At 39.4% G+C, this 1,054,858-nt stretch overlaps 47 protein-coding genes, 5 long non-coding RNA genes and 1 other non-coding gene across 96 annotated transcripts; 29 read left to right on the top strand and 24 right to left on the bottom strand.

The window, feature by feature from the left end:
- Positions 1 to 31,720: 31,720 nt before the first annotated feature.
- LOC110382735 (FMRFamide receptor) lies at positions 31,721 to 61,011 on the bottom strand. Of its 2 annotated transcripts, XM_049842809.2 has the most exons (3): positions 60,780 to 61,011; positions 39,472 to 39,540; positions 31,721 to 33,389 (listed from the first exon to the last, which is right to left on the bottom strand). In XM_049842809.2, the coding sequence occupies exon 3, from the start codon at positions 33,325 to 33,327 to the stop codon at positions 32,065 to 32,067; it is 1,263 nt and encodes a 420-aa protein (XP_049698766.1). In that variant the 5' UTR covers positions 33,328 to 33,389; positions 39,472 to 39,540; positions 60,780 to 61,011; the 3' UTR covers positions 31,721 to 32,064. The 2 variants fall into 2 exon arrangements, with proteins under 2 accessions (XP_049698766.1, XP_049698767.1); XM_049842810.2 differs by lacking the exon at positions 39,472 to 39,540.
- LOC110382736 (trypsin, alkaline B) lies at positions 34,434 to 38,697 on the top strand. Its single transcript, XM_021343414.3, has 3 exons — positions 34,434 to 35,372; positions 35,444 to 35,618; positions 38,225 to 38,697. The coding sequence occupies exons 1-3, from the start codon at positions 35,026 to 35,028 to the stop codon at positions 38,651 to 38,653; spliced, it is 951 nt and encodes a 316-aa protein (XP_021199089.2). The 5' UTR covers positions 34,434 to 35,025; the 3' UTR covers positions 38,654 to 38,697.
- Positions 61,012 to 139,105: 78,094 nt separating the features above from the next.
- Positions 139,106 to 178,181, top strand: LOC110382828 (uncharacterized). Of its 2 annotated transcripts, XM_021343530.3 has the most exons (7): positions 139,107 to 139,557; positions 141,961 to 142,029; positions 145,468 to 147,020; positions 166,655 to 166,834; positions 167,224 to 167,383; positions 176,075 to 176,293; positions 177,153 to 178,181. In XM_021343530.3, exons 2-6 carry the CDS (start codon positions 141,990 to 141,992, stop codon positions 176,278 to 176,280), a joined length of 2,139 nt encoding a protein of 712 aa, XP_021199205.3. In that variant the 5' UTR covers positions 139,107 to 139,557; positions 141,961 to 141,989; the 3' UTR covers positions 176,281 to 176,293; positions 177,153 to 178,181. The 2 variants fall into 2 exon arrangements, with proteins under 2 accessions (XP_049698756.2, XP_021199205.3); XM_049842799.2 differs by lacking the exon at positions 141,961 to 142,029 and having other exon boundaries at positions 139,106 to 139,557.
- LOC110382829 (delta-1-pyrroline-5-carboxylate dehydrogenase, mitochondrial) lies at positions 172,906 to 182,672 on the bottom strand. 2 transcript variants are annotated; one of them, XM_021343532.3, is made up of 4 exons: positions 179,867 to 182,672; positions 179,006 to 179,260; positions 178,419 to 178,559; positions 172,906 to 176,331 (listed from the first exon to the last, which is right to left on the bottom strand). In XM_021343532.3, the coding sequence occupies exons 1-4, from the start codon at positions 181,100 to 181,102 to the stop codon at positions 176,281 to 176,283; spliced, it is 1,683 nt and encodes a 560-aa protein (XP_021199207.3). In that variant the 5' UTR covers positions 181,103 to 182,672; the 3' UTR covers positions 172,906 to 176,280. The 2 variants fall into 2 exon arrangements, with proteins under 2 accessions (XP_021199207.3, XP_021199206.3); XM_021343531.3 differs by lacking the exon at positions 172,906 to 176,331 and adding an exon at positions 178,172 to 178,351.
- A 324-nt stretch (positions 182,673 to 182,996) lies between these two features.
- Positions 182,997 to 185,925, top strand: LOC110382830 (delta-1-pyrroline-5-carboxylate dehydrogenase, mitochondrial). The gene has a single exon (XM_021343533.3). It carries the CDS (start codon positions 183,505 to 183,507, stop codon positions 185,203 to 185,205), a length of 1,701 nt encoding a protein of 566 aa, XP_021199208.2. The 5' UTR covers positions 182,997 to 183,504; the 3' UTR covers positions 185,206 to 185,925.
- Positions 185,926 to 190,760: 4,835 nt separating this feature from the next.
- LOC110382827 (protein OPI10 homolog) lies at positions 190,761 to 192,654 on the top strand. 2 transcript variants are annotated; one of them, XM_064034564.1, is made up of 4 exons: positions 190,761 to 190,987; positions 191,062 to 191,315; positions 191,403 to 191,520; positions 191,606 to 192,654. In XM_064034564.1, exons 1-4 carry the CDS (start codon positions 190,949 to 190,951, stop codon positions 191,804 to 191,806), a joined length of 612 nt encoding a protein of 203 aa, XP_063890634.1. In that variant the 5' UTR covers positions 190,761 to 190,948; the 3' UTR covers positions 191,807 to 192,654. The 2 variants fall into 2 exon arrangements, with proteins under 2 accessions (XP_063890634.1, XP_021199204.1); XM_021343529.3 differs by having other exon boundaries at positions 190,764 to 190,987; positions 191,062 to 191,314; positions 191,411 to 191,520.
- Positions 192,655 to 194,865: 2,211 nt separating this feature from the next.
- On the bottom strand, positions 194,866 to 202,544 carry LOC110382826 (cell division cycle 7-related protein kinase). The gene is given in 9 exon segments (XM_049842806.2): positions 194,866 to 195,334; positions 195,725 to 195,903; positions 195,965 to 196,238; positions 196,240 to 196,332; positions 196,523 to 196,634; positions 196,701 to 196,843; positions 201,520 to 201,613; positions 201,848 to 202,073; positions 202,233 to 202,544. Coding segments are annotated over 9 exon segments (1,389 nt in total). The 5' UTR covers positions 202,360 to 202,544; the 3' UTR covers positions 194,866 to 195,193.
- Positions 202,545 to 210,777: 8,233 nt separating this feature from the next.
- On the top strand, positions 210,778 to 211,723 carry LOC135116909 (uncharacterized). The gene is made up of 2 exons (XR_010276481.1): positions 210,778 to 210,983; positions 211,334 to 211,723. It is a non-coding gene; the product is annotated as an uncharacterized LOC135116909 (long non-coding RNA).
- An 11,880-nt stretch (positions 211,724 to 223,603) lies between these two features.
- On the top strand, positions 223,604 to 224,507 carry LOC110370937 (CDGSH iron-sulfur domain-containing protein 3, mitochondrial). Its single transcript, XM_021326955.3, has 3 exons — positions 223,604 to 223,787; positions 223,961 to 224,187; positions 224,266 to 224,507. The coding sequence occupies exons 1-3, from the start codon at positions 223,737 to 223,739 to the stop codon at positions 224,396 to 224,398; spliced, it is 411 nt and encodes a 136-aa protein (XP_021182630.1). The 5' UTR covers positions 223,604 to 223,736; the 3' UTR covers positions 224,399 to 224,507.
- Positions 224,508 to 226,782: 2,275 nt separating this feature from the next.
- On the top strand, positions 226,783 to 229,732 carry LOC135116908 (uncharacterized). The gene is made up of 2 exons (XM_064034693.1): positions 226,783 to 226,924; positions 227,278 to 229,732. Exon 2 carries the CDS (start codon positions 228,210 to 228,212, stop codon positions 229,401 to 229,403), a length of 1,194 nt encoding a protein of 397 aa, XP_063890763.1. The 5' UTR covers positions 226,783 to 226,924; positions 227,278 to 228,209; the 3' UTR covers positions 229,404 to 229,732.
- Positions 229,733 to 238,284: 8,552 nt separating this feature from the next.
- Positions 238,285 to 247,578, top strand: LOC110383100 (cytochrome b5). The gene is made up of 4 exons (XM_049842830.2): positions 238,285 to 238,576; positions 244,729 to 244,817; positions 245,364 to 245,474; positions 247,246 to 247,578. The coding sequence occupies exons 1-4, from the start codon at positions 238,460 to 238,462 to the stop codon at positions 247,319 to 247,321; spliced, it is 393 nt and encodes a 130-aa protein (XP_049698787.1). The 5' UTR covers positions 238,285 to 238,459; the 3' UTR covers positions 247,322 to 247,578.
- Positions 247,579 to 249,171: 1,593 nt separating this feature from the next.
- LOC110383097 (apoptosis regulatory protein Siva) lies at positions 249,172 to 251,309 on the bottom strand. Of its 2 annotated transcripts, none has more exons than XM_021343824.3 (4): positions 251,076 to 251,309; positions 250,847 to 250,995; positions 250,609 to 250,772; positions 249,172 to 249,390 (listed from the first exon to the last, which is right to left on the bottom strand). In XM_021343824.3, exons 1-4 carry the CDS (start codon positions 251,182 to 251,184, stop codon positions 249,351 to 249,353), a joined length of 462 nt encoding a protein of 153 aa, XP_021199499.1. In that variant the 5' UTR covers positions 251,185 to 251,309; the 3' UTR covers positions 249,172 to 249,350. The 2 variants fall into 2 exon arrangements, with proteins under 2 accessions (XP_021199499.1, XP_021199501.1); XM_021343826.3 differs by having other exon boundaries at positions 250,609 to 250,757; positions 251,076 to 251,305.
- A 581-nt stretch (positions 251,310 to 251,890) lies between these two features.
- Positions 251,891 to 271,147, top strand: LOC110383098 (YLP motif-containing protein 1). Of its 7 annotated transcripts, XM_064034617.1 has the most exons (25): positions 251,891 to 252,295; positions 252,662 to 255,459; positions 255,537 to 255,769; positions 255,964 to 256,014; positions 257,011 to 257,124; positions 257,398 to 257,553; positions 257,995 to 258,097; positions 258,642 to 258,704; positions 258,973 to 259,072; positions 259,139 to 259,292; positions 259,363 to 259,496; positions 259,571 to 259,658; positions 260,330 to 260,437; positions 260,510 to 260,614; positions 260,683 to 261,215; positions 261,305 to 261,456; positions 262,331 to 262,436; positions 262,660 to 262,908; positions 265,325 to 265,483; positions 266,059 to 266,223; positions 267,182 to 267,291; positions 267,362 to 267,447; positions 267,564 to 267,700; positions 269,619 to 269,649; positions 270,166 to 271,147. In XM_064034617.1, exons 1-24 carry the CDS (start codon positions 252,212 to 252,214, stop codon positions 269,646 to 269,648), a joined length of 6,018 nt encoding a protein of 2,005 aa, XP_063890687.1. In that variant the 5' UTR covers positions 251,891 to 252,211; the 3' UTR covers position 269,649; positions 270,166 to 271,147. The 7 variants fall into 7 exon arrangements, with proteins under 7 accessions (XP_063890687.1, XP_063890685.1, XP_063890689.1 ...); XM_064034615.1 differs by lacking the exon at positions 269,619 to 269,649 and having other exon boundaries at positions 266,062 to 266,223; XM_064034614.1 differs by lacking the exon at positions 269,619 to 269,649 and having other exon boundaries at positions 251,892 to 252,295.
- Positions 271,148 to 277,700: 6,553 nt separating this feature from the next.
- LOC110383099 (uncharacterized) lies at positions 277,701 to 279,395 on the bottom strand. The gene is made up of 2 exons (XM_049842808.2): positions 278,461 to 279,395; positions 277,701 to 278,052 (listed from the first exon to the last, which is right to left on the bottom strand). Exons 1-2 carry the CDS (start codon positions 279,393 to 279,395, stop codon positions 277,722 to 277,724), a joined length of 1,266 nt encoding a protein of 421 aa, XP_049698765.2. The 3' UTR covers positions 277,701 to 277,721.
- LOC110383102 (U11/U12 small nuclear ribonucleoprotein 35 kDa protein) lies at positions 279,311 to 283,015 on the bottom strand. Its single transcript, XM_021343832.3, has 3 exons — positions 282,399 to 283,015; positions 281,527 to 281,657; positions 279,311 to 279,989 (listed from the first exon to the last, which is right to left on the bottom strand). The coding sequence occupies exons 1-3, from the start codon at positions 282,469 to 282,471 to the stop codon at positions 279,642 to 279,644; spliced, it is 552 nt and encodes a 183-aa protein (XP_021199507.1). The 5' UTR covers positions 282,472 to 283,015; the 3' UTR covers positions 279,311 to 279,641.
- A 1,940-nt stretch (positions 283,016 to 284,955) lies between these two features.
- LOC110383101 (ubiquitin carboxyl-terminal hydrolase MINDY-3 homolog) lies at positions 284,956 to 288,182 on the bottom strand. Of its 3 annotated transcripts, none has more exons than XM_021343830.3 (2): positions 288,055 to 288,182; positions 284,956 to 287,896 (listed from the first exon to the last, which is right to left on the bottom strand). In XM_021343830.3, the coding sequence occupies exon 2, from the start codon at positions 287,871 to 287,873 to the stop codon at positions 286,503 to 286,505; it is 1,371 nt and encodes a 456-aa protein (XP_021199505.1). In that variant the 5' UTR covers positions 287,874 to 287,896; positions 288,055 to 288,182; the 3' UTR covers positions 284,956 to 286,502. The 3 variants fall into 3 exon arrangements, with proteins under 3 accessions (XP_021199505.1, XP_021199506.1, XP_049698764.1); XM_021343831.3 differs by having other exon boundaries at positions 288,089 to 288,179; XM_049842807.2 differs by lacking the exon at positions 288,055 to 288,182 and adding an exon at positions 287,997 to 288,015.
- Positions 288,183 to 291,380: 3,198 nt separating this feature from the next.
- On the top strand, positions 291,381 to 350,781 carry Crb (crumbs). Of its 2 annotated transcripts, none has more exons than XM_049842781.2 (40): positions 291,381 to 291,648; positions 317,343 to 317,516; positions 320,620 to 320,831; positions 321,796 to 321,985; positions 322,387 to 322,483; positions 324,357 to 324,508; positions 324,590 to 324,709; positions 324,783 to 324,905; positions 324,979 to 325,287; positions 325,562 to 325,633; positions 325,707 to 325,835; positions 326,016 to 326,119; positions 326,556 to 326,889; positions 330,107 to 330,214; positions 330,301 to 330,423; positions 330,495 to 330,643; positions 330,900 to 331,095; positions 331,323 to 331,512; positions 331,614 to 331,793; positions 331,864 to 332,086; positions 332,362 to 332,604; positions 332,797 to 333,009; positions 333,653 to 333,887; positions 333,954 to 334,122; positions 336,393 to 336,627; positions 336,711 to 336,983; positions 337,054 to 337,247; positions 337,345 to 337,449; positions 337,554 to 338,046; positions 340,485 to 340,571; positions 340,659 to 340,774; positions 341,367 to 341,511; positions 341,628 to 341,734; positions 342,001 to 342,194; positions 343,932 to 344,053; positions 344,276 to 344,429; positions 347,541 to 347,640; positions 347,759 to 347,945; positions 348,137 to 348,376; positions 348,487 to 350,781. In XM_049842781.2, exons 1-39 carry the CDS (start codon positions 291,600 to 291,602, stop codon positions 348,371 to 348,373), a joined length of 6,843 nt encoding a protein of 2,280 aa, XP_049698738.2. In that variant the 5' UTR covers positions 291,381 to 291,599; the 3' UTR covers positions 348,374 to 348,376; positions 348,487 to 350,781. The 2 variants fall into 2 exon arrangements, with proteins under 2 accessions (XP_049698738.2, XP_063890866.1); XM_064034796.1 differs by having other exon boundaries at positions 348,137 to 348,412.
- LOC135116920 (uncharacterized) lies at positions 300,306 to 302,044 on the top strand. The gene is made up of 2 exons (XM_064034723.1): positions 300,306 to 300,384; positions 300,445 to 302,044. The coding sequence occupies exon 2, from the start codon at positions 300,570 to 300,572 to the stop codon at positions 301,875 to 301,877; it is 1,308 nt and encodes a 435-aa protein (XP_063890793.1). The 5' UTR covers positions 300,306 to 300,384; positions 300,445 to 300,569; the 3' UTR covers positions 301,878 to 302,044.
- LOC110374650 (nitric oxide-associated protein 1) lies at positions 326,891 to 329,575 on the bottom strand. Of its 2 annotated transcripts, XM_021332467.3 has the most exons (4): positions 328,566 to 329,546; positions 328,310 to 328,427; positions 327,005 to 328,168; positions 326,891 to 326,914 (listed from the first exon to the last, which is right to left on the bottom strand). In XM_021332467.3, exons 1-4 carry the CDS (start codon positions 329,405 to 329,407, stop codon positions 326,906 to 326,908), a joined length of 2,133 nt encoding a protein of 710 aa, XP_021188142.3. In that variant the 5' UTR covers positions 329,408 to 329,546; the 3' UTR covers positions 326,891 to 326,905. The 2 variants fall into 2 exon arrangements, with proteins under 2 accessions (XP_021188142.3, XP_021188141.3); XM_021332466.3 differs by lacking the exon at positions 326,891 to 326,914 and having other exon boundaries at positions 326,950 to 328,168; positions 328,566 to 329,575.
- Positions 350,782 to 352,245: 1,464 nt separating the features above from the next.
- On the bottom strand, positions 352,246 to 416,798 carry LOC110374614 (early estrogen-induced gene 1 protein). Of its 5 annotated transcripts, XM_064034745.1 has the most exons (13): positions 416,510 to 416,798; positions 395,949 to 396,037; positions 393,574 to 394,046; positions 360,962 to 361,092; positions 359,883 to 360,063; positions 359,625 to 359,773; positions 359,391 to 359,492; positions 356,722 to 356,861; positions 356,530 to 356,627; positions 355,454 to 356,137; positions 354,235 to 354,446; positions 353,638 to 353,755; positions 352,246 to 353,564 (listed from the first exon to the last, which is right to left on the bottom strand). In XM_064034745.1, exons 3-13 carry the CDS (start codon positions 393,717 to 393,719, stop codon positions 353,561 to 353,563), a joined length of 1,965 nt encoding a protein of 654 aa, XP_063890815.1. In that variant the 5' UTR covers positions 393,720 to 394,046; positions 395,949 to 396,037; positions 416,510 to 416,798; the 3' UTR covers positions 352,246 to 353,560. The 5 variants fall into 5 exon arrangements, with proteins under 5 accessions (XP_063890815.1, XP_063890817.1, XP_063890816.1 ...); XM_064034747.1 differs by lacking the exon at positions 395,949 to 396,037; XM_064034746.1 differs by lacking the exons at positions 395,949 to 396,037; positions 416,510 to 416,798 and adding an exon at positions 395,480 to 395,660.
- Positions 416,799 to 417,614: 816 nt separating this feature from the next.
- On the top strand, positions 417,615 to 419,246 carry LOC110374664 (pseudouridylate synthase TRUB2, mitochondrial). The gene is made up of 5 exons (XM_021332483.3): positions 417,615 to 417,929; positions 418,030 to 418,221; positions 418,302 to 418,518; positions 418,632 to 418,768; positions 418,921 to 419,246. Exons 1-5 carry the CDS (start codon positions 417,806 to 417,808, stop codon positions 419,169 to 419,171), a joined length of 921 nt encoding a protein of 306 aa, XP_021188158.3. The 5' UTR covers positions 417,615 to 417,805; the 3' UTR covers positions 419,172 to 419,246.
- On the bottom strand, positions 418,805 to 420,239 carry Pa1 (PTIP associated 1). The gene has a single exon (XM_021332486.3). It carries the CDS (start codon positions 420,108 to 420,110, stop codon positions 419,652 to 419,654), a length of 459 nt encoding a protein of 152 aa, XP_021188161.1. The 5' UTR covers positions 420,111 to 420,239; the 3' UTR covers positions 418,805 to 419,651.
- Positions 420,240 to 420,301: 62 nt separating this feature from the next.
- Positions 420,302 to 422,351, top strand: LOC110374663 (box C/D snoRNA protein 1). The gene is made up of 5 exons (XM_021332482.3): positions 420,302 to 420,468; positions 420,543 to 420,819; positions 421,162 to 421,480; positions 421,569 to 421,721; positions 421,838 to 422,351. The coding sequence occupies exons 1-5, from the start codon at positions 420,419 to 420,421 to the stop codon at positions 422,137 to 422,139; spliced, it is 1,101 nt and encodes a 366-aa protein (XP_021188157.3). The 5' UTR covers positions 420,302 to 420,418; the 3' UTR covers positions 422,140 to 422,351.
- LOC110374662 (nudC domain-containing protein 1) lies at positions 422,339 to 424,394 on the bottom strand. The gene is made up of 2 exons (XM_021332481.3): positions 422,948 to 424,394; positions 422,339 to 422,848 (listed from the first exon to the last, which is right to left on the bottom strand). Exons 1-2 carry the CDS (start codon positions 424,182 to 424,184, stop codon positions 422,355 to 422,357), a joined length of 1,731 nt encoding a protein of 576 aa, XP_021188156.3. The 5' UTR covers positions 424,185 to 424,394; the 3' UTR covers positions 422,339 to 422,354.
- A 141-nt stretch (positions 424,395 to 424,535) lies between these two features.
- On the top strand, positions 424,536 to 425,813 carry LOC110374667 (uncharacterized). Of its 2 annotated transcripts, XM_021332487.3 has the most exons (4): positions 424,536 to 424,857; positions 424,951 to 425,079; positions 425,157 to 425,300; positions 425,558 to 425,813. In XM_021332487.3, the coding sequence occupies exons 1-4, from the start codon at positions 424,798 to 424,800 to the stop codon at positions 425,666 to 425,668; spliced, it is 444 nt and encodes a 147-aa protein (XP_021188162.3). In that variant the 5' UTR covers positions 424,536 to 424,797; the 3' UTR covers positions 425,669 to 425,813. The 2 variants fall into 2 exon arrangements, with proteins under 2 accessions (XP_021188162.3, XP_063890814.1); XM_064034744.1 differs by lacking the exon at positions 424,951 to 425,079.
- Sec22 (Secretory 22) lies at positions 425,805 to 429,079 on the bottom strand. The gene is made up of 5 exons (XM_049842824.2): positions 428,837 to 429,079; positions 428,502 to 428,611; positions 428,109 to 428,229; positions 427,128 to 427,326; positions 425,805 to 426,845 (listed from the first exon to the last, which is right to left on the bottom strand). Exons 1-5 carry the CDS (start codon positions 428,909 to 428,911, stop codon positions 426,697 to 426,699), a joined length of 654 nt encoding a protein of 217 aa, XP_049698781.1. The 5' UTR covers positions 428,912 to 429,079; the 3' UTR covers positions 425,805 to 426,696.
- A 1,448-nt stretch (positions 429,080 to 430,527) lies between these two features.
- LOC110374646 (ecdysone-induced protein 74EF) lies at positions 430,528 to 619,514 on the bottom strand. 6 transcript variants are annotated; one of them, XM_021332458.3, is made up of 10 exons: positions 619,215 to 619,514; positions 572,681 to 572,776; positions 556,828 to 556,888; positions 540,350 to 540,533; positions 539,583 to 540,019; positions 539,030 to 539,287; positions 538,466 to 538,823; positions 457,850 to 457,966; positions 451,578 to 451,781; positions 430,528 to 434,303 (listed from the first exon to the last, which is right to left on the bottom strand). In XM_021332458.3, exons 5-10 carry the CDS (start codon positions 539,655 to 539,657, stop codon positions 433,768 to 433,770), a joined length of 1,548 nt encoding a protein of 515 aa, XP_021188133.3. In that variant the 5' UTR covers positions 539,658 to 540,019; positions 540,350 to 540,533; positions 556,828 to 556,888; positions 572,681 to 572,776; positions 619,215 to 619,514; the 3' UTR covers positions 430,528 to 433,767. The 6 variants fall into 6 exon arrangements, with proteins under 6 accessions (XP_021188133.3, XP_021188136.3, XP_021188134.3 ...); XM_021332461.3 differs by having other exon boundaries at positions 538,472 to 538,823; XM_021332459.3 differs by having other exon boundaries at positions 540,444 to 540,533.
- On the top strand, positions 543,038 to 574,089 carry LOC110374647 (U7 snRNA-associated Sm-like protein LSm11). Its single transcript, XM_021332463.3, has 4 exons — positions 543,038 to 543,402; positions 550,786 to 550,901; positions 573,226 to 573,373; positions 573,446 to 574,089. Exons 1-4 carry the CDS (start codon positions 543,102 to 543,104, stop codon positions 573,601 to 573,603), a joined length of 723 nt encoding a protein of 240 aa, XP_021188138.3. The 5' UTR covers positions 543,038 to 543,101; the 3' UTR covers positions 573,604 to 574,089.
- LOC110374670 (ADP-ribosylation factor-like protein 16) lies at positions 597,183 to 641,946 on the top strand. Its single transcript, XM_021332491.3, has 4 exons — positions 597,183 to 597,319; positions 641,037 to 641,271; positions 641,388 to 641,486; positions 641,749 to 641,946. The coding sequence occupies exons 1-4, from the start codon at positions 597,309 to 597,311 to the stop codon at positions 641,944 to 641,946; spliced, it is 543 nt and encodes a 180-aa protein (XP_021188166.3). The 5' UTR covers positions 597,183 to 597,308.
- Positions 604,749 to 608,752, top strand: LOC126054088 (uncharacterized). The gene is made up of 3 exons (XR_007510681.2): positions 604,749 to 605,047; positions 605,745 to 605,822; positions 606,765 to 608,752. It is a non-coding gene; the product is annotated as an uncharacterized LOC126054088 (long non-coding RNA).
- Positions 641,947 to 642,374: 428 nt separating the features above from the next.
- Positions 642,375 to 647,234, top strand: LOC110374669 (zinc finger protein 664). The gene is made up of 6 exons (XM_021332490.3): positions 642,375 to 642,557; positions 642,773 to 643,280; positions 644,596 to 644,764; positions 645,949 to 646,043; positions 646,381 to 646,559; positions 646,832 to 647,234. Exons 1-6 carry the CDS (start codon positions 642,447 to 642,449, stop codon positions 646,994 to 646,996), a joined length of 1,227 nt encoding a protein of 408 aa, XP_021188165.3. The 5' UTR covers positions 642,375 to 642,446; the 3' UTR covers positions 646,997 to 647,234.
- Positions 647,235 to 647,774: 540 nt separating this feature from the next.
- LOC110374668 (dual specificity protein phosphatase MPK-4) lies at positions 647,775 to 653,144 on the bottom strand. The gene is made up of 9 exons (XM_064034791.1): positions 652,920 to 653,144; positions 652,655 to 652,812; positions 652,049 to 652,180; positions 651,550 to 651,649; positions 650,989 to 651,224; positions 650,544 to 650,717; positions 649,868 to 650,061; positions 649,346 to 649,538; positions 647,775 to 649,034 (listed from the first exon to the last, which is right to left on the bottom strand). The coding sequence occupies exons 2-9, from the start codon at positions 652,764 to 652,766 to the stop codon at positions 648,931 to 648,933; spliced, it is 1,245 nt and encodes a 414-aa protein (XP_063890861.1). The 5' UTR covers positions 652,767 to 652,812; positions 652,920 to 653,144; the 3' UTR covers positions 647,775 to 648,930.
- A 13,010-nt stretch (positions 653,145 to 666,154) lies between these two features.
- LOC110374658 (uncharacterized) lies at positions 666,155 to 704,887 on the top strand (the record flags this gene model as incomplete). Its single annotated transcript, XM_049842796.2, has 15 exons — positions 666,155 to 666,839; positions 691,609 to 691,728; positions 695,396 to 695,529; positions 695,973 to 696,145; positions 699,054 to 699,244; positions 699,613 to 699,714; positions 700,150 to 700,310; positions 700,552 to 700,652; positions 700,906 to 701,037; positions 701,430 to 701,595; positions 701,760 to 701,839; positions 701,967 to 702,192; positions 702,547 to 702,721; positions 703,160 to 703,302; positions 703,650 to 704,887. Coding segments are annotated over 15 exons (2,718 nt in total), but the record flags the coding sequence as incomplete, so codon positions are not given.
- A 148-nt stretch (positions 704,888 to 705,035) lies between these two features.
- On the bottom strand, positions 705,036 to 718,615 carry LOC110374659 (uncharacterized). Its single transcript, XM_049842797.2, has 13 exons — positions 718,239 to 718,615; positions 710,238 to 710,323; positions 710,065 to 710,161; positions 709,860 to 709,993; positions 709,002 to 709,794; positions 708,841 to 708,928; positions 708,532 to 708,660; positions 707,881 to 708,046; positions 707,117 to 707,298; positions 706,756 to 706,885; positions 706,332 to 706,488; positions 705,878 to 706,020; positions 705,036 to 705,527 (listed from the first exon to the last, which is right to left on the bottom strand). Exons 1-13 carry the CDS (start codon positions 718,528 to 718,530, stop codon positions 705,411 to 705,413), a joined length of 2,514 nt encoding a protein of 837 aa, XP_049698754.2. The 5' UTR covers positions 718,531 to 718,615; the 3' UTR covers positions 705,036 to 705,410.
- Positions 710,341 to 711,868, top strand: LOC135116925 (uncharacterized). Its single transcript, XR_010276502.1, has 3 exons — positions 710,341 to 711,087; positions 711,176 to 711,342; positions 711,609 to 711,868. It is a non-coding gene; the product is annotated as an uncharacterized LOC135116925 (long non-coding RNA).
- Positions 718,616 to 719,421: 806 nt separating the features above from the next.
- Positions 719,422 to 727,573, bottom strand: LOC110374641 (heterogeneous nuclear ribonucleoprotein A1-like 3). 4 transcript variants are annotated; one of them, XM_021332442.3, is made up of 9 exons: positions 727,413 to 727,573; positions 726,096 to 726,482; positions 725,759 to 725,846; positions 724,082 to 724,268; positions 721,777 to 721,922; positions 721,321 to 721,456; positions 721,052 to 721,158; positions 720,094 to 720,129; positions 719,422 to 719,700 (listed from the first exon to the last, which is right to left on the bottom strand). In XM_021332442.3, exons 2-8 carry the CDS (start codon positions 726,467 to 726,469, stop codon positions 720,118 to 720,120), a joined length of 1,050 nt encoding a protein of 349 aa, XP_021188117.1. In that variant the 5' UTR covers positions 726,470 to 726,482; positions 727,413 to 727,573; the 3' UTR covers positions 719,422 to 719,700; positions 720,094 to 720,117. The 4 variants fall into 4 exon arrangements, with proteins under 4 accessions (XP_021188117.1, XP_021188118.1, XP_021188114.1 ...); XM_021332443.3 differs by having other exon boundaries at positions 719,422 to 719,697; XM_021332439.3 differs by lacking the exon at positions 720,094 to 720,129.
- A 632-nt stretch (positions 727,574 to 728,205) lies between these two features.
- LOC110374637 (neurofilament heavy polypeptide) lies at positions 728,206 to 731,782 on the top strand. The gene is made up of 4 exons (XM_021332434.3): positions 728,206 to 729,783; positions 729,879 to 729,963; positions 730,310 to 730,499; positions 730,616 to 731,782. Exons 1-4 carry the CDS (start codon positions 728,447 to 728,449, stop codon positions 730,801 to 730,803), a joined length of 1,800 nt encoding a protein of 599 aa, XP_021188109.3. The 5' UTR covers positions 728,206 to 728,446; the 3' UTR covers positions 730,804 to 731,782.
- Positions 731,783 to 731,923: 141 nt separating this feature from the next.
- On the bottom strand, positions 731,924 to 731,996 carry Trnav-aac (transfer RNA valine (anticodon AAC)). The gene has a single exon. It is a non-coding gene; the product is annotated as a tRNA-Val (tRNA).
- Positions 731,997 to 732,201: 205 nt separating this feature from the next.
- On the bottom strand, positions 732,202 to 743,816 carry LOC110374645 (raf homolog serine/threonine-protein kinase Raf). Of its 2 annotated transcripts, XM_021332456.3 has the most exons (13): positions 743,148 to 743,816; positions 742,130 to 742,321; positions 740,468 to 740,592; positions 740,041 to 740,085; positions 739,004 to 739,121; positions 737,977 to 738,078; positions 737,335 to 737,476; positions 736,922 to 737,034; positions 736,415 to 736,635; positions 736,156 to 736,247; positions 735,591 to 735,781; positions 734,445 to 734,761; positions 732,202 to 734,163 (listed from the first exon to the last, which is right to left on the bottom strand). In XM_021332456.3, exons 1-13 carry the CDS (start codon positions 743,724 to 743,726, stop codon positions 734,133 to 734,135), a joined length of 2,268 nt encoding a protein of 755 aa, XP_021188131.1. In that variant the 5' UTR covers positions 743,727 to 743,816; the 3' UTR covers positions 732,202 to 734,132. The 2 variants fall into 2 exon arrangements, with proteins under 2 accessions (XP_021188131.1, XP_021188132.1); XM_021332457.3 differs by lacking the exon at positions 740,041 to 740,085.
- Positions 743,817 to 743,873: 57 nt separating this feature from the next.
- Positions 743,874 to 746,061, top strand: LOC110374674 (uncharacterized). Of its 2 annotated transcripts, none has more exons than XM_049842822.2 (6): positions 743,874 to 744,014; positions 744,151 to 744,380; positions 744,685 to 744,864; positions 744,973 to 745,072; positions 745,169 to 745,255; positions 745,457 to 746,061. In XM_049842822.2, the coding sequence occupies exons 1-6, from the start codon at positions 744,008 to 744,010 to the stop codon at positions 745,690 to 745,692; spliced, it is 840 nt and encodes a 279-aa protein (XP_049698779.2). In that variant the 5' UTR covers positions 743,874 to 744,007; the 3' UTR covers positions 745,693 to 746,061. The 2 variants fall into 2 exon arrangements, with proteins under 2 accessions (XP_049698779.2, XP_049698780.2); XM_049842823.2 differs by having other exon boundaries at positions 743,909 to 744,014; positions 744,154 to 744,380.
- On the bottom strand, positions 746,052 to 747,256 carry LOC110374676 (U3 small nucleolar ribonucleoprotein protein IMP3). The gene is made up of 4 exons (XM_049842828.2): positions 747,035 to 747,256; positions 746,745 to 746,956; positions 746,388 to 746,563; positions 746,052 to 746,212 (listed from the first exon to the last, which is right to left on the bottom strand). Exons 1-4 carry the CDS (start codon positions 747,169 to 747,171, stop codon positions 746,189 to 746,191), a joined length of 549 nt encoding a protein of 182 aa, XP_049698785.1. The 5' UTR covers positions 747,172 to 747,256; the 3' UTR covers positions 746,052 to 746,188.
- Positions 747,257 to 747,510: 254 nt separating this feature from the next.
- LOC110374675 (uncharacterized) lies at positions 747,511 to 750,507 on the top strand. The gene is made up of 2 exons (XM_021332498.3): positions 747,511 to 748,177; positions 748,430 to 750,507. The coding sequence occupies exons 1-2, from the start codon at positions 747,635 to 747,637 to the stop codon at positions 748,577 to 748,579; spliced, it is 693 nt and encodes a 230-aa protein (XP_021188173.2). The 5' UTR covers positions 747,511 to 747,634; the 3' UTR covers positions 748,580 to 750,507.
- LOC110374673 (RNA-binding protein 45) lies at positions 749,950 to 752,350 on the bottom strand. Its single transcript, XM_049842805.2, has one exon. The coding sequence runs from the start codon at positions 752,117 to 752,119 to the stop codon at positions 750,593 to 750,595; it is 1,527 nt and encodes a 508-aa protein (XP_049698762.2). The 5' UTR covers positions 752,120 to 752,350; the 3' UTR covers positions 749,950 to 750,592.
- Positions 752,351 to 752,487: 137 nt separating this feature from the next.
- On the top strand, positions 752,488 to 755,376 carry LOC110374672 (cap-specific mRNA (nucleoside-2'-O-)-methyltransferase 2). Its single transcript, XM_021332492.3, has 4 exons — positions 752,488 to 753,191; positions 753,483 to 753,668; positions 753,744 to 753,864; positions 753,954 to 755,376. The coding sequence occupies exons 1-4, from the start codon at positions 752,709 to 752,711 to the stop codon at positions 755,243 to 755,245; spliced, it is 2,082 nt and encodes a 693-aa protein (XP_021188167.3). The 5' UTR covers positions 752,488 to 752,708; the 3' UTR covers positions 755,246 to 755,376.
- Positions 755,377 to 755,996: 620 nt separating this feature from the next.
- On the top strand, positions 755,997 to 775,653 carry LOC110374648 (nuclear pore complex protein Nup205). The gene is made up of 31 exons (XM_064034720.1): positions 755,997 to 756,200; positions 756,644 to 756,804; positions 757,222 to 757,342; positions 757,545 to 757,722; positions 758,032 to 758,232; positions 758,643 to 758,724; positions 758,811 to 758,914; positions 759,519 to 759,783; positions 760,132 to 760,268; positions 760,602 to 760,967; positions 761,086 to 761,203; positions 761,446 to 761,560; positions 762,041 to 762,210; positions 762,731 to 762,934; positions 763,342 to 763,560; positions 764,837 to 764,972; positions 765,263 to 765,449; positions 766,511 to 766,688; positions 767,213 to 767,325; positions 768,141 to 768,285; positions 768,645 to 768,785; positions 769,528 to 769,663; positions 770,022 to 770,137; positions 770,253 to 771,065; positions 771,361 to 771,584; positions 772,095 to 772,232; positions 772,643 to 772,886; positions 773,315 to 773,498; positions 774,326 to 774,535; positions 774,997 to 775,115; positions 775,492 to 775,653. The coding sequence occupies exons 1-31, from the start codon at positions 756,185 to 756,187 to the stop codon at positions 775,570 to 775,572; spliced, it is 5,622 nt and encodes a 1,873-aa protein (XP_063890790.1). The 5' UTR covers positions 755,997 to 756,184; the 3' UTR covers positions 775,573 to 775,653.
- Positions 775,654 to 778,216: 2,563 nt separating this feature from the next.
- LOC110374630 (homeobox protein MOX-1) lies at positions 778,217 to 794,889 on the top strand. Its single transcript, XM_021332425.3, has 4 exons — positions 778,217 to 778,443; positions 792,847 to 793,362; positions 793,653 to 793,860; positions 794,331 to 794,889. Exons 1-4 carry the CDS (start codon positions 778,356 to 778,358, stop codon positions 794,476 to 794,478), a joined length of 960 nt encoding a protein of 319 aa, XP_021188100.3. The 5' UTR covers positions 778,217 to 778,355; the 3' UTR covers positions 794,479 to 794,889.
- A 33,351-nt stretch (positions 794,890 to 828,240) lies between these two features.
- On the top strand, positions 828,241 to 932,916 carry Shakb (shaking B). 13 transcript variants are annotated; one of them, XM_064034716.1, is made up of 9 exons: positions 828,241 to 828,447; positions 858,782 to 858,903; positions 859,190 to 859,303; positions 862,648 to 862,807; positions 863,827 to 863,963; positions 864,946 to 865,117; positions 927,382 to 927,601; positions 930,180 to 930,303; positions 930,508 to 932,916. In XM_064034716.1, exons 2-9 carry the CDS (start codon positions 858,839 to 858,841, stop codon positions 930,911 to 930,913), a joined length of 1,398 nt encoding a protein of 465 aa, XP_063890786.1. In that variant the 5' UTR covers positions 828,241 to 828,447; positions 858,782 to 858,838; the 3' UTR covers positions 930,914 to 932,916. The 13 variants fall into 13 exon arrangements, with proteins under 13 accessions (XP_063890786.1, XP_063890785.1, XP_049698772.1 ...); XM_064034715.1 differs by lacking the exon at positions 828,241 to 828,447 and adding an exon at positions 828,820 to 829,033; XM_049842815.2 differs by lacking the exons at positions 828,241 to 828,447; positions 858,782 to 858,903; positions 859,190 to 859,303; ... (1 more) ...; positions 863,827 to 863,963; positions 864,946 to 865,117 and adding exons at positions 871,865 to 872,632; positions 910,348 to 911,017.
- Positions 834,664 to 836,090, bottom strand: LOC135116941 (uncharacterized). Its single transcript, XR_010276513.1, has 3 exons — positions 835,397 to 836,090; positions 835,127 to 835,189; positions 834,664 to 835,040 (listed from the first exon to the last, which is right to left on the bottom strand). It is a non-coding gene; the product is annotated as an uncharacterized LOC135116941 (long non-coding RNA).
- LOC110374627 (uncharacterized) lies at positions 847,354 to 853,080 on the bottom strand. Its single transcript, XM_064034542.1, has 6 exons — positions 852,878 to 853,080; positions 851,845 to 851,999; positions 850,519 to 850,609; positions 849,459 to 849,605; positions 848,010 to 848,129; positions 847,354 to 847,590 (listed from the first exon to the last, which is right to left on the bottom strand). Exons 1-6 carry the CDS (start codon positions 852,938 to 852,940, stop codon positions 847,360 to 847,362), a joined length of 807 nt encoding a protein of 268 aa, XP_063890612.1. The 5' UTR covers positions 852,941 to 853,080; the 3' UTR covers positions 847,354 to 847,359.
- LOC135116918 (uncharacterized) lies at positions 914,398 to 915,573 on the top strand. Its single transcript, XR_010276490.1, has 2 exons — positions 914,398 to 914,554; positions 914,919 to 915,573. It is a non-coding gene; the product is annotated as an uncharacterized LOC135116918 (long non-coding RNA).
- A 152-nt stretch (positions 932,917 to 933,068) lies between the features above and the next one.
- Positions 933,069 to 989,138, bottom strand: LOC110374638 (innexin inx1). 2 transcript variants are annotated; one of them, XM_021332435.3, is made up of 8 exons: positions 988,769 to 989,138; positions 968,393 to 968,764; positions 963,291 to 963,398; positions 953,685 to 953,840; positions 939,617 to 939,774; positions 939,069 to 939,263; positions 937,792 to 937,953; positions 933,069 to 937,281 (listed from the first exon to the last, which is right to left on the bottom strand). In XM_021332435.3, exons 2-8 carry the CDS (start codon positions 968,639 to 968,641, stop codon positions 937,227 to 937,229), a joined length of 1,083 nt encoding a protein of 360 aa, XP_021188110.1. In that variant the 5' UTR covers positions 968,642 to 968,764; positions 988,769 to 989,138; the 3' UTR covers positions 933,069 to 937,226. The 2 variants fall into 2 exon arrangements, with proteins under 2 accessions (XP_021188110.1, XP_021188111.1); XM_021332436.3 differs by lacking the exon at positions 988,769 to 989,138 and adding an exon at positions 968,941 to 969,062.
- An 8,248-nt stretch (positions 989,139 to 997,386) lies between these two features.
- Positions 997,387 to 1,004,063, bottom strand: LOC110374678 (innexin inx7). Its single transcript, XM_021332500.3, has 8 exons — positions 1,003,914 to 1,004,063; positions 1,001,560 to 1,001,851; positions 1,000,593 to 1,000,770; positions 999,735 to 999,882; positions 999,330 to 999,519; positions 998,883 to 999,033; positions 998,407 to 998,596; positions 997,387 to 998,117 (listed from the first exon to the last, which is right to left on the bottom strand). Exons 2-8 carry the CDS (start codon positions 1,001,806 to 1,001,808, stop codon positions 997,961 to 997,963), a joined length of 1,263 nt encoding a protein of 420 aa, XP_021188175.1. The 5' UTR covers positions 1,001,809 to 1,001,851; positions 1,003,914 to 1,004,063; the 3' UTR covers positions 997,387 to 997,960.
- A 39,840-nt stretch (positions 1,004,064 to 1,043,903) lies between these two features.
- LOC110374681 (innexin inx2) lies at positions 1,043,904 to 1,045,872 on the top strand. The gene has a single exon (XM_049842818.2). It carries the CDS (start codon positions 1,044,020 to 1,044,022, stop codon positions 1,045,097 to 1,045,099), a length of 1,080 nt encoding a protein of 359 aa, XP_049698775.1. The 5' UTR covers positions 1,043,904 to 1,044,019; the 3' UTR covers positions 1,045,100 to 1,045,872.
- Positions 1,045,873 to 1,054,858: the final 8,986 nt, after the last annotated feature.

Raw genomic sequence — 1,054,858 nt, 5'->3', positions numbered from 1 at the left:
AACCTAACCTAACCTAACCTAACCCAACCCAATCCCAACCCAACCTAACCCAACCTAACCTAACCTAACCTAATCCTAACCTAACCTAACCCAACCTAACCCAACCTAATCCCAACCTAACCTAACCCAATCCCAATCCCAACCTAACCTAACCTAAATCCCAACCTAACCTAACCTAATCCCAATCCCAATCCCAATCCCAACCCAACCCAACCTAACCCAACCCAACCTAACCTAAACCTCCAATCCCAACCCAACCCAACCCAACCTAACCCAACCCAACCTAACCTAACCTAACCCAACCCAACCCAACCTAACCCAACCCAACCTAACCTAACCCAACCTAACCCAACCTAACCTAACCCAACCTAACCCAACCCAACTCAACCCAACCTAACCTAACCTAACCTAACCTAACCTAACCTAACCTAACCTAACCCAACCCAACCTAACCTAACCTAACTCAACCTAACCCAACCCAACCCAACCTAACCTAACCTAATCCTAACCTAACCTAACCCAATCCCAACCCAATCCCAACCCAATCCCAACCTAACCTAACCTAACCCAACCTAACCTAATCCCAACCTAACCCAACCTAACCTAACCTAACCCAACCCAACCTAACCCAACCCAACCTAACCCAACCTATCCCAACCTAACCTAACCTAACCCAACCTAACCTAACCCAATCCCAACCTAATCCCAACCCAATCCCAACCCAACCTAACCTAACCTAACCTAACCTAACCTAACCCAACCTAACCCAACCTAATCCCAATCCCAACCTAACCTAACCTAACCTAACCCAACCTAACCCAACCTAACCTAACCCAACCTAACCTAACCTAACCCAACCTAACCCAACTCCCAACCTAACCTAACCTAACCCAACCCAACCTAACCCAACCCAATCCCAATCCCAACCTAACCTAACCCAACCTAACCTAACCTAACCCAACCTAACCCAACCTAACCTGAATCCCAATCCCAACCCCCAACCCAACCTAACCCAACCCAACCTAACCTAACCCAACCCAACCCAACCCAACCTAACCTAACCTAACCTAACCCAACCTAACCTAACCCAACCTAACCTAACCCAACCCAACCTAACCCAACCTAACCTAACCTAACCTAACCTAACCTAACCCAACCCAACCTAACCTAACCCAACTCAACCTAACCTAACCCAACCCAACCCAACCCAACCCAACCCAACCCAACCTAACCTAACCCAATCCCAACCCAACCCAACCTAACCTAACCCAACCTAACCCAACCCAACCTAACCCAACTCCAACCCAACCCAACCTAACCTAACCTAACCCAACCTAATCCAACCTAACCCAATCCCAACCCAACCCAACCCAATCCCAACCTAATCCCAACTCAACTCCAATCCCAATCCCAATCCCAACCCAACCTAACCTAACCTAATCCCAATCCCAACCTAACCTAATCCCAACCTAACTCAATCCTAATCCCAACCTAACCTAACCTAACCTAACCTATCCCAACCTAACCCAACCTAATCCCAATCCCAATCCCAACCTAACCCAACCTAATCCCAACCCAACCTAACCCAACCCAACCCAACCTAACCCAACCCAACCTAATCCCAACCTCAACCTAACCTAACCTAACCTAACCTAACTAACCCAATCCCAACCTAACCTAACCTAACCTAACCCAACTCTAACCTAACCCAACCTAATCCCAACCTAACCTAACCTAACCTAACCTAATCCCAACCTAACTCAACCTAACCCAACCCAACCCAACCAACTAACCTAACCCAACCTAACCCAACCTAACCCAATCCCAACCTAACCTAACCTAACCCAACCCAACCCAACCCAACCTAACCTAACCCAACCTAACCTAACCTAACCTAACCTAACCTAACCTAACCTAACCTAACCTAACCTAACCTAACCCAACCTAACCTAACCTAACCTAACCCAACCCAACCTAACCTAACCTAACCTAACCTAACCTAACCTAACCCAACCTAACCTAACCTAACCTAACCTAACCTAACCTAACCTAACCCAACCTAACCTAACCTAACCTAACCCAACTCAACTCAACCCAACCCAACCCAACCCAACCCAACCTAACCTAACTCCAACCCAACCCAATCCCAACCCAACCTAACCTAACCTAACCTAACCCAACCTAATCCCAATCCCAATCCCAACCTAACCTAACCTAACCTAACCTAACCTAACCTAACCTAACCTAACCTAACCCAATCCCAACCTAACCTAACCCAACCTAACCTAACCTAACCTAACCCAACCTGAATCCCAACCTAACCTAACCTAACCTAACTCTAACCTAACCTAACCTAACCTAACCTAACCCAACCTAACCTAACCTAACCTAACCTAACCTAACCTAACCTAACCTAACCTAACCTAACCTAACCTAACCTAACCCAACCTAACCTAACCTAACCTAACCTAACCTAACCCAACCTAACCTAACCTAATCCCAACCTAACCCAATCCCAACCCAACCTAACCTAACCTAACCTAACCTAACCCAACCCAACCTAACCCAACCTAACCCAACCTAACCTAACCTAATCCTAACCTAACCCAATCCCAACCTAACCTAACCCAATCCTAACCTAACCTAACCTAACCTAACCTAACCTAACCTAACCTAACCTCAACCTAACCTAACCTAACCCAACCTAACCTAACCTAACCTAACCCAACCTAACCTAACCTAACCTAACCTAACCTAACCCAACCTAACCTAACCTAACCTAACCTAACCTAACCTAACCTAACCTAACCTAACCTAACCTAACCTAACCTAACCTAACCTAACCTAACCTAACCTAACCTAACCTAACCTAACCTAACCTAACCTAACCTAACCTAACCCAACCCAACCTAACCTAACCTAACCTAACCTAACCTAACCCAACCTAACCTAACCTAACCTAACCTAACCTAACCCTAACCAGTCTGCTGGCAGCCACCACCGCGAGCGCCACGTTTTTTCCACGCTCCGTCGCAAAAAATCGGGAAAATAGGTTTTTTCGCGTAAATATAGTAGTGCTATATATCCTCGTACGCGTCTCAGTGAGGAGAACATAGAAGTGAAAACCGCTCGAAAATCGGAGAAAGTATGTGAAAGTGGTGCTTAAAAAACTGTGATTTTTGGTGTTTTTTCGAAACGCTGCAGCAACGAGATCGACGACCCCCCACTTTTTTGGGGTCAAAATAACCGGCTTGAGGAGCCCCGTCGTCTGGACACTATCCGGGATTTTTCCGGTTGAAAAGCGCCGACTTAACCCCAGAAAAACACTTTCCACGTGCCACCTGGTTCGACATCCGACATAGCTGGAACGGCGTGTCACATACCAAAAGACGCGTCTTGGAAAGACGAGTCTCCTGGTGCTGGAATCAAGACAATCGGAGCACCCTGGACGGAGCTGCAGCCCTTCAAAGGTTGACAAAACTGTGATTTTCTTTGGTGACATTTTCCCACAAAAGTAAATCGATAACCCCCCATTTTTTAAATTTAAATAGCTACTTAAATACCTTTTCTACATTATTACCCATTTTCAGATTTTTCCAAATTGTAGTTTTCTCAAAATTTCCATTATAAAATACAGTATATAATTAAAACTTTTTAATTGTTAAATTAACCCCTGTTATTATTAAAAATCCTTAAACTTTTCATTTAGTTATTATACTTTGATAGTATCTTTATCGTTTACAATTATTAAAATCCACTTTAATTTAAATTTAATACATAAACAAGGGCCTTTGCGGTCAGTGTGGGAGGGTGTCACCAAGAAAACCCTACAGAAGAGGGTGAAATCACCCCTGCGCGCAGACGCAACTTAGTTTAATAGATAGGTTAGGTATTAAGGAATAAGTTAGTTTTTAAATTATAATTTTCGGAGCAAAATTCAGGTCGTGGTAGTAGTTAACGACTTTGTAAACAAACGGATAAAACCGCATAACAAAGTTAACTACGAGATCGCGATCTGAAAATCGACTTCGAAAATAGCAGCAAATCTCTAGTTTTTACACCGGCACAGGATAGAACATAGTCAAAAACTATCCCCCACGTTTTTAAAAATCCTGAAAACTCCCTAGAACAGGAAATAAACAGACCTAAATTTTTGTAAACAATAAAAAATTAACTCCGTCCTAGGGGTAGGAAATTCGCAAACAACTTGTAAATATTGAAGGGGGCACCTATACATGTTTGCAAAATATCTTCTTACAGACCTTAACACGTGCTAGCCGATACTACACCCTAAATACCTAAATGATATCAACTAATTCAAGGGTAGTTCGAAAGGGGTGACACATTTTACAAATATTCAACGGGCAAAATAAAGGTCTCGACAAGAGCTTTAAAACAAGACCACTCTCGACAAAATCGGTCCAGGAAAAGCCGAGCTATCTTCCTTAACAAGTTAAAAATTTACCCGACATATCAGGCAGGGTTAAAAAAGGAGGTTATGCTTTTATCATCATCATATCTCATAAGCCAGGGGAGATAGACGATTTCTGACCCCAAATCCGGCCTTTGTGGTGTCGAAGACACCACGGTTAAAGTCGGGTACAAAACGTCCATCCCCCCTGGTTTGGACCCCCTCCCCCATACACCCTAAAATAACATCCTTTAAAACCTGATATCTCCTAAACTAGGGGAGATAGCTCGTTTCTGACCTCAAATCCTGCCTTTGTGGTGTCGAAGACACCACGGCAGAAGTCTTATAAGAGGAACCCCCCCCCATAATTTGGACCCCCCCCTACCCCCAATTTTTTTTCTTAATTTTTTTTTTTTTTTTATTATTTTGTTTTACTTTAAATTTACTTATATAGTATTCTAATCCATGCTTAAATCTTAAAATAGTGTACAGTTGACCTTAGGTCTTAAAGCCTAATTAGACAATAGATTAAGTTGTAATCTATAATACATATTTACTGACTTTATACATTTACATTGATTAATATTTATACACCCATCGATTCTGACCCCTCTATACAGGGTCAGATAGACGTATCGACAACGTTCCCCGACTCACCCGCTAGGCCCATCGCACACAAACATTATACAACACACAACCCGCACTACTACAAATACACTTTACATACCTAGGCAACACAATGTACCGCACACCGACAACCTCCGGCGCCGCCACAAAACCAGCCACCCCCAGCCCCTCTGCAATTACAACTGCATCGGCAGCAGCGCAGGACGCCGCTAAAACCTTCATCCGGAGACCAGATCGGAAAAGGAGATCGCTGGATAATATGGCGGTATACCGGACGGAGGACTACGCGACGAAAACTACGGACACACTTCTTCAGGAAGTCATGAAGACCTTTGAGGACATTCCCTCAAAGATCAAAGAATATTCTCAAATGAGAAAAGACATCAAGACCTTCCTGGAGGTACAGTCTGACAAGGGCCTCCGCGCCCTGTTTGAGCTTTGCAAGCGGGTAACCAGCCTGGAAGCAGCGGCAGACAGGACGCGGGCGCCCAGTACGGTCGGGCCGCCTGGAAAAGATGTCCACATCATTGACAAACTGGAGAATGTCGAGACTCAGCTGCAACTTCGGCTGAACAAGCTCGAGGAGAAGATGGTGCTGTGCTTCGACGAACAGAAGACTCTGCGTGACGATGGCGGGTCCGACATCATCGACAAGATCGTCGACAAAATCGACGAGGCTAAAGCGGCCATCAACCAGGCGACGCAAGGCGTCAAGGTGGTGAGCCGCACTCAGATAACCCTCGACGAAAAGCTCGACGGTATTGCCGGTGATGTCGCTGCTACCAAAGCAACGCTGTCTGAAGTCGCGAAGCAAGAAAAGCAGCCATCCGAGCCTAGGTCGTACGCGAGCGTCGCAGCAGCCAAACCTGGTACCGGCCGGCACTTCACTCGATGGCGGTCACTCGAAGGCAATCAGGAGACTGCCGACGAGGTGCTCGAGCGAGTGAAAAAGGCGGTCGATGCCAGGAGTACTGGCCTAAAAATTAATAAGGTTCGCAAAGCTAAAAACCAAACCGTCATCTTGGGGTGCGACACAAAAGACGAATTAAATAAAGTTAAACAAACAATCGAAAGTAGGGTCAAGGTTTAATAGTTACACATATAAAAATAAGAATCCGCTCGTCATCCTAAAGGACGTCTTCCTGCAAAGCGACGACGAGGAGTTAACTAGGGCGCTCCACATTCAAAACGCAGAAATATTCGGAAATCTATCACAAGAAGAAATCGAAACCACTATAAAATTCAAAAAACGGACAAAAAACCCCAAAACCGCGCACGTCATTGTCCAGGTCAGTCCTGTTGTGGAGGAGGATGACGGAGGCTGGAGCCCCTACCTCGACCTGCAAAGGGTCAGAGTGGAGGACCAGTCTCCGCTCATCCAATGCACGAAATGCTTGGCATTCGGGCACGGCCGGAAATTTTGCACGGAAAGTGCGGACAAGTGCAGTCACTGCGGCGGCCCGCATCTGCGCGAGAAATGCGCAGATTTTATTGCGGGCAACGAACCGCGGTGCTGCAACTGCTCGCACTCTAGGCTGCAGAACACTGAACACAATGCCTTCAGCGCCGAATGCCCCATTCGCAAGAAATGGGACTACCTGGCTCGTGCAACAACGATGTACGTTTGACTCACCACATATCACCCACACAATTACACACATAAACACACAAACCATATACAATTACACAAACCGGGAGTACAATAAACACTGCAACAATATAGTGGTAAAAATAGACATGGAAACCGGACAAACACAATACAATCAAAACACGATATGGAAAATATATAGTGAATATATACATACATATCGAAACACACAGAAACACACAAACCAACAATAACAAGATGTTTTATAAATAAAAATAGCTTAAGAAAAGTAATAAATATATATAAAATAAGTTTATATATATATTATTAATATAAATACACAAAGAAAGCAAACATATATAGGTAAAATACACGTGAGCAAACCACAAAATAAAACGAGGCCATATCCTTACGGTTGCATCCAACTGTGAAATAATAAGTACCTAAAGTAAATAATTAAAATTATGTATGTACCTACAGAAACATAGGAATGCCCCTTCGTCGCTGGTGACAGTGAGTGCGCTTCTTTGTGAAATTATGTGAATTATGTAGATAAGATTATTTATTATCTAAGTGTCATACATGTAACCAATGTAAGTGTAACCAAGCAGTACTTAGACTAAAAACAAGAATAAAATGTTAAATAAAGATAAATAGAAAGTAAGTTCCCAAACTTTGTAATGTTATCACAAGTTATAAGTAAAAAGTAAGATTTATGTAAGCCAGATAAAATAGATATTATGTAATAACGAGTACTTGGAATATAAGAATAAAAAATGTTAGACTAAGAAATACTGAAGAAAAATTGTAAACATAATAAAATACAAATATAGATATAAGATTTAAATGTAAAATAGTTTAATATAATCAAGCAGTACCTAGAATAAGAATATAAAATGTTGTAAGGAAACTGAAAATACATAGTCTAATAGTTTTTATTGAAATATAATAAAACCTTAAAATTTGTTCCCTGAATAAAACTATATAGTAGATAGGTTATTAGCGGAAATCCCATCCGGCATAGAATAAAAGATGATGAATGAATGCGTAAAGTATGCGGCTTGAAAGTGCGAGAGGCATAGATGCGAGAACTGGAATGAATGAGAATGTAGAATAACAAGATCCTGCTGTTCTTATGAGCGGGGAAAAGCAGAAAAAAAAAAAAACCTAACCTAACCTAACCTAACCTAACCTAACCTAACCTAACCTAACCTAACCTAACCTAACCTAACCTAACCTAACCTAACCTAACCTAACCTAACCTAACCTAACCTAACCTAACCTAACCTAACCTAACCTAACCTAACCTAACCTAACCTAACCTAATCCCAACCTAACCTAACCTAACCTAACCTAACCTAACCTAACCTAACCTAACCTAACCTAACCTAACCAACCTAACCTAACCTAACCTAACCTAACCCAACCTAACCTAACCTAACCCAACCCAACCCAACCTAACCTAACCTAACCCAACCTAACCTAACCTAACCTAACCTAACCTAACCTAACCTAACCTAACCTAACCTAACCTAACCTAACCCAACCTAACCTAACCCAACCTAACCTAACCTAACCTAACCTAACCTAACCTAACCTAACCTAACCTAACCTAACCTAACCTAACCCAACCCAACCTAACCTAACCTAACCCAACCTAACCTAACCTAACCTAACCTAACCCAACCCAACCTAACCTAACCTAACCCAACCTAACCTAACCCAACCTAACCTAACCTAACCTAACCTAACCTTTTTTTTTTTTCTCGGGGAAATCTCATGGACTTCCTCCGCCTGGGGAGAGGCGGAGGGTGTGCCGGACTCTTACCGGCTAAAACCCCTGTGTCCTCCTTCACGTGGGCGCGGGGCCGCGGGAATCCAAATTCTTCCGCAGCCCCGCACTGGTGCTGGCCGCCTTGCGGGCCTCGCCTCGGGCACGGGGGTGAGGTGTTAAACTCCCCGTGCAACGCCTCAGAGGCGCGTCGACACCCGCGCGCGCCTCCGCCTCGGGTCCGTTGAATAGGGGCGGGACTTCCCAAGTCCTTCGCCCCTGGACCCGTTCATGGGGGCGGAAGAGGGCGTTGTCTGCCTCCTCCGGCGCCTGGAGCGCCAGCTGCGGGCGGGATCGGCAGTTGAAATCTCCCTCTCCCGTTCCGCAGCTTCCTTCTGCGACATCACGTCCTCGCAGAAGGACACCACCGCGTCCCACGACTCTGCGCTGCCGACCATCTTCCGTACCACGGCCGGCAGCGACAGATCGCCTCCTACTTCATTTGTGAGGACACGGCGCTGCTCCTCCCAAGCAACACACTGAACGAACGTGTGTTGCGCCGTGTCCTCCCCGCCATGGACGCAGTGGTGAACCTAACCTAACCTAACCTAACCTAACCTAACCTAACCTAACCTAACCTAACCTAACCTAACCTAACCTAACCTAACCTAACCTAACCTAACCTAACCTAACCTAACCTAACCTAACCTAACCTAACCTAACCTAACCTAACCCAACCTAACCTAACCCAACCTAACCTAACCTAACCTAACCTAACCCAACCCAACCTAACCTAACCTAACCTAACCTAACCTAACCTAACCTAACCTAACCTAACCTAACCTAACCTAACCTAACCTAACCCAACCTAACCCAATCCCAACCTAACCTAACCTAACCTAACCTAACCTAACCCAACCTAACCTAATCCCAACCTAACCCAACCTAACCCAACCTAACCTAACCTAACCCTCCCAATCCCAACCCAACCTAATCCCAACCTAACCTAACCTAACCTAACCTAACCTAACCTAACCCAACCTAACCTAACCTAACCTAACCTAACCTAACCCTGACCTAACCTAACCTAACCCTGACCTAACCTAACCTAACCCTGACCTAACCTAACCTAACCCTGACCTAACCTAACCTAACCCTGACCTAACCTAACCTAACCCTGACCTAACCTAACCTAACCCTGAGCTAACCTAACCTAACCCTGAGCTAACCTAACCTAACCCTGAGCTAACCTAACCTAACCCTGAGCTAACCTAACCTAACCCTGAGCTAACCTAACCTAACCCTGAGCTAACCTAACCTAACCCTGAGCTAACCTAACCTAACCCTGAGCTAACCGAAGACACGTTTGGAAAAAACCTCGTATTTCCGCGTTGTTTTCGCTTCTAATCGTGTATAGGAAAAGGGGAGCACTTTCGGTCCCATTTCTTAAAAATTTTTTATTACGGAAATATAATCCCTGAAGTGTCCTGGTGCCGAAGCTATAAATTTTGCCCTCACCGGCGTCATTTTACTCGACTAGGAACCTTCTGAACCTTCAAAATAGCGTTTATTTTTTTCTTACTTTATATTATTCTGAATAATTTCTGTTTTACCGTGCAAACATTTTCTCGTCCATAAAATCTCTCGTATTCGGTCCCGCCCAGAGTTCCACAGCGCGTGAACCGGTGAAAACTCTTGTGGATCTATGTGTCAATCTATGTGTCATTCAAGTCAAGACCGGTCATCAGAAATTGTACTTGGGATCCGCTTATGTGGAACCAAGAGACGATACATCATCCACGCTAGCGGCCATCGACTACTTCCTCAAAACTACATCGCGCTACAAGTGCATACTTGGAGGTGACTTCAACGGCTGGCACCCAGCATGGGGAAGCACGAGATCAAACCCGAGAGGCAACGACTTAATGGAATTAGCACACACTAATGACATGTACATCTGCAACACTGGCGACACCCCGACATTCGAGACGGTGACGCACGGGCGCGATCGATCGTCTATCATAGACGTGACACTAGCGTCCGGCCAAGCCTTCGATATGGTCGGAGAGTGGAGGGTCAACCTTGAATGCTGCACCACTTCACAGCATAATGCCATAGAGTTTCACATAAACGCAGAGAAACCAACATCATCCGGTACAGGCAACGCCTCAACTTTCATGTTTAACACCCAAAAAGCGGACTGGGCAGCATTCAGTGATGCCGTGCTGCAAGAGGTGGCACTTTCCGACATACTCGACAGTGACGTTAGCACCCTAGACAAGAAACAACTCGAGGCTCTCATTAGTCGTATAACATCGTTGATACGAAATTGTTGCAAGGAAACGATGCCCGTCAGAAGTGGAAAAGTCAAGCAGAAGCCTCCTTGGTGGAGCGATACACTGCAGCGGCTCAAGGGGGAAGTCATAAGCCTTCACCGGCAAATTCACTCGGCAAAACTATCTGGCCAACCCCTTGACGCCCTGCTTGAGGAACAGGTCATCAAAAAGAAGCAGTATAGTGACGAAATGAAACGCGCATCCACCGAAGGCTTCCGTAAGTTCTGCGAGCTACAAACCAAAGAGAACGTCTGGTCCCTCACCAATCGCCTCCTTAAGGAAACAGCACCAAGAAGACCTCCCACTACATTAAAAATAGGAGATAGGTATACGGCTGATGCAGAAGAGACTGCAAACGCCTTGCTCAAGCACTTCTACCCCGATGATTCCCCGGACCAAACCCCGGAGCAAAGACAGCTACGCACACACTACAACAGCTATTCTATCAACACCCGGATGATCTTCCCTTCACGGAGGAAGAGGTGCTTGAGCAACTTAGCTCCATAAGTCCGAAAAAAGCTCCCGGATTAGACAATCTAACATCAGATATTTGCCATAAGTTCACAAAGATATACCCCCGTCTCATGACAGATATTTTAAATAGATGTCTCTCACTCCAGTACTTTCCTGGAGCGTGGAAGGAGGCCTACGTAAAGATCATTCCCAAACCGGGCAAAGACGACCACATGGATCTTAAATCCTTCCGCCCCATAGGACTGCTTCCGGTCTTCGGGAAGTTACTGGAGAAATTATTTATCAAAAGGGTCGTCCATAAAGCAGAGTCGGAGAATAAACTCAACAACAACCAGTTTGGCTTTCGGCAACAAAGAAACACGACGCTAGCCGTTCACACCGCTCTGGACTTCATCCGCCTCGCAAAAGAGAGTAAAAAACTTGTAATCGCGGTCTCTTTGGATATCAAGGCGGCGTTTGACAATGCTTGGTGGCCTGCACTCTTCCAACGTCTCGCCAATCTTGGTGTGCCCAATAACATCTACGGGCTCATCAAGGATTACGTCAGGGATCGAGTAGTCACTTTGGATCACGCCGGAGTGCGCGCGCGTAAAACACTCACAAAGGGGTGCATACAGGGGTCTGCGTGTGGCCCCGTTCTGTGGAACATGATCTTGGATGAACTCCTAGACATGCAGCTGCCAGCGGGATGCCACATGCAGGCCTTTGCGGATGATGTCCTCCTTATAGTCACCGCGGACAATAATGAAGAACTGCAGAGCGTGTCAAATACCGTCCTGTCCGAAATCAGTAACTGGGGAACCAAAGTTAAACTCAATTTTGGCCCAGCGAAGACACAAATCATTGCCTTCACGCCGAAGGCCAAGTCTGTGCAGCTCCACATGGACGGCACGGACTTGACATTCGTGCCTGAAATTAAATTGCTGGGCATCATCATTGATGAAAAGCTCGCCTTCAAAAGGCACCTCAAATATGTTATAGGCAAGGCCTCGCGCATCTACAAAAAACTGTGCATCTACGCGAGGCCAACCTGGGGCACGCACCCCGAAAACACACGCACCATATACCTGCATGTCATCGAGCCCATCATCACCTACGCTGCGGGAATATGGGGTCAAGTGGCAAGGCAAAAGAGCGCACGCAAGGATCTGGCCAGCCTGCAACGAGGCTTCGCGCTAAAGGCCATCCGCGCCTTCAGGACAGTGTCCACTACTGCTGCACTGGCGCTGGCGCAGCTCATTCCACTTGACCTCAGAGTCCTGGAGGTGCATCAAATCGAGCAAACGCGCCTTACTAACACCACTAGCTTTCTGCCAGAAGATATTCTGCTGGAGCGACCCACACCTGTACGTGAACTACTGCACCCAGCTTTGAGAATCACCAAATCCCATCTAAACCACCAAGAAATGGACGAAACGCACCAAATATATACCGACGGCAGCAAGCTAGACAGTGGCGCTGTGGGAGCTGCTTTTGTGTGCTTTGACCCAGGTGGCTCAGAACAACCAACCATAACTAAAAAACTTAAACTACACGACTCTTGCACGGTCTTCCAGGCTGAGCTCTTCGCCATCCTGGAGGCCTGCAAATGGGCGACTCGCAAATATAGAAACACCGTCATCTACACAGACTCTCAATCTTCACTACTAGCAATAGCAGATAGAAGTAACACACATCCACTCGTCACACAGATACACAAAATTATACACACGCATCGCGACACAAAAAAGATCACATTAAAATGGGTCAAGGCACACAGGGGCAATGTTGGCAATGAGGCTGCCGATGCCGCGGCAAAACTGGCGACTCAGCTTCACAAAACCCCGGACTACAGCTCTTTCCCAATTTCATATGTAAAACATAAACTCCGCATGCAAAGCCTGGACCTTTGGCAGGCACGCTATTCATCCAGCGAACAAGGACAGCACACCAAAAATATTTTCCCAAATCTTACCGACATCAAACAATTCCGAAAACACACTGACATTCACTTCCATACAACACAAATACTCACCAACCACGGCTTCCATAAAACGTACCTACGTCGATTCCACATCACTCCGGATGACTGCTGTCCCTGTAACACCAGTATACCCCAGACAGTGACGCACCTGCTGACAGATTGTCCGAGGTTCGCTGCGGGGCGAGTGCGCCATGAGTCGCTGTGCGCGTACTATGACATTGACCCGTATGGCTTGCCAGAACTTCTTAAGAAAGAGGAAGCGCTGGCAAGTTATACGGAGCTCGTGCGACACATATATTCTAATCTTAAAGCCTACAATGGTACTTAAAGTTATTATCTCTCATTATTTGTATTTATCTATTCTATCTATTGAAATACTATAAATATCGAATATAATATAATATATGACGGCGCCACCGTCGATGTGTCAACCGTCGATCTGTCAACGGTGGACCTTATATAAAGCGGCGCACGCGCACGACTCGGGTCTGGACTCCACTTCTGACTCTCGTCGTGTACGGACGTGTCGCTCTGCGCTCGCCCGTTTACGACTTTTGTCTTTGTTACGCCCGACGTAACGCTCACCGTAGTCGCTCTGCCGACTACAAATATATCAATCTAAAGCTGCTTTTTTCAAAGCGGCGGACGATTATCCTGTTTCTAAAACGTTTGTGTCAAGTAAATTCAGTTGACCCCTTCTGGGTAAAAGCCACAGTTTCGTGGTTCTCGGTTGAAACCATACGGTGCCAACGAAGCCGAGAGGGTGTTGACCCAATCACACCCGCCGAACCCCTTCAGGGCAAGGCAGTCAATTGGACGGGAGCTCGGATTTCGGCCTTGGGGGATCTCCTAGTCGTGCCTTGCATCTGGTTTGCTTTCACAGCTACACACCTGGTGTCGGTTGGGTATCTCTATACCCTTCGCACTAGACTGGCTAGGGCCCGTTCGCACAATAAGACTGGCGAACGGTTTACAAGCTTAGGCTCACCAATAGCTCACCTCCCTGCCTATACCCGGCAGGGAGTTACACATCCCCGGCCCATCCACCCGGGGAGATAGGAGATAGGTTGTTAGGTTTTATAATTAGGCCCCCACCTTTAGCTCGGTAGCCCCTTCCCTCACGGGAAAATGACTACCGAAGTTATTAAATTCTTTTCGAGGTCCTCCTCAAGGACCAAGACATTGTCGCCAAATATGGCGACTTGATCAATAACCTTGATATCAAGGACCCGCGCCTAGCGCTATTGTGTTATCACCGATAACGGCTCAACAAAGGAGGCCGGCGCAGCTGTGTCGCGCCCCATTGTTGAGCCTATAATCGTCTCTTCGGGGAAAACCGCCGCATTAGCGGAAACGGTAATCCCCAATACAATGGTCGATGCCCAGCTGCACTCGACCATTGTACCTAATCCCATTGTCTCACAGACAATGGAAATAACTCAGGCGAGTGCACCTGCGTCAAACGTCGACGCCGAATGCATGGACACCTCGTCCTCCCGCTCTGCCTCACCCGTCCCTGAGGATGCTCAACCCTCCGAGCCCTCTGACTCCTCTTCCTCCGACGAAGACTTCACCGTCGTACTGGGAGGTAAGAGGAAAAAGAACAAAAACAACGACAAGGCGCGCAAGACCATCGCCCTTGCCGCATCTCCTCTCCCTAGCCCGCCCGCTGTGTCTACAGCATCCCCCGCCCCGTCACCCTCGACCTCGCAGGTCGCTTCCTCCCAAGGTGCCGCTAAGCCCAAAAGCGCACCAAAAAACAAACCTCCGCCGCCTGTATACTTACAGGACAAGGCAAATGGACCGAAGTGTCAAGCTGTGTGTTGATCGTAAGATCAACTACAGATCGGCCTCCAATACCGGCAACGGTATAAAATCGTCCTCCCTACGTCAGACGACTATAGGAGATAACTAAAGCGCTAAGAGCGAGGAACATTTCGTTCCACACATACCCTCCCTGAGGAAAACCTCTCCGGGTCGTCATTACCCGTATTCCGAAGGAAATCCCTTCGATGACATTTTAAGTGACCTTAAGTCACAAAACATCCCTGCGACGCAAGTCCATAGGATGCACCGCGCCCGCAGCGGCCACGCCTTCGACATGGTGCTCGTAGTATGCGAGCCGTGTCCTTCAAAATCCACCCGATTTTTAACATCAAATCGGGTGTAATTTAACCGGCATCTCAATCGAGAAGCAAATAGATCTGGCATTGTATCCCAATGCCACCGTTGCCAACTGTGGGGTCACTCACAGCGCAACTGTTTCGCCCAGCCTAGGTGCGTGAAATGCCTAGGCCAACACGGCACCTCCGACTGCCCGCGACCCAAGGACCGCACTCTGTGCACCGAGCCTCCGAGTTGTGTACTCTGCGGCGCCTCAGGTCATCCCGCCAACTACCGCGGCTGCCCAAAGGCCCAAAAACGTCTCCCTGCTGGCCAAGCGTGCAAACGCCCGCCAGCTAAGGGAAAGCCCATCAGCGAGGCTACCTACCGCTCAACTTCCCGAGCGTCTCAGCCCACAACGGCCCTCCCCATGGAACCCTCTCAACCATCAGAGAGCCTTTCCAACCCCGAGGCCAACTCAGCCCCAGCCAACTCCCGCCCCGGTGAATAAAACCACCGCGGCGCCCGCGAGCTTACCTCGCGTCCCTCCCGTCCTTCCCACCGCGCCCTCCGCGCCCTCCGCGGCTCCTATAGCCGCCAAGCCCGCGCAAGCGCAAGCGATCGCGCCCTCTTCTAGCCCAGTATCAGCGCTCAGTTCTATGAACGTTATACTGAGCACGTTCAGTGTATTCACGAGCGACAGAGCTCAACAACTTTCGAGGGAGATAGTCGCCAGCAATGGCGACCTTATCAAACTCTACTCCGTTATGCAGGAGTATTCAGACGTCGCCCAGGCAGTTCAAAACCTGCCTCACTTTAGGAAATAGAAATGGATAATACATCCAAAATTAAACCCCATTCCCTTAGGCTTGGCTATTATAATGCCAACGGTATTCTCGGCCAACGCGACGAGATTTCCGCCTTCCTACAATCCCATAAGATAGACATTCTTCTCGTACAAGAGACCTTCCAGCCGCGTGTACGCGGCCCTAATATAGCTAACTATAAGTTAATTAGAAATGACAGGATCACACGCCACAAAGGCGGCACGCTTATCTATTATAAAAGATCGCTACATTGTGTAGAGATCACTCCCCGACTTAAGCTGCATTGAAGCCTCGATCTGTCGACTAGCCATGTCCCAGCACCAGTCGATCACTCTCGTATCGGCCTACTGCCCTCCCACGTCCTCATCCTTTCAGTCCTACGACCCGATCCTTTCACGAACGATCTCAGAGCCTTACTAGGCCTGAGCGACTCTGTAATAATAGCAGGCGATCTAAACGCCAAACATCCTGCCTGGAATAGCAACACTACTTCCAAGAGGCAGGTTGCTATTCAATCAGTGTGAATCCTCAACTTCGATGTCATCGTCTGATGCATCCCACTCACTTTCCTAATATAGTCGACCACCTTCCCGACGTTCTCGATGTAGCGCTCTCAAGAACGTAAACTTACGTTTACATTCGATCGAGGTACTACACGAGCTCACCTCCGACCACAGACCGGTTCTTGTGGAACTAGCCTCGCGCTCAGGCCCACTCGACCCGGATCGCCCTCCTCCCACCCAGATTGTCACGGACTGGAGAATGCTAAGCGAAAGCTTAAAATCCTCCTCCGCCCAGTTAGAATCAATTCCCGATGAAATCAACTCAGTCGCTGACATGACGGACGCGATCGGCTCGTTCACCGAGCACGTACAATCCACCGTGGACAAGTGTTCACGTAGAGTTGAAGCGACGAGCTTTCATCGCTTCAAGCTCCCGGATGACGTGCGTGCTCTGGTGACCGAGAAGAACGCGGCTGTCCGTGCCTACAGTACTTTTCCCTGCGACGCTAACAAGTCTCACATGCGTAACTTACAGCGTGCTGTAAAGGAACGCCTTGCTGAGATGCGTGAAACGCGCTGGGACAAGACGCTGAGCGAACTCGAGCCGACTCATCAAGCCTTCTGGCAGCTTCAAAGGAAACTCAAATCCGATGAAGTAGCTTCCACCCCGCCGATCAAACGTCCCGACAATTCCCTCGCCTTCGAGGACGATGAAAAAGCGGAATGTCTGGCCGACAGCCTCGAGGCTCAATGCTCGCCTAGTACCCAACCGGTCGACCCGGCTCACCTACTAAAGGTCGAAGCCGAGGTCGAGCGCAGATCCTCCCTACCACCGCAAGAAGACCCCGACGATCCCTTGCCTCCCGTCACCCAGACGAAGTGGCAGAGATCATCAAACGTCTCAAACCCCGTAAAGCTCCGGGCCCAGATAGAATAACCAATAAAGTGTTCAAAATCCTACCCGCTTCCTCGTAATGCTCATGACCGCGATCTTCAATTGCGCCATGACCCATAACCTGTTCCCACAGGCATGGAAAGAGGCAACCGTAATCGGTATTCCCAAACCCGGTAAACCAAAATCAGACCCGTCCAGCTATCGCCCTATCAGTTTACTCAATGTGTTCGGCAAGATCTACGAGATACTTATCTATAAGCGTCTCAAAGATTACGTCGAAGCAAAGAGTCTTATTCCATTAGAACAGTTTGGTTTTCGAACCCATCACTCTTGTGTCCAACAAGTCCACCGCATCGTGGAAGGTGTGAGCCACGGATTCCAACGTGGCCAACTCACCGGTACGATTCTCTTCGACATAGCAAAGGCATTCGACAAAGTCTGGCACAAAGGCTTGATTTACAAGCTTTACCAACTCGGTGTCCCAGACCGTCTCGTCGTCATCTTACGAGACTTTTGTCGAATCGCACCTTTCGCTATCGCATAGACGGCACTCTTTCTTCGGCCCACCCTATAAAGCTGGCGTCCCACAAGGCTCGGTACTCTCCCCCATCCTCTTCACGCTATACACTAGCGATATTCCTAAGAACAAGCATGTTCAATTAGCCCTATTCGCCGACGACACGGCAATCTACTGCTCAGGCCGCAGCCCAGCCGCCATAGTGAGACATCTCCAAGCCTATTGCAACACCCTAGGTGTCTGGACTAGGCTATGGAGAATCGAACTCCACCCCGACAAAAGCCAGGCCATACTTTTCGAGCCCTGCCGTAGGCTTCCTCCCGCGCCCCGTCAGTCACCATGTTTGGTAGGCCGATTCCTTGGAAGGAGCATGCCAAATATCTAGGTGTAATCTTAGACCAGCGCCTCTCATTCGCCGAGCACATACGTAAGGTGCGCTCTAGAGCAGCCTTTGTGTACGGCAGATTGCACTTCTTGCTCAATTCAAAGAGCAAATTATCTCTTAAATCCAAGATACGCCTCTACGGATCGTGCATACGCCCCGTCATGATGTATGCTTGCCCGGTGTTCGCACAGGCAAGCCATCGCCGCCTTCACAGAATGCAAGCCCTTCAAAACCGTGCTTTACGGAAAATCACAGGAGCTCCCTATTATGTTCGAAATGAGATTCTTCATGTCGACTTAAAAATCCCTACCATCCGCCAGTATATGAAGCGTGCCGCCATACAGTACTTCGAACGCGCTGAGAAACACGATAACTCACTTATCGTGTCAGCCAGTAATTATACTCCCTCCCCCATCAGTAGGATTCGCCGCCCTAGGCATGCCCTTCTAGAACCTGACGATGAGATAACTGTCCTCCAAGAGAGTAGTAAACTCACTAGCACCCTATACAAACACAAACCGCGTTCGTACAAACCTCGCCGCCGAGGTCCGCCGCGACGTCCCGTTCTCTGTCCTCCCGACCCTTGCTCATCGAGCCAGCCCGCGAGCTGAGCCAGTAGCTTTAAATTCCCCATTTAATAATAATGATCATATGATCCAGCCTGTCCCTTTGCTGCCTCCCCAGCGACGCCCTAAGCCGAGGTCCGACCCCACAGGGGGTACCCTTAGCGCAGTCGCTTAGTTTATAAGTTGTTTTACGCCCCTGGCTGGAGGCTTAAATTCTAGGCATCCACAGGAAAAGTCCGGTTAAGCAGTACACGGCCTCCTAGGCTGAACTGCGAGATGCCATACCAAAAACGACTCGGGTCATTCGTTCGCCGACCGTTGCCGAGTGCACACCTCCCACAAATTAGTGATAAATAATTGTAGTGACTAATACTGTGTTAATTGGAATAAACCAAGTGATTGTGTGAGAACCCCTTTGTTTTATTTAACGATGTCGGATCCTGACGCCGACATATATATTACTCTTTTCCCATAAAAGAATATAAAACAACTTGCGACATCTTGGGTTACGGCAGCAAACGTATCAAATCGCGCGAGCTGCCGTCGCCAACAACATTGTGAAACAACATCTATACAAAAAGAAAACAAAGTTCAATAAAAAACCCTGAGCTAACCTAACCTAACCCTGAGCTAACCTAACCCTGAGCTAACCTAACCTAACCCTGAGCTAACCTAACCTAACCCTGAGCTAACCTAACCTAACCCTGAGCTAACCTAACCTAACCCTGAGCTAACCTAACCCTTTTTTTTTTTTTTGGAAGGGGAAATCCTCATGGACTTCCTCCGCCTGGGGAGAGTCTTATTGGTGATATAAGTTTTTGGGAAGTAAGGAATTAAATTTTAAATTACATCTATCATTTTATTTACACTTTTGATGATGAATTTCGGGTATAAAATGACATGTTTACTTATTCGACTATGATATACATTTTTCTTCATACTTACATTCATACAAACATACTTTTATACATTTATCCGCACGAGAAAATCTCCATTCGTTTGTATGCCGCTAGAGTGAGAGAGACGGGAGATCGGTCCACTCACTCAAACGCTATGCCAGCCTCCGCTCGTGAGGATTCCGCGTGACAAGTTTCACGGAATGACTTGCAGCGCTCGAGATGCGACGGGAGATCGGTCCGTCTCTCTCTCGTTATACATCTACATATACATCGACACAAGTTTCTGAACATGTCACCCGACTAAAACGATTTTAAAGACGTTATCACGTCAAAAAAATGACATCTCTAACCATAGGCCAATATCAATCCTGTCCGTTCTTGCAAAGATTTTTGAATCCATCATCTGTCCGTATATCCAACAGCATTCCAAACTCTACGTTAGTGATCATCAGCACGGTTTTGTCGCATCACTACAAACCTTTAAAGAGACTCTTGTTCAAGCTGTGGACGCAAACAAACAATTTGACGCATATATACGGACTTTAGTAAGGCCTTCGATGTTATGTCTCACTCTATCCTAATATATAAGCTATCAGCCTACGGTATCACAGGATCTCTTCTGCAATGGCTAAAATCTTACTTGATGGGACGCGAATTCTTTGTGGTGGTCAATGGCTTTCAATCCTCAAACTACAGTATACTGTCAGGCGCTCCCCAGGGATCTCAATTAGCCCCAATTTTATTCAACATATTTATTAACGATCTCCCTCAATGTTTCCGTAAAATTCGCGCGGGCTATTGTATCACCACATGATAGTACTCTTTTACAGGACGACCTCAACAATGTTACCGAATGGTGCAAAATCAATAAAATGCAACTTAATTTAAAAAAAATGTTATCATGAAAAATTCACGAGGAAAACTAACATCCTTGTACGGTGCAACCGCACATTCCGCACATCAGCATTTTACGCCACTTACATTTTAATTCATAATATATGTTCAGTTCGCGTTGAGCTACCAAGTTGGTCAAGCGTTCTCGTTACAGCCAACAAGGGCTGCGTCACTCATTTCATTCACTCATAGTCCATTAAGCTCATCTTTACCTTTAGTACGTTTCGGTTAATACAGTAGTGTTCAGTACTTAACAATCTTTTATTCCTTTCCACCATCATCTAAAGTATTGTAGGGTCCAGCAAGGGATCATACATATTTATGGTCCTTCGGTTGTGAACATTGCACGCTGCATAGTCCATATCGCGCGCGTGGACAGTGCAGCGGTTAGCTAACCAGTGACTCAAAACTTGTGTGAATTGTGTTGAGTGACTACAAAACTTTGGGACTAACAAGTGACCCAGGGTCATCAAGGACCCGCGAACTATAAGGAGTTCAGTGCAACAGACTCGAGACTAACAGGTGTCTCAAGAAGCGCTTCATCATCAAAATCTGAGGCTAACAGGTGTCTCAGCGGATCACCAAGGATTCGTAAGCAGTTATCAAAACAGTCAAGTAAGATCTTTCCATTTATTTCTTACTATAATTAAATCCTCGTCATGGAGGCCTTACATGCAAATCAGGACGAACTTTACACAGCCATCCTAAAGTTGGCTACAAATATCAAAAAAGACTCAGCGGATCGTAAGACTGCTGACTATTTCAAGCGACGTTTAGATACTTTAAATCAATATTGGTCTGATTACCAGTACCATCACGAACGTCTTCTCATGGAAGAAAGTAAGACTCATCCCTATTTCATTGGCCGTAAATACGAAAAAACAAAAGAGCTATATATCTCGACTAAGGAACTTATCAATCAACAATATCAAGTTTTGTTGATGAAGATGAAAGAAACTCAACAAGGAGATTCTACACAGGAAGAACAGGGTCCTGCATGGTCTGAGCAAGAAGATCCGGTGGGACAACAATCGCCGCCTGTCGAGACATGCTCCAGAGGTTCATCTAGCAAGCTTGATGAACTATTGAAGAAACAAGCAACAACTTGGGCGCTGCAGCGCACTGTGGCAGGGATAAATTTGGATTTTATGTCCGAAAAGTGGGAGTTGAAAGATGCCTTGCGTATTCTACAGTCTCGATGGTCTATTATAGATTCCTTACATTGGGAACTAGACAGCGAATTAGAGGGTACGAATCAAGAATATGAGGTGTCTTATACGAAGCAAGAAACTATTTACAATGAATTAAAAAATGCAATTAATAGAAAACTAGGGTCAGTAGTTCACAAAGAGAATTGGACGCCAAAAATCGACATCCCGTTCTTCAGTGGCAATTATCAAAATTGGGTGTCTTTCAAGGACTTGTTTACTGAAGCTATCCACAGTAACATCTCCTTATCAAACGCCCACAAGATGCAGTTTCTAAAAGCAAGGTGCGAGGAGAAGCTGAACGTTTGATACAGCATTTACAAATCAGTTCTGACAATTACAATGTCTGCTGGGAGATATTGAACAATAGGTACAACAACAAATGGTTGATTTTACATCTCATCTAGATCTCGTACTGAATCTTCCAGTAGTTCAACAAGCAAATGTTTTTCAGATCAAGAAAATTCACGATACCACTCTAGAGTGTTTAAACTCAATAAGGAACCTAGGCGTTAACATAGACAGCTGGGATCCATTCATCGTGCGTATTTTATTGCTGAAATTGGATGCGGACACGCATGATCATTATTTGGAATCTCTGAAGAAACCCAGAGATCTACCAAAATTGACGGAGTTTCTAAGCTTCTTAGAGAGCAGATTCACCGCATTGGAATCTTCACGCAAGAAAAACGAAAATTCCAAACCATCAACAAGCAAGCAAAATAAAACATCGTCATCATTCTTCAAGAATAAATATTCAGCAAGTAAGACTTCGGTAAATAATATCGAATTAACATGTCCATTATGCAAAGAGTCACATGGAATATACTATTGTAATAAGTTTTAACTATGACGCCAAGTTCGAAGCGACAAGCTATAACACGATTACGTCTGTGCAAAATTGTCTTTATTCGCATGGGGATAAGGAATGTACGTCCGAAAACGGTGCCGCGAATGTAGCGGTAGACATAATACACTTTACATGAAGCGTTCAACAATAAGTCTTCATGTAACACAATTACTGAGAATAAAACACCAGTGGTCCTTGCAACGCAAAATCAAGAATCTCAAGAAAATCACGTTGCGCAACAAGGCAATAACATGATCGAAACATTATTAGCAACCGCAATGATCAAAGTTCAAGCAAGTGACGGATCATACCACAAAATGCGTGCGCTAATAGATCAAGGCTCTCAAGCCTCTCTTATCACAGCGAGAGCGACACAACAGCTAGCTTTATCAAGAAAGTATTGCAAGGCCGTCATCTGCGGGATAGGAGAAAAGGAGAGCAGTAGCAAGGGCGTTACGAACATAACATGTTGTTCGCATTTCAATGACTTTACATTTAAAACAGATGTAGTAATCATGGACACGCTGATTAATCAGTTACCAAGATGTACATTTACCAAGCCAACATGGGCACATCTAGCTGGCGTGCAACTAGCCGATCCAGAATACAATGTCAGCCGTCCTATCGACATCTTATTGGGAGCCGATGTGTATTCCCATATCATTTTAGAGGGCATTATCAGGGTGGATCTATCATTACCGGTCGCGCAACAGACACGACTGGGATGGATCTTATGCGGAAACTTAAACACTTTTCATTGTAGCGTAGTCCTGAATCAAGTGGACGAAGTACAAAGATTTTGGGAGATTGAAGACATCTCGGAATCATCCAATTTATCTGCAGAAGATCTACAATGCATTGAGTATTACAAGAAAACCACAAGAAGGCATGATAATGGCATGTATGAAGTAAGATTGCCTTTTCAAGAAAACTTTGAGGTACAGTTGGGATTGTCTAAAAATAAAGCAATGGCGCAATTTCAACAGTTGGAAAGGAAATTTCACAATAATGAAGAATTAGCAAAACAATATAAATTATTTATTCAAGAATATAAAACGTTAGGACATATGATACCGGCGTCCGGTAACATGCAACCGGATTATTATTTACCGCACCATTGTGTATTGCGAAACGATTCCACTACGACAGCACTTCGCGTAGTTTTCAACGCTTCATCAAAACAACAACAGGAACTAGCTTAAATGACGTCATGTTAAAAGGCCCAAATCTACAGCAAGATCTCCAATCTTTACTATTAAGGTGGAGACAATATCGCGTTGCTTTTACGGCAGATATCGAAAAATGTTCCGTTTTATTTGGCTAAATGAACAGGATCAAAAATTCCAAAAAATCATATGGAGGGATACTACTGACATGCGTCATCAGGTATACCAACTATGCACGGTTACATACGGCACCAAGGCCGCACCATTTTTAGCTATGATGACTTTAAAACAACTGGCTGAAGATGAGAGACAAAATTTCGACAGTGTTGCAATCAAGGCCTTGGAGCAGTCATTCTACATGGATGACGTCCTTCATGGGTCGCATTCTGTCGAGTTAGCAGTAAAACTAAAGCAAGATTTAATCACATTGCTAAAATCAGGGGGGTTTAATTTAAGAAAGTGGTCGTCCAACGTATCAGTCTTACAAGACGATGCAATCAGTGCGAATAGAGAGCAAGAAAATTTCGATTTTAAGGAAATGGAGACATCAAAAACATTGGGATTACGTTGGAATTCAAAACAAGACTTATTTACATTTCAATCAAAATGGAACCATCAAACAAAACACCAACTAAAAGATCCATGTTATCAGACATATCAAAGTTGTTTGACCCTCTTGGTTGGCTGTCACCGTTATCAACAAAGCTAAAACTACTATTTCAGCAAGTTTGGATGTCAAGTAGTCAATGGGATGACAAGTTACCCGATCAAATTAGCAAAGAATGGCTAAACATTAAAGATGACATGCACAAAATCAATCAATTCAAGTTGGAGCGTTGGCTGGGTACAGGAGAAAACAACACGCTAGAATTACATGGATTCTGCGATTCGTCTAATAAAGTTTACGCATGCGTTGTTTATTGCAAGACTGAAAACAACGGAGTAACAAAGATTTCTTTGGTGGCAGGAAAAGCAAGATTAGCTCCAGTAAACAAATCAATATCATTACCAAAATTAGAGTTGAGTGGTGCTTTATTATTGTCAAAATTGTTGGCTAAAATTAAACAATGCTTTATCAGTCATAATATCAAGATATATACTTGACAGACTCAATGGTAGTCCTAGCCTGGTTACAAAAGAGCCAGGACGTTGAAGCCTTTGTCGCCAACAGGGTGCGACAAATATCAAGCATAATACCGATAGATTGCTGGCGTTACGTCAAGTCAGCAGAAAATCCAGCGGACTGTGCAAGCCGCGGATTGAGTATCGATCAATTGGAAAATCATTCGCTGTGGTGGAAGGACCGTCGTGGCTCCGAAAATACGACCCTGACCATGAAACTGAGCAAGCAGTGTTTACCACAGACGAAGAAGCACGAAAAGCCAAGAAACTTATTAATCACATATCGCAGCAAGAAAGCGATAATATTTTGGATGAATTATTAGTAAGATATAGTACACTCGCTAAACTAACAAGAGTTTTAGCATGGATATTAAGATTTATCAAGCAAGCGAGATACAAGAAAAATCGCATGCAAACTTATTTAACATTACATGAATTAAAAAATGCTAAGCATAAAATAATATTACATGTACAGCAGAGAGAATTTGCTCAGGAAGTACATTATTTAAAAGAAAATAAGCCGCTATCAGCAAAACAAGTTATTGCAATTAAATCCATTCCTTGACAACGAGGGACTCTCAGAGTCAAAGGAAGACTAAGCAAGGCCAATATCAATCCAGACATGATGCATCCGATTATCATAGCTCACGAAGGACATTTAACAAACTTAATTATAGATCAAGCACATGAACTTACCTTCCATGGAGGAGCACGGGTGACATCAGCATTCATTCGCAAGAATTATTGGATCATAGGCGGTAATCGAGCCGTCAAAAAACGTATACGTACCTGCGTTACCTGTCGTAAACACAATCCAAGCAAGATGACACAGTTGATGGGTGATTTACCTACGCAGAGATGTAACATTGCAAAGCCTTTGAACATACAGGCGTCGATTTTACCGGACACGTGCTCATAAAGGCCAACAAGGGCCGAGGAATTAAGACTACAAAGGGCTACGTAGTGGTATTTGTCTGTATGGCAACCAAGCTTGTTCATCTAGATTTAGTCTCGGACCTCACATCATCAGCATTCCTAGCTGCATTGCGACGAATGGCTGGAAGAAAAGGCTCGCCGAAACACTTGTATAGCGACAATGGTACAAACTTTGTTGGTGCTAACAAAATTTTACAGGAAGAATTGGAACAAATACAAAAAACATTTGATCAAGATTTCATCAAAGAAATTACTAGCCTGGAGATTGAATGGCATTTTAACGCACCCTCATGGCCCACAGCAGGAGGGCTGTGGGAGGCTGCAGTTAAAAGTTTAAAATATCATTTAAGAAGAGTCGTTGGAGAGCAAAAGCTCACTTTTGAAGAGTTCAGCACAGTTCTGGCCCAGTTAGAAGCAGTACTTAACTCAAGGCCATTGTGTCCTCTTACTGAAGACCCCAACGATCTAGATTTCCTCTCTCCGTCAAGCTTTATCAATCTAAATCAAGATATGACTATATTAGAAACAGAAACTGATATGCGGACAAGATGGCATTTAACTCAAAAAATAGTACAAGATATTTGGAAACGTTGGCATGCAGAATATCTCACACAGCTGTCAGCAAGAAGCAAGTGGAGACATTCTCAACCAGACATTCAACTAAATGACATCGTCACAATTAACGATGCAAACTTACCTCCTGGGAAATGGGCAGTTGGTCGAGTCGTCCAGCTGCATCCCGGGGCCGATGGCCACATCAGGGTGGTCACATTGAAAACAAAGAATGGGCTGATCAAGAGGCCTATTATCAAACTGTCTATTCTCCCTGTGAACGATAGAATCAACAAACAAGAGTTGCGTTCCAAGGAAGTAAAGGATGGCAAGCCATATCAAATCAAAAGAGTAAACTACAGCTTTTTTTCGCTGGTAATGTTACTCTTGTCTTTCATGAGCATTTTGACCACAGCATACGGTTCATACAATGTAACACAATTAAAAGACAATCAAGGTTTTTATTTGGACAAAATTGCAAACATGCAACTAATCAGAGATGAATGGAAGATAGTCACATACTATGACATGAATTCACTTTGGCAAGGTACCGAAGCATGCAGTAAATACCTCGGCTACTTAGAACAGCTATGCAATAAGTTTAAAGAAACATCACATTGTGACGTAATTCAAGTTCAACTAAAGCATGAATTCTCAGAACTCGAGTACTATAACCACCTGCTGCTGAGTCAGCATACCGGCACGCGCCGCGCACGAGACCTGCGCCGCCGCAAGCGAGGCCTTATCAACGGTGTAGGGTATCTTGCAAACAATTTATTCGGTGTACTTGATGAGAGATTCGCAGAACAATATAAACAAGATATTCAATCCATACGTGACAATGAAGATCATTTAATCTCGCTGTTGAAACAACAAACAACGGTAATTGAAGCAGAATACAACATTTTGAAAAGAAACGGGCAAGCAATTAATAAGCAACACAAGATGCTTAATACATTATCAATCAAGCTAGATAGAATAGAAAACGTTTTATTGAACGAATCAGAGAGAAATCGAATCATGAACGATTTCAGTACGGGAGCAATCGCTACAAGCAATGTTCTCAGACAGCTAAAAACAATCCAAACAAGTTTATTAGATACCGTAACAGATGTTTACCACGGAAGACTCAATATTCATTTATTGTCACCAGAACAACTGAAGAACACGCTGAATACAATATCGAGTCATCTTTCAAAAGATCTTACGTTACCGATCAATAACTTACAAATCAACTTTAAAAACATTTATCATTTATTGACAGTCAAAGCAAGAATGACTGAAGAGTTTTTAATCTTCGAATTGAAAGTACCTCTGGTGTCTAGAGATACATTTTCCATCATGAAAATTATCCCAATACCTCAATCTGTAGGTAATTCAAGGATGGCTACATTAACTCCGATTGCTGAACATGTTGCAATCAATTTAAAGAAGGACTCGTATTTACCAATGTCCATATCCGACGTTCAGGTATGTCTAAGTGACAATGTGGACAATTATCTATGTCATATAGAGAAGCCAATTTATCATCTCAAGAATAATGAAAAATTTTGTGAACTAGAACCAGACTCAAGCAAATGCAAGATCAGCATTACGACTTGTTCGAACCAATGGACAGCTCTTAGCAAAATAAACAATTACGCATTTTTCTGCTGTAGTCAGTGTGAAATAAGAGTTCTATGCGGCGATAATGTGTCGCCGGGGCAGATATAAAAGCAGGCATATTGGGAGTCGAACACGACTGTCTAATTAAAACTGAAAGTTTTACCGTTTACTCACGCAATGAAGCTTTTAGCACTTTAAACATAAAACCATCGTTAAAGCTACCTGAGATAGAACCAATTAATCATATCATAAACGCAGGCATCTCGACACCACTGATACAAAACAATACACTACTCTCGAGTAACGAGGAGTTCGACGAAATCAAGAAACAACTCCGCATACTTAAAGCAAGTGAAAAGTTACCAAATCAACTTTCCTATCACGATATCCATCACTACACAGCATTTTATGTGATGATCGGAGTTGTGTTGGTGGTTGGAGCAGGCTTCATGGTACGGCGTCGGCTGCACAACAGGCGGACCGCTTCTCTCGAGGTGGCAAGGGCCGCATTGGCAAGTCTACAGGCAACGCAACACGTGAACCCGGCACGGGCAGAGGCTGGGGCCTCTGTCATCATCCACTGTGGAATATAGTGCTAGTGCGCGTAATCAGTGTGAAATTCCGTGTGTGTCAGATTACAGAGAAATTCCAAAGGTGCATAAGTTAGACAAGTGTACAGTGCCTATATCACGTAAAACGGAGTTCAAGTAGAGACTCTAAGCATTAAATAAGGACCAATTGGAATCACCTTGTTAATCATCAAGTATAAGGACCAATTGGCATCACCTTGTTACTCATCTTATCATGTTCATCTCATACTCATCTTCCCGCTCGGGAGCATGTACGGTGCAACCGCACATTCCGCACATCAGCATTTTACGCCACTTACATTTTAATTCATAATATATGTTCAGTTCGCGTTGAGCTACCAAGTTGGTCAAGCGTTCTCGTTACAGCCAACAAGGGCTGCGTCACTCATTTCATTCACTCATAGTCCATTAAGCTCATCTTTACCTTTAGTACGTTTCGGTTAATACAGTAGTGTTCAGTACTTAACAATCTTTTATTCCTTTCCACCATCATCTAAAGTATTGTAGGGTCCAGCAAGGGATCATACAATCCTTAACACAGAGTACTTTATAAATAATGAAAGGTTTCAGGAACTCTATATAATTAAGGATCTAGGAGTGGTGTACGATAAAAAAGTAACTTTTGAGCAACACATGGAAAGTATCTCTAAAAAGCATAAAAAATGTTAGGATTTGTAGTGCGAAATTCTAGGGGCTTTCATACTAAAACCAAAATAATGCTGTATTGCAGCCTCGTGCGAAGTATCCTAGAATATTGCAGTGTTGTGTGGAGACCCCACTATGCCGTTCATACATTGAGGATTGAGCGTGTGCAGAAGCGGTTTCTGTGGCACCTGGCATTTTCCGAAGGAAGATCCAAACGCCTACATTCCTATAGGACACGTCTGCACTAGGTACTATAAAATGCGTACTTTGTCAACGCGTAGAGATATTATCGATGCTGTATTCTTGTACAAATTATTAAGACACAAAATAGACTGTCCTCAAATTGTTAAGTCTTATTAGAATCCATGCACCGGCACCGTCTAGATACCCCAGATAGACTTCACCCATTGTACACAACATTACGGACGGATGGGACGCGACCTGTGTCGACACTCTTGCGCCATCCCTTCTTGCAAGTTCTGCGTGCTGTGCTGCTCCTGAAGCTGCTTCTGCGGAGAACCTCACGCGGCGGAAATATAGCGGCCTTATCGGAAACTAAACTTAAGAACCCTTTGAAGTTGTACGGTCCCAGTGTGGTTTTATAGTCTTTGGTCACAGACGTCATAGTAGGCACGGCGGCAACGCGAAACCGGTGGCCCGATTCTCCTTAGTTAATAATGTCAAAATCGAATAGAAATCGACGCAATATGATGACGACTGCCTCGTTGGTCTAGTGGTCGCAAGCGCGGCTGCTGTGCTCTAGGTCTCGGGTTCGATTCCCGGGTCGGGCCAAAATCGCTTTGTGGGTTTTCTTAAACTTTCACAAAGCAGCTCGTAGTCTGGAAGTTGGTGATCGATTCACCCGTGCATCGGAGAGCACGTAAATGTCGGTCCTGCGCCTGATCTCTTTCCGGTCGTGTCGGATTGCCGTCCCATCGGGTTATGAGAGTGAAGGAATAGGGAGTGCACCTGTGTCTGCGCAAATGCTCGTGCACTATAATATGTCCTGCGCAGCTGGCTGATCTCCTTAAATGAGAACAGCCGCCGTGGCCGAAATCGGCCGTGGACGCCATTATGATTGCAATAGCAGTTTTAACCATATCGGGTATTCTGCTACTAATATAAGACCAATCGTATTCCAACGACATTCGATTGGTTTGCGATTGGTCTGCTATTTTGGTGATTTTGGTCTATACGGTAGTTTGCTCTACAATCATATTGCAATAGTTAATCATTTGCAGACAAAATGATTCATTATTGAATGACAGAAAAGGATAAAAACGTTTATTTCAAAGAAAAAATAGCGGAATGCCACATAAGTTTCAATCGTAATCGAGTCGGGATTGGATCGCAGTCGAACGTGAATCGTATGTTGCTTAAATAAAATTAGGAGAATCGGGCCCCGGTATACTGACTGGTCGAGGTGGCCTAGTGGGTAAAGAACCAACCTCTCAAGTATGAGTGCCCGGGTTCGATTCCAGGTCAGGCAAATACCAATGCAACTTTATAAGTTTGTCTAAGTAGGTATACTTGATACCAATGACTGTGTTTCGGATGGCACTTTAAACTGTTGGTCCCGGCTGTTATTGAACATCCTTGGCAGTCGTTACGGGTTGTCAGAAGCCAGTAAGTCTGACACCAGTCTTTAACCAAGGAGTATTGGGTTGCCCGGGTAACTGGGTTGACGAGTTCAGACAGGCAGTCGCTCCTTGTAGAACACTGGTACTCAGCTGCATCCGGTTAGACTGGAAGCCGACCCCAACGTAGTTGGGAAAAAGTTTCGTAGGATGATGACGTACAGTTACCATAGTGGTAACTTTATTATATATAATAGCTGTTCCCCGCGGTTTCACCCGCATCCCGTGTGATTTTTTTTATCTATACTAATATTATAAAGCTGAAAGGTTTGTTTGTTTGTTTGAACGCGCTAATCTCAGGAACCGATTTGAAAATTTCTTTCAGTGTTAGATAGCCCATTTATCGAGGAAGGCTATAGGCTACTTTTTATCCCGGTACGTTAAGTAGTTCCCACGGGATGCGGGTGAAACCGCTGGCAGAAGCTAGTTAAATATAAAGTATCCTATGGTCATTCTTGTACCACCAAAAATATAAATAAGTATGTACAAGGTTTCATGATGATCTGTAGAGTAGCTTTTGCGTAAAAGCGTAGCAGAACAAACTGACTTTATAATATTATTTCGCATTTATAATATTAAGTAGGATACCCGACGTTTACGAAATAGCGGAGGAAATCACCGAGGGCTGTCACAAAAATATAACTCACGAAGACATTTAATGACATTTTATTATTAGAGCTTAATGCAATGAGTGGCACCGGCGCAGCGGCGCATACGATACGTCCTGGACATACCACCGCATCTTATTGTAACTACTTTATTTACAAACACTTCCATTTTTTTACATTACAAGGTATAATTCGTAGTCATCATCCTAAGACAAGTCTAAATTTTATATTTACACAAATGTACATGAGATGTTGAAAGTAGTCATATTCCGTCATCACCAGTTTGTCTTAACTCACATCACAGAAAACGTGTAGAGGCGTGTTCGCGGGTGTCAGGCGGCGCGGGAGGGGATGTGCGCGGCGGCGGGCGGCGCCAGCGAGCGCTGTTAGAAGTGCGCGCGCGCGCCGCCGCCCCAGCGCGAGTCCGACGCGCTCGACAGCTCCGTGGCCGGCGCGGGGTAGTACACCGTGGGCGCGGGCGAGGCGGCGCGCCGCGCCCGGCCCCCGCCCGCACCCCCCGCGCCGCCCCGCGAGCCGTGCGCCTCCGAGCGCCGCAGCGTGCCGTTGCGCGCGAGGCGCAGCGACACGCGCTCGCCGCACGACGCGAACGAGTCGTCGCGCGTGTGCTCCGGGGAGTCCCGCGTGCCGCCGCGCGGCCTCATTGCTCCGCCACAGAACATTTTCAAGAACACTCGCTTAAACTTTTCACCAAATATAACGTAAATAACAAAATTGACGCTGCTGTTGATAGTCACCAGCAGGTTGCTCGTCTTGACGAGTGGGTCCAATTTGTCGAATTGGTCGCCGAGGAACACCTCGAAGGAGTTGGTGACGAGCGGCAGCAGGTTGCACAGGAAGAAGACGAGCACGACCACCAGCAGCATGGTGGCCAGCCCCAGCTCCCGGCGCTGCACGCGCGACAGCCGCGCGCGCTCGGCCTGCGCGCGCCGCACCTGCCGCACGATGCACGCGTTCAGCGCGGCCAGCGCGGAGAACGGCACGATGTACATCACGATCATGTACATGGAGTGGATGTACACCACGATGTAGGAGTCGGTGCGGAAGCTCAGGTCGGCGGTGACGCAGTACACCGGCTCGCCGTCCACGAAGCGCTGCACCACCTCCGCCTCGAAGAACTTGGGCGCGTTGTAGGCGAGCGCGAAGGCGGCCGTGCCCAGCACGTACCAGCGCGCGCGCGACGACGTGCACAGCGCCTTGGCGCGGAAGGGGTGGCACACCGCCACCCAGCGCTCCACCGTCACGATGAGCGTCAGGTACACCGACATGGTCTGCGCCGCGTTGGCGATGGGGTAGGCGTAGGGCGTGATGTGCGGGCACACGTGGTAGTAGTAGTAGCGCAGCCGGCCCGTGTACGGGAACACGGCGGTCAGGCCGAACAGCAGCACGGAGGTGAGGATGAGCACGGTGTCGCAGGCCGCCAGCCCCACCAGCAGGCAGTTGATGGAGGAGCGCATCTGCGGGCGCGACAGCACCAGCACGGCCAGCGCGTTGCCCAGCAGGCCGGCGGCGCCGATGGCGTTCAGCAGCACGCCGTGCACCACGAAGCGGAACAGCTGGTCGGCCGGCGCCACGCCCGCGTCCGAGTCGCAGCCCGCGTCCGGCGCGTCCGCCTCCGACGCGTTGCTCATGGCCCGCGCGCGCCGCGCCCGCCGCGCCCCGCGCGCCGCCCGCGCTCTCCGCGCCCTCGAGTCTGCAACAACATGCTATAGTAAGCCTGACGTTCTGCTGTGTTTTATTGCGATTTTTTATTATTATTATATACCTGTTGTGTTTTGTGTTTTATTATTTTAATTTTAATTTTTAATTTAATTTTTTTTTATGTCTAATTTACTATTTAATTTCAAATGTCTAATTTAATTTAATTTGTATGTTCATGTGTTTTTTTTTTATTTAATATTGTTTAAGTTACTTTAATTTTAACTGAAGATGATGTATGCATGATGTGTTCTCCTGTAATTGAAGGAGCACAAATCTACAAATAACTTTTTTTATAATTACGCATGTAAGGTGTATCCTTCGTTGGAGTTCCTTTTGAATAAAATAAAAATAAATAAAATAAAATAAAAAAATACCTCTCATATTATAACCTTATCCCGACAAGAACGATAACAATTAAAAAAAAAACAACCTATTTTGTTACCAAACTCTAGAGGTAAACCTACGTATACCATACTCTATTCACCGAGCCGTGAGCCAAAATGTAAACAAAGAATTACACTTTTTCAAGATGGCAGGTTATTCGTCGTCACGTCGGGTCGTCACATTTTTATGTAAAACCAGCTTTTGCCCGCGGCTTCGCTCCAGTCAACTGACTTCTCTACTTTACCCTATTTTTTTTTCATAAGAACCTTCTCCTGACAATAACAAACACAACAAAAAAAGAATTAGCCAAATTGGTCCAGGCGTTGTTGAGTTATGCGCTTACCAACACATTTTGTGATTCATTTTTATATTATAGATGTTCGCAGTATCAGTGGTCTACAATTTAGTTGGTTTCTATGTTTGACAGTCAAGTCTTCTAGGTTCTTTTACTAAACGATTTAATACATATTTCTTTAAAATAAATAAAATATTTTACGTATTACTTCCGTAGTTATTTTTATAAAATATAGCCGTTTTCACCCGCGTCCCGTGGGAGCTACTGCCCGCACCGGGATAAAATATAGCCTATGTTACTTGCAGATAATATGGCTTTCTAATGGTGAAAGAATATTTAAAATCGGTCCAGTCGTTTTTGAGTTCATCCATTAGAACCAAACAAACAAAGTTTTCCTCTTTATAATGTTAGTATAGATGTTCATTACTTCAATCGTGACTTATAAAGAATCCTTTTTATGGTTTGTTTACCATTTGGCTCATGGCTCCGAGAATAGGGTAGGTATAGTTCTTTCTGTATTCGTGTAGTATTATGAAAGGATCGGCCTTTAATTTTTATTTAAAGCACTCCTAAAAGCAACACACAAACATTATCTTCCAAGTGCGGGTTGACCGCGTCCCCCGGTAACCGGAGTGGCTCCCCGAGCTCCCGTCACACATTAAGTAGCCTATATTCGTCTCCTGGGCACCACCTGTCTGCTGTCTTTAATACATGAATTTAGACATTCGTATTTATATGTCCGAATTTACACTTCATTTATATCATTAAGGTGTTCAGGTGCTCTCCTGTTTCATTCCATAAAGAATATTTCAATGTGCTGGCCGATCTCATTTGTCGGCTGTGGCATAAATAATTAGAAGCGAGTGACAAACGTCAGCGGGTGACAAGCAGTGCTCGCTAGCATTTGCTGAAGAGGATGCGTGGGGCAGCAAGTGCGAGGCGCTAAGCGATGCTGGCGGTGCTGGTGTTGGCGTGGCTGGCGAGCGCGGGCGCGGCCCGGAACGGCAGTCGCTACGCGTTCTACCGCAGCATGGAGCGGGGCGCGCGCGGCGCGGGCGAGACGCGGCGCGTGTTCGGCGGCGCGGCCACCACGCTGGGCGCCTACCCCGCGGCCTGCGTGCTGCTGGACCGCTACTGGACGGCGCGCTGCTCGGCGGCCGTGGTGGCGCCGCGCTGGGCGCTCACGGCGGCGCACTGCGTCTCGCCGCACATCGCCTACGTCAAGTACAACGCGCGCCGCCCCTCCTCTCCCGAGGGCGACGTCTCCGCCGTGCACTACCTCTACCGGCACCCGGGGTACGTGCCCCTCCCCGCCCCCGCCCCGCCCCCGCCACGCCAGCACGCTGAGCGCGCTCGTCTGTCCGCAGGTACCAGGTGGTGCAGGAGGACGAGGGCCGCGGCGTGGACGTGACGCTGCTGCACCACGACGTGGGGCTGGTGCGCACGCGCAGCGACATGAGCCTCGCCTCCGCGCCCAAGCTCGACCCCATGGCCGCCATGCGCCTCTATAACCCCGTCGACTTGAAGAACGAGGAAGTACAGGTGACAAGATATACCCCTAGACAAGAAGTCATTCCCTTAAACTGCCCCTTATATATTTGTGTATTAGTATCTAATACACCAAAGGTATCTTGTGTATTGCTAACATTGTAAGTTTTCTTTTGTAAGTAATTACTGCAAAATAGAGAAATCAACACAGATGTGTAAGCTATCAGCGGCAGCTCGGTAACATTGTAGCTGTAGGTAAACTGCGCGTGCCTTACTCGCATACGATACAATTACAATATGAGCTGACAGCGCCTGGCGTGGAGGTCTAGTGGGTACAGAACCAACCTCTCAAGTATGAGTACATGTTTCGTTCAGGAAAGTACAGGCAGGCAAGTAGTTCTAAGTATATCTTTTCCACAAATGACCGTGTTTCGGAGGGCACATTAAACAGTAAGTCCCGTCCATAGACATAATATTAGTAAACAGGACTGCGCATATAAACCCAAAAAACGAGCCGAGTGAAACAGTTAGTACAGAGGCTGTCTGTCCCTTTCTAATAGGGTGACTATGAGATTAAGCTATGTGAGACAAATCCGAATTTGCTAAGATTATTAAACGCAGATTGGTATTGAAGTTTTAACTTACGCAGTTTGTGACCTTAAGATACTTATAAAGGCTTTTAATAATTAGCGGGAATTAGCAGTATAAAAGCAGGAAGATTCGAAGTGAAGACTGTTTTTTTTTGTATTTCTACTTCATATATAGACTGCTGAGCCATTTATGTCACCTTTCTTCATTTTTTGGGATGCTATAACAATAGTACAACAGTTTTAAAATCCATCACCCATATTTTCACTCATTACAAGAATTCATGGGCACCCTAGTTGTTTGGTTTACGAAAATGTTATTATTAGCTAACCTGTGGAACGATATATTGCAACCACCATAGGATTCACTCTTACAATGTATAAACGCAACACTTTTTCACCATTTAAGTAGTTTAAATTGATTTAATACAAAAAATATAAACAAAAGGACAATGGGCACTTTGTATGGGATTTGGTACCCGCTCCAACAGTAACGTATGATATATCATTAGAAAGGTATTTACGTGGGGAATAATAAAAACTATGGGGCCTGCCTCAATTAGCTGTCCGATCCGAGTAACGATAAAAATTGAATCGACATAGAAACAAGTATGTCATCCATATATGCAAATTCATTAAGAGGCATATGTCGTCAGTGTAATAATTTTTAACTCAGTTAATAGACATTTTACATTGTTTGAGATACACTCTATTATAATCTTAAAGTTGTAACAGTCAATGGAGTCATACTACGGAAACCACAATCGTCATCTGATTTGACAAAAGTTCAAATCATTTCTATCCATCTTTTTTTAAAAAGAAAGTCATCATTATCTCAGCACCTCTTGAGGAGCAAGATTAAGTCGTAATATGTACTATGTTAACATCGTCTCCTGACTTTTCAACCGTAATTAATTGTAAATACTGAATAACTTTCATCAAATAGCATCAGCTAGTTCTGCGTGAACTGCAAAGGATTGCACAGTCTTTTTTTAAAGCAGCGGGAAGGCAAACATTTTAAGAAGGCCAAATTCCTGTTTTTTTGTTACTTTATCAGTTTTTATTGAATACAGCTGGATTTAAGAACTACATCTACATCGACGATTTATGAACATTACACATTCTATTAGTCGATGTCACGCGAAATGGACAAGGATTTGGGACTAGTCGTCATAGTAAAATTGTTTTGCCTTGCCAAGACCTACGCAATGGTACTAGAATCAACACTGTTGGACAGGGTACCAAAACGCCCATCGTCCTTTTAAATGCTGATTACGCGCCAAGAATCTTCAGGGTTACCGCTAGATAATAAAAAAAAGCAAAATTAAAATTTATGTTGTTTATGTTTTAATAATAAATACGAATAAATTAATGCGATTGTTATTAATTTGTTGACTTACAATTGTTAAAATAAGATACAAATTTTATGTGATTCAATTGGTTTTTGGGAAGACAAAACTTTTGATCACAACATTTTTTTATGCTGGCAAGGTGTTAGAAAGAGACAAACAGCCTCCGTTCGAACTATCCCTCTCGGCTCGGATTTGCCTCTGTGTATTATGCAACCAATTTAGTACCTTATTGCGTTAGAATAGAGTTCATTTTCGTAAATATATATTTTGAGCGTGCGCAATCTTGTTTAGTAATATTATATCTATGGTCCCGTCAGTCATAGAACAACTTTGGCAGCCATCATTGGCATTCACAAGCCAGTAAGTGTGACAACCAGTCTTACCAAGGGATATCGGATTGCCCGGGTAACTGGGCTGAGGAGCTTCTTGTAAAACACTGGTACTCGGCTGCATCCGGTAAGACTGGAAGCCGACCCCAACGTTTGGAAAAGGCTAGGCACATGATAAGCTGACAGCGAGAAAGTAAATAATAGCGAGGGAACTACCCGCGCACATGAATATAACAGACCATATTAGTCTGTGTTTTTTTCTTATAGTAGCTAAGTAGTAACTAATAGACTATGAACATTTGTATGTATGTGCATAGAATTATGTATATTTAGATGTATTTCCTGCCGTAATGTAACTGAGAGCAGTGGTGCAGCAGCGAGCGTGTGCGCAGGTGCTGGGCTACGGGCGCACGGAGAAGTCGTCGCTGGGCGAGGAGCTGTTCGAGGTGCGGCTGCGGCTGGTGTGGTGCGAGCGCGGCGCGTGGTTCCACTGCGTGTGCGGCGTGGGCGGCGCGCGGGCCGGCAGCAGCGCGCGCGGCGTGTGCTCGGGCGACTCGGGCGGGCCCGTGCTGTACCGCGGCGCGCAGGTGGCCGTCACCTCCATGGGCCCGCTCGAGTGCGCCGGCGCGCGCCTCGACCCCGCCGACGGCGCCACCAGCGTCTTCACGGCGCTCTACAACTACGCGGACCTCATCAACGCCACCATCTACGACACGGAGGCGGCGCTGCGCATGCGCAAGATAGGCGAGAGCGCCGCCGCCTCGCCGAGAGTCGCCGCGCTCGCGCTCGCCGCGCCGCTGCTCGCCTGGCCCGCTCGGTAGGCCGACTCTACGAGTCTGCTCAAACAATAAAAACCCTAAATAGTTTCGCTGTTTTATTGCTCGACCAGCGAAGCGGATCACTTGGAAAATCTTCTGATAATGAATTAGATAAAGGGGCCGGAGGAAGGAATGACCGCCAGCCTCGTGTCTCCCGCGCTGTGTACGCAGGCGCGTGCCGCTCTCCTGAACTAGTACAGCTGCTTCGAGTGTACGAGAAGTCGGAGCGGTCGTCGTCACAGTGGTCAGTCCGCGGGCCGGGCTGCCGCGCTGCAATGCGTTTGGAGGGCGCAGTCATCATCTCATCTGCCTTGCCTTTTTCCAACTATGTTGGGGTCAGCTTCCAATCTCACAGGATGCAGCTGAGCGATTGCCTATCCTCCTCAACCATACATACTTAAAAAAGATTACATACAAACTTAAAAAAGTTTCATTGGTACTTTGCCCGACCTGGAATGGAACCCACGCACTCATACTTGAGAGGCTGTTTCTTTACCCACCAGGGTACCAGGACGGCTATTCATCTATACTAATATAATAAAGAGGAAAACTTTGTTTGTTTGGTTGTAATGGATAAACTCAAAAACTTCTGGACCGATTTTAAATATTCTTTCACCATTAGAAAGCTGTATTATCTGCAAGTAACATAACATAGGCTATATTTTATCCCGGTGCGGGCAGTAGCTCCCACGGGACGCGGGTGGAACCGCGGGAAACGGCTAGTTGGCTATATTGGTATTTCAGAAATCAGAGTTAAGTGGTATAATAGTAGTAAGAATAGTCCGGGGTATGACACATGTGACAGCAGTGTGAGTGCTCACCCTAGGGACTGCGCATAGACCGCGGCGCGGCGCGGGGGTGCGGGGCGGCCGGCCCGCTCGCGCCCACATCTGTAACAACACATTTTACTGTTTCAAACTACTTTAAGTATATTGTCCTATAATGCATAAAAATAACATTTCTTTGAGAAATGCTACATCATATCCATATAAACAATTCAACTTAGGCGACGTGTATTTTAATGTCACCAACAGTAGCTGTGGTAATTTATGCTGCAACAGGCACAGTCACCATATATTACGTCGGCCGGACTGGCTGCACTACGAACATTGCTACGAACAGGGCTACGAGCTACGAAGCGCGTAGCTCGTAGCTCGGACGCACATTGCGTGTGTGTGTGTGTTCTTGTGGCACTATATTGGTGGAATCCCGCCATAAGACCAATGGCGAACCCCCAAACTATTGTAATGTATGCTCCTATGGATGAATTTTTTTATACGTCTACCTACTTACAAGAGAGTCAATCGAACTCATTGTTATTTCGGTCTGCCTGAGTGCAACGATAATGTAGCCAGGGCGGCGGCCGGCCTGCATCTTTCTGCCCGTTTCTTTGGATGCTGACTCATAATTTCCTGTCCGAATACGCCTCCACGAGTCAAGCGGGAGGCGCCCTCCCCTCCCCCCCTCCACTCTACAATGCTATGTCGCGTATTAGTATTGTTATGGACGCTATAATGCAGGGCTCCGTGGCCTACAAATTATCTCTGTATGTTATTTGGAAATTGCTAATACAGTGTTTGTTCTTCTGTTACTCGGCTGAAAAGCAGTTAGCTGCTCGTGATAAAATATAGTAAAGTATTGAAGGACAATACTAAAAATATAGGATTTCAAGGTTTTCGATAACGACTTTTAAGTTTATTGAATAAAAAACCTGTAACATGAATTTTACCTATGTAAGGATAATCGCAATACGAAAAAAAACCAAACACACGAAGAGCCAGAGAATGCGTGCTAACAATAAACAGGATATAGTGACAGTCGCGCAGTACACCTCACGTCATGCAAGCGCGCCACTAGCAGCGCCGGCCGACCTGCCCCCGCCGCCAGCCCACCACTGCTGGGGAACATCGTGTCCACACGCGGGACGCGGCTCGCGGTCACAGCGTCACAGCTGAGAGTGACGAGGACACGCGCCACTAGCAGCGCCGGCCGACCTGCCCCGCCGCCAGCCCACCACTGCTGGGGAACATCGTGTCCACACGCGGGACGCGGCTCGCGGTCACAGCGTCACAGCTGAGAGTGACGAGGACACGCGCCACTAGCAGCGCCGGCCGACCTGCCCCCGCCGCCAGCCCACCACTGCTGGGGAACATCGTGTCCACACGCGGGACGCGGCTCGCGCTCACAGCGTCACAGCTGAGAGTGACGAGGACACGCGCCACTAGCAGCGCCGGCCGACCTGCCCCGCCGCCAGCCCACCACTGCTGGGGAACATCGTGTCCACACGCGGGACGCGGCTCGCGCTCACAGCGTCACAGCTGAGAGTGACGAGGACACGCGCCACTAGCAGCGCCGGCCGACCTGCCCCGCCGCCAGCCCACCACTGCTGGGGAACATCGTGTCCACACGCGGGACGCGGCTCGCGCTCACAGCGTCACAGCTGAGAGTGACGAGGACACGCGCCACTAGCAGCGCCGGCCGACCTGCCCCCGCCGCCAGCCCACCACTGCTGGGGAACATCGTGTCCACACGCGGGACGCGGCTCGCGGTCACAGCGTCACAGCTGAGAGTGACGAGGACACGCGCCACTAGCAGCGCCGGCCGACCTGCCCCGCCGCCAGCCCACCACTGCTGGGGAACATCGTGTCCACACGCGGGACGCGGCTCGCGCTCACAGCGTCACAGCTGAGAGTGACGAGGACACGCGCCACTAGCAGCGCCGGCCGACCTGCCCCGCCGCCAGCCCACCACTGCTGGGGAACATCGTGTCCACACGCGGGACGCGGCTCGCGCTCACAGCGTCACAGCTGAGAGTGACGAGGACACGCGCCACTAGCAGCGCCGGCCGACCTGCCCCGCCGCCAGCCCACCACTGCTGGGGAACATCGTGTCCACACGCGGGACGCGGCTCGCGCTCACAGCGTCACAGCTGAGAGTGACGAGGACACGCGCCACTAGCAGCGCCGGCCGACCTGCCCCCGCCGCCAGCCCACCACTGCTGGGGAACATCGTGTCCACACGCGGGACGCGGCTCGCGCTCACAGCGTCACAGCTGAGAGTGACGAGGACACGCGCCACTAGCAGCGCCGGCCGACCTGCCCCGCCGCCAGCCCACCACTGCTGGGGAACATCGTGTCCACACGCGGGACGCGGCTCGCGGTCACAGCGTCACAGCTGAGAGTGACGAGGACACGCGCCACTAGCAGCGCCGGCCGACCTGCCCCGCCGCCAGCCCACCACTGCTGGGGAACATCGTGTCCACACGCGGGACGCGGCTCGCGCTCACAGCGTCACAGCTGAGAGTGACGAGGACACGCGCCACTAGCAGCGCCGGCCGACCTGCCCCGCCGCCAGCCCACCACTGCTGGGGAACATCGTGTCCACACGCGGGACGCGGCTCGCGCTCACAGCGTCACAGCTGAGAGTGACGAGGACACGCGCCACTAGCAGCGCCGGCCGACCTGCCCCGCCGCCAGCCCACCACTGCTGGGGAACATCGTGTCCACACGCGGGACGCGGCTCGCGGTCACAGCGTCACAGCTGAGAGTGACGAGGACACGCGCCACTAGCAGCGCCGGCCGACCTGCCCCCGCCGCCAGCCCACCACTGCTGGGGAACATCGTGTCCACACGCGGGACGCGGCTCGCGCTCACAGCGTCACAGCTGAGAGTGACGAGGACACGCGCCACTAGCAGCGCCGGCCGACCTGCCCCCGCCGCCAGCCCACCACTGCTGGGGAACATCGTGTCCACACGCGGGACGCGGCTCGCGCTCACAGCGTCACAGCTGAGAGTGACGAGGACACGCGCCACTCTGCCATGTGAGGGGCGACACACACATCATTATGTCGAGAATTTTTCCCAAATGGCGCGTATCCCAGTGCGGTCGCTGGTTAATTAATTATCCTCAATGAATATTAAAAGGGGAAAGTGGGGACTCAGCCCCTAAATCATGAAATGGGAACATGTGAGCGACACACACGTGGGTCGGGTGACGTCCCCGGCAGCTCGCGCCGCGCGCTGTGCGCCTGCAGCGATGCGCTCCCTGTACCAGCGACGCTTATCTTCACTCAACTCACTACTGAAATAGGTACCCCAGTTTAAATAGTTTTTTAATTGATGTATCTTTGTCATAATAAATATAATAAATCATAGCCCTGCTTAGCAGTAGGGTAAAAGTACAATTAAATTGTAGTAGTACGTACGTAGTAGTGTACGATTTGCAAATGTTGCACCTTACAGTTAAACTGGCTGCACGACATATTAAAGCAACAATCAACTGCAGAGAAACATCTCGGTGGGACATCATACACTAACTATACACGTAGTATAATATTCACTCATCATCTGCTTAGCCATTTTAGTCGGCTTCCAGTCTAACCAGACGCATCTGGGTAGGTACCAGTGTTTAACAAGGAGCGAGTGCCTATCTGACCTCCTCCACCCAGTAACCCAGAGTCAAAGTCAAAGTATTTATTATTTGCAAAACATAGGTAAAAATAAAACTAAAATAGTGCGCTATGATCTGTCTATGGTAACACGTACAAATATGGTTTGGACTACAATAATAAGTATTAAAAATTCGCTTAAAAAGATACTAGAATTAAAATAAGAAACTATTACAATTTTAAACTAGAGTTAAACATCTAAATTAGTAATTTTAGAAGTCATCAACCGTGTAGCAACATTTCTCAATGAGATTTTTTTTGTAAGATTTTCTTAAACTTATGGAGAGGTTATAATCTCATCGGGAATATTGTGGTAGATTCTCGAACAAACTTGTCTGCATGAGAGATGTTTTACACCTCGTGTGTCACGGCTGTGAGCTCATCCTTACTAATATTATAAATGTGAAAGTAACTCTGTCTGTCTGTCTGTCTGTCTGTCTTTTCTTCACGCTTAAACTACTGAACCGATTTGTGTGAAATTTGGTACAGACATAGTTTGGAACTTGAGAAAGGACATAGGATAGTTTGTATTACAAAAAATATAAAAATAAAAAATACAATTTATTCCGGACATATAGCGCCATCTATTGGTCAATCCAAAAATCTGCTGGAAGTCACTATTCCACGCGAACGAAGTCGCGGGCAAAAGCTAGTTTATTATATATTGAGCTCGCATAGGTGTTTTTCTACCATCCGACAGTTTAGTGGACGTGTGCTAGTTGGTTTTAACAAACAATGCAGTTTCGGGAATATGCAGTGATGGAAACGTGAGAATTTTAAGTCACAACTGTGACAACTGTCTTTTAGTTTACTTTTGGTTTACACAATGACCTAAAACATCTTTTTTCATCCTAAAGATAAGTTCTATCACTGGACAGCCCCCAAAAAACAAGCCTATATCGTAGAACTGATGTAACTAGTCCGTGATACGCTGTTAGTAGCGTTCAATATTAACTATCTTTGACAACTGAAAGAGTGCATATGCACCTTGGCTCAGTCGCTTGCATAACTGTTCAGTGTGAGGCTTCCAGGTTAGCTTATTGTCTATTGTAATACCTAAGAATTTTACACAATTGGCTTCTTATATTTGGTTGTCTTGATAAGAAACATTTATCAAGGCAACACAATACTCAATAGTTGCGCTGCTTAACCTTATGATCGACCGATCCGCGTGGCTTTGCCATAGCCAAGAGGAATACACTTTTATAGAAAAAATGAGAAAATAAAGTACAATCTGTGTTATGACAAGTCGCGAAAGGCAGCGTGACGAGCGAGTACTTACAGGGCTTATAACATGAACATTCACGATCGTATGTTTGGGCAAGTCATGCGCGCTGTAGTACAACAACACCACAACAGGAACAGCTCCTGCCGGCTGAGCACCGCAGCCCGTGACTAGCGCCGGCTCTCACTTCGCCCCACCAATGCTCGGGTACACTACCGGCAGAAACCTTTTTTTTTTTAACGACGTCTAAAATCATCAAATGCCCCCTCCCGCTGTGGGTTAGCAGCGGTGAGGGAGTGTCAGACTCTTACTGGCTAAAACCGTTGTGTTTCGTCGTAGACCTTTTATGTACCAGGACCGCGGTATCTCTTTCGAACAACCCGCAGTTCCGGCTGACACCTATGACCAACTATTTCTTGAGGCGCTTTTAGTATAGTTTTAAGTTTTCTATTTCTGATTCTTCTATTTCTTTTTATTTCAATACTAATATCGAAAGATTTTTTTGTAAAAAGGTAATTATTTCATATGGGGTCCTGACGTAGCTGTGTAGCATTGTAGCTTCGTAGCGTCGTAGCATCGTAGCAAGCACAAGAACGAAAAGACAAAATGTATGTAGATGCGAAGTGAGTGCTGAGTAGCGAGTAGGGCTTGAGAGTTATGTTCGGCTGGTCGGGGTTGTACCGCCAAGTGTCGGATACCATAGCCTTGGGAAGGGTGTAGGTGCAAGCTATTTTTTTATAATGAGCTGATCATAGTTCTAGATGGTAGTGGGTTCAGGCAAACTGAGAATAAAGCAAATATGCAGCTTTATAATATTAGAAGCATAATTATCGTATACTGTTGGACTAGGCAATGAGTTGTAAGGTGCGTGTGCAGCGGGCTCAGGGGGCGCCCCGGCACGGGACTGTTGTCCGCTTACGACCTCATAAAAATGTTAGTTCCATAACAAGTCGTTAAAACAATATGTCGACTCGTAAATAAGCTTCATGCCCTATCAAATATATACGACAATAAAATTAGCTATAGTGGTCCACGATGCGCAGCCCCGAGCCGCCGGCGGAGTCGCTCCACGAGCCGCCAGTGTAGCAGCTCACAACATTATAATATAATAGTCGCGCGTTCAGAGCATTCATAAGTATTGCACATGACAAGGTAACTACGAGTATGTAGCGAGCTGGTGTAGTTGTTCGAGTTCCCTCTGCAAAGCTACAGTACACCAGCTCGGCTTGTATCACGGACTTGGAGCGTTAGCTGTTCCGCCGATTTAGGATAATCTTGACGTGTCTGTTTGTAACGTATTCTACGTTATAAGAAAATCAATGAAAAAAACTTATTGTAAAACTTATAGATTCAAATAAATAAAATAATAACGTGAGTTATATTATACAATCTGCCTCGTTTCCATGCACACGAGCAGACGCAGATGAGCTTATAGTCGGCGGTGCAGTATCGATACCGATACACGTAATCGAACACATTTAGTGTGACAGTTAAGCCGAGCTGCAGAGCGGGAGCGCGTCACGCACTAGCGCCCCGACACGCATTACGCGATTTATTACCGGACGAAATTGAATATGGCACATATTGAAGATTGATGATCAGATACCTGACGCAGGTGTCACAGAGGATCGATCTGCAACACTACGCCGGGTGTCACCTTCACGGAGCTTGCGGCGCCTCATTGTAAGCGCACGTGCGGAGGACAACAGATCACAACATTCCGACTGACTATTGCAAACAGGACATTAGTGTATGTATATGTTGTTAACCTAACCTCTTTCTATTAGCTCTTGTGATTGCTCTTGATAATTTGCTCTCTCATGAAGTTCTTCGCCGTCTATTAGCCATCTCATGACATGATTTGGGCTGATCGTTGAATAGAAATCATTTTCCGATGTGTAGAACAAAACGATTATCAGACGATGACTTGATCATATCGTGAAATTGTTAAAACCTTTCACACTGGCGGCTTTCCGATTGCAGAAAGCGAGCTACATCATCCGATTTATAGGTGCGACAACAAAATCCGCCCGTGTCCTGTCCGTGCCCGCGCCCGATCCCAATATTGTAACTATCAGTCGCTTCGCTTACTAGACATAGGAAGTTAGGGCACTACAAATTCGAGAAGATCGATCTCAGGTAGGTACATGATGATTTCTTTGATTATGTAAATGTCTAGATTGAGTGTCGCCCTACAATCACAACATCGGCAATGAGGCAAACAAGTTATGCATGTGTGCGTGTAAGTGCAGTTTACACTGCGCGGCGACGTAAATAATGTTATCAGCTTTTACGATTCTTCCATAAATAATGTAAAAAAATAGACTAATTAAATAAATTTAACGTTTATATACGTAGTGTTATTCGGTTTTAGTGTCTCTTCATTTAATTGTTACTTTTTTAAATAAATAAAAAACACTAATTAAATTAGAGTCAGGCAGTAGTATGTTGTAATAAAATCAACTCAGATAATCAAAAAATCTAGGATTGCATGGAATTCTAAAAAACTAAGATGTTACGTTGATGACGATCATTTACTAATGAAATAATAGCAAATAATATTTTGTTTTGGATAAGGGCTGATTATTGAAAAGTCAGAAAATGTTTATCTGAACAATAAAAATGGAGATTAAATCTATGATTTGATACTATTAGTGTCACGTATCACTTTTTTGCGCACTGCTTAAAAAATATCCTGTACCTATGCATAGCATAAATTCGTGATGTTGGGAGAGTGGAAAAAAAATAAACTGGCAACACTGATCAAATATGGCGCGTTTTAGTAATCGTACCACACAGGTACAAAAATAGAATAGAAAAACAAACATCCATTTTCTGGGTTACTTACCGATGATAGGTGATGTTTCTGGTACTTTTGACCCTTCCTTTATTATACATAGTTATAATTCCGGCAGACTTTAATAACACATATCGTCATTTTATCACTTATTTGAAGTTTACTTAGCTCGCGTAATACGTATTGACAGTTAGGCGACACGATCTGGAGTGATTGGCGGGAAAGCGCCTGTCAGTGAACTATTCACTGACACTTTTTGACACGCATGCGCGCACTTGACGCTACATCTAGACATTTATTTAATCAAAGGATCATTTACATTTAAACCACTCAGATAATAACTGAAGTTCTTGGAATACATTGGGTTTTAATAATGTTTCACAGCGACGTACCTCAGTTGGCAGTAGGTACATGAAATGCTCGTATTTGGTAAGGGCTCGTATGTTATAAAGAAACGCAATAAGGATTTCTGGAATCGGTCCAGTAATGACTTACAAACTTGACCTTTTGTAATAGTAGTACGGTACACTTAGACGTGGAGAGCTAATAAATCTAAAAGTTTTACGGAGCCCCGGGGCCGCCGCCGACTGTAGCGCGGCGCAAGACTCCACTGGCGAGGAGCCTCGGCTGTAGCTTTGCTTCCACATGAGTCTACGTGGGCATACTTACCCCGGTGCTTACTTACATCTATACCAATATTATAAAGAGGTGGTAAGTTTGTATGTAGGAGGTACTCTTTGGAACCGCGAGTCGGATTTCCAAAATTCTTTCACTGATAGATACGTAGCTCCAATGTTCTTGAGTGCCATAGGCTATATTTTATCCCAGTGCGGGCAGTAGTTTGGGCCTGTACCTTATACTTTACCGTACCAGCTTTTGCCCGCGGCTTCACTCGCGTTAAGCATTAATGTTTACTTTTGTTTAGCGTGTGTAAATTAGGCCCTACAAAACTTTTTTACACACAAAATTCTTAACTAATCTGCGCGAAAGCTAACAAGCTATTGGGTGAACTTATTCGTGAACAACCAACTTAATAAACATAGTTCAGGCATATGATACATTAGAACTTATTAACAATTAAGCAAAATACAGTAAAATATGTTCAAATGAAATACATAAATGATTTATTTCTTTATAAAACTGTCCATGAGAGAAACAATGTTCTCTGTTGTCGATACCCGCGAGAGTTAGTCCCTGAGAAATATTTATTGTCATTGATGTTCGACTTAATCAATTCGTTCCGGTACTGATAGTTCAAACTAATACATTTATTACATATATTAAACAATAATTTATTTTGTGAGAAGCGGACTTCTTCATCGAAATAGCTTCAATCTTTAATTTCAGTCAAAAATATAAGATTTATACAAACTTTCATCCGCAATTTTATTCCGTTAGGGTGGAATTTATTCAAATCCTTTCTTAGCGGAAGCCTACGGCATAACATGTGCCTGCATGCCAATTGTCAGGCCGATCCCTCCAGTGGTTTGGGCTGCGCGCTGATAGATGTGTGCATGTGATGTAACACTTGCTCGTCTTAAAGCTGCCAGCAGACTGCGACCGAGCCGCGTACTGAGTGTCCACGTTCGCCATCCACCCGCCAACAACACGAACTAGTTTTTATCCATCATAGTCTTTAGGAGGGTTCTATTCCTCAGAAGGAAAACTAAACATAATCCTGACACAAGAATCAGTTCATGTTGTGTGAGACACAAGGTCTCTCGGAGTTGCAACAAGCTCGTTGGGTAACACAGTAACAGATAATGCCACCATTTATAGGTGTGCGCGACACTCGCAGCTACAAGCTGTGGCTACTCGTCAGGCTCAAGTGTTCGCTGGCAGTGCGTGCCGTTGCTTTTATCCCAGTTCACCCGACAATAGACGATTGGCCGTCAGCTTTTACAACGAAGTATATGTTACGTTACGTAATTTTTTACGTTTACTAAACACGTCCCTTATGTACCGCGACGACTGCGTTGACACTGCGGCTAGCCGTTTCATTAACGAATGGAAATCCAACGTGTACCGGCTGTCGGCTGTACGACACAAAAACGAATAAAAACAAAACGTGCACGACAATGTCGTGTAACGCAGCCAGACTTGTACACATGAGTAGAGCAGAGCATACGAGTTCAATTACTATTTACTAATCTGTGGTTAAATCTAGGAAGACGCTTACGCGGTGTGCAATGTTTATTCAAGAGCCATCAAGAAACCTCTCATATTTTGGCAAATGCACGTTCTTATCGGCCCTGCTGTATACTGGCCGGAACGAGGATGACATCGACGTGTCTAATATTATACTTCGTACAGTATGGTATTAAAATAAAAACATTGTTGGTCGCTGAGGGCACAGCTCGTGTAGTGTTCCGGCGACGGGTACTGGGCAGCGGCTCGCGCTACTCGGGAACAAACATTAATTTGATTGGTGTCGAGTGATTGAGTGGGACGGCGTGTGAGCGGCCTCGCCGGCCGCCTCGACAATAATTGTCCACTTTATTTGTATGCGGCGACAAGGAGGCGAGGAGACGCGCGCGGGGAGCGGCGGGAAGAGGCTCAGCACCGCGGAGCCGGTGCGTGCATTGTTCTAATGAGGCACAGGCAGGCGACACAGCGACGCCAGTTGTCGCCGACAGATATGGTGCTACGCGATCATTAGCTAGCATCTGCGCGTTATAGCGCGCTGCCGGCGGCGCGTACACAAGCCGCGCGAAGGTCGCCGAACAATGCGCTATAAAGTCGGTCGCGCAATGACACGCCACCTCGCGAGTGCACGCCAGGATCAGCTCTTGTCGCTATAGTGTTCATAGCGTCCAATTGATGAGGGCAGGTACTTACTCAAAGGCCAAAGAGAGAATACCACCTGGGGAGGGGTCAGATTAAAGACACATGAGGCTGGCGTTTCACCATTAGCAACTACGACTGGTAGGGAGATGGTGTTTAATCGGTAGCAACTCGAGCCTCTGCAGATCTGTTGGATTTTATTAGTTACTCATTATTGCGCAGGTACCTAGTTTACAAAAACTATTTGCGGAAATCCATGAATAGGAAACATATGCGGAAATTGATGTTAAAATAATGCTTCGGTTGTTGAAGAACTTTTACTTAAATGCGTTCCACAAATATGAAGCATTAATTCCGCGAGATATGCAGCAGAAGTCTCACCATCCCGCCATAACAACATTCACTTTTGTGCACATGCACTCCTCGGGGCATCCTCAGGAAATGTCGAATCGTGGACCGACCGAGCGGTCTTCTACGCACATGCATGCTACCGGTGCATATGCGCGAGAGTACGACTACCACATCCTGCGTCCAAGCCTCGATTTATTGTCGGGTGGAATTAAGGTGACATCCTTTTTTCTAGCATTTAATATAGTAAAGTTATAAATCTGTAGCTATTTCCCGCGGTTTCACCCGCGTCTCGTGGAACATAGTCCTCAAACCCTGCTAACATGCAGCCTGCATCACCCAGGGACACTGTAGCTGCTTGTAGTCTTTCACTCAACAGTGAAAATGTTTCGGCTCTGTAGTTCCGGGGCCTTTGAAACAAACAGAATAATAATAGTTTCATTTATTTCAGATTCAGTCCGTATACATTATACATGAACCTTGACACTGAAATGATAAATATAAATAATAGCTTAGTGTTATTGTTTTGGTATATTACGATCCAAGCTTACACTATTAAGTGCTCAATTTATTATGCCTGCCACGATGTTTACAAATAGATAAGTTTCCATACCCTTTCACTTTTTTATTTATAATATTGTTTGGGAAACTCAGATGAACAAGCCGAAACAGTCGTTAGTTAGTCTACCGAATAGAACAGTAGCAGATGTTAGTGAATGTGTGGACACATGGCCGGCTACTGTCGGCAGTGAAGTAGTTATCGTCATTACGTTATCGCCGGCACTGATAGCGGCGCGAGCGGCGCCGGCGCACACTCGCGGTATATTTTGGCAAAGGGACGCGATTACAAATAACGCTGGTTACGCGCCAAACGCCAATAGAGTATAGCAAGTCGCGCGTTACAGCGGCGACAGCATGCGGGCTCCCGCAACCCGCAGCCCGCAGCCCGCAACCCGCAGCCCGCAGCCCGCAGCGCCGCCTAACGCGTGCGCCGCCTTTCTACTCAATTGAACGTTTTATTGCCCTTTTACTACATAATGTAAAATTGTATTTATTAGAGAGCATCCAGTTCGTCGTCATCGTCGGACTGAGTAGGACATTGCTACAATGAGTTTTATTAAGTAGTCGTGTATCTCTGCGCGGCTGTGAGAGAACTCACTTTAAATAAGGATACAGTCGGAGACGTCACGGCGTGGGAACTTATTTATAGATTTGTGTTAAATGTCAATTTTCGTGTGTACAATATGATGTTGATGCCGGTCGCTGACGCAGGTCGTGCAGCAGCGGCCGAGGCAGCTGGACTGCGAGCCGTGCACGCGTCTAATGCTACTCTAATGAATCCTCGGACGTGATTCAGACCGCGCCTGGTCCCGAGGCGGCGCTGCACTCACAATACTTAATAGTCCAGTCATCTTTGTAACATCTTGAGATATCCACGTTTATATAAATGTTTCTCTCCGCCCTCTTCCCGGTCAACTATGCAGCGTCTCATCATCCTCCTGCCCTTATCCCAATTTTATTTGGGGTCGGCGCAGCATGTTTTCTTCTTCCATACGCTTCTATCTGCCGTCATCTCACAAGTAACATTCTTTCTTACCATATCTACTTTCACACAATCCATCCATCGTTTCTTTGGTCTTCCTCTTCCACTATATCCGTCCACGTTCATACTCATTACCTTCCTCACAACATGACTCTCATTCCTCCGCATCACATGCCCATACCACGACAGCCGGTTTCCACGCAGTTTTTCTGATACCGGCGCTACTTTCAAACTTCCTCTTATATACTCATTCCTCACTCTATCCATTCGCGTAACTCCACACATACCTCTTAACATTCTCATCTCTGCCGCATGCAATTGTCTTTCATTCGTCGCTTTTGTGGGCCAGCACTCTGATCCATACAAGACAGCAGGCCTGACCATACTCTTGTAAATTTTCCCCTTAAGTTTAAGGGGAATACGAGGGTCACAAGTTGTTCCCGTTACCTGCCGCCATTTCATCCATCCTGCGTTAATTCTGTGCGTAACTGTCCGATCTATTTCGCCATCACCCTGAATAAGCGAACCGAGATACCGGAAATCGGAGCAGACTGGAAGAAGTGCGTTATCCAGCGCTATGGCTTCAGGACTGGAGAGACCGCCGAAATCGCAGAACATGTATTCGGTCTTGGTTCTGCTGATTTTTAAGCCAACATTCTCCAGTCTCTGTTGCCAACTCCCCAATCTGCTCTGGATCTCAGGTCCGTCTTCGCTAACCAGGACGATGTCGTCGGCAAACAGCATGCACCAGGGTGTCTCCTCCTGTATGTCCGCCGTCAAGGCGTCCATAATAAGCACGAAGAGGTAAGGACTTAAAGCCGACCCTTGGTGCAGGCCCACAGCCACACTGAACTGGTCAGTATTGCCGGCCGACGATCGGACATAAGTACAGGACTGCCTGTACATCGCACGAACTAACTCCACATACTTCCCAGGCACACCTTTCTCTTTCATGGCCCACCACAACACTTCCCGAGGCACCCTATCATACGCTTTCTCAAGGTCAATGAACACCATGTGCAGATTCCTGTGCACACGTCTGTACTTCTCGCACAATTGGCGAAGTGCGAAGATGGCGTCCATTGTTCCTCGACCTGGCATAAACCCAAATTCGGTAATTTCACTCTCTTCTCGCACTCTTTTCTCTATCACTTTCTCCCATACTTTCATAGTATGCGACATGAGCTTTATCCCTCTATAGTTGCCGCAATCTTGCACATCCCTTTATTCTTGAAGATGGGCACTAGCGAACTACTGCACCATTCTTGCGGGATGACTTCTTCATGCAGCAACTTATTGAAGAATAAAGTCAGCCACATGCATCCGTTCTTCTTTAACACCTTCCACACCTCAGCTGGTATATCATCAGGGCCCAAGGCCTTTCCATTCTTCATACTTCCAAGTGCTCTTTCTACCTCATCCATGCTAATTTCTCTTACCAATCCCTTATTTACTTGTGCCTCTTGAGTATTCCATTCCAAACATTCTCTTCATTCATAAGCTTTTCAAAGTAAACCTTCCATCTCTCTTTATTTCCTCATCTTTACACAAAACCTTGCCAGACTCATCTTTTATGCATTTTATGGGTTATGTCCCTCGATCGTCTCTCTCTCTTTCGTAATTCGGTAGAGCTCTTTTGGCCTCTTGACTGTCCAGGAGTTGTACAACCTCTCCTGCGCCTTAGCTCTGGCAACTGCTACCGCCTTCTTTGCTTTTCTCTTCCATTCCATGTAGATTCTCTTTCTGTCATCCTTCAGACTTGCATTCACTATTTCAACATTCTGCCATTCTTTGAATGCTACTTTCTTTTCTTTCAAAACCTTTTGTACTTCATCATTCCACCACCATGTATCTCTATCTATCAAACCTTTTCCTCTCGACTCTCCGCACACGTCTTTTGCGACTTCCCTTATATGGCTTGCCATTTCACTCCAACATTCATTCACACATCTACCTTCCATCTCCTTCATTTCTGACATTTTTTCCACAACCTGACTCCTAAATACATCAGCACATTCTTCCTTCTCTAGCATACGCCACCTAATCCTTGGAGGGGGCCGATCTTTATTGCTTTTGGTCGAGACAGTTACTTTGACATCCAGAATCACAACTATGCAGCGTCTAAATGTACAAATATAACAAACCGGCCAAGAGCGTATCGGGCAGAACAATGTAAATAGTAAATTGCAATTGCTACAAGTACCTATATACTATCGTCCGTGGAGGATGCATCCCTCGTGTGTGTTATATTAGACAGAGGAACAGCCAGACAGGTGTACTGTAGTTACGTGCACAGCATCAGCATTATGTCGTGTTGCTGCTGACGTTGAACGTCAATCTTGAAAGCGAATACCTATTCCTAAACGTAATATTATGGTCATACCGTACTAAAATCTACCTTATTTGTATTCTTGACGTTCATGTACGTAAGATGTAACGGCCTCAATGAAATCCCATTGACTTTGACTTTACTGTATTCGATAAATTGATTGGTCAAATGTGAAGTGACAAGTGTGTGCTAACAAGAATATTTGTTATCTTCCTGTCTCTGTGTCAAACAAGTGTGAAACACATACACTGTGCCTTCAGGCATATCTGCAAGACATGTCATCGAGCGCGCTGCCGGGGTGGCTGAGCGCCGCCGCGTGCTCGGCCGACGCGCGCTATATTTAGCCGCCGCGGCTGCAGCGCTGTCCACGCTATATTTACGCGCTGTCGTCGACACCGGCTGTCCGTAATAAGGTCACACTTCAAGTTTGATGTTGTTGTCCGTCACTGCGGCCAAGCGATGGCGCCTGCAACTGTTTACTTGTTATGTTTATGCTTCATTGAGATGCATTTGTGTCATGACAAGTGCAAGTTTACGTTGTAATCAAATGATATCAACCGGAAATCTGCTCGTCAAATTGGACAATCAGTTGAGTCGGTCTGGCGTGCAGCATTAGTCGCCCCAACGAGGAGCAACGGATAGGGTTCAGTGTGCGTGAGTGGGCTCGACATTAGCGCTCCACGAGGTGATCCATCAGGCGGCGCCGCGACTGCGGATAATGGGCGATTTAGAGCGATCACGGACGAGGCGCGGCCAGACTGGCCGGCGGCTCTCCACACATACCCATCGCATACAACTATACAGTGCACACGGTCTGCCACCGCGGGCACGACGACACGCGCGACGGCTGCAGCTCCTCACATACATGCTACCCACTGCTACTTATAACAAATATCATATATCACTGTACTGACTGGCTTTTGGATGAGAATAGGATAGCTACTAATGTAGCGGGATGTCATACAAAGTGTTGACACCAGACATCATCTGCCTCACGCTTTGCCAACTAATATAAGGTTCTGCTTCCAGAGTAACGGAATGTACTAGGCTCTCTCTAGGTACTAAAGAACGAAGCTTGGCTGTTCGCATGAGGCATCTGCCTATCTAACCTCCTCAACGTAGTTCCCCGGGCATTGGCTAATAAATGCATACTTGAGTCAAGAATTAGTATATGCACCTAGGTAAACATAATTTTAAATTAAACCTTAGTCTGCCTAGCCAGCTATTCAGTCTAATTGATACAGCAAAAGTACCAAGCAAGTTTACATGCAGCCACTGTGTATGTAATGTCCACAAGCCAGTTACCCGGGTAGCCCGATACCCGATACGCCTTGGTCAAACTAGTTGCCGTACTCTGTTTATTCTGACTACCAGTAACGACTGCCACATGTGTTCAAGAGACAGTCGGGAACCACCAGGCGTGCACCAATGTAAGGACTAGTATGCCGATACTCCTCAAGTCAGATCCTATGTAGAATGGTCGATTTCCATCCAAATCAAATTTAAACATCTGTTCGCCAATCAACTGTGTCGTGTTTTAGTCGTGGACCCGTAGGATGATAAGAGATAGGAATACACTTTTACAACAATTGTCTGAGTGTGTCATGGTTGTGCCATAATTCTTTGTTAAACTTATGTTCATAGCTTTTTATTAGTATTTATTTTATATTGTAAAATGGTTTAAGCAAACACTGGTAACTCTAAATAAATGTAGGTACTACATGAGTATATTTTCAATATGTTTGTGTGGGTCCGATAGAGGGCAACAGCAACATTCCTCGTTGTATTGAATCGGGAGTATCCCCGAGAGGGCAGCCTGTCCAAAGCATTAGCTTTGTTTGTGAATGTGAAGCCTCAATCAGTGGACTCGCTGCTCCCCAGCACCGCCGGGCGCCGGCACTCGCACTCGCTGCTCCCCAGCACCGCCGGGCGCCGGCACTCGCACTCGCTGCTCCCCAGCACCGCCGGGCGCCGGCACTCGCACTCGCTGCTCCCCAGCACCGCCGGGCGCCGGCACTCGCACTCGCTGCTCCCCAGCACCGCCGGGCGCCGGCACTCGCACTCGCTGCTCCCCAGCACCGCCGGGCGCCGGCACTCGCACTCGCTGCTCCCCAGCACCGCCGGGCGCCGGCACTCGCACTCGCTGCTCGTGTGTAGTTGCCGCGAATGGCTCGCACAAGGTCAAATCAATAGCAGCTGTGAGATGCCGAGAGGGAAGTCCGCGCTCCGGCGAGGTGTTCCGCGCGACACTATATGTCACTACTCAATAATACTTTTGATTTCTGTTTGCTTATGCCGTTGTTTCTGATGTAATGAAATCTATTACCTTATATATTGTAGCCTATTGGTTCAAACACCACCTTCTCAGATACAAGTGTGCACATTCGATTCTAGGTCAGGTAATTAAATTTTCTAAGTTATAAGTATGCACTTTCTAAGTGTAAGTTACACTTAGGACGCCAATAACGAAGCAAGTGTGAAGGAAAACTCGAGGACACCTATACACTATACAGTCTGAAATCGGCAATCCACCTTCAGCAAGCGCGGTGATAAAGCACTCATATTAGAGACCTGGGGCTCAATTCTGCTAATGTAATCGTGTGGCGATTGGATAACTATTGAATCTCAATAGCAGTTTTAACCGTAGTGAGCATTCTGCTACTAGTACAAGACCAATCGTATTCCAATTACATTTCATTGGTTTGCCATTGGCCTGCCATTTTGTCTATTCGGTAGTTTGTTCTACAATCGTAAATCATTTGCTGACAATATGATTCATTATTGAATCACAGAAATGATAAAAACGTTTATTTAAAAGAAATAAATAATAGTTTAAAAAAACTAAAAAACACGCTTTTTATAGAAAAACGAACTAAAAAATAGGAAATAAATTTTAATGAATTTAAATTAAGAAAACAGTGTTAAAAATTTCAATGAATTTAAATTAATAATAGTGTGAATACAAAAAAAAATATTTAAAAAAAAGCGTGGGGTGCATGGTGTCAATAGTTATAAATATTTTATTGACAGATATGAGTACAGTGATTTTCATTTCGATAATATCTTAAAAGCACCCACGCTTTTTAAATATTTTTTGTATTCACACTATTATTAATTTATATTCATTGAAATTTTTAACACTGTTTTCTTAATTTAAATTCATTAAAATTTATTTCCTATTTTTAGTTCGTTTTTATAAAAGCGTGTTTTTAGTTTTTAAACTATTATTTATTTTCTACTTTTAGTTTGTTTTCAAACTATTATTTGTTTTGTAGAATTAAAATTCTCTTTAGTATACAAAAATTTGTCAATATTAGAGAAAACGGCTAAAGATAATTATTGGAAATAAAATTAACATCGAGTCCTGCCTTATCGTCTGTAGAAAAATTCTAGAAAATTTTAATTAATTTTCTTACCTTATCGACTATAGATGAAAATTATATAAATTAACAAAGATCATATTTTGCAAATTGAAAAGCCTAGAAGTCGGTGTCTAATGGATGTTACTAAGTTAATTTTGCCACCGACTTCTAGGCCGATGCACCTAAAATTAGTTTTTTTGCTTTTAGTGTTTTGGGAACTCGGTTTAATTTTTTGTAAAAGGTTATTTATTTAAAGCTTTTCAGTGATACGAATAGTTGTCACTATCCATACAAGTGGGAAGTTCTCATCAATACAAAGAATATAAGTCCAAACGAGGTATTTTACATATTCAGTTGTCGAGTTCCCTTGACTTTCTCTGGTCTCCATCATCAGGTCAGCTCCAAACCTTCACTGTTGCATAGGTCTTGTCAATACGAATAATTTAAGCCCAAACACGAGGTAGTTTACATATTCAGTTGTCGAGTTCCCTCGACCCTCTCTGGTCTCCATCATCAGGTCAGCTCCAAATCTTTACAGTTGAATAGTGCTTTTAGGCGTACACCTAAGTGTCAAGTTTTTACCCTATGTATGCCTACAAGTTTTGAAGGTTGCCCTCGATTTCTCAGGGTTTCCATCATCAGATCCTGACCTGATGAATATGGGACCAACTGGCAGCTATTCCAAGTCGAACAAAAAAAGAATCACGTAAATCGGTCTATAAACCTCGGAGTAATCGATGTGTATGTGTAACCTCCTCCTTTTTGGGAAGTCGGTTAAAATGGAATAATTTTATCAAATTAGTGTATTGTCATCGGTCTTCAATAAATCTACAAAGTTTGAACGAAATCTGGCCGTTTAAAGTGGGTCAAAATCGCGCCCAAAGAAGTCGGTTACAAACAAACATACAAACATACAAACCTACAAACATACAAACATACAGGTGAAGCTAATAAAAAGCGTGTAAAAAATACACCCTTTGCCTTTGTACATTGTTTTTTTTTTGTAAAATGTGTGCAAAATGTATAATAAATGAAATAAAAAATAGCGGAATGCCTCATACGCTTTGTTCAATCGTAATTGTGTCGTGTTTGGATCTCAGTCGGATGTGAATCGTATGTCGCTTAAGTAAAATTAGCAGAATTGAGCTCGGATAAAATATAACCCATGTTACTGTGAAAGAATTTTTCATGTAGGTTCAGTGCTTAAGCTTAAGGGTACAGACAAACAAAAAAGTTTTTCCTTTCTACTATATTAAACTCTTTTGCAAAAAAAGCGGGCACCTATGCGAAATCTTAGTTTTAAGGACTTTACGTGTATTTCAAAGGGTTTTAATGATTGTAGTATGTTTCTAGCATCAAAAGAGTTAGCCGAGCATGCGTGAGAGTGTATTCTAAATTTGAATTTTGTACAATTGCTAAGAAATTGGTTAAACCTTGTTTTGGACTAATTGCTTTCAGAAAGTTCGTCGGTGTTTTGAAAAGTTTTTGAAGTGATTTTCAGGAAAATGATAATGCAGTTTTAATTAATGATTAATGTACTTTTTTGTTAAATCAAAACATTTTTGAAAAACTATGCGTATTTGATAAAATTTTCACCCGCTCTAAATGGGCTATACTCATGGTTGATGGCAATGATAAGAGTTTCGGTATTTTAGTGTAAAGCGTTCTATTGTTTAGATATTGTACCCACGTGTTTTAAAATATCGCTTTTTCATAATTAAACACTATTTAGAAGAGTATCAGTACCTTTGGCTGCGACAAAACCAATTTAAAGTAAGCAGTGCCGATCACAACTCGTCTCCTATCGGACTTTGACATTTAAAAATACAAAATTTTGTGATAAATGTTAAAATTAACCACATGAAAAACAATGAGAAGGGTTGAAGCTATCTGTAAAGTCAAATTAATGCCTCGTTGAAGCTCTCGATAACTCCATAGGTATCGGTTTACTAAACGACGATTTAGCTGAAAGGGAGTCAAGAATTCAAAATTATCGGCCAAACGTATGTTTCTTAAGAAATGAGCAGATAGCCAATTATTGTTATGATTTAATCAGGAAAGTGCTGTAGATGCCAGAAAATCTCATTGTAGGCAAGTTTATTTAATAAAATGTCCATGGGATGAAAACACGCTATTTGAACGCTCAGACTCATAGATCTTCAGTGGTCTACGGAGTTTCCCAAGAGACGAGGTTGTTTAAAAATCAGTGATTACGAGACCTTAAGACCTCGTGCTCACAGTCTATGCGCTATTTTCTGTATTTTGTAGAATTTCAAGACTTTTAAAAATGTTAAAGTCCGATAGGAGACGAGTTGTGATCGGCACTGCTTACTTTAAATTGGTTTTGTCGCAGCCAAAGGCACTGATACTCTTCTAAATAGTGTTTAATTATGAAAAAGCGATATTTTAAAACACGTGGGTACAATATCTAAACATTAGAACGCTTTAGACTAAAATACCGAAACCCTTAACATTGCCATCAACCATCAGTATAGCCCATTTAGAGCGGGTGAAAATTTTATCAAATACGCATAGTTTTTCAAAAATGTTTTGAACTAACAAAAAAGTACATTAATCATTAATTAAAACTGCATTATCATTTTCCTGAAAATCACTTCAAAAACTTTTCAAAACACCGCCGAACTTTCTGCCAGCAATTAGTCCAAAACAAGGTTTAACCCATTTCTTAGCAATTGTACAAAATTCAAATGTAGAATACACTCTCACGCATGCTCGGCTAACTCTTTTGATGCTAGAAACATATTACAATCATTAAAACAATTTGAAATACACGTAAAGTCCTTAAAACTAAGATTTCGCATAGGTGCCCGTTTTTTTTGCAAAAGAGTGAGATAGATAAGTGTGAATAAGCGATGTCATTTCTTTGGAAAAAATATATAAAAATAATAATTTGGCTATACATAAAGTAATAATATGTTTATTTATATAATCGTAGATATATTATTCATACGTGCTATTACATATTCAATGTAAGATGTTTCTGTGCGTAAAACTTGTCATGTGGCCAAAAACGAAAGTTTCAGGGTTCAGCTGTGACTGGGTGTCGGCGACGTCCGCACAATCACAGCTTTATGAAATATTTATGAAGCTGAGATAAAGTATTGTATCGAGTTGAGACTCGCGCCCGCCACACAACTCCGCAAACTTACTTTGCAACTTAAACGCATTTCATTATAACATTTTTTTGTTCTCCAATGTCAACGCGGGAAAATTGTGTTCACAACAATAAATATATGCGTGGAACTATAATGTTAGCAGCGTAGTGGCGCGTACCTGAGAGCGACTGTGCCGGCTGCAGGCGGCTGCCGGGCCCGCTGGCCGCTCAACTCGGCGGAAAGTTTCCCGGCGAGCGTGAAACTTTTCTTGTTCACAGAACAGATAGCAAGTGGAGCACTGCACTGCGCGACGCACTTCGCTCGCGACGAGCGGCGCGGCGGAGCGGGAGAGCGCGGCGACACGTGCGGCGCGGCGGCGGTCGGCGCCACAGTGAGCGCGCCCCGCCCCCTCCGTCCCCCGCCCCGCCTGCTGGACCTCAGCCTCCGCCGCTCCATGCTGTACCTACTACTGCACCACCACATGTTTTACCGAGCCTCAAACAACGCTTTCGTTTTGATAGCACAGTTTTTAAGTAACAAAGTGTAGTAGAGAGTGGCACTTGCAGGCTGTACGGAAGTAGCTCAGTGACTGCGCTCAAATATCCCGCTCAGGCCGTGGTGGGTCAGCTGCACCGGCTGCACGGGCGGTGCTTGCCACGACTGTCGCAAACTCTGCTGTTATTCAAAAAGTAGGTACACTGTTCACAACTACTTCGTCATTTAATTTGTGAAATGATAGGACATTCAGTCACCTATCACATATGTTCAGAGTAGGCACGGAGCTCGTCGTAAACCTGATACTGAGCCTATAGTCAGGTAGGCATGTTCGGGCAGGTAGTACTCGGTGGCTATACACACGCCGAGTAGGTGTGCAGCTCGCGGCAGGCTGTGCCACCACATGTTAGCGTTGTTGCAGCGCCGTGTGCTCGGCAGTGCAGCGCCGTGTGCTCGGCAGTGCAGCGCCGTGTGCTCGGCAGTGCAGCGCCGTGTGCTCGGCAGTGCAGCGCCGTGTGCTCGGCAGTGCAGCGCCGTGTGCTCGGCAGTGCAGCGCCGTGTGCTCGGCAGTGCAGCGCCGTGTGCTCGGCAGTGCAGCGCCGTGTGCTCGGCAGTGCAGCGCCGTGTGCTCGGCAGTGCAGCGCCGTGTGCTCGGCAGTGCAGCGCCGTGTGCTCGGCAGTGCAGCTCATTATAACATCTCGGCTGTACTTTTATCTTGAATTCGGGAAAAATGCTAAAATGAGTCCAGTTGGCGAAATGATAAATGTACTGAGTTTCACCAACTGGACACATCGCGGTGAGTCTAGTGTGGCGAGTTGACGAATAACCCAAATAAACTTATCATAGCTATCACAGAGTTATTTAAAAACACATTAATTATAATGTTATTTATGTTGCTGTATTTTGTTTTTGACGTTTGAATATGTTTGAGTTTGAGTTCATCGGGGCAGGTAATAACAATGTTTTTGCGCATCACAAAGCTAATTGAGGCTAAGCTTGAGCAGCAGTACCCTCCGCAAGTCCTGGCTGAGCTCCCCAGGGGTCGCGTCGCTATAGACAATTACTTAGGCCGTGGTTATTGATCTTCTTTAATTTGATGTCTACGAGCCGGCAGTAGTTAATTAAAACAGCAATAACACAAAATATGGGAGATGATGTAATTAGCGCGGCGTCAGCGAGCAGGCGGCGACGGCGAGCGAGTGACGCGCGCGTGACGTCACGCCGTCAGCTGACGGCCGGGAGCCGCTCGAGAGCGTCTTCATTGCTGTCAGATCATTCCCGGACTGTTTGATGACTGAGTTCGCCGGCATCGCGCGCGACACAACTATTTTAAGTCTCTAGTCGGAAATACATGAGAAAGACAGAACCGGTTTATATAAATATGAAATGATTTAAATAGAGACAGCTGGCACTCTGAATAGGTACGGTTGTGGGAAACAAAAGTATCCTAAGTGGTTCTCTCGTAACGTGCGTGAACCGCAGAGGCGTGGAGCGGGCTCGGGCGGCAGCTAGCGCGGCGCGGGCGCACAGCTGGCGCGCCGCCAGCGCCGCGCGGTGCCCTTCACGTTCCTCTACACAAACAATGTTACATTCAATACGTTCGTAGGGCCTGTCTTGCCACATCTACATCTATACTTCAATATATTCCGGAGCGGTGAGTAGCAAGGCCCTGCAAGGCGCCTCAGCGTCCCGGGCGGAGACAGCACCACGTCCACGCCCGCCGCCGCAGCCGAACCAACTTCACTAAATTAATTGCTGTTTTTAGCTAACAAATCATCAGGCGCCGTTTAGTTGAAAACACCGCAAATGGACAGGAAGCGAAACTTAGACGCGACGAACAAGACAAAATGAATAGATAAGTACCTAATATCCATTATTATATATGCTACAAATAATATGAAACAAATAATAATTGAAACACTAGCAAATGGGGGCGCATTAGCCGTGGACAATGGTTCACAATGTCCCCGGCTCGCGGGGAACTCGTCGCACACTGTGTCAGGGAGAGCCCGGCGCCCGCGTCCGCAGCAACAATTGACTTCATCCATTTCCAGAAATATCTACTCGTTGCTGGATCAGCGTTGATTTGATTCGACTTTATCGACGGCGACGTTCAACTTAACAATCCTCCACTTCAGTATCTGTTACAGTTCTGTAGCTCCATTAAATCCGTTCATCCGTAGGTGCAGGTGGGGAGGGTGCGAGTCCGCTAAGATGTCACTACAGATACATCTGTTTACTTACCCTTCGCGTTTTGTTGAGAGTTCAAAAGTTCCGGGTAGTACGCTCACGGGCACGGCGATCCATCCCTTCAATTTTATTTAAATCCATTTTACGTGTTATGTATGTACTTCATATGTCTGAAAACATTATTATTCATATTGCTCTTTATAGAATTTTCCACTAATATAGTCATTGAAAAAAGAAAAGCTAAAAATAATATCTAAAAAAATCTTATATCGAACCTAATACATTAAATCAAACACGTTAATACACTGGTCAATATATGTATCGATTAGCACAAAGGAAAAAAAATAAAAAAAAAACAAACAAAGTAAGTAAATAGAATAAAAATATCCGGGAATTAGAACACCATTTATGAACCAGTCATTACAAACAGCGGAAATTCTCCCTTGAAAACTGATAGCTGTCAACTGATCAAAACATTTGATACTCCTAACGTCTATGAAATTTTGAAAACGAAAAATGACTCCTGTGGCCAAACCACTAAATGATTTAGGTCTTTTTTTTTTAATTCATCATAGAATATCATAAAGTATATGTGATAGGATTTAATGTGATTAGGTACGAAACACCCGATAGTATATCAATTTTGTGTTTTTATATTTAGGTTGTAGTCAAATAGCAATCTTTATATTTTTGCCATATCTGTCTGTCAATCTGTTCGTCCGTCCAATACGTCCGTAACAATACGTTGGAAAATCTCAAATGTAGAACTTTAGACTCTCTAGGAAAATTATTTTAAACTTGAGTTTTTTTTTAATACAACATCATTTGTAAACTAAGTCTATTATTTAACCGTAGGTATTTGCGAAACGCTGTTATGATGTTTTCTGAGTGTACTCTGAGCGTGGTCCGACGCGTTCTTGGCCGGTATTTTTTTTGGAGATTTACAAGAACAGCAATTGATTTATAAAAGACTAGAGGCCGCCTGTGACTTCGTTCGCGGCGGTTTAAAAAAATGATAAAATGGATGTAGACATACGTCTCCGGGGACTTTTGTGCCGACCTATATGTCTAAGATCACAACTCCAACATGCATTATTTTGTTATATCTCAAAAGGTTTTGGCAGCGGTTTCGTATAAAAGCTAGCAGACGGATTATTTCCCCTATCTTTGACAAATATCGTTAACGTACACAGAAATAATTACAAAAACTTATATATTAAAACCTTTCGTGAGAATTACGCTATCGGTCCGCTGGAAAACCGGTGCAACAGTTTTTGAGTTTGCAGCGAACAGACAGACAGACAGACGCGGCGAGGGACTTGTGTGTACAGAGCGCCCTCTACAGCCGCAGACGCGCTCAGCTCGTATCAGTGCGCAGCTAATCGCACGGAACACATCAATGCGGATATTGCTTTTCTTTACACCATATCATCCTCCGAGCCTTTTCCCAATCATGTTGGGGTCGGCTTCCAGTCTAACCGGATTCATCTGAGTACCAGTGCTTTACAAGAAGCGACTGCCTATCTGACCTCCTCAACCCAGTTACCCGGGCAACCCGATACCCCTTGATTAGGCTGGTGTCAGACTTACTGGCTTCTGACTACCCGTAACGACTGCCAAGGATGTTCAATGACGGCATGATTTCTTTACACCATATATACTAAATAAATAATATTTACTCCGCAGCCGTCTGCAAAACCGGAACTGTGACGATGTCACCATAACTTGGGAATAAGTTGCGTTTCACATCGCGCTACTCGCTCGGCTTATCGTCGAAATGTAAGCATGTGCTCTGCACTGTTCTGTAGGGAGAATATACTTACTTATCATTTTATTAGGAATACTAATAGTCGTTTAGAGTCGAGTAACTGGTGCGACTCTTTTCAAAAACCTACACAAGAATATTTGAACTACATACATAATTTTTTTGTATTAAAATAGTATAAGCTCCAAAACTACTGAACCAGATTGAAAAACTATTTCACTGTTGAGTAGTTTCCCAGCCAGCCGGTCCGGGAAGAAGAAGTTCCCCCGGGACGCGGGCGGGCCCGCGGGAAAGCCGCTACTTCAGAATAATTAAAAGATTCAACTTATGTGTACTCCCAAGTTATTTGGAAAGTGAGAGTCGGTTAATGCGGAATAAGCACCCGACCCCTGTCACCCATATACCGGCACTTAATCTTTTATGTAAATTACAACAAGTATCCTTTAGTGAACTGTTTTTACTGAGCCGGCTGGCTGGCGCACGTTACTGGCCGCAACCAAAAAACTTTGCTCATTAGCACTCGCTGCGGGACTGGAGAACGCTGTGGGGCGCTGCGGGGCGCTGGAAAACGCTACGGGGCGCTGGAGAACGCTGCGGGTCGCTGCGAAGCACTGCGGGGCGCTGCAGGGTGCCGCGGGGCGCAGCGGGGCGCTGCGGGGCGCTGCGGGGCGCAGCGGAGCGCTGCGGGGCGCAGCGGAGCGCTGCGGGGCGCAGCGGAGCGCTGCGGGGCGCAGCGGAGCGCTGCGGGGCGCTCCGAAGCACTGCGGGGCGCTGCGGGGCGCTGAAAAACGCTACGGGTCGCTGCGAAGCACTGCGGGGCGCTGCAGGGTGCCGCGGGGCGCAGCGGGGCGCTGCGGGGCGCTGCGGGGCGCAGCGGAGCGCTGCGGGGCGCTCCGAAGCACTGTGGGGCGCTGCGGGGCGCTGGAAAACGCTGCGGGGCGCAGCGGAGCGCTCCAAAGCACTGCGGGGCGCTGTTGGGCGCTGGAAAACGCTGCGGGGCGTTGCAGGCGCCTGCTAATGAGCGACCACTCTTGTAAATAAAGTGATCGCATCAAGTCGGCACAGCGACCGCTTCAGATAACATCAGTATTATTCGAGGGTAAATAGTTTCACGAATTCTAAAGAAAATGTAGCGCCTATTGAGTCAACCCCAAACTCAATCTGGTTGTCAGTACAAATATTGAGTCGGCCGGCGCTGCGGCGCTCGCCGGCGCTAATCTAATAGATATTGGCCACTTTATTGACAGTACGAGTTAGAGGTATCTCCGAGTAACAACCTCCGCGCACAACCTTTACATAGATATCGTTTATAAATAAACTTTCTTTCTTCGGATAAAGCATAACACTGAGCAGAGGCAGGCTTCGGCTCACAGCTAGCACACGAGTGCTGGGGCAGGCGAGGCCACGCCTTAATGAGGCGCACTGATAACTATCTAAAACGGTCAGCAATTACGCCGCCTATATATCAGTCGTTAATCGCGGCTAAAAGTTAAGTGAACCGACGCATTACTCGCCTGCGGCGCCATTACGTTCGACATTATCTTTAAGGGGTGCTCCCTGGGTTAATGCGCCGGTGGAGTGCTCCAGAGCCTGACAGTGGGCGACACGACGCTCTCCTGCACTATGCACCACAACATTCAATGAATAGCCTGCACTTACCAACTTAACAACACCTCTCGACCTTGGTCTGAGGTCGTAGCAACAGGCTACGCGCCGCTGCTACGCGCCGCTGCTACGCGCCGCTGCTACGAGACGCCACGACTACGCGCCGCCGCGCCGCTACGAGACACCACCTCTGTCCTGTTGCGCCAAACTAATAAAGACTTTTTCATCCCACCATCTCGGAAAGAGTACTTTTACCCTTTGATATCTGAGCGCAAAAGCCGTTTTTATCCTCTAGAGCGGCAAAGTGATTTGAATTTAGAACATCGTGTGCAATATTCCATTTGTGACAATCTTGATAAGACTTTTCAAACAAATACATATTAAACAAATGAAATACTGCTTAAAATAATTGTTCAATTAATTAAGTAATTTTTATTATTGTTTTTACATAGATTTTTAACCTCGTTTCATTTTTAAACTGCGTTTTCAAATAAATGAACTTTAATACGTACTTCTATTTAATTTGATACTCATATGTGCGCGCCATTTTGTTTTTTAGCATCTAGTGTAATTTCCTCGATGAGGTGGGATGAAAAGTTACGTGTTGCACTCGAGTGCAAAGATTTTTCACCTTGTGCTCTTTTGATTCCCTCGCTATCGCTCAGGATTCTAATTATTGAAACACTCGCTACGCTCGTGTTTCAATTTTAGAATCCTTCGCTTGCTCGGTCATCAAAATTGAGCCCGCGGTTACAAAACTTTGCACTCTTGTATAACAAATAACTATTAATTGCAACTGTACGTTGCAAAAGAACGAAATGTGATTTTATTGAAAAAAAGTGTCCTGAGTTAATTATTAAATAAATAAATGAGAATAATAATATAGTAAGTACTAGTTTTCACATATTTTTGCAGCGAACTCGAGTGTTTTGAAAAATTATATTAATAGTCCGGTCAAAATAGTCATTTGAAATCATCAAGATATAAGAAAAAATAACAAAAATTCCCATAAATTTATCATTACAAATAAAATACTAAAAGTCCCCATAGATCCCCTGTGTGCTTCCAAAGTTATTCGAGGTGAAAAGTCAAAATTTGAGGTTTTTGTGACCATGACAAACATGTGACCAAAATTGTAGATCTTAAAATTCTCTACAAAATGGTTCTTTGATTTTTTTCTAAGAGATACCATTCGTGAGAAATCGCGATTCTAGGAGCTCGCCACTGCGAGCGAGCGGCCCGCGCCGGCGACACCCATGCTCCATGCCTGCTCAGGAGATGCCGACTGACCCGCTCGGTGAGGCCGCGGGCCCCGGACGGCACGGTACGGCCGCGGGCCCCGGGCGGCGTGGCGCGGCGCCTCGCGTCGTGAGAGCTCAGTAAACACTATAAATTGATGGAACTAGTTTAGGCTAAAAGCGTTATATTTCATGCGAGGGAGACGTTAAAGCCCGTGTGACGTCACGCACACCCACCGCGACCACATTCACGACAAACGTTTAACAAGTATATTGCATTGTGTATATAGTATACAGGTTAACTGTAGCCGTACTACAGCTTGTCGCGGTCGGACCAGCCTTGCTGACTCCGAGCTGTAACTGCAATTAATTATTGTAAAACAACAAAAAAAAAAATTACTATCCAAAAGCGCGGACCCCCAAGTCTGCGTTAAGACTTTATTGAAAAAAAACAACTTCAAATGGTATTCAAGTTGTCTCGATGTGACGTTTGTCGATTCTATCGACTTCTACAGTAAAAGTTTTCTGTTACCTATATAGGTAGGTACGCTTTCAAACAACGAAGTACAAATGTGTAATTACAAAATCATAGTGCCGCGGGTCGGCGTCGGGCCAGCTCAAACAAAACACTGTTTCATTAGACTTCACTACATCCAGTTTTGGAACAATTCAGTTTAGTTTAGAAGCGGTCGCTGGAATCGTTTGTTTGTTTACACTTAAAGGTAAATTGCACAAAACTAACTGCGATCAATTTAATTAGCTGAAGTTGTTATTAGTTTACTCACCAGCTTCCACAATTCAAAGGGCGGGTATCACCGGGGTCCCGTGAACTCCCGTGGCAACTACTTCGTGCACCCGGATTAAGTAGCTCATAAACTAACTCGACAAATGCACTATCTAACACTGAAATTAAAAATATTTATCAAATCAATCCACCGGTCCCCGAGATGAAGTCGTTCAACAAATAAACAAAGTTCAACTTTATATTGATGTCCTCCTAGCGCATTGTCGGCCACGGCGACTGTTCTACATGACGAGATCTGCCAGCTGCGCAGGACATATAACAATGCACAAGCATTTGCTCGCACGCAGGTGCACTCGCTATTCCTTCACTCACATAGCGCGACACGACCGGAGAGGGCGCAGGACCCACGGCGTCCTCTCTGATGCACAGGGAGTGTGGAAGTTTCTGAAACCCACAGCGACCCGGGAATCGCGCCCTTGTGCAGAGCAGTCGCGCTTCGTGGCAACAACACCAAGTAGCAGTTTATAATATTAATAGGTGCAGATGATAAAGTGGGTTACCATTGAATAACTCCACAGTATTGAATTATAACATATACTAGCTTCTGCCCGCGTACGCGGATCCTGTCCCTTATGCCAGCGACTACGGGGTCAGCAAAATCACAGATCTGAATCGTCTGATATTGAATTCAGTCGCTCCTTGTACAACACTGGTACTCAGTTGCATCGTGACTGGAAGTCGACCCTAACATAATTGGGACAAAGGCTCTTGAGATAATAACGACAATAATAATGAGATATAAGCACCGCAGGACATCTGAGGCTGATGACGGGGAGTAGCGACCCCGCGGGGCTATATATACTGAGTTCTCCAGGGAGAGTATACTGTCCCCAATCTCCGGCCGGTCGGAGTGAACCATGACGGGGGTAGATCTCACGCCTCTGGCTTGGCTTGGCCGTCCAGAGTGGAGTCGCTAGAGCAGGGTTAGTAGCCCTGCTCGGAGGACAGGTGCCTCGTGGTAAGTGACTCACATGGAGCGCGTAATCTGCGTTTAAAATCCGCCTAGGTATCCTCACACTTCAGCCGCTCATGTCCCTGTTGCCCTCTTGTTGCTATTCAGTGAGTGATTCCCGGGGGCCCAGTAAATGAGCTGGCGAGTCTCCACCTGCCATTTTTACATGTATCTTATACATTGTCATCGGCAGGTGCCATAGTTCGCGTAGTTTCCCCATTCCTAGTCCATTAGCATCCCATCACAATAGCCCAAGTAGTTTTCATCCATAGATAGCAATAGTTTAGCACTGAACCGGGGATAGTCCTTGGGTACATTCCTGTAGTGTATAAAGGGATAATCGTCGGTTTTGGGTCACCATTTCACTGTCTCAAAAGGGCTTCAGCGTGTTGGCTTCGGCCCCACGTTTGCCTCCCAAAAATTCGGAACTCTGTAGTCCCGAGGTCTGGAAGAGACGTACAAAATAATAATGAGATATAACGCAACAAATTCGGAGAGTGGGGGCTCTTTACGCAACGTCTAGGTATGTAAAATTTGTACTAAGCAGTAACTTAACACAAAATTCAAGCGTGTTAATCTTCGTTATTATTTGTTTGTGAGAAGGAGAAAAGAAAAAATACGTGTCCATCATTTTAGGGTTATCTAAAAGAAGGACTAATTACTTTTTTGATTCACCATACCTATTTCATAACATACATTTCTATACATTTCAAGACAGTGTAGTATTGCTCTTAAAGTTCCACATCAGGTGTTCCAGATCTTCGATGTTTTTTCGTCAATAGAGAGTGCTTATCAGATTGAACCAGTTTTGCTAAAACGTCATATCTTTATATGCTATAGTCTAGCTGGGCCCCTGGAGTTCCACATCAGGTGTTTTACATCTTCAATTTTTATAAGTCAATAGAAAGTGCTTATCAGATTGAACAACTTTTGCTAAAACGTCATACCTCTATATGCTATAGTCTAGCTGGGCCCCTGAAATTCAAATTGAACAACTTTTGCTAAAACGTCATACCTGTATATGGTACAGAGAAGCTGGGCTCTTGTGGTTCCACATCAGGTGTTCCAGATCTTAAAATTTATTATCTCAGCTGAACATGCTCATCAGATGAAACAATTTTTGCCATGGCACCATTTTTGTATCTCTTATAGTTTTGTTGGTCTGTTGGAGTTCTGCATCAGGTCTTCAAGTTTCGAAGATAAATTATAGCCTATATGTTGACCAGGTTTAATACTGATACAACAAAGAAAAAATCATTGAAACCCATTCAGTAGTTCCGAAAATTAGCGTGTACAAACAAACAGACATACAGACATACGGACATACAGACAGAATTTTTTTTTTGGATTTGTGCTCCATTACTGTTTCTAAACCCCACCCAATTATTATTTTTTTTAATATACTCAATGTACAGACACACTTTTTTTACAGATTTATTATATGTATAGATTATATGTATAGATATTGTATAACTGTATTTATTGTGTGAGTCTGATGGCAGCTTTGACGTCTGTCCGGTCGCGGACTGCAGCAGCAGTGGCCGGCGGCTCATTCATTGAGTGAGCAAAGCTATTTAAGTTGCGGCAACTTCATAATAAAATGGCGGAGGAGCACGGCCGCATTAACTTTTTAATTGGAAACTTTGATTAGCGAGATAAGGGTCGAGGCGAGCGCGCGGGCAGCAGGGCGCCGACACGCCGACATCCGACACGCGCCAGTAGGTCTGAATGCGCGGCGGCCACATGTGCTACTCTTCTATTGTGGTCGCGCTAACTAGCTCTAATCGGCATTGTGTTGGCGTCACTCACGCGGCCGGAATGTTCGCGCCTAATGAAGCGGCATGTGCGGCGCCCCCCTCACCAGGGAGGCTGCATCAGTCGACCCACTCAGGGGTTCTATTCCCGCGGGCCCTCAAGAGCCCACATTTTAAAAGTCGTCTTCCACGTATACTCCTCTTTTGTCATATCAAAGATATTTGTGGGAAATCACGGCGAGCACACATTACATAGGTCCTAAGTCAATAGCGGGGCCCCGGCAGCGGCAGAGGCAGGTCGACAGAGGCGACTCGCTAAGCCGTCCGTCTTCACATTTGTGGCTCTGACGTAAAACCGATACCTTGCCTGACGTAAATAAATTCTATCTCTCGCTTAGTGTACACGCTTCTGCGGTATCATAAAAAGCTGACTTCAAAAAACACTCAAATAGAAAAGTAACACTTTTGACATGGTTGTGGAAGTCGAAGGCAAAATAAACACCTCAGCTAGCCTAAATTCCGTTCTACATAAACCATTCTACTGAGGACTACATATTTACACTCGCAATTTTAACACTGAATTGACTTCAAAATTAACTTTTCTAAATATTTTTATACCTTTATTTTCTTTTATGTTTTGTTTTTATTTGTTCATAGATATATCGTATAGCATGTAGTGATTACCGTATAATGTTGTACACCTAGTCGAAATTTTAGGCACTGTACTCAACCATGTATCGATGTAACAATTGTAGATAAACCATTAAATAAATAAAATGCTATTAATTTCTCTTTCTTCCCCGTATATACATATATGTATAAACTACTTCCACATATTATGTACAAAGGCATTAAATATAATATACTAACCAATACCTATACCGTTTGGGAAGAAGGTACCAAGGACAAAATCAAACTTGTTTGAGCCGGAAAGCTGACATAAAGATAAACCATAAAAGGGTCGAGAGTGTCCCCACGTTGGCGCCGGGCGCGGGCCCGGGCGCCGGGCCGCGGGCGCCGGGCTGCGGGCGCCGGGCCGCGGGCGCGGGCAGGGTGCCGGGAGGCGCCGGCGAGTGATCCCCGAGCGCTGGAGTGCAGTTAGGCGCGTCATTAGCGGCGTCTCCTAATGTGTAAAGTGTGTCGGCACTGGCTCGCTAAAAGCATTTGTAAGTTCCGGCGAGTTAGTGAGCCGCTCGGCATCGCTCCGCACACCGCTCTGCCTACTACTAAACGCTATGTTTTTGGGAAAGCGTTGACAACATTTGGTTTCAAATTACACGTCGATAAGATAATATACGACAACACATCGGTAGCTTCCGACGGGATGTGGTGCGGGGGTGCGGGGTGCAGGGTGCGGGGTGCGGGTGCTCCGGCTGGGGTAGTCGGGTGCAGGGCACAGGGCGTGTGCTCGATATCGGCTCACTTAAATAAGGATTGAAAAACTGCGGCAATATGTCTGAGCGCGAGGCCTCCACTGCAGCCTGCTCGCGGTACAGGGGGCTGCTTCACCAGCGCGATGCCTCCTTCCTGACTATACTTCTCATTTGAATTGTAATCGTTTTCAAAGTGTTCACATAAAGCACAATAATAACTTATAAAATAATGTGGCGTGCAGTGGGTTATGAAATAACGCATTATCAGTGGCTGTGAGCGCGGAACTCATTGGATAGTAAATGAATGGCGGCTGTCAGCGGCCGCGATACAATATTGTATTCCAACAAACATGCTATATTTACTGAACACCATGAGTCGTGAGCGAGGGGACGCGCTCCGCCGAACCAAATCTTGTTTATCTGTTTAGTCGCATTTTAGTAAACCGAGAAGGCAATGAGTCGCAGAGCTCGCAGTGTGCCGCCGACCTGCGGCTTGTCACGCGAGTCCCGTAGCACGCCGCGTAGCAGTCTACGGCGTAGGCGAGCCGTAGCGATTCGCTAAATGTATAGCCAAGTATTTCAATAATTGTGTATTGATTAAATGTGGTTAGAATGTTCGTAAGTATAACAATATTATGTTAACGATTGTTGACTGTCGGTGTCAGACAGCAGCCCTGGCGCGCGCCGCTTTCCACACTAAATGTTATTGTAAAGTTCGGTGTTTTCATTGTAGTTCACGGTGGATCCGAAGCTAATTGAAATATAATACAAGTCGTATTTCGTTTAAAAATAATCAAACCTAGTTTATGTACCGATGATAGGGTGAACTTTTGACGCGTTTGTCACAACATTATTACGCAGTATGCAGCAGCACCAGCCAGTGCAGGCGTGCTGGTGCCAGTAGGTGCCGCGACGCTGCCAACAGTCGCGCGCTGCCAACAGTCGCGCGCTGCCAACAGTCGCGCGCTGCCAACAGTCGCGCGCTGCCAACAGTCGCGCGCTGCCAGTCGCGGCTGCTGTGGCCGCGTTCAATTTCATTGTGTTATTTTATGATTTGGTTTCGTCTCGACGGGCGACGCTATTCACGTTCAAATGATCAAGTCGAGCGCTTTGTGTTTGAGTAACATTCAATGTTGTTACAACATCACAGGTGTTTCATTTCTTCAAATAAATCATTGGATGTTATCAGAAGTCGCGGAGAGTACCTGCGTACAGCGTGTGCTCACTGCTACTGCCGCTAACACGCCGTTCACTTACCCAACTACTTAGTACTACATAACATATAACTACATAGTTACATTGTGTAGCTGACATACCTAGTACACACAAACACACACGTGTATGTATACAACTACTACAGCTATACAATCCGTTTTAATTGGAAATCCGAGGTCGAATCAACATCTTTTTCATTTTGGATTTACCGCAATCAGAGTATCTGTATATATGTTACCGGCCGAACCCGATTTTAGGACAAACCAGTTTTGCCTAGGCTCAACTAGTTCTTCCTATACGCGTTAGGATTAACTAGTATAGCCTAGTCCAAACTAATTTGTCCTAAGCCCGATAGGACGGACCAGTTTAGGCTAGGCAAAACTAGTTGATCCTGATATAAGTACGCACACTCTAGGATAAACTGGTATAGCCTAGTCAAAACATATACATATCTAAAAGTCTAAATAAATAGATGAACTAAATAAACTACTCCGTGTTTAGAAAAATAATCATCTTTATTAAACTATAATGATTCGTCGTTATGGATAAATTGATAATACGAACAATCATACTACATATATGTAGCAAACTAACAAATAATAGGTAAGTATTTTTTTTTTTAAATAGAAGCAATAATCAAATCTCAAATTAAAATTGTTGTCGTTAAAAATTATGGATAATAATTAGTAATACAAACAATTTTAATTTGAGATTTGATTATTGCTTCTATAAAAAAAAAATACATGACATGTTTGTTCAGTTACTTTCCGACCTCGCTACATTTGTTTATTGTTTAGACTAGGCCATACCAGTTTATCCTAGAGTGTCCGTATTGATATTAGGATCAACTAGTTTTGCCTAGCCTAAACTGGTCCGTCCTATCGGGCTTAGGACAAATTAGTTTGGACTAGGCTATACTAGTTAATCCTAACGCGTATAGGAAGAACTAGTTCAGCCTAGGCAAAACTGGTTTGTCCTAAAATCGGGTTCGGCCGGTAACATATACATATATACTTCCATCACAGATTATATAATAGTTACTACGTAACTTCCATGTTGAATTGAGAACAAACGTGACAGAAACAAGAAGATAAAAAAGAAAGAAAAGTCATTTATTGACACAACAAAATACATACATACACATAGAAAACACATATAACAACAATAGATTGCAGCAAATAGATCCAGTTCAGCATTATGCCTGGCAGCCAGTGCCTGACGCTGGTCTTCAACTGGACCTATGAGGAGTTGCGGGTGCCAACCGGTATGAAATAATTAATTTAAAGAGTAAAGAAGAAAAAATATAAAAATACGAAGCTACTAAATAATATAAAAAATATGGATTTGACACAAAAAAAAGAGGTGATCGTGATGAGAGCTTTCTTTAGTAATAGTAAAATAAAAAAGGCAATAAAATGTCTAAACCCGCAGACAGAGAGACTGTCACATGAACCTGCCGCAAACTGAGTGCGCCCCACACCGCGAATATATGGAATTTCTTAATTAAATCTAGCACCCAGTGAGAATAGCAGCGAAGCCGGCGAGACGCGGCCTGACGTCGCCTGACGTCGCCTGACGTCGTGTGACTTGTAATGGCTTGCAAGGCTCGCCACCTGCCATGTCTGTCATGTTGCTGTGTTTGTACAAGCTGCATCGTATTTTGAGAACGCAAATGTTTTGGTTCGTCCTGTGACGGTTGTAGCACGACACCAACTTGTTTACGGGAATGATATTTCGTGATCGAGCGATATTAGTCATCGACGTAAATAAATATGTTCTGGTAGCAACAGTGCCGAGGCATACACAGCTGGTCGCCGTCAGGGAATTGAACTACAATTGATCGTCATTAGCAGTCAAGTATTTATGACTCAACTGTGGTATCGCAGCACAGAGCCGCCGCTCCAGGAACATACGGCGACGTCACCCGCGTCAACTTGTTGTAGTGATCAGTTTCCTCGCACAGTTCGGCCCTCACGTCCCTGCACTGCATGTGTCAACGTCTAGCTATGAGCGCGTGAAGGTTGTTTCGAACAAAAAGGACGAACAGTAAAAACTGATTGCCGCGAACTTTTGCCAAGTTAGGAGTTGTTAGGGACGGGGCCTGGCCCTGCAGTGTCGCATTCACAGAACTCACACTTCTAATATGTATGTTGTGCCAGAAGACAATACGGATCGCGACAACACCGCACGTCGTTGTGGTGTCGCACGCCTGGTGTCGCAATCACGCTCGGAAATGATGCAATTAATCGGTTGCCCATAACATTTGATTGACTGATGATTGAGTTGCGACTGACTGACGCTCTATTAGCAATTAACAGTAACTATGTTAATTCAGCACCACTACGTCGCATTACAGTACGGAGCCGTGAGCACACGTGCGGCGCGACAAGTTGCGACGCGGCATGACACGGCGCGACACCGCGCGGTACGTGTACGCGAGCGAACAAGCGCTGACCCGATATGTCGTCACCACTATCAGCAATTAATGAGCGCTTTGTTGTTGTTGTTGCCGCCTGCAGGCGCCGAGCAGATGCGGCGCACATGCCGAGCACACGCCGAGCGCATGCCGAGCTCGTGCGCAGCTGCCGAGCATTTGGTCGCCAAATGAAAAAACTTGTAAGTTACCGCCGCAATATGGCACGAGCTGCCTCTCGTCGCTATTAAATGCGCTTTGTTCGACTTCCGCACAGTTTCCATTTCGGTCGCGTACTTGCAAACAAATTGCTTATTATAAACTTTAATTTGTTTGGGATTGCCGCGGCCTCATCGCACCTCATCCCACGGATACGTATAAGCACAATTTAAAATTGTCCTATTATACATATAATAGCGTTGTACCAGCAGTGACGTTAAAGTGAAACATTCAAGTGTTTGTTTGAGCAGGCGCTCGTTTTGCTTGCTAGTTGCCGACTGATCTTTTGCTGAGTTTTTCATTAGTGTGAGAGGGAATATTTTTCATTGACGTAGCAGCCGTGCGACTGAAACAAAGAGCCAGACGCAGTAGCAGCGCTGATGTATCTGCGGGACGTGGCGAATGTTAATGGAAGCCCTCTGTAATTAGTGCGGCGGCGCTGCGGTGCGGCGCGGTCACTCCGCGCGGGCAGCACGCGCGGGCAGCACGCTCATTACCCAACTGTTGTTATTGTCATCATTATGTTACAGCATTTACATACAGACAACGTCCAATATAAAAACGGCCTCCCTGTGGTCTCGGGTAAAGAGAGGCAGCAACACGCGTCTGAGTGTGTTGTCGGACAGAGTTGACGGCCAGATGCTCAGGCACTGGTCGTCGATGCATGTTCAAAATAATTATTATTTTCAATTTTACTAACATTTTACTAACATAATATGGACTGTGTATTGTGTGTGCTTAGACTGAAATAAATATTATCAAAAAAACTTTTTACAAAAAAAATAAAACCGACTCCCAAAAACACTGACAAGTAAAAAAAAACGACGAAATGCATCGGCCTAGAATTCGGTGTCTAGTGGATGATGATATGTTTATTTCGCCACCGACTTCTAGGCCTCGACTTCTAGGACTGTCGGTTTTATTTTTTTATAAAAAGTTTTTTTATTTCTGGCTTTTCAGTGACAAGTATAGTTGTCACTATCCGCATTAGTGGAAAGATCTTATCAATACGAATAATATAAGCCCAAACACGAGGTAGTTTTGATTTTAAAGTCCAAGTCAGATCTATTCTGTCGAAGAAAGCCTACTGTTAATACATACTGTTAATGATTACATAAACGATAAGAGTAGTTGGTCCTCATGTTAAACACCGGACAGCTTCAAGAGTTATCATTGTTAGTTGATGTAATTTATATTATTTTATACGTGACATTTTTCACCATCGTACTGTTTTCACGACGGGTTTTTTCTTAATATTTATTTCTTTGGTTAAATTGGACCAGCTATTATGAATAATATACAAATAAAGTGAATAATTGTGGAAGAGAAATAAAGATTTTATTTGTTATTATTATTATATGATTTATCACATTTTCCAGTCAATTTGGGTATTATATTATTATATAATGACCAGCCATTATGTATAATATCTATTTAATCATATGACTGTAACGTATACACGTACGCGAGCAGGCCAAGCGGCGCGCGCGGGCTCCGGCTGGTGGCGGCGCCCTCACTCATCATAACGCGAGCGTTGTTTTCATTCAATTTCTTCGATATTATTTTAGCATTCACTGTGTTCACTTACATTTAAAGTCAATAAATGATAAGGTAATAGCACAATATGCCAAGTATTCGATAACAATGAGTGAGCAGCGCGTAAGTGCGGCATCGCATCACCGCCTCATGTAACACATACCGAAACATGTCAGATTGCTGACCGTCGCAGCATTACTGAAGCTGGACTAAAGCTCGCTCGCTATAGACCACATAAAGGCGTGTTGTCCATTTCATACATATTAGTAAATCATGTAGCTTGCGAGTGTGTAGACGGAGGAGGCCGACTCCTCGGTCGACTCCCCGCCTTACTTCATCGGCTGTTTGTTTCCGAACAAAGTTTTTGCTTATTTAGTTCAAGAACAAAGTTTGGAACAGATCGCGCCGGACTCAACTTGAAACTGTACAACATTCACGAATATTATAAATCGCCAACTGAAGACTCGCCTAACCAGTATTATAATACGAACAATATGAACTTCAAGTCATTCATGGTGCGAGTTCCAACTCATCACATCGAGACATTCCTCAAGGAAGAGTTTTGTGTCGCCTACCGGAGGTTCCGAGGCAGGCTGCGCGACGCCGACGCTTCGTGTGCATTAGTTTTAAGTTATTTATATAAGTATGTATTAGTGTATGATATAATGTTATAATATTGGCATGCCAAGATAATCACGCCGGTTAGCCACGGACAGCTCATCCTCAAGGGTTAATAATAAATAAAAAAAAAGTCTATTTTAGTTGTCATGGTTGGCAGTAAAAAAGCGTTACGACACTAAACATATTGGCGAGTGCATAGCGCACACTACAACACGCACGAGTGCACTCCCGGCCGGAGCTCAATGCCTGCACAGCCAGCCCGTCGCGGTCACAAAGCTTGCTTCGTTATACCCACAACACAATTATGCACGATACCTTCACTGTACAACGACAACTGAAGTGCATACTGCAGGCTCTCTACCAAAGCCAAATAATGGAATATCGTCCCCTTTTAGGATCACATCAATACATACAGTAGTTCCTTCGGGACGCGGGAAGCTAGTACATTATAAATACTACGTTTAGTTCATACTAGTTCAACGATTTGCGTAAAATTTGTATTTTAAAGATTAATGTTCAGAAATAAGAAATGAAATTATTATTCCACCAGTATTAACAAAAAATTGTAGCTTATTGAAATGTATGCGGTGGCGTCCATTTGTGGCGGTCGTGAGGCGCAGCCGTGACCTGACTTCTCGAGCCGCCCACTTCACACTACTTAACAGATTTCACTACACTATGTTATATGTACATTCATATATTCATACTCAGTTAAGACTGACATTTGCGTGTAAAGTCTAACTAAGCTCGCTAATTTGTTCATATTTGCTTGTTTAGGCAGTAACATTATTTATGCATTATCGCAGACAAGCGCCTCTTCAGGCCTGATTGCGGGGCTCGTCTGTTTGATTCAATTTAAAGTCAGAGCCCGTCTTACTGCTAAGTTACGAACATCGTTACTGGCTCGCCGGAGACGTTAATCGATGCATCGAGTCCCCGAGCGAGCGCCGCACTTTGCTCAATATTATTTAGTTGAGTTGCGAGTTGGCAGGTCGCGGGTCGCTGCTAATGAATCGTTGTTGTTTGGTGTTTCCTCTGGCCACTGCGTTCTAATGCATCAGTTCACACTACACGTCTTATTGCACTATATTATATGTGCAAATATTGTCATGGACACAAAGTAAGGCAATTTAAAAAGAGCTTCTTTGAATGTGAGGCGTCGGCACAAAGGCTTCGCGCTCTCAATACAACGTAGACGCAGTACAAGTAGTACATATCACACGCGTGCTTCCGCGCCGGCAGAACCTCTATACTTAGAGGTACATAAAAATGTAAAGAAGTCAATCGTTGTGTATTAGGGATGTGTACAATGAGTAGAAGCGGACGTGCTGGGCATGACATCCCCCGGGCGTGCTCGCGCCGCCTACGCCGGTACCTCCGCACATTAATTATAGTAGCTTGTTAATCCCGCTCCGGTCGACACATATTAATTACGAAATTGTCAACAACAAACAAAAAGAAATGCAATTAATTAAAACATTCCGTCCACTTTGTTTTCATTATCCGCTGGGAGACGGGCGCGGTGTACTGGGAGACGGGCGCGGTGTACTACCGACAATCTAAAACAGCTTTGTAAGCCTGCTCTCCACGAACATTATGATTCCTTTTTAACTTTTCACAAATGCTGGACTTGGAAATGAAAAAACTCGTAAATTGAACAGAACCGAGGATAATGTTGGTTCTGAAGTTTGATATTAAACATACTGCTGAGTCATCTCCAATGTATCAGTAGTAGTACCTCTTACACGTGTTATGTGATCTGATATATCTGGTATGTAGGTAACACTGGTGCTTGTATTGTGTCGTAGGTTGGAAGGAACACGGTGCGACACGGCGCGACACGGTGCGACACGGCACGTCGCCGACGCGTTCATCAATTAAGGGGACGTGCACGTCGCGCCGCAGTATATTGCTAGTGGTCGCCGGACGTCGGGCGGCGCACGCACTCGGAGCGCAAACAGCGGCGCCGAGCGGAGCGGGGCGCTCGTCCGCGATCACTTGCCATCCATTACTGTCGCTGTTTTGCAACTCATTTGCCGCTGAGCAACAATAGCCTCCGACTTACAGAGACCACGGAGCCCCGCCGCGCCCGCTCATCCATTCTATCAATAAATCTTTCGGGAAAAAATATCTGAATTTTTGACGTTTCATTCTGAAGTATCGCCAAACACATTTGAAGTGGCACTGCTTCGCTAGGCAAGCAGGGCAGACAAAGTGAGCTGCGACTGCTGGCCTCTTATCTCAGCTTTCTTCCCGTACAGATTTAACTTAACTCTACTTCATACACCGTGATTTTTTAGTCGTCTTACAACGGCAGCCCACTTCATGTATCCAATGACTAGTAAACGTTCATATAAAAAAAAAATTATTTTCATCCCACCATCTCGGAAAGAGTAGTTTTACCCTTTGATATCTGAGCGCAAAAGCCGTTTTTATCCTCTAGAGCGGCAAAGTGATTTGAATTTAGAACATCGTGTGCAATACTCCATTTGTGAATCTTGATAAGACTTTTCAAACAAATACATATTAAACAAATAAAATACTGCTTAAAATAATTATTCAATTAATTAAGTTATTTTTATTATTGTTTTTACATCGATTTTTAACCTCGTTTAATTTTTAAACTGAGTTTTCAAATAAATGACCTTTAATAGGTATAATTTGATACTCATATGTGCGCGCCATTTTGTTTTTTTGGATATAGTAATTTCCTCGATGAGGTGGGATGAAAAGTTACGTGTTGCACTCGAGTGCAAAGATTTTTCACCTTGTGCTCTTTTGATTCCCTCGCTATCGCTCAGGATTCTAATTATAGAAACACTCGCTACGCTCGTGTTTCAATTTTAGAATCCTTCGCTTTCTCGGTCATCAAAATTAAGCCCGCGGTTAAAAAGCAACTTTGCACTCTTGTATAACAAATAACTATTATGAGATTTGAATTATTTAAAAATAAAAATTAATTCATTATTATGATGCATGACGTAGATTATAAGAACACCCTGTTGTGAGCGCTGCCCGAATCTTGTATCAATGGAGCGCGGCGCGTTGGTAAGGTACCTACTTTCTACCGTTTGATACGTAAACATTTTTTTTTTCAGTATTTTTCTTTGCACCTATTATCTTAATTAAGTAAGGCTATAAAATTAATAATCGTGTCTAGTGGTATTTTATGTCGGATAGATTGAGTGGACCACCTTTGTAAGACGACTAAAAAGTCACGGTGTATAAACTGCTAGCATGGCGGTAAGATGGTGTGTCCAAAAATTGCTGCTTGTAAAGGTATTCGAGAGTCGCCAGAGACCTAAACTACAAGAACGTTAGCTGCACGCCGGGGACGAGAGAACTCACAGCATAAAGTCAATGTTTGCTGATGCACTTTGAACAATTTGATAGATGTTATTAAGTTTCTCGCGAGTCGGTTAGCAGCGCACAGCTTCATATAGTTCGGTATGTAGTAGCACGTGAGGAGTAGCGGCGTCTGCTTCATGTAACACTGCAGTAGCTGGCGCACTCAGAGCACAGGAGTGCCGCTCGGTGCTCGCTCGTGTAACACTGCAGTCGCTGGCGCACTCAGAGCACAGGAGTGCCGCTCGGTGCTCGCTCGTGTAACACTGCAGTAGCTGGCGCACTCAGAGCACAGGAGTGCCGCTCGGTGCTCGCTCGTGTAACACTGCAGTCGCTGGCGCACTCAGAGCACAGGAGTGCCGCTCGGTGCTCGCTCGTGTAACACTGCAGTCGCTGGCGCACTCAGAGCACAGGAGTGCCGCTCGGTGCTCGCTCGTGTAACACTGCAGTCGCTGGCGCACTCAGAGCACAGGAGTGCCGCTCGGTGCTCGCTCGTGTAACACTGCAGTCGCTGGCGCACTCAGAGCACAGGAGTGCCGCTCGGTGCTCGCTCGTGTAACACTGCAGTCGCTGGCGCACTCAGAGCACAGGAGTGCCGCTCGGTGCTCGCTCGTGTAACACTGCAGTCGCTGGCGCACTCAGAGCACAGGAGTGCCGCTCGGTGCTCGCTCGTGTAACACTGCAGTCGCTGGCGCACTCAGAGCACAGGAGTGCCGCTCGGTGCTCGCTCGTGTAACACTGCAGTCGCTGGCGCACTCAGAGCACAGGAGTGCCGCTCGGTGCTCGCTCGTGTAACACTGCAGTCGCTGGCGCACTCAGAGCACAGGAGTGCCGCTCGGTGCTCGCTCGTGTAACACTGCAGTCGCTGGCGCACTCAGAGCACAGGAGTGCCGCTCGGTGCTCGCTCGTGTAACACTGCAGTAGCTGGCGCACTCAGAGCACAGGAGTGCCGCTCGGTGCTCGCTCGTGTAACACTGCAGTAGCTGGCGCACTCAGAGCACAGGAGTGCCGCTCGGTGCTCGCTCGTGTAACACTGCAGTAGCTGGCGCACTCAGAGCACAGGAGTGCCGCTCGGTGCTCGCTCGTGTAACACTGCAGTAGCTGGCGCACTCAGAGCACAGGAGTGCCGCTCGGTGCTCGCTCGTGTAACACTGCAGTAGCTGGCGCACTCAGAGCACAGGAGTGCCGCTCGGTGCTCGCTCGTGTAACACTGCAGTAGCTGGCGCACTCAGAGCACAGGAGTGCCGCTCGGTGCTCGCTCGTGTAACACTGCAGTAGCTGGCGCACTCAGAGCACAGGAGTGCCGCTCGGTGCTCGCTCGTGTAACACTGCAGTCGCTGGCGCACTCAGAGCACAGGAGTGCCGCTCGGTGCTCGCTCGTGTAACACTGCAGTCGCTGGCGCACTCAGAGCACAGGAGTGCCGCTCGGTGCTCGCTCGTGTAACACTGCAGTCGCTGGCGCACTCAGAGCACAGGAGTGCCGCTCGGTGCTCGCTCGTGTAACACTGCAGTAGCTGGCGCACTCAGAGCACAGGAGTGCCGCTCGGTGCTCGCTCGTGTAACACTGCAGTCGCTGGCGCACTCAGAGCACAGGAGTGCCGCTCGGTGCTCGCTCGTGTAACACTGCAGTAGCTGGCGCACTCAGAGCACAGGAGTGCCGCTCGGTGCTCGCTCGTGTAACACTGCAGTCGCTGGCGCACTCAGAGCACAGGAGTGCCGCTCGGTGCTCGCTCGTGTAACACTGCAGTCGCTGGCGCACTCAGAGCACAGGAGTGCCGCTCGGTGCTCGCTCGTGTAACACTGCAGTCGCTGGCGCACTCAGAGCACAGGAGTGCCGCTCGGTGCTCGCTCGTGTAACACTGCAGTCGCTGGCGCACTCAGAGCACAGGAGTGCCGCTCGGTGCTCGCTCGTGTAACACTGCAGTCGCTGGCGCACTCAGAGCACAGGAGTGCCGCTCGGTGCTCGCTCGTGTAACACTGCAGTAGCTGGCGCACTCAGAGCACAGGAGTGCCGCTCGGTGCTCGCTCGTGTAACACTGCAGTCGCTGGCGCACTCAGAGCACAGGAGTGCCGCTCGGTGCTCGCTCGTGTAACACTGCAGTAGCTGGCGCACTCAGAGCACAGGAGTGCCGCTCGGTGCTCGCTCGTGTAACACTGCAGTCGCTGGCGCACTCAGAGCACAGGAGTGCCGCTCGGTGCTCGCTCGTGTAACACTGCAGTAGCTGGCGCACTCAGAGCACAGGAGTGCCGCTCGGTGCTCGCTCGTGTAACACAGTAGCGCCGCGCAGACACTTGTGGGGCTGCACAACAATCCGATTCCAATCACGGGATTGTGCTGGAGAATTAATTTAGTAAACATATTGGAACTCGTCCAATTACAAACTGAAGCAATTAACTGCGGAGCGCTGTCAAACAAATACTTACATATAATGCATGTATATTGAGGCGGCGGCATTATGTCGAGGCGCGTGTCGTCGCCCGAGCGCTGTTTAACGTGATTACCGCGCAACTTAGCGCTGATTACAAAGCTCGGCGCTAATTCAATACAACCGCAGAGTTACACAAACCGTGGCCTTCACTAATGTACTGCTGGAGCGACTGTTTACCCGACTGATGCGAGGTGCTGTGTGCCGCGGGTCGGCACTGCCTGTCGCCGGGAACCGCACAGCGACACGGACTACTGAGAACAATCGTCAAATCTGTTATATACTCCCGTATACATGCGTTATATTCGGAGTACAGAAGACCCACGATACCTTCTTAGGAAACAAAAAGTTTTTTTACATACAAATCTCAAGTCTTGTTGCTCCTGCCCTGTTCCCAATTTTATTTGGGGTCGGCTCAATATGTCTTCCGCTTCCATTCTTACATGTCACTCGTACACTGGAAATATTGCAAATTGATTTTTCGTAGTTTTTACGACCGGCCGGCAGGCAGGCGGCTGACGTCAAACCTCGTTGGAAATGCTATCGTTGGTGGTTTTCCCTCCACCTGAGGATTGACCCACGACTACTGGGTGTTATGCACTGGGTCCAAAATTCCCTTAGTCGCCTCTCACGACACCCTCGGGATGACATAGGTCAGCTCTATTCGAAACCGGGAGCTGCAGGGAAACTTACAAATCTCAGTGATAAGACTAACTACAACTAGTGGCCGTGCTAACAACGCCTGCGCGTGTCGCCGCGGCTCGACGCGACATCGGGCGCGCCTGTCGCCGCGGCTCGGCGCGACATCGGGCGCGCGTGTCGCCGCGGCTCGGCGCGACATCGGGCGCGCGTGTCGCCGCGGCTCGGCGCGACATCGGGCGCGCGTGTCGCCGCGGCTCGGCCGACAGAGGCGCGGGCGCGGGCTGCGTGGACCGGTCGCAGCTGCCTCTCCTGATTTATGCGTTTAATTATGCAACGCTATAATGTTTCGCTGAATTGGTTCGCGCTCGGAAATGCCCTCACAATAAAATTCTATGAACATTCAATAAAGTAGAGCACGCCGCGGTAATTGGGCTGTGTCTGCGCGGCACCCGGCAACTACGCACCAATAACAACAATCTATAGCGTTCAAATACGAACACCGTAAGGCCGGTCGGTGAGGCCAGTCTCTTACGAAGCACCGCGCCATGCTCCGCTAACATTCCGGTACACTGCGTGTCACAGGGAGCCGCAACACAGCACTACACGCGTTGTGATATCTAGTGTTCTATGTGGAACATACAGAACACAAGTGTGAGTAGACACAGCGAGCAACATTAGTAAATGTATCTGTTGACCGCTATTCTGTTAATTAAGCCGGCGGCCGCAGAAGCCGATAAATTGCTCTAATTACTGAACCGGCTTCCAGTTTCACAACAAAAACTGATTGTTGGTATAAAGAGGGCGGCGGCGTCCCACTTCGCGGCAGTCGGCTCAGCTGCCGCGTCGCTTTGCCGGGAGAGCAGCAGTGGCAGGCCTGTAGCGCACCACTGCTCGCTGCATTGTTCCATTGTGTCAGGTATAATGAACGAGTTGAATCCTACTAATATTATAAATGTGAAAGTTTGTGAGAATGTATGGATGTGTGTTTGTGATTCTTTCACGAAAAAACGGCTGGACAGATTTGGTTGAAATTCGATATGTAGATAGGCTCTGAATGAACACATAGGCTGGTTTTGATCAAGACACGACGAAATAATTGCTGCAGCTTGCATGTCAGTGATGACGACGTCGAGGAGCGCCGTCTGCCACTCTCTGGTGTCAGCAACGTGAACTGTACTTACTGACTAAATACTTGCACTCGCTTTCTCCACAATATACTTATTACGTACAATTTGTGGGGGAATTTGAGCTCTGTTATGAATTCGTAGACTTTCGAAACATTATATAGTTATGTAGTGATCTACCTGTTTGTATACTCATTGGTACTGGCCGGCTGGTTTGACAGCTACGTTCTAGAAGGCAAGGCTTGTCAAATCAGTCGATTTTCGTCCGTAGTGAGAGATATTATTTGTTAATATTTGTATTATTTGTTTGTTTTACTTAACTATGTAAATAAGTACAAAAGTTTGTTTCTCCTACAGTTACTTACGTAGTACTTCATGCTGTATGATAATCATTTATTTCTCAATTATTTCTGTGCATAACTTTCATGTCAGGTATTAGACAGTAAATATGTGTAATTGTGAAAGTGATAAAATTAGTCACGTGTTTCTCGTCATGGTCATGTATCCAGAGACGACCGCGCCAAGCGTTGCTGAACCTTTTTAGGGTTCCGTACCCAAAGGGTAAAACGGGACCGTATTGTTTTCGCTCCTTTGTCCGTCCATCCGTCCGTCCGTCCGTCCGTCTGTCACCAGGCTGTATCTCATGAACCGCGATAGTTAGAGAGTTTCACAAATGATGTAGGTATGTATTTTACCGCTATAACAACAAATACTGAAAACAAGAATAAAATAAATATTTTGGGGGGCCTCTATACAACAAACGTGATTTTTTTGCTCCTTTTCTAAATAATGGTACGGAACCCTTTTTTTAACGACGTCAAAAATCATCAAATGAGCCCTCCCACTGTGTTAGCAGCAGCGGTGAGGAAGTGTCAGATTCTTACTGACTAAAAACCATCGTGTTCTGTCGTAGACCTTTTACGTACCAGGGCCGCGGTAACTTTTTCGAACAATCCCGCAGCCCCAACAGGCCTTGGCCCTACTGGGCCCCGCTGGGGTTGCTGACATCTCTTTGAGGAGCGCGTGGAACAACGCGCGACGCCGACACGGGTCTGTTGTCTAAAAATAGCGATGAGCCACCCGAACTCACCGCCCACAGACCCACGCCTACGGGGTGCCCGGGAGTCGTCTCGCGACACCCGGCGCCCGTGGTGTCTACCTGCTCCAGCGCGGCGGCCGGGATGAGAGGTGCGAACTCTCTGGCGTTCCGCCTCCTTCTCGAGCATGACCGCTTCGCAGAAGGAGACGACGGCATCCCATTCCCTCTCGCCCCGGACCATGGCCTGAACCAGGGCCGGACGCGAGAGGTCGCCGCCGCCTAAAGCCTCGACGAGGACCCGGCAGTGCCCTTCCCACGCAGGGCACTCCTGGACTGTGTGGTCCACCGTGTCCTCGGGGCTGTCCGCACAGTAGTGACACCCATGACACCCAGGCGCCTCCTCACGACCTATTCGATGCAGGTAACTCCCGAAACAACCGTGTCCGGTGAGGACCTGCGTCATGCGGTGCGTGAGGGCGCCGTGACTCCTCCCGAGCCACTTCTCAAAGAGGGGATTTACTTGGGGATTTACTAGAGTTGCTTAACCTTATGATCAATCTGAGGTTGTTACAAAGCATAAGTACTTATTGAGGTTTTAGGTTAGTTAAAAAATTAACAATATTTCGTCGTTATGAACAGTCGTGGTTGCCTAGTGGGTAAAGAGCCAACCTCTCGAGTATGAGGGCGTGGGTTCGATTCCAGGTCAGGCAAGTACCAATGCTATTTTTCTAAGTTTGTATGTACTTTCTAAGTATGTTTTGGACACCAATTACCGTGTTTGGACGTTAATTTGTAGTTCCCGACTGTCGTAGAACAACCTTGGCGTTACGAGTAGTTAGAAGCCAGTAAGTCTGACGCCAGTCTAACCAAGGGGTATCGGGGTTGCCCGGGTAACTGGGTTGAGGAGGTCAGATAGGCAGTCGCTTCTTGTAAAAGCACTGGTACTCAGCTCAATCCGGTTAGACTGGAAGCCGACCCCAACACAGTTGGGAAAAAGGCTCGGAGGATCATGATGAAAAAATAACAATATTTTTTTATTGTCTAAGTGCCTATCACTACGTGGGTTGATAAACGGCATATTTTAATAAATATCTATCCACTACGTAGTTAGCTATAATTGTTGGTATGATGGAATTGTCGGCCGTATCAGTCACCATATTGTTTGTCTGGTGTTCCGCACTGAGGCAGGAGTGCGCGGCGCGCCGGTCGCGCGGTCCGGCGCGGTCCGGCCGCGGTCCCGTTGCGGTGAGCCGCTCATTACTGCGTTCGTATATTTATCGCGCCGATCCATATCATACCGAAATAACATTTTAATTATAGGCCACGCTCGTGCCCACTACGCGGAATAATAAAGTACCTATATTTTAACCTTTGACATAAGAGCTCATATTGAATTCGTCTTATATAAATAAATAACTATGTAGGCACATGAAGAATAACATCAGTAAGCTGGAACAGGCAGGTGTCGGGCCGGAGTCGGGCGTGCTGACGAGCTCGCGACACGTAGGTACTCTGCCAGGCGCCACTGACACTCCCGCTCATCCCTACTAATATTATAAATGCGAAAGTAACTCTGTCTGTCTTTCTGTTACGCTTTCACGTCTAAACCACTGAACTGATTTTAATATTTGGTACAGAGATGGAGTTGACCTTGAGAAAGGATAGTTTTTATCCCGGACTTTTGAAGAATTCTCTTGAAAACGCGATATAACCGAACTCTACGCGGGCGAAGCCGCGCGCGTAAGCTAATCTAACATATATATGGAGAAGTATATCTGATCATCTCCTTTGCAAATAATATATTTATAAATGTAAAGCGTAGATAGGATAATAAACGACTCGAAGAATTTAATAATTCTCAAATATATCTGTAAAACGTGAATAAATACATATATTTGCAGAAAAGTGAGACAGATATGAAGTTATTTATGATATCGCACGGAGCTCAACATTACGCTTCAAATATTATAAACTGTAATAAGCCTCTGTATGCTGTATGTTAAATGAAAGCTCACCAGACTGATGGCAGGCCGGTGCCATTGTTAGAGGGCGTGGTGCAGACACATCCCTCTTGCGTGTACCTATATAGCTTACGTGACATTATTAAAGACAGTCACATTTAGTCAGAAGAAACAAATTGGCGGGCCGTGTGGTGCGCGTGGGCTCTCGACGCGTCATTATGCACTCGCGGGTGAAGCGCACTAGACCGCGCCGTCACCCGCCGCCGACACACAATCTGAGCATTCACAGTATGTTTCACAAAGTTCGCATTCACCCCCTCGCGTCCTGATATATGATTGCGGCTCGCCCCGTTGTTTGTGTTTGCCTGTCATAGATTAATCTAATTCTTATTCGGCAAATCGAGATCGCAAGGGGCGCACCGCGCTGTGCTGCGTCGCGCCGTGCGACACCGCACCGCACCGCACCGCACCGCATCACGGCGCTCAGCGACTGATCATTACTGTCCACCGTGACAATATCGCATAATTTACTTATTTCCGTTCCCTTTGACGGCGACAAGCATTGTGGAGGGTCGAATTCTCAGGCCTGGTGCCCATTCCTGCCTTATTCAATTGTAGTAGCTAATCGCGTCGGTACGCCGCGGCGGCTGCCTCACCCCCCCCTGCCCGCCACGACGCCGCCTCTCACCCCCCCCCCCTCCGACCCCCGCACACTTATCTATAAGCATCGCTCCTTACTGCTCTGGGCCGATGTATTACAAAGGGATTTTTTCAACCGATTACACCACAAACTGGATAAACTCGGATTTATATAGAACGAAATACACCTTCAGCAGATTTCACGATCCCAATCGAACCGCGCCGTAAAGGTAATATCATAGAGACAAGGTAATGCGGACCAGGACGCGCCGGACCTGCAGCGCTGCAGGTCCCTCCTGGCCACGTCATCCAGCAAACATTGCACTGCTTACACTACTTACTACTTGTTGTTAATAATGGTTGTGAGAACAGGTGGCACCCTGGACTCGGTGTAAGCTTTTATCTGTAAGATTTCCTGTCCATGCCATTTATATCACTATATGAATGCCGTGGTAACAATGAATTGCTTTATAACAACATCTTGTCAGTATAGGTATCCAGTCAGGGAACAGACATCCTTGCAATTGCTGAGATTCCACTTCCAAATAACGACGCGTCACAACCGTACAGCTACTCACACACGCGCACACACACACACACAGACATCACCTGTGAAGAGACACGCCGCCGATTTGTCGAGGGGGACAATCTGACGGAAGGCTCCCCTGACGTCATTCAGAAGTTATTATTTGAAGCTTGACTTTTATCTGTGAATCAACTAGACTGTGGAAGAGAAGGCTAGTGTCCCGCCGAGATTATATTACTGTGCTACAATACTTAACTACAAACTGCATTACACGCTACTTTTTACGTAAAATGAAAACCACTTGCCTACGATCCACAGATAGCTTTGAGGAAAACGCGTCGATATTCTTGAAAATAAAGAGATCCCCTGAAAAGCAATGAAACCGGATAGGGAACATTTAGAGTATCTCCCGCCGCCGCGCCGCGTCGCACCGCACCGCGCCGCCGACGCCAGCCTCACTAGCGAGCGTTGTACTTTCATTTATTAGCTTTCAATTTATTGTTGCGAAAGTCAACAAAATTGAATTGAGTGTTTCCCAAAAGACGATTTATTTTTCGTGCTATTTACTCGTATGCATAAATATTTAGTGAGAGGAAATTACTGCATGAGTTTCCAACGTGTGATCGATTTATAGATCAAAAGAAAGCGTCACAAAGGGCTTCACACGTAGCACGTGTGCTGTAATGAAACAAGAGCGATGATCCCGACCGCGACACCCGCCATTTCAAATTGCCAATTTGTGTGTCGCCCCGCGCCCCGCGCCCCGCGCGTCGCCCGCTCGCGTCCCTGCCGAGCCGTGCCGCGCCGTTCCGCGCCGTGCCGCTAGCCGGAGCACACTACCCCGCGCACCCGGGTAAACACTAGTCTTACTCCTTACATAAAGGACTACCTATCTAGCACTGAAAGTATTTTTCAAATCGGACCAGATAGGATTCTGAGATTAGCTCGTTCATACACACACCATTTAGCTTTGTAATGTGTGTTTAAATATATTTAGCTATAAGGAGTGACATCACAAACATCTTTTTTTCTATGTGAAAAACGTTAACTCATTCTTCAGTTTGATAAGTTTTGGATTAAATATGAAACGAATCAGAATATAACTAAAGAAGATTAAAGTAAGATCTAACTTTGGAAACGAACTAATTGAGTATTTAAATGGGAAACAAAAGTTGAAAGACAGATTGTCAGGTCCGCGTGCGCCGAACGGACTGTGGGCCTGCACGACACGGCGACGACACGACAGCGGCGCGAGAGCGACACGACAGCGACACGCAAGCTGAGCGAGGCGGCGCGTGATGTTAACGAGGCGCCGCGTCGCATACGTAGGTACTTAAAGCGATTCTCAAATTGATATAAACGAGCGACATTAAGCCGCCGGCGCTATAGTGCCGCACACTTGTACTCGCGTGGCTCGCAGGTCACCCCGGGTGTTCACAACTAACTGACATGTTGAAGAGAGCGTCGGCGGCATGTAAGCCGAGCCGCTCCGAAAGGGTCGGAATCCCAGCGGCCGCCTTTGTGACGCGCTTTAATTTACTTACTTCATCATTTGAGTTATTTTCGGACGAACGGACACCGAAGCCCCTGAAACACTACACGCACACTGCGCCATCATTACCGCACACACGCACACACACTACGTGACGTGTGTGATGTGGCACAGAGCGCTCCAGCGAGTGCGCGCTAGCATCAATCACAAGCAGAACTAAGTGTGATTGATGAGAATCCGATTGGAATATCTATTTAAATAATGTGTTCTATAAGTAATGTGCCTGTAAGCATTATGTAAGATTCAATATCACACCATGGATCAGGCAGGAATGATGCGGCGCAGTGAGTCCGGCGGGCGGCGCGGGCTGGTGCACAGCACGCGCTGGCCGGCGCAAACATCTAATCATTTCGTGAGGACTATTATAAATTGCCGCTATTACACAGTGATGCGGTCGCCGGCATCGTTTGTGTTTTTATCTGCGTCGCTCGGCAGTCGCGCCACGTCCGCATATTATATCTCGCGCCGGAGCCGCCCCCCCCCCCCGCGCCCGCGCCCCGCCGCCCGCCTGCGAAGAAGTCATCGTGTGCCACTAAATACTGTTTGTCCTGAGACGCTCCGCTGCCTCACCGCCGGGGAAATGATACTGTTTGCTAAATTACTTTACCTTCATTTAAATGTTGAGCTTCAAACAAATTATGCTTTTAATGCGTTCTATGTTTTGTTTATAAACTCTGTCCCATTTACGGCGAAGGGTTACATTTCACTTACGCGGCAAACTTAACTAATGTTAATGAGTTGGCGTAGAGAAGGCGGCTCGCACACTGCGCTCGGCTCGCGTGGGCGCCACACGGCTTACAATACCAGTCAACTAGACACAAGTATAGTTTTCATCAAGCTAAGCTTCGTCTACCTAGCTCCGTTCTAAAATCAAGTAAATTCTTTTTACTAACAAAAAGTACATATGTAAGTCCAAAGTTTCATACAGATCAAACAGGCTACTTAATAAAAATTAAATCTAAATAGTCTTCGGTATTGAAAGCCTTTTGCCAAAACAAAAAAATACAACGTTTTGAAAGCCGATAAAAAGTCTATTTAAAATTAATTTAAAATATAGAAAGAAGTAACATCGTGCGGAGTGTGAGTACACCCAGCTCGGAGTGAGCGTGACCCCTCCGGCGGCCGGGCCAATATCCGCGCGCTTACGAGATATCGTTTATCACGCCGTGTCCGATGCCATTATGACGTCCAGCCTTCGCCGACACTCGGCGGCTGTTCTCATATTAGGAGATCAGCCAGCTGCGCAGAATATATTATAGTGCACGAGCATTTGCGCAGACACAGATGCACTCCCTATTCCTTCAGTCTCATAGCCCGATGGGACGGCAATCCGAGACGACCGGAGAGAGATCAGGCGCAGGACCGACATTTACGTGCTCTCAGATGCACGAGTGTATCAATCACCAACTTCCAGACTACGAGCTGCTTTGTGAAAGTTTCAGAAAACCACAAAGCGATTTCGGCCCGACCCGGGAATCGAACCCGAGACCTCGTGCTCAGCGGCCGCACTTGCGACAGCTAGACCAACGAGACACCTGTACAAATTATATTTATAATAGAACTAATATTATAAACGCTAATTGTTTTTTATGATATACTTTACCCTGGATTCCATTCCTTTATGGATGTTTTTTTTCCTTTTTTGACGGTACTTGTTAGTAATGTTATATCCAAATAACATATAGGATATATGTATATACAAACTTAAACTACTTATCTTTATACAAATCTAAAAATAAAATACTATATACAAAATATGTATAAACATAAAACATATATAAAAGAGCATCGATCAGGCGTCGAAGTATTCCTCCGCATCACTGTCCTCCGGAAACGTGCCCAGAAGACTGGCTGCATTGCCACGTTGAATGGCAATGCTAATTCTTTGTCCAAAGAATAAACCAGCCCTCTGGTCTATGTGCGGGAGTTGTCCCTGGACGAAGGTAAAACCACGGGATATACGGCGGTGTGGCGGTGGCGTGGCGGCGGCGTGGCGGTGGCGTGGCGGCGGCCGACTCACGGCGAGCGCGGCAACAAAGTGGAACGTCGGCAGCCTCGCCGCCTGCTCGGGGGAATTTTATTCCGAATTAATGTTATTGTGGAGCAATGTTTGTTTTTTTCTCTCGTTTGGCGCCGAATGCCGAGTGCCGAGTGTGGCTGGCGTTGTTTTTGATTTAATGCCTTTTGTGTACAGCTCGTTTTTTTCGCTGCATTCCTGGTTGCTAAGCGTTCAGTTGTGATTTCATCACCGACGAATAATTTGAATAAATTATAGCGACTGTTTCATTGTTGATTTTACTGATAACGTTGGCAAGTATCATTTCAGTCAAAATATTTCACAGTCTCAATGTAGAAACGAATAAATTGGTTATAACTTCAAATATAATTCTGAAATATGATTCGCTAACAAGGGCCGCTCTCGACTAGTCGCCTGATTAGCGGCGCCATGTCGCGCTACGTTTGTCTTCAATCGTATGATTGTTGGCAGCTATCAAGGAGACACGGCCCCTCTCCACCCGGAAGGACGGTGAGCCATAATACTCATAGATGTTCCGACCTGCTTAGTATTATGCCTCGTTGGTCTGTGCTCCGCAGATGCTGTGCTCGAGGTCTCGGGTTCGATTCCCGGGTCGGGCCGAAATCACTTTGTGGGTTTTCTAAAACTTCACAAAACAGCCCGTAGTCTGGAAGTTGGTGATTGATTCACCCGTGCATCGGAGAACACGTTTAGTAAATGTCGGTCGTGGGCTTGATCTTTTTCCGGTCGTGCCGGCTTGCTGTCCCGTCGGGCTATGAGAATGAAAGAATAGTGAGTGCAGTTGTGTCTGCGCTAATACTCGTGCACTATAATATGTCCTGCGCAGCTGGCTGATCTCCTTATATGAGAACAGCCGCCGTGGCCGATAATCTGCTAGGAGGACATCATCAATAACTAGTACCTTTTAATTACATATACAACCGCAAGTAAAAGTAAATGAAACAGCCAAAATCATGTGGAAATGCCGGTTCTAGCCGATCGATGTCACTGCTACGCACAGTAGACCAGACATCACATATACACATACCAAAGTAATAACAAAATATATTTAACAGATATTACATTACCATCAGATTACAACGCAGGACCAGAAGAATATGAAAATTTAAGCAATATCATCTTCTGAAAACTAAATGTGGAATGCACGAACGATTCCTGTAGTAATAGTCGTTACCGTTGCAGAAACCATTAAACAATACATAGACCAGTCAACATTGATATCGTACAAAACAAGCAGCACATCATCAAGCACAGGTCCTCAGCGAGGTACTCGGAGACACAGTACTTGTGCGAACAGTAGTAGAGCAGGCCACAGAGCCAACATGCGCATCCATCACCGCGGGACGCGGGACCGGCCGGCGCGCACGAGGGCACACGGCGACTCACTGGCAGACAGACATGTGGCTTGTTGCGCAGCCGACGCCTGCTCGAGTCACACAGCAATGACACCGGACACTCGGCACCCTCACCGGGCGCACGAGGGCACACGGCGACTCGCTGACAGACAGACATGTGGCTTGTTGCGCAGCCGACGCCTGCTCGAGTCACACAGCAATGACACCGGACACTCGGCACCCTCACCGGGCGCTCGAGGGCACACGGCGACTCACTGACAGACAGACATGTGGCTTGTTGCGCAGCCGACGCCTGCTCGAGTCACACAGCAATGACACCGGACACTCGGCACCCTCACCGGGCGCTCGAGGGCACACGGCGACTCACTGACAGACAGACATGTGGCTTGTTGCGCAGCCGACGCCTGCTCGAGTCACACAGCAATGACACCGGACACTCGGCACCCTCACCGGGCGCACGAGGGCACACGGCGACTCACTGACAGACAGACATGTGGCTTGTTGCGCAGCCGACGCCTGCTCGAGTCACACAGCAATGACACCGGACACTCGGCACCCTCACCGGGCGCTCGAGGGCACACGGCGACTCACTGACAGACAGACATGTGGCTTGTTGCGCAGCCGACGCCTGCTCGAGTCACACAGCAATGACACCGGACACTCGGCACCCTCACCGGGCGCTCGAGGGCACACGGCGACTCACTGACAGACAGACATGTGGCTTGTTGCGCAGCCGACGCCTGCTCGACTCACACAGCAATGACACCGGACACTCGCCACCCTCACCGGGCGCTCGAGGGCACACGGCGACTCACTGACAGACAGACATGTGGCTTGTTGCGCAGCCGACGCCTGCTCGAGTCACACAGCAATGACACCGGACACTCGCCACCCTCACCGGGCGCTCGAGGGCACACGGCGACTCACTGACAGACAGACATGTGGCTTGTTGCGCAGCCGACGCCTGCTCGAGTCACACAGCAATGACACCGGACACTCGGCACCCTCACCGGGCGCTCGAGGGCACACGGCGACTCGCTGGCAGACAGACATGTGGCTTGTTGCGCAGCCGACGCCTGCTCGAGTCACACAGCAATGACACCGGACACTCGGCACCCTCACCGGGCGCTCGAGGGCACACGGCGACTCACTGACAGACAGACATGTGGCTTGTTGCGCAGCCGACGCCTGCTCGAGTCACACAGCAATGACACCGGACACTCGCCACCCTCACCGGGCGCTCGAGGGCACACGGCGACTCACTGACAGACAGACATGTGGCTTGTTGCGCAGCCGACGCCTGCTCGAGTCACACAGCAATGACACCGGACACTCGGCACCCTCACCGGGCGCTCGAGGGCACACGGCGACTCGCTGACAGACAGACATGTGGCTTGTTGCGCAGCCGACGCCTGCTCGAGTCACACAGCAATGACACCGGACACTCGGCACCCTCACCGGGCGCTCGAGGGCACACGGCGACTCACTGACAGACAGACATGTGGCTTGTTGCGCAGCCGACGCCTGCTCGAGTCACACAGCAATGACACCGGACACTCGGCACCCTCACCGGGCGCACGAGGGCACACGGCGACTCACTGACAGACAGACATGTGGCTTGTTGCGCAGCCGACGCCTGCTCGAGTCACACAGCAATGACACCGGACACTCGGCACCCTCACCGGGCGCTCGAGGGCACACGGCGACTCACTGACAGACAGACATGTGGCTTGTTGCGCAGCCGACGCCTGCTCGAGTCACACAGCAATGACACCGGACACTCGGCACCCTCACCGGGCGCTCGAGGGCACACGGCGACTCGCTGGCAGACAGACATGTGGCTTGTTGCGCAGCCGACGCCTGCTCGAGTCACAGCCGACGAGTCGATATCAACAATATACATGTTTGTGACTGACTTGACGCGATCACTGCTACGTCGTAGTAATGGCGTAGCACATTCGTAGCCTAACTGAAATTGTTGCAGAAAAACAGGTTTTATTTACAAATCAAATTATGATTAAGAGTATTTTTATTTTTAATTAATATTTAAAGGTAATAGAATCATCAAATATAATAATAATAATCATATCATTATCGTGAAAGACGGGACGGTTGACATATGTCGGGCATGTCACCATCCGGGTGAGTCTATCAGACATATTATATCTGGTTGTTCTCGTTTGGCTAATGGTGAATATTTGCACAGACATAACCAAGTGGCCAAGATTATCCACCAGCAGCTTGCTCTGCAATACAACCTTGTAGACCTTGAGGTACCGTACTACAAGTATGCGCCCGACCCAGTTCTCGAAAAGGACCATATCACGTTGTACTGGGATCGATCTATCATCACTGACAGGACTATTGTAGCCAATAAGCCTGATATTGTGGTGATAGATCGATTAGCGCGCCGCGCGATGATAGTCGATGTCGCCGTTCCGCATGACGAGAACCTTGTGAAAGCTGAGAAAGAGAAACAAATAAAGTATCTCGACTTAGCGCACGAGGTTGTTGCCATGTGGAGTGTCGACACGGCTGTTGTTGTGCCGATTGTCGTTACGGCCAATGGTTTAATAGCCAAGAGCCTCGACGAACACCTCAGGAGGCTCTCGTTGGGCGGCTGGATCAAGGGACTGATTCAGAAGGCAGTACTCCTTGATACGGCACGTATTGTGAGGAGGTTTCTGTCTCTGGGACCCTAACCACCGGTACCTTGGACCCTGTGCCCGATATCGGTGGCAACCTATTTTTTATATTTTTAAATGTTTTTTTATATTTAATATTTAAAAATGTAAATTATATGTTAGAAAATAAATAAATGAAAAAATCATATCATCATTAACTTTCATGTAAAATAATAGGAAAAGGCTATCCTATTATTTTACATGAAAGTTAATAAAAACGTTATCCTAACATTTCTTGGGTAAAGATGGGGCCTGTTACCGTGTCAAGGGTACTTTGCCTTCCTCCATGGCAAAGATCCTTCTCGGTTCAGGCGCCTTAGCGTGTGTCTTACGTGTATCCCAATGCAGGCTCTGACCTAGCCTCACTCGGCTGAACTCTTAGCCGCCTCTTGTTTATCTACACAAATCTCATAACAAAGTGTACGTCAAAGTAGCACTTGCAATAATAGTAAAGATACGTGAGTGTCGTCAGTAGCAGCGTCAGTCTGCCTACGCAAAGTTCGGGTCGCGTAGCGCCGCCGCTACGTGCGTAGCACGGCCGCTACGCACGTAGCGCTCGTAGCGGGACAGTGCGGGTAAGGGTCCTCGCTAGTGGATGTGCAATGTGTTTGATGTGTAAGTCAGTGTAAATGTTGCGTCGTTGTTGTTTCATTGTTTAGGAACGCTCTTATCTCGGTACTGGAGGCGGACGCTAATAGCTGCGACACAGTTTTTAACTCTTGTAGCTATTTCGATCACAACCAATTGTGTTTTCTTCCAATAAAGAATAAAATTATTATTTCGTGTCTCTACCAGACGGACTGTAGTTCCCGGGTTTTTTGGGAGGCAAACGTGGGGCCGAATCCAAAACGCTGAAGCCCCTTTAAGACAACTTTAATGAAACGGTGATACATAACCGACGATTATCCCTGTATACACTATAGAAATGTACCCAAGAACAATCCCCGGTTCTGTGCTAAACTATTGCTAACTATGGATTATAAGTTATTCGGGCAAAAAAGAAAGCGTGAAAACTCAATGGCACTTTAATAAATATTAAGTTAAAATAATGAATATGTTAACAAGCAACTATTAGTATCGTATTGTAGAACAACGCTAACAACCTTTGACTTGGGCTGAATGTGGAGTGAGAGACAGCCGCTAGCCGTACATAACCCTGTTACTGGAGTGCTGAGCACAACAACTTCTGCCGATTCGCATAAACTCGCAGCGAGGCCCTAACGAGCCCGCAGTCCGGTCCCGCGTCCGGCGTGAGGCGTCCGGTGTGAGGCGTGGGCTGCGCTAGGCTGTTGCATAACTGTGAGCCGAGTGGTGAGTGCGGCGAGGTGCCGCGTAACGAGCGCCGGCCGCCGGCTCGCGCTCAATGTTATGACCGCCGCCGCCATCAATCAGCCGCCCCACCGCCCCACACCGCCCCACACCGCCCCACACCACTGCCGCCCACACATTCTTTCCTTATTTCTCCAAGTAATTTAATTAAACTGTCGAAGAATCTTACTTTTATACCCACAAATGAGAGTTTTCACTATTCAAAAATGTGGAGAAAATTACTTGGGATAATTTGTAAAGGAGACAGGCTCGCAGGCTCATGCACACTGTGACGTTGTGACTGTTCGTGACTGTGAGCTCGTGTGTGTGTGTGTGTGTTTGTGTGTGTGTGCAGTCGGGAAGCTAACTATTGCTGTCCGGAAGCGGAACGCGTCGGTACAAGTTGGTCGGCGCGATGGCCGCACCGACGCTAAATTAAAAACTATATTAGTTGTGTTACCGGGAACTCGATATTGCGTGGTCGGTGGCCGCCGCCGCCCGACACAATATCGCTCATTAATGTTAGTTACCACTCTGCTCGGATCGCTCTGCCAAAGCGAACTTCAGTCGCGCATGCAACAAGTTGCTAAATAACTTACTATTAACACGCCGTGTCAACATGCCGTGCTAATACTTGTTACTGTTACTGTTACAGCCTTTTTATCGTCCCACTGCTGGGCACAGGACTCCTCACACACGGAAAAGGATTGAACATAAATCACCACGCTTTCTCAATGCGGGTTGGTTATTTCAGACTATCCAGGTTTTCTCAAAATGTTTTTCCTTCGCCTTTTTATGAGCCATTGTTGTCCAAGATATACTTAGAAAGTACATACAAACTTAGAAAAGTTGCATTGGTACTTGCCTGACCTGGAATCGGAGCCACGCCCTCATACCCGAGAAGTGGATTCTTGACGCACTAGGCCACCACGACTTTATGTTGACTTTACATAAACCTACTTGTTATGTTCAATACATACATATTGTTTTACAATTGAACACAATCAAGTGAGGTGTCACTCATCACATGAACCACCGCAATACTAAATTGAATGAACTCGTGTTCGGGTTTTGCGCTTAGCAACTCGTTTACAGTGAATTTGGGTTCTATATGTCTATACTAATATTATAAAGAGGAAAACTTTGTTTGTTTGTTTGTTTGGTTGTAATGGATAAACTCAAAAACTACTGGACCGATTTTAAATATTCTTTCACCTTTAGAAAGCTTTATTATCTGCGAGTAACATATGCTATATTTTATCCCGGTGCGGGCAGTAGCTCCCACGGGACGCGGGTGAAACCGCGGGAAAACGGCTAGTATAGATTAAAAGTATTGTGGCGCAATGAGTACGAGGCTCGCGTCACTGGGGCACGCGCCGGCTCGCTGCCATCACGTCACTTCGTAAATTATCATCTTCACGTTAATCCGGAAATGAGACAAAAACATAAGCATCTCTCGCGGGAAATTGAATGAACCGGCGAGTTAGCCGAGCGGGAGTAGCTCCCAGGCCGTGCTCGCGCTGCACTGGGCTGCACTCGGCGCACGCCACGCGCAGACGTCGCGCTGCGCACTGCCATCTAGAGGATACATACGTAGTTGTGTGTAAACAATGATATCCTGGCGTCACTTAGGGACTGTGAATAAGGCTTTGAATGGACTGTGATGTAGTGATTGTTTGACAAGTTAGAGACGTGCGAGGCGAGCGGTCTCCAGGCGCCGCCGACACAACTTCGCGCCAACTTGTAGCAAGTTGTCACACTATTTGTTAAGTGATGTTTTTGTCAAGACATCGAGCGGATGGTTCCCGCGAGGAGACGGCTCGACTAGTTGTGTCGGGCGCGGGTTAACTTGCCGCCAACTATAATGTTAGTATGAGAGCGAAGGCGTGCGCTTAGTACTTCTATTCCCAACATTCAAAGAATTTTTCAAAAACATAGTATTGTATAGTACCGCTAGCTCTGCACTTGCTAGGTCGTGATGTCGTTGAATTATTCAAAAATAGGAAGTCTTGCATGTCCATAAATACACAGACCATAACAGATGCAAAGGTGGTAATCACTGATGTAGTTTCGCGGTGGCCGGGACATGATTCAACTAAGTATATACCTACCAAAACTGCAGTAGATACCAATGATTTGAAAATGGTGAATATGGCGGAACCTATCTCCTAGGTGGATAGTGGATACCCTCTGAAGGTAAGAAGTAGGCTAACATTGTACATAATATTATCATCCTCCGAGCCTTTTTTCCCAACTATGTTGGGGTCGGCTTCCAGTCTAACCGGATGTAGCTGAGTACCAGTGCTTTACAAGAAGCGACTGCCCTGCCTGACCTCCTCAACCCAGTTACCCGGGCAACCCAATACCCCTTGGTTAGACTGGTGTCAGACTTACTGGCTTCTGACTACCCGTAACGACTGCCAAGGATGTTCAATGACAGCCGGGACCTACAGTTTAACGTGCCATCCGAAACACAGTCATTGGTGTCTAAGATATACTTAGAAAGTGCATACAAACTTAGAAAAGTTGCATTGGTACTTGCCTGACCTGGAATCGAACCCGCGCCCTCATACTCGAGGTTGGTTCTTTGCCCACTAGGCCACCACAACCATATTAATCTGGGGGCACGGCAGTGCCCCAGCCAAGTCTCGAGCAAAACGGGCACGGCCGTACCATCTTTTCTCGAAGCGATTCGCGGCTGTTTCGCCCCTACTTTATCTTCGACGTGGACAAAGCTAGGAGTTTAGGTTTTCGGTGAATAATAGTAGGCATTAGAACAAGCTGAAGTTCGAAATTACATGCCAATTGAATTAATAGTTTAGGAGTTACGGTCGATCAAAGTTACACCATTTTGTCACTCACTGACTCACTGACTCACTGATTCACTGACAGATCATCAAAAATCTAAGGTACTTCTAGCAGACTTAGAAACTTCAAATTTTGCACCAAGATAGGTCATTAGCCACATATAAAGGAAAAATTATAAAAACATTAAAAATTAATATGCCATAGAAAACAATTTTATATTTGCGGTTTGGCGAGAACATTATGTATGGATTTTGACTGCATTGTTAACTTTGTTCGTTGTTTAAGTACCTATCCAATTGGATGAATACATACATAGAATAGAAAAAAATAATATAAATGTAATACATAGACTATCATTAATACAAATTAATACATAAAGTTCATAATTCATTAAATTAATAAAGCTAAAACTCCATTGTATTGCGATAAATATTGTATGCGCGCTCGATAGATGGCGTTGTACCTGTCTGAATCGCGCTATGGTTTCGTTACAAAGCGCAGTCTAAGTAGTACTTCAAAATAATTCGATAATTTTCATTTGATAGCGCCATCTGTCTATGAAAAACCATTTCGAAACTAAAAAATTTTGTAGTGATAACTGATATTCGGAGAACTTTACGTGTTATTTAGTTTAGTTATAGTTTGTAAGCCCCCGCAGACCACAGACTTTTTATCGGCCGATAGTTTAGTCGGGTTGGCCTGCTAGTACGCACATCGAGCCAACTAAACAGTTTAGTCGGTGATGAGAGCGCAGACTATCCAACAGTCTGCCGACTATTTGCTAGTTTCTAACCAATTGGTGAAAAGAGTGGTCGCACCGCACAATGAAAATTAATAAAACATTGCATAGAAATGTTATTATTCCTCTCATACACCGGAGAAGGAAAATTAAAAAGAGATCCCGAGAGTATTGGATGCATCCTATCTTTAGTGATAGATTATTAAATGGAAAATTTTACACCATGCATTCCAAATTACTCGATTATTAAAGTGCAGGACGTTTTTCGACTTGATCGATCAAAGTTACGATCGAAGATTCCGAAATAAGTGACTGAGAATTGGGCGACGCCATTTTACTAAACACGCGCGACCGACCATTCGCTTTCAAAGCTCGGAGCGAACTGAACTATCGGCTTAGTCGGCCGACTAAAAAATCGTTATGTGTGCGCGTGTGGTAGGGAGCCAATACTGATTATACGGTCGGCCGATAGTTTGCCGACAGTTTAGTTTGAATTGAATCGGGAAGCCCATCAAACTTGTTTATCGGCCGATACCAAATCGTCATAGTGTGCGCACTTGCTTACATCTGCGTACTGATTAAGATCCCGACCAAACTATCGGCCGATAAAAAGTCTGTGGTCTGCGGGGGCTCTTAGTAGATATATATTTATTTAGTTAGTTATTTGTTAGTTATTTTAGTTCTATTTAGTTACATAGTATTTAGTTACATAAGAGTCAGGGGCTGAGCCTAAACAATGCAATGATGGATATAGGTTCTTCAGTTTTTACCTGTGGTCAAGCAGACGTGGCCCTTTTAAGAGTGACTAGTTTGGGTGGATTACATTTAATAAATGTGAATTTTAGTAGTATCAAAGCTCAGGAGACAGCAATAGCTGAATATAATCGACTCCGAAGTATATATCGCCCAGACTTGTCTACCTTAGAAGTAACGAAGCCTCAGAGAAGAAACAAAAGAGATAGAGATAGAGAATGGGTTCTAAGCAAAGCAGTAGCTGAAGTTCAAGAAATTATGAGGTCACCTAAAAAAGAAAAAAGAAATGCACTTACAAAAAATAAATGAGATCCCACCAAAAACTTTAAATGTAAAAAAATGCCAAGTCTCTCGATGCAGTCTTTCCATTGTGAAAAGTTTTGAGATCTCATAGAAGCCAAGTCCTATTCAAAATATTTTGTAGTTATAAATCAACATTTAGTAATTGTATCAATAGTTTTCTTTATATTATAATTATAGTGACTTGGATTTTAAAATTAACATAATTTATTATGTAAATTAAAATAAAGATAGTAAACAAATATTTTAATATTAGTCCTCATGTGATGTACCAAACGTTATCATCATCCTCCTGCCTCAACTCAATTTGGGGTCGGCGCAGCATGTTATAATGCGTCTTTCCAATTTCTCGTACCACCTGAAACGAAATAAATATAATAAATCTATAATTTTTATTTCTTCCCTTTTAACTTAAATCCATCAACTCGTGGAGAACAAAAATAAACAAGGAACACAGTTGAACGGCAATATCTTAATACAATATTTTATTACACACAGATATTATTCACATTTACCTATAAACCGCTTTGTTTTTGGCTTCGTTCGTGGTCCCATCCGCTTTATGTTTAATATTGTCTCTATGAGACGTCAGCAATTTCACTAGCTTGTCTTTTTCTTCTGTAAGAAAGTTTTGTCCTGGTTTTCTCTTCTCTGCCAAAATAAACTTATCTATTCAACAACAACAAACCCGAAATTAACCTCACTCAATGTACAATGAATGTTCAGGGTTCTAGAAAATAAAAAAAAGCTAAATACAAATTTATGTTTTAAGAATCATCATCCTCATCATCCTCCGAGCCTTTTCCCAATCATGTTGGGGTCGGCTTCCAGTCTAACCGGATTCAGCTGAGTACCAGTGCTTTACAAGAAGCGACTGCCTATCTGACCTCCTCAACCCAGTTACCCGGGCAACCCGATACCCCTTGGTTAGACTGGTGTCAGACTTTATGGCTTCTGACTACCCGTAACGACTGCCAAGGATGTTCACTGACAGCCGGGACCTACAGTTTAACGTGCCATCCGAAACACAGTCAATGGTGTCTAAGATATACTTAGAAAGTACATACAAACTTAGAAAAGTTGCATTGGTACTTGCCTGACCTGGGATCGAACCCGTGCCCTCATACTTGAGGTTGGTCCTTTACCCACTAGGCCACCACGACTTTTTTTTGTTTTAAGAATAAATTCGAATAAACTAATGCGATTGTTATTAATTTGTTGACTTACACAAGTGTACAAGTGTAGTGTAGTGTAAAATTAGATAAAAATATAAGTGATTCAATTGTTTTTTTGGGTAGACAAAACTGTTGATCATAACATTTTTTATGTTGGCAAGCTGTTAGAATGAGACGCGCGGCCTCCGTCATAACTATCCCTCTCGGTTCGGATTTGCCTCTGTGTATTATGCAACCAATTTTACCTTATTGCGTAAATGTATATTTTGATGGTGCGCAAGCGCGAAGGACATAGGTAAAAATTCACCTATAGAAAACCTCTTTACTATTTTATTGTATACTAGCCGTTTTCCCGCGGTTTCACCCGCGTCCCGTGGGAGCTACTGCCCGCACCGGGATAAAATGAAGCCTATGTTATTTGCAGATATTATAGCTTTCTAATGGTGAAAGAATATTTAAAATCGGTCCAGTAGTTTTTGAGTTTATCCATTACAACCAACCAAACAAACAAACAAACAAAGTTTTCCTCCTTGTGTTTGTTATTGCCAGGAGAAGGTTCTTATGAAAAAAAAATAGGGTAAAGTAGAGAAGTCAGTTGACGGGAGCGAAGCCGCGGGTAAAAGCTAGTGTATTATAAATTAGCATAAGTACGTCAAATTGTTGATCTTTCAAGTGCAAACTGTCGACTTTATAGACAAATAACCAAACGTGGCGCTTCTTGACGCGACAATCGTGTCAATACGACGAGGCGTACGAACCACATCGTCTTAGTAGGCTAATATGAAGTGAAAATCACCTACCCACCCACCACCCGTACCCCCGCGCCGCCCGTTCACGCGGCTTATTGGAGAAATAAATAATAGTGCGGCGAGTGAGCCCCAGCGTTGTCGTATGTAGCCGCTACCTGCGACTCGACCTAATGCCCAGTGATGTCCGGCAGCCTTCCCGCCCGTCACATGTGCCTCATGAATATTGCATGAAGCGGAAACACTCAATTGCCATAACTAGGTAACTAGGTACATACATAATGTATTATACTTACCCAAATAAATGTAAACAGCGGCAAACATAGGCACGTTATGACAAAGTTTATGACCATTTACATGTGCGCTAAGTTATGTAAAGTAGAAACCGCACAACGTCAAAGCGATACCTGATACCGCAAACTTTGGCCGACCGCGACTCCCCAACTTACTGCTTGTTTACTTGAACGCAAACCAGCATGCCCAAAAATGTACCGACTGAAACGACTTATGTATGTCTACTAAGCTAGAGCATACATACTGTACTAAATCCAATATTAGTTTGCTAAAACAATCAGCGAATACTAAAAACTTCATAACTCGGCGCGGCTCGGCGCGGCTCAGCGCGGCTCGGTGCGGCTCGGCGCGGCTCGGCGCGGCTCGGCGCGGCTCGGCGCGGCTCGGCGCGGCTCGGCGCGGCTCGGTGCGGCTCGGCGCGGCACAGTGCGCGATATGACACCTTGTCCATTGAACACACGGGTTTTGTTATGGCTCCGTGAAGTGGCCCACACTTCCGGCGACACGGCCGCGTCGGCTCAGCCTCCGATTTGTGTCACTTGTAGGTACTCTATTTTTAAATAAACGTGACACACATATGGCCTGATATAAAACTTTATTTCTATTCAACAGTTTTTTAGCCATGAGTTAGTAAATATTGATCCCAGGAGAAGGAACTTCGCCACAAAGTACAGCGCAACACAAAGACTTTCGAAAAACATGTCATCAGAGTAAGTGCAGCGGCTACGTGTGGCGCGTGGCGCGTGGCGGTGACGCGGCTCGCAGCGAACAATCCCACAATCAGCCGCGCGCAGCCTCGCACCGGACAAAATAAATATGTTATTGTAAAATAGATTGTTGTTGCTTCACTCGGATTACTTCGGAATTCAAATTAAAAAGATCCCAGCGCCTCGCCATCTATACGGTGTGGTCTCACAGATTTTCCGTGACTTCGCTCGGCGAAATACAGTCAAACTTTGAAAAACTTCAACTCCGTGTTCGATCTCGAACATCTAATCAAATCATATATAAGTTACCGGAAAATAACAAGACTCGTAAGTTGATCAATTTTCTAGGTAGTTGATCAACTCTCGGGAAATAATAAACGGCAGTTGAAACGTACTATACCTACAAAATTAAAGTGTAAGTATTGTGACCATCATCGACGGCACGCATTGAGAACGTTTCTTTATTGATGTGAGAAAAACATGTAGCTATCTGGCACGTCACGTCGCATTAACATACTTATCCGTAGACACGGCGCCGCACCGCGCCGCGTCACGCCGCACCGCACCGCGTCACGCCGCGCTACGCGACGTGCCTCGTCGACCGAGCCACTTTATGGACGTATTGTGTCAACATCCGCCAATTTTACTTTCTCAAAAAAACTGATAATATTATATTTTTCGGATGAAACCGAAGAAAATGTACATGACGTCACGCTCCCACGGCGCAACCGATACGATCGGAATTGTATGATAATAGCTGTGCTGGATATGTCTATGTAAATAAGATATACAATGTTATATGCACGCCTATAGTATTACCTGGCCGTGTGATCGCATGGAACCGTTATCCTCAATCGACTTCGTGCTCACTGGCTGAACAGAACGTAGTCGACGTCAGTGTCTTGTTTCCATTCGGAACAACACCAAAATAATATTGTGTAATAAGTCAGCGGCAAAGTGTGAGCGGGTTCGCGAGTCGTCACGTGTAGCAAAAACTTGAGGCACACTCGGTTTTTGTATCTGGCGGAGAGTGTCGAGTGTAGTGAGGCCGAGTATTACACGACACCGAACTAATTTATATCCAGTGCGCTCCCCGGGGACGCGGGGAGCAACTGCCATGATTAATGTTACTCAGGCCATGCCTATCGCTTTGTATCGGCCTTCTCATACACACACCTTCGACTAACTACTTAACAGCACATAACGCTGCCATGTTTTTCCGCTCGACTGAATACCTACTTGTTGACAAAGTCACCTATGTATATGTCCAGTCGTTGTTTTCAGCTACATAGAGATGTGTATTGTATCTGCCGTGTAACTATAACTACTACTTATATAAAATATATAACTATAGAATATAATACAAGGTGTTGATTTGCATCCGTGCCATATTCCAGGACGTAATTATGCTAATGATTCTCGACCCAAAACAACAAAAAAATTAGTACGTAAGTAATTTATTATTTTTTTCGGACTTCCGTCAATGTTATCTAGCCGTATTTAAACTTGGCGCGTGTGTTACTGGCTTTAAAATCGTGCTGCGCCCTCACACAAAGCAAACGCAACGATCATTCATAATTTTCATTCATAAAATTGGATTACCTACTTCTGAAATACTACGACATTTCAATGGCAAAAAAGTAGTGCATATTAGCTACTTCCCGTCTGCTGTCATTCCAATCGATTATTTATTTACGTATTTTATGACCTCCTCCTGATATATGGCACAAATGCAAATCAACAATATTTTAAACTGGAGACGAGGCGAGAAGTGGCACTGGCCTCATATCTATTTAAGGTGTTGCGTAATCCTGATATCTTGGGCGAAATTCGGTTTTGGGTACCGGATGAATACGTGGGGCGACGGCTGCCGCCGCCGCTGCTGGAGGTGCCTCCAACCTGCTGCAGCGAGCGCCGCTGACGCGCGCCCTTTTTTGTTGTCGCTGGGTAAAAAATGCTATTACGCATGCCCTTCCCGTCGGGGGACGGGAGAGGGGTATGTGGGACTCCCCGGTAACGACGTTCCCGGTATACCCACTAAAAAGGCCCAGCGGCACTCCGACCTCGCCTGAGAGCAGGGGGTCTGGGAATCTATGGCATCCAGTCCCCCACCGGCGATTGCCCGCCTTACGGCAGGCCCCTCATTTCTCCCCCTAGTGGGGAGGGGTCCCTATGATGGCCGGAGCACAAGGGGCGATCCTTGTAATACAGGCGGTGGCACCCCCGCGCCTGTCGCCCGCTGATCACCCCCCGGGGCGGATGGGGACGGACGTTGTGTTCGCCGTCTTCCACCCCTTCTTCGTCTGCGGAGCGGTGCTGCGAGAGGGTCATTCTCCCGCAAGCGCTCTGCCGCCTCCTTCTGTGACATGACGTTCTCACAGAAGGAGGCTACCGCGTCCCATGCCTCCTCACTTCCCAGCATGGCACCAATCACACTGGGGAGCGAGAGGTCATCCCCGACCACTGCCACCAGGGTGCGGCGGGGTTCAGCCCACGATGGGCACACCTCCAGTGTGTGCTCTGCCGTATCCACCTCGGCTTCACAATGGTGGCACTTTGGGGTCTCCTCCCTCCCAATTCGGTGCAGGTATGCTCCAAAGCAGCCATGCCCGGACAGCACCTGCGCCAGATGCATCGAGAGGCAGCCATGCCGCCGCTCGAGCCATCCATCCAGGACAGGCCCGATGGCATCCAGCGTCCGGCGGCCGAACGTTGACGAGGCAAGGTCCTCGGCCCAGTGTCGAGTGATTGCTTCCCTCGCCTCCTCACGCACTTCTTCCCGTTCGATCGGGTCCGGGTGCCGGTCTAGCGCCCTTTGCGCCGCCGTCCAGTCGTACACTCTGGCGAGCACCCAAGCTTCGAGTTCCCAGGAGGGCACCCGCCAGAACGCACGCCGCCGCGAAGCTCACTGTGCGGTATGCCCTCGCCACCCGCTGTGCAATGGCCCTTTGTGGCCTTCGGATGGCAGCGGCGTTCCTCCGACCACACAGTGAGTCTGCCCAGATTGGGGCCCCGTACAGGGCCATACTCTTGAGTATGCCGGCGTGTAGACGCCGGCAATGGTCGCCGGGCCTCCCGATGTTCGGGAGGAGCCATGAGAGGGCGCCCGCGGTCCTCATCAAGCGCGTCGACAAGCCACTGAAGTGTGCGTTGAAACGCCACTTGCTATCGAGGACTATGCCCAGATATTTCATCTGGGGCTGTACCCCAATGCGGACACCCTCCACATGTATATGAGCATCGGGCGGTTGGTGCTGCCGAGGCCCATGGAAGAACACGGCTTCGGTCTTTTGCAGCGCCACCGTCAGCCCTAGGCGGGAGATTCTGTCCACCACTAGTGAACCGCCCGCCGAGGCCAAGCTGGCCGCCTCTCCAAAATTTCTCCCCCGGGCAATCAGAAGGGTGTCGTCTGCATAGCAAATGACAGATGTGCCACGGGGGAGGTTGCCCCGCAAAAGCCAGTCGAATCCAATGTTCCACAGGAGCGGCCCTAGAACAGAACCCTGTGGGACACCGGACTCGACGCCGTAACTTCGGAGCTGGCCCGTCTTGTCCACGAGCACGCTTAATGCCATAGCCAACCGGCTGGATTTATTTACGTGCTCGCTGAATGACTTCACTGCAGTCGCGCACTAGGGTGGTAAGCTACGAATCTAGTTAAGTTTGTATGTGCTGATTTGTGATGTATGTGTTTGTATTGTATTGATTTGTTATGTATGTGTTTTTAATTTAGTCTAGAATAAATTAATAAGAACCCATCTGAGAATTTTATAGAATCAACGTACTGGTCTGCTGTTAGGGCACGAATGTAGGAGACGTAACCCTGAACTGCCTTTTAGTAAACGCATCGAGTTTGGGCTCGTTGAATTTGTCTTGACTAGTTCTATTCATGTTTCTAATTGACGAGAACCTGATGCTGGAAATGGGATGTGGCGGATAAAACCCTGGAATGCCGGAATGAAACGGATATTTTTTGCTGAAAATCTAGAATGACCAAAGGTTAATCTTAATTGTTTCTCAATCTGTGCAATTCTCTCAGAGCCAGTTTGTCATGAGGATTGTTAAACAGCTTCCTTTGGCCGAGATCGCATATAGCGACCCCATCTTAAAATAAAAGAAATTAAATGAAAGAAGGAAAAATTAAGGAGCCTTCAAAAAGCATGAAATAAAATTAAATTATAAGTTTAAAAAAACCCCGGCCCAAAAAAAGAACGAAATTATTATGAGAAAAGGTTAAAAACGCTTATTAACCCTATAAAAAGCAAAAAATAACTTTTTCATCCCACCATCTCGGAAAGAGTAGTTTTACCCTTTGATATCTGAGCGCAAAAGCCGTTTTTATCCTCTAGAGCGGCAAAGTGATTTGAATTTAGAACATCGTGTGCAATACTCCATTTGTGACAATCTTGATAAGACTTTTCAAACAAATACATATTAAACAAATAAAATACTGCTTAAAATAATTATTCAATTAATTAAGAAATTTTGATTATTGCTTTTACACAGATTTTTAACCTCGTTTCATTAAACGGTTTTATTTAGCTCACCCCGTTTGTTTTATTATTTATTCATTCTTGGGTCAAATTTAGTAATTCAAATTTCACCCTCTTCCTGTCAACCGATTAATCTGAAATTTTGTATACACCTTTAATTCCGATGACAATACAATATAGTAATATCAATAACATTGTAAATCCAATATGGCCGCCGGCACAAAATGGCGGATAACGTAGATTTTATCAATCCCATCAATATGGGTATCAAATGAAAGGGCTCAACAAGCAGAATACAATATACTATAAAAAATTGAAATCCAAGATGGCGGCCGCTCCAAAATGGCGGACAACGTAGGTTTTATCAATCCCATCAATATGGGTATGAAATGAAAGTTCTCAAACAGTAGAATACAATGTACTATATAAAATTAAAATCCAAGATGGCGGCCTCTACAAAATGGCGGATAACTTAGGTTTTATAAATCCCATCAACATGGGTATCAAATGAAATGTCTCAACAAGTAGAATACAATTTACTATGCAAAATTGAAATCTAAGATGGCCGCCGCTACCAAATGGCTGATAACAATTTTTTATCAATCCCACCAATATGGGTATCAAATGAAAGGGCTTCACAAGTAGAAAACTGTCAGTAACTCCAGCGGGGCCCTACAGGGCCAAGGCCTGCCTGGGCTGCGAGATTGTTCGAAAGAGTTACCGCAGCCCTGGTACATAAAAGACCTACGACGGAACAAAACGGTTTTTAGTCAAGAGTCTGGCACTCCCTCACCGCTGCTGACCCACAGCAGGAGAGGTCATGTGATGATTTTTGGGGTTGTTACAAAAAAAAGTATCTGGAAGGGCTATGTATTAAGGATTTGATTGTAATAAATTGTCAGGTAAGAGACCGTGTAATAATGATGCACTAAATGAATTAGATAGAATGAGGAATATTCGGTAGGCATTTTCATTAAATACTAAAAACTAGAAAATAAAAAATCGGTAAAAAAACTTTTAAGTTAAACGGTTTTATCTTATGTGTACTGAAAACTAGAAAATAAAAAAATAGTTACTTACCTGTCAACCTACGTAGGTGGTCCCGGTCATATTAAACTAAAATAAAAACGTGGGGCCCCTGTGAAATCCTACCTATGGCAAAGCATATCGTTATACTTTGGTAGATCATGAGCTCGGCGTTCGCTGGTGAAGCCGCTACGGCTGATTATTGATTGTCAAAATCTCCAGTTACGATTATAGTAAGTCGATGCCATCCACACCTATTATACCTCTAGAAGAAAGTACTACAGCAATAGTTAATGGGCCCCACGTTTTTATTTTAGTCTAATATGACCGGGACCACCTACGTAGGTTGACAGGTAAGTAACTATTTTTTTATTTTCTAGTTTTCAGTACACATAAGATAAAACCGTTTAACTTAAAAGTTTTTTTACCGATTTTTTTTTAAACTGAGTTTTCAAATACCTAAAATGATCCTTAATAGGTACTTCTTTTTAATTTGATACTCATATGTGCGCGCCATTTTGTTTTTTAGCATCTAGTGTAATTTCCTCGATGAGGTGGGATGAAAAGTTAAGATTTTTCACCTTGTGCTCTTTTGATTCCCTCGCTATCGCTCAGGATTCTAATTATTGAAACACTCGCTACGCTCGTGGTCGTGGTGGTGGAAATGGTCACCAGATAAATATACAAATATAATATAATATATTTAGTTAATAATTAAGTTAAGTATTTATGACTCTACCCGACCACGGGACTACAGAGTCCCGGATTTTTGGAAGGCGAACGTGGGGCCGAAGCCAACTTGCTGAAGCCCTTTTGAGACAACTTTGATGAAATGGCGACACAAAACCGACGATTATAGCTGTATACATTATAGAAACGTACCCAAGGACAATCCCCGGTTCTGTGGTAAACTATTGCTAAATATGGAATAAAACTACTAAGGCTATTGGGATGGGATGCTAATGGACTGGGACTTTGGATAACTATGGGAACTATGGCACCTGCCGATAACAATGTTTGCACACGTAAAATGGCAGGTAGAGACTCGCCAACTCACTTACTGGGCCCTCGGGAATCAGTCGCTAAATCGCAATAAGAGGGCAACAGGTACATGAGCGGCTGAAGGGTGAGGATACCTCGGCGGACTTTAAACGCAGATCACGCACTCCCTGTGGGTCCAGCATCACCGGCCCACTCGCCACTTACCACGAGGCACCTACCCTCCGAGCGGGCTGCTAACCCTGCTCTAGCGACTCCACTCTGACTGGCCGATGAAGGCGAGCCAAGAGGCGGGAGACCTATCCCCCGTCATGCTTCACTCCGGCAGGCCGGAGATGGGGGACAGTATACTCTCCCTGGAGCACTCGGATATATAGCCCCGCGGGGTCGCTACTCCCCGTCATCCGCCTCAGATGCCCTGCGGGGCTGTATTTATGACTATTATTAATAGGTACGCAAACTGCAGGAGCAAGTGTACACTTTGCCTGACTACCTACCATATAATCTTTTCCTTCTCGTTTCAACCCATCCTAAGGTTGTCTGGAAGAGATCGCTCTTAGCGATAAGACCGCCCATTATGTCACCTACTTTTAACTAGTTTAAGATCAAAAATGTAAAATTGGTGTACCTACCGAATTACGAATATCTATCTATCTATCATGATGTGTTCTCAGCACAGTCAATGAGTGTGATGAGCATACTTGTTATCTGTGGTAGGTATGGGTGTTGTAAAATCCTAACTAATATTATAAATGTGAATGTAACTCTGTCTGTCTTTTCTTCATGCCTCAACTACCGAACCGATTTGTGTGAAAGGTACAGACATTGGTTAGGTGATTTATTCACAAAATATTTACATTAATTGAAAAAAAAACATATTTATACAACTTAAAACTAATACAGTGCATCAAAAAATTGCTCCTCATTGCTGTCACTGGAATGTGAAAGATGCTCCGATATTTATATTCATGATGACTAAAGAAAATAAATTGACAATTAAGTATTATGTTTCACTTATTTGTTGGGCTGCTAGATGCGATCAACGAAAGACAAATTAGAATGGGTAATACACGCATCATAAAATGAAAAGTAGCGGAACCGAAAGCCAAGCCGTCTATTAAGAAACAAAGCCGCATCGAGCAGCGGCGGCGTCCCCGCGGGACGCTCGGCTTATTATCGCTAAGTCCCGGCCGCCGCCGCCCGCCACACTCCCGCTCTCAAACTCATTCACTGTGTTCACATTCCCGCGGCTTTACGCACTCTCTACGGCTGCGTGGCGCGACTGACCTGTGCCAACCATCATCATATACATACACCTATTACCCTGTTTTTGGGTATATATGTATAGTTGGTTCAGTACACAGAACATCCCCATCCTCTCCACATTTTTTCAGGTAAGTCGCTGTTCGGGCCGCGGGGGCCGAAGTGAGCCCCAAGGGCGCAACTTTGCCGAGACACGGGCCGAAGCGCTCGCTGCGCACCGGCTCAAATAAATTGTGTACATCTTGTTGGCACATTTGTCAAAGAGATTCACGCTTCAGCTTACTACATTTTCTCAACCTTTAAGAAGTGTTCGCTCATCCTTTACTCACAATCTAAAATTGCATTTCATAACCCCGTGTTCAGACTTGTTCAATATGTTATAAAAACAGGAAACAGTGCGATGATGTACTGGGTACATGCCTCAACCATTTCGGAAAATTTGAAAAGGAGCTAGGTTGTCGTCAGTACCTAAACGACAGTTCACTGCTGGACAAAGCTTCCCCACGCGCTGGGGAACGTGCCCACACTCACCGCGCTCCCCACCACGCACACTGGGCGCAGCGTGGAATATTTCTCCAGCTTCCGATATGCTCTTGCTCACCTCCAAGCAAGGCATTTAATATTCCAGTGGCTTAGTGGAGAGTACACCGAGGTTGTTCGCCAGAAACTTGTTCCTTTTTTAGGGTGCCTAGTTTACTGCGGAACCCTAATAGCAAAAGATATAGTTACCGCAGTAACCATGTATTAGTAATCTGTGGTAACTTGAAGACACCACAGATTACTAATACATGGTTACTGCGGTAACTATATCTTTTGCTATTAGGGTTCGTGGTGGCCTAGTGGGCAAAGAACCGACCTCTCGAGTATGAGGGCGCGGGTTCGATTCCAGGTCAGGCAAGTACCAATGCAACTTTTCTAAGTTTGTATGTACTTTCTAAGTATATCTTAGACACCAATGAAATGTGTTTCGGATGGCACGTTAAACTGTAGGTCCCGGCTGTCATTGAACATCCTTGGCAGTCGTTACGGGTAGTCAGAAGCCAGTAAGTCTGACACCAGTCTAACCAAGGGGTATTGGGTTGCCCAGGTAACTGGGTTGAGGAGGTCAGATAGGCAGTCGCTTCTTGTAAAGCACTGGTACTCAGCTGAATCCGGTTAGACTGGAAGCCGACCCCAACATAGTTTGGGAAAAGGCTCGGAGGATGATGGTAACTTGAAGACACCGACACCGACTTTTATACCTGTGTAAAGATAAGCAAAACTTTGTTTTCTTTTGTTTGTTTCTTTAGTTAAGGTTATTCGAAAACCAAAGATTTGAAAACTGTACACATGGACCTACAATTTGCTGGTTTTTCTTATACCTAGATTCTTAGATTATAAGCAAGTAACAAAGTAAATCCACCTGTGAGCACCGAACCGAAGATATGGCTTCGGTTATGATGAAGTAGTGGATGAGACGCTGGCGTGGCGTGGCGTGGCGGCGAGGCGCGTCGTCTCGCCGCGAACAACGCATGACAAAGTGGCGCGTCGCTCTGCTGCCGGATACTAATGGCGGACCAAAACGAAAAGACATACTGTGTTTTTCTTTCATGCCCGACAGAGCATGATAATAAAAAATAAATTCTTAAGCATTTTTGTCATGAATAAGTAAATCCGAGCCAAAAAATACTTAATTTAACGTAAACATGAAATATGTTCACAATATCTTCATGCGCACGTGTCTACTTGTTATGCAAATTAGGAACACGGTAATTTTGTTATCTTTAATAATAAACTTTAATAATTCACAGAATCGACTACACATAATCTGCTACAATGTTAACGATTGTGCGTATTTACTACCTACTGACTTAGGTAAAGTTAGATAATGTATGTACCTACGTATAGTGCTGCTCGATCAGGGCTAGTAATAAAAGCTCCGACAAAAAAGAATTTACCTTAGTCAAAATACTAAATCTACTGCTAAAATATTAGGTAACTTTTCGACTACTGAAATGTTCGAAAAGTAAATATGACTGTTTATTGCTATAATACTTTTTTACCAGCATAAATTACGTTCTACTGAAAACTATGCTTTGTAATTTTTATCTTTACTTGCCTACCATTGCCTTACTCGAATTAATTCATAAATTACATTTCGTATTTCATGGACTGTGGTGCTACTTTAACTGTAACACTGAATTGAAAATATCATTCTTAGTGGTTATACAGAAACTTATAAAAAATATAAATGTAATATAATATAAAATCATATATCATAACTTATACTTACCACGGGTATGCTTCGATATCAGTACCTAGCTAGGGCTTAAAAATTTTGAACAGTCGAGTCGTTTACACGCTGTAATCTAAAACCAAGTAGACTTTGGTTTCTTGGAATATTTCACTGATTACTGTATTATTATTCGAAAAATTTCCTAGATTTTATAATGTCAGCGATATCAAAAATAAAAATAAAACAAAATTCAGTTTATTATAAAAATGTAGTTTTCATAGTTAGTAGACAATGTTATTTTATGCGAAAACAGCCGAACGCGAGCCGGACCCGATCAAGCCGACCGAACTGTTGAGGTATTTTCATCATTATTGAGAGTTAAAAAATAAATCCCACCAAAAACATTAAATGTAAAAAAATGCCAAGTCTCTCGATGCAGTCTTTCTATCGTAAAAAGTTTTGAGATCTCATATAAGCCAAGTCCTATTCAAAATATTTTGTAGTTATAAATCAACATTTAGTAATTGTATCAATAGTTTTCTTTATATTATAATTATAGTGACTTGGCAATGAGCACAAATTAAAAGCTGCTTGCTGCCTGGAATTATGTGCAAATGTTACTGACGAGACCAGTGATCAGATTATTTGTTATGTGTGAATCATGATGGACTACATGCTCCAATTCAATAATTAAGAATACCTTACGGGCCATCGCTTTATGAAAGTAAATGAATCAAGAGTATGTACACTAAGACTGACTGCCGTTGCCGAAATTCGGTTGGGACGACACGGATAAACCAAAAGAAAATTAATTTTGTGATATTAATGTATAATATGCCGTTTTATTTGTTTATTCTTGTGCTCATTGCCAAGTCACTATAATTATAATATAAAGAAAACTATTGATACAATTACTAAATGTTGATTTATAACTACAAAATATTTTGAATAGGACTTGGCTTCTATGAGATCTCAAAACTTTTTACGATAGAAAGACTGCATCGAGAGACTTGGCATTTTTTTACATTTAATGTTTTTGGTGGGATCTCATTTATTTTTTGTAAGTGTATTTCTTTCTTTTTTTTTAGGTGACCTCATAATTTCTTGGACTTCAGCTACTGCTTTGCTTAGAACCCATTCTCTATCTCTATCTCTTTTGTTTCTTCTCTGAGGCTTCGTTACTTACTACGTACTTACAAACTATAACTAAACTAAATAACACGTAAAGTTCTCCGAATATCAGTTATCACTACAAAATTTTTTAGTTTCGAAATGGTTTTTCATAGACAGATGGCGCTGTCAATTATTTTGAAGTACTACTTAGACTGCGCTTTGTAACGAAACCATAGCGCGATTCAGACAGGTACAACGCCATCTATCGAGCGCGCAAACAATATTTATCGCAATACAATGGAGTTTTAGCTTTATTAATTTAATGAATTATTAACTTTATGTATTAATTTGATTTAATGATAGTCTACGTATTACATTTATATTATTCTTTTCTATTCTATGTATGTATTCATCCAATTGAATAGGTAGGTACTTAAACAACGAACAAAGTTAACAATGCAGTCAAAATCCATACATAATGTTCTCGCCAAACCGCAAATATAAAATTGTTTTCTATGGCATATTATTTTTTAATGTTTTTATAATTTTTCCTTTATATGTGGCTAATGACCTATCTTGGTGCAAAATTTGAAGTTTCTAAGTCTGCTAGAAGTACCTTAGATTTTTGATGATCTGTCAGTGAATCAGTGAGTCAGTGAGTGACAAAATGGTGTAACTTTGATCGACCGTAACTCCTAAACTATTAATTCAATTGGCATGTAATTTCGAACTTAAGCTTGTTCTAATGCCTACTATTATTCACTGAAACCCTAAACTAGGGCACGCCACCATCGTGGCGGTAAGTCCCCTCTTTGAGGAGTGGCTCGGGAGGAGTCACGGCGCCCTCACGTACCGCATGACGCAGGTCCTCACCGGACACGGTTGTTTCGGGAGGTACCTGCACCGCATCGGTCGTGAGGAGGCGCCCGGTTGTCACCATTGTGCGGACAGCCCCGAGGACACGGTGGACCACACAGTCCAGGTGTGCCCCGCATGGGAAGGGCACCGCCGGGTCCTCGTCGAGGCTCTGGGCGGCGGCGACCTCTCGCGTCCGGCCCTGGTTCAGGCCATGGTCCGGGGCGAGAGGGAATGGGATGCCGTCGCCTCCTTCTGCGAAGCGGTCATGCTCGAGAAGGAGGAGGCGGAACGCCAGAGAGTTCGCACCTCTCATCCCGGCCGCCGCGCTGGACCAGGTAGACACCATGGGCGCCGGGTGTCGCGAGATGACTCCCGGCCACTGTAGGCGTGGGTCTGAGTTCGGGTGGCTCATCGTCCCTCTGTCTTTCTAGACGACAGACCCGTGTCGACGGCGCGCGTTGTTCCACGCGCTCCTCAAAGAGACGTCAGCAACCCCAGCGGGGCCCAGCAGGGCCAAGGCCTGCCGGAGCTGCGGGTTGTTCGAAAGAGATACCGCGGCCCTGGTACATAAAAGGCCTATGACGGAACACGACGATTTTAGTCAGTAAGAGTCTGACACTCCCTCACCGCTGCTAACCCACAGCGGGAGGGGTCATTTGATGATTTTACGTCGATAAAAACCCTAAACTCCTAGCTTTGTCCACGTCGAAGATATAGGGGGGGCGAAACAGCCGCGAATCGCTTCGAGAAAAGATGGTACGGCCGTGCCCGTTTTGCTCGAGACTTGGCTGGGGCACTGCCGTGCCCCCAGATTTGATAACCAACAATAGAAATTAAAACAGTTCATGCAGTTGTAAAAATATGATTATTTTGACAAAACCTCTGTTATCGGTACCTAACTTAGTAATTTTATCGGAGGTTCAGTATTCTATTCGGAAGTTTAGTTTTGTTATTCGAAGATCCATTTTTTTAAGAAAAAATATTATAATTATTTGTTGTATTTGATATTTTTTTTCGTTAATGTTTTGGATTTTTTGTCGGTAATTCATTTTATCGCTGGTTAATAAGAATAATAGTCGGCCACAGATCGCTGGAGATTAATTTGTTTGTCGGAACCATTATTATTTTCCCTCGATTAGGTAAATCCAAAAATGTTGGGACAGTTTCATCACGAGCATTACTTTTAAAAGCATTGAGATGAAACCCCATGGTAGGTAGATTTATCGTTATTACCTATAATAGAAAAAAATGCACGAATCACGTTTCATTGATTGTGTAACAGATTGACTCAATTTCCGAATGCCAGTCGCTAAATGTTAGGAATATAACCTGATGATAAACGTACAAAGTTCAAAAAGTCAATCGACACGGCCATGAGTATTTTGTTATTATTTCGATTTCTATGATTACACCTAACATGTATTCATTGTGATCATAATTTTATTTGATTATTAGGGTTCCGTACCCAAAGGGCAAAAGGGACGGACGGACGGACAGAGGAGCGACAACAATAGGGTCCGTCTGTCACCAGGCTGTATCTCATGAACCTTGATAGTTAGAGAGTTGTTCACAGATGATGTATTTCTGTTGACGCTATAACAACAAATACTGAAACTAGAATAAAATAAATATTTTGGGGGGCTCCCATACAACAAACGTAATTTTTTTTGCTCATTTTTGCTCTGGTACGGAACCCTTCGTGCGCGAGTCCGACTCTCACTTGGGCTATTTTTATTTACCTGTGCTCTGTACATATTGTCGTGTTGTAATCCTATCGTCGATATAGTATGTAGGTATGTTAACTACTGTAAAACCTCGAACAACGGTGAATCTTAAGATTTGAGTAAAAGTCTTAGGACTTACCGACATGAGTTGGTAAATGTGAGTATTTCTAAAAATACGACAATTATTTCGAGCTTTTACCATTCGAGTTCAGTAAATGCTAGGTTTTACTACTGTCAGCTAGGAGATGTTGATTTTAGTAATAAAAAAAAGAGTTATTCTATTAATTTAATGAACTATTAGACAAAAAAACAGGTACATAGTATTATAAAGGTATCATATGATAGTAATGAGTACAGACTAAAACCAACTTATTTAAATTATTTTGAAAAAAACACATAACTTATATCTCTGAATATCTTAATCTCTATGTAACAAGTACGAGTCGTAGCGCTGACCACGTAATGACATGTTTTGTTTTTTACATTTACCAGTGCACATTGGTAAAACCTAGCATGTATTGAATTGAAATGGTAGAAGTCCGAATAAATCGTATCTTTATAATAAATTCTTACATTTACCAACTCATGTCGGTAAATCTTAGCTTAGATTTACCATAGTTCGGGATTTTACGGTAACATATACAAGTTCTCCAGTCAGCTCTAAGAAAGTATATTAGAAACATGTTATGATCCACATGAGACTTTGATGGACTTTATATTGTATCGCGTTTGTTTTGGCATTAGCTTAAGCCTGCCAAGTTTCAAAACAATACAACATTGAAGCGACATGCAAATGAAGCTGTTAATGCTGTGCGTAGCGTGCGCTGTACCCACGTATACGTGTAATAAATCAACTGTACGACCAACTTATACAATCGAATGAGCTTTAATTATAAAATTATTTGCTTGGAGCAACAACAACTGCTCGTAGCTTATAACATAAATATCTATAATTTACGAACATTGGACAAAAACGTTTAAGCATTCCGCTATCGACCGCACTGTTAAATTTTACGAGCCCTTCCCAACTCCGCTCAGGGGCGGAATTAAGAACTATAAAACACGTATAAATATCAAATAATTACTCAGATCAGAAACAAACTGCGCAACTCGGTCGCGCTCTTCATACAGACCGTCATCTCGGGCTAGGACGTGTGTGCCTAATGCCTTGCCTACAACTTATTCTACAAAAACACTACGTAATATAAACATCCGCATTGAGAGCTTCCTTTCAGGAAAGTCGGTTAAAAACACTTTAACACGTCAAAATTTTAAAGTAGACGAGGCCGGTAAGTAGGTACTGGCTTTATTATTCCCTATACTCTTCCTTGTATCTCCCATATGTATGCTTCCTTAGGTATATACTCCCCCAGTGTGCTTCCGGGGATTGCTAGGTGATTAAACCTGCAGCCCACGCGATAAGAACACTCACATGTACTTATTTATGTACACTCCTACTTATTTACTTCTTTATGTACTCCCCTGCGTACTTCCTTATATACCTACACTTCTACATTTTGTACTTATATAATAATGGCGTCCACGGCCGTTTTCGGCCACGGCGGCTGTTCTCACTTAAGGAGATCAGCCAGCTGCGCAGGACATACCTATTATAGTGCACAAGCATTTGCGCAGACACAGGTGCACTCCCTATTCCTTCACTCTCATAACCCGATGGGACGGCAATCCGACACGACCGGAGGGAGATCAGGCGCAGGACCGACATTTACGTGCTCTCCGATGCACGGGTGAATCAATCACCAACTTCCAGACTACGGGCTGCTTTGTGAAAGTGAAGTTGAAAGAAAACCCACAAAGCGATTTCGGCCCGACCCGGAAATCGAACCCGAGAACTCGAACTCAGCAGCCGCGCTTGCGACCACTAGACCAACGAGGCAGTTAAAATAGTAGTTATATAGGTACTTATAGACACCCTTTATAAAATAGTAAGGTGTACTACTACTGTGTACCTACCTACGTACGTACTAATTCTATGTACTTCCTACTATTTCCTATAGCTTCTTCTTAAGTTATATATACAATCGTATTATATTTTTTTTACTCAAAATCAAATCAAAATCAAAAGTCATTTATTCAAACTTGGCTGCAAAACAGCACTTTTCGAACGTCAAAAAATAAATTTACAAAAGACAGCCCCCAAAACGCCCACCCTTCACCACTTCCTGTGTGTTTTTGCTGGGAAGAAGAAGTGGCGGAACAAACTCCCCAGCAACACGTCTGTCAGTTAGGTTAGAAGAACCTTAAACATTGTTTGATATGTACATTTGTATACAATTTAATTTGTATATTACATTAGAGGACAATACAGTAAAATAATTTATACACCACATGCTAGCTAGCACTCACCCTACATACCTTTACTAACTCAAGCATTGAATATGTTTGATGAACAGAAAATTATAGCCTCCAATTATTTACACTTAATAGTATATCAGGGAGTACCCACCTACATGTGCTATTCTTTTGTAAACTAGTAAATTAGTAAATTAGACCGCTCAGCCAGAACATATGTAAAATAAAAAGAGTTTACAAAAAAACAAAAAAAAAAAAAACTTGTATATAGTCAGTAAGACGACCTGGCACCACAAGCAGCACCCGTTCACGAGCATAACGCGAGGATCAGCCATCGCCCCCCTCGCACATTTTTGAGGGAGGGAGGCAACCCGACCGCCGACGCTACCGCAAGCAGTGCCGTCTAAGGGAGCATGACGTACTCACTGCTACACAACTCAATATCAAGATTAAATTATCAGTTCCCGCTAAGTAGTATTTTTTACTAAAATCCAAAACAGAAAATTAATACAAAGAATGTATCTTGTCAATAATGTAAAAACATTAAAAAATAATAATTAAATAATAAATAAAAATAAAATAAATGTCATTGAGTCAAGAAATTGAATGGGAGAAATTTAAATTATCTAAATAATATAGCTAATATAGCTGTCTTGCGTTCATCATGGCGACCAAATATTTTTATCATTCAAATAATCATTGATGGTGTAACATGCCTTTTTTATAAGAACAGCCTTAATTTGTTCTTTGAATTTATTAAACGGCAGTTCTTGTAAGTTCAAAGGAAGCTTATTATAAAAACGAATACCTAAACCCAGGAATGTGTCATGCACTTTATGAAGCCGGTGATAGGGTACACACAGTTTATGCTTATTTCTAGTATTAATGCTATGGACTTCACTTTTTTTGGTATATAAATGTAGGTTCTGTCTAATATACATAATGTTGGCAAAGATGAACTGTGATGCTACAGTGAGAATACCAATTTCTTTAAACAACTCTCTGAGGGAAGTTCTGGTACCTAACTTGTATATTGCACGAATAGCACGTTTTTGTATAATAAATATATTCTCTATATCAGCGGCTTTGCCCCACAACAAAATACCGTAGGACATGACGCAGTGAAAATAGCTGAAATACACTAATCGCGCAGTGTCGACGTCAGTGAACTGTCTAACTTTTCTGACGGCATAGGCAGCAGAACTAAGCCTTCCCGCGAGGCTAGAAATATGTGAACCCCACTGAAGTTTTGTATCAACTGTTATACCCAAAAACACGGTAGATGCAACGGTTTGAAGAACCTCGTTGTTTAGGATAACATTAGGACCTAGGTTTTTTACATTAGGCAAAGTGAACTTAATGCATTTTGTTTTTTTAGCATTTAGTACTAAATTGTTTGTCGTAAACCAGTGCGTAACTGTTGAGAGTGCACTGTTTACGTCGTCAAATTGCTCTCTATTTCTGTCAACTTTGAAGATAAGAGATGTGTCATCTGCAAATAATACAACATCGCAGATATTTTTGAGGTGGTAAGGTAAATCATTAATGTACACTAAGAATAAGAATGGACCTAATATTGAGCCTTGTGGCACACCTAGCTGAACTGGAAGGCCCGATGATTTAGCACCATTTACATCTACACATTGCAATCTATGTTGGAGATACGATTCTATTACGTTTAGAGCTCCGTTTTGGACTCCGTAACAGCGTAATTTGCGTAAAAGTGTATCGTGATGGACGCAATCAAAAGCTTTGGAAAGGTCACAGAAGACCCCAATAGCATTTTGAGAATTTTCCCATGCATTATAATTTATAAATGTGTTTTAAAAGGGCAACACCAGCATCAGTGGTTGAACGACCTTTTGTAAAGCCATATTGTTCTGTATGAAGGAGGCTATTTACATTGAAATATCGTAGCAGCTGCTTGAGTATCAACTTTTCAAAAATTTTACTAAACGCAGGTAAGATGGAAATAGGTCTGAAATTAGTAATGTCCGTCTTATTTCCTGATTTAAATAGAGGTATGACTTTACTGTGTTTCATGAGGTCAGGAAAAACACCAGTGTCAATGCACTTGTTGAATGTAATCGCAAGGTAGGGAGCAATAACGTCAATTATATTACCTAACAGCTTGATGGAAATATCCCAAAAATCACCCGTATTTTTTAATTTAAGAGTTTTAAAAACATTTAGTACATCAATTGGAGTAACGTGTTCAAAACTAAACAAAGAATTACATTGAGGCACACTAGCACGCATAAGCTGTTCAGCGTCTGTCGAGGATGAATTTAAGGAGCGAGTCGTGGTTACTGGTATATCCGCAAAGAACTCATTAAAAGCTTTAGCTACATCAGCCGCATTACTAACAAGTTTGTCATCTAATTTAATTTCCAATTTATTTCTATTGTTCACTGACTTGCCAGTTTCATTATTTATGATTCTCCAGGTTGTTTTAATTTTATTTGAGGAGTTTTTAATTGATTCACTTAAAAACTTTGATTTTGCAAAGTTACAGACCTTTTTAAATATTTTTGAATATTGTCTAACATACTCTACAAAATTATCATCAAATCGACAAGTTTTCATACCGTATAACTCATATAGTCTCGCTCTACTTTTATAAATACCTGGAGTGGCCCATTGGTTGAATTTGGCCGAGGTACCTTTAATATTTAAGGTTTTGGTCTTGAACGTAGAATTGAACTCTTTCTGTACAACACCGAATAGAGATCCGTAAATGGCGTTAGGGTCATCGTTATCAAGAACAGAAGGTTCCAGATTTTTTGTTACGTTACTTTTAAATCTAACACAACGACTAGCTGAATAGGGTCTGCATACTATTTTAAGTGGCTCAGTGTGAACTAACATGGGAAAACTAACTTTTTGTCCACAGTGGTCAGACGTGAGATGGTTGATGACTAAATCATTATCGAAACGACACATAAGACACTAATAGCATCATCATCTGCCTTGCCTTTTCCCAACTATGGTGGGGTCGGCAGGTCGGCTTCCAGTCTAACCTGATGCAGCTGTAGTGTTTTACTAGGAGCGACTGCCTGTCGGTCATAGTTGTCCAAGATATGCTTAGAAAGTACATACCAATTTATAAAAGTTTGTCGCGATTTTACTAAGAAAGTAAATACCTACGAGTACTTAAATCTCGCGACAAGCTTTTAAAACGTATAAATAAAATTGTGTCAAATAATTTTAATTTGAAATGTCGTGATAAGTTGACAGTAAAGTTACAGTAAAAGTTTATTTTTTTATTTTGAAACTGTGTCTGTACATTTAAAATATTATAAAAAAAAATTGGGTGGGGTTTAGAAACAGTAATGGAACACAAATCCGAAAAAAAAATTCTGTCTGTTCGTTTGTATGTCTGTACACGCTAATCTTCCGAACTACTGAACGGATTTCAACGATATTTTCTTTGTTGTATCGGTATTAAGTCGGGTCAACATTTAGGCTATAATTTATCTTCGAAACTTGAAGACCTGATGCAGAACACCAGCAGACCATCAAAACTATAAGAGATACAAAAATGGTGCCATGGCAAAAATTGTTTCATGTGATGAGCATTTTCTGCTGAGATAATAAATTTGAAGATCTAGAACACGTTATGTGGAACCCCAAGAGCCCAGCTACTCTGTACCATATACAGGTATGACGTTTTAGCAAAAGTTGTTCAATCCGAGCCTTTTTCCCAACCATGTTGGGGTCGGCTTCCAGTCTAACCGGTTTCATCTGAATACCAGTGCTTTACAAGAAGCGACTGCCTATCTGACCTCCTCAACCCAGTTACCCGGGTAACCCAATACCCCTTGGTCAGACTGGTTTCAGACTTACTGGCTTCAGACTAACCGTAACGATTGCCAAGGATGTTCAATAACAGCCGGGATCACAGTTTCTTTTCTTTCTCTGATACAACACGCTTGAATTTTGTGTTAAGTCACTTATTAGTACAAATTTTACATACTTACATAGATCCCCACTCCGACTTTGTTGCGTTATATCTCATTATTATTTTGTATGTCTTTTCCAGACCTCGGGACTACAGAGTCCCGAATTTTTGGGAGGTAAACGTGGGACCGAAGCCAACACGCTGAGACAACTTTAATGACATGGTCACACAAAACCGACGATTATCCCTTTATCTATAAATATATAAAACTCAAAGGTGACTGACTGACTGACTGACATAGTGATCTATCAACGCACAGCTGAAACCACTGGACGGATCGGGCTGAAATTTGGCATGCAGGTAGATGTTATGACGTAGGCATCCGCTAAGAAAAGATTTTGATCAATTCTACCCCCAAGGGGATAAAATAGGGGATGAAAGTTTGTATACATCTTCTTAGATTTGTACACGCTAATCTTCCGAACTACTGAACGGATTTCAATGATTTTTTCTTTGTTGTATCAGTATTAAGCCTGGTCAACATATAGGCTATAATTTATCTTCGAAACTTGAAGACCTGATGCAGAACTCCAACAAACCAACAAAACTATAAGAGATACAAAAATGGTGCCATGGCAAAAATTGTTTCATGTGATGAGCATTTTCAGCTGAGATAATAAATTTTAAGATCTGGAACACCTGATGTGGAACCCCAAGAGCCCAGCTTCTCTATACCATATACAGGTATGACGTTTTAGCAAAAGTTCTTCAATTTGATAAGCACTTTCTATTGACTTACACAAATTGAAGATCTAAAACACCTGATGTGGAACTCCAGGGGCCCAGCTAGACTATAGCATATAGAGGTATGACGTTTTAGAAAAAGTTGTTCAATCTGATAAGCACTCTCTGTTGACTTATAAAAATTGAACCACACCTACACCTGATGTGGAACTCCAGGAGCCCAGCTAGAACCATGACGGGGGTAGGTCTCACGCCTCTGGTTTGGCTTGGCCGTCCAGAGTGGAGTCGCTAGAGCAGGATTAGTAGCCCTGCTCGGAGGGTAGGTGCCTCATGGTAAGCACAGGGAGCGCGTAATCTGCGTTTAAAGTCCACCGAGGTATCCTCACCCTTCAGTTCATACTTGAGAGATTGGTTCTCTACCCACTAAACCACCACGACTTCCACTAAGTCACCACGACTTTGTCACCTATTTAATGTTTTTTTACGTAATAATACTTGTGTAATATTTTTGCCACACACAAATGCGGACTAATTAGAATCACTACTTTTATCCCTATGGCCACGTCTATTGCGGTTCAGTTCTCAGCGTTTTGTTTAATCTGCTGTGCTTTTGCTGTTAAAGTACAAAAATTAAGTACATAGAACGTTTCTCTTCGGTCCCTTAAAATTCAATATCAGACTATTCAGATCTTTGATTTTGCTGACCCCGTAGTCGCTGGCATAAGGGACAGGATCCGCGTACGAAGTCGCGGGCAGAAGCTAGTCTATATTATAAAAATGAATCGCAAAATGTGTTGGTAAGCGCATAACTCAACAACGCCTGGACCAATTTGGCTAATTCTTTTTTTGTTGTGTTTGTTATTGTTAATGAAATGAAATGAAATGAAATGAAATTGTTTATTTTGCAAGTTGGACATTACATCACTTTTACACATCATTTTAAGAACGCTGAGGCCGGCATTTCCTAACTGACTGATCCCTGAGAAGAAACGCCGAAACAAACTCAAGGGTCATAGTCTCTTTTAAAGTCCAAACATGTTATAAATGAAATAATTATGTGTGAGTGTCTCCATGTACGCGGTCTGGAATGGCCTTTTGAGGAAAGAGCCACATCAGGCTGGAGCTGACCAGTCCCAACAGACGGCAAGCATGCATCAGTCGTCGTGTAGCTCAACCATATCTTAGGGAGCTCAACGACCTGTCACACGACGATACCAGATCTGCAGAACATTTGCGTAGGCCATTTAAAAATACTCAAACCCGCCAGACAGTATTTATGTTATAAGAATATATAATGTTGCTCGCATACACGATACTCACATTCACAATAATTGGATGGGCCTCGCTGGAGAAATTGCTGGCTTTACTGCAAACTCCGTTGAAGTCCCCGTTGAAACCCCGTGACCCTCAATGTAGGTGAAAAAGGCAAACTTACCCGGGAAACAGGGAAGTGGACAGGAAGGCGTCTGCCGACGACGGGGCGCTCGAATGCCGGCCGGCCAGCGGGACACTTTCTCTGCACTTGCTTTGTATTGTCCTTTTCACGAGTCCGGGTTGTCGAGGCACTTACGAACAGCACTTCTAGCGAGGCTTTTATGAGTTTTTCTTATTTTTATCGCGCGACGAACCGCGGGCGATACCAATTTTTTTTACTTTCCCAAAGAGAAGTGAAAACAAAAGCGAAACCCGTCATGGCAGGAAAAATTAAAAATAAAGAAATGAGGAAACGACCAAGAAGTCTGAACATTTCCCCCCACTTGAAAGCCACATGGGTTTCACGGATAAGTCGAACGCAACGGAAGCTATGCTCGAAAAATATATGTTAAACTAAAACTTAACTTCTAAGAATGAGCAATACGATATAAAGTACTGAAATCGATATTGCTCAAGTTATATCTAGTAGAATATCTAATTAATTGGCAAAGGGCAGACCTTGACGATAGGTCGTCGAAGCGTCTTGCCATTAGCAGTTCGGAGAGTAACAACTCTAACAACATTATCGGCACCTGGGTGCACTTGTTCTATACGGGCCAGTCTCCAGAGCAAAGGTGGAAGATTTGGTTCGTTGACAATGACTAAATCATTAACTTTTAAATTAGGTGCGGTTTGGAACCATTTGTTCTTTTGTTGAAGTGTGTGAAGATAATCACGTTGCCAAGCTCGCCAAAAGCATTGCGTCATCTTCTTGACCATTTGCCAACGGCTACGAGGCGAGATGGTGTCATCTATAGGTTCCTCAGGCAAAGAAACCAAAGGACCTCCCGTTAAAAAATGCCCCGGTGTTAAAACATCAGACTCTTGAGGGTCTGAGGATAGATTGCAAAGAGGACGTGAATTCAACACTGCCTCTATCTTAGTTAATACAGTTAAGAATTCCTCGAAAGTGAGGACCTGAGTACCTACCACTCGCTTGAGGTGGTATTTTGTTGATTTGATACCACTCTCAAATATGCCACCGAAATGAGGCGCACCGGGAGGATTAAATTTCCAAACGATTTGACGACTGGCTAAGCCATCGGACATAGCCGATTTACTTTTATAAAGTTCATCTACGATCTCTTTGAGATATTTATTCGCGCCTACGAAATTCGTGCCACAATCAGTTAGAATAGAATGGCACATACCGCGACGAGAAACGAATCTATCTAACGCCGCGAGGAAAGCGTCTGAACTCAATTCAGTTACAGCTTCTAAATGCACTGCTTTCGTGCTTAAGCAAACAAATAAGCATAAATATGCCTTATAAGTTTTGGCACCACGACGACGACTCTCTTTAATTGTAAAAGGTCCACCGAAGTCAGCCCCAACAGACTGAAAGCATCGAGACGGCTGGAGTCGCGTTGCGGGTAACTTGCCCATGCTGGGCTGATTATACACTGGATTCACTTTGAAACATCGAACGCATTTCGAAATAACAGAACGGATAAGGAGTCTTATGCCGATTATCCAGAATCTACGTTGAATCAACGACTGCAATGTCCTAGGACCGCAGTGAAGATACTTTAAATGGAAATGTTCAACTATCATTCGAGATAGTGGACTTAACTTAGGTAGAAGAAGAGGATGTACCATAGATGTGAGTAAGTTAGCCTCATCAATACGTCCCCCCACTCGTAACAAACCTTCCTCGTCTATAAACGGTGAAAGTTTTTGAATAGATTTGAAACATTGTTGCTTAGCACGCACTTGATTGAATTCTGTTGACATATATTGACTTTGAGTATATTTCACCAAAGTTCTCATTGACTTATCGAGTTCAGTGCTAGAAAGAGGAGAAATGTCCCAATTCCGTTTAGGACGTCTGAAATTCGAAATTATGCGAAACCACCAGGCTAAGGTTCTTTGAAGTTTCGTAAGATTGGAATGCCTAAAAATTAAGGTTGAAATTACATCTTGAAGTTGACGAGAATGTAAATTTTCCGTGACAACGGATTTCAGTTCCGGTAACTCGTCTCTTGGAACCAACAGCCGCTTAGATGGCCAAGTTTTGGGAGATTCCTGTAACCAGGAAGGTCCGTGCCACCAGAGTTGATGATCTATTAGCTCTGGACAAGACACACCACGGCTACAACAATCGGCCGGATTATCATTAGTAGAAACATAAAACCAATTTTCAGGGGTAATCAAATCAATAACCTGAATTACACGATTGGCTACATACATTTTTAGTAAATGAGGAGCAGTATTAATCCAAGAGAGCGTAGTACTGCTATCCGAATAAGCACGAATAGAACGAATAGGAATTTTATCCTTTAAGAGATTATACATGTGAGATAGCACACGCGCTAGAAGCACTGCAGCGCTTAGCTCGAGCCTATTCACTGTAGTCGGCTTCAAAGGAGCCACTCTAGACTTCCCGATTAATAGATGCGTTACAGTAGAACTCGTACTTGTAACAGCGCATAAATATACGCAACACCCATATCCTTTTAACGAACCGTCGCAAAATCCTACTAAATGGATATCAGTAAAATCTGGAGGTATCACTAGCCGCGGTAAACTTATACTTTGTAAATCGGATAAATTCGCGGCGATCAAATGCCATTGTTTGGCTAAATGTTGAGGAATAGCATCATCCCAAGATAAGTTCGAACGCCACATCTCTTGGAGTAGAGATTTTGCTGCAAACACTACTGGGCAAATCCAACCCAGTGGATCGAAAATACGAGCTACTGTCGAGAGAATAGAGCGTTTAGTATAACGAACATCAAACGAATCTAAAAACTTATATGAAAAACTGTCCTTAGATGGATTCCACCGAATGCCTAATATTTTGAGAAACTCATCGCCTGATTCATCGAAGGACTTAGAAGTTTGACAATGATCCGGAGGAACATCGGACAGAAGATTAGGAGTATTAGTACTCCATTTACGAAGTTCAAAACAACCTTTGGCCAGTAGAGATACTAAATCCGCTTTTAGCTGTATAGCTTCTGATAAAGTGGAGCATCCGGTAGTGACGTCATCCATGAACGTTTCCTCCGCCAGGACTTGAGCCGCACGGCTCTGGTACTCTGACCCATGGTCTTCGGAAAGTTGACGGAGAGTACGAATCGCTAAATAAGGCGAACTAGTTACACCATAAGTCACTGTATTGAGCTCATATTCTACCAGAGCCTCAGTAGGACTGTCTCGCCATAAAATATGCTGATAGCACCTTTCGTCAGGCCTGATTAGGATCTGTCTATACATTTTACAAACGTCAGCAGTAAAAACAATTTTATGAAGACGAAACTTAGTAATTAAATCGACTATATCGATTTGAAGTTTAGGTCCTACATGAACAATATGATTCAACGAATAATTATTTGTAGTTCGACTACTGGCGTCGAAAACTACACGCAGCCGTGTCGTAGTACTTTCTGGACGCACGACGCAGTGATGCGGAATAAGGTACCGACCAGCAGGCAAAGTATCAATAGGCTGCATATGACCCAAGTCTTTGTACTGCTTCATGAAATCCTGATATTCCGTTTTTAACCCAGGTTGAGTACATAACCGTTTCTCTAGATTGAGAAATCGATTTAAAGCGTGGCGATAAGAATCACCAAGGGAAGGAGCATCATCCTTTAACATCAAAGGAACTACATACCTACCCTCCGGAGTACAATATGTACCGGATTTGTATATTTGTTCACAAACTTCGTCCTCAGGGCCGGAAATTTTACATTTCGGCGGCTCCTCAGACTCCCAAAAACGTTGAACGATATCGTCGAGCGCACTGGAAGACGCGACGAGTGACGTAACGGATTGATCTGGGGTACGAGTTGACGTGTTATGAAGAAACTGACCTGTTATCACCCAGCCGAATACACTCGATAACGCGCATGGTAACCCGGGACCGGGAGTGTAACGAGAGCCAGTATAAATCTGGTCAAAACACTCAACACCTAATAGTAGATCGATCGGACCCGATTTATGAAAATCGCGGTCGGCGAGATCTAAATGCGCAAAATGGTCCTTGACGTACATCGGAAGCGATGACGAAGGCAGCATTCCCGCAATCTTTGGTAAAACTACTAAAGAAATCTGGAACTGTGGTGACTCACTCAACCGAGGTATTATCGAACCAACAGTGTGACCTTTGATATTAACGAAATTTTGACCAAGCCCAGACACGGTTAAGTTGCATTTCTTAACTCGCAAACCTAATCTACGTGCGCACTCGTTTGTGATAAATGAATCCATCGACCCGCTATCAATGAGCGCACGAGCATACTGCATAGAACCATCTGAATGACGCAATTGCACTACAGCAGTACCTAATATCTTCGTACCCTTAAAAGGGTCAGCTGACTTAGAGGCGCAGGTAAGCGTAGTGCTTGAACCCGCTTCGTCAGTCACGTTGGAATCACCCGAATGTGTTACGGAATTTTGACGTTCGATATGCAACAGCGTATTATGGTTTTTGTTACAAATGTAGCAAGACGACTTTGATTTGCAGTTAGCATTATCGTGACCAGGACGCAAACAGTTAGTACACAGACGCAAATCTTTAACTAATGTTCTGCGTTGATCAACCGACATCGAATGCATCTTTCCGCATCGGTAAACAGAATGATTTTCATTACAACAAATGCATATTATTTTGTCTGAGTTGGTATTATTTGAGGTAGGTTTCTTACTATTCGACGAAATCAATGACGTTCGCTGGCGACCATGATTTTCGGCTTTGTTAGTCCGAAAGTTAGATTTATTAATGTTGGAAGAGCCAGCTAACGCGGGTGGCTGACTTACTTCCAGAACTTTTATATAATTTTGTAAATAAGCCAGAAAGTTATTGAACGTAGGAATTTCGTCCTTATTCTCCAACTCGAACCTTCGCCTAGTGTCAAAGTCAAGAGGTCGAGACGCAATGTAAAATAAAATAAATTCACTTAAATCGTTAATATTTAGAGCACGAAGAGCATTGACACTTTCATACAGTGTATTGGTTAACTCGGATAGATTCAATAACGATGGTTTTTGAATTGGGGATAATTTAAATAATTTCTCTAAATAAGTTGTCGCGAGAATGCGCTTGCTGTCGAACCTATCGATGAGCGCGTTATATACGACAGCGTAATTCGCTGATGTAATAGGAACGCCTTTCGTGAGCGACAACGCACTGCCGGACAAACATGGAATTAGATAGTGAAATTTTTCTATATCGGATAACGAGGCGTTATTATGCACTAATGGCTCGTAACTATCTTTAAACGTCTGCCAGTTTTCAATCTGGCCATCGAATTTTGGAATTTGCAACTTAGGTAGCTTTACCGCAGCAATCGATGATTGTGTACAAGATGCTACTGCCAGTGGCGCACACGTACTAGAGTCAAGCGAATCGGCAAACTCAACGGCCGCGTAATATAACTCGTCAAACGACAACAAAACGTGATCATCAATTACGAACTGCGGATTAATTTTTAATTGTATTTTATTAATTTGTTTACAGACTTCAACATAAGTATCGCGAATTTTTTCTATTGACTTATATCTGGCCTTGAAAGTAGATATTTTTGCTTTACTTTCTTGGCAACTTTTAACTAAGTCGTAAATAATTTGCACGTTTTTGAACGCATACTCGCGTTCTTTAATCAACGATTTCAATTCTACTTCCATCTTGCTCAGAGACTACTGAATGAAGAAAGAAAAAGTTAACTGATTGGTTTATAGTTAAAATAAAATCCTTCGAGCACAACTGTCACTACGAACTACTTATAAGAGATCAACGGCGAATGCAGCAACAATACTCTTAGGTATAAGAAGTTTTGCGAGTGGAACAGATCGAAAACTCGATAGGAAATATTATTTTGAGAGAATATTACTAAGAAATATTAGTATTTACGAGATTTTGTGAGGAAATTCGTACCTCACAGGAGGCACCAAAAGAAGAATGGATGGGCCTCGCTGGAGAAATTGCTGGCTTTACTGCAAACTCCGTTGAAGTCCCCGTTGAAACCCCGTGACCCTCAATGTAGGTGAAAAAGGCAAACTTACCCGGGAAACAGGGAAGTGGACAGGAAGGCGTCTGCCGACGACGGGGCGCTCGAATGCCGGCCGGCCAGCGGGACACTTTCTCTGCACTTGCTTTGTATTGTCCTTTTCACGAGTCCGGGTTGTCGAGGCACTTACGAACAGCACTTCTAGCGAGGCTTTTATGAGTTTTTCTTATTTTTATCGCGCGACGAACCGCGGGCGATACCAATTTTTTTTACTTTCCCAAAGAGAAGTGAAAACAAAAGCGAAACCCGTCATGGCAGGAAAAATTAAAAATAAAGAAATGAGGAAACGACCAAGAAGTCTGAACAATAATAATAATAAATTTAAAAAAAAAATACAATTATAACATATAAATGTCAATAAAAAGAATGTCATTAATAAAAGTTATCTGATGATAATAATATTTAAATGTCAAAAGTAACAATACACAGGCATTTAAAAAGATATCACTCACTAAGCGAGCAGCTCATTCCCAAGCTTCTTTATCATTTAAATAATCAGATATTTTGTAATATCCTTTTTTCAAGAGTTTGGATTTTATATGATTTTTAAATTTCCTGATAGGTAAGTCACGAACCGCTTTGGGAAGTTTTTTGTAAAAGCGTTAGGCGTTAGGAGAAGATTCTTATGAAAAAAAATAGGGTAAAGTAGAGAAGTCAGTTGACGGGAGCGAAGCCGCGGGCAAAAGCTAGTACTCTATAGAAATGAACCCAAAGACAATCCCCGGTAGACGTCGCGTCGTTAAAAAAAAAGACAATCCCCGGTTCTGTGCTAAACTATTGCTGACTATGGAGGAAATCTACTTGGGCTATTGTGATGGGATGTTTGTGGATTAGAACATAGGAAACTATGGGAACCATGGCACCTCTCGATGACAATGTATTATTATACATGTCGGAGACTGTCAATAGTACGGACACTAAACGTCACGCAAGCGCGCCCTCTGGTGGCGTTTCCGGTGAAACAACATTTTGGCGCACTTGGCAGAGTAGTGGTGGTCGGCGTGGCGTCCGCGGAGCTCAGTCTTGGTCGAGTCGTCGTGCTGCGCACATCTCGAAACTGCCTTACGTCACGTTACTGTTGTAGTACCGTTGTAGATCCATATTGTAAAGTGTCTTTTGAAATTAAAGTGTAAAGGTTCTTCTAACCTAACAGACAGACATGTGTTGCTGGGGAGTTTGTTCCGCCACTTCTTCTCCCCAGCCAAAACACATAGGAAGTGGCGAAGGGCGGGCGTTTTGAGGGCTGTCTTTTGTTCTGACTAATTTGAATAAACGTTTGAGTTTTGAGTTTGTTTGAGTTTTGAGTTTCTTTGAGTTATCTCTTTGCTTGATTACCCTAACTGATGTCGGACGATAGTGCCATCCTGATGATGCCTCCGACATACATGTAAAAATGGCAGGTGGAGACTCGCCACCTCACTTACTCCCGGGGAATCAGTCACTGAATAGCAACAAGGACATGACGTCATCAGCCTCAGATGTCCTGCGGGGCTCCGCATCAGATATTCTGCGGGGCTTGTATCTCATTATTATTGTCGTTATTATCTCAAGAGCCTTTGTCCCAATGAGGGTTTTGTAAAATGGCGTCCACGAGGTGGCAGCACCGAGTCGTCAGGTCCAGATAACTGTCAAAGTGCTTATCTTTACTATGAATAGTGAACGATTTTAGTGTTTTTTTTATTTTATAATTAAAGCACTGCATTATTGTTTTACTATTGCGGTTGAGTAAATAAAAAAAACTAAATCATATTGTGTTAAAAAATTTTTCAACAAGCTTTTCCTTAGTACCAGTGACTTTTGCACCCTCTCTCTTAGCTCAATTTTTAGTTCGGAAAGCTTATTCTGACCGTAGTCCATAATAAAATCAATAACACTTCCAATATAACAGAATTTCAATAAACAATAAGTTCGGCACCTACAATTCCATACTATTTGACAGCTGTTTGGACCAGACGCATACGTGGCGCCACCCGGTGGCAGAAAAAATTTCAAAAACCCTCATTATGTTATGGTCGGCTTCCAGTCACGATGCAACTGAGTACCAATGTTTTACAACCGGTTACCCGCTCAACCCAACACCCCTTGGTAAAACTGGTCTGACTTACCTACTGGTTTCTGCTGACTACCCATAACGACTGCCAAGAATGTTCACAGCCGGAACCTACAGTTTAACTTCCCCTATTGGTATCCAAAATATACATAGAAAGCGCATACGAACTTAGAAAAGTTGCATTGGCAGGTACTTGCCAGACCTGGATGGAATCAAAGTCATACTTGAGAGATTGGTTCCCTACCCACTAAACCAAAACGACTGCCTCGTTGGTCTAGTGGTCGCAAGCGCTGCTGCTGTGCCAGGGGTCTCGGGTTCGATTCTCGGATCGGGCCGCAATCATCATCATCATCATCATCAGCCTATCGCAGTCCACTGCTGGACATAGGCCTCTCCAAGTGCACGCTACTGTACATCACTCCACCGTGCCTGAGGACGTCCTACACTACGTTTGCCGAGGCGTGGTCTCCACTCTAGAACTCGTTTACCCCAACGGTTATCGGTTCTTCGGCTAATATCGGGCCGCAATCGCTTTGTGGGTTTTCTCAAAAACTTTCACAAAACAGCCCGTAGTCTGGAAGTTGGTGATTGATTCACCCGTGCTCAGCACGTAAATGTCGATCCTGCGCCTGATCTCTTTCCGGTCGTGTCGGATTGCCGTCCCATCGGGTTATGAGAGTGAAGGAATAGGGAGTGCACCTTTGTCCGCGCACTATAATATGCTCGTGCACTATAATATGTCCTGCGCAGATGGCTGATCTCCTTAAATGAGAACAGCCGCCGTGGCCGAAATCGGCCGTGGACGCCATTATTAAACCAAAACGACTTCTACTAGGTCACCACTACTTTGTTATCTTAGTAATATTTAATGTTTTTTTTTACGTAATAATACGTGCAATATTTGCCACACACAACTTAGACTAATTAGAATCACTTCTTTTATCCCTATGGTCACGCCTATTGCGCTTCAGTTCTCAGCGTTTAGTCTGCTGTGTTTTTGCCGTTGACGTACAAGAAATTAAATACTTATATGTATGGAACGTTTCTAACCGTTATGCGTATTCCGTGGTTTTCCCGTCAACGGACTCTTAAAATTCAATATGAGACGATTCAGACCTTTGATTTTGCTGACCCCGTAGTCCGCAGGCATAAGGGACAGGATCCGCGTACGAAGTCGCGGGCAGAAGCTAGTGTTTTCTATGTTTTAATTGTTGATGACAAGTACGTTCGTTATTACCTCAAAATTATATGACGTTGGAAAGATAATTATGGACGCTCCGTTTCCTTAAAGTACCGTACCAAGATGAGCGCCATCTGCGCCATCTAGGCGTCAGCTAGGAAAAGAATAAAAAAATATCACGTATAGTTATCGGCACGGATATTGAGCTTTCGGCGGAAGAGTGGGGATCGCTTTGCGCACTGTACACATAAGGCAATAAACCAATAAATCGCTTCTGCGCAGGTGAAGGTCAGGGCAATATCCTGCCGATAATTATAATATCCCTCATTATATTATCAACATACAACCGCCATCTTATGATAAAAAATCAAACTCGGGAAACGCTAGTTTGGATACCTTGCAAATCGCCACGTATAGATGGCATTTCAATCTGCGAAACTCAAAAATCCTTACTCTTAATTTTATTTATTGTTAAATATCTGCACAGTTTAAATCGTGTTTAAATATATTACTATGTATCTGCAGCTACGGAATATGCATTGTATATGGATACCACAGATTACTATAATTCTAGCAGGTATAAGGTATAAGTCAATGGATTAAATAAAAAAAAGTAAAAATTTTAAATTATGGTATGTAAATAAAGATTAATAAAATATATGTAGCATCTATCTATATCATCGAGCTTAGAATATCTATATCTACGATCTATATAGTCTGTATACACCTGTGTAGGCTCTGTGCTGTGGCTGTGTAGGGTTTAAACTGTCATTCACTCACTGTCATTTCAGCATTCTGTTCTTCTTCCTTTTGTCATTTTTTTTTGTAGGTATTCTAGTAGTTTAGTTCACTTCACGCTGGTGCACAATTCGTTCAGAAGGTGGATTGTGTGCATTGTCTGTAGTTTAGTTTTGTGAATCGACATTTGTCGGTGGTTGTGTAGTGTGTAAAACAATTTATTATTATGAACCTACAAAATATAGCATAACTGGATCATTATACTTAGTGAACGGAGTTCATACTACTGTGTAACCAGAAAATGAGTGGCTAAAGAGTCTATTCAAGTGTTCGTTGACCCGTCGTGTGTGATCCAGAGTAGGTACATCGAAAGAATTCAAAAGTGCTTGTGGTCGATCTAGCTGAGATTTACAAAGGTAGCATTCAAATTCATGGCAATGCTTTAGACTACACAAGCTCAATCAGTTAAAAGCTTGACTCCTTGTTAGTCGTCGATGGATTTTTAGAAGGTAAGACATCAATCGAGTTATGCCAAGTATGGGGGAAAAGAATGCACCGGCGGGCTATGGCGTGCGGGTGTCGGGGCTATTGTGTTCGTAGCTGCAGTGATGTAGTCGCTTCAGTTGTCAAGTGGCCACACGAGCTTGCCCAAAGTATTGCTCAATGACGGCTTAGCCGGTGTAGCTCGGCAATGATACAGTTACACGAGACGCTAGTTGGAGCGCGGGGTCATCGACGTCAACAACGCTGTCGTCGCTGCCGCCACAGCCGCCGACTCCCTTCTCATCATTGATTGAGACATTTAACTTCCACAAAGTGGTCTGATAAGAAAACAAACCTGTGTTTGGATTTGAATGAGTTCACAGAAATAAATAAATATTATTTATTGCATGTATGAGCTACTCAAGTTGTACATACATGACTCTTCTAAATATTTAACAGACATACTTTTCTTTTAGTTTTATTATCATAAAAATATCCAACAAATATGTACGTGTTTAAGAATAAGCTGTGTGAATAAATGTTGGGATCTGAGCGCCCTTCAGTGGGGAATGCCAAGTTAGCTGTCAGTCAGAGCAGTTATTCTATAACTAAATTGTTGAACCAAACTGTTGTTGTTATGACTATATAGATCGTAGACATGTTATCAGGAGAGGTTGAGCTTTTGTTGACCAAATATTCAATCAAAGTTTAATATTTCAAATTCATGTATGTACACACAGTGGCAACGTGCTTCGTTTCTTTTCTTTTAGTTAACATTGACAACGCAACGTAACGTGGCAACGCCATGCGTAATCATCAAATTATTTCAGGATGACTTATTGATAAAAAACGGTTTGGTTGTGCCACATCACTATTTAAAAATTGCAATAAACTGACAACACTCGTAATGTCAGTTTTCTCCATGAGATTAAAAACAGACTATAGTAGTAGTGTAGCATCATCCTCCGATCCTTTTTCTATTTTTTCCAGTCTAAGTCTAACCAGATGTAGCTGAGAACCAGTGTTTTACAAGGAGCAACTGCCCTATCTGACCTCCTCAACCCAGTTACCTGGATAACCCAAAACCCCTTGGTCAGACTGGTGTCAGACTGACTGGCTTCTGACTAACCGTAACAACTGCCAAGGATGTTCAATGACATCCGGGACCTACAGTTTGATGTGCCATCCGAAACACAGTCATTGGCGTCTAAAATATACTTAGAGAGTACAAACTTAGAAAAGTTGCATTGGTGCTTGGTTCTTTGCCCTCTAAGCCACCATGACTTTTGGTAGTAATATAGCTATCAATCAGAATAACATTTATTAAAAGAAAAGTTTTTATTTACATGCAGTAAGTAGTTCCTTTGGATGGTTCCCTTTAAAACGGACCTATTTTATTGTTCTCCGAGTGAATTCACAAGGAATGCATTATTTATTATTAGTTATAGATAGTAAAGACTGTAGTTTTTAGTATAAATAATTTATATGTAATTAAGGCGCATTTATCGCATTGGGGTAACCTGTAATGGTAAATGTATGTAGATGAATAAATAAATAAATAAAAAAAACTTAGCAAGTTGACTATGTGATTGCACACTGGTGCTATCATTCAACTTATTTTTTATAATTCTGGTATTCATTATCTTCAGAATACGAGCTTATGGCTGGTAAGGGTGGTGCTCAGTCAGTCACCAGTGATCATCAATCAAATGTGAAATCCCAGGCCCAAGTCCCATTTGTACATCTTTGGCAGTAATGCCAGATACTCTGACACCTGACCAAGAGATTATGTAGCAAGTTTGAGGAGGCTGTCACTCTATGACATATTATAATCATATTTCTTAAAAAGTACTGCATCAAGCTTGACTCAAAGATGATGACTGTTATAAGTGCACTGACCAGAAAATACGGAAGCATTATATCTTCTTGAACAATACTAAATGTACTCAAAGACAACATTTTAAATATTTCAATTAAAAAATTTACAGATTGAGACAATTTAGTTTGAATAGTTCCAGCCCAAACAATATAATGCAACTTCTGGGTATATGCAACTACAATTACTAAGGTGATATTATAACCAAATTGCTGTCAAACTGTATCACAGCATGATATAAATAAACAATAACCCATATCATTGTCATGTCTATTGGGTGAACATAAAGATGTAAGATTCTACACTTAATATTATAAACCTGATTATCTGGTCCGATTTGAAAAAAAATCATGGTTAGGTACCTCATTTACTGAGGAATGTAATAAGCTATTTTTGTCTCGGTTAGCAAAATAGGTCCTAAAGGACACAGATGAAACTGCTGACAGATGCTAGTTTAAATATAAACTTTGTATGTTAGTCTTTATGTCCAACTGTTATTTATTTTGCTTTTCCTGTTTTACAGCTTAACTTATTATTTTGCATTTTCATTCAGTTGCTTAAGATTGGTGCGGCCTACTGAAGATGATGGTGGAAACCATCCTGGAGTCCTCTCAGGACTTTGGTAAGTGTTGCAGTAGGTATTATAATATGTAACAAACTATAGAGTGTGTATTGTTCTGTGGTGAGTATCCACTGGTTACCATTGCTCATCTTACACTAACATTTCTGCACATTCATTATTATATTGACATACATAAAGTGCAGAGCACAAAGTAGTTAGCTAAGTAATAATGTCCATAAAATAATAATTCTACTCATACATAAAACATTACATTGGCATTAGCCAGCCAAAGGAAACTGTAAACTGATATAATATGTTGTAAATAACATTCAACATAAAATATGTCTGTTTCCTGTCAGTTATTGGTTTTCCTGCTTGTTATGGTGATATTTTGATAGCTACAGTCTTCATGTTTCAGTAGCTTGCTGTACAAGCCTAAATCTGACACCTTGTTTTATAAACTGATTTCATAGTCATACAAATGTCCCTGTCATCTGGTTGGATCCACTATTTGGTTAAATGACTAGCGACGATATTTGATTGATATTTGGTTGTAGCAAACAAATGGACTTTCGCATTTATATTATTAGTAGAATATAAATAATAATAATGTAAAATAAAAATATAGAACTTGGGAGCAACCTGAGCAATGCTTGATGGACGGGAGCCGACCGGATGATGGTGCCACAAACATGTTTTGGCATAACCTCTGGTCGACGCCCGTATTTCACGAGGAGGGTGACTGGACACGTGGTGTTGAGCGGGAGTGTGAACAAATACCAGAAATGGAAGAGCTTAATATTACCTCCTCCGACGTAGCCTATGCAGTCCGTCCGATGCAGAATTGGAAATCACCAGGGCCGGACGGACTGCACAATTTCTGGTTAAAGTGGCTGCAAAGTTCACATCCCTGTTTAGCATCGCAGTTTCAGTCATCCTTAGGCGTCGTCCTAATTGGCAGCGATCGCGCGATGGCGCGATGCGTTTTTCATCTAAGACGTCGTCCTAATTGGCAGCGATCGCGCGATGGCGCGATGCGTTTTTCATCTAAGACGTCGTCCTAATTGACAGCGATTGTACGATGACACGATGCGTTCTCGTCGTTCGATGAGTTCAAACATACAGATTTCATCAGAGTGTCCTATTTGAACCTCGCAAGTGAGATAGTGAGATCGTGAGATGAAAAACGAATCGCGCCATCGTGCGATCGCTGCCAATTAGGACGACGCCTTAGAAGCCGGGTCACTCCCACAGTTTCTAACAACAGGCATTACCCACCTGCTCCGTAAATCTGAAGTACCGCGGAACCCAAAAATTATAGACCGATCACTTGTTTACCGACGGTCTATAATCTTCTTACATCTATTTTGAGATTAAAATAAATCAACATATTGAAAAATATTCAATCATGTCAATTTCTCAAAATGGATGTAAGAACGGGTCCCGTGCTACTAAGGAGCTGCTCCTCACTGATATGGTCATCAGCCAACAGGTTCGACGATCCCGAAAAAAAATTTCGACATGTTGGATAGACTACAAGAATCCCTACGACTCGGTAAATACAACTCTACGCGCCGTTCTTGCGTCATGTATGGAGCAATGGAGAACGGTTCTTCAGTATCCAGGATGTCAACAAATTGAAGGGACCGGCGATCCTATTAAGATCGAGCGGGGAAATTTCCAGGGTGACAGTTTCGAGTCCACTTTGGTTTTGCCTGGCGTTGAACCCTTTGAGCACATTGCTAGAGGGTTCTGGGCTGGGCTATGCTTTGCGGAGAGGGATTCAGGTTATACCCCATTTGCTTTACATGGAATTGCAGCTGATGAAGCTACTGAAGGTCAGTGAAACTTTCAGTAGTTGCATCAGGATGGAATTTAGTGTGGACAAATGTGCAGTCATGCATGTAAAGCGAGGGGAAATTGTGGAATCTGAGGGAGTACAACTCTCAGATTCTATAAACCTGAGATCACTCTCCGCAAACGATACACATAAAAACCTGGGTATGGCGGAGGGGTTAGGCATCAATGTGGCTGTCATGAAAAAGTCATTACGGGAGCGTTTCTTTGGCCGCCTGAATAAGGCTCTAAAAAGTTCCTTATCGGGCGGCAACCAGGTTCGCGCCTTTAATGGTTGGGTCATGCCAGTCCTGATGTACTCCTTCGGCATACTCAAATGGACTCAAACTGAGTTGGATGCCCTGGTAGGAGAGTCCGCACACTGCTGACCGCAGAACGAATGCATCACCCACGATCGTCGGTGATGATACTGTACATCCCACGGAAATGTGGAAGACGAGGCTTTTTAAATGCAAAGACACTCCACAACCGTGAGGTGTGCAGTCTCAGAGAATATTTTCTCAAAAGCGACGTGGGTATGCACCGTGATATGGTAGCAGTGGACAGAGGACTCAGTCCGCTATCGTTGGCAAATGAGAACTGGCGCAAACCTGTCGTACCAACTACCCATGATCGCAAGCAGGTATGGCAGAGCAAACATCTACACGGACGAATCTTCGGGGCTCTTCATGGCCCCGATGTAGATTTCAAAGCGTCCATATCTTGGCTACGCTTCGGTGACCTGTTTGGAGAAACCGAAGGGTTTGTATGTGCAATTATGGACGAAGTTATCCTTACGAATAACTACCGGAGATATATCATGAAAGACGGGACGGTTGACATATGTCGGGCATGTCACCCACCGGGTGAGTCTATCAGACATATTATATCTGGTTGTTCTCGTTTGGCTAATGGTGAATATTTGCACAGACGTAACCATGTGGCCAAGATCATGGAGAGCGCAGGAGGTTGTCGCCATGTGGAATGTCGACACGGCTGTTATTGTGCCGATTGCCGTTACGGCTAATGGTCTAATAGCCAAGAGCCTCGACCAACACCTCATGAGGCTCTCGTTAGGCGGCTGATTCAGAAGGCAGTACTCCTTGATACGACGCGTATTGTGAGGAGGTTTCTGTCTCTGGGACCCTAACCACCGGCCTCCCCATCTCGCTTTCACACTTCCCGATCTTTCGATCCGACTCCACCAGTACCGTCAGTAGGCGTCTAGTTCGTAACGCCATCTCTTCCGGGGCCTACCCTGCCTGCGGTGGCCACTGGCGACGCCTGACGTGTCCGGCTCAGTTCCATTTGAATGTTGCCGCGTTTCGGCCTACATCAACGACTCCTGTTCTGGAACGTATTACGGTATTCCGTATGCGATCCGTCCGTTTAATGCCTAAAAGGCTACGTTCCATTGCTCTTTGGCAAACCTTGAGTCTGGACTTCTGACACTCGGTAAGAGACCATGTTTGCGCACCGTAGGTTAGGACGGGCAAGATACACATATGTTAACAATACTTTTAACAAAATACAGTACCTATTGATGACGAATCGGAACTATGCAAAATAAAATATTTTGAACGTTTTTTATGGATGGCAAATCGGTACAGTGACCAAATTTATACGATAGTTCTACTTTACACCTTTATAATTTTTGCACAGGTATGTCTAACGGAGCGCTGCCGCAGTGGAAGCGCGAACTGCTTCAGCGGCGCGCCGCGCGCAGTAGGCCGGCGCAGGCGCCAGCGCAGCCGCCGCCACCGCCACCACCGCCGCCGCACGATGAAGACGATGAGGAGCTGCGCTACGGGCCCGGCATTGTCAAGCGGCTCAAGTCGCGCTATCTCAGCTTAGCACTGCGCGATGCGCCGCGCCGGCGCCCCTCAGTGCTGCGGCGCGCCGCCTCCCTCGAACACCTGCTGGATGAGCGGCCTCCGCCCGCCCCCGCGCCTCGCACGAACCTGCGCCCACCGCGCCCTGCCTCCGTAGCCGTGCCGCCAGCTATTCTACCTACCAATGCCCGTAGGGACTCTGTAAAGCGTGCGCGCTCCGTAGACGCGCTGAGCCGCCTCGACACGCGGGAAGAGCCCCGGGCACCGTCGCCATCGCCACCGCCGCCATTGGCGCCACGCCCGCCACCGCAACCTCGTTCGGCGCGTCCCCCTCGACGACCCACCCCTCTGTTGCGCGAAACTGAACGTCCTCCCCCAGACGTAGTACGTTCGACATTACGAAAGTTCGAAAGTGCACCGACGCGCCGCGCTGCCCCTGCCGCTCGCGTGTCTGCAGTTCTTCGAGGTTTTGAAGGGCCACGAACTTCCACACCAGAACCTCGCGAATCATCAGACGCTCCACCGCTAAGCCCCCGAACACCTAGTCCATTGCCGCCGGCCGAACCCTTGTCTCCCGTGCCGGTAGCTATCACTAATGAAGAGACGGAGAGTTCTCCAGAAGCCGTCAGCTCGCGGCAAGTGTCCAGGGCCGCACTGGATGGCATAGCTCGCGCCGGCTCCACTGTGCGCTACGCATTCGAAGCTCCTCGTGCGGCCTCACACTTGCCCCCACTAGCGGCCACCAATCAAGTTCTAGTGGGGCGAGCGCGACGAGTCGGTGTAATCCGCCCCATGCCGGCACGTGCCACCGACTCCACCGCCGATGAACCTGTCGAAGAGGCAGATGAAAAGAATTCCGACCAGGCCACAAGACTTGCGTCTCCCTCCCCGACGCCGGCGGCTGAGTGCGAAATAAATTCGCCCGGTCGATCTGAAAGAAGAGAACCTCCACCCGCAGCTCTGGTAGAACCGATCCCGCGGTCGCCGGTCGAGGCAGTCCGCTCGCCGACCCCGCCCGCACCGCTCTCGGTGGAGCGCAGCCCCAGCCCGGAGCCAAAGCCTAAAGATGTGTCGGAGTCGGTCGTCTCGCCGCTTGTGAACGGCCACGGGATCTCTGAGCGTCCAGTAGACTCCAAACCAGGTGTGTCACGTATCGGCGCGGCGGGCATTGAGCGCGCGTGGAGCGGCTCGGCGGACAAGAAGCCGGAGAGCGCGGGCGGCGGCGCGGCGTGGGCGCGCGGCGGCGGCGCGGCGCGGCGCGCGCGCGGGCCCGCGCCCTCCTGCACCTCGGTCGTGTTCAACTTCTCCAACCGCAAGGAGGTGCCCGACTACATCGAGAACGACGGCATCATCCTGCGCGCCTCCAGGCGAAACAGGATCAAGGTGAGTCTACACTCCGCAAATAATATAGCAAACTTGCTTTTGCCCAGGAAATTTGTCAGTGTTGGTCGGGATTTATAGGTACCAGTTGGAATTGTGGGAGTTTCAATTGTACCTATGACAAACCTGGTTTTAATTGCTTTATGTATGTTTCAAAAAGTTTTGATGAGTGGAATACGTTGCGTTATACGATATTCTAAGGATCTTTTCAGACAGACTGGCTCGGAGTGGAGACCAAATTCTTAACACGTTGAAAATCGAGTACCTTAGTAATTGTAGTAAGGTTTATTTTTGCATGTGCACCGGTTTTGTCATTAAGAATGCTAGAAGGCGCTTGGTGTCAAATAATAAGAGGAGCCGATTCCGGTCTGTGTGAAAAGAAAAATATGCGCCGATGCTCTCCTAGCCGGTCTGTGTGATCGGACCCTAAAGGATTTTTTTCAAAATGCATTGATGCCCAGCCAGATATTTGCAGACCATACACACATTTTGAGAATTTAAACTGTTTTCAACCAATTACTTTAAATAAGGTTTAAGACCCAGAGGTCTCGTGCACACAGTATGTAATATTTTCTGTATTTTGCATTCTGCCGTACTTTTAAATGTCAAATTATGATATGAGACGAGTAATGATCGGCATCACCACCTTGTTTTGACACAGTCTAAAGTACTGATACTCCTCTGAATCGTCTCTTTTTTGCAAGAAAGCATACACAAACTTCGCAATTAGAAGATTTTTCCAAAATTTGTTTATCGCACAAATATTTGTACACTCAAAAAGTTGCGCCGACTGCACTACGGAATGTCGAAGTTCAAAATGCCGATGTACTGTATCCGTAAAGTATGTACACTAGTTTTGAGACTACGTTATGCTAGTGATAGTTACACACATAAATGTAGTTGATCAAAATCAACAATTATAATGTTTAAGGGTTTATTGATCATTTAACTCTGACATCGTAATATTCATGCAACATACTGAATGCATCGCCTTCTCGAATTACAAAAATGTTAAATGTTGGCACTGATCTTTTATCAGAACTCGTACAAGTGATTAAGTTGTCATAATCAGCCCAAGTGAGAAACTGCCGTTATCGCCGATAAAACATATATGAGCTGTGTTATTCCTTGTATTATTTATGCATTGACGAAACTTCAGCGTCGGTTATCGATTTAGATTAGTCGCACGGATACGAGTGCTCGATAAGATGACTAACACATGTACGTAGGAGGTCGTGCTCCAGTGTCGGGCTGTATGCGTGCACTGCGGCCGGTACTTATTACTGCAATTTTGTAAGAATAGAAACGCATGCGACTGAACTCAAGCCGTCGTCAATGACAACGTCAAGCAGGTTTGGGAGCAAGTGGCTCGGTCGAGCTGTTACACGGCTCGCTCCGTTTTTAACCCCCGACGCAAAAACGACGGGGTGTTATAAGTTTGACGTGTCTGTGTGTGTGTGTGTGTGTGTGTGTGTGTGTGTGTGTGTGTGTGTGTGTGTGTGTGTGTGTGTGTGTGTGTGTGTGTGTGTAGCATCGTAGTTCCCAAACGGATGATCCGATTGTAATGCGGTTTTTTTCGTTTAAAAGGAAAGTCATTCTGGAGTGTTCTTGTGTTCTTAGCTATGTTTGGTGGAAATCGGTTTAGGTCTTCAAGGTCATCAGCTCGTTTGTAAGGTGTGATAGGAATGTTACACGCTCAGTTTACTTGTAAGCATATGTGGGATCTGAAATTTGAAACACTAATATCTTCTGGAACCACTGAGCTGGTCAGCTGTTAGGGCACGAAGACAGGAGACGTAATCCTGAACTGCCTTTTAGTAAACGCATCGAGTTTGGGCTCGTTGAATTTGTCTTGACGAGTTCTCTTCATGTTTCTAATTGACGAGAACCTGATGCTGGAAATGGGATGTGGCGGATAAAACCCTGGAATGCCGGAATGAAACGGATAAACCGATTTATATTTTTGCTGAAAATCTAGAATGACCAAAGGTTAATCTTAATTGTTTCTCAATCTGTGCAATTCTCTCAGAGCCAGTTTGTCATGAGGATTGTTAAACAGCTTCCTTTGGCCGAGATCGCATATGGCGACCCCATCTTAAAATAAAATAAATTAAATGAAGGAAAAATTAAGGAGTTCCTTCAAAAACCATAAAATAAAATAAAATTATGAATTTTAAAAAACCCCGGCCCAAAAAAAGAACGAAATTATTATGAGAAAAGGTTAAAAACGCTAAACCCTTCAAAAAGCAAAAAATAACTTTTAACACTACGTAAGTACCAACTAAAGCATGTCAGACTAAACTAAATTTTGACGTGTCGGGGGACCGCTTTTTACCTTCAAAAATACTTACATAAATCAAATGATAGTTACCTACCTAATTACAACATTCGTATATAAAAAACACGAATCTTAATTAGATAATTAGAGCGTTCCCCCGACACGACAAAATTTAGTTTAGTCTGACATGCTTTAGTTGGTACTTACGTAGTGTTAAAAGTATTTTTTGCTTTTTATAGGGTTTTTTGGGTCGGGGTTTTTTTTAAATTTATACGACCGTTGCCATAGTAAACTCGGCGATCACGTAACATTCGATATGCAAATATAAAATAGTTTTCTTGAAAAGGTGAAAGTAAAATCATGAGATGGGTGTGATGTGGAAGCGCACGCGGCCGCGGTTCGTCAGGTGAAACCGGCGGGCAACGTGCGCGCGCCCGATCGATGCCCCAATCGAATGGCACTCTCGATTTCGTCAAGATCGCATCCGCTCGAAAGTGTCCTGCGGTCGTGTAGCGCTTCATCACCTCGGGAGGCTTCCCCGCGCGGGCCTGCCTAGCGTCGGCAAGCGGCGCGCGCGCTGACCCGCGGCGACATTGCTTTCACTGCGTGCCCATGCGCTCGAATCTCGTTACTATGGATGAGCGATTGGTCGAACGTCGTAACCGCTCGTAACTTTATTGCTTTCCAATGCTCTAATCGCACCTGCAACGCTGCTCACGATAACACGTTTGGGTCGAGCTCATGTCTTAAATTGTGTAGGATCGCACGACCACTGAAATATACCTTCATGTGCAATGTGTATACTGCCGCAATATAACAATGATAACAAATAAGTTATCCAATGTGATTATGTGAGGATAGAAGTGTTCGCAGACGTCAGTTTGAGTGCTAGCTCCAGTCGAGTAGGGACGCGTCCAGTGTACATGCGACAGGTGGTGAGGCGCGCACTCCTCTCGCTCATTTTGCCCTCGTTGAGCTCCGCTCGGGGCGACTTGCTCTTTTTAACATGCCGTTGTATTTCCAGACCGGTTCCGCAGTGAATGAGCACTGCAGCCAATACATACACCTCATTTTAGTGAACTCAAAGCATAAATGGTGACATGCGGTTAATTAAAACAGGTACTCCATTTGTTAGTCTCTGTCGCATAGCATTTGATACAAATGTTTCTAATAATCTCGAATTTGGCTTAATCCTATCTACAGATGAGCTCTGTACCTGCTCCAGGCCAGCATTTTTTTGTTTGTAAATGAAATTTAGTTTTGATAGTGCGTACTTCCTACTTTTTATTCATTGCACCCTTTTTCCTTTGTTTTCCTTGTGGAATATGGAACGTATTCTTAATGCTAGCAGTTCATCTGCAAGAACTTGCAGAGCAATATTTTGTATGATGTTACTCAAGTAAGCCGTTGTTCGATAGCAGCTCCTGCTAATTGCGGCAAATCTTAAATTCTTGACTAATGCTAAATTCAGAGTTTGTTCCTCAAAAAATTAAGGGTTTAAGAAACACGAAGACTTCCATCAAAAAAAAAAATCAACATACTTTGATATCACCCAAGCATGTACCATGACTTGCTGCCCGAGGCATAAGCAAGTAACTTGAGTAATGAAGCAATGGTCCCGTACCTAGGTTTGTTCTAGTTAAACATTGGGTCAAATCAAGTTCAGTAGTTCGGAGAGTCGCGGTTCCGCAAGATTGCAGTGTGTGACTTGTGAGTAGTTGTGAGCACTCGAGCGGAACTGCTGATCACACCGCGGCTTACTTAATACTTGCGTTCAGCATTAGCGCCACGTTCTGCTGTTTGTTATTATACTCAACTAGTCACATACTTGTTATAGTTTTAAATTTATTTGCGTGCCTAGTGGCTTTTCAAAGTGGCGGTATTTGTACCTAAATTACATGAATTGATAAATAAAAATGATGAGCAACGTTTCGATGAGTCAATAACCAACGCGGGACTTCCTGGTACCTAAAGCGAATCGTCTACTATTATATGAAGATGGATTGTATTAATAAACGACTGTTCGGTTATCGCTACACGACATATTGTGTGGCGTACAAGGAAACGTTGTTAATAATTCTTAAATGATAGCTTTCTAACTCCGACAAAAACTCGTCCGTGGAACGCTCCGAATGCTCCCACACACAATAGACGTGTATTGCCAAAAAAGTGCGTTCTCAGAGCGCGGTGAGAGCGCGGCGCGGCTCCACGAGCGCAGCACGCCTCCACCTACCGCCTCCAGGCCGGGGATGTTCTACTACTTAGTAAAATCCGAACAAGTCAACCATGTACATAGATTCTAACTTTTTCGAAACCTGTGAAACCACTGATAAACATCATGTTCATGCGGCAAAGCAAAGTGGGTGTTGCTTGAAATCAGGGGTACAATCAAACTAGACAACTGATGACTTTCCAAAAAATGAGCGTGTTGTTGGAGACCCCAGAGAGACTGTTTTGGATATATTTCATAGTTAACACTTTGTTTATAGAACCCGGACTTATTAACAAATGCCAGGAGGCTTAGCCTAGAATGTGATTTGTGCGTTTATTCAAATCCAAACATTTAGTTTATTTTTGTAAGCAGTCAATCGTTTTGGACATCTTGTGAACCTAATCGATGTTACTCAATCATTGTAGCTCGTCATCGAACTGTCGAGCTCGGCTCGAGTTGCACATTTACATGTCGACTATTTCACAACAGCCTCGTCAACGAACATAATAATATTATCACAGAAATGTGTTTTCTGTTGTCACAAGCACTGTATCAGTTGTGGCAGCGGGGCGCGAGCCCGTGGCGCCATCGCCGTCCTAGTGTTGACACTGTAGGCTGCATTAACCCAATCATGTGCCGCGACTACGTATTTATAAATATGGAACGCTTTCCATTAGCGATTTTAGCACAGTGCAATGTCACATATAACATAAGTAGGTATATCCTTATGATATTTGAAATGGTAACTAATCGATATGACCTCGACAAATGAATAATTTTATACACGAATTAAGTAAAACTAGTATAACCTGCATCATCAAATACCAAAACACCTAGTCACCTTTAAATAAAAAGCAATGTCAGTAGCGCTTGCGGACGAGCTCCAACTAATTTGTCTATAAATCCTCGCATGCCTCAGTGTGCCGCGTGAACACTTAGCTCTCATTAAATCGTTATGAAATAAGGCTCGATTACAGCGTTGTTCAATATTGTCAAATGGTCAAGTTCAGGTAAGAGTCGGTAATCGGCGAAGACGTTAAACATAATACATAATAGACAAGACAGTGATCAAAAACGTAATCCAAAAGTTACGCTACGCAAACCACTCTGTTATGGTAATACCTACGACTGGACATGATTTAATGTGATCTTTAATTTTATTGGTAATCGCTATTGACATCTTAAAACGGCCAAGTCCGAGTCGGACTCGCGCACGAATGGTCCTCTACAAAAATCAAGTTTGTTCTATGGAGCCCCCTAAAATTATTATTTTGTCATCATTAGTTTTGAATAGGTATTTGTTGTTGTTAAAGCGGCAACAGAAATGTATCAACTGTGAAAATTTCAGCTCTAGCTATTATAGTTTAAGAGGTCTCTCTTAAACTGTTGTTTAAGTTCGTCAGACTGTCTAGTCTGACGAACGAACAGCGAAATCTTAGAAGTAGGATCAAGTTTTACTCTCTACGTACAGGACTCTAAAAAGCATATCTATGGTAATCGCTGATGAAACCAATACGGTAGCCTGGTACGTTAATTAACAATGAGTGCTAAAGTAACGACATGCTGACACCGAACTGGCATAAGTAATATTGGGTGTAATTGCTTAGAGAAGAAGGTATTGAAAATCAATGATGTCCTTGTGAGAGCTATGGGCTTAGTCAGCAGTACATTAAGTGATAAACCTGTATCTGATAGGGCGTTATCGGTGATAAGCGGTCGAGCAAGGCACCGGCGCGCACGGCGAGGCCTGCGGCCGGGCCCCGCGCTGGACTGGCCGGCGGCGCGCGGCCGCTCGCAGACTGTCGCGCTCATTGCGAATGCGAAGTGTTCTCGATGTCACTACTGTAGGTACTTTGGGGAACTGTCCCAATTTCACCCTTTCAAACGCTTGGTATGTGGTTTCGATTTCATATTTAGTTTCTCCACAATAGTGAATAGATTCGTGTGGCTACAAAGAAGTCTAGGTATCTACGCGATTCAAATAGGACCCACAACTGAACTACAGCCTGGCATTTCCGTTAAAGACACTCCCATGGTTTACCCGGTGTGCGGAGGACAGCGTCGGTTCGGGTTCGGAGCCTTTTGGGTAAAAACAAACGAAAAATTGATTCTCTTTATTATATTACGAGAGATTAGAATTAGTATCGAAGTTTTATCTTTATTATGTTCAAATAGAAGACAATGGTATTTTAAATATTATTATGCCATTTCGACCAGGAGCACGTTGATTTATTCACGTTGATTACACGAAAAACACGAAAAATGAACGATGATGAATGAATTAGGTACATTTATAAATGTACCTAATTGTTGATCCATGTTAGGCACGTATGAAACGTTGACACAGGTTGCTTCGGCAGCAGCACGTGAAGCCCGGCGGCGCGCCGTCGGAAATGGTATAATGGCACAAAAACACTGGTGCGGTTATCAACGTTCCGCTCTGGTTGGCGTGTCAGCGCCGCGCGCGCTGCTCTCTACGTGATGTATGATGCGCCGCGTCTCCCCCGCACCCCTCCTACTCTAACTGTATCTCTGCAGTTCCTTTTCTATATTCATTACTCATTGTTCGCAAACATTCAAAGACTAAACAATTTATAAAAAAAAACTATTGATTCCTCTACTGCATGTAGCCGTCGTCGTGTCAGCTGAAACACGTCCGTCCACTGCTGGACAAAGGCCCTTTTTTTTAACGACGTCAAAAATCATGAAATGACCCATCGCCGTCGCGCTGTTAGTTAGCAGCGGTGAGGTAGTGTCAGACTCTTACTGACTAAAAACCCTCGTGTCCCGTCGTAGGCTTTTTATGTACCAGGGCCGCGGTAACTCTTTCGAACAATCCCGCAGCCCCAGCAGGCTTGGCCCTACCGGGCCACGCTGGGGTTGCTGACATCTCTTTGAGGAGCGCATGAAACAACGCGCGCCGCCGACACGGGTCTGTTGTCTATTGACTAGACAGCCACCCGAACTCACCGCCCACAGATCCACGCCTATTGTGGCCGGAAGTCGTCTCGCGACACCCGGCGCCCGTGGTGTCTACCTGATCCAGCGCGGCGGCCGGGATAAGAGGTGCGAACTCTCTGACGTTCCGCCGCCTCCTTCTCGAGCATGACTGCTTCGCAGAAGGATGCGACGGCATCCCATTCCTTCTCGCCCCGGATCATGGCCTGAACCAGGGCCGGACGCAAGAGGTCGCCGCCGCCTAGAGCTCAAACGAGGACCCGGCGGTGCCCTTCCCACAGGAACACACAAGTGCAGGGCACTCCTGGACTGTGTGGTCCACCATGTCCTCGGGGATGTCGGAACAGTGGTGACGCCCGGGCGCCTCCTCACGATTTCGTGAGCCGAGTGATAGCCGTGTCCGGTGAGGACCTGCGTCATGCGGTACGTGAGGGCCATGACTCCTCCCGAGCCACTCCTCAAAGAGGGGACTTAAAGTCAAAGTCTTTTATTTGCCAGAATGTAGGTGTACAGAGTATGTTCTTAAATCTAAAGTGACCCATTACATACGGTATGCAAATAGTTGTTATAAAGTTTACAGAACACCAAGTACAATTAGAAATATGCACTCCCGTAAATGTTGTTACCGCCACTATGGTGGCGTGCCCTGCACTGGGTTGTGACAGTCGCTCCCTCCAGACCACCATGAGATCGCGCCGGAGGTTCACCCGCTGCGCGACAACTTACCGCGGCAGTGGGGTTTCCCCCCAGCGCTGAGCCTCCTCGCGCCAGTCGTACTAGCGCAAGAAGAACCTCGCCTCTAGATCCCACGATGGCAGTCCGGCTAATTGGCCACTTGCTTCGCGGGAGATCGTGCAGTACCCCCGGATTAGCCTCATGGCTATCACCCTTTGGGGCACGTTCAGGTAGTCTACGGCCCGCGGCCGTACCGAACGTGCCCATACCGGGGCCCCGTAAAGGGCCATGGACCGCATGACCCCCGCGTAGTTTACGGCATCGAGCGTTTGGGCCTCCCAGATTGGGCAGGAGCCGCTGGTCCTGGTGCGACCTCCCCTGTGCCAGTACCAGCGTGTCGTCAGCGGAGCACACCACGCTGACGCCGCTAGGGAAGTCGGCGCGCAGCACCTAGCCATAGCCGATGTTCCACAAGAGCGGCCCCAGAACCGATCCCTGCGGAACACCGCACTAGGGCATGCAATTTCGGTAAATAAAAAATTACTGGTAAAAATTCGGTTATCATTATTTTTTTTACCGGTAAAACGGTATTTTTTGAATTAAAAAAAAATGTGATATTGTAACAATAAGATTGGGTAATCTAAACGCAAAAAATAAATAAAAATACAAGGTATAAGGTGGTAAATAGCTTTTGTGACGTGGTCCGTAACAAAAAAAATGTGGTAAATGTATAATATAAAAAGTATGTTAGTCTTTAAGGTATATATCTATGGGCCTAAGCAGCCTGAAAATAAAGAGATTTGAAAAAAACATGTCAGTAACCGAATTCATCGCCAATGTACCCACGATATACCCGGTTAAAGGCGTAGAGACAGGCCGAAATTGTAGTGGTTGAGTGTCGTAATGAATGACATGAAAATCTACGAACTCGAAGAGGAAGATGTCCTGGATAGAGTTAAGTGGAAGAAGAAGATACATAAATTGGACCCCGTCACAAGACGGGATAAACGCTAAGAATTGCCATGAAGTGAAAGCCCTTTTCATGGTAAATCGTAAGCATTTTATTGACCAGGGTCGCCGTAACTCTTTCGAATAAACCCGCAGCTCCGGCAGGCCTTGGCCCTGCTGTGTTTGCTGATATCTTCTTGAGGAGCGCGCGGAACAACGCACGCCGCCGACACGGCACTGTTGTCTAAAAGTAGAAATGAGCGATGAGCCACCCGAACTCACAAGAGTTGCAGTTCCCTCCCCTGGAGTTGCATTAGGGAGGCACTCCGATTTTTGTTTGTTTACACGCAAAAACAATTTAAACATTGTCGGCCACTACTTGACATCTCGTATATTAATCAAATCACAATGTTTATAATATAGCTTTAATTTGTGGCCAACACGGAAATTAACAAGCGTCGCAATTAGTGTCAGTTCCAGTAACTGTTATCAGTACAGCGAGAACTAGTTTAGATTGGTGGCCGGCCAGCCGACCGACAGTTACTATACTACATACTATACTATACTATACAGTAGTTATTCAATGACACATTTGTAATTGATTTTAGAGCAGAGGTCGGCACTAATGGCATTGGTAGCTGGTAGCGCCAGCAGGCGTTATACAATAAAGCTGGCATGTCCGGCTTACTCGAAACGTTTACTTTCTCTCGCGGCGACGTATTTGGCGGCGCCATGAGACGTCGCCATGGACCGCAATATTTCGAATCATCGTCGTGAACACATGGGACTCCTTTGTCCTGTCGTCGTGAACACATGGGACTCCTGTGTTCTGGTTGTCTGCTTACCAAAAACATACATACTTACCGTCTTCTATAGGTTTTTTTATGTAATTACAGCACTTTACTGTGAGATCAATCAGCAACCGAACATTTTGTAACTTTATTTAGTATATATCATTCCATTTTCCAAATGAAAAGCATTGCAAAAACGAGTGTAGTGTTTCGTTAAAGTTACTTAACACGTTATTTAGACGCGAGTTCACCGACAACTTAAACTTCAGTTTTCTTAGAACACCCGTTTACCGTGATTTCACACAGTATTTAAAACAGTTTTAAGAAAAAACGGGCTCTCAATCTTAAATATGATCAGACATTGATGTGAGAGCAATGAGTAGGGATGTGTCCAGCTGCGCAGGTAGTTCGCATGCAAGACTAACCTAAAGCATGCGTGGAGTGCCTGTGCCGTGCGTACGCGCAGTTACATAAGCGATGCTATTGAATGTCAGCGGTTAGTGTGTCGGCCTCGCCAGGCTCAGTGCAGTGCGCTCGGCCCTGCGCTAATTCTGCAACATTTCAAAGTGAATCTCTGAAAAACTGATTGCAATAGGCATAGCGACCGCAAAAATAAACTATAAGTACAAAAAAGTAAATAAGTAAAATAGATCCGTCTTTTAGATAACCCTATAATTATGGACAAGTATTTTTCCCTTTCTCTTACAAATAATGAATGTTGTGTTACGTCACTTTTAGATACAAATAAATAGGTACGCTTGACGTTACAAACTCCTACTCCGAACATTTAATGCCTTCCGCTTCGGCACCGTAGCCGGCCGTCAAGAAACACATAAGTTGAAAGCGCCCTTATTATGTTTGTATTTTTTTTATCTCTTGTTAAAATAAAAAATACGTGACCAATAATATGGTCTAATTAGAATCACATTTTTTCGCTGCCATCATGCCTATTCATTTATAATTGATAAGACATAAGAGGCCTCCGGGATTGGTGTATTTAGGGATGCGTTTTGTAAGCCTGTAGCAAAAGAAGATAACATTGTTATTATTCAGCAGCTGGCTCTGCGTCAGGTTATTACTCGTTATCGCGCTAATTTCGTGACGCCCATCGGAATTCCATCAGTGACGATTTATTAGTATAGTACAATATTGAAGTGCATTATTGAACGCGACAAGTTGTAAGCAGTCTCAAAGCAGGGCCGGTAGCGGCGTGCCCTCCAGACAGGCTCGCATCGATCGGCTGGCGCGGGCACGGTGACTCATCCTACTCAATATACATAATATCTATACTAATACAGGAATGAATTTTATTCAGTGCGCGAACTTTGTCAACTTATTTATTTATTTATTTAATAAGTTATTGACAACGAAAGATGTTTATTTTGTAACGGATTGTACCGTCACAGTCGTCATAGTAGGCACAGCGGCGGCAACGCGAAACCGGTCTACTGACGCGAGCGCTGCTCGGCGCGTGTAAATTGATGAAGTTCGACGGCCCTTGTATTGTTTGGCGTTGTGCAGAAACATCGCGCTTACAGTAGAGAGAAGTATAAGCGGCCGGCTGGCCGACCTCTGAGTGGGATCCAATAAAATGGCTTTATCTAGGTATGTCTCGCTGATAAGTCAACAATGGTCAGCAGTGACAGGACGTGGCGAAGCGGTCACGTCATTTTATTGCCGTTCAGCACAGCTCGTACGCGCACAAACAATAGCGCTCCCATTCCACCTACCATGCAAAAATAACAAGCACTTAAGTACTTAGATTTTCTTCTTAGTACAAAGTCTCAAACATGCTCTCTCATGCAACAGCTACTCATATGGTACCCAGTATCCAATAAATAAGTAAATTTTGATGCTTGTAAATATTTTAGGATCAAATCACCATCAAGTTACAAATCTGTACAAGTTAAACAGCGAGGTGTAACTTAAGTCTGAGACACATAATAACGACTAATTAAAGAACCGAACAGTCGTGGTGGCCTAGTGGGTAAAGAACCAACCTCTCGAGTGTGAGGATGTGGGTTCGATTCCAGGTCAGGCAAGTACCAATGGAACTTTTCTAAGTTTGTATGTACTTTCTAAGTATAACTTGGACACCAATGGCTGATAAATAAAGGTGAAGGAAAACATCTTAAGGAAACCTAGACTATAAAGTCTGAAATCACCAACCCGCATTGAGCAAGCGTGGTGATTAATGCTCAATCCTTCTCCGTGTGAGAGGAGGCCTGATCCCAGCAGTGGGACGATAAAAAGGTTGTAACAGTAACAGTTATTAAAGAACCAAAACTATATCCGTGGACTTGACTGCCTTGTTGGTCTAGTGGTCGCAAGCGCGGCTCCTGTGCTCGAGGTCTCGAGTTCGATTCCCGGGACGGGCCGAAATCGCTTTGTGGGCTTTCTTAAAACTTACACAAAGCAGCCCGTATTCTGGAAGTTGATGACTGATTCACCCGTGCATCGGAGAACACGTAAATGTCGGTTCTGCGCCTGATCTCTTTCCGGTGGTGTCGGATTGCCGTCCCATCGGGTTATAAGAGTGAAAGAATAGGGAGTGCACCTGTGTCTGCGCAAATGCTCGTGCACTATAATAGGTCCTGCGCAGCTAGCTGATCTCCTTAAATGAGAACAGCCGCCGTGGCCAAAATCGGCCGTGGACGCCATTATTATATCTGCGGACCACACACACAGCTTTTGTAGTTACAGTTTTTATGGATACACATTATTTTGGTGATAGCTTGTGTGATGTAAGCGGTGTGTGCGCGGCATAGATGTAATATACTATAAACAAGATTGCGCACTCTCAAAATATATATTTACGAAAATGAACTCTATTCCAACGCAACAAAGTACTAAATTGGTTGCATAATACACAGAGGCAAATCCGAGCCGAGAGGGATAGTTAGAACGGAGGCCGTTTGTGTCTTTCTAACACTTTGCCAGCATAAAAAATGTTGTGATCAACAGTTTTTTTTTTTGCCCAAAAAAACAATTGAATCACTTATATTTTTATCTTATTTTAAAGGTCTCTGCACACAACGGGCGCAGCGCGGCGAGACGGGACGGGACGCGACACTGAGCAGTTGTAATGTACTAGATATTACGCGTCGCGTCGCGTCGAGCGGGACGGCTCTGTGTGACGTCGTCCGTAATATCTATACCCTATCCACGGAAGCAAGAGCTAAAAGGTAAACAAAGAATGACACTTTTTCAAGATGGCGGTATAACCCGAACGATGACAAAACGTCACATTTTTGTGTAAAATGTTTGCAGTATATGTGATTTTGTCATCGTTCGGGTTATACCGCCATCTTGAAAAAGTGTCATTCTTTGTTTACCTTTTAGCTCTTGCTTCCGTGGATAGAGTATAGTACATTACAACTGCTCAGTGTCGCGTCGCCGTCCCGTCGCGCCGCGCCGCGCCCGCTTTGTGCAGAGACCTTTACAATTGTAAGTCAACAAATTAATAACAATCGTATTAATTTATTCGTATTTATTCTTAAAACATAAACAACATAAAGGACAATGGGCAGATTGGTATACCCCACCAATAGCAATGTCATATATATCATTGGATAGGCCTTTTTATGTAGAACAACATTTACTATGACAGCTTTGCTGAAATGTTTGTCCGTTCTGAGATATAGATCAAAAACTGTGCAAAAGTTAGAACTAAGTAATCTATTGATAACTCAAGTTTTTAAAGGAAAATCTAAGTACTACCAAGTGTAAGTCTTGTAAGTGCTACCTGCTGTGCCCGTTAGGGTCCATAATTGTTACCATTATGTAGCATTTCAACCTTTTATTGTATCAACTGGATTTTGGGCGTAATGAGAAACCGCACCAATAGCAAAGTCATATATATCGTTGGATAGGTCTTTTCAATTGGAACAATATTTACTATGACAGCTTTGTTCTATTGTTTGTCCGTTATAAAAGGTTGAAATGCTACATACCTAATAGTAACAATTATGGACCCTAACGGGCACAGCAGGTAGCACTTACAAGACTTACACTTGGTAGTACTTAGATTTTCCTTTAAAAACTTGAGTTATCAATAGATTATTTAGTTCTAACTTTTGCACAGTTTTTGATCTATATCTCAGAACGGACAAACATTTCAACAAAGCTGTCATAGTAAATATTGTTCTACATAAAAAGACCTATCCAATGATATATATGACATTCCTATTGGTGGGGTATACCAGGTCCCATATATTTGTGCCCATTGTCCTTTTTATTTTGCTTTTTTTATTTTCTAGCGGTAACCCTGAACATTCTTGGCATGTAATCAGCATTTAAAATTTTGTTTATATTTTTTTGTATTAAATCAATTTAAACTTTTAAAATGGTGAAAAAGTGTTGCTTTCATACTTGTGAAAGTGAATCCTATGGTGGTTGCAATATATTGTTCCACAAGTAAGCTAATAATAACATTTTCGTAAATCAAACAACTAGGGTGCCCATGAATTCTTGTAATGAGTCAAATATGGGTGATGGATTTAAAAACTGTTCTACTTTTGTTATAGCTTCTCAAAAAAATGTAGAAAGGCGATATAAATGGCTCAGCAGTCTATATGTGAAGCAAAAATACAAAAAAAAACAGTCTGCACTTCGAATCTTCCTGCTTTTATTACGGGTATAATTTAGGTGGTCACCAAAAATATTTTTAAGAATCTAAGCTGAGGCACCAAATAAAATAAACAACTCCAAAAAAAATAAATTGACTTTATTAAAAGGGCAATGGTAGTAAAATAGGTACTTATTTGGGTGTTGTTTAAACATAAGCCTTTTATTACTGCTAATTCCCGCTAATTATCAAAAGCCTATATTAGTATTTTAAGGTCACAAACTGCGTAAGTTAAAACTTCAATACCAATCTGTGTAATCTAATCTTAGCAAACTCGGATTGGTCTCACATAGCTTAATCTCATAGTCACCACATTAGAAAGGGACAGACGGCCTCCGTACTAACTGTTTCACTCGGCTCGTTTTTTGGTTAAAAGTGCGCAGTCCTGTTTACTATATTGTCTATGGTGCGCGGTGACACGTGACTGCTGCAGGCCGCGTCGCCAACCTCGTCGCGACACGGCTCCTCTAAATTAATAAAATAACCTCTATTTCGGACAAGTTACATCCATAGTCCTCTGGAGCAATCGTCTTACTTACCTATCATCCATTGCAAGCGAGGACTCGCATTCACTTTAATATTAACATGCTCATGTTGCAAATGTCATACGCTGATCTCAATTTCAAATGTATTTAAAAGGAATCATTAAATATTAAGCATTGCAAGCATTAATGAAATGCCAATGTCAAATCGGGTTCTATAAAAATACCTAACACGTGTCGTGTGTCGGTTTCGTGCATGTGAAGCGAATGTCTCGCCCACGTCATGCGATTCTATGTTTTGGGATCCAAACCGTATCTTGGAACCAGAGCTCTTGTGGTACAGCTTCATTATCTAGTTGTAAGTGTTCCTGTAAATTTAAACCTCAAATAAAGTAATTCGTGCATTATATGATTTTGGGCCCAAGCACGAGCCGCGTTTCCCTCAGATATACATTTCAAAACTTTTTTTTCGTTATTTTCTGGTATATTTTTTGTTATCTATGGGGAAAAGTTGTTCAAAATTATGTATCATATCATTCAAATTATTTATGTACTCAATAAAGATTAGTATGGGCTTAAGACTGCGATAATAGTAACACCTCTGGTCCGGTAGTGATATCTTGCGCATTATCCGCGATTAAGATACGGACGCGGCATGCCGAGCCGCCTTCTGGCTTGCCTCTGCCACCACCTAACTCCTACAATATATTATTTTCATTCACCTACCTACATCCGAGCTTGCTTTACTCGTTGATTCAGTAACCAAGTAGAGTCTAAATAACTCAACAGACATGTCAAGATTCGCCTCAGCTGTCCTGCGGGCTGCGGGTATTACTTTATTTCTTATTAATTGCAGAAACGGTTATAGGAATATTTAAATACATTTCAAGGTTTACGAATCATTAAATTGGATAAAACATTATAAGAGAACTATATAATAATCTACCATTTTTACCAAACTTAATGGTTAGGTTGAGACGGCAAGACGTGAGGAACGCTGCAGTCTGTCAAACAAGGACAGAGTAGCAGCGGGACCCTCTCACCAGGATCATAAGCGAACTATTAGCCCCAGGCGTACCACGACAGATCTCAGTATAAATGATTATTTTGGTGCGTGTGAATGTGCTGTGTGCTTGAGGGAGGTGGATGTGCCACCGGCCTGTGATTGGCTACCAGATATCAATATTGTTTGACGTTGATAACAACTTGTAGGTCTTGAGGACCGACATAATTGTTTGTTTTAACTAGCGTTTTTATTGGTCGCTTAACGTAAGTAGGTAGTTACTTTTCAGCTCTCATATCCAAGAAATTAACAGAGTAGTAGTCTACGAACCGTTTCCTAAGCATAAAACAATACCGAATCGAGATGGAGAGCATAGGTACATACGTACTTGTAAATAGGTAAATGTTAATACTAGTCAACAATATAATTGTTCAAGCTGCGTATGGTTCTCAGGCTTTGTTAGCTGATATCGAGTATTTTATAAATATAATATAGGTTAACTGCGCTCACAAACACCGCGTCATGTACAATAAATGTAACAAATATCCTTATAGCTGGACCTCGTTAGCAAATTATTCCTCACATTGTTCTGTGCAATAATAACAGTGCTATTATTTTGTGGTTTTTTAACCGACTTCCCAAAAAGGAGGAGGTTCTCAATTCGGCCGGTTTTTTTTTTATACCTATGTACATACATACATCGAGGTTTATAGACCGAGTTACGTACGACCGTTATTCGTTTTTTGTTCGACGCGGAATAGCTGCCAGTTGGTCCCATAGTCATCAGGTCAGGATCTGATGATGGAAACCCTGAGAAATGGAGGGCAACCATCGAAAGTTGTAGGCATACATAGGGTAAAAACTTGACACTCAGGTGTATCATAGAAAGCACTATTCAACAGTGAAGGTTTGGAGCTGACTTGATGATGGAGATCAGAGAAGGTCGAGGGATTATATTCTTTGTATTGATGAGAACTTTCCACTTGTATGGATAGTGACAACTATTCGTATCACTGAAAAGCTGTAAATAAAAAACTTTTTAAAGAAAAATTAAACCGACTTCCAAAAACAAATTTTAGATGCATCGGCCTAGAAGTCGGTGGCAAAATTAACTTAATAACATCCATTAGACACCGACTTTTAGGCCTATGCATCCAAAATTTGTTTCTTTTTTTTGCTTTTTAGTGGTTTTACCACAAAAAAAAATACTAAAGTGCGAGTCGGAATCGCGCACAAAGGGTTCCGTACCGTTATATAGAAAATGAGCAAAAAAATCACGTTTGTTGTATGGGAGCCCGCCAACATATTTATTTTATTATAGTTTTCATTATTTGTTGTTAAAGCAGCAACAGAAATACATCATCTGTGAAAAGGCGAATGGCAGGCTTGTATGGGACTTTCGTACCGCTAATAAAATTTCGTGTTTTGGGATATTTTTTGTTTTAATTGATGGGTAATATGATAGACAAGCCCTTTGTAAATTCATAGATTTTTAGAACTTGGGAAGTAAAAGTTATAACCAGTTTTGTTTTTTAAGGTTATGTACCACAGTATACCCATATAAGTTGTTTTAGCTTGGTACATAAACATTGTTATGGGTTATAATTGGTGGGTAATATGATAGGCAAGCCCTTTGTAAATTCTTAGATTTTTAGAACTTGGGAAGTAAAAGTTATAACCAGTTTTGTTTTTTAAGGTTATGTACTACAGTGTACCCATGTAAGTTGTTTTAGCTAGGTACATAAACATTGTTATGGTAATGATAAAATAAATGTTCTACCTAGCTTGTCTCTTAATCTTGGGTGTGTTTTAGGTAGGTACGTACAATTAGGTAGATAGATAGATAGATAAGGATCGTACCCACTCAGTAGAGTGCATTTAGGAGATACCAGCAGCGGACTGCAACAGTTTGATAATGGTCAAGTTCTCGGGTTTCGAGTGTGGTATAATAAAACAACTTGTTTTTGTAGGAATATACATCTATTTTATTGTTATTATTGTAATTATTTAATCTATTCTTAGTATTATTTCATCAACATAGAAACTCATGTGCAGAAATACCCAGACCCAGAACAACTACTTGCAGATCATTCAAATATTTGTTCCGTGCGGCAAACATGGTCAGCAGGTGTTATCTGGAAAATATTTAAGTGATTTTGAGTATGATTCAACATTGCTTTAAATAACTATTTTTACAGTGTTACACAAACCAAGTTAGGCAAGTAAACAATACATGTAAGAGATCACTTATATGTTTGTTAATGTACAAACACAACAATGATCGTTTACAGGACAAACTGTAAATATTTTTACAACCACAACAATGTTTGTTATTTTTTCAAATAATGTTAAGATTAGTTTTAGGTACATTCATATTATTTTAGTATGAAATCGTGTAGTTTATATGGTGAGTCTACTTTTTAACACGTAAAAGTTCTCACTTCGTAACTGGCACACTCGTACGCAAAATGTTATTTGAAAACTACTTACATCTCTAGGATATGTCCACAGCCGAATAGTATTGACGATATCTTCACTCTCATCGGATAAAGCGTGCCTTCGTATTCGCGACAAGCGAACGTTGCAATTGATGCATTGCAAACTCGTCATTTTAAAGCATGTACATACACACAACACAAGTAATAAAGCGTCCTTTCGCGAAAGTACTATCAACAGATAGAGTACGGAGGAGCAGTTCCTCGACTCAACGTAAAAATGACCAGATAATTTGCTTAAATTGCTCAGATGCAGTAACAAACCACAATCCAAAACAACAGCAAAGAACTGAACAGACACTGACAGATAGAGACTAGACAGACTCTGAAAGATATCCGTTACCTGTCAATAAAATAATTGCCAATACAAAATAAAAACATTGATGGTGAAAATAATTTATATAATTAAATTGTTAATTATTAAGATAGTATGCAATAATTATTCATTTTACGGTATAATATGTAATTGGTTAATTATATTTACTGTTATTTCCATGTTTAAATAATTATTTATCATTTCGAGCCTCGTGATATTTACAAATGGCACCTTCTAAAAACAGAACTACGTTTAGTTGCGTTTAATTTAAGATTATATTACGTTTAATTACTTGAATCTTTTAATTGGTATAATTAATTAATCCGGAGTTCTAAAAATACTACACTAACATGAAAATAAATGACTTAGTTGCCTTAATAATTGGTACAAATTCTATAACTGAACAACGACAAAAATATGTGGTACGAAATCTGCCATTCTCCTTTCAGCTCTAACTATCTCGGTTCCGACCGTTTGTCCGAATCAGCAAGCTGAAGTGGCAGTGGGCTGGCCATATTAGCCAAAGAACCGATAACCGTTGGGGTAAACGAGTTCTAGAGTGGAGACCACGCCTCGGCAAACGTAGTGTAGGACGTCCTCAGGCACGGTGGAGTGATGTACAGTAGCGTGCACTTGGAGAGGCCTATGTCCAGCAGTGGACTGCGATAGGCTGATGATGAACTTTAAAGTCCACATAGCACTATGAAAACGCATTCCAGGATTATTTAGCTCGTAGTTGGGGCGTTACATCACCTTGATGTTTGCCGTCTGGACGTTAACTTGCTAAATAGAGGGTTACGACAATATACATATTAGTAGTGAGGTTGAACTGTTTGACGTGTTCTGTGGCAGCCGGGCGAGCCGGGCGTGGTGGTGCTGCGGCCGGAGGCGCTGGCGCGCGACTCCGACTCGGAGACGGAGCCGGACGGCGGGCCGCCCTCGCCGTGCGCCGTGCGCTTCGTCAACGACAACGTGCTCATCGGCGGCCGCTCCTCCATGCCCGCCAGGCCCAACAAGGACCGCATCGCTAAGGTAACTTACCATTAATAATATACAGCTTTTCACTAAATTCGCCAAGAATATTAAGTACACATTGATTTTGATTCCATTAAGAATGTAATATTCATTTCTAGCAGTTGCTCGCGGTTCCATTCGCTTCTCAAGGGAAATACTCTCCGTACTCAGATAAAACTAGCGAATATTAGTCCTCAGGCTCTGGACTATCTGCAGTTCTGTACCTTTCAGTGAAATTGCTACTGTAGTCCTGGCGTACAAACAGAGAGACAGAGTTACTTTCCCATTTATGAGAATAAAATAAGGCTTCGACAGTCAATGATTAATATTGAATAGTATGAGTATGGTTGGTAAGGTGCATCCTCGCGAGTGTCGCGGTAGTGAGGAGTGTTGCGTTGGTGTTCCAGCTGAAGCTGCAGTTCGACGACTCGCTGACGCGCACGTTCGAGTACCCGTCGGAGACGTCGCTGTGCGAGGCGGCGCCGGGCGACGCGCCGCAGCCGGCCGCGGCGCCGCAGCTGGCCGAGTCGCCACTGCACGCGCCGCTCGCCGCCAACACGCACATCTGTAAGTATCTGCGCGCGTCTGCCGCCCGATCCCCTCGCGTTCTGCCGCCTTTACCACACAACTATCTTTTGTCATGATTGCAACCAGCAGCAAGCATGCTCTGTCTCGTTTCTTTGCCACCTCGTTTAATTGTGAGAAAGTATATAAGTATCAAAACCATCTATTGTAAAAAACATCTATTGTAAGAGGATAATTCTTATATTGAGCAATATGAAATGAAGAGCGCGATGTTTAGAAACATGTGCGAAGTGGTTGCCTTGGCGGGGCAGCGACAACAGCGCGATTATTGAGATAAGGCAAGTGGCGCACGTGTACTCAGCACTTGAACAGCTTCGCATCGGCCGCGAGCCGCCCGGCTCCTGCCCCCACCTTACTTAACCGACATTATTTTTGAGCCAAACCAATGCCATGTTTACAAGTTTAGTGCCTTAATTCCATAATGTGGACGATGTCACTTCCAAAGAAGAGGATATCTAAAATGTGGGTACATCCGCTACATTTATCAGAATGGCACAGCTTTCGCATTGATACTCTACCTACAAAAGCTTGTAAACATGTGCGCCAGGCATAAGTAACGTAGTACGGCAAATGAACCACTTGACAAAATGTTATGTTACACAGAGGTGCAGCTACCATCTTAACCCGTGGCCCTGATTGTTGCCTCTGCCTCTGCTTCAAACGCACGTAGTGGTATATCTTTTATCAGTATTTTTCTCCGTGAATGCAGAATGGGGTGTTTGAGTATTTTGAAAAGGCAATTTAATCTATACTATCTATACTAATATAATAAAGAGGAAAACTTTGTTTGTTTGTTTGGTTGTAATGAATAGGCTCAAAAACTACTGGACCGTTTTTTTAAATTCTTTCACCATTCGAAAGCTACATTATCCACGAGTAACATAGGCTATATTTTATCCCGGTACGGGCAGTAGTTACCACGGGACGCGGGTAAAACCGCGGGAAAACGGCTAGTATTGAATAAAGAAAAATTTTTACTAACTTAAATTGGTAAAACTAGATTTCACCACATCACTATTTATTACGAACTAAAAACCTGCAACACTAGAAATTTCATTTTACTGACTGGAATTAATAATGTTTCTTTAGAAAAGGGTACGTGAAGTTCGTTTCTGTGAATACTGTAAAAACATGAAACTAAAATTAGTTGATGATTCAACTAAAAGTAATGTGCCTACGAGCAGATACTCAGTAACAGTCACGTAGGTATAAAATATACATATATGTACGTACATTGTTCACCCCATACATAAGTATAAAGACACTGAAACAAAACAATTCTGTAAAAATAATAAATAAGTGAAGTGTGTGAAATATGTTCACGGTACGGGCGAGCCACACAGATGAAGTATCACTATTGATATTTGCACTCACAGCGTGAGGGAGTAAAACCCACCGCGTTCCTCCTTCCCTCTTCGTGGTTCATGTTTCGCAGTTTGGAATTAAGGAAATTTATTACTAACGCAAATATAGTTTAAATAGTAAGTTACGGGACTATTGCTGCTTTTTGGACACACTCAGAGACACTCTGAGTGCGAGGGTTTGATTCGCAATTTTTACACAAGTGGTTGTTTGTGCGGCACGTGTGCGTCCCACAGACGTGCAATGGTGCGGCCCGGCACGGGGCCCGGCGCGGGGCCCGACGCGGGGCCCGGTGCGGGGCCCGGCGCGGCGCCCGGACTGCGTGGACGGCGAGACCTTCGTCTGACATCGCGCCTCGCCCGCTATGCTCGACGAAAATCTACATCAATTAATATTTTAGTAAAATTATTATACATATTATAATTTATCAATGTAAATTGAGCTTGATTGAGTAAACAAGACACCGCTTTGTTTTGCGCTCGCGTTATTTGATTCCTTGTAAGCTGAGTGCCACGCAACTTCGACACTTGCGTGGCAGACGTTAATGCGCCTGCACTAGTAGAGCTCGCTCGATGGTTATTTGTTGTGTGCGATCGACGCGCATGCAGACGATGTAGAATTGATTTCAACCCAACACCTTACATTCATGCTTAGAACGAGGCAGATGTAGACACGGTAGCGACGTAAGCGGCGCACATAGGGGTATTTTGCATTTCTAGCCGGACGAAACTATAAGTGCAGTTTTTTCTGTAATATTTACAGACAACCATTGAGAAGGCCTTAATCCAAGAGTGAGCGTTATGGGCTGACACGATGATAAAATGAAAGAATATTCATGATTTGGAGGTTTTATTGATTAACTAATTATGTACATAAAAATCATATTGAACAAGTTTGTAGTAAGAGCCCCCTGGTATGCTAAAAACAATAAATAAGCGTGTTAAAAAGAAAACATTTAATAACTCGCTTGAAGTTTTGTCGAAAGTAGCACCTATACCCCGCGCGGCGAATGATGATCCCTATGACAGTTCATTAGCGCTTAACATTGTAGTGACGGCAGTGGCGGCGTAGCATCGGGTGGCACCCGGGGCGTACTACCTATTGAGCACCCCGTCCCTCCCCAAAAAACGACAAAATATAATCACGGGCTAAAATTGTAAATTAAAGTACTTAAAAATCGTGTAGAAATCATTCATGGTGCTTTTTGCTAGGTTTAACATAAAGAAACCGGAGACAGATCACTGCAAACTTATAAAGCCCTAGCGAAACGATCCCGTGTCATTTGAGTTTTGAGACTTAAAATAACTCAAACATGTTTCTAAAAAACCAGCGTCCAGTGAAAAAGCCGCGAGCGGAGAGAGCGCGAAATTTTTGAGTTTTAGAACAGTAAAGTCCCTTAAAGAGTTTAAAAGAAAGAGGCGTAAAGTGGAAAAGTCGCGAGCGAAGTGAGCGCGAAATTTTTGAGTTTTACGACAGTAAAGTCCCTTAAAGAGTTTAAAACAAACAGGGGTAAAGTGGAAAAGCCGCGAGCGTAGCGAGCGCGAAATTTTTGATTTTTGGGACTCAATAATACCTAAACAAATTAGAAAAACCACCGTAATGTGAAAGGCGCGAGCGGAGCGAGCGCGAAGATTTTTGAGTTTTGGTACACAAAAGTCCTCCACTTCCTAAACAACTTAGAAATCGTCAGCGTAGAGCGTCAGTTGTTTTTGCTTTAACTTTTTGTTAGATTGAGGACTCAAGAAGTAAACGCAGAAGAAGTTTTTTTCTAAGTTTGAGGAATTAATTTAAGTAATCAGGAAACAGAACAAAAATAAACAAGAAAGAGAGGGGTGACAGCCGGACTGTGTCACCCCTCTCAGTGTTGCCTCGACGTCTCGCGCATGCACTGTTTTGGTTTTGTTTGAATATCGTGCATTTAGTGAACCTAGGCTTTGCAGATTAGAATGGCACCCTCAGTGACTTGTCAATTTTGCCCGTGCCATCCTGGTCGTGCAGATATGTGCCGACCGAGATGGCACCCCCTTAGACGTGGCACCCGGGGCGGACCGCCCCCTCCGCCCCCCCCTTACGCCGCTACTGAGTGACGGCCTGTCACAACAAATCCTTAACAGGCCCATTAAAAAAATCGAAAACATCATAATTGTGTACATTTGTAAATTATACTAATGAATATTAAGAAATTATTACGTAATGTTCGGAAATAATGGAAAAAAACTCAATCGAAATGTACATGGTACGTGCTGCAAAAGTTACGTCGTCAAGCTGTTATCGAAAGTAAGTCGGTTAAAAAGGGACACATCGATAAACAAAATATCAATAATTTGTTGGAAGAAAAAAGACGGATCACAATCCATACAATATTGCCCCGGCATTTTGCAAAACCGAAAATCAACAAATAACAGCGAAAACAGAAACAAAACTCAGCTGGAAATTATGAATTCTTTAAAATTAAATTCAAAAAGAATTCTAAAAATTATTCTCTTTAAATTGTGCAATTTTAATAAAAATTAATGTACAATAAAATAAAATATAATAAAGCCGTCGAACGACCTGGCTGAATGACATGACCTTTTTCTAACAGAATTTTATCGAAGTTTCGCATCACTATTACTACTGTCAGTTGAAACGTCATACGGATCATGATTCGCCGCGCCGGGTTGTAATGTGTGTGATATCTATCATCTGACAGTGCTTGTAATACGTTACAACATACATCGTTAGCCGGAAGCACTCGGTAGAAAATTATAAACCCTGAAAATTACTATTCATTAAAAAACTGTTTAAAAATTTTGCACTTTAAAATTGATTTTAAACATTAGTCAATCTAACAACTGTTTTTACCTGTATTATGATAATCCATAATAGTTTTGGTTAAAAGGCTGAATGCACCCAAAACACTATTTCTCTCTGAATTTAAAATTTGATTTTTTTTTGAGAGAGAAAGAGAGAGAAGCCTGTTGACGCGATGTTCGTAACATACATATAAATTAATAGCTTTAACACGAGTTGAGTAATCAAAAATAAAAATTAACCAAGTTCTGTATTTACATATGGACTCGTTAATGTTACAAATTTTATCAATGTATAGTTATCGGCACGGATATTGAGCCCTGACCTTCACCTGCGCAGAAGCGATTTACTGCCTTATTGCCTTATGCGTACGTTGCGCAAAGCGATCCCCACTCCTCCGCCGAGAGCTCAATATCCGTGCCGGTAACTATACGTTGATAAGTAATACAGATATTTTTTTGGAAGATCATTTTAGAGGTAAGTTCACAATTTTTGTAACGAGAAAACTTTTCGACAACGTTCAAGATTTATATATTTTTTTCACCGTCAGAAACTGTATAGATTTGGCCAAAAAATTGTTTGAGGCAAGCCAATTTCGGCATTCAGCCCCTCAACTCACAATAAAAAAGCTCTGAGGTATCAAACACGGTACGTTTTTAATGTAGTCAGTAATAGGGCTTTCAATACCGGTATTACGGGATCCCGTAATACCGTGATCACGGATATATTTTGGTCTTTTTTCAATACCGGTATTGACGAGCCAATACCGTGATTACGGTATTACAATCTTTTTATAATTTTAATTATTGTGGTGTGTTGTAATAAGTAGCAGGAAGTTGTATTAAATAAGATAAATAACTACGTACTCGTAAGATGTCATCATCATCCTCCGAGCCTTTTTCCGCCAATCTACTTGGCAACGCTGCAGGGAATCTAGACAGAACAGACCATATATCAATCGAGTCAAAGGCCTTCTCATAGTCCATAAATGCTAGACACAGGGGCTGATTATACTCTTCGGTCTTCTGTATAATCTGCCGCACTGTGTGGATGTGGTATATGGTGCCGTATCCGCTCCGAAACCCAGCCTGCTCCGGTGGTTGCAATTCGTCGAGTATTCGCGCAAGTCGGTTCGTGATCACTCTTGAGAACAGCTTATATACGTGGCTTAGGAGGGAAAGTCAATAATTCTTATAATTCTTCAGCAGGATTTTGTCTCCCTTTTTGAAGAACAGGACGACAACACTCCTACTCCACGCCTCTGGAGTTCTCCTTTCAAACAGGACGGCGTTAAAAAGCTTCTGGAGCTCCCCCAGTAGCTCTAGAATCCTCATTTCCGGGATCAGGTCGAGATGCATGCGATGCGTATAACCGGCCATAGAAGTTTTCCACTTCCGAAAGGACTGCCGGCACCGAAGAAATGACTTCTCCACTTGTTGTGGTCAGCTTCGTCAAGTGGCTTCTTCCAAGAGATTGTACGAACACCTTTGACCCCCGATTCAGCTCAATTGCTCTTTCAATGTCAAGAGTATTGGAGCACCGTAGGTCGTGTCGTACGTGCTTGTTGATCTCTTGGTTTAGAGCCCGCTTAGCTGACGAAGTGACAGGCGGGTTTTCACGTCGTTTCTTCATAAGCCCTAATGTCTCTTCCGAAAGCTTTGATTTCTTGCCCTTACGCTGCTTGTTACAGAATATCGACCCTTCCTCCCTGAGGATCTGAACCACATATTCGTGGCTCTGGTGTCGTTTCCAACGTCTGTTGTGGTTTCCACGGCGGCAAATTTGACTGGAAAGTTTCAGATCCTGAAATGGTTTGGAGCAGTGTTGGTCGGAGCCTAGCCTTCATCAGACGAAAACGTTCGGCCTTGAAGTTGATATTCAGAGAGCCTCGGACAAGTCGGTGATCGCTACCGGTATTAAACCTATTGATCAAGGAGACGTCTCTGACTATGTGCTTCTTGTTCGTCATGATGAAGTCAATCTCATTTTTAGTCATAGTGTCGGGGCTATGATTGGACGCTTTTTGAACTAAAGGATTGTGTTTTAAAAGTTTTATTCGATCTAAAATTAAACCCCGATTTCAAATTAGACGAATTCGATTTGACAATATTAAAAAATATTTACAACAGCCTTTCTGTAGTCAAAGTAACTGTATTAAAAATTTGAAAACGGGATGCCAATTTACTAAAAGCGGATATTGCGCTAAAATTTATGTTGACGAAGTTAGATGGTCAAGCTTGCAAGCAATGACTTAAGTCAAAATCTTGCAAAAGCACTTCGAAGACGCATAAAGGAGCTATCTGGAATATTGCAATATTAGCATGACCGACAATACCGTGATCACGTGATCACGGTATTGAAATTTTTAATACCGGTATTGATACCGGAATTGAAAAAATCCGGTATTTGAAAGCCCTAGTCAGTAACTTCGCCCGGCTAGGAGTGCAAAATACCCGTATGTGCGGCGGCCAGTTGGCCTGTCTGTCATGGATATACTAGGCATCAATTCATAGAATAGTAGATATTTCTTTTTTAAAATTTGTTTTTTTTTTAAGAGCTTTCGAAGATCCTACCTCCTGCGGGATCTTCGCGAGTGATTTTAAATATCTCTTCTTCCGTTTTAGCTGACTCTGACATATCATAAAAAGTTTGATTAAGTACGCACTTCGAGGGAGCAAAAGTAAGACGGCGTACATGAAATGCCCCTTTAGCGGAAATGCAACTCCTGAAACTATATGTATTGGATCAACACCTATCCCCACAATAAAAAAGCTTAAATAACTCCGGATGCCAACGTAGAGACCGATGTAACAGGAGTTATGTGTGATACTCGTATGCCCAAAAGAACAAAGGGTAAAGCGTACAAAACAGCCGTCAGGCCCGCCTTACTGTACGGTTCCGAATGCTGGACAGTCAAGAAAATGCATGAACAGACAGCACATATAAATGAAATGAAGATGCTGCGCTGGGCAGGTGGGGTGACCAGAATGGACAGAGTTCGGAACGAATACATAAGGGGGAGCTTTAAAGTTGCATCGATCACGGACAAAATGACGGAAAATCGCCTTAGATGGTATGGCCTTGGCCATATTATGAGACGAGACGGAGACCATATAGTAAAAACCGCACTAAACTTGCCAGAACAAAAGAGAGGTAGAGGCCGCCCGCCATTGACCTGGTGGTCAAACATCGAAAGAGACCTTAAGAAAGCCCAATTGCCAAAACTGACAACCCAGGATAGACCAACCTGGTACCGTAGTGTGAGGAGACCCGACCCCAGATAACGGGAACAGGGACGGAAGATTTTTTTTTGAAATTTCTTTTTTAAAATTATGTTTTTTTTGCTCGTTGCTTCATTTTTTTCTGTTTTTAACTGACGGATAAAAAGGGGTGTCATAAGTTTGGCGTGTTTGTCTGTGGAATCTCCCGAACGGTGAAGCTATTTAGATTATAAAAGGTAACTTATATGCGAGTGTGCTTAGACTCGTGTGGATGAAAGTAGAGTAGCATAACCGAACGTCTACAAATATAATCGGGTGGGGGCTCAATGTTCTGTTAACGATTCTGGACCACCATTTTTTTTTTGCGCACTGCTTAAAATTCATTCCTGTATAAGCCCAAACACGAGGTAGTTTACGTATTCAGATGTCGAGTTCCCTCGACCTTCTCTGGTTTCCATCATCAGGTCAGCTCCAAACCTTCACTGTTGCAAAGGTCTCGTCAATACGAATAATATATGCCCAAACACGAGGCAGTTCACACATTCAGTTGTCGAGTTCCCTTGACCTTCTCTGGTCTCCATCATCAGGTCAACTTCAAACCTTCACCATTGTGTATTGTTATCAGACATACACCTTAGTGTCAAGTTTTTACCCTACGTTTGCCTACAATATTCGAAAGTTGCCTTCGATTTCTCAGGGTTTCCATCATCAGATCCTGACCTGATGATTATGGGACCACCTGGGAGGTAAACCCTTTCGAACAAAAAACAAATTTGTAAATCAGTCTAGGCGTCTTCGAGTAATCGGTGAACATAAAAATCCCGACGAATTGAGAACCTCCTCCTTTTTGGGAAGTCGGTTAAAAAATCTTACTAATGATCTACCACGAATCAAACATGGCTTCCCGGTTTTTCTACATTTTTCATTGAAAAATAAGAAGAAAAACATTGTATTTGTCGTTAAGTATATTTTGAGGGTGCTCAATAGAAAGTCGTCGCAGGCGCCATGCTACGCCGCCACTGTGTAGAAATTGAACAGATACAACTGGATTCGCTATACCCATACATGATAATTATAAAGTATTGACTATTTACATACCGATCCTGTTTTATGGTTTTGGTATGTAGTCGGAAAGCTTCGTACAAACTGGACGTTTCAATGTGCACAATGTAATCACATTTTGGACTCTACTATCTTTCCTGGCTATGCTACAGTACGCGCACATCGGAACAGCAAGTCTGTACGAAGCTCCCTATAGGTGGACACCGTCACCAGCAGAGCGCATGCATGTTCGCAGCGTCGGCGGCACTGTCGCGCTACACGCCGCACAAGACGGCGGGCGCCGCCTTCCAGCTCGGCGTGACGCGGCGCGCGGAGGGCGAGGCGCGCGAGGCGGAGGAGCCGGCGGAGGCGGAGGCGGAGGCGGGCGACGCGCGGCCGTGCGGCGCGGACGCGCGCTCGTGGAGCGAGGCGCGCACTCACGCCACGGACCTGCTGTTCTAGTCACACGTCGCAGGTACTCGCACTGTGCCCGCTGGCCTCTCTAAAGTTTGACTGGTCGATAAAAGATAAAAAGTCATTTATTCAAACTAGCCTGAAAATCAGCACTCTTTGAAGGTCAAATTTACATAAGAAAAGCCCCCAAACCCACCACACCACTTACTATGTTTTTGCTGGGAGGAATTTGCAGACATCATTACCTGAGAGAAAACAGCATTCCGCAAGGTATAATAAATGTTCTCAAATACTGGTATAGACATCAAACTAACTATGTAAAATGAGCAGGTAGTCTACTCATCCTTATCAATTAAATTGTGGAGTCAGGCAGGGGGGACTTAGCTCCCCTATGTTATTTAATATTTATGTGAGGGAATTGGTTCGTGAGCTCAACAACATCAACGTCGGTTGCTCCATAAACCGTCAAATAGTCAACAATATCAGTTATGCCGACGACATGGTGTCGTTAAGCCCTTCCAAAAGTCAAGTGTTGCACTCGAGTGCAAAGATTTTTCACCTTGTGCTCTTTTGATTCCCTCGCTATCGCTCAGGATTCAAATTTTCGCTTGCTCGGTCATCCAAATTGAACCCGCGGTCAAAAAGCAACTTTGCACTCTTGTATAACAAATAACTAAGTATTATTGATGTCCTTTTAGATCTGCTAACTACATGGTGCAGCTGCACATTGCTGGCTACAGCGGAGCGATGTGCGGCTGTACCTAGTTCTAACCGCTATACTACAATAAAGGCTGCACCTACCTCTAACCGAAGATACGAATATAAAACTAAGTGTAGCCGCCTGCACCTAGCTGTAGCTAGCTAGAAATAGGTGTAGCCGCGGTTCGATTATGAAGGTTTTAACGTTGAGAACTGGTCAGGTCGCCGAGACTCCGGATGGCAGAGACACGAGAGCGACGGCTCCGGCGCTGCAGCCTGCTCAAGTACTTCGCGTAGGTTAACGTGCATCGAGTCATATCCGTAGGTGCCTGTCGATACATTGCTGTCGACCTACTACACGTTATCACTGGTAACCACGCCCGACTGATTAGCTGATAACGGCAACGCAACTTTTGACATTTGGAAGCATTTAATAAAAATATATGTATTTTAATATAATAGGGTGTAGATATAATTAGTTGTTACTAAGTCTATGAGGGTGCATAGACAATTATAGAAGCTGTGAGGCGTGACCGCGGGCTGCGCGGCTCGCCCTTGTATTGTGATCGCGCTCTACTCATTCCATGGCATTCCTAATTTGTACAGTCTTTTATTGACAATTTTATAAAAATTTACAACATTTAACTGAATTGTTATGACAAACAAACTTAATGTATAATTGAAAGAAAAGGCGTATATTTTTATAGTATTTCTTATGGTATATTATAATGAATGAATACAAAATGTGTTTAGATTCCTTTAGTTAGTGAGTATTATTGTAACCGACATCGATATACGCTAGGAGCTGTGCCTCGGTGCCGGCCGACACGTCGCCGCACTGGCCACGTTGTCACAGTGTCATAATTATATAATATTGTTTGTAACGCTTGCGCTGACCGCGGCGCAAGCGCAGGCCGCCCGGCCGACACTTGCCAATGCCTAGTTATATCGTACTTTATGCATATTATGACATTTAGGTGATTCTTCAATGTAGTAGTTTTAACTGATATGTACTAATGCAATATATTGCGATTATTCTTTGTAAGTAAACTCAGGTGCGCACCGGTGAGATCTTGATAGTGATTTATAAGGAACGTGTACAAAAGAAGTTATAATATGTAATCATTAGTAGTAGTCGATAGATGCCGATGGTAGACGCTGCAGCCGGCGGACAGCCGGGCCGCGCTATCGCATCCTATACCCAACATGTAAACATTCTGATTTGCAATAAAACATGGAACCGACTCAAACTGACGTTTTATTACATAGCATCCACTACAACAGCACAGGAGCATCACTTGACCACGACGGTGGGCGGCATCTCGTCCATGTAGGAGTAGGTGACGTCAGAGCTCGTGCGCAGCGCCTCCTTGATGGAGCGCTCCGTCGCGAACTGCAGCAGGTACGACATGGCGCCCGCCTGCAACACGTCCAGCTCAGCACCGGGCCCCGGGCCCCGCGCCCCCCGGGCCCCGCGCCGCACTCACCTTGGCGCCGCTGGAGCTGGACTTGCGCGTGCCGCCCACCGACTGCTGGCCCGGCAGCTCCTCGGAGCAGCGATCGTTCAGGTACAGCGTGGCCGAGAAGTCACGCAGCGCGCCCACCGCCCACTGCGCCCACGCCGAGTCCTGCGTCCGCCCACACTCACGTTTCAGTAATCTACTCTTATTGAAATCATTAATGGAAAACAACCCATTCCAAACTGCGCTTATGTACAATAAAAAAAATGCTGCAAAGTACCCATTTTATATTAATATATTTCAGAGTTCAAAGTCCGTGATAAAAACTATCCTAAGTTATTTCTCAAGGTCAACTCTATATCTATACCTTATTTTATTTTTATTAAAGTCAGTTTCAATCAGTGGCTTAGACGTGAAAGCGTAACAGACAGACAGATATAAAATTGTATAATTTTTACAGAATTTCAGAGTTACTTTCGCATTTATAATATTAATAGGGATAAATGTGTTAGTTTTTGCCTAATAACAATTTTTTAGCTGGCATTTATTTGTACTCCAAAGCGGTTCAGGCGTTTCTTTTATCGTTCAGTAATCGAGATCGTGCGGTTACTCACTCGAGCGAATATAGAGCCCGTGATGGCGTAGCGCGTCTGCGCCACGGCCCACACGAGCGCGTCGGGGTCTTTGTCGGGGAAGCCGCACACGGCCAGCACGGGCCCGCGCAGCTCGTCGCACATGAGCTCGTGCGTGGGCTCGGGCACCAGGAACACCGTGGGCTCCACGAAGTAGCCCACCGCCGGCTCCGTGCGCCCGCCGCACACGCGCCGCACCGTGCTGTCAGCTGCCGCGCGCTCCAGGTAGCAGCATACCTACACCCGTATTTAATCGACTAATATGTTCTTACTCTGACCCAAAACACAATAACTATGAGCAGAATACTTAGCCGAGTGACGAGCAAGCGATGCGGTAAATGCTGTTTCTCCTTACAATCAGGGGCCCGTAAGAATTCAAAATTGAATAGAAATTGAATCGCAATAGCAGTTTTAACCATATCGGGCATTCTGCTACTAATAGAAGACCAATCGTATTCCAATGACATTCGATTGGTTTGCGATTGGTCTGCCATTTGGTCTACCTATACGGTAGTTTGCTCTACAATCATATTGCAATCGTAAGTAGGTACCTAATTTGCAGACAATGTGATTCATTATTGAATGACAGAAAAGAATAAAAACGTTTATTTTAAAGAAAAAATAGTGGAATGCCACATACGCTTTAATCGTAGGTAATTGAGTCGTGATTGGATCTCAGTCGGATGTGAATCGAAGGCCACTTAAGTAAAATAGCAGAATCGTGCCCCTGGGTGACTCAAGATTGTATGATCTAATTCAGTTCCTGGCCTTATGTTTGTTTTTTGAAACCGCATCGTCAGATAAGTTTAGGTAAGATATAATTATAATAGGTAGATGGAAAACCTTATAGTATGCGTCTTTCGAAGCGAGCGCTGACGTGAAACATCTGTAGTCGAGCGGATGGCAGACCACGAGCGATTGCGCCACCTGCGCGAGGGCTTGCGTGAAGCGGTCCAGCACCGACTCGGCGACGAAGACGCGCGAGCACGACGTCGCCTTCTGCCCCGCCATCTCGAAGGCCGCGCGCGCCGTGCACGCCACGGCGTTGGACAGGTTGGCGGACGAGTGCACCACGTGGAAGTTCTTCCCGCTGCCCGTGCCAACGACACGCGGAAACCGGAGATAACTATGTATGCGATCCCCAACTGTGCGCCATATATGTTCGAGTGTGCGTGTCGTACCCCCGAAGGTAATACCCGCCAGGTCCGTGCTCGAGCACACCGCCTCTAAGAATCGGTTCTCCTCGGCGGGCACGAAGTTGATGACGCCGGGCGGCAGCCCCGCACACTGCAGGCACTCGAGCACGCGGTAGCACGCCAGTACCGAGTGGTCGCTAGGCTTCCAGACCACACAGTTGCCTAAAATCGTTGGTATGATAGCCAGCTGTGCGGCGTGGGCGAGCGAATTGTCCGGCGTGATAGCCGCCCAGAATCCCTCGAGGCCATGGTACTGGTTGTGATTGATTGCCTGCTCGCCACCGTCGATCACGCTGTTACCCTTGGTGAGTTCCCGCATGAAATAGCATCCGAACCGCAGGTAATCAATCAGTTGACACATGTTGAGCTCTGCCTGGATCGCCGTCATCGCCTGTCCGATGATGGCGGCCGCGATGACCCGCTGGCGGAACACGCCGGCCAGCAGGTCAGTGGCGCGCTCTAGTACGCCACAGCGCTCGTCCACCGACGTGCGCTCCCAGCTGGGCTGGCAGGCCGTGGCCATCTCCATGGCCATTGTGATTGTATCCGGCCACGCGCGATGGTAGTACGCGGCAATTTGCTGATGGTCAAATGGCATGGGCTGCACGCAACAATCCCCGGAAATAGTTTTCTCCGGGCCAATGATGAGAGGGATGGTCTCAGGGCTGCGGCTGAGCGTGGTGAGCTCGTGCGTGAGGCTGGTGCGCTCGCGGGTGCCGGCGCAGTGCTCCAGCACGCGCTCGTTGCGCGGCGCCTTGGGGAACACGGAGCACTGCGGCTGCAGCGCCGACGCCGGCCGCGCCGCGCGGGCCAGCAGCCGCACCTGCACCACGCCGCACAGTCGGCACACTACGCGCAGCTCTACTGACACCACTCGGATCATGCTCGCTCAATATTCTATTTTGCTTTACACTATAATTTTGAATTTTAAACCTACAGAGAGTTTTTACCTAACGATTTTTTTACTATGTCAAAAATAGAAGTTCTGTTTGTTTTTGTGACTACATATCATACTGCGATTATTGACACTTTGTTCGAAAGCAAAGAGGTAAGACCGATAATTAATAAAAATTCAGATCAGCGGTCGGTGGAGTTATTTCTTGATCTCAGGTATGACAAGATGCGTGTTCCTGTGCTCTCTAAAGAGCCTTCTATTTTTTTGTGGCGAGACTTCAAGATGAGCACGTAGGTATAAGCCCACGCACGCAGTTCGTATATTAAGCACGTTGCAAGCTAACGGTACTGTTTCCTGCGAATGCGCAGTAATAAGCCTTTTAATCCTGACGATAAGCGGAAGAAAGTGCGCGAACAGCTAGTCATCATCTCCCGAGCCTTTTGCCAATATAGTTGGAGCTTCCAGTCTTATCGGATGCAGCTGAGTTCCAGTGTTTGACAAGAAGCGACTGCCTATTTAGTTGGGTACTCACTTAGAAGTGTAGCACGTAACGTATCGGATACGGTATCAACCTGCAAGTGGGTACGGCTCGTCCACGGTCCTCACGAGCACACTGCGAGCCGCCTTTGTGTTCGCAGTGAAACCGCCACTCGCAGCGGGCTCGTGCCTACGTACTCACTTGATACCGTATCTGATACGTTACGTCCTACACTGCTAAGTGAGTACCCAGCTTTTGACCTCGTCAACCCAGTTACCCGGGCAACCCAATACCCCTTGGTTAGAATGGTGTCCGACTTACTGGCTTCTGACTACCCGTAACTACTGCAAAGGATGTTCAATGACAGCCGTGACCTACAGTTTAACCTGCCCTCCGAAACACAGTCATGGTATCTAAGATGTCCTTAGTAAGTAGGTGCATACAAACTTAAACAAGTTGGATTGGTACCTACTTGCCTGACCTATTTTCGAACCTGCGCACTCGTACTTGAGAGGTTGGTGGTTAAAAGTGTGGGAACTGCTAGTATGTAAATGTAATCCACATCAGATTGCCACTTTCCCGCTCAAGTCGGAGTTCTAAAAAGACTGTTGTCGTTTTTAGGGTTCCGTACCCAAAGGGTAAAACGGGACCCTATTATTTTCGCTCCTCTGTCGGTCCGTCCGTCCGTCTGTCACCAGGCTGTACCTATCTCATGAACTGTAATAGTTAGAGAGTTGAAATTTTCACAGATGATGTATTTCTGTTGCCGCTATAAAAACAAATACTGAAAACTATAATACAATGAATATTTTAGGGGGCTCCCATACAACAAACGTGATTTTTTTCTCATTTTCTAAATAATGGTACGGAACCCTTCGTGCCTGATTCCGACTCGCATTTGGCCGTTTTTTTAAGGCTGCCCGCCCACCACCGACAATTTGTGACCGATCTTTTTTACAAAAAAAAATCGACTTCTAAAAACAAAAAATCTGTCTGAGCATTGCTCTACAGAAGACAGTTTCCGGAGGAATCGCCTATTTTTATTTTGCAAACATTTTATGAGATTCGATTAAAACTAATAAATAGTGTAAACTTGGTTTACCATCGTCATCATGTACCTGTTTCAAAAAACTTTTTTATATTTGAATTTCCCGCTATCAGTTGAAGTATTCGTCTTAAAGAATAAGCAGAAATTAAAGACATATTAAATCATTCTCTTATAACTACACTGAAATTCAGAATCGAATCTGAGAAAAACAGAAAACAAGCTTTGAAATATATTTTTAACCAAGAACATTTTAACACAGTGCATTAAATATTATGCGCAGCTGGTTGCGCAATGCGCATATCGCGCACGCAGTGCTTCTTTCTTTTGCTTCGGGTCGGTAGTAGCAAACGTCATCGTCTACTAGCCCTAGGGCCTCAAGTCTAGTCTAATCCCCGTCGGCTTTAGTAATCTCTGGTCTATTAAAAGCTCAGTATAGTTGTGCTGTACATAAAAAAATATCGAATATAATAAAAGAATCTCAAAAATATTACCATACCTACTGTATCGATTTTAATAACATCATCGCTTCTCTCAGTCAGAAATGTCAAACTGAGACTTTATAAAATTTCATTTATTGTGATTCTTGGAGTAATTAAGAGTGAAATAATTCAATCAAATCATATTGTAAAACCTACGTATAGCTATGTGCCACTCTTTTCACTGCAAACAAAATGTGATGGATTAGTGAAGGTCACAGCTTCCGTGGAAACAAGTATCGACGTCAGTTACCGTATCCGCGCGTTTTAGACTTGAGCGTTTGTGAACGACACGGTTTACGTAACGAGAGCTTGACATTACTTTTCACGGATAAGGTGAATAAAATTCTTATTGTACCAAGGGAAAGAATTAGTGAACTACACCAAGATGTTAAGCGTATGGACGAGGACAACACGCGCAGGACGCGTTCTGGAGCGCTCGCTGTCGAGTATCGTAGAATTGCCCAAATTCCAAGACTTTGGCGTACAGAATGAACCAGTGTTGGAGTACCGGGAGGGCAGCGGCGAGCGCGCCGCCCTGGCCGCAGAGCTGAAGCAGACCGCCGCAGTCACCGAGGAGGTGCCTATCGTGATCGGCGGCGAGAGTATCCGGGAGGGCGAGCCGCGGTTTCAAGTGATGCCACACAATCATTCCAAGAAGATTGCCAAGTTCTATTATGCAAGTGAAAAAACCATACAAAAGGCTATTAAAGTGTCGGTCGACGCCCAGGCGCGTTGGGATCGCACGCCGCTGCAGGAACGTATTCGTATTTGGCAGAATGCTGCTGAACTGATGGCTGGTGCCCACAGGCAGAAGCTCAACGCTGCCACCATGTTGGGTCAGTCTAAGAGCGTCATCCAAGCTGAAATTGATTCTGCTGCAGAACTAATTGACTTCTTCAGATTCAATGTATACTTCTTAAAAGAGAACGCTAAATACCAACCTATTTCTGAAAACCCTTCAGTCACAAGAAACTCTCTACGTTTCCGTGGTATTGATGGATTTATTGCAGCTATAAGTCCTTTCAACTTTACAGCTATTGGGGGTAACTTGGCATATACACCTGCTCTCATGGGTAATGGTGTAGTGTGGAAACCCTCAGACACAGCTCTTTTATCTAACTGGAGGATTTTTAACATTATGCGTGAAGCAGGACTCCCAGATGGAGTTGTTAACTTTGTTCCAGCAGATGGACCTACTTTTGGACGCACAATCACATCATCTCCGGACCTGGCAGGTATCAACTTTACTGGTTCCGTACCAACATTCAACTGGCTTTGGAATGAAGTTGGAAAAAACCTAAGTCGTTATCGTAACTATCCCAGACTTATTGGAGAGTGTGGAGGGAAAAATTATCATTTTGTGCATCCTTCAGCTGATATTCAATCTGTGGTCACTGCCACCATTCGGTCTGCATTTGAATACAATGGACAAAAATGCTCAGCCTGCTCAAGGATTTATGTTCCCAAATCTCTTGCTGAGCCAATTAAGAATGGCTTAATTCAAGAGCGCTCCAAATTAAAGATAGGCGATCCTGCAGACTTCAAAGTATTTGCAGCAGCGGTCATTGATGATAAGGCCTTCAATAGAATTACCGGCTACATAAAGAATGCGAAGAACAACCCAAAAAATAAAATAATTGCTGGAGGTGAATTTGATGGCAGCAAAGGCTACTTTGTACAGCCCACTATCATTGAAACTTCGGATCCACATGATAAACTGATGACTGAAGAGATCTTTGGACCTGTGCTTACTATGTATGTCTACGATGACCGTGAAGTTGACAAGGCAATGGCTCTCATTGGATCATCAACCAAGTTTGCATTAACAGGGGCAGTATTTGCTATGGATAAAACTTTCTTGCAAAAGGCTCTTGATGAGCTCAAGATGACAGCTGGGAACTTCTATATAAATGACAAATCAACAGGATCAGTTGTTGGGCAGCAGCCATTTGGCGGGGGTCGCATGTCCGGCACAAACGACAAGGCAGGTGGGCCTGGCTACGTGATGCGCTGGACCACACCCCAGTCAATCAAAGAGACCTTCGTGCCTCTGCGCGATATCGACTACCCCTACATGCGGGACTAAACTCGGAAAATAACAATACCCTTTGAAATTAAAGTATCAGTACAATAATAATAACCACAAACATATTCAATAAATTATTTATCAATATGACCTACTTAAGATTGCAGAATAATTAGGCTTAATAGATGTTATATGATATGTTTTCTCACAATGTAACTACAAAGTATTATTTCTTTATGTATTGATTAGATATTTAGAGATTTAAAATAACTATAATAGAGTAAATAAAAGTAACAAATTACAATAATATACACAAGAACAATGGGTGTATAATTCGTAAAAGATTGCTTGTGTATAATGTTGTAAGGTAAACAAAAATGAATAGGGTTACCTGTTATGTGAAGTAGTGCACTTATTGCATTAGACTTGTTGATTATAATGGTGAAATTAATGATGTAACTATTTGTGTAACTTGTCTGCAGCGGCGACTGTCCGCGCTCGCTATCGCCCTGTGACTGTCTCTTATCAATTCTTATTTGCTCTTAGTTCTTATCAGTAACTATTTTATTTATGTAATATTTGATTTCCAGCTTCGCCTGCTCTCTGCCTCTAATAATTGCATTTATGCTTTTTGTTACCTTAGTACTACTCGTTTGTTGTTTAAACGTAACCATTGTTTGTTATTTAGTTTATCATTTCAGGTGCTAGTTCCTGTTACTTGTTTACCTATATTACTAAGTTGATCTTTAATTCCAATAAAATATAATATATGAATAAGAATTTCGTTTTATTTAAGTACCTAATAGGCGTTTATGTAATAGGCATTTTTGAACAAAGGCTGTTCATAAATATTTTTCCGGTTTTGTGAAATGGCGATACAAGATCGTTATTTTTTAGAACACTAGAGTCTAGGTCCTAGACAGCTTCTTATACAAGACAACATATCTACTAACACTGTAGACAGTGGTGGATTTACAAATTTGCCGCTAGTAGGCCATTCAATTTTTGCCGCCCCTAATGGCTGATTTACAGAGTCAGTAACTGACGTCAGTCCACTGACAAGTCAGTGCTGACCCGGCACCTGTCATGGCTGATTTACATTGAGTCAGTGCTGACCCGGCACTGCCATCGTGTAAATTGATATGAAGTCAGTACTGACTTCAATATACGAGTTCGCTCCCCCTCCGCTCGCGCCAGTGCTACTGACCGCGTGTAAATACGCCCAAGTCAGTGAAGTCAGTCGCTGCCGCTCTATTGAATAAGTACCACGCTTCCTCGCTCCGTTGGGCATACCAGAAGCTAAAAAAATGGGTTGCCTGTAAAGTCGGTATACGGGCGAAAGTTTTACGTGACAACGACGTCTGTCTCTCTCGCTCTTAGGCGGGCTAACCATGCCCGAGTGGAAGGGACGCGTGCCTCTCACTCGCTCTCATTGTGAGCGCATAACGTGAGCGGAGCGTAACGCAGTTTCTTGAAGTGTCACCCGGCAAACCAATTTATAAGACGTTGTCACGTCAAAATGTCAGCGTAATTTCGAGTTTCACTTTGGCTGGCAAGGCTCTCTCATAAATGTGTCTAGACGCTGAACAGAGCCTGATAATAACATAAGCAAATCGTCAAAGTTTTTTGGCGTCATTCTTAAAGCCAGTTTGTATTCTTTAGTTAGGGTCTTCAGTTCTCAACTGGGTTAACAACAGAGAACCCCCGGTTATGTCTCTGTCCTCTATCCATTTTCTAATCCAAATTCGTTTCTCTTTAGATATCTGATATCTCTTCTTCACACGTATCACTTAGTTCTTGCATCATTACTGAGGTACATTTTCTTAACAAATTATTAACTTTTATTTTTTGCTGTTTTCTAGAACTCATTTTTCCGCACTGACTACGAACGTGTGTACACCAAAAGAAATATCCTCGACTACTGACGAAACACTGGGGCCCGATTCTCCTAAGTTAATAATGTCAAAATCGAATAGAAATCGAATCGGAATATGATCGCAATAGCAGTTTTAACCATATCGGGTATTCTGCTACTAATATAAGACCAATCGTATTCGATTGACATTTGATTGGTGTGCGATTGGTCTGCTATTTCGGTGATTTTGGTCTATACGGTAGTTCGCTGTACAATCATTTTGCAATCGTAAATCATTTGTAGATAAAATGATTCATTATTGAATGACAGAAAAGGATAAAAACGTTTATTTCAAAGAAAAAATAGCGGAATGCCACATACGCTTCAATCGTAATCGAGTCGGGATTGGATCTCAGTCGAATCGAGTCGAACGTGAATCGTATGTCGCTTAAGTAAAATTAGGAGAATCGGGCCCCTGATTTCGTGTAAATAGCACGCGTCAGTTTTCGGCGCCTACACTGACGTCAGTTACTGACTCAATGTAAATCAGCCTTAATGGTTGTGAGTATTTGTGAGTGATAAGTTCACTACTGTCAGTTATAGATTATTTTTGCTTTCCGCTATGAACCGAAAAACTTAATGTTAAAAATTCATTTAATTCATTTAAAGTTCATTTAAAGTTAAAAATTCATTTAATCTGAAAAAACCTTAATTTGAAACATCTTCGTCACGATATCGCACTAAAGTTATAAAAAGGAATTAAGTCGATACCTACTTATTTGTCACGTTTTTCCACTCACGACTTTTGGAAGCATTTATGTTGGTTTTCGTCGACTTGTCTTCTAAAATTTTAGCCGACTCGGCAACAAGCTGGCGCAGTATATCCTGAATGACATGAAATTTGTATCAATGAAAGTAATTTGGATAACGTAGCTACATACTATGGTTGTTGCCATGCCAGTGTGTAGGTATGTAAAGTTCGACTTGTGGCAATTTATCTAGTATCCTGTCCTGTCTGTCTAGGCGGCACTCAAGCTTATGTTCGAGGGTTTGCCCCGCACAATTTTTATGCATCTTTTAACTCGTCAGTAGTCACTAAAATGTTCCACAAAGTGATAAACTAACCTTTTCTTCTGTTGTCCAATTTTCACCTCTTTTCTTCCTCTGCGTTTCCATTATTGCGTTTTTTTTATATAATATTTTATATAGTACAAGAAAAAATAATTTAAAAAGGCCGTGAACAAAAAACAAACTTTTCAACCGCCGTAACTTTGTTGAAAATTTTCAACTCAAGTCAAACTGCGCGCGCAGCTAACAGTTAATTCCGTTATACGTACCTTGCTCGATAGTTTTTCCAAAACGGAATAATAGGTTTGTGTGTATAAATGCATACTATTTAAAATATATAAACACTTTTAAATAAAAAAAAGTTTTATTTTCAATTTAATAGATACATTGAAATACACGTATCAACATATAGTAAAAAGGAACGGCACATAGAATGCTGAACGACTGATCGAATAATTTAAAAATTTTTTGCTTATTATCTGTGGATATTTTTTCAACCATAGACGAATCGAAGTACTTAACAGTCTTCTCTTAGTCTACGTTTTGTAATAAGGATGTAAAGACTATCGTAAGTACCGTAACAAACCAAGACGACTTCAGTCTGGTTTAAACCACTACTTGCGGCAGTTTTTATAATAAGAGGGAACAAGTTTATTTGACAGCGACTTTAAAGGCTCCAGCAGACCGGATGCGTATGCGTAGACGTAAGCGTAGTCACGCGCGTAGTTACGGCGTAACCATGAGTTGTAATGTATGGAATGGACAGGCCACACCGCTTGCGTAACGACGCGCACGTCTACGTTACGCAAGCGGTGTGGCCTGTCTCATACATTTCCATACATTACAACTCATGGTTACGCCGTAACTACGCGCGTGACTACGACGTGGTTACGCATACGCATCCGGTCTGCTCGAGCCTTAAAGCGTAAAACCTTTGTAACTTTTATAGCCGGTTTACACTCTCGCGCGAGTGGCGAGGCGAGCTGCGAGGCGAGGCGCGAGGCGAGAGTGTAAACGCTTCCTCGTCCCTTGCCTCGCAGCTCGCCTCGCCACTCGCGGCGCTCGCCTCGGAGGCGGTTTTTTGGGCACGAGTCAAAGGGATGCGAGCATTGCAAACCGAACGCACGAGAGGGAAAACAGGCACTCGCTACCTCGCGAGCTGCGAGACGAGGTACCTACGAGGCGAGGCGTGATTTGAGGCGCGAGGCGAGAGTGTAAACTCGGTATTAAACGGCTCAATCGATTTTCATAAAACATGTCTAAAAACATTTGCCCGTAAAACACCTGTATAATACAAAAAAAATACTAAATTGAAATCGGTTCATTCGTTCAGGTGCTATGATCAAGTATGTTCCAGAGGCGGGGTAGCATCGGATGGCTCCCGGGGCGGACTAGATACCTATTGAGCACCCCCCAAAAAAAATCGACACAGACATTTTGGTGATTTTGTTCTATACGGTAGTTTTCTCTACAATCATTTGCAATCGTAAATCATTTGCAGACAAAATGATTCATTCTTAAATCACAGAAAAGGATAAAAACCTTTTCCCACCTATGTTGGGGTCGGCTTCCAGAGGCCCGATTCTCCTAAGTTAATAATGTCAAAATCTAATAGAAATCGAATCGCAATATGATCGCAATAGCAGTTTTAACCATATCGGGCATTCTGCTACTAATAAAAGACCAATCGTATTCGATTGACATTTGATTGGTGTGCGATTGGTCTGCTATTTTGGTAATTTTGGTCTTTACGGTAGTTTGCTGTACAATCATTATGCAATCGTAAATCATTTGCAGACAAATGATTCATTATTGAATGACAGAAAAGGATAAAAACGTTTATTTCAAAGAAAAAATAGCGGAATGCCACATACGCTTCAATCGTAAACGAGTCGGGATCGGATCTCAGTCGAATCGAGTCGAACGTGAATCGTATGCTGCTTAAGTAAAATTAGGAGAATCGGGCCCCAGTAGTCTAAAGGCCCCAGTACACGTTGCCCCAAGTGCGGCCAATACACGCCATCACCAATGTGTACACGGGGTATTGGTGCAGGTTGGCGGACATTTGTTAAGGTTGGCGCGCATTCGGCGAGTTGTCGGTTTTTTGGGCACACATCAAAGGAATCTTGGCCCAGCTTGGCGTGTGGTGTTTACACATTCGGCCAATATTTGGTTCGTCACTGACCGCTGAGGATAGTACACTTTTGTGTTGCGTGTAAAAATAAATATAGTAGTAAATAATATAGTAGTGTAGTATAATATAAATATATGTTATACAAATAAACAGCCGGTATAGTAAAAATAAACAGCCGCAGCCGTAACTACCTCGACGTCCATCGCAAGTGGTTTGCCAGGCAGCAATGAGCCATGCGCCAATGTGTAAACACCATTTGATCGTGGCCTACATTTGTGCGTTGCGCAGCTTGGCCCAACACAGGCCAACGTGTACTGGGGCCTTAACCAGATGCATCTGAGTACCAAGAGCGACTGGCTACTGTCAATCGGACCCCCTCAGCCCAGTTACCCGGGAAACTACTTTCTTTTAATTGCATTTTATTGTAGATCTATGGACCCCGACCCCTTAAGTTACTCTTATACTGTATCTACCTAAAAGCTTCGTAATTACGACAAAAAAACACTGCAAACTTCTGACCACAGATTGTTTAAGACATTGACTGACTGACATGACATTTACGACATTTAATTTAATAACACCACCGCGATATAGCTACATACAACAAGGTGTAGAATCTAGAAAGAAATATCAGCAGGCGAACTGGGGAAAAATGTTTCTAGAATAAAGTGGAATTCAAGCTGTTTAGGTTATTGTGTGTAAAAGGACTATTTATTAGTTGGATTATTACAATTAAACAGATTAAAATGTCAAATGTGTTTGGTTTAATTGTATCGGGTCGTCTCGTAAGTAAAACCAAAATTCTAAATGAAGTTTTCATGTGAAGCCTGTAATGATTAGTTTTTGTTTGTGTTTATAGGTGCAGACAGACTTTGCAACGTTGTCAGATACTCAGTTCCTTATTACCATCACTGAGGCGGACAATATAAACCATGCGGTGGTGTTCTTAACGGGAGTCGCGCCGCTGCCGGTCGGCACGGTGGGCATGGTGTACTGGAGCTGGCCGGATCCCGCGGCTCCTCCCAACTGGCAGCTTCTCGGTCATATATCTAATACGAAACCTTCTGCCATTTTCAAAATAGGAACTTTAAAGAAGCTACATGAACTATCTAGTAAGATTCTTTGATTAATAGGTACTGTAATCAATTTCAATAATAATGTTTGTTACAAACCGGTGCTTTACCCACTTTTATCCTTATGGTTTACAGGTGACAATAAATTCATAAGTGCTTTTGGGCAACAGCAGATTTGTCATAATGCACAGATTGGTATATCCATTGAGCCTGAATCTAATGTTCAACTGGTAGCTTCTTCCATTGTAAGTAATAAGTTCTACAATAGCATGAATGTCAAGTCAATAAGCACATTGTTATAAACGTTAAATACATAAACCAATGTTTCAGGCCCAGCAACAGAATAATTACATAACGTTTGCCCAGAAGATGTTAGAGAATCTAGTGAACTTTGTGGCGTCATTCTCTGTGACACAGGAGCAGATGACAGCCACACCAGGAGTGTCGTACATACCACTCAACACTCTGCACACGTGGTACCAGAACTTTGAGCGGAGACTACAACAAAACCCCAACTTCTGGAAAAACTAGTACTAATGTCTGCTAACCAGGGGGCTTAGTGCCAACATGCATGTTAAATGTTGACTTAATTGTGTAGTATTTACTTTTAGTAATGTTCATTTAATTCATCATCCTCTGAGCCTTTTTCCCAACTTTGTTGGGGCTGATTTCCAGTCTAACTGGATTCAGCTGAGTACCAATGCTTTACAATGTTTATTTAATTGAAGCTGCCATTCGTGTATGCTTGTCTTGTCAGTGCTGCCAAAACTGGTTTAAAAGGAAATATTTGAATCATGTGAGCTAACATCCATCTCTTAAATTAAGCCAAGTTGTTATCATAATTTTGAGAACATTTCTCTTGTAACATGCACACTAGGCCCTAAGGAATTCAATGCAATGTCTAGAATTATGTTCAGGTTTTTATTAATTGAATGTAAACAATTTGAACCATCTTCAATTTCTGTGTGACTTTAGTACACCAGTCAGTGTAGTGATGACTGGTAACATATTATTATAACCATATTAATATATGGAATTTTAGGTTACGTATAATTTGTAATTTCATAGGTGATGTGAAAAATACAAGTAATCGACTTTGAATAAAACTGCACTTCATTTAAAATAGTTACTAACAGCAATACTATGTATGTCTATTCTTCCACACCACAGGTGAAGAACAAGGCACTTTTTTCTGGTGTTTCAGGAGGCCTATTTGGCCTTATACAATAAATGCAACAGTTTCACTATTACCTATAATACACTTTCTTAGGGAATAGTTCGTAGTTTTATGAAATGCATCATATGAACCACTGCTGCGTTTAACTACTACATATTTTACAAATGCAATAAAATTTATAATAACATGATGTGACAGGTTATTGACTGTTTTTTTTTAATTCACTATTGCGCACCAATAGGTACCATAGCAAAGTCGAGTTTGTCGTAATGGAAACCTTATTGAGTGAACGAAAATGTTTTATCGACGAAAGACTGCTTGCAAATAACAATTTTATAATAAAGTTTTATGAAATCAAGAGTATTTTTGCTAGTTTACGATAAAGCAAATGTAAAACCCCTCCATAGTGTTTGAAGCAACTTACAAGTGATAAGCTGCGAATCCACTAAAGGCAGTCTCAGGGGCGCGATTCTACTAATTTTACTTAATACAAGCGACATACGATTCACATTCGACTGAGATTCAATTACGATTGAAGCGTATGTGGCATTCCGCTATTTTTTCCTTTAAATAAACGTTTTTATCCGATTCTATGATTCAAGTTTTTATCCGTTTCTATGATTCAATAATGAATCATTGTAAATTATTTACGATTGCAATATCATTATCTTATATCAGTAGAAGAATGCCCGCTAAAGGTGTCTACACACCAAAGCCGCTGATGCCGGCGGCACAGACCGGCGGCCCAACCCGCCGGCCGTATTTTGTACAATCATGCCGCCGGCTTTCATAGAGTATTTGACAATTACTAGAACACCACATGCCGCGGCAGTCGTGCCGCCGGGTCAGCGGCTTTGGTGTGACCCCTTAAGGTTAAAACTGCTATTGCGATTCAATTTCTATTTAATTTTTTACCCACGACGGAATGGAGTGGAGAGGAGAGGAGAGAATATGCGTTTAGGGTGAGAGATGTGAGTTTGTGACATTATTAACTTATTAGAATCATGCCCCTGAGGCTGTCTCTAAGTGTGCCTTCACATTACGTCGCAAGTAGTGCGGCAGCAGCGCGACAGACTCGCTGTTCACAGGCGGCTAAATTCCATACTAAACAGAGCAGCGCGACACGTGATTGTCCATACTGGACGGCAGCGCGGCAGCCGCGTGCGTGCTGTCAGTCGACTTCAAGCCAGTGTTGCACGAGTACGTTTTCACAATGAGCGAATTTAACACGGAACAATTTATAATTCAAAATCAAACACGCCCAGCTTTGTGGGATTCGAGGACGGATGATTACAGCAACAGGACCGTAAAAAAGAAAATCTGGAATGAATTATGTGAAATGTTTACATTATTTGAATTGAATTGTATAAGAACTGTATTAAAAGAATTGTATTGAAAAATGTATAAGAACAATGGTTTCTGTCGGGTTCCTTCTATCTGGCAGAATTCGCGTACTATGAAGATGGTAGAATTTCATTTGGGTTCATTTTATTTAGCATATTGCCATTTATAACCTTTTTTTTTCCAACGTCAAAAATCATCAAAATTTGATGACCCCTCCCGCTGTGGGTTAGCAGCGGTGAGGGAGTCTCAGACTCTTACTGACTAACAACCGTCGTGATCCGTCGTAGGCCTTTTTATGTGCCAGGGCCACGGTATCTCCTTCGAACAACCCGCAGCCCCGGCAGGCCTTGGCCCTATTGGGTGGGCCCCGCTGGGGTTGCTGACATCTCTTTGAGGAGCGCGTGGAACAACGCGCGCCGCCGACACGGGTCTGTTGTCTAAAAATAGCGCTGAGCCACCCGAACTCACCGCCCACAGACCCACGCCTACGGGGTGCCCGGGGGTCGTCTCGCGACACCCGGCGCCCGTGGTGTCTACCTGCTCCAGCGCGGCGGCCGGGATGAGAGTTGCGAACTCTCTGGCGTTCCGCCTCGTTCTCGAGCATGACCGCTTCGCAGAAGGAGGCGACGGCATCCCATTCCCTCTCGCCCCGGACCATGGCCTGAACCAGGGCCGGACGCGAGGTCGCCGCCGCCTAAAGCCTCGACGAGGACCCGGCGGTGCCCTTCCCATGCAGGGCACTCCTGAACTGTGTGGTCCACCGTGTCCTCGGGGCTTATCCGCACAGTAGTGACACCCGGGCGCCTCCTCACGACCGATTCGATGCAGGTATTTCCCGAAACAATCGTGTCCGGTGAGGGTGGCGTGCCCACCTTGCCCTACCCCTGGAGTGCAATTCAAAACCGCGTAGGCGCGGAGGGGCGAGGCGGCCTGCGAGCTGAGGTTGGCCAGCTGTGCCGGCGATTTTACTAATTTTACATACGACATACGATTCACATTCGACTGAGATCCAATCACGACTCAATTACGATTGAAGCGTATGTGTTAAGGACAGAAATTAAAAAACAAATTTCTTAACTTAGATTTTTATATAGAGGTTGTTTACAATGAGGTAACATAACAACATTCTTCTGAACACAAGTGTAAAGGCACATGGTATGAACATTAAATAAATAGTTCGTGCACAGATTACTGTGCAGCTTGTCGGTATTAATATATTTTGTACTTGTTATAAAACTTAAGTTTACTTTTGAGATCTCCATTACAACTAAGCAACAATAAAAAACCTCACTAACCTACCACTCCACCACGTACCTACGTCTGGTGTTTAGCACGAACGTGGAGTCACTTTTCCAGCAATAGTTAATTCTCAGAATGATTTGGCAGCTCTTGTATGATCAGTCGGCGAGGAAGGGGTGCGCGAGCGCGGCGGCGGCGGAGATGCGCGAGCGCGGGTCGGGGTCCAGCAGGCGCGCCGCCAGCGCGAACGCGGCGTCGGGGAAGCCCGCCACCGACTGCGCAGCGCTGAACTCCTCCGCCTGCCATCACACCATTCCATGTTTCAAATCATGCCACTCTTAGGGTCCCTTCAGAAGGCGCTCGGTGTCAAATTATATTTATATTTTTCGAAGAACTAAAAAACAGTCACTCAATGGCGGGCAGCCGCAGACTGAACCGCACAGTGCGTATAGCAACGGAGCGGTCTGCGGGTCATATCGCAGTGGGCATAGAAATGAATATTACATTCATAATTGTGCTTGCTTGCCGCGTGCATAGTGCGTATGAACCCTTAGGGGATAAAAGGTATTTTTTACTTGATGATGAGTTCCTACTTATTAAATTATTATTAATTGCAAAATCCTACTCGGGAGGACTCCATACTATTCTACTTGAGTAGTAAGGAATTCGAAACTGTAACTGCGTAATACCTTTTTGATTTCATCACGACACAGGCACTGATTCCGCGGTAGCCGACATCGCGTGCAGAGAGGCGCGCCGGGCTCGGCCCCCGCCCCCCGCGCCTGCGCCGCGCCCTGCCCGCGCAGCCAGGCCGCCAGCTTGCGCAGGCACAGCCCACGCCGCGCCGACGACGTCACCACGCGCCGCCCTGCACACACAGTGGTCAGAGCCGCGCCGCCCCCGCGCTCCCGGCTGCGCGCAACACGTACCCAGCGCCGCGGCCGCCCGCTGCAGCGGCTCCGTGCCCACCAGGTCCGCCAGCTCCGCCAGCGCCGCCACGTCGTCCCCGGCGCGGAAGAACGGGTACCGCGCCGTCAGCGCGCTCGCCAGCACCACGCCCGCCGCCCACACGTCCACCGCAGTCGTCTGGTGCGGGTACTTCAGCAGCACCTCGGGCGGCCGGAAGCCCTGCGTGCCGGCCCGCGGCGCGCGCGGCGGCGGGCGCGCCGAGCACGCGCCGCACACGCCGCCCGCGCCCGCGCATCGCGCAGCGCGGCGCGCCCGGCGCGGCGCAGGCCACGGGCGCGCCCGTGCTGAGGTCGAGCGCTACTCGCTTGGCAGCTGATGAGGCCTCCTCCTAACATACACTCGTATTTCTTAACTTACTCCGGTAGCTGTTTAAGTCACTTGCATTAGATTCACTGAATGTGTAAGCTTCATTCTTGGATTTATGAATAGGCCGCGGCCAAGGGGCGGCAGCGTCACAGGGGCGGCAGATTTCAGAAGATAAAAGTAAAAAAGAAAATGAATATCAGGATACCACATACCTCATCACGAGGCCGTTTTCGTATGCCATTGGAGTGCGCGGGAGGCGGGGCAGGAGTCTCCTCAGGCGCAGGACAAAGGCGTTGTGCCAGACCAAAATCAACCAGCAAATATCTGGAGTGAATAGATAATTAGCGCGACGATAATTAGAGCATGCGGCGTGGAGCGGCGGGTACGCACCGGCGGTTGTCGCGGTCGTACAGGAAGTTGCTGGGCTTGACGTCGCGGTGGATGACGCCGAACGAGTGCACGTGACGCAGCGCGATCATCAGCGCGCGCATGTACTGTCGCAGCTCAGCCGCGTCCATCTCGCCCACGTACTCCTGCACACACATATCGTATCACATCTTAGTTGTCACACCTCTTGTATTGAAGACCGAACTAGTCCACATTTCGTCAGACGCCACCTAAGTGTGGTTCCTATAAACCAGCCTTTCCCAAAGTGGTCGTTAACGCCTTCTTGCGAGCGCTACAGGCCTAGAGATAAGTGACCCAGAAAAAAATGGGGGCGTTGTGTAGAGGCTCCGAAGTTCAATTTGTTTTAAGTAGGAAAAATGGGGGCGCTAAAAATTTATTTATTCTCAAAGTGAGCAGTAGCCAAATTAAGTTTCTGAACCGTCTCTTTGTTTTTTATTAGAAATCAAACATTATTCAAATGTTTTGACGAAGATTTTCAGCCTACTTTGAATAAACTTTAGATTTTTAGAAAACCTAAAAATACAATAGGGGCGCGATTCTACTAATTTTACTTAAGCGACATACAATTCACTTCCGACTGAGAGCGACACACAATTACGATTGAAGCGTATGTGGCATTCCACTATTTTTTTCTTTTAAATAAACGTTTTTATACGTTTCTGTGATTCAATTATGAATCATATTGTCTGCAAATTATTTACGATTGCAATATGTAGAGCAAACAGCCGTATAGATCAAATGGCAGACCAATCGAATGTCATTGGAATGCGATTGGTCTTATAATCATTGGCACGAATCTTGAGCGCTGACCTTCACCGGCGCAGAATTGATTTATTGGGTCCCTTTTGTGGTATGAAGTGAGGCGCGGGGGCGGGATAAAGCGGTGATTGGCCTGCAGCGCATCACGTCAGAGCCGTCACTCGGGATTGGTTCTTTGCTAATAAACATGCAAGATTAAAAAAGGGCCAAAAATATAAATGCTTCATTTATAGAAACCTGCTGTGAGAAGGCGCATAAAGATTTAAATGGGCGCCTATTATCGCGCAGGTTTTTTTTTTCAATAAACGACTGCAAAACAATTATTTATTTATAACAAAAAGATATTTTATGAGGTTATGAAAGAATGCCTATTAGTTTTGGGGTGGAATCTTGGCATAAAAAAAAAATCTTCCGGACACAGTTGAGACAGCAAAACAACATACAGTGTGAAATAAAACATTTGAATTGGATGAGGGATTACTTAAGTAGTGACAAGAAAAGATTCAGAGATCAAATAAATAGTACAATTTGTTACAAAAATAGTAAAAAAAATAAATAGGTAAATTATCATAGCCAAAAACGTCGCCAATCCATGCAAAATGTCATATCATTCAAATATAGAAAACATAGGTTATTGTAACAGCCCCTCTGTTAACACACACATAACAGCTTTGTACCTAAAATTATTTTTAGGTACAAAGGGTAAAACGGGACCCTATTGTTTTCGCTCCTCTGTGCGTCCGTCCTTCTGTCACTAGGTAGGCTGTATCTCATGAACCGTGATAGTTAGTGTTGAAATTTTCACAGATGATGTACTTCTGTTGTTGCCGCCATAACAATAAATACTGAAAACTAGAATAAAATAAATATTTAGAATTGCCCCCATACAACAAACGTGATTTTTTTGCTCGATATCGAACGGCAACAGGTAGATGCTTGAAATATTAACAGAATAAATTAATAATGTTTTATAATTATGGAAGGTTTTATAAATAACTAGCTTTTGCCCGCAACTTCGTTCGCGTGGAATAGTGACTACCAGCAGATTTTTGATTTGACCAATAGATGGCGCTATGTGTCCGGAATAATTTTATTTTTATTTTTTAATAAAAACTATCCTATGTCCTTTCTCAAGTTTCAAACTATGTCTGTACCAAATTTGACACAAATCGGTTCAGTAGTTTAGGCGTGAAGAAAAGACAGACAGACAGACAGACAGAAAGACAGACAGACAGGCAGACAGAGTTACTTTCGCATTTATAATATTAGTTTGGATAGTACGGAACCCTTCGTGCGCGAGTCCGGCTCGCACTTGGCCCGTTTTTTAGGGTTCCGTAGCCAAAATGGCAAAAACGGAACCCTTATAGTTTCGTCATGTCCGTCTGTCCGTCTGTCCGTCTGTCACAGCCGATTTACTCGGAAACTATAAGTACTACAGTGATGAAATTTGATGGGAATATGTGTTGTATGAACCGCTACAAAAATATGACACTAAATAGTAAAAAAAAGAATTGGGGGTGGGGCCCCCCATACATGTAACTGAGGGATGAAATTTTTTTTTTCGATGTACATACCCGTGTGGGGTATCAATGGAAAGGTCTTTTAAAATGATATAAAGTTTTCTAAAAAACATTTTTCTTAAAGTGAACGGTTTTTGAGATATCAGCTCTCAAAGTCGTAAAAAGTATGTCCCCCCCCTCTATTTTTATAACTACGGGGTATAAAATTCTAAAAAAAATAGAGGTGATGCATGCTAATTAACTCTTTCAACGATTTTTGGTTTGATCAAAGTATCTCTTATAGTTTTTGAGATAGGTTGATTTAACTGTAATTTACGGAACCCTTCGTGCACGAGTCCGACTCGCACTTGGCCGGTTTTTTTTATATACAAATCTTTCTCATTGTAATTTGTAATACAGTGAAGGCTGGTAAAGTGAGATTAGTGAGACTTCAAGGTTACAGGGCAATATTGTTTTACTTAAAGAGATATTCCACTTAACCTGTGTCTCAGATACTCCGGTATAAATAAATGTCTGTCTCATTTACAGAGGGTTCCATTAATAGAGATCAGAATACAAGTTATTTCACTTATAGAGGTGTGATCATTAAATAAAATAACGTGTTTTGTATATGTTATGGACCATGTGATTAATTCGGGCATTATTTATAATGCCCGAGCATTATGAATAATGTCTAGCTTTATCGGGCCAAATGATTAATAACTATCTTAACTTCATTATTTATCACATTGCACGGGCATTATTATATTGCTACATGACAGTTGGGCAATTTGATAATAAAGCTACATTTTATGCGGTGCGAGGGTGGCAGTTGTTCTCATAAATAAATCCTGTTACTTGCTACATATTTTATGATTATTGTTTTAAATTATATGTTCTATTTTAATGGGAAATTATAAGTCTAGCCACAAAATTATTTATTGGACAATTGTCATCTAATTTACTAACTCGGCCTCGTTTTTCTTGATCTAATTTTTCTTGGCTCGTTTTTTTTATGGTAGAATTTAATTTGAATTCAAAACATTGTATTAAAAACTGAACTTAGTGACGAAAACGAATCGCTGCAAAACCGACTCCACGTAGTCTTGTCTGCCCTATCCCTAGAGTGCAATTCAAAACCGCGTAGGCGCGGAGGGGCGAGGCGGCCTGCCGTGACAGAAACCATGCTTGCTGCATGTGGCATGCTTACTTCTATGCTCTGTCAATTGATAAGGGATGTGTTATATTTAGTTTATTTTAAGTGAAATGTCAACAACAATAAAAAAAATGAAATTAAATATGTTTGTATTACTTTGCCCAAAAGGTCACGGGCAATATGTATAGTGCCCGGTCAACTTGATTATTTGAATAATTATTATCAAATTGCACTCTCATATTGGGCATTATTCATAATGACCGGGCATTATGTATACTGCCCAATTTATCACTTGGTCCATAACATATATATTACAATTGTGAATTGGGTAACAATTTAAAACATAAATTTTATCATAAAAAATGTAAAGAACAAAAATATATAAGCATGTTTATACAAATATGGACACAAAATGTCAGTTATGAAAATCCATTATTTTAGTTTGTCTTTTGGAAATATCAGCCATCAGACAATGAAAACGATGGTATCTCAGTTAAATTCACTTATAGAGGTGACACTGATGAAAAAAGAAAATAGCAAATTCCAGATATAGAGGTTTGCTTCGTCCCACTAGCAGAGGTAATTCAATGCCAAAGTAAGACAGCAGCATGAGCTCCAGTTATGGAGGTTTTTCTCTTATCCAGGTCCCACTTTACCAAGTTTCACTATATCTAAGCAAAGTCGATTAATTTGGTTATTCTGATTTTCTTTGTCTTGGTCAGTTCATATTAGGTAAAGAAATTCCATACACATATTTTACCTACTCTATGATAAAAGTCTGTAAATATGTCTAAGTCTTATAGGAGACGAGTTGTGATGGGCACTGCTTACTTTAAATTTGTTTTATCGCAGCCAAAGGTACTGATACTCTTCTAAATAGTGTTTATTTATGAAAAAGCGATATTTTAAAACACGTGGGTACAATATCCAAACAATAGAACGCTTTACACTAAAATACCGAAACTCTTAACATTGCCACCAATCATCAGTATAGCCCATTTAGAGCAGGTGAAAATTTTATCAGCATAGTTTTTCAAAAATGTTTTGATCTAACAAAAAAGTACATTAATCATTAATTAAAACTGCATTATCATTTTCCTGAAAATCACTTCAAAAACTTTTCAAAACACCGACGAACTTTCTGCCAGAAATTAGTCCAAAACACTCTCACGCATGCTCGGCTAACTCTTTTGATGCTAAAAACATACTAGAATCATAAAAACCCTTTGAAATACACGTAAAGTCCTTAAAACTAAGATTTCGCATAGGTGCCCGTTTTTTTGTCTGATCTCTGAATCATAGCACAAGTGTTCTTTTAAAAATAAGAAAACAAAAATTCAGGCATTATCAAATAGCAAGAATTGGTTTAAATTAAAAATAAACTTACTGAAAATTTCTTATGAGGTATGTAAGGCATGATAAAAACTATAGTATCTAAATTGCGAAGGCACAACTCCACTCCTATCACATGGTCTTTGCCTCTGAAACACAATAGATAACCAACATCAATGTTAATCAACTGATAAACTGTCATGTATCTCACTAGATACATGATGCATTTGTTCTAAATAAGATGAACAATCACCTTCAGTCCATGAATGTCCTCTGCTAAACATGGCCGTCTGGGATTGATGCAAAAACAGATCAAGAATACTTCTCAGTAAATATGTTAGCACAACCACAAAACTTGTACATTATAATCTGCATATACTAACCCAATATCTTGTAGACAGCGAAGTTCGTGTTCTATCCTAGCAGGATGTGCGGTGGGCACCAGGTGCTTGATAGCAAACCATCGCTTCTCACTGTCGGGCAGAGCAGCGTGCTGCCGCAGCGAGCCCAGGTACACTGAGCTAAATGTTCCCTCTCCAATCTTGCGATGAACTTCAAATATTTTATCCAATCTTGGAAGCTTGTGCAACAACTCTTTTATCTGATGCTCTATAAAAAACAAGGAGAGGGATCGTCTTAAAAATGAATTTACCAGGCACATATCTGGTAATGTCCTTAACCTCAAAACATTATTTTATGGAAAAAGCTATATTTCATAGAGCAGGTTTTTTATTATACAGCATACAACTTCCTATCGATTACACTTACTTTCTGTGGCATCTTTAGAATTATTTTGATCGTCGTTTTTCTTCTTAAGGATTTCATTGAGGCCATATTTGCGTGTTTGTAACACTTCTTTTTGAACTTTAACTTCAATACCTTTAATTCTAGACATCACTGTTTCAAAATATTCATTCTACAATTCCTATATCAAATATTTTTATTTTTATTCTAAAACAGTATTATAATTTACGTGTTGCTGTTTGCCTGTTATATTTTTTTTATTTTTCACAACACAGCTTTTCTGATACTGATTGCTTGTTAGCAGTGTCAAGTGTCAATATCACAGACGTCAATATCAATCAGTAAGACCGCACCAAAGAGTAAAGTAATATATAGGGAAAAGAGAGCCCTCTTGCGTGATAATCATGCAAACCTATTTGTCAATGCGCCATCTCTCTCTAAATTGGCCCCGAACTACCTACATAGCTATAGCTATAAAAATATATTTATGCATCATATTCATAACATTTTCTATTAGGGTTAATAGCACCATGTAACTATAACATTGGTTATCGTTATAGTTACATTATGCTACTTACCCTAATAGAAAATGTCATCGTTAATATAGTAAAACGTCGAAGAAAAACAAATAATTATTATGTATTATTACTTTTTATACGCGTGTACGCAGAATGCAAAAACCGCCATATTGATATTTTGTTATGATCGATGATCGGTTTTGTTAAGTTACTTGGAATACTGACACCAGGTCTTTTTAGATTAAAATTGATATTTGTGCTTTTTCAAACCGTATTTAATTTATTCGCCTATTTTATCTTTTTTTTAAGTGTCTAATATTTTCCTCATACTTTTCTCTAATTAATATTGCATCATCATCAGCCTATCGCAGTCCACTGCTGGACATAGGCCTCTCCAAGTGCACGCCACTGAGATCGATTTTCGGCTACTCGCATCCAGCTCCTGCCAGCCGTCTTGCGCAAGTCATCACTCCACCGTGCCTGAGGACGTCCTACACTACGCTTGCCGAGTCGTGGTCTCCACTCTAGAACTCGTTTACCCCAACGGTTATCGGTTCTTCGGCTAATATGGCCAGCCCACTGCCACTTCAGCTTGCTGATTCGGTGGGCTATGTCGATGACCTTGGTTCTCTGACGGATTACCTCATTTCTGATGCGATCCCTCAGAGAAATGCCAAGCATAGCCCTTTCCATAGCCCGCTGAGCGACTTTAAACTTGTGGACCAGCCGTACCGTCAGTGTCCACGTTTCGGCTCCGTAAGTCATGACAGGTAGGACGCACTGATTGAAGACTTTCGTCTTTAGGCACTGTGGGATCGACGATGTTAGGACTCGACGTAGCTTCCCAAATGCAGCCCAACCCAACTGAATTCTCCTATTCACCTCGTCCTCAAAGTTGTTTCTACCTAACTGCAATGTCTGCCCGAGGTATACATATTTCCGTACAACTTCGAGAACGGCGCCGTGTATCGCAATCGGTTCCGGTAGAACATGTTCATTGAACATGACCTTGGTTTTGTCCAAGTTCATCCGTAGGCCGATGCGTAGAGAAGATTCAGCCAGGTCGTTCAGCATTTGTTGTAGGTCCTGCAGCGTTTCTGCCATGATGACGATATCGTCAGCAAATCGCAAGTGAGAGATGTGTTCGCCATTGATGTTGATGCCACGTCCATTCCAATTCAGCGTCTTGAACATATCCTCCATTGCATTAGTGAACAGTTTCGGGGAAATAACATCCCCTTGTCTCACTCCTCGATGCAACGGTATGGGCCTAGTTTGCTGATTTTGTACTTGGACGGACATTGTAGCGGCTTCGTAGAGACATCTCATCACTTGGATGTATCGCCAATCTACTTGACAACGCTGCAGGGACTCCAGAACAGACCAGATTTCAACCGAGTCAAAGGCCTTCTCATAGTCCACAAATGCTAGACACAGGGGCTGATTATACTCTTCGGTCTTCTGTATAATCTGCCGCACTGTGTGGATGTGGTCTATGGTGCCGTATCCGCTCCGAAACCCAGCCTGCTCCGGTGGTTGGAATTCGTCGAGTCTTCGCGCAAGTCGGTTCGTGATCACTCTTGAGAACAGCTTATATACGTGGCTTAGGAGGGAAATGGGTCGATAGTTCTTCAACTGGGTTTTGTCTCCCTTTTTGAAGAACAGGACGACAACACTCCTACTCCACGCCTCTGGAGTTCTCCCTTCAAACAGGACGGCATTAAAAAGCTTCTGAAGCTCCCCCAGTACGGGCTTTCCTCCTGCTTTTAATAGCTCTGTTGTAATGCCATCCTCGCCAGGGGCTTTTCCATTTTTGAGCTGTCTCAGAGCGATCTCGATTTCGCCACTGCTGACTTCTGGCAGGTCTTCGGTGAAATGGCGCGTTAATGTGGCTCTAGAATCCTCATTTCCGGGATCAGGTCGAGATGCATGCGATGCGTATAACCGGCCATAGAAATTTTCCACTTCCGAAAGGACTGCCGGCACCGAAGAAACGACTTCTCCACTTGTTGTGGTCAGCTTCGTCAAGTGGCTTCTTCCAAGAGATTGTACGAACACCTTTGACCCCCGATTCAGCTCAATTGCTCTTTCAATGTCAAGAGTATTGGAGCACCGGAGGTCGCGTCGTACGTGCTTGTTGATCTCTTGGTTTAGAGCCCGCTTAGCTGACGAAGTGACAGGTGGGTTTTCACGTCGTCTCTTCATAAGCCCTAATGTCTCTTCCGAAAGCTTTGATTTCTTGCCCTTACGCTGCATGTTACAGAATCTCGAACCTTCCTCCCTGAGGATCCGAACCACATTTTCGTGGTTCTGGTTAACGTCTGTTGTGGTTTCCACGGCGGCAAATCGGTTCTCCAAATTTGACTGGAGCGTTTCAGATCCTGTCATGGTTTGGAGCAGTGTTGGTCGGAGCCTGGCCTTCATCAGACGGAAACGTTCAGCCTTGAAGTTGATATTCAGAGAGCCTCGGACAAGTCGGTGATCGCTACCGGTATTAAACCTATTGATCACGGAGACGTCTCTGAATATGTGCTTCTTGTTCGTCATGATGAAGTCAATCTCATTTTTAGTCATAGTGTCGGGGCTTTGCCACGTCCACTTCCTTTGGGGCTGCTTTTTGAAAAAAGAGTTCATCAAAAAGAGCCCCTCACGTTCGAGGAAGTTGACGAGCATTTGCCCCCTATGATTCCTGCTTCCAAATCCATGGGATCCTACTGCCGATTCGCCGCAAATCTGTACTCCCACTTTAGCGTTAAAGTCCCCCATGACAACGGTGTAATGGGTCTTTGTAGTGAAGTGGAGGGCCCTTGATATATCATCAAACATATCCTCCACTTCATCGTCTGAATGTGTCGAGGTCGGTGCGTACACTTGCACTACCTTGAGGCTATACCTGTCGGTGAGCTTTAAGATAAGGTACGCTACCCTGTTCGACACACTAGACACCTCCACAACGTTATCAGCTAGGGACTTATTAACCAGAAACCCAACGCCACCTTGGGATTGTTGGTCTCCCTCTCGGAAGTACATTAGGTGACCTGATTCGAGGGTTATGGTGTCCTCCCCCTCTCTTCGAACTTCACATAACCCTAATATGTGCCACCTAATCTTCCCAAGTTCCACCTCGAGTTGCGCCAGATGCGAGTCAAGCCGTAGCGTGCGGCCGTTGTACGTCGCCAGAGTCAGTTTTGTTTGGTGGCCTCCCGTAACCCGGAGATTCTTCGCACCCTCTGCCCCGCCGTAACCACGGTCGCCACCATGACCGGGAATAGCGGGACTGCCGGGAACTAGGGGCCGTGGCTTTTTTGTGCTGCTCATAGAGGTATTTAGCCTACTGCTATCACGCTGGCCAGACGGGTTGATAGAGGGTTTTTTCCGAGTTTTCCTTCTCTTGCACTGGTGTTTGGTGCATTTTATACTCCATTAGTCGACTTTTACGACACCCACTGGAAGAAGGGGTAGCGACATATGTATTCTTAAGCCGTCGCTACTTAATATTGCATAAATAATTTTATATTGACAAACAAAAACGATTATAGTGTAGTGCCATCTGTTGGTAATTTAAAGTATCTTTTAGATAGTAAATAGTTTCCGGGCCAAATAAAAGGTGGCGACTCTTCATTCACTTAGCTGTCAAAATGTACGGAGTGTCTCCCCCCTGGACCGCACTAGGCACACAATCTAGACACACGGCAGTGTGTCCGCCAAGTTCGAGCAAAAACAAGCGACACACCGGCCGTGGGTTATATTACACGAACCATTTCGTTCCAAATTCGACCCCCCTATAACTCAAAATTAATTTTATTTACGCATATCAAATTTCTATACTCTATCCACGGAAGCAAGAGCTAAAAGGTAAACAAAGAATAACTGTTTTTCAAGATGGCGGTATAACCCGACCGATGACAAAACGTCACATTTTTGTGTAAAATGTTCGCAGTATCTGTGATTTTGTCATCGGTCGGGTGTCATTCTTTGTTTACCTTTTAGTTCTTGCTTCCGTGGATAGAGTATAGTATCTGTTGAGTATCTAAAATACAAAATTTCATTAATATACCGATTGTAGGTCTTGAGATATTGACGTCAGAAAATCGCTATTTTTACTATACACTCACTGGACACTGACTCACTCATCAAAAACCTAGACCACTTCCAATGGTCGTATTGACTTGAAATTTGGCATGGAGGTAGGTCTTTATGTTAAGGTAAAGGAAAAAATCTGAAAATGGCCAAGTGTGAGTCAGTTTCAAAATGTGCATGTTTTAATAGAAAATTATATACATGATTCATTGCGTTTAGTAGGTTTATAACAAGGTGTGTGAAAACTTGCCAAGTAACATCATTAAAAAGTAACTATTTTTAACTGAGGTATGTGTATGGAACTTGGTACTTATTCAGATCTCACTTCTTTTATAGGCGAAGCATTCCCATATTATCGAACTTGGCAGCCTTTCACATTTTTGTTTTGGGTGGGATACTATTATACCTACCGCCCGTCAGTCAGACTTTGTCACTTTTGTCAGTTGTCACCACAGGCCACAGGTTGTCACGTTGTCAGTCTGGTATGTCCATTGGGTATGTCTATCATATTCATATAGATCATAATAGAATGCTACTAATATTTCCTTTTTTTTTAATATATATTTTTTACTAATATTACTTATTACTAATATTATAAATATATGAAAGTTTGTGAGAATGTATGGACCGATTTAGTTGAAATTTGGTATGTAGATAGGTGATACTCGTCGATATATAGAATATATGTCAATGGTGATACTCTGGATTAACACAATATAGGCTACTTTTTGTCAACACACCACACCACGCGGGCGATGCCGGGAGAGCGGAAGCTAGTGTAAAAATAATTTTTTGAACGCATTGACTAGTTAGTAGTATCCATAGACTCATAGAGTATAGATAGTATTATAATCATATTATAATATAATTATATAGACTACATACATACCTACCTATAACACATATAACATCGTATTAATCGGGAGCCGAGTCACAGTAAATTGAAAGATTACTTTTAAAATAAAATTACATTTTATTGAAGAGTCCTTTAACAATGTTTATTAGGAAATCTACTCAAATTTTACTTACGAAGTCTCTAAGAACGGTAAGTTCATAGTACCCAAGACATGTATCTGTAATTCATTTTGTTTTGATTGGGAACTTCTTAAAAGTATTTAAAATGTAACTTTACTGAGTCTAATATAACAATTAAACTAGATGATTGACTTGTAGAAGTATAACCCAAACCTGCATTTGAAACGTAACCTATATTTTTAGGTCAACTATGCCACCAAAAGTTCTAAGCCAGAGATCCCAAAGAATCCTTTAGCTTCAGTGTACTCAGCGACCAACCAAAAAGATAATGGTGTTGTATATGATAAGAAACCTTTAAGCTAACCCTTGAGGCGGGGAAAACATACCACTGGTGCCTGTGTGGCCGATCCAAGGCACAGCCACTGTGTGATGGTACACATAAGGATATCTACCTCAAAATAACACAGAGGTAAGTTGTGTGTGGGTTGAAGTACTACTAACTACTATTCTGGAGTACATTAGTAACTAAAATGATAAATATTTTCAGGCCTGTCAGATTCACAGTGGAAAAAACCAAGGACTATTGGCTGTGTAACTGTAAGCAAACGAAAAATAGACCATTCTGTGATGGAGCACACAAACAGAAAGATGTTCAAGAGGCTACGACTGTCAGACTGTGAATAGAATGCAGGACACATGGCTCTGAGTGTTGTGGAACTAGTTGCATTATATTAAATACTTGTGTAGTTTTAGGGAGTAATTGTAAATAAATTAATAATTGAAAACCAATTTTGTACTACAATTTTGTTAAACATAAGCTTCTGCCACCAGTTTCATCCACTTCTCGATGGAAGTACTTTGCTCATTAGCAGAATTTTGTAGAATTTCAAGATTTTTCAAAATGTCAAATTTGTATAGGAGACGAGGTGTGATCGGCACTGCTAACATTAAATTGGTTTTGTCGCAGTCCAAAGTACTGAGACTTCTCTAAATTGTGTTTATTTATGAAAAAGGGATATTTTAAACCGTGTGGGTACAATATCTAAACAATAGAACACTTTACACAAAAATAATAGGGGTTAAAGTATGAAATTGCCGATTTGTACTGAAAACCTAAATTGTATTTTTTTAAAATTTTTAACAAACTTATTTAATCAAAATAGTTGCCATTATTATCTATACATTGCGGTCATCTAATAAGAAGGTCATTTATGCCTTTACGATAGAACTCTGAGGATCTAGACTGCACAAACAGTGTGAAAGAATTTTGTTCTGCCTCCTGGGAAGAAACTTCTTGTGACGTAGATAATTGTCCAAATCACAAAAAAAATGGTCGTCCGTTAGAGCAAGGTCTGGCGAATATGGAGGAAGACGAATAGTTTCCAACTGCAGTTCCTGAAGAGTTAAAACGGTTTATTTTGCTGTATGAGGCCTCGCGTTGTCATGGAGCAATAGCGGTGAAGGTCGATTCATGAGTCGTGGCTGTTTTACTGCTAATTTTTCAACATTATTCGGTGTTCGGCTGGGTATCTGGGTAGTTTGACTAGGATCGGCGTTCACCGTCTCTCTTAATTTCTCGTTAATCACCTGTCAGGCGGTCTTTCTCATGGCTCGTTCTTCAAGTCGAAGTTTCCACCACGAAAGCGTTTAATCCAAAATCGCACGGCGCGTTCTTTAGCAGACACCTCTTCAAATGCAGCATTGATATTGCGGGCTGTTTCTGCCGTTCAATCCCGCGTCGGAACTCATATTCAAAAATTACTCAAATTTTCGCAGTATCTATCTTTCTTGTTTAAGTTGAATAACAAAAACAATTGAACATCGATAATCAAATGTTTCACATTTTTTAAAAGAAGAACATCACAGAAACCACGTGAAAAAAGTTCCATTCGAAAACCTCAAACCATGAAGACTCTATGGCAATTCAAAAACCTACTAGAATAAAACGGCAATTTCATACTTTAACCCCTAATACCATAGACCATTTAGAGACCATTTAGAGCAGGTGCAAATTTGATCAAAGACCCATTGTTTTAAAAAAATGTTTTGATGTAAAAGAAGGGTCCATTAATCATTAATTAAATCTGCATTATCAGCTTTCTGAAAATCACATCAGAATCTTTTCAAAACGCCGACGAACTTTCTACCAAGAATTAGTCCAAAGCAAGGTTTAACCAGTTTCTTAGCATTTATCCAAGATTCAAATTTAGAATACACTCTCACGCATGCTTGGCTAACCCTTTTGATGCTAGTAACACCCTTCAGTCATGTAAAATCCTTAAAACCAAGATTTCGCTTAAGTGCCCGCTTTTTTTGCAAAAGAGTGTATAATAAAGCATCAAAGATTGTTTCTCTTCCTGAACTAAATATCGGAAAAAAGTGAACAGTAAAGCATTATTTTGATTTTTTGTAATTGACTACGTTAGATAAAGATTAGTAAAGAGAAAAGGACTAGATATACGGTCTGAAATGGAATTCATTGGCAATATTTTTACCACGTGTTCTACTGATGATTGATTTATCATTTAGGCGTTTTTACGGCCCAAGTACATAATCTTTATTCACTCAAAAGTTCGTCTACCGCGCAACGGTGTAAAGTACGCGCGCGCGCTCCGTTATTGTTCGTAGTGATCGACAATGTCGTCGTCTAATTCGACAAATATTCAAATTCAAATTCAAATCTTTATTTGCGTTCCATATGTAATACAGGTGGTATTTTTATAAAGTTTAAACAATATATTTGAAACAATATGGACCCGGTAGGGCACAGCATAAAGAGGTAGGAGAGGTTTGCAGTACTTATAATTATTACCTAGTTTAGTTTTATTAAATCTATACTTATTACTAAATAAAAATAAAACTGAAATATATTTACATGTTATATTCTTATCTTGTGTGTGTGTGTGTGTGTGTGTGTGTGTTTGTTGTGTATGTGTGTGTGCGTGAGAGCCTGTATGTACTTACTTATTATTTTTATTGACTTATCGTCCATGTAGGGTAGGGTGGTAGCCAATGAACCGCGTGTACACTATGAACCATAGTACCTACCGGCCATACCTAACGTTGCTAGCTCGCGCAAAATTATGTCGAGACTCCCTTGCCACGTCAAGAAGTTTGGTCTATTCGCCGTGGGTCTGTCGCGATATACTCACCTGTGAGCCGCATCTTAGTCTTCTACTCAAGCAAAAACGACAAAAAAAAGGTGAGTTTCTTTTTGTTGTTACTTTGATAATTTAACTCTTACTTAACTATGTGTGAATTGTATGTGTAATGTAGATCATTAGGCTTATCTGAGACTATTTTTTGGAATTAATTCTCAACGGTTTTGTATAAAACGTGACCTAACATTTCCTAAGAGGGTGGGTACGCTGTGAGCCATTTATCCTGGGTAAGCAATGAACCACGGTTCATTGTGTATTGTGTACCACATCTTAGTGCTTTGTATGATATATGATGAGGTGGGCAGTATTATTAGACAGTTAACCTTTAAGTGTTAACACTTACTACTACTGTGAGTACCTATAATTAATTACCATTATTCGTTTATTTCAGCATGGGGCGAAACACGGTAGGGAGGAAAGCACGTAAAAGGGTATCACACCGCGGAAGCTACAGAAAGAGGTATAGAAAAAACACTTGTCGGGATTAAGCATTCGAAAAGCAGCAAAAACTGCAACCTTCTCTATCCAGTATTGCGACAGACGAAGTGTTTGTGCGAAGATATGTCACAAACAAAGTACAGGAACAATCCGTCTTGTAGACTAGAGCCCCATTATGATGCAAGTAAATTTCTTACTGCCCAACATGAAGACAGCATAAAGAAATGTTGATGGTTACAATTTGTGATTTGGACAATAAAAAAACATAAGTCTGAATGTGATAAAAACACGTCGACTTTATAATGCTAAGAGCATTTTAATTAATATAAATATACAAGTACAACATGTTTTTTCTTTTTTCCCGGAAAGAGTTTGTGCGTAACTTTTAAGATGTTCATAATTATTGTTAAAAATTAAGTTTTAAGGCTGATTTGTTGGTTCTTATACGTATGTATAACCCGAAACTTAATAATTATAAAAAGTTATAAATAGTGTATTTATTTTTCTTTAAAACAAATAATAATGTTTTTTTTTTATATTATCGTGATTCATTGTGTACCACATGGTTCATTTAGTACCACCCCCGGTTCTTTGTGTACCCTAGGAGTACGCTATGAACCATTTCTCATGTTTTAAAAAAACATGTATAAATTAGGCAACAGCAAATGTTTTCCACTTATTTCAACACAATTTGGCAGCTTATTAAATAACCTATCATTTGAGACAAAAATATTTTCTTAGACTGTAAAAACGAGCGCGCTAGAGATCTCCAAACTTTTGGTGGTTCAATGGCTACCACCCTACCCTACTCTAAAATACTGTAAAATGTGTTCATTGTAATATAGTAATTAATGAGGTGTTAGCGTTCATTCAATCTAAAATGGACGTGATGGATGAAGAAAGCATGATACGTCTGTGTGCTACGTCATTCTTGGAAAAAGAAATAGCTGCGGCCAAGAATTTGTTATTTGATTCGATCTCAGCGGTTAAGAAAACTACGCGAAAAGGTGACGGCAAAAGCCAACGTAACCTTGAAGATATAATAAGTACATTAAAGAGAGTAGAACCTGATCAAATTCCAATTTTTGTGGCGAGAGAATTGCACCGTTTACCCCCAGTTACGTTCGATCATATCGACGCAACGAGACTGCTTAAGGACATTATTCTGATGCAAAACGAAATACAAACCCTTAAGCGTGATTGTGCTACTATGGAACAACTAAATCAGTTACGTATGGATCTTAATAATATCAAGCAAACATCAATCGTTAACAACTTCGATTGCAATATTAATAAAAAGAGAGGAGGGTATCGGAATATTGATATTTCTGGAGGTGAGCTTGACAGTGGGCCCGTAGGGCTAATATTGAATTATGATACCGGTAAAACACAGGAATCAACGGGATGCTTATTGCAATCATCCACAATATCTAAAGTTGGCGATGATAACTGTACACATAAAGATGATGTTGACGGGATGGGACATAATTCGAGTGTCGTACAGCAAAGTGAACACATTTCCGATCCACAACAGCTGAGCTCGAGCGATGAATCATCGTCGCCTGCGCCGCCGCCGATGCAGCGACAAGTTAATGATTGTATTACCGTGTCCCCGAATAGTGGAATAACGATGGCCGAGGTTTTGCGCCGAAACAATGGAATGCAATCTAACAAACCGGATAACAATAATGAGTGGAGAGTGGTTCAGAGACATAAAAGGAAGAATTATTTTAGTGGAAAAGTTGGTAATGCCTCAAAAGATACTGAATTAAATTTTAAGGCAGCGGAGAAAAGATTACCTATTTATATAACAAATGTTCATAAAGAGACCTCAATGGATGATATTATCACTTATATTCTGAAGAAAACTGGAGAAAAGTGAATCTGACTAAATTGTCTATCAAGAACGAAAATAAATATAATGCTTATAAATTTTTTGTACCGAGTTATACGTTACATCTGTTCTTAAATGAATCTATGTGGCCTAAAGGGATAGTTTTTCGTCGGTTTGTACATTATCAGTACCGAACTGAGGATAAGCGCCCTGACACGATTTATAATAATAATAAATAAATGGACGACATACAACATAGTAAAATTAAAAGTAAAATTATGTCATTTAATTGTAAAGGCCTTAAGAGGTCAATAGAATGTGTGAGGTCTTTCTGTGGCAAAGCAGATATAATAACATTGCAAGAGACATGGCTACTTCCACATGATATACCACTACTGGGGACAATAAGTGAGGAATATGCGTACTTTGGAAAATCTTCGGTGGATACTTCTGCAGGATGTCTGAAAGGAAGACCTTATGGCGGATTAGCAATATTATGGAGAAAAAGTGCTTTTGTATCTGTTACCCCGTGGACTGTAATAGTGATCGGTTAGCGGCATGTAAGGTAGTGGTGAATAACGAATGCACGGTATTAATATTCTGTATATATATGCCTGTTGAGTCACGTGATAATCTTATCGAGTTCACGGAATGCTTGAGCGAAATAAGTGCAATAGTGGAAAGCAGTGGTATCGAGTCGGTGCTCGTGCTTGGTGATTTTAATGCCCACCCGGGTGGCCTTTTCTTCAGTGAACTAACAAACTTTTGTAGTGAGCAAAGATGGGTGTGTGCGGACACGGAGCGCCTCGGTCTTAGTGCAGGTGACTATACTTTTATAAGTGACGCTCATGGTTCTTGTAGGTGGCTTGATCATTGCATTAGTACTGAAATGGGTTATAAAATTATATCTAACATAAAAATACATTATGATGTTTTCTGGTCAGATCATTTTCCTGTAGAAATAGAGTGTAATTATAATATTGTAAGGCATAAAAAAGTCACTTCAAATTATATCACAAACAAAATAATTTGGGGATATAGGACGCCAGCACAGGTCCAAAAGTACCATGACATCTGTAATAATGTTTTTAAAAGATTGATTTTCCGAATGAATTCCAACAGTGCGCTGATAAACATTGTAATAATGTAGAACACCATGAAATCTAAGGGCCGCCGTACACGGACTGCTCGAGCAGTTAGCGGCTGAGTGAAATACACGGACCGCTCGAGCGGTCGGCGTCGACTGCTTGAGCTGTCGGTTGTTGACTGCTCGAGCTACGACCCAACTGCTCGAGCAGTCAAATGAGAAAACAGACGCCGCGAGGCCGCAAAGGGCGGGGGGGAGAGGGAAGTCGGAGAGCTGCCGACTGCTCTAGCGCAGTCAACGGCTCGAGCAGTCGGTGTATGCTTCGCAACCGCTCGCGAGCGGTCGACGGCACGATGGAATTCCATCATGCAGTTGACGGCTTGAAGCGGTCGCGACTGCTCGAGCAGTCGTGTGTACGGCAGCGAATGAATGACTATAGTTCACTGCGCGGTCGCGGCTTTAAGCAGTCGGTCTCAACTGCTTGAAGCAGTCCGTGTACGGCGGCTCTTAGATAAAATGTATACTAGTATTATAACAACGCTGCAGGAGGCTAGTATGGAAAGTTATGATATTGTTGTGCATCGTAAATATAATGGTAAAAAACCCGTGTCTGGCTGGAACAAGCATGTAAAGGAAGCACACGAAGAGGCTAAAACTAGTTATTTAAATTGGGTGTGGCATGGTAAGCCGTCTTCTGGCCGTGTTTACGATGCCATGTGTATAAGTAGGAAAATTTTTAAATCTCGCCTTAAGTGGTGTCAAGACCATGCCGAGCAAATTAAAATGGACATATTAGCATCACATTGTAAAGAACATGATTTCAAAAAATTCTGGCAGTGTACAAATAAAATGAATTTAAAACAGAATCTCGCTGAATGTGTTAACGCTGAAAGAGATCCTAATAAGATAGCTAATATATTTAAAGATCACTTTAAGGTAAGCTCGTGTGTCTCCTGACTCTCTGAATTGACAAAACGCTATCAGCCAGATATAGATACTGATACCATTATGCAAGTAAAACAAAAGATGTTAAGAGTATTATTGACAACATGACTCGAGGTAAATCGCCTGGGCATGACAGCCTGAGTGTTGAACATCTTCGGCATGCGGGATGCCATTTGCCAAGGGTTTTAGCCATGTTTTTCTCCCTATGTGTTAGTCACAGGTATCTTCCACGGGACCTCATGAGAACAATAGTGGTACCTATAGTTAAATGTAAAACCGCAGATATAGGTGATAAGAGTAATTATCGTCCCATCTCTCTGGCTACGATCCTAGCTAAAGTACTGGATAATATTATTAATATACATTTAAGAAAGACGATAAATCTACATCACGCGCAATTCGGCTTCCAACCGGGCTTATCAACTGAGAGTGCCATTCTTTGCTTGAAGCACACGGTTAGGTATTATTTGGATCGTAGGACACCAGTTTACGCTTGCTTTTAGATTTGTCCAAAGCGTTTGATCTAGTTTGTTATGGGGTCCTGTGGGATAAACTGCGTGAACAAAATGTACCTACAGAACTTGTGGAGATATTAAAATTCTGGTATGGTATAGATAGTTCAACTCAGATTTGCGCGCGGCCCTATGTGTGCGTCGGCTTGTAAATATACTACTTTCATTTGTGTGACAGTGACGTCGTCCGAGCATGACGTGTTCTTATCGCTTTTTGTTATGGGTACAGTCGTTTACGAAAATACTAGTTATTCACGACTCAAAGCTTTTTATTATTAAATATAGTTTTTCATTATTTTCTCATACGTCTTTTCAAATTGACATTGACAGTATCTAAGAAATAAATAAGGTGAAATATCTAAGATGAATTAAATACTCCTTACATATTTTCAGGCTGGGGGTACGCGGACAATAAATAAAAGTGTGGACTAAGAATGTAAAAGAGGTATAATCTAGTATAATAATGTAAACAAAATGTGTGGGAATTAAAATAAATTAAATTGCTTCGCATAATGTCGACCAAAATAAGACGGAAATAATGAAACTCATAAATGAACGTTTAAGTCAAATTGATGAAGGAATGTGGGGTAATACTTGTCGACTTGTACAAAAGAAAAAAGAAGAATACTATAGACATTTTGACATGGAGTCAGAATTTATAATTCATCTTGGAGAGTAGCGAATCCGAAAATTCATCATTTGATTTTTCAAGTAGCGATTCATAATCATTAAAAATAAATAAACATTAAATTACGTAATAACTGTTTTTCTTTAAACACCACACACTCCCATATAACCCCTAAATAACTGTATTGTACCCGACTGTACTTCTTGTCACGCACACAAAGTCACTGTATATGTACAAGGGTTACCCACACATAAGGCCGCGCGCACGACTGAGTTGAACTTATTATAATCAATTAAATGCTGTGAAATGGGCAAATTGCTTATCTGAAGAGTACAGACTGGAGTGTGGTGTGAGGCAAGGGGGGATTTCCTCACCCACTCTTTTCAATATTTACATGGACGACCTGATTGGTGAGCTCAGCAGCATGCATGCGGGCTGTCACATTGATGGTGTGGCTGTAAATAATATAAGTTATGCCGATGACATGGTGCTGCTGAGCCCATCAATTGGGGCTCTCCGCAACCTATTAAAAGTCTGTGAGCGGTATGCCGAGTGTCATGGCCTCATGTACAATGTGACCAAGAGTGAGTGTATATTTTTCGGCCTAGGTGATAAAACCTTGCATGAACCTCCACCTATTTGTCTCAATGGTTCTCCTCTTACTCGAGTGAACAAATTTAAATATCTTGGGCATATTGTCACCGATGACCTTAAGGACAATGAAGATATCGAACGTGAGCGCAGGGCGCTGGCTGTCCGGGGGAACATGTTGGCTCGCAGGTTTGCTCGTTGTACGGTGCAAGTCAAGTTAGCGCTATTTAAAGCTTATTGTCAATCGTTTTACACCAGCAGCCTGTGGGTCAATTATACTCAAAGGGCATACAGCGCTCTGCGCGTACAATATAATAATGTACTCAGGATGTTGTTGAGATTGCCGCGGTTCTGTAGTGCGTCCTCGATGTTTGCCGAAGCACGCATAGATGATTTCTATGCATTAAGACGCAAGCGTGTGGCATCGATGCTGGCCAGAGTGCGCGGTAGTAGCAACGACATCTTGAAAATAGTGGCAAGTAAATATCAGTGTCCGATACACTCGCTCTGGGTGAAAATAGTAGTTGGGACAGTAAAATAAATTGACATGTTTAAAGTACCTACTAACATAGTTTATAAGTCTATTGTTACTAACCATTATGGATCTATGTTATCGGATTAAATAAATTAAATAAATAAATAAAAGACAGATACATTATTTACTATAAATATTAATTATATATTTACTATAAAACTGCTATTACGATCATATTGCGATTCGATTTCTATTCGAGTTGACATTATTAACTTAGGAGAATCATTCATCGATTGACATTTGATTGGTGTGCGATTGGTCTGCTATTTTGGTGATTTTGGTCTATACGGTAGTTTGCTGTACAATCATTTTGCAATCGTAAATCATTTGCAGACAAAATGATTCATTATTGAATGACAGAAAAGGATAAAAACGTTTATTTCAAAGAAAAAATAGCGGAATGCCACATATGTGTCAATCGTAATCGAGTCGGGATTGGATCGCAGTCGAACGTGAATCGTACGTTGCTTAAGTAAAATTAGGAGAATCGGGTCCCAGACCAATCGCACACCAATCAAATGTCAATCGAATACGATTGGTCTTTTATTAGTAACAGAATGCCCGATATGGTTAAAACTGCTATTGCGATCATATTGCGATTCGATTTCTACTCGATTTTGACATTATTAACTTAGGAGAATCGGGCCCCTGATGAGGCTCTCGTTAGGCGGCTGGATCAAGGGACTGATTCAGAAGGCAGTACTCCTTGATACGGCGCGTATGGTGAGGAGGTTTCTGTCTCTGGGACCCTAACCACCGGTACCTTGGACCCTGAGCCCGATATCGGTGGCAACCTATTTTTATATTTAATATTAAAAAATGTAATTAATATGTTTAACAATAAATTAAATAAAAACGAACGTGCGTGGTTTTCGTACCTCTACCCTCCATATTCTTATTTAATGACAATGACATAACATAGAATGAATGAAATTGAGATTATACTCTTTCGTTCATTCGTGACTTTATAAAAAATATATTAATCAAGTCACCCGCAAAGAGTAAAGTAATATATAGGAAAAGAGAGCCCTCTTGCGTGATAATCATGCAAACCTATTTGTCAATGCGCCATCTCTCTCTAAATTGGCCCCGAACTACCTACATAGCTATAGCTATAAAAATATATTTATGCATCATATTCATAACATTTTCTATTAGGGTTAATAGCACCATGTAACTATAACATTGGTTATCGTTATAGTTACATTATGCTACTTACCCTAATAGAAAATGTCATCGTTAATATAGTAAAACGTCGAAGAAAAACAAATAATTATTATGTATTATTACTTTTATACGCGTGTACGCAGAATGCAAAAACCGCCATATTGATATTTTGTTATGATCGATGATCGGTTTTGTTAAGTTACTTGGAATACTGACACCAGGTCTTTTTAGATTAAAATTGATATTTGTGCTTTTTCAAACCGTATTTAATTTATTCGCCTATTTTATCTTTTTTTTAAGTGTCTAATATTTTCCTCATACTTTTCTCTAATTAATATTGCATCATCATCAGCCTATCGCAGTCCACTGCTGGACATAGGCCTCTCCAAGTGCACGCCACTGAGATCGATTTTCGGCTACTCGCATCCAGCTCCTGCCAGCCGTCTTGCGCAAGTCATCACTCCACCGTGCCTGAGGACGTCCTACACTACGCTTGCCGAGTCGTGGTCTCCACTCTAGAACTCGTTTACCCCAACGGTTATCGGTTCTTCGGCTAATATGGCCAGCCCACTGCCACTTCAGCTTGCTGATTCGGTGGGCTATGTCGATGACCTTGGTTCTCTGACGGATTACCTCATTTCTGATGCGATCCCTCAGAGAAATGCCAAGCATAGCCCTTTCCATAGCCCGCTGAGCGACTTTAAACTTGTGGACCAGCCGTACCGTCAGTGTCCACGTTTCGGCTCCGTAAGTCATGACAGGTAGGACGCACTGATTGAAGACTTTCGTCTTTAGGCACTGTGGGATCGACGATGTTAGGACTCGACGTAGCTTCCCAAATGCAGCCCAACCCAACTGAATTCTCCTATTCACCTCGTCCTCAAAGTTGTTTCTACCTAACTGCAATGTCTGCCCGAGGTATACATATTTCCGTACAACTTCGAGAACGGCGCCGTGTATCGCAATCGGTTCCGGTAGAACATGTTCATTGAACATGACCTTGGTTTTGTCCAAGTTCATCCGTAGGCCGATGCGTAGAGAAGATTCAGCCAGGTCGTTCAGCATTTGTTGTAGGTCCTGCAGCGTTTCTGCCATGATGACGATATCGTCAGCAAATCGCAAGTGAGAGATGTGTTCGCCATTGATGTTGATGCCACGTCCATTCCAATTCAGCGTCTTGAACATATCCTCCATTGCATTAGTGAACAGTTTCGGGGAAATAACATCCCCTTGTCTCACTCCTCGATGCAACGGTATGGGCCTAGTTTGCTGATTTTGTACTTGGACGGACATTGTAGCGGCTTCGTAGAGACATCTCATCACTTGGATGTATCGCCAATCTACTTGACAACGCTGCAGGGACTCCAGAACAGACCAGATTTCAACCGAGTCAAAGGCCTTCTCATAGTCCACAAATGCTAGACACAGGGGCTGATTATACTCTTCGGTCTTCTGTATAATCTGCCGCACTGTGTGGATGTGGTCTATGGTGCCGTATCCGCTCCGAAACCCAGCCTGCTCCGGTGGTTGGAATTCGTCGAGTCTTCGCGCAAGTCGGTTCGTGATCACTCTTGAGAACAGCTTATATACGTGGCTTAGGAGGGAAATGGGTCGATAGTTCTTCAACTGGGTTTTGTCTCCCTTTTTGAAGAACAGGACGACAACACTCCTACTCCACGCCTCTGGAGTTCTCCCTTCAAACAGGACGGCATTAAAAAGCTTCTGAAGCTCCCCCAGTACGGGCTTTCCTCCTGCTTTTAATAGCTCTGTTGTAATGCCATCCTCGCCAGGGCTTTTCCATTTTGAGCTGTCTCAGAGCGATCTCGATTTCGCCACTGCTGACTTCTGGCAGGTCTTCGGTGAAATGGCGCGTTAATGTGGCTCTAGAATCCTCATTTCCGGGATCAGGTCGAGATGCATGCGATGCGTATAACCGGCCATAGAAATTTTCCACTTCCGAAAGGACTGCCGGCACCGAAGAAACGACTTCTCCACTTGTTGTGGTCAGCTTCGTCAAGTGGCTTCTTCCAAGAGATTGTACGAACACCTTTGACCCCGATTCAGCTCAATTGCTCTTTCAATGTCAAGAGTATTGGAGCACCGGAGGTCGCGTCGTACGTGCTTGTTGATCTCTTGGTTTAGAGCCCGCTTAGCTGACGAAGTGACAGGTGGGTTTTCACGTCGTCTCTTCATAAGCCCTAATGTCTCTTCCGAAAGCTTTGATTTCTTGCCCTTACGCTGCATGTTACAGAATCTCGAACCTTCCTCCCTGAGGATCCGAACCACATTTTCGTGGTTCTGGTTAACGTCTGTTGTGGTTTCCACGGCGGCAAATCGGTTCTCCAAATTTGACTGGAGCGTTTCAGATCCTGTCATGGTTTGGAGCAGTGTTGGTCGGAGCCTGGCCTTCATCAGACGGAAACGTTCAGCCTTGAAGTTGATATTCAGAGAGCCTCGGACAAGTCGGTGATCGCTACCGGTATTAAACCTATTGATCACGGAGACGTCTCTGAATATGTGCTTCTTGTTCGTCATGATGAAGTCAATCTCATTTTAGTCATAGTGTCGGGGCTTTGCCACGTCCACTTCCTTTGGGGCTGCTTTTGAAAAAGAGTTCATCAAAAAGAGCCCCTCACGTTCGAGGAAGTTGACGAGCATTTGCCCCCTATGATTCCTGCTTCCAAATCCATGGGATCCTACTGCCGATTCGCCGCAAATCTGTACTCCCACTTTAGCGTTAAAGTCCCCCATGACAACGGTGTAATGGGTCTTTGTAGTGAAGTGGAGGGCCCTTGATATATCATCAAACATATCCTCCACTTCATCGTCTGAATGTGTCGAGGTCGGTGCGTACACTTGCACTACCTTGAGGCTATACCTGTCGGTGAGCTTTAAGATAAGGTACGCTACCCTGTTCGACACACTAGACACCTCCACAACGTTATCAGCTAGGGACTTATTAACCAGAAACCCAACGCCACCTTGGGATTGTTGGTCTCCCTCTCGGAAGTACATTAGGTGACCTGATTCGAGGGTTATGGTGTCCTCCCCCTCTCTTCGAACTTCACATAACCCTAATATGTGCCACCTAATCTTCCCAAGTTCCACCTCGAGTTGCGCCAGATGCGAGTCAAGCCGTAGCGTGCGGCCGTTGTACGTCGCCAGAGTCAGTTTTGTTTGGTGGCCTCCCGTAACCCGGAGATTCTTCGCACCCTCTGCCCCGCCGTAACCACGGTCGCCACCATGACCGGGAATAGCGGGACTGCCGGGAACTAGGGGCCGTGGCTTTTTTGTGCTGCTCATAGAGGTATTTAGCCTACTGCTATCACGCTGGCCAGACGGGTTGATAGAGGGTTTTTTCCGAGTTTTCCTTCTCTTGCACTGGTGTTTGGTGCATTTTATACTCCATTAGTCGACTTTTACGACACCCACTGGAAGAAGGGGTAGCGACATATGTATTCTTAAGCCGTCGCTACTTAATATTGCATAAATAATTTTATATTGACAAACAAAAACGATTATAGTGTAGTGCCATCTGTTGGTAATTTAAAGTATCTTTTAGATAGTAAATAGTTTCCGGGCCAAATAAAAGGTGGCGACTCTTCATTCACTTAGCTGTCAAAATGTACGGAGTGTCTCCCCCCTGGACCGCACTAGGCACACAATCTAGACACACGGCAGTGTGTCCGCCAAGTTCGAGCAAAAACAAGCGACACACCGGCCGTGGGTTATATTACACGAACCATTTCGTTCCAAATTCGACCCCCCTATAACTCAAAATTAATTTTATTTACGCATATCAAATTTTATATCTATCCACGGAAGCAAGAGCTAAAAGGTAAACAAAGAATAACTGTTTTTCAAGATGGCGGTATAACCCGACCGATGACAAAACGTCACATTTTTGTGTAAAATGTTCGCAGTATCTGTGATTTTGTCATCGGTCGGGTGTCATTCTTTGTTTACCTTTTAGTTCTTGCTTCCGTGGATAGAGTATAGTATCTGTTGAGTATCTAAAATACAAAATTTCATTAATATACCGATTGTAGGTCTTGAGATATTGACGTCAGAAAATCGCTATTTTTACTATACACTCACTGGACACTGACTCACTCATCAAAAACCTAGACCACTTCCAATGGTCGTATTGACTTGAAATTTGGCATGGAGGTAGGTCTTTATGTTAAGGTAAAGGAAAAAATCTGAAAATGGCCAAGTGTGAGTCAGTTTCAAAATGTGCATGTTTTAATAGAAAATTATATACATGATTCATTGCGTTTAGTAGGTTTATAACAAGGTGTGTGAAAACTTGCCAAGTAACATCATTAAAAAGTAACTATTTTTAACTGAGGTATGTGTATGGAACTTGGTACTTATTCAGATCTCACTTCTTTTATAGGCGAAGCATTCCCATATTATCGAACTTGGCAGCCTTTCACATTTTTGTTTTGGGTGGGATACTATTATACCTACCGCCCGTCAGTCAGACTTTGTCACTTTTGTCAGTTGTCACCACAGGCCACAGGTTGTCACGTTGTCAGTCTGGTATGTCCATTGGGTATGTCTATCATATTCATATAGATCATAATAGAATGCTACTAATATTTCCTTTTTTTTTAATATATATTTTTTACTAATATTACTTATTACTAATATTATAAATATATGAAAGTTTGTGAGAATGTATGGACCGATTTAGTTGAAATTTGGTATGTAGATAGGTGATACTCGTCGATATATAGAATATATGTCAATGGTGATACTCTGGATTAACACAATATAGGCTACTTTTTGTCAACACACCACACCACGCGGGCGATGCCGGGAGAGCGGAAGCTAGTGTAAAAATAATTTTTTGAACGCATTGACTAGTTAGTAGTATCCATAGACTCATAGAGTATAGATAGTATTATAATCATATTATAATATAATTATATAGACTACATACATACCTACCTATAACACATATAACATCGTATTAATCGGGAGCCGAGTCACAGTAAATTGAAAGATTACTTTTAAAATAAAATTACATTTTATTGAAGAGTCCTTTAACAATGTTTATTAGGAAATCTACTCAAATTTTACTTACGAAGTCTCTAAGAACGGTAAGTTCATAGTACCCAAGACATGTATCTGTAATTCATTTTGTTTTGATTGGGAACTTCTTAAAAGTATTTAAAATGTAACTTTACTGAGTCTAATATAACAATTAAACTAGATGATTGACTTGTAGAAGTATAACCCAAACCTGCATTTGAAACGTAACCTATATTTTTAGGTCAACTATGCCACCAAAAGTTCTAAGCCAGAGATCCCAAAGAATCCTTTAGCTTCAGTGTACTCAGCGACCAACCAAAAAGATAATGGTGTTGTATATGATAAGAAACCTTTTAAGCTAACCCTTGAGGCGGGGAAAACATACCACTGGTGCCTGTGTGGCCGATCCAAGGCACAGCCACTGTGTGATGGTACACATAAGGATATCTACCTCAAAATAACACAGAGGTAAGTTGTGTGTGGGTTGAAGTACTACTAACTACTATTCTGGAGTACATTAGTAACTAAAATGATAAATATTTTCAGGCCTGTCAGATTCACAGTGGAAAAAACCAAGGACTATTGGCTGTGTAACTGTAAGCAAACGAAAAATAGACCATTCTGTGATGGAGCACACAAACAGAAAGATGTTCAAGAGGCTACGACTGTCAGACTGTGAATAGAATGCAGGACACATGGCTCTGAGTGTTGTGGAACTAGTTGCATTATATTAAATACTTGTGTAGTTTTAGGGAGTAATTGTAAATAAATTAATAATTGAAAACCAATTTTGTACTACAATTTTGTTAAACATAAGCTTCTGCCACCAGTTTCATCCACTTCTCGATGGAAGTACTTTGCTCATTAGCAGAATTTTGTAGAATTTCAAGATTTTTCAAAATGTCAAATTTGTATAGGAGACGAGGTGTGATCGGCACTGCTAACATTAAATTGGTTTTGTCGCAGTCCAAAGTACTGAGACTTCTCTAAATTGTGTTTATTTATGAAAAAGGGATATTTTAAACCGTGTGGGTACAATATCTAAACAATAGAACACTTTACACAAAAATAATAGGGGTTAAAGTATGAAATTGCCGATTTGTACTGAAAACCTAAATTGTATTTTTTTAAAATTTTTAACAAACTTATTTAATCAAAATAGTTGCCATTATTATCTATACATTGCGGTCATCTAATAAGAAGGTCATTTATGCCTTTACGATAGAACTCTGAGGATCTAGACTGCACAAACAGTGTGAAAGAATTTTGTTCTGCCTCCTGGGAAGAAACTTCTTGTGACGTAGATAATTGTCCAAATCACAAAAAAAATGGTCGTCCGTTAGAGCAAGGTCTGGCGAATATGGAGGAAGACGAATAGTTTCCAACTGCAGTTCCTGAAGAGTTAAAACGGTTTATTTTGCTGTATGAGGCCTCGCGTTGTCATGGAGCAATAGCGGTGAAGGTCGATTCATGAGTCGTGGCTGTTTTACTGCTAATTTTTTCAACATTATTCGGTGTTCGGCTGGGTATCTGGGTAGTTTGACTAGGATCGGCGTTCACCGTCTCTCTTAATTTCTCGTTAATCACCTGTCAGGCGGTCTTTCTCATGGCTCGTTCTTCAAGTCGAAGTTTCCACCACGAAAGCGTTTAATCCAAAATCGCACGGCGCGTTCTTTAGCAGACACCTCTTCAAATGCAGCATTGATATTGCGGGCTGTTTCTGCCGTTCAATCCCGCGTCGGAACTCATATTCAAAAATTACTCAAATTTTCGCAGTATCTATCTTTCTTGTTTAAGTTGAATAACAAAAACAATTGAACATCGATAATCAAATGTTTCACATTTTTTAAAAGAAGAACATCACAGAAACCACGTGAAAAAAGTTCCATTCGAAAACCTCAAACCATGAAGACTCTATGGCAATTCAAAAACCTACTAGAATAAAACGGCAATTTCATACTTTAACCCCTAATACCATAGACCATTTAGAGACCATTTAGAGCAGGTGCAAATTTGATCAAAGACCCATTGTTTTAAAAAAATGTTTTGATGTAAAAGAAGGGTCCATTAATCATTAATTAAATCTGCATTATCAGCTTTCTGAAAATCACATCAGAATCTTTTCAAAACGCCGACGAACTTTCTACCAAGAATTAGTCCAAAGCAAGGTTTAACCAGTTTCTTAGCATTTATCCAAGATTCAAATTTAGAATACACTCTCACGCATGCTTGGCTAACCCTTTTGATGCTAGTAACACCCTTCAGTCATGTAAAATCCTTAAAACCAAGATTTCGCTTAAGTGCCCGCTTTTTTTGCAAAAGAGTGTATAATAAAGCATCAAAGATTGTTTCTCTTCCTGAACTAAATATCGGAAAAAAGTGAACAGTAAAGCATTATTTTGATTTTTTGTAATTGACTACGTTAGATAAAGATTAGTAAAGAGAAAAGGACTAGATATACGGTCTGAAATGGAATTCATTGGCAATATTTTTACCACGTGTTCTACTGATGATTGATTTATCATTTAGGCGTTTTTACGGCCCAAGTACATAATCTTTATTCACTCAAAAGTTCGTCTACCGCGCAACGGTGTAAAGTACGCGCGCGCGCTCCGTTATTGTTCGTAGTGATCGACAATGTCGTCGTCTAATTCGACAAATATTCAAATTCAAATTCAAATCTTTATTTGCGTTCCATATGTAATACAGGTGGTATTTTTATAAAGTTTAAACAATATATTTGAAACAATATGGACCCGGTAGGGCACAGCATAAAGAGGTAGGAGAGGTTTGCAGTACTTATAATTATTACCTAGTTTAGTTTTATTAAATCTATACTTATTACTAAATAAAAATAAAACTGAAATATATTTACATGTTATATTCTTATCTTGTGTGTGTGTGTGTGTGTGTGTGTGTGTTTGTTGTGTATGTGTGTGTGCGTGAGAGCCTGTATGTACTTACTTATTATTTTTTTATTGACTTATCGTCCATGTAGGGTAGGGTGGTAGCCAATGAACCGCGTGTACACTATGAACCATAGTACCTACCGGCCATACCTAACGTTGCTAGCTCGCGCAAAAATTATGTCGAGACTCCCTTGCCACGTCAAGAAGTTTGGTCTATTCGCCGTGGGTCTGTCGCGATATACTCACCTGTGAGCCGCATCTTAGTCTTCTACTCAAGCAAAAACGACAAAAAAAAGGTGAGTTTCTTTTTGTTGTTACTTTGATAATTTAACTCTTACTTAACTATGTGTGAATTGTATGTGTAATGTAGATCATTAGGCTTATCTGAGACTATTTTTTGGAATTAATTCTCAACGGTTTTTGTATAAAACGTGACCTAACATTTCCTAAGAGGGGGTGGGTACGCTGTGAGCCATTTATCCTGGGTAAGCAATGAACCACGGTTCATTGTGTATTGTGTACCACATCTTAGTGCTTTGTATGATATATGATGAGGTGGGCAGTATTATTAGACAGTTAACCTTTAAGTGTTAACACTTACTACTACTGTGAGTACCTATAATTAATTACCATTATTCGTTTATTTCAGCATGGGGCGAAACACGGTAGGGAGGAAAGCACGTAAAAAAGGGTATCACACCGCGGAAGCTACAGAAAGAGGTATAGAAAAAACACTTGTCGGGATTAAGCATTCGAAAAGCAGCAAAAACTGCAACCTTCTCTATCCAGTATTGCGACAGACGAAGTGTTTGTGCGAAGATATGTCACAAACAAAGTACAGGAACAATCCGTCTTGTAGACTAGAGCCCCATTATGATGCAAGTAAATTTCTTACTGCCCAACATGAAGACAGCATAAAGAAATGTTGATGGTTACAATTTGTGATTTGGACAATAAAAAAACATAAGTCTGAATGTGATAAAAACACGTCGACTTTATAATGCTAAGAGCATTTTAATTAATATAAATATACAAGTACAACATGTTTTTTCTTTTTTCCCGGAAAGAGTTTGTGCGTAACTTTTAAGATGTTCATAATTATTGTTAAAAATTAAGTTTTAAGGCTGATTTGTTGGTTCTTATACGTATGTATAACCCGAAACTTAATAATTATAAAAAGTTATAAATAGTGTATTTATTTTTCTTTAAAACAAATAATAATGTTTTTTTTTTATATTATCGTGATTCATTGTGTACCACATGGTTCATTTAGTACCACCCCCCCGGTTCTTTGTGTACCCCTAGGAGTACGCTATGAACCATTTCTCATGTTTTAAAAAAACATGTATAAATTAGGCAACAGCAAATGTTTTCCACTTATTTCAACACAATTTGGCAGCTTATTAAATAACCTATCATTTGAGACAAAAATATTTTCTTAGACTGTAAAAACGAGCGCGCTAGAGATCTCCAAACTTTTGGTGGTTCAATGGCTACCACCCTACCCTACTCTAAAATACTGTAAAATGTGTTCATTGTAATATAGTAATTAATGAGGTGTTAGCGTTCATTCAATCTAAAATGGACGTGATGGATGAAGAAAGCATGATACGTCTGTGTGCTACGTCATTCTTGGAAAAAGAAATAGCTGCGGCCAAGAATTTGTTATTTGATTCGATCTCAGCGGTTAAGAAAACTACGCGAAAAGGTGACGGCAAAAGCCAACGTAACCTTGAAGATATAATAAGTACATTAAAGAGAGTAGAACCTGATCAAATTCCAATTTTTGTGGCGAGAGAATTGCACCGTTTACCCCCAGTTACGTTCGATCATATCGACGCAACGAGACTGCTTAAGGACATTATTCTGATGCAAAACGAAATACAAACCCTTAAGCGTGATTGTGCTACTATGGAACAACTAAATCAGTTACGTATGGATCTTAATAATATCAAGCAAACATCAATCGTTAACAACTTCGATTGCAATATTAATAAAAAGAGAGGAGGGTATCGGAATATTGATATTTCTGGAGGTGAGCTTGACAGTGGGCCCGTAGGGCTAATATTGAATTATGATACCGGTAAAACACAGGAATCAACGGGATGCTTATTGCAATCATCCACAATATCTAAAGTTGGCGATGATAACTGTACACATAAAGATGATGTTGACGGGATGGGACATAATTCGAGTGTCGTACAGCAAAGTGAACACATTTCCGATCCACAACAGCTGAGCTCGAGCGATGAATCATCGTCGCCTGCGCCGCCGCCGATGCAGCGACAAGTTAATGATTGTATTACCGTGTCCCCGAATAGTGGAATAACGATGGCCGAGGTTTTGCGCCGAAACAATGGAATGCAATCTAACAAACCGGATAACAATAATGAGTGGAGAGTGGTTCAGAGACATAAAAGGAAGAATTATTTTAGTGGAAAAGTTGGTAATGCCTCAAAAGATACTGAATTAAATTTTAAGGCAGCGGAGAAAAGATTACCTATTTATATAACAAATGTTCATAAAGAGACCTCAATGGATGATATTATCACTTATATTCTGAAGAAAACTGGAGAAAAAGTGAATCTGACTAAATTGTCTATCAAGAACGAAAATAAATATAATGCTTATAAATTTTTTGTACCGAGTTATACGTTACATCTGTTCTTAAATGAATCTATGTGGCCTAAAGGGATAGTTTTTCGTCGGTTTGTACATTATCAGTACCGAACTGAGGATAAGCGCCCTGACACGATTTATAATAATAATAAATAAATGGACGACATACAACATAGTAAAATTAAAAGTAAAATTATGTCATTTAATTGTAAAGGCCTTAAGAGGTCAATAGAATGTGTGAGGTCTTTCTGTGGCAAAGCAGATATAATAACATTGCAAGAGACATGGCTACTTCCACATGATATACCACTACTGGGGACAATAAGTGAGGAATATGCGTACTTTGGAAAATCTTCGGTGGATACTTCTGCAGGATGTCTGAAAGGAAGACCTTATGGCGGATTAGCAATATTATGGAGAAAAAGTGCTTTTGTATCTGTTACTCCCGTGGACTGTAATAGTGATCGGTTAGCGGCATGTAAGGTAGTGGTGAATAACGAATGCACGGTATTAATATTCTGTATATATATGCCTGTTGAGTCACGTGATAATCTTATCGAGTTCACGGAATGCTTGAGCGAAATAAGTGCAATAGTGGAAAGCAGTGGTATCGAGTCGGTGCTCGTGCTTGGTGATTTTAATGCCCACCCGGGTGGCCTTTTCTTCAGTGAACTAACAAACTTTTGTAGTGAGCAAAGATGGGTGTGTGCGGACACGGAGCGCCTCGGTCTTAGTGCAGGTGACTATACTTTTATAAGTGACGCTCATGGTTCTTGTAGGTGGCTTGATCATTGCATTAGTACTGAAATGGGTTATAAAATTATATCTAACATAAAAATACATTATGATGTTTTCTGGTCAGATCATTTTCCTGTAGAAATAGAGTGTAATTATAATATTGTAAGGCATAAAAAAGTCACTTCAAATTATATCACAAACAAAATAATTTGGGGATATAGGACGCCAGCACAGGTCCAAAAGTACCATGACATCTGTAATAATGTTTTAAAAGATTGATTTTCCGAATGAATTCCAACAGTGCGCTGATAAACATTGTAATAATGTAGAACACCATGAAATCTAAGGGCCGCCGTACACGGACTGCTCGAGCAGTTAGCGGCTGAGTGAAATACACGGACCGCTCGAGCGGTCGGCGTCGACTGCTTGAGCTGTCGGTTGTTGACTGCTCGAGCTACGACCCAACTGCTCGAGCAGTCAAATGAGAAAACAGACGCCGCGAGGCCGCAAAGGGCGGGGGGGAGAGGGAAGTCGGAGAGCTGCCGACTGCTCTAGCGCAGTCAACGGCTCGAGCAGTCGGTGTATGCTTCGCAACCGCTCGCGAGCGGTCGACGGCACGATGGAATTCCATCATGCAGTTGACGGCTTGAAGCGGTCGCGACTGCTCGAGCAGTCGTGTGTACGGCAGCGAATGAATGACTATAGTTCACTGCGCGGTCGCGGCTTTAAGCAGTCGGTCTCAACTGCTTGAAGCAGTCCGTGTACGGCGGCTCTTAGATAAAATGTATACTAGTATTATAACAACGCTGCAGGAGGCTAGTATGGAAAGTTATGATATTGTTGTGCATCGTAAATATAATGGTAAAAAACCCGTGTCTGGCTGGAACAAGCATGTAAAGGAAGCACACGAAGAGGCTAAAACTAGTTATTTAAATTGGGTGTGGCATGGTAAGCCGTCTTCTGGCCGTGTTTACGATGCCATGTGTATAAGTAGGAAAATTTTAAATCTCGCCTTAAGTGGTGTCAAGACCATGCCGAGCAAATTAAAATGGACATATTAGCATCACATTGTAAAGAACATGATTTCAAAAAATTCTGGCAGTGTACAAATAAAATGAATTTAAAACAGAATCTCGCTGAATGTGTTAACGCTGAAAGAGATCCTAATAAGATAGCTAATATATTTAAAGATCACTTTAAGGTAAGCTCTCGTGTGTCTCCTGACTCTCTGGAATTGACAAAACGCTATCAGCCAGATATAGATACTGATACCATTATGCAAGTAAAAACAAAAGATGTTAAGAGTATTATTGACAACATGACTCGAGGTAAATCGCCTGGGCATGACAGCCTGAGTGTTGAACATCTTCGGCATGCGGGATGCCATTTGCCAAGGGTTTTAGCCATGTTTTTCTCCCTATGTGTTAGTCACAGGTATCTTCCACGGGACCTCATGAGAACAATAGTGGTACCTATAGTTAAATGTAAAACCGCAGATATAGGTGATAAGAGTAATTATCGTCCCATCTCTCTGGCTACGATCCTAGCTAAAGTACTGGATAATATTATTAATATACATTTAAGAAAGACGATAAATCTACATCACGCGCAATTCGGCTTCCAACCGGGCTTATCAACTGAGAGTGCCATTCTTTGCTTGAAGCACACGGTTAGGTATTATTTGGATCGTAGGACACCAGTTTACGCTTGCTTTTTAGATTTGTCCAAAGCGTTTGATCTAGTTTGTTATGGGGTCCTGTGGGATAAACTGCGTGAACAAAATGTACCTACAGAACTTGTGGAGATATTAAAATTCTGGTATGGTATAGATAGTTCAACTCAGATTTGCGCGCGGCCCTATGTGTGCGTCGGCTTGTAAATATACTACTTTCATTTGTGTGACAGTGACGTCGTCCGAGCATGACGTGTTCTTATCGCTTTTTGTTATGGGTACAGTCGTTTACGAAAATACTAGTTATTCACGACTCAAAGCTTTTTATTATTAAATATAGTTTTTCATTATTTTCTCATACGTCTTTTCAAATTGACATTGACAGTATCTAAGAAATAAATAAGGTGAAATATCTAAGATGAATTAAATACTCCTTACATATTTTCAGGCTGGGGGTACGCGGACAATAAATAAAAGTGTGGACTAAGAATGTAAAAAGAGGTATAATCTAGTATAATAATGTAAACAAAATGTGTGGGGAATTAAAATAAATTAAATTGCTTCGCATAATGTCGACCAAAATAAGACGGAAATAATGAAACTCATAAATGAACGTTTAAGTCAAATTGATGAAGGAATGTGGGGTAATACTTGTCGACTTGTACAAAAGAAAAAAGAAGAATACTATAGACATTTTGACATGGAGTCAGAATTTATAATTCATCTTGGAGAGTAGCGAATCCGAAAATTCATCATTTGATTTTTCAAGTAGCGATTCATAATCATTAAAAATAAATAAACATTAAATTACGTAATAACTGTTTTTCTTTAAACACCACACACTCCCATATAACCCCTAAATAACTGTATTGTACCCGACTGTACTTCTTGTCACGCACACAAAGTCACTGTATATGTACAAGGGTTACCCACACATAAGGCCGCGCGCACGACTGAGTTGAACTTATTATAATCAATTAAATGCTGTGAAATGGGCAAATTGCTTATCTGAAGAGTACAGACTGGAGTGTGGTGTGAGGCAAGGGGATTTCCTCACCCACTCTTTCAATATTTACATGGACGACCTGATTGGTGAGCTCAGCAGCATGCATGCGGGCTGTCACATTGATGGTGTGGCTGTAAATAATATAAGTTATGCCGATGACATGGTGCTGCTGAGCCCATCAATTGGGGCTCTCCGCAACCTATTAAAAGTCTGTGAGCGGTATGCCGAGTGTCATGGCCTCATGTACAATGTGACCAAGAGTGAGTGTATATTTTTCGGCCTAGGTGATAAAACCTTGCATGAACCTCCACCTATTTGTCTCAATGGTTCTCCTCTTACTCGAGTGAACAAATTTAAATATCTTGGGCATATTGTCACCGATGACCTTAAGGACAATGAAGATATCGAACGTGAGCGCAGGGCGCTGGCTGTCCGGGGGAACATGTTGGCTCGCAGGTTTGCTCGTTGTACGGTGCAAGTCAAGTTAGCGCTATTTAAAGCTTATTGTCAATCGTTTTACACCAGCAGCCTGTGGGTCAATTATACTCAAAGGGCATACAGCGCTCTGCGCGTACAATATAATAATGTACTCAGGATGTTGTTGAGATTGCCGCGGTTCTGTAGTGCGTCCTCGATGTTTGCCGAAGCACGCAAAGATGATTTCTATGCATTAAGACGCAAGCGTGTGGCATCGATGCTGGCCAGAGTGCGCGGTAGTAGCAACGACATCTTGAAAATAGTGGCAAGTAAATATCAGTGTCCGATACACTCGCTCTGGGTGAAAATAGTAGTTGGGACAGTAAAATAAATTGACATGTTTAAAGTACCTACTAACATAGTTTATAAGTCTATTGTTACTAACCATTATGGATCTATGTTATCGGATTAAATAAATTAAATAAATAAATAAAAGACAGATACATTATTTACTATAAATATTAATTATATATTTACTATAAAACTGCTATTACGATCATATTGCGATTCGATTTCTATTCGAGTTGACATTATTAACTTAGGAGAATCATTCATCGATTGACATTTGATTGGTGTGCGATTGGTCTGCTATTTTGGTGATTTTGGTCTATACGGTAGTTTGCTGTACAATCATTTTGCAATCGTAAATCATTTGCAGACAAAATGATTCATTATTGAATGACAGAAAAGGATAAAAACGTTTATTTCAAAGAAAAAATAGCGGAATGCCACATATGTGTCAATCGTAATCGAGTCGGGATTGGATCGCAGTCGAACGTGAATCGTACGTTGCTTAAGTAAAATTAGGAGAATCGGGTCCCAGACCAATCGCACACCAATCAAATGTCAATCGAATACGATTGGTCTTTTATTAGTAACAGAATGCCCGATATGGTTAAAACTGCTATTGCGATCATATTGCGATTCGATTTCTACTCGATTTTGACATTATTAACTTAGGAGAATCGGGCCCCTGATGAGGCTCTCGTTAGGCGGCTGGATCAAGGGACTGATTCAGAAGGCAGTACTCCTTGATACGGCGCGTATGGTGAGGAGGTTTCTGTCTCTGGGACCCTAACCACCGGTACCTTGGACCCTGAGCCCGATATCGGTGGCAACCTATTTTTATATTTAATATTAAAAAATGTAATTAATATGTTTAACAATAAATTAAATAAAAACGAACGTGCGTGGTTTTCGTACCTCTACCCTCCATATTCTTATTTAATGACAATGACATAACATAGAATGAATGAAATTGAGATTATACTCTTTCGTTCATTCGTGACTTTATAAAAAATATATTAATCAAGTCACCCGCAAAGAGTAAAGTAATATATAGGGAAAAGAGAGCCCTCTTGCGTGATAATCATGCAAACCTATTTGTCAATGCGCCATCTCTCTCTAAATTGGCCCCGAACTACCTACATAGCTATAGCTATAAAAATATATTTATGCATCATATTCATAACATTTTCTATTAGGGTTAATAGCACCATGTAACTATAACATTGGTTATCGTTATAGTTACATTATGCTACTTACCCTAATAGAAAATGTCATCGTTAATATAGTAAAACGTCGAAGAAAAACAAATAATTATTATGTATTATTACTTTTTATACGCGTGTACGCAGAATGCAAAAACCGCCATATTGATATTTTGTTATGATCGATGATCGGTTTTGTTAAGTTACTTGGAATACTGACACCAGGTCTTTTTAGATTAAAATTGATATTTGTGCTTTTTCAAACCGTATTTAATTTATTCGCCTATTTTATCTTTTTTTTAAGTGTCTAATATTTTCCTCATACTTTTCTCTAATTAATATTGCATCATCATCAGCCTATCGCAGTCCACTGCTGGACATAGGCCTCTCCAAGTGCACGCCACTGAGATCGATTTTCGGCTACTCGCATCCAGCTCCTGCCAGCCGTCTTGCGCAAGTCATCACTCCACCGTGCCTGAGGACGTCCTACACTACGCTTGCCGAGTCGTGGTCTCCACTCTAGAACTCGTTTACCCCAACGGTTATCGGTTCTTCGGCTAATATGGCCAGCCCACTGCCACTTCAGCTTGCTGATTCGGTGGGCTATGTCGATGACCTTGGTTCTCTGACGGATTACCTCATTTCTGATGCGATCCCTCAGAGAAATGCCAAGCATAGCCCTTTCCATAGCCCGCTGAGCGACTTTAAACTTGTGGACCAGCCGTACCGTCAGTGTCCACGTTTCGGCTCCGTAAGTCATGACAGGTAGGACGCACTGATTGAAGACTTTCGTCTTTAGGCACTGTGGGATCGACGATGTTAGGACTCGACGTAGCTTCCCAAATGCAGCCCAACCCAACTGAATTCTCCTATTCACCTCGTCCTCAAAGTTGTTTCTACCTAACTGCAATGTCTGCCCGAGGTATACATATTTCCGTACAACTTCGAGAACGGCGCCGTGTATCGCAATCGGTTCCGGTAGAACATGTTCATTGAACATGACCTTGGTTTTGTCCAAGTTCATCCGTAGGCCGATGCGTAGAGAAGATTCAGCCAGGTCGTTCAGCATTTGTTGTAGGTCCTGCAGCGTTTCTGCCATGATGACGATATCGTCAGCAAATCGCAAGTGAGAGATGTGTTCGCCATTGATGTTGATGCCACGTCCATTCCAATTCAGCGTCTTGAACATATCCTCCATTGCATTAGTGAACAGTTTCGGGGAAATAACATCCCCTTGTCTCACTCCTCGATGCAACGGTATGGGCCTAGTTTGCTGATTTTGTACTTGGACGGACATTGTAGCGGCTTCGTAGAGACATCTCATCACTTGGATGTATCGCCAATCTACTTGACAACGCTGCAGGGACTCCAGAACAGACCAGATTTCAACCGAGTCAAAGGCCTTCTCATAGTCCACAAATGCTAGACACAGGGGCTGATTATACTCTTCGGTCTTCTGTATAATCTGCCGCACTGTGTGGATGTGGTCTATGGTGCCGTATCCGCTCCGAAACCCAGCCTGCTCCGGTGGTTGGAATTCGTCGAGTCTTCGCGCAAGTCGGTTCGTGATCACTCTTGAGAACAGCTTATATACGTGGCTTAGGAGGGAAATGGGTCGATAGTTCTTCAACTGGGTTTTGTCTCCCTTTTTGAAGAACAGGACGACAACACTCCTACTCCACGCCTCTGGAGTTCTCCTTCAAACAGGACGGCATTAAAAGCTTCTGAAGCTCCCCCAGTACGGGCTTTCCTCCTGCTTTTAATAGCTCTGTTGTAATGCCATCCTCGCCAGGGGCTTTTCCATTTTTGAGCTGTCTCAGAGCGATCTCGATTTCGCCACTGCTGACTTCTGGCAGGTCTTCGGTGAAATGGCGCGTTAATGTGGCTCTAGAATCCTCATTTCCGGGATCAGGTCGAGATGCATGCGATGCGTATAACCGGCCATAGAAATTTTCCACTTCCGAAAGGACTGCCGGCACCGAAGAAACGACTTCTCCACTTGTTGTGGTCAGCTTCGTCAAGTGGCTTCTTCCAAGAGATTGTACGAACACCTTTGACCCCGATTCAGCTCAATTGCTCTTTCAATGTCAAGAGTATTGGAGCACCGGAGGTCGCGTCGTACGTGCTTGTTGATCTCTTGGTTTAGAGCCCGCTTAGCTGACGAAGTGACAGGTGGGTTTTCACGTCGTCTCTTCATAAGCCCTAATGTCTCTTCCGAAAGCTTTGATTTCTTGCCCTTACGCTGCATGTTACAGAATCTCGAACCTTCCTCCTGAGGATCCGAACCACATTTTCGTGGTTCTGGTTAACGTCTGTTGTGGTTTCCACGGCGGCAAATCGGTTCTCCAAATTTGACTGGAGCGTTTCAGATCCTGTCATGGTTTGGAGCAGTGTTGGTCGGAGCCTGGCCTTCATCAGACGGAAACGTTCAGCCTTGAAGTTGATATTCAGAGAGCCTCGGACAAGTCGGTGATCGCTACCGGTATTAAACCTATTGATCACGGAGACGTCTCTGAATATGTGCTTCTTGTTCGTCATGATGAAGTCAATCTCATTTTTAGTCATAGTGTCGGGGCTTTGCCACGTCCACTTCCTTTGGGGCTGCTTTTGAAAAAGAGTTCATCAAAAGAGCCCCTCACGTTCGAGGAAGTTGACGAGCATTTGCCCCCTATGATTCCTGCTTCCAAATCCATGGGATCCTACTGCCGATTCGCCGCAAATCTGTACTCCCACTTTAGCGTTAAAGTCCCCCATGACAACGGTGTAATGGGTCTTTGTAGTGAAGTGGAGGGCCCTTGATATATCATCAAACATATCCTCCACTTCATCGTCTGAATGTGTCGAGGTCGGTGCGTACACTTGCACTACCTTGAGGCTATACCTGTCGGTGAGCTTTAAGATAAGGTACGCTACCCTGTTCGACACACTAGACACCTCCACAACGTTATCAGCTAGGGACTTATTAACCAGAAACCCAACGCCACCTTGGGATTGTTGGTCTCCTCTCGGAAGTACATTAGGTGACCTGATTCGAGGGTTATGGTGTCCTCCCCCTCTCTTCGAACTTCACATAACCCTAATATGTGCCACCTAATCTTCCCAAGTTCCACCTCGAGTTGCGCCAGATGCGAGTCAAGCCGTAGCGTGCGGCCGTTGTACGTCGCCAGAGTCAGTTTTGTTTGGTGGCCTCCCGTAACCCGGAGATTCTTCGCACCCTCTGCCCCGCCGTAACCACGGTCGCCACCATGACCGGGAATAGCGGGACTGCCGGGAACTAGGGGCCGTGGCTTTTTTGTGCTGCTCATAGAGGTATTTAGCCTACTGCTATCACGCTGGCCAGACGGGTTGATAGAGGGTTTTTTCCGAGTTTTCCTTCTCTTGCACTGGTGTTTGGTGCATTTTATACTCCATTAGTCGACTTTTACGACACCCACTGGAAGAAGGGGTAGCGACATATGTATTCTTAAGCCGTCGCTACTTAATATTGCATAAATAATTTTATATTGACAAACAAAAACGATTATAGTGTAGTGCCATCTGTTGGTAATTTAAAGTATCTTTTAGATAGTAAATAGTTTCCGGGCCAAATAAAAGGTGGCGACTCTTCATTCACTTAGCTGTCAAAATGTACGGAGTGTCTCCCCCCTGGTCACCCGTTTCGGTCGTTGTTGCCCACTATTTAATAATTGTGGTGTTCGCGACGACACGTCGACACGGGCCAGAATTATCTCAAGGCATTGTGGTTATCAGGTGTTATTATATAGCGTGGTGGCACCGGCACAAGTAGTTTCTTCTGCACCCCATACAGCGAAGTTTTACGGAGTACACGATGGAAGACCAGCCAAAGTTGTTCACGCGCGAGGAGTTGAAGTCTCGTTGCACGCGCAATGACGCCGTGCTTATAATTCACAACGAAGTATACGACGTCACCAGCTTCCTCGCAGAGGTCAGTCGAATTTTTTTATACCACTTAAACTTCAATTACAATTTAAATATTGTTTAGAACCGTCCTTCAATGTCCTTTCAAGAACTAGTTTGACTATATTAAGAGAACAGACAGAAAAGTAATTAAACATGCAATAGATATTAAGTTATACTCTGAGAGAAGACTAAGTCTAATCTTTTTTGTACGCTTCCTGGTCTACATGGAACTCTTAGATTCCAATTTGTATCAGTTTCGCTTAATCTTAGAGGATCATATTAGTCAGAAGTAATTGGCATAAAATCCGGTTTTCTTAGGAGCTAAAAAGCAAGATACAATAATGCACCTATGAGACCCAATCTGCCTCTGACTCAATGTTATGATGTCAGCCTGGTTCATCACCAGAACACATAAATTGATGGATTTGTCAATACCAAGCTAGGTAGACTATACTGTAGAGGAGAATTTTTAAAACAAGTAATAGAATTTCTCAGCTCAGGGATATTGGTGAGCAGACGCAGCTCTGCTCTGTTTTGGTGGAGTAAAATTGATTTGAAACTATATAAAGCTTTAGACCGAAAAAAAAAATGCTATCCTTAAAAAAAATAGTTAAATATTGCATGCTTTATGTTCTGGACTTTTATATTTTACCTTTGTGACAAAAATGCTGTTCACCAATGTACTCAGCTGATACCGGCGGTTATAATCGGATTGCTTGATTCCTTCCCCTTGACTTTTGGAGATAATGTACATATACATAATCACTTCATAGACCAGAAATATTAATATGTTTGTTACATATCAATACATATGTTACAAAAATATTTCTTAACTAATTACATATACTAATTAACAGTCTTGGAAATTAAATTGGCATGATATTAAAAAAATGTGATTAGCTCTGTAAACATGCCAATGCACTTTGAAGATGAAAAATACAAGCAAATATTTTGTGTGTTAAATAACATGACCCATTTATAACTATGGCACACATGAACAGCACATCATGGTGAAACTCCAACTTGTCATTTGGATTTGACCCTTTAATAGTATTTCATGTAATAAGCACTACATAGCTTAAAACAGAAGACTCTCTTTCTGTCCCTATAGTCCTATTCCCCATGTCCCTTTGTACGCTTAAATCTTAAAAAATCGTTTTTGATGCGGTTTTTTTGAATACATAGAGTGATTAAAGAGGAATTTATATGTATAAAACATACATAAAATAGTGGGGAAATACTATTATTCCACACGGGTTGCTAGTTCCAATATCAAAAGTTAATGGCGTTGCTGTCGCCATTTTATGCGTGCCTTTATTCCCAAGAGTCAGGGAGCGTGTGCTGGTCAGTATTATTATTACTTACGTTTTTTATTCCCGGGGGAACTTGTTCCAGTACTTGGATAAAATATAGCCTATGTTACTCAGGATCATCAGGACGACCGGTCACCGTGATTACGTACATACTACATAACTCTTTAAGATACGTTTTGGGAAAAAGCTAGCGACTTGTCTGTACCTTGTCGTTATCAGTATGGAGGACCAACACGCAATAAATCACGTTTGTTGTCGGAGCCCCTAATACATTTATATAGTTTAGTTTTCAATATCTGTAAACGGCAATAGAAATTACAAAGTGTAGACAAACTTGCCGCCTTATCCTTTTATGCCCAAAAGGATAAGGCGGCAAGTATACTGCTGGTATTATGGCTGGGTTATCGTTATAGTTAAATGGTGCAAGAAACCCTAAGTTGTAAGGCCCCGTTTATAAACTTTTCTATAGTTATTTACTAATACTTTTGACGACCTCGATGGCGCAATGGTCACCATGCCGGACTGCCGAAGCCGAGGTCCCGGGTTCGATTCCCGGTTCGGTCGACATTTGTGTGATGAGCATGCTTGTTTGCCGTGGTCTGGGTGTTACAATATGTATTTATAAATATGTATATATGTAACTATATATGTAGTTTATCAGTTGTGTTAGCACCCATAACACAAGTTAATTAATAACTTACCATGGGGCTAACCGACCGTGTGTGAAAAGGTGTCCCGACATTATTTATTATTATTTATTATTTTTATAATACTATATCTATGAAGAAGAAAATGATTTTGTTTGCTTCCTAAGGCGCCAAAAACTGAACGGATTATCTAATATGAAAAAAATTGGTTGCCTGTAAAGTCGGTATACGGGCGAAAGTTTTGCGTGACAACGACTTTGAGCGGTAAAATAATTTTAATGTGAATATTCATTCGTATAGTAGGAAGAAGGATGATTTATGTCTGTCTCTCTCGCTCTTAGGCGAGCTAACCATGCCCGAGTGGAAGGGACGCGTGCCTCTCACTCGCTCTCATTGTGAGCGCATAACGTGAGCGGAGCGTAACGCAGTTTCTTGAAGTGTCACCCGGCAAACCAATTTATAAGACGTAGTCACGTCAAAAAAAAATGACTGCTGGCAAGCTACAATATAAATAATGCCGGGACACCTTTTCACACACGGTGGGTTAGCCCCATGGTAAGTTATTAATTAACTTGTGCTATGGGTGGTAACACAACTGTTAGACTACAAATACATATTTATAAATACATATTGTAACACCCAGACGAAGACCAACAAGCATGCTCATCAGCATCACACACATGTCGACCGAACCGGGGACCTCAGATTCGGCAGTCCGGCTTGGTGACCATTGCGCCACAGAGGTCGTCAATATGCATGACATTAGGCTATTTATCCGGGGATACGGGAAATAGTTTCATGGGAGACGGACACAACCGCGGCAAACAGCTGGTATCATTACATATACTAATACAATATATTTCAATTATACCTACTCCCCGCCTATAGCCGGGAATGTTGATTATGTGATTCTCGTCGTCATGAAGCGTTGGAATTTCTCATTTTGAGGCGCAAACGGAATGCGGAGCCGAGGGTCGAGAGCTCTCTTACAGTGACCTACATACATAATAGACTTTATCTGCTCGTTTGACTGGGAGATTACGATATGCGAGCGACACAGCGTTCCTATCACATCATACTGAGCTTTCCACATTAATGGAGAGAGGAAATCCTTCTGCAGGGTTAGACCGCGACGTAGAAGTTAAAAATGTCAGGGTATGGATTCCATACGTGGATCTGCGGGCGGTGAGTTTCGAATGGCCCATCGTCCTTCTGTGTCCTGGCAGACGACAGGCCCATGTCGGCGCTGCGCATCGTGCCATGCGCTTGGGGGGCCCGCTAGGGCCAAAGCCTGTCGGGGCCGCGGGATTGTTCGAAAGAGCTATCGGCACCCTGGTACATAAAGGGCTTAAGTAGTACTTTTAGTCCATAAAAGTGTGATACTCGCGGACTCCATTACTATGCGTATTGCGAATAATTTATTAATGTAGGACATCATACGTAACGGCGGACCATAGTTGGTTCAAAATAAGAGTAATTACGTAATCTGTGACTGGTCCAGGTCATTAATAAGCGATACTTAAACCTGTCTGTCAGCTTTGCTCGCAAATTAGCCCAGTGCGCTGTCTCCGATGACATTGTGCTATCCGCTAAGCGAACTATTGCTAATCATACCTAAGTGAGCGATAAAGTATTGCTTATCAGTTTTGTCACGAGACTAGTTCGAGTCGATTGCGTGTTTAATTATTCGATTTTGCACGCGACTTCGTCCTGTTTTCCGCGGTTTTATGAGGGTCTCGAGTTCTCGACGAACTTCCTTTCAACGCACCGATACAAATTTCTACAAATAAATAAACTCGACTTAAATATAAAAATCGGTTTAGTCGCTCCCGAGTGGGTAAACCCACGCGAAAATACTCAATAAGTATCTTAACTTTTATCTCTTTGTTTCCACGGAAACGTTCTCGTTATTATAAAAATTATACGAATTATGTATATTCAAACGTAATATTAAGCGTAAGTACTAGATCATTCTTCGTGAAATTATAATTTTGTTCATTTTCCTTTAAAAAATAACTGTGACGAATTTTCATATATCGGGTGTGTCGTACACAATCACATTAAATGAAATGCGTTAATATACTGGTTAATATATGTCGATTAACACAAAGAAAAATACGTAAAAATAAAAAAAAAGTATTTTTCTAACAAAGTAAATAGAATAAAAAGAACAATGTCAGACGTCCATAGTAACTTAGGCTCAATAAAAATATTTCATTTACAGTGAAAATTCTTACAGTTTCTTGTGTAGTTTAACGTCAGAAGCTTTTCTATGTTTTCCAGTTTTGCATTGAACTTCTCAAAACCAAATTATTCCAAATTATTAAAACGAAAAACCTGAACTCGATAAACAAAATAATTACTTATTAAAATGATTTTTTTTTTTTTGAAAAGTTCTAGATAACAATTAAATATTATTTCATAAGAAGTTAGTATTTTATATTTAAATTGTTGTAGTAAAGAACTTTGTGTCCGTGAGAATTTAGTTTTAAAAGTTGATTGGGTGGGCCGAAACCTGACATTGTTCTTTGCGAAAATTAGAACACCCTCACAATTCTCCTCTGAAAACTGATAGCTGTCAACTGATCAAAACATTTGATACTCATAACTTTACCTCTGCTTTACACATGATGTTGTAAATTATAAAAACGAAAAATGATTCCTGTGGTTAAACCACTGGATGGATTAGGTATTTTTTAAATATAATTCGCCATAGTAAAGTTTATGCGATAGCGATTTAATGTGATTGTGAACGACACACCCTGTATATATTTCGAATTTATCGAATTTACTTTGAGAACTGAATGCACAAGAACCTAATACAATATTATAATTCATACATAATTATAATATTCTGTACATATTCACATTTATGTGATTATGGTTTTATTTAGGTAGAGGCAAATTTAATCTCAATCCGTTCAGGTGTTTAACCGAACAATCCAACACGTACCTCTTGTTTCAGTAGGTAACAAGCGACTCGCTAGGAACGAAACCTTGGTGAAAACCGCATGAAAAACCTTTTCATATGTAGATAGATAGAGATCATACAGTAGAAGAAGTCAAAACTTATCCAAATTATGGAATATCGGATGTTTATACTAAGTATAGGTATACAGCGTCGACGACAAACACCGGTCTATTAATAAAATATTTAATTGTCAAGTAATCTTATATTACTTAACAATAAATATTCTCGCAGTGGAACTTTGCACCCTCTTTGTGTGATTCTCACAATACGTTTATAATTGACGCGGCTTTATGTATATTTAGTTGTGTAGTTATCAGTCGAATGATCTCTCTCCTCTTTAACTTATGGCCCTGACTTTATACTTACAGTCTGCCTGTACGATACAGCAAACAAGGTTATGTTATTTTTACACACATACAGCTCGTGACTACGTGACGCCCTTACGGTGGGTCCATGGAGATTGGAGACTATCAATGTTCATACATTTCTCCGTTTCTCAGAGTACACGATTAATGGGTCCCGTCTGAGATATGAATAACATTTGGAAGTAGTTACGAGTAGTCAGGGGCCAGAAAGTTTGACAACCCGGCTTTCAAACTATCCAGGCAAACCAGTACACCATCAGGCCTATTGAACTTCTTCTACCCAACTAGATAGAAAACGCAGCTCAGCTGAATCAACTGGAACACTGGAAGCTGATCCCAACATTGTTTTGAAAAAGACAAGGCAGATGATGACATACATAGACTACTAATAAAATAAATACTTGAAATAAAACTTTTTCTAGTATTGTGATAGTAGTATTCAATATAAATTAATTAATAGATACTCTTTTACATTTAGGAAATTAGATTAAATGACATTGCGGTCATCACCTCATTACCTAAAACCTCATTACCTTATTTGACTTACTGAGTTCAATGCATTGGTCCAACACTTGGTGTACCTATCCTAATGGAAGTTCTTTAGCAGTAATGGATTAAAATGCTCAAATCGGTTTGTCTGTTTTGTTTAAAATAAAATAAGTACGAGTAGCCAGAGATTTTTTGGATTAAGTTCCATATCTTACGGTACAGTTCAAGACACTGCAAAAAATCTCAACAAAAATCTATCTTCTTTCTTTTTACCTGTCTGTTTCCGCACAAGAGATAGAACTGCTTGCGGAGTTTCTAGGAGGAATGCGGGAAGATATTTCTTTAGTAATAAGCATTACCTTTGTAATTTATTTCTTTGGTTTTGTTCCCAGCACCCCGGAGGCGAAGAAGTGCTGCTAGAGAAAGGTGGCCAAGATGCAACGGAGCCTTTCGAAGACGTTAGCCACAGCTCCGATGCCAGGTATGTCCCTTGCTACGTTTAGCTAGTTTGTGTATAGGATGACTAAACATAGTATCACAGAGGAAAGAAAACGAGTGTAAGTGCCCTTAAAGCTCAAGTGCGGGAACCGTGATCGCCATTAATGGCAAAGGTATACGTCTATCGGAGCCGAACGCGCCGCAACAAATTGTTTAGGTTTCATGCAATTTCATATAAGGAATTATGAAATTCGTTTGGTGCGTTCGATTCTAATAGATGATCTTTGGCAAAACACAAAATAAAATTCTAATTTATTAACACTTTTTTTAACGACGTCAAAAATCATCAAATGACCCCTCCCGCTGTGGGTTAGCAGCGGTGAGGGAGTGTCAGACTCTTACTGATTAAAAACCGTCGTGTTCCGTCGTAGGCCTTTTATGTACTAGGGCCCGACTCTTTCGAGCAATCCCGCAGCCCCGGCAGAATTTACATACATACTTCTTTCTTTATTAAGTGTGTGTACAAAAATCGGAAATAGATAAATACATATGTACCTGAAAATATGTAAGTAACTTGTTGTGTTAACAGATCCCTGATGAAGAAGTACAAGATCGGCGAGTTGGTGGAGGCGGACCGAGTGCAGAGCAAGAACGCTTTCGCGCCGCAGTGGAGCAACGATCAGCCGCAGGAGCAGGGCAAGTGCGTAATCGCGTAGTTCCTCCCCAACACCGACATACATCTGCGATGCACTCTCTAACTCACTCGTCCCCAGTTATCACAATTATAAACCAACACCCATATTAAAATCAGTGTTATCTTACATAATAAGTACAAGCAGGGCAACAACTCGTGACAATAGTTAAAATATATTATTTTTTTCTTGGTTTGGTATAGGTATCACATCACTTAATAACGTATTAAGAGTAAGAAACAAAATGGAATGCAATCAAGGGCTTTTTAAAAACAATATCGAAATATTGTGCAATTCAATTGATCGTCTAGGGAGCGCCTTAGTAAGGACCAGTTCTGCAATCATATGCAGTTAGGATCATTCAATTACAATTTTTATTCGGATTCCTAGTGTTTCCGAAAGTTGTTGCGCTGGTGGAACTTTCCATCTTCGACTATTTTTTTCCTCATTTGAATTAAGTACATCGGGTATCTAAATAGACCTTATCTTCTTACAACTATAGTTGAATATAGGCTACAACATTTTCTGGAGCATTTCTGTGCAATGTAACATTCTTGCGAATGATACAATACAGACAAAAGCTCGGTTTCCAAAGCATTTCTAAGTAATGTAACGTTCTTGCGAATGCTCGGCATTATGTTACGGTTAAATGCTCACAGCGTGTGTGCATTTACCAACATATCGTTGTACCTTGCGTTCATTCTTTTTTGAAATGTTGGACCTACAAGTTGCGTGTGCTGCGATTAGCGTCGTGGCTCGACGAATATACTCGTTGGTTTGTAACAAAAAGGCGAGCGTGCTCGACGTTTAGTTCGTAAAAGGATGATACACAAGAACATATTATAGAGCGGCTCGTTGTTCTCATACAAGTAAATGTTGTAGTCTATACTCACCTTATAGATCAATAGGCCATATTTCATCGTGGTTAAGTATCATATTATCATCATTGCAATTTAAAATGATTCTCATAATTTTTCCCATGTAATGCTCGAATCCGAACAGTGAAAATACTGACGAGGGACTCTCAGCGTGTGATGTTTTAGTGTTCTATTGGCTGATTCCACTTAGCCGTCCACGCACTATGCACATGGCTCTGTGTAAAGTAATGATAAAGCACATCGCTCACCTATCGTACTTGACATGCCACTTATTAACGATTGTGATACGATGATCTGTAAATGCTTTCCTATAGGATAGATATGAATTATATTGTTATTGTTTTTAGATTGTATATCTAAAAAAATATACATATATTATTAGAACTTATTGGTTGCTAAGCGAGATCTCTAATAGATTCCAGTAGTTGTAGACAACTGCTTGTTATAATTATTGCACAACATTATTTTATTTAGATTTGTAAGAATATACATATTTAACGAAGGCGTTTGGTCTCGTTTTGCGGTGCTTTGTCTTATTATTATAGAAATGCTAACAACTTGTATTGTGACTATTTTATTATTGCCTAATAAAGTGCATAACATCACATTCGCCTCATTATTTACGACTTTCCTCTACCATCCTTCTCATTTATGCTTTTAGTTACACAGACCCATGTGCTTATTTATTTTTGATTCCTTTAGTAGTTCTTTCGATATTCAGTGAATAAAACACTTGTCACATATTAAAAAGTATATTTAGATACCTACCTTGAAGAGCAGGATCATAACGCGTAGTTGTACCTGGTGGGTGTAGAGTGAGTGTGTAAGTTCGCCTGGCACCAGGGAGGTGTGGGCGCGGGGCTCGGAGCGTAATGTATGAGCGAGTTGTTGGTGTCTGCAGCACGTGGACGTCGTGGCTGACGCCGCTGCTGCTGGGCGTGGCCGCCACCATCCTGTACCGGTACCTGTTCGCGTAGTGCGCCGCCGCTTCGCCACGCACGCGCCGCAACCTCCACCGTCGCACTTCAACTCGACTACATCTACATGGGTAAATACTGTGTCCATTCACCATCGTGGCTCAAACTCTTTATAAAGCTCTATGGCAAGGCGAGTAAGTTTTATAAATAAGCACCCAAAGGTTCAGGGAGGTGAACAGTGGACCGCAGACTGAATAGATAGGTCAATTACTGAGTGCGTGGCCTTTTAGCAGCCTTGTGCGCCGCAGTTGGCCTGGGGCCCGATTCTCCTAATTTTACTTAAGCGACATACGATTCACGTTCGACTCGGTTCGACTGAGATTCAATCCCGACTCGATTACGATTGAAGCGTATGTGGCATTCCGCAATTTTTTCTTTGAAATAAACGTTTTTATCCTTTTCTGTCATTCAATAATGAATCATTTTGTCTGCATATGATTTACGATTGCAAAATGATTGTAGAGCAAACTACCGTATAGACCAAAATCACCAAAATAGCAGACCAATCGCAAACCAATCGAATGTCATTGGAATACGATTGGTGTTATATTAGTAACAGAATGCCCGATAAGGTTAAAACTGCTATTGCGATCGGATTGCGATTCAATTTCTATTCGATTTTGACAATATTAACTTAGGAGAATCGGGCCCCTGGTGTTGCGTATATTATGCCCAACTAAAATTATATTATTAGGCGTCAACGCAATACTTGGTTCAACATTCAACGGCTAGCTATCGATTACTGTGTTTAGAAAAAGGTGCCAGTAGCTATAAAAAATATTTAATGTGTGTGAGAGATAATAGTTCATCCGCAACATTGTAACTGCTTGTGAAATATTTTTGAGGCTTTTGAATCGCTACTTTGAACAAAAGCAAATATATTTATTAGATGTACAAGCTTTATCTTTGGCAGTCGTTACGGGTAGTCAGAAATCTGACAAGCAGTCTTGCCTAGAAACTAACAGGATTGGGTTGCCCGAGTAACTGGGTTAAGGAGGTGAGATAGGCAGTCACTCCATGTAAAAAATTGGCACCCAACTGCATTCGGTTAGCCAGGAAGCCGACCCTAACATAGTTGGGAAAAGGCTAGGCAGATGATCATGATGAGATATACAAGCTTTGTCAAAATAAAAGGAGAATATTTTTAGCTAACCATTAGCTCCAGTCAGGTTTGAAGATGTTGACAAGCTTGCTGACTAGCTGCTATTGGCTGCGAGGTCGCGATAGCTACACATTGTCGCTACGCAGTTACTACTTAGTTAAGGTGATAAGACTATATTAGATGAGTAAGCGAAAGATGTTTTCTTTTATATTTTTGTGTTTCGTGAAAATATAATATTTCAGTACCTAATGTTACTTTGCAACCAGTTCAAAGTTAAAACATACAAATGTAGGTATTTAATTGGGTATGATAAGATTGTTCTTGCACAATAGTGCACTGTTTTCTATTTAAAAGTAAATAGCACTACATAATTATGTATGGTTTGGATGGATAAGGGTATATTAAGATTTTTTAAAGGTGATGCACCAGCTTATTGAATCGTGTGTTTATTGATGTCAATTAATAAATGTTTTACCATGTCCATTTATGTGTAGTTGTTCCACATTTTGTGGATTTTCCGTAATTTATGCACAAATGTATACCTGCCTATATTGAGAGAGATATCTGCATTTTATAGACGTTCACATGATGATTGAATTAGTATTGTTACACATGACCTTAATTATTTAATACAAACTTGTACTAATGTGTCATCCGACTTGTTATGCGTTTGGATTAGTCATTCAGGACATTGAAGGAATATTTTTTTAAGTTAAAGCAGTTTTGTTATGAATTTATATAAACTACATTACCTTATTTAGTGTTTTATTTCTTATAATCCTAAATATTACAGCCTTTTTGAGCTTAAAAACTACTGCACTCTTTACTTAAATTATATTATCTCTTAATATTGTAACTATGCGCTTTATAATAAAACAGATCACCACGAAACAGTAATAGACTCACCTATACAGTAAGTATATTTGATTAACTATAACAAGACACACACACTTCTGCTCCCTCAGACCTGTAAACAACAACAAGTCATCACATGACAATCTATCGGATGGTGGCGATATTTGTGCTGCTACCTGAAATTCATGACATTACACATTTTTTAAATAAGGTTCTTATACAAAGCCGATATCCCGCCAGGTGGGTACATTAATCATATTTTTTTAGGAATAAATCAATGCAAGATATCAAAGCGAATTAGGCAACACATATAATTGTGCTGTATTTAATAAGTGTACCTACTTTAACAAACCGTTTTAGTTACTGCAATTATTCTGACCTGCGTGAACATATATCATGTGAATGCAAACAGGAACTGCTAGATTACATAACAGACACGATAAGATTCAGTAAAACAGCCATATTTTACTCAGCACCAACACCAACACACATAAGCAGCAGATAACTCTAGAAATAAATGAAGGTTGTAATGTTGAAGGTGAAATATACTAAACATAGTCATAAATCTAATTACTGTATTGTAGTTTTCTGTGTCGTGTTTTTGTATGAATCTGATAAATCTAAAACAATCACAATAATAGTTAACCCAATAGATAATATCAATAATGACATCATATTAGAACTTGACGGCAATTATTCCCTTAAACTATCCTAAAATTTTCATGACAGTTAGTGGAGTAGGCCTACAGGAGAAACTACGGTTAAAAAAACGCGCCGAGTAAACTACCTCACAGGTGGCGTGGAAATGTGTGCATGTCATGTATGGAATATACTTTAAAGCGCGATATCTCAGGAATGGTAAGATTTAGGAGAAAACTGTTAATGCCATTTTTGTAGAAAATTTAAAGATCTACAATTTTGGTCTGATGTCTTTTTTTGATAAAACTTACCGTTTTCGAAAAAAAAAAAAATCTAAAATTTTGACATTTGACCTTGAATAACTTTTGACGCACACATGGGATTGATGGGGACTTTTAGTATTTTATTTATAATGATCAAATCTAGCTCTCCACCAAAAATCAGCTCTGTGGGAATTTTTGTTATTTCAAATGTCTATTTTGACCGGGCTAAGTTTAATACAGTACCCACCTGGCAGGTGTACCTGACATGTCTCTTGAACAGTGCCGGCTACTTGGCAAGTGATTCCATAAAATATACTCATGGCAGTGTTGAATGTGTTCAAATATTTCAACATGAGTATTCTTAAAATACCTTAGAGAGGACATCTAAGGTGTGTTAATTCTAATGTATGAAATGGGTAAGTACTTACCCAATCATAGTGCAGCAGGCGCAGTGTTGTCTCTCGCAACGGATGCACATGTGCTGGCAGTCACAGCACAGGCTCACCTCGCAGTAGGCACACTGGGACTCGTCCTTACTGCCACATGAGCATTGCTTGATCCCTGACATACTTTGAACCTGTAATGAAGACTTCTAATAAAGATGTCTGCCTTAGTCTTCAATATATGTAATACAAGTAAGGTAAGTAATACAATAGTGCTATTTACCATGCTACCAGAATGCATGAGTCCACCGTCTTTACCAATGAACAACTGCTTCATTTTGCCTTGCTTTTCCGAAGTGTTCACTGTATCTTCAGATATAATCACTGGTGGACATTTTTTGGCGCCTTTGAATAGGAGCAACAAAGTTCGTTCTATGAAACAACACGATGAGAATAAAGTTAATAAATCTCTAACGTAGGTAACTACAAAAATACATATTATTAAAGTTTACCGTAAACTTTTTTCAATTTATCCTCATTATTATTAAACTGTTTCATGCCCACGTGGATTTTACTTTGTTGAACGAAGTCTTCGATAAATGGATTTGATCTTTTCGCCATTTCGTTAAAACAAAAGAAATTTTTTAACAAATAACTATTTTTAGATGTTGGGTATGGTATTATAAGCTAGCATATATGGATAGCAGTAGTAGACATTTAGACAAACAAGTAAACAAGGTCATTTGTCATTGTCATGAAATGTAATGAAATCGTTGACTAAGTCAATGTCCACTGTCAGTTTGACAGATTTCATGCTCTCTCAGCTCCACAGAGTACATTTTAGCTCTCTGTTAAATATTATAACACTAGCCGTTTTCCCCGTGGGGTTCTCCCGTGGGAGCTACTGCCCGCACCGGGATAAAATATAGCCTATGTTACTCGCAGATAACATAGCTTTCTAATGGTGAAAGAATATTTAAAATCGGTCCAGTAGTTTTTGAGTTTATCCATTACAACCAATCAGACAAACAAACAAAGTTTTCCTCTTTATAGTATTAGCATAGATTATTATTCTCTTGCCATCAACCAAAAATACTAAAAAATCTCGTCATTGCGGTCATCAATACCTACTCTTAGTTGTCTTTGGCAAATACAATAAATTATACATTATATGATTATAATAGTAATTCAAGCTACACAGCAACTTCCCTACAATTAAAATAAAACCTTTTATTACTACTTAGGGCTTGAAATGCTCAGGCTTGCTCCGTCAAATATGCGAGAAAATATATTAACTCCAGCAAGACCCTGAGTGATTAGAAGTAGGAGAAAATAAAATTTAGGATGGCGACACTGCCAACGGGGCACCTTCGATCGATGGGCTGCTGTCAACAAATTCTTTATAAAATATTTATAAAATAAATTCCATGATAGACGCAGCTACTCTTTGACGACGTATTCATCTCGGCTCATGTAAAAGTAACATAGTGTTTTGAGTTGGATGTAGTGACACATCTGGTGCGATAGTGAAAGTGTTTCTTGTATCAGTTGATTCCGTTCCATGATAGTGACGGGGCTGTCGGTCGCTGCCGTAGCATATGTGAGCGGAGCCCTCGTGAATGTTATGTAAGCGGTAGCACCGTGCGGCATGTCTTGGATGAAGCGGGCGCAGGGCGGCGCGGCGCCGCCGCCGGGCTCGGAGCGGCAGGCCTACGCCGCACCCCAGGCACAGGTGAGCGCCGACCAGGTTATATCCATTCAGACGTAAACAATGACGTGGACCAACCGCACCGATGTGTCCACTCGTCATCTGATTGATACATAAACATTTACTTGTGGATTATCCATATATATTCCCTTCTTTTTTATAAATTTGCTTGGTTTTATTTATTTCAAATCGATTTTGTACTTGTTCTAGTGTAATTAATCAATTTAAATAGTAGGCAATAAAGAATTGCAATTAACATGCTTGACCAATCCTGTTACTGGCTGGTACTAACAATATGCTAACTTTACACTATGTGTATTACACAATGACAAGTGTTGATTGGACACATTGACTAAAAGTATTTCAAACATTATATTCTTGCCATTTCAGCCATTTGGGAACCAACAGAACATGTACTCGAATTTCCAAGGAGGAACAACTGGGAGTGTTCCACCGCAGCAGTTCTGGCAGATGCCGCCGCAGCAGCAGCCCCAGTACAACCAGCAGTATGGTCAGGTGTATCAGCAACAGGACTATCCCGCCAATGCTAACCAATTCTATCAACAACCAAATCCTAATCAATTTAATCAGACTTATACCAACCAAGGCTTTAATAGTACTCAGCAACAAAGTTACCAACAAAACTATTATCAAAACCAAGGAGCACAGCAATCAAACTTCCAACAAAACAAAGCCAATGCTGACGGCTGGGAGGACAACTGGGATTGGGGCTGGGAAGAGTCAGCTAAACAAGCTCAAAAGGCATCCCAGAATGCTGTTCAGCAGCCTAGTGCCCCTCAGCAACAGGTCTTCAATAATGCTAATGTAATAGCAGAGAGTTTTGCTTCAACAGATAGTTGGAATTGGTCCATGGACGACAAGAAAGAACCAAAAGAAACTCCCACTGTGCCTCACATGAATGAAAATAAAGAACCTTCTACACCAGCACAGCCAAAGCCAGCAGCAGAAAATAATGCAGTTCCTGACAACAACATGCCAGTGAGCACCAGTAATGCTTTGGCGCTACCAGCAGAGGAAGTTCGCACTTTAAATGACAGAGAAGTGGTCAAGGAACGACTTCCTAATTTGGCTTTAGGTAAACGCTTCCATTTAGACAATTTAACACCGCAGTGGTCCATTGAATCACAAATGTCTCAGGAATCTAGTGATGGCCCTCATACACAATCTGAAGGAACTTATAGAAGTGAAAATCAGTCCAGGAACTCGAGTAAGAGTAGCCCAGGGTTAAACACAGATAATTCAAACTTTAATTACTCACAAGCTGGGTTAGACGAAGGCTATTCTCAGAACAGTGAATGGTCAAGGCCTTCAGAAGAACCAACCTTAGTTGACAGTACACAGACAAACAGCTTGCAGGAAATTCATGAGGAACTTTCTGCTCCTATGCAGGATATGAGTTTGAATAATCATGAAAACCCTTCAACCGACAAATTACATCCAATGAATGAGGTGGTGCCCAAAACCAGTCAAGAACATGCACCAGTAACACAAGCACCACCTGCAATGTCTCCACCTAACTGTCCAGCACCTGTTCCATCTGTAGTTGCTCCACTAGTATCTACGACTATGCCGCTTCCAACCGTTTCATCAGTGCCTTTGCCGACTACTTCGTCATCTGCCACGCTTTCGGCTCCGCCCTCCTCATCAGCTATTCCACCCCCCAATATCCCTCCAGCAGCTACCAACCAGAATCCTTTCAAAATGAATGCAGGCCCATTCTCGCACAAAACTATAGCTAAAGTTTCGACAAGTGCTACAACAGTTCAGGCATTTCCACCTCCGATGTCTAGTGCGAATTTGACGTCGCCAGCTGTTGTTAGCAAAGTTTCTCAGAGTAATAGAGTGCCTCTGGGGTTTGAGGCAAACTTGGAAACTACTCCAGATAATTCAGAACGACCAGACCAGCTCCAAGTATCGGCCTTCAGACCAATGGCTGTCTCGCAACAAGTACCCGATAATATGGAAGTAGCACCTAGAAACGATAGAAATGAATATCTTCAAACTGCTCATTTGTCAAGCAGTGACTATGGTGAAAATACAGATTTTAGCAGAAGTGCACCACTGCTTGGCTTGCGCCGGATGGTAGTAGGCCAGCAGGAGTCTGAATATAATCAGAACTTGAATATTTCTGGCGACGAACCGCCACCGGGGTTGGCTAGAATGGTGCCTGGACAACAGACTGAAGCTGAGAATGCATACAATCAGTCTGCTGATAATTATCTAGATCGCCATATTGACGGACAACCGACCGATAGTGGCGCTCGGCCCTACCGCCAGGCCGACGGGCAACAAACCCCAGACAATTACACGCAGCCAGCGCCGACACGCGGCGCGGAGAGGCGCCCCGTCGGCCTCGACAGGATGGTGCCGGGCGAGCCCAGCAACGACGAGTACTCGCAGTACCAGGGATCTAACTACGCCGCGAACGAGCATCGCGTGGTCACAGGATTGGACCATGACTTCTCTATGCCAAGTGATTCGGGGCCACCTGATGTCAGAGAGCAGAATGTAGATGGTTCTGATTACACTGAACAGAGTGCGAGAAATCCCTCGAGAAACATTATCGGTGCCAGAGAGTCCAGCAATGACACATCGCCCGACTTCAACGCTCCACCAGATGAGCAGCAGAGAGAAGTCACCATGGAGGGTGAAAATCTGCAAGACCTTAGTATCATTTCATCAACGGAACTCACTTACTCACGTGAACAGGTGTTGGATGGCGCCGACATTACGCTTACGGACATCCCTACGGACCGTAAGACGGACTTATCTGATTCTATCGACCATCCGACCACAAGTTCGAGGCGGCAGTCTCTGAATAGAGTTAATAGCTCAGGTGAGGATTCTGAACGAGATAGAGCGTTCAAATCATCACCGAGGAGGGATAAGCATAAATCGACTAGAGACAGAGACCAAAAGCGCGACAGGGACCGCGATAGGGAGCGAGACAGAGACCGCGAAGACGGTAGGTATTCCCGCGGGGACCGGAAGTACGAGGCTGACAGACGATCTGTCAGGGAAGACCGGCGCGCAGACAAGGAGCGCCGCGACGTCCGCGAGCGCCGCGACGACAGTCCCGACGCCCGCCGCGCCCGCCGCGCCGCCCGCCACCACCGCTACGAGACCGAGGACACTGACTACTACAGCGACCGCGACAGAGATCGAAGGTGATCGCGTTCACATCTCGCATGTCATATTATCCCTCATCACTCTTCTGCTCTCGTAAACTAATGTTAACTTTTAGGCGGCACCGTGAAGGTTCGTACACGTCGTCGAAACCGCCGCGTCCGGACGACAAAGAGCGAAGGTACGGCTCGGAGCGGGACCGCAGCAAGCGGTACCACACGCTGGAGCGCGAGCGGCGCCACGAGGCGGAGCGCGCGGCGCGGCGCCCGCGCGAGCGCTACGAGCGCGCCTACCGCGACATCGACGTGGCCCGCTCCCACGCCGGCCAGCGCGCCCGCGACTCGCGCAGAGGTCAGTCCGCTCCTTCCGATGTGCCACCACGGGGTGCTTCTTCGTCTTGTCTTCTTTATTTAAACTGTGTACTACGAATATAGAACGAGCTCTCAAATTCTAAAAACGAACAGTGAGTTTCTTTGTGAGAGTGTATTTAAGCTAGCAACACTGCTATTACTGATTGATGATGGTCTCTTATATTTATGTTGCAGTTGTGACATTCTCGAGCGATGCAAAAGCTAATGATAGTTGTATGAAACAAGGTACAAATGACGCACGCGGCTCGTGCCGTGCGCTGAATGTCGCACAGCGCGCTGGTTGAACTCACTTGAGCGTGGTCTGCGAATGCGCCATGCATTGAGTTATTTCAACATAGTGCGCTATAACATACCATGCATGCCACATGTTTGATGGAACTGTTTATAACACGTTTGCATCGCTTCATACAAAGTACTTCACTGAGAACTAACTTGGTTCAGAAAACATAATGGCATAAGCAACAAAATATATTAAAGCATTTCAAAATCAATAAATTGTGTGGATTAAAGTAAGAGCAGCCAGCCATGTGTACCCCCACAGATGTTAGGGCCGACACAGACGGCGCAGGGTGCCGCTCGAGCATTCAATATTAAAACAATAACATTGCTGCGCTTTGCCATTGAGATGGTTTGGAAATATTTGCTTACATACAACATTATTTACACAATAACAGACTACATGCGCTATTATTGATTCACTAGGAGTTGTCTTGTCCATAATACGTTGCATTATGAATTGTTCACAAGTATCTCTGTGAGATACCTACATGATATCTATCGAGTACGCGTTGCGTGCTTATCTCTCGTCAATCCGTTCAGATAAAGTTCCATTTCAATCAAAATAATGTCCTGTTCCACTATTCATCTAAAAATGATGATCCCCATGTATGTGCCTTTGAACATGTCGAATATTAAAGAATGTGTTTATGTTAGACCGTGGTCATGACTTAGCATAAGTCATCTCATATAATATTACATAGATAGATTAAGAGCGTCTTCACACTAGTGGATTTTATCGCGTATCGTTTAGTTACGACATATTCCGCGTAGCAAACAATCTATCTTTTGAATTGATAGTTATAATTCCTGTGCTTCGCGCCACAATACCATATGAAAAGCTATGCGGGAAAATCAGCTAGTGTGCGCTGTTATTATAATGAGTGATAGTGTTGTGTGTGCGAGCTGCGCGCTCGGCAGGCGGACTGACGCGTAGTGTTGCAGGCGAGCTGTCGTCGCCGCCGCGGGCCGACTCGCGCGAGGCCACGGACGACGACGGCGACGCGCGCCGCCGCGCTGAGCGCCGCGCGCGCCGCACCGCCGACCCCTTCTACGACGGTAACGACCCACTCTCCGATTTGTTCCCTTTACCAATGATTTATATTAGGCCGGGCCGTGTCAAGACTTTTACGAAATTCTAAAGACGAGCCTCGTTTGTGGCCCAGACGGGCCACGGATCATGCACTGTGTAATATAAACTGCTTCATACAAAATGTATGTAACGTTTCACATCCGTGCCCCGTACGAGGCACGTACACGGCACGGCCCGGACACGGCCCGGCCCTTATGTCGTGAATGACAAGTAGAGAAACATCACACATTTATGTGTAGAGTACGGCGCGTACGCGGACCCGTACCTGGCGCAGCGGCAGCAGTACGCGTACTACGAGCAGCTGCGCCTGCGCGACCCCGCCGCCTACATGCTGGTGTACAAGCAGCTGCTGGCGGGCCACGCGCCGCCCGCGCCGCCCTCGGCGCCCTACGACGGTACCACTACCATTATAATCATATTTACTACTTATATCCATCGTCTGTCGAGCGTTTTCCCAACTATGTTGTCGTGTTGCTCGGCTTCCAGTCTAACCTGCTTTACAAGGAGCAACTGCTTACCTGACCTCTTAAAGCCAGTTACCCGGGCAACCCAACTAACCATTGGTTAGACTGGTGTCAGACTATCCGTAACGACTGGCAAGGATGTTCGATGACAGCCGGGACCTACAGTTTAACGTGCCATCCGAAACACAGTCATTGGTGTCTAAGATATACTTAGAAAGTACATACAAACTTAAAAACCTGGAACTGAACCGACGCCCTCATACTTGAGAAGTTGGTTGTTTACACACTAGGCCACCACAACCTCTTACATTTTCTTCTTCCTATATATATATATATATATATACATACATACGTACACGTGTGGTGCGACAGCGTTCGGGTCGGAGCTGGGCGCGGGCTACGAGGCGCGGCGCGAGGACCGCGCCAGCGTGCACTCGGGCCGCTCCTCCGCCGCCGGCCTCAAGGGCAACGACACGTGAGTCCGCGCACCTCGCCCGACATGCTTCCTGAACATCATACTCATGCCTGCATAAAGCTCACATATTAAACACCGGTCACATGTTAATACTCTCATATATCGCAAACCAAGAGGACGCAAGTCGTTCGCACTTGGCTGAGCATTTTCCATGTCGATATGAAGCGGTAAAGACGCTCTCAGTCACTACTAGCGAGGGTCACGAACGCGTGGCGAATCATAACTTCATTAATTCGCAGCACATTAGGATTGCGGCGCCGATTGTCGCTGATAAGCACGTCTGTGTAAATGACTACTCGTCGGTAGCGCGACGCTCTTGTAACATGTACTTGTATGTATGAAACTATTCTTCTATTATTACTAGAAGAATAGTTTCATACAAGTAATATAAATAAAAATAGGTATATTTTCGACTTCCGCTTTACTTCGATGTACACTAATTTGTTTAAAAGTCGTATCGGCTCGTAATGAGCATGGTGTAGGATAAGTACAGAACAGAGCCCGTGTAAGGTAGCTGCGGTGTGTGAGACGTGCGTGTGCGCAGGTACTGCTTCCGGCCGCGCGAGCTGCGCGACGCGCCCGAGCTGCGTGCAGACCTCTCCGACAGGTACTGTGTAGCCACACCCCGACACCTCGCGAGCCACGTGTACCTTCTGTCACGTCACTAGCGACGAGTACGACTTATAGTAGAGCGTAGAGCACAGTATGCTCGCCTCCCATTGACATCATTGCAATAACATCGTTCATTCATCATCGTCACTAGCACATTTCATGACTTACTAATATTTCACGAGAGGCTCTGTAGAGTATTTAGTTGAGCTTATTTTGAGTGTACTCGTGTATTGTTGTCTCACTGTACCGGTGTCGATGTGTAGGGAGCTGACCACGGACATGTCGCTCAACCTGCACCTGGAGGAGTCGACGGTGCGCTCGGAGAGGATGACGCCGTTCCGCTACTCCACCGCGCACATCAAGGTATGACACGGCGCAGACGGGCGCGAGCCGGCCTGCGCACGTGATGCTGACGCTGGTGTGTCGCAGGGCAGCGTGGGCGTGCGCGACGTGGTGGTGGTGCGCGCGGCCTACCCCGTGGACGGCGCGCCCGCCACCGTGCACGTGCTGTCGCTGGCCGCCGCGCTGCGCCACCTGCCCGCCGCCGCCGAGCTGGCCGCCTTCCCCGGCCCGCTGCTCAAAGGTACGCCGCCTCACTGCCGCGTCTGCCGCGCTGTGCCGCCCGCGTCACTATACCCTTGCGCGTGTCCCAGGTGTGACGCACAAGAAGAGCGTCATCGACTACTGCGAGCTGCGCGTGCGCAGCGCCGAGAAGGAAGGCGCGCGTGACGTCACCGGCTACGTGCTGCTGTGGAGCCTGCTGGCGCTCATGCTCAGGCAGAACGGGGTAACGACTTACATACGCCTCATCTAATGTTTTGTGTAATACCTATATGAATCATTGTTCAACGATCGTTACAGGTGGTGGTGGGCACCGACATAGCCGAGCTCCTCATGAAGAACGCGACAGAATACGAGTACAAAGTGCCCGCTGCGAAGTCTCGAAATGGTACGTATATTTATACAGGGTTATTGGTAAATCACTAACAACCTTGCAGGACTGTATTCCTAACGTCATAAACTACAACTTTTGTTCTATGACTTTTTATAAAACATAATACATTTGCCAAAAACAAACCTACAAGATTTCATTGGTCTATCTAATACATTTCAACTCTATTTTCCGTAACCGCACATTGTGCAACATTGTCTTCACACCTAGCCAGCATTCGCACCATTTCCGTGTACTCGACATTTGAATATCGATACGCCATACTGTAAAGATAATTACGTTCGCACCATCGAATTTCGCTACAAGGACACGTATGATGCGACGCGGGCGCATAAAAACGACTGACGGCCGCTCGTAAATAGGTCAAACGCTCCCCCCCCCACCCGAGCCCCGCTCCCCTCCGCTGTCTTTTGTACTACTGTTTACTGTGCTTCGCATAGACTTCGTAACTTTTAGAGCGTACAGTTGAAATATTTTAATTTTTGTGTGAAAATTTTGATGAACTAAAATCTGAGAATTATTAAAAGTCATAGAACAAAAGTTTTAGTTTATGATATTAGTAATATGGTCCTGAGAGGTTGTTAGTGATTTACCTATAACCCTGTATACAAATTGTTGATACGTTATTCTGTAACAAGACGATAAAACTGATGTGAGTGTTGTTGTAGAGAGTAGACGAGGTTCTTCCATGTCGGGCGAGGGCCGCGATGGACGCGAAGAGGAGCTGCGGAGCTCTTCTCCCGACCAGCCATCTTTATCCATGTCAGAAAAGCTGAGTAAGTGCATTGCGGTCGACGACTGGGGCACGACGAACCGGTATGATGATGATTTCGTTCGATTCGTTTCAGACCAGGAGTGGTCGAGTTCTCCCGGGCAGGCGGCGGTGGACGAGCGCGCCGCACTGGACCGTCTGCGCGAACTGCTCATATACGGCAACAGGCAGGAGGCCATCGGTACGTGCCGCACCGGGGACACTGCCGATACGGCCGGGCGGCTCTAACGTGCACTCCGCTGTCCGCAGAGTGGGCGATGAGCGCGGGGCTGTGGGGGCACGCGCTGCAGCTGTCGTGGCACGCGGCGCGGCGCGTGCGCGCGCACGTGGCGGCGCGCTTCCTGCACGCGCTGCCGCCGCACGACCCGCTGCACACGCTGTACGCCGCGCTGCAGGCCGCGCCGCCGCCCGCCGCCGCCGCGCTGGCCGACGAGCGCTGGGCCGACTGGCGCCCGCACGCCGCCGTGCTGCTGGCCAACCCCTCCGCGCGCGCCGACCAGGACCGCCGCACGCTCACGCAGCTCGGCGACAGCCTGGCCTCGCGCGGCCTGCTGTACAGCGCGCAGGTGTGCTACGTGTCGGCCGGCGTGCAGCTGGCGCGGCACCCGCTGGCGCCGCTGTGGGGGCCGGGCGCCGCCGCGCCGCGCCTGGCGCTGCTGCTGGCCGACCCCCGCGCCGCCACGCTCGACCGGCTCGCGCACAACAAGGCGCTGTTCGCCACCGAGGTCTACGAGTACGCGCTCTCGCTCAACCAAGACGACTTTGTTATCACTGAACTACAGGTGAGGAGCTCTCTTGCGCGGCGCCCGACGCACGATCTGGATTGTTAATGATGATTGGTCATATATTAATATGAGATGTCCCCCGACAGCCGTACAAGCTGTTACTGTCGTGCCGGCTGCTGGACTGCGGGCAGTACGAGCGGGCGCTGGCGTACGTCGAGGCGTGCGGCCGCGCCGTCGCCCGCCAGCCCGCCGCCTACCCCCCCGCGCTGCTGGCGCAGCTCGCCACGCTCGCCGACAGGTACGTGCCCGCGCCGAGCCCGCCAGCCCGCCGCCTACCCCCCCGCGCTGCTGGCGCAGCTCGCCACGCTCGCCGACAGGTACGTGCCCGCGCCGAGCCCGCCAGCCCGCCGCCTACCCCCCCGCGCTGCTGGCGCAGCTCGCCACGCTCGCCGACAGGTGCGTGCCCGCGCCGAGCCCGCCAGCCCGCCGCCTACGCGCTGCTGGCGCAGCTCGCCACGCTCGCCGAGGTGCGTGCCCGCGCCGAGCCCGCCAGCCGCCGCCCCGCGCTGCTGGCGCAGCTCGCCACGCTCGCCGACAGGTGCGTGCCGCGCCCGCCAGCCCGCCGCCTACCCCGCTGCTGGCGCAGCTCGCCACGCTCGCCGACAGGTGCGTGCCCGCGCCGAGCCGCCAGCCCGCCGCCTACCCCGCGCTGCTGGCGCAGCTCGCCACGCTCGCCGACACGTGCCCGCGCCGAGCCCGCCAGCCCGCCGCCTACCCCCCCGCGCTGCTGGCGCAGCTCGCCACGCTCGCCGACAGGTACGTGCCCGCGCCGAGCCCGCCAGCCCGCCGCCTACCCCCCCGCGCTGCTGGCGCAGCTCGCCACGCTCGCCGACAGGTACGTGCCCGCGCCGAGCCCGCCAGCCCGCCGCCTACCCCCCCGCGCTGCTGGCGCAGCTCGCCACGCTCGCCGACAGGTACGTGCCCGCGCCGAGCCCGCCAGCCCCGCGCTGTGACAGGCCTCTGCGGGTGAAACGTGCGGTTGGTGACAGAGGGAAATGATCGTTTGATGAATTGGGCCATTTCCTCCTAGCAAATAGAAAATAATGTAAAAGTATGTTAATAATTAGCAGGTTATTTGAAGGAATTGCTATAGAGTTGTTCGATGTCGGCAGGCTGAAGTACCACGACCCGGCGCTGGGCGCGGAGGCCGCGGAGGAGGCGGACAGCGGGCCCGCCTCGCCGCGACACCACTGGCTCAGCGACGTGGCGCAGCGAGCCGTACGTCACGCACTCATATCCACTCACTCTATTGCATATAAAAACCGAAAGAACAAACACGCATGAAAACATCTAAAAAGCAATAAATCAATATGATATTTTTTTTCATATATCATTAATATCGCAAGTACTAATATATCCTTCCCCCACACAAATATGTAGGTATGTGTATTCGTCCCGCATGTGCTGCGTGTTGTGAACTAAGTAGTGTGTGTGTGAGCAGGAGCAGGCGGCGTCGCAGCAGAGCAGTCCGCAGCACGAGTACCAGCAGCCGCAGCCGCAGTTCGGCTGGAGCGAGCAGCAGTACGCGGGGGCCGAGCCGCCGCCCGCCGAGCCGCCCGAGCCCGCGCCGCAGCACCAGCCGCCGCCAGACCACACCCAGCACTACGCCCCCTACGAGGACTGGGGGCGCGAGGAGCCGCCGCAGCAGTACGAGCCCTACTGGCAGCCCGACCACTACCACTACACCGAGGTGAGGCGCCCGGGACCTTATAGTGGAGGCCTGTTTTATCTACACTACCACTTATTACATTTATTATCTCTAAACTAATAAAACATTGTTAAATGGCGCCAACATAATATATTAAGCCGTCAACAAATGCCAAGTAAAACGAAAAGTTGTCAAGTTCATACTCCCTGCACACGAACAACGCACTACAAAGTTACGTTTGTTGACGCTGTACTAGCTACTGAGACTCGTTTCAAATTTGTAAATACTGCCTGAAAGTGATATTTGGGGGATCCAGTTAGGAACCTTCTTCACATTTTTTTGGTTTGTTTCGACCAACTATCGTAAGTAAAATTTGACTCGCAATAAACGATGTCTTTGTTTACTAATTTTGTGGTGTTCACCATAAATCTTAACAATTCATCTCGAGTCAGTCACATCTCTCAGAGTCACAATCTTTTCAATCATTATAATATAAGCCGAGTATCGAAAGCTGAAAGTCGTCGTGAGCCCACCGAGGCGTCTCCCGCACCGCCTCACCCGAGCGGCCGCCGCCCTGTCCGCGCTGTTCTAACGAGTTGTGTGGCGCGGGTGTGCAGCCTGCCCGCCGCCCGCGCCGCGCCCCGCCCCCCGCGCCGCCCGCCCGCGCCGCGCCGCCCACCGCCCGCGTGGCGCCGCACCCGCGCCCTCTGCGCCCGCGCTACGCCGCCGCCTACTGTCAAGCCCGACGCGGGCGCCAGCCCGGCCCCGGCCGCGCCAGCCCCGCCCCCGGCCACGCCAGCCCCACCCCTGGCCGCAGCCCGGACAGCCCCTCGCCGGAGCGGCAGCGGGGCCGCGCGGGCCCCGGCGGGCGCGTGATCGCGGCGACGGTGGAGCACTGGGCGCGCTCGGGGCGGGCGGCGCGCGGGCTCAAGCCGCTGGTGTTCGGCGGCACGTACCCCATCGACGAGCCGGCGGGCCCGGGCGGGGCGCTGGCGCCGCGACAGCTGCGCGCGTGCATCGAGCGCAGCCTGGACCGCTTCGAGGCGCTGCTGGCGCGGCGCCCGGCGCGCACCTTCGCCATCGACGCGCCCGCCGCGGCCGGGGCCCCGGGGCCCGCGCTGCCGCGCGACCCGGACGCCAAGTACTACGTGGCGGGGCCCAAGACGTTCGACATCGACGAGCCCGTCGACTACATGTAGCGCTGGCTGCGCCGTCTCGACACTCAGCTGTGATATTTATCGATCTGATCTTACACTCGCGTTTTATTATTTTATAACTTTTAAAGTTGCTATAATATACCAAACCTAAATTATGTTAACCATTAAAATATTATTATTGATCCGTCTCACGTTATTGTTTATGATTTATAAAATATTTATTGAATTATGAATATTGAAATGTATCGTTTATTATGATGTATTGTGTTATTGCTGTAATAATCTTAAAGTATTATAATTCACGGTCGTTGTAGACAATTATTTACTGCAATTAAATGTTGAGCCTGTCAGCCTGTGGTTTCCCTGCCCCCAGCAGTCGGTGACGTGCGTCGCATCGCCGTCCACTGTCGCGTCGCACTGCCTCTGTACATGTGTTGCTATCATTGTCTGTTTCTGTTAACATTGTAACGTTTTATAATTTCAGTCTGTGTGTGTGTGTGTGTGTGTGTTTGCTGATTCTAATCTCAGAAGAAAGTGTTCATAGTTTTATAGTGAGTTGTTAACGCGCGATCGATAATTTATATTCATTCAACATTGTTATGGCATGTACTGTCCAGCAGATACGTGTAATACATTAATATAACTGAAACAAAGACATTGTTTGTTCCCGTAGTAAGCCGTGTGCGCACGAACGAGCATCGAGCACGCTGGGGAACTCGCCGCGTGTCGGGGAACTCGCCACGTGACGGGGAACTCGCCAGGGGAAGGAGAACTGTGGGGGCGCGACACACGCTAACACTGCGCTCGTTCGTGCGCACGCGGCGGCATCTACTAACTGCGGATCCGCCCTCTGTGCCAGATACTCGGCTTATATAATATCCACTAATGAGATTTAGGCATAATAACCAATTTTAATGGACACTTCAAATCTGTTTACATTTGAAAATGTTATGGTATTGTAATTCTAGAGCAAACCGATATTATGTGTGAGAACAGTCAGTGGTACATCGTTCATTGAACTTCAATATCACATCTTTTGCGAAAGTCACCTTTGAAATAAAGTTTTGAAACCACGATTCACCGCTGACGTAAATATTATGTTTACTGCACGCATTTCCGGTCATAACACTATCCGCATTGAGTTTAATTGAATTTGTACAAGGAGCCAAAATAATGTCGACACGATCAAAAACATTTTGATTCGTTACATAATGGTTAGACCACATGAGGGTGTCACTCTCATTATTTTGGTTGAGATGCGGCGGTGTGTGCCGGGCGTGCGTACTAGCGTGGTGCTGCAGGGCGGCGCGGGAGGCGGGGCGGCGGGCGGCGCCGGGGGCGGGGCGGAGGGCGGCGCCGGGGGCGGGGCGGAGGAGGCGCCCACCATCACGATGCCGGGCGCCAGCAAGCCGCGCGCGCCCTACTACGCGGACTACGACGACCCGCCGCAGGATAACCACGTGAGTGCACACCTACAACTATCACTTTTGTGCTACTGTATTCCATCCATACCTTTACCATCTTTTGTCGATTATTGTGATCCACTAATTCTAAATCTGCACCAAATCCGCTAGTCTCGGCTAGGGCTGCCATCCGACCGGGTTTCCCCGGATTTGCCGTCCGGGCGGGGTTTCAAGAAGTGTCCCGGAAACCCGGACACTTCATGTAAGGAAGCCTCATTTAATTTAAGTACATGTTAATAGTAAATAGATTAAAAATTAGGTATCTATTATTTTGTTTTAAAAAATCGTACTCGTTCGGGGAAAAAATAGATTTTCGCCAAATGTCCGGTTTTTTTTAAATGTTTATCCGGGTTTGGCGAAATTCGAGATGGCAGCCCTAGCCACACAAGTAACTTAATCGTTAATAAATAGTCACAAGTAGATAATAAGTCAGGACATAAAAAATATCACACCAAATAATGACTTACAATGTTCACAATTTGTATGTAGGTAATGTAAATGTACCTAAGTATTAAGTTGTGAAGTAAAAGTATTGAGTATGTTGAGTAGTTAGTATCGTTGTTGGGATGCAGCAGCAGCCGGCGGAGCGCGAGGAGACGGGCGGCGCCAGGAAGCAGGAGGGCAAGCCGAAGGAGGAGGGCAAGGGCAAGGGCAGCGGCTGGCTGGGCGGCATCCTCACCAAGCTGTCGCTGCGCCCGCCCAACCAGATGATCCTGCCCGACGACAAGAACCCCACCGTGAGTGTGTCCGCCCCGCCCGCACTGCGCCTGCGCAGCCCAACACTTGACATGCCCACGCTACTGTAGGCGAGCCATTGTGGCTCCCGTACCGGTAGACTCAACACCTCTCAATACTATTTGCCGAATCTTAACATGATTCATCGATTACAATTTGAAAATACTTTCCCCCGCTAGATACTGCTGTATAATGTTTTGTTTGTTTAGCGACAGTTGATAGGATTTAAAGATTGTTCATGATCATAATTTTATGTGTAAAGTAAAATTAAAGATCAGGCATTCATTACCTACAATCATATATATTACTCAATTAAAGTAGAGAGAAACCGTGAAAATTTTTTCTAGTGCGACTTGTAACATGTATGTATTATTTCACTTTATTACCTTTTATATAATTTTTTATCGTTGTTTTCACAAGAGTTCAGTTCGTATGATATTTATTATGAACTCAACACTTATTTGTTTAGTATATTTCTATTGCATTTATATATTTATAGTATGCACAACTAAAATGATGAAGCGCTAACCAAGACTTATTTAAGGTGAGCGGTTGTTGCCATGTGAACATGGTGATGTGACAGATATTTGCACAAGATCGGCAGCATTCTGTTATTTCCATATATATATATATTATGGCTGCATATACATAAATGTATCGTACGTTATCGTCATATGTTATCGTATTTATTCATATTAATTCGGTATATTTCTATCTTATGTCTATGTATCTATTCAATAAACTTATTTCGCACTTTGAGTCTTTTATTACACATGATCAGATGCACGTAGTTTGTCGTTATGTTTGCTGTCTACGTCTGGTTTAGCGCAACAACGGAGACAAGTTGAATAATACTTATTGATGTACCTACCTATCTTTAATGACATTTAACATTGAACACATGGTGGATGTGAGTGATGTGCTGTAGAGCAGCACGCGGCAGTGACGTGGTGTGTGTAGATCGTGTGGGACGCGGAGCACAAGCGCTGGCGCAACCTGGACGGCGACGCCGACGCCAGCGAGCCGCCGCCGCCGCCGCCCACCGCCGCGCAGCTGCCGCCCGCGCTCAGGTAACATCTGTGCTTCAGTGCCCCCTGTGCTGTCTGAGTGCCAGTGTACGTAACCCGTGTGTCTGTGCAGGAGCACGTCGCCGCCGCTGTCGGCGCCGCCCGGGGCGCCGCCCGCCGCGCCCGTCTCTAACATATTCAAAATGCAGAAAGGACGACGTGAGTATTGCCACTAGAGTATCATTTATATTCAACGAGACTAACAAGTTCGTACACTGTAGTGCATGCTGACGAGGCTTATATCGGATAATAGAAGGGAGGTCGTTGTGTTGCAGACATAAAGAAGTCGTACGTGGACGTGTTCAACCCCGGCGGCGCCGCGCGGCCGCTGCCGCCGGCGGGCGAGGTGCTGGGCCCCGCGCCGCCGCCGCTGGCGCCCGCCAACTACTTCGTGCCCGCGCCGCTGCCAAACGTATGTCGCTCACTATAGCGCTATCTTTGCTTCACCTCATTTATTCCTTCATTCTTTGTCCTACCATTTAACTCCCTCCGCCCCATTGACATACATTGATACATTGATAAAAACAGGAGCCGGAGGTGACACGGCCGGAGACTATCGAGGTGATGATTCCCTCCCCCACCCCGTCCAACTCGGAGTCCCCTCCCCCCTCCCCCATCCAGGACCCCGAACCCGACGAGGTACCCGCAGCTTCGCACTCACTACTAAATTCATTACAGTAGACATTGTTCCAAGTAACCAATTTAAAGATACCTGTAGCCCAAGCACGAATATTTGCGAAAAGTCATTCGTATCGAAATCGAGTAACATTTGTATGAGAATTGTACAGCGCCCCTATCGGGCGTAAAAGGAAACAAAACATGGCAGCACGAATGATTTTGGCGCGCTCTCGTAATCGAAATCGAAACGAGATGGTAAACTAAACTCGAAACTTATAAACAATTGTGAGATCATGATAGCACGAACATTGTTTTGACATACGGTAACGTAAACTCTCGAAGGCTGGCTATCGAGTATGCTCGAAACATTATTCACTTGAAAATAGTCCGTGAGAAAGGTTTCGAGAAGTGTAAAAATAAAGTTTTAACCGTGTTTATATTTTGTGAATAAAAGTGTTTTAAAATTATTGTTAAGTTTTTAGAACAATTAGTAATAGCTTCAATATAATTTTTAAAATGCAAAGACCGCCACTGCATGAACGTAGTACCGCATATTATTTTTTAGCGGCAAATTTCACTTCTTATTTTACTTAAAGTTTATGCCACTCAAACTTATTAAAACTGTTTACTCACGCTTCCATGAATTCAACCATCATTTCATATTGCGTCTGACTGGTTCTCATAATTATTTATTATATTAAAAGCTCTTAATTATTTGTTGCAAAAAAAAAAACAGATATACTTTTGTTGTGGACGTGTAGCAAAACATAAACAAACTTGGCGCCCTTACGCGCGTCGGATGTTAAGTGGGTGCGTTCGGTACCCGTCATTTTTTTTTAACTCCGTCACTATGTTATATTGCTAAAGATAATGCCTTTTTATAATGTCTAATAATTAACTTTGGGTCTCTTCTTTATATAATATTCAGTTTTTATTATAATTTAATAATAATAAAACGTTTAATCAAAGGTGAAAGAAATATTTACAACTAGAGATAGTTTTCGAACGCACGATTCATTCAAAAATCGTTCATTTTGCTCACTATGGCGCGTCCCTATTAACATTAGCATGACGTCACCTTCGAATTCGAATCGAGTGTTCGATAGTGCTTCGAATGTGGTTCGTGCTGCCTACTATCGACAGACTCCGTTTTCGAATCGAGGCCTCGATACATAGTCGATTCGAATACGTTTGATATTCGTGCTTGGCCCACTGATCCATTCCCATCATTCTCTAGTCAAATCGGTGATTTAGCCATTGAGCGGCAAGTACAAGTTATGAAGCTGTTCATTTTGTATTTTAAGTAACACAAATGAATGTTTGTAAGATACTATTCTGTTGATTTTTCGTCACTTAAAGTCAGTCGCTCACTTAGTAATTATATAACCCAAATAATTAATGTTGACACTTAAAATTGTAATTTACAGTCACTCGGTTTATTGCTATCCATAGTTAAATAATAATGGTGCAATTCACTGTAGTTATACTATTTGGCTATCGTAGAAAGTAGATGTTACATATATTTTGCCAATTTATGTATATCCTTCCTCGCCATAACTATGCCTATACAAGACCTTTGCCAAGTATATCCTCGGTTGTTTCAATTTGTTAATATATCACATATTATAGAAATCAGCTCATGTATGTGTGAACATATACCTACTGATTACAAACGAATATAGTAACGTGGTTTTGTCGTCACATGCTGCTAGGAATCAGAGAGCCTGCCCAACGGACACTAACGTAAGGCATTCTTGTCACATGGCCAGGGGCCCGATTCTCCTAATTTTACTTAAGCGACATACGATTCACATTCGACTGAGATCCAATCCCGACTCGATTACGATTGAAGCGTATGTGGCATTCCGCTATTTTTTCTTTGAAATAAACGTTTTTATCCTTTTCTGTCATTCAATAATGAATCATTTTGTCTGCAAATGATTTACAATTGCAATATGATTGTAGAGCAAACTACCGTATAGACCAAAATCACTCAAATAGCAGACCAATCGCAAACCAATCAAATGTCGTTGGAATACGATTGGTCTATTCTTATATTAGTAGCAGAATGCCCGATATGGTTAAAACTGCTTTTGCGATCATATTGCGATTCAAATTTGACATTATTAACTTAGGACCATCGGGCCCCTGATTGATCAAATACGTAGTTCGCTATAACACCTCATACGAATGGTTGTGACCTCTACGTGAATGTTTTTAAGATAAGAGTTAAGTAAGAGAATGGGTTGACGTTTGCAGAGCGGCGTGTACGAGCCGTCCATGGTGGAGAGCGAGCAGGAGGCGTACGAGCGCAGCGGCATCTAGCGCGGCACGACATCATTCCGCGATCTTGATCAAATCATGTTATATGGAAGTATTCGTCACCCACGTTACAATACCTACTGGAGTAAAGCATTAGTCAACAACATGTGTCGCACTGTGTGAGGAACCTAATCACTGTGCTGTCAGTATACATCATGGTAATGTTTGTACGCTCATGCTGGTCGCGGTATAAAACTTACAAGGATATACAGCTTGTGGTTTACTTTAAGAATATGGCTAACATATTTCATAACAAAAGTAATACATACTACTTATAAGCAGAAAGTGCTTGGTAGCGTCTGCTAGATACTCTATGCCTGTGGGCCGCAGCGCCGGCGCACTGACACGTGCTACTGTTAATGTATATTGTATATGATAAACAAACACGTTCCATTATTTTTCTTTTTTTCTCATTCTTTATACTCAATGTCTTACGGAAATGGATTTTATGTTAAATTATATTATAGTTAGAAAGAAACCAATGGTATTTTGATTCGACACATAAATTTTATTATTTAATAAAAATGATGTAATTTAATGTATTATTTCTATATTGCTTTCATATTTGTTGTCAATTTATTTTCTACTAGTATTAATGGTAACAAGTTGTGATTCGTCCATCGTTTAGTTTCGTCGGGTTTGTGTGTCGTGTGGATCGGTCAGGTGGTGGGGATGGCACCGGACAGCTAGCGGCCTGTAGCGGCGCTCGCGCAGCCTCTGCACGGATACATTGTATAAAGTGTTAAATGCCTTAGTAATCCATAAATAGGCGTTCATTTGTATAAAAGCATATATGTAATTTCGGTTTATATGTATATTGGAGTGAAGACAGGCGGGGGACACGTCTGGTTTGCATTGTATTATATGACGATTCAAAACTTATGGAAAATATTTAAATAAAATGTTTATGTTATGCTTACCTTGTGTTTCATTTGTCTGATGCCCGACGAGACGCCACATACGACAGTCTCGCTGTGCTGTGTGTACTATGTAGCCATCGGGATAACAATGTAATCGGGATAACGGACGGAAACAATTAACATTAAAGTATTCACAGTTACAATATATAATTTATATATTTGAAGAAGCTTTCGGAGTTGAGGATAGTCCCTGACCAGGAATGATCGTGGGTAGCCGCAATAATGTTTCTTTTGAGTTTATTCTTAAAATGGGGATAGACAAGACATGCGGCGTGGTTCGCTCCATGCCGTCGGTGTCGGGCGGGGTGGCGGCGCTGGGCGGCACGCGCTTCTCTTGCGGCAGGAACCTGTTGATGTCGTACGGGGCCACGCCGACGGTCACAGTTCCCATGCGGATAAGATCTTCTATCTCTGGTTCGACGTCTTCCTTGCCGTTTATGGTGACCACTATCTGTAGTATCGCAGCGCCTATGGTGCATATGACGAAAACTGCCATGATCAGGGAGATCACCAACAAGCCTTTATTGGCACACACTATAGACACGAACTCGTTACGTTTGTGTACAACAAGCTACAACATCCTCGCTGCACTGACAAACAGCATTTAGCTCTGACAAACGATATATAATCAAGCTAATGTCACCAAGCAACGCGTCAACAAAGATTTTTGTTGACGCGTTGTTTGAAATAGAATAATAAATATTCCTACACGGTGTTACAAAGTAGTTCTAAGGAGATAGAAACCCCAGCGAACGGTCGTCACTCATTGAAAAGACCAAGAAAAAAATTTATTTCCATTTCACGAGTTTTAAAATCTCCCAAACCTACTCAGATCTCAATCGCATTGTTCTCAGGCACTGGCTTTGATGAACACAGAACAAAAAAAAAATGTAATTTATATACCTATCATATTATATGTTGCTGGGGAGTTTGTTACACAACTTCCTCTTCCCAGCAAAAACACATAGGAAGTGGTGAAGGGCGGGCGTTTTGAGGGCTGTCTTTTGTAGACCTTCTTAAAAGTGCCGATTTTCAACCTTGGGTATTTTTTTTTTAACTAGTTATTAGCCGCATGTGGACGCCTACTAGGGCATGCAATACCGGTTAACCGGTTTCATTTTTACCGGTAAATCGCCCATTTTTGCGAGTTTTAAATTACCGGTAAAAATAATATGAAACCGGTAATTTACCGGTTTTTAGGTTTTTCTGATAAAATATAGCAATTGTTCATTTAACGTCAAATCTTTGTTATGTAGCCTGAATATAATGTAATGTTGCATACATTACGTATTGTAAGAATGTTAAAGTTGCTGTTCTTCAAGAAAGTAAACTTTTGTGTCCTTAACTATCTCTAGGTTAGATACAAATCTTCTTTCTCATCTTAATTTATAAAATCTAAACAAATTGTATTCATTCGGTTATTCTGTTTTTCCTCATAGCTGTCAGCTCATACTAGGTACAAATGTAGCTATTGCTTATTTTACCTACTCTATGACCTTACTGAGCAAGGGCTTTTACTTCACCACCATGCGGACAGCTCTGAGGATACGGTGGAGCACACAGTCCAGGTGTGCACTGCCTGGGAAGGGTACCGCCGTGTTGTCCTCGAGGCAATAGGCAGCGGCGACCTTTCGCGTCCTTCTCTGGTTCAAGCAATGGTCCGGAGCTAGAGGGAATGAGAAGCCGTCGCCTCCTTCTGCGAAGCAGTCATGCTCGAGAAGGAGACGGCGGAGCGACTGCGAGTAGCACCTCTCATCCCATCCCAGCCGCTGTAGTGGACCAGGAAGACAACACGGGCGCCAAGGGTCGAGAGACGACTCCCGACCACCGTAGGCGTCGGTCTGTGGGCGGTGAGTTCGGGTGGCTCATCGTTTCACCGTCTGCATAGACAACGGACCCGTGTCAGCGGCGCGCGTTGTTCCACGGGCTCCTCAGAGAGATGTCAGCAAACCCAATGGGGCCCAGCAGGGGCCCGATTCTCCTAATTTTACTTAAGCGACATACGATTCACGTTCGACTCGATTCGACTGAGATCCGATCCCGACTCGATTACGATTGATGCGTATGTGGCATTCCGCTATTTTTTCTTTGAAATAAACGTTTTTATCCTTTTCTGTCATTCAATAATGAATCATTTTATCTGCAAATGATTTACGATTGCAAAATGATTGTACAACAAACTACCGTATAGACCAAAATTACCAAAATAGCAGACCAATCGCACACCAATCAAATGTCAATCGAATACGATTGGTCTTTTATTAGTAGCAGAATGCCCGATATGGTTAAAACGGCTATTGCGATCATATTGCGATTCGATTTCTATTCGATTTTGACATTATTAACTTAGGAGAATCGGGCCCCTGGGCCAAGGCCTGCCGGGGCCGCGGAATTGTTCGAAAGAGTTACCGCGACCCTGCCATAAAACGCCTACTAAAAAACATCGGTTTTAGACAGAAAGAGTTTGTCATTTGATGATTTACCATAAAAAAGGGCTTTCACTTCAATGAAAAATATATTTTTTTACGGTAATTCTTAGCGTTTATCCCGCCTTGTGACAGGGTGGGCTTTCCGTATCTTCCTTCTTCCACTTCGCTCTATTCTCCTATAGACATCTTCCTCTTCGAGTTCGCAGATTTTCATGTCATTCATTACGACACTCAACCACCACGGTTTCGGCCTGCCTTTGCGCCTTTGACCGGGTATATTGAGATTGAGTATCACATTCACACTGCCGATGTCCTCAGGTGTCACTCCTTTTTACATGTCCGTACCATCGCAGCCGTTTCTCTTGCATTTTGTCGGCGAATTCGCGTAGGGATGGTACTGACATGTTTTTTGTTACGGCCCACGTCACAAAAAACGTTTGCCACCTTATACTTTGCATATTTATTTAGTTTTTGCTTTAGGACTACCCAATCTTATTGTTATAATATAACATTTTAAAAAAATTACAAAAATTACCGTTTTACCGGTTTACCGGTAAAAATATTTTTATTACCGAATTTTTACCGGTAATTTTTGTTTTACCGAAATTGCATGCCCTAACGCCTACCCCTTTTTTTTGTTGTCGCTGGGCTAAAATGCTATTACGCATCCCCTTCCCGTCGGGGACGGAGAGGGTATGTGGGACTCCCCGGTAAAACGTTCCCGGTATACCCACTAAAAGGCCCAGCGGCACTCCGACCTCGCCTGAGTGGAGGGGGTCTGGGAATCTATGGCATCCAGTCCCCCACCGGCGATTGCCCGCCTTACGGCAGGCCCCTCATTCCTCCCCCTAGTGGGGATGGATCCTTATAATGGCCGGAGCGCAGGGGTTGATCCTTGTGATGCAGGCGGTGGCGCCCCCGCGCCTGTCGCCCGCTGATCACCCCCCAGGGCGGATGGGGACGGAGGTTGTATTCGCCGTCTTCTGCCCCTTCTTCGTCTACGGAGCGGCACCGCGAGAGGATCGTTCTCCCGCATGCGCTCCGCAGCTTCCTTCTGGGACATGATGTCTTCACAGAAGGAGGCTACCGCTTCCCATGTCTCTTCACCTCCCAGCATGGCAGCAATTGCGCTGGGAAGCGAGAGATCGTTCCCGACCACTGCCATCAGGGCGCGGCGGGGTTCAGCCCACGATGGGCACACCTGGAGTGTGTGCTCTGCCGTATCCTCCGTGGCTTCGCAGTGGTGACACTGTGGGGTCGCCTCCCTCCCAATCCGATGCAGGTACGATCCGAAGCAGCCATGTCCGGACAGCACCTGCACCAGACGCATCGAAAGGCACCCATGCCGCCGATCGAGCCATCCGTTCAGGACAGGCCCGATGGCATCCAGCGTCCAGCGACCATACGTTGCCGAGGCAAGATCTTCGGCCCAGTGCAGAGTTATTGCCTCCCTTGCCTCCTCACGCACCTCTTCCTTTTCTGTCGGGTCTGGGCGCCGGTTTAGGGCCTTCTGCTCCGCCGTCCAGTCGTACACTCTGGCGAGCACCCAAGCCTCGAGCTCCCAGGGAGGAGTTCCCGCCAGAACGCACGCCGCCGCGAAGCTCACCGTGCGGTACGCCCTCGACACCCGCTGTGCAATGGCCCTTTGTGGCCTGCGGATGGCAGCGGCGTTCACCCTACTGCACAGTGAGTCTGCCCAGATTGGGGCCCCGTACAGTGCCATACTTTTAAGTATGCCGGCGTATAGTCGTCGGCATTGGTCGCCGGGTCTCCCGATGTTTGGGAGGAGCCATGAGAGGGCGCCCGCGGTCCTCATCAAGCGCGTCGACAGGCCGCTGAAGTGTGCTCTGAAGCACCACTTACTGTCGAGCACTATGCCCAGATATTTCATCTGGGGCTGCACCCCGATGCGGACACCCTCCACATGGATATGGGCGTCGGGCGGTTGGTGCTGCCGAGGGCCATGGAAGAACACGGCCTCGGTCTTGTGCAGCGCCACCGTCAGCCCTAGGCGGGAAATTCTGTCCACCACTTGAGAACCGCCCGCCGAGGCCAAGCTGGCTGCCTCTCCAAAGTTTCTCCCCCTGGCCGTCAGGAGGGTGTCGTCTGCATAGCAGATGACAGACGTGCCACGTGGGAGGTTGCCCCGCAAAAGCCAGTCGAATCCGATGTTCCACAGAAGTGGCCCTAGAACTGAACCCTGTGGGACACCGGACTCGACGGCGTAACGTCGGAGCTGGCCCGACTTGTCCACAAGGAGGATTGTACGGTCCCTCAGGTAGTCCGCCAATAGTCCCCGCAAATATGGAGGCACCCCATGAAAGCGAAGGGCCTCCAGTATGGTGGAGTGGGGAATTGAATTGAAGGCATTGGCTATGTCGAATGACACCGCCAGCAGTCCATCTCCCGCATCCATTGCCTCCCTCACCTGGCCCTTGAGTCGGGACAGGGCATCAACTGTCGAACGCTCAGCTCGAAAACCGAACTGAGCGTCCGCTAGATCCGGGCCGATTGTGCCCAGATGTCTGGTGATACGGGCAGCGAGGATCCTCTCGAACATTTTACCGACCTCATCCAGTAAAACGATGGGTCGGTATGCCGATGGGGAGTCCACCGGCCGCCCTTCCTTCCGAAGAAGGCACAATTGGCCCTCCTTCCATGGCTTTGGGAACCTCTCACACGTCAGGCACGCACTGAATAGGTCCCGAAACCTTTCTCCCATCTGGGAGGTGGCGATGGCCACCACCTTTGCGGGGACGCCGTCCGGACCTGGGGCCGTCTTTTTCCCCCTCAGGCAGAAAACTGCCTTCTCTACCTCGTCCTCCGTAACCGGCGGGACCTCCTCGGCCGATGGAGCCGTACCCTGCGAGGCGCTCATCACTGGTGGAGTGAAGTTGTCCCTGCGCGGAAACAGGGACTGGACCACCCCATCCAGCAACGACGGCTCGAGGGTCTCGGCAACTGGGGGACCGTACGGGCGCAGTTTATTGCGTGCCGCTTTGTAGGGCCTCCCAAAGGGATCAACGTCCAAGCCCTCAAGCATCTCCGCCCTTGCGCGATCCTGGGCTGTGCCCATTTGCGCCGTCAGCGTCGACTTGGCCTCTATGTAGGTTGCATAGAGGCGGTCCTCGTTGTCGAGGTCGCGAAGGCGCCGCCGCCGACTTCTTGTGTAGGCCCGCCTGGCCGCCACACAAGCGGCCCGAAGATCCCCCAACTCCTCCGACCACCAATAAACGGCGCGTCTAGGAGGCGGACGATGAGACCGAGGCATGCTAGAGTTGCACACCTCGGTCAGGGAGACCCTTAACTGGACCGCTGTGGCGTCCACATCCCGGGCTATTACAGGAGGAGACAGCCAGTCCTGGACGAAAGCCGCCTCCGAGGCGGCCTCCCGGTCTAGGCGGGAGAGCGCCCACCGTGGGAAGTGCGACCGACCCTCCTGGGTCCCCTGGGAGCCCGGGGTGGAAATATCGAACCGCACGTATCGGTGGTCGGATAGCGTCTCCACCAGCTCCACCCGCCAGTCCACTACACAGGCCGCCAAAGAAGGGGATGCAAAGGCGAGGTCCACGATGGAGCCCCCCTGCCGCCGCACGCAGGTGTGAACTGTTCCCCTATTCAGGAGGGACAGACCGGATGACACGGACCAGGTTTCCACCTCTCGTCCTCGGGCATTGGTGGTTGGGTTACCCCATATTGCCGACTTGGCGTTAAAGTCGCCTAAGACCAACACCCGTTGCTGCACTACTCCGCTTGCCACCCTGGCGAGCACTTCGAGAAAGTTCTCGAAGTCCGTGAGAGGGCGGTTTGGGGAGAAATACACCCCTATTAGGGCTATGTCACCCCACGCGGCAGCCACGTATCCCGGTCCCCTCTCTAAGATTGAGAGGGAGGGGGAATCCGTGGAAGACCGTGCTACCAAAGCAACTAAGCCGTTGTCGTCTCCCAGCCAGCTGCGAGGGACAGAGTACGGCTCGGCAACAACCGCCACGTCCACCAACCACTCCGCAAAGGTTTGCGGAGCCTACGCCTACCCCTAGCTTTAGCTAGCTAGAACTAGATGTAGCCGTGCTTCGGGCTTTAGCTGTACATATTCACCAATTAGGTGCAAATAAAACTCTAGTTGCAGTAAAAAATAAATATTTTAATCGATAGTAACTGCGTCGATCCAGTCGCGCAGCGTGGCCATGTTGACGTAGAGCTGCGGCTCGCAGGTGACGCCGCAGCCGCCGGCGTCGCTCATGACGCCGAACAGCTTGCCGGCGCGCAGCAGCGGCGTGCCCGCGCAGTAGCCGCAGCCCGCGCCGCGCGCCCAGCGCAGCCCCGCGCACAGCGCCGCCGCGCCGCACGCGCCGTGCCGCGCCGCGCCCGCGCCCGCCAGGTGCCGCGCGCCCGCCGCGCCGCACGCGCCGCCCGCCAGCGCGAACACCGCCGCCTGCCGCAGCCGCCGCGCCGCCCTGTCGCCCGCGCTGCTCCTGCGTCCACCCTGTTATGTTTTATCTGCACCGGTGCTACCACCTTTGGGCGCTTATACAAAACTGTGTGAGAGATCAGGCGCAGGACCGACATTGACGTGCTCTCCGGGGTACGGGTGTACCGACCACCATCTTTCGGGTTGCTTTGTAAAAGTTTCTTAAACCAGAAAGACATCCGGCCGTGCTCTCGCTGTGGCGGCATATTGGGCTGACATAGTGTAGTCTCAATATATGACATGTCATTGACTCGAAAGAAGAAGAAGAACCAGAAAGAGATTTCAGCACGACCGAGCTATGCGACAGCTAGACCAACGAGGCAGAACACACCCAAGGGATTAACATGCTCCTCGCCAAGATAGATGATTAACGCCGCAGCTTATGTATTGTGATGTCGTCATGGTAGATTACCTAAACCCTCCGTAGCCGAGAATGTGGAAGCGCTCGCCGATAGCGACGAGGAAGTAGTCGGGCAGCGCGGGCAGGCGCGGCGCGGCGCCAGCACGCAGCGCGCGGTGCGCCCGCAGCGCCGCCAGGTCGTGCTCGCGCGACCGCCCGGCCGCGCGGAACTGCGGGTGCACGCGCACGTCCGCCACGCCGCGCGGTCGCGAAGCCGCCGCCTCGCCGAACTGCTCGATCATGACGAACGAGTCCAGCGAGTCCACTTCCTCGATCGACTCTATGCAGCTGGCCGCCGTCAATGTCCAAAATTTTGTTACTTTAGTCAAAATACAGCCGAAGGTCACGTCCCCAAGAGGCTTTAACTTGACCAGAGCCACGACTTGACTTTTGTAGGTGTCGTCGGCCGGCTCGCCATCTACAGGTTCTACAAATTGGTCATCGTCATAGTCGTGAGGAGGTTTCAGAGTACTGTTGAATATGTCTAATGTCTCTGCCGTGATGTCCTCATCCTCCACGTACCTTGTGGACGGTGTATCAGTTTGGCGACGCGAGCTACGAGGCTCGGTCGTGAGATAGTAATGCGTGCCAGCAGAAGTCTGTCGTGACGCCTCCCACGTGCACTCCACGTCTGGCGGCAGAGTGCTGGTGCTGCCGGTGCTGCCGGTGCTGCTGCTGGACTCTGCGCCAGTGAACGCGCCGGTGATGGGTGGGTACGAAGCGGTGGTGACTACGACGATGGTGCTCGTCGTTGCCTCAGTTATTTTCGGATGTTCTTCAGTAATACCTTCCGGATATGTGGGACAGGCAACAAAGTGAAGTATCAAAAATATGAAAAAGCTAAAAAATACCACAAGGAAAATAGCCTCTAGGAGAGAGAGGAGTCCCTCAGCCCGCGTGAATGAGTTGCACCAGCCCTTCAGCTCCTTACAGCACACATAACACATTGTTTGTCGCGGCTGCTCATGTTGTACACTTGTGACCGACAGTTGACATTCATGACCATTTAGATAACGACATACATTTTTCAATGTCCAAGTGCACAATTAATTGTGTTTTAATGAAGTTCGCTCTATTAAGTACCACTTTTATAAAGCGATAAACTTTTAAATAGCTACAGTGGAAAGTGAGGACTTTACCAATGCCATGACTAATCAATAAATCAACGTTCTAGTGTTCTATCAGGAAGTTCATCATAATCTGGATGGCCCCTTCTCGCGTTTTTGCCAAACCATTATGGGTTTTCGGAATGGTCGATCTTGACAACCAAATCGAAGTTGTCCGGATTCCTTTCGGCCACCGAAACCCCCGCCAAGCCGCCGGGGCCGCCAGCCCCTCAGGCAGCGCTCTGCTTCACGCTCCACAATCACCTCTGCACCGTCGATGTACTCCTTCTGCATCTCCTTGAGGGCCCGGTCCACACTTCCCAAGTTTTCAAACTCTATGAACGCATATTGCTTTGACTTCCCCGTGACTATGTCTCTCACAACACGGCAATTAATTATCCTTCCAAATTTATCAAATTCAGATTTAAGTGTTTCCTGTAGAAGAAACATTAATATGTTATATTAGAAAATGGAAACAATATTTTTTTAAGTGCAATGTTTGGAGCAGTTAAGTCGTGGTGGCCTAGTGGGCAAAGAACCAACCTCTCGAGTGTGAGGACGCGGGTTCGATCCCAGGTCAGGCAAGTACCAATGCAACTTTTCTAAGTTTGTATGTACTTTCTAAGTATATCTTAGACACCAATGACTGTGTTTCGGATGGCACGTTAAACTGTAGGTCCCGGCTGTCATTGAACATCCTTGGCAGTCGTTACGGGTAGTCAGAAGCCAGTAAGTCTGACACCAGTCTAACCAAGGGGTATCGGGTTACCCGGGTAACTGGGTTGAGGAGGTCAGATAGGCAGTCGCTTCTTGTAAAGCACTGGTACTCAGCTGAATCCGGTTAGACTGGAAGCCGACCCCAACATAGTTTGGGAAAAAGGCTCGGAGGATGATGATGATGTTTGGAGCAGTTATTGAGCCGTGCGACATAAAGGACAATTTTATGGCTTATGTTTAACTGATCACCAGATATAGTAACAAATAGCAGACAAAAATAGTAAATGATCACCAAAATGAAACTCGCATTTTAATGTAAAACTATCACCAAAGTTTTAACACTTTGCTATCCTATTTAAGTGAAATTACTCCAAAATAAATCATGCGTAAGCCAAAAATAGTAAACGATCACCAAAATTAAACCACCATTTTAAAGTAAGATTACAACCAAAGTTTTTAAATTCTGCTATCCTATTTAAGCAAAAGTAGTAAATGATCACCAAAAGTAGTAAATGATCATCAAAATTATACCAGCGTTTTAATATAAAATGATAATCAAAGTTTTTACATCTTGCTATCCTGTTTAAGTTAACTGACTCCAAAAAAATAAGTTCAGCCTGATACAATAAATGTAATAACATTATGGGGACCCTTTTCCTGCACTAGGGTGGAAAATTGTCTATTGCATGCCTTTAAACAGTGCGATAAGAGTGTGTTTTCGAGGGAGTGTATTGAGAAACACATTCTTCTTCTTCTTTCTCCTGCCCTGTTCTCAATTTTACTTGGGGTCGGCGCAATATGTAATTTTCTTCCATTTTCCCCTGTCACTCGTCATACTGACACTAACGCATGCATTGCAAGCCGGACACATAACTTAATATGGCATCATAATACTTTATTTGGTAATAAGCCTACATTTTATGGCAATCACAGTGACTTATTTAGGCAAAAATAATACATTAGTTTGGTCGTCAAGAGTTGGTGATCATTTACTAAATTTGGTGGTCGAATACATATTTAAAGTGAAGTCGTGACTAAAATAGCTGGTACTATTACATTTTTAGACTTTATTTTTCTGGTGTTCAGTAGATATTTCTGGTTACAAAACTTAGGGTATCAAAGCATTTTATGGTGGTCATTATATTTGTTCCCCAATTTTATTGTACATCACCTCCTTACATATAATATAGTATAGATGTGTTTGTATCACTAGGGAGTGAGGAGAATATTATGTTTATGTAGAGCACACACTCACTTCAGTAGTTCTAGGGTTCAGCCTTCCTATAAATAGGGTATTGACAGGGTCTCCCTTCACCAGCTTGTTGGGGATATATTCGGAATGCAGTGCACGCAGTATCGCCCGATCGTGGGGCTCTGTGTCTGTGCCTAAGCAATAAGATACTATAATTAATAAAGTGAAATGAAAAAGAACTGAAATATCTTGATTTGGGTCACAAGCTTGTCAACATTCAACATGTTGATTCTGCAGTCATTGTGAGCAGTGAGTCTATCTAAGCAGAATAAACAGCTTATTATTGGTATATAGAGCAACATTTACTTTTTAAACTATGTATATCTTGGACACCAATGATTGATTAAAGGTAAAAGAAAACATCTTGATAAAATCTGAACTAACATGTCTGAAATCACCAACCTGTATGAGGAAGTGTGATGATAAACGCTCAATCCGTCACCATGTGAGAGGAGGCCTGTGCCCAGCAGTGGGGCAATAAAAAGGATGATGTTGATTATTTATTATATTCTCTTACAAAAATGTTAAGTGTTGTTTTTATCATCATCAGCCTTTATTTACTAGAATATTAATCTAACCGTACTGCATCAAGATGCAAAAAAGAGCGTCAGCCACAGTTACAACTGACTTTATGATGACGATAGGTAGCAATCATCATCATCATCATCATCAGCCTATCGCAGTCCACTGCTGGACATAGGCCTCTCCAAGTGCACGCCACTGAGATCGATAGGTACTGCGAGGAAACTCCGTTTTTATTTGTATATCCAAGTTACTTTACACTTTATTTTATGTGACTATTGACGATCTGACGATATGCTAGCACGACGCGTTTGAATATATCATAAAGTATCATACATGAACTTGTCACTCACCATCAATAGATCCGATTATGATGGGATCGTAGTCAGTTGCATATTTCTTAAAATGGATTTCATCTCTTGCCATGATGACTGTTGGTAGCTGTTAATCTAGTACTATCTAGTATTTATGAATAAATCGTTGTGTGTAAGTAAACAACTCAACTCACAACGAATTTGACAACTCGAATACAATGTAAATATGGACCTTACTAACCATTCAGCAGTAATCTAATTTATATAATTTTAAATGATAGTTCAAAATTTCAATATAATTAATTATTAAGAATAAATAATTTATTTGCACGACTCACCACCTTAAAATCATAGACCAAAAAAAGGATTCAGTGCAGATGTGCCAATAGGTAAAATACTAAAATGTTACAAAAACTAAAGTACTGCTGAACGGCGGCAGTGAACATTTTTCGTCAAAACTACAAATAGTTTTATCGCGTATTTTACGTTTTTATATTTCAATATAAAAATGAAAATGTAATTTGTACTTAATTCTAGTTTGCCTGGATTTACACTGGCAGAGAGAGATGCGACTGCGGCTGTAAGTTTTGAAACATTTTGGACTAGAGTAATATTTTATTAAACAATGTAGGTAAAATACGAGAGAAAACGTTGTGTCACGTGTGTGTATCTGCGATAAACAAATGGATAAACATCAATGAGTATGGCTGCTACCTGTCACAATACGTCAAGTCAATAAGGTCAACAGATAACATAAGCGGACAAATTATTTGTTTGGATGTCAATGGGCACGATAAACACTGGTAGGTACTCAGTTGCATCCGATTAGATTAGAAGCCGACCGAATCCAACAAAGTTGGGAAAAGGCTACACAGAAGAAGAGTCTCAAGGGGCCTTTCATAGGGCACGCCACCATCGTGGCGGTAAGTCCCCTCTTTGAGGAGTGGCTCGGGAGGAGTCACGGCGCCCTCACGTACCGCATGACGCAGGTCCTCACCGGACACGGTTGTTTCGGGAGGTACCTGCACCGCATCGGTCGTGAGGAGGCGCCCGGGTGTCACCATTGTGCGGACAGCCCCGAGGACACGGTGGACCACACAGTCCAGGTGTGCCCCGCATGGGAGGGGCACCGCCGGGTCCTCGTCGAGGCTTTGGGCGGCGGCGATCTCTCGCGTCTGGCCCTGGTTCAGGCCATGGTCCGGGGCGAGAGGGAATGGGATGCCGTCGCCTCCTTCTGCGAAGCGGTCATGCTCGAGAAGGAGGAGACGGAACGCCAGAGAGTTCGCACCTCTCATCCCGGCCGCCGCGCTGGACCAGGTAGACACCATGGGCGCCGGGTGTCGCGAGATGACTCCCGGCCACCGTAGGCGTGGGTCTGTGGGCGGTGAGTTCGGGTGGCTCATCGTCCCTCTGTCTACTTAGACGACAGACCCGTGTCGACGGCGCGCGTTGTTCCACGCGCTCCTCAAAGGGATGTCAGCAACCCCAGCGGGGCCCAGTAGGGCCAAGGCCTGCCGGGGCTGGGGGTTGTTCGAAAGAGATACCGCGGCCCTGGTACATAAAAGGCCTATGACGGAACACGACGGTTTTTAGTCAGTAAGAGTCTGACACTCCCTCACCGCTGCTAACCCACAGCGGGAGGGGTCATTTGATGATTTTTAACGTCGAAAAAAAAAAAGGGGCCTTTCATCATCATCATCGTCATCTCAGCCATAGAGGACGTCCACTGCTGAACATAGGCCTCCCCCTTAGATCTCTACAGATACCTGTTGGAGGCGACCTGCATCCGGCGTCTTCCGGCGACCTTTATAAGGTCGTCTGTCCACCTTGTTGGTGGAAATCCGTGGTCTCCACTCAAGCACTTCGATCCCATCGGCCATCCGCTCTGCGAGTAATATGGCCTGCCCATTGCCACTTCAACTTGCTAATCCGGTGGGCTATATCGGTGACTTTAGTTCGTCTACGGATCTCCTCATTTCGGACTCGATCACGTAGAGAAACCCCGACTCCGAGGATAGACCTCTCCATAGCTCGTTGAGCGACTTCGAGCTTTGAGATGAGGTACCAGCACGCAGGTTGATAAAAAGCATGAAAACTTTGCCTTGTTTCTTCTTATACGAGCTTGTTTTTGCGTAACTAGGATGGCACTAGAGTTGTTGATTCTTGCATCTATTGGTATTGGTAATAATCTGAGGTTGATTTACAATAATCTTAGGTTCGCCTCAAGTTTCATACAAAGTTATCCTACCCACTCCTTTGCGTCCCAAAAACCCCCAAGTTAGTACTTCACACTGATAAAATTATTATTTGTTCTATACCTACTAATGTAATAATAAGGATTTTTTTTGTCTGTTTTTACCATTGCAAAACCATTTAAAGGATCCGAAATAAACGATTTGAAAAATCATTTCTCTATTAGTATTTCTGCATTATCCGAGATATATCAATAGACTAATTATATATTTTATCTGGGTATGGGAAAATTGCTGCTATAGGTAGTAAAGTATGTTTCGTAAGTTGGGGGCGAGTCGGAATATAGCCTATAATAAAATTATAAATGAATTATTATGGAACCCTAAAAAATAAAACCAGCATATTGTAATTAAAAAAGCATGTTACACTATTTATGACTAAGTAACTGAAAATATCTTTCAATATACTCTTTATAATTCGACACTAATGTGTACAGCTATTTTACATGAATCTGACAATACACAATGATAAATCACTACCTCATATATCCAAAAGCGGGTAGTTTCAATACAATCATGGTATTTGGGATGAGTTTTGTGTTGTCATGGTAAAGCCCCATAATGGATTTGTTCCAAAGAGAATTAACATGGCTATTATATTATAAATATTTGGGTAATTGTTTTTCACTAAAGCAATAGTTTTTGTTAAATAAATTGAGGTCACAATATAAATTAAAGAGAAAGTTTACAAAATGTATGTAATTTAAGTAAATAACCAATTAAATTGTTGGGATACTTCCTAGAAGAGTCCCATGTAACATCATTATAACATATAATATACCCTATTAGTTGGTTTACATAAATTAAGTTATAGTATTTATAACCAACATAAGCTTGCTTCCATACTTAGTACTTATCAAAGTAGTGTATAGGTATGTACAAGAGTGTAGCAACAACGAAGACATGCTGTGTGCAAGCGCTAGCTGCAAGTACAGCAACACAAACTACTCAAACATCACAGTGACACCAAACAGGGGTGGCTACATTTTTATCACTTGTTCTGATATTAAAATATGTAATAAGATCAGTTAGTACAAGCTTTTCGAATTATTATAATGTAATAGTCAGAATTTGTGTGCTTGTGACAAGGACTAGGATCAGCGTTTTATTTCTGTTATATGCTTGCAGCTAGATGGTGCTTGAGACAATACTGGAACAATAATAGGTCTATTAACAAGAAAACCAACATGCTGAATACCAGAGTTTGTACTGCAAAATATACAAGCTAAGAAGACCAGTGCAAGTACAAATTCTATTGAATAGTCGTGAGTGACTTGTTGTGATCAAACATTACTGCAATGTCAATAAAGTGCACAATGAGCTTAACTAAACCATTGGTTGGCATCACTCATCATGTGTAGATAATTATATCATGACCTAGAGGAAATTTCGTTGTGGCTAATCTAAATACGAAAATAGATTTGTATTTCAATCCCCAATCTAAAATTATGATCAATTTTTTAACACAAAAATAGAGCACTGTAAAACTATATTTTACATACTATCATATTATACACTTGCATAAAGCTTATTGCTTAATTTATCAGATCACTCATTTACAAAGGTAGCTTGAAGCTATTCTCACAACATTGTACTGATTATTACTAAGTGTCATCTTGCAGACAGAGCACAGAGCACACTGACGCGATACTACTAGCTCAATCACGCCAAATTTATGCAAAATAGCTGCCTTTACCAGTGCGAGGATTCATCTTTGCGAAGCCTCAACGCAATCCATCCAATACAATTTTTTATACATAAGTTAATACATAAAGTAATGGAATTTTTCAGCGACATTATTTAAACATATCTAACAGTAGTTTCGACGCATTCCTCACTGTGTCACAGTACAAGTTCAAAGCAAGGGGTGATCGGAAGGGAGCAGCCAGGGCTAATTAAGTGACGGCGACTGTCCATCATCCCACACCACGTCGATGCTGGGCCACTTAGTCTGCAGACACGTGAGCATGGCGTCCGTGCTGGCGGCGCGCATGGGGCACTCCAGCAGCGCGGCGCGGCCGGTGCGGTACATGACGCGCGCGCCAGGGTTACTGCGCAGCAGCCCGTTGTAATGGTGCAATGTGAATGTGTCAGGTGCACCACGCTCACATCCTGGGAAGAACTCATCCATGAATGCACTCAATAGGATAATACCCAAATTTTCGGAATCCAATTTCCGCCTCATTAACTCTACATACTCAGGTTCACTAACCAAGTCAGCAGCACATAACACATCTTGTAGTGCAGCAGAAGGAATAAAGTTGTTGCCCTCCGGATCAAATGAACGAAAAATTCGTTCAGCTGACTCACCAACTGTCTCAGGTGCAGCTAGTCGTCGTTCAAGAGAAAATAACACTGTAAGATGTGTATCAGAGGCTAACACCCACACAGGATGTTTAGGATTTTTATAGAAAGAACCAACTGTGCAATATTGCATATGCTCCATTATTGTAAGGAATCCAATATCATTTTGTCTCTCAATGCCCCGCAGCCGAAGGCCCCCCACAACTTGGTCATGGTCCCACACGTGTGCTACAGCCCGTCCTGTGAGCATTAAGTTAATAAGTCCCTGTGAGCCATATCCATATGTCGAATGTATGAGCGGGTCTGATAACTCGGCCAGCTCTGCCTCCACAACGCCAACCCCCTTGCTGAGAATAACACTATACAACAGAAGTAATACACCATACTTGTCCTTCAATATCCGAATGTTCCTTGTGTAGAATGCTTCCACCTCAGATAATGTTTGAAAAGGATGTACTTCAATCCTTCGATGGAACTGTTCTAAGGTTTCTTGCACCGAATTGGATTGTTCTTCCACACTGTGGTCATTGCCACCGCTGGTCTCAGCGTCTGATTCATTCTTTCGGTACACTGCAACATTGTACTTAGGAGCTAGACACTGGCTTAATATTGTACACACAGCCCTAACAAGTAGAGAATTGCACTTCTCTGATGTTAAGTCTTGAAAACTGTGTCCAGGTGTCTCTGATAAAAGAATTTTGAGCAGAAAGCCTTGTACAGGTGCAATAGCCGCACACGGACCGCCTTCCTGCTGGACGAGGGCACTGGGCTCGTCCGGACTGAACTGGAAGCCCTGCGCCCAGCGCCTGAACACATCCTCCTTCACGTGCTCCCCCCACAGCAGGCGCCGCGTGCTCGCCAGCTCACGGTCCAACGTCACACTTCCAGCGCTCATAGTATCTTTGTTGGATGTTGTCACAGAATTATTCGTATCGTTCGATCCGTTCAACATTTGCATAAGTAGCCCAATGTTTACGCCACCTAAAAAAATAACAATGTACAGAAAATACACGGTTATATTAAAGTAATATGACGTCTAGGGAATTAGTGATTGTACATCTATCCAGAAATATTCACATACGTAAATTAACTCAAGCAAATCCACCACTACAAAAGAATCATAACCACGTAGTACTTACAGCCAATATGTAGTACATGACTAACGACATTTACCAACTAAATGATTTCTTCGGAAAACCGATTAACCATCTGGATCGCCTCAAACAGCATTATAAATCTTCCATAAATTGTTTAATAAAAACTTGTGTCTTATGAAGCAACAATTTACTTTTGTACTGTCACTCACTGCATGTCAAACAGAAAACTATTTTCTGCGTCATATTATACGCTAAACGCACTGTTTTGTGAGATCATGACTTCTTCCCTCCTTAATTTAACTGTGTTAAACTATGGTTTAACTGACTTAATGAAATACGTACATAGTCATTTAACTAGAAACCATCTAGAAACAAACATTTGTCTGAATTTTTTTTACGTCTTGATTATTTTCTAACACCTATCATAAAATAATTAACATTTGTCGATGGGCCACCATAATCCGTGAACTTTTACAACAAACAAATTAATATAGTATATACATTTTAAGCATCAAGATTCATATAGATTTCTGATACTTATGCGAATATTAGATATTGAAATAAAACTACTTTTACGTGAATTTTCCTTTTGCTTTTACCTTTGTTACAGTGAGCTCGTTTTGCGTGAATCGGATTGTCAATAATAATCAAGAAAATGTATTAGTACCTAATGAAAACAGTTGAAATGCAGTCCGTCTGTCTAGAGCCTTAGTCTGCCCGTGACTATGGATTCTGTAAAGGATCCGAAACGTCGGGATAAAATAATATAAATATAACCGCGATAAAATCCGTTAAAGTAGTTTTATTTCAACATCAGGATTCATATTAGGGTACGTCTCGACGTTTATTTTTAAATGTATTATACAATGTACTAAAATTAGTGTCTGCCCCATGGAGGTAAACTCAAAACTTGTACCTCGATGTTGTTAGGTATCCACCATAGACATAATATTAGTAAACAGGACTGCGCATATAAACCCAAAAAACGAGCCGAGTGAAACAGTTAGTACGGAGGCTGTCTGTCCCTTTCTAATAGGGTGACTATGAGATTAAGCTATGTGAGACAAATCCGAATTTGCTAAGATTATTAACACGTTCGCGTAAGCAACGTCTTACAACGTCGTATTGATATACATAAGTATGAAAAGGCCCAACGTCGTACGACGGCCTCTAGATTGTCATATTTATTTTGACGGACCATGTCAGACCTATGTGGTGGCGACAACGTTTATAGACGTCGGACGTGAAATAACGTTGCGCCACATAACACAGATTATAAGACTACGTATAACGGCGGGACGTCTTAAGACTTGGTTTAATTTTGTGTGCGAAAAAGGTGCGCCACAGTACCAACATTTAAAAATGAGATTGCTCACGCGAACGTGTTAAACACAGATTAGTATTGAAGTTTTAACTTACGCAGTTTGTGACCTTAAGATACTAATAAAGGCTTTTAATAATTAGCGGAAATTAGCAGTATAAAAGCAGGAAGATTCGAAGTGAAGACTGTTTTTTTTTTGTATTTCTACTTCATATATAGACTGCTGAGCCATTTATGTCGCCTTTCTTCATTTTTTGGGAAGCTATAACAATAGAGTCTGGCCAACGAAAGCTGTCCAAGAAAAAAGGCGGCAATTTTAAAAAATCAAGAGCTGGCAACCCCGGCTATACGCTACTTAAACGGAGTTGATACTTATTATTATTCTAAACTAATAAGCGATATTTATATCAGTGTTTCATATCAGAACATTACGACTATAATAACATTATTAAAAAATGCCATAGCATAGCCATTTTTTAACTTCTGCATGCATTGAAGTCCACAGGGATGAATTAAAAAAAAAGTTATTACAAAACGTTTATTTGATGGATATTTTTCTAAGTACTGTGTTTCACTCGCAAACATTTCATTATTTTCGAGAGTTTTCAATTTCTTTACTGTTTCCGCAATTGTAAGTTTTGTTTCCTCGTAGTCGTTGTCCTCGTTAATATTATCTGAAAAGTAGATACGCCGTGAAAACTATTGCGTTTTTTGCAAATAAGTCAAAAGTATCAAGATGTTTCAATGGAAATTCAAAATACTAACCTAAAAGTGAAATGACTGAATCCAGTCGTCGTATTTTCTCTGCAAATTTCTGATTGAAATCACTTTGTACGTCTTTATATTTGTCAATCATAGTAAATAGAAGCTTTCTCGTCGAACTTTTGATTGTTTTCGGCATTATTTTATACAAAACCAATGAAAAGAAGATGAAATAAAATAACAAACTGACTTTTTATGAAACGTCAATGGGACAATTTTGACAGTTCTAAAAAATTGCCATATTAAAAGTTTACAAATTAATTCGTGGTCAGCTTTCGTTGGCCAGACTCTAGTACAACAGTTTTAAAATCCATCACCGATATTTTGACTCGTTACAAGAATTCATGGGCACCCTAGTTGTTTGGTTTACGAAAATGTTATTATTAGCTAACCTGTGGAACGATATATTGCAACCACCATAGGATTCACTTTTGCAAGTAGAAACGCAACACTTTTTCACCATTTTAACAGTTTAAATTGATTTAATACAAAAAAATATAAACAAAATTTTAAATGCTGATTACGCGCCAAGAATGTTCAGGGTTACCGCTAGAAAATAAAAAAAAGCAAAATAAAAATTTATGTTGTTTATGTTTTAATAATAAATACGAATAAATTAATGCGATTTTTATTAATTTGTTGACTTACAATTGTTAAAATAAGATAAAAATAGAAGTGATTCAATTGTTTTTTGGGAAGACAAAACTTTTGATCACAACATTTTTTTATGCTGGCAAGGTGTTAGAAAGAGACAAACAGCCTCCGTTCGAACTATCCCGCTCGGCTGGGATTTGCCTCTGTGTATTATGCAACCAATTTAGTACCTTATTGCGTTAGAATAGAGTTCATTTTCGTAAATATATATTTTGAGCGTGCGCAATCTTGTTTAGTGTTATTATATCTATGGTATCCACACACCTAATTATGACACGTTGACAGTGTCAACAAATCCAGGCTAAACCGGCTAAACTAAAAAAAATACCCTTTCAAAAAAAAAACAAAAGGACGGAGCACATCGGTTGTTAGGGTCAAACCAAATCGCCGTAAATGTTGAAACTATGAGTTCCTAGTTCACTAAGAAACCCTAAAAACGTTCGCAGAAATTCGAATTTTTACAAAACAATTATAACTGAAGTTATTTATTTTAATCTTTTATATTGCAAGTAAAAACAATAGCACTTGATCATTTGTGTATGTTTTACAATTAAAAATAATGCCATATAATAATAATCTGTGCCCCCTGCCCCCTCTACTCTCTCCTACCCGTTATCTGTCAGTGTCAAATAGTCTGCCGATGTCAGTGCTGTCAGTCCATGAGTAATGTTGCGTGGTGATGTTTCTTTTTATGTTTTTATTTTCGTGAACATCAAAAGCTTACATTTCATTGTATGATTTTGTGTAATTTAATTACCCCTGAGTTGTTTTTAAGTAGTGAATTATGAATTAGTTATTAAAATAATAATTTGAATGTAGGTGAATAGTTATTGTGTTTTGTTATTTGAACATGAAGGTGGACGTTGTTTGGAGGCGTCGCGGAGCTGCACAACTAGCAGGTCGGTGGTGGCATCTCTTCACTAGCGCTTACGAATATTTTGCATGTCGCTGTTTTAAAGTCGATCTACAACGTACTTAGTTAAATTAAGTGGCGATAACATAAAAATTAAATATGTTTGATGAATGAAATAAGGAAGGTGAAAAACGTTTTTGGATAATACGTGTTATTAAAATTTGAAAGTTTCCATGCCTGGGTACATATTCACATTATTACTTCATAACTTATTTATATTTTGAATTTAATAACAAGATGAAAATGATAATTGTTAGGCAGTGTGAGTGAAATTATTTGAGTTAATTTAACCTTCATGGTTGGGCTGGAGAGGGAAGGCTGCCACTTTTAAATTCATTTGTAGACATTGTTTGCCATACTTAATATTTAAAAAAGAAGTTTGTTTTAATTGGACACTGAGGGGACCTCAAACCTGTTTGTCATCAAAATGTCCCCAGCCATGGACACATAAAATGCACAACTTATTGTTGATGATTCAGTGTGTTATTTGAAACATTCACACAATATTGTTTCTGCTATTGAATGGAATACTATGGCTTTATCTGTTGCCTTGTCATAACCTGCAGGCATGGTGTTACATACAGTTAGCCTTCACTGAAACACTACATGACTGCATAACTCACACACTGACCTGATTGTACTGCATAGTCTAACAATTGCCATGTCAGAGTGGAGCAAGTGCAATGTGGGGGACTGTGCAATTATTATCATTCATTCTATTATACATATTTATCAGCAATAAGCATTTATTAGCAGGATATCATTCAAATTATGAATAGTGTTGATTAATGTTTGCAATGATAACCTACTTTTATGCTGAAAATGAAAACATTAAGATTTTATAATGTTTGAGAATTTAAACCTAATATGGCAATAGAAAAGATTAAGATTTATTCAAACAGACAATTTACAAAAATTAGCTTCTTTTGTAAATGTGCATACATCAGTAGCCATGGTGTTACAATATTATAGGGTTTGGATTGTAGAGTTTATTGCAATGATGATAATCAATTTTATTTTTACAAATGATCTGAACTCAGGACTAATTTATTAGGTAATTACTTCTAGTAAGTACTTATTGCTATGGAATAGAATACAAATAACTATGTGTATCAGTACAACATATAATTTATTGTTATGTTCACATAAAGAAAACCTTTTTTGTTTTAAAACAATATGTTTAAAATGATGCCACTATCATATTTACTAAGTAGATAATATGATAACTATAACTAAGTAGATAAACAGAAGAAATAAAAGAATGGTTAATGGTTGAAGGCACAAGTGTACACAATGTTGCTTGTGATGTCAAAGCCAAATATTTTTATTTCAAATGTGTACAAGTTTGTAATATATAAAATCTCATACAATGCTCTATTTAAGTTACAAATCCCTCTTAATAGTTTAGACTGAAATAATGCCTTATATAGTTGATATAATGACATAACTGGATGTAGACTACATGTAGCACATCATTTCAACAGAACTCCAGTACTTTTACAATGAAGCATTTATTTATGCAGCTTCATTCAAATACCTATTTGGTTTAACTTCTGACAGTGGTTTTGGTCACCAATATCCCTCTTATAATTTAACATTTTTTAACATTGAGCATGTGGTTAATGAAATCAAATAAGTACAGGTTTGCAACGTTTAACAAGAATGGTTAATTAAAACTATTGTGTAGTTTTCTAGTGATGATGGGTTGTGAAAGAAGCGCCTACATGGCGTTGAGCCTGAGACCATAAATCCCTCTCTGATAAAGGCGCAAGATTGGACATTCACACATGGCGGATAAAAGTCTAGTTATTATAATATAAATTATATAAAAGACTGTGGGTCTTCATGGGCGCCCACACAAAACACGATGCGATGCGAATTCGCATCAGTCATTACACTGTCCTCCAAAATAGCCAAAAAGTTGCGCTTGCTCCGCTCGCGTTTTCTGCCCCTCTTACCTGAGCTTGCTTTTCTGCCCCATTCAGACGCTAGTTATCCGTTTGTTGTATACCTATGTAGGTTTAGGATTTACTTAACTTTAAGTACCTATGTAAATCATATACCCATATACATATATTTAATTAATTTATTTAATTCTGGGTTTTTTCCACATGGACATATCAACGCCATTGTACCCTCTAAAATCTAGTGACATCATACAATATAATTACTTTAAGTAGGTAAATCATATTTGTTAACATAAGAACTTCGTCACAAACGAGCGGGTAGAACAGTAGACAAGAGAAACGCGCCAGTTTGGGCGGCCTCTCGCTCAATGAAAGCAGCTCACACGGCCATTGTTCGCGTCGTGTGCCGTATGCCCCCTCAATGTGCTGATGCTTACTTGTGACTGGAAAGTGCGCACACAACACTTTCTTATTGTTTCCGACGTGTTTACACCGACGTTTTACTAAAACGAGGTGAAGGCTGTTGGAAGGTGCACAATCCTGTCGTGTCCGAGCTGTGTCGTCCCGAGCTGTGCGAATGACTTGATACCTGCGAACATACCGTTAATGGCGGAAGGCAAGCGATGTGCTAATCGTATGAGAACTAGTAACGGCTCCCCCGAGGCTACCCCCCATAGTGCTGATATTACGATAGGTAGGTATTCATTGACGATTCAGAATCAAATCGGATAATGGAGGAATTAATTGCTATAAGCATTAATTAGCCTCTGACGTTTCCCTCGTTTACGTCAGCAACAAAAACACAATACCAAAATCTATATAGGTATATGTATAAAAAAAGTGGTGTTACTTACACATTTTATGACTCAAGAATGGCTGAACCGTTTAAGCTGAAAATTCGGAAGATAGTTAGACCTAGGAGAAGGACATGTTTGTCACCATCCGGGACACGGGTCAAACTACGGGCAGAAGCTAGTACCTTTTATTCAAAACAAAAATAAATAACAGGAACAGGTTTTTAAAATCTCATTTTATACATAGTATGTAGAGAGTACAGATAGGTACACGTACTGAAAGGCATTATCCATTCACTGCTCACTCAGAAATGAGAGTAACGTTAGTAACGTAGATGAGACTTAAACGTTCTTTGAACTAAGAAAAAGCACCAAAACAGCAGGGTTTTTAGGTGTTGGAAGTCTTCATTGTAGTGAGTAGTAGGATTCGACCGACGATATTAGTAAGAACGCTAAGCAAATGTATCTAGCTGGAACATCTTAGTCCTAAGCGCGACTTCCTTGTCCTTGGATATTCACGAGGTTGCTATTGTTCACCAGAACCACGTTAATTACTGTTTTGTAACCATTTGTGTCTCTAAATCCTCTGAAATAACGTGTCTTTTTTGTTGAAGAATTAGTTAAAAAACTTGTTTTTTTTACTGGCAGTCATTAAGAAGTAACGTTATAACAATTGTCTTACTAAAAGCGAAGAAGTAAATAGTGTTCGGTATCGAAGTTAATCGCATTACGAGCTAGTTTGCAGAAGTGGCCATTAGAGCTCATTAGTAGGTCAGTGAATGCAGGGCGGGAATGCACCAGGTGGCTGCTACTTAATTCTATCGATCTGCCTTCAGCAGCTTATACTCGTTATGCATTATTCAGAGCGACGCCGAATACTAATAATTTAATTTCTCATTATGAGTCTGCGTCTTTTTGAGAATTAGTTATATATTTCTTAAAAGTTTACCAACATCTTCCATGTAATATAAGAAGAATCACTGGACATCTATCATACATGTTGAATGATTGTAAGGTTACCAGCAATAATGAGACAGGACAATGGACGAAATGTCTCTCAACCGAAACAACGCCATTGAAATTGTTGTTTGTGCATTATTTATATTAACCATTTACCAATGCACCTTTAACAATGCACCTACTAGAAAAGTTGCAACAAGGGCGTAAAAATAATAGTTTAAAAAAACTAAAAAACACGCTTTTTATAGAAAAACGAACTAAAAAATATAAAATAAATTTTAATGAATTTAAATTAAGAAAACAGTGTTAAAAATTTCAATGAATATAAATTAATAATAGAGTGAATACAAAAAAAATATATTTAAAAAAAAGCGTGGGGTGCATGGTGTCAATAGTTATAAATATTTTATTGACAGATATGAGTACAATGATTTTCATTTCGATAATATCTTAAAAGCACACTTTTTTAAATATTTTTTGTATTCTATTATTAATTTATATTCATTGAAATTTTTAACACTGTTTTCTTAATTTAAATTCATTAAAATTTATTTTATATTTTTTAGTTAGTTTTTCTATAAAAAGCGTGTTTTTTAGTTTTTTTAAACTATTATTTATTTTCTACTTTTTAGTTTGTTTTAAAACTATTATTTGTTTTGTAGAATTAAAATTCTTTTTAGTATACAAAAAATTGTCAATATTAGAGAAAACGGCTAAAGATAATTATTGAAAATAAAAATTAACATCGAGTCCTGCCTTATCGACTCTAGAGAAAAATTCTAGAAAATTTTAATTAATTTTCTTACCTTATCGACTATAGATGAAAATTATATAAATTAACAAAAATCATATTTTGCAAATTGAAAAGCCTAGAGGTCGGTGTCTAATGGATGTCCCTCAGTTAATTTTGCCACCGACTTCTAGGCCGATGCACCTAAAATTAGTCTTTTTTTGCTTTTTAGTGTTTTGGGAAGTCGGTTTAATTTTTTTGTAAAAAGGTTATTTATTTAAAGCTTTTCAGTGATACGAATAGTTGTCACTATCCATACAAGTGGGAAGTTCTCATCAATACAAAGAATATAAGTCCAAACGAGGTATTTTACATATTCAGTTGTCGAGTTCCCTCGACTTTCTCTGGTCTCCATCATCAGGTCAGCTCTCAACCTTCACTGTTGCATAGGTCTTGTCAATACGAATAATTTAAGCTCAAACACGAGGTAGTTTACATATTCAGTTGTCGAGTTCCCTCGACTTTCTCTGGTCTCCATCATCAGGTCAGCTCCAAACCTTCACTGTTGCAAAGGTCTTGTCAATACAAATAATTTAAGCCCAAACACGAGGTAGTTTACATATTCAGTTGTCGAGTTCCCTCGACCCTCTCTGGTCTCCATCATCAGGTCAGCTCCAAATCTTCACAGTTGAATAGTGCTTTTAGGCGTACACCTGAATTTCAAGTTTTTACCCTATGTATGCCTACAACTTTTGAAGGTTGCCCTCGATTTCTCAGGGTTTCCATCATCAGATCCTGACCTGATGACTATGGGACCAACTGGCAGCTATTCCGAGTCGAACAAAAAAAGAATCACGTAAATCGGTCTATAAACCTCGGAGTAATCGATGTTTACGTGTAACCTCCTCCTTTTTGGGAAGTCGGTTAAAAATGGAATAATTTTATCAAATTAGTGTATTGTCATCGGTCCTCAATAAATCTACAAAGTTTGAACGAAATCTGGCCGTTTAAAGTGGGTCAAAATCGCGCCCAAAGAAGTCGGTTACAAACAAACATACAGGTGAAGCTAATAAAAAGCGTGTAAAAAGGGACGCTTCAGCGAGTTAACTTCCTACAAGTTATGACGATTTTCTGGATGTGAGATCATTTTATACTTGTCAATGGATTCTAATATATTTTCTGCTTCCTTAGTTCATTTCTTACGGTGCACCATTTAACTAAGGATAACTACGTAGTAACTATTATAAACTCTTTTGCAAAAAAAAACGGGCACCTATGCGAAATCTTAGTTTTAAGGACTTTACGTGTATTTCAAAGGGTTTTAATGATTGTAGTATGTTTCTAGCATCAAAAGAGTTAGCCGAGCATGCGTGAGAGTGTATTCTAAATTTGAATTTTGTACGATTGCTAAGAAATTGGTTAAACCCTTTGAAATACATGTAAAGTCCTTAAAACTAAGATTTCGCATAGGTGCCCGTTTTTTTTGCAAAAGAGTGTAGTAATCTGTGGTATAACGATAACCGTACTATTTGAAGTTGTCAAATCGCTGATTTTTTTTACCAATGGGCCGCAAGCACACGACTGGTTATGGTTTAGATATTCTTATAATTCAGTGGTGCAAATGAGTCTCAAATTCAATAATGAGACATGCGCGACACACGGGTACTACAAAGTTCCGACTTTCCACTTGCTCTCATTTGCGGGATAGTCAGTAAAGGGCGGAGTGGCGTGGGCGCAGGTGCAGATCGCCGGTGCGTGTCGCCCCGACCTGCGGCACCGACATAACGCCGCGACAGCTGCCGTCTCTCATGATAACTTGTTAATAATCGATACTTGCTATGCGGAATACTCCGGTAAACCCCTGAAACGCACATAAAATAAGGGCTGTTGTTTCCCACGAGTCTATCGCGCAAAATGGATGTTTACTCAATAGTCTATGCTGAGAGCAATCATCATTTCATTAAGCATTGGTGCAGTCTATATTATTATAAATGGAATGTTTGTACATACATGTAGCTACACTGACTGACACACTTAATTATTTTGCTTGTCTTCCGTGATAGTTTTATTGTTCGCAAACATTCTATGCAATGTTTATTATTCCAAGATGTTTAGAAAGCATATAGGCTTACTTAGTTATTGTCTCAAGTTTGTTGACATCGGATTGCTTTCGGAACATTTCATAATTATTAGGTATGCATAACGCGAACCTGGCAGACACCGGGTCCTGTTATAATTGAACCCGATACGGTGTCTCCGTGGATCGTTGAACCCGCAGTGTCGCAACGCTGCATGCTCACTATATTATTCATACGCGGTCTAGCTACACGCAAATCGTATCAGACTTCACTACAACGATTCAATCGTTTATTAAAGTGAAATTATTTCAATATTCATGGCGAGCCACTCGCTTGTGTTTGCAGAGATCTCTCTGAGAGCTTAGCAGGACGACATTCGCGAGTAGGAAGAAAGGTCGAAGTCGCAGGTAATTCTTAGCCATCGCGTAATTGGATAATTCTTCGTGTCTCCGGAACAAGCGCCAAATATTTACCAAAAGCACTTAGTTGTGTCAGTAATGGTCCCTATCATCCATTCCAGTGTTGCAGAACTTGAGAACCTTTACCTGATGCGTTTTTCCGTTGTACTGTATTACCATTGCAAATTGTGTAATTATAAGAAGTTAGGTTAAAAGCAAAGCCCTGGCCGAGCCTGTTGCATATTAACTGGTTGCAGTCGATGATTCATTAGCGAAGTGGCCGGCGGGTGCACTAACGAGCACCGCTAGCGGAGGAGGCTTGAGGTCGAGTGTTGGCGACGACGGTCGACGAGGAGAGCTCCTCTGTTCACTCAATGCAGTTAGCTCTAGAGTGAAACTTGGTGTGCTCTGTGTGCCTACAGCTTAACATTGAAACAACGCCAACTTTGCGGTGTTATGCTAACCTACCTACTGTTGATGGAATTCAATGCCGTATCGATATTTTGCACAAACATTTTGCCACAAGTGTTAGGCTAAATTTATAAATATTATTTTAAATTTACAAATAGTTCTTGTAAAATGATTTATTAATAACGTCACAATATGCTTTTATATTTTTGTAACTGGCAACACTTTTGTGGTAGTTACTCGTTTCCCGCTTTAAATCTTTTTTGTACAGAATACCAACTGTCATCGACAAGGTTATTTAAGGCGGGAAATGCTGAGAAAAAGCTCAGTCGTCACTTGTCAGTTGTCTCGATAACTTAGTACCCTCTGCTACACAAACGCTGTACTGTAATAAATAGTTTACATATACGACAAAGGAGTTTACTTTATCAAGAACCTCAACATATCAGAAGTGGGATAAAAGTAGAACTAAAAGTTCTACTTACCACGTCCACAGAAGTGAAAACGTAAGTAAAACTTTTGTTTTTTTTCTAATCTGCCTACCTACTGGCAATGTGAAGAAGGATTTTGCCCATTGTACAGCTAACTAGATTATCGTTTAAACTAGTGTAGTTGTATTATAAATAATTTTATGTTCATGAAATGCAAGTGTAAACAGAGTTTCATTGGTTTGTTCGTTCCGTTTTATCACGACAGTGTTATCAAGACTTACATGTACGCACATACACATGCACATAACCTTGCCAGGGCTACTCCCTGGAGGTTATACTCACATGTACGCACATACACATGCACATAACCTTGCCAGGGCTACTCCCTGGAGGTTATACTCACATGTACGCACATACACATGCACATAACCTTGCCAGGGCTACTCCTGAGGTTATACTCGCACATGTACGCTCATACACATGCACGTAACCTTGCCAGGGCTACTCCCTGGAGGTTATACTCACATGTACGCACATACACATGCACATAACCTTGCCAGGGCTACTCCTGAGGTTATACTCACATGTACGCATACACATGCACATAACCTTGCCAGGGCTACTCCTGAGGTTATACTCACATGTACGCACATACACATGCACATAACCTTGCCAGGGCTACTCCCTGAGGTTATACTCACATGTACGCACATACTTCCTACCCACTTGCCAGGGCTACTCCCTGGAGGTTATACTCACATGCACATGCACATAACCTTGCCAGGGCTACTCCTGAGGTTATACTCACACGCACATACACATGCACATAACCTTGCCAGGGCTCCCTGAGGTTATACTCACATGTACGCTCATACACATGTAACCTTGCCAGGGCTACTCCCTGGACATACGCACATACACATGCACATAACCTTGCCAGGGCTACTCCCTGGAGGTTATACTCACATGTACGCACATACACATGCACATAACCTTGCCAGGGCTACTCCCTGGAGGTTATACTCACATGTACGCACATACACATGCACATAACCTTGCCAGGGCTACTCCTGGAGGTTATACTCGCACATGAACATACCAAAAGTCATGCAAAATACGCCTACAGATGTAAGTTAGTAAAGTTAATTATGAAGTATCTAATACACACAATCGTAAGTTTCAGGCAATACAATTGGGAATAATGCCGAAGCACAGGCAAAAATCCAGGCATGTGGACAGAAACAGTTCGCAGCAGGAAAGGAATGCTAGGACGCAGCCGAGGTCCAGAACTCCAGCCGTGCGTCGTAGCAGGTCACGTGAACGACGGTCGAGGAGAAGTAAGCGGGCGAGTAAGCGATCTTGTGAGCAACGACAGCTCCGGAGCCCTTCAGTGCACGAGGTAGGAGAGAATTCAAGAACTACTCATAAAGGCTTATCTAAAAGACGTAGAGTACAAAGTCAATCATCGCTGTCAAGTTCGGAGGAAAGGTCGCCTCGTAGGAAGAGAAGTGCTAATTTAAGTAATCTAGATATAGTTGAAAAACTTTTAAACGTTATAGCAAGTAAAAATACCACTGACGTAGATAAATTCCCTGTCTTAAATGTTGTACCTGATTTCGACCCAATGTGCCGTGAGCAGACTGTGGAGACCTGGATACATAAGGTTGAAGAATGCGCTCAGATTTATGGATGGTCTGATAAACAAATAGTCCATTATGCAATGCCCAAGCTCTGCGGCGTTGCTAAAACCTGGTATCAGGGTCTCCCCTCTCTGCTACATTCCTGGTCTGAATGGAAATTAAGGTTAACGGAGTCTTTTCCTTCACAAACTAACTATGCGGAGACACTTACTCAAATGTTGAATAAGAGAGCTAAGTTTGGCGAATCTCTTGAGGAATATTTTTATACTAAAATTAATCTGCTAAACCGTTGCAAAATCTATGGTAAGGATGCAGTCGACTGCATAATATACGGCATAGACGATAGGGGTGTTCGCCTAGGTGCTCAAGGGGCGCAATTCTCTGAACCCGAACAGTTGCTTAAGTTCTTTAAAAGTGTAAAAATTAATCAACCGATTGGTAACGATCCTAAAAATAAAAATACAGATCGACAGGAAAAGAAACCTGCTCAAAAATCGGATAATGATAAAAGGCCTAAGCCACAAAGTTTAAAATGTTATAATTGTAACGAGACTGGTCATCCATTTTTCCGTTGTTCTAAACCTACAATTAGATGCAATAATTGCAATTTGAGAGGTCATTTAGCAGATAACTGCCCTAATAAAACGAACCAAGCTCATAAAGCCAATGTAGAGTCCCAGTCTGTAATGGAAGTACATTCGACTGATAATATAAATGCTAAGTACAAAATTCCAATTAGAATTAATGGCAAAACACTTTTGTCTCATATTGATCTTGGAAGCGAATGTACCCTTATTAGACTGACTGACGCGATAAGTCTAGGAATTCAATGGAAAACTGAGTCCCTGCCTATTTTGGGGATTAGGTAATATTCCCTACCGGCCAGTAGGACGTGCGTTCGTTGATATAGATGTACAGGACATAATTGAAGAAAATGTTGAGATTTTGATTGTGACTGACGATATGATTAATGACCCGGTATTACTAGGACACACGTACACTGAACGTCCACAGATACAAATAACAAAACTAATACAGATATAATTGTTAAGCGCTGCCAAGTTCACGATGACTCAAAGTTGATATTACTGACCTTTCAGTCTAATAATCTAAAACCACACACCACTAATGCTATAAAGGTAAAGTCAGATACAATTTTTTGCGGCAGGATTTACGTACACGGGACAATTAGAGGACGCCCAGGTTATGAATATTTTCTTCTTCCCGGTGAATATGACTTAAGTCTAGGATTAGGGACATTAATAATACAAAACATATGTGACAAAGACATAAATATGCCTATAGATACATTAGTGACACGAGCTCGGGTAGCGAGCACTCTAGACGTACCAAACACTTATAATATTTTGGACATACAATTAACTGACGAAGCTTTAAAATGCGGTAACATAACACAACAGCAGAAATTTGAACTTGTGAAATTGTTGGAGAAATATCGCAAATGTTTCTCATCTAATTTGCATGAACTGGGCTATACAACTAGTGTAGAGATGGAAATTAAGTTAAAAGATTCTGAGCCCGTGGTCTACCGGCCCTATCGCCTGTCATATTCTGATAGACAACTAGTACAATCTATGATTCAAGAAATGTTAGAGAGTGGCATCATCCGGGAATCTTCTTCGCCGTATGCAAGCCCTATAGTCCTCGTGCAAAAGAAATCTGGCGAAAAACGCCTATGTGTTGATTATAGGGCTTTAAACAGAAAGACCGTTAAGGAACATTTTCCACTCCCCCGCATAGAAGATCAATTGGATCTCTTGGCTGGTAATACCATGTTTATTACTCTCGATTTAGCATCAGGGTATTACCAAATTCCCATAGCTGAAGAATCCCGAGAAAGAACTGCCTTTATTACGCCCGACGGCCAATACGAATACAACCGTATGCCGTTCGGACTGGTAAACGCTCCTCCGTATTCCAAAGGGCAATAAATAAAGTGTTAGCCAAGGTTAGAAACAAACATGTGCTTATATATATGGATGATGTTTTGATCCCAGGACGCTCTTTTGAAGATTGCCTAAAATTACTTGAGGAGGTTCTATTACTTCTCAAAAGCAGTGGACTTACTCTAAAACTTGAGAAATGCAAATTCTGCTTCGATAAGATAGAATATTTGGGATTCGAAGTCAGTGCGGATGGGATTAGGCCGGGGTCCTTAAAACTGATGCAGTTTCAAAATTTTCCGTACCCCAGAACCAACATGACGTGCGCCGTTTTATTGGTTTGGCTAGTTTCTTCAGGAGATTTGTCAAGGGATTCGCAACAATAGCGAGACCATTGACCGAACTTCTGAAGAAGGATGCCAAATGGCGCTGGACTGAGGTTGAACAGAATTCCTTTGAGACCTTGAAGCAAAATTTGGTCCAAAGGCCAATCCTTGCTTTGTACGACCCTCGAGCAGAAACCCAACTGCATACTGATGCCAGCAAAATAGGCATAGCCGGCATTCTAATGCAAAGGGAGAAACTGGTGTATTCCATCCAGTTGCTTATTACAGCCGTCAGACAACCACGGATGAGCAAAGCTCCATTCGTATGAACTTGAAACATTGGCTGTAATAGCATCGCTAAATAAATTCCGCGTCTATTTGCTTGGGATTAAATTCACCATTTTGACTGATTGTAACTCTTTGCGTACAACCCTAACGAAACGGGACTTAATACCCCGAATAGCGAGATGGTGGATTCAATTCCAAGAATATGACTGTTCCATTGAATACAGACCTGGTGAAAGAATGGCACACGCTGATGCCCTTAGTAGATGTCCCATTCCCGACAATGACTGTGAAACGCGTGTGTTAGACGTGCTAAACGTAGGTTCCCAAGACTGGATCGCAACGGTACAAGACAACGATGATGAGACTAAACGTATTAAAACGTGTTAACTGATCCGCAATCCCAAAACGCTGCAGACATCATTAAGAATTATAAAATCAAAAATGATAAGTTGTATCGTATCATTGAACCAGGCGTGCTTAGGTGGGTGGTGCCAAAGGGTGTGCGTTGGCAAATTCTCAGGGCGAATCACGATGAAGTCGGACACTTTGGCTTCGAAAAAACGCTAGAACGGATTAAGGCTACCTTTTGGTTCCCAAAAATACGTAAATTCACAAAAATATGTTAATGCATGTCTTGAATGTGCCCATCATAAAGTCCCGTCGGGAAGCAAAGCTGGCTTCCTTCATCCCATACCAAAAACTGAAATACCGTTTCACACTATCCACGCGGATCATCTAGGCCCATTCAATCGTAGCAAAAGAGGTAACTGCTATATACTTGTCATTATTGACTCTTTCACGAAATACATTAACATAACACCGGTCCGTAATACGAAGTCTACGACAAGTATACGTGTGCTTAAAGAACACATAAGCTACTTCGGTACACCAACGCGACTTATAACTGACCAGGGTACGAGTTTTACGGGAAAGAAATTTCAGGACTTTGTTAAATCGCTTGGTATAAAACATATATTTAATGCCGTAGCTACACCGAGCTAACGGCCAGGTGGAGCGGTATAACCGTACCATCCTTGCCGCATTGGGCTCCATGTCCCACGAAAAACCTAAGGGAAACTGGGACGAATACTTACCAGACATTCAATTAGGAATAAATACCACCATACACTCCACGACAAAGAAAACTCCTACAGAACTTCTCTTTGGCTATAGAGCTACCCACCCTCTGTAGGAAACCTAAACGAGATCATAGAAGATGTAGGGGCCGACGTTAGTAATTTAGAAAGTTTACGTGAAACTGCAAAGACCTTGATAGAGGTACAACAAGACAAAGATAAGGCACGTTATGATTTACATAGGAAAAAGGGAAATAATTTTGTAGTTGGTGACCTAGTTAGGGTTCTTAGGAATGTTCCTAGTCAAGATGGCCAATCCAGAAAACTAGAAGCTAAATGTCGCGGGCCCTATAGAATTAAGAAAATCCTCCCAAACGATAGGTTTGTCATTGAAGACACCCGTTAACAAAGAAAGGAAAACTTATGAAGCTATTGTAGCACTAGACAAGCTGTTTCCATGGTTAAGTTTCGGTAGTGCTTATGATGACATGTCCTCAACCGATGAGGATGACGAAGTCCAATGTAACGAATAATGTAAGTCTCACAAGTCTAGCCTTTTGTCAAGTTAAATGAAAAGGTTCCTATTGATAATTAAAATACTATCAAACCAAGGCATCATTTATTACACTCTAAGGCAGGGATTGGCAATGTCATGGACAGTCCCTGGGCAAAGTCATGGCCGGCCTCGCGCCCTTGGAGATTATTAAGATCTTGGTCACCGTGTGGTCATGCAGGGAGCGATAGCGTCATGGTCACCTCCTGTATGTTCTCACGAGAAGATCATGTAAAGTCATGTTCAATTATTAAAAGGCAAATTATAAGTACTATGTGGTATTAACACGCGACCATGTCAAAGGTGGCAGTGTCATGGCCCCTGTTGGTCAAAAGCTTTTAGATCAGGAACATAATGTGAATGCTTGATTGTTAAATTCCCAGAGAATTATAATATTATAAGTAAAAGTAGATTATACAACACGGTGTTATAGATGATTATATTTATTTCTAATATAAAAATGTAAAATTAATTAATTATGATAGTATCTCTTTTCAAGAGGCTGAAGTACTTTATTAATTCACAATTGTAAACTTTAATAATGTTTATATCACATTTCACATCAAGTTGGAACTATATATTCATGTTTGATCAGATTTCGTGAATAATGTACTAAGTAACTATTTCATAACATATTTGATTATGTATCCACGAGCTACTTTATAATATTTGCTTGTCGATATAGACTATGTAAACCTTATTCTTATCTTTGATGTAAACTTGGCTATCGGACATATCTAGTTATGTCAAATATTACTATTTTATAATTACTTACTTTTCATTGCATATCTTTACATAACGAGAGGTCTCGTTAATGTTAGTCGGATGGCCGAGTTGTTAGGCTAAATTTATAAATATTATTTTAAATTTACAAATAGTTCTTGTAAAATGATTTATTAATAACGTCACAATATGCTTTTATATTTTTGTAACTGGCAACACTTTTGTGGTAGTTACTCGTTTCCCGCTTTAAATCTTTTTTGTACAGAATACCAACTGTCATCGACAAGGTTATTTAAGGCGGGAAATGCTGAGAAAAAGCTCAGTCGTCACTTGTCAGTTGTCTCGATAACTTAGTACCCTCTGCTACACAAACGCTGTACTGTAATAAATAGTTTACATATACGACAAAGGAGTTTACTTTATCAAGAACCTCAACACAAGGAAATATCAGAAAATGCTAAAACAAATGGTGCGTAACAGCGGTTCAGTTGTAGTAAGATTACAATTTAGAGATGATGAGATGAACTGCCTTTCGTTATTGTCACGGTGAATCACAAGAATATTGAATTTCTTTACAGAGGATAGTCGGCTGTGTACGATTGTTTAAACAAAAGCAGTATTTATGCTCACATTCAAGCGCAGTGTATTGGCACAAAATACATAGGTACAGAAGTCAATCTCATGTATGTACTTCACTTTTCATGCCTAAACTCGGCGGTCGCGCTAGGGTTGTCAACTTTTTTATGCGCATAAAACTAACGTGGTAGTGGTACTCGTATCTAATTATTTATTTATTGTTGAAAATAAAACAGGAAATTATTATTATTATATAATTTTATATAAAACACTATGTAAAACAAAGTACCTCTTTACTTGCGAACAATTTTTTTTTGTATGTAGGTAATTGGTTGGTACAGTCCCTAATCTAAGCTTGCTTCTACCTACAGAAACCTTGAATGCGAGTCCGACTCGCACTTGACCGGTTTTATTTCGTCTACTTTACAACATACTCTCGCCATGATCACAAAAATTATTAACTCCTACTACCTAGTAATAATCTTTGAGGGTAGGTTGGCAGGTTCGCCTGGGTCGACACTAGCAAAACTTATTACGGCATTGGGCCAGAGACCGCCGGGGCTTACCTGCCCACCTAATTGTACCTACTGCGTTTATTAAACGAACCATCGAAATATAAGAAAATAAGTAGATACATTACATACTATAGGTACTTACCCCTCTGAATCAACCGGCAGGCTAAAAAACGACAGTTCACTGTTTATTATTGTATTAAAACAACCGTCCACTGAACAGTTACAATACGACATTTTTGTTATTACTTTTTCTTTTGTTATTAAAATTAAAAATCAAATTACAGTTAGATATCACAACGCGTGCACATTTATCTACCTTGTGTGTGCCGCGCGTATCTCAAGAAAACGGCAGCCGCGCTCGCACTGTTTTGAGTTGTTTTGAGACAGCGCGTCTGTGAACACGCACACATAGACACCTATGTCTGCGTGACTCGAACGCGCTTTGTATGTAGATTGACTTCTGTACCTATGTATTTTGTGGTATTGGTCTGTTCAATAATTATTTTACCTTTTATTCAAATTAATTAAATAATAAATAAATAATCATTAGTTATTATCGCTAAGAGGAAAATATCAATTTTCCGTTTCTAAAAATCAGAACGGGAAAAGATGGTAAAAAACTTTAATATATTGAGCTTAAGTACTAGAAGGATAAAAAATGCCATAAACAAGGTATACGTAGTAGTTAATAGTATGAATGTTAATTAAAGTCAATTAAAGTGAGGTATAACCCCAAGAATAAAATCCTTTGAGTACGCGGTACCTCGTACAATATTAGTGAAACGTTCTGTACTATACAATGGATATTGGACGTGCCCCAGTTAGACGTCCTCTCTATTGTTTTAGAATATTTTTTAGTTAGTTTCAACCGTTCCGCAGTTTGAACAAAGCGCTCCATTTTTATGATACTTTCCTAACTGTTGGTTCTTGTAACTGTTTGCCAAAGAAACGGCAAACACGTTGCAAGTGACTCATGCAAGGATAAAATTTGTTTATTAACAGATTTTGATACTGGAACTTCCAAGCCCGTGTTAATTTCAAAGAACTTGCTTTCGAAAAAGGTTTATGTAGTTTTAATCCGGATCTACGGGCTGGCAACGGCGGCTTAACGAACCCAATACGATCTAACAGTTTTGTTTCTTAGGTTTTTTTGCGCCAGTTTTAATGAACAATGTAGCATGCCAGTATTAGCAAAGTTTTTCCGCGTCAAAAAGTGTTTTGGACAGGTAGGGCGACGAGCAAGTGTTGTGGAGTGGCGGCTCGAGGGTCACGGCCTAGAGCGCCTTGTCGAGATCTGTCACGTGTGTCTCGATACTACGGCGCCACGCGGTTCCCACACTAAAAAATATTTTTTCTGACACTTGAGATGATACCCTACAAGTGCTGTTAAACACTTGATAGCTTATGGGGCTGTTTTCGACGAGGTAGGTTAAATTGATTTCGCTGATGGTCTACTATGTATACTTTACTTATGAATGTTTCATTTTTAGGGGCGTTTTTGTTACACTTGGCTATCCTTGTGTTGTAGATTTAATTCTCACCTTATGGCAAAATATTTTGTCTTATAGTTCCCGGTCGAAATAAACAAAAAAGCTAACGAGGTTTTCAATGTTTAGGTTTCTGCTGTCATTATTTGATATTTAGGTAACAATTAGAGAATAATTGCTGGTTTATCTAGGTATTAAGGCCTATTTACCGCCTGTATTCACTATTAAGAGAAAGTATTCATGCATAATCACGTGCATCGTGTTCAGCATTTCGCAATAGCTTATGCAAACCAACTCTGTAAATAATATTGATTGCATTCCTGTAAGCAATCTATTAATTTATTATTATAACATAGGCGCACGCGCAGCTGGCCCAAATCGACCAATAAATCATGTAATCTGACGATTAAACGCCTATCAGTAGTTATTACTGTTAACGCCATATTAACTTTTGTTATGAATTAGCAAATCTTGTGAGCGTGAACCAGCATTTCTTGAATGTGCTCCACGTTGACTGGCTAACCACATTCATATTTTAACTGATTAGTATTTGGCCTTATCACTCAGTCATCGTCTTGTGCTGACCGTACCATACCGACAATGTACCGCAGCGCATAAGCCTGAAAAAATATCTACGAGTTTTTGAATAAGTTTTCATTGAAACATGGTGTAACGTATGTGAATCATCAGATATTGTGTTACGACCACCTGTGCCAACGTCATGGCTTATCATAATATCATGAGTTTATGACTTTATGAGTTTTACATTAAAATCTGTCGTTAAATCCATTTTAAGAAGATTTCTAGGATGGTGATTTATTTTCAAGGGTAATTGAATGAATAGTCAATGATAATCGCAAAACAGTGGTCTGGTCGTGCTGTGAGCATCGTGCACGCTGCACTAATGAACATACACTTATCTCGAGGTAATTTAAAACAACATTTACATACAACGTGGAGATTTGTATGCGACTTGATCAGCTGTTACATACATAGCCGTGCGGTTTATCTAAAACGCTAAAAAGTTTCATTCAAAGAATGTTTAATTGTTTTCGCTTCTAGGTAGACAACGATAACTTCGTTAAATATTATTTTCTACAAAAGCCGTACTATTTTCAGTCACAACAGCGTAGCTGACCAGTCAGGCTGTTTATTGACAGTGTAGGCTTGACGATAGACTCATTTACGCCTATAGACCAGAAACAGATACAAATTATAACGGATTTGAAGCTGTCTACTAGTGCGATATAATTTTTATTTTAAGCATAAATCTTTCCTCATCATTTGTACATTTTTGATCGTCATAATTTTTTGGGTGAACTGGTAATATTTGTCAACTTTGTATCTGTAGCAGTGATGATGGTAGACAAGTAAAACAGACTAGTTCCAACGTTCCGACAATGTTACTGTAGCGGTTCATATTTTAAACAGTTTTTAGTACAGTTAAGACATCGTGGATTGTCTGGAAGTGTTACAGAAAATGTTTCAGAATTTACATACCTATAGCAGTGATGCTTTCGAAAGTGTTTACACTGAACTCGAAGTGTCCGTGGCAGCGTGATGCGACGCGTGCGAGAGTTTCTCGGGCCGTGTCACCAAACTGTTACTTATAACGTGTGGTGTAGTCACGCTACTACTAACTCTACATGTTTATGCGAGTGCGTGCGCACGCGCATCGGCCACAGATATCGATCTGCCTCGACACTGGGCTAATTGCTCACACCATAATCATTGTTAGTTTCTCATGCTGCACTGTGTACTACAGACATGTTCACGAAAATTATTACACTACACTTGTCATGGTTAGATTCATTTGTAGTTTATTTTCGTTCGACCTTTGCATTTTTTATGATTTCATGGAATATGAGGAATATTTAGAGAAGAATCTGAACCGCAAAGTTGAATGAATGCTGGCCCGGCAATGATATAACACGTTCGTGAGATCGGTCCTGGTATCACCGTATGCGCAGGCGCCGGTTACCGTTATCTGAAGCCGCTCGTTTTGGTGGAGCTAACGTAGAATACAATCGTATTTCGCGGTCTGTGGCTGTACCCTGTTATTTGTCTGAATCATAAAGTGAATAAGATTTGGATGGCTATTTGAGATTAGGTACCTTATTTCCTGTGATTGATGAATTTCCTGATGTTGGCTAAATGTACTTGCTAGAACTACCAATTACTTTAGTGGTCAGTTACAGATTTTTCAATATAACTTCTGACTAGTACGTGAGACTTATGACAACATTCCTATTCTTACAAGATGTAAAAACTTTCATCTTGCTTACAATCACTTACAGTTTAAGCTATTTCCATAAAAGTAGAAAGCAAAATATTATTTTTTATTTTATAGTCTCACCATTTTATCACTGGCTTTCGAACAGCAATCGTTAGATGTAATTAGTCACAGTGTGTCGAATATCATCTGGCTGTGCGGTGGCCGCCATTTTGTTTCGGAGCTGAAGGCCGTTATGTCAATTGCTTAGTATAATTCGTTACGAAAACTAATGGATAACTGGCAAACGTAGCTTGTCGACTAGAAAGTGGTTTGTTTGTATCGGGTGCACATTGTCTGGGAAACTGTCACGAATGTATAATGGTTTGACATATTTGTCAAACGTGCAACTACGTAGGTCTGTACTTCGTACTTAGAGAACCTTTCGAGGATACGAAATATCTTGAACATGTTTTTTAATATTTTCGGTTTCATATAACACAATGTTACGTACCTAACGGCGCGGCGTGACCGAACTGGTTTTACTTGGACTTTTTAAATTCAAATGAGATAGTAAAGAGAATGAATGAAAGCGCTTTTACACCTTTTGACTCACCTGATCCTTTGGTCCGCCGCTTCCGCGAACGTTATTTCCTGGAAACCAAAGGACTATGACTTGTGACTCATTGGTAGTAAAGGTGAGAGGTGACGTCACTGCGCCGCTATGCGCACGCGCATTGCTGAACACAGCGGCGCGCGTTTTGTCCACATTGTTTATGGTGTGTTATGAATTACTAATCAATGTATCAGTGAGAAGAATTTTTCATTGTAAAGTATCTATAAGTATTTTGCTTCATTGTTTACTTGATACATTATCTGCCTTAGTTCTCATAAAGATACTCTTTTTCACAACTACTTTCTACTTCTTAGTAAGTGGCTCAGTGTTAAGATTTTGCCACATCCACGAATGAATGATATTTAAAATGATATGACATAGAAGTCGTATCATTTTAAATACAAAATTAATCTGTTCCCCGTCTAATAAGGTTTGCAGTTACGGATGGTCGTTGAAATCACACGTGTAACGACCTATTGTGCACCTTGCTTATTGAATTTCTGCTCTGTTGTATTGTGGTAGGTTTTAGTTTCGTTTGTGGGAAGCGGCGTGAATCTCAGTCAGGCAGTGGGATAGTGTCGTAAGATTAACCTCGACGCCCACGCATTGTCTACGAGACGGTTATGTGGTTTGTTGTAACATTATAGTTTTTACCAGGGTTCCTCTGAACAGAACATCGACTTTTGCAACATGAAACCTGGGAATTAGGTTTTAGCTTCTTTTCAATACTATACTTAATTGCAACTTACCATCTTGGGTTTTGTACCTTCTTGATTCTCGAACGATAATTTAACTCTAGTAAGCCTGGTTATTATCGGGGGGCAGTTTCGGAACGTAATCTGAAACAATGTTAAGTGACTTAAGTTCAGTGACACTGGTCGTTTAGACATAGGTCGAGCGTGGCGTGACGTGACGTCACGCGGCTCAGCGAGTACTGTACCGAGCCTGCCATGTCCTACAGCCTACACAATACACTCTGACATGGAGGTGATCAACGTGTGTACGATCTTATACATTGATACAGTCGCGACAACGGCTAAAGCCTTTCATACATAACTACATATTTATTTAAAGAGTTCTGCGACGACTGCGACGTTTGCGATCTAATTGAATTGAAATAGTTAAGGGGATGTACCATTTAAAGAAACCAAAACATTCGATGATGCGGATGAGCTCTGTAGCCTTCAGGTGAGTTCATGCTAAATGGCCAAATATATCTTTAAATATTTAATGGTAGAGGTTTTCAAAATAATTTAATTTGTTAAAATTCTAGCACAAGGATTTCTTATGTGTTCGATTTTTTACGTTGGTTACAACATTGGCATCCTGGCAGTGGTGCATATAGGTACGTTGCGCGTACGCTTGCAAGCCAACCGCATTGTGTAACGTGCAGTATTGCATCCATTGCGCTGGAACTGCACTCATCTCATTCGATGCGTGGGGGAAGATCATCTGTACCGAGCTGATCGCGATCTAAACTTGCATTCATTATTACAATATTTTTTTGTGTCTCTCGCTCTGCAAGGACTTAGTATAAAAAGTAATGGGACAGGTTAATTTACATCTAATGGTATATTAAATGACTGGGAAACACCATCATTAAGCTGTGGACGGTTTCATCTGAACCTTCCTCAACTGATGGTTTTCCTCATTCAAGCAAGATTATCTTAACTTACCTGTTGGGAATTCCGACTGTCCACGATCTTATCTCTGGTATTTAGGAGTAGTTGACTAGAAGCTCCCGATTTCACAGATTAATACACGAAGTGCAATAGTATTAATAAAAGAAGATGATTGTTATGCAAATACAAACAACAATTTGTTTGAAGACTCGACTTTATTTCCGATTACTACATACTTCTTGGTTCTGTAGAAGTTGCTTGAGAAAACCCTGGTATAGAGTAGGTAGGTGTACATTGTACACTCTGCTTATCTGGATGATGGTGAAATGTACTGTTCTTTCCTTATCTTAGAAGAACTCACTAGAAATAAATCATCTTCAATTTAGACATTAACATAATGCACATAGTACATTTCGATGTGGCAAAAGACCACAATAATTTGAACGTCTCTCAAGGTGAAGGTTTTATTCTGACGCAGTTACTTTGTTTCCGCAAAACATCTGTAATCTCAGCATTATGAAATCCTACACATCGACTTTACTGCGCATTCGGTACTATACTGGCTATACATAAAACTGTGAGGATAGAGAGAAGCTGCTCTCAATTGCATTATACGTTCAAGAGAGTACACGCAGTTATAGTTTCCCATAATGTGGCCAATAAAACCGTCGTGATTGCTGGCCGAGTAGCTACTCGATCTCGTGACGAATCGATTGTAACTCGATTATGTGGAGAGCGCGTGCTCTGCCCGCGCCGTTGCCACTAATTGGATTGATGTATTCATGACTACAATAACGGTCAAAGAACTCAGGTCTCGCTGACATTGGACTATCTCTACAACTTTTACTTCACCGTTCATAAGGTTTCTAACGTTTTTGCCTTCATGCCGTGATGCTATCTGTATGGGAACGTGTCGTTGCAAAGGACAAGTACCATAAAAGCAACTGTTTGTACACATGCTACGCTTTTCTTTCCCAAAGTTTTATAAATAATTCCATGTCGTGAAATATAAATTTTAGACAGTTGTTCAATTTTGATGCTTTGAAGCACTTTCACCAATGAAGAATCGAATGGAACGGCAGTTAACATTTGAACAGGCCGATCGAGTCCGAAAAAGTAGTAGCATTCCTTTATTGAAATAAGTTTGCAACTTTCAGCATGCAATTTAAAAGTGAAAAAAAAAATCTACAGAAAATACCAATGCGATAAGAATCAATGTGTGTTATTTGGAACGTTGCACTAAATTCTTGTGTATTGGGGCCAATGCAATCACGGAATATCGCAGCACTCGTTCGTTCGTGGTTGCAAAGTTTCGGTTGTAGTTCAGTGCGCCTGCGGTAACAGTAAATACGTTTAGGAGCGAACTAGGTACGTCGATAGTCGATAGGCAATAAATTGGAGCCGCGGCCAGCGGTCTATCCGAGCCCTGGGAGAATATCGGGCGCTCTCACTGTGCTCGGTGCAAGCTATCGGCGATAGTACAGTTGTTTTAAACGCAAAATGTATTTAGTATAAGTAAATATAGAATATACTTTTATTTAAAGACTAGCTTCTGCCCGCGACTTCGTACGCGGATCCTGTCCCTTATGCCAGCGACTACGGGGTCAGCAAAATCAAAGATCTGAATCGTCTGAAAATTGAATTTTAAGGGCCCGTTGACTTGTAAACAACGGAATACGCAAAGCCATTAGAAACGTTCCATATATTTAATTTTTGTACTTCAACGGCAAAAGCACAGCAGACTAAACAAAACGCTGAGAACTGAACCGCAATAGAAGTGACCATAGGGTTTAAAGTAGTGATTCTAATTAGTCCGCATTTAAATTGTGAATGGCAAAAATATTACATGTATTATTACGTTAAAAAACATTAAATGTTACTGAGATGACAAAGTCGTGATGACTAAGTGGAAGTCGTGGTGGTTTAGTGGGTAGAGAACCAATCTCTCAAGTATGAGCGTGCGTCTTTGATTCCAGGTCTGGCAAGTACAACGCAACTTTTCTAAGATCGTATGTACTTTCTACGTATATTTTGGAGGGGATGTTAAACTGTAGGTTCCGGCTGTCATTGAACATTCTTGGCAGTCGTTATGGGTAGTCAGAAGCCAGTAAGTCTGACCAGTTTTACCAAGGGGTGTTGGGTTGAGCGGTTAACCGGGTTGTTGAGGTCAGATAGGCAGTCGCTCCTTGTAAAACACTGGTACTCAGTTGCATCGTGACTGGAAGTCGACCCTAACATAATTGGGACAAAGGCTCTTGAGATAATAACGACAACAATAATGAGATATAAGCACCGCAGGACATCTGAGGCTGATGACGGGGAGTACCCGTGACCCCGCGGGGCATATATACTGAGTTCTCCAAGGAGAGTATACTGTACCCCATCTTCGGCCGGTCGGAGTGAACCATGACGGGAGTAGGTCTCACGCCTCTGGCTTGGCTTGACCGTTCAGAGTGGAGTCGCTAGAGCAGGGTTAGTAGCCCTGCTCGGAGGATAGGTGCCTCGTGGTAAGTCACCCACAGGGAGCGCGTAATCTACGTTTAAAAACCGCCGAGGTATTCTCACACTTCAGCCTCTCATGTCCCTATTGCCCTCTTGTTGCTATTCAGTGACTGATTCCCGGGAGCCCAGTAAGTGAGCTGGCGAGTCTCCACCTGCCATTTTTACATGTATCTAATACATTGTCATCGGCAGGTGCCATAGTTCCCGTAGTTTCCCCATTCCTAGTCCATTAGCATCCCATCACAATAGCCCAAGTAGTATTCATCCACAGTTAGCAATGGTATAGCACAGACCTTGGGTTAATTTCTATAGTGTATAGTATAAAGGGATAATCGTCGGTTTTGTGTCACCATTTCATTAAAGTTGTCTCAAAAGGGCTTCAGCGTGTTGGCTTCGGCCTCACGTTTGCCTCCCGAAAATTCGGAACTCTGTGGTCCCGAGGTCTGGAAGAGACATACAAAATAATATTTAGATATATATAACGTAACAAATTCGGAGAGTGGGGGCTCGTGTCGCCACGTCTAGGTATGTAAAATTTGTACTAAGCAGTGACTTAACACAAAATTCAAGCGTGTTATATATTCGTTATTATTTGTTTGTGAGAAGGAGATAAGAAAAAATACGTGTCCATTATTTTAGGGTTATCTAAAAGACGGACTAATTACTTTTTTTGATTCACCATACATATTTCATAACATTCATTTCTATACATTTCAAGTGTAGTATTGCTCTTGAAGTTCCACATCAGGTGTTCCAGATCTTCGATGTTTATATGTCAATAGAGTGCTTATCAGATTGAACAACTTTTGCTAAAACGTCATACCTCTATATGCTATAGTCTAGCTGGGCCCCTGGAGTTCCACATCAGGTGTTTAGATCTTCAATTTGTATAAATCAATAGAAAGTGCTTATCAAATTGAACAACTTTTGCTAAAACGTCATACCTGTATATGGTACAGAGAAGCTGGGCTCTTGGGGTTCCACATCAGGTGTTCCAGATCTTCAAATTTATTATCTCAGCTGAAAATGCTCATCACATTGCGGCGTTACCTCGCTCTGAGGCGTTACCTCACTCTGAGGCGTTCCGTTTAAGGCTTGAAGTGCAAGCGGGAGCACGCAGTGAGCGACAAAGAGGCACAATCGGCAGCTACTCACGTTGTCACGTTCTACTATCGTCAGTAAAACGACTTTACAGACAATGGTTTTTTATAGATTTATTATATGTATAGATAGAAAGCCACTTCAAAACCATATTTTAAGATTAAGCACCCAAATGCGGTTAGATATATAGAAACTATATAGAGTACCAAAATACTTATCTTTTGCTTTATATGTACTTACCAATTTTTAGATTAATTGTCGACTATTGGGGCATGACGACTTCACACCCGCGTTTACCTTAGGTATCGTTCAAATGTTGAAGCGTTGAAGACTCAACTTTGACCTAGCGTCAAAGTTGAGTCGAAATCCTGTGTATGAATCAAGTAGTGAATGGTCTGTAGACCAACAAGCTTCTTCATGGTACGTAATCCATTTCCTCAATGGACTGGCACTGTTTGCGTAATATGATTTTGTTTTACAATTGGAACTTTCAAACGAATGTTGATTTGGCGGTGTACATTTGGTGTGTTAGCAACCGCTGGCTCGCGCGTCTTGTGCCTCCTGCAGTGACCCGGTTTCGTCGAGGCTCTACCTATGCGCCTGTATGCAACACAGCGTTTATTCCCCCGTATCGAACTGTTTGCACAACGCACACACATTGCCGGCCGGCTCACCAATAACTTTTCGCTTGTGACGTCAGTGGCACTGCATATACTTTGTGATTGTGACTGATATTGTAATCATTTGTGACTTTGGTGGTTAGACGTAGTGTTTTGTATTTAGATTTAACTTGGAAGTACATACTTATAAAGTGTCATTGTTGTTTGTTGCAGCTTGCCTGGTGGTCTTGGTGGCGTGTGCTGCGTCATCACCGGCCGCTCACGCCGCCGGCCCGCTGGGCCCCTCCGAACGGCCGGAGGCCTACTTCAACGGCACCGCCTACATTCGGCTGTCCAGGCCCATATCACTCAAGCAACTCGTTGGACTCAGTTTTCGGACATGTGTAGGTCAGTTACCACAAAATGAGACGCATATTGTGAAAGAAAGCTTATGCCATTATACTCAAACAAACATCAAAACTTTAGTGGGCATGTTTTTGTCAGCATTCAAATTAATGAAATACAATTTTTGATTGATTATACAAAAGAAGACCAAATTGCACTCCACATTAATAGTCAATCATAAGAGAAGAGTTTTTGTCCCCGATGTACCTACGCCTTGTCCATTGGTTACGCGAGAGCTACGTTCCAAAGAGCGAGCAGTCCTTATGACAAAAAGCTGAGTGGATGTCCTGGCGCGCGGCGCACGGAGCGCGCATCAATCAACATGGTCTGCGCCGCCAGCCTCATTACATCGCGTCGACGCTTTTTGCTGATGATGATTACGCGAAGTGCACGCGCTTCATCATTATAAGGAATCGCAGATTGGCGACGCACAAATAATATATGTGTTCTTTATGGGAATTTTATTCCCAATGTGTATTCTAATTAAAAATCAATTTAATTTCCAATTTGATGGGTTCTAGACTTTTCATCTGGTAGAGTCGTAACTAATTTCAATTTACGTAGCGCGCCATTACTGAATCAGTTACCAAATACAATTGATGTCTATGAATATGCTGAACACATACCCCGATTGATTATGCAAACATTAATTCCAAAAATCTAATATATTCAAAGTTTCTGCATATCTCACCAAATCGAAGGCCATATCGACCGTATTTGATGAGCAATGTGTCAAATATAATAACACTTAAATATAATAACACTTCTTGTACGTGCAACGCTATTGATAAAGTAGAAGAAATAAAATACTTGGGTGTAATTATTGACCAACACTTGTCCTTCAAATCTCATACTACTGAGCTGGTAAAACGGGTTAAAAAGCAAATTTATATTATGAAAATGATACGAGATTGCGCATCACTCGAAATTAAGAGAACAGTGTACATAGCCCTCTGCCAGTCCCTGATTCAGTACTGCATTGTCATATGGGGAGGAGCGGCAAAAACAAATATTATAAACCTCGAAAGGGCTCAACGTGCCGTACTAAAAACCCTGTTGCACAAACCATTCCGCTATCCCACCGAAACCCTGTATAGTGAAGCGTCTCTATTGAGTGTACGAAAATTATACATTCTAAATGCCACATCCAAAACTCATATTTCCATACACAAACGAAAAGACTTCTCATACATACAGACCAAACGCAACTTCAGAATCCCGACACCTTCAGTTAACTCATCATACGCACAGAGACATCCACACTTCCTACACCCGTACGTCTATAACGCTGTAAACAAACAGTGCGATATAGTAGACTGTACCCGAACACAGCTAAAAAGAAAAGTTACATCCTGGCTGTTAACCCTAACATATGAAGATACAGAAAAGGTAATCACAATAGCAAAATAACATAATTAATAGCTACTTCAAACTCAAAAAAACACCGTTCACACACATACGCCTACACACCCTCCACTATACCATTACACTCACACACACAAACATCCACAAATACACTATTCATCTCACACCTACCACCCACACCATTTTTTTATACTCATTTATTATTTTATTTTTGTTATTTTATGATAAGAGTTCATGTTAAGTTTCAATTTAAATTTAAATTTTTATAACATTTTTTTCTTTATAATTTTATTATAATTTTAATTAGTCTTAAGTAAAATTCAAATTTGTATTACTGGTAATTTGTATTGGTAAACCCTCTCTAAATTAGCGCCCAAGATACAGGCTTTGCCTAGTTTGGGGCTAATGATAACAGAAAATGTACCTTTTTTGGAAATAAATTTCTTATTCTTATTCTTAAAATGGAGTCATGCGCGTAAGCATGGGTGGGTAGTACTTAACGTATGGCATACGACTATGTGTAAGTTAGCACATGGCGCGGTTGATCTGGCCGCTGTGGGATCGTGCGGCCAGTGCGACTCGTACGTCAGGGCACACACGCGCCGCGGACCGGTCTCCCGGCCGCACTCACGCCTCTCCTAATCGTAACACTGATTTGTTGGGAGGAAGGGGTTCCATCGCCACTCAATACTCGAACCAACACTACTCGTGACTTTATACAACACTTCAATAATACATTTTTATAGTAGTCACGTATTTTTAATCGTAAAACGAACTGTTAGAAATATTAAGCGAGTGGCGAAAACAACTTGTTGACGAATGTGAATAGGTACTATTGCCGAGGTATGCCTTTACCTGGAGGAGCAATAGGTTTACGTATAAAACGACTTCACAGAAAAACCAATGACGGCCGTGTAGCTAGCTACTGACGACGTGAGCGCACATGGAATGTGAACCAATATAAATACGCCATCGTTGTTGTTTTGTGGAGGACTTGGATCAAAACATGGGTCACATTTGTCTATGTAGTTGTAGTTATGATTGCAAGACTCATTGTTGAACGTGTGATGACGCTACTGATTACACTGCATGATTTTCATTTAATCCACACTCTGTTTCATTCATCCGCCAGACTCGTGGAATTCGTCGTGTTCCGAATTAGGTATTTGATCATCCATTCCGCCATAGCATTGTAGTAGCTAGCGCTAGAACAACGCTGCTGTCTGTACGGGACAGGTGTTTACAAATATGAACTCCTTGATCTTCTATTATAATTATCTTCAACGCAGTAAAGAGCAATGAGAAACAATGTGCACCTGTCCCGCAGCTGCATTTGTAGTACCACCGTTTACTGACGTTTGTTTCACTAACATTACGTTGTTATGACGTCCATTTTACGTACATTTTGCTCACCGTTAGTCGCATTACTCTTGGCCAAATGTCATCGTGAGAATATTCTGAACGCGGCTTTTGAACCGTTATGTGCGGTGGGTTGAGTTGAAAGGTCATCGCATTCGACGAAATAAACGGGACACCCAGCCTCACTCAGCACCCTAATTGTGTGACTTTTCATAAGAGTCGTCGAGAATTTGCGATACAATTATTCTTCGGATGGTTTCGTTTGCTGTTTGAAATGAGAATTTGTGACGCTCGAGGCCATTTTTACACGAGTTTATTTTAACGGAAAAAGTGGTATCAAACAAGCTTTATATCGATATGTAAAGTCATGTATGTGTTGTAGGAGGCGAGTTATTCTCGCAGCGGTTCGAGGGGTACACGCTGCATGTGACGGCGCTGTTCGAGCAGGTGGTGGTCTCGTGGGCCCGGCCCTCGCACCTCCACCGCAAGGTGGGCCTGGCCAAGGAGACGCTCGACAACCGCTGGCACTGGGTCGGACTGCGCTACAACTCCGACCCCCCCTCACTGCTGCTGGAAGTCGATAAGGATACACAGGTATACAAATTACAAACATCTACCACATAAGGACAATATAATATTTTCGCGATACAAATGTCGGTTAACGTCAATAAACTCGGTGTCAATCATTCATGAGGTGTATGTGGTGCGCCGTCATCCACGTGCGTCGTGCGCGCTGCACTTGTCTAAATAAATCTGAGCGGACGATGCCGCGGAGTGGCGTGTTGATACAGATGCAACACGGTATTCATTGCAATTGTTGCACAACACAAGTAAAAGCTGCCTGCACAGACAAACCAACCAGTTTAGAACAAGCAGGCAATAAACCGATTTCTGATGTCACAGGACAGTTACAATATTTCAGTGTATCGCTAGTGACACGAGGTGTGTGAATATTTTACACTTAATGAACGCATCCACCGATACTGTCGCTTCCTGTTGATCAAACAAACTACTTACCTATTATATAATGATATATGCAGAAAATCACATAGTTCTGTCATTATTAGGTGTAGGAAGACAAAAAAAATACATTCCATTTATTAGAGGCTGAATATATAATACATTGAGACAAATGAACTCTTAGTCGTATGTACACATTTGTACAAGTCTTGCTTAAAGCACCGTAATTATAATGAACAGTGTGCGTAATGCAATCGCTTCATTAAAGAGCGATACCGTAATAATATTGCAATAGTTCGTTATATTTCTATTAGTAGGAACATAATTAACGTTAGTAAAACTTATTATCTTATAATTTATTTATTACACTCTGGAGGACTTACAGCTTAAACTAACTAAAAATAGAAGCCAACATAAACTACGGATAATGCTTTAGTAAAACCGTAATGCTATTCCAGAAACTTACAAGTCATGCTATATGTAATGCTTTTGACATTGTGAGAAGATACATAAAGATCGATCAATACTAGGCAAGGATTAAGAAATCCATCTGGTATGAACATGAATAGGATAATCAGAGGTGATGGCGTGTGTGCAGATAATATCGAACGTGACGTGGAACCCGGAGCTGCTGTCGCCGGGGCTGCTGGAGGCGGGCGGCGCCACGCTGCTGGTGGGCAACCTGTTCAGCGGCTGCATCCACGAGGGCCCGCAGCTCGAGTTCTTCGCCGCCACCACGCAGCACCGCAACGCCTTGTTCGAGCACTGCCCCCTCACCACTGACGACTGTGAGTCACGCAAATACTCACTAATAACAATCTTACTAATAATGTTCCAAACATAGCATAGGGCCCATCTTGCCAAACCACAATAATACCAAACAACATCGAATGTCAACAATGATATCATGTTTACTAACAACATACCTATAAAAAAGTTGTCCTTAGTCCGTCATTCATGTTATTCCAAGCAATAATCATTTAACTCGGGAAGTTGCGATTACACACCAACATTATTTTTTTTCCTTTCCTGATCAAAATAACAATGGAATACCAACGGGAAGTGTGCTGTAAATTATACTTTATAACTTAATTATAATTTTTCCTGGTGGTAGAAATCAGTGCGATTAGTAAACTTCCTGTACTGGGTTCCTGTGTGGGCGTAGTATCAACACGTGCGAATATTGCAGGTATTGACAGAAAGGATGTGTTGCGCATCCAGCCTAAGGACTACTGCTACAACGAGCCCTGCATGCGACACGGCACCTGCATATCTCGACATGACAGGTCAGCTATATTGTCATATACTAGCCTTCAGCGATGGCGATGTAGCCTAGCTTGTTGCCACCATTCCTACTGACTTGTAGTTTTGCCATTTACTGTAAACACGTGAAACGTGGTATTACACGGTCGCGTTGCAGGCAGGTGCGTCTCATGTTGATGTTATGAATGAGTCATCACGTGGTAGCGCCCTATTGTGGCGCGGTTCAATGCTTCGTTAATTGTTCTGTACCGTTCCACATTGACAGCCGCTTAGAGTGTTTTCTTTTACGCGCCTCGCATCTAATATTTTGCTAATATTGTATTTACCTATGGCATGTTTATGATATGACTTGTAATGGTCCGTATAATTAATATATGTAATTAAAAAAATAATAGTTTAAAAAAAAACTAAAAAACACGCTTTTTATAGAAAACCGAACTAAAAAATAGAAAATAAATTTTAATGAATTTAGAAAATAGTGTAAAAAATTTCAATGAATGTAAATTAATAATAATGTGAATAAAAACAATATTTTATTAAAAAAAAGCGTGGGGTGCATCGTGTCAATAGTAATAAATATTTTATTGACAGATATGAGTGGAGTGATTTTCATTTCGATAATATCTTAAAAAGCACCCCACGCTTTTTTTTAATAAAATATTTTTTTTATTCACATTATTATTAATTTACATTCATTGAAATTTTTAACACTATTTTCTAAATTCATTAAAATTTATTTTCTATTTTTTAGTTCGGTTTTCTATAAAAAGCGTGTTTTTTAGTTTTTTTTTAAACTATTATTTATTTTCTCCTTTTTAGTATTGATTATTTATAATAGCTTTTTAATTTTAAACTATTGCACGACTCATGATACCTGCCTTATCGACTGTAGAGAAAAATTCTAGAAAATTTTAATTAATTTTCTTACCTTATCGACTGTAGATGAAAATTATATAAATTAACAAAAATCATATTTCGCAAATTGAAAAAAAAAAATAAACCGACTTCTTCTTTGGGAAGTCGGTTTAATTTTTTTGTAAAAAAGTTTTTTATTTACAGCTTTTCAGTGATACGAATAGCTGTCACTATCCGTATAAGTGGAAAGTTCTCATCAATACAAATAATTTAAGCCCAAATACGAGGTATTTTACATATTCAGTTGTTGAGTTCCCTCGACCTTCTCTGGTCTTCATCATCAGGACAGCTCCAAACCTTCACTGTTGCAAAGGTCTCGTCAATACAAATAATATAAGCCCAAACACGAGGTTGTTTACACATTCAGTTGTCGTGTTCACTCGACCCTCTCTGGTCTCCATCATCAGGTCAGCTTCAAACCTTCACTGTTGAATAGAGTTCTGAGGCCTACACCTGAGTGTCAAGTTTTTACCCTATGTATGCCTACAACTTTCGAAGGTTGCCCTCGATTTCTCAGGGTTTCCATCATCAGATCCTGACCTGATGACAATGGGACCAACTGGCAACTATTCCGCGTCGAACAAAAAAAGAATCACGTAAATCGGTCTATAAACCTCGGCGTAATCGATGTACATACATAGAAAAAAAACAAACATACCGGCCGAACTAGGAACCTCCTCCTTTTTGGGAAGTCGGTTAAAAATTGAATAATTTTATCAAATTAGTGTATTGTCATCGGTCCTCAATAAATCTACAAAGTTTGAACGAAATCTGGCCGTTTCAAGTGTGTCAAAATCGCGCCCAAAGAAGTCGGTTACAAACAAACATACAAACCTACAAACATACAGGTGAAGCTAATAAAAAGCGTGTAAAAACTGTAATTTCGGGGGACTGAATACATTGTCCACTCTATTCGGTCTTTAAAGAACATGTCTCATTTGGCCTCAAGTATGATTGTGAGCATAATGTTTGTTTGTGTAGATACGAGTGCCACTGCACGGCACGCTACACAGGCAACAACTGCGAGGTGGACGCGGGGGACCCGTGCGAGCCGGGCCCCTGCCAGAACGGGGGCCGCTGCGTCGAGGACACGCGCGGCGACTACACCTGCGACTGCCCTGCCAACTACCATGGTATACAGACCGACCAATGTCTGTTAATCATAAGAATTCTCTGTATTGCATAGGACAGACTTATATTGTATTACGTGACAGGTACATACTGCGAGCTGGAAGTGTCGCTGGACCCGCAGTGCGTGGCCGGCCCCTGCCGCAACAACGGCAGCTGCAGCGTGCCGCCCGGCGCCGACTCCTACGTCTGTGACTGTCCGCCAGGTACAACATTTCACGTGTATGTTCTCTGTGAGCTTTGATAAGTGTGCACGTTTGATATCGTATGCTATGGTAGGCTACACGGGCCGCAACTGCGAGACGGACATAGACGAGTGCGCGACGTCGCCCAGCGCCTGCCTCAACGGCGGCGTGTGCCAGGACGCCGTCAACAACTTCACGTGCGACTGCACCGGCACCGGTATGTACGCCTCCGCGACGCTAGGTGTGATCGATCGGCGGGTCAGTAGTACATTGTAAGTTCGCCACGGCAGGGTACACGGGCGCGCGCTGCGAGCTGAACGTGAACGAGTGCGAGGAGCGCGGCGTGTGCGGGCACGGCGTGTGCTACGACACGTACGGCGGCTTCGTGTGCGCGTGCCAGCTGGGCTACGCGGGCGCGCGCTGCGGCGACGTGTCGGCGTGCGCGTCGGGCCCGTGCGGCGCGGGCGGCGCGTGCGTGGAGGAGGCGGGCGGCGCCGGCTTCCGCTGCGTGTGCGCGCGCGGCTACCTGCCGCCCTACTGCGCGCCCGCCGCGCCCGCCGCCTCCTGCCAGGACATCGTGTGTCCGCCGCACTCGCACTGTAACCGCATGCATACTCTCTTATGTCGTCCTTACATATTCGCTCACTGCGACATCTTTTATTATTTTATACTCGCTGTTCCACGCGGTTTCACAAGCGTCCCGGGGAAACTTCTACCCGTACCCGGATAGTCCATGTTCAGCACAAAGAATGTAGCTTCCTAACAGTGAAAGAATTAATTAATTCAGCAGTCAAATAATCGAATCTTTCCTCTTTATACAATAGTGTAGATATACGCTCCACCGACAAAACTTAATGAACTTTGCTTTTGTAGGTATACCAAACATGATGGTAACCGGAGTCATAGCCAAGCAAGTGATGTGCGTGTGCGACGTCGGATACTACGGTAAGAGAGGTTCACAATCAAGTGCTCGGAGACGGTATGACGTAACGTAGTACACGTGTGACACGGCTTGCAGGCGCGCCGGGCGTGTCGCCCAACTGCAGCAGCCTGGAGGCGGTGTGCGAGGCGGGCGCCTGCCTCAACGGCGCCACGTGCTCGCTGGCCGCCGACCACTTCAACTGCTCCTGCGCGCCCGGATACAAAGGTACCCCGCCTCACCTGCGTTCCTGTCGCCTACCGAGCTTTGTTCGTTTGTCCCGACTCTTGAATGTTCCGTTGCCTAGCATCATTGTTTTACCATTTTGTTGATGCATGCCTGATGTGTTGCCGTAACGGCGGCCGTGTTAGTGACGTTAGTGTTGTGCTTACGTGTGGGCATGCGTAGGCGTGTACTGCGAGCAGGCGGTCGGCAAGGCGCTGTCGGACCTGAAGGCGGCGGAGCGCTGCGCCAGCGGGCCCTGTCTGCACGCCAAGTCCTGCCAGGAGCTCGTGAGTACTCACTGTGTCGCGCACATCTCCGACATCCTTATTTATGCTTTGCATGTTTTTTGTGGTAACCTTATTAGTAGTTAGGCTAGTTAGCCTTATTTATAATTAATATAGTATTTGATGCTTTTACACTATTCACAGGTTGTATTGTAGAAGCTATACAGGTCAAAGATTTTTAATAATATTGGTTTTAAAATTGATTGGGTTAATTTTTATGGTAAAAAATATAAAAATGTGTGTAAATGTCAATTAAATTTTAAAGAAACAAGATATCTTATTTGTACAACAACATGTAGACAGTGGTTTTGGCTCACAGTGCACTTGGGTTAAATCTGAAAGCTAATAAATTTCACAATATCGCTGCACCGGTGTGAGGCACAAAGCAACGTCATGTAACGACGAGCTCGTGGTACGATGTATGCGCGTGTTGCCGCAGCCGAGCGGGTTCCGCTGCGAGTGCGAGGCGGGCTGGGGCGGCTTGCGCTGCGACGCGCCCGAGCCGTGCCCGCGCGGCTGCGCTAACGGCGGCGCGTGCCGCGACGGCGCCTGCGCCTGCCGCCCCGGCTGGGCCGGCGCCGCCTGCGAGCTGGCGGCCGACTGCCGCGCCGCGCCCTGCGCGCCCAACTACGAGTGCGTGGAGAGCGCCGCCGCCTGGCGCTGCGCCCCCGCCGCGCAGGACTCCGCCTGCGCCTCCTCGCCCTGCCACAACGGCACCTGCCTGGCGCTCGACAACGGCCTCTTCCGCTGCCAGTGCCTGCCCGGCCAGACCGGTCAGTACGCACGCTCTTACCTCTGCTTTAGTTGCACCGATAAAATAAAACATTCATCTCTTACTATTACATATTTTAATACGTAACTATCGTTACAAACTATTCAGAAAAAAACCTTTCCAATCGTGTACGCTGGCGTATCGCGAAGTCTCTTGCCTTTCAAATTTATTGAGAACGGCAGAATGGAGGGTTGTCGTCTGTAGATGCCCCGGGCTCCCGGTGTCCACGCGCGAATCTTGCAGGTCGTCTCCGTTTTAGCCGTTACGCCGACCCACGCCACGGACGAGAGCACTATGTCTCCGCAGACAGTCTTCGGTCCTTCACCAGAGAATTCCAACAATTCGGCGGCTTCCTGCAGCCCCGGCCAGTTCTTAAGTCTCTCAGCTCCTCCGCTCGGAGCGGCGAACAGTTCTGTACCTACAAACTGCTCGTAAATCTCATCAGCGTCTTCAGTCTTGGTGACAGTTATTGGCAGACACTCGGAACAAAATATTGTAAAGCGGCAAGGTTCCGAACTATTGACAAGATCAATTCGCGCCAACCCGCCAATAAATATCGTCGAACCTTCATACAAGAAATATGTTTGTGGTCTGATCAGCTGTTTTGGAATGGTCACAAGTAGTTCCTCAGTGCTAAGGAGTGAGAGCACTTGATCAGGATGGATAACCCCAGGAGTGTCATATAGCCATTTACTGTTTGCAAAAAGCTTGTCCTTTTCGTCAAAAATATTTTTTTTCTCTTTGAATGTCTCATTTTTATCGAGATCATGAAGCTCAGAAAATGATCGTCCAATATGACCTATCAAGGCAGGTGCTTCTGTCGGTATTTTCCCGTCCAACTGAGCGTTTCTAATTTGCTTCTCTACTTTGTATAGTTTGGCTTCTGAGTTCAATCTTCGCGATCTTTGGTATATTTTCCATCCTGAAGGTCTGTTTATAGGGAATTTCAAAAGGTTGAGTGTTGTTCCTGGCCAGCGGCTGACTGTGGCGCGTTTGATGATGTCCGTAGCGTGCACTTTACAGTAGTCTGACTGAAGCAGTGCATTGAACAAGGAGCTCTTGCCGACATTGGTGCACCCGACGAGGAACACGTCGCCCTTGTACATCCACTGCTTGAACATGGCTGAGATCAGGTCCTCCACGCCATACCCTGTTTTAGCTGATATCAAAGCAATATGTTTGATGTTAGCTTCACCCAGTTTAGTCTTCCTGATTTCTGTCACGAGTGAATGCTTCACACGCTTTAAGTATCCATGACTGTCGCCAGGTAACAGATCCACCTGGGGAAGAAAGTAAATTCATCAATTTAGTTAGAATAATGCTTGCTTACATTCAATATGCTCATAATATTAGTTATTTTAGCAAATATTCCAATTTTATTTTAGCAACATAAACTAGAGCTATGTGAAGACATTATTTACCTTGTTGGCAACAACAATGATAGGTCTGTGCTTGCCAATGATGTCCACAATGCCGGGCCATATGGAGCACGGGAAGTCCAGCAGATCCACCATCAACAGCACCAGAGATTTCACATTCCTGTTAATAGTCAATAAATACTAACTTTATCAAATGCATAAGCTTTATGCATTCATTTAATATTTGCTTTTAAAACAAACTATAATAAATTCTTGTTTATTATCCACTCCCATTCAAGGTAATAGTTATTTCATTTACCTGATAGATTGCAACAGTTTCTCATACTCTTCTGGCTGCACACTGATATCTAATGCAATATTGTACTCCTTGAGGAAGTGACACCTCTGGCACTCCAGTGTCTTCAGTTCATCTTCTTGTCTGTTCTTGAAGATCTCACTGGGCAGGTACCCGGGGATGGCGGGGTCGCTACAGTGTAAGAGGGCCCCACAGCCCCCACAAGGCACGCTGCTCACGGCTGCTGTAGGGTCAGGAGTTCCATAGTGCTTGCTCCATTCTTCATCATGCCAATCTTCATCGTCTATCTCCTCCGATGACAATTTAGTATCATCAAAGTACTCATAGTTAGTCATCCACCTATTTATATTTGAGCGATCAAATTCCTGTTCAGTGTTACTAGGATTGACATCGATTTTAGGTGGAGCCACGTCTTTGTCATCAAATTCTATCTTCGTAGATGTTCCAAAAGGCAATTGGAATTGCTTGTCAGGTGCAGAGGTAATTTCCACATTTTCATCTTGCAGGAGTCGACCCTTATCTACATAGTACTGTAAGGAGACTGGGAGGGGGGGCTTACGCTTCTCCTCATATTCTGTGCTAACATTCTGTTTCGCTTGTCTTACAGTTTTCTTATAGTACTTAAAATAACCTAATTTCAACTTATCCTTTTCTAAGTAGTTATTAAACGTGATTTTATCTTTATATTTCTGTAGCAAGTGTGGAAAGTCTTTCGTCTCGCTTTGTTTCTGGCCTTTCTGTTCGTGCTCCGCGCCGGTCACGGCTCGCGTTTGTGTTAAACGTTTATTTAGGTACACTGTTTGTCGTCGACATAACCTCAAAACATTATGTATTGTATACAGCATGGCGATGATTCACACACATTGCACTTAAAATAAAATTCATTCAATTACATGTTTTTAATACCTTCATTGATTATTTAGCACAAAATATCAAAAAATATTAAATTAGGTCTCTCCAAAACAATAGCTAGCTGCAAAACTGACAGTGACATTTTATCAACAACTGACAAACCATTTATGTCAGTGTCAAAGTTGCGTTAAGTTGTCGTTACTGTCATGTGCTGTGTTGCAATTATAAATTATTTTTTTTTGGAAATTGCTTTGTATATTTAACTAGTATATATACACTTTGTATATTTTGGCCATATTTTTTTTTTATAAATATGTCGTGCAATGTTATGAATTGATGCCTTTGTTTTATTCATATAATATCCTGATATTATTCAGTCTATGTCTTCTATTATTATTTGATTTTTTGTTGTTGTCGCATTGTTCTCATTATGGATAGGTATTAGTTTAATTAACACAGTTAGTCAATACCTCTGCATAAACGCACTGTGAATTATGTGACGAATTTTAAATCACAGATATAATTATCTTTAGATTTAGTTTGTGGCTTATTACTTTATTTTAAATTTGTTAGTAGAATCGATTATGTTTATTCACATACTTGTGTTGTTTTCTATAACGAATGGTAAGAATATAAATAACAAACCGGTGTAATTGTTACTATAATAAATATGAAACTTTGTATTATTTCAGGTCGATTTTGCGATATGGACATAGACGAATGTGCAATAATGCCGAAAATATGTAACCACGGAGTGTGCTTCAACGTTCCCGGATCGTACGAGTGCTACTGCAGGCCCGGTAACTGTCGCTTCACTTTACAGATAGTTCTATGTAACCTCATTAGCCATCAATTAGCATGCAAATTAACTGATTTCGTTGTGTAGGCTATACGGGCGACAGCTGCGAACAGGACATTGACGAGTGCCTATCATCACCCTGTAAGAACGGCGGCACCTGCCAGAACCTCGAAAATAACTACGAGTGCACCTGCAAGGAAGGATTCGAAGGTCGCTATACGACAGCAATGTTTGTTATTTAACTTTATAAATTCCCTACGTAATTGTAACGATGTTTCCAGGCAAGGACTGTTCGACGAACATAAACGAGTGCGAGGCGAACCCGTGCGCGGCGGGGTCCACGTGCCTGGACGGCATCGCCAGCTACTCGTGCGTGTGCCAGGAGGGGCTGACGGGGCCCACCTGCGAGATCGACATCGACGACTGCGAGGTACCCGCGCCGCAAGGTCGCGCGCCATTGTTCTCTTAGCACGACACCTCATTGTTGTGCATTTCATATTATTGTACTTGATTATTCTTATTGTTTCGAGGCTCGGTTTTATGATAATTGCATTTATTATAACTTTATGGTATTTTGTTATTATTATCAAACATTGCTGCACGATTACGACGTGTTTAATAAAGTTAGTCGTGTTAGTGAATAAAGTGGATCGGAGCGTATGTGAAGCGTGGTGTGCGTGTGACAGTCGCAGCCGTGCCAGCACGGCGGGCGCTGCGTGGACGGCGTGAACAGCTTCGCGTGCGAGTGCGGCGGCACGGGCTACACGGGCGACGACTGCTCCAGCAACATCGACGAGTGCGCGCCGCAGCCCTGCCGCCACGGCGGCACCTGCGTCGACGACGTCAACGACTACCACTGCAACTGCTACGCCGCCTACACCGGTCAGTCCGTCTCCACCATCATCTACTTTACCGTTGTGTTTCTCTTAGCCGACGCATTGGAGGCTTACGAGAAGAGGTCGTTAGGCCTACTCGAATGTTCCAATTCTTAGGAATGAGGTGGGAGACTCAGGGTGCTATTTTGTTTTTTGGGATCGCTTACTGTGTTCCTAAGGAGTTCTATTTTAGTGAGTGGGTAAAGTAGAACGTCCCGTATTTGTGTCTGGCAGGCAAGAACTGCGAGATCGACATCAGCGAGTGCGAGAGCTCGCCGTGCAAGTTCGGCGGCGTGTGCCTGGAGCGGTCCAACGCGTCGCTGTACCGCGCCGCCGACGCGCCGCGCCTGCAGGTGGGCCCGCAGCCGCAGATGCTGCTGCCCGCCGCCTTCTACCAGCCCTTCTCCCTCGACACGGCTGCCGGGTTAGTCACCGTTACACAAAATTATTTATTACATAAACATTTTTTTGGACCTAGAAAAAGCAATGAATACTATTTGTATTCTTTTTTTCTGTATATATCAGATACGAGTGCGTGTGCGTGTCGGGCACGGCGGGCCCGCGCTGCGAGACAAACATCGACGAGTGCGCCCCCGCGCCCTGCGAGGCCGGCAAGTGCGTCGACCTCATCGGCTCCTACAAGTGCGAGTGCTTCGCCGGCTACGAGGGCGAGCACTGCGAGATCGAGATCGACGAGTGCCAGAGGTAGGTGCGCGGACCCGCGGCCCCCGGCGGCAGTGCCTCTCGCCCGCACTACTACAGCTCCGCCCCGCAGGTACGCGCCGTGCGCGCACGGCAAGTGCTACGACGGGCGCGCGGCCTACTACTGCCTGTGCGAGCGCGGCTGGGGCGGGCAGAACTGCTCCGTGGTGCTGCAGGGCTGCGCCGCCGCGCCCTGCCGCAACAACGGCACGTGCCACCCCTGGCTGCGCGACGAGACCGAGCACCGCTTCAACTGCTCCTGCACGCCCGGCCACTACGGCACCACCTGCGAGAAGGTAACGCCTCACTGTTACTTATTTTATTATTTATTCATTCCTTTATTTCAGACATCGAAGTAAGGCCGATAGAAAATAGAATGTATAATAAATTATAACAATATTTATAAACCAATACATAAACAAACTAAAAATAAAAAAGTTAAATCTAAGCGTGAAGTCGCATAACTTCCCACGGAATCCGACCACGACATCCTTCACCCAAAACTGTTATGGAAACGTGTCGAGATGCTGAGTCGATACACGTGACAGACGATGTAAACTACTTGTGGCAGATCACGACGATGTCGCTGGAGAAGAGCAGCTACGCGGAGGTGAACACGACGCGCGAGGAGGGCTACGACATCTCGTTCCGCTTCAAGACCACGCTGGGCAACGGCCTGCTGGCCATGGGCCGGGGACTCACCTACTTCTTCCTGGAGCTCTCCAACGGCCGCCTCAACCTGCACTCCAGCCTGCTCAACAAATGGGAGGGAGTCTTCATCGGATCCAACTTGAATGACAGCCATTGGCAAAAGGTAACATCGCCAATAATTAATTAGTTGTACCTATGGCGTACCTACCCACGATGGTAAACCCGTGGGTGCAACACAATTTTTGTTCTTCAGAAATAATAAAATAGTGAAATAATGAAATTAAAGTTAGCTTGATAGTGTAGTAACTAAACCCTAACATGAAATAATATTAACCGTGCATTGTCGCGTGGCCAGGTGTTCGTGACGATCAACTCGTCGCACCTGGTGCTGGCGGCGAACGAGGAGCAGACGATCTACCCGATCAGCCAGAACGAGGCGTACAACTCGTCGGTGACGTCGTTCCCGTCCACGCGGCTCGGCACCTACGGCTCGTCCTACGCCACGCTCACGCACGGACCCAACTTCTTCGTCGGCTGCTTCCAGGACGTCGTCGTCAACGGACAGTGGGTCAGTACTGCATGCCTATTCATGTTCTAATTACGATGCGAAAATCTTAAGTTTTATTCTTTTGGCTGCCACAGCTACTAGCTTTTTTTTAAACACGTATGTAAATTGGATTTGCTTCGATGCTACTGGAGAGATAAATGACGCACAAAATGGTTGGAGCTGTTTTGATGAGACTTGTACAATTACAATAAACATGAAGTGGATAGAAATAATGAATCCGTGTCATTGGAGTGGAGGCCTGGTTCGTAAGGCCGCGCGTGAGCCGGCTGAGGCGTCGGAGCCGACCATATCATTGACATAATGTTCTAACGATAGACAAGAACGTCCATACAAATAATTAAATTTAATTATAATGAAATTACTTGTTATTCAATCGCTTCAATTAAATTTAATATTTCATAAACAAATTAAATTACCACTGAATTGTTATTTAGGTCCAGATTTACACTGTGATTCGAGTTGTCAAATTAATTACGTCGTTTCCTACACATCCAACCTGAACCTATGTCATTGCAAGCGTTTTACGTCCGTGTGAGGTAAAGTGCGAATGCATACGTGCGAGTGGACACGCGCGTAACTCGCAGTTTGTGGCGAGGCTCAGGTGGTGCGGATGAGGTGGACAGTGGTGTCGCTCTGGGCGCAGGTGCTGCCGGAGGAGGCGCACGCGGGCGCGGAGACGACGACGGAGGCGGCGGCGGGCGGCGCGGAGGGCTCGGGCCCGCGCGCGCGCGCGCTGCTGCACGGCGTGCTGGCGCAGTGCCCGCGCGTGCCGCAGTGCGCGCCCAACCCCTGCCGCTCCGGCGGCGCCTGCCTCGACGCCTGGACGTCCTTCGTGTGCACGTGCCCGCGCCCGCACCTGGGCGACACCTGCCAGTACAGTGAGTGCCCGTGCTCGCGGCGAGCTGGCGCGCTGAGCGTGGGGCTGACTCGTGCGCGTGTTGCAGACTACACGGCGGCCACGTTCGGGCAGGAGGCGGCGGCGCGGCGCGCGGTGGTGCGCGTGCTGGTGGCGGAGGCGGCGCGGCGCGGCGTGCGGGCGGCGCTCGACATCTCCATGTTCATCCGCACGCGCAAGCCCACCGGACACATCTTCTACCTCGGCTCGCGCGCCAGGTACGCCCCGCAGCTCACTGACACTGTGCCACGACGACCGACTGTCTGTCCCAACTCCACAATTCTAACTCAATAACCCTTAGTCAAATTGATTATCAGAATTTCAGGCTTCTAACTACCCAGCACTCAAACCGACTGCCGAAAATGTTCAAATGACTGAAGCTACCCACAAGTTTATTATGCCTTCCGAAACACGAAAAAACTCTTCACAATTTATTTACTTCGGATTTATCCATCTATACTAATATTATAAGGAGGAAAACTTTGTTTGTTTGTTTGGTTGTAATGAATAGGCTCAAAAACTACCATTACCATTACCATTAACCATTCGAAAGCTACATTATCCACGAGTAACATAGGCTATATTTTATCCCGGTACGGGCAGTAGTTACCACGGGACGCGGGTGAAACCGCGGGAAAACGGTTAGTATTAATATAAAGTTAGTCATCCATCCACGAACCGAGTGCGCCAAGTGTTGCTTTACCGTAATTCATTCAATGCTTGAGTCAGTTAAGTGGTGTTTGCAAATTGTATATTACAATATACATTTATAAACTCTTTTGCAAAAAAAGCGGGCACCTGTGCGAAATCTTAGTTTTAAGGACTTTACGTGTATTTCATAGGGTTTTGATGATTGTAGTGTGTTTCTACCGTCAAAATAGTTAGCAGAGCATGCGTGAGAGTGTATTCTAAATTTGAATTTTGTACAATTGCTAAGAAATTGGTTAAACCTTGTTTTGGACTAATTGCTGACAGAAAGTTCGTCGGTGTTTCGAAAAGTTTTTGAAGTGATTTTCAGGAAAATGATAATGCAGTTTTAATTAATGATTAATGTACTTTTTTGTAAGATCAAAACATTTTTGAAAAACTATGCGTATTTGATAAAATTTTCACCCGTTCTGAATGGGCTATACTGATGGTTGATGGCAATGTTAAGAGTTTCGGTATTTTAGTGTAAAGCGTTCTATTGTTTAGATATTGTACCCACGTGTTTTAAAATATCGCTTTTTCATAATTAAACACTATTTAGAAGAGTATCAGTACCTTTGGTTGCGACAAAACCAATTTAAAGTAAGCAGTGCCGATCACAAGTCGTCTCCCATCGGACTTTAACATTTTTAAAAGTCTTGAAATTCTACAAAATACAGAAAATAGCGCATAGACTGTGAGCACGAGGTCTTAAGGTCTCGTAATCACTGATTTTTAAACAACCTCGTCTCTTGGGAAACTCCGTAGACCACTGAAGATCTATGAGTCTGAGCGTTCAAATAGCGTGTTTTCATCCCATGGAGATTTTATTAAATAAACTTGCCTACAATGAGATTTTCTGGCATCTACAGCACTTTCCTGATTGAATCATAACAATAATTGGATATCTGCTCATTTCTTAAGAAACATACGTTTGGCCAATAATTTTGAATTCTTGACTCCCTTTCAGCTAAATCGTCGTTCAGTAACCCGATACCTATGGAGTTATCGAGAGCTTCAACGAGGCAATAATTTGACTTTTCAGATAGCTTTAACCCTCTTCATCATTTTTATGTGGTTAATTTTAACATTTATCACAAAATTTGGTATTTTTTAAATGTCAAAGTCCGATAGGAGACGAGTTGTGATCGGCACTGCTTACTTTAAATTGGTTTTGTCGCAGCCAAAGGTACTGATACTCTTCTAAATAGAGTTTAATTATGAAAAAGCGATATTTTAAAACACGTGGGTACAATATCTAAACAATAGAACGCTTTACACTAAAATACCGAAACTCTTAACATTGCCATCAACCATCAGTTTAGCCCATTTAGAGCAGGTGAAAATTTTAACAAATACGCATAGTTTTTCAAAAATGTTTTGATCTAACAAAAAAGTACATTAATCATTAATTAAAACTGCATTATCATTTTCCTGAAAATCACTTCAAAAACTTTTCGAAACACCGACGAACTTTCTGTCAGCAGTTAGTCCAAAACAAGGTTTAACCAATTTCTTAGCAATTGTACAAAATTCAAATTTAGAATACACTCTCACGCATGCTCGGCTAACTCTTTTGACGGTAGAAACATACTACAATCATCAAAACCCTTTGAAATACACGTAAAGTCCTTAAAACTAAGATTCGAAAAGGTGCCCGTTTTTTTTGCAAAAGAGTGTATATTCATATTCATATACAAAAGACATTGTTGAAAGGTTCTTCTAACCATGTATTACTGGGGAGTTTGTTGTGCCACTTCTTCTTTCCAGCAAAAACACATGGGAATAAATATATTGTCAGGTTCGGTCAAACGGACGAGACGCAAGTGGGCGCATCGCTGGAGGGCGGGGAGCTGCTGCTGCACCTGCGCTTCAACCAGACGCCGGAGAACTACACGGTGGGCGGCACGCGCCTCGACAACGGCTACCTGCACCTCATCGAGGTGGTGCGCAACTCCACGCTGGTGCAGGTCAAGCTCAACGGCACCGAGTACTTCCGCAAGTCCATATCGGCCGCCAAGCAGATTGACGCACAGGTAAACTACATGATTTTTCAATGAGACCTAGAATTGCATGTTAGGCGTTATGTTATTTATGTAACAATGTAATCCCGTGTCAGGTGCTGTACTTGGGTGGACCACCGCCACCATTGGTGGACAGCAGCACTGAAGTGCCGTCCCCGGTCCCGGTAGCGGCGGCGCAGGCGCAGATGCCCCCCGCGTCGCAGCTGCCCGCGTCCCCCGCCGCCGCCAGCCCCACGGCCCCCGCCGTGTCGCCGGCGCCCGCGCTGCCGCTGTCCACGCCCGCCCCCGCGCCGCCCACCCCCGCGCCGCCCGCCGCCGCCGAGCCCGACGACAGCGCCTACTTCAAGGGCGTCATACAGGACGTGCAGGTACGTGTCGCAAGCCACTGGTCACGTCACGCACTGCCATAGAACGCCTGCTGACTCAGTACGTGTGCAGATCTCGAACGGCGTGAACGTGTCCATCGTGGAGTTCTTCCCGCTGAACGTGCCGGGGCTGCAGCTGCCGCCCGCCTTCGGCGAGGTGTGGCTGGACCCCGCCGGCGTGCTGCCCGGCGTCGTGTCCGACGACCTCTGCGCCGAGCGGCCCTGTCTGCACAACGCCACCTGCACCAACACATGGAACGACTACATGTAAGCACAGCGTCATGCTTGACACCACTACACATATGACGTATGGACATTTCTTAGAACGGCAAGTTGTAACGAATGTGTATATTTGAATGTGTAGATGTCAGTGTCCTCGCGGGTACAAAGGCAAGCAGTGCTCGGAGGTGGAGTTCTGTCAGCTGCAGGGCTGTCCGCTCAACTCGCACTGTCGCAACCTCGATGCTGGGTCAGTATTGTAGCTTTGTTTAGCTGACAGGTTTTACTGTAATGATACCATTGCAGCGAATATCGGCTACATCCTGAGGCTAAGTGTAACATTGACGTACATAGGTACGAGTGCGTGTCGAACGCGACGTTCGACGGCGTGAACACGACGCTGACGTACAAGCTGCGGGTGCCGCGCACCGGCAACATCGCGGCGGAGTCGGAGGCGGAGCTGCCCGACTCGCTGACCATCACGTACCGCAGCAAGTCGGGCGGCACGCTGTTCCACGCGGAGCACGCGGGCTCGTGGTTCACGGTGGGCGTGTTCCGCGGCCAGGTGGCCGTGCAGTGGCGCGTGGGCGGCGCCGGGCTGCCCGCGCTGCGCCGCCTGCGCGCCGCCGGCCACGCCGCCTGGACCTCGCTGCGCCTCTCGCTGGCCGGCAACACGCTGCGCGGCGCCTTCCTGGAGCCCGCCGGCCACGAGGAGCTGGCGCTGGCCGCCGCCATCGACACGCGCGCGTGGCAGCGCCTCGTCATGGAGGGCACCATCACGCTGGGCGGCCTGCGCCCCGGCGCCGCCGCCGCCACCACGCTGCCGCCCTCCCTGCCTACCACTATGGTGAGCTCATGCCATATTACTTTTACTAATAGGGTATTACATGCATTTTTGAAATATATCTTAAATAAATTCTTTAGTCTTAATATATCTCTAAAAAATTAAAAATATTTTTTTTTCTCACGTTATGTACGAATATAAATTAATTGTTTTATCATAATTTCAAATTTCGCGCGTATTTCGCGAAAACGCGGCACACAACGGACGCCATGATTGTTTTTTGGTCATGACGTCATTACGCTACTACAGCTGTCAGTAATACATATTTTGATAGGGTCATTTCGCCTGTTGGCGACCATTTAGTGCAGTTGGCAAGTTTGACGGCGATAATAAAAATGCTCCAGCACTCATTTCCATGTGAAATTTGTGTAATGTATTCCTTATATACTCTATTTTAAGATTAACTTTCAGTTGTATAAGAAATATCTTACGTTTTCTATTTAAATCGATAAACCTCAGAATTAGGCGTTTTACCCAGTTTGCGTCCACAAAATCCAATTCGCGTCCACCCATGGTCCAGTTCGCGTCCAGCGGCTTTGAAAAGGAATATAGGGTGAAATTGTTAAGAATTAATAAAGAAAGATTGTATTTGAACAATTTCTTTATTTAACAATACACTTAATTATTAAAATCAACATTATCATCATTTAAAATTCACTTTACAAAATAAAAATAATTCTTCTCAACATTGGTTTAAGTAACTTAAAATTAGGCAATTAATTTTGAAACTTGAAGAATAAACAGTAATCAATTCTGTTAATTTTACTCTAAATCACAGGGAATGCTTAAGATCCGCCTTGATTATACTAAGTTTTGGCCATATTTTTTTTATTAGCCTATGCTGTCCCACTGCTGGGCAAAGGCCTCCCCCATAGCCTTCCATTTTTCTCTGTCCATCGCTATTTGTGGCCAGTCCGAGAGGAAGCTGTCCAAGTCTTCTCTCCAGCGTTTTCTTAATCTCCCTCTCGGTCACCTTCCATCCTCAGGGATCCAGTGTGTGGGGATGTTGGCCCACTTGTCCGGGTGCATTCGACTTCAACTTTGCAGACTTATTGCCCACATCTACTATGCCCGGATCTTGGACCGGATAATGGTGTTGCGTAGGTATCCGGTCACTAAGCCGTATGCTGAGCAGGCTACGCTCCATGCTCCTTTGGCATACTTTTAGCCTGGACTTTTGAGATTCGGTCAAAGACCAAGTCTGAGCGCCGTAGGTTAGGATGGGCAGAATACACATGTCGACTAGTTTCCGCTTCAGACATAAAGGGAGTTCTCCCTTCATGGACCAGTAGCTCTTCCAGGCGTTTTCGATCCGTAGATCGATTTCCTTTCATATTAAATTAACAAAACAATTTAATAATTTTGTGTAAACATACAACTAAAAGAATTGTTGAGTCAATAAATTATCAGACAAGGTAGCATATTCTTTGCATATTTTTTATCGATTTATTCTTCTCTCGAATAACATTTAACGCTTTATTTAAATCTTCTTCTGTGTATGTTGTCTTTTCCTTCTTTTTTCCTGTATCGGAAGAACTTATCTTAAATGAAATTACTTATATCAGTTGATAATTTAATTATAACCACGTATATATCTTAATAAAAAAATGTACTGTTTAATATATTAATATTAAACAGTATGTTTTAATTATTTTTTATAAGCAAGTATTTAACGAAAACAGTGGACGCAATTTGGTTTATTATTATAGAGGATAGTTTTAGTTCGCGTCCATTGTGGACGCAAAGTGGAAGTTTCGTAAAATTCGATGTAGTAATTCGCGTCCACCTTATTTTACTCGTTAAATATAAAAAACATTACCAAATTCATAATAAACATTATACTTTTATTCATCATTAAACTGTAGAAATAGCTATCTATCCTAAAATTCACATAAAACAATATAAAACTTACCATCAAACACGCCGCTGCACACTAATTTTTATCTAAAATTCTGCGTGTTTTCGCTTTCTTGTTGAAGAGCCTAGACTAATTATTTTTTCTAAAAGGATTGGTTGGACGCACAGAACGTTTGTCTATCTGTGCGTGCCTCTTATACATTAACGTATTAGCGGTAATGACTTTTCGTTTGATTAGTGTAACACACTAATTGACTTGTTTTCGAGGATTTTTAAAAGGAGATCGGCAAAATGGACGCGAACTGGGCTATGGACGCGAACAGGCGAAATGACCCTGTGTATTAATGACGTCATTAGCATGGCGGCGACATTTCGTAGTGTTCAAAGACAGATAAAACCTAAAAACTTTAAACTGCAATAAAAAATATATTTATGTACCTTACGAAGTGAAACTAACATTTCCCGATTGCTTTTCCTCTAAACAATCATTGTAATTCACTTTTAATTTTTTTCTCATCTAGACTAAAATACCCTATTGCGACGGTTAAAAATATGTCAATAATTTTTGTGACTTTGTTTTCCAGAGTGAAAGTTCAACGGATCCGAACGTGTGGGAATACTCGGAAGGCGAAGAAGTGACTGGCGACAATTTAGCCGGAGAATACTTCAAGGTAAAAGTTATTTTAAAATTTCCTATGAGTCGAAGTGGAGTTGTATTGCAATAATATTTGATTGAGCGTGTAATGTGTGTTTGACAGGGCTGCATGGGCGCGGTGCACGTGGGCGGGCTGCTGCTGCCGTTCTTCACGGAGGAGGAGCTGTTCGTGGGCGCCACGGCGGCGCTGCTGGCCGCGCAGCCGCACTACGCGCTCATGTGAGTACCGCGCCAGTGCCAGTGCCAGTGTGTGACGTCACGGAGGAGGAGCTGTTCGTGGGCGCCACGGCGGCGCTGCTGGCCGCGCAGCCGCACTACGCGCTCATGTGAGTACCGCGCCAGTGCCAGTGCCAGTGTGTGACGTCACGGAGGAGGAGCTGTTCGTGGGCGCCACGGCGGCGCTGCTGGCCGCGCAGCCGCACTACGCGCTCATGTGAGTACCGCGCCAGTGCCAGTGCCAGTGTGTGACGTCACGGAGGAGCAGATCCTTGGTGCGGGCAAGCTTCAATACTGTCCCGGCAATCATTGCAGGACGACTGGACTGTCCTTATATTAGAAAGTGTTCCAGTAGGCATATAGTTGGAGCGTGTCAGCGACTTTGTCTTGTTACATTAATTAATTTACTACTCTTTTGATTCAATATTGCATGTATTATTTTTCAAAATTTAATTTAATTTGACATTGTAATAATTATTCAATTACTTGTATTTATTATATTTTGTGACGATGTTTATGTATTTCGTGCTTTGTAATTTTTATATGGGGAAACCTGAAATGAATGTATTTTATTTATTTATTTGGCTGTGTGCAGGTCGGGGCGGCCGTGGGGCTCGGCGGCGGGCGTGGGCTGCGTGCTGTGCCTGGAGCGGGACTGCGCTAACGGCGGACACTGCGCCGACGTCAGGTCCTCCTACTCCTGCGCCTGTCCCGCCGGCTACACTGGAGACTACTGCCAGGTACACCCACATTATACCACTAAATGTCAAATGCAAATGGATTTCTTGCGGCATTAAGTCCGCCAATGTACCATTTTTGTACATAAAGTATAAATAAATAAATTGTTTGATTGTAGATTGACGTGGACGAATGTGCATCGCATCAGTGTCAGAACGGCGCCACGTGTAAGGACGGCATCGCGGAGTACACCTGCATCTGTCCCGAGGGCTTCGAGGGAGACTTGTGAGTTATTGGCAAATTGTTCAACGCTATTGATTTATATGGGGTTATTACTGTATAGCATTTAATGTTAAAATTGATATCATGTATATTTGGCGATACTCTAGTGTATTTAGTTTCGATCCTGCATTAATGTCCTTATGTGTGGCTGAAGTCGGCCACGGATGCCATTATTAGTGTATTTAATAACTGGAGCCATCAATGTCATGCTTTCCCGTCTGGCGTCGGTCGGAGGCGGATCGTTGTACGCTGTGTATGTCGTGTGTCAGATGCGAGCGCGACATCGACGAGTGCCTGTCGTCGCCGTGCCAGCACGGCGGCACGTGCACGGACGGCGCGGGCGGGTTCCGCTGCGCGTGCGCGGGCGCGTGGCGGGGCCCCACGTGCGCCGCGCCGCGCCACCGCGCCTGCGCGCACCGGCCCTGCGCGCCCGCCGCCGCCGCCTGCCTGGACACGCCGCCCGGTACGCACCAGCGCACACACACACACACACCTAACTGCTCAAAACATACTCTCATTCACATGTATATCGGGTGTCGTTCCTAATCACGTTCAATCCTTTCACAATATACTTTATGATATTCTATGGCGAATTGTAAAAAAATAACCTAATCCATTCAGTGGTTTAGCCACAGGAATCATTTTTCGTTTTCCTAATTTACAAAAATTAAATTATAAATTTAAAAAAACCCCCGACCCAAAAAAAGTACGCAATTAGTATGACAAAAGGTTAAAAACGCTAAACCCTATAAAAAGCAAAAAATAACTTTTAACACTACGTAAGTACCAACTAAAGCATGTCAGACTAAACTGAATTTTGTCGTGTCGGGGGACCGCTCTAATTTATTAGCCTAACGTTAGAAGTAATTAAGTATATACTACTTACAACTGTGTACATAATTTGATTTTATACGAATGTTGTAATTAGGTAGGTATCATTTGATTTATGTAAGTATTTTTGAAGGTAAAAAGCGGTCCCCCGACACGTCAAAATTTAGTTTAGTCTGACATGCTTTAGTTGGTACTTACGTAGTGTTAAAAGTTATTTTTTGCTTTTTATAGGGTTTAGCGTTTTTAACCTTTTGTCATACTAATTGCGTACTTTTTTTGGGTCGGGGGTTTTTTTAAATTTATAATTTAATTTTATTTCACGCTTTTTGAAGGAGCTCCTTAATTTTTCCTTCTTTCAGTTAATTTCTTTTATTTTAAGATGAGGTCGCTCTATGCGATCTCGGCCAAAGGATGCTGTTTAACAATCCTCATAACATAGGTACTGGCTCTGGGAGAATTGCACAGATTGAGGAAACATAAACCTTTGGTCATTCTAGATTTTCAGCGAAGATATAAATTGGTTTATCCGTTTCATTCCGGCATTCCAGGGTTTCATCCGCCACATCCCATTTCCAGTATCAGGTTCTCGTCAATTGAAGAGAACTAGTCAAGACAAATTCAACGAGCCCAAACTCGATGGGTTTACTAAAAGGCAGTTCAGGGTTACGTCTCCTACCTTCGTGCCCTAACAGCAGACCAGCTCGGTGGTTCCAGAAGACATTAGTGTTTCAAATTTCAGATCCCACACATGCTTGCAAGTAAACTGAGCGTGTAACATTCCTCTCACACCTTACAAACGAGCTGATGACCTTGAAGACCTGAACCGATTTCCACCAAACATAGCTAAGAACACTCCCGAATGACATACCTTTTAAACAAAAAAAACCGCATTACAATCGGATCATCCGTTTGAGAGCTACGATGCCACATACACACACACACACACACACACACACACAGACACGTCAAACTTATAACACCCCGTCGTTTTTGCGTCGGGGGTTAAAAATCATGTATAAAGCAGAGATAAAGTTAGGAGTATCGAATGTTTGACCACTTGACAGCTGTCAGTTTTCAAGGGAGAATTTCTGTTGTTTGTAATGACTGTCTCTTATATGGTGTTCTAATTCTCGCATATATACTCTATCTATCTATTTACTTTGTTATAAAAAAATATTGCGTATTTTATTTTTTTCTTTATGCTAATCGACATAATATTAATCAGTATATTAACGTGTTTCATTTATTGTGATTAAGTACGACACATTTTGTATACAGTCTGATCTGTAACACTTTTAGTCCATCAGCATCTAGCTTCAAAGCAACGTAATTTACTTACAATACTTGTAAATGTATAATCGGGTAACAGATCCCCCGACGGGCAACAACTTCACGTGCGTGTGCAACGAGGGCTTCGAGGGCGTGTACTGCGAGTACGCCTTCTGCGAGCTCACGCCCTGTCTGCACGGCCACTGCGTCAACGATACCAAGGTACGCCAAGCTGGCTGATAGCGAGCTGTCTGCTTATTCATAATGTAAACTATATCTAAAGAGCAATATTTAAAGTCCATATTTAAATAATATTCTTTTTGCTGGGCGGGAGCATAAGTGGCCTATGATCTTAAGGGTGTCAGTGCATGGTATGGTGGTCACTATGCAATTAGAATGCATTGTTGTTGGAGCATGTATAGTAACAGTAGGGTGTATGCGCAGTCGGCGCGGTGCGTGTGCGCGGCGGGCTACAGCGGGCGGCGCTGCGAGGCGGAGCGCGACGAGTGCGCGGAGGCGGGCGGCGCCGCCGCCTGTCTGCACGCCGGCCGCTGCCTCGACGCCACCGGCGACTACCTCTGCGACTGCAGCGGCACCGGTAACTAGCGCAGCCAGCTGCTGCACCACTCTATTATATACACTCTCTGTCTACATGATCACGTCAACCCCTTTCACATGGTATCACGATACCTGCTCCGCGACACCTACTCTTCTTATAATTTATTCATTCACACGTGCTACAAAATAGAAAGTATGGAACATGCCATATTCAGGAGGCACATGTAAATAGCAACGCGAATAACAGCGCACAGACCACGCGTGAGTCAATGGTCGGCTGTGACGTCACTGATGTGCCGTAACGTGCGCGTCTCAGAACTGGTACACATACACATCATATTTATTCAGTAGCGAAACATACCTACTGCCTTGAATGAGAAAAAAAAATCTAAGTTGTAAAAAATTACAGATGGATTGAAAACCTCTCTTCCTTTTCAGGAAGTCAAATAATGATTAAGTGAAAGTGTTCAGTCTTTATTCAATGCAGTGTCTATTTTGGAATGTGGTACACGGACCAAATATTGATATCAGTGATGTTCCACTGTAACAGTTCCCAGTGAAGTTGTCAGCATGTGTTTGTATGTGTATTTGTGTGTATGTGTGGTCACCTACACTTGTGTCGGAGTATCTTATCGGCATTGTGCGCGATCGCGACTACATCGCCGATAAGCGCTCACCTGATAACACGGACTGTGGTTCGCAAACTTTTTCTAATAATCAAATTAAATAATAGACACGACGTCAGGCAAAATCCATTGTCGTTTTATATGAAATCGTCATGATTCATTGATGTCCTTGTTTACACCGCAAACAAACCGTAAACTTAGTCATTTATTTTACATGTTACCTTGCTAGTGCATCGTAGTTCCTACTTAGCATTTGCAATAAAAACATTAAACAAGGTTTTGTTTTGAGAACAAGTTGTACAACTAATTCATGAAATATAATAGTTATAGAGCCGTAAATATTTATATCACCCATTGTATTATTATTTATGGCAGCAATCATACATTGTTATTAACAACAAAAGTGCAGGCAGGGTCCGCTCTGTCCTTCACGTGTGTAGTGTAAGTGTATCGTGGGCGGTAAACACTCGCGCAATATAATGAATGCGAGTACAATGGGACATCTTCATAATATTAATTAGTCGGTATCGGAGATGCAGGAAAATCGCGGTGTCGTCACAGTTTGTGAATCAGTGTCCGCGCGGGCGCGGCGCGGGGCCAGTCGCACGCCGGGCGCGGGACGTCGCGCTAATTGATATCTGTGCAGTTTGTGTGTCTGTGTGATGAGTGCTGCGAGCTGATCCTACTGTGATAGTGGCTGATGTGATGATGTGCTCGCCATGATGATCACACTGCTACTTCTAGTCTTGTTAGGTATTGTATTACCTGGATTTAGTGCTTCATTATAAAGCATACATAACGTTTAAGAAGTTATTCTTTTCAATGAATTCAGACATTTTTATCAAGAAGTAATTGAGTGATATTAGATTAATTATAGTGAGTAATTAGTGAATAGGTAATTGGGCTGATATAGTTGATGACAAGTCCGGGTCGCTGATATCATGGCATTGTGTGTTGTCAGTGATAGTGATCGCCGCTAGATAAACAAACGCTTATGTCACCGGCCGTCCGCCCTTCATTCAGACTATTATTTACGAAATTAATTCAAATAAACGTTTTGTTCCGCGGATGATTGACGAGTGAATAGTAAACAATCAATCATGTCACGTGAGATACTACTGTACAAAAATCTACGTACGTGTCTCATAGTAGAAGTGCGTGCAGATGTAGTATTACTTGACAGTTGACACTATCGTACTTACCTTCTCATATCACGCGCAGGTACCTTGAACTCGATTGTAGAAAACTCGAGAGGAAGGACAACGATCGACAAGTTTTATAATTTTTAATTCATGTTTTTTATACTCGGTTATGGAGTAACAGGTGTACGTTTCGCTACAAATTACGAGTAATCACCTCATAATAGAAGATAAAGCTTTATGCTTTTAATTTTTTTTCACGTTGATATAAAGTAGGTATACTCTTGCGAACGTCTTGCTATTTATCTGTAGACAAGCAACTCTGAAGACTACTAGTGTCAATAACATGTAAATTAAATATACATTTATGTAAAACAGTTCTACACCTGTTGATATATCGGGCAGACGACATATTACAATAATTATGTACATATGTATACAGAATGCAGTGAGTCAATACATTTCATTGTGACTTGTGACAAATTGTCGTAATTCGTTATTACCCGTGACGGTGGCTTCGCTTCAGTTTCCTGATGTTTTCATTACCACGACCTGTCTATTGTAAGATTGTTTTCCGATGAACAAAAAATATAAATATTTCCACATCATTGGTCAAGTTACTGTCGACGTTTATGCACTAGCTACCGATTTATCCGAGGCCGAATACCAACAATACTGTAATGTTCCTACTTGCTGACCGTTGCAACACAATGAAAAAAATCAAAAGTTTTTATTTTGAACATGCCTACACCCCTTATGAACCATCAATGTGTTATGATCTATTGTGGAAGTCCCAATATAATATCGGCCGAAGTAAGTTTCCTTGTAAACATATTATACAAAGGAGTTGAGAGCACAGCGCCGTGACCTCATCTTCTGCAATATGTCATGTTATTGTACGATATGTCTCAAAACACAATAATTTCGTGAGAATGGTTATGTTATCGTTGCATTACCGCCGAAGGATGCGGTCTGTTTGAGCGCCGCGGGAACCTTCACATTGTTTACTGATAACGTTATCACGCGATACAATCATAACCTGATAACGATCACCTGAAACTATTTGCTATTTCTATAAAGCACCGGAATTCTATGACCATACCTAATTAATTAATAAAAAAAGTACTATGAAGTTAATAACATATTGTATAGTGTAAAAGTTTGCTACTGTTTTCAGCATATTGAGGTCATAATCATTACTAATACGAATTAGTCACATAACGGCGACTGGGAGACGCCAGAACATAGATTCTACCTAATATTATTTGTAAGAAGAATTATTCAATATTTACTTATTATATTGTACTCGGTTTAACACTGGGTGCTCAACATAATTTCATGAGTGTAGAATGTATGAGTTACATAGTATGTTCTGGTGTGGTGCAGGATGGACGGGCGCCCGCTGCGAGGTGGACGTGGACGAGTGCGCGGCCGGGCTCGTGAGCTGCGGGCCCGGGGACTGCCTCAACCTGAACGGCTCCTACACGTATGTATACATCCATCATCTCTTACTATAAATATGTCATAGTGTCTTAAATTTAAGAAATATGTTTGTTATATATCTTTGGTAGCCGTTTTCTAATATTGTATGGTTTGTGTTACAGATGCCTGTGTGCGCCTGGGTTCTGCGGCAACGAGTGCTCGCTGCAGGACCCGTGCTTCGCGCTGGGCGAGGGCAACGGCACGGGCCCCTGCCTGCACGGCGGCACGTGCGAGCAGCGCTGCGCCGCGCACACTGACTACGTGTGCCACTGCGTGGACGGCTGGGGCGGACACAACTGCTCGCAGCAGGTACCGTCAATAGAGAATATTTCCCACAGCCAATTCGATACAATCAGAGAGATCACGTGCAGGACTGACGCTTTACGTGCTCTCTGGAGCAATGGTGTAAAATCATTCATTTTTGGACTTTGCTGCTTAGCTGTTTTGACAAAGTTTCTTAAAATCCATAAAGCGATTCTTAACGTGTGGTCTGTGGGCAGGTGGTGGCGTCGGGGTCGGGCGCGGGCGACACGTCGGCGACGGTGCTGATCGCGGTGGGCGCGGCGCTGCTGGCGCTGGCTCTCGCCGGCGGGGCGCTGGGGGCGCTGGGCGCGCAGGCGCGGCGCAAGCGAGCCACGCGCGGCACGTACTCGCCGTCGGGGCAGGAGTACTGCAACCCGCGCGCCGAGATGATGCAGCACGCGCTCAAGCCGCCGCCCGAGGAGCGCCTCATCTAGCCGGTACTGACACATCTAGCCGCTACTGCCGCGCTGCCAGTGCTGCACGCGTGTGCTTGCTTCGTCGTTTCGCACCGTTATAACTTTTTGATAATTTAAATATTTTGTTTCAGTTGTGACATTTAAGAAAACATGAAAATCGAACAAAAATATTAGAAATACAAGAAGAAAGTTAACACGAACCTCGTCGCATATCAACCAAATGACTGTTGTGTGCGTGTGCGTGTGAATGAAGATTTGTGTGTGTGTCGAGTGTTCTAGTTTGTACCTGTACGTTTTATACATTTGGACAGTGTGAGTGTGTGCGTGACATAACTAATAATTAGCTTTAAGAAGTGTGGCGCCACAGAGCGCCGCCACCCTGTACTTAACTTTACCACGCAGACGAATTATATAGTGAGAGTAGTGGTGACGCCATGTCGCGTCAGGTCAACTCGTGCGCAGGCCGTGGCTGCAGTTTGTACGGGTTTATTACTTCATAGGCTTTTGATATAGATATTATATAACTCGGTGCACTTGTTGATCTCACACGACGTGCCGGCGCGGGCACACAGTGTACATTTTTTATAAAAATGACAAATTTTATAAATTAATACAGACTTGAGTACTTATATCTAGGCTAAGAACGCGACTATTTTCATATGAAGTTATTTAATGCAATGTCTGACTCTGTATAGGGGCGACTTATATTGAGATGTATGTAAACACTATACTTGATAACACAGTGCCTGACTTTGAAGAACTTCGAATTTTTATCGTAACGTGTATTCTATTGTATTTGGAAACAATCATGGTAACTAGCATTGTATTTTTGAAACATGTAATATTAGATGTATTTCTGTAATAATAAAATAAATTAGCAATAGGATAATAAATGAATTGTAGGAATAACTGTTGACTGTCCGACTGCTGACACGTCCGTGTACGTATTCATGATGAATTCGAATACAAATATTTATTATCTAGTAGTAGTCAGTAAGCGTAACTGTTCGCCGCTGAGAGGTCCGCGACGCCGCGCCACATTCCAGGTGCGCGTGGGTTTTGATAGCTCTTGTTCGGATATGCTGTTTGAACTTTTTTACATAAATGTGATAAAACAACTACTTATTAGCGTATGCTCAAGCGTTATTGCGATATTTATAAATAATATATACAAAGCGGCGTAATATTTAGAAGCTGTCAAAACGTAACGTGCTATAGATTTAATAAGATGATCGGTGTAGCGAAGACCTCAGCGGCGCAATTTTATTAACTGTGACAAATAGAGCGAGCGGTGTGCATATGCAATGTTAAATATATTAATGATGGTATTTATAACTGTAATCTTGACCAATGAATTGAGCGTACCATTAGTATTTATACAATTTGAACAAAATTCTAACGATGAGTCACCAACTGCATTGTTTTCAGTGATTCCAGTTGTGTGCAAATCGCTCGCGTTTATCTGCGTTTGTTTAGTATAAGGATTAGACGTAGGTAAGTGGTATTGAAAGCGTGCAAGATTCTAAATTACATGATAGTGAAGACGCCACTCGTCCGCCTAGTGCCGCGCACTCGGCCGCGCCTAGTGTACACTCTAGTTAGCCACATGTGCGCCACACGTGCGCCACGCCACAGAGGTAGCTCTTGATTAGTGGACAGTAGCACACAAGTATATAGGTTAATGTATTCCGATATGTAAATATGTAAGGTTGAGTAGATAGGGCGCGCCCCGAGTGCGGCAGGCTGCGGCGAGCCGTCCGTGCCTTAACCACAAGTCTGTATATTTATGTACCGTATACACGCGTGACGCTGTCACCGCTAGGCTAGGCGTATACTGTAGCTGTAGGCGATAAGTACATGTACGTAGCGGCACACGAGCCCCCCTGTACTTACTCAGTGCTCAACTAGCTGCTCGTCAGCGATATTTCTTTATATTTTGATTTCGTTGCCTTGTTTATAAGATTTTTAACAAATTATTATTTGTAACTTAATATTCCATTTTTGTGATAATTCTTTTGATTTTATTGTTGCATCGGTTTATGTATTATATTCTTATGTTTTGTTCGTAACAGTAGAGAAGTGTTCCAAATCAGTATTTATAGATTTCGGCCGTCCGTTAATTATAATCAATTTATTGTATAGTAAGTGTTCTGTACCCATATATGAACTATTGTACATTTTGTATTGTTCGAAGTACACTCAAGTTTCTAAAATAAGTGACTGCAGAGTGAATATAAAGTAACCGTAACAGATAAATGTAAGTAGATTTTAAATTGAATCAATGTAACTATTCCTCGTAGTAAATACTAAATCAGCGCATGTCGACTCTACTCACTGTAGCGTGAGAACGATCCGTTCCACGCGCCGCCCTAGTGTACAGCACCCGAGCCTTTTGGCCTTACTCAATAAACAAATATTATATGACACCCATGTCGTTTTATTTACTCGTCAGATCACGGTATATAGAAGTTTCACGTAGTTTGTTTCATTTCCATAAAGTAAACAAAACGCAATTCAACCAAACCAATTAAGTTTTATAATCGTTGTTCTAGTATCCTGCGGCAGCAGTATCGAAACGCCAATCTGGGCCCCGATTCTCCTAATTTTACTTAAGCGCCATTCGATTGACGTTCGACTCGATTCGACTGAGATCCAATCCCGACTCGATTACGATTGAAGCGTATGTGGCATTCCGCTATTTTTTCTTTGAAATAAACGTTTTTATCCTTTTCTGTCATTCAATAATGAATCATTTTGTCTGCAAATGATTTACGATTGCAAAATGATTGTACAGCAAACTACCGTATAGACCAAAATCATCAAAATAGCAGACCAATCGCACACCAATCAAATGTCAATCGAATACGATTGGTCTTTTATTAGTAGCAGAATGGCCGATATGGTTAAAACTGCTATTACGATCATATTGCGATTCGATTTCTATTCGATTTTGACATTATTAACTTAGGAGAATCGGGGCCCTGTTGGTTGTTCATGTACGCACACCCACCAATCAATCGACTGCATGACTCGCACGAAGCTCCTATATTATATTGTAGTCTTTGGTTAGAGTCGCCAGCGCCCTCTAGCGTTCAGTTTTCAAAAAACGAAGCGCTCGCGCTATTTTATTTGTGAAATCAAATCAGCCGGTAGCACTCAGCATCCCGGGATCAACACAGGAATGGAAGCTCAACGGTCAGTGCAGGTCGCAGACCAAGGGTCACAGGGTATGAGCGTGCATTGTGTCTACTGTGAACTGTCTAGGATCTACCAGAACAACAAATTAACGAATTTTATAGACCACAACCCTGGGCCCGATTATCCTAAGTTAATAATGTCAAAATCTAATAGAAATTGAATCGCAATATGATCACAATAGCAGTTTTAAGCATATCGGGCATTCTGCTACTAACATAAGACCAATCGTATTCTAACGACATTCGATTGGTTTGTGATTGGTCTGCTATTTTGGTGATTTTGGTCTATACGGTAGTTTGCTCTACAATCATATTGCAATCGTAAATCATTTGCAGACAAAATGATTCATTATTGAATGACAGAAAAGGATAAACACGTTTATTTCAAAGAAAAAATAGCGGAATGCCACATGCGCTTCAATTATATTTCGGCTGGTGCGTGTTGCTTGCTACATAGTTTTATATGTATACCTCTTGAACCCTTCCGGACTGAAATGATGTTTATGTGAGTGTTCGTCGCGGCTAGTTGAGATGTTTTACGAAAACTGTATTGCATTATGTATTCTATCAAACGAACAGTTCAATCTTGATGACATGAAGCGATTCGGTGTTTAGTGCGCTTGTATTCTTTTTCATTGAGAGTGTAAAATGGAGAAGGAAGTGAAGGTACTTGAATAAGATAAACAAATATAGTTCTAGACACGTCCTTTATTCAAATACTGTACAGGCTTTAGAATAATATGATACAATAACAACGCGTGCCGATCAGACGCTCGAGCGCGGCTCGCCCCGTGGCTCGACCACTGGTCACACTGGGGGCACTAGTGACATTAGTGCTACCAGCGACACTGGTGGCGGCACTAATGCCACTGGAGGCACTACATCGCTGGCGCCGCAGACCGCGCCGCGCCCGCAGCTCTGACAGTGGCCAGTAGGCGGCACTCGCTGATGCGCGTTCGATGGTGATCACTTATAACCAGTCGCGCTCAGAGTGACGCCGCAGGGCTCTTGTAAATGAACACTCGACGGAAGAAATATTGTCATGATTATACTCAGGCAAATCATTTCATCTTCAAATAGCAATTATAAAATGAATTCGCGTGCGGCGGCACACTGAGCGCCACTCGTCGTATCGCTGCAAGCCACGCGCTAAGCTACGCAAAGGAATGACTTAGATTTACCTCCTCGCACTATTGTATATTTAGTTAGTTCCCCCCACTGGAGTGGGCGCACGTTTGTTTGGCACCACACTAAATAATGTATACAAAATTCACATTGAAAATATATTAATGGAGGGATTTGGAAGTACTGTTTCGATTACATGGTTCACTTAATGGGTGACGTTTTTTAATCATTTATAATAATAATTACATGATATCGATAATAAAAGTTCGCGCGCGTCGCAGTCAGCAGCGACTCGCGCTGACGTAGCACCACTTGTGAGCACTTGTGTTACGCTAACATGCGCCAGCGCCGCCCGCCGCGCCACACGAGCGACACACGTGCGCCACGCGCGGGCGGCGCGCTGGGCTAGTGCCGGCGCCGGGAGAGGCAAGACTAACGTGGAGGCCTGCGCGTGCGGGACTCGCAGGCCTGCATACGGAGAGTGGAGGAAGCACAGACGCTACGCAAAATATAGGAACAATCAGTCGTCGAGTAGGTCGTCATTAAATTCAAAGATTCCTACTTACATTAAAACAAATAAAAATTATATAAATCATACAAAACTTGTCGGTTTGCACGAACACAACCATTCTTTGTAGAACTGCTACCGAATAATAATAATTAACATTAAATTACGAGTCGTAAAACAATTATGGCATAATTTATATTACATTAAAACAATAAATATATGTATATGCATTGCTCGCGGTCCCCGGCGGGACGTATATAAAAGCTAATACACAGTAGAGCAGGTCGGGGCGAATCTCAAGTAATACTGTCCACTACCACATCACAGCACTGGCGGTCACGCGTCGTCCGGCCGCGTGTGCAGTCACGCCCGGGGCTACCTGCAACACACACGCGGTCAGTGGGGGCGGCCTGGGGGCGGGGGGCTGGGGGCGGGGCGGGGCGGGGGCGCACCTGTTGTCGTGCGGGTGCAGCACGACGCGCTGGTAGTCGCGGCGCGCGAGCTGCTGGCGCTGGCGCGAGCCGAGCTCGGCGGTGCCGTCGCGCGTGATGAACAGCTGCAGCCCGGACGCTGCAACATTCACACGTGGCTGTTACATTTTATATCTATACTATAAAACTTGACTTCACCGACAATATGAACGTCAGTTTTCATAAAACAATTGATTATTTATGTATAATTTTCATTTACAAGTTTTAAAGAGAACAGATGTTTATGTTGTCGGTGAAATGGTAAATCAATTCTAATGTTAAAAATGATAGTTTAAAGAACTTAAAATCACGCTTTTAAAAAATTACAAGTGAAGCTAATATAAGCGTGTTACAAATACTGAAGGCAACATTTATAGGTCATTCTAAAGTATTTTCATAAACATATTCCGTCGTACCACAAAAAAATTTAAAAATGTTGAAATAAGGTCCGTTTTGCAGCCACATTTTTTAGACAAGTGTTCAGCAGATGTTTAAGTTTTTGTGGTAAAGCTGATTGATTTTGAATTGTTTTCAGTAAATAATAAATATCGTGCGAGTATGGCGGTCGGCGGTACTGACTCTCGGCGGCGTCGTCGACGGCGTGCTTGAGGTCGGTGGCGGCGAGCAGCTCGTCGATGAGCTCGTCGGGGTTGACGCGCGTGTGCTCGACGCGGCCGGGCGGCGCGTCGTCGTCGGGCGGCGGCTGGCGCCGGCGCCGCTCCAGCGCCGCGCGCGCCCGCTCCAGCGACCCGCCCAGCTCCGCGCCCGACCCCGACCCGCCCGACGGGTTCCTGCGACACGGTTCACCGTTACTACCAGTAAATTAACGTTATATTGCTAAATAAATCATGGCGTCAATTTACTTGAAGTAATTCTGGAACTGTGTTCTTACGATCGTCAAATCAAATATAAATGTAATGAATAACATTAAAAAACAGCCACATTTATTAAGTAAGATTCTTATAATATAATATTATGAAGCGTACATAGTACTTATTAATATTTTGCAAACGCATGCAACATCCAATGTTATTGCCATCACCTACAGCATGCATTACCGCTTTACCTCAAGCATGTCAGTAGTATTATGCTGTACAGATAGAAAAATAGATAGGAAGAATGCATGCACCGCGTAGTCATACCGTTATAGCATTACATTTATGGACCAATGTAACAAAACTCCTACTTAATTTAAAATAATTTGAAATACTCCATAATTATTATAAACGACTATTTTCCAATGAAGCCGTAATAAAATATGCGTAAATGTATGAAATATATTTTTATTAAGAAATTTAAAAAATCTTAATATCTAACAAAACAGAATCGACATCACAAGGAAGCGTCAATACATAAATACGTAGTCGATACGACAAGGGCACGAGACAACATCTAAGGGTAGGTCGATGCGCGCGTGTGCACGCGTGCGGCACGGGCTCGGCACGGGCGCGGCACGGGCTCGGCACGCGGGCAGCACGCGCGCACGGCCGCGGCAGTACGTGTGGAGGTGTTGGAGCACTAACAGCGCCGAGCTGGGCCGGCGCGGCAGCGAGCCGGGGGCGGGCGGGGCGGCGGGCCCCGCGGCCGGGCCCCCGGGGTCCCGCGGGGCGCCGCACGCGCCGCACTCGCGCCTGCACACAGGGGCCGGGCGGGGGCCCCGCGTTAGCTTACTGACTACACACGCGGACGGCGCGGCACACGACACACATTCACAGTTAGAGGACAGGACAGAGAGGAAGACTAAAACAGATGCTTAGTAACCCGCCGACACCACCCGCACCCGTTAGTGAGGCCTCACCTGGCCGAGTCCGTGTAGCTGTGGCGCAGCGTGGCGGCCAGGCGCCGGCCCCGCGCCGCCTCCGCCTCGGGCCCGTTGGGCGTCGACGTCTGCACCGCGCCCTCGTTCAGCGCCTGGTTGGACAGGCTCCTGAACCGGTGTCGGATGTCGATACACTCCGACGAGCCCAGGTCCACTTCGGGATCGGAGGGAATGCAGTAGAACTCGTCCTCTATGCAGCCGGACAGTCTGTTCGCGTTGGACACGAGCGAGTTCTTCCTGTGCGCGAGTGGCGTCAGAAACGGGAAATTGTTGAACAACTCCTCGTTCTTCTTGTTCTTGTCGAGAAGCGCGGGAATGGTGTTGAGCGACTTCTGCTTGAAGATTTGGAAGTTGGTGAGCGGTTCGACCGCGGCGCTGATGATAGTGGCGGCCACCTTCTTCTTCTTGTCGAAGTACGTGGGCATGGCGAAGGAGTAGTCGTGCGCGGCCAGCAGCGTGGCGTCGGGCGTGGCGTAGGCGTCGCTGGCGGGCGACAGGCGCGGCACGTCGGCCAGCACGTCGGGCACGGCCAGCGTGCAGTTGGGCGTGAGGTACACGTCGCACTCGCTGCTGTCCAGCAGCAGCTTGGCCAGCGCGCGGCCCGCCTGCTTGCACGACTGCGACGGCACGAACACTGACGTCACCGAGCGCTCTACGCGGACACTGCGGGCGGCGGGGGCGGGACGGAACAAAACATAAAATATAAATTAAAAGCAAAATAAATTAAAAGTGCTGGACCGAAATAAAATAAATTAGTTACCGTGCGAAACAAAATGGGTTAATAATGAACATAATAAGCTAAACAATGAACACTGTACAGGGTGGTCGTGAGTCGACACGTGCCCGCGTGTGACATGCAGCCGGTGGTGGGGGCCGTTAAGATACGTTCAACTTGCCGCTACCATTTGTCAATAACCAATAAGTGACGGTATACAAATGTTGAATGAAGACATTTTAGTCCGGCACCACAGTTTGTCAGCGAAGAGTATATTGTTATGTTGTCCTGCAGGCAGGCTGGGGATGCGCCGTCACCGTGCGGTACACAAGCGGTTCACCTGTTGTGGTGCGGGCGCGCGGAGTCGCCGGCCGAGTCGCCCTCCGAGCTCTGCCGCGAGTGCGCCGACGCCGCCGACGAGCTGCCGTACCCGGACGCCTGGAACGGACATATCGCCCATTACATGTTGAAACATAAACTTTTTGACAATAAAGGAGGTGAGTTAGTTAGATTGACAACTGAGGTTACGTACCTTGCTGCTCATGTCCCCGGAGGTGTTGGAGGAGTTGCGCGAGTGCGTGTGCTGCTGCTGCAGGCAGGCCGCGCACGACGCCGTCACCGAGCTGCTGCCCGCCGCGCCCGCGCCGCTCACCGCCGCCAACATCGTTAAACCTGAAAATACGTCAACAAAAACCTCGTGAATGTCTTCTAAAGCCTGAGTTTTCAACTGTCAGTCGACCCTGAGGAATAAACATAGCGGGTGGACATATTTATACAAAACCTATAGGATATTATAGCCTATTAAGATATTATACTGCTCATTCGTACGCAGTCATTTGGAGTATGCGTCCCAGGTTTGGAACCCACAATATGCAATATATAAGACACGCATTGAAGGGGTTCAGCGTAAATTTCTAAGATATTTAGATTACAAGGCACAGCAATGGTCGGATGATTATGTTCATCGTTGTAAGAGGTACCACTTTTTACCCCTGGAAAAAAGACGAGAAATCAATGACGTATGTTTATTGATAAATATCGCGAATGGAGCGGTCGACTGTCCTGAACTACTAGGAAAAGTACAACTGCGTACCAATCACATTGGTTTCCGACAGCGACCGCTGCTTCACGTACCTTTTGCTTCCACGAAGTATAGACGTAACGCGTTCTTCTCACGTAGTGCACGTAGTTTTAATTCACTACCGCGGGATCTCGACATAGACCTTTTTTGCACAAAGTCTAACGTAGTAAGGCGACGTTTGGCAAAACTGTTCTTTTGCGAATGATTTTAAATAAAATTGTAAATAATGTAACTGGCTAGCAATTTATTGTAACCAAACTGAAGGTATCTAGGGTATAAAGACTGTAACATTATGTTAAATTGTTAATATGTTAAATTATGTTATAAAGACTGTAACATATTGTTGTAAATATCGATAGGTTGAAATTATCTGTGGAGGCTTGTTGTTGGCAATTTAGTTATATAATATGTTACTTATAATATTGTGATTAGTCCGTAAGCCTTCTCTAAGAATAAATAAATAAATAAATAAATAAATAAAATAAAAGTTATTTGGCAATTGAAAACTAGGCCCTTATACTATCAATTTTCTATTTGCCCCAAAAGTCCAATGATTTGAGAATTGAAATCGGTCAAAGTGTGAACTTGTGAGAGTGTTTTCAACAATCAACTTTCTCGTTATCTCTCCTCTAACAGCCTGCTAAGTCCATACCAATCTGGTTTTCGCCCTGGCCATAGTACAGTTTCTGCTCTCATCAAAATTACTGATGACATCAGGCTGGCTATGGAGAAGGGGCTTTTAACTGTATTGGTTTTGCTGGATTTTAGCAGTGCATTTAACTCAGTTGATTTTGACATCCTCTTGGGTATCCTATCCTCACTAAATGTAGTCGAGTGGTTCAGCTCTTATCTTCGGGGTCGCTCACAGTCGGTCCGCGTTGATGAGGTTTCCTCTGAGTGGCGGGAACTCGCTGCGGGTGTTCCTCAAGGTGGCGTTCTCTCTCCATTACTTTTCTCCGTTTTTATAAACGCCATCACTAAGTCACTAGTTTCACATTACCATCTCTATGCAGATGACTTGCAGCTTTATCAGCACTTTAAACTTGAAGAGCTTCCGAGAGCGATTGATGCCATCAATGATGATCTTGGACACATAAGTCGATGGGCTAAGGATTTCGGGCTTCTGGTCAATCCTGCCAAGTCACAAGCTCTTATTATTGGTGGCAGATATTTCCTCAATAAGCTGTCTTCTCCACCACCGGTCTCATATGATAGCGTTGCCATCCCATACTCTTCTACGGTTAAGAACTTGGGGGTAATTATGGACTGTCATTTATCCTGGGGTTCACACGTTGCAGAAGTAAGCAGAAGAGTTTTTTGCTCGTTTCAGTCTCTCAAACGTCTCCAGAAGTTCCTGCATTTTTCAACAAAAATTACTCTCGCTCAGTCGCTTCTTCTCCCTCTTTTAGATTATGCTGATGTCTGTTTCCTTGATGCGACTGAGGAACTTCTTAACAAACTCGAGCGTCTGCAGAATCTGTGCATCCGCTTCATTTTTGGCCTCCGGAAATACGACCATGTGTCTGAATTCCGGAGCCAGCTGAAGTGGCTGCCAATTCGGCAGCGTCGAGATGCTCATATTCTGTCTTTTCTCTTCTCTCTTCTTCACAATCCCAACGCTCCAAATTATCTTAGGGAACGCTTTGAGTTCCTTGTTCCTAGAGGCAAACCCTGTCGCTCCTCTTCATCTCTTTTACTCCGTATCCCTCCTCATACTTCGAGCCGTTATGATGGATCCTTCACTGTTCGCGCTGTGAGGCTTTGGAACGCTCTGCCTCACAGTATACGTGACAGCACATCGTTAGATGTCTTCAAGAGACGAATTAAAGAACATTTCCTGTCAACATGACCTTATTTGTATGTATGTATTTATTTATTTATTATATTTTATGTTTTATTTATAGGTATATATTTTATGTTATGTAATTTCACCTCTGTTTTGTTTAATGTTGTGCACTTAAAATTTTCTCTTCCCTATCGCATCTCTCTATCGCTCTAAGGTTTGCTGTTAGAGAACCCAGTTCTGGGTTAAGCTCGCCTTTGTACATGTCTTCTCTGTGTTGTGTGTGTCTTTTAAATGTTTTTGTGTACAATAAAGAATAATAAAAAAAACTTCTTACCAGGTTGGTCAGGCGCGGAGGTGCCAAGGGGAGACTCTTCGCCGTCAGGAGTGGGGAGCTCACTGGAAGGCACCAAGGACAGGGGCTGCGATACGCTACCCTCTGCAAACATTTACATTAACCTTTTAAATAAGGAAGGAGCACGTTAAACATTGTTGAAGTTTGTCTCCATTTTTTCAATTGGTATTTAGGATCCCTTGTGTATTATGATGAGTTGGGATGGTGTGTGCATACCGTAGTTCTTCTTCTTGGTGAGCGAACCGAAGCCCGAGGAGGCGGTGGAGGAGGCGCAGTCGTCGTCCGGCTGGGTGGCGCCGGGCACGCTCTCGGAGCCGCTGTCGCCGCCCGCCATGCCTTCCGCTGCCTCCTGCTTGCGCTCAGGACTGCAACATGAACATTACACCCTATTGTACAAACTTATTACAGTGTGAGAGACACGTTATTTGCACGAAATAAAATGGCAGTAGTGTCAGTTGGTCGTGTGTTACGTACACTTTGAAGAGAGGGTCTCCGGAGATCATGTTCATCTTGATGCGGACCCGCAGCACGGAGTTGTCCTGCCGGCGGCGCGGGTCGTAGCCCTCGAGCAGGCAGCGGCGCGTGGTCTCGCCCGCGCCCGCCAGCTCCGCCAGGTTCACGTCGCAGAAGCCCAGCTTCTGGTATGACCTGCCGCCTGCAAACCGAATAATGTGCCACTTGCTAAATTGTTACACTTTCAGTACAATTAAAACGTTTTTGACAGATAAGCCATTTGCTGCTCGTAAGTTATCGTCCATTGTGTTCATTAAGGAAAGTGCTTTTAAAATACTTCGGTTACTATAAATGTACAGCGAGCACAAAATAAAATATTATGAATTGTACCTACAAAGAAAACCAAACTGGAAAGAGCGTCTCTACGGATAACAAGTTGAATCGTTCAGGATTTATCTAAGCTGGAAGTCGGTCCGCTGCGAAGGCACGACTTTATAAACGAGCGCTCAGATTCATCGAATACTTTGCGAATTCACTTCGTTTCAAAGCGGATGACTTCAAAATCCGTCCGTTCAGTGCCGCGGCTCTGTTGGAGTTGCAAATATATGGACGCTGTGGAGGCGCGCCCGCTCTCAATGTTGAATATTCCAACGGCAAAGTTTACACGAAAATATTTAAAGGGTCAAAGGGAGTTTGGAAGTCGTCGGAATGATTAACGCAAATATTTTGATGAAACTTTTGTCAGCGTTACGTTACGTCGTGGGAATGGCGTGTATTAATTCGAGCCTGGCAGTACAGATAACGTCGGCTGTTCATTAAATTAACAACGGTCCACTTTGTTTCGGTAAGCTTTTCGCGGCTAAGCGAATGTCAGGGTGTGATCAACTCAATTGTCCAGTGTTTTGCAGTGTAACAATTTAGCTAGCCGAAATATAGTCTTGATATTAATTTGCTATTCCGCGACAATTTAGTAAAATATAATCCTTCTTTTCAGTTGGGCAAAAATAGTATTCTTTCTTGACGAACGCAACGACGTCTTTAGATTAACACCTGCTTATATTTATAATAAATATAATGTGACGAATGCCAGGGAGCCTTACCTTTGCACTCCTTGCGCACGGAGACCCGCATGAGCGCGGGCTCGAGCACGCCGGTGCTGGCGTTGGCGCACATCTTGCACACGAACGAGAACTGCGCGTTCCACCGCACCGCGTGGTTCCGCACCTCCTCTCTGTCGACAATGTAAACAAATGATAAATAGTCATCCTCAAAGTATAAAACAGATTGGAACTGAATCTTCCCAAGTAAGCTTTGCCTAAAGTTTTGGTCTCGAATCCATGTCAGAGTTACCCAACTTCCAGCAACTATTTCCTATATAATGATAGTGTAATACGCCACAGCCGGCGGATCCGACTGGATGCGGAAGTGACGGCTGCGCGTGCTCCATTCAGTTGCACTTCGTTAAAACTGCCGGTGTCGCACATACGGAACATTCCGACGACCTATATGGCGCACCGCGGCCAAACTGCCTCCATTACATGTCGCAAGCGCTCGAATATATGATGCCGATCTCTCATAAATCGACAAGAGCTATGGGAAACCATTTCTTTAGCAGCCCGAACCTCAAGCTGCCTTTTAGATTTAAACAATAGTTTAAGTTATTCAAATGATATAGTGTGTAATACTCAATGTACAATTCTATACCTAATATAACGTCACTTGTAGCATATCCTCAGTTCACCACGACTGAGAAATCGCAGTCGGAGATGTAACAGCAGCACAATCATCAAAATATAGCAGTTCTAAGCACTCAAATTCAACTTCGTGGCCTTATCTCACGAGAACAACCGCTGTCAATTGAGGAAGTTATATTATCTTTAGTGCGATGGACTGACCGATAACCCTAGCAGACATTAAAACTACAACTACAGTACTGCGCTCGTGAAACAGAAATAAAAACACTGGAATAGTAGAATGAGGTAGGATCGTGAAGTTTAATGGATGAAGTAAAACGTTTAACGCAAAGACATCTTAACAGCAGTAGTTGTGAAGTGGGCAAGTTTGTGTGGAGGCAACGACATCGTTCGCAGTGAGCAGCAGCCGGCGAGCACTAGTGCACAGTGGCCGAGTGGGTGCACTCTGCTAACAGCTGGGTGTGAAACTAACGGCGCGCCCTCGTCGTGACCCTTAATGACGACTACGCTACTTGGAAACATTGCTACTGGAAATTAAAAACCATTTACTGCAAATTGCCAACTTACAAGTGTATAGGTCAGTAGTCCCATTACACATTTAAGGTCTGTTATCATCAGTAGGATCGCGTATTAGCTATACATGTTAGTTATCATGAGTTCATACCGAATAATTCTGTGTAATAACCTCGATCACGCACGCGCCTGTAGGTCGTTCAGCCTAAATAAACATCGATCTAATGATACGCTGTAATGTAACGTACATATTGATCTGAAAACAAAGTCTGACAGTAAGTGGACCGGTCGGACGTATAAACGAACCTGTATTTTATTCCTTACATACTTTCTCATGTAAATACGAGTATATCGGGTGGTCGTGATAAACCTCCCGAGTCGAGCTGTCTGTAGTTTACGCGAATCCGTTACACAGTCATGGCCAGAATGGCAAACGAACAGCCTCCTCAGCATAAACTATGCAGCCAGGATGCTTGAAATGGTCGGGACCGCTATGATGCATTATTGAACATGTTGTAACGTAAAACTTTGTTAACATGATCAATAATGATTATAATGAATAATTACATGACGTCGATCAAATTAATCTATGTATTATCCAAAAAGCCAATGAAATAACGGTATTCAAATACCATTATGATAAGCAGAAGGTTTGCCTGACCTAGGTGTTGTTGTCCCACATAGCAGTGTCCCAATTGCGTCGGTCGCCGATGGGCGATGGTGCCTAAATGGTAACGAGAGTGTTCGCGTGCCCGACACCACACTTCCGCCCACTAATGGCCCTTGTGATAATACGGCCCGTACTCTACATGATGTCGTTTTTATTTCGTTAACTTTCGGGAGCCTTGCGCTTCAAGTGCACGAAGGAAGATTTTATCGCGTTTAGACAAATGGAATTATGATTGGTCGTCACGCGTACAAAAGGTTTCTTTGTCTTAAAATCAGATTATGGAGAAATGTTATTACCTCTGGATGCATTTTTAAATTGTCTTAGCACTTCGTAGTAAGTGCTGATAGTACGATGTTGTAATGTTTGTAGTGTTCAGCTCGCAACGCGGGCGGCGCGGCTAGTTGGGCCGTGTTTACGAGGCAGTTCCTCGAACCGGAGCGCTGAGGACGCTCCTTCAATCCTTATCGAGATTAATGCCGCTTCTACTGAAGCGAACAATGAACGCTTCTTCTAATCGCTATGATCATGCGAGGAAATGTTACCAGTCGCGAGCAATTTAATATGAAGCTGTTTGTTTAGGTTAGCTAATTACTGTTTTCGATAGTCAGCAAAGATTAACGACTTGTTAACATGTAACGGTCGTAATTATTAATCCACTTGAATCAAAGGACCGCTTAGTTACTCAAACCTGTTACGTAAGCTGCACTTGTAGAGAACATACATTATGTCAGTGTTAGATAGAAATCATTGCCCTTGGCCCTCGCATAACTGACTCCAACAGAATTTGGAGGTGGTTTTTTGAAGTTTTCCATAATGATCTGGTGCAAGGTAGCGCGATAAGTATCTTCATGGTCAGCCGGGCCGGCCCTAGCTGCGCCCGCGTCACGGCCGGTGCGCGGCCACCGCACCTGACCGCTAATTAATCATTACTAATTACATGACTTCTTTCAGTTAAGCACGCGCCGGTTATTGTACTCGTTATTATATTACTTCTTTATTATTATTAACGATACAAGTTAGCTTGCTCTATCAGGCCCTCGGGAGGAGCAATGACCGCGTTTGAAACACGAGCCTGAGTAATCGCTTTATGAAAACATGGCAGAAAATTGTATTTACTGAAGCTTATAATATACCTTCAGGCAGTATATTACGTTCAGTAGTGTTAGTAGAAACATAAAATTATATAGAAAATACTTGTACTTACACAATAATATAAAATATATTACTTTATCAAGGTCCAGAATAAATAAGATGTTGTCATAATATCAGAATCGTTTCAATAATTGGCTATCAAGCTCCGGTAAGGAAATTGGATTACTGGAGAAACTCGAAGCGGAAATTGTACTAACATATCGTCTTTTTAGTCACAATAATCTTATACGTAAAACTATCAACGAGGGAGATATTCGAACAAATCAAATGAGTTTAAATATTTATGTGTATTGTGTCATTTTACCCGGCGTTTGCAACCGCTGTGTTATTGAGAAACGCGGCGATCAACTTAGTTTCACAAGTAAATAAATGAATAGTAAATATAAATCGATTATTATGTGTTTCGTAAGTGTAGCCGATCGCCTGGTGTTTACAATGTGTAGTAGATACATGCTGAGTCGAACATGCTGATGCCACATTTCACTCGCTGCGCCCACCAGATGTTGGTATAATCCTCATACGATGCATAATATTGCAGCTTTTGATTACTAAAATATTGTAGCAAGCGATACATAGGTTAAGTATGAAAACATGGTGATAAGTAGGTGAATGAACTTTATAGTACTTTATTTGTGCTCTAAAATCTCGTGATTTTTATGTTGTCAAAAGACAAATTCGTACCAAGTTTTTGTTAAGTAAAGACTGGCTGCAATGAAATTGCGTGTCCTTATTCTTGTACAATACAATATTAAAGCAATAAGGAATTAATCATTTTACGAAAGATATTAATAACACAAGCGCTGTATTTACACAATGTTAATTAGCGAAACTTCACGCTCTAGGTCGTAATGTCGGCGAAAACTGTATTAGAGTCAGCATTACTCATATTAATAGTTTATAATAATCCATTATGCGAATGTAATGCGGCGTCGCATGCGCATTACTGCAAATAAAAGTGCTAGTAAAGTACGCGGTGACATTGTAATTGCTGCGTGCGTGAGAGCGTACGCGCCGGACCACTGCGTGATGGCCGGCCGACGCTCAATTTGACTGTGCATACATTAATACTTTACCGGGTTAATGGTCTGTATTGAGTGCTTTCAGGAAGGAATGTTACGCGCGGTATTACTGCATTTCAACGGCTTAAGTGAAAGATTGACTAAAATAGTCGTAGGTGTGCGAACTGCCAGCCTGAAATTACTGCCAGTTATGGCGGGTCCAATCCTGTATAATGTCTAGGTCATAATGATTTCAACAAAATTATTTACTTATGTTACCTTCAGATAGATGTAAGATTAAACAGGTTTCATTGGTATGAAGGAAAACAGTTAAAACAACAGTTTCATGCGCATTGCAGTACAGTAACAGTAGATGCGCTGACCGATTCGGTATGATATGGACCCTTTGAACATCTTTAAGATTTCTCGTACGTGTACACACATTAATTAAAAGAAACAGCAATCGGTGTACTAAAACATATTGAAGGAAATATTGTTATGAACGGAATATAGTAGAATGGGCGAGGCGGGCCCATCGCGAAGACGTGCGCGTTGCAACAGCCGGCCCCATTCCTGCAGTTTACGAGCCGCGCCGGACGAACCAGCCAGGCTTTATGAGGTGATGCGAGACCAAGATTTAAAGCTATCATAAACCAGCCAGGAATTCTTACAGGAAACTAGCTCTATAAGTACACAGATAAATTGGTTTACAACAGACTTACGAGCTGCTTTCAAACAGGAATTGATGTTCTGCGAAATTTCTGGTGCTTGTGTATCTATTGGTCTTATTTGGGAAGGAATGGATTTTATGCCTTTCTTCTAAATATACATTTGATTTAGAATTAATGCATGAAACAGTTTGGAAACTTTCTGATTTTAGAAATAAGCACTAAGGCACGGATCACTAAATCCCTTTAACGCTTTACTCAGTACATCCGTCCCTACCCAATATCTAACACGTGAGAATCGCGTGCATTGTACGAGCAAGCAGAGTCGCAGATCAAAGGGCCGGAGCGTGTAACGAGCGCAAGGCCGGCAGATGCCGCGGTGTCGGGTGTCGGGCAGATGGCTCACCGCGACACTGGACACTGGACGCGACCAGACAACCGCGGCTAATTACCACTGACCGCTCGTTCAACTTGTTTCGGGATTAGCACGAATTGCACGAAACTGACAAACGTTAATTTTAAAGCCAACTAGGTTTTAAGCGAACTACAAGAGCTAAAATTGCAGTTACATGAATGTGCAGTTCTCAAATCATAATTGTTATATAGCACAGAGTCAAGCAAGTAGTCCTTATATGCATTCCTACACTATAACAACGATTTAATTCCTAGATTAGTACTTATAAATATGATTTAATAAAAAACCAACCAAATGTCTAACGATGTAATGGGTTTTCCAATCGTTTGTGGTTTGTGCATTGTGGGACAAGATGATAATAGTGACTAACAGGCAAGTCATCTGTAGGCCGGCATGAGGTCGTGGGCTAGATTCTTGCATAAAATCAACTAGAGGTTTTTGTTCTTTACGCATTCCTGTCAAGAATCAGAATGAGGAGAATCCTGCTAAACACTAAACCAACGTTACGAAATGTTATGCATCCCGTGACGCATAGATTTAATGTATTTTACGTGAGTGGATCTTGCTGTGTACAAGTAGTAGTGTCTCAACAAAACAGTATGTCCATCAAATAAATTAAGCTAGTGACGTCAGTCGGCACGCCACTTAAGTAAAAAGGATCATCATAAACCGCCGCTGATGCCCGTTGAAGGACAAGGGTCGGCTCGAATAACTAATTCCTTGTCTAAACAATCTAGTAATTAAGGTACAAACTATGATATTATTAACATGAATAATTTCATTGCTGATTAGCACTGAAATAACGTTTATGAATTTTAGAAGATGTTACTAGGTGAAAAGCGAGAGGTTTGAGGTTTTCTCAGTGCGAGTAAACCACATTCCATGCTATTGAGGTTTCGTTAGGATCGTTATGTTCGTACATAGGAGACAGTAAAAGGTGCAAAATAAACGCTCGGTGCGGTTCAGTGTAGCGGAACGAGCAATATACGAGGGTTAAATTGCTCCAGCGAAGCTATCCTTCTTTACGAGCGAAGCCCAATGTACTGGCGAGCTATGGACGTGGTTGGGACACCAATATTACGTCCTGCCCTTAATGGCAAGAAAAAATAAGCTTCAAACAGAATCAGAAATGAACCAGGGTCCAATAAGCTATTCAAGCCTAATTCGACCTCTGAATAATGAATAGGGACGAAAAACTAACAGTGGTCGAGTTTCTAGAAAGTAGTACAAATGGACGTGACTCAGAGAGGGCGTAAACCGATAAACTCAAATAGTTGTCCTAATCACTATCGTGCATAAATTAAATTATTGTAGTAAGTTTTTTTGCGTTGCCTGTAAGCTGTAAATAAACTCACTTTTCCAAGCACGCTTTCTTTCAGTAAATAACTAGATATTTATGATTTGTTACCCTTATCTACTTGTTTACTCGTTATGCTTGTAAGATTTATAACAGCATTATGTCGTTCCCATAGTTTTATCATGTTGAGCCATAACATGACAAAACGAAGTGTTATTGTTGAAATGTTTGCGGTTTCATCTGCGGTTAGTAAGGAATTCACTTGACTACACGCAGCTTGTATTGATTCATGGCTGTTAATTGTAAAGTTTGTGTCATCTACAAATACTTGATTGAGAATTCAGGGTATTCGCAAAAGGGTAAATCATCATCCTCCGAGCCTTTTTCCCAATCATGTTGGGGTCGGCTTCCAGTCTAACCGGATTCAGCTAAGTACCAGTGCTTTACAAGAAGCGACTGCCTATCTGACCTCCTCAACCCAGTTGCCCGGGCAACCCGATACCCCTTGGTTAGACTGGTGTCAGACTTACTGGCTTCTGACTACCCGTAACGACTGCCAAGGATGTTCAATGACAGCCGGGACCTACAGTTTAATTATACACAAGTATCCAAAAACCTAAGATTGTCCACCCACATGGACGGGGTGTTGTGAGTTTGTTCAGGACAGTTCGATGTCCTAAAATAACTTCACTAGAATAATGTAATGTATTTCTGCAATAGTATTTAGCGTATCGGTGATAGATACACTTGTATGAGTCATAGGCATCCCACAGCTCGCGATATTTCCACTCGGCTAGGTTGAGTGACGCGGCGCAGCGCCCAGCATTGTCATCATTACGACATACTCGCATTTAGACACGCTTCTCGCAGCCACAAGTAATCGCCTATATCGGTTATTGAGACCGAGAGTTATATCCGCTGATCGTATAAGATTATACTGCCACTTAATATTAATACATGTTCCAGATCCATCACGAAATCTGGGACAATGCAATTCAGGATGTTAGCAGATACAAGGTTCAATGCGTTATTATACAATAGACGCGTTGTCGATTGGATGCGAAGCAGGATATTGGTAGGCATTAAGTCATCATTAGAATCTATATTTCGGTTTCCATTTCCCCCGACATGAGCATCACATCCAGGAATAACGCGTGTTCACATAATTTGCACGCCTACGAGCTCTGCTTAGTTGAATGTCAATCAATGTGGAGAATATTTGACACATGCGTTACGCTGTATATTGCGGGAAGCGTGCTATTCAGTGCCAGATTGTTTTCCTATATTTACGTCAAACGCAGTTTAGAATACTACTTAAATATTTGCTACATGTTTTGTTTCTACAATATGAACTGAAGAAACAACACGTACCTATGTAAAACAAAACACAAGTTCCAAACGAAGCGTTGCACACACTAACCAAACATCCCCGTTCCCGTGCCGAATGCGCAACAACAATTAGCCGCGCAGTATCAACAAACAGACGACTTCGCAACCACAAGGATAGCTCGCAGTGAACGACCACAAGCTAGTAACCAGTGCTGGTAGGAATGGGGTCGAAGCCCCGCGAGGAAGCGTTGCGCAGCCGCAGGATGCGCTGCGTTGCTTTATTACCCATCGGATGATGCGCACATATGCGGATACGCACTGTGAATCGGCAAAAATGAACGTCTATTCAGCAACAGAAAGTGAAGTGCATTTAACCCAGATATTTGCAAGCGCAACTCGATTTACATTCGAACATGACAGCATTTCACTCCCGTTCAGACTGCAGTTCGTTCTAAACGGTCTGGTAGTTGTGGCGCCAACTTGTCTCAACTTCCAATGCTGCAGAATTTCGCCGATGCGTATATTTAAGTTGCTGAGAAATTGCGCCCAGTCACACTTGTTTATAATAAGAGGTTTGTGGATGTAAACGAAGAAATACTGTTTTGTTTGGCAATACTCGATTCCAATAGAAACTATTTATTTACTACAATTGTAATATTAGAATTCCGATCATAATACAACTGTATGCAGTTTATTGAGGGGCCGGCTTTCCTTATTACCGCTCCAAATTATATTGGTATTCTGTGCTGGAGTAATGGTGGAGTAAATCACGATTAACTGCCGGTTCGGAAACGGCTCGGTTTATAGCTCGGCCAATACTTTCCAGACGGGCTCGTTGCCGGTTAACGTGCATTGCACTCGCTCGGCTTCAAACAAATGTTTTGCTTCGTGATGACAAACTGTGGGAATGGGATTTAGGCCCGCTGACATATTTCACATGTAAACGACGCTGTTACTTAAACCCGAGCAACTGCCAACAAACGAAATGGGTCAGTGCGTATTTGTGTAAGCAATATTAAGGCCATAACAATTACACGTGTAGTTCATAGAAACTGGAGATTTATAGCCGGTGCACGTTGATGCAAAATGTTATGACGTTTATATGGATGTCGTGTAGAGGAAGGGCTATAATGAAGTAATCGTCCACGAGTTTGAACAGCACGATCGTTGGGCAGCAGGCTGCAGTCGTGACAGGTGTGTGACTGCATCGTTGGAACACAAACATCGATGTTGAACAAGCTCGGAGCAGTGTGACGTGGCGGGTGATGTCAGTGTCGGGCGAGGATGTGGCGGCGCGCCAACACTCCTCGGTTCCGATCACGTGCTGTTAAGCCGTGTCAATGAAAGTGCTACTGTTTACCAACCTACAGATAGACACGAACATTAGATAAACTATTATTACGAACAAAATACACATAAAGCATCTTCAGTGAGATGTTTAGTTAGTTTTTATTATGCAATAATCAGAAAAGGTGGTACGTAGAACCTCTTCCCATTTTGGAAGTCGGTTACAAACGACAGCTTATACTGCAACGTTTTATAAACGAAAACGATTGGAAACAATGACGTAAAGTAAATCAACGTTGTCATGTCATACTTAGAAAACAGAAACACACGCAATACGCTTGTAATGCAGTCATAACGCTTTGCATTTATAACCATGAATTATTTTATTCTAGAATCAAGTAAAAAAAAATGTTTTTCCTTAAACTAACGTATTGCTTACAGCACGGAACTGAACAAAACAGAATCGGAATGAGTCAAGGTAACACTTGCTAACACAATTAAACTCGTTATCTGCTCAAACAGCACAACAATTAAAGGTGTATTAACATCAGTTATCGCATGACGTCGTCTAGGTAAGCAGATGATGCGCGCGCGCTGATATCATCGTCTCAGACTTGTGTTGTGCTTCGCCAACGCAAACGACGTGTTTTGCCAAATAAACGCATCACTGAGGTAATTCCCAGTTTTTGGGCAACCAGTCATCGCTTGAAAAATATTGGTTTTAGATAAATCAGAACTTGGCAGTAGGTTTTGGCTAAGTCACAAGAATCAAAAAACTTACAAACCTAAATTAAAATCGCAGAGTAAATGGTCCCCTATAAATTTGAATTAACTAATCAAATTAATTTGCTATTAACAGACGCGTGAATGCTTCCAGTATGATAAACATTGAGTAATTGCCGTAAATAAGCCTAATAGAATTCCTGATTATAAATAGTAATTGATCTACGATTATTTATAGTCGTGTTTACAAACTTCTGCATTCACCTTTGAACCTGAAACCGTAACTCTAACCAACTGATTAAAACGTACACATTTTATAGAGTCTTGTCACGAAAAGCTTTTAGTTAATCGATTAAGTTAGCTGTTCACTGTAGCTTCAACGGTTTAGTTAAAATAGTAAAGGTTACGTAAAAATTATCTAACAGACAAACGAGCGCATCCAACTGGCCATTAGCACTGATCTGTATCGTCTCGAGATGGAACGAGATGATTGAACAAAAACTGTTATAATGGGTGCTGTTACAATATTTGGCAACGTAACAGCGAAATTACGAATTCGTGGAAAGAGGTTCATCGTGTGTGGGTCCTTTCACCTGCGGCTGTGCTGCGGCCGGCAACACGCGGCGCGCGCGCTGCCGGCCTTGCCTGACCTTGCGCCGTCGTCCAATCAGCTGCAACGGTCATATGCTCTGGCGCATTGCCGTTCATGCACGTTGCCTGCTGCAGAGCCATTTTTCAGGATAATTAACAGAGTATGAACAAAGTTTTTTTGATGACTGCTATTAGAACTTAAATAAACATGTATGCTAAAGCTTAGCGTTTTAATTGTAGTCAAACACGTATTGTGATGAAGTCATCAATCAATGTTAGTCGGTTGCAGCACAAATGATAAACATTTATAAATGAATCAGAGGATCCCACGCTTGGCTAAAATATCTGTTGGCGCTGAGTTTGTCATTGTCTATTTATAGTGCGGGCGGGCAGGGCTCCCACCTGTCACTTTCGTTCCACACATATTATTTCCTACAGGAAGATCAAACATGTCAGACTATGTCAAAATCTGTTCTCTGGTATTTGAGTGAATATTTCCTTGAGGAAAACCGTACAGATATAAATACACACGTTTATTCTTAGTTTCGCAATATTATTAGTGAGGACGTTCACAGTGGTCGGTTTATGTGTGAATGTTTGGCGTAGCGACAACTATTAATAGCTGTTGTGGTATGTGACCGTTAGTTTTAGATAATTCTATTTTTATTGTTATACTTATAAGGCAAGTGCAGCAAAATATAATTAATTAAAAGGGTATTTCCATAGTGTCATGCCATATCTCTTAAATAAGGAAAATATGCGAGAAAATGACGCAAGTGCACTTTAAGCATGTATCGGGAGGTCCTAAGTGAACTGATAATACATCTTTATATTTCCATAGTAATAGTTTTCTAGAATGTGAGAGTAGCTGTCGCTCTGCGGATACCCGACATAATCCCCCGGTCACCTGTTACCAGTCCCACGTGAATTGCAGGGGTGAACACTAAGCCGATGACAGCAAACAACGTCACTACTTATGTGTATATATAAGTATTACATGTAAAGGATTGCGGTTATACCATATGCAAAGAAGCCTTAAAGATTCGTGCAAACATTGCGGATCGGTCCGACGTAACCCTAGCGCACACAAAAGATTTGTCCTTCGCTCATCCAATTCATCAGAGGAGCTGGGTATTAATTATCAGACGTACCCACGTGCTGCCTACATGTCATGCCAAGAACAGGCAACACATGCCACCAGTAACTACTACTGCAAACATCTAGCTAGACAATATGGAGGTCAGACCTTAGTAAACAAAGCCGAGAACTTTTAGGGAGAACTAGTAAAAACACAAGCTAAAAATGTGAGTACTTGTCAGAATCCAAAAGACGGACAGAATCCCTAAGGTTATACAATTTGCGGCTGCTAGCTAAATGCAAATTAGGCATCAAATGTAAAACAGTATTCCAGTGCAAGTTGGATACGCGTGTCAGTGGAATGTAACGCCCAGAGCCAATGTCAGGCCCTTAAATCCAATTATTTACTTCCGCCTAACAATATAATGCGTAGTGTACGGTAATATTATGTTCATTAATGTTCAAGGCTTCAATTTAATCATATACAATAACTTTTTCGATCGATGCAAGAGAGAAAAATAACGTGCTATTATTAAAAATATTTAAACTATAATTGGAAATACCGTTCGCATATGTAAATAGGACGTTATTAAGTAATTTCAAAGTAAAAAGACCTAGCATTAGTGTCAAAAATGAGCACATGAGAATATCAAAGACGAGGCGGGAAAGAGAACAGCGTTTAGGTGGGCAGTGGCTCCTCACGTCATTGTCCTGCCGCGCGCAAGGTCAGCGCCTGACCCTACCAACAGCGGTCGTTGGCAACAATAGCGAGACCCCGCATGACACACTTATTTATCAACATATTGAACTAGACGATTTGACCATTCCTATTAACAAAGTAGGACACGATATAACTGCGAACGTTCAAGAACAATATCACAACAAGCGTGATGACGGCTAAGGAACACAACGCATTTAACAGGAAAATCCGTAGTAGTTTATTGCAAGATCGACAAGAAAATGACATGTTCCACGAAACGCAATGTATCGAGAAAAATGTACGCATGGTAGTTCTGAGAATTCATTCGAGTAAACAGTGTTGATGAAGTGTAAGCATACGTAACCGTTTGGCAGCACCATTTGGCTTTAGCATTGATTTTCTTATAGAAAATAAATAAATAATTTTGTTAGAAAATATTTTTATAGGTAATAGGTAACCAAGCTCTCTTTTCCAATATTGTCTGTAATATAGACCTATTAAAGACTTACATGTTGCATATATAGGGAGCAACAGCTACAATTCATCACCAATTTCTTTTCTCAGTCAAAAACAAACAATAAACATGTAGAGGAAATTTTTCCTAAGAAAATTTTTGTGACCCCTCATAAATCTAGATTCTAAGACAAACAATGAGCTCACTTCCGAAGAGATTGGGAATAGAATAACATTTGTAACGTGTCTGTCGACAACCACCCGACCTCAAATGAAAATGGTGGTATATTGCACTGATTTAATTTCGCGCCAAGGATCGTTCAGTCGAACCAGGTCATCGGCTCATTTAATATCAATAACAGTTTATCATAATCAAGCACTGATGCCGTTTAAAATACATAATTAATTTAGTAGCGACCTTCTTGTGATGTAGCGATAGCGACATTTGATGACTAAAATTGATGTTACCGAAATGAATACTGGAAAACATTGGTTGTCAAAACCTGTACCCGTACAAGATACTTATAAAACAGAGTAATCAAAACAAACAATCTATTGTTCGGTCCCTGGTCCAAGTTAGCGTAAACACAATTAGTAGCAAGCAAACAAAAATAGCGCTCGCACTAACCGTTTTTGCCGCACTGGTGGCCTCTGAGATTGTTTGACCAGGGGCAACCGTTCTTTTTCTTCATTTAAATATTTCTTTACTTGTTTATGTATTATCTTAAAAAGCATTTCTATTTCAAAATTTATTTCAGCTGCAGTTTTATCTCAAAATGTATTATAATTCTAGTTGCATAGGAAAGCTCTCTGTGCCAACTTAAGCTTGTCTCCCAGGCTGACTTAATCCTAGGGGTAGACTATGGCTCGAACAAATGGGAGTTCTCTTGCTCGTGAGCAAACTTTATGATTTCCATAATGTCTGTATAATTGCAGCTTACAACAGCAACTGTCTTAATTAAATCGCCCAGGTTGTACATATACACTTGTCTGGTTTTATTAATTTACCAAGTTATTAATTTGCCAAGTAACATCATTAAAAAGTAACTATTTTGAACTGAGGTATATGTAACTATGGAACTTGGTACTTATTCAGATCTCACTTCTTTTATAGGCGAAGCATTCCCATATTATCGAACTTGGCAGTCTTTCACATTATTGTTTTGGGTGGGATTTCATTTATTTTTGTAAGGTTGATTATTGTATTTTTTTCTTATGATTAAATTAGTTAAGGAAATGTCTCATTTATACTATCTTTCAGATTTATGCTTCTTACAAAGAAATGAACTAGATTAACTAAATGGACTAGATTTACCAACTGACTGACATGACATGTTATCATATATTATGTTCGTGGATCAAAGTTACACATTCGTTATTTTCGAAACTGACGCACACTTGGTCGTTTTCAGATCAGATTTTTACTTTACTTTGACTTAATACAAACCTTTGTAACGAATTTCAGATCGGTACGACCATTCGAAGATATATTATATAAATATAGATAAATTTATTTCGTTTTAGTTCCTTAGGGGTATAAAACACCGGGTATAAAACACCTTCATTATTTTGAAACCGACTCACACTTGACCATTTTCAGATTTTTCCCTTTACCTTGACATAAAGACCTACCTCCATGCCAAATTTCAAGTCAATACGACCACTGGAAGTGGTCTAGGTTTCTGATGAGTGAGTGAGTCAGTCAGTCAGTCAGTCAGTCAGTGAGTGTATAGTAAAAATAGCGATTTTCTGACGTCAATATCTCAAGACCTACAATAGTTATATTAATGAAATTTTGTATTTTAGATAAGTGAGGGGGTCTCAACAGATACTAGAAATTTGGTATGCGTAAATAAAATAGATTTTGAGTTATAGGGGGGTCGAATTTGGCCCGAAATGGTTCGTGTAATATAACCCACGGCCGGTGTGTCGCTTTTTTTGCTCGAACTTGGCGGACACACTGCCGTGTGTCTAGAAAAGCATTTCTATTTCAAAATTTATTTCAGCTGCAGTTTTATCTCAAAATGTATTATAATTCTAGTTGCATAGGAAAGCTCTCTGTGCCAACTTAAGCTTGTCTCCCAGGCTGACTTAATCCTAGGGGTAGACTATGGCTCGAACAAATGGGAGTTCTCTTGCTCGTGAGCAAACTTTATGATTTCCATAAGGTCTGTATAATTGCAGCTTACAACAGCAACTGTCTTAATTAAATCGCCCAGGTTGTACATATACACTTGTCTGGTTTTATTAATTTACCACATTTTTATAGCTTTATCTTGGTAACTAATGCATTCACGTGAACTTATGGCTTTATTTTCTAATTCGAACTTACATTTTTTTTCTTCAATTATATCATCATGAGGTGACTTTCAAACTTTCCGACTTACATTATACTTATCATGATATTTTTGCGCGTTCCACAATTAATTAACCACGTATGGTTATTGAAAACCGTTTTGTTTGTCAGTCACGAGTCACCGCACATTTTCAATGCTGCATAGTAACATTTGATGAATAACATTATATCAATAATGATGTCCATTCAATAACGTATGTGTAATTATTACGCGGCAGACATTAACTGTTTATGTATGAGGCGATGCGGCGACCATTGAACGAGGCCGAACGACTGAATCAGTGTCCGTGGTGGAAACTAAACTATATATCCCGTAGTAGGTACACATGTATTTACCTCGATAATACAAATAATATATCTATAACTGTTGATATTGACCATCTAATTCCGAGTTTTATTGACGTCATTCAGGGACGAAGTGTTTTCAGCATATAAAAGATGGAATTTTAAGATAACCCCAATAACAAACTGAACGGTACCGTAATGATAAATCTATGAGGAAATAATCAACATAATGAGACGGAGCGCCCTGTGGATTAGAACTTCGTTATGGCGGAAAACTCCGAATGCGAGAGTGTGTTTACTACGGATTTATGTATTAGGGGTTTAAGTGCTCTATAGATTTATAGTCCATCTAAAATTTATGGCACTCAATTTATGAGGGAGTTGTGATGTCATAAATAAGTGACAAATGTGTTTGTATCCTCTGGATTGGGCCTAGGGATTGTATCTTGTACTTTGGGTTTACTTATTTCGATTTGGAGGACGATCGGTAGACGACATTACAGGCAGTTTCAAAACTCGTCAGATTGTAGTCTGACTACTTCGCAATAACTGGCAATCAGTCATAAAACATCGTATCGGTTCGTTTACAAAAAAGGTACGCAAAAATGAATAACAAAAAGCAATGTAACGATGAGTGGATCAACGACTATGGTAAACACGAGCTGTTCCCACGCGTCTCCTCACTACTCGCCCAGCGCCGCGCCGGGGATGTCCACGGACTACACTCGAAACTTTCATAACATTTTATAGGTCCCCTTTGTTCTAAGGACTGTCGAATACTAATCAAATTACTTACAGGTCATTACACTACCAAGTATTGCACATGAAATCTATTTTAATATCTGTAACTATTCTACAAGATAGCATTCTGTTCGGCGTAGGCCGTACGGAACAAGACGCGGGTGAATGGCCGGAGGTCGGCGTCTTTAATGCAATCAACCTACCCCAGCCTCTGGCTATAGCAGGGCTTCTCGCCCAAACTGATCGTTAAAGTCTATGCTTACACAAAATATTTACCCTCGTCAGACTGTGAACGATTCATTTTAATTATTAACGCCATCAACCTCACAAGTGGTTTAGGCTTTATCATTTCATGCAGAAAATTGCGGAATGAAAATGTAGGTTGACGGAAAATTATACTACATTTTTTACGCATAGGCTGAATCCTAACTATTATTATAAATGTGAAAGTAACTCTGTCTGTCTGTCTTTCTGTCTGTCTGTCTTTCTGTCTGTCTGTCGTTTCTTCACGCCTAAACTAATGGACTGATTTGTGTGAAATTTGGTACAGACATAGTCTGGAACTTGAGAAAGGACATAGGATAGTTTTTATTACAAAGAAATACAAAAATAAAAATTATTCCGGACATATACCGCCATCTATTGGTCAAACCATAAATCTGCCGCAAGTCACTATTCCACGCGAACGAAGTCGCGGGCAAAAGCTAGTAAGTACATACCCAAAAAATATAAAATTCAAATGTAGCAATTACCTTTTTTGTACAAACAGCCAGCAGCTGAGCTAATGTACACAATGGTCAAATTGGATTGGTTTAGGCTACAAGGCTACACAATAAGTATTCGTTGACGACAGACGTCTCCGTAACGACCGCGCACAGATCACGAGACTCGCCATTAATTGCTGGAACGAGCAGAACCTACAGCAATTGATCGCTTTATAGCTCTGACAGTATTATATGACGGTGCTTTCTAGAACTGACAGCGTGAAACGCTAGTAACTATTTGTTTTAGTAAGTAATTGTAGATCTGTTTACTAGAAATCGCCATAGATAAATAAATAATCCGTGTATGTACGAGTAAAACCCTTTCCTAAGAGGCTTTTTCCCAACTGTGTTGGGGTCGGCTTCCAATGTAACCGGATGTACGAGTAAAACCAGCACCTAGATATCTGGGCAGATGAGTAGGTACCGTCAACAGTCAGACAATGGTTGTCGTCGTCATCGCTGGTCGTTGGCATCACTTGGCCGGCCTGTACGAATTCGATGCGAGCGTCGACCCCGCTGCTACACGCAAATTGGGCGTATGAACCAGTGCACACCACAGCCTTGCCTTTGTCTCAAAATTACAGAAGGAAGTGATAAATCTCAATTTGCAAGGATTCTTGTTTCTTTCTACTGCAACTGTTGTTTGGAACGAATTAAGGTTAATTGGTGCAATCAAATGTTGATCAAAGTTGTTTGTGCTGGCAGTAAGTCAAACAATCTCCGTTCAGAGAACAAAAAGAGCGATTACTTTGGAAAAACGTTGGTATTGATGTTTTGTTTGTGAAACTGTCGAGGCGCCCGTGTCGGTTGCGGCGCCACCGCGTGCGGTAAGCCCATATAATAAATGGGCCACATAAACACAGCTACACGTCAAGCTGGTTCACGTAATGTGTTAGACCGTCAGGAACATATTGGGATAACAAAAATAACACAAAACTGAACATCACCACCAAACTTTTCCTTAGGCAAATATAACTCCAAAACCATATCTGTGTTTGCATTCCCGCTGAACTGAAACTCTCGAACTATTTCATTACGAAAATGTATGTGTCGCTGCGAGCTTTGCGCTTAATTGTCATAGGTGAGCGTCGCCATCGCACCTGTCTGCCGGCCGTCCGTGCCATTTCCGTGGAACATTGAAACGTTCGAGAACATTCGAACGTACGAACGCCGAGAGACTCGCATCCTTCCGGACACAACACCGGTAAAACATAAAGACATCCATTTCGCATCAAACTTCAGTAAGAACGTCTATGAATATCGATATGATTTGATAGGGATCGATGTGCCTTGTGCTCCTTATGACGACTTGACGTCAGCAGTCGCGATGACACACATCTGATAACTTCTTTGTTTGACTGCGAGTCAAAATAATGAAACACTGTCCTTATGTAAATATTTGATTCAAGATTTTAAATCAAACCTTATCAGAAGGTTAAATACCAATACATTCTTACAATGATATACTGTGTACTGTATTACTTCAAACATCATGTGATAATAAGGTAATCTGTATAAACATGGCGTCCATAATAGTGTACACATACACATTTAAGACACCGGCATCCATTCATCACAACTGGGCGACATTACCTCCGCGTTTCATGCGCGTACGCATACGCTCATAGCACGTAGCACGCACGTGTGCAGTCTCAAGGGTTTAATACCATATTAATATGTTAAAGCTGTTCTAGGAACCAGGCGCATACATTAATTCGCTATCGGTCAGCGTGCCTTATTATTTTTTTAATAATCGATTCCGCCGTGACGGTTATATCGAGTTATCAGTTTGTCATACACCCGATAGCAACATCCGTGAAGTTCATTGTTCAACTTTAAAAACCATAAAAATAATTATGCTACAGATCGTTCTGGAGTCTGATTTTTTTATTGAACAGGGCAATAAATTGGTATAAATATAGATATGATTTAAATACATGTCGAACTGAATGACATTTAAGTGATCTCTAGCAGCATTTAATAAGTGTCACATCCTTCGTGCGACAGATTTATCGCTCTATCACGGGCGTTTGAAAAAACACGTAGGTACATAATGCAGCGGATGTCACCGAAATAGCCGCCTAACGAATGCAGCCCGGTGGACGCGCTGGACTGGCTTTGATCTCCATCTTTTATCTTAGATTAATAGACAACAACATGCCTATTAGGTTATTAAAACCCAATACATGTGACATGGTATGAAAACATCCTTACCATCATGTATCCTCATCGGGCTTCGTAAATTCGGAAAATAAGTGAATCCAATGTAGGATAACTTTACTTTGCCACAGTCACATCTACTTCTAAATGCGTGTGAATGGGAAAGAATCCTGTATCAAAGTTTCATATCCACGATAGGAGCACTAAGCTGCACTATGTATCGATGGGTGTTGAGCCGGTGAAGCTGCGTCGTGTCTGACTTGTCACAAGTACCGTACGTGCTCGAATGGTCGCAAGTCGCAGAGTCGACGACCTTTCCGCGTTTCCTGTTTGTCTTGTTTATTTAGTTGTGCTGTTAGGTAATACGTGCTCATACGTAAACTAGTTATTGTGAGTTATTTTTAATATGAGGTCAACTAGATTATAAGAGTACGCTAAGTGATCTGCCGTGATGGCAGTCTCATCATGGCGAAAATTTGAAGGCAAGGCGTATCTGGGGTGAAAGGCTGGTTGAACAGAAGTTTATGGTGCAATTTTGTAACAGGTCACGAGGATTTTCAATTATCTATTGTTAGCTTAGGTAGATAAAGTTTAAAGCATCTGTCATGAAAAGTAAATACTAATAAGTAGATTTCCTTATTTTCACAAAGAGTTCCGACTCCTGTTAGTAAAGATAGTGGTGAATATGCAAGCAATGCATAGCAAGTGACTTTTCATTTAGCTCACAACGTGGAATCGACGACGACTGTTCAATATTCATTGTAAAAGCTGCGGCGGAAACATAAAGCTATAAATGTGAAAGACTCCGTTAACTTAGTTTTCACATTTCACCAGCCACAAAGAGACTGTCACTAAGAGATAGTGTAGTGCTAGAGAATAATAGTAAATTACATGCAATCCCACAGCGCAATTCAAGGAATATCAAATTACCAGCGAGCCCGGCGCCATCGGCTTACAGGACTTAGAAACGTCCTCCTCGCGCACGTTTGAGGACATATTTATTTATACTGAAGAATTTTATAACCTAGGATTGCTTCATCATCATCATCATCATCATCAGCCTATCGCAGTCCACTGCTGGACATAGGCCTCTCCAAGTGCACGCCACTGAGATCGATTTTCGGCTACTCGTGGCTACTAGGATTGCTTACGTCGTTCTTATTCAGCCCCACTACCAAATTCTTTTCCCCAAAACTTATTTGTGTGGGAATCTCATTCCTTGCTTTAATAATAAACATCTGATTGTACATGATCAGGTTATTTGGACATAAGTTCATAGAATAATGGAGGCGTCGAGCCCGGTAGCAAAACAACGAAAACAACAATAAGTCCGGTCTGACCGGTGGCGTTCGGCAATCGCTGGCCACGGCGCGCATCCATGATGACATCCCAACATGTACACGTAATAAGTTCACTGGTTCAACTGCAAACTGCATCGTTACTTACAAGTGTTTATGGTCATTATGGTAAACGTATCACTATTATACAACAGTAAGTACGTAATGTCCACTAATTAAACCAGTTGACCTGACACAATCTTTTGAGCATCCAAGGGATTTGTGTGATCAAATAAAGAAAACTAGACAAAATTGTAAGACTTGCAAGAGCATACCAACTTGAGTAACCACCGAAGCAATATTTAGCCTACATTACTACTGGTCTGCACAATATTATCGACCGTGATTGTGCTATCGTATGATCGCATCGCAGTTATTTTTTTGTTGTATTCTGTAACAAGTTTGTAAGGCCGTGCTCCGAGTTATTGGCAATAACTCGCCGGCCCAGTAACTGCTGAACACTCGCATTCAAACTTTGTTACGAATAAAACGTGTATTTTATTGTTCATCACATAAAAAACAATTTTCCTGCATGAAAAAACTGTACTATATTATTTCTATTGCTATTTAGCAAACAATTCTAAATGGTTGAAAATTCCATGAAAACTATAACTAACCACACTTGATCCAATCCAGACCCGTTAAGAAATCGTAGTAAATCACAAACGAGATCAATTTTAGCTTTGTCCTAGTTTCGCTCGCGATAAAAATCAAAAGATTTCCTAAAGCCAATTTATAGGACGTTACGAAATATAAAAATAACGAGATATTTATCAATATGAGCGAGATCTAAAGAGCCAAAGTAAACATGAAAGGGGAAGTTATTGTAACAAAGTAAGGAGAGAGAATGTTTGCCGCGGATTGGGCAAGCGCGGCAATGATGGAGTTGCCAAACGGTGGCATCATTGCGACATGAGAATTGGTGCACGATGCGACTGGCAATTACTCGCCCAGTGTAGCCATCCATCAGAATAATGGACTAGGTGTGTGTATTTTATAAATAAAAGATACCTGATCCTTTTTTAATCTTAAAGGAAAAAAGGTGGTCTAAATTACCGTTACATTTGATATGGCATTAAATCCTAAGAGCATCATAACATTGGTAAAATCTGCCGCCACGATAAAAACAATCCAACAAGTAATGTTGTATTTTAAAAACCTATACCTATTCAAAAATCCAGTTCTAGTGAAATGGATGCTGTTTTTATGTGTAGCATATAACTTGTATCGTTTTTTGCTAAGAGTATCAAGTCCTCGTCCCACACAAAAACTGTTCACGTCTAAACACTGCGCGTGTATGCTTTTTGCGAGCTTCGAAGCGTGTTGACAGCCGATGCGCAGGCGCCGCGCCGTTATCTCTCACTGTTCAGAGAAAACTTGTTCAACAGATACATGGACGGACGCGGTATAAACAACCTGCTGGCTTTTGAGAAATGAAGGAAATATAAATAAGGATCTGAAGAAGGTGGGCCAAACCGTCATAGATAACTTATGCAGTAAGTAATTATAGCGCACGTATGATGTACGTACTCGTCGGTTTAATTAAAACACCTGGGACATGAAGCTTCTGTACGTAATTATTTAGTAGGGTAGTGTATGTATTTAGATAAGGTCAGCAGGTTAATAATAATGATGTTAACGTGATGGCTGATAAGGCCGGCGGCCGGCTGCCCGGAATTGACTTAAATTAGTTTGGAACCGCTTGTCTAGCTAGGTTAACTATGTACTTCACGCTTTACTAGGCCGATGCTCTTTAATTATAACACTGGAGTTTGCAATAAAATTATAATATACCAAGGGCAAAATTGAACAAAATAAAGGGTTAAGTGTAATTACGTGTCAAATTATCCAAATTCGTGAAATGAAATGGAGTATGGCAAGCAATGTATTGTTTAAACTGGTATTACGTGTATGAATGTGTAAACAAATACATCATTACACGATGTAGAAACAGACGCGAATATTTAGGGCAAGCGTGGATATGTTCACGCATGGTCGGCAGTGGGCCGGCAGCGGAATGCCGTCCGAGCGCCCGGCCGCCCATCGCAGGCCCGCGCTGATTTACACGCGTCTTTACTGACACCAGATACGGCACCGCCGAGTAATATAATACTCCCTGTGTACCGCCACTTGGACGCATATTACATTATAAATGCTCAAGCCACTCGAGATAAATGTGGCTCACATCAAGCAATAACTACGTCGATAAAACATCAATTAAAGAACTGGTTTTTGAAACAACATTAGCTCGCACGCAGTAGGTTAGCTAGGCACCATGTGATTAAGGATCTAATACGACGACTAAACTAACCGTTTCGTGGAAACTACTGAGCACCTGTCGGGTCAGTGCACGGGTTGAACATTTTACATTCAGGAGCAAATCTACTGTTACGATAACTTGGTGTCTACAACTCTACACAATAAAATTGCGAGAGCTTAAATTCTCGTTGTGACTTTTCCGAGTAAAAGAATTTTCTTCAGTAAAGTAAACACACGTCAGGGCACATTTGCGAGGCGCTCAGCAAGTCGAGTTTATTGCTTGCCTACCCTCGTTTAGAGTCGTTGTGCCGGGGGATGTGCACACATATTATTGTTAACATTTTCACATTATATTGCAAACAACAAATAGGAGTGATATTTGGTCTCTGGTGACGTAAGCAGCTTTACCTTGTTGGTTTAGGATTGTGTGAAGTCGTCATTGTTACCGTTCTGAGCCGCTTATTTGATGTTTGTGCAAGAAATGTGTTGTAATAATTTAATTATTTTAATGAGCGTAGATTTAAATGCGGATCAAAAAGTAAATAACAACTTGCGATAAAACGCATGTCAATGCACGTGCAATCTGATAGTTTGCTAAATATAGTTTGTGGTTTTTAACCTCAACTGTTTTTCTTACACGGCTTTACACTTATAAAGGTAAACTGTAGGTTTTAAGAAAATGAGCTGCACTGATTTCTTGCAATTGGACAGTGAAACCAGGTCCCTAGTTGAGTGAGATTGTATCGAATCAGTTAGCGCAGCCAGCACAACGGCGTGCATGCGGAACGCGAGCTTTTTACTGAGAATCTGCACCACGCGCTGCAGCGAGAGCGAAGCTAATCCTCAGTTGGGACGTTCTATCTACAAAACAACAACTAACATAAAAAAGGGGAAATCGAATTTTCATCGTGATTCGTAAATTTTTTAAACTACAGTTTTTTGGACGATATTCTGGAAAATTTTACGCTAAAACGTATCCGCGATGAAAATTGAGTTTCAGACAGCAGACCAAAAGTGTTATGTTGTTAATACCAACTAAAATATTTACAATAGCCACGGTAGTTGCTGCTCAGATTTATTTACATTGCAATAATAAATAAATGCCAGAACATTATTTACGCCTCAATTCTCATACTAAATTACGAATGATTTTACGTACCTGATACTTTTCCGCGTTGTTTAATTGAGCACAAATGTAGAGTATTTTTTGCAACATATTTAATAACTCATGCCAATCAATATAACAAACGTTCCCACTTGATTGGTTACAATTTATTAATGAAGTGTTACATTATCCTGTTATTTTCGGATTCATCGAATTAACAAGTTTTTTTGCAAGCAAATGTACGCTGTCTTGTACCAATATACTTATGTATGTTGTGTGCGGAAGTGGGAAGTGTCTATGTACACGTGGTGATCGATTAGAAACACTTCATGTGAAGCCTGTTCTTAGGAAACTTCTGGAAACTCGTGTCGCAGCGAATTAGCACTTTCCTTTCTGAGATTAATGCCGCAAGGAAGCAATTCATTATATGAGCTACGAGCAGAGGATAAAGAATTTACAAGTGACGAAAGTCCAAAAACGTTTACTGTTAAAATAATTCGACAGGAGGAATCGTTATTTATATCGACGAATAGTTTATTTTGTTTCCCCAACATTAATTAATGAATGGTGTTTGGTGTCGATGAACTAGCAAATTATCTTCACGCTCTATTACCACAAACCAGTTTGATTGATTAACGTCGTTCATTGTGTTTGAACAGTTACCTAACAAACACACAACTGAAGTATTGGAACAACAGGAAAAGCTCGTTTCAAATATTCAGCCTACAAATTCATTGATTAATCTAATAAGCTATTCTACAGACACCAGCGGTTAAACCTCCGCAGTTATTTGGAGCTACAGATCAACAATAAATAATTGAAAGTATCAAAACTAAGGGGTATCAATGAACTCACGTAAAATGGTAATAAAGTGCACCGGAGAGTGAGAGAGGGGGGAGGGGAGGGAGGGGAAAATTTCACTTTTCACGAGAGCGGCGAGTAGTCGCCGGTTACTTAACTCCGCTAATGATTAATTAATAAGCACTAATGAGTGCGCGAGCGCACGCCGCCAGACCAACACACGTACATGTGACGATAGCTTGATGCTAGTGGGGACGAAGACAATTGCATACATTGTGCATGCTCGACGGATTTATACATAAATTGATCGAAGCAAGCTTACCAGGGTATCGATAAAAAACCTGCGCGAGTATGTATGTATTACACAATATTGTCACATTTTCAGAGCTTATTGAAAAGCGACCCTACATCAATATGTATGTAGGCCCTATCAGTATTCTAAGGTAGAAAATGTATTTCCGCAAAGAATAAATTCAATAATCCCGTGTATGTACGCACAATTCTTTATTCCGCCCGCATGTTATGAAGACGACTACAACGTGCAAAACATTTTTTTAACCCAGGTCACGCATAATATGTGGTAATCAACTCATACCTGGATAATTGAATACAGACGAGTTGTTCAATAAACATTTGGGAAAAATCCGCGAGCGATAGAACAGAAGTGCTGTTTTACACCCACTAATGCTAATTGAAATTCTTAGATCAGGTACGCATTTAGGTCCATGAGTAAGAATCTTTAAAACAGCTTCGGAATGGATCTTGGGAATTATTCTGGCAATATCTTCGAATTACGAAGAACTATTTTTCGAAGAATCTCGTGTGGGAGGACGTTCCGTCGATACTATAAATTGATTCTCATGAGCTTATTACCTAGGCAAAGCGAAATTCAGACAATTTTATGGTAAGTACCAGCTTTATTGGATTTATTTTATCTATTCGTGAGGACGCAAACAACGTATCTATTGCCTTTTCGTTACTTGATGCTGAGCTAAGAAATCCCAAATAATTCATTTTTACTACTTTCACTACAAGCAATACGATGATTGGACAGCACGCATGTTTTCATTTACCGCGCGTAATATCAAATGTGGTCCAACAGTTACGGCAATTACCCCGACTTGCGACTCCACTCGTAATGTTATTACGCTGATTGGAACTATCAACGTGTCGTTAGGATAGCAAAGCTTACAAAATAACAAGCAACTACTAACAATGTTTGCATTGTGGATGTCGAGTGTTCCCAGTAGTCAAGCTTCTTGTAACCACTCAAGCACTCGTGTGCATACACCTATGTAGATATTGCTACGTAATTCATATCTAGAATATCAATGAGCACTTTATTGTTGTTCGATTTGTGCATCTGTATCAATAGACGCTGCTAAGCTGGATGGGAAATTAAATGCAAAAAGATAAAAAGACTATAAAGCAGAAATCATTAACGATAACGAATTCATAAAACATAATAATCGGGTCATCGAATGATGTATTAATGACGCAGGTTAAAGCTGCGGAAGAAGACAATGCGCTCATTAAAATGTGATGACAAACCTATTTTCGAAATTGATCTTATTTTTGCAATAAACTGAAGGCCAAAGATATACTTTCAAGTTGTGCAACAGTACCCGAAGAAGCAAACATACAGCCTGAACGAGCGAACATAACATGGTCTTCTTTATGTAGCTACTTGCTTACATACACCGAAAACCACTTAAAACGTAAAAACTTCTGATTCACCAAACCTATTTATGGGCTAGAAGCTATTGGCAACGCTGCGAAACCATTTCACATCGCCTACTTTAAAAACTGTTTATTCGTTCATTATTTTTAATGCATACGCAACTATTCGCAGAACACGAGCTAAAGCTGGTTTGTTGAAATAAATAATGTTATTCCAGGTGTATATAAACTGTGAAATAATAATATTGCATTTAATAGCAAGCGCAGGGAAAGCCAAAAGGCTCTACATGAGAAACTGCTACTTTCATGTGTACGGAGAAAAGCACTTTAATAATTACATCAGCGGCTCACAGCACCGCTTAATGGATTTTTTTCACGAACCTTATTAAATGACACGTGGAGTAATGAAGCCTAATAGAAAGCCACTAGTAATACGATTATCTTCATGGATATGAAAACAGCGGATAGTAACGTGGAGCGTTCAGTAACTTAATACGCCGCTCGATTGATCAGTTAAGACTAGGATCAATAATTTGCGAAAAATATTTCTTTGAGAGCCTCGGATTACTTCTATTTAACATGTAATAATGTTAAACAATTTCACCATAGCAGATAAATAACCTTTACAACATAGAGCTCTTCCAATGTCATATTGTTTCAGCTGCATGACGTCATAATTGCTATAGACATTGCAAAGTTGACTAGCATAATATTTTTAGCAATCTAATAACACAGATGCTCTTCAAAATGAAATATTGCAAGCAGTATAAAGGTCACAGATAAGTCCGCAGAGAAAAGCCCAGATGTTATGTAAGGAGTGCGCATGCGCAATGCCAGATGAGTGTAACCTTTACGGCTAGAAGCTCATTTAGCTAGCATTGTACGAGAATAATGAGCTCTTGAGCAATTAAGCACATTAAAAATGTACAGTTTGCACCACGGCCGGAAACTGGAGCTCAGGTTGCGAGTAAGAAGATCGAGACAAAAATCGCCATTTTATGTTCAAGCGGAGTACAATCATTGTAAACAAGGTAAATAAAGTCTTTCACATGAATGCCAATCAAAGAAACGGTAAAAAACTTAAGATTTATGGATGCAGATATGACACTGAACCAATTTCTGTGGACAAAGTTTCCAAACAGTTGCACAATGTTGCATCTGACATCGACAAATCGCAGATAACGAGGTGCTCCATTCACTGGCGACAAAGCGACCGCAAATTATACTTATAATATCGCATATACCATACTCTAATTATCGTCATATCTGTTTGTGTTTACACGCTCGCGTGACTACTTACTATTTTTAATTGTGATTTTATCGACACGCTCTTTGGCTGCTATCTTTTTATACGTACTTAGTGAGCGAGGACCGTCCCTATTGTTGTGAACCGTATCGGTGAAAAAGTTAGCGTATCGCTAGGATCTAAGCTTTGTCATGGTGGCTGGCGTTTGTCCACGAAGGTGTCCTTGCTCCCTGGTGCAATGCGGGCGCCATTGCCTTGGCCAAGTTGGCTGATATCGTTAATTACACCACAGCTACGGTGGGTAGATAAATCGCGAGTCTATTTATAGGCGGCACGCGAGATCTTAAAGCGTGCAAAAATAAAACCTATTGGACAATAGGTGATCTTTCATAGCCTTATTACAGTTCTGATATCTGGACCAATATAAATTTCCATTAGTCTAGCCACGCACGCGGTACTAAAATTGCTTCTAGAAACTTATATAAATAATCATATTTCATTGTAATTCTTATAACTCAAGGCCAGCAACATTAGAGTTGATCGTTTCCACATGTTTCATTGGGATCAAAGTGTTTTCTGCAGAAAAACAATGATTCTTATTTGTTACATAGCTACCGGTACACGTACACTCCGAGCACTTAAATATCCAGATTGATTGGTAGTTCGATAAAACGACATTTGTGACAAGATTAATACTCGGGAAACAAGTCATAATAACATGAGATTGCTTAGCAACGCGCAACTGATAAACAAACACACTGACTTGATGCTAACACGGCACTTATTAAATCTGTGGATTTTGCGGTTTCTACATAATTACTATAATAGACGTCGGCTAATGATACCGCTGCTAGTAAGCTGGTCTTTATCTGCGGACGGTCAACTCGTTGTTTGTTTTTGTAGAAAGTGGTTCACTTGTCGCCGACAGCCACCGCTTTACACAGACACACCTACATGTATCTACTCGCTTCATACATAAAAAAATAGAGCCTTAACAAGCTACTTTTTTAAACTAATTAATTGTCAGTAATTACTACTTCGAATACTACTGTAACTCGCAGATACCAATTAATGTTTCAGGTACGTTTCCGAGACGAGAGAGAGATTTATAAATAAAATAAACTTTCAAGCAGCCAGCGGCTGCGCAAGATTACCACAGCAAGTGACAAAAACAAGCAAACACTGCGCACCACAAAAAGTAAGAAAAAACAAACGATTAATTTGTGTAAAGAACAAAAGATGGTTAATGAAAACAAAATGTCGGCGGTGACGTGCTATTGTAAACAATGGAGCGAGCCAGTTTATAAATAAACTTGCTCTATTATTAGTTGAATTCATAGTTGATGGCCAGATGCAATTTGCGAGAGCAACTTTTATGGCAAAGAGTGCTAGTGAGCACTTTCTTTGAAACTATGAAGGGCACTTGTAACTTGATAATTCTACTAATTGTACTATAATCCCTTAGCAAAGAAGTCGGAATGATCGGCATCAGCAAGCGTGAGGTGGCATGTGGATAAAGCAGCATGCTTGCAGTGAGTTTTGATTGTTTTCCACTATTACAAAATGACATACTTAAACAAAATCACTGAATCTGCCGTTGCAGGTAACTGAATAACATTGCTTGGAGACTGAGATGTACACAGTAAATACTTGTTGAATGTTAGCAGTGGTTGTGAAAACAGAAAGTCATTCAACCCGCACAGTCAGGTGGCGGGTCTTATCTTGGTGAGGAATTCCACACCCGCGTGCTAAACGCCAGGCCGCGCCATTAAACTTTAATAACTATTCACAATATATTATTAGCACGGTTTATCTCTCAAATTGGCGTTTAGAAGAAAACTAATGATTAAGATTCTTGCATCATTCTTATCGCTCTTGATTTTTTTCCCATTCTCATAATCAGTTCAGAACGTTGAAAGCAATAAATAATTTTGAGAATCAAGTTTTGTAGTAGGTCAAATGTCAAAGGCAGCGTTATCTGTGTTACGTAAGCTTCCTGGTAAAGCTAAAAGTCATTTGATATCGGTGCGTAGCGTTATCCTGGCTGGCTAGGCGTGCAGTGCCAGTGATTGGCTGGTAGCGAGCAGTCAATTGTTCAGCTAGAGGACGGGAGCCGACTGGTCGCCGGACGCCTCCGCATTCCACCTCTCCCCTACACCCGATAACTGCTGACTTCCCACAGGCCAGCCGGGATGCAGCGAATACATTAGCTCTACATTTTATGCAACACCGGAATTTGCCATAAAATTCCAGATATGACCTGTTATACTCCGAACATCACATGATTGATTGAAAACATTGACTTGTTACATTTTTGTCCAGATAATCCTTCAGACCGAATGTTGCGAGTTCAGTTCGTGCCTGAATGTGACCTACATATGTACTTCATTATATGCTCACGACTAGGGTCGAGAGCCATTATAATTGGCTCCGATAGATTCGAGAGCATTTCCCTATTAGGATTAGTAGTCCCCGCATGACTATTTGTAATAAATTGGAATGAGTTGGCAACTTACTGTTAGTAATCGGAGCCTGATGTTATAATGATAAGATTAGTAGGTGAGCAGTATGTTGTAATTTTGATACAAAAAATATTTGATCAGATGTAATAAAGCAATGCAAGCTGCAATCATAAACTCAGTTGTATTGGCGTGATAAGAGTATACAGAAAGAACCAACACGTGCATACAGTTTTTCACTGCCAAGTTCTGCAACACTTTATTTAATTCACTTCCTGGACTTAGGTTGCCTTTAACAACTGCACAATTAAAACATAATTACGAACTTAATACAACGCTGGTATGCTAATATTACCCAGTTGCCATTTGCACAGGAATGGATTGGAGTCGCTCGGCGCTCAATTATTGCCGATAGCAACACTAACACGTATCGGAAGCGCACATGGTCACACTTATCTGCGGCGACTCGGAAACTCATTGATACGACTGCCACATCATAAGGAAGTTACGTGTCGTTAACTATATTTGTATCAAGTGACCTACAAACCGTTTTGGTGCTATGATTGAACCAGTATTAGACAAAATGTTCCGAGGAAATATCAGAATCAAACAATCATCACTTTTTGGTTACTTGTTAGATGCAAAATATTTTTTTACAGAAAATTGGACACGAGTGGCAATTCTTATGTTCTGATCATGGTCAACTGAGGACAGCAGCACTGGGCGAGAAGGATGTGCCAATCGAAATGCGAAGTGGTGACCGATGGGTAACGAGGCACTGGGAGTCGTGCTAAATATGATGCCTGTCCGGCGCTGCTGCCGATTGGATAACGAGCGTCCGGTCGCCGGGCGGGCAACACGAGATTCCTCGGATACACCTAACACATTTCCTTGCACTTTGCCCTCAGCGATATCGTATTTCAGTTAACAAAAACCAACAATTATTTACAATACTTTTACCAACCACCAAATTGTTGTTGATGGTAATATAAATGACTTGACATTTTTTATCACGATCATCAATTTCAATTTGGTGAAACACCACATAATTATAGGTAGTATGTTGAACATGTACACGCGAGTGAACACCTAGACAATTTGCTACGCGTGGGTGGCTTATATCATCACCAAGTTACTTCGGAATGACAGAGCTTGCGGAAAATATATAAGTTGTATACCTATGTATACCTATAATAATATTGATGATAGCGATTACATTACAACGCCCCTTGCATAAAACATTAAGTTGCAGAAAAATCACTGCTGCCTGATAGACAGTTTAATTTAATTAATATCTTCTCCGGAATTCGGCGTCCGAAAGAGAGCCAAACTTCTGACAGTTATATAATTCGGAAGTAAATAAAATTTAAGATTTGTACCAAGTTCCTGGCTGGCTTTGAGTCCGTGTTTTAAAAGTAAGTAATGCAGCAAAGATCCAAATTGCTCAAACTTTTAGGAAAATTCTTGAAGAATCTCAAAAGATATGAGTAAGGAACGCTCAAAACAATACAAGATCTATGAATAAAACGGCCATAACCCTGAGCTACAGTAGAGGTCCTTAACGATACATGGCTGCACAAAAGGCCAACAGTGGCTTTTATGGCAAACATTATAACTTTGAACTTGACTTCTCTTAGGGAGGCCGGTGAAATATCTGTCGTGCGATGGTAGAATCTCGAGTTTGCACTTGGTCATAATATTCCAAAAGCTAGAAAGTTTAGATAATTTAAAAAAAAAACGTAATGCAGTTTATATTATACAGGAATGAAGAACAATGAAATCAATTGCAGTTTATGTCACAAGTTTTATCACGGATACGCAGAGCAGACAATTTACGGACCAACAAAAGTCTATGTATGAAAAGTGCAGTACCTGCATGCATTTATTTCGATTGAAGATTTCAGTACCACCTTTATGCGTCATTCATTTTAATTAAAATGTTGCACAGTATGGGGTATTCGAAAACTACTTTACTTGGTATTGGTACTTTCAAAATAACTTCCAACAACAATATTTGGAAGCAAAGAAACTTGAGCAACAAGTAACTCCTGTGTAACGAGCGCAATAAAGTTTTTCAGTCAAAAACTGCAAACGCGGAAATCTACGGCTGACTGAAGTAGAAGTTTTAGTTAGTATAATACATAAGGAAGAATAGCGTTGTGCAAGCGAGGCGTGGTCCAGTGCGCTGAATACGCCCCAGCGCTGTCCGACTGGATTACCAGAACTTGATTTATGAGCTGGACTACCGTCACTTGCGACAGCGATTGGAGCACAACGGACAAACAGACGACCATTATTGTATACGAGCCGTTTTGTAATATCGCAATAATGTAGTAATAAACGACCGTCAAAGTTACTTAATCAGCACACGAAACAATCCCATTAATATTGCAAGTTCGTATCCAGCTACAAGTGGGCTTTTACTTTCATTCCCAAATATCGAGTATTCCTGAAATATCGAGTATTCCTGTAATTTCATTGGGCTATACAAAATGTTCTCAAGTATTATATAGAACGAAACTCAAACTTGGTATGCCAAAAGTGACAAATATGCTAGGTATAAATTAAGAGCTTAACGACATTGCTTTAAATTAAAATCTAACTGTAGCGAAGCTTAGCGTTATTAAATTAACATAAGATGATATGAGATTTGATTCTCCGAAATTCCGGGTCAGCGTAAACGTTTACCTAAAGTGGCATAAAATATATATCAAGTTCAAATTATCTCTGTTGTAGAGCTGCTGTAACTTTTTATCGAGCGTCGGGTAACAGTGACAACGAATCATATCATCGGGTGACGACAGGTCTACATTTAAAACAGATTATTTTTTATTATCGATACTTTCATAGAGTGCGACAGAGTTTGATAACACCTAACGACGTGTCATTTAACTTGGAGAACGATGATAGCTCCGAATCAAATAACTGGTTATACAATGATGTGTTACTGACCTGCTAGAATGTTCTTGGAAGTTTCCGCCGTCAAGCAGGCGGACTTTGGCGAACAGCACCGCAGACACGAAAGGCACCTCAGTGAGCTCTTCCAGACAACACTGCACCCCAAACTTGTACCGCTTCTTCTTCGTCATGAAGGCCATGACGCTGCCAACATCGGGCCCTGCGCTACCGGCCCGGACTACCGCACGCCGGGTTCAACCGGACACGCACAACTTATAACCAGATACAGCTGGATTATACCAGCTCCGTCACAACACTAGCACTTGCACTTCACTTCACATGTGTGTTAGCATCAACGCACGTGTAAATGAATCTACGTTAAAAATGTAAATTATAAAACATTAAAAACGACTATCTAAGTGGAGAGGTAAAGAGGAGAGATTATTTTGGCATCAGAGTCGCGTCCTCCGAGGTTCGATAGCGTGTGGTGGCCGACGACTAGTCGCATAGCTGCCGGGCTCATTAGTCTGGAATAGAGAATTGATGGTTTAGCACATTAAGATAACGCAAAGAGGCACTAGAACGAACCGCAGGCTATCTGACTTAAGATACGAAGTTTTTTGTGCCGAACAATACTGGTAATCGGTTCTTTTTTTTTGCTGATTGCCAGTCAAACAACGCTTAAGTTGTCTCGCGACTATTAGGCGAACTAGCTACATGACCGAACTGGGAACTAGAAAATTAGTTTGAACATCAAACAAGATTGAAGACACAAATACCATCTGTAACATCTGTTGCAATGTGGAGTCCATTCGCACATATATCACTCGATTTAATTAAAATTCTATATTTCGATTCTATAAATTAATATAAGGCCATCTGTTGGCTTTACGGCGTGTCAAGTGACTCGAATTTATTAAGATGTCAAAGAGTAAGGGTTATCAAGTCTAGCGAATTTGCATGCATTGTGAAACTAATTAGTTTTATTTGATTTTGAAATTGATGAATGAATTGATGAGCCCGACTTAGTAGGAAATGTCAGGGATTTCTGCTCATTAATATTGGAACTCAGATTAATACAATAATGATCTGCTGCATAGACAGTCTAATAGCTTGATATTCTAGTTAGATCTAGAACGATACAACATATTAAAATCAAAATATGTAAAACAATGTAAGTGTAGTCGAATTTTGGGTTAAACTATGTTACGTAACAATCAGCTCCAGGAGACTCGTTAAAGTGTCATCGGAGTGGTGATTTAGGGATCGTGGTTAGGAGGATCCCTAATGGAGCACTGCCTCTTCTGGTCGTGGGGCGCAGGGGGTTGAGAGAAACAACGGCGTTCAGAGACCGGATATATTTCGCGTAAACCCCCAGATAGAACCGATCACCCGGACCAGTGCACAGTAACTGTCCGTGCCTCGCATACTTCACGCTCACACACGTTTTTGCTTACCTTGCACTCTGCCATACATACTTACATGTGTCCCTACAGTGATATGCCTCTATATAAAAACCCAACATATAATTCCTGTTTTGATTTTGCGTTTATGTCGAGTTTAGCATCTTTTTTGATTTCCTATCTGAAATCGGCTTCATTGTCCGAGCTGATATATAGGCAGAGCAATTCTTAATACAAACATTACCTTCTCATCCAAAACAAAAACAACAAGTTTGTCATATAATCACATGTTCTGGCAACGACAACAAACCACATACGGCACACACTATTTCAGTATGTCATTCTTATTTAGCATAATCACAAGCATCCACGGCGCACGATCATGTTTGTTTACCAAATTAAAGTTTTATTGAAACCATATAAAAGCCAGAGTGATACCGTGAACGTCGGGATTAGCGCGTTATAAGAATCCTTACAAGTGCACTCATTTCGTTTACAATACCCATGTTTTCCAAACAAAAGACAAGATATGAAACAAAAGCAATTAGAATACGTACTGCTATTATAGTGAGTGCTGCAGTTTCAGAGGTCGGACACAAAAACGTTCTAATGAGTCAATAATGTGTTCACGTTACGAGTGGAAGTGCTCAGGCTATGCACACTATCGTAGCAGAGCAGCGCGATGCACGTCCGCGCCGCGGCGCAGTTCTCGCGTGACTGCCGAAGGGTGCCAAGTGGCAAGGACGCTAAACATTGTACATTCATACAAATTCGACTGGGCGCAAATTTGTATTCAATTTCAACGGCTAATTAATGATAATCTCGATGTCGGAGTGTCCTTGTACGATAACCAGGATTACCTTCATAATACGAGTGATAAGCTGTAGACGAAAGCCGTCCTTATCAATTGTACTGTTTTGATTGCAAGGTAACAGCTGTTATAAAGTAATCATATCATTTTTGACGTGAGGCTACGGCTAATCTGAGTCGCTTAGTAAGCTACAATAGGAACCAAAGGTTACTAACATGGTTGGTGAATGATGGGAAGATGGCAGGATGGAACATTGCCAGTTCCGAGGAGCCACCCCACCGCGTGCTCAGAACTCTTACATTGCCTGGAACAAAGACACGCGTCATTAACTTTATGCTATAAACTACTTATTTCTATAATTTCTGAGAAGTGTTTTTCCATTTTAAGACATCCTGCAAATGGCAATGCCGCTTTACTTGAATAATCTAAAAAATTGCAACTCAACTGGTGTTTGAACTTGCAATTTTTTTTTAATGGCTCTCAATTCACAGGATTAATTTTCTTTTGTTTCCTATAAGAAATGGGGTTAGGATTTTTTTTATAAAAACTTGTTCAACTGTTTTAATTTTATAGATTCGAAGTGAAACGCCAGAATATTTGAAGAGTAGTCGTCCAAAGGCGTTTGGTTATCAAGAGTAATTGTTCTCCTTGAGTCAGGTATGCCAGACCTCTCAATTTCAATCTGTTCAAAACTAGTTCAATCAGATCTGACGGGCGCTGCTTTATGGCTTCCGTCGAGCCTTTCAGATATCTTCGGCGAGGATGCGGCTAATAATCTTAATGCGTGTTACAAGCGCACGTACAAAATCTTATTTAATTGCACCAATTGGCTGGTCAGGCGATTGACGGCCTTGTGGCGCGCGGGGGTGCGTGTGCGCAATTGACCCGGGGCCACAGGTTGGAGGTGCCCCAGCAGATTCGCACCCACTCGGACAACAATTAAAGACGTGGTGTCACCTATTATATCAGGGCTATTTTTAGACTTCACTCAATTAGCGCAATGAAATGTCAATTGAGAGAAGTTGGTACTTTGTGTAGTAAGTACTTGCTCCAAAGGTATTTTTCCTGTTTTACAGTAGAGTTAATTAAAGTAAGTAACTTATGTGTGGAGGTATATCCAACGGGTGTATGCATATGAGTTTATGAGCTGAGGGGACCTATAAAAAATGAATTGTACATAATCCCACATATCTTTCTGATCTCTAAAAATTGTTTACGCATACCGATCTATACGTGAGGGCGTAATAAAACTTTATCCAGTAGCATTGGACATAAAACAGCGAGTATGCTATAGGCACGCTGTTAGACGGGGCTGGCTGTGCGCCAACGTAAGCCTGTGCCGCCGTCACCTTGACTGTCCCTAGCAGCGCCCCTAGGGCCCCAGCCGCCATAAACATACCGGAATAGACAACATGTACTTATACCATATGCCACTACAATTCCAACACATGTTGAGATTATAATTTTTATTAGTTGTCCAGACATGATACGAAGTAGATATTTGTTATTATAATTCAAACGAGAGTCTGTGCAGATAAAATTGTACAAAGTCGTTGAATGGCGACTGGTTATCGAAGCTAGTTATTTGGGCGTCCATGTTAATTTGCGTTCATTTGTGGCGTATTCGTTACACATATGCTATCTGGTCTGGTATGTCGACGGCGCCAACGGAGTGCAGATAACATGCAAATAGCAGCCGGCGCCAAATTACCGGCTAATGAGTCCTCCCGCCTGCCCCTCCGGCTAGCTTGACACAGGGCTTAAGCTACGCACACACGCATTAATCCACCCCGATCAATGAGATCTAAAGTGATATTAATCTCGGGAAGCATTTAAATGCAAATGTTACTACCAACAGCTTCCTAAGTTTCGATTTACCATCACGCTCCGGATTTCCCACTATTAAATTAGAATTTAATTATAAACACGTAATGATTAACGTTTCAAAGCATAAATAAAAACAAGAACTTTATCAGTGTCCTAAATAAGTTTCCGCAGATATGACTGCGGCAATATTTTCAGTGGGTTTACGATATGAGTTCTTTCATGGGTTAAATGCAAACTGGAGCGTAAGAATATATTTATTACCTACACGTTGTACAAACTTCGTAATGACTTATTTAGCACAATATTAGTAGTGGAGCAGCAATGTGCGCACGGCCATGTTCGGCTGCACCAGTTTGGGGTGAATGATCAATCTGTCAGACGTGCTCGATTGGACATCGATTCAGCACGGGATGACGAACGCTTTTGTAATACTCAAGTAAGCGCCGCACTTCGTGGTCGTCACGGTTTTTTTTTCATAACTGACCTTACAAGACCTACAGACACCTTCGTTTGCAAAAACAATGACAAACGCTTTCTTATCATCATCATCATCAGAAAAAGATATCATATACATAATTTGAATAAGTCGAAAATTATGATTCCGTCAACTACAGAACTTTTAGGAAATGAGACTTTTTACAAGATCATTCCAACAAATAATAGTTTTCGTTTTTTTAAGTAGTGAACTAGGGACAACCTTGACATCTGGTTATTGTCATACGACTGATGAAAAAGTGCCAATGTCATCACAACTATCTATCTTTTGAGCAGCAAACTTCAATGGAGACTGGTAAAAACAAAGCAATAAACATGGGCAACGTGCTCATTATCATCGTCTGGTCCACCTGACAGCATCACCGCATGACGCAATAGCCGGCGGAGCGTGCACGACCGAGGCCAATCGATCTACTACGCCGTGCTGTACCGAGATCAAGCAAAAACTGCTGCGTTAAGACTATGCTTGACGGATGAGACGCTTTCAATCGGATTGCCTCTACTAGAATGAGAGAACTTAAATGTCGTGTGTATGGTCTGTGACAGTGCTGTGACACGTCCAGGCAGCGGTAGCTATTTAAACAATGTTGCGTGTTATGGCAATATTTACATTTCGATTCTCTTCAATTAGCAATTCCCATTCGGTAGCAGTGTACTGGTTTTTTTTTTTTTGTGACAATTGTGAGTCATATTATTTCCGCACAGTGTAGTCCCTTGTTCAGGTTTTTGTACCATGACCATGACATCATCCAATAAAAATCAATGGCTACCCTTGACTCTTTAATTTACTGAATCAGTAGTACTTGCAATAAATTGTTTTATTTGCCAGCAATTACCTACCAGCAACGACTGTTAGAAACCTGATCAGAATCGATACTAATTTGCATCCCCGCTCTACCCGACTATCAGGTTGTATATGCGTGTGTGTAATTGTGTAGTCGTATGTAGTCAATTACATACGTTGCCATAGTCGAGGGGCCGATGGAAGGGGTGTCCACCCCAAGCGTGATATTGCAGAAGGCACGGATGACTGGACAAAAGTAAGCAGTCGCTAGCACCGCCGGTTACGATAACCCTTGATTATAATGTGTTTTTGTGATACGTGACACACAAGTTGAAGGGATTGAAATAATCCAAGCGTGGCTAACAGTATGTAATACACCTGGACTGGAGTGTGCTAAACAGGAAGGTTTTAAGTCGCAGTTGCTACATCACGACATCGCGCAGTGGCCGATATTACGCCACATGTAACCGGTTTATCAAAACGAAATTCTACTTCGTTTTTGTTAAAGATAGGTGTTCTGTTCACTCCTCGTGCTGTTTATAATGACTTGTTCTTCTTTCTGAAAGTATTCAACCTTGGAGGTTATTATTTTGGAGTCAATGATGTAATTGACTGAAATAAAGATTTTAAACCCATTTAAATGGCCTAAGTTCTCTCATGTATTAGGAAAAACTGGCATCGATTGCCAAAACGATTACTTCAATGCCAGTATGTTAAACCATTACAGTAAACAGTGAGGCTAAAACATCTTTATGTTGGCAAGTCGGCGGGCGTTGCCGCGATCACGCAAGCCGGCGGTGTCTCAAATTGGTTAGCCCGGCAAAAAATTACATCAATCTTGAAAGCAGTCGAGCGTGCGTGTTTTTGTGAAAATGACTGACTGATGTGTATGTATGGCAGTTTCCACGTGGAACCGATAGTGAGCACAACGTAAATAACAACTAATTAGACGGCTGATTTTACAGCACTATTGGATGATGTTAACCTGGAGAACTCCAGGATGTATCCCAAATGTTGGAACAATGTACAAGTTCACAGATATAGACGCCTACTATGTGAGTGCTCACGAAGCCGGCGGGGTGGACTAGACAGGGGATAATTAAACGCGTCACCAAGTTTTCTAGGCACGTTCATTAAGGGAGCTCTATTAAATTTCCTGGAGGACATCATTCTGGGAACGAAGTAATTGAGTTTTCAATATTCTGATCTTTATTTAAAACTGGTAGTTTCAGTTCCCGCTTTTTAATGTCAGGAAATAATAAGAACATAACCTGCATTTTACATGTTGAAGCGAATTCGTTCTTTTACATGTTGTGGTGTCGGTGAGCTTTTCTAGACCCAAAGCATTCGATGTCTTAAATCAAAGTATATAAGCAAATAAAATAAGAATTACGAGCGTCCCTTTTATTTGCCAGCCGTTGATAATGCCCACAGTAAACCCATAGGTTTTATCAAATGAGACGATCGTAAAAGAAAATGCATACCATCTCTTTTTTATAGCCTGCCCAGAAACCTGAACAATGTGGAAAATACCATTACTAACGTATCACAGCTTGCTGCAAAGCTATTTGAATGACGTTCAGATTATAACAGGTTTCTGTTTCCTGGATACTATTGGATACGGAGGATGGCGCCTAACAACAGGACCTTTAAGCATATTTAAATTATACAGGTTGTTTTTGTGCGAAACATCATAATCATAAAGTTTTTTTAGGACGGTCTAGTGCACATTCGATTCAAATCGCTAAGATTCGATACTGATGCGACCAAAAGCTTTGAACTGCAAAACACCATCTACGTACGACTCTACTATTTTGTAACGTAATGTGAGATATCTAATGCTTACAAATGACCGAATTAGCAGTTGGTTAACGAAGCAAATGCTGTAATACAGTATACGTTGGTACTGCGAGTCGCTGGAGAGTGCCAATGTTTAGTGACAGCCCACGCTAGGTATTGTTCTGCAATGATTGCACCGCGGCACCGCCTCTGAAGTTTCAAAGCCAAAACAGCTGCTAACACTGATTGTGTAACTGTAACTGTGGGTGACTGGCAGAGAAGCTGTTATGCATTTACTAGATAGATTTAATGATACTTCTGAACTGTACATAGCGCTTACATTGCTTACGCCAGACGAGCTAGCTGCTGGACGATTTTGCAACTTTGAGATGTAACTGGCGATCGTTAGATGATAGCGAGTGGTCAGTGTGGTCGGGAGAAAGTAGCGGGGAAATGATCTGTGACCGACGCAGGCGCACGGCGGAGGACTTTCATGTAGGAAACGATAGGATGACCGCACTCACCGACGCAGCCTCTTAAGAGCTTTCAATTTTATCGCCAGAGTCCATTATGCAAAGTATTCGAGCTTGCAAAAGATGCAGTACACTTTAAGAAAAGTGTTTGAGATAAAAACCATCAAACATTAAAAGCTATAAGCAGTCAGATGTATATTATAGTAATAGATACAGGCATACTCATTAGCTAACAAGGTTACTATTATCAATTACCAAACAAACAATTAGAATCAACTATAAGGTAAAGTTACCAAAGCAAACGGAACTTCACGCATTTTCAATTAAAAAATGTATCCTCGCACGCTTCCTCAGCCATGAATGAATAAAAATGAAGAATAACAGGTAATATTTAACGTACCTGTAACACAGCTGAGAACTAGGTTTTTTACATGGAGTGACTGCCTATCTGACCTCCACAACCCTGTTTCTCGGGCAACCCGATACCTCTTGGTAAAACTGGTTGCTAGGATTTCTGGCTTCTAAGTACCAGCAACGACTGCCAAAGATGGTCAAATTATAGTGAGGCCATCAATTTATTGTGCCTTCCGAAACACGGAAGACGTCTTCATGATAAAATGATCACTACGAACCGACCGCCCCAAGCGATGCTTAACCTTATGATCGATGGATCCTTTAACTTAGCCACAAGCTCTTCGTCCGGTCCGAACGGACCAATAGTTTTCACGTCCCCACTGGAAACATCTTTATGCAAAACCGGCGAAAATAGGCTACGGCCAGTATTCGCATTATTCGGAGTAACAATAGGCACACTTCTTGTATAGCGTAGGAGTAAACATCAGCTATACCTGCACTATCAGGCGACACGTCGCTGTGACGTCATCGCACACTTGAATGCGAACACTACAGCAGTACCCTCGAGTCGAGCGCCGAGCACACTCACACACCCTCACTTATCTATTATGCGTTTCATATTATAACAATGGAACGATGTCGATATTGAAAGATAGTAGGCCTCTATCTATAGTAAGTGTTATTCAGATGCCATTTCAGAACATTGCAAATGTAGTCAGCGTTATAGGAAAGATTTCTTTGTAAGGATAACAAATAAATGTTAGATATAAGAGGTACATAAACACCAATATAGCTAAGGTACTGCAAAAGAGAAATAAGTTCTTGTACAACAATGCTATTCGGTATTCGGTCATTTCAGTATTTGTCATCACTAGTATTCTGTCCAAAACTATAGCAATTTCAAAGAGAAAAGTAGAGCGCTTGGCTCTATGCCATGTACCAGTGTATACTCAAACGTAGTATGACTGTATGCAAACAAAGACATACTCATTTGCTAAACACAAAATGGCCAAATGGTGCTCATAATTTTTTGTCAATTTAACTCTAAGGGGTCCCACAAGAACGTCATTTAGGTCCAATAATTTGGAGTTGCGAATATGAACGATGGCAAATATAAAATTATGCATATTGAAAACATATAGTTATCGTGTAGGTATACAGATAAACAAGCACTTATATTTGATATCTAAAACAATAAAGATAACGTAACAATCAACGAAAATGGAAAACACGTGAGTGGAGGCGATTGGAAAATTGAAATGACTTTAACGAGTAAAGTAATTAAAATCAGAGTAGAGGCACATGGACTGATATGACTTGATCCCGATGACGAACACGACACCAGGTGTTGTGTTGCCTAATGTTACGACACTAGCATAAGTCAATATAGACATTTAGTCTACTGATAAACCTATCTTAGTAAATTATCACCAAAAAGTTACGAGAAACAATATCTCTGTTCGGGAGCATGGTGGAATACAATTATTTAAGGTCGAGATATATTTCTTTAGCTAGATCACTGATATCAGGCCCGCCGTAAGCGGGCGTGCAGCGCGTGCACCGCACGCGGGCGGCACGTCCTAGGGGGCGGCAAATCGAGCGACCTATCACGTAATATAAAAAAAATACAATATCTTTTTACCAATTATTTGATTTCAATATTTCCGAACACAGCAATAGCGCTAAGAATATTACTTACACTGCCGGTTTCAGCTACATCTGTTGATCATTTTCAAAATTAAAAATGATTAAAAACGATTTAAGATCAACCATTAGCGGCACTATTTAGGGGGCGGCAAAATTAACCCATACGGAAAAATTAAACCATAAAGACGTAATAAAAATATTTTTATTAAAAATAGATGAGTAGATTAGCAATAAAATTTCTGAAAAAGCCGCCCTCGCTTTGGTCGTCCGCTATCAATTTTGACGGGTTCATCCTTTGCATCCCCAAAAAAATTCGCGCTCGCTGCGCTCGCGCCTCCATGTCAGATACCGCAGTCAGTAGCGGTTTTAGAGTAGGGCGCGGTTGGGCGACGGCCATAAGGGGCGAAGCAGGCGCCCCAATCCTTGATCAGAATGTTACTCCTATTTTTGTTTTAAATTTCATCAAAGATTGCAACTTACAAGAACTGTATTCAAATGAATGGATAGCATCAGGGCCATCTTAACCTATGGTACAGCGCGTGCGGATAACCCGGGCGCCGCGGGCCCAGGGGCGCCTAAGCGAATTTGTGTTTAATTCCGCTTTAAATTTGAGAAATTCTCGAAGAAACACTACTTTTATGTCCCAAAACTCAAAAATTTTCGCGCACGTCCGTTACAGCGTTTTGTTCACTCTGGCTTTTTATGATATGTTTACTTCATGAAAACTCTAAGGAAAAAATACCGCTCGCTTCGCTCGCGGCTTCATGTACATTTGCACTTCATTTCTGTGCATATCTTACTTTTTGACTTTGCTTTGTTATTTTACAGTGGTTTTCATTTGTTTTGTGTCCTTAGACTAAAAAATTTTCGCGCTCTCTTCGCTCGCGGTTTCCTTACTTTACGCTTCAATTTTTTATCACATATAGCTACTTTTAATGTCCCAATACTCAAAAAAATTCGCGCTCCCTTCGCTCGCGGCTTTTTCACTTCACAGTCGCTTTTTATTATATATGTTTAGAACTTTTAGTGATCCAAAACTCAAAAATTTTCGGGCGGGCACTTTACAGTTGTTTTTATTTTTCAAGAATTTTTTAGTCTACCCTAGCAAAAAGGGAATGTCGTTTTTAAGTTTATTTTATTAATAAGAAAGTAACTTCTAGTTTCCATATGAACTTTCTTATTTACGGTGCTACTTTAAGTCCCAAAATTTTAATACATAGGCGCCATCATCAACAAAGAGTTATGTACGTTTGGACAAAATTTTAAGTAATTTTTGTTTTGAGTTCTAAAATATAACAAAAAATTTCGCGCTCGCTTCGCTCGCGCAATCAGAAGACATGTTCCGGTGTTTTTGCATTCACCAACCAACAATAACTTATGTACAATTGGGCTACATTTTACGTAATTTTTGCTTCGACTTGTTAACTATAAAAAAAATATTCGCGCTCGCTCCGCTCGCGCAATCGGTAACTACATACGTCTCTGTTTTTCGTATGGGTTTGAATTGCAGTTGGAGGGCGCCGTAGAAATCTCCGGTAGAGTTAAAACCGGCACTGATCGCAATTTATCTTTGTTTAATTGTTGAGGCATTCGATTCCGAAAAATCACATTTTTCGCGCACGTCCGTTATAGCTTTTTTTTCACTTTGGCTTTTTATGATATGTTTACTTCATGAAAACTCTAAGGAAAAAATCGCGCTCGCTTCGCTCGTGGCTTCATGTACATTTGCACTTCATTTCTGTGCATATCTTACTTTTTGACTTTGTTAATTTACAGTGGTTTTTATTTGTTTTGTGTCCTTAGACTAAAAAAATTTCACGCCTGCTTCGCTCGCGCTTCCTTACATATGGAATATGTCTCATGCGTTGACTTTTTCAACGGGAAACCCACCAAAAACCATTAATAACATATTTTACTGAAATTAAACATTGCTATAGATATTTAAGTTCGTTAGTTTAAGTTACCCACAATCTGTTCTAAGCACTTTGACATACATTATGTTGGTACCTACCCATTAATCACAATCTTTCAATACATGGGTCCGGACCCCTGCCCCCTTATATTTTTTTTGACAAAACCCAGTATAATATGTAGTCGTAGGGCGGCATAATCGGTTTTGCACGCGGGCGAACAAACAGCTAGCGGCGGGCCTGACTGATATGAAATACTGATAGTCGAAAATACGAATATAAAAATAATGTACTGGCACTGACATTGATTGATCATCTCTATAATATTTATGATTGGTCGAAACTACTCGTTCTTTGAATATATTTATTGATGCCAAATTAAAATACTTCTTACAGAAACGATAAAGGAAAACAATTTATTGAACTAAATGAAACGCTCGAGTTTTATACAGAAACTAAACTACTGGTTCAAAAGTTTTAAAAGTTGGAATTGGTTTTTGTTATTGAATTTGTCTGCTTCATTTGTATAGCAAGTGGTTGCAAAACCGAACATTGTTGTTAACTAGTAAGATTTTAATTGCTACACTAGGGACTGAAAATATCATGCGAGTTTGCGTGAAGGTGAAAAACACAATGAAGACACTTAAGTGTAGAGATATAAGCGAATGTAACACGGGCGGGGAGCCAGAGTGCCAAGTTCATTGACTTCCAATACTCTATTTGACTGCAAACAAGGACGGCCGACCGCCAACACTCACAACGTGCATCATACTCACAAAAATCATTTCAATAATATTTCTCGGTAGACTTTAATAAATAACATCATCTTTGAAAAATATTTCAAGTATAAGCTGCTGCGTCGTCGCGAAGTAAAAAATTATGTAAAGATAATGACTGTAATTTCTTACCATTCTTATGTGTTCTTTATTCATACACAGGTAGCTACTAGCTACCAAATTATCTATTACGTTGTTTAAGAAAACAACAAGTTGGTTATAATGAAAGACACAGTTTTGTCTTTTCATTGAAATATGTTTATTTTTCATCCCGATGATGTAAAACACATGTAGGTAAGACTCATCACTGATGCATTCCACAGTCTCCCAACAATAGCTCGTTTCCATTTGCATACGTAAGGTCAACCTGACTCGCACTGGCAAGGTCGCCATGCACAAGGAAACTCATATAGCGGTCAGTAAGTTGTCGCCAAGTCGACTGTCAACACATCAGCGATGGAAAGTTTCCTGTTCCAAGAACTGAAGGAACGGCGGCCTCTGCCAACGACGTAAATCAACTTCGATTGTATCTATGATATAGTAGGACAGTTGGAGCATAGTACATGATATGATCTGGGTGTATCGAGGTCGAGTGTTGTGGGTCACCCAAACCGCGGCGGCAGCGCTGCCCGCCGGCCGGCGCCTCGGATAACGGATCATGTGCATGCCGCTCACAGATTTGCAGCCCGTGAAATTACATTGGAACCTGCCCGCGACCAAGCCACAACACGAAAGTGTCTTATCGAAATTAGTCAAGCACTTGACTTTCAATAGCATGTTTGCTGCTGTCTTATCGCTACATTCAACTATCGATCAGACATCAGGTGTCATTATTTAATTAGAGAGGTGCATTTTAATTTGCGATCTCTCCTTGCTCAAGAAATATGTAGCATGAACTGTCGTTCTTTATTCTGGAACTAGTAATTGAGATCGGTCAATTATTAATTTTCAAAGTAACAATTCTAAAGGAAGAAAATGAGAAAATGTAAGAAGATTGTAATACGAGTACAGTGAGAGCTAATGTGGTCATTGATCGTGACGGACGTACGAAGGAATCCGTGTCAAGTCGCGAGTCTCAAGGGCGTCGGAGCCGCGGCGCAGCACTGTCAAGAGCAATAAATAGCGCAGTGGACAGATTGGACCGTCCTGCGAACACTCACCACAGATAAATTGTGCTACGTTTAATTCACAGGCCGGAGCAATTAGAGACAATTGGGTACAGCATTGAGGCTTGGCGAAACCTCTAGAAACCAACTTTTAGGTGATCATTTTCGGTTTAGATTTATCAATTAATTTATAAATTGTCCCAGAATACATTAATTCACAATAGATTTACGTTATAATTATATCTGCCTATCATAATCGTATCATACATAGTTGCAGCAATTTTCAGAAATTTTATATAACTGTCTTCCTTATAATCAGAACGTGCTTTCAATGGACACTTAATTACGCGGTCGGAAAAACCAGAGAACATGTCAGAAATGAGTCGTGGTGGCCTAGTGGGTAAAGGACCAACCTCAAGTACGAGGGCGCGGGTTCGATCCCAGGTCAGGCAAGTACCAATGCAACTTTTCTAAGTTTGTATGTACTTTCTAAGTATATCTTAGACACCATTGGCTGTGTTTCGGATGGCACGTTAAACTGTAGGTCCCGGCTGTCATTGAACATCCTTGGCAGTCGTTACGGGTAGTCAGAAGCCAGTAAGTCTGACACCAGTCTAACCAAGGGGTATCGGGTTGCCCGGGTTACTGGGTTGAGGAGGTCAGATAGGCAGTCGCTTCTTGTAAAGCACTGGTACTCAGCTGAATCCGGTTAGACTGGAAGCCGACCCCAACATGATTGGGAAAAGGCTCGGAGGATGATGTCAGAAATGAGCCCATTCCATCTTGCAGCTCTCTGCGTTTACTTGTTAATTTATATACTTTTTAAGGATAATCTTGAAACTAATTAGGGCTGCCATCCGTCCGGGTTTCCCCGGATTTGTCCTCGTTTGGAGGCCGTCCGGGGACCGTCCGGGCGGGGTTTCAAGAAGTGTCCGGGGAAAACCCGGACATTTTTCATAGGGCCATCTTAACCTATGGTGCCTGGGTATGCGAATTACCCGGGCGCCTAATAATGCAGAAGTCGAAGTGTCCCAAAACTCCAAAATTTTCGCGCTCGCTTCGCTCGCGGCTTCTTTTCTTAACACATTTTTTTTGCGTTTAGCTTCTTTAATATCCCATTATTCAAAAAATTTTGCGCTCGCTTCGCTTTGCGGATTTTTTTATTATACAAGTTTAGGTGCTTTAGTGACCCAAAACTCAAAAATTTTCGCGCTCGCTGCGCTCGCGGCGACTTCACTTTACAGTTGTTTGTATTTTTCAAAATTTTTTTGTCTAACCTATCAAGAAGGTAACTCCTAGTTTCCATATGAGCTTTCTTAATTATGACCTTCGAAATATGTACATTAAGTCACAATCTTCCAATACTAGGTACTACATGAGCTAGAGACGGCCCTGACTTTTCATGTAAGGAAGGACCTCATTGAATTTAAGTAATATGGTAATATTAAAAATTAGGTCTTGTTTTGTTAAACAAAAAAAATCGGACTCGTCCGGGGAAAAAATGCGATTTACGCCAAATGTCCGGGTTTTTTTAAATATTTGTCCGGGTTTGGCGAAATTCGAAATGGCAGCCCTAAAACTAATTAATGTAGACAAGTGGTGGCACAGACCGTGGATATAGTGTTCGGATCAATCGTTCAGTTCATTTTATAATAACAAATTCAAAGTTGTTACAATTATGCTATCTGTAAACCTGCTTGATGGCTATGAACACAAAAGCTCCAACTAGGGTGCTGGAATCATCTCCCAGTCTACAATCTAGAACCGACAAGAACATATAACACAGTTTATAGATGGGGCTCTTTTCAAAGTATCTTGATTTGCAATTCTAAGTGTGGAGGACAAGATTGATTCTCAGAGGAACAAGGCAGTAATTTATTCATTGATTTGCATTGCTGGTAGTAGATAATTGTACATAATTTAATTGACGTATGTATAGTGTGACGGTGTATTATTTACGTGTGCACGCACAGTTGGCAGTGACTTTGACCGGGCAGCGCGGGCGCGACGCTGCGTCTGCCCGCCACACAATGGCAAGGCCATGCTAATTTGTTTTACACGTTTCCCCTGACTTTTTATTGTAATTTCCGCGTTTTTTTCTGTTTTCAACAGTGCTTGTTACACGAACAATGGCTGACTCTTGGCAGATCCAAAGATGTTGGATTCCGTTGACGATTAGGTAAAAAAAAAACTGGCGGAAATCAACAAAGTGTAGCCGAACCATATAAGATTTATTCTTGTTGTGCGTGAATGAAAGAGCATAATACAAAAATCAAGACTAAAGTTGATTAGAACTTGACTCTCGAGAGACTAAAAAGGCGGCGTGTTTTATACCAAATCAACGGTAGATAAAGGCAGCTACACTGCAGTGTTTTAGAGCGCAGCTAGCTAAGTAAAACGAAGCAAAAAGAAAACAGTCGGCGACTGTAATTGAACACAACGTCGCTCGTGACGCCACCACGGGGACTTTTACAAATGGGAAATGTTTTTGAAACGCCTGCTCTGTGATTTAATTAAAACTATGCAATTCTGTGATTGTAGCTGTGATTTCATTACAGAAGTTTCCCCAGATGGTACCTATGCAGTATCAGTAAGGTTTCGAAAGATTCAACGTTAATGAAATGAACATTAAAAGAATAGGTATTGAATTATGTCATATAAATAATGTCATCCACAACGACATTAGTAATTGCGTAGAAGCAATGAATATTATGTTCAAAGTTCACACCTTCCCTCTCGGTGTAGTAGATCATTATAATATCTGTTGAACTCTGCTCTGATTGTGCACAGTGCAAGCAGTGATTACTGTAGGAATGTACCTAGGTACGTACAGAGGTAAATGAAGTCCGACGTTCTTTGTTTCAACTGCATGAAATGAACGAACACAATTAAACATTTTGTTTTCATTACAGCGCGTCTCATGTGAAATAGCAAGTTTCGTATAACATTCACAGTTGAATGGGCGCAAATGCGCAACTCGACCAATTGTTGTCGAAAACGTCGTCGGCCAGACAACAACTGACCATTGGACGTATTCGATCGGCTCTTGTTACGCACCCACAATGGAGTGTTTTGCACACAGTTTGCACAAGTGCGGGACAATCGCGTACCGGCCGGCGGGCGCGCCGTGCGACCACCAGCTCACGACGCGCCACAATGTGCCTCAACTGCCTCGTAGCTGTATGCCTGACAGTAGTTGACGGCATCCCAGCTGAACACATTCAAACTCGTCCTGCATTGTTGGCGAACCAGGCCCAGATAACAGGCGCGTCAATCAAACCTGCTCCAGACGATAAATTCGCATGATTACATTATAAATAGGCAGTTAACTCGATACTGATGCTATCGCAGATGCTACCATTGTATTGTAATAACTAGGTACGAGACCATAATTAGCATGTATGTACCTCTGTGTACAGTAGGAGGGATATTAGAATATTATGTATTGCATCTGACTTGATAGAAGTCCAGGATATTCCTTCTTTTAAATGTAGCCAAGTCATGATTCCAGTCCAGGCCAAACTTATTATACATCCATCGACACGTAATCGTTTCGTATATTCAGCAAAAGTTATGCATCGCACATCGCCAGTCATCAGTAATTAAAAATTTTGTTTTCATATACAAACTGCATATCGGATCAAGCGTTTTGCTCAGCAACTCATGCAAATTGGACGGTAAATTGAATTGCGTGCGGCAGCCATCATACAGAGCCCAATTAATTTCTATCCACACGCAATAACATTATCACTACAGACGCAGGCTATGTTCTGCAAACTAACATATTGTCTCAGTGCGATCATATACTTATAGAGCATACAATAATACTTATCATAGCTTGAGTACATAAGATACCATACAAAACAACCATTGTGATCGTTACTTCAACAATACGACTCTGTCTATACATCGCACGACCGATATGTAAAGAATTGCATCCAGCATTGCACTTGTAGGCTTATTTGATAGTATTAAAAAAAATGGAAAAGTACACGATAAAGTGCGCGAGAAAAGAAACATGGTGAAGTAGATAACATTAGCGGCTGCACTTTATCGCGCACGTCACCGTTTTCGATGGCGCACTCGCATTGCCGTCGAGTGGGTGATAATGTGCAAGGCTGCGCGACCCAGTCCCCCTTGACCACTTATTGCGGACACTATTACGTTGTACAAGTTCAAGCTTTTCATGAAAATTGTGCAAAAGCATTATTGACTGGCCAGTTTTGTGGTCTGCGGTACGAGCGTCAATCAGCTGACCTCCTGCCACAGGCAGCTTTAGTTAGTGAATCTGAACATCTGAAATTAGCCTTTCACCCTTTTTAGTGTTAAATATTTTTAAATTGAAAATTGTAGGTTTCAAATATTTGCCATTCGTTCCCAATCTATGTACCATTTCAATATGGATTACTCATATTCTTGTTCATAAAACACTGAACAAAGATATAGTATTGCAGCGGAAATCGCACTACCGTGGTGCGAAGCATGAGGTCAGAGTCAAGTCACGAGCTGCGCGCGCGCATGCAAGAGCGGGTCGCTTTATGACCTCACACGATGCGCAGGCGTCGTGACGCGGCAAACGCAGATAAATGCCAGCAGGAGGTAAGTATTGTTTACCTGCGATTCGTCACAACTCAGAAATTATGTGATTTTATTGGAAACTCCAGCGACGTGGTAATATAGTCTTCGTAGTAAGGTAGTCTTCGTGACATGATGACGACTGACGTCAGCAGAAGTCACTGAATAAATACAGACACTTATACTGAATAGTATTACCCTCTTATAAAACAACGGCTAAGCCGTGAACAACCCGATTGTATCGATTTTATGTACCGAGAAGAAAACCACACTGACTCCATTTGTACAAACAATGCATGTTCGAATCGTCCGTGAGGAGCTTTATTCTCAACCACAGAAGAGCAATTATACAAAAAAGTCGTTACATACAACGTGACCGCTCGGCGCGAAACTGAGAAATAGCGTCGTTACTGTTCGTATTGTTTTGCGCAACCGTCGCAGACGCCACCCGGCTGAGAACTATTCATAAAAACAGTCAACTTTAATTAATAAACCACTGTTCTAGTACAAGATTTCTCTTGCTATACAGTTTGAACTCTAGAGAAGCCTTTTTAGCTGCTGTATTTGCTCATCTTATTCAGTTCAAAGATCATGGACATCACATGTAGGCAATAAATGGTTGACGACACTGGCCTTGCTCCTATCAGTGATGTGATGTGAAATCTGCAGCAATGTCTTAGAAAAGAGTTCCTTCAATAGAACATAAATCAAGGGCAATTTGTTCAATTATGAAAATTGTATAGCTATAAACGTGTACAATACACAGTATAGTAAATACATCACGCGTCAAGGCAATGCCTAACATTCAGGAAGAAATGTTCAATTTATTGAGCGGGTACACGAGCCAGTGGCAACATTTGATGAGCTCCAATAAACAGACAATCGCGGCTCGTTAACGTTACATTGAAGATGAAGAAGTAATCAAAATGGCACTGGACACGGACACCCAGATGTATCGTGCTTGTTATACATGAAACAATAATAATACTCGGTATGATGCGAAAAATCTGCGCACACGCGCCATGCCCATGCTTGAATAATATTCCGCAGGCCTTCAACCAAATTACATCTCACAAGGAAGTAATAACTAGCTGAACTGAACGTAAAATACGAGCTATACTATCAGTCTTGTCATTGTTAAATGTGTCTTCCATTTATGAAGGTCGTATACCAACCAGAGTGAGGAAAACTGACTTTAAGACTGTTTTCCTTTTTAGATAACCAGGTGCTGCTGGCTCGGATGAATTAAAGATTGCAAAATGACCAATTACAAAATCGAATCACAACGTTTCAATTGATTTGTATGACAGATACGTAGAGCTGACGGTCCCAGTAACCTTGGGTGATGAAACATTGTGGCCGCGGCGCCTTTTTCCCGTACGTTGGCGACCTTCGAGATGACCGTTGGCTCGGGGACGCTTTTAGTAACACAAATGTCGCGCGTTGAAGCGAATTAAGTCCGTCCGTGCCGCTATTCAGCGGTGCGTAACAGACAGCGAGAATCTGAAGGACGGAAACCGAGTTTGTCTTAAACCGAGTCTGTTAAAGCTCTCCTAAGCGCTATTACAAATAAATCGAGGCGAACAATGTGGAAATCTAAAAGCAAGAAATCCCTAGCTTACTTGCATTTAAATCCAACATCAGATTAAATCAAGAGCAAATACAGATCTTAAATTAATTGCGTTGATTTTCTTCGACCTTACTCTGCGCGAATATCCGTGTTTGGTAATGCCAATGTAAGGTCGTAAGCATACGGCTTTAAACAGTTTACGTCAAAGCACTGAAATCACCTGCTTCGAACGACCATCACATAATAATAAAGTGATCACCATAATGCGCGTTAATTACGGACATTATTGTAGGTATGACACCGCTTTGAATAGGTTTTAAGACATAATGAAGGTCATTTAGCAGTTTTTACAGTGACCTAGTTCGTTGTTTTCCCTTCAGAAAACAATTAGTGATCAGCGCCGTCCCCGCCGCTGGCTTGATTTCATCGAGAGCGGTTCAAGGTGCGATAGCGCTCGCATTGTGTAGCACTGAGTGCACTTTCAACAGATATGAGGAAAATGCGATGAGATATAGCTGTGCCATTATGTATGTACAAGCAGGAAGTCTTCGCAGCAACAGATGCGACGGCGCGGCGCGCGAAAACGACGGGCAGGCTAACAGAAAAAAATGTACATTCTTTTCAAATTAAATAAAATAGCGAAACCTACGCAGAGTACTACCTAAAGTATATACAGAAAAAATATTTGATCTCTGCTTATAAACAGTCTCCAGCGTCCCATATCCAATATCTGGATAGAATTTAGAATATTTTATGCACGAAGCTTGTTACAAATGGATAATAAATTCGCGTTGGATCGCCGAGCCGGCGGCGATACAGCGTCAACATAAACCGGTTATTAGAAAATACTTAACAAAATGAAGAGTTCTCAGAGTGTGGAACCGTGCTCCAGCGTCGAGAGCCTGTCGATATTCCCTACTTCATATTGCCAAGATAGCTTCTTGACATTAACATTACTATAATTTAATGTGAGTTAGCGATATTAGCCCTTTAGTACTTCGATCTAATCGTAAGCATCAATGAGGAGGTTTAGGTTCAGCCGTACGTATTTTCAATCCGACTATTGTCAATCCTTCTATTTTATAATATGGCTATTTTTGAGGAATGTTATTGGATACAAAAAGATTAGGAATCATGAGGAAATATTGAAGACCCAAGGAAAACGGCGAGAATTTGGGAAGATTAAAAGTGCTTTGAAGCAAATTATTCCGCAGTTTGTTCGTATTTTAAATAGCGTTGTAGAGAAGAAAAAAACAGTGTCTTTCAAACTATGTAAATCGAGAGTGTGACGGCGAGACAAGAGGACCAATTTAAACAGCAGATTAACCTTGTACGTTTCTCGATTCTACATACCAATCTTTAACGCACACAATTGAGCGACTCTTGAATTTTAAGTAGCAATTAAATAGCTAGCTTAAAGGCGTTATTGCGTGCTAAACAGATATGTCTGATGGAATTATGCAGTTAGCATAAAGTGCGGATACAAGTTATTATTCACCAACTTATTAAACTGATAATCTGCCAACGCTCTCGGCTTGTGTTTACGTATACAAGCGAGGTTTTAGCATATATGCCGTTAGTCTTACAGATCTCGCAGCGCTTTGAACACACCGAGTCTCTAAAGCTTGCTGACGTTATAAGACAAATTCCACAGTTTTGGCAAGCATAGCCCTATTTGGCAAAATTTCCTTATTATACATGAGATAAATTTGAACTCGGCTCCGTAATATTACGTAACGGTATTCTGATCCCGTCGTGTTCAAAGAAATCTTAATATGATACGAGCGAGGATCCTTTTCATGCTCACTCCTAATATATTGTCACCTACCTAGTTACTGGCAAGGTTTACGTAATATTATTGTCCGAATGTGTTTTTTTTTTTACATTTGTGTGCTGTTGTTATAGTGTCTAATTTTACAATTAATGAACTTGTAATTGACTTCATTTGATAAAAATAATTTTAAATCGTATGTTTCGTATACATATAATTTTTTTTTGTTTTTTGATAAATATATCTACATATAATATAGGTATGTGTTATGGGGTTTGTTAATTTAATGTTTTAGTAGAAAACTTTTTTGTCCAGTGAGCGGAGTAGTCACTTTAGGAGGCGAAACTGGGGGCGGATGCTAGTATCGCATGAGGGGCGGGTAACTAGCGTGACGTCACGGCGGGCGGCGCACGCGTCTCGCAAGGTGCACACATTTCATATCAGCTGAGTGGCATTTTGTAATTGTTTACACCAGCATAGCTTCAACATTATCACTTCATTACTTACTAAACTAATTAGAAATCTTATAAAATGTTGAGCAAATTACTCAGTATCATTACACATTCTTAAATGTCTTTTTATTAGTATCTTTGAGCTGTTTATTATGTATCTAGCATGTAAAATAGCAATATTATAATATGTATGCTACTAATTTAGTAAATACTAGAGGCAATTTATAGATTACTCTCCCCTGCGCAAAGCACACACACCCTACATTAACTAATGTATCGGGTATACTGTACTATATAGATAAATGAGATATTTTAATTATTTATTAATGTATGCAGTTATGTTCTTTGAAATCATTGCTGGTATGTACTGAAACAATACCATCATAACTCAGTAGAAGTCAGTAGTAACATTTACTCAATTTATTATTTATTTACAGGTTTATTATTTATTAATAATTGCTGATTTATCATACATGTTTTTCAGCTCCTTAATAATAAAGCAAAAGTGCAGTAGCACAAATAATATAAAATCTGATCAAATGGGACACCCGGCAATAGGATGAGGAGTTCAAATCCACTACACATGCTTGACTCTTATCCAGGTTACCTTGTCTGGTAAACTTTATTTTTACTTGTAGTATTAAGACCAAAAAACTGCTAATAGACATAACCATGGTTAAACATATTATGAAAATCATTTTTTTTCTTTTTAACTTAATAAAGCCATAAAGGGAGTGATGCCTGCTCAGGGTAAGAGTGTAGTAAAGGGTGTGCAAAGAACTCAGGATTTAGTAGAAAACACAATGTAAGTTCTTGTGTAATCAAAGAAATCTTACATTAATGGAATTAATTATATTTGCATAGAGCAAGCAGAGTCAATCTTAAACTAGAGATACTGAAGATATAGTATACCATTTAAATTGCTTTTATTATTTTATTTAAGTACTCTCACACAAAATTAAGATGAATGGTAAAAAATCTCATTTCTCAACAGTTCAGCCTACCTGGGTGTTTTATGTATGAGATATTCTTTCCAAGAAGGGCTGAGTAAACAGAAAGTTCTTATGAATTAGGAAGTAAACAGAAACGACACACGCAATCAATTGGCACAATGCTAGTACATTCCCATGCATGGGCGACAACCTGGCAATGACGGCTCGCTTGAAATACACGACACTTGGCCGCGTCCTAGACACAACTGTCTCTTATATCAAACTGTTAACACAAACAGTACATACACGGACAGGTATAACTTACCAACAACAAGTTTCACACGAAATAACACCGACAGACTTCGATGGTATGTGAACACCTACACAAAAGTTTTAATCCACTGTCCAGACGATTTATGGGTATAACACAAAACTTGCACTACCGTCTATCATTAATTACGGAAGATATAGTTGGAAGGAACACAATTATACTAAGTGAGGATGCAGGCTTTCGGGATTAGCCAACAAAATGTTCTGAATGAATCCCTATCAATCGGCCATTGCACGACACCACAGACTAACAAGTCTGTCGTCATCATGTCGTTACTTTTTCACTCAAGATTGCTAGTCATAAATTTCAAAATACTTCTACTATTCCATTAAAAAGTAGCTGTGGGTAATCTGGAAAGCAAATGCAAATAATCTTAGAAAGTAATATCCGTTCATTTTAAGTGTTAATACAATACAACGACTAGCTAGGTGATTTTACGAATCTTTTCAGCAGAATGACATTCTATAACATGATCTAATCTAATAAAAATACTCAATCTGACAAAAATACTCTATGAGGGACTTTCTACTTTTTTTTATTATTTTCACATAGCTGCTGACTAGATACGCATGTACGTCACTGCAAGGAACGACATAAAAAATAATTAAAGAAAAGAAGTCAGTGAGATTCTTATCGGAATGTCCCAAAAGATTTTGAAATTGGCATATTGGCAAAGGCAATAATGCAATTAGTACAGAGCCATATAACGAGTTCTTGGAAACTCAAATTAATTAATTTGAAAGAAATACACGCAAAGTGTATATCAACAATTTCATAGATTCTGTAAAAACCTGATTAGAAGAGACCTCCAAAACAGACGTAGTTTGTATTGGAATAGGTTGTTAAGTATTGGAATAATTGATAAAATACATTTCCTACAAAATGAATCAAGAAGAGGGCGATCTCATTTCATTTTTTTTCCCAATATCGGTTTCGTTTTTACAATTAATTAGAAGATTCTTGATGAATAGGCAACATTATTTCTTTCTCATTCAAAGTGGTGTCGCTATATGCAAAATAAAATACTATTTTACTTATTTATGTATTGTAAAAAAACATCATTCATTTATATGAGTACCCTAGACTCATATTATTATGATATCATGATAGTAGTCTTACCATTCACTTAGTAACTATTAAAGTAATCTGTGCCAATTACAAATGTTTTGAGAAAAATGACAGTTCGACAACTTTATGAGGTGACACTTGAGTTGACAGCAGGAGCAGACCAAAATTGAAAATACACAATACAAATCACAATTAGATTTGAAAAAATAAATAACAAATATAATGGTGAAATTCAAAGATGCGGTGTCGGCGTTTAACACTCTTAACGGACTGATATGTGTTTATAAGCCAGCAGGCGTTCCGGTGAAACAAGTCCAGCACACTATAAAAACAAATCTTTGTAGAGGTTAGATATATTCTATTTTCCTATATGTTCAGGAGTTACGCAGTGCTAAAGGTATCATTAACAATTATTTTATTTAGGTTAAATGTATTTTTTTCTGCAGATTTGAACGCATTGCCCGACAGACCAATAGAGAAAAGAGTAGAAATAATAGGATCAACAAATGAGCCTATGAAGGTTAGACTAGTGCCTAATTATGCTGATGACCCCCGGGTGTGTGGACCGAGGTACATGAACGAGGACTTCAGGTGCAGCTGGGCAACACATCTGGGATTATTTAGTAGTGGAGTACTGTGTAAGTGTCACCTTATGATATTCATATAGTATTTCAAAACCTGTGCTGCAGAGTTAATAAAATTCTTGTACATATTTCAGTATTAGGCATCAATGACGGCACAAAGCTCACCTACAAGATAAATGTTGGACGGCCAACGAGAGCTTTCAAAGTTCACGGTCAGCTGGGCAAGGCTACTGACACTTACTTCTGGAACGGCAAGACAATGGAGAGGTCCACCTTCCATCACATCACCAGAGAGAAGATAGACAAAGTTGTGGCTCATATGCAAGCTGCACATCAGAAAGCTATGTTTGAGTAAGTTCTTTAGCACTTCAAAATATTATGGTTCAATCTACACCACTTTATGATACGAATAATACATTCAGATCTGTGGCAGTGTGTGTACTAATTAACTTAACTCTTTGCAGACAATCAGGGCTTCATATGGATTCTCAGACCACCTACGAGTTGGCCTCAAAGGGCCTCATCCGACCAGTTGATAACAAGATTCCAGTTATCTATGGCATCAAGTGTGTCTACTTCAATTCTCCTAACTTTACATTAGGTAAGTAAGGTATTCAAATAAATAATTAAAAGTAACTATTGAGAAGAACTTGAGTGATATTTATTTAGTTACATCTGTAACCTAAAGCTATAATAACCTTTATAATAATATGTCAGTCTGCTAATAACGTATAGTAACATCTTTTTTTACAGAAATACAATCAGTAAATGAATATGAGAAGTACTTCTGGACCCTCATTCATGACCTTGGTGTCCAACTAAAGTCCACAGCCTACTGCACAGCTGTCCAGTGCATCAGGCAAGGCAAGTTCGATGTGGACCTGGCTCTACTGCGGAAGCACTGGACCCTGGAGCATCTAGCAGACAACATGAACACGTGTGCAGAAATACTGGAGGAAAATGAACATCTGCTCAACCCAACATCTGCTATAATGACTGCCTAGTTCTGTATTATTTGTAGAATAGTTTCATGTAAATAAATATATATAAGAAATTAAATATTAAGTAGGTATAGTTTATTTTGTGTGTGTCTGTTCCATCCTCTGAGCCTTTTCCCAAACTATGTTGGGGTCGGCTTCCAGTCTAACCGGATTCAGCTGAGTACCAGTGCTTGTGTGTGTCTGTTGATATCCTTTAATTCCTTACCACTTAACAAGACAAAATCAATTCTGAGTATCTGATAAAACTGAAGTCTCATGTCACATATCAAAAGCATTCCTCTACTATTAATCAAGCAGTGCAAAATCTATAATTAACTGGTTACAATATTGAACATTATTGATAAAGAATATGAAGATTTTTATAGTAGTAAATACCAGATTGTACGTTCAAACACTGAAGGAGTTCAACACAACATGTCAATGATACTGATGATTCCTTCCACTGAGTCCACTTTAGTCACTAGCATCACTCCCGTCCTCTAATCAACTGCCACTAGACGACGGTGTTGATGGAGACGTGTTGGCTTGCTTCTCCATCTGCTCTATGCGCTTGTGTCTGATCATGTTCGACAGAATGCCGTCGAACGAGGTAGTCTTCTTTTTAGCAGATCCTCTCAGAGTGTCCTCTCCTTTGCTGCGCACTCGTAAACGCAACGAACTCACTTCATCCATAAAATCAAAATCTGATTTTTCTTCTCTTATTGGCGACGCGGGAATTTCAGGCTGATTTTCTTTGCTCACCGGCACGGGGGATGGAAGCCTCCTCCCAGGGCATTTCCATTCCAGTGTAACAGTTCCTGTTTTATCGAGAGCCTTGTACAGTTCTTCTAATTCAGCAGGGTCAGGCATCCAGTTCTTGCCGATGAACACACCACTCTTGGATAGCTCGTCATCTGAACATGGTAGATCCCAGTCATCACCATGTGATTCTGTAGTGCTCATTGTTATTTTTTTAAGTATTATTTTCTTTCAGAACTTTGAAAAATCAGGGAAAAATACAAACACAACTTTTGGTTACCTATTGACGTTTCGTTTTTGTTGTGACAGCACTCAGCAGATTAGTTTGGGACAGATTAAACAAACTTTTCGCTAACTCTGACTTTGTCATTTTTCCCAATCTGACATGCTTAATTTTGATTTTGACAGTTTACGCTTTTCAAGTTTCCAGCATGGTTGTCTGAATGTTTTGAATTGTTTGAATAAACAAAAAAGTGTTGTTTTATAGCTTATTTTAATCACAAGAACTAATAATGTCTTCATCATCAGACTCTGACTCTGAACATGAGAACGAAGTTAACAGGCAAGATTATCTAAATGGTGTTTATATCCTAGCTTTACAATTTCCTTTTTACATTCATATAGCCTATTTCACAGACTTGGAGACTGCGAGGTCTGTGCAAGGAACAAAGCGAAATACACATGCCCGAAGTGTGAAGTGAAAACATGTTGCCTAGATTGCGTGAGGATACACAAGAAGGAACTGGAGTGCGACGGAATCAGGGACCGCACGAAGTTCATCAGAATGAAGGATTTTACCGACACGGACTTACTGAGCGACTACAGGCTGCTTGAGGAGTGCGCGCGATTCGTCTATGGCGTCAAAATTGATGAGAAAAAGAAATACACTAGAATTGATAAGGACTTGCCAATTGTAAGTTGATCCAAACTAATATTATAAATGCGAAAGTAACTCTGTCTGTCTGTCTGTCTTTTCTTCACGCCTAAACTACTAAACCGATTTGTGTGAAATTTGGTACAGACATAGTTTGAAACTTGAGAAAGGACATAGGATAGTTTTTATTACAAAAAAAATAAAATTATTCCGGACATATAGTGCCATCTATTGGTCAAATCAAAAATCTGCTGGTAGTCACTATTCCACGCGAACGAAGTTGCGGCAAAAGCTAGTATTGTAAAACCTGAAGTATTAAATCATAATTACTGTAGGTAGTGCAGATGTAGACTCATTCTATACATGAAATTTTTTCAACAGTATCTATACAAACTCAAGATGGCAGCCAGGAAGCGAGGCACAGTGCTACAGTTTTTGTCTCATAACTTTTCAAGGCATAAAGCTAACACTACCAGATACAATAACAAAATGAACATTATCAACTGGCGAGTGGAGTGGGTGTTCCCCAACGTGGAGTCTGAGCCCCTGAAGTTTGTGGATGAAAGGTGTGCAGAACAGAAACGCCTCTCGGAACTGTTGGACAAGTATTTGAATCCTGATGCCTTGCCATTTGAAGGCTCCAAAGCATTGACTTTCTATAAGGCAGCTGGATTTAGTGGGGTCAAAATATTATTGAGAGGTAAACTTTTTTATTTGTCATTACAACATATTATCTTTTACTTACCTATGTAAAGTTATGGGATGTTTATATATTTTATGTTTTTCAGCTGAGAAAGTGAAAGGCTCAGCAAGGAAGTTCTTTGAGCTAGATCCAACAGAATCTTTGGCTGAAAACTTGTCTGGCAAGTGTATTGTGGAGTTTCCAATCATTTTTGTTGTGCTCAAGGATCATGCTTACAACTTTGAAATTATTACTCCAGGTAATTTACTTTTTCATCCTACATTTTCACTACTTAAAAATAGCTGTTGTACTAAAAAAAAGCTGAGACAAAAACTTCCAAATGGCTTTTGATACCTAATATTAATTTACTTTCAGAAGATGAATTTGAAGAGGAAACTCCGGTTTCTAGTCAAGATAAGGCAACCAACAGTACAAAAGATTTACCAGTCACAAATGGTGCACCAACTGCTGCTGTCACTTCCACTGCTAATGGTAACACAGACCATTCTAGAAAGAGACCTAGGCAGCTGCTGACAGAGAAAGTTGCTCTAGAGAAGAAGATGGAAATTGAGAAAGAGATAAAAGCAGCTAAAAAGAAGAAGCCAAAGAATCTCCTGTTCACCACCGGGTACTCTTCAGAGGAGAGTATAGATGGCGAAAGTGATGATGAGACGTGACTGGCACCATGACTAGCTGACATGGGCAGTTTTTGTTGGCAGACTTTGCTAAGCCTTCTCATGAGTGTGTATATTCTGCTTCTAGTTTGGTATAACCAGGTAAGATGCTGAATACAGTGCTCCTATTTTCTACAATGTATGAAAATGGCATTATGTAATATTACAAGGATTCTGTAAATATGTTTAAAAATATAAGAAAGTTATTATAAATATTTTTATTGTATTTGTATTGCTACTAAATGTTTCTCTGTTAATATGAATAGGTATTCATTTGTAGCATTGATCCCCAACACCTCTCCATACTTGTCAATGTTGAACACATGCTGTTGTCCAATTTTGATGTTCTTCATGCCACCCCCAGTCCTCTTCCTCAGCTGACAGTCTTGGTTGCTGGTGCTTTGGTAAATGAATATGTGTCTGGTAGCCTCACAAACCACACTGTATGAGAAGTTGGGGGGGCATGTCACAAATTTGCGATTTTGTTTTGATGACTGTACATAACCAAATGCACTGAGGGATCCTTGGTGCTTCATTGGCCATGTGTTGGAGTTTATCAGCTGTGCATAGGGTTGCCAGAGGCAGGCATCCACGTCGTGTCGTAGTGCTAGGGCTGGTGCTTCTTGTGTTTCTATTTTGATGCTGAACAGGAACTGGTGCACACTGAGTGGAGCTCTGTGTGTCACATTGTGGGTTGTTGCATCCAGCCTCACTGAAATTGATAAGAAGTTAATTTTATATAATGTAAGAAAGCAAACATATAAATTATTGAAATATATTTATTTAATTTTTATAACTGAAGAATCCGTACCTAGCACAGTATCTTCCTCAGAGGCAGCATCACACTCCTCTAACTCTTGTGTAGACAGTCCTGGCATTGTTGGTTCTGTAGTCACCTCAGTTTCAGCACACAAGTGAGCCAGGCGCCGGTGGGCTTCCTCCACCAGGCTTGCATCCATGACCTGCTCACCATTGGGGTCCCCTCCTTCCAACAGTTCCTCCCACAGCACACTTTCAGCTTTAGTTATTAATATATCTACCTGCCCATTGTCCTGGACATTCCATGTAGTGAGTTCACTGTCAACCTTCTGCTTTAACTTTCCATCAACAAATGTTTTACCAGCATAACTGACTTTTATATTCAGTGGAGTGACATTTACAATCAAAAGGCTTCTGTTGAAGTTTGTTTCAAGTTTTAAAGTGATTGTAATATCCTCTGTTGTCTGCAGCCATGTGTATATGACTGTCCGTGGCTCCTGCTTGGATGGTTGTGAAATCTCTTGCTCAGAGTCTGATGTGAACTTGAATGTGTTGTCAGAAGCAATATACAATGCAGTACAACTGGTTTCAATTGCAGCATAGTGCACAATACCCTTGCCTTGAACTTGTCTAAAACTCATCTGCTTCCATTCTTGGCCATCATTGTCAAAGGATACCCAAGTAAGCACTGAGTTGAAATGTGATTCATTCTGTTCAACAGACTGTAGAAGACAATGCAATGTCTCAGTATTATCCTTCTCCTGTATTCTAGAGTCCACTATGATGAAATATTTTCCCTCACCAAGAATGAGACTTGACTGGAGAGTTTGCCATTGTTGGTTTCTTCCAGAGGGTCTGGTCCTTGCTCCAGTGCTGACAATATGCAAGTATCCAGTGCCATCACTGACTACAGCCAAATTGTTGGAAGGGAACGACAGGCACAGGTTGAAGTGCCCGGACTGCCTCGCCACATGCGCGGGAACATCGTACACGACATCGTTGTGGAATGTTTGGTTGGTACTTTCGAAAGAAACATGACGTATCTTCTGTTCTTTATCGATGTAGTAGTAGTTGAGCGAGTAATCCCAATAGTCAAGAACCAGGTGATTATGAAGTGCAAAGAGTTTAGCGTGAACGAACGAGTACTGCACTTCGTCCGGGTAAACTCTGTCCACAGAAGTGACTAGATCATGCGAGAAATGTGGTAAGGCTTGTAAGTTTAATTTATAACCTTCAAAATCATGGTCCAAGAGGCGCCGGTTTGGACGCAACTCGACAAGAGACGACATAGTTTTATTTTATGCAAGTATTTGGTCTTAAATAAGTCCGGCTGGGTCAATTTAGCACTACTGAAATTTAACTTATTATTTTGTCAACATAAGTCACACGAGCACACAAACGTCAAGGTGTTTCGCTGTAATTGTCAAATGTCTACTGAACTGACTGAAGTCAAATGCCAAAGATACAAACAACAATATTATTTGTGTTATGTGTTACAAGATGGTTACAAAAGTGAGAAATGTAGATTGCTGCAAGTGCAGATTTTTAAATCCCCACTAGCTAGCAAAGGGTTCTGTTTGATTCAGGAGCGTAGCGAATGATAAAAAAAATGAATGAAGGCACAAGATGCAAAAAAATGCTCTCAGTACAACACTATTTCCCTGGTGTTATCTCGAATTTGACATTGACAGACAGCAAAGTGTAAAAACAAAGTCAAAACAAAATAAACCGCGGGAGACGATAGAATTTCTTGATTCCCAGGTTTTGTGTGAAATAATTATATTTTTCATTGTTTTGGCAAATAATGTTGTTGTTAGTTAATGGCGATAACTGTTAAAGGGTCTTCTTCTTTTCACAAGACCTTTTCGAGAGCTGGAGATATGAGTAAAAATTGATTCAGAAATGAGCTTTGTCAAAAATAATTCATACTGTGATATGCCTTTTGATGCTAACACACCGTATGTAAGTTTATTTATTAGTTACCAATAATACAACACTTATATTTAGCAATAAGGAATCTTAGAATGACAATATAACATGAATATTTACTTCTAGGCCGATTTTTATATATACTCAGATTTAAAAGATGTAGCTGATAGATGTACCATTTACAATGATGAAATAATGAAATGCAGGACTATTGGGATACTACAAAGTGTTCATGGTCGATTCTTTTTATCTGATGTGAGTAAATCATGCTTTACTATTTGTCTAAGAGAGAAAGAAAAGAATTAAGTTCTGAAATATTGTTTAAATTTCAGTTAAGTGGTGGCAAGCCTATAGTCCAGTTGTCAGTAGTGTATTTGAACTCGCTGGTGCAGTCCACGGTGATACCATACCCTGTGCAAGTGTTTGGCACACTGCAGTGGAAGAAGAGACCTGTCATATTTGCCAAGATACTGCAGGTAAGCATTTCCCAAGACATTATAAATGCCTTCTAAAGAAAATCATACCTCTAAGGGTTCTTGAGGACCTAGTTTTTGTAAGTGTAAAGCACTAAGTTTCAATAAGAGGCTGTCAATACCTGCTTTCTCTCTTGAACCATGCCCTGATAAGAGCTCCTCTTAATAAAACCGTTGGCTAATCCCATAAGTAGCCATAATTTCCATGAATGGTTAAAACTCATGCAATGTCTTAATTCTTGCAACTGTTTTATTTCCAGGTGTTGAGTGTACCATCAGCCATAAGACTCAGGAATGCCCTGAGTGGTATTGCTAATACACACCTAGCTAGAAATGTTCCCAAACAAGAATATGAAGAAGACCCATCATGATCCTAAATGAAATTGGTATGTTATAAATGATGGCAGATTTAAACAAGAATGTTTAATCTTGTACCTTTTACCCTGTGATATGAAATTTTTGCTATTAAGTTTAAAATTGTGAAATGTTTATAAAATAAATAACATATTAAAAGAATGCATATTTATTAAATCTTAAATAAATACATTAATTAACAATATGTGATAAAATTTACAACATTCCATCACCAAGCACTCGCTGCGCTTTTTACATAAAATAATAATGACGGGCATTTAATTATATAATTTTGCTTCTGCTGGAGTTTACTTACACTTTTAAGCTGAATATCCTATATTGTCATACCAAACACATTGCTATACACTGTGAATCAGATTTATTATCAAATAGCATAATTTTTGGTAAGTTTTATAAAAAAACAACTGCTTGGAATGCTTTTCATGCTAAATAATAAAATTTTCAATGTTTTAGGAAGCCAGTTATATACTCAGATTGATCATACTCAGTAGTAGATACAATAAATGAGAACTAAGTATTGATGCAGGGTAATAAACAAATTATAAATCAGCTATATAGCTCCTTACTTCTATTATACTTCATTGCTATGTCTAAATACAAAACTGTCCAGAGGAATCACATAGAAAATATGAAATCTTGCTTTTACATAAATATCCCATAACTGTACTATTATAGTTTCAAAAGGCAATTCAACTATAACAGCTTAGCTGTCACACTGCTGGGGTAACTGTCACTCTGCAGCATCATACAATGCTTTTATAATATGGAAAATAGTTAGGTGTGATGAGAACTCGATTCCTTCATTACTTGTAAAACTTAAGGTTCATATCTCTAGTAATTTAGAACATTTTTATAAATTCATTTGTGTGAAGGGAATGTCATCTCGCTAAGTCACTAGTTATAAACTTATTGTAGAGGAATCATCAGTGGAAGTTTCAATGACCTAGCATTGAATGTTACGGCAGAGTCCCCAGCTCTAGTATATGCTATACCACAGATGAAGGATCCTAAAATATGAGCGGGCCTAAAGGACCCAGAAGTAGAGTACAAACACCAGCAGTATGACAGCGCCCGCCGTTACTTTCACCAGCATAGACTTGGTGTTCAGGTAGGTCGCATCCTTCTTGTACTTCGAAGACATCATTGATAGGTTCTGGGTTTTTGTGTCCAGTTCTGAAAACAATATGTCACATGTTTAGTGTTTCCGTAATTTTAAATATGAACAGCAAATTGATATGATTTGCTTGGACTCAGCATGATATGCAATTTATGTAATGACGATACATATTACATGCATAAAATTCATGCATAGAGAAAAGTTAATTAATGAATGTACATATTTGCAAAGGGGGTGTGACAAGGCATAAAAATTAACAGTCAGTCTCCAGTCCCATTAGGCTCTATTTTGCAAGTATCCTTCTCAATCTGTTGTTAAGCAAGTGGCAAGACCCTCACCGGAGAGTATAGCCCCCCTCTGCAGCACATCGTCGATGTTCTGCATCATGATGCGCTGCACGTCGCCCAGCTGTCCGCCGAGCTGCGCGGCGGCGCCGGCGCGGCGTGCGCGGGCGCCGCCCTCCGCGTACTGCCGCCGCGCGCGCTGCATCCACGTGTCGAACTCTATGAACGTGTATGGCCGGGTTACTGTGTTCACCTGTACAATGACGTAGAAATGTTAAATTTATATAAAGTTATTTTCGAGGCATTGCAGGGAAAACAAATTCTAAGACCCTGCACTTGAAGCTTTAGTTAAACATTTGATAGCTGTTGAATGAGTGTATGTAATAAATAAAATAATTTTGTAGGTGCTATACTAATAGGAATAATAAAATATATCAAATCAAAGTGTAATTTTAGTCAGAGAGCAGTACTCAGCAGAATGAATTACAGAAACAGGTTTACTGTTACAGTAATTACAAAGTACTTCAGCATGGTTGACTGACATCATTTTAGCACATTGCTATCAGAGCATGACAGCATTTTTATAGGCAGAGTATGAAAAAAGGAAACAATTTATTTCCTATCAACAACAATACATATATTTAAAAAATAAAACACATATGAAGGTACTACACAATGATATTATTATGCAAGCAACATTTCATTACTTTAATATGCTATGAAGTCTATTATTTCTATATCATAGAAAATGTAAATAGCTTGTCAAAATGTCAATTGGATATTTAGTGAAAGTGGCTTTTTGTTAATTAAGATAAGAGCTTCTACTTGTAAGTTTAGTAAAAAAGTAAACAATTTACTCTAATTGGATTATGACATAGTGGTTACAATGTTTGTGTTATAGTTTATTTTTATATTGATATCTAAGTTATAAAACTGTTTATAGACTGATGAGTATATATGTAGGCCTTTGCCCAGCAGTGGTACAATAAGGGCTAAGAAAAAAAAAAAAACAAAAAAAAGAGTATGTATACACACCCGCTTGCCGTATTGCTGGTAGAACTCCTGGGCGATCTCCTCGAGGTAACTGAATGCCAGTCTCTTGCTGTAGTTGCGCTCACACAGCACTAGGTAGCAGATCTCATGCTCAATTAGATAACTGGAAAGTTAACAATATTCTCCATTTAAAACTAAATAAGTAAATTCAATCTAGCTGCACTCCTTCTATCCTGTGTTTTTAACAGCAACTAGGCAAAATGTTTTTGTTTCCTACTAAAAATAAATGATGTATCATTGCTTCTATTGTGTAAAGCAAAAAAATAAGATTGCACAAATGTACCATGACATTACATCAGTATGATAGAGAATATTAGCAACTAAAAAGCAGTAAAATAATGGGATAAACTGAAAATAACAAGCGGTAGGACTCACTGGAAGAGATAGGGCCCAGTTTCGATGGAGCAACGCGTCGGCGACTGTGGGCCTAGTTTTCTAAACAGCATTTTAGCCTGATTTTGGTACTCCAGAACATTGCAGCCGCTCTGCGAACCACCACAGCAAATTAAATAATAAAATTAAAACAATAAACAGGAGAAATTAAATAAAATAATGTTGTAAAACATATTGAAACGTGAAAACATACGTGAGCAATAAACGTGAAATTACATGAAACAATAAGCTCAAAAATCGACAAGTGAATAACATGTTACACGTGGAATATGATATATTTTAACGGTAATGTATTAATGTCCAGTAAAACATGTTACCTGCTCATCCTCTTGCATAGTAGCGGCCAGGGGGAGGCCGTCTACGACCCTCGCGATCATAGTCATCAGAACCATTTTGGTATATTATAATTGTCTCTCACGTTAACATATAAACAAATGTATGTTTTAGTAAGATTTTCACACAACACTGGTTACTTTTTCCTTCTCATTATCGGGAAATGGAAAACAAGATCTATAGTTGACAGCTGTTCATACACGTCAAAGCAACTGACATGACAACAACACGTCAGAAACTTTGCTCATGTTGTCGTGAGTTACCATTTAAGAAAAACACGTTCCGATTTACATCCACATAAAAGTTTTCAAACGATAAGGATTTTATCTCCTCATAATGTTATATGTAAACTGGCCTATAAAATATTTCGATGCCGTTACATTGTAAAAAGGAAACATAAGTATTTCTTTTTTTATTTATTTAATGGCGCAAACTATTTTTTTTACTGGAAAATGTGCCAGATATTGAATTGGTGAATATTGTAAGAAAAAGGTTCAAAGTGTAAAATTTATTAATATTTTTCTATATTAGCGAAGAATAGCTAACTGTTTATTTTTCTGTATCCACATATTTTTGAACACAGAGCAAAACGTGACTTTGATGCTTTCACCCTTAAATAGCTGAACCGATTGAGAGAGGGAGATTGGAGATCGGTGGCATAGACATACATACACTAATATTTATCCCAGCATGGGACGTGGTTTTCCTGCGACGAGGATGTGCAGTCCCAGACAAAGTATTTTAGAAGTATGAAGGCACGGGTTTGTCATCAGGTGGTCGAGATATCGTTGAGGACACTAAATATAGTCACAAAATTTTGGTTAACACGTCTTGTAATAAATTATCCAAAAGTCAGAAAAACAAATCACAAGACACTCCACCGAGCGTCCAGGGGCCCGATTCTCCTAAGTTAATAATAGCAGTTTTAACCATATCGGGCATTCTGTTACTAATATAAGACCAATCATATTCCAACGACATTCGATTGGTTTGCGATATTGGTATGCTATTTTGATGATTTTGGTCTATACGGTAGTTTGCTTTACAATCATATTGCAATTGTAAATCATTTGCAGACAAAATGATTCATTATTGAATGACATAAAAGGATAAAAAGGTTTATTTCAAAGAAAAGATAGCGGAATGCCCCATACGCTTCAATCGTAATTGAGTCGGGATTGGATCGCAGTCGAATGTGAATCGTATGTCGCTTAAGTAAAATTAAAAGAATAGGGCCCCAGTTCTGAGGTCTAGTAGTAGTATTTTAATTTGAAAAACGTGGTATGTACCACAAGGCTACTCTATTTTGTTCTGTTGTTTTTTGATCCGACATAAGAAGCTTACATTTATACGCTTATCAAAGGTCATGTTTACATACAGTGTGCAGCACTTACTACGGTCGAATTATGTTCTTACTTACGAATATTGTAAATTGTGTAGCGTAGTGATTTTTCCACAGAGTTGGGCGTATTAGCTGAATAACTCCCTACTAAATTTAAAAAAAAACTTCCATCATGAAAAAAACTCTGACAACTTTTAGTTACTATGATATTTTCCTAGTAAGATTGTCAAGTCTTCTAGCTACAATTTCGTAGCACAATGCTAGCACTACAGAGTGCGTGTAAAAGAGTTCAACGCGCGGGGTACTGCAGCAGTGGATATAATAACAAACAAGTTTGGATTTTATTGTGGATATTTTATTAACATTATCATCATGCATCAAATTTATGTGCTAATTCATTTACACTTATAACTAACTATACATAGAAAAATAACTTAACTAGGGGGCAGAAAATACAGTATTTTGTAAAATTAAACAACTAAAATTACAATTAAAATATCGGACTTTAACTGCATACAACTAAAAGCAAGTATAACGCAACATCACTGTATCGCACGCAACTCTCAGAATAATTACTTCAATTTGTTAGAACTGATCAAAGCGAAACGAAAGCGCCATCTATGAGCGAGTAGCAGTAACTAAAGTGTAACTCTTACAACTCGTTGTCGACACAGACGTAACACACCACTCATCCGGAATGAATTACGTATTCGAATATTGGACATTAATATCGACGAACAGTACATTGAAATAGGAATTAACGATAAAACACGAACGTGTAAGACTGCTGGCCGCCTGCCGCCCTCCCCTGCCTATCACCGAATTCACTAACCTTCTCATTGCTTCCGCGCAAAATATTCTCATATTTCACCTATCTACCGACGCCAATAACTAGCCGTTGATGGGTCGTGAGGGTGTGCGTTTGGATTACATTAAATATTTACAATAATTTAGACGTGCAGAACATCCGCGGCCGCGATATATAGACCACTACACGACGACGCCTCGTGCCAATGCGGCGTCCGTTATTATCATTTTAAATCAAATTATGATACTAAGACTAGGCTCAATTTAAAATAATTTCATTAATAATAATTTTTTTTCGAGGTGCCTTTAAAATTTACATTGAAAATTTAAGTACATTAGTAATTAGAAACTTTGATTTTTTATTCAACAACATCAATTCGACTATAATTATTTAAACTCTCCGAGCATTATTTTAAATGCTTGCTCAAACATTTTGCCTACTAACCGGTAACTAGTATCTCACATCGTCGATTAGGACACACACTAGCCGAATTATAAATTCTGAGAGCGTTCACCTTCCACCCCATGGTCCATTCATTACCTACTAATCTATTCATAAAGATATTTTACAATAAAATTTGTAACCTACAGAACGAAATTTCCTAAAAAGGAAAATAATGCGTTTGTCATCGCCCGTGACGTCCCTGGGCGTCGACCGCGTGACAGACAAAATAAATAAATTAAACCCTATAGTTATATTTACAAAAGCATAAGAAGTAGTGCCGAACAGAAAATTACTGAGAATTCCATCTAGCTATATAAAAATACGATTAAAATTCCACAATTTTGTTTTTTAAATATATTAATTTGAATCACATGAAACGGCCACTGGTTTTGTTCGAAGAAGTTTGGATACTGAGATCTTTCACCTATATAAAAGTCACTTAACGCACTGGTCTATTTAATATATAGTTAACACCTGTATATCGGTTGGACTGGTCTACCTATTATTGTATCGTGTGCGAGTCTGACCCGAGCGCGCTCGCGGCGGTCCCTCTGCATAGCACCCATTGTACCTCCTCCCTACTCCTAAGGCTCGTGTGACCCTCACAGTGCGAGGCCCCCCCCACCCGCGCCCGTCACCAGCACTCGCGCCCTGCCCCACGCTACTCCCTTACAAAAATATAGTGCCTCTGTGACCGGCGCGGCCGGGGACAACGCGGCCTCTACAATTATTATACTTGACACGAAGCCATCTAACAATTCCTCCTCTTACATACATTTACTATTACATATTAACAAACTTTATTGTATACATAGAAGGATCTTTTGTCTTTGCATTGAATGAAATATCAATTATTTATCTGTGTATATGTCGAAGTGAACTAGGCTACACCTAAATCGATCTTTCTTTTACAACTATCTAGTTAAAAGTATTATGATTCATTAACATTGGACCACAAATCGTAATTAATTATTAATAATATTTATTCAGGTAACAAAAAATGGAGGTCGCGCGCTGTTCAACTTAACAAATGATATCCAAGCGGCCTGATATGCGACACAAGTGTGCGCGCACGCACACATGCGCACGGTCATGTTGTGATATGTTCGAGTGGCGGTGAGGTGCGCGCGACCCCCTCGCAACATGCTTAATATAAATTTTAAATAAACGAAATAAACTAGAACATGTCCACTTAAACAGCTCACTTATAGTAAACATATATTTATAATTAACACAATTAACGCACAAAAATCATCCCTTAACTATTCATTATGTCAGTGTTCCTGTCGGACAGTTGGCAGTAGGTTTATCAGTACTTGCGTAGTATTACGTCAAAACATTTGTTTTAAATGAATGTTTGCAATTTAATATCATTTCCTAATTCGGTATCGAAATGTAAAACAATAGAGATAGACTATGCGATGCGAGAGCGGCGCCCGAGCGTCGAGCTGCGCGCGCGCCGCTCGGGGGACGCTCTCGGGAAACAGATTACAGCTAGGTATAGACAATCACTAAATGTTCATATAATATACATAGTAATATATAACTCAACAGCAGTGAGGTTGCTCCGTTTGTAACAAGGTGTAAATATGAGATGGCCATACAAAGCACCAAGAAGTGAATATATTTCATCTGAGGATATTACTATAAGATATTTTCGTTATATAAACATTTTTACGTAAATATTTCTTTATAATAAACTCTTATTTAGACTATATATATATATCTTATTGCGTATTGTAAAGTGTGTCGAACAATGTAAATTGTATATTCATATGAATCATTTGTTAGTTTTGCTTAGGTTGAGGTAGGAAGTTCTGATTTCGTACAGTCGACCGAGGAAATGTATAATCGACATTAAACATGCAATATATAGAAATTTCATTTACAAACATTTAAAAATTCGTTTCAACATTATACAAAAATCACTCCGTCCCCATATAACATCTAGCAAATTTAGTGTTCCTCTTCTGAATACCCTAAAAATAGGTACCTATATAAACATTTGAGCAATCAATTTCGTCTCTCCTATTTTTGTATAAATATTAAATTCAATGATAAGTTAATATTAGTTCGATTTGAGAGTAATATTTATATTAATAACATTATATAGAAGCGATCTGAAAAACGTAATGCATGATGATTTGAAAAATAGACGAATTGTAACTATTAGTGAAAAAACTAGTAATGTAAGAGCGAAATGAATACGCGTCCTCTACACACCGCGTCACGACTGAGAGTGTCCTGCGGCACATCGCACGTCACACGTCATCCACGTCACACGTCGTCCACGTCTGGGCGTCGAGGGAGATTCCAGCGGCCTACGCCAGCGAGCAGTCGATCTCGACGATGTCCTTGGGCACGTCGACGAACTGGTAGACGAGGCGCTGGCCGTCCACCTTGGCGAGGATGCCGCGCTGGTAGTAGTAGCGCAGCGCGCGCCCCATCGTCTCGTAGTTCATGTCGGGCTTGTTCTTGTGCAGCCCCCACAGGCGCGACACCGCCTTCGAGTCCACCAGCTTGAACACGCCCTTCTCGCGGTTGGTCCACTTGATGAAGCGCGGGCAGTACTCGCGGTCCTGCAGCAGCTTCAGCAGGAACTCCCACAGGTAGGTGGTGGAGCCCTCGCGGCTCTTGCGCTTCACGCCGGGCGTGGGCGGGCCCTCGGCGCGCGGCCTCTTCTTGGGCTTGAGCTTGTTGTGGTGGTGATGCCGCTGGTAGTCGCCGAAGTCGAACACGGAGTAGGGCAGCTCGTCGTGCGGCAGCGGCGGCGGCGCGGGCGCGGCGAAGTGGTGCGCGCCGCCGCCGCCGCCGCCGTACCCGTAGCCGTACGCCTCGCGCTCGTGCCCGCCTCCCACTGGAAACAAACAGAACAACTACGTTAAATACGAGTTATAAACAAAGATATTGATTGGGGCATAAACTAGTCATCATCAGGAAAGCAGGTACCTCATCCTTATTCCGAACTTCTTACATCGCCTACAGATTGTGCTCGTATTTAAATCTCATGTAAAAATAATGTACCTGTTAGTGCTAGACAAGTAAATATTGAATGAATATAATGTTGATGCAACATTTGGTGCCAACTAATCCGACTAAACAATAGTGGGACTAGAGGGCGACGCAACTCTCATGCGATTAGGGCACTCTGTTGTCTAAACTAACTCCCGTGTTTTGATAACATTAATTTATATTCATAGGAATATTTCAACTTAAAGGAACGTCCTGTTTCCCTGTTGTACATGTTAGTTAAGTACCAATAAGCAAATTGTGGTCGTACATCATTACTGGGAATAAATGGCCACAATTTCATGATTATGAAAGTGTGGTCGAATAAAATAAATTCATTTAATAAATGAACATGCAGTAATAAATTGCCTATAAGCAATAAAATCTAATAGGTAGTCATAACGTCGATACAGTATCAATAGAGTGAAGCAGTAGTGCAGTACTGGATGATAATGCGTCGCCGACAGTGAAAGGATGCGGATGACGTTTATTTGTGTGTCCTTATCAAATTCAATATTTTTATACATTACGATGATTTATAGTGTTGTTTTGTCCCCTTTTTATAATGTGCCTACTAAACGATAGTGCTATTTTATTCGCTCATCGCTTCAAATGGTTCCTCGCGAAAATGAATTACAAGTTTGAGATCGACTTCTTAGAAGAAGTATGAGTATTTCCCGAAGTTGTACGGTTCGTGGGTAGTTCGGTGGGTCGTGGAACAATGTGAGCGTTGGTACGATAACACTGATAGTGTCGCGATTGCGTCAAAGCGCCGGAGCCGTGCCTTGACCCGAATGCCTGCGACCGGCGCACTCGCCGACACGTTTTCCTCCTCGGAAAATAAGCTTCTGCGTAATGTTCTAGAGGATAGTAAGATTCAAACATACTTCTAGAATATTAACGCAGTATATCCAAAATAAGACAGTTTTAGGGTTCTGAACTCAATTGATTTTTAAACCTCAAAAACTATTTTGCAGTTTACTCAGACACACAGAAATAACATCAAAGTCAATGTTTCTTAGGAAACAAAACAACAGTATATTTTTCAGTTGACCGCGTGAGTTCGATCTAAAAACTTCAAGCCGAGCAATAAATTTCATCTGGCGAGCTCTACGCGCTCAATAAAACAGTTGTTTGCTTGTGTGATTACCCCAATTCGCGGGAAATGATTTAGTTAACACTTCCTAACATTTAGGATTATCGTCTGTCTGTGCGTCTGTGTAATGGTATAATTACTTTATTTTCATGTCTATGGCTGCCATTTATAACATTCTTCGTCGCCAAACTGGTATATTTCATTTTTTTGTAATACTTTTTATAAATGACTTGTGCCTATGACAGATTTACTTCAGTAAATTATAATAAATATTTTTATTATTCCTTCTCTTGAATTAAACAGGAATGTGGAGTAACACCGAATTATTGGCTAGTTTAACAAGCAAGGAAGTGAAGATCACCTAGTTTCTCTCGGATTTTATGGTGTTATTTATTATGTGGAAGCATTCCCGTGTTCGCGTAATAAGGTTGCGTAAATTATGTCTTCCAGGAGTTTTGCATAAAGCTGGGTTTTTCGTGTCGGATGACTGGTTTAGCCAGAAACCACACCAGGATTAGAACATATGGTGCGTACGTGACATAACACTGGGTTATGATAACCGACCACAGAACTGTTGCAATGATTCAATCGTTGTTATTCCATCAATAAATAGAAAATTACCAACATATTAAATTGATAATTTATAGGGAAAGACCCTGTTCGGTTTCTCGCTTTCAGCACAAACGCTTCAGTGAGGAAATTTTTCATAATTGAATCTGTTGATCTCCCATAGGGAGTGTAGAATTACGTTGGTAATGTCACCAGGGACAGGCGGAAGTACGGTTTAAATGTTAATTTATTTTTATGAGGAAGTACCATTAGGTAAATGAAGATAGGGAATTTTGCGGTTTTGACGTAATCAATTTCCAAAAAATTCAATTAATGTCATAATGAACTAGTGGTTTTCCTTTTAGGAGTACAATGCTAACTGCAGAGCGGAATCCTCATAGATAGGTATTATGATATTATAATTTTAAGTTGGAAATGTATAAGTTGTAAGTTAGTTAGCATAGTGGTTCCTCGCGTCGGATCGAGTATAACATAACGCATGTATTTTTAAACGTCGCCGGTGTGGAGTGGTAGTGCGTTGGCGCTATTCGCCATTTTCTAATATTATCTAACTGGTATATATTTTCGCGCGGCTTATCTGCGCGGTCATTGACCCAGCGCACTGACACGTGTGGACACATTCCTACGCACTTGTATTACTTCCTGGAAAATCAAGAAATAAGCAAATACTTTTGAATCGAAAACACGTGTTTATGATATGATACAGCTATAGCAAACATGAAAGGCCTGTGAAGAGGTTGCTAAATAAGGTGCGCGTGCGACCGTCTAAGGTCGGCTAACGTAACGCCCACGCATTGTTGTGTTCCTAATGGACGCGCCAATACACAGGTTTTGTTACACTGATCTAAATAAATGTTTATGCTATAGCCAGAACATAGAACAGAAAATTATATAAAAGAAAAAGGTTCCGGTTACAACCAGAATTTTCAGGTTTTTGTTTTCCGGCTTAAACTTATCACTGATAAGAGATAAGTGACCGCAGAATTTACTTTTGTTTTTTTTTAAAGGAGTTGGTTGTCTATAATTCATACGGGAAATGCTGGAAATTGAGAATGATGTAAAGAGCTTGATTAGTTATCAGGTTGACATTGATAGATGTCGCTGTTGCACTCAACACTTTTCACGTTCTTTGTTTGCTTACACACGCCAACACAGATAAATGATTATAATCATTAATTTGAATGAATCAATAGAATCAGAATCAATGAATTAAGATTAGATAGCAAACTGGATACAAGTTTTCGTATTTATCAAATTGAACATTCGCACAATGTATATTTGTTAGTAGAGTGAACGTTTACAACGGTACATTCTAACGCGGGAGGTACATATGTAGTTACCTGTTATTTATAATTTAACGTTCCACGAACACGTCTCTCATAAAAATCCCTGGCGAGCATGGGAAGCTAACAAGACGCCGCGTAAAAAACCCGCATTTTATGCGGCGGCGACTCTATTTATAGCGCCTGCGCTGGACGCATCCTACTGGCTGCGCTGCAAGATCAAGGTTACGGCGGCGAGTACGCCTGCTGCAGTCTTAGAATGTCATCTTCACTTTGCTAGTTAGCAGTCGCGGAGCGAACACTAAATGTATCGAGCGCCGAAGTGCCGCGAAGTGTGCCTTACGCTCAGCGGACTGGGTGCTTTTTGCCGCAGCGTATTGACGAAGACTGATTGTTTTGCTCCCGGATGCGAGTATGCGAACGTTTAGCTTGATGTGGGGTGTGGCGGGCGGGGAGGGGGAGGAGGGGAACCGGTTGCGGGCGCGCATCCCGCGGTCGCGATAAATGGGTTACCCCACAAACCTCTTGCGATACAAACACGCAACGCTCGGCCGCGCGCCCTCCTGCTCTCACTTATTATGATCATTGCAGAGTTTTTACCAAGCCAGGGGAAGTGGAAAGCGATGGTTAGGGCTAATTAGTGCGCAATTTGCTGCAAAAACTTCGTAACTGACGCAAATGTGCATCTAAGCTGGATGCAAAGTGGCTTCTCCTTTGTGGTTTGAGTGGTTATTAGCTGCTTGTCATGAATCCTGCTACATTTAAGTATTTCAACATGTATACAGTTTAAATAACTTCTCACTATTCTGTGTGTAGTCTCTTTGTGTAATGTTTAGGAAGTGACAGAGCTTACAGCGGTGTTACAGTATTACAGCGCGCTGACGTCAAGCGCTTCATAACTAACACCTATGACGATTTATCAGTTTGCAAATTTGCTATTTTTGCTCGCGATAAAAAGAATTATGAGCAGATAAGATAGCGGGGTGAGAACATTTCCTCCAAGCAACCGCGCTGTAAACGTGGCCACAAAATGTGAAAAATAATGCTTTATCTTTTGTTTTTCAGGCGGAAGCGATAAGGTAATCAGCGCCTGGCTGTGATGAGACTGCAGCGTCGCGTGTGCATGGCATTTGAGTTTCAGACTCATATCCTCCCATAGTGTGTGTGACAATAGCATCTAGTTTTCCTGTGCGACCGGAAAGCGTGCGTGCGTCTAAGATTGCGAGGTGGCGGCGCGGGCGCAGCGTCGGATGCGGCGGCACAGGCAATGACCAGGAAATGACGCCGCCGGCTGACCTTCAGCCGCACGCACACCAGCGCGCACCCCCGCCCCCGCCGCCCCCCGCGCCCTCCCTGCTCCTCCCGCGCGGCTACTACGGGATTTCGCGTTGACGCGCCGCGTATGCACATCTGCACGGAGCGCAACTTGTGCAGCAACAGCGGAGCATCACTTTCATCCCGGACAATACTTCACGTGTATTTTATCTGTTGTTTTTCGCGACCGGCGTCATTATTGGTCATTGGCGTCATGTTGCGATTGATGAGGGCAAAGTGGAGAGGTGCTTCGACGATAACTCAGTTTTTGTGCATTCATTATCAAGGTGACATTCCGATTGTACTGCCACTGCGCATCGTCGTTGATAGTGCGTTCAGTTATGTAAGTTATTAAGAATAAAAAACATTTCTCACCCGGTACCTACTAAAACTGATATCAAGGGAATAGGTTAAGATTACAATGTTGTAAACAGATGTATTTATACACATGAATCCTGTGGAGTCGGAGCTCGTGCATGACTACAATCTGGAGCTTCGCGCTTGAGATATTTAAAGCGCGAATGCAAAGATGGCGCGTTCTATTTTCCTGCGCGCGGTGAACTAGCGCTGCGTTAAGTAAGGTCAGCGCTGCGCTCGGCAACACTGCACCTTACGTAACGGCCCGCGATAACACGCGCACAGAGGGCGCCACTACGGCGTGTCGAGGTCACACCCACCAGATCCTGGGGACCTCCAGGATCAGAGGACGCAGGACCTCACTCCAAGCATCAAAAGCTGTCTGAGTTTCAGTGCATTCAAAGTTGCTGGGCGCACCCCGATTTCTTAAGGATTATTCGCTGTACCAACATATGAAAGTTTCTGAGCGCCCTAGAAAGTAGAGCAGAGAGATATTTTAGATTTATGGCTGAAATTTTAGTGGCCCACACTGATAGTACATATTTATGAAGATGAACAATTTTACGACGTTACAAAATATCTAGTGTAATACCGGGCTCGAGATTCTGTGCATAATATTAAGCAGCATGACTAACATTTGCATCATGCCGAGATAATCGTTCGTAACTTTTATCTAAAGTCGTATGCGCTGGTGTCATCGACCAGTCTCGATATTTTCTTTAAGTGCATTTCAAGGAGACGTTATCCTTCAAGTGTAGTATGTAAGAATAGTTAATTTTCCGGCACATATCGTAACCGTGGTATTAATGATTTGCATGTGTAAGTCGTTCACACCGCGAGGGACGGTCGCCGTGTCACTTCACTTTGGAACTGGCGACCGGTTTTCGTGTAGACCACTTTCCTTGCATAATCAATGTAATTGTTGCAATCTGTGATATCACCCACCATCGATTATGTAGGTAGATAACGAGTCTTTAAAACCTGTGTAACCTCTTTTAATTATAGCCTCAAATATTATTTCTGTAGAACTGGTAATAATCTGAGCAATTCTTTGTAATGCGTAGAAGCTCGTTATATCTATAGGCAACCTGTCTTCTTTTTGTTTTATTCAAATATCATCAAGTTAATAATTTAATTGCCTGGTTAATTGAAAAGCGCACAGCCGCGAGCGTCTCGATTTCATCATGCATAATTAAACAGTTGATAGAATCCCTATAACTTAATCATGTTCAGCTTTTATTGGCTTTATTTAGTGAGCTGCGACCGGATGCTATGGAGTTATTGTTTATTTGTACATACTTAATTATACTTATAAATAGATAAAAGTTAATGATCAGCATCGCCAAAGTGATAAAAATCGACTTTAAAGTTTTTATTGAAGCCGTTTGCGCGAATACGACGGGATGATCTTGTAACCCATTTTTTTCTTCGGTTGGTCAGTAAATCTTGTCATTATAAAATATTTTTATATAGTAAATCGTGTGATGTAGACTCAGCCTAGTATCGATGGTATTTAAGGTTATGTGTGCGGTTGTGAAACAGCCTTCGTCTGCGCCTGCGCTGGGCAAACACCGAGCCTGTTTAACCAACTGTACTGAAATGACGACATTACACACTGTCTTCAATATTAATGGCTGTTTATTCCAAGTTATTGGTGTGTCGAATAGGTTAATAGTAGGTTCAAAGTCACACTCTATTCTGAGAAAACAATAATTGTTGATAAAGCGAGAAAATTCGTAATTATAAGATACTTTTCAATGTTCGTAGGTTTGGAGATGGAAGTCACAGATATATAGCATTGAAAAAAACTCCTGTGTATAAAAATACACAAGTATAAAAGTGCCAAAAGGCGGAAGAGTGAACAATTTGTAGTGTAAAATAAACACGGAACATACGCACTTGATTTCGCGCGAAATTGTTGCGAAATAACATCTGTACAAACGTACCTATGGCGGCCATGTTATATGGAAAAGATTCTATTGTACATAACATATTCAGACTGATTCATTCTAATACCATATTTATGTATTAGGTAACTGAACTAGTTGTCATTGTTCAGTACTATAGTCATGAAGAAATTAAAAGTATAAATTGTAATCAAAACTTTTATAGTGATTATGACATTGCATTAAATGTAGAAAAACCAACGCCTATTAACAAGATAATTAGTGGATTTTTTACATACTAATTTTGTAGAAAATGACCTGCAATTTTTATTTATTCGCCATTTATCAGTTTCAGGAATTTGAAAATAGGTACTCTAGCTGGTAAATGTGGCGAATTGATTGTCATTTGTTTCTTGTCGTCTTTTTAAGTGTAAATGATGAATAGAATGAAGATTTTTCAATTTCAATTTTCTCTAATAATTAGTAAAAGAGTGTTATTTCTATCTAAATGTTAGGAGTATTTTTGTTTTATTATAAAGCATAAAACATTTCCGTGTTTGCTCACTATTTGGGAGTAGTGGATGGTTGGTTACGCGCCAGTTATCGTTCATTATCTAAATGGGAAGTTCCTACTTATCTAAGTGACATTTTTGTCTCCTACGCGCGTCGACCGCCACGCCATATTATGCACTCCAAATGTATTTTTTAAACTTACAGAAAAAAACAACGTAGTTCATGCCTTTCTAATCTATCCCTCATAATGAAAGATAAACTTTATCACTATGAAATAGTAGTAAAGTACCTAATCATTGCAAATATTCGTACGGCAGATAATTGCATTATTAAATAGATACGGTGATAAGCCGTAGATAAATCTAATACAAGTATCTACTAGTTATTTATCGAATTCGGCGGATCAGGACGCGAGATAACATCTACGAGACTAGATAGACTGGTCAGCTTCGACGTTCCATTTCGCGCTTACATAACAATGTATAATCTGGTGAAGTTTATCACTGCGGAACGTGAGCTGTGACTCGGTGACATTATTTTTCTGAGCAGTGACATTACATTACCAGGAATAGCGAGGTGTAATGAAATCGTAAGTTGAGAGGTGATAGTGTTATCGTGTTTAAGTTTATTTTTTGTGAGCAGAGCGGGCGGATGCCGTTATCAGTGCACAAAGCGACGGTTCAACTATCTGTTTATTTAGAGCGGCTAACACGAATGCACTCGATATTGTGTAAGGTCAGTTGACGCGACTGCTGCCGTCTCCAACAGGCGCCCGTTTGTTGTGTTTTGATGATTTTCTATATATTTCCTCAAGGATCGTGATAGTGAATTCTTGTGATAGATTTGAAAGTGAAGATAGTCTGTCTGGGTTATTAATGAGTCCCCTTGAGAGCGCGGCGTCCCTTCCAATGACAAGCAACAAGTGTTGTAGATACTGCTAGCTATAATAGTATCGATTTGAGGACGTACTTTTGACATTAGCGTTGTTTCCCGCGCTACGCACTGCCGGGGACAGTAGGGAGCTGTGTGGTACTCTGCTCATCTTGTTTGTCGCGCTATCGATCGCTATTATTGCGGGTTCGACCTCAACCTATAGTTTGGGACACGGCGAAGGTGATCCGGCGCAGAGTTCGTGCACCCCGCTTACGTAAACATATGCAACTGTGAAAACATTTTTATTTTCATATTGATATAATGTAAGGGCGCGTTCCGCCTCGCGGCTCAGCTCTGACGCATTCGATGATCATTGTTTTTCAGATGGAGCGCAGCCAAACAATGTTTTAACTTGACACTTCTCAATCTTTACAGGATTACAGGGCTCTTCATGATTTGTTACGAATGTTTATATTTTTTATAAGTTTCTAGAGAGTAAGACTGCGTTTCATCTAAGTACATAGATACGCATATTGTATGTTATCGTGCAAGTTATATAAATTACTTAATACTAAATTTAAACGAACACAAGATATGTAACAATCACGATGCATGTAATGAAATCATGCAGCTACGTTTTTAGCGATTGTCTTAAAAACTTTGCAAATAGGTACTGATAAGCAGCTTATGGATTTAGAAAAAACTGGTTTTTAATAGCGCACACACACGTACAGGAAAGAGCTTATAAGATTTAGATAGCTGCGCTCAAATTGGACAATTACATTTTCAAATTGGATTTTTCTTTTGTTAAGTGACATTACCCTTCCTTTGTTGTATTTTTTGCCGTTCATCTCAATCAAACCTTTTTGCGTACGCTGACGTCGCCGCGTCGCGCCGCTCCAAAATAAAAGGCGAGCGAATCATTTTCCTGTTCCTCATTTAAAAATTATATCCAAGTTCTAAATGCAAACGAATGAATATCGTTAAACCAGCAAAAGTTAGCTGTGCGGCGAGGAGGCGGGCGGGGGTGTGGGGCGGGGGCGATAGACTCGGGAGCGGCGCGGGGCGCGGGGGGGCGTAGCTGCAACTGTTTGCGCGCGGCGCAGCGTGGTCAATGACACGGCGACATTGCATCAACGCGCGAAGGTCACCCCTCCCCGCGCGCCGCCCGCCGCCGCCCGCGCCCTCTAACGCGTCTCGCAAATTCCTGCACTTCCTTGCAACAGGACGCCATATTGGATCAATCATTCTAGTTGCAAGTCCTGCAAGTTTGCTACTCTTTGTGTTTATTGTAGGTGCGAGTACCTTCGTGTGCTCGTAGCGAGCGGATTCACTTATTATCTGATAAAGCTATCAAGTCAAGACGGAAAAGTATAATTTATTAATTTGCTATTTTATCTAGAAAGGAAAGGAAAACCACATACCTACGTAATTTATGTCTTTCCATTAGTCAAAATTATACTTTCCTATAACTTGATATTAGGTACCTATACTAATTGTGGTACATAAAGATGTATATAAGTGGCTATATACATAGGTATATTCATAATTGTGTCCGTTTCCTTCCCGTGGCTGACTCACGTATGTACAACTGCACTAGTAGGTAAGTAAGTAAATATTATGTAAATACGCGTGTGTGAGTGGTACTACACACACACACGTACATATTTACTACAATACATAGTAAAGCACAGGTCAGCGCTGTCAGGGATTACGAACGTGCTCTGAAATATGATGGTTACAATGTCCACTGTGAAAAAATCTTTAATGCATTCACTTATCTACATTTATTTACTTGTTCAGAGACATTTAAAACTAGTTTCAGTTGTTAATTACTATTAAAACTATATTTTCTTGTTCCCTAATTAGTTAATGGATAACTATGTAAAGTTTTAGTTTGTTTATCAAGAAACAATAATATATTTCATTCCTTAATATTAGCCTATCAAAAGCTAACAATACATGGTTAAAGTCGTATCAAAATTGATTGAGTTTTAATACATTTCAACCCAAAGGTGGCAGTTGTGACCTTTTAGTAAACTTATACAAGTATTTGAGGGCTCGATAAAAAACGTCTATAATGTGGTCGTCTTATGACATTGTGGTTTTTGACCCTAGTCGCGTCACTTTGTTTTTGTACTTAAATGTCGAAAAAGTCATGCGGTTGAACCGATGGTAAATTACTGTGAAAAAGAACCTATAAGAAGTGTAAGAAACTACCTACAGAACTTATAAAACTAGGAATAGTGAGTTACAAAGTTTTGTAATCAAATCAAGGGAAAAAGTTCCATATATAAGTATGCTAAAATACTGAAAGTCTCAACTATCACAAAATCGTTCGGTTCTATTTGAACATAAATATATTTCCTTCAGTATTAGAAAGGAAGACCATTGCATCGGTAAGTAGGATGCACTCAGCGTATGCGCGCAAAAATAAATAATATTAATAACTAAAGATAAAGATAAATTAGTCTATGCTTCTATTAATTCATTACCCGTAAACAAAACTAGTAGCGCCCGCGCCGGTTGCGTGACGCGCGCGAATTTTCGCCTTCCGCTCATCTCTAATATCGATTTCCGGCTATGAGGTATATCCGGCAGCTGTTGTGGCCTGAATGCATATTGTAATGCACATGTATTGTTCCACTGGGTCATACACATTAACGTAGCGTGATGCTGCCAATAATACTGCAACTTATCGCAGGATTCCAATTACAAGTCTGATTTCGGCTCTTCAAGTTACCACGCAAATCTAACTAGAATCCGCTTAGAATACTTAATGCAGTATCAATGGGTAATTGTTTTTTTGTCTATAACATTAATTTTTGAGAAAACAATATGTCGATCGGTGTCTTCCGACTACGTAGCAAACGATTCTCCAAGGCGCGTGACGAATCAGCCTCAAACTTCTAAGGAATTGAACTGAAAATTGTCAACAAGCTGACGTTTTTTTGACGTAACAAACAGTTTGTTATGAAATATGGTATAATTATGTGCAATAAACAATTTGTCGTCAAGACGATGGCCATAAAAAGCGGGTTGAGGGGCGTACGCGGCGGTCAAGGCCCCGCTGATTTCCATCAAACGTGTTGCCCAACGCGACCCTGACTCGGGACCAATCAGGCCGGAACGACTTTTTTCACTTAATTTATCGATTTGTATTGTCGTCCAAGTCCGAAACTATTGTTACATGTAATTGGCCGCCAGGGACGTCACCCGACGTCAGGGTACCAGCAGAGCCCCGCTCAGCTACCACGTGCAGTAACATGCTCCATCACCCCCTTATCAGTGTCACGTGTATCAATTTCGTTCTCGTTTTAGCAACAGATAAAAGTCGATTGTTCACTCGCAGGCTATCGATCAGGAAGTACATTATGTAACGACGACGTGAACCTGGTGGCCTTTTGTCAACGACTCGTACCTCAGCTTGTATTATGAAGTAGAGTATTTCGAAAAGAGACCGGCGACTAATTTTAACTGTCCCATATTCCCACGGTGCGGCGATGTCAATGCTGGACGGCGCGCCGACGTTATAATCTGAAAGCCACGGTTTTGCAACTCTGGTATTCCGTGGAATCGTAGAATCCGTCGGCTTGGCACGGGGCATGTGGGGCGCGCGTAAACACATTGCGAAATGCTCGATATCGGCCAGGCGGAGGAGCGCTGCAACGGGGAGCGACGCATCTATTTATGCAGCGCTATGCGACCTAACACTGACCCGGTTAGGCTCGCGACGCATAAACACAAGGATAGCGAGTGCGAGCCACGAGCGCGGGACGCCACCGGACAGAGCCACCCGCCGCGCGATAATCGACCCGGTTATGGAGTTATGCTATTTAGAGTGGTGGCCTGACGGGGGCGGCCGTGGTCCGTGAAGGGCGAGCCTTTTGCCGCTCCGCCGGGGACGAGCGGATAATTTTAAACAGCCAGGAAACCATCGGAGCGAGTATGTAGGCCGCCTGGACACGGCGCCCCTTCTGTTTTTATACCTATCGTAAAAGAAGCGTGCGAAGTTTCCGGACAAGTGGAGCGCTGAGATTGTTTCGCGCAGAATTGGGTCGCGTCGGATTTGCCGAGTTCACCATTGGACGTGTGGCCGCTATTCCGCGTACCGAGTATTTCGGAAGCGGGAAGATGGCGGCGGTTGCGCCACTCGGCGCGCGAGATGCGTTGCGAAACGCGCAGGAAGCCGCGTGTGAAACGGAACGCGCGAAGGTGACGCACGGTCGCCGCAGCACCGCCGCTTGCTCGTGATTCAGTGCTTCCCAGCTCCCGATTACTTGTGGTCAGCTCGGAGCTCCCGGCAGGCTACAAGTGCTATGTCACGTAGGCACCATGACCTAACGGGAATTTGTTATGATTGTTATGGTAAATTCCGGGATGGTAAGTGGGTCCTTTCGCTTTCGGCGGCGCGTGCGGCGCGCTGCGCAACACTCAAGGTCGCGGGCCGTTCAACTCGGATGCGACCGCGCAGTTGCGACACCGAAATATGTAATTGTAGAGGAGTCGAGGCGCGCTTGGCAGCGGCGGCGGCGCAAGTGGGTCGCCAACGGTTGCGCAACCGTTTTTCGTACGACAGATGGCGTGTGTCGCGTCTTCCTTATACGGCGATCCGATTCAAAACAAAGAAACCACTTTTTAGAAGTAACTCATGTTTTGTTCTAGATTTAGAATAAGTCCAACCCGCAACCGCGCTGTAATTGTAGCCGTGATCGCATAACCGAGTTATTCGGTCCCGCTGCTTGGATTTATGCGATGACGTCACACCAGTCTCAACACTCAGCACTCACAGAATCGAGACTAATTGGAAACCAATAAGGGAAAGGATAATGATAGACTGGAAGTATCATTTGAGACTTAGATACCTACTAAACCCATATAATTAATCATTAAACTTTATCGCAGAATATGAGTTTAAATACCTAATGGGATAAGCCGATGCGTCGAATAAATAATATAAAAGCAACTGTTATCTGGAAGAGGGTAAACAGTTGTTATCAGTTTGGCGAGTGATTCAGAAAGAAAGATCGATTGGCGCGGCTCAGCGATGAGCACACAGCACTTCGCTTGTGTAGTGGCGAAATGTACTTGATACTTTGAATCAACAGACGTGGTATTTCAGTTCTCTATTGACCCATTTTAATAAACAACGTCAAACGAGTCATGAAGGAAAACAAAACACTACTACTTATTGAAAAATTACTAAGAATTTGAAGTGTAGATACTGAGTACCACGGAGTGGACGGAGCGTCTCCGTTCGTGTGGCACCGCGTGTCGCGTGATGTAAGGTAGTAAATCCATTTTGGAAGTTCGCGAATGTCAATAATACGTTCCGGTCCCCCCAGCGGTCGGCGAGGCGAAAATAGTCGCCAACTATTAATACGAGGCGAGCGCTAGCGCTGCACTGCCCTTGAAACGGGACGATCACCTCGCGCACACTCCCGCGCACGCCGCACACCGACACGCGCCGACGTTAGACGCACACACACACGCGCGCACTCGCGCCTTATCGCGATGCAGCGCGCTGCACAATACACACCGCCATCATTTTAATTTCCATTTCGTTTGCAAATGTCACATTGACATCTCTATGTTTACTTCGCGCACTGAATGCCTGACTAGCTCTTATTTCATCTCTATTACGAGCGACATAACATTAATTGAGATTCGTTGCATTTGATGGTGTTTCTTCGTCCATCCCTCGCTATGTATTTACACGAGGAATTTGCATCGCAGCCAGAGATACGCAGTAATTTACTAAACTACTGAGAAGTCATAAACTGTTGATTAAAGTGGGTTTTTATTATTGGTATTAACTAGATATTTAGTTACACATAATATTCTCATATCCTGTCCGTAGATCGTGATCTCGCAACCAGTAAACGGATACATAGATTGATAGCGCGGCACGACGCGTCCCAGATTAGACTTATTTAATTTGGATTAAGTGTTCTAGATCCATGGTGAGCGCTAGTGTAGGCATGGTGCACTTGGTGAAGCATTCCCCCGCACGGGGCGGTGCGCGCCCGCATCATGTGACGCAACGCGTGCAGCTCGCGCAACCAAATCGCATTCAAAAATCAACTCTCGATATTCGCACGCATACGAAAATCGCGTTTCGTGCTACCTACATCAGCACAATTTGGCAATTGGCAACATCCATTCAAGGTTTCTTTTGTTTTAATTAATTAAGTTAGCTGTATCAGAGTTACAGTATAACCGGAATCTTTCGGATTCTTTGAACATTGTGCAATGTTTGTTCAAATTAGAAAAGGTGAGAGGTTGAACTCTCAAACATGATTCCAACTGCTTATTCTTTTAATGGAACCCCAAAAACTTGTTGATTCTGATAAGGCCTTGTAGTTGTTTGCTCAGGAACAGAAATGAACGGCAACACTCCAATAAGGTTCTGATTGAAATGAGCATATTAGTAGAAACTGGTTGATTGAATTCGAACGCGGCCACATACTCACACAATCAGGTTTGGACTGCCCAATCCGAGTAGGAAGGTCGCGTTCGTTTCGCCAGAGGCTGACAATGGCGCCGGCACCGCCGCTCTTGCCCAATATTCGCGTTTGCAACACCGAAATTTCGTGTGTGCCGCATTACAGCAATGGCCGATTTACGGCACACACCTACTGGCATGACACCACATGCCACTACCGCACTCTTTCGTTTTCCTTTCTGTGAACATGTACGCTTATTTACAGGCTTCGTATATTTTCAGGATGAGTTCTTGTTAAATGAATCAGAGCATTACATAAAGTACGTATCAACCGTATTTATGTCCTGTTTGGGCCGACACTTCATTCATTCATGGCTCGTTATCGCCACTTATTGTAACAACAACTTAGTCAATGTTAGGTACTTTGCAAGGATTTTCTTATGTGGTTTTGCCTGATGTTTTTCATTATATTTATCCTCATTACCATTTTACAGAGACACAACAATAAATACGTAAATAAACTGCTTGTGACGTTGTTTCTAATAGTTTCATATGAAGTTAGTTTTCCTCCACGTTTCAGGATTACAGGCATTGTTTGTGCTCTACCAGGTATCCTGCGCGATACTAAATCTAATCAGTCTCCTTTATTTTTGCTGCTAATTCGAATTCCATTTGCATGGTGCTACAAAATCGTGATCATTATAAGAATTTTATTGCTAATTCCGTAAAACATCATATATTTTACCATTCTTATCATCATCCATATTGTCTCATGCGACGGTTAACTGTGCCATTCCAATGCTCATTACAATACTCCTAGCTATGTTTGGGTACATCCGTTCTCAGGACAAAGGGGTCCTAGTCGGGGAATTCAGTATACCTACTCGTACAAGGCGTTTTTAAAATGCGCCACAATCGAAAGTGGTCGCTTCGCATGCGCCGCGAGTCGCGCGAGCGACGCGTCTCGCATACTGCTTGACGGTAGTATAGTTTTTTGCATCTTTATATTAGGAGCACTGACCTTGCGCAATGTCAAATAGCTGAGGACGGGCGTGGAGCGCCAACTCGCGATAAATGGCCGATGCAACGCCATGCCAACTGGTTCCGTCCGTCAGTCGCTTCTTTCGTTTTTGTGTCATGGAAACCGGCATCTCTACACATCTATCGATTATAAACATTCATAATTCTCGGAATGGTGAGGAGGTAGCGCTCCACGAACTTACTTTTGATGGTGTATTTTGTAGTGGCCGTTGTGTTAGCTCAACGCATCACAATATCCGTGAAAACGAATAGCTATGACTAAACTGTAGTTCCCGTGTCTGCGCGTCGTGACTCCCGAGCGCTTCATGAGCGCAGTTTATGCGTTTTACAACATGGCGAGGTATTTGTGAAGTTCAGTAAGGGAAGGCATGTCTACATGATACAGCAGCCGGGAAAGCGCTCGCAATTAATCGCTTTGTTTTTTCAAAATGTTTTCGTTACAAAAGCGCAGCGCGATGTATTCAGTCTGTTTTTCTTGAAAATTGAAACAATTGCGGGAGTGAATTATTAGTGCACATAAAAATAATACGTGCATTTAACGATACACTTCAAAGTTTGGAAAGAAGGCCAGTTGGCCACCGGCCAGGGTGCAATAAACACGCCCCCGGAAGTGCAGTGATAAAGCTGTGCATCGCATACATTGAGATAACGTCCGATAGTTTGTCACGACGACTGCAGCCGAGGACTTCTCAAGACTGCTGGAGCTTCAAGATAACGCTAAGATAAAACAACCGTTGTCCGTATTATATTCTCGCTGTTTATTGCAGATTTTTTTATTATCATCGCAATTAGACCGCCATGTTGTCTGCGCAATAAATTATGTAGGTATGCGTTCGTCATCCATTGAGTGGATTAGTATTAAATGCTATAAATTAGTATTTTCCAATAAAGCTGAAGTTATTGGAGTTACAGAAACGAATTTGGTTTTTACGTAAATGTCGATAGCGGCTTGTGACCGCGACACTACCACTTAGGGCTCAGTAATTACTAAGCACGAGTGTCCTACCTAAACTAACGCGATAAACTTGTGGTAATGTTATTCAATGAATTTCCTATGACATAATTCCGAGAAGTATACATATAGTTGTGCATTTATTTGCGTGCTCGCGCTAAATATAATGCCAGTTCTAGTTAGATGACATTTGTTGTGTTAGAACAATTCTGAGCGTTGTTTACAAAAAAACTTGGTCTTTTTCCTCTGAATTTATGGAACATTTATTGGCGCACTTTTCTTTGATTAATGAAAGCAAATCTCACCAATGTTTACATTGTGTAGAAGTTTTAAGAGTTTGTGCGAATATTAAAGTGTCAAAACTAGTAGGTCGCAGTTCCCCCGAATTCCCTGCGCGTGCGCAAGTAAGGTGACCTCCCCGGAGGGGGGCGTTCACCGCGCGGTCACCTACACGCGTTACGTCGCAACAATACTACACTATTCTCTATTTTTAATAACAACACAAGTGCATCTTTACCTTTACGAGTTCCGAGAGTCATTGAGGATATGACCACATCTGTAATACTTTGTATGACGTGTTCTTCTTTTTTATTGGATCGAAGGATCGTTTAAGTTCACGAGAATCTGCCTAAACTTGCCTTTTGATATACATACTATGATGTATATAGTATGCACTTAAGAGTTAAGAGCATGAGAGGTACCTGCATTCTTATATACTTGGGCTAATATTGATCATATGAAGAGGAACTCTTATAGTTTTTTTTTTTTTATATAGGTAGCCTGTGAACATACCTGGTGGTCGGGGGTGTGCGGTGGCATGGTGCTGCAGCGTGTTGGCGATCTGGTGGTGCTGGTAGAAGGGCAGGAAGGGCGCGTGGAAGGGCGCGGGGGGCGGCGGCTGCAGGCGCGCCTTCAGCTCCTCGGCGGAGCCCGCGCCTGATGACGAGGACTCCACGTCCGACACGCCGCTGTCCGCCGGCGACGGGGGGAGAGAACCTGACGAGGAAACCGACCATCAGTCACATTGTTTCACATTATACAGGAAAAATGTACCTTGAGGAAAAGTAATTTATTTCGACACAGGGAACGGATAGACAACAAAACATCATCAACCCTAACTACAACTAAATGAAATACAATTAATCTCGTGAGATGCATAACCGTTATTAAATTACATTCCTAAAGGACCATCATCCTATTATACTAACGGTCACCTGACTTGCATATATTTGCATCTTGCAACCCTGCAAATGCAATTAATTCCACGGGGTCTTTGAAGCCCAACGGTCACTTTATGAGATTAACCGTTAGAGAGGCGAATTTCTCAGATGCATGCGAGTCCACCTGCTCCCGTGATGTGGTCAGCAAGCGGGGGCCTGGCAGACCCACGGGGGCTTACGTAACTCACAAGCGAACTTTTTACTATTTAGAGGACACAATGGGTAAGGGTTGCATTTTTTTGCATATCTAATGCGAAGTTGTTTTGGTTTACAAAAGGGTAATTTATGGTGATGCAGTTGCTCTTTTGGTATGTTTTCTTGTAATTATTTTTAGAATGAAGCTTAGTTAATTCCATTCCTCAGCTGAACAATAGTAGGTCAGTTTGACCGTTACGTAACTTGCATTTGTGATTGTATTTTTGTGAACTTTTTACTCGACAACCAAGAACACATTACCCATGTATTTCGCGGGTATCTTGTATGTAAGTATTGCATGTACGCGATTTGCAACGGGCTTTTGAAATGCAACAGTAACAGTAAACAGATTATTTTTATTGAATGAAAGAGTTTATACGAAAGTTTCTTGTTCGGGAGCACTCTCCTATAATGTTCATAGAAAAGGTTGATAAAAAACTTAATCTGCGGATCGAGTTGAACTAGTCGAAGGGACAAACTTTCTCATGTCCGGGTCCCTAAAGTTTGACGCGTAACGGTTGTCCGGTATTTAAATAATATAATCAACGAACAAGTAATAGTAGAAAGCTGTTTATTCATATTTCCTTGTCCATTGGGACTATGACTGGTATAAAGTGACCATTTGACCGGTGCACGGCGGCCGCTGTCCACACCCCTTTGTGTCCATTGTTAACCCTTCAATGGCACAATGCATGGGAATCGGGAAGCGATCGCGAGGGCCCCCGGTCACTTCCACCATTTAAATCGAGAATGCCTCAAATGCGACGAAACAATTGTAACTAGTTCTTGCGTATTACATTTCATATTTATATTTTCAGTATTTATAAGAACGCGACATTGTGTGCCGTGGTGTGTGCCTGTCATCGGTATTTGTTATCTAATTTTAAAACATAAAGCTAAAAGGAAAATGCACCAGGCTCATTTCATTACACCTACATCGTGTAATATTTGTTTAATTAAATACCTTATCTATTTCGATCCTAAAAACAGGTAAAACAATTCGCCTGTTTTATCCGGTACGTGGGTTATTTATCTAAATCGCATGTAGGTAATGAGCGATGTTAGATTATATAAATTGTGTGCACGTTCGCACCTCCGAGAGGTGGAAGTTCCCAAGCTTAAACAAAAGCCCTGGCACCCCTGTCCGGTTGACACGTCGGTCGGACACACGAGTGACCAACGGCCCCGAACACGGAATACGAGCCATTGTGCCAACCCTTTCATCTCGCGTATCAAAATAATAATAAATTAACTATAAATAATGACCGCGGCCTTATAGACCGGGGGTCGCGATTGTCCCGAATCTGGTCTACTGGTCGACGAGGAATGCGGTCCCATTAGTAAAATATCACAATGATGACCCTTCCTTAATCGGAGCATCTTTATGGAGTGACCGCTCTTCATGTCCTTTGTGCGCGCTGGCGTTAGACCATAATCCCTGGAGCCCAGTCTTAGACGTCGCCATTTTTTTGCATATGAATAATATTGTGTGGTAAATATATATTCTTATGTAACGGATGATGGCTAACGACTTATGTATACGTACAACACGTGTGAGAGCGGTACTTCCCAATGCCAGACATTAGATTGTAAGTTATGTGTCGAAGTGAACACTGAGCTGCTATAAGAACAACGAGCACATTATATCTACTGCATTGTTTGCAAATTGATTGGTTTATTACTTATCTTTTTCTAGTTATTAAAATTATGTGCTATTCATAGAATGATGTAAGTGATTTATAATCATTACGTGACTTGATATAAATTTAAGTAAACTTTCCATGTCCAACTCTATATTTATCAAACGACCCCTGACTTATTATTAAAAAAAACTCGCGTTGTACAGAGTATCTCTTAGTGTCCCTTTGTGCGCGTCCATTGTCGCACATCTCCTTTAAGATGGTAATTCAGCTTAGAATAACATCACAATGTTCCACGGTGTGTACAGTTGGTCGGACACTACATAAGCTAGTACACATGTACTGAGGACCACCGGTCGGAAATGATACAGTATCTCATTGGTCTGTCCAAATCCGCGATATTTGATATTGTTATCTAAATTCAGGAAAAGTGTAATTACTTTATTGTTGAGTATTACGTAAAGATCAAGAATAACACTGATAGCAAGCTGAGCTGATAGCACTCGGCAAGGTGCTATGAACTCGCCACATACGACAGATGACGACAATAGGCGCACATCCTTTGTCGTATGCAAGCCATTATAATTAACCCTTACAATATTCGCCGATTGCAAATCGGGTCCACACACAATACTAATACCGACAATGGGTTGCGCTCGCGCACCCACGCATGACATTCTAATTTCAAAGTGTCAATAGCTCCGGAAAGCCGCTGTGGGGCAAATTGAAAACATGAAAGAGATACAACTATATACGAAAACGAGACGGCAACCGAGATTAGCGGCTATTGTGACGGATGACGCGGCGATTTCGTAGTGCAAGGTGCAGTGTAACCCATTTTTGCGTAAAAACTTGGCATTTTGGAAATGTGGAGCGAGTGGCGCAACGTGCGCAACCAGCTGCCGGCACTATTGTTTGCTTAGGATGTTGCATGCTCCGATAGAAGGCTCTCGGTGACGGCCCTTGTAAGGGTTGCGCTTTCAAACGCGCCGAAACATTTGGATTCAGCATTTTTTGCCAACTATTCCAAAATTATTATTATGCAACAATAACATTCAGTTCAAGACCGAGTGTGTCAATTTACAGCAGATTGCATATCGCTTATGTCCGAGTGTACATTCTGAGCACATAATAAAACGATTATTCATATCTCCCCAAATCGTGGTAGTTGCACGCTGCATACAAAATTGCGTTTGTGCCCAAAAATAAACATTGTGCAACAGAAAGTGACTGAATCATGACATAATCCATCAAATACATCGCACGTTGCGTAATTACGCTCCTTTGAGTAACCCTTTCGATAAATATTATTTATTGTAGTCGGCACAATCCGCCCGCACGCATTGGGGGGTTAAGTGCACATTTTGGGTCAAATGTGCCCCTGAGAGTTGGACATCTGCGCTCAATGACGCAAAAAGGGGTGGACAGAGAGCGAAAGTTGTTTACACAAAAGGTAGATATAGCTCGATATATCAACATCGCGAATATGACACCGCATTATATTACACATTAAAGCTGTTAAGACTTACAATTTAGAGGTTGTATTTACTATCGATCCCGAGCTACAAAACTCCAAAAACATTTGTTACGTTTCAATTCAGGACAGATATTTTTGACCTACATAAATCGAACAAGCCTAATTAAAAAACTTATCAGACAGACGTCAACATAGGTCTATCGAACAGTAACTCTAACAAACACTAACAATATAAAATTGTTGACCGTTTATCAAAGCGTCACAATAAAAGTGAGCAGTAATAGCCTGGCGACAGGTCCACACTCGGAGGTGTCTCTAGGAGGCGCGTGTACGTGCCGTGCGTGTGTGCGTGAGTGCGCGCGTGTGCGTGGGGGGCAGGGCGGGCGTCTCGCCGCGCGGTCGTGACATTGGGCGGGCGGATCAGCTGACGCGTCTATCGATTGCCGAGCCGCCACTTCCTCTTTGTTCTTTATGAATTTTTCATGGAACAGCCTGAGTGCCGCGACCGTAAGTTTTGTTATGACGCCCTCCCCTGCCACTATTGCGGAACTTGACAAACTTTTTATTTGCATACTTGGCTTTTTGATTGTCACTTTCAGTATTAATGAGAGCTGTTAAAACTTTTGTGGTTAGGTGTTAACATAAAATGTTGAATTACCGATGCAATATTAATATGTAGTAGTTATATAAGCTTGTAAGCATTAAGCACAGTACGTGAGCTGGAGTCAGGCGGAGCGTGCACGAGGGAGGCACCTCCTGGCGTGTATATAGCCCTGGTACATATGTACGACTTAACACAGACTACCTAACTCGTCCTAAACAGAATACTTGAGCAGCTACATTCGAAATGATGTTACAACAAGAATTCAAACGTATTTCCAGTTGTTTTCATTCGAGCCTTACATGGATTTACAGAGTGCTTACAAAAGCTCGTATTTATCGAAGATGGCTGACTAACATCTAATTAATAGTCGAAAGATTGCTACGTAAATCTGCATTTATTTTAAAGTACATATTATGTATTGTTAATGTTATATAAACGTATTTATAGATACAATTTGACGTCACACTGATTCCCCATGGAGACTGGGAATAAGTACAGTCAACACGTAATATAATTTATAATAAACCGCTATTTCTATTTATAAGGCTATGTGCGTTGTTATATTAACTCCTGTTTCAGATCCTGAATTTGCATCTTCCTTAAGCTTTGTTATAGAATGGCACAGTCAACAGGAAATCACAATTTGATTTCCTGTATTCATGGAAATAACTGAAATTTTAGTTCCAGGTAGTCTAAATATTTCCTATAACATAATAATATGGACAAAAGTAACTACTAAAATACGTGAATAGATAGTGTAATCATGGTCTTTGTTTATATTGAGATGGAAAGTAGTAGGAAGCTGAGTATCTTGGTGATACGTCACAGTGGATTAGGAGTGTCGTGATTAGATTAGCCGGTCTCGTCGCATAACCGATAATATTATGTACTGATACTTAGATACAATAAGTGCAAGACACCATGATTTTGAATATAAAAGGATTTTGCGACTATCATTCTAATAGCTCACTCTTTAGAGTCCATATTACTATAATATTAAGAGATATGTACACAGATTACGACATACTAGTAATTAAATTTTGCACGTGCCAAAGGAAATTGATTTTAATTCCAAATAATATATGATATAATATCTAGCTGTAGATGGGCGCTGGTCGGTCCGGATATTACCTTCCGACTCCGTATTGTCCCTTACAAATCTGAGCAAAATATATAACACGACACAACGTCTATGTTACGAAGTCTTCACAGAACTATATTATTATAAAACCGTCATCGACAAGAATTATGATATTTAAAAATAAATACAAAAGTGACAATATAATTTCCGATGAAAGATAGCTTTCGACAAATTATGTTATCAACAGTAATTAGGTAATAGTTATCGATATTGATTTGTGACACGTAGGTATCGATATTCGCTCGTATCGAACAAAGCTAGCTCGGTATGTAGCTTCGCGCTTGTGTCGACCTTTGCAATGCTCATGTTAATATCGAGTAGCAGTCTGTAATTTCCGCTGTGAGCCAATAAGATGTAGTTGAAGGAAATGTGGAAATGTGTACGTAACAGTCGAAATGTTCGTAATTGTTGAGTACCTGTGGCCTGTAAGCTTTCTGTTTTCGCCACATTTCGCGTCGGCTTTTGTTGTCTTCCGCGCTATTGCTAGCCGGGACTTTGGATTTGTCTTATTTATAGAATACGCTTTCGTTTTTTTGTTTATTCGTAATTGTTTGAGGCTTTTAAAGTTACGGTTTTGAGATGAAATATCCTTATATCTTTGGTTGAGTCGAAAGCTGTTGCTTTTGTTTTAAAACCTAGTAGCCCTACTTTCATGCATAGCAACTCAATTAAACGTAATGAATGTATGATATTTGACAAGAACTACTTATATACTTCTGTATATTATCCTATTTCCGTAGACTAAGCTAATACAACCTAAAGTCTGTATATATGTAATGTTAGTTACCTGTGTTGGGGGCGGTGTATAGGTGATGCCGCGCAGTGGGCCCGGGTGCCAACAGCAGCAGCGCCCGGCTCAGCGAGCTGCGCGCGCTCAGCGGGAGCCCGGCCGGCTCGCCGTCCACTGCAACAAGAAAACAGGTACATTAGACTACTACTGATACTAGAAACTATAGGACAATTCAAAGCAAACATGAAAAATTTGGATGTAGGCTTTTTTACCGTGTTCTGATCAGGTATATTAGTTACAGAAGACTAGATTATAAACCGGTAAATCCGCCAAAACATGCCACTACTGATATAAACTAAAAGATAACAGTGATTTGATTTACGTGCTCTGAGTCACCCAGTCAGCCTAAATATTGATCAAGCTATCGGTACTAACGTCCCTGACTTTCTGATTCACACCCAAACTTTAAATCATAAAGCAAAACTGAAAAATTTTCAACTCAAAAGGGTATTCGCTTTATAAACGAAGACAAGTCTGACGCTAAAGGGTTTCAGTATTTAACGTCTAGAAAAGACAACTTGGAAGCTCGTTTATCAAAATTTCTTCAGGTAAAACTTGTGGACGGTACCCCGGGGAGTGGTGCGGGCGTTTCGGAGAATATTCTAGAATTACTTAGCTAGGGACTGTCTAACCCTTTGTTACAAGTCTGTTCATCACTTATGTATGTGGAATTATGTTGAGTACGCGTGTAGGCTGCTTACTTTCCGAGAACTAGCTCAGCTCACATGTGCTCAGGATTTTTCACGCAATACGTGTTGCTTTAGGGTAATTTTGGGAATTAGACTTGATTTTGAATCTTTGTAACTGATTGAAGTTATCATAGAAACTTTTTTATTGCTACGATAAAAAGAAGACTAGGTATAATTTAATTTAGTTAAGTAGATACGTGTGATAAAACGAAGGAAATAGGTGACGTATGTATCAGTTGATTAAAGTAATTAATCACAGTTTACGTGCAGATCGCCGAATAGATACCGCGCTTAGATTCACAGCCAATCAATTAGTTAAATTTTATGTGTGCGAGTGTGGACGTGGCTTTAAATGTCACACTACGATTTGTGACTCAGTCAACACGTAAAACTAACCGTGTCAGCTACAAGCCAGTTAAGTTAACGAGCGGCGACTGATAGCGTTCGCAAGTTTATTTGTTTCACGTGCGCTATAGGTCACGATTGTCTCGCGGGGGCCACTTATCAACAGCAACGTGAAGTGTACTCATCGGACAAGTTTAGCCGAACTTAGGCGACCCACTTCTTTACAACTTAAGAATAATTTAATATCAGGTAACATCCCAAGTTTAGATCATTAAAGAGTAGTCGACAAGTTGGGAGGTCGCATGTTCCAGGGAAATTACCGCAAAATCGATATAACATTGTATATAATCTGGCTACATCCGAGCCAGACGCTTCCGTGCGCCGACCTTGGGCCCCCGCAACCCCCTTAAATTATTCACGGACCCACCTGTTGTCTCGTTCTACCCCCGAGCGAGCACTGCGCATGTTTGACGCATAGAGCGGGACGGACGAAAGCTTTCCCTTTCGTTTTTCAGGTCGAAGTGTCTAGACGGAATTTGAACTCTTTACAGCCCGGCCACATGTGAGCCGTGTGATAGCCGCTATCAGCTGAATGCAAATGCTTCCAGTTCGGCAGTCACGCGACGCGCACCATGCAACTACAGTTATGGGAAATATACTGCCACCAGACATACGACAAATACTGCGACGCTCAGGGGATTATAGCTTATGTCGCATGTATCATAGAATTTAGCATAAGTAAATAGCTAATGACGACTAATCTTAATAAAGGATGATGTAACGTTGTTCGGATTATGTCAATGCATTATAGTGCTTAGCTATTCCAAAGCTCTGCTACACGACGTGTGTGTTTATCTAATTCCTAGTTCTGCTGCAAACTGTAATACTGCCACTGAATAAACGCAATACTTTCATTGCATATATTCGCTTGTTTGTCACGCGAGCGAGTGTTTTCTCACGAAACAGATTGATCAAATCGCTAGTGAAATTAAAACAGATGCATTGGAAATAGTTTCAAATGAGTTGAGTCCGCGGCGGAATGGGGACAAAGCTCTGAGTGGATTAGACGCCGCCACGGCTTTGTGGGGGGTTTACCGCTCTCCGTATTAGCTGAGAGATCCGCATGGAAAATATCCCGTATTTACACATTTTGAATACATACTGCATGGAAGTTTCCTGAACATTACAATATCGGGAGACACATAAAAACAGAGTACATATCAGCGGCTTATCGAGCCAGATAATAATATAAACAGTGTTCGACAACAGCGCCGTTGATACCCCGAGCATAAACAACTGTGTGGGTACAGTGACAATTTGAGAGAAAATTCAATTAATTCGCTAGTGTTGGTCGGAGTGTATCCGCACGAGATAGTGAGGCGCCGCTTGCATTATTCAGCGCCGAGGAAGGCGATGCATACTCCACCCATTCAATCTCCAGGTTCGACGAACTCTCCTCGAGATTTAAGAGGAAAACAAAATCTACTTTAATCAGACTGATGTAGGACAGAGAAGCTATACTAGTGCCACTGGATCTTTGTTACAACTTAGAGAAAATACCGAAATGTAAAGAGAACATTTATTCCGTTTGGAAATTAGAGCGATTGGTTTCAGTTAACGCGTTTTCATATAACTGTTGAATTTCCAGGAGTCTGCATACCTACGTACGAACGTGACTATTCATAATGGCTACTACCTACCTGCTTGCATATAAATATAAAAGGAAGTAGGTGTTAAAAATATAATGTTTTACGTCAGAATTCCGTAGAGACTTACAGATAATATGACATCATTCACGGTCCGCTATTGCGATCACAAAGGCTCTTCCTCCAATTTCCCACGGCAATTTCCGAAATTGAATAGCACATATTTGTACAGCCAATATTGAATACATCAATAATTAATATTTAATCAGCGCCAGATGTTATTGAATTTCGAGACATTGAAGCGATCGATGTACATATCATCCTGTACAGAGTTCCTCGATGCAGATGGGCGAGTTCTGTCAATATATTACACTTTAGGATCCTCCCGCGTGAGCTCGGGCGGCACTCGCCGAGAATAGGAAATAGTCTTCAATAAAACCTAGACTTTGCTGCGTGATATATATTCTCAAATACTTAGTACAGCGAGCGTGACTTAAGGTCGACCTTATTGACTTTCTATTTGTAGATGTTACCTAAACGCTAATTTTAACTGAGTATTGATGTACCCTGGGGAGCAGTAGTGAGCTATATTTAGTGCGATAGTGATAACACTGAGTGGCACTCGGACTTATTGCCGACACACGTGACCTTATCATATCCACTGCAAGCGGAGGTATGTGCATGAGAACTAACTATTCACTGAAAGCAGTAACCCTGTCCGCTGCAAACGTTCCTTTGTAGTTTTAATCATAAAATGTTAATACAAAATATAATACATGTAGCGAGGGTCGGGTCAAAAACACGGGCTTCCTACAAACAGACGGAGCTAAAGGGAACGTTGCACCGCGCTGAACATACCGACCATAGTTCGCGTGTAGCTTCAGCTCGAAATAATAGAGGTGCAGGGAGTCAACCCCCCTCCGCCCCCCGCGCGCTACACCCGCGGCCCCCTGCCCCCCGTGCATTCACCTGCAGGGAGGCAGGAGCTGCAGGAGCAGGAGGCAGGAGGAGCTGCATAACTTATGCAAGTTAGTTAATATTTCAGCGCAGCAGGAAAGTAAAAGTTGTGCTCGGGCGGATTAAACTTGTGTGTTGTCTCTTTATGAATAGGGGAACGTCCGCTGTGGTTCTACTAATTACGCGGGCTAATTTGTTGGAATTACTTCAGTTTTACAGTTTCTAACGTCGGTACCTATTTACGTTTGAACATAATTGGGCGAAGTTTTTCCAGGTATATTCGTAATTGGTTTTCCCCCACGGTAAAGCGGAAAGATTGTCGGTTGATACGACACGATTTTCTTTTACTCTCCCGGAATGATTTCCCAGGCCGTTTGAGGCGAATGTATCTCGGGAACATAATTAAGCTGTCCAAAATATTAAAGCCTGTTTCAGTATTCTTCAATCATTTTAATATTAGACCGGCGTGTAAAATAATTTGCGCCTCTCGTGAAACGCGCCCCGAGCGCGGAGTTCAAAGCGCATATTTCTTAAATGAACGTAAATTGTCGGTTTTAATTATTTCCTGTCGCTTTTACAAAAATATATGAAAACTTAAGCCGGTGTTTGTGCAAGTGGCATTTCTTTGTGTTTGGATGTAAAAATAAAATTGCTAAAATTATAATTGTTGCATGCAGAGGTTGGAAGCCAAGTGACGCGTGGACGTCGCCTGCGCCTGTTGGAGCGGCGGCAGCAGCGCGCGGCACAATGTCAACCGAAATAATTGACACCGGCCGATCATCATCCAACACGTAAACAACATACTCGTATGAAGTAATCGCCATTTATTTGGAACAATGCGATGTTTTGAAAGTAAAAAGTACGACTATTGTGTTTCTAGAATATTACATGGCTGGCATTTTGAGATCTGAACCGTGCACGGCTCTTGATAAGTCAATCCGGATTTCCCGTGGCCTTTTCCCTGCACGGAGTTGTCGTAACGAGCGCTGTAATGGCGGGCTGCCAGTCGCCGGCTAGCTTACCACGGACTTAGCACTACATTGAAACATACTGGCTGCTGACCGTAATCCTTATGTTTCTACCGTATATCCTACACGGAGTGACTCATTGCAACTTCAGCGAAGAAATATTTACATAAAATTCGGCACAGTTTGATGGCTGCGGTGATAAACAGTGTCGTCATTTAGTTGATCCTACTATGGTCGGCAGGGAAGTGGCCGATAGCACAATAAAATGAAATACACGTGGTGAGATGACGTCAATGTGAATGAATTCCATGCATCCCAACATATAAGATGTGGCGATTTGATGAGCAAATGATTACAAAATGAAATATTATTTGGTGAACGATGAAATGAATCGTTAAGATGAGATTGAAACAAGGATTAGTCGTGGTTGTCAAATGTTTAGAGGATTAAAAGATAAAATCCTTTGAACATTTGTTGACGTTTAGTTTATTGTTAAATACGATAAATTATTTACTGAAGGATTACACACTTATCAGAGCTTATAATAGAACGATTTTTTAGTTTTCTTTAAGAGGCTAATAATAGAGTTGTAGTTTGCACTTTCTGGTATAGTGAGTAGGTAAATAGGTATTTATCTGACGAATTCTTATGACTTGAGCCAATAACACACAGCTGCACTTATTGAGGAAAACTACTTCAAATAAAATCAATGCGCGCGTTTCTTTGATTCGATAAAGTCATTTGGATCATCAAGTTTAAAATAATATGCTATTCAAAAATACCCTTCTCACAATATTCACGATTATCAGATTTAGAAGTTCAATGTTTTGACGTCCAATGTCGTTTAGTTTTTTGTTATTTTATTGTACAATTTATTGATCCTCCATAACATTAATTGTCCTTATCCAATAATTTTACAACGATATTTAGCAATTTTAGGCAAATCTGTTGCGAGATGTCTGACGTCAGAGCAACATCCGGGAAGCCATGCTATTTCCAACGCGACCAGTATCCAGTGTTATGACCCCCGCGGGCTTTAAAAAGTGATAGTTTATAGAGTTCAAGTAACAGTGGTCAATGAGTCCGTGTAATGAATGTTACTCAATTTGTCAGTGTGTTGTGGTCTGTGCCAGTGTGTGTGAATAATGAGGTTCTTTTTAATGACTCACTGAACTCCTATATGTCTAATATCGATCAATGTAATGTAGAAAGCAAAACTGAATTGCTAAACAAAACAAGCCTATTTTACATACAATATCTACATATTTTGCGTCTGTCTAACGTAAGTATTTTTTCTACCCGGAAAACATAAATATAGCTAAAAACTATAAAGAAAGATAAATGATCTATTTTCCGGCAGATGGGTTTTCTCTTCATTAGTTGCTTGTCATCTGTCGACAGATGTCGAATCACTAGGCCAAAGTTTCCGCATAACACTAGTTGAATTACACGAAAGTATTATAATTTATTCAGTGTTCAGTAAGCTGTGTGTGTAAGATTGGTCTCGCAAACATTTAACGTATTTCCGTATTTACAGAGCGCTTTGCGAGAAACTGTTCACTACTATGTTTAATTACTTCGAATAAAAATGCATTTCAAAGAATAAGGGATGCAAATAGGTCTAATTTTCTTTTGTTTTTCCATTTTTGAGAATCAGTGCGTAACATATACAGGGAGTAGTCATGTGTAACATGATTATGCTCTGTATAACGAATTCGAATCAATTGTTTTACCATGAAATCGATTTTGGTACGTAGTCCGCACTGTCGATCAAGGATCTATGGAACGCTTAAAATTTCTGATCACGACTGCGTTTGCGCTTCTACATACGCGATATAACTCGTAATTGATAGACATATTTTGATACACTACATAGTACAGGCGTGTATGGATTTGTGTCAACAAATAAGCTTGTCAATTAACTTCTTATCATGTTTTCCAATCTTGATGTTGGCCATTGCTTGTTTTGATTGCCTAAAAGATTATACTTTAATAATTATTGATGAAAATTGAATAATATTACTTTCCACCTCAAATATTACCCACTAAAACAATTTCAAAGACGCTAAAGCTCATGTTATATCGGTAGCTGCAGTTGGCTTGCGTGGAAGGGAGCGTAGTTTCAAAGATGGCGTCGGAAAAGCGCGGGCACTTTCCCCGCGCGCGGGAAACGTAAGAAAGTGGCGGTCGCGCGCCGCGAAATGGAAACTGTCGCGATTAATGCTGATAACATGTTTATCTGCCGGCGTTAATAACAGGCCACTATGCTTGGACATACCTTTATACATATAACTACAGAAACTCGGTAACATGCATCTTTATTACTAGACTCCTTAGTTAACGAGTCCTATAAAGTCAGCATTGAAACTCGAATTTAAGAATGAATGAAATTAACTTGAGGTTTTCAAGACGCAATGCATAATCTGTTTAATTTCAGCAGCACAATTTTACTGTCTGCGTATTTATTTGCTTTCTTCTTTCGACCGATGACTCAAGCTCCATTCAGCCGGTTATCACTATGAGATTTGGGTACGAATATAGTAAACAATAGATATTGTCTAGTGTTCAGTTGAAACATAATGTTAGCTGACATGCGTGCGCTTACGCAACGAGTGACTCACGAGAGAAGTGACCGCCCGACGAGATGCCCAAATGTGACACTCACTTTGGTAATTTCCGATTGACTAATATGGTTATCAAATGACATTTTATTATTAATTTCGTGCTTTATGTCGGATGAGACACATAGCTGTAATATTCTTTGAATTTATATCAATTTTGCAAAGTCCTGATCGATAGATGATACCAATTATATCTATATGGTAGTAAAAATAAAGTGTCATCTCTTATATAGCAACATTGTGTGACTTTATCGGTCCACTCGTACGCTAGATACGATCACAACAGTTTATATTAGTGCGGCGCTAAGTGGGTCAGGCGGCGCGAAGGGCGAGATGCGCCCGCGCCGCGCTTCCTACGCCGCCGTACGCGCCGCTCACTAGCTAGTGCTGGGACAACACTTCCTAAATACGATACTTTCCGAATTATTTACATCGATATCGAGGATGTTTTTATTATTTGATATGTATACTTGGGGCATGGAAATAGTATCTACATCAGAAAACTTTACGATATCGGAAATTGACAGAATTGAATATGAAATATTTTTCCGATGGCTGATAAAACTTTTCAATTAAAAACTATTTTTGTACCGTTTTACTTATAACTTGTTTCTAGATCAACTTGGAAAACCCTATTTACATCAATCGGCTGATATAATACAGATAATGCAGGCGATTCCGTTTCGCAAGCTATTGTCCATTAGTCATGTCCCAAAAGTTTGTACGTTGCGATAGATTTTTTTTTGGGCCAACCTTGTCTGAGGAAACAACAGGTTGGTGTACGTGCAGCCTCGGACAGACGTTAATTCGATTCACGGTCGCGGTTACATGTAAACACACCTTTATAATTTGTTTATTTTTTGTCTACGATCGCACGAACCTACGGATTGCGTCGCTACTGTTTCATAATTGTAAATTTCACGCGTCGTTAGAGCCGACAGCTTCTCGTCATGCAAATCGACCACTAGGAAAGTGCCAGAGGAAACGCGTAGAAATTGTAGCACTTAGCGCTTGATCTTGATTGCCTACTTTGTAAAGGATCTAGTATCAGATTAGTATGCATTCTTCGCGACCAAGTTTCTTTATTTACCATATCCATGCGTAATGTTCCAACACTACTAACCAAACAATATATTATCTACAAATAGATCGCGCCCTTTATCAAAACGATGTCAAATTAAAAACAAATATGAAATCTGTTGTTTATCATATCCGACGGTGTATTGCATTATAGTAGTGCGCTGATAAGATGCCACTACGGACAGATAAGCTTACTATCTCGATACGCACGATACTCGACGTAGGAAACAAGAAATAGGGACAAGGATATTGGGTCGCCACAGATATAAGTTTGTTTGTTTCGTCAATTACTACATTACACAGTACACGTGTAAATCGTTACAACACAGTGGCCTGATTAAGTAGCCGGAACGGGTGGGAAACAAAGTGGAAAAGCGTAAATGTGTCATCGAGATCGAAACCGCGCGTCACTACGTCCGCCATGTTTAGTGGTGCAGCGCGCGAAAGTGAGATTTAACGCGAACGGTGCATCGCAGCTCCCTTGACCCGGTTGCGCCGCCCGCGCCCCGCGCCGCACTACGATAGTAAACCCAACACATAGACACTCGTCTAGGCGAGAACTGCATAGCGACTGTGTGCGTGACGCCGCGCGTCTGTGTGCGTGCCCATACACCGCGCGAGCGCCAATGGAAATGTTTTTCAGGGATGTGATTAGCTTCATTATCGACAACATTACAACATTGGTTTTTAGGTGAAAATATTAGGTCACGATGTGTGATTTAAGTTTTGCGGTTAGGAAACCATTACGTGAAGTAATCGCCGGTTCGTGATAAGCTAGAGGAAATGATTTCGAACCGGATCTATTAGTGGGCTACGTAGCAACGTGTGGGAGTGCTGCAGTTGCCAATATCGCCTCCAATCTGTGAACTTTACATTGAAATAATTGCCAGCTAACTACTTGTTGTAATGACATAACGCCTCTACTATTTCGCTGTTACCGCTAATAGTAGGCACTGTTTGCCCTCATTCATAAAGCACAAAAGACTGTGAAACCTTTTCCTGCTCCTTATCCAAATGTGGATGTTTACAAAAACACTGAACAACCACAATTCAGTGACCTTAGGTAAGCACGTGAAAACCCGACCAGCATTAGTAAGTACCTAAATAAATAATACCTATGCGTACATAAGAGATGTTTCATTCTAAAAACATGTAGTGTAACATTGCGCTACTTAAAAAAAACTGTGTTAATACAAAGTGGAGGTACACGCAAAAAGCGTCGCGGATTAGCTACGTTGTGTCGGCTCGATGACATAATTAGCGGCACAAAAACCGTCGCAAGAAAACCGGTAAAGAGTTCGTACCGGAAACGTTTGGCAATCTCTACAGGTGGGCTCGGATATCGATACGAAATAGTTGCCACACTAATACGTCACCGTGACCAATTAACTACCTGTCGAAACTTTTATACGCAGATTACTACGTAGTTTTTTACTTTTATTGCTAAATGCTTCTGTTCCCTGATATGAGAGTTATTTTAATCTGCAGTGACCTTTGCAGATGCGAGGCGGGTGAAAACATACCTCTATTTTCCGTGTACCGTGGCGAGCGACGCGGTGGGTGGCAAACTTTATCCCTAGCCGTGTAAGTTAGTATTTTAATTTTAGCTCAAACTCTCGCAGCGAAGGTTTCACGTTATTGTGAGTGACGAGATAATTTTAACTTTTCCTAAATATGAGTTTCTCGGAGCTCGTAACCCGACCACTGAAAGCTCCTCTTTGTAAAGGATACTTCTTGTTTCTCAGTCTTAAATAAACTTTATATATATATTTCCGGCTTGTATGAGTATTTGTGGATTTTGTTATGACGTTTGAACTACTGGTTATAAGTTATTTATTTTTCAAATTATTTGCAAGTTGCCGTATGAATGAATTAAAAGTATAAGTGTCGGCCTCAGCTTTTCGGCGGTCGTTTTCCTGTTTACTTGCGTCTGCGCAGGCGAGTTGTAGGTCGCGCGCGCGGGTTGCGCAATGGCAGCCATAGTCTTCTTGTTTCGGTATTACGATATTGTTCGGCAGGTTTTGGATAATTAGTTGTCAAGTGTCGAAATCAATGCTTATTCTGCCGACCTAAGTATTGGTGTACAGCGTGGTTCTCCGGAAACCGTAAAATACCGGCATTGCGCGCGCGCCGGTGCACAAACAAACAAACAGCAGATAGTGCAAACATCCACGCGCACATTGTTGTCCCGCGACTTCCCTTGCCTGTTTTGATATTATAAACTACATCGTAGTGTTGTTGTTGTCAGACATTACCTTGAAACCGCCTCATCTGACTAGATGGCTTTCTACTACTTCCTACGGTTAAGGACAGGTAACTAGTACACTGAAGTAAAGTTATTTTATATTAAAATTTAAATCAATATAGATATGCTGCTCTGTAAATATTTGTAATTTATTGAGATTTTGTGTATTTTATTCTTGTTTATTTAAATTCCTTATTTCAAAACGTCATGAGTCAACTGAGTTATTGACAACATAAGATTTGCGTTATCGCTATGTCGCCGGCTAGGAAGCGCTGGCTGCGCGCGCGCCGGTCGCGGGAACTCGCGCGACATTGACACACTTGCGCGTGTCGTAACCGCGATGTTTGCGGTGATTGTCTACGGGCTTTTTTATTTCGTGGAAATATACGGTTTTTGGTCCGCCACGGATTTTATATTTGAGGCAAATGAATGTATTTTTGCGTGTGACTCAAAGTAATAAATAAAGCATTTTAGTTTAACCGTGTGAGGTAATATTTTAGGTTCAACAATGACTAATCAATACAATGACCTATGTACTGTCTGGATTAAGAAATTAAACAAAGAATGCGCTATTTGTATTGCAACACTAGAAATAGGACGTTTCCGTACATTTCGGCAATGTTTGTGTTGGGGCGTTAATCGTCGGCCATCTTAGTCGAGTAGCATCATTGCAAGGAGGCGGAAAGTCCTTTACATGATGAAGATCGAGCAGGGCACGTCTAGCGGTCAAGTGAATCACCCTGATAATGTAGTATACTGTATACACCAGACTGTACACATTTAGACAACTTTTTGTGTAGTAGACAACGCGGAAAACACACTTCCTGCTCATTTTACATGTAAGTCAAAAGTTTTAGACAGTGTTGCCCAAACCATCATAACTACATTGCTACAAAGGCACCTACGGGTTATTAAAGAGAACTCTCGATGCCGCAAGAGTTGCGTCGGATGATCTTAAGTAACAAACATAAGATTTTATGATCAGTAGCTCACAGTTCGTGACTGTAATGTAATCGAGTGCGGAACAACAATCGAGAGCTTCGAATAAAAAATATTTAGTAATAGCGGTGTGGGCGTCCAAGGTGTACAGTCTGTACAGTTAGCATCGCATGGCGTGCGCTGGTTGTATTGCGTCACTCACCGCGTTGCACAATGTGTGGTGTGTTGTAAAAACGCCGGCGGCCGCGCGAGTGCCCTGCCCTGAACCTTGCTAATAAACTTCCCTATGTCAATGACTTAAGGGTCAATTTAGCGTGCAAAATTAATAGCGTTTCGCGATTTTTCTGTGACAGTTTCGATGAAGGATATTTACTAAGCGCATAGTTTTTCATGAAAAAACATAGACGTATTTCTGAAGATAAGAATAACTCGGTAAAACATATATTTTTTCTAATTTATCTCGGTAAGTATTGGGTGGAAAAGATTTACTTCTAATTCTCGTTGTAAAAACATCAATATAATTAACATTTTAGAAGCCAAAGCTGATTTCCTGTACAATAAAATGTCAGTGGCGTTTCGTAATATCCGCCGACGAATGCCAATAAAACGGACAGGACTTGAGTAAGTAGATATTTATCGGCTACTGCCAAATTTAGTTTAAAACTATATACGAGTATTTGTACATTACATAGTCTGTTGAAATTGTATTTACCAAACCAAAATCGAAGTGGGTTAATGACCTTATATTTCCGTAATTGTACAAAATAAAGTGTATCTTGCTTACAACATGAAAATGAAAGGAAATTGCTGAAATGTTTCAAGTAATTAAATTGCAACCGTGTAGGTATCTATGAAGTGACAAAATAATTTTATATCAATTATCTACACGACTGCGGTGGCTTGAAAACAGTGTGATATTGGTAGAAATGTTGACTAAGGTCAGTGTTTAGTTTACTGTGTGCTTCTAAATTAATAGATTGTGAACTCAAGTACTTGCTATCAAATAATACTGATAACTTATGTTACATACATTGCAAATACTATTTTGAGATAAATGTAGCGATGTGATGTTTAAATTATTGCTATGAGTTTGCAAAAAACGGAAAATTACTGCAAGAAATTGCAATTCCACGCGTAAATGAACGTCGTGTTAGTCGAACGGAAATAAAGCGATCGATAGCTTATTATTTATAGATTGTGCGTTACTTTATCAACGTTTAATATGTAAACAATAGTTGCGACTAATTGGGCTAAGGACGGCCAGTTAAATATTATAAGTACGCACTTAGCGCGAGTGGACTCGCTGCTCCAAGAATTTCGTAATTGTAGTACTTTCTTTCAATAATTACGGAATATTTGAACTTTTATGAGTGGAATATATTTATGGGAAACAGTTAATAAGGTCACATATGACGTTTAACGCGTTCCAGTTTTTATACGACCGCTAAATAACTTCTATCGGTCAAACCATATAGTTACCCACAAAAAGACTAGAAGTGCTAACAATCCCTAAAACACGGTCAATATTGGAAACTGAACAAACTAAAGTATTATGTAGGGCAGATCCTACACAGAACTATTAACTACACATCAATTAATATCAAAAGTTTTGATTGAAATTAAGCGTAAATCAGTCTAGACTATGTACAAACAATGTATATTAATGAGTCCCTCTGGCTCAGTGAGCACACTTGTTCAGACTAACTGTTTTCTCTTCCAACACCAGCCTCCGTGAAGGCTGCACACCAACTCAAGCGATGCGATAAACATTACCAGCTAGACTAAGGGCGTTAGAATCTACTAGAAAACTGAATATAAGCCACGTTGCAATGTCTTGAAAATATTACAAAAATGTGTGTTGGATACCTGCCAAAGTAAGATAGCGCGGACTCAAGTGTTGTGTATCGAGATCATTGTCAAAAGAAGCTTTTAGTTCAGTAACAACAAAACATACTAATCACATTCATGAATATAGTATGTTAATATATGCGTATTAATTAACAGTGAAATGCTTTGCAAATTGTTCGTCTAATGAAGTTTGTACATTAGTTATTTATTTTGGATAATAATCGACTCATGATAATAATTCATATGAAATGTCAAACTTTTTTGAGACTTGCGTCAGAGGGTATTTCCGAAATTAAACACGTGTGGACCAATAGGTCGCATTAATCACTATAGAGATATAGAATCTATAGCTCTCAATAGCTTGGTTTACGTTACAGCACACGCCTAGAAGTCTGTAGGTACTCTGTGTAGTTTCCATTATTATATTAGTCTGTGTCCCGGCCGTGCCCGCCCCGCCTGGGGCCGGCAAAAACTCAGGCAGCCTAAAAAAGCAAGGTCCCTTAGGTTATACGTATTACCTACGAAGCCTAGGCTAGACAATTACTAATTAGTATTAACTTTGTTCAAACACATAAAATGTGTATGTGTAGACAAAACGATTAATTTTATATTTTCTTGATATATGATAGAGTGACGTTTAAAAACGTTTTATCCAAGGGCACAGTATAGCCAGTACTTCAGTATTTGCAGTTGTAAGGCTATCCTCACAGTAGTATCGAACTAAAAGGTTCTATTTGTGCAACAGTTCGCGGAACCGGCGGCCCCAGGTCGATGCTAAATCTACTTAAATCATATAACTGCAGGGAAAGTTCGCATCCAGCTTTTACTAACATTCGCTCCAATACCAGTTACTTTTCTTTCAAGTTTTATATTAAATCCTTCTTGATAAAATCGTTGAAACTCATCTGGAAAGTTTGAGGCGAAAATTAAGAATTGTAGTGATTACGTGTACAGATAGCGTTTACACGCGATACTGATAATACTTTTGGCATACATCGCACTTCCTCGTGGCGATGACGCGGGCGCAGGTTACCCAACCAGTCAACTAGTACAACTATAACTACACAAATCATGAATATTCGGTTTATTAAAACTGTTTGTGTTGTGTCCAGACGGGGTGTCGATGTCTAATTGTCGGCACGTGCGGCGTGTGCGCCTGTGTGCGGTGTGTGCGCGTGTGTGCGCGGCTGCGTGGGCGCAGGCGGAAGCGCGGTGATATCACACGGCTCCCGTCTGATGCCCACTGTTTGGATGACCTGAATGAGCTAGAGGTGGAATGTTACGTCCAGCTTTATTGGGCCGACCGATTTATTGGAACAAGTATTTAGAGTATCTGTACCTACCTAATAACCAAATTGACTCCTTGGAATATGACAGCTAAATTCCCAGAACTTGAAAGGACCAACTCTTTATTAGTCGGTATGTTACCTACTTGAAGTGTCTAGAAGTGCCACGGAACTAGGAAAAACAGCTTAGAAATCATACGACGTAAACTCGCGTGATTCTGTCGTATATTTATTAATTCTAGGGAACTGTTTTTCTTGTTGTGACTAACGAAAGCTTTTTCTGTATAAATCAGTCATCATAATGTAGCTATTAATAAGTACAGGGCTGTAAATTAAATGTAATTCTAGTACCAAAGCGATGATGCGCTAACATTGACCGAATTGCGATATTGAATACAAAAATGCCGTCGGATTTCCCGCGTGTTATTGTATTCACCTTCACTATGTAATACTACATGTATGTATGTATGTTCGTGTGTATGTCCGCACAGGTCACGTATCTAATAATACTCGCTGCATTTTTAACCAGAGATAAGCGTGTTTGGGCACGTGTCACGGCACTTGTGCCACTCTGTGAACTTTTTAGCGATAGATAAGATCCTGATAATAAAGTACCGATCAATTTTTTGTAAACCTTATTATTATTGCGGAAATGTGAATCTTTAAACGTGATCTTGCTGTTTGATGATGAAATTCTTCACAATCTCGTGTTGTAATGATAAGACGTCACGCACTGGGTTTGTAAACCGCTGCGGGTTGATATAAACTGCTTGTCAATAAGCGAGGCGACAACAGATGCTCGTGTTACAGAATATTTGCGTTTTTTTGCACTGGTTTCCTGCCTAGTGCGTTGTATACTAAATATTAGATAGGCGTTTGTTTTAATTAATTATGTTATTCGAAGTAGGTATTAGGTAGGTATAAAGATGTACACGTTTTGCGTACTTGAGCGTTGAACTTTATAATATTCAGGGCTTCCCCGGTTTCGAATCATTTTACTGATAATTTTATTTTATGTTCATTTACATTAAATGCCCATTATAACGATAAGTATATTAGTACTCGAGAAGTCAGGCAACAAATTACATAATATTTTTTTCATGCTTAATTATTTTATTAAATAATGAAGTATAATTTGCTTGGTACGAAATCGCTGGAAATATCTAATGGGGACAGGAAACAGAATGATAAGATTTATTTATAAAAACAAGTGTTTATCTCACAAATCTTGAGTTTCAGTCGCGACGCAAACCATCAACAAAAAGCTGTTTTTTCCTCAGAGACATTACTGCCGACTTTTGGCAATGCTTGCGAAATTGACAACAAATTGTTTGTTTAAATATACAGGGTTAAGATGTTTTTATACAGAGGAGAAAGACGAACAAAGGTTACTTAAACGTTTTTGAGGAAGTTGAAACTCTAAAACCATTATTTGTAATAAAAAAAACATCTGCAACGCAATAATAGACAAAGGACCGTAGAGGTACCGTTGCGAAAACCGAACGCAGCCGTAAATTTGCCAATAAAAAACTTTTTTTTTAAACTGTGGAATGCAAAAACCCGCGAAAAAGTACCACTTCGTTATTTGAATGCACGCCTTTTAAGGTTTACAGTTAAGATGTTTTTATGACCGGGGGTGTGTACCCGCTACCGGCAGGTACGTGTTTTTTAATACATTTTAAAAAATTGGGTTAAGTTTTTTGTGTGACAGATGAAGCGAACAAGGTAAGCGGTGTACTGTTACGGAAACCACAGCTTTTTTACTGTACCTACACTACCTACTACCCTATTAACTTAGTTTTTATCTCCGCCCGTAATCGGTTCACATGTTTTGGCGCACATGTAAATTTCTATAAATACATTTATGCACGCCGTGATCGTAAACTCGTATTGATTGGCCGAAAATATCAGCGCGCGGGGATAGTAAGAGGCCCCAAAGTAACAGTGGTCTCGCAGGTCGCCAGTCTGTTTGTCCGTATGTGTTGTGAAACCTAATAGCCTTGCGCCGCGGTTGAAGGCCGGCCAAAAACTGCGCGCGCGGCCCCACGCCCAGATGTGCCCGATTTAAAGAGCGTTGCACGCATAAATACATAACAGATAAGATTAAATGTTCGATAAAAAATATATCGATACAGACGGCAGGACGCGCCCCTTAATTTATTGCACTAATTTGCCGACGACACGAACCCATTTAGCGAGTAAAGGGCCGTTGATAACACTGCTAATACGTTAACGGACAAAAACTCTAACATCTTTGTTTAGTCGGGAAGTTATAAAACAGTTTATTTTATCAATAGCCGCGGGTTTGCTACGTTTATTTATTTTTGAAATTCTAAAAACGGATGCGTTCACGTCATTTGAATACTAAAAGTGCATTTTTTTCAAATCCAGTCGCGGGCAGTAATCAGTTATTCTTTCTCATTTCTGCCTTATTATTGGCTGAGGTGTGAATGAGACGCACGATTTGCAGGAAGCTATTCAAAAAAAGAACAACCCTTCCTCACCCTTTTGGGACATTCTATTGTTTACATTAAATCGAAACGTCATATGTTCGTTTGACAGTCTTTATTTTGGACTCAAGCTCAATCATTTTAGAGTTTATTTTTATGTGTCAATGATTGTCGGTTAGCGTGATTTGGATTGATTTAAGAATTAATATAATTCAAAATTGTTGTTTTTTTCTTATTCGAATTTCTGTGAACAGGTAGCCGGCCAGTGTTGTGATTGGACATAATGATATTGTTTCGGTATTTCAACAAGTCAACTTGTTGTCTACTATAAGCTAATAATTATGTGTCGTTTTGTTGTAATTTATGCAAATATTTGTAAGAACAACGACCTCAGTGATCTCCGGGTGTCGCTACCGGTAACACGAGTTCTAAGATCATCTTCAAAGATATCAATAACAGATAAAAGTGAACCGTCATTTCTGTGATTCGTGAAAGATCAATTTGTTGCTATCTGATAACTATGACATCACCGTTCGTCTATGAGTACAACTCAAGCGTGTGACATTAAAAATGCTGATTATGTATAAAAACGCCAATAGCTTCCAACCCGATCACGTTTGCGTATTGTTAAGTGGTGGATGCGCGGGCGCATCCGGCGTCGCCGATCGCGTATAAATAAGATTTTTTACGCACCTTTCACTTCCGACCTGCGCCTGGGCAGGTATCATACATTTCACCCAGAAGGGCCTGATAGCCATTATTTGGCAGCTGTTTAATAAAATGTACACAGATTACGTTTCCTGGTGCATCCTTTCTTTTTGAATATTCATGGGAAAGTTGGTCGCGGGTCACGTTTTTTTGACAATCGACATTTCGATACAGAATTGGCCATTGAGTTGGTTTACATCGATTCTGATGTTGTCGCACAATGGAAGCTCTGACGATGTTTTGTGGAGTTATTGATCGTTAAACAGATGACTCACTGTCAAGTCATTTGACTTCAGATATGAGTAAAACCTTAAAATCTCAAATCGGCGATCAGTGGACAATTTGTGAGTGAACCAGGCCGGAATTCGGCCTGTTTCCTGATTACATTTGAGACGATTTCTTCAAATTCTGAGATGTAAAATATATTTAAATATAAAACGTAAAATTATTTGGGTCGTGACCCTATTTCGATATAAATCTTGGAAATTACGAAATAGCTAATGTATATGTTCTATGACAGACATTAATTGATCTTGTCGTTCAATCGATATATTTAGCATTCGATGCGATTATTTTTCTCATTTGATAGACGAATATTTTCTAATGCTAGACTAATATATTGCGGATGCGAAATGATTAATCGTGATGCAGTATTTGTTTTTAAATAACCTGCTTACTATAGCTGATTTTAAAAGAATGTGCAAATAGGATGTAAATTAAACGGGAGAGTTCCAAATGTAGCCTCATTATTTTCAATGTTACCATATAATCTTTGACTAAGTTGACCATCTATTTGTGTAAGTACCTACGATGACAACATATAATATAAATATGCATTGTTATAATTTGCGCGTGTAACAGGAGTCAGGTAACGCGATGCAGTGCCATAGTCGGAAGCGCGGGCATCGAACCCGCACTACCGCGAACTGCACTGATGAGCGAGCGATTCGTGTGTTTTGATGACAATAAGTGTAATGCAATGCTTATATTGTTTTAATATCGCGACACTTACCATAAACGGTAAGCAGAGAAATTACACAGTTGTTCAACTACTTTTTGCAAATTGAATTATTGAAAAGTAAGGTATTTTAGTTCCTAAACGACGTCTTACACATGTATGTAGGTACCTAGTTTAAATTTATCACCAGTTTCCTTAATATAGAAAACATAATGAAGTCCAATTCTTGCTACCGGGATACCGGGGGAATACCGGGAGCAATCAATGAATTAATTGAATTGATAAACAAATAATTATAATAATTAACCGTAATTATTTTAATTTATGCGGTTTTAAATTAGGTAGGTTTTTAGTATTCAAATCACTGTGTCACGGGTGCATCATTGTATCATGATAATTATGATACATTAGAATTACCCATGATGTGAGACAAATGATGATATATAACTTAAGCTGCCCGCTATCAGTTTAAATGGGACAACTCTAAATTTAGCTGAGTGAATAATTTATTGTGCATTATAAAATAACTGTAGGTACATAGCGATGCACATTATGCACATATGTGTTTTCCGTGATGTGTCAATGACCCTTATTGGTGTTATAGTGCAGTGTGCACGCCTGTACGTGTTATTGTCAAGAGTATTTTAGCTGATGAATGATTGGTCACTACCTACATTGTTTACGAGAAAAATACGCTTAGAACGGCGTTTTGAGGCAAACAATTATGTCATTTAAAGTTTTAATCTAAATTACAGCTATTCATGTAAACGTTTGAATGACATTTTCTAACTTTCAGGTGAATATTAAATAGGATTTGGTTGAAAACATCTCGTAGTAGGCAATAGTAAACAGTGGGTACAATACGGCATTGTTTGAAAGAATGCTGCCGGATTTGTGTGCGATTCTATGTATGTATGTATGTATGTGTTCTCGCGACTCTCGCTACAATGGACCGACCAGACGCACTGTCGCATGTGACACGTCCGATGCTCGGAGCACTAAACATTTCCGAAGTTACCGAGGCCGACGGGAACCGAAAATACTAAGTAACAGTTGTTCTCGGATAGTTATTGGGAAGTGTTGTTACAGACTTACAGACCCTCGCTCAATATAAACGTTTCTAGAACAAAAGTTTTGGAGTAGACTCAACCGAAGATGTTCTAATTACTTTATTGCTAGTACTTCTGTAGAGCCTTTATATAATACCAATAAAATAAAGATTTATTGTACATACTTACATATCTTTCGTATATTATTAACCAAAAAACTCTTATCATAATGAGTCAATCATGCTAAATATAGGTATAAACACTGTCACAAAAGATTAAAAGGAATTTATGAAATGATTAACTATCTTGTACAGTTACACAATTCAAGTATTTCAATACCTACGACGCAGTAATTACTGAATTTATCACATACTTTGTGTATGGATTAAATTCAACCATATTCTAATGTATATGCTAGTTTATCAAGAAATTATATGAAGGATGTGGATACATTAAGGAAATGTATAACAGATGAGTCATTTTATCACTATTTGTGACAGGAAAATATACAAGAAACTGTAATTAGGTAGTTTTACCAATCATGCTTTCAGACTATCCTCAAAAATACAGACAGCAGCGCGATAGATGAAATATCGAGGAATCTATTCTTATAAACAAATAAACTAAAACCCCATAAAAGCACGCATCTAAATCCTTTTATATCAAATTTATATATGTGATAAGTTTTCAGAAAACAGTACATTTTCAATAACAATTGTAAGCGACAAGACGCAACCTTTAGCCGGCAGACATTTTCTTACATAACGTACTAACAAAAACATGTCTCGAGAAATTCGACCTGGATATACGCAGCTGTGCCCTAGCAACCAGACACTATACTCCTTAGCAACCAGACCGTATGCTCCTTAGTAACCAGACAGCCTGGGTACGAGATGATGAGATGAGACCTGTCTGGATAAATGTCTTAGGCATCACAGCAATTGATGCCTTTGATGTAATCATTTACATTTATATTGTGTTACCAACGTTTATTTTAGTAAGGAAATAAACCAAATGTGTCAAAGTGCGCTCGTCTGAAGGTAAGTTATGCGGATAGTACATCTAGAATTCATATTAAGATGGTGTATCAAAGTCTCATGATTTTAAACACAGAAAATAATAATTACCTAATACTTAGAATAGTTTACAAACATACAAATAACCGAGTTTAGGAAGCCGAACAACTCATACCTGGATGTTTTAAGGAAAACCGAACATGCACATAATATATGCACAGATAAATATATATTCGTTTATCCTCAAGTTTATTCGACAATTTTATTTGTTGTTACGTTTTGCATTTATCTTATTATAACAGGGGAACACGGAAATCCCAAAAACGAAGTAACTAATGTATATTTAGGTATCCTTATTTGTATATTAGGAGGAAAAGATGTCCTAAAGCTAATGTTGGTCTCGATCGGAAGATTTTTAGGATATCTGAATCATTACATATTAATATTTAGGTGAAATAGTCTTTCTTTTACAGTCGCCTTTTAATACAAGTGTGTTGTAAGTACGAGTATTATCAATGACAACAGTTGTTGTGTGAGAATGTTACAGCGATAGAAACAAAGAAAGTGTTAAACAATAAATATGAGTGTCGTAGTGTAAATAGTTGCGACGCACTGGCCGCCACCCCCGCCCCACGCGCTGCATGTTGGGCTAGGTCAGGGCGGCGCTGCATCAACATATTTACATACACCAGTGCTATGTACTCCATGCAACATATTTCATACGCTAATGCCATGCAAGATAAAGTCGTAGCAAGGGCCGCGTAGCACCGTAGCCGCCGCTACGCCTGTAGCTCGTAGCACTTTCTTTCACGCGTGACGTAGCAATTTGCGGAAAATTCTTTCTGTGCGATATTTTTTCACTTATATTGCATGTAATATTATTAAATACAGCAATAAAGAGTGTTAATGCTAAAATAACTCTTTTGTTTCATTTGTTAGGTTGTCTATAAATTCATATTTGATTTATGATTGTAAAGTTGTTTGTGTTGCTTCCAAAAATATGTTTAGTATTTTAACGTCCAGGTTTGAGGAATATTTTGTATTCACTTGCAGGGGCATACTGCTGGAAAGTGAAAACATCCCACCCGGTATGAGATGGTAAGTGCACTTACTGTATCTCTTCATGAGCGACTTCTTGTAAGCCTTCCCGGAGATGTCGTCGTCGCGGGGGCTGAGGCGGCCGGCGGAGTCGTCGGACTCGGTGCCGGAGTCGCGCCCCGACGCCAGGTAGTCCTGCGACTGCTTCAGGATCATCTGCGTCCTCACGTAGTCCGCGGGGTCCGCGAACGAAAGTCGCGCGAAGTCGCATACAGAAATCTCCTTGCGAACTGACAAGTCTAGTGGGGCATCGTCTTCCTCTGGTTCTGGTTTCGGAGAAGCCGGCTCCTCAGGGTAAGCCTTCCTGGCGGCCAGGGTGCGAGGCTCGTTATCGGCGCTGAGCGCTCTGCGGTCGGCGGCCGGCGACTGTCGCGCCTCCGGGCCGGCACTCGCCGGACGAACTTCCACAGCCATCATATTTAATTATTAACACCAAACACCATAATCACAAGCCCACAGTTTGCAGTTATGTCATAGAGCGTAATGTGTCGTGTTGCAACCGCGCGCCGCGTCCACCGGCGTTCGCGTCGTATTACGGACTGATGTCCCAGTTTCGACGATGAGTTCCACTGACTTCGTGAGCTCGCTTCGGGCGCGCTCGGCGCCGCTCGGACACTTTCGTTTTCGTACAGGCGCGCGTGTGTGCGTGCCTCACACCGCGCCGCGTCTGTGTGCGCCGTGCGTCTGTGTGCGCGCTGCCTCTGTATTGGCGAAGCTTTTTCCACTTTCGTCGCGGAGCTTTCCTTCATTTCCCGAGTTACCCAACAGGTTTTCACTGTTTAGCCGACTTGATTAATTAGCGTTACTGGTTCGGCGCCAGTCTCGTTTGCGACCGATTGTGCTCAGGTAATGAATTTACGAGGAAAATTATATTACTAATTAATTTTTGTTTGACTCGATACAGGTAGGTACAGATTTTTATGGAATATTTAATTATTTGTACGATTTCAATAATAAGTAGAAATCTTTATCTTTTAAATTAACATAGTGGTAAATATAGACTACATTAGCGAATTCTAGAGATAGAATGAATGCTAAACTAATATTATTTCACTGATTATAAGTTAAATAACAATTTATAATATTTATCACGAACCGGAACGCTTGGACAATCAGCGATGTTTTGCGTAACACACCGCGTAAACAAATTGTGTGTTTTTTTATCTAACGCTCGGGGCATTGACCGACTTTACAAATAAAGTTGCGCGCGCGGCGACCACGTGACACACTGACATCGCCAGTCTAACCTGAGCCGCCGCGCCCCTCGCCGCTCACCGTCCACCGGGCCACGGCGGGGATGGCCTGCTACTCGAGAGGGGTCAGCAAACATTAGCTGTTAATAGATAGGGTAGTGCCTACTATGAATTTAGAGCCAATGTCACACGTTCGTCCTAAACAGATAAATGTTGGCTATTACCGACGTGGAAGTGACGCATCATTTTGGCATAATGATAGAGGTGCGCCTGAATGACAATGTTGTTGTGCTACACTATTTTCGTGAAGTGTTACATTGTATTTATTAACGTGTTTACATTGCGTGGAATGCAAGAAATTATTTTCAAAGAAATGCAGTGGGTTTGAAAATTGCAGGATTTAATTTTACAATATCATTTTTGCTTCAGCAGTTTCTCTGAGTGAACCAACAACCACACTTTAAAATATTCGGCAATTTATCATAATTATTATCTCAAGTAATTATATTCAAATAAAGTCATTGGGGGGAAATTGTCGCAAAAGATATCGCGACAATTAACAAGAATTATAATTTATCTGTTCTTCAAATACGCACTTGAATATAAAAAGAGTGAAATATAAACAGAAGTAATTAAACACACGCGAATATGTAAAATCACGTAATTTGAGACGTTTCATTATTCGCAGTAGATAACGTTACTATAAACATAGATTCAGTCGTCAAACTCCGTGATAAGCTATTAGATAACTATACAGATGACAAAACGTGACTATGTTTAGAAAAATATATATCTAAGGATTTTATGGGAGTGTCACTTCCTTGTACACACACACATAAATCTTATTATATTATGTGTACAGAAGATATAATACACTAATATATAATACACGTGATGAGACCCGTTTTCAGTGTAGACGTGATTGATTAACAGTTTTTTATTTAGATTTTGTGAACCAATAAACTGGTAGCAGGAACAAGGAATGATAAATAAAGATAGCCTTTTTTACATACAATTACATCCTAAGTTCATTGGGGTAAAATAATCCAAATTATTATACCAATTTTAGCCCCTGGAACCAGGACAGGCATGCTTACTTGTAAAGTACTAAACACAATGAGCGAATTGTTAATACCCTTACAATTACTGCATATGTCGGCGACCTACTTGCTACTAGGCTCATTGATAACCTAGCTAAATATTCAATGAGAATCTAACACTACAATATGACTGAAAACCTAAATATAAAAGCTTTATTTCAATAGAGATATAGACTTAAGTTAGGTCTTTTTTTTGTCTAGTTTTAGACTTATTGTTTAAAGTATTATTTTTAGTCTTAGTCAATGTACTATGAATGAACTTTATCATATAATGTCATGTAGGTAACCAAGGAATGGATGCTGAATTTAGAATAACAGGTAAAGGTTTGGAAACTCCATTGAAATTAAAATATTCTCCGTATTATTATGTTCTGATTCTGAATATTATATTTGCGGATAATTATTTTTGTCATTTGTTTTAATGCATATATTTTTGTACAGAACTAGTGCATTCCTTCTCTGTATAAGAGGAGGCCTGTGCTCAGCAGTGGGACCATAAAAATTATGACGAGTGTAAAAATTGGGACTTAATTTGTACCTGTATTTATGATCAAAATACTAACAGTGTAATATAATATCAATATGTGTGAATAAAATATTCTGCACTGTCCTATTTTAGGTTCAAACGGCACTGAAACTATCTAGGGTTTGACCTGAATACTAACAGCTATTTCCGCGTAGTCGTTCATGTAATCAAGAATTATTGCGTATATACACAGTATAGTACACAAGTATAAAGTTTTTAAATAGTGGTAGGTAAACTACGTAATGGAATTTTTGAAAAACTTTACATGTGTCTCTTGACAGATAAAGAGTAATTGCAACTTTTTTGCTATCAGAGATTGGATGATTATAAATTCGTAATATGCATTATAGTAAAATCATTGTTAAATATTTAGGTATTCTATTAAAAACACACATCCAATCAAAACGGAAAATACACCTGTTGCCAATTTACCTTATTGACTCTAAAACAAAACTGTTCATTTAATCACAATCTAAGATTTTGTTCTACAAATAATTATTTTTCCATTCAAACTCACAAATCTATTTTAAGCCTGTCATTTTGAGAAGTCACTTAGATAACAAAGATTCGCACTGCGTTACATACCTACTGACATTTCCGTCATATATCTAGCTAGTGATAACATTAATTACAGCTCGCGATTTAGCAATAAAACATATTGTAAGTAGGATCTAAGATGGCGTAGTGTTATCAGGGGCGGGTCGGGGGTCTCGTATCATATCGCAGATCGTGCGGACATCGACCCCTGCTTATGTAACTAAGTACTTACTATTGTTTTTGACACTTCATACTTTCCTATGTAAACTACTATAATTGTTCCCCGCAGTACTTAGAATACTTTTTACCCGGAAAAAAATCATCCTATGTCCGTTCTCAGGTTGCGTTCAGAGGTCTTGGCGTGAAAACGTGACATTCAAAAAATAGACAGAGTAGCTTTTGTATTTATATTATTAAGTATGTATTATATTAATCAGCATTATAATATTTACCGGTGCTTTTTTACATAGGAAAATAATAATCGTGTTAATTATAACCAGAACAGGGAAATATGTCGAATTAATGCAATCTGTGTCCTGTACCTGTGTGGTAACATGTGATAATGATTATTCTAGAACTATGAACTTGATATCTCTAGCGATAGCAGATATTAGATACACGTGTAAAGAATTATCGTGCATTAGCAGATTTTTGTGTTTTTTTTAGAAAGCTGACTTCCTTTTTCCTCTTGAGATAGACAATAGACAAACCTATGTCTAGCTTTGTGAGAAAAACCGACTATGTTCCTTCTTAAGCTCTTTATGTACCAGGGCCGCGGTAACTCTTTCGAACAATCCCGCAGCCCCGACAGGCTTTGGCCCTGGTGGACTCACTGGGGACAATAGAAAAATGTAAGGGGTGGAATATTTATTAAAATAAATGCCTATTACCTACCTACTTAAATCTTGTCCAGCACTATCACTGTTAATGTATCGATTTAAATGAATTATCAAAATTTTCCACGTCACCGTTTTCCATAAACAATTAATTAGTAACGTAAAATTGTATAGTCAAGTAAATATAGAAGTTATTTAGGCTAGTTTAAACCATAAGATAGATATATGGTGAGCATCAACCAAGCAATATGAATCGGGATTCTGTGAGCCTGCAATCCGTCACAGATGATAACGCTAAGAGATTGGCCACAATCCACCGGCGATGGGTGAACCCGGTCCAATTGTCACGAAGCTTTCCGATATATCGGTTAAATATTATTTTTGGATAGAGGCAAATAGTACAGGTATTAGTAATAGATTTATGTATGTGGGTTTTTCAAGATTGGTGTGAAAAAATACGCACTATTTGTTAATTTATTGTTTCTATATACCTGACTGATTTTACATTTTGTATTAGAGGATCAATCTTTTTACAGACAAATATGTAGCTAAACTTTTCTTCAGCCATATTATTTTAATTGGAAAGTACGAATTTATTTACAAAGAGTCCTTTAAAAAGAACCTACGCCTACTCATTTCCTTTAAACTAAAACAAAATACTGTACCATGGAAGTACCGCATTACATGTACTTCATACATAACACTATGTAGGTCATCTGTAGGGCGCTGAAACAGACATACGGAACGTGAGACACATTCACAATAGAGTCTGTTCGTATGTCCTGTCCGTGCCTCCGTACCTCCGCCCTCCATGGAGGTCAGACTACCCCGTTAGTGAGTTTCGTAATGTCTGCGCAACGACAAAAGGTAAATTGGGATGATATCAGTTTTAGCAGAAACACCCCCACGACCTTCAGACGTAGACTGCCTAATAGTTTCACGTTTTTAATACTTTTTAGCTGTTTATAAAGCCAGTTAAATACATTCTGCATAGTTATAACTTGAAAGCTAGTAATTTTTGCATCCCATTTTCAAACTAGAAAAAGTCTTACAAGATGCAACACGAATGAATACTGGTTTCCGTACAAAAGAATGAGTAAGTCAACACGTCCCCATAAGAATGCAGAATCTAACAGGAAAACGGTAAGAAACTCCTCTTTCTCGCGCAAAAACCATGTACTTCATAAAATACTTTAACAATATTTATTTTATATACGAGTAATATTAGAACAAAGTACCCGCTACCTATCGGCGTAACATTGTCCGCGTATCCCGATCCTGGCCTATAAACCCCACCAACCGAGTCACGGCCATTAAAATAACCAACGGAACTTGCAATAAAGAGAAAAAACATAAAAAAACAACTATCGATCCAGCGCTTAGATCATCAATCTCTCTGCGCTTCCTGCGGCGCCAATTATGTGCGCGTGCGACGGTGACAGATGTATTACATAGTTGTACGAGTTAGAGAGAGATGGAGAAATTAAGGAACGAGATGCCTGGACAAGGGACGGAGGTGTTGCAGATCTCGCTTCGTTCCGAAACGCACAACAAGATATTTTTGCAACACATTTTTGCTAAAGGGTTTAGGATCTAAAAATTAAACAGCAAAATTCGAATAAGAGAGAAGGATCTAATCCCAGCCAGAATCTAATTAGAGATGATTACGTGTTAAAATACCAACTGGTTAATTACCGTTATCTACCTAAAGGAAAACAGTAATCAAATGAATTGGTGTCAAACAGTTAAAATAAATATTACTAAATCGATATAATAGAGGTTACATAGTATAATGATTCCATTGCGCTTTGTTATCTCAAGGAATTTTACAAGCAACTGTAATTGTACAAAAATATTATTGTTACAAAACAACGCGCTGATAACATGTGAATATTTTCACTTTATTTTTATTCAATGATAAACAATATGTAATCGTTGTGTATTGGGAAACACATCATTGCGACTGTTTGACTAAATATTTTAATCTGACTTAGGTGTTTTGCAACTCATAGATAAATAGCCAATATAAAAAACTATCAATTAAAATATATCACAATGATACATTTCCGAACGGTTATCGTTGTACAAGTGCAGTCGTTGTACGAATTCAAGGCTACGCGGCGTCGCTGCGCCCGCGCAGCCGCACACACTCGCACGCTGCACCGCGCACACACACACACGCAGTTCGCACGTCATGGATGCGCTGCCACTAACGGCAGCACAATCAAGGGTTATGAATAGTAAAGTAGCCCCCACCTTGTCTGTTATCAGTGGGAGTACGTAAGTAAGAAGGAGATAGCATCAACTTACTCCGTTCCGCAATACTAATCGTTTTTGCATCCAGATATTTGTACATTAGTTGCTTAGGGTGGCTATTTGTTACGAGTCATTTGGGATAACACGAGACTTTTCCTTGTTTCTTAAAAATCCAAAAGTTTCTATACTAATTATATTTTTTTTATATTTATTCAAGAAAAGTCTTTCATAGTCCTAATTATGTAGAAACTAATTAGTTGTCGAGAACACTCGAATTAAAAGTTTTTCAGTTTGATAATGCATTTGGATATCTGGTACGGACGAAAGTCATTTTGTAATAGCATAAACATAAATTGATAAATGTTAAAAATACATGGTAATCTGGACGTTTTGTTTACATATAAATGAATAATTATCATATACTACAATGTTACACTTGAAGAAACAAAATAAAAACGTGCATATCAATCGGAGGCGCCATAATTATTAGATAAATAAATCGTGCACCTAGTTCATAAAACAACAACCTACCTATAAATGACAATAAACTTCATTGCATCACTCTAATAAAACAGGAAAGCGTTAAAACCCATTTTTTACCTTTATCTAACTGTTTACAAAGTCCATATATCATTAACTTCCATTTTATAACTAACGCAACTTTTCCCCCTTGCTATAAATAACAATAGTTAACACCTGTACAACTTTCCTTAACAACTAGAGCCAGGAATGTTCCCGGATAGCCGGCATCATGGTCACCGTACTTATAATTGGCATCGATTAGCACAGGAAGACTGGTCTATGGGGAGTTTTTTATTTTTTTCTACACTCGAGTATTTTTAGCGTGTGTCCGGCTCGTCGGGAGTGTTGTCCTAGGTCCTACCTGCGTTTGTATTCAAATGGACACTGCATATGGATGCCAGATATCAATCTATTCAACGGAATGAGTTAACAAGGAAACTCGAGCTTGTGGCGGATATGTGATTGTTTTATTCGCTTTAATGCTGTTTGTGCTTTACTTGGATGATATGGTTAACAAGCACCGGCATTATAATTATGAAATTATGATTCTTTTTGGCTTCACGGTTTCATTCTATCTAGCCACATACTACTTCTATAATATAGCAAAAAACTTCAATTCTAATTGTTATTGAGCCTTGATCACCGCACTACACAGTGATCAACAGATACGCGAAAACAAATAGTCGCAAGTATATCGTTGTGCAAGCACTCGTGGTGTTTACGTCTGCTCGCCTTGAAGGCAAACACTCCTCGCAATCAGTCGATAGCTGTACCCTTGTGCTGATCAACAGCCCAGACAATGCACTTAGCAGCCGGCTGATAAACCGTTACCGGCCGGATAGAGTGTGGAAAAGTTTGCCAGGTACCAGGGTAAAATGAGATTAGAGGAGGTGTAACAAAGATGAGAGAAAAGCATTGGTAGCTTTAAATGTCAGAAAATAAACAATTGAACATCGATTCTGACCAGTCCAGGGAAATTAAGGTACCAGAGTAGCATGACATTAGAGGACGATAAACTACTGAACATCGATTCTGATTAATCCAGGACACTGATCTGGATCACCAGTATACACAATATTAAGGCGTCCATTATTTCCGCGAAATAGTGCTGCGTGCCCTCGATCACACACTTACATATATAACATCGATACACAAGCTCGATTACCTGTGCCTAAATGATGAGTATCGAGACGTATCGTGTCGTTTTCGACAGCAGATTGCTCGCATTCCGTGCCGTATGACTGATGGCCCGAGATCTGTGTAACTAATGTATTACACAAGGTTTCCACATTACAGGGACAACCATATTTTTGTACGTATCAACAGAGATATTGAAACAAGATAGGTTTTCTAAAGTTCAAACATAGAAAATTAAGCATATTGACTATAATTATTTGTCAAACGAAATTACTGACGAACGAAAACATCCCAAATTGTAAGGAAACGCTGTAAGGTAATAATTAGAGCATGTTTATTACAAAATAATCCAGTTAACCTGAAAGAGGGGACATTGACCCTGAACCGCTGTGAAGCGAACTGTTTAGATTATATCTTGTAGCTTATGCTCTCGATAAACGGGAACTGTTTCAGATATACCAACATGTGTAAATTTATAAGTCAGAGATTTTGCACGTGTGGATTTTGCTATAGTTATAGTATGAGATATTATCGTAAGAAAATAGTAAACTTACAGAACTTTAGATTAGGTTAACGGAACGGAACGGTATAGTTATACTAAACGGTTCTGCTTTCGTCAGAAAAAAATATGAATATAATCACAATATATGACCAAATATAAGTACTTAAAACAGTATAAAATTATCTAAAATTCCTCATAACTTAATTAATACCTAACATCATGGAAATCCAACGTGTAATGATCAAACAAAAAAATCTCGCGATCTACTAATCTCGTTACGTGGCAAGTAAAAAAGTTTCGCACGCACTGCGCCCGCGCCGATGCCGGAGGAATTTTCACTCGCGAGAAAAATATAGAGAGTGAAAACGGTAAACAAACGTGATACTATATTGTACGGTACGAGGAAAAATTGTTGAACATTTGTTTAGTTTTTTCGGGTTTTGGATTTTTTTGTAGATGAATAACGTAACAGTGTAACCGTTTTAGAATTTTGTAAAAAAAATATTGCGATTGCAGAGTACTAACACTTAATTATCCACCCATGATTGCTAAAACGATATAGCTAATTGGATATGATTAGAGAATGCTTTTTATTTCTAAAACTTTGTATACTAGATGCTTTTTGTAACTTGTGAAAACGACTAATAAGCCTCATAATGTGATATTAATACACATATCCCATAAACATATAGTCATACAATATTTTAACATGTATAGGCTACTGACAGTAGAACTTATACTTATACATACTTGTTTTGTCTTAGCCAACTTTCTGTTACACCACTCAATAAATCACTCGCTAATATGTCACCAGTACAGTGCCGTGTAACAGTGGCGCAGTTTTTGCTGCGCCCGCGCATCGGATCAGCGTCCATCAGTGAAAACGAAAGTGGAAACTGAATGACGACATTGTTCTGCGGTGAAAAACGCGAGCGTGCGAAATACTGGGGAAAAGCGGGCGAAGTCGCGGCAATTACTATAGTGAGGTAGTCACGATACTGTTCGTAGAGGTAGTGGGTTGGTTGAGTAAGTGTTAGCAGTTAAAATCTTCTTGTTATTGTGCTGTTTTAAGTTGAAAATATTGTTTTAACGCTACAAGAGGTGTAGATCAGAGTAGTGGAAATAATTTGAATCGTCTAGATGAAATCTATATAACGCTATCTTAAAAATATAGACCAAAATCTGGGAAATTCATCTGGGAAAATAAACTCGCAGGCTACAAGTGTAAATCACCAAAACTAGTTAAACATAAAATGTAAATGCAGATAGCTAGGTTACCTCGGAATTTCCTATTTTGTTTTATTCTGGCAAAATATCCTCTTATACTAAGAACTCGTTAGAGGAAGCTAAATACATCCTACCTATTTAAAATTCCGGTCACTAAGCATAATAAACAGGTAGAAATCAGCCAGGGATATAAATATTCCTTTTAAAAACGCCTATAAACTGTAATGTAGGAGTAAATAAATATGAGGATAATGAGTCTCGTTCCTAAATTAGCTCGCGTAAGTTCCTAGGGCTGATTGTAAACACGTACTTGTTTTAAATTTAGATTTAAATACCTGATGAAACGATCTGCTCACTGTTATGCTAGCCTGGTACTTTCTTTTGAAGGTTTAGAAAGGTTTAGAATGTGGGTAGGTTAGAACGGTGTTATTTCTTCAATTAGCAAGAATTCGGATATTAGAAGCTTTAAGTTTAGTTCCTGGGTCAAAAATCTATAGTATTTTCGTGAAATAAGTGAAGTTAGGAAAAAAACTAAGAGTACTTAAGCTAAATTTTTTGGTATACCTAACTGTTAAAAACTTGCTCTAGGTCAAAATCATGCTCGATAAAAACAGGAATAATATTTCTACAGTCGTTTTATAAACATAATGTACAGGAATTTGATAAACAAAATTGTAAATATTATTTTACATTATATACTGAGTTAAATTAGATAAATGGGTAACAGAATAAAGTACTGTCGCTTGTATATTTATAACCACGCATTAGCATCCGTTAAATATAGTTCTGATTGTCACTGTTACTATACAATACATTATTTATTTATATAAAACAGACATTAATATGTGGATAAAATAACAACATGAAATGAGACTGAATAATGTTTATATCCTTGTGATTCTAAATTAAGCTCTTTCTATAAGCCAGGATTCGAAAATGTTGCACCCTGTGTTGAAAAATATTAAAATCCATGATGTATTCCAATGTTTTGTTCTAATTTTAATCTAATACGTTAAGTATCTAAAATGTTCTCCTTCATATTATAAGAACCTACATAATACTGTAGATGAGCGAACGTCTCTGTAAAGGTTTGGCGCATTACAGCCAGTCCGCAAGGGTTCGCTTTACACTTTAAATGAAATACTACAAGCTCGTTTATACCATACGACTATTTAAGGCCTCAAAAAGTTTTTTAACATAGTTAAAGAAATAAACATGTTAAACAGAAAAACAACCACAGTTGCGAAAGTTATATCAATGTTTTAAAATAAGGGATCGGGACCGTCTCCTAAATCTGAATCTATGTATAATGTATGTAGGGGGGTGTTTATTACCAAAATCGTGACAAAGTCGTGTCGTGTCCTGTAAGGGTGCTCCGAGAATATTGCGGTATTTTAGGAAGCAAAGAAGTGTTAAGCCGAGGACTCACAGCCGACATGCTTGCTTTATTGTTGACGGTTTTATTGTCTGTATCGTAGGCATATATTTTATTACTAACAATCATATTTTGTCTTATAAATGTGGTTTTATATTTACGAAGTATTTAGTAAAGACAGCGTACCTATACAAGTCAAAAATGAATTTGTCGGATTGTGTGTGCCGAAAATACGCAAGGGTCATCAACTGAATCCAAAATAAAATTATTTAAATTATAACACAAGTACAAAAATGTTGATCAACAAACCATTGTATTCAAATTAGCGAGCACCATGTTTATTTAATTCCTGCCTAAAATTAAAAAGGCAATCTTTGTTTTCACTAAATGTAGATACAAACTACCTACTACTTTGGTAAGCTACGCCCACATAAAACAAGGCGGTCCCGAAAACTTTTATTTCATAATAGAAATAATATCTGAGGAATTGTGCCATGTTCAGAGACTTAGCTACAAGGTCTCTCGCCAAGGTCTCGTTGTCTAGACTCGGGCCAGCAGACCTAGGAATATTACCCACCTAATTACTGCTCAGACCTGCGTCCCTTTGTGGGAAGCTCCCAGCACTTCGTTACCTAGCCTTTGTGATCACAACAAGAAAGTATAATTGAGGTTCGCTTTACAAAGGTGGGTTTCCGACCGAAAGTCTCGAATTTCGGACCGACAAGTTTCGAATTAGTTACGTAAAACATTATGTTACTATTCCCTTATGATGTCACGTCAAAGTCTGATACAGACGGACGACTGGTACCTAATAACAAAATATATAAGCTACAGAGCGATTTTGTAAAACCCTATACATCTACACTATAAACTTGAAAAATACTCTTAGATTCACAGCGGGTCATAAAAGTATAGTCAAGTGAAAACAATTAAATAACTAAGTGCTCTTTACTTTTATATTATTTGTTGTATTAAAACAACAAAAGTCTGACCAATGAAATGTGCCAATAAGGCCAATAATATGTGCAATAAACGCTGAGTTACAACAAAAGTACGTAAGTCCCCTCGCCATACGAAAGGGAAACGTAATAACTGGCTGGAACTGTTTCAAGTTTACTGGTGCAAGTGCAGCGGCGCGCGCGCAGCACACGAGATAACCGACCCAGACCGGTGCCCAGATAACTGACGCTAGGCTACACGTTTTTATCTCTGTCTCTTATTGTGGCGCTTCAAATTGACAGCCATTGATGGCAAACAGAACTTTAATTTTAACAGTTTGCAGATAATGTAATTTATGTTAACTATTTTAAGTTTTAATATTATCTCGAGTTACTAATTGACATAATAAAAACGGAGACAGAACTTAATAAGGTTTTACTTGACAACAAAACATTAAATGAAAAGGAAATTCAAGTTGAATTATGTCGTCATATCTCGGGACCGGGTATCTAACTCGCACCGTTGTGTATCGCGCGCTAATGTCAAGTTTCCCTCGACTAGCCGTCCGTGCAACCAGAATGCACTTTCTTCCTACACACACACACACCCGCTGGAGCACACAGACGCATCTCACGCTGCACACTATGCAGTTGACTTTGCACACAGACACAAACCTGTGTGTATGCGATGTTTGGTAAACGAAAGTCTGAATGGGACTCATACTATATGTTTTATGATACGCCATAGTCTCAAATATTTATTGGTCGCTCTGAAGCGGGGAAATTGTTAGGAAAAGTATTTAGAAACTCGATAGATTTAAAAAGTGTGCGTTTTGCTGTCCGTTATACGCGTGTAGTTTATATGTGACAATATTCAGTGCTGATCTAAACTGCATTCTGCTATTTTGTTTAAACATTCTGTTTTATTCGGAAGATTAAAAAAGATTGTGGATAACATTATCAAGATTATCACGGCCACATCTTGATAACAATAAATAGATTATGAAGTGATGAGATAACCCAAATGGAGAAAACAATGACCTATTTGATTTCATTTTACAATGGGCGTAAAGAAATTCTTTAACACGTAATTTTTGGCTTCACACCTCGTGGTTACGCGAGTTTTTCTTATAACAAGTTAGTTTGGCGTGACCAGGTGCCTCTCTTTCAATGATTGTTGGCTAAATGTCAGAAATAATTAATTTTCCCATCGGCGCGCCAACGCTGCCAATTAACTGGGAATAAAAACTACACAAGTGGGCAACTGGGCACATAACGGGAACTGTGTTGATTGAAGGCTATTGGGCAGGGAATCAAGCTCATTTTTATTATATTTTTATACCAGACAGGATATTGAAAAGGAGTAGGTAACGTCTATATAAATATAATAGACATTGAAAGCTGTCTCAAGCTCAGGTTTTTCCTTGAAGGACACAAGGAAATTAGATTTTTCATTACGATTATTGCGCGAAATTTTACTTGTGTTCAACCACAATACACGGCAACTTCTTTGCCAATATAATAAGTCTAGAAAACGTTTTATTAATTCTAGGTCTTTTACATAGATAGCTACCAGTGGCGAAGGGTGGTTTAATGAAATAGGGAAGCCGCGGCAAAAAAAACTGGGGGGGGGAGTACTCAGGGATGGGGGGGGAGAGGTAATGGAGGTAATTTCTCAGTCCACCTTTTAGCACTAGCTATCCTAGTTAAGTTTTAAAAGTAGGTACACTAAAAAAAAACCTGATGCAAACTGTCTACGTATCAAAATAACTCACTTCAACGTAGGCCTCTCTATTTTCACCACACACACTGTACTTGTACTGAGAACCAGGTCACAGTGCGATCGCGGGGATTAGTAGGGAGTAATGATACCGCCAACTACTTAATCAAAATTATATACTAGGTGAACACAAAAAATATAAATTCCCAAGTAGGGTCATTAAATCGCGGAGAATCTTAACACCGCGATTCAGGATTTGCATAAAAATGCACAACGCCATCTATGTTGACATAATGTAACTAAAACACTTAAACTAACATAAAATATTGTACACACACGAACTATGTTATTTCTAAATGATACACACACTAATAAATTCAATTAAGTAATACAAAGAACAAATTGTTAATGGTATTATCTAAAACAAAATAAGAACAATGAGAGTGAATTTGTCTGATTTGTTTGTTTACATATTTGAGAGCTCTAAGCGCTGTCACTCGCGCGTAGACAGATATAGCTACTCTACTCTTGACGCGTTCTTTCTCGTTCACTCGCGAGTTTTGATTGGCTGGAACCCGCTCCATGAGCCGGCTTACCGCTCGCCCTTATGCCGCGAACATCGCGCGGCGCGGCGTGGATGACGTCACGCAAGCGTAGTTTCGTATGGAGGAGGAAGCCGCGGCTTGTTTAGTAGGAGCAAAATGTTTCAAGTAATTTATAGACAATTTTTTTACGGTGGTAGGCGTTTTGTTATACCTACATATCAGTGGCGAAGGGTGGTTTAATGAAATAGGGAAGCCGCAGCAAAAAAAAACACTGGGGGGGGGAGTACTCAGGGATGGGGGGGAGAGGTAATGGAGGTAATTTCTCAGTCCACCTTTTAGCACTGACTGAGAGACTGATAGTTTGAACATGTTTTCTCGAGGAATTCGGCAGATTATTAATATCTATAAAACTTTATTATCTTTAGTTAGGTATATTAACTACTAGAATCTGAGAAAACTTGGCACTAGAAACTACGTATTTAATTTACAACGGCCTGTTAGCCATTGATATTTAGCGAGGTATTTATCCGTCAGGACGTTAGTAATTTTAATATAGACGTAATATTGGTAGGTAATTCACCCGAGCGGCGTGCCCGAGTTTTATAACACGTTTTTATTCTCAAAACTTAACCTTGAAAAATAAGTTCCTTCCTAAAGTAGATAATCTGTCGGATCGGAAAACAGTCTAATGCGATAAATGCTATAGGTACATTAAAAAGAAACCTGATGTCAACTGTCTACGTTTCAAAATAACTCATTTTAACGTAGATATCTCTATTTTCACTAGGTACACACACTGTAGTACTGTACTTGTACTGAGTACCATATCACACAGTGCGATCGCGGGGATTAGTAGGGAGTAATGATACTGCCAACTATTTAATCAAAATTATATACTTGGTAAAGTCATAAAAATATAAAATCCCAACTAGGGTCATTAAATCGCGGAGAATCTTAACACCGCGATTCAGGATTTGCATAAAAATGCACAACGCCATCTATGTTGACATAATGTAACTAAAACACTTTAACATAAAATATTGTACACACACGAACTATGTTATTTCCAAATGATACACACACTAATAAATTCAATTAAGTAATACAAAGAACAAATTGTTAATGGTATTATCTAAAACAAAATAAGAACAATGAGAGTGAATTTGTCTGATTTGTTTGTTTACATATTTGAGAGTTCTAAGCGCTGTCACTCGCGCGTAGACAGATATAGCTACTCTACTCTTGACGCGTTCTTTCTCGTTCACTCGCGAGTTTTGATTGGTGGAACCCGCTCCGTGAGCCGGCTTACCGCTCGCCCTTATTTTGCGAACATCGCGCGGCGCGGCGTGGATGACGTCACACAAGCGTAATTTTGTATGGAGGAGGAAGCCGCGGCTTGTTTAGTAGGAGCAAAATGTTTCAAGTAATTTATAGACAATTTTTTTACGGTGGTAGGCGTTTTGTTATACCTACATATTTAAATTGTGTGATTTAAATGATTATATTAATTATACCTATACCTATATTATAACTTATACCTATGCTTCTTTCTTGAAATTCGAAAGGGAAGCCGATGGGAATCGGCTTATAAGGACGCCTCGCCACTGCTACATATTTAAATTGTGTGGTTTAAATGATAATATTAATTATACCTATACCTATATTATAACTTATACCTATGCTTCTTTCTTGAAATTCGAAAGGGAAGCCGATGGGAATCGGCTTATAAGGACGCTTCGCCACTGATAGCTACCCAATGAAATTGTGAGTGCGCACATTTTTTTCTAATAAACCTAAGTGAAGGGAAGTCCAAACTTTCCTTAGTAACTATCGGAAATATTTGTTGACCTTTCCACTTGCCTTACTAACCTTTAACTACTTATATGTCGCTAATTATAAAACATTGTTTCTCCCGTAAAAGTGAGCAATACTAGGTACTACCTTTTTTGGCGGTTTTACCCACCTCTAAAATCAGCCTAATCCCCATACATAATTTTTCGTAAATTCTATGAAAGTTACAAACAACCTAACAATATCTAGGACTACGTATATCCTATAGGTATAGATTTGAAAGTGTGTGTTGTTCCATATAGCCGGTGCATCGTGTCCTTGCAACTGCATTCCCACGCTCGGCCGACGTTCTATTACGAAGCGACGCTTCACCGACATTTTGTTGCATTTCATATTTATACGGGTTTCTGTTAGACGGCTGTTTTATTGATTAAGGACAATGTTAGGAGTAGTTAAGTAGGCTGTCTATGTGTTTGTTGCGAAAATTGTTTTATGTTGAAAATAAATGTAGCTAATAGTTTATAAAAAGTAAGTTGTAAGTCAATAATTTCAATCATCTATCTTATTTCTTAAACGTCTTACTCTAGTAAAGTTTCTATAAAAAATAGTATTAAAATACTATTAATCTCATTAGTTATGGTTACAAGAATACCTGTGGGCTCATATTTCCCGTCTATTTAGAGCTGTAAGTGTGCAATCCTCAGTTATTAGTCGACCATGATATTACGTCCAGCGCACATGCGAGCCACTGGAACTTACCTGCAAAGATACAAACACACACATTAGTATAAAGAAACAAACAATATAATATTGGAAATCAGAAAAATACAGATTATGAAAAAACTTTTCATCTATGGTTGCGAGAAACTACCAGATCAGAGGTAACTATTTCCTGAGCTCGGGTAAATAGAGGCTCATATCATTCCTCAGGCTCAAAACTATTTGTGTAATAACATTTAAATCGGATTTTAACTTAAAGTAACCGACTTAGACCTCCTTTACTTATAATTTAACATAAAACATATTGATTTACAGATACATTAACCTTAATTGCTTCTAATAAAACTATTTAATAGTTATACTGGCATTTTTCTTACTATTGCAATTTATTATATCCGTTTACATAATATATGTCTGGAAATATTTAAATAAATAAAGCGATACCTTTGCCTTATATACGAAAGCATGGCTCAGTGATAGTAATTGAGTAAATAGACAATAAATTACAATATGAAATAGCTCATAAATCTGGTAAGACTAGCCGTTTCCTGTGGTTTCTCTTGCTCCCTAATGTAAGACATAAAATATCTAAACCATTTTAAATGACATAACTATTTTCTTTTTTTTCATTTCTCCAGTCTAAAATAGTTTAAGTAATATAAAAAGAGCTACTTTTCCACGCGGACGACGCGTCACAGGCAAACGCTAGTTTATGAAATAAGGAAAGGTTTGCCCTAAATGTGTGTTATAGGCACGTGTAGTATTTAGGCCAACAGACCTCATTTTCCACAATAACTTCTGAGCTAGCTTATACCCTCAGCAATCTTCATATTATTGTAAAAATACTTTATTATACCCAGAAAAGGTAAAAAATGCCATACTTATGTTTCAGTAACATAGCAACCAGCGATAATCGTTTACACGTCACATCTCATTTCATGAATATCAACCATCTACTTAATAACGTGTTTTAATATTTACTAGACTTTATTCAGCATGTAGAATCTACATATTTATTGAAAATAATGAGTGAAGTGCTATGCGGCGTTCGGCTGCTAAAGGCACTATTCAATCAGTTTTCACAATAGCGTAATCAAATGTAGGAACGTTCAATTGTGTATGTTAGCTAGATATAACTCGGCATTCGGCCATCAATTAAAAAAGTCACGCCGTCCGATTGTCTAACGGTACTAGGATAAAAACCCCTGCCGCCATATTTATAAGTACCGCAAAAAATCCCTCACATTTCCTAAGAACGACCAATTTATAGGTGCAGTATCGCGTGACCGACAGTGAAAACTGCATTTCTTCGGTGAGAGAGACGGCGAGATTCATCACCGTGGTGCAGAAACGAGACGCGAGATATGCACGCCAGTGCAATTTACTATCTAAAAGCGAATGTTTTTCTCAGTGTAAACAATACAAGCGAGATGTACCCACTCTACCCAGTGTACGGTGACCCACACAAGGGGAGGGTGGGGAGACACCACGGACCTATGTACAGTGGACGGGAAATACAGAATTTAATGAATACGTTACCGTTGCAATATGTAATTAACTCTAATTGATTTAATTGATATTGTATTCGAATTTGTAGAAACATTAACGTGAAAATGGAGCTCAAATAAATACCTATGATATATCATTAGATATTATTTGGCGCAGAGGAAAGAAAAAAGAGAAATTAATTTTATAAATAAACCCGGCGCGTCATCCATATTGTTTCCTAGAATATATTAATATGTATTGACTGTGGCTCTCGAAATCCTTTCCGGAACAAATAATACAATGATTTCTAGTAAATATACAAATTAATATGAATTTCGAAGAAGCACAGGTTTGTAGGTAAAGCCAGAAGCCGCCGGAAATTGCTACTGAGAACTGTGATCACTGACATCGATGAAAACATAATTTGTACAAGGAAGTTTATCTCGATAGATCTGAATAATATCATCTAGTTAAGAAAACATATTTCAGTAGACAACGTTTCTTATAATAATATCTTGAAATAACACTATTTCTTCATTCCCCATAATTTTGTAGAAATGTAACAAAATTCTAAAATAAAGTATATTTTTTGTACTAAAATCCCAACTAACTTCCTGGTGTCTTTAAATATCCACCCAATTTTGAGATCAGATGTTGCGCACACGCTGACAGGCGTGACAGCTGTCAAACTGTTGATCGTCAGCGGTGACGTTTGACAGCCCATCGGGCGCTGTCGATACTGTCAACTGGCAGACAAGCGACGCGGATGCAGAGCTGTCGTCGAAATATGTTAACATGTTTGTTTTTTTTTAATTTGAAGCATCAAAAAGGTGTCTAATAAAAAAAAGTTTTAATATGAAGCTGTTGATTGGATATTTGTTTCACACGTTTTTATTTTCAGTGGATTTTAAGACAGTTCTTAATATATCTATTTAAAAGCTTCAAAGGTGTTCGTTTATAGCAATGAAATACTAAGTGATCAAACAGGAATTCCTCTCCCTAATCCAGTCCGAGTAAAGCCTGGTATTTAACTAAAAAGTATTGAACAAGAGCCTACAAATATTTGCTGATCCTATCCTCAAAGTTCGCGTTACCGGAAACAGATCCGGTTTTGTTCGCACCCGCCGCCAGGGAGCGTTGCTAGTTAATTAAATTCCCTTATTACGTAAAGTGTGTCTACAAACAGTTTCCCTGTGTACAAAGGGCTGGGAAAGTTTCACGTTTTTTTCAGGCAAAAAGCCTCCAGTCTGCGGAGTTGTGCAGTGTAGTCGCGTTCACTCTCAGCTGTTATTATACGTCATTATCATTGGACAATCTTTACGCTATTTTCCGAACGGGGAAAGTGGATTTGTAGAATTTTCTTCACTTGCATATTATTCTTATGATTTTTCTTTATACGTACAGTTTAATTTGAAATTACTTAACCTAAATAGTTTCTCATACCACTTTGTGGAACGAACCGACAATCTTAGTAAAGCTCACAAAAAGCTACAAGATCTGAACATTTTACTCATCTTAATGATTAATTATGAAATTACTAAGACACGTCAGACTGTGTAGCTAGTAATTAACATGTAATAATTTCAGTCTAGACGTAGTCCTTATTATTTCAGTCCTGGTTTCAGGGCGTTCGTGTGAGCCTTGCTCACTGAAACATTCATGAGAATTTCATACAATACCTAAAGCACTGGTGTTTCTAGGGCATAAAGGTACCCACTCACTTGCGCGTGTTCTTAACTTGTTCTGTAGCCAGAAATTTCTGAAAATTGACTTGTTAGGCTGTATAATTACCTAATCTATGATGTATTAATTATAATTTATAATGATGTTTTGATAAACACGAAACATCCTACAGAATATACCTATGGAGTAATGTACTGAGATGTTTCATGCCCTATCTATATACTAATTATGTAAAATGAAAATATTTTAGGACAATTTATATTTCACTGTTTCTTGCATTATATGGATCGTCTATATTTCTGTAAGTATGGTATGGTCTAGTCAAAACAAAATAAGAAATGATTATTCTCAACAAAAGTAAAATCTATACTAATGTGATAAAGAGGAAACATTTTTGTTTGTCTGTTTGTATGAAAAAGGCTTCGAAACTACTAAACTGATTTGAGAATTCTTTCACTGTTGGAAAGTTACACTCTTCCTGAGTAACATACGCTATATTTTATCCCGGTACGGGCAGCAGTTTCCATGGGACGCGTGAAAACGTAGATTTAATATCAACAAGATATACAAGATATCAGAAACAATTGTATACAATGTTGATTTCAAGAATCAAAACCGTATTTTTCCAAATTCACATTGACCTCCCTCACCATAAAGTTAGGCATGATATCATCAGCAATTTTCCTTGTTTCGCAAATCGCTTGCGTAACAAGAGATCGCGTATAACAGTCACTGTTGTATATCATTATTTAAAGTTTTTTATCGCGTTTTATTCCCTAGGGCAGTCTATTATATACATGTTATTGTTTATGCATTGCGACCTTCATGGCTACCGTACTTAACGTTCCCAGAAACGGAGCCTAGACTTTGTTTTGGTAAATTAACTTTTTGTGTGTTTATGAATGACTAGCAGTTTTACCCGTGTCCCGCGGAAAAAACTTCTAGTTAGCTATATACCTACTGTCGCTGACATACAGTTAGGATAGGTCATCCTCCACGGAATAGCTTCCTCCGTAACAGTACAGTAGTTTCGGAGACTTAACGGTACAAACAAACGAATTTTCCTTCTTTATAGTATTCTAATGGAAAACTATAGACCCAGTTGAAGTTGTGGTTTTTGGTAAGAGGTAATGAGTCCTTGTTTGGATAAGTATAGTGCTTATAGAGATCATTTGTGAAGTAAAGGGAACGAAATATTTCTGAATGGAAAGCTTCTGCGTTTAATAAAATATTGCATTTACTTTGTATCAAAATGAATGTTCTCATGTTTTCAGTTTATATAGAGCTAGTGTATATTGATTTGTGCCCTAGTTCTAGGTAGCTAAGTATATACGTGTGTTATACATATTATATGTAAACTCTGACGTCTGTACATAGAACTTGAGCAGAATATCAAGTATATAAGTTTGTATGTAGGTGTATATGCTTTACCGGGCAGCGCTGTTTTGCAAGTTATATGCAACTGTTTTGTTTTAATCCTAACTTTTATAGATTGATGTAGATGTAGATAAGTTGTACATTTTTACAGGTGCGAAGAGTAATTTTCCGCAGAAAACACTGTGTTGTACTGATTTTTTAAAGAAAATTATTATTGTTCACATAGTTAAAATGTACCGAGTTATCATATCAGTTTTTCATTGTTTTCTGAAGACATTTGAAGATATTTCCTAACCTGGATAGCAGTACTTAGTAAAACTCCATAATGTTTATTTCATTTAATGCTTTTTTCACAAAAAATAAAGAGGTATCAATAGAATTACTTAGGTATCAGTTTCACCTAACAAAATAGGAACGATATTCGTAGACAGAAATAATATTAGAACTTCAATATATATTCGTGAATTCAAACACGTTACATACGTTAATATTAATATCTGGCAGCCATTGACATATTTATTGTAGCTACATGGTTTTGCCTCCAACGTTTGTTATATTTTTGATGTAATAGAACTAGAAATTAACTAGAACTAGGCTAGAACTGCAAATCAAATTATGCTGTTAGGTATCGATAATTATAGTAGTTATGCTGTCGTGAATAAGTATTGTTATAGAGTTATTTCAACGTTCCGAAGGCCTATATTTTATTCAAACAGGGGTGTAAAAAGGAACTGTCAAAAAAGCCTAATTTCACAAAGCAGTGAGCATTACAAAATTCGCCTAATAATACACCTGAAAAATCAGCGTGACGCACACTCACGCACCGGGGTGCTAAGACATAGGCGTGTAGCCGCGCGCCTGTGTGGGTGCCTGTGGGTGTCGTCTGGGGGTGAACGGCCTCCCCGCGACCTTCAGACGCGCTGGGCGGGGGCCGGGGGGCGGGCCGGGGGGAGCCGTCTAGGAAGCTCCCCACAATAGACCAACATTGTAATTAATACATAATGTGCCGTTTATGTTCCAGATTTGTGGACTAACGATCGTTATAATCAAATTGCCCTTTGATTTGCCGACGCGATCGCGGAGGACCCTATTGTTTCGTATTTATTACAATTTGGATTAGGGGTCTCATAAAATTGTAAACTGAGACACGAAAGGTGATAATCCGCTACTAAAAGAAGCGAGATCTGCCACCATTAAACTTGTACTTTTATGTGTAGTCAACGGAAGCGGTTCAAGTGGTTCGATAGCGAGTTTACAATTAACCATTATAGCGGCTACTTTCATAGGTATAGCTTTGCTTTCTACCGCCAAGTGCTACCAATTAAGAGTGAACACTATAATACTATTTAACAGCTCATAAAGCCGCTCCCACGCTAAAAAGGAAAGCTGAAAAGGTTGCCAGCAAGCAGTTTCAGGTTATTTCGTTAATCGACAATTAGGTCTACACTAAACACTGGCGATTTTTAATTAAACTAGTGCTGTCCACATATTTGTCGACAAACTCTGATCTAGCAGTTACCGAGTTCACTGGATATTGTAAAAAAGCAATTTTCTTTGTTCAATATATTTCCGAGAATGTGTCGATAGCGAATATGGGTTTTGACTATGTTTCCAATTATTTTTGTGTTTATTTTTAACTTCTGGGTGAGCTGAGTTCGCGATATATTGTAATAGAAAGATTGTAGCTATGTAAGTAGTGTAGTTCAATATATGTTATGCCGAAGCTCAGTACAAGCTCGCGCGGATATTACGACGTAAAGAGAACTTCTAGAAAGCGCTTTAATTCTGTCATTCTTTTTACAATCTATTATCTTTATTTGATTTTTTGTATGCATTGAATGGACTGCGTCACTACCGATTTTTTTATATTCTTTCACTGTTGGGAAGCAACACTACCCCGGGTGACAAAGGTATATATTATCCGATTATGGATAACAGTTACCCGGAATGTTAGTGAAACCTCAGCAAACAGCATGTACGTCATATTTTTTTTATTATAATTTATAAACACAAAAAATTCTAAGAGTTTAAGTAGGAAAGGGCGTGGGCGCATGACTGCATATGAAAGTGAGCGTACTTTTTGTACCTAGCGTAGGTGTAGACACCCCTACGGGGAAACAGCGAATTTATGTATGTTCACACTACTCAAAACTTTAACATGACTAAGAAAATGTGGGGATGGACGCCTCTGCTTAACCTTTTAAATACAGCAAGCGTGATACTATAATAAATATATATTTTTTGCTTCAACCCACAACGGACCTACGCAGATCATACTGTCTGGGAAATACTTTAATATCCTGTAACCATTTCCTAAGGCATTAAATATTTACGAAGCCCGAGCCAAGTACTATTATATTAGGTACCTTTATTAAAATTTACTTAAGTGTATTTGTAACCCTGTAGAGCCTCCACATACAAGAAGAAACTTTTAGCCGGCCGATAGTTTTTTCGTGCTCTTAAATCAGTATGGAGATGAATAGTGCGCACGTTACACTAAAGAATAATTATGAATACTTTCAAAATGAACTGTCAACCAAACATCTACTAAATTAAACCATCGGCTGACAGTCTGCAGTATACACAGGTACCTATTATTTTTTTAATCGCACGATAAAATTTCCACATAAGTAGATATCTATGATAGTAAGTTCAAGATTGCGTTTTAGCTGGGTATTTATAATACCGTGGATTAAAAAGTTGACTCTCACCATGATACAACAAAAAATTTAAACACAATATCTATCGATAGATTCTATCGGGATATATTGAGATAGGACCTAGCTAGACGATTCAAAACTAGATTGAATACAAGAACATAACAAAAGAATCGCTATTTTTGATACAGCGATGCAACAGGTAAATCAGAGCTTAGAGAATAACTTCTCACTGAAAGAGGTTTATAGGTGTTTTTAATTTAAATATTTTTTTCCTATGAAACAAAGAGCTTATTAGTTATAAGATATACCCATACAAAGCGGTTAATAATTGCAGGAGTATGTAGTAATGATAGACCAGAGTACTCGAAGCTGGTTCCACGTAGCAACCAATTGTACTGGTTGTGTTCTGGGTGTTCTATTCCTGGGATTGACAAATAGGAGGAGTGTCTTAAATTGGTTTTGGTTCTAGGAATGTCTAGAGTATCATATGGAATTCTAGGCATGGTATATTTTATATATAAAAAAGAATATTTTATGTATAAAAGCTATGTTTGTCTATGCTACAGCTGGTGCCTAAATAATATTCTAGCATTATTTTAGGTCCAAGCTACAATGTCTAGGCAACAAAGACTAGACCGGGCACATTTATGTACAAACACTATGTACATACATATATGTACACACTAACATTTACATAAATTATTATTCCCAAGACTAATTCGTCCTGACCGACCAAGGACGCAATGCCGGGAGACCTGGAAGGACCACAACCATTCATCATGATTTTGAACCCTCCTGCTATACACTTAGGATTCAACTTCGCCCAATTTTTTCCCCCAGTTATCGCCTTATTGATATTCGGAGGACTTAGCTTTGAAAGCGAAATTTATACCTGATCGTACCTTTAAGGAAAACGAAAGCTAACACTGAGGCATAAGGTCTGAATTCAAATGTTCGGGCGCCGTTTCGAAAGTAAGGGACGTGAGTATAGGTTAGAAAGGGACAGCGATGTCCGTGGTGGTCCGTGACCTATCCTACTGACGAATGTCGAGCCCCGGAACATCGCATTTTAACAAGTAGTCTAGACAGCTGCGCGTGTGTGCACGCGGCTTGCGTCTGTGTGAGTAACTCAGATAACGAGAATGTGTTTGTGTGCGCGTGTATTCGCGTAGCTGTCGTGTAGGTACAGGGCTTGGGTGTGCATGTGTGCGTAGAGTTGAGCTTGTCTGATTCCTCGCGGATGGCGCTTGAAGTTTTTAGCAAAGGGATGTTTATTTGACGTCCTCTAAGACTTTTATCGCCTGCGAAATTGTTAGTTGTAGTCGCTAAAGTGTTTGCTGGGAAAACGTCTTGTTGCTTTTTTCCAGATAGAGAGGCGTTTCCGTCGAAATGTAATATAATGGAATTTGTTTTTGTAGTTTTTTTTTGAAGAGCTACGTAATATTCATAGAATTTAGTTCAATACAAATACGATTGAATCGTAAATATTTTTTCACGTAAGTGATCATCATATTGGTAATTAATAATTGTCTGCTGATGTAATTTAATGCAAAATAAGGAAAATTAATAATTTTATAAGGAAAAAAAATACTGAATAAGACAGTATCGAGACATGCTGAAAGATGATTTCCACATTCCTATTTATTTAGTAAGCATATTATTTCATCATATTTTCCTCTGTTTTACCTTCCGAATATGGAATGACAAATAAATAATAATAAAGACATACATTGTTTGTCCAGTTGTAATAATGTATTCTAGTAACTGTTTTATAGTTCCCGGTTAGATCGCAATATTAACACCTGTATTTTTGACGCTATATTTTTATAGATGTGTTATTTCAATAGGTTTTTAAATACCAAAATTTGATATTAAACATCTACATAATTTCGGAGAAAATAAGCATGATAATATATAACGCATACAACGATCATTTGTAAATATATTCTGTTTATGAATAATGAATATGCTACCTTCATTGATTTTATTCTGCGAAAAGCAAGCAAGAAGTTATGCTGAGTGAAAAGTGTGTATGAAAGAAAATACCAAGTAAAAAATCCTTTCCTCCCACAAAAATATCAAAAGAAAATCAAGCAACCTTCATTATAATCATATTTCATCACAATACGTACTTAAAGGTCAGCGGAAAATTACCGAAAACAAAACCTTCGAAAATAGCTTTATAATCTAAAAAGCGAAAAATAGCTGCGGATTATATTTTAAATCTTTTCAACAAGACGTTAATGGCATGTTAAATAAATCTTACATAGAAATTAATTAGCTGAGACTCACCGCCCCATAGTACACACACATAGAGACACGTACACGGCACAGTCTACGCACACTAGCGCAGGTTGTACAGACGCACACATGTACAGTTTTGGGGATGGTTTATGCAATTCGCCCTTGTGGAGGTGGTACAATGAACTTCGTCCGGGACGTCCGCAACCTTCGCTAAGGTGAACCAGGGGGGGTGCACCGCCCAGGATGCCCAAAATTAGGGGCATTTTGTACCGTAGACGATACACTTTATAGCTACATTTGTGCATAGGGGCGGTTTTATAGAGGGGGTGGGAAGGCTATGTCGCAGTGTTTTTTTTTGGGCTGCATATGTAAAAGGAAAGTGGGGTTGCTTTTATGTATAAAGTACCTATATGTTTTTTTAGGTGCGCAGTTTTTTATTTATTATAACAGACTACAAAATGAAATGAAGATACAAATTATAAATACTGTATAGTAAGGAACGTGATAAAATTGGTTTAAAAACTTTTTACAACACTACGAAAAAAAAAAATTACCGTTTCTCTAAGAAATAAGAAATTCAAAATAATAATAGCAGATTTAGATCTGTCTACCCTATTTCTTCGTTAATTCGATAATTGTGACTCCGAAGCCTGATTGGCCCCATTACGACGCCATTTTATTAATAACTCGAGACTTTCCGCTGGAAAATTACCAGTTTCCATACAACCCGGTTACAGGCAGTTATCAATGATTTTCATTTAGAAGACGCGTGATTGATAGCCCGTGGTTATCACAGGTAGGGTAAGAAACTAGGATTTGGTATACAAAAGAAATATTGATAAAAAGTGATAATGGTGGTAAGTTATTGTGTACTAGCCGTTTTATCACACTTCCTCTCGCATCCCGTGATAACCAATGACAGTACCGGGATAAAGTATAGCCTATGTTACTCGAAAAGAGAGTAACTTTCGAACAATGAAAGAATTTTTCAAATCGGTTCAGTAGTTTTGGAGCCTTTAGGGTACAAACAAAAAAATGTTTCCTCTGTATTATATTAGTATAGACGAGTATTGATCGTTAAAAAGCCATAACATGTCAAACAAGGCGACGTCTAATATACACCAAAATAGTCTTAAAATACATAATACGAAGAGAAATATATAAATCCCTTTATATAAAGGAGGCTCAGTCGGGCGTCCGGTCGGCCGGCCGTAGACCCGCGTAGCCGCGTAGAGGTGTCCTCTACTACGCCGCTACGCCGCTACGCCGCTACGCGCTACGCCGCTACGCTTGCCGGGTGGAAGGTGAGTCGGGCGAGCCGGGTTCAGGGTGAGTTCACGTTTGAAGGTAGATTGTTTTTCTCGTCGCGTTTGTGTTATTCGTAGGTTTTATGTACTGTTTTGTAATTATATTGCAATGATATCAATTCTAAAGGGACTTTTTTATGCGTTTTTAAATTAGGTTTTATGAAGACAAGGAAAGAAGAATTTTGATTTAATTACGAAACTTTGTGTCATAATATGATAAGAATCTCTACCTCCATGGAAGCCAATTGTCACAATGAAATTGTGTTATAATTATGACGATTAAGACAATTTTTGATGCTTTTGAGAATAAAGGAAGTAATCAGAAACATGTTTTTTATCAATTTATCTACCTAACATATAAATAGGCTATATTTAAATACATTTTCCCAAAAGCCTTCTTCAATATTATCAAAGTATTGCAGCATCAGGCCAGGGCGGGTGCTGAGGACAAGTGGCAGGCGAGGGCGGGCGGCGCGTCCTTCCGAGGGCGGGCGGCGACCCGGCGGCGTCTCTCCTTTGATCCTCAGTTATTACCGATGGCTACTAAAGCGTTAATTGTCGTATTGTTTGCGGTGAATATTAGATTTTAATGGTGTACGTCTGGTTTATATTGATCCTACTTTTAATAAATAGTTTTGTGATCAGATGAACTGGTATATAATTAATCTTTCATCTTTTTTAAAAGCAACAATGCTAGAACATATTTATTACCACCATGTTCGTTATGCCCTCTTAATTTTTTTTTTCCAATATCCTATGTTTCCGAAAAATAGTCTTAAGTTGTAAAAACGTAAGAAATCTTCTTTTTTAAATCTGGTGAAATGAATAAGATACTGCTTTCAATGCCTTAAGCCCTTCAATGCCTTGGTATATTTTCTTAATCATGTTTGCAAAAATAAGTAGGTAAGCTTAAATTGCCATTTCTTTTTAGGCCTATTTGAAATAAATGTTTGACTTTGACCACTAATTAGGAAATAAAATCTGCCCTTTATATTTCAACTTCTCAAAATTAATTAAATCTACAATACAGGTCTACTATTCCCAATCACGAGTCTCATGACTAATGCTTCAAGCTTGAGGATCAAAGGGTCGGCCGGGGTCGGCGCCCGCCCTCGGAAGGACGCGCCGCCCGCCCTCGCCTTCCACTGTAGGCTGTATTACGAAGTACTTGATGCAACTGATATAGAATGTTACATTATAATGTCTGGGTTTTTTACTTTTTTCGTTACTAGCTTTCGCCCGCGGTTTCACCCGTGTCCCGTGGCCGGATGGTGACAAAAATACTAAGACTATCCTAAAACCTTCTCCCGGGTCTAAGTTACCTTCCCTCTAATTTTTAGCCAAATCGGTTTAACCGTTTTCATGTTATGTCGTGACAACGGAAACCGGGTTTCATTTTTATATATAGATATCTCGATATCTTGGGACTTAGTGCTGCATAGTTTTATACTTTTAATTGATTTCCATCTTCGTATTGTTTATTATGTGGACGCTTAAAAATATACCAGGTAGGTATAGAACCTATGTATATTAGTATTAGACCTCGGCTACTTTATGTTGAATATTCTTTTATTTCATAATATCATATATACCATTTTCAGCTCTAAAGATGTATGTATGTTGAAGTAATTTCAGAGACTAGTAACTAACGTATTTATCTTTAAAATGTATGTACATTTTGAACGGTAGGTATTCTATTTGATAAGTCAGCAAATCTACTTGAAAGCTAAAGTAAAGGAAGGTTTTAAATCATTATTAATTCAAGGCTAAGTCATAACGGTACCACATTGATTAAAGTGAAAGCAGTGTAAAACATACACATGTCATAAACATAGTCATATTGTACTACCCTAAATTGTATTCTTTCACTCTATACCAATAAAAAATAACGTAACATTAAAATCATAACCCAATAAAAATTCAAAAATAATACAAAATCTACAATCCTATGACATAACAAAAAATATACCTAGTTCATCTAACTTGTAGCCCTTGGAGTCACGTAATTTTCCCGGCCGGGGCATCGACTCCGCAGTCTAGAGGTCGCGGTAACTGCTGCGCCGCTGGGAAGATCAGGCAAGGTTGATCTCCGAGGGATGCTGGGTATTTATGTTAGTGTGGTAAGGGTGCGGTTTTAGGGCTGTTTTTGGCAAATAGTATTGGTAAGGCATTATGGTATGGTTCAATTGATTATTATTATTTTTTAAAACTTGTGATAGGGTTCAAATAATACACTTTACAAGAAAAGTTAAATGTTTCTGATATTGTAAGTTTAAGTTCCGACAAAATATAAAATTGAATAATTTCAATTTATTTACTTTAGGAGAATGGAAGACATATTCTTTAGAGTTGGCTTTTCCTTTTAAAAATAAACCACAGAACATTTTATTTATTACATTTTTTAATGCAAATTTTGATTCTAATTTAATAAGCTTCCCTAGATAAGTAATATTTTGTTACCTAATCTATAATATTTACATTTGACTGCACTTGAAAAACATGTCATTAAAATCAAAATAGCAAGCAAACCCACAGCCCACACTTCTACCCCACAATATTCCTCTGAGTTAACCAGACGCGAATGCAGGCATTATGTGCCGCATTACCGTCCGTCGAACCTGAGGACGCGCCGCCCGCCCTTGCCTTCCTACAGACGCCGCCGCCCAGCGTCAGGGTTCCTCAGACGCCACGGAGCAAGGAAACATGAGCAGAGATACATTAATGTAGGTAGGTCAGGCGCCTTCTTCTAGCTCAAATATGTACGGTGGACATGTTCAAAACGATCAGTTACGAGTGAACTAATGAAGCGTTCGGGTTCTTCGAGATTCAACAAGTTTTGGTATTACGAAAAATGTTTGGGTCCAAAGAAGGCGTATAAGAGCGAGGATAGTGTTGAGGATGATGTCCTCCTAGCCGATCATTGGCTACGGCGGTTGTTCTCATATAAGGAGATAAGCCAATTGCGCAGGACATATTATAGTGCACGAGTATTTGCGCAGACACAGGTGCACAGATATAGCGAAGACAGTAACGTTCCTCGTCTCCCGCACTCCCGCATTTAAGCGTTACTTTCTTAGGAGATTTTCCATTATGGCACCTCCGCTAGTCTAGTGATTTTGTTCTCCATGGTGGAGGCTGTTGCGGCTCAGGAGTGCGTCGACCTGCAGGACGCGCCGCCCTTGCCTTCCGACACAGCCTGATGCAAACCGTAGTCTGGGCTGTTATTGCGTTTCATACCAAAATTATGAAAGAGAGAAAATGTTTTTCGTTCTATGCTGAGTTGGTGGAATAACAAATAAATATGTTATTTTAGGTCTTTGGTAAATTAATGTATTTGTTTTTTATTTATTTATTTACAAATTTTTGTACGCACACATAATAGAGAAAGATGACAGGAAAGAAAGAATTTACAAATATTGTTATTTTTAAGCGACTTGAAAATATAAAATAATATGTTATGCGTACGCCCGAATTATCATCACCTTTTATAGTTTAAATCGATTTCCGAGATCAGAATTCTTATCCTGGGGTTGCATTCGCAAATACCTAATAATCAATTATTTAGATTGCTATTACCTATATGTTCTAACATTTTGTGACCAATAGAAAAAAATATCGGTATTTTAAGTTGTGATTGTATTTTGCTAATTTAGGTTTTCCTCTTTTGTATATATTTTATTTTTATCTGGTGTGCGCTAGCTCAATTTTTTTTAATTTTATTTTCTTCTATGTGGTAATCGGAGCCATAATATTAAATTGAACAAAACAACTTGGGCCGTCCGTCGAAGCCTATAAATTGTCGGCTGCAGATAAGGCCGGGACGCGGGTTGACGCCCGCCCTGGGAAGGACGCGCCGCCCGCCCAACACTTATCCTGGCTGGAGGCTGCTCACGAAACTTCTCGCATTTTCAGGACTGTCGCAGAATATTAGGTGTGTACTTTATGCAGTAATATTTGAGCTGAAATGGAGGTTTATACTTTGACTTCGACCATTTTTGTAATTTTACAGTAATTTTTAGAAATAACATATTATTTCATTATTTACTTGCTCTAATGAATGGCTTTCACTTAGCAGATTAAGGAAATTTTATACTTAATATGAGTCAGAAAAATTTAAACTCAGAAATGCTTAGCGACTACTATATGACAAGGCTACCAAATGCCATTTTTTAGATTCCGTATTATTTTATCCATATTCTGTACATTAATTAACACATTTTCGATATCTGATATTATTTTGAACATTAAAACAATATCACCAAAACCACTCTACTGTATCGTGATTGGATTAATTAATTTAAATATAATTTTATTAAAATAAATTAAACATTATATTCATCGGCTCAATAATTAATACACACGAAAATTTCCGAAATTGTGCAAATAATGCGTGTTAATGACATTACAAGTTAATTATAAGTCATTAACGTTGTATTTAATGAGTTCTGCAACACATACTGTTTGTTTGTGCAGTCTGTGTAAAATTATGCACATTCATTTATAAAAAATATGAATTAAAACTTACTAAATACATATATGTCTTTCAGCGATTTTAATTCATAATTTTATGTTTATTTAGCTGATTCGGCAATATTGGATGTACTTATTTTATACTAGTCGTTTTCCCGTGGTTTCACTCGCGTTCCGTGGGAACTCATGTACCGGGATAACATATAGCTTACGACCTACGTTATTTGGGAGCGAACTTTCCAACAGTGACATAATTTTTTAAATCGGTTCAGTTGTTTCGGAGCCTTTAGGGTACAAACAATAACATATTACCTCTTTATTATATTAGCATGGAAGTATAGATAACATGTGTTTGTAAGTATGTACTAATAATATCTAGAAATATGAAAGCAATATAATAAAAAGTTGAACATCACTAAGCTGTTAGTTATGCTTAGCCAGTGACGATACACGCAGGCTAAGTTTTATGTGCGTCATTAAATTATGAAGAAACCATAAAATTATTGATATCTAGGGAAGGTATTTTTTCTAAAATTGATAAATGAGAATATCGTATTTTATATCCAGCAAAAAGCAGCTATAAAATGTTTTTTGTCTTCACATGTTACATTTTACAACACAACTTTATTATATCAGTACTCTATATTTATAAAACTGAAAAAAAGTTTCAACATTATGCAAATTACATAAGTAACTATGCGTGTAACGAAGAAGTATATTAATATAAAAACGCTAGTACTTTTATGCAATGTGCTAAGACTTATGACTTACTAAGTACATTATATATTTGAGCGTCACAAGTCTCCCCTCAAAAACCGCTAGATACCACATAACAAGCCTACTAATGTCAAAAAGGTTTAAGGGCACGTAAAAACGCCCTTCAGACGAATAGGCCGTTACCCCGAGGACGCCCTTCAGGGACTGTATATGTGTGCGTCAATGCACTTGTTACTTACTACAGAAGACCTGCGCCTGTGCGTGGACAGCGCACACTAACGCACGCCTATGCGTCTACAGTGTAACGATAGGAAATTTCGGTAGCTTTGTCTATGTGTGTGTGAGTGAAATGTATTTATCAGTGGTTAGTGGAATTATCTAAGTTGAAGTAAAAATAAGTTGTGTAGAGATAAGAGAGTGCTTTTTGTTTGTATTGGAGATAAACTTTGACTCTTTTTGTTGCTGGTCTTTGGTTTTTCCTTGAATCGTTATGGATTGATCTTGAATTTGCGATTTGTCTATAAAAAGATAAATAATAATTAGTGTAGGTGGGAGATTCCGAGAATTACGTTTTTTGTAATAATTAATGCCTTTATTCTTTAACAATTTTTACAAACTCTTTTATTTTCTAAAACATTTTAATATATTGTAGACGTATTTATTAGCTTAGTTTTTTATCACGGATATCGCTGTTACGAAAAATATTATATTCTGTGTGATAAATAAATCAAATAAAGATACCTTATTTTTTTGTGACCAAGATGCAGAGTGAGGGAGTTTTAGATTTTTACAAAGACCTATTTTTGTTCCTTCTCTTTGAGTACCAGGGCTACGGTAATTCTTACCACCAAATCCGCAGCCCCAATGAAAACACACCTATTCTATTACCATTTCCTTTTAAACTAAATCTGTAAATTACATTAGATATGAAACAAAAGTTGAACAATTCGATTCTCAGCAATGCGATTGATACATTAAGTAGGCACGTGTAAGAAAATTTCCAGAAGTATTTCCCAGAACCTTAATATATAGTTTATTTTTAGACCGCAAGGAAACCAGTCTATGTTGTTCTATGGCCACTGTTTGTGTACTCTTCTTTTGTTTTTCAGACATAAGATAAACATTAAAACAGAAGAGATACACAGAATAGATATACAGAAGAGCTCATGGCTAAGTCAAAGCAAGATCAATCGATTACAAAAGTTGAGCAACGCTTGCCAGGCTCTGTCCATGGATGGGTGACCATATAGTCATAACGAGTTCTTCTGTGTTACGGAAAGCACGATAAATTGTAGGTCCCGGCTGTCATTTGAACACCTTTAGCAGTAAGCAAGGGTAGTTACAAGGCGGAAAGTCTGTCAACAGTCATACCAAAGCCCCAAGAGTAAAGGCTAGGCAGAAGATGATGACATAATATAAACATTTAGAAGTAACCTCGAGATTCATCAATGTTTTTAATCAAATGGACCACTCCGTTCTGTTGCAAACCTTGGTTTTATTGAAGGAATCTATTTAATGGTTTTTAAAGAATGTGCAAAATTCGTCATTTAGTATTTGATATAACAAAGCTAAAAAGTTTGTTTGTACATGCCAATCTCGGGAACAAATGAACCGATCTGAAAAAGACTTTAGTGCTAGAAAGCCCACCTACTGAGGTAGGTTACAGAATTTTTATCGGGCACACTTAGCAGTTTCCAATGGCATAGGTGAAACCCCTGCCGATAGTAAAAAAGTTAAATTGCGAAAATTGAATGCATTTTCTCAATAATATGTTCCAGATGCTGCGCGTGACCATGCGCTAAAACACTGAACCAGGATTTGGATTTGCATCTGATCAGATTCTTCGATTGCTCAATAATTGCTTTTGAAAGAACTAGACCACTGACTGATTCATTTCTAATTTTTAAACCAGCAAATCTATGTACCCATGAACAACCTCGTTCTGCAAGGGATTGAACTGCATACATTTACCTAATGCCAGCCAATTTCGTCATACTCATAAATTCGAACATTCCTAGACAAGGCAAGCGCAGTAAATTCCGCCAAGCATCACCAACTCATCACTAAAAATAAAACGTCATCAGATAAAGAGATTCAGCGAAGACTCACAAGCAAGCGGAGGCGTTTAAAGTTATTATCTATGCGGCCGACCTCAGTCGGGTATCGAACCCGCGGCAACTAGGTCAATGCAGCACGCGATGTCATACGCCGCCGCTGACTTGGCGACGCGGAGCTACGAACCGAAGGTGACGACACGATCATAAATAAATTAAACGTGGAACCTACTACTGGCAGTTTTAAACTAGCGTTCTATTTTCAAGTTTGCTGTTTTTTATTTTTATTTTTTGACAGGTTAATTTTTTTTTTGGAATTTTTAACAAAACTTTTTACTTAACTCATGGTATTTAAAAAAGAACACTTGTTTATTTTTTATTGCGACTATTTTCTAGTGTCGTTTAGTTTTATTGTGAGAATAGAGTTGCGCAGTTCAAAAGTGTTATTATTTGTTTATGATTGCTAGTGTAAATATTTGATTAGTATTCGTTAGTTGTAGTATTGTGAAACATGGCGAGACGATAGTTAGCTTAGAACGGTTTAGAAGCAATCTTGTAGTACCATCGCGATGTTTGTAGATATTGAAATAGATGGTTATAAATAACTAACATTTCAACAGGTTTTTGGGACCTTGGCTAAAAATTGCTCAAAAAAGTTTCTAAGTCTTATTTAGCACGTTCCACATACCAATAAAGATATAGATCAATAAGCGCGTACATCCGATAAGATCTATCAGGAAGCGACTCTCGCGCACGGCATTACAGAATGGAGTCAAGGCTCCGTGGAGCGCGCCAGATCATTCAGAGAGGAGTATCGTGACGTCACTATAACACTCATTACAATTAGGAACGTGAGCGAATTAGGAAGGAAAATATTTAATAGGTCACGAATTGCTTATATTTAGTCACTTGATTATGTAGCGGAAAATGATTTTGTTTGTAATAAGCTGGTCTAATCATTGTGCTTCAATTCATTAGGTTTACCTATTTAGGTGGTCTCTTTCTCAAAATAGGCATAAAAGTTAGATAACTTGTATTAATTGCAGTTCGCATGTAAGTTAGGCATGATTGTGGTCTTATTTGCGGTATTTGCTTTATAAGCCTATTTTCCTGAAAAGATGTTACAAAGTTGATCCTGTAGGTACCTATAGTGCAATATTTGCTAATTATGTATACACATGAAATGGTCTCGACATTATTTTACTAAGGAACAACCCAACTTTCCGCGAAAAGGGTACAAACCCGATCAACACTAAGCATGTTTTAATATAGGTATTAGCGACCATAAGTCTAACCTAGTAACAATTTTAGACATAAAACATACATGTTCACGTACATGTCATATCCTACAATTCCTAGCTCTTGGTAATTCGCCTTTTATATCGTCGAGGAAAACTCAGGCTCCCGAGGAGTTAATGACAACAATTACTTACATAACTAGTGGATAACGGCCTGCAATCAGAACCTGCTGAATATGACGCAGGCCCCACTAATTAGCTGATGACAAACGGATAGTTTCGCGTGATGATTGCTACTGCTGTAATTTATCTGTCACTTATCTTAGTGATGTTATAAAAGGGGTAAAGAGGTGGATCTCAAGTTAAAGAGTGGTTCGTATTATAACGACTATAACGACTTCATGGGGAACTTTGACTACGGGAATCATCAATAGGTACCTACTCTTGCTTTGAGCTAGCAATTCGTACTAATATAAATGGAAAAGGCTCCGGAACTACTGAATCGATTTTAATAATTATTTTACTGTTAGGAAGCTAGACTATCTGCGCTGAACATGGGCTGTTTTATCCAGGTACAGGAAGAAGTTTCTACGGGACGCGAGTGAAACCTCGTGGAAGATCTAGTCGAGCAAAAAGGGGCCTATTTCCATAATATGTGTACTTAACTGTAGTAGAAAATCTTCGTCAAATATGCAATGATAACGTATCACAGCAAAATGATTACAATTCAAATTCAAGTGCATTCACCCAAATGCATTCTGTTCTGAAAATATGTCAAACGGTACTTGAAATGCATTGGTTTGATGCAATCTCAGTTTAAGATCGCTTGCATTACGTAAAAGTACTAGGCTGTCATGAGTACAGAGGAGTTCGGAAAATATAGGAGACAAATCTATGCTTCTATACTATGTAATAGGTATATTTTTTTGTTTGTACTCTAAAAGACTCCGAAAGTACATAACCTATTTGAAAAATGATTTCACTGTTGGAAAGCTACACTCATCCCGAGTAATTATTGGCAAGATTTAATCCCGGTACGGACAGCATTTCTCACAGGACGAGGGTGAAACCGCGGGAAATCAGCTAGTCTACGAATATTTTGGAGACTTGAGTACTAGGGAGACATAAGTATGTAAGGAGTTTTAGAAAATACTTGATGAAAATTTAAAGTAAACAGTTGTGTTATCAGATGTGCAATTGTTTTTGCAGAATGGATTGTAGTGGGCGAATGGATCGTGTAGCGAAAATAGAACGCAGAGCAAAATGCTCTACTTCCCCGCGTTTATTAACGAAATGCAGATGCAAATGAAAATTGTTTGTTGTTATTATTATACGGCTATTCTTTGACTCATCTTAATTATTTTTTCTTTACAAAATCTACTAATAATTAGAAGTCCCTCAAGAAGCCCTATTAAATCTAAAAAACAAGCTTATTTTTATTTCGATACCCTTGAAAAAGTACAACTCCCGACTATTATCCTTTCTCCCAAAAAAATAATACAACCGTATAAAAATTAAAAATAAACAGTATATACCCGCCCACCGCGTGTAACGTTCGAGAACCGTCTGGTTGTCATGACAACCGGTCTAGACTCCTTGTTACCTAGCCTAGATAATCGTTCTGAATTACATACTGCTGTAGGCGTTACAGCGGTATTGGCGGAATACATAACATTAAACATGTATGTTTTCAACCTATGTAAAGGGTACAACATTACATAAGCCATGTAACTGCGATTTTTTTGACCCAAATATCACATTTAGGAACAAGACTAGGTACAATTAATATATTTTCCTGGACATTTTCTTTATTTGTGCCCGAGGTAACATGATAGCAATTAAGTTTCCGTATCCAGGAAAATCCTTGTATTTCATGTAGATTTTCCATGGAAAATTCCGTACTTGTATGAACAAAGATACCGAGGAGGTACAAACATACCTATATACCTACAGTATGCTATCTTCGTAAAGTGAGGGTGTTCTGAGAAGGCAGGCAGACGGGCTGGCATTCGGTGCCGGGATAACAATGGCCGCCTTGTCGCGTGTCATTGTCAAGGACAGTCTACTAATATGTCTGGATATGCACAATACGTCTGTTTGGAAACCTGATAAAGGACGCAAAAAAGCTTTGTGTATTTTGGTAGAATTTGAATAAAGTCTAATAGTTTTTAATGTGTCGATCGATGATCCAAATCAGAAGTCAATAATGATGTATAGTTTAGTTAACGGAAAAGATTGAAAAGGATGCTCTATGACACAAAATAATTAGTCTGGGTGTTGGCCAGAAATTGACATACTTTATTTTTTATGTATTGCAATTTACAGAAAGAAAAAAATATCTTGACTGTACAAGGTATTTGAGAAACATAGAGACGTACTCTCTTGTTAAATAAAATTGCTACTTCAACACGTTTGGCTGACAAGAAAATATTTAGGATGGCATAGGTACAAAGAACGAGTAGGTAACAAAGAAACCTAACAACCCTATGTCCCGTCTGTTATATATCTAAAAGTTTACCTCGTAAACCTTTAGAAAAAATACTTTTAGCCGTGTGAAGCTAGACAGCTTTAGGCTAAATTATTAATTAATGTATATCGATGGGAACCCGAAAGATGTGCGGCGACAAATCGATTAACTTCACTCGATTATAATAGTAATAATGTTAAGTACCCATCTAGAATTCTTCTTTTTTCCAGCTATTTTGGTACCTGTTCACGGTAATGGTACTTCTGAATCTATTGAGATAGAGATATATGTCATCATCGGCCTAGCCTTTTTCCAACTATGTTGATGTCGGCTTGGTGGATGCAGCCGGTTTGACATGGAGCGACTGCCTATCAGATCTCAACCCAGTTACCAGGGCAACCCAATACCCTTAGGTAAGATTGGTAGTCAGACTTTCTGGCTTTTGACTACCAGTAAGACTACGAAAGGTGTTCAAATGACAGCCGACATGATGATAAGATGCACACATAAGTAGAGAAAAGTAAAAGAAATTCAGATTATTTCCTATTGGGTAGTTTCCTTAAGAGAATGCCAGCGATATACATGTATCAAATAACACTGAACAACAAAGACGTAAGAACATGTATTTTGCTAGCACGATCTAGCTACCCTATATACAATCGATATAACACTAGTAATGAGAAATACTCAGGATTCCGCAACTTCTAGGAACGTTTCTATCTAACGCTAAAATATTGCTAGACTGGATGGTCGACAACTTTAGTCTCATAGAATTTGATAAGGTACCGTGACGTCATTTGCCGTATTCTATACTAATATAATATAGAGGAAACATCTTTTTGTTCGTTTGTAAACTAAAATATGCTCCGAAAATACTGAAACGATTCGAAAAATTCTATCACTGGTGGAGAGCTACACTCTTCTTGAATAACATAGGCCATACTTTATGCCTTAAGAAACCGGGGAAAAATATCTAGTAAGTAATAACTTGAATAAAATAGAGTTATTTTATTAAAAACAATATGATTTAAATGCAGTCCAAACAATTGACTTAGTTAAAATAACCAAAGAAATTCTTACCGTCTTGAGATACTTTGTTTAGACCCGGAAAACGGGTACAAAACTCTCCAAAATTTTCCACTACATGCCAGTAAAGTTGTTCTTAAAGAAAATACACGTATAACAAATTGAATAAAATCCGTTTCCAATATTCTATCTGTTCTTTTGCCCGAACGCCTTGTTGGTTCACTCGCAACAGATCGTTTTGGATGGGAGCCATCGTACATATTTGAGTTAGAAGAAGGAGCCTGACCTACCTACCACTCATCTTTCTTTCTTCCGTGCATGTGCCCCATACGAGTAATGTCAAATTCCTATCCACCGCATGCAAAATATATAGATAGATAGAATATTGGAAGCCGCCGTAAATGTATGTCATGTATAATCGCGACTCGGGGGGTGGTACCTATACAGTTATTATCCGGGTTTTAGGTTCCTACACCCGGTTGGGGTTACCGGTTCACTGACCGGGAAACCATCCCATTTCCCTAAGATATCTGTACTATTTATGCTAATGATAATAACATCTATCACTTATTGACGTGAATGGATATTTATTGGTCTTTCCGGAATTATTTTGTTGGGATTAATGTTATTATTGCTGAAATACGTGCTCTGCTTGTGAAAATGTCTAAAGATGTATAAAATCTTTTTGTTGAAACTAATTTCTACTAAAGGCTTCTCTATACAGTAACTATAGCCTTCCTTAATAAAAAGGCTCTGACACTGAAAAGCTTTGAAATCGGTCTAGTAGTTTCTGAGATTAGCGCGTTCAAGCAAACAATAATTTTTTCATCAAGACTAAACTTTGTATAATTACTTATGAAAATGTATTTAATTTGACAAAATAAAAGTTGCTGTTAATCACATTTACTGACATGGTGATGTTTTCCTATTGACTAACATAATTGCACTTTTAGCAGTCGGCTAATGTAACACATGTCCTAGACTCAAACAAAAGTGTATATTTGCTTCTAATCTCCCGTGCAGGCTGAGGGTAGACAAAAACTTCTCAGACGGCCATCATCATTAGTCTGGTCTGGTCCAATCTGTCTCTCACCAGACATTTTCACCTTATTTATACACTTAATGATGTAAAATCGAAATGCTGAGAAAGATAAATAAAAAAATGGTGGCAATCCTTTAAAAAGTCTAAGATACTGTTATTATGAAAAAGAAATGACTCGTGTTGCTTAGGGAGGGTTGTTTTTAACCGACTTCGAAAAAACGGTGTAAGTTAATTCGTATATTTATAATTTTTATTTTTGGTAACGCATAACGTCGACTTTTTTCATCGAAAAGGTACCAACTAGGTTGTAGGTGTTTCTAGGAACCATGCTTAAATCGGGTAGCGAAACTCTCATAAATTGTTATAAGCTAGTATTGCCCAAACATAATAGCATAAGAACAATATTTAAATTCAATAGTTGCTTTAACATTGGACTCATGATTAGACAAACTAAGATACAAGTACAAATACTAGTACCCTACATAGACAACCTTGGTACAGCTAGTCCCGATGCGGGTATCAAACCGGCAGCCTAGAACTCAAATGCCGCGTTACGCCACTGCGTCTAACCAGACATACTAATCAGTTCGAGGTGTCACGGAAAATATTGCCAATTTCATTATTAATAGTTACTGTTACGACCTGCTATTTATTATTTAATGAACATTAAGATGTAATGGAGAAAACTGTCATAATTGTTCTCTAATACCAGTCACCCGATTTGATTAATTTCACGATGAGTTTTTCTATAACCTATTCAATTCGGATGTCTAAGACCAAGAATTGGTAGCCGAGCAATATGCAATAAATACCATTTGCTAGAGTCAGTCAGACTACACAAGGTACTACTATTTAATAGATTGTTACACCATATTGTAGTCCTTTACTCGTCCTAACAACAAACTTAAAGGACACTTTATATTCTGCGCGCGCGCAACGATAGAACCACCGCGGCTGGTGCCAAATATACGCAGCTTTTGGTGTGACCGCCAATCCAACATGGTGGACCATTCATATTTATGTTAATTTCATTTCAATATCAATTCAGAGGTCACTCATTGATTGAGTTAGCAAATCACTTGGATTTGGAGAGATCTTTCCCTAAAGACAAGTAGAATAACCCAATGTCCTGCACCCGTTTAAAATAATCAATTTTTGTTCCCACTAATAACCAAATAAATGTAAACTCATCAAAACAAATCTCCGAGTGCAGATGATGTACCTAAGTGGCGTATCAAGGAAACAAAGAGTGCATCTAGCAAGTGCAAACATTACCCAATATGGGTCTCTAGAGGCAGTATTTAAGTAAAACAAAAAGGGAGCCACCATAACTCATTAGCAATAGTTTTGCACGTCAGTGAGCACTCTCATTTGAAAACGGCAATATTTCCAGGGATGCACTATGCAGGTAGGTATTATGCAACGACCACCAGTCAACTCCATACAGCACCACAACATCAAATTCCAGCTATTTAATCGCCGTCATTAATCGCTAATGAACTGCATTTTAACTTTTGCCAATCATTTTTTTTCTGCAAATGATTTTACTAAAAAGGATCGTGTTCGTGTCACCGTCTCCGTCCGATCGCTCTTAGCTATACAACCTTAAACCTGCTAGCACAGCGAGCGAAAACAACCTCTATACATAGGTCATTAAGTGTTACGTCAAACGCAATTACGTGTTTGTAATACCGATTTGTTTATGCAGCTGAATGAATAGAAGCTAGACCTTAGTCCGTCGTGATAAGGTTGAAGGTGATTGTAAAGCGGTGTTGTTTGGAGCGTAACTAGGGCGGGCGCCTTGAGAGCCGCATTTACATGACACGACCTCGCGCGGTCGCTGATCTTCTGGCCTTAGTGCTGTAGCATTGCACGCCGGCTGCGCACCGCAGTTTCCTTCCTCACCATTATCTATATTTCCTATCCACGCCAACTGACAAACAAGTCTAATCCTTGTTTTGTACGCGTTTGGATCATGAGCTTGGAGGAACGCCAGGGTTGGGGAACGGCGGCAAGTTCCTATTCCCTGAACTGCGTGTGAGTTGCATTGACTATGTCATAGTCCAAACTTAATTCTCAAAGAACTCGTCCTACATTTTTTTGCACTGCACATTCTGGAATTTGATCCCACACTTCTCTGGAGGACGATACAAACGGGAGTTTACTACTCGTTGTAATTTATTCGAGAATTATCTGCAAGTCGGATGCGAGCGAAGTTTCCAGAACTTGCTACCGTTCAAATGAAACCGGCGCATACTGGATTTTATATCTAGCTCATCTCCTATAGATTATAGAAACTGGTGTTGAGAGACATGTTCAGGAGAAGGAGAAAGGTATGAATGTCCATATGAGTCGGAAGATCACATTGGCGGCAATTAGCGCGCGTTTGTGCAACATTCGAGAGCTGTCGGTTGCAACAGCCGACACAGACCTTGTGCGCGCCGGTTCACTATATTATTACTGGCTCCCATACACTAGTGTTTGCACTCACTTTGCCGTAAACATGCCTACTGGTTGGCAAATCTTGCGTATTCAAGAAAAGATAATGTACGTAAAGATAGAAGGACCATAATGAGTGTTACGGAATTACACGTAGGACCAATTTTTCTAACAGAAGTTTGGACTAGCTAAATTGCGCTACATCATTAAGGAACTAACTTTTTTATTTCAAATCTACGCTGATCTAATTTTGTCTATTGATAGAAGAAGCTGCAGAAATTGATTAAATCAAACCATGTACTTTATGTGCACTTGTTAACCTTATAAAAACTACCATGTTTACGTGACCCCCTAACCAGTTTCTAATGCTCATCATCCAAAAACAAATGCTAAGTTTGGTCGTTATTTTGCAAAATAAATTCAATGTTAATGCGTAGTGCTTCTACCAGCATTATAGCTTGGCTGGCATGGCCTTCTGCACCCATATGTGGCATATTTAGAGTGCACTGCGAATTCTTGCGCCTAGTATCAAGACTAGTTATATTGTGGAGCTGGCAGTAACTGATACAAGGTACAAAGGTATTATGAAGTTAATTATCTAAATTATCTTCCTTATTTTGAGCATGAAAAATGTGCATCTTGTGAAAGTTTTGGTTTATTTCTGTAGCCAAAATTGACAAATATGTCTGAAAATAGAAATTATCGAATGTGCGGGTGCTCAAACGAAAATATGAGGGCTGTGACGTACTTTGGTTTGATTATATAACAGAGTTTGTTTTTGTTCAAATTATTTCAAGTAAATAAGCGCCTATACACTTGAGTCTATTTTATAGGGACATAAACTTAAGAGCCTTGATTAAATCTAGCACTAATTAAAACAAAAAAACTAGAATAACGCGCGACATGTCCTTAAAATCAGTTGACATGCAAAACTCTTGGTTATATCACGCTGAACCCTAATTAGTATAAAACTAAATCCACCATACTAGTTTTTCACCATAGACAAGATCCATAGAGCGACCGGTTCACCTCACTAAGTGGGACAGGATGCAGGCTGCGTACGCGCACGTGACGCGCGTGTGTGCGCGCACCCACACACGCGCACAAGTGTGTTATGTAAGATTTGTGGTTTGTGTGCATTTACCGACACGATTAGGCCGATAAATTTATTTATATGATAAATACTCATATGTTTTGCATTTACATGTTCTAGTTTAGCGATCCGGTTGCTAGAAGTTCATTATTTTATAGTTATTAATATAGCGTGTCGTGACTGATATTTTACTATTTGACGTAAGAGACGAGTTATTATATGTATGTAGTGATGTAACGATATAAAGTATATACACGATAAAATATATAATTATTTAAATTGCTTATTTAGAATATTGAATCAGCATTTTTTGTTCAGTATTTACGATTGCATAGGTCAAATACTATGATTTAAACCTTTTAATTTAATTGCATAAAAAATAAACCGGTCACTCAATAAAGAGTTAGACGTGAAAAAAACAATGCATTCATTTTTTTTGTTCCACTAAATCAAAATGCATTCAAAATTAATCTGAACAAGTGCATCAAGGTGAAAACGCAAAAAAGAGCTATGAAAAGACTAGTGTTGTTAGTTCGCTTTCCGCGGCGCGCGCGCAACCCTGACCTACATGGTTGATACGTAACCAAGTGCACCGAGACACAAACACATCGGATAATATTACTTTCGTTTACGCGTCGATACATTAAAGTACGCGTAATTACGCAAAATTACGCAAATTCTCGTATTGCAAGTTAGACTTGATGGAAAAGTCGTGATTGGGGCAGTCACGTGCCCCGAATGTCGGAGCTATAATTTATTTTTGGGAAATATTGTTATCTATCTTTAGTCAGGTGTCTTACCGGTTTAAAGCATATAATATGGTTGTAAAAAATCTGGAAAGTTCTTCGAATAGGTACAATGTTTGATATTAAAATGAATATTATTATGTCCTCAGTCTTTTGTTGTTATTTTTAGACTACGCCACTGGATGCGACGCATATTGCGATATTTATATACAATAGGTAGGTAACAAAGTATAAAGTATTTTAATACGTAAAGCTGATATAAGAAGATACATGTTGCGTAAACAACAATGTTAAGCATTTTCTTGATATTTCTATCAGAAAGATAAAGTGATATTATAAGACTGTAATCAAAGCATATAATCGCAGTTTAGCTATAAATAGCATATCGGTTGCCACATAGTCAGATACCTACCACGTCAGAATCGACTCCAATCACCTGAATATCAGTGATTTCGTCACCAGACTTATTTGTAACGGTAACTATTTAACCCTAACCTAATTAATCAAATTAATTGCACCATACAAAAGGAAGAATTTACCAAAACGACCTTCAAATACATGAGCCTATTTCCCGATAAGCTAGCTATTTCCCTGGTCATTTGGTGTGCGTGAAAAATCGCAATTTTTCAAGCTTTTCCGAACACGGCACTAAATCTTGGCCCAATATACCTGGGTCCAGTTATTTTAATTAGCTGACCGGTGAGATGCCGGGCGGTCTCGGGTACGACTTACCTGTAACAAAGAAAACTGTAATTAATATGTGGAAGCAGAAATAAAATACTTATCGATTGTACGGATAGGTACTTCAGGGCCACGTGTGTAACAAAAATAGGCTTGTTACTGTGATCGGTATTGAATATGAGACCTAATTTCTTTTGATATAACATGGAAGGCTAACTTTCTTATATTTTTATGAAAAGTGGTCTACATTTGTTGCTAGCTTATTTTGAAGAGCGTAGTGGTTGTTTAAACATTAACCTGCGTGTGATAAGTCATACAAAAACTTTTTTCATCCAATATTGTTTTGGAACTTAGTTTTAGAATGAGTTTATAATAAAATATTGATGATAAAGAACAAATTCCTTACCTGTGAAATAAAGACAAAATTTTTATAATATCTATAATCACATGCAAAACGCTTAAAATTACGTATAATTATTAAATGCAGTTGCAACTGATGATTATCCTATTCCTACTTATTTAATAAAATACGTCATATAATTCTATATAAGATAAAAACATAGCTAACCAGGTAACGAACTTGTACCCCCGAGCTTAGAATCATTTCGCCTCAAAGGACCACTAAAACTAATAGGAACCGTTTGTTTGTCTGTCCCGTGTCGAATGCGGACAGCCGATGTGTCAACTTTATGATAATTAACGGGAATATTAATGACGCCTGGGTCACCAAACACGTAATTAATTATAGGCTAGCTAGGGAGTTCAAATATTGAACACATTCATTAAATATGTCTGCTACCTATTTAAATTAATTTAATGGTCAGCTTAATCACCTTGTGGCCAATACTTTGGTTCAGGTTCTATAGTTATAAGGCTAACTAATCATAAACATTTACTTAACTTAGCAGTGACGTAACATATTCTAAAGTATACAATTTTAAAAACACTTAAATTATTACTAGGTAATTGAGTAATTAAAGGTACCTTGACTGCTAATAAGGAGGTTTGTCCTAACAAAAATACATGTAATAAATAACTAATAGAAGATCCTCAACAACAAAAAATAACGCATTAATATCCACCTAATTAACATCTAAACAAATACATCTCGGAACTGTCAAAATTCTGAAATCCTATACATTCCGAAATCGCGTTAGAATTCCCCTAATTCATTAGCGTTAAATTCTTATAGTGTGTATCTGACACCCCCAGTGACATCGGGGCCGAACGTGGCCGATCTTAGCCGATGGGCCGTGACGGACAAAAAGTTGCGCTCGCGCACCCATGTAACGTTACACGTGTTGAGGTGTCATGTGCTGAAATATTTGTTGCGGGTTCCGTATCATTATTTTATTTTAATATCAAATGGACTAAAATACTGGTATTTCTAATTTTTACTGTTTTCAAATAGGAGGAAGATCTCAATTCCACTGTATGTTTTTGTTTTGTCTAACAAAGGATGAAGTTAGAAAACACAATTCCGTATATTAATGTCGAAAGGTCTAGTTATCCTAAGTCCTATAGTTTTCATTGATTGTTGCTTTTTAGCCCAAAAGTAACAAAACTTACTTAGATGTTCGAAGGGATTTGTTGTAACTATCTCTATGTACAAGTTTAGACGGAAATAATAACATTCATATTCTAAATGCAGACATCTTAGGGTATGTAACTTTTTATAAACATCTATAATCATAATATTTATTTTCATTACCCAATGTATAGAGTACGTGTTACAATATGGGTTAGAGTCGAATCGTATTAAAAAAAAAATACTGTTTAAGACACTTGAAAAATTATATTTTCTAAGGAACCCTAAAAGCGAGCGATAAATACCGCTCATCCGGAGTATTTAATGACACGCCCGGAGTCGTCGAGGTGCGCAATATTAATGACTCACATTATGCGCCGGCGCCACACGTTCCTAAACACGCAGTTTTTGCATCATTTTGAACACTTTTTTTATAATTTTCGTTGGGTTTAGAAGCAAAAAATAATTACAGCTATGCATTTTTTCTCTAATGCGCTGTGGAGAACGGTAGTTAGAGTTTTGAAATATGAATTTTATATGGTTGCTTATAGCTGTGTTAGGGCAAGTACTTTGTAAAAAGAAAATTGTGACTGACTAGTACGGTATTGGATAAAAAGCGATTGGCTATCTATCCTCTTTAACATATGTAAACCGGGGCAAACAAAATACCCCTTAATAAGACTAGTTTTCAGACTTTCTGGCTTCTGATTATCCTTAACGAATGCCAATGTACAAAATACAATGTTCAGAGCTAAAGGTACAAAGAGCAAAGATTTAGTTACACGCTCAGAGTGATTAATATGTTTTTGATGGAAATGTCACGGATAACAACAATAGATAATATTTTATAGTGTTTATTTATCCGTCGGAACTGGGATTTCCCGGTGTTGTATTGTTTTGTACATATAATATTCGGAATAATTATGTAATACTAATTTTTGTGTAACCCATGATCTAACAGTGCTGTTTGTTCAATTCTCACGTCAGGAAAATGCGATTAACTTTTACACCAAATTCCCCCAAAGCATTTTATTTGAAATTAGCTTTCCGTATAAAAAGGAGTATGCAACTATGTTATGTTAAGTTAGCTATATTACTTTTAAGTGTTATCAAAATGCATTTTACTAAATTGTATGCTCACTCCCTTATGTTGCATAAAACTTTACCCAAACTGGGTTTACCTTCCTGTATTTTTAGGATGAAACAATCGACTTACATAGTACTTAGATATGTATTTTGCGCAAAGTGAACCCAGTATAGTTATAACCTTCAGTACAACAAGGAATCAAATGTACCTCCCCCCCTCCCTCCTATAACCAGACAGTATCGTCCCACATGACTGGATCAGAGTGTAGACCTGTCTGGAGCCCAGGTGGTCTGCGTCCGGTTTCCGATACATTAGGGCACCTAGCACTTATCTACATGTTTCCTAAGGATAATAGCTTCCGTTATAGTGTTTGGTTGCTAGTTAGATGAAGTTTTAGAGCTTATGTTTGAGTTTACTAATATTATAACCGCGACAGTATTGCTGTCTTTATCTGTTGCGCTTTCACGGCTATGGTACTGGACTGATTTCAACTAAATTTTGGTACCACTATAGTCTAGAGCCTGTAGGCTACTTTTTATGTGGTGTGAATGTTTTTCCATCTAAGAGGAACCTTAAATTCGAAAAGCTAGGCCAATTAAGACAACTATTTGTTTAGAGAGGAAACCAAATAATTGCAGATTCAATTACTGATACCTACCTAATTATCACACATTTCCTTTCTATGATATCGAATGAACAAGAATTAAATTCATTCGTTATTAAGTAGATATTTTCAGTACTCTTTGTGTATTCTAAATAATTTACAAAGTAGCTAGTATTAAAATATAGATGTTATATGCAGATGTGATGCCTCAACCGCTGCATTATGCATTCCGAGTGCAGAACGCTGCAGATGATATTAATTTCAAATAAACTAACAACCAAACGGTACATCGTGCAATTTAAAATTAAGACTGCACACATTGTTATTCTGACATTTTCCCATTAATTCTAAGGTGAGATTGATGCAATAGGCAGTAGACATAAACATAATGTATTGAATCATTTGTAAAAAGAGAAGAAAAGCATTTTTTTTTCAAAATTTGAGTTGCCATCCTAACATTAAAAGCAAGGCGATTATAAAGCCTTGCCAGCTGAAGGTGACATTGACATTTTGATTATGCAATTAATTAGTTATAGGCTAAATATCATTTTAAAATTGTTGCAAGCATAAAGCCACTCATTGATTTATTAAGAAGCTAAAGCCAAGTTGTTCAGTTCAGTTGAAAAAATCAGAGCCAGTTTCCAAGTCGTGTTCATTTTTCGCGTGTGTATGATGATCATATCATTTCGACAATTCGGACTTCACAAGGAAGAAGACATTATACCTAGCAAAATAGAAAGAAGACTACTTAACTAAAAAATTATTAGAAAAAAAGTTCCCAGTAACAGTTGCGTGGGAATTCACCTTAAGGCCGATGGTATATTAAATCGATACGTTAAACATACGCGTCCCAGTTAGTAATGTGGTTACGAAACCTTGCGCCTGCGCCTATTTTGTAAACGCTTATGCAACGAGGACTGCATCAGGAACAGTCACGTTGACGAACAATGTATGACGATAATTTTAGGAAATTATATATGCAAAAAAAAAAAGGAGTGAGAGAGTCTTCCGAGCCTGTTCCCAACTATGTTGGGGTTGGTCATACCAGACGCGGCTAAGTATCTATGCTGTATTGGCATTTGCAAATTGGAAAAGCAACATCATGAAAAATCTATTTAAATATTATAAAGCTGAAAACTGTGTTTGCTGAAAGCTGAAAGCGCTAGTCTCAGGTTGAAAATGAGGTATGGCTATATGAAGAAGAAGATACGTATTCAATGGCTACGAAGGATAGAAAATTTCGCTTAATTTTATAGTTAAAACTATCATTTAAGGCCCTTGTTTTTGATTGACACAAGATAAAAAGAAAATTATCGCATTCCTCGAATTATGATATCGCCATATTAACTTTCGTCATTCACAAAACAAAAGCAACATATCATTTCTAATTGAATGCAATATCAATGATTACCGGAAGAGATAGCAAATGTTAAGAGATTAGATTAACTTAAACCTTCCGTTGTTTAACATAAGTACATCAATTTAATTTATATGAAGGTATGAGGTATTATTATGTTTATTTTGGAATAATCTTGTTTTGGTGGTTGCTAGCCACAGTTACGGCGGTTAAGTTGCTTGCTGCTGTACTAGAATTTCTGATAGTTCCGTTGAAACTTATGTATGTTCTTGCTAAGTTACTACATGCTGTGTATCTAGAGCTAATCATATTTTTATGTTTTGTTATTTGCACAGTATTTAACTATCCATTTGATTTATTAGTCACATAGTGGAGTGATCATTTCTTATTATGTCACAAAAATTATGAACAGAGAAAGGATCAGCAATCATTTATTGTCTCACGCTAGCTAGGACTGGGCTGGTCTATATAATCCGATTCCTTACTATTTTTGGAGATTAGCTAGTGAAAAATGCTAAATGTAGGTAGTCTCAATATTCTCCACCCTAGAATAAACATAAAGTGCAATAACAACAAACTCCTTGTTAGCTACAACAAACCGGTGCGCAGGAGAACGGTGTCGCGTGCACTTGCAGGACGCGTGCGCACACGCAGCCCGCGCGGGTGTGCGTGCGCGCGCGTGTGTGCGTATGTGGTCGGTCGTCATTGACATGAATAAGGTTGTCGCACTGCTTCAAGGAGCTGTGCTTAGATTCAAGTGTACAGTCGCGCACATTGCTTGTTATCTTGTGTATTATGTAGGTTATGATATACTTGGCTTGGTAATTACCCTTGATAAGGATGTAGGAGCTCTTTTGAATAACGAGAGGAGGTGGATTCAGGCCGAAATGGTCACAAGAGAGATGGCTTAAAGCCTGCATTGAAGAGACAAGCCTATGAGAATGAGCAAATGCCGGGAGAAGACACTGAAAGATAAGATGAATGGAACTTCTACTCCTTTTTGAAATCTTCATATCTATTCCATAAAAAGCTACTTAACCTACACACATAATTTTCCAGAATTCACTCCAGCTAAAACATTTGCCCATCAGACTGTACAACCACACAATTAAGGTAATATAGTTTCATTGGTTTCCGCCGACGGGTACCTCCTACTTCTAGCTGCCCATTACACCATGGTAATACTATGGGGTCCCATAGAAACTGCATGTAAAGCTATGATGATGGGTGATGTCAAGAAAGAAAGGAACGTACTTAAATGATTGTTGGTTTGAAGCATTTTGCTAATGTCTGACTAAACGGTTGGTTGTCATGGGCAATTTAGTTTGGTACTGTAAGTGTAGGTTTTGAAAACTAGTCCTGGAATAAGGGACACCGTCTTTCTAGAATGGCTTTCGTTGGTTAGGTTTATAATAATGGGAAAGGGTTTTATTTAGGAGGGCCAATTTTTTTATTTTGTTTTATTTTAGTAGGCGTTCCAATTATAATGGTAGGTTTACCTACTGCCAATAAAAAAATATTCTGTAAAAAATGCATCCAGTTCCTTCAATGCAAGTATAAGTATATGCGAGTGAATTATAATGACCAGACCTTTGCCCCTGAATTTATTAGCGAATTTTTGTTTTTGACAGTATAATGTAAGATATTTTACATATTATGTGACCTCCTATAGAACGAAGATTGGAGCATTACCATTATTTAAATGACCCTAAATATATTCTAGATCGCGCTTAATATTCCAGCGCTCACGTCTAGCCCACGTGACGCGCTAGGTCCAGAGCTCAATCCCGACTGTTTATTTCTGTTTATTTACGTATCCGACCGATTCTGGGTCACGGTCGCTGGGCTCGCCGAGAAATGTCCGCGGCCTATCCGATTCCGGGAACACAGTCCGGGAACGTTGCCGGAATTATTCATAATTTTAATAGCGCATCGGTTTTTCCTTCATTGACTTGTTTTTTTGTTTGAACGCGCCAATCTCAGGAAGTATTGGTTCGATTTAACTTGTTGCAGCGTTAGATAGCCGATTATCGAGGAAGGCTTAAGGATACTTTTTATCTGGGTTCGTGCCTCAGAGAGATTCTCACGGGATGCGAGTAAAACCGCTGGCAGAAGCTATTCATAAATTGAATAGCGCATCGGTTTTTCCTTCAGTGACTCGGACAAAAAGTTTCGTTGGAAGTCGTTCCTGTTGCCTTGCAGTGATTAGCTAGCTGATTAGATGTTTAACACTTATTGCGTCCTGTAATAGATAGGGCTTATTATTAGCAAGGAATCTACAGTAGAGGAGTATCCTTTTAACTTTCAGTTTTCAACTTCCTAAGCCCGTTTTGAAACAACTCTTCTTTGGATAATGAATGGTATGTATATTTTTTATATGTATGTAATGTAATGTGCCTATTTTAAAAGTAAATAGGTGAAATCGTGGTAGCTATAGTATAAGCTTCACCATACGAACCGTGGGAACCCGCGTAGGTTTCAAACCAGGCTGTGTAGTGTTGTGTACACAGTGCGTAAAGCCTACGGTTTTCCTAAAACAGAGTTTTATGGCTTACAAAAGATCAATTACGTGCCGATGTTCTTGTTTACGAAACTTCTTGTAGGTAAATATGTGATGCTCATTATTGTTTTTTGGAACAGCAAAAGATAGTACATATAAGTATTGAAAGGGGAACTTTGATTCTCCCAACTTCTAAATTATTATGACAGAACAAAATACCCACTTTTTTCATTTCTATGGAACTAATATAAATTATTATAGTGGCCGCACTTCCAGTAATCTTAAAGCAATAAATCTGTATTTTTGCCAATTACAGCAAAGGACTCATTGTGGCCATTTAATCATCACGTAGCTTCCAAGAAATATGCTAGGCCTACCGTTCTGCTGGTATTCCCAGTGTCAACATTAGGTAGGTCAACCTATGTATTACAAATTCTATCTAGCTAAGTCCTATAAATCCGAAATCTCGTCAAGTAGTGCGCTCGCGCCGCTAACAGTTCTCAAGGCGAGGCGCGCGGATGCGCTTGCGTAACCGAGCCGTGCCGAAGTATGCTCCACTTCGATAGATTTGTTATTAATAAACGGACGTCCGCACTTTAATAGACACATAAATTGCTCTGATCTTCGCACGGGTCACGACTGCGGGTCCTTGGAGAACGGCAAGAAAGGTTTTGGGTGTCGTAATTTGTAATTATTGTTCGTATTATATGTACACATGTACGGGAAGTCATCTATCTTTCAATTTTTAATTGGTGTTTTTGAAAAGGGTGACCCCATTAATATAGCCAAAGTCAAACGCCAGGTATATTAACCAATAAATCAACAACCGAATGAGTGTCAATAAAATTTGACCTACTTACGAATTATCTCACATTCTTAGTAATTGTTTACCAAACAGATTATTCAGGGAAAAAAATAAGGAAAGCAGAGCAACTTGCGGAGCGGCGCAGACGCACGCATCGCGAAACGCACGCTCCATCTCGTGTGACATAACACAAGCCCATGTGGCGCACACACACAGACGCGAGTGTGTACACGGCACACGGGCGCAGTGCGCGCGCGCAGTGAAAACGGGGTCATGGTTGCACGCACACAAGCGCAGCTGTGACGCACGGTGCACCGTGCATTATAGGATTGCGGATGCGGTTGTCCAAAAATTTCAGTGGTTACATGAAAATCCGTCAATGAAATTAGGGAAGGTTTTAAAGAAGTATTTTGTTTTTATTATAGTAGAAGCAGATCGCCTGAATGAAGAGCGTAGGAAACTACATATGTAGTTATTTAATCAATACATTTGGTATTAAACTGTAGGTACACGATACCAGCAAATACCATGTGAAGATTTCTGGAAATTCCCGGGGACACGTACCTATTTGACAATATTACAGACAGAGAGCGTTTCCAGGAAACGTTACTGTTCTTATCACCTAATACTGAAAAATCTACGAACACTAAAAACATATTACCGAGGGGAATTCGTTCTTACTCATCGGTCCCCAAATGTTTTACCTATTTCAAAAACAACGCTATGCCTTAGTAACGTAACTCTTGGTTTTATTTACATTAGACGCAGGCGATATGGGGGCCGGAGCTAGTCTAGTGCATTATTTTATCTATGTGAATCTGTGGTACCAGTGTTAAGTACAAGTTAATAACTATAAACGTGTCTTTTTTACCATGATATGAGACGGCTTTCATTATGCTTAACAACCAGTAATATTAGCACAAATCCAGCCTTAGGACCACCAATACTAATCTGTCTACCCCGCAACTGAATACCAGTGTTTTACGTAGAGCTAACCTAGCGGGGCGTCCCAATAGTAGGACTGGTTATCGGACTAGAGTCAGAGGGACTACCCTTAGCAACAAATGATGTACAAATGTTAGCTCTCGGACTCACAAAATCGCGTCTTTCGAACTTTTGATGAAGAAAATTAATTAAGTCGTGGTGACCTAGTGGGTAAAGAACCAATCTCTCAAATATTAATGTGGGTTCGATTCCAGGTTAGTCAAGTACTAATGCAACTTTTCTATGTATTTTCTAAATATATCTTGGATACCAATTACTGATAAAAGCTGAAGGAAAACATCTCGAGGAAACCTGGACTATTCAGGCTGAAATCACCAACCCGCATTGAGCAAGCGTTGTGATTAACGCTCAATCTATCTCCGTGTGAGAGGAGGCCGCAGCCCAGCAGTGGGACGATAAAAAGGCTGAAGATGAAGAATTAATAAAAGTTAAAGTTATTTAAAAAGACATTGTATTACGTAGCAAGCCGTTGTTTTTATTTCGGTTCCTAAGAAATAGCGTGACGTTAATGGTGCTGTAAGAACAAAATGTAAGAAGCTATTTAAAGAGCTCTTTCTTTGATCATTATATACTTTGCTTTGTAATAAAAGGATTTGAATGTAAAGTTACGAAATTCATTGGGTATTTATTGTTCTTTTGATAAGTTGTTAAGTATTTTAGCGCCAGATTTCAATGTATATTATGTCTTTTCCAATGAGCAAGGACGAAATACAACCTTTCATAAATACATATGTTAGAGACACATAGTAGGTTCAAAGTGAATCAAATAAATTCTAATATTTTAATCGATAACTTTTTCGTTTTGCAGAACTGATAAAAAGTACGATGTATTTTTACACACATTAAAACAAAAGCTCCGTACAGGAATTTGAAATTAAAATGATTAGGTTTTTCTTCGAAATACAATCTAAACAACACAATATTGCAAGGTTGGTAGCGTTAGCCGGAAGCGGTTAACGCGAGCAGATATTGATGACCTAGATACACTGGGTTCTAGGAACACTTCCGACTGTCATGTGTGACAAATCGTCATGAGGGTTTGTATCAACATTGAGCTTTATATTGGGGTTAGTGAGTAATTTTTATAAGCAAAAAATATTGGGAAAAGCCTGGAGGTAGGTGTAAAGTACCTAAAGTACCTAGTATAGCTGATTGAACTTTAGCAGTTTCTCAGTTTAGTTCTTGAGAATCCTTGAAATATCTGAATAAACAGCAGCAGAATCAACGCTAGGGTCCATGTTATTACGGTATCATGTACATAATATATGTCAGTCTTTAAGAAATAATGTCTTACCACCAGAAAAGACAAACATAACGAACTATGTAGCCCAAAAAAGGTGGGTGCAATGTAACTATTAAACTTAAAGTTCTAGATTCGAAAACTAAAATTAAACCCTACCTAATTAAAACTATTGCCAAACAGACCACCCTTAAAAACAGAAGTAAAACATGACAACAAATCACCTAATAATCCCCAGCCAACCCATAACCTAACGAAACATCCCTAATTATCACCATGCACCATGAGTACCATGGGAGTTATTACGTAGCATAGTGACGTCACACGACACAGTCGCGACTCCTGCCTTGACATACAACCCTAGTACCCCAGTTCGCGTTCTGGGAAGATACCGTTGTATTTATTGCAATAATTCATATGATTCACTACGTAGGTACCTGCTAGCGTTTTCCTATTCGCTTTAATAGTAGTTAAGTTATGTTTACACCTGTTCTGACTATTTTTGTAGGTCAAGGTGGCAAACTTAGCGTTAATTTCAAAGGATGGAATGTTTTACGGTACTGACGTATAGTTATTAATGTTTTACAAAGCCTGTTAGTAAGAGAGAATATATTTTTGGTCCCAATCCGAATGAAAAATTTTCCTACTGCCAAAAGTTGCAAGGTCTTTTCGAACCGAGTAGAATGAATTTTCATACACAAGTGGCCTGCGAAATGACACAGGGTGCAGGAAATAGATCTCTAGGGTCGCGGGTGAAACCACGGGGAACAGCTAGTAAATAATAAATAATGTTATTTTAACAATATACAGTCATAATGATAAATTAAGGAAAACAACATAATTATGACACTGCTAATTACTACAGAAATGGAAACGACGATAGGAGTAAAGTTTTTTAAGCCCTTACTTTATGGAAAAGTCACACTGTGTAGGTTTTAACTTAACTGATATTTAATAATAACTGTTCGCTTCAAGAATCAAAAAACGTAAAAGTAAGACTTAAAACGCAAAATAGGAAAACAAAGCAATCTACATTCTGGTTCAAAACTTAATCCAAGACGTTGTTAACTAGTTATGAATAAGTTATAACAATTCTGTCGCAGTTTATTTTTTTGCCAAAAAACCACTTCAAAGTTCGGCTTTCTTCAACAGAAAAAGTAAAACTTCCTTAATACCGCAGTACACTTGTAACTTCGGTCCCACGGGGGCGAAGCCCTAAGTGTTTGAACATGGGCCGTTCCACGAAAAGGCTTTTTTATTTGTGCGATAAAAACGTTCAAACTTTGTTATTTTTTTGTCACTTCATTAGTGTTACTACCGTTACTATGAGTAGTTTGTAATTTAGTATAGGAAATGTATATGATAATTTTGATTTTATAAACAAAGGATCATCATTTTTCTACTAACCTACCAACGATTTACGTTTGTGACTTACGGTGTACGGTCTATATTTTACGATTAAAATATTTCCCCCGGAAACATGACAGTCATCTCCTAAGCTGAATAAGATTTTTTTTATGATCAATCGCAATCCTAATTAATTTCCTATTAAACTTGCAACTTACACATATACTGCATATAGGTATCAAAAAACCTTTAAATTTTTAGTTTTCTACCAGTTCTAAATAGTGATAAACCAAAACCCTGTCGGTGCATTAATTACGAAAATATTATGTACAACAGTGACCCCATAAGAGGCGTAGGCAACATATTCTAATGCATAATTACCTATGTTGGTGTATGCGCGCATATGCACCGCGAGTGGCCACCGGGGCCCGTGCGCTCCTTGCATTTGAAAAGGAAAGATTCATTTTATAGCTTCTCCTGGTCGTTAAATATTGACGACAATGTTATAGGAATAATCTTACTTTGGTGTAGCAATTTTAAAAATTAGTTTTTAGTCCTAGAAGTGACTTTTTAGTGTCAATAAATTCATCGATCAAATGTCAAAGGCCCAGACGCCAGTTATGGGTATTTACCAATTATTTATTCATAAATGATGTCGGTATCTTATGAAATAGAAAATAAGTAAAATGATAAACTTTCTCATGAGTTTATGCCTATGTACGCAGTTTCAGCTATATTACTAGACGGGGAAAGCGGTTGCCGGCTAGATGAGGCGTCCAGCGTCGCTTTCGCTTCCGGCCGCGCGGGGGCGCCACTGACCTACTGCACACCAGATATATCTCGACGTCGTGGTATCCACTAGAATTATGGTTACAGGAGTTAAGATTTAATACAGAATTATAACTCTAAATATTTAGCTTGAGTTGCTAAGGCCATGGTGAGAATTACTTACATTGGAATAGGACAACACTAGACACTTACGAACAGTGATCAAGCATATAATTTAGTCTTGAAGCATATCGCTTGTTGGAAATATTCACTATTTTTTAATCCCTATCTTCCCATTATTCTGAGCTCTTTAATACAAAAACGATATATTGTATACGATACCCTGCTTAGTAAGCTTAGTTTAGAAAAACGATTAGATGAAACCGCTTACATATCAGCGAAGTGAGTACGTACCTAGATACACTGGATGCCTAGCTGAGTAAACTTTCTCGTGGCCGCCGGCCGGCCTAAACGTTTGACGAGGTAAAAGCGGCAAGTCGTGAAAGGAAAATCGTCAGTACTTCCTCGAGCGGAAATCGAAAGTGGATTGTGATCGCGAGGAGAAAACTGCATAGGCGGAGGTAGCTAATGCATCAGACGTTGCAACTGCACTTTGGAGAGTAGCGACATCTATTGTTGGATAGACAAACTATTGTTGCAAAGTACTAGTACTGACATCTAGTAGGGTGTGGCAGAAATACTACGTCAAATTGTTTACACGTTGTTGTAGTAGTTCTGCTACCGTCCGCTAGATGTCGCTGTTAACAAATGTCACTACTCCGATCTTACAACTACAAAGTAATAAAACTCACCTTTACCTCCACCAGCATCGTGCACCTGCGGCTTCCCGCTCGGCATCCTCTGCATCGGCGACGCGTTGCCGTAGTTCATACTCGTCGTGTTGTAGTCCGAGCTGATCGGCTCTTGCTTGATCCCGCTAGGCGACGCCGACAGCTTCTCAGCAAGCAGCGGGTTCGCCGAAGCGATGTTATATCTCCCATTATTGATGTTATTTGTCACGGCATTGTTGATTGCACTCGTGCCCGATCTCAACAGTTGTTGTAACCGTTGCTGGCCGTTGTTGGGCAGGGCTAATTGACTGTTCTGTTGGTAATAGCCTTGTAGTTGGCTGCTGGACGCTGGCGATGATATGTTGTTGTTTTCTTCTTGCTGGAATTAGAAATATAAAAATTAACAATCGAGTTGTAGGTGGTTTATATTACAAACTGTCATAGTGTGTTATGATGATTCTACCTCAGATTAAAGATATAGTTTCGTTCAGACAGTTGGACCTTGGTCGAACGCTTAATTCTTTTCTTTCATTTAGCCAACTTATGAAAAGAATTTACCACTGACAGTAAAAAATTAACCCTCACCTTTATTTCAATAGGCGGTACAGAAGACGCGGTGGCATTCGTTAGATCCGTAAAAAACGTTTCGAAGTTATCGAAGGCAGTTTCTCCAAGCTGTTTGAGGATATCGTCAGGGTCAGCTGCCTCGCCGGTGTCGGGCTCGAGCGTGAGGCCGCCGACGATGTTGGTGAGCTCGGCCTGCGAGAGGTCCCCCAGGGAAGTGGCCATCTGCTGGAGCTGAGCGGCCGCCTGGCCGCCTGCTGCCACTACCGCGTCCTGGAACTAACACAAGCTTTTTGTATACAATCGTGATGATAAGGTGAGTTGGTGTTAGTGTCTGTGTAGTGTATAGGGCTGTTTGAGGGAGATTACTTAGGATATTCAGTTTTACTACTATGTCAGGTTAGTCTTGTCATGCGATTATTTATTGTAAATAGATATTGCAAAATGGGTCCAATCATTGGGCTAGCTCGTTTTGAGTAATCCAATAGTGCCTTTATCAATATTGCAAGAGGTAGTACTCCAAAGAATCTTGGTGAGTTTGTCACAGAAGGAAGTGCAACTTGGAGTGTATTACCTGCAGGCAATTGGAGAGGTCGACCATCCTGCCCTCATTCTCCGCGGACCACCATTCGTCTTCAATAAATGGCATCGCCAGCGCCTGTCCCGATGGCGCATGCGTCCCCGCCACCTTTATCACGGTTATACACTAGGTGGCGCTTGCACACCACTCTTACACTCGCGAGCACTCGCGAACTATACACAAATATAAATAGTCCAAAAATGTATTTACACTAATAAATTCGTTCAAAATGTTTGGCAGCTTCTTGGACGGAACGTACATTATTCGATGTAGGTATTACGCGAATTTTAGGTACTTAGTTACGGGGGAACACATATCGGTTTGTTTGTTGTTGCCGCTGGACGACAGATGGCTCTGTTTCTTCGGCTAGCTTGTCCTCCTCCCGGCCAGGTTACCTCACTCCTCGTAATCCACTTCTCTTCAGCAGCGACCTGTTAAGATTACGAGCGTAGGCTTTCACGTCTTAACAATGATCGCATATAAAATAAATATAATTGTATGATTTGAGTAGGGTCAGGTGAAAAGGCTCTGAATTTATCGGAATTGTTAGTACTAGTTATTTGTTAGTCTCAATGAAAGGAATTACTAGTTTGATAATTAATGTGTAAGAGAAAATAAATTCTCGCAATGCAATGAAAATGACATCAGCAAATTGGTGATTTTTTATTGAAAGTTACAAATTGCTGGTTTCTGGTTAGTTCAATGATTTTTCCACTCGCCACAAGATGGCGCTGGCATGATTAAATAAAAACAGTGGTTACATTAGAATTTCAGGTTAAGTGGACTTTTTCTCTTTTCATCTGGATTTAATGTTATAGTGTTGTAAGTGTGACGGCGGCGATGCACCGAGATCACCTGGCGACGTCCCGGTGAATGTCAAATCTGCGTCGATACAGCATAGAGGCAGCGCTGCGCTCACCCGCCTGCGCACACGCTGACGCCGCTCTGGAATTCAAAGAAATAAACACATTATTTCACATGTCTTTCTAACTATCATTTAGAAATATTTAATTAAAATACATATGGTGACAGCGATATCGAGCGTAGGATCTAAGGCACCGGTGGCATGGCTTGGGATTCAGAAACGAAAAGCTCCTCATGAGTACCGCCTTCCGAATCAGTCCCTTGACCAAGCCACCTAATGAGAGTCTCTTGAGTTATTGGTGACTTTTGGTCATAAGACCATTTTAAATGTCATGAGTATCAGCACGACGACAGCCTTTTTACATTATTAGTCTAATTTAAACAATAGTAATCGCAATAAATTATTATACCTATCTGAGACAGACAGCGAGTGACCCATTTAAGCAGTAGGTACATCAGATTAATAAATCATTCGCGGATCGTTTGCGCATCACGTGTGGCGAATACTACAATAAATCTAATCTGGTGTGTGACGTATGACCAGTCAATGAACTTCCTCAGCTATTTCGGGCGTCACCTAACTAATCATTGTTCTTAGTCATGTAACAATAGAGTGCATAGACATGGAAAAGCTTTCATAATTTATTGATAATAATGATGCGTTAAGTGGATCGCATGACCAATTTAAATACGTATACTGATACTATCTATCATGTATGCCTCAGAAATGTAAAAATGTAGATGCTGTAAAATTACTTATGGTTCCCCTAATAACATCCCGTTATAAATGCATTTTTTTCTAGCTATATTATCAACGATTTCAAATTAACAAACCGAACAAAGAAGTTTATAATTTATATTTAGCACCTGTACAACTTACATAACCGGGTTTATCTCAAGAAATTAACTGACCATAAAATGCTCGTGGCTTCTAAAAAACAAAGAAATTATTAACGTAACAAACATAAGACGTTCTCGTAATCATATTATGCTGAGCTCACAATGCACGGAAGAGTGCGCGCGCGCCGCGAAACAAAGAAATGCAGCCAATCAACGCGCGCGTACGTAAAAAAGCTAACAATGTTAACTCAGTCTTTCACTATAATTGTCGTGTGTGAAGCAAAAAGAATTACTTTTCTTTTCTAAACGCTTCCTAGTACCGCTTTCTTCGTGCGTCGATTTTGTTGCCAGAATAATTAATTTCTTGGCTGTTGATGATTTGCAGATTTGTTATCTGTGTAATGTAAAAAGAAAGCTAATTGTGTACCTACTGCCCTCTGATCAATTCATTTTTTAAAATAATGTACCTATAATCTTTTTGGTCGTAGCTTAGACGACTTTATTAAGTTATTAAACTAATAATATTATTGTGCAATATTGTCACAGATGTTTTATGAAAAGAAGATTAACTAATAGCAAAGCATCTTCATGTCATTTACCTAACGTTGCATTATTCATAGCTTGTCTATAAATAAGTAGCCAATTAATAGGCGACGCCGAGCAAATACGCATTGCCTTGATTTAATCATAGGATTAAATTAGAACCACACTCATACTTCAAATATGAAAGTTGATTGCGCCGGAATTGCTATAGTTATTTATTTTCAACGCTGTGAAAAATTATAGTTAAAATATTAATTGATAAAAACAAATCGCCAGTAAAGACATTAAATAACTTTTGTGACGCTCGTGTATAAGCGCCATCTAGCGGGGAATAGACGAAGTTTGAAAACTATATTTTTCATTATGTATTTGTATGAATGTACCTCTATTTCTCTTGGGAACAATTTATAATAAATAAATGTTTATTAAGAGTCACAAAAATCTTATACATCAATAATAATTGTTTTTGTAATCATGTAAGGCGTTACAAGTGCGTTCATATTATTTTTTCTTTTTATGGCAATTTACAATAAATTTTCCTGTATAAATAGTCTATTGAAAGATTTATAGACTTCAGTGAGACGCAACCTTGAATCATTTACTTCCTATTGCATATTGCTCTGAGGACCTTGCATTGAGTTGGCGTAATTGCGACGAGCTAACATCTTGCTAATACTTATCTTGTTTACACAACCTGTTGCTTGTTTTAATGTAGTAAAATAGCATATAATGAAATAAACATATTATTCTTAGTAATATTATATTCCTACTTATGTAGTAAATATGAGTATTTACATGTACTCCGTAACTTTTGTTTCTTTTGCTAATACGAACTGTAATTATCACTGAATTATTGCAGTTCGAGGAAGAACCTTCAGCATTCTACCACGCGATCAATATGACTGCAATGTCAATAAAAAATGTGCAATTATAATAATTTACTTCGAGGTAATTTAATTAATTAATATTGTTTCCAAAACGATTTCCGCGTTGTTAGTATGATGTACATATATCGTCTAACGAAATCGAACGTAAAATAAATGAAATATGATTCGTTTTTTTCCAATATTAAAATGTCGTAGTTTAATAAATTTAAATTAGACTGATAGTGTTATTAATTTTAAAATTAACATTTCGATTGAAATATATCCAGCTGGTAATTTGAAACGCGCGCGTGAAACGAAACGTAAAACCATATGACATTGACTTTTGACAGCGGTATAGTCTGTGCGGCCGAAGTTTATTTACAAGTTTTCGGCAAAGTTCATGATGTCGGAGGATAATAAATCTGATTCTTCTACTTCTGAATCAGAAGTTAGTGCTTGCAGCTCTAATTTTAACCCTTTAAAAGCTTTATATTCTGACAAAGTCAAGATTCCAGTAGAATCCGCACCTTTGTATGAGAACATAGTGCAGTATGAAGCCGCCTTGAAAAAAACTAATGAAATTATTACCGTTGGACAAAAGGAGTTGGCTCAAAAGAGAGCAGAAGAGAAAGAAAAGAAAAGACTTGAGGAGGAGAAATGGTTAGCGGAGAAGAACAAACAGCGGTTTGCACAATATCAAGGTAAGATTTTGAGGTTATGTTATGATACAAGTGCTCCTAATCGTTAGAAGTTATGCGTTATTTTATTGCTTCTGGCATATGAATCTAAACATATAACAAGATCTTCGTTAGATTCATTTAGATTTGTAGGTAAGTTTTAGAGGATTCAAAGTTTGAGAAGCACAAAATGTTGTTTTAAATCTTTGCAACAACAATTACTTAGGAATTCAATATATATAGGCTATATTCTCAGGTTTTTGGATATCATTTTACGTACCAAGATGGTCACTGTTAATCAGAAAGCAGAAAATCTGTGGTTGTGCCACTTAAAATTATTATTCTCCGCTGCATTGCATTACTCCGAACCCCATCTTTAAAATAATTTTATTAGGTTGTATGTTGATCATTTAACTTAAATATTAAATGTTGTCTAAGGCTTTGCATTTATTAAAGCAATTTAATCTCATAATCACATAATGCAGCGGTATAATATTATTATAACCTGTCACCGCACATTACACAACCAATTGATAAGTTTTCCTTAAATAAATTAAAAAACGGTAAACCAATCATTAAATATTTTAATCTTATGAAACTCTTCCTGCATACAAAATTTAAAGCAAATGCACTTTCTTAAACATTAAATTAAATATTCAAGTATAGATTAGAATCTTTACGTAGCTGTAAGTTAATGTAATAATCATTTTATAATTTCAATTACTGAAAAAACTGAGCATTTAAAATTTTAAACTGAGAGGTGTTTGATGGAAATAACCTATTGATTATCAAAACAAACAAATATTTTGGAGCCAATAGTCTTTTTTACAAGCTCCTATGAAAAAGTTCACCCATGTTCTCATGATTAAATTAAAAAGAAAGATCTATCTTATGTAAAATATATTCAATAATTAGATGTTCACTGCAGTTAAAACCAAGGCACATTTTAAATATAGCCTTTGACAAACACAAAATTGATGTAGCTATCGATAAAACAATTTCAAAATCAGTGCCATACTTCCAGTACCTTTCTATATCATTAGTAAAGATTATAATTCCTTTTAATCTATGGTAATCAAATCACAAATATCGTCAGCAAGTTAGCATCTTCTGTCAAATGGAGTGTCAGGTCATGGAGGTCAGTCTAGGCCGCGCGTTCAATGCACGCGGCTCTATGTCAACCGCGGCCGACGACCCGGCGTCCCGCACCCCGCACGCGGCCTACCCCTGGATAAGCTACGCAGCCCACCCAGGCAGTTGAGGGACTTCAAACATTTCAGGATCAAGGCTCCAAATGTCGATTAAATTGATTGTGATGAAGTTAACGTATCCATAAAAGACCCAGACGCTACATGTCAATTACCTACGTCTCGATTGCTTATTGTATACAAAATATTACTTTGAACCCAGACCTTCTCTTCTTAAATAGTAATAAATTCCTGTTGCTAACAAAATCTTGGATAATCTTGAGTAGTCTATTGTTTACGCCACCTAGACAATAGCGTAGGCAGCATCTTCGTTTTAATACATTTCGTAATGAGACGGAATGCTCATTCCTGAGCTTAAAAAGCTATATTTCAAACTCCGAAGTCGTTATTTTAATCTAGGCATAACTTTGACATCTCACGCATGTATAGTGCGCAGTCGTAAATAGCAAATGACCCGACATAGCTTTTCGCATTACTGCTAATCCGTAATGTCGGCCGGACATGTCTTACTACTTTAATGGCTGTTTAACTACTCTCAATTGAGAGCTTAGCGTATAAAATCTGTCTTAACAATTATGCTTTTAATCGTAACATATAAGTAATAGATTCATAAAAGCTCTAGGCTCGTGTTTTTAATTAAGGACAATGTTAAGGCCTAGGAATTAATATGAACGTATGTGATTGCAAAACTGGTCGTGAGAGGTGCGTATTAAAGGAGCATGTCTAGTTACGCGTCGCGACGTAACATTCAAGCGCCAATAAAGATCATAATAAAAATCCTTTTATTGCCGTGAATGGACGTAACGTATCCAGGTCCGCATAGTCAATGACTTGCTATCAACAATGGCATCAGCTCATTTGCATACTGCCCATGACCCGCTGCCCCGGCGGCCTTGCTTACATAAACCTTTTTTTTATCCACAATTTGTTTTGGCTTAGAACGAGTGGCTTGGATTACGTCAGCTGGCTTTTTGCGGATGCCTATTATGTTGCGAATACTTTAAAAGTGGAAGGGCTTCGTTTTCAGTTGCAAATATTGTGTAATAGGTAAGTCAGTAGGTATGAATTCTATGAATCTTTCGAGTTTCTGTTGTCGAAAGTTTTCGGAACACAATACATATTTCAGTATTGATTGTACCAACTTCCTGAATATGATTTTATACAACTTGTGTGTTCTTATGTTAACACTTGTTAATATTTAAATAAATTGCTCATATTTTAATTTTAGGACGTTTTCTTATCTTGTTGTCAAGAGAACAAAGTAGGCGCACGTAAAATTATTTAAAACCAAACAGTAAAGATAAAAAACATGGTAATTTTTGTGTCAAACTCACGATATAGGCACCCTTGTGCGTTAATTAAGAAACTCAAAATGTTTTTAATGATCAAAGCACATAGGACCTAGGCACGCGATCGCGTGATATGATAATATTACCTGAATTATTTTCCCGCCAAATTGACAAAAATGGCTATGGAAAGTGACAGGTATAGTGCGCACCATAGATTAAACACAGCTGGCTTGTAAACTCCTTGTTCGCTTCTATTATCGGCTACTTTTGTGCAATCGTTAAGCCTAATATAAGCGTAATGGTAGATTCTAGAGTATAATTATTGCGGTCGCCATATTGTTTTGCAATACTGAAACACGGTCTGAACAATCGTGCGCATTTACATCTATTGAGTCTATCTAAGAAAGTGCTTGTTCGAAAGCAGACTAACATGGAATTAAATGTAGTGTAGCTTAGAATTAGTTCAGTTTTAACTAATACGCACTTTTCTATGTAAATCTAGCAACAGAAAGCTGATAGTCACAGTTTTCATACCATAATTTAAATTCTCACAAATCAGTACAGTTTTAGATAATTTCAGAAACTTTGAGGGGATCTTCTAACATCTGAAGCCAAACCTAGTTATAAACTGCAACAAGCGAGAAATTACTCACGAAGGATTTTCTCACAGTCATGAAAAATGAAAAAGACAACTGCACACATGTAACTGGAAACTCATTTGTGTATCACCGTAAATGAGATACGTTTCCAACAAAAAGCGAGCACATTTACTGGCAATCGCTCCATCACCAGTCCGACAGATCGTTACGATTGTCGAGAATATCTGAATAAATCGCAATGCGTTCATCTAGATGCATCGCTGCGAACGTAACATCGTTCGCTAGACTTTCGCGTGTACGATTGTTGCATAACCGCTTTCCACATGAGTTGCGTTCTCCGTCTCACTCGGCCTGAAGCCTCGGTCGTTGACATGCCATCCAGAGATTTTGCGCCTAGCGCTGTTCGCACTGGACTCTCCACGAAAATTGAGGATCATGTATCGGCAAACCGCAAACCGATTTCATAGAGGCTGAGTAATGCGTGTTGCCTTGTTGCGTTCACTCTAGATTGGCTCTGGGTGCGAGTTGAAACTTTTTGCTGCAGAGCAATGAAAATTTGCAAAAGCTATCATGAATTTCAGTAGGTACACGTAAATTTTGATCCATGTCTTCACATCGTTGAATATGAACTTTCAGCATTTAAATTCAAAGAGCAACGTATTGGACAATAAGTAAACGAACTTTAACACGCGTTGGCTCCGTACAAACAAAATTTTGTTGCTATGTACACGTTCGCAAGTTCTGAATACTGATCAAGAATCCTAATTATTTTATCAATTATTTCTTTCATCTTATACACAATGTCGTTTCCAAGAAGTCCGCCTTTGCATTTATTTTATTAATAACGACAGACAAATTGGTATTGATATGATTAATTTTAAGAATGAGCAATTAGGGTAATGCAGGACACCCCAGTAATACTTCGAAAGTTGAAAGGATATCATTAATAAAGTCCAAATATGTTTGTGATAAGCTTTAAAATTAAAATGTATCTAAACATGAAGACATTGCTGTCTAAGCTATCTCACAATTATTATTTTAATGTTAATGATGCGTGCAAAGAAATGCCGATAAACAATGGTGTCGTCCGAGATAAGAAGAGATAAAAGTTGGCGGGTTTTACTTTGTATTAGCACAGTTTAAATATATTTTGTTGTAGTATTATGTCATCTACTTATTACTGTGTAGTTTTTTTTACCAAAACTCGTAAATATGGATTTCAAAATCGCTCATAAAGGTTTAATTTAAGAAATTTTGTTCTACGGGTGAGAGCTTTATTTTTGACAGCAATTTGTATTGTTATGGTAACAGTAATATATAACTGCCTCGTTGGTCTAGTTGTCGCAATTGCAGCTGCTGAGCACGAGGTCTCGGGTTCGATTCCCGAGTCGGGCCAAAATCGCTTTGTGGGTTTTAGAAGACTTTCACAAAGCAGCCCGGAGCCTGGAAGTTGGTGATTGATACACCCGTGCATCGGAGAGCACGTAAATGTCGGTCCTGCGCCTGATCTCTTTCCGGTCGTGTCGGATTGCCGTCCCATCGGGTTATAAGAGTGAAGGAATAGGGAGTGCACTTGGGTCTGCGCAAATGCTTGTGCACTATAATATGTCCTGCGCAGTTGGCTAATCTCCTTACATGAGAACAGCCGCCGTAGCCGATAATCGGCTAGGAGGACATCATCATCATCAATATATAATCTACATATTAAACTTGACTAGGAGCTTGATAAGTTACACAGTTGCTGCATCAGAGATATTTCCAAGAAAATCAGTGTCAATCGTACTAAAATTCAAAGAAAACAATTACGTGTAGTACAATGTTTACGAATTATAAAAGGAGATAACAAATAGTTGCGTGCTCTGTTATCTATCACGCTAAGCCGGCGGCCTGCGCGTGCGCGCCTTGCCCGACACCGGCGTTCTCACTGCTATCGTCGCCAACATATCTATCTGTGTTACTCATTTGAGATTTACAATTAAGTAAATTCATCATTTTAACAATAGAAAAAATATATTATGAAATTCTTAAATTGCAGTAAGCCTAAGCTTCATTGCACACACGCTGGGATAATGTGTAGACAGATTACGTAATTAAATCGTGTTAAACACATAAAAGTAAATCGGTACGTCGCCAATAAGCGGCGGAACGGAACGCAAACGGAAGTGATGCAACGGCACGCGTTTCGGCGCGCATCTGTGTAAACATGGCGCGCTTTTCTGAATGGCGCGATGGCGGGTGGCGTTTCCCGCGCTCGGCTCGCGGCCGACGACCCCGGCCGCGCGGTCAGCGCCCGGGGATAGTGGAGTGAAAGTAATTCGCGATCGGCGACCGCTCGCGAGCCATGCCGTCCTGGTACCTCCGACGCCGCCGCTGCATACATTTCTTCATACTTTACGGGCTTTTTAATCGATTGTTGATGAATTGATGAGTTTGATTAATGGATATTGTTTCACTTTAAAGCTCTTATTTGTTTTCTTTTTGTTTGTTTTTACGACTGTCGGTGAAAGAGTGTTCGTTTGTTTATTACTCGCGTGTGATGGTACAAGCAAAGTTTACAGGGCTATTGTGTCATACACATATTTAACATTATGCTAAATAGTAAAGGTCGGCTCAATTAACTTTACAACATTTACATATAATGACTAACAAAATACCACGACGATCATTAATCATAATACATTGTAAGTTTTTCAATCGATTGTTCACTCGCGATTCGACTAATTCAGTGTATCGATAGTAATCATCTCGTTTCTAACGCGATTCTAATGAGAAACCCGTTTCGCGTAGCCGCTCTTGATTTCATTTAGATAGTCTATATTTAGAACATATCTGTGTATCGTAAAAGTTATAATCAGTTTTATAAATACTTGTTAAAAGTAGCTGTAACTACCTGATACAAGATAATGAGTGTATTTTGAGCGTTCAGCTTTTAATAACTTAATTATTCGATACTTTCATAATGTCACGCAACACGTGCTGATATTATTGGAAATGTTCTGAGTTAGAGAGGTATAACGATTTCTATCAGTTATTTATAACAGTGAGATATCGATGTTGTTAATCTAATTATTCATAAAGTTATTAAGTTGTTACTACTTAGAAAGAGCTCACTTCATATGTTGATGATATCTTGAGGATTGAGATTGATGCAAAGCTAACTCATGGAATTCGGGTACTGGTTTATTTTATTCCAAGAGATATAGACTACTACCATGACCTAGACAACAACTTGCCAAAGATTTGCCTATCTTAGTGCGCAGTTTTCCTAATCAAATAAAAAAAATATATCCAGTCATATCGTTTTAGAATTGAAACCTATAAAAAATTACTTGCAATTAAAATTCATATTCCGACATCAAAGTAAGTAAATATTTTTTTTCTCAGTATTTCTAACTAATCTAAGAAGAAAAGTATTGACTCCTCAACAATTTGAACTCAGTCTGAGCAATGACAGAGGGGCATACACTGACCACGTTGGGTGATTGCACGCGCTGCGCCCGCGCAGGTGACGTCACGACTCGCGATATTTTTACAGGTGTCATATTTGTGTCACAGTGATAACGAGTGCGTTGACTTATTCTACGACATTGTTATCGTAATACACTAAAACGGTATTGTCTCTTCTAGTTAAAAATCAACGATTTTTTTGTTCTAATCTTACGTTTGTGGCTTCTACCTACTGGAGTAATTTATTTTTGAAATCTTTGAATTAATGATTTTGCCAAAATACCTTCTCGATAATGCTGCAGTGCATAGGAACAACAAATTAAGTAATAAAAAAAAAGTTCATATCTACTCATTTGTCTTAGCCAAATGTAAAAACTTATACAATAAGGTAATAAGTTTACGTGTACATATTTGTCAAAAACGAACAATTATCGAGCCCTAAGTCCTAAGTTAAGGGTTAAAGAAAGAAAATATTCCCTTTGTTCATAAAGTCGACAAGACTTTGTAAATGCATCTTATGAGTACAAGTTTACCTTCACGACATTCTTTTGTATCTTCCTCGAGTATATGACATCATCCTGTTCCATCATCATGTTTATCAAAATCATAAAAATAGCCTAAATAAAATAACCCTTGCTTGCCATGAAAAAAACTTAAGTATGCTGGTCAAGATTGGTCAAGAACTAAAACTTGGCAGTTTTTGATTAAAATAAGCTCAAATTTTATTCGTAATTGGAATTGAGTATTTGTTTCAAGTTTCAACGTGGACTGTGATGGCCAAAAACTAAGAATAAAATGACCACACCACAACCGACGTTGTGTGAGAATAAATACCTTATTTTTCAGACGTATTTATCTTTACAGATACAGCACCAGCGAGAAGAGAATACAGAATAAGGAATGTCCTCACTCGCATGGGGACGATTGACGGACCACTCGCCGTGTTGAAGGAATGTGTGGACAACAGACTTAGAATCAAGGTAAGGATTTATCAAAATCTGCAAATACAAGACCAAACTGCGAATGAATTTGTTCTGGGGACACCAGGTAAAGAAAACAACGTAGGGAACAGCCATCTGGGTAATGGTATAAGATAAGAGGCCAATTTTAATCAGATCGGGACAACGTAAGTAGTGGTCAGCAACAATCGATGTTTAGTGAGGAATAGGGAACTAAAGAAGCCACATCTCTTATCTTACTACATGGCTTGATCATAAAACACGCTTAAGTGCAATCGATATATCGCCAAAATCTACATTATCGATTGAAAAGCAATTTTCAAATTCGCATCTGAAACTGGCAATAACGAACTAGAACATAACTCTAAAACCGAAATGGTTTTCAGCCAATCCGTGTTTAGATCATGTGTCATAAATCATAATTCTGGGTCCTTAATGCATCCTTTGTACATAACTGGCGGCTTTCCAACGCGGAAGCTGCGCGTGCGCTTTGATGACTGATGGCTTGCCCAAAGCCGAAATAGTACAAAGCCCTTTCTAGAGACTGGAAATTGCAGAACATTAACTGGACAGTGATGGAGCAATCTCGGCTTTTATGGTCGAACGTACCTTTGCGCTGACAAAAATGCCATAAAAGCTTACACGAGACACTCGCAAACAAAAGAAGTTTTTTCAAAAGGAGATTTTTGCTTTTGGTATTTCAGATATGCCACGTACCTATGTTTTCTTTCAAATAAATGTCCGTTTGTTGTGACTCACGATAAATATTACTGAAAGACTGAGGTGCTCTACTTTCTTCAACAAACAAGTAAAGTCGCAGGCTACGGTTATGTCAACACCAGGTGCATTGTTACCATCCATGTGTAAAATTATATACATAGGTCTATGAGTTCGTTAACTCTATCTGGAACTGTGGCTAAACTAAGTAGATAAGATTTTGGCCCACATAGATCTGTCGTATTTAAAAAAATGAATTTGCTGGTAGGTAAAAACTACGAAAGGTCATGAGTTTTAGACAGGATAAAGCCTGAATGGTGGAATATATGTACATGATTTCGATGGAAATCTAAAAAAATGTGCATATTGTTTTGTTAAACACTGGTACACAGCTAGCCGACCCCAACATATTTGGGAAAAAGGCCCGGAAGATGAATTTCGATGGTAATTTAATATCTTCCTTCATTTGCTACTTAACATTGGTGCAAGCAATTGTCATATAAAAACGGGAAATGTTTGCCATATTTTACTTGCTATTTGTGGTCCTTCACAAAGACCCCTACAACTTACATACATCATTTCGATACAGTTGTAGCCACGTGTAAATTATACGCAATTTCAACACCGCAAGGGCATCCTAGAACAAAGTACACACGTATTGTTGAGCCCAAGTTACACCGGTCGCCTTGGCTCCTACGGCTCATTAATTTGCATTCGATTTAAATTAGCTCGCTTCATGTTAACTTCACTAATACAAGTGAATTTAGTCATCGTAAATTAGAACTTAGTTATTGACCTTTTGAGGTGTAAGTTTAATTAGACCTGAAGAAAACTCAAGATCGTTTTGAAATATGATGCTGGCAATTTCAAATACTTATGGCCAACAAGGATAAGTTCATGATTTCATGGTCGATATCCCTTTATGTATTTACCGTATGCGATCCGGATATCCCCAACATAGTCGGCTATCTAGTATCTTGGCGAAATTAATAGCAGGAGCGAATATGGTTTCAGTAGGGCACGTTGATGTTCTAGAAGTGCACCGTGCTGACTCACCGTCGTCTAGGAAGAGCCTTGCAGGCCGTCCGTCCGGCCGGCGTCTGCGCAACGCGATTTGCAAGTTTCTATTATTGGTGCGGTGCAATGCGTGGCGTCTGGCGTACTGGACGCAAATAAATTCGGAGCTCGATGCTATTTTTTTCTCTTTTGAAAAATTATAATGTATTGATTCATCTGCAGTTATTATGTGAGTCATTTATCTTTCTGTATTTGAATCATGCGCAATGAATCAGAGTTTTGTAAATTATTTTCAAAAATGTTGAATTTTTCATAAACATTTTTACTGAGAAACTGGAAAATGTTGTGTTCTAGTTAATTATAGTGATTACATAGCCCGCGGCCCTTGAAGGCCTTCAGTAAATATATTCAGATACAGTAGTGTTGTAAACATTCGTTTCCTTATACAAAATACAAGCGGACAAACCGTAATCATCGCTTTGAGCCCTTGTTACCTTGAATACTAATTACTTGATTACTTTAAATAACCCTTTGTTGTTTATTTTCAATATTACTGAAATAATAGATAAAACAATTTTAAATCAGTGATAATATCTTATCTGTGTCTTTAGAATTTCTGCCTAAGCAGCAACAGATAGCTTGCAAACTTTATGCTAATATCAACTTCAGTTACTTGACAATATTGTTACCTCACCGAAATCTATCATCAATAGCATTTCTTAATTCTTCTAAATATCTGTCGGTCACCTGATCTACTTGTTCAGTGTCAACCACTATCAAATTCGGTTCAAGTGTATGCAGGTACGGTGGTATGCGTTATGTCGCGTGGGCCCTATGTTAAAAATATTCATCTGCGATCGGCTCGTCGAAGGCCGGCGCCGATACAAACACTGCCATTACTATATGTTACGCAGCATGCCTGATGCACGTGGTCATACCGATAGCAACTTAAGCAACAACTGCACCCAAATTTTTCACCGGTATAAATATTTTTCCACCGGTCATCATCCTCCAAGCCTTTTCTTAACTATGTTGGGGTCGGCTTCGAATCTAATCAGATGTAGATGTGTACCAGTGCTTTACAAGGAGCGACTGCTTACCTGACCTCCTCAACCCAGTTACCCGGGCAACCCAATACCTCTTGGTATAAAACAAACTCAAAAATAGTTCTAACATACCTATAAGAGCTCTTTCGAAACGTCAAGCTAGTTGCACTGTTCCAAGGAGAAAAACCCCTCAAGATATCTCATGGTTTGAATAGGAAAAAATGGTTCTTTAGCAGTTTTTTGTCTGTTACCACTGAATTTACTGAAAGAGAACGCCTAAAATCCGGTTAAGAAAAAAACTATGGTTAAAAAGACATAAAATGATTTGTGTTCGTTTATGGGTGACAAATGTTTATAAAGTTTAGTTCTGACAGTAGTTGAGTTTAAGATTTTTACTTGTAAAGTAGCGTATTTTTTTAAACTTTCGGTGGATATATTTACGACATCATTTAGATGCACCGCAGATAAATTCGTTTGCCAAGGTTAATTGTTGTAAAAACAAACGTCATTTTATTTAAATATTATAACGATCGTAAAATGAATATTTTACCTCATTTTGCGGTACTAAAACGAACATTTTTAGCGTCTCCAAAAGTTCAGGGTTGAATAGTAAACAGAGACGGTGATGACGTCATTAAGTTACCTTACAGGAATTTTGCATTATTATTTTAAATATTTTTAGTAACGTAAAATTGTTTGGTTGGCTGTACCGAGTGTCGGGACCTTGCTGTGATGTCAGTTATCTCATGGCCATTTTTGTGTGCTTGTGTGCGTGCCGTGCGCTTGTGTGCACGCGTGTCTGTACACTTGCACGTGTGTGCGTGCTGTTAACAAGGGCTTGCTAGGACGAATCGGGCACGATACTTCCTAGTACACATATATTTAAGACATTTATCTGTCATTATTCGATTTCGGTGTTGCTCGCCTTGAAGGCAACACTTCAATTGATTGGTCAGTTAGAGGCGTTGCCATGAAAGGCGTGAGCATGCGCGCCTATATTCGTCATCGTTTTTGGTGCAGTTTTTTATTGGGATTAATCTCGTTGTTTATTTAAAGCACTGGCTTATATGGCTAACTAATACATGAGACGATTGCCTATATTGAATGCTATAAATATCCATACTTTTCGAACCGAATACGTGAAATTCTGATGTCTGAAGCAGATCTATGATGGAGGTCAAACTATTACAACTCGAAGGTTTAAAAGTTTAGGGTCTGACACGATATCTATTAATAGGACAATCAATAACAATTATGTTCGTTTATATGTTCAATAGGCTTATCAAAGACAACGTTCATGGTTCTAAGTGAACAGGAAATATTACTAATGTTTTTTTTCCTGAAACTTGATGATTGCGTTGATTTTATCTATTGTTATACGTTATATTGTAGATCGATAATTATTTAAACTATGAAATTAAATTGAACTGTTTAATTATTAAGTTTCCGATAACTAACAATTGGGCTTGCTACTAAAAAAAACGGTTTCTTTTTCAAATTAATTTTTAGCAAACACATAATTGCAAATCAATCACTTATGGGGAAATTATTGCACTAGATGGGTGAATTTGTTTGTTTATATAGTCTGTACCTGATCGATGATGAACTGTGTATAAAAAATCAAAAATGGAGGTCGTCAATGCATTTCTACGTTTTTTACAATTAATTTATTAAAAGCTAAGGTAGGCATACATAATAAGATTACATGCTAATATAACTTAGTTACACTTAAGTGATGAAGTTGAATTTATTTGAAGGATAACGGCTAACATTTTGATAAACAAGCATTATTACCAACGCGGAAGATATTGTTATAGGCATAAATATGCAAATGCATATTAAACGCTTAGAATATACATCGACTAACTTTACTAACACATTATCTAGGAAAAATTATGTAGGAAGTGTGTTTATTCGCTTTTTTTGTTAGTGGTTAAGGTTGTATATTTTGTCATTAATTGTAGGTAGTACTAAAGAAAATTATATTAAATAATACATTGTAATAGCCATTGGTGAAGATGGTATCATAATATTAAAACTTACTTAACAAACAGATCAAACTGAAAAACTTTTTTTTTAAGTCGGTTAAAAATCTTACTCCCCAAATTCAAAAAGTCTTAAAGAATAAAAGTTAAGTGATTAGCGAAACATCACTTAAAGTCAGTCCCAATAAAAATATACTTCCCCAATTTATCTCTCAAAAAATATTTAGTGATTTTATCTCAGTAATAATGAGTGTTGTTCTGCCGTCGCTACTCGTTAGCTGTTCACCCCGAATTGTGGGCAATGACAAGGTCGCCAACATTCGAAGTGAGGTTAAAAAAACCTCCGCAGTGCAGCCAACCACTGGGTTTTAAGACTACTAAATGTGTAGGAAAATAAGCGTTTTTCAGTGTGGAGGAGGTTCTTTGTTTTCCTGTTAGAGGTATCCAAAATGGTAGTGAAATGCGCTAGTTACGGGTAAACGAAAAAAATGAAATGAAATGGAGGAATTTCCTTAAGCGTCTATTGGGCTACTTTTATTTTCTCTACTTTGCTACTACATTAATTAGGAAGAAATGGTCTATATGATGCTTTAATTAACATAAAAGGGTGAACTTTATTTGTAAGTTGAAAAGGTTGTAAGACTTCACTTTAAGATAAGACACATCCCTTAACTTTAAAGGTCTGTAATAGTTATCGAAAACGTTTAAGGTCACTACCAAACTTCTCATGGTCAGAATAAGCTTTCCACTATTAGTCATTCTTTAAAACAGTAGGAACATTTAAAATAAATAATCAAATTAAATTTTTATCTATTGGCATCAATTTAACAGATTCTTGACAAACGTCACGGCAAACAGAAAAAACGTTGATAAATGAGCTTCTGTCATCAAAAAGTCGTTAGCGAACGTTTTGCTGTGATCGATGCCTCGAAAATTTAACAAAATTTATATGTGCGATGATAATTTGGCCTAGAAAAATCAGTTAATATAACGACAATTTAAAGAACTGTTAGATATGAATGAATGAATGATATTCGTTTTATCTCTTGTTTAATCATCACCAGATAAAAGTTTAACTGCTCATTAATTTTCCATCTCTAGGTTCCGTTTTAACTTAATCTAGGCTGTACGATAACTTCAGTTCCTGTATGATCAATAAGCATTTCAATATTTTCAACTTACATCTGACTAACAGCTCCCACTCGATCATACAGTTGATGCGGTCACTTATATCGCGCCATATCTGAAAATATAACAGAAATATAAATAAATAATGTTAAACAAACAATACGAGTACGTGAAACGGAACGCCGCGGCAGAGACTCCTCGTACCTCGATTCATTATCACTCAATTTATCTACAAGGTTCTCTTCAAAAAGAAACGTACACCCTAACGATAAATTTATGGTTTCAATAATCATTTAGTTTTCAAGTACGCGCCTAGCAAAGGTATGATGCATTCGGCCTCGCGGGTAAACAGACGCTAGATAGCGCTAGACAAAGACGGTGCGAGGTCATGAGCGTAGCCTTGCGCGGGTGCGCGCGCGCACGCTTCCGCCTGTCGACGGCCGAGGCGCACTCGAAGCGCAGTCGCCGCTCGACCGCCGACGGTGACGGAGGTACACTTCGCATACTACATGACACTTACTTATTTTATACACCAATAAAGTTAAACATTTTACACTGTATTTCTGTTATCCTGTTCTATCGACAACTAGTTGCTGATAAAAAAACATGCTGAAACAATAATACCGATATCCTTAAAGCAAATTAACCGCAACATAACATCGACTTCCTCGAATTAATTAAATTAAAGCTATGATAATAGAAAAACAAGCTCACTAATAGCTCATACATAATGCGTTTCATCTTCCCACGCACATGCGTTGCGGTTGCAACTGCAATATGCACGCAGAGACAAAGACCGATGATGTGTTCAGTTTAATAGATGTAAAGCTTCGCCGAACATTTGCGAACAACGTAGGACTAATAGGCTACATGATTGATAAACCTATTGTCTTTCTAATCCATTACTTTCGCCGCGCTGCAAGATTGATGCAAATTCAGTCTCGGATTGAATATGCAAAGGTCCTATCGTAGTAATTCTAAGTGACCTGAGGATGCAACTCGACCTTTGCTTGCATAGTGGCTTTCCCCAACAATTACAGCAGAGTCTGAGCTGACTTACTGTAAATGAGAGAAGTAATTTTATCCGTAGATAAACTTTAGGACTCCGTTGTAGTTTCTTGCGGTCATTTTCCTTATATTTTTAAAGAGAACTTATTCAACTTTGGCCTTTGCAGTTTTTAAGATGTATCAGCCTTACATTTAGCTCGACTAGATCTACAGGGTGTTACGGCATCGTCGCTTCAACCAAGTTCGTCACCTTATTTGTATTAGCACTCAGCTGTGACCGGACGACGTTATGCAATGTCGTTGAATCTTCATAAACAACAAGTGCTAAGAGCTCTTATAGCGTTTTAGGTAACTTTCAAAAGGTCTTGCCCAAGGTAGGAATGTGTGCACTTACGTATTTTACCTCAGATGCTTTACGTAACTTTTACTCACCTGTAATGCAAGTATTATGCACACTGATGACTTCTAATCAGTATGGCAAGAATTTGTATGTAATAATGAGTTTTATTGCTACCGCGTATTTTATGAGTCTTTTATAGGCTATTCTAATGGCTCTCTGTACGGTAAAGTTCTAAGCTTACAAGCGAAATACCTAGAAACGTGTTCGTACATGAATTTGCTGAGTCATCTGTGATTGGTGCGATTTGCATCTTGCGCATAACACCTTATGTGAAAGTTAAGCATCACAATGTATGACTGTGAGATTTAAGAGCTGACTAATGTCAGAAAACGAGAAAACTGTGCTTGTATCAAAAGATTGTGCAACAACTTGTGAAGACTGCTCATTCAGATTAAATTTTTACATTTTAACTTATTAGTTAGTTGTTATTTAATTGTCTTTTGTAAAGCGTGAGTAAGATAGATGTAATTAACAGTTAACTGCACATAAAGTATCATCTTTCTTAATACTAACATTCACAAAGATGCTTTGTTAATAAGAAATAATGCGGCGTTTATTGCTTTACGACATGAAACAATAAAACAATCATGCCGCCATTTTTTTGAATTAATTCAATATTTATGTAAAGCAATTTTCCTAATCAATCATCGTTTGACGGCCAATCAAGCGGCAACTGCAGAACAAAACTATTGTTACGCAAAACGCGTCACAATTACGTTGGTGCGACCTCGCGGCAGCTGTCATGGCCGGCGCCTGCGCATGCTTCCTGCTCTATGCACTTCTACGATAATATTGTTTTGATTACGATAAAACGCATTCGTGCCTGTGTGTGTATCCCGATAATTATGTTATTGGTTCTCAGTTGCATAATTAATTGTAAAGTGTGCCCAAGTGCATGTTTCAATAACTTAAATGTACTTACTTGTAGTTAAAGTAATCTATGATGCTCGTAATTGCCTTTTATAAAAATTGTTGCGTATTAATTTGCCAGTTGTTGTAAACAAAAGTTGGTCTTGAATTTACTAAATTAAAACAGAGGCCACTATGAGCAATTAGCATAAATTCTAGCACTTCCTAAATACATTAGCTTGCATTGCCATAGACGGGATACTACCATGTTCTTGATATATTCCAAACATAGTTTTAATACCAAAATATATTAATAAAGTTTTTATATGGTTATAAAGGTAATGCAAGGTTATAATTTAAGTAAGTAATTTTTATTCGTGCACGAACTAAATGTTAATTAAAAATGCGGAAATTTCGCACCTATAACAACATTATTTACGGTTAATCAAAATAATATAACTCACTTATCAATTATATTTATTGAGGTCACTTGGTTCAGTTATCCAAAAATAACAATATTTCGAGGAGGACCTTCTGCGTAACCTTTGGAAAAATATCAACCGGAAATGTATTATGTATAAAGAAATGTTAATTTATTTGTTGCATTAATCTTGCTGCACAATTCGTCTCTTAAAATGTTTTTTTCCTTTTATATTTCCGCTGTAAAGCGCTGTAATCTGAAGGAATCGCTGCATCGCTTGCAGCGCAGCGTTTTGTTTTTAGTCTTGATACACACAGACCGACCTAAAACTACGTAAACTACATAAATGAAAACATCTACCTACATACATATATATATTACATACATATACATAAAAATTCATCGTTCTAAGATATATCCGTCTATATCTGTACTCTCCGATCTTCTCATCAGCATAGACTTCACTAGAACCATTTTTCAGATAGTTTGAGGTTTAAGTTGACATCTCTTACTGTGAATTGTTCTAGAACGGATCTTAAAAGTTTGTCTTAAGCCATAAAATGCATTCATCTAACCAACAGCTATACTTTTGGTACAATTCCTTGAAAGCCTTCACCGTCCAACAAAGTGTAGCCTCAAGCAAATCTTATAAAGAGCATTTCAATAAACCACTACATTAATTAGTTCCTATTATCTGAACACTTCCTATATCGAAATAACTTTTCATGCATATACAATTATAATGCATTTGTTCGTGCTTTCTGCAAGGACACGCGGATGTCAGCAATTTGGTAAAACTCAGAATTTTGATAATCGTAGTTTTTTTGTATCCTGGCTGTGACCCTAATGAGTGGCGGTGGTCTTGAGCATTGTATGGCCTTTGTTTGATTGACCTTTTATGGTCGTGGATTTTTTTTGAGGAGATCTTCAGAGACAGTTATGGGAATTTTTATGATGTTATAAAAGAGTGCTAGCTGTTTTCTTGAAATATCTATGATAGTTAACTTACTTCAGCCTAATTGATGCGATTTACAGTCATGGACACATAATTAAAGACACCCCCCCACTCGAAGTGAAATAAATAGTTATGGTACTGACATGAGCTTAAACACGGTATAAACTGTAGTGTAATAATTATTAAAACAAACATTACATTGTGTTCTTTAAATTAAGGACAAAAAATATTTTCTTTCTTTAATACTTTAGATATAAACCTCTATGGGAAATGAACACTAACTTTTGTAGCTGATACTTGGCTGGTCAGCTAATTAAAGACAGTTAAAGCCCAGTTAAGAAAAAAAACGAAAGATACAAATAGTTGCCATAATTTTTTTAGAAGTGAATAAAATACTTATGAAAACTCGAATTAGGTAATAATTTAGGTTTATTTCATTAAAAATTTTCATTTTAGTCCTATCAATAAGACTAGAACAAAAAATTCTGGTAAGTAATATGTTTTAGGCTTTTTAATATTATATTTTGACATACGGATTTATTCATACCACTTGATCTGTAGTAAGGACATGGTAATAAATTTATTATTAAAGATTTCTTATCAATGGCACTAAAAAAGGCATGGTTTGAGAACAACTCAAAACCGACCCCAAGGAAAACTTGTCGGCAAACAGACTTAAAGGCGGTGCTATAGGCAAATAGTGAACCATTTACATGATTCGGTACTGGTTTTTTTGGGAGTCACCTGATGCTAAAAGGACGACAATTGTGTCTGCAGAACTTTTAGACTACAACCGGGTCGGGAAAAGCTGTAAGGCATGGGTATCGGAAGATGTTACTTTTGGAAAAGCACCGCGTGTCCATATTGTAATTGGCTATTTCTATCAAATGTGAAAGTTGCAGTTAACAAGTGTTCAAAAATGTTTTTTTTTTCTCATTAAACAAAGGGATACGAATAATTCTAAAATAATGTATCGAAATTAGTCGCCTCCAAAACATGAGATGGAACCGAAATACACTAAGAAAGTTCTCAAACATAGGAGGCGAAAAAGTAATAGTGTGGGGCTTCTCTCCATTACTTGGTGTGGTGATCTTTTAGAAAGATATTATTAAAAATAGGCGAATTCAAGTACTATAATATTTTAGAAATAGTATTTTGTTATATGCTAAGCATAATTTACCGGTCCTTAGCGCTTTCCAAATTAGAAAAGTTCTGAAAAACACTGTAAGAGTAGTAAAACGGACTCTTTGATCGAGCAACTTATGACGGTTTTGGTTTGGCCCATCGCAAATTTAATAGAAAAAATACTAGTGATCGGCCAGAAAACACAATGGCGATAAGTCATACATGAAACATTGATCAATTTTACACAGATTTTTATGAAGCATGGAAGAAAATTCCCGTAGCGACTTAAAACAAAACTGACCGATTGCACGCTTAGGGATGTCGTGCTGTCATTGAGGTAAAAGGAAATAAACCAAATATTAGTACTCATTAGTATGCTTAGTTACAGTGTAGTGAATGTTGTTATAGAAAAGTATAATCAATAATATTAATAATTTGCATTTCTTCCTCTGAGCAAATGGAGTGTCTTTAATTATATGGCCAGGCCACGTTATGGTTCATACCGCTCGAGATTCGGATAAAGCGAAAAAAACTTGTCGCGAAGGATCACTGAAGATAGTCTTTAGTTTTAATATTTCACAATACCCTCTTAAATATTTTAAAATTGAAAATAAAGTTCCAGTAGCAATCAGAAAAAAGAAATACAGATGAAATGCGGCAGCAATTTAAGATTCCAACAGTGTCTTTAATTATGTGTCCATGACTGTATATAGCACTTTGTGGAATTCCAACGCTGATTATACATATGTCCCTAGTGTGGTACGCAGCTACGATATCATGCGCGATAAATCCTTAACTGCATAACATTTTACTGAATCACGAATTTTATGAGACTGTGCCCTACAGCAAATAGACCTACCACACATAATCCAGTTAACCACATACAAACAAGGTGAGGAGGAATCACGGAAAAAAACTCCAGGCTATTCTTATCCAAATAAAAAACAAATACACCTCGACCTTTACCCAGTGAGTAGGGCCGCGACCTTGAGACGTTGTTATCATCTTGTTTGTATGTTCTTTTTTATCATTCGATAAAGGGCTGGCCTTGTGCAGTGTCGAGGAAGGTCGCTAGAATGATTCCGGTATTTTTTCGACGGGATCTTTATGCACGGCTGAATGTCCGGCTCTTGTTTTCCTTCCTCACTCGTCTACAATGCAATTTTTTGACGGTCTGCGGTTGACTGCTTGTTAAACAACATCTAAAATGAGGTTCTATTTAAACGTTTTTATTCCAGAAAGACGGTAGTATCTTCTACACCTACCAGTATCTTCAAAACGGTATCAAAGCTTGTCTGTCAAATCTGAATATATCTAAATATATAAAACTCAAAGGTGACTGACTGACATAGTGATCTATCAACGCACAGCTGAAACCACTGGACGGATCGGGCTGAAATTTGGCATGCAGGTAGATGTTATGACGTAGGCATCCGCTAAGAAAGGATTTTGATCAATTCTACCCCCAAGGGGATAAAATAGGGGATGAAAGTTTGTATGAAACTTTGTCAATTTTAAACCGATCGGACTGAGACTTTGCATGCATAAAGCTACTATGGCGTAGGCAACCCTTAAGAAAGGATTTTGATAATTTCTATCCCTAAGGGGATAAAATAGGGGATGAAAGTTTGTATACATCTTCTTAGATTTGTACACGCTAATCTTCCGAACTACTGAACGGATTTCAATGATTTTTTCTTTGTTGTATCAGTATTAAGCCTGGTCAACATATAGGCTATAATTTATCTTCGAAACTTGAAGACCTGATGCAGAACTCCTACAGACCAACAAAACTATTAGAGATACAACAATGGTGCCATGGCAAAAATTGTTTCATGTGATGAGCATTTTCAGATGAGATAATAAATTTTAAGATCTGGAACACCTGATGTGGAACCCCAAGAGCCCAGCTTCTCTATACCATATACAGGTATGACGTTTTAGCAAAAGTTGTTCAATTTGATAAGCACTTTCTATTGACTTACACAAATTGAATATCTAAAACACCTGATGTGGAACTCCAGGGGCCCAGCTAGACTATAGCATATAGAGGTATGACGTTTTAGCAAAAGTTGTTCAATCTGATAAGCACTCTCTGTTGACTTATAAAAATTGAACCACACCTACACCTGATGTGGAACTCCAGGAGCCCAGCTAGACTATAGCATATGAAGATATGACGTTTTAGCAAAAGTGGTTCAATCTGATGTACTCTCTATTGACGTATAAACATCGAAAATCTGGAACACCTGATGTGGAACTTCAGGAGCAATACTACACTTGAAATGAATAGAAATGAACATTATGAAATAGGTATGGTGAATCAAAAAGTAATTAGTCCGTTTTTAGACACGTATTTTTCTTCTCTCTCACAAACAAATAATAACAAAGATACAACAACGCTTGAATTCACTGCTTAGTAAAAATTTTACATACCTAGACGTGGCGTCACGAGCCCCCACTCCGACTTTGTTGCGTTATATCTCATTATTATATTGTATGTCTCTTCCAGACCTCGGGACTATAGAATGCCAAGAATGTTCAATGACAGCCGGAACCTACAGTTTAACATCCCTCCAAATGACGGTCATTGGTATCCAAAATATACGTAGAAAGTACATATGAACTTAGAAAAGTTGCATTGGCAGGCACTTGCCAGACCTGGAATCAAAGACGTACGCTCATACTTGAGAGATTGGTTCTCTACCCACTAAACCACCATGACTTCCACTAAGTCACCACGACTTTGTCATCTATTTAATGTTTTTTTACGTAATAATACTTGTGTAATATTTTTGCCACACACAAATGCGGACTAATTAGAATCACTACTTTTATCCCTATGGTCACGTCTATTGCGGTTCAGTTCTCAGCATTTTGTTTAGTCTGCTGTGCTTTTGCTGTTAAAGTACAAAAATGAAGTATATAGAACGTTTCTCTTCGGTCCCTTAAAATTCAATATCAGACTATTTAGATCTTTGATTTTGCTGACCCCGTAGTCGCTGGCATAAGGGACAGGATCCGCGTACGAAGTCGCGGGCAGAAGCTAGTTAGATAATAAAATGAGTCAATTAATAATCATATTTTATAATCGTTGCTTCTATTTTGTCTAATGTCCAATAATCTTTTTAGACTAATAAGGTCAACTTATCATGGCCATGGTCTTGAATTAAAAGTCACGGATCTAAATCAATGTTTCGATGAACTGATAATCGAATCGCCGGTCTGCAGAATCGGTTTATGATGCATATCGATAGCTGTGAAAATCAGTGTTTAACGACTTTTTAGTGTCAGCCGTCCATTGCCATCAAAGTAAAATTTAAATGATCTTGATTGAGTTTTTGCTTGTTCACGCAGCTCCGTGAAGCGTGAACGTCGAAAGAAATCATCGTCACGTGAACACCGCGGCTCAATGCACAGACTGTACCAAGCATTGTTTTATTTTTCACGCGAAGGTCCCGAAACGAATGAAAAAAACACGGAAGTCACGGCCTCAGACTGGTATTGCAGTATTTTTTTCATTATAAATTAACTTTATGATTGATTTGAGTTTGTAGTTATTAAGATATAATTTAGCTTCACGAGCTACGAGTGTTCCTTGATATGGTATGAACCATCTGCCTCGATGCCATAATTACCAAACAAATAAAAAAAATATGGTACGTCACCTTAAAAGCGAAAGCAATCCAATTCACTGAACAGGCACATCACAAAATCAAACAATCACAAATAAAGGCAGGTGACCACTGTGACATGACGTCATAACGTCGAATTATGCCGAACGAAACAAAAACACGGGCGTCAGGTGCCCGTGACCGTGGCGGCTGCGCTCGCGCCGAAATCGAGAGTGCCGGATCTGGAGCGTTTGCGCAACGAGACACGACCGCCTTTTGAGACTTTCGCGGTTTTTGACAAGTTACGATAGGTCGTGGGATTGGATAGAAATTACTGAAGATTCTTCTCATCGTATTTTGAGAAATTTTGAGACTGAAACACGGTGTTTTTTAGGTTGTTTCTTTAAATAAATCTAACTACGGTAGTTTTTTGCCACTATTACTATCCTATACGATTATAAACATGGTAATGCACAATGAAGTTAATAGCATTTTTTTACCATTTAAAAAGATGACGAGCATTTGTGGAAAAAACTTTAAACAGCTATGAATAAAAAGAAAGTTACGAAAGAAATGCTTACGAGATGTTACGTTGTCGTGTTGTCGCTATTGACGGCAGTGATGAGTCTTACGCGCTCACAACTAACTGTGAAGTGAGTATTGAAATGTAAACTTCTTTGTGAGATGCTCATAAATGCTGACTGTTTCCTAATAATTGCACCACTAATATATGCAGCTCTGTTAACAGATCTTCGAGAGAAATTGAAAGGCAGAAAATTAGTAAAGTAAAATTTGAAAAATACCGTTATGCCTCAGTTTACAAAGAACGTTATGTTTACATGTATTATCAAAATAAAACGCCTATAATAACCTAAATTACTTGAAGTTTTTTCTTGCAGCTCGTTATAATTACATCACAGCGTCCGGTTGCGTTTGGAAAAGCAACAGTTCTTTGACGTTTGATTTCGGCTTTGACACTGACCTTGAAAAGGGGATATCCGCTATGCGTATCAGTCAATCACATTTTTAATACTTAGAACTGGTTTCATTCCGGATATCGACAGATACATATGTATTGTGGTTTTATGGCTATGTGATTTAAAAATAGATTACTTTTTGAGATCCAATTTTGGAAAGCCTTCCTGAAATGTTGTCTAACAACTTTGAAGAGCTCTGCTAATAACCAAGTAATACCAGTGCATAGCAGCGACGTGTGTCAAATGCATCATTCAGAATCGGAACCCGCACTTGCAGAACCACTTTCTTAGCTGTCAAAACGCGACCACAACCTAGTGCAACTCGAACGTCCACACGTCTATAAATAAACAGTTTTATTATCCAGTATTACCTGAACGAGGCATGCGAGTAAATACTAATCACATTATCATACCTTCACCTTAGCTGCCGCGCTACGCTTCCGCGTGCAGCGTCACCGCTCACTTTCACTGCGACGTCGTGGGGGTACCTACTGCCTGCCTCTGCCGCAATAGATACAGCACCGCCACCTAATACCCAAACATGTACTCTATCTGCCGCTACGTAAGGTCCCATTTCCAATGCTGTACCACCACATTTTTTTTCAACTGCCAAATAAGTGATGGACAAACTTGGACTTAATTCCTCAAGTTGTAGAGCCCTGTTTTGGTTGCGTGCGGTCAAAGACGGCCTCCCCAAGGCCGCACGTACGTCGCACAAGTGTCTGTTTACTTTCTCTAGCGGTCAATGGTCACAGGTTTGGGAGATGGCGGAATATTTGGAGACCGTTCAAGGTCGGCCATTCTTCTAGCCATTAGACACGACATATTCTGAATGGAGCTTGACATTTTAGTGGGCGTTTGATATCCCGTTACAAATAATATTTATACAGCATTTTTACCAGATTTTTCTTATAAGATAAACATTGAGGACATAAACAAAAATAACCAAAATGGCATTCAAAAATGCATTTGCCCTTACCAAATGTGTCGAAATTATCAATACCGAATATAGATCAGGTTCGACCTTATTTCAAGTATTATTACAAAAGCAGCCTTAAGTTGCGCGACCTATATAAATAGCGAAAAGCAAACGTCATTGAACTTTGGTACGTGTGTTTTGGCCTTAGATGAGTCGCAGTCAAGGATATATCGCGATTGTATTGGCGGCAAGGTCGCACAATATTTACTAACTTAGTCTGTTTAATATTGACTTGGATATTCGGCGCATATTCCGGAGAATATCTTTGAATTGACAAAAATGCCACCAGAACAGGTGTAAAAGCCAAAGATATGATGAATGTATCACTGTAAAAAGACTCACTGCAGATAGGCATAACTGCAGAGAAGTAATTAGTTTGCCAATTTCATTCATGAATCCTTCTATTACAAACAAAGGACACGCGTAAACACAACTTTCGAACGTCTTGCAGTCTATCGTCAATTGTTAGCAATAAATACATTATCTCACTCACACACACGCACGCACATTCATCGGTTACATCAATTAAGTCACACTAAAACTGTCGGTTATCTCCAGTCTATAATTATATTCATTGGCGATTCACTGCATGAGTTATTGTTTGTTATTGCTTTTACTGTACATGTGTGGGTTCGTAATTATTATGTGGTTCGGGTTTTTATTGCGGGTGCTGAAGGAGCTGGAGTTGGTTGTAATGGCTTTTTTGAATTAGAGAATTAAACGTACGGTCAATTTTTGTTTTAGAGGACTTGACTTGGGCGTACCTTTAATTGAAATCAGACGATTTAGTGAGAAATGGTTCTTAAATGAATCTAAGCTAGAAAGCAATTCAGTTTCCTTAATCAATACATAACTAATGTAGTTTCTCTGCCTCCTGCCAAAAAACGGCAGTCATCATTTTCTCTACTCTTATCCTAATTTATTAGCATGTCTTCTTCCATAACTTACAATTGCCATCCACAAAACAAACTGCAGTATTCTTCAGATAACATCAGTTTAAAGAGATACATATTGAATCTTTTCACCAGCTTTCTTAACTGACCGTTCATAATGCCCTGCCAATAAATCAGGGATTATTAAATTTTCAATGCATCGCTCTCGTAACGGTACTCAGTTTCTATGCAAATTCCAGCCAAAACTTTCTTCTATAATTTTAACTATGACAGCCGTTTAGATTAATTGCTTATGTTAATTTTATCTGATCTGCTGCTCGTGCCAAATTGTTATGAATACTAAAATGATATATTTCTATGTAGATGATATGATTGAAATTACAGATTAAACGAGGAAAATGGTCAATAAACATTGTCTTTGTTTCATCAATGTCTGAATAATGTAGGTAGTTCTTAGGTAACAGAAACTAGAGATTTAAATAGAAGGAATCGAAGTAGATTTTGACAGTTGAGCATCGCCTATGAAAATTGGTCTTGGTTGTAAAAGTGTTAGTAAGATTCAAAAGAAATATATCGAGAACCTTCGTTTTATGCTAGCCAAAATATAATTTCTTTAAATAATTTGATGATCATTCCACATGGAGATGAAGCTATGCATGTGTGAGGTGAAACGTAGCTCGACAGAAGTGCTGCAGCGCATATCTTGTGCACTTTCACTAAGTTACGTCCATTCGGACTGCATTACCATAGGACAGATGTTTGCTTTGCATACTTCAACGAATAGTATGCAGAAACTGATCATTAGGAGCTGTGGTACCTACTCCAATTAGCGCTGAAGAATCCTATCAAGATTTAGGATTAATTCGATGGACAACTCTGTACACAATAAATATTAGTTTTGCTGTTAGCCTTGACTTAACAACCATAATGCTCTTAAAGCTTGACCTTTTATACCTCTTAACGCTTCAGATCAAGCTATAAACAATCCATTGCGCAACCACTAAGAAATAATTACCCAAATTAAAGCACTAAGTAATAAATTACTGAAAATTCGGCGCATCCCTGATTGCGATCGGCCTCACATCTTCACGGCTGCAACCTTCGGCTTACGAAACCAGAGCTTTTTCCTTCCGTTCGAGTTACAGTGGTTACCCCCGCGTTATTATGCCTACTGTTAGCTCTATTGTAATAGAACGTAATGTTTAAGGAAAAACGATCGGAATAATGAACTAAGTCGCCGCATTTGCATAATTGAGTTTTGAACCATTTCAATGAGAAAATTTTCCGATGCGTTAGAAAAGTAAAACATGCAGCCCAAACGTGTGACTTGTAAACATATGGACGTCAGAAAAATGGCTTTGGATCTATATTTAGAAGTTATGCGTAGTTTGTAGTATACAGACTCTAAGCTCGGGACAACGACCGTAAGGTAGATCATCGACCAGATGGACCGATGACATAGTCCGATCATGAACTTGCAAATATAATTGGCTTGTGACAGGGCGCAGATGAAAGTGCCTATTCATCACATGGGCAATAAAATGCAATATGATTAATTTTACTATCAGAGAAGGAGTCAGAGAGATCAACTAACTCCAGACGGTTATATTTTTAGTAAACTTTGTTTCTAACGGCTCCATAAAGTGTCCATTAGGTACAATTATCGCGGCCACGCAAACATTCCATATAAACGGTAGGCGGCCGCATCTGCCAGTGGATTCCGTAGAATCGCCAGCAATATCGCTTTGTTGAAAATAGACGGGTTGCGTAATAGCCTGGGCAGTGCCCAGCGCCCTTCGCCTTGGCGACAACGAGCCAAATGTCTTCGGCCCTGACGGAGAATACGTGGCATCAATCTGCAGTCTCTTCCTGGGATGTCCGATCGCTTTGTAGCGGTTTGATAACTAGGAAGTGCAATATTTGGAAGATGCTATATTTCTCGTTGAATTGGTTTGTGGTTTTGCCAGTAATTTCTGTAAACAAATCTGTTTGGCCAATGCATCTTATCGTACGGATCTATCGAAAATTTTCTAATAACATTTAGCTTGTTTATGAAAAGATCACTGATTTTACAAATTGGTATTACTCAAAAATGTTCGATACGTTGACGCTGGGTTTGTTTCCAACTCATAGTATTCTTCCGTGCTGTTATCGCCTGCAACATCGCACAAGTAATCAACATAGTTCACCCAATGAGCTAGCAAGTGTCGTGGGATGAACGCATCTTCCCTTCACCTGCACACTGCACTTAATGCAATTGCTTTGACCATGATTGTTAAATTGCATATTCTTCCTTTTGACCTCAGTTATACTAAATTCCCGGAAGATTCCAGAAGAATCCAGATAGTTTTAGAACTATGTCATTTTCAAGGCACCCCTTTAAATTGATGGACGTTGGACTCAGATTGATAAATTGCATTCAATGATCTTCGTCGAGTATATCCGCTTAGCACCATTTTTTTCTCACATGTTGCTGGTCCAAATTATTCAATTTCTAGGAAATATTTCCAGTTTCCTCATTTTAATCTCTTTGGGTCTTCTAAATGTGAAGGTGTAAGTACGTTAAGTATCCGCAACTTCAATTTATCAAGTAGTGTCAGACAAAGGTGGTCTGGAAAGGTCAAAATGAGATCACCATTAAATCGCAAGGTCTTAATTTCCCTTTCACCTGAATCCGGGCTTTTCTGCTTATAAGAACGCCATGTTTATTTTTTATCGAAAGAAGTGTTGGCAGTTCTTGATTTAGTATTCCCATATATAGATGAAAATTTATGACGTAATAGTACATGTGTAGTGTACGTACATGTTGTCTGAGTATAAATATTGGCAGGTGCCCGCCGTAGGTATTGTGCACGCAACCATCGCACCTGTCCCAGTCTCTCAGTGTTTATACACAAAAACACATTTATTTTTATGACTATTCATTAGAGGTTGTGTAGGAACAAATAGTTTAATATCCATAATTATGTTTTAATTGATTGACTTCCTTATTTTATTCGATTTGAAAGAAAGCCATCTGTTTGATCTGAGTTGTGAATCATCAGAGCTGTTATTAAAAAAGCCGTTCTTTAACCAGGTTTTACTTGACGCCGAGCTGCATGAGGCATTAAAATGATCGCTGAACATAAGGTCGCAAAAGACAGTGACGTAAGCACACTTGCCGGCAGAGCAGTGCCCTCTGACGGCAAGAAGCCGACCTTGGGCCCAAAGCAACTTTCAACCCGGAAGCCGCGGCGTCATTCTAGCTGTCACGTTAAAACCGCTGAATTTTATTTACATTGCCCTTATTTGGCGCAAACAGAATATATGGCCCGTACAGACGCTGTAATGGATATTTTAATGGGTTTATATATTGAAGTTCGTGCCCTTTGTGGCGGGAGTTTATTAAAGTTGACCTTGTGACCTGAAGGGAACATTTCATTTTTAATTTTATGTAAAGCTCTCTTATCTAGATTTATAGTGCAGGCTCTTAAAATGCAGCCATATGACATGTCTCGTTCTTCAAAAAAACTTTCGTAATTTTTTATCGTCATGTCAAATTATTTTCATACTATCTTTTACTTGTAAAATCATGTATTAAAGTCATGCAGTCTATTTCAGTCTGTCGGCTGCTACCGGGTATATTTCCACTCAGTAAAAATATTTTAATGTCATCATGTGGCGCGCGTGAACTCTGCGCTTGTTTTGCCTTGTGGTGCATTACAACTACTCAAGACTTTTACATGACTAGCCTCCAACCTCGTCTAAAATATGAAAATGTGTCTTGATATGGAAATTATGGCTCTGATCCTCTGACACTGTCTGTGATCTCATGTTTTGGCGTTGCATTGGCAAGGTCAGTTAATAACAAAATTAGTTCCGAAACATAAATCAGTAACTTTATTTTCACGAATTCGTGATTCCAGGCACGCATTCCTCTGTCACCTTGTCATTAACGGCTTTTAAAAACACCAAAAACCACATAGGAGGAAAAATCAAAAAGTTTCCATACGATATAAGCGGCGGACCTTGGCGCGGTACTTACGAATTAAATCGGCCCCCGCCGAGGCCGCCTCGCCTTCCGCAACAACACCGCGTATTTGTTCGCCACTGATTGAATTATAGCACTTAAATGTGTCTATAACCCACCTTGTTGTGCGATTTAGCAGATCTGTGATTACATTTTTGTGGTTAAATCTCTCTGAAGGTCTCGGTATTCGGCAGGCACTAATGGGTGGTCTCGAATGGTGTCAATGTCACAGTATCCTTTCTGACCTCACCTGTTAAGCCCTGGCGTACCGAGCCGTCTATCGCCACGAGGTTGTCATACACACACTACATGTTACAAACGTTATTGTGTTTACGTTTCGTCGGACAGAATAAATATTGCCATCAAAAGGAGAGTGGAATGTTCTAGAATTCGTGCCTCGTAGAAAACTGGCAATCTTCCAAGAGATATTGTAATAAAGAAAGACATTACGCTTCCCGGACCTAGGTACAAGTGACGCCGATGACGTCACAAACAACCTCCTACCCTACATTGGAGGCTTTATTTACATTCATTATCTGACCCTGAAAACAGGCTTATGTTTGTGGCAAGACTAGTAACTGGCGAATTCTGCCGAATCGTTTTTTTTTCTTTTGTGCGTAACCAATTCTGCGACTTCGCTTAACTACAATATGTATCTAAAATAAATAAATACTTACCATACAGCCTGATGGTGTATTACTACGCTGGAAGGCAGGTTTCCGTGTGAAGACATGGGGCAGGGAGTCACCACGCGCTGTCATACAATGTTCCGTCTGAAACAAAGAGTTGCACATTAGTCATCACCCTTCGCAAGGCCCTTCCTGTACGACGTAGTTTTAAACATCTCCAACGGTATATTACGTGGAATTTAAAATGGAAATATGAGTAATTCTACGAAAGCCAGTAGCATAAACTGGTATGTAGGAAAATTCTATAAAAAAATAACTTTTTCTGTCGGACCGACCTGGCTTGTTTGTGCAGTCCCATGGGACAAGAAAGAACAGGAAAGACCGTGGAGATTAATAAGTGACATTTGTTTCGGACTCAAACAAATTGGTTGACTTATATCAATAATTCCCGGTAGAATATGAATATAATCATAAAAAATCCCAACGCGAGTTTTATTTCGCAGTCCAGAAAATAAATTTGCAGTCGGTCTTACAACGCCAGTTTAACTTCAATAAATACAACAGAACAGTAACATAATACATTTTGTTCTCAGATAATAACTCGCAACGACAGGGGCATCAGAGGGACTTTACAAGGGACTGTCGTAGCCTTCGACAAGCAGTGGAATATGGCACTCAGTGACGTCTTGGAAACTTGGAAAAGGAAAGGGGTTAAGAAGAGAAAAGTTCCTCCTGGATTAGGTACGTCCCATGCAATTATTTATTTAAATTGCTGTTGATTTTCTGCTTTAACGATGATATTCCACAATTCAGGTACACCAGTCCCCAAAGGTACGGCAGCATCTATTTCCTCAATACCAGAGGTGACAGAAAAACCTCTTGGCAACGGTGTATGGGAGTGCACAAGACTCATACCTCAGATGATGGTCCGAGGCGAACACGTGGTACTAGTCAATATTGCGGAGCGATGATCTCTTGTGTTATATGCTAGCCTGGTAGCTCGAATTGCGATGCAAGTTTTTGTGCCACTATCTCAAGTTTTTCTGGCAGTTTTTTGTATCGCTTATTGCTATATTATTATGATATTGCAAAATGTATTACGCTTTTAGTTGAAATAAGTTATGATATTGTGTACGTAGGTGCTACTCTATTTCGAAATACTTGTTTTTAAGGTATAGAATCATTGTATGGATTTGTTAAACTGACAGAATTAGGAAAATATTGATTGTCAATCAATTTGACGTTTTTAATGAAAAATCTGTTAATATTGTATCACTATAATATAGTACTAGGTATGTTGACGTTATACAAATATTTAGGTAGGTACATAGATCGATAGGCCGCGTGTGCGGCCACTTCAAGTACAGAGCATCCACTACTGCGTGATAAATAAATATTTTTATAATCAAAAAAGTTTGTATACTTTTTTACTAACAATAAAAATGTTCCCACTGGCATTCCCATGCGTTTCCAATGTCCCAGTATTGTCAACGTATAAAATAAATTAAAATCCACACAATGCTTGTTTTGAGGAACGTTATTCGATTTTCGAATGATATTCCATGGGAACGGACAGCACTGGGCTATTGAAATAATGAACATTCAACTTAATTAGTCACTATTTTCAGTTTCTTTTGAGTTTTATCCGTCTTATAAAAAGGTTAATGTTCAAATAAAATCTTATTCATACAAAAGCAAAGTCACATGAAATATGAGAACTGTTCAATAATGTCAGTGTTTTGCACACAAACCACAGTGTCCGCAAATTGCACACTTCACGTACGTAATTTGGAAGCCAGGACACGCTATTATAACAGGACTTCACTGTTACAATCCTGTGGCGTTGCCCGCACAGTTATTAGGGTAACATGACAATAAGAGGGGCACTCATGCGTATATGCCTGCAGGAAACCAACGCACTATTGCACGCTGCATCTGTTTGCATATTTTTGTACGCATAATTCAAAACAGGACTGTACGAACAGTCTTTTGAAGATTTTTCCTTGCAAACGGCGTCTTTCTCAGAAAAAGTTCGACGTCAAAAGTTGAGAAAAATTTCAATTTTATTTAGAACAATGAAACTATTGTCCTGAGTTCAAAATTCGCAGCAACGACCTCTATGTGCGTAAAAAATACGAAATGGAAATTAGTACGGCATAAATGCACAATAGCTCATGCTACCAGGATCCCACAGGCGCTAAGACATATCTTCTTACGGTAATTTGCGGGCTGAACATCCCAGGTTGGTTGACACGGAAGCGCACACGCATTGTGCGCAACAATAGTTTCCCCATTTTCCCGCGGCCGGGGAACGGCCGGCGTGACCGCGGCAAGTCCGTCGACCCCGGGACAAGGGACGCGGGACGCTTTTCGCGTGCGCAAGCGCAGTGCTCCCGAAATCTTGACGTTTTTTGCTGCGGTTATATGGTTTTGTAATATTGTGACAGGGATTATTTAAATGGTTATTGGATATAATTAACCTTAGTTTGTTTTTGTATTATGTAAGATTGATGATATATGAAACGTTTTTGTATATGTTAGAGAATGATATAATACCTACTTAAATCTTTATCTTTAAACTAACATAAAATGGTTTAACGAAAATTATGTTAAACTGCTTAGGCAGAATACTTGAAAGCTAACGACAAAGTTGGCTGAAATGAAACTTTGTAATCCTATTATTTGAGGCTTCTTAGCATCGAAACAATTTGGTTTATTCAAATTAGGCATTATTAAACAAAAACGTTTCTATTTTAGGAGCCATTTGAAGTAAACTATGCTTATTTATGGAAAATAGTATTTCTATACTGGCAGAATATTGGCATGATAATGTTCTAATTAGGGACTGAATAGAAAACTTGTATGCAACAGCTGCTAATCCGGCGCAGGTTGTATGTGTCGACATAGTAATAGAACGGGTTAGGAACAGTTGTAGCTGGCTTAAGCAAATACTTCATGTAATTATGTGGAATTAACGTCAAAACGTCTGTCCATGTGGTCCCACGGTGGGCGTCAGTAACACATGTCATCAAGCATGCAATACTTGGAGCGACTGATAAGATACCAAAGCGGAATCAACATTGTTTACCCCCTGAAGCAGAAAAACGAATTCCAATGAAGCAACAAGAAATGTTCAATGTTTCCCACAAGTACACAAAGTTCACGATTTCCCACACGAATGGTGACGCCACGGAAAGAATCCCGTGGGGCCGGCAATGCATCACGTCTATTTCTGTTTGAAATCGATGAGGAGACAATGGCCGGCCGGGGCGACGCACCCTGGCCGCCGGCCAACGTCAGGAGGGTAGAAAACAATCATCATCGCTATAACACTTGACAGCTTGGAACATGACGTGTGGAAGTCATGTGCACTTGTTTTGTTGGTTTCATAATGGAGGCCTCACGTGTAACTTGGGTGTAGGGACTTTAACGGAATTGATCTTGTCGTCTGTTCGTGCTTTAACAGTAAAACGACTCTACCTGGTTTTAAAAAATGGATTCATATATCTACAGATAAGTAGATTATTAAAACTAGGAATGAATGAGAGTGCCTGAAGAAGTTCTCTTAGGAAAGTAATTGACACTCTATCTATCAGTAGGGATGTTCTCCGTAGAAGTGTAAAAACAGTGTTGATATTACCAATTTCTGAATGGAATATTTGGCTCAGAGCGTAACATTGATTTTGCTGTGGGAAATACACTGTTCAATCGATCTGTTTTATCTCAATGGAGTCAAGTTTTAAACTGCTTTGCTTAAAATCAAACACTAACTATTGAAATCGAAACTACATTCTTTGTTTTGCCGAACTAATTATGCCTCTTACAAAGATTCGGTACCTATTTATCAAAACATTGTAGTTTGATCTTAGAGTTAGTCGCGATTAGCAATCTCCTGTTTACGTTTTCGGTTAAGTTTTACTGACTCATGTAGCATGATTAAGATAATTATGAAAATTCGAGAATTCTGTCCAATGAAACGTTCGTTCTGCTTGCATTATTCATTAATTGTCATTTTCAACCTTCTGCGTGGCCTTAGACGGCAATTCTTAAATAGCACGCGGAAGTAACGGCAAGTCTTGAACGATTTGACAACAAATTAATATCGTTTGTTTATAATATTGTTTATAAATAAGCGAGGACGGTTATATAATGGTGATAATGTTGTATTAGATAATGCGCGTATTATGTTCGTAACCTTGTTGCTTGTGAAGAATAGACTTCTTTATCTGATTTATCTTCGGAGTGCACAATGGGTCTTGCAGGCGGTTTTACATCACGAGATTTTGTTGCTGCTGTGTTGGCGGGCTTAAATATTTCACCAAAGATTCCTTACTGCATAGTAACTTTACATGGATTTCATTTCCTAAATCTTCCTTCTAGTATCACATTTTTGCTATCGATTCCCGTAGTCTCCCCTATTAAAGGTGGGTGTTTTTTTGGAGTAAACAACTTGTCCGTCCAAGAATATGGATAATGGATTCTAAGCGTGGGCAGTCCATATTAATAGCTTTGGCTTTGAACAAAAGTACGTACTTATGTGAGTAATTTTGTGTGTTTACTACAGGAGAAGTGCCTCACTTGGCTTGAGTAAACATAGGAGAAAATCTAAGAACATTTTGTTCATCCAATACTTGAAAAAGAAAGCTGGTAAAATTTTTACGCAGGTAAACCTTCCCTGTTTTACTGACCAGAAAACTGAAGGTTTCTTTAACTACTTATGAAACTATTAGACAAAAGCCATGCATATAATTTAAATGCATCCTCGTATTCCATTCACTGAATAGCCACATAAAAATCCATTTTAGCATTAATTACAAACTCATTTGGAATCACAATGAAAACTGAAAGTGCAGTCGCGAGTAAATTGTCAAAAGGTTACACAGAGTATACAAAAGCTGGTTGATTGTGCATCGGTGCGAAAGGTCGTATGTACCGGCCATAGAGGCCATTATAAGATGATTATCCGGAGGTGAGAGATCGTGTTGCGTTTTACAAATAAGTGTGATTATGTTTTTATGGTGTAAGGTGTAATGGAGAAGTAGTTAGGGTATGAAAGAATTATCTTCAAGAGGATGGTGTTTGTTAAGAGTGGCATATACTACTTATGTATTGCTAATGTTGAGCGGATTTCATAGTCTGAAATCAATTAGCGAATTGACTGCGGCAATCACTGCTACTCGTTCCCTGGGGTTGAATATTGGTCACTACTCACATTATTTCCAAATTTTTATTCCGGCTTACTAAATTAGGGCTACTAAATCTTTCATATAGGTAATCCGAAACATTTCAGATATCCCAAATAAAATATGTATAGTAATAAAAATATAGTGCAAACTTTCACCGGAGAAGTTCCGGCGTTAGGCGAGGGTGGGTATAAATAGCGACGGTTGCGCAACGCGGCCGATGCACTGCGCCCGCGCACCACACCGACACACTGTCGACCGGGATTAGCGTTAACTGCAGTCAGACGCGTGGTTAAACGGACGGTTAGAGATTAACTTTTGGCTCAAAAACTGTACTGACTGCAAATGTAGATATCTCTTTCTATATATCTTTTTCTTTTTTTTTCAATAGATTTTAGACGTACAATTTTTTATAGCAGTAAACAGCACCTTATTTTACAAGATCAAAAAACAGGTATAGTTATAATAATATCGTATATAGACACGTTAAATGTATCGACATTACTGGTAAGGCGAACAGGTCTCGACAAGGCGGCACTTCCGCCTTATGTACAGGCTGTATGTATGTATATATGTATAAGTATGTGCGTCCAATGTCGTCTACTATTCTTTTTTCCAACCTTGGTTGAGTTGTAGTGAACATGAAATTGGAATGTATGGAGATTCCAGTGTTAGCTGGCAACGATCACGTGTGGAATCATGTGGATAAGAAAGATTGTTACGTGTTTATGCTGCCTGGTAACTTGAAAAAACTAATCGAAGAAAACAATTTACAATACAAAGTTCTTAAGACCAAACTTTATAAGTGATTTTCTATAATTGCATTTCTTCGAGATTCGTGTTTACCTAAATTGAACAAAATTAATCCACTAATCAAACTTTCAGAGCCAATTTAAAAATATGGAAGAAATATTTTATAGAAGATACTTTCTTATTTAAATAAACTGACCAACATAATTCTTCATCAAAAACTAAACGTCCAGTTAACCGACGGTCAAAGAATGCGGTGCAACCCACCGCTGTTCACTTTACTCTTTTTGTATTCGTTCTTGCAGCTAACTTGGGATTGGCTTGACCCATTTCCCGCAAATAGACTCAGCCGGGACTCAAACGCGCCCAACGGCACGTGGCGACCGTCTTATGGTATTCGCGTTTTAAAACACTCGACGTTTGGGAGATGAGTCAGATTAGCATCCGTTTTACTGATTTATTTTATGGACGTATTTTGTTCTGGGTTATTGGTGGACGGTAGAGAGGAGATAATGTTTGTGTGATGTGAAAATGGAAACTATAAGCTGAAATACATGTGTTGGGGATTGTCTTTTTATATGCCTTTAGGTACTCTTGTGAACTGGAAATTGGTTTTTCTAAGTTTTAATTATGTTTAATAATTACGGGGGGATGGTGCAATTTTTTAAATTGACAAATTATACCTACCACTACTCCCATGTGGCACAAATAGACACTTGGAGAAAATTGTATACCTGTCTACAGGTTTAATTATTTATCTAAGAAAAAAGCACTAAATATGTAGGTAATCTCAGAATCTCTACAAGTAAAATTACTAGATAATTCCACAAAGGACGGCATTAATTAACTTTATTTATAACTGGTATTTATTTATAGACCGGCCACATGATCCCGCGGCGGCTTCGTTTGAAGTATTTGCCCGAGTTCCCTAACTTGAACCATCGGGGTCACGTCAGTCGCGAAATTAAGTTATTTCCTAAGTTATGGTGCTTCATACTTTTTACTTTTTTTGATTGACAGTAGATCGTTAAAATAGTATTTTCCAGCAGCTTTTTAAAATAAAAAGCCTAAAAGCCACCACTTTCAGTTTTACAAAAGTCTTACCTATAAGAATACTTAAGTACAATTCAATCGATTGAACAAAACTATTGATTCGTAAAAGGTATCATAGTCGATACAATTAGCGGGTCGTAAAAAATCGATCACGCGAAATGCAGCGTGCAGGCATGCAAGTGCAACTCAGGGTCGGCACCCATTTGTAAATATGCATTTTTAACAAAGTTACCAAGCAAGGACTAAAAAATTAAGTACACAATTTGTGACCAGTAACATAATCGAATTAAATAGAAGAATAATACACAATTTGAAATCAAATCATCGATATGTTTCTTTTTAACCTTTTGAACGCCAATGTCGGCTATAGCCGACATGAGCAAGCGTGCCCTGTGCGCCAACGACGGCTATACTCGACAAAAAACAGGTCGCAGAAAAATACAAAATAAACCTATTAAATCATTACTTTTATGTATTTTTTAGTAGATATTTAATTAAGATTTTCGGGCTTGGCGTACAGGGCATAGGAATACCGATATGGCGTGGCGGTGAAAAGGTTAATAATATACTGCTAGTCCAATACTTTATGAACATCATGACAACTGGATTTTTCCAAAATTATTAATACTACCACTTAGTTATGCTAGGCCAACCGAGACTTGATAAACAAGATAATTGCTTATTACGTGTCAATAAATAACTAGCTTAGATACCATTATAATTAGCAGACATAGGTACCAGTTTTATCCAATATCCTCCAAATTAAATCAACTAAGAGAAATACCGCTAGTGACCGATTTCATTTAAGAATTATATTTAAAGCTTAACCCCGGAATGACGAGGTTAATATAAAAACCGATAAACCCACATAATAATTAACTGAAAACTACATTAACCACATTAGTCAAGTCATTACGTATTATAATAATTACGTAAAACCGATAGTGTTAGTTTAATCTCTCGGAGCTGTCATTATGAAAGAGCTCATAATTGCAACTTTTACTTGCGCGCGCGCCGCTTACGGAAATAAAGCCGGCGTTATGATTATGCCAGTTTGAATTACGCTCCGTTGACAATTATGTGAAACTGTCATAAAACAAAAGCTAATTGTTGGGCTGTGTGCATAGATGCAACGAGAATTTATTTCTTTAGAGTTTAAGCTGTCACTTTAGTGTCCTTATTCTCATAATTTCGCCCAAAGTCTTTCTGAGATCTGTGATTTACACTATCAAAACTGCTTAACTGATCAGAACTGCATTTCGCACTGTGCTTTTGTATCTACTTATATTCATCTCAGACATAAACTATGAAAAATCATAAATTTTAAGTATGTTCTTAATTGCATGTTTTACTTAATCAATTCCGCGGGCGCCACGAAATCCAAGCAACAGAATTCAAAATGAATACCTATTCATGGTGGTTTTCATACAAACTTCAATGTATTCTCCAATCTGTCAATGGAAATCACAATATGGCCGCTTCACCGCCATGAGGCATTGTGCGCAGGCGCCATTACTCCTATGGCGATTGTGTCACTATCTTCAGCTTATGCAACAGTCTTGGAACCCCATGCATGGGCAAGCTGATGACAACTAGGAATTGAAAAATCTAGACCCAGATATGGAAGACATTTCTTTGATATTTCTATATTTTTAGATATAGAGGACTATAGGAAAGTAAGCTCTAAGATATTATCTACAATTCTAGATAAATCGGTGGCTATTAATCTTAGCATACTTTCCATTTCTCTGAAAAGTTTTGACATCAATGACAAGCTGACTATGAAAATCGTGATTTATTTACAAACACTAAGTTTCCCCTTCATTCAACATCTCCAACACTGAAGCGATACAAATCTGCGCAGATCTAGACTTATTCTAGGTTCAGCTGCATTGTGCACCGCGGCTAAGTGCTGCGCGTGCGCCTCGTGACAGAAAGGCTTGCTTTCACTCGCGCTTCCTGCCCGCGATTGATATACAACACGACAACGCTATTATGTACCATTTGTTGTGTTTTTGTGCAAAAAACGTTTTTTGTACTTAATTGTTGAGCGGTGATAGTTTTTTAATTGATGCAAACAATTGCATGTCAGTTTGTGTTTGTTGATTGAAGTAAGGGAAATGTTTTTTGTAATTTTTTGTGAGCCAGGCACTTAGGCGAAGGCGGGGTGGTGCTAGAGTTTTACGGAGACTTTGAAAAAGCCTCGAGCAGAGCTATACTCGTAAAAGAAAATGGTCCTATAACAGCAGAACAAAGGCTCATTACGAGTGCGACTAGGGACGGTCTGGTGCAACGCGCGCGCAGACGGATAGACAAGTCGCATTCCTAGATGAATTACAACTAGTTAACATCTAAACTGTTGCGGGCTCAGTGCAAGCCCAGCAAAGGCCATTTCACCGCGTCGAGCGCGTTATCTGCGATCGCCGGTACCGAACTCCGTACAATAAAGACGCAAACGCGCCCGTAACAACAGACGGGCGTTAGAGACTCGCATGCGCCGGCGCAGTGAAAGTACTTTCGCGCGCTCGTTGCCCCGGTCGTCGAACTTGGCGCGGGAGAGAGATAGGCGCACACGCGGGAGCGGGACAGATATAGTTTTCTGAGGAAAGCCGTGAAAAGCGGCCGGGCGCGGGGTACGCGAAAGTGCGCTCCATCAGGAAATCGGCGCGATCGTAAATGCTGAAGTTAAATGATCTTTATGCGTCCACCTTTACGATGTCAATAAAAGGTTTATTGTTCGTGCACTATTATTCGCTGCGGTGGCGGTGAACTCGATTTTTAAGGAATTTTCCGCGTTTTTCTTCATGTTTCCCGGCGTGTTGTCCTCTGTTTGAGACATAAAAGTTTTATTGTGTTTACAAAGGCCTGTTGTGCGCGACAACGACACGAAATTTTATACGCCTCCATTTCTTATAGTTTCGTAATAGGAACAGAAGCACGAAGTGCCACACGGTTTTTCTATAGATGCTCAAAGGAACCCAAACAAACCAAACTTCAGCATATAGGTACTCTGGATCAAAATTGTTGACTATCTCCAATTCTTTGCTATCATGATCCACCTCACTCAGTCTCTTCAAAATGCCCACGAACTGAATTTTCCATACACACCTCTCTATTTGCGGTGCCGAGGTTCACCATAGACCACTAATACATTTAATTACGACCCATGTGCAACTATCTGCTTACTATCAGCATTAGTTTACAACGTGATTTCTTCCACTAAACATGGACAGATTTTATCAAAATACTTTGGTGTATGGTACAAGTGATAATCATCTGGCGACTATAGGTTACAAAAGGATTAATAAGCTGATTGAATTATGGGGTCTCTACAACCTAAAGTTAATGTATATGAAAATGTTTTTAACAGGCTTCGAACTTTGAAAAAACCTTTAGGTATTTAAATCGGTTTCATACTTACTAAACTCTTGTTTCAATAAATATTATGTTATATACTATTCAAGCTGCTACATTAATTGTCAGCCAGTGCAATAGTTTTAATAAATAGAACGATTTATTACCATGATTAATTGGTGCGCATAATTAATTTTGAATTTGATCGATGATGTGTCGAGAGTAATGATTGATTAAAGAATGGCGAAAAGCTGTTAATTGTTTATTATAAATCATTGCCATTGGTAATTCGATTGTCGGAATACCTCCATTACAAGCATCGAATTACAATTAACAAAACACCCTATGTGTTTTGTTATGTTCATGTTGTGATAAATCTAAACAAACTCTTACGTATTTTTATTGATATAGCAATTTTTTTTACGGAAGGCAAATAGATATGGTGGAATTCGTCTTTAATATTCAAAAGTAGTTCTAGTTTGTTCTATGGACATACGGCTAGAGTTCTAGAATGTTCTATAAACACTCTTTTTTCTTATAACTTGTACCACAACAAAGTCACTCGCATTCAGTTAATTGTTGCCGTGGAGAGTGAAAGTTTAATGTGTACACGAATTAGTTTTGTTTTCGTTCAGATTGGCGTATGTTACGGCCGGCATTCAACCACTTCTCAACTGTCAGATTTTCAGATCACTCATTAGTAGGTTGCTATTTAAATTAAGTACTTATTAAGTGCCGCTCCCTAGTTTGAGTAATTTCCCTTTTATATGTTTCAATTTAATTTGTAAATATTATATTTGAGCTGGTCTTATAAGTAAATATTCCTTCAGTCTCTTAAATAAGACCAAATACCTAGAAAAACTTTGGTTAAAACGGCCTAGGCAACAAAATAGCGTGTCTCCAAGCCATACTATTGCCGAATTTCTAGTAATAATTTTCAGTTTTTCAGCTAACGTTCGCCATCACGGGACAATTTTAAGGTCGCAGAGGGCGATGACCTTTAAGTAGGCTTGAAAGCTTTCAGGAAAATGCTGACGAAGTGAAGAGGACTTTACTGCCTTATCAAGAGGGAGATCATTGTGGGAGACACAGTTTCATTGGTACGTAGATATTTTAAGGCTTTTTATTAATTTATGGAAGGTTGATATTTGTGGAGGAAGTTCGTGGTTTATAAAACTTGTGAAACTATTGGCTTAGGAATTTGTTGTGACCGAAGTTGAACCATAATCGCGAAAATGTGTTAGAAAGTGTCAGGTTATGAACTTATCCGTAACAATACAAATTCTATTAGACTAACTGAATTATGACATCTGATATTCACACTTGAAAACCATAAGAAGACGACAACGAAGCCGAAGACGTTAAGTTCTTTGTCTATTGGGACACCGCACAGTTTTTTTTAAATCCCTACTTCCTCAAACTATGTGACTGTCAAATACAGTACATATTTTAAAAGTCAATTGAGATACCGAATTTGACAAAAACATGTCCCAAGTACATATCTACTAGTACAACAAAACACTACCTGCATAGTTCCTCAGTCCTGATACGCAATGGTACGAGTACTCCCGCCCTTGAACCCTCCCCTCCCGGCCCTCCGTATCGATCCGTAGTACTACACGGGTAACCTTTACCGACTTACGTAAGAGGGACGCAACGGCCAGTCATTCACGAGCAACCTGCCAACCCTGGTACAGGGTTAACGTAAATACTTCTTGTTTTAGAGCAGTGAACCTGTAGCTTGGGTTTGTAGAATTTCAGGGTTAAAAAAAATAAGATGAAGTTTGGATGGTTTTAGCATTGGTGAGCTCATCTTATCGATCTTGACTAAATCAGTTTTGGCAGTAATAACGAAAAGTAACCTAGCAATTTTGAAGAGAAAATTGTAAATACTCAGTGTATTTACAATTTTTTTTAGACACCAAACCAGGATCAGACATCGAATTGGCATCCCTATTTTTTAATTTTATTATCAGGTACCTACAAACTTTTGGCAGTTTAGGGACAGTTTCTACTAGATATGGTTGTTACAAAACCTATTTATAAGCCTGCAGTCAACTAACAAAAGCGTTATCATGAACCTCTTAACAAAACTCTGCAATGTGACAAGTAACTCTTCACAACACTCACGCTTCTTATCAGTGATATCATGTGTATAATTAAAACTAAACTGTGTTGCCGAGCCTTTTATAAAATGCCGATGTGTACATTAATATTTTTGAGTTAAATTTTGTACATATGTTTAACGTGAAGTATATTTATCTGTGAGAAATAAGCCGATTCTAATTAAATCCTGAGGGTCAAAGTTAGTGTTACAAAACAAAATATTCGATTTAACTATACCTATACTATTATTTTACAACAACTAACAAGAAATCGTAAAAAATCCTGTGTTGATAAAAACTGTATCTTGTCTTCGAGTTTTGCCCTATGTAATAAAAATGGCGCATTGCGGGGACGCATTGCGTTAAAATTTCGTTTTACAACGAAATAGGATAAGCTTTCAGTTGTTTTCTAGATTAAAACAAACAATCAACTTTTGAAAGTCTTATTAGGGATTTTCTTCGCAATTTGGTACTTTAGTACTGTTTCAGGAGTTTTATTTTGCCAGCCGAAACCGAACCTTATCTTGCTGAATTTAGGACTCTTTCTTTTTTTGATTGATGTGTTGTGTACAGCCAACTGAAGTAAAGGAATTTGAACCTTATTCCCCTTAAATAAAGGTGCACAACTATGTTTGTGTTGAGGAAAATACAGCGTCGTGTTGCTTGGGACCTAAGTTCACGTTAGGCTAGGTTAGTGCAAAAGCCTGAACTGACATAAGGTTGTTTTTGAGTACAATGCTCTTTTACGTATTTTTGTTTTACCTACAGTTGGTGACTCCAAATTTTCATAATGATTAATGTAGTTAAACAAGTGCTTTTTTTTTAATTTTAAGACCCGAAATTGATTAACAACCGTTAACAATATTCTGTTTTTCAGTCGATTTGATTACCAGAGGTAGATTTTTGTATATGTATGCCATGTAATGTAATATCAAATTCCTTTATGGATACTAGGATATTGAGAATGGCCGTAAATACTTTATACACTTGTGAATTCTTACAAAAATTCGCATAGTTTTCTGTTACATGTATACCTATTTTTTTTTCTTTTGCGTTCCTACTATATTTGACACTCCTCGCCTACGCGTCTTCCCACGCGGCCTTACCAAAATTGGTAGCGGTTACTTATTTTGCCATAAATTCGTACTTTTTCCCATGTTTTTTTTTTCAGGTTGGCAAGTTATATTATGAAGGAGTATTTTGATATGCTTGTAGGTGTGATCCCCAAAGTTATTTCCTAAGAATTCTTATACGTGGAGAAAGTACATTCTGACAACCGTAGGGTTATTAAAGGAGCGAATAACACATCTATACGAATATAATAAATAGGAAGCATTTTTTGTTTGTACCCTAAAGGCTTTGGAACTACTGAACTAATTCGAAAAATTCCTAAAGTTGGAAAACTACACTCTTCCCGAGTAACATAGGCTATAATTTATCCATGTACGGGTAATAGTTCCTACGAGACGCGGGTGAAACTGCGGGAAAACGGCTGGTTTCAAGCATTACATTTAATTCAAGCATCAACATTACAATACTGAAAAAGCGGTTTATTATGATGCTATTTAAAACCGTAATGTGACAACCTTAAACTGAATACAACAATACCATGTAATGCAAGTTAAAACAAGATCTAGTTTCCTGATATAGAGCCTTTCCATGTCTTCATTAAGATAATAGCGATACACCTGTAGATGTTGTAGATCAATTAAATTAATTAATTTATTAACTACACAAGATAACGCATTGAAATTAACCCTATCACTCGACAGTTAACTGATAGATAACTAAATGATTCGAAGAAAAGTGCAAAATAATCTTGTTTAAAAGTCTAGTTGAGATTATAATACTTTTTGGCTATTTTTTTTCCTGGAAAAATGTTGTTTATGCATTTTTTGAATTATCTTTTTATGATGATAGTTTATTTTAGTATATGTTGGTGTAAATATATGATCATTATTTTATTCTTTTACATTTAAATATTAAAATATTGATACATTGAATCCTGAATAACGTTACAGATTGAGAACGCTCAGTTGTAGATATAGTAATTTATAAATTGCTAAATATTTATGTTGCTCATACATAGTATAACACAAACATGTTCTTATCCTTAGGCATCTTTGCTTAATGTAGTTTCAAACTTAGTATCTTTCGAAGGCCCACGTATAAATGTAAATAGCTCAGTAACTACCTGAAAATGTGAGAATCACTCATGAGGAAATAATTGCTACCCCACCATTTTATCTAAAAATATTCATACAGGAAAACTGAGGACATCATAATATTTTGGTATAATTTTCCTACCACCTTTCTCGGAAAACTTCGGTCCCAATTGTCATTAACCTTAAATAGTAGTGGGATTCCAGATCACTGCAAAGCCTACTAAAGTAATATGAAGTATCTACTAGCTTCCGACCGCGGTTCAACCCGCGTCCCAAAGGAACTACTTCCCGGAACTGAATAAAAGTAGTCTATGAGATATTCTGGTATATAAGCTAAAGGCCTTCCAAAAGTATTAAAATCCGCGCAACCGTTTTTGCCTGAAAGAGTAACAAACATTCTTACACGCTTTAGATTTTAGTAAGATTGGGGAGATATTCATGAATAAAATATTGCTAAATAATCTGCCGCCTTTTAACTTTTAGTCAATTTATAAGAATCTAGACTTCAGTAGTGCTATCACATAAACTTTATCACGAGAATTTATTTTATCTTCTCTAAAAGCTTGTTACTCTTTTGTTGTTAGGTTGTTACTCAAGGACCTTCAACAAATATAAATAATATTTCTTTAGAGGAATTAAATCTTTTGATAGCGACGCCGGGAGTGGGGGGAGGGGGCGACCGGCACGTGTAACCAGGGAGGCGCTCCTTTTTATATCATTAGTTGAAAGTAATCAGAGATGGCATTGCCACTTCAATATATTTATTCAAAAACAAAATATGTTTAGAAAACTATATTCTGAATGCCTCGGGTATTCAAGGAAAATTGTTGAATTTTCATGAGTTGCGGGTTTTCTCAAACGACTTTTCCGCAAACTTCGGGGTGTCCGTTGTACAGGTTAATTTGATTTTACCCGCCTAATTATTAAATGGGTCTGTGTTTTAATCTTAAGGTAAATTAAGAGATTAAAGGTGTCTATTGAAACCATGTAATTTTAAGTAGGTATTAGCATTTTAACACATTGTTCCATGAATTAATTATTTCACCAAACATTTTTCTCACTATATTTTAACCACCAAACATTTTTTAGCTTATCGTAACAATACACTATTTATTAGAACCCCTTGCAATAAAAATGGGTTGACAATACAAATGTTACAGATTCATAATTTAGCAACGATGTTTGACCCTTGATAATGTAAGGTAAGTCTACAGTGCTACCCGCTACTCGCTACCATTTCCGCGCCCTCTCCGCTCCGCTTACGTTCATTCTTCATTGATACACGTGGAACACCCCCCTCCCGCGTGGGCGTCCCCCCTCACCCCATGCCTCACCCCCGGACACCCCGATAGTGTAAAACACGGCTTTTGTTAGTTCACTCTAATTAATGTACGTTCAACTGTTTCTGCTCAAAGACAAGGAAAAGTATTGTTTTATTCAAGTTTTTTATAATGTTACACGTATTTACTTGTTATTTAGTATTTTTGAAAGAACATGTAAGCTTCGTACTTTAGTGTACAAAATATTAGATAGATAAAAACGGAAATCACGACACAAAGAAAGACAATTGGCGGTTAACGCTAAACAGCGATTTCTTCAAACAGATCATTTGACTTCAATATGTTTGAAACACGATCAAATTCTCATTAACACATCATTCACACACGTGCCTAATTAACAAAAGTTAGTCAAAGGGGGTGTTATTCAATAATTACGTGGGACTGTCATCATTGGAAGCCGCGGAAGGGCCCGAGTGTTGAGCTAAATGCAGCGAGGGCGCCCCCACCCGTACGCGTGTAGCGTTGCCTAGCAATGATTTGTAAGCAGGTGAGGGCAGAAGTACCGGGGATATAATATATGGCTTTAAATTAAATAATACTATAAGAGTTTTTTTGCTAATACGTGCTAATCACTGGTCAACATCAGGTTTTTTTATTGAGTCACTGCAGTTCACAGGCCTCGACATAGTAGGAATGAGGGTTGATTTATGTTTGCAGACAATTTCTCTTTCCTCAATAAGTTTTCCTTTACCTTTGTGGTCATTGGTCTCCAAAATACGTTTAGAACATATTCAAATAATTTTTTTTTTTTCCAGATGCGTGAAATACTTAGTTATATTAAAAAATCCATCGGTGTCTTATAATAATAAAGGATTTGATTACCCGGGATTTGTCATAGTTACTCGACCATTTAAAATCAGGAAAAGAGAAATTTTCCTGTTGATTTTAAGGAAAAAGTACACATGTAGAAACGGGCATTCATTTAAGTACTTTTCTGCGTATATTATACATGTATCTGGGAAATTCAAGTTCATTGTATTTCTACCCTTTATAACTTAGTGTGTAGAAGTCGATTGATTAGTGACATTGTTAAAACGATCGATCGATGGCAAGTCGACTATGATTGAATCAGAATACTAAGCAACGGTTACATTACTTTAGATATTATGACATGTCAATAACTTATATTTATGGATCTAACTTTGCAAGTTTTCCTTTATTTACTTCATCGTCCTTTTCCCTATAATATTGAGGTTCGCTTTCAGTCTGATCCGATAGACCTGAGTACCATCGTTCTAGACTGCCTACAATTTGACCTCCACAATCCAGTTTCCCGGTCAACCCGATATCGGAAAGACTTGTTGTCAGGACTTTCCGGCTTCTAACTACCTGTAAAGCCTGTCAAGGAAGTTTCAATACCAGCCGGGAAAGCCAGCATTGCTTAACCCTATCAATCAATCCCTAATGCTGTTAGTTTACCACGAGCTCCTCACCTCATTCATAAGAAGGAACTACAATAATGAACCTTCTGTAATTGTAGATATTACCTGTAAGTCCCTCCCCTCCCGTACGTCCCTCATCCCGCCCACATCTTCCCGGAAACAGCCATTAAATCTAATGTAAGGAAGCTGAGAACATTTTATTAATTCCCTTGTAAAACATTTCGTGAATAGTTTTTGGATATTATAATTAATTTAATAACGAGTTGTTGTTCAGATGTTGTATTGTATCTCAGTTTAATTAGCTGTTTTCCTTGATTTCTTGAGCTCGTGTTTTGTTGAGATAAAAATAAGATAAAATTAGCTTCTGGTATCGGGTGTTTGCTTTGAACATAGGCGTCAGTTTGACAAATGAACTATGATTTCGTTTATTAATAGTACCATAACATGATATCGTATAGTCATTATTTATCACATCATATTAAATTGATAATCTATCCTATTATTTACTACACATTGTAAATTATAAAAAAAAATACCTTTTTAGGCAAATTATGAACATTAAAATGCGTCACCTTAATGAAAATTAAACAATGATTTAGCAAAAATAATTAAACAAACAAAAATACTCAAAAACACACAAAACTATATTCAAGTTAAATATCAACTCTTGTTTGCAGTAGTTGTTCTAAATTATTCATTAGTTCCGAAAAACTCCGCACAGCGTACATAGCTCGTAGCCGCCTACGAGAGCGTAGCGTAGCGCTACACGGTTGCTACGATAGCGGCCAAGCTCAGGTTGTGTAATGAAAAAAATGTTCGGCGTAAATCCTCTGGTCTTTGTTTTTTTAGCTTCGCGATAAATAACGAGCATCTATTTGAATTACGGTATATTTTATCTTGTGAAAATATTTCAGAAATTAAAATAAAGATTCAAAGAAAGAAAAATAATTCTTCGTATTTAAGATGTTAAAATTATTAACAATATTTTCTCCGAATTATTTATCCAAAATTAACCATTAACCTAGCAACAACCAACAAATAAAAAGAATACTGTTACATAAAACCCCAAAATATATGCAAACCCGTCACAGAAAGTGAAAGAAACTTAACTAAGTTTAAATCACTTTCATTTCGAATCTATAATATTTATTTATTCAGTTTCTTAAATTAATAACATTAGTGTTTAGTTATGCGGTTAGATTAGACGTCATTGGATTACGATTAACGATTTGTATTCGATTATTAGTCGGTAATTATGTTGTAATCGCAGTTTATTTTCTCGGTTCAGCGTGGATGATTGATTTTTTATCATATAACGTTAAAAGTTTAAGTTATATGTTAAAAGTTTTTATTTTCGAATATTATCCATACAATAAGGAAATATTTTTTGTCTGTTTGCGCTCTAAAGGCTCCGAAACAACTGAACCGATTTGAAAATTATTTCACTGTCGCAAAGCTATACTCTTCCCGAGTAACACAGGCTATATTTTATCCCGGTACGAGCAGTAGTTCCCGGTGAAACCGCGGGAATATAGTTAGTACAAAATATTCAACAAATCTCGATGAAAAGTATCAAGATTGTTTCCCAACATATCTTTGAGCTTACAATCTAGTATTCAACATATGTCTAGATGCGGTGTAGGAAAACGCCTCGGCAGACGTATGACGTAACTGTGAGCGTCTCACGCGCAGACCTCCGCTTATATAATGAAGACCTTACGAGGGTCAACTACGGACTACGCCTTGACATGTGTCAAAATGACATTTCATTTTATAACTTTTTTTTATGAATGTCTCAAAAATTCTCTCTGGTTATGTTTCAGTTTATGTTTTGTTGGCTTTTCCTTGTTTTGAGATACATAATGGAACATTTTGTTGATTTTATTACATTAAATAGTTAATGTATTACAAAATGTCGTATGTAATTTTAAAGAAATTAACTAATGACTCGTCTTGGAAGTCCGGTAAAAATAAAATGACATTCAGAAAAAAACGTTATCACCTTTTGTTTCACAATTCGACATCCTATTGCCATTCTTTCGTCGGTTTTGAAGGCCAAGACCAGAGACCAAGCATTTCCAAAACCAATAAATTCCAAATACAAAATTTCAAATTCCGCACTGTATCTGTCAAAAAATCACAAACGTCAGAGAGCGCGCGCGTTTTATTTTTAAACTGGCAACGGGCGACCTCAGCGCTTGAATGTAGTGCCAATGTCACAGTAACTAGGTCTATGTCAGCGAGCGGCCTCATGCCGCGGGGATATGTCTGCACGTTTTGTGGCCTTATTTGGCGCTTTCGGCGGGGTCACTGGGCTTTTCGGTGATCGTATGCTTGTGCACACTTGTTTCGTGAAAGATGTCACGTTGCTAATCTAATTTCGAACGGTTCAATATGGCCAACAGTGCTGGAGAATTTTTTTTGTAGAAAAATATAGGCAATTTTTGCTTTTTGTAATTCGTCTTTTATTATTAGATATCCTTATAAGTGAGTGAGTATTTCTACAAATATTTAGGCGCCAGTTATGATGACATCGGTTCGTCATTACGTAGTGAATCACAACCCTATACTGACTATAAATAGTGAATGAAATAACATGTCAACAACAATATACTCACGCTAGTTTCGATTAAATATTATCTCCTACACTGTTATTAAGTTATTTCGTGTATTAGTTAACTTGATTTAATTAAAGGGTATATGACCAAGGTTCGTTTTAAACGTTGCTTCGATTACACCATGGTCAGTTTGTTTAAATTTTAATGTTAATAAACAAATTAAATGGTTACACAAAGTGCAGCGCTATACACATTAACTCTTAAATTCAAGGTGACGTTTGAATCGATCAACAATTTAAAATTACTGTTTTTACAAGCAATGTGCGCTATATTTCAGTAGTAAGTTACTCACTGTCGCGGATTATTCAACATGAGTCTGTTGAGAGCAGTTGTGCCAACACAATGTCTTATTACAATGGCTGCCAAATAAAATGGCGCAATATACGTAACAATCTATAACTGTCTCAGAATGCGCTTAATAAATCGATCTTTATTACCGTTGACACAAAATGTTGCAAAAAAAATGGACCAGTCGACACGATTCGAGGAAAAATATTTTTCAAATTCGCTTATATCAGTAAAATATTGTTTCGCAAAATGTTCATAGTAACTAGTGTTTGTAGGATTGCGAAAACCGCAGTCAGCGATTCACACTAGACTGGCTGTGGCTATTTGCATCAGTTGTGAAATAAGTTATTAAGTCAATGCTAAGGTCAACTTAGAGGCTGCTAACTTCATACATTGCTATATTACTTTGAATTACTAATAGACGTAATAAATTCTATTTTTTTCTTATCACGAGTCTGTTTTGCACCAAATTGTGTATTGTGTAACCAATATCTTTAAGTAACGGCAAGGCTATCTATAATTTACTTTTCAAATGCATTATAACTTATCTGTTATCACAAAAGCGTTCCCTGAAAACCCAAATTTAATGTCATTAACTCGATTCGAAGATAAACATTGAGTTTGATACAAGTTGCACCGATAGTGGCCTGATGGCCGGCCGTGAGGCTAACCTTGCTTCTGTCTCGCTCGCTCGCGCACGTGGCCGCGTCGCTCTGTCTCTGTCTGGGTGATAACTACCGGATTCCGTGCGCGTGCGTCGTGATCGAAATGAATGCGTCTGATATTTCCTTCAGTGATGAAAGGGTTGTTTGTGTTGGCGTGGGAAACTGGAAAACTGTGGCACATTCTAATATTTTATGCGAAAGGAACATTGTCTATGTTTATCTTTTACACTGTCACGGTCAAACGCCTGAATCAATTTTGACGAAATACGGTTTGGGGATAGATAGAGTTTTGAAGAAGGATAGTCAGAACTTGATCAACAGGTCCGTCAAGATACAGTTCATTCAAATATAAAGACAATTTAAATGGTGATTGAATTAATAGTGGTACGCAACATATTACTAAAACTTACACTATTTCCAATTTCAAAAAGTAGGAACTTACAAAGTTCTAGCAATAAGTACTGCATAATAATATGTGTGCGTAAATGACGTCATCATAGGTACGAATAACGCTATCATCACCTTTATGAAAACAATTTGGCGACATAGTATTATGTAAAACAACTGCATCGTAAAATGTTTTTGTACATTTTATTACAAGTAACTCAATATTATTTTCTGCATACCGTGTATTTAGGTAGATGTTCAAAATTTAAAATATTATGAAATTGTCAAAGTTCTGTAACTTTATTTGCTAATGGCTTTTGTCCATCGATAAACCAATAGAAATAGGATTAAGTACTGACTCTCTCGGACTTCAGACTTACAGGGATTCCCCTTTTCTTTCTCCGAGTTCCCAGCTCGCTTCAGACTCAATGAGCCTGAATACAATCTACATAATAATACATTATTACATAAAATACAACAGCAGTCGAGTAACGAGTAAAACATTACAATAACACATACAAGTGACAAATAGCTGGTCTATGTGGCCTACTGACCCGTTTCCCCCGATACTCTGATGCGGCGATTCTGTTTCGCGACTATCTATCTATTTTACTGCTAATTATTTTACAATTAATTATGTATGTTTTAATATTGTGAAAGATCTTTGAGGTTCTGTCTTTTGAAAGAAAAGGGTTAGTGACTCGATTTTTACTTCGCTTTGGTGTTTGAAATAAACGAATGAATTCAGGTTTAAAGAAAAGGTTTCTTCCTTCTATTACTCTCGTTTTATTGATCTTTTTTGTTGTTAGGTAAATGGGATAATAGTTTTTGTAAGAAGGATAAAGGCTAAATAACGATGTTCTATGCCGAATTTATTTGTCAATAAAAAGTTCTTAAATCCGAATAATGTTTTTTTATATAAATTTAGTAACAATTCCTTCAAAACTTCTTCGTACCGGTAATAAAGAATCTTGTGCTCTTCCCAATATTCGTGATATTCAGTCACCCACTTACCCCAACACCACTTAATGATACATCGCGTTGACATTCAAGGGAATTAGGACGACCAATTATTTATTATCTGTGACATGGACAAATTGGACCAAGGCCGTTTGTTTGGACCAGATAAATTACGTACGGCTTTATTTACTGTAGGTACGTGTTTTCACTCGTATCATAGATAAACAAATTGGGTGAAATTGTGGCCCGAGGGGGTTCAGCAAAAATTGTGTACATTTTTCCCCCTAAACACCTACATTGGAAATTGAATGAGTACCGTTGTAACAAACCCACATTATTAATTTAAATTATGTTACATCGAATAACTCGACAAAGAAAACAATTGTGTAGGTTTTAACAATAAACTGAAATAAAAATGTGATACTTTTATTGAAAAGATTTAAAAACACTGAAAATATTATAGTCGTCAATTCATCATACATAATTAATTAAACAAATACATTAACGCGTATCTAGGGCATATTGTGCAAGCGACCAGTTATTGTTTAAAATCAAAACGGTCATATGCGCAGACGCAGCGGCTGTCGCAACGCGCCCTAAATTATTGTACTTTGTGCAAGTGCAGCGATACACTGCACCGGTTCATAGTAATTACATGACTCATTTATGTCATCTTTATATTCAAACAGTTTTCATTGTGAAGAAATTATGACAGATATTTTTATTTGTATTGTATTTTTATTTGGTAGCGACTGTGTGGTAATTAAAAACGAATAACTGCTTATCTTAAAATGTGCCAATACTACTAATCTGTTTATTGGAATAATTTCAAAAGAAGTGTATAAAAACGGCTCATTTAATACTAATTACCGATTATATTGCTTACATTAGCATATTCCAATGACCTTTTTAGACCAGTCCGACTTATGCCTAATTAGAGCGCGCGATTTCGATGCACCAACTAAAGAACGCAAACATAATGTTATGTTACAAGGTCTGTATGTTCCACTTTAAACAGGAAATAAAAGAATCTAAGAAATAATAGATTCAAGTGCTAAATGAACTTCAAAAACTGTGCCAATAAATAAAAATACATACTACGTGCGTAATCCGCGAAGCTGTATCAGAATTAGTTCAATAGTTTTGGAGACACGCACCAAAATAACTCATAATACGGATTTGTTTACGCGGACAAAAAATGGAGGCGCCTCGATGTAGCGTGGGCGCCTCACGTGGCAATCCAAGGTAATTAATTTAATCTAATGAACGTGTGATATGCCACACGCAGAGCTCTTCACCAAGCCCTAAGATGTTGCCGATAAGATTACAAAGATTTCAAAGGAGCTGCGTTACTTTGATTCGCAGAAAAATTGGGACGAGATGGCAGGTGGTTCGCGAAACAATTTACACACTATTATTTTTATCCGAGGCGATAACCTACTTTAGAAATTAGATTGACCTAAATACGAGCACGGCATCGGCTACGCGGCTCTAAAGTGCTGCCTAATGTTACCTTGATTTTGACACTACGTCCGAAGGTAAGAAGACTATTCGCATGGTGGTGTGAAATTGCGAAAATGCGACCTTAAGGCAGTGCATGGTGGTGACGTACGAGCCCCGCCACGCCACAGTGTAAAAAACCTTCAGTTGAAACGTTTAAACTTAACCCAGTGATCATGACACACTTTTAGTGATTACGTACGGCTGCGGCTGCGCGCGAGCACATTTCGACCACGAATTTTCGCCCGCCTTTTTTCGTTTACTAAATAGGTCGTTTTAGTAGGTCGGTACGTATTTATAGGTTACCTTTACTACGATTATGGGATTGCGGACTACGTATTGAGCCATTCAATGACAAGTTGCGGATCAAAAAATAGGACAAATTTTCAAAGGAATTTACTTTTAATTTGGGTCCCAAATTGGCTCAAGGTCGCAACACCACTTTTCAGTAAATTACAAAAATAGAACCTGTGCATTATTTACAGACATTTGAATGGACAAGATAATAACTCAATGATCAAATCTAATGATATTTTTAAATAATAATAAAAAAACAACAACAAAGGTATTTTTAAATAAGTGAATAAAAATAATAATGTTTAAATTGATTCGGCGAAGGCGGAAAGAGCGGACGCCAGATAGAGGCAAGGCCAGCCGTCAAGGTCCACGAAAAGGAATAATTAATTAATTTGGACTCTATTGGTATTAACATAGAGTTGTTAAACGCGTGTTTTACATGTGTAGTGCAAGACAATAAGTTGGGTGTTTTTAATGCAACATTTTTCAGTAATAGGTAGAGATCAAGGTTGCTTCGTAGACGTGTTGTGCGGAGCTAAGGTCGGCGCACACGCAGCCGGGGAGTGGGGGGCCGGCCTGAGTGGGCCGGTGGATTCCCAATACGTTTATGGGCTAAACTTTGCTGCCAAATGATTGTGCTGTGAGTAATTGGATTATTTTACCTGTGCATGCTCGCAGCTATTTGTGACTACATTGAAACTGCTTGAAGGAAAATAAGCGACTTGCATGAGTGATCAAATTAAAGGGAATCGATTAAGCATTCACTGTATAGCAGTGACCATAAAGCATGACAAAGACAACAACTTAATATTTATTGTCAAAAAAAAAGTAACTGTATGTATGATCGAACCAACTTCGCCTAAAAAGTGGGGAACTTGCCAAACATAAATTATGTTATTTTAATTTAAATGAACGCGCCTGTCTTCTCTCCAGTTTAAAACAATAACAAAAATTCTATTGTTTTGTTTTTTCTAGTAAAGTGTCCATGGTAAGTCTGCCAACAGTATGTTTTTATTCTACCTTTTGTCTCTGGTACACACATTTTATTATGCCTACTTGAACAACAATAAAATAATTATGTATAAAAAAGTAAAAGTTTAAAAGTGAAATGGATTTGCTTAATATTTTTATTGTTGATCTTTACGCTTAATGCATCTTCCATTGCCTGGTTAAAACTATGTATCATTGAACATCGCCTTATAATAAAAGCGATGTATATTTAATTTTGATCTCAGTCGGATACTTATATTCAATTTAAAGCATAATCATAAAGCTAATGACTGCTTCGAAAATATAGTGTAATATAATAGTCAATTCAAGGCTTTTAATTTTGATACCAGGAAATTATTTACAAATATAAAAGAGAGGGACAACTACAACGATATGTCTGTCCTGTTCTCGCCTTCACTATCTCTGTACTTACTAATGATTGGCTGTCTGTGTCAATGCCAATTCGGGTTTGTATGTAAAGCATTGGATTTTGAAGTTAAACTTCATTGATTAATTTACTAAATCAAAACAACAAAATAAATGGGATCACAAGTCAACTGACAGCTGTCACATTTCCCGCCATTTTACTACGGGGAAATAACGCGCTTATTTCACCGTACGCGATACTCATTCGATAGGTATTTTCCTTTTTTTGCGGCGCGTAAGTGGCATTGGCCATGTCTTATAAAGCCATAGCTACTCTATATGCTAAAGTGGGTCATGGATGTCCCCGAAATTCATTGCACACTCAATTAATGAATGAATGGTTTAAACAGTGACAAATGATGAAACAACGAATAGAATGTGGAAAAGAGACGCATGTATGCAGCCGTGACTTAGTGATCGGACCTTGGCTGATTTGTTTTGACGATAGGTATTTAGGAACTAGTTAAAGTACCTACCTGGAAATTGAAATAAATATTGTTTACCATAGAAAATATCTGGACACATGCGATGATACATAAGCAAACGTAGGAGGGACGCAGTACACAAACATGATGTTTATTTTTGAAAACAATAATTTAGGTAGGTACGTCTTCAGCCGTAAATATCCATACACGTGCCCTTTATAGATCTGTTATGCAGCTAGGAAAATTAAATGAGTCACTAAAATTGGGGTTATGAGCACAAAATAGTAAAGTCGCTCTGTAAGCCAGACAACTTTATCAGCAATTAATAAGCTATTTTGTCTAAATAAAGAGGCACAAAGATAACGTTATAATTTAAATAAACCCACCAATACTTGGAAATGACGTCACATGCATACTTTATTGTGGTCTTCGTTGATAACAAGCAAAAACTCCATTAGGAAGTGAATTATCAGAGCTATCTGTATAACAGCTGCGACTCGCTAGAGCCCACTATCAAACTAGGCCAAGGTCGGTGAGACAGGCGCTGATGTCCGCGGACCAGCCAAACTAGATCCCCACAACACGAATACAAACCTCCTTTTAGGCCTACATGACTCACTCTTGCAGGGAGATGTGTAGGTCTAGCAACACCGGTTGCGCATCGCGACATTTTTGCGCCGATGGCAGCCGAAAACCGCCGAAAGTTGACGAACGATGAACATTTCGCGCGTATCGACTGACGTTTGTTTTTACTCTGTCAGCATGCGAACACGTAACAATATAACTACTTTCTCTGTTTCGTGTACAATTTATTAGATAGCTAGCCATTTTCTTTGTTCCTACATTTTTTTCTTTTAAACTTATTCATTTTAGGATGATACTACAATACTTTATTACAATTTTACTCTCTACTTGCTGTCATGCGTATTTTTAGTAGTGCATAAATATTTGCCTTTGCGATAATCAAAACAAGTTTCGAGTGATTTATTATTGAACACTCAATTTTATATGTAAAATTTATTCTTATTTCCTTCCAATTTGCGTTCCGTTCTGGGAATTGATGCAATGAAAACTGTGTTCTTATTAAAATAATAGCATGAACATTCTTTAGTCCCAACAAAAAACATGATATCATATTTCAAAAATATAGGCAACTAAGTAACCACTATAGTATAGGATACCAAGTTACAGGTTGAATTGGCAGACTATAGGTATTCGTTTTTATTTAATTTTTAATGGCATGGCGTGTTGGATTATATAAAGCAAAAACTAATACCCCTAACTTTCGATAACATTGTTCTTTGTTCTATCTGAACAATCTACTGTTTATTTAACTCTACACACACTGCGTCACGGGATCTTGTTAGACGGACGTATTGCTTCCAAGTACCATTTAAAGTATAGAATAAATATTTCAATATCAAATTAGTATATTATTTCTTTTAATCCCATACCTCCTATAGGTTATGGGCCCAGTGCGAAAAAGGACATTTAGTAGTGAGAACATTCAGTAGTGCGTAGTGACAGTAAAGTGCATAGTTGTAAATAAAAATAAAGTTGTGACAATGGAAAAAGTGAAAAGAAACATTAAGCCTTTTAATGGAGAAAAGTACAGTGTATGGAAATTTAGAATTCGTACACTGCTTTCAGAGTTAAACTTGCTCAGTGTTATTGACGAAGAAATTCCTGGAACGCGATCCGCTGAGTGGGAAAAGAATAATAAGGCAGCCAAAAGTATTATAGTCGAATATTTGGCGGACTCATATCTTAATTATATTAATGAAAATGGGACTGCTCAAGCAGTTTTTAAACATTTTGACGCGATCTATGAAAGGAAAAGTGTAGCAACTCAATTAGCGCTGAGAAAACAATTATTGGGATTAAAATTAAAAGCCGATATACCCTTGATCAAACACTTCTCAACATTTGACGATCTGCTGACAGAATTATCAGCTGCTGGAGCTAAATTAGAGGAAACGGACAAAGTAGCTCATTTATTACTTACTCTCCCGAATACATATGATGGCGTTATCACTGCAATTGAGACACTATCTGAAGAAAATATCACTCTCGGTTTTGTAAAAACTAGACTATTAGATCACGAAGTAAAATTAAAAAACGAGAGTCGTGATACCAGTTTAAAGATACTCCATGTTGAAGAAAAATATAATAAAACAGATACAATCGCACAAAACAAAACTATTTGAAGAATACAACATTCAAGAAAACAAACAAACAAAAATTTGTGAAATGTCATTACTGTGGACGCAAAGGACACAAGAAACAGGATTGTTTCTATTTCAAAAGACAGACAAATATACAAAACAATGCCCCAGAAAGGACAAGACAAGTCCAAACTATTGCCCTGCAAGAGGGAACGACCTCGAATTCTTCTTTTTCAGGATTTGCGTTCATGACAAGCGCATACCATTATGAAAAAGACCACTCGACAATTAAATTCCTATTAGATTCAGGAGCGTCTGATCACATCACAAATAGAGATGATCTCTTCACATCGTTTGAATGTTTAAATCCTCCTTTAAAAATTTCAGTAGCTAAAACAATACATTTATTTCAGCAACTAAAAGGGGAAACATAAATCTTATCAGTCAAACAGGAGTGCAAGGAATACTTACAAATGTATTGTTCTGTGCCGAAGTACCATATAATTTAATATCGGTATCAAAGATGCAGCAAGCAGGATTCACCATAATATTTGATGACAAAGGCACACAAATTACAAAGGAAGGTAAAATCATCATGAAAGGTAAGACATTGAATAATCTTATAGTTCTAGAGTTTAAAATACCAGTAATAAAAGGGGAATCCGCTTCCCAAGCATGTTATGTTAATGAAAATAAATATGAATTATGGCATCAACGCCTAGGACATATAAGTAAAACTAAATTCCTGCAGTTAAAATGTCATAATATGATTGATGACTTAGATGAAATAAATACCGTAACTCCAAATGATAAGTTGTGTGAAGCATGCATAAATGGGAAGCAGACTCGCCTGCCTTTTAATAAAGTTAAAGACAAAAGTTACATTAAACGCCCTCTGTTTATTGTGCATTCAGATGTTTGTGGTCCTATAACACCTCCAACAATAGATAACAGAAATTATTTTGTTTTATTTGTTGATGAATACACACATTATTGTGTGGTGTATATGTTAACTTACAAATCAGAAGTGTTTACAGCTTTTAAAGACTATGTCGCTAAAAGTGAGGCTAAATTCAATTTCAAAGTAGTAAATCTTTATAGTGATAACGGTGGTGAATACTTATCCACCGAAATGAAAAACTACTGTAGAGAAAGAGGCATAAGCTATCATTTAACAGTTCCTAGGACCCCACAGTTAAATGGTGTTGCAGAACGTATGGTTCGCACAATAACAGAAAAAGCTCGTGCTATGTTAAATGGCACTAAAGCATCAAAACGTTTTGGGGAAATGCAGTTTTAACTGCAGTTTATTTAATAAATATTACGCCTACGAAAGCTTTAAGTCAATCAAAGACACCATACGAGATGTGGCATGATAGGAAACCAAGCGTTAAAAATCTCAGAGTTTTCGGTTCAACTGTATATGTTCATAATAAAACCAGTAAAACAAATTTGACAATAGGTCGTGGAAAGGAATACTGGTAGGTTATGAACCCAATGGTTATAAAGTTTGGAATACAGAATTCGAAAAATATGAAACTGTAAGGGACGTTGTAATTGATGAGACTAATTTTATCGAATCTAGGCCTTCATTACGACCTGAACGGAGTAATAATACATATTCCCAAGACGAAACTGATAATGACTCCGTAACAAAATCAGTGTCTTATAAGTCTCATAGTTCTGGCCCTAAATCAGATAGCTCTCAATCTGATGAATGCAGTACAAGTAAAATTCGAAAAATCGGTAGTCATGAAATACCGAATGAACCTGAAAATGAATCTGAGAGTAGTTTGAAACACAAAAATCAGGATAAACCTGATGAATTTTTAAATTTACGAAGAAGTGAAAGACTGAAAACATGTTCGCGTAAATCATATAATGAAAATGACTATGATGTCTATAGTGCGTTATCCATCACAAGTAATATACCAAAATCATTAAATGAAATTAAATCTCTGAACGATAGGAATCAGTGGGAAAAAGCAGTCAGAGAAGAACTCAATTCTCTTAAGAAAAATAATACATGGACATTAGTACCAAAACCATTAAATAAAAATATTGTAGACTGTAAATGGATATTCACTATTAAAAATGACGTTTCAGGTCAACCTTCAAGATATAAGGCACGTCTTGTCGCTAGAGGTTTCAGTCAAGAATATCTTAGTGATTATAATGAAACATTTGCACCAGTTGCTAGAATAGCAAGCTTTAGATTCTTAATTAGCTACGCAAATCAATATAATTTACTGATTCATCATATGGATGTAAAACAGCATTTCTAAATGGTACACTAAAGGAAGAAATCTACATGAAAGTTCCTGAAGGTGTAAAATGTAAAGATAATTACGTATGCAAATTAAACAAAGCTCTTTATGGCTTAAAACAATCAGCTAGATGTTGGTACGAAACATTTGAACAATGTCTCAAAGAAATAGGTTTTCAGAACTCCCAGTAGATAGGTGTATATATATGAAAGGTAAAGGAGACATTTCTAAAAATATTTACGTAATCTTGTACGTCGATGATTTAGTTATAGCATGTGCAGATTTGCAAACAATGAATAATTTCAAAGCATATTTAATGACTAAATTCGAAATGACCGACTTACACGATATCAAATTATTTTTGGGCATTAAAATAGAGAGACACCATGATAAAATTACTTTAGACCAAAGTGCTTACATTAAAACCGTTTTGAATAAATTTAATATGAGTGATTGCAATCCTATAAACACACCGATGGAGCTTAAATTAAACTATGAAGCTCTTAACGCTGATAAGAAGTGTGACGCACCATGCCGTCACCTGATCGGTTGTTTAATGTACATTATGCTTTGTACGCGTCCGGACTTAAGTACATGCGTAAATATTTTAAGTCGGTACACAAATAAGAACAATAAAGAATTGTGGTTATGCTTAAAGCGAGTTTTAAGATATATCAAAGGCACAATTGATTTGAAGTTAACATATACAAGAAATAATTACAATAACATCCTAAGTGGATATGTCGACTCAGATTGGGGTGGCCACGATTGTAATGATAGGAAAAGCACTACTGGATATGTGTTTAAATTATTTGATCAAAATACAATTACATGGTGTACAAAGAGACAAACATCAGTAGCGGTCTCGTCTACTGAATCCGAATATATGGCTTTATATGAAGCTGTTAAAGAAGCATTATGGCTTAAGTCTCTGGCAGAAAGCATAAACTTAAAATTAATAAGCCCATTATTTTATATGAAGATAATAACGGATGTATTAGCATAGCTAATAATCCAACAAGTCATAAAAGGTCCAAACACATAGATATAAAATATCATTTCTCTAGAGAACAAGTTGAGAAAAATGTAATAAAATTAAATTATATTTCCACAGGTAACCAGTTGGCAGACTTGTTGACAAAACCTTTACCAGTCGTGTCTTTTATAAGACTGAGAAAAGGATTGGGTATAGAATAAGTTTTAATTTAAGTACAATTTCATTATGAAATGGTCTGATCAGGTTTTTCTGGGTTTTCCCTGATCCTGTGCAGCAAATGTTGGACCATTATTGTACAGTTGTCCCAGACCTTACTTGGAAGTATAATATGTTACGTCGTATTTATAAGTTGGTATTCACTTTGTAATGTTGAATTGTAGACTAGATACTGTATAGTAAACTAACGAATGACTAAAAGTTAGGGATTAATTTTTGAGGGGGCGTGTTGGATTATATAAAGCAAAAACTAATACCCCTAACTTTCGATAACATTGTTCTTTGTTCTATCTGAACAATCTACTGTTTATTTAACTCTACACACACTGCGTCACGGGATCTTGTTAGACGGACGTATTGCTTCCAAGTACCATTTAAAGTATAGAATAAATATTTCAATATCAAATTAGTATATTATTTCTTTTAATCCCATACCTCCTATATGGCGTTCTAGCCTTTGTGCCAAATCTTCATTTTGATATATATATATATATTTTCCTTTGTTTATTTATTATCATATCTTCTGTTTTTCTCATATTTTTCCAATTGTATTTTTAATATATTTATATAGCGGCATAAAGCAGTCTTTTCTTTGCAGCAATACGTTAAGGCGGCGGGATTCAATATTTGTTGACATTTCATCATTTATGTCACAAAGCTCGCTTGCAAGTATTAGCCTTTGGAAGTTATATTCTTCACAAGTAAATATAATATGTTCTGGTGTTCCTGGAAACTTTCGACAAGCAGTGCATGTCGCATCTTCAATTATGTTGAATCTACTCAAATGAGCGGGTGCGGTGTTATGCCCAAACCTGAGTCTGTTCAGTGTTGTAATGAAGTCTCTACTCGCAATCTTTAGCTGATAATACCAGGGTTTTCTAGGTAAGTCCGTTTGTATGCTTCCATACCATTTTCCTTTCTGTTCTTGGTCTTTTTTCCAAAATCTTCTCCATACTTCATTTATATCCTTATTGATGTCAGTATAACAATCAGTAAAAGGAGTCTTAACCACAATACTTATATCTATTGAATTAGTTCCATTATATGCAGCTTTATCAGCAATTTCATTTCCACTGATGCCTCTATGCGAAGGAATCCACATAAAAAACACTTCTTTTCCTATACTACTTAGACTATTTATAAGAGTTTTAATTTTAAAAAGCAAGTAATTTGATTTAAAGTTAATATTTAAACCTTTTAAACTATTAATTAAGCTTAGAGAATCAGTAAGGATTAAGAAATATTTACATTTTTCTAAAGACTTAATGTGCTTTAACGCTTCTAAAACTGCATATGCCTCAGCAGTAAATATACTAGAACTATTATCTAACACAAAACTTTGTACAAAATTAATCTGAGGGTCATAAACAGCACTATGAACATGAGACTCTCCTTTGCTCCCATCAGTATATATTTTATAATATTCTCTATTGTGATCTAAAAAATTAAGAAGGTCTTGATTGGTGCAAACTGAAGCATCAATAGATCTCGGTAGTTGGAATAAAATATGAAATTGTGTTGAATAGCATGGCCATAAAGAATCAGAAAATACTTTACTAAAGTTGTTTTTTATTCTCAGGAGTATTTGGGAAAGTTCTGGATATTGATGGCAAAGAAGATCCTCACCGGTTATCTCAGGAGCACTAGATTGAACAGGGTAAGGCAAAATTTTCTTCATTACTAGTTGATTGTCAGAGGATAATAATTTTAAACAAAAGCGTTGAGCTAACAGTAATCTGCGAAGTGATAATGGCATTATTGCTGTTTCTACTTCCATAGCTCTAATAGGTGTAGAACACATAGCACCTGATATGATCCTAAGACCCTTATTTTGTATTACATCTAATCTATCTACAAACTTACTGTTAATATTAATATAAGCAAGGCAACTATAGTCAAAGTGACTTCGCACAATAGATTTGTACAAAATTGTAAGGGTTTTAGGGTCTGCACCCCATGAAACACCGGCTAAACATCGCAGTATGTTGAGACCCTTTAGGGAATTTTGGGCAATGTATCTTAAATGATACTCGAAAGAAAGTTTCTTATCTACAATTATGCCTAAAAACTTATATCTATCTGTTTGAGGAATAATTTCATTGTTAAATGTTATATTAGTTCTAGGTGAATCCTGGCCAAAAACTATAACTCTACTTTTAGAAGTATTAATTTTGAGGTCCAAATTATTATAATATATATGTAATTTCGATAGAGCATCATTTAAGGTACATGCGGCTTGTTCTAAATGTCTATTTTTACAGTAAAAAATAAGATCATCTGCAAATTGCAGTATATTTACATCAGGATTATTTACATATTTACAAATTTCACTACAGTAAAGATTAAAAAGTAAAGGGGATAATACTGCCCCTTGCATTGTGCCTTTTGACGCAGTTCTAGGTCCATGAATAATATTATTATGTCTAACATATAGAGTTCTATTATTTAAAAAATTAAAGATCCATTTACATATAAGACCAGGTATACCAAGTTTTGATAGAATTTTAACTAAAATTCCTGGTTGTACACTATCAAAGGCTCCTTGAACATCTAAAAACACACATATTACACTTGACTTACTATTTTTCGCATGTTTCAGATCGGAGACAAGTGAAACAAAGCTGTCTGCACAACTTCGCCCTCGTCTGAAGCCATATTGAACATTTGGCAGTATGCCATTGTGTTCAACAAACCAGTCAAGCCGAGTTTTTATCATGTTCTCAAATATTTTACCTAGACAAGAAGATAATGAAATAGGTCGATAGGAATTAGTATTATCAGGAGGCTTATCTGTCTTTAAAATAGGTATTACACATTGAGTTTTCCAAGACTCAGGAATAATCTGTTCAATCCATAAGTTATTAAGAATGTCTAAGAAAAGCTTTTGGACTGACTGATGAAGTTTTTTAATTAAAATATAAGGAAAACCATCTAATCCAGGAGTTGTATCTTTACGTGAATTTAAAGATGCAGAAAATTCCTGAAATGAAAACTTTTCTAAGAGAAATTTCGTATTTTCATTATCGTTATGAATATTGAAATATTTTTCTAAGTTAGGGACCTCTAAGCCCTTATCTGACAATTTATCTAAAAGGAATTAATGAATGTATCAGAATATGACTTATTATTAATCTTTCTACTGTGTTTAAACATTTTAATTTGATTCCAAATTTTGCTAATGGGAGTTGTCCTATTGAAACTATTACATAAATTATTCCATCCATTTTTCCTTTCCTCAGCAATTGTCTTTTCTTTACTGCATCTAACCTCTTGTAATTAATGAAATTTTCAATAGCAGGATTCTTCCTATAATATTTTAGTGCCTCATAGGAATTAATAACACTTTGTTTACACTTATCATTCCACCATGGTACAGGAAGTTTACTTTTATAATTAGATGTTCGAACAAACTTAGGAATGCATGTATCTTTTAACAAGTTAAGTTTATCACAGAAAAGATTATATACTTGTAAAGGGTCTTTATTAACCATATTTACATTACTAAAAAAGTCTTTTGAAAGCTCACAATACTGCTTCCAATCTGTCTTATTATATAGATATTTTTCTGTGGGAGGATTTACTTTGTATTTATCTACACTCAGTAATATAGAAGTAATTGTTGGAAAATGATAACTACCCATATTATTATCATAAACCGACCATTCACAAAGTGGAGCAATACAAGGACTGACAAAAGTAACATCTATAGCAGATGGATTACGATTTGGATATTGAATAGTTGTATAATTACCATCATTAAGTATACATAAATTAGAGTCATCAATAATGTCATAAAGTTGCTGTCCACGACCTTTTGTAGATACACAGCCAAAGGCAATATGATGTGCATTAAAATCACCACTAATAAAAACAGGAGAAGGTAATGAATTAATTATATTTCGTAATCTGTTAATTCTAATGTGTCCACTTGTAGGAGGGGAATAAACACACAAAATGGAAAGTGTACCATGTTCTGTAGTTAACAATATAGCTATGCTTTGTAAATCTTCATAAAATTGAGTATCTAACTGTGTATACTTTAAAAAAGGACGGATTAGTATTGCTACACCCCCATGGTTATTAATTGCATTACGGAAATGTAAATTGTATCCAGGAATATTAAATAATCTATTGTTTTTAAACCATGTTTCATTTAGAAGACAGATATCAATATTTTCATTTGCTAAAAAATCTATTAATAAGGGCTTTTTATTATATGCGCTTTGTATATTGAACTGTGCTATTCTTAACTGTGACTGTGATAAGGTGCTATTTATATCCATAAGCTTAGGAAAGGTATTTATGTAACATATCGTTAACCGTTTTACTATTAATTGGAGTCCCATCACCCTTATTGCTAATTTCAAGTATAGTGCGAATAATTGCTGAGTTTAAATCTTTATTATTTATTAATTGCTCTTTTAAATTAATTTGAGGAGCTTGTGTAGTGGGAACTACAGGTAATTTATTAATCTTAGAAGTAGAGCTACTATCTACCTTATGTGCAGATGAAGCTGCAGGTTTATTTACATTTTGTACAATTTTATTTTCAGGTGTGGTTTTAATTATATTATTATCTACAACATATTTTGTATTTTTATTTACATTTTCAGTTAAAGATGGAAAATTCTGCTCATATTTCTTTGTATCAAGAACACTTGAATAAGTAATTTTATTGCGTTTTTCTAACATTTTTTGAATTTTAATGGGACAAGATCTGGATACAGCCAAATGGGCTCCCCTGCAGTTGGCACAGCAGAGCTCATTAGGCTTGTCACATTCGGTGTATAAGTGCTCTCCAGCACAACAACTACAGCGTTGCTTACCATTACATACTCTAGCCGAGTGATTAAATTTAAAACAGCGGTAACATTGCTGCAGAGGCGGAACATAATCAAATACCCTATACGAGAATAGATCGTACTGTACACTGTCAGGAGATTATTAGACAGAAAGGTCAAACTAACAGTTTGTAGAGGAACTCGCTGCTGCCCAACCTTCTTTGTAAAGCGTCGTATCGCAATAATTTCGAAGTGAGAGGAAAGCTTGGAGTATAATTCCTTGGTGGAGATATTGGTAGGTACAAAACGGATTACTCCTGTTTTCTCTATTTGGGCTGCCGGTATAAATGCTTTTAAATTATATTTTTTCAAAAAAACAGAGTTGGCTATGAAGTTGTTAGCCGTGTTCGCCAGTTTAAATACGACAACCACCTTATTCGCGTTGACTCTCTGCAGAGTCACCACACCCTTTATTTCCGATGTGAATATGTGGTTCAGGTAAATTGGGCTCTTGTTTCCAATTCGCTCCTTTTTATCCTGAGACTCAACATAAACTTTAAATTCAGTATTGGTTGAATGTTCTGGGTATTGCCTTATATAATTAGGCTTCAAAAAAGGAGCAAAATTACTACTTTCCTGTTGCCGCTGTTGCTGCTGCTCTGGCTCTGGATCTATTTGCCGCTTAGCCGCCTTCCTGGAATGGGGTCCATCTGGACCCCCATCCACGTCACCATCCATCTAAAGACTGCTATTCTACTATTTTACAATAGTTTTCCACAATGTTTAAGCACAAATAACAAATTAATTTAATTAAAATTTTGGAGGATACTTTTAAAAGAACCGCGCTCTTCGAGTTTCCCGCCTTTTTTTTTTTTATATAGGTATTCGAGTTCCTTAAACCCATAGATAATTTTAAAATTGCATAACACGCAATTATTTAAAATTAATCAAAATTAAATATATTTACAATCTTCCTGGACTAACATTAATCAAACAGTCCACTATTATTCAATAACCACTTCAAAAAACTGTTACTTCTACTCTCAGCTCGCTTTTACGACCGAATGAAATATAGACAATAAACCTCACCATTATTATTCTGTCAACAGATAATAAAGCCACCCTTTACCATAGAGTACTGATAGAAAACTTTTTTAACATTGTAGGTTGCAAGTCGTAACCATGGAGTAAGTATTTATTACGGGTATTTTTACGGTGGTCATAAAAAAAGCATAAAATAGTCGGTGGGGACAACCCTTTGCATCGGGTTAAAATATTAGAAACTATAAAACAATCAGGCAAGGTTCGTTAATATTTATTTTTAAATTACGGTACTTTGTAACCGTTAGTTTTTTAAGCTTTTGGAGAAATTGTGATCTTTTGAGATATTTACAGATCATCTTACTGTACATTGATGCTCATTCAATAATCAAGGATTCCCTTTGTCTGGTTATGTTTTGAACCATGGTTATGTAAAGTTAATAAAGCTTTTCCTCAATACAATCTAGTGATGACTTTAAAGTTAGACATCGTATCGTAATCATTAATTTACAAGCGGAATACTATGAACTAGCTTTGCACTAATACTTATGATACTCTATCAGCTGACATACCTAACACATGTAGATAATAGTTTATATCTATCTGTCTATATTCGATTAATAGCACTTCGATAGCCCTTTGTATGTAAGGACCAGACACTTTTCTGAATAAATTAATTACCATAAATAAAAAGGGCTTATGTTTAAACACCACCCTAAAAAGTACCTATTTTACTACCAAAAAAAATTCTAAACGGTTACCAAAATGGATAAATGGTCACCAAATAACGTTTCCAAAAATATTATTAGATAAAACCATTTTTTCGTATAATTGACTACTAAAAAAATATATGGACGCCTTTAAAATACACTTTGGACCAAATATTATATATTGTCACTACTTAGATGTTACCAATTATGTAATACCATGACTCCTAATTTGGTCATATTTGTTAGACTAAAAAAGCTAACGATCGCTAGAATATTTCCCAAATACCAATTAATATACTAGGGTTCCCAAACGTACGTCGCTATTTATTGTTATATGAATTTGTGTGTAACTCAGTGCGTTTAAAATGTAAGCACGCAACATGCAGCAAGCATGGCTTCTGTCACGGCTCCGGCGCTGCGGGGCTCCGGCGGTCCCATGCGAGCTTATCGTCGTAGATGGTTTTCACGCTCACCACCGCAGCTTCGGCTTGCTGGCCGGCTCTGCCGGCCAGCCTCAGCCGCAGCGGCGAGCCTTAAAACTACCTGCGCCTCAGCTCGCAGGCCGCCTCGCCCCTCCGCGCCTACGCGGTTTTGAATTGCACTCTAGGGGTAGGGCAGACAAGACTACGTGGAGTCGGTTTTGCAGCGATTCGTTTTCGTCACTAACTTTTTGGTAGTAATATTAATCTTTTACTTGGATAGAATTTGGTGACCATTAATCCATTTTGGGAACCAAAAATAATATTTGTGCGAGATTTGCGATTTTTCTGATGTTATTTTTTTTTTTTTGGATCATAGCATTATATACTTTAGTGCCCTTTTAATAAAGTCAATTTATTTTTTTTGGAGTTGTTTATTTTATTTGGTGCCTCAGCTTAGAGTCTTAAAAATATTTTTGGTGACCACCTAAATTATACCCAATAAAAAGGTCTTACTTTCAACTACTAAAATTAAACTTTTAGGTGCTCGATTATCTGTCGACCCTGCGCCCTGAATACCGTCGTTTTTATAGCTGTAGCTGTAGAAAAAAAAACAATAAAATAAATTGGCGCCAATTCCCCTCTCATGCGAAATAGTTGGAATTGGGACAAGGCGCCAAGGCCGCTGGTTTCCATGGTAACCAATTTTCTTCTCAATTTCTGGCCGGGGCTAAAGAAACGGAACAACTATAAGGCATCCTGGGTTTTTATGAAGAAATGGTTTGTTTTAAAGTATGAGTAGATACAAACTTGTAGCTGGATATCTTCGCTTTTTCACCAATTTTAGTAAAAATATTGTAACCACCTTAAAAGAAGGGTGCTTGCTTTCTTTATATGAACTAAAATACATTATGTCACTACAGGTATTAAAATATGACCGTAATGTAAAAGTTTCAATATGTCATACAAGCAGTAAATAGCAAAAAGCAGCTTTACAATAAAATAAAAAGATGACGCACAGAAAATAAAGTTCGATGGCAAATGTGTGATTGTTCTCGCGTTTGTCGAGTTAAAACACTCAGGCGCAGTCTCAGCCATTGCTATAAACAAAAGCTTAATATTTGAAAGGAATAATATAGATTGTTTAGAGAGCTTTGTGGCACTTTTGATTTGTGTGTCTAGACTTTATTGCTACTAAACTTGTGGAATAATCCGAAGCTTATAGGCTTTATTTGAGTATTACGGCGCCTTCACAAAAAATCTAAACATTCTGTATTTGATTTTACGATAATCTTAAATACACAAACAGTAATAATTCGCAATTCACTGAATACTTTATAAACTAGCGAATTTATCAGACAATGATTCAAAAGCTAGTTTTTATCCGCGGCCATTTTTACGCGCGTCGCGGCTGCGCGGGCGCATCAGCGCGATGTGTGTCAAGGAAACGAATGTATTGGAGAAAAATTCGCGAACCTTGGCGTCGTTAGATTAGAATTAGGACTGTCCGAGTTTATTTACTTTATTACTCGCGTTATAAAAAGAAATGGCGGCCGGTGGGCGGTGTGGGATAAAATAAATATGCTAAATGAAGGTCAATTGATATATTGAATTAAATTAATTGGTGGTACGTTTTAGTTGAAATCGTAAGTGTTTGTGTCAGTGTGCAGTGGGTGTATGTTTAGTTTTTCATTAAGAATGTAAAGGATGAAGCGCGCGCGCAAGTGAAAGGTATTAGAATGCAAGCCTGCGCGGAATCACAATGAATTCTGACCTCATCGATGCGAATTTTTATGACTATTCTCACAGTATTTGATACTTTACTTGAAAAAGTCAGACTATCGTAAAAATATCAGTAACCAAAAGCAAAAACTTTCTAGTCGAAAAATCTGCAACAGTTTAATCTGAATCTCCTTTCCTTTTCCTTCATAAAATAGTTAATTCAACATAATAAACGCTAATAAAATCAGCATCCAGTAACTGACAACATCTAACCGAGAGGTCTTTCATCTCAGCCCAATATTAAACGAAATAACTATTGTTGCCAAAGGTCACAGGTCGGCATGATAGCAGCCTATAAAAATGTAGTTCGTTACCCTCTTGTACAACAAAACAAACAACTAATTATATACATTTAGACACATTAGTTTACCAGAAATATGCGTAGACTATGTTACAAAAAACCGCATTAATATTCATGTGGGAATGTCAGAACAATGATAGAAAGAGATATATTTAATTATAATAAATGAAACAGGTGGCTCTTATAATTATTATAATCAACATGAGTATTTATATAAATAATTAAAAACATTATATACATCTGAGAATATAAATCATAGATTTTGCCCCAACTCCAAAAGAAGTAAGTTTGATAGATTAAAGTATCATTTTCAATTCTAACTCTACAATAATCCAATTTAATTTGAAGACTAAATCTCCAACCTATTTGGAAACTTTGCTTTAAGAGACTTGTTTTCAACTGTAGCTATTTCCATTCATAATTATTTGTTTAAAACAAAACTTTTGCATATATTTCCGGCCTATGTACCTATACCTCGTATGTAGGAAACACGAAATATTTATAGCCCATGGGATTCGCTGAATAAAACTTTTATGCCCATCATCAGACCATTGAACCCGGCCGATGCCATTAAAATTAAACCACGCAATTCTTTTACATGGGAACAGAGTGTAAACTGTATTTTTGGAAACTATGATCATTGCAGAAAACTCGATTATAATGACAAACTTATTTATTTATTATTAACACATCATTACAGGAATTTCCCAATTCGGTAGTGTGTAACTATAGGTTTGATATTGCCTTTCATCATCATCATCATCCTAGCGTTGTCCCGGTTGCCCTTCCGGGCCCGGGGTCCGCGAGGTTTGATATTGCCTTTCTCTGGATTATTAACTAAAGCATCTAATCTTATATAGCATAGACCACAAATATATTATTGAATAGGTGTCAAAAATGTAATTAATAAAGGAAAGGCTAAAGTTATCAGCAGAATTAAAACAAACTAGACTCCGACATACTTAGAAAACGATCCTAACACCCAAAAAGTTGAAGCAAAAATAGTTCTAAACGAAAGACCAATAACCTATTCCACGTGCCGCTTCAAAAATCTCTGTTACCACTTGATAGAATATCCATTATGGAATTAAATCGTAAATATAGCAATAAGGGTTATGATAGCATTCAAATATTCAACAGTACGGTCCAATCTATTTGTAGGAGGCTATTGAAGAGTTACTTGATTATATTTTTGACTTGGAGTTGGTTAAGTATGGTTTTGAGTAAGGATATAAGGAATGGCACACTGTTTTTGAAATTCATTAAACTTAGGTTTATAAAATCTTATATTAAAAAGTAACAAAGCTACGTAATCGCGGTGACGTCCATTTGAAATCATACTTTCACTCTCTGCGTCGCGTGCGCACGTCTATGCGGAAGCGAGCAGCGCAAGCGCATTGATTTATCGCTATCTTGTGAATGCTACTGAAAATGTTCGGATTGCATTCGTTATTTATTGCTAATGCACCATTCCCTTGTCCTTTCGATCGAGGCTTGATATTAATTTGAAATTAACTGAACAGACAATTCTGGTTAGAAAGCGTTTTGAAATATTGCGCGTAGATGTATTAAGAATGAAGTAAACAGTGATCAGTGAGTGTTGGTCTTTAAAATATTGTTACTTATTTGAAACCTAAAAATACAAATAAAATCAAGTGCAACAAGAAAGTACAATCTTCTGGAAATATGGGGTATAACGTGGCTTTCAGCTTAAAAGAAAAGCGAAAATATCTTTCAATCCAAAATACCAGTACACACGAACATTCGTGTGGCAAAGACCTCCCATTTCGCAATAGATGAGCTAACTAAATTAAAAAATAAAAGTTATTGTTAACAAGAGAAAGCAATTTCACCATTATAAATGTACATGTGATTCCATCGTTTGCTTGCAACCATTACTCGAAAGTATAAATTAGATTTTGCAAACGAATTTAAATCTTAATGCGTTTAACGTAAGAGCTCTTATAGCGTGAGATCGGGTCCCAGTTGCAATTGTACCGAATCTTAATGATGGCTCGGTTAGGATAACACGCGAAGTCGAATGACTGATTTCGAAGTTTTTAACTGATGCAAAACATTACTCTCTTGTAAGAAACTCATGATTATTTAATGACCAGATAAGAGCTGGCTGTAAATCCATTGATTAATGACTTAAGGTTGTTAACACGTTTAGAAATCTTGAAGCTTTCATAGAGGAACATTTGTCGTAAACAGAAACACAAACGTAATTAGGATACCTGAAAGCTAGTATAGAGAAAAACAATTAAATAACGTCCATATCTAAATTAAGCCATGTTTGCGAAAATTCCTAGAAATCCTCAATTAATATGAAGAAGCAGGAAGCGGTGCGAAATGAGCGCTCAAAGTTATAGCTAAACTGATTTTACGGCCTCAAACCACAAACCATACGCCGGTGCTGCGTTGCCATGCAAACAAACATGTTACATTCCCACCCATTGGCTCTGGGAATCTGGTCTATAATCAGAATGGTCCAAACCTTATGAAAAAGACAGGGGTTAACAAAATAGTCGAAACTAAATGATTCATGAAAGATATATTACAAATATTATAATAGTAAATATTCCAAAAATACATTACAATGAGAAAAATGTGGAATAGAAAGAATATAGTAAAGCTAACATAAAAATGCAGAAAAAGCAGGCAGCAGATACATTTGAAATAACTTGTGTTGCTGTCTCCTTTACTTAAGGACAGATGACAATCACAGTATTTTGTTTGCAAATCTAGTTTTGAAAGGTAAAACTAAAGCTGTCATAAGAAATAGCCTTACGATATGAACAGAAATGTTTATGATGTTGATTGCAACTTTGTTTATAGATGCCGAACATATTATGGAGTTGTGGGCCAGGTTTCGAGCTTTAGAAACTTTTAAACAAAAAGCAAAAAATATTTCTTAATTTCCTACATATCCCATGGATACTAAGAGCAAAAAAAATTAACATACTGATGACTCTAATGTAGAGGGTAGATGGATTTCCTATGGGTGAAGCATTTTAGTGTCTTTACTAGAGAGATGTATTGCAAGCAGCTTCCTTCTCAGTTTCTATCAAATCTTGACGAATACTAAATTATCAATCAATCTTCTTACTAAACATCTAAAGCGCTTGAGCCGCTTCGCCGTGAAAGCAACACATTCTTATCATATTTTATTACTAGCAAGGATTTTACTTGACATTGCATTACCAACGATATTCATCCTTACTTTCATATCATGATGACCGATTCCGTCCTCTCTTCAAGGCAAATTAACTGGGCCAGTTTACACCACAATTTTTGTATATTCCCAAATATAAAGATGGGGTGTAAACTCTGCTTAGTTTTTATGTAGTTTAATTCTTAGCAACCTAAGCCTTAATATTATAGAAGCCAACTTAAGTTCACATCCCTTTGCGCTAAAAGGGCTAAAATGATTTCGCTAGAATTTAAAATGGAGATACACGGGTCCAAATGGTCTTACATCTACTGTAGGGAGGGGTAGTTGGTTCAAGACAATTTTGGTCTTATTTCGTAAAATCGTAAGAACCCAGTACAAGATGATTCGCAATTTACCCAGTTAGCTGAATGCTCTTGAAACAATCAGCCCACGTGAGCAGATGAGCAGTGCTCAGATAAACGCAAGGCCGCTGATAACTTATCGATACTAGGGCGCCATGTTCCGTGATTTTATAATAGCTATAATAGTTACTATTGTTTGTTGTTGTAATACTTGTTATGTTATTCAGGAAGTGTTGAAGCACGCCTTGATCTTCAGAAAAGAGGCGACTTACTTTATGACCTCCATGTATCTATGGTATTTTATGAACATATTTCGGGCTCTATGGATCATGTGTCAAAGGAACAGCAATATAGTGGTTTTTCCAACCCTGAAGGACTGTATTGGTGTTTATAAAGCCATAACAATGATTCTCATGCGCAACATTTAAATAAACGTTCCGTTTCCCCGTAGCTTCGTCAGTTAGTTTTGGAGGTTACATTACTCATCGCCAAGAAAATGCTGCGTACTTAGGAGTTATTTATTGTGCAATATATCAAAATTTTCAAGCGAGCTGCAGTGTTATTTGCAAGATTGTTCTTGTCGTGAAAAATGACAGCCAAGATGTATTTATTTGCATTATGTGTCTTTTTCAATGCATTTTTCAAGGAATTTTGACAAATGACGTCACCTAAAAACTGTTTATCAGGACACAGCCTACTTAGAAATTAAAAAAGTAAAGCTCCAAAATATTGTAAACTACTGATGTGACCAGAATTTTCCTACTAAAACAGTAGACATGCATATCCCGTGACAATGCACACAAATAGATCTGCTGAAAAAAAAATAAAGAGGCGATGTTTTCGACAGAAACATTTTTATAACTGCGCAATACTTAGCTTAGATAATGCCTGTACACAAGGTCGCTACGTGTGTTGGCAGGTACAGTCACTGGCCACAGCTTTTCGGCACATTAAGAGTAATTGTACCCCTGGCCTTATGTCAAGACCCTCTTAGAACTATTGCCCCATCGTAAAAACAAAAGACAGAAGCTGGGACACGCAATTTCTTTGGAACGTGATCTGTCTTAAATGATATCGAACCTGCAATTTCGTTTTCACAGCATTCTCGATCCAGTTAGACGAGATGACGAGATACACAGATTTATACTCATAAAGTATGAAGTTATGGATGTCGTTATATTGATGGTGAGATCAGGTATTACAGGGAAACGTAAATTATAACCGAAACTGCGTAATAACTCCAATACGTAACAGTTTCGTGAGACGCCTACGTCGCCCGATTCGCAGATCTGTCTAAATATTTACTTGTGATTTCAATTGCTCTTACAATTATGTTAAAAGCTTTGAAACAGATAACTTATTTACTTTTTAAATGAGGAAACAATGAGTTGGAAATGTTAAAGTTACCTATATTTCTTAAGGAAATTCCTCATGGTTATAATTGAGTATGAATTGTTAATATATTACATTATGTCATAGGGAAATTTTGTTATCCTTGAAAGCTAGAATAAATAAATTTATACCTACCACTGAAAACCCCTAAAAGAAAATCTCATCTAATCAAAAGAAAAACATTGAAAAGCAGCCCAGAATATAGAATTGTTTTGATTACAATTTGTAAATAACATGTTATGAATAACTTGACTATAATAATACCTAATATAGTAATACATATGGAAATATCCAAAGCGGCGAAAGTTCTGATAGAAAACAAATCAATTTGGACGATTTCACGCAAAACTCACCAAAACAGTTAAAAGAATAAAACCTGCAGTTATTTTTGTGTTAATCTTCCTTTTCCCAAATCTATTTGACTGTCCTTATATTATACAAAAAGTCAAATATTCAAATATGGAAGACTATGTTTACAGCATTGGTTTCAGATCTTAAATCCATTTGACCACGTTGGATCCACACGACCAAACGTGGTCAAATTATGTCATTTACGTGCCCATTCAATTCAGGGCCATGCTTTTGTGATCACTGTCCATTAACCGAAACATTATATAAAGTATTTCCAATACAAAATACATTAAAAAGAAAAATATTTACGATGCAAATCTATTTGCGACAAAAAATCGGAGCAATGAAAGTAAGCGTGCTCGGTTCTGAGCTAGAACATTATTTTTACTTTCAATTTACAAATATTTTTCGATACTGAATTGAAGGTTCGCAAATCAAAGTAATTTACTGTTTATTTGTAACAAAAGCTCAGGCTTTATCGCTGAAAAGTATTTGCGGTTTTTTTTTCAAGATTTTTTTTAGTAAATAACGCTTGTTATCTTAAGTGTTTGTGTACATTGTTGCAAGTATTGTGAGTAACATTAAAAGGCCGCCTTTTCAGCCTTTTCATGTAGAGTTTGTAAGTACCTAAGTGTTGTGAACTTTGTTGCCGTATCAGTTCAATTTTGTTTGTTTAAGTGTTTATGCTGTTTAAATACAATTTTACATGTAATTTGTTCCAAAACCGAAGAACAAGAAGCAAGAAATATTACTTACCAAGTCCAAATCGCAATCCAAAGGTTCACTGATCCTTCCACATGCACACAATAATAAAAAATCAAAATATTATAATAAAATCAGTTTCATCCAAAAGGAAATCTTGTAGAATTCCTCAAAAACACTGGCAACACTCCTGTCACTGTCAGATAATTTTCAAATTGAGAGCACACACAATTTCAAAATACAGTTCCACGCCGAAGGTTGCGTTCGTAACGTGTTGAGGATAAGAGTCGAGCGTGCACGTACGTCCGCTCGGTGCGGCGGCCCACGAGTCACTGAACTGCCGCACAACCGCGCCCCCGTCAACCGATGGATGCTCGCGTATATTTTTATGACTGCTCCAACTAGTGTTATCATTGTCAAACCCTGAAATGGTTGTGGATTTAAGAAATTGGGTCAAGCGGTTAGCGCTGCGGAACGAAAGCGCGGAGCTCGTTCAATCAATTGCTTTTGGCTCCTCTTTTTCATCGAATCGCCTGTCAGGAACAGAAAGGACTCATTACATAATGGGCCCATTATTAATAGTTTTCTGAAGTAGGTTTTTGTTCAGGCCACTTTATGCTCCCAATGGCCTTCATCTTAAGTTCTCCTTCACTTTTAAGCACAATTTCAGCGTATGGAAAGTTATGAAAAATTAAAATGGAAATTAATGATTTGCGGGCGAAAGGTTATAAATTGTTTCATTAAGGTTTTGATTAACTATCCACCTACAGGTGGTACAAAAAAAAAAGTTACAGCTTTTCCTTGAATGTAACCTGAAGCCTGAAGTCTCTACTTTTATTCCTCTACTTTGTACCTGAAAAAATGCATATGCACCATATTTCTGTACATCTATTCCTAGGCAAACTAAAATGCTGTCTCAAGCAATAATAAATTAAGATGTCCTTTCCAAAACGATCGCACTGACACCAATTACTCCAGCAGGATCCGCTTGATGGAAATTTAGACAGATCACGGACAATCACGATGGCAAAAACTGTTACATACCTACATAAAAATATGTTTTACATGAAATTTCCAAAGTACCTACACTTATACACAAAAAAAAACTAGCAATGCCTTTCCTAAAATTGTCAAATTGCCTGCAATCGTCTACGTATAAAGATTTATCTGACGTTACATATCGTTTCATAGCCTTCACTTTATTTGTGAGTGCACTTTCGAATACAGCATATTGTAAATCGCGATACTTATTTACGCAGATTTATGAAACGTAATAAATAACACCAATTAATGTCAGCAACTGGTCAGTCGATCGCAAAAACTGACGAGAAAATGGAAATCCCCGAAGTGGTTGTCATTTGTGCATTCATTGTGACAATCAGCATAAATATTCTTTTTAAATTAACATCTTGAAGTTGTAAAAGGATCAATGAAAAAGTGTGTAAAAAGCTTATCCACATAGCCCTGTAAAAGAAAATACATATCCTAAAATGAAATAACCAAACTAATTCGAATAAACACAAACTAATCTCAAACCAATTAAAATGAACACCACCCGATTCGTAGCGAGGACACCCGAGCGGCGCCGAAGAGCATCGACAATCAACGAAGTTGGCCGAACGCTTCCGAAGCCGGCCGAACGTTCGCGGCCGCCAGCGAGGTCGCAGCGCGGGAAGCGCGTCATTTCAAGGTGAATTCTTTTCCCGCCAAACTGCGTCACTCTGACTTTGTATTGTAGTGATACTATTAATTAAAAAAACAACAATATGCTGCCTTAAACAATTTGTTAAGTGCTGGTCTTGGAATTACAAGATATGGATTAATTTGAAGCGTTTGAGCGAACAAGATGTTCTCAATTAAAGTAACGTCGTAACGCAGATACGCCAACGAAACATAATGCTCATGCTCTGTTCTACTGAAACATTAAATTACAGTCAATATCGTTCCAAATAAAAAAAAAACTTTCAGCAACCTTTTCACGACCACAAACTTCAAGTTTAGCAAAATCCACTTCATCCGTCGGAGGCCGGTAGTGAACGATTATAGTGACCTTTGCACCCGCCCCTTCAGAGCGGCGGGTATCGAGGCCAGCGCGTAACACCGAACAAGGCCTATCGATCCCGTTTCATTCACCCTCGCTCTCAATGAGGTTATATTTAGTGGTTCCAACGTCAGCGACATCGATATAAAGCCTTTTCAGTGATCGATTGCTTTTCCAATTGATTTGTTTATGGTTTCCACGAAAAGAGAACTTATTGAGTTGTAAGCCTCTTTCGTTTCAAAATTAATTTCCTTGTGGATACGATAGTAAATACTTTTGATGTAGGTAGTTACATTTATTTTCGCCCACTCCTGAAATCTTTCGTTGAGTTATTGAGTTACTAGATATACGGGTACTAAATGTACGGATGCTAACTTAACATTAGATAATTCAGTGAAGATACCAATTGCTTATTGAATAGACAGATATTTAAGACCATGATTATGCCTCTCTAATTTTTAAATAATTTAAAATTAAACGAAAGGGCACAACCAATCCAGCACATTATAAATCAAAGTCCGATATTAGCATGTCTGCGTGACCGTAGATAGTCATCGAATTCTCAGCTATCTGCAACTCCATCTGTGGCCATCATCATCTCAACCCTGACAGCCGATTTGGAGGTTATCTTCAAGTGGCCACGCCAATAACACTCCTTGATTTTAACAAATGTCAAGTTCAATCGTAAAACAGTTTTTGCAGATTTTAATTTTAAATGTAAATCTTAATAACCAGGAAGGAAGAATTGAATACAATCTGTTTAATTAGAATCGAGAATTATCTGCCATCTTTTTGTTACAGGCGTTTGAATAGTTTGAACGGAGTTAAAATGCGTTATAAAACACAGAGAATCTAGCATAAACGTGCATTAACAGAAAGCTCTGAAATTCAACTTTCGTTGCAATAAACATTTTTACAATCCCACTTCCATTGTGCAGACAAGGAAAACACAAACACATTTTAAGTCGATGAAAAACTGCACTAAAAATACAGTCACATTTACATTTTTAAACAAGCATGTCGGACCAACAATAGTTTAACCGTATTACTGAAAATCATTGCTTAGAGGTCAGTTGCGACGGCCTAGGCATGTTTAGGCAAATGCATATCCAATTGAATTGACTCCATACATTTTAAGGCTATTTTTACAATAGTAGGTGTTTGCCAAACGTCAAGTTATGTGCGTGCAACTGCGAATTTAATTACGAAAGTTTATCGCACCGCGGGCCTTGGTAAAGGTCGCTCCACACTCACACGAGTGAGGCTCGTGTGAGGTCACCATTATGTGGTCGATGATCAAATATGAACGAATTTGACAGCTATTGGTAGTACCGCTGGCAGCTTGTTACGTGTGCTGAATGACAGGTAATTTTTTGGAATATATTATTTGAAATGTTTTTTTTTTATTTTCAGTTCTACATATCATAAAATAGCAGGTTCTTAGAGAACGAGAGCGAAGAGCTATTTAACAGCAGTCAGCATCAGGAAAAAGAAATAAAGGATTTGTCAATTAAACAATTGAAAAAGAAAATTGCCGAAGAAGAACAATTAACATTATTAAGTAAAAGCTCCAAAATCGAAATTAACATTACAAAAAGATCTAAACATAATTCTATGCATAGTTAACACAATAACACTGAAATAAATAACATTATTAAATGTATTTAATACAATGAGAAGTGTAAAGTATGTATTACAAAAATGCAACAGTGTTTAGCTGGTATAATGCGGAATTGCAATAAATATATTTATCGCAGTGCAGTTGTTGATATACTATGTGAGTCACACGCATTGCTTTATTTTTCCTATATCAGCTGAAAATGTGCATACAAGTGCATAGGCCTATGTAAATGACATAGGTAGCAATAATATATGCGCGTTTTTAGTTCATGTAGAAAAAATAACTCTGAAATATGAAAGATTGCAATTTATAACGATTCACCTGGTTTAGTTTTATTTTCTTTTGGTCTTGGTCTTGTTAGAACTAGCTTTGTAGATACATGATCATTCAGAGATTCTACTCGTATGTTTATATATGAAAACTATCGGTCTCGGCGATTCTATCGTCACAGATAGCTTCGCCACGAACAAATATGTCATTCGGGTTCAAATATGTTCAAGCCCATCCAGAAAAAAAAAATTGAAATAATACTCATAGGCAAGCAAGCATTCATACAAAATGTCACAAAAGTCGGTCTAGCCATTTAGGAGTTAGGTCACTAATACACATACATAGAGAAGAATAAATATCTTTTGGTTGATATCTAAAACAATAGTGCCGACAATTTTCCTTTGAAATATATTAGATTATTGTCACAGTGCTAATGGTTTTTGTGTACATTAACGAGTGGAAAGCCACTTTGTTGGCCTAGATCAGGCTTTATCTTACAGATACTGATTCATAGACTGGGCGATAACTTACAATAGTACTTATTTCACAATTTTCACTTTGTCTCTGCTATTTTGTAAAACTAATATCTCTATAAATTTTATGCTCAATTGGTTTAGTTTTCTAAAGTCGGAAACGTAGGTTATGTCACAATATCTTCAACTTAGAATATTACAAGTGCCAGAAAGTGGTCCTTAAAATCATGATGTTTCGAACTCTTCAGGAAAGCCTGAGATCAGAGCTAGAAGCGTCATCGTGGTACGTGATTAGATACTTACCTGGTTAGTGAGACATTAGTTTTAATGGTCTTTATGAAGGTACCTACAGCTTGAGTAGAACTTGCTGTAGAGGTCATCATCATCATCAGCCTATTTAATCGTCCCACAGCTGGACACAGGCCTCCTGTCTCACAGAGAAGGATTGAGCGTTAATCTCAAAGAGGAAGAGTTGCTGTAGATGTATAGCTCGATAAAATGATGAAAGATTTTGTATTTTTGTTAATTTTAAAATATCAATATACCACATATCATTTACTTTTGAACTCCCAAAACAATAAAGTACCACATTGACAGGTGACAATGCCCTTGTTTCGCCACTGCGCTGATATCAGCCATGCATCGCCACAGCCGCGGTGTCCTCGCGCCACGATATATTGATCACGAGTCCACGACTATCCACTGGTAAGCAGTTAGTTGAGATTAATCACTGTTATTATTGTACTTTGTTAAGGTTTTTTTTATGATTGCATGCTGGGTATTTAGTAGCAGATTTATTGCCGGTACCAGAAGAATAATTAGAATTGCGAAAATTCAAGTATTTCTACTACTTTGGTGAAAAGGAGAATTTCCAATTTTCCAGTACACACTGATAGAAAAACAGACATACATTTGTGACAGAATACCACTTTTATTATGTAGGAAATAAGTAATATTGTCACATCTTAGGGACTAATCCTACTACTACTAGCAATTTCACCTAAGTGCCGATGGAAATTCTTACTGCCTAGATCTTGACAAAAAGTCTTTTCTCTATCCCCAGACCAAATATCATCACAATTGGTTCATCAGTTTACCGTGAAAAGCGTAACAACCTTACTTTCGCATTTATTACACTCTTATATTAACTAGTGGTTTAATTAACAAATATTAATCACTAATATGACACATAGGTACGACACACGTATGCTCCGAACGTGTCAAGCGACTAGTTACGAAACGTCACAAGTACAACAAACGTGTAACTGATAGTTTACGAGCAGAGGAACGGCTCGTTGCTTAACCTTATGAAGTTCGTGGACGGGTTTAACTGTGTTTTAGTTATGTCTTTAAATGTTTTATACCTAAGTTAACAACTTAGGTATTGTAATTTTAGAGTGTTATATAAGCTTCAATAATTAAGGTATTGTTAAAAATATCTATAATAAGCCCATCAATGAGAGAAGTTTTGGTGTCTCCTTTTTGCTCCAAGTAAGCACGTAAACAATAATAAAAAGTGAAAATCATTATTGTTGCCACCATGTTGGGGATAACATCCTTTACACTAAGTTCCTGACAATCTTCGGGGTCTTAAATCTGCCACTTTGTGTGTTACCAATTGTATAGACACTGCAGGTATGTGTATTTATATAGAACTATTACCAATTAGAATCACTAAAATCATCCAAAAGAAAAAAAAACAAATGCTCTGTACCGTACTACTAGACGTTCTGACGATAGGGAAGTGGTCTAAGACAATAAGCTAGTCCGAGGGGTCCGAGTTTATTGTGATTCAAAATAGACCTCACGAAGTACTCGAAACACACTTGAGCGAATTTGTTTGAAGGACCCATTCTGATTTGTCATAAGTCGTGAGACCCACTCTGTTTAACCCGCCTTATCCCGTCTACCTGTAGGTAATTTGTAGTCTCATTTCTAAGGTGTTATATGTAGTATGCCCATAATTTTACAACTCTACATATGCCAAAACATGTACTTGTAATGTCATAGATTGGCCAATCTTACACAATCCTTTCTTGAGAAGAAATCATTGTCCCGATGATATGATGTATAATGCCATTAACAGACAAAACACAACTTTTTTATTAAAATTTTCTTCTTATGGTTACCTACGCCAAACAAATATGTGTATAAGTGCAAACAAAGTAATCTAGAGTGAGAGATAAATTGCAAAACACATGTAGCCAGTGTAAAGGCATACCGTAACCGCAGCGGCGCCCGCGCAGCCGGGGTGCGCGCGCGCAGATCTGCCGCATTTCTCCTTCTCACGGCTCCACATGCCTTACGTAATGGGTTCTATCTGAGGATTGGGTTATTTGTTGGTTAACCCTTTGGTTGTACTGTGGTGGTGTGGGAGTTTATCTTTTATGTGTTAACCTATTATTTGGTTAAAGGCTGTATATCTAGCCTTTGAGTTGAACAGTCGCATTTGGGCAGTCTCTTAGATAAATAAGAATGTGTTGCATGGCACAGTTGCCTAACTAAAAAATTTCAGTTCATTTATTGTTAAAGGAAAAACAACACAATTCCAAGAAACGAAACAAAAGTTAACCAACATCAACCAAGAAATAAACTTTGTACAAAAAAAAATAAAACCGAGCTGCATCCTATAGACACCGAATTCTAGACCGATGCACCTAACAGTTATTTTTCTTGGTTGGTTACTTAAGTATTTTTTTGTTCTTGTTCTGACACTCTTCTGTATGAGATGTATTTTCGAATTATGTTTTCCTATCATCTATTGTTTTTGTTGATAATTATGAAAGTTTTCGCTAAGCTCACAGGAGCATGCGCTCCGATAGAAAGTTCCAACCAGTTCCTGTGAGGAAAGCGCTCCTTAAGTACAACAGCTCATTTAGGAGAACAATGACAACACTAGGATTTACACTAAATACTGTCTGATTAATTTTTATGGCTTCTTATGAAGTAAAACACGTACATTTACTTTGACAAATTGACAGAAAACACCATGAGATCGTGTAGGATGTGCTTTGTGAAGAATTATCTGCATAGAAACGCAATACAATTAAGAGCTTAAAATGTATTTAAATAGTTAAAATATTATGTGTAATAGTTTAAATAGTTGATAGAAAATAGTAAGAAAAATAAGTATGTACGTAAAAGTAAATACAAGTAACTAACATACATGCTCGAGTCCGTTATTATCTGCGAACCTTTCCCACGACTGCTTTGAATTTATTTCAGTAAGAAACCTACTCAACATGTGGAGATTTCTGTTCTAAGGTTATCATAACTAATGTGAACTAAAGTTTAAACCTTAAACCTGGAAAGTAACCTGGTGAACTAACCATTCAAAGTTAGTCACGAGGGTATACTATTTAAAAATAATGCTGATTGCTAATGCTTACTGACTTCAGAATACTATTTATAACGGATGCTTATATGTCGAAGTAGACTAAATATAATTTCAATTCTATAGGTATATTCAATGGCGAGCTGTTTCCCGCGGTTTCAAAGCTCTCTCAAAAAATCTTACACTACCTTCAGTCTATCCCATCATGTTTTTTTATTCCGTGTACTTATTTGTGTTGTCCTAGAGAGAGCTAGACAAAGTCCTACTCCACCATTTCTGCCTTCTACATTTTCATTTCCCATCGTAGATCCATTTTTTTAAACCTCGTGTAAGAAAAAACTTTATTAGCTTACTATACACGATACCTATAACGTTTAATGAAGAAGCACGGAGCCATTGCAGCTTCCAAAGTATCGTCAAGGGAGCCATCGAATTATAAGATAGCATCCAATCTTGAAACTTCCACACTTGAGACTTATAATGAAAGAAATATGCAAATATAAGCACTAGCTGCTAGTCATACTTTTATAATAGCTAGTGTCTGCTAACTTTCACTCGGCACCCCTCCCCTCCCCGCAGAGATCTGTCCTAGGTTACGTAATCGTTGCATTGCTGCACAACTGGTGACTATGGTCGCCGAACCACTTCGAAACAAAAGCCTGCTGGGTACTTACACATTTTCGATAGTAACGTAAGAGCTAGCCGTTATTTACATAGTTGTTACTTAATTTTGAGGATAGGTACGATGTTCCAAATACAAACTATGACGTGAAACTTCTTAATCGTAATAAAAAGTAAATTGAAAAGCCCGTATCATATGTTGACCAGTGTAACATCAAAGGATCCTCGGAAAAGTGTAAGGAAGCCGAGTTTTTCTGTCGCGAGAATCCCAGCGCATTAAAATCTAATCTGCATGGACTTTTCATAATCCATACACAAAAACACTAACAATCCCGCACACACAGCGAGCAGTGTCGCGTGGGTGCGCGTGTGTGCGTGAGGTGCGCAGGAGCAAACTTACATAACAGCCAGCGAGAGTGCATTCACTCTGCGCGCGGCGGGGCGGCGGGGGGAGGCGCGAGAGAAATGCATCGGTGCAGCGCACGCGCAACGTGATATAATACGTGACGGATTATGTCCGAGATTTGCGAGATCTAATCATACGAGCTGATTATAATTTAGATGTTTGTTTTAACTGCGGAATGTTCTTGCGAGATGTATCACGCGATTTTATACGAGTTATAATATTGTCTATTTAATAGGTTTTGTGCAGTCAATAGTTTTGTTTATGTAATTGCTGTAAAAAGTTTCATTCATGTCCCCGGAGAACTTTTAAACGTACACAGATAAAATATACCTACCTAGCCTATGCCACACGGGGGTAATGTGGCTTTCCAATTGCAGAATATTTTTTTCAAATAAATTCTTTTAAAGCCTTATAACAAACACACAACAATAAATTCCGCTTCATAACATTTGTATAGATAATTGGATTGAGTTTTAATTTACAGTCACCGTCATTTCCGCACTAGGTTAAATGGAAAACGTGCTGTATATTAGACACTTCCGGCAGTCGGTTGAAGCCTATTGAGGCTAGATTTCTGCCTAGTGAAGCTTATAAGCCTAGCCATATGGTTCGCGAAAGTCTAGACTCTAGTCTCTTCCTGATCTGCCAACGTTCTCGATGTTTTTACGACATTTTTTGCGACAAAATTAACTTGAGATGAAGTTACAAGTTGGGTTTTCCCAAGTAAAAGCAGATGAGATGAGTAAAACGCATTCCTTCGGACCGAGTCGCCGGTGAACCTAACACGCACGTTATGTCATCGTTAGTTTTAATTATAGAGATTTTTTAACTAAATCTGTCATGCAAGTTGTTATTTTTTGTGTCACATTATAATTTATATGCATGATCCTATGATCCTAATTATCCCATTTTCTATCTATAGTCAGCCTTTTTCTATCTATGGTTGGGCTGGTTTCCAGTTGCAGTTTAGACATAGTTACACTGAGCGAATACCTATCTGACCTCCTCAACCCAGTTTCTCGGGTCATCCTATACCTCGACTGGTCAATGACTACCAAAAACGTCGACATAACAGCTGGGACCCAAAAATGTACGTGCCTTGCGAAACACGGACAACCTCGTGATATCAAGATGGTCACCCATCCACAGGCTGACCACTCCAAGGGTTATCCTTAAGATCGACTTATCCGATTGGCTTTTACTTAGCAACCGTATTTATTTTAATTGTTTAGTTAACTTAGCAACTAAGCTCCATAAATAAACAAATTAAATTCAGAGATAACATAGTGCAAGAAATGCAATCAAAACAAACCATTTGACTTTCAATTAAAGTGATTGTAGTCGTTATATATTCAGCTTTGTTTTGTAAACGAAATATGAGTTTACTCAGACATAGGATAGATAAGCAAGACTTAGGCCCATAGGGAGAATCAAAATTCTTACCAATTTTTTTAATGCAAAAAGAGAAATTTTGTTTCACTCCAAAACGCCTGAACAGATTCAAATGAAAGTATTCAGGTTACAAAATTCGTAACTGGGGTTGGAAAAATTGCGAAAATGTGTTTATTGTGATTCCTCTTAATTGTAACTAAATATTTTCCGGAAGATTAACCTTCTACAACTCCAACATCGAAAAACAGGCTCATTTAAACCTATCCAAAGCCAATATTAACACCAGAACACCTTAACAAATGATGGCTCCGAGATACTGGCGACAACTTAACGTGAGATATTATTCAAGGATATCAATTGCATCTCGCGCACGCGCTGCTCAAAATTCAGAGTAGTGTCAGCGCGCCTGAAATAACGCATAATGCTGTATAAATTAGGCAAATTAAGTGCACTGTAAGGAAATAACCTATATAGCGTCCTGTTTGGAAAACCGAATAACTGCTCTATCGCAACTTTACAAACTTCAAAATCTATATTGGAGATCGGAATCAAATAATCGACAATTCTACAAATTGTAGGCAGTTACCTGTTTTATGTATCTTTGGGCCTAGAAGTCTTAAATGGGAATATAAAGCCATAAACCCAATTTTGTAACTGCGGGACGTGCGTATCATCTATTCACGTGGATTTGTAACGTTCTATAAGAAAACTATCACTGAAAATTTCACATAAATATAATTTAATAGAAATTCAAACAATACGAAAGCCAATCAATATATTTTTTTTTGTTTTACACAAGTGTATTCGTTATAGTGTCTACGGTCTCACGGCAGGTACAGTATTAATCCAAATGTTGGATAAACGTAATCTACTATCCTCAGAATGACTGAAATCATCTCGTGGTAAAAATAGTATCATAATTGAGTGCCTGTATTAATAGTTAGTAATAAATATGTTGAAATTTTCTATTAATAAAATACGTAATGCTTATTCTCTTATTTACTCAAATTGAAAAAAAATACAAGTGTTCCTTTTAAATGCTTTGCAACTTGAAATTCATCGCGCGTCGCTCTGACTCAACCGTAGAAAATATATTATTGTAGTGCACCGTAATTACGCACGATTGTGACTTTATAATCATCATTTATATTCAAAACATAATTAATATAATATTCCATTAAATTATGAAAATTAACGCAATTAATTTCAAAATAGTAATCAATAAGGTTTATTGAGGCATACATTTGTGACGTAAATCGTAAAGGCAGACATTAAACATATTACCCTTGGATAACACCATTTTCATATAACTGAGGTAACACCTGAAAAAGCGAAACCTCAAAAAGTTTTACAACAAAAGTTCGCTAACAATACTGAACATAAAATACTTCACTTATACTGAAATTCAGTTTGTCATTTATGTGACGTTTTAGCTGAAATATGATCTACGAGGCAGTTTAGTGAGGGGGCAGCTGGATGTGTGAGGATTAGGCCGAACAGCAGCCAGCTCGCAGTTTTCCATAAGAAAGCCGCGCCGAGGCCGGCCACCGGCCGCGTTTGACGCTTCCGCGATATACAGCGTGTTGTTTTTAAGTTTTGCGTTTTTGTTTTGTTCTAGAAAATTCGAGTTTTGTGGTCTAAGATATTCTTTAGTATTTTAATTTTTTGTACGATAATAAATATTATTTCAGGATTTTTTTTTCTGTCTTCTTATTCAGGCTACCAAAATAAAAAAATAAAAATGACTAGAAGGACTGTGGCGACAAAAAACTATGAACAAAACTATAACAAAAACGGTGCACCTAACTTAATTATGTATTCCAACATATTCACAATTTCATATCACGAAGTCAAACATTTTAAACGAATTCGTTAATAAAATATTTTTCCCACAAACTGAAAAGCTTCCTAAGCTCTCACCCCCGCATCAGCCTGTAGGTCGGAAAGCGCAGGCGCATCGCTTGCGTGTGTGCGTGCGTCGGTGCACACACTCTAAACACACCAACACACGCTTACTTTCACTTGGCGAACTATTCCTAAGGCGCGCTCACTATGGCGATAAGTCTATGGCCAAACATTATTGCAAATAGAATTTATGTGCAAAATAAAATATAATAGAATAAGTATTACCTTTTTTGCTAATATACTTGCTATTATTATTATCACAAATTTAATAGTTTTATTTATTTTCAACATATACCATTTGACAATTGATAATTTTTCACAATAAGGCTGTTTATTTATTACCCTTTGTGTGCTGACAATGAAAAGTGCAGCCTTTACGACTGCGCCATTTAACAGGTTACAACTATTAAAAATCTTAGATAACAGCTTAGGCAATGCATTACAGTTTGATCTATTAGCAATTTGATAGACTTGATATATTTCAGTTGTGTCTTTAAAATACATAGTAAAGTTTCTAATTTGTACGCCGCCGTTGAAAACGACCACACACTGTTTTTCATCAAAACTAAAACGGAATTTTCCACACACATCAGAATTTAACAAAATACCTAACAATAATTTATAATGAAGTTACGATAAAAAGCAACCATTAAAGTAAATTAATGGCATCCTTAATAAAACTTATTACTTTTAATTGATCGCAAGTAAGAATTTACATTTACGAGATTACAATAATAATAAAATGGTGTCGTGGAAACGGGCGAAAGTTTCCAAATTATCTCGGTTTTCGATAGATGTTATCTGAGTGTACAGTTACTGAGAAAAACGACTGAAACTTTATCAAACGAACCAATTCTTTAGAAATGATACTATCTTGAAATTTTGGTAACTCTGTTAAATAACCTCTTTTATTTAAGTTTTAATTAAAATATCAAAGGAAACTAGGTAGATATTTGTCGAGTCTAAAATTATTCTAACTAATAACTTTCAATACAGTTCTTTTCATTAATAATTAACACCTTAAATGTAACTTTATTACATCAATTATGTTTTTTTTACGATTAAGAGAAAACCAACTTGCTACTTTCGTTAACTTAGCGGCTTTCGAAATTTGTCGCCACATTGAGTTCCACTGCATTGTATGTTTGCAAAATTAATTTGATTATCTTCTAGTCTAGTGTATAACGTAGGTAATGTATATCATAGAATTTTCAAATTATAACCCAATGCTATCAGCTTTAGAGGACGGCTAGGTCTCTTTTCTTCACAATCAAACATATTACCAATATTTTTAAGGTTTTATTTTTCAGAATTTGGATGAAAACCAGGAAAAATTCTAATAATTCGTTTAAGGTTCCTAAAGGACTTTGGTAAAATTACCCCAATTTAAAATCAGTAAGTAGGTATCTGATTTTGGTAATAAGTAGTGTAATGTCACAGTTACAATATTGATAGAAAGAATTTTCGTACACAAAGATATGGAAGGGTGTATCATCATTATGCATACACTCATCATAGCAGTTTAAAAATGCCCTCCTGTAGGTAAAGTAATAACGTACATTCGTCCTTGTTCTACATTTAACGACCATTGTCTGAAACTACAAAAGGTAGACGACTTAGCTATAAAAATTCTCTGCTGGTACAATTTTTTATTAAACATTGCAATATTTGCACATATGGCGTTGTTTTAACAGACTAGACAGCTTATTGGAAACTCGCAAATAACTGCAGTTTCACATGTTTTTATAAACGACATAAATTGTATTTAAAAATAACGGTAAAATAATTCCAAAATATTAAGTATTATGAATGACATAATTTTGTATTGAGATTTTTCATTCTAAAGATTTTGTATTAGACAGTTCTTCTTCTTCTTAATAATACATATGAAGTGATGAAGAGTGGGCGTTTTTGTAATTCTGACTTTCCTCGAAAAGTGCTGTTTTTCAACTTTGAACAAACGCTTTTTGGTTTTGATTTTATAAATCCTTGCAGATTCATCTTTCCTCGGGGAGACAGTAGAGGCTTAGGAATATTCTGATGAAAGCAAAACATGACAGCTTAATCCCGAACGCATAGGGAGACTGTCAAAATGTAAACCTGGTTTAGCATACCGCTATTGCGTCGCGAATAAAATAATCATGTAACTTTAAATACGCATATTGTTTACATCAAACCTGTGCAATTTTGTTTGTTTACGTTACGTTTTTACGAATTCTAGTAACAGACATAAATAAAACACGTACAACATAATTATAATCGAAACTATCAAATACTTTACTGATGAGGTTGAAATACGGGAGATTCGAGCCCTAAATGTCACAGAAACTGCAATCAGCCGTCGCACCACCACGTGGTGAGTGACGCAACTGGGCTGATAACCTCGAAGCATCCCAGGATATCTGTGACGTCACCCCCCCCCATAGTTCACGGGCGGTCGTATAAAAATGTCAGCTAAAAGTCCTAGATAAGCCACCAATGTGCACTAGACCTGCTACACTATTAGAAGTGTGTGTTTGTGTGCGTGCGCAAGATTGCAGCTTGCGCCTGTGTGCGTCTAATGCATCGCTTAGATTATATCATATAGAGTGGTTTATCTCCGTTGCTATAATATTATACATTCTGCTTTTATGTATACTTGTGTTGTAAAGCGTTTGAAGTGTTTGGAGTAATCCACTTTCGATGTTTGGTTGTTTTATTGAGTTTCTTTTTGTAGCAGAAGGTACTGAATACTTATTTCTCCGTGAATTTTTAACTGTAGAAAATATTAAAAGATTTGTTATTAATTGTCAACAATTGTTGCATCACTCTTCTAAGTTATCGCTCCAGTTACTCAAATATGATTTTCAAATGTCGATGTTTGCAAAAAGAGGGGGTTAAGGTTCTAAGGACAGTACAAAAAAAATTGTGGAACTAGAAAATGTGAAAATCTCTTCCGCATTTTCCACTTTCGGGCACTAGAACTAAGCACATATTTCCTTACAATGTGACTATGGTTCAATAAATCAAAGTAGCGCCGGGGGGGTGTGCTCGCTCCATATGCTGAGTGCGTGCGGCGCTGCGGGGCGGGAGGGGGGGAGGGGGTTGCGTTCAGCACAATGCGCCGCCGCAAAGACGTTCGTTGCTCCCGCGCAGGTCATCGACTCTTTCACCGGCGCTGGCGCACGCGACCCGCCACTTTCGCGTCGCGATAACATTGCTAGACGGACTTTGTCGATTTGGAACGAGACGGCTACTCGTAACTTCTTGCCATTAGACCGAGATGGCACGATGGCTAAATGACCGTAGTCCACTAGAAAAATGTGTTTAATTAACGAAAGCATTGCGTGCGACCGACGCTAATACTAACAGCTTTTTATCGTGGTCTGGATTGCCTAATCACAATCATAATTATAAGGGCAGGAAACATAAGTATCTTAAAGTGCAAGTGTCAGTCACTTCAAAGATATATTGGATTACGTATAAGAAACGTATTAATAGAAAAACATCTTATAATAGCACCTTACACTAAGCAGGAAGAAAGTTTAAAATATCGCTCGTTATTTATGTTTGTATATTTATAAATGTCCTTAAAGTAACTCAGTCGGTTTATTTATAATCCGCCTTGTCAGGAAAACTCCAAAAAGGGATATTCATGCGCCTGATTCACAAACCCAAGCACATACGAAAAGAACACACACATGCATACATTATGTGCATGTATGTATAGGTTCTTTGTTCAAAAATAAAAAGTCAAAACGTTTTTACTTAAACTGCAATTTTGTCTTGAGTAAGTGCTGTGTTGAGAGCAAAATGTTGAACCCGGGGCAATGGACAATCATTGCCATTTTCTTGGCGGACTTAATATTATACCAATACATACTGTGCACCAGGCAGTACCTAATTAGTTTTGATATTTTATGTTTAGGCCACCATGATACAGTAAAATAAAGTTACAGTTTATTATGACTCATCCAGGAGGTTTAAATTCAGTTGGCTTCTCCAACAAACAAAAGTAGCCTTTAATTTGGACCCACTATCGTATTTTTAACCAAATCAGTTTTATATTTAAATTTTAAAAATATCCAAAGAATGATCTGACAAATAGCGCCACAGATTCGTTCAATCTATTTGGACTAAACGCAAGCCGTCTGCAGTCTCTGCTTACCCACAAAATGCAACAGTACAATGTATGAATTGGAACGGCCATGCCTTTCACCGGCCGTCATCAAGGAAAGTGACAGTGGACTGTGACGCGACGACCACGACACGACCGTACCGTATTACTAAAACCGTCACGTGTAAATGAGACGACTACGACTAATGTACCTAAAAGTAACTATGATCAACCTCATACATAGCTAAGATGTATTTCTACAAACCTAATTGCTAGTAGTACTACGACTATGCGTTATAAGCACATTTGAAAGAACAGAAAGGGCAGGGCAATTGAAGAATAAAGATTTAGCATACTTCATCCTACCTACTACCCACTGGGACACCCTTTAAAGGGAATCAATATTAGAAAGGGCTCTAGACAATTGCTTCAAGCTTCAAGATCCGATTTTTAAGCAGGCAATCCCTCTCATTCAATGTCTACGCTACAAAAGCAATAATTTTACTCAAACGACGAATACCGTTTAAACTTTAATAGACAAATAAACATAAATCGAATATTTATGTCTTCATAATACACAATACGACAATCGTCGATTGAGCTGTAAACTCTACAAACAAGTTCCCAGTAAAAGTTTATAAAGCTTTTAAATCCAATATAAAGTCATCGGCCATTTTTTATTAGAAATTGAGCAGTAATGCCATTCAATTACTTTTTATCATCGCTACTGTTTCCTTGAAACCTCAAAAACTTTAACAAAAGAGTCTCATTGTGACATTGGATCACGTCGAAAAAAGTGAATCTCAAAAAAAGTTCTCATAATAAAGTTTTGATTTTTTTTCAGCGCACGATTCAGGTCACAACTACTTAGGTTTTAGCCGCGATGTGAACAAGGTGAAAATTTCACTCGTGGAGAACCTAATTGTTTGTTTCCCTCAATGCCGTATAACTACTAAAATGTAAGACAATGGCGCAACACCTTCCATGTTAATTACTGCAGGCGGGTATTAGTTTTAACAATCGCATTGAAATGAGTATAAGTTATCCTAGCATAACCTTCTGAGTTTCATAAACAATTGTTTTTATCTAACCATCGAGGTCTGAAATGGAATGACCATAGACGATGCAAAAGCGGTGATACGCACGCCAACTTCAGAAAAAAACATAAACCACCTGTAAAAAATAATTTATTAGTTTCAACTTTCTCTGTTAATTTATCAGTGGAAAGATTTCATACGGTTAATTTAAATGAATTTGCATCGTATTTGATGATACCTCGATAGTTACCTCGTGTGGTAAAAAAAGAAGCATTAACTGGAAGGTGCGAAATGTTTCTAGTATGTAGGTACCCAGTTTCAGTAGTTAAAATCTAGTGTAGCTACACAATAGTTTAGCTTCAAGTGAACACACATCAACTTATTTTTCAAAACAATTTAGAAGGCTAACTTAGTGTAATATGACTAAAAATGACGCAATTTATATTTAAATAAACCTTTAGTGCTAACTACTTAAAAAGTAGCAGCCAAGCCGAGGTAGTTGAATCATGGATTGGCCGAATTTTAAAAATAGTATAAGTACGTTCCGTTCCGCCGAAGGCATCAGGCAAAGGTTCGTTTCGTTCGCTGCGCCCGCGCTACGTGTCGACCTCCCTTGGCGGCCACAACGTAATGCTTTTATGTATGTATTTATTTAATTTATTCTCCAACGTGTGTGTGCGTGTGACTACGTACTCACTCGTATATTTTTAAGTATGACCGTTTTTAATAAATATACTCTACCATAGACTTCTTATTTTTTTATGACGCATGCCCATATCTGGACATATAAGGAGGTACGGTTATAATTTTGACCATTAAGACGCTTAAAAAAACTACACCCAACATGCAAATCTTCGATCCCTGTGTGCGGAGTAATTGTTTACGTTAAAATACCTAATTACAGAAGTACAATAAGAAGGTCACGATTTGTTTCATTGTTTTATACAACCTATACATAGTTAAATACCAAATAGATAACGAATAGCATTGGTTTGTTCTGTGTGAAAAAGAGCTTCTACAAGGCCGACTCTCGGATGCACTGTGACTGCTGCTGATTACCAACTGTTAATTCCCTGTATTTTATTGTATTTATTATGTCATTTTGCAGTGTTAACTGACGAAAATTTAAAGTGCAAAGGCTATCGTCATGTGAAGGTTGCGCTTGCCACAAACTCAATAATGATCCATAACATAACTGTGTAATTTGTGTGACCGCAAAAAATTCGCACGTATTGTTGCAGGTTACACTGATTTATAAAAAATACAATTATCTTCATTATGTATGGCTACTACAAGTCTTGCCCATTAAGATCATAAATTATAAAAGCTCTAACTAATTTAACATTAAGAAACGAAGGTCGACACACATCAATATTTATTTTTATTGGGTAACTAGTACGTGGGCTGCACGTAATACGCCAATGGCGCAGTTTTCGCGACCCAAAAAAAACAAACTTCAAAGCTGACAGCGCGCGAAAATGCAAACTAATGCAAAAGATGGCGGCGATGAGCAGGCCAGGCAATGTTGCGCAAATGTGCGAGTGTAAAGAGTTTTGCTCGGCGTATTATTTATTGATTGTTGAAAAACAATGGCGGGCGCTTGCTGGCAGTGAGTCAGTAGGTCAAGGGTGCGCTGGCCTAGTTACGCAGTGCCGCGCGCCGAAATTCGCGGGCTTACCAGTTGCTAACCTCACTCGGCAGGGAGGGGCTAGTGCCTAACGCGCTTACTATTCGCTATCTTTTTGTGCATTTCATAATCGGATGCTGATGCTATACTAAATTTAGTTTAAGGAGGATAAGCAACGATTTGGCCTTCTTTACATAAATAACTTTGTTACTTTAACTGTAGTTATTATTATTGAAATTAACGACTTTTAAATGTCTGTTTTAAAGCATTTATGTTTGCTGCTGTTCAAGTTTTAGCGCGGTTAAATTAATTCTTAATATTTTTCTCTATATATTATCTGACACTTAGGTACAAAGAAGATAGATTAACTACCAGTTTTCTAGATAAACAACAACTTAATAAACTTTCAAGTGTCATCAGAAACATATTACCTTCTCAATTTACTATGTTTAGATCGGATTACTTCCTACAACATAAGTTTATCAATAACAATCTGCTATCTAGACAAGACAGATTTAATGACTGTCATCATTACAGACGACTCTTTCGACCTTCATGTAAGTCAGTGGCGTAGCGTGGGGGGGGCAGGGGGGGCAAATTCTCCGGGCGGCAGCTTTTAGGGGGCGGCAAAATTTACCCAATTAAAAAAAATAGTTCGCAACTAGTAGGTATCTGCGCCGCTACATAAAACTGTTTAACAATAACAAAACAATAAACAAGAAAGTTTAAACTTTTTAAACTTAAAATTAATTATTGGTACGTAAAACACACGTGACATTACATTTTACGTAATTTTGGTTTTGAGTCTTAAATAAAAAATAATTAAAATTTCGCGCTCGCTTCGCTCGCGTATTCAGAGACTGTATGCGCTAAATTTAGCATTTGTCAACAAACAAAACGTTAAATACGTTTGGGCTAAATTTTACGTAATATTTGGTTTAAGTCCGATAAAAATTTCGCGCTCGCTTCGCTCGCGTATTCAAAAACGATACGCCCTTGTTTTTGCATCTGTCAACAAACAAAAACTTAAGTACGTTTGGGCTAAATTTTACGTATTCTTTGTTTTAAGTCCGATAAAAATTTCGAGCTCGCTTCGCTCGCGTATTCAAAAACGGTATGCCCTTATTTTTGCATATGTCAACAAACAAAAAGTTAAGTAGGTACGTTTGGGCTAAATTTTACGAAATATTTGGTTTAAGTCCGATAAAAATTTCGCGCTCGCTTCGCTCGCGCATTTGGTTGCAAAGGAAATGTCTTTTTTTGAAGTCGGTTAAAAATGACAAACGGCCAGTACAGTGGCGTAGCGTGGGGGGGGCAGGGGGGGCACATTCCCCGGGCGGCAGCTTTTAGGGGGCGGCAAAATTTACCCAATTAAAAAAAAATTGTTCGCAACTAGTATCTGCGCTACATAAAACTGTCTAACAATAACAAAACATTAAACAAGTTGAAACTTTTTAAACTTAAAATTAATTATTGTTAAAATTTGGTACTTAAAACACACGTGACGTAAAATGTAGTTTACGTTATTTTGGTTTTGAGTCTTCAATAAAAAATAATTAAAATTTCGAGCTCGCTTCGCTCGCGTATTCAGAAACTGTATGCGCTTGATTTTGCATTTGTCAACAAACAGAAAGTTAAGTACGTTTGGGCTAAAATTTACGTAATATTTGGTTTAAGTCCCATAAAAATTTCGCGCTCGTTTCGCTCCCGTATACAAAAACGATATGCCCTTGTTTTTGCATCTATCAACAAACAAAAAGTTAAGTACGTTTGGGCTAAATTTTACGTAATTTTTGTTTCAAATCCGATAAAAATTTCGCGCTCGCTTCGCTCGCGTATTCAGATACGATATGCCCTTATTTTTGCATCTGTCGACAAACAAAACATTTAAGTAGTATGTTTGGGGCTAAATTTTACGTAATTTTTGTTTTAAGTCCGATAAAAATTTCGCGCTCGCTTCGCTCGCGTATTCAAAAACGATATGCCCTTATTTTTACATCTGTCAACAAGCAAAAAGTTAAGTACGTTTGGGCTAAACTTTACGTAATTTTTGGTTTAAATCCGATAAAAATTTCCCGCTCGCTTCGCTCGCGTATTTGGAATTTTAATACCTTCCAGAAATCAAGTAACAAAGATATAAAAGAAAAGTCTACTTGAGAACCTCCCCCTTCTGCCGGGGCTGCGGGTTGTTCGAAAGAGTTACCATAAAACATAAAAGGCCTTCGACAGAACACGACGGTTTTTAATCAGTAAGAGTCTGACACTCCCTCGCCGCTGCTAACCCACAGCGGGAAGGGTCATTTGATGATTTTTAACGTCGATACAAAAAAAAAACCTTTTTTTGAAGTCGGTTAAAAATGACAAACGGCCAGTAACACTTGTTAAAAAAATACACGTGAAGGGGCGGCAAAATCGACAACTGCCCCGGGCGGCAAATACCCACGCTACGCCACTGATGTAAGTTGCAGCAAAATGTGTATGTAAGTACACATTTTATATTATGTATTTGGTCACAACACTAGTAAGGTGAGGCTGGTCCGTGGGCCGAGTCTCATTCCATAAATCCAAGTTTAAGGCCGTCTAGCAGTTGGAGCAAGTCAAGTGCTTGAATGGCAGTCACCCATCACCCACATCAATAGGTCTGACAACATACCACCCGCGGCTACTCGCTGGGTCGAACTAGTCTTGCCTAAATTAGAGCAGTCACTATTGTTAACCAATGAAAGTTTAACAATGTTCATCCTTGGTTCTCGATTGTGAAAGTAAACGATTAAATAATTAGAAGTTCGTATGTATCGAATTAATAATGACATTTTAATATCGCAAAACTTGAGTCAGTGTGATTCAAGAATTTTGTAGCGGTGGTTTTGATTTAACGTTTGTTTCAGCGCCATCTATTGCCGAGTAGAATAACTAAATATCTAAATAGTAACGACATGAACTTATTGATAAAACATTCTCGCCGAAGTTGTGGAAACGCAATAAAGTCGTATAATAAGTACTTTGAGTTGATATCAAATAGTTTTTTACTGTATTATGGATGATCCCGACAGAAAAATCTCAGTGTTGTGTCTAGGACCGAAGGGTTCAGGGAAGACCACGTTACTGAAAAAACTTCAAAACGCTGAAGGGATCGACAATACATACAGCCCTGTGCCAACTATTGGAACGAATATTTACGACATTTATTATATAAACAAGCATGGGAAAAAGCAAATGTTGTCAATCAGAGAGGTGGGCGGTGAGATGGCGCCACTGTGGCACAATTATTTAGACGGTATTGAAAAGGTACGTTGAAATTGCATAAGCTATTTGCATTAATTATTTATTTATAACAATATTCACATAATCAACTTTTAATCCTCTCAGCTGTCGTTCAATTAAGTAAACGTAAACGTTTGCAGGTAATTTACGTGGTGGACACATCTAATTTGTGTCAGATATCTGCCGCTGCTGTGTTACTTTACACGTTACTGGCTGAACCAAGACTTAAAAGCGCCAAGGTGGGTAAATTTTTTTTCAGTGAGTTACTTGATATGGGGAAAGAATAGATTAACGTTACTGTTACTGTTACAGCCTTTTTATCGTCCCACTGCTGGGCACAGGCCTCCTCTCACACGGAGAAGGATTGAGCATTAATCACCACGCTTGCTCAATGCGGGTTGGTGATTTCAGACTGTATAGTCCAGGTTTCCTCAAGATGTTTTCCTTCACCTTTTTATCAGCCATTGGTGTCTAAGCTTATGTATAAATAATTGTCCCCAGTTTATCCTTGTGCTGAGCAAGATGGACGCAGCATACAGACAGATGCGTAACGAAGCGCTTCTAATGCTGCAACACACGCGACTCAGCACTGAGCTATCTAATGCTCCGATGCTGTTGGAGGCTGCGCCCCTCACCGGAGAGGGCATGGACCAGCTCAAGGTTGCCCTCTGTGATACTAAACCCGCAACCACAGTTTAATTGGAATTACAGTTACCTATACAGTTGAAATGATGAATTCGGGATCGAACTATACTCGTATAAAATAATTACTGTACCTACCAAAACATTAAAATAAAAATACATATTAAAAAGCACAGAGTTTTTATATTACACTCACTTTATCACTTATAGTCATTGATTTAATTATACACATTTTTATTTGCCTACTTCTGCGTGCGTGTTCCATAACAAAATCTCAGGTTGCCTATACCGGCTGTACCATGAAGGTACCATGCCTGTACTCCTCTACAATTTTACCGCATGCTCAAAATGACAATCTTTTGTCTTCGTCATACATTAAGATTTATTCGCAAATCTTTAGTGTTATCTCTGTCACCATTGCCTTCGACTAAAATGTAAAAGATATCGCATGACGCAAATAAAACATCGGAACGCGAATTATGACATTTGTTTATTTACTTCTCATCTCACGATCTTATTTTTCAAATTTCAATTAATTATATTAAATAGTAACAGAAATGGATACATCTAATTTATGTAGAAGTTGTATGAAAGAAGTGTCGTCGTGGGAGAAAGAGAATTTCGATCTTAGAGCTGTTGAAATGTTTTGCTTTTGCACAAATATAGCGGTAAGCGTCTGATTATTTTTCTAATCACTAAAAATATGACAAAAATAGTAACTAAATTCTTCATATTTAACTTTAATATAATGCTAAAGTCATAATTTGAATCCTATATTAGTGCCGAATTAAATGTTATTTATTTTGTCATGGTAGACATTGATCGTTGAGACTTGCGTAAAAACAAATCTCTAAAAAGATACAATCCCCTAATCTTTCAACAGATCACAGAAAACGACAAGCTTCCAAAACAATTCTGCTACGACTGTGTCATTAAAATAGAATCAGCATTCACATACATAACTGAGGCTCACAAAGTTGATGCAACACTCAAGAACATAATCTCTAGAACTGACACCAGCATTATTGTAGAACCAGAGACACTCTCCAGGCCGAAAGACAACCTCAAACTCACTTTACCTGACTACAAAGTCAGTGTGGCCGTAGACAATTATGATGAGCATGTTTTATTTGACAATATTGATTTGCCGGCCAGTGATAACAATGTAATTATTGAAAAGTCTTTAGAAGAAATAGATCTTATTCCAAATACTGAAATGGAAATAAAAGATACAAGTAATGAAATAGTGCAAGAGAAGGTGGTGGTGGAGGAATCTAAAAAGAATATATGTCCTGTATGTCGGAAAGCTTTTACCTCAAAGACTTGGTTTGATAAGCATATGAAGAAGGAGCACACAGATCATAAATATGCTTGTGCACATTGTCCTAAAAGTAAGCTAATTAATCATTTTAATAGATTACTGTTTAAAATTACTACCTTTTTCTTTGCGTTGAAAACAATTAAATTCAGTCGATCTTTTTCCTCAATGGGCTTATGTAGTCTGTTTTTACCCGACTGCCAAAGAAGGAGGGTAATGTTTTTCGAGTGTATGTAAGTATGTATGTATGTATGTATGTCTGTTCCTTTGTGACCTCCTGTAGCCTAAACGGCTTGATGGATTTTGATGTATGAGGTATCGTTAGATTTGTCTTGATTACGGGAGTGTCATAGGATACATTTTATCCTAAATTTCCCTTTAAAAAAATATGTATGCGGTATCATTAGATTCATTTCAATCACGGGAGTAATTAATATAGGATACGTTTTTTCTCAAAATTCCCACGGGAACATGTTAATTCTGCGTCAACGCAAAGCAACTCATGCGTTAGCAAGCAAAAAGCGATTCTTTTGGCGATACAATCACGTCGTCTTGATCAAATGCATGAACGTCGTCTTGATCGTCTTGAACGTCGCATTGGCGGTAAATTTATGTTGCGGAGTAACATCACTCGTAATCTAAAGCCAAATGTCGTCGAAATAATTTAAAATGGTACTTACATATACATAGTCTTCTACATCTACAACATTTTCGTTAAATAAAACAGCTAAAAGTTATAAATAAAAGAATTATTATTAAAAACAAAATACCCGACTGCACACTAAAAAAAGAGTAAAACAAGCCCCACAATAATATTGATCAAAACAACTTTACTGAATATAATTTATAAATATTGATGGAAAGCATCGCAGGCGGGGACCACCTTGACCGCCACCAACGAAAATTCTGCTAAATGGTGCACAACCGAAATGACTATAAATAAGCCTCTGTTGGTCCCCGCCTGCGATGCTTTCCATCAATATTTATAAATTATATTCAGTAAAGTTGTATTGATCAATATTATTGTGGGGCTTGTTTTACTCTTTTTTTAGTGTGCAGTCGGGTATTTTGTTTTTTTTCTGTTTATGATGAATTGGTACCCAAGAGTCTTGCCTAATTTGGATATAGAGATGATACAGGGGGGTGAAATAGCCACAAAATGCTTCGAGAAAAGGATAGTACGGCCGTGCCCGCTTTGGCTGGGGCGCTGCCGTGCCCCCAGGTTTTATTTTTATTTCCCTGTCCTGACTCTTTCACACGAACTCATTAGCTTCAACTATTTAAAAGTGTACTAATGCCATATTTAATAGGTTCAACCCACGTTTTATAAAGTAGCATACCAAACTAGGAATCTAATGTGACACAACTATAGTGACATCTTCTTCCAGCATTTTCCAAAGCGTCCCTCCTGTCGGACCACGCGGCATCGCACTCAGAAGAGCGCAAGTTCGCGTGCTCGGCGTGCGGCAAGCGCTTCAAGCGCCGCAAGCAGCTCGCCTGCCATGCGCGCGCGCACGGAGACGCCAGGCCTTATGCTTGCGATAAGTGTAGTATGAGGTAGGGAGTTTATTCAGTTATGATTTGAATTTATATAGGATAACTCAGTAAAAATAAGTTCCACTAAGCGGGTTTAAATCAAACTCAGTTAAAATCATAATATTCAGGTTAAAGGGGACTATGTTTGGAAATTAGGTACTGACATACGTCATCATATGTCATCTGCCGATTTCTAAGAGAGGAATGATTTCAAGTTAGTTTTTTGCAGTCATACCTACAAAAGTGTAAGCAAGCTATTTGCTTAGCTCTTCTTTATACCTCAATGTGCCACTTATAGTAATTTAGCAGTAAAGGTCATGAGACCTTGAAATCAAGGTGCGAAAATCTGTAAATTTGACCTTGAATAAAACTTGCAACTAAATTCGTAATGCTAGTCTTGAAAAATCACAAAAGCTACGTAATAATAGTTCTGCTCACTTTTTACAAATACCACCTAAATACCATATATTAGATACCTACAGTAGGTACCTATTTTAAAGCAACTTTCATCTAATAATTTTATACACTTTTAAATGCATAAGGTCAATTCAGCCACAAACGTTATCTATTCTAAAACTCGCCTTCGTACAAATAACCTACCTCTACCATTTGTATATTTACCGTTTCGTTACTTCAAATATAAACCGAGGAATAGTTTACACTTTTATTTTTACGACAAGAATGACCTTGATACATCCGAGCTAGAAAGGACCTTGGCCTCGAAATAACTAGTTGAAATGACCTTGACCCAGTTACCCACATTTTTGGGGCAACCTTGACCGACATGACATAACGAGGCCGCCGTTATATCACAAAATCATGGCCACAGAGTATTTAGGAAAGATTATAGTGTTTTATAGCACGTTCCATGTGGGACGAATAGGTTTCTACTGAAAAAGTGAATAGTTCTGTAAGATGTTAAAAGGTATTGGCCAATTATAGATAAGTTCTTTTTAAAATTGGTTTCAAACAAGAATGTATATTTCTTATTAATTTTATGACTGTTCTGTTAGTTTTGAGGCCGCCAATGCTCCCGCGCATTTATGGTGTGGGTTCGAATCTTGCGGTATGCGCGAATGAATTTCTTAATGTGGGTTTGATAGGGGCGCATCTGTTTGAATGCTTAGCTATTTTTTTGGAGAAACTGCTATCTATTTAGACAAATAAAATCAAAGTTTAAAAAACATTTTATGTCCGTATTTCAGGTTCAAAATAAAAAGTATACTGAAATCCCATATGAAGGTGCACGACGGTGATAAGCAGTATCTATGCTATTTTTGTGGATGGAGCTTCGCACAAGGTAAGCGCTTATAAACAGCAGGTACAGGCGCTGTCCACGCCACCTGTCGACTGTAGGCATCAACTAAGTGCCCTTGATCTGTATGATCCCTAAGAGTAACTTAACTAAAACTCTACATAAACGTTTGCACAACTAACAAGTATATTGATTTTGCTTCGAAAAATACCTAATGCTTAAAATCTTAATTTTCTGGGTATGTCGACGGTGCAATTTATTTCAAACGCAAAAGTAAAGAGTATGTCTACTTTTAGTTAGAAGGCAATTTTCATCAAGACTTCATCAGACAACCTACTGATTTAATTTTCTTTTCATTAAATCACATCAATATTTTTCCCAGCTGGCAACTTAGAAGTTCACATGCGCAAACACACAGGCGAGAAGCCGTTCCGCTGCAACGAGTGCGGGTTCCGCGCGGCCGTGTCGTCCAACCTGCGGCGCCACCAGCGACAGCATCAGGCCGCCAGGACATATGTCTGCAAACACTGCAATAAAGGCTTCTATGACGCCAGTGGACTGGTCAGTAATCTTTAATAATACATCCAAAGCCGGCCACGGCGACCATTTTCCTGTAAGATCAGCCAGCTACGCAGGACATAGTGTACAAGCATTTGCGCTGACACAAATGCACTCACTATTTCTTCACTCACATAGCCCGATGGGACGGCAATCCGATACGACCGGAGAGAGATCAGGCGCAGGACCGACTTTAAATTGTAATCTTTACTAATATTATATAGCTTATAGTGTTATGTTGTGTTTATTTTCATATCTTGATCATTATTTTCCAGGCTCGTCACGTCCGTACCCACACAGGCGAGTTACCGTACCAGTGTCCAGGCTGTGCGCGAGCATTCGCCGACAGCTGGAAGCGTAAGACGCACCTCATGCGAGCACACCGCCTCGCGCTGCACGACATACCGCGCATGCGCAGGGACGGACGCACCATACACTGAACTGTGCAGCATTTGAAGACGACAATTTAATATAAACCTTAACTGCGTTGACATACGGTCTACAAAAGAATAATTTCGCATTAGCCGCTCAAACTACCAAAAGAACTATGTCCTTGTGCAGTGTGTGTAGATTAAAGTGTAGGGCGTTTCTGGATAGGCTACAATTTTGTGCAATATGTGGCTACATCACAGTGACCACCAAAGACGGCAACATTGTAACCGAGCGACCGGAGCGGTCTGCGGGTAGCCGCATCGCAGTGCGCATAGAAATGAATATTACGTACATAATTCTGCTTGCGGTTAGCCGCGCGGCTAGCCGTAATGCGGCTACCCGCATAGTGCGTATGAGCCCTAAAGGTCTACATCTGAAGAACGCGAAGCTCGCGGACCGTTTGCGAGATATCCCCGAGCTGCGCATTCGCGGCACATTAGCCAGACTACTGCATAATGTAGTTCGTCTAAACGCGCCCTTATACATATAAGTGGTAATTATTTATTTATATGTAAAATCTGACTGTCCCGTGATCAGGAATGTGTGCTAAGCGTACCTACATAATATTTATTGGTCTCTGTTTTGTGATGAAAAGATAATATGATTGTGAATAGGTATTAAACATTTGTAGATAGGCCTAAATAGTTAATTTATTGTGATATAAAGCCCATGTTAAGTATACGATAATATTTATTTTAAACTTTCAGTGAACAAAATGTTATAATGTACCTGTAAATACCAAATATTAGTTTTTAAGACACAAACTTCAAATAAAAGAGAATGGTGTTGTATTAAAACATATTTTTATTAAATCTATACAAGCCAACAGTCAACAATCATATAGGACGTATTGAAATAAATAGCTACTGGAAGTATATTATTGGATTTTATCTACAACACAATATTATTTTGTACTCACTGAAGAACATTTACGAACACAAACGTATTTTGATTTGTTTTTGCTTTTCAATGTTGCCACTAAATCTCGATTACGGACCAGTCAGTGTTGCCATTTTCAAACGTCTTACATAATTTATTTTACCCAGTTGTGCCAGAAGACAATTTATATATTTTAAAATTAGTATCATAATTGTCAATCAGTGGGTACAATATTTACGTACAGGAAGAATTCAATAAATCGAAGCACCAAACTACTAAGTTCTAAAGATTACATTATTGTTGGGAAGGCATACGAAAGAAATCACCCAGACTACCTGTATTCCCTTTTAGGATTTACACAATATACATAGGTACATATTTTTACCCCTTTCCCACTGTATAAATAGGGGGTACTAACTATTTACAACTTTACATTACAGGTCAAAAATTACTACAGGGTTAAAATTTAAAAATCTCGTCAATTAAGATCATCTTTAAAAGCTGTAACATTCTACGTAAAATTGTGTGAAAAGATTACAGCAAGAATTCAAGTACAATTACATTTGATTTTAAACAGTTCGGATAAATATTGGTTCTTTGTTATTTTAAATACGTTTCTAGCATTAGTCTAGCCGTATTGTATATTTTTTTATAATATTCCTTTCAGTCCCAATACATTTTATTTTCTTTTTATATGTTAAATCGTAGATTGTTATAATGGATGGCGTGTGCGCAGAAAATAGTGGTATGAATACATTCTGCATATACACTGTTCCGAATTTAAATACGATTATCAATGTTTTAATACATTTACTAGATTTTATGTATATTACAAATTATTGAGCATCAAACATGGCCAATTTTCTTGCATGATGTAAATTTTGTTACTGTTTCTACACATATTTATCTCGTTTAGTCTCTTTGTCCATGTTAATATTATAAGCAACAACTTGAGTTGGTACATCAAACTATCTATATGTGAGGTCTAACCATCACATTTGTCATCCATTAAATATTCCCTTCAGTCACTATAATATTTATTCCTGTATGTATATGTAGAGATTCAGACAGTGATCTGAACGTTCTGCACGATGTTAGACCACTCCACCTTGGAGGGTACCAGGTAGAACGCTGGAGCTACCTTCTGTCCGCATGGGCATTTACAACCTATAACAAAAATATTGTGTTTAAGATGGATTTTATCATCACTTAATCATCAGCCTTTTCATCCATTCCACTGCAGGGTACAGGCTTCTTATATACAGAAGGAATGAGCATTTATCACTATAAAAAGCAAATTGACGATTTCAAATATTAAATCATATTTTGCACATATGTTTCCACGTTCACATGGACACTGGTCAGATATGCTGTCTCTCAAGATGAAGACTATCCTGATGGGGCCTGTCTTTTGTTTTTGACATACACAAGTACTCTTTAGCAAGCAATTTTGAGTTTGAGATTGATATTGCACTTACCCATAATCCAACTAAAAGATCCGATCTTGTTAAGACACCTGGGACAGTGCAGCTTCCCCTGCGCGTGGTGGGTGACGTCCCGCATCCACGCCATCGGCTCCACGAACCACATGAGCCGGCACGCGTCGGGTAAGTCCGCTCGACCTACTATGTTGCCGTCCACCATGTTGGTTTCGCTGTAGCCGTCTAGATGCTAGGGAAAATATTTTTTTAGTAAGAGGAGATTTTGTCATGTACTTGGGGGGTTGTAAATTATGTGGCCAAAATCCACCACTGGTAAGAGTTATATGGGGCGCAAAAAACACTATATCATAATCCTGATCGAGACAATGGATCGACTGTGTGAAAGTCGATATGATTAGAAAGAATATTACATGTGAGAAGACAACAGTTAGAAGAGTATAGAAAGAAAAAACATGCAGCACGGAACCCAAATATTTTTTTAAAGAGCAAGTGGGTGATGATGACCACATGTAAATTCTACTTTGATGTATTATAAACAATTTAAATGGCATATCCCACCTCCTCCTGTCCCTGACTGGGTCCCTCCTCGCTGTCACTCCTCTGACTGTTGCTCTGACTCTGTCCAGGGCTGTCCTCGTAGTCACAGCGCATGTCCATCAGCTGCGACGCGAGGCTCTTCAGCTTCTCCAGCAGGATCTCACCGTTCTCCGCACAGTTCAGACCTGTTAACTTGCTTGGGGGTGGTCGGATGCCTGTAATGGAATATGTTTTTGACTGCCATTTAACAACATCAGTAATGCTATCTACAATAAAGAAAATCACTGGGATATAGGAACTCCTGGCACTTCGTACTTATTGTAACAAACGTGTTGTGTATAGAGATAACAGACTATAAAACTCGAATTTCAATCAGCTTTTCAACTGAGCCCAACCAATATCCTATCTGTTGATTTTCATTATAGAATTAAAATTTTGACATTCGCCCCATAAAAGTAATGTCGAATTTCGGTCTCTAGTATGCAACATTAAAGTAAGATAGGATAATTGGAATGGCAAACAAGAGTCGCAAGAAATCAAGTAAAGTACCTACTAAAATAATGTGAGCAAATTGTTTTTATACTTAAACTACCAAAGTAACTTAATTTTAAGAGGCACAATACAAGGGCTAAATAGTAGATTCTCCTATATTTTTGAGGCTTAAAATTCGATATTCTGTTTATCAAACTATCCTTACCTTTCTTAGCCAACTCCACCTTCACAGGCTTGGGTATATGCGGTATAATATTGCTCTGGCTGGCGACTATCCGGCGACACTTCTTGCAGCGGTACACGATGGGGTCCGGCCGCTCTCTCACCAGCCCCGGGTCCGGCTTCACCAGGTCCGCAAACAGCTGGGGCAAGATCTTCACTGAAAGGGTTAATGTAGATGAATTTGTGAATATTGTAAATAGAAAATGTCATGTAAACTAATATTACAAAAGTGGAAGTTTGTGAGTGTGTATGTTTGTTACTTCTTTACTCGAAAACGGCTAAATGTATTTTCATGAAACCTTGGCTACAGACAACCTATACATCAGAAGAACATATAAGCTACTTTGATTTGAATACTGGACAAAGTTCCCCACCGATGCAGGTACAAAAATTATAATTGCAAAAGCAATTAACATAATATTATTCACCTTCTTTCAGTTTCTGTCCAGCCAGCTTCAGACGAAACTGTTTAAACCTCGGATCATCTCTATTGATTGTATAGCCCATATGTCCAAACAGCTTCAGTTGGGCGACAAAGCCTACGTTGGGGCCTACAAACCGCCGCTTACTCTTCACGAGAGTGAAGGCCTCTTCGAAACATAAGCCATACTTCTCCATTATGAAGGCTATTACTACTGCTGCTGAACGGGAAACGCCGAAATGACTGTAAAAAGCATGAGAAAAAGTTTTGAAAAACTGGAGAATATAAATAATGTATTTTATATTTCATCCTGTTACACAGTTAAAACTCTTTGTAACACAAGACACTACACATTGATAGAGGAATAATCTCGAAAAAAGCAACTGACCAGGCTGCCAGGCAAAAATTCTCATAGTTACAATTAACTATTTTAATCTATAGGATGTGTGACTTCCCAAATGGAGGAGGTTCTCAGTTTGAATGTTTGAAATTCAGTGAAAGTCCATTTGAACCACGAACAATCAATCATTTTTTTGTTATTCTTATTAGTTTAATTTAAAACACTTACCAGTGCACAAGGACTGTTCCTCCATCAGCTAGAGCCTGTTTGATGAAGTTGTTGGTCTCTGGTAGGTGAGTGATCAGGTCTACTTTGGGTACATCTGCCACTGCAATGAACATTTAAGAGGTATCAAGCATTATTTGTAAGCCTTATCATAATATACTTTCATTTATGTTGCCTTAAACAGGCTTCATAGGCATGTTGGCATCTAGTAGAGACTTACAAGATAATGATAAACATTGCAATGATATCACAATATTGCAAAAACACAGTGTTAACAAAAAAAAAACAGGAATGGAATCATTACCCAAATAACAGTTCACATACATTAACTATGCATATCCAAAGTTAACGATTTGTAGTATTTTGTACTATTGTGAAATCTATTGTAGCCCCAGACTTTTCGCCCAGATCAGTACGAACCAACTCACACAGCATCAAATAGCTAACTTCAGGAAATACATAGTTAATTGTCGCTTACTACATAGTCGGTCATAGAACTCACATTTGACATAGTGGAAGCATAGGTTTGTTCTCTCAAGTATAGTCCGAGGCAGAGGCACCACGTCTATAGTGAGGATGTGAGTTATCTGCAGGGTTTCTAACGTCTTGTAGTCACGAGCACATGCCAAGTTTCCTGGAAAATTACAAAAGAAAATATTTTGTTTATCTTACTAAGTAACTGGGTTTTATAGCAATTAATATGTTTGCTGAATTATTATTGGTCTGCTTAGTAATGTTTTATGAAAGTAAAATTCATACATTGTGGCTATCAGGGGTTATCAGGGGTTATCAACACTGCGAACGAATGAAACTTTTTTTTTCTGATCGTCAACAGTGTTGATGAAGGGTGTTACTTAGCGGGAATAACCCGCTATCAGTGTTATTATTTAGGAATTCATGTTCTGAGGTTGAAATAAAGCTTTACGTATTAACACTACAATGGTAAGATAATAAGCTTTAAGATTCAAGAAATCGGATCAGTTACCTTGTCAGCAATTACTGTTTAAAGGTGATCTATGTTTAAATGTTTTTGATTCATATTTACTTAGCTAAGTATAGGTTGTGGTTACAGAAAGTTAATGTTAAAAATATCATGTTTATAGCTAACCCAAGTATAATCTCTCGTCAATGAGGTCCACGCTGATGCCGAAGCAGTCATCCTGGTCGTCAGAATCATCCTCAGCGTGGACTTCCACGTCCGTCACGTTCACTTTTGCCATCTAGTATACTCAACTATTTGTAGTCTCAAATACTAGGGATCCTGCCCTGAAAATCATGTTTAGACAACTATAATTAAGCATGTTTAGCTGTACCTTTGGTTCTGAACGTATCTCTGAATAAGATAATGCATATTTATAGGTTTATTTACACACCTAAAATCAATACCTGAAAAATCAATACATGTAAGTTGCGCGGAGTATTTACACACTTAACATCAACAGATGCACAATTAACCAGATATATGCCACCAGGAAGATGAATAACACTTAATAACACACAATTTCTGTAAGAAAATACTAAAAATCTAATCAAAAACGTGGAATCAATACCAATAGAAATCGCCCGCGAATTTTCTAATTTTGACAGCTGACTTTGAATTTGACAGAAACGTCTGGAAACACGTTGGTTTCTGTTATGGTTTTCTGAAATATAACCATTTTATTGAGTTTATTGAACTGTTGCGCTAATTGCTTATAATAGTGAATGAATGGCAGGGGAGAGATTATTCCTCCCATGTTTTACTTTCTTATTTACTACCCCCATGGACCCCATGTTATCGCTTATGTCGTACTGCCATTATTTACAAATCATTTATTCTATTCCTACACTAGGTACATTTACCTATTGCCCTGCATGTATACCCTGCAGTGTTTCCCCTTATAAACTACCCCTATGTTAATCCATCAGTAGACAAAAAATACAATAAATTGTCACAAAATTCTCTCTCCAACATGAATGCCCAGTGCAAGGAGGAGGCCATTAATTAAGCTAGCCATAACTAATTAATTAAACACATTAAATAAATGCGAGTTGATTTAAATGAGATTAAGAGACATTATCTCAGTGTCACGTACGTTCCTGTTTCAGAGTAATGGTGCGGTTTACTAAACACATTTATGAATACTAAGAGCGGTTGTTTGGACAACTTTCTAACATTCATGTCTTTAGGCACGGATACATTTTTACTTATTTACATACGTATGTAGATAACGGCTTAGAATAATCTTCGGAGACGTCCTTTCCTAACAATGTGTAAACATTATTGAAACTGAACGATTCTCTGAAATAACAGCAATATAGGTAACAATTTTCATTAGATTTTTTTCCAGAACCCTCAGGAAAAACCTTTTTTTGGCAGCTGAATTAAGATCTTTATTAACTTTCACACCTACCTATTGCCAAGGGTTAATCACTAGACCAACTAGGCAATAATAGGTATTTGGTGGTTACTTCAACTCGGTTATTTTGTAATCACTCCATACTTTCCTTATAAGCACGTTACCAAATATCAGCGTCCATTGGTCCCAAAGTAGTAAATAAATATTGCACAAACATTTGCCCAAAGTTTGCGCTTTCTCATGCAACCTTGGACTTTGAACATTGCAGCAATGTACGGGTCCAAAGTTTACCGGACCACAGTGCAATTACTAGATCGTTAAAAGTTACTTTTGGATTTTGAAAAAACTTAAAAACCGTTATGTAACTTAACTACCTACTATCTAAATATATAAAACTCAAAGGTGACTGACTGACTGACTGACTGACATAGTGATCTATCAACGCACAGCTGAAACCACTGGACGGATCGGGCTGAAATTTGGCATGCAGGTAGATGTTATGACGTAGGCATCCGCTAAGAAAGGATTTTGATCAATTCTACCCCCAAGAGGATAAAATAGGGGATGAAAGTTTGTATGAAACTTTGTCAATTTTAAACCGATCGGACTGAGACTTTGCATGCATAAAGCTACTATGGCGTAGGCAACTCTTAAGAAAGGATTTTGATAAATTCCATCCCTAAGGGGATAAAATAGGGGATGAAAGTTTGTATACATCTTCTTAGGGTGCGTCCACATCTGGCGAATGCGCCGCGAATGCGCAGCACGCGAGCCGATCGCGAGCTGTCCGCGAGCTGCGCGCGTGCAGTCACTGCAATAGTTCGGTGCGCCTCTTTAGCGCAACTCACACAAGGCTCGTATAGAGCGCGCGAGCGGCGCGCGATCTGCGCGCAATCAGTTCTCGCCCTTACAGTTCCGTATATTGGCTCAGTACTATCGAAGATGGCAGACGTCGCGCGCCGCCTGCGCGCCGCTCGCGTGCGGCGCTTAGGTCGCGCGCGAGCTGCGCGCGGGCGGCGCAGAAGCGGCGCACGAACAAAAATGCACGCGCGCCGCTCGCGGACAGCTCGCGATCGGCTCGCGTGCTGCGCATTCGCGGCGCATTCGCCAGATGTGGACGCACCCTTAGATTTGTACACGCTAATCTTCCGAACTACTGAACGGATTTCAATGATTTTTTCTTTGTTGTATCAGTATTAAGCCTGGTCAACATATAGGCTATAATTTATCTTCGAAACTTGAAGACCTGATGCAGAACTCCAACAGACCAACAAAACTATAAGAGATACAAAAATAGTGCCATGGCAAAAATTGTTTCATGTGATGAGCATTTTCAGCTGAGATAATAAATTTTAAGATCTGGAACACCTGATGTGGAACCCCAAGAGCCCAGCTTCTCTATACCATATACAGGTATGACGTTTTAGCAAAAGTTGTTCAATTTGATAAGCACTTTCTATTGACTTACACAAATTGAAGATCTAAAACACCTGATGTGGAACTCCAGGGGCCCAGCTAGACTATAGCATATAGAGGTATGACGTTTTAGAAAAAGTTGTTCAATCTGATAAGCACTCTCTGTTGACTTATAAAAATTGAACCACACCTACACCTGATGTGGAACTCCAGGAGCCCAGCTAGAACCATGACGGGGGTAGGTCTCACGCTTCTGGTTTGGCTTGGCCGTCTAGAGTGGAGTCGCTAGAGCAGGATTAGTAGCCCTGCTCGGAGGGTAGGTGCCTCATGGTAAGCACAGGGAGCGCGTAATCTGCGTTTAAAGTCCACCGAGGTATCCTCACCCTTCAGCTCATACTTGAGAGATTGGTTCTCTACCCACTAAACCACCACGACTTCCACTAAGTCACCACGACTTTGTCATCTATTTAATGTTTTTTTACGTAATAATACTTGTGTAATATTTTTGCCACACACAAATGCGGACTAATTAGAATCACTACTTTTATCCCTATGGTCACGTCTATTGCGGTTCAGTTCTCAGCGTTTTGTTTAATCTGCTGTGCTTTTGCTGTTAAAGTACAAAAATTAAGTATATAGAACGTTTCTCTTCGGTCCCTTAAAATTCAATATCAGACTATTCAGATCTTTGATTTTGCTGACCCCGTAGTCGCTGGCATAAGGGACAGGATCCGCGTACGAAGTCGCGGGCAGAAGCTAGTGTATTTATAAAAGAGCTGAATAGAGCTTTGGCTAGGTAGTTAGCTTCTTTTCTTGAAAAGCTTTTTCTTTGAGTTCTGAATATGCCAAGAATTTTGCCGAAGCTCGAATAACTTTAAAATAAAAAAGTTTCTAGTTACTGCAATAATACGTGTTCTCCTGTAGAATAAATGTTACAGCATGTAATATCCAATTGAGGAACACTTCCTTCACTTCAAAACTTCCCATGCACTTTCCTCTTACAATATTTCCAAAAAACCAGTGACGACATACACATCGGTGTCCAAACATCAATTTAGTACCGATATTCCACTTTCATATGCAAACAGCCTTGGACTTAGCTCTGTTACAATACTTTTATTATAATGTAATCATAATTTCGTGGACACATATGAAATCTTATAAGGAAAACCCGTGATTCGATTTTGAAAATATATTGTGAAATTGCATCTCATTATGAGAAAAAAAACTATAAGCTTTTTTGATGCCCAGGTATGTAGTAAAAGTAGTAAGGCTTGAACATTTTAATACATGAGTACTTTTAATTAGGATCTATTAACTGGGCAATATTCATAACTCAAACCATTAACTGCGTAAATCACTCAATTAATCTAACACTAATGACGTGGTGTTGCCGGAGAATGGCAATAACTCAGTCACTCAGTTGTGACTTAAAATTGACCCTTTATTTTTGTATAGATTTTTCCAAAAGGCTTCTGCATCCTGACCGATTATCGCTTAAAGGTCTGGAGGGTCCTTATCCTTAGCACTCTTCGAGGGCTAGATAACTAAATTAAAAATAGAGTTACACTTACAATACGCAAGGGCCACTTCACTACTCTATTCATTTATTTGTGACTGCCTGTCCGAGACAAAATGTGGTTTCGCGAGTTATGTCCGAGCCCGAAACCAAACTACCAGCATATGACAGGGTGTCGCCGTCGACGGAAAAGTCTAGGAAGACATCATCACAAAGCGAGTTACAGATGATTCAAATAACATATTATTTTGAACAGACTAAATCATAATTCCCAATTAAGGCTTGCAATTAACACCAGCTTCAGACAAGGGGGCATTGCGTCGGCGTTTCTTCACCGCGTATTGGGAGCGTGTTACGTCACACGCACACATCTGCGTGGTGCGCCTGCGCAGGCCTCTTTCACTATCGTAACACAAGGAAAATGTTCTGTGCTATATCGTACGGGGTAGCCTACATGCGGTTTGTGAAATTTATTGAGCGGTCCTTTTGAAATTGGTAGTCTGAAGGTTGGATTGAAGTGGCTTTGTAAATGTCCATGTTGCATTGGAATATAGGTTCATCGTTGTCTTATTGACAGGACTTATCTCTAGCCCCATTTAATCTTAGCAGGAAAATTATCTTACGCGTCATAAAGGCGTTCCCCTAAAACCACTTATCATTCAAACTAGTGAGCGCGTGCTTGCTTTGGTTCGGATCAACCATACCATTATTGGATTCAGAAAATAACATAGAAATACAGGGAACTGCTTTAATTGTAGTCTAGTTAAAGAACCAAACATTAATTGAGATTTAAATCAGGGTACCTAAATTCCACAAAAATTGCTGCATTTTAAGAATCCTTATTTGAACTCCTAGATAACGGATGCTATATTAGCCATAATAAACAAAAAATATACTGTGTACAACTCTTTTTTACTATTTTCCAGTTGTGCAGTGACAGTAATTCATAGTCGTAGATAATGTGATAGTGTTACGTAAAGTGCGTGCGCGGGCGCCACTCGTCCGCGACGGACACAGATGCAGGCGCTAGAGCTTCCTATGCTATTTGTCTAGCTAATTGTTGGGTGTTACCTACTACTTGGAGGTCTCACTGTTGGTTTTCGATGGTAATTCGTTTATTTTTAGACTTTTTCGCGTTTAAATAAGCTATTATAAAAATAGAAAGAGAGCCCGTTTTGGGCAGCGTCCCAGGTAGTACTAATAGCATTTTATAGACTATGTACACTTACAATAAAAATAAACCAGCAATAGGCCAGCATAAGCCCGAACGAACAAAAGACAACTATGATTTCAACCATACATGGTTTTTTTAACGGGGATGATCTCACGCTCAACTCACTTGTCACACTTAGTAGGGGTGTCAATAAAGACAGCTTACTCTAAAAGCTAGTTAGGAAAATTACCGATTGCAGCTATCGTGTAATGCGTGAGGGGAGGTTCCTAGCTGAATAGAAATGTTCAGAAGTTCCGGTTTTTCGGTGTTCAGTTTCTTTAAGTACGAAAACAGTGGACCTGCCTAGGTGACAGGTGTAAAATTTTCTTCTTCAAGAAAATGGTCCTGGCTTCAGTCAAAAAACACGGGCCTGAACAAACATCCATGTAAGTCTGAAGTCTTCTGGATCAACGTACCATTCTCAACTGAAGAGTTCATTTAAGCCATTGCTAATCCTCCACAATATAAGTTGGAGTAAGTGGGTCTTCTCAATTTCGGCTTCATAATGGCCGCCCATTGTGTGTGCAGTCAGAACGCAATAATTATATAACGCTTGTTAGTCGCTGTAATGACCCTGCGCCTGCGACTTACCTTACTTATGCTAATTTACGCATATCATTAGTTTTGTAATTTTTGTATTCGCTAATTGCTTATTAATAAGAAAGATGATACTTAGCTAGAATCAAAATATTCTCATTTTTGTTTCAAGTTTGCATTCAACAAATTATACTACCTATTGTACCCTAAAGGCTCGGAACCTACTGAACTAATTATAAAAAATATTTCACTGTTGCAACACTCTTCTTGGGTAGCATAGGTAGGCTATAATTTATCCTGGTACGGATAGTAGATCCAATGGGAAGCGGGTGAAACCGAAAGAATACGGCTCGTCATTCATAAGTATTCGGGACGCATTGCGTCTTGTCTTGACTTTTATCGTAGGGACGTGAAATAAATGGATAAATAATAAAAAAGTATACATTTAGGTACGAATAACGTACACACACAATTTACATAAGTCGGAGAAGGTTCCCATTGCTTTCGTTTGTTCTCACGGACATTTGAATAAAAACGAAAGCTTTCTCTGAACGCCCGGGTTTTGATGAACAACACCTCGAGATAATAGCGCAAAATACGTAAACACAGTAAGTGCTCTTTGTTAGTTTATTTGATAAACAATTTGAGTATTTTAACCTATGTAACTGGCCTGCTGCATAGAGAGAACCGAAGTAAGAGATCATAGCTCAAAGGATTAGGAGAGTGGTAGTTTTCTGGCCATACCTACCTATATGCCCTTGGACCGACAACTTTTGAAGGAGATTACGAAGATAGATATGCTGCAAAGTGGAATAATTACTTACCTATAGGCTATATGCGGTATGCTGTCAATTTAATGCAGAGGCACTTTTCAAGGGAGGAATGCCTTCAATGCCCAAGAAATGCTATATGACTAGCTTTCGCCAGCGGCTTTACCCACGTCCCAGGGTAACTAAGTCCCGCTCCCAAAGAAAAACTTTATCACTTTCTTTTGCATTTAGAGTAAGCGTATTAGCGTATTACTTATTAGTGTGGCAAGTTAATTAAGGTAGATGTACCATAAATACAGGTAATTCCCCTGTACTCTATATTGTTGAGACTTGATTCATCTCTTGCTAATTCAGCACTTAGCCTACATGGAAGCGTGCTCATTGCAGTGCTTAACCTATTGAACGAGAAGCATCGCATGTGAACTCTATTACCTAATCAGACAGCTACGTTTTATTTAGTATTGTGTCTTATAACTAGCTATGCTTTGTGGACTGGTTTGATTATTTAATTTTACAAGAAGAAGTTATAGTCTGCCATTTTCTCCTAAGCCTATTTTAATTATCACATCTTCTGTCTTAACCCCACTTTGCTAAGGTCAGGTTACAGTCTAACCAGGCAGCAGCTGAGTTCCAGATTTTTATATTGAGCGAATGCCTTTCTCACTTCTTAGACCCAGTAACTCAGGTAACACGATTTTCTGGCTTTTGAATACGAACAGTGACTGCCAAAGGTAGCCTATGACAAGGACCACCACTTGCAAGGACCACAACTTGCCTTTCGAAACACAAAGGAACTTCGTCATGACAAGATAGTGACCCATCCATAAAATGACGGCGTCAAGCGTTGCTTATCCTTATGATTGGAAATGCGGCTAATCTCTTATAAAAAAATTAAGTAGGAGGATTGTTATAAGGAAGATAACCAAAACTAGGAGTGGCGTATCTTAACCGGGTCACGTTATAACGGTGTTGCCATTCTCGTGGGTCACTGAGAGTGGCCACTTATTTACAAATACACATGTACCTATGTATGATGTACCAGTTCAATGTACTGTTACCTGAGATTCAATAGATCGATGATTTGTAGCTTTTTGAACGATAGCCGCAAGATGTCGAAATAAAGCCATTTAAGTTTGATTAATTATGACGATTAGTGAGGTCAAAATCAAAATTTCTGATAAAACTAAGCCAACCAAGCCAAGAAAAAAATCTAGTTACCTAAATAATCGAGTTAATAGTAATAGTTGTAATATTATGAGAGAAAACTGAAAAATAAGCAAACAATATCAGTAAAATTATAGGTGTGTAAGTTATACAAAGTTTTGACACGTGTTTAGAGAAAATCACATAAATGTCAGTTCAAATTTCAAAGTAAATAGTTGTTTAGGAAAAAAAATTGTTTATGTTTGTTGTTGGTGAAAATGGCCTTAAATACGAGTCAAACGTCTCTTAAACATTTTTGTAACAACACCATATAAAGCTGGATAACTTATATATCAGCTAATTAAATAGACGAACAGCATAATAAAGTACATTATTAGTAGATGGGAGTGTAGTTGACGTGTATTCCCACAACCGCCAGTTTCCTCGACTTAAGAAATCGATGTCGCGAACAATGCTTATATAATATCGCTAATATGCCTGTCCATATTTACATATTTATTTAGGAACCTACATAAAACTTAAGCTATTTTTTATAAGTTTTTTTTTTTCAAGATACATTACATATTTGCAAAGATATATATTCGACATACATAATGTCCTCTTTAATTTTTTTTATAATCTTGTAAATAAGTGTGTATATTTTTTGTTGTATATAAAATATTGGTAGATATATATCAGACAATCTCTTTGTTTGATATTTTTTTGCAATATCGAAGTTTCACTGCGACTTAGTTCATTTTTGACTTAATTTTAGTGAGAGAAAGGAGCAGTGAAGACATGAATTGTCATGGAGGAAGTGGATCCAAAGAATTGATGGATATGGTATTGTGTGAAAAAACAATATACTTAGTAGGAAAATATAGTCTCTCTATCGTTGCATGGAAAACCCTTATTGTGTCAACAGTTACTTTGGCAGCACCACATCACAGCCCATTTATCTTTTAAAACATCATAATGACATCAATCTCCCGCCATTATCTTTGAGATTTGTACAACAAAACTGGCATTACATAAGTGCCCTGCGCATACGCAAGATTCGATGCGGTGCGATCTGATCGCGCGCAGTTTCATAAGGGTATTGTCCCATTGTTGGTCCGTTGGGACACGGCTGTTGTTGTACATTTCTCTTCCGTGGTACTTGGTATTTGTTTATGGTGTAGAAAGAGATTTGCTTGGTGTTTTAATGTAATTTACCATCATCTTTTTCCTACCCATATTTGAGTGTAGTTTATAACATTGCATTTAATTGTAAAAAAATCAAAGTATATAGTTTCGCAAAGGTCATCGAAAAGCTGAGTATGAGCTTGATGGGTCCAATTTCAAAGTGTTTTTGTTCATAAATGTTATAGAAGACTGCAGTACGCGTTTTATCACCAGAGGAATTATAACAATTCGCAAATACCTTGAAATTAACTTCTGAAAAACGAAGGTTTCGAACTCGATTCTCTAGTGATAATAACTACAGTCCAATGGGTTATCATAACACCATGACATAAGCCTTCCTAGAAACCCAATCACCCGCGAATCGCGATCACACTATGATGATCACACGATATGATATGCTAGTTCCTAGCTAGAACTTCCTCGTCCGGTCATCTGCAGCTAACGATTGAGTAACTCGGTACTTTCGCATATGTAACGTTTGTGTGGATATACTAGTTAGATCCTCTGGTTGCACTCGTGTTATATTTAAGAACCAGACGTTTTCCAGTTTCACCCGCGTCCCGTGGACACTACTGCCCGTACTGGGATAAAATATTAACTTTGTTGCTAGCAGATAATGTAACTTTCCAATGGTGTAAGAATTTTTAAAATTTGTTCAGCAGTTTTTGAGATTGTCCATTACAAACAAACCGATAAAGTTAAAAAACACTTTATAATGTTAGTATAGATATTGGGAAAGGATTGCTGATAACGAAGTAGGTACCTAATGGCAGATATTTAATGAAAATTGACTTAAGATTTTCTGTTTTTGGTTTCGATGTTTGTTTTCAGAATGTGTTATGGAAAATGATGATGACCTAAGGCGAGTCCTTGATGATTACGAAATCAAAATAAATAGAACTAATAATAGAAATTACTCAGTCTCAATTACGTAGGTGTCATTATTTTGGTGAAACAAAGGTCTGGGTGATCCCAGAATTTATAATTGAATATATTTGTAAACAAAACCAAAATTCAAAACCAGCTTAAAAAAAATAACTTTCTGAACCCAGTTTCCCCAATGTCGTAATACTTAACATTAAGAAAAAGCAATATAATTTTCCTTGTAAGCACATTACGGATATGTTATACGCACTTTATCTTTGCAACAAGCTTATTATGAGTAAAGTTGGCCAATCCCGAGGCCGCGGGCGAGGTCGCGGGCCAAACTAGTCTCACTCATAATATTTGCACACACTCGTCCGAGGAATCATGATTTCGCAAAATGGCGGAAAGTGAGTTAACCGATTTAAGCTCTTCTTTATGTAATATATTGCGAATCGTTTGTAAGCTGACTTTGCAAAATTGGAAAATTATCATCTCTATAAACAATCGGTTTTAAATAATATTGTTTTATGCTTATACCTTCTTATACATCTTATTACAATACTCATGTTTTGCCTATTGTATTAGGAAAACAGTAAGGTGGCTACCTGTTTTTTAAAAGGTTATTAGTTAGGCTTTAACGTACGTACGTGTTTGACTTGATATCTTGAAAAATCTGGATATAAGATTGCGTAATTCAAATTTTACATAAGTACAATTTCAACTTTACATCGGTGACCATACTCGAATGACCGCTACGAAAACAATACACTTCTTTAAAACAATGTTATAGAATCACTCAAAACATTCCCTAACACGCACAATACGGAAGCAAGTTATTTGTCAAAATATTGTCACAGTCACAATGAGTGCCCACATGACACACGTTACATAAACACTACTAAGTAAGACATCCATAGTTATTTCCTGGTCAAAACAATGGGGATCCCACCATCGTATTTATTGTTATGATGATACTGACTCAAATATGATTTGAAGGCGAGACATTCGGAACGGTTGCCTGGTAAATATAGAGAGGCAGGCCAATGTTGGTTAATATTAGGTATTAAATATAACACATAATTTAGTATACAAAGGAAAATTAAACAACTTGCGTATTGATAATAACATCATATATACTTGCGCAAGTATACATATAACATTTATCCCAGAAATACACAGGAGCTTGATGCAAGAATTCATATAATATTCAAGAAGGAAAAAGTATTTTCGTATAAACAGTCTTCAATGAGGTAAAAAGTAGCTCGACACTTGTCTCACTTTCAGATTAGGTATATACTTCGGATAAACCCACTTGAGATTTAGGGCCTCAGATAGAACAAAAACGAAATAACTGTACGAAGATTTTTCTCAATTCACTTGTCAGTCATTAATTAAGTATTGCTCCTTCGCAGCATACCTATTTATTTAAATAACATGTTGTCTTTGTTTAAATCTAATTCTTGTTACACTATTAAAACCTTGTACGACTTGCTCGAAATTAGATGACTTTCGAAACAAAGGAAAATAGCTATTGCTTCAAGGATAGCAATTATTATAATGGTACATGTATTAATATAATACACATTCGTGATGATGATGCTTTGCAACATTTCTACGAATAAGTTGTGTCAATCTTACAGGTAAAAACATATGTATTTGCTAAGAGTAATGCAAGTCTTAATTTCAACAGCATTGAACACATTTGCTTGCAGATGAAAGGATTTTGAGGAAAATCCTGAAAGAAAGAATCTGCACATTTTTAAAAACAAAGATTAGTGACTTAAGATAAAGTAAACAGACTCATAATCCCTATAGCAATTATTTTATTTTATTCTTTATTATACACTATACTTACTTACATAGTTACAGGGAAACAGAGAGTTTATGTAAAACGGTGAGCTTAACCCAGTGTTGGGTTCTTTTTCTTTCAGAGTTCGACAATTAGAAACAAATCAAAATCAGGACATTCACTGACTCTACCTATTCACACAAAATAAATGTCATATCCAAAAAAAATAAAACCGTTTAATTATGGATATTTGTTCCTTAAACGGATGCGTGTTTATAACAACCATACGCAACAATACGACTCACGAGAGCCAGTTGTCGTCAATTTGGCAACAGAAGTTCATAATATTACATCAGATATACAACCTGACATCAATACCTTTTGACATAAGTCCTACGGCCAGTCTGACACTCATTTGTACAAAGTTTACTACTTACTCATCTGTTTTGAAATGACCATATTGAAAATACGCTATTATTTTCTTGCCCCTTCATAGCTAACTTTATATTCACAAAACTGGAAAATCTGCCAAGTTTGCTGGATTGTTCGAAATGTCACATATCCTGATGTATAAAAACTTCTTAGCAAGGAACACCGACTTATGGTTTTACTATAACATCTAGTAATAATCAAATACGGCGTTGAACAATAACTCTTCGTTGCCGCCACCCAAATAAAGCGTAGGTTTCCTAGAGGCTGACCACTGACTGAAATTAAAACCAGCCCTTGGGTCATTTAACGCTACAATTAAGCTCCTCCGCCAAAATAAACTGAATAGGATTTTTTTTGTTTCTGTAAACTTCCTAAACAAAAATGATGACATTATAAACTTCCATGTGTACTCCCCTTACGTACTTCCTTATGTATTTCCCTTATGTACTCCCCTTATATACTCCCTTTATGTACTCCCTAATGTATTCCCTTATTTACTCCCTTATGTACTCCCTTATGTACTCCCTTATATACTCCCTTATGGTTACCCTTATGTACCCTCTTGTGTACTCCCTTATGTACTCCCTTATGTTCTCTCTTATGTACTCCCTTATGTACTCCCTTATGTTCTCCCTTATGTACTCGCTTATGTTCTCCTTTTTGTACCCCCTTATTCCACCACATATTTACTCCCCTTATGCACTTCTTTATGTACTCCTATATATTGCATCGAGTGTGATTGAGACCGAGCTTTCAGGTCTTGCATTATGTACAGGAATTATTGTTTCAAGCTCGTAAATCATTGTTTATGTTACGAATACCTATTTGTTTTATGTGGGTTAACACTGGTTGCGAAATTTAATTATTTGGTCACTGTCCGACTTTCAGATTCCCGAGAGATAAAATTAAGTCACGTACAACACCGGGCTGAGTCATTTACAATTATCGGTCAAAATTGCAAACATTCCTTTTTTTGTTTAATGTCTTCCGATTTGAGTTATGTCTAATTTCGTTACTTAATCCTGATATAACAATGAGTATGATTTACGCAGTCAGTAACCAAAACCGCCAATGCGACCGCCAGTACAGCAGGATCGCCTTATCGGATACATAATATTGATCTATAGCAGCTTTACTAATATGTTGGCCAACACACTTGTGCGCTCGGCCACGCATGCGCCGCCCTACAAGGATGCGGCGATCACCTGCGCGCGCGCCGCCGACAGTGAAAGTGCCGCTGTAACTTCGTAACGGCGTTATGTCACAGCCTCGCGCCCGCGCAGTCGCGCCCCGACTATGACGCCGCGCGCGCACCTTTAACATCACCAAAAAAAATATCTCGAAAATTTGAGCGAAGTGATCGAACTAACAAGCATGTGCGAGTGAAACTTTGAAAAAAAAATAAAAATATTTTTTCCCAAAATGTCTCCCCTAGTGATAGTTTTGTTAAGTGCTTTAGTTTTAGTAAATGCCGGTGAACTGCAGGGCGACAGGGAGAGTGCGCGCGAGGAGAAGTTACGGAGTGCTTTGATTGACGCTTTTCAGAGTATCAAGAAAGCTTCGGCCAAGGGCGGCGTGGACGACGACCTGGCGTCCGACCTGATCGGCTCGCTGGCCAAGCCTGCTCCTCCGAACTCGAGTCGAAACGACAAGGCGACCACAGAGGACGCCTTCGACCTGTTCGCGGACGACGACGGGCTGTCGTTCGCGGACTTCAGCGATGTGAAGACTGAGGAGAAACAGTCGACGACGGTCAAGTCTCACAATGTGCAGCACATTGTGAAGACGACCAGCAAGCCCGCGGAGAGAACGACTTCGAAGTCTCCGACGCCTAACAAGGATGTGTTGGGGAAGCTGAGTGACTCGATCAGGGAGGCGGTGAACGAGTCGCGGAACGTGTTGCGACGGGACAGCGGGAACGTGACGGAGGTGCTGGGGATAGAGAACATGCTGCGGCTGTTCGACGCGGACATCCTGGTGCGCCAGTGGCCGGAGCTGCAGCGCCTGGTCTCCGGGGAGTGCCGCGCGGACCTGCAGGAGTACGTCGACGGCCTCGTGGAGAAGCAGCTGTGGGCGCTCAAGAGTAAGTACCAGATTCTTAGATATTGGTTAATGCGAATTCTATTTATATGATTTTTGACAATATGGGTCAGCGTGACGATTGAATACGAAATTGTTGAATCAGTTTTTTCGCAACTCATATGGTTTGGTATCTTCAGAAGAATCTGTGAGTTACACAAGAGGCACTTTTACCAAACATTGTGCAAATACATGTGCTGCTTCGTTATATAAACTTGAAATGGTTACTCTTATACTACGTATATAATTTGTGAATAAACTTACACGATTCGCTTTCGAATCTCAATATCAAAATATTTTAAATACCTATTTCACTTACGCACAAAATAGACTTTCTTTTTGAATACGTACGAATGCCATTTTTGAAAGTGTTCCATTATTATCTATTCTGGTTTTCTTAAAACCATCAAATTACGAACAATAAGAAATGTATATTCTCCTATATTAATTAGTAAAACTCGTCTCTACTTACTCTATCTGCCTATTTGCCTTTTTATCACGACTAAAATATGAATCTAATAATGATAAAATTCAGCACCGAACAGTTAAGAGAAAAACTAAAACGCTTTTAATCCAAGAACATTATGCGAATAAAATAGCCGACAACCGCTACTTATCTTAAACAAAAGATAAAATAAAACATTGTAGAATGTAAGCCACCCATTTCCGCAACTTACCGTTCAGTCTTAAATACGTTTTTCTTTTATTTATGATTTGCAATATAAGGCTTAACAGAGCCTTTAACTGTTATTCAATTATTTCGTAACTGTAAATGTTAACTTCTGATTTAACTGCAAGGTTGTTAAGATTACTGCTAATGAGTTCTTTATGGGGAAATTAATTAAACGAATAATCAAGCCTGTATTTTTTTGAATCTTATAGTAAGTGAATATAGCTTTCATATTCAAACTAAAGTTCTAAAATGAAGAAGAATATTTTGAATCAAAACAGTAGTTTTTTTAAATGCAACAAAGATTATTATGTTTTATAATATAAGACTTAAAATATAGATAGATCATTAAACTTTGGACCTTAATCAAGCAAAACAGACTTCAGCTTAACATTTGCATGTTTTGAAAGAGATGAGGCAACTAATCTATTAAGTAATAGCACATAATATACGTGGAATCAAATAAAACGTAATCGCAGTTAATATGCAGAGCCAGTTCATTTTAACGACTTTAAACACTAATTGCTCAAGTGTTTGTGAAATAATGATTAGGGGAAATTGCGATTTAAGTTCAAAAATGTTTTTGTAGGTAATTCCAATTTCTTTTTAATTTTAGTTTAATCAGAAATAGGTTTAGGTATGTATCCAGCTATTCACTTTTAAATTGTCACACACAATTTTTTTCATTTTCTTTTTCGGAGTGGCATTTCACTGAATTTAATGATAATACTCTACAATTTACAAAAACAGCTTCATTAAATTATCGAGTATCTTCAAATCTATCTTAACTAGGCCACTCTAACGGATGGTTAGTTGCAAAAAACTTCAGAAAACAACAGGTTGTATAGCTAGAGGCTAGTTTTTCTAAACACTCGACTGCGCGGAGTTGCGTAATTGAAACCGAAATTCCGTATCTGGGTCAGTAGCGCCACCGAGCGGAGTTAATAAGATCAACACAGTTTGTTTACTTGCACAACCGATTTCTTTTTTTTTAACTTCATTATATAGCTTTTGGCAAAATCGTGCTATAAGTTTGTCAAAGAATAATATATTTTATCGTAAAGGAATGTGGTTTAAAATTGATAAACGAATTTTGGATAGTACAGTATGTGACAGTGAAATTATATTTTTTTATTAGTGATGATATTGGCTAAGTTTACAATGACCAACATAAACAAATAAGGTAATTTGCTGTACTCATAATGATTATATTGACATTTCATTAACACATCTATAAACTGCGTGTGAATAACAATGAATATGATGCAAGAATAATTTGAATTATTATCCGTCTCATCGTGAAATGCAACTTTTTGATCTAAAGTTGTAGGAATATGCATTTGCACATACATTCATTAAGTTTCAATAAACGATGAATTTACGATGATCGACTAACCTTATATGAGTTATATCTGGTTCCAATAACTTCCTCACAAAATAACGTACCTAGTACATATTCTTAGTCAATTTAATTAATTAGTAGACTTAATTTAGTTCTTAAGAATTTACGTAAAACTAGACAAAGATATCTAAACTAGTGGTGGTTTACCCACCTAAATGAAATTAAAAATGTCACTCCTTTTATGATTTAAAATATTTGACGAAGGATGTAGAAATTACGAAATATTTGCGACAAAAAATCAAGGTGCTCAACTAACTTAATTAAATAGACCCAGAGGCATTCTTGGCCAACTGTTTGTAAAACTCTTCAAACATATAGTCCACGAGGCTTATTATAATACTTCGCTAGTTATACCACACCTCACGTATGTAGATGTAAGTACAATAAACTTATATTTACTTAACTCAGAACAAATAGTAGGTACGTTTCCGCCATAATCAGGGACAACTGCTTTTAATTATTAATTTTAAAAACAATCCATTGAGCAGTCGATAAGAGGAAAATTTCGTAAAAATTGCAAAAAAAATGATTAAAAAAAATATTCATTTTTCTTTTCATTACATCTACATGAGTATCATCTATAGATAAATTAATTTTAATACAAATCGTATTGTATAATGATAATCTGCTTCCTGAAAAACAACTACTTACATCTTGTTCATAATGAGAGCAAATTAAATAAGTATCTTAAACAAAAATAGACTAAAAGTTACTTAACTGCGGAAGTGATAATGTTCAGACGGAACTGAGATGCGCAAGAGAGATAAATAAAAGCATAAGTTTCTTCTACATTACCACAGTACGGTAACATTTCAAAAATAAAACAAAAACGTTTCATGCTAACTATACATAAAAACTTTACACAACTGTTTACCTTACATTTCCTTATTTTAGTTTTACACGTACAATTAAAATTAATGTTTTTTTTTTTTATACAGCTTTCCAAAATCATATTTTATTTTTTACAACATGACATATTATGCGTACCATATTATAAACTTGAATAAGTTGTCAAAATCACCTGTGCTTGTATCCCCATGTGGTTGGACCCGACTGTCAAGAAAGATTTAAAAAAATGGTAGGTACCTAGCCTGAATGTCTCATTCATATTGTCAGAATAAAATTTGAAATAAATGATCGTATTCATCGCCTTATCGGAAAAATATAAAAGAAGTTTGACAAATTGTATGAAGAACTGAAGAAAAGAAAATATATATGGTGTCATTTATTTAAATAAAATCAAATACGTATAAATCTGTCAACGCTATGAATATAATCTTTGCTTGTATTATTCTGTGTAAAATACGAGATGATAAACCTTAGGCACAAAAGGTAGAGAAAAATGACATTCCTTGACAGCAAAAGATTATACATGTCAGAAGAAAATGCATGTACGGGATCTTAGATCCCCCATAACAACTGCGTTATTCCATGATTTCCACCAGTTTTCCAGTAAATATGTGTAATATGTGTAAAAAATGTATGTGTAAATATGGGTAGTAGAAGTATGTGTGAATACTGAAAGTAGAATAAAATCGACATCCAGGTAGCTATTTTTCTTTTAATTTTTTTTCCTTAAGTGAATTGGGAATTGGATTTAACATCATAGGTATACCACTTATGGCGAAATATGACCTCGACTGCTAGGCATAGGGCGATATATTATGTATGTATGCACATACATCATAGCATGACGTAAAAATTCCGATACATATGCAATGTCCACCATCGCCCGACCTTCGCTGGTTTGGCCAACATCGTTGATTTGGCAACTGCTCGGGCGCATGCTTACCTATGTAACAATGGCCGATCGATGTCTCTGAGGCAAAGAGTGGCTATTTTAGTTAAATAAGTACAGTCATGCTTATTCTGCGATTGGTCTGTCCGTTGCAATTTTTGCTGATGACAAATGAATAGAGATAAAAATTGTGAGCAATCGATTGAGTGTCATAGTTTTAAAGTCAAGACAAGCAATAGAAAAATCTTGTAACATAATGAAAATTAGATATTCATCTCATACACCAAAATCTGGCTTTGCTTATTTAACTTTTTTAATTTAAAATATGTGTCATAGAATGGCCGCATTTTGGGTTTAGTTACTTTCAGACAATTCTGGGTATGCTTATAAGTTTATCTTATACTACGACGACAACTATCTAACTTTTTCCATATAGCTAAGTGCAGATAACACAAAGGCTACCTTTTACCAGACCTATATCCCTATAGGTAATAACCATTCACTCAAACCATAAACAAATAAATGAGCCTACTTTAAGTACCCTCCATGGTACTAAAGCTACCGGTCGTCCAAATTCCTTTTCCCCGAACATCCATCGGGCCGAGGTCAATGACCGCATTGCTCTGACAGATGCAAGCCGTAACAATTGAATTCAATGTCAGCTGCATCCAGTTGGGTAATGTGATGTGGAAACCAGGTACCAGTCAACCTTGTCTTCTCTTTTATAGTCTTTGATGTAGTTTTTGGATTTTCAGAACTGGTTTGAGGCAAAAAAAAACACTTTGGTAAAGATTTCATAATTTTTGAGCATTTTATTTATGCATAGGCAAAGTACCTAATTTATTTTAGTCTATAAAAATATATAGACTATATAAAATACCTCTTTCTATTAAACCAAAAGCAGACATTTCTTAACCAGAAACTACAACGGATATTATTAATGGAATAGTCGCGTGATCTCAGTTCATTTGTAAGTACAGTCAAACCTGGATAAGTGAGAACTGGATAAGTGAGAAAACTCTATAAGTGAGAGTAATAGCCAGGAACCGTCATTTTAAGCTCCCAAAACCTCTATTAGCGAGAATCAGAAACCTCTGTAAGAGAGAGTCGTTTTTCCCTCATAGACCTCCGTTAGTGAGACTGTTACTTATCTATACCTCTATAAGCGACAGTCGAGCTTTATTTAACATCTGCAATTTTACGACTCATTCTTAACTTTCGTGGCACCATTGTTTTTGTATTGTTTTCTCGTCAATATTGTACCTATTCTATTTCGTGAAACTAATAATATTGTTATTCTATCGCATTCTTTTGGAACGGACACGTGTGCCTGTGTACCATCCTGGCTGTCGGAACTATAGTTATCAATTGCAAAGGAAAGTTCAGTTCTGCATCATGTCAAAACGCACAGATTCCGGAAACAGAAATAAAGATCATTACAATGAAGCCAGCTTCAAATGCGTTGGAGACGGTCCATCAGTACTTTGAAGACACGGCGGTTGTTGATCTAGCCATATTCGACAAAATTTATGAGTTAGAGAAAAACATTCGAAATACAAAAACAGAAACCCAAACGAAATTGACGGATTTTTTTAGGGTAAATAGATTCTAAATAAAATAAAATTACATAGTGCATACATTTTTGTTTAGTTTTCGTAAGCATTTAAAATATATACACAATATATGTTGTGCATATGATGCACATAATTCTATCATATTACATATGTATCTACATATTCACTACATTCGTACATTCTGTGGTTTGTTATTGCTGTGTACCTCTATAAGAGAGAAACGCTACCCATATACCTGCATTAGCGAGAAACTCGGGTTAGTGAGAAACCTCTTTAAGCGAGAATGAGATTGTGTCCCCTTGAACTCTCGCTTATCCAGGTTTGACTGTATTTTGAAATACTGTACACGCTGACAAACGATCGGGTATTAATCTTGTATACTTACACTTCTTATGATACCTACTTCCTTTTAAATTTGATAGAACCACTCTAATCAGATTTACAAAATATATTGTCCGATAAAGTGGGTGTTTATTACGAATGGATGGATGTAGTAATAAACATATTTTTTTCCGATGATTGGGAAATATAGGCGCTTTTCACATATTGAAATCTTTAAATCTGATCTAACTTAGATATACAAGAAATTAGGACCTGTAGGCTACGTTATACATTACACTCGATTACCTGGTAGCTGAAAGTAAATAATCTACAGCTACAAAAAACAAATCACAGAAACAATTTACAGACAATTATAAAAGTTCATGGTGATGCGATAGACCACCATGAACTTTTAGATAGTTATTTAGGTAAAACATATTTTTATATTACATAATGGCACCAAGAAGTCACAGAGCCAAACCCAAATTGCAAAAACAACCTCTACGTTAACACTTGCATATAATAATACCATTTATTGTTATCAAATCTTGACATGCGATTCGTCGTTGTTTTTACGGTCAATTGGCCATCAAATTATTAGTTGTGACCAATTTATTAGCCATGGTGCCAATGGGGTTATAGAAACATGTAGCAATTTGTTACGGAAACCTTAGCATAAACTCATAAATGGTACGCTGTTAGTATAATTTGACACTCAATTCTCTTAGTTATCAAACTGAAAATGGTTATATAAAAATAGTTGAGTAGATAAAAACAAAATGGTCACTTAACGAACCCGCTATTTTCACGAATTTTCAGCGTCTTATCATCCAATATAACAATATAATCATCAAAAATATTAAAGCACAAACTGCTGCTCTCGGTTTTACACGGATCCCGGGGAAATCACTTCCCGTACAGGGATAAAATATAGCCTATGTAACAAGGGCACAGAATGGCTTTTCAACAGTGAATGATTCGTTGAAACCGTAGCCTCTAGAATATTAACAAACCAATGTTTCCTCTTTATAATATTAGTGAGATGACGTAAACTTCTAACTACAAAGTTTTTTTAAGACCATCGAGGCATTTCCCTACAGAAATTAAAAGAATCTGTTTGAGATTTTGGGAAAATACCTAAATAACTTTTTAGTATATTTTTCTAACCTCTACTTAAGCCACATTAACCACTACACAACTAGCTTGTACCACAGTAGTCGTGAGAGAGATACCAAGATCAGCGACTTTCATCTCACAATCATATTGTTGCGTTGCGTAAGGTCGCCGGTTCGCTTCCCAGTGCGGCTGTTTTGCTACCGTGCTGGTGGTCTGTGATTGGCTATTGTTTAGTAGTTAATTGTTGGTTCAAATACATGTATTTCTGGAATTTAACTATTTTGTGAATTATCAATATAAAATTAGAATATACTTAGTTGTTTCCTTGCAACGTTATAAGATGTTTAAGTAGGTAATGGACAGAATAGAGTTATGTAGGTGTAATTGGGCCCGGGAATGGTCTTTAGCTGACCAGTAGTTTAGATTTTAGCTGGCTGTATGAACTAGTGGACAGAACGTAACTATAAAGTCGACTTTTGATTCACAGGGGTAGTTAAATTAAAAACGGCTCTCTCAATCCATTCTGCATCAATGACTGCATCAATGTAACGTTCAAACTATCATCACGAAGGACGATATATAATAAAGTAATTTGTACAATCACCACGAATCCATCTAAGTTTAATGTTTTAGCTATAAAACTAATGACGAAATGGTTGCAAACATCTGCGCATGCGCGGGATCGCCTGCGTCGAGTGTTGCAAGTGAGAGGTTGACAGAATTATAATAACTAGCTACTCGTGTTGTTTATTTTGAAATGTTAATACTGGCCTATAAATTGCACCTTGAAAGAATTTACAAAACTGTCTAGAAATGACCTTTTTTATTCAAGCAGAGCAGGAGTTCTATTCTTATTAGGTTGTAAAAGTTACCCAGATTTCTTTATGAAAGAAGAATGTAGATGACATGAAGAGTAAGTCCCCATTTTGTATCGTAATCTGTATGAACTTACACGTGTCAAAATCAGCGATAGATATGCAAATTGCACGGTCAATAAATCTAATAAAAACTAGCTAATACATAAGTTACAAATTAAAAAAGAAAGTGACATTAATTTCACAGTAATTCTAAAGCAGACATACATAAGTACATTTATAACCTTGTGTCAATTCAATTTCTAAGAAACATCAATATGAAAAGACCTTTTACAATTAAAGTGAAAAGTCATTGATTCAATATTGAATCAAAGAAATTCGCAACGTCACTACTATTTAATGTGTCATGGCGTCTGTTTGACAATGACATAATTTTGACAGCTTTCGATTGACACATCACTTGGGTTCCTAGTCATGCGTGAGTTATGCAATTTACTTTGCATCGTCGTGAAAGAACCATTGATAGATAGATAGAGATCTGTGCTAGGAAATAGTGAATGGTAGACGTAGAGGGGAATTAGAGCTCATTTTCACCTTCATTTGAATCGGGGAACAGTTAGCTAACAGTCTGTTTGTAAAAGATTCTCGTTGTTTTCCAACAATAATAAGGATAATGGTGCTCAATAAATTACAACAAATATTTTTTTTTACTTTAAGTCAATATTAGGAGTACGTGCCACATTAAAACCTTTAAAGAACAATAAATATTGAACTGTTTCATGTGACTGTACCTTAAAAGGTGTGACTTCCTGACAAATAGGTAATATAAAACATGTTTCATTATTTAAATGCGATATTTTTAAAACAGTGGTCTGCTAAAAGCTATAGTTTTATTGTAGGAATATAGAAACTAAGCTATAATTTATACCGTAAGTTCTACACTAAACGCACTTTAACATATCCTATAATAAAATCCAAATAATAACACGGAAACCAAAACCGCCGAATGGCACAAAAACCCTGAACCTTCCGTAACCGCGGTAACTGCAACTCAACCTTGCGCAGACGCAACTGCCCAAGTATGGCCGCGTGTCCTGTGCCACTGGACAGGACTTGTTAGTTTCACTTTCTATTTATGTACTAATGTGATTGAGACTTGTCTGTGTGAACGTATGTGTGTGCGTATGTGTTTTCTTGCGAGTTTTCCTTCTGTTAATCTTGACGGGAAAATGGGTCTATATTGTTTTCCTTCGTGTAACAATATTGTCATATGTGAGAATGAATGTAAAAAAAATTGAATTGCCATATTGGACTGTCCTCAATTCAAATAGGTACAATCATTATATAAACAATCATACTTCTCATGAAACAAGGAAGTTATTAAAAGATAAAGAATATACACTACAATGAAATTGCACAGGTTTTTTTGACATGCTCGAAAACATATCAATTCGCTTACAAAACTCTATTAACCATTCGCTACAGTGCAATCGATCCACACGCTATGAATGAAAGTCCTATCTACCAGTATCTAAATACATTTACAAACAAACAGCCAACACGTATTAACATTTAAACGTGGACATGTACTGTAATCCCAATAAATCCCATGTTAACCATAGATAACTTCGTGCAGCTGGCAACACTTTCTATTATACTAGCTATCTATGGTTTCCTCCTGTGCAGTGTGTTTATTAATGTGAAAGTCGATATGGGAAGAGTTTTTAACATTATTGTTAGACTAGTTGTGCCCCGCGGCTTGATCCGCTGATGGCCCTTGACCTTCGACATGGAATCTTTCGCTTATACTTGCTTTTCATGCTTCCTCAGCTACTAAGAGTCCACTCAACTATCGGCGTCTTTGATATACCAAAAATGTTATCTGAATAGCTGTTTCTAGTGGTTCCACCGGCGTCTCGAAACTACTTCTCATACCCTTTTAAATATGGGCTGAATGTCCATGCTAATATAGGAGAACGTAGTATTCTGACTGTGAAAGAGTTTTTGAAATCAGTTCAGTAGTTTAGCAGGAATGTTTACTCTATATGTACTCTGTAAACGATGATGATACTCTTCTAAGATGACAAGCGCGTACAAATAAACAATCTCTATAGCTTTATTATTAGTTAGGACGTATACAATGCAGTAAGCACTGCATCAGTTTTTGGAACTATAAATCATACAACATATTGTTAGGTAGATGCTAAGTAAATATTGGTTATCTTCTATTAAATCTAATTCAAATAAATCTTATCTTTGTACGTCTAAGCAACCTCTTAGCGCACTGTCACCATATAATTTATATTCAGATTAATAATTTATGTTCCTCTCGAGTAGGAAGCGGGTAAGTTATTGAAAGCTTGTAAGCTTAACCGTATCATTTTACTGGACTCAATTGATATTTTATGAGAGCAACGTTTGGCCGATGAAAGTTATTAAAGAGACAGAAAATATATGACAACTCGAAGGCATTAGTTAAATGCTTAGACTTTTCCCGAGGATTTCCTGGGTTCGTTCGTTTCCTAGGAACCAAATGGCAATTGATAAACTTAGGTTGTCTTAAGAATAGAATTAGGTACCACTCAATCTGTCTAAATATGTCAATTGTCATAAGTATTGTCAAAATATAAAATTCTCCTGTTTGTAACGATTTACGCTAAAAGAGCTGCTTCAATTTACATTGAAAGAAACAAATTAATACGACCCTACGGATGTCCAAAGTTTATATTTCTTATTCACACAAAACACCTAGATAAGACATGAAAACTTATACATATCTCAACAAGCGACATGTCCTATGCGTGCGTACGCGCAGCCTTGTCCGTTAGCCAGCAGACTATTATCATCAGCCGGTAATGAAGACGCGTGGGAACCATTGTGTCGTATGGGGCAGGTCAGGGGGTGAAGGATGGGTCATGTGGTACACCCTCGGTGGTTACAAGACTTGGAGCAAACTACTAATAGGTAGTGATTTTATCATTTCTTCTTATCTTCTTGTAATTTTTTACTGGATCCTTGTCTGTGCTTGTCTATGCCACTTACAGCAAATAGCTAAAAAATCATTATTTGTCTCGTAAATGAATAATTTGAGAATGGACTAACCACATTTAAATATTTATTTAATTTAAAAGAGTACTTTGAATCAATGTCTCTATCAAACACAAACGGCAAACTCAATTTTGGTTTCGATTACAAATCGCTCACACAAACATTGCAGCGTATTAAGGTCATAAATCATAGTTTCTTCCAACCAGCCTAATATAACAACAATACACCTATCTTTCACATCCAAAGCAACAACAACCGATCACCAACGCGTTGCTACGTCACATTATCTCGTACTTCCCTGCGCGCGCGCCGGTGCTGTGGTTGCGCAACCTCGTGTGTGAGAGCGCCCGGTTGTTCACGTAACGGATGACCGGATCTGTTGGTTGCCGGTGCACGTGGTTGCTGTCGTGTGTGCACTATGGGTTGTGATGACCCATCTTGGTGATTTGATAATCTGGTAATGTTGATGGTGTTCTGATGAATTCTTCACATATCACCATTGTTGGTTAAGTTTATAAGAAAACGATATGTTTTTCCGCGGTTTCACTCGCACTCCCGTGGGAACTACTCACATACATGGATAAAATATTACTCAATCGATTTTCAATTCGGTTCTGTAGTTTCGAAGACATTACAGGCATATAAAAAATGTTTCTTCTTTGATATATTACTATAGAAGACATACTTTGAACTCATTATGGGATGATAATAATGATGGTTGCTGTCAAGCTTTGATAGTTGACTGACACAATCCGTTAAGGGTCATTAATCGTGTGTCTAACTGTGCCAAAGTAATATTGCAATCTTGCCAAGTCATGGTAATGTGATAGGATTACGGCTATACGATTCTTTGAGTAGCTTTGCGCTTTGTTCGCTTTAATTTTTGAATTAGGCTGTAACACTAAACTCATTTTTCTTAAAACAATTAATATTATCTTTGAAACTCATGCGTGATAATTTATAGTAAACAGTTGTTTTAAGAAAAATGGACACTTATCATATCGGTGAACTTGGGCCTCAGTAAGGAGGCATCTATGTATGGTATTCCTGCGACCTTCTGAGTATATGCCAAAACGAAAATGTCATATTATATAATCTTATTTAAAAGTTAATACTTCTCTCACCATACATGACTATTGACATCAAAACAAACGAACAGGTGTCTTATTAGAATATAATAGGCTTGAATGTAGGTTACATACAAGTAACACTAGTTCGCGCCCCTTGCCCCGCCTGTTCTTAATAGTGGGAGGTACCATGTATTGGCATAGATGTTATCTATGTTACCATGTCATTTGCTGTAGGCAATTTCTTAAATTGAAATAGGCATATAAATGTAATTATTTTTAATCTGCCTACAGGTCAATTAAGCCACGTTATAATAATGAGATGGGGGCTTCTCTCGACAGTTTATTAATCCGTCTATGAATGAATCAATTTCTTATTGAGAGAGAAAACTTGTAGATGACCTAATAACCTCCTCAGAACAGAATGAAAATATTATTTTTCTCACGTAGTTCTTGAAAGGTCTTTGTAAACAGCTAAGAGAAAACTGGAAATGTAAATTAATGTAATGTGATTTAGACTATTGTTTTGACTATACTAGGCACAATAGGTGAAGAAGGTGATAGACACCGAAAATAAAATGCATTGTTCTAATAAATCATTGAATTCATCAGATAATAAAAGAAATCTGAAAAGTTTCAGTAAACTTAATATTTATAAAAACATGTTTGATATTCAACACCTAATCGAATTCAATAAAATCAACTGAATCTAAACTAATAATAATCAAATGAGAAAGTTATACTCCTATGACAGTAGGTCAGGTCGCTAAACAAGGACAAGCATATACACACAGCGTACGTGCGAGAGGGATGTCACTATCGACATAATAGCGTTACATAAGGTGTCAGGTTCGATTCTCGCGCGTTTAATCGTTTGCGAGGATAATGCGCGTTGCAAAACGTTTAGTCAAAGTTATGAAAGCTAGAATTGAATGTCGTTAAGTCACATCGGTTTTTAGCCTTCCTCTATGACTGAACGCATAATGAAGACTAAGCAGTCGGCTGATGGTTGGAAATATTTTTTTAAAGAAAACTGTGAATTCAATCAAAGCTTTTAGTCGGTCTGGGGCCCGATTCTCCTAAGTTAATAATGTCAAAATTGAATAGAAATCGAATCGTAATATGATCGCAATGGCAGTTTTAACCATATATAGGTACGCTTCAATCGTAATCGAGTCGTAATTGGATCGCAGTCGAATGTGAATCGTATGTCGCTTAAGTAAAATTAGGAGAATCGGGCCCCTGATATCCGCCAAATACCTGATCGTTGTTATGTGCTTATTATTCTTTCCATATTGATTTATGAGTCCGAACTTGAAACTATCGGCCGACTAAAAGTTTTTAGTGTGCTCTACGTCACACCGATTTTCAATCTTTCTTTATGACTAAACTACCGCTAATGGTGCCTATATTAGAATACTATTACTAAATGTGAGGAAACTCAGGTATTATGTAGTTTTCGGAGAAACCTGTAAGCTGCAAGTCATTACTGAGTAGGGAGGTAAATAGTTATTTCGACAAGTCATTAGCAAAGGTTTGGTAAGGCTCGTTAATGGATTTCATATCAAAGTTATTTTACTTAAAAGATACGCAAAGCTTAGATGTAGTAACAACTCATTTTGCCGGTTATGAAATGCAATGACAATCAACTATAAACTACACAGCTTAACCAAAGGTTTTTTCAGGATGCGCCCGTTGGAAGTACTTCGTACACCCGGCCAAACACTCTCTATAAGTACTGTGGAGCCATAGAGACAAACAGGCAGACATTTTAAAGTCTTTATTTAAAAATACTAGAGAAATTCACAACATATTTCTACCGTAATTGGTTAACAAACTTACCTACATACAACTTATTCCAATAAGGAATTTACTCCTCCTAACCTACAAGGAAGAAATTACTGCCGTAAAATGTCCAATCTATTCCTATATTGGAAGCGATTACAATTCTGCGCAAGTGGTTCAATCTATGCATATAACACGCAGCCAGTCGGTTACTCGGTCAGATCTTATGTAACGTCGATATGTCGCGCGGTTACTTACCTGATTAGGTAAACTTAAATAAGATTAGTTTTCTCACAATTTTACTGCTGCTTTTTGCTGGCGTTTGAATAAGCCGAAGATCATTTCTATACCGTGCCAAATTCAATTAAAAATAGAAATAATAGCGGACCCAAATGATATTAACATCAATCATTTCAATTTTGAGATACATAGATCAAAAAAGACCTTGGAATAATTGGAACTACTCAAGACTACTTAGAAACTAAATAACGAAACATGGTCAGAGTAGAATAGGTACTGCGAAAACTTTTCAATAATAGTCATCAATGACTTAATAACTATAGGCATGTTGAGTCAGCTGACGTGTTTTAGTGTTCTAGATACAGCTATTTTTCCAAAACCAAAGTAAGGATCTATACTCACTAGATCCGATTTAATGACTTATGAAATAAAGCTCATGTCATGTCACATATTTCACCTCTTAGCCAATTGTACATTTATAGAATTCTTTTACAATACATTTTCTTTTAGGTCTTAAAACCATCCTAATCATATTTTACCCGACTTCACAAAAAGGAGGATTTTGTGATATATTTAATTATTTAACATTTTAGTTCCTATCGGTAATTACTGTGTTCTATTTAGAGTTAACAGTTCAAAGCGCAATAAAACTAAGGAAAGTTTAGTTCGTAAGCGTTGCTGTTGTAGACTTGTGGTCGACACGGTCAGCTGATTCGGTTACATAATTGTTTTAAAACAATGGACCACCTAGTAAGAGTATATATTGCTAAGTTGACTACAACATGTTTTACTACATTTATCTTTACTTACATCAAGCCTTTTGTTTTACAAAAGTCTTTAGTATTGTAATCTTTAGTGTTGTAGTATGTAGAAACAAATAGTATAAAGATATATGTAGGTTGTACTTAATTCGTTGCACATATGTATCATTAAATAATATCTATCTTTCTACCCAATTACACATACCAAACAGAATTCCCACAAGTTACCTACAGCCAATTTACAGTGAATATAATCACGATGTCATATAAATGTTACGAGCTAGTGTCCCATCACCTTTACATCTGAATTCCAGCTACCGTTGCCAAATGTCTTCGTTTTACAACAACTATTGACCAATACTAATTACTACTATTACGTAGCCCCCGTGGCTCATTACTACTCTTATGGCAAGTGGCTAATTATGGCTGAAGAGCTTAAAGACGACCTTGGGTTATGTAAGGTCAGTAAAAGTAGAAGTAACATCTGGTGTGCAAACATTTTTGATGCAGGTTCAATTGTAAATGTTAATAAGTGCTGTTAATTATTTTTTTACCTTACTAATTTTAATTGGTATTGTAGATTTTCTTAACCAGATATTAGTGGGGCTCTTGGGACAGCGCAAACCATAATGTGAATAATATGAAGTAATATAACTAATAACTATGTATTAATTAAAGTGAACAGGTATTCCTCTGTGTTCTTTGTAGAACTATCTTCATAAGTTTATCAAGATAATTTCTAGTTTGACCAGATGATTATCAAACACACTCGGACATAGAAGCTATAGATACGTAGTGAAACTTGCAGGTCACAGGGTCAGCCAGGGTGACTAGCCAGTTTAGAGTGATTTAACATTAGATCGGGTAGATAAAAACGGGTTGAAGGGTTCATATGAATAAGATCCAAAATAGAAAAGTTAAGGACGAGTTACTTTTACACCAGGAATCTGTAAAGTAAGCTACAGAGTGTCAGACAGACCGGAATTATATCACTGCTGTCCTGGTACAAAAAGGGTTTAAGAAGGAACATGGAAGGTTTAATCAGTAAGAGTCTGACACTCCCTCACGCTGCTAAAAGAGCGTTAGACAGACTGACAGACTGTTGGTCTCTTTGTTAATAAAGATTAAGATACTGCCTACAATAATTAAGTGTTATAAAATGACAATGACTGGTAACAGACTCTGATCAGACAAATTGGCCATTTAAAAGTACTTTAAGGTCAATTACTTCGAATTCAGACCTTCCCTTTTAATGTCAATGTTAATACCAAAATAGTAGGCACACATTAATCTTTTGCACTGCCTACTCATGTGATAAAAATGATTGTTGAGTTATAAATAAATATAACTTCATATAGTTTTTATTTCATTGTTACACTAACCACTATACGCTAGGTACTATTGTAACTTTCCTTAGAGAAGATATTTTTTTCAAGAACTGCCCCAGTAGATATAAAACAAAAATTAATGTTCTAAAGTTACAAGAATCATACTTACTTCCAGTTTTTTACTTATTTATAGGAATATTCTTATCATCACTGTTACACCAGCAAAAACAATAGAACCATACCACAATCAGCTCCTCAAAACGAAAGTTAACAACTACATACAGTTAAGTATTGGTTGGAACTTGAACCTGACAGTTGAACTCAGCTGCAGTCAAGCCTTGCCGCCCACTGAATACCACTTCCGTTTCCTTGACTGCCGCATAGTTACCGGCTTTTGGGCGTAAATCGTGAATATCTTAACCACAGAACCGCAAAAGCCTTTTAACCTTATGACCTTTGAAGGTAACTTAATATAAAGCCTGTTTTACAAGTACAGGTTAAACTTGACTGGTACGAATTTCTCGATTTTTGTATGTGAAAGTCCCAGATAGGGTTGAACTTACTTGTATAGATAAAATAAATGGGTTATCCAGATTACAAGACCCAGAAAAATAATAATAAAAAATAAATTTTAAATTACATAAGCAACATCCCTTATTGAAATACCAGTTGCTAACAGTTTCCCACACGACATGCAACTAATGATCAATCAGACAATTAGGCTTATTTATTTTACTTTCAAATTACATCTTCCTAAAGTTTTCTCTGTAATATTTATTATTCTTTTATCAACACTGTATTCAAAAATGTTAAGAAAAAATCTTTTTTTGATAACTTTATCAAAAAACTTCGACAGCGGAACCTATTTCCCTTATTACGTAATATTCCCATGAAGTGAAAGCGTCAAGGATGGGGTCTTTGCCCCCTGTACCCTTTCACGCTGTATTAACGCTTATAATCATGCACTTAGGGGCTATTATTGCGTAACACCAGTGTGTACGCTTCTCATTAACGTTGATTTAGTAGTACGATTTGTAGACGGCTTTCTTTTCAATTTGTTTTCTAGTATTGAGACTAGCTTTTGTTTTTCTTCACATTAAAAAAGTAGATTATTGGTGAATGAGTCAATCGATATATGTCATAGCGAGTCATCTTCGTAGCTGTTTGCATGTAGGTATTTTGAAGTGTTAATCATGGATGAGTGTAATGGATTTTTAGTAAGTCTCATATCTGCTGTTGAGGAATTAAGTGAGCTATTTAAACTTCTAAAGGCAGTCAAAGAGAGAGAACAGAGTCAATCAAGGTGGGTGCAGTCTGTTAATGACCGCAGGTCAACTAAGTTAGCAGTCTTGTTCGTTTATATTATTTGCCGAATTTTGCCGAAAATATCTTATTATTACCACATCACTTCGTTGACAAACAACTGCAAATGAATATGTTTTTCTTGTATCTACGTATTTGTTCCTGAAAACCAAATATGTATAAATAAAGCTCATTCAAATTACTTATATATACGTTTTATAAATTGCGTAGTCATCGTAACTTTGCAAATTAAATCCTCTTTGAAGAATATTTCTTACATATTAGTCAAATATCCGCAGGAGGTGTAAAGTACCACTTATATATAGGTATACTACTTATGGGTGAATTTCCCGGGACCAAAAATTGCGTGGCATCGATGAAATCGGTACTAAAAATCATAGTTATAATATTCTAATATTTTTTTCTAAGTAGGTGAAATAGTAATCTATGTGTAGCACTAAATATTTTGTTAATAGGATTAATTGGTTCTCCAAAAAAAAAAATTAAACCTCAAAATCTTTCATTGCCGTGTTTGTCCACACGTCACCTTGATGTGTACTACACCTTATTGATAAAAATGTATTAGTTATTTATATTAAAACCTCCTTTTATTTGATTCGTGAATAGTTAAAGTATTGTTACGGACTACATTTGTTCAAATATTTAAACAATACAACAAATAGTAAATAAAAAATAGTTTGTCCCAGAACTACCATTCATCGCCATGTCCTAAACATATTTGAGAATATTGCTTTTTCTAACGGTTTGCGTCCCTCCCGCTGTGCGCTAAATGTTGCATATTAGTGGACGTTAAGTGTTCGACGTGGAATGACGTGTGTACGTACCCGCGTTTTCGCGCCATAAATGCAAGTATGCAATTTTTTTATCACTGGACATTTTTTCTTTCATCGCCGTGGATAGGTCTTACTTCTGTTTGAATAAGTTTGTCCTCTTAATTGATCATTCGGTACAATGCCATCTATCTTATGTTTATTTGTGACGTATTAATTACTGTGAATTATTAACAGATTTTTAGTTTTTTGATGTTTTTGCCTTGATATTCATTGCCGTGCTCTCATTGCCGTGGTTTCCGTGGTCAAAATTTGCTATGGAAATGAAAAAAAATACACAGCAATGAAAAAATTTTCATTGCCATGTCTTGTAAAACAATTTCGTTTCATTACCGTGGCCGCATGTTTCATTACCGTGACTTATGTTTTCATCGCCACGGCATGATTAAGAAAAAAAACAATTTGTACTATACAGTCAACTACAAAAAGATATTTCCACGTTCACCTCACAAAATGATAAACTTACACACGCACCACTTCAGGTTCAGGTTCACTTAGGTTGTTTTACTAGACGAGTATTTAAGAAAAGAAAGAGAAAGATATGTCAAAACGATGGCTGCAGGAATAGTTTTCATTGCCATGGACGCATGTTTCATTGCCGTCAATTCTACAATTTTTACGTGCACATCTATTGCACAATAAAATTCAGCCTTGATTGACTAATTCTCTCCATAATATAAAACCGTCACTATTTATCCGGGATTGACACGAAATTCTCTCGGGACATAAGTTTAACCACTGAAATACGCGGACCTAAAATTCGAGACTTTTCTAAAAAACAACGCGTTGTCTTCTAGTTCAGCTTACCTAAGACTCGCAAGTCGCAATACTACTAAAATATTTAACCAAAACTTCTATTAACTTAGTCATGCGTGCGGTGTGCTCTTCACCTTGCATCGCTAAAGGTTACCAAATGTTACTGCAATTATGTAGTTTACTAGTTAAACAACCGTATTAGAATCGCAATTGAATTAATTTGTTACTTACTAGCTGCTGTCTTCCGGATTAAACTATAATACGAACCGAAAAATCCCGTGGACTCGCTAAGATTTCAGGACAACACCTTATCTATCTATTTGGTATTGAGTTCACCAATTTTACCCGTGACACTGTGGCAAAAAAATAACGTGTACAAAGTAATCATATTGTAAGAAAGGTTAAGATTGTCAAAAGTGTTGAAAATCTTGGACAATAAACAGTAATACATATTGACTCATAAACAAAACTTATTACTTTGTGTATACTATGTATGTATGTTATATAGCTCACAGCAGATTCCAGTATTTCCAGCTAATCCGTCATCTTTAGCATTATAATAAGGAAACAATAACGTCACTATTAATGTCGGCGTGACGCTCTTGTAACTACACACTTACGATGTATTACACAATAATTAGCGAAAGTTCCGCTATTAACGTAATTGTAATTATCTTGACTCAAATTCAGTAATTACTCTGACTTCATATCAAGCTCATACGGCGAAAACTTATGCCTACTTACTGGGAAAGCTTAACTATAGAAAGTTAATATATCCAAATAAGTAAGGCAATAATTCTATAGTGAATCTCAATGAGATATCCTAACTTCTCTGATGGGAACTCACACTTACTTATACTTCCTTACATAAATGCTAAGCTTCCTCTAACTAAATCTGGCAATGTGCCAGTTCTTTCTTATCCGTTGTTTCCGTAAACTTTATCAACATAACTGTTTCTTGCGCCACTTCTTCCCAGCAAAAACACTTAGGGAGTGGTGAAGGGTGGGTGTTTTGGAGCTGCTTGTAAATTCCTGACGTTCATAAAGTGCTATTTTGCAGCATATTTTGAATTAACGATTTTTGATTTGATTGATCATTATCATCAGTCTATTTAGTATAATTTCACTTGTGTTAACGATTATACCCTAGCCATCCCCTAACATATACCATTGCTACTTCATCATATAACATCAGAACGACCCATACCATCTTCCTCAGATCATCACTCTACCTTCCTAGGTGGTCCACCACGCTAGCCTACTTCCGTCGGCCTACAGCACTAAGCTGCGTATAAACTGGTGCACACATGATCGCCGGCGGCTGGAGAAAGCGTCCCATGAGTCGGTGCGTTGCGCAAACGCATGGTTATGACAATGTCGCGGTGCAAGGGATGAGCGGTCAAGTTCAATCTTCCCTCTGTAGTGTTAAACAGTTTTATTTATATGTGTAATAGTTGTACTAATTTCAAGGCATTTAATTATCAATCTCCCATAGACAATGTTGCGCTAAGGACCAGAAAATTGGCGCAGATACACCATATTTAGCCACATACTGTATGTAGGTATATGTCAATCAGGCATTGTTATTTAAATGAGCCTGTTCTCTCTGATTTCAAGTATCAACAAAGGCAAGTGGCCAGAGCTAGCTGCCTTATGTAATATATATTAACAAGATATACGTTACGTTAATAACAAAATCTTGTTCACATTTGTTAAATTATTTTATTTACATTACTTTTTCCCCTGCTTATCTTAATCCCACCCGCTACCGCTCGTCACCCACACCGCGCCGCGTTACTGATGTCCCGCTAACAAGCGCACGCGCAGCTTATGGCGCAGTGAAACTTATTAGCACCTGTTATGTGCTGATATTATTATTATTATTCACTTTTACTCCATGAGCCTCGCTTTATTATACATTTTAATGGCGTTGCGTAATTCAGTGGCTGTTGAATGATGTTTGAAAATATTGCTCGTGTCTGTGGCCGGAACTGTGTGATTGTTAAAATTGTTTCATGTTTAGTTGAGTACATGCATGTAATCTTTATAATAGCCATTGGGTGAAGAAGATACACTTTAAGAGCATGTATATTGTGTATATATCCAGTAAAACTTTCCTAAAAATGGCTACGAGATACTTATCTACATACTAAGTAAAGCTAACATACCCATGTAGTACAGATACGCACACAAAGAGTATATGGCAAGCGTATTCGTAAGTACAATCGGCAACAACCACTTCAATCAAAATAAAACTATCTGAAAAACAAAAAAGGTCCATACTACGTGCAAACATAATCAACAAGAATAAATTTTAAACATCGTTCGAAATTCAAAGCGCCATCGATGACGTGTCAGCCGTCACGTTGCGTCAGCGCATCAGCTAATCGGCGCGCGCGCAACTTGACCGTTAGCATCGTGGTGTTGCCACACCTCCACTTGCACTGATTAGAAACTTCTTAATTATTTTTCTGCTAATGACGTCTTTGTTTTGAGATGGTTTGAATGATATATATTTAGTTTTTTTGTTGTTTTCAGAGATACGTTTTCAGATTGGAGCACACAGAATAATTATATGATTATCCTGGCTTGGTTACTTACTCATATCCAGGTTACATTATACGTAGCTTATAGGTATCTTATAAAATTACAAATTCTCTTGGAAACGCGATATAACCGAACTCTACGCGGGCGAAGCCGAGGGCGGAAGCTAGTAGGATGATAACACAAACACAAAAAAAAAACAAACAAGATCCGACTTCAAAACCTTCTTTTGGGAAAATCGGTAAAAAATCCACATAAACAAACCTACAAACATTTACACATCTCAGAAACCGATTAGGCACAATGTCATTAGTGCATCCTATACCATACCTACATTCGTAGTAAGTTGTAGTTAATGCATCCCATACCTACATACATTCGTAGTAAGTTGTTGTAACGCGAACCCATCAGTCAGTTGCGCCACGCTAGAGGTCAGCACTGCGACCCAACGCGTTTGGCATGGTAAGCAATTGCACCAGGACTGTTGGGAAATGATACAAATTGCTATGGTATGCGGTAAAAGGAAATGGGGAAATGCTTGGTGGGTAAAATTGGAGTAGGTTTCGTGGGCTGAATTAGATGTTGCGACGACATTTTTGAAAATTGCTAGCACGAGAAAAGGCTCTGGAGATGATGAGAATTGTAGGAACTAGGTACTAGAAAACCTATTCGCCTTAATTAATAGCTGAATAGACCAACTAATCTACCTGATCTAAGACATGTTTCAAGTGCCTCATTTTTGCGAATATCACTATAGGCAACTATCAAAATTAGGTCGCGGTTCGTTCGCTGTATAGGTCTAGGAAACGTACGAGTACGTTTTATATGAAGGGCAAAAGACCATGACTTTTAACCAAACCTTAAAATATTAAAATCACCAAAACACCTCATAATATTCCAATTTCGACACACATTAGCAATAATTTCAAAATCAAACTCAAAAATCCATGAAATTATGGTTCTTTATTTCAAGTTTAATTTTGTAAGCCGTAATATATTACACCAGTTATGGTCAGTTAACACAAGGTCGGTAATATTGGCATTATTTATAGATTATATTAGATTTATAATAAAGGGAATGGGCTGTAAGGCCTTGGTGATCGTAATGTGGAATATTTGTCACATAATGATGATGTTCTATTGATTGCTTAAGATGCATTCATCAAATCTGTGCGATGTGAAGAAGATATATTGAGGAATCTGCAATCTCTCAGGAAAAATAACAATACCGCTTGGTTACTACCATTGTTCGATAACTTCGCCTTTATTATAAAATTCTTTAAATAAATCATTCCATGGTAACAAAAGTACTTAATTCTTATTCTTTTGAGAATTATATTCAAAGTGACAATTTGAACAAGGTTGGCAATGAAAATAATTGGCATTAAATTAATCATGAAACCTTCATCATTTACATTAAAAAAACTTAATTAAGTTTGGCTGAAGCTATGAAACAAATGCTCCCGTGTCTTTACAAAATCGATTAATCATTAGCTTTCCCTACAAAAACAAACATACATCATCTCTTCGATAATACAAAATGCATTAAAAACAAACACGGTTTAGATTAGAATGAGCACTTGTTTGGGGTCACTGACACGTGGCTGCATCGAGTCACCTTGACATAGATCTCGATTCTATTCACTATTCGATAGTGTGCAGCTGTATACTGCGGCTTCTCTCGTGCATTCTTAGTTTTATTAGGCTTGGTACATGGCTATGCATTTTCTGGACAATAAAGTTTTAAGGATAGTTAAATTTTTTCTGTCTTCTTCAAGTCTAGTACCGATTAGTGTAGGTGCCAAGAACCAGAAGATGTGGATACTTTCGATTTCTCAACGAAAATTCAAACATTTCATTTTCATTTAAACATGAAACAGTTGTCATAAAGTGCGATTTATAATAAAATAATTTAATGCTGATTTATCACAAATGGCTACGGCATCATTACTTCGACTTCCCACCGGATACAATACGAACAAAATGAATGATCGTCTCTTCCGCGACGAACAATACGATGGATCTTGACTGATTCTGACAATTATATTGAGGTCAATGTGACGATTTCCGTATATCTGTTTTTATCACTCCTTTCGGATTAAGCTTTCATATGAACTGTGGTGTTAATTTTTCACAGCAGTAACTAGAAGTCCCACTTAGATAATAACTGGGGTGTGGAGGTCAGATAGATCATCTATCTATGTTATTTTAAATATATACCCGAACCTTCATCATCATCATCCTCCTGCCCTTATCCCGAACCTTATCATGCAAAAATAATGAATATTATATAGGCCTCAATATTGCAAGATTTTTCAACCTGATTCATATTTTCCCAATCATACTTTTACAAAGTTCTGCAAAAATCCTTGTAAAGTTCCCACGTCATTCACGAAGGATTTCTCTATAAGGTAGCTATCGGCAGTTTTTGTCATATCGAATCCGAAGGTCCTATGCACCAAGGTCCCTGTTACCTACATCGAATGCACCGAGATTGTGCAGCTGCAGCTGAGGTCAACTGCTCTCGAACTGTAGGAAGCTAAGTAGATCGTTAAGTGTAGCCTTTATAGTTATTTAAAAATTAAGTGCTTGGGTTTTGTTGCAAGCGGTAATCAAATCGTTAAAATGTATTTTAGAGTAATTTTCGCAAATGAATAGGTCCCATATTAGTTAACTTAGCTTGGCTTGTAGGGGGAAGAAACCGAGTTTTAGATATTTCGGATTAGCATTATGCAGCATAAGTAATGACAATAATGAATAGTAGTGAATTTGGACAGTTTAACAATTGGAAAAGTAGCAGTTATACGAAGATATAATTTCTAATACCTCTTATATACAAAATATTGGACATTGTGCAATAAAATAATAGCCAGTTGACAATTATGATTATTTCCATATATTTCCGCAAAATATGACATTGTGTATGCCCATTATTCGGTATATTTTACAGTATACCTAAATTATCACTAGGTATATATGTACGAATCATATACGTATAACTGAAAATATAATTTACATCTGCAGTTCTAAAAATATACATTAAGGCTTACAATACATTGACATCGAAGTTTATTTATGAAGGAAGTGTTATTTTGGAAAGTGTCGCGTAAAACCCAAAGGCACCGATACTCACTCAAGGCAAGCGCGGAATGAAATGCCGGAACACCAAAATTCATCCTTATTGGCATGTTGTACTTGTGCATTTTTCATACGAGTACGTATAAAAAACGATTTTCGATATTTGCCCTATAAAAACTAATAGCACACTGGCCACCATACATTACAACTTAACGTAACGTAACATACTTCTCTGTTTTGCTACAAAATACGTCTCTAAAACCCTTGCAAGGATCATGAAATATCTCTCGAATTCTGTGCCAGTTGGTTTAGTTTTAAGTGGTGCATGCTGCGTGTATATGTATTTGTATTAATTAACTCTCTTCTGTCTCTTCCAGTGGAGGACGCTAGCGGGCGCTACACATCCATGTTCTACTGGGGCAACAACTACTGGACCGGGTCCGCGGAGCTGTGCGACATCCTCAACGAGCAGCACACGCCGGTCAAACAACGCAACAGTCAGTATATCTGTCGTACATTACAATCTAGCATGTTCTACTGGGGCAACAACTACTGGACCGGGTCCGCGGAGCTGTGCGACATCCTCAACGAGCAGCACACGCCGGTCAAACAACGCAACAGTCAGTATATCTGTCGTACATTACAATCTAGCATGTTCTACTGGGGCAACAACTACTGGACCGGGTCCGCGGAGCTGTGCGACATCCTCAACGAGCAGCACACGCCGGTCAAACAACGCAACAGTCAGTATATCTGTCGTACATTACAATCTAGCATGTTCTACTGGGGCAACAACTACTGGACCGGGTCCGCGGAGCTGTGCGACATCCTCAACGAGCAGCACACGCCGGTCAAACAACGCAACAGTCAGTATATCTGTCGTACATTACAATCTAGCGTGTTCTACTGGGGCAACACTGGACCGGGTCCGCGGAGTCACATGCTTACTGATGGACACTACAAGCTCGAAAAATTACGACGAACTCCTCTGAGAGTGTGCAAAATTTCACCCTAATCGGAGACCGGGAAGTGGGTCAAATTAAGATTCCAAGATTTTCATACATGTGAAGCTAATATAAGCGTGTTAATAAGAACACTTATTCACAGAATCTATCTGGTTACTTATAAAGACATTCACTGTAAGTACTTTATCTGCCAAAGTACATACAATGTTGCAAGTGTCCTATTGTTGTCGTAAGCGTGTCAGTGCGCGGAACTAAGATAGCGTCGCCGACACAACTGTGCTAACTGTGTCTGTTTGTCGGTGTTGAGTGTCACGCGATGTGATGTAGGATGATAACTGTGCCAGATATGTACATGAAGCCAGTATCTAAGGGTTAGAGTCAAATTGATTTGAAAGCATTCTGTAACCTCTCGTCTCATATTAGCTATGAATATGACTAAATTACTTAGTTATAAAAATCTTAAATTCTTTGTCAATTGACGTCAATCTCAATAAAACCAATAAAGCAATTTGTATACTATGTAAACACAGGACAGCTCTTTTGTAGCAGTCGTACAGTACTTACACAGATCTCTTTAGAATATTACATGCCACTCTGAATATATCATAGTCAATGATACACTCATTAGTAATTAGAACAAATCTTTATTGAAATACTCGTATTTCGATACCGATTACCATACAAAGACAACGTTAGCAAAATGTTGCTAAATTGTACAAATGCATACAGCCTCCACGCCTAGCGCATAGCAATTAATTTCGTGAACAAATCGAGCCTCCGACAGCACGGACTATGGCGACATTATCGAGTGACCACTCGTCACTAGCTTATCGATATGCAGCTATCGATAAGACAGCACTAGAGTATCCGCACACTGCAAACTTTTAGTCGGCAATAAATGAAAATAAATGGTAGTTCGCAGATCAATAAGGTATTGGCCAGTGTGAGGCCGACTAAAAACTTTGATTTATTGTTGGTGTTGGTAAGATTTTTTGCGTTATTTCTTCTTTCCAGCAAAAACAGGAAAGTGGGGTGGGCGTTTTGTCTTTTGCTCTGACGTTCAAAAAGTGCTGGTTTGCAGCCAAGTTAAAATAAACGATTTTCGATTTTGATCTAATTCATGATACTCCACACCATTATTGTTTGCTGATGACCTAAAATTAATTTTAAAAATAGAGCAGAAAGAGGATCATCACATATTACAGCAAGATATAACCAAAATTGAAAAATGGAGTTTAGAAAATAGATTATATTTCAATGTGGCCAAATGCTCCGTACTATATCATTCAGCCGAGCACGAAACCCGAGTCATCACCAATATTGCATGGACGGAAGGCCGCTGCAGCGGGTCTCTGATGTCAAGGATTTAGGTGTGCGCTTCACTGCTGATGTGAATTTCAGGACTCATATCAAAAGTGTCTGTAAAAAAGCTTACCGAAATTTAGGGATGATATTACGGTTAGGTAACCAATTTAATAACATAAACGCCCTTAGAGCTCTGTATGAAGCCATTGTAAAGAGCCATCTAGAGTGTAATGCCGTCGTTTGGTCACCACATGAACTCAAATATAAACTGATGCTCGAGCGCATACAGAACAAATTTATCAGATTTCTGTATTCAAAAATGTATGGTGTTTATCCAGGTTATCCACTGTTGTACCCGACTCTTTTTGTATTAGGAATGGTGGGGTATTATAAAATTGAGGTGAGGAGGGATGTAGCTGTCACCACTTATTTATTTAAAGTACTTCGTGGCAAAATACATAATCCGAGGATTTTAGAAATTATTCAGTTATGTGTCCCGGACGCATACACGGCGCGGCGGCGGCGACCGGCGCTGCTGGCGGTGCCGCGCGCGCGCACCAACCTCCTACAGCGCGCGCCCCTGACGCGTGCACTGCGAACGCTCAATGCGATGTCGGAATCGGGAAAAATTGATATATTTAATTGTACTCTGAATGAATTCACAAGAGTAGTGTACTGTACCTGCTCTAATATAATTAATGTTTAATTTTAAGTGTGTAGAGTAGTTTAGATTAAGTATCTGTAAAATTGTCAATACACTATTGCATTAGGTTCTCCTGTAATGATAGTTGTATTTTGTGATAAATAAAAAAAAAAAAAAAATGATTTTCAAAAAAAAATACCATCGGGCCAACTATCGGCCGACTATTTAGTTTGCAGTGTGCGGGTACAACCTTATGTAACCAATCGAGTAATCGTAGAAATAGACGCCGTGGGCCGTGGAAATAAGTGAAAATTATTTTGGAAGTCGGTAATTTTTGTAAACGACTTTTAAAGGGAAAGTGGACAGTAGAGGTTTATTGCAATCGTTTGGCCGGGATGGTTGCTAAAATGATAGCTTGAGTTATGGTTTGATTCCCGATCTGGTTTATAGGTTTTTGAAGTATATAAGTGAGGCATCAGGAACCTAATAAGCAAGTACAAAAATATTAACTAAAATATTCCGAGTCTTCCCAAACGGAAATTGTTAATAACTTTTCACTGAAATACTTAAGAATGAACAAAGAAAAGTTACGTGACCAAACAGCTAATTATGAAACCTAAACACTACTATGACTCACAAAAACTGTCCCGCACAACAATTACATCAATATCTGTACAGCCGACAGCCGGCACTAACCACTGGGTCAAGGGGTGTTGACTTACGTCACTTTCTACAAACAGCTGCGGCCTTGCGCCTGCGCACGCCTCGAGAAACTTACAAAAAACAAATTCAAAATAATATTTTGGTTTAATGATTATGAAATTTTCGTACGAGGCTTTTAAAGTTTTTAAAGATTTATTATTTTTGATAAGTTATTTACAATAATATTAATATTTCATTAATAGGTTACGTAAATAATAGGCTAATCGAATGTAAATAATAATTTAATTATACAATTTAAGCGAATATTTAAAAAGCATTGCAAAACTTGCGCATACGCATAGGAATGTTTTGAACCGTAAATTGCGCGCGTTGATGTCTTTTGTATGGAGCTATGATTTGCTATACTTTATTACTCTATTCCTGCTAAATATGTAACAATACGATAACATTTTATTTAATCGGGATTTTATAGTATGTTCTCAATTATGTAGAAATGTAATGTAACCTACTTTTCCATTTTTATTAACTTTTGACTTCATAAATTCGGAAAATGAGAGCTTGATTCAACCAACTCTTTTATTTCCTCAGAAACGGCTCAGTCTCAGATCTTCAACGACTGGCGGCAGGACCTGTCGATGGTGGGCTTCGGGCCTCCCTTCGAGACAGCCTTCTACGTCGCCAAGGTCACCGTCACCAGTAACTTCACTGATATCGTCAAAACTGTAAGTTGCGCGAACTTGGACAGCACTTTTTAATTATTTATGAATATTAGTTCACATGTTTTGTTCAAATTGTGATTACATGCCTTGTTGTTCGTCTTATATGCCGAGACGACCGCGGGCCTAATGCTTGTGTGTACCGTCATAACTTTTATCACGGGAAATAATAATGTTCAATTACCTCATATTATGTGGGTTACGTTGTTTCTCTACCTATGTGATGACCCTACCCATTTATTTCTAATTGGTTCATGCAAGAATGTGTTAAATAATAACTAAAATTATAAACCCCTGTCTATTTTTTGCACAATCACGTAATCACATAACTATAAAAGTAGTTCCCCAGGAATAGCCGCTGGCGGATGATAGTCGCTATTAACAATTAGTTATTCGCCTCTGTGTGCTCCACTTCTCTACTTCTCTTTCTCACTCTCGTCTCCTTCCAGCGCCGCACCCTGCACCTCGGCATATGTCTCCCGCGCTCGTGCTCGCGCGCGGCGGTGGGCGCGCTGGTGGGCGACTCGCGCGCGCCGCTGCTGAGCACGCGCGTGCTGGCCGTGCGCTCGCCGCAGCACGGGGGGTACAGCTACTGGGCTGATCCTACCTTCCAGGTGTTGCTGTAAGTATGATTAGAATCAAATCGTTCTCAAAAACAAAATTATTGTCATGTAATTGTAAAGTTCCTCATTTGAAAAAAAAAATGTCTTGACCAAAACGATTTTTGAAGAAGGAGGGATTTGGCACACCAAAGGTCCTTAAAATGGGTCATCGCCTGTCTAGAGGTTTATTTTCGCACCATGCAACCGTCAAGTGCAGAGACTGACGTGGCTGCGGAAGATATGGAAGTGTCACAATCTATACCGCGACAATAAAAGGCTTATAGGACATGGGAATGATCCTTAAGCCTCCCGCTTACGGGTATTTTGTACTTACAAACTTTTAACTACTAATAAAAATAAAAAGCTGTACCTATTTTTGTTTGGATTACAGCAACAAACATAACTTACGCGATGTTATGTAAGTCTTACAAGACAAGTCACGCGTGTAGACACACTGACAACGCAATATTTTGGTCTAGGCGTAGTGGACAGACATGACAATATGGTCGTCAATATCTTCATTTACACGTAGTTATTTTCTTTCACCAAGCAAGATACATACAACTAACTGAAACTACAAGTATTTTTTTAATATCTATTTAAATTACTGCACGTATTATGGAGTTTCTTGCCGGTTCTTCTCCATAAGACCTCCTCTTTGGAACCGTGCAACTCCATGTAAATTAAAAGAATTTGACTTTGATTTTGAACCGTACTCTTAACGACCACCCAACATTTTTTATAGGGCTCTTCTAATTTAATTTCGACTTAGCTAACTTCGATATTAGATGTTAATTTATCCGCAAATAAGTACTGTGTATCGATATGTATATTGTGTATTTACGATTGCGGGCCCACTTAGCTTCTCGTAATAAACTGGGGTTTGAGAAATACCTCCGTTATGTAAGCAACGTAATCGGGTTAATAATGTATCAAAGCCGAGCATTCGACATAAACTATTACCTTTTAATTCATTTTGCAATTGATTACAAAATTCCTGCGGTGTGGTCCAATCTCTGGAATTTATACTTGTACTATATGATTTATTGTTTCACGAAAGCGGGTAAGACATACATGTGTGTGTATATAAATGTACATGCACATTGTCTTTGTATGACTCGGTAATTTGGTCACTACTGAACTACTTACACTCACACACACATACAAAGAAAATGTGCATTTAAATTCACACACACAGAGCTCACATCAAATAAAAAATCTACAGCTACATCCATATACGGTAATAAAATTGGCAAACCACAGAAAGTTATGCAAAACGAATGTCAACGTAATATACTTTAAGACAACACTCAACATTTTGAGGTAAACGATGATTCATTACGTATTTAACACAATTATGAAATGGCTGACATTAAGATATTTCCTAAGGCTTGCCAACGGCTCACTTTCTACAAGCGTGTTTGTGTGTCAGGCTGTGACGTCACAACTTCTAGACTAGATATGGGCAGACCTTTGTTGGGACACTGCCTTTATAACTTATGTAATCAAAGCCTTACAATGTAGTGACCGATTTGGGGACAATTTGTTTATTTTGAGACTACAGTAAACAAATCTATGACATATCGTTTTTATAACAAACTAACCGTTTTTTACACGCGTCGTGGGAACTACTGCCCGTACCGAGGTAAAATATTTAATAACTTGTGTCACTCGGGAAGGGTGTAGCTTTCCAAGAATGACAGAATTTTTCAAAACGGGTAGTTTCGGAGCCTTCAGAGTACAAGAAAACAAAAACTTAAAAAATAAATAATGATGTTTACAAAAATGTTAAGATCTAGAACATAAACTTCATTCACACTTAACGGCAACTGAAACTGTTCTCATATTGTTGGATTTAACACCTCCTAAACGATCCTATATTTACTTTCATAATTCACAACTTTACTGTCAGTTGCACCTGTAAATATGATTGTAGGCCACATTTATATTGAGGAGTGGAGATCTGTTGAAGATGACAGATATTGAACCATTTGGAAGCTATATTCAATATAAAGAATTACAGTTAATATTCAATTAGGAAAAAAACAATTACCTTCAAAACATTTTACATCTTTCGCTAGAGATCTTAAAATAAATTATAAACTTCTTCTGGAAGTCCTTGACACGTGTTCAACTTCCAAAATGTACACTTAACGAAGATCTTCCCACCAGATACCAGGAAACATAGGTATAAACTAGATATCTAGGTTCAACGTAACTGTTCCGCCCACTTAACTGCAATTAGAGCTAACCTAACTATACACTGTCAAACTTCAGTTAAATATGAACCGAACCTAACTAACTATAGTTGATTGCACCCACCGGGCGCAGTTACTGCAAACAGTTTATTATTTAACTGGCAGTTATTTTAAAATAGTTAAGTATTTTCGTTTCAAAATTCTACTGTTCCGTGGATCGTTAAACTGAGGTAAATGATATAATAGTTACATTAACTGTAAGGTTTGTAGGACAGAATATAAGTATGGTTATGTACTTGAGGCTACTTATGTATTCATAATAATCTATGCGTAAGAGTCGTTATGGGCACTTAAGCTGGCCAAAAAAAGGAAAATAAAAGACATGTGTTTTTTGTTTTTTACAATGACATCATCCTAAACAGTATTCAATGTAATCGGTTAAATTACATAAGTAATATTTTCTTCCTAGATGATTAAACCAAAAGAAATGGTATAGCACAAATATGCATGCACTTTTTTCTGTTGTGATAATATAAAAAAAAAAACCTTTTTTTTTCTTAGCCTGAATTATCCAACTGCTGGGCAAAGGCCTCCCTATTTTGTCTCCACACCTCTCGTTTTTTCGACTATTCCCACCAATCAGGGTTTGCGATCATCAGGCCCTGGAAGAGATGGTGACGTGGACGCCTAAACCATAGTAAAATTTATTTTTTTTCTCATTTATTTCCAGAGCCGTATCCTGCATAGTAGCGGTTCTGCTGATCATAGCCACCATATACGACGTGAAGATAGCCCGCGACGTGCGCAGGCGCAGGCAGCGCGCCGCCAACATTGCCGCCAACATCGTGGCCAACAATGGCACGCGCGGCGATCTGAAGCTCGACCTTAATGGGCTGGATGATATTAGTACGGTTACTAATGGTGAGTAACATATTAATAAAAAATAATCTTTAAAAGTCAATAAGTGTTATGGAATAGGTATATCTGACTAATATTAAAAACACATCAAACATATGTACAAGTAATCGTTCTTGCCACGGTTTCTACGAAGCAAAACATATGTACTCAGCACTATTTTTTTTTATATTCAACAAAATTCCTCATTCATGTAGATTATTTTGACTGTACTGACAAAAGCTTTCTCATCTAAACAAATTCATCTCGATATTTTTAAGGATTTAATTAGATTTGGAATAAACATTATTATGTTTTTATGCACAAAAAAACAAGAAAATTGACTCCAGAAGCGAAATTTCGAAAGTAATCCTACACAATTAATTTCTCCCCAGGCAAAACAATGTACAACGTGAACAACAACCTGGCTATCAACAGCAACACCTCGGAGGAACGTCTCACAGCGGAGACCATCTCCAACGACGAACTCAAACTCAGTAAGTTATACATAGTCTGTTAAACCTGGAGGATCCTCCGGAGTTAGATGTCTGCTCCGGATGTTTGGATTGTACGGATTTGCCGGAGCAGTTGGTAAGGTTCTTCTTTTTGATTAGATACTAAAGAACCCTTTAATACTAAAAAAGCCTTCCCACATCAGTTTAAAAAGATTTAACTATATTGACCAAAAAAAAAACAACTTAACTACTGAAATGATTCAGGCTTTGCAAAGCTTTATTAATTTCTAACCGCATTTAGTCCCTCGTTCAAGAAATGGAAAACCTCTCCAGAAATATTAAAATGTGTACCCATACCATAATTAATCCACATCCTTTAAGTAAGTATGTACTTAAGACTTAATGCATAAACTAACGCCTCTAACTTTTTAAACAGCAACGTATCTCACATTCTAAATCACCATTACATTTCCACAGGCGTGTGGTCGGAGCTGCTGTTATCGTTCTCCATGAAGGCGAATGTGCTGCAGATCTTCGACCAGTCAGTCGGGGCTGATACTGTGCCCGTCGTCCACGGGCTCCGGTCACTGTCCATGGTCTGGGTCATCTTTGGGCATACCTGCATCGTTGTTTTTAAGGTGAGGTTTATTTTTAATACTCAGTATGTAAATCAGCTAGCTAGATGATGCTTTCTTAGCAAAACAGTAGCAGTAAACTAAAAACTCTTTTTTAATATAGTAGATTTGTAGAAAGCTAAAGTAAATAAATGCTTAACAGTTTTTAGTCCCTCAACGTGAGCTGTGAACTTGTCTCTGCATTTATTACAATTACTAAAACACCTCAAAATTCTACGTGCTTATGAATCTCGCCTAATTTCAGTATGCCGACAACACAGCCCTACGAGCTATCCTGGAGAAGAGCTTCTGGTTCCAGCTCATCATCAGCGCCGTCTACAGTGTCGATACCTTCTTCTGTCTCGGGTATGTCATCTTATACAAAGTCATATTAATCTAAATCAAAACTACCAACTACAGGGATTTATAAAACATATTCTCCAGTTAAACGTCACAAAGTGCGACTTATAACGCGATAAGCTAGGATCCAAAACTTTGGTACATTTGAGAATATCTGATTTGCTGTCCTACCCGCCCTAAGGAACATTGACCAGATTCTGGATTACTCTCGCGAGTCGAATAAACCCATATTAACGAAATCATTTCATTATTTCCCCAGAGCCACGCTGGTAACGTTCCTGTACTTCCGCACGAAGACGAAGGGCAAGCTGGACCTGCTGGTGAAGGGGCGCAGGAAGATCACCTCCGGCATACTGCAGTTTCTCGGACTTATTGCTTATCGATTTGCCAGGTAAGAACACAAACTATCGATTTCAATATTCGAATCTGTAGATTTGCTTCCTAGAGAAAAATTGCAAGAGTTTTGATATGAACTCCATGAGAGAAATGACAAATTAAACGAGCAAATCCACAGATACACTAGTTACTGAACTACTCCAAAAGGGTTTGATCACCAAGCAATGCTGTGTTGCCCTGTTGAGAACAAGTATACAGGCCCACAACTTACCAAGATCCAATGTAACTTTCTGAGTGCACCTTGATTAGCCAAATGATAGACAGTGACGACAAAGCGCTAATTTAGTTCTTAAAATATACAGGATTTAGGTGTTAAATATCTGATTATCGTCCTTAACATGTCCCTTTTGTGAATTTTGTTCTAACATTTCCCGTTATATTTTCCAGATTAACAGCTCCATACCTGTTCATCCTGGGCGTGGTGGAGGTGACGATGAAGTGGTTCCAGCACAACGCAGTCTTCGAGCCTCCTGCAAACGACTACGAGACCTGTCCCAAGTATTGGTGGAGAAATCTCCTTTATATCAACACTCTCTTCCCTGTTGAGCAAATGGTGAGTAGACATAATATATGAAATAATACAAAGCTACAAGGAGCGTCTAGATTAATTTAACTGGATCAAAACCACATAAAATGAGTTCAAAAAGTAGTCCTGTCTTGGTCTATTACAAGGTATATGGTGATGTGTAATATATCTCGATATTTTTCCTATTTCAGTGCATGTTATGGAGTTGGTACCTCTCAGATGACACCCAGTTCTACGCAGTCAGCGCCATCCTATTGATCTTGGCCACTAGGTGAGTTCTTTAAATACTCATTTGTACTCACAGAAATATTTTTCTTCTTTAACATCACTATTAATAGCGGATCTTTCTGAACTGGTCCTTCTTAACCTAATAACAACCTTCCTTTGTTCTTCTCCAGCCACTTCAAACTGTCAGCATCTCTAGGCGGCGTGTTATTCGTCTCGTCCCTCTTCACAACTGGCTACGTCTCTTGGAGCAACGACCACATCCCGAACAGTGAGGACCCCTTTACGCAGTTCGACAAGGTCTACGAGAAGCCCTGGACCAGGCTCGGACCTTATCTTGTGGGCATGCTCACCGGGTGGATACTGTTCAAGACTAACTTGCAGATTCGGATGAGCAGGGTAAGTTGATATTTGGAAACATAACTTTTTAAGACTTTGGAAGGTTTGATGAATAAGTTTTGAAGATGAATGTGTTTAGCATCTTCATTTACAGTAAGCACTACCCTCCTCTTTGTTATATGTTTCAATCGAAAAAAACGTCCTTTACACAATCCATACGTGTCTTTTTCTAGATACCATCTTTTATCTTAAGTCTCATTCCCACATTTTCTAATCCAATATCTATTTTGCAAGATAGAGTGACGTTTTGCAAAAGGTTTTAAAGCTTGACGTTCTGCAATTTTATGGATTAGTTAGAAGGATCCCATATTCTACGGTTAGAAAATAAGTACTAACGTATTGTCTGGATGTCAGATATGGGCAGCAGTAGGCTGGGCAGTATGCACGGGCACACTACTGTTCCTGATCTTCGGGCTATACAAGACGGAGCTGGGCGTGCTGTCGGCGGCTGTGTACTCCGCGCTGTCACACTCGCTGTGGGCTGGCTGTATCGGATGGATTATCATTGCTTGTTCTACTGGACATGGAGGTAGGGGACAAGTATTCTACCTTACAAAAATAGTTCTGGAAGATGCAAATCATTTATCAGAAAAATAATGGGATAATCCAGCAAATCTGGCGAAGTCATAAATCGACATCAAAACATAGCTTCGGACCATAGATATTATTGTGTTTTCGTTACGCCTCCTAAATTAATATATAATAATTTTTGGATGATAAATCCACTACGGGACGTACGTCTATTTAAACAACACTGTAAGTACAATAAAAAAAGCTAGCTGATCCCCCCTGGTTTCAACCGCGTCCTGCGGGAACTTCCCGTACCCGAACAAAATATAGCTTACATAGCTTGAAGATAGCCCGGTATTTCAGTTGTTTTAAAGCCTTTCCAAACACACTAGTATAGTATACTCTTTACTACTTTACTATAGGTTGCTTAATAGTCAATATGCCTTTTCTTCCCCAGGCTGGGTGCGACCGCTGTTGTCAGCCCCAGTGCTGTACCCATTCTCGCGCGTGACGTACTGCGCGTACCTGGTGCACCCCGTGGTGCTGCGCTACGTCGCCATGCATCTCACGCACCCCATACACATGGGGGAGCTGTTTGTGGTCAGTATCTTACCCGTATGGCTTATAAAGTATTTTTGTCCTGTTAAGCAGATGATCGAGCAATATGGTCGTCGAAATGGAAGTTAATGTCTCGTGGTATGTCCACAGAGTCTTCTAGAAGGGAAACTAAAGACCCGCCATTATGGCGTCACTGGATCTTTTATCTTCTTATAAACTCTTACGGCGTCTTACAAATAGATAAACTTGCCTTGAAACTTGCACCAGGTGGTGCAAGGTGCTTTTTACGTATAATTTTCTTAGCCCTCAACCGACCTAAGAAATTCTAGGTATTTCCTGTCTATTAACTATTAAAATAACCCATCTCATACAAATATTTTTCTCCCTAGTTCATCCTGTTCCTGGGCCTAACAGTGATATCATACGCCATCGCCTTCGTAATATCAGTAGCCTTCGAGGCGCCCATCGTCACCATGTTGAAGATCGTCTCCCCACAGAAGAAACCCCACAGAGTATGAAACAACCCACTAATAGTTAGAGACTAAAAGCCTTACTACAAAAACTTAAACAGGTGTTAAACACTTGTTTAAAAAAAGTGTGGCTGAAAATGGACCTTATTTCAAGGTCATACCTAATCTGTAATTTTTTAGACAAGTGTTGAACCGACGTTTAAAAGTTTTTGTGGTACGACGGTAACTGCCTCAGTTAACGCACTAACGGATGGCATTAATGAGCTGTTGCAAAGGTTTAATTGGCCCAAAATATGCGACCTGCGCAAGAGTTGCAAAATGAATGTTGTACAATCTAATGGTTGGTGTGAATACTCTTCGCTGTCGTGTAGTGCGAATGTGATTTTTTGTAACTCTATGCCCGTTTCTTAATGTTGAAAAGTACCTGAAACGAATTATGATTTCTGCGAAAATCATTTTAAAATGAAGTTGTGAAACTATTTGATCCATATTTGACCATTCGATCAATCATTAGGAAACGAGCATTACTCTGTAAATTAATTACCATTCCATTGTATATTTTCTTAGGTATTTCATAAATATAGTGTCCTCAGCTGAGGACAGTCTGACTGAAGTGTAATGATTCGTGTTGATTGTATTTACTGAGAATTGGATATGACAGATTATTGTAAGTTCTTGTGTAAGCTTCTGAGTTTTATAAAACATGACAATTGAGAAAGGATTGTAAGACTTATCAATATTTTTATACTAAACTACACACTGAAATACATGATTAATTTTATTCCAAGGTTGGCAATTGTTGGCCATCTACAAATGACACAAACTATAAGTAATATGTTTAGCTCAACACTCCAGGGTACAAAATATTTTAGCCCAGTTCAATCTATTCATATGTATAGAATATATTTCGAAAAGTAATTTGCCTTTTTGTATAGGTATGTCTCCGAATTAGTTGGTATTGGCCAGCCAAAGTTCGAAGTACTCATATTCTTATATTATTTTTATGTAAGTTAAATGAAGCTACAGATAAAACAAGTGGCTTGTGTGAAAATTTAGTCGTCGAAATAAAAAAAGACAAATACGAGTTATTTCTATTTATTATTCTTACAAAAAAAATACAAATTAATTAATAGAATTTCTTTTTAAATAATAATAATGACAAATAATGGCCGGTTCACGTTTGTATAGACTTGTATTTATGTACATAAGTGCTAGGCTTGCAGTTTCTTCTAATTGTGAACCGGTTAAATATTTTATTTTAGTCTGATCTCTTTACTTCGCTTATTCTTTTAGTAGGTCAAAACTGGGTAGTTTGGTTGACCATAGCTTTAGTCAATGTGTTTGCACGCCAAAAGCACCATTGTGTTTTTTAAAAATCTTAATTTTTTTTATCTGTCGACGTAGACTGCCTATTTCCCCCCAAATGTATTTTTATTTTTTCTAGTGTACATTTCACCAGAACCAAACTACCCAGCATATAACTACCCTACTTCTGACCAACTTAAATAAATATCAGCTGAATAAAATAAATAATTATATAACGATAAATATGTACATTTACTTATGTACCTAATAATGTAAATAGGCTGTAAATATAATTACTTAGTTGTAAGTTTTTTACCGAATATTATAAATAAATAAATATAACTTTTATTACAAATAATGTGAGTTGTTTTACTGTTATGACGCGCAGTCTGAGAGTCTTCTGAGGAGGCTGCAGCATGGCATCTCAACTAGGAGAGAGAGTAATAGAGATGCTATTAACGTAACTACTGTTGTTCCCGCAAAATACAGCCACTGTGGACAAAGCAATTACTTGTTAAAATATGAAATATGTACGCCATAATCAGTTGATACTGCTATTTACATATTACATACCAGTAGACTAGAAATGTAATAAACAAACATACAATAAGAATTGTTTCTTCACTCTGCACTAGTGTTATGTGGAATTCAGCATAAATTCAATCCCTATGCTTGCTATAATATTATCAAGCTGAAGTATTTGTATGTTTGCTATCCCAGGAAATAATAGACTGATTTGAAAAAATCATTCAGTGTTAGATAACCCCTTTTATGGGTGAAGGCAATAGGATATACTTTTTTTCCCGAAACTATGTAGTTATAAAAAATAGAAAAAAACTCACAATACACAATGTAGTAGAACATAGTGCTGAGTCCATAGACAGCAACATGGATCTCGCTACTGCGGAGTGCAGCAGTAACATGCCGTAACTCAACCGGCTCAGCGCTGCTATCGACGACCGAGCTAAAAGCCGCCGAAATATAGCTGAGGAAAAAGATAATATTTGAGGCTGATTATTAAAGAGTACTATCTCCTTTAGTAGAAATTAAAATACATTTATGTTCATAAAATAACGAAGAAAACCAGAAAAACGCTTAGAAGGACATTGCTAAGATCTGGGTATTCTTTTCAGGCAGAAATAAAATTTAGTAGGAATCATCGGCTAAGCTGTAAAACAGCATAAAATTCAATTCCGTAGTTTGATTTGGTCGCATACAAATGCTCACAGACAGTAGAAGCAGTACTTTACACTAAGTAGATATTTATTATCGTTAAAATTCATAATTTATTCTTACTAGCCCAAGTCGTAGTGCCCATCAAAACGGGCCACAGCAAGGCTATGGGCCAGGTCAGGTGAAGCCACGCGGCCAACCAGGGCAGCCCCACCAGGGGCACTGCTGATGATGTGAACATGAACGATATTGATGCCATCCATAGGAGACCCGATGTCACCTAGAATTAAAGATTTGACATAAGCATTTGACTCTGTAAGCTATTAGGTGAAATAAATAAATATCTATTGTAAAATATGTACACTTTACAAGTATCATGTTTTAGTATATTGTAATACAAGCAAATTGATTGATCAGAAAAAAAATATGTTGACATTTTTCTCAATACATTTTATGGAGTACCGCAAGGACTTTTGTTAGGACCAAGCTAATGGAAAAAATGTTGTATGCTTAATAATTTAGAACTAAATGAGATTCATGTGCGTACCTTGGAAACCTTCAGCTTTCCTTGAACGATGTGTATCAGCCATCCCGCGAACACGCCCATGAAGTACGGAGCGACGCGAGCCCACGGTCGCTCGATTATAACAGCATATGCACCAAATGAGTTTGTAAATCTAAAAATAAAATAGAACCTCTTTTTGTTCCCTCTGTACAAAATCCTATGCTAAGAGGAAAATGAAATTAACATCGTGTTTCAAGACATGTAATTCGTTCATCTTAAAAATGGTCCAGCTTTTCACAGCTATAATATTATATGATAGAGTTCGTAGTTTTCTTATGAGATATAATATAATTTTTAGACTACACAAATAACCCAAACACCTTTAAATTCAACAACGACTCACGTCTGTCCAAAATCAAAGAACGCAGCGCTAGCATCAGCAATGGTAGCTGCTAGCATGGCCAGCATGGTGACGCCGGCGGCGATGCGCGCGCGCATGCTGGACGCTGCGCTCACGGCGCAGAGCAGCGCGCCCAGCATGTGCAGTTGCGTCTCCGTTGAGAGGTACCAGGAGATCTGCATGCACTGGAGAAGAAATGGGATTGATTGCTGATGCTTAAAGTAATTTTTATTTTAGCAAGATTAAGGGATGTGACAGCTTGTCAAAAGTTTAATTAAAAGTGTTAATAGTACTTAGGTAGTTTTATTTTATTGCATTTTTCTATGTTCGCCTTTCTGGTTTTCTGTCAGTTCCCAAAAAAGTAAGACAATCATGCAAATTCTTCCTTTTTGAGAAGTAGTAGAGTAGTCATTTTAAAATAGAAATATCATCTATTTCTACTTTCAATTTTACTATAGATAATAATGTTTAAAAAATATATATAAATATTTGCATGCCACGGCCGCATACCTTTAATTGTATTATTATCCTATAGGTATGCATGCACCTGCGTGTATACACACATTCTTGACAAATAAATTATTCTATTCCTTTCAATTTATTTATGTTAAATTATACCTTCGTCTATGTTCAGCAGTGGACGTCCTATGGCTGAGATGATGATGATGATGATACCTTCGTCAGTTTATTATAATAAGTATGTTAAAGCAAATAGAAAAAAAACTGAGCTCTAAGAAGCAGACTACGATTTTATTCTTTCTCGTCACCTGTTCCTGTATGGGGTAGGCTGTGGTGATGTAGAGGAGGTTCCTCCACCCGTACTTGCGACAGTTGTGCTCATCATCGTCGGGCAGGGCTAGTGTAGCAGTTTTGTATGACGACAGTGCCAACACCCCTGACAATAGCACCGCGTACGCGTATGAAGGCAGCAACCTGGTAGAAAATAAACATTAAAAGCAGCATTTTAAAGTTCTAAAAAAACTAGGTAGACAAAGCAAAAATTAAAGTTAAATATTATCGGCTGCAAAGCAGCATTTTTTGAACAGACAGCCCCCAAAACGCCCCCTTCCTATTTTTCTTTTTTCTGGGAAAAAGAAGTGGCACAACAAACGAACAAGCAACACATGTCTGTCTGTAGGTTACTAGAACCTCTAGTAGGTAGCTGTCGTTTTAAAATTCAAAAGAATTTCACAGCACACAGTTTTTTTGCTAAGATAAGCAATCTCGTCAAAAAAGAACTAAAAATTCTACACACGCAATAATTGCAAGTCATTATGATGAAAGCGCTTTCCAACTTCAGAAAAAAGTCACGAAACCATGAATGGTAAACTGTTGTTTATTTTTCTACATACAATATGAGTCTCGACGGTAAAAAGTAAAAGCATGCTAAGTTTAGATGACCCCAACTGGTCACAGACCTGATGACCCTGTTAGTGACGAAGCAGATAAACTGCAGGACCTGCCCGCAGGCTCCTTGGAATCCAACCAGCTCCTTCACGCTGTACTGGCTCTTCAGGAAGAAGAAATGATGTGAGCTGAAGAGGCCGCTGCAAGATAATAAACAGAATACAGATTAATTTTCGTATGAACTCAAATCAGTATCTGGCTTCGGTTGTTACATATTACAATTCATTAGATAGCCCGATCAAAACTAAGCTAACGACAATATGGGTAAAGCAAGACTGGTAATACAAGTAGTATACAATTAAGGGAACCTTTCAACTTACCTCACAAAAAATAATGTATCAAAAGCGATTGTTCCGGTAGCGATGATTAAGTAAACATCATTCTGCGCATTGACATCAAGAGCTGTATCTGCAAAAACAAAACAACAGTCAACATTGACCAAATTGTAGCAAATATCGAATGCCTAGTAGGGTGTCTGTACCTGCAATATATTCGACAATAACCGCGACGTGCACGAACATTATCCAAAACGTTGCAAAAACTCTCATCACGTGTATCAAGGACAGATCTTTGTTCGCCGTGTTCGTGTTGAAGATCCTCTTCCAGCAGTACGCCAGAGAGAAGCACAGCAGGAGCCTGCAGAAGACATTGGTCTTCTTGCTCTCTGTGCTGAGGCTCGCGAACGAGTTGTACTTGAGTCGCGGACACGGCGGCAGGTTGTCGAGCTGGCGCGGGTTGATGCACTGCTTCCGGTACTTCCCGCATCGCCTGCAGCTGCCTATTGTCTTCTCCGCACAATTCACGTCCAGCGTAATCGCGGGAGCGCTGCACTTCACCAGGCTGTCCACCGCCATGTAGTGCGGGGTCGCGTGTTCAACTGGCAAAACTTCAGTCTCTGACTTCGCTCCGTTCTCAAGTTTTCCATTCTCTTTCCCCATTCTTCTATTCGGATCGGTATTGTACTTTTCTAAATCGAACGTCATGGACTTTGAGCCGTATGGCAGACATTTCATCAGATCTAGATCTATGGTTGTGGCGGTTACGACTAAAGCCACAAGGATTGCAGTGATGCACAGCAGCAGCACTGCAGCTCTGTCGGATGTGAACTCGTAGTGCCCCTGCACCCGTCTCACGCTTGTGATTCTCGCCACACGAGATGTTGTGTTATTCGTTTTCAAATTGTCGTTGATCATGATAGAGAAATTGATGACAGATGTTATGTCTCTCGGTGAGCAGGAATACGGCATGCACAGGCCTAGAGTTATGTCTGTCGACTGAAAAGACACCAATAGTTGAAATACTGATTAATCGGATAGCAGTTATTGCTTAAGTAACTTGCCTTTATCATGTTTGACTTGGTGATGTTCAGAGTGATGCCGAGGGTGGAGTAAGCGAGGCGGTACGGCGGCCAACTGTCGGCGACCTTCATCGGCGTATCTTCATAATGCACCATCCATCTCCACTGGTGCGATTCTAAGAAAATAACAATCAGTAAGTTCTGCAATTTACTTGGTAAAAAGATAAAATATAAAGATAAGTCTCACCATCGTCAAAGTATTTCTGCCTAGATACGTGGCTAACATCGTTTTGTTCCATATCTGCTACTATTCCAGTTTTATTCGGTTTCCTAGAAAGTTGGTCCTAAAAGCAATTACAAACTTTAAAAACCAAATATTTTAAAAAACTAGATCTATAAATAGTTCTAAGTTGGACTTACCAAATCCAGACATTGCTCTTTGGATCCCAACCAAAATCGGTTCCCCATAAAAAGTCCAGATCCATAACGCCCTGATGCGTCTAAAGCTGCAAATATATTTTAATTTAAACTAGTTTTCTCCATATTTAACCAGCCATGTTCCTTCTTTTTTGTTGCTAGTTCCTTGCTGCTTAGGAAAATAGCCACATGAAGAAACCCGAAACGGTGGATTGCAAACCTGAGCATCGAACCTACGACCTTCGTGCTCAGCTATGCGATTCTGTAACAAACACATCATCGATGCTAACAACGACGAGTTCACAGATGTCGCATCGTAGACATCGCTTTTAAAAACAACGTTGTCGAAAACCGTATTCGTTTAGCTCAAAAACTCGTCGACGATCCGCCGAACAACGATGACGGGTAGGATGTTTACAGTGTTGCCAAATTTCTTGTAAAGCAAATTAAAGTATAATCGAGAAAATCTCGACTAACGTTTTTTGGCGTTATTTCGACATTTTAAATCAATGTAAATGCTTAATATGTATGTATAAAACACATTCTATTCGTTATGCAACGAATATTTAATTAATTATATCATTTTCGATATAGAAAATAATGACTCAAATTTTTGACATTTGTTATACTATAGGTTATGTAGTATAATATATAGTCTGTGTCATTTCAAAACTTTTCAAAACCAAAACAAACATTTTGCTCATAATTGGATTATATCTTTATTTGTCTAAATACGAGAATTCAAAGCTCCAAATGGCTTTAAGCGGTCAAGTGGACTTTAAAAAAAGTTGTACCCCTAACCAACGGCATTCTACTTGTCCTGTGTTTTAGTTTGTTTCCAAAACTATCGAAAGTAAGTACACCGTACGTAACATTTATAATTTATTATACAATACAGTATTTGTGAACTACGTCTATTAACTAAAATATTTATCTTTTAGTGTCTCGCAACGCACTGCCTTCGTTGAGTCAGCTGGAAGAGCTAGTAAGCTTTTTGGAAAGCAAATCATGTTTGATTATGAGGGGCCATCATCAGGCACGATCCGAAAACAACAGCCCCATACAGTGACGCAGTGGATGTATGAAAATATTGGAGCAATGGTGTAAGGTTAGTAATCAATAATCATTTATGTAATGTGTGTTTACTGTTGCTTTGAATCATGGTTAGTAGGTCCTCTTTTACATTGTGTTTTGTATGTATTAGGTACTAAATAAAATTAGTATTGACAGCAGGCATATACAATGATTTTACTCTATCCTTCAAATTCAATCATAAAGGCATTTGAAATTGCAACTGAAAGTTAAACCACACCAAGCAAATAGTTGTTTTATTTATTTCATGTATTATCCATATAATTTTTGCTTGTGTTGCAGTACTGGAAGGACAAAAAGGAGCAGTTCAGAGGGAGTCCGGTTCTATTGCAGCTGCGAGGCAACATGAAGAATTTGCTAGAACTCGGTGTAATTTAGTTAAAAATAAATTCCATTATGCGAGGAGAATGTTTTGGAATCTGAATTTAGATAAATAAATCCATGTTCATTATAAAATACAAAATAATAAAAAGACATGTTGAATTAAAATATTGTTTTATTAATTAATGATTACAGAAAAGTTAAGTATTTTTATAAAAATTACTATGATACTTGCACACTTGTGTAATGTTAAAAATGTTTATATTACTATTTGACATACACAGGTAAAATACATAACAATACATATGTATTGTTAGAAGGTGTCTACATAGTATTGTTTATTAAATAACTTCTAGCATGCTACACTGCTAGCACTTTCGCTGCCCAGCTCCGAAAAGCAATTCCTATCCACATGCCCAAAAATATTTTGCATAATTACATAACAACCCGGTATTCGAGTCCAACAGCGCAATTGGGTGGATGACTAGGTCAAAAATAAATTACGTTGTCATATTCATTTAGTGAAGCATCTAAAAATAATGTCACTTCCATTTATCGTTTTGATGGAATAATTGATTAAATTTTTTTATTGATAATATAAGCTAAATAAGAATCCAGTTTGATTTGAAAAATCTGTGACGTCATAAGTTGCGCTTTCATACATATTGCAAAGAAAGTGACAGTTTTTGACAGTTAAATAAAAGTAATGAATTTGACTCGTTGGAAACTACCGTATTGTATCGGAACGGGACCCTTATGCCCGAAAACCCGGCGTCCGGGTTCACTTAAGCCCCGCCCACTGAGCGTAGGGCTACCCAAAATAATTTACTAGAATATAATTATTGTGCATTTTTGATCAGAATAAAGAAAATAAATCCCGTCTTGTTATTTAATTTATTATGTTGTTAAAGAGACTATTTTTTTAATTTTAACGCACATTATGTTAGAACAGATTTACTTAATATGATTTATCTACATGTTTCTGTAAGCTTTTTTTTTAATCAATACAACGCCGACGTGCTTTGTTTTAACACCTGCATAGGATAACAAAGAAAATAAGTATCTAGTTTTTAGTTTAAATACTCGTAATCTCAAAAAACATGCCGACGCGCTTTGTTTGTCATTTTACGGGCCAGAGATAAAGAACCATAAATCTCGTTATTGCACAAAAGGCGATAGATGCACTTTTGTTTTAACTTTAAAAAAAGGTTTCGGCAAACGATTAAAGGTCTTACTCAGGTAAAAACTTAACCCTTCTTTGCTGCTAAAAGTAGGTACGTATTTAGCAATAACTGGATGGAATAATACCAATTTACGTTTTCTAATCCGTTATAAACTAAAGCGATGTTTTTTCAATTGATTTCATTTATTTACTTTTGACAACCCTTACAGCTTACTTAGCTATGGACTCGCTATTCGGGTCCTGGGCATAAGCACATGCAATCTATAGCTACACATAGCGACGACTCGGTATTCGGGTTGCGGGCATAAGGAATGAACTATGGTTCGACTCGAATCCCGGGTGCTGGGCATCGAAAGTGCTAGAGTCCGGTTTGGTTGTTAACCGGGTCACAGTTGCTTCTTACCTCGTACTTATGAATAATATCTGAATGGTTGAAGGCATCTACTGTATATTGTTGAGTCCTTGAGGCAGATGCATGTGAGACATTGTTCTTGCAATGTCACATAGCATTATTTGGTACATAAATCCCACTAACCAAAAAATTGATAGTAGGTACATACAAAAGGTTGATGGACAGTAAGTTTTAGGCACCTGTCCACTGTACTGTATGATGATTTATATTATATTGATTAATTGTAATCTATTGGTGCGGTTGCTAATTCCTCCTTAACGATTCGCCTTTGTTAGGAAAGGGGAAATCTTTCAACTGTCTAATCTGTTCTTCAGTCAACCTTAATATAGTTTCTATCAGTAGTCAGTAAATCCATAATACTTATCACGGAGGCCTGATTTCTTATTTATTTAATTATCTTGATGTTTAGTTTCTTCCAACAAAATAATCATACAGGAAAGACGAACTGCCATCTAAAACATTAAAAATAGGCGTAAACGTTTCAGGAATTAAAGTACGATAAACAAAACATCATAAAAACATATTTTCACATTGCAATTTATTGAAAAACTTGTTTTACTTACATTTTAATCGCCTTCATCCAAGAAAACATCCACAATTTACAAGCTTTTCGGTTTGACAGATAAAATCGAGGGCGAAGGCGAGGTTGTCGTTGCAGGCGAGGATGTTTCGTGTTGCTGAATACCGATTTTCATACATTTGGCACCAAATGTTAGTTCTATGTCACGCCGTCAACATCGTTGAGGCGCTACGATCGCGCAATTTTAACTAATGAATACCGCCGACTTTTCATCTGATGTTACAACGATGATTTCTTGGTTGTAAAGATGTTTTGCCTTAGTGAATCGCACCCCAGTAGTCGCATTTGCGAACATAATACCTATTTAACTACGTAAATCGTAATGATGTCAACATCTTTAACTTCATAACAAAAGGCCCATTAACAATTAACAAAACAACAATAAAGCAATTTCACCTCTTTAGTTTTTCGAGATAACTCTCACTGAAGTCATGCTGCGTAGGCGCACCCATCTCGTACCTAACTGTGCGCCTTCATACTCGTACATGTTATGTTGACACCGCGCGTGTAACGGACTGGGTTGCGTGAATAGTTTTCTTTTGTTCTCTATTAATAATGCGCATAATTTTTGGTTCAATGCCGGCACAGGGTTTGGTGAAATACCGTTTTTAACTTCGGAAAAAAAATCCAGAAAGTCCCGTCTCACGCTTGAGTAATACTCAGAAAATTATAGATGTCCAAACCATGGCTAATAATAACGAGAAAATCACTGATATAATGTTGTTTTCTTTTACAATAATACTTAAAAGCAGTAGCCCTATAAACACGGACATTGGTGTAGGGAATTAGAAAGAGTTATCAACCGAAACCGTTTCTCTCAGTATTGTATGAATAAATTTTTCCCGATGCACTGTACCGGTCTGTCAAAGTGTTATTCAATTAATGAACGCACTTTTTGAATGGCCCTTCAATGTAACACAATGACTACAATGTTTTCGGCTATTATATTCCCATTGATAAACAAATCATGTAAGCCTAACGACAGTATCTAATCACAACACAGTATCTCCCAAAACAATGTACCTAGCTATGGGCTATGTTTGTTTATAAAATGAACTTCAAACTGTTACTCATTGTAATACATGCTGTCATCTAAATTGATGCAACATGCGCTTATCCTAATGATTCGTTATGCTGCTTTAATAAAGAGCTGGATCACTGAACTTGCAACATTCTCATTACCACGAACGATCGAAAGTTTATTGATTTGTGGTCACGACAGTCGAAGACAAATTATGCGTGTTACAGTAGAAATTACATCATTAATTTTATGCTTATTGAATTGTTAGAATGAGGAACGAATTTGTGAATATCTACGAATCTATCTATGCGGAAATCTTTGCGGTCAGGGGAAAATAGAAAGAGGCCTTTGAATATCGATTAATTATAGGTTCTTATGATATTGCCCCGTTGATTCAGTGGTCGCGGGTTGGGCTATCGTTCCCGGGGTCTCAGGTTCGATGGTTTATTCCAGGTATTAAATGAATAAGCACTCTAACTACCACTACCTTTTTTCCACAAACCTTTAAAGTACCAACTTTCTTCGTATCGAGATTTTGAATTCGTAAATCTTGTGTTTACTCTATCGAAGAATTGGGTATACCTCAGTAGGTACCTTTGCATCTTTCCCAAGAATTTATGAATAGACAAATAGTAGGGGAGGCGAGAGTGCTAAATCGGGAGTGACTCGAGCGTCAATGAGACCTATTAGATTGCGAAGCTTAGATGATAAGAAGAAAAAAATGTCCTGACATACACACACTTTCATCGGTGGGTGGAGCGGCTATAAACTTTCAAAAATGTAAAAAAAAACAGTTGCATGGACATACTCGAGCTCGTCAGATATTAATAGCATGCACGTCCTACGTCATTTTGAAAACATACGTATATTAATCTGACTGTTTCCATGGTGGGGGTGGTAGTAGGTAAGGGTTAAAAATGGGAAAAAAAATAATTTTATCGAGCGTGTCAGATTATCAAAAGGGGTGTTAAGTGAACCAAAACGAAGGCTCTTATGCAATAATCTGACGATTTAGACGTGACCTAAACTCGTGGCCATTACATGAAATTGCAAAAAAAAATCGCCATTTTGAAATACTCGAGCGCGTCAGATTAAGATATATATGGTTCATTTATGTACCCTTAACGTAATCATCTTATAATCTGACGATTATCTGGAGGAATTCGCTTAATCTGACAATGGAAAGTTTTTTTGCAAACCTTTTAACAAATTGAAGAACTGAAAAAATTGCAAGTAAATAAACCAGTATGTACCTATTCTTTGAAGTACAAAACTTTTATTTATAAGCAAATAAGTATGAAAAACATAAAGGACAATGGACACAAATATACGGAACCTCGTACACTCCACCAATAGCAATGTCATACGTATATCATTGTATAGGCCTTTTTATCTAGAACAACCTTTAATATGACAGCTTTGTTGCCCGTCCTGAGATATAGATCAAAAAGTGTGTAAAAGTTAAAACTAAATAATCCATTGATATCTCAAGTTTTTAAAGGAATATCTAAGTGCTACTACGAGTATGTCTTCTAAGTACTATCAACTTTTACACACTTTTTGATCTATATCTCAGAACGGACAAACATTTCAACAAAGCTGTTATAATAAAGGTTGTTCTCGATAAGAAGGCACATAATACAATGATATATATGACATTGCTATTAGCGGAGTGTATCAATCTGCTCATACATTACATACATTTCTATAATAATTACATTGAATTATAATGACATTGATAAATATACATGTGTCATAAACAATACAATAGAATCTATAATAACATGGCTTGACGGAAATAATCTACGCGTAAATCTTACAAAAACTAATTTTATTCAATGTAATATCCATAGATAAATCTAAAATCTAAATAATCTGCCCAGCCTTTTTCCCAGCTATTTTCATACAAAAAAAAATACGTATAAAGACTTAATTTATTAGTTTAAAATTTAAAACCATCCAGTAGAGTTGCGCGTTGCCACTCTTGCAGAACAGATAGAAAGAGATAGCAGTTGCTTTCATTGATGAAGCGACACTACGCGCGTAATTTGTGAACCACGTTATGCAGAGTAGAGCAGAGCCAATGTTAACCGGATGACTAGGCCACCACGACCTGTATAAAAAAGGCGAAGTATACGAAACGGCATTTCTCGGTATCACGATAGACAAACAATGCAACTGGAAGGCACACGTATTTAACAAAAGTATCCAATAAAATGAATCGTCTTCGTTAAAAACAATATATCTGCATACCATGAGCAGTAACTTCCTGAGATTAGCGAGTTCAAACAAAAAACTCTTCAGCTTTATAATATTAGTGTAGATTATTTAAGACCCAAAATGTACTAACACTTATTGCAAATGAATTGAATTGAAAAAAGAGAGAGAGGAATAGAAACTTGGGAGGAGAATACCGGCATCACGTAGCTGCACGCTTTAAACTTTATCGATTAATTTTCCTTACTTCGGCTTACGGGAATCGTCAGATTTTATATTTTTCGTGAACGTTGAATTACTCCCTTCAAAATAAAAAAAAAAATAGCCGCGCTCGAGAAAGTCAAGATGACGTTTTTTTTTACAAGTTTGTAACCTTCCTACTTCTTATCGTCAATCGCAAATTGTCAGATTAGTGGAATATACACTTTTTAGCATATAACTAACTTACCCTAACTTAATCTGACGCGCTGGAGAATGTCAGATGATAATTTTTTTTTTACTAATCTGATCCTTTATTCTAGACGCGCGGCTGCATATACAGGGCTTATATTTGGTGGAGGTGTTAAATGGGGTAATAGGTACCTCCCTATATACTAATCTGCCGCGCTTGAGTAAATCCCGGAATCCCTTCTAGGCCTCCCCTACTAAAAGGACGGAGTGGAATCTATCATTCTAGATGTAGGTATGTGCCTTTGCATAGAAAAGAATAATAATAAGGGTTTCGTCATCAAATGGATGGTCACCCATTGGCAACGCGGCCGAAGTACCTAGGTCAGCCGCGTTTCGGAGAGATACACAAACATCTGGTACAAACTCAGAAATATGATGGCTCGTCAGTTTGTAGCAATGCATTGCATGTGCAGTAATTTGATTCATATCACTTTCCTCGGAAAAAGTTAACTGACCAATTCATAGTAAAACATTAGTGCCTGACTGAGAACGTACGGAGTCTGGGCTCATAAAGTTATGAATGTCAATTGTAAATCAGCAAGTGAAACCCAGCTTCAGAATAGAAACATTACCTACTTATTCGTTAGAAATTAGTACCTACTTGACTACCATGCATTATGTATTAGATGTATCTGTATTTTCTTCTCCATAACATCTAATTAAATTACCGTAACTTATTGTCTTCATTATCTCATTGAAAGTGCCGTTAATTGGTTAGTATGACTTACCGTTGTATGCCCAAGCCTTGCCATCCGTCAACTCTTTGAAGAAAAGTCCGAGCTCCTCCCAACAAGTATGGTCAACCAAGATATGCATTCCATTTGTAATTTTGGGCCACACTACCGCCAAAAACGACGGGTCATAGATATTGAACAAGTTGTCGAACACTTCCTTGCGCGCAGGACGTTTCGTACCCCTATTTAGTTCCTTTTTTAAAGCATTATTTTGGCGCGAAACAGTTTTGCCGCAGTCGGCCAAAACGACGAACAGTAGCACACAACACACTTTTAGCATCAACATTTTGTGAGGTACATTTTATTCCGTTCTTGACAAACGACGTGGGTGCGTGCGTCCAGTGCAGACACACGTTAGCTAATGTTCATTAACTGCAGTAAGTCGCGACTCGCGATTAGGCGTGTTTACAAGCACTCGATGCGATTATAAAGAGTATAAATATGCTATAAACAAACCAGACATGCAGTCTAGCCGTAAAAAGCGCTAATATTTTTTTGGTTGTCGTGATTCACTGGTTATTTACACTCCACATGGATTAATCTGAAATTAAGATTTTATGATAGATAGGTACTCAATTATTTACTTTCTCTTTTAATCAAGATGTTATGGAGTAATTATAACGGGGAATCATAAGCAATTAAAACAATTACGTGTAGAGATGGATACTAAAATAAGACGGGCTCTCAATAGACTGGCGGGACTTTGCTAACGCTACTCCGGAACTAATCTTTTATGTAATTATATAGACCGTGAAATTAGATAAAAGCATCTTCAATTAATAAAATCAATATTTACTTGAGAAAACATGGGTTGCTACATACAACGTTATGTTAAGTGTTGCTGTTAGAATCTTGTCGACAATTAGAAACTCGTTTTTTTTAGCAACCAAATATGCGGACTAAAAATGTAATTGCTCGAACTATTATGTATAGGAAAATAGGCGTGCTAACCAATTTTGGTCATATTTCGAAGCATGTTACTGTTCAAAATATTTGTGAAGCATGTTGTCTTCGTTGTGTCGTGTGGGTGGCACCTCGTACTGTCCCCGTCTTGTGTTCCGGTCACACCAACCACTGATATTGTGTTAATTAAATGCAAACAAAAGGGAAATGTCGCCGCAATTACTCAACTTTCTTTCTCCACCGGTGAAATCCGGAATAAAACAAAACAACCATGTAAATGTTAGTAATTACATTTATTACCTGTCAAAAAGACATTAGCTTACAATTATTTTATTCCATGTACTTAGTAAATACAATTAGCTAGATTTATTTCTTTATTATTGATACTGCAAATCATGTCACTGTAGAAGTCTCTGATAGGGCGCTGTTCACACTCACACACACGAACATAGGAGGACGACGCACGACACTGGATCTTATGTCTTAAGGAATATGGTTACATTTGCCGGAGCCGCTTGTTTGGTCGCTGACCGTCGTTCATGAACCCACCCTGCTGAGAAACAAACAAATATTACAATTAAAATACTGAGCATAATTTACTGATCATTCAGTATCGGTTGACCTATTTACAGCATTTATCCAATCAAAAAAACATACAGTCTACTTTCACACATCAAATTCACAAAAAAAAAATGAGCTGCACCATCTGAATACATGCAACCAAACCGTAAAAGAGGCAAATTAATAGCAAAGCATATTATAAATTATAAGGATTAGTTCTAGCCAACATCAGTGGCGCCTTGTCCTCTTGGGCACCTGCATATTGGCGAGGACTGTATATTAGTTGTTTCAGTGTTGTTCAAAACCGTTGTTTCCCTACAAAACGGACATCGTCGCGCTTTGGTTGTGTGTATGCACATGGCGGATCGTAAAGGCGCAACTTTACCTGGACTTAACTGGTGTAATGTTTCTACAGGTAGTTCTGAAAAGAATGCACAGAATGTGTTAATGCACAGAGAATTGCAGAGTTGGTGTGTATTCTGTAGTCTTTTCAGTGTCTCGTCTTGTACTGCATTTCTTTGCACATCTTTCTATGCACTCGTTTCTATGAAATGGGCGTGGACATGCAATGGAAAAAGCTTTCTTAAAAATTATTGCAAAAAAATACAGTTCGAAAGATGTCAACGTTATTGTGGAAGGGTAAATAAATAAAATATAAATACATGTCTATATGTTGACATCTAAAACATGGAATCGACACTATTTTACATCAAAGTTCAACTAAACTTTGTATAATCAAAAATAAAATAAAATAGAATAATACTAATATTCCGCCACATCAAGTCAGGCTAAAGTCCAATCCAATGCTTGGGAACATGCTAAGATTACATATGTAGTACATAATAAAGCAGTGTCGCTAACATGCTAGCTTATGGTGCAGGAAATATAGTTTGAGGGCAAGGCACAGAGTAGTAAGCCAACTAGATATTCTCAAGATGATATTTAAAGTCATGCTTAGAATAGGAAGAATAAAGTATCCTCCACACTAATCGTTAAGTTCCTCGGCGAGCGAGGTACTTGGGAAAGTTAATCGGAGTCAATGAGGAAGGGATATAGCAAGGCAAAGTTGGCCGAAGTAAGTCCTCCTCCTCCTCTTTGTCTTCGGTTAACTTCGGCTAACTTCGCGTTTGCGAAGAATGTTGTGGTCTTGTCGCGCTATTGGGTTTGAGCACTGCTGTCAAGTCAAACTCATAAGGCTTGAGATTATGTAAGACCTTTTTATTGAAGAGTCTAGTCACAACATTTAGGACATTATTCACACAATGTGATCAAGCCATTGGCTTACTACTGGGTGGTTTCGTGCGGTAGTGCGGGTATGAGGTGTGGGTGGTGTGTCAGCTTACCGGACGGCCCATGAAGCCCTGTGGCGGCATGTACGTGTTGACTGGGGCGAAGCCGCCGCGCGGGAATGCGCCGCCGCGACCGCCGAACCCGCCGCGACCGCGAGCTCCTGGAAAAATAACAACATATTAAAACTATTTGTATAGATAATAGATTCTTGCGATGATGAATATGGAATACACTGTAATGTCAGTTAAATCGCAGCCTTGAGATATTCGAGTTATCGCGTCCTTGGAATACAAAGTTTGAAAAGAAATGTGACTTGTGTTACCTCTGAAGTTGCCCCTGGCGTTGAAAGCGCCGCCCCGCGCGCGGAAGTTGTTGGAGCGGTTGGCGTTGGGGCTCGCGTTCGTGTTCGCGTTAGCGTTGTTGCGGTTCTGTTGCTGGTTCGGGTGCTGCCGCTTATTCTACGGAAAGTTAACGTTATATTGTGAGTAAACGTAACATCATTTTATAGGGAGAACGTCATGTAGACATTGGCTTTATATCTTGAAAAAGCTTTCGCGAAATTGTATTCTGTGCAAAGAATAGCTCCAGGACAGCCAAAATAGTTGGGCCACATAGAACACTAACTTTAAGTACATCCATCATCATATTTATTTAGTTTACATGCAATAAAAAACTATTGCTTAGAACAAAATCCGTTAATTTTTATTATGTTTCTAATAAAACTCACGTATTCAGTCAAAATTTTAGAAAAAGAGCTATGTTTATTTTTAGTACATACCTTGTTGACATTGGCGGCGTTATGCGCCTTCTGTTCGTCTTCGTCGCGGTACTTGGAGACGGTGACGAGGAAGCCGTTGATGCGCAGCTCGCGGTCCAGCTTCAGGGCCTTGTCCACGCAGTCCTTGTCTTGGAATGTTACTCTCACTGTGCACGAGAGAATACTTTATTAGTTGGATTATCTATAAAAAGGTCGGTAAAGCTCTGGCAAATCCCGAAGCTCAGGCGAGGCCTTTATCCAGCAGAGGACATTTTGGCTTTGACGTCGAAAAAGGGCGGCTAACATGATTAGGCTCATCTAGTCCTGATTTTATGGAGTCGTGTATTTATGCTTTATTTTACTAACAAATTAGGTGTAGGTATTAAAAGTACAGAAGTATAACTTTTTACTTTGTTGCGTTCGGCTAACTTACATCCCATATGTCGCGTTGTTGCGTTCGACTAACTTATGAGTCATATAGTCGGAATCCTCAAAACTCCAATTATATTTAATAACCTCCCTTTTATTTGCAACAATATTTCTTTCGACGAAATATGAACATGACAGATTACAGGAAGCACGACTTCCAATTAATTGTACAGAAAATCTAAAATAGCTAGTGGACATCATGCGTAACACGTGGCCACGGGTAGACATCAAGTATTCTCATTGACGTAACGCGAGCCCAGCCGCGAGCGAGCGATGACGAATCAGAAACTGTCAATCAATTCGCCGAGCGCTATATGAGAACTTCCATCCGGCAAAGAGATTCAATTTCGTAGTTGGATAAAGTGAACGCAAGATAAACACGCCCCGCGTCACGAGGGGTGAGCGACGCGCACCCTACAATAACAGCTATCGTGGGGGATGCTGCACGACTCATTTACAATGCGAACACGACAAGTCCTACTATACATCCGTACACACGAAACAGGTTTAAGCTTTTACAAAAGTAGTTGGACAAGGTACTTTTCCTTCCGACAAATTAAAATTAACACGCGTGGCACGTTGGATTCTCTAATTTCCCAGGTACACAAAAAAACAATGGACCGGTCATTGAACTGCTATAAAATCATCATCGTGTTTTTTCCAAGATTCGCATACCAACAAACTTATAAAAGCCGAAGCTTGACACGGTTGCGTAACTCATTCAAGTACCACTTTGTACTTAACCAGTGGACCTTGAAAACTGTAATAAAACTAAGGTATGGTCAGCAAACGTAACACGCCTTAATTCGCCATTTATGTGCTCATAATTCGCAGATAGTCGATAAAATTCCTCTTATTTTCATCTAGTACATAAAAGTAATTTGAAATCATCGTGCACTTTTTTCTTCCCTAAAAGTTTCTCGTCTTTGTGTAGAAGCTTAAAATGGGTCAACTACTTTTTTAATTAAACTGTTAACCGTTGCAACTGGACTGGCTGACGTCAGTCGCCGATAACAGTTTCCCCTCGCGTTGGGGAGCATAATACCCTCCGCTAGCTATCCTCATTTGCATATTATTCTGCTATGCAACATGGACGCCAATCCTAACATAAATCGATATGAGCCATATCGGCGCCGCGATTTGCTCTTAACGCGAGCTGGGAAACGTCAATAAATTCTCGATTTATTATGTAGCAGGAGCACGTTGGACGGTATGAATAGAAGTGGAAAGGGGCGCACCCTCCTAAGACGGAGAGCCGACCGAATCGCACAATGAGTAATTCACAAAGGAACGCACTTGTAATCTTTTAAGATGTTCTTTCAAAACTCGCTCGTGTTATTTCGAGCAAGAATATCAGGTGCTACAGTGTGGCGGCAAGTTGTATTGTGCGGCGTTACGTCGAAAGTCGTAACAGTTGTGCGTAATACGCGCTGGGGTAGTAAATCAATACTTTTTTCTCCCGCGTGGCTCATTCACCCTTCTGTTACTCCCCTTCGTTGGCGCTAATACTGATGCCGTTTTTATTGTCCGCCCGAGGTCGTTACCCCAGAGCACGTTGTTAATCGGACACTGGATAGTACATGCTTTACGCGCGCCCTCGATCGTAGCGTCGATACGGTTCTCAACATTTCGACATTTTCCTAAGTTCGCGTACCTATGAACTGACGAATTTCCCAATTTTTTAATTATATTCTTTTAAATTAGACTTCATAAAGAGGACGCATATTAATAGAATCAAGTACAACAATTCGGATGGTCGACATTACTGCGTAATAAACGCCAAGATGCATGCCTAAAAACGACCTCCGACGACAATGACGGCTATGCTGAAAGGGTCAAACTTTCCATCTTAGGACTTGAGAGCTAGAAAAAAACTAGAATTAAAAATATCACTTACATATTTTGTACTTAGTCTTGCTGAACTCGTGTATATGCGCGACCTCGCCGCACTGGGAGAACAGGAGCTTCACGTACTCCGTGCTGGCTTCATAGGGCACGCCGACCAGCACCGCGGTCTCCGCGCGGGACTCCACCGACACTGAGATGCTGCTGCCGTCTAGCACCGTGCCCTCCTCGGACAACGCCTGCGAGGCACCCACATGTTAGACATTGTAGGCTCCATATTTGAAAGTCTTTAGATTTAAAAGACTGATATGACCATGCGTTTTGAGAGAGTATTCCAGAATGTTGGTCAAGTTTTGTATGTCGATGGATTTTATAGTTTATCGACTCCAATCGTAAATTAAAATTATAAACAATACCATGAGAAAGCACCATACTACACAAATACATTACTGCTCTCATAATACAAAGAAAAACACCACGAGGTACCCATTTCCTGCAATTTAACTAAAATATTTATAAAACTAATAAATAAAATAGTCCCTTGCATTCAACACACGCCAACGACACTCGTTTACAAGGAATTCTCCGTGCATGTCGCGGGAAATCTAATTTTCTTCCGAGAACGTGGTAATTCCTGAAAACGGAATGGAAATAGTCGGCGTGTAGAACTACGCATTTATTATTGAAGTGTCAAGTATTCGTGTAATATGCTGCCTTGTGTAAAATATGAACTTAAGTAGCCTTGTTTTATAGGCTCGACAGGATTCTAAACCATTCAATTAGAGTTGTTATGTGTATTACACAAAACAAAAGAAATAATGCCAGCCTTGAGTATGTTGAATGTTAGTTTGAGCACCAATTATTGCGAAATTCGAACTGTTCTGTATGAAATGGGCAATCATTTCTGGAAACGATAACTTTTAGTGTAGGGCCGTTATAGCGCGAAAATTACACGTAATGATAATAAAACTGTGAAGGTAAAGTCTGCCGGCGCCGTCCGTTGGCATGGTAACAGCGAATAACAGAATGTTTAGTCTATCAGCACGCGAGTTTCGCGGCCTCTCGTTATGGACATACACATTATATTTAGCACATTACCGATCGCAAATACATCTGGAGTTCTACTTACCAACAAGGCTGTGCAGTGGGCTTCATACAGTATCAGTGGCAAGCATCAGTGTATTTATTTACTTAATATTGATATAAATAAAATCATACATCTTGATTTTGCATGCAGTTTCTTCACAATTAGTTTAAAAGTGCCTTACTTAAGTTTTAATGAATAATAATTGAAATAATGGAACATGACCAAGTTTAGTGCTGTAAAATTACTAATAGAACCAGAAACCCACTGCACCAGGCCCAAACTTACCAACTGCCACTGCAAGTACACATAAATGGACACGTCACAAAATGGCATGAGTATATTCATCAGCTGATCTACTACATCACAGTGATATCAATCATGAATTTAGTTGTTTACTTTGCAAAGGAACAAAGCTGCCAAACAGATTCATCAAGTGTAGAAGACCAGCCTGTTCTAACATTCAAATAGTCACTTGCTCAGCTCAGGACTTGAGGAAAGTGGCAACAATTCTGGATATACATAATTTGGAAAAAAGTTTTAGCCATAAATACAGCCTCATTCAGAAGCAGGCTAATAAAATTCTAATATCTACTTAATCACTTGTCAGCATAAAATATAAAATGTTAATAAACTATTGTTTACCTTTTCCAGAGACTCTTTGTTTTTGAATTCGACTATTGCCGATAATGTCGGAGTTGTGGTCAGTTCAGTTACAATGATTGGACCACGTCTAAAAAGAAAGAAAATTTGTCTCATTAATACTCCGTTCAGTAGAGCCAGTGTTACTGTGTTCAGAGTGCAGCTTGCTAGTTCCTCCAGAACACATCACACAATTTATCATATACTAATCAACTTGAATTACAAATACAAATATAGTGATTCATAGCAACAGTTTAGATATTTGAGGGATTGATATTTGAATGTTGGCAAGTTGTATGTTTCAGTAACATTGCTGATGTTGTAGAACAGGTGTACTCACTTGACATTGGTAACTTCTCCGTGTTTTGAGAACAACTCCTTGAGTTTCTCCTGGTAATCGAACAGGTAGGTCGACGGGAGGTTCTCAACGAGTATTTTACCAGACTCCACTTTGTCCTCTTTCTTATCATCTCCGGCGGCATCGCCCTCGGCGTTGTCGTGGCTCTGGTCGGCGTCGCCGCCCTCCGCGGCGCCGGCGTCTCCCACAGTGGAGTCGTCGCCCTGTTCAGCCTGCTCGGCGTCTCCGTTGTTGTCTTCGGCCTCGACGGGCTCGGAAGTCTCCATCTCAGGCGCCTGCTCCTCGGCGGCTTGGGCGGCGGCCTTTGCCTTCGCTGCCTGGTTTTTAGCGCCGCGGCCTTTCTTCTGGGCTACCATATTGACGATCCAGCTGCAATACACACAAGAACCGACTCAAGCAATCAGGCGTGCGATTCGTCACGCTCTCACAGTGGCAACATTTCCCGCCATATCTATTTTTTGCTAAAACTTATCTACAACACTTGGCGCCTATTCTCAGATCTCAAGGGCGCAGTTGCTAATGCCGGCCATACACTCTACGGTCTACCGGAGAGGTAATCTGTGCAGGTATGCCCGCGCAGGTCAACCGAACATTGGTAGCGTGTATGGGGACGTTCCGGTGTATCGGAGCGGTCTTCAGTTCTTTTTGCAATGGCATCGAATCTGGACGATGACACGCTGGCATTGCTAGGTCTTGCTTTAATTTTGAAGATGAATAATACGAAAAAGAAGCGAAAAAAGTGGTGTAAGCATTGGTTATTGAAAAGAAAAACATATAGTCATGTTAATTTATTAAGTGAATTGAAATTTGAACCAGAAGATTTTGAACAACTGACGCGACCTGCGCAGGCGACCGGAGTACACGCACACACGCACAGGTACACCGTACGGTGTCACTCGAAAGAATCGATTTTCGATCTTGCGCCGGTTGCCTGCGCAGGTTCAAAAAACTGCACAGGTCTATTCCCACACACATTCCGGTCTACCTGTGCAGGCATACCTGCACAGGTGGACCTTTCCGGTAGACCGTAGCGTGTATGGCCGACTTAACGCGCGAAACATCATATTACGCAGAATCGTACAAAATTTACACTGTTTTAGCAGATGAGCTAAATTTAACTATGTGTAAGATCACAGATAACGGTAAATACATCATAACAAGCCATACGCGCCATGAAGCATGCTTAGACTTCGAGTGGAAAATTCACGAACCCGAAGCGTTACCTCGTAATACGTTGTTACAATAATATAACACAATTCGGGCTAACAATTGAACAGTATGATAGAAACTTTAACTTACCAAATGTGAATTAACAGGTAAAATCAATGATATCACAAATCCACCAGGAAAAGACGCCAAACTATATGCAATAATAACACGAAACCGGCATCACGCAAGCGCATCCGCCATTAAATAGATTTAAAAAAGTGAGGTTAGTGGTGTTGTCATATTAAAAATTCGTTTTGGTAGGTGTATCCGAACACTGGAATAGACGAATAAAATCAATAAACTAAAATTGGTTTTAGAAACATAATGGATAGAAAAACATAAGAATAAGTAAGTTTAAAACATGTACAAGTCCTTAAAAAGTGCTATGTACGTCTAAGTATATGCAGGCGGGCTATCAACAGCCTGTAGTTCAAGATCTAAAATGTGCCTTTTTTTTGCATACCTGTTACTGAATATGTAGGTACTATAATTAATAACATACTGTTAGTATATAGAAAGATATTTAACAAAATATTTAAGAAAAAATCCTATCTGTACTTATAATAAAAACGAAATATTTTTGTTTGTTTGTACTCTAAAAACTCCGGAACTACCAAACCGATTTGAAATATTCTTTCACTGTAAGGAAGCACATAGGCTATATTTTATCCGGGTACAGACAGTGCTTCCCATGGGACGCATAAAATGTAGTGATATTAACAAAATAACATTAAATAAATAAGCTTTTTGGTAAACCGATTTTACTTTGCTTTTAATGTACTCTTACCTATGTTCATTAACGATAGGTACCTAACAGTTTCGCACATTTTTAGATTGTGACCTACTTGTTGTGTATTGAGTATTGAATGGATTTTGGTCTATATGTGTGGAGTCATAGTTTTTTTCAGAGTTGTGTAATTTTATTTTGTAAACAGGCTCGTGTTGCTCTCATTCATTGTAAGCTATATATGTTGGTACACCTGTTTTTTGGCAAATGGCATTTGGCAGCTCCAAAACATAACCTCAAAATATTCACACACATTCAGAGCACGTCCGTATTTATCATGTGTTAAAACAATTCTGTTACAATTATTGGGTAAAAAAGATACTTTTCAGCGACAAAAATGAAATCCAAGTCATTTGATTTAAAACCAAGTTCTGCTGAAAAGCATGCATTTGACAAGACCCTAGATTTTGTTGGTCTTTACAAGTCTGTTGCAGATACGAATAAAGTTGCGGAGAAACGAAAGTCTGATGAAACAATCAATAAGGAAACCGTAAAAGCCAAGACAGGTACCCCTAAACGTGAACTCACAGCTAACAAAAACAAAAAGCGGAGCAAACAAGAGACATTGGACATTTCGCAAATTAAAATTGATGGCTCTAATTTAAACACAAGTACAGATCGTAGCAGTCCTGTCAGGGATTTGAAAGTTACTTCTACTCCTAACGCGAGTAACAAGAATCAAGACCAAGCGGGAGGAGTCAAGTCCATCATGAAAAACAAATCGGTAACTGAGCACTCTACAGAGAGTCCAAGGTCGGTCTCCAGTGGCAAGCCCAAGAAGAGGAACAAGTCCGTCAGCTTCATGCTAGACGACAATGAGGAAGTTGTCGTGAAGAGGACCAAGTCTGATGACTCCAAAGTTGGTGCGAAGCCTGGTGCTGCAGCCAAAACTGTTATCAAAGACAAAAACAAGAACATTAAAAAGTTGAAAAAGTATCAGCAATCTGAAAAGGAGAATAAGGCAGCTGAAGTCAACAATCTAAATATGGAGGTTGATGCTGTTAAAACTATTACACTTGAGAAAAAACCTGCAAAGTTTAATAAAACTAAAAAAATGCTGGGAGAGTCATCAGGTGATGCCAAAAGCCAAGCTCAAGAAATCAAAGAGAAAAAGAAGAAGATAAAAAAGGTAAAGAAAGCAAAACCTGAAAATTCAGAGCCTACCGACACAGATAATAACAATGAGGTGCCAACTGAATCTAAAGCTAAAAAGTTAAAAAAGAAGAAGGTGAAGTCTCCTCCCACTGAAACAACTGAAGGGGAAGGGGAGCCCGCACCTAAGGCACGTAGGAAGGATGCAAAACCTGAAGCTATTGCTGAGGACCTAGAGAACCTCAGCATAGGTGACAACGCTCACACATTGACAAACCTGCTTGATGAGATGACTGTTGTTGACAAAACAAAGCGCAAACAGTTGAGGCAGAAATTCAACAAGAACAAGAAACCTAAAGGCCCAGCGGTTCCCACTAAAGAAGATGCAGAGAAGAGTGAAGAAGTTAAAGAGAAGATTAAATGGAAGAAGAGAAAGTGGAACAAGGATAAGAAGGGAGATATGGACGAGGACAGCTTAGCACATACAGTTATTGTGGAGAACCTGCCGATATCTATCATGTTGAACTATAAGAAGTTGCTCACTGACCAGTTTATTAAACATGGACCCATTAAAAAGTTTGGGTAAGGCATTTGTTAATAATAGTTTTATATATCTAAAATATCAAATCATCTTAACAATGTTTTAAGTTGACTAAAACACATTTTCTCTGTTCCAGCATTGCAGAGGTGTATCCCACAGAAGAATCAAAGCCAGTATTTACTACTACCATAAATTTCCACACCAGTGTAGCAGCTGAGAAGGTATGTTCAATGAAAAAACTTTTATACTGAACTTGTAAAACATATACTTGATTATCTAATGTCTTGAACATGAAGTTCTTTATATATTTAATTTAATAAAAGGGCAATAGTAATTGCCATTACAAAAAAAGATTACCATCATCTCCCTAGCCTTTCACCAAATATATTGGGGCCAGATTCCAGTCTAACCACCTGGTGCAGCTGAGTTCCAGTGTTTTACATGACTACATGCCTATCTGACTTCCTAAACCCAGTCTTCCAGTTACCTGAGCAACCTGTTACTTCTTTGTAGGACATCTCGCTTCTACCTGAAAAAAGGTTACTATAACTTTTGATATTCCCCCAGGCATTAGAAGAAAACCACACATACGTAGACAACAGCCGCATCCGCGTGAAGCGAGCGCTGCCCGCGACACAGACGACGTTGGTGGTGCGGTCTTATGCTGAGCTGACCGACCAGGCGCTCAGCACCACATTCCTCGGCGCCGGCAAGATCAGGAGCATACGACATCTTGTCAAGGGGAAGAACACCATGTGTAAGTAGATTAAGTCATAGAATACAATGAATTTAAGATTTCTTGAAAGTATGGGGGGACTCTATTTATTTAAATAAACCCCAAATATGTCATAAATGATTTATCTTTCTTTCCAGCGACGGCATTCATCGAATTCGATGGACCCGAAGCAGTGGAACGTGCAATCAAGCTGGCTGGTGACACCAAAATTGGCGGCAAAAAGATCCATCTGTCCAAGTTCGAGATTCGCGCCAAAAAAGTGAAGAAACACAAGAGCGAGGGTGACAGCGCTGCCGACGCCGACAGCGAAGATTCAAACGATTAGTTAGGTTTTATTTAGTACAAAGAATGAAAAAGACCTAAAATAATGTTTTAACCAGATTATAAAATGCAATGGCATTTAAATTACACACTGCCATGATCTGAGTATGACGAAACACGACGGTCCGATGTCCTTTAGATATTAATTATTTTTTATTTAGTATTAATATATTTTTAACCACAAAACTATGCATAGTAACATTTTGAAAACAATGTGGTTCTAAATTCTATGATTTATTCCAATAGCTTGATTATATTTTGACACAGTGTGTGCATGCTGTATGAAAACGTCGTGTTTGCCAAATTCGGATTTTTTATTTCATAGTTTAAATTGATTCATTTTTATAAGCTTTTGGGTGCGTATTTTAGAAGGCTACTCAAGCATTGATCGACTCAAAATTCGATTAACCATTGGAACCACAATTTTTGTTTACGACGAGATCTTTTCTCGAGTACTGGTCCAAAATACGAGTCCTCAGACACGTGCTAAAGAAAAGAATATACACAATTTTGATACTTTTCATACCATACAACATAAAATATCTCGTAAGAATGTAATATAATAATGATGTAGTTTGATGTGCTAAATAAAGCTAGCCAAGTTTTACATAGAATAAAATATTATTTTTCCATGTTAATTCAATTAATTTACTTGTATGAATGGAATGTTACCACTTCAAAGTTCAGTTTTGTTTTAATATAATGTATTTTCTAATGTTAAATATGGCATACGTATTCTATTATCAATAGTAACTGTAATATTATATTTGTTAGATTTTTGTCTTATTCTATACAAACTTCATTGTATGGTACACAACACTGTTTATGCCATTGCCAAATACAGAAATATGGTAAATGTTAGAAAGTAAAGTTAAATTGAGAAGGTTACGATGATGGGGTAGTTATGAGCAAGCATTGTTAGTTATAGAGATGATTATGTTGTGAGACAAATATTACGAAATAAACAGGCTCGTTGAATTTAATCTGCTTATTTTTATTTATCTATCCTGATGGAAATCTTCAAATGATGTGGTAACAACAAGCAGAATATATTATGAAACAACTGGAGAAAAGTAGTAGAGTTAAAAAATCCTAAATAAATGTTGTTTATAAAACCAAAACTATGTTTTCGCCCGGGATCGAACCGGGGGCCTTCTGCGTGTTAGGCAGATGTGATAACCGCTACACCACGAAAACTTGATGAACTTAAACGAATTTATAAATTGGTATCCGGGTATTTAGAGAGCAGAACCAATGAAGATTTCCTCGACTCTCGTCTCCATCATCAGGTCAGCTCTGAACCTTCACTATTTCGTAGTGTCAGAGTTACTGGGTGGCAATTAAATTAAAGGTGGAGGTTGAATCCTGGATCCACACGATTCGAAAAATAAAAACAATAAAGTAAATTGAAACAATAATTTATTGTGTTCTTAAAGTTAATAGTTATGCGTTAAAATTAATTATACTGTATACACAAGATTCTTAATCGTCCGACATTAAACTACGGTCTTTATTACAATTAATTATTTACAATAATTACGAATAAATTACATTTATGTCTCGACACGATCCGGTTACAACTATATCGTACAAATAATACTTTTAAAACATACATTATTACTATCACTTAATGATCTGTATTGAGATAATACAAAAATATTTTATTTATATCTGAAAAATAACGTCAGTATCGATCGATGCGCCTGCGTCGCTCTGTCAACGATTATGTAAAGTGGGTCACTAACTTGCGATTAAAAATCGCACGTTTATGTTTGTCACGTTATTTAAACCTTCACAGAATGTTTGCACTATGAGTATGGTTTCATAAGACTGATTTAGATACAAGGATATCATCGTCCCTGTTTTACAAGCTAGTAAACGCCTTCAGACTTCACCCAGATGGAACAATTAGAATAATTTGTAACTAGAAATGTATTGGAAATAAATGTTAGGATTGCCTTTATTTTCTTCAAAATAACTAGTAAAGTGAGACACAAGTGGTTTTCAGATTTTCGATAAAATTAGCCATATATTGAGCGACATTAGATCCATAAAATATAATATGCATAACTTTTCACATCATATCAATAACTTGGTCAAAAATAATAATAAATAATTTTCAATAAATTATACAATAAATAAAGATAAATACATTCCGAGATCGTGAACATATCGACAGTAGAACCTTATTCAATATGACAACTATAAAAGGTGCGTAAATAAAGTCGATATTTTAGACGTAGACACCCCTTTATTTATAAAGTATATGGCCTAAGTTTTCGGCATGTAATTTATTCAGTATTGATTGTTAAATATCGGACTTGCAAGCAAACCTAACAATTCAATTTCAATATATGTAAGACAGGGCGTGAGTCTGTTTTTGAGTTAAGGATTGTCATGACTTGTTAACACGCAGACTACTACTTCGTTCGTTAACTTACGCATAAAATATCAACTTTATGTCCAGCCCTCTTATAGTGTCGCAAATAAATTTGGCTGTTCAAAGTCCCAGCTGATTATTGACTAATATAAACCAGCCGCTGAACAGCATCGCGTCGAAGCTCAATCGTGCATCCCTCAACATCTCCCGCCAATAGAAACGCTCACACGTCCAATTATGTTAAGCCATACTTAAAATACTGTCTCACATTTGTCCTTGTCGGCATTATCACATTTTACACTGAAATTACTAACTATACACGAATTTAAACTTCTCAGAAACGTTCGACAATCCAGCTAAGACCTCTATGACACTATAAGTTCGATATCAGACGACAATGTTCAGAAAAACAAGAGTAAATCTGCCACTTTTTACTACAATATTTTTCTGATTATTTGATAGAGAACTTTTGAAACTTCATGTCCAATGTTGAGATATTTTCATTGTCAAGACTTTCTAGTATCATGAGGACGAATGCTAAGTCCAAATGGTCTTCCCGTGACGTAGGTAAGGTGAGTGACGTCATAACGATGACGTGTGGTGAAGAGCTACGCAGCGCTCGCGCCGGGGCCGGTCAACATCGCGGGTTCTGTAGCACTCGCGCACAAGGTGACACTCGCACTTATATCAACACTTGCGTGTGTAATAACGGCCGTATGTGTAGTAATATTTGCCCATGTGCGGCCACTAGCACTTATGCGAACACTCGCGATTACAGCCACGTTCGCGCATGTACAGATATTCACGCATATACAAACACTCGCGCATGTACGAACACTCGCGTATACACGGATATTAGCCAGATTCGCGCATATTGAGGCACTCGCGCAGGTGACAGACGTCGCGCATGCGCCGGCCGCGCCGCTTGGCTAGTCGTAGCCCTTCAGCAACCCCTACGGGTGCCGCTGGTTAGGCACTGGGATGCTGGAACCAGAAATAATACAATTTTAATTACAGATACAGATTTCTAACTCAGAATTAAACACATACAAGATATATTTTATTTACTATGTGCCCGAATTTTTATCACAGCCACTATTTATTAAAGGCGTTACTTTTTAGCTGAAGTGTAGAATTTTAAGGAATAAATTATCAAATCTGAAACTTTTTGGTTGCCATTTGTTTCGGATGTAGCGTAATAGTGCGTTATCGCTCAAACCTATATCTACTCTTGAACTCCATCAAGCAGAAAAAAAAATACATACCCATAAAACGCAGGAAAGCTAGTATCAGTATTGAACTGGAAGTTAACAGGCGTTTTGGGCGAGGCACAGCTGTAGCTCAGATAATCATCAGAGGCATGCAGCTGCCTGTTCAGGTTCGGTTCGGAAGCGCTGCGGGTGATCTTAGGCATGGCTCGGAGCATGGACTCTAGCGAGGCCAAGATCTGACGGAATAGCGGTCGCTGTTCCCGGTCGAACTTGATGCAGTCTTCGAAGAGGCGCTTGAGTGCTTGTGGAGCGTCCTGGCGGAGGCGCCGCGCGTCGGGCCGGAGGAGACCGCGACCCACCATCCATAGGATCTGAGGAAATGGAAAGAAAATTATAAAAATGTGGGTAAAGGACCAACCTCAAGTATGAGGGTGCGGGTTCGATCCCAGGCCAGGCAAGTACCAATGCAACTTTTCTAAGTTTGTATGTACTTTCTAAGTATATCTTAGACACCATTGACTGTGTTTCGGATGGCACGTTAAACTGTAGGTCCCGGCTGTCAGTGAACATCCTTGGCAGTCGTTACGGGTAGTCAGAAGCCAGAAAGTCTGACACCAGTCTAACCAAGGGGTATCGGGTTGCCCGGGTTACTGGGTTGAGGAGGTCAGATAGGCAGTCGCTTCTTGTAAAGCACTGGTACTCAGCTGAATCCGGTTAGACTGGAAGCCGACCCCAACATGATTGGGAAAAGGCTCGGAGGATGATGATCTTAATCACCAGTAAAGGTAGGTATCAAATAAATTTTAAATCTCTTTGGATTATGATTTTTTTTTTTTTTCTAATAGAGTATTGAGATTTGTGGTTTTTGTTAAATCTTATTTTCGCAGCAGGCCAGTTGTTCAAAATGACATCTTGTACTGTCAGTTGTTAAGGGTAGTCAGAAGCCGGTAAGTCTTACATCAGTCTAACCAAGGTGTTGCTTGGGTAACTGGGTTGAGGAGGACAGATAGGCTGTCGCTCCTTGTTAAAAAGTGGTCCTCAGCTGCATCCGGTTAGACTGATAGCCAACCCCAATATAGTTGGGAAAAGGCTCAGAAGACCAGGTCTCCAAAATTTGCAGCGAAATTTTTAATATATTAGTTAATGTTTCACTGATTGTTGTTTTTGACTTTTGTCTTAGGACTGGATGGAGCATCATACCTGATCCTTATTATTAAAGTGCGCGTAAGGCAGCTCGCCGGCCATAAGCTCGTAGAGCACGATGCCGTAGGCGTACACGTCGGAGCGGAAGGTGTAGGGCGCCGGCTCCTCCATGCGGATCACCTCGGGCGCCATCCACAGGATCGAGCCCGTCGGCTGCTGCCACTGCACGCCGCCCGCTGTTGATGTGTCTAAGGACATTTAGACAAAAATATTAAAATTTATTGTCGACCTCATGGTACACAATGGTAGCCATGACGGACGGCCAAATTGATTTACGATCGATTGATTGATTGTATGGTTAACATTGTATGCTTGTTGGCTGGAGTCTGGGTGTTATAGTATGCGTTTATAAGTTAATCCATTGTGTTAGCACACATAACTAAAACTACCATGGGACTAACCAATCGTATGCGAAGGTGTCGCGAATTTTATATTTATTTATAAAACATGTACAAACTATGTGTGCCACGTGGATTCACCGTGTCTCAAGGAAATTTCTACCATTTTATGGTCTGACAAGGGCTAGTGCTTAGAAAGATTAATGAAAAGATATAGTACTCACCTGACCACCGCACCTTGGCCGTGGCTAGACCGAAATCTCCTATCTTGACTGACCAGTCATCTCTCAGGAATATGTTATTGGATTTCAGGTCCCTGAAAATAATAACAACCTCATAAATATTACGATTTTAAAGAAGTAACAGTTTTTCAAGTTTCAAGATCGTTATGCAACTTTTGCACAATCCTATTAGTCTTTTATTTTTGGTGACTTTTAGGCCCCTTGCGAACACACCACTATTTTTTAAGTTCCCTAAACATACCTATGTATAATATTCTTAGCATGCAGATAGTCCATGCCCTGCGCCGTCTGGCGGGCCACGTCGATGAGGTACAGCAGCGGGAAGGGCGTCTCCAGCACGTGCAGGTGCTGGTACAGCGAGGAGCCCTCGCACCACTGCGTCACGATGGCCAGCGACGGCTTCGACACGCAGCCCATGAACAGGAGGATGTTGCAGTGCCGGGTCTTGCGGAGGACTGCCACCTGGAGTAGGGAAAGTTATTTTAGTAATAAAGGTCGGATATGCCACAAGGCAGGTAGGTCAGAGAAGTTCGGATTCTTGACGCATTTCTGGTCTTGATTGATTGGTGATTTGGTCTTAAAACAAAACGGAAGGGTTCCAAAGAAGGCGTATGAGAGCGGATCCATAACATTCCTCGGCCCCCGAAGCCCCGCATTTTTGTACGGGATTTCGCTATGATATATCGCTAGTCATTTTGTCACAATCACTCAATTGATACCAATATCCATTCGACAAAAGTTTATTTACCTCATTCTTGAAGGCCTGCAGCTGTGCGGGCGTGGGAGTCTTGACGTTGAGCGTCTTGACCGCCACCGGCCCGTGCCAGTGCGCCTTGTATACCGTCCCGAAACTGCCAGAACCTGGGGACAGATGAGAAAGTTATATTGACTATCCTTTTTTCATTCAAAATTAAAGAGTACAGTTTGAAACGGTTTTAGTGATGTGAAGAGGATAAAAGTATTTATAAATTCAATGAGGATAAGGTGAAAAAATAACGCTGCGATTTGTAAAGTCTTCATAATCCATTTTTAAGAAAGCTGATTTATTTTTTAGTGAACTTGGGCCATAGTTTTACCACTGTGAAAACTGTTACTTATAAATAATAAGATAATTCTTCATATCAACATGTAAATAGATAAAATTCTTTATTATGTACATACCTATCCTAGCGCCGATGAGTATCTCGTCGGCGTGTATGACCCAGTCGTCGTAGCTCTCGCGCGGCGACAGCGCGTTCTTCCACGACTCGTCCGCCGACCGCGCCCGCGCCCGCCGCGGCCGGAGTGTGCCCGTCGGGGACGCCTGGGAGAAATAGTAGTGTAAAATGAGGTTGTTGGGATAAAAAAATACTATCATCATTTGCCGTCCACTGAAGGAGAGCCAAATAACGCCAACAATCCAAAATAAGATGGCAGACAGTGGATAGGAAAAACGGGGATGAAATAAAAACAATTAGATTGATAATTATTTTTCAACTTATCTCCCACTTCGAGGCCGTTTTTCCGAGGTCCCCACGACTTCTAATCTACTTATCCTTCTCATTGCCTATGACGGAGTCGGCTTCCAGTCTCACCAGATGCAGCTGAGTATCAGCATTTTATATGGAATAATATGGAACGTCTGCCTATCTGGTGCTCTTCTGTGTCCTGAGTAAACTGGTATCTCTTGGTGATTACTGGTAGATTGCTACGCTGGTTGTCCAAATTTCACTACTTATCTTATTTAAAAAAATCTCCTTACTTGATGAAGATCCCTCCTTCTATTGGTACAGGACAAAACAAGCATTAGTTACAGTAACATACCTGTGTGCTCTGGCTATGCTGCTGATCGACAGCCTTGTCTTTGTCGTCCTGTTTGTGTCTGCCCGACGTCAGGTAGTTCGACGACTGCGGCGAGTTGTTAGACTGTTGACAAACAAACATAGCAATTTACTTGAAATATCAATTAATGACATCTGTATGCAGTAGTTTATACAATTAAACATGACGATGCCCATGATTTGCTATAAAAAAGACAAAAGACATTTAGAGCTTCACGGATTACTAAAATGGTCTAGAAAAACTTGTCGGTGCTTCACTTTGCACACTAAAGTTCTCGAAAATTTGTGTGGGTAGCAGAGGGAGACAGGGGAGAGGAATGGCGCTCGGAATTTAGTTGCGTACCGCCACTGAATTTTGCCAAAACTTAACTTTCTGTTTAAAGGTAATATTTAAAGTCACGATTGATTTCCCTTACACTGTAATTATTATGATAAAGAGCCGTTTAATCGGTTAATACCAGAAGTTAATGCTACGCATAACAGACATACGGCACGCACTCGTTACTGTCACATATCTATTACGAGCTAGAACAAATTGCTTCACGCGCAATCGCCTTACAGTTTCTACGCATTACTCGGCTTTAATAGTCATTATTGACGATATAAGAAAGTTTATTTCATACATAATCACATAATCTTTCTTTTTTGTAGTGTCGATACATTTTTATTTAAAAGTAGGTACTGTCTCACAGGAGCATATCCAGCCCTCAAAAAAGTTGGTGAGCCCATCAGATTCTAGCAGATATGGATAAAATTAACATTGATTAAATTCAGGAACGTACACGAGGAGCATATTGTGAGAGTCATAGGGGTTGTACATGGAGGGAGTAGTAACATATAACGGAGTACATAAGAGTAATCCATAATGAAGTATATTATGAAATACATAGAGGTAGTAGATAAGGGTAAGACAGTTCATAGGGATAACACATAGGGAAGTATATAAGGGGAGTACACATAGAATATAAGGGGAGTATAAAGAAGTAAACTATGGTACATTTGTACAATACCTGGTTATGTTTCCTCTGGTGCTCAGCCAGCGTCATGGGGCGTTGCACCATGTTGATGCACACGTTTGGCGCCGAATTCGACCTGTCCTGCTGGTTTAGTGAGCGAGGGTGCTGGTGCCTGAACAAATGTATTAACTGTCAGTATAATACGCCTTGGCATTATGAAGAGAGACATCATTTTACGTCGTCGTCATTGCTGGACAAAAGGTCTGCCGCAAGCTGGAGGGGTTTGTCGTAATTTTGCGCTGACCCCGAATACTGTGGAAAAATTTCATGAATTTATTGTGGAGATGAAGGCTTGGTTTGATTTGTTAAGCCCAGACTCCACCAAAGCGGAGAAGACTTTAACCACAAATAGAATTTCTCCGTTCAAGGATACTACTGCCTGGTTCTATGCCAGACTGTTGAGATTGCGATTATAGAAGTTTGGTACGTTATAAGTTATTTAAGCATCACTAAATAAATACACACAAATCATTAATTTATTGAAGCAGTGTTATTATAATGAACACCGTTTTACAAAACATTTATTACAACACATAACTAATTCGTCAAAAGCTACTCTAAACCAGATTCAACCAAATACAGGTTACAGTTTAACCAAGTTTGGTTAAAATTGCACTGCAATACACATCAAACTCTATACATAAATAACTAAAATACTGGTGCTGAACATCCTACAAAGTTCGACAGCACACAAAGAAAATCTAGGAAGAAGAGATAGGTACAGTAAGATACAGTTCAGTTCTAAAGACATACAATTTGTAGGCTGGCACAAAAGTGACGAAAGTTCATTCGTCTTTTTTTTATTTACATTAAGTTGTACATTAAGGCTCACAAAACTGTAAAACTGTTTATTCTGATATCCAAAACAGAGTAAAGTAAGTGAGCAAGGGATTTTTGGATGCTTTTTCTATTATGTCAAGTTTGCACCAGCCTTAACTGTGTGTGTCTGTACACAAGTAAATATGTGAGTGTATATGCGTTCCATTGCGTTCACAAAAGCAAGCAGTGCCAATCTATTGCCAGATATTCACCAATGAACATCAAACTCCTTCATTTTCTTAGCTGGAGAGATAGACCTGCACATCATTGTATTGCTTAGTAAATTCTCTTATTTTGTATGACAAATTTAAATTTTTACCTTATTGAAACATTAATTTATATATAACAAGAATTGTATGTAATGTTTATCCTTATTGATAAGAATGTAAAATAACAATACCAACCAAATGTGTCCTATAAAAGTTTATGTACTAAAATAAAAACGATGTAAATAAAATAAGTCATGTCATTGCCCTCTGAAATAGACATTTGAACTATATATTCCGACAGAAACATAAACTAGATTTTTTTAACATATTAATTTACTATCAAAATTACACAAAACCCTTGAGAAAAACAATCGAAACTATAAAATTCTTCACTAATATCAAGTTTATTAGTCTACATTCAAATACTGACTTGCTCTGATCAGTCCTGGAGATCATATGATGGTACCCGAAGTGTGGCGGGAAGTGCAGGATGCCGGCTTGCGTCTCCGGGTTCTGGGCTAGCAGCGCCGCGTAGTACGTGTCTGTCATGCGCACCTGGGGATGTGAGAGATGGTGAAGATGGTGATATTTTTATGTAAGGCTGTAGCACGGAGTAAGGAAAGATGAGAGGAGATGCCCTAATGCAGGTAGGTCAAGCGCCTTCTGCTAGGGCTTCTGTTTGGGTCAAATACGTACGGTGGTCATGACCAAAACGATCAGTTACGTGTGAAGTAATGAGGTGTTCGGGTTCTTTGAGACATCTGTCAACGATTTTTTTGGTATTACAAAGAAGGCGTGTAAGGGCGAAAAAAGTAACGTCCCCCGCTAACAAGCGTATTCACGCGCTACTTTCTTAGGTGATTTTACGTTATGGCACTTCCGCTAGTCATTTTGTTCTCCATAGGCTGCAGTTTCACGATCCCTTGAATGCTTGGAGTAGTCAAACAGTGAGGAAGTAAGGCGAGCCATGGATAGTGCGGGGAGGACGTCACAAGTAATTTAGTGTTGTGGACAAGCCAAAAGTGCCCATTACGGTAGACTCGTCACTTATACTGATTGACTTATATTGACTGATCAGACCCCTGTAAAGGTTCTTGTGTCGGCGGGGGGTACGCATAACTCCATCGATCTTGCGCATAATCAATCTTGCCTCCATTGGGGTTGTGATTACTGTAGATATAGATTATTAATCATTATGAATTTGTACTGATATTATCAAAGAGATAGTTGTCTGTTTATAAAGCAAGCTGTCTTGCCTTTAAAACATTTGTAACCATGATTAAGCAAAAAAAAACGTAAGCCCATATTTCATCAAAATATTCAATGTTAGAGAAATACTTTGTTTTGATTATGCAAGGCACTGAGCTGCAAAATGTTGAGTTTTGTCAAATTCATGTAGTTTTGCTTGCTTAGCTTTACCTGCTGATAAAAGATAAATTACAATCAGGCATTATTTTGCGGAAATCTATGGCAATACATGTTAGGAAAAATACCGTTTCTTTATTAGGAATGCCTGATTTCATATTATCTTGAAGAAAACAGACAGTAGGTATGCTTCATCATTGTGACAGTGTTTGATCTTGCCATGTAGATAGTATTTGACTAGATAACTCCTAAAACAAGTTTTGTATTTAGAGTTTTTGATATGAATGGCGTATACCTACAATTTTTGCAAAACCACACTCAGGTGCATAGATGAAATTCTCCAAAAATAAATGTTTGATAAATGAAAGCACATATCAAGGTATTATAACATTGTAAAGTTACAACCTACTAAATTCCAATGTTTTTGTGCTGAATAAAATCGATAATGATATAGACCCTTCTGTCAACTTGCCATTGGCACGGTAGTCAGCAATTTCTTGGGCCACATCAAAGCCAAAGAAAAACTAGTTTTAATTAAGTTACCTATACAAACTCAAAAATCATTTATTCAAAGTAGGTTGAAAAACAGCACTTTACGAATGCCAGGATTACATGAGGCAGCCCCAAATACCTTCACCCATCACCACTTCCTATGTGTTATGACTGGCAAGAAGTCACCAGCAACACATGTCTGTTCTTATAATACAAAAAGCAAATGTCAGATTACCTGATGACAAATACTGGGCACTTTGTCAGCACAGCGCTGGTGGAACTTGAAGTTGCACTGGGAGCAGTAGAAGCCGTTGAACAGTAGCCGCCTGCAGCACTCGCAGAAGGCCAGAGTGAAGAACGTCTTGCGGGTGAACTGATGCGATATGTGCGACATTATGGGCAGCTTGTCCAGGGTGCGGACTGTTACCTGGTAACATATAAGAAGAAGTTAGCTACATGGTCTGAATTTTTCGATAGGTTTATCAGACTATGGGAATTAGTTTGTCTTTGTGAAAATTTTGTAAATAGATTGACTGATTGTGACATTTGTGTTCATAATATTAGTATGGAACTTGGAGTATTAAATATATACTACAGACTAGAATTACTTTACTGAGGTTAAAGATATTGCTGTCTTCCTAAGACAGTGTATGGAATCAGAATTCTCATAAATACAAACCCCTATTTTATCGTTTTGTATAAACAGCAGAGCTATCCAAGATTTGTAATTCCATGTTTACAGTTTGGTGTATGTGTATGATATCTATAAATGGCTTTTCTAATTAATAGTTTCTGTATATTTTTGTGACATTTGGTTTAGTTCATAGCTTTTCATTGAAGTATCGCCTGGATGCACAACAAACACAGATTGACATAATATTATGGTGGGTATGTGATTAACATCATTATATTCCTCAAGATTAATGTATTGGATCCTTTACCTCCTTCTTCAAGTCCAATGCTATGACTCTATTTCTTAACACTTTTAAAGAAGTACCATTAAGTATCAGCTGAGGTATCCTGATGTCAATATGTTATGATTGCCTTATGATACCAGAAGTATTGTAGTCCTAAGATGACCCACTGACCAAAGTAACAGTATCCCACTGAGTAGCCTCCACATTCAACATAACTGTATGTATGTTTTGATACATTTCATAATTTTCCACAATATAAGGACTTGTGGCAACCAGCAGCCTACAACAGATCACTACTTACCAACAGCAAATCATAACAAACAACAGTAGACTGACCTCCTCGGCGTCGATGTGCGTAATGTCGATGTCCCACGGTATCACTAGGTTATTGCCTGTCCGCACCACTTCACACATCTCACAGGTCAGGTTGCGCAGCTTCAGCGCCTTGGACAGCGCGTCCCGCAGCGTCACTCCCTCCTTCACCTGCACGCTCGTGCGCTGCTGGTTCGGCAGGTGCGCCCGCAGGAACACCTTCGGCTGCCGCGTAAGAGTATCGAACTTTTTACTGTCATCATGCAACGAATACTCCTCACTCCTGTCCGGCGACTCACACTGCAGCAACTCGCGCAAAGTCCGCTCTCTTAACTCCAAATTATGCAACTTAGACGTCAACTCTTGGTATTCAGACAGATACAATGACGGAGGATGCTGGAAACCAGCGAATTTTGCATTCAGAGCGTCAATGTTTTCACGAGTTACGTTTATGATGCTTTGAATGTTCCTAATTTCATACGTCGGGTCCGCTACGTCGTCACTATCCGTGGACGTCGACATATTATCACTATTGAGAGATAATGCAGGTATATTTCCATTAATTTTTCTTGAACAATTTTCTTTCTCTCTAGTAACTGCCATTTCTTTTCCTATTATTTTTTTTATTTTTCTGCGCACACTCGCTGCGCAAGACAAGGCTGTTGTTGTGTTGCCAAATGCAAAAATATATTTTGTCCAGAGGTTGCGTTCCACTAAACTTTTGAAGGCAACTAAGTCCCAAAATATCCGCAAATATCCGCGCATGTGGATGTGGTCACCTCTCTAATTCTAGTTTGACGTTGACAAGTTTTTGTTGATATTTTAGAGAGTTCACAAAAATTAATTAATTGTATTTTGGATCCTTTTGAATAATTCTAAAGTTAATGAAAGGTCAGAAATAAATAGTATATGCAGCACATAAACATAATTGCTTTAACAATAAATTTCACTCGATTTCTACTCCAGCTTCTAATACTTCCTCACATCTTTATAGCTAATGACCTAATGAAAACCATTTCTATTTCAGTAGGTATTACAAAAAGAGCAATGAGCGAAAGCAGAAGCCAATCTCGCCACGTGTCCTACGAGCAGGCGAAACATATCATAGATTTCATGTCACAGCACATAGACTTCGCTTCAGGCAACCTGCGCTCGCTGGAAGCCAGACACACTTCTAAAAGACTGTGGGCGGAGCTCACTAAGATCCTTAACAGCTGCCGGGGAGGCACCAAGAAGACTGCTGACGGATGGAGTAAGGTTAATAACATAGTATCTTGAGAGATTTGTTTGAAACCCAAAGTCAAAAGTTGAAAGCATAAGACAACCCACTGACCGTTATGGTTGGAATGAACCACCAATGTAGTGGTGAACACACAGTTTTATTACCACATTTAGAAAAAGTCATGTATTATTTTCACAATGACAATATGTATAAAATGTAAACCTTAAAAACATCCAATTAAGTTATCCAAAAAATTTTGCATGTTTGGGAAACTTGCAATCCAACACCAATACCTTTAGAGTAGTTTAGACCATAATATGGTGTTTTGAATACTTACAGTACTGGAGTGATTTCAAAAACAAGTTGAAGAATAAAGTATGGCTGCTCAAGAAGAAAAAGGCTGGATCTACTATGACGGGCATCACACCACTCACTAAGCTGGAGAAGAGAGCCCTTGCTATACTAGGCCCTTATTATGAGAAGATCAAAACTAGGAAAGCATACAATAAATCAAATTCTGTAAGTTAGAGCTGTTTTGTCAAGGAGCTAATAAACTTAAAAATTAATCTTCAATAAAAAGATGCTGCATTACCAATTTTAGCATGACCTGAGTTATTTTGTTTGCAGATTGAGTTGCACCCAGAAGTGAAACAGGAATCCTTGCATGAGACTATACATGTGGACAGTTTTAGTAAATCTGAAAATGAAGATAATGACAGACTATCGGGTAATTATATTAATTAAAAGAATAAAAATTTTGATTTAAATAATTTTTCCAAGATTTTGCTTTCTAAAAGGTTCCAATATGAATATGATATTTTAGGTGCTGATGATCAAAGTAATGACAGCGCAGAGTCCTCTGGTGGTGAAGATGGAAATGAAAATGATTCAAGTGCACCTGTTATACAGAGTAAGTTTAGCAAATTATACTATAAAGTTCAATTTGCAAAGAAAGTTACTTGTACGGCAGTATTAATAAGACAATAGAAAATCAATTGTTCACCTACAATCAAATAAGGTTCCTTCATAAACTATATATATAAGATAAGCAATGATTATGACAGGCAGCAGTAACCTATGAGCTTTATAACATGTAACTTCACTCTTACAGACATCTACCCACAATGGCTCATAGAGGTCGAGAAAAAACGCGCAGATGCCGAGTTAATACGTGCGAAAGCTGAAGAGAAGCGCGCCCTTGTCTCTGCCAAGAATGCAGAGGCCGCACTTTTACAAGCTGAGGCACTAAAGAGGTTGGCAGACGCTGCGAGTACACAGGCCGAGGCTATTATGAGGATAGCCACAGTGTTGGAGACTAGGGGACAAAAGGATGTGCTGGATATGTGAAGCGTTGTTCATTGATAGTTGAGGAATTTATGTTCGATTAGTGAGATTGGATCTATCTATTATTGGCAAATTAAAGCTGATAATATGAAGGTCTGAATTCTTCATGGATTAAGAGTAATACAGTTCATTTTGATGGATATTAAATCATACAAAGTTCCTAAAATCAATAAGTTTTTGAATGAATCAATAAGTTTGTGTGTAGAGAAAGAAATCAAGAAGCATTTTTAGTTAAATAAATATTGTAATGTGAATAGATTGAGTAAGTAAATAATTATAAATATTCATAGTAAATAATTACTCATGTAAATATAAGGTTAAGAAATAAGGAATACTAATTTACAGATCAAAAATACAAATAATAATTTGAATAATATTTTTATTGGTGTTTATTTATCACTTTATTACCACAATCACCAGATCATTCTCTTCATCATCATCACCTATAAAAGTAGGTACTTAATTTACACAATATTATCCTAGTTAATACCTAAATTCATTACAGCATTTCGAAATCATCCCTCTGAAACAAAAATATGAAATACATTTTTATTGCCACCTTTTTTTAATTTAAAAAGAATTTTCCATAAACACGATTATAATTTCTATAGATGTTTTACATCTTGCAGTAGACCAAAAACATCTGCTCATGAAACAAATGAGTTTTTAAAATATTGTAACATCCACAACAAACTCACCAGGTCATTATACTCCATAACATGTTTCCTGATGGCCGAGCCATCAACCCACGTGACAAAGTCCTCAAGAGCTCTCGTGACAAGGAAGGCAGGATCCTTCACAACCTCTGGCCCCACTCGGACATGGCCCTGTTCTATGTATTTTGTTGCTTCTTTCATGTTCTCTGACATTTTATCTAGAAATCATTTGAAATATGAAGGCATTATTGACTTACATTTGTGATAACAAAATTTAAAAAATAAAGCTAAGTTCATGTACCTCAAAAACATAAGAAGTAATTTTATTTAATGTAAATTCACTCTTTAACTTTGTAAGTTTGTGTAAATTGCATAGCAGTCTTCTTTACCAATACTCACTTCTAACCATTACTGAGGGCAGTCTTCGTCGGCAGAAACCACTGGCTGACACATTGCTAGCCAACGCAAGGTCCCATCGCGTCGGTATCAAACCCATCTGGTATAACTTCTCTAATAACTGTGCACTTGCTTCCGTTCGAAACTCACTGCTAGCGTCCAAATCTTTTATCTTATTTGCCAGTTCACGGATATCCCTGGACAGCTTATTATATCTACAATATAAATGAAGAATAAATACACACTCTTTTCATTTTAAACTAAGCAAAAATGGCATCAAAACCTAGGCTTACTTTGTGTAGTCTTCTCGTTTCTGTATGTGAAACTTTTTCATTACTTTCACCTCATTCAAGTTGTTGTCAACTTTCCATGATATGAAATCAACTTTCTTGAGCAGTTTTTGCTCATGGAATTTTAATTTTCGGACCATTTTCGTGTGATTTTCTTGCAACGGTAAATAGTAAACACAGCCACACTTTGCACGTGTGACTAACTGTCAAGATGCTGTCAAAGCTCAAGTGACAAACGTTAACTCGTTTCGATTTTCGATGATCGTCCCTTCGCTTCGGTAGTGGAATCCATGATGCCTCGCATCCTTGCGGTGACTCCTTGAAGCAATTATTGCCTTCATCAGCAAGCTTTTCATTATGATCTAGACCATTCACAGGCTGTTTGATAAACCAATATTCAGGTTTTTCATCGTTTGTGTTTGCTACTGACTGGTTTCTAAACGTGACACAATGTGTCTAACTTGACAGTTTGTCGAGAAAAGTCTTTTTCTTTCTGTTTCTGTGTCTATGATTAAAATTGATCGAATCGAAGGAAACACAGTTTACAAAATAAATAAAATTCAAAAGAATATCGTGGGTTTATTGTAATCTACTGCGATCACAATGGGTGAACATTTAAAAGTCAATCCAAATGATTTCACAGACTACTTACAATCACTGATAAAATTGGATGCGTTAGAGAAAATGACTGAAGAATTGGATAGAGAGCTCGAGGATTCGCAAAAGATAATGATGGAAATAAGATCTGTGTACAACTCTGTGTCCACGGGTGTGAATAACGAGGAGCCTGCCAACAGCGAGCGGCGCCAAGCAACGCTCTCGAACTTGTTGGAAGCCGGTGTTCCTCAGCTGTTGATGCCGGACATGGCGGTGGAGAACATGGACATCGACATTGACGAGGCCATCGCATCCCTGAAGCGCTACGCCGAGGGGTTGAAGCATACGCTAGTGGTGCTAGAACAGCAGCCTCCCAAGCCCACTGAGATGGTGGAACTTAATTTGGACCAGTATGCTCAGAGCCTGGATCAGCTTGGCAAACGCTTGGCTAACATCAAACTGAATAAGAACGATAATACAAAGCTTAAGAATGCTGACCTTGAGGCCAAGCTGCAGCAGTTGTGTGGAGATGTTGATATGTTCATGAAGGTAACATTTGTTTTGATGTCTAAATTGTTTTTAAAATGTAAGATCAGACATATCTGAGTTCTTATTAGATGAATGTGCTTTTGAATACATGCAATGTGTTGTTGTTTATTGAGATAAATGATACACATGTTTTGTGTTAGATTGTCACACAGTTGGCACCTATCCATATTTGCTTTGATAGACCATTTCTTGATTCTTGTACATTTTCTAAAAAGTGGTTTCCTCTTCTAATAGTATTTCCCTTTATTTCAGCTATTAAGTGCTAAGAAGACTTTAAGTGAACGCAACAAGAATTGGACTGAGAACCGACAAGATGGCAATGAGCTGCAATATGACAATATCATCAAGAAGTTGATCTCAGACCTCAATGAAGTCATATGCTTACTGCAGAACAAAGTATAAATCATTGAAGTACAGTCTTATTTTAATGGATCTCTATTAATGTTGTCTAAGCACAGCTTTTTTTAGTTTTTAGGGTTTAAAACCTCATGGCTAGGAATTATACTATGTGTATTAATGTATAATCCCTACAGAAGATGCTAGGGAGTTTGTTCTACCATTTATTCTTGCAAGTCAGGAAGGACACATAGTTGTGAAGGCAACTAGGGCAACTTGTGAAATTGACTTGCAAAAAGTGCTGATTTTCAGCCCACATTCATGACTTTCTAATGTGATTTGAAACAGAATTCCATAACTTTGGTAATTCTATCTTCTTGGTTGGTCTGACCTATGTATTTAGTATATTCCTAGCCTAACACCTGTATTCTCCTGTTTTGTGATGCATCCTTGACCTGATGCATTCCTCATTCAAACAGTATTTTGTAATGAAGCTGTGTAATTGAGAATGTTTTATTATACTAACTAAAGAGTATGGGTGTATTTGTTTATTGATAGATTTTAATTGTTTCTTGTGGGTGTACTACGCTGAATCGAATAACAAATAATCGAATATCCATTGATCGACCACTATAAATCGAAATTCTAAATACTCGAACATTCATAATATCGAATGGTTATTAAATCGAACATTCAATACATCGCGCAGTCAATACATCGAGTGTTCAAAATATCGAATGTTTGTTTGATCAAGCGTTAAATGCATCGCATACTCATCCTATCGAAAAATTTTTATTTTTTATGAATACAAGAAAAACTCAAAATTTTATAATAAAACACATTTTAATATAGTTTTTATTATTATTGAATATTTTTTCAATCGCATTATCATCCCTTTTGCCTCTTCTTTGTAAAGTAGGTCTTCCCAATCCCGCGTTTGCCTTTTCAAATCATACAAAAATTTAAAATGTACCTTTAAAAGATAAGAATTAAAGATTAAAATGTGATTTTGTTCCCTTGTGTTATAAAATTTTGAGTTTTTCTTGTATTCATAAAAAATACAATTTTTTCGATAGGATGAGTATGCGATGCATTTAACGCTTGATCAAACAAACATTCGATATTTTGAACACTCGATGTATTGACTGCGCGATGTATTGAATGTTCGATTTAATAACCATTCTATATTATGAATGTTCGAGTATTTAGAATTTCGATTTATAGTGGTCGATCAATTGATATTCGATTATTTGTTATTCGATTCGGCGTAGTACACCCGTTTCTTGTACTGATAATATCTGCCATAGAAATAAATAAAATAGTTAGTGTGACAACTAAATGCTAATCAAAAATCAAAAGAAAAAACATGTTTGTATTTGTTGCATGTTCTTATGTTATTGAGTTACTGTCTAATTAGATAGGTATTCAATAGTTCAAAAAAGGTGTTACTTTGTTTCATTAATTTCAAATATTACAATGTTCTGGATTGATACAAATTAACATGTTAAAAAGTTAGGGTCCAGTGAGTTTTGATTATATTATTGTGATTTTTATAGTAGCTTTAAGTGTATGTAATTAAGATTTTAGGATATTGTATGTTTTTAAACAGGGGATGTTCCTTGTGCATAATCAGGCTGTAGGCCATATAACTATCATAGTCCGAATAATCTGTGAGTAATCTCATTACTGACCATATTTGCTACAAATATAAAAACAGTATTTTTTGTTTTGATAATTTATTTAGTTCATCAACAAATTAATTTTCTTGCAAAACTCATATTCAAATCTTTTGTAACGAAAATAAATATTTGTGTAGTACAGTGTTAAGTTCATTGTAGAATTATGTTGTAAATGTATAATTTTGTAAAAATTTCATTAAATAAAAAATTGTCTTCACATTCCAAATTAATATGGTCAAATCATGGTTAAAATTAATCATTCTGTAAGTCAGTCAATAGAACCGATTGTTAATAAAGAATTAATAATAAAGAAAAGTGTGTTCTATCTTTTAACAACATTTACAACAGCTGTCAGATCTGTACTTATAATATCAAAGAAGTGGAGTATCATGCTTTGTCCCTAACTCATGCTAGAGTCTCCGTCATGTAATTTAATTCTCTTTCGGTCAGTATTGTGATCTACACTGCTCTCATCATCAGGGTTTATCTTGTCATCTTTGGATGGTCTCTCATCTGCCTCCAACACTTTCAGCTTTATGTCGCACAAAGTTGCCCCATGGAGTGTTTTTATTGCTTCCTGAGCTGCCCTTATGGATGCATACTTGGCAAACCCAAATGTTTTGTTAGGGAATGTAGACACGTCAATAAGATCTCCAAAACGGCAAAATGCATCTTTCAATATTGCCACCGGTGGGGGGTGAGGCTTGAAGACCAAGAAACATCTCTGGGCCACACGGCTGTTACTGCTAGCTAGTGGTTGTGGAGGAGGCAGGTGAACACTGCAGAAATCTGTTGAATGTCCTTCTGATTTTGTCTCTCTCATACCAGGCCCTGATGTAGCAGCTTTTATCAAAGTCGAAGCTTGGGCGATTGCCTCTGCAAGCTGTACCAAGTCAGGATTAGCTGTATCTATGGCATTTTTAAAACTGTTTACAATGTTAGAAAGGTTACTGGCTGCCTTGGAAAGTGGATTATTTTCAGGTTTTACAGATATAATTTCTCCAGAAGGAAATTCAAAATTGTTTAGTCTCTCAACAGCATGAAATGCAGATTTTTCATCATCATATGTTATGATTGCCTTACAATAGCCATTAAATGAATCTGCTGAATATTTACATGAAATCATTCCTGGTATGATGTTAAATAGTCTATCAATATACTTCTGTGGTACTTGTGGGCTGCAAGTCACACAGACAGTGTCATAGTCATGGGGTTTGGCTTTGATAAGTGAAGTCATACTATCTCTCTTGTGCATTTCTCCTCTTGACTGACCATAGTGGTCATTATAATTATCTTTAATAATACTTGAGTTGCTAGAATGAAAACTTTCAGTGAAATTCTCTAAACTATTTCTACTCCTTTTCAATTCTTCCTTGGGTGTTGCAAATATTGGTTTATATTTCCTATCACATTCTTCAAATGCTCGGGCTGCATCAAGAAATGTAGTATAATTAACATAAGCAAATCCCCTGCACTCATCAGTGAGTTTGTCCCGCTGCAGGTGGATTGTGTCCACATGCCCAAATTCTGAGAAGTGTTGTCTTAATTCACTCTCAGTAACTTCTTTATGCACTTTAATAAAGAGCCGCTTGTACTTCTCCTCGTTAGTGTTGTGGCTGTCATTTTTGTTTGTAGCTACCATTACTCGGATGGGTTTGTTACTGTTCTGGATGGTTTTTAAGTGCATCTCCTTAATGGCAGTGGCGGCGGAGGAAGTCTTACTATATTTAATGTATGCTATGCCCTTAGACTCCCCAGTGTTACGGTCCCTGGGCATGTGAATATCTTCAATGAGCCCGAACACGGCGAAGGCCGGTCTCAAGTCTTCCACCCTTAACTGCTTACTGCACACTACGAATATCCTCGAGTAAGGAGGTTTATCGTCATTGCGGTCGTCATTTCGCATGCTTTGGTTCCAATTGTTCATGATCACAGTCTAACGGTAAATTAGATCAGTACTAGAGGTCGTCAATCAAGTCGAAAATACAAGCAGTCTGGAATAAACAGTCTCAAGTTAGTCTATTACTTTGTCTCTCCATGTCCAAAATTAAAATCACAAACCAATAATAAAATACAAATAATCATCTCACGGGAACACAAAAGAAAACTAAAAAAGTTCATTCACCTCATTTTTTCTTTCATGTACTTACACAGATTATATTCTGTCGACAGATAAAACAGAACTCGAGGAAAGCAGTTGGCTGAGGTTGGTTGTGACGTTAACAGACTGACTTAGCTTTTTTTACTCTGTAATAAATGCGAACCCAATGGTTTTGACTCTTTGGCAGTTCAAACTTCAAATGTCTATGTCTATCATTCCTGTCAGTTTTCCGTCAAGTTGGTTGTGTATTTTTGCGTATTTTGTTTTGGGAAAATAAATACAAATGAAACGTAGTAGGTAATAAAAATGAACTAAACTACATTAAACTTATACCTTGAAAATTCTTCCTTTAGTTGGAGTTTATAAAATTTGTAACATAATATATCTTCTCGCTCAAGTAATTTCAATAGAAGAAATGTTTAAAAACGATAGCTACATGTGTCCTCAAAGATTTTTCAGTAATGATGATTTTCAAGATGAATTAAACAACTTGTTCAATAAGAAATTCCAGTTTCGTTTCCACAACGATTGGAAATTGCCTGAAAAGGAGTCGTGGTTTTCTACGCCACCATGGAAAGTGAAGCAATTAGAGATTTTGAAAAATCGATTAAATTTTCACAAGAGTCAGTTGAATGACTTTAATATTGAAGAGTGGAGTAGCCACACACGGCGCAGGAACCCCGCCGGCGAGGTCTGCTGGAGGCTACGATGCCTGATCAATCCAGAGTTTTTAACTCAAGCTTGGACCAAGTTTTACGAGTGTGCGTGCACCTACCGGATTATACCCGCGGAGGCGACGCTGGAGAGAAAGATGGTGTCCCTGCACCTGTGCGAAGCCCCGGGGGCATTCATCACCTCCTTGAACCATTACCTCAAGCTAAACCATCAGAACATAGATGTGAGTGCCTCAAAGTCAGAAGCCAGTCAAATGCTAACAACTGTGATATGAAATCACAGATTGACAGTTTTTTTGGTATCAACAAGGTGTTTCTGTCATTGTCTTATTGACCAGCTTGCATGTTCAAACATAATTACTAGTACCTTTGAAATACCATCTGTTTACACTTCATTACCATGAGTATACATGAACAAATGTCAATTACATTAATTAAATTTACTAAGAATGTATGACATCACAAAGCAGTTTTATGAAATAATGATATATTATACCTTTATATTGCCTTTTCAGTGGAAATGGGTGGCCAATACACTGAACCCATATTATGAGGGCAACTCTCCCTCTAACATGATCAGTGATGATCGGTTCATGTTCCACACGCTGAACAACTGGGACTTTGGGGTTGACAACACCGGGAACCTTATGGACTGGGAGAACTCTCAAGCTATCATCAGGAAGGCCAAATCTTTGGGGAAGGTAGCATCATATGAAATGGTATGTTACATAAGATGTATCTTTAAGACTTTATAATCTTAGTAGTGATTGTTGTAGGTGCTACTGGTGACAGCAGATGGCTCCATAGACTGCCTTCAGAAGCCTGATGCACAGGAAGAAGTGACCTCACCTCTGCATTACTGTGAGATAATCACTGCACTGCAAGCTCTCAGCACAGGTGCAGTATTTCCTTATAAATTAGGGACTAGACTAAATAATGAGTCATCTGTTATTATCGCTTATTATATGATTGTATAACTGTTTCAGATGGCACACTAATCTTCAAGCTATTCACACTGTTTGAACATTCAACAGTGAGCCTCCTGTACCTTGTGAACCATCTGTTCAGTGAGGTGAACATATACAAGCCTGTCACCTCCAGGCAGGGCAACTCTGAGGTGTATGCCATCTGCCTCAAGTACAAAGGTTCAGCAAGTCTAGAGGAGTTCCTTCCTACATTAAAATCAGCATATGGATCCGAACAATATGGAAACTTGGCTCTCTTCCCTCTTGAAGCCATCCCAGAAACTTTCCTCAAGCAAATTGAAGAGTGTGCATGCTACTTCTGCTCTATACAGTGCCAAGTCATTAATAATAACATTCAAGCCTACCTCATGCAGAAAAACATTGCACTTCATAGTGACATCAAGAAAATTCGAGGGATAGTAGCTTCAGAGTTCATCTGGCAATATGATCTGAAACCCATAGATTATGAACAAGAGATCATGAAGGGAGCTCTTCATGAAGAAAACAAGATTAACATGAATCCCAGATATCACCGAGGGTCGTACACTGAGAGACAGCTCTACACTAAAATGTCTCTTAGAGAGAAGTTGAACAATTTGAATTCATTCCTGCAAGCTGAAGTGTTGTCAAACCCTTTGATTTTAATAAATGAACCAGTGAAATGGATGTACTTTTACAATGAGTATACAGAACTAAAGTTACACTTCACATATGGATGTCCTTTAGAGAAAATAAATAGCTCAAAGTTTATATTTGTACCTATATTTAAGTTATATCAACAGATTTTAGCTGAAGAAGAGTTTAAGGAGATTATATTTAGTAAAGATGGAAAAAGTATTGATAACAATAGAGACTATGGACTGGAGATAAATATGAGACTGTTGCTTCCTGATTTTGAGCATTCAGAGAGCTACCATGTGTTTGAGAAAAGGTGCTTGAAGATGCTGCTGCAGAGTATGCAGAAATTGAGTCAGGGCCAGACACTGCTGGTGCAGAACATCAACATGGCAACACATTTCAATGTCAGTGTCATATACATCATAACAAAGAAGTGCTTTGAGAAGATTGGATTCACATCTGAGAACACAATTATACTGAAGAACCTCAAGAACAAATCTGCTCTAAATTACTTAGAGCTTGTGGATGCTGAATGTGATAAGATGAAAATTGATGGCACTAAGGATGTCTTGAACTCCTTGAAGGTCCAAACAACAAATGTTGGTGACTTCTACAACAGCATTATATTCTATAACAACACATTTTATCGGAACAAATGTCTGGAATACCTCACTAAGATTGAAAAATTTGTTTAAATTATTATGCAATTTTAACTGTATAACTTGTACTTGAAGACTATTTTTTAATATTTTTTATTGTTATTGATGTTCATGCTCTGTAAATGCTATTTTACAAACAATTAAATAAATCTTGAATGTTGTATGAATTTTGGTGTATTTATTTACTGTGGCCATTCTAATATTCATGGTATTCAGCCCTAATACGATTTGTAAAGAGATACCATAGCACAGTGGTTTACACATGAAAATCATAGTTTTCTCTAATATTATTTTAGTTTTGATACTGAATTTTATTTATGGGAAAATTAAAATAGTGTGCATCTTAAGTTCTTTTTTCGATCCCATGCCATGCACCGTGCATGTATCGTAAGGGGTCTACACACCAAAGCCGCTGATGCCGGCGGCACAGCCCGGCGGCCCAACCCGCCGGCCTTATTTTGTACAATCATGCCGCCGGCTTGAGCCCGCGCGGGCAAGCCGGCGGGGCAGCATGCCGATGCCGCCGGCATCCCTCTCCACTCACTCAGTCAGTTGCCCGCCGGCTTTCATAGAGTATTTGACAATTATAAGAACACCACATGCCGCGGCTGTCGTGCCACCGGCAAAGTCGTTCGGCTTGGACATTCTGAAGCCGCCGGGTTAACCCGCCGGCACTAAGCCGCCGGGCTGTGCCGCCGGGTCAGCGGCTTTGGTGTGTAGACCCCTTTACGTCGAAATTGTCCACAGACAAAATGCCATCCACAAACATTTCTTAATTTCCGAACGAAACGAGTCGCGCGCGCGTCTGTCTTGTCTTTTTCCATCAATTCGTAAACTGTCAAATCAAATCGAAATCGTTTCAAAATAAAAGATCTAATTCAGATGATTAAAAGATAAAGATAATCTAGAATTGTGTGCAGTGAAAACTGGTGGTGTTATAGTATAGTTTTGCTGTTCAAACAGTGAAAAAGCATAATGGATATAAACGAAGGTAAACAGCCTGTTTCTATAACCTTGTTCTGAAAGTTTAGCGGTATTACTGAAAAATGTTTGTTTTACCACGTATTGGTTACTATTGTTTCTTTCCATGTAGAACTACTCGGTAGACTAGTATTTTGAAATTATTTCAAGAGCGTTCTAACCATTTCTAAGCTAAAATTACAATGATTCATTCTTCAAGTTGATTGTAGGTTATAAAAAACACTTTAAATGGGTAAAATCATGCTACTTTTACTAATAATCATGCAGAAATTAGTTCATCTCATTCAAGACACAGAAACCTGATAATTATTAGACTATAATTTAGCATTGCCAACAAAAATTTGCTTCATACCATAGAGTTATGTTTTTAATTTGTATCTGGTATCTGAAGTTCTTTCTAAAATGAAATATTACGACTTGCTCCGCCATTACATATGACATGGTATGTTACAGGGACTACAGCAGACGACTTATGGACGCCATACAAGGAGTTGGTATCAGTGGTGGAGGGCTACCTTGCTCACGAGGGCAAAGGAGCCCCCTATGCTGTGCACACATTTGAATCAGTACTGCGGCGGCATAAGCAAACATTTTTGTCTCTGTTCAAAAATCCGGTAAGAATAATATAAAACATCATCATCATCTTCTGAACCTTTTCCCAAGTATGTTGTGGTGGGCTTGCAATCTAACCAGATTCATTGAGTACGGCTTCTGACCACCTGTAACAACTGCCAAGAATGGTAATGGACTGTTAGAGGTAAAATTATTTCAAAGTGCAATGCATTTGCATTGGTAAACATCTACTTATTACCTATTTCACATTATTTCCAAGAAAGCACATTCAACCTACATGGAAGTGTGAAAGTGCACTATTTCTAGCTCAAAAACAATTTTGTATAACAAACTCTGTGAATCTAGATTTTTGTGTGTGAATCTTGATTTAAGAAAATTACATTGTTTGGCTTTGTTATTTGACCATGACACCACAATAAACAAGCACATTGTTATACTAGAAAATATTTTAATTTCAGCCAAAGAACCCTGCTAGCCGAGAAGAGATTAAGCGAGGTATCACAGAAGGTGTTAACTTACCAAGTATTGGGAGGACACTCCTCTCTAAAGAGCTTGTAGATGAAGCTATTATCATATCAGGTAAATTCGCTAATTTTAACTCATAGTAATAAATTATCAGTTCTGTAGTGTCTAACAAGATTTTTAGTCAGTGTGCAAAAAAAAATGTTGATTTCAACCTATTTACAAAACTTTATTCATCAAGTAGTTTCAACAAAAAAAATTCGTTCACATTTTTATTAACACCAAACCATAAACAATAACCATCTATTTTTTCTCACAGACATGTACAATGTAAGCGAGTACCTAGCACTAGAGCTACTCCACACGGCACAACGCCAATCGCCGCGACACCCGGGGCTACCGCGCGGTCTTGTGGCCATCTTGTTGTACTATGATGGCAGGAGGGCTCTTGTACAGGCGTTGAAAGAGCTTGTCATGGCTCGGGACGGTGTGTGTTGGTGAGTTGGAGGTCATAGTGACCCTTTTAGAATTGATTAGTACCTAAAATAGTAATTTTAACACTGAAAAAATATGTAGATTGTTCCCAGATTCCATATTTAAGAAACTCCCAACATCCAAGTGATAGAAATAATTATGTACCATCTTGGATTTTTGGACAGTGTAAGACATAAAGCTATACATATTTTCTCTCGGGTTAGGTATTCTTGTGTGCGTAAATTTAGATGCGCTTTATCTTTCTATGCGTAAGCTTGGTAGTTTGCAGTGTTATACAATGTGCGTGTATTTTACCAATATATGTTTTCCAGGTCAATAAACGCCCGCGAGGAGATAATATCGTACGTGTCCCGCTACGTAGAGCAGCTGATAGCGGACGGGTTGCTAGGCAACGCGATGGACGCGCTGCGCCGCTTCACGCTGGACGGCGAGATGGAGCTGCTGCAGAACAACCGCGCGCTGCCGCCCGGCAGGCATCACGCCACGCTCATCACTGCTATGGAGAGTACCAGGTACGTGTATGTTGCAGAATAAAGACAAAAAGAAAATAGGAAAGAAGAAGTTATAGATAGATATCTTCTCAAGGTTAGTCCATGGAGAACAGTATGACATGCCTACTACGGCACGCGTGATCAGTTACATTACGTCTGACCTACCATCCTTATGGCATCTTCACTGTCATTCTCTCCTCTGTGTACACAATTCAGTAAAGAAATTCTTGCTTAAAGGTTCACAAAAGAAGTTATATATAACGACGATGATTTCATTTAATTACATATTGAGATGCTATTATGTACGATTTTCAAATTCAGTTTCTTCACCTCTCAAAGAGTAACCCTTTAAAGCCTCTGATTATACAGATTTTAGCTTTTTAGTGTCATCTAGAATAATGGTTGTTTAACATGCCTATGTATTTTTGCAGAAAATTACTGGCAGGAGTAGTATTCGCGGCGTCAGCACAGAGAGGACTCAGCAGAGACATTATTCTTAGGATTATATCAGAGGTACAAAACAAAAAACAGATACTCTTAGGTAAGTGATTATGTATTTAAAGTAGAATGGAATAAATATGGTGTATTGTTTATTTTAGCAAACAACGTCACCGACGCAGGGTGCGACAGGAGCGCTTGACGAAATATCGCTCGGCTTGCAAATGGCGTTGCTGTATGCACTCGACTTGTCTGTATTGCATAGGTGAGTTTTGACATACCTACAAAGCATTTCAAAATTGGTTCCAGACATCATCCATCCTCCGAGCCTTTTTCCCAAACTATGTTGGGGTCGGCTTCCAGTCTAACCGGATTCAGCTGAGTACCAGTGCTTTACAAGAAGCGACTGCCTATTTGACCTCCTCAACCCAGTTACCCGGGCAACCCGACACCCCCTGGTTAGACTGGTGTCAGACTTACTGGCTTCTGACTACCCGTAACAACTGCCAAGGATGTTCAATTACAGCCGGGACCTACAGTTTAACATGCCATCCGAAACACAGTCATTGGTGTCTAAGATATACTTAGAAAGTAGATACAAACTTAGAAAAGTTGCATTGGTACTTGCCTGACCTGGAATCGAACCCGCGCCCTCATACTCGAGAGGTTGGTTCTTTGCCCACTAGGCCACCACGACTACTCGTTCCAGACATAAGTTAATGGAATTTACCAGACTGGCTATTTGTGCATGAAGAAGTACCGAACATATACACAGACACAAACTTTCACCTTTAAAATATCACAAAAGTGATTTCTTAATTTCTTTGTCTAACAAACAAAGTTAACATTTTAACATTTTTCTCACACAGACGCGAAGACGGCGAAGAACTAGCAAAGAAACTCCCCCTCATCCAAGACCCAGAACTCATCTCCGTTCTCCTAGACGAGCTCTCCCGTCCCACCGAGGGTCGAGGAGCCGGAGTCAGGGCACTATGTCAACTGTCATTGGGCCTGGCTCTAGCGGCCTTGAAGAGAGCCCCACAGTCATTACTGCGGAGGGCTACGGCACCCCATCTGAATTGTGATTTACTAGACCAGGACGAGATGCTTGTAGATGCTGCTATTGATGGCAAGGTAAACCTTAAAATTTGTTACTAATTTTGTCATTGTTGAGAATAAAAGTTAGATTACGCTGGCAAATTTGTTGATCTCCGTTGCTCATTGCTGTCAAAAATATCGTTTACAGTGACGGCACACAACTAATTGCCATGATGGTCTTTATTTTCGTATTGTCGTTGTGTAGAACTTTAATACTTCTGCTGGCTACATTCCCCATAGCTTGAGGACCCTTGGAGTATCATGTATGAATTTGCCATGCCATAGATTGATTCTAGATAGGAACAATGTATTGGGAGTTTTCATGTTTGATTGCCTTTATTTATAGTAGAGGTTTGTTACTAAAAATAAGTAATTACTCGACAGGTATTCGAGTATCTAGACGAGGCGATTCTGTCCACAGACTTGGTATCGAAGGAGGAATATTACCAGCGGCGCATACACACGCTTATTACAGACTTTATCGTACTGATGCATTCCAAACTCATGGAGATGAGAGTCAAGTGAGTATATGTAATTCTAGAGTATAATATTGCATATAAGAATTTTGTGTTGCCCATAATATCATATGTGGTATATCCTGTGGTCAAAATATTCCCATAATTTTCTCTCAATTGTTTGCTGCCAGTTTACTTGTCTAAAGGAAACAGGTTTTGATTTAGAAATGAATAATATGTTTAGTTTTTCTATATGAAATGTGACAACATTATTTTCGAAGTGACCTTTACTTACAATATTAGATGAGCTGATTTATCAAAATAAAAATATTGTTTACTCGAAAGAGGCTTGATTTCAATAACTTTTCTGCACTCTGAAATATCTCAATTACTCTCCAGAGCCGACGAAGCCGCCCGCGCCGTCCAAATGTACGCGGCTGAAGGGCTAACAGCCCCCGGCGGTACTCGTACACGACTGGACGCACTATTACGCTGCGTGGAGCGTCTATACGCGCGGGACCCGCGGGGCCTGCGCCACGCCTACTGGGAGGCGGCCTCCGGGACCGCGGCCCGTGCCTCCGGCAGGGCTGCTACACTCTACAAGTTCGTCCGTCTCTCCGGAGAAGTGCTCTGTGGTGCTTTGTTAGCGGCGTATTTGAGAGCGTTGGCCAGTTTAGCGGTACCGAGGCATACTTGGGCGCTGTTGGCGAAGAGGGATGCCTTGTCCGCGTATCATTTGTTGACGGCGCTTTCTAGATATCATAGGTAAGTGATTTATTTTTACAATTAGACTACAGATTGTTTATCCGACTTCATGCGGTCAAAAAAATGTATTTTGAGAGATAAAACCTGGATATATATCAAAATATTTAAAATTATACAGCAATCTCCGTGCGGATCCTGCTCCATTCTCGGAGCATGTGCACGCGTCGTCGCTGGGTGCGTCAGCCATCGTCACCCCCGCCGCCCGCCCCGGCAAGATGCTTGTACGGCAGGAAGAGGTAACTAATACGTATTAAATAAATATACTGCTAAAAGTAATAATTCAATTAACTACGTTTGATTATTACCCGCATTTTATTTTTAAATTTTGTTTCTAAATAATTCAAAATAATACAATGCAGTGGAATCACACTTTAAATGGTTCTTGAAAAATAAAAGTATTTTATGTTTAACAACTGTCATATGAATGACGGTGACGCGTAAACGCTGTAAAAAGTAGATTTCCATATTATTTTTGTAGGTAGAAGCGCTAATAGCGGCTCTGAAGCTGATAGCTCGCGTGGCGCGTGAAGACCACGCCGCTTGCGCCGCCATCTGTGAGAACTTGCAGTGGGATGCTGTTAACTGCATGTTTGGTGAGTACACCTGATAAAAGGCAAAAAAATATATAGCTGTTTTGTTTTGTGTAAAATGTTGACTAGAGAAGCGACGCAGAAGCAACACACTTTATAGCCCAAGAGCCAGTGACTGCCAGACCTTCGTTATTTTATAAAGGCTAAAACTTTGTGTGTGTATTCAGCCTTTATAAAATAACGAAGGTTTGGCAGTCGCTGGCTCTCGATCTATTAGGACTGCTGGTCAAGCTTTTTTCAATGCTCTATTTATTTATTTTGAAGACTATGTATGCAAGCCGTTGTTATCGGTAGTCTGCCCCCTTCAGGCGACATAGTGCTACAGGTATCTGCTGTCGGCTGGCATATAAAATCCTTTCTGCTTGTATTGGCCCACTGGCTTGCCTTGTTCGACATTAACCCGGCGGCACTTGTGTAGTGTGGCCTTTAGAGACAGCCTTTTTTTATTTCCCTTATTTTAATTTGTTCCCTATGTGTTCTCAGGTCTGATCTGCTGCCACATCCCTCTGCAACTGAAGGCGGAGCTGTGCCTGACGCTGGCGGCGCTGGGCGGCACGGCGGGCACGGCGGGGCGGGTGTGGGCGGGGCTGGAGGCGGCTCGTCTTGTGTCGCCGAATAACGACAAGAGGGCGCTTAATGCTGAGCTGCATGAGGTATGTGGGATATATCATAAATGTTGAATGGAGTCTTTTTCAACATATTTGGGGGTCTCTTTGGGGTTTTCCATTAAATGTACTTCTTAGAACTGTCTAACTATTCCAAAAGTATAAATTGAGTATATCAACAGTTCTCTTATCTAGTTATAATGCTAAGATGCCAACGTAATTAACAAGTTGAATCCGTTTAATGACATCGAAGGGACTTTATAAACCCGTCATACTGAGTGGACGTCCGATTATTGTTGAAGGTCAGTCGGTATAGTTACTAGTTACGCATTTTGTTAAAAATGCTTCACAATAAGCGACATGCCACTGTAAGCAAAGTTAGATCCGTCTTTTTTAGAAAATTTTATATGAAAACCGAACTTCGTAGTATAATTACGTCACAGTAAACGGTTGATCAATATAGGCGGAGTTATAATAACCGGATTCTACTATATTTTATATTAGTCAAGAAACAAACAAACATATTTGATATCCCTTTAATCTAACCATGATAAACTATTGTCCGCAGGTGGAATGTCGCATAGAAGAGTACCCTCTCTCCCGCGCATTCCTCACGCTCCTAGACTCGCTGTGTGCGGCGGCGCCGCTGCCGCGCGCGCTGGGTGCCGGGGCGCGGGCGCCAGGCTTGGACCCCTACGTGGAGCACGCGCTCAACAGGCTCGCCTTGCCGGCGCCGCATAGACCCTATGCTAAGCCTACTGAGAAGTGGCAGGTGAGGAGGACATGACATGTTGAATGTTGTTGTAATTTAATGAGAAAGGGTGTTGATTGAGAAAAGATTTGCCTTAAAAATGTGCTATCGAGGATTTTTTGATGCCGTAATTTTATATGCAATTTATGGGAGATGGATTCTAAAGTTTGACTGATTGTGACATTTTATATATCACACAATCCTCAGTTTCATATTGCCAAATTTTATTTACATATATTTCATTTACTCTTTATGCACCTATGTCTTAAAATATGTGCTATAAAAATATGATATTTTACATACTAAATAAACATTTCTATTTACTCTCTTTAACATATACGTATTTCTCTCCTTTGCATATTTCAAGTCAGTTACCAAAACTATCCTCCACACAAACGCAATTTCTAACAACCCACCTCCCTTCACAGATGCTATCCCTCTGCTTCCGTCTGTTCGCTCGCTGGCTAGAACAATACGAGCCGTCTCCGTCCGACTTCCCGCCGGTCGGCCGCGAGCCGGACACGAACCCGCCGCCCGGCTTCCGGCTGCTGCTGCAGCTGCACACCAAGTCGGAACTGCTGAGGCTGTTGCTGACTTCGTTAGATGAAGCCCACGAGCTGCTGGATAGACCACCACAACCTGCTAAGGTATGTAAAAGTTAATTAGTGCTTCCGTCTCTTCGCTCGCTGGCTAGAACAATACGAGCCGTCCCCGTCCGACTTCCCGCCGGTCGGCCGCGAGCCGGACACGAACCCGCCGCCCGGCTTCCGACTGCTGCTGCAGTTGCACACCAAGTCGGAACTGTTGAGGCTGCTGCTGACCTCCTTGGATGAAGCCCACGAGTTGCTGGATAGACCACCACAACCTGCTAAGGTATGTAAAAGTAAGTTAAAGTGACTCAGTCTCTTCGCTCGCTGGTCAATACGAGCCGTCTTCGTCCGACTTCCCGCCGGTCGGCCGCGAGCCGGACACGAACCCGCCGCCCGGCTTCCGGCTGCTGCTGCAGCTGCACACCAAGTCGGAACTGCTGAGGCTGTTGCTGACTTCGTTAGATGAAGCCCACGAGCTGCTGGATAGACCACCACAACCTGCTAAGGTATGTAAAAGTTAATTAGTGCTTCCGTCTCTTCGCTCGCTGGCTAGAACAATACGAGCCGTCCCCGTCCGACTTCCCGCCGGTCGGCCGCGAGCCGGACACGAACCCGCCGCCCGGCTTCCGACTGCTGCTGCAGTTGCACACCAAGTCGGAACTGTTGAGGCTGCTGCTGACCTCCTTGGATGAAGCCCACGAGTTGCTGGATAGACCACCACAACCTGCTAAGGTATGTAAAAGTAAGTTAAAGTGACTCAGTCTCTTCGCTCGCTGGTCAATACGAGCCGTCTTCGTCCGACTTCCCGCCGGTCGGTCGCGAGCCGGACACGAACCCGCCGCCCGGCTTCCGGCTGCTGCTGCAGTTGCACACCAAGTCGGAGCTGCTGAGGCTGCTGCTCACTTCGTTAGATGAAGCCCACGAGTTGCTGGATAGACCGCCACAGCCGGCGAAGGTAAGTGAAAATGCGTGTGTGAAAATAAGGATTTTTTCCCGCCTAGATATTTTATTTTTCTGGTTACTTGCATAAATTACTTTGGAAACACTATAATTCAGATCCTAGCTTAGCGGCGCACCTTGGGATCTGATAGTTTATTGCGAATATTAAGTAATAAAATGGACTTTGAAGATTCGTTATTTATTGTATTACGAGGTAATCTCGTGAAAAAGCCCAGACACGACTTGCAAAAAATCCTGATTTCCGCGGATCCACTATTACCAAATGCAAAGAAAAAATATTTAAGATTTCCAATGTTATATCAAATTATTCATTTATAGCTTATATATTAGCATACATTCTTCTTAACCCTATTTCCACCATGTCTGTCCCCAGGAGTTCATAGAGCAGAGTCTGATCAGCATACTGCAGATCTTGGAGCGAGCACTAGCGTTGGAGCGGCCGTTGCTGACGGCCGCGGCTGATGCCGGCCGATCTGTGCTCATTGTACCTCTATCCAAGCTTATATTGGGTAAGTGATACTAAATTACATATTTTTCTGTAAATTGGTTCATGTTTTCTTGTTAGTTCTTATTTATTTTTGATTGTGGTGCGTGTGGGCCGAAACTATTATGATTTATTTTCATGTAGAAATTATTGTATTATGTGCGGCAGACATTAGTTTCCTGTGTATGCCGTCCGCGCGAAATTATATTTTTGTGAATGTCGTCCGCGCGAGATTAGATTTATGTGTATGCTCTCCGCGCCAGATATGTTGTGCTGTTAATGCAAATGTCTTACAAAGGATTCCTTGTATGTTAGCTCCGGAGGGTCCTGACAATAACTGCCGCCTGGTGACGTGCTGCAAGGTGCTGCAGCACGTGAGCCGGCTGCCCGGCGCCTGCGCCCGCGCCGTGGCGCTGCTGTGCCGCGCGCTGCGCAGCCCGGCCGCCGCCCGCCACCTGCTGGCCTCCATCACGCACAGGCATGCGCTCGCGGCAGAGATCAGGTACTGTGCAGTATAGACAAAGCCAACTAAATTATGTGCCCTCCTTAGCTGGCAATGGCTCCCAATAATCCAATGTTAAATCATATATTTCACTGAGGCCTGTACAAAGACTTATAAAAGTAAAAAAAATATTACTCCAGCTCGGGTCTGCGGACAATAAAGCCGGCAGCACGCGCGCATATCTCCGCGCAGCGATTCGAACCAGTCGGTGCGCGTCTTTTGTGCCCCGTGCGGCGACGGCTCGCTTGGAGCGCAGGACGATACTAATGCTAGAGCTATCTTTTGCTACAGTAATTAATTTAGTTGTCCATTCCAAAAGTAGCTTCCTATTAAGAAAAACGGTCAAGAAACTCCTTGATTATCCTCTTTTTTAGGGTTCCGTAGCCAAAATGGCAAAAACGGAACCCTTATAGTTTCGTCATGTCCGTCTGTCCGTCTGTCCGTCTGTCACAGCCGATTTACTCGGAAACTATAAGTACTACAGTGATGAAATTTGATGGGAATATGTGTTGTATGAACCGCTACAAAAATATGACACTAAATAGTAAAAAAAAGAATTGGGGGTGGGGCCCCCCATACATGTAACTGAGGGATGAAATTTTTTTTTTCGATGTACATACCCGTGTGGGGTATCAATGGAAAGGTCTTTTAAAATGATATAAAGTTTTCTAAAAAACATTTTTCTTAAAGTGAACGGTTTTTGAGATATCAGCTCTCAAAGTCGTAAAAAGTATGTCCCCCCCCTCTATTTTTATAACTACGGGGTATAAAATTCTAAAAAAAATAGAGGTGATGCATGCTAATTAACTCTTTCAACGATTTTTGGTTTGATCAAAGTATCTCTTATAGTTTTTGAGATAGGTTGATTTAACTGTAATTTACGGAACCCTTCGTGCACGAGTCCGACTCGCACTTGGCCGGTTTTATCCAAATTGGATTGGACCCAATGCTATTTTCAATTATCTCTGTCATACATTTACATACGCCGATTCAACCACAGAGGCCAAAGAAAGATGCGTATATTTTATAGGCGACCACTTACCACCTAATGCTCCTTTCAGATACGGTTTCGTGGAATGTCTAGAGGCTGAAGAATGGACGGCGTCCAGTACTGACGGTGACCAGGAGAACAGCGTGCGACAAGCCAAGGAAGGCATACTGATGTTGTTGCAGCATGTGTTGCCTACCGCGCCACCGAATCTCGCGCACTTCTTGTTGGGATACAATCTTACTGATGTGGTAAGTTTACTTTAGAGCACACTGCAGACTTTCAGTCGGCCGACAGTTTGTTGAGGCTCATAATCTCATTATAGGCTCATTATCTTTTTCATACTGATTTTTAATGCTTGTGAATTAGCTCTATGTACTAAGCTTATTTACTCAGTGATTTACTAATCCTACATATCTACTTCCTTATGTACTACCCTGTTATGTACAAGAAAGTACATTCTTGTGTACTCCGTTATGAAGTACTCCTATGTACTTCCTTATGTATTCTCCTTGGAAAAAAAAATCTTCTAAGTAGTGTCGCCAAAATGCGGGTGTTTTGGATCGAGGAACATTAATGGCTCCGCTCTCACACGCCTTCTTCAGAACGCGCTCATTTCTGTTAACCAAACCACCAATCAACCCCGAAACTCCTCGCTAGCTACTAGTCACTAATCGTTTTGGTCACGTTATTTGACCTACAAGAAGACACCTGACCTGTCTTAAGGCATCTCCTCTCATGTCTCCTTGTGAAACTCCTACCTGTTGTTCCTCAGGTGAGCCGCAGCACGCTGTGCGAGGCGGGCGCGGGCGGGTACCCGCGCACGTGCCTGCACGCCATCCTCGACATCCTCGAGCAGCACGTCGCCGACCACAACCAGCAGCACAAGTATGTATACTGGTTATATATGTAGTTATAATACGTTGTATTTTTCTCTATGGATTCTCCTATGTATTTTTTTATTGTTTGCGGTTGCACTAGCGGGCAAAGGCCTCCCCATTGCATATTTTTCGATACACTTTTTTTCTTCCGGAACTTTTAGGGCAGAGGTCTCTGCTATATTGTGCCGTATTCCCATGCTCTTCTTGCGAGAGTTAATTATTATTTAAATATTTTAACTCAAACATCTGACAAAGAATCTGTCACGTGTTTCACGAATCATCGTTTGCAGCAAACAATTGACCGCCCTTACAATCCTTTCGTGTGAAAACGCTGTTAAACGCTGTTACAAGATTTCGACAACACTGTTTACCACTCAAAATTACTAGAACAATTCTTTTAAGAGGACGAATTGGAATTTTTGGCGCCAAGGATCTCAATTTTTCTCAGTAAATACAAAACGGATCAAAATACAACTTGGTTACCTGAAAGCTCATGATATAAACCTTATTTTGTTAGAAGTGAAAACATGATTAGGTAACTTTTATAACAGAGAAAAATATATCAAACATACCTCTTTTTAAAAAGAGATTCACATATTATGGGCAAACGGGGCCGATTTAAGCCTCTTAACTTTTTTAGTAGTTGAGTATATACATACTCTTTAAAATTGTAGAAGGAATTTTTATTAAATTATCATTTCTAAATAATATAGTATTGTTATCCTCGCCCCGCTCAGACGCTCCGACCCCTTTTGGCGCCTTAGATGCGCGTGCCGGTTATGGAATTATTGTTGACCAATTCCTCGCCTTAATGTCCTGCAGAGAGGCGAACAACCTTGTGGAGAGCTGCTACCGGCTGGTGTACTGGCTGTGCGCGCGGCCCAACACCTCCGCGCCCATACTGCGCTTCCTGCGCACACGGGACTACTTCCTCTCCCGACATGTTAAGGCCACTGTTGATCTCAAGGTAATTATCGTATTCTAAGAATATTATTCCAATGTAGTGTATGTATGTATGTGGATGCTCATCCGTAAAAAAGTTCACAAATTGTAGGTATTGATTGTGTATGGAGGACATCTTTTGCTAAATTGGATTAATGATCTGTAAAAAAGATATTGCCAAAAGTTGGATAAGTGTTACATCACGACGTGTTTGCGCGGGATGGACGTTGGCAAAATGTTTTTTAAATCCTTTCAGATTACAGACAGACAGGTCACCACACAACGTCACAAAGTCATTTTGACGTTCCAAAAGTGCTGTTTGTTTTAACCCTTCATCATATGCCTGTATCATGAGTATAAATAAGTCTGTTATTCCTCCCGCAGTCAGCCTCAGTAGTGACGCTATCAGCGCGGTCGTGGGTGCTACGGGCATGCGCGTGCGAGGCGGGCGCGGCGGGGCGCCAGCACGCGGCGCTGTCCGCTCTACTCACTGCGCTCACGCACACCGCCCATCATCCTACACAGGTATGTATAGCATATAGAAGTTAGCTACTTATCTAAAATGTTAGGTGGTCATAAATATCACTACACTAGCTTCTGCCAGCGGTTTCACCCGCATCCCGTGGGAACCTCTGCACGAACCCGGAGAAAATGTAGCCTATTAGCCTTCCTAAGAAAAAACTGTTCAAATCGGACCAGTAGTTCCTGAGATTAGCGCTTTCAAACAAACAAGCAAACACTTCAGCTTTATAATATTAGTACAGATAGTATAACACAGTGATGCTTGTTCTGTCCCTATATATCCCGATGTCCCTTTGTATCCGTCCATCTCCCGAGCCTTTTCCCAACTATGTTCCAATCTAACTGAATGTAGCTGAGTACCTGCTTTACGAGGAGCAACTGCCTATCTAACCTCCTCAACCCAGTTACCCAAGCAACCCGATACCCCTTGGTTAGACTGGTGTCAAACCTACGCTTCTGACCTACCTAAAGCTTCTGACAACCCGTAACGACTGCCAAGGATGTCGCCGGGACCTACAGTTTAACGTGCCATCCGAAACACTGTCATTGATGTTCAAGATATACTAGAAATTACATATAAACATAGAATAGTTGCATTGGTACTTGCCTGACCTGAACTCAGAACCCACGCACTCATAATTGAGATGTTGGTCCTTTACCCACTAGGCCACCACAACCACCAATGTAAAAGCATTACTGTCAAAATGAAATACCTCTTGTTATAACCCAACATGTGTGTTCATAGGAATGGGAATGGTGCCTGCTTCGTAGAACATTAGAAGAGCTGCCAGTAACAGTGGAAGCGACGCCGGAACCTCGTTGGGAGTTATTCCAAGCTCAACAACTACGACAAGCCATCGCGTCGTGTGACTTGCCTACTGGTAAGATGTAACAATACATAGCAATTTATATATTTTTTAAATTAAACACGATTTAATGTACTTTTTTTAAACATTTATAGGAAATTCCACTCTCTAAATCTTGACATCCACGAATTTAATACTGAAGGCAAACCTCAAATAAGACACAAGAATCATTTATTTGCACAGAATATGAGTATACAAAAGATGAAAAAGGCCAACAAAGTTGCGATCATTTCTCTTTCACTGAATGACGGCTATACTTTATTTATCACTAACAAAGCAAGTATTACTGGTACACAATTTCCTAAACTCGCTAGTGTGGTAACATATTTATCTTCTAATATAACGGTTTAAATAATCATAATGTTATGTATAGGTCTGGGCGGCAAGCGCATCAGTGTATCCCGCGTACATGCTCTACTGACGCGCGAGCTAGCCGCACTACACGCCACCGCGCCGCAGAGGAACCTTGTCGCCAATGAAATACAGAAGGTACGTTCTATCATGAAGAGCAAAAAGAGCTACATTGATAAAATCCCTGCCACCCAATTACACCATTAATGATATGAAAAAAATCAAATTCTTTATTCATTGTATGTGTCCACAGGTGCTAGACTACGTAACAGAAGTGAACAGACAGCGCAACCTAGCGGCCACTCTCACTCACTACTACGACTCCTGGCGACAACTCACCGAGATCCTCTTCTGCGTCGCTCCCCACGACATCCTCAGCCTCGAATCACGGAAGAATCTACTCCTCAACATCCTACAGGACCTTCTAAACAAGATCCCACCATCTGAAGTACTACCACAGCTTGGAAACTTAGCCTCAGGAACAGTATTACTACTCCTAGTCAATCTACGACACTGCTATATTCTACAGAAGAGAGAATCTAATCAGAAGTCGTCGGAATTCGAAATGAGCTTCTTCGGACCTTCAAACCAGATCATGCAAACAAACTCCCTCACACTGAAATTTATCCTACATAAGATACTATCCTGGATTTTGGTATCAGGAGGATCAACGCAGAAAATGAGAGTGAACTTATACGGGGCGTTATTAAACTACTTAAATATTGTGAATTTGAAGTCCAGTGCCGCAGATCCTGAAGAAGAAAATGTGTCAAATACTTACGTTAGTCGATTAGATAGTTCAAAAGCCCGGCCTAGTCGTGAAGAGTCGGCATTAAAATCTATGGTGATCGATGTGATCAGTGAGTTTGGTGAGAACCTATGTTCTATAGTCTGTGGGGACTGTATTGGGGCTGGTCATGATGTCTGCAGGATGGTAGCACTGGCCTGCTTGGATACGCTTATTGAGATTAATCCTAGGACAGATTGGATGAATACTCTGACTAATCAGGGCTACTTGAGAAGTTTGATTGATAGTTTATTGCAAGATGATGAGGGGTTGAAGGAGGTGAGTTCATTTGTACTACCTAAAAAAAATATATTTGGATATGTATTTGTACTGTAGCCAAAATTAATTAATCTTTTAAATTTAGACAGTACCACATAAAAAGACGTTTTATTATATTGCATTTCTATTTTGTCATATTTTTTTTGCATCTGAATATTAACAATTGAGTATGTAGTTCATGAAGAATTTTATTAATAAAAAAAAGGTCTTCTACCTATTCATGTGTTCAAATTTGTTTTTTTTTTATTACTTTGTTTTATATGACACATAATATTCATCAATAATTTTTTTTCAGACACTAGAACCAAACCCAAAATCTCTTCGCGTGCTGTACGTATACGAATCCAAGATGGGTCTTCTAATAAAGATGGCGGGCACCCGCGCCGGCGCAGAGACGCTACTGTCGCAGGGAGCGCTCGGCTGTCTGGCGTCACTCACTGCGCTAGACAAGCATCCTGACATACATACTGGGTTAGGAAGTCACCAGGATACGGAGTTTGTGCCTTCTGTCGCTAATAGGTGAGGGTGTGAAATGTGGTGTTGTGTTCTATGCTTATTGTAATGCGCGGTTAGGGCAATCACCGCGTTAGAAAATCAGCCTGGCATACATGGAAGCCTTAGGGATACGGAGTTCTTGCCTTGTGATCATCATCATCTTCCCTTCCTGTTCTCAAGTCATTTGGGATCGGCGCAAGATGTTATGAACTGTATGTTGTGTTTTGTGATTAATTAATGTGGTGTTGTTGGTCAATGCTAGCATATGCATTGGTGTTTTGGAATAGTAGATATTCAGCGCAAGACACTGATAGTGATAGTCCCTCAAAATGTGGGTGAAACATTAGTAAATAGTTGGTTAGTAGGTATGGTGATTTCACCTTACCTTTACCTATACCTTCTGTTCTGTACCTTTGTACAGAAGAACATAGCTGGATTAAGTAACACGAAATTCGGTACTGCTGAAACTCTGAACATGGCATACATAGGCATCATGCGTGTTTTATTTATATTTTTTTTTCTTTGTTGTCCTAGATTCCGTCAAATCCTAGTCCCGGCGCTGGCCCTGTGCGACGCGCTACTAACGACGCTAGGTCCGCAGAACCACAGCTGTGTGCTGCACGTGACGCACGCGTTGCTCAGCCACGTCGAGTGCATCGACGCAGTACTCAGGTACCATACACGCGAAAATGTTTGGAATATTTGCGAAGTAAACGTGATATTTCTATGCGTGAATTAAGGCATTAAAGTTACCAATTGTGCTGTCAGAAATGCATGCAAATGCGATAGATAGGATGAGCTTTTGTACTTCAAAAGGTTCCAACACGGTTATAGACAACTGTAAGATTGCTCGCCGATGTCCGTTAAATTGGTGACCAATTTTTTGTAGGAGAAAAATAGAATATACTGATAGCAATACTGCAATGCACACGTCCTATAACAAGACGGTCAGCAAATCCTTGTCAGGACGTCCTACAAAAAATCGGCCCGATTATGGGTCCTACAAAAAGCGGACAGCCTTATTGTCGATAAGATTCTTCATGCATTATACTTAATAAAAAATATTTTTTATTTCTACCCAGAGCGGCGCACCCCAACTCGCCCGTAGAACTCCTAATCGAGGTCGAAGCGATCACTTCCGTGATCGGGCGCGCCGCCAACCGCGAGGTGTTCGGCGGCGTCAGCGGCGACGAGCCCACCGCGCTGCAGGCCAGCGCCGGCGCCGCGCAGAGAGTGCGCTGGCTGCTGCTGGCGCTGTTGGCGAGGTTCCATCGACCCGCGCCTGATGTGCAGGATCAGGGGCAGACTAATCTGCTGTACTATAAGGTCAGTCTACAATACTCCGCTATGGTGCACAGCTCTCGAGGTCGTTTATATAGACTCTTTATTATAGGGGATATCATATTAGATCAATCCTGATTCATACAACTGATATACATTCTGGCAAATAAAAGACTTTGACTTTGATACACTAAAATCGACTACAATGCAGTGGGAAAAAGCTATCCTCATCTTGTTCAACATCACTAGATAGTATAAAACGAAGTCGCTTTTTCTGTCCCTATATCGCTTTGTCCCTTTGTATGCTTCAATCTTCAAAACTACGCAACCGATTTTCATGACTCTGTTACCAAAGTCAAGCGAGGTCGGGCCACTAGTTCAGCTATAAATCCAGTCATACAACTATAAACATAGTCTTAAATAAATAAATTGTCTGGTTTATTTATCTAATTACTACATATTTCTATATACAGATCGTATGCAACCTCCTAACATACGCGCGCAACACGTTAGGCGAGGAGCAGACCGGCGAGCCGGGCGAGTGCGGGCGACTGTTAGCCTTGCTGCAGCACCTGGTGCAAGCGCACGGACACCACGAGAAGCTGCTGGCCACCACCAGGCATCAGCTGCATAACCTGCCCACTATGAGCTTAGATGGTAAACAAAATACTGCAATTTTACAAGGTTTTATAAAAAAAAAGTTATTATGTATTTCTGCGAATAGTAACTATTACTTTCATTATTACTGGCTATGGGGCTATAAATCCTTCTCTGCGTGAGAGGAGGCTCCTGCCCAGCCAATCCAATCCTCCGAGCCTTTTTCCCAAACTATGTTGGGGTCGGCTTCCAGTCTAACCGGATTCAGCTGAGTACCAGTGCTTTACAAGAAGCGACTGCCTATCTGACCTCCTCAACCCAGTTGCCCGGGCAACCCGATACCCCTTGGTTAGACTGGTGTCAGACTTACTGGCTTCTGACCACCCGTAACGACTGCCAAGGATGTTCAATGACAGCCGGGACCTACAGTTTAACGTGCCATCCGAAACACAGTCATCGGTGTCTAAGATATACTTAGGAAGTACATACAACATTAGAAAAGTTGCATTGGTACTTGCCTGACCTGGAATCGAACCCGCGCCCTCATACTCGAGAGGTCGGTTCTTTGCCCACTAGGCCACCACGACTCCCAGACTGGTTCTTTGCCCAGCATGGGATGATAAAAAAGTTGATGGAGTTGTCATCAGGGTCCAGTAAAATAATGATCATTCTGTAGTTACCTCAACTGTAATTGTGATTTGTTACGTTATTTTATGTATTACATCTGGAAATTGCTTTAATTTTTAAATATTGTCGTCTTCTTTAAACACAAACGCATTTAAGCCACAAGATACAAGTTGTTACTTTGTGGCTTACCGTCATGTAATTTTTGTATTAACAATATTAATTATTTAATATCTTACATCATAATTGTCCTATTCCTCCAGACATGCGCAAGCTAGTCCCCGGTTCAGACGACACCCTCTCTCCTGCGGAGTGGCGGTCCCGCGCGGCCGCCGCGCTGACGGCCCGCGTGCGGACGCGGCGCCAGGCGCTGGGAGCCGCGGCGCATGCGCTGGAGGCGGCGGCACATCTGCTGTGGGCGAGGGCCAGGCTGCTGCTCAGGAAACATCTGCCTACTGATGATAATGATAACTGTATGTGTTGATTTGATGTTGTTCTTGTTGCACCTGACAGTTTTGATATTGCCAAAAAAATAGTTGGTTGCTTACTATGCTCTCTTCTAATATTTTTATTTTAAGTTGAACTAAATCACATATCAACACGTGTTTGTAGTTAACTAAAATTATAGTTCCACACGAAAGGTCTCAGTGTCTTTAGAATCACAAAAAAAAAGATTTATTTTGTGTTTTACATTAACTTCAGCAATTATATTGGCATTAATGTCCTTAATATTTTTTTATGTGTTTGCTCTCTTAACTAACACATCAAATATGATTTAAAATAATAGTACTGATTGTACGGAATATTGAAAAATTACAAACATTTAGCGGTCAGTAAAGTAATAAATCACTTGTCACCAATACCCAGTCAAAATGTCATTATTACTAATACCGCTTACTTTAAAAACTCCGTTAAATAAACCTATTTCTTACAGCAATGTTGAACACATCGAGCGGCTGGCGCAGCAGCGGCGACGAGGTGCCCGAGCTGCGCAAGGAAATGATAGCTGTCTTCAACGATAGGTTTACTGAACAACTGCTCGATACTGCTAAGGTAAGACACTATTTTATTTACTATTCTGTTTACTGTTTCATTTAAATCACCATGAAGTTTATACCTGTCTATCCTATTTAATAAAAATCACTAGAAAGTTAGCACTTTATATCAGCATGTATTTGACCACAAAGGTCCCTAGGAAAGTGTTTCTAAACTATATTATATTAGAGAGATATTGAATTGTGAACAAAAAGTTGTTAAAAGGCAACCAAGCATGGATCTTCAGAAATGCTCCAAATGAAATCAGCTTAAAAACCGCTTTGTATATTTTGATACGAATTCATTAAATACAGAATTAACAGAGAGTTTTAATGGGAAACTTGTCATAAATCAATACGAAACTCAAAAACATTTTACTTTCTTCTATTTTCAGAACCAGCCGCAAATACATCGCAGTTTCTTAGAGATCCTGGTGAAGGATATCAAGACCATGATCCAGTTCTCTCCGCTCTGAACTAGTTATGTTAATTAATGTTAATCTACTAAAATACGAAATTGTCTCGTTGGATAATAAATAAAATTAATTTTGTAATGATTGCAAGTATTTTATTTTTCCTTTCCTAACAACCCTAAAACATAAACACCTTGAAAACACCTTGAACATGATCTAATATCTAAAGTACTAACAATCGGTGATTAATCATGCTCTAGCATCTACGGTACTAACAATTGGTGAGTAGTAGTACGAAATCTTGTGCATGAAGACTTTTCGAATGAAGTATGACTCATTACTACTGGGGGACATCTAGAGAGCGGCAAAGTGATTTGAATTTAGAACATCAAGGGTACAAACAAATCTGTACATATTAAACTTAATTAATTTTTATTACTGTTTTTAGAACGATTTTCATTTTTAAACTGAATTTTTAAATAAATAAACTTTAATAGGCACTTATTTTTCATTTGATATTTATGCGCGGCATTTTCTTTTCCTCGATGAGGTTGGATAAAAATGTACGTGTTGCAGTCAAGTGCAAACATTTTTCACCTTGTACTCTTTTGATGACCGAGCACGTGAAACTTTCTAATATTGCAGTTTCCTTTGAAGTGGAGTGGAAAAGAGATGTGGATTTCCATTTTGATCGAGTCGCGACATAGTTCGTCCCCACAGACTATGGTCGTCTCCGATCGGTCTCAGCGAAACTGCTACCTTTGAGCGCGATCAAATGCTTTGGATGAGTGCCGACGCGAAGGTAGGTAGGTATACACTTAGTATAGTTACCGGCACGGATATTGGGCTCTCGGCGGAAGAGTGGGGATCGCTTTGCGCACCCGTACGCATAAGGCAATAAGGCAGTAAATCGCTTCTGCGCAGGTGAAGGTCATGGCTCGATATCCGTGCCGATAACTACATATATCATTTGTATGAACTCTCAATTGCGACGCACTAGAAATCGGAATTGTAACGTAATCGTTTCGCCTCGGGCCGCAAAGCGAAGAACACCAATCTTCATTCGTCCTCTGTTTGTCAAAGCAAAGGGTAGCTTAGTGACTAAGCGAAAAACGAATATAAACAATCGTCATAAAATCGAAAATCTATTAATTTAGGAAAATAAGTGGGCACTTATGTTCAAGCCGCGCATAAGAAGTTTCCGTCGGCACTCTGTATCTACTACTCTGTATTTTTACTTCATGACAGTTCAAAATAATAAAAAAACCGCCAAGAGCGAGTCGGGCTACGCTGCCCTCAGTGTAGGGTTCCGTAGTTTTCCGATTATCTAGCCCATAGGTACCTATCATGAACCCAACCATTCAGAAAAAAATCTTAAAATCGAAGTAGCCTAAAAAACAACGTCATCTCTAGGGAAATAGGGTTACAAAAAATATTTTTTTAATTGAAATAAATTACGTTCACGATAACTAAAGATGTGAGCTACGATAAAAAAGTGGCTTTGAGCCACCCTTAGTTAATGAGGTCGGGATAGATACGAGCTATAAACGGGAAAGTCCGGGAAATTACGGAAACCTGTATTGAGCGTGGCCCGACACGCTCTTGACCGGTTTTATTTAAAACATTGTGTACACACATTTTCAAATCCAGAGATGTCATTGAAATTGCAAATGTCCTAATCACTTTCCATAATATTATATAGTGCACAAATATTCCACCGAGAGATCAGATCGGTGTCGACCTGACCCAGGAATCGAACCCAAAACCTGCACAGTATCGAGCCACATTCATATTTCACAATTCATTCAGCAGTGCATAATATGTGTATAATAGCTAGATCAACGGCTACACCTGTATACCTACAAGGCCGTTATTACTCCGGTGAGTCAGAGTGATGGATTATGGCCACTATTTTTCAGCCGACTTGACTAGGAGAAGGTTTTGATTTCGACTTTGGTAGCCCCGCTCACTCATAATACACGCGAAGCTGATCAAGTCATTTACAACAGTTAAGCCGTATTTTACGTAAACCCTACCAGTTATTTACCTAAAATATAGATAAATGTAAAATATGCCTACAAATTCTTAAGTTAAAATACTTTCAAACAAAACATAAGCGATAACAATTACAAAATTACTTCACGAATCGGTACAGTTAGGTACGTATACTTACGTAATAACAAAGCGTCTCGGCGTCCGCCCGCGCCCGCCACTCGACGAACAACTATCAATTTAATTGGAGAACCGCGGGCAGCCTCTTTACCCCGCTTAACTTTTCGATTTACATTCAAAACGGTCTTTTAAAAAACCCAACTCAATAACTACAAGTCTAAACCCTCGTTCGATGCGTACTTTAGAAATCATTCGGCTGTAAAAGTTAGTGGCTGGGCGCGGATTGGCGCGCGGCTCCGGGGAGGAGTCGGGAAACCACGCCCGGCGCCCGCCGCGCATGCTAAACGCGCTTTAAACCCCGTTTAAGCGGTATTTTGGTCCAAAACCACAAGAAAATGTATGTAACATCGGTTAGGGGTAGGGCGTAGCTAAATGAAAAGATTTTCGCGATTCAACGACTATTTTGCGAATATGGCGGACAGTGATGTCGAATGCGCGGGAAAGTGCACGTTGCTTGTCTATGCTTTTGATCATTACATAAAGGGTTCTTAGATATAGAACTTAACTTTATAAACTGAAGAATATATTAAAAGAATTTCATTCAATTAATTGAGTAAATCCTGAACTTTTAAAACTTTTTTTGTGATGGACAAATATTACAATTTCTCATGGCTATGTGAATTTGAATGACTGAATAAGTGCTAGTATTTTTGTCGCAAAAAATTGTGTTTATAATGGATTCGCGAGTGCAGGACAGTCACAAATCCTTCCTGATCAAGGACCTGCTCGGTGACGTGCTGAGGCCAGGAGCAGTTCCTATAGGTATGTGTCAAAATATTTCTACAATTATGTCATTCAAATTACGCGGTCGAATAAAAACAAAACAGGCTGTATAAATCTGGTAACTTTATGTCAGATAGTGCAGACCATCTCAAAAATAATAAAAAAATACAGCACATGAAAACAATAGTTTCACAAGACAAGTTTAGGTCAATTTAAGAATTCTGGGAATAACAGTTGATGCAAAGCTACAGTGGGGCTCGCATATATCTAGCCTCGCGGGAAGGCTTAGTTCTGCTGCCTACGCCGTCAGAAAAGTAAGACAATTCACTGACGTAGACACAGCTCGATTAGTCTATTTTAGTTACTTTCATTGCGTTATGTCCTATGGTATTCTACTGTGGGGCAAAGCTGCAGATATCGAAAACATTTTCGTACTACAGAAACGAGCCGTTCGTGCAATATATCAGTTAGGTAGCAAGCATTCCTTAAGGGAGCTTTTCAAAGAAATAGGTATCCTTACTGTGGCATCTCAATTCATCCTTGCCAACATACTATATATTAGGCAGAATATTCATCTCTACACTAAGAAAAGTGATGTCCACAGTATCAACACTAGGAACAAGCATAAACTGTGCGTACCCATTCACAGGCTTCACAAGGTGCATGGAACATGAAATCGTATACCTAGGTATACGATTTCATAATAAACTGCCTCAGTCGTTACTAGAATTGCCATTTGATAAATTTAAAGTCCAAGTCAAATCTATTCTGTCGAAGAAAGCCTACTATACTGTAAATGATTACATAAACGATAAGAGTAGTTGGTCCTCATGTTAAACACCGGACAGCTTCAAGAGTTATCATTGATAGTTGATTTGATTTACTTTTATTTTATTCGTGACATTTTCCATTTTGTATGTATACTGACAGATTACCACCATCGTACTGTTTTCACGATGAGTTGTATCGCAATTTTGTAAATGGTTTACTAGCGACTGTAAAACTATTAGTATTAACTGTTTTCTTGTTATGTGGTTGCAAGTCGTCATGCTCCCTTAGACGGTATTGCCTCCCTCCCTCAAAAATGTGCGAGGGGGGCGATGGCTGATCCTCGCGTTATGCTCGTGAACGGGTGCTGCCTGACTACATAATTATTTTCTTGACCCGTAATATAATGTGTATGACTTTTGATTTGAACAGTAGTCCTAGTTCACCGTTTTCACTGTTTATGTTGTAAATTAGTTTTTTTTTTTTTTTACATATATATATATATATAAAACACGTCGTGTTTCACATGTCGCTGGGTACGCCCTAAAACTATACCTATTTTCAATGAATGGAGGCATTATGTTCTCTCTTTTTTTTCCACATTATTTTTTTTGTAGCTGCTTGAGTAATAGGTATGGGAAAGGTGTGTACTAGCTAACATGATTACATGTTTACTTGTTTTTTTTTTTATATACAAATTTATGTGTATAATTTTGAGTGATATTTTTTATTTTATTTTTTTTGTATACGGTTCTTCAAACCATACAGACAGAATTGTGTTGCTGGGGAGTTTGTTCCATTACTTCTTCTTCCCAGCAAAAACACATAGGAAGTGGTGAAGGGCGGGCGTTTTGGGGGCTGTCTTTTGTAGATTTGACGTTCAAAAAGTGCTGATTTTCAGCCTACTTTGAATAAATGACTTTTGATTTTGATTTTGAAATAAACAAAAAGTCCAGAAAAGTCATCTTAACAAATAATGATTTAGATGGACTACGCTGTGATATAGAAATGGATTGGCAAAACTGATTTGGTACTTACATATATTAACTTGAATTTTTACTTTCAAATCTAGGAAATACATAAGTATGTATTTTGTTTTTAAGATTTTAAAGTTTTTGTAGTGTCATTCGTAACCTCGTAGTACGTAGTAGGCGTGCGTAGCTGTTTCCGTAGCACCTTCGTAGCAACGGCTACAGAGCACGTAGACATCGTAGTACGTAAAATCAGTATTTATGTATATAATATATTTATTAAATTGTATCTCATCTCAAGTATTCTGAAGTTCGTTTTTTTAGTATTTTTTTTTGTTTTCTTATAATTATCTTATTACAAGAGTTATGTAACTTAATATTCATGAAGTCGCGCTCTGTTCAACAGTGTTCACTTGCTGATTCAATTATGGTTTTTAATAACAATGGAATGCCATGTATTTTGACCGATTTCACTAGGAATATTTCTTAACTCACTACAAATTGGGAATAGGTTGAAAAATTACACATAATTTCAATCCTATTTCTAGTTTTCTAAACTAATATAAGAAAGAGGTTTTTTTTTTTTGGCTACCTACTGATTTGAAAAAGTCTTCCGCTGTTACCTCTCTGTCCTTGAGTAACCGGGTATGGGAAAAAGTGCTTACGAGACGCCACTAGAAATAGGCAGTATTTTATATTATGTATTTCTACATTTTTTCCGCACCCGGATAAGTAAATTGTGATCTCATAAAATCATGAACTTTCCATGGATGCTATAAGGACTATGTTTTTCCAAATAAAAGTAATATAAAATTTTGTAATTTATGTTCACACAAAAGCTAACTACTTTCTTCCCTGTATTTTTCGTTACGCACGTTTCGTTCGCAAAAAAAATTGGTATGTGTACCTTCTTCAAACACGTCCATAACATAGGTACAGCATGTAGGTACCTGTCGTGGTGGTGAACTTAATTGTTAAAAACTTGGGTTACTCGTTATGTAAAAAGCTTGCTGTTTTCTCGGGGTTTCACCCGCGTCCCGGGAGACTTCTTCCCTATTAAATACAGCTTATGTACTTGGGATCAGATCTTCGTAGTCGATCGAGAGATTCAAAAATACTTCAGTAGCTCGAACATATCGGTTTTGCTTAAAAACAGTGAGCAAATTCGACTTTTACTCTGAAGTAAGACAAAGCATTGCCATCCTGATCTAAATCTATTAATCAGTATGGTCATGGCCGGTAGACTAGGAGAAAACATTTTTCTCTCGCTGCTGAAGTTAGGTGTATCACACGAGAGCAAAATTTTTTGCATCATCGTTCAATCTCTCAGGATTCTTCTCTAAAATTATCGCTACTTTCGTGATTCAAATGGAACCCTGCGATAAAAAATAAATTAATAAATAACGTCTACTCAGGGTTTCTTAAATTAGCAGTAATTCTACACTACTCGCGTTCCTAATCACCTCACTAACTTCGTCAAAAATAAGTCTATAATGTTATTCTGAGGGTAGTGAAATCTACTGTTAAGTTCCATAACAATCTTTTCAGTAGTTATTGAAAGTAACAAACATCCACACATAATACTTTTACGTTTATAAATATGATTTAATGGGTTTTGAACCATTCCTTTTCATGGCTCAAGCATGAGCATCAGTCAGATCTTATAATTTTACATAGGCGTCTGAAAGCCCAAGTGTGTATCCATAATGATGATATTTTCATGGATTGGCCCCAGATGTAATAAGCACATTAATTTTTTACCCCGGACAACAATGACATATGTTATTCCACAAACTAACATAAGTTGTAACAAAATAATCGCGTTATTCGCTACGTGTCTAAGTGTGCGCGGCGCGATAATAAGCCGTCAAGTTGCAAGTGTGCGCGCGCCCTGCACTTGCATACATTAGCGGCTAATAAGCCTCGGGTTAGTCGTGGTGCATGCATTACTTCCTAATTTCCTATCTCGACTGTATAATTAGCTGTGTACGATGAATTTTTCATGTGTTCCTGCCATTTTCGCGGGACATACTCGTGAGGAGAGGGGTAATAAACAAACGTAACGAGGTACTAAGAACTGTTGAATTTATTTACATTTTTAGTTTAGCGCATTGTTTTGATGTCTTACATTGGTAAATTGCAAGGGAAAAAATGTCTTATTTAAGACATTTTATTTATTTATGTCTGTTCGGGGTTATGAGCATATGTGTTCGCTTACAAAGGTTGCAATTTCACGGAAAATTTTTAAATCTTACTGTTTGCTGTGGCGAATATAGAAGATCCTTTTTGTGCTAGTATTCTTCGCGATCCAATTCCGAATGTCCTTACTTTAGTTTTCTCAAAACCCTTCCTTCTTACACATTTTCCAATCTCGTTTTTTGTGTACATAAAACAGTTCACCGAGCTCACCCGAGCCCTTCAATACAAAAACCAATCAGTCAAGATAGCCTACTTACTAATAAACCATTCTTAATACATAAGTAAGTTTGTCTGAGGTGAAATACATAGTTTACATCATAGCCCAACAAGGCCCAACTTTATCGACAATATGTATAAAAGTCGGTTTATATTGTATTAAAATATCTGTTTCCTATTTATAATTTTCACGTCAAAGTAAACAGTTGTTTTCAGAAAACCGGTCGTTCATGTGGTCCGTGCACTTCAGCCTAACTGGCCTAACTAACCATTCTGTCTTCAAAATAAAATGTGTGTTTCCAAGTACTTAAAGTGCAGTAAGTACGTGACATTCAGCATTTGTCCAGGTCACGTTCAAAGCTCACAAGACTCTTTAAAACTAAACTATTTCTTTGAGAGTCCGAAGTTTAGCAACTTTAACGACCACCTACTGTGTCCGAGAGTTTTTCAATGACGTCACAGTTAGTTTTGTGACAGTAAAGTAAGCGTGTGGCGGTAGTTAGATTAAAAAATAGAATATGAAATAAGTTTTAAACTCAGCAAGTCTAAAGTCCAAATTGTCCAAAGTCTAAAAAGTGCTGAGTTACGTAGTTATTAGCTACATGTTACTATGGCATATAATTTTTTTTCTTCAGTTGGGAATTAATTTTATAACTAACTTAACTACATGCAGTCCATCTTTTAGATAAACGAAAAATGCAAGATGTTATGTATTTTTCTTTTCTCTCACAAACAGTGAAGTTGTATTGTCGTAGTAGTTATAACAGCACCTTTGCGTACAAATCAACAAAGAGAGTAACATTCCCCCTTTCTCGATCTGTAATGCGTTTTACCTAGTGAATTATTCTTCGTAACAATAATACGTCCTCAAATGCTACTCAAAAGAATGGGATTTAATTGGAATATTGTTTCAATTTATTAAATGGGTTGTCATTCAATCAATTAAAATTTTTGCTGCAACAAAAATCATAGCAAAGAACTATTTATAAGATAATATTCGCACAATAACTCTGCATATGCTCTTGAGCGCAGCACGGCGCCACTCCTGCGCACACGCGACTGCCACGCGCCGCGGTTGAGCACCGATTGACTCCGCGCCTTCCAAATTCAAATTAACGACTTTTAATTTGTTTTGTCCAATCAAATACGTGCTTTGTTCTCATTGTGCGATGAGATTTATTAGGCTTTAAGTATTGTGAGAGGGTTGTTATAAAATTGTTTAGTTCTATGCCTTTAGAAAGATATTTTATTTTTTAACATTGCTAGTTTTGATAATATAATAACTAAGGTTTGTTGTTAGTTTGTGATTTGAAGTTTCGATGTTTAAAGGAATCACTCCTGAAAAATATTGCGTATAAACTAGGGGCAAGGCCATAACACTGGTTTGTGGCATCGCTTGGTCAAAATCTACTACGCCGCAAAACTTTTGTTTTCACATCATTCATTCACCATCATTCGATTGTTGAGGTTTTCTTAACAGACAGTTTAACTCAGACACTTCAGTAAATATCTATGTATTTACTATACCAACCATAATACCAAGATTTACAATCAGTAGCTATTGATAGTAAATTGTGCTGTTAGTCCAATCGTTATTGCCATTACCGTTTGGTATCAAATGGTTACCATTTCATACCGTTTCCTCACAGCGGGAACTGTAATTTTGGTAAGCATTATGCAATCATCAATAATTCACAAATTATGTTACATAATGAAAAAATAGCCTTGTCGAGTTATCGAACCTAGGAAAAAATATCATTTTGTGTGTATAACATTAAGGTGCTTTTATTCATTGATGATATGATATTTTTTATGTAACATAGGCATTTATCCATTATATTTAACGCAAAAATCATCTTACCTAAAAGGAACTGGTATACTTACACAGTACTTACCTACTAGGATACTATTCCTATTTAGGAATATATATTGTCAAATGTCGTTTATTAGTGTACACGAATTCGTCTCTTTAATTCCTTGAGACGTTCGATGGGGTTCAAGTCCGGGCTTGTTGCTGGCCATTCGATAATCGAAAACCAACTACGGTAAGATATATAATTGGGTATGACTGCTAATATTCATACCTATAATATGCTCCCACGATGCGCCCTTCGATGGTCTACAATTAATTTTGGGCCTATTTGTAGACATGTGTACTGGTACACCCAGTCCATTTCCTTCCACCTTCTTCTTATCGTAGAGTTACTGACAGCCACGTTCACAGCCACGTTCATAGACAGGTTGTTAGAATGAATCGATCATATCGTTCAGAGGCGCGTGAACAAACCAGTATTTGTTGTTATAGACTCTATGGACAGACCACACAACGCTGGCTAAGTCAAGAATTCAGCATTGCCACTTGCCACTGCTGCTGCGGCTCCTGCGGGCGAAGCTTCTCTGCGTTTTATTCCGGAACCACACTACGCATTACTTATTTGTTATGCGCCTGCGCTGTATTCGCTCAAATATTTGTTATGTGAGTGAACAACAATCACGGCATCCACACTTCGTGCCGGTGTGCCAAACTTGGTGCCGGTCTGCGTAATCGTGTCCTTTGAAGTTTGTCAAAAAACGGACCGGACGGATAGGCGTATTTGCAATTCGCGCTTATGCGATACTAGCTGTTGCCCGCGACTTCGTCTGCGTAATATAGAATTTCCAATTTTGTTTATTTTATCGTTCATTGCTCAACCCCCGTAGGTGACAGCGTGATAATATATAGCCTATGTGTTGAACCGGCCCCCAGGTAATAGTCATGCAAAATTTGATTTAAATCCATGCAGTACTTTTTGAGTTTATCCGGGACAAACATACAGACAAAAATTCTAAAAACTATATATTTGGGTTCAGAATCGATTATGGATCACCCCCCAAGTATTCTTTAAAAAAAATGTTCAATGTACAGTTTTGACATTCCTATCATTTTATTATATGTATAGATATAGATGTATAAATAGATGCGGGCAAATATAGCAAAAATAGACCAATGGACCCTACACACTTCGTCGTATGCGGCCGAATAACGCACATAACAAATAAGGCATTGCAAAGTGTGGCTCGGGCATTAGATAAATAAATTTTATTTCTTTAGACGTCCCAAAATCATAGTAGACAGATAATGAACAAAAAGTTGCGGTAAAATTATCTATAAAATACTTTTAGCAAAAAAATAAAACCGACTCCCAAAAACACTGAAATTAATCTACAAAGAGTGTAAAAATAAAACCGGCTCGCAAAACACTAAAAAGCCAAAAAAAAAATATTCTTAGGTGTATCGGCCTAGAAGTCGGTGTCTAATGGATGTAACTAAGTTTATTTCGCCACCGACTTCTAGGCCGATGCATCTAAGAATAGTTTTTCTTTTGCTTTTTAGTGTTTTGGGAGCCGGTTTTATTTTTTTACGACACACATTGTAGATTAATGCAATTAACCACATAGATTTTAACCTAGCTTTAGGTACTTATTATTTCTCTATAGATGCTTTACGAACAGGCCATAGCGATACTTAATATTATGTACTAAAACCTTTGTAACCTATGACTACATGACAAAGAGCTTCGATTTGACTTTAGATGAGCGCAATTTTTTTATTTTCCAAGTGAAATGTACTCCAATTCCAAATACACATTAGTTCCAAAACAGAAAATACTTAATTTATTTTATAATAATTGATATTCTAACATTCAATTAAGAATTTTCGCTGATTTTTATGAATAAAATAATAACTATTTTTCTTGTTGGAGACAGAAACCATAAAACGGAAATATTTAGTTTTTTTTATGAGATGTGTATATTTATTTAGATGTGATGACGTTAATATTATAGGCTATCATGTGTTTATATGAATTGGTTTATTTTGCATATTAAAGATAATAATATGACATAACTTATATGGGGCTAATAGCTAAATTAATCTTTAGTAAGCAAATCAACAGTGTATTGGGAACTACAGTAGGGCATTATAACTAGACTACTCGACAGTAGACTACGAACATTCTCACAATTTATCTGGGACCGTTAAGTCCCAGTATTAAGCCCGCCTGCGCTAAAAAGAAAAAAATAAACTTTTACTGTAACTTTACTGTCAACTTATAACGACATTTCAAATTTAACATATTTGACACAATTTATACATATGTTTTAAAAGCTTGTTGCGATTTTACTAAGAAAGTAAATACGAGTAGGTACTTAAATTTCGCGACAAGCTTAAACGTATAAATTGTGTCAAATATGTTACATTTGAAATGTTGTTATAAGTTGAAAGTAAAGTTACAGTAAAAGTTTATTTTTTTCTTTTTAGCGCATTTAAATAAAAGCTTGTCTTTAAAGATTTTTTTACCTCACTTTTGATTAAATTAAACTCTAATAATAGGCACTTTTCTGTACAAGTACAGATGATTTCCTTTCTATTTTCCTTTAGAACATCTCGAATCCTATTTTTTTATTTCAGTTCAGAGTCCATTAACGTAATATGGTTCGTATACTTAAAAGTACACAATTTTATTTATCTACGTATAGTAGTAGAAGCTATACGTGGATAAATTAAAATATGTTCAGATTAATTAAATGACAAACTTTTCGAAGAATATTATGTAACTAAACGGTTTCATTAAGTTTACAGGTTCATAGCAATAATATATAATTAATGGAATCACTGACTGACTGATAAATCAGATAAATCATATTTTGCTTTGGAATTCCCTAACCTAAATATAAATAAGAAATTCATAATTCGCATATTTGGATAAGTTATAATAATTACTTACTATTAAATCATTTGATAGCGGTGATACACTTAGGCCAAATAAATGGCAAAATGTTTGAATGTCTGTGGTCTACTAACCCTCTAGTAATGAGTCATACATCATTTGAAAGGTCTTTTCAAGCGTTACATTTTGTACTAACATACTACTTACCAATTCTTAGTACTTTAGATGTTAGAACATGTTTAAGGTATTTTTATCGATAGTTAGTTTCAAGTTCTTACATTTCTTCTCTAGTAGTGAATTATATATCACTGAAAAGGCCTTTTTAAATAGAACATTTCGTACTAAAATACCTCTTACAAATTGTCAGTACTTTAGAAGCTACAGCAGATTTTAGACATAGACATATTCTCCTTTAACGGAAAATTAATAAATATACAATTTTGATCGCTTTCTTTGAGCTACAGCCACGTTGCTTATCCTTGTATATCTCCATTATTTATTTTAGGCACTAGGCACATATTCATAATTATTATTCCAGCCGTGTTCCCGCAGTTTCAGTCGCGTTTCTTGATAGCTATTGCCCGTACCGGAATAAAATATGTATAGCCTTTATAACTCGCTCAAACCTACATTCTGTAGGTTTCCAACAGTGAAATAGTTTTTCAGTTCAGTAGTTTCGGCGAATTAACAAACAACTATAGGTTACAAACTTACATACAAAAATAGGTTTTCCTCTTTTTTATAATTAGTAAATAGCACGGGTACAATGCTGTTTAATGTTTATTATTATGCATATAAACCTGTCTCTTAAATCATTCTTAGGTATCTCTTAAAAATAACCGCATGAAAATCAGTTCCGTAGTTTTGAAGGTGTAAGCATACAAAATGGACTGAAAAAGCGACTTAGTTTTATACTATCTGGTGAAGATTATCAAAATTTCTTTTTAACACGCTTATACGCGTACTAGCTGCACTTGTGACTATAAATGTAAGAAAATCTTAGAATCTTAATTTGACCCACTTCCCGGTCTTCGATTAGGATGTTTGCACACGCTCTCAGTTCTGATGACAATACATGACTAGCGCGTTTTTTAGTTATTTTATAATCCATACTTAAGACGTATGTACTATGTCTCAGTTATTAAGCGTTTTTGACGTGACAACGTCTTATAAATCGATGGAGCCGGCTGCACGCACGAAACATCGGCGTTACCTCGCTCTGAGGCGTTACCTCGCTCTGAGGCGTTACCTCGCCCTGAGGCGTTCCGTTTAAGGCGTGTAGTGCAAGCGAGAGCACGCAGCGGGCGACAAAGAGGCACAATCGGCAGCTACTCACGTTGTCACGTTCAACTATCGTCAGTAAAACGACTTTACAGACAATGGTTTTTTTTCAATAATTTTAGGTTTCAAACTACTTTGCAGTAGTATCAAACCGTTCAAAAATACTTATCTTATTATAAATAGTACGGAACCCTTCGATTGTTGAGGAACGTCCGTCTATCCGTCCGTCAGCTTGAAGCGAGTCGGGCCTCGGTACCGTATGTCCGTCGGTAACGAAACCATAGCGCGATGCAGAAATACGCCTCGATTGTACAACGCCATCTAGGGAGGCACGGTGTCAACTTTTTCAATACGAAGAAAAATCCGCTGAGGCTATTATATTATTTCGTGTCTGAATAATAAATAAACTTTGCTTTTTCACATTAGCACCTAATTTCACTTGTTACCGATAACGTGTCAGTTAGTTATCCGAGTAATAGTTAATTCTAACTGCCAGATAAAGGCTATTTATAATTTCTGCTAGATATTGATATCCGAGGCCTGTGAAACCAAAGTCTATTTACATCTATTTATATATTATTCTTTATTGTACACAAAAACATTTAAAAGACACACACAACACAGAGAAGACATGTACAAAGGCGAGCTTAACCCAGAACTGGGTTCTCTAACAGCAAACCTTAGAGCGATAGAGAGATGCGATAGAGAAGATATTACTTACTATTATATATTATATTTTATTATATTTTATATTTACTTACTTTTATTAAAAGTTATAGCATATGTCGCAATACGTATTTATTATATTATTTACTAGCCGTTTTCTGGCGGTTTCACCCGCGTCCCGTGGGAGCTACTGGCCGCACCGGGTTAAAATATAGCCTATGTTACTCGCAGATAATATAGCTTTCTATTGGTGAAAGAATATTTAAAATCAGTCCAGTAGTTTTTGAGTTTATCCATTACTACCAAACAAACAAAGTTTTCCTCTTTATAATGTTAGTAGGTATAGATTTAGCTATCTGCCAAATTCAAGCAATCAGGTACTTTATTTGTAAATGATGAAACTTGCCATAATTGAAATGCCTACATCAAATTAATATAAATGTTAATGTTTATAGTACGATTATAAAGCTGATGAGTTTTCTGTTTATTTATTGTTATGCTTGAACGGACTAATACCACAGATTACTATAATAGTTACTACGTAACGAATACTAGGAAAAACTGGTTAAATTTGAAAAATTATCTTATTACCACCATGAGTAAATGTAAGAAAACAAGTGATTTCTTAATTCTATTTTCTTTTAGAGCAGTTTTCGAATCTAGAAAAATATCACGTATCCCCATTCTATGCCTATAACAGTAAATAAAGCATACATAGAAAGTCTTATTTGCATGCCTAGGTTGAATCACATGTTAACACACAATAAAGTTTACAAAGAAATGCAGGGCAGTAGGTAATAACTAAAACACGGTTGGATTATTTAATGCACACAATTGATAGGACAACCCTTACAAATTGATTGTACAGCGATCAAACGCACTTGATTTCTTTCTATTCTTGTATAATAATGAGTGCAAAAAGATATCAAATTATATTTGTAAAAGCTTATATAGCTTTTTCGGTAGATTAATAAATTTTCAGCGTTAGAAATTCGTTTAGGGATTGTTCACACCAAACGTATTGTCCGCCGCTGACTGTGAGTATACTCACTGTCTGCCCCAGTGTGAACGTCGACTCAATCTGCAGTACGCGTTCTCACCAAGCCGACAATAGGCTATAGCGTACGATGCGCTACATGTGTGAACAAAAGAATAGGCTCTTGTAGGTTCACACTAGATGCGCATTCAGATATGTAGTTGCCATTTGCGAAGCTCTAGAGGAAGACGAAAATAATAAAAAGAAGAGATTGTGGGTACATCCCTTCAATTTGAAGAGATGTTTTCTTGGTCAATTTCATACTTTATATTTCGAATATAGACTTTATCCAAATAAGTTCAAGAAATATTTTCGTATGACAGTAAAACATTCGATGAGTTACTATCTTTAATACGTTTAAGTTTATATAAAAGGGACACTAATTATCGACGTGCTGTACCGAGGCGCGGCGGTGCGTACGCGGCGGAGCGGCGCTATTCGGCAACTGCGTCCGCGTAGCCAATCCGCGTCCGCCGTGCATAGTCGCGTAGTAAAATAATCGGCCACTGAGAGTCAGCTACAACAGACGACGTAATAACAGCGTATAGTCGGTTCGGTGTGAACGACAATTTCAATATATATGGAAAAGCAATAAACTGCGTAACGCGCGCTCACAGTCAGCGGCCGACAATACGTTTGGTCTGAACGATGCCTTAGTGTAGTTTGCTGAACAGGTCGCTATTGGCGGAAAAAAATAAGGCAAGTTATTTACCTCTTTTTGAAATAATATAATTTGTAATTTACAAGTAAGTATAAATAAAAGTTGGACTTACATACCTACTAGGTTTTGAGACATAAAATTAATAACGAACTAGGTTTTCTGTCACACAGTTTTTGAAACCTTTTAATTGCATTATAAACATTCAATTGTCACTGTAATCAATTGCAAAGGTGAATTGGATGTAACGAACTGTGTACAATATTTAACTTACTTCATAAAAGGTAGTTCTCAGTTTAACCTGTAAATGTAAGATCTCACGTTTGCTGAACCAATTTTGTTGTAGTTTTCGGATTTTTCAGTTGGAGAAGGTATAGGCAATGAAGTCGGTTTTATTTTAATGATAAACTTTTTTTACAAAATAAAAACGTAAGTATCAAGACTTTTAGGTCTACAATCGGAATCACGCAGGGGTGTCGATGTTAAAGAGCACAGCGGGACATCGCTAATTTGTCACGCGTGCTATTTACATTGTACGGGGCCTGAGCTAGGGGCTCCAAGACTGGGGGCAAACCAAAAGTATTGTCATGTTGTTGTTTGTTAATTGTGTTAAGATACTTATATGAATACATAGAAACCTGTAATTGTGTAGAATATATCTTGGTAAAAACTTGCAGAGTCTAGTATCGCAAATCCCCTTGACACCTTGCGGACCCTCGTTGACAGCATTTTTTTTATTTCATCCTATACTATGAGAAGCCCAGGAGCAGTAAATAGGCCAATAAGGATTTGATCACCCGAGAGATTTAAGTACATAGATCGTGAAATATTTTCGCTGAACTCTATCACACGCACGACAAAACTGCAACTTTTGTGCGCGAATATAAGCTAACAGTGGTCTCACGCCAACGCGTAGGTACGACATTTTGGTGGTATCTCGCCTTTAAATACAAGAGTCATGAAATAAGTAACCTAAAAAGCATTTGGTTTTAACGGCTCAACGAAAATATGAATTAATCATAGCATTGTTTTAAAATTGTAATATCATCGCTCATTTTACGGCGGACTCAACTTGAAGTTTGAATATTTGGTTTGTTTTTGTGTTTTAATTTTATATTCATAATTATTTAACAACCGCTCCCTTTTTGGACTCATTAAAACCGTCTATGAGTCAAAGTTTAAGGGAGGTTAAAATTTACATTATGTGCGTTGAGTTTTGAACTTGCTAGGTTCTCAGCTTGAAGCTGAAGGGTTTTGATATACTATTTTATTTCAGCTTTCCTTTACATATTTATACATAAACAGAATATGATATTTTAACGATGTTTTCGTAGAAGATACTCATGCGGAAACATTAAGACCTCTCGAGGCAGCGAGGAGGAGTGCACGCTAAAACATATTTATGCGATATTATAACGAGAGAAACCCTCGAGCCGCCACTCCACCCGCCCGCCACATAACAAGTAATCGTGGTACGGCCACGCCATTAACAACGGCGCATACAAAAGTTTAGCGAAAGAAAATCATATGAAAAGCGACCACCCGGCCTGAATGCCCCGCGCTCACTCCTCACCATTTTCACGCAAATTAAAAGACACAAACGCAACCATAGACAAGAATTTCCCGCGCGCGCTAAAACACACCATTCACAGACGTCGTATTCAATTGCTCGAGAGCGAAACGGAACGCCCCGAGGCATTAATTAGAGCAGAAAACTCGCGTCTATAGCCGTTCCTTTTTTAAAACTGAGGTCTTTATGCTAGCCCCCGCCTTTGTGCGCGTTCCGTTTGTGCTCACGGTTAAGTGTCAAGTCTTAGTGTCAAGTCGGCTTTAACCTCTTTGTTGACTATAATTTACGGGAAATCCTCATTTGACACCAAGCGAAGTTACTTTGAAGTGAAGCCGCTTGTTTAATTATCATTCGATTATTGTTCTCAGGGCCACCTCAGCTTGAAGAGGAACCAGAGGCTCAGCGGTGCAATTCCTCAGTTAGTCAGAATGTGGAAACATCGGACGCCGAGGACGACATCTCAGTGGGCGATAACAGAAGCGAGACTTCTACGCCTAAAAAGTCACAATTCACATTTCCAGATGAATATAAAAAGAAATTGGATGGAGAAGAAGCAGAGAGGTCGTCACCTTTAGAGTACAGTTTGAACAACCAAGCGAGCTACAGTTCTCCTTTCAAAGAAGACGAGAACGACTATGAGAACCGGTCGGAAGAACGAATGAGGTTGTACGACACTAGCCTGTTTCACTTGTACAGGCCGGAGAGGGATGGCAAAAAGGACGAAGGAGCTGAGGGGACAGCTTATGAGCACATGACAGGTCTATCGGACAGTATTTATGGCAGGTCTATGGATCTTTCGAAGAACTCATTCCAGTCGCAGCTGCTTGCTGGCTTCGCGTCGGTCATAGCTGGCAATACTCAGAGAGAATCACAAGAAACCAATGGTAATTTGATCCTTTCACTAAACTTCATGTGCCTCTATCATTTGTTAGGTACACTTTCAAGGTTTACAGATGACGTCGAGTTAGACTTGTTACATTAGGTTAAGTAAGTTAAGTCTATTGGCAAAGTTAAATACGTTTATTAAAGTGCTAAACACTTTTTCACGTCAAATTACATTAGACAGAACCCCCAAAATACCTCTCTTTCACCGCTTCCTAGGAGTCTGTTAAATCTTGGTCACCATTCCAAAAGTGTTATTTGTCAATACACCATTTAATTATCCCTTTCTCAGACCGCCAGCCAGGCAGCAGACCCACAGCTTCCTCAAGTTCAAGCCGCAAGCCGCGTCGGCGCCGCACAGCATTCACTCACGCGCAGCTCGCGTACTTAGAGCGCAAGTTTCGCTGTCAGAAGTACTTGAGTGTAGCTGATCGGGGAGACGTGGCGGAGGCGCTCAGTCTTAGCGAGACTCAGGTTAAAACCTGGTATCAGAACCGACGGTGAGTGATACATGGTTTCTCATTTTGATGATGTGGCAGAAGATTTTCTTACAACTTTCGGTATTGGGATAGAGGAGCTCGTGGCTAAGTGACAGCCGCACAGGTCGATCGATTATAAGGTATAGCATCGCTTTGCACCTTTGGTCCATGAATAGGTTCTATAAATGGGCGAAAAGAGAGAAAGATTGAGAATTGAGAAATTGGCGCCCGAATGGGACTTTTTAAATTGACAAAATATTGTGCATACATATTTAGTTCCTTGTGGTTTTGATAGCATTTTTGAGAATAATAATTGTTCGTGATTTAAGTCCCTAACGGTTGTAATATTGTGAAAAGTTTGAAGTGGCAGAAAAACTTGTTGGGCGCCAATATAGAAACTAAACAATTTAAGCAGTTTCTTTATTTTACAATTCAGTGCTTTATACCATAACTATACTACAATGTCTTAAAAATATTCCTTCTTCCCATAGAACGAAATGGAAGCGGCAAAACCAGCTTCGCCTAGAACAGCTGCGCGCGCAGGCAGCGAGCGGCGAGCGCGAGTTGTCGGCGCACGCGCTGCCGCTCGCCTGCGCGCTGCTGCCGCCCTACCCCGCGTACATGCACTGCCATCTGTGAATGTGTAGTAGATAATGTGCTTACATGGTGTGAGTTTAAGGTTCAATCTTGAGGAACATTTGTTTTGTACATTCTGAAATTCTTATTTGTAAATCTAGTCCATTACCGTCTCAAAAGTTAAGATATGGGTACATGCTGAAGATTCGTTTGTGTATGATGTCCTCCTAGCCGATTATCGGCTACGGCGACTGAGATCAGCCAACTGCGCAGGACATATTATAGTGCACAGGCATTTGCGCAGAGACACAAGAGCATTCACTATTCCTTCACTCTCATAGCTCGATGTGACGGCAATCCGACAAGACCGGAGAGAAATCAGGCGCAGGACCGACATTTACGTGCTCTCCGATGCACGGGTGTATCAATCACCATATTCCAGGCCTCGGGCTGCTTCGTGAAAGTCTTATAAAACCCGAGACCTCGTGCTCAGCAGCCGCGCTTACGATAGCTAGACCAACGCGGCAGTCATACACCGTGACTTTTTAGTCGTCTTAGGCTAACCGCTGATTGCAACTTTTCGTCACCGTGACTTTTTGTCACTTAGTCAAGTGCAATGAAAACTATACTGAGTGCGCTCATTATGGTGACATGACAATATGGTGACAAATAGTTACAGCAACAGGCAATGCCGGAGTGACGTGACTGTCACTCGCACTGTACATTACAATGGGAGTCCACTCACTGGTGACTTTTTGTCACTCAGCCGGCATACAAAAATGAACGCGATTTGTCACCCAAGAACAGATTCAGTGAGCGCATCGTGGGTGACAGCAGGTGACAGTGACAAAAAGTCACGGTGACGAAAAGTTGCAATCAGCGGCTAGCCTTAATGTCTTATTTCAGGTGACTTAGTACTTATCATCTTTAAAGGTAAAGATCAAAGTCTGTAAAAATATATGTATTTTGGTTTTCTCAAAATAATGTAGCAATCTTTGTGAAACTGTAATTTTGAAAATTCGAGTCCATACTAAAATGCTACCTAATTGTTTCGTCGACATTGCAAATTAAGATATGAATTATTGTAAATTAATTAACATAGCTTTGATATCGTAATTTAACGTTACACTTAGATGAATTTATTAGCACAAATTAACATTATTAGTGAATTAACAGTTATAAAACATAGGTACATAGGTATAAATTGTAAATAATCGTGTCAAATGTTAGATTAAGCAAATCTTGTGCAATAAAATTGTGAAATATTTCAGAGTTATTGTAATTAATTAGGGTAAATACGTACATAATAAGTTTATTGTTTAAACATTAGATAAGATTCTTAAAGCTATGTAGCTAATAATTTAACAATGTAACTTTGAGACAAGGATAAAAGTTGTAATTAATTCAATAACCACTACCAGTTTTGGAAATAAAGTTTGTGTATTTTTTGTTTAAATTACTACTTAACTGTTTTTATTTTCGTTAATTAACATTGTATGTTTAATTTATTTATTAAAATAATTATTTGTTAATTATTGCTAAGTAGAAGATAAATCCATAGCTTTAATGTAGAATAACAACAATACAAATGGTAATAGCGAGTAAATGATCTTAAATCACCCACAGCTTTTCAATCACGCTCCATTTCTGAAGCCGCCATTCAATTCTGTGCAAATTATGCAAATGTTTTGGCGCCATTCCGAAGCATGGCTGACAACCGCCAGCAATTTGCATCTCTTAGCAAGTTGTTAACATTTGAATCGAGCACACAGCCGCTACAGCGCTACAAACTTAAACTGCAGAGAGTGTACGCGCTGAACTTTAGCCCGCTGTAAAGCGCTGCATCGCTTTGCTGTTCTCGAGTTTCTGCAGCCAACAACTTTGACCGGGTCCCAGAGTCACATTTACTGTTCAATTTATTCAAACAAATGCTAATTTGTAGCTTTTCGTTTCAAAATTGTTGATTATTTATCCGTCTTTATTTCAGATTTGAGCAAACGAGGGTTTATTAAAGGGTGGCTTCGTGTAATTGGGCTGTTTTGATGTCGCGGAGGGAGGGGTAGGGGTGAGGGTAATTGAAGTATTTTCCCGACGTTTGGAGGGTAGTTACGTTACCCGAGGCTGAATGGATTAGTTAGCGCGCCGAGATAACGATCTGTCAATGATGCCTTTATAATGGGCGGTTTCGCTTGTATACTTTTATTAGGCGGTATTTGCTGGAGATCGTGGTCGTTTTGTTTGTTTGTTTGTTTTACTGTTCGTGTTCAGTGGCTTGGCACTGTGGGAGTCGACGACGGTAATGCGATGATTACTGATGTCGGATTTATCTATTGAATATTGTGTAAGTTAATAGTAAGTAGAAATTATCTTATGCATCAATGTTTTTGATCTTTGATCATAAATGGGTAGTGTGCTTCCCACGATATACAAATTATGATTGATCAACTGTTATCTCAAGACAAATCTTTCTAAATACTTTTTTTACACTCAGTGGTACTTAAATGATAAAATAATGTCATTGATACCTTTTGTAGTCATTTTTAGGTAACAAACCATGCTCTCTGTGACGATTGGAGCCTAAGGATACGTAAGTATAAGTATGTACTGAAATATTTTTTTAACCAACTGGCAACTAAAAAAGCGTTTCTTCTAAATAAGTCTCCAAATTATAGCGGATTATCCGGAAATAAATGAATAACCACTGATAAATATTGTTTAAATTCTTTTATTAACTAAACTACTCGATTCGAAATAGTGTGGAATAGAAAAATTATGTTTCATTAAACTCATAGCTATACTGTACTTCTTTACTTACCAAACCAATAGGTACCTGTTTATAATCAAGTTCACGCATCGCCTACTAACCGAATCACAACACAAGATTAACTAAATTAAATTTTATTCTGTCACTTTACTACGTTCATGGAATATCGTTTCCTCAAACATGATTATTCTTTTAGAAATTTCTTTATTTCTATTAATCAGTACAACTACATGCCAACAAAATGTAAACGAGTTGTTGGGTATTTCAAAGGCTGCTGAAAAGGTTAACATCATGAAAACGAACATAGAAAGAAGATTCATAGAAGATTTAGATGACTATGAATGGCATGTTGCTCACCTCAGGAGTGCAGTATTTGATGGCAGACGAGACTGCATGCAAGACACATTCGCAGACAAGGTACGCAGATACAGGAAAATGTTGAAGAACGACGGAGCACGCGTGGAGTTTGTATCAGCTGAACCTATTCCTGTGAACGAAGCAGATCTTAACGACAACACTTGTAGAGTAGAAGATTTCATGGATGAGGAACCAAGTGGATTAAACGTAACTACCGTACCAACTACCAAGGTAACAACTGCTACCCCTGTCAACGTTACCAACAACGATGTAAATATCGCAGCCACAACTGTTGCACAAAATGAGACAACTGAAGCTAATACAACAGCTTCAATGAAAGTGGAAGAAACCACGCCGAACATGGACTTTCAAGCTACGACGGATAAGATGAACATCAAGCCTATGGTGATTAAGAAGAAGAAAAAGGCTGGATTGGAGAAGGAGAATGACACGATAGTGAGAAGGGCAAGCGAATACATGTTTAGCTCTATTGAATACTATGACGAGACTGTGGAATTTGACACGGATGTGTGTCCAGAGGCTGTGGAGGTCATCGAACTGCAGATCGATCAGATCAGAAACTACGATCTGGAGTGTGAAATGACTCTTCAATGGAGGAGTTTAGAGTAAGGTTTTTGTCAACATTATCAAAGAGTCGTAGAAGTGTTGTGCTAAATGTAACATATTTCGGGTTTTTTTAATAAAGTTTCAAATACAAATGATTTGGTCTTCAGGAATCGAGAAAGAGAAGTACCAAATCATTCGTTCTCAAACGTAATTAAATGTAGTTACCCTTCGTTATATTATTTGGTTAAATAAAACCAAAACTACTGATTTGAATGCCAAAGAATAGATCCAGTGACAAACATTTCTGTCCCCATTTCTTTCTACTAAGGGCATCTAGTGGTTTAAAAGCTCCTACAAAAGTTTGGTACGTGCTAGAGAATTAGGGATCGCCAACGTGGCAACGTTGTACTTGTATAGGACTTCAGTTGACTTACACTAGATGGCGTTGATACTTGTTATTGGGAGGTTCCTGACGGAGTAAGCATAGTGTGGTAAGGGTTCGTGTTAGTTTTCACAGATGGCGCTAGCCGTGTTTTTAAAATAAGCTTGTCTTGTAGCGGAATTATAACATTTTTGCAAAAACTATTTGTAGGAATTTTTAGTGGGTTAGCTTTTTATTGGACAGTTGTAAATTAATTATAATTCAAAGTATGAGCTGTTGGAATGCGATTTTATTATTAATTAAACTTGAAATCAGAATCGGACAAGATCAGTGACAGAAAATGTAGTTTTTTCATGAAACACAATATCATTAATTGATTTTCTTAATTTAGAAAGTGTAACACCTTTTCTATAACAGGCTACGACAGAACCAGAATAAAATGCAATGAATAAAGTTAATTACTGAACTCGCAGCAACCTACAAACATTTGTTATATTAATTGGTTTCGCTTCCTCGAGCCATTACACGTAACGAGTGCAACACTTCCAATCAACCTTTGTTTCTTCCGGGAATCGAACTTGTGAACTTTTGTGGCTGTAGGATTGTAGGTAGGTAGTTCGGCGGAAGATATGTTTACCTGCAAGGGAAAAACCTGATGTTGTGTAAATAGATTATGAAATATAATCAGTATGTAGGTATCTATAGGTAGTTACTAATCTGCACTGAAATATCTTGAAAAGTGTGCATATTTACTCATTTTATATTCTAGACAATATTATGTCGCAAATTAAACATTGTATGGCTAGTTCGCAAAATTATGTAATTTTAAATCGCAGAAAATCCATACATCCAAAAAATAGCCCATACCTCTAACCTTAGAAGGTTACCTTCTTTCTTAGTCGTAAGTATACCATAGTCCTAGCACAATACTTACGCAAAGAGAGGGTGTAAGATATGTATGCAAGCAAATCTCATAAGCTCACGACTACTAATGCCTCCCGGGTATGCCTGTAAGGAAGGCATTACGAAGCCTTGCGTCGGCTTTCGTTCAAATGAAGGTTTGTGGGACGCCACCATTCGTTGTCAACTGTCATTAAACATCACAAGTAAGTCTGACACCAGTCTTACGAAAGGGTATTGGGTTGCCCGGGTAACTGGGTTGAAGAGGTCAGATAGCCAGTCGCTTCTTGTAAAGCACTGCACTGGTACTCAGCTGAATCCGGTTAGACTGGAAGCCGACCCCAACATAGTTGGGAAAAGGCTCGGTATTGTGATGTGGGTTCGGTTCCGATAGGTACCAAGTTTATGGCGTTTTTGTAGCTTTCTTTATGGTGGTTTGATTGTGTGGGTATGGTCTACGGAGATTTGTGGCGAGTTAGGACGAAAATAATAAGTACCTAACTTTATAAGAATCAATAGTTGTATTGATGTTGGTTCGAGTTATAATTTTACATTGTGTATTATTAACTGGAAAAAGATTGTCTTGATAATTATTTTCTTCCATTGTGGGCCTCCTGCATTTTGGGTTGGAGTAAAAATCATCTAAATTTTCTCAGTAGTTTTTGTTTATCCCTTACCAAGTTTCTAATTTGTTATACTTACGTATTGAAAAGGCCCGTTAATTTCTAAGTTTCACATACATATTTCATTTTCACAAAATGTAAACATTTATAAAAAACGCCCTTCAAAATCTACACAAACTACGGAAATCCCTCAACCAATCAACTTTCGCGTGCACCCCAACTGCACAGTGCACATAGCAACGACAGATCGAGCGACCAGTCTGAATCCTAAGCTAACTGCAACCCTCTCTACTTTCTGTGCGCCTGGTACCCCGCGATCGAGAAACACGTGAGGTGACGTGTCGCGACGAGTTTCTCACACACGAGGCGTGTCGCGTATCGACACACGTGCAATGTGTGTAATGTGTGTATGTATGGCAAAGGGGTGCTTTTTTGAGGTTTGTTTGAGAGGTGATGTGAAGATCAGTGTCATTATGAAAAACAATTGATGCACTGTAAAAGTTTGCAGATTGAAAACCTAGATAACATTACTTCATATACAGTCACACTGAAGAATTTCAAACTATTTTACCTGCAAATAAAAGCATTTTACGGATATTCTTTTCAAAAACTTCATGAAACCTGCGAATTGAGAATCTAATTAGGCAATTTGAAATGTTATCGATCGACTTTCCTTAATTTTTCCTCATTAATTTCATCAACAATCATTTCATTGATAAAATTCTTAAACGTTGTTTCAACTAAGTTTCATTTCTTTATTCAGTTTCAAATAATTAGCGTCCCGAAAAAAGTATCCTGATTTTCTATAATTAGTTGCCACGTCCAGCACCGGGGAGGTCGTTAATCAAACGGAGAGAAAATCACTTTTCTCTTTTTAACACACGCAAATATCCGCGATGCATCCCTTTCACACGAGGACGTTCCTGGGGGTATGCAATTACAGCTTTGAAATACAAAAGGCCTTATGTAAAGTTTTTGAAAGTAGACTCTAAAGCTCTCAAAATAAGGTCGAAATTCTATAACTCATGTGTGCAATTGAAGTGATATGGGGATGAAACTGAGTAGATTCCCACGGTATTCGGGGAGCAAAAATGCGATGTAACTCGTATGCAATTGAGTTGCAATTTGTATAACGATCTGCCTGTTTCAATATGATGGGTGCTTTTGATCAACTAAATAAAGACTTTGATGCAGCTATTCTAAGGATAAAAATATGATGTTTCATAGAGTTGCACTAATTCCTGGTATCTTCTGATCTCCTAGTGATGATTGCCCTTTAACACGTGACGTCAGAGAGATTTTCTCACGCTGCTCTCAGCACTTTTGTATCTGATAAAAGAAAGTGACAGTTTTTTTCTAAACCGTTATTAACGGTTAAAATATGGAAAGGCAGATGTTTTATTATAGGTACATGCATACGCACTTGTAGAAAGCGAACTCATAAGACGTTTTTAACCGTTTTGCCAAATAGGGAAAAAAACTCAATTTGGTTGTTATTTTTTAACTATGTTAATTTTCAAATAATTATCTATTACTGTCGTTATGATAATTATTTATTACATTATTTAGCTATCAACGCCATAATACAAATAAATTAAAGCGTTGAATAATTGCTGTTATTGTTTACAAAACATATAATACCTACTAAATGCTTTGACTCTTACAGATTCCTCATATCCTAGTAGCTCGCCCCTCTCTGAAACGTGACATGTTCGCATTGTCGTGTTTCGACCCCTATCTGCCCCGTGTTTACAACCGACTTTCAAAACGGTGGAGGTTCTCAATTCAACTGCTGACATGTACTACATGTATGCTAGCTTCCGCATAAGCTCTTGTGGCTCTCTGCTATCCTAGTAACTAACACGTCGTGAAACGTTACGTAACCAGCTGCTTCCCACGGAGATAACACCTGCTTATTGTTAGCCTTAACAAAGACTGAAAAAACATAGTTTAACCGTCATCTGTAGAATCCACCTGCAAAAAAAATAACTTGCGTTGGCTATTCAATAATTTTAGGTGACACTTGTACTATGTAGACTATCTATTATGTTCTATCTTCAAATGTTTGTGCAATTTTATTGTATGACTGATACAAGCCTCCTTTACCTGATTGTTTACCTGAATTTTATATTTATACCTCCTAGTGCTTCGTGGCGCCCTAGTATCCAACAAGTCAAGCTGCCGCGACTAGGGCACGTAGAAAGGCAAAGAATGACGTCATTTCGTACAGTGACGTCACCGGAGAGCTTTCACGATGCACTCTTTCCTCAGATTGTCTTTCATGAATGTGAGAATTTCAGTTAGTATCACTTCATCATCATCATCATCATCTCAGATATAAGACGTCCACTGTTAAACATATGCCTATAATATCACTTACCTACTACCAAAAAGCTACTGTTCAATGGAAAAGTGTAATTCATGCAATATTGAACATTTTATGAAGGTTGCGACTCCACGATATGGTTGCTAGGACAGATATACCATTTGAGAAGTATTGAAGACTAGATTCCGCCAGCGGCTTCGCCCGCGTGGTGTGTTGATAAAAAGTAGCCTATGTGTTAATCCAGGGTATCACCTATCTACATACCCAATCAAATCGGTCCAGCCGTTTTCGCGTGATTAAATAACAAACATACATCCATACATTCTCACAAACTTTCACATTTAAAATATAAAGTAGGAATAATTAGAATATAAATAGGATTTATTTGAAAGGGTGACTACAATGCCAGCATCAAATCAAAGCCAGCAGCGAAAATATGAACTGATTGCTCGGTGTCTGAAGCCACCTCTTGATGAACTCTGCAATCCTAGTATCGAATAAAACGAGCTATCGAGACTAGGGCATTCAGGAGATCGTTATGACGTTATAATCTGACGTCATCAACGATTTTACACGATGTACTCCTCGTATTATTATCAATGTAAATAAAATATATCTGTCTGTTCGTGATTGGAGTACCTTAGAAATGTAATGGCTGCCATACACACTTTGTTCCAATGAGGTTTGAAACTACCATGAGATATAAGAAAGAGTGAACTTAACACCATGGGAGTCTCAGATATTTATGAGCCAATAAACATTTTATTTATTATTGGATTATTATCATTTGTTATTCACTGACAGAAGATGCTAAGTCGCGTGAAATTGTATCACAGCCATTTTCATATAAGAAGTGTTTGGGCCCTAGCAGATAAAAATATAAGCAAACCTCGAAAGCTTCACTTGTAAAGTCCAGCTCAGTATGCAACTCCTATTGATTTCTGATGCCCTAGTACTGAATGTCCGAAAGCACGTGGCCTCAGTGCGGCCTCACTTGAAAATAGCATTATTACATTTTTTACTCGTAATTTGTAAAATAAAAAAAAAATATGTACGTAATTGTTATCCAAAGGATTTCTTCAGTGATTATGGGATGGTCAGCAAATTGTGAATATTTTCCCAAATAGAGTTAGAAGGGGTGTTAAGAAAAAGAAGCAGGAGCACTTACAAAGGCTCCTTGAAAATATTTTTTCCCGATGTGAAATCATAGTTAATCACATTTTATTTTTTCCGTTATGTACTTCGTTATGTACTTCATTATGTTCTTTGTTATGTACTTCGTTATGTACTTCCTTATGTATTTCATTATGTTCTTCGTTATGTACTTCGTTATCTACTTCCTTATGTACTTCCTTATGTAAAGTCAAAGTCAAAGTCAAAATCATTTATTAAAATAGGCTAATACGATTAGCACTTTTTAACGTCAAAATTTTACAAGAATGACAGCACCCCCAAAACGCCCCCCTTTCACCACTTCCTAGTGTTATGGCTGGAAAGAAGAAGCGGTGAAGAACAAACTTCCCAGCAACACAGCTGTCTATTACAATTTAATTATTATCAATTTATTTTACAATTATACAATTCAATTTATCAATTATTAATTTAAAACACCGAAAACTACAAAATAAACTAAAGCACTTTTGTTCCACTTCAGAGCTGCCATCTGCGTTTATCTGTGAAATAATCATTAACATTATAATATGCCTTTTTAACAAGAATTTCCTTGATTTTGTTTTTAAAAGAACTGTCCGTTAATTCCAACAGATGAACCGGAATTCTGTTATAAATGCGTACACAAAGCCCCACAAATGAACCGTGCACCTTATGCAGACGATAATTAGGTGCGGTTAACTTATGTTTATTTCTAGTATTAAAATTATGTACGTCGCTGTTTTTACTATATGAATCTAGGTTTTGCCTTACGTATATTATATTGGCATAAATGTATTGAGACGCCACAGTCAGAATACCAATATCCTTAAACCTTTCCCTAAGGGAGACTCTAGCACCAAGTTTGTATATAGCACGGACAGCGCGCTTCTGCAGTACGAAAACATTCTCGATATCGGCAGCATTGCCCCACATAAGAATTCCGTAGGACATGATGCAGTGAAAATAGCTAAAGTACACTAAACGCGCCGTGGCTACATCGGTGAGAGCTCTTACTTTCCTGACAGCGTACGCAGCAGAGCTTAATTTACCCGTGATGCCAGTTATATGCTCACCCCATTGAATTTTGGAGTCTACTGTTATCCCTAGAAAAGTCGTAGCATGTACCGTTTCAAGTTCCTCATTGTTCAAAATTACACCGGGACCGAGATTTTTTACATTGGGCAAAGTAAATTTAATACATTTTGTTTTCTTCGTATTCAAAACTAAATTATTGGCTGTAAACCATTGCGTTACTAGTGAAAGACAAGAATTCACGTCATCAAAATCTACTCTATTCCTATCAACTTTAAAAATTAGAGACGTGTCATCAGCACTACTGTACTGCTGTACTTCCGTGTATCCTTCCTTATGTACTTCCCTTATGTACTCCATTTATGTACTCCCTTATATAGTCCGCTTATATTCCCTTTGTGTACTTTCCTTATCTACTTCTTTATGTACTCCCTATATATACTCCTCTTATATACTCCCCTTATGTACTCCCCTTATGTACTTCAGAGACGACACCCTTCAGCCAAAACGCTTCCATGAGGAAGGTCTCGATGTGTTGAGTTGGAACTCGCACCATGAACGAATTTAAGTAAAATGAATTGAAAAAAAAAACTCCAACTTCTACACCCTCACTCAAGCGCCAGTTGGTCTTAGACCGGACATACTCCACGATCTGCTCCACCGTCGTGGTGTGATGTAGACGGGACACGTACAACTGCGTCGTTGGTACTGCAGGACGCAGCAGTATACTGGGTCCATTTTGTGCAGTACCGCACTGATTCCTATAATGGCCTCTTTTTTCTCCTTTCTACTTTTATGAAGCCACTAAGCCAGAAGACGCTAGATGCTGGTCACTTCCAACAGGTATCTGTGGAGATCTAAGGGTGAGGCTTATGTTTAGTAGTGGACGTCCTATGGCTGAGATGATGATGATGATGAAGCCATCCTTGTCACACGTGTCCTTCTTAGGACCAGTCTGTGGCTGAGATGTGCCACATAGATTAGAGAAGGTAAGGGATTTCATTATAAGGAAGTTCATAAGGACGTACTTAAATAATCATTTCTTTATTACTAACGATGACATTACACAAAGAAAGAGGTGATAGTTCCCTTTTTAAACGGTTTTTATTATTATTTAAACGGTTTTATTTAGCTCACCCCGTTTGTTTTATTATTTATTCTTGGGTCAAATTTAGAAATTGAAATTTCAGTGCCTTCCTGTTGTCAGATTGATCTGAAATTTGGTACACACCTTTATTTCCGATGACAATACAATATAGTAATATCAATAACATTGCAAATCCAAGATGGCCGCCGGTACAAAATGGCGGATAACGTAGGTTTTATCAATCCCGTCAATGTGGGTATCAAATGAAAGTGCTCAACCAGTAGAATACAATGTACTATATAAAATTCAAATCCAAGATGGCGGCCTCTACAAAATGGCGGATAACTTAGGTTTTATCAATCCCATCAACATGGGTATCAAATGAAAGGTCTCAACAAGTAGAATACAATTTACTATGCAAAATTGAAATCTAAGATGGCCGCCGCTACCAAATTAGTAATTCAAACACCCTCTTCCTGTCAACCGATTAATCTGAAATTTTATATACACCTTTTATTCCGATGATGACAATACAATATAGTAATATCAATAACATTGTAAATCTAATATGGCCGCCGGCACAAAATGGCGGATTACATATTTTTAAACAACCCCCTCAATATGGGTATCAAATGAAAGGGCTACACAAGTAGAATACTGTTAGCAACCCCATCAGAGCCCAACAGGGCCAAGGCCTGCCTGGGCTGCGGGATTGTTCGAAAGAGTTACCGTGGCCCTGGTACATAAAAGGCCTACGATGAAACATAACTATTTTTAGTCAGTAAGAGTCTGGCACTACCGCTGCTGACCCAGGGAGGGGTCACTTGATGATTTTTGGTGGCGATAAAAAAATTGATTTTTTTTTAAATTAGATTGTAATAAATTATCAGGTAAGAGACCGTGTAATAATGATGCACTAAATGAATTAAATAGAATGAGGAATATTCGGTAGGCATTTCATTAAATACTAAAAACTAGAAAATAAAAAATCGGTAAAAAAACTTTTAAGTCAAACGGTTTTATCTTATGTGCACTGAAAACTAGAAAATAAAAAAATTATTTACTTACCTGTCAACCTACGTAGGTGGTCTTGGTCATATTAGACTAAAATAAAAACGTGGGGCCCCTCTGAAATCCTACCTATGGCAAAGCATATCTTTATACTTTGGTAGATCATGAGCTCGGCGTTCGCTGGTGAAGCCGCTACGGCTGATTATTGATTGTCAAAATCTCCAGTTACGATTATAGTAAGTCGATGCAATCCACACCTATTATACCTCTAGAAGAAAGTACTACAGCAACAGTTAATGGGCCCCACGTTTTTATTTTAGTCTAATATGACCAAGACCACCTACGTAGGTTGACAGGTAAGTAAATATTTTTTTTATTTTCTAGTTTTCAGTGCACATAAGATAAAACCGTTTGACTTAAAAGTGTTTTAGTTAAAATTGAGCGTACAAGTCCTTTACACTTTAGGTCGCTTGTATCATACACAAGTTAAAAAAAACAAACTTGAAAATATTACCTCTTTATTGTACAGTACTTTGTACAAAAACTAGCATAATATAATCAAAAAGTCCCACGTTGGGTGCCACTGTAGTGCACCAACTCTCCAAAACTGTAGGTTTATTTCAATTGTTTTTTATATGGATTTTATAAAAACAAATGCCGCACATTCGTGCTTTGTTTATCTTTGATTCGCCCGTATTGTTCGAAAACAAATAGATGTTATTTCAAAGGTTTTTGTTTTGGTGCTTGTAGGTAGATCGTCGAATTTTTTACTGGACCTACCGGTACAATAATAAAACTTTTCATGAAGTTTTGTACTTCACGTTTTTCTCTTATTTATTTTAATAAAAAAAATAAAATGTCTATGGAAAAACTTCAAACTAAACAATAATCGGTTGAAAAAAATTTAAAGGTGTAATTTAAAAAAAAAATGTACATAAAAAGTCTACATAGTAATTTCGCGCCATGTATGCATTTAGCTCCTATCATTTCCTGGTATCCTAGTGCTGAATACCCCTCAACACGTGACGTAACATCTGACGTGGCGGGGTTATCGCTGTGATGCTGTTTTTAATATACCTATAATAATATTTTTATATGAAAGATCGGCGTGGTAGTTTCGCGCCATGTGTGTATGTTTGTTAGTGAAATGCAAGGATAGCTCCTAGCATTTCCTAGTGTCCTAGTGCCGAATACCCCTCAACACGTGACGTTACATTTGACGTGGCGGGGTTATCGAGACCATGATGCTGTTTGGTAAAAAGTACCTATTAATTCCAGTTTCAATCAAAATAGAATCAATGATTATTCATTCCTTAATTTGTATTTTTTATGTTTATGATTAAAAGATCCTGAAATTCTAAAACTAAGAAGCGAATTCTAACCGAATTTTATTTTTTTAAATGCATAATAACTGAAAATTATCACAGTAAAGACAATACACTAATTTCCAACAAAAGAATTATAAAAAAATTATATGAAAAATCTGGAAAAAATGTGCTTATTATTTTTTATATAAAAAAAAACCGTTTAAAAGCTCCATATAGTAATTTCGCTCCATAATAATTTGTGTGAGAATGAAATGCATAAGCTCCTAGCAGTTCCTGGTGTCCTCGTGATGAATACCCCTCAACACGTGACGTAACATCTGACGTGGCGGGGTTATCGAGAACATGAGCTTGACGATTTCAATAAAAAATATTGTCAATGTTTACGGTTCATTCTTTATTTTGTGATTTTTTCAAAAATTTTGAATTCTGTGATCTTGGAATTTTAAAACGGACCAGCTAAGGAAAAAAGTGCTGTTGTACAAAAGCGAAATCTTGAATATTATTCAATTATTATATACCAACAGTAACTATAGATACAGAGGTCATAAAAAGACAATTCACAATAAAATTTAAAAAAAAACTAAAAAATAAATTACAAGGGTGTAAGAAATTGACTATCATTTTTTTGTTATGAAAGCTCTGTGAGCAACTACAAGTTTATTTCGTGACCATTCATGTACATGTAAACATATGTGTGTGAGTAAGATGCATATGCTCCTAGCATTTCCTGGTGTCCTAGTGCCGAATACCCCTCAACACGTGACGTAACAGCTGACGTGGCGGGGTTATCGAGACCATGACGTTTTAAAATTGTAAGGTAACTAAATTGGAGGAAATTACAGTTTAATAAATAATTGGTCAATGTTGAGGGCCGATTTATAATTTGTATATTTTTTTCATCTACTTCAAGTGACCCAAAGGCTGGTTTTATTTTGGTTACAAATTATGCATTGCCATTCAACGTGGCAATGCTGCCAGCCGCTTGGGTGGGTACGCTCCCGCGGTGGTCAGCGATGAGGAGGAATTTTTTTATGCAATTTTGTGATTATTATTATTTTAATTTATTTTCTTTTAGAAAGTTTTGTTTTAGTTTAGAAGTAAATAATTTGTTGTATATTACATGAATATAAATTCTAAGATCTTGAAATTCCAAATTTGACCAACTAAAGAAAACTGTGCAATGTTTTTTTGTATAATGTTGCAATTCTGCTAATTTCGGGCCCTGCATATGTGTGAGTGAAATGCAACTTTAGCTCCTAGCATTTCCTGGTGTCCTAGTGCTGAATACCCCTCAACACGTGACGTAACATCTGACGTGGCGGGGTTATCGCTGTGATGCTGTTTATTTATTAAATACCTCTAAAGAACATTATTAATTCCAGTTTCAATGAAAAAAGGAATAAATATGTAGTAGTAAATAGTTCAATGTTTATTGATTATCCTTATTTATGAAACCTTTTTTATAAAAATCAAGTTATCTATCTGGCATTCCGTGATCTTGAAATTCCAAAACTGACCAGCTAAAGATAACTGTGCCATTACAAAATGGAATCTTGAATATTATTCAAATGCATCGTCCAACTAAAAATATAGAGAGGTTTCTGACACATAAGTTCTCATTCTCTTTCAGCATCATCCAACTGTTTATTTACCTTTCATACAAAGTATGCCTGTCAAAATTGAACAAAAGCAAAAAAGCAACAAAGGTAAACGGTAAGAATAGATTAACAATCACGGGGTGAGAATCGCATACATCCCTCTATTGTTATCTATTAAAGCTCTTCATTTTTGCTGATGTCTTAGTAAAACTTACCCCTATCGTGTGACGCAACGCTGTTCCAATATCCTGTCCTATCTATCCTTCACATTTTTTACTTTGGTTATTTAAAATAAAGTTTTATGACGAATGATTCAAATTATTAAATGACTTTTGTTTTGCATTGATTAGTTAAATTATAGTTATTGAAGTTTTCAGAAGAAATAACACTTTTTATTGTCGTCTATTAGTGCTCCTGATTTTTACTGATCTCCCAGTGCAGGTTACCCCTGAATTGTGTCGCAGCGCTGGTCCAATATCCTATCTGTTTTCTCAAGATTTATCAAGCACTTGTTGTATAAAATTAATTTCGATATTATAAAGATTTTTTTAAAATATTAGAATAACAGCAACATATCGAAAATCGAAATAGATTTTGCATAAGACTTTCTACGTTATCTGTCTGACTAAGGTGCTTAAAAAGGCGTAAAAATATTGGTTGTTCTGTTATCAAGACTGGTGTTATTAAATTAGTTTATGGAAACATGGATCGAAACATAGAAATATCTCCTTTTTTGGAAGTCGGTTAAAAACAAGTGTGCTCTGGCAATCACAGGGTGTGAATCGCGTACAACCCCAACTTGCCCTCTATTGTAGTCTATTAGTTCCTCATTTTTGATAATCTCCTAGTACAACTTACCCCTTGTGTGACAAAAGGCTGTTTCAATACCCCATCTACCCTTTGTTGCTTACTAGAGATAGGATTTTTTTACTTTGGTTGAGTTAATTTTATTTTTGTTGTGCGAATCAGATTATGCCTGACTTTTTTTTTGTTTTAATTTAATTTATAATACCTCTGACAAGATATTTTTCTAAATAGTTTATGTTTAAAAAAATTAATTTTATTTCAGGAATCGTGTTGTTATATTGTATTCTACATTGTCTCCATGTTCACTAGCAGTGAAAACAATCATCAAACCACTTTTTCTTCATAAAAAAATTTGGTTAACAGCTGTTTTGCAATCTGCCATCTTGTCTATCGCACGGACGCCACGTGTCTTTTAATATTGAGTACTAGGCTATCATAAATCAAGTAGAGATTTTACCAAAATACTTGTTGATTCAGGGGTGCGTTGCATTCTGCAGGGCGCTGTTGCAGTATCCTGTCTATCCTATCTGGTTTACTAGAGTTAGGATTTGATTTTGGCTGTGTTTATTAAGGAAAAACTGATTTTACCTGACATTTGTTTTGTTTTAAACAAATCAAATTGTCAATCAAAAATAAATTTAATTCATACATAGAAATACTCAAAAATACTTATTTCGTACCACGTACCTAATAATCTTCTTAAATGTTTGTTTGTTAGACTGTATGTTTGTTTGTATTTATTAGACTGGTAAAATCATTCAAAACAATCAAAGGACTCTGCTTTGTATCTACTGATTGTTAGTTAACAGCTGTTTAATATTCTGCCATCTGGTCTATCGAGCGGACGCCACGTGTCTTTTAATATTTTGTACTAGGCGATCATAAATCAACAAGAGATTTTACCAAAATACTCGTTGTATATTCGGGGGTGCGTTGCAACCTGCAGGGGTGGGTGAATTTCACAAAGCGCAACAGGTGATCTCGGGTCGAGTAAATGTGGGGGTGCACACTGCTGTCACATTTTGTCGTTTAAGTTTTTCTCAGCAATACCTAACATGTTATTTTATGAATTTTATTCTTTGACTGTATTGGTATTGGCGATTGACTCTTACTCGCTATCATCACATATGACATTCATCACATATCAGCAGCCTTGGGTACTTGGGACGCAAGAAAACCAAATAGTAATATACTTAATGTTCCCGTGTTGAATAATATTAATCTTTACTTACCTTCGATCACCATGTATCACCATGGATGAACGGGTAGTAGTCAGACATTTTTTCATCGCCACCAAACCGATTACGTCACGTGGTGATTTGGTATCTGCTACCAGGATATCAAGAGTTGCCAGGAGTTTTGGGAGTCGTAACTGTACGAGTGAAAATAACAAGGGAAGCTTTATAAATAAAGATACCACAGACACACTTTTTCATATCTTTAACACTTCAAAGTGCAAAAAAAAATACTTTAAAACTAGTAAACCCATTATTTTTTTTTTTGAAAAAACTATTATTAAAAAAGGTCATTAATTTAATGATTAAATTAAACAATGTTTTGGTGATTTGGTAAGCCTAACCATATGTAATTCTGCAAAACTATTGAAACCCTTTATTTACACGTTTATGCTAACAAATAAAATTTTCGCCGAAAACAAACAATAAAGCTTTCTCTCTTTTGTTTTTCTGGTATGCAAAATAAAGTAAAAAAGCCCACCTATGCATTTTTAAACTTAATGATCTCGCATACAATAAGCCTTTGGCTTTGTTGAATCAGTGTTTTTAACTCAATGACCATGTTTGTGTAAAAGGTGTACCCAAATAATGTTTTGAGTACATTCTAATTGACGATGATAATATGTCTAATCTGTGAAAAATCTTTAGCCTAATTACAATAAACAATTTAGACTTTTTTTTTTTTTGTAATATAGGTGTGAGACATTTATTTATTCACAAAATATTTACATTAATTGAAAATAAAATAAACTTATCTAGACACACGGCAGTGTGTCCGCCAAGTTCGAGCAAAAAAGGCGACACACCGGCCGTGGGTTATATTACACGAACCATTTCGGGCCAAATTCGACCCCCCTGTAACTCAAAATCTATTTTATTTACGCATATCAAATTTCTAGTATCTATTGAGACCCCCTCACTTATCTAAAATACAAAATTTCATTAATATACCTATTGTAGGTCTTGAGATATTGACGTCAGAAAATCGCTATTTTTACTATACACTCACTGACTGATTCACTTATTCACTGATTCACTGACTCACTCATCAAAAACCTAGACCACTTCCAATGGTCGTATTGACTTGAAATTTGGCATGGAGGTAGGTCTTTATGTCAAGGTAAAGGGAAAAATCTGAAAATGGCCAAGTATGAGTCGGTTTCAAAATAATGAAGGTGTTTTATACCCGGTGTAAATTTATACCCCTAAGGAACTAAAACGAACTAAATTTATCTATATTTATATAATATATCTTCGAATGGTACAAAGGTTTGTATTTAGTCAAAGTAAAGTAAAAATCTGAAAACGGCCAAGTGTGAATCACTTTCGAAAATAACGAATGTGTAACTTTGATCCACGAACATAATATATGATAACATGTCATGTCAGTCAGTTGGTAAATCTAGTCATAGTTAATCTAGTTCATTTCTTTGTAAGAAACATAGTGCATATTAAAAAATCTAAAAGATAGTATAAATGAGACATTTCTTTAACTAACTTCATCATAAGAAAAAATAAAATAAACAACCTTACAAAAATAAATGAAATCCCACCCAAAACAAAATGTGAAAGACTGCCAAGTTCGATAATATGGGAATGCTTCGCCTATAAAAGAAGTGAGATCTGAATAAGTACCAAGTTCCATACACATACCTCAGTTAAAAATAGTTACTTTTTAATGATGATTACTTGGCAAGTTTTAATAGAAAATTAAATACTTGATTCATTGTGTTTAGTAGGTTTATAACAAGGTGTATGAAAACTTGCCAAGTAACATCATTAAAAAGTAACTATTTTTAACTGAGGTATGTGTATGGAACTTGGTACTTATTCAGATCTCACTTCTTTTATAGGCGAAGCATTCCCATATTATCGAACTTGGCAGTCTTTCACATTTTTGTTTTGGGTGGGATATATATATACAACTTAAAACTAATACAGGGCATCAAAAAATTTAGACTTTTTGAATGTGTGGGTAAATGAGAGGGGGTGTTAAAACCAAAGGAGGCGTGGCAACACCGCGCAGCCGTGGCCACGTGTTTCTTGGCTTATTGTACCAGGAGAGCAAAAGCTATCAAGAGCTTCGACGTTGCACTTTTGGTAGGACAGAATACTGAAAAAGGAAATATTTTCATGAACATTTTTATTTTACACTTTTTTTAATTTCTGAAAATAGTGTTTTATTTTTTAGAAGATAAGTAGTTTTAGGTACATATTTGATTGAAAATGTATAAACCAAACCGTACTTTATTAGGAAATTATCATTCCAGTATTTTCTAAATGGTATCTTTACGTCATAAAACGTTGAACATTTCTTGCATTGGATTTTCCGAAGTACGAAAAGTCCGATTGCACGAAGCACCTGTTGAGGCCACCTGTTCCAATAACTGGCCTCGATCACTAGGACACTAGTATTCAATAGGAGATGTATTACGCCAAAATATGACATTTAATGACCTAAAAAAAAGGAAAATCTACGTCACAATGACTGTGCTTTGTTATCAACCTATTCTATTAACCAACTTCGAAAAACGAGGTTCTCAGTACCAAAAATACGCGCAATAATTTTCACGCATAAAACGTAGCCTATCAACTTTTTATTCGTCCATCTTGGATAATCTGGTTTTCCAGTGGTGACTTTTTTCCAAATAGATTCACTAGAGGCTTTGAAATAAAAGTCCTCGGCTAAGAAAACTTTATCAGATAAAGTTTATCAGAATTACGCTAGATCAGCAATTACAGTGGCTACTCACACTTGGCCAGTTTTTCATACAGTCATATGCATATTGTTAGCATGTAGAATCACTAGTCTAGACTGCAGCGGGGGAGGGTGGGGTGACGTCACGGCTGTGTTATGACGTCACATTACGCTTTCCTGAACGTCCTAGTAGCGACTGCTAGATCGCAATGTACTAGGGCACCAGAAATGCTAAAGAGTTGCGAAAGCAGTATGAGTGCAAGAAAACTTTACGTTTATTACCCGGACCAAAAGATCATACTATTGTTATTTTGATAGCCTTTTTTCCAACAATTTTAGTGTACCTAGTTCAACATTTGTCAATTTTTACTGTTTTAATTTAATAGTTATAGAAAGTCTCAAAACTTAACATTAATAGAGAATGCTTGCCTAGAAGTTCTTACAGATGTCTGATCGGCTTCTTTGTCTGCCATTGTAGCTCGCAAGCGGATGGACCGATTTGAATGATGTCACTTTTTCTGACATGGACAAAACCAGCACAAAACATTTCCTTCTAGGAATCAGGAATCAGTGGCTTTGTTGCCTGATTTTTTGCCTATCCTGCTATCCTGTGTATAGCTGAATTACCAGAAAAAAAACATTGAACAGATAAATCTCTCATAGATAAAAAATAATGCTGGCACACACCGTGGGAAGCGACGGTTGCGTCACGTTTTCAGGAACCGTTCGGTACTAGGATAACAGAACACGCCAGGAGTCCTCATTGAAGTTTATCAAAGTAATGCACATTGCGAGATACACAGATAACAAACACATTTCCTTTGTACAAAATATTTTTTTATGTGATTCGAGAAAAAAGTTATAAAGCGTTAGTTGTTGTTTAATTTTTTTTTAATGTTTAGTTCATAGTTAATTCCTTTCCATTCTTAACATTCTAGTCATTTACTTATTGAGCTGGGGAGGTTCCGTAACTGCGACTGTTTAACTCGTTTTGCCTTTTCAGATAATAATAATAATCCGCCTCTTGGCTTGCCTTCATCGGCCGGTCAGAGTGGAGTCGCTAGAGCAAGGTTAGTCCTGCTCGGAGGGTAGGTGCCTCGTGGTAAGTGGCGAGTGGGCCGGTGATGCTGGACCCACAGGGAGCGCGTGATCTGCGTTTAAAGTCCGCCGAGGTATTCTCACCCTTCTCAGCCGCTCATGTCCCTGTTGCCCCCTTGTTGCGATTTAGCGACTGATTCCCGGGGGCCCAGTAAGTGAGTTGGCGAGTCTCCACCTGCCATTTTTACGTGTATTTATTACATTGTTATCGGCAGGTGCCATAGTTCCCGTAGTTTCCCCATTCCTAGTCCACTAGCATCCCATCACAATAGCCCAAGTAGTTTTCATCCATAGTTAGCAATACCTTAGCACAGAACCGGGGATTGTCCTTGGGTACATTTCTATAGTGTATACAGGGATAATCGTCGGTTTTGTGTCGCCATTTCATTAAAGTTGTCTCAAAAGGGCTTCAGCGTGTTGGCTTCGGCCCCACGTTCGCCTCCCAAAAATCCGGGACTCTGTAGTCCCGAGGTCAGAAAGAGACATACATTTATAATAATAATAATAAATTCGTTTATTGATCCACAGTTACATTCACAAATCACTTCTTCTTCTTGATCTTGGGTTATCGAGAAAAATATAACAATATCTTGATCGTCGTTATCGATTAGGCCGTTTCGAAGATTTGTACACATTCAAACAAACGTGCAATTTACTCAGGAACAACATACCACTTCTTGGCATTCGGGTAAAAAAAGTTGAAAAAATATAATGGGCTTATTATTATTACACGACCGTGGGAAACTGATGGTTGCGTCACGTTTTCGGGAAACGTTCGATACTAGGACATCAGAAGACTCAAAGAGTTCACGTATCCAGAAAACTGCATTCATGCAGGAAGAGGGTCCCATTTGCTTGTTTTGAAAAAGTGTGTAAGAAAGTTTACAGTTAATAACAATAATTGCATTTAAGGAAATGAATTTCACATGAAGATTTTGTGTCGACTGATTTATTTAAACGGGCGGCGCCCTATTTATATGTGTACGCCTGCGACAACGAAAATCGGCTTTTGAAAATATAAAATTTTGAATTTGACATTTGTATTTTTCTTCATGACTTATTGAAGGTTGCCAGTCGAAAAGGTTGTATGCGTTTCATGTCGCTACATCACTCCCCCCTAAGCGAAGCGAACGTTTGGTTTAACTGTGCGGCCGGAACGAGTGACGATTGAGTCACGCTGTGGTTTTGCCGCTGCTGCTGGTTGTGGCACTATGCTCGGGAAGCGTGATGGCGACGCTTGTTGCTTATTCTGCATGCTTGAGGAAGTGGGAGTGATTTCCTCTTCGTTAAGTAAGTATGCCGGTTTCAATCTGTCGATAGAGACGACTGCTGTACGCAAAGGCATCTGGATGGTAAATTGTTTTCTCCTCGATGTATGTCTTCGAATGGACGGCCGGTGAATATTGTGAGGTGATTGCCCTCTATCATTCTTCGAAGATGTTGAACAGCGGTGTACATGGCTAATAATTCGCGATCGTACACGCTGTATCTTCGTTGAGTTTCTTCGCTCATGGATTTTGAGAAAAATGCCTGTGGTTTCCCAAACGTTGTCGACCTTTTGTTGAAGGACGGCGCCGATGCTAGTATTCGATGCGTCAGTGTATAGACTTTGCGGCGCGTTGGGAATCAGTGCGTTAGCGATGTTGCTTCGAGTGTGCTTTGTCGGCATTTCTCAAATGCTTGATCTGCCCCTCGTGACCATGTTGTTTCAAGCCAGTCTTGTTGCCAATATGTTGCCGCGAGGTTCTCGGTGAGTCGGAACTGGCTGCTACGGCGGTGCTGCGAATCCCAGTGGGTCGGGACCGGCGCTGCGAGAGTTGCACAGCGCCGCGATATTGGCTAGCGACTGCTTCGGCGAGGGAGCTACTCGACCGGCCGAAGTGCAGTGAGCTGGAGCCAAGGTCGCTGGATGTGGCTGAGGGTGCTGACCAGGAATGTGCGTCCGCACATGCTGGTGGTCAGGGATACTCGTTTGAAGCTGGCTGGCTTGAGGAAGGTCTTGCTGTTGACGCGACGATGAGCGATAGCGAGAACGGGAGGGAGGGTGGCGGCGGTATGTCGCGCGCCGATGGCTTGTACGTGGTTATAACATTTTGTTGCGCACCGTCGCTGTAGTGGATGAGTTTGAAGCGACGGCGGCGATCGAAGCAGATTCACATTTTGTTTTCACATCATGTCGGATGGATATCACGTCGGGGTCACCAATTTAAGGAAATGAATTTCACGTGAAGATTTTGTGTCGACTGATTTATTTAAACGGGCGGCGCCCTATTTATATGTGTACGCCTGCGACAACGAAAATCGGCTTTTGAAAATATAAAATTTTGAATTTGACATTTGTATTTTTCTTCATGACTTATTGAAGGTTGCCAGTCGAAAAGGTTGTATGCGTTTCATGTCGCTACATGCATATGCATGTTCTTCGAAAATGTTTGTTCTGACAGATTTTCTAAACAATTAATATTTGTCAAAAAAAAAAAAAACAATTGATCGATCAATCGAAGCCAATTCACCTAGTATCAGTGCTCGTTATTCTATATTTTTCTATATAAAGTTAAAAATTCCTTATGTTCGTAATATTTCTAAGTCCAGAAACAGGTGGTGCGTCAGCTGTGCAGTGCAGCATGCATTGTAGTAAAAAGATTCTTTTTCAATGTCAACTGCAATTGTTCAATTTTTTTCTGCATTTTCATATATTGGGTAATCGAGACTAATATCACGACACCTTGACTGTCGTAATCCGTTAGGTCGTTTGGAAGATTTTCATAGAAACATACAAGATACGAGCGAAATACATAAATAACCCTCTTTAACAATCGGTTAAAACGCAGGTAACTTGAAAAAAATAATATGGACCGTGGGAAACTGGTGGTTGCGTCACGTTTTCGGGAACCGTTGGATACTAGGACACCAGAAGATTTGAAGAGTACAAGGATTCAGAAAACTGCATTCATGTCGAGCGTGGCACGATGCGGACCAAGATCTTTGGGGATTTCGTCAAAAAAAAATCTTCATGAACTTAACTTTCATTTTTATTGGCTCATTAGAAGAACTGACAAGTCACTGTAAAAACAGATTTAATTCCAAAAGATAAAATATTATTTAATTGTCTTCCCAGCTTTAACATCAGCATTAACTAAAACTGATACAAAATCTACACCACTTTCCGTTTTTTTAAAGCAGAAAGTACCTATGTGATGTTATGATGAAATGCGAAAGCATTTGTACTTACTGATCAAATTATAATTATCAAGAAAATCAATTGATCGATCAATCGCATCATAGTTATTCACCGACCGATTTACTATTTAACACAGAATGTGTAATCCATTCAATATCTTTCTATTGTTGAACATTTTTTATATTCATAACAAATATTTATTAGCCCAGAAACAGGTGGACCGTCAGCTGTGCAGCATGCATTGTAGAACACACATTTTGTGACGCTTCAATGTCAAGGTCGTTAGGTACCACCTGGCGATTTTGACACACCCCTTGTTGCAAGTTTGTGAACTCCTGCGAGTTCTGTTGCCCTAGTATTTCATATTTAATAACACCTGGCCCCACTGCGTTGGTTCAGGTTGGTTCGTTTTTGTGAATATGTTTTATTTTAGTAACAAAATTACAAAATAGTTTTTTATTGTATTTTTTTCGTCCTTTCAAATAGGAACCTATGTTTACGTTTGATTTAAAGAACACCTAACTAAAAAAATGTTTTTGAGAAGCTCAAAGATAGATAACGAAAAATTTCTATTACATCTTTACCACCTCTTAACTATTAGTATAGAACTCATTCACTACCCGCGTGTAAATGTAACACACCCCCTTACAAACTGCATGTGTAAAACATCTCCTGCTGCATTTTGCTACCCTGATACAACGATATCGATAAACACGTGGTTTCTGCTCGTGCTATTCATGAAGGGAAGCTAGTAGCAATAACATAAATTAAGCAATCGGTAATTGAGGAGTTACAGCTAATTATGGAATTTAATTTTAGTATACATTAGCTAACATTGTCCACTTTGTTGAGACTTTGAGAGGTAAACAATTTTACAGGTGAACAGTGTGGTTTGGAGTAAACAACAAAATATTTCATCCCATCATCTCGATAAATTTTACTCTTCGATATCTGAGTACAAAACCCGACTTAATCTCTAGAGCAACAAAGTAAGTTGAATTAACAACATCTTGTGCAATACTCCATTTGTGACAATCTTGATAAGACTTTTTAAACAAATAAACTAATGCTTAAATAATAATTCAACTGATTATTTGATTGTTTTTATATAGATTTTTAAGACTGAGTGTTTAAATAAATGAATGTTATTTAATAGGTACATTTTTATAACACTCGCTCCGCTCGTGAAAAAAAAAAATCCTTCGTTTGCTCGGTCATCAAAATTAAGCACGTGGTTGATAAGCAACTTTGCACTCTTGTATAAGAAATATAAAAAGTGGTAAAGGAACTTGTATTGGACTTGTAGAGGAGGCCAAGACCCACAAAGGGTTGTAGAGCTAACAGAAGTAAGTAAGTAAAGGAACTTGTGTTGCAGTCGAGCAAAAAGCAGGTAACTTAAAAAAAAAATGGGATAACATGACCGTGGGAAACTGATGGTTGCGTCACGTTTTCGGGAACCGTTCGGTACCAGGTTCGGTATCAGAAGACTTAAAGAGTATACAGATTCAGAAAACTGCTTTCAATGATTGCAGGTAGGGGACGGATTTTCTTGTTTTTGAAAAGTATGTAAGAAAGTTTACAGTAAATTACCTCTGTTCTTCGAAAGCGTTTGCTCTGACAGATTTTTGTATAATTATCAAAAGAAAATCAATTGATTGATCAATGGAAGTCAATCACGTTGCTACATTAATCGAGACATGCATCCATACAAACATACAAGATACGCTCGAAATTCATAAATAACCTTTTTTGGACATGGTAAAACGCAGGTAACTGTACAAATAAAAAAATAATATGTTACCGTGGGAAACTGGTGGTAGCGTCACGTTTTCGGGAACAGATCGGTACTAGAGCACCAGAAGATACAAAGAGTATACAGATTTAGTAAACTGCATACATGTACTGTAGCGGGTGGCTCGCTACGGACCAGGATCTTTGGGGGATTCCTCAAAAAAAAAATCTTCATCTAGGTACTTTTAAACTTGAATTTTTATTGGGCTCATCGGCAGAATTGACAAATAATTGTAAAAACAAAATCTATTTTATTTTAAAAATATTATTTAAATATTTGTCCGCCTTTAACGCCTGGATTCATTTAAAATTCAATAAAACCTCAACAGTACTTTCAGATTCCCTTTTTTTTAAAGCAAGTGTAATCAAGAAAATCTATTAATCATTCAATCGAAGCCAATTCACCCAGCTACATGTTGTTTCACATGGAATTTTTTAATATCTACGTGCTAGCCATTCAATATCTTTCTATTGTTGAACATTCCTTAAGTTCATAATATATTTCTTAGTCCAGAAACAGGTGGTGCGTCAGCTGTGTAGCATGCATAGTAAAACGTACTTTTCAATTTCAATGTCAAGGTCGTTTGGTGCCACCTGGCGATTTTGACGCACCCCTTGTTGCAAGTATGTGAACCCCTGCTGAGTTCTGTTTCCCTGGTATTTCATGTTTAATAACACGTGGCCTCATTGAGATGGTTCGTTTTGTGAATAATTTTTTTGTAGATCAGAAAATACAAAATATTTTTCGATGCAAGTTTTTTTTCCTTTTTTTCAAATATCATCTTGAAGTTTTCACTCTTCTCATTTCTTTTTAAAGAGCCGAAATCCTGTAAGAAAAAAATATGGTTCATTTGTTTAGAAGCTAGGAACCGTGGAGAAAAAAAATAGTTGCCTTCCACCGTGGCAGGAACTCATAGGATGGAAAACTCTTTTTACCTCGGTAATTCAAAATACATATCTAAATACACAACAAACTTTACAACCCTCGTATAAGTGCAACCCACCCCTTACAAAGCAATGTGGAAAACATCTCCTGCTGGATGTTGTTACCCTGATACAGCGATATCGATAAACACGTGGTTTCTGCTCGTGCTATTCACGAAGGGGCGCAAGTAGCACATTTTTATGTTTGGAAGTTCAAATGACATGGACATACAAATCTATCGGTAATAAGAGAATTTGAGTTACAAAAATTTTATTTTTTTAAAAGCTAATTATGTAATTCGATTGTACTTTACACTTTTTTAGGTGGTAAACAATTTTAATGTTGTTGAATGTGGTTTGAAGTAAACAACTAATTTTATCTTAGTAAATAGTTATAAAGCTTAGGTTGAATTTGAGAAAAACCTTCAGATAGATAAGTTTTATTTTTCGCCCTCCTGCATCAGTCAATACACGCACAGTCACATTTTACCATAGCTTTTCTTTCGTTCTTCTCTCGGAAAATTCGGATTTCATATTGAATTGAAATCAAATACTTCTTTATTATGCAGACTGTGCAGTGATGGTTTCAAATCTTGATATTACGCTATAGATAACTAGCCGGGCATTTTCTAAATCTATCTTTTGTAAAGGAAACAACACTATTTGGTAAAATATATGAAAAAATCTATTAAAATAACACTTAACAGTCATGTATGTTAGGATGACAGATAGATAGGAAGTCATCTTTCTTTGCAGTTCATAGTTGTTGAAGCTGTCCTTGAACTTTGAACGCTTTTATCCTTTTGGCTGCTGATATCCTGGTATCTCATGCTATGACACATGTGTGGTCTAAGATCATCACATACACACACTACAGAATTAACAAGCTCGAGATGATCGCTTCTGGAAAAAAATAAAATTATAAATTTTAAAAAACGTGTCGGGGGACCGCTCTAATTTATTAGCCTAACGTTAGAAGTTATTATATACTACTTATAACTTTGTATATAATTTTGTTTAGGTATGTGTTTTTTTATACGAATGTTGTAATTAGGTAGGTATCATTTGATTTATGTACGTATAGGTAAAAAGCGGTCCCCCGACACGTCAAAATTTAGTTTAGTCTGACATGCTTTAGTTTGTATTTACGTACTGTTTAAAGTTATTTTTTGCTTTTTATGGGGTTTCATTGCGTAGTTTTTTTGGGTCGGGGGTTTTTTAAAATTTATAATTTTATTTTATTTCATGCTTTTTGAAGGAGCTCCTTAATTTTTCCTTCTTTCATTTAATTTCTTTTATTTTAAGATGGGGTCGCTATATGCGATCTCGGCCAAAGGAAGCTGTTTAACAATCCTCATGACAAACTGGCTTTGGGAGAATTGCACAGATTGAGAATCAATAAAGATTAACCTTTGGTCATTCTAGATTTTCAGCAAATATATAAATCGGTTTATCCGTTTCATTCCGGCATTCCAGGGTTTCATCCGTCACATCCCATTTCCAACACCAGGTTCTCGTCAATTAGAAACATGAAGAGAACTAGTCAAGACACATTCAACGAGCCCAAACTCGATGGGTTTACTAAAAGGCAGTTCAGGGTTACGTCTCCTATCTTCGTGTCCTAACAGCAGACCAGCTCAGTGGTTCCAGAAGACATTTGTGTTTCAAATTTCAGATCCCACATATGCTTGCAAGTAAACTGAGCGTGTAACATTCCTATCACACCTATCAAACGAGCTGATGACCTTGAAGACCTAAACCGATTTCCACCAAACATAGCTAAGAACACTCCCGAATGACATTCCTTTCAAACAAAAAAAACCGCATTACAATCGGATCATCCGTTTGGGAGCTACGATGCTACATACACACACACACACACACACACACACACACACACACACACACACACAGACACGTCAAACTTATAACACCCCGTCGTTTTTGCGTCGGGGGTTAAAAAACAGTGTCGTTATAATTAAAGTAATTTACGCAAGAACTACGATCAATTCAAATGATTTCAGTAAAAAATAGAGTTTATGTACATACATGATTTCGTATTAAAATTAATCATTCAAAACAATGCGATATGACTGCTTGCCTATGAGGCCAAATGTATTCTAGTAATTTTTAATTGTTAAGTCATAAGAGTATGTCTTTAAATATTGTAATGTATTGTCTATTTGTTTAATAACCATGTATAAATAATTATCCCTTATTAACCACCAATAATGAATACAACAAACATTATTTTTGGTACCTACACCACTACCACACACTACCACATTACTATCAACGATCGAACTCCTTCACGTCCCTGCTATCCTAGTACAAATTGTCCCAGCACACGTGACGTCATTCAACCATTCCCACGGCACACACGTATGGGAGTTTGGGAATTTCGCGCGCAAAAATGGCGGATGGCGGCGAACCCCCGCGGGTGCAGTTAAATACGACCAGAGGATTATATCACAGAGACTGATAGTTAGTCGTAATGTCAGTAAACAGCTATAAATTGTGCCAGATTTAGTGGTCGTATAATAATGTTTTTTTTTGTTATATTTGGGAGTTGTGGTAAAGTATGGTAGAAGAAAACTGCGCCGAGCTTAAATGGGAGATTGGGATAAGGAAAGGATGATGGTGATTTAAAAATTTACAGTGACTTATTTATCCGGAATTTGTAGGTATGTAAAAAGCGTGTGACACGGTATCAGATATTTAGTTAAATGTTCTGTTGATCTGTAATTTCGTTTGATCGATAAAAACAAATGATGAGGAATTTTTTTTTATGAAAAAGTACGAGTGTCATTTAAGCAAACTTATTTTATTAACATGACAAACGAGACACTTTAGTGCAGTAAGGCTACGGGCTACGGCGTAGCTGCGCGTAGGCATCTTTGAGAACAATAAAGTGCTACGCGTGGTTATTGCTGCGTAGCATTTTATTTAATCAGCAGTAACTAGGTATATTAAATTAATTGGTGTTGGTTTGACTTACTGTTTAAACACCAATAATAGTAGTTTAACTTCTGAAATTCGGTCTAAAATAAACAATCCCAATCGCTGAAATTGCGGAGCCGATCTGAATAAAAACTTGTGTTCGTATCTTATTTCAACGCAGTTTATCAACTAAAAACCAAATACCTACGTATGTTAATTTTTTTATAAACTATTATTTTTGCTGTGCAAGGAGTATGGGATCTGTGCCTGTAATTTAGTGAATAAGGAAGTTGTGACTTAATTTATTAAACTTAGCTTGTAACAGTGGAGCATTTTTGACACGACCGTCCTGCATCATCCCTAACATCAAATGGAAGGGGGCTCACGCACACAAACACACTCCACTACCACTCATTGACCTGTCTTCAATAAATCAATGCATGTGTGCAGTTTCATTCACACCGACGCACACAGACAAAGCTTTGCATCACAGCTGTGTATGTAGTGGTTCGCCGTACGAATATTGATTCCTGGTGCAGTGGAGAGCTCCTATCTATTCCTGGTGTCCTAGTACCGAATGCCCTTTAACACGTGGCATCTCATCTGCCGTACTTTTCCCACGGTTGGTTCCGGGAAAATATAGGTGGCGCTGTTACTTGTTTCTGGTTTCAGAAGTTATTTTAGTTTTTGAGTATTAAGTTTTTTCTGTGCATAGTAAACCGAACCATGAAGTAAGATACTAGACTAGCCTCCTGCAGTTACTTTAGAAAAGATTGCCTGTAGACCTATTCTTTGATTTATACTATAGATAGTCCAAAAAAACACTGAATTTTTTTTTTATTCGGGCTAGTAAGTAGTGCCTGAGAATAGCGCGTTCAGACAAACAAACTTTTCAGCTTTATAATATTAGTATTGATTCGATGAGTTCCCGATTGCGTAGTTTTATTAGTTTAATAGTGTAAAAGCAAAATACATCGGCGTTGTAGTTCAATGACTCGTACTTGTAAGCTGAAATAAATGTACTAGAGTGTCTCTGTTTTTATTTTAAAACTAGATCCCGTGGCTACCAGAGTGCTGCTTCAAGAATAGTGATAAAAAGTACCCCATTTATTTTCTCTTCTTAGTTAGTTTCATAAGTCTATTTATTCATTTTGAGACTTGATCCTAGACTTAAGTTGGTTTTAGAGTTCTAGACTTCTCTTAAAAAGAAAGAAAACCCTCACCGAGATAATGAATTTGTCTATTTGGACCTTTTTACAGGAACGCATAGGCATATCGTAAAAGTATGTTCAAAAAAGACATATATAATTACTTTTTCACGTAAACTAGATTGTTTTTCTTTTCTTAAATTGATCATTCTTTGATTTGATATTGTGGCTTAAAGGCTCGAGCAGACCGGATGCGTATGCGTAACCACGCGCGTAGTCACGCGCGTAGTTACGGCGTAACCATGAGTTGTAATGGGGAATGCCACACCGCTTGCGTAACGTAGACACGCGCGTCGTTACGCAAGCGGTGTGGCCTGTCTCATACATCTGCTCGAGCCTTTATAGTGTATCCTTCAGAGCACAGCACACTACAAACTTTCAGTCGGCCGATGGTTTGTTTGGGCTCATAAATCAGTATGAAGATAAATGGTAGTACACAGATCATTAAGATCAGGTATTTAACCGGCATCAAACCGACTGAAGACTTTGATTGGAATCAAGATTTTTTAACTGTAGGCCGACCGTGTTCGGGTATTCTTACAAACACGTTTTTTTAACTGTATAGAAATCAAGTGAGATTTCATCATATAATCGTAAAACGTCTGCCGGTTATGCCACGTGCTACAATGTTGCTATCAAAAGCGTGTCTACACGTGTTGTGCTCTAAATTATATTATTTAAAAGGTTTTATATGTTTCGTATTTATTTTAGTACTTTATTAGCGATTTAGAGAATAATGTTCTGTGTAGTAAATGTATTTATTGGCGTCTGAACTCTGAGTCTTTCATGGCTTTTTGAAATCTCGGCCAGACAGATTTCATTCAGTGTTTATTTTTGAAGAAAATCTGTAAAATTTTCAAATTCTTAACAAATAATGCTTTCTGATAATAGATAAGGCTTAGATGTATAAAAATATCCTTTCTGGGAAGACGGTTAAAAGTAGCAGCTATCTTTTTTTGAAAATTACTGTTCTTCTATATTCTAATGAGATTAAATAATAATTTAAGTAGTTTTATATTTGCCAAAATTACTTCGCAGATTGCCACTTACCAATAGGTAATAGTTTGGTTAAAGTTATCGCCCGTAGTTAGCGTGACCACACGGATCAACATCAGTGTAAAACGTTTGTTTGCACGCAGAAACTAAAGTGACCAGTTGAACTAGTGGCCGGTTGCATCATGTAATTATGAGGAAAACGACAGTTTTTGTAGATATGTACGTACAAATAACAGGTTGGAGCCATCAAGCATAGTAGGACTGTAGAGGTTTTATTCCTATCTAAATTAAAGCTGGGGCAAAAGATTTAAATACTATTCTTTGAAAATAGAATAGTAGGTTTTTTAACATGAGATTCCCAATTCTGCCAACAAGCTCAATACATCAAAATTAAAAATTATTGAAGACTTTAAATAAATTCTAGATTCCAGTATATAGATACAGTACAATACAAAGTACCAAGCAGCAAAATTATTCTGCTTAAATAATAAACTACATACTTACAACACGTAGGCAGGCAATAATAGGTTTTTCTTAGTCACCCTATTCGTACATACACGCTTTTCCTGCAAGTACCCGCTCTTATCTCTCGCCGCGCTTGCATAGATTAGCATATGCCAAATCGAGGGGTTCATGTTATCATGTGCTGTACTGTGCTAGCTACATATATACCGTGGTTTTACCCCTTTGTCGTACAAATTTAGCTTTGCCTAAGCTTTTCCAAAAGTCGGTCAGTAATTTTTTACCGAGTTTTGAGCGCATTCGAAACTACTTTTTTGGTCTGTATCTAGATTGGATTTCGCGTTGTTCGTGTTCGTTCTGTATTGTATTTTAACTGTCCCAATAGCATATGAGAATATCTGCGAAAAATTCTAAAACATTCAGAGAATGTTTGTAGACATTTAAATACTATTCTCCATCTACACTCCTCTCATCTTACTCGTTCATACGTAATAGAAACACGTTACAAAGCACGGTGTCAGGACACACTGTAACACGGTGTAATGACACACTGTAACACCGTGTAATGACACTGTAGACACGGTATGTACACAGTGTCGTGCTGACTCGTCAACACACAGTCAAAATGGCTCAACTCAATTTTTATGAGCCCTTTTCCCTTAGCCGTGGATTTTGGGCGAATAACATATTATATGTAATATTTGCTTAGATATTTTTTGCTTACATATAATATCTCAAATGTTGCAGAATTATTTGATTAAAATGATGGATAAGCTGCAAAAAGTAAGGGAAAGCCCGATTGTAAAAGTTCTGTCACAATTATGTCGCATGTTTTCCAGTTTGGTTCCCGGGGCGGGAAAATATTGTAATAAAATTATACAATATTTACAAGCTTGAATTTTAGAGAAGTAATCGGTGAAAAGTAACAATTCACAGAATAAAAGGTTCGATCGAATAAAATTATTTGTATTTTCGTATTACTTCCCTACAGCTTTCTACAAATTTCTAGGTACAAATGTAATTATATCGTAAAAAAATATGTAAAAGAATAAACAAACGTTTTACACGGGTAGACAATAAATACGTCAACAAATAATATGAAAACACGCCAATTTGTAAAGCAAGAAAATGACAGAACAAATTTTAAAAAACATGAAACAAACACCGATTGTCTCCACATTCTAGTTCACATTAGACAAATATTCTCACGTTATATTTTTAAAGATATAGGGCCAATTAAAAATAGCGCCGCCCAATGTCCACGACCATGATATGACACGATTGAGTGAAGAACAAACGTATAGAATAGAAAAATGGCCGTCAGTGGGCGCGGGTTGCAGTCCATCCGACAACATTTCGCGCGCTGGTCGGCACGCGCCCACGCTCCTCACCTACTCGCAACTTACGACAATCACTTCCAACCTTTTTTCTTTCTTCTTTTTTTTTCAAAGTGTGTATAGCCGCGAGTGTTTGTGGTGACAATGATATGGATTTGTAAACGCGCGCCCGTGAATAGGTTCGCGCCACTCCGCTTGACGGATGAGCTTGCCGCGCTTTTGTGCCAGGTGCGTTCATGTTACACAGATATTATCTACACATAATTAATGACTCCCGCACTTATTGATTTTACGACTATTGTCATACACTGCAGTACAGCTATTCGCAAACTTTTTCCAATACCCTGTCATAGTATAAATCAAATATTAAAAGCCATACTCCATAGAGAATTGTGTCATTTACAAAATAAACTGCTTTGGCCCAGTTTAAAAGACTTATTTGAGAATTAAACGCCGGTCGACGTAACATGAAACATCAAAGCGAATACTTCATTGATTTTCCATTAATTTATGTGCAGATGGTTATTAAATAATGGCGGTAAGTGTGGAGTGGTGTTGTTTTTCTCGTTTTCGTGTAATAGGTAAGTGAGGCGTCAGATATGAGCGGCGCGCCCGCTGGGCCGCACGTGGTCGCTGTTTGGACACAAACAACTGAATTCTATTTTAGTTTTGACATTTCGTAATAAATGTCCCCTTGGCCGGTGGTGATAAATGGCAGCTTCTGATAAATATGTTGTCCGCCATGGCTGGGCAAGTGTGTTGTTGTGTGGTTCGCGTGTGTTCCGTGAGTGACAAGTCCTCGCAGGCCGCTCATGTGAGTTTTTTTACTTATTTTTGTGTACAAGTGTTTGTTTTCTGAATGAAGTGACTGATATTCACTGGAGCACAGGGTGTGTTGTTCACATTATATTAACATATCGCTAGGAGCACCGGTAAACTTAGTTCTTCGTTTGTATTTAATTGATATCGTTTCGCTACAATTTAATTACGCCGACAAAACGTTAAAACATAGGTTAGGTTATATATTCGTTATATATAACGAACCCCTATTTTTGTAGTAACATAATGAACAAGGGGGACCTTTATTTAAAAAAAAAAACTTTATCGGGGAAAATAGTAGTCAAAATAAAAATATTTCTAAATAAGTTATCATTCTAATGTGTGTCAAAATTGTGAATTTGTCGTTAGTAAAACGTTGTTTCATTGCAAAAATAATTTAATTTGTAGTCAGCTGATCGGACAAACAATACTCTACTCGTCTATCGATATTTAGAATTCACGTTCATTTTATATGCTATATTTCTGAAAATATTAGATTAATTAATTATTAGATATATTCAATTAAAAGTCTTTGTCTTCAGGTTACCATGGGAAGTAGTTGTAGTTAGGTATTATCGTTACCATGCAGTTATGTCTATGACTTCAAAGACTGTATGTATATGAACACTTACCATCTAAAATTAAATTAAATAAGAACAATTGTCTAGTAAAGATCTCTACCAAAAAATACTTAGACTATACCAATATCCATGAACTCAATTTTGACATTTACCCCTACTTTACAACAATTAAACAATTACCAACATTTTCACTCTTAACCCTCAACAGCCTCAAACCATGACATACCAACCCACATCTAACCAACCCTTATAGGACGAAGCCTAACAAATCAACCAACCCTACAGGGTTCTATAGCAACCCACATATCCTGGATCACACATAGTTTTTACAACACTTATTCTTGGCAAGGGGGGTAATGGTACGAAACACCCCGTCGATGCGTGGGGGGGTACATAATGCCCCATGCGTGAGGGGTACAAAACGCCCCACTCATTATGGAGTTCGTTAGCTTTATCAGCAGCGTTTAAAGCGTATCGCCTTTTTATAGATGTTTGAATTTGTTTAATTAAGACTTGGCGTGTAGGGAGGTTTTTTGAGCGGTTGGTTGACACTCTGGGTGCTGTGCTAGCTAGAGGTGTCAGTATGTTGGTGGTAAAAGATTCTGAATGATCAAATATACGTAAACCCTTATAAGTGATACAAAGAATAAACTCATTGTTCTTGTGTATAACTTTTGTGTTTATACATACTTCAAGTGACAATTGAATGTTTAACCTGTTTGCTATTATTATATTGTGTGCTAAATAATAAGCAGTTTAATTAAGAATACAAAACCCCTTCAGCTATATAATCCTACTTACTTACTCACCCAAGTATTACTAGGAATTAAACCGTCTGGAAAAGTGAATCAGGCTAGTCCTAACATAACTTAAATAACCACAATTTTACACACGAGTTCAATAAAAAATAATCTTTAGGATTGTAACCTAAGAACAGCTACAGAAACTTGACTAAACCAGCCAGTATTAATATCTCTTATTTTATCATAATAATAGGTTATTGGTAGTTGATAGAAGTGGCGTATTCTTTGGCGTCCCACATAGAACGCGTATGACATAATAATTTAATTAGCGCTCACTAATTGGATTAACGATTATCCTCCACGTTTGACACCACAAGCCACGCACTTATTAAACGCGGTACGCGTTGTTTTAAGGAATTTTCTGATTTAAAAATATTTACTTACTTTAAAATCTTTGCCATATCGTATGACTGTCCTGTAGGTCGCCATCCTGTGTTATGTTCGCCGGCCCACGGTCTGAACTTGAGACTTTGCCATTAGTTTGTCCTTCTATATTGGTTCTGACATAAGCATAACCAGTCCTTTTCTAAATCAATGGTGTATAGGCCTTAGGTGCAACAGAAACAATGAGATCTATTTTGTTACTGGGGTAGGCTGGTAGGCTGTCATCCAGCGGAAACTATGAGTATCTACTATGTAACTTTTGTAATTGAATAAATATAAGACTTTGACGTGACTATGTCCAGCAGTGGACTGCGATAGGCTGATGATGATGAAGACTTTGACGTAAACTACACATTTCAGAAATAAAAGTACGTTGTAGAATTGAGAACCTCTTTCTTGTAGGGGAAGTAAATTGAAAACAATATAATGTACCTATCTTATACTATCTATTTCCTGCAATCTCACGTGCATGCTGAAGGAAATATGTAACGCCATGCGTACCATGGTTATAAAAATTCAATCTCCGTTCCCATATTTCGATCTATCTCACAGGTGTAGATGTCCATAGAGTGTTCTGTTTAAACTATGAAATACAGACTTACCTTTCGCATATCCACATATGTATAATATTATAAGGAAGAATAACCAACCATAAAGAGATAGTAGCAAAAACGAAAATGTGAACCGAAGCGAATATTTTTATTCCGCCTGAAAAGTAAACACATTTCAACATATACATACATATAGATATGTGTATATGTATGTTACTGTACTTACACAGGTAATATTAAAACAGTAACTTTGTCTGTCGGCACCCTTTCATTGTTAAACTGCCCGTTCTAGATGACATTTACGTCCTTTCTTTTTTAATTCCTTTAGTATTCGGTTCCGTTGATTTGGTTACTTAAGATAGGAATTTGATATCTATTACTTGTATGGGACTTATGTTAAAATTATATCTCTAGAATATTGGGAACGGCCATAAGTGTAAAAAGAAGCCTATTTATCTTCGATATTGGTTTAAATTTAAATCTATATTTATATTATAAAGCTGTTTTTTGTTTGTTTCGTTGAACATGCTAATCTCAGGAAAAAGCCGAAACAAACACCTCGCAGATCTACTGATATTGCTATGTATGTTTTTCATTGTACTAAAACTGGAACTGAAAGGAACAGATCTGAAAGGTACACCTACGTATAAAATAGGTAAAATAGGCTCGAGTACTCCGCGGGATTAAGTTAGTATTCCAATAATGACCATATGAAACCTGGGAAAGTAATAGTTAAATTTTTGAAACATTTCTTCCAAGACACGAGCAAAACCGCAGGCAATTTGTAGTACTACTGCTCTTATACTCTTAAACGAAAAGCTAGTTGGTCAGCCAGTATATCTTCCAAGACATTATCTCCAGTTATTAGGCTTGCTACAGACGAGAGCGTCGACCGAATTGCGGGCGAACTCATCGTTTCATTAACCGCGCCTCGCCAGCCGCCGGCCTAATTAACTTATGTCACATTTGTGTACCAACACTTAAGTTATGGTTGTTAAGTCGGTTTGGACACCTGGTGCATTGTTTGTTTTTATTTTCAGTATATTTTTATACCTAGAAGTTGTATGTGTTACTTTTATCCACGTGGCTGGGGATTATCTTTAAAACATATGTATGTGTAGGTACCAGTCTACACGTCTCATCTATCTATCTATATACAAAATTGTATGTAAACTGATTCAACTATTTAAGTATACAAACGGAAAAAAGAGCTTTTGCATGTACCAATAAAACGAGTAGACATTTTATACAACTTTGCAAGCGTGTCTTCAATTTGATTTTAAATGAAAAACATGAAAGCGCAACATATCAAAATAAGGGCTGATATTTAAAATACAATTGCATATCAAAATAACCTCTTAACACAAAACATGAAATAAAAAGCGCTTTAAGCTATCTGACTGCAAACTCGTTTACTATTCCGTGCAGAACTTAGCTTTTGCTAAGTAAAGCTTACAGCTTAATTCTACAAAGAAGCCGGCATTCGCCTTCAGACAGTGCTGAGATAAATCCTGCTAACATGCTAGCTAGGAAAATACAAGAGACAAGTTTCGCTAAATTATTTTAACCCATTCTTGGTCGGCAATTAAAATGACTTTTAACCGTAGTTTTCAGCTCCTGTGAAAGTTAAATTAATTCTTTCTGGCTAATGTTTTAACATATAAATATTAATCTGAATATTTTCTTGTAGATATCTCTAAGAAATTCCAGATAAATATATTCTTCAATTATAGTAATTTGAAAGATGCATGCTAGCAAAAATTCTTCGTATAAAATTTTCTTCATTTGAGCTTAGTTTTACCCTTTCATTTAACTTGAAGGGGTATAAAACAGGAGTAATTCTAGCCTACCCATCCCATTTTGCAAATTGCTACCAATTGGCTGGATGCATTGCATTTCAACGTGGCAATGCTGTCAGTCTCTTGGGTACATTTCAGTCGACTGCCATGACGACGAATTTTTTGACTCCATATAGTTTTACTTGTGAAATATGATGGTATTTTACCATAGTTTTTGCTATTTTTGGTGAGTAATTAACCTGAACCAGTTTGTTATATGCAGGATGTCTAAAATTGCATTTGTCACTATTGATCCCAATTTAAGTTATATAAGTAAATTTTCCGTCACGAAATTTTCTCTTTGTCATCAAACATATGTTATATGACAATGTAGGTGTAACACAAGAGGGGTTATTTGGTCCAGTCAGTCGATCTGCAGTAACTTAACCCACCTTTTCTTCTTGTTGACCTCTATGTTTACCCAGACCACGGTCATTTTGAACTATCCCACAGTCCCAGCAGACTAGGTCCTATGGGGCTCCCAACCAAGGATACCACCGTCTATAATACACGTAACGGTACAGTTATGTAGCTATTATTCACGTAATATTTATCTGACTTACTTTTCTCAGATTTTCCATCTTTAAACCCATTTTAACTTCTCAGATGGCTGCTCCGTCAACAGTTTTTGCTATCAGATAAATTCACCGACTTCGCGTATTTTGTGTTTACTTTCTTGATTATTTCTTTTGACAGTAGATTCCTCTAACTTTTGCCAAAAGGTTTTATTTCTTTCACTGATATACTCAACTATTATATGTATGTATACTTTACTACTAACTTATTATATCGGGTGTGTCGTTCATAATCACATTAAATGAAATGCGGTAATATACTGGTTAATATATGTCGATTAACACAAAGATAAAAGAAAAATACGTAAAAATAAAAAAATGTTTTTTCAAACAAAGTAAATGGAATAAAAATGTGCAAAAATTAGAACACCATATAAAAGTCAGTCATTACAAACAACTGAAATTCTCCCTTGAAAACTGACAGCTGTCAACTGATCAAAACATACGATACTCCTAACTTTATCTCTGCTTTACACATGATGTTGTAAATTATAAAAGCTAAAAATGACTCCTGTGGTTAAACCGCTGAATGGATTAGATTATTTTTTTACAATTCGCCATAGAATATCATAAAGTATATGTGATATGATTTAATGTGATTGTGAACGACACACCCGATATAGAAAATGTTGGTGTCATGTGTAGGTAGGTACTATAATTTATGTGCATGTTTACATTTTCATTATCTAGTGTTACAAATTTTATTACAAAGGCTATGTGGTTTTCCTACGCTGATGATGCAAGATGATAAATATGTAAGCTTTCACATAAATAATAACATTAGTACAAACCGCCCAAATCGGTGGCTTTTGCAACATTTAGGCGGACACCACAGCTCAGTAATTTTCAATTATTCAAGCTGCGATTCATAAATTATCTGCAACGATATATTAAGAGCGCTATTACAAAATCGAATTGCTCAGTTGTAGGTAAATTAGACGATAGCCGGCAGCACTTGCGCATGTGTGCGTCTAGCGAAATACGCAACGCACACCTGCGGACCGCCACGCGGCACAAACAAACTTGAGACTTTGCCACTTTCTTCCGAAATAATTTATTGTTTTTATAGTTTATGAAATATTATTTGTACCGATGAATTTTATAACCTAGAATAGCTCAATTGAGTTACAATAAACAAGTAATCGTTTACAATTTTTAAATTATTTAATCGACAACCAAACTTTTCACCATGTTTATCAATTATAAGTAATTGATTTATAAAAAAACTAAAATCTATAATTCGTCTTCCATGTATTGTATCTTCATTTTCCTGCAACAATGAAAACTAGGAATGTAGATAGTTTATTAAAACAAATGTGTCACGTATACCTTTTGCGGGTGACAAAAAATACTTACCATATTATTTGTACTGGTATTCAATTGAGTCTGATAGTCTGAATTAAATATGCTTTCATTATCCTGCAAGAATCAAAGAATTACATTATTATGCAACAGCGAAACTAACGACGATGACATTTACGTACATATTTCTTTATAACCAACATCAAAAAAAGAGAAGCCTATCTATAACATTTTCGCATTAGAATATCATGGGCTAATACTTATGTATATTACATTTCAATCAGATCATTATAATTATAACTAATAAATAAAATAAAAACTCACTAGTATCAAAACGTGTTAGTTGCGCAGGTTGCGCTATATTTTTCGACCTCCGGCGAGTTCACGCGGCGCAACAGCGAGCGATACGTCCCTCCTCGGTAAGCGCCTGGCGCTGACTAAAGTTGAACGCAGCGCGTCACAAGATTTATATTGATTTTTGCATTGCAAACAAAAATTATTTTAAAATATTGTTTTACTTTTAAATAGAACAATTTTTTTTTTCAAGCTTTATAACAATACCACCTTATTTATTACATGTTTTTTATTTGAATTTGGATTATACTTTCATAGATAAAAAATATAGTTTCGTACGGAAAATTGTCAGTAACTCTCAGTTTTATAGAATTATTTTTGGTGTATTACTGTATGAATTGTAATAAATTGGTGTAAGCAAGCACAAGTACAAGATATAGTTGTATCTTGAACATTTTTATAAATGGTTAAATTGCTATATCCTCGGAGTACTGAAGCATCAAAAGATCCCCAAAAGCAACATTTTATGAAACATCCTTTGCAGAGACAAAGATTTTACTGATGTACGTGGACAAATTAAAATATTTATTGAAAACAGCCCCAAGATAAATGATCAAACTTTCTTAATCTTATTTTTGTTTTTTTTTTTGTGACTATATCCAAAGCATAATGACGCATCAAAACTCGTATAAAACTCGAAAATTTGTGATAGCCCTCTTAAGCCGGAGTTACACGTGCATTTGTCAAAGCATATCGTTTGTGATAATCGGGAACGATGACAAAGTGGGGGTAATTGCAGCAAACACTCGCAAAGCTGGGTGCGCACGATTTATTAGAGAACACGCGAAATAGTATGGAGAATGCATGAGGACTGAGATAATTTCAGTAATGTGGGATTAATAATGAAATATGTATATTTAAGAAGATATTTACATATTTACAATACATATAAAAAAACTCTCCTAGTAAAACAAATAAAAAAACACTATAACTAAAACGCGTCAAAAAATTCATCCACATCACTGTCAACTGTGAACGCACCCAAGAGGCTGGCAGCATTACCTCGTTGGATGGCCATGCTGATCCTTTGTCCGAGGTAATAGCCAGCCTTTTGGTCACGAGAAGCGGTCACGTCATAATGGAATAGGTTTAATCATAATTAAGTACCTAATAGTGAAATTTAATATGCTATGCATGTAATTTTTCTGCTCTCGACTAGCTACGTAATGAGAAAGAGATTAAGCCATAAGCGAGAAGAAAATTAGAGCATTTGGCATATTCTGATCAATAATAACGAACTGGTTTTCTTTTTATACACTTTGCCATTATCGTTGGCCAAGCCGTAGATAGTGTGAACATTTCTTAGGCCCATTAATATTTTTATGCACATTAAAGTTCCGGTCAAGAAATACACTACAAACCCAAACGTCAATGCGAGATAAGCTTTTTATTATCATAAACATATTTATAGCCACTAAAAGTACATTTTCACTACTTTCGTTTCCCCATTTTTTGGCACAAAATCCGCTGATCATAGTGTTTTTATCTATGGCCGTCATCTTTATAGATCCTGAAAAAAGTTCACATAGGGATTATTTTGTACCAGGAGGTCATGATTTAAAGAAGGTATTGGGAACAATTGGTGTGTAAACTACTGGGACCTTGGAGCCAGGTTATTATACCTATTTACTCGATGTTGTGGGTTATGAGATGTTGAGTACTTAATTGGGTTAAAAAACATTGTGTCGTTGATGTAGGAAGAAGTAGGCCCTTTTGTGAAATAAAAAAATAGATAAAGGCATCAATTTAACGGATCTATTTATACACTAGCTTAGTCAATGATCAATTTATGTCAAACCGAATATCATCTATACAGTACTCAGAATGAAGAAATCACAGATTTATTGTTTATGTTATTTGTAAGAAAACAAAATCAAATCGTAATAACTGCTAACTTCGTAAGATTATTTTGTCTATTTAAAAGAAATAACAAAAATATCCTCTGACTGACTATGAAGTTTGAACTGTAGTGTACAGAAGCGGTAGTTAAACCTCATTTGTTTTGATTTATTCGTTTTCAATTGATAGCGGTGTTATTTATGTGCCTTTTATGTATTGACCTTCGTAACCACGTTAATCTATGTATAGACGACTAGGCTTGGCGTTTGAAGTATCAGAATTGAAATTTTTAATTATCCTAGGTCAAGGTTTGATAAAGTTATTTAATTATTCGATCAGGTACTTTTTGGCTTTGTAATAATTTTCAGGATAGTGTTAATTTTATTAATAAAAAATATCAACGTAAAAAAGCCAGTGTGTAGGTGTAATAACAATTAAGTATTGCAAAGAAGTCAATAATATGTAGGTGATATTGACTTTTTTAAATAAACTACATAAGATCTTCCATTTCCCGAAATATCACTATCGAGTTTTTAGTTTATTTTGTGGGTACATTTTCTCACCTCAATCCGTGGTTTTAGCGGATCGACCAAGTAATCAAACGATGGAGACAAATACATCTGAAAATTCAAGATAAGATAATTCAATTTTATATACAAGTCGAAACAGCAACCATAAACCAGTAGTGATTAACTTCCTGCACCACATACACACAACTGAAGATCTCTGAAGAACCGCAGCGCAGTAAACTCACATTAACCAAACGAGTCCAAGTTCCTCCTTCAGCTAACCTAAGTCATTTCTCCCAAACTTTACAACCGCCTAACAAAACCCCAGGAGAGAAACTTGGTGGAAAACTGGCCTCTTCTTTGGAGTACCCTGCAAACCGCAGACTTTTAGTCGGCCGACTGTTTCAATGGGCGCTTGATATGTAAGGAGATGCATGGGATATACAGTTACACAATAAAGAGGTCGAGTTGTGAACAAAGACTGTAAAACCACATATTACTATATACTTTACGGTTGTGAAGCTACGAACTAACGTTCGTAAAAATGTCACTCACACACGCTTGTGGATCGAAGAGCTTTACCGGCGCTATCGGTGCTGTTGTCAGTATTGAGTGTCGTGCATCGAGCACAAGCGTGTGTGAACGATATTGTTACGAGCGTCAGTATGTAGCTTCACAACTGTTTAGAAGAGAATATAGTTAAACTGGGTAATAACGTTTAGGTATTTGGACTACAACAGGTCTACTAAAACATTGATCGAAATTATGATTTCCTGTAAAAAAAATGAAAACCATGGGGCCAACTGTCGGCCGACTTTTTAGTCTGCAGTTTGCGTGTACTCTAAGTCAAAATAATAGTCTGTTAACATCGTAATTAAGGGGATGCTAAATCTTATTCTGGCGTTCTTTACGATTTCCTGTTGTGACTCGCTACGGCTTAGCGGGGCCCTCTAGCGGATGGGAAGGGAAATAAATATGTTCTTTTTTATGTCATGGTATATTTTTTACATAAATATTCGGATGGTCGGTTGTTTATTTATTTGTTGTTGGTGCTGTAGTTTATGTAATAGGATGTCTAGTTTCCGACGGTTTCATGGCCTGAAGGCCTATGCCCTTCCTAGGATTGATTCTGTCTGGATTTCGATTTTGTATCTCTTAGCAGTATTAACGAGAAGAAACATCTTAAAAAGAAAGACAGATTTATTATATTTTTGCTTAGATTAATATTCATCAAGATTGTGAATCTTGATCGTTTGATGGTAACTGCAATAAAAGTGAGAAAGTTCAGAAGCTTCAGCGATGCGGTAAAACTTTATTAATACTTATTTTTAAATAATACCAGGTTCTTGTTATACTGGGTATTAATATCGTCTTTCCTGGAGGATGAATATCTCAAAAATACAATCCTTGTTTAAATGACTTGTCTTTCGTCTACAGTACCTATTAACTGTACCTATGTATGTGTATTTACTGAAAAAGTTATCTAAGTATTTTGAAAAGTCCTACTTATATTACAAACGCGAAAGTTAGTTTCTATGGATGATAGTGGCTCTATAGTTTGCGTAAAAGCTTTATTTAATACATTGAATGAATGACTGAACTATGTACTTGCCTAAAATATCCTTATGAACTAGTGTGTAGTTGAAACCGTTCAGTCGCAGATGTATCGTAACAACACGTAACATGCTCATTTGAGAGCTTCTGCTATCGAACTATTGACGGCTTCTGACAGCTGTTCTGCCAAATGGTTACTGTGAAGGAAACTTTCCGAAAATTGTTGAATTAGTTTAGCTTAGAAATTGCATGTTACTACTGAAGATGAGTATTTTTATGTACATACAAATGTTATTGATTAATTGTTTACCGGCATAGAGTGTGGACCGAGTAAAATGGCGATCTGTGTCTACCAGTGGACGTAAGAGTAGTCAACTGAAACGACAATATGTAATTAAAGTCCAATAAAATTAAACGTGCTATATTTTATTTTTGTTGAAACATAAATACTAAATTAATGATAAAAAAGTGAACCTTTTCTATAAAATATCAATTTCCGCAAAAAAGTAATAACACGTATATTTTTATCGAAACTACATTTTTAACCGGGTTCCGGACAAGATGGTGGAGCACATAAACCGGCCGCAAACTTTATAAAGTGGACAAGAAATGTTATTTCTGCGTACAATAAACAATTTCCTATTTATTTCCTCAGTGGCCTGACACTCTATTGATACGTAGCCTGCAAGTGAGGCCGCCATTTTCTTTTCGATTTCGATAGTAGTTTATACTTTTTTTGTGTAGTTTGGCTATCGTAATTTTCTTTCTAATTTCTTTATTGATTGTTTTTGTAACAGAAGAAACTCATTCCATAACATCTTCCTAGCTGACAAATTAACCTAATTGCGTATAGGAAAGACTTGTCCTCCAAATAGCATAATGAAGTCTTTTCTTGCGTGGTGAATGGCCGCTAAGCGAGTGTCATCAAATCGCCGCAATTTTTTGCACGCGAACAGCTCATAACTCTCGAGAAACGTTCCCTCCGACATACCCGAAGTTTAAATTTCATTAAAAATGAAGACATAAAAGTTTCTGGTCTGCAGTTTAAATAATGAAAATACTTTCGTCAACTAGCACGATAGCTGCTACATATTCAAATGAGTACGAAACAAATTCTGAGGCATAAATATTTCAGACGAGACTGTACTAAGTAGTTTTCGTGATAGAACGTTTCTGGCAGGCGATATATCTTGCCGTGCCTTGGTCGCGTGCTGGCGGCCGCCCCGCGTCGTGCCGCGTCGTGCCGCGCTGTGTCGCGCCGCAGTGCCTATCTGCAGGAAGCCCTGACAGTCCCGCGGAGTGCGAAGTGCATTGTTGCACCGCACAATGCCACTAGATAAATGCTCACATGATGAAGTTTTGAGGCAGTTCGCGGTGTTTTGGTCTAGTTGGTCGCTTGTCCGATTACGCGGCCAAAGAATGGGACAAAGATTGCAGTTTGCACAAACTATTTATAACTCCACTTTGTCTGGTAGCCGAGGCTGGATTTAAACTCCATTTTGTGAATGGAAGATAACATCATCTTTCATTCTTGGTTCAAAGGGATTTCCGTTAATATATCTTTTGGCTACTCATATCTGACAAATGTGTACGTTATTATACTACATGACATGTCTCTAAATACCTACGACCAAGTCACCCGATACAAATCTGCTGCGTACCGTACCCTTACAAATCGGCCGTCACTCAATACATTCCGGCTTCGTTAGCCGGAGTAGTCCTAAAAGAAAAGCTAGAACAAGACGGGATGAATAAATCAGGGATGCGACGTAAATCCCGGAGTGAGCGGGATTCCGCGTCTCATTTACAATTTAACTGCAGAATTAATCTGACGGCGAAGTGAATCGACCGCTGGGCTCTCGATAAAATTTATTGTTCTTGCATGCACTGTATGTAGTGGACTGTCTTCTGCGATTTCGGAATTGGGTAGATTTATTGATTGTGGCTGAGAAATTGGGATGTCGTGTGTAGATGGGGAAGGAATAACTCCATGTGATGGGGTGCTTTATATCGCCATGTTGGCTTTACTTCACATAAGCCTGTTCATTGGCAAGTTTTGTAAACTATAGGGTATTAGAAATAGAATCGAATAGAATTTTACGTAATGTTCTAAGTAAAATAACTTATGGGAATTTGCACAGAGCTCTCCCATCTTAATCTGACCATCTTTTCACGTCAGCATCAGTAACGATATCTATATTTTTTTCTCTTATCCTCCACTTTTTAACACTTCGACCGCTGAGCGCTTAAAGCCGTGATATAAGGTACGGGATTTTTATCCCGGGAGTGTCGGACCGCGGGATCGTTCGGGTCGTGAAGACACCCAACACGCATAAATCTTAGGAGCTTATTTGTTGCGGAAAATAGTCGGCTTTACACCGACCCAGCGGTGGAGGGTTACAGTAATTGATTTGTTAACAGTACTCACTTAACCCTTTGGGAGTCGGTTAGGGTCGTTCAGACCATGCCTAGTGGTTATTATGTTGTAATTCTGATTTCTTGTTTTATGGCTTGAAGTAATTTTGGCTTTTTATGGGTGTTTTATACTTTGCAGAGACTGGTTTATCCTTTGAGACTTAATTCCAAAGGTTATAGAGACAAAAGTATACAAACAAACTTATTTTTTTTACTCTTAAAGAATGTAACTTCTTATACTGCAATTTTTTTAAAGTAAGTATAAGAAATGTCTACACGGCACTGTCTATTGGCGAACGTGCAGTATTTTCTTTTTCGGAACATGTAACTATTTATATCCGTGGACTTATTGCTGGACCTTAGCTAACCCTCGGGATTACACACATCTAATACACTCTATTTTCGTTCACATGCGTCTTCCACCTAAATAGAATAAAGCTTTCTAATCAGATGAAGTACAGACCAAATGTTGGAATATCTGTCTTAAAATAGATGATCACGTTTAGGTATATATCCCACTATGTAATCTAATTAAAATTAAAAAAAAATAAGTAATAAACATCCGGGAAAACTTCCCGGAACTAGGTAAAACGTATGCGTAGGCTCAAGACTATCTACGTGCCATATCGGTTCTGTAATTTCGGTGTGGAAGCTCTACAGACAAACTCCCGTATTTATAATATTAGTAAGTAAACTTAACTGGTCAACTTATCTCCTAATAAAATCTTTTTATTTCCCTACTAATAAAAAGTTGTAAACACAAAAATAAAGCTAGCCAATCAATCAACTAAAATGCTTAGTGTTGCCATAACCACGTCAGCGCGGCTTATCTCTCAATTGCACAGAGTATAAATCTGTAGAGTGCTATAAAATGGTTTTTTGTCTCAGCCGGAATACAACCTACAACCCTTAGACGGTGCTGCTTGCCAAATAATAAATACAGTTAGGTCGTTCAACTCAAATTGTTATGTTCTTTTATGTTGACTGTTTGTACTGATGTCTACTGAGTACTGTTGGGTAGTTTGGGAAATTTGTAGCTTTTAAAGTTTAGTTTGTGCTATTCATGAATAGGCGTAGTTTCAGGTAAAAAAACTTATATTCTATTGAATTGAGCTTTGGTAGGGTTTACAGATATCTACCTCGATCTTTTTGTATTAAAAACTACTTACTGAAGCTAATACGGATACTGAGGTGGTTAGCATCATTTGACTATAACGATGCCAATGTTCTCTAGACTGGTTGAGCAGTAAACAGCCTTCTAGGTAAACTGAGACATGGCATATTTTCACCTGAAAAACAATCATAGACATAAATTATGTGAAATAATGGCAAAATGTAAGTAGTTACCTATACATACATAAGCAAATATATAAGCGATACGTAATTGAAAAGTCGATAAACAATTTCCTACCTACCAGGGCAGCATATTCTATAGGCACCTTTCAGTTCATTACAGAAATATTTGCAAATTCCCCGTGACGGACGAGGTCGGGCCTAAATCCCTGACCACGTCAATATCTCGGGCCACTAGGCCGATTAGGGCGGCCATTACACCGCTCATCGCGACGAATATTATTTAATAGCAATTTTCGGGACACTTAGACCCCGAATGGGGCTGATAAGGTAGACGTTGATGTACAGATTGTGGAAGGTGTAAGGCGTGGTTGAATGGTGATTGATGTTTTTGGTAAAAAGTCTAGTGAATTTACCTAATAGCGCATATGTTAACAAAAGGTACTGGTTTAATGATGTATTTATGTGGATGTGGATAGATTGGTTTTTCAATGAATCACCGTTTTCTGTCATCTATTATCCTCATTATAATGCTCCAAAATAAATGTGTTATGTATTAATACCTCACAACAAAAGCTTCTGCTACCCGTGTGTCTGTTCACGAAAAACTCAGAAACGATTAAAAGGTTTTCTTTCGGTTATGACCATAATAGAGAGGGATTGATGAGGAAGGTTTCTTTAGTTTATATAATTTCCTCGCTAACGTTTTGTACGAAAATAACTTTCTGTATAGTTAGAAAAGCCACTTCTAGACTCTCTGCCTCTGTGTACCTACGCACATCAAGCGTGAATGACCGGACGGGCTTCGTGATGGAACGAAGCATACATACATATGTATACCCCGGCGTTACCCGAACCTCGTTACTTACTACCACGGAGGAAGGAAATATAGCGGAGATGCCATAAGGCAGGTAGGTCAGGCGACTTTTTGTAGATCAAGTAAAGGACAGAAGCGTCACCAAAATGATCAGTTATGGATAACTAACTTGGTGTTACTTACTACCACGGAGGAAGGAAAGAGCGGAGATGCCATGAGGCAGGTAGGTCAAGCACCTTCTTGTAGGCGAAGTAACGGACAGAAGGACCAAAACGATCAGTTAGTATTATATGTTCGGTTATCTTGACACATCTGCAAACAGATTGGTGATTTGGTTTAAAAAATATGGGGTTCCAAAGAAGGCACATGTGTGATCTAGTAACATTTCTTGTCCTCCGGAACACACGCATTTTGGCGCGTTTCTTTCTTACAAAATTTTGCGTTATGACATCTCGGCTAGTCATTTTGTTTTCTATGCTTACTACAGAGAGTGCTCTGTTTGTCAGTAAGTCAGTACGAATAGCTTTGTTACTCGTGAAAGCAGATTTTCTTTATTCGGTTATAGCTCAAAATATCATGTGTATGTCAGTTTGATAGACAGGTAAATATATATGAGCGCCACTTCTTCATGATGTTGAAGTAGTGAACAGATTTGATATAGCCACATTTTTTCGCGTAGGGTGTGTAGTAGATTTAGAAAGTAGATTAGATAATCAAGTAAGAATTTAATAACAGTGAGTTTTCAAGCTTTACAGGAGGTAGGTATGTTGAAAATGACTTTCAGAAAGGAAAGTGTCTTCGATACGGATTTGATTACTCGATGCTAATACTCTGCAGACAGCACCTAAAAACTGGATCTAAAAATAGACTGAATTCCTGAATGTCATTTGTAATTAGAGCCAAATTATTTTTGACGTAGACGATGTTTGATGTTAACGTGAACAAAGAAAAACAAATTATACGATCGCAATATTTTCCACCAAACCTTTACAAATAAAAACTCACACACTTTTCAAATTAACAAAGTGGGACAATCTTGTAAAAAAATGCTGAAAAATTAAAAAATATCCCGTCGGATATATTTTACGAGGTGTTTAATGTTAGAACAAGCAGTATCAGGGGACAACTCGCGTCCGCTCGTAAATCGTACGCAACCATGCGCGTGCGCCGGTCGATACCGTGTGACCGTAATATAGGACAGTGGCGTCACTGTATGTGATTCCCTGATATTCTTTTATCGTTGGGTATATTAAGAAATCACCGTTTTAATGTTATTGTAAAGTTATAGTTAATTTTTCTTATTTGTTTGTAAATATTCTTTATGTAATTAAAGGGAATGATTTTTAATTAATTACTGAAAATGTAAAAGTTATGTGTTAATAAATTATGTAATGCTGTTTATAATATTCACTGTTTGATCTCATCTAAATATTACGATATTTGTTTTGCTCAATTATCACGACCGGCTTCTAGATAATATTTTATGATGATTCAGGTTGTGGCCATAAAGTGAGAGTTGATAAAAGTTCTGCCTTGTTTTATAAGTTATCTAGGTTTAAGATTATAATAATTCTAATAAAAGAGTTCAATCGTAGTTGATTACAAGAAGTCAATATTGCATCAAAATCATTACTGGAAATAGTCCGACCAAAAACTTAGATTGGATTCTCAGTTTTCCTCAAAATAAACTGTCAATAAACCAGGCAAGATCAACTCTATTACCCGAAAGTTAAGTCTGTCTGCAATGTGCAGGTCTTAGTTTTATATTAGGATAGGCATACCTACTTTACTACGTATGTATTAATTTTTGTATGAAAAAAACTACAACAACAGATTAACTTGTTACCTCTTCATCGCTGTTCTCATGGCCCCACCTCGTTACAGTGTGGTTCGTCGATAAATCTGCCTTGTCTAATAAAAACCTTCGGCTACCGGTCTGCCGTGCGATTGTCCGGTGCCTACCTACTTATATATAAATAGATTGTATGTATGTCGGTGTGCGTTGATATTAATATTAGGAAATACTGGACTGAAATGGGTTTGTTGCCCGATATAATAGTTACAGAGTTCTTTTCAATGAAGATTAGCATGAAAGTCATACATAGAGTAAGAAGTGAGTTTGTTTTTGTAATCTTGGATTTTAGAGTGTCTAGGTTTTGTCATTGATCTTTAGTTAATAATTAGCGTATACCTGCAGCTTACAGATTTTTTTAAGAACAGTAATTTTCGAAATTGTCCATTATTCATAAACAAACTCTTCAGGATAATAATATTAGTACAGATAGGTAAGCACTAAAAAGAACAATAAAACTACGAAGCTATATCAAGTTTATTTTGAAAAATACCTCAAAAACAAAGAGCTATTTTTCTCCTAAGAAGTTAAAATTCTGCTCAAGCAGTTCTAGGTTTCAGCGAGTTCATTAGTTGGAGCACCTCCAGCAACAGCTTGCTAAATATCGCCACAGGCTGGATAAACAGCAATGGATTTGGTCTCAGATCAGTTAGTTAAACTTTCACGTACAGTACCAATTTTTCTATAATTTTGGTTAATATTTTTCTAGGTAAATCAATTTTTATTTCAGCCGGAAAATATCTGTAGCCCTATTGTATCATTTACGAGGTCATCTGTGTGGTGAGAATGGTAATCCTTACCAATATTCAATGCAAAGTCAAAGCGATAGTCACTGAATCTCTATCTGTCCTGCTTTAACGCGAAAACTGCCGAACCGATTTTAATGTTTAGTACATAGATAGTCTAGAATTCTAGAGCCTGAGAAAAGCAACTTTTTATCCAGTTATGGCCAGTGGTTCCCCCGAGACGCGTCTGGAACTGCCAGGATCAGCAATATAGATATACTAAACGTACTTTTCAGGAGTAACCAAAATGCACTCTCATGATTTTCACAATGGTACATCGAACGATATGAAACGTGACATGACCTCAAAGTCGATGACATTAATTCACACCATTTGACAGTAATTTGAGTCCCCCATTGTTGTCAGTATGGTGTGGGGGTTCTTACTGAAAGCTCCATCGCTTCACTTAGCGACCCCCGCTAAGTGTTTCTTGTTCACACTATATCTTTATTTTTTTCTTTTTACCATGTACTTACATAACATGATAGAATGAATATGAAAACCTATATACCCAACAAGTACAAATTAATAAATAACAAGTCATGAATTAGCTTAAACAGCTATTTTTGATGTAACAGATTTAAGTTTTAGAATCTTTCAGGATGACTCACAAAAAACACACACAAAAAATTATCCTATATAACGTTATTTGGATAGGTATATTGCATTACGACTAAGTTCATCTAAATCCATTCAGTAAATCCAGCTTGAAAGAGCTACAAACGTACACATCTGTATACCATACAGTCATACATTTCCACAATTTTTCGCATTTTTAATATTAGTAGGAGTTCCAAATTGAATGCAAAGGCCAATAGCAGTACTGTAAAAAACTCACTTTCGAAAAAAAATTGTAAATAACGTAAACTTCAAGGCTGTTTATTATTCACAATGCCAAGCCAGGTGCTAGGACATGTATCCTTGAAGGCAGGGCTGGAGTGCGCCAGGTGGATGTCCAGCAGCTCAGCAATGGGCAGCATCCTGGCAGCCAGCGCCTTCAGCATGTCGATCACTTCAGGACCCACCATCTGCGGCTTGGTGGACAGCACGTCGAGGGACTTGGAGTGGATCGCGAAGTTCACTGTGTGGCGGAGATGGTACTGTAGAAAGAAACAAGATGAATGAAGGAAAATGGCTCACGGCTAAATAATAGCGAACTGTCAGAAGGTTAAGCAACGTTTGGCGCAGACGGTCTTATGATAGGTGACCATATCTATATGAAGAGTGCTTCCATGTTTCGAAGAGCACGATAAATTGGTGGGTCCAGGCGGGCATTTGAACATCTCCAGCAGTAGTTAGGTACGGGAAGTCAGAAGCCAGAAAATCTGACGACTGGTTGTCAGATTTTCTGGCTTCTTACCAATGGTATCGAGTTATCCAGGGAACTTAAGTTGTGGAGGTCAGATAGGCAGTCACTCTATGTAAGACACTGGCGTCCTGCTACTACTCTCCACTCCTCTTCACTGGTTCAACATTTTTGGGGAAAAGGCTAGACAGAAGATTGATTTGAAGTACTAGCCTGTATAAGTAAGGCGATTGCGAGATGCACGGGCTTGATCTCCATGTCCTTCAGCTTTCGCACCAGTATCCTGGGCGTTAAGTCGTCCAGTTTACCCAGTTGGGCTATGATTCGTGGCGCCTGTAATATAGATTCGATTAGATAGCTAGTTAAAGGTAAGGTAAAAAAAGTGCGTAAGCTGCCACACTCGTTTCTGCCAGCAGTTTTCACCCGCGTCCCGTGGGATCGTCTATACGCAACCGTATTCTAATGTAGGATTTATGTTGTAATATTGGTAATCTGCGAACCGAGTATAAGTAACATTATTGTAAACTATTATTTAAATCCATTTAGCAACTTTTGCTAAAATTAAAAAAAAAAAAACATTCAACTAGCTTTCCAGCAAATAGCATTAATATAATACAGTAAAAATATTACGCATACACTCCCAGAACGGGAAAATAAATTAAATCTAGAGGTGGTTAAAAAGAGGAAGTGGTTATGAACAAACTTTTCAGCGTCAAGCACAGCTGTCTATTAATTAATTAACAGTAAACATTACTAAAATTAAGTTTTAATACTGAAATTGTTTTCATTTGTGATTTTCATGCATTTCCTATTATGCTTTAACTCAGCAACATAGACTAAACAGTCGGCTATTAATTGGTTGACAGTTTATTTTGAAGTTCAGGGATGTAATCAAACTTTTTTTCGTTTTCATACCGGATCGTCTTATGAGCACTACCATTCATTTCCGTACCTAAGGATCTGGATAAACTATCGGTCCACTTAAATTTTGCAGTGTGCTGATATTCCTACTACTCTAAATTCTTTTTTCACCTTATTCTTTTGAGCTAACTGCTTAAGGTAAATGTTGGGCTTTATGAAGGCTATAGATAACATTGTACTTGAAGTTTAGCTCAGTATATACGTAAAGTCTGGAGCACATTTCAGGCAGGCTTAATTTCTCAACGTCAGTGTCGCGTTGTGAAGCCGGTTCAACCAGAGATTACTTCACAAATAGACATTGTAACTAGCTATAGATATGTTTGTCAGTTTGTATGCTTATTACATGAAGGTGTTTTAACAGAGAGCTTTTTTAACACAACAATATGGTTAATTATTCAATCAAAAACAAAATTATTATTCAACTTGCATGTTAGAATTGCGGTTACGAAATTATTCCTTCTTCGTTACCCTATTACTAAGGCCTCGCTGTCTTTTCGTGTGTCACCAGGCTGTATCTCGTAAACCATAACGGTTAGAAGTTTGGTATTTACATATTTTTTCTTTTGTTATTTGGTACTTACAGTGAACATGATATCGTAGAGCCTCGCGCACGCGTGGAACACCTGCACGTCTGCCATCTGGTCGTGCATGTCCCTGCTCTCTACTGACATGTAGTAGCGGTGTGCTGTGTCTATGCGGGCTTGTGCTGTCGTGTTGCGGTATATCTTACTATATACTTACAGTGAACATGATATCGTAGAGCCTCGCGCACGCGTGGAACACCTGCACGTCTGCCATCTGGTCGTGCATGTCCCTGCTCTCTACTGACATGTAGTAGCGGTGTGCTGTGTCTATGCGGGCTTGTGCTGTCGTGTTGCGGGGGAGGTCCTGTGACGAAATTATTAGTTTAATTATATAGGTACTTGACCATCACAAAGCACTGGTACTCAGCTGAATCCGGTTAGACTGGAAGCCGACCCCAACATGATTGGGAAAAGGCTCGGAGGATGATGATGACCATCTATCGGGGAGGCTTAGGCAGAGGATATCCTATTGCTGACGACGATATGACGAATTCTACTGTTAGTCGAAAACCTGATCAGGCTGATCTCCTCTAACACATTTCGAGGGACAAAACCCTATCGCGCGGTTACACGTCTCATCTTTTGAACCGGTAGTTGTCAATTGTTTGCGTTCCTCACGGAAAATCTGGGGGGTCAAAGCATTGTTAGTATGCACTGGTACTGTCATGATTAGGTACTATTCTTTTGGCAAACGTATGAGATCATTACTATTGTCTAGCAAGATAATAGACTCGTTATTTGGCGAAGATTTTTTAGTCATATCTTGCCATCTCAATATTAACTTTCCACACGTTTTCACTGAGAGAAACAAAACACTTGACATCTAGTATAAATTGCTGAAAATGTAGTATTCTCATAATTTGGCTATTGTTGTCCGAGTGCATTGTTCGAGTTCGATATGCAGAAACAAACTGTTCTCGTATGCAATGCAGTTAGTTGCATAATTATTGAGTTCCTTTTGTTTTGATTATGCTGCCTTGAGTAAGTTATTATGTGTAGAACTGGTCTTATATACTCGTACATATTATGTGGGGAACTTCTAAAAAAAACGGTGACAAGACTGCCGATTGATTTGTATTTGTGGGATGGTGGTAAATGATTTTAGATTGCAGTGATTTAATTGAAACTTTTAAATGAAATAAACTCTGTAACATTTTTCATAATAGTTTTCTTACCATTTAAAATAACTGTCTCCTGAAAAAGTAATAAAACCATACCTTAGCAATATCGATGAGCTTCATAATCAAAGACGAATAAATCCGTCGGCTGATGGCATCGGTTCGCCTCGAGCGGTAGTTGTCTACCTCGCTGCAATATCATGCAAAGAACAGTTAATTAACTGTGGATTGCCATAAGTTATCTATCTGTTGATTTTCAATTGAAGATGAATTTTGACATTAACTCCATTTAAAAGGCTCTGTACATAGAGCTAGTCCTTATGAAATAAAAACCTATGACTTTAATTGTTTTTTGTTAAATACTAACTTATTGCATTTCTTTTATTAAATCCTATGTAAATTGAATTGAATTGTAATATATCAAAACTCAGCATCGTATTACTGCGTTGACAATCTTAAAATTCATAATTCCTTTCATGTTTGGATATTTTGTCCATATCTACATATAACATTTAGCTATAACATTGATCTTTGCAGCATCCAGTTACCGTTCAATATCAATATTTTAGGCGTAACTGCCTTGGTAACTACGCACTATCCTAAGCCTGTAAGCCATTTGTAAGGGGTCCCAACATGAAATATAATGTTACCAGCACTGTGTAGCCTTGCTTTATGCCATAGTTGCTTTGGGACTGCAAAACTCTATGGAATATTCGAGAAATTGCCGGCAAACACGATTTTAGATAATCGAAGCCAACTTGCTTTGTTTCTGAACACAATGCTGCTAAAATTATGGCCTCGTTCTGATTTACACGTGAAAACGACTTTTTTATAGAGAGATTATTAAACTAGGGATCTGATTTACCTACTCTTGAAAAGTACTAGTTTTATATACAGTGTAGACTAGGGAAAAGATATGGCCAAAACTGTCTTTGATTGGGTGAGGTTTAATTTTTTTTTAGAGACATTTGTTCATGATATACAATTAAGGTTGACCATAGCAAGGTTAGAACGTATAACGGTACTGAATGTTTTGATAGGGTGCTTACATAAAGAAACAGGTTGCCGGTACAGACAAACCTGTACGGGTAGGTACCGATCAGTGCAGGTATAATAGTTCAATACAATCCTATTGACTCACTTATAAAGAAACAGGTTACCTGTTTACCTGTTTCTTTAGAATATTATACCTGCACTGATCGGTACCGACCCGTACAGGATTGTCGGTACCGGCAACCTGTTTCTTTATGTAAGCACCCTTAGTTGACAGCCAACGATTTTCCAAGGGAAAATAGCATTATTGAACTTCTGACAGAATTGTCAAATGTACCAGAGAACGATCAGGCCATATTATTTTTTGGCGTGCTTAAATGGTTCCAATATTCAACGTCAAAAGGCTTAAGTTTTATTTATTTATCATATTACCGTTTAACAATATATTTGATGACCAGCGACATGGTGCGGTTGAGGTACACCTGGTTCTCCTTCTTCAGATCGAAGAGCAGTTCCTCATCGAACTTGGAGTCCTGTAGCGCTTCCACCGTGGCCTTCGCCAGCCGACGGTTTTCTTGGAAATGCATCTTTAATAGGAAAATAGTCATAATTTGACTTGAGAAAATCTATAAGGGTTTATAGTTTTTTTTAATCTGTGTAAATAGATATTGATTTTGTAAAGCAGAAGAGTCTGGTTGTTTGGTTTTTGGCTTGAATGTGCTAATCTGAGGAATAACTGTGCCAATTCGACTTTTATTTTCAGTTTTCGATAGTACATTTATCGAGGAAGGCTTTGGGCTACTTTTTATACGGGTGTATGGACTTCCCACCAATGGAACTGCTAATAAATATAAAGATTTCCAATATGTGTTGGCGAATGTCAACATATTTTAGGTCTGTGGTAAATGTTCATTAATTAAATCCAGCAGTAATAATGTAGGTTAGTGTCCGTTATTGTTTACTATGACATTTTTGGTCCTCTGATGCATTTTTACACACATTACATATCCTCAGTGCTTGTATGTACATACATGTTAGTGCAATATTAAGGCGACATTTGAAAAAAGAAATTCTCATTGTAATTAAAATGCAAGCAATATTTTGCCATTTCCTGCTTTTTCCCAATGCAAGCTCGCGCATAACATTATTTAATTTCAAAGCCTTTATTCAGTAGATACAGAAATAAAAACATTCCTTTTGTCTCGAAACCATATCACTAGCACTAAACAAAAGCGACTGCATTTCGCAGCGATTAAAATAAATAAAAATGTTTTCAAGAACACGCTACAATGCAAAACTAGGCAATTTAGATCTCATAAAATGTAACGTAAAAAAGGGAACTTGGAAATAAAATCGTATAGTTTTTTATCTTTTCGGCATTTACATGTATGCGTCTGTTATCAGAACATGTATTGTTGCCAAATTTTTGCAGCTCTTTTGCAATTGTGAGCTTTAAAACAATTACCTCGTCTTTGTTGGTAGCAGCCACTGCGGCGCACGCGACGATCACTATGACCCACACAGCCATTCCACTTCAATATTCACTTTAACTGGCCACACTCATTTTATTTTTCAGTAAAATTTACTTCCACAGAGAATATCTAAGGCAGTATTTTTTATTCACGAGGCGTTAGTGTCTGCAGTTCAAAATGGCGGAAGTCACGTACGAGTAAGAGTACACGCACGCTCGGCTTAAACAGTCATTCGGCAGTTGGCTCGATGATTGACAATTTGTTTTATGATTATCGCGAATTCAATCAAAGTTTTCAGTTCAAATCAAATCATGTATTTCATTTAGGCCTTTACAAGCACTTATGAACGTCAAAAATTATAAATAAGGTTGATTCTAGTTGCCCATTCCAAAAGTAGCTTCCTATGGATCATCAGTCTGTCTGATACCTGCCTAACTTGATCGTTATTACATGTGCGTACTACCGTTCATTTTCATACTGCATTTATGAGTCCGACTAAACAGTCGGCTAACTTAAAGTTTGCAGTGTGCTGATACTCTAAGAAGTGTATCGCAACGGTTCGAGTCTCGTAAAATCTGATTGTTAATAAAATTGTACGGCGCGTTAAGTGACTTGTATTTGTGTTTGATATTTTGATATTGGTCTGTTTGAATTGGGGCGAGGAATAAAGTCTTGTTGTTTTCATTGAATTACGACGTTGGTGTTAGTTGGGAGAAATTATTTGCTCTATTTACGGGTTTATACGTCCATATTATAAAGTTAAGGAGCGTGTTTGTTTTTCCGAAAGTTTTAATCTCTGGAATTACTGGACCGATTTGCAAAGTTTCGGTGTTAGGCTACAGTGCTACAGGCAACTTTATATCATGAGCTGCACCCATAGGTTGCGAGTGAAAACGCTGACAGAAGTCTAGTCCCAAAATAATAACCAAAAATAGAATTCATTTAACTCATTTAAATAACATCACTTAACGCACATTTCCTGAGGAAACATTTACAATAAATTGTCTCGTTAATATTTGTCAAAATAGCTCATCTTCCTGCTAAATTCAGTTTCCTGCCCAAATTGAATATTAGGAGCATCGGCGACGACCGCTGAAAAATCATGAAAAACTGACCGTGTTTGATATTGCACGGAATCCAATTTATTATTTTTAAACTGATTTTAGTAAATTATCCTTTTTAATTTTATTTAATGTGTTATTAGATATACAGTTAGTATAAGCCTATGTGCTTTGATAACGTGAGTAAAAAAATCTGAAAATCTCTCCGAAATTAGGAAAATACATATATTTGACTATATTTTATTAAGCTTTCATCAGGTATATTAAAATAACATTAGAACATTATTTACAACTAAAAAGCTCTTTTATTTTAAAGAGTATTTAGGTACATAAAAAGAAGAAAAAACAAAACTCTCTTGAGTGTAAAAATGTGAAGAAAAAGACCACTGCTATATTTTTTTGAACTTCATAATTATACGTTATGGATTATGGAGCAAAGTTCCGAGTCGCGTTCATAAACTTGAATATTTAAACTTCCTCGCATATTATAATAAAAAACCAGTTCTTTTTTTAGTTTTTATAGATATTATTGTTGGGTATTTTGGTATATTTAAAAGTAGTCAATACGTTTTTCTGCTCTGGAGCAGAAAAACGTATTGACTACTTTGAGGCTTTAGAGTACTGTATTTTTTACAGCAAACAATATATGTTTTAACTGAATTGCATATCCAAAGCGCTTTATTTGCATGTCCTACAAGCAGAGACGGTTCACAGGCAATATACCAAGACACCCAGTTTGAAGCCGCCTAAAATTGTACCAAACTAAATCTATCGACAAGATTGCGGCGTACTCGTGTCAGTGGCGTAGTGACGGCGTATCGCGTAGTGTTGTCGTATCGTGTAGTGTCGGCGTATCGGTAAATATCGCGTGTCGCAATACGTTTACGAGCAGGGCACAGTAAAAACGTGCGATTTATTGCATTTCTTAGAGCGTTTTACTGAGTGGAGACGCCAAAGTCTAGCCCCGCCAAAGCTTTGAAAACGGTCGTACTTATGTGCGTCAAGTTGCCTGTTGCAATGCTTGTGTTTGTCAATTTTGACATGCTCGATAGGATCTGAAAGTAAATGTAGTGTAAGCTATCAGTATTTGTTGCATTGCAACTCTTAGGTCCAATTGAAATGATGTTGCCTGGCATAATGCTGGACATATTTGGCACACAATGACAATTTTTTGTGTTAAGTTTGTCAAAATTTTGTTTTATTATTCTTCTTTCATAACCTCGATACCCGCACGTAATTTGGCAGATTTTTTCGCATAGACATTTGTGTTCACGGCGGTTCCAGTTGGTTAAACGCTCTATGCTGCCTTTCCAATACGTTACTATACACGTGGATTTATGGAAATCTCTTATATTGTGTGTCGCGGCGCTTCCAGTTGTCTCACACTATTGCTTTGCTATTTGATGAATGAATATTGTATCTACTATTTTATTACTAGTGTTGGTTTGTTTTTGGGAACAGGTATTGTTTATAGTTGTTTTGGCGATATATGCTATATATCTAGTATGAGTTAGGTATACATAAGTAAATAATGTCTTTAAAGTTATAGTGGTAGCAATGTTGCTATAGGTAAGATCAAGTCTTAGTAGCATTCGTATCGTTCATTGGTTTAATAAGTTCCTCTCCTGATTCTCATGCGATTACGTAAAAATATCGAAATAATAAACAATAAAAAACTTTCGATTCAGCAAGTAATTCTCTATTGGCGTTGTGTTGATTCTTAATAAAAATACTGGATACAAAATCTAACTTTAAAACCCATGCAAAACTTCTAAGCCAACTTATTCCGTGAGAACTGGCAACATTTCAGTAAACCTATAGCTCAAACTTAAACGAATATTATATATTTATGAATTCAAATCCTTCTCGAAAAAACGATAACACACTCGACATAAAAAAGTAAAAAAAAATAACAATAACTGTAACATCGACGCGGCTCGTAAAACGGAATGATAAAATTTTACGCGACACGTACGAACACGTATATAAAACTATATATATATGGGAAAATTGTGAAATTCTAGACAAAACTTTAATATTCCACATGGAAGATAAGTGAAACGTGAAATTTCAGCGTTTCCCCGCCAACTGGAAATTTATCCGTGTAAGAATCACCAGGGAATGGAATTCCATTCGATTTCCGCGCACTTTTCCGCGGAACCACTCTCGTGGAGCGAGCGGAGCGACGCGAGCGGAAAAGCGAACATGTGAAAATGAAAGATCGTTATCAATTAATTTGTTCTGTGATTTATTAAAACTATAGGTTCGGATTTCATTTTTGATCGCGTATTTCTTCCTGTTATGTTTCAGTGTAAATTACATATTATTTTTAATCTACTGGTTTAATTTTCAGTATAAATTATGGTTTAAAACTGTCATCAAATATCACTGAAAATCAGGAGATATTTTCATTTGGTTAGTTTTTTTGGTAGAGCATCTAGAAACGCATTATATTTATATGTTACGCATTATAATTTGATGTGAAAAATCTAGTCTGCATATTCCTAGTCTTTTAACCTCCGTGGCATATACCAAGCATACAACTACCTATACAAATTCCAAGTTTCATAAAAATAATATCCAAGTCAAAGTCTATAAAAGCTCTTTGGAAACGTCAAACTAGTTGTGCGGTTCCAAAGAGTCTCATGGAGAAGAACCGCCAAGAAACTCCATGAACCTCCTAGTATTACCTACCAGTCCTAGACATTCAATGCTATTTCCTGAGCCATTGCAAAACGCTTTAGAAAAGGTTATTCCATTACCACTAGACGATAAATCAGTGTTTACAGCCTATCAAATGGTTTAAACCCAATATTTCACGTTTACAGTGGCCCTGACTCGGTGGCACTTTAAACATGAAATAACAATCAAACATAGATGAGGTAATAAAATACTCGTGACTTCAGAGTCGGGTATTCAAACTGCACAAGGGGATTTTAGTTCTAGGTTACAGAAAAGCTGTGGTCCTCTAATACCTATTTCATCATCATGGGTTAGGCAGATGATGATCTATTTCGTTTCCTTAATTGTAAATGGTTTGATATATTGTCTAACTAATATCATAACTCTATTTTTTGTCTCTCTGTTCGGTTTATTCATACAAAATTATATACTTAACTATACCTTCTAGGTTCTTATGTACGCTTGAGAATGGATATAGAAGGTTATTTAGGACTACCTGGTTGCGGGAAATGGTTCCCCCAGGATACAGGGGAAATCACGGGTATCAGCTAAGTATTTAAGTAAATCATAGTTTAATTAAAACCTTTATCTATAGGTACATAAATAAACGTAAGTATCTTCAGAAATTATTATTAGACATCTTTACTCACCATCTTGCGATTTATGAATAGACAATTTAATAAATAACTTATAGGTAGGTACATTCTTATTCTTAATACAAACTCTGTCAAAAAAAACAAAAGACGATTTTGTATCCCGCTGTGTCTGCCACCGTATTCCAGCCTTAGAGATGATATTTGCCAATCAATATGCATTGGCAAAGAATTCGCTGCGTGCATTGCACTATACGTACGTACTCACGGATGATATCAATTATTTAAATGACTTTCTGATTTGATGCGATACGGAAAGTTTTTAATAAAATTATTTTTTTTTCTATCCGATGATTTATTACAAGTGATGATGGTTATGCAATGGTTAGCTACTTTATTAGAATTGTGGTACTATTTACAGGCGTTGGTGTTTTGTACAGAGTTACATATTTACCTATTTGTTTTTCAGTGAATTATTTATACGTTGCTAATTCGGTAATATTAACTATATTATAATTCCAAGTAATTCTGTATGTATGTTGCACAATGAAGCTAAAACGGATGAACTCAAGCGGTTTTAAAAATCCAGATGATGTGAGCAGTTCCTTCGGAATGTAGGAGTAACTGTGGATCGAATATAGAGTTAAAAATTATATTATTAGAATCCCTTATTCTCACTATCGCTACATTGTGATACTAAGATTTCAAGACAGGTCATGCGTTTGAAAATAAAAAATCTATTTGAAATATATTTAAGCGTCATTTTGTTAACAGCATATTTATAAAATCTACCAAAATAGAAACGACCAGTTTAATAACAGTAACTATTAAGACCAACAACACAAGCACTGTCTACAAACATTCAGCTTGAACAACCAGACAGACAGACAGTTACAAAACTATTTTATGACGCAAAACGCGACCAAACGAGCACCCATTCGCGTCGGGAAATAGAAGACGCCCCCAGTCGCAAATGGACGGACAAACTGACAAAGTAATGCGATCTTATAGGCAAATATTAATAATGATTGATGGCGTGATTTGGATTGACAGGGCTGGAGGAAATTTAATAGGTTGGGCGAATGTTGCAGTTCTGGAAATGTTATATCAGTTGTTGCAGACGGCAGATGTTAGTTTCAGTTATTCAAGAAGCTATAAAGGAATGTTACTAGGCGTTAAAAGCGTATTGTATTTCTCTGTGCGTTCTATGTCTTCATAAGAGAACGGAGATGCGATGATTCATGACCATAAAGTAATTATGTCATACCAGAATATGACCTGCCATAAGAGCACGGGTTATGTAACATCGTTTCCTAATTAGGGAATTTCAGCTGATAAGTTTGTTAAAGCTGCCAGTGAAAAAGTAATCTATAATAAATTGTTCCTACCTTAATACACCTCAGTCAACAATCTTCTGTGCTGTTCCATGTCCCTAACATCTACACAATGAAAACACCTGTATCTCCGAAATACTAGGTCTCTAAACATTTTACCATCAGCTCCCTAGAAGCAAAAGACCCTAGGCTAGGCACAAAGCTGACGGGCTTCCATTTGTCCACAGTGGTAGACGCGAGCATGGCGCGGGCGCAGGTCTCGCGCTGACGCCGCCCGCCGCCCGATGGGCAAGACGTCCGGCGGCCGGCCCGACCCAGGAGTGCGCGCACACAGACTTGCTCATAGAAGGTACCTAAATAACGGTACCTAGGTATTAACAAATGTGACATGTTGAGTAGGTAATCCTATATTAAGGAATGGCTTAAGCGATGACCAAGATAGGCTATTTTTTCCCGTATTACGTATACGTAATCAATACTGCACATTCAATTTCTGTGCTAATAACGGTCAATTTAACTCCAGTTTTAACAATATGAATTCTTGTCTGACAATTATTAGACCTAAAATAATACATAATTTAAATGTACTTAGTAAATGATAATGGTCTAGATAATAAATGAGGTAATATGTGCAGGCGCAGAGCGGCGCTGCTTCCCGCGCACCCCATGGGCAAGACGTCTGGTTGTCGCCAAGAAGTAGGTGGCCGCCAGGAAGTAGGGGTGCGAGCGATCAGGATTGCTAACAGAAGGTACACACATAACACTCACTACGTGCATGAATTTTATTACGAAATATGTTCCATAACAAAACTAAACCAAATAAATAAATTGGATCGATCAAAAACGACATCAATGAAACATCGATAAACAAACGAACAGAATATCAATAAATGATCCAAGACATAATCTAACAAACAATTTACTATTGAGCAATAAAATTAGATCAAGCCACAAATCTAAAAAAATAGACAAGCAATAATAGAACCGAACCCGCTAACGAGATATTAAAAATAAACACAATATCCATTAACAATGAAAAGTGTATGATACAAGTCAACGGACGTTTGACCGAGTTCCGAATTTACACGTGATTCAATATCAGACGGACGGACAAAGGTCTCTAAACAGACGGCAGCAGTTGTTCAGGCATCAATCTCTCGCGGCTGACTCGTGGGCAGCATTCGACAAGGCCGACACCTGTATTTATTTATTTGACAAAAACCTTAAAACGGACCAGTACTTGGTAAAGTAACGCTTATAAAGTTTGTTGCCTTAAATAACATACTCCACTTTGTATTCAGAGTTCAATCAAACGGATTCGGAAAGAAAAACATGAGGGATACCACAGGGCTCAATGTTAGGACCATAAAGTATGTTAGCAGTATCTTGTTACAAATATAATTGAGTCATAAGGCGAACGATTATTTGACGATAGCTACAAAAAGCGATTTATTTAATTAACCATTAGACGTAAACTGGGATTAAGAGGCGGTGTAGTACATTCATCACATAAGTTTGGGTAATTTGGAGAGCGTCCAAAGCTTTTTCGTAAATATTGTCGACTGAATGGGTTTTTCTTTCATAATGAGACAAATATGTGGTTAAGATTATGAGGATTAATTTAATGAGTACAGAAGTTTGCTATGTTTAAGTATAATCGGCGTTAACAGTGGTAGTTGGGCTATTTGTCCTACATTGTTAATTTTAGTGTACAATACTTATTTTTAGTGGGTTTTGCCGAAGTAGCGTTGCTATTAACATTTTATGTATCCTGAGTAGGATTTACGATAGAGCTGACATTCCTGTACTCAAATGTTAGTTTATTTATATCAGAATCAATCGCATACATTTTGCATGCAGCCTATTTTAATCTTTAAGTCAGTTTACGTTCTTATTATCTTTGGTCAATGTTAATGCATTTTATTGAATACATTAAATCGTTCACGGAATTGTATACTTTATTGGTAAACAACAGCACCAGTTATTTCTGTATCTACTAATTTTGAATCCCACCATAATGCTGTCCTATATTTAAAGTCACTTAGTACCAACCATGGTAATTGCAGTACCTATCTACATTGCTGTCAATTGTGCTAACTTTATCAAATAATCAGTAAAAATGTAAATATAGAGTTATTCTGGTAGTAAAGTCCCCAAAACAATAGCAATCCCCAATATAGTTTCCAATCCCCATTGACAAGACATGACCTTGGGATTCTATTAATTGAATCTCTATTCTTATATCTACGGCGTTTCCCTAAACTTCGGGTAGTTGTGTTCGAACCTTTAAACTAGGTACACAGTTTAGTGGATTTCAGCTATTTTGTCTAGATTTAGTTGGCAACACGTGTTCGTCGGCGTGTGCGCATCTTTAGTGTGTACTGTTTCATTCATACGTAGTGTTTTGTGTTGTTGTGTGATTGTTTGTGTAGTTTGGATTTACAGTTTAGTTTTTTTTTGTGAGTATTTTGTTTTGTTTTATTATTTAAGGTATAACTAGTGTTAGTTGTGTTGTTTGTATGTAGTTGTTTGAAGGATTCAATGTTTACTGAAGTAAATAAGGTGAAGTTCTTAAAATTATTTAATTTTGCAGCTATGGTTTATCTTTCAAAAACGTATTGAATGTGAACACAAGTCCCTAATAATACGTTTTAAATCGCCAACTCGTCACATTGTAACCTGATTTTAAGACTGAAACATACCAAAAATACAATCAGCCACTTTACACATTTAAATATCTTTTGTTCCTAACTTTCACCAAAAAATCGTTACATTCCCAGTTTTATTATCCAATTCACGCTTTACAATTACAACGCACTGAAAATTGTGAAAACACACAACTTTGACCGGACAGTATGGCCACTGCGTGCACACAATTTAGACACAGTTGCCTGCATCACATATTTACACTGCACGGTACAAAAAACAACTGGGTTTTAACAACTGTGTCTAAAAATAAAGTTCGATTTCCAGTAATTATTTTTTCTCAATGTTACTGGTAAAGATGAATAGTATTGTGTAAATTTTGGTTTGGTCATGAATCTTTTGCGTGTAGTTAATGTCTGCTGTCGTCATAAACTTGTTTAATGCTGCAAAAAGTTAAGCTGAAGTCGCCTATATCAATGAAAAGCAATTGTTTAGTCTCCTCAAAAACGTTAGGTTCATTCTTATATGCCCAGCCATTTCCCTAACTTTGTTGAGATCGGCATCAAGTCTTAGCCCAATTCGCAAAGTAGTCTTCAGTACTCGTTATAATAAGATGGCCATCCATCCTCGGGCCGACAGCCGTTTTTATTAGTTATAAAACTTCATTATCATAAATGCTTACCATTCTGCAACCTACATAATATCAATTTAGAGTCCCTCGTAAACCACCAACTTTGATGTCGTTTAAACTGATTCTGCTATCAGGAAGAAATGTCGCAACAAACAGCCCAACAATAGTTATTATTATAGATGCTGACCTTCTATCTCCAATGACCAGTCTTATAAATATCCGACCTAAATCTTGATTACTGTATTGAGGACAGGAGTTTTAGGGCAAACGAATTCCGAATAGTCACGATTAAAAAATGCTACAAACTTTTATAACTTCGGTAATCTAGTCAAATCTCCTGATCATCACCTTGCAAGCCAACTATTGGTCCACTGTTGGAAATAGGGCTGTTACATAAAATTATAACCATATGCGACCGAACTCTGCCACGGGCGTTTGTTATTAAACAAAACCTTTACCGATAGTTTTATGGCCTTTTAATGTTATGCCACAGTTAGCATATTATTCAAAGTTCCCGATAGTGGACATAGGCCACTAACAGCTGTTTTCTGAGACCTTTTCTCTCTTGACCAACATTCCTTAATAATAATGCCATCCAAAACTTCAGATACAGAACTTTGTCTCTTAAAATAATCTTAGGTACTCAACGCCTTTAAATGATATGCCACAGTAAGCACATCCAAAGTTCCCGATAGTGGACAAAGTCCTCTCATGGCCAGTTTCTAATTACCTTTATCCCCAGACTGGCGGTAATAACAAAACCACCCAGTTCCTCGTTCTATACCTACTTTTTCTAACCTGTTGCCAATTCCTCAGGGACTCAGGCATATCTTGGGGCCGTCGGGCACGGGGCGCAGGCGCGCGCACGGGCGGCGTGTCCGCAGGCGCGGGCGCGTGGCGGCGGCGCGAGCGCGCCCCGCAGCCGCGGAGGCCCATGGAGATCCTCACCAGCATCTATGCGCTTCTGTCCGGTGGGGTGAGTAGCGGTACACTAAAATATTGACTCAAGAAAATAATGTACTTTCACGGTGAAAGACCGGCTCATGATTTTTTTTCACAAAACTTCTGGGTATGAACACGAGGGTCATAGGCTACAGTTTTTCTTCATAGGTTACTTCTTTAATAAAGCAGACTCAAGTATAATTAAGAGAGAAGTTGAATCGGGAGGAATATCAGAAAACTTCGTCTCTATCTAGCTCAAAATGTAACTGCCTCAGCATGGACCACAAAATTGACATGATATGGTAGCATAGGGACAATGTGTGATGGCGTAATTTAAGGGGAGATAACGATACAATACTGGTAGGTTGAGTCATCTGACTTCCTGACCTAAGTAATTTTGGCGGCATTAGAAAACGAAGACTTGTACCAGAAAATGAAAGACACCTCATTATCCAAAACCTTATGCCTCCATCTTTAGCCCACGCGTACACGAGAGCAAACATACTTAGCTTACACCACTGTTTACCATATCCCTTGCACCGCGACGCTAATTAACATACGTAAGACCACTAGAAGCGGGAAGACAGCGCAACTTAATCTCGTTGTAACGCAACGTAAGTCTGTTATGTTGCGTCTGCGGCTTCTTGTGGACTCATTGTCGTGATGTCGTGGGGATATTGAGGACATTTGTTTCTTTTTCTATGTTTGCTATTGGTGTTATTGTCCTTTGGGTATGAGGGGTTTGTGTGCGAAAATTCGTGTCTAAGAACTTTGATTTCCTATTAAAATGTTGGAACTAAAATGCGGTCAAACGAATTCACAAAACTCGTCTCGTCTCAAGCCAAATACTTGAATAAATAAATCAATGGCTAAACTAACTTAACTATTCCAATACAAGCAATTTTCTTCGAATTCGAACCGCGCATACCACGGATTGATAGCCCAATTTGCACTGGTTTTAACTATGAAACTTTAATGTCTGCTAGCAATACTTCAAAACAAGGATTCTAAACTTTGAAACTACAGTTTTATGTTTTATTTTCCCGCATACAGCAAGGGGTGAACCCGAAGATTGATTCCGTAGCATTCCGACTGCACTGCGGTGCAACCACCGCGGCGTTGCTAGCGGCGAGCGCGGCTTTGACAACGCGCCACCTGGTGGGCAACCCCATCGACTGCATACACACGAGGTGAGAAAACACGTTGTTTAGCCACCTACCGGACCACGTAGTTCGCACTTCAAAACACAGATGGCGCTAAACTAAATATCGTGAAAATGTGTGGGAGGGAAATGGGTAGCGATTTTTTATGTTGACAAAAAATACATTGTTTTATTTCCGTAATATGACTTGTATTGTTATTAAAATAATATATGAGGCGAATTACTCGTCCAGGTTGAAAATAGCGGCGCAGTCATGATTCAGTAGCTGGATATTCATGATGAACTCATTAGCAGAAAATGTGTGCCAATATTGTATCTCCCCAGTTAATAGCTTTATTGATATCATAAATTAAATCAGTTCGCGTACTAAATAATTATTATGACAGTAGTTGAGCTATAAAGTATATTTTGGGTAAAATAAAGGTTTTGGGAGTTTATTAATCAGTAATATTTTTTACTTCTATAAAATGAAAGTAGGTATGTAGTTAGTTGTCTTGAATTGAAGTACTGGCTTGTAGGTTATTACCTAGTCAGTCACTATAAAAAGTTTTTGCCTAGCAGATTTAATTCGATGCCGATTCATTAATGAGGTGAATTTTCTTATTGTGTTATTCTTTTCTCTTTATGTTCCGGCTGATTCTCTTTAAGATCGGAATATTTTTATTTTGTTTTTGTTTAGCTGTAAGTTCTCCATAGTGTACTAAATAAATAAACAAATAAATAAATATTTGGTGTCTCAGCAATATTATCATTAATTGTCATAAAGTTTTAAGGAAAATCTATATTTTAATTAAAGAGTGATTTGTGTTTGATTAAAGGCGCTAATGTCTCGAACTACTCCAAAATCCAATTAGAAAACTTTTTCAGTGTTAGATAGCCTCTGTACATAGAAGGGCTATATGCTACTTATTTCTATGTGAACACTGCTAGTGAAGCTATTTTATACAACAAGAAACTTTCGTCCTAATTGTCCTAGTGTCCAAGCTATTTATCATCTACCTTCTCACCAGGGACATCCCAGAAGACGTGCTGAACACCTACTGCTGGATCCACTCCACCTTCACGGTGGCGGGCGAGGCGGGGAGCGCGGGCGGCGCGTACCCCGGCGTGCGGAGCGCCGGGACTTCGCCCCGCCGGTACGGCAAGTACTACCAGTGGGTCGCCTTCACGCTGTTCTTTCAGGTCAGTGGTTTCTGGAATATTCTGGATCTTTCTAGCGGTCTCCACTAAGGCCCAAGTCCACCAAAAATATAAACGTCAGTTTTTCTGCAGACTACTGTTTACTACCTATGAATTTTCTCTCTCAATTTTCAAAGTATACAAAGAGAGTTGTTTTAATGAAAATAGTACGTTAAAATAAACGTTTATGTTGTTTTTGAACTTGAATCTAAGGATACTGTTTAAAAGATGAATCTTAGGAAATTATGAGAAACTCCAATCGTGGAGTTACTTTAAAAGTTGACTGAATTGCGTTAAATAGACTGATGACGTTGATGACCTAAAATATTCCTTGACAGTTAAAAAAGTTTAGCTCACTTAAAAATCGATTATATCGCAAGACCACCAGGCTTCTACTAAAACCGCGGAAAACACTTGTATTCCCATATAGGAAAAGATACAGGTTCACATTATTACGACCAAAGGTTTTATGTTCCTTTTATATTCCTACACATGGAACTACAGTCTTGGACCTTTGGGAGGCTTAGGTCTGAAACCAATACGGAACCCTTTGAGACAATATTATTGAGGTATTTTTACGGTCACTGTTACAGGTATCATTACAGTTTTTATTATAACAAAAAATATACGTCTTTTTATGTATGGTATCTATATGTTTTAGACATTTCTTCTTTAAGGTGTCGTTTGACAAAAAAGTAATGGATTTATTTGTAAGTAGTTATTGTTAACGTAACCACATAATTGAGAGCGTAGGCAGTAATTTCTTCATGTTTCAAAGTTCTTCTTTCATATCACATTGACGTCACTGCAAACTTTTTTCGCTCCAATTTTCAACTCGTCCAACACTTTCTTATTATTGACCTTTTCAAACAATAACTTCAATACAGTGATAATGATAATAAGATTACAAAATAATATTGATATACGAGCAATAAAGTTGAGTGCTAACTTGTCTATGGTAAAGTGATTGTAGTGTGGTCATCGTGAATTGGCTACTTAGAGGGAATCGGGATTAAGTAGCACGCTAGCTGACGTATAGTGGGGACGGTGAGGATTGGTCGTGTAGGTGTTTATAATGGTTTATTTTAAGTAAAATTATATAACTTACCCTTGCTACTATTACAAATGTGAAACTTACTGTGACTGTTTTTCTGACGCACATTTACACGAAAACTGCTGAATCGACTTAAATGAAATTTGACTCACATATTATACTCTGTAGCCAAAAAAAGGACATAACTTACTTTTTTACCAGTTGCAGAAATTAGTTACCCGGTTACTTTGGACAAGCAAAGCTACTAGACAAGAACTATAACATTGTAAAAAAATATATGCACACTATAACTCAAGCATGCTACGTCTACATTATAAAGGTCTGTTGAAGGGTTCAGATATTGCTACGAAATGCTACGGCGTAGCAATCGATTGCTACGCCGGTAGACTACACTTATTGCACAAAAATTTTTAATGTACTTATTACTTTTTGTGACTAATTGGTCATTATCATCTGCCTAGTCTATTCCCAAGTATGTTGGACAAGTATGTCAGTCTAACTTGATGCGACTGAGTACTAGTGTTCTTTTTTAAAATCGATATATATCGCAGTCAAAATGTTATTGCGATCCACAATATTATCCGCATATTTTTTACTAAAATGCATAGCAGAAAGTAAGAAGGTTGCGCCAATAACTGCAGTTACCTAGTAGTTTTAACTGTGCATCGTCACACCGTGTCACGCGGCAGAGCTAACGGATTGTGTCACGGCTTAAAGCCTAGTAATCTTACCTGGCTTTACTTTTATTACCTTCCAATCCAAACCTAGATTAATTCATTTAAAAAATTGATTTAATTAGAAATAACAGGTTTTAATGCAGAATACCTGAACCGAGTTGAAAAATTACTTACCCCTTTTTTAATTTTTTTGTGATTTTCTCGATAGTCAAGAAATTACATTTATTATGTTTCCAAGACTAAAATATAGATAAATTAGGTAGATTTTTGTAGAGACCCGAATTATTCTCGAAATACATACATATACTTACGCATTACTGTTCAATAAATTTTATGAATCTCTCTATCACATGTGTAATGAAGCCTCAAAATTAAAAAATAAATGTAATAAGTTATTAAACCATGGGTTTCAAACGACCATTTAGCTTAACATACCGTTTATTAAATAAATAACTAATTCATGGCTATTAACGCTTTGCAACAACTATAATTTCAGTTAATGAGCTCGTTTGCATAAGCAGTTATCCCATAGTTGCTGAATTTAGACTGTTGTTATATATTAAGCAACGGGCTAATTTAAATAGAATATAAAAGCTCTTAACTGCGAACTAGACAATAATAGAAAATATTCCAAAATAATGGGACGGTTGTATAGAAGCTTGCTAGTGTGTTTACCTGATAATCGTGAACGTAAAATGAAAACTTTCCTAATAAAATATATAGCAAAAAACATAGTACAGTTCAAACCATGAGCAATATAACTTATTCTAAAAAATGTCTGTCATGGGTTGTTCTTGTAACGAAAGGTTCGGTTGTGTCGTAAATAAATACTTCTAAAATATTTAAAAAAAAAAAAAAAACAGACAGACTGATAGACAGACAAACAGACACGGTCATCTAGTATGTAAATCGGTAAGTATGTTAATGTCTGTACACGGTGTCTCGCCAATACGTACGTACTCGCGTTTAGTGTTCGCGCACGTGCCACTCTTCTGCCGACCTGTGGGGTTTAAGTTACAAGAGAAAGGCGTTTTAAAACTTAAACTACTTAGTTATATCTTCTGCGTTGGTCTAGTAGTCGCATATAACTACTACGGTGTCGGGAATAGCTTTGTGGGTTTTAGACATATTCATAAAATAGCTCGAAGTCCAGACTTCGATGACTTGATATGACTTCGAACATCTAGATGTTCGTAATAGTTACCCTCAAGCTGGATATGCTGTATACGATGAGATATGGGTAAGCTCATGCCAACTGCCAGATAAGATTAACAGTTTTTAGGACAAAGATTTCAATGCGCAATGAGACATCACCCCTTCTACTTTTCACTTTTCATATTTCCTTAAATTGTGTTACAGCTAAGAAGAAAAGTGAAAAACTTTCCATTATGATTGAATTATTTATCTAATTTCTTTACAACCAATATAGATTCATTTCGCAAAATTAGTCACAGAAAAAACCGTCATTCTCTAAAGGTTTTGTTAACTTACTTAATACCATTACAAAATCGCTACCGCTCATGCCTCACACTCAACGATTCCGTCCGGTATTGTCCATCTGTAATGTTTACAGCTCACCTGCAAGTGGGTCGCTGCGAACTGTCGCGGCATCAAACTGCTCATTTGCATAATCCTTCACGTCTCACATATTTCAGGTTGAATTCTGATGAAAAATGTCTGAAAAGTTATGAAAATTGACTTAGTATATTTTTCGTATATATAAACCGTACATTTGAATTTTAATTTCTATGTTTTAATAATAAGAGTGTTTTGTCATTATGATGATGAAGTTGATGGTATCTTATACTTCATCATCCGAGACAGAGCTTGCAAATGGCATTTCTATTCCTTTCGATCTTGAAAAGTAAGTTTAATGTTCTTTTTTTTTTATTCTTATTGAAGGCACAAATGACTAGGCTTTGGGATGCTATTAGAAAAATCTACCAGGAATCGAATCATTGCATTTAGGCTTTTACAAGCACTTATGAACATCACAATTAAAGATAAAGATTATATTTGCCCATTTCAAAAGTAGCTTCCTATGAAGAAGAAAGGGCAAGAAATCAAGAAATACCATGGTCACTCTTCAAAATTAATCTTTCAATGAATTTATTTTAAAAATCCACCAAGCTACCCCAAAAATATATCTTTCGGAACATAACGCTGAAACGTATTGACGTAACCAGTTCAATAAAATAACTGATCAGGTATTTGTTTTGAGAATAAACTCACAATGTTTACAATGTAGGGACCGCCCAAGGAAACCTAAATAAAACGTCCATTCATTAAAATAAATAAAAACACATTATCTCACAGTTTTTATGTACATACCTTCGCTTTTTTTGAGGTTGGTTAAATATACTGACAGGGCAATACTTACTCAATATGGAATGGACACAGTTAATTTATATTCGAAGTCATTATATGAAGATTCAAAGGTAAATATCTCAGTTTAAAATAATATATAGTAGTTTTTATTAAGAAAGTGCATTTTCAACTGAACACTTATTTCTTGATTAGTAACTATGTCCACTTTCCATTTATAAAAAAAAACTTACTTTCGCCAGCGGATTCACCCGCATAGTGGTATTATTACTTACACTCGGATGAAATGTATACTATAGCCTACGTAAGACTGAAAGAATAATCAAACCAACACTCTTTTCAGCTTGTTAATTACTGAATAACTTTAAACTTTAATCTATAAACTCACATTTCCCACCCCATAACAGATTTCAGCAACCAAACCCCCATTATTCAGTCGGCAGTCTACTGAAAGTGTCACTCTAGTTTACACAACACCATCTGTCGGTCGCCTCACAAATTACTGTACCTAGGGTGCGTTTAGAACAAGCGAACATATAACTATAGCTACATAGAACTACAGAGCTACAAAGAGCATTCTTATAATGGTTAAGCATTATTAAAGTCGTGGTGGCCTAGTGGGTAAAGCACTAACCTCTCTCAAGTATGAGTATGTAGGTTCGATTCCAGATCAGGCAAGTACCAATGCAATTTTTCTAAGTTTATATGTATTTAAGGTAAAGAAAAACAACTTTGGAAATCAACAATTGAGCAAGCGTGGATATCAACTCTTTAAGATTTCTGTGATATTAACGTTCATTCCTTCTCTCTGTGAGAGGAATTCTGTGCCCCGCTGTAGGATGGTAGAAAAAGGCGGATGATAAATAATATAATTATTTTTTTAATTTACACAATCGCAAAGCATTCTTTATTGTTCTTTACAAAATTATTTGATAGTGATACATAAATTATTGAGTCAGTTACTGGTTTGGTTAGAACGCACCCTAATAGAAATATGTTTGTATGCGCGTCCGTTTGACACTAAATAGATGTAATTTCATGGAATTGATGTCCACTTGCGGATGTTTAATAGTATTGGCATGATTGAATATGATTATTTCGTATGGCTTTCGAAAATGTGTTGAACTCCAACTGAAGTTGTAATGTTAATAGTTTTAGGAGTTTATTTCTTGTAATATAATAGAGAAAAGTCTTGTTTGTACCCTGAAGGCCCTAAAACTACTGTACCGACTTAAAAAAATAATAACTGGGAAGCTACACCATCGATGAGTAACTTAAGTTACGTGTATTTATCCCGATACGGGAATAAGTTCACCGGGACATGGGTGAAACCGCGGGCAAAGAAGCAGTGTCATACAACCGAATACTTACAGATGAAGAAAAATTACATGAGCACTAACGGTCCAAAAAAATATAATTGGGATTGATAGAAGATTTTTACCTATTATATGTGTAAAAACAACAAAATTGCAACAAAAACTTTAAACAAGACGAATAACACTGTAAAGTGGGCAACACCGGTGTAGTTGGGATTTGCATAAACTATAACTGGCAACACCACGGCTCTTTGGAAGGAAACAGCTTAAAGTTTTAGTGCTTGAGAACTTAGCACGTGTCGAGTTAGCGAAATTGCAATACTTCACTAGGTAGCTTGAATTTATTTTTAGTTTTTTTCGATGGTGCTGTATGTTTATAACAGTTTATACAAGTTTTTATATAGTTACTTTTTGAGGTCTTTCGTCAGTGTAGTAAGCTGATCCACGCGGCTTCAAAAAACCAAACAATCAAATCTTTACTCTGTATATATTTCCTAGTAATACATAAATATAGTCTGTAGTCTGAATACATAATAATATATATATACATAACAATAATAATAAAATTCGGAATACTGAAAACTATACAAGAAGTTAGGGATAACCAATTACGAAATATTTAGGATAGGTAATGAATATTTCACAAATATTACGACTAATGAAAACTTTTCAAATCTTGAAACCTAACAATTTATCCATAAGATTTCAAATCCAGGACATTCAGACCGACTAACACATGGACAAATTCAATACCTACATTAAAAACAAAATAAGTAAGAACAAAAGAGAGAAATATGTTATCTGATTTATTGCGCCAATGAAATATACGTTTTGTACTCACAACTTCAGTTTATGATCATAACAGATTCAATACGTATTTTACACATTATTTATCACGCCCAGTTTTCCCATGTCACTGTTATTTTCATAAGATTTTTGTTATTTACGTCATTAATTAATTATTTTATGCATAAACGTCATTTAGTCCAAAAATTTTATCCATTTATTTCTCGTTTTGTCAAATTTCCTCGCTGTCATGGAGGCCAGCTAAGTAGTTAGTCATTAGCAATATAATATATTGCCAAAATAAAATAACCATATGACAGTTTGACACCAAGAAATAAAGTTTTCAACTCATTTACAAGGCGGCCATAAAAATAATAAATTATTACTTTAAACCCAGTTTTATTTATAAAGATAAACGGTTTAACAATTTCAACGCGTCCAATTTAGTTGTTATATGTGTTAAGATATTTATGCAGGGATAAACTTCAAAGATTTATCGAGCACCGTGTCATTAGACTTTGATTTTTCTTGGCGTTTTACTTTTTATATAGGAACTAGTCCCCCTCGTTTCATGGTGTAGTAAGCTGTTTTGTCACTTGTCAAGCTTCGTCAACATAGCGTAGCTGCGTGCCCATCCACGCTCTTCACTCTTTGACGCAAAAGCTTTCGAAAAACCATCACTGAAATATTACTTATGAAGCCATTTTGTTCCACGATAATAAATTTGAATGTCGAACTCGATATTTATTGCGGTTTTTATAGTTTGCACGGTAACTAAAGATGTTATTTTAGTAAATAAAATAAAATTGAAAACGGAGCGCGTCGGGTGTGCGGCGGCAGCGCGTCAAAACGGTTCTCACGATCATCATAAAACGTAACATATCTGTATTATTGTTGGAGCCCTTCCAATGTGTAACTATTATACCTACTTAGTGGTGGATGAGCGAGTGATGCAGGGCGGACGGCGCCGGCAGCGACGCGGGTGCTGCTAATTACCGCGGCAGCAGCGGCCGAGCGCGCCCGCCTGCCGCAGCACGTTTCATCAGCTGACCTAATAACTTCAAATATTATGATGTTAATGTAGGCAGTGGCGGGCGCTGCACGCGCGTGCCGCACGCCCAACTTAAGTTTATAAATAGAATGCACATCGCCCTGTATGTATTTAACGTAAGGAGCTTTTTGAGCGCGAGGCGGGCCAGTCGCCGCGATCGTCTGTGCGCGCCGCTCGCGCCTGCCCGCGCCGCCGACACCGGCCAAACGCAACTTTTGGAAACGGCTCGCGAACTTTTTTTCTATCGAATTTTGGAAGTTTTTCGATGAGAGTGGGTGCGGCGGTGCAGTGCGGGCCCCCGGGCTGCCAGTGAGTGCGACACCGGTGCACGCGTCGACTCGCCGCTAATCACCGCGGCGCGTAACCGTGTTTCAAAAATAAAACGTTGCCGATTCGAAACCGGAGCACCCCGAAGGTTAATGACAAAATAAAAAGCATGCATTAAAATTGTGTCTGAAAACTGTGGCGATCGCGAACTGCTCGGCGGCATGTTCTCTATCGACACGTGAGCCGCGGGACAGTGTGACACGCGTTACTCGCGAATTAGTTGAGTTCCCGTCAGTGTGCAGTTCCCGTGGTACGTACGGTTCCCATGTTAGCAGTTGCTGCAAGTGATTGCTACAGCGGAACGTGGTAATTAGACGACTAGTTCTAATTAACTCTCACAAAGCCCCGACGCGGTGGAGTTTTGCAACTAATCAAGGTGTTCGTTAGTATTTGTTTACATTCCAGTTTCGTAATAACAGCGCGGTGAGAAATTAAAGCGTGTAGTCCACGTTTCTGTACATGTTCTGAAAGTAATTACAATTACACTGTTTTATGTTGCACCGCTAATGAAAACCGTGAATGTTTAATTTGGAAGTTTTCTGCAATAGCTTTCAACATTATAACTATTATTTCATAATTATGTGAATTCTTACTTGAACTTTTCGAACGTAATAGTTTCAATAGTTATGTAAAAACTTAATCAAATTCACTCATCATTTTGTAAAAAATTACTGAAAGCAAAAAGAATCAAATTTAACCAATCACAAAATAAAATGACAATCGAATACATTCCAATACAATTCATAAAAGGAACCCCTTCTCAATTCAAACTACACAACCCAATTCTGCAACTTTTTGTTTTTAAAAACAAAACTTTTTTTAGAATCTAATTCTGAGGAACCAGTCCGTTTTGGATCAAACCTGCGTGGTGATTTACGACAAGTTGCGAAACGTTGCTCGATAATGCTCATAGTTCATCGTACGAGGCGTTTGGACAATGTTGACCCAATATCGGGAGCGGTCTGCTTGGAATTACAATGTACCTCGTACATTAAACAGTGGCTAATCGAGACCGCGGTTTTTATATTAATTATGCCTACCGTGGGCTGCCTATGCGTTGGGGACTCTTTTTCAGGAGCTGGGTAGTGATAATGCAATTATTCGTGTTTGAGATGATATTTAGCTCTTGGTTTATGTCGCAATATCACTATATACAGATAAGATTAACGATTAATAATTATCTACATACAGTATTTTATCCTTAGGAATTACCATACGATCAATATCCAAACTTACAAACTACAAAAAAAAATATGAACGACACAAATCAATAAGTAAATCATCCCCAAGTAATTTAACGAACTGAAATAAACATTTATTACGTATCGCTAGGCAGAATGAGCGTTATCTTTGCCTCCACTTTCCCGCGCTTTTCTCTGTCACTCATTAGCCATTACCGATTAATGGCGGCTGCTGGCTGCCCGATGTTGACTGACATTAAATGGTCATAGTTTCGTTGAAAATGTTATGCCCATCGTGACATATGGGAAATAATTAACAAATCTTTTATATTCTTCTAGTAATGGAAGTCTATTTTTGAGTTTAAACTGCAAGTTTGATTGACATAACTGCATGTCACTTTAAAGTTAAGACACCATAGAGTTTTTAACGTTCAGGAATATTTACAAAACCGTGTTTATAATAATTTACATAAAGTATATTTAATGCGTAGAAATAAACAGACAATAAGTACAAAAATAGTTTTTCATCATGAACTGCTTACAAATGCAAATTATATGGCTTATTTCCTTGTCACCCAATGTGGTCGTAATATACAATTTTACAACGGAATAGCTACTGTTATAATAGCTTTCTGTGTACTTGGCTTTTCTTTAAATCTTACACTTTTATTACAGAATGCAGTCTTTTGTAAGAAGAAAGATTTTTTATGTCTGTTAAATATGTTTATGATAAATAGACTTCATAATCAGTTTAGGTACATTTTATCATAGGTGTGCTACCTTTAACGAAATTTCCCTAATTTGAAATATTTCTGTTACTTTTTATTTGATTTCTAGTAATGCAACGTATATTTTACTAGCTTCCACCATTGGTTTCACACGCCTTCCGAGGTAAAAAGTAGCCTATAATTCGGATCTATACAAGACATAATTAATACCAAGGTTTATCCAACCCATTTAGTAGATTTTTGCATCAAAAGAAGAACATCCATACATCCATCATTCCATGCAAACTTTCGCGTTTATAATAATATTAATAGTGGAGTTACAGAAACATTAACTTACTCGACTAATTTTAGCGTCAACTACACACAATTTCTCTTCTGCTTGTCGTAACTTTTGCCACAATAAGAGCCATTCGTCTTCACCCACAAGACAGCTACAAAAAGGTGCAACATGCATATATAGGGTGCATCCAATAAAAAGGGTTGCACCTCACAGACTTTGTGATTAATAATGTGGCCGACTAATGTTAGTACGGTCACTAAATATGTTGTTATATTATTGTCAAAATATTTTATTGCCTGTATATACAATTTTGTAGTGTGGTAGGCACCTACTTTTACAATTTCAGCTTACTGCAGTAAAATGTTACATTGTAATCGGTTCAGTAATTTCGGGGATTTCCCCATACATACACACCTACATACGTCTCTTTCTTCACAATATTTATATGCAAGATGTAAGACTTACAGCAATATACAAGCTTATGTCCGCGGTTTCTTCCGGGTCTATAGAAACACGCCCCGCCTTAAAGATAGACTATGTTACTCGACAATATTGTAGCTTCCCAACAAATCAAGAATTTTTTCCGATTTTATAGAAGTTAAAATAAATCATTAAAATCCTATGAAAGCCCTTAATTAGTTTTCACAAACATTACACAATTCACATATGCTAATCGTACCTCTTTGCTATAATATATCATGTGCACAAGTGTCGGCGCGTTCTGCAAACCGCTGCTTCTACGAAACGTATTTACGGAATGAACCAGTGTCAACTTTGTGCAGTCTTGCTGCTAAACGCTTCGTGGTGATCTATAGTGTTGTGATGGTGTTGTGATGGTGTTTATAGTTATTTGTTTGAGAGAAAATAGTGTAAGGAATATGCAGTTTTGGAAAAGAAGTGGAGTTTAGAAGTTGCTCTACCTAATTCGGTGTTAGCTTCCAGTATAGGTTTCATGAATGTGAAACACCATTTATTAAAAACGAATTTGATTCGAAAAGGAATATATCATGAATAAAAGACGATACTTTACCTAGGGAAATGGTGCTCTTATAGCTAGTCCCTGAGCGTAGTAGTACGACCTTCCAGTACTTATTCAGTATTTTGATGTCGATAATGATGGCAATAATTCAAAGTCAAAAATGTCTCCTTATTGCAATCAGGCTAACAAGATTTGCGCTTTTCCACATTAAAGGTTACATTAAGATAGCACCCCAAAAACGAACAATTTTCACCGCTTCTAAACCTTCTCATATAAAAGTCCGACAACTCTTAACTTAACCCAGAAGTTAACAGTAGTGCTTGCAACCGCTAAAACAAACAAGACAGTCCCACATCTATGCAGTACTACATAGATCTATATTTTTATTCAACACCAATAAACGGACAAGTAAAACATGCGCGCGCGCCGTTGTAAACTCCGTTTTATTGGCCAGTTCGTTTGAAAAAATACAAACTGAAGAAAACTGATGTTTATTTAGCGTTGTGTAGCATTCCTTGGGTGGCTAGTGCAGGCGAGATGTCTAGGAAATTATTTGTAAATCGCATTCGCTATTTAGAAGATTTAGTTGTATAAGCATGACAACGCTTTTCCAATTTAAAACATTCCAAAATGTATGAAAATAATTTCCCAATGTAAAATATCTAAAACTAATGCATACATTTGTATATTCGGTAAATAAAAAAAAAAATAGATACAAAAATATGTGAGCCTTAGAACTTACAAACGTTATTTTGTGCTGTATATTTTTCCACTATGTTGATTGAAAAATGATTCGTTTCGCTTTTCTATAACAAAAATTATTGCCCATTTAAAAAATAATTCTTTTCACAAACCCGAAGCTGTAGAAAATTATCACCCACAAGGTAAAGGATGTAAAAAACAAGCTAGGTACAATTTGACATTATAAAGAAACTAAACACCACAATACAAGACGAAGAAACTCGGCCGTGTTGAGTAATGAGTCAGAACCGCCATAGCTCCCCATAACGTCCCATGGCCGCTTATTATATTGTTGTCATGGCTTTTTATTGTCCCTACGATTCAGTGGTGAGCCACTGAAACTGGCCGTGTTGGTTTATTTATTTATTTGATGTTTAATACTTTTGTTGCTACACACAATATTTTTTGCCTTTCTAAAGCTTTATTTGGATGAAAATTATTCATCATCATCGACTCCATCATATAGTTGGAAAAGTGCTAGACATATGATGATGAAAAAATTTAAATAGCTATTTAATTTTGGTACCTATCGTATATAATTCGTATTCCTCATAATTTAATTATATACTTTTTTGCCAAGCTATATGCTGACAAAAGCTCACGTGAAAAATGTGTCTTGTTTTCAGTCACTTTGGTTTAGTAGTCCAAAATAGAGGTACAACCAAAATAATGGAAACCTATTTCACCTACAATACTTTTGTATGGGACCCATATGGAAGTCCACTCTGTACAGACAATCCAGATTAAAAAAAGAAAAAACTACACGATTCTGCAACCTCCCTTTTTTCACCATTTCACAGCTTTTTGAACTATTAGAACCACACCCAAATTCCTAGAAACTAAGTACACATTTCTTAGCAACATTTTTAACTTACCTAGGTATTCGCAAATTTTCAATGCCAATCTATTCAGACTTTACAAAGCTACAAACTGTATCCAGGTTGAGTCAGCGGCATGTACCTGCGAGGTCATTGACATTCCAATCTTAATTGATCCGAGTCGTCTCAAAATACGACTGTTCTGCGCCATTCACCAGACTTTATCTTATATTTATAGCAAGTTCATCCCCACTTGAAACTATTAAAAATATTGAAGGATTGATCCCTTTAGGCTTTAGTGAGGAATTTACTACTAAGAACATTGTGTTAGGATAGAGAGGGATCTTACTTTTTTATGCAATGCAGTGTTTTAGATAGGATAGCGGACCATCTTTTTTAGATGTGTTTTGTGCCATGGAATGAGTACCTAAGGATTAATATTCTAAAGTCAAAAGATACGTTTACTGTTTAATATAAAAAATATATCATTTTGTACCGTAACGCTTAAAAGGGTTGAAGATAATTATGTAACAGGAGAACAAACATACGAGTATTTTTTAAAGCTAAAATTAATGAGTAGGTACGAATATAGGGATAAATATAAGTAATAATCTAATGTACTTTAAGTCAAATGTTTCTAGCAGTTGCCTTTATAATCAAGTAGATAATGACCTGCTACGGCTATAATTATGTCAAGGTCGAATCTTTACAAATTTTCAGTCGACAAAATGCGTTCATGCTAATCGTATGGTATCAGATTTGGGTATCACTTCACCCCAATCTTTATCTTTAAGGATATCGCTCATCTTGTGAAGTCTTTGTGACGAATTTTTAAAGATGCACACTTATCTTTTATTTTTATAGGTTAGGTGGCTGAACTGTGTTATACTTTTAATCGCTAAGCTACATGTTAACATAGGTATTTTTAGAACACATATTTTGCATAATATATTTTCAGAATAAGAGTTTTGAGAGAGAATATACTTTTAATATGCGTTTTGTCTTAAGTGCTGACGGCATTCAAACAGAAATGCCTAATCAGACAAACTTATATCAAACTCTAATAATACACACACCCAACTTAAACTTCAATACTAGAGGTATATCCCACACAAAATACACGATAAAACAATATTTATTATCTAAACTACAAAAACATCAAACATAGCAACCGACTATAATAAAAGTGAGCAACTTTTCTTTATTAATTAAATGCAAACAAACCTACGCATTGACGCATTTTCCTCGTCTATCCACGAACGGGCTATTACCATCCTACTAGGAAACTACCTACTAGGCTGCTAGGAAATCTCTCGTAAATGTTTCACAACCTATTGCGTGTTTTCTTCGAGCACGTTAGTAAGAGGTACGAACGTAGCTCGCAATGTATCGCTAAATGGTCGACAGCTAAACATTCGCATTGATGTATTGAATGATTTGTTTTTTATCTGTGTTTAAGGTTGTCAAACTTTCTATTTTTGTGGGGTTTCCACCGTTTTTACTGGAAAGCAATCCTGTATACTTTATAGCAAAATTTTTCTTTTTATAAATACGGTTTACTTTTGGTCAAAAATTGAAGAATATTACTTGCTTTATTTCCGAGATTTCTAGATAATTCTTTCAGAAAACGATGTGAAATATTTTTTGAAGAAGGCAGCCCTACACACGAGGTGTCAATTCCTAAAACCGGGAACGTGCAAGCTCACAAAATAAATGATTAACTAAACGAACCAGAGCCGAACCTTGGCTCGATACTTACGCCTATTATAATTATTTACAATCGTAAATCGTATTACCGAATGATTCCGTTTATTTTTTCAATTTCAGTCAATGATAGAGTCTGCGTACGACGTGATAGGCGTACGCGCAGATCGCGAAGTGAGATTGTGTCGGTACACCAGTCTATTTTGGCATGTAGGAAGTTTATTATGTATTTATAAATGAAGTCGGTTGTGGAGCGTTTACACTCGCTTCGATATTTGAAATTATTACGCAAATAATTGTTTAAAATAAATATTCTTTGGCGTTTGTTTTCTTTTTTCGCTGTTCGTGTCGAGGTCTGTTTTAAAGAGGATTGATATGGCTGAACTTTGTGGACGTCAGTAATTTGATTTGCAATAAAGTTTTAATTATTGCCAGACGTAAATATAAACACTCGTAACATTACCTACGCTCGTCATTTCACTCAGGTTTCAAAGTTCCACTGAAATTCAATAAAAACACTCACACAGGTTACCTGTTTTCTTTTAATTGGCATCTTAGATATTTATTATCTAAGTTTAACCAATACATAACTGTCTTAAATCGCCCTCTATAAGGTTGTCTGTAATAGTTCGTTTTTTTAACAATAATGACCGCCCATTTGCTTCAACTAAACTTTGAAATACATATTTAGGTAGTTTTTTCCTTGTAATTTTAATAAAGAATATATCTTTATATCTATCTATAATCCCAAATACAGTTAACAACTACTAAAACATAATAGCATAGGTGCGAAACTACGTACAAGCTAGGCGATAGCGATTAATCGCCCCGGATCGCCCGGTATTAGTGACGTGTCTATTTGCTCCTGAGCAAACTTCATAAAACGAACTGTCTGGCTAGCGATATCCCACACTTTTCATTCGCAGATATATGACCCGGATATTTTATAGTATGCTGTAGTTATGGACACGGAATTCGGACCACACGAACGAACGTTTTTTTTTTAATAAATTAAATTATGCGACCATGTTATCTATATTTAAGTACGCTTTTTTACATAAAATGTTCCAAAGTCACTAGGTCATGTTTCTCTAGGTTTTACTCCTTTTCTTGACTTAATTTTTAGATGGGTGGGTTTAATTCCATCTGTTGTATTGTCAGTTTTGTTTGAAACTACTACTCCCATTTGTAAAATATTATTTGAGTGTTAGATAGCCCATTGATCGAAGACGACAAAAGCAACTTTTTATTATACCTATTTTATGTTGAAGTTCTCATAGCACACGAGTGAAACCGCTGACAGAAGCAAGTTTTTTATAATCGCAGATGATCACTACAAAATATTAAGAATGAATTTCGATGAAAAAATCTTATTTTTCCGCCCTTGAACTGTCAGAGAGTCCATTCTCTTTGACAGGAAATATTTCCGGCGTTCCAAGAAATGTATCAGAGAAAGTAGCATTCGAATCACTCCAGCCGTTCTTGACGTGACACATACACAGATAAACAAATGAAGTATGTTGTTTTTGGCGCCAATGCGTTGAAATTATTTTTTAAAACGTTCAATTAGTTCTCAACGGATGTAAGGAGTTTGTAATCGTCAGGATTACGATTCGTCTTCGTTTCTCGGAAGGTGCAATATATTAAGAGCGTCTATTTTCTCTATTACGTGGATATGGATTCTAGGAAGAATTTGTATGAACTAAACTATTGAAAGGTCAAAACATACCACTTATGTTTAAAATATATTTTAATTTAACGATTAAAAACACACTAGCTGTTCCACGTGGTTTTACTGACGTCCCAAAGAATTAACTTCCCGAACCCAGATAAGAGGTAGCCTCTTCAAAAAGATGACCATCTATCACCGAAATCTTCACATCGCACCCGTAGTTGATGAGATTAGTGTGCGGTTATAATATCAGTACAGATCAGTAAACACCACAATATAATCTTTAGACACAGACTTACGAGTCTATAGTTAGCAAGACCACCCAGCAACACCTGACTGACATAGTTCTATAGTGCTAATTCCAGCTAGTTTACAATCACCGCCCGGCTCCGCCTGTAAATAACGCGACTTGTCAAGCTTACCGTGACATGTAAACATGGCGGGCTTTCATAGACAACCAGACAGATTCGTCTGTCGTTTTTTGCTGATGGCTTTTTTGAGTTAATAACTTTCTAGTCTATTGATGCAGGAAAATAAAGGAGAAATTAACTTTTTACGTATTTTTCTTTTAAAGAAAAATACATAATGTTTTGTAGGCTTAATTGCATTATTGTTAGGTAAGGGCGATTCTCTGTAAGCTCGTTCAGCTCCATACAAATTCTGTCCTGGCAATTTTTTTTTAAATTTGACAAAAAACCTAGTCCTATGCCAAAGAAAATTAACTATTTATTTAGTTAGACAAGGAGGCCCACTGAATTTGTACCTATTTTCCGAGTTATTAGCGATTTTCCAAAAAATCATAACAGGGGACTGTTTGAGGCATCAGGGGACTGTTTTGAATGTGAACAGAAACACACATTTTATGACTTTTCTATGATCAAAAGCCATATATTTCGGGTTTTTATTACCGCAAGCATGACACGACATAGATCTTTATACGTCGCAACATAGATCTTCCAGCAACTCCTGGTGATTGTTGTAAGTTAATATGTTAGCAGTATGAAGAGCGCTAAGCTTCATGTCTACGTGACTGTGAACTATAAAAAGACGTGTTTCGCCATTTTGAACGTTTGGTTTGATAACCCATTTCTTTCAACTGCTTACCAATGACGTCACCGGCGAAAAGGCGTCTTGGACCTCGTGGGTAAAGAACCAACTTGTCAATTATGAGGGCGCGGCTTCGATTCCAGATCAGGCAAGTACCAATGCAACTTTTCACCAAAGACTGTGTTTCGGATGGCACGTTAGACTGTAGGTCTCGGCTGTTATTGAACATCCTTGGCAGTCGTTACGGGTAGTCAGAAGCCAGTAAGTCTAACACCAGTCGAACTAAGGGGTACAGGGTTAGGGCACGCCACCATAGTGGGAACCTCTTTGAAGAGTGGCTCGGGAGGAGTCACGGCGCCCTCATTTACCGCATGACGCAGGTCCTCACCGGACACGGTTGTTTTGGGAAATATCGAATAGGTCCTGAGGTGGCGCCCGGGTGTCACCACTGTGCGGACAGTTTCGAGTACACGATGGACCTCACAGTCCAGGAGTGCCCTGCATGGGAAGGACACCGCCGGATCCTCGTCGAGGGCGTCCGGCCCTGGTTCATGCCATGGTCCGGGGCGAGAGGAATGGGATGCCGTCGCCTCCTTCTGCGAAGCAGTCATGCTCGAAGTAGGCGGCGGAACGACAGAGAGTTCGCATCTCTCATCCCGGCTGGACCAGGTAGTCACCACGGGCGCCGGGTTGCGCGAGACGACTCCCGGCCACCGTAGGCCTGGGTCTGTGGGCGATGAGTTCAGATGGTTCATCGTTCCTGCGTCTTTTTAGACAACAGACCCGTGTCGGTGGCGTGCGTAGTTCCACGCGCTCCTCAAGTTGATGTCAGCAACCCTAGCGAGGCCCAGCAGGGCATAGGGCCTCTAGGGCTGCGGGACTGTACGAAAGAGTTACCACGGCCCTGGTACATTAAAGGCCTACGACGGAACACGACGGATTTCTAGTCAGTAAGAGTCTGACACTCCCTCACCGCTTCTGACCCGCAGCGGGAGGGGTCATTTGATGATTTTTAGCGTCGTTAAAAAAAGTCGGTTGCACGGGTAACTGAGTTGTGGAGGTCAGATAGGGCAGTCGCTCTTGCCGCTCTGATTCTCTCTTTTTTTGTAGTAATTCCTCTCGGGATAGCTTCTTCTTTTTAGGAGCCATATCACGTGCGTTCGATCAGCCTGTGTAATATAATTCAAGTTCATAAAGGAAAAAAATAATGCGATGCAATGATAGTTTGATTCTAAAATTAATAAAAGAGACAAGCGAATAAATTTACACAAACAATTCATGAAAACTATTAAACCAATACGCAGAATACACAGTCCCCTGTTTTGTTAAACAGTCCCCTGTTGCGTTTTTTGGCAAAGGACTGTTGCCAGAGGACTGTGTATTTCAGTTAGATTTCACAATATTTATGAAACCGATGTCTTATAGTTTTTTAAGAACCTACTGATCAATTAAGGCACAAATAATGTAACAATTAACTATAAATAGAGATAATTTAAGTAATTAAATTACATACAATTATTTACCAGAGGCCTGTGTGTGGTAGCGGCCCAAACGCTTGTTCGCCTCACAAATGACGCTCTAACACTAAACAGAATGGCGTATCGTTACCGCATTTGATAAGTTTGCCAACTTCACAACAATTGCATTTCGTTGCACTAATAAAACGATTGTAAAATATTATAGTTTTTTTTAAATATTGATTTAAATTTTTGGCAGGGGACTGTATTAAAATTCTCAGGACAAAGTTTACAGGAGTTTATTAAAATGAATAAAGTTGTAATGAGTGCTTGTTTTACGAAAATAATATAATTTCATTATTTTTGTTTGTGATATTAACTGCTAAGTGAAAGTAGTTTCATCAAGTTTTTCGGAAATCGCATTTCTAGGTGTGAATGCAGTGAAAGGGACAGCCAGGGGACTGTATTTTTCGAGCTTCTAAAACGTATAGAAAAAAAATTAAAGTAATTATGGTTATAAAAACAAAGGGCCCGTGAAGCTTCAGGGTTAAAGTTTCATAAAAGGTGATTTTTTAAATAAGAATTAAACTATTTATTGAAAAAATCGGTCCGGACAGCCGATTACGAGCTTACAGAGAATCGCCCGTAAGTATTCTGTCCTCTCGCAGGTTTTACTAGCTATAATGACAATTCAATAAGGTTTCTTGCTCGATTTTTGGGCTATTTAACACTGAATTTATTTTTAAATGACATATGTAGTTCTATAGTGCTAATTCCAGCTAGTTTACAATCACCACTCGGCTTCGCCTGTAAATAACGCGACTTGTCAAGCTTATCGTGACATGTAAACATGACGGGATTCCATAGACAACCAGACAGATTTGTCTTTCGTTTTTTTTTGCTGATGGCTTTTTTGAATTAATAACTCTTTGAATTATTGATATAGGAAAATAATTATAGTGCTTTTATTCGGTATTATTAACTTTTTATAAAACGTAATTTTTTTGTAGATATCAAGTTTATCATTTCTATGCATATTTAGCAAGGGCAAAAACATTTTTTTTCGATATTTTTTGGCAAATTGGCCCTTTGGTTTCAGAGATTAGCGCGTTCAAACAAACACTGCAGTTTTATGGTATGTACTACACAAGTAGCATAGATAGTAAGAAATAACTATAAACTACAAGAAACTTTTCAAAAGATTCATAACCCAAACCAACATCTATCACAGATCATATTCCTCACAATACTTATCAATAATAAATGGATTTTCAATATTTTCAAATGCAAAATAAATGCACAGCCGTCATATTTGACACTAGCACATACTTTAAAGGTTTTATTTTGACGTCTAAGATATACCAATGCTAGTCGTACGGTTTTAGACAACTGACTGGCTTTCCGTAACCGAGATCGGTTAACCGTTTGTATTTATATCCGATCCGATATCGGGATACTGAAGTCTGTAAGCTTTATCTGGTTTGGTGGTGTATTGAAATAATGGTTTTGGATTGTATTTTTGTTCGGTTTTAAGAGAGTTTAGATGGTAATGTTATAGGTTCTTAAAGATATTTTACATAGGTTTTACTTAGGACTATTGGGATCTCATGAAATTATTGTATCAAAATTAAGGCTCTTATTCTTCAGGCAAGATAAAATGCGCTTTTGAATTTGCTAAACTCAAGTCATAAATAATAGGTCTATTTGAAATGAAACCATTGTCTGACTTTACGATGTAGCGTCCTTAACTTAACTTTCGATCAATTTTTATAACTTGTAAAGGGTAACTTATTGGTAGTGAAAGAAAATACTTTAGAGAGTCTCCATTGCTAAGAAGTACTACATCTACAGAACAAGTCGAATAAATCCTTTTTCCTGTATTTAGAATGTTCCAATGATACTATACAAGACAAAGTTCAACAAATCTCTAGACAAAAAAATTTCAGTCGAAAATCAAATCTTTTAACCCACATAACTTTACATAAGTGTTTCATTCCACATTATTATCATTCACTAGCTGCGCTCATTCCGCGGATAGTTCCTATTCAAAATTCGAATACAGAATCCCTTTTCACCCAAAACACACATCTATTGGTCCCTTTTGAACGATGTTTATCGTTGACTCATTCACTCGTTCAACATGACATCTTTTGTGTCATCACAAAACTGTCAAACGTATTTTTTTCTCACTTCTCACTGGCCGTAAATATTTTCCTTTTCCATTTTTGAACTGAGTGTTGCCATCCGAAACAAAATAACCCTTTTAAGTGCTAAACTATTTATAAGTGTTTAAAATAGTTGGCTGAATGGAGATGGATTTAGCTGTATTCTCGCGACACATTAAGTTTTATTAATCTTGTCACAGACAAGTTTGGCATCCATGTTTTTTTAAATGGCCGCCATTTGTTAAGTGTTTAGTAGTTGGAAGTGAGCTGTTTTATTTGTCGGGATTTATTGCTGTAATTTATCAATCATCTTTGAACTATTCAAGAATATTAATACTACAGTTCATCTTTTTTACATGAACAATGAAATGAGTTTTTTTTGTATTCTTCTAGTCAGTAATATAGTGTATATTCAGTTTTATAAAACACTTGGAAGTCATTTTAACTTGAGTTATTAAAGTTATCCCCTACAAAATTGTTTAAGCACTTTTAAACTGGCTCTTCTGCACGTGGATCTATTTCGCATGACGTTGCACAACTATTAGTAAACTAGTATTAACCTCATTTTAAAGACATCATATTGAGTGTTTGACCTTCTCCCATAAAATAAACCAAACAGGTAAAACTTACTAACAAAAATAAAACACTACGCTAAAAGCTAACACATTGCTATTAAATGTCGCAACCACAAAAACATTTATTTCCCCACTACCACCGATAATATCCATCACTAATACTATTTTTAAGGCTGGCAACACCTTATTTTTACCGCCATACTTGCTGACGCGCGGAGAATAGCCCCTGTGGAATAAATAAACGTAAATATAGGTAACATGGCCATCGTAATTACTTCTGCCTTAACACCGTGGCTAGTTGTTTATTTGTCGGAAAGAATTATTTCGGTAGCGAACTTGGCATTCGTTGGAGAATTAAATGTGTGGTATCAAGTGAATTTGGGTCAGATGTGGTTCTTGGATTAGGTTGCGTTTGGTTAGGCCTGGACTAATGGGCATTCCATGAGAAAGAACGTTATGCCTAGTAGTTGTTGTGAGATTCCGAAAATAAGACATGGTATGCAGAATTGAGTCCGTAAAAGACTGATAAAACAAAATTCCAACACAGCCCTTCTCACGACATATAAGTAAATTACCACGCACTCAAAATTACAAAATAATTCGGACATTTAGTTTGATGACTCAAAAGTTTCCCTTTGCCAAATCTTCATTAGATCGCAAGTAAAGAAAAAAAGCAAAGAGGATCGCGATCCGTTTATGTATTTACTCTTTTTGGACAAACCGGTCCGTGCTTTCTTTCTTTATATGCGATCTAATGAAGATTTGGCAAAGGGAAACTATCGAGTCCGTTCTATCAAATGTTACTCTAGGTGCGTTACGGTATTTTAGGTAGTCACATATGTTGGTTAAAGAAAATGTTTATCCTTTTCATTATCAATAACAATTTAATACCTGGGAAGCCTAAAATGGTTACTGCATATTTAGTCTCTTGTAATCGTAACCCTCAAATGGCAATGAGGGGTAATTTCTGTTCAAATGACGTATCAATAAAGTTCGAAGCATAAGTACCCATAATTCAATTCCCGTGTCGCTAACATCCCAGTTAAGGCTTTATTACACTTTGCAAATATTTTATTCTGAATAAGTATGCTTTATCATGTTTCATCGTTCGACATTGGAATTGTCCACAATATAATGTGTGCTGATATTTTAACCCAAACATTAGGTATTTATATAAATATTTTGATCAAATCTGTTTCAATTCGTAACTCATGAAGTTGTAAGATGATAAGATCTCGATTAAACCCAGATATTTGAAAAGTATGATACCACCCTTAGTGTACATTGGTACTAAATTGTTGTTTAGTGTCATTGTCGCATGTTCCACCGGTACGGTGTTCGATATATTTTTCATGCTCCGTGGTACTGCATTGAAAATGGCTGTCTAATCGATAGCTACTCATGTTTACATGGGGCAGAACCATTACAACTTACTTCTAGTTCTTTACAGCATAAAAAATAGCCACCAATTATTGTATTTATTAATTGTAACGTTTCTGATGCAAAAACGCCCACGATTCACATTACTTCATACCTATATATTTTTGGAAAAAAATTAGCTTACTTTGTTATGATCATTACATTGTTAGAAAATTATGACTTACTTCTATATTCTCAGACAACTAGTCTATGGCAACAACGCAAGAAGTTTAAATAAAGAGGTTGTATATTTGTTCGCGCGTGATCAAATAAATAAATGTTGTGATATATCATACAGATATAGACTTTACAAGATATTTTATAGTTTTCTTCTGAATTCTTAAACTGTGGCGGTAAAATTCTGACGAGATTTGATGAAGAAACTCACATTTAATAATTTTACAGGCCATATTTTCTCATTTGATCATAATCCTCAAATCTTTATTTGATAATATAACAGTAACATAAATGTATTGCATTCTTCATAAACATTTTCTTTTGCTTATTTAAACATTTATACATTCTTTATTTTGTTGCCAAAGATATTTCGTTATAGAGTGATACAAACTCTTTTACGATTATTAAAAAAAAACGAGCGACGCAGCCGTCGAAAAATACTTTAAGAACTTAAAACTAAACTACTATATTTACAAAACAATTATTATTTACATAAGCTTTAATACTCCACAGTTTTAAAGTTTATCAGCCATTCCCAATAATCTATCGATCGATTGTTTTAGTTACTAGAGATAGGAATTTGACATTACTTGTATGGGGCTAATGTCAAAACTACTATCTCTGGTTAGCAAATCAAAAGATGGATTGAATATTGGAAGCAGTAGTCAGACAATAATATTTATTTTTCCTTTTACAACGTTTTAATGTATCTAAATATTGAATTGTATGTGTGTGTTGGTTGCACGCAATATGGGTCAGTTTACATTGAAAATGATGAATTCTTTCAGAATGGACGCGTGCTTTACGAGCCCAAATAATTTATTTAAACGTGTAAACAATTTTGTGTCTAACGAAGGATAGTTCTATTAGTTTTTTGTGCAATTTATTGAAGTGAGAAATAGATGTACCTGCGATAGTTTTTGGACAAAAGTGATACAGATTGATGTAATATCACATAATTAAGGAACCTGAGAGCATACTGCAAACTTTTTGTAGGCTGACAATTTGATCGGGGTCATAAATCTGCATGGAGATGTCAACTATCTGTCGACAATTAAGTCTACAGTATGCGAGAGCTCTTATAGTCTGAACGTATGTATTTTTTCTTAATTCTGATAACAAACCTTAGTTGGCTTGCCTACTACCACCAATATATTGCCATGAATTCACGGTCAAGTCTGTGCGTAGGTACTAAGTTCACAAGCTTTTCACAAAAAACTCAAGGTGAATGAACTTCTGTCAGTTTTGTTTGTTTTTGATAAATAATAATACTCGATAAACACAGTTTCCATAATGGTAGGTGTCAATGATCTCTGAACAACTTAAGAGTTAGAAATGACATCATTATTTCTGCCGAGCTGCCGATATTTGGCGATGGGCATGCCGACTTACAATTATGGGTCGATCTTTAGGCGTTTGTGGAAAAAAAATGTAAATTAGAACTTTTAAAAAAATTTTAAATGTAAATCGATCGTTTCATGAAATATCTCAAGTTCTTTTTCGGATGGCTTTAGTAAATCTAGGAATTGTTGAAACTATCGAGCATTTCATGAAGAGCACATCTCAAATACTTTTCATAATTACAAAACTCAATGGTTTTTGATTTCAATTGAAAGTCAAATCCAATTCAGGAATTCATTCATAGGAATCAAATAAGGAAATCGTTAAAACTCTTTCTTTTAATAGGAATACATAGTTTTTATACGTTTTTCCATCTTCCTTACATAATGACTCTACTCTCCCGTGTCTAGTTCAATATTAGCGGGCAGCGGCGTCGGAACGTAAACCGAGCCGATGCGTTTAATGCATTACAGTGCCGACGTATTTACATAATGATTTAATAGTTTATTGATTGGAGTTATGTGTTCAGAACTCACTGATATAATAGGTGTTATAAGTATGCAGTTTCTGTATTTCTACAATATGGGAATCCGGAATCCTTAGGGAGGCATTAGTGTATAACCACTGTGTCAATTTTAATGAAATGTAGTAGCTAAAGCTAGCTAGCTTATGTTTTAATATCGTATATAACATCACTATTGCTGTAAACTATTTTGTACATTGGGCTTACTGAGGGTTTAGTTGAGTTAAAAACTTCACATGGCAGCAAAAAATATCCATACATGTCTGCTAATTAGTCCATTTTGTGTAAGTTATTGTTCATTTGGATCCATAATACAAATGAAATGACAAAATAAAATAATACCACATAGGTATTGTTTTTCCCAAACAGAAAAATGCAATAAATAAAAATAACCGTAGCCACACACTTTCAACGTTAACATGCCCCAAAACTAAAATACAGATAGCACCAACATTCGATAATAAAAAAATATGCTATAAAACATTGAAAAACCGCGGGCAAAGTTGCCGGTACAACAGAGATGATAGGATTACATTATTCAGATGGGTCTGCCACTATCGTGCACGCTATCAAGGCGAGTTTAAAAAATTATAAGCTTCCCTCGTCTTGGCATCTTCATCGACAAGGTTTGAACTCGGTGGGGCTCTCGATATGGTAAAGTTTTGGTGTACGTAAATGGTGTTGGTGTTTTAAATTAGTTGTTAATTTACGCTGCTATGAATACTTTTACTTTTTTATGTACTTTTAAATATTCAATACATTTATGACAGCGTGCAACTCAACAACCAATTTTAAATATCTACTGCACCATCTATCTACTTAAATCAAAACTTAACCATACGGAGAGCACCGTTATTGTGTCTTACTTTTCAAGTTCAATTATATAAAAAAGGTTTACTCTCCCAAATCTTTTTACAACCAAGACACTAACAAAAAGATAAGTAGAGATAATCATTTGTTTATTTCATTGACAAGACCTTGTTTACAAAGCCAAATACTATATTGAATTAGAATCGTTTTCATTCATACATCTATTGATTAATGAATGTCGAAATTTGGCTAACAACCCTACCTACTCTAGTACTACAGCCAAAACAATACCAGTCAATACACTAATAGCTCTTAACCTACTTTCATAAAAGACAGTCTGCACTCATTACAAGATGTCACAAGTGATTCTAATGCTAATTCTAATGTTTTCGTAACAAAAATACAAGACTTTTCTTTTCTCACAAAACTTTGTAAGCTGCGTAATTTGTTTGGCATAAAATTAGTAGAAAACTCACTGTCTTACCTGTCTGACAAAAAGTCTTACCAAGAGGTTGCCCGGATAACTCGGTTGAGGAGGTCAGATTGATAGTCGCTCCTTGTAAAGCACTGGTATTCAGCTGCCCCCAGACTGGAAGCCGACCACAACATAGTTGGGAAAAGGCTCGGGAGATGATGTTGTAAAGTTGCGAAGCATCTAAAAATCTATATACCAGTTATTCAAAATTACTTTTCATTACGGATTTTCTTACATAAAAAAAAGATAAATGCATTCGATTAACTCGACCACCCAATCCGTTCATCCACGTAGGTAGACACATGTGACTATACCCACTACCACCCACTTCTTCATCCCGAACATTGTCGTAGCGTGGGCAGATGAAATGAAAAGATAGTAGGTAGATACCTAATTCACAAGCTATAAAGATCGACATAAACTGTTGAAGTCTAACCCTGGACATTCATGTATCCGGACCACAGAGGTTTTCATCATTTCATACGTCGTTTTAAAAAATATATTGTAGTTCTTTATGATTTAATTAATAAGATAAAACGTGTTGGGTTAGGTTATGAATGAGTTCCTCTGGGTAACTTTGTGAATGTTAGAATTGTCGGTGGTAGGTAAATAATTTTAGTTTTGCTATATTTTATTTAAGTTTTGTTTGCCCTACTTTCGTGCACTTTTTACACATTCAGGTGAATCTTTACACAGTGATCTGGTGCGCTTTTTGAACCTTTCGAAACATGAATATAACTATAAACATAAAACTACCGAAGGCAGACTATTTTAAAAGCTGCGTTACCCATGTCAACAGGTAAAGTTTGTATTACTATTTTGACGTACACACACACAATAACTCCACCTTTGTCTTTGCCCACACAATCTTTCACCAGCAACTTTAAAAGTATTTTACTTGCAACACCTGGTTTGTCTGCCATAATGTACATAACACTATGTCTGGTTTAAAAACTGCGGGTATTAACCTACTTGCGGGCTAATTCGGGAGCGCGTACGCATAGGCGATCCCAATGCGCCTGCGCGTATGATTGATGATATTTGACAACTAGGCAGTTTTGTTTGTTGGGTTTACATGTGTTTTCTTGTTTTTCTATAAATGTTGGTGATATGTTTGCATGGACGATGATCACGGGTTCTATATATGATTTTCGAAGGTTCCGAACTTTGGAGCTTATGAATTTTCGCAAGTCTGTTAAATTTTGTTGTTGCCTTTTTATCGTCCCACTGCTGGGCTGCGGCCTCCTCTCACGCGGAGAAGGAATGAGCATTAATCACCACGCTTGCTCAGATTTCAGACTAAATAGTCCAGGTTTCCTCAAGATGTTTTCCTTCACCTTTTTATCAGCCATTGATGTCTAAGATATACTTAGAAAGTAAATAGTAAATACAAACTTAGAAAAGTTGCATTGGTACTTGCCTGACTTGGAATCGAACCCACACCCTCACACTCTTCGTCTGTTAAATATCTATCGCCAAAAAATATGTAACATCATTTGACAAGCGTCACTTTTCTCTTTAAAATTAACTCTTATGATAAATCTTTACATACAATCGTCTTTCTACTTGTATAGCTAGTATGATTTTTGTGACTAGACATCGTCTAGTACTTAGATAATGAGTCAATCAAGGCTGTCATCATCTCATTAGCTGCAGATCGACTGCAACGATAACCGTGTCATTTCTATTGTTCAACTGTCTTGCCAAATGTATTGATGTATGCATCCAATGCAGTGTATTGTCTTTAAACTGTAATACCTGTGTAGGCATAACGTCGTCATTGTCGAGAAAAATATGCAATTAAACCAAATTTAAAAAATATATAAAAGTTTCAGCTTTTTTCAGCTTTCTCATAGTCGAAGTTACAGCTTAAAGATCATCTCGGAGTTCACCCGCGTCGTAGTGTAGCTTCCCAATGGTGAATGAGTTTTTCATATTAGTTCTATAGATTCCAAGACAAACAAACAAGAAAATGTTTTCTTTATAATATTCGTTTAGAATAGAACCTATATACATCAATTCAAAAGTTTTAAACACAAATCTAAACCTACCTTTGTTTGACGTCACGTGCATATTTGCGAGCACTTATCATAGCTCGTTACGTCATATTCCTCATTTCACAATTCGGTATCAATCCGAGCGCGCATTGTATCGACTCGATTCCTGATCGATTGGCCGCGAGTTGGCATCGGATCACACGATCATGGATGCCAGTGTTGCCAGATATTAACGGATTTCTGACGGATACGCGAGTCAAAATCCGTGGGATTGGGGGGCGTTGAACCCGCGGCTGAGTTACCCTAGTTGTGAAAATAAACTGGACTGGGTTTTAGTCAAGTGGGATGTTGGTACTAGAGTTAGAACATAAGAGATATCTTGCTAGGTAGGTCTTGGTAGCTAGAGACTGATACTTATTTAGGCTATTTTCAACGCTACTGACGTATTGTATCCCGAAAAGTTATGTTTTACACTATTGTGGCCCTTAGTACAGATATAGCTAAAAATCCAGGAATAGTCTCAAAGGTATAAATAAATACCTGTGTCAATGTTACTATATTTAGCAAGCCGTCTAAACTTAACAAAATTACTACTTTTAGTCCTTAATATTTACTACTTTTATAAACTATCTTGTAAATTCAGTAGCCATGTCCAAACCTCTATAAAGCGCCGCTGACGTAACACATACCAATCAAAAAAGGTACCATCAGAACCATGGTTCACTAAACACTCGTAAACGCACTTCAAACATTTGAACCATGGCTGTAGGAGTGTATGTACCCCATGACACAAACAAGATGCTCTGACCTTCATAGTTGAACCAGAGCCGAATTACTTTACATTGTCAATCGACGACCTACCAAATAAACAGAAGTTTGCTTAGAGAATTATACCAACTGGAGACGTCAATGCCTTGCCCTTTGCCGAAGGTACGAGAGTGCCGCTCGTACTTGTGTGTATTACCATCATCTTCAGCCTTTTTACTTTGCCACTGAAAGCCACAGGTCTCCTCTCATACAGAGCAGGAATGAGCTTTAATGGCCTCATAAGACAGATTCTCGATTTCAGACTTTGGAACCAAAGTTTCCTCAAAAAGTTTTCACCAAAACACATTGATTGATTTATCACTTGTGTGATAAACACATGTTGACTTGTGCATATTCGACTTGTGACTCGTTTTTTGTTTAACAATGTGACCAATGCATTAGTATGCTAGCTACCTATTATGTTGCATTGTCTCGTTCACAGCTCCCAAATCAGCAGATGATCACGCCTAAAGATTTGTGTTCATGACTTTTCCAGTTGTTTGAACGCTCTTAGCGAGTTACAAACGGCACCATTTTTCCTTACGCACTTGGTAATGTTTATTTGGATATAATTCGCCTAGTAAACTGTCTTCACTGAATTATATGAACTGTGAGAATTAGAGAATAATTGGGTTGTATATTTATTTTTAGTGGTTAAGGTTAGAGGGCTCGATTAACCTCGTTTTTTGAGTTAAAGAATTTCGTTTCAGTAATGTTTTGCTAATGTGATGTTGTAAAGATTACACTCGTAGTTTAGTTATGGAGAATGTTGATTTTATTAATTTCCTATCAGCCCGATTCCATATAAAAATTGATATTTGTATAATTTCATACAACCAATGGTCTTGAGTCAGTTGTTTGACCGACCCCGAATAAAATTAGGATAAGTGCGTGAGGATGATATCGTATTCAGCCAGTATTCATACTATTGGTGTTTTCAAAGCCTTTTCGTTATACGACTCATTTCATTTTTGCACTGCAACCATTCCAAGACTCTGGTTCCCAGTATCACTAATTTCACTCGCATTATCTTCTGCTGTAAGGCACATTCCTAATACTAAGTTTCTATCTATTCTCTCCACCACCTTTCCCTATCATAGTCTACATCTACACTTTTACACTGTTTTACATAGTCGTCTACAGCTACACTTCCATACACCCTTTAATACAGTGACGTGTAAGGAAGTGCATTACACACGACTTATGTGTGTTCCGTGTGTCTAGCGTGTAATTCCGACGCCTTGCAAGTGCGTCTTACCATCGCCTCATCGATTACCCACACTCACTGTCATTGTCTTACAGACACGGGGAAATCGTAAAAATGTTATGTCAGTTATGTACTTGCTGGTCACCCCTTTGTACACCTTGGTTTGTTTTGAATATAGTGGGAAGATCAACTTTCAAAGTGTCAAATTCTAATTTCTGTATTATTGATGAGGAATTTCAACATTAGCTGATACGGGGTAAGAGTTTTGGATGCTGGCTTTGTGTGCTCTCCCAGACATGGGGCTGTAAAACCACAAACGTTCAGACTTTGGGTTACCTGCTAGTGTGAAAGTCGCTGAAACGTAAAGAATTCCCAGTTATTCCACCATATAGTCCTAAAGTGAGAACCTTATATATGTTATGGACCAAGTGATAAATTGGGCAGTATACATAATGCCCGGTCATTATGAATAATGCCCAATATGAGAGTGCAATTTGATAATAATTATTCAAACAGTCAAATTGACCGGGCACTATACATATTGCCCGTGACCTTTTGGGCAAAGTAATACAAACATATTTAATTTCATTTTTTTTATTGTTATTGACATTTAACTTAAAATAAACTAAATATAACACATCCCATATGAATTGACAGAGCATAGAAGTAAGCATACAACATGCAGCAAGCACGGCTTCTGTCACGGCTCCGGCGCTGCGGGGCTCCGGCGGTCCCATGCGAGCTTATCGTCGCAGATGGTTTTCACGCTCACCACCGCAGCTTCGGCTTACTGGCCGGCTCAGCCGGCCAGCCTCAGCCGCGGCGGCGAGCGTTAAAACTACCTGCGCCTCAGCTCGCAGGCCGCCTCGCCCCTCCGGGCCTACGCGGTTTTGAATTGCACTCTAGGGGTAGGGCAGACAAGACTACGAGGAGTCGGTTTTGCAGCGATTCGTTTTCGTCACTAAGTTCAGTTTTTAATACAATGTTTTGAATCCAAATTAAATTCTACCATAAAAAAACGAGCCAAGAAAAATGAGATCAAGAAAAACGAGGCCGAGTTAGTAAATTAGATGACAATTGTCCAATTAATAATTTTGTGGCTAGACTTATAATTTCCCATTAAAATAGAACATATAATTTAAAACATAGTCATAAAATATGTAGCAAGTAACAGGATTTATTTATTAGAACAACTGCCACCCTCGCACCGCATAAAATATAGCTTTATTATCAAATTGCCCAACTATCATGTAGCAATATAATAATGCCCGTGCAATGTGATAAATAATGAAATTAAGATAGTTATTAATCACTTGGCCCGATAAAGCTAGACATTATTCATAATGCTCGGGCATTATAAATAATGCCCGAATTAATCACATGGTCCATAACATATACAGTACATCTTCTTCTTGCCTTACTCTGAATTTAATTCGGAATCGATGCAATATATTTTCGGCTATGTTCCACTTGTATTGCTTCATGTTACCTCATACTTCAATCATTCCCTTCTTATTCATATTATCTTTCAGGAAAACCATTAGGTACCTTATTACTCTTGATAAACCTATTACTCACTCATAGATCCATTAGCAATCAATACTCTGCATCTGATGCACCGGTAATGCCAGAAGTTTAACGTCATTCGTGCATCACGAACACTTTTAAGCCTAAAGTTTACATTACTGTTCAAGGAAAACTAGTCCTATTTACAGCAGTCTTGAAGAGTCATCCATCATGAAGTTGTGAATCATCAGGTACCTTCCTTGATCTTGTTTGTTAATGAAACTCTTTAGATATGAGCATCATTGCACTAGTGAGAATTCAGTGGTAGATAGTCAGAAGCCGGTAGCAGTGACTCATAGTCACATTTTCCGTTTCCAAAATTTGTGTGACGATATTGTCAGTAATTGTGGATAAATTGTCAAATAAATAATGTCAATTTGTCACTAATTTATTGAGCAGATTATTTGAGCTATATTTTTTGACAATTTCTTTGGAGTTTACTCATTTATTTTCGTCATCTTTTTGTACTAATGCATGGTATTATTAATTTTGTGGGTGTTTTCTAAGACATGGCCTCAATTTTGACATAAATACAGGTCATTTATTACGGCTATTTGTTTATAATTAATTGTGATACTATACTGTGTTACTGATGTCCTGACACAATTTGTGATAGTAACGACATGTCACGGTGAGTTTCGGTCAATTTGACTAATAAATGGTGTTCACTTTTCACACTAATTGTGACGATTTTTCTTAATAGATTATATTTCAAATGTAAACAAACTATTTGTACAACATGAGATATTTTTACGCAAAAAAAAAAAAATATTTCCAAGGTACTGGTTCCACTACTAGGAAGATATAAAAACCGATTAGGTTACTTTAGTTTTCATACAATATTTTCGTACATTTATAAATGGCCAGGAAAAATATCTTCAAACAATCATTGGAATGTCGAAAAATATTTTTAATTTAACAACTTCGAGGGCATATGTTTCCCTATATTTAGCGTGTATTTATTGGCTGGTCGTCTGATTAATTCTCCGAAAATACCCGTAAGATGGCGACTGGAGGCAGTTACTCACGAGGAGCGGAAGTGGAGGTGTCTGGTCGCGTGGAAATAGTCCTGTGATTCACTCGCGGTGCAATGCGCGCCATTGTTGAGTGCCTTTCTCTTATTGCTTGATTGCGTTTTAATTTTGATGGTATTTAAATGATGCTACCGAGATTTCAACGTTGTTCTATTAACTACTTCGTAACAATAACTACTGCTAAAACGAATTGTTTGCTATAGCGAGAAGATCAGAAAAACTCTTTGTATGCGTAACGGTGCCGCACTGTGCAGGACACTGAAATCAATACCATAGATCGATAAACAATCATATCTACATCCTTTTTAATATTGGCACAGGAAAAATAGTCACCACCTCAACACTCGAAAGCCCCAATATGGCTTTTTAATTATATCATATGCACGAAAATTGTAATTGAAAACAAAAAATTACAAAATAGAGTGTGCCTAACTTAGTCCCTTATGAAATAGGTACATGCGTGGTGACTATATGACACGTCGGTTACCACAAAACCTGTCCATCAAACATGATGGCTGGAGCTGGAACCGGTCCAGGGTGCTCCATGCTAATACGCGTTAAATTTTATTTAAGCTGTTAGTAGTCTGATGGATAGTGACCATAGCTGAAAAAGTAGGCATTTGAACCGAATTTTCATTTTTCCAATGATAAACAATTGAATGCGGAAACCTCAGAAACTACATAGGTACAATATAGATTTGAAAGATCTTTCAATGTTAGGTAGCCCATTTATCGAGAAAGGATACACGCAAAATTTTTATTCATGTACGCGAAGTAGATCTATCGACACGCGGGTGAAACCGATGGCTGAAACAAGTTTAAGATACTAATTAAAAGATAGATATAGATTTTAATTAAAAGTCTATCTGGTTGATTTGACCCAGAATACGCATATCTACAGAAGGCATTTTTTAAATTATTACAGTAGGTATAATAATATTCTTTGAGTTAACATACTATAATAAGTTTCCTCGCTTTCAAACGTGAACCCTGTTTATTTTACAAATTGAAAAGTTCTTTAATCTTCTTGTTTGTAAAAGATATGAGATTTATTATACCTAGTCAAATGTAACGCTCAATGCTTGTTTGAGATAAAGATTAAAGTAACATATTCATTTAGTTTGCAGTAGTTGTATTATAACTTGCTATTGGTTCTTTATGAATCAATTACACTTTTGTATGTATCAGAAATCGACGTAAAAAATTAAGTTTTTCAGAGAAGTTGAATAATGGATTGAATCCTACAAATATGTTGAAATTATCGCAGAAACTAAAACACAGGGCGATTTGAAAAATTCTTCCATCAATAGTATAGTCCTCTTGGACCATATCAGAGTTTTATTGACAGACGAGACCACCAGTAGGTATTACAAATGGAGGTCAAAATTCCAACAGAAGGTTACCACTGAGTTTACTCGCGTTCCGAGGAATCGTCTTTCCATAGCAAGATAAGATACACCTTATATCATGATAATGGCAGAATCATTTTTAACAGAATTCGGTAGATATTCGAATAGAAGTGGTTATGTCAAACAATACAAGTGATTGTTCGTCTGTGCTCTGACTGATAGCTGATTGATAGGCCGCAAGAGATGCTGAAACTGAACGTGGCTGTCAGTCTGCTGAACAGTTTGGCACTCATCTTAATTACACGCTGACAAGAGGCTAGACGGTGCAACGGATTGGCGTAGTTTTATGTTTCACGTATCGGCACGAATCTTGAGCTCTGACCTTCACCTGCGCAGAAGTAATTTATTGGGTCCCTTTTGTGGTATGAAGTGAGGCGCGGGGGCGGGCTAAAGCGGTGATTGGTCAGTCAGTCAGGTCAGTCACTCGGGATTGGTTCTTTGCTAATAAATCACTTCTGCGCGGATGTAGCCAGCCAGCCAGAGCTCAAGATTCGTGCCGATAACTATACTGTAATCTATTGGTTTAAACTTGGCTACTAACTTCACGCTGGTTAAAATGATACACTAAACTAAACACTTACTGAACATGCATGGGGCATCGAAATTTCAAATTGAAAAAATAAACTGATGAGTAACTTTAGTATTTAATAGTACCTACTGCACACTAGAGAAAAATCCACTTTGCTTTTACCGAGCAGAAACTCCGTGACAAGTCTTGACACTCGGAATGTGTGCAATGTGTGTTTCGACCGGAAAATTTTCAATAGGTATTCTTCCAAAAGTCTTGTGTCCATATCTATTTTAAATCATGTATCTTGACCAAAATGACTACAAAACATCTCTGTTGACAATCCGCCATCTTGTTTATCTAATTATTCCGCCATTTCGCGTTATGGCCGCCACTGATCGGCGCCTCGTAAAACAACGACTATAAAGACACCATCACTATCTTGATTGATTTATTAATCTTAGCCTTGCTCTACTTCTTAAACAATCATGATTCTTCTTAGTCATTGCACAGGAAATTCATTAAATAGCTAGATTACAAAATATTGAAATTTTTCGGTGGGTAGCGGTTTATTATAAGATAGTGAAAAGGTAAGATAAACCGCGGATTAGGATGGTCAGAAACTGGAATTTATTTATGTCAAATTATCTAGCTGTACTAATGTTATAAAGCTAATTTGTAGGTATATTTGTTTGCTGATACGAGCTAATCTACACGTAAAGCTGCACGCAATTATTAATTGAATTTTGTAGATATGCGTCCTTAGGTGTAAGTTAGGTAAATCATTTTATTATTTTACCTCAGCAAAACTACAGTTTAGAATATTAGAGCAGACGTAGCGTATTGCAATATTTGCAATCTACGAGCAATATAATAAATATTTATACCCGGCCCGGGATGCGCGTGGCCATTGATACACGATACATATTCTAGTACAGCTTAGTATAGTGAAGTTATTTTGGAGTTGGTTGTGTCCCGCGGCTTCTATCAAAGTCAAAGTCAAACATTTATTCGCGTTTTTGTCTTACTGTTAAGTAAAGACTATGTGCTCGTCCCCGTTTTACTTTCAATATCATTACCTATTATCCAATACCTATTCCAAAAAAAATGGAGAAAATAAATACCCATAAATATGTTGGTATATTTGCAACAAAAATATGTTCAAAGGTCATTTCCAAGTATTTACAAAAAAATATACTTTAATTTAATTCTAGCCAATGAGCTGTATAACGAACTTTCAACCATAGAAAATTAGGTACCTACAAATAATCATCTGTAACCAGAGCTCATGGAAAAAATAACTGTAGAGTAAAAACTGTCTTTCCCGAATTTTCCAAAACGATGAAACAAAAGTACAAAACACGTTTCCGCCATTATGGGCCATTCATTCAGAATAAAAACGACAATTACAAAATGTTGCTCCATGCACCAATTTTAAAAGGTTCCTCCAGGTGGAAAATTGTGTTAATTAATTATCCATAAGTTCTCATTAATATAATAAAGCGGGAAAGCTTGTTAGTAAGTTTATTTGAATGCGCTAAACACAGGAACTTGTTCTCGTGATAAATAGCCTATTTATCGAGGCAGGCTACTCTCTATCCGGGTGCGCGGAATAGTGCCCATAGGACGCGGGTAAAACAAGAAGACGACAATTTTTGATACTTTTTTTGAAGGCAATTCCCAAATATCTGTAGATGTTACCTAGTTTACATGACTAATATTATTCATGAATAATGATTCATTTAAAACGCAGCTTTGAAGTCCTAATCATATCTACCTATTCACGCAGGAAATCAGCCCACACGCACTCACTGTCAGTGATTTGCAGTCACTTACTACGAAATAATGTTACTATCTACTCAACTACTTTCATATCAAAGAGAGTCATTTAAATTCATTAACAACCTGTTTTGATCTCACCTCATGTGTACAACACATCAAAACATTACTTTTATAACACTTACAAAAGTTAATAAAACTCTTTAATCGTTCAAAGAGGAAGTTGTAAAAATATTATAAAAAAAATTCAATGAGTGTTACTAAGATTTCCGGACGTTATATCAAATAAAAGAGTTTTTATTGAGCATAATGGCGCCGAAGAAATAAGCCGTTTAGTCTATGATTATGTTTATTTTAAATTTAGAAAAGGCTGATTCGGAATTCGAAATGTGGATGAGTTACATCCGCTGGTTGCATGTGTTATGAAAATCACTTACCGGGCGGGCCAATCTGATTGTTTATTTAGTTTTTGCTAACAAATATAAGATTCATTTGAAATCTAACTAAGAAAATAAATGAACAGACTTGAGAAGTGATACGTCTCGGTTAACGATGACAAGAATTATGATTTGCTTCAAGCTTTAGATAAAGAACAATGTGTAAGAAATCAAATATTTTCTTCAAATTCGTAGAGTGATTTTCTTCATGAAAGCTTTGATACAATGCACCTGTGATAGTTAGTTTGTAAATACTAAATTACCTCATATGATTTTATTTTCATTCTGATTTGATAAACGTACAGGAATAGATTCACATAAACTCGTAACGTCTAAAACCTATACTACTATAATAAAGGGCATTTTTTGTTTAGGGTACAAAACCCTGAAGGTTCCTAACTACTGAACCGATTCTAAAAAATCTTTCACTGTTGGAAAGCTAAACTCTTCCCGAGTAACATTTAAGCCATATTTTATCCCGGTACGGGCACTAGTTCTTACAGGACGCGGTTGAAACCACGGGAAGACCGCTAGTATTAAAATAAAAATATAATACCTATTTAAAATACAATATTGTAACCGAGTATTCAATCTTTTCTTCAAAATCTGAGACGTATTGTAACAATTTACTTGTCACTCACATTTGTAGACAGCCATGACAAACGTGCAGTCAGACTTGTCTGTATTTTAGATTATTATTTATTTTCTTTACTCAAATCTAGTCTGTAAAAGAATTATAGATTGTTGAAGCTACAACTCAGACGCAGACACAATAAGTTTTTATTATTTTTGATTGATAGGCAGAATATACTTACCAAGATAGACTTACCAAGCACCGACCTGTTCCAATCAACGGTCAAGTTTGTTTTGATATAGCCATTTTTAAACATTAGACATCCTACATATGCTTATCTTGCTGCCCCCTCTAAATTCAAAAACTCTGCATCCTTCAAAAGAAAAAAAAAACAGACCACCATATTTCTTTTGAACTACGTCATCACCCAAATGCAATTCGTCAATAAAAACAATTTAAAAGAAAAACGCAGTGCCTTAACCGTCAAAAAACTCGTCCAAATGATTTCAAACTCGTCCGTTATCGTAATAAACAATGGAAACTCGCCATAAACATCAAAATAATAGCCTGAAACACTTTTATCTGTTTGAGCTGCATGTACGTAAATAAATATTGAAAGTGCAAAGACTCCGGTAGCAAAGAGGAAGGAAAGATAGCGGAGGTGCTGTAAGGAAGGTATTTCAAGCGCCTTCTTGTAGGTCAAACAACGTAAGGTTGGCGTGATTAGTAACAAGAAACGAACGAAGTCTTCGGGTTCCTTGTTATACCAAAACCTATTTGTCAAAGATTGGCCATGATTTGATTTCGAAAATAATGGTCGGGTTCCATAGAAGGCATGTACGGAGCTAGTAACGTTTCTCGTCACCCGAACATATTGGCGCGCTACTTTCTTAGGAAATTATGACATCTCCGCTTGTCATTTCGTTCTCCATAAACGGCAGCCATCTTTGATGCTTCGAGCAATAGAAAACTGACGGCCGGTTACTGAAGAGCTTGTTTTATTCAAACTTGCATTGTATTGTCTTAGTAAACATGATTAGTATTAATTAGTGTTGGGTTTTATTTGCACTATAACGTTATCTTTTAAAAAGATTAATTGTTTTTATTGCATTTCTATTGTAGATTTTTCTCAAGCGTTCTGTGATCTAATTAGTGTGGACAAATGAATACTACAAAGCTCGGCTTCGTGATTAAAATAACTTGTCTTAATTGCTCTATTGATATTTAAAAACCACATCAAAGTATCACCGAAGCATTTGTTTATACAATAATAATTAGACAGTTCGATGACATACAGAGCTGAACTAATTAGTATTTGTCTAATTAATTTTAATTTAGACCTAAGAATAATATCAAATGAATCCCACTTTAATTATTTTACATAAAAATAGGTTACATAGACGATGTATACTTAATGTAACCTGCGTGGATCTTCCCTCCTTTCAATATTCAAATTAAGAAAAACAGCGAACAAACCACAAACAAGTCCGATTCAAAATTCGAACACCCCAACTAATCCATTATTTATTCTTATTTCAATCGTGGAGTCGTTGACACCGGACGTATGTTCCGAGCTGCGGTTTTTATGGCGATACAAAAGTTAAAATATTACCTTTCTAGTGTGTTTTGTAAAATATTGTGGCTTTCAATTCTAGTTTAAAGTCTTTTGTCTCGTGATGAACTGCCGTCTATGAAGTTGGGAATTTGTTTTATGTAGTGTGTGATGCGTTTTCTATGAGTCGTGTTTTATTTTGTTTGAGATATATTTTTTGTTTAGAGTTTTGAAAGGGTTGAATATTCCTATTGTTTGGAAAGCATCTTTTAAACAAATGGAGAAGGCATAATATTTATCTGAGTACTTTGACTCTACTTTAAGACTCTTATGCTGCTAGAGACTAAGCGAGTAGAATCATTTATTAGTGTTAGATCCAAAAATAAAACTACATAATATAAAAAAATACCAATAAATTAATTCCCACATTACAATTATTTTAGCAGTAATCCCCGAACGATACTCGTGACAAACGCACGGTATAAATCGCACGCGTCCCGTGCGCCCACGCAGCCACTGAAGTACCACTCTAAGAGCATTTAACTAATTGGAACCGCAATGACCACACATCTGTATGCGAAAAAGTCCGCTAATTTACGTGCAAGTGAGAGTTAGTGCACCAAAATCTGGTAGCTCACGGAGACTTATACTCCATTTAAAATAACATTAGAAATTTAAGTAAACCTTTTTTACTGTTTGTTCAACCGATTTTGACTCCTATTTCGTAGACAAAAGAACGGAATTGAAAGCAAAATAGTGGTTACAATACCAAGTATTTACTGCAGCCGCCATTAATCATACTACTAACGCAATAGAAGTCAAAATCGGTTGAACAAACAGTAAAAAAGGTTTACTTAAATTTCTAATGTTATTTTGAATGGAGTATAGGTACTCATAAACTTGACGCATACACGTTGAACAGAAGGTCAGAACTCTTGAACTGTACACATTTTTTAATTGACCTACGGCGCATTTACGGTGCGATCATACAAATATGATGCCTTGATGGCACGTTTTTATTGCAATAGTACAAAGCTGACCACCGTGGCTAAGTTAATAATTTGCAGATAAACGTATGCGGTTACGAAGCCATGACAAGGGCGTATCCAGTTGGTTCAGTTCTCTAAGTTAGCACTAAATATACGCGTCTTGTGAATGAATAACGCTAGTATAAATGGCCGCTGCCAACGTTGTCACACTCTATATGTTGTACAACTAGAAGGTCAACTGAACATATTGTTTTGTCTTAGAAAATTAAATCTGTTCATTAATAACTGATTTAGTATTACGAAAGCGATGATTAGATTTGAAAAAGCTCTTCAAAAACTTTACTGTCTGGTTACGACGATATGAAAATGTCTACCTACGATATGAAACTTTTAGTACTACATTGCCCAAAGTATCGTGTCAAACAAAGCAACCTTTTGTAGGTACTTAAAAGCTAGTTCTACAATTAAAAGCATCTTTAATATTTATTTTGTCATAGATATGGTCTCCGTTTATTCATTTTAAACTGATCATGATAGATAAAAGCCAAGGGTAGGCTATCTATCCTTTACAAATAAGAACGCCCGTATTCAAAACGAGTCTTACTTTACATACCATGTTATATTAGCTACATAAGCAATAAATAATGAACCTCTTAAATCTAAAACAAAAACTAACAACTTTCAGCTGATTGAAATAGAACTCAGTTTAACGTTCCGTTACACGCATGGAGAATCAAATGATTAGCGGAGGTGCCATAACGGAAAATCACCTTAAAAATAGCGCCCCGAAACGCGGGTAAACAGGTGGCGAGGAACGATACCGATTTAGCCCTTATACGCAATTTTTGTGAAATAATTGTTGACAGATGTCTCAAAGAACCTAAACGCCTCGTTAGTTTACTCCTAACTGATCGTTTTGGTCGTGCCCACCGTACAAATTTGACGTAAAAGAAGGCGCCTGAGCTACCTGCATTATGGTATCTCCGCTCCTCTTTCCCTACTCCATGGTTACACGAAACTATAACGTGTTCGTTATTTATTTCCCCGTTTTAACAATAAATTATAATAAAATAAATTTCGCCTTAATGTTTGGCAATTATGCAGGTATTTAAATTATTACTGTATACAGTTGAGTTACCAGATATAACCAGAGCAAGTCTATTTAACTAAAAATATAACGCTCGATTGAAATATTAATTTATTTGGTTAGGCTAGCGTAATACAATAAAATACATGAAGATAGGGTTAGAAAAATAAACATTCATTTGAACTCTCTTACTCTTTAATACACGTGGTTAAAAGTGGTTTGAACCGCTTAGAACCGCTAGGTTACTCGTGGGTATGAAAACTAGAAAAAACTGCTTTCTTGTTACTTTGTCTTGTAAACGAGTACTTTTCTATGTAAATATTTCGACGATATGGTTTTTGTTGCAAAAGTCTTACCTGCTGTGTGCTTTTTATTAACAAACATTCAAATATAATAGGTGGTTCAAAATAATATAAATTGCAACCTTTCCCCTGGATTGGGTGATTGCGTCGTCAGAGTGTGTGTATCAGCTAGAAGGATAATTTCCCCGATTAATTTTTCCAGTTCCCAGTTATTTCCAAACATAGGTATTTATGACTCGAATAAAACAAGTTCAACAGTAGAAAACCCACAAACCTACTGACTTAAGACTCTAATTATGTTCGTGAAACGTTATTGTATCATAGCTGAGATGAATGTGAAATCTCGCTAATTACCCAGCTGATCTCTTTTCAAGCTATTCTTTCACCCCCGCCTCGATTCCGTTCCTGCAGGCTGTGGGTGAAGGGAACAAATGTATGGAAATGTATTCTTCAGTTTGTTTCTATTTTAATGCCATTTTATTGTTTAGTAGGAGAGCTATTTAAAGATGAAAATGAATGTTTTGGTGAATGTCACATAAACCTATAAACGGTGTGACATTGTTGCATAAATAAACGGTTTAATTTGAGAGGCAAAAATATTGTGAAAAGTTTTACGTATCGCATACGTTAAAAGTTCAACCTACCTAGTTTTTCATCAAAAGGAGGCTTTCAATTTAAAGTAAAATAAACGAAAGTTTCAAAGAAATATCCAAGCCTACTACTGAATTTCTCATCAAAACATTCGATCTGTACTGAGAAACACATTCCTTGCGTGAATTCCATTTCCTTAAAGTTTCTCAACATAATCAGAACACGTATCATTTCCTACAGTATTCTACTAATCACAGCCTAATTAATCAAAACATTTGTAACTCATATCCGCCATAAAAAGTAAATATATCAAACTGTACAGCGGACATGACACCCGAACATTAACGACATTTGCCGAACGTTTACGAAACTTCCCGAACGCATAATCACGTACCAATGCGCCTGCGTCGTTTCCTGACCGTTCAGAAACGCCCTTGACCTAAAATCGATTATAACAGTGAAGTAGGAACATAGTGTACGACAGAGGAAAATTAAAAAAAGAAATATTTCTGAACGGAAGAACGTTTCCTTTGAAGAGTGCCGTAAATTGGGAGGATCGTTAACTGTCTGGTTAGGGCTGTCAGTGGGTGATATTTCATTGTAAACTAATTTATGGAGAATTAATTTGTTTCTTTTCCATATAAAGTTAAGTAATAAAAAAATATCTGTTAAATTATTGCCTAAATTATGTTGTTGCGCCAATTCTTAAATATCCATATTCTCAAGTCCCTATATTTCTTACAAAACTCGTTGGCAGTTTGCAACTAAATCTCGAGCATAACTACTAATGCGCATGAGACTGATATCCGCACCCCCGTCACACGCTGTTGACGAAACATGGTTTCTATGCAGCAACTCGTGCAATGTTCTGTGATGACAAAAACTCAGACGAGAACTATATCTTGTATTACAACCCAGTACTCGTTAATTTATCAGATTATAATAACTCTCTCAAACAATGAACAGTCAAAAAACTTTCCTACCTATACAAGACCAACAATAGTTTCAATAGTAATGGGTCATTTGACACGGGGGTCGGTTGCAACACAAACCTTGCGTTCCGTTCGACGCATCAAAGCGTTGTTCGGGAGCTATTCAAGTAACACAAATAGTGATCGTTTGAGTATCAATCGTAAATGTTAAGGTCCATTAAACTGATGTAAATTCAAAAGAACAAACGGTCATTTTGATAAAATCTATCAGTGAAGTTGGTTATCTACAAATCTGTGGAATTATTTATGTAAATTACGAGTAGTATAAATGATGCGTGTAGTGGTGTGCGGAGGTAAATCGTTATTTAAACTAATATTAAAGCTGAAGAGTTGGTCTATTGGTTTGAACGCGCGTGAAATCTTAAATTTCCTTTAGTGCTACATGGCCCTACTAGTGTAGATCTAGCAATAAAATAAAAAGGCTCTGTCAAGTTGGCCATTTCTTGGTTCAATTGTTTGAATGATCAGAAACTGTTATTAATAAAAAATGTACACCATACAAAAAATTTCAATTGCTAAAGAAAAGCATCTTTTTTCACATTTAGAATGCCTGTCAAACATTAAGCTCTTACATATCTACTGCAGCAAAAATCTCAAAGTTTAACAAAAAAAAGTACAAAAATACTTGCTTCCTACTAATGCTAAAAATGCATTCCAAAATAAGGAATACGTGCTACGGGAAATATTTAAACGCGTTCGTAACACTTGGCAGAGTTTTCTTTGCCAAACGAAGGATGCCCGTGATAAATTATTTACGTTCAAGAAAAAACTGGCAACCCTGCAAGATTGCCAGATTTCAACCGCTTAATTTTGACAAATAGTTTGTCGCTGTTTATTTATTTATATTTTTGTTATGGCAATATTAATTTTAATGCTCGATTAGTAATCGATAAATCTTCGTAATTATCTCCTGATATTAATGGCGGTAATTCATTTGTTTTTGAATGATTGGCCGCCATATGTCTTGGCGTGATGATTCACGAAAATAGGACAATTTATTGCTGGACTAAAAATCAATCCGTTAGTATGTCAAATTGGCGTCAACTGTATGACGCAGTTTTCTCAGTTTTCACTCATCCCTGAAGTATGGTAGGTAAATCTGATCTGAATGATATTTTCTTACAGACTAGTTCTTAGCATCTTGGTTCACTCACCCCTGAATCTGTAAAGTAAGCACGTTGTGCCTACGTGTGCTTTTAGACTTCGATAGGTGCAAATATAAAATTTACTATCTTTAGATTTACTCCACAATAGCGTATTCTTAGATAAAGGATACTTAATAGTAAAAGCGTATTGTACAATGTTTTGTTATGTATAGCTTAGTGAAAACTTCTACACTTACGAAATAAATCTGCAATAAGTCGTTTTGCAAGTTTCAACTTATGTCTATACCAAAATCCATGAAATTGGGTTCCATAGTACAATTTATTTATTTATTTAGTTTGGCTCTTCAACAAAGAGTACGCGGTTACATATTAAATTATACATTTAAATTCTTAGTGCCTCATCACTTAAATGAAAACAATAATAGTACAATCATGAAAGCGATACAAACAAATACTAACTAATAATTATCTACATTTCAACAGTTTTATATCCGCTAACAGATATTGTTGAACTATTCTAACACAGTTTATAATTAAACTACTTGACATAACATTTTCAAATAATGCATATAGCAACCTACAATTTACTTAAGGTTTTAAGAAATTATGAAATTATTCTTCAACGCGATTCTGTCTAATCTTTTGATGTGTTTCAAGAGCTTTTAACGTTAAGAGTTTACGCTTTGTTCTTTTCACCAATAATATTTAACACAATGGTTATGGCCACGTAAAATTAAGCCATCGTTAAACGTAGGGCTTTTAAGTGGCTATTGTATATTTTTAAATCATAACACATTAGAAGTAGGTATGTTGATATTTTCCAATAATTTGCCTAACAAACTGAAAAATTAAAGTTAAACGTTCAACTCCACGGAAATTGGTCTGAAAAGTTAAAAATAGACAGAAGATCTATCAACACTAAAATATTAGGAAATATTTCCAGATGATTTAAGAGTAATAGTTTCTTCATGACTCGTCCGTCCAGTTAGAAGCCAAGCGGCCGTGAGACAAGAGCTAAATCATCTCAAACAGTGGCTACTAAATATAATATTTCAAAGGAGCTCCTAAACTGTAACGTGTAAATATTATCGCAACAGCAGCCCGCGGCACACTTGTGACAAGCCGGGCCTTGAACCGGCACTGCCCCATAAATCGTACAACCAACACACTTCTCAGAAACGCGTGATGCTCTCCAAGATTGTCATTGTTATTTAAAATACCACACAACGAGCGTATTTCTAGAATACAAAATAAACGCCTGAGCAACTGTTGAGCGATCGCTTGCAGCACTAGTTTACGGCGAGTATTGGCAACGCTAATAAATATCGTAATGCTCATATAACTCACATGAGGGCAGTTTATCCGACTGTGATCATAACACTGCGGTTAGTCATTGAGCACAACCGCTCCCGTGCACCTCTCGCCCGTGATTGACTCATAGCAACGCATAAATTAACTCCTAGGGAATACACCGCCTCTATTTAGGATCATAATTTAAATATTTTTCATCAGTTTCCTACAACGATTAGTTTATCGTAGAGGCGGGTACGGGGCGGGTGCTCCGGCGGATCGACGACGTGTGAACTCATAAATTTGTACTAGAACATCTGACCTGATAATCTAGTTTACGTTAATTCCCCGAAGATTAATTTCCCAAGAGTTACGCAGCGGCGGCGTCATCGCTAACTAGACTGGATGACTACAGCGAGGGCCGGCATGGCGGCGCGCGCGCACTGACCGCCGCTGCCATGAGACGCAGACAACATGAGCCAAGCGCTGTCACTGCTCAAGTTCATCAAAATACCCAAAAAGTACCAACGTGAGGGGACGTGCCCCGCGCGCCCGCCGAACATTCACTGCCAAGCTACCTAGTGCCTTACGTTATAATAGTGTAATCTTGGTGCTTCGAAACAATAAATAATGTTAGTGAACACAGACACACGGACGACAAGCTCAAACGTTTAAGATGTTAGACGTTTTTCGTGGATTGAAGAATCTCATTAAAGTGAACTATGTCCACATCGACTCGCCGGTATTCCGCCTGCACTACTCGATCACCGTCATCCTGCTGATCTCGTTCAGCCTGATCGTGACGACGCGCCAGTACGTGGGCAACCCCATCGACTGCATCCACACCAAGGACATCCCCGAGGATGTGCTGAACACCTACTGCTGGATCCACTCCACCTACACGCTGAAGAGCTTCTTCAACAAGACGGTGGGCGTGGAGGTGCCGTACCCCGGCATCGGCAACAGTCGCGCCAAAGGCAAGGAAGACATGAGCGACAGGAAGATATACAAGTACTACCAATGGGTGTGTTTTTGCCTATTTTTTCAGGTGAGTCTTAGATCTAGTGGAATATCCTTGACTAACATGAAACAGTAGATCGTGCTCAAACTATTGTGTGTCATTATGGTGTCACTACAGACGTCAACACTCAACTGTAGGTAGTTTTTGACGAGTGATGACAAGTTAATATTTTCGCTGTCGTTACTCACGCGAAGACATTTAAAAATAAATTGTTCTGTTACATTGAAAACTAAAATATAACATATACACACAATAGGACATTTAAAACTTTAACATATTTTTTCATAAATAATACACAAAAGATTTTTAAAATAAATTTTTGTGAAAAGTATGACACGATCTAAAAACAAGATAACAATATAAAATGTTAGCGGAGCGCGTCCCGTTCGGAAACGTGTATTTTTACCGATTTTACTATCGACAAACTGGAACGTCAATCAGGAATCTGGAATAATGGACAGTCATAATATAAAAAGTGCATGTCCAGGTCAAACTATATATACATCTTAGAAGATACCTAGTATATGCACACTTGTCATAAACACAGCTACCTTTAACAATAATGAACTAATTGTATACGCATTTGTAAAAAAAGTCATAAAGCTTCAAAAATACGTAGGTAGACTACCTAGTGCTAGACCAAAAAAATGTTTTTTTTTCCTTTAGCGACAAAGTATAAGGATTTCAACAACCCTATTTTATTTTGTTGTACATATTTGTTTCTTTACAACAGTAAACTCTTCAAGCTGACACGACACACAAAACAAAGTCACTAATATGAAAGTAAAATCATGACAGACAGACAGACATACCCATTTCTAATATAAGTAAGGATTAAAAATGTCTGCACCCACGCCGCCTCCCACTGTAATTAGACAAGGAAGGATTAACGGCTCAACTTGCAGTTAAAGATTAAATAAAGATTAACTAAACTGCTAACGGTAAGCCTCTATGAATTATAATGTTGTCATAACCGCGGCTTTGATAGGGACATCAAAACCGTGTTAAGTTATTATGTAGTTCAAAGATTTAGTTTGTGATAGTTATTTCTCAAACTTGTTTATTGATCAAAGCATTTTTAAATTAGGTAGGTATTAAAGTTTGAAAAGTATAATACAAGAAATCATTTTGATTATAACAAGGTGTGTATCATTTTGATAATAATATTTTCAATGTTTTCGTAACTAAACAGTAATCTGCTATGTGAAGTAATGTTTTCATACAAAACCTGAATCTGCGTTAAGCGGGCACTAACAAATTGTAATATTTGCCACAAGTCAAAAACAAAACATTGATTAAATGAATAAGCTACGCAAGTTCGTAGCAAGTTATTGCAAGCTACGAGTGCTACGAGCCTACGAAACTTAGCTACGCTTGACTAAAGTTTGCTTGGAATTTTATTATTCTTGGATCACATGGAATTATTTATTTATTTCGTTTTATGTATAGGTGAACAATTTCAATCATTTTAATCACATTAGCTATGCATTTCAAAATAACTATTTAGAATGTATTCTTAATTACAATATAATTGTATATTAATTTACAAGATTAAAAAAAATATATATTGCTAAAATTGTTAAAATTAAAAACTGACAACTAAAAAGCGTCAAAAAATCACAAAAACATAAAAAAATAAACGTAAATCATTTATACATAACTAGTTTTAACTTAAATAACTGGAAGAAAAGAGCTCAAAAGACAAAACTTTGTAAATTCTTGTAAGTTGACATTAAATATCGGTAGCCGAGGGTCGGTTCTGTAAGTTGGCAAGCAGCTATGTTTTTATTAGGGGTGGGTCCAATGGGCGGCTAATGTATGCAAATATCAACAGCATGGTAATGTCGCCGCCGACTACCGACCATGATGTTTCATTGCTGCGACTGTTGTTAGAACTGATGAAACAAGAAAAAACAAAAAAAAAATGAGAAATTAAAATAGTATTTTTTTTTTGGGTTTTTTGACAATGTATCAAAACATTTGAAATCTTAACATCTGACATCTTTAAGTACGTAAGTCATGAATCCCTACTAATACTTATTATAAACTAGCTGTTGCCCGCAACTTCGTCTGCGTGGGCAATATAGAATCGTCAAAATACTACTTATCCCGTAGGTGCATTCTTTCACGTGACAGTATAATTAGGATTAGCACTTAGCAGTCGCATAGATTCAATGATCAAGGTTGTGTTGTGGATGTGACCATTTATCTAAACAAAAGAAGTAAAGTTTGTGACGTTGTGAATATCTCTGGATCTAGTCAGCCAATTTGGAAAATTATTACGTATAGTGCGTAAGTAATTTTCACAGGAAACAGCTATAATCTATGTCTATATGCTTTGAGTCTGACAAAGCTGTCATTTGTACATTTTCTGCAGCTGCTGTGACTAATCAGAAGCCAGAAAGTCTGTCAGTCTTACCATGGATAATGTCTTGTTGATGTCTTAATGATTGAAGAGATCAGATAGGTAGTCGCTCCAAGCAAAATATTGGTACTCGAACAGATTCGGCGACTGGAAGCCAACACCAACATAGTTGGGGAATAGCTGGATGGATGATGAAATGAGTCATCATCATCAGGCGCATAGGGTAGGATAGTTTCACTTACTCACTATGGTAAGGCTGACCCCACATTAGGCGTGCGCGATCCTCGGGCGTGTGAGTAGCGCGGGCGTCGCGAGCGCGCTGCGTGAACATCGCGTTTTGCTGCCCTGCGGCATGTGTGAAGAGTCCAAGCGACGCGCTCGAGGCGAGCACGCGGCGCTCGAGTTGCGTTCTTACCCCTTCGCCCGCTATCCCCGCCGCCCGCTAAACGCCTTAGCAGTTAAACGTCAAGGAGAGCGGCGCGTGCGCGCCGCGAGCGCGCTACAAATGCCGCAGGGCAGCAAAACGCGACGCTCACGCAACGCGCTCGCGACGCACGCGCGGCGCCCGCGCTACTCACACGCCCGAGGATCGCGCACGCCTAATGTGGTGGCCTAAGCTGGGACTCCACCGAAATGTTTGCATTAGTTCACGAATAGGCAAAATGTACGTATCTGAGAGAGTCCACTTCATGTGTTCGTACTTGAAACCTGCAGTTTTGCCAAGATTTTCAAAATGTACGCTCGCAATTTGTCATTTCTTGGTGGAGCCAGCAAATCAAAAGAAACATAAGTGTTGTATACTGTGCGTCACTACCGCACACTGGGAAAATTTCGCTCTTGCGGAGGACGTTTATATACCATATTTTGTGTCACACGTAAACAGGACGACAGTAAGTATCCACCGAAACACTTTCCTTTGAAAGTGTTTGAACGAACAAATCAGACCTGACTTGGTCACTTGGGGCCAATCAGAGCTCTATGAAGCGATAATACGCTTTGGCTCCTACTGTTATTGTGGTTTCTGAAAATTTATTCATCTCATTCAACGATGAATGTAATTCTGATGGTACTATTAAGAACACTTGCTTAGCGCAGAAGCTGACGTTGGCAGGTCAACTCTTTTGACTTCTCGAATAGGATACCATTGGTTTTTGTGCAATGCACACCTGCAATGCATTCTGGATTAGGATAGGATATAGGTGGATAAAAAATAGATATAGGAGGTGGATATAGGTGGATAGGTGGTGGTAAAAAGTCGTGGTGGCCTAGTGGGCAAAGAACCAACCTCTCGAGTATGAGGGCGCGGGTTCGAATCCAGGTCAGGCAAGTACCAATGCAACTTTTCTAAGTTTGTATGTACTTTCTAAGTATATCTTAGACACCAATGGCTGATAAAAAGGTGAAGGAATCTTCTTCTTCATCTTGAGGAAACCTGGACTATATATAGTCTGAAATCACCAACCCGCATTGAGCAAGCGTGGTGATTAATGCTCAATCCTTCTCCGTGTGAGAGGAGGCCTGTGCCCAGCAGTGGGACGATAAATAGGCTGTAACTAACTATAGGTGGATAGGATTTGCAACAGAGAACAATTCTGTCTTTGTAATTGAATGATATCAAACGTAGTTTTATATAAAAGGTGTTTTTTTAGACTTGGCTCGGGCCTAACTGAGACTGTTCGTAATCGTGAACAGTGTATTAATTGCGATCGGAAGTTGAAAGTAAGCATGTCTCTGGTATGCGACGCGTATTTTGTACGTTTTCAGACGCGATAAGGCAGCTCCCATTACTTATCTGCACTTTGTATCTGGGCTGGTTTTTAAAGCTACAGAAGCCTACATTATCTCATGCTTAGCAGCGCTTGCGAGAGATAGATCCTGATTTCTTCTAGGATTAAGTTTTCATATTTTGCATCAGAAAAAATAATACTACTCACTCAAAGTAATTTGTTTAAGGCCACCACATTAGTGGAAGATAAGCTAAACTATGTTTATGAAAAAATCCTGATATGAACTCCATCTGTAACTTTAAATTATAATTAATTGTTCCACTAAAGTCATCATTTTTGACATAATGTTCAAAAAATAATTTAGATGGCACCGTTTTAAATTTGGCTGAGATCTATTAATTTTCCTTTCATCAAGGTAATAATTATAGTTGGATTTTGATGTGGCACGGCAAACTGACAAACACTATTGAAATGTCTATCGAAAAATTACACTACGTGTTAAAATATGGTGAATTACGGAAAATACACAACTCCATCTATTGAAATAATAGTATATAAAGAATGTAAATGGTAATTCATTGTTATTTACCACCTCGCTTCTTGATGTATTTTATTTACCACAGATGGAGCTACTTTAACCTGTACTGTTTTGTCAAACAGATTGCGTGTCGTAATATTTTACATCTTGAATTCACTAAATTAATCATATCTTTTGATAGAGTGAACCGATTTGGATTAAACAAAGCCTAAGTAATACCCCAAGTTACGTAGAACTTTTGTATATAAGCATTGTCTGCATTAAATTCGTAGATTTTACGTGAATCCCGAACAAACAATCACTTTCAACAGATTTATTATATGTATATAGATATAGATGCGAAAGTAACTGTATCTGTCTGTCACGCTTTCACGTCTAAACCACTAAACTGGTTTTAATAAAATTTGGTACAGAAATAGATTTGACCTTGAGAAAGAACATAGAATAGTTTTTATCCCGGACTTTTGAAGATTTCTCTTGGAAACGCGATATAACCGAACTTGACGCTTGCGAAGCCGCGGGCGGAAGCTAGTACAAAATAAATGTGGTAAGTGTTTGATTATAGGAAAAACTGCAAAAAATAAACAACATATTTATTTAAAGCCTACATACCGCTATTTAAAAAACACTCACAAAAATATTCTCAAAAAAAAAAAGCCGTGACCGACGAAGTCGCAGCGCCGAAACCCACCCTTAAACAGATCATCAGAATAAAAATGTAAGAGCCACTGGAGTAGCCGTTAATATCGGTTGATTATCATCCCGTCAGACATTACCCTCCCCACTCGAGGCGACCTAATTTTCACTTTATTAAGCTAAATAATGGCGTGTTTACTCAAATGGAAGGTTTTGTGCACTATTTGGGGATTTTCGAATGTTCTCGATAAGCTTGAGTTGGTGGAATCGAGTTTAGGTTAGGTTCCATTGGGGTTTGTTTTATCTTAACTGTAGGTTCGTGTTGTCGACTTTCTAGATTAAGAGATTAAGTTAAGAGAAATTTCTAGAGAAGTTAAGAGATTTTCTTAAGATTTTAATTTAAAAGAATTTTCTAGACATAGCCTAGGCATTTTCCCAACTATATATGTTGAGTTTGGCTTCCAGTAAGACTGGTTGCAGCTAAGTAGCAGTGTTTTTAATGGAGCGACTGCCTATCTGATCTCCTCAAGCCAGTTAACTGGGCAACCTGAAACCCGCTCGAAAGACAGCTTGTCAATGATAAAACTTTTAGGGCTTTGACTACGTTTAAAATGTAAATAAAAAAATTACCATATTTTTTATTCTTATATATTTTGCATTTACTAAATATTTTTGAAGTTATATCTATGTATAACATAGCACCTTAAGTATTTGAGGGCCCTCAGGCTTATCAAGACCCTACGGTCGTATTATGTGGGGTCACGTCTCATGCCTCCGTCGTGTCTTAGTGCTGTACGTTTTATCATTTTAATTAAAATACGGGTCTCACGTGTTTGGCAGATTATCTGGGCTAATATGTAGTTTTAAGACCTGTGGCCTGTGTGTTGAATAGTTCTCGGATGATGAAAAGAAAAGCAATTCTTTTTTTTTTTTTGTTGAATCTATGATAATATCGAAAAATGTTTGGAAACGCGTTAAACTTTTATTCCGCTCGCAGATATAGACTTCCCTTAACAGTCCCTAAAACGTTAAAATCCAAAATTACCACTGGAGCTCTGAAAATAGATTTTTACTGTATAAAAACTTCCTATTCACGCCAAGAAAATGAAACGAAAAACTACATTCACAAACGCAACGATTAAAATAATCTCACATCAAACTAAAACAATACTAAAAGCACTAGAAACCAATCGAACCATCTGTTTATTATACTAGATAACACGCTTTTAATGTACTGAACCTTGTCTGGCTACTTCTCATAATGCATGAGCACTACCCGGATTAGAACCTGCTCCCCTGGGCTTTGCATCCCAATACCGGGGTCATGGGCGGCTAAAATATGGACTATATAGTTGCCAATTGGGCGAGGTTTGGCGAGAATCACGATAATGTAGCAAAATAATTGGGTTCTAGTCACTGTGGCGGTTACTGCATATTTATGATGCGCTAATGGTATGAAGTTGCGTGTGATACAAGTACTGTTTGGGTTTAATGGGATCTGGTTAATTGGGGATTCAATTAAAATATATTCGTTTAAGTGTCGAAAAGTTTACCAATATAAAAATATCTGCCGAGTAACGCTCTCTTTTGACCCTTTTCTTCGTTTTGCATCGTCCATTACGTCCGTTTACTCCAAGCATATTATTCAAAAATGGCGCCTTTAAAATTACTAGAAATCTTTAACTCAACCATGGTCTCTATCAACATAATGATGAATCTTGATAATCATACCTTTTTTCTGGCTGGAAATTATCACATTACCTTCTCGCTGGGTGTGCAGCGTAAGAAGATGTCAGACTTTTACTCACTAAAACCCACCAACGTCCTTCTGGAGCCCTTGATACACCAGGGTCGCAGTTCTTTCGAATCCATGCAGTAACATTGAATTCACAGCAGTAACTCCCATTGAGCGCAATGATGCGTGTGGTTAGCTGCAGTTCATAAATTATAACGCTCGTTGGCAACGCACTATAAATTATTTCTCTCTGTTGACCGTCATAAATGGCGCGGAATCATTGTCGTTGTGAATACGTATTCGATATTCACTTATTGTGAAGCTTTTGGTTTGATTTAATTTTTGATGAGCACGTAAGTACCTGGAAATATTTTGGACATTGAGACCAATAGTACAAAAATGATTAACTCAAAAGCCAAAAACGAAAGAAAAGAAAAGAAAGGACTACGATTTTGATAACTACAAGTCTGAAAATTCATTCTCAAAAAGCGGTAAAGAGCAGGGATTTCTAGGGCTTTTCTTTGAGTGGTTTTGACACAAAAAAAGAAAACATTCTAATTGAGAACCTTTTTTTTGGGAGGTCGGTTGAAAAGTGCGGATTTTCAGCGTAGATGACATTGATTAAAAAAAGTAGTACCTAACATTCAGAATTCTACAATATACCTAGATGACGGTATAAATGCAGTTGATAGATTCCGTGCAGAATCGAAGCCTTACAAGTTGATAGTCAAGTGAATCTGCTGACTCCACTACATTACACACGATCAACTGAATTGCTGACCATTTCTTTAAGTCCTATTTGAATACCTACACATACATAATACTTACAAACTCTCTATTACATATTCTCGTGAAAGATTTCAGTGTTGTCATAGGCCTCTACACTATTCAGAGGTTTGGGCACCTATTATTCAGGGGGCTTATCGTCCCCGCTATCGATGTCTACCTTTCTAATATTCCTATCTCATACATGCTGTTTTTAACCCCTGAGGAAAAAGGTTGTAATAAGTTTGACGACCACTATTTTTGTCTCTTTGTCTATGTCTGCTTGGGGCACCGTACCTTTTAAACAGATGAACTGATTTGTATGCCGTTTTTAGTTGAAAGCTGGATATCCAGCAAGGGTTCTGGACATGTTTAATTGAAATCGGATTAGTCGTTTTGCAGTTATTGGCTATTTTGTCAACTCGGACTCGAACTCGGACACAAAATTTTATACTTAGCTGATAATGAATTTGACTTTGGATTCGTTCGATATAATCATCATTCTAGTATTAAAATATAAATCCAAGTCACAATTTACAATCCACCTAAATCACATCTTTATGAATACTAACGAGGAAACATATCTTATGAAACACTCACTGCATTCGATTTCACTGTTCACGCCAAACGCTCGCTTTTATTGTTTACATTATATTATTGTCAGATTGTTTGCAATTAAGATAAAAATACGTTTGTGTGTTTGTGTTAACTTTTCAAACATTGTTTTACATATTGATGATTAAACCGTTGAACGTGGGTCGTGATTTAAAATATTATACGTGTTTTAAGAAGTAAGAAAGTACCTGATATTTATTTTTTGCGTGATATTTTGATGGGAACAGAGTCAGTCCAGTTTTTTGTTTATTTTCATTATGTTCTTTTCCTGTGCGTGTGTTTTCTTTCCTCGTATATTGTACGGTAGTTTATTGACGCGTGCGGGGTTTTGTAACGTCATTTTAAGTTGGTCATACTGTTTTTTTGGTAAAACACATCTGTGCTTCTCGTCGATGAAGTTTTAGTAAGTAAATTAAAAAAGGATAAATATTTACCTGAAGTGCGTTGTAAATAGATTCATATTTTATAGATACGCTCTAAGTTATGGACAACTCACGCTGTGCTTAGGAAAAAGAAAAATTTAAGCAAGAAAAAAAAAAATAATCGTTAAAATGAGTAGGTACCTACCTAACTAAAATCTCATTCGTAGCTACTCATAACTCCTTAGTAATTAGACTTATTTGCGAAACATTGTAGAGAAGTAACAAATAAAGGGGAATTCTAATGAAGCTGTAAACAGTTATTGTTTACAACAGTTTATGAGATTCGGAGCATGCGCATAGCTACATACTAACACGCTATACCTAGATTTTTAGGATGTTATGACTAGGTATTCCTATACGAACTATCATCAAAATCCTTATTAATATTACTAAATGTTATAGTCTCTGTGTTACTCAATATCGCTAAACTGGCTTAACCGAGAGGCGAGATGAAATTTGGTACAGAGATAGTGCTGCCCTGGAGGCAGATTTCAGCTACTTTTTATCCAGGCAATGGGAGTTGCTATCCAAGCTAGTAGTAAAGAGAAGTGTTAACGTCAACGGGTATTTTCAAACAAAATCAGAGTCCTACGCAATAAAATACTTTTCCGATATTTTCAATCAAAATGGCGTCATGTCATTCAATCATATGGTATTTTTCCCGCGCTGTCAATGCGGAGAGCAAAGACAACTGGACGCTGGACGCATACAGCCAGTGGCATAAATCACGCGTGTCGTTCCGCGATAGCTGCATGTATCCGAACGCGATGATCGATGCATCCGAAATGTATTTAGCATTTGACGTGCTCGCGTTTGTTTAATGCATTAATGAGTACTTTCGAACTCATTTCGTAAGTATGAATTACTAAACTAACGGAAAATTGGTAAAATAAAATGCTTTCTTATTGTGTACTAATATACGTCACATTTAGCATTAAAAAAATCGATGCGATTTAAAATTTTCACAACTTTGAATAAAAGAGTTCTCAAGTTTTCCATAATATTAATAAATATTTATAACGTTATACCTTTATTATGCTTACAAAAATAAGTGGGATTACATATGTAGGTAGGTATATCAATAATAAATGGGCCTATATATTATTTTGTTGTCCATAAACAATCTCAAAAGACGCTGAAAACCTATTAAATATAATTTATGAACTGTGTTAATAATCCTAAATATCCTACTTAACAATCAAAGCATTTTTTTTTATATTCGAAAGAAATGGTGCGATAAATCTTTGCTGATCCCGAAGCGTAAGTACCAAAGCAGTTTAAACGGTGGCGCGACTCAAAATTATTTACGTTTCAAAAACAAATTATGATTTGCCTAGCCTTTTCCCAACTTTGTTGTAGTCGGCTTTCAGCATAACCACAAGGAGCAATGATACAAATAGCGACTGCTTATTTAACCTCATCACTAGCTTCTAACTAGCCGAAACGACTGCTTCAAGATGTCAAATGACAGCCTCAAGATATTACAAAAATTAAAAGATATACTTAGAAAGTACATACAAACTTAGAAAAGTTGCATTGGTACTTGCCTGACCTAGAATCGAACCCAAATGATTACTCGAGAGGTTGGTTCTTTACCCACTAGGCCACCACGACTTACATTTAAAAACCAACTGTATGACTAAAATACTGTTCAAAATATTAACTGTCAAGGTTATGCGAGCAGTTAATTAGGGCGTGCAGCAATTAACCGATGCAGTTTTAGTTTCTGAAACTCAAAAATAACACGTTTAACAGTCTAACAAATGAAACCAGTGTTGCTGTCATTAATGGTTTCCATATTTCACTCGTGGTTCACTCGTGGCCGTGAAAAAGTCACGCCCGCCATGACGGTTTCCCGCGCATTAGAAATGACGGCAAGGCATAACGTTTTGGCGGGAACAATTTGGCATGTCGTCCAATTGCTCTATTGTTTGTTTTTGTAATAATTTATAACAAGTAATTGTTTTAAATTCTTAATTATTGGTGTATCCGTTGTGTTAGTATTTTGTTTGTAATTTAAATACATTTCCGCTTGGCATGTTTATATTACGTTTATTTGGTGGTTTTTGGTTTTCCGTTCACGTATACTTTTTATGACACAAATTCATACAATGTAAATTAAATCCGGAAAGTTTATAAGTATGTATAATCAATACATTATTTATTTTCCAGTGTTATTCGTTTTATTTTTGACAACTTGCAATGATAAAAGGTAATTACTAGTTAATATTATCAATAAACATAAGTAGATCAACGATAATGTTAATTAGTACTAATAACCATTACCTATTGAAAAACAAAGCAATGTCAGATTAAAACGCCATTTCAGTTAATTACCCTTATAATGTCAACATTATACTTACAAGAAATAAAAATGAGGTAAAATTAATTGGCATCTGTGAAAGTCATTGACAGATGAATACAGCATGCATAAAAATAAATTAATTTAAACTTAAATAAACCCTACTTGGTACCACAATAAACGAAACATTTTTTTTTTTTTGTAGAAAAAGGTAATAGGTTAAATAACAACCATAGATAAATTAAATCGCTCTCCTCTCATGCCATAGACACTGCTGCGACGATGACCGTTGTCGAGTGCCAAGTGAGTCAGTGGCGATCTTGGACCTATCTGTCGGCACGGCTTGTAATCTATTGTAACACTAGCTAATTATGAAGTGCTATAGCCAGTGTGATAGTTACGGCCGTGTCTGTCTTGATGTTGCGGCGGCGTGGCGTGGAATTAAATATATGAAGTTGTATAAGTACGTCTATTTTTGGGAAAGCTATGTATTGTCTAAAGAATGGGGTTATGGGAAATTATTTAATGTTTGGGTATATCAGACTCTTATTGACAAAAGCATATCCTAGTGCCTTATTTCCTACAAACTTTGTGCACCGGAGTGGCAAAAACTCTGTCTGCTTAAAGTTTTTATTGAAAATGTTTTTTTTTCTTGTTGTTGAAATCTCTGATGACAACCAGTGTTCTCAAGATCTATCGGGTTGCCCGGGTTACTGAGTTAAGCAGGTCACATAGGCAGTCGCTCCATATAAAACACAGGTGCTCAGATTCATTTGATTAGACTGGAAGTTGACCCCAATACTTTTGAGTTGGGTTTGATGGGGTAGATGAACTCTTAGTTGAAACTGTCGCTGTACCTAGTGTAATCACAACAGAAAACTTATAAACCCACACAGTAATAGCTTCTTTATCCATTATAATATAGAGCCACAACATACACCAGCCAACCAGCAAAGTTCCACACAAGCAACAAGTATGTGACAATCGGTTCACAGCTGATCGCAGAGAGCGCTCGACTGTACAGATAGCAACCTCCTTGCTCGCTTGCTACTCTATGCTCTAGTTGTCTATTCACGTCGCCAAAGAAGGTCGCACATTTAAAATAGCTTTTGTTAGGTAAAATGTGTTGGGTTAGTAGGTTTCTCATATAGTATGTGTTTAAGTTAATATAGGTAGCATAAGATCAGACAGTTTAATTGTTGAGAATTACCACAAATATCAATTGTTGAGAATTATATAGTTTAATAATATAATATGTTAAGTATTTGTCACATTTGAACTGAAAATCAGTTAACCTATCAATGTTTAGTTGTTAAAAAGATGATCTAAGTTATTAGCTACTATTGCATTACAAATGTTAGGAGATTTGCAATTCTTTCATGCGTAATACTTAATTGAAATTAAATTAATGGAGTGCACATTTTCACTCCACTGTAAAGAGCGGAATAGAAACATAATTTTCAAATGTTATACGCGAACCATTAGACCCCGCACACATAAAACATGCCTTTTACAAAAAAAAAACATAATTTAAAAACGCGTTATTCGGCCATTATTTTACTCCTAAAACAGCCGGCATTTGCCCGTTTTACGGACTGAACTTGGTAAACCTTGGAATGCTCACGCAAGTGCAGCCGGGCTATTAATCTAGTAGTTGCGGACTAACAGCTGTTGTGGCTGACCAGGCCTACATAAAAACTGGCAACACTCACTAAACTTACTGGCTGTTTAGAGTATTTTTATGGCTTGCCAACTGTTTTTTTTTTCATGTGCAAATATTTTTAAGGAAAGCCTCTTTAGTGTAATGGTGTGAAAACTTCGATAAGTTTTTCTAAGCATTACAAGCTTTTTGGAGATTTGAGTTCATCTTTGTTTGTTTGAACCTTCTTAGTCATTTTACGTATGTGCTATATGAATGTTACATGGTTGAATGAATGCTGGGGCCTCTTAATGAAGGAGGTACACGCATAATGAGCAACGCACACTTGAGTGTAAAAATAATACATAAGAAATCACAATTTATTTCGATGTATTTTGGTGAGCACAAGCATGTTATGTTTCCTAATTAAATCGATACATTTTAACTAAATATCGTGTTATATTTTTTATGCAAACAAATTATATTTCGTATCTTAATATCGTATGTACCTAATTGGTTCTTAGTTTGGCCGGCTTCATACAAAGAATTAGCTACAACTTGTCTGCAAACGCACCGCATATTTTTTTTCTGAATAATATTCCTTCAGATGGATCATCAGCAATGTTTTAGGCATGCATTCATAATTCAGAATCTTATAACAACTCTCCTATTTTCACACCAAAAACGAGCATCAAAAACAATAACCACGAAAACACTAGATTTTCAATTAACCCGCATGAATCGACGGCTATTAATAACAGCACTAAAGTTGGGGACACTGCGGCGGTTCACGACTCGCACAAACGTATGGCCGGTCAATCGGTACGTCGTAAACACACTCGCGGTGTCGCTGTGCAACGTAAATAAACCGGATGGCTGCCGGATAGGTATTGTTGTTACGATAGCAAGGATTTATTTTGTCATGGTTTTGCTTGAAAAGTAGATATGGATAGGAAATGGAAATTCTTTAATTAGGATAGATGAAAGTTCATCCCCCGAGCCTTTTTCCCAACTATATTGGGGTCGGCTTCCAGTCTAACCGGATTCAGCTGGATACCTGTGCTTTATCAGAAGCGACTGCCTATCTGACCTTCTCAACCCAGTTACCCGGGCAACCCGATACCCCTTGGTTAGACTGGTGTCAGACTTACTGGCTTCTGACTACCCGTAACGACTGCCAAGGATGTTCAATGACAGCCGGGACCTACAGTTTAACGTGCCATCCGAAACACAGTCATTGATGTCTAAGATATACTTAGAAAGTGCATACAAACTTAGAAAAGTTGCATTGGTACTTGCCTGACCTGGAATCGAACCCGCGCCCTCATACTCGAGAGGTTGGTTCTTTGCCCACTAGTAGTTACGTTAATAAATAGCTACATAATTCATATTGAAATATGTGTTAATTTTGTAAATATTGAAGAGTAAATTCTAATCAGGTAACTTACCGCATAGTTGGTGATTAACGTTTTTGTGAACAATGTAAGAAGATTAGGAGATAGACTGATCAATAATTTTGTGTTGACAAGTAAATCGTTGAGTTCTCGTGGAAGTTTCAATGTATCCTAAGTAGTAGTACCTACGAGGAAAAGTAAGCAATATAAAAATATTTAAGATAGTGTCTTCTCCCCAAAGGTAAGTATAAAAAACTTACCACGCAGAAAAACCAAATAACACTCGTATGTAAATGATGAAAACCACACTTATTTTGGGTCCATGCATTGAATTGATAATACGGCGGGCTGCGCATCGAACACATACAATTTACGAGCTACGTGCATCGCTGCAGTCAGCTGCATTATGCACTGGGAGTTCACGACTTGTTGGTAGGCCAATAATGCGATCTGCGTGTTTTAGAATAGTAAATATGTACCTATTTAAAAGTGAATAAAGGAAATTAATTGAGAGAAATAATAGCCATAAACTAGATTTTCAGAATGATTGCGGTCCCCAAACATGAAATCATTGTAACGTGATTGTCGCGGTGTATCGACTTTCAGTTTCTATAGTTTATCTTTCGTTCAATATAAGCTTGGAAAAGCGCTTTTCATGTAGATAAGTGACGTTGGTAAAGAAAATTGACTAAAAGTATTTGGCTTCTCAACGGCCTTCGCTGATTTCTGTTGATAGCAATGACCAATTTAATTGTCAAATAAAGAATCTTATTCTATAAGTACTAGTTTGCTTCACTTTTTATATGCAATCTTGGCTTTTATACCAAACATCGAGATACCACATCACAATTACCAATATTCCCCCAAAAAACAACAACGAACCTGAATAAATAATAACCCAAACGCCTTCCAAACCATGTACCACTATCGAAACACGAATTTACAGGTTACGTGACACAAATGCAGCCGAATCTGCAATACACAAACACAGCGCCACCTAGCGGCGCGACCCACAAACGCCAATCAGTTATTTATATAAAGCCATTAGTATTATGATGTCTGTCAGTTTGCGCGGCCGTGCTGCCGAAAGCTATAATATCTGATAGCTATAAACCATTTATGATAGTGTCTAGCCAGATGAATTTATGACGTATGGACAGGGCTGGCGATTGAAAGTTATTGATATAAGTTGGGGGGAGTTTCGGTGTTAAATCGTTTTTGGATTTTGATGGGGCTTCCGCCATATCCTGGTGGTCACTAAATTACTTATCAAAACATTTTTAACTTAATACGCGTCAAAAACATTAGTTTGTTAATTGTAAGCAAACGTTTAGAATATCATATAAAAGACTTCAGTCACCAAACATATTGGTGGTCCCAGGTCCACGTTGATGAACCAGCAAATAATGACCTTCAATTTTAGATTTATGCTTAGACAACGAAAATACAAAGACTTCTTACCATTTATTACAGAGATCCAACGTACATAGAACCAGAACCATATTATTTACATTTGGAATTTTAGCAACTGCTCGAGACGTTTGCGCCAGCCCTATCTCTAGTTTCGGATGTGTATTTTAGCAATTGCACTTATATACCGGCAATAGCAGTAAACATATACATCGTAATACAGGTTGCAGTAATGCTAACCGAACGTCTGCCACTTCAGAACATTTCATACATACTTTTATTGCTCAGATCCCGAGATTGCACTCATTGTGACTCACCCCTTATAACCCTCAAAACTTCAAATTTTAAACCTTAAACCTTAGCAATAAAGTTGGAAATAAATTGTGCCAAAGTTAATTAAGTTGACTGTAAACATTTGAATGGTAATAAATGTGATGTTTCTATAAGTTGGGTATTTCTAATATTATTGAAATTGGTCTGTTAGTGTTTAGTGCTGTTTGGGTCGTTTAAGTGGCTGTTTTGGAGATAAACTATTAATTAAAATTGGTTGGCAAAATGTAGGAAACCTAGGTGCTTGGTTACTATCGAAAGCATTTTCCTTTGATTGCGTTATAACTCCTACCCCACATTAACAGCTGAACTTTGAAAGTATCATGCCATAAGTGTTTTTTAAAATGTCCTTATTGAATAGAACTATAAATTGAATTTCCCTTTGTCAACTAGCTAGAGTTTATTCCAATTGTTTACTTGAAAGACATTCCCCAAAAAGAACATGCTTTTAAGGTTCTTAGATTTTCTTTCGCATCTACGAAACCAACTCAAAACCCACAACTTTTATTCCAGGCAATGCTATTCTACGCGCCCCGTTGGCTGTGGAAGTCCTGGGAGGGGGGCAAGATCCGGGCCCTGATGATGGACCTGGACGTGGGGGTGTGCACCGAGATCGAGAAGAAGACGAAGAAGAAGCTGATCCTCGACTACCTGTGGGAGAACTTGAGGTACCACAACTGGTGGGCCTACCGGTATTACCTGTGCGAGGGACTTGCTCTTGTCAATGTTATAGGTGAGTTTGAGTTTCAAATAGCTAGTTTATGTATTATGCCAGCGGCTTCTCTCGAGTCCCTTAGAATCTACGTCATACTTTTTATGGTTTTTTTTTGCTTACATATATTGTTCGCGTTCTTCTTGCTATATTGGATATGCAGTCTGAGAAACCAAGACTGACCAGTTAAACACAGTATAAGTTTTCAAATTGGGTGCATTTGAAAACGAATATGAATAACTGCTATCAAAGTGAACAGCTGGGGACAAACAACACCTTCAGGCTGCTTTGTAAAAAAACTAACATGAACATTTCTGTTCCTAGAGTGAGGAATTTAACTCAGGACCAGGTAGAAAGTAAAAGCAAAAAATACCTATTTACTAAAAGAATACACAAGCTCTCTAAAAAAAATATATATATTTTTATGTAACCTAACATTATTTAATGTCCAGCTCAATTTGAAATCAATCATAAAACATTTTAGGTAAAATGTTTCTAAACATTAGGCTTCTTTTACATGAAAAAAGGTTTTTAGAAAACTGTCAAGTGAAGTCTGCGTTATCTCGATCATAATTTTCTTCTCATCGGAGGAAAACACTCTTGAGTTCGTTCCTTCAGATTGCTAAATTAGCGTTAAGTTGAATTATATTTGGCATTCTATAAACTTGTAAATATTTTTGAAAGCTTTTAAAGCCTGTACCTTCTTATTATTAACAACTGAAAATAACAACATAAAAGGAATTGATTGGCTTCAAAGAACATCACGTAAGAGTAACAATTTTCGAGCTTTCTATCTTACTACTAGGTACGAGTTTATGGGTTTATGCGAGGTGAAAAAATCTATACTTGTTCCATAGGTATCTAGGTATTTACAATGTGGTGTAGATTGTATACGAAAATCTCATTAAAAATTGCCAGGAAACACATCTTTTGTATCAGTCGATTGTAATTCTAAACTCATGTATGGCAATATAGTTTCGCTTCCTGTCGCGTTTCCAATAACAAAATCCAAGTAGGCCGCCAGGGAAATAATGCTGTGCGCGCGATCTTGCCGCGGATGGGCCACCAAATCAGCGAGTGATAATTTTTGCACGCACTTTATGGGATAAAACTGAGGACATAATAATCGCATCTTAATCCGATTTTTTATCCTGAATGATGGACACTTATGGCTTTTTTTAACATGATGGTGAAATTCGGGTACCTAGAAGGGAATTACAGCCTTCTTAATTGGCGGATTTTCTGAGCAAAATACCCGAGTTATATCGCTGGTTCGTAGGGTCCGTGCCACTCGGAAAAACTAAGCGCGTAATTTGCCAATACGTTAAGGCTGTAAAAATCGCACGAACCGAACGGAAAATCTACGTAAGTGAAAACGCTGTTTGAGCTATCTATTTTATTTTATTTTAAAATATACCTAATTTACTTGTCCTCTGAAGGAAACTAATACAGAATTCACAAACAATCAAGTTCTTTCACACATACCAATTACCATACTTACGCAATATAGTCTGGTAAAACGTCTAGTTTTTTTTTCTACAAAATCGCGAGTTGCGTGGCCGACGGGACCTAAACATGTCCTAACTGATATATCAGACGCACATCTGTCGCGCGCACGATCTGAATCGTGAACCGACCGGGGAACATCGACAGGTGTACTGTAGAAGGTTCAGTGGGCTTTTTACCGAAACATTTGCTTAGCCTTCTCCTAACAATAACAATAGAGTACATTAGGATTAGCTTCAGTTGAACTGTACATATGCAGCAGTGTTTACAGAGAACAGTCGCAATATTTTTTTGATGGTGCTTGCCAGAGCCACAGTTCACAAAATGACAGTCAGATAAATTAGCTTTCTAAGATCTGTACAGCTGACATAGGCGCTCCTCATGTGCAATTGAGACACTGAAATTTTACGGTTAGGTTATATTACTAAAAATGTAAACTTCGTTATTTGTCTTATTCCTGCCAAAACAATTAAGACCTAGGTAGGTGTGTACATATCTAGGTAGGTGTGTACATATCTAGGTAGGTGTGTACATATCTGAAATTGAGCTCTTAAATTGAGTGATCTTTCTGCTATTTGCCTGTAGCACGTCGCAGGGTCTACCGCGAAGATTGTAAATCATAACATATTGAATTAAAAGGGGCATAAACTAAGGTTTACAGCACACTGGGTTTATGCCCGAATGTTGACCTCTACCCAAACTATGCAATAAAATAAAAAACACGGCGCGTCAACTGTTTTTGGGTACCGCTCAGAATATAAATGGGATACAGAACAGGCTAAGTTTTTGAAAAAACGTATTTATTTTCGAATCACACGTTAGAATCCTTAACATTATTAAAAATTTTAAAGTACGCTTCCTCTATATGTCTGTTTTTTGACTTATGGAAAAATAGCTGGACGAAATATGATATTGATACGTACCTAGTATCGTTTGCTTGTATGAAACGTAATTTTCATCCGATTTCGTCCGATTGGAAAACCAAAGAAAACTGCTGGAATTTAAGCTGGTTTAGCATAAATTAAAACCATGGTTTTCCTTCATTTCATTATTGAAAAATAATTATTAATTGAAACATGTCATCATGTTCCAGGGCAAATGTTCCTGATGAACCGGTTCTTCGACGGGGAGTTCCTCACCTTCGGGCTGGACGTGATCGCCTACATGGAGTCCGACCAGGAGGATCGCATCGACCCCATGATTTATATATTTCCAAGGTAATGTGAGATTTGTTCATTTATTGGGAAGCATTGGATCTATTGGGTTGTTGTGACAGAATATTGTGAAGTAGCGTAGCGAAGTTGAAGTCATAGAATATGGCCTCTCTATGTACCTATTTGATATAATTTGTCAACTAGTGTGCTCGAGATGCACATAATTTACTACAATAGTCTAACATGTAGGTACCGTGTGCATTCCAGGATGGTGAAGTGCACACTGTTCAACAAGTTCGGGTCGTCGGGCGAGGTGGAGCGGCACGACGCGCTCTGCATCCTGCCGCTCAACGTGGTCAACGAGAAGATCTACGTGTTCCTGTGGTTCTGGTTCGTCATCCTCGGCATCCTCACGTTCGTCACGCTCGTGTACCGACTGGTGATCATCTTCTCGCCGCGCATGCGCGTGTACATGATGCGGATGCGGTTCCGGCTGGTGCGGCGCGACAACGTCGACACGATCGTGCGCCGCAGCAAGATGGGCGACTGGTACCTCCTGTACATCCTGGGCGAGAACCTGGACTCGGTGATCTTCCGGGACATCATGCACGAGTTCGCGAACAAGCTGAACCACAACTACCAGCACCACATCCACGGCGTGCCGGACGCGTGACCTCCGGTGCCGGGGTGGGTGTTCCCCACGTGACTGACGCCGCCGCCGCGCCTGCCGCCGGCCTGACCGCTCCGCCCCACGGTGCTTCTCCACAGGACAATACTAACCAGTGTAAAGACTACTTTTATCGATACTTTTTGATCGAAATCGTAACAGTGCAATTCTAAACATGCAATAATAGTTTGTACTTAATCTTTAAGAACGTGATCTCAGGACGAATCCTATCGAAGGCCTTTTAATAGTTAACATCGACGGCTACCCCGTTAGTACTAGTATACTTTTTAGAACTATTTTTACTCATAGTTTCGCTGCTGTAGTAATCAGTTAATCGACGCTTCGTTTGTTTTCTACTTTAGCTGTTGTAATGTACTGAAAGTAAGCACACAGTGAGCACACATACACGATATACAATTTTACACGATTCACTCGCCAAGGATTTGACAGACCAAAAATATAAAGCAATAATTAATAAAGCAATTAAGTATTATAGTGTAGTTGTAATTGAGGATATTACTAGTTGAACGAACAGTTCCTTAAGGGATCGAGTGTACCCGAGTAGTCACATCGCCGCGACATCACACTGACATAGCTTTTGATTGTCAAAAGACATTTTACGTTAATTGCAGATTTGACGAACGACATACTGAGCAATAAGTAACAGAACTGCTATTTCTATTGGGCACACTTAATAGAAATCCGACAGCCTCAAACTTCTGAAGAAAATCTTGAAATCTCAATTTTCATTAAGTTCAGAGAGAACCGCCACATGTACCTAGCGCTCAAATGATAAAACTTTGTTACGACGAAAACCACACTGCCATCAATACAGCGAGAACACAAATGTTCACTTATATAAAACGTGTTTAAAACAATTGTTGTTTTTATAATGGAGCGACTGAATTCTTATAATTTCTTCGGTTTATTAGAAAATGTAATTGGTATCTTGTCTCAAGAAATCTGAACGGAATTTTGACGTGTAATTGAAAGACTTTTTGACACATCATTCAAAATGGCGGTTAGATATCTTGATTCGAAAATTTTAGACGTTAACTTACAGATTCGAAATTTTAAGAACCTATTGGAAAGAACTTATAAATAAGTAGACTATTTCTGTAGGTGTAAAATTGACAATAATATTGTCGTACAATGCTTAGAATCTGTAAGCTAACGAAAATGTTTAGAGAAATTTATTTTGCCTAGAAGTAGGCTGAAAATTATTATTGTTACAAACAATAAATTGTTGTGTTCGTGAGGATATTAGAAAGTTGTGTCGTTTTCGCCATGTTGGAGTGTTAGGTCTCCAAAAACGAGTCTTTGGGGAGACTATGTTTTTATACTATGGACATAAATCTTTTAACTGACAAAATCTGTACGTTGCCTATTAATGTATTAAATAAATTAAATGAGTAAAATTAATAACTGTTTTAAATCCATAGAGTAAACATGGTGTTGTGTTTGTAGTTTTTACTCTTACTTGTCTATGTCAATCTCAGGAATCAGTTTTTGGAGCCCTCCTCGAATGGCTAACGACACGTAAATATTGTAAATGTAAAAAGGTTGTCTGATTGTAAAGTGTAACAATTTATGTTTTGCTGGTGCGTTTGGACACAGTCTAGAACGATTAATGTAGGTACAAGTGAGTTTATAGCGCCCGTATTATGTTAAAAAAAAACTAAACAATTTATCTTTATTTGCTACTACTTACGATTCGTTCTGTTTACGAACGGTAAGTTTTGACGTTTGTTCTAGGAGGCTAATGTCAAGAATCTGCCATTGGTAAGCAAAACGAATGGTTTCTTTTTATAGGAACTGGGCAAGTCAATAAAATGTACAGAAATCTGATTTGCAAGTTACGTGTTTCCGAATTCTGACGTGACGGCATCAATTTCTGTAACTCTTGGTGAACCAAGCCAAATATTGTGCCAAAAGATTAATTATTTATAACAAAATGTTACGACAGACGAGTTACCAGGGGAGAGATCGAATAAATCATATTGAAAATGTTTATGTATTTTATTTTCTACCATGGGCTGTAAACCAAGCCAGATGAAGAATCCTGGGCCTCAATTCTGAAAATTTTACTTACGACAAACAATAAAGATTGAAATATGGTTGGACATCTATGTATCAGCTTTCAAGAAATAAAACCACATAATTAAAAGAATAATATTTGTTTATTTCATCTGACAAAGAAACATCGCGATTTCTATGAGCTACTTTTAAACAATTACATATTCTTACGCGAAATAAATAATCACAATCTGTAGAGAAATGTTTTTATAGGCTGAACGGCTATGGAAGTAGATCGTTTATGGCATATCAGACGCAGAGACAATTTTGAGAAAAAATAAGAAAAAAAGAATATTTTATCCTTACGTCCAATACACTAAGGTAATAGGTACAATTATGAGTAAGTTAGAGTGAAAAAAATAAAAAAAATCTTATAGTATAAAATGTAATATATTTTCTCTTAAAAAGAAATCGACGATACACGTACCTAAATCACAAAAAAATAACCAGTTTGAACTAAAACTATTCGAGAACGTATCATACAGAGTATATAAATATTAACACAAGATTTAAACTACATATAATAAATGCTTGATCTTTAAAATTAACATTATCGTTAATCTTAACTTAAAGTTTTGTGTGATACTTTTTTAAACTATCAACGTAAAACGTCGCTTGGAATTATAGTGTGCGTCGGAACAGCGGGTTTACACTTGCAATCTGAAATTCCGCTATTCTAATAGACACTAATTTTAGATATTGCCGCTTTTTGTGGAAGAGAAATAAGTTAATCTTCTGTGAACAGTATTAGCGATTTTTCTGATGTCATACAAAAAGCGAAAACATCAAATTCAAGCGACAGAAAATAATGTTCTCTTGGAACAAAAATACATGCTAATATTGAACTAAAAGTAATCGTCTGTTAGGAACATACTTATAACTACTAAAATCACTATTTACATCCTGTCTTTAATTGCAAAAAAAATATTGTCATACGCCCAATGTCATTTTGAAAACAGATACCATTTTATTTTTGGGTAAAACCAAATAATATCCATCTTTTTTTTCGTAACAATCTATGGAATATTATAATATTATCTAATTTAATGCAAGTGAGGACTATTAGAGCGCATGACGAAATTTAAAAAATCACTAACATACAAAAATCACTAAAATGGAAATCGCTCGCTTTGCGCAAACGCTTGCGTAAACATAATTCTAAATGTATATTAATAATTACTTAATATACAAATAATATAAAAGTTTTTGTGATTTTTTATAGATATTACATATTAATATTTTATGGCATTTTTCTTGAGCGCAATTTGTGATGGGCTATGTTTATGATTTTTTTAATGAGTCTACAATAGGTAGCATTTTATTTTACTTAAATATGATATATTGGCGAACCTAGAACGGTATCTATTGAAAATCTTGAGTTTATTCGTAGATCTAATACATATTCGAGGTATGTTTAAAATGAAGGAATTCTTTAATGTCTTATTTATTGAATCTTCATGAATTATATTGTGATGAAATTGTAGCGAAGGCGGTTTTATATTAATACTAGCTTTGTGATGTAGTAATTAATTTTTAAAAGAGGAATAATAGGCCGTATTGTGACACTCGCACACAACCTACACTTTAAATTGGAATGCATATACAATTGGGTCCTTCACTACAACAATGAAAATGATATCATTATTAAAACTTAACAATTCATTTAAAAAGTCAACTTTCAACGCGCTAAAGAGCGAAAATGCTAAAAAACTTCTCCAATACAATGGAGCTGATATTTTATTACAAAAATGAACACTGACAGTCTGATCACAACGCTTGTTACGATTCGGACGCCTAGATGGCGCCACACACACATTGAAAAAATCCAAATACTAGAATTTTACCATTCACATAGAACTATACTTAAATCACGGAGGAAGGAAGATAGCGGAGATGCCATAAGGAAGATAGGTCAGGCGCCTTCTTGTAGGTCAAGCAACGTGCGGTAGGCGCGATAGTTACAAGAAGTAACGAGGTTCGGGTTCATTGTCAAACTAAAACCAATCTGTCAAAGATTGGTCTTGATTGATTGGTGAAGAAGGCGTATGCTGGCGGAGCCAGTAACGTTTCTCGTCCCACGAACACCCGCATTTTGGAATTTCTTAGGAGATTTTGCGTTATGACATCTCCGCTAGTCATTTTGTTCTCCATTACATACAAATACAAAAATGATACATAATATCACTGACAACATTCAAAAAACTTGGAAATATCCAATTCAAAGACTGTAAAGTTTAATTTCACACAACACTTAGATACATACTCGAGATATGCCAGTGCAAATCTTCAAGTCCACACATTATCATACAATGCTAGTTAAGGCCATCCATTTCCAGTCCATTTCACGTCAGTGCTTTACAATACTAATATTTAACGGCTTTATACATAAAAGGCCATGGTGGGCAATATAAACAACATCCTCCTTTTTGGGAAGTCAGTTAAAAATTACCTCAAAACAGAGGAGTCAATGTGACCATTGCAAAAAAAAATGTTGAAGTAAAAATGTTGCTAGTTGTAAAAAAGATTTGTGCTAAGATATGGTTGAGATTATTTTCAGACAAATTAACTGTAGGTAAGATTAAATTATCGTAATAAACAATTGTTGGAGTATATTTAAACATTAAAATAATAGAGAAAACTTATAAAACAATTAGCTACTTGATATGCATAACACTGTTTAGTAAAAATGTCTTTTTGCTCAGATCTTATGACAAATAGAACATATTACATATTTTACGATACACTGAGTATATTATCAAGCATTTTTTGCTTTAACAAGGTCTATTCCTATTCGTCCCACTACCTTCATCCCACTGGTGGTTTCCTTTTATAGTACTAACATGGGACAAATACGGTGGGTGTACATAAGAATATATCAATGTATTGTAAAATACTAAATACATCCTATTTGTCAGCTTTATAATAATTCAGATATGAACTTAAGGGATTTTTAAAGTATGAATAAGATTCTGATAGAGATAACAAAATAAGATGTGATGAAAAATTACAGAAACAAAAGTTATTGTGATGTATTAACTAGTAAATGTTTCTTTGTGATAAAATAATGGCAGTGAAATAATGACTACAGAGACAAATGACATAAAGAAAAATGCTAAAGGAATTTCTACTTACGGTACCTAGTTTTAAGGTACAATATTCGTTGTTCATGCAGACAGTACAATCTATATTATAGTAAATCAAAGAAAAAATATGAAATACATAGATCTTTCAGCTTAATATAGTATACAAATAATTCAGATTTCTAGTAGAGATTTTAGTTTTTAATATTTTAATTTTTCTGGACGCTATTGTTCATAATAACTGGACAATCCGATTAACTGTTATCGATTGTCGAGTTAGAAAAAAAACTAGTTTTTTTTTTTTAATAATAGCGCTAATTATGGCCATATCTTTAAAAAAATCTTATCTTATATTAATGCAAATGTAGCATCTATTGCAAAATTCTTAAGTAGAGTATTTTTCGCTAAAAACATGGTATTTCACGACCGCAAGTTGCAATTTGAACCTTATACCGTTGTAATAAGGTACGAAATTGTGACCGTGGAATACAATATTTTTGTATAGCGTTCGGGCAAGTAATTGACTATCGTCGACTACAGCTGAGAAATCATTACCCTCCTTGATGCAGGAGGGTAAAGTAATCTTAATATATCTGTTTATAGCTAATGCTATATGCTATCTGATCACATACATTTTAATAATAGAAACAGCATTGAAGGAACCTCCCTAGAAGACTTTTAACCAACATTTTGTATACTTAACAAATTTTTAAGTTGAAAAATATAAAGCTAATGGAATTGTGATGGTTTAGCTTATATACTGTTGTAAAAAATTATACATACAGAATAATACCATCACACATACAGATTATTGATCTGTGGTACACAGTGGTATTATATATATAGAATAAATATACCAAATGATTATTGATCAGTGGTACACAGTGGTACAAAAGTTTTATCTCACGACAACGTATGAGCCATACTTGCATATTGTCATTGTTTGACTTGGCTACTCGACCACTACTGAGTCGTCCAAGTAAATATGCTGATTTTGTTTGCTTTTTGCGAACTGAGGAGTTTAAACTAGAGTGTAAACTACGTATATGTTTAGCAAACCTTCGACATAAGGTTCTCCAGCCTTCTAAAGAGGTTGTAATCCAGAGTAAAGTATATGTGATGATGTGTCAGACGCCGAGCACGGCGACGCTGGGCGGCGGCTGTCACGCGCGGCCTGGCTTCTCGCCCATACGCTTCGCTAGCTCCGAGATCAGCTCTCTGCGGACAGAAACATTATATTTATTTGTACGAATAGGTATAGAAAGGAAGGTTATTTTGAGATTATCAACCGGAGCCACTGTATGCCCATATTTATATACACATAAGGGCGAGGGAAGGTAACAAATAGAAATACGCAAACGCGCAATTTGACCTTTGATCGATCGATGCTGGCTGTATGTGACAGTAATTAGCCACGGTTGTTGCTTTAGAAAGTGAAAGTCGATTTCCACTTTGTCGCTCTATTGCACTTTTACGACGGTCTTTGAACTTTAAAAAGGGAAACTTCTTTATACTGGTCGACTCCACTGGCATGTGTTCCCTTCAAGACTTGACATTTTAGAAATGGTTGCAGGCAATTTGTTACTGCTAAACCTCATCTTGACAGGTCACATTTTATCCAACTGCGCGTTGAGTCAAAATCCCCCCAGTTTCTCGGAGCCAGCAGTCCAGCAGTGGACGTCTTTCGGCTGTCACGATGGGCCCTTATCTGAAGTTATAAGCCCATACCTGTATATGAGCGGGTCCATGTTCCGCGCCAGCATGTACAGCAGCCACCAGTCGCCGATGTCGGTGCGGCGGGAGACGAGCTTGGCGGTCTCCATGGCGATGGTGCGCGAGCGAGCGTGCAGGAGACGCGGCCGGATCGATGGCATGAAGATTATTACTAGTCTGGAATAGAGTAAACAGTTTGAGTTAAACAAAAGTTATTAAAAATCTGAGCAAAATAAATTATAATAGAATCCTCATCATAGTCACTACCAGTTTATTTGACATCCGTTGATGTACAAACAAATAAATATTGATTCTCTGTTTAAACGTACTACTTGCCCTAGCTTTTGATAAGGACTATATTTTTATTGAAGGTCTAAAGTTATTTAAATATGGGACACACATACAGGCCCAAGGTATGCCATATTGACCAGAAATAAACTAATAAGCCGTTGATGGCAATGAATTACATTGAGTTATACAATCCCGACTATATTCATGTATTTATTAATCACATACATCTTTTGCCCAATACAACAGTGGTTTAAACGAATCTCATATTATTAGGTACGGTCAACTATTTTGGAACTTTTGCAGTTCAAAAAGATACTAAATTCAATCGTAATTCAATTGTTTCAACTAAGTAAAATAAGATAAAATGACCTCTTTCCCACATAACACCACGTTTAACCATAATTACCGTTCTATCTATCCCCTCGTTATGCAGGTATGCGCAAGCGCCGAACACTGATAAGGCACAAACTGTCGCTCCAATATGATGTATCGAGTGTTTGTTTATTAAGTAAAGTCGAGATTTTCGTTAAATGTCACGTTTCGGAGTCGGTTATGGATTCGGCCTAGATTTTGCTACAATTTTACGGTGTATTGTGATTATTTAAAGATATTAATGGCAACTCATATTTATTAAAACCTTTAGCAATAGTTATTTATTTAACTTATATGTGTCTTTCATACTAAAACTGCTATTGTCTTTTCATTAAACTCGGCAGTTAAGTATATAGCTTTATATGAGCTATGAGGCTACTCTTATCCGGGTGCGGGAAGCTGTTCCCTCAGGGCCTGACTGTAATTGAAACAGTTCTATTTTTGAAAACTTGTAAATGGCTTTCGAGTGTCATACTATTTCTTTCATATTGTTTTTTCTAGCTGTAAGTTTTCCGAAAATGTAAAAGAGAAATGGATAAAAACAGTACCATGATTTCGAATGCAATCAAATCTATTCGTCAAACAAGAGCGGCTATTATAAACCCTTTTGCTTATTAAGAAGTCCTCACCTGTATATAACAAGTAGGGTCAGCACCACAGCCAGGATGATGTACCAGAACCACAGGAAGATATACGTCTTCTCATTGACGATGTTCAGCGGCAGTATACACAGACTGTCGTGCGTCTGTATGCTGCCCGATGCACCGAACTTGTGGAACGTGCACTTTGTGATGCGAGGGAATATGTAGATCATTGGGTCGTATCTAGAATGAGAAAAAGGACTATTAAATGGAATATTAAATGGACTGGTTTGTAGGCTTTGCTAGCTGATAAGAGGAGTTCCTGGTTGCAGAGTTGTTGAAAAATGTTGGGGTCGGCTTCCCAGTCTAATCAGATATAGCTAAGTAAGTACCAGTGATTTACATAGAGTGAATGCCTATATGACGTCATCAGCCTGGGTAATCTGATAAGACCTGAGTCGTCAGGCTTTCTGACTTCTGACTACCCGTAACAACTGTCAGATGTTCAAATGACAGCCAGGATCAGAACTCGACATGACAAGCGACTCATCCCCTTCATTCACCCTTTTAAACAAACATCGTCAAGTCTCCCATACCTCTCTTCCTGCGGCACCTCACTGTACCCGAGGACCCTGGTGCCGTACGAGAAGAACTCGCCGTTGAAGAAGGCGTTCATCATCCACAGCTGCAGCACGATGTTGATGAGGCACAGCAGCTCGCAGCCCCAGTACCGTAGCGCGTATAGCTTGTGCGTCTGGAAAGGGGAAAGTAGGAGATTAGATTCTGGAAAGTTCTATGGAGTCAATTGTTTGAGGGAGTACTATAATTTCGAAGAGTCAATCCTATATTGACCTTGTTGCATTCTGCAAGTTTTCATAGGGAGTGACTTCAAGGTTGCCGACCAGCAGTTAATGCAGATTGCTCAGGACTGAGAGAGACTGTCTGCTTAGAACTTTGAGGACAACCGCCAATGGACGTCTTTCGGTTGAAACGACGACTTGAGTTTGTTCCTTTTGGTTTTACACTTAAGTGTTACATGTATTTACGGCATGTCCGCCTTTGTAATATTTAATTACGTCGCAAAAAGTTTAAATAAATAAGTATACAAATTGGTAAATAGCCTCGATGTTTGAGCATCTATCCTATTATGATGTTATCATTGGAATTCCTGAATCATTTCATATCAGCAAAATATCCCTTCCAATTTTATAATGTGATTAAATGACCCTAATGACACTTTGCTGTTGAATCGAATATAAATATTTGTTTTGGATAATTTATCTAAGTTTTCAAGTACTTTATTTATGTCGTTTTATTGGTTCGTGTTTGTCCGGATGTGATTATCCATGTCCATTTAATACTAGATACGCATTTTCAAATGAAATAGCATATTTTTGTTTGAGTAATAGGCATGGCATAAGTACCTGTCTATCGTGGTACATCTACATTGTATAATATCATATACGTCCCCTAAAAACGTGAACTTAAAAAAAAGCACATGCCTTCGGAACTTCTCTTGCAATGAAGGCTTAATTTAGAATTTAGATTTCCCTAAGCTTATCTACTACATACGTGCCGAAGAAACTTCACCATTGATGAGCAATGTCAGAATCCTTCTCAAGTAGCTTTCGCAAAGAATCCCCATCAGGGTACATCAAATGATGTAAAATAATGAAAGACATTCCTCAAGATATACATAATAAAATACCAAGTTATCACACAATACTCTTCTCTCAGTATAAATGTATAAACACGTGAATGCACTGGTGGTGGGTATTAAAATTCCTTACGTGTGTACAGTGGTTTATGAAGACCCGACGTCGATGCACTGTGCTGCACTCAGTACAATGCTTAATGAGGTTTTTATACGAGAATTTAAATTAAGCTGGGGAGTTATTTTATATATTTGTCGTTGAATTTGAATTTTAGTCACTTCTAGGACTTCGAAGATATTAAATAAAAAAAATACAAACCAAATTGAGAAACTTATACTTTTTTGGGAATTCGGTCAGCATTTTTTTATGTAACGGCGTAACACAATTGGTCTGGATATAATTATTTTAACGCAGAAGAGTACCCAAATATAAAACCAGGTATGCTGCATTTCCATTAAAACCACGAGTGCAGCCATAGGCAAGTAGCTACTAAGCATGTGTTTAAAATTCTTACTAATCTCTCAAATAACGATTCCACATATTTCTTTTTAAACTTTCAAAAATGTGTGAGTGACATAATCTCCAAAACCACTCGACCGTTTGGATTATAAGCAGGCTCTTGAAAACGAGTGCGTTTACATCATTATGTCATTTTATCTCGAGTAGTTATTAGCGTATACTATTGACTTGTGTTTTACATTGAGAGGTATTTAACCTACTAAGATAGGAAATAGGCACTTCTCCTTTTTTAACTTTTTGGTCATTGGTCACCTTTTTTATGCTGTCGAATTATTTTAAACGTTAAAGTGTACACTTTACATACATAGATTATTTAATGATATGTTTTTGATCGTAATATTTCAAGTCCATGAGTAAGTCTAAATATTTTAACTATACGAGCTAGCCTCAGTTTCGCTTTTGGTACCATTTCTTTTACTTCAAATATGCTACACAGCATAGAATCTCCCTGCATCTTATCGGTATTTTCTGATTCAATAACGAGTAACAAAAATGTCACTACTTTAATATAATTGCATTATATACTACTTCCTCTTTCCTTCCTACTCTTATCAATACTATACTATAGGCACCCGCGGAAACAACGGACATCCATAACACAGTTACCCGGCATCCGATTACCAAGAACCGCTGGTACAAAATCAAAAGACTATTCATATTCATACACCCAGACTCGTGGGTGTTCTGTTTGGGTTACCAGGCTATCAAGAGTCTACTTACAAGCGAACCTTGTCACCCGAGCTCGATATGTCGTTATGATTATCTCTTCAATGGTCCAATTGAAGCGAACACAGGGTCCTATTGGAGATATAGCAGATAACGCTGCAATTAATGTATGAAATAGCTCTTTGTGAGGATAAGAGGGAAATGGAATGTGGCAGATGTTGATGGAATGGAGTGGAAAATGCTTTTGTGTTTGGTATGCAGTTATTCCTTTATCAGCAATTCCTTCCATTTACCTATATGATGCTTCGAGATAGAGGCTGTCCGAAGGAAGACGTCAAGTAATTTGCTAATTAAGTTTACCTATATGCGTCTAGGAGTAGTAACGTAATAAGTAGTACCTAACAATAAAATTATTATACATCGTAAATTTAATGTATGCCTAGGTTTACTGAGAAGCCTAAACAAAAGTTTATTTTGTTATAAAACCGCGTCGTAAACTTATCCATATTTATTTGTGGGCAGACAAAAGATGCGATATGCTAATACGACATCGGAAGCAATGAATATTCTTCCATTTGTGATGTGTCAAGGCAGACTATAAATATAGCTTGCTCATCTAACTGTTAATGAGTGTGTACGGATATTAAAATACCAAGTTTTGTATTGCAGGTTGCAGGCTTAAAATACTGTAATAACCAAAGTTTCGCAAATAAATATCTGAGATACGCTACCGCCGACTTTCCTAAAGCTTGACTTTTTATTTGGATTTCATTAAATTAACTCATTTGTCTGTAGGTATGTAAGTATAGACCAAAAAGTCCCGAGGATCATCCTTTCAGTGTACACATTTGGTAAGTCGGTCTGTCGGCGACCAAAAATGGGTTATTCCCGCTTGGTAACACCCTCTCGTCAACACTGTTGCCGATCGGGAAAAAAAAACTTGTTCGTTTTCAAACACAATACACTAGAACAGTGGTTCTTAACCGGTGGTCCGCGGACCACTGGTGGTCCCTGGAGGCATTCCAGGTGGTCCGCGAAGCCTTGCTTCGCGACGTTGCTATCCATCTTCCTTGACCAACAAAAAAAATTAAGGTTTGAAATGTAGCCCTTTTACATAATTTTGGTTCTGAGTCTTAAAAAATGATTAAAATTTCCCGCTCGCTTCGCTCGCGTATTTAGAATCTATATGCCCTCGTTTTTACATTTGTCAACACACAAAAAGTTAAGTACGTTTGGGCTATATTGTACGTAATTTTGGTTTTGAGTCTTAAATAATAATGAAAATTTCGCGCTCGCTTCGCTCGCGTATTCAGCAGTTCTATGCCCTCGTTTTTGCATTTGTCAACAAACAAAAACTTAAGTACGTTTGGGATACATTTTACGTTCGTACGAGTCCGAAAAAAATGTCGCGCTCGCTTCGCTCGCGCATTTGTAAGTACTGCTGAACCAAGAATTCTAAAGTTAGTAAAGAGAATGCAGTCACAAAAATCTCATAAATTAAAATCTGTCGCTTTTTAGCTCTTTGCTAAATAATAAAGAAATGAGTGCTAATTATAAAGTGTGCCCCAATGGGGTGGTCCGCGGCAAGCCAAACTTTTGGTAAAGTGGTCCCCCATGACAAAAAGGTTAAGAACCACTGCACTAAAAAATAAAAAAAGGCCTTATCATGTGCATAATAATCATTTTACACTTTGATAAGTAATAAAATTGTGTTCCCGAGCGGGAATTACCCGAAATAATAAGTAGCGTTCGTCAACACTGTGAAAGAACGAAACTTATTTCCCGATCGTGAACAGTGTTGACGAAAAGGTGTTACCGAGCGGGAATAACCCCCTAAATCCAGTTTTGATAATCGAAATATTAAGATATGGCAAGTAGAAAAACCCCATAAATAAATATAACGAACAATCAAACGTCAGTACACACAATTACATACTTACTGTTGACCTTCAAAAAGGTTCCGGCTAGTTATGTAACTAATGATGGAATAAGAAAAACCGCATCAAAAGGGCAACCATAAGCTCGTAAGGTCACCATGTTTCTATAGGTAACTCAATATCCCAACAAGATTTTTGTCTTAATGAGTTTGTATTTCTCTGCTGAAAGGAACACTTCAGAACTTTATCCCAATGTGGATGCTTGTAAGGAATGAACTAACTTACAGCAAGATTGCAGTGCTCCTTAAAATTGGAATTCTATGTTTAAACTTCGTCAATGATCATTATTTTTTTAGGTTCAAAGTAGTCACTTATAAACGTCAATCTAAAACATGGTGTTAACTGTAACTACTCTTTGCGAGCTCTATCATCAAAACAACAGGTATTTCATCATTATAAACCCACCATGGCTGACCGCCCAAGACTATAGGCAGTCGGGTACAAAGTACACAGGCCTGCAGGCTGTTGCATCAAGTTGCGTCACCTTTGCATCATGGCGCAGACGGTGTCAACGACAACTACCCATCAAATGTCAGACTGTCCTTAAAGATAATAGTTTCTTGATAGCCATTGGTTTTATACAGGGTTAACTATTAAGGAGACTCATACTAACACTGAGTCTGGATTTCCTTTGAGAGGAATAACTTTCCTATTTAGACAATACGGACTCTCGATGTCTAATTGTGTAGTAATAATTGATTCTATTCTTATAATAGTAGAATTATATATTAGATTTCAATTACCGAAAATTAAAAAGAAAAAATATTAATTTGTACGGTTTTCTAGATTTTATAAATTGCATAAGCCGGCTTTGACCAACCAGAAGTTATAAATCTGATTTACGGTTACATGCACATTGCAATATTTGCTATTCTACAGAGCAAATAATTCAAGCGAAATCATCGAAAATAACAATTGTAAGTGCAAAATCCCCCACCTGACAGGATCTACCCAATGAACATCACCGCGCTAGGGTGAGGCAAGGGGTCGGTCCGGCAGATGCACGGAACGAGACGAACCAACACCTGGCACTTTTTGTAAGCCCAGCAAATAATACTGTACTAGTTTCATCAGACATTTTGCTCTATTAAATGGTTATTTTGATGTCGCAAAGTATTTTTTTTTGTATGTGTTACTTTGGTATAATCATCTGCCAGTAACACCAACGTGGTTTAGCTCATCATTATAATCATATCATAGTTAAGTCTATTTCGCTATTTATAGGATTGTAGTGGTCTATTTTTAGTGTCATCATAACGGTACTTACAGTATTAATACAACATCTGTTCATACAATTAAATATCTGAAACGCAATGCCCTCTGCCACTTTCGGGTTGCTGCAGTTGCTTATACTTAGATGTAAGCATTAACTTGATAACTCTACAGTAATTGGTAAATTATTTCACCATTGCATTTTGTGAAGATCTAAATACTAGACGTGGTTATTATCATATAACTATGTAGATCGATGCCACGATAATGTCTACATAAACACGCACGTGCCCTCTAAACGTGCCTTAGTCTTGAATAATTCAAATTAATTCACTGAGTACCAAGACATGACATGTGAACATAAAAATGGGCTTATATCGAAACACTATCAAAATACGGACATCACAAACATTTTTTTTTTTGCTCACACCTCAATGTGTTCTTTACAAGAAAAATATTCCTTTTTCAAAGGTTCCTGGTCTTTGCTTCATCAGAATACCACGTGTGACCCAGCCCTGCGTAGCAGTTAACGACAAACAATCGAGCAACTCGACTCGGCTCGGCAATTAGGTACATCACTATGGTTTCACATCACTATCCCATTGTTGCTGACACACATGAAACCGACAAGCCAAGAGTATCATTACGCTTTCATAACATCCATGAATGGTTTTGCAATGGTGAAGGTATTTGTGTAGTCTGTTCAGGCTTTAATTTTGTAATGCTATGTTGTCGAACTCGAAAAATTGAGAATCTTCGAAAAATAAATAAAAGACATGTCTAAAAGATCATTTGAAATATGCCAATTTCTTTCCGAATTTACCTTTTCTGCATCTAATAAAATAATTACTGAATTATGCAGTCATTAGCTAATGAATTAAAATAAGAAATAACTGCATTAGCCCTAGGTCTACACTACAAGAGTATCTGATAAACAGATTCGGTTGACAAAACAGAATGCCATCTAAAAACTATCCTTGAAAGCATCTTCCTTGTTTGAATTCAACTATCCCTCGATATTTTTTTAACATTCCCCAAAAACCAGGTTCATGACCTAACAAAAACTTCAATCACAAGGATAAAATGAAACTTAAAGTACATAACATAAAGCGGTCATTGCACTAGGTGCCATTAATACGTAGTTGTCCGCTGAGCTATCGATCTTCACAAAAAACTGATCATAATCAACTGTTAGGAATATCCTGCAAAAACTCTCCTAACGTGATTAGATGAACTGCCTTTTTTGTTACAAGTAAAAAGTACCATTCACTGATTTGAAAATACCCGTATTATGAAAAACATTGTGATCCAGATTATTGTCGAACTAGGGATTGGTGCTATCTAGCTAAACTATACCAATATTTTGAAGAGGAGCAAGATTGTGCGTTTTGTAGGGGCTTATTTCTGGAACCACTTTGGAACATTTGTTTACCAGTTGCAAGCTAAAAATTAGTTTTGTACCAAAGCTTTTTAGCCCATTTTTTATGTTTGACGTAAGAGAACTTAGCATACCGTAAGTAGTATGCAGCAAAAAATATGTATTGGTCTATTGGTCAATGTTAGCTTCATTATAATACCAACAGAAACAAGCACTTGCGTACGCAAATGTATAATAAATTGCAATAAAAACTCTTCTAATAGTAAAACCAATTACGATTTATAATGAGCATACAGTATTACGTTGAAAATAACTTATTTTTGTTTATTTACTATGCAATTTAATTCTCGGTTTATCTCGTGGTTTTACTTGAAATCTCAGAGAACTTATTCACGTACCCGAAAAGCTCCTGTACCAGAAAGCCAAAAATATTTATCAGAGTTTTCGAAGAACTCTAATTTCTTAAATATCTTAAAACAGACTGGACAGGACACATGGATGGACTGGTTGCCACATGTTTTCGCCTCCAGCAAAGTTTTTGCGCGCCAACTGACTATCACTCAATGAAAACTGAACTTAAAACTATCGGGATACAAACGAAAGCTTGTTTAACACGGCGAAAATTAAACAACAAAATCTGCGTCGACCCTTTTTAAAATCTAATTGAGAAAGATTAAATCGGAAATAAGCAATGTGTACAAAGACAGATTTTATTACACAAGGAAGTGTGTTCTCATTCATATTTTGCTTTCGATCATGCGCCGTTTTCAGCAACATTTGGCAAATTGCACCTAATGAGGGGGTGATAAAGTGCAATATTGCCTGGAAGGTGCATCTACGTCTTATTTTTGATCTCCCTAACAGCAGGGGTCCGGATTGGGGCAGTTAATTCTCCTTGAACTTGAACAGAGGAAGTTGGGAAGGGAACAGAAATTGGGGACCGAGATATGTATGCAGGGGCACTGTGTACCTACCTACGTTATGTTTGGTTATTATGAATGAGAAACAATGTGCCAAAAACGCAAAGACTAATGATGACATATGTACACTTCTCAAAGTCGTAAGTTCTTGGAAAAGTATTTTTTATTGTAGAAGCGTCTGCATCGATGAATGATGGACTGCACTGAACCTTTTATGCCCTATTAAGTAGAGGTACGGGTCGTAAGTAGAACATTTTTTTAGGTCCATCGACAGCTTGACTGTGTCAAGGCAAACTATCCAGTTGACAACTGACAAATGCAATGAGACCCTTATATGATATGACGTACCCTTGCCTGTGTATAATTAATTTATTATTTGCTATTATATAAGTTTCTATATAGAAGTGGTCAAAGTGAGTTGTGATTAAATTAAATTGTGGTTTTAAAAGGATATCTAATGACGTAAATGCTTTAGTTAATTTATGCATTTTCCGTGATACAGTTCTGAAGTCATACTTACTTCTTGTTATGAGAGAAAATGCGTCAATAGTTACGTATGTTTAACTGAGTTGGTACCTACTTATGATCTAGATCACGCTTGTTTTTTCTATAAAGCTTATTTCCCCAATCCATAGGTAAACTTATTCACCACATATGCCGATCACGACCTCAAAAACCCTTTTGAAACCCTTCAGAAAATTGCATTTGATTAGCACACACAACACACAACTCTTTCATTATCTTCACAACTACCGATTAGTAAAAAACAAAATCAACTTCCCACGAGCACAGGCCTACAAGACCATTTAAAAACACATCAGAGTGCTAGCAGACCTTCCATCTAAGCTGGTACAAAAAGGGTGCCAAGCTGAGGAGTTCTCATTATATATTATCGCCGCGTCGCCCGGTAGCCGTCTCTCGAAGTACCGTTACAATAAGCTGCAGTCAAACCTGTTGAGTGACAGCCACCAAAAAAACCTGATGCTGGTGGAAAGTTCTAGAGTTTTTGGAACTGTTAGTTGGTTAATGCAGATTCTGGTTATTTGGTTATGATGGCTTTAACTCTAAACAGCTGTTGGCTACATTGTCAACTCCCACAAATTATGATAGCCATTCCACAAAGCCCGCGAAATAAGCAAACCACAAAGCAATTTTACCACAATCACATGACGTTCATTCATAGGAGTAAAGTACATACATAATAGTCATATATTTATGTCGGACATGAATGAAATCTTCATACTCCACCGCGCACGATTACTTCAATCTAAAATCGTACGAATGTCCCACGCGTATGTGAGGAATGTTAGCGTAAAATTCCAAGGCTAATTATGAAATATCTTTGATATGAAGAGTTTGATTTCATTCATTGATATAGCATTAGGAACTGGCTTCGAAATAATTTAGATTAAATTCAAATATTATGCTGAATAAGTATGTAACTAATAAAGAATCCGATGACTCAAGTATTACATTTTACGACATTTTTATTGAAAAAGGCTTGCATTAAAACTAAAAGCACTCTGCTTGTGGACTTTAATACTGAAATTAAAACAATTACAAAGAAACCATAACGCTTTGAGATTATGATCAGCAACACAAAGTTACACATGGACAAGAAATATACCAAAATGGGTACTCAAAATTTGAACAAGGTTGCAAATGCAAATTAATACAAAGAATCTGAATAAATATACCAAAAAAATGAGGAAATCGTAAGGATTACTCAAGATTTGCTTAAACATACGTCATTGTATGAATTGATGAGAATACTTGTATACATAGTTATATTCTAAGTTCAGTTCAAAGTATGGTAGGTAATTCAGAACATGTGTTACAGAAGTTTCTGGTTTCCCCACAGACACAACAAATGTTAAAAGGACAAGTGACTTAACAGATTTGTTTTATTTATGAGTTCAAGGAAGATCTGGCATCATGATTCTTGGGTTTTACTTAGTCTAATGTAAGATATCTAACTACTATGTAAAATATTATCACACAATACCGATAATCCGCTTTTGATTTCGTAATTCCGTATTCAGTTCAGAGAATTTTCCAGGCAACTTCTTTTGCTAGGATTTGACTCTTATATCCTTGTTTGTTAAAATACCGCTAAATACGCTAAATACGCTGCAACCGCAGCGGGAGGGGTAGACTTTTACTGACTAAAACCCATCACGTTCCTTTTGCAGCCCTTTGAGCAGTAAGGCCGTGATAACTCTTTTGCACAATCCTACAGACTATCTGAATCACGATTCCGCGCTAAGAATAAAAAGGTGTGATTTTTTAAACCATTAAAAACGTACGAATTTTATACATACGTGAGAATTACACCTCTATACTCGGTCACTAACCTAAAATAATCTGCCTACGTGCCACAACTCAGGAGAAACATATTTTGACAAAAACAAAATAGGTATTAAAACTGTTATTTCTCTGAATTACAATAATCCTTTTATGATTCATAATTGTATGATGTAACTTAAAGTTTCATGTACAAATATAGTTTTGCAACTTGGATTTTCCTCCCTGAGTCGACGAGAAACGGAACAATAAAATATATAGGTACCTGTTTTAAATTGTACTAAAGTAATAAACTGGTCATACTTTTAAGTGCAATGCATTTTAATTTGAACTAATAAAACGCTTCCGGGAAATAAAATTGATAACGTGATATAATTTAAATTACTTTAATTTGTATTGATAATGACTTCGAGGTTAACTTAGGCGACACTATTTTAGTCAGGAAATAGTACCCACACCTACACTTAAGAAATTATAGCACGAATTGCAAATCTTGTCCCCTATGCTTTCATAAACGTCTCCTAGCCATGAATCGGGCGTGTGGACATAAAAATTAAATGGCACGAAAATAAACCGAATTGAAAACCAACAATAACCCTTACAAATTCCAAAAACAATTAAATAAAGGACAACATAATTCAGCAACACTAAACAAAATCACAAGACAACCATATTGACACTGGCCAGGCTACATTATGCCAAAAGTACATAAAACCTCACTTCTAGGTGAACAATCGGCATACAGCCCACACCTGCGGTAGCCGAGACATCCGCCAGATGACAGGAAGCGGTCGCACTTGACACCTACACTGACACTTGTATGGGTTTATTTTGTAATGGGGATTTTATAGTACTGGTGTGCTTTTGATAATAGAATTTGGTTACAAAAGAAGCATGACCAAATGTATGGTTGAATCAGGTGGAAAAGAAAATCAGAGTTGGGAACAGGGCAAAAAGAAGAGGAGTCAAGGTTGCCTCGACATCCATCGGCATGTATCATTCTAACCACGTAGAAATACACAATAAGGTATTACATAATAAGATACGATTGCTGTTTCAATAATTTCAAAAACATGAACAAACAATCACCAGAGTTCTGTAAAAACTAGTATAGAAGTGTTGGAACCAGGACAGCTTTTTGATCCTCGAGGCATTGCTCTTATCAATCAATTAAGTAGGAAGATCATTTTTTGCAACCTGGTTTTTCCTCCTTCCATTAAATTTCTTCGAAACCGACCGATTACTATACGTTATAGGCTCCAGTGAATTTTTTCGGTGTCAATTATTTCTCCGAAAACGGCCTCGAAGCCTTTCAACTTATAATTTCCATTTAAACTTATTAGTCAGAACAAATTATAAGTAACAGGAAATGTTATCAATAAAAGCCTAGCTAGTTTCAAAACCACACAGTTGAATTAATTTATTGGGTCTAATTACGAAATGAAATCATACACATTTTTATTAAAAAAGAGAATTCAAATTATTATCCTGCGTCGAAAACCGATTACATACAAAATCATATGATTTGGGTTTAGTTTACCATTTATAGTTTTACTACATAAGCTTCCAAGCTTCATAATAATCATAATTGAAATAGAATAGGACCACATCTACAACAACTAAGTACGCTACAAACCGGAAAAGTAACTTCGGAGAAGGTATTTAACGCAAAAAATCTCTACACCATCCAATACTGGCTAGCATTTACTCACAAACAAACGCTTAGAAGATAAGCGTCGATGTACAGACGACAGTTAAGTTATTGCGTAAGAACGAGCAATGAACGAGGTATGGGCAATGACCGCGTAGAAAAAATTGGTTGAATCGGTTTGTCGCTGGCCTGATCGACTGTCACGATCTCAAGCCAAGTCACGGTCTATTGCAAGCGAGAAAGCGACACGACGCACACAATAGATAAGGCTGACAAATTAAATTTTGAAGCCCTTAGTGAACTTGAGGAGAAAAAAATTTAATGGTAAGCATCTGATGTAATTGTTGTGAAATTCTTGCAATATCAGAAAGAAGGAGTCAGGATTTTTTGGCACAGTCACGTATTTCAGACACAAATCTGTCCAGAACTTCGTAAAGAAAACCAAACTTAGCAACCTAGGAAATAAAGCACGTTTACACAAATTAGCAAAATTCGACAAAGAAGTCACAGGTCTAACTAAGGCACGAGGAAATAAAAACATGGTAACCGTTAACAGTACATGTAAACATATGTTCTAAGATCTAGGTCAAGTTCATTAGCATATCCCCTATAATGAATAAAACATGTCGCCCAAAAAAGCAGACTGATACGATGCAAAGGCTAATTAAATTGGGCGTCTAGACTGCGTGAATCATTGCTCAGAGTCCCATTCAGCAAATGGATGTTGGAAAAGTGTTGGGTGATACTGCTATAGGGATTTTGGAATTTGGCTAATGAGAAGATGGGATGCAATTTATATCGTCAGAGTTAAAAGTAGTAGAAACTTTAGTCTGACAAGCAGTCTTAACAAGGGGTATTGGTAGCCCGGGTAAGGTGAGTCCGGGTTGAAGGGGTCAGATAGGCACTCCATGTAAAACCCTCGTACTCAGCTGCATACAGTTATCCTGGAAGCCGACCCTAAAATAGTTGAGAAAAGGCTAGGCCGATGATGATGAGTTGCAATTTATTTCGTCAGAATTAAAGGTAGAGAAACGTGAGTAATCTTAACAGGTGCACAGGCTTTTGTATAAAGTTTGTTATGTATCATGTTAAGTTGTCTTTCCTCGTAGTGTAAAAACTTGATAAAAAGCCGCGAGTCATTCATGTGTGGTAAAAATATTGCACGATGACAGACGCTTTTAGAATGGCTAATTTAGTGCTGTTTGTTGTCCATAAGAAATATGTACGCTTGATTTACTTGATGCATTTTATTTGCCCGTATAAATTCTAGGGCAGATTTTTTCAATTTTTTTTTAACAAAAATAGACTGAATTCAATATAGACAGTCAAAATACAGACATTCCGAACGAGTTTAAAGAATTTGCTTCAATGAAGCTTTAAGTCAATAAAACTTGTGATATGTCAGTTGGTTTACTGAAGAAACTCTAGTGTCATTTGTACTGTTTAGAAACTCTTAGAAGTTATTAAGTCCAATTCCGTGGACTTCAACAATACGGCCACAAGAAAGTCCCCAGCGACTCACGCGCAGCGTTCGCCCATCGAATGCCAATTACAGGCGGGCCGGGAATGCATTGTGTATACAGGACACGATTCGACAGGAACAAGGTTCAGTTCCCAGAGGCGGACAGAAGCCGTTGGTTACGAATATTAAATAGGAACTGCAAGTTTTTGATAAGTCCTTGAAATGTTCATATTATGTTCATTGATCAGAATAAAGCTGATGTCAAACCAGACATTGTAGAATGACCCAGTTGCAACAACGGTCCACGCTCAGCTGAAGCATTTTGCACCTATCTTACTATGAAAACAACTACACAATTAAAATTGACCTCCTATGTTTCACTAGGCACAGTTTCTTCGGCAAAAATACGGTTTTTCAAACTTTACAGTTACGCAGTGACTCGGCACTTAACTTTGGGGCAATGAGTCAGTGTGTGACTAATTTCCCTAAACCACTAACTTTATATTACGCAAAGGAAAGACCAATGAAATATTTTGTACGCAGTCACACATAAATTGATATAGTTTTTGTTATAAAATGGTAGACTATACCCTTGAATATATGTATATTCCTGTACTTTGATCCTGCGTAAGCGATTATTGCGCAATCTATATTTAATCTAAGTAAAACATTCACGGTTATTGAACCAGTAGAGGTCTGATGAAGGTCACAAAAGGATTTGGATTACCAACTGCTTGGCATTTTGCAATCCTGAGATCATTTTGACGGTGCTACTTAGGCCTTTGAGACCCCACTTTCAGAATCTGATTTTTACCGCTTTATTTTAAAGAATCAATTATTTTAAAGAGCAAGATAAAACTACAGAGTAATAAGGAATGACAATAGCTATCTCTTTCCAATATTTGAATAACATAGAAACAATCTTGTTCCACTAAATATTAAAAAAAATTAGCAACATACCCTTTCATGCCTGATGAGGTATTCGATGAGGACATCTTTCTTCTTCTCCTTCTCATCAGGGTGACAGATGCCAATGTTGAGCCCCATCACGAGGGTCCTCAGAAGACCTCCCTCGAAGGCATCCCATAGGAACTTGGGTGTGTAGCACATTATGGCCTGAAAGAGAATATAGGTTTTAATTTGTGTTGAGGATTGGTATCACAGATACACAAGAGATTTTATCCAAAAGCTTTTAACGTAAAACTTACAAGAAAAAATGGCGAATTCATGTCTACAGTTTCATGTAATTCAGAAAATATGGTTCATCTTTTGCCATATTTGAGAAAAACCCATTCAGCAGTTATATCTCGAAGATACACTTTTGCATACTACATTATAAGCAACACAATTTTGCATCCCATGACTCACTGACACGGTAGGACTGTCCGTACATTGGTGTATGTATCAAAACAAAGGCATGTCATTGTCACTATTAGCGCAACAACTAGACCGAAAGAGCAACAGCCTATACATTAGCTGATCACGATTCTAACAGACATGTCTGCAAATATTTCAAACAATTGAGTGTCAATTATCACATCTCGTCATTTGTTTTATATTCTGATTCTGACGAGAATATTGGCGTTCCCACGGATATGCAGGTCAGCTCGGCAGTGTGAATGATGCTGTCACGGTATATAGGTGAGAAGAATTGCAGTTTCAATCAAAAAGTCAGTTGTTCCGGTGATGTTGACTGAATGTATGGTCTTATTTTTGTACAATAATGTATGAGTAATACGGAAAATATTAAATACAATACCTACTTAGATACCATCATTGGAGGCTTATTTCAGGCTGAACATATTTTTAATGCAGAGGATTGGCTGGGCACCGGGCAGTTTCAAAGTTTACTAGAAAACCTCTATGTCAACTGAGGATATTGTAGAATGCGCAGTCATCGACATAAGTCTGAGTCTTATCAACATTCCAGCTATTTCAAAGGTCTAAAGATAAACCTCAAACGAGCATTTAAAGTGAGCACTAAAATAATGAAGTGTACAGAGAGGATCTCTTGTAATTCCTCTGTACAATGGACCACATTCAAGACGCCATCTGCAGTCTTCATTGTCACACCTGCTTAGAACAGTTACACAGACGATCTTCGAACTAAACAAGTTAGCCACGCCGCTGTTATTACTACAACTTACAATAAACTCAGCTAAATGTTTATAAAACAATTGTTAGAACAAAGATTCTGTCTACGCGATAAGTATAGGCTTGGAAGATGTTATTGTATGTAGCTGCTTCAAGAGGATCTACTATCATCCTATTTTTCCTATCTATAAAACTATGATATTTTGGAAAGGTAAGCCTATATTAATTACGGTATGGTACCATTTTATAGGCAAGAAGAAGAATATCTGATTCTTACACGTAAGACTGTTGTTAGAATCTTATCTATGAGGGTTGAGTGATGACACCAATCATGTTTTCAATTAGGCATCATCATCATTCTTTTCAATTCGTGATTTATGATTAATTCTTTTGACGGACAGAATCGTCATTTCCTATAGAAACAATAGGAAAATAGCAACAATTATATAGCGACCACCTTCAAACTTGATTTCTGTCACCTTGTTCATCATTTCATCACCAATAGCAGTAATTAGCTGTTTTCCTTTATTGTCATAATAAATTGGACTGATTTATTTAATTACGATAAACTTGAACGACTGCGGGATTGTCCGAAAGAGATTGGACGGCCCTAGGTGACCTAAGGCATCATGAAATCACAGTACGTTGATTTTATAAACGTGAAGTTTATTTTATAAGGATGTTTCTCATTCACGTAAAAACATTGAACGGATTTCGATGACCCTCACAGTAATACCTATAGGTTATGCATCACACCATCATTAAGTATCAAGATTAGTGCAATAAGCTAAGCCTGTAGTGTAAGATGTATGTTTGTTAGTTAAAAAAGAAATATGTACAAATATGTCAAGGTAGTTCCCTCAGGACACATGTACAACCGCGAGCATGAGTTTTTGATAAATTGGAAACAGACTTTAACTGTACATTTCATTGACACCTCGTGATTAAGCTATTAGATACATTTGGTCGGCGTCGGCGCAGGTGGCCATATTTGGGTAAGTAGTGTACGACTCAATACAGTTTACTGGCAGTAGGCCATATACGGTCGTAGGCCTTGCACCGGTTCAACTGCTAATTGAGATTCTTACTCTGTCATGGTGGGTCAGAAATTGTGTCGGAATTTACGGTTTTATTTAACTTTAACTTTTTTTTAGTATGTAATTCAAAATGATACATGGAAGATCCTAGAAAAAAGGTACGAATATTGAAATGGATTTCCTAATAAAATATTCACTCTTGCGCGGTTAGGCTTAATTTTCAGAATAGGATACTGTCTGTGGCAACCCTGTTGACAAGACGTCAACAAAACTTCTCCCAATTAATTAATTTAATTTAAATATAATTTTAGTGTTATTTATATAACTTATAATATTAATTCGCAATAATAACAAAATCTTATTGCTGGGACGGTAAATTTTGTGATATAATTGTGTTTTTACTGTGTAATTATAAATAACCAAATCTCGACCTGTCAAAGTTCGAAACTTGGTAACGATCTTTGAAAGTTTTGAATTAAAGTGCATTGTCATCGTGAAATCCTGTAAGTACTATCTTTTTCAACTTTATTTATTACTGAGAACTCCTATTCTTCATCAGTGATTACTGGAGAAAATAATTTTCATCATAATAGTGCATAGAAAATAGTTTCTCACACAAACTAAAATACTTTCGTAAACATCCACCTGAGTTATTGTTTTTTCTGTACAAAATGGAAAGAATAATGACCAGGAAAGCCACTGCACGTTTGGAGGAAGCTAAACTTCAACAAACATTAGTGGAACTTAAGAAATATAAGGATTTGTGTGGGGATCTACAGAGGAACAGGATGACAATGAGAAGGAAGTACTTCAAATTTTAAACAATAATAGTAAACTCAAGAGTGAGATGGCAGAACTACATTGTCAATTAGTTAACATCACAGAAGAACGGGATAAGCTCCAACACATTGTTGACCAGTTTGACCGGTGCAGCGATGAGTTTGACACAACTCTCAAACACAACGCTGAACTGAAGTGTAGGTTGAGTGAAGCCCAGGATACTATTATCAGGATGGAAAGTACCAGCCAGAAACTTCAGACAGAGCAAACCAATGCACTGTTTGAGGAACTGGTTGGTACCACTCCGGTGCGGTCTGCTGACTCACTCTTGAATAATAGTTCTCAAATTGTAACCATTGACCTGACTACTGACAATAGTTTTGCATCAATATCTCAGGTAAAGCAAATCATTGGCAGCAAAAACAAAGTAAAGAAATATGTCAAAATAAATAAATTTATTAAAAGGACTCAAAAATTAATAAAAAGTAACAAAAATAATTTCACCAAAAACCACAAAACTTTTAACAGTTGTAAAAAATTACAATTAAATTTCAACAATAGTAGAAAAGAATATGAGGTTGATATACAGGATCTGCAGTCAAGGATTCTCCATTTACAAGAATCATTGATGGCAGTTACATGCAAATATCAAACCTCACAAAGAGAAATGGGTGAGTACATACTGGCAATGAACGGCTTGGTGGATCTGTGTAGTGAAAATGAGAAAATGTTTAATTCATTGACAAACAATCGAACACCAGGTTGTGAACAAGATCTGCCAGGCTGTTCAGGGTTAGATGATTCTCATCAATCTTCTCATTGTATTAAATTAGATGGTTGTAAAAAAAGTACTTCCTTCGACACACAAAAAACAATAAAATTAATACAAAATGAAAATAATAATTGTAACAAAATAGTAATGTTTAGTGATGAAATTGGACAAAACATGTGTCACAAATTACATCAATATTTAGGTGACCAGGTAATAAACTATTGCATGCCTGAAGCTACTTATGAACAAATATTAGACAAAATATTAAGCAGTAGTTACTGTCCAACTACTACTTTAGTTGTACTAATTGGGAGAAGAGGAAATGCCACTGTTAAAACAGTAATTAAATACTTTGAGTGTTTATCGCAATTAAATGTAAATAAAATAGTTTTATATGCTTTTCCCTATGGCAAGGGCTTGTCGCAGACAGAAAATAACCATAGACATAAATGCAATCTTAAATTGCAAACTATGACATTTTATAATGAAAAATTCAATTTTATTGACTCTAATGTACTCATTAGTAATAATTATTTTATGACAAATGATAATTATTATATTTGTAATTTTTATAAAGGACAAATAGCAAAATCGCTATTTTATTGTATTTTGAACAAAGCCAAATGCTTGGCTAACGATACTGCTCCTATTGAGCAGTCTAGTTTATTTTTTTCACAGAACTTGGAATTAGTTCCAAGTGATTTAAACTCCACCACCAGACAATAGAGCCAATCTCTAGCAGTCAATCAATTATTTTGAATTGTGACATAAATGCAATTATATGTTCAAATATAAATACCACAAATAATGTTGTTACTTCTAATCCATCAAACCCTTTGAGTATAAATACTAGAAACAAACACAATCTGAATATATTCCATCAAAATATTCAAGGTTTGATTGGTAAAGAATTGGAATTGGAGTTGTTCATGAACTGTAATAATATAGATATTTTATGTTTAACTGAGCATTGGCTTAAAGAGCATCAGTTCATGTTTAGCTTCAAGAACCATTGTGTAGGCAGCTCGTACAGCAGAGTAAATATAATACGTGGTGGTTCTCTAATAATTCTTCGCAATACTATTAAATTCAAAGAACGGAAGGATATTGTGAACCTTTCTGTTGAGCGAGTAATTGAGATATCATGCGTTGAGCTTGAGCAGTTCATTGTAATGAGTGTATACAGGCCCCCATGTGCAACATATACAATTTTTGAGAAGCATCTGGAAGATGTATTATTCAAAATTTCTAACAATAATAAAACAGTTGTCGTCTGTGGAGACTTTAATATTAATATACTGGAAAATACTGCTATTGTTAATAATTTTATAACTCTGTTTCAATCATACAACCTGTACAGTACATTTCTCGAGCCGACTAGAATAACTAGCACTAGTGCTACATGTATAGATAACATTTTTACTAACTTAAAACCTTTAAACAAACATATTTTAAATGTATTAGAATCTGATCACTCTGGTCAATTAGTTACCTTTCCCATGAAAACTATCAGAGCTCAGAGAAAAAATGTAAGTTTTATTCCTGTAAACAAACATAGGTTGGAACTTTTTAAAAATAACTTGATTGAAAAACTGCCTGAATTGCCCTATCATGATAATCCTGATCAAGCTTACACCCTTTTATTCAACTCAATTAATTGTGAATTTAAAAAGTTTTACTACTAAGTCCATATCTGTTTGTGATCAGGTAACATTTAGTGATTGGGCAACGCCGGGTATTTACAAAAGTAGACAGAAGTTATTTGAATTATACTATGAAAGATCATTCAATCAAGATGAAACATTTAAACAGTATGTTAAAAACTATTCAAAAATATTTAAAAGAGCCTGCACCTCCGCTAAATCAATACACATAAAACATAAAATAAAAGCTTCTGGTAATAAAATAAAACTACGTGGAATATAATCAATTCAGAAATAGGCCGATCCACTGTACGGAATCGAGACTTCCACTTAAAATAAACAATGTAGACGTTAAGTCGGACTTGGGGTAGCATCTGAGTTTGAAAATTTTTCACCAATATCCCTATTTTAACAACCAGAACTCTTATGTCGTCTTCCAGTTCGGCTTTTACAATATTAAAAAATTGTGTTGCGGAATGTGACAAAGGTTTTGAATTCTCAGTTGTTAGCTCTAAGGATATTATTCAAGCGTATAAAGATCTCGATGTAAAAAAGACTGCTGACCTTTGGGGATTGTCAGTTCAGATAATCTCATCGATAATTGAAATAATTTCACCTTATTTAGCAACCGTGTTTAACTCTTGTGTTGCATCAGGTGTTTTCCTGACTTAATGAAACTTAGTAAAGTAATTCCATTGTTTAAATCTGGTAGTACAACCGATCCATCAAATTTTCGGCCAATTTCAATTTTACCCACTTTGAGTAAAATTTTGAGAAGTTAATATTACGTCAATTGTTGAGCCATTTTAATAGAAACAATTTGTTGCACACTAAACAATTTGGATTTACCAAGGGTCGTTCTACTACGGATGCGGGCGTGGAATTGCTTAAAAATATATTCGAGGCCTGGGAGGATTCGCAGGATGCGCTCGGTATTTTCTGCGACTTGTCCAAGGCTTTTGATTGCGTGCACCATGATATACTCATCAGGAAACTTCACCACTATGGTATCAAAAATAAGGCTCTTGACCTTCTGACTTCTTATTTGCATAATAGAATTCAGAAGGTAGATGTCAACGGTAAGAGGTCTTCTGGATCTACGGTCACCATGGGGGTTCCACAGGGTTCAATTCTAGGCCCTTTTTTGTTCCTTATTTATATTAATGATCTTCCTTATCACATAAGGGATAATCACAAGATTGTGTTGTTTGCTGATGATACTTCACTCGTTTTTAAAATCAAGCGCCAACTCGACAATTTTGACGAAGTTAACAATGCACTCTCTAAGGTTGTTCATTGGTTTAATGTCAATAATCTTCTTTTAAATGAGTCTAAAACGAAGTTAATTAAATTCTCAACGCCCAACGTAAGGCAGTTACAAACTAATGTACAACTAAATGGAGTAGAGTTGAAGCCTGTTGAGTCAACGGTATTTCTTGGTTTGACCGTTGATTCCAAACTCCAATGGGGCCCACATATTGTTAAACTGTCAGGAAAACTTAGTTCCGCCGCCTATGCTATTAAAAAGATCCGTCTAATCACCGATGTGGACACAGAATAGTTTATTTTAGCTACTTTCATAGTTCAATGACATATGGGATCCTCCTTTGGGGAAACTGTGCGGATGTTGAGACTATATTTATTTTACAGAAAAGAGCTATTCGAGCCATTTATAATCTGGGTCCAAAAGTTTCTCTCAGAGAGAAATTCAAAGAAATGAATATTCTGACTGTTGCCTCTCAATACATTTTTGAAAATTTAATGTACGTTCATAAAAACATATCAGACTTTGTTCAAATGTCTGATGTTCATAGCATAAATACTAGGAATAAACATAATCTTGCTGTACATGCTACTCGCCTCCACAGAGTAAGCAACTCGTTCATGGGTCAATGTATACGCTTTTACAATAAACTTCCCAAAGCGGTTCGTGATTTGCCTATCAAGAAATTTAAAAATCATATAAAATCCAAACTTTTGAAAAAAGGATATTACAAAATATCTGATTATTTAAATGATAAAAAAGCTTGGGAATGAGCTGCTCGCTTAGTGAGTGATATCTTTTTTCAAATGCCTGTGTATTGTTACTTTTGACATTTAAATATATATTATCATCAGATAACATTTTATTAATGACATTGTTTATTGACATTTATATATTATAATTGTATTTTTTTTATATTATTTTTTTTTTTATTAATATTATTGTGAATGTGAGTATCGTGTATGCGAGCAACATTATACATTCTTATAACATAAATACTGTCTGGCGGGTTTGAGTATTTTTGAATGGCCTACGCAAATGTTCTGCAGATCTGGTATCGTCGTGTGACAGGTCGTTGAGCTCCCTAAGATATGGTTTGAGCTACACGACGACTGATGCATGCGTGCCGTCTGTTGGGACTGGTCAGCTCCAGCCTGATGTGGCTCTTTCCTCAAAAGGCCATTCCAGACCGCGTACATGGTGACACTCACACATGATATTACTTGATTTATAACATGTTTGGACTTTAAAAGAGACTATGACCCTTGAGTTTGTTTCGGCGTTTCTTCTCAGGGATCAGTCAGTTAGGAAATGCCGACCTCAGCATTCTTAAAATGACGTGTAAAAGTGATGTAATGTCCAACTTGCAAAATAAACGATTTCATTTCATTTCATTTCATTTCATACAGCCTGTGCGATTTTTTGAAATCACAGATATATTCTCAAACTAATAAATCGATAGAAAACAGAATTTTCTAGATACGTTGTCAATCTCATTTACAATAAAGAAAGAAATAAAGTGTCGACCGCGCAAATAGAAAGTTTACTCATAAAAATAAATATAAAAGGAATACATTTTATTTCTATGCCGTGAGTAATACTTGCTTAGTTAATGCTTAGACTTACAACTCTATGAGTAATCCACGTTGGATAAATATGAGATAAAGGTCAATTTACTGCACGTGGATAACGATGTACTGTTTGTAATTAATTAAACTGACGCATACTGAAGATATCGATAATTTCTACGGCACCGTGGACTCAAGAAGTATCTGGTTTATGATCAAATACTCAATTTAAGTTAGAATCGAATTCTCTCTAATTGATTTATAACATAACATTACCTACTATCAAAATAACTTCGACCACATTTTTTTTACTTCTTATGGAGTGAGCTGCAGGTTTTAATCGCCTCACAAGCCCTAGTGTCACAGTTGTGTACCATCCAATTCATGTAAGTCACTCTTTCGCTCTAAGGTTGGCTGCAAGAGAACCCAACACTGGGTTAAGCTCGCCGTTGTACATATTCTCTCTGTTATCTTTGTGTCAAAATGTGTTTATGTGTGCAATAAAGAATAAATTGAACTAAGTATATGTGAAGTAAAAATATGACGTCACATGACATCACAGCCTAGTGAGATAATGTTTACATTATCAAGGTTCGAAGCAATTGCCAGCACGTGTGCAACTGTGCGAACACTTCCTTTTGTTTTAATTATTTGATTTTTATCTTAATGTGACGCCACTACTGAGATCCTCCTGTATTGTGAAGCAGTTTCAATTTAGATTTTAGCTTTGTTTACTCTTGATATATATAAAGTTCTTCTAACACTGATTACTATACAGAATTCTTTCCAGGGTTTCCTTACAACCAATAAAAGTGGGACTTATATGGACGGCGTTACTGTTCTGGCTTTGGCAAGTATACTTCAAATAACTCAATCAATAGTACTCATATTTTAACAAATTAATCATAACAAAAGCTTAGTGTAAATCGAATTATAATTCCCCAATATGAATCTTACAGCTGTGTAGTTGCGACAGATTTAATAAAGTAATTACCACTAACAATGCCACAATACGATGTAATAACAGTTATTTGTATTTGTACCCATTGACCTGCCAACCTCCACTCAACAAACACAATACATGTCTTATTAAAATGAATAAAATACTTGACAATTAAAAGTATAATGTTTTAACTAGCTAATCTTAGGAACTACTGGTCCATTTTGACAAATTATTTTGGTGTTAGATAGCCTTCTTATCGAGAAAGACTCAAGGCTCTTTATGCAAATGCTCGAAATACCGGGAGCAGAATATAGTTTTTCTTATAAAATCATCGCTCCTTCCAGTGTCCAAAGTCCATCTTTAACCCTTGTGTGTCCGTAGCCACAGAAACTTTCTAACGGTCATAATCTGGGCAAGTACATAGTATTAAAGGTAGGATAGGTAATAAAGTTTCTAAGATCTCACCTGGAAGAACAGCACGAAGCACACCCACTGGTAGTACGTGTAGTACTTCTTTTCTTGTGAACTGTCGTACTCGTTCGCTATACCTGGATGCGCCACTTCTTTGCCGACCTGTGGACAACAACACACACGTAAATAAGAAACACCCTTTACTTAGGCTATTATAGAAGTGGTTTTTGTGAACGATAAGTTCTGCTCACTGTCAGTATCTGGAAACTACAGTAGATGTGTCGTAAGGTAAGATATGGAACGCTGCGAACTCGAAGAAAGATGTACAGGATATGACCAAGTGGAAAAAAACCGGCCAAGTGCGAGTCGGACTCGTGCACGAAGGGTTCCGTAAATTACAGTTAAATCAACCTATCTCAAAAACTATAAGAGATACTTTGATCAAACCAAAAATCGTTGAAAGAGTTAATTAGCATGCATCACCTCTATTTTTTTTAGAATTTTATACCCCGTAGTTATAAAAATAGAGGGGGGGGGGACATACTTTTTACGACTTTGAGAGCTGATATCTCAAAAACCGTTCACTTTAAGAAAAATGTTTTTTAGAAAACTTTATATCATTTTAAAAGACCTTTCCATTGATACCCCACACGGGTATGTACATCGAAAAAAAAAATTTCATCCCTCAGTTACATGTATGGGGGGCCCCACCCCCAATTCTTTTTTTTACTATTTAGTGTCATATTTTTGTAGCGGTTCATACAACACATATTCCCATCAAATTTCATCACTGTAGTACTTATAGTTTCCGAGTAAATCGGCTGTGACAGACGGACAGACGGACAGACGGACAGACGGACATGACGAAACTATAAGGGTTCCGTTTTTGCCATTTTGGCTACGGAACCCTAAAAAGAGGTTGCAGAAAGCGGTCCCAGTCACGAGACGGGACTAAGGCTAGGAAGAAAAATATTTTAAAAAGTCACGCCTCATTTTATGAGTGGTAGGCATTCTAAGAAAAATAATGGCGATGACACCCGTGTAATCGAAAACTCGCTTAATACGTTGAATTACTTAAGTTACCGTTAGCTCAAGGCAGTTTATAGTGATTAAATCAAATATATACCCACAGTATCACTTCCTAATTCAAATAAGATATCTTGATACATAAACATTGCTATTATCATGATACGCAATAAATAAGCAATGAAGTTATTTCGAAGGATTTTCATGTGAATTTCAAATTGATGAAGAAATCATGAAAATTTCATATAAGTAGGTTGTTTAGAAAGTCAATTCAGTTGATCGATTGCCATCGTTTTATTTGCGAAAATGGGCCTTCATGTGTAGAATTAATAAATATCTATGAGTTGGGACCTTCTAAGGAGGGTTATAAGTAGTTAATTTTAATATATAAGGTACTAAACATAGACGATTTATTTCTGAAAACTGTTGAAATATTTACGGTTATGCTGAAACATTCAGGTTCTATTGCCTTCATACATTATTTAACGGTGATTTTCATTTCAAAACTGTTTCGTAAAGTTTACGAGTGGCAATATCGTAAATATGAAATTTAGCCACGTGAGATGATTTGGTTTTCACATTTAAGCAGATTCTGAAGGTGTAATAAATATACTATTTCGTTACCATAACTATATATATACCACCAGCATCAAACATTTGTCTTGTGTATTAATGCTAAGGCATTCGGTACAGAAATATTGTTCGAAATTTATTCTTATTCCTCACCTAAGTCATCTTAGCCATAGGTATGAAAGTATTTCTGTCTGTCCGTCACATAGATCTATATGCAGATCGCTTAGAGCCTGAAGTTCATTAAGGCTACTTTTTATCCGGCTGCCGGAAATAGTGTCTAACAGTGAAAGAAAACACCGATAAATCTGCCTTTCCCTGTAGACTGATAAATATTTTGCGTGAAGTTACAATTTGACTAGGCCAAACGCTCCAAACAAGGCTAACAAAACAATGCAAGTTTTATAAGCCTAAAATAACCCAATTCAGCCTACTACGCAGATCCAATTTATTACTGAGACGTAACAATAGGAGCGAGACAAGTGGACGCTGACCTTAACCAATACACGCCCATTTGGTAGCTGTGCGAATTGCGAATCTCTGTAACGACATATATAGGGCTGTCCTGTATTAAAACTGGGTATATTTATCTAGATCATTACTGAACTTAAATGAATCGATTAAGATAAAAAATGGTTATGAGATAAGTGGTAAACTGAATACGGAGATAGGCAATGTTTTTTCGGAAGTAGTACCCATCGTTTTTCAGGTGAAACTACTGACAGGTGAATTAACTAGTGATTCTATTATTGTATGGTACCTTAGCTGATTATAATTTACTTGGGTAGGGATAAAAACTGGAATAGATCTCATAGTTTTTGAGGATGCCGGAGCATGTACAGAACATTCTTAAGTATGAGCAATTAACAAAAATCAAATAACAATAAAACAATAATGTTCAAAGCCATTAATTACCTACTCCGAATTTAAAAATACTCAAAACAAACATTCAGATTTATGTTTCGTTTATCTTATACACATGCGGCCAATACTGGAGAACATAAATGTCGACTGCAGGTAAAATAAAATGCTGATTACAAAAACAACAACCTGTTTACCAAGTTATTTACAGTTACTTATGTAATATTACTTAATCATCAAGGTTCTTTTATTCGATGTGTCAATACAATGACCTCTACAACTGGTTTTCAATTGACCCTTCAATTAAAGAAATTAGTCATCATCACACATAGCCGGGATGCCAATCTCGATCGAGGGTAACACTTCATTGACCCGTAGTACATACAATTGTTAGGTAGGCTAATGACCTAGCACAATGTTCAATGAATTGAATTAGGCCCTATTATTTGCAAAAGGTACTTAAAGTAAGTGAAGAGTAGCATCTCTGTAGCATATATAGTGCAGAGATGAATGATAGGTAAAAAAACGTGTCTGCAATAACACTACTTATTGTTTATAAAATCAGGGGATAAGTACCTTCATAAATGATACAAATTGTAAATGTGATTATTTTTGCGTTTAAAAAACACCCAAATTATTGTGGAAAAAAAAAGAAACCAACAGTCAAAAAAATTATAGACGCACCAAATGCACCATTACTTATTATTTTTCACAATCAAATTACATAATACAATCGTACTAAAAATTCAGTACATGTACAACCCTAACGCACTCACGCTACAAGAGAGGAAGCGAGCAGTTACGGAGATCTGCGCACGCGCAATTGACAGCACCTACCCGACTAATAGACGGTGATTTGTGCAATGAAGATGTAGTAGCGGATTTTAATAGTACTCAAATGAAAGACGATGACTGAAATATAGTCAAAACAAATAACAGATAAACAAGGCCAAAATTCTCAGATAATTAGTTTATCTTTCGTTTTGGAAGACATGTCAAAAGGGAACCCTATACCTAAGAGGACGGTACATTACGGTCTAAACAGACAGCCGAAAGTTGACCAGACGGTTGCCACACATTTTTATGTGCGTACTACCATTAATCTTCATACTGATTTTTGAACCCAAAAACACTACCAAAAGTGTTTAACTCTAAATGTACGTATTCTAGTTAGAATACAGCTAAAGATTATCTTCATATGTTTCAATCAAAATTCTAACCAAATATTGGTCTAAAGAATCACAAATCATAAATGTTCCTACGCATAATTTAGTTACCTTTAACTAAATGTGCTTGACCCATAACCATGTGATTTACCTTACATTGTGTAGTTCGCTTTACAAACAATACAATATTAGTTAATTGTTTGGGAGTTATAAATAACATGAGTACTTGTGAATACTCAGATGTTATGACTTTAGTAACGAAGCTAGAAGCTATGGTAACATATAAAGTTTTGATGTACCTATCATCAATAAATTGTTGACACTCGTTGTTTTATGTTTAATTTGAACCGACTACTTTATAAGGCAGAAACTGACGTCGCTTTAGTTAGAAGGAAAGGCTTTCCTACCTAGATTCTTCCATACAGAAAAGCTGCATGGAAACCAGTTGTCATGGCATGGGCATGTTGTGATAGGAAGGAATCAAAGTCATGTTGGGAGGAAGGTTTGACTCTAACGCAATTCTACCATACCAAACTGGTCTTGAGTAACCAGTCCAATCAATTCAGATTGCATAAACTTCAGACACAGGTGTTGCCATTAAAATAACAAAACAAATGATAATTCCAATCCTTACAAGAAGAAGAAATCGGAAGCTCCTAATTCGCGGAGGTGCTGGCTGGATGCTAATATTGTGTTACAAATGTTACCATTGTAATTAATTCAGGGCATTTGTATTATGACATCGGCTTGGGTAGTCATGTTACTGATCAGTTTCAAATTAGGGCTATTCCGGATAGACGAATATTCACCACGGATAGAAAGACTGCGATCGAGGCATGTTATTATTGTTAATTGTATAAAAGTATTTAAAGGTCCTCACGCTTTCGTAATTTCATAAGGACTGATTAATTTCTTCTAGAAATTTGATAGATTGAAATTTTAAGATGGACAGAATTAATCTTTAAGATCCATCAAGATCTTAAAGAGATAGCTACCAAAATAACAATACTAAAGAATCTGATAACCTTTATCAAAAAGATGGCGTTCAATGCTCATGAATTTTCAACAGCAATAAAAATACACGACAGGTTTTGGAGACCATACATATAGCTTTTAATAACCCATAAAAGCGTATGCGTTTCGTGAGGGGACCTGTCTATGATAAATGTCACTGAGTACCGTTGCACTGCGGTTAGGGCACTTAAAAAGAAAGGGTACCAATTAGACCGAGCGCTCTTGACTTCAAGTGCCAGACCGTGTCTGAGCTGCTGAAGGGTTAATGCGCCACAGAGCTACGAAATTATAGATTGTGTTTTGTTTTTTTTTGTTTGTTCCTTTTCTCTTTACTTTCAAAACTTACTTATCTAGGTTTTTTAAAGTGGAATGCTTCTTACAGGCCCAAACATTAAAATACTTCCGAAGTAGAAAATAATAGATGCTAGCACTTACAGTAATAGCAGTTACTTTCCGTGTATGACACAATACAATTAATTACGGCAGTGACAGATTATTGAATGCAAAACAATAACTCACCTCTCTAGCAAAGGCATCAGGCATTGTGAACGTCGAAGTAATCCAACAGAAGGTATTAACCACATTTGTGGGCAAACCACTGACGATGCACTGGATAGGCTGCCCAACATACTGGGTAGCTGTGATGATCATGGAACAGGTAAGCAGCAGAACCGTCGTGAACACATTATGCAGCCTGAACACCGCATTGTCAGTCTTTATCGGCTGGGTTTTGAAGTACACCCGCAACCCTCCGAGTAGCTTAAACATTTTGCCTTATTTCGGCTTCTTGTTATCTATACATGGATAGGAATGTGTGATACTACGTAAAATCAGTCTTTTTGTAATTGATACGTGGTCTGTGTACCGCGTTTATTGTCTGTGCGCTGTCATCTGAAACAAAAGAAACATTGGTTAATATAACCACGATTTTTTATAAACACTGCATACTGAAGTTAATAGGAACTATCTAATCAATAATAGGACTCAGGGAAAATGATAAAAAATCGAATACGAGAGACAGTTCTAAGGTATATTTCGATAAAATATAATTATATACTCTAATTTACCTCACAAACCCACAATATATGCACGTTATTTACATATGAATGCTTATTCACAACTAAATATGAAAGAGGAAAATCAAAATTTATATAGCGGGACCCGATACGAAATGCTGTCAGTATTTAAAACCTATTTGTCTTAGTATACCTAACCAAAATATGGGACAGAATAACGCTTGGGACAATTGTTATCATATTAATTGGCAAATGACGGTTACCTGCGGTCACATTACGTATTTTTTTTAATACAATTTACACTTTTAAGGACCATAAACCATAAAATGTCAGTCACGTAAATAAATAAATATATTCAAAATGATAAATGTTAAATGTCCCACATTCACGACATAAGTAGCTTATTAATTAATGTTGCTCTAGGTAAGGTAAATGAAGTTGGTTACATATGTTTAATGATTTTGCGACTTAGCCAATCCATCCATCCATCATCTATACCTAATTGAAAAATATGAAATGAAAATATAAAAATATTGAGATTATTTGAAGCAACTTTACTATAATATAATGAGTTGTCACTATAAATGCAGTAAAAATAACATATCACTTCACGCAACTCTTGCGCTAACTGTGATATTGCGTGTACATATGTACACTAATAGTAGTAGTAAATAAGTATTAATAACACAGGATATTCACGTAATACTGATGCGTGATGATATAGTGAGCACACGCCACGGGAAGCTGTGACGTTTGGATGCAGGTGAGTAGGCAGATAATATGCATTTGCAGGCGCAATTTAAAGCATGGATGCAACTAGTGAGTTTGGGAGTAAAACCGACTAAACCAATATAAATTATATTTGGCTGATGTCAGATTAAACAAAAAATTTGTTTATTAATATTTATTATTAAATCTACTGCGCATTGTAAAATATCAAGCATGTTTTCTTCAACCTGTTCAGTTATCTAAAATTTGCCAAATCATGTCATATTTTAAAGAATTATTATTCAGTATTGTTATTTTATCACATACATGTTATTTGATTAGATACAATGTAAATTTCATTTTATTCTAATGTTCAAGACAGACGTGGGACAGCCCATAAATAATATAATCAGTTATTTTTACTTTTATTTGGCATCCGAAGATCCAAAGCAAGGTTTATTAAGTAAGTGGTTCTTAAGATCGCATCTAGTATAATTAAATATTCCTATTAACATGGTTCAAATTCCTCATTAATTTACTAAAACCTGATACCTACTACTGTTTCGTTTAATAGTGCAGGTCGACCACCAAGTCAGATAATATTATGCATATAACTTAAGCAAAACAACTTCGTAAAAGGAAGCTGTAGGAAGGTTAAGGACCTCACTATTATTGTATAATCTTAAAATCTGTAAATCAACTAAAGACTATGTAATAAAAGATTCTGGCTTTTATATTATCGTTATTCATTATCATCAGCCTAAATTGCATTCGTTCACAGAACTCGGCTTCAATCAATCCGCATTTCTACGTCATTTTTTTTTCGGAAACTTTATAATGGTACTAGCTTCTGTCAGCGGTTTCACCCTCATCCCGTAGGAACCACGGACGAACCCGATAAATGGGCTATCAAACACTGAACGAATTTTTCAAATCGGTCCAGTAGTTCTTGAGATTAGCGCGTTCAAACAAACAAACTCTTCAGCTTTACAATATTAGTATAGATAATATTAAGTACTAGACGTCTGTGTGCATCTGTTGTCCACCAATCCGATATTTATAATTTAAAGATTCAACCTGATGATATCTTTGATACTTCAAACAGGAGCATAAGTAGAGGATATCAATATCATTTCAATGTTGCTATGACGTAGAACCTTACGTCGATTGCCCCACCAGCTACGTCAAAATAGGGGGCGTGGCAAAAGGGGAATGGCAATAATTCAGATGTTAATCTAAATTGGCAGTAACCTGACAACAGCTACGTTGTGTATGTAGACATAAGCTTAGGCCGTACTATGACATAATTTCCTATCGATACTGCAGTTCTATTGAGATACTTAGGTATAAATAAAGCTATATATTGCAATTACATGAGGGCATTACGAAATCTGTACTAATTTAATAAAGAGAATAATTTTTTTTGGTTGTTTGTTTACCCTAAAAACTCCGACCGAACCGATTTAAAAAATTCTTTCACTGTTGGAAAGCTACATTCTTAGTAAGATCAGTAACATAGTCTATATTTTATCTCAGTACGGGCAGTAGTTCACGGTACGCGGGTTAATCTGTAGCACTATATAATAAGATGCAATGTTTGCGCCCGCGCAATGTATTTCCAAGGCGGTAACAACAGAGGCTGTTTATTCTACAAGGAAAGTTCACTGACCTCTCTTATCGCGAAGCATAACTATACCTCGTTAAGATTACGATTAATTCGCTTTGCATGCATAAACGGCTAATGAGAGCATTATGCAGCATTATGCAAGGAAAATTAAATTATAAACCAATGTTACAGTAGCTTTATTGGCTCCTATTGTGATAAGCTTAATGCCAAATTTTATAGTAGGTAACTGGTTACGTGGATTTTAGCTATAAAACTAGATTGCACATAAACTTTAAAGATCATGTTTGTTCCAAGAAAAAACCCCGCAGAGTTAGAAAAGAACATAATAATATAAGTATTCACTATATTAGAATTAGGTAAATATTTTGATTTCTAGCTGATGTTATTAACAAGTTATAAGGAAAGCTTTGTGTGAGGGCGAATCTTCGAACAAAATCTCACATAGCATATAGTCCCTTCATTTGACATTTGGCACCCCTGCGTTCCGCTTCCTTCCCTTGTCATAACTTAATATTTCTCATAGAAAATAAACACGAACTTTTACCCTAACAAATGTCTTAATATTTTCAAATTGTTCTGCAGCAAGCTATTTTATTCTGTCTTACTTAACCTATTGAATGGGTATTGCCAAGAAAAAACACAAGATACGCCATCTTTAATTTTGGGACAACCGCTCAAATTTTGAATGGCATTCGAAAAATTCCATATTCGAATTCCAACTAGTGACGTAACAGTGCGTTACCCTGAAGACGGTACGCAGGTCACAGCTAAGCAAATAGCGAGTATTTCACAACTGGCAATTGTTCCACCTTGTTTTGGTTGTAACCTCTTTGAATCGCGTGTGAACACCACTGTTGCTGGCAGCTAAGAATTTTATGAATTCGAACGTGCCTTTCAGGAGAATAACCGAAAAATATGTGGGGGAGTTTTTAGCGTGAATAAAAATAACTCCTTTGCATACAACGCTTATAAATACGGGGACATAACCCAAACATATTTTTTTTATTTACCCATAAGGCAGGCTATAAAGTCTTTCGACCATACCATACGATCTTTCAGTGCTTACATGTTTTTTTTTGTAAGCCAAACATAATCTACGTATTACAAATACGTCTTAGTATGTAGTAACAAAACTGTAGCATGTGTCTGTTTACCCATACCGAATGCAAGTTAATAGGATGTCACATTAAGGAAAGGTGTTATGTGATATCTCATTAAACGTTTTTTTCTTGCTATTAGTGAGACGATTTGATAAAAGTCTGTCAACATAATGCAAGTGCTTGGTTAAAATATGCCTAACATTTCATACGAACAAGCAAGTAAGAGTACTTATGTCAGAACTCTGATATTATAAATCTCACTTCAAAAAAAAATTTCAATCTAACTGCATAAAAAAAATCGATTCCCTGTGTTAAAAAATTAAAACATACTTAATTATATAATACAAACTGGTATGCTGGTATGCCTATAGTTCAAAATAATGATTTAAAAAGCACCGTTATAGGCCACAACTTGTCACTCAGAATACAGTTAGTCGTGCCATATTCTATCTATATAAATGTCGAAATGACTGAAGCGGTGCGTAGAAATCCGTTTTTTTTTTCAATACCTATCTATTACTGTACTAGATACAGTACACTGTTAGACCAAATATGGCAATGAAACGATAATCAAAAATAGACCAAGTGACAATAACACACCACTTAAAATTAGCACTTTTCGAAAGTGTCAACTTGAACTAAATAATTCTGTTTAATACTATTTAGCATCTAAAATCTGTCACAGATGTTAATATGTCACCAAATGCAATCGTGATGGGATACTTAGCAACACTTTCTAGATGCAAATAATAAATAAACATAAAGATGGAATATTAACCAAACGAGGAAACGAGTTCAGAGGTTGAATGCAAATATACGTAAGTACTAGAAAGTAATATTGAAAAGACAAAGAAACTTACGTATCTAAACAGTATTTAGCTGACAAATATACGGCTGTAAACCTGGATTAATATTTGTGCCCCACAATTCAATGATTATAAACATATAAATGTTATTGTTATATGTTACTTAGTAATACACACAGTACAATGAGTCCACTTGTATCAAACAGCTGTTATGATAAAAACATTTCTGAGTACTCATACAGTCTGTTCTCATGCACATACTGTCAAATTACTGAAAAATATTGCAATGGGTAGCGACATAAACTTTCGCCAAAAATATCTTCTAAAAGGTTTTTATTTAAGTTAAAAATATGGCAGAATATTTTTAAGTGTCACAAGTCAATGTGAACACACCAGTTACCGCGAAGGTCTCAAAATAGTTCCATTACGTTTTATTTAAACTTTACGTTTTATTTAAACTTTACGTTTAAATAAAGCCATCAGCCCAATTAAACTGAATAGCGCCAAACTACCGACACAATTACACCTAAATATTTGAAAATGGCAAGCCAACAACCGCAAAACGGTTGAAAACATTCACGCTGGGATCGCATGAAAATTCTTTGCAGGATTAAATAAATGCTGCAATCGAAAAAGTTAATAGAGCTATAACAAAAGTAATAAAAAGTTGTTCACATAAAATCAATTAAACCTCTTTTTATGAATTCCAATTAAAATTCAAATAAACCACTGCAGTGCAAAGTAATATAAATCTAACAGATTTATAAGAGAAAGGTTTCCGATTTCAATTAAATGGTTCACCCCAGCAAGAAACGTGATGCCGACCCGTAACCCTGGGATTAGTAATATTAAAATCACAGCAAGACATATTCTATTTCAACTGAGTATTTAAATTGAGAGTTTGTAAACCAAAAATCCCACCCAAAACAAAAATGTGAAAGGCTGCCAAGTTCGATAATATGGGAATGGTTCACCTATAAAAGAAGTGAGATCTGAATAAGTACTGTAGTAATAGACGTCAGTGCTTGACAACAACTGATTTATTCATATAAAAACTCATTACACAACAACTCCCCTTTTAAGAACATAACACACATACACGTCAGTGCTTGACAACAACTGATTTATTCATCTAAAAACTCATTACACAACAACTCCCCTTTTAAGAACATGACACACATACACTTCCCCCCTTAAAAAAACATAAATCTTTAAATAACATAAATCTTAAAATTCTCAGGGAACAAAAACCTAACACAATTAATTGAAAGAAAATTGAAATGAAACAAGACTCTAAAATAAAGATTCAATACTAGTAAATAGTTTAGCTTTTGCCCTAGTCAATGGACCAGCATGTCGATTCTATAAAATATCACAACTCACTTCGACATCACTCTCACTTCGACTTCGATCTAAAGGTAGAATTCCGTGGACGCGACAATAGTCAACCTATGAAAATGTATGGCACCGTTGTCGAGGCCCGTGACAGTCGCGCGCGGCCGACGAATTTCGTAAGCTGCTCGCGGCATTGTCAAAAATTTAATTCTGGTTTTACTAAAATTCTATAGATGTTATTAAGAGCGAAACCATGTTGAGAAGCGTACACTCACGAAATTCGTCGTCCGCGCGCGACTGTCGCAGCCCTCGGCAGCGGTGCCATACATTTTCATAGGTTGACTTTTGTCGCGCGCGGCTGCGACAATCGCGACCCACGGAATTCTACCTTAAAGTTTCGTGATTGACATTGTCAAACTACACTAGCGCTACACTATCGAGCGTGTTGACAAGTTGAACTAAATCAAAGTCGAGATTTTGACAGATCTGTCAAAATCTGTCTATCTATAGGGGAGGTAGGGGAGAGATGGGCAGTTGGGAGACATGATCAAATCAGAATAAAAGGGGGGTCCTTTTATTCTGATTTCTGATCATAGTTTTGTTTTTTTTTATTGGGTAGTTTACGTTACCGACTGGTAACGGTGTTCATCCATAGACTATCTGTCATTTCTGTGAGTTGTCAAGAACAAACACTCGTAAAAGTACTTAAATATTTTGTTGCGGTTTCGGATCGTTATAAAGAGAAACTAATGAAAGGTATGTGTATTTTCTATTATTAATTATTGATTGTCAAAATCTCCAGTTACAATTATAGTAAGTCGATGCAATCCACACCTATTATACCTTTAGAAGAGAGTACTACAGCAATAGTTAATGGGCCCCACGTTTTTATTTTAGTCTAATATGACCGGGACCACCTACGTAGGTTGACAGGTAAGTAACTATTTTTATTTTCTAGTTTTCAGTGCACATAAGATAAAACCGTTTAACTTAAAAGTTTTTACCGATTTTTTTCATAAACTAAGTCAAAAGTGTCCAATGCTCCCTATGGTAGGGAGGCTTGGACATACCATGTAATGTATAATTTGTAAATTTTGCTCTTCTTCGTCAGTGAAAATTTGTGAGGTTATAAATCTGCGCGAAAAATCCTTTATAGAATCTTGTTTCAGGTACCGTTGCCAACTTGATCTAGAGACTATTATATTTAAAATAGTGTTTAAATAAAGTTCTAAGTGTTTTAAAGTGATTAAGTGCCTACCTTTAACGATGGCTAGAATGTTTTGCTTAAATCTTTATTAGAAGAAGCTCATGCTTTAGATAATTTAGAAAAGCGTCAACAATCTGCTAGAATTCGTAGTTTATCTTTATTAACTCGCGATGATGACTATGTGAGCATATATAGATTGTCAAAGGAGCTAATTGACCAACTGGAGTCTGATTTACTGCCCCGATAAAGCCCACAAAACGTCGAGGCAAAGGACTTACAACTCGTGTAAAAGTAAGTATTGACACAGTTTATAGTTGAAAAATTGTAATCAAGCACACAATAATAAGAAAAACACTTAGTTCTTAATAAGGAGTATTCCCTTTATGTGGTTTCCGCCAGCTGATATGTTTTCAAAAGACTCTGTACTTCAGTTATAATATTGGTATTCTCTTAAGCATGAAAATAACCAAATTGGTCTCAATTTTGTTTTCACTAAATCCAGATAAAGTAGGTATTACATTTTTTATTGATTTATTGTTTCACAGATACTATGTACTTTATCATTCTTGGCTAGTGGCGGTTACCAGAAGGTTATTAAAGAGGGCATCAGAACTTATTTATCGCAACCGTCTGCATCTCGTTGCATAAATGAAGTAGTGGAAGCTCTGAACAATCCGGCCGTAGTAAAAAAAGGTTTCCTCAAAATCAGCAAGAAAGGCAAATTGGCGCTGTCAGTATTTTTTTTCGTAGGGTAAGCATAGATTATATTCACAGCACGAATTTAGAGATTTCTGTTTATTTTATACTTAAAAGCTGCCTCAAATTCCTTACAATAACAAATTATAACTAAAACATCATATTTAGCTAAAATTCTGTGTCAAAACTGATAAAATTAAAAACTGATTAATCTCGGTTGACATTTTGTCGAGTGGGGAAGTCACTAGCACAGCATTGGTCGATGTCGAGCTCACTTCACTTCGCAAGTGACTAGGTGATGTTTACAGAATGCAAAATCAAGGTCGTTCTGAATCGAATGCGAAGTGAGAGTGAATAGCGAAGTGAAATGCGAGTTGTTGTTCGAATTTTATAGAATCGACGTGCAGGCAGGCCTTGGCCCTGTTGCGCCCCGCTGGGGTTGCTGACAGTATTCTACTTGTGTAGCCCTTTCATTTGATACCCATATTGAGGGGGCTGTGCCATTTTGTGCCGGCGGCCATATTGGATTTAATTAAAGGTGTATACAAAATTTCAGACCAATCGGTTGACAGGAAGAGGGTGAAATTTCAATTACTAAATTTGATCCAAGAATAAATAATAAAACAAACGGGGTGAGCTTAATAAAACCGTTTAAATATCTCGTATTGTTGAAACTGATTGTAATTTTTAGGAAAGCTCTTTCATTATATCTAGCCGAATATAAGAAATGGCAATAAAAGTTGATAATGATCTGTAAAATCTGATTTTTTATGCAATAAATTGTGAAAAAGTGCCCATCCCTCCCCTACCTCCCCTAAAGTATGAAATGACATTACGAATCGAAGTGAAATGCGAGTTGTTGATCGAGTTTTATAGAATCCCAGTACAGGCGGGATTCCGCTCGAGGTTACTGAAGGACCTGCTGCATCTTTCTCATTAGGTTGAATACCTCTTTCCTGATCAGAGGAAGCAGGTGCCACATCGATTGCCACCGGGATTGGCTCACATTTTATCAAATGTCGTCGGTTGCGCCTTACTTTATTGCCACAGCTTGTCTCAACAAAATAAGAACGAGGAAATCCCGCTTGCCCTATAACTTTACATCTTGTTCTTTTATTTTTCCCATTTAAACAAATAGCTTCGTCTCCACATTTTAGTTCCGGAAGAACTTTAGTGTTTCTATCGAACCACCTTTTAGAAATAATTTGCTTCTGCAACATTGTTTCATGTTCCTCAACTACTTTTGGTTTTAACATATTAACACTAACTGGTAACTTACATCTTAACTGACGGCTCATTAGTAACTGTGATGGGGAACTAAGACCATCTCTTGGAGTATTCCTATAATTAAGTAAGGCCAGCTGAAAGTCACTGTTATCTCTTAAACATTTAATCAGCATTGACTTGACAGTCTGAACTGCGCGCTCACTTTTCCCATTTGATTGGGGATAGTTAGGAGATGATGTTATGTGAGTAAACCCCACTCCCGTGCAAATCGTCTAAACTCGCGACTGCAGTACTGTGTGCCATTATCTGTGACAAGTAGTTCAGGAATGCCATGCCTCGCAAATATTTGCTCAATTTCTTTTATAATGCTTGCCGACGTTATATTCGGTAACTCACAAACTTCCACATAGCTAGAATAATAATCCACAATCAAAAGAAAATACTTTCTCTTCCATTCAAAAATATCAGATGCAACTTTATTCCACGGAATCGATGGAATCTCCACAGGTAATAATGGTTCCTTGGCAGGCGAATTTAAACATTCCTGGCATATGGAACAACGTTTAACAAATAACTCAATGTCACGAGAAATGTTTGGCCAAAATATTGCTTGGCGCGCTCGGCGCTTACAGCGGTCTATACCCTGGTGGCCCTCATGAACGACCCGTAACATTTCACCCCGTAAAGAAGAAGGTATTAAAATTATATCGTTTTTAAACACCACACCATCAACTTCATACAATTCCTCTTTCATCGACCAAAAGGGCTTAACAACATCCTCTACTTTACATTTGTGCTCCGGCCAACCCGAGTTAATGCACTTGATAAGCTCGCTTATTTCTCTATCATCGCGAGATGCCTTTTTTATTTCACATAGTTTATTGCATGAAATAGGAATGTTATTAACAATCATCGCTACCTGATACATTATATTTTTACTCATTATATTATCCTCATATAGATCAGGCAACGGTGCACGCGACAGTGTATCGGGAATAAACATGTACTTTCCCGGTTTAAGTACATGTTTATTCCCGATACACTGTTTCCACGCCTCTGCGCGGCTTGCAGGACCGCCGTCCAAACTCAACTCGGATGGTGGGCGAGCGTGTTCCATTATTTTTGTCGATAAAATTGCACCAAAATACGTATTTTATAATAAATTTTGAAAAAATTTTCATCACCGCTGTCACCATGTAGTAATAGACGTCAGTGCTTGACAACAACTGATTTATTCATATAAAAACTCATTACACAACAAGTACCAAGTTCCATTCACATACCTCAGTTAAAAATAGTTACTTTTTAGTGATGTTACTTGGCATAGATCATAAAAGAATGTTCCTTAGCAATTGCTGTACTTAATTAAGCAGGCCAAAGTACAGGAACCAATAAAAGTATAGATGTGGAAATATTCAGTACACAAAACTGAAATGCACTGAAAGTACAAAAAGTTTTAAAAGATTATAAATGGACCCATTTTTCTCACTGTTTCATCCCATCCCGGCTATAAGTAAATCCCCCATTTTCCCGCTCTATCCAATACGAGATAAAACATGAAAAAATGGAGTTCCGTTGGCTTAAAATGAAGGAACTAACCAAATGTTGGTCAACTCCTTGGACAAAATCCAAGCCTTCAGAAAACAAAGCTCTTAATACAGAAACTACTGCAAGTCTATGAATAATAGATTTCGAGCATTATTACCAGCTAATATATGGGTTCGGTTAGGATAATGACCAGGCGATGTGGTAGCTTTACGAGCAACTGTAAAGTCATGCCCAACGAGGGAAGCAGCTATTTCTGTACCGGCTAATAAAAGGGATAAAGTACCGTTGTACTTCTTAGAATAATGGATATGTTTATTGTAAATTAGTTACGGAACAATAGTTCTAAAAGGCAAACATCCGGCAAATGTAGTGGAATACGAGAAGAGATTAATTCTCAACTAATATAAGGTTGATGTAAGGAAATCAGTTAAATTTTGTAGGTACTAGGACAATAAACCTTTGTTACAAATCCATTTAAATTGGTACAAGACAAAACCGCTCGGAACAACTGGTTACAATTTGCTTCACCGTTTGCTATCGAAGTTAATCTACTCTTGATAGACGTAATTTCGTAACGAATAGTTGTAGCCGAGGACCTACTTTCTTTACAAAGCCCTTTACACAACAGCTTTAATTAGAATCAAATAAATTACATTCACATATCGACATTGATTACTTCGTCCAAAAATATCTCAAGTTATATGATCTAAATAGAACGCATTCGAAGGCAACAGGAAATAATTATCTCGAGCAAATAAAATTACTCGAAATATAATTTCCTTATCGATATTTAATAAGACCGCAAGTGGAACTAAGTCGGTTTACGGTGCAGAAAGTCAACTTATGATTCCTGTGCCATCGAATATGGGTAAGGTCACATCGTATACAAGATGCTTTATTCGAAAGGATGCCGTTTAGCTCTCGTTTGATATTATACCTAAAACTTACTATAGATAGAACAGAACCAAAGTAGGCTTCTATAATCTATGCTAAAACTGACGCATTTAAGGTAAAACAGAGGTATTGTAAAATATCCATATAGGTACACAGTCCAGTCTATTCTATGGTTGAAGTCAGTCTAAATGTTAATTTTATAGGTATTTTATGGACATTTAATCATGATAATGACGCAGGATATACGTCATAATGACGATAGGAAACTTTCATTATAAAAATGATATGTATTTGGAAATAAGTTTAAACCTTACGCATGCATCGTACTCATAAACTACCTGAATAGGAATTTAGGGAAATAACGTAATTAATTCATATCAGTTAAAGGGGTCGGGAAGTTTGGTAGAAATAAGTATTTATTCAATATTATATATATTTGTAGCAAACATGTTATTTCATTATTTAGGTATTTGAAATTACTTAGCCTATATAGCAATTCGAATGATGACAAATTATTTGGCGCAGTGCTTTTGTGGTTCCGAAGTCGGTGGTTTTTCCCATTCATAATTTCTTCATAAATATTTGCAAGAATAGTATGAAAATGAGTAAGACTAACCACGTTCATCATCATCATCATCATCATCAGCCTATCGCAGTCCACTGCTGGACATAGGCCTCTCCAAGTGCACGCCAACGTTAACCACGTTACTAAACCTATATTTTCTAACCACAAGAAATCATTTTATTTGAAATTATTTTTCAAAAACATACTTAATTGAAACGTTATGTCACGCTTAAGGCCAGACCAACAGAAAAGTTCAAAAACACCTGAACAACGCAAGAACTAATGCTAAAGCTGACGATAATAACAAAGAACAACCTAAATCTACCTATAAGTAAGATATGCAAGTATAGTATGAAACAGACGTACATACTGTTGCAAAGAATCTAGCTTACGCAGAGACTGCAATAGAAATCAGAGCAGTGCGTACGAATTTGATTAATTTCACGAATACTGCTGAGGGCATGGGTCAACTGCCAATTGTAACCGCCGTGATATCAGCACGCAAGCATTAGTCAACACTGAAAATAATGTCATTCATGATGTAATTGTTCATGACTTCCCATTAAAATAACTATAATAGAGTACAATTAAAGAGAACATGGGCAACAATGGGCTTGCAACAATTAAACAGCTTAATTTCATTTACTTAGTGAATGGGGCTCCAAAAAGTAGGTTACAGCTGATAAAATTGAGTTTTTTCTTCATCTAGAAATCCTTATTTTACCCTGCCTTACTTTACTTTCCAATGAAGCGGGCAAAACAAAACAAAACCAAAGTTAACGGCATTCGTCATCTTATCATTAAGAATGTGAACATACTAATTAGTTCACACTACAAAGCATGCTTATAGTTTTAAACAATTCCGTTCCGAAAGTTTTTCACATAATAAAAGTGAAGGTTGTAATCGCAAAAAACATTGTTAATACGGAATTCTGTTACAAATTAATGCTATAACTAGATCATTTTTGATATGTGTCCCTAATATTGCTCTTAGCGATTTCTTCAGTTAGGTATATCCACCGAAATCTGGATCAAATTGTTAGCGAAAATTCCATGCAAAACACCATATCAACCCGACTATGGGGATCATCGGGCCATCGGATGATTGCCATCTTGATAGCAATCTATCTAACGAACAAACAAGCAAAACGTGCAAACCAAACCACAAGATGAGTTTATCAAATACCAACAAAGGGTACAAACCCGTAGAGGTACATCTGATTGTCAAGCCTATTGTAGGCCCGATCATCGAGGCCAGCCCAAATTGGCCAATTGTCGGTGTCGCTCCCAATTGACATGATCGAGCAATGAATGCAACAGCTAGTGGCACAATGCAACAGGAGCTTGGTCATCTGATATGGGATGAGTCGTTGTATTAGCCAGTTGGGTGAAGTTAGATCAGTTGTAAGGAATGTTCATAAAAGCGTGGGTGACCCTAAAACACAAGACAGTCAATAAAAGGAACTCATCCGCTTCGGGAATGAGGAACAAGTAAACTATTTGCGATTGGAAGTCTGAAATTACAGTTCTAAATCCTAACGATTCTAAAGAAGCAGCCATTAAAGGGGCTATTGGTCAGGGTCATTGTCCCTACCGAGTATCTTACAATTTCGGAGAAATCTACGTGCTTGCTACCAGACCTTAGAGAAACCCCGTTAAGATTTAACAACGTCGTTTGCGATTTCTCTATCCGATTGTCAATCTTCATAAACTCTAAATGGTCATAAACTACTACATATCTTTGAATGAGGAAATACAAGATTAGATCAGATTCGCATTTAATCATCACTTTGAAAGCAATTACACTAATAGGATTTCTAGAAACCTAACATTTATTGGCTGGGTTAACTGATGTCTAAATTGATGAAATCATTGCAAAACATTGCAAGACTAAATTGCATAATGCTGCTAACGGAAAAGCAATCATTAATGACATAAGTCTTTGATGGCAAATTAATACTATTTAGCACATTACCAAGAATAGTGGGTGATAAGTATATAATGCAAATGAATAACGCAATGCATTGACGTTAAGAGGAATTTTTGTTGTATAAACAATAATGTACTAAACAATAAGCACTTGTTTGTCAAAACAACAAACAAACTGTATTTACGAATGTGCCGATAGTAAACTATGCCGTAGACTGTATTATGATAAGAAACACATACAATAGTTACTAATTATTCTCAGTGACCTATAAATCCTCAGTTTCCTTATAAAATATTTTCTATAGCATTTCGGATATTAGAAAAAAAAACTTTCAAACTGCCTTATACATAATCTTTATCAAGAACGATAGCTTCAGTGTCAAGGACCCAGATAAGAACTTTGGACGACGAAAACAGACCAGACTCACATTACGATTCCTGCAACATGTGTGCACAAAAATCATTATCGCTACAGGATACATTGACTTCTTTCATGCCATGAGGGCAATAAATATGGCGATGATATCCGGTAGCTAACCTGTTAAAGATATGAGAATACTAAATGATACTGATATTAAAATTACTACGAGACAGATAGCATATTATCCAAGTTCAATATTCGCTCTTGATTGGCAATACGGAATACTTAAAACTTGAAGCTCTTATGAGTCTTGTTTTTGTCTCCCGGACTAAATGACGATCAAGAGAATTTAAGTACATATTATGCTTGATTGAAATAAATTCTAGCACGTGGTAGTTCGATTGGCAATCAGTGTTAAACATCCAGCATTGGTGTCATTGGCGACTAGTTAACATTTGTTATTCATCATTGATTGAACACCAACAACAAAATATTTATTGATCTTAATAAACAAACGGTACAGTCTACATTTATTTACTACTGATAATGTTCTGTGTATTATTATGACTACTATTCTACCTTATAGTAAGGAAGATATAATTTTAATACTTTTAGAAATGGCTGGAAGCATCTAGCAGTTTATTCTAGAAGCTTACGTTTATGAGGTTTTTGATTTAAACATTTGGCCTGAGGCGATGCGATTTGAGTTTTAGTGTTATTCGAAGTTTTTTAGACACTAATAAATCAAGATGTTGCCAAAAAACATTTTAAATAAAATACCAAGCGCCAATAGAGATGAAAAGTGCCCAAAATAAAACCATTCCAATTCACACTTCAACAAAATGGAAGCAGGACAGTCGCGGGATCCAAATAGTTACCAACAGCAGTGTTACAATGAACTCTAGCGATTGTCTTGCAAGTCTGACTTACTAACGGTAATAGTGACCTCAGACCGGCCCACGTGCAGCGATTGAAGTTACAAGCCTCTTCGCACGGACTGACTCAATCTTAAAGTAAGCAAACCTAATGGAAAGGAAATTGCATTAAGCCCGTGGTGTATTTTGCATCAACTCCATCATATGGAATAGAAGATCCTTTTGAATCTAGAAGGTTTACATAAATCCTATGAGGTCTATTCGTCTTATTCTGTGTAAAAAGCCTCATTTTGGCCCAGTTGATAGGATAACAATTATATGGGGTTTTTGGAATCAAAACCCACAATGATGTCATAAGACACTAGAATTAGCTTAAACATTATTCTCATAACAAAGGATTAGGATGACGACACTGGCGATTTTACTGAGGTCATTTCCCCATTGCTACAAATTGCGAATTTAGCAGCAAACAATACATTTTAAACTTTAATTTCCAGCAAATTAATGCTGGAAATTAAAGCAAATTAATTTGCAGCAAATTATTTGGACATACCAACAGCTGCTAATGATCACATACATCATATACGTACGCAGATGAACTAAAATGATGCGACGACAGCGTGACCCAAAAATTTTATGATAATTGAGCGAGCAATTGCCACATGGCCGTGATTGAGAGTGATGTCACTAAGGTCATGGATAGTAGACGACCTCACTGATAGACGGTTTTAGTAAAAACACTATTATTTTGAGTAAGGATTGCACCACTAGATTTGGTATAGCGTAATTCCTTCACACATGCCTTGGCATTTAATAATTACATCTGCAATTCAAATAATCCCAAATACAATTTAAAGGATCAAACCATAGATCTTTGTGACCTGTAATTTGAAAAAATATTTTTTCTGATTGTTTCTTTTAAACCTTCGTCAGAGCCGCAGGCAAAAACGAGTAGGCCTGTAATTTATAGCATTTTTGGAGCTGTTATTAATTCGTGTGCAAAATGAATATAATTGTCTAACACCGGACGGGTTGAAGGACGTCTAAAGTACACACCGGCTGTGGGATATAAACCCATCTGTAAATTAATTATGTTAACTTATGTAGAACGAGCGCAAACAAAATAATTTATGAATGTAAAATGTGAATGGAACGTAGTTACCTAACAACTGGCCTGTATGAATATTTTTTTGTAAAAAAAAAACTAGATATGAATTGCAAATAGATCGCGCTTAAAAAGGCTTTGTAAAAAATAATATAGAATGCTCAGATTTGGATACTAGACGATTATTCTTTACTACCGTTAGAAAGACCTTCTGATCCCGAACTTGAAATATCCATTCTGTTTCCATAAATTTTGGCAAACAAGCTTATCAAGAATCAAGGCTTTGATCTGGCCTAGTATTTTCATTACCGCGTTGACATCGCCATTCAGATACAATCTGGCATGGAAAACTGCCATATCGCAGACAGTATAACAGGTCTGTTTCGCGGTCAAGGCGAACTGCAAGCGCAAGGTGCAACATCGTATCGCGTTGCACCCACTTAGCATAGGTAATAGGAACCCGCTTTTACAAAGAATGGACACTTTTACTCTTTGAGAAACTGTGTCCTCGCTTAGGATTGGCTTTGGTTGTTATAGAATTAAGCATTGAGTAAGAATTTCTTACGATATCCAATAGTCAAGCGATTGACGCAGTAACTTTGGCAAAGTGGTATTCGAGAAAAAATGGCTTTCGATTTGCCATGCTTTCTTTTACTGAACTGATAACGAGATCAGTGACTTTGATGAAAAAAACGAAAAATTTCTGCCACAGGACAGTTAACAATTACCGATCATGACAATAACATTTTTTATTCTGAATCATTGGCCGGCTAACCACCTGATGACAATAGAATGAGCGTCAGGATCGAAGGTAATGAACTATTTATGGAGTAAATTGGCCTAAAGTAGTACCGGTGTAAAAAAATGGAGCAAATCGAAGGCTTCAATGATTGGAGATAAGAAATAGGTAGGTGTACATAACGGTCTCGGTTCTTCAGGGTATCATTAACATTTGCACTTAAAGGAGTGACTTTTCATATGAGCCTGCAAAGCACTGATATTTGACCAGCTTTACTATGAAGGCTTCCAATCTATGACTTAACAGTGTTTAACCAGTTAAAAAAAAACCTATTAGACGAACTTCCGTCAAACGTTTAACCAAAGTACCATCAATTGGCGGCTTCCTCCTCAAAAGTCGTTTAAACACAACTTCTATGCTTGCGCGTTTTGCTTTGATCTCGCAACAATCTCACAGACACATGATTTCCATATTTATAATTCAAGTTAGGTGTACAAACAATGGAACAGGAAATAATGATACAAAGTTTTTGAAATATAGATTTGCATATATTATCATTTTAATTTATGATATGTTTGGATGAGCCAGCGTCATCTGTTAAAAGTTTTAATTTTGTTTAGTAACTATAGCTTCCGTGGTTTTACGGATAAAGACATAATTTAACTAAAGAAACATGATATGGAAATGCATCAGCAGTTTTCCAGATTTCGGGAAACCATCGGGATTATCCTTCGGGATTAGAAAACTTACAGCTTAAACGTTCCCGTGGCTCTAAGGTTTCTTTTAAAATATAATTGATGCTTTGCATGTTGCAGAGCTTAAAACCAGCTGGAAAGCAATTTATTCTAGACCAATTCCACACCTGATATTTCGACAGTACGAACTAAGTGCGGGATCACGACCGCCAAACTAGAAAGAGCTTTCTTATTCCTTGATCTTAGAACCTTCTAGATGTGGCTTATATGAAATGAAGCAAGTTATTTGGTCTCAATACACTGGTCGGCCAGTAAGCTAGACAAGTTTGGCTATAAATCACCCCGCCCCGCCCCCGGCGATCTACCATTAAAGGTGATTAAAGTGTGCTCGAGAGCAGGATGGTCCAAATTATACGGTTTGGCCACAGTTGGCCACAAAAATGTGCTGCGGTCATTATCCCGGATGGAGCGCGGCTGGGGAGCACGTGCGCTCCGTCACATGTTCGAATCGGATGAAATGCCTCTTCCAGATGACATATCTTTGTTCATTTCTAGTCTTGATTTGGTTTAGCCTTTATTGATCGTGTTTTGTTTAATACTTTTTGCTCTGTACGTTCAATTTTGACAGTCGAAGTATCATCCACGAAAAATGCTATCTCATTTTTATGGTATTTTTCGTAATAACATTTGCATACCATGATCAAGTTTGTCTGTTTCCATGCTATCTGTCAGACCTAGCTTTCTCTGAACAGTTCTCCTTTATACTCAGACAAACTGGTATAGAAAGTTGCTAGCACTGAATGCCTTTGCAGTTTGAATCAAATATTTTTAAACCCAGAATGTATTTAGTTTTTAGTGTCAGCCTAATCACTAAAGCCTGAAGTAAAATTATTTGTAGCCAGCCTACTTTAGTTTGAAACCAGTTTTGTGGCAGTAATTTTGATTTATTTAATTAACCACCATGTAATAAAAAAAAATTATTCTAATCGATTACAATTAGTTATTTGTAGTACTAAATGCATTTTCCTGTATTTTCCACAGTTAATCAGCATCGTGATTTATATAAGTTGTTTTATAATATTATAGGTTGGTTTTACCCTTAAGAAATAATAGGGAACATGAAAAATAAATGCTGTTATTTATTCTGAGTGAACTTACAAACAGGATACTGACTAGGTTTAGGTAAAATGCCATAAAGGAGACCATATTTTCCTCCTAAAACTTAAAGTTAATATTAATTACTGCAAATTATAATAAATATTCAATATTAGGTACAAACCATACTAATTATTTCCTTCGGCTTGAGGAAAACATACTTGTTTTGTTAATATTTGAGCTTATAATTATTTAGCGGTTTCAAAATATCACGTATGCTTAGCATTCGTCTAGACTAACTGTTTCTTGTGGTTACATTAATTTAGAGGAAATTACCCTATAACAGGACTCCTGCATTTGCAGGTTTGCGACATGATATGCATATTATTTCATCTTAAGGTAGACTAGCCGTTTGGCTGGTTTCACCTGTCCCATGGGAAATACTGCCCGTACTGGGATAAAATATACTTTAAGTGGCTAGAGAAGAATGTAGTTTACTTTTCTCATTTAGATGTGGTTTTTCTGTAAACATTAGAACTGTAGGAAAGAAGCTGTTTTGGTAGTTGTTCATATCATATTATTCCAATTCAGTGGTTCATACATCTGTAATAGTATCCTGGTTAGTAGGTATGTATGTATTCATTTACATAGTTGAACAGTTAGTACCAGTTTCCTAGAATAATTGGCAGTTCTCTACAATTATGTGGTTGCACATTCAGACACATTTATACCTCTATAAATGCTGTGTCATACTGATCAACCTATTATTAAGTAAACTGGTACTAACTTTACTTGTGTGTAAGGTATACAAGTCATTATAAACTATAAATAAAATTCTGAAGCGCTTATAGAAGCATGGGTCAAGTAATATTATTAGTATTGTGCCCAAAAAAATGGGACCATCTAGCTTACAGGTGCAATAGTTTAATTCTCTTATATCTACTATCTAATACGGAATACGGTTTTTTGAAGAATACTGTGAACAGCTTTTCTATAAGGGTAGGTAGACATAAATTTTTGCAAAAAGTCCTTGTATACAGAAGACAAAACTAAAATTATCGCAGTTTGACATCACATGTAATTTTATTTGTAAATCAAGGATGTGGGTGGCCTACTAAAAACGTAGTTTTCTTTAGTTTTATTCATTTAAATCTTAATAAACTATCACGTACTGGCTATGCATGAAACTAAAAAATAGGACAGTGCACTATTGAGCCTCCTTTGTCTCATAATTGCGTAAAGATACTATTTTCATCTATCATTTTACTGGCATAGTCCTCGGCTGTGTTTGCGTAGCTACTCAAAAAATCGTGGTGCGTAAAAAATGTTACACGACCGACTTAGATATTACATTATGTTCTACTCACCAAATAGTAAATTTTTTTCCCTCCATAAACTTTTCCAAGTTAGTCCTTTGTTTTGAAATTATTTTTCGCGGAAAATCCGATCGTTTTCGTAATAATCGTTTACAAATACAGTTTCACGGAAACAGTAATATAAAAAATCGCATTAGACACACTCGTTAATACATTTCAAAGTCCACCTTGTCCTTTAATTAACTGTCTCAATATTTGGCAATATTTTCTTTGATAAAGTAAACGAATAAAAACACTTTGACCACAAACGGAACCATGCAACGTCAAAGAAAAGTACTCCGTTTCACGGCTAGCCCGGCTCTCACGATTATTTTGTTTTACATCGCACGCACTGAAAGAAAATTATTATCTGTTGCCGATAACAGAGATAGCTGTATACTTTATCCTACGTCAGAAAAGGACAGACATTCTATTCTATTCTATTTTTATTTATGGCAATCCGTGTCGATGTCAATGTCGACGATTCTGCCAATGACAAGTGAAATGAGAAGCAAGTCGTGCTTGTGATTAAAAAAACAAAAAAGAAACAAAAAACATAAGTAAGAGAGAGCGCGCTTCGGAGCGCGCGCTGACGCCATTTTGATTCTTGCCAGATTATAAAAATAACATTTCAATCTACGCATTAAGCACAGAAGTTCAGCACTTTAAAATAATTGGTGGAGAAATAAAATATTAGCAGATATATTAGCACATTGAACATCTTCTACAGTTGGTTTAGTATAAGTGGAATGTTTCAATTAATTGGATGCGATATATCAGTATTTTTTATGCATGTAGTTTATCACAGGTTTTTTACATGGCAATAAAACCGCCTTGTTCAATATAAATTATAAAATATGTAGGTATTGTTATGATATTTTATCAAAACCTGTATACCTAATGGTCGCATTATCGTCATGAAGTTCAAAGTTCGATTAAATATTTGGATATTACAACTCACTTTTAAAATTTCACCAAAGATACTTACTTCTATGTAGCTAATCTATTAGATATCTAATAGATACCTATCTGTACGTTAGAAAGTAGACAATAATTATTTGTCAAGTGTAAAAAATGCCTAGCAGATAAAACTCACTGCTCGAGGTAGCCGTTCGTGTTGTGGCTACGTGTTGTGTCTCATGTAGGACGTAATTCGCGCAGTCGCCACCAGGTGGCCTGCCCCACCGAAACGGGACACCGGGATTGAGCGCTTAGAAGTCTTAGCACGCTATGAGATGCGGACAACATAGCGTAGGTACAAATTAACTTTACTGTTAGTTAAGTACTTGATTGCAGATCCGTGTTTTTTAAAGTCTCTAAAAAGTGCTACCTTTTTGTGGTAGATACAGTCCACAAAATAGTTCTGCGTGCATAAGGTTTTCACATAAATAAATGTCCCTTCGTGTTGCCATACCTACACGTAATTGTATATAATATTCTAAACACGAACCTTAGCAACAATAGACGGTGCCTTTGACGCTATAATGCGATAGTAATATAAACCTTAAATTGGTACCTACTTAGGTATAACATTAACATCCGGATAAACGATATAATAACATATCATATTGTCATGACGATACCGCGTTAGATGACCCACACACTGCAAACTAAATAGTCGGTCGATAGTTGACGCGAAAGTTGTCAATATTTTTTAAAGAAAATTTCTAATCATTGTTTTTAGTCGTTCTGATACCGGTTAAATTCAAATTCAAATTCAAATATTTATTTCGGACTAGCTGTTGCCCGCAACTTCGTCTGCGTGGGCAATATATAATAGTCAAAATACTACTTATCCCGTAGGTGCATTCTTTCACGTGACAGTATAATTAGGATTAGCACTTAGCAGTCGCATAGATTCATTGATCAAGGTTGTGTTGTGGATGTGACCTAAACAAAAGAAGTAAAGTTTGTGACGTTGTGAATATCTCTGGATCTAGTCAGCCAATTTTGAAAATTATTGCGTATGGTGCGTAAGTAATTTTCACAGGAAACAGTTATAATCTATGTCTATATGCTTTGAGTCTGACAAAGCTGTCATTTGTACATTTTGTGCAGCTGCTGCGACTAATCAGAAGCCAGAAAGTCTGTCAGTTTCACCATGGATATCGTCTTGTGTAGTGAGACTGGATTGAAGATAGGTAGTCGCTCCAAGCAAGATATTGGTACTCAAATAGATTCGGTGACTGGAAGGCAACACCAACATAGTTGGGGAATGGCTGGATGGATGATAAAATGAGTCATCATCATCAGCAGGCGCATAGGGTAGGATAGTTTCACTACTGGGGAGAAACAGTTGTATGACGGGGATTTACTGTGCACTTACTCACTATGGTAAGGCTGACCCCACATTAGGCGTGCGCGATCCTCGGGCGTGTGAGTAGCGCGGGCGTCGCGAGCACGCTGCATGAACGTCGCGTTTTGCTGCCCTGCGGCATGTGTGAAGAGTGCAAGCGACGCGCTCGCGTCGAGCACGCGGCGCTCGAGTTGCGTTCTTACCCCTATTCGCCCGCTATCCCCGCCGCCCGCTAAACGCCTTAGCAGTTAAACGTCAAGGAGAGCGGCGCGTGCGCACCGCGAGCGCGCTGTAGGTAAATGCCACAGGGCAGCAAAACGCGACGCACGCACGGCGCCCGCGCTACTCACACGCCCGAGGATCGCGCACGCCTAATGTGGGGGAGGCCTAAGCCGGGACTCCACCGAAATGTTTGCATTAGTTCACGAATAGGCTAAATGTACGTATCTGTGAGAGTCCACTTCATGTGTTCGTACTTGAAACCTGCAGTTTTGCCAAGATTTTCAAAATGTACGCTTGCAATTTGTCATTTCTTGGTGGAGCCAGCAAATCGAAAGAAACATAAGTGTTGTATACTGTGCGTCACTACCGCACACCGGGAAAATTTCGCTCTTGCGGAGGACGTTTATAGTATACCATACCCAACAAACAAGCTACTCTTATAAAATTATATGTTTAAGGTCTAATTTCTTATAGTTGCTCTAAAATCGCTTTCATTATGTCAATGTTCCTTATTATGGCACAATATAAGAAGATTTGGCTAATATTACCTTTACTCTTATAATTTGGTTGGGTTAACCATAACAAGTCCAAATTACATGATTATAATAAGGATTGAAAATATGTTATTCTCATAAGCGCATTTACAATGCTTTTAAGCCTTATAATATTCAAAACCTTATAAAAGCTTTTCATTTGGCTAACTGTTCTTATAATAGTAATGCATAAGCTAACTATGATACTTTTACACTCATAGGAGCATTTCATAAGATGTCTACCCAACAAACAATATTCTGCATTTTATATGGTCTTTACAAGAATGAATGCAATCCATAATCACTTACATAGTCATTAAAAAGGTTTTATTCTCTAGATGGTCATATTAAAATATTCTTATACCACTTCTACTGCTACGAGTATAATACTACAAAATGACAACCCGATACCAACAAATCACTTGAGGGTTCCGTCAATGATTTTATGGAAGATGACAATGAAGTAGGTACAGGAAATCAGTCAAGAAGAATATAACGGTAGTGGTAGTGAAGAAGACATAAATTGAGATCTTCTCCGTAAATACAACCATTGTGATAATACCTCAAATGTAATATAGCTAATATTAATACAGCTACGGAATGAGGAACCCTAACGGTAGATAAAATGGCGATAGCAGATGGAATAAATGTTGCCATTACAGAGCTTATAATCTTATAGATTTCTAATAGACGTTGTGAGAATGATATTACCCTTGTAAAAGCGTTATAAAAAACATGCCTTAATAATTATTCCCATTTTTACGTAAAAACTACTCAAATTCAAGGGCGCGTTGATATAATTACACTTTTTGTACCACATTTTATCATACGTTTGAATTCCCACACAGTTCTCTCAATAAACAAGCACAATATACTCTCGGATTCAGGTACACTAAAAAAAATAAATGAAATTAATCATGGTTCTTGTTTTCTTTAAAATACTCGTTGACGCTGCCAAACTGAAAAAATCACTCAACAAAACACTTGTTGCAGAATCTCAAACACTGATTTTAAGGCGAATAGCTATAAAATAGTATTTGTCTTGCCGCTATTAGTTTTACTCCCTTGTTGCTCGCCATTATAAAATATGTATAAGATTGGTTGGCTTTTTAAGAACAAATCCTTTTGCTTTTATTAGTTTGACTCCCTTATCGCTTGCTATAATAAAGTACATATAAGAAAAAGAAGCTGACAATAAAGCAAATATAAGGGGGGTTTGAGGTTATTGTTCTTGTAATTTGTGCCCAAACGCACCCTTATTAGCGTTAATACGGCTCCTATAAGAAATTTATTTTTGGCATTTTTTGCCACTATGAGAGGATTATTTGTTTGTTGGGTATTTTGTGTCACACAGGACGACAGTAAGTATCCACCGAAACACGTTCAAAGATCTGATGAACTAACAAATCAGACCTGACTTGGTCACTTGAGCCAATCAGAGCTCTATGAAGCGATCATATGCTTTGGCTCCTACTGTTATTGTGGTTTCTGAAAATTTATTCACCTCATTCAACGATGAATGTAATTCTGATGGTACTATTAAGAATACTTGCTTAGCGCAGAAGCTGACGTTGGCAGGTCGACTCTTTTGACTTCTCGAGTAGGATACCATTGGTTTTTGTGCAATGCACACCTGCAATGCATGCTGGATTAGGATAGGATACAGGTGGATAGGATTTGCAACAGCAAAAAATTCTGTCTTTGTGATTGAATGACATCAAACGTAGTTTTATATAAAAGGTGTTTTTTTAGACTTGGCTCGGGTTTTACTGAGACTGTTCGTAATCGTGACCAGTGTATTTGCGATCAGAAGTTGAAAGTAAGCATGTCTCTGGTATGCGACGCGCAATTTGTACGTTTTCAGACGCATAAAGCATTTTACGTGTGTATGGTATTAAATCGAGAAAGCTCCCATTTCTTATCTGCACTTTGTATCTGGGCTTGTTCTTAAAGCTACAGAATCCTACATTACCTACCTACCTCACGCTTAGCAGCGCTTGCGAGGGACAGATCCTCCTTTCTTCTAGGATTATGTTTACATATTTTGCATCAGAAAAAATAATTAAGGTCTACTTAATACTACTCACTCAAAGTAATTTGTTTTAAGGCCACCACATTAGTGGAAGACAAGGTGATCTTCACACTGCCCCGCATCACGCTGCATCTTGCATGTCGACGCACCTACGCGCGTTCCTGCGGGAGTGCAGATCTGCATCATCGTGCGGGTTTTTCGCGCACTCACGCGCGTAGGTGCGTTTTGTAAATTCACGCACGGCGGCTTCCATTTTCAAATATACACGTCAGTCCCATTCAAAATCACGCGCGTCGCTGCGGGATTCAGTGTGCCATACCTTGCGTCTCGCCCCGCACCTACGCGCGGGGGTGCGTGTTTCTCCGCATGTATGTGCGTGATCCGCATGAACGCGCGTGGATGCATTTTCAGTGTGTTGGACTATGCGTGTTTTCCATTCAAACGGAGATATTTCCATACAACGAAAAAAAACGCATCCACGCACTACGCTGCATCATGCGGGGCAGTGTGATAATCGCCTGCTAAACTATGTTTATGAAAAAATCCTGATATGAACTCCATCTGTAACTTTAAATGATAATTAATTGTTATACTAAAGTCATCATTTTTGACATAATGTTCAAAAAATAATTTAGATGGCACCGTTTTAAATTTGGCTGAGAACTATTAATTTTCCTTTCATCAAGGTAATAATTATAATTGGATTTTGATGTGGCACGGCAAACTGACAAACACTATCGAAATGTCTATCGAAAAATTACACTACGTGTTAAAATATGGTGAATTACGGAAAATACATAACTCCATCTGTTGAAATAATAATCCTCTATTAAGAATGTATGGTAATTTATTGTCATTTACCACCTCGCTCCTTTGACAAATTTTATGTATTTTATTTAACACAGATTACCACAGATGGAGCTACTTTAACCTTGGCTAAACAAAATTTTCATATTTTTTTTTTCTTCCGAAGTTACTTATGAAGGTGTGATTTTCTGTGTAAAGGTTAATAATAGGCCGATCAACTAATATAAGTACAACATTCAAATGTACAGTTTTGACAAACAGATTGCGTGTCGTAATATTTTACATCTTGAATTCACAAAATTAATCATATCTTTTGATAGAGTGAATCGATTTCGATGAAACAATAACTAAGTAATACCCCAAGTTACGTAGAATTTTTGTATATAAGCATTGTTTGCATTGAATCCGTAGATTTTACGTGAATCCCGAACGAACAAACAGATAAACAGATAAACAGACAAACAGACAAACAGACAAACAGACAAAAATGACAAAAATGATGGAAATGGGTTCTGTTAGTTATCCTTTAACATGCTGGCTATTTTTTTTGTCAATTTCTTCAATGTACAAAAATTACTTTCCTACAGATTTATTATATGTATAGATTTCTCCATATTTTTAGTGTTAGTATAACTTAGCCTAATGTTAGTATTAAATTAAAATCTTAAATAACAGTTAAAGGTAGGTTTGGTTTTACAATAATTGGATTATTTGGATAAGTGTGTTTGTACACTTACCCACCTATGTAACAGGGGAGAGTCCCACCGGTCTGAAAACACATTCAGGATGCTATTGGAGGAGGAGCGCAAGCGCGCCATCATGGAAGCGCATCGCTTCCTCATGATCGCGGCGAACCCGAAAAAAAAATATCTGATCTTTGTAATGTGCGCACTACCATCCATCTTTATATTGATTTATGGGGCAAAACAAACTATCTGCCGATTAAAAGTCTGTAGTGTGCGGATACTCTTAGTAAAAGGAGAATGTTTATAATTGGCAAAGAAAAAAAGCACGGCGTAATAAGACTTAATTACTCATTAGTTATTTTGTGGAACTGCATTCATGATGCGTTGCCTGGCGCCGGCGCTCAGTGTGCATTACTCATTAAATTAAAACATGCAATGATATTATGTTAATTTCAAGTACCTAAAGTATAACTAAAATCTTTTTAGATTTTTATGACCTTATCTAACCACAAAGTCAATTAACACAAGCAAAATTACAAAATATCTAAAGGTACCATAATTTCAAATGATTATTTGCTGTGTTCAGTAATAGATCTACATAGCCCATTTATCGTGGAAGGCTATAGATAGACTTCTTTTTATACGTGTTCAGAAAGTCGTTTTTGCAGACCGTGATGAATAATTTGATAAATTAATTTTAAAAAATATAAAAAATAACTTTCTTTACCAACCAAGAACAGTCTAGGGTTGTGTTGTTAATTAGCACAACAGTAATTTAATTAAGCCCGTAAATCTTGCCGTTATCTTTAATCGGTTTCCAAAAAATAAGGAAGATGCAAATGAAAGACAGTACCTAATAAGGATGTATGATTACCAAAGCACCAATTACAAATTAAATTGTGTTGTTTGGAAAAAGCAATTCCCTAATAAATTGGTCCGAGCAAATATTGAACTGCACCTTCTGCGGTATTTATATCTCAATATATTGTTTAACTAAAAGTTTATAAGTAGCGTTTGTTACATTTTCTCATACTAATACATAATACTTACAATCCACATGAACGAACACATCGTTTTATCACACAATTGTATTAAGTAAGTAGGTACATAGGTAGGTATAAAGTAAATATTGTCAACGGTTTTTATAAACAAGACTTGTCAAAGGTCGCTCATATTGTTACAGAGACAATATTACGGTTAGTAGGAAGTTAAATCCTAAATGGTAAAGCTTGTTAGTAACTACCTACGCAAAATAATTAAGTACAACATAGGATGCATTTAAGTAGCTGTGTATCCCAGGGTTTAGCCCGCGTCTTCAAGAACTAAGTACCTAAATTCCCTTTTGAAAATGTGCATACTTACTTATCTATGTAATTTAATTCGAACGGTAATTTTACCTAGAACTTTAGTGTACGTATAAGAGTTTTTGTTGAATGCATTAAGTTACGTTACGTTTAATTTGGTACATAAGGCCATAGACACCCAAGGGTTATCGTGACTTTTGGTATTCTAACGCAAATCATCCACATAATTTTGAAAATAAGTCGTGTAGCTTTGACCATATACGTGGGCAGCTGAGTCCTCGTCTCATATTTCCCATTAAATACTTACCTAACATAAAAAAACTACAGATTTCTTCGAAATTCAACATTTGGCGCGCGTTAATTTGCTAAATAACTAAAAGTCTACTTTGTAAGTATTTACTTCTGCTCTAAGTTTTAGCGATGACGTGTGTCTATGCTAACTGCTTGCAAGGAGGTTAGGCTAACAACTTAATTAACTTGCCAACCTTATTAAGACATTTAAAACTTTGTTTGTTTAATTGTCAAGTTTGTTTAGTTTGCTTTGGGCTACTTTATTCAATAACTCATTTATGTATAGGATAGGATAGATCTAAAGATGTTCTCGCTTAAAAATACCAACTAAACTATGCTCGTATTGTAAGGTATATCGCTATTAAAATTACCTGGACTGAATGCAGATGCAACAGAAAACCAAAGTCAATCTAGGAATTTTGAAATTATTTTATTCGAATTTAAAATAAAACGAGAATGTAAAAAAACACACTTATATTCACATAAACTTTAAAAAACATAACAAAACATATATGGACTAGACAATTTAAATTAAATTGTACAAAAATGCATAATTTCGTAGCTGTCATCATCATCATACATCGATTTCTTCAGCCTTTCGATTCAGAACTTCTTTTAAGAAAACTGATTATTATCGAGTACAGAAGCACGTTTTTATTCGTTGGTTATAAAATATACCTACCTAATACCTAATAAAATCCGCAGTCGATTGTCCTTAAGTCTGTTCTGAATCGAATATTTATGCTACATACTGTTTAATAATATAAGATTGTAAAGGATTCTAAATTCTAAATATTGTTTCATGTATAATCTATAATTTTAATAAATTAATTGCTTTCATTAATTTTCTGTACAAACTTAAAGTTTATTTTGAGCAAAACCAAAATAAGTAAATAATTTAATACTTAAAAATTCTGGCAATAGATCATACTCTTATAACCAGAAAAATAATTTCGATTATTGCCTAAAACCCTGCTAATGTTTGTTAGCCTATCTCTCATTTTAAGTAATTCCTAATAAATATCAATCCTCACTATGAGGCTTTCTTGTCAGGCTTAAGCGGTAATGTTTCGTCGTCATAGTTCACATGGCCTACTAGGATAGGTTCAGCTCCCTTCTTCTCATCAGGGTCGTCATTGTCAGGCATGTCACGCTTCCCTAACTCTTCAGCTAGTCGGGCGAAGAGTTGCCTGAAAGAAAAAAAACGTTTTTGGTAAAAATCTAGGAAAATATTTGCATTGTTGTTTGTATTCACTTGTTTGTAAGTCACTTTTAGTGACACGGTACAATATCGAATGTGAATAAATACTATCACTAAAGAAAATATACAAAAAGAATATTTTCTTTTCTTATCTAACACGAGATGCAAGAGAAAAAAAAATCACAAACAAAAGAAGATCGAACAGCTAAAAAGTCACATAAAACCTCTGAGGTTTTTAAAAGCCAATTTAAGAAAGTTAACAGTCAAAATATACTCACTGGAAGACGAAGCCCTGCATATTCTTAGCTAAGTAGTAAAGGAACAGCCAGTCTCCGAACTGGCAGCCGTTCACGACGTCAATAACGTTGTAGGGATCAAACTTGGCGCGGGTCGCTCGTTGGAACATCATCATGTTGAACTTCGGAGAGCGGCGGTATAGGAAGAACGATATGAAACGCCAAACTACAGCTGTAAGAAAAAGTAGAATCAAAACTCAGCAAAATTGTCACTGCAGCAGTTTTGCTAGGTGAACTCTTGTGATAGAGGAACTCAAAATATATGTGGGATGCACTCAGAGTCATATTGATTGCTAAACCCCAATCACATTTAATTTAAATATATTAAGAATCTAATCAACAATTATACTTTGTCAATCACTGATGGCTAGGAGCCTAAACAAGACAAATTACGTTAATAGACTTCAATCCCAAAATGTAGTCGGTAATGTAGGTAATGTAGTTCTTCCAAAACTTACCAAGAACAGAGACGATGAAGAGGAACAGGAACCAGAACCACAACACAGTGTAGATCTTCTCGTGGATGATGTTGAGAGCCATCACGCAGAGCGCGTCATGCTGCTGGATGGAACCGCTGGGACCGTACTTGTGGAAGATGCACTTTGTCACCTGGTGAAGACAACAGAGAAATTATAGAAAGCTGTAATTATTGAATTTGTGAAAGATATCAAGGAGTTGGGAGAAACTAAGTAAACATGAAAAGATATAAGATTAGGAGCAAACTTATTCCGTTACCCAAAATTTGACACGGCAAGAAAGAAAAAGAAGTTAATGTAGTTTTTCGTTCGTCATAGCTGAATTGGAGAAATTAATCAAGAAAGCATTGGAGAAATTGTAAGATTTATAGCATATTTTTTAATTTATTGAAATCTGTATCTAAATATAGATCTACTAAGTATTCTTACCTTAGGAAATACAGTTTCCAATGGATCAGCAATGTTATTCCATTCGTCGTAATTAAGCACACTAGGACCGAGTCCTATGAAGGCTCCGTTGAGGAACCTGTCAATGATCCAGATCTGGAACATGACGTGGAGAAGGTTCACCACCTCCATGGATACCAGCCATACTGACCAGGTCCTCGTTATACGCAACCTGGAATAAAAGGGGGTAAAACAACTTTAGTAAAAACTAGCTTCTTTTGGCAACTATTTCGTACACCCTGATAAAAAGAGACTATAGCCTTCCTCGATAAATGGGCTATCGAAAACTTTGAGTTTTTTTTTCAAATCGAACCAGTTCTTAATTCCTAAGATTAACGCATTCTACCAAACTCTTCAGCTTTATAATATTAGGTTTAGATATACTACCTCAGTTTAATATCCCTCCTGATGATATCAATGCGTTTTTCCAGCGTCTCCTTCGAAGGCACGTCCATGCCGGCTACGTTCATATCTTCTGTCGTTAACGCTAGGCTGGCATACTGCAGGCCGTTCACTAGAGCTCGTATTCTACCCCCTGCAAAGAAATACTAAGATTGATATGGCCGTTTTTTCAAGATGATACATCAAATGATTGACCATTTCTATGAAGTTGTGCTGTGCATACTTTTGTTAGCCAAATTCTTACACTTAAATTACTTATGTCAAATATAATATGGGCGGTACATACATAGGTTCATATTATATGACCCTGAATATTTTTCCTACGAAAACAACTGGAAGTATCATCACATTCTTTGTGTTAAGACTCACAACCACAATATTGCTATGACACACATTTCTAAGAAAAATGTTATACTTAACCTGAATTATCTAGATAAGATAAAGACAGTGTGAAATCATATAAAAATACACAGAATGCAACTTAATCACGCCAAACATTTTCAGTAATACAGCTAATTAAATATTTACTATTTGTCACTTATTTATACATTATTCGTTGATTGAATTATTTTAAGCTTCACTGTTATTTGGGTAATGGTTTACTATTTAGCTTTTTATTTTATAATATTTCATTTTTTACATATTTCATACTTTATATTATTGTCTTATATGTACTTATAAATAGACTATCACTGTTTCTCACGACGCGAAAAAGGCTGTATTACACTGAATGATCAGACTCCAAGATACCGCAACGATTAAAGGAAGCATGAACACAACAATGTAAGGAGAATGAAGATATAATCTTCCTTTAATATTTCTTGTAGTATGTGGTTTACTGACCTTCTTTCTTCTTCCAGATATAATGCGGCATATAGAAGCAGATGGACTGAATGAACAGCACAAACGGCACCCACTGGTAGTAAGTATGATGCAGGGTCTCATCAGAGTCCGAGAGAGGACCCACACCAGGGTGGGGCAGGAACCCACCTTGCAGCAGGCTCTCGTTGTAATGTCGAACCTAAGGTTATAGAAATAGAGTGTACTTTCAGTTGGCAGGCTTTAAGAAAGGAAGTTTTTTCCAGTTTGGATTCAAGGTCAATTGAAGGTTCAAGCCGTGGCCCGGCGAGAGCGGATGAATGCCATCATATCCTACTGCGAAGCAGTCATGCTAGATAAAGAGGTGGCTGAGTGACTGAGAGTTCGCACCTCTCATCCCAGCCGCTGCGGTAGACGTGGAAGAAACCACGAGCGCCGGGTGTCGAGAGACGACTTCCGGCCACCGTAGGCATGGATATGTGGGCGGTGAGTTTCGAGTGGCTCATTGTTCGTCCATCTCCTAGGAGTCAAGAAGCCCGTGTCGGCATTGCGCGTTGTTCCACTTTCTCCTCAAAGAGATGTCAGCAAACCACAGTAGGTCCCACCGAGGCCAAAGCCTGCCGGGGCTGCGGAATTGTTCGAAAGATTTACCACGGCCTTGGTACATAAAGAGCTAAAAAAGGTTTAGTCAGTAAGAGTCTGACACACATCTGACGTCCTCATGCTGCACCCACAGCAGCAGAGGTCATTTGATGATTTCCAATCAACAACAAATAGTTTGGATTCAAGGGAACAACTACTTGGCAAGTCTGAATAAACCGCTGCAAACTTACTACTTCAAAGCACACCTATAATTCTATATACATATAAAAGGGATACTTCTCATAATTTTCAAGTGGCTTTTATTATTTTAACTGGTATATGAGTAAGTAATAAGTACGTCTATATCATCAAATAAATCGACCATGTTAAAGAGACAAAACCAACTTACAATAGTAAAAGTAGCCATAAAGAAGCAGTATTTTTCAATCAAAGGCGTCGGTATCCCAGCATCCGCCATGCAGCTAATGCTCGCTCCGATATAGTCTCTTGCGCAGACGAGGATCACAGCCAGCAACAGGAGCGTGACTGTGAGCTGGTAGTGCAGTTTGAAGGCTATGTTCTCTATGATGGGCTTGCGTAGGGATAGAGTGTCGCGCATGCGCGGCCCTAGCAGCGTTGATAGGGTTGACGCTAACATCTTGGTGGTTTGTCTGGTTTTAAACTTGCATTAGAAGGGTTGACTGCAAAAAAAAAGAAAAGTTAAATTAATTTATTTATAAGTATTTATGCTTTATGTTTTCTAATAGTATTTTGGGTAGCCAGAAGCCAGTAAGTCTGACACCAGTCAAACCAAGGGGTCCCGTTTTGCCCGGGTAACTGGGTTGAGGAGGTCAGATAGGCAGTCGTTTCTTGTAAAGCACTGGTACACAGCTGAATCCGGTTAGACTGGAAGCCGACCCCAACATGATTGGGAAAAAGGCTCGGAAGATGATGATGCTTTATATTTTCTTTGAAGTACCTAATTAAGCTCTGTTGTCTAAATAAACCTCTGCAGAAAGTTTCTTGTGTTTTTTTTTTTATATAAAGGATCTTCTACTTCGAATTGCGTAAGTAGTGCGACCTTAGATAGTTAGCCTTATTGTAACAAAAATATGTCTTTATGGCTCTTATTGTCATAACCATGACCCACATATTTCTTCATATCTTTAAGTAAATCTTACCATTACATATTTTGTTTGATAACAATACGCATGGTACTAGTATATTTTATGGGATATACCATAAAAGATAAGTAAGTAACATTTTAACATAAATAGTTAGTATTTTGTAGGTACTGTAACTGCGTGGAGCATGATAGTGCAAGGGGTAACAAGATCCTTAGGAATTTAGGTGCTTAAATAAAAGCCTCCATGGACTTTTCAGCTTGTTTATTTCTCGGGCTCCTTGGCATAATTAACAAGTGAATGCAAAAAACGAATTTAAAAACTATACCTATATATGTAAAGTATTAGTACTATAACTATATATGTAAATTGTCCGTTTAGTAATTAATTGAAACTTTTGATATAAAACCTTTACAGCTTTTTATTTGACTTTAACTTTTACTTTTTGACTCAGTTAACCTTGATTTTCCCTACCGAATAGATACTCAGTGATTTTTTTGGAAAACGTGGACAAATAAACGAGAATTAAAACATCATATTAGATAGAACAGCAATTTACTAACTCATTTGCGTAAGTGAAAGTATGTTGTTCATGTGTAAACCCATTGTTACTTGTTACTGTTACAGCCTTTTTATCGTCCCACTGCTGGGCTCAGGCCTCCTCTCACCCGGAGAAGGATTGAGCATTAATCACCACGCTTGCTCAATGCGGGTTGGTGATTTCAGACTACATAGTCCAGGTTTCCTCAAGATGTTTTCCTTCACCTTTTTATCAGCTATTGGTGTCCAAGATTTACTTAGCCGTAACCCCATTACTTCGAGTTTAAATATTTGTCAACGATGCATTTGACAAAGCAGGTCATTTTCACAAAGTAAGTGAGTGCCTGTTGCAAAGTTATCTTAAGATAACAACTGATAACAATCGATGTATCCAAAGATATCGTATAACGTAGGAGCCAAGCCTTAGATATTGATACATGTTCTTAAAAAAACCTTCGATTTTTCAGTACCTTTGATCATTACAAAAAGATAATTTTTCAGAGAATTGTGAATGAAAAGCAATTGTGCAAATATAAGTAGGTACTGCAGCAATCACAAAGGCTTGAAATATGTATCTCGTTATTTACTTTATGATTGATTCTGTAATGCCCTTAATGACAACGAACTTTACGATATTGTACAAACAATGATACAATAGTCGTATTTTAACAAAACCTTATGTCAATAAATACTAGTTTCTTCACCATCAGACTTAAAATGAAGTCTTATAAAATGAAATCAATAACTAAACAATTAAAATTCACGTATAACCTCAAAAATTAATCCCTAAATACAAACGAACTTAGAATATGCGTATCATTAATCCAAAACAGTTTCTGCATACGACATCACAAATACAGATTTTACCTATGCGGCTAAAAATTCATCTCTACCACCTAGGATACAAACACAGATTATGCAAAACAATCTTTTGCCTACAACAATATCTACCTACATCCTTTTTTACAAAACCATCTGTAGTTATCTCTTAATAGTTATGTAGATTTACCCGAATTATCAAAATCAGATTAGCAACGGCAGAAACTTCTCATCTCAACGCTAACAAAGATGCCTACATAATAAACAAATATGCACTTACACTCTCACTTCCAGCTGATCGCACACAGCACTATACTCCACTGACATATACCAGCGTAAGGCTGATCGCATACTGGCGCGAGTCCTGTCGTCTGTCACCTGATAGCAATGATAACGATTAGATAAGTGCGATCTAGTGTGTAATGTGCCTCAATTATTTGTTCTTTTGTTTTAACATTTTGCGATTAATATGTGGAACTCGATTTTCAAATACTTAAAAGTACAGATATAGAGTACGATACCCACAAACTGTAGACGGAACAGTCGGTCAACAGTAAACCTGATTGTTATCAATTTTTTTTTAAGAAAAACTTGTTTCCAATTTGCTGAAAAACAGGAAAGCAGTATGACGAATGCTTTTCAGTGAAAAGATAATCGAGTTCTTTTGTTTTTTCATGAAACTTAAAACTTAACATAAACGGAAGCTTGATGATTTAAAAGCTGTGTTCAAACAAAAACATGTAAGTATGGCAAAGGCTCTAATTAGTCCCAAATTCGTAAAGGTTAGGCCAGTTTACTCTGTAGATCTGTAGATCTCAGATAAATGCCAAATTACCTTAAGACGACATAATGACTAATATTTACTGTAACAATTATGTATGCACATATTTTGATTTTACAAGGTTTTTGAAACGCAACTGGAAGTGATTAAATTCGATTTTTTTTTTTGCGGAATATAAAGAATTTTTATTTTACAGGTAACTCAAGTGACGATGCTAGAGCCAGAGTGATCTAAGTGACATTTTTGTCAAAAATGGTTTTTTTACACAATTGCATGGAAAATATCTTACCAAGTAACTAAAATAAATTGCACATTTATTTTAGTTACTTGGTAAGTTACAATGTTTAACTATAACAATAACTGAACCTTTTTCGGCTATCAAATTTTCGATTTGACTTCACGGCTGTTTATGACTTGATTATTGCCAAAGTTTGGTACTCACTTACCCTTACATCCACAAAAACTTTAATGGTATTATAATACAATATTAAAATCTTTCATGATTGTGAAATCTACGAGATTGCTACGTGCTACGAAGTGCGTCTGTTCAGTAGCAACTAAACATAAATATGTCCATGTGTGCGTGTAAGGTTCGTTTTAAACAATCCAAGGATTAGTGATTAAATTATTTCAAAGAAATTAATCATCAAACACGTAAATTACTTACCGAATTTATAGTTTTTATACGTTTTGATATTTTGAGCCGCATTTACTTACTGGCAGCATCTAGGCTTCTCTTTTGTTTCTCTTGACAGCGTCAAAATGGTCACATCGAGGGGTTTTAGGTACGATCTTTCTTAATCTGTCCATGCTGGGCTATGTATGTCTGTTACTGCTGGATGCATAACTGCAAAAATAAAACAAAACTACCTTTAAAGAGCCAGAAACGCCGACTACGAGTCTGACTTGATAGATCATTTATAAAATGTAATCTGTTGAAAACTATGGAACAAATGTTTATAACACTGATACAAACAAAACAACATTTTTCACGTTTATCATTTTAAAACCTTAATATGTACTTCATTTTCAAATCAGCTGGTTGTTAGTTAAAACTTCTCCTAGAATATCACGGTCTCAATAACCGATAGGAGACACAGATTTGTAAGTTATAAATTATATTTAAGTAATTATATTTATCTGCAAATAAGCTAGACGCTAGTTAATCCTAGTAATCCGTTATAATTATATTTGCTACTCCAACTAAACCTATGATAAATATAGCTGTTTCTGATTTAACTGATAAGTTTTATCATGTCTTGTCTAAGCATAGGCTGGTAGCTACTGCTCTAATTTTTACATTATCTGGTTACTTCGAAAGTGCGAGCCCCATCACAGTGTATTGACAACTAGAATAATATAAAATTAAGGGCCTATGCACACCGCGTTTTTATCCTGCAGAGCAGTCCTGACTTGCGTACGTATCGCGTCTGTATCGCTACAAACGCGCGTCGAAGGCCCGTTTAAAAAACGTGATGTGCGTAGGCCCTAAAACATACTCACGAACTCATACTTCCTATTTGATTTACTACAACTTCTTTCTCAAACGTGAATACATTCCAGGGGAAACTTCACAGCTAGGCAGAACGTATAGTAGTATGTATAGTTATAAAGAATAAATATTTACCTAATGAAACTTCAACATCAGAATAACTTAGGTATATTCTATTTATGTAACGTGTAATTTTTGGAAGCAGTTAGGACAGTGGAGACATTGACGGAACTAGGCTGCTAATAACCTAGTTCATAGGAGGTCGGAGGTTGAAAATTCGTGCAACCTTATGCCCTCAACATTTCGTAAATAAAATGGCTATCTGTGCACTAAAAGTTGTAAATAGATAACCTTCGACCCTACTCGATGTGCTCTCCAAAACATGGATGTATGACAGCCACGTAATACATTAACCACGTAAGTATCAATCGATAAAATTTCTGTTGACCAAGGCAAGGCAACAAAAAAATTACAGCAATTTTATAATTAGATGTAGGTAACCTAATTATAAAATCGCAGTAATTTTCGCACCAAATTGGCTCGATAACTTTCAACAATCACCCATTTATATGAAAGTAAATTAAGATTAGCGCAAGCACGGTAAATTCCTAACAATTAATAAAGCGATTGTGTTTGTAATACAATCATTACAGTTCGCTATTTGGGTTATCAAACTCTTATCGTGAACACGATATCGATGTAGAGGTACCGAGCTCGTTTACTTACCTTTATACGTTTCTAGATTAGTTAATAAAGAAATAAAATTAATGTAGTTGATAGATTTTACGATTTTATGTAGTAAACAATTTAATTACGCTGAAAATTAGGACAGATGGAGTCATTGGTCCTTGGTTTAACGAATGCTTCCAGTTTTCGCTGACACAATTACGAATAAGAGATCCTCCTTGCAGTCATCTTATCTTTTTTATTACAACAAAAATCTTAAACTAGGGAGGCTTCGTAAACATATAGGAAGGACCTAAAAAACTTGAACTACTTAGTTTATTCATTCAAAGATTCAATAATCCTACCTACAAGGTGTGTTAGGCACACGTAAATTGATGACCAAGCAGTTTTAAGTAATCGGAGCTCAAGATACATGATGTCATATTGTCACGCTACACGACGACTTTATCAGAACTTGTAACCCAATCACGATATTTACGGAGAAATGTTACTGATCAAACTGTTCTACCTGAAATAATCGGAACAAATAAGGCTTAATGAAATTATTAATGTCGTGATTAGTGATTTCATGTCTGACACAATACATAAATAATCACACAAAATATTTACATTATTAGGAAGAGCCATTCTCACAGCACAGGCAAATAATTTGAAACTTAATATGTGTAATCAATCTTTAAGGATTTAATGGTCAGGCAAGGCAGGTATCAGATCGACTGAAAGCTCAAATTGAATTCAAGATATTCTGTACAAAAAATTGCCGACCATTGGGTCAACTTTAGTCCACAAAATGCGGGAGCGTTAATAAGGAAGTCAGAAACATTACAATACAAAGTTAGTAACTCTAAGTACGGAAATACAAATTTAGCATTACAACAATAGCAGGTGATATTTCTCAGTAACGTGTGAATTCGTCAAATAATTGTCATAGTTATTAATAGAAGGAATCGTGACTGACTTGACTCAGATATGAGTTGATGTTTGTTCGGCGATAATAAGGAATCATGGTGAGGTTTTTAGTTTTCGTGTGATATATGTATATCACCAAGTTGGGAAAGGTCTTTTGTTTCCTATGCAATTTAGATATTGACTTATTGAAGAAAAGAATTGACATACCCGTCTTTTTTTACCAATTTCGATTTCATTATAAAGAAAAAAGGACTGTAGGTATAGGTATGCCACCATTAAAAAAGGCTTTTGGTGACGGTATCTTACAGCTTCGAGATATTCTTCATATTCCAAATATTATTCTTAGTTGTATTGTTGTATCAAAGAAAACATAAACGAATGTTAAATCCAGTCTATCCTCAAGCGCCCGCGAATTTACTTAACACTATTTCCCTTACATCTCTTAAACATATCACGTCCTAAACCTATCCATTTTCCTTAACAAATCTTATTAAGAAGAACCATTTACCTCGTGACGATATGCATTAAATAAACCATGTCTGTTATGTGCTATTATTACATAAGACTATATGCTGTAACCTGTTCCGTCGTCGCGTTTGTGAAAAAATTGCTAATGTGTACGTGCGGTAGGCTATGGTACACACAGGCGCAGTTGTGAGCACTACTATGGGCTTGGTTATCACGTCATTCTCATTTGGTTATCACTCGAAAGGTTCTTGTTATTGACGTGGAGATGAAAATGAATGCAGTGACTATTTTGATGTACTGTGATTATTGCGATTATTGTGAAATAAAAAACAAACACAAGCGTAATTTTTTACACTATTTCCAAACATACTTACAGTTTTATTGAATGACAACAAATCTACTAATACTGGGTGGGGTTTGAAAATATTTATATTATAAAAACTAATGGTTTCTACTAACTAAAGAAGGCTTGTAACCCATGCATCAATAATACAAAATATTTGTCTATTTGCAACTTTGGAGCCTTGCCTTTATAGCAGAAATAAATTAAAATTCACCTAATACGGTAACTACATGTTTGTAACAATGATGAGATCTTCTTGTTTTAATATGTTGAGTTTTGTAAAAAAAATAACTCACAACTCACGAACAAAACTCACTCACCACTTACAAGTGACTTCTCAACTCGTAGTATCGCCCCAACCCCACACACAGGACTCCTTCTGTATACATACACAGTTGTGTATGTGTGTGTGCAGTCCGGAGCCCGCAAGACTGCATTCCTGTCTGCGCACACGACGAACAAAGCAGCAACTGAGATTTTTAATACTTTTGACATTATTCTTGTTTGAAGAAAGAATATTACCTATTTCATTGCAAATGGATTGTTAAGGATATTTCGCAAATGTATGTTTAGGGATATAATTATCATCTTATACATTTGTGGAACATTTGGTTTGAATATGTTTTGCTTATTGTTTTACCTGCTAAAGTACATCTGTTATTTATACAGGTAAATATAACACGGTTACTGTACTAATGTTAACTCCGAATAAGTTAGTCCGCAGTTCATACATTCAGGTTACACAGCAGTTATTTAAGACTTAGTTTCAAAATCTGCAAATAGATATTTAAAATCTAAACTGATTGTTTTCTTAAATAAGCAAAATTTTGCAGTATGCCATTCTTTATCCTAATGTCTTGCATAAGCATTGAGCACAAAAATGCCAGTAATTAAGATACCATCACCACTAATTAGGTAATGACTAAAGGCGTAGTTCACGTGGCCAGATAATGAAAACTATTTCTTTTTTATGGAAACCCTCCTCTTTTTATCACAATTCAATCTACAGAGATAGTATAATAAAGTACCTATGTATTATATAGTGTAACGGGGTGATATAAAATTGGGCCTGAAAAATACCACGTGCCACTATTGCACATGGTTTGATATGATTAACAAAGCGCAATATTTATCTTCCAATTCGGAAATAACATCCAATGATCGATTTAAACTATGGTAAAAAAATCATTGTTAATTTGCATTTTGACGACCTCGATGGCGCAATGGTCACCATGCCGGACTGCCGAACCTGAGGTCCCGGGTTCGATTCCCGGCTCGGTCGACATGTGTGTGATGAGCATGCTTGTTAGCCGTGGTCTGGGTGTTACAATATGTATCTATAAATATGTATATATGTAGCTATATGTAGTTTATCAGTTGTGTTAGCACCCATAACACAAGTTAATTAATAACTTACCATGGGGCTAACCGACCGTGTGTGAAAAGTTGTCCCGACATTATTATTTATTATTATTTTACAGATCTGTTAATACGCCAACTCAAATTATCTCTCAAAACGTAGATTCATTATCCTTAAATGCTATAACAGACCAATCATTTACTACACAATCTACAAGCATCTAACCAAGTCATAACAAAAACTAGCACAGCATAAATATATAAAAAAACTGCCAAGCGAAACCCATTTAATTGGTGACGTAGGTAACTAAATATGATTAGGCCTTATGGGACTAATTTTCAACCTGACCACCATTTGACCTGAGTCACACACACTCACACATGCGCAAGCAATGTACGTGAGTACGTGAGTCGTTGCATGTGTGAGATCGACTCGTGCGCAGGGATCAAGACCGGCCCCGGAGGATAGTGAGAAGGGAGTTCGTGCACTTTCTGAACTTATTTTGTTTTTGCAGGAAATTCTGGTGAATGTTTAAAATTCGGTACTTGTATCTACCTATTACCTGTACGGCAAGACCATGATATTTTGGGGTTCGGGTTGATAGTGCAAACCTGGTCAGAAATGTATTTTTAGGTTTTATACATTACATTACATTTACATATTATAGTTAAATCTTATTACCACAGCTACATGGGAAAATAGAGTTCTCTCGTTTAATTTAAGGTATATTTTCCGTCAACAACGATTAAACCTTAATCCTAATAAATCAAAAGTAAGTATTAAAACAATAAAAATCAACATTATCTACATAAAGTGGGACAGTGCCAACCATGGCAGCCATGATAACTCACAGTAATTGGGTGGATGACTAGGTCAAAAATAAATTACGTTGTCATATTCATTTAGTGAAGCATCTAAAAATAATGTCACTTCCATTTATCGTTTTGATGGAATAATTGATTAAATTTTTTTATTGATAATATAAGCTAAATAAGAATCCAGTTTGATGTGAAAAATCTGTGACGTCATAAGTTGCGCTTACATACATATTGCAAAGAAAGTGACTGTTTTTGACAGTTAAATAAAAGTAATGAATTTGACTCGTTGGAAACTACCGTATTAACCGTATTTGAACAAGATAAATTAGTGTTACATTAAATGGCGTATTCTGACAATTAAACGCCACATTCTACACATCATATTTTATACTTGTCATCATATGCCATCATGGCGGATTTGTTTACAGCTTTAATAGTCGAAAGATACTTTAGTTATAGTGCTGTGCTTACATGGGCTACTTAGGATTTCCCGGGTAACTGGGTTGAGGACGTTAGACAGGGATTCGCTCCTTGTAAAACACTGATACATAGCTGCATCCAATAATAGCTACCTACATGAAGAAACTAACTATGTCTTATATCTATCATGGTTTCTAACAAGAAAGTTTTATCAACTGCACTTTTTTCTAGGTTTTTGAAAAAGATTGCGTGATTTTTTCAGGCTTCATCTCTTAAAAAGGCCATCATCATACTCCTGTCCACATCCCATTTCATCCCATAAAAAGATGAAATGCACAAAAGTAAGTAAATGGCAAAATAAACTCCTAAATATTTCACACTACTAAAAGCAACAAAAACGCACCTAAAAAAGCATCTTAACAGTCTATTTCCATCCACGAAATTACTAACCAAATTAAAGGCGAGTTAAAAACTTAATCCGTTGAGATATTCTTAGTGGAATGCAGGCAGATAGGCACGTCAGCTCTCAGCCTGGCAGAACCTGTTCAGTCACCTTTCGCGACCTCGTGCAGTTGCCAAGCGCTCCGGAGCTCTCGAGTCACCAATCGATCCATATAATCGGTTGGTCAATATCGATTTGGAAGGCGTTAGGGGGAAAAGTAAGGTTTTGCTGATATTGACATGTGTCAGAAAAATATGTCCATTGACATATTTCTAACTGTCAAGCCTTTTGAAAACTATTTATATTGGGGAAGGCTTCTAGTCAAAACCAGGGGTAACTGAGTGACCTGTCCAACTTGGGCAAACCGATACTGGTTGTCAGACTTTCACGCTTCTGGCGACTGGTTGTCTTCTATTTCCTAAATAATTTGAGAGTATAGTGTGAGAAGGAAATAAACCTATCCATTAGAACTAAAGGTTATTGTTGGAAAATAAAACTTTATCATAAAATATAGAGTTATGTAATGTGGTTCTTCAAGGCAAAGTTTTACCATATTGTCGTCTCATTGGCCGTGTGTATGTCTGTAACAGGACACGTGTCAGTTTGTGTGTCACAGCGATTACGATGTTGCAGTGATGATCGTTATTGCCCTTTGTATGCACACTTGTACCGTTGATACAAAGGGAAGGAGGCTTAGAAGTGAATCCTTATTTGAAGGTTATCAACACATCACAAGCTTTTTGTTAACTAAAAGAAAGGAAAAAATAGACCCAGTTGCACCATTTAACTATAACGATAACTAAACTATGCCTAACTAGGCGTATAATTGCCGCTCATTGGTCAAATCAGAGATTTGACAACTGAAAATGATTCGCGTCTTCAAAGAGCTTATTCTTATTAATCTATACTTTAAACTACGTTGACGTTATACCCATACGCCGATTTTTCTGCCAGTGAGGTATTTCATAAAATCAGAACAAAAAAACTACCTACAGGACAAAATACGATCTTCGTGACAACAACACTTCTAAGGCTTACCGTTCACTCACGCATAAGGAGATTTCAAACCAAAAATTAACATAGAAAAGCTTTACACATGAGTATGTATGAACATACACACAAAGGGAGCATTCCTGTCCGTCGAAGCTAACAAACGTATAGAATCAGAAACTCTTCATCATCATCCAAGAATACACAATTAAGGGCCCTTATCAAAATACCTTCCCACCTTTTTGCTTAACCTTCACCGTGAGACATGGAGAACAGAAGGTTTATGGGTAAAGGGTGGTCGAAATAAGGTCAAGACATATTCTCTATAAAAAACCTAATTAAGTAATCTATATAATTTTGTTATGAACTGATTTTGATGAATGTGAGGAGAAATAAGATGAAAATCAGTAAACAACTTTGAGAATCTAAACAAAATATTGTTTCATTGGAAAGAATCCAAAATCACATAAACTTTACAGTAATTTAAAATAGAAAACAGTGAGTTGCATAGTGTAAACACATTGACGCATTTGCTAACTTTAATTTGTTAAGACGCAAAATGCGTCATTTAAGAAAGTTATCAAATAAAACCTCATTTCTTACTTTTACCACTAAACATGAGCCATCATGTAGTAAGTAAACAACAATATATGATTCAAGTCACAAAAACCTAATACCTAACTGTCAGAAATACTGAGGAAAACACAAAATCATAATTTTTTCAGTCCTGTTATCTGCACTAGCTAGCATTTCCTCTACCGGTTGATAAAACAGGATTATGTAAAATCAACATACATTTTTATGCACATTATGACATTGTTGGATAATTCTGTAGCTTCTAATCTGTTTTTATCCTTCACTAGGTTCCGCCTGCGGTATTCCTCATTCCTTAGAGTACCTACTCTGTTATAGCTTTTCTCAATAAATGGGCTATCTAACACTGAAAGATATTTAAGAAATCGGACCAGTATTTCCTAACATGGGCGCTCAAACCAGTTTCCTGAGAAGTCTGAAAACCAGGTATTGGGTTGCCTAGGTAACTGGATTGAGGAGGTCAGATAGGGCAGTCGCTCCTTGTTAAACACTGGTACTCAGCTGCATCCAGTTAGACTGGAAGCCGACCCCAACATACTTGGGAAAAGGCTCAGCAGATGAGCGCGTTCCGGAAACAAACTCTTCACAATTTCATAATATTATCTTAAGAAGTTTACAGTTCTGCAATAAAATGACATAAGATTCCATAGTACACGAGTATGACGTCATTAATCCGGCTTCAGCAAATATTGACATCGTTAGATTAAAGACAGTTGTGTTTTCGTAATATAATCCTCTCTGATAAAGCGAATTGTAGCAGAATAGCTCATGTCGATTTTGCTAATCAGCAAGTAGATAGTTACTGGGTTGCTTGCCTACGGTTTAGGGGTGACCCATGGTGATAACAATTAATGCATTTTGTCATTTATAGATCCGGTGTTTGAACGTTTACATTTAGAACAGCTTAGTGATTATAATATGAATTGAAAGCTGATGAACGCGAGGATATCGTAATAACCCAGACATAGAACACAGCAGAGAAGGATAAGACTACATACAGGTGTCAAGTTTGAACCATTTCATATAGCACCATGTTCCATGAGCTCCTTTACTTGTTTTAAATGGGAAATATTCAAGAAAAATCATCCTTAGGACCACTTACATCAAACGTCCGTTTCTCGAAAAACAACTGTTTACTTTAAAACTTTTATGTTAAAATTCGTAGTAAACAGTGCTTTTAAAAATAGTAAAATTGTCTAAATTCTGAAAACGGCTTACTATCAGTGAGCCATGTTGCCCATTTTGGCAGTTAATAGAGGAAAAACGAGTTTAACTGACATACAATTTCCAAATAACCAGATTTTCCAAGAGATACATTTTCAAAACTGTACTTCTGTGCATACCTGCTTGACCCTGTACCCAACTATTTGGGTTACACCTACGCTGAAGGGAGACAGCAGACACTTTCTAGTAAGAGTAAAAGAGAAAGAAGAGGACCCGTTAGGAAAGTAGTTTAGACTACTACCTTTACGCATAAATGTTGATGATTTGTGTTGATGTGATCAATAGGTGCCTTACTACAGAGATATATATGTCATTATGACCAGATAATGACTCTTGGATGGTGGGAAACAAAGCAATAATAGTGTAGAAGAAAGAAATACTAATAGCTTATTTAAGATGCCTGGTTATGCTTTGTTTGTACCTCAGCATTATAGAGTTTAAAAATTGTAGAACTCGTAGAAATAATTAGTCAGCATTTACTAGTTAATGACTGTATTATATCCCCCTCATCTTCAGCCTTCTTATCGTCCCACTGCTGGGCACAGGCCTCCTTTCACACATAGAAGGATTGAGCGTTAATCACCACGATTACTCAATGCGGGTTGGTGATTTCAGACTTTAGTCCAGGTTTCTTCAAGATGTTTTCCTTCACCTTAACTCAGTCATTGGTGTCCAAGATACGCTTAGAAAGTACAAATAACTTTAGAAAAGTTGCAGTTGTACCTGCATGACTGACGAGTATTTGAGGAGCCAACCAATAATAATACAGCAGAAAGAAATATTAATGACTTATTTAAATGGACTGGTTATCCGCCTTTGCTTACCCAAAGGTACCTAGGCATTACTGGGTTTTACCGTTTTGTTTTTCGCAGAAATTAGTCAACATTTACTGGTAAATAACTGCGCTATATCCGCTATAATAATTAATTAAATAAGTTTAGAGCACTTATTTGACCATAATTGATAGAGGAAATAGACACTAATTATATACACACAGGTACCTACATCTGATTACCTTTTGTACGTCATAATACATATTTTACGTTGTATCCTGTTTTTACGTACAACAATGGTCAACAGAGTTTCAATGATGTATAAACATGTTTCAAACACAAGGTAATCCTACAATTTACCTTTTCAGCTGTTGTCTTTTGTAAAGTAGCGTTGACAGAAACTTTATTTCATTCAACTGTTTTATACCAGAAAGTTAATTTAAATCGAAAGAGCTCAGAACTAGTTTTCTCGCGTTTCGCAACCCCGACTAAGGACACAGCTTGCTAAATTAAACTAAATAATCATTTATTTCAGGAAATTGTTCCCATATTACACAAATAAAATACACATATGTTCCTTACCAACTTAACACATAAAACCTATACTTTCCCCAGTTAATGTCCTATAAATCTACTCATTATACTAAGGTCTCCATGAATTGCTTTTATTAAAGCACCTTCGAGATTGGTCACAAAAAATCTGAAAGAGCTACCTACAGCCGCGAGTGATTTCTGTCGTTACCTGACTGTGTCGAAATGTACGAAGTCAGAAGGTCCAATAGCTAATAATCTAATAAGCTGAAGAGTTTGTTTGAACGCGCTGAATAACTGGCATCTTTATATTGTTTCACCTTTAATTCTTTCAGGATGCAAGCAGCTTTTTACCAGATATCATGAAGTAGCAGTAGGCGGAAAAAAGCGAGGGTAAAGCTTGTATTAAATAACTGAAAAGCCTACTTCATAAATAGGGGGAATATAAGCCATATACGAATACCTTCAGAAATTTCGTGTTCCTAATTTACTTTGTATTTACACGACTCATGCCAACTGCTGTCTGAATAATAGTAAGATTCTTAGAAAAACTTTTTAACTTTTAAATAAAGAGGCCTTTCCAGGAGAGTTTTTCAGTTTCAACACTTACGCTCGTATACTTAGATAGTAATTCGTAAGAATTTATCTCAAAACTCAAAGATATGGCTGACTGACTGCCGATATGAAGAAACAGGAAAAGATAATAAAATCATCTTGATAACACACATTTCATAGACGAGATAAGGTATTTTCTTTTTAAAATTACCTGAAGAAAAAGTATAATAACGACCTGCCTAGCCAGCTTTCAGTGTAACCGAGTGCAGCGGAGTACCAGTTACCAGCCTGGTGTTTTGCATACTCTTGAAATGACAAGCAATTCTCACTTACCACTGCCAATTCTTCAATTCCATAGACAAGCAATTGTGCAAAGTAAAAAACCTTTAAGCTGACAATTGGTGCTGTGGGAATCATAAACTGCTTCTTCTTTCTCCTGCCCTGTTCCCAAATTTTACTTGGGGTCGGCGCAATATGTCATTTTCTTCCATTTTCCCCTGTCACTCGTCATACTGACCCTCACTCCCAAACATAAACTGCTTCAACTGCAGAAAAATCGAGAATTTTCCAAAATATTTTTGTTGGAAGCAAAAGCTATTTTAGGACATTATCCTACTGAAACTTCTGAGTTTATTTGTTCGGTAACACAGTGAAGGTGTAAGAGTAACAAACGGTTATTAATGTTACCTGGCTAGGCCCGGTGAGTCAGTTGCATCTGCTACCTGCGTCCGGACGAGATGCCCGCGACTTTTGCCTTAGTCACTAACATTGTATGTAGCTTAGTTTAAACGACAGGAATTGTGAGGCAAATCTATCTAACTGCGGATTTTTCTAACCTATCTGTTGATTTGTGTTCCGAATTTGAGCTTCGTACAAATCCAGTTAATTTTCAACCCCTACATTGTCTATCCTTTATATGCGACTAATACATAAACAAAGCAAAGGTAGGTTATAGAAATCCGCATTAAACTGATTGGGTGATTGGTCTGTCGAAACAGCTGGATTTAGAAGTAGCTGTACCTACTTGAGTAATTTTGCACACATTTCCTTAAATGATGAAATAGTGACACAAAGAGCGGTTTTGGGTTTTCCGAAAACGCAGTTGAGACCACAAAAAGCAGTCTGTCAGTTATAAATATAGAAAGTTCTACATCACCTTATATACTATCAAAATAAAGAAAGAAAGCAAAAAAAATCATTGTGTTCTTCTTCTAACTTATAGATCGAATAAAGATTATAGATACACATATCAACAGTTTAATGTCCTTTTCGAGACACAAAGACTTCTAGATACTTGGAACAAACGCAAAGAACATTCTCTTATCTTCAAATCGTCCTCAGGAAACGCTTAACCTTGAAGGACCTTAAGACTGTCACTTGGCCACGAGCTCCCTCTTGAGTTAAGAGTTCTAAAGTTCCTACCTATAAGCGATCATACAAGGAAATGGCTCGTTGGACGATGTCCTATAGTCCGACGATCAGCAATTGGTACAATATAATGCTCTTTATACCTACTGCACTTCGTAAGTATTATGTATCTGCCTAACCTTTTCCCAACTATGTTTGGGCCGGCTTCCAGTCCAACCGGCTGCTGCTGAGTACAAAGCAGTTTTACAAGGAGCGACTGGTTATCTGACCTCCTCAACTGGTGTCAGACTAAATGGCTTGTGACTACCCCTAAAGACTGCGAAAAATGTCCAATGACAGCCAGGACTGTTTAACGTGCCCTCCGAAACACAGTCATTGGTGTCCAAGATGTAAAGAAAGTACCTACATACAAATACAGTTACATTGGTACTTGCCCGACCTTGTAGGTATTATGTATGCAGATGCACTGTTTAATAAAGCCAATAAATAACATGAGGTTCCACGTGTCCATGTATTGGAGACGACAGGTCTACTGCGTCGTAACCTAACCATTTATCGTGGGATGCACCATGAGACGTAAATAGACCCAGTTTTAGTACTAGTCGTTCCCGCAGCTTTACTTGAGTTTTATTTGAGGAACACACTTCATGCATACCGTCAGAATTTGCAAATCGTCCTCACGTTTCATTTAGCTTAATCAGTCAATTAAACTAGCTGAGAACTTGATTAGAGTGGAGACCTATTAAATTAAATCTGTGCCTCAGAATTTTCCTGACCAAAAGAAGATGCTTATGTAAAATAAGTTACACTTTCCGTTCCAGGGCCATGGTACCTAATTATTCTTTCCATAGATTTCCATAGATCCCACATCCAAATCGAAACCATTAGATACATATTAAAAAAGAAAATTAAAACATAGAATAAATGCATAAAACCAACAGGACTATCCAACATACCATGCATAGGAACCAGGAACAACCTCATTACGACTGCATCCAGGATTCTCGTCACTCGGATACGGACATAAACAAGCATACATACACACAAATCAGTATATATAGGTAAGTAGTAGTAATTGTACGTCCCGAAGGAAGCTGGTGATTGCTTTAGCCTTGCACACCCACTTTGCCTCGCACGATACGTTCTACAATAGGGATTAATTCTACCAGTTGATCTTTTTATATGGTATTCATTTCAGTGTTAGATGATATGTGACCTAGTCTAGATATTAATTAGAGATAAGAATTAGTGTTTACTTGTGTTGTTGGTAAGGACTTGCTTGCCTTTGCCACATCCTTCATTCTGGCGGGATCACTTCACTCTTTAGTTCAAAGCTGTCCTGTCCCCTTTTGAACACACATCATATCATGAAACTACTGTATAATATTTTTTATCTTATGTTTTAATATCTAGTCTCTCAAGTCTCCTCTAGTGTCCCAAGAAAACACTGGCCTTGGTCTCTTTGGCTCTGCAAAATTTTTTCTAATCGGTCCAGTAATAAAAAAACTCTTTACCTGATGAAAATGATTACCCCATAAAATACAACCCTTTACGGGACATGATATCGCGTGAAAAGACAATGCAAACTCATTATAAACGAGTGGATTCTAGTGTCTTATATTCTACAGTGCATCAGTCGAGCTGCACTATTGCAATTCCATCAGAGTGAGACAGTTCTTACTCATATGAACAAAAGACTGTTTGTAGCATGAATAGCCATTATGAATGACTATGTGCAGGCAGTGGCAGACGCATGCATTTGTCACTTAGCCTTGTTTTCGCATTAACAATTACTTTCCAATTTTCCTGTTTATTGCATTTCTGTAACATTAGTTTTCGAAAAGGGGTGAATAATAATAAAGCTAGTTTTTCCCCAGATGAGGAAATTCTACAAAAAATATAGATATGTAGGTACTTAATTTCTACTGCTTTCGTTTTCGCTCGAAACCTGAGAAACTCCTTGGACGAATTTTTTGAATTTTCATCATGGATTACTCGCCTAAAGTTGTGCTTTCATAACTTGAAAAGATAACACTCTTCCATCTTAAGTGATTTCTCGTCGAGGTTACAATTTTCTTTGCAGGAGTAATTGATCATGTTGTGATTTAAATAATAAAAATGTAATAAATCATTTATTTGCTTGAAATGTGGTCATCCATAGGGTGTTGACACCTTGTTAGTAAACAGAACATACCTCATTAAGGGTACCTATGTAAAATGAGGTTATTTATAGCTTATACAAAGTGTGTTATTTTTAAATAGTTGTAGATAAGTAGTACTGAACATTACAGTAGCACCGTCATTTGTCCCACTATTTTAATGGGCCCAGTAGGTACCCAGTATATAGTACCACCACCAGCCTCAATAAGCACAAACCTGTCTAACACCAAGTCCCGTTGGACAGCCGCTGTGAAGCCGTCCAACTTCTTCATCAACATGTGAACTTACCGGTTGGGCACCATCTTGTTCAGTGTTCAGTGCATCGCCCACGTTTTGCATTTTCACGGTTGTTAAAATACTTTATGAGTGAAAGATACTGGGGCCCGATTCTCCTAATTTTACTTAAGCGCCATTCGATTCGACTGAGATCCAATCCCGACTCGGTTACGATTGAAGCGTATGTGGCATTCCGCTATTTTTTCTTTGAAATAAACGTTTTTATGCTTTTCTGTCATTCAATAATGAATCATTTTGACTGCAAATGATTTACGATTGCAAAATGATTGTACAGCAAACTACCGTATAGACCAAAATCATCAAAATAGCAGACCAATCGCACGCCAATCAAATGTCAATCGAATACGATTGGTCTTTTATTATTAGCAGAATGCCCGATATGGTTAAAACTGCTATTACGATCATATTGCGATTCGATTTCTATTCGATTTTGACATTATTAGCTTAGGAGAATCGGGGCCCTGGTCATTTAGATGGGCAATGAACAACTTCCAAAATACAGATGATAAAATCTATCTACTTGTTGCTGAAACGCTCTTAAAATTAACGTCTTTGTAATCGTATCTTTGGGTAGTCTTTATCCATCTGCATGTGTCTAGCAGCTATGCAGAGCTATGTTGAGGTACGCAGGCCAGTATGCCACATTTCTATTTACATTTCAGCAGAAAATGGAGTTAATTCTTCAAATTCGTAAGATATTGGTTTTAATACAAATTAGATATCAATGCTTACTTTTAACTTCTTAACTTTTTTTATGCCACAGTACCTACAGCAGAGTCTTTTTAATCAAATGAAGATGAAAATCTCTCTCAGCTCGGCAAATCGGGGTTGGTCACAGAAAATGGACATATCTGAAAATATTTTTCAATCAAACTTCTAAAAATAAACTCTAGCGCTTATTAACAACGCAACTCCCACACTTGGCCTCGATAATAACAAATACCTACTCATCTGCTCATCAATGATCAGTTTCGGGCCTCAATGGGTCCCGTTCATTTGACCCGAGCCCAGCTCTTGCGCAACTCGCATTCCGTTGACAATGCCGCCATATTGGGACACTATTATAGCTGTACATGATGTTTACATAGGTTGTTAATTTGATGAATGTACTAGGTATTACTTACCCAAACCAAAGTTGGATTTACATGGCATCTGCTTTATGAGGGAAGTTCTTCTCAAACGTTGATTAAAAGTAGCATACATGATATTCCATTGTATTACTATTACTGACAAGTCTCAAAAAATCCGTCCAGATTTAATTTTGTGAAAGAGTAACAAACATCCAGCCATGTATACGTAAAGTTTCACGTTTCTAATACAATTTTGATCTAAAGATACTTGTGTCTAAAGATGATTGATAATTTAATTGGGAAAAGCAATTTTTCGCAGGAAACATTTTCTTCAAAAGTTCAATAGGTACATAGATTTAAGGTCATCAGCCTGATAATAGTACTTCTAAGTATTACGTCGTTCTCAGGGCCCTTTATACAAATAGACACATGTTCAGAATTTAATTATGATAATCGTGAGAATTCCAAATAAATATTCAACATGGCACAAAAACGAGCTAACAGTGACATTTCTTAGATATGGACCTCGGCACATCGGCATCGGCACCTCGGCACATATCACATACTAATAAATAGATATTATATGCATGTTGTACCTACAGCTAAGGAGTTTGTTTGTTTGCTTTGTAGTAAGAAAATAATGGATCGATTTGAAAAAAATCAGAAAGACATCGAGAAAAGCTATAAGTAGAATATTCATCTAGGTGCGCGAAAAAGTTCCCAAAAGAGGAACATTGATAGATAGATAGATAGATAGATATACCTACTCTTTATTATGTACACCAATTTAAAAAAACAAAAACAACAACAAAACACTGATCTACAGATTTAAAAGTCGGTGACACAATGGGCGGTCTTATCGCTAAAAGCATTGATTAATAAATCAGCCTGCAATGTTTATTTTATTTTGATGCGCCCCCTTTTGTGTACAATACTACATTGTGGAGGAAATAAAGAAATGCCACCGTCATATCCCTGAGGTATACAAACATCTAATTTGTCATCTAATCATCATACCCAAGATATCAGACATACTATATCACCCTAACATTCTTAACCAGCCACATAATGAATTGGCACGCGCTGACGTTCCCACGACAATCACCCACTGTGCTCCACCAGTTATCACGAACAGGCGTCTGTTGTGAGCAGAGCCATAGGTCGAGGTTGTTCACCGGTAGCTAACTGAGTGATTAATTCATTATCGAGATATAGAACGTCTTGGTAGACATACTGTCACCCGTAAAATACTAAGCTTAGTGAGGATTTTACGAATACTTGAGATCAACTTTCAAGTCGCAGTATCGTAGAACACATATCAATAGACAGATTGCAGGCTCTGGACGGCACGAGTTGATATAGTAAGCATCCCTTTCTGAGTCGCTGTTTATTCTACAACCCTTAGCAATTCTATAACATAATATCTATCTACTTACATTCAATGATTTCGCGTGGAAAAGAATGATGCCTGTAGCACACCTCCGCTGCGAAACCCAAAGGGCGAAACCGCACTAGTTTCGCTGTGAGTTGTGAGTTGTTGGGCGGCGAAACAATAGCGAAATTCCCTGCTCTAACGTACAAAACTGACTATGACATTGTCTCTTTCTAACATGATTTCGCTCATTTGCTTAGGCGCCGTCTACATCTCCGCCCTGGCGGACAACTGGCGGACAACGGGCGGAGATGTAGACGGCGCCTAAGCAAATGAGCGAAATCATGTTAGAAAGAGACAACGTCATAGTCAGTTTGTACGTTAGAGCAGGGAATTTCGCTATTGTTTCGCCGCCCAACAACTCACAACTCACAGCGAAACTATGGCGGTTTCGCCCTTTGGGTTTCGCAGCGGAGGTGTGCTACAGGCATCAAGGGAGAAAAGTCTGGACACTGCGGAACTGAAAAATGTGAAATGAAACCTGAAGAAAAAGGCTTTATATAAATGTATCAGGAACACGTAAGAAGTAAATCTTGCCACAAATGGTGGATAATAATCTAGTCTTGCTAAATACGCAATAGACACCCAATAAGGCATGCCTTAGCTCACTAACGAGCCCATATGTTGTAATCTAGTAATCAATAATGTATCTATACCTAATATAATAAAGAGGAAACATTGTTTCAACACCCTAAAGGCTCCGAAATTAATTAACCTATTTGAAAAATTCTTTGACTGTTAGCAACTTCCACTCTTCCCGAGTAGACTATATTCTATCCCGGTACGGGCAGTAGTTCCTAAAGATCGCGGGTGAAACCACGGGAAAACGCCAGAATATATTACTTATAAAAACCTCCTAAGTTCTAGCATATAGCCTTATCACCTGGTATCTGAACAGCACATTCGTCATGATAACACATCTGTGTGTCTCAGAAACTGGGTCACTACGACGCTTGCTTAGCAAACATATTAAAACTTTATAGTTGTTTGAATAAATATTTATTTTCATTGGAATGAGGTAAGTATACTCGTAAATATTATTGTCTGTTATAGTCGTGTCTGAAGAAAATATTTGTATAAAAATATCTAGAAACAATCTTTTAATTATTCTGTAAATGTCAATAGACAGATTGCTGAGGCGAAGCTGCGTTTTAAAAGGCTCCTTGAACCCTAACTTTGGACAGACAGACGTCCTGAATATCTATATACTATCTACGTATGTATCTTGACTGCATTTGTTTTCAAATGGGCTTAATTTCGCACAATCCCACGTAAGTTAACTCAATGGCCCTTAAAAGCAACCTCTGAATTTGAGACTGCTAACACTCGTATTTTTAAGCCTTCGCTATGATTCAGAAATCTTTCGAACATTCCGTGCAGCCACGTACTGAAAGACACACAAATAAACACGGATACCTCTTCAATTCTCTATCATTCAAATTAACAGAACACAATAATGCGAACTCACTCACGTTTAGTTTGCAACGCACAATATTTACAAACAGCATTGTGAGAACACAAATAGGAATGAATCGCATGCATTTCATTCGCGTAAGCAAGTGTGAGAAATGCTGTTTGTTGCCGGTAACATATTGTGTTGATGTTTCTTTGGATTATTGTAGTCACTGAGATGTTGAAGTCATGAAGAAGCTACCAGAAGGTACCTAAATAAGGCAACTTGCTTTTCTTCAATCATTACCAAAAGGCTGGTCTATACTTCGGTCAAAGAATATGCATTGCCATTCAGCGTGGCAATGCAGCCAGCTTTTTGGGCACGATCCCCTCTGAGAGCGATGCAGATGGGTTTTTTGACGCATAGTTTTTGTTTTTCCTTTTTCTTATTATTTTTGTGAATGTTTAGATTATGTAAGATATGTAATATGTATATAAATAGGATATATTATTATCTGTAAATAAATTATTATTAGAAATAGAGCCTTTAGGAAGTTAAATTGTATTCATCATCCATCATCCGCCTAGACTTTCCAAACTATGTTGGGATCGGCTTCCAGTCTCACTGGATGCAGCAGAGAACCAGTGTTTTACATGGAGCAAATGCCCATCTAACCTACTCAACTTAGTTATCTGGGCAACCTGTATTACATTCACCTTCCGTTACAATTAACCTTCTTAACTAATGTTTTTTTTAAATAAGAGCCTTTTAAGGCGTATGCGTAATATTAATTTTGTACGTTTACTCCAATTGCTTATTCCTTAAGACCACGTTATTTTCAAGAGTTAACGAATTACAATACTTTACAGATTCTCTCGAGTCAGAAATACAATATGGCAGTACCTCCATCAACACGGCAGAGCCTCAATAAGGCTCACCTTTCATGGTTTCCTGGTTATCCGATTCTATTGCCTTTTGTTTTTGGCTGGGTCAGAATTTGAGAAAACCCCGCAGCCCCCGCATTTATATCTGTTAAAGGTTTTTACAAAACACTTTAGAATAACTGCTTTAACATAAAAATATTTTTAAACCTATGTAGTAACTATGTATGTAAAATTAACCTATGTGTGTGATAGAGAAGAAACATAAAAACAATCTTAAGGGACTAAAAATTAAACTACCTACCAATTAATTGCCATTCATCATTAAAAAAATCTACATTTATTAGTTATTTTACAAATTGCCCAGTGTTAAAAATCCGCCATTGACGATTATTTAACTGCAGCGGCCATGACCATGTACCCCCCTCAACGCGTGTCTATTGAGATAAATTGAACGGATTTGCGCACGTCGCTGTACATAACGTTAGCGTTTATTCTAGTCCTAGTATTGTTATAGCTACGCCGAGAATGAGGCATATAATATATTATTATAATCTTTTACAGTATGGACTTGCAGAGGGCTCGACTAAAGTATCCAACTGGCCCTTTATAAAGTACAAACTAGCTTCTGCCAGCGGTTTCACCCGCATCCTGTGGAAACCTCTGCACGAATCCGGATAAAAAGCCTATAGCCTTCCTCGATAAATGGGCTATCTAACACTGAAAGAATTTTCAAATCGGACCAGTAGTTTCTGAGATTAGCGCGTTCAAACAAACAAACTCTTCAACTTTAGAATATTAGTATAGATTTAACTGACTGATTGCTCGACTGCCGCTTGAAGTTCATCTTTGGTGAAACTTTCTGCTCTGAAGCCGAATATTAAAAATATTTTTTTAAATATTTCTTAAGGTTTCAATTATAGATATTAGAAGATTGTCAGGGTTATGTATAGCTATCCGAAAAATATATATAAAATGCATACCTTCAACAATAGCTGAACAAATCAAAATTTTCAAAACACCCTATTTTCGATAACTTAACAGAGTATTCTATCTATATTTTAAAAATTTTAGGATTGAAAAATTATCACCCTTTGCTTTGTGAGGCACTTTTGAAAATTTTATTTTGTTTTGTCTACTTGTGTCGCTGTCTGTGCATTGTTTCTTAGTGGGTGTCCTGTAAGTTTATCCTGTCTATCCGGCAACGTTGCAAGACATCTATCTATCTAGCAACACAAGTAGAGGTGCGCTAAGCTGTGCTCGGCAACAGTCCCATGGTTATCGAGAGCTTACTCGGCTTTATGGCACCGGATAACTGCGGGGCGGTGTCAGCACGTCTTACAGCAGGGCTGTCAGAACATTGCTGCAAAAGCATTTGAGTTATTGTCAAAGATAAGGACCTATGAAATGATTATAAACATAAGTATTTACTAAAAAGCGTCTAAAATCTCCCCATTCGTTGCTATCTACTGAGAGTTGAACAAGAGACTGACAGCATTGCTGCGTTGAAGTTTTGCAAAATATATATTTTTTTTATTATTATTTTAGCAAGCTTGTTTGATTCTAGCTGACTAAAATAAAATAGGTTACAGCTGGTTTAAACCTATTTGGTTATACAAGGAAAAAAGAGCAGCAAGGTTTTGCAATCATTTAGTCTAGATTCAACAGTCATTTAGGCTGTCAATTTTCAGAATTGCTGTTGACTCATGAGGCCAACAAACACACTCAAGAACTTCTTCATAAAACGTTAAATCATCATGATATAATAAAGACTATTGGCACATTATTATAAGTAATTATATTGTCTATAATATCGTCTCTCGTTTTTCCCCAATAAGTTGCAAAAAAACTATGAACCAACACCTGGGCGCGGTGTGATCACCTCAAGTACAGCAGTTTCAAATAAAAAGTTGCAGGGACCAGTAATCAGCCGTCAAATGACTTGAGTCAACGAACCGGGTACATAATGTCATTTATTTATAACTATTACGAGCTTAAGCCAACTAGCGACAATGAGGAGGGAAGGAACAGAGTTCAAAGTTTGTGTAAATACCACTTGGTTGTGTGCTTATTCGTATTTGGCTAGAAATAGATATCCATCAACTGCAGTACCTACCGGATTTAGCTTGCCGCTCTAAAGTTAGTCAATAATAGCTCACTTCAGAGAGGCAAAGCTATTTGACGAGGGCGGTATAAAGAGAACGGAGGTAATTTCCAGAACCATACTGAAGCAGTTGCAAAACGTATTTCACAAATTTTCCCCAAGTTCAGCGGGCAGTTCTACAAGTAAACTAGGCAAAGCTGCAGACAAAAGCTTTTATGCAATCAATTTAGTAAAGCGACATAAATTCATTCATTTCATTCCAAGTTTGCCCTCTCTGTCTATTACATAATCCGTGCCAACCGCGAATTATTAGCATATTTTTTGCTCACCACACTCGTTTGAATATGATGACAGGTCAAACTTTATGTTAAAACGATTGTAGATCCATTAACAAATATTAATTTGGTGAATCGAGAATTGGGTATTACTACCTAAATGTTGCTTATTATTTTATAACCTAGATAGATTTTTAAATTCTATCTAATACTAATGACGACATCTCAACACACTTCACAATTTATTTGCGAATCTCAACATTATTGAGCTCTTACCTAATCATACAGAAAATAAATAAAATAATTTGTCTTATGAAATAATTTTCACTTTTCACCGTTTGTATATCGCTAATGATAAAACAACACGACACAAAACGGGTTTAATTCAGTAATTGAAATGGAATTTCAAACATTCTACAAACACCACAGGATAAAATGCAAGCAAAAATCGGGGCCAGCCCTAAAAGCCAGGTCATTCCCGGTGGTCCATAACCGTTGACCACAAGCTACAGAGAATACTCGTAACCAGAATATTAATCATCTGTACTTCACTTTCTGCAATTCGCATACATTGTTTATGGTGCATTGTCCTTATGCAGGCCTTAGTCAGCCGCCCGTGGTTACACCTCCTTGGTGTTTATCCTCCTTGAATTGGGGAAACAGTTTTTTAACATGGCTGGCTTGTCTTTGGTTTATTTTAAAGTTCAGCTAGATTTTCAATGTAAAGAGAAGATAAGTAAAAAGAAGTCGGTTAGTTACTAAATTAAAGTTAACATAAAATTGTAAGTAAGCTAATGTAAAATAAAATAAATTGAGGTTTATGAACTGGGCACAACACTTGAAAAACATATTTACTTTGTAGGCAACGGTTTTTTAACTACTTTATCTTAGTAAGTAGAAAACACAAAAACGTAGTACTTAACTTATTTAGTAATCGGTGACAAAAGACAAAAAATCAATCAAAATACGTAATAATAATAAAAATCGCGAGGTGTCAAATCTGAAATAGAAAACAAACGTAGCCACGTATAGGGTAAACAACCCAATAATAGGCCTGTTACTAATCCGACACGGATAGATGGCCATACTGGTTTTTTCGTCGACCATTTTTTCTGGTCATTTTTTAATACGGCCGTGGGACCGGACTGTGGGTCGTAAAAATGCAATGCGCGTACCAGTCGAACACAACGAGTTAAGACGATTAGTGAAGTTTGTACTAAAAGCTTTGCTGTTGGAATGCTAAAGAAATGTATGAAGAAAATATTTAACCGCTGATTAACTGTATTTTTGGTTTGGTTTAGAATATTTTTAACTATAAGTTAAGAGTGCTATAAAGCAACTGTTAACAGCATTTTTTGCAGCAGTATCTTCTTTGACTGATATTCGCTATAGGTAGGTACTTGTCTGTAAGTAAGGCTGTCTCTGTCTACATAATGTTTTAATCTCTTACTTTAGATCCCTGACGTTGATCACGTATTAATAAGAAGGTTACAACAAAAAATGGCCCGGTGCTACTAAAAAGTCCACCTGCAAGTTTTTTTCTTTTGCCTTACGTCATCTCATCACCAAGACAGTTGATAGAGCAACAGTAATTAAACAAGCCAAGCTTTGAAATCGTAAAGAATCGTTAATAAACCAACTAGGCTTTTTAGCTATCAAATCACGACAACTTAATTTTCTTCAAAAAAAGTAAAGAAGTTCGGACTAACGACAGCATTTTTCAATTCTTAGAACTCCAAACTTGAACATGTCTTGTGCATTACCCCCTCAAATGTGATAAACGACATAAATTACCAAGTCATCTACAGGCAATTTCAATCTAATGCCGTTGAGGTAGAACCTAATTTGGCTTGTTGAAAATGTACACAAAGCGCAGAGCAAAACAATCCTTATATCTAACAGCAATAGCGCGGTTTCATTATTGAAATGAATATTTAAAGCCTTTTTAGTTGGAAAGCGGTTGTAAAAGGAATAGAAGGTAATCTCTAACACTGTGTAACCTTGACATAGAATAATGGATTATTTAGACTACAAGATAGGGTTTAAATTTGTCTGTAGGGTCGTTTTGTCGGAAGGCATTTCGCGAGAGGCAGAGGGGTCTCGGCGTCTCTCGGCAGGTCTGACGGGTTCCGTGTTACTCATATCCCCCGCGCCCGCGCTGCTCTGCGCCCCCCGGCCCGTCTGCGCCGACGCAGGCTGCGAGGCTACCCGTCTAGAAGCAATTATGTGTATTAAAAGAGCATGCGTACTGACATTTTGTGGTGTAATACGGGGTATTGCGGTCATCTGGCCCTGTATTAATTACTTTTTGAAACTTTAGCTGGTTTTGATGTTGACTTCGAAGTTACCAAGATTTCTAAAGCTCATTTTATACCTCAAAGACAAACCTTAACAATAGAGTGATTATTAACACAACGCTATATGGCCTGTAGGTATGCAAAATTAGTCACTTTTCTTTCATAGTAACTCTTCTGTTTGTTAAAACGTTAAAGTTAAACGACACAAACAAAATAATCAAATACTTAATAATAAGTGATGAAATATGAGATCTTAATCAGATGACAGTTGTTTGGGCCAGCTACCCTATCCCTAACGTCTTCATTTTATATTAGGGGTTAAAGTATGAAATTGCCGTTTTATTCTAGTAGGTTTTTGAATTGCCATAGAGTCTTCATGGTTTGAGGTTTTCGAATGGAACTTTTTTCACGTGGTTTCTGTGATGTTCTTCTTTTAAAAAATGTGAAACATTTGATTATCGATGTTCAATTGTTTTTGTTATTCAACTTAAACAAGAAAGATGGATACTGCGAAAATTTGAGTAATTTTTGAATATGAGTTCCGACGCGGGATTGAACGGCAGAAACAGCCCGCAATATCAATGCTGCATTTGAAGAGGTGTCTGCTAAAGAACGCGCCGTGCGATTTTGGATTAAACGCTTTCGTGGTGGAAACTTCGACTTGAAGAACGAGCCATGAGAAAGACCGCCTGACAGGTGATTAACGAGAAATTAAGAGAGACGGTGAACGCCGATCCTAGTCAAACTACCCAGATACCCAGCCGAACACCGAATAATGTTGAAAAAATTAGCAGTAAAACAGCCACGACTCATGAATCGACCTTCACCGCTATTGCTCCATGACAACGCGAGGCCTCATACAGCAAAATAAACCGTTTTAACTCTTCAGGAACTGCAGTTGGAAACTATTCGTCTTCCTCCATATTCGCCAGACCTTGCTCTAACGGACGACCATTTTTTTTGTGATTTGGACAATTATCTACGTCACAAGAAGTTTCTTCCCAGGAGGCAGAACAAAATTCTTTCACACTGTTTGTGCAGTCTAGATCCTCAGAGTTCTATCGTAAAGGCATGAATGACCTTCTTATTAGATGACCGCAATGTATAGATAATAATGGCAACTATTTTGATTAAATAAGTTTGTTAAAAATTTAAAAAAAATACAATTTAGGTTTTCAGTACAAATCGGCAATTTCATACTTTAACCCCTATTATCTTCCATATCTTCGCGCCATAGAGTGGCAGCCATCTTGAAATAACAAATGACATCCTAAAAAAATTTTAAAAGCTCTGAAGAAAATGGCATAATGGTTTTTGCAAAAAATTATAAGTCCTTTAATATGAATATAATTCTTAGTTATATGCAAAAGTAAGTAATAGGTTCCTTTGTGAATCAATCACGCGCTTGCATAAGTAATATTGTATGGTTAAACTTATCGCAATCAAAATCTCTTGACGTATTCTGCCAATGAAAACCTCAATGACTCAGTTCCGGCAGTAATTCCTATAAAAAAAAGACAAAATTATCTGAAGGGACGTAAACTTATCGGTATCTCAAAACGTCGATATAATCTTCACTTTTAACCGCCGACGTCGATTACCTATTTCCCAATAGGTAGGCCCATTTATCTTTATCGATAACGTTGTAGCCTACTTGTCGACTCTGGTAGAATTTGGAGGACATTTTCAAGGTCCTGAAACCAATATTCGAAGACCGAAAATATTACTGAAGAAGGCGCGGTGTCATATCTTTAAATTGTAATCAATGTTGCTTTTAAATAGCAACACTTTTGGTTATTATGAGTCATAGGTAGGCATTATGATTAATTTTTACAATTTATTGCGTGTTTTTCACGCCCATTTTTTCCCCGGAAGGATTACGCATCCTGTTACAATCATATGCCTAATATGCATAGATTTAAATATTTAACCAAATATCCTTGGCGGACCGGAAAATAATCACTTTAAACCCTCTTAAGTAAATACAGAACTCAATGTGAAAAATTGGGCTAGTCATTCAAAATAAACTCTTTTGCAAAAAAAACGGGCACCTATGCGAAATCTTAGTTTTAAGGACTTTACGTGTATTTCAAAGGGTTTTAATGATTGTGGTATGTTTCTAGCATCAAAAGGGTTAGCCAAGTATGCATGAGAGTGTATTCTAAATTTGAATTTTGTACTATTGATAAGAAAATGGTTAAACCTTATTTTGGACTAATTGCTGGCAGAAAGTTCGTCGGTGTACGTTTTTTTAAAGGTTTTTTGAATATAAATGACAGTAGGTGATAATTTGAATTAGATGGGTAATTTTCAAATTTTCCTTAAACTATTTAAGAAAAACCCAGAATTCGGATTTGCGCACTGGGATGGCAATATTTCCCATTAATATAAAATATTGTTTCAATGTGAATCACTATTAACTACTGCAAAATAATACACAACTGTTGAGAGAACAATACGTACAAATAATGATGAATCCTGAAATTTTCGTTTTCAGTTTAGTAAACAGGACAAATCTTTGTCCTCTTAATTCGCATTTGTCTTGGGTAGATGTAATAAATTGAAACCGAAACAACATACATTCTAAATACTATTTAAAACTATATTTTAGTAACATGAATTCTCGTTAATGTTTCACCTAATCGTCTAATGAAACTCTCTCTACAAAAAGGTAACATGTTATTTCTTAAAAACCTTATACTAATGTCAAAAAACTAATTAAGATCTGTCAAAGTGCAAACCTCAACATTTTATAAAACTGGCAAAGAAAGTATTTTCCTTATATCTACTATACAGCCAAACCACTGCCCAACTCATATTGTCTTCGCACAGTTCATTAAAACCTCAACTACATACGTTTAGTGATTATGTCATCACTACATATACTACGTACTCTGATTAACAACATTTTAAGTAGTCGTTGTAATAGCCAATAAGTGTTTTACGAGCTTAACTCTACGATAAGAATTCGATAAGTACCACAGCTTATTTACTATGAGCATTTTATGTCCATTTAATGAGAACGGTCAATGGACAATTTATATATAAAGTAAAATTAGAATAATAGGTCTTTATGAAGACCTCATTATTTCCCGCTATTGTTATTTTCTAAGTGAGTTTTTCAAATATGCAGAAGCCAGTAAATCTGACACCAGTCTTAACAAGGGTTATTGAGTTGCCCGGGTAACTGGGTTGAGGAGGTCAGATATGCAATCGCTTCTGGTCTTCAAAAGACTGGTACCCAGCTGCTCCGGTATGACTGGAAACCAACCCCAACATAGTCGGGAAAAGGGTAGGCAGATTATGATCATCTTTGCAAATGTTCAAAGAAAATGTCATAATTATTTGCACGCATCGCAGACATGGTTGGCTTGGCCCTATCATGAACTTTAATCAGAAAAGTACAGCGCAAATGCATGACAATCTAACAATCATTTAAAAAATCTAGATATGAACAACAGCGTATCATTTCTAAAATAATTCTTGTAAAATTTAGAACCACACCTTTTTGCAAGGTTACTTATCAAATTTACGAGCGATTAATAAAAAGGTGCGGCCCGTATTTTCGATAAATCGTGGCGAATAAAATAATATCTTGTTTTGTAATGCATGAAACTGATTAACTAATCAGTTTTATGTTTAACGTTAATTGGCGAAAAGTAGAACACATATACTTTATTATTTTCGTATGTGTAAGTGCAATGAATTGTCATGTGCAGTATAACAATGCATTTTAAAGTGATTGAATCATTTGAACTGATGATCCGATTAGATAGTGAAATAGTACCAAACATTTCTTAGAAAATTTTAATATCATTTATTATCGTTTTCACTCTTATTAAACGCCCAAAAACAAACCCTGGTTCGACTCTTAATTTTGCATTTCTACAAAATCATACGATCAACAGTGTAAAGTGCAATTTTTATTATTTTTTTACCTCAGTAGATCTGTATACTGTGTTGGGAAACTGAACAGGCAAACAAGTTAAATTCTTGGAAAGTTAAATCATTTAACTACCAACCATTCGTAATAATTGTTCACCGGTGTAAGAGGTATATCCCCTTTCAATAAAAAACCAATCACAAAACAAGGAAAATGTCTTGGATCCTTTACCGTCTCAACTTTAAGAGAACACTGCAAAGTTTTAGTCTATATATATAAACTAGCTTCTGCCCGCGACTTCGTACGCGGATCCTGTCCCTTATGCCAGCGACTACGGGGTCAGCAAAATCAAAGATCTGAATAGTCGCAATAGACGTGACCATAGGGATAAAAGTAGTGATTCTAATTAGTCCGCATTTAAGTTGTGTGAGGCAAAAATATTACACGTATTATTACGTAAAAAAAACATGAAATAGATGACAAAGTCGTGGTGACTTAGTGGAATTCGTGGTGGTTTAGTGGGTAGAGAACCAATCTCTCAAGTATGAGCGGTACTCAGTTGCATCGTGACTGGATGTCGACCCTAACATAATTGGGACAAAGGCTCTTGAGATAATAACGACAATAATAATGAGATATTGGCACCGCAGGACATCTGAGGCTGATGACGGGGAGTAGCGACCCCGCGGGGCTATATATACTAAGTTCTCCAGGGAGAGTATACTGCCCCCATCTCCGGCCGGTCGGAGTGAATCATGACGGGGGTAGGTCTCACGCCTCTGACTTGGCTTGGCCGTCCAAAGTGGAGTCGCTAGAGCAGGATTAGTAGCCCTGCTCGGAGGGTAGGTGCCTCATGGTAAGCACAGGGAGCGCGTAATCTGCGTTTAAAGTCCGCCGAGGTATCCTCACCCTTCAGCCGCTCATGTCCCTGTTGCCCTCTTGTTGCTATTCAGTGACTGGTTCCCGGGGGCCCAGTAAGTGAGGTGGCGAGTCTCCACCTGCCGTTTTTACATGTACCTAATACATTGTCATCCACTAACATCCCATCGCAATAGCCCAAGTAGTTTTCGTCCATAGTTAGCAATAGTTTAGCACAGAACCGGGGATTGTCTTTTTTTTAACGACATCCACCGGGGATTGTCCTTGGGTTCATTTCTATAGTGTATAAAGGGATAATCGTCGGTTTTGTGTCACCATGTCATTTTAAAGTTGTCTCAAAAGGGCTTCAGCGTGTTGGATTCGGCCCCACGTTCGCCTCCCAAAAATCCGGGACTCTGTAGTCCCGAGGTCTGGTAGAGACATACAAAAAAATAATAATAATAAAATGTTTATTTCCAGTAAAAAAGATTACATACGTTACAAGTGCAGAACTATGAAAAAGATTACATACGTTACAAGTGCAGTAATATGAAAAAGATTACATACGTTACAAGTGCAGTAATATGAAAAAGATTACATACGTTACAAGTGCAGTAATATGAAAAGATTACATACGTTACAAGTGCAGTAATATGAAAAAGATTACATACGTTACAAGTGCAGTAATATGAAAAAGATTACATACGTTACAAGTGCAGTAATATGAAAAGATTACATACGTTACAAGTGCAGTAATATGAAAAGATTACATACGTTACAAGTGCAGTAATATGAAAAAGATTACATACGTTACAAGTGCAGTAATATGAAAAAGATTACATACGTTACAAGTGCAGTAATATGAAAAAGATTACATACGTTACAAGTGCAGTAATATGAAAAAGATTACATACGTTACAAGTGCAGTAATATGAAAAAGATTACATACGTTACAAGTGCAGTAATATGAAAAGATTACATACGTTACAAGTGCAGTAATATGAAAAGATTACATACGTTACAAGTGCAGTAATATGAAAAGATTACATACGTTACAAGTGCAGTAATATGAAAAAGATTACATACGTTACAAGTGCAGTAATATGAAAAAGATTACATACGTTACAAGTGCAGTAATATGAAAAAGATTACATACGTTACAAGTGCAGTAATATGAAAAAGATTACATACGTTACAAGTGCAGTAATATGAAAAAGATTACATACGTTACAAGTGCAGTAATATGAAAAAGATTACATACGTTACAAGTGCAGTAATATGAAAAAGATTACATACGTTACAAGTGCAGTAATATGAAAAAGATTACATACGTTACAAGTGCAGTAATATGGTACAACAAAAATGTTCAAAGGTATTATCTCCTGGTTCCCAAACTAGGTTTATAGCCTGTGACTTGGGTACCAGTGATTCCACAATGTAAGCATTGGAGTTAAAAAGTTATACAAAAACTGTTTTCACTTGTTGCAGTGTTCAGGCAAATTGGATGTAGGTATTTCATTATACCAGTCAATGTCATCCACTGCTGAACGCATAGATAATTCTGATTCATTGAGTAACGAAAACAGTATAATATAACAAATTACTTGAAATAACCTAAGCTGCCTCCCTAATTTATAAGTTTACAAACAAATTCCTTACTTTTCCTTATAACCACACCTTTAAATACGAACCTAGTGGGACCCACCAGGGCCAAAGACTGCTGGGCCTGCGGGATTGTTCCAAAGAGTTACCGTGGCCCTTGTACATAGAGGCAAGACGGAACATGATGGGTTTGAGTCGGTAAGAGTCTATCTCTACCTTACGCTGCACCCACCGCGGAGGGGTTATGATGGCCCGTCAAAAAAAAGACCGCCATACTTGCACGCCAAAATTCAAACACCATTTCAAAGAAAACCGCCAAATATCAGGTGACCTCTACCAAAAGCCGTATTACCGATAAACCCCAATATACGAGAGGATTAACTGCCAGTATTGCCAACAGAGAATTTATGACGAAGCTGATAAAGAGGTCGGTAAGACAACTTAATACCTCCTTTATGCCAATCGAGAGTCGTAAATGGCAGGCGAGTTTGATAAACCATTGATGTTCGATAGGTGTAAACTGACGCTTTTGAAGGTCTTTGGAGATTAGAAATGCTGTGTAAAATCTAGGATATGAATCATCGTTATATAACCAAGCTATCTACTATTGAACAACTGTAGGCCTCTCCCACTTAGTTACCGGGGCCCTGATACATTGAGGACTTAAGAAGGACATGGTGGGTTTTAGTCAAAAGTCTGACACTCCCTCACGCTGCACCCATAGCGGGAGAAGTCATTTGATTATTTCCCATAAATGATATTATCAAAAACGATATGTTACTTTACTAGGTTTTTTATATCATGTTCGAAACCTCAAAAACACCAGTCGCCGCGGTAAAAACCGTGTGTAAGGCTGACTAAGCGTTCCTAAAAACTTGAAACCTAAATACACAAGTACAATACAAATTCGTTTTAACACAAAACGCAGTTTTGCACCTCCATTGAATATTACACTCACGTAGAAAAACGTTTTTTACTTACATATGTGCATTTGTTATTCAGAGAAGCGTCATTTCTTTGAACGTTGTAAAAAGCGGTCGAGTTACCTTTGTGCATGCTAATGTAAGTTACTTTAGAAGTTAGGGCAAGAGTTAGTGACTGTCAGACCTCCTATATTTTGTAGATGTCGTCATATGGAACACTTTTATCTAAGAAGTCTCCCGATTGCGTTCAACTAGTTTGTATCTTTCTTTGAGGCTGTTTTGACGTCTTAAACAATATTTTTTCTCCAAAAATGTAAAATTGGTGTACCTAATAAAGAATATCTATCTATCTGTCACCTAAATCCACTAATGATGAAACTTTGTTATAGTCAATCGTTACTCACTGTTGGATACGCACACAATAGTTCAGTCTTTATAAAATATACTAGCTGTGCCACGCTGGTCATGAAGTTGCTTTTGTCCGTTCTCATGATTTAGTTAGACTATTTTGTACCAAATGTCATTTACCTACTTAATTATGTTCTGTTGTTTAAACGTGAAAGGTGAACAAACAGACAGACAATCAAAGAAGGAGTTACTTAATTTCACATTAATTATAATATTAGTCAGAATATAGGAGTTCTGTCTGTCTCTGGCTCTTGATCTAACTAGATAGATATGAGAACGGGTTTGGTGAGCGTCCGTGGCTAAGAATAGACCTAACTCTATAGATGACTTGTCAGTATCCACGTCATTGTTATTTGACCGGTCCCTGTATCCTGGACGAGACTTTGGACCTTACGACTTGAAGAGCTGTGAGATTTGTTGCCACGTTGAATAGCGATGCTAAGTTCAAGGTTATTTTTATTTAGGAAAAGAATTTATAAACTAAATATTCTACCCGCGAATAACATGATAAAAAAATGTAGATAATCCTTCTTAGCAAACAGGAAAAATTACGAAGGAATCGCAAATAGGTATCACAGCCCACAAATAAACACATTAAACACGTATTAACCCTAACGTATTTTGTAGGTATGTATAATAGGTAATCTACGAAACCGCAACATACCGGACACATGATATTTCAAAAACCACAAAATTTAAAACTTTTCATAAATTATCCTTAGAAGTATTGGACATGCGACAATACCCAGCTGCGTCAGTCTGGCTACGCTTTCATTGGCAACCCTATTGATGTCAAAAGTAGGTATGTGTGAAAAAATAGAAGAAAGAAAAAATTGGACTTTTCATGCGGGTGTTGGAATGTCGGTGACAGTCTGGAAAAAGCTTGAAGAAAATTAATATTTAAAATTAAAATGTGTGTATCACAATAAATATGTAATATTCAATTAAATAGACTTCAAAAGTTATACGCAAAATAAAATGTATAAAGTCCTTGGGCAAATGTCAAAATCTCATAATGGAGACTTTCCAGCCATGATGGCTACGAAAACAGATTGAATTCTATGGGTGGCCTAGATGTAAGTCAAGCAGTAGGACACACCTTGTCATCGTCTGCCTAGCCTTTTACCAACATGTTGGGGTTGGCGTTCAGTCTAATCGGATGCAGCTGAGTACCAGTGTTTTACAAGGAGCGACTGACCTATCTGACCTCCTCAACCCAGTTACCCGGGTAACTCGATACCTATCTCTAAGTAGGACTGGTTTTCAAACTTACTGGCTTCTGACTAAGCGTAACTACTGCCAAAGATCTTCAAATAACAGCAGGACACCCCTAATACAAATGTAAAATTGGACTCTATTGTGCATCTGCTGTCAGTCACGTAAAACCAATAAAAACCACAGTATACCTTATGAGTCAGTGCTCCATGCAAATCCAGGTCATTCAGGTAAACAAGAATTACTAAACGGTATTTGCCAAACTCATATATTGTTTTCCTCAAAGGTTCGAAGCCAGCTTTAATTTTAATGAAATAAGCAACGGATATCAAATTACAAAATATGTTTAGGTTTACATTATTAACTTTATAAATAGACATGTCAAATCGCCTAACAACACATTAGGAAAATAATTTATACTCGATAATAAAATCAAATGTGTGCTAGAAGAAGAACACATCCATATCCATACAAAAATTTGTAATCAGGCAGGAATAAGAACTAGGACCAAGGCAGAATAGGACCAAGGCAAGGGAAATAGGAACCTTTCTCAATTTCAAAGATAAAAAACAGCTTAGATGGAACTAAAAATTCTGTGGTCGGATATCCTTACATATCAATAACTTAGATGTTCACCATTATAATCACCAGCCAAGATATCTACAGATCAACATATAAGCCTTCTATTCCATCTTTCCAAAAATAGATCTAGATAGTCCAAAATAATTGAACAAGCTCTCTAATTCCCTTATCTACCTAATAATATCAATACTAGGACTTCCCAAGTGCAATATTATCATGATAACTTACAAAACACATGATACAGTGCGCACTTCGAACTGACTGGGTCAAGGCACTTATTGAACGTAATCTGGTCCAATTTGAGAGCATGGTCGCTTGTCGAGGCGGCTTGGCACTTTCTTACCATAACAACATTATTTTTATTTTGTTTTTATTCTTTGTTATACCGCCCAGAAGCAATATTTGTTGCAGGACCACGTCAAAAGCCGTCAGGCGGATTTGAGAAAACTCTGACACCAGGGTTTGTTCGGTGATTATACCTGCAGCTCACTCGATAAGAAGATTTATTGTTATTGTTTTAATGTCCAAATGATACTATTTTCTCTGCTACTTATGGTGGTGGGGTTAGTTATCCTGATTTTTGTTGTAATTTGAAGATAGGGTGCTAAGTAGTAGTAATAACGATTAAGTTATATGTCTGAAAAGTTTGATAATAAACATATGTAAAATATCATAATATAAATTCTGATTGAGATGACCTGCTTAATGTAACCGTAAAAACCTTTTTTTAGTCTTATCTGAAGTAGCAGTGTTGAGCTGTGTGAATTTTGGCACACAGTCAGACCATGTCCTGGATCAATACTTCAAACCTATACTCACATAAGCCACCTACTTACACTTAATATCTGACTTGAAAGCTTTGATGATGCCAAGATGACTGATACTGACGTCATAACAGAAGGTTTTCAAACATTTTTGAATAATTTCAAGCAAGTTTAACAAAGTCACTTATTAAATGTATTTCAGAATTTATAATTTGACTAGCTGATCCCTGCATCCCAAGAGAAGTACCTACTTCCCGCCCCCGTATAAAAAGTACTGTAGTTGCAACACTTATCACAGAATTGGATCAATTTACACAATTCAGATCGTCAAATGTTTTGAGTAGCGATATTATCAGCCACTCATGCAATCGGTGCGCTTTTGTTTTCATTGCGTACTACAATAAAGGGCAGCCATATTTTCTTTGTTCTGCTATTCACTGATAACAGTGGAAAAGAGAACGACCCCTTGGTCTACAGTAGACCGTAGAACGTGAGGTACAGTTCCCAGCAAATAAAACCGCTGAAAAGTTGGCTTCTCATGCCTAGTCAAACTGTTGTCCAAAGCCTTTTTACAGCGGAATTCAAAGAGGTAAAGTTATTTGACAAAAACCGTATGATACTCGCCCAAAGAAGTAAGATCATAAGTTCAAATAATCATTTAGATTCGATATCTTGTGCCTAATCCCCAGCTTTATAAATATCAGCCTTATTATAATAATGTATGGTCTGTGCTAGAACAACCTTTCTTACATCAGACTCTTATGATATTTCCAAGATTTCAGAAATAATTTGTTTGTAAAGTAAACATTCAAACACAATAGTCATATCATATCCATATCAATCAATATGCAAAAGGATTCTCTGTCTAGAGTTATCTGATGATTGACTTAAAACACGGCACGACTCAGATAAAATACGTCTTATCCATACCTATGAAATAATCTTTGAAATGGTCGACAGACAAGAATCCTTTTCAAGTCTTCATGATGTACTTGTATAAATTGATGACATTTTAATTATTAAGATGTCATTAACAGGTATTTTTTACACAAGTTAACATATCATGCTATCTATTATATTTACCTACCTACATATTATATTCATATTACGCTGGTCACCTCATTCTAATAGACCTTCTTTTAAAAAATAAGTATCTTTATATTCGACTGGACCATGCACTGGTCTACATCTAAAAATAGAATCCTTTACGACATAAACAATATTATATCGGTTCATTCATAAGTTTCCGCATACTAGGTTTCTACTATGTTCTATTTTTATTGTGGTTTTACTTACAAAATAAACCTAGACTACATAAGATATACCTACGCACTTTTACCTACTAAATGTAAATAGCGTAACATTTGTAACATATTAATATTTTAATAGGCCTAGGTACCTATATATTTTATTGGGGTTTTCCTTTAATTAAATAAACAAATAGACGAACTAATTGACTAGAAACTTTGTAAAGATAACACAGCTATTACGTCGGTACCTAACTAATTTCATGACGTCATTTATGCACAATAATATGAATATGACGTGCAATTCAGCTGCTGTTCGCTTTAACGCTCTAATCTCAGGAACTACTAGTCCAATTTGAAAAATTCCTTCAGTGTTATATAGCCTATTTATCAAGGAAGCTTATTAGCTACTTTTAATCCAGGTGTGCGGTGTAGTTCCTACAAACCGTGGGTAAAACTGCTGACATACGCTAGGTAATATCGGACTATCTGAAACTTGATACATTTTGCACGTCGGTTTATAATAGATAGGTTTGTGCAATTAAGTATCTACATGCATTACTAATTGTTAATTATTATCTTGTAAGGAAAATCATAAGTTATAATGTTACTCATAATGAGCTATATCCCGTATTCTCTTACCTTACTATATCATACGTTAACTGCTTTGTCCTTAAGGTAAATGTGATACTATTGTTTTCTGATTCCATCTATGATCCTTCATTGATACCGATGAGCATATATTAATCATGTATACTTGTAAATAATGGAATTGTAGTAGGCACCTAAAGCTAGTTAATATTGTATGAATCAAGTTAATGAAAAAGGCCTAATCTTCGAAAGAAATTGTTACTTACCTACCAGGTTTTTCAAAAAACCTTATCCTTGCTACTAGGGGATGATGTGCTTATTCGGATTTATTGTGATTGTTTTGTTTTTTCAGGAGATTATTCCGATTTTCGCCCATGGAAATAAACTCTTCATCTCCCTGACTGTGAATCCACATAATTTGACCTCAAGACACCGGCTTTTAGACATTTAATTGTATTTTTAGGAGTTTTGAAGCCTCATCGTGCGTCAAATGATGACCTCAAGATTCAAAACAATATAAGAACGCCAAAATATTTCTATTAAATTCACTGACTACTAATCTTAACACTACGTCGTATTCTATGTACCTACATTTTGCAAGAACACAATCTTATCTCACGGATATCGGCGATAATATAAATTCACGGATTTTACTCGACACCTCTACGTATTGCTTCAACGTCCACTTGACACAAGTGCCTAATATTAACTTACCTTATTGAAAATTCAGCAAACACTAGAAGTTTTTAATAGACCTCAACAAGTTTGGCAAACTTGGAAGTACAGTACTCATCATCCTCCGAGCCTTTTCGGCTTCCAGTCTAAGCGGATTCAGCTGAGTGCTTTACAAGAAGCGACTGCCTATCTGACCTTAAAGTACAGTACTATCAACCAATTTTACTGTATGACCATTCTTAAACAAGTTTTCGCAGCGACAATCAAATATCGAAACTTAGCGTGCATTGTAAAGGAAGTAGTCTATTTTGTTTTGGCAGTTGCAAACAATTATTCGACAAGGATCACCTACATACATTTTAGGTTGATGGGGCCTACATACATCCAAAATAATATCATGTTCAGTTCCTTCGAACTTCTTGTAGACTTGTAGACTATAGTTAAACGTCTACCCTCATCTTAAAAGAATTTAATTTGATTTAGCCGGGGATATGACCAATCTTCGCCATGTCTTCTTTTTATATTCTTTAACTCTTTATGTAGAAGATCTTTTGTAGGAGGGGATGGCGAAAAACTTCTCATTCCAACAGTCATAATATTACTACCGCTTTCTCAAATAATCAAGTTGTTGTAAAATCGTGCGCGACCGCACGTAACTCTCGAATGATAATATCCTAAGTTACCGTGAGATATTCAATGATGATTAAACAAATGTATTTCAAAATATATGATTGCTTTACATCATACTCTAATGAATTGTTTACAAACTATTACCTAGACTAGCTATGTTTGCCTTTTTCAACTATTTAACAAAATATTTTCTAGCTGTTATAAAAATCATGACAAATCGTGAGAAAAGTCGGGAGCTTCAGGAACGATTGTCACGAATTTCGCGATAAAAAGTCGAATTTCCATTTTTCTGCAAAACAGAAGTTATGGGGGACTATAGCACCAGGATCGCAAACAATAAACCATTACATAAATGGTCCTAATTAATGCTATTTAAGATAGATCAAAACAAACAGATGACATGTCTCCTCGAGGGGAAGTCAAGGTTACTTTAAGTGTTCTCTTAAAAAACTTTGCTCAATATACCAAATCGTTTACACCACGTTTATATGAGAACCATAACTCGAAATCTTTTCGTTTAATTTGGCCCAATATTGTGCAATACAAGCCAAACTGAATGCTCCTTGCACTTCCATGTGCCTTTGTTACGTATGTCCTTTTATAAACTAAATTCTATTCTATTAGGTACATGTTAGAATATCTCCCACATTTCCGCAATATTACATTCGCGTATGTGAAGTAATTCAATGCTGACAGAATGATAACATTAATTACACTTGAACCCCCGGCCTTTGACCGATATATCGTCATCAGCCAAGTGTCTGTCCACCTACACTTCGCCAATAACATTATTTATGATCATTTGCTAAGAATTCTTCACATACCAATGATTTTACTCTTAAGTATCCATCGCAATACTTTCAATCGGTTAAGTTATTAGATAACCAGTTGTGGTTGGCAGCGCGACTGCGGCCCCGTGTTGTCGGCCATTACCGTTAGAATGCATACTATTACCATTTCACGGACATGCACTCTCCCAAACTAAGTGATGCAACGCGTAATCATGTATTTAATTAGGCAGCAGTGCGGCGCACCGTGAGCATTATCACTGGTGGCCGACAGCCCCCGGGGTACGGCGTCACAGCTACCAGATGACGCCACGGAGGTAGAAATAGGGTCAGTGCTGTGTCGTTGCTCCGAGAGTCTGAGACTGCACGCGGCGGCGAGGCGGGGGTCGGGGCCCCCCTCTCGCCCCGCCCCGCTCCCTCCCCTCGGCCCGGCGCCCTCAACCGACGGTGCTCCCCACCGACCAGCATTCCGCACTCGACGCGAGGGCGAAGCGCACGCCCTGCTTTTTTAACGATCGCGTACGACGCGCCGCGCGCTCGCGGCTAGACGACCGCCATGTTTGACGTTTTCGGCTCCGTGAAGGGGCTTCTCAAGCTCGACTCAGTGTGCATCGACAACAATGTGTTCCGGCTTCATTACAAGGCCACCGTGATCATCCTGATCGCGTTTTCGCTGCTCGTCACGTCGCGGCAGTACATCGGTGACCCTATCGACTGCATTGTCGACGAGATCCCGCTCGCCGTAATGGACACATACTGTTGGATATACTCAACTTTCACAATCCCCAACCGGCTGGTGGGCCGCGTCGGCAAGGATGTGGTGCAGGCCGGAGTCGCCTCGCACGTTGACGGCCAGGATGAGGTCAAATACCACAAGTACTACCAGTGGGTGTGTTTTGTGTTGTTCTTCCAAGCCATTTTGTTTTATGTGCCGCGATACTTGTGGAAAACATGGGAAGGCGGCCGCATCAAGATGTTAGTGCTCGATCTCAACTGCCCTGTCGTGGGAGATGAATGCAAAGATAGTCGCAAGAAGTTGCTCGTCGACTACTTCCACACAAACCTGCATACGCAAAACTTTTACGCATTCCGTTTCTTCATCTGTGAAGTGTTGAACTTCATCAACGTGGTCGGCCAGATCTTCTTCATGGACTTCTTCTTGGACGGAGAGTTCTCCACGTACGGCAGTGACGTGGTCAGCTTCACCGAGATGGAGCCGGAAGAGCGTGTGGACCCGATGGCTAGAGTGTTTCCTAAAGTGACCAAGTGTACCTTCCACAAATACGGTCCCTCGGGAACCGTGCAGAAGTTCGACGGCCTGTGCGTGCTGCCCCTGAACATTGTCAACGAGAAGATCTACGTGTTCTTGTGGTTCTGGTTCATGATCCTGTCTATCTTGAGTGGAATTTCCTTGATCTACCGCATGGCCGTGGTGGCAGGCCCCCGTGTGCGCCTGTACCTGCTGCGCGCCCGCAGCCGCCTGGCGCCGCAAGCGCAGGTGGAGACCGTGGCGCGCGAGCTGCAGATCGGCGACTGGTTCGTGCTCTACCAGCTCGGCAAGAACATCGACCCTCTGATCTACAAGGAGCTGATGGGCGAGCTGGCTGAGAAGTTCGAGGGGAAGGACAGTGTGTAGTCTGTCGGGGCGTGTGAAGCGGCTAGTGGACTTTGGGTCGTCCGTGTGACGTGTTAATAGTGATCGAAGGCCCGGTCCGCGAGGCGGGCCGGCGGCGGCTACCTGGCCGGACCGCTGCGCCCGCGCCGCGGACCGGGCGGGGCGCGCCGCGCACAAAGAGCGCCGGGAGCGGCTGTACGCCAACATTCCATTACCCACGGCCGGCGCGGGGAACGACCTCCGCGTCGCCGCATCGTTGTATTCCAGAACCGCTTTCAAACTAACGCTACCGAAATTGAAATAGGTGATATGACTCTTCCAAACGCAACACTTTGACTGAGTCGCGCCGCACAGGGCGCGCGTGCATTTAGCGTAATGTTATTGGGGCATGTTTATACTAGTAGGTAGTCGTAGATGTAGTTAGATCTCGTGCCTTCGTTTTGTATTTTGTATTATTTGTGTGCGAGTGTATCATGTTGAAGGAACGTCTCATTGTGATATGTAATTATTATTAATCTAAATTAAGTGACTAGCGTGTACGAAATAGAACGTGTGGACGGCTACACGATACGATATTGTATAAAGCAATAATAAAGCTAAACTGTAATAAAACGTAACTGAACTATTAATTATAAGATAATGGCTAAGTATACAAAATGAAAGTTGACAATATTATACATATATCTACGTAAGTAATTCGTACTGATTTGTATTAAACTTTTTTACATTGATAAAATCGATAAATACCTGCGATCATGGTTGATATTTTCTGAATATATTTACTGCCACATTAATTTTGTATTATTTCGATAAGAACTCCTCATTACAAATGATGATTCAACTAATCTTGATAACAATAACAAACTGCTTTGTTCATCTGCCTCGAAAAGGCACACATCGACACAAAGACGACAAAGGCAACCAGTAACGCCATCTCTTAGGACTCTTTTAAACTACAAAAAGTTGATAGCAGATGGCGTTGTTATCAGATTGCAGTTAAAAATCTTTTTTTTTTCTTTTGCATTCTTTGATAATATACTTTAGATAATTAATTATGATTCCATAAATGACATAATTATTCTTATACAACATTTTCTTTCATATACATACATACAACATGAAGCTCGGCTGTTTGCTTGTTTCTGTATTTAGTTTATGATAACTACCCACGATGCGTTGAGTCAAGTAAGGATTTCTTGTGAAAATAAGCCATTAGCTGTTACGAATTCCTTAATTATTGAATCACACATATAACAATCACAATATCATTACACACCTATAAAATAAAATGACTAATACTTTAAAATCTTATCCACCGTTACACATTCATTATTGCAAAGGGCCGTCATTTCGGTAATTAATTCAAATTAAACAAATGATTATTAAGCAATTATAGAATCATGTCCCTGTTACGTAAATAGTGCGTCATAATAGGGACAAATTCATTCATAGATACCAAAAAAGCATTAATTTGTATCTAGTAACGTACCTACGTTTCGGTTTCCAATAATCTGTGTGTTGATTTAATAGGGAGGGATAGAATTTTGACGTAAGGTTCTTACAAGTAATGGTTTTTGATTAATCCGTGACGCATTATGACGTGATAGATAGAACTACGTAATCTAACAAACACATAGTAAAATAAACAGCTGTTTTTACGTTCCTAATTATGCAAGCACTCATGCATAAATTGTACAATGCTAAATAAAACTATACCTAGCTGGGTAGATAGGTACATCCTATTATTGTGTGGATAAATATAGGCAACAAGTTGTTGTATTATGTGGTTGATTTACTATCAAGTTTATTTCTAGTAGTTGTAGTTTATGTCACCATTAAACTCTTTGAATGACAGACGACCTTATTATGGTAGGTCACCGTTGCCTTCTAAAACAAAGTACATTAATTAACAAACAAAGCGTATTTCATTGACAAATATTGTTTTATTTTCAAGCCTGTTTAAAAATAACAACCTTTGTCCTGAAAAGACACGTGTTATTTTTAATTTCATAAATCACAAATCATCAATGACCTGTGTAATTACAGAGAGACTATTCATATATATAAATAACCTTTTAAATGTTCCATTCAATAGATTTTCATGATTTTGAATACATAAAAAGCTAAGACTAAAACCATAAAGAGTAGACGTGTGAAATATTTCACTCGAGCATCGTAAAGTCGTGATATTTGTCTGTGCGCGGCGCGTTCCGGGAAGTATTCGTTTACCTGGCCAGAACAAACGATGGGGCCTTCTTTGTTCAAACCTCTTGCCTTTCTTACTTGTATTTCTATTTAAGCTCATAGATTACGGAATAGAATTTGCAGGAAGACCGCAGGATATAACAATGCGTGCCGGCTTAAATCTTCCATTGTTTTTGGTCGTCATGTCTGCCCGCGGCTTCGTGCGCGTTTTATGCGCATATAAAATCCACTTAAGGACTTGGATTATTAATATCCTTTCTTTTGTGAGAGACTTTCTGATATTTCTTTTGACAAATAAAATTTGTGTTTTTTTCAAAGAGTGTCTTGCAGTCCAGCATCATCATTGAGGTTAAGGAGGTCATTATCACAATTCGTCATCATCATCATCAGTCTTTTTACTGTCTCACTGCTATACAAAGGCCTCCTCTCACACACAATGAGGATTTACTTAAAAAGTTACATCAGCTGTCTTCAAAAGTGATAGGTATACCCGATAAGTAATAAACCTAAAAAAATAACACACAGAAACTTTTGTAACAGGACAAAACTAAGATTTATTTCAGCCAGGTAGGTCAGTTTATAAACAAATCTTCATACAACTTCTGTGAATACGATTTGCATAACTATTAAATTACAGTTAACTTTATGAAATAAACAATGGCGCATTTAAATACCATTTGAGCAAAATTACTCATCGTTCTACTCCTTATTTTGCAAAAGTCATATTTGAGTAAATTAGCAGCAAACTAGTTTCCCGTGGTTTTAACGACGTCATTAGAGAACTGTGTATTTGACGCAGAACAATTATAAATGGTTAATATAAAGTAACTAAAATCCAACTTATATTTATTGTTTAATTGTTGTTCCCCTTTTAAAGTTAAACGGCTAAACCACGGATAACAAAATGATAATGACAAATACAGATGAAAACATTTTTAATTTATTTATTTAATTCGGGGTTTTAGATGAAAACATACGAAACGCTTTCCAACAATGCTCTTTTCTTGACAAAATTCCATCCATTTCATATCCTTTTTGTATAAGATAACTAAAAAAATAACCCGATAACAAGGTTAACTTTCGCATTTACAGCCAGGAACTTAACATAAGTCTTATGTGTACGTTACCTGCGCATACGCACGCATATACATTGGTAGTGCAAAGAGGTTCGATAAACCGTTACTTGGCCGTATCTAGGAGGTCTAGGCGTCAATCACTCCTTATTCTAGGATGAAAAACCAGGCTTGCTTTTCCATAAAGGCAGTAACTATTTATAATATATAATATGTGATAAGGGTTCTTGATACATGTAAGGTATTTTTGTATATCAACATAAGGAGACCATATGCCGAAACAAATTAATAAGTACATAGCTTAAAAAACACACCTACATTTAAGTACCAGTTCATATACTTCCAGCCCCATCATCAGATCAGGGGCCCGATTCTCCTAATTTTACTTAAGTGACATACGATTCACATTCGACTTCAATCACGACTAGATTACGATTGAAGCGTATGTGGCATTCCGTAATTTTTTCTTTGAAATAAACGTTTTTATCCTTTTCTGCCTTTCAATAATGAATCATTTTGTCTGCAAAAGATTTACGCTTGCAATATGATTGCAAACTACCGTATCTATAGACCAAAATCACCAAAACAGCAGACCAATCGCAAACCAATCGAATGTCGTTGGAATACGATTGGTCTTATATTGGTAGCAGAATGCCCGATATAGGTAGTTAAAACTGCTATATTCAATTTTGACATGATTAACTTAGGAGAATCGGGCCCCAGAACTATTTACAGCTGCCAATTTTCATTAGGCTACGATCCTTGGAAGATGATTAAATGCATTTACTTAGATTCCATTACAAAGTTACATACAGGACGACCTAATAAAAGCGTGTTAGAAGTACCTAAATCCTAGGTTAATCACTACAAAACAAACTGCTTACTTACTTACAATTTTTTGTACCATCAAATGACTATAGTTTCGTTCAACGCTCGCTATGGTCTTACGTATTTATTAATTAAACAAATGACCTTCGTATCACATTGTTGCTTCCTGTACCAATTGTATGTTTGTCTGTCGACGCTAGATAAGCCAGCTGAAACTGCCTAAACATGTAAATGCATTTTAAATGGTTAAGTAATGTGAGATTGTGTTTGTTTTGTTATTTTGGTGTTACAAAGTCTTCCGGAACGTCTGCTTATGTGTCTATTTAACTTAAAAATCATGGAGTTTTCATCTAAGCATTGTAATTTTAATCGATGAAGAGTATATTTGTTTGTTTTAACGCAACTAAACTTAGAAACTATTGGACCAAGTGACAGGCCCGCCGTAAGCGGGCGTGCAGCGCGTGCACCGCACGCGGGCGGCACGTCCTAGGGGGCGGCAAATCGAGCGACCTATCACGTAATATTAAAAAAATACAATATCTTTTTACCAATTATTTGATTTCAATATTTCCGAACACAGAGCAATAGCGCTAAGAATATAACTTACACTGCCGGTTTCAGTTACATCTGTTGATCATTTTCAAAATTAAAAATTATTAAAAAAGATTTAAGATCAACCATTAGCGTAGCGTGGGGGGAGAGAGCAGGGGGCCAAATGCCCTGGGCGGCACTAATTAGGGGGCGGCAAAATTAACCCATACGGCACAATTAAACTATAATTACCTAATAAAAATATTTTTACTAAAAATTGATGAGTATTAGCAATAAAATTTCAGAAAAAGCCGCCCTCGCTTTGGTCGTTCCCTATCAATTTTGACGGGTTCATCCTTTGCATCCCCAAAAAAATTCGCGCTCGCTGCGCTCGCGCCTCCATTTCGATTTTAGGGTAGGGCGCGGTTGGGCTACGGCCCAGGGCGCCGGATATAAGGGGCGCCGCGGGCTCAGGGGCGCCGAAGCGAATTTGTGTTTAATTCCGCGTTAAATTTGAGAAATTCTCGAAGAAACACTACTTTTACTCGCTTCAATTTTTTATCACATATAGCTACTTTTAATGTCCCAATACTCAAAAAAATTCGCGCTCCCTTCGCTCGCGGCTTCTTCACTTCACAGTCGCTTTTTATTATATATGTTTAGGACTTTTAGTGATCCAAAACTCAAACATTTTCGGGCTTCCTTCACTTTACAGTTGTTTTTATTTTTCAAGATTTTTTTAGTCTACCCTTACAAAAAGGGAGCGTCGTTTTTAAGTTCTTTTATTAATAAGAAAGTAACTTCTAGTTTCCATATGAACTTATTTACGGTACTACTTTAAGTCCCAAAAATTTTAATACATAGGCGCCATCATCAACAAAGAGTTATGTACGTTTGGGCAAAATTTTAAGTAATTTTTGTTTTGAGTTCTAAAATATAACAAAAATTTCGCGCTCGCTTCGCTCGCGCAATCAGAAGACATGTTCCAGTGTTTTTGCATTCATCAACCAGCAATAACTTACATATGTACGATTGGGCTACATTTTACGTAATTTTTGCTTCGACTTGTTAACTATAAAAAAAATATTCGCGCTCGCTTCGCTCGCGCAATCGGTAACTCATGCGTCTCTGTTTTTCGTATGGGTTTGAATTGCAGTTGTAGGGCGCCGTAGAAATCTCGCCTAGGGCGCTGGTAGAGTAAAAACCGGCACTGATCGCAATTTATCTTTGTTTAATTGTTGAGGCATTCAATTCTGAAAAATCATTTTTCGCTCACGTCCGTTATAGCTTTTTGTTCACTTTGGCTTTTTATGATTATGTTTACTTCATGAAAACTCTAAGGAAAAAATCGCGCTCGCTTCGCTCGCGGCTTCATGTACATACATTTGCACTTCATTTCTGTGCATATCTTACTTTTTGACTTTGCTTTATTAATTTACAGTGGTTTTTATTTGTTTTGTGTCCTTAGACTAAAAAAATTTCGCGCTCGCTTCGCTCGCGCTTCCTTACATATGAAATATGTCTCATGCGTTGACTTGTTCAACGGGAACCCCACCAAAAACCATTAATAACATATTTTACTGAAATTAAACATTGCTACGGATATTTAAGTTCGTTAGTTTAAGTTACCCATAATCTGTTCTAAGCACTTTGATGTACATTATGTTGGTACCTACCCATTAATCACAATCTTTCAATACATAGGGGCCACTTGGGTAATGATTGCACATATTTTTTTCTGTTGGAAAAGTAAGATGGATATGAATGGGCGGGGGGGTCCGGACCCCCTGGACCCCCCCCCCCTTATATATTTTTTGACAAAACCCAGTATAATATGTAGTCGTAGGGCGGCATAATCGGTTTTGCACGCGGGCGAACAAACAGCTAGCGGCGGGCCTGCCAAGTGAGAGGACTTGTTTCCACGGGTTGCAGGTGAAACCGTCGGCTTCAACAGATAAACAGTGATTCATTAAATAACGAGGAAAGTTATGCTGGATATACCTTTTATAGGTTTAAGTATCTCCTTTATAATTTGCAACTACAAAAATGCACCTACCAAGTCACATAAGATAGTGGTGCACAAAGGTTGGCGATATCAGTGCAATGCGTTCTGCATCGGTTGCTACGTGACGATTGCATAAACAACCTGCTGACGCTGACCCGCTTGCTAAACGACGGCTGAGTTGACATAACATGCCGATTCTAGATTCTACCTACGTTAGGATGAAAGTGTGGAAAAATCTACATGTTGTATAGGTATAATCACTTGAGAAGCTGTTTATAAATTCAAAGACTTTTATGAAACGGTAAATAATTGGTAATGGTAAAGTTGGGTTCAGAGAAAGCAACGATTATTGTAGCATAAAAATATTGTCTACCATGAGGGCATGATTCCTACTCCATTGTAATGACGATCCAGTGACTAAAGTCAAGTAAAATAGCATTTAGCAATTGTAAATTCTAATTAGAGTATATCAGAAGTGCCATTTCTGATTGACTAAATCCCAGTTAGGAAGCGATTCAGGACTTTTGGTCCTATAAGTATAAGGAATGGAAAAGAATTAGCCCTCACTATCAGAAGTATCTTCATGTACAGTCCACAGCACATCTATAAATACAAATCATTACGCCTTGATGTCAGTCAGCTGTAGAAACTAATTAAAAGATATTTGACGCCAGTTAACGAGCCGCCGAGACGCTGACACAAGCGATGTTGACATAACATCGCAGGATATACGTGTCGTAAACCAAACGTATGCTATTCATCCTCTTTATTACCATTTGATGCAGGTTTTATGGCACAAGTACCTACCTACCTTATGCTTATCCTTCTTATTTCGTTATAGCTTTCGCCAGTGGTTTCACATCCCGGGGAAACTATGCCTCTCTTGATAAATGGGCTATCAAATACTAAATGATTTTTTCAAATTGGCCATAGTTTCGGAGATTAACGCGTTCCAGCAAACATTTCTTCAGCTTGATAATACCAGTATAGATTAATTATTTAAGAAGACATCGCCGTAATGAGTAGACTTTCGAATATTGGTGTAGATCAGTGTTTCCCAAAGTGGGCGATAACGCCCCCTTGTGGGCGCTGCAGGTCTCAAGGGGGGCGGTAAGAGACCCAGAAAGAAAATGGGGGCGTTGTGTAGAGGCCTGGGGGGTGATTTGTAATTTTATTTAGCTAGGAGGCCTCTTAGGCAACGACTTGTGAACATCAACTAATATGAATTACAAGATTGCGCTCGCTGCACTCGCGCCTTTCACTTAAGAGTGACTATTTTCTAATTTCTTTAGGTATCATTGCGTCCCAAAAATCAAAAAAATTTGCGCTCGCTACGCTCGCGGATTTTTCTCTTTGCAGTGTTTTTTTTCCATACTTGTTAAGGTACTTTTGTACCCCAAAACTAAACAATTTGCGCGTTTTTTTTAACTCGTTTTGGTACTTTACTGTTCCAAAACTCAAAAATTTCGCGCTCGCTGCGCTCGCGAATGATTTCTACACGATTTTTAATACCTACTTTAATTAACAATTTTAGTCCGTGATTATATTTTGTCGTTTTTTGGGGGGTGCTCAATAGGTAGTCCGCCCCGGGTGCCACCCGATGCTACGCCGCCACTGTAAGAGTTATCCTACCTGCGCTCAGGTTTCAAGTTGCGGATTATAGTAAAAGTTTCGTTTAGAATACCCCGTTAATAAACTTATATAGGTCACAATAATTAATTAATTGAATTTGAAGTTATAGTGGTTTTTTAAATAGGTGAAAAAATGGGGGCGCTAAAAGAATATTTATTCTCAAAGTGGGCAGTAGACAAAATAAGTTTGGGAACCACTGGTGTAGATACATGAGCTTCAATGATTCGTCATGGTCTCCAGTCCTTGGTCTGATGAATTTTGACCTACAGTCGAAGGATGTGGTTTGATTAAAACATAAGGCATGATTGTCAAACAAGACAGCACTAGAGACTATTCAATCAAAATATGAATTCTTGACTTATCTACTAAAGAATTGCAAGAGAGATTATTTATATCATAACCGAAGATGCAATTATGAATTACCCGCTACAAAGGTTATCTACTTAATAGTTAATTTATCAATAATGTAGGTATGACAGATAAATGCACTTCAAAAAAATATAATGAGGTAATACACAAACATGCCTCAAGCACTTTTCCTTATTCAGTCCAAGTGATAAGTGTCACGAATGTATTTTTTCTAATTTTAATAATACTTTCTACTTATATTTTTGGGTTAGTATCGAAGGAACCCGATCTCCGAGGTTCCCGTCCCGAATCGGCCCAAATAATTTTATATTGACAAACATAATCAAAGTTAATTTCGGGTCCCTCCTGGGCGGGAATACCCGACTTCGGGTTCCTACGGTACTAACCCATATTTTTTGGGAAATTCTACAATAACACAGAAAAGAGGTGTGTCGGATCAAACCTCTTTACGAGGAGTTGGAGTCACTCAACTTTGTTCTATTCGTCTAGCACCAACTTATCAATAAATAAATAAATAAATCATTATAATAAGCTACGTTTCATAAATTGTCTACTACTGAGTCACTGAGATCAATTATCTAATTGATCTTTGTTTGAACTCCAAGACCTAAAGAAGCTGGGTAGTAAAGCCTCGTAGTATAGGCATATGAGACAGGGACTGTCTAAAGTGAGACATGGTACATGTTGTCCCTTTATCGTCCGTCTTCATCTCTTGGACCGCGTGGACTTGCTCAGGACCTCAAATTAAATTACGAGGACCTCTATTTAAAACTAGACCGTCCAATTGTCAATATTTAAACGATTTGCCCTAGATAAGATCCACGTGACACGCAGTAGGCAGCCCGCATCGCAGTCGCATGCGAGTGGATCATGACACTCTGATGATAATCGATTGCGAATTGACGTCCCTCATGATAAAGTCTGACCTTCACGTACCTAATCGCAGCTGTAGTGTTTTTTATCATTGTCATATCAATAGAATTTCGTTCAATTAAACCTTGGCGGTTTTGTTTAAACAATAAAGTAGTTTATCAGACGGCGATTGTGATCATGGCGGCACGGCAGGAAGGTATTTCTATTTCAGTTAAACGAAGTTGTTCAATTTTGCTTATTATTCTTGATACTGGAATCGGGATA

The sequence above is a fragment of the Helicoverpa armigera genome, chromosome 5 (genome assembly GCF_030705265.1).
Source record: "Helicoverpa armigera isolate CAAS_96S chromosome 5, ASM3070526v1, whole genome shotgun sequence".
Taxonomy (NCBI): Eukaryota; Metazoa; Arthropoda; class Insecta; order Lepidoptera; family Noctuidae; genus Helicoverpa; species Helicoverpa armigera.
This window is presented reverse-complemented; position numbering and strand designations above follow the sequence as displayed.

Coding starts and splice junctions, on each gene's coding strand:
- LOC110382736 (XM_021343414.3), top strand. CDS start 35,026: ATGCTGGCGGTGCTGGTGTTGGCGTGGCTGGCGAGCGCGGGCGCGGCC. Junction 35,373..35,443: donor TACCTCTACCGGCACCCGGG/GTACGTGCCCCT, acceptor GTCTGTCCGCAG/GTACCAGGTGGTGCAGGAGG. Junction 35,619..38,224: donor TGAAGAACGAGGAAGTACAG/GTGACAAGATAT, acceptor GCGTGTGCGCAG/GTGCTGGGCTACGGGCGCAC.
- LOC110382828 (XM_021343530.3), top strand. CDS start 141,990: ATGATGGTGGAAACCATCCTGGAGTCCTCTCAGGACTTTG. Junction 142,030..145,467: donor GGAGTCCTCTCAGGACTTTG/GTAAGTGTTGCA, acceptor ATTTTTGCACAG/GTATGTCTAACGGAGCGCTG. Junction 167,384..176,074: donor CGCCGCCAACACGCACATCT/GTAAGTATCTGC, acceptor GCATGTTCGCAG/CGTCGGCGGCACTGTCGCGC.
- LOC110374630 (XM_021332425.3), top strand. CDS start 778,356: ATGGATTCGCGAGTGCAGGACAGTCACAAATCCTTCCTGATCAAGGAC. Junction 793,363..793,652: donor AGAATCACAAGAAACCAATG/GTAATTTGATCC, acceptor TCCCTTTCTCAG/ACCGCCAGCCAGGCAGCAGA. Junction 793,861..794,330: donor ACCTGGTATCAGAACCGACG/GTGAGTGATACA, acceptor TTCTTCCCATAG/AACGAAATGGAAGCGGCAAA.
- LOC110383102 (XM_021343832.3), bottom strand. CDS start 282,471: ATGGCAAGAGATGAAATCCATTTTAAGAAATATGCAACTGACTACGAT. Junction 281,658..282,398: donor CATAATCGGATCTATTGATG/GTGAGTGACAAG, acceptor CTTATTGCTTAG/GCACAGACACAGAGCCCCAC. Junction 279,990..281,526: donor TGAACCCTAGAACTACTGAA/GTGAGTGTGTGC, acceptor TTTCTTCTACAG/GAAACACTTAAATCTGAATT.
- LOC110374674 (XM_049842822.2), top strand. Junction 744,381..744,684: donor CTGCTGACGGATGGAGTAAG/GTTAATAACATA, acceptor GAATACTTACAG/TACTGGAGTGATTTCAAAAA. Junction 745,073..745,168: donor AGATAATGACAGACTATCGG/GTAATTATATTA, acceptor ATGATATTTTAG/GTGCTGATGATCAAAGTAAT.
- Sec22 (XM_049842824.2), bottom strand. CDS start 428,911: ATGGTTCTGATGACTATGATCGCGAGGGTCGTAGACGGCCTCCCCCTG. Junction 427,327..428,108: donor ACCAGCAATACGGCAAGCGG/GTGTGTATACAT, acceptor GTCATTGTACAG/GTGAACACAGTAACCCGGCC. Junction 426,846..427,127: donor GAGGGGGGCTATACTCTCCG/GTGAGGGTCTTG, acceptor TATTGTTTTCAG/AACTGGACACAAAAACCCAG.
- LOC110374638 (XM_021332435.3), bottom strand. CDS start 968,641: ATGTTTAAGCTACTCGGAGGGTTGCGGGTGTACTTCAAAACCCAGCCG. Junction 953,841..963,290: donor GCTTCGTGCTGTTCTTCCAG/GTGAGATCTTAG, acceptor ATTCTCTTTCAG/GCCATAATGTGCTACACACC. Junction 937,282..937,791: donor ATGGACCCGCTCATATACAG/GTATGGGCTTAT, acceptor TTCTGTCCGCAG/AGAGCTGATCTCGGAGCTAG.
- LOC110370937 (XM_021326955.3), top strand. CDS start 223,737: ATGTTTATTAGGAAATCTACTCAAATTTTACTTACGAAGTCTCTAAGA. Junction 223,788..223,960: donor TTACGAAGTCTCTAAGAACG/GTAAGTTCATAG, acceptor CTATATTTTTAG/GTCAACTATGCCACCAAAAG. Junction 224,188..224,265: donor TACCTCAAAATAACACAGAG/GTAAGTTGTGTG, acceptor AAATATTTTCAG/GCCTGTCAGATTCACAGTGG.
- LOC110383097 (XM_021343824.3), bottom strand. CDS start 251,184: ATGGCGAAAAGATCAAATCCATTTATCGAAGACTTCGTTCAACAAAGT. Junction 250,996..251,075: donor TAAATTGAAAAAAGTTTACG/GTAAACTTTAAT, acceptor GTTGTTTCATAG/AACGAACTTTGTTGCTCCTA. Junction 249,391..250,608: donor GCCTGCTGCACTATGATTGG/GTAAGTACTTAC, acceptor TGTTGTTTACAG/GTCTGAGGGAGCAGAAGTGT.
- Pa1 (XM_021332486.3), bottom strand. CDS start 420,110: ATGAGCACTACAGAATCACATGGTGATGACTGGGATCTACCATGTTCA.
- LOC110374675 (XM_021332498.3), top strand. CDS start 747,635: ATGGGTGAACATTTAAAAGTCAATCCAAATGATTTCACAGACTACTTA. Junction 748,178..748,429: donor ATGTTGATATGTTCATGAAG/GTAACATTTGTT, acceptor CCTTTATTTCAG/CTATTAAGTGCTAAGAAGAC.
- LOC110374670 (XM_021332491.3), top strand. Junction 641,272..641,387: donor ATTTAGACGGTATTGAAAAG/GTACGTTGAAAT, acceptor AAACGTTTGCAG/GTAATTTACGTGGTGGACAC. Junction 641,487..641,748: donor CAAGACTTAAAAGCGCCAAG/GTGGGTAAATTT, acceptor AATTGTCCCCAG/TTTATCCTTGTGCTGAGCAA.
- Shakb (XM_064034716.1), top strand. CDS start 858,839: ATGGGCAAGACGTCCGGCGGCCGGCCCGACCCAGGAGTGCGCGCACAC. Junction 927,602..930,179: donor TGCTCTTGTCAATGTTATAG/GTGAGTTTGAGT, acceptor ATCATGTTCCAG/GGCAAATGTTCCTGATGAAC. Junction 930,304..930,507: donor ATGATTTATATATTTCCAAG/GTAATGTGAGAT, acceptor TGTGCATTCCAG/GATGGTGAAGTGCACACTGT.
- LOC110374662 (XM_021332481.3), bottom strand. CDS start 424,184: ATGTCGTCTCTTGTCGAGTTGCGTCCAAACCGGCGCCTCTTGGACCAT. Junction 422,849..422,947: donor TGAGGAAGATACTGTGCTAG/GTACGGATTCTT, acceptor TATCAATTTCAG/TGAGGCTGGATGCAACAACC.
- LOC135116908 (XM_064034693.1), top strand. CDS start 228,210: ATGGACGTGATGGATGAAGAAAGCATGATACGTCTGTGTGCTACGTCA.
- LOC110374681 (XM_049842818.2), top strand. CDS start 1,044,020: ATGTTTGACGTTTTCGGCTCCGTGAAGGGGCTTCTCAAGCTCGACTCA.
- LOC110374672 (XM_021332492.3), top strand. CDS start 752,709: ATGTTTAAAAACGATAGCTACATGTGTCCTCAAAGATTTTTCAGTAAT. Junction 753,192..753,482: donor TAAACCATCAGAACATAGAT/GTGAGTGCCTCA, acceptor TTGCCTTTTCAG/TGGAAATGGGTGGCCAATAC. Junction 753,669..753,743: donor AGGCCAAATCTTTGGGGAAG/GTAGCATCATAT, acceptor TGATTGTTGTAG/GTGCTACTGGTGACAGCAGA.
- LOC110382830 (XM_021343533.3), top strand. CDS start 183,505: ATGTTAAGCGTATGGACGAGGACAACACGCGCAGGACGCGTTCTGGAG.
- LOC110374650 (XM_021332466.3), bottom strand. CDS start 329,407: ATGCTGTATACAATACATAATGTTTTGAGGTTATGTCGACGACAAACA. Junction 328,428..328,565: donor AAACTGTTGCAATCTATCAG/GTAAATGAAATA, acceptor GACTATTAACAG/GAATGTGAAATCTCTGGTGC. Junction 328,169..328,309: donor TCATTGTTGTTGCCAACAAG/GTAAATAATGTC, acceptor TTTCTTCCCCAG/GTGGATCTGTTACCTGGCGA.
- LOC110383100 (XM_049842830.2), top strand. CDS start 238,460: ATGGAAGACCAGCCAAAGTTGTTCACGCGCGAGGAGTTGAAGTCTCGT. Junction 244,818..245,363: donor AGCCACAGCTCCGATGCCAG/GTATGTCCCTTG, acceptor TTGTGTTAACAG/ATCCCTGATGAAGAAGTACA. Junction 245,475..247,245: donor CAGCCGCAGGAGCAGGGCAA/GTGCGTAATCGC, acceptor TGGTGTCTGCAG/CACGTGGACGTCGTGGCTGA.
- LOC110374637 (XM_021332434.3), top strand. CDS start 728,447: ATGAAATCCAAGTCATTTGATTTAAAACCAAGTTCTGCTGAAAAGCAT. Junction 729,784..729,878: donor GGACCCATTAAAAAGTTTGG/GTAAGGCATTTG, acceptor TCTCTGTTCCAG/CATTGCAGAGGTGTATCCCA. Junction 730,500..730,615: donor CAAGGGGAAGAACACCATGT/GTAAGTAGATTA, acceptor CTTTCTTTCCAG/CGACGGCATTCATCGAATTC.
- LOC110374645 (XM_021332456.3), bottom strand. CDS start 743,726: ATGGCAGTTACTAGAGAGAAAGAAAATTGTTCAAGAAAAATTAATGGA. Junction 739,122..740,040: donor AAGGAGTTTGATGTTCATTG/GTGAATATCTGG, acceptor ACATTTGTTCAG/GCACCAGCACCCTCGCTCAC. Junction 734,164..734,444: donor AGCTTTCCTGCGTTTTATGG/GTATGTATTTTT, acceptor TTCTGGTTCCAG/CATCCCAGTGCCTAACCAGC.
- LOC110374627 (XM_064034542.1), bottom strand. CDS start 852,940: ATGGCTGTGTGGGTCATAGTGATCGTCGCGTGCGCCGCAGTGGCTGCT. Junction 849,606..850,518: donor AGCTCATCGATATTGCTAAG/GTATGGTTTTAT, acceptor ATTTCGTCACAG/GACCTCCCCCGCAACACGAC. Junction 848,130..849,458: donor TCTACGATATCATGTTCACT/GTAAGTATATAG, acceptor TCTATATTACAG/GCGCCACGAATCATAGCCCA.
- LOC110374667 (XM_021332487.3), top strand. CDS start 424,798: ATGAGCTTTGTCAAAAATAATTCATACTGTGATATGCCTTTTGATGCT. Junction 425,080..425,156: donor GTCGATTCTTTTTATCTGAT/GTGAGTAAATCA, acceptor TTTAAATTTCAG/TTAAGTGGTGGCAAGCCTAT. Junction 425,301..425,557: donor TATTTGCCAAGATACTGCAG/GTAAGCATTTCC, acceptor TTTTATTTCCAG/GTGTTGAGTGTACCATCAGC.
- LOC110374641 (XM_021332439.3), bottom strand. CDS start 726,469: ATGGTAGCCCAGAAGAAAGGCCGCGGCGCTAAAAACCAGGCAGCGAAG. Junction 725,847..726,095: donor GGAGAAGTTACCAATGTCAA/GTGAGTACACCT, acceptor CTTTCTTTTTAG/ACGTGGTCCAATCATTGTAA. Junction 724,269..725,758: donor ACAAAGAGTCTCTGGAAAAG/GTAAACAATAGT, acceptor GGTGCCTCGCAG/GCGTTGTCCGAGGAGGGCAC.
- LOC110374668 (XM_064034791.1), bottom strand. CDS start 652,766: ATGGCAAAAGTGAACGTGACGGACGTGGAAGTCCACGCTGAGGATGAT. Junction 651,225..651,549: donor GGAACAGTCCTTGTGCACTG/GTAAGTGTTTTA, acceptor TGCTTTTTACAG/TCATTTCGGCGTTTCCCGTT. Junction 649,539..649,867: donor CCAGTCAGGGACAGGAGGAG/GTGGGATATGCC, acceptor TATTTTCCCTAG/CATCTAGACGGCTACAGCGA.
- LOC110383099 (XM_049842808.2), bottom strand. CDS start 279,395: ATGTGTTATGTGTGCTGTAAGGAGCTGAAGGGCTGGTGCAACTCATTC. Junction 278,053..278,460: donor CTCGGCTACGGAGGGTTTAG/GTAATCTACCAT, acceptor GGGTGGACGCAG/GAGCAGCGCGGGCGACAGGG.
- LOC110374669 (XM_021332490.3), top strand. CDS start 642,447: ATGGATACATCTAATTTATGTAGAAGTTGTATGAAAGAAGTGTCGTCG. Junction 643,281..644,595: donor TTGTGCACATTGTCCTAAAA/GTAAGCTAATTA, acceptor ATCTTCTTCCAG/CATTTTCCAAAGCGTCCCTC. Junction 644,765..645,948: donor TGCGATAAGTGTAGTATGAG/GTAGGGAGTTTA, acceptor TCCGTATTTCAG/GTTCAAAATAAAAAGTATAC.
- LOC110382829 (XM_021343531.3), bottom strand. CDS start 181,102: ATGATCCGAGTGGTGTCAGTAGAGCTGCGCGTAGTGTGCCGACTGTGC. Junction 179,261..179,866: donor CGAAAGACGCATACTATAAG/GTTTTCCATCTA, acceptor ATACGGGTGTAG/GTATGCTGCTACCTGGAGCG. Junction 178,560..179,005: donor CGGGCTCTATATTCGCTCGA/GTGAGTAACCGC, acceptor GGGCGGACGCAG/GACTCGGCGTGGGCGCAGTG.
- LOC110383098 (XM_064034614.1), top strand. CDS start 252,212: ATGTCTTGGATGAAGCGGGCGCAGGGCGGCGCGGCGCCGCCGCCGGGC. Junction 257,554..257,994: donor GCCCTCGGCGCCCTACGACG/GTACCACTACCA, acceptor GTGGTGCGACAG/CGTTCGGGTCGGAGCTGGGC. Junction 267,292..267,361: donor CAGCTGCCGCCCGCGCTCAG/GTAACATCTGTG, acceptor GTGTCTGTGCAG/GAGCACGTCGCCGCCGCTGT.
- LOC110374648 (XM_064034720.1), top strand. Junction 758,233..758,642: donor ACTGCTATGGAGAGTACCAG/GTACGTGTATGT, acceptor GTATTTTTGCAG/AAAATTACTGGCAGGAGTAG. Junction 760,968..761,085: donor GCGCTTTCTAGATATCATAG/GTAAGTGATTTA, acceptor AAAATTATACAG/CAATCTCCGTGCGGATCCTG.
- LOC110374664 (XM_021332483.3), top strand. CDS start 417,806: ATGGTGAAATTCAAAGATGCGGTGTCGGCGTTTAACACTCTTAACGGA. Junction 418,222..418,301: donor ATTTAGTAGTGGAGTACTGT/GTAAGTGTCACC, acceptor TACATATTTCAG/TATTAGGCATCAATGACGGC. Junction 418,769..418,920: donor TTCTCCTAACTTTACATTAG/GTAAGTAAGGTA, acceptor CTTTTTTTACAG/AAATACAATCAGTAAATGAA.
- LOC135116920 (XM_064034723.1), top strand. CDS start 300,570: ATGCCGAAGCACAGGCAAAAATCCAGGCATGTGGACAGAAACAGTTCG.
- LOC110374647 (XM_021332463.3), top strand. CDS start 543,102: ATGATGTCGGAGGATAATAAATCTGATTCTTCTACTTCTGAATCAGAA. Junction 550,902..573,225: donor ACAACAGACTTAGAATCAAG/GTAAGGATTTAT, acceptor TTTTGTTCTCAG/ATAATAACTCGCAACGACAG. Junction 573,374..573,445: donor AAAAGTTCCTCCTGGATTAG/GTACGTCCCATG, acceptor TCCACAATTCAG/GTACACCAGTCCCCAAAGGT.
- LOC110374663 (XM_021332482.3), top strand. CDS start 420,419: ATGTCTTCATCATCAGACTCTGACTCTGAACATGAGAACGAAGTTAAC. Junction 421,481..421,568: donor GGTCAAAATATTATTGAGAG/GTAAACTTTTTT, acceptor TATGTTTTTCAG/CTGAGAAAGTGAAAGGCTCA. Junction 421,722..421,837: donor CTTTGAAATTATTACTCCAG/GTAATTTACTTT, acceptor ATTTACTTTCAG/AAGATGAATTTGAAGAGGAA.
- LOC110374659 (XM_049842797.2), bottom strand. CDS start 718,530: ATGTTGATGCTAAAAGTGTGTTGTGTGCTACTGTTCGTCGTTTTGGCC. Junction 709,994..710,064: donor GCAGAAATACTTTGACGATG/GTGAGACTTATC, acceptor TTATTTTCTTAG/AATCGCACCAGTGGAGATGG. Junction 709,795..709,859: donor CCAAGTCAAACATGATAAAG/GCAAGTTACTTA, acceptor GTGTCTTTTCAG/TCGACAGACATAACTCTAGG.
- LOC110382827 (XM_064034564.1), top strand. CDS start 190,949: ATGTCAAATGTGTTTGGTTTAATTGTATCGGGTCGTCTC. Junction 190,988..191,061: donor TAATTGTATCGGGTCGTCTC/GTAAGTAAAACC, acceptor TTGTGTTTATAG/GTGCAGACAGACTTTGCAAC. Junction 191,316..191,402: donor AAGCTACATGAACTATCTAG/TAAGATTCTTTG, acceptor TTTATCCTTATG/GTTTACAGGTGACAATAAAT.
- LOC110383101 (XM_021343830.3), bottom strand. CDS start 287,873: ATGCAAATGTTGAACGGATCGAACGATACGAATAATTCTGTGACAACA.
- LOC110382735 (XM_049842809.2), bottom strand. CDS start 33,327: ATGAGCAACGCGTCGGAGGCGGACGCGCCGGACGCGGGCTGCGACTCG.
- LOC110374646 (XM_021332458.3), bottom strand. CDS start 539,657: ATGCCATTTATTGAAGACGAATGGTGGTCCGCGGAGAATGAGGGCAGG. Junction 539,288..539,582: donor ACCTCTCCAATTGCCTGCAG/GTAATACACTCC, acceptor AGCTTGTGTTAG/TTCCAGGACGCGGTAGTGGC. Junction 538,824..539,029: donor TACCGCCTATTGAAATAAAG/GTGAGGGTTAAT, acceptor TTCTAATTCCAG/CAAGAAGAAAACAACAACAT.
- Crb (XM_049842781.2), top strand. CDS start 291,600: ATGAAGGTGGACGTTGTTTGGAGGCGTCGCGGAGCTGCACAACTAGCA. Junction 333,010..333,652: donor TCGTCGTCAACGGACAGTGG/GTCAGTACTGCA, acceptor CTCTGGGCGCAG/GTGCTGCCGGAGGAGGCGCA. Junction 334,123..336,392: donor TACCTCGGCTCGCGCGCCAG/GTACGCCCCGCA, acceptor ATATATTGTCAG/GTTCGGTCAAACGGACGAGA.
- LOC110374614 (XM_064034745.1), bottom strand. CDS start 393,719: ATGGCCTTCATGACGAAGAAGAAGCGGTACAAGTTTGGGGTGCAGTGT. Junction 359,493..359,624: donor CACCAAGAAGAAGAACTACG/GTATGCACACAC, acceptor AAATGTTTGCAG/AGGGTAGCGTATCGCAGCCC. Junction 353,756..354,234: donor CGTCGACGACGCCGCCGAGA/GTCAGTACCGCC, acceptor TGAATGTTGCAG/CGTCCGGGCTGCAGCTGTTC.
- LOC110374678 (XM_021332500.3), bottom strand. CDS start 1,001,808: ATGTTAGCGTCAACCCTATCAACGCTGCTAGGGCCGCGCATGCGCGAC. Junction 998,597..998,882: donor CTTCATCGTCTCTGTTCTTG/GTAAGTTTTGGA, acceptor TTTTTCTTACAG/CTGTAGTTTGGCGTTTCATA. Junction 998,118..998,406: donor ATGCAGGGCTTCGTCTTCCA/GTGAGTATATTT, acceptor TTTTTCTTTCAG/GCAACTCTTCGCCCGACTAG.
- LOC110374673 (XM_049842805.2), bottom strand. CDS start 752,119: ATGAACAATTGGAACCAAAGCATGCGAAATGACGACCGCAATGACGAT.
- LOC110374676 (XM_049842828.2), bottom strand. CDS start 747,171: ATGGTCCGAAAATTAAAATTCCATGAGCAAAAACTGCTCAAGAAAGTT. Junction 746,564..746,744: donor GCCCTCAGTAATGGTTAGAA/GTGAGTATTGGT, acceptor AATGATTTCTAG/ATAAAATGTCAGAGAACATG. Junction 746,213..746,387: donor TTATGGAGTATAATGACCTG/GTGAGTTTGTTG, acceptor TTTTTGTTTCAG/AGGGATGATTTCGAAATGCT.